The following is a 1,153,433-nucleotide window of genomic DNA, read 5'->3' as shown; positions in this document are numbered from 1 at the left end:
TTGTTTGCGGGAGTTTGTTGTCCACAAATTGCCTGCCAAGTATTCTATATTGAGACAGTGATACCACTTCAAAAGTAATTCATTGTCTGTAAAGCATTCTGAATGTCTAGTCTCCATGGAGTGCAATTGGCCTTTTTTTAAGGTTTTCATAGAATGATAGGCAGAATTTGAAATTTGATTTTGAAAACAATTGAAAAAACTCCAGAATAATATGCAAAGAAATCAGACCATGATAATGCCTGATTTTTCCCTACCTCATCTAGGGAATGCCAATACCAGTAATGCAACTGCCATTTACCTCAAACAATATAAATCAGTTTAAAGCTGGGGCATTTCTAATCCGTGTGGCTCTATTGTTCTTCAGGTGGAATGCTAATTCAGGTAGAATATAGGATGCAGCTTTGATAACATTCAATAGACTATGTTTTGCGGAGGATATAAACTCCTTGTCTAACTTCACTGAAATTCTAAGCCACTTCTGCAAGCAACATATGAAGAGTCCCTATTTCTTACATGCTGATAATAGGGAGGTGGTTCTGTATTCAAAGAGTTAAAACTATTTTTGATTAAATTCCTGAAATATGTTCCTTTTTAAAAAAAATAACAGATATATCAACTCTGATAACCTGTATAAAGATGCATAATGCACTCATATGAAGCTTCCCTTGAGACTTAATTTAATGTAATATATGTTTCCTGGAGGTTTATCAAGGCTAAAGTAGACAAGGAATTGAAAGTTGCTCTAAAATAATGAGGAATTCAACTTTTCTTTTGTTGAATATTAGGATGAAATCCTCTAGTTATGCTTAATTTCTTGTGTGTAGTGAGTAAACCAGTAACTGGTAACATTTATGCAACAAACAGGATCAAGGATTGCTAAGTGATATTATTCAATTCTGCCCAGAAATAAAGGAAGGGCTAATCACAAGATTTTCAGTAGATCATTCAGGATAGTACCTGAGTAACTGAACAACAGTTTAAAGGAGACATACAGCAGCTACTTTCTAAAATTTCAACAGAGGTGAGGAACATAGGAAATTCCATGTGAGAAGTGCTGTTTTTTTTAGCTTCCTGCAGGGAAAGCAACTGAATCACTTGAGTTCTGTGCAGGGGACAGTGAGCTATGCCCTCAGAGCAGCTAAATATTTCTGTGCTGTTAGAACTCAAGCCAGGTTTTAGAAGTTACTAGGAGAAAGTGAGGACTGCAGATGCTGGAGATCAGAGTCAAATGTATGGTGCTGGAAAAACACAGTGGTTAAGCAGCATCCAAGGAGCAGGAGAATTGACGTTTTGGGCATAAGCCCTTCATCAGGAATGAAGCTTGGGGGCTGACGAACTGAGAGATAAATGGGACAGGGATGGGGCTAGGCAGAAGGTAGCTCAGAATGCAAAAAGTAGATGAAGATGGGGGAGAAGGTGATAGGTCAGAGAGGAGGGTGGAACAGAATAATGGGAAAGACGATGGACAGGTCAAGAAGGTGGTGCCAAGTTGAAGATTTGGGACTGGGATAAGGTGGGTGAGGGGAACTTAGGAAACTGGTGAAATCCACATTAATCCCATGTGGTTGCAAGGTTCCAAGGCGGAAGTGAGGTGCTCTTCTTCCAGATGTCAGGTGGTTAGGGTTTGGTGATGGAGGAGGTCCAGGACCTGCTTATCCTTGGTGAAGTGGGAGGAGGAGTTGAAGTGTTCAGCCATGGGGCAGTGGGATTGTTTGGTGCGGGTGTCCCAGAGATGTTCTCTGAAATGATCCGCAAGTTGGCATCCTGTTTCCCCGATGTAGAGGAGACCACATCAGGTGCAATGGATACAGTAGATGACATTTTGGTGGTACAGGTAAATTTCTGTTGGATGTGGAAGGATCCTTAGGGCCTTGGACCAGGCTGAGGGGGGAGGTGTGGGCGCAGGTTTTGCACTTCCTGCGGTGGTGGGGGAATGTGCTGGAAGTGGGGTGTGGGCTGGTGGGGAGGGCGTGGACCTGACAAGGGAGTCATGGAGGGAATAGTCTCTCTGAAATGCTGATGGGGGTGGGAGGGAAGTAAATCCCTAATGGTGAGGTCTGTTTATAGGTGGCGGAAGTGGTGGAGGCTGACGTGATGTATCTGGAGGTTGGTAGGGTGCAAGGTGAGAACAAGGGGCGGTTCTTTCCTTGTTGCGTGAGAGGGGTGGGGGTTCAAGGGCAGAGGTGCAGGAAGTGGAGGAAAGTGGAGGGCATTGTCGACCACTTGAAAGGGGAAATTGTGATCTTTGAAGAAGGAGGCCATCTGGGATTTTCTATGATGGAATTGGTCATCCTGGGAACAGATGCAGTGCAGGAGGAGGAATTGGGAATAAGGGATGGCATTTTTACAGGATGCAGAGTCGGAGGAAGTGTAATCCAGGTAGCATCTGCAGTACCCATTTTCACCTTGTAGTAGATGTCTGTGGTTAGTCGGTTGCCGGAGATGGAGATGGAGCGGTTCAGGAAGGGAATGGACGTGTTTCAGATCATCCTGGTGAATTTGAGATTGGGGTGAAAGGTGTTAGGGAAGTTGAGAAACTGTTCAACCTCCTTGTGGGAGCACAGGGTAGTGCTAATACAGTCACCGATATAGTGGAGGAAAAGATGGGGTATGTTCCCGGTGTAGCTGCGGAAGATGGACTGTTCCACATTCCTGACAATGAAGTCCAAACTGTAGATATCATTTCTGCACCATTTGAAGCTAATTTGGGACGTCCATATTAAGTAAAAATTGTATAATCACATGTGCAAGAAACTTAAATAACTTCAGTTCTGATTTAAACAATGTGTCAAAAGTTAGATTTCTGAGGCATTTTCAATCATGTTGTGGGTGGGGAGGGAGAGAACAAAATCTTGAAAAATATGAAGGCGTCAATAGGTTTGAAAGAATTGTAACAAAGCAAATACAAATGTGTAGATCTATTAACCTAGTTTTAATAATCTGCAAAATACTGTGAAAAGGTTTAGCATAAATTTGAGGATTAGTTAAATGTCATGTATCTTTGTCTTCAGTCCTCACTCTAAATTTCCTTCACTAACTGCTGATGCTATCCTCTCCCTGGTAACAGCCTGAGTCTCAGCCAGGCTCTTTGCATCTTCGGGGAAATGCTTGATTCTGTGATGAGTTTCTGAACGTGTTTCCCTGCCATTACTAAAACAATCCATTTCTACCACTGTAACATCACCTGACTTTGTTCTGCCTGAGTTCATCTGTCATTGCAATCTGCATCCATGCCTTTGTTACCTCTAGTACCAGTGTGTTGCACACCTGGCTGGACCCCACATTCTATCCTCTTAAACTTGTGGTAATCTGAAACTCTGCTGTCTGTGCTTTCCCTCACACTAAATCCTGTTTACCTATCACTCCTATTCTCAGTAATCCATATTGGCTCCTGGTCAAACAAGAACTTGATTTTAAAATTCTCATTTTGATTTCATAGTAGTACCATGGTCTCACATCCTCTCTATCTGTATAATCTCATTCAGCCACAGAACTCACCAAGACTTCCATATTTATTTAATTGTGGCCACATGACATCTCCGATTCAAATAGCATCTTCACTGCTTTGCTGTGGTTTCAACTCCCCAGGACCTAAGCCTGGAATTCCCTTTCTAAACCTCTTTGCCACTCCTTTTTCCACTGAACCCATATGTTTGAATGATATTTTGGTCATCTATTCTGTGGCTCTGTGTCAAACTTTGCTTAAGAAAACCCATGTGAATTATCTTGAGACAAAGGATTCTCATAAATATGCAGCAAATAATTAAGGTGTTGTTGATCAATTGACGATGTCAGGAATTGGTTAAGAAATGGTTAATGACATGGTTAAGAAAGCATTGAGTGTGCTTGCCTTCATTGCTCAGACCTTTCAGTATAGGAGTTGGGACATTATGTTGAGGTTGTACAGGATGTTGGTGGGGCCTCTTCTGAAGTATTGTGTCCAGTTCTGGTTTCCCTGTTATTGGAAGGATAAGCTGGAGAGAGTTTAGAAAAGATTTACCAGGACTGTTGCTGGAATTATAGAGTTTGAGTTAAAAGGAAAGGCTGGATAGGCTAGGACATTTTTCACTGGAGCGTAGGAGATTGAGAGGTGATCTTATAAAATCAAGAGGGGTTTAGATAAGATGAAAGGTGGATGTCTTTTCCCTATGGTGGGCGATTTCAAGACCGGGGGACATATTTTTAAGGTGAGAGGAGAAAAACTTTAAAAAGACATGAGGGACAATTTTTTAACTCAGGGAGTGGTTCATTTGTGGAATGAACTTCGAAAGGAAGTGGTTATAGTTACAACACTTAAAAGGCATTTAGATACGTATATGAATAAGAAATGTTTGGAGGGATAGGTGCCAAGAACAGACAGGTGGGATTAGTTTACTTTGGGATTGGACTGGTTGGACTGAAGGGTCTGTTGCCATGCTGGTGAGACTCAATGACTAATTGCTGAGACTATTTTAGTTAAGAAGTGCTGAGTGGGTTGTTTCAAGGTTTAATATTAGGATCTGACCTTGGGTCATGTGTGTGCATGCTAAAGAAGTCCAATCCTATCTCCCCAGGCCCTATTGCCTTGCTAACAATTCAATCTATTCTCCTGGCTGCTGTCTCAGGCTAGTCCAAACTGGCTGAAACATTATTGCTGTCGTTAAATTCATTTACTCTTCCTGAGACAGCCCACCTGTTTCCATCTCTGTGATAATTTCAACTTCTACTTCTACCTTAGTTCATTTGTTTCTGAAAAATCCTTAATGGTTTTGTTAACTATAGATTCAAATCAATTCAATGTTCTCACAACCTCCCATCATCTACCATTACAAACCCTAGCTCATCAAGCTTTTTGAAATCTACCCTAACCACCAATAAGTGTTAATTCACCCATCATTGCTCATTTTTGTTGACTTACATAGATTCATATTGACCAAAGACCAACAACATCTGCATGGCCTCTTTTCTCATGCTATGATTTTCTCCAATCTTCCCCCTCCATTACCAAATCAAATCTAGTTTCTTGTGCATCCCACTGTTGAACCTTCAGTCACTTTGAACCAACACCAAGCAATTCCCTCCCTCGTCTACTTTGCCTTTTCTCTTGTCCCTCCATTTTTAAAAACATTTCTCCTTCAGCAAGTTTTCAAACACACTTCCTAATTAATTTTTCTTTATGTTGTTGTTCATTTTTGTCTGATCATAGTCTGTTAGGCATCTTATGACATTTTTCTCTAGAAAGATGTCTATTTAAGTGTGAGCTGATATCAAGAAAGAGTAGACTGGATTTAAACACATCAGATTTTCGTAAGATTTCCTCTTCTTGTTGGAGCGATAGGAGTTTGATTGTCTCTTGAATGAGTCCAGAATATGCTGTATAATTGATCAATAACGTTTTAATTACATTCTAATTATTGGTTCATTAATGGACTAACAAAAACACAGAGTGTGTCTTTCATGCAATTTCACTCCAGATGCACTTCTAGTCATGTAGTCTTACATCACCTTTGCATCAAGATCCCTTCAGCTCACATATTGCTCCCAACATAGAGCAATAGAATAAAGGGAATGGCAAACTGGAGGGTGTCATGATGCATTGATCCCATCAAAATATTTCAGTCAGCGTGGGGAAACCAAGTGGTGATTACCAGGTTGCAAAGATTAACCACTCAGGATATTGTTGATATTCCTAATTTTCAGCTAAACTGACACAGATGGACTGTACATGTCATCACAGCCACACTGCCATGAGAAATCTCATCGAACGGTTGGCATCTTGAAGGAATAACTTCACTGTCTATAGCTCTTTGGAGGGTCTTGCTGTACTTGGTTCAACCCCAATTCTTCCTTCCTTACATTTCTTATCTTCCCTCTGATGCTTATGTTTTGCATTTTGGCTTCTTGCATACAATGCAAAAGTAAACCTACTATAAAAAATAAAATCTAATTCCAATTTATTAATACAAAACTAATCTAAACAAGCTTGTGCATCCCCTTAGTGACTGTCTTTGTGGCTGTTTGCCCATCGTAATGATTAGCATAACTGGTGGAAGTGGTCTGACTTGCACTGGGGTTTCTACAGATGACTTGAAGAATGGCCTTGAGCACCTCCTGTCCTGGAATACTCAGCTTTCTACAGCCTGGCTTTGTATGAATGGCAGCTCTTGGGATGACAACAGTGAAGACACTGACAGCATGGCAGAAGTTAGGCAAATGGCATTATCCTGAGAGAAGGCATTGAACCACTGCTACTCCTGGTGTAGCTTCTCAGCAATCCTAACAATCTGATAGAGGATTAACTGCTGGCTCGCTGTGATGCTTTGAAGCATGCAGCTTACTGATTTATCACTCCAATTACTATCTTACAACATTCACTCCCTCTACCACTGAACACCTTGGTAGTAATGACAACTATCTGCAGCAACTCATCCAGGCTTCTGCAAACCCATGAACTTGACTGCTGAAGAGGACAAGGGCAGCAGATGCAGTGCAACACCACCAGCTGCAAGTTCCACTCCAAGTTATACACTAGATACTAATTTGTAAATACATTACAGTTAGTTCATTGTAACTGGATCAACTTTCTGAAACTTCCCAACTAACAGCATTGCAGGAGATTCTACAGTAAATGGATTACATCCGATTAAGTAGTCAGCTTAACACACCTTCTAAAGGGAATTTAGGATGAGCAATTAATGCTGACCACATCCCTCTATAAATATATAAGATCCACGGTCATAATGGCAACAATCTGAGCTTGCATTGCACTAAGTGTTGGTTGGCTGCTGCTTGTCTTGCAATGGAAGCTAAGATGTGCCCAAATTGAACACTGAATCATGGTTGATTCCACAAATATTGATGGAGTTCATCACACGTTCAATACTGGAAAGTTGAGCTCCAAACTCTGCAAAGTACTTTAAAATTGACGTGTCAGACTCTTCCTTGCTCCTTGACAAAGAACTCAGAACTTCTTGCGGACTCTAGTGCCTCTTCTGTATTATTGACCATTAACGTACTCGGCTAAGTTTGCTGCAGCAGAACCTGTAAGCAACCTCATCCTGAAGGAAGCTGGCGTTTGTATAATTCTTGTCCCCTGCTCTATCTACAGCAGAATTTTATCTGATGTTTCACCTTGTGTAGATAAGTTCTAGTTCCCTTCAAATGAACATGGCATCAGTGGCTGGGCTACTAGTTTAGAGTACAAGACTGGGGAATAGAGTTTATCATGGCTGTTTTCCTGTTGTTCCTTCACTATGAGAGCAAGTTGCAGATTTTTGGTATCTGAAATAAAAAGGGATAAGAATTGGTCTGTGGCAAGAGAAAAGAAGAAAGCAAGAAATGCATGCATACACTGTCAGCAATTTATAAATCAGAAGAGGTATACGTTTGAGAAATAGTGGGTTGAGGGCAGGAAGTTTAGGCATGAGGATGCCATCATCTTCAGAGAATTCAACCCTGCCATTTACTATAGCCTCAGCAATAGCCTTTCACACGATTGTCAGCAGGTATTATGTAGGTATGACTCCCCATTTCTGATTAGTTCTTGTTGTCTCTGGTCACATTACCTTCTCCTACAAGTGAGGGGAAAATGTATCAGAGAGAGCTGGGCAATATGTATGTGTGATGACATTATTCTAGTAAAATATTTACCAGTGTATTAAATCTTTGAGCTGTGGGAGGTTTCCGCAGTGCTAAGAATGTGAGGGAGAGGTGTAACATATGAACACTTAATATTAGAGATTGCTTGTAGGTGAGCAATTGTGAATTAAGCAGCGTCCAATGTTGGTAGTACAATTGATGGCATGTGATATTTGAAAATAGTTCACTGACTTAAAGTTGTGTGATATTTAAAATTCTTGGCACTAAATTTTGTGGGTGAAATTTTATGATGAGGGTAAGGGTAAGGGAAAACAATAAAATGTTGTGGGTACCATTCCAACTACCTTCTGCCAATCCTCAAGCAGGCTGTGCTTTAACAGTGGAGACTTTAGCTAGTCTCACCCGATCACTATTTTGCTTAGTAGGAGGAGTTGTCAATGCACGGAGGTACGTCTGCTTTGGTCTTATGAAGGAAAGAATGGATATCCCCTTCATGGTCTCTCTGTTCCATTGAATACCTCCCACTCACAGTCTGCTCCTCTAATGCCTTTGGCCTGAGTGTCACAGCTCACAATCCTCTCAGCACCGTCCTCTTCAAGACTTCCTCTCCTGCCATTGACATGAATCCCCAACTTACTTGTCATTCCTTTCCTGAGTCTTCATCATTAGGATGAGATGAGGTCCCAGCTGGGTCCAATGCTTTTACTGGCACTGCTGGATCTCACTAGGGATTGAGTCTAAAGAGCTGGTGGTAATCAGATTAGTCAGCAGCTAGTGAAGATGGAACCTCCCTCACAGATTTGGCAGGGAACATCTCTCAGAGTCCCCTAATGCTGGTCAGAGTGTGAACAGGCTCTGGGGTAGACTGCCATATTAGAGGTGGACTTCAGATGATGTTTCTGACAGAGGGGCAATAAACATTATACTCATGAAGTCCTGATCCTGGAAGTGACTCCTTCAGTTGTCTGTTCTCACTCTTTCATATTGTGTGTTTTCTTAGTTTCCTACCCAACATTTCAGAATATTTTCCTTTCCCCTTTCTCAATGGAGTCTTCAGTCCTTTCTCCAAAAACCTTGAAGTCTCCTCACTTGCAGTGTCAGTCATTCTTTGTTTTTTTCCCAAGTCAGATTCAGTTGCGGAGCAGTCCCATAGTCTGTTCTAACCAATCCACCTCATCTATAACAGGCACAGGCTTGCTTTATAGAGTGCAATGTGCAAATGATACTGGATTCCCTGCTGATGCATGCAGCCAATGACTAACATCGGTAACCCTGGTTATAAATAAAAATGGTGATGAACAGGTTGCATAAAAATGGTATGACAACCACATTACACTGAACAGAGATGGCTTAATCGAACATTGAAAAGCCTGCACCCATTTTCATATTCTATCCAATTTAACACTCTAATATAATTTAAACACATTTTTAGTACTGTGAATTCTTTACATCTACCACACTTCCTCATTTCAAGATTTTACTTGCTAATCAAAGAATGGTTTGCTCTTTAGCTTATAGACCATCCTCTATATCTCCCGAGCACCACACCACATACTGAAATTCCCCACTGAGCCATTAAGGGATCTCATACAGAAGTTCTTGTGCCAGTAACAGTATGCTACATCTTGTTTACCCCCTATTCATGGGTGTTCAGGTTCAAATTATGACATGAGATGGGAGAACTCCTAATTGGTGCTTGCCAGTTGCCATATTCATGCAGTAATAAGAGTGTGCAGAAAGCAATAAGATAATGCAATCATCACAAAATTGAAGAAAAAAGATCATGAAATGCAATCACTTTGAATGGTCTACTGGGATTGGAATTAAAGTCCCAGGTCAATGTATTTTCATATATTATTGTTGGATATTTCTGTAGGGAATAGTGAGCTTCCAGCTGAGATATCATGAATAATTCCATGCAGAAACCTGTTATTAACTTACAGAATAGCCTTGAATGAACAAAGATTGTTGGCAAGCATGCTTTGTACAAATGAGAATAATGTAACTGATGCAGTAGTACGTTATACAGGTAAAATGAAAACAGTGAGTGCTGGAAAATCTCACCAGGTCTGGCACTATTTGTCAAGACAGAAAAGGAGTTAATGTTTTGAGTGTAGTGATTCTTCTTTGGTTCCAATTAAAAATTGGTGTAATGTACAGAGAAAGCACTAGCAAATTATTATTTGATATTCAATGTTGTCTGCATTACTTGGCAAAACACTATGGAGAAGTAAAGAGTAATTCTGACATCTGGTTGTTGAGGTGAGTGCAAAAATCAACAGACATAATTTCTGCAATAGTTATCAGCTGAATAGAGAAGTCAAGAAATTTGTATTTTATTCCGGGTGATCACTGAAACAATGAACATAATCAAAGTGAAGTCTTTAATTAACAAGGTAACAATCAGAGGAATGAATAGTTCAGAAGAAAAAGCTTGAGGGAGAATCCTCACATCCTCTGAATGATGTGGGTAGTAACAATTCAGTTGGGAGAATGTGGTTAGATGACAAAAATTAAATCATTGACATTGAGAAAACAAATCCAGTTTTGCACCAAGTGTTGAATGGCGAGGAAAGAATCTAAGTAGTGAATCTCAAGAGATCAATTTTCATGTATTAACATCTCATTCTCATCTAATCTCACCTCATTTGTATACAGTTTGCTTTTCTCTCCCTCAGTGAAAACTAGATGGCTCCAAGTCTTGACATGAAAATCAGAATGGGTACCTAACATTTCCAGCTCGCTGCATACTCCTCTGAGTCTCAGACTTGGCTAACAGTCCCCAACCTTTCAGGACATGCTTCACGGGTGGCATCCTGTCAGCAGAAGTTGGCATCAAATACACACCAGCCTGGCCACACCATCATGGCACATCTCCAATTCATTTGGAATGCAATTCAGTGCTGCACTTTGGAGAACACTGGCACTTTTTATTGTCATGCACCTGTCCAGACATTTTGCATTCAGGGTAGGCAGCAGGCCAGGCAGCATCCAAGGAGCAGGAAAATCGACGTTTCGGGCATAAGCCCTTCTTCAGGAATGAGGCTGCTGTGACAAGTGGTATGGTGCTGCGCTTTTCCAGCACCACACTTTTAAATTTTGCATTCAGGGACAGGTACACATCCCATGTATTGGAACAGGTGCATATCAGGGATTAGCACTTCATGCCCATGGCATCTCTGCTTCCCCTTGATTTTTTGTTCTTTGTCACTTACTTCAGTAATTACAGGCGAAAAGGTGTTTCTGTCTTGACTTGCCTTTTACAGCAAGCCAGGCAGGCTTGTCGTAGTTGTCAGCAATGATCAATCAAGGTGGTGGACATGTTAAAGTATGGCACTGTACTCCATCAATGTCGTACCTACAGCATATTTCAGGAGCTTTTGAGGCCAACAGAGAATATGTATCAATTAAATGCTCATGTCTCAAAGTCTCAGGGGAGTAGTCCTCAGTCAAGTCAATGGAGACTGTTGTCAGTCAGGGGTCCATCACAGTCAATCAAGGGCAGCATCTGGTTTCAGTCCTGGGACTTAAACACACTCAGTTGGTGCTTATGGTGGTCAGGGACAAGAGTTTCTTATCACTACATCCTGGAGAGTAGGCCACAATCAGTCCTGTATGTCCAAAACAGTCAGTCTGGAGGTTAGCAGCAGGTCAGTCATGAACTACGCAGAGATCAGTTAGGGATCAGGTCAGCCATCAGTTAGGGCTGTCCTTCTAAGTCAGTCAGGATTGGGTAGGTGATGAACAGACCTAGGAGTAAGTTAAATGAAAGTCAAGGAATGCTATTAGGGGCTCTTGGTGTGGTAGGGAAGTTGGGGAAGTTAGTTGTGTGGAATAGATGTAGCATGCTGAGATACAGAGGGGACAATTGATGTGAGGTTGGCAATTCAGCTTAAATATGTTCAACTAGGGTGGGAGATGACAGAGGATGAAATGGAAAGATTTGATCTAGGAAGTGGGTTCATTGATAGTCACTCTCACTAGGAGAACACTGCACGACAATTGTTGGAATGGTTAAATTGAAGGTCCAGGGCTGATGGGAGTAATATTAGAAGATGAAGACTTAAGTGAAAGAGTTGGGTTGGGAATATGTGAAATGATAGGGTCAGGAGCACAAGTGAAAAGCAAAATGAGAAGGTTTGGGAGGAGGGCCATCGAGAGTAAATGGTTGATTCTGTGCCACATCCTCTGAAGTGTGTGATGTGTTGCTTTCCATCCTTATGCAAATGTGCAATGAAATGAAAAGTGGCAGTCACCACACTCAGAGTGGGCAGAGGAAATGTTTTCCCTGTTTGAAGAGGTGAGTTCCACTGTAAGCAATGTGGGGCTGTACATGGAGCAGTTGTAATAATCAAACACTTTCACGGTACAGCTTAAAGATACCTGTAATCAAAGAATCCTGCATGTGAAGTACCTACAGTGGCCAATTATATGGGATACAAATCCTGGTTCGAAGCAAATAGACTGATCATAGGTCATCTTTGTGAAGCAGAAATAATCACAGCTGACCTTAAAACTGGCACTTATAAGTCACAATTCATAAAAACAGCAAAGTTTCATAGACTGGACAAGGGCAGAGATAATCTTCTCTCACTTTCTACTGTGAGTATTTGCCGTCATGCTCTTATATGCAATGCTATGGCCTGGCTTATGCTTAATAAGGACGACTGCATCAAAGATCTATGTAAAGGTATTACATGGTCTTCCTTGTTGGAATCCTCAATGTCCCACTCTATGGAGGACTATACTAAACTGTTCTTTGTGTGTGTTCCAAATGTTGACTGCTCACATTGCTAAGGATCTATTCAGCTTCTGAAATTCCCCACACAGGTTCACTGGAACTGTGACTAGTGCATCCCATCACATTAGGGGTTATTGTCACTTCAGCCCTAATCATGGAGGTGCAGAGAAATGGAGGAAGCACAAATACGCCAGAAAGTCCAGGACCAGCAGCAATCACCAACGGCTGCTGAGGAGCCTCCATACAAAGAAATTACAACTGAGGGTAAGCTCAGGATTTGGAAGCGGTAGAAGAGGCTCTGAGTCTATGCCTCAATGCCTTTCCTCCAGATGAGTGAGATGTAGTGTTGTCACAGATTGAGGATGTCCTGGGACAGAGTCACAGAACTGCTGGAGCGGGACATGAGCAATTTGTGCCAGATTGCACCCTTTCATCATTTTTTCTCTACGATAAAGTCTGTTCTGCAGCCCAGACATTGCCAACACATTGCCAAAATAACTGGCATCCCCATGCGCATGGTGTTATAAATTGAACATGTATTGAGAGTGCCATATAGTTGTGCAGCTGAATTCATCAACAAAAGTCGGTTCTATTCCATCAATGTAAATGTCATCAGTGATCATTGGTACCGTATCCTAGAGGTCTGTGCTATGTACTGTCAGAACTGCCATGATCTCTGTATCATTGAGAATTCTCATATTCCTGCTTCATTTCAATGGCCAGATGCCTTTGAAGGATGGTTACTTGGATGTAGGTGTTACCATTTGCAACCAAAGCTAATGATTCCCATTGTACAACTTTCTGACTGAAGCCAAGCATAGATACAATGGATCCCATGCCTCCATGGGAGTCATTAAGGAGCATATGATAGGTCTTTTGACGGTATACAAAATATACCACATTATCCTAGCATTTGATTTGATTTGATTGATTATTGACTCGTACACCAATGTACAATGAGAAGTGTTGTCTTACGTGATTTCCAGGCAGATCATACTATATTTGTGCATCAGGGTAACAGAACAGAATGCAGGAGACAATGTTACAGCTGCCGAGAAGGTGCAGAGAGAGATCAACATTAACATTTAAGAGATCCATTCAAAAAGCTGATAATACAAGGAAAAAAGCTGTTCATGAATCTGTTTGTGTATGGATTCAAACTTTTATATCTTTTGCCCAACGGGGGAGAGTGGAATAGAGTATAAATGGTGTAGGAGGAGTCTTTGATGATGTCAGTTGCTTTCTTGAAGCAGCGGGAAGTGTAAATGAAGTCAATGGATGGGAGGCTGGTTTGCTTGATGGACTGTGTTCACAACTGTTTGTAGTTTCTTGCACAACTGGAGCAGGTAAAGGGGAGATGTGATGGACACTAAAATGCTGGAAGAGCAGCAACAGTCTACCAAGGAGGAAGATGGAAACACAGAACAGGAGGAACATCACATTCATCAAGAGTACTGCCGTATGAGGTGCAATAGGCCCGATTAGACTGAATTGACACCCTCTCCCAATTGATCTGAATTGTGTGAAGTGACCATTCATTAACAATAAATGCTCAAAAACATTGATAAAGTATGCTTTGAACCATGTACTACTGATAGAAAGTAGATACCTTAACTTCAGGGAGGAGTACTGAATGAGGTTTGACTGAAGTAAATGAGCTAGCTACATTGCTGAATCCATGGAGATTAAATTATTTGTCATCCTTTTAATAGTCATGAATTAAAATTTTTGTGCTACAAATATCTGTCTTAATACCCACAGATCATTGTTCTGCCATCCTTACTTTGCAGAAATATTCCTTTGCATTTCAAAAAGAAGATCATTAAACTATGTGTAGGAATTAAAATGTGATCAAAGACCTGGTAGGCAAAGAGGCTGATATCACAATCATGTCACTGGATGAATAATCTCGGACTTCAGGATAATTCTTTGAGGACATCAGTTTGAATCCCAACATGGCAGATGGTGAGGTGTGAATTCAATAAAATAACCTGGCCCAACTGTAATGTAACTACTATTGACTGTTGTAAACACACATACAGTTCACTAACATCCTTCAGGCAAAGACATTTACTGTTTACTGTCCTTACATGCTCTGGCCTACATGTAACCCAGACCCACAGTTATGTGATTGACTGTTAACTGTCCTCTAGGCAATTAGGATGGTAATAACACACTTGAGAAAGAACAGTCTAAGAAAAGAAAGTTGATTAATAAAACTTAAAGTACCTCCTCAAACACACACACACTTAAACACAATTAAAACAGATAAAAGCCGAATGGTTTAACCCATATATGCACACCCACATATTAAGTCATATGCTTTCATTAACAGATTGGTCTCAAGATTATCAGGACAGAATATTTGGAACTCATCTGTTTTGGCACTATTGTGATCGCGAATTCCAGCAACTATGACTCAGTTCATTGTCTATCATGAACTTAAACTCTTTTTCAGCAGAGAAAGTGGTTTTAGTTTAAATCTGTAAATGTGCTGTCTTGTAGGTAAAGCATTTCTTGCATTAACATCTTGAACAGCCAAAACCATGTTTCCTGTCCTATTTCCACAAATTGATATGCAATTCTGTAACAACCTTCATAAGTCACCTTTGATGGTTTTCTGGAAGATAAAACATAATGGCGTCTAACATTTTAAGAAAATCCATGTTTATTACCTTGTGAATTTCCAATTCCTGATTCATTCTCCAATTGCTCAGATGTTTCCATCTCATTCGTTATTTCTTTCATTACTCCAAATACATTTTTCTCCTTACTATTCTCCCTGTCATATTTTAACATATCAACATAATATTCTCTCTGATTCTTTCTCCTGTCTGGAGAACTCGCTACATAAATCATAAAATTGAGTTTCTTTATGATTTCATAAGACCCAGTCGACCTTGCTTTTAATGGGACTTCAGAGACAGATGGTAACATTAGCACCTTATCTCCAGCAACAGAATTTTGGCCTTTGATATTTTTACCTGCTTTAGTTTTAATGTTTCTGGTGAGATTTTAAAATTTTTTTCAGTTAGCTCATTGGCTTTGGTTTCTTCCTGAAATTTGAAGCACACATTGGAAGTACAGTTTCTAAGCTTCAGTTCTAATATCATCTCAAAGGGACTAAATCCTGTAGACTCATTAGGAGAATCTTTCATAATAAACAGGAAGAAAGGAGTTCTCTGAATCCAATCATTGGCTGTAGGGTCTAATCAGAGTCCTGCCTCTATTCCTGATGAAGGACTTTTGCCCGGAACGTCGATTTTCCTGCTCCTCAGATGCTGCCTGACCTGCTGTGCTTTTCCAGCACCACTCTAATCTAGATTCTAATCAGAGTCTTCAGAGTTTGATGCCATTTTTACAATGCACCTTCAGATTATAAGCAAATGGTATGAATTGTTTTATTCCAAACTATTCCTTATTCCTTTAAATATTTGAAGCATAAAGTTTGAACCTTGTTCTGATTGTATTTCTTTGGGTAATCTATATCTTACAAAAACAAGTTTTCCACTATCACTTTTGTCATGATATTTCTCAAACACATAGCTTCAGGAAACCTTGTGGAAACATTCATAATCATTAAATAATTCTGGTTCTGAGTTCTGAATTAAGGCATGCATCCTGCACGATCTTGTAGAATCCTGCTAAATTGTTCTTCAAAATGTGGTATTGGAATTAAAGATGAAATTTTAGTTAGGGGTTTCATGTTTCCACACTGCCTGACATGTATGGAATATCTGAAAAAGTATCAATATGTCTTTGTGTAATTCTGGCCAATAAAAGCATTTTATTTTGAGTCTGGATCTGGCCCACTGAACCACACAGAAAGAAAATGAGCCTATGAAACAGGGACCTGACTTGGAAATTCAGTTTTAAGGTACAATTTTCAAAAATTTAACTAAAAAGAATGGAGATAAAGAGAATGAGCCTGACATTTTTATGTTTTATCCTTATTTTTTTCTAATACTTAAGTGATCTGCCATTGGAAATTCATGAGCCACTCATAATGTTTCAATATGATACCGGCGGCACGGTGGCACAGTGGTTAGCACTGCTGCCTCACAGCGCCAGAGACCCGGGTTCAATTCCCACCTCAGGCGACTCTCTGTGTGGAGTTTGCACATTCTCCCCGTGTCTGCGTGGGTTTCCTCCGGGTGCTCCGGTTTCCTCCCACAATCCAAAAATGTGCAGGTTAGGTGAATTGACCATGCTAAATTGTCCGTAGTGTTAGGTGAAGGGGTGAATGTAGGAGTATGAGTCTGGGTGGTATGCGGGTCGGTGTGGACTTGTTATGCCGAAGGGCCTGTTTCCACACTGTAAGTAATCTAATCTAATCCACATAGAACTGCTACCTAATGGAATATTGCCTAATCCTCATTGTCTGGCATTTGATGTAGTCTCCATTTCCTCATTAATATTTTGTTTTTCAAGTAATAACAGTCAGGTATTATTTTTGATTCAGTTTCTGAGTAGGCTATTTGGTATATACTTTTTCAGTTACAAACCCATTCAGTGTATTTCTGTTAAAGAATATGGGGTAAACACATCGGCTCATTCTCTTATAGTCGAATTTCCAAGGTGGACAATCATGCTTGTTAGTGAGTGAATGTGGATGATAACCACAACTCACAGTTGACAACACTATTGCTATGCTTATTTTAAATTAGTATGCAAGATTAATCTTTTTAATGCAAACTCACAAAAACAAAGCATTGGAACTGTTGCTTATAATATTGTTTCATTACTGTTTCTGGACTTGGCTATTTTTGGCTGACAAGCAAATTAGCAGTCAGATTGGGAAAGCAAATCTTAGCAGGACTTGTCCACTTAATGGTAAGGTCTTAGGGAGTGTTGCTGAACAAAGAGACCTTGGTGTGCAGGTTCAGAGCTCCTTGAAAGTGGAGTCGCAGGTAGATAGGAGAGTGAAGAAGGCGTTTGGTATGCTTTCCTTTATTGGTCAGAGTATTGAGTACAGGAGTTGGGAGGTCATGTTGCAGCTGTACAGGACATCGGTTAAGCCACTGTTGGAATATTGCGTGCAATTCTGATCTCCTTCCTATCAAAAAGATGTTGTGAAACTTGAAAAGGTCCAGAAAAGATTTCCAAGGATGTTGCCAGGGTTGGAGGATTTGAGGTATAGGGAGAGGCTGAACAGGCTGGGGCTGTTTTCCCTGGAGCATTGGAGGCTGAGGGGTGACCTTATAGAGTTTTACAAAATTATGAGGGGCATGGAAAGGGTAAATAGGCAAAATCTTTTCCCTGGGGTCGGGGAGTCCAGAACTAGAGGGCATAGGTTTAGGGTGAGAGGGGAAAGATATAAAAGAGACCTAAGGAGCAATGTTTTCACACAGCGGATGGTACTTGTATGGAATGAGCTGCCAGAGGAAGTGGTGGAGGCTGATACAATTGCAACATGGGTATATGAATAGGAAGGGTTTGGAGGGATATGGGCCGGGTGCTGGCAGGTGGGACTAGATTGGGTTGGGATATCTGGTCGGCATGGACAGGTTGGACCGAAGGGTCTGTTTCCATGCTGTATATCGCTATGATCTATGATTCTATGACTACAATTACAAATTTAAGTGATTGCAGTTGAAAAGTTGTTTGGAAAATCTAGAAGTTGTGAAAAATGTTCTACCTATACAATGCAAATTATTTTCCATCTTAAGACACTTAGGTCTCATAACATCATTCGTAACTATTTCAAGATCTCTCTTGAAGCGTATTTATTCTTCAGGCATAACCTCCAAAGTATGTAGTAAGTTGAATAAATTATGAGCCTCATTTGCACATTTATTATATAGGGGATATTTCCTGTGATCTTACTATATTGCGATATTTGCTTCATTAGGACTTGACTTAATATCCCATAATGTTTTCCTCTACATTCACTGCACCATATTTTATCTTCAAGTACTTTGATCTCTTTTGTTGCTGCTAATGAATTATTAAAGATTTCATTTTTTGTTCTGTAAATGTTTAGGTGATAGGAATTAATACATTATTCCACTCCTTGAATTTATCAAAGAAGATTAAATATGTTTAACAAATGATGTTAGCTACTTTTAAACATAGTACGTGACTTCTTATAGACCAAAGTGGTAACTTTAATATGACATACACATACTGAAAGTCCACGAAATGTTGTGAGGGAGAGGTTGAAAAAGTCTGCTCTCATTGGGTTTGTTTGGGGGCCTTTTTAATGTATACATTTTATATCAGATTCCCTGGTTCCTTGAGGCTAATTGTTTTGCAATAAATGTATTGTATTTTTGGTGTCACAGTGGCTGATTTTTAATTTAGAATGTCATTTTGGTAACGCAGAGTGCCTTGTGAAATATCATCGATGCTGGGAGCAGCAGTCAGTGCAAATGTGGTCTCAAGTGGAAAGAGACAGGCCCACAGCATTTATAGTAGATACTTTTAAAATAATTATAAATCAAGTGTGTAATCTCAAAGTTTAGGGTTGCACGTGTTGGGGCTTTAACTGTATAGTTTTAAGAGAATTTGTTTTACACTATGTTTGATATTTCTATGTAAGATTCAGTTTACAAGGATTTAGCTCCCATGGGAATGCAGTCTACTTCTGACTTATCATTAACCAGCATTTAATGCTGTTATTTAGCCTATATTTGAATCCATCAATCAGACTGAATATACAAGATATATGCTAACTAAATTAATACTTTAGAGTACCGTTTGACTACTTTTGATGAATAGAGATCCTGCAGAAATTCACCCTTTTTGGAAGATTAGTTTGAGTTGGTTGCCTCCCTGAAGCGATTAACTGAACTGCATGAAATCCATGATCAAACAAATTGTATCTGATGTTTGGAAGATTTAGGCTTGAGAAGTGAGTGTGTTTCCATGATTTACATTATCGCAATAATGTACTATAATAATTATATTATGTTCCAAATGCATGAAATCTATACATGTGGAAAATAATTGGAAGATTTCAAACTTGTATTCTAATTCATTGGCTCTGTACTCTTTTGAATTTGAATAATGAGACTGGATAAAGATGGGTGAAACCACTTCTTTCATCTCTCTTTCTATGCTGGTGGCTTCAAATATTTTTTAATTGGAGTTTCTTCGACATTGTACTGAATTTACCTGGAATTGGCCAGTAAAAAAAAGATCACACCCTAAGAATGAATTAATCACCATGGCAAATGTCTCCTAATCATACTGGTTAGTTCGCATTTGAGGAGGCTGCTTAAATCAAATGCCTTTTATTTAGCTGCCAGGGCACTAATGGTCTCCTTTTAAAGTATTTAAACATTTTTTAACAAATAGAGTGCATCAGACTACTACTCTTAAGCATTTATCAAGGGATATTTTTCATGCAAGAAAGAAGAAAACCAAATATGATTTAAACTGCTGCCATTTCTGCTTCATTGAAGATCTATGCTTTTGCAAATGAGTCTGATCTGAAACTTCTCCCATGACTTCACTTGTGAAATTGTGAGCAGGGTTTGTGCCAAGACTTGTAATTGCACCCAAAACAGAACTTGTGCTGCACAAGTGTGGAACGTGTTTGGGGGCATTTCAATGTGATTCAGAGAAGGTGCATATTCACGTCACAAGACTACCTATAATTCAACGAGGTAAAAACAATGACTGCAGATGCTGGGAACCAGATTCTGGATTGGCATCCAAGTAGCTTCGAAATCGATGTTTCGGGCAAAAGCCCTCTTATCTCTCCACGCTTCAGGCTCACTGCCTTTATTCCTGATGAAAGGCTTTTGCCCGAAACGTCGATTTCGAAGCTACTTGGATGCTGCCTGAACTGCTGTGCTCTTCCAGCACCACTAATCCAGTACCTATAATTCAATACAAACTTCAATGTTAATCTGAGACCAGAAGCATCAATGATATGGGAAATGGAGAAATCCTATTTGAGGATTCTTCCTTCTGTTACATATTCTTTATTACCCTGGAGCTCATGAAAACATTATACGTCATCATCCCATCTTTAAATTTTACCTCTGATCTATCTCTCCAGTCACTCCACCTCCTCACAACCTTTTCTGTTTTCAATATCTCCCAACTTCCACACTGTAAAGTTATGTAAAATAAAATAACACATCCATTCTAGCTATTAGTCTGGTGAACCTTTGACCTTGCTCAGCTTTGAAAATTGACATGTTCTTTGTTACTTAAATGTCTTTAATTTCTCAGATACTTCCTTTATTGTGTAATAATATGTTACATCACCCACAATCATTGTGCTTGTATTTTCTTTTTCATTCTTTTATCTACTTTACCTCTTATAAACTCTATTACTATGCTTGTTTTTTCTGATCTGAAAAAGGAATGTTGATTTTCTGTTTTTCTACAGATGCCTGATTTGATCATTGTTTTCAGCATTTTCTTTTGATATTTATTAAAGAAAGGTTTTGGCTAACCATGAGGAGAGCTTTACAAGGATGTGAGAATAGGAGAAGGAAATGCATTTTCTTTGTGCCGATTTTGCTGTTTAAATAAGTAATTGCTAATTTTTTTTAACTCCTTCTACCTGTAGAAATGAAAATAATGGAACATTTATATAATGTATTGGTTAGCTCACATTAGAGTGCTGTTGAAGCCTGCTGTCCTGTTGTAGAAAGACCATCAAATCTATATGTAGGAGCATGCCACTCATATACCAAGGATAAGAAAACAAATTATGTGGAAAGTCAATAGAATGTTATCATTTATTGTGGAGGGAATTGAATATGATAGGAGGGACATTGTGTTTTATTTATTCAGAACTAGAGTGAGATCAAATCTGGAGCATTGTGTAGAGTACTGGTCCATTTATTTAAGGCAGGACGTAAATGTGTGTAATCAGTGCAGAAAAGGTTCACCAGACTAATAGCTAGAATGGATGTGTTATTTTATTTTAGACAACTTTACAGTGTGGAAACAGGCCCTTCGGCCCAACAAGTCCACACTGACCCTCCGAAGATGAGCCCACCCAGACCCATTCCCCCCTTCACCTAACACTACAGGCAATTTAGTATGGCCAATTCACCTAACCTGCACGTTTTTGGATTGTGGGAGGAAACCGGAGCACCCGGAGGAAACCCACGCAGACATGAGGAGAATATGCAAACTCCACACAGACAGTTGCCTGAGACGGGAATTGAGCCTGGGTCTCTGGCATTGTGAGACAGCAGTGCTAACCACTGTGCCACTGTGCCACCATGCCGCCCACATGAGGGAAGGTTTTCCAGACGAGACTTGTACCTGCTGGAATTTATGATAATAGGAGATGACTTGATTGATATTGATCCTGAGAAATGTTGATAAAGTAGATGTGGAAATTATGTTTTTTTGGGGGGGAAAGTAGAATGAAGAGTCAACTTTTTAAAATAAAAATATCATCAATTTAAGATAGTGATAGGAACTTTTTTTATCAAAAGAGGGATGTGAGTCTTTGCAACTCTCTTCCTGAAAAGGCAGTAGAAACAGAGTCTTTGAAGATTTTTAAGGCAGAAGTAGATAGATACTTGACAGGCAATTGGTGAGATGTCATTGGAGATGTGGCATACAGATTAATCAGGTCAACCATCACCTTATTGAAAGATTGAGCAGGCTTAATGGGCTGAACAGCCTATTCCTGTTCATAATCATACCTTCATATGTTCTTGTCTATAGTGGAACTTTGTTGTTCAGACTATTTGCATTGGGACCTACAATGCCAACAAATTTATTAATTTAGTTCCGTGAGTAGACAAACACTATTTCCACTGTTTTGGGGAGTTTATGGTAGAAGGCTTACAATTCAAAATTGTCACAAAAAGAGTGATGAGACATAAATGAAGAAATTTAACATTGCCAAGACTAATTGGAGCACAGATAATTTGCCACAGGTATAATTGATTCAAAGATCACTCCATTACTTAAGAAGACAATGGGAGACTGCACATTCTGGAAACAGCCAGAAAGTTATCTTAGACTTGGTATTGTGTAAAATGACAGGATTAATTAATGACCTCAGAGTAAAGGCACTTCCAGATAGCAGCAATTACAATGTGATTGAATTTGAATCCAGTTTTAAAGAGAGGATATTGGGTCTAAGACTAGTATTTTAAACACAAATGCAGGCAATATTGCATGCATAAAAGTTGGGTAAATTGAACTGGAACATTAGGCATGAGTATAGATCAGTTGAGAAACATTGCAGAATACTCAGAGTAAACATATTTCTGCTTTAACAAAATTTTTAAAGTGAGAATTCACCATCTGTGGTTAACTAAAGAAGTTGGGAGAAAACATCACATTAAGGAATAAATACGTAACTGGACAAAGATGAGCATTATGTCAGGTGATTGGTCAAAATGTCAATCAAGCTAGCAAATGACGAGAACATTAATAAAGAGGAAGAAATTAAATTATGAGGAAGCTAGCTTGAAATGTACCAATGAATAACAAAAGTTTCTACAAGAATTTACAAGGGAAAAGTGGAAGTAAAGTGAGAGTTGGTCCTTGAGAGAGTGAGAATGAGGAGATAATAGTAGGTAGAAAGGAAAGGGTGGATGAAATGACAGAATTTTTTGTTTTTGACTCCATTATAGAGGACTTATTAAACTACCAAGTAATAACTGTAAATCAGGAAGTAGAAGAGATAAAGGAACTTCATGAAATTACAATCATAAAACAAACACCAGTAAACAAACTGATGGATCCAAAGGCTGACAAGTCATCCTAGGCTCTTAAAAGAGATGAGTTATATGGTTATAGATATAGATTAGATTACTTACAATGTGGAAACAGGCCCTTCGGCCCAACAAGTCCACACTGACTCTCCGAAGAGCAACCCACTCAGACCCATTCCCCTACATTTACCCCTTCACCTAACACTACGGGCAATTTAGCATGGCCAATTCACCTAACCTACATATCTTTGGACTGTGGGAGGAAATTGGAGCACCTGAAGGAAACCAATGCAGACACAGGGAGAACATGCAAACTCCACACAGACAGTTGCCCAAGGTAGGAATTGAATCCAGTTCTCTAGCATTGTGAGACAATAGTGCTAACCACTGTGCCACCGTGCCACCCACTAATTAATGCATTAATTATCCAAAGTTCCCTTGATTCAGGAAAGTTGCAAATAAACCCTCTATTTAAGAATTGAGGGAAGAAAAAAACAGAAAGTTATAAGCTTGTTAGTTTGGCATCTATCATGATGAAGTTGTTCAAATTGATCATTAAAGATGTTATAATTAGGCTCTTAGAAAAACTTAGAGTAATCAAGAAGAATCTTCATGGTTTTGAAAAAGTGAAATCACCTTTAAATGATTTATTCGCTTTTTTTTGAAGGAGTAAGATGTCTTGTGAATAAAAAGGAGCCTATAGACATGGGTTCTGTGGTACAGTGGTCGTGTCCCTACATATGAGCCAGGAGGCCTGGATTCATGTTCTACCTGCTCCAGAACTGTGTAACAACATCTCTTGAACAGTTTGACTAGAAAATATCTACAGATAATGCATGGGGTTCTGTGGCATAGTGGTAGTGTTCCCTAACTCTAAACTGTGTGGCCTGGGTTCAAGCCCCACCTGCTCCAGAGGTGTGTCAGAATGTCTCTGAACTGGTTGGTGAGGAAAATATCTGGACATATTGGACTGGATTTCTGGAAGGTATTTGATAAGGTGCCACATGAAACATTATTGAAGAAAATAATTAATGGGGATAACATATTAGCTTGAATAAAGTGTTTACTGGCTGGCACAAAACAGAGACCAGGAATAAATGGGTCCTTCACTGATGGGCAGGATCTCTTTTGCTTCATTCAGTTGTTGTGGGCTTCGCTGCCTGAGTCAGAAGTTACTTTCCATCCCTAAATGCCCTTCAGAAGGTACTGGTAGAAAATTGCCTTCTTGGACCACTGAAGTCTATTTGATGTAGTAATATTGAGATTTTAATGCTCTTTCAATTTGGGCTTCTTGATCATTCTAATTTTTGTAAGGGATAGGATTTATGAACATCTGGATAGGAATAATGTGATCAAGGATAGTCAGCATGGTTTTGTGAAGGGCAGGTCATGCCTCACAAACCTTATTGAATTCTTTGAGAAGGTGACCAAGGAAGTGGATGAGGGTAAAGCAGTAGATGTGGTGTATATGGATTTTAGCAAGGCGTTCGATAAGGTACCCCATGGCAGGCTACTGCAAAAACTACGGAGGTATGGCATTGAGGGTGCATTAGAGGTTTGGATTAGGAATTGGCTGGCTGGAAGGAGACAGAGGGTAGTAGTTGATGGTATAGGTTCATCTTGGAGCGCAGTTACTAGCGGTGTTCCACAAGGATCTGTTTTGGGACCATTGCTGTTTGTCATATTTATAAATGACCTGGAGGAGGGGCTTGAAGGCTGGGTGAGCAAGTTTGTGAATGACACGAAAGTCGGTGGAGTTGTGGACAGCGAAGAAGGATGTGGCAGGTTACAGCGGGATATAGATAGGTTGCAGAGCTGGGCAGTAAGGTGGCAAATGGAATTCAATGTAGCTAAGTGTGAAGTCATTCACTTTGGTAGGAGTAAAAAGAAGATGGATTACTGGGCTAATGGTAGACTACTTGGTAGTGTGGATGAGCAGAGGGATCTTGGTGTCCATGTACACAGATCTTTGAAAGTTGCCACCCAGGTAAATAGTGCTGTGAAGAAGGCATATGGGGTACTGGGCTTTATTGGTAGAGGAATTGAGTTCCGGAGTCCTGAGGTCATGTTGCAGTTGTATAAGACTCTAGTGCGGCCTCATCTGGAGTATTGTGTGCAGTTTTGGTTGCCTGGTTTACCAGGATGTTGCCTGGCATGGTAGGAAGATCGTATGAGGAAAGGCTGAGGCACTTGGGGCTTTTCTCATTGGAGAAAAGAAGGTTTAGGGGAGATTTGATAGAGGTGTACAAGATGATTAGGGGTTTAGATAGGGTTGACAGTGAGAACCTTTTTCTGCTAATGAAGTCAGCTGTTACTAGGGGACACAGCTTTAAATTAAGGGGTGGTAGGTATAGGACAGATGTTAGGGGTAGATTTTTTACTCAGCAGGTTTTGAGTTCATGGAATGCCCTGCCAGTAGCAGTGGTGGACTCTCCCTCTTTATGGTCATTTAAGCGGGCATTGGACAAGCATATGGAGGTTATTGGGCTAGTGTAGGTTAGGTAGGCTTCGGTCGGCACAACATTGAGGGCCGAAGGGCCTGTACTGCGCTGTATTTTTCTATGTTCTATGTTCTATGTTTTTACTACCGGTACTCCACTTTTGGTGGCTTTCCTCATCTCAGCTCCTTGTCTCTCGAATTGCTTTCTAATCTTCTCCATCTCTGAAAACACTTCTCTCTGACCAAACTGTTGGTCACCTGTCCTTAATTCTTATTTGCCTGGGTTTTACATTTTGTCTCATCAAGCTCGTGTGAAATGCCTTGGGACATGTGCAAGTTTCTGTTGCTTAGATGTTGAATGTAATGAAGGAAGTGGTCAGTGAATAGTTGCAAGTTCACAGGCAGATTTAAATTTAAATTAATAGTTCAACTCAAATATAAGACACTACTTAAGAAGTAAGCATTAAAATGACAGTTTGCTCCACTGTTAATGGATCAAAACTTTGTTGAGCAGAAGTCTTGTGGTCAGCCAAGTGTTTCGAATAGTGACAGCAGGAAAGTAGCAATAATCCAAATAGAGTCAAAGAGTCATAGAGATGTACAGCATGGAAACAGACCCTTCAGTCCAACCTGTCCACGCCGACCAGATATCCCAACCCAGTCTAGTCCCACCTGCCAGCACCCAGCCCATATCCCTCCAAACCCTTCCTATTTATATACCCATCCAAATGCCTTTTAAATGTTGCAATTTTGCAGTTTTGTCAGCTTCAATAAAGCTTTCAATTTTAAATATTTCAACTATCTCAGGAAATGTGGTGAAATTTACTTTGGCTAGTTAACACAATTAGGTGTTTCTTAATTACATAGCTTGAACAGATTCCATTTCCCTGACCCTAACTATTTCTTTATCATCTTGGAGGTCCTTCACGAGGGAACGTTTCCACCACAACAGCCCATGTGCTCTCCACTCATCCCTTCATCGAAACTGCAAGCAGCTCCCACCCGCCACCACCAGCACCAGACTCCACCTGCCCCCAGCAGACTCCAGATGCCCCACCAGCCTTCGCTCACCACCACCAGACTCCACTTACCCACAGCAGACTCCACCCACCCCAGTTGACTCTACCTGCCCCCACTAGCTTCACCCACCAGCACCAGACTCCACTAACCCCCAGCAGACTCCACTCATCCCCACCAGCTTTCACCCACCAGCACCTGACTCCACCCACCCAGCAGATTCCACCCACACCCACAGACTCCACCCACCCCTACCAGACTCCACCCACCCCCAGCAGATTCCACTCATCCCCAGCAGATTCCACTCACCCCTAGCAGACTCCACCTCTAAGCACCCTTCCCCAGACTCCACACACACCCAGCAGACCCCACGCACCCCTATCAACCTTCACTCACCAGCACCAGACTCCACTCACCCCCAGCAGACTCTATCTGTCTCTACCAGCCTCTACACACCCTCCACCAGATTCCATTCACCTTCCACAGACTCCACCCGCATCCATCAGCCTTCATTCACCAGCACCAGACTCCACTCACCCCCAGCAGACTCCAACGCCCCCACCAGCCTTCGTTTATCAGCACCAGACTCCATTCACCCCCAGCAGACTCCACACACCCCCGCCAGCCTTCACCCCAGCACCAGCCTCCATTCACTCCAGCAGACTCTACCTGTCCCCATCAGCCTCTACGCATGCTCTACCAGACTCCATCCACCCCCACCAGCTCTCACCCATCCCCATGATCCTCTGATGGCCTAAACATGTCCTCATATCAAACACCTTTTCTTTCAATGTCACAAATTTTCCCCAAATAATAGTATCACAATGGCTTTGCATGGATCCTGATGACAGGTTCCAATTGGAAGCGTTGATTCTCCTGCTCCTCTGATGCTGCTTGACCTGCTGTGGTTTTTCCAGCTCCACACTTTATCGACTCTGACTTTCCAGTATCTGCAATCCTCACTATCTCTTAGCTGTGCATGTCCAATCCAATCCTACTCAGGGCCTTTTGTTCCCACCTTTCCTCATTTCTTATTCCAGTACATTGACTGTCAGATACCAATTTTCACTCTCACCTTGAACTGTAAAAATGGTTGGTTTTGCTTGCAATTTCCCCCCTTCTCTCATTTACACATGATCTGTCACTGAATCTTCTCTTTTCTTTCTTTACTTCTCTGTCATCCGTTCTGGAAATAGACTATCAACCAATATTCATTATAAACCCAAAGACTCCCATCGTTACCTCAACCACAGTCCCCCATACCCTGCTCAGGCAAAGACTATATTAAATTCTGCACCATGAATCATTTTGTCCATTAATCCCACCCTCCTTCTATCTGAACACAAACATTCCTTTTTGTTCTTCTTTGCATATTCTCCCCTTGCCATTGCTGAAGATCTATTATATGTCTCACTTAACCCCAGTTTTGATTAGATTAGATTCCCTACAGTGCAGAAACAGGCCCTTCGGCCCAACAAGTCCACACCGACCCTCCGAAGAGTAACCCACCTAGACCCATTCCCCTGCTCCCTACTAATGCACTTATCACTATGGGCAATTTAGCATGGCCAATTCGCCTGAATTGCACATCTTTGGACTGTGTGAGGAAACCGGAGCACCCAGAGGAAACCCACACAGGCACAGGGAGAATGTGCAAACCCCACGCAGACAGTCACTCGTGGCTGGAATTGAACTCGGGTCCCTGGCGCTGCGAGGCAGTAGTGATAACCACTGTGCCACTGTGCCACCCTAAGAGAAAGTAAAATTCCAGTTCTGCAATGTTAACCTTTTTTTGCTCAATCTACAGATGCAGTCAGACCTGCTGACTCCTTCCACCATTTTCCTGTGTTGTTGCACTCCAAATCTGTGTCATGTTCTGCTGGTAAGAGCAATCAACACAGATTGTATTCATCTGTTGTTTTAAATTATTCAGTCTAGGGAAATATAGTGGCAGAGTATCAACCCAATATCCTGAATTCTAAGAGGGCTTGGAAGTGAACTATCAGCATTTGTTGTCACTACTCACTTGATTGTAAGGGCTACATCTTGCCATTTTGAGTTAGTATTGTTTGGAGTGAGATGCATGCCACCCACCTCACTATGGCTCTCAGTGACATTTTCAGGCAATCTTCTGACTTTCATCGAATTAATTACCATTCGGTCTCTACCACATCCTTTGCATGGAATTGCATGGTAGGAGAGGTGGAAGTGGTCAGCAGACTGTGAAGTCCTGGCATCATCCTGCCGGAATACACTGACGCACAAAGTAACACGCTGAAGCTTAGGAGTGAGCTGTTTGCTACTTCCCTTATAGAAAGGTCAAAACAAATAGAGAAAGTACAGCCTTTTATTAGGTCACTTGATTTTGAAATACCGATGCTACCCCTCGAATAATCAAGATACTTTTAGGAATCTTCACAGCCTGTAGAAATTATAAAAAAAAGTGACTACAATAGATTAATTCAAGTGACTTGGACAAATACAGCAACTGTGATGTTTACACCTTGCCACAATTATAATGCCAAAAAAAGAATGGACCAAGTAGGATGGGTGCCAGGATGTGTTCTGGGCAACAAATTAAGACTGTTAACAGCACCTCAAAGACGGAGCAAAACTATACCAAGGTTTGGAAATCCTAATGAAGCATGCCATAGAATGCAAAAATAGCACATTGTCATGATAGATCAGATGAAATGTTGTTGTCTCACCTTGAGGAAGTTCATCTGTACCTGTTGTGTTCTACACAGTTTTGCTATTAATAAAGGAAAGGGCTAAAAACTAAGTTTGCATCTTTACTGGAGGAAAGAGGACTGGTTTAAGCTTATGTGTTCTCAGGTAAAACTGTGCAAAATAGTGTAAAGGGGAGAGCTTTTTCAGTTTGAAATGGACCTGAACTTCTTCATAAATATTACTAAAGTTGTTAAGCTCAGAAGCACGCTACAACACAATCAGTTTGGATACATTTACAAACAATTGGAGTTAATGCTCTTTTTCAATTTGATGAAAGTTTTATTTTTGAAGTTAACATTAAGCTCATAAAGACATGACACCATCTTTGACTTATGGCATTTTTCAATTTCCTTCAATGTGCCACACAACTGTGATTACTTCAAATCTGCTCTCTTCAGAATTAGGTCGGGCTTTTGTACAAAAGAAACAAAATTATGAAGTCAAGAAATATATTTATGATTTTGGTACAGATGATATTAGGAGGAAATTATTTCTCTTCCATCTTCAATATTAATATATGTTCATATTTAATTGTCCAGCTTGCAAGAATTAAAGGTGACAACCTGAAATGCCCTCAGGTGATCAGTCTTTAAAAGTGAGCTGAAGCAAACCAAATAAAACTTACAGCAATCAACTTTATATCAGTTGGAAAAAGAATCATTTTTGTGTGGGTTGCATTTCAGTCTTATATTGCTTTGCTACTAATTAATACGAAAAAGCTTTTGAACATCCTCGCATTCAATCGTATTTCAAACACTTTCCAGTGACATAATTTCATGTTTTCACCACACACACCTACTGGTTTCAATTATTTTTAGCAGCTTCAAATCTGAGTTGCGAATATAGACTACAAAGTGACAAGTGTCTTAAACAAATTAAAAACTAGATCTATTTTTACAAAATATTGGAGACAACTTGTCAGTACAGACAAGAGCTAGAGTGAAGAAAACAAAGGCAGCAACAAAGGCCAAAGTTGACATTGTAGAATAAAACCATTTAAGTATGAAAATTATTTCCTGTAGAATATTTATTTTGGTTGTATGAAAATGATAGCCTCTTCTCATTATGGCATGATTTTGAATAGTGCTTGGTAGAATGAATGTTGTATAAAATATAAAAGTAGCAAAAAATATTCAAAATTGGACCCATGTTTAGAATAGTTTTTATGCAATATTTTCCTGCCAAGACTTCAATTTTGAATAGAATGTAGACTTGACATTCAAAACAAGGCTAAATGGAGATTTACAGGTATTTTATGAGAACATTTTTAGCCTATGGTGTTTTTTAGATTGCTATAAGCAATAAATAGAACCTTGCCTACTTGATGGAAATACAATTGGCCTGTGGCAAAATGACCACCATGTCCTCAGCATGCTACATTTACAGTAGAAATTAAAATAGTGCTCAGATTTTAAGTGTGAATTGGAGTTTTACCATATCTTCCCTAAGCTGTTGAAATATGGGTGTTTTAGATGTAAGTTGCTCCTTGATGTATTGACTTATTACTCCACATTATAAAGACACAATCCAGCTAGTGAACATATGTGCAAAAAAACTGAGATCCAAGTCTTATAGATCATTGTTTAGTTTATCTTCTATGGTGCTATACAAGGGGAAGAGCAATTTTTTGATCAAGTAGGTTTTGTAATGCATTCAACTAACATAGATAACCCAAATGGAAGAAGGAGCACATGGGGGGGATGAGAATACTATGGGAGAGGATAAAGACGTATTGAGGAAAGGGTCAAAGAGAGAATGAGAGGAAGAAGAGGGAAGAGACAAGAGGTGAATGAAGAATTGAAGGGCATAACAGAAAGAAAAGTGTAGACAGGGAAATGGAGGGTGAATTAGAATGGAGAAATAAAGGAAAAAGAGGGAAGGAAAAGACAACGAGAAGATTGAGGAGAAAGAACAGAATGGAAGCCAGAAGTTGGGTGAAGTGGAACAAAAAGGAAAAAGGTAAAGGAGGGAATTGATTTAAGAGTGGAAATTCTTCTGTTACTCACAGAATTGCTGCTTGTATTGGTGTGAAAGTATCTTGTGGACTTAGTCCCTGCCTAAGGAATGGATAATTTTTAGATTATAAAGTTGATTTTTTAATGGACAGGCTTTGCTGATAAGCTTTCCCAGAGCAAACACATCAGTGCTTGGCCTCCACACTCCCAAACAAATACATAAAGAGCAACAAAATGAGTCATCTATTCCATCAAAGCAAGTCTTTCCATTTAAGGGAGCCATAGTATGGGTTATAAAGGCTCACCACACTTACATTTTTGGAATGGGGAGAAGAAAGAAGAAGAGTCTTGGGAAGGCTTCCTTCCCCTGGATCTCTCAACCTGCAGGATCTGACAGAATTCAATAAGATGAGCTTTCTCAAGGTCAGGAGGAAGGAGAAAAGATCTCCAACTAATCAGGTATAGATGGAACAGGCTGAGGAGGTCAGCAGCAGAAGTATGGTTCCTCTATCCTGGAGACTGCGTGCCAAGAACATCCAGGACTTGAGGGTGATGAGAAATGTAAGTGACATGACCTCAAGCCTTAGTGTCAAAACTTAAACTGTGACCTGTCCAGCATTCACGTGCACCATATTCCTCAAAACAATTCACTTGCAGCTTCACTCATTCCACTCTTTCTAGGGCAAGTCATGTCCCCATCTGAGCAGCAAATACTCACATTCACACTCAGTATATTACCTCATCATATCATGCCTCACAGTGACTCTCCACAAATAATGTCTTGCCCTCCTCTCCACACAAGGCAAAATGCGCATGTTGCTCTGCTTAATTTGCTTGTAGAGAAGAGAGCACAAAACTTGACAAGAGGCAGAGATCTAGGGTCTGTATGGCAATGAAAGGCTGCTGGGGTGGGCTGGGTTTCAGTGAAAGGGACATTGTTGGTCATGGACAATACATGAGCATTTCTTACCTTAACCGCTGGAAAGGAAATCTTTTTTCCAGGCCATTATAGATCCACAGTGATAGTCTGAACCTCCTCAGGCACTAGTGTTCAGACCCATTGAGATATTGATCCACTGTCTATAGACCCTATGTTGGGGTACCTCCTTCCAGAAGGATTTAGATGCCCACCTCCTTTGTCCTGTATGGGAGCTCTGGCTGTGTACTGCTGCTGGAACTGTTTAAAGTGATGTGGCTTCCACTTTTGCCCCTCAGTAGAAATGGAAGTTGGAGCTACATTAACTCGTCCCATGTTGTGGTGAAGGTTATAAGCAGGGAAGTGCAACTGAAGATGAGGAGAATGCTAGACATGCAAAAAAAGGTAATTGTGGTTCAAGTGGTGATTATGCTGTCTCAGAGGAAAAGCTCTTTCAGAAACAGACTTCACCCATCCATAGCCGGAGTTCTTCAGTTTCATTGAGCAATGTTTTCACACTTTTTCACATTCACTGAAGGAGCTCTGTGACCTTAGCAATGTGCAGGCATAGCATGAGATCGATGCACTGATTAGAAAGGATTCCAGGATTAAAAAGGGTCTTTATTGCATTTTAATGAGCTAAGTCACTTTCCCACTAAAACCAAGAAGGTACAAGTCAGCCCTAGGGAAAGCTAGATGAAAGCAATTGACTTCAGAATCCTGGTCCAATGTTAATTTAATGGAATTTAACCTCCCACATGCATAGGAATTTCACTTGACTGGAAAAATCTTGTGCAATTTAGATATAGTTCAATTATTATTTACTTTCTGGCTTCTTCAAGTCATGAATTAACTGTTCATCATTTCCAGTTACTGTGATAACTGTTTTATTTGATGGGAATGTTGTGTTCTGATAGAGGAAGTTCTAATTGTTGGTTCATTGGATGTCATTTCCAAATAGAACAGCCTTATAATCCAAAACAAAAACAACTGTATGTAGCATTTATTACCAGCTTTTTAAATGTATACTCCAGCAGACCCACAGTGCTATGAACTTGGTTGTGAGATTCAAGTAAAATTTCCCAGCCTTTACATAATATAATGTGGAGTCTTATGGTGTGGTGGGTAATGCTTATGTCTTTGAGCAAGAAGCTTTGAGTTTGAGTCACATCGCAGAACTAAATGATCAAGGAAGGTGTATTCATAGCATGGCCAATCAAATTGAACTATCAAGTTGCAAATTCTTCAAACATCTGTCAGTGACAGCCAATAAGATCAGAAGTGATTCCTGGGCAGCTATATGATGGAAGTATGTTGGAAAAAAGTTGTAGATTTGACCTGACTATTAAAAAAAGCTTCAGACTGTAACAGGTATGTGAAAGTGCATGCTGCTATAGCAGCTTGGACTTCCTGTGTGACGGATGTGACAAATATTTTTGTTTTTTTTTACCAAAATGGAAAAAAGGTTCTGATTTTTCTTTCTCAACATCTATAATATAAATTTGCAGAAAAGAAAGAGATTCTCTGGTCCATTTATTTCTATGAGAAATTACTATTGCTTTGATAGGATCATGATTATTTGATTAAAATAACTCTTAGGTGAAATATAGATTCATATCAGGAGAGAAAGAGAGACTCAGTAATTTTATTTCTCTGAAATAAAATAGAGTGGTTACCTATAAGTAAAGTGTCAGAGACTCTTAATAGAATTCATGGGGTAATGAGATTTAATTTTATTTTTTACAATGAACAGGCCCTTATTGAAGGCAAAATTGATATACCTTTATAAAACTGTACACTTGTGTAAGTATTACAATTCTATTATATCAAATATTGTATTATTTCAATTTTCATAAAAATTGTTCAGATTATGTTGCTGGACTAGTTATCATAGAATCCCTACAATGTGGAAAGAGGCCAATTTGTCCAAAGAGTATGCACTGACCCTCCAAACCAGACTCAACCCCTCTCCTGTAACCCAACATTTGTCATGGTCAATCCGCCCAACTTGCATACCTTTGGGCTGTTGGACGAAACCAGAGCACCCAGACATGGGAGAACATGCTAACTCCACAAAGATAGGCATACAAGGCTGGAATCAAACCTGGACCCCTAATGCTATGAGGCAACAGTGCTAACCACAAAGCCTCTGTGGCACCCCTAGTTGCCCCTGTAGTCCTTTGGCCTGAATTACTGATCTGGTGATGTGACTTTAAATCCCATTGTGGTAGCTGAGGAATTTAAATTCAGCTAATTAACTGAACTTGGAATGAATGAAGAGCAAATATTAGCAATGCTAACCATGAAACCACTAGATTAAAAAGACTCATTTTGTTTACAATGTACTTAAGGAAAGAAAAGCTGCCATTCCAATCTGGCCTCTATGTGATACCAGAAAAAAAAGCAGAAATTGCTGGAAAAGCTCAGCAGGTCTAGCATTTACGTTTCGGGCCTGGTGTTCCTTCCTCAGAACGTTTCTCACCATACCCGAAATGTTAACTCTAATTTCTAGTTTTATGTATGTGACACCAGGCCCACTGCAATGTGGTTGGCCCCTAACAACCCCCTGATAATTGCCTAGTAAGCTACACAATAGCATATGTAGAAATCATCTATCTAAGATTATGGCCTTTGTTTATTTTGCCACATTTCACGGTGATGCAATTTGCTCTTCAGTTGCAAGTGATTAGCCTTCCATTTTCAATTGCAATAAGCAGTAATGACACTGGACGTAAGGTTTTGAGGTGTTTTTCCATTGCTTTCCTCAGGTGCTTAAAGAAAACAAAAATCATTTTCCTAAAGGATTCTTCAATTGTAGGCAATTGTTGTCCTTTGAAGTTCTAGCTTTCCTGTAATCACCACTGAAAAATTGTCAACGAAGATAATGAAGACAAAAATTGGCCCTATTTGTAACTTGTTTAAATTACAGGATCTTCAAATTAGATATAAAAATAGAAAAATTAGTCTAATAATGAAATCTCCACTGATTCAAAAGAGATAGAGTAAGCAGACTTAGGTTTGACAAGAGACAGTCTTCATCATCACTATAATTTAATTGGACATGGGAGCTTTTGAAACTTCTCCTAACCTGCATTTGCCCTGTGTATAGCATAAAATTAAATAATGTAGGTACAGTAATTAAGTTGTCTCTTAAAAGAAAGTGCATTAATTTAGTATTGTTGTGCATTTGAATAGTTTTGAAGAAATCACTGTTTACCAGACTATGGACACACTGCAAGGAACTGCAGAGGAGTCACACTTGTGTAGAAATGGCTGATGCCTATATATTATATATGGTGTTGACTGCATGATCTTGACAATTATACAAACATTAACAGTGTTTTCTTTTGTGAAATAATGGGAATTAGAATATTGCATATCAATTGAAAGGACAGCTTGCAAATTACTCAAAAAGTACTGAAAAGGATTGGGCGACACTCTATGGCAAAGATGTGTAATGGTGAGATAATGATGATAGACAAGGTAGTTCTGCCATATGGCTGAAAATCATTACCTTTTAATTATGGCAGAATGAATCCCAGCTGGGAAAAGGCCACACAGAAGTCAGAGGCAGTGGGATTGTGTGTGTGTGAAGATCTCAATGGAAGAATGACAATGAGTAAACAGCTGTGGGAATTGACAGAAGGGAGTGCGTGATGAAGCCAATGTGGCCAGGCAGATGATGATTGCTGGCAGCCTGATTGGATTTTAAGGTGAATCAGCTGCTGGTTCAGTGTTTGTGACCACAGTCACTTGTAGGTATTGAGGCTCAGAATGTCATGTGGCTAATCAAGGAACAGAATCTATAATAAGTCTTAGATCTACATTTATATCAGTGTACATAGGAAAGAACATACAACTCGAAGCAAAAGGTCAGTTGCAAATAAATGCAGGGAAATCAACATTAAGTTTGTAATGAAGAAGAATAATCAATGAGATACAGTTATGTTGATGCATAAACTCCATGAATTACACTAAATTTTAGCCAAGTGAAAGAATAAAGTGGAATAATCCAACTCAAATTTATGCGCCTGCAACACAAATCACATCATTCCCAATAGCTAATGGTTTTAAATGTTTTATTTTTGACAGTTTGTTGAGGTACTTTTGATAAATGCTCACTATCAAAGTGCTGCAGAAACACAAAAACTTGGCAACTTGGAAATTCTAGTGAATTGTTCTTTGGAACATATTACTAACTGGAGGAAGAAAATAAACAGGTCTGGGAATTTCTTGGTCCCAGGTTACGCTGATTTTCTCATCTGAAACGTGATAGGACAAAAGAAAAAAGAATTAGTTGCATGGACAGTGTGGTTTCCTATATACTGGGTTCATGTTGAAGATGCTAAAAATGTGTTGCTGGAAAAGCGCAGCAGGTCAGGCAGCATCCAAGGAGCAGGAGAATCAATGTTTTGGGCAAGAGCTCTTCTTCAGGAATTCCACAGATGATCTTCCACAGATGACACTTTTGGAAACTTAGGGAAGGGATGGATTTGATGCAGCTATTTGTGTCAGGAACATACTTGTTGGATCCAATTCCATCATGGGAGAGGCTCCATGCAAAGTCAGTGAAAGAAATCATGGGTTTCTCCTATTGTTAGGCCCATTATCCTCCCTTCTCCTTCTTTGACACATCCTTCCAGTGCCCAGAGTTAGGAACAAGTGCAGTTGAAGTGTCCTACACAGTTTGGCAAAACATCTTGACTTTTGTGCCATGTTGTCTCTACTTATAAAGTCTGTTAAAATTCAGGTTTTAATATAATTTACAACAACTGCTATGTCAGACAATCACACACATCCTGATCATTCTTATAATGCAAGATAATTCCACTTCTTTGAACCTGGCCACATGTAATAACCCAACAGAAGCATCCAAAAAGCTTTGATTCTGTTCACATTAAGATAGTTTTTGTGGTAAGTAGTTTTTTAGTTGAAATTGAAATTAACCCACACTTACACATTCCCGATGTGGTATATATTTAAGGAAAGCAAAGTACAGAGGAACCTCGATAATCCAAAGAACGCAGGTGGTGAGTATTTTGTTCAGTGAATCAAATTCTGGAAAATTGAATGCCGGATAATAGTTAAGCCAAGCATCAGGACCTTGCTATCTTGCCGGATAATCCGATATTCGGATAATCGAATGCAGGATAATTGAGGTTCCTCTGTACTGCAGCTAATAGGAAGCAAAAGGATAAATGTAAAAGAATCAACCCGCAGCATCTAAGTAGAGTGAAACAGAGCCAACTCTTCAAATTCATGATCTGCATTAGTTCGACTAGAATTATTAGTAACATTTTCTCTCTTTGCAAAGGAGTCACCAGACTTGCTGAACATCTCCAACACTTCCTATTTATGTTTGAGCGAAGATAATGCCCATCCTCCAAAAAGCAGTCAGAATTCTTAGGAGCTGAGATCTGGCACAACAAAGAGTCATAGAGCTTTACAAATTAGAAAGAGGCCTCTCAGGCCTTTGTATCAATGCTGGTCATCAAAGACTCATCTACTCTCATCCCATGTTCTAGCCCTTGGCCTATAGCCTTGTATGGAGACAGTGAGGTCTGCAGATGCTGGAGATCAGAGTTGAGGGTGCGTTGCTGGAAAATCACAGCAGGTAAGGCAGCATCCGAGGAGCAGGAAAATCAACGTTTCGGGCTGGAGCCCTTCATCAGGAGTGAGGTCTCATTCCTGATGAAGGGTTATGGGCTGAAACATTGATTTTCCTGCTCCCCGGATGCTGCCTTACCTGCTGTGCTTTTCCAGCAACACACTCTCAACACTGTAGCCTTGTATGTGTGGTTCAAGTGATCTAAATAATTCTTTAATATTGTGATGGTTCCACCTCTATCACCCTTTCAGACACTGAGTTCCAGATACCCACCTCTGAGTGAAAAAAAAACTTCTTTATATCCCATCTAAACTTCCTGACCTCTATCTTAAATCCATAACCTCTGGTGATTGACTCCTCTACGAAGGGGAAGAAGTTTCTTATGATCTACCTAAAGTCTGCCCTCATAATTTCATACACTTCGGTCAAGCCCCTCTCAGCTTTCTGTGTTCTGAGGAAAATAACCCCAGCCTATCTAGCCATTCTTCATAACTGGTATGCTCGAGCCCAGGCAACATCCTCGTGAATCTCCGCTTCTCCTGTAATCACATCCTTTCTATAATGTGGCACGTGAATTGCACATTATACTCCAACTGTGTCCTAACTAATATATTTTACAGCTCCATCATAACTTCCCTTCTCTTGTATCCAATGCCTTGACTAAAAAGCCAAGTATCCTGTATCCCTTATTAACCACCTTATCCAACTGTGCAGTTGCCTTCAAGGATCTGTGACCAAGGTCCCTCTGATCCCCTATACTTCCCAAGGTCCTACAATTCATTATGTGCTCCCTTGATTTGTTAGTCCTCCCAAAAAGCAGCACCTCATTCTTTTCAGGATTGAGTTCTATTTGCCATTGCTCTATCCATCCGACCATCCCATTTATATCATCCAATAGTCGATGACTTTCCTTCTCACTATTTTCCACATCACAGATTTTCATATCATCTGTGAACTTACTGATCACATGTCCTACATTCATGCCTAATCATTAATGTATAATACAAACAACGATGAACCCAACACCAAACCCAACAACTATGCTACTTGACAGAGGCTTGCAGCCGTAAATACAATCTTCAATCATTACCTCTGCTTCCTGTCACTAAGACAATATTGGATCCAATTTGTGAAATTGTCTGGATCCCACAGCCTCTTAATTTCTTAACCAGTCTCCTACATGAGACCTTGTCAAAAGCCACACACAGGGTATATCTACTGTACTACCCTCATCCACACATCTAGTCACCTCTTCAAAAAACTCAATCAAGCCTTTCAGGCGTAAAATCCCTTGACAAAGTCATATTGATTTTCCTCGATTCATCCTAGACCTCCAAAGCTTTAAAAGTATTTCCCTGCCACTAATGTTAGACTTACTGGCCTCTAATTTCCTGGTTTATCCCTTCCATTCTTTGTGAATAACGGGGCAACATTGGCTGTTCTCCAATCGTGTTCTCCTGTGTCCAGAGGGGATTAGAAAATGAATGTCAGAGCCCCTGCAAACTTCTCCGTTGCCTCCAACTAAACTCAGAGTGTCATCCCATCTGGATCTGTGCACATCTCCAATTTTAAACTCGCTAAACCATATCCTCCCTTTCAATTGTAATTTATTCAAATATTGTCAAGGTCTTCCACCCTGATTTCTAATCCTTTATTGTTCTTCTTTATTATGAATACAGATTTAATATCATCACTTACAACCTCACCTGTGTCGTACAGCTCCCTCACAGTTTGCCACTTAGATCCCGAATAGGTCCCATCTTTCCCTACTTATCCCTTTGCCCTTTAAAATAACATGAATTTGTCTTTACCCACCAGTGTTTTTGCATGTCACCCACTTCACTTCCCTACTCTCGTTTTCGCATTATCCCCAGCTCTTTCTATAAAACCTTCAGGTTTTCTGAGCCCTGTATCTATCATAAGTTTGTCTTTCCATTCTTTGATATCCAAGGTTCTCTGCAAACCCTCCGCCTTTGCAGGAATATTTCAGATGTGCACTTTCATTAATTCCCTTTTTGAAAGACTTACACCAATCTGATGCAAATTTTCCAACAAGTAGCTGCTCCCAATTCACTTTGACCATATTCTGTCTTATATTAAAATTCCCCTCCCTCCCCACTCTTCCCTTTTATTTCTAGTCCAGCTTTGTCCTTTCCAAAAGTACGTTTAGCATTACTGAGTTATGATTGCTAGCAGCAAAATGTTCTCTCGCTGACACATCTACCATATGCCTGGCTTCATTCCCGAAAATAAGTTACAGCACTGCATTGTGACTTGTAGGGCCTTTTGTAGGCTGGCTTAAAAAGCTCTCTTGGATTCAGTTTAAGAATGCTGCGCCTTCTAAGCCTTTACACTTGATATATCCCACTTAATATCAATGAACTGGAAATCTACTATTATTGCCCTGTTATTTTTACTTTTTTCCAAAATGTACTTAATATCTGCTGTTGCATTTGTCTCTGAATCTTCATGGACCTAAAGATCAATCATAGCAATGTGATTGTTTTTTTTGTTTAATTTCTATCCATATGGCATCAATTGAAAAGCCTTCCAGGATATCACACCTCCTTACTGCTGTAATTTATTTCTTAAGCAATACCATGACACAATCTCCTGTTCAACACCTCTCCTATCTTATTTGAAATTGTTATACTCTGGGATATTGAGCTAACAGTCCTCAGCCCCTCCCTCCGCCATGTCTCTGTGACAGGAATTATGTTATATCCCCATGTGTTAATCAGCACCCCTCACTCATTTACTCACAAAACTTTCATTGAAATAAATGCCATCCAGTCTCGCTGAGGTCTTGAGTCTTAACTTGACTGTATACACTGTCCATGCCAGACTGACTTGGCTTTTCTTGTACATTAGAATGTGCATCACCCACTTTATACCTTCACTTGGTATTCCATTCCACTGCCAAATTGGTTTGAAGCCCCACCTACTGCATTAGCAAACCATTCTGCAAAGATGTTGGCCCTGTTTCAACTGAGCTGTAACCTGTTAGACTTGTACAGGTCCCATCTTCCCTAGAAATGGACCCAGAGATCTGGGAATCTCAAACCCTCCCTCCTGCACCAACTCATCGCATGCACATTCATCTGCTCTATCACCTATTCCAATATTCATTAGCATATGGCACCAGAAGTAATCCAGAGATTACAATTTTCAAGTTCTGTTTTACAATCTATTGTCTATCTACCTAAATTCTTATTGCAAGACCCCATCCCTCGAGCTATCTTTGTTATTGCTGTGACCCCTGACTGTTCCCACTTCCCTTTCAAAATGCCATCAAAGTGACATCTTTGACACTATCCCAGAGTCACATCTGTAGCTGTAGAAATGCCTGTCAGCAGCCTTCACTACTGGATCTCTTACCATTGTCTCCTTTCTTCTCAGTTGGACTCTGGCTTCAGTCCCCAGAGGAACTGTCGCCCTCAGAGTTTTCCAAAACTGAAAAGCTGGTCTTGAGTGAGATGCACAGTGGGGCTTTCCTGATTACCTGCCTGCCTCCCTTCTTCTGAACTGATTTTCACAACCTTAAATATGAATTTCAAAATAAAGTTATGAGGAGCCATGATCATCTTGACGTGCAAATCAAGAACAACCAAATTAAGAAACTGACCATGTTAAAAGATTAATGATTCATAAAAATGTCATTAATTCTGCCATGCAGCAGAGCAGACTATTGACATCCTCTTCTGTTTCAGGATTCATAGCATGACAGAGGGACAGGCAAGGTTACTCGGGAATGAAGGGGATTGGTGCCAAGTGAAGCTGTTGTATTTAACTTGCTTTTGCCTTTGGTGGCACACATTTTGAGTTTGCCTCTGCTGAATTTTCCTTGTCTCCCAGCCCACTGTGTAAATTCTCTTCACACGCGCACACACACACACACACACACATACGTAAAAACGCATGCACTTACACTTATGCTCTCTTTCACTCTTGCAATCTCTCTCTCTCTCTCAGTTCTTCCCACACTCTCTACCATGCTTGACTCTCTCGCACTCATCTATTCCATACACTCTTTCTCATGCATACTTTCACAAAGACCCTCACACTTTCACACTCACCACACCATTGAAAGGGAGGAGGTCAGGAGGGCATGATAGGTTTGAGTATGGAAAGTGTCATTGTTGAAAGAAATCACCCTCAGCCACCTTGGGATATCATTTTGAGGAGAGGGAGGGGGATGGGATGTTGGAGCAACCCAATCCTAGGCATAGCCACACATGCTATCAAGGAAGGAGGTTGAGAAGGGCTTTCTATAATAGAGGTGAGGCATTACTAGATGCTTCAGTTCACTTCACCTTGTACTCCAGCAGTGCTCCAGGCATATCTGAAAGAAGAATCCATGAGACAGTATGTGAGTTAAGAAAGAAAGGAGGGACAGGAGAATCTTGCGTCACCAACTTTGCCAAAGATTGCTGTCATGGATTAGATTGGTAGGGCTTTTGTGTGCAGTGGTGGTGTCCCTGGACCAGGAAGCCTGGGTTCAAGTCCTACCTGCTCCAGAGACATGTTGTAACGTCTCTGAACAGGTTGATAAGAAAATGCCTACGAGATAGATCGGATGCAATGGACACTGGCCATCTCAATTGATAGGCTGCATTGGTCAATAACACTTAGTCTCTCTTGAGACATGGGTCTCAATGATTAACATCAGCTGCAGCTCCTCTCTTCCGGGTCCTGGTCTCACATTAGATTTCAGAGCAGATTGTGCTAATTGACAATGACCTCAATCAGAATTTTGTAATCCATGTTCGACAATGAGATGGGTCACTAATTTCCTTTCTCTCCCACTTCCACTGGTAGGTGAGAATGATGGTGCTTTTCTTCCTGGATCCAAATATAAGGGCAACCTGAAGAATACTCTTTTATACCTACAACAGGTTCTGGTTGATCAAGTCCCAAAGCGATGAATTGAACCTGGCTAGTAAGCTATTGTTTCCAGAAGATTTACCGTTCTCAAGGGACTGGAAAGACTCATCCAGAGTTAGTGGTTCGTTTGGATTCTCCCGTGTACTGTCAACTAAGGCCTTCTTGGTAAGGAACAAGAACAAATCTGCGAGGCTATGCTGTCCATGATCTTCACACCATACTGTCCGGCCTGCAAGGATTTACTAATCCTCAAAATGTCAGACTGTGACGAACTGACTGAACCATCTTTTTCCTTCAGGATGTTGATCATGGTGCTGGGGTGCACTCACCTATTATAATCTTCCATGTTTTGTGTTCTGGGGAATTCCTCTGTGCATCCCTAGAGTGCTGTCACATTGTTGATAGAATTTTAAATTAGGTTTGAGTATAAATATTTATTGCTCTCCAGAGCCATATTAAGAAACCTAAATGCCAAGCTGCTACAATAATCTCAAACAAAGTACTTTTCCTATTTGTCAGAAAGAGCTATTACATTTTTCATACATGCAGGTAGAAATATTTCTCTGAATATTCATATCTCGGTTTTTAATCTAATTTCTATTTTATCGGAGCCCTAATCAGTAATTTTTCTGTCACTTTTCTCTGGGAATGACAGATGCATATAGTTAACATTGTAATGACCTTCCTTGAGTCTGCAGCGACAAAAAGGGCTTAATAAGGAAATAATCCATCATATGTGACAGGTTTATTTAGATCGGTAGGTTAGCTGGTCTCATCGGCCTACACAGTCACTTCCGCACTTTGTCATTAAGTTTAATGTGCTAGTGGTGTCTGCTTATCTAATGGGAAATTTAGTTAAGATCTGATTCTCAAAACATAATTGTAAAAATGCTCAAAATTGTGCTCAATCCACTTAAACTGTAATTAAAATCTTTTTCAACAATTTGACCATTTTTAGTTTTAAAAAAAAGAATATTGTCTCAAGCAGAATTCCAAATGTCAAGATTTACTGGAAAAATTGTGAGTCTTTCTATGAACACTTGGCTGCTGAGGAGATGATTATTATTATGTCTCTGAACTCTACAAATATGCAGCATACTAGAAGAGGTTGTGCCTGTGATGGGTGATGTTCTCCTCCTAAATCTTTATCTCCACTGGGCTGAATCTTATCAGACAGCTATGTGAGAAATCTGAAAGAATCGTATGTAAAGTTGATTGAAGCTCTTTCTCGATGTTGCAAGCAACACATTGCATTTTTCACCAGAATTTTATAAATTGAGATGAGATTCTTATTGGTGAGTGGAGAAAGGCCTTTTATCGAGGATTATCGTTCATTGTCATCCTTACTATCACCTAACCTCACTTCATTAATATGCAGGCTCCAATTCTACCACCCATTGGATAGACACTAGATACTGAGAATTCCTGATATGTATGTCAGAGCGGATACCTGATAATTCAAGCTCACTGCTTGCTCCTCTGGGTCTCCATTGGCAACGTCTTAGGGGACACTCCATGGCCTGTAGTACACACAGCCCCTCATCCACAAACATTGAATCTAATAGTTATGAGCCTCACTGCACCAACATGGTGCCTCTCTGATCCACTTACAGCAGGTTTCTACACTTTAATGATGTACAATGGAGCACATCAGTACTACCAGCAATTCTGCTGCAACGAAAGTTTATGTGCAGGGACAGACATCATGGCTCATGGATTGTTCCAGGCTGCATCTCAGGGATTGTTGTTTGCTCTCTTCACTCACACATAATGAGCACCTACTTGGATGTCACACCAACCCTGCCCTGCTTTGCCTTTTAGCATTTTGCCTGCTCAACTAGAACCATCAAAAGCACTGTACTTCAGTCTTGAGTTCCTTTTACAAATCAAGGAAACTTCTCAGATGTAATCACTCAAGGTAGTTTACAATTTACTGTATGGCTTAGAACATAAAACATAGAACATAGAAAAATACAGCGCAGTACAGGCCCTTTGGCCCTCGATATTGCGCCGATCCAAGCCCACCTAACCTACACTAGCCCACTATCCTCCATATGCCGATCCAATGCCCGTTTAAATGCCCATAAAGAGGGAGAGTCCACCACTGCTACTGGCAGGGCATTCCATGAACTCACGACTTGCTGAGTAAAGAATCTACCCCTAACATCTGTCCTATACCTACCATCCCTTAATTTAAAGCTATGCCCCCTCATAATAACTGACTCCATACGTGGAAAAAGGTTCTCACGGTCAACCCTATCTAAACCCCTAATCATCTTGTACACCTCTATTAAGTCACCCTTAAACCTTCTTTTCTCCAATGAAAACAGCCCCAAGTGCCTCAGCCTTTCCTCATATAATCTTCCTACCGTACCAGGCAACATCCTGGTAAACCTCTTTTGCACCCGTTCCAGTGCCTCCACATCCTTCCTATAGTATGGCGACCAAAACTGCACACAATACTCCAGATGTGGCCGCACCAGAGTCCTATACAACTGCAACATGACCTCAGGACTCCAGAACTCAATTCCTCTACCAATAAAAGCCAGTATGCCATATGCCTTCTTCACCGCACTATTTACCTGGGTGGCAACTTTCAGAGATCTGTGTACATGGACACCAAGATTCCTCTGCTCATCCACACTACCAAGTATCCGACCATTAGCCCAGTACCCCATCTTTTTGTTACTCATACCAAAGTGAATCACACTTACCCACATTGAACTCCATTTGCCACCTTTCTGTCCAGCTCTGCAGCTTATCTATATCCCGCTGTAACCTGATACACCCTTCCTCATTGTCAACAACTCCACCGACTTTCGTATCATCCGCAAACTTGCTCACCCAGCCTTCTAGCCCCTCCTCCAGGTCATTTATAAAAATGACAAACAGCAATGGTCCCAAAACAGATCCTTGCAGAACACTGCTAGTAACTGCACTCCAAGATGAACCTTTACCATCGACTATTACCCTCTGTCTTCTTATAACATATAATAGGGAGGAAGGAGGACAGTGGGGTAGGGTTTTAGGAAGGGGGGTGTAAAGTGGGCATATGGAGACTTAAATACCTGAGTTGGGTGGGGACTTGGGGAAATATGATGACTAAAGTGTTGATGGACAGAGCCTCCAGAAAAGCATGGTGAGGTGGAGCCTTTAACTCACTGTCAGAGGAGCGGCTGCTGTTGCTTTCCATTATCTCGTAAATCACAAGTAGACAACGGAAATGAAAATGGCTACAATCACACCCAGAGTGGGCCAGGTCAGTGCATTGTTCAGTGAGGGAGGGGACTGCAAGTTCACCTGATGGGAGGCTATTCAAAGGGCATCACCATTAAACACACACTCATGCAATGAAGGTGAAACAAATGCTGCATATCTTGTGATCTTTGGCACTAGCTGCCTGTGTGCAGACAAACTCCTTGCCCAAAGCATCCCTGACCGTTTCATGGAGGATAACCACAGAAACCCTGTGATGTAATGCGACTGTCTGCATGCTTGGGAAAATGGAGCAGAGTTGACAAAGTCAATGTCCCGTAATTTACCCATTGCCTGCACAAGATACAGCAGGTATCCATCTCACATCCTTGTTACATGAAACATTGTGTAGGGATGAGAATGATTGAACACAGCATTAACTTACAGAAGTGCGAACTTATTTACAACAAAGTGTCACTCATGCCCCAGTGCACTCTCAGAATGTCTTCTTCTTTCTTTCTCTGTCATTACATCTCAATGCAGACCCAGATTCTGCAGCTGGGGTCGAGTGAACATGCCCTTTGGTGGAGCCTGTTCACCCTAACACTTTGGTCACCGACTGAAGGGGCATTTTTGTTTTGAGGGCCCAGACATGATGTGTGCAGGCATGATGGAGGTGGAAGGCCCAGTCACCTCTGATTGTCCTAAGAGGGGATTTTGGGGCCTCTGTGTCTTTCCTGTTGCTTCTGGGTAATTACCATTACCATCCTGATTCCTTGTAAGAAAGGAGCACCTGGCATGAGATCAAGGTCTCTCATTTCCCTGTCCCTTTGCAGTCAGTGTTGATGACCAATAGCTAGAGTCATAAAGTGTAGATGTGTTTCTATATCCAACAGAACCTGAGAGTGCTGGACCTATCTGGGAATGACTACTGCTAACCTCTCAATAGATCTACTAACAGCATGTTCATCCAACTACAGCAAATCATAGAGTCATAGAATCCCTAAGGTATGGAAGCAGGCCATTCAACCTTCGGAGAGTCTGCACTGACTCTCCGAAGAGCATCCCACCCAGACCCACCACTTTACCCAATCCCTGTAACCCCACATTTACTGTGGCCAATCCACCTTGACTACACATCCTTGGACACTATAGGCAATATGACTAATCCACCTAAACTGTACATCTTTGCACTGTGGGAGGAAACTAGAGCACCTGGAGGAAAACCCCACACAGGTGGGCGGAGAATGTGCAAACTCCACACAGAAAGTTGTCTGAGGTTGGAATCGAACCCAGGTCCCTGGCACTGTGAAGTAGCAGTGCTAACCACTGAGACGCTGTGCCAACCATAATTGGTAGAATTGGGCGAGTATTGGACAAGAGCGTAGCTACGGTGGTGGTGGGGGGTTGCTGGTGGTTGTGGCTGGTGGTTAAGTGATTTTCCTGTGAAAAATCTCACTGGGCCTCAATAAGAGAAACCCTCCACAAAACCCAACAGAAATGACATTTTCTCAAAATATGGTAAGGTTCAGCCTATTGATTATTGATAGTAATTACATGATTTTCCACACTTCCCTCCCACCAACCCCACCCCTACGTCTCTGTGGTTTACTGGAAGAGTCTGTGGTATGCTTTCACCAAACTATAAGTGTGCAGAGTAGCTTCAGAAGTTTACATTAGATTCCCTACAGTGTGGAAACAGGCCCTTCAGCCCAACAAGTCCACACCAACCCTCCAAAGAGTAACCCAGACCCATTTCCCTCTGACTAATGCACCTAACACTTTGGGCAATTTAGCATGGCCAATTCACCTAATCTGCACATCTTTGGACTATGGGAGGAAACCCACGTAGACACAGGGAGAACATGCAAACTCCACACAGACAATTGCCCGAGGCTGGAATCGAACCTGGGACCCTGGTGCTGTGAGGCAGCAGTGTTAACCACTGAGCCACCGTGCCACACTGGTTGAGGGAATCAATGAACCAGACAGTCCTCAGTATTATCACAGTTTTAAATATTTGTCTTATGATAGTTTACTCTCATAAGGATCAGAGTCAAAATGTGTGGTGCTGAGAAAGCACAGTTGGTCAGGCAGTATCCAAGGAGCAGGAGAATCGATGTTTCGAGCATAAGCTCTTCATCAGCTCTTCATCCTGATGAAGAGCTTATGCCCGAAACGTCGATTCCCCTGCTCCTCAAATGCTGCCTGACTGGCTGTGCTTTTCTAGCACCACACTTTTTGATTTTGATCTCTAATATCTGCAGCCTTCACTTTCTCCCATAAGGGTCAGTCATATTTGTACCCTGTTCTGCACTGTGACACTAAGTGTAACAATGGGAATAGAGGAAAATTGTGTTCTCAGCTGTTGGCGCAGCAAATTTGACATGGGGTGAAATGTTCTCTCGCAGTGTGGAGTTGTAGTTGAGTGAAAATCATCATTCTTTCTCAGGAGTTTCTTTTCCAGTCTGTAGCTCTTGTTTGGAATCATGATTAGCTTGAGGGTACCTTGATTAGTGTTTAATGTGGATAAGTCCATATGGGGCTACAAAGGAATGGAAACATCACCAGAATCTTGTGGTTCCTTGTCAGACACAACAACATCTGTGATTCCATGCATGGAAAATATGGCCTTATTGCAGCCTCGAAGGTGGATTGACCTCCTGGACCTTAATCCATTGGGAATAATAGTCAGAAAAGTTGGGAAACACCACCTTAGAAGCATATAAGTCAATGTCAAAGTGTCCCCTTGGTCGAGCTGGAAACATAGATTACTGAAAAAGCTCCTCCTGCTCCTGTCTCATGTAGCTCAAGTGGCATTATGGGAAGCCATGTACTCAAGGGAACAATTCAGAATTATAATTAGTGAGGACCTTGGATAAAATGAGAATGTGTTTCATTAAGTCAAATTCACACTGTTGATGCTCATTCTAACACCAGGACCGATCTTGTTTCAAAGATTGCCTGAGAGGCTTACTGATTTGAGCGAAGTGTTGTTGGAAATTTTCCACCTGAGGTTACCCTCAGATTTCCCTGAACAGTTGGATTCCATAATGTCCTCGAATTTCCTGATAGCTTCTGTTTTCAGTAGGTTTGCTGTGTTCCTTAATGAATGAACAATGAGGGCCGAAAGTTTATTTTTCGGTGTAGAGCATTCTTATGTCAAGTCAACAAATTTGATACAAATTCTACTTGATCTGTTCAGTTTAAGAACTGGCACCGTATCAGAGCATTGCATAATCAGATGAGTGATTTTTGAAATTATTTCAGTTTGGCTTGAATCTTTTCTTTTACCTTGTTTCTGAGTGGTTGTGAAGATCTACGACCTCTCAAGAAGGGCCTCTTGGTTCGAGATCGGTCAAAAGAATCGACAAATGCAGTCTATTCAAAAAGCAAGGGTCATTGGTTTATTGAATTAAGGTACCTTGACGCAATTCTACCCAGCAATACAGAGATTGAAGCTTCTGTGTTCCGTGGTGAAGTTGCGCAATTTCATTTGAAAATTACACATTATTTATATGTTTTTTAAGAAATAGCACAGCCTTAATTACAAGAAAGACCAATCACGTACATTTAAGGCGATATGATTTACAGTAAGTTAATCCAATGATATTTCCTGGGAAAGGGGTCTTAATTACAAGAAAGATCCAATCAACTGTAATAAGGTGACATGATTGAAGACAGGCTAATCCAATGGTATCCTATGCTAAAAGCTATCTTTTTTATGTAAACTGTCATGCCATGTACTGGTTCAAGGTTAGTTCAATTAAAGTGTCAATAGTCAGCTTTTGAAAACTCTATTGTCCTCTTATCTTTGAATTTCAGCTTAGTTCTGCAAATCAGCAGTACAGGTTCACAGGCCATTTCATAGTATTCTTTTAAATCGAGAAACCATTCTGAGTAAATAAAATTGACATATAATTGTTGCCTAAATTCAAATTTTAGATCCACAGTTGTAGCACACTCCTGTGTGTGAAAAAGCAGATCAGTTTGGAATATGCCTTAAGTGTGATGTGGTACAACATGTTCAGTTCCCTAGGCCTTTGAAGAGTTGCAGGAATTATTCTCTAAACTCTTTTTCTAGTTTTTTGACTGACAGTGCATCAACTTTAATGTGAGCGGCGAGCATGTTGAGTTCTAGACAACACAGAGCATTTCAAAAATTTCTTTATCTTTATCTTATAACATTTCCTGAAACTGGCCTTGGATCTTTGGTTGGTTCTTCTGAACTGTACATTAGAAAGTTAAAAGTTGTAAGTGGACTCTCTCAGCCATTTAAAGCTGTCAGACAGAACCATGACTGCAGCCTGCTTTGACATATGAAGAGAGACTGGATTGATGTTTATATGACTGAGGTTGGACCTCAGAGAAACTTCTAAAATTCTAACAGGAATCTGACAGGATAAACATAGGAAAGATGTTCCTGATGACTGGGGAGTCCACATTCAAGAGTCACAGTCTAAGGATATGGGATAAACCATTTTAGAACTAAGATGAGGAGAAATTTCTTCAACCAGAGAGTGGTGAGACTATGGAATTCTCTGTCACAGAAAGTGGTTCAGGCTTAAACATATTACATAGACCATAGAACAGTACAGCACAGTACAGGCCCTTCAGCCACGATGTTGTGCCAAACATTGATCTGAATCTAAGATCAACCTAACCTATACACCCCTCAATTTACTGCTGTCCATGTGCTTGTCCAGCAGTCGCTCAAATGTCCCTAATGTCTCTGAGGAGAAAGTGAGGACTGCAGATGCTGGAGATCAGAGCTGAAAATGTGTTGCTGGAAAAGCTCAGCAGGTCAGGCAGCATCCAAGGAGCAGGAGAATCGACGTTTCGGGCATGAGCCCTTCTTCAGGAATGAGGAGGATGTGCCAAGCAGGCTAAGATAAAAGGTAGGGAGGAGGGACTTGGGGGAGTGGCATTGGAAATGCGATAGGTGGAAGGAGGTTAAGGTGACGGTGATAAGGTGAGGGTGATAGGCCGGAGTGGGGATGGGGGTGGAGAGGTCAGGAAGCAGATTGCAGGTTAGGAAGGTGGTGCTGAGTTCAAGGGTTGGGACTGAGACAAGGTGGGGGGAGGGGAAATGAGGAAACTGGAGAAATCTGAGTTCATCCCTTGTGGTTGGAAGGTTCCTAGGTGGAAGATGAGGTGCTCTTCGTCCAGCCGTTGTGTTGCTATGGTCTGGCGATGGAGGAGTCCAAGGACCTGCATGTCCTTGATGGAGTGGGAGGGGGAGTTGAAGTGTTGAGCCACAGGGTGGTTGGGTTGGTTGGTCCAGGTGTCCCAGAGGTGTTCTCTGAAATGTTCTGCAATTAGGCGGCCTGTCTCCCCAATATAGAGGAGGCCACATCGGGTGCAGTGGATGCAGTAAATGATGTGTGTGGAGGTGCAGGTGAATTTGTGGCAGATATGGAAGGATCCCTTGGGGCCTTGGAGGGAAGTAAGGGGGGAGGTGTGGGCGCAAGTCTCACCTGCTAATGTCTCTGACTCTACTACCACTGCTGGCAGTGCATTTCACACACCCTCCACTCTCTGGATAAAGAACCGAGCTCTGACATCTCCTCTAAACCTTCCTCCATTGTGAAAAGCCCTAGCTCAGTACATCTCTCTACATAAGACATGCCCTCCAATCCAGGCAACATCCTGGTAAATCTGCACCCTCTCTAAAGCATCCTACATCCTGCCTATAATGTGGTGACCAGAACTGGACACAATATTCCAAATGTGGTGTATTCAGGGTTTTATAGAGATACAGCAACACCTCGCAGCTCTTAAACTTAATCCCCCTGTTAATGAAAGCCAAAATACCATATGCCTTCTTAACATCACTATCAACTTGGGTGGCAACTTTGAGGGATCTATGGACATGGACTCTAAGGTCCCTCTGTTTTTCCATATTGCCAAGAATCCTGCCATTATCCAATAATCTGTATTCAAATTTGAATTTCCAAAATGAATCACTTCACACTTTTCCAGGCTGAACTCCATTTGCCACTTCTCAGCCCAGCTCTGCGTCCTGTCAATGTCTTATTGTAGCCTGCAACAGCCCTTGACACTACCTACAACAGCACCGACCTTTGTGTCATCAGCAAATTTACTAACCCACCCCTCCATTTCTTCATCCAAGTCATTTATAAAAACTACAAGGAGCCGAGGCCCAAGAACAGATCCCTATGGGGCATTAGTGGTCACCACCTCAAGGTGGAATACTTTCCATCCACTACCGTTCACTATCTTCTTTTGGCCAGCCAATTCTGTGTCTGGACAGCCAAATTTCCCTGTATCCCATACCTCCTACATTAAACGTTTTCAAAAAGGATGTAGCTCTTATGGCTAAAGGGATAAAAGGATATGAGAATGAGAACAGGATACAGAACTGAATGGTCAGCTCTGATCGTATTGAATGGAGAAGCAGACTCAAAGGGTCAAATGGTTGACTCTTGCTCTTACTTTCTACGTTCCTGTGTTCAGTCTAACCTGTGTGCTGTAGCTACTGACAACAAGATGTCTGCTCCAGAATTGGCTTTCCTTGTCTGTGGTATTCCAAAACCAGTTTAGGTGGGGTCTTTTTCTACTCTCCCATCCACAATAGATCACAGAAGGTCTATTTCAGGAAGGCCAAAAATTAGCTATTGGCACAATTTTTGCACAATTCCCCTGTTGCTGCTGTGGCATGCTTTTGGTTTCAATACCTTAAGGCAACTTCTCCCTCATTCAGCCTGTCTGGAATCCTGTATCATCCGGAAGAGTCTTGGGTGGATTTGGCTGAATCCGTTATTCACTCAAGTAGAAGTCAATTGCCTGCAGTGTTCTGTGTTGGTTAGCAGACAGGTCCATCATTCAGGTTTACTTTAAAGTGTACTGATGAGGCTGTATACTGCTCTGGTAAGGTCTCATTAGGAATAATAAACATAGAACATAGAACATTACAGCACAGTACAGACCCTTTGGCCGCCAATGTTGCGCTGCCCTGTGAAACCAATCTGAGGCCAACCTAAATGACACTATTCCATTTTCATCCATATGTCTATCCAACGACTATTTAAATGCTGTTAAAGTTGGCGAGTCTACTACTGTTGCAGGACGTGTGTTCAATGTCCCTACTACTCTCTGAGTAAAGAACTTAGCTTTGACGTCTGTCCTTTATCTATCACTCCTCAATTTAAAGCTATGTCCCCTCATGCTGGCCATCACCATCCGAGGAAAAAGGCTCTAACCCTTTGATTATCTTATATGTCTCAATTAAGTCATCTCTTCTCTCTAATGAAAACAGCGTCAAGTCCTTCAGCCTTTCTTCATAAGACCTTCCCTCCATATCAAGCAACATCCTAGTAAATCTCCTCTGAACCCTTTCCAAGGCTTCTACATTCTTTCTATAGTGCGGTGACCAGAACTGTATGCAATTCTCCAAGTGCAGCCACACCAGAGTTTTGTACAGCTGCAGCATGACCTCATGACTCCAAAACTGAATCGCTCTACCAATAAAAATTAACACACGGTATGCCTTCTTAACAACCCTATCAATCTGGATGACAACTTTCAGGGATCTGTGTACATGGACACGAGATCTCTCTGCTCATCTATACGATCAAGAATCTTATCATTAGCTCAGTACTCTTTATTACTGTTGCTCCTTCCAAACTGAATCACCTCACACTTTTCTGCATTAAACTCTATTTGCGAGCTCTCAGCCCAACTCTGCAGCTTATCAAGATCCCTCTGTAACCTGCAACATCTTGCATCACTATCCACAGATCTACCGACTTTAGTGTCATCTGCAAATTTACTAACCCATCCTTTTATGCTCTCATCTAGGTCATTTATAAAAATGACAAACAGCAGTGGCCCCAAAATAGATCCTTGCGGTACCCCATTAGTAACAGAACTCCAGGATGAACATTTTCCATCAACTACCACCCTCTATCCTTTGTCAGCTAGCCAATTTCTGATCCAAACCACGAAATCCCCCTCAATCCCATGTCTCTGTATTTTGTGCAAGAGCCTACTGTAGGGAACCTTGTCAAATGCCTTACGCCACATCAACCGCTTTACCCTCATCCACCTGTTTGGTCACCATCTTAAAGAACCCAATAAGGCTTGTGAGGTATGACCTATCCCTCACAAAACCATGTTGACTCTCCTTAATCCTCTCTGGATGATTATAAATTCTGTCTCTTATAACCTTTTCCAACACTTTACCCACAACTGAAGTAAGGCTCACTGGTCTATAATTACCAGGGTTGTCTCTACTCCCCTTCTTGAACAAGGGAACAACATTTGCTATCCTCCAATCTTCTGGTACTGTTTTTGTAGACAATGACAACATAAAGATCAAAGCTAAAAGCTCTGCAATCTCCTCTGGGGTTCCCTGAGAATCCGAGGATAACTCCCATCTGCCCCAGGGTACTTACCTATTTTCACACTTTCCAGAATCGCTAACACCACCTCATTGTGAACCTCAATCCCGTCTAGTCTAGTAGCCTGTATCTCAGTATTCTCCTCAACAACATTGTCATTTTCCACTGTGAATACCGATGAAAAATATTCATTTAGCACTTCTCCTATCTCTTTGGACTCTGCACACAACTTCCCACTACTGTTCTCAATTGGCCCTAATCTTACTTGATTCGTTCTTTTATTCCTGATGCACCTATAGAAAGATTTAGGGTTTTCCTTGATCTTATCTACCAACGATTTCTCATGTCCCCTCCTGGCTCTTTTTAATACTCTCTTTAGATCTTTCCTGACTAGCTTGTAACTCTCGAGCGCCCTAACTGAGCCTTCAAATCTCATTCTAACATAAGCCTTCTTCTTCCTCTTAACAAGAGATTCAACTTCTTTCATAAACCATGGCTCCTTCACTAGACCACTTCCTCCCTGCTTGACGGGTTCATACTTATCAAGGATACGCAGTAGCTGTTCCTTGAATAAGCTCCACATTTCAATTGTGCCCATCTCTGCAGTTTCCTTCCCCATCCTATGCATCCTAAACCTTGCCTAATTGCTTTTCCCCCAGCAATAACTCTTGCCCTGCATTATATACTTATCCCTTTTCATTGCTAAAGTAAACATAACTGAATTATCACTATCACCAAATTGCTCACCCAACTCCAAATATAACACCTGGCCGAGTTCATTACCCTGTATCAAATCCAATGTGGCCTCACCCCTTGTTGGCTTGTCTACGTACTTTGTCAGGAAACCATCCTGCACACATTGAACAAAAACTGACCCAGCTAAAGTATTCAAACTATAGCATTTCCAGTCAGTATTTGGCAAGTTAAAGTCCCTTATAACAACTATCCTGTTACCCTCACTCCTTTCCAAAATTGGTTTTGATATCCTTTCCTGTACATCTCTGGAATCATTTGGAGAGCTGTAGAGAACTGCCAACAGGGTAACCTCTCTTTTCCTGTTTCTAACCTCAGCCCATACTACCTCAGTAGATGAGTCCTCAAATGTCCTTTCTGCCACCATAATACTTCCTTGACTAACAATGCCACACCTCCCCCTCTTTTACCATCTTCTCTGTTCTTACTGAAACATCGAAATCCCGGAACCAGGAACAACTATTCCTGTCCCTACTATATCCATGTCTCCGAAATGGCCACATCATCGAAGAGCCAGGTAACCAACCCATGCTGCACATTTTCCCACCTAATTCTGGATGCTCCTGGCATTGAAGTAGACACACTTCAAACCACCTTCCTGCTTGCTGGTAAACTCTTGCAACCTTGAAACCTCCTGGACACTGGAGTTACAATTTAGGTTCTTATCTCCCTGCTGAATTAGTTTAAACCCTCCCAAAGACCATTTGCTAAATCTCCCCTCTCCCACCCCAGGGTATTGGTACCCCTCTAGCTCAGATGTAAATCATCTTGTTTGTAGAGGTCCCACCTACCCCAGAATGAGCCCCAATTATCCAGGTATCCGAAACCCTCTCTCCTGTACCATCCCTGTAGTCAAGTGTTCAATTCCTCTCCTGTCTCTCCCTATTCCTTGCTTCTCTAGCACGTGGCATGAGCAGCATAATGGACATAAGAACTCTGCTTGTTTTAGCTCTAAGCTTCCATCCTACCTCATTTAAATTTCTGCCTTAAATCCCCATCTCTCTTCCTACCTATGTCATTAGTACCTATGTGGACCACAACTTGGGGCTGCTCCCTCTCCCCCTCAAGGATCCCAAAAACATAATCTGAGACATCATGAATCCTGGCACCTGGGAGGCAGCGCACCAACAGTGAGTCTCTCTTGTTCCCACAGAACCTCCTATCTGTCCCCCTAACTATGGAGTCCCCAGTGACTATTGCTCTGCTCCTTTACCCCCTTCCCTTCTGAGCAACAGGGACAGACTCTGTGCCAGAGACCTGTGTCCCATGGCGTACGCCTGGTTAGTCATCCCCCCAACAGTATCCAAAACAGTATACTTGTTGTTGAAGGGAACAGCCACAGGAGTTCCCTGCGCTGCCTGCTTGTTCCCTTTATGTCCCCTGACTGTAACCCATTTGCCTTTTTCTTGCACCTGAGGTGTGACTACCTCCCTGTAACTTCTCTTAATGACCCCCTCCACCTCCCGAATGATCCAAAGTTAATCCAGTTCCTTCTCCAGTTCCCTAACCCGGTTTTTGAGGAGCTGGAGCGGATGCACTTCCCACAGATGCAGTCAGCGGGGACACTATTGGTGATCAATACCTCCCACATCCTGCAGGAAGAACATTCAACTGCCCGAACCTCCATTCCCACTAATCTAAATTCCCAAAGGGACTGTAGAAAAATAAAGAATAATAAAAAAAGAGTTACCTTACCAATCTGGCACACAGAACCCTTTTACTTTGGTTCGAGGAGGAGGATGGATGGGAGATACTATCTAAATAGTTTTTTTGGATAATGCAACTGCTCAAATATATTACTTCACTTACTTAGCAGTCCCGTGTCTGCTCCTGCTCAGCGTGGGGTCCTTCTATTCACGAGGTAAGTTTTTAAATCAATGATTCACCTTCCCATCAGCCTCTGGTCGTCGCTCCCACTCTTCCTGCTACTGAAACAAAAATGGAGTGCCCTGATACTCAAGGTAAATATTTAAATCAGTGATTCATCTTCCCGTCAGCCCCTAGTCAATGCTCCTGCTCTTCCTGCTGCTGAAACAAAAACATTGTGAGCAGTTTTGGGCCCCGTATCTAAGGAAGGATGTGCTAGCCTTGAAATGGGTCCAGAAGGGGCCAAAAGTTGTTTCCAAGAAAGGTCCCATGGATGAAGGATTTGTCATATGAGGAATGGTTGAAGTCACTGGGTCTATACTTGATGGAGTTTAGAAAGATGGGGGGAATTGGATTGAAACTTACAGACTGCTGAGAGGCCTGGATAGAATGGATGTAAAGAAGACGTTTCCATGGTAGGAGCAACTAGGACCTGAGAGCACAGCCTCAAAGTAAAGGAACGACCCTTCAGAACTGAGATGAGGAGGAGTTTCTTCTGCCAGAGGGTGGTGAATCTGTGGAACTCATTGCTGCAGAGGGTCGTGGAGGCCAAGTCATTGAGCGTATTTAACACAGAGATGGATAGGTTCTTGACTGGTAAGGGGATCAAGGGTTAGGAAGACAAGACAGGAGAATGGAGTTAAGAATGATATCAGCCATGATCAAATAGCAGAGAAGACTTAATGGGCTGAATGGCCTAATTACACTCCTGTGTCTTATGGTCTTATGGTCTACTATACCATCACAGAACTTAACATTAGTCTCTCCATGCCACTTAGCTCCAGTTCCTTGGGTTTGTCATTGCTGTTAACATGTAGTAGATTCATGTAGTTGAACATAGACAGACTGTGTTAAATATGGTATTTTAAGAAAGGACATCTTCTGGAACTCTGCTAATTCTGGCTTCAGTACCTTGTGTTCTGAAGCCACAGAATGGAAACAGACCCTTCGGTCCAACTCATCCATGCTGGCCAAATATCCTAACCTAATCTTGTCCCATTTGCCAACATTTGGCCCAAATCCTTCTAAACACTTCCTAATCATGTACCCACCCACTTGCCTTTTAAATGTTGCAATTGTACCAGCCTCCACCACTTCCTCTGGCAGCTCATTCCATACATGCACCACCCTCTGCAAGAAAAAGTTGCCCCTTCGGTCCCTTTTATATCTTTCCCCTCACCCTAAACCATTCTGGACTCCCCCACACCAGGGAAAAGTCCTTGTCTATTTGCCCTATACATGCCCCTCACGATTTATAAACCTCTCTAAGGCCACTCCTCAGCCTCCAACGCTGCAGGGAACACAGCCCCAGCCTATTCAGCCTCTCCCTGTAGCTCAAATCCTCCAACCCTGGCAACATCCTTGCAAATCTTTTCTGAACTCTTTAAAGTTACACAATATCTTTCTGATAGGAAGGAGACCAGAATTGCATGCAATATTCCAAAAGTGGCCTAACCAACGTCCTGGACAGCTGCAACATGACCTCCCAACTCCTATACTCAATGCTCTTTCCAGTAAAGGAAAGCATACCAAACGTATTCTTCACTATCCTGTCTACCTGCAACTCCACTTTTAAGGAACTATGAACCTGCACTCCAAGGTCTCTTTGTTCAGCAACACTCCCTAGGACCTTATCATTCAGTGCATAAGTCCTGCTCTGATTTGCCTTTCCAAAATGCAGCCCCTCACACAAACTCCATCTGCCTCTCCTCAGCCCACTGGCCCATTTGATCAAGATCCCATTGTACTCTGAGGTAACCTTCTTTGCTATGCACTACACCTCCAATTTTGTAAACTTACTAATGATACGTCAAATGTTCACATCCAAATCATTCATATAAAAGATGTAAAGCAGTTGACTCAGCACTGATCCTTGTGGCACTCCATTGGTCACAGTTCTTTAGTCTGAAAAGCAAGCCTCCACCACCTTCTGTCTTCTACCTTTGAGCGAGTTCTGTATCCAAATGGCTAGTTATCCCTGTATTCCATGAGATCAAACCTTAGTAACCAGTCTCATGTGGGGAACCTTGCTGAACACCTTACTGAAGTCCATATTGATCACGTCCACTGCTCTGCCCTCATCAATCCTCTTTGTTACTTCTTCAAAAAATTCAATCAAGTTTGTGAGACATGATTTCCCATGCACAAAGCCATGCTGACTATCCCTAATCAGTCATTGCCTTTCCAAATACATGTAAATCCTGTCCCTCAGGATTCCCTCCAATGCCTTGCCCATCACTGACGTCAGGCTCACTGGTCTATAGTTCCCTGGCTTTTCCTTACCACCTTTCTTAAATAGTGGCACCACATTAGACAACCTCCAATCTTTCTGGCACCTCACCTGTGATTATCGATGATACAAATATCTCAGCAATCACTTCCCTAGTTTCCCACAGAGTTCTAGGGTATTCTCTCCCAAGTTACTCTTTTGCCCTTAATGTATATATAAAATCCCTTTGGATTCTCCTTAACCCTATTTGACAAAACAATGTCATGTCCCCTTTTTGCCCTCCTGACCTCCTCTTAAGTATACTCCTCCAGCCTTCATACTCTTCTAAGGATTCACTCAATCTTTCCTGTCTATACCTAATATATGCTTCCTTCTTTTTCTTAACCAAAACCTCAATTTCTCTAGCCATCCACTATTCCCTACACTATTAGCCATTCCTTTCACCCTAACAAGAATATACTGTCTCTCGACTCTTGATATCTCATTTTTGAAAACTTCCCTTTTTCCAGTCATCCTTTACCTGTGAACATCTGCCCGCAATCAACTTGTAAAAGTTCTTGCCTCACCTTCAAAATTGGCCTTCCTCCAATTTAGAGCTTGAACTTACAGATCTGGTCTATCCTTTTCCATCCCTCTTTTAAAACTAATAGAATTATCGTCAGTGGCCCCAAAGCGCTCCCCCACATGTCACCTGCCCTGCCTTATTTCCCAGAGTAGGTCACATTTTTCACCTTCTCTCATACTGAATCAGAAAACTTTCTTGGACACACTAATCAAATGCCTCGCTATCTAAACCCTTAACAATATGGCAGTCCCAGCCTATGTTTGGAAAGTTAAAATCCCCTACCATAACCACGCTATTATTCTGACTGATAACTGAGATACCCTTACAAATTTATTTCTCAATTTTCTGCTCACTATTGGGAGGTCTATAATGCAATCCCAATAAGGTGATCATCCCTTTCCTATTTCTCAGTTCCACCCAAATAACTTCCCTGGATGAATTCCCAGGAATATCCTCCCGAAGTATAGTCATAATCAAAAACGCCACTCCCTCTCCTCTCTTGCCTTCCTTTCTATCCTTCCTGTAGCATTTGTATCCTGGAACATTAAGCCACCAGTCCTGAGCATCCCTGAGCCACATTTCTGTAATTGCTATGATATCCCAGTCCCATGTTCCTAACCATGCCCTGAGTTCATCTGCCTTCCCTATTAGGCCTCTTGCATTAAAATATATTCAGTTTAATTTATCAGTGCTACCTTGCTCTCTGCTTTGTTCCTGCCTGTCCTGACTGTTTGACTCACTCCATTTCTCAACTGTACAGTCTTACATTGATTTCTTTCCTCATTATTTCCCTGGGTTCCATCCCTCTCACCTTACTAGTTTAAATCATCCAGAGCAGCTCTAGCAAATCTCCCTGCCAGTATATTCGTCCCCTGACAATTCAGGTGTAATCTGTCCTTCTTGTACAGGCCACTTCTATGCCAGAAATGATTCTAGGGCAGCATGGTGGCTCAGTGGTTTGCACTGCTGCCTCATAGCGCCAGGGAGTCAGGTTCAATTCCAACCTCGGGCAACTGTCGGTGTGGAGCTTGCTCATTCTCTCCATGTTAGGTGCATTAGTCAGGGGTAAATATTGGTTAGGGGTCTGGGTGGCATACTCTTTGGAGGGTTGGTGTGGGCTTGTTGGGCGGAATAGTGCGGCAAGTAACTCGCCTTCTGACTCCCCAAAGCCTATCCACCATCTACAAGGCACAAGTTAGGAGTGTGATGGAATACTCCTCACTTGCCTGGGTAAGTGCAGCACCAACAACACTCAAGAAGCTGGACACCATCCAGGACAAAGCAGCTCGCTTGATTGGACCGTGTCCACAAGCATCCACTTCCTCCACCACCGAATGGTCAGTAGCAGCAGTGTGTATTATCTACATGACGCACTGCAAAAATTCACTAAAGATCCTCCAGACAGTGCCTTCCAAACCCACGACCACATCCATCTAGAAGGACAAGGGCAGCACATCTCTGGGAACACCATTACCTTCAAGGTTCCCTCCAAGCCACTCACCATCCTGATTTGGAAATATATCGCTGTTCCCTCACTGTCACTGCGTCAAAATCCTGGAATTCCCTCCCTAATGGCAATGTGGGTCAACCCACAGCAGATGGACTGAAGCAGTTCAAGGAAGACAGCTCACTATCACCCTCTCAAAGGTAACTAGGGATAGGCAATAAATGCTGGCCCAGCTAGTGACACTCAAATCCCACAAGTGAATAAATAAAAAGTCGTTTGGGAGGATTAGTTGGGATTGTATTTTTTTCATTTCAAATACAAACTAGCAGCATGTTCCTAGTATCCATCCACCTTTCTTCATAAAATGAGTATGCATCACATGAACTGGCAGACTCAAAGCTTGGATTAGCTCCAAGATGTTAAAGGCCAGCTAGAGACTTTGACATCCCGTCTGTTCAGGGTGCTTTAATCATGAAAGCAATCCATTAGTCACACAAGCTCCTTGCATTGTCACAGTGCACAGATCATAAAGATCATCCATCTTTTGTACATTATATTTATTGATGTCCATCTGTTGTATCTGTTACTTCATACAGACAGCTGCCAGGAAGATACATAGCTGTGAATTCTGAACTTAAAATGGGGCTGATAATAGACATTTGCTATCATATCATATTAGAAATAGATTATTGGACTTATTCACTGACAGACCATGAGCAAATGCACCACAACAGGCTGCATTCTTCGAAAAGCTCAATGGGTACTTTTCAAAGTTAATGTCAAAATCAATATGATAATGGCTGGGATGAATCTATCAGCTCTTCTTATGCTTAAGAAGAGGATCTGAAGTTAGTTAACACACTCAGTGCATTTTAGATTAATCAAATTATTGTACCCATTTCTAATTTGAGAGATGCTGGAAAGCCCACTAGTCGCGAATAGAAATATGTCTTTCTCAAAAGTTTTTTCATAGGTATAGTAAGAAATACAGCCTCTACAGTCTTCCAGAGGACATATGCATTATTAGAGATCCCAGTTTTGTATTTGACCTTCTTGCTGTTCTTGATCCAAGATGGAAAAGCTAATTTCAACACCACCTTGGGTTCTGTCCATCACATTTTAATCTTTTCCATTTGCCTTCTTTTGAATGCCATAGAACTGGTTATATCTCATCTCTGTTCCATAATCTGAGGCTTTTCCTACAAATAATTGAGGCTGGATTTTAGATTTGCAAATTGGGACTGCTACAGTCTGACACATATGTAAAATCTAGCGTCGTGACATTATACTGCAAGCTCAATATCACTGTACTGGTCCAATATTTCAAGGTAATAGGGCAGATGCTGCAATCAGCAGCCTTCTGATAACTTTTAATACCTTATCAGCAAGTATTCAAACCTGTTTATAAACCATTGAACTGGACTAAAACATTTCCTACGGCATAATCCACCTCTGTTTTTTATTCGAGAACTGTTGACAGGGCAGATATAATAAAGGCTACAAGTGATCCTGTGGCCGACTGTAGTGGTAAGGTCTGCTGCTGAAAGTTGGGAGACTGATGGAGTTTATCATTTTTTAAATTCGATTTCAATCTATATTAGAATGTTTCCTCAGGGAAGGGGGGCAAAAAGAAACTGCTTCACATCAGCATTGAGCTCTGCGTCATTTGTGTTATGTACTGCTGTCTCCTAATGGAACTGTCCATTCTGTTGGAGGCAGCCCTTCCAGTGAGGAGAGAGAGGTGGAGAAGAAGGAGGGTAACTGGCCAGGAACAGGGGTACTGTGATGCATCATGAGACGCAGCAATGTATGCAGCCTGCTGTGGACCAAGAAACTGCAGAGGAAAGATAGCAACATCGGCAGACAGATAGATGAAAATACCACCCTACTTTCTGAGTCTACAGAGCTAGGCTATCTTACTGACAGAGGTCAGATTTACAGTGTCTCCAAAGTCTGCATCAATCAAGGGAGACAGTCATGTATGTCTGTAACATGCTTTCTAGGGAAATAGTTCTTGTGGAAGATAATGCTTTTGAAAGGAGAGAGGCTGGTCTAATGGTATCCTTGCTTGACTATTGAGTCAGAGACCTAGGTGCTGTTTTGAGGACCTGAATTTGAATCCCACCATGGCAGAAGGTGGAATTTGATATTAAATAATAAACAAAACAGGAAATAAGAATTTAACCAGGAAACCATTGTTAATTGTCATTAAAACATCTAGGGGAAAGTGAGGACTGCAGATGCTGGAGATCCGAGCTGAAAATGTGTTGCTGGAAAAGCGCAGCAGGTCAGGCAGCATCCAAGGAGCAGGAGAATTGATGTGTCGGGCATCACTTTCCTCATTCCTGAAGAAGGGCTCATGCCCGAAACGTCGATTCTCCTGCTCCTTGGATGCTGCCTGACCTGATGCGCTTTTCCAGCAACACATTTTCACCTGTCATTAAAACATGTCTGGTTCACTAATGCCTTTTAAGGAAGAAAACTGTCATCCTTATCCACTGCTGGCCTACACATGACTCCATATCCACAGTAATGTAGTTGACTCTTAACTGCCCTCCAGCCAATTAAATGACTGCCCAGACAGTAACACACACACATCATTTGAATGAATAAAACAAAAAAGGATCAAATGTTGGAGACTGCATTACATTCCAACCTGAATCTGCCATATCGACTTGGCTGGTTATAGAGCAGGACATTTTCCGACTTCTTTGATTACAAACATTGCCAAAGATTTCTTCATAAAGTCCTAGTGTTCAGCTTACTGATATAAATTATACCTGATTATCAACATACAGTAAACAATATCTTGTTAGGATCTAGCAGTGGTTGTCTTTTACCACTGCAAACTAAACAGGTCCTTTAACCCATTCAAGGAAAGACAAATGTTTTGAGTATTATTCTTCTATGCACAAAAACCATAAGGTGATTGGTGTAGGTCATTATTACTTAATACCACAAGGTATAATGTTGAAAAAAACCCAGTAGAACCAGGAGAAGAAATTTCCAACAAACCAAATGACTTTACATCTTTAAAGACTTCACTACTTTAAGAACTATTCATTCAGACAGTTAGCAGCAACAAACATTTGAACAGGCAAGCAGTCAGCAGGAACCAAAAAGGGAAATAAAAACAGTATTGAGGCATTATTCAGACCTGGTAAGAAAAGCAGAGGAAGCAATGTGGACTAGAAAGAGCTTAAGGACTCAACACACTGAGCAGTCAAAAGTTCCATTGGGAAGCAAGGATCTGTGGGAGCATTCTGAGTTAGAGGTTTGGCTAGGAACCAAAAGTATCCAATTTCTATGGGTAAAGTTGAAAATATCTGTTGGGGAAGGGGAAAACCTTCAAAGTACTAGCAGAAAAATCAGACTGAGAATGGCAGGTGTTAAAAAAAAGAGTACTTACATCTCACAATGAATATTATTACCATAGTGAGCTGACACCAGAAGGCACAGTTGTGGTAGAGAAATCAAGAGCCATAGAGTCATTTTGAGCTGAGGTCGCAGTATTAGGAACATCGCAAAGCAGAATTAAGGGAAAAACGAGACAATTTAAAAGCTAAAGCAGACAGAGTTTTAACACAAGAAGTTAGTTACAAAGCCTTTAAGGCCATGATGAGAGCTGAGGATTTACAATATAAACTATGGTTCTGTGCAGGATGAATTCATTAAGGCTGAAGGCTCAAGTATATAATTGGGGAAGATATGGAAAAGCCATGCATCCTGCATTAGCCATTATACCTCCAGAAGGCAGAAACCTCTACTTTGATTGCAGAAGTCCAGGAAAATCTAGTAAGGAGAAAAAATATATAGCATTAGTATTTAACAGAATTAAAAGCTAAAATAAAGGAAAATAACACAGCAATATTATACTCAATGGTTGATAGACTTTTAGACAATGAAAATAAAGTAGCATTGCTATTTCCAGAAGTAACAGACAATAGAAGCAATGTTTATTGTGCATCTTGAGCACTATCTGATACAGAGATATGATTTGCAATTCTAGAAAAAGAAGCATTCTCTGTTATAAGGGCATGTGTAAAATTCTCAGGCAACATCACTGGTCTGATTTCCACTGGTTTGGTTTGGATGACCACCAAGTCTTAATCTCCTTGCTCAATGAGGAGGATGTAAGAATGTCTCCTTGAATGTCGATGTCGATTGAGAGTGATGAGATTTGCATCTGACACCAGTTATGTACGATATCAATGCGAACAACAACAACCTCTGCTGCAACTATTTATAGTCTTTTTGAAGAAATCAATTCATGAATCTTTGGCACAATGGCCATCATAGGGAAAAAAAATCATCAGCGACAGATTAAGAACCAGAATGATTATAATTCATCAATATTGTACATAGTGGATTAGTGGTGCTGGAAGAGCACAGCAGTTCAGGCAGCATCCAACGAGCAGCGAAATCGACGTTTCGGGCAAAAGCCCTTCATCAGGAATAAAGGCAGTGAGCCTGAAACGTGGAGAGATAAGCTAGAGGAGGGTGGGGGTGGGGAGAAAGTAGCATAGAGTACAATGGGTGAGTGGGGTAGGAGATGAAGGTGATAGGTCAGGGAGGGGAGGGTGGAGTGGATAGGTGGAAAAGAAGATAGGCAGGTCGGACAAGTCCGGACAAGTCAAGGAGACAGTGCTGAACTGGAAGTTTGAAACTAGGATGAGGTGGGGGAAGGGGAAATGAGGAAGCTGTTGAAGTCCACATTGATGCCCTGGGGTTGAAGTGTTCGGAGGCGGAAGATGAGGCGTTCTTCCTCCAGGCGTCTGGTGGTGAGGGAGTGGCGGTGAAGGAGGCCCAGGACCTCCATGTCCTCGGCAGAGTGGGAGGGGGAGTTGAAATGTTGGGCCACGGGGCCCAATGTAGAGGAGACCACATCGAGAGCAACGGATACAATAAATGATATTAGTGGATGTGAGACTGGGCGCCTCCTAGCAGAGCGCTTTAGGGAACATCTCCGAGACACCTGCACCAATCAACCAAACCGCCCCGTGGCCCAACATTTCAACTCCCCCTCCCACTCTGCCAAGGACATGGAGGTCCTGGGTCTCCTTCACCGCCGCTCCCTCACCACCAGACGCCTGGAGGAAGAACGCCTCATCTTCCGCCTCGGAACACTTCAACCCCAGGGCATCAATGTGGACTTTAACAGCTTCCTCATTTCCCCTTCCCCCACCTCATCCTAGTTTCAAACTTCCAGTTCAGCACTGTCCCCATGACTTGTCCGGACTTGTCCGACCTGCCTAGCTCCTTTTCCACCTATCCACTCCACCCTCCCCTCCCTGACCTATCACCTTCATCTCCTCCCCCACTCACCCATTCTACTCTATGCTACTTTCTCCCCACCCCCACCCTCCTCTAGCTTATCTCTCCACGCTTCAGGCTCACTGCCTTTATTCCTGATGAAGGGCTTTTGCCCGAAACGTCGATTTCGCTGCTCGTTGGATGCTGCCTGAACTGCTGTGCTCTTCCAGCACCACTAATCCAGTATTTGGTTTCCAGCATCTGCAGTTATTGTTTTTACCTCCCCAATATTGTACATAGGCTAAGTCAGAATAATGAGCTGCTGATATCATCATGAAAACTTATTTTGGGCGTAGAAAATAATTTAATGCTGTCAAAGAGATATGAGTTTATGATGAGAGATTTATTCATTCCAATTTCACTTAGAAAAAATATGTTAGTGAAAAAGAAGAATGTAAAGGTCACTTTAATATCACCAAATGTTGAGCAAGTGCTCAGTCATCAGTTTGGTGGCCCAGAATTTCAAAGAATGTTGAAGAAATAGTTTCTAATTGTCAAATATGTATCATATACCAACTGGAGCAGAGAGAACCATACATGGTGACTAAATTTGTAACCAAGCCATAAGAAAGGATGGAATGGGTCGAGTTGTCTTCAAAGTGATATTTGCCAGTCATTTGCTACTTTTCAAGAAGGATTGCTGTTAAAAAGTCATATAATGCGACTACAGAAATAATAATTAGACCATTGAAAGGTATTTTTGCACCTTGTGGCAAAAATGTAGTTGTTTCTGATGAAAAACTACAATTTGCAAATTACTAGTTCGTGCCTTACAAAAAGTTGTGGATTGAAAGAAATCATGAGTTCTTTCAGATCTCCTCAGTCTAATGGTGAAGTTGAACATAGTGTCAATACTATCAAATCAATTTCAAAAAGATGAAGGCATTCAAACTGCATGATTGTACTACAGATCCTTTTCATTGCAATATGGACGTTCCAAATTACTGTTGGGAAGAAAACTAAACTTCCTTTTCTATCTAGTTAAAAATCACACAACACCAGGTTATAGTCCAACAGGTTTAATTGGAAGCACTAGCTTTCGGAGCGACACTCCTTCATCAGGTGGTTGTCTATTCTGAAGGTTACAACCATAGGATTACCAGAGATTTCAAACAGAAAGGGGCTTTATAAAAGGAAACAAGCCCAGAATTATAACAAAAAATATCACACTAAGATTTCTCTAAAGCGGTGGGAAGATCAAAAAACACATGGCTGTGTGTTCAAAACAGGGAAGGCATAGTCACCCAGAATCAAAACAAATCAACAAAAATCTGACATAATACATGCAGCAGAAGATACTGAAATGACTTGAAAAGAATATTACTCTAATACATCAGAAACATCTATCTGAAGTATACTGAAATGAACCTGAAATCTGAGAGGAATGTCAGAAACTGAGAAGCTTCACACCTCCAGAAGACTATCCAAGTCAAGAACCAATTTTCTTTTTTAATCATTCATGGGGGTGTGGGCATCACTGGCTGACAAGCATGAATTGCATGCCCCTAGCTGCCCATGAGAAATCTGTGGTGAACTGCCTTTTTAAACCCTTGCAGTCCATGTGCTGTAAGTTGATCTACAATATCCTTAGGGTGGTAATTCTTAGAATTTGATCCAGCAACAGTGAAAGAACAGTGATTTATTTTGAAGTCAAAATGGTGAATGATTTGGAGAGGAACTTGAAGATGACGGTGTTCCTATGTATTTGCTGTCCTTGACCACCTGGATGGAAATGGTCGTGGTTTTGGAAGGTACTACCTAAGGATCTTTGGTGTAATTCTGCAGTAAAACTAGGAGACCATACATATTTCTGCTACTGAATTTTGTGGTGGATGGAATGGATGTGGTGCCAATCAAGCAAGCTACTTTGTCCTTGATGGTGCTGAGCTTCTTGGATGTTGTTGGAGCCGCATCTATGCAGGCAAGTGGGAAGTGTTCTATCACACTCCTGAGTTGTGCTTTGCAAATAGTGGACAGGCTCTGGAGAGTAAAGAGGTGAGTTATAATTAGAATTCCTAGAGTGTGGAAACAGGCCCAAGAAGTCCACACTGACCCTCCAAAGAGTATCACATCCAGACCCATTACCCTACATGTCCCCTGACTAATGCAACTAACCTACTCATCCCTGAACAGTATGGGCAATTTACCTAGGCTAATTCACATAACCTGCACATCTTTGGACTGTGGGAGGAAATTGGAGCACCCGGAGGAATCCCATGCAGAACAAGGGAAGAATGTACAAACTTCACACAGACAGTCACCTGAGGTGGGAACTGGTCCCTGGCTATGAGGCAGCTGTGCTCACCACTGAGCCACTGTGCCACCCTAAAATTACTCACTGCATTCCTGTTCCTACCTTCGCAGCTGCTCTTGCAGCCATTATGTTTATGCGGCATGTGTAGTTGTGTTTCTGGTCAATGGTGACCTCCAAGGAAGTTGATAGTGAGCTGTGATGTTATGGTAAGACCATTGAATACTAACTTGCTTCTTATTCTACAATAGAATGTAAATTGTATTTTTCAAGACAAAAGAAAACACATGCTGGGAGAATCGCAAAATCTTCAAACCACTGATTCTGTCAAGGCAAAGAATTGGGCCAGGTGGGATGGTATGTATATGTGAATATATATTTTTCGTATGTAGGAACAAAAGAAAAATTGGAACAAAGACAGAGGGAGATTTGTTGTATATAGATCTGAGAGGGTTAATATCCAGAAGAATGTGATAAGCATCACCCTCAGTGATGATGTTAGGCAGACAATCATATGAACAGGCTCACAGAGAGACCAAGACAGTCATGGGAGAGATATGACAGTTAAAGGGAAAGAATGGAGGTTCCTGTGTAATCTGCGTGCAGTGTGGTATGCAATAAACATCTGATTGTTAATTATACCTTATTTTTGCAGTCTCTAAAGCTGGACCAAAGAGGCTGATCTTCCCCATCCACCAGAGACTATGATATCAGGCAGTAATAGGAACAATAGAGATACACAGGATAATGTATATGCAAGCAAAGAGGTGTTAGACTAGGAAAATCCAAAGATTGAATTGAAGCAATTGCAAAAGCTCTCTCTTCCTAACTAAGTAGCTAAAAATCACACAACCCCAGGTTATAGTCCAACAGATTTATTTGGAAGCATTAGCTTTTGGTGTGCTGCTTCCTCATCTGGTAGTTCCAAACATTTGTACTTCCAAATAAACCTGCTGGACAATAACCTGGGATTGTGTGACTTTTAACTTTGTCCACCCGAGTCTAACATCTGCACCTCCATATCATAACTAAATAGCCTACATTAAACGCATGATGTATTCCTTTCTCTTTGCGAATTGGATATCTTTAGCACACTTCAAAAATTGTTTACAAAAAAATTACATACTTAAATTCACAAAAGTATAAAAGTATTATCAATGAGTTCATGTTATAATTCCCTTAAATAGTTCTTTTAATGTACTTAACTCATGTGATTTTCATGTATCTTTTTATCTCTTTGACAGATGTTTAATGTTCAATATGTGTATAATTTACATTCTGTTCACAAATGTCAAATTAAATAAACTTTTGCTGCAAAATCCTTAATTAGGTTAAAGCATGTAATAGATTTCAATACTTTATAAATGCAAGAAACCTTTGTTGGCTCTCTGTTAAATAGAAATTTCATCTCTGCAGCACTAGAAACAAGCATTAAAATCTCAGTGGATTAAGCAATTGTCTAAAAAAATCTCATCATTTTATGGCCAGCAGTTACTCCAATTAATTTGCTATTTTTTTTCATTTGAGATGGTTTGGTACGGTCTTTTTGATAAAAATGAATTCAGTAAACAACTGTTAGTCACTTTTCAGGTCAAATGAGAAGTTACACCCACATTCCTTCCACACATTTGTAGTACAGAAGGGTGATGATGGTGAGGAATCTTCAGTTTCTAAAGCTCTCTAGTGTATTCAGAGTAAGCCAAAACACCGCACCAGTATATTCCACTCACAGGGCTGGACAGCAGATATTTATAATGGCTTCAAGAGATTAAATGTAAAATTGAAAAGGCTAGAAATATATTTTTGTAAATTTTGCTTTTACAGAATGGACAACTTGCAGTGTGAGACTTGCAATTGTGTTAACGGGTTGTAGAGTGGCAAATGGAATTTAATTTAGATAAATGTGATAAATTTTGGTAAAACAAACAAGGGCAGGACTTATACAATTAAAAGTGGGGCCTTAGATAGTGTTATAGAAAAGAGAGACCTGATGGATCAGGTACATAATTCCTGAATGTTTACATCACATCTTGAAATGATGGTTAAGAAGGTGTCTAGCACGCTTACCGTCATTACTAGACCTTTGAGTATATGAGTTGAGATGTCATGTTAAAGTTGTACAGGATATTGGTGAGGCATCTTCTGGAGTTCTGGTTGCCCTGTAATAGGAAGCATATTATTAAGCTGGAGAGGTTCAGAAGAAATTTACAAGGAAGTTGCCAGGAAGGAAGGGTTAGATTGGCCAGGACTTTTAACTGGAGTGTAGGAGGTTGAGAGGTGATCTAATTGAGGTTTATAAAATCGTGAGGGGTATAGGTAAGGTGAATGGCAGGTATCTTTTCCCTCGGGGGGGGATTTCAAGACTAGGGTTCATATTTTTAAGGTGAGAGGAGGAAGATTAAAAAAAAATACATGAAAGGCTTTGTTTTACACAGAGAAGTGGTTCATGTGTGGAATGTAAGTTCCAGAGAAAGTGGTGGATGTGGGTATAGGTGTAACCTTTAAAAGATATTGAGATAATTACATGAATAAGAACTACTAGGAGGGATATGGGCCAAGTTTAATTTGGGAACATGGTCAGCATGGACTGGTTGGACCAAAGGGTCTGTTTTCGTGCTGTATGACTCAATGACTCTAATGGAACAACATCCCCACTTCAAACTTATCCCTTCCCAAACCCCCAGAACCCCACCCCTCCACCTTCCAATCCCTTATTTATTCATCAAAATAATATCCAGTTTCTATTTAAGGATTGTAAATGTTTTTGAAATATGTTTAGAAATAACCAAGCCCACTTTTGAGATCTGCTAGTTAAAGCCCAGTTAGCTAATTTACTTAAGGGTGAATATCCTTGACAGTTTTACAGTATTGTGTAATAAGAAGGGGATAATTATAACCCTGTTGGAAATGAACATTGAAGGCAGTATGGCCATAGCATGCTAGGATTTTCCATTAAGTTTGAAAATTCAATCCAAAACAAAGTCTAAGGAATGTTTAAGTAATTAATATTATCCAATTATGTAGATGTGAGGAAGAAGTTGACTGTTCACCATTAAAAGGTTTGCCAGGAGATAGGCAATGGCTAGTCATCAAATAATTAATGCTAGCTTTTCAAAGGCATTCATCCTTTCAGGCAAGTATTCCCAGGAACCTTGGAGAGACAGCTATTGAGAGAAATTAAAGATAGCATTAGCTCAATAATGTAGGCTTCTAAATTTGTTAAAGATTTTGTAAACTCAAAGAGTAAGAAAACTTTACAATTCAACATATGATGATGAAGAAAATAATGAAGAGAAAGAAAATTGAATGTGACCATAAAGTAGCAAGAGACGTAAAAATGGATTTTGAAATCTATAGATTTGTAATAAGTCAAAATTTAGTAAAGATAAATGTGGGTCCATTACAAACAGAGACAGAAGACGTTATGATTAGGAGTCGAGAAATGGCGAAGAATCTAAAAAAGAAATTATTATGTCCATCTTCACAGAGGAAGACGCAAGAAGTTACCCTGAAATAACTAAAATTCAAGGGTCTTTGAGAGTGTGGAACAGAAAGAAATTAACATTAGTGAGAATATAGTATTGGAAAAATTGATGGGACTAAAATTTGACAAGTCTCCAGGATCCAATGGCCTTTGCCATGACATGTTGAAAGAGGTGGTCAAAAAGATCTGCTGATCATCTTAAACATTTTACTAATCCTACAATTGTACCTAGAGATTGGATGAATGCAAATATAATGTCCACAGTATAAGAAAGGAGAGAAGAGAGAATTCAGGAATTTAGATCTTTTAGCTTGATATCAATAATGGAGAAAATATTAAAATCTATTCCAAAGGACATTTAGAAAATAATTGTCTGATTGGAGAGAGTCAGCATGGATTTATGAAGGGAAAATCATTGTTAACAAACCTGATTAAGTTTTTTGAGGATGTTATCAACAGTGTTGATAAGTAGACCCAGTGGATATGTGTATCTGGATTTTCAGAAGGCTTTTGAAGATGCCTCAGAGATGAGGTTAGCAAAAAAAAAATTAAAGCCCATGAGATAGGGGATAATATACTGGCATGGATTGAGGATTAGTCATCAAATGGAAAACAGAGAATACCAAGAAATTGTTCATTTTCAGGCTGGCAGCTTTGACTAGGATCATTTTCTGGCCCTCAGTTGTTCACAACATATATCAGTGGTTTGAATCTGAGAGCCAGTTGTAACATTTCCAGTTTGCAGATGATACAAAACTTGGTGGGAGTATGAATTTTGAGAAGGATGCAAAGAGGCTTCAAGAGGATTTAGACAATCTGAGTGAGTGGACAGGCCACAGCTTTTTGGTAGGTGGAATGAGGGGGAAGACTATTTCTTAAACAGTGTGATATTGAAAAGTGTTGAAAAGCAAATGGATAGCTAGTGTCCTTGTTCATAAGTTTCTGAAAGCTAGCATGCAGATTCAGCATGAAACTTGGAAGGCAAACAGAATGCTATCCTGTTACAAGGGGGATTTGAGTACAGAAGCAAAGAAGTCTTGCTTCAATTCTATAAAACACTAATGGGGCACACCTGTGAGGTGTCTTGAAATGGTTTCCTTTGTTAAAAATACTGAAAATAAAGATTGCTGTTAAAATATCTCCTTAAATTCTGGTAACCAAAGCCAACAATATGGTTCTTGCTCCACAAAAGAAATTGACTGTCTCTGTGGTGATGGTACATTGTAAACCACAAATAATTGAACATCAATTTAAGCATCTTTGCAGTTCTTTTTTGATAACCTAAGGCTTCTGTACACCAAGTTTGAACAAAATCCACAATTAAACAAAACGTTTAATCTAGTCGTTTCTCCCCTGAGCCAATCTGTTTGCTTCGAAAGGTTTGTGTCAGGTAGGTGTAGGGTTGGTGTAGTGGATTGGGAAGATAACTTCTCTCCTCGAACTCAACTATACAGCATTTAGCAGCCACGAAACTTCTATTTTGAATATGAATATTAAGACAACATGAATGTATCTGTGCCCAAACAAGTCCTTCAGCCCAGCATTTTCTATCTGATATAAAGCACTTCATTAGCTTTCCTTTCACTTTACCTCTGTCTTAGCATATTGGGTTGCTTCTTACTTTGAATATCATTGAATCCATGTTTGGATTAAACTAAAACAAAAACTGAAGATACTGGAGAACTCAACATGTCTGGCAGAATCTGCAAAGAGAAAATTGAGTTAATGTTTTGAATCCAGTAATCTTCTTTCAGAACTGAAAACCTGTATTACAGATCTAAGTACAGCATGTTCCTTCCCCACATTGCTTGATTTTCAAGGTAACTGCTTCAGGAAAATGTGGTTGGGAAATCCTTTGTTTTTTTGTTTCCTTACAAACACATCACACAAGAATACAGTTTAGGTCAACTTATTACAAAATCACTTTGATTAATAAATACAGCATGTCTCTTCTGGATTTCTCCCCTCAACCTTAAAGATTTGACAATTCTTTGAATATCAGAATAACTTGGAAAATACTGACAGACACTCATAAAGTAATACTTTACCAATATATATAATATCTTCATACACATACTGAGTATTTCAGCAAGTACAATTTTTACTGGCCAGGTGTTAGATTTGGAGGTAGGTGAGCACTTTGGTGATAGTGACCGCAATTTGGTTACGTTAACTTTAGCGATGGAAAGGGATAGGTATATACTGCAGGGCAAGAGCTATATCTGGGTCAAAGGCAATTATGATGCGATTAGGCAAGATTTAGGATCCATAGGATGGGCGTGGAACAGTAGTAGACTTACTAACTTTAAAGGCATTTAAATGGTCATTGGATAAACATATGGATGAAAAGGGAGTAGTGTAGGAGAGATGAGCTTCAGATTGGTTCCACAGGTTGGCACAACATCGAGGGCTGAAGGGTCTGTACTGATGCTGTAGTGCTCTCTGTTCTATGTATTACTGACAAAACTACAATATGGTGTTTAGCCTCATCATTCGGCATTGTGTCAATGTCAGCTTTTATCCCCTCTCAGTGGAATTATGCTTTCTGACGTGGCCCAACAGTTGGCCAAGCAGCAATCAGATTAATCTGGCACGGATGAATGCCTGCAAACAGTCTCTCCACCACAAAGGCAAGTGTGATGTGCTTTTGCTCCTTTTGGCTATTCCTCAGTCAGCCCATGATTGCCCCTTTACAGGTCTTGATTTTGACCCACTATGATGAGGCAAGCAGACCAGTAAGAAAGAGCTGTTTATCCACATATACTGGGTTTGTTCAAATAATGTTTATGACTGAAATTCAGATAAACTTTTGGCATCCTGACTGGGGCAGTATATTTTAGGGAATTTGGTTTGGTGAGAGCAAAGTTGGATGGGGACATTGGTGGTGAATGGCATTGTTTGTAGTACCCATTTCAAGCCTAAGTAAGCCGACAAGAATTTTTTGCCTCCAATGTGTGTCATCTAAGATGGAATTCTTATAACTGTCAAAGAAGAAATGGGGCGAATCATCCTTTAAATCTTGTTTGGTAAACTCAGTCAAAACATTGTGACACAGTTTGTTTATGTAGGTCCCCCTGGTGCCAACTGGATTTACTTTGATTCCCCAAGAAATGAACATGATCAGGCAGGAATTAGTCAGTGATCCTGCCTGATCCCCATGAATTGATGTCATCTATGCTGCACTATGTGAAAGACTTTCGTTTTCCCTTTGCATCTATGGATAAGGGCAAAGAAATTCACTTTTTCATATTATAAAATAAGTTGTGCTTTAAGTTTTTCACAAGTCTTCAGAGACAGGTTGCATGTTTTGTAGACCTATCCCACACAACAAAATTTTAAAACGCCAATGTTATTTCCGAAACATTCAAGCTTGTGTGGAGCAATAATGCACTGCCTCAACCAATTAACGTTGCAAGTGCTTTCCCTTCCCTTATTCCAAACTGGTGCTGAAAAACTATGTAAGGACGTCATTTTCACATGTCAAAATATAACAATTTGCTCCTCCTTTCCCCTTGGCATTTGTGTAATTTTTAATCGTCTCTAAAGGGGAATTAAAAGGATCCTGTCTATGATCCTCTTTCCGGAAATACTGGCTGCGAGTTTCAATCCTAATGCAGTTTTCTGTCTACTTCATCTACAGACTAATTAATTGGCAGTAGGAAAAAAAATGGGTTTTTAATCTTTTGTGAATTTCAGCTCCTGAAGCGCTGAATCACATCATTTTACCAAATTGAACCACTTAAGCCTTTCTGAAGATACTCAAAGGCACATGGAATGAGCTGGTGCTTTAGAAAGGGTAAACTTCTACTCATCTCATGTGGCTAATTTATTACTACAGTGATAGAGCTCCAGATGGGGTGATGTACTGTTAAATGTAATCATTTGATTAAAGTGCTACATTTGAACTTGTTAGCATACACTGATGAATTTCAATGTTATAAAATTTCTTATTAATGATCCCTTTTTGGCAGAATATAGCTCCCATGTTGCACCAGAGAGTTTTGATATTTTTGTGATTTTATTTACTCTGAATGCGTTTTTAAATAGAAGCAATCACCATGACTTCTTATTATGGAGCAATTACTCTGTTCTTTGTACAATGATAAATATGTATGTCATAATAGTACACTGCCCATTGAAGGGCCATAAGTAGAAAGCTGGAGAGGAGGTCAATGACCTGCTTATTAAGAATCTTTTTCAAATATTGAACCTAGAATTAAGGTTGAAGTCTTCTAGAAATGGCAAACTTAGAGATGGGAAGACACATATTAAGATGGATACACAGGCATGTGTTTCTACCCTAATAACCTCCACCCATCTCCAAGTTTGCTATTTCTAGAAGATTTCAACCAATAATATTAAGTTTAATACATTTATAATTAGTTTGCTTGCCATTAGACATTATATCTGCATATCAAAATTTGTCTTCAGAGTGTGTGTAATCAGGGGAGACAAATTCCTATCGCTGTCTGTTAAATCCCCCCAAAAAATTCCAATTGTGCTCCTTAGCATGTACAGATCCTTGGGCATTCACAGCCTGCTTTGGTCCATTTTAATTGTTTCTGCTGCTAACCCAACTCTTAACTGACCTTTCCCCTGCTTCACATGACCCTCTGTATTACGAGCTGGACAAAACTCCCGTCAACGGCATTCTTTTTTGGTGTTGATTGCATCCTTTTTCTTTCTATTGTCTTGGCAGGCAGACTTTCTGCATAATGTCTTATTTCCCATTGATGTAAATTCTCTATAAACTACAATGGTCTGCCACTCACTGAGCCTGGCTGATTTTCAACTCTTCATATTCTTAGTGATAGAATGTTCCCATGTTAAGACTGTTAGAAATAGGAACAGGAGTAGATCATTCGGTGCCTTCAGCCTGCTCCACCATTCAAGAGGACCACGGTTGATCCAACATTCCTCACATCCACTTTCCTCATAATCCTTGATTCCCCTACTCATCAAGAATCTATCTATCTAAGCCTTAAATATATATGAGGACTCTGCCCCCACTGCTCTCTGAGGCAAGGAATTCCAAAGAATCACAATCTTTTTAGACAAAAAAATTCCTCCTCACCTCAGTCTTAAATTGGTGTCCATTAATTCTGAGACTGTGTGCTCTAGTCCAGGACTCTTTCATGAGGGGAAATGTCCTCTCAGCATTTACCCTGTCTAGCCCTTAAGGATTTTATATGTTTCAATGAGATCACCTCTCATTCTTCTAAATTCCAATGAGTAGAATCTTAACCATTCCTTGTAAGACAAGCCCTTCACGCTGAGGATCATCCAAAAGAACCTTCTCTGAACTGCCTCCAATGAAATAATATCTTTTCTCAAATAACGGGACCAAAACTGCTCACAGCACTTGAGATGTGATCTTACCAGGCACCTTTATTCTTGCAGTAAGACTTCCCTATATTTAGAGTCTAAACCCTTTGAAATAAGGACCAACATTTCATTAGCCTTCCTGATTACCTGCTGCAGCAGTGTGCTAGCTTTCTTCATTCATGCACAAAGACTCTACCTCCCTTTGTATTGCAACTTTGCGCAGTTTTTCTCCATGTTCCATCAGCATTACCTGGGGTTTCTTCCTTTGTAGCCCCACATTGAGTTTGGCCCTCAAGTTGTTCACACACTGCACCATACTGTCAATGGGCTCCTTTTCAGACACTTCTTTGCTACCTGCCATCAGTTCTGTGGGTCTGGTCACCAGTTGCCAACATGTGGAATGATCAACTCTGGGTTGCTTTGAAAACCTAGTCCATACCTTGTCAGTGAATATCAACAACCTTTACTGAGTACAACGACATGCAAAAGATCATAAGAGAGGTCATCTTAAAAACCTACACTCTTGAGTCCCAGTTCTATGAAATCCACCATCACTATGATATCATCCTTATGCACATGGTCAGTAGCCATTATTAGTATAGCATAAATCTCAGTTGGCCATCTTTTTGCAGCCTTTTGTTCTCAATTTGAAAATGTAAAAAGTAGTTTCAAGTTCAATATTTGAATGTGACAGCAGGAAATTTCGATGGCCCTAGCTGGGATAAAATCAATGTAAAGGGCGCAATGGGTACAGAAATCCTTTAATTGTTTCAGCAGATTTTTTTTTGCCAGTACTTAGCAAACTAAGCAAGCGAAGGGACAGTCCTTGATTTTGTTGTGAGAATTGATGCCAGGCAAGTGATATGGGAGAACATTGTGGTATAGTGGTCATTGTTCAGTTCTATTCACCAGATTAGTAGAAAATGATAATGAAAAATCAAGAGAGTGCTACAATAATGGTAAATGTGGGCCATTGCCTTTTGATTTTTATTGTCTGATTTTTAGTATCTGGGACTGCTCATGGACTAAACGACTTTATAAAAAATAAACAAACTGATTTAAGATGACCCAGTTGAGCCAAGCTTCATTACACCATCAATAAACAAGACCCAGTTTGAACTAAAATGAATATGTTATCTAAATGACTGAATCCAGTCACTCAGATCAGTATCTCTTGTTTGACTTATATCTTTTGGGAAGTTTCATATATTGGGATGAAAGTCAATGGCATATTATTCAGCTTGAGTAAAACAATTAAGCCAGAAAAAGGAATAGACAATGGAACTGTGTTTCATACAGCAGAATTTAGGGCACAGAAAGGAAAGTAAAGAAAGGTTTGTAACAACAGAACTGGAAGACTCACTCTCTTGCACTTCCCTCTCAGCCTCTTGAAAAACAGAGCAAATGATAAAGCACTGACTCCTTGTTTGCTGTATGCCTCTTTGCCCCAGATGTTGCTGACCACCTCATTCACACCAGCATTTTGGTTAGAGGGACCAAGGAATGAGTATTGGTCAGTGGAAATGAAGTTAGGTAATATTCTGGCATCTTTATATTTGGGGCTACTCAGAAAGTCAAACAAACAAATGCAGTAAAAGACAGTAAACGTAATACAAAGATGCAATGCCACCTGTGCCATAAAAGAACCATTAATAAGTTTTAATCTTTCTCTCCCTCTCAGCCACTTCAGAATTTGGTTCCTTGTTTCACAGCTGGGATAGAGGAAGTCTGCTTGATAGTGGAGCTGTGGAGTCAAAAAGTATGGAGCTGGAAAAGCACAGCAGGTCAGGCAGCATCCGAGGAACAAGAAAGTCAATGTTTCAGGCATAAGCCCTTCATCAGGAATGTGAGCGGGAGAAGGGGGCTGCGAGATAAATAGGAGGTTGGGAGTGTGGCTGGGGCAGGGAGGTAGCTGGGAAGGTGATACATAGATAAAGGTGGGGTTGTAATGGCGATAGATTGGAGTGGAGGGTGGAGCAGATAGGTGGGAAGGAAGGTGGACAGGTTGGACAGTACAAGACAGTGGTGCTGAGTTGGAGGGTTGGATGTGGGATGAGGTGGAGGGAGGGGAGATGAGGAAACTAGTGAAGTTGATGTTGATGCTGTGTGGTTGAAGGGTCTCAAAGCAGAAGATGAGGCATCCATCTTCCTTCCCACCTATCTGCTCCACCTTCCCCTCCGACCTACCACCATCACCCCCCAGCTGCATCTACATATCGCTTTCCCAGCTACCTCCCCCCGACCCCAACCCCACCCTCCTATTTAGCTCTCAGTTCCTTTCACACCCACCACATTCCTGATGAAGGGCTTATGCCTGTTCTCCTGTTCCTCAGATGCTGCTTGACCAGCTGTGCTTTCCCAGTGCCATACTTTTCAACTCTGACCTCCAGCATCTGCAGTCCTCACTTTCTCTCAGTGGAGCTCCAGAGGCTTGGTAGTGCAACCCAATGGCATTTGTGTCTGGACGTTTCAGACAAACTTGTCAGAGGCAAATGGAGTCATCTGGGCTTCAACTTTTGAGGGTCAGAGAGGAGCCGGCAGGGTAGAGGTGGAGGGCCCAGCAACCTCAGGAGTGTCCTGTGAAGAGACAGCTGAGGGGCCTGAATGTGATTCCACCTTCTCCTGCTTGGTGCCTCCTGGCAACACTGTATCGTCTTGTAAGAAAGGAGCACCAGAAGTACACATTTCCCTATCGCCATACCTTCAGCCGTGAGGATCAATGGCTAGTTCAATAGAGTGAGATGTGTGCACCTCTCTAGCAGATTATGAAATGCTGGTCTTACAGCAGATACCTCGTGAGTGGCGAGTTCTTTCAGGAATGGCAAACAGTAAGATGGGGATGGAATTGGACATGAGGGATGCCATAGGAGCGAGTTTACATCATTCATGAGTAAGTTTAATAAGATATGGCAAGAGATCTCACTGGATTTTGCAGTGAAAAAGAATCTAGAAATCTCAGTGTAAGTTGTACTTAGACAAAAAAACAGCTTCAGTCCAGAATGATATATTGAGCAGGTGAAGAGCGGAGCTTAGTTTCAAACCTCACCCTATCCTAACTGGTTCAAAGAGAGTGCCATACAGCATATAAACCCAGATACCTTACAGAAGGCTGGGCAAGGAAGGGTCTAAATGCAGCTTTGAGAGCAAACCTGGCTGCCATTTCCAAACCACATTTTGAACCTAGGTAAAGATGAAGCGAGTAACTGTGGAACATGTGTGCATTGTCATCTGAATCTTTTAGTTATTATTTTGTAATGACTTTGCAATGGAATTCTGACTGTAAACAAAATGGAGAAACATTGTTCTCTTCCCTTTGCCTTGGTGGAGATGTGTTTTGATAGTGGTAAAAATAGACATTTGATTTGCAATTTCCATCATTTGACTTTTAAACCTGGGAGGGTTTATGGACAAGAATGTTGTTTAATTTTTAAAAAGTACTGACTCAAAACAGTTGCTGTGATCACTTGACCAGGTTGAGCCAGGCTTTATTGAACTATCAGAAAACAAATCCAATCTAAACTGAAATGAACGTGTCATTAAATTGACTGAATCCAGTCATTCAATTCTGCATCAAAAATAGTAATTGTTGGAAAAGCTCAGCAGGTCTGGCAGCATTGGTGGAGAGAAAACAGAGTTAATGTTTCAGGTTATGTGATCCAAAACACAGTTCTGACAGAAGGGTCACCTAACTTGAAATGTTAACACTGCTTTCTCTCCAGATATGCTGCCAGACCCTCTGAGCTCTTCCAGCAATTTCTGTTTTTGTTTCTGAGTAAAAGCATCACAGTTCTTTCAGGTTTTACTCAGTTCTATATCTTATGTTTCAATTTCGCCCTTTGGAAGTGATTAAAGTCATTTTCAGATTATATAGCTTGGGAAAAACAATTAAGCCAGACACAGGAATACACCTTGAAAGTGTATTTCAGTCAACAATTTTTGGGCAGAGCTAGGAGAGAAAAATATCAGAATAAGAACTGGAAGTCTTTCTGTCTCTCCCTGATTCCCTTATGCTCTTAATAAACAAACCCAGTGAAAAAAAACACAAATTGGACAGAAATCCATTCACCAAGATCTTAAGGGTATCTACAAATTTTGCCCCTGCTGATGGTACAGGCATTTATTAAACAACTGTGGTCTTGGCTTAAAACTTAACACCTCAAGGACTCCAAAGAATTTTCAAATAACCTATTCTTAATCTTTGTCTTTGGAACGCACTGTACCCTTTGTAAAATTTATATCTATGTTTGTGTGTGCACTCTATGTCAAATTTTATTACTTTTCTTGGAACTAGGAAGTAATAAAATTCATCTTTTTTCACTCAAGGAGCCTTGTAATTGACACCGTAATTTTGATCAGCACTACATTTTAATTGAAGTAGGAAATAGTTGTGTGCTAAAGAGAATTAAAAATCTCTGTTGTGGCTAAGTGAGTAGGTTAAAAAGAGGATAATTTATTCACTGCTCCGCCTTTGGTCATAACAAGTGAAGGTTTCAAATTGTGAAAAGGCCAATTTTAGTCAGCTATGATGCAATTAATGAGAGTGGAATTAATGAAACAGCTAGTCAGAACAAAGGGAATTACTGCAGGAGCAGAAAGAGAGGACATAGAGCAAATATGTCCCCACAAGGTTAAGGGTAGAATTCAAAAATCAAGGAATCACAGAAGAACTTAGGAAAGCAAAAGTGCCATGAGAACATGTTAGTAAATAATATGATGGAAAACTCAAAGATTAAAAAAAAATTTAAGAGCAGAAAGCTAATAAGGAAGTTGTAGGTTGGTTAGAGATGACAGAGGTAACTTGTCTATAAAGGTAGAAGACATGAACATGGTTCTTAATAATGCTTTATATCTGTCTGAAAATGGGGGTTGATACAGACATTGTGGTCCCAGGTTTTTGTTCCTGGATCAGATGTGCGAAGGTGGCAGAAATCCTATCTCCATGAATCTGACCTTTTACAAATGTGGTATGAATATTCCCAAATGGGGCCCTGATTCATCTGGTCATGAACCAATGATGCACCACTTTTTACATTCTGCCCATATAAATCAGAATCTGCTCTTAAATCAGAAGACTGAACTCTTTCGCAATGGTGATTAGGAATCTCAGTGATTCCCTTGCACAAAGAGCAAACCTTTTACAGCCACCATTAATACTGAAAACATTCCAAGGAACTTAGGTGACACAGAGGTTCGCATTGCTGCTTCATAGTGCTAGGGACCTGGGTTCCATTCCAGCCTTTGGTGACTGTCTGTGTGGGGTTTCTTCCTGTCTGTGTGGGTTTCTGATGGGTGCTCTGTTTTTCTCCCACAATCCAAGGATGTGCACGTTAGGTGGATTGGCCATGCTGAAATTGCATCATAATGTCCAGAGATGTGCAGACTAGGCAGGTTAGCCATGATAAATGTGGGGTTACAGGGGTGGGTCTGGGTGGGATATTCTTTGGATGGTCAGTGCAGACTGAATGGGTTGAATGGCCTCTATCGGCACTGTGGGGATTCTTTGAACTTCACAGAGGTGCAATCAAAACTAAATAAATATTGAGCCAAAGAAGGAACTATTGCCCATACACTTAATGTCAGCTCCACCTAATGGTGGTGTTGGACAGAAACATGCCCTTCCTGGTCACCACCCACACTTCCTATTTATAATCTGGGGTGGGGTTTAGAGGGGTGGGGGTGGGGCGAGGACAATGCTAGAATGGGAGCTGAGCTAGATGACTTTGGAAGAGCTGACAAGGCTGCCAATTTCTGAGACATGCTGGGTGAAAAGTCTACCCTGGGGCTCCAGCACATAGCATAAAATGAAAGAACAAGTTATAAAATGCTCCTTCACCCTTCACCCATCCTTCATTCCTCCTCACCTTTGTACACTTTTCATGCTGCAGACATGCCAAGTCATGGTCATCGAGTCATACAGCACAGAAACAGACCCTTTGGTCCACCCAGTCCATGCCAACCATAATCTCAAATTAAACCAGTCCCACCTGCCTGCACTTGGTCCATATCCCTCCAAACATTTCTTGTTCATGTGCTTATCTAAATATCTTTTTAAATATTGGAACAGTACTGACATTCACCACATTCTCTGGAAGTTTATTCTACACATGAACCATTCTCTGTGTAAAAAAAAATTGCCCCATGTCATTTTTAAATCTTTCTTTTTAAATTGTTAAATCTTTCTCTTCTCACCAGAGGGAAATTGAGGACCAAATATGTAGAGAGGTATCAGATATGTAAGAATAATAAGGGTGTAATAGTTGGTTATTTTATTTTTCCAAACGTTGACTGGGACTACTGTAGTGTTATATGTTGGATGATGAAGAATTTGTTTAGCATGATGTAAATATTTCTACTAGAGAAGGAGCAAACCTTGACCTTCTCTTGGATAATAAGACAGGAAAAGTGACTGAAGTGATAGTTGGGAAACACTTTAGTTCTAGTGATCGTAATTCTTTTTGTTTTCCAGTTATGGAAAAAGAGAAGACTTCCATAAAAGTTAAAGTTGTTAATTGAAGTAATTGCCCCTGAAAATCTCATTTCCTGTCATACACCTGTGCCACCTAGTGCCTTTTGACTCCTCTTTTCTCATGCCAACTTCCACCAATTATCCTTTTCAACCCACCCCCTCAACCATCCTACCAGGCCAACGCACCTGGTAACATATGGGTTCATGCACTCAGAAAACTAATATAGCTCTGTTACTGAAAGGCCATTATTGTTGACCATGCCATAGTAAGAAAAACACTCTTATTCCTAAAGAAACGTTTTGACAGGTATTGACAAGTTTTGACACTTGCTGACAAGTCAACACTTCTTGATACTACCTGACCTGTTTTGAAACTTCTAAATAATTAAAATGGTTCCATGACATTTATGTATCTTTTCTTCTGTCGTTAACAATCTGAAAAAACACTTGACACCCTCCCAAACAATCCTTGATTGCTACTCCTAAAGAATACCTGTCACCACCATTACTTCCAAGATGTCCTGGGTCAATATTCACAATGATTATTCATCTTTCTAAAGGAGAGACCTGGATATCTAAAGAAATGCACTGAAAACATACATGCTGTTACCTGTTCTTATCCCCACACTCCAGATTCTAGACACCAGGGCTTCCAAAGTCAGATTTGACTTGAGGCAGTTGGTCATGTAAATGTTAAACTGTCTTGTGAAATTCTCACGTACAGTCTATGGACCACCACAAATCCGGATTCTGCGAAAAGGTTAGAGGGGCTACCTTTCTGATGAGGGGACCATTTGTCTTCTCAGACGTCTCCAAGATATCCCATGGCTTTAGCTTGCAGAAGAGTTGGGAGTTATTACTGATGTCCTGGCTAATATTGTTCCCTCAATAAATGCCACACCAGATAATTTATCTGATAACTATCATAAGGCCTTTTTTGTGTAAACTGCTGTGCACAATTGGCTACAATGTTTTCAGTCACAATGGTAACACCAGTTCAAAAAGAATTCAATAGCAATTAACTGCTGGAGGATGTGGAAGTTGCAAATCTTCCTATTTTTGCACTTTGGTTACCTTGACGAAATTGATCAGATCTGTCTGATAGCTCAGACATAACAGAGCCAAACACAGACAGCAGTATACCACTGTCCCTGGCAGGCAGCCAGCTTGAAGATGGAGGGGCTTGCCTGTCCGAATCTGACATATCTCCCATTTTATGCAGAAGTCAGAAGTCTGTGTGTCCTTGGGGTTCTTGAGACACTGAAGTGGCCAACTATTGGCTTCTTATGAGTGTCATCCCACTCTGCCACTATTTTGTCACCCACAAGGGAAGGCTTGGCAGTTTTAGCTGTTTGTGCTAGTGTTGGACAAGGGCTGGGTACTGCACAGGGGACTCTTTTGGGAGTTTCCCTTGCCTTTCAAATTTGCCACTATCGGGATCCTGTCCCTTTTAATCCTCTCCACCATCTTCTGAAAACATAGCCCCAGCAACCCTCATTCGCTTCACTGAAGCTTGTTTGCCAGAGCCTGCTGATACCTTACACTTACCTTTAGTCCAGCTTCCAATAGCTTAGCAAGGTTTGAGAAGATTTGTAGCTCAGGTTGAGATTCTGGATGTAGGTTTGCTCGCTGAGCTGGGAGATTCATTTCCAGACATTTCGCAATCCTACTAGGTAACATCTTCAGTGGGCCTCAGGCGAAGCAGTGTATATGATTCCTGCTTTCTATTTATATGTTTGGGTTCCTTTGGGTTGGTGATGTCATTTCCTGTGGTGATGTCATTTCCTGTTCTTTTTCGCAGGGGGTGGTAGATAGGGTCTTCTATTAGCTTCTAATCTTCAGCAGTGGCTGCTGTGCAAAATGGATTCTTCGGGGTCAGAGCTACTAGCTATCTGGTTGGTTGCCAACTCTTTAAAGTGAGACTGAGAATGGAAATTTGCTGTCATCCACTTGATGCCAGACCCATTATTAACTCACCTGTGGTATAGGTTGGTATTGTTCATGAGGTGAGGAGGACATGCTGTCATCTAAAAAGGCTCTATTTTCTGAGTGACGGAGTTTAGGAAAGGGAAATGTGAGACCATGACTGTGAGAACGTTAGGAAGAGAAATGCACTAGAAGCTAAAAATAGACAGAGAAAATCTGTGTCTAATCAACTGATTAGAATGTTATAATTACAATTACAATGAGAACTTTTGGAATAAGATTAAATTTTAATTTACAAACCAAAATCAAGAATCTAGGAGTTTATTTGTAATTCAAACACACAGTAATGCAGTACCTATCATTGTGGGTGAAGTTGCTGAGGCAGAATTGGATGCCTCTGTGATGAGTTCAGACATGGAGGGATGGTGCGGGGTTAAATGTCCCGCTGATTTCCAGTCTCCATCTAAGCAGGTCTGGGGTGGGAGGGTTTGCATGTTCCCACCCAGAAGCTTTTAAGGACACATGGCCTCACCCTGCCACTGAGGAGAGAACTCAGTATCCAGAGATAGCATCCCGCAAGCCCTGCTGGATTCTCCACTGGCCTACCAGGTGGAATCTCTCATTCACCACTTGCTCTCTGTACTGGATGGAAGCTTTGGGGAAGGAGCCCTGTAGAAAGTCAGCTCCCGTCCTTCCTTCCAACCTACTTCTCCCACCCCCATTTAGTTCTTCCATGTGAGCCCTTCCAGGTCACACGCAGCTCTATCTGGGGGTCTATTTGTGAGCCTTTAGGCTTCTAGTGCATGCTACCAGCCTATGATTGTTTAATAGCTCTTGGAAGAATGATATCCACCCCATTTGAGAATTAATAAGAGGGGAGGCCTGATATTGCTCAGGTAAGTGTCAAAATGGAATTGACTAGCTTTGGGCCTCCTGGAGTATTCTGGTGTGGGACTTCCACTGTTTCTATACTCAATGGTCACGCCTATCACCCACTTCAAGTCCTGCGTTATTTCTAAACATCTGAGGATTACCAGATTAGTCCTGATCTCATCTAATGGCAGAGTGGACTGGATGAGTCAAATGGCCCACATCTGCTCCTCCACCTCATGTTCTTAGAGTTCAATCAATTGCATAAATTTTCAAGATTACTTTCAATCAGCTTCTGGTTAGAATGAAAAAGATATGGTGCGAATATTGGTAGGAACTGTGCCAGGATGATGGTGAGACCAAATATAAAGGGCAAGTTGAATGTGAGTCACTTCCATTTTGTGGGAAAGTGAGCTATTCAACTGATGGCCAATGGCTGGAAGGCCATTGACTCAGGGAATAAAGCAGCAGAATCACTTTAAAGTGGGAGGAGAATTGGCAGTTGAAAGTATGTATTGAAAGTGTGTATCCGTGTGGGAGATTGGCTGAAACAGTGCACAAATTACAAATGAAAATCTTGTTCAGAAGAAAGTAGACAGTGAAATTGCTGCAATTGTTATGCAAAAGTCCATGAACATCAGCAACCAATGGAGCTAAGCTTCATTGATTTTGGGAAGGCATTGAATTCAATGTTAAACATCACACAACACCAGGTTATAGTCCAACAGGTTTATTTGAAGCACTAGCTTTCTGAGTAATGCTCCTTCATCAGGTGGCTGTACAGCGCTCCTTAGCTAGTGCTTCCAAATAAACCTGTTGGACTATAACCTGGTGTTGTGTGATTTTTAATTTACCCCAGTTCAACACTGGTTCCTCCACATTATTGAATTCAATGTGACACAAAATGTCTGGTTGGCGATGTTAGACATGGTAAACCCAAAATGTTCAATCAATGGATTAGCAAAAAAATTTGGGATGCGTTTAACAGGAGTCAAAATATATTGTGAACTTACTTAAAAAGGTATGGATTAATCACAGTATCTTGCTTGCATTAAAAATTTGTTCTTCTTCTGTGCTTAATGACAATGTATGGCTGTGAAAGCTTGACCATCAAATATAGTGATGAGGTTCAAATAAGGCATTTGAAATGAAAGTTCTTCAATATATGTTAGATGCATTACGGACAGAAAATGAGTTTCATTGATAAACGAAACTTGCAGTTTTGCAAATTTCACTTTACCCATGCTCAGTAATGTCATGGAGGAGGCAGTTCCACAGTGAATGCCCTGTAGCTAGTCGAAAGGCACAAAGTTTTAGCAGAGTAAGTGGAATTTTAGCCTTCATTTGACCGTGCTTTCAGAGCAGGGAGGAACACACACTGACTAGTTGAAATAATGTAGAAAGTTGTTCCTGCATTGTCAGTCTTCATTTTGAGCACAATTTGATTACATTTTGTTATTTTCCCTGTGAGGAGTAATGGGAGACAGTCGGCACAGGCTAGGAACTGGGAAGCCAGGTGCTGCAAATATGTTATGATCAGGTGGAGTTGAAGAGCTCTCTTCACACCTTTCTTTGGTGAAGGCAGGGTTTCTGTTAGGATTATCAATGCAATAGAATCGTGGTTAGTTTGCCCAAACCCACAGAGGGCTGCTGTAGACCATTATACTGTACTTGACTACTTCCAAATATAAACAGCAGGAAATATGACTTCATTGAAGCCTCGTGCTTCTGGATTTCAATGAAAAGCATTGTTTCATGATAGACAACTAAATTAACTTAAGAACTTTCATTCCAACAGCAAAGACTGAAGAGTAAAACATTGATTTGAACTGGCAGGGCCTTCAATAAATGTGTTAGGTTCCCAGAAATTTCTCTCAGCAGTGGGTCCTCCCACTGATTTACAAAGAATACAGAACTGTCAATCTGATTTCCTACTGCAAGCATTAACTGGTAATTTAATGTCACTCTGAGATGTGAGATAACAGAACAAAGACAATAACAAATAATGACAGAATGGGCAACTACTATAATGTTCTTTGCATACAGCAAACAATGCTGGAAAGAACACCCTATTTCTTCTTAAGGAAATAGACTTGATTTTATCACAATTAATTTATAGCAAGATTATCAAAAATATACAACACAACTGATTTATTAATTTTTTTAATGAAAAATCTATTGAATGTGAAAATCTGATATAACTATGAAGGGATGTGTCTTGTAATCAGTCATTAGTTGTGACTTGTGTATTTATCTGAAACCTACCTGGATTTATAAATAGCATGATAGCATGGCCAGAAAATGGTGCACTTTGCAATGAAGCAAGTTTTAGTTTGTGAATTATGCAATCAGGAATTAATAAAAATTAATCTGATCAAATTCATTTTTTTGGCCTTTCATGAGAATGATGATGACTTTCATTAACACTTTGTCTTGTCTGTAAGAGCTCAAGTTTTAGAGAGAACAGTTATAGGGAAAAGGCTCATTTGAATTATATAAATAAATGTTAGATTGGTTTACATAGAAACATAGAAAAATGGAAGTTAAGGGCAGGAGAAGGCTATTCAATCCCTTGAGCCTGATCTGCAATTCAATATGATCATGGTTGATCATCAAGCTCAATACCCTAATTCTGCCCTCTCCCATATCCCTTGATCTCTTCAACCACAAGAGCAATAGAACATAGAACAATACGGCGCAGAATAGGCCCTTCGGCCCTCGATGTTGAGCCGACCTGTGAGCTAATCTAAGCCCATCACCCTGGACTATCCCATCACCATCCATATGCTTATCCGAGGACTATTTAAATGCCCCTAATGTGTCTGAGTTAACTACATTGGCAGGCAGGGCATTTCATGCCCTTACCACTCTCTGAGTGAAGAACCTGCCTCCAGCATCTGTCTTAAATCTATCACCCCTCAATTTGCAGCTACGCCCCCGAGTACAAGCAGATGTCATCATCCTAGGAAAAAGACTCTCACTGTTCACCCTATCTAATCCTCTGAACATTTTGTATATCTCTATTAAATTGCCTCTTAGCCTTCTTCTCTCCAATGAGAACAGGCCCAACTTCCTCAACCTTTGCTCATAAGACCTTCCCTCCAGACCAAGCAACATCCTGGTAAATCCCTTCTGCACCTTTTCCAATGCTTCCACATCCTTCCTGTAATGGGGCGTCCAGAACTGTACACAATATTTCAAGCAAGGCCACACTAATGTTTTATACAGTTGTGACATGAAATCACGGCTTTAGAACTCAATCCCTCTACAGAACAAAACCTAACACACTGTATGCCTTCTTAACAGCACTATCAACCTGGGTGGCAACTTTCAGGGATCTATGTACATGGACACCAAGATCGCTCTGCACATCCATACTACCAAGAATCGTTCCATTGACCCAATAGAGTCATAGAGTCATAGAGATGTACAGCACAGAAACAGACCTTTCGGTCCAACCCTTCCATGCTGACCAGATATCCCAAACCAATCTAGTCCCACCTGCCAGCACCCGGCCCATATCCCTCCAAACCCTTCCTATTCATATACCCACCCAAATACCTCTTAAATGTTGCAATTGTACCAGCCTCCACCACTTCCACTGACAGTTCATTCCATACACGTACAACCCTCTGTGTGAAATAATTTCCCCTTAGATCTCTTTTATATCTTTCCCCTCTCACCCTAAACCTATGCCCTCTAGTTCTGGACTCCCCGACCCCAGGGAAAAGATTTTGTCTATTTTCCCTATCCATGCCCCTCATAATTTTATAAACCTCTATAAGTTCACCCCTTAGCCTCCAACGCTCCAGGGAAAACAGCCTCTCCCTATAGCTCAAATCCTCCAACTCTGGCAACATCCTTGTAAATCTTTTCTGAACTCTTTAAAGTTTCACAATATCTTTCTGATAGGAAGGAGACCAGAATTGCATGCAATATTCCAACAGTGGCCTAATCAATGTCCTGTACAGCCGCAACATGACCTCCCAACTCCTGTACTCAATACTCCGACCAATATATGTCATTTATGTAAGTGACAAAAAGTAGAGGACCCAGCACCGATCCTTTTGGCACTCCACTGGTCACAGGCCTCCAGTCTGAAAAACAACCCTCCACCACCACCCTCTGTCTTCTACCTTTGAGCCAGTTCTGTATCCAAATGGCTAGTTCTCCCTGTATTTCATGAGGTGTAATCTTGCTAACCAGTGTCCTATGGGGAACCTTGTCAAATGCTTTACTGAAGTCCACATAGATCACATCTACCGCTCTGCCCTCATCAATCCTCTTTGTTACTTCTTCAAAAAACTCAATCAAGTTTGTGAGACATGATTTCCCACACACAAAGCCATGTTGACTATCCCTAATCAGTCCTTGCCTTTCCAAATACATGTACACCCTGTCCTTCAGGATTCCCTCCAACAACTTGCCCACCACCAAGGTCAGGCTCACTGGTCTATAGTTCTGCCTTCCTGTTATTCTTCCCAAAGTGAATCACCTCACATTTATCTGCATTGAACTCCATTTGCCACATCTCAGCCCAGTTCTGCAGTTTATCCAAGAGTCCCCACAAACTGCAACACTCTTCCACACTGTCCCCTACTCCATCGACTTTATAATCATCTGCAAACTTACAAATCCATCGACTTATGCCTGCATCCAAGTTGTTTATAAAAATAACCAACAGCAATGGTTAAAAACAGATCCTTGTGGCAACCACTAGTAACCGGACTCCATGCTGATATTTTCCATCAACCATCACTTGTTGCCTTCTTACAGAAAGCCTGTTTCTAATCCAAACTGCTAAATCACTGTCAATCCCATGCCTCCGCATTTTTTCCAGTAGCCTATCATGTAGAACCTTATCAAAGGCTTTGCTGAGGTCCATGTACACCACATCAACTGCCCTACCCTCATCCACATACTTGGTCACCTTCTCAAAAAACTCAATGAGGTTGATGAGACCCGACCTGCCCTTGACAAATCCATGTTGACTATTTTCAATCAAATTGTTGCTTGCCAGATGATTGTAAATCCTATTTCTTATAATCCTTTCCAAAACCTTTCCTACAACAGACATAAGGCTCACTGGTCTATAATTACCTGAGTTATCTCTACTGCCCTTCCTGAACAAGGGCACATCGTTTGCAATCCTCCAGCCCTCTAGTACTAAACCTATAGACAATGATGACTGAAAGATCAAGGCCAAAGGCTCCTCCACATTCTCCCTAGCTTCCCAGAGAATTCTTGGAAAAGTCCCATCCAGCCCAGGGAACTTGTCTACTTTCACTCCTTCTAGAATTGATAACCCCTCCTCCTTACTAACTTCAATCCTTTCAAATCTAATAACCCTTATCTCAGTCTTCTCATCTACAATAGTCTCCTTTTCCTGAGTCAAACAGATGAGAAATATTTGTTTAGCACCTCTCCAATCTCCACACAAATTCCCACTTCTGTCTTTGACAGGCTCTATTCCTGCCCTAGTCATCCTTTTATTCCTCACATACCCATAGAAAGCTTTAGGGTTCTCCTTCATTCTTCCTGATAAAGACTGCTCATGTCCCCTCCTTGCTCTTCTTAGCTTTCTTTTAAATCCTTCCTAGCTATTCTGTAACTCTCCATCACCTCATCTGAACCATCTCACCTCAATGTCACATAAGCCTCCCTCTTTCACTTAACAAGAGATACAATTTCTTTAGTAAACCACAGTTCCCTTCCCTTATCACTTCCTCCTTGCCTGACAGGGACATACCTATCAAGGACAGGAAATATCTGTTCCTTAAACCAGCTCCACATTTCGATTGTCCCCATTCCCTGCATTTTGCTGCCCCATTCTATGCCTCCTAAGTCTTGCCTAATCACATTATAATTGCCCTTCAGCCACCTATAACTCTTGCCCTGTGGCAGGTACCTATCTCTTTCTATTGCTAAACTAAACATAACTGAATTATGGTCATTGTCTTCAAACTGTTCACCTATCACTAAATTAAACACCTGGCCTGGTTCATTACCAAGTACCAGATCCAGTGTGGCCTCCTCTCTTGTTGGCCCTTTGACATTGTGTCAGGAAACCCTCCTGCCCACATTGGACAAGAACTGATCCATCCAACGTACTAGGGTTATAGCATTTTCAGTCAATGTTGGGGAAGTTGAAGTCTTTCAAACGGGACCTTTTCTGACTTATAAAAAAACATCCACAAGGTTCAGACTTGCTCCTTCCAGATCTAATTTGTTTGTGTTTCAAACAGCCAGGTCACCAAAATCACAGCGGAGTAAAGGCAGCTTTCTATGGGCTGCTTCCTCTGGGAAATGAACATGCATAAAATGTGACCAAGCCTGATGCCCACCTCACTAAAGTGGTAGCTGCAGTGTTTGCCTTCAAGACAGCAGTTGTGTAAGAACTGCATGAAGAAGAGGCAGTAAAACCAAGGTAGGTTTAAACTATGGCTATCATGTATATGACCTACAGGAGTTACTGCATCAACAGCACACCCTTCAGCTTGTGATCTCAATTACTGAGAAGGACAAGGATGGCAATGCAATTAGCGTACCTTTAGTTGCAAGTGCAATCTATGTTACTCAACTGGACATATTTCAATAACTAAAATTACTGGAGAATCTTGGCAGGTCTGGCAGCATATGTGGAGAGAAAGCAAAGTTAATGTTTCAAGTCCAGTGACCCTTCAGAATTGAAAGCAGCTAGGACTTATATCACCATTCCTTCATTGTCCCTGTGTGAACATTTTGGAATCTTCTACCTAACGACATTTGTTATGGCTTAGGGACTGTAGTGTTTGCAGGAAGCAGTCTGTTGCAGCTTCTCAGGTTGGCTAAGTATTAATAAGAAACTGTGCCATGCTTGTGTCATCCATAAACCAAGAACAAATATATTAAACATATTGAGATGGCTAACCAGAAATTCTGCATCATTTTTAATGTAGCTCCATGTATAAATTTACTCTGGAAATTTATTGAAATGTGCTGACATTGGCAAATTGTAGGTGGTCAACAACTGCTGCAGATAGGAGTTGGCCTTGCTTTGGCAAAGCCTTTGATGAAGTTAATAAATTAAGCAGATTCAAGTCAGACTCAACAAACTCTGTGCAAACATATTTTTATGAAAACTTGCTTGTGCATTTTTGATGCATCTTACAAGAGTGCTTTTCCTTCTTTGAAGAAGGCAATCATTGTTATCATTCTGAGTTTCTCCTACGCTTCTGGGATTGTTATGGTTATACAATAAAACTCATTTGTTAGTATTGTCACCAAGCTAGTCCTTTTTTTTTCTAAAAGCTGTTCTCTAGCTCAAGTAGACTCTGTCCTTGATTTTTTTCAGAGGGGTAATAAACCAGGCTGGGCTCTAATCAGTCTGGTTTGGTACAGAGCTGAAAAGGATTTGGAGAGGCCTTTTGTTTATATGTAAACAGATGAGACATCAGGTCAAAGTGGTTATGTTTTAGAAGTGACCTGTATAATGATAGGAGAGTGGTCAGCTCTCAAGCCGAGCAGTTTAGTTCAGTCTTCAACTGGTGAGGAGTTCAACAGGGAGCTGTGTGGAATCTATCTCGCTCTCTTTTAGTTTGCCCTTTAACTTCAACCTGTAAGCATGTGTTCCATTTATACTGGGTTTTGAAGGGAATTTGCTTATTGGGACTGTTGTGCATATTTAGAGCAGCATAATTAAGTCTAGTTTGGATAGACTGAGTTCTGTAGGGTTTTTTTATTCTGTTCTTTATGTTTCATTGTGTAATTTTGTGAATTTTTTTTGTCTCTTTTAAAACCTAGTAGTCAGCCTAGCTAACTTAATCTGGGTAATTTTCACTGTATACTTACAGAAACAAATTGCAAAGTTATGGTCTGAGCCGCCTGCTTAAGAATGTTTTGAGTGGTTTAGTTTAGTCCATAACAGCATGAAACTTAATATGGTGTGAGATATGTATGTGTGTCAGGCAACATGTTTCAAAAGGAAGGTTTTCATTGGAGGGGGATAGCTTTTCATGTAAAGTCAATGAAAGAGCACTTTCAAGCGAAGACTAAAGGAGTAAGAGCACTCCTGGTGCTACCCAACACTGACCCTGGAAATTCAAGGACTTTAACAAAGTCACTGTGAGATGTAGTAGTAAAGCCCTGAAAGCTAAGGTTATCTGTTTTGACTTTGGTTATCTTATGGGCCATTAATGTTCTGCTGAACAGTCATGAATGAAGTGATGACATTAACACTATTGCTCTGACTGCACCTTCCTACTGTTTCATCATCATTCTTGTTAGGGTTCTTTACCAAACAGGATCACTTGTTTTGCTTGACTGCCTTAAACAACAGTTCCATTAGAGGATTCTGCTGTTTGCTGTTCTCCTGCATTTGCTTTCCATCACAGCTTCGTTCTGCAATAAGAATTTGTACTCACACGTCTTATTCCTGAAGTCCTTAAATTCAATGTCAGCATATTAAGCTTTGCCTCCAATTGTAATGTGAATTTAATAAACTAACCACTGAAACAAGAATGGGCTCTGTTTACTTCATATTAGGGTGTGTATTAATTGCACTTTCTTCCCATTCAAAATTTTAAAATTTAAATTCAAATTTGTAACCTGCTTTGTGTGTGCATGTGTGCGTGTGAGAGAAAGTGTTAGAGAGAGTAGGGGATAAAACTTATTCTCTGGATTATTATTCATAGCTTCTGATTTATTATGTCAGAACACCTTACATTATTGCATTCCTTGAATAAATTCCCTGCCCGGGAATAGGAGCAAGGAACTATAGCATATCACACAACAAAACAATAATCCTCAACAGCATTCAGGATCTGTTTCAAACTGGGAGTCACTGAAGTAGTTAGATTCCTGAAGATGATAGCCAGAAATTGAACTCAAGTTAACAGCTTGGAAGCCAGCTATGTTCATTACTGTACAACCATCATTTAGAGATTTGGAAATAAAATATTGGTGCCAGTAGAGCTGCCTTATGATTGTCATAAAAATCCAATTGACTCACTAATGTCATTTGGGAAAACAAGCTGCATTCCTTACTGTTTATATGCTTTGTCAAGTCCTAAACTAATGCAATTGTTTCTTAACTGTCCTCCTGCAGCATTGTCAGGGAAGGAGGGTGGTGGGGAGAACAAAGTTTTCGGTATCCTTAAAACATGTTCTACTTCTAACCAAGGTTTTAACTGAAGATAAGTCTTTAAATGTCTGAGAAAATGGTTCTGTCTCAGACACTGTGGTTTGCTGGAAGTTCAGCGCTAACTTTGCAGTGTCAGTTCAACAGATTAAAGGTTTTAAAGGTTTGTGCAGAATGGGAAATGTCCCTGTGTAGAAGGGGTACCTTCCTGATCAAACTGGTTTGCAGTACAAAAACCCTGATCCATTTCATTACATTTGTTTCACTTTTCATGACTCTACTGTGTGTTTCTCAGTCTTGCCTTCTCTGTAATAGAGATAATGCAATAAATTTGAATTTGGCTTCGGATTTCATTTTAATAGCCTTTAATAATGCTTTTCTCTTGAAATATTGTCTAGCAGGGAGTTTGCAGTGAGATAATCTCCAAAGTCATTTTAAATCTGATTGATCAGCAATGAAACACATTTTTATCTATTGCAAATGATAGGCTCCAGAGCACGGTTCTTGTGTTCGGGAAATACAGATAACCAGTTTCCGTAGTAACAGCCTGCAGCAGCTCAAGGTACTGACAATATATGTTGGAATGTTATTAAATGAATCTGAGTAATTCTTCTTATGCCTAATGTTTTCAGTTCTTAAAGGTGTCGGTACATAGCCTAGATGATCCTCTATGTGTGACCACCAATTTGTGACAATACAGCAGGAGACAGAATAATGATCCGTAGGATCTCTGCCCACTTCAGTGCATTTCCAATTTCCATTCCTATTGCCTGCAGATGTCCCTGAATGTTTTTGCTTGGGCATAAGGTGATCATGAAGCTATATTATACTTCTCACTTTTACCATTTCTCCTCATTTCTTTTATTTTCATGCCAGTATAATACAGGCGTCCAGGATTATGAGGTGTTGCTGAGGAGATGTTTGAGAATTGAAAAGGTCTACATTCAAGATTAACTCATAAAACTGCTCCTTTTTTTAACAATTGTTACATCATCAACCTTAGAGAGCTCCAGGTAAACTTGCCTCTGGAAGTTCATGCAAATAACAGCCAAGGACGTGTCCATGCTCATTACTTTAGTTACTTCTTCAAAAACTTCATTCTGATTCAGTAACAAGTATCTATCCTTCACAAATCTCTGCTAGCTCTCTCCTTGACAATTTTCATGGTGTTCTGTCCTTGATTCAATTTAATTTGATTTATTTTTTGTCACATGTAGGAGATATAGTGAAAAGTATTATATTGCATGCTAACCAGACAAATCATAACTTACATAAATACATCGCAGTAATAGAACAGAATGCATAATATAGTGTTACAGTTACAGAGAAGGTGCAGAGAAAGATCAACTCTAATATATGAGAAGTCCATTCATAAGTCTGACAACAGCGGAGAAGAAACTGCTCTGAAAACTGTTGGTACGTGTTTTCAAACTTTCATTTCTTCTCCTGATGGGAAAGGGTGGAAGAGAGTATAACTGGGGTGGGAGGGGTCTTTGATTATGTTGGCTGCTTTCCCGTGGCAGTGGGAAGTGTAGACAGAGTCAATGGATGGCAGGCTGGATTTTGTGATGGACTGGAATACATTAACAATACATTTCTGTAATTTCTTGCAGTCTTGAGCACAACAGTTGCTATCCCAAGCTGTGATGTATCCAGATAGATGTTTTCTATGGTGCATCTATAAAAATTGATAAGAGGCATGTTGGATTTACATTGTGGACTTTATCCTTATATGTAGACTTCAGTAATTTCCTGACAATAGATTCGAGGCAAACTTGCATATAATGTATTGCTCTTAGTCTCACAATTTTCTTACATAGTAAAGTGCTACATGCAATTTTCCAATCTCAAGGAATGGTTGCCAAATAAGGAAAGATTTGCAGGTCACCTAAATCCAGCCTTCAGATGTTTTTACGTATTTTCCTTTAAAACTCAATTTGCAGATAGTTTTGGTAAGAATTGAGAGGCTGAGAAGTTGTGATCATTAGAACCTATTTCCTGCCTTCTTGAACTTCTGCAGTCCACTTGTAGGTGAACCCAGATTGCTGTCAGGGAGGGAGTTCCAGGATTTTGACCCAGCAATACTGAAGGAACAGTGATATTTTTCCAAGTCAGGATGGTGAGTGGCTTGAACTGGAACTGCAGGTGATGGTGTTCCCATACTTCTACTGTCCGTATCCACTTAGATGGTAGTGGTGTTGGATTTGGGAGATGCTGTCTAAGGGATTTTGGTGAATTTCTGCAGTGCATCTTGTAGTTGGTCCACATTGCTGCTAATGAGAGTCAGTGGTTGAGGAGACAAATGTCTGAGAATGTGATGTTACTCCAGTGAGCTACTTTATCCTGGATGGTGTAAGCAGCATAGTTGGAGCTGCACTCATTCAAGCAAGCTGGCTGCATGCCATCACACTCCTGACTAGTAGATAGGCAGGCTTTGGGGACTCAGGTAAACATGCTGCAGGATTCCTAGCTTCTGACCTGCTCTTGTGGCCAGTATTTATGTGGTTCGTCCAGTTCAGTTGCTGGTCAATGATAACCCACAGGATCCTGATGGTGGGTTATTCAGCAATGATAATTCCATTTAATGTCAGAGTAGGTGATTCCATTCTCTCTTATTGCAAGTGGTAATTGTCTGGCACTTCTGTAGCACAAATGTTACATGTTACTTATCATCCCAAGCCTGGATGTTTTCCCTTAAAAATGTTTTAGCTGACCTTTCTTAGTTTATCCAGATTATCCACCTGACTATTAGTTTTGTCCCACATTTTTGTTTTTAGAAGTTTCTCCATTAAACTGACTGGGCTTATCTTGCACCTTTTTTTTGAACAAGTGTGTAATGTCTGCAATTCTCCAGTACCTTGGCATCACTCCTGAGTCCAGGGAAGACTGAATAATTATGGTCAGTGCCACGGCAATTTACCACCTCAGTTCCTTCAACAGCCTTTGATCTATCTCATCCAACCCCAGCCCTTTCCTTAAGTAAACACAACCCCCCGCCTTTTCAGTGCTTCGGGTATGAAAATTAACTCTGCTTTTAAAATCTTCTTCAATAAAGATAAATGCAAATTATTCCCTTATCACCTTAGTTATGCTCCCTGTCCCCACATGTAAATCCTCTGTTTGATTTATCATCAGCACCACTTGTCCAATGTTTATTCATTTAAATGTCTTAATAATATTACAATTCAATTTCACGTTAGCTGTCAGTCTTTTTGATTTCTCTCTATTTTCTTTCTTATTTCCTTTTTCACCATCCCTCTGAAAATTCTAAATTCAACTTGATTCTCAATTGTATTTTCTGACTGACATGTGTCAAAAGCATACGTTTCCTTTTTTATTGCTACCTTTTTGTCAACCAGGGGATTTGGCAATGTTTGTCCTACAGTTCAAGGGAATATCCATTGTCTGTGACTGAACCACCTCTTCACTGAAGCTAGTCCATTGTTCAACTATTGTTTTTCCTGCCAACCTTTCTCTTCACTTTATTCAGTGCAGAGCTGACTTTACCTCATCAAAGTTGATTTTCCCTGCATTAATTTTTTTTTCTGGATTGTTCTTTGTCCTTTTCTAAATTCAGCCTAAGCCTCATGGTACGGTGATCACTGTCCTCATAATGTTCTTGTGTAACACTTGATATGCTGGGCCCACCTTAATCCAAATAATCTTCAGTCCAGCAATGCTTCTTTTATTCATTGAACTGAAAATCCAATTCTGTAGGCATCTTGCTGAAAACAATATTGGAGCACTTGCTTTCCCTGCCCTTTACTATACTACTATCCCAGTCATTATTTGGATAATTAAAATCCTGTACTATAATTACCATTCCCTTAATTTCCTTCCTCTATATTTCGTCACTTGCCTATGGTGTACACCAGAGTAGACAGGCAGGAGGCTGGAAGAACACAGCAAACCAGGCAGCATCAAGAGGTGGAGAAGTTAACATTTCAGGTGTAACTCTTCTTCAGGACTAGGGGTGGGTGTAAGCAGAGCTGCAGATAAAAGGGGTGGTAGGAGCAGAGTGGTAAAGTGAGGATAGGTGAAGACAGGTAGAGGGTACGACCTGGTTGGTAAATGGGAGGAACAAATCCGGTTGGTGGCTGGGAGGAGTGGAAGGAAGGGGGAGGGGCTGGAAGGGAGTCGGGGAATGGGAAGGGAGGTTATTGAAATTGGAGAACTCAATGTTGAGTCCTCCGGGCTATAGGCTGCGCAGGCGGAAGATGAGGTGTTGTTCCTCCAATTTATGGTTTGGTTTGTTGTGGCAATGGAGGAGGCCAAGGGCCGCCATGTCGGAAAGGGAATGGGAAGGCCAATTAAAATGGGTGGTGACTGGGAGGTCCAGTTGGCCCCTGTGGGCCCAGCTGTGATGCTCAGTGAACTGTTCCCTAAGCAATGTAATTGCATCATTTTGCTTCTTAGCTCTAGCCAAAGTGATTCTGTGCTACTAAGGAGAGGAGGTTGCTTCTGACACAACTCTAACCTGAGGCCTAGCATCATAGCTGGATCCTAGACCACAGAAAAGTGACAGCAATAGAAGGGTCATGGTGGGTAGGGGTGTGTGGTGAGGGGATGCACAGAAGCAAGAGCAGATGGTGGCTGTCAGTGGGCCCTTTCTGATCCAGATGTTGAGTTCTCAAATAGACAGAGAACGCTTTTGAACAAGGAAAAAACCACCCTTTCCATCCCCTAGGAACTTGCAAGCATCCTCACAGAGCTTTGCTTGTTGTGCTCCGAGCACGGTGAATTCCTCTGCTCATTCCTGGGGTGATTGCATTTGCAATGGAGTGAGGCCTTTAAGTGGACACTGATTGCCTACTGTAAGACCTCAATTGGCTGCAAGGAGGGAAGCCTTTCACTGTTCTTTCTGATAGGAACCTAATCAGGGTAGAGGTGGGAGGCTGACAGAGTATTCCAATGGACACCTTCAGTTATTTAAATTTTTATCCACACCTAAACTCGTAAACAGGGAATAGCATTGAATTCCACCCTGAGAATTATTTACATTCAGCAATTTGTTTGATAACTGAAGGACAATAAAAGCATCACAAGCTGAAAGCTACTGGCAAAGAAATTGCAGGACACAGATACAGAAGAACCTCGATTACCCAGCATTCAGATATCTGAATATCGGATTATCTAGCAAGATCGCAATGTCCCAATGCTCGGCTAAGCTATATTATCTTACATTCGATTACTCGGAATTCGATTAACCGAAAGAAATGCTCCTCGCTTGTGTCCTTCGGATAATTGAGGCTCCTCTGTATAGTTAAAATGGGGATTGAAAACCCACGATTGGCTCATGAAATTTGTCGTTTTGGAAGAAGTGGAGAACATAGTGCCCCAAGCGTGAGCATGCAGTCAAATACTTTAATTACAATGTGCATTAGTGTAGGTCAGATGCACTCTTGTCAAATGACTATTAATGTACCTTGTCTAATTAATTTCACATGGACTTTTGACTAAACTAACATGTTGAACTGACAGCTTGTGAAAAATTATAATCTAACACCAATATTAATGAAAGTCAGAAATTCAACAAGTACTCTATTGATCAGACACAGTTTGATTTCGAAACCTTGCAATTTATTTTTGCCAGACACAATTTGAAATTTGCTTGTTTCCCTCATTTACTTTACTGCATCTTTATCCACAAATCTTGTTGTGCTCCTGTATCAGACTGGAGTGACAATAGTGTCCAATACAGACATCATCAGTCCTGCTTTGAAGGCAGATAGTAAGAGAATAGTGAACATGATTTGCAGGATGTGGAACAGGAGGACTTATTTGTGAGTGTCAAAAATAATGTTGAAGAATGAGGAGCAGGATTTATCAATAAGCTAGATGGTCAGGAGTGGGACTAGAGTAGAAGCATTCCTCCTCTGGGATACAGAAGTACTTGCATTGTCTGGAAAGTGGCCTAAGTGAATCAGTTTAGCATTTAACATGGGAACTTCTGATTCTTTTCACTTGTTTCTGAATAAACTGCATTGCAAAAGATGATGGGGTGATACAGACTTGAACATGGCGTTCAACACTAAGTAGGAAAAATGCGGATAGTATTCTGCAATAAATCTTGACGTAGGAGAAGAGTATTGTTTATCTTAAAGTCAAGAACAATGAAATATTTTTACATTTAGCTGCATGGTTGACATCTAAACTGCAATTAAGGAAGCAATAGCACAGGATTTCTAGAGAAGCAGCTTTACACATTATGCGATTAACAGTGAACTTCAATGGTAAAACACTTCGGCATTTTATTTGTTTTATTTGTACTTCAGCATGCCCTATTATTATGATCCCAGCCAATGTTATTATCATATGAGTCTGATTCTGGCAGGAACCTGGATGATGGATAATATCTTAATTTGATTGATTTTAACAAAGTGGTCTCTCATTAAAACATAAGGACGCAAATTTATAGATTCTGCTTTAATAGTGGAGTCACAGGTAGACAAGATGGTATGCTTTTCTTCATTGGTCAGTGCATTTAGTCTAGGAGTTGGGATATCATTTTGTGGCTATACTGGACACTGGTTAGGCCACTTTTAGAATATTGTGTAAAATTCTCATCTCCCTCCCTATAGGAAGGATGTTGTTAAACTTGAAAGGGTTCAAAAAAGATTTACAAGGATGTTGCCAGGTTTAGAAGGTTTCAGCTATAGGTAGAGACTGAATAGGCCAGGGCATTTTCTCCTGGAGTGTTGGAGGCCGGGGGTGACCTTATAGAGATTTATAAAATCATGAGGGGCATGGATAGGGTAAATAGTCAATGTGTTTTTTTCCCCAGGGCAGGACAGTCCAAAACTAGAGGGATATTTTAAGGGAGCCTGAGGGGCAACTTTTTCATACAGAGGGTGGTGCGTGTATGGAACTAACTGTCAGAGGAAGTGGTAGAAGTGGGTGCATCCATAACATTTAAAACGCATTTGGACGGGGACATGAATAGGAAGAATTTATGGACCAGCTGGGACTAGATCAGTTTAGGATATCTGGTCGGCCTGGATGAATTGGACTGCAAGCCAGGAAATTATATATGAAAGAGTTTTACTGGCTGTATATCTGTATGACTATGACTTTCTACAAGAAAACTGAAGGTTTTTATTAAAATATAGGAAGATAAAACAGAATTACCCATCTACTTGTTAGAAAAGATTTCTAAGCACATAGTAAACGTAAAACACTACTGCATAAATTGAAATGAAATGAAACAGCTTTGCTATAGTCCCAAATACATCCCTTCACAGCACCAAAGATACCACTCAGAATCTTTATACTGGAGCCACTATTTTTAACATCTTGGAAGGTTTAGGTCAGTTGTAACTACAACTTTCATACCACAATTGTGGATAGTTTCTTCCTGAAGATATTATACACCTGAATAATAATGTAGGTAGCTTTAAGTAACTTCTTCACAGTTTTATCCCAATACTTCTGTCCAGAGACTAGCACTAACTCTTCGCTCTCAGATAATTTAGTTCACTGTACATCCTTCCCTTTCTCAGGAGGACTGATCTACACAGCCATGCTATTCCAAGCATTTCATTAGACAGTCAAAAACTCAAAGTAAAACTGAAACCCAAAGCCTCCTTCTCTAGGCTATGGGTCTTTCTGTTTGGCTTTAAAAGAGTTATAGATGTTTCTACAAATTTTGATGCCCAATTAGTTACCTTACTGCATCACAAAACAATCTAAGATAAACAAAATAAAAATCCATTAGTGGTGCACAAAAACCCATTTATTTTAAATCCAGATCTTAATAAAGCTTTTGAAGAAGATCAACATAATTACAGAAGTACTCACAAGTTGATTATTAACTTCAGACACACAGAGTACTCACAGGTTACTAACTCAAAAGCTGGAAACCCAAACTTAGAATAAATGATATTAAGTACATATGAGATATGTTCCCACTGTTGACATCACACTGTTCAGGGACAGTGAGGTATTGACATTTGAAAAGTTAAAGAGGTTGGCTGAATGCAGAGATTCTCAAGAATAAAGTACAAGAGAAAAGCTAGCACCCATTCATCCTCTCTATTATAGTGATATTTTGAGGATTTTTAGCAGGAGAACAAAGTAATTTTGTGAACAACGTTTTAATTGTGTACTTGAGGAGGCATAATACAAGGTTAATTTGAGCAGCAAAGTTTACTGTGAACAATCGTGTTAGGATATCAGTGGGAAAGACATTTACCATAGCATAATACTTTTCCTGATAACTCTAATGCCAGAAGTAATGGCTTACTTTCTACTTGAATTTCCAAAAACTAGGAAAAGTTCTCAGTAATGAATAAAATTATATGTGAAGTTCAACTGGCAGGAGAAATGGTGCATGAAGTTCCACTCGTGGTAGTTGTGCAGACATAACTTATTAAAACGTGACTAGCATTAGAGGTGACTGTTGAAATTTCAAGGATATAACACTTGGTGAACTACAGTCAACAAGCTACAGTGATTAGTGATGCAGAAGGCAGCTAACAAAGACCTTCTGTCCCACAATATACTGTATAGTGGGAGGGGCCAGATGAACCATTTGTAGAATTGTGGTTCACACTGCTCCAGCTTACTGACCTTTTAGTTAGAATGGGAGGAAGCCTTGCCAAAACATGAAAGCTTCCATGTTCACTTGACAGGCAGCTGAGTTCGCGATCTAACATTGCAATCTTGTGCAGTGACATGCCTGTAATACACCAACTCCAGTCAACCAAGAACAGCATGTTATTACTCAATTTCAAATAGTTATGAGAATTTGTATTCTGCATTTGCCCATATCTTATGATTTCTCTGAAATGAGTGCAAAAGCAAATATTTTGTTTCCAATCACCATAACTCCAGTAAGTCAGACATAAAGCTGAGCCCATGTTGTAGTTGATCAGTCTTTATTGCTAATGAAGAGCAATATTGTAGAGCTATTTTGCAGCAACGCTTTACTTATCCAAGAGTCGTCAATCTCGTAAACTAGATTACAATCTACATCAATGACATGGATGAGGACACCAAACGTAATATATCCAAATCTGCTGACACTACAGAACTAGAACTAGATGAGAAAATGATCTGCGAGGTGGATGCAAAAACACTGTAAAGATGCACAGGCAAATTCATTGAGTGGGAAAGTAGGTGTCAGATGGATTATTATGGATGAAAATGTGATACTATTCTCTTTGATAGGAATAATGAAAACGTATTTATTTTGAAAGGTCAGAGGCTAGGAAGTGTCGATATTCAAAGGCATTTGTTGTCCTTGTATACAAATTACAGAAAGTGAGGACTGCAGATGCTGGAGATCAGAGCTGAAAAATGTGTTGCTGGAAAAGCGCAGCAGGTCAGGCAGCATCAAAGGAGCAGGAGAATCGACGTTTTGGGCATAAGCCCTTCTTCGGTCTTTATTGCTAATGAAGAGCAATATTGTAGAGCTATTTTGCAGCAACGCTTTACTTATCACTTTACAATTTAAACTGAACTTCAATTTACTCTTGCATAACATTCTTCTATCTTCAGTATTCATGAAAACTGTGCAACATGTCCTTGGATGGAGCCATGATGAAGATTGATGATGAGTGCAGTATGTTTCATGCCCGAATTAATGTTTCTGGCATAAGCCCTTCTTCCTCCTGAAGAAGGGTTTATGCCCAAAACGTCGATTCTCCTGCTCCTTTGATGCTGCCTGACCTGCTGCGCTTTTCCAGCAACACATTTTTCAGCTACAAATCACAGAAAGTCAACATACGGGTACATCAAGCAATTAACAAGCCACAGTGTATACTATCTATCATTAGAAAGGAATTGAATTATAAGAAGTTGGAAGCTTGGTTATGTTTATATAGGCTGCTTATTGAGGAGCTGTCAATCTGAAGTATCAGGAAGAAATTTATATGTCGGAAATGACAGTTGATAGCCAGCCGACAGTTTGAATGAAAACTCCCCGCAAACCATAACGTTATGCATTTTGGCAAAGTTGTTCTGCATGGGACTTCCATTTCTCAATGGAGCTGACAGCCAGTCTGATTGACTCATCGATCCAGCAGTCCAAGCCGTACCAAAATCTTGGTAGTGTGCTGCCGGAACTGCAACCAATCCATAGAAGAATGCGCAGAGTAAGGCATATCTGAAGTATTGATCAAAGAGTACTTGACCAGTTTAGGGAAGGGGCAAGAAAATTGGTGAATGAGTTTTGGAAATCAGGCAGTAAAAGGCAGAGGATGTACTTTCTTTAGAAAGTTGCCCCCAGTACATTAAGAGGACCCATCCCTCCTCAGAGAAGATACTTCCCATGCCTCTCTCTTCCTAGCCCACAGAGTGCCCACTTCCATTCAATTCTCATGCCAACCATTTTATGGAGCAAATAAGTCAATTGGCTTACTAACAAAATAAATTGACACCAAACCATTTCTAAAAATGTATTCATGGGGTAGGCGTATCACTGGATCAGACAGCATTTATTGCACATCCTTAATTGCCCTCAAAAAGGTGGTGGTGAACTGCCTCTTGAAAACCTACATTCCATTTGCTGTAATTATACCCATAATGGTTTCAGGGAGTGAATTCCTGGATCTTGACCCAGCAACACTGAAGGAATAACAATATATTTCCAAAGTTAGAAATTACACAACACCAGGTTATAGTCCAACAGTTTTAATTGGAAGCACTAGCTTTCGGAGCGCCACTCCAAAAGCTAGTGTTTCCAATTAAACTTGTTGGACTATAATCTGGTGTTGTGTGATTTTTAACTTTATACACCCCAGTCCGACACCAGGATCTCCAAATCATGATATATTTCCAAGTCAGGATGGTGAGTGCCTTGGAAGACAATTTGATGTTGTTCCCATGTACCTACTGGCCTTATCCTTCTAGGTAGTGGTGATCCTGGGTTTTTCATGTGTTCTGGAGTAGAGTGGTGCTGGAAAAGCACAGCAGTTCAGGCAGCCTCCGAGGAGCAGGAAAATTGACATTTCGGGCAAAAACCTTTCATCAGGAATCCTGTATTCTTGATGAAGGGCTTTTGCCTGAAACGTTGATGCTGCCTGAATTGCTGTGCTTTTCCAGCACCACTCTAATCTAGAATCTGGTTTCCAGCATCTGCAGTCATTGTTTTTACCATAATAAATGTGTTACAGATACCCTGGTGAATTTCAGCTACGCATGTTGCTGATGATGCATACTACTACTCTGAGCATCTATAGTGGAGGGAATAGATGTTTGTAGGTATGGTCTCAATCAAGTAAGCTGCTTTGTCCCGGATAGTGATAAGCTTCTTGGGTGTTCTTGAAGGTGCACTCATCCAGGCATGTGGGAAGTATTCTATCATACTCCTTACTTGTGCCTTGTAAATGATGGACAGGACCTGGGGTCAAGAAGTGAATTACTGTCTTCAGAACTCCTAGCTTCTGACCTGCCTTTGTTGCTAGGATATTTATTTGTTTCATCCAATTCAGTTTCTGTTCTGTGGCAATGTCCAGGATGTTAATGGCGAGGTATTCAATGTTAATGCCATTGAATGTCAAGGGGTGATGGTTAGATAACCTCTTCTTGGATAGTCGTTGCCTCGTACATGTGTAGCACAAATAATACTTGTCACTTAACAAGCCAAATCTGGTTTTATCCAGGTTTTACTGCTTTTAGACACAGACTGCTTTAGTATCTGAGGAATTGCAAATGGTGCTGGGCATTGTGCAGTAATTAGCAAACATCTCGATTTCTGACTATATGATGAAGAGAAGGTCATTGATGAGGGAGCTGAAGATAGTTGGGCATATGCCTCTACTGTGAAGAACTCCTGTGGAGATGTCCTGGAGCTGAGAGAACTAACTTCGAACAACCACAGCCATATTCCTTTGTGTCAGATTTGACTCTAACTCCAGTTTAGCTGGGGCTCCTTGGTCAAATGTTTCTGTAATGTGGTCAGGAACTGAGATAAAAACAAAAGCAGAAGTTGCTGGAAAAGCTCACCAGGCCTGATGGTAGCAGAAGATAGGGTGGGGGGGGGGGGGGAAGTGGAGGTCAGGAGTAAACATTAGTTAGGGATAGAACCCAAAGAGAGAGAAAAACTGTTGGATAGACAAAGGAACTGATAATAATCTGAGGATGAAAAGAACATAGAATAGTACAGCACAATACAGGTCCTTCGACCCTCAATCTTGTGCTGACCTTTTATCCTGCTTTAAGATCAGACTAACCTAATACCCTACATTTTACTATCATCCATGTGCCTATCCAAGAGTCGCTTAAATGTCCCTAATGTATCTGACTCTACTACCACTGGTGGCAGTACCTTTCACACACTCACCACTCTCTGTAAAGAACCTACCTCTGACATCTCCCCTAAACCTTCCTCCAATCACCTTAAAATTATGCCCCCTAATGATAGACATTTCTATCCTGGGAAAAAGTCTCTGGCTATCCACTCTATCTATGCGTCTCATCATCTTGTACACCTCTATCAGGTCAACCTCTTATCTTTCTTCACTCCAATGAGAAAAGCCTTAGTTCCTTCAATGTCTCTTCATAAAATATATCCTCCAGTCCAGGCAACATCCTGGTAAATCTCCTCTACACCCTCTTTAAAGCTTCCACATCCTTCATATAATGAGGTGACCAGGATAGCTGTTAATGGAGACTGCTAGTGACTAACAATACATAGTGTGTAATGGCTGACTATGTGATACCAAGGCCTGGTGTATGAGAAAGAGGGCTGGGACATGGGGGAGTTCATCCCTAATATTATTGAGCTTGATATTAAGTCCAGAGGGCTGTAGGGTCCCCAAGTAGAAAGTGAGGTGCTGTTCTTCCAGTCTGCGCTGAGCTTCGTTGGGGCACTGCAGCAAGCCTGAGACAGAGGTGTTGGCCAGGGAACACAGTGGTGTGTTGGAGTTGCAGGCAATGGGAATGGCAGGGTCTTTTTTGCTGGCAGAATGTAAATGTGAGCAGCGAATGGAGTAGACTAGATTGTGAGAAGTGCAGGTAAAACACAGCTTCACCAAGAAGGTATGTTTGGACTCTTGGATACTGAGGAGGAAGGAGGAAAATGGGCAGGTGTTACACCTTCGGCGGTTGCAAGGGAAGGTGCCATGGAGGGATGGTGGTGGGGGGTGGTGGGGGGTGGTGTTGGGAGTGAAGGAAGAGTGGACTAGTATATCCCAGAGGGAACGGTTATTGCGGAAGACGGACAAGGGAGGGAAGGGGAATATGTGTCTGGTGGTGGTATCTCACTGGAGGTGGTGAAAATGGCAGCTGATATCTTATGGATGTGGTTGCTGGTGGGATGGTAGGTAAGGAAAAGGGGAGCGCTATCGCTGTTGCAGGAGGGAAGAGACGGGGGTGAGGGCGGAAGTGCAGGAGATGGGTTGGAGCCAGTTGAGGGCCCTGTCAAATTTCCAGTATCATTATTGACAGAGCACTCAACCAGATCTGACACACCTCCCACACTTCCACCCTTACCCCCTCGTCCCTCCAAAAACAGTGATCAGGTTCCTCTTGTCCTTGTACAGCTGTCAACTAAATATAATTCCACTAGTGTATATCCCAGAATGCCATGGCTGTGGTAGCTACATCCATCAATGGTGAATGCAAGCCATTGTGACAGCTGCGTTATCAAGGCATGGTGTGTACAGTATGATGTGAGCAACATAGATTTGCTTGTGTTAACTCATTGGAACCCATAGAAAAAAACCCTGCATTAAACTAAACAAAATTGAAATGAAGGGCTTATACCTGAAATGTCGATTCTCCTGCTCCTCGGATGATGCCTAACCTGCTGTGCTTTTCCAGTACCACACTCTTGCCTGTAGAAAAGATTAGTCAAGTTTTGGTAAACTTCAGCCCTTTAACTCTGTTTCTGCTGGACTGACTAAATTTTTTGAGGACCTGTATTTTTTCCCATTTTACAGGATTGTCGGAGAGAAGTTATTTCAACAGAGTTGCTGAAGGAAATGCAGTTAGAGAATTCAGGCTGGTATGTCGGAGCACAACATGCACGTCCTTCAAATAAGACTCAAAGCACAGGGTCACTGAAGTTCGCCTTAAATTAATCAAAATAAAACAATTTGTAGTGTTGAGGATACATTGGAACATATGACAAGGTTGCATGACTAATTGTATTATTGAGACTAATCTCTCCATGTTTTGCAAACTACTTTATAATAACAATATTACATCTCTATAATGGAGGCTATGAGAGACACAATTACGTTAAAATTAGTCTTCTCATTAGAAAGAAACCATCTTAACAGAATGTAGCTTGTCAAAAACAATTTACAGGGACGAATTTTTTTTGTTGTTCCTTTGATGCATTGATGTAAAACACTTCAGTTTTCAATAAAAGTTGATCATTATTCTTAATCGTGTATCATAGGTTGTACAGTTCAGTCCTGGCAATTCAGAATTACTTAAATTGATTTAACTGATAATTTGTGGTTGTTGATGTCCCATTTTAACTAATTAATAACTGAATAATTCACTTTTACATCTAAAACAACACTGAATACAAAGTACTTATCGACCTATTGATTATACTTCAAAATACAACTTCTTCTCCACAAACAAACATGACTAATATTACAGTTTACTCTCTCAATTTCTTGTGAGTTTTCTACATTTCTGTGCGTACATGTAAATATATGTGTACATTCACAGTATAGATGATTGGCGATATGCATAAAGAATAAGCTTAAGTCAAGCTAAAATGTTATGGTCAGTGGCTGTAGGTAATATTCTGTCACAGAGCTGCACGCGTAGGATTGAATTGTTTTCAATTATAAATAATTCTGACTTGATTATGCAAGTGAAGAATTCAAGTATATCCCATCCAGTTCTGGTTAGTTGTACAACAGCTCCTAAAGGGAGGAATTCATATGGCTCAGTCAAAAATAAGGTTTATGGTTTTATTCATGTTTTATGGCTTAAAACAATGAAACCTTAGGCTGACTTTGATACAGACGTTTACTCAAAGTCACAGCTATGTTTTAAAATAGTAACCTATAGTAGACAATAGCCTAAATTTGTTCAGTTATTTTCAGCTTTAAATTGTTTTAGGTACTAACAGTTATTGTGGAGTCAGACATGGTCCCTGTATTTAAAGGATAATGATACTTTTCCAAAATTCATAGATGTACCATATCGGGTAATAATTAATTACTAGGAGGCAAAACAATGTACTCTAGTGAAATGAATTAATTGTTCACTGGTGACGTTTTATCTTGATAAGATTTGTGGCATTGAAAGCTGAGGGGCAAGCTGTTATAATGGTGATGATTCCATAAAATGATTGGCTTGTGAAAGAATGAACAAGGAGATGTTGGTAAATGATTTTGGGACAGTGACCATGACTTTGAAAGAAATCAATCAGGATTTAGGAATCAACTATCTACCCAATCCAATCTTGACCATGAATTGGGTATGCACTGTTCTGGCATTACTGAATCAGTTAGAATTGGGGAAATGTCTGATCAGGGACTAGAAAATTTTTTTTCATAGAAACATTGAAAAAAGAAGCAGGATTAGCCATTCAGGCCTCCAAGCCTGCTCTACCATTTAATATGATGTTGGCTGATCATCCAAATCAGTACTCTGGTCCCACTTTTCGCTCATCCCCTTTGGAGATACCAAAGACCAAAACTGCACAAAATCAAGCTACTATTATAACTGACTTGTGTCTTACAACTGAAGTTAAAGTGCACTCCCAAGGGCAACTTGAGTCATCAGGGGAAATAAATGCTGACTAGCCAGTGACGCCCATGTACCACAAATGATTACAATTCTTCAAAGTATCATACATAACTGTTGACTCCCTCCTGTGCCTTTCAGAAACATCTAACAATATGGCAATCAGTCAGTTAATGCCAACTGGACAGGTTGCTGGTCAACAGTATTAGTGTAAGGTGGGCTGCTTGCTTAACGGTTCATTTGGAGCAAGATGTTGGGCTCTGAACTGGAAGGCCATGACCATGAAGGAGGTCATGGCCACTCATTTTAAGGATCTCTGGGGCTGCATCAGGTGCAGCAGAGATCTTTTTTTCCTGAAGTTAGAAGATTTTGTTGCTGAATATAATTATTTGGAAGTATTGAAAGAATGAGTGACATTTCTTTATTTATTTTTGAGAGGTTGTCAAATTTTAGTTTCCATTATCAGAAGACTGATGTTCTGACTATGAAGGGAGTGCAGCAAAGATGTACCAGATGGCAGGACTGACATATGAACTGGATCTTTGATTGGGAAGCCAATTCCTTGGAATTGTTTTGAAGCATACCCATAATGAATACAGAGAAATAAGGAGCAACAGGTATGAATTTGCTGCCTCTCCGTAGATGGTTGAGTGAAGAAAGCCAAATAATTGGGAGGTCTAAAGTTCAAGAGAAGCCCTGGGGTTTTTTCTTTATTCACAGAATGTGAGCAAGCTGCAGAGGCTAACATTGTTTGCTCATCTCTAATTGTTCAGAATGCAGTTAAGTGTGAACAATGTTGTGGGTCTAGGGTCACATGTAGGCCAACAAGGTAAGAATGGTGATTTCCTTCCCGAAGGATATTAGTGAACCAAATTTTTTTTTCAGTGAAAATTGACATTTTTGCAATTAGATAAGCTTTTAATGCCAGCTTTCTAATTTACCTATTTAGTAACATTACCACACTACCACTACCTCCACCTGAAGGTTCAAACTCTCTGTATGCTATAGGTAACAGGCAAAAGATTCTCCTGCCCACTGACAGAAAGAGACTTCCCAGCCTGACCAAAGTAGCCTGAGTCAACATTGCAACAAAGATAATCAACTTCAGAGTCATGCAATAGAGTTGGTGTCAATGCCAAAATGCCTCAATGACCTTTTAAGGCCTTTCATGCTGAGTGTTGCTCCATTGTGGAGACAGACATACATGGATGGTTTGGAAGGGCTATATTAGAGTTTTGGCTCTTGCATTACCTTAACGTGTGAGGGAGCATGATGCACAGATGCCCACTCCAGGGAATATCTGGGTAGGAATTTTTAAAAATCCAATGTAGCCACACGCCAGTGCACTTGGGTGCAATCAGAATTTGGATTGTTTGCAAACGTTACTGAGGTTCTGTGTACATAACTGATGCCTAGTCTGAACATTCTCAAGGTGATCACTGGCTTATTCACGGTGTGTGAGAATAAATGCTGATAGATTCCCTTTCACACCATGCTGGGTTGTGGACTAAACAAGTGCCCACTGTAAAGTACACTCTCAAAGCTGTGTACCAGAAAGAGTCTCCAGATCAATCAAGGCATCTAAGTCTCAGTTTGAATAGATCAAACAGTCTGTAAAATAATTGACCTGGTTATGCCATGGATCTCATTGTATCAGTGCTCAGGTAGAGTCCTGGGACATGAGCCACTTATTCAAAGGTTGCTTTACATCGACCAGCAGTAATCCTTGTGATGCATCAGATCCATAAAAAAAACCTGTCACCTTGGTAAGGTAAATGGCTGCTCCCCAGGTACCTTTCACACAACAGGATGATTTGCTGTTTGCAATCACAGATGATCTGGGCACTCAGGATGTGCTACCCCTTTCTGTTTACAAAGATCCCTGGCTCCCCTGCTGGTGTCTTGGTGGTGATATTGGTACAATGAAAGATCAACCTGCCATGTTTGCAAAGCCATAGGCTCTTTCCATCTGACAATTGCGATCAGTAGCAAAGCTGGTGAATTGGTCAGCGTAGTGAAACATGGCATCTGTAAAAACCTTGATGCGGTGCTGTGCTGCAGGATGGATTATACCATTTGGGTCTCTGCAAGACAGTTTGCTCAAGCAAAAAGGTTTAAAGCCACCAAGACTTAAAATGACATTGGCATCAGATGGTTCCCCCACATAGCTGCAGGCAATCTCTGTGCCTAGCAAGTCAAACAGAGGTGCTACCGTGGATATGGAAAGGCGACCTCTCCACAGGTATTATCGCTTGGCTAGCTTCATCAATCATGCACACCCTGTGCTTCCCATTCAAAGTGCAGAACAGAAATGGGTAACGGTGTTCTAGGTGGGTCAGCAGTGTGTTGTGATTTTTATGCTAACCTCCACAGATGAAGGATGCAGGCGATCACCGAACGTGGAACATGCTCAGAGATGTTGGTGACTACTGTCAAAGATGGAGGGTCGGAAAAGTAAGCAGCGAGCTGTCATTGCTCAAAACTCCTTGGTTATTCATGTCTACTCTTCATGTGGTGGTGGTGTCCATTTCTATCTGTCCATTGGGAGAATAGTAAACTGCATGTCAAAGAGGTGAGATTAGGTAATAATGTCATACAAATCAATACAAATATATGCAAACAGGCCTCTTACCATTCACCAGAGAGATACTTGTCTCAATGTTCAATGCTGATAGATAGATCTTGCTGTTGATTTCACCCTATTTGCCCAACTTCCTCACCAGTGGCAGTATCGTTCATGAACCGGCAAGAGTCACCCGCAATTTTAATGACTTGAATTTTGACAATTAGACCTACTATATTTCTTTTTTTCATTTTTTGCATTTAGAGTTATTTGAAGAATCAGCAATTTTTCGTATCATTTCTGACTGAGGAGTGTAACAGCACAGCTTGAAGAAATGGAGACCTGGAAGAGGAGGTTTTGAGTTCTTGACATTTTCTAATTGGCATGCAAAACAATCTATTCAGCAAGATGAATGCATGACTAAAGGAATAGTATGGGAAAGAGATGTTTCAACACATGGGACACTGATAACAACAGTGAAACAAGATGGAGGTGTACCAATGGAATCAGTTAATTCAATGCTGGTGTGTGTTCAAGGTCCCATCACAAATTATAGGGAGGCAACTTAGAAAAAAACTTTGAACCCAATCAATGTAAGGAAGATTCAATAGGAACCATAGTAAAATGTTACATAAATCATAAGATGAATTGTAAAAGAGCAGAATCCAAATCATAAACAATGATCGGGTTCTACTCCAGGTGAATGGAACATGAAAATAATTGAAGTAACTACTGTCTGAGTGACATGTAAGAAGCTTGCTTTGTTAAACTGTGTTCAAAAGACAACATTAGGGAAGAAGGACAGGTTAGGACCTTTTATGAAATAAGAGGTAAGTGCTTAGCATCCAGAATATAAGAAACAAACTGAGTGAATTATAGCCTTACATGGTTTAACGTGGAGCCTATTACTGAAACATAGCTGTGACTGAATGATGTTTGCAAGTTACAAGGTTATAGGAGCTTGTAGGAAGGTAGAAAGTGGAGGGAGGGGGGAAGGGTTAGTTTTATTGATTAGAGATACCATTACAGCTGCAGAAAATTCAGATACTGCTAAGGGAAAGCAAACATCAGAGATTTAGTGGTTAGAATTCAGCAAAAGCTGAGGAGTTAAAACTATAATGGCAACCATCTACAGGCCTCCTGATAGCAAAAATGAAGTGACAGAATTAATTAATTCAAATATTATAGTGGTTTGTGGCAAGAGCAGTGCTGTTTTAATGTGAAGCTTTACTTTTCATCTCACTTGGGAAGAGCAGAGTAGCTTCAGATAGGAAGGTAATGACTTTCTTGATTGCATTCAAAATAGATTTCTGGATCTTTTTTTTTACAACCAGCAAGAGGACAGACCATACCCAAGATAGTAAATACTGAATAATGAGTCAGCCTGAGATGGCAATGTAACAATAAGGCAACAGTTGTCATACAGTGATCACAATTGTGTAAGATTAAGTGTAAAGTTTAAAAGAAATACCTGGACTATTGTGTTCAAACAGTTCAAGTATTGGGCAAATTCTTATGGAGTTGGCACTCTTTACCTCCTTTGGGGAAGGTCTGGAGTAGCATCTACGCAAAGTGAACACACCAACAACAGATACTGTGCGGGCAGAGCTACCAAGCAAAAGCACATCATGCTAACAGCAATGGTCACGTAATCCCCCCATACCCAGAGAGATGACAAGCAGTCCATGCGGCTTTGTCATAATGCAGACCAACCCATTGCAGTAGTAGTGAGAAAATGACCTGAAGTGGTCATTAATTGTCCAGTAAGAGCCTTAATTGACAGGTCAACCATCGGCCTCTGTCCTGGACCTCATCCAGATGAAAGGGGGAAGGTGGCAGTGTGTTCACCTGATGCTGTCCCATCTCCAAGTCCACCCCTAAAGAGGTATACACCTCCTAGGTCAGATCTTCTAACTGGTGTCAAATCTACTGTCTGTGTATCTTTCTGCTCCCCGAGAGAACTTCTTATCACAATTCCAGTTTACCAATTGGACCAGGGTTTCTAAACCAAATGAATAGGTAAACAGAGCCTGATCTGCAGCTCTGGCAGTCATTTTAATCTCTTGGAAACAATCCTTTCAGTTGCAACTGTCCTTTGAATGACAAAGTAAGGTATCAATTTCTGTTGCCACTTCCTCCCTAGCTGAAAATACCAGTCAACTTGGAAATGAATGCATTGGCCATACTAGAACTGCATTTTCAAGTACACAAGATATGTCAGACCAGTATGTGTAACTTGCACATTTCATTGGTTTTTCTTTCTGCTTCACAAGTGGATACACAGCCAATATGAAGTGTAGGCACTACCAATTGTGTTTGTTGCTTTCCTCTTCATCAGGAGTCTGCAACAAAAAATTCATACCTGTCCATAGAAACAGGTGGATGAATCTCAAATCTTGTATACTCATTTTTAAGCATAAGCAAATAGCAAGACTTAAAACAACTGCTTCTGGATATATTCTGGATAAAGGTCTTCTGTGGATCCTGAAACTGACATACATCTTACATTATCTTATCGTATATCCTGAGCAATTCCACATTCCCATATTCTCGTTCACAGGGATTGCTTTGTGGTAATTGGGAACTTTACCCAAACTTCTTGCTCATAAAGATTTTGGAAGAAAGATTCTAAGCCATACACCTCACACAGTCCAAGGAAACTCCTCTCCCAGCTCTCAGTGGGGTAACCTGGAATTGACCTGTGATGTAAAAAACTTAAGCCTACTTTTTCAATCTTATTTGTAATCTGTTTAACACTAAATTGAATTAGATAATAAAGGTTTAAGTCCCATTCTTTACATCAGATGATTAATTTTTGTTCCCTTCATATTCCATATTGAAATGCTCATGACCCAATGTCAACTTTTAGTTCAGCCACTTACTATATAGGTCATTTGTAATTTACAGCTACCACTTCACCTCTCTACAATTAGCCTTAAATCAAACTCAGAATAGCTCTCTGCTATTGCATATGTGTGACGTAATTCATTATCTATTCTAGTCAGCCAAACAGTGCTTGAGTTGAGTTGCTCAATCAGTTACACTCTAGTTACGAGGCTAGTTTCATACTATGTCTGCATCTACTTGCTGAATTGAACCTGCTTAAACAAATCTTATTTAAGATCTTTAACAGACATTGGAGGGAGGGGAGAATACCAACAAGGAAAATTCCAGGTGATCAATTCAGACTCACTATGATTTCAGACACAAGGGTAACATTTTCAGACACAACTTCTACTGGTCTGCATTTCCTTGAATAACTTTCCCTTTTCAATTAAAGTCCCATATTTAGACTCGTTGCCCCACCATATCAATTGTTTTGCAGGGTGATACCAATTATAATGTGTAACTGCTGCTCATAGAGAACTGTTCCTTCTGATATACACATTGATAATATCATAGACATAACTGTGCTAACTTCTTTAATAAAAGCAAAATACTGTGGTTTCTGGAAACCTGAAATAAGAACAGAAAGTGCTGGAGATACTCAGCAAGTCTTGCAGTACCAGTGGAGAGAGAAGCAGAGTTAACATTTTCAGTCTGTTCTTCCTCAAAACTAGATATCTGCATCCCATGCTCCTTAGATGTGTATACAGAACAAATTTTGCTCTCGGCTATGAGATCTTCAATCTCTTTGAGAACTCACCACCATACTAATGACAGTGCCCTGGCTTTCCACTTCTGATCTCCGAGTGCCCCTGTTTAGGGCTATCTTTCCACAGTGAAGCTGTACTGACTAGTTTCTCATCATACACCAGCAAGTCATCTATAATCATGTCGTGCCGTTGGTGCACTAAATTGGTTGACACAGTGAACTCGCTGGGCCTTTGGTCTGGCCCAGCCTTTGACATGATGCCTGTTGTATTTGTTTGATCCTATTTTAACTTGTTGGCCATTGCACCACACAGCCTGAGTACATGATTCAACTTCATAAATCAACTTCCTATCACGATTGCTAAGGATGTCAATCGTTCCTCTGAAAAGTGCATCCATCATTGCTTGTAGTTTTCTCTGCACAGACAACCCTCATAAAGTATAGTCAGAATTTTTATATCTCTGGAGGCATTCTTGCTAATTCTTTCTGATCATATTTGGAGATCAGTGGCTTGGTCTTTGTCTCTATGAGTAAATTCACATCAAGGATATGATCTGAAAATTTCTCGCAAGAATATATAACCAAGAAAAACTCCATTATGACTGCATACTGTGTCACTGCCTGACAATGTAAGTGGCGCACAGGACATCAGACATTCCCGTTGAAGGGCTTATGCCTGAAATGTCAACTCTGCTGCTCCTCAGATGCATCCTGACCTGCTGTGTTTTTCCAGCACCACATTTTTCGACTCTGCCTCTCCAACATTCGCAGCCCTCACTTTCTACCAGTTTCTGACATCCATATATAGATTCTCTCCTAAGCTTATAATTATGTTGTTTAGAAAGGATGGATTGTCAGGTTTAAGACATCCATTGGATGTCAGATTGTCCTTGACCATTTGGAAAACATCTTCCTGATGTGGATTCCAAAGCCATTTTTTTATTTTAGAAATATAAACAGAGAAGTGGGCCAATCAGCCCAAGGAGCCTGCTCCACCATTCAGTACACTCATGGTTGACCATCCACACAAATGCCTTTTTTTCCACACTATCCTTATATTACTTTGTGTTATTGGCATTTAGAAGTCTATCAATTTCTACTTTAAATATATTCAATGACTGGGGCACCTGGATGGGTATATGAATAGGCAGGTTTGGAGGGATATGAGTTGAGTGCTGGCAGATACGACTCGATTGGGTTGAGATATCTGGTTGGCATGGACAAGTTGGACTGAAGGATCTGTTTCTGGGCTGTGCATCTCTATGACTCTATGACTCTATGACTGAGCTTTCAGGAGTCTCGTCTTACTTCTAAATGCCCCAGGGTTATACACTCTGCAATGAACGAAAAACATCTTGCTTGATTCTACATTGTCTATTCATTGAAGTATTTTGTAGATGTCATCTCTATTTCTTTGAAAGTTTAAAGGAATATAGGTCTAGTTTTACCAATCTCTCTTCATTGTCACCCCAAGAACATGGCTGGTGGACCCCTCGTGGTACTCCCTCTATAGCAATAGCATTCTTCCTAAAATAGGAGGTCTAAAGCTGCACACAGTATTTCAGGTTTTACTCAAGATTTAATACAATTGAGACAAAAAGATGGGGTTCACTACTTCTGTCTCAAACCCTCTTGCAATAAAGGCTAACATACCATTCATCTTCCTTATTGCCTGCTCTACCTGCCTATTGGCCTTTTTCTGATGATGACACCCAGGTCCCTTTGGTTATCTACACATTCCAATGTCTTACCATTAAAGTATTTCTCTGAACATCTGTTCCTCCTACCAATGTAGAGAACCTCACATTTTTCCACATTATATTCCATCTGCCATGTTCTTGCCTACTCACCCAGTCTGTCCAAATTATCTTTTAGTCACTTTGCACCTTTATCACAAATGCGTTCCCACCTCATTTTATGCCATCCATAAGCTTGGAAATGTTACATTTTGAATTGTATATTCAAATCATTGACATATATTATGATAATCTGGGGTCTAAATACCGATCCTTGTGGCACCCAATTAGTCACATCTTGCCAACTTGAGAATGACTAATTTATTCTTACTCTGTTTTCTGCCAAGTAGCTGATCCTTAATCCATGTCAGTAGATTATCTCCTATTCCATGTACTGTTGCAATTTGGTTTGCATTCAATTGTCTTCCAGACCTTCAAGGAGTTCGAATTGCTCCCAGTCTCTGTTTTTGGGCATGTAATGAAAAGACAGTAAACAGCTGTTTAAGGGCAAATGAATCTCTGTTTATTTATGTCAAAAAAGGTCACAGTAATACAAGAAATAGGTAATTTACTAATTCAAGGAAGTTAACACAAATAATATACAGGAAAGCAGTAATACTTTAAAATAGACTATTAATTAGATTATCACTATTAGAGTCACAGTTATTTACTAATATACAGAAAGGGCACCAATATTTAAATGCACTATTAATCAAACTTTCTACCAGTAGAGTCCCAATGCACTGAAACCACCTGTCTCCCACTGCTAATTATGTTGGAACATGAGAGTCTCAGGGTTTATGCTCATGACTCAGAATGTAGTTTTGAAGTTCACCTGACTGTTCTGGCTTGCCATACCTGGAACATGGTTGAGAACTTCAAGCTGCGTCACCCTTTTCAGTTTGGGTTGGGTCCACTGATACGGTTAGGTGCAGATCGGATATATGGAGTAAGTACCTGGTTTTCTTGACTGTTTGCTGATTTGGCAAGACTGGTTTTCATCTCAGCTTGCATCTGAGGACTTGTGGTAGTGATCGAGTTGGTTCTGGCTCTGAGTTGTCAGTCTTTGGTTCTGATGGTCATTATCAATTGATGAGGTTCTTGCCATTGGTATTCTCAGTTTGAAAAAGGCCAATGTTCAGAAGCACTTTGTTTCCACAAGGTGGAAATGGTCTTTACGTGACATTGGACACTGAGATCTGTCACATTACCATCTAGGCTCCATACTGACTGAGCTTTATAGCCAGAGGTGTAAAAGCTGTCTCCGGCCGAGATTCCAATGGTTTCAGGTCTACTATTTCAGAGAGGAGGTGTAAATTTGAAATACAAGCTGAACAATGTTCCCCATTAGGAATCTGTCCTGCCAAGCCTGGCTTCCCAGGTCTGCTGGTGGTTTTGTTTTTTCCTTGCAGTCTCAGCACAATTTGGTAAAGGTGTGGCAATGCTGGTGTTGGATTGGGGTGTACAAAGTTAAAAACCACACAACACCAGGTTATAGTCCAACAGGTTTAATTGGAAGCACTAGCTTTCAGAGTGCTGTTCCTTCATCAGGTCATTGTGGAGTACACAATTGTAAGACACAGAATTTATAGCAAAAGTTTACAGTGTGATGTAACTGAAATTATACCTTTAAAAATTCCTTGATTGCTTGTTAAGTCTCTCATCTGTTAGAATGACCATATTATTTTCACTTCTTTCATGTTTTTAAAAGTGACATTCTCAGGTGAACTTTAACAATTGGTGTCGGCCCAGATAATGTGTTGAAGGTGTTAGCCCCCTGTGTACTGCTGTCTGTGCCATAATGTTTAGACTGATTCTAATCTAAAAAAATGAATTAATAGAATCTTTCACAGATTCATGAAGTTTTTGAGCAAAGTACAATGTAATTCTGCAAGTAAAGATTCACCCCGCACACATATATGTGTGTGTGTAAACTTTTGCTATAAATTCTGTGTTTTACAATTGTGTACTCCACAACCAGCTGATGAAGGAACAGTGCTCTGAAAGCTAGTGCTTCCAATTAAACCTGTTGGACTATAACCTGGTGTTGTGTGATTTTTAACTCAGTTTTGTAGAAGTTTTTGTTTAATGTCCAAGGCTCTGTCCAAAGTCCAGAGTTCCACCTGTATGTTTGAATACTGAGGATCTTTGCACAATATCTTTGTACTTCAATTTGTCATGTGGACAAGTGTATCAAAAGCTTTCTGAGAATCAAAGTGGACCAATTCTACTAACTTCCCTTCATCAATTTTGTTGGTAATATCCTCAAAAAACCTCTAAATGGCTCATTAAACATAATTTTGAATTCACAAACCCATGCTGATTATGCCCAATCAGATCATTACTATCTAAGTATCTATTTATTACATCTTTCATGAAAGATACTAACATGTTTCCTCCTGCTGATGTAAGGTTCACAGGTCTGTGCTTTTCTATTTTCTCATTCCCTAACTTTTCAAGTAGCAGACAATGTATGCTGCCTTCTAATCTGCAGAGATCAGTCTCGAATCTATAAAATTTTAGAAGATAATCACAAATTCATCTATTATCACCACCTCTTTCAACATTGTGGAATGTAAAATATGAGATTCTTGGGATTTATCAATATTTAGTGCCTTTTGTTGCTCCTATCCAACATTTTTACTAATAATACTTTCCTTCAATTCTTCATTCTCCCTAATAATATGGATGTCTAATTCTGGGTTTTTTTTTCTAAAATCTTCCTCAGTAAATGCAGACAAAGTAATCCATTTTTACCATTTTCCTATTCCTCATTATAAATTCCCCTGACTCTACGTGAAATGAACCCACATTTCTCTTATGCTTGAGTCAAAAAGTGTGGTGCTGGAAAAGCACAGCAGGTCAGGCAGCATCTGAGGAGCTTTTGGGCATAAGTTCTTCATCAGGAGTGTGGAGGAGGAAGGGGGCTGAGAGATAAATCAGAGGGTAGAGGTGGGGCTGGGGAGAAGATAGCTGGGAAGGCGATAGATGGATGCAGGTGGGGGGGTAATTGTGATAGGTTGTTGGGGACGGTGGAGCGGATAGGTGGGAAGGAAGATAGACAGGTAAGACAGGTCAAGAGGGCAATGTGAGTTGGAGGCTTGGGATTGGGATGAGGTGGAAGGAGGGAAGGTTTGGAATCTAGTGAAGTCAATGTTCATGCTGTGGGTTGAAGATGAGATGTTTTTACTCCATGCATTGGGTGACTTTGATTTGGTGGTGGAGGAGGCCCAGGACTTGCATGTTCTTGAGGGAGTGGGAGAGGGAATTAAGTGTAAATGTTTCCATTTCTTTTTTCATACCTATAGAAGCTTTTACAGTCCATTTTAAATCTATTTTCTGATTGTTTATATTCATATTCTATAGTCCCTTATCAGCTTCTGGTCCTCTTTTGCTGTATTCTAAAATCCTTTACATTGTTAGCCTATTATAATTGCTTGCAATGCTATTGGCTTTTAAGAAAATCTTGTACAATTCTTAACTTCAGCTTGGCCATGGTTGACTGCCAGATTTTGGGGTTTTGTGTCTTGAAGGAATGTATAGTTGCTACAAACTATGCCATAATGCTTTCAAGGCCTTTACACTAAAAATCTTTGATGTATTGTCCCAATTCTCCTCAGCCAATATATCCCTTAAGCCTTCATAATTTCCTTTTTTCAAGTGTAACATCCTGGCATCAGATTGAAGTACTGGCTTTAAAGCATAATGTACATTTTATCATTCTATCCATCTTTTTGTGGGATTGCCTTAAGGATTGTATTTTAGTTGCCAAATGAGGCAAAGGTTTTGCCAGAATAGACAAACAGGAGGCTGGAAGAACATAGTAAGCCGGGCAGCATCAGGAGGTGGAGAAGTCAACATTTTGGCTGTTTCCCTTCTTTAGAACTAGATGTCAGGGTGGGAGAGCTGCAATTAAAGGGGTAAGTTTGGGTGAGGAGAGTTGCAGAAAATGTGAGGTAGTGGTAGGTCGACACATGTATTGGGTATAACCTGATTGGTTGATGGGAGGGATGAATCCAGTTGGTGGCTGGAAGGAAGGTGGAATGGAAGGGAGGCAAGGCTGGAAAGGGAGCCAGGGGGTGGGTGGGAAGGTTATTTGAAATTAGAGATCTCAATGTTAAATTGGTTTACCTTCCTAAAATTGTACTGATTTTGAAGTGGGAAACTCTTTAAAAGGCTTTGTTTTATATGGCTTTGCCATTATTCTATCACTGCTGACAACATGTCCCAAAAGGTCAAAAGATTTCCTTCAGGATTCACACTTGTCATTCAGCATGAGAACTTTAACAGGCAAGCATTTTAAAACTGCATACACCTTCTGACCACGCTCCTTACTTCTTTGCATCAATATGCCACTCAAGTTGCATATGAGGCCCTGTAGATATTGTAGAATGTGGACATATTCCAATAAAAAGATTCTGGGGCTGAGATGACCCCAAATGGTTGACTATTGAAGCAAAATCTTCCAAATGGAGATTGAAACATAATAAGAAACCTTGATTGCTCATCCCGTGCCACTTACCAGAATCCATTGTTTGTCTGCGGTTTAGTGAAAACTTTGGACAACTTGGGTAAATTGTTATCAACTATAGACATAGGATGTATTTGTGTCCCCACTACCTTGTTGAGCTACATAAGGGCAACACACATTAGGTTTGGATACAGTAACCATTCTGAAACACCACTTGGTTGGTTTATTCACCAGAGAAATGATGCCAACTCTGGTCATCTCCTCAAGTTGTTTTTCAACTTCTTTTACTGAAGGATAAGGAATATTTCTGGATATGTAGAGATGTAATGCCCTAGCATGTTCCTTTCGTCTGAAATTATATTGAGTTTCGCCAATCCCCTAACAATTTCTTGTACTGTTTTCCAAAGACCTTTAATCTTCTTCTGTTTAATCTCATTGATCTTTAGAAGAAAGTTGAGGGCAAGACATGTATTTTCACTCAACAGTGAGAATTCTTGTCTGTGAAGTACCTGCACTTTGTCTACCACTTGTGAGGCAGAATTGTTTGTAGAATAGATTCAATCTTCAGTGTTATACCTCTGGACCATAAAGATTTAGTTTATTTGTTCATGGCATGTATGCATTGTTGGCTTATTTCCTGTCCTAATTGCCCTCAAGAAGATAATGATGAACGGTCTGCTCGAATGTCTGTGATCCTTGAGCTGTAAGGACACAAACAGTGCTGATAGGAGGGCAATCCAGGATTTAGACCAAGTGACACTGAAGGGAAGGTGATATAGTTCTAAGTCAGGATAGCATGTGGTCATGCCCTTGGATGTTGAATACACCCTTCTGCATATGAACAGGAACTGCTTCAAACTAAAGAGGTTTTGGTGCTGAATATTATGCAATTAGCAGTGAATAACTCCACTTCTGATTTCACAATGGAGGGACGGTCATCGATGAAGCAGCTGAAGATGGTTGGCCTAGGACACTACCCTGAGGAACTCTTCCCATAATATCCTGGGACTGAGATAATTGACATCCAACTTCTTCAATTTGAAGCAGTTCCTGTTCATATGCAGAAAGATGTATTCTTTGCATTAGATATGACTCCAGTCAACAGAGCTTTCCCTCTGATTCCTATTAAGTTCAGTTTCTTCAGGACTCCTTTATGCCATATTCGGAGGTCTCACCTTAGCTCTGGAGTTCAGCTCCTTTCTCCACCTTTCGTCCACAGTTGTAATGAATTCAAAAGCTGAGACACACTTGTGGAACTCAAGTTCTTGAAATGGGATCAAATTTATTCCTTTGCAAGCATTGATTGATTGTGGTGTGAATGACTCATTCCATCATTCTGATGATCAAAAGCTGATTGATAAGGCAATGGTTAGCTGCTGCCTCAGAGTGGCTATAGGCTGTAAAACAATGTTTCTTTAATTATGGTACACCATCTGACATTACAGTGACACTCACATCGCTAAGTATCAAGCTTAAAGTTATTGAGATGTCCATTGACATAAATATCTTCTTGTCAAAAACATTTGGTGTGGATCACCTATTTTAATGTGTTTTACCTCATTAGCTTTTGTGTGAAAGCTATTTGACTTAATGTTTATGTAATTTTCTGGAAGTGATATACTGTAATGTAAATAAAGGGTTTTCTTTTCAGTAAATAGGCGCTGCTAATGCCCATGAGATGACCTTGCTTATCAAAATTGTCGATGACTTTTAGTATCTTGTGTCTGGCCTACTGTCTGAATTGACCTCTTAAGTTTATCTTCATGGGTTTTGTACCTTATGAACAGAATTAATTCTGCTGATTTCCTGTGATGCGTTTGATCCTCTCCTCTTAGGAATGATCTGTGTTGCTTCTGGATTTCTACTTCGTCAATCAACTGAATCAATATCTCAAGAGTCAAATTTCTTTTTACAGTAATAGATCATATGAATTGATTCATCATCAATTCAAACAACCATTCAGTCTCTTATGCATTCTGACTTTAATAATCAACAGTCCCATTTTGCACTAATCTGTAGACACCATTAATGAAGTTATTAATGGGATTCCTCTCAATGCTAACCTTTTAATTCTTACTCTTTCAAAAATTATATTTGTTCATAAGGTAATTATCAAAAGCTTTCAAAACTTCATCTATAGTCTCTTTTGCTACTTTTATGCCTTAGCAAGCAATTACATTATCATCTCCAGCCACAATTTAATACAGAAATGTTTAATTTATTCAGCTTCTGATTTGATAACTGTTTTAAAATGTAATTCTGTCTGCTGAGGACGTTGTTCTCTAGGATGCTCAATTTTACATCATATTTGTCCGAACTCTTAAATTAAATAAACCTGGCAGTATTAGTTATGTTGCCATGTGACTATTTAATCTATTTTCTTTAAAGGCTTTAATTCTACAGTTTAGCAACACTGGTGCTATACACTGCTGTTTTGAAAACTTTACCCATGCTTTTGCAATCAAAGTGGAGGGCTACTACTTAGGTGTGACCAGTGTTTGAAACCCATGGATTTTCTTGACACTCACTGTTGCGCATCTCTCGCCTGATCTGAAATACCTGTAACTTTTCATTTATTTTATATTTCTGTCTCATATAATCTTGGTACAAGGTTCTCTTGGATAAGGTTCTTGACCCAGCTCAACTCAGCTTTTTGATCTGCTGACTGTACTTGAGCAATATCTGTAGAATCCCCATATCTCCACAGATGTTACATTTTAGCTGCTGCAGGTACATGACTCCTCAGCACTTTGTTTGCCAACCTTTTGTAAGATGTTAATGCTAATATCAGTTCTTCATTCTTCAGTCTCTATTGGACAGGTAAAGTTCTCAAAATCTTGCTAAATTTTAATATTCTCAAGCTTCATTTAATGTTCAGCTTTTCAAAAGTCCACCTCAGCTCCAGAATGTTGGACACCTTTGTCCTTACTGAAAAATAAAGTAAACCCAAGTTGAATTCTCCCAAGGCATACAGATGGAATTCAATTGCAGACTTCCACTTTTACATTCATAGACCATACCCTCAGAATCTTCAATACTGACTTGATCCAGTTCAAACTTAAGGGTGGTGCTTGGATAATTTCTTACTGGCTGCTTGCAGGTTGTTGAAGCAATGTTTGGTGGGCTTTTTATAAGATTTGATTGCATTAGTAAAACGAGATTCAGGATATCCTCCTCCAATAGATGTCAATATCAGTGGCATTATCCTTGTCTTTTATCCTTCCCTGAAAGAGTTTGTCATCTTGCAACTTATCACTTTCATCCTTGGTGCAACTTTCTTTCACTGCATCTGGCCTCACAGCAAAAAAAAATGCAACATTTGCAGTAATTGGAAAGGAGTTGCTTCAATGAACACTGATTCGGAGTATAATGATTCAACTTCAATTTATTTGGCAACTGGTGAATGAAGAACACAAAACGACTTCAGTGTCTGTGTTTAATGAAGAATAATGCTGATTAGAAATGACATACGGACAATCAGTGATCTCACTCCAATTACAACAAAGTTTAGCATGTATGAGCACTCCCACTCTTACTAGAATGCCTTGTGAATCTGAGTGTGAGGTGGCTGAGAAAACTGAGGATTTAGCCATATAGATTTCTGGAAGGTTGAGTCCTCCCTCATGGTCTACGGCTTTGACATTGAATAAGGGCTTCTCAATCTCTTTGTGCATCTGTAATCAACAGCTGTAAGAGTCTTTAACAATTCATTGGGTGTTTCCTCAGTCTTTCAAATCTGGCTGATTTTTTCTTGACTTCTCAAATTTCATACCCTTTCAGTAGCCGTCCGTTTGCTTGTCTGTTTGACAATAGGTGCTGTTTCCCAAATATTTTTCATTTGGCTGATTGGTTCTTTGGTTTTCTGCTTTTAACAGCATGCATTGAGAGCCTTACAATTTGCAAACTACTGCCATGTGTTTGAAGACATGAAAGTCCACTCTAACAGGAGGAATGGTGAAGCACAATGAGAGCTGAAAGTCAAATTATAACTTCATGAATCGTTTATATCATTGCTTTAATTATTAGTTTGTCTCCACTGTTAAATAAGAAAATATTCAAAATCTGTGGTGTCTTTGATAAAACTTTATGAAAAACAATCTACCACTTTTAAAATTTATTTATAATCAAAGTTTGTCATGGGATGAGGGCTTTGCTGGCAAGAACAGCATTGATTGGCCATCCATTATTGTCCTTATCAAAGTGGTGATGAGCTGCCGTTTTGAACCGCTGCAGTCCATCAGAGTGCAGCCACACTCAAAGTGGTCTTTGGGGCAGGTTCCAGTTTTTTTGATTCAACAACACTGAAAGAACAGCAATATTAAGTTAACATTAAGAACAACAATGTTAAGGGCGACAAACATGTGAAAGACTTAGATACTTGCAAGTTCTCCTTAAAGCCAACACCATACAAACATGGCATTATATTGCTGCTCTTTCACTATCAATGCATCAAAAAACTGGAATCAGTCCCAAAACTAATAATTAAAGCAATGGTATGTACAATTCATAAAGTTATAATTTAACTTTCAACTCTTGTTGTGCTTCACCATTCCTCCTGTTATAGTGGATTTGCATGCCTTTAAAAAAAATCTTTAAATTATGCATGAATGATCACTCAGCAGTTCATAGAGTCATAGAATCCCTACAGTGCAGGAGGCAGGCCAATTGGCCGAATGGGTCCACACTGACTCTGGGTCTGGATCTTGGGTGATGTGAAGAAACTGGGAGAGATTGCCAATAAATGAAACATCTATGTGTGTGAGTCTGAGTGATTGCTTGGAGCTTTCATGACTTCTGTGCAAGTATCCAAGAATGGGGAACTGATTTAGGAAGTGCAAAAATGACATTAGGACTGTGCATGTGCGCATGAAGCACATCCCACCCAGACTCACCCTCCTAATCCCATTGTTAATCCATCTAGCCTGCGTACAACGGGCAATTTAGCATGACCAATCCACCTAATCTGTATATCTTTGGACTGTGGGAGGAAACCAATGTATACAGGGGGAGAATGTGCAAACTCCACATAAACAATTGCCTGAGGCTGGAATTGAACCTAGATTCCTGAAGAAGGGCTCATGCCCAAAACGTCGATTCTCCTGCTCCTTGGATGCTGCCTGACCTGCTGCGCTTTTCCAGCAACACATTTTCAGCGTTGAACCTAGGCCCCTGGCACTATTAGGTAGTAGTGCTAATCACTGAGCCACCATGCCACCCAACAGGTTGTCACTATCGAGCCCAGCATGCCAAGTATTGAGTATTAATATCCGATGAGCAATCCTTACTTTTGTAAGGTTTTACATGAAGTAACTAATATGTTATAGATTCAGACTCTATAGTGTCTGAAAGTTTAATGACACTGTCACCAGGATTAATGGGTAATAATGATTTTTAAATAAGAATAACAAAGAAAATGTCCTGTGGTTTGAGTGTAACAAACTAACAATGTCTGTGCAAATTAAACTTACTTGTTTTCTCTAAAATCTGTATCACAGAGCAGTGATTTGTGATAAGTGACATAATTTAATGAGTACATGGATCTCTAAGTATGTAATAAATATTTCTATTGTGACATTTGTTTATATTGCAAAATAATGTGAATTTACACATGACTGAAATGCTTGAGTACTTTAAATAAATAAGGTACTCAGATCGAGAGCAGGATAGATTTTTCATTAACAAAAACCATGAACTGACATACTTTTGATTCACATATGAATGTGTGATAAAATTAGTTTTAACATGTTAGCCTTCTGAATAAATAATGTACCTCTCAATGTGGTAATCAGAATGTTTCTGTTTAACATTATATGGTAGGTGACTCACTTCGAGGCTTTGTAATACCTAGTGACATTTCAGATTATTCAAGTGTATCCTCGGATCCAGTCAGGATCAGAATGACATATTACACTACTCATGTAGAAAACGATTCTGAGAATCATATATATGGCAATCTAAGGAAATAAAATATGTGGCTTCTGCAAGAATATTTTGCTACCATGACTTAGATTGTCAGCAATTCTGGAACAGCTGAATATTTTCCAGGCTATAATGCAAACAAGGTATGAGTTAAATTGCACTGTGATCCCAGATGACCTATGGGCATATTGAACTTTTGATTACAATGTCTTTTTCTTAAGAGATAATAGTACAGCCAAAAGAAAAATACTAATTTAAATTCAGTAGCTATACAGAGAGGAACCCTGAACTATCACACTTGGAAATGTTAAGAAAGCTCAAAACATGAAATGTATTCCAATTTGACCTGTAATCTCCTGAGAATATCTCAGTCTGAGGAAAGGACAGTCCTGAACAAAGAAAACTGAGGAAAGATAGGAGAGAAATTAGAGTAAATGTGGTGAGCATGGAAAAGTGACCAAATGAACTAGTGAGATGGAGTAACACAGCAGAGACAACTGATTATATTTTCCCATGGACAAAACATTCATTATAATAGGAAATGGAAAAGAAGAATTGCAATTATCCAATGGTGTCTGGATCTTGGGTGTTGGTATGAAACTGGCAGAGATTTAATGCCACTAAACTAATCCATCGATGTGTGAGTCTGAGTGATTGCTTGGAGCTTTCATGCCCATTGTGCAAGTATCCAAGTACGGGGGAACTGATTTAGGCAGTGCAAAAATGATTTTAGGGCAATACCTGTGCACATAATGTCTCTGCTGAAAACTGTGTGCACTTTGGTGTCCTTATCTGAGGAAATACATTGTTGTCATGGAGGAAATGCAAAGAAGGTTCCAGATTTGTTCCAGTGATGATGGGACTATCCTACAAGGAGAGATTGGGGAAACTAGCCCTGTATTCTCTGGACTATTGAAGAAAGAGAGATGATCTCATTTAAGGATTCTTAAGGAGCTTCACAGGGTAAATGCAAGAGGATGTTTCCCCTTAAGTGAGAGTTGAGGGCATAGTCTCAGAATTAAGAGGTACCAATTTAAGCCTAAGATAAGGAGGAATTTCTTCTCCCAGAAGATTGAGAGTCTTTGGAAATCCTTGTTACAGAGAGTTGTGGGAGCAGAGTACTTGTGTATATTTAAGGCTGAGATAGATTCTTGGATCAGTAGGCGAATCAAGGGTTACAGGGAAACACAGGAAAATGGATGTGAGGAAGGTTGGATCAGCTATGATCCTATTTCATGGTGGAGCAGGCTCAAGGTGCAGAAGGGCTGACTGTTCCTATTTCTTATGTTCTTATGATCTTATGATAAACCTACAAAATACTTAAAAGAGTAGATAATGTTGATGCAGGCAGAATGTTTCTGGATTGGGGACTCTACAACTGGAGTATGCAATTTAAAAATAACAAGTATGCTGCTTAAGAAGGAGATAAGTTTTGTTTTATTCAGAGGATGGTGAATCTTTGAAATTCTCCATCACAGAGGCTGTGTAAGTGTGGTCTTTGCATATATTTAAAGCAGATAATGATAATGTTTTGATTATCAATGATGCTATGGGTTATAGGAATAGTGCCAAAAAAAGCCATGATCATGATAAATGGCAGAGTAGGCTTGATAGACTGAATGGCCTACTCCTGTTCCTATGTCCAGGTCTGCACCTACAATCTGGAGAGTTAGCTGCAAAGGTTAACAAAGGTGGAACCTACTGAAGAAAGTTAAAAATCACACAACACCAGGTTATAGTCCAACAGGTTTAATTGGAAGCACACTAGCTTTCGGAGCGTCGCTCCTTCATCAGGTGGTAGTGGGGGGCTCAATCCTAACACAGAATTTATAGCAAAAATTTACAGCGTGATGTAACTGAAATCATACATTGAAAAATTGATTGTTTGTTAAGCCTTTCATCTGTTAGAATACCTTGATAGTTTCACTTCTTTCATGTGTAAATCACAAAACCTTTTTTTAAAAAGTTGCATTCTCAGGTTAGCTGTTAACAATGGTGATAGCTAGACAATATGTTGAAGGTGTTAACCCCCTGTGTTCTCTGTCTATGCCATGATGTTTAGATTGATTCTAATCTAAAAAGTGAGAGAACGGAGTTTTACATGAATTCATGCAGTTTTTGAGCTCAGAGTTCCACATGAATGCATGCAGTTTTTGAGTAAAGTACAATGTAACCCTGCAAGTACAAATTCAACCCACAAAATATATGTGTGCATGTGGGTCTTTGTCTGTCTATGTGTGTGTCTGTCTGTCTGGGCTGGGGGTTGAGAGTGTGAGAAAGTGTGTGTGTGTGTGTGTGTGGGTGTGTAGTGAGTGCAAAGTGTCTTAAGTCTGTGAGGGGGTGCATGTGGGAGTGAGTGTGTCTGTAAGGGTGTGTGTGGGTGTCTGTGTGCGCGTCTGTGTATATGTGTGTCCGTGTGTATAGGAGTGCCTGTGTGTGTGTAAGTTGTAGCATGGTGTGTGTATATTGCAATGGTGGTCACTTGTAATGTGATATGAACCCAAGGTCCCAGTTGAGGCCCTCCCTATGGGTACCGAACGTAGCTATCAGCCTCAGCTCAGCCATGTTTTGCTGCTGCCTGTCCCGAATTCCGCCTTGGAGGATGGTCACCCGAAGGTCCGAGGTCGAATATCCTGGACCACTGAAGTGTGCCCCAACTGGGAGGGAACATTCCTGTCTGTTGATTGTTGTGCGGTGCCCATTCATCCGTTGTCGTAGCCTTCCAGTCCAACACCGGCATCTCCAAATCATGACTACTATCGACACCACTAACCGCCGGCTTAAAGTGGAGAGGATCTCCAAGAAGATCGCACATATTGACACAGACATCAAGTTTCTACAGGAATGCAGGCAAGCAGGAAAGATCCCAAAAGGATTATGGATCACGAACCCAGTTAAGTCGACCTACAACACAGACTACGCAGAGAGACTTTGCCACCGCACCTCTCGTAAACTCCTCAATCATCTCATGCACCAACTCTACAGCAGGCGTCATAACCTTGAAATTCAGATGGAAAGGTTTTGTGATTTACACATGCAAAAAGTGAAACTATCATGATATTCCAACAGATGAAAGGCTTAACAGACAATCAATTTTTCAATGTATGATTTCAGTTACATCACACTGTAAATTTTTGTGTGTTAGGATTGAGCCCTCCACTACCACTTGATGAAGGAGCGACACTCCGAAAGCTAGTGTACTTCCAATTAAACGCGTTGGACTATAGCCTGGTGTTGTGTGAGTTTTAACTTTGCCCACCCCAGTCCAACACCGGCATCTCTAAATCATGCCGACTGAAGAATGCTGCCTTGTTGAGCTGGGTGTCTGAAACTGTCTTATCGTTTGCCTAGTTAGCCCTGGAGCCTGAAGCTGCTTGACTACTTACCCTGCCTTGACTGCAGCTGGAAGCTTTATGGAAGCTGTCGCTGTTTGCTGCCTGTCTTCTCCCAACCAAGTGCCTTGAGCCTAAAACTGCTTCTTGCCTGAGGCTTGTGGAACCTGGGGTCTGAAGTTACAGCTGCAGCCGGTCTCTGAAATTACTCGCTGTTTGGATCTTGATAATATTGTCTCCCTTGTGCTTTGTAATTAACCTCTATGGAAATTAATAGTGTTAGAATGCTGCTTTAATTAACCTTAATTGTAATTTGTGGCAGTAATACTAGAAATCAGTCTTTGTGCTTAAATCAATTTCTGTGTTAACAACTGTAGGGCAGCAAGAAAACCATGGCTCAGTAGCACGATTAAACATGGAGCTGTTAAACATGCTGCTTTCATTGTTCATTATGAATTGCTAGTATGGTGGAAGAGAAACTTGGAGAAGGCTTACACATCACAGCAGCTCAGTGGTGGGCCCAGGACACTGTTAAAGAGGGATCCTAGCTACCCACCACCAGCCTATGCAGGAAATCTGCTGGACTAAATGCTGCACCTACTCAGTCACCAGCAGCCCATAAATATGCCCTAATTACTCCATTCAGGGCATCATCTGGCTCACTGCTGGATGGTTCAACTGACTCATTCTATAAATGGAGGTTGGCAGGTATGCCATCTACTTGATTTGACAATCCCCTGTCTTCTCATTAATGGAATAATACAAAATCGGCCCCATTATAGGAAGGTTAAACCGATTCTGGAGAGGAAGTAGCGAAGCTTTTACAAAGAAAAGATCTGTGACCTTCTGGAATAAAAAGGAGTCATGTTTTACATTTGGGAGAGTGACCCAAGACACTGGTCAAAAAAGTAACTTTTCAACAGCTCTGGTTAACACCAAATAGAAAATCATAACATTAAAAGATGTAACTAAGAATACGAACTCCTAGAACACCAAAAGAAATTTGATTGTCGTAACATGTAACACTCTTTAAGCTGCCAGGGCCATCCACAGAGCAAGGTCAAATGGACAAAATTGCCTTTTCTCACAAGGTTGTAGTTTTTCTTCTTGAGGATGACAAGGCCATTCATCAGTGCTGGAAAGGACATTTCCAACAAAGCTTGGAATAGAAAAGAATTCGACATGTGCAGCGACCTTCAAGAAGGGTGATAAATCCTGCCGTGAAAACCATTTTAGCTACTTCCATGTTGTCCATTGCAGGGAAAATCCTGACCAATCTCCTGTATCGATGACTTTCAGCTGAGAAAATTCTTCCAGGGACACAGGGTGGCTGCCAGTTGAACCTCTAACTTGGTCTTTGTTGCCAGGTGAATCCAAGATAAATGTTGAGGGCAACACAGAAATTCTTCATGACATTCATCAATCTGACCAAAGTATTGAATTCAATAAATCACAGGATCCTGTGGATAGTTAAGCAGAGATTTGGATGTCCAAGAAACTTCACTACAGTTGCAAAACTATTTAATAATGATGTGGCTGCAACTGTTTTGAGTGGGAGATCTGAAATTGACACTTTCAAAATCCAGACCAATGAAAAGCAGGGCAGTGTGATTGGCCCTGTATAATCCACACGACAACGGTTATTCACCTCAATCATTGCCATCTGGTGGAGTATTAAATCTCATTGAGATGGTAACCTCGGTCACATCCATTCCAAAGGCAGAACTGATCACCAAAGACATACCTGACCCACAGTCTGTGGATATTTGTGGTGTCATTTCCCATCCTTCCCCAGGCTTGTAACCAACTCTTGTTCTCTTTAATTCTCTGTATGACAGACACATTGAACATGGTCAAAATAAAATTCATATCAACCCAGTTAAACATTCCAGCTCCTATACTGTACATGATGAAGGAGATTTTCTGGAATATATTGTGTATTCCCCATATATTGGCAGCCATCTCTTTCAAAGGTCATCATTGTTGTGGGAGCCAACACTGAATCAGCCAGCTCAACATTCTACAAATTGTTTGACAACAATGATCTCTGCAAGTCAAAGAAAACTCTTAGACAACAGACCAGTTGTCAACATCACACTCATATACTCCAATGAGATGTGGTCTATGCACCAATGACACGTAACATCACCAGAGAAATGCCACGAGAATTACCTTTGCCTCATCCTTCAGATTCGATGGGAGGATTGTTGAACAAATGCTGACATTCTTCTTGAAAATAATTCTGCAAACATTCTCAAAAATCTTCTGCGAAGCCATTCATGATGGACTGAACACTGTGTGCGTATGGCCGAAAAGTTCTGAAATAGCCAGTGTTCGGCGGGTGTGGAGGAGGGAGATGCACAGAAAACACTACAAAAACACACTGAACCTTTCCATACAATGTGGCAGCATTAACATTAACTGGGAGGAGCTTGCTACCAGTTGTTCAAAATGATTTTGAACAATTTGTGAGGAAGGTCAAAACAATTTGACCTTCAATCTGTGCCTTGCTTTGAATCCAAATATGGTAAAGATGAGGCAGAGCAATGGCAAAGAAGGAGAGAAAGGAAGGAAATCCTGATGCTACTAGTTCTTGGGACATTCTGCCTATGTGTCCAAAAATCTGCGGGTCAAGAACCAACCTCTTCAGTAACATAAAGACCTACTACTGAACTTTATGATTCTGAGTAAACTCTCAAATAACAGCCTGGCCACTGGCAACCACCAGAAATGCACGGATATTCAGAAAAGAAAGAATTGACAATGTGGACGTCTCTTCTTTTGGGAAACAAAGAGAACTAAGGGCCGACCTCACAGGAATATCATAAAATTTTGAAAGATTTTTATAGCGTGGATACAGAAAATGTTTCAGTGGGGAAGCAGAAGCCATAAATATAAATTAGTCAGTAAGAAATCCAATAGGAGTTTCGGAACAAACTTAGTAAGAAGAATAGTAAGAATGTTGAAGCCTCTTTCAGGAGGAGTTGCTGAAGTAACAAGTATCAGTGCGTTTAAGAGGAAGCTAGATTAGCATTTCAAGGAAAAGAGCATAGCTATAATAATATGTTCAGATGCAGAAAAATAGTCTGACATTTGAGTGAAGCATAACCAGCTGCATTATCTGGTTGGACTCAGACCCTGTTTCTGTTCCGTAAATACTATGTAAACTTAAAAAGTTTTATTTTCTTCCCAAAACAATTTTAGGCCTACTGCATTTGAAAAATTTGGTGATGCTTTCTCCACATTATCCACATTACGCTGTGAAGGCAGCGTAAATCTAAATCATACAGTCCTAATCATTCCTAAGATAAAAATGAACGACAACATTTTTAGATTGGAACTCGGCATCTGGCAGTTCTTTTTGAGGAAGCTGGTATGAAACAAAAAGCAACTATTCAATGCAAGAGAGTTAGTTCTGGGAAATTCCTGGTTAACATATTCACATGAAGTATTTTGTGTGTTATTCTGATGCAGTTACTAACTTGCTCAAAGCAAACAGCAACAGTAAAATTGGACGTAAATGAATTACATGCAAATATGTTAAATATTGCATTGCTAGAGGAAATTAAAGCCCTTTGAAAGTAATTTTGACTTTAACAAATAGTGTCAACCTGGCAATATTAATGTAATTGTGTGTTATACATCTCCTTTTCATTTCTGAATATTAATATTAAGAGAAAGGTCTAAAAGGCACCTCAATTAATATCACCCAAAGTCAAAATTATCATCCTGTGCCAAGACTGTCAATATGATAATGCCCAAAGGTTTCACCCTTTCTATTGTGTGTTTTGCAAAACATTTTCATTTGTTTCAAAACATGAAATCTTTAGACCACTTAGAAATCTTTTTTGAGATGATTATTCTTTTTGCATTGCCAACTTGAAAGATGTTTGGGGAAAATAAAGCCTTTTAAATACCAGTACATATTTTAATTCTCTTGCTCACTGGCAAAAGCTTAACAGACATTAATCACACGAATTATATTAAAATCAATCACTTTGCAATTTATCAACTTGGTTTGAATATTTCGAAATTTACTAAATTCCTCCCAGCACAGAATCTATTCATTTTCAGCAGCATTAATTAACAAAGGTTAATTCGATACGTGAATCATACTTACACCACCCAATAGTGATTACTACAATTGTACACTCTAAAAAATATATCTGTTACTTTATTTAGCAAAATATTTCCTCCATTGGTTTATTGCATTGGCTGTGTTTGTAGTGTAGCTGATGTTGAATCTCCCTGGTGATCCCGGCAGCTGTAGGCTTTAATAAGTACTGGAAAGGTTATACTCAATAGTTTACGAGAAAATAAAAATGTATTATTTATGAAACCTTTAATGGGTTGTGTCTAGATGTTGCCGTTACAATGCCGATTTTAGAGGTTGCTTTTCAACCTTGCAGCCTGTTGCAACTTGTCAGTATTTATGCTAAGATCCCTTGAGGATATTTGCAATTGCTTTACAGATCATATTTTTATTTTCCAGTTTGATCTCCACATCTCATTATGAAGGTGGTTGTATGAAACCATGTGAACTATATTTAAAAGCTGTATTTCTAAAAACTTGAGCTTTCAGAAGTAGTTGTCTCTGTCAACGATGAATAATTCATGAATAATCACTATGTAATTTATCAGTAAGCTTATTTTACATTATTTAAAGAAAGGTACAAGGGACTAAAAATGTTAGCAAATATGATGAACTATGTTAGGATGGGACTAAAATAGTTATTAATTGATGCCTATAGATTGTAGAAATTGGATTGTGAGACAATAAATATTGCATTTTAGTCTGCACTTGCCAGTTTATCCATTCTGACTGAAGAAATCAGTTTGAAGAAAATTGCACGTTGGTCTTCTTTGATAAACTTGAACTAGACATTAGCATAAAATTTGGGGTAATAACAATATAAATGCATTCTAGGCTCATTCTAGGTTATAATGTTTACTTTTTGCAGACTTGAGGAATCATTACTAGTTTCAATATTGCACTTGTGTTACTAAGAAATACCTTCAGTTTTTAGAATGTCCCCTTTTTCACCTCTTCTCTATGGAAGCTAATGATTTTTCTTTGTCCTTGGGTAAGGTTGTCCAAAATACTATTCATTCCAAGTGTTTTGAAACACAAAGTCCTCAAAGTCTTCAGGACTGGACTGGGCTACTTTCTCATAGTCAAGCAACATGAGAGAGTAGAATGAGTGGTGCCTGGAAGAGCTGAGGTTCGTGCTTTTAGGTCTGTCAAAAATTGTAACATTTTAGGGCAAGCTCATAAATGGCATAAGCGAAGAAAATGTGTGGCACGGTGAAATTCCCAGTTATCCATCGCAAAGTTGAGTGCTCAAAAATATTTAAGTCCCATTTAATTTGAGTTTCTCATGGTGTGTGCCCAGGCAATAAAGGAGGGAAAAGAGGACTTCAAAGGCTGATTTCAAAGAGTAGTCATTTGCATTGCTGAAACTTGCACATAAGCTACCATTTGATAGTCTTTTCTATCTGTTCAAAATCAGTCCTGTTGTAATTGCTTTACCAGCTCTAATGGTGTCAGTTACTCCTGCATATATTTAGGTCTTTTTTAATGCCGTTGACTCAGGGTGCCTTATCATAAACTTGCAAAATTACAATCCAGTTGCATAACAACAAAACCCTCTTTTGATCTGACCTGAAAATGTGTAGCTTTTGCACAAATATTTCTTCAATCTTCCTAAAGGCTAAAATAAATTAACAACATGTAAGATTGTTTGTTTTGAATCATAATCTGTTTTATTTCACACAATGGTGAGTATAGCTATCAGTTGTTTGGTTCAATTTTTGTACAGAACTCAAATTGATGCAATGCCACAAAATAAAGAGAATGAGTTGCTGCATTCACTTTCGCTCACTGATGCACTCAGTGTAAAAGGATAATCCCACTTCATCCTGTCACAACCAAAGCCAAAATGTGCTCTCAGCAGTGTACTGTCTTTCATTGTTTGTTATTACCTGCTTGTTTTGTGTAATGTTCTGCCTCCAAAATCCCTACTCGGTATCAGAGTCCTGTTTTTAAAAGCCTTGTTTTTTCTGTCAGAAACAATACTTCTTCCAGGAGCCAACAGAGATCAAAGGGTTTGCCAGGGACTTGAATCAATATCAAAAATCTAAAGCAAATCATTCAGAGTGTCCCTCCAGCACTTTCTTTGACTGCCATAATAGCACCCAATCTCAAGCTCTTAAATCGGTAAACAAATATCAGGCAGTATCGTACTTGCCTCAGTGTAGAATAGATGTTGGGCATTGCCACCTAAAGGAGAAACTTGACCATTTCTGAAACCACCCTGAATCCATGCCAGTAGATCTTCTTTGAGATGTTGTCCAATGTGTTTCAGAAGGATCTGGCAATGATTTTGCCACCATACAGAGGGGTGAGATGCCTCTATGATTGTTGGGTTTTTGATGAATTTCTTTCTGCTTTTACTGGGAGAGAAATGAAGACATGTTCACATTCTTGCTGGATGTGATTCCTTGCTTCACAGAGAATTCAGTGAGCTTTTTCCCAGGCATCGATCTCCTGTGTTAACTAGGTAAAGATGAGCGACTGAAACTTTGTTGTTGACAGGAGTTTGATTGCTTTTGCTGTTTTGAACAGCATTGGAAGATCATCAGAAGAATAGTTGATGGCAATGTTAGCAACCTGTTGATTGTTCTTTCATTGATGGCTGTCTGATTGAGCCTTAAGAGACTGAGATGCATTTGGACTTTCAAGTTCTGAGCCATCTCAAGGAAAAGACCTTAATACTTAACATTGAAATAATAGAGTGTTGGTCAATGCAGCACTCACTGCCACATGACTTTCATTACATGCACATCTTCCCTGTCCTTCTTCCCAGTGATTATATAGTTGATTAAATGCCAATGCAGGAGTGCATCAAATATATCTTGAGATAAATAAGGAAATAAATTGTCTGTAATTTGTGCTCATCTTCAGCAATAAGAAACCAATGCTGTTACCACGGTAGGAATGATTTTCGTATAGGAGCAAAAAAGAATGGAGCTCATCATAAGGTTCATCCCTTGATTTCATCACGGTTGATCATAGATAGAGAGGTCTAGAAGAGGTGTCTACAGTGATATGCACATCATTATCAACATCTGCTATCCCAAAAGTGAGAGCAGTAGTTGTCATTTGAAGATGTTGAACTCAATGGTGAAGCCACAAAGCTTTACAGAATCTTATTGAAAGATAACCAAATTTCCTTGAAGATTCAAAAGAATACTTTAGGAGGTTGAAACCAGAGAGATACAAACCCAGCGAATTAAATGGCAAAGGGCCAGAAGCTCAGGGTTAGGAATTTAGTCAGAAGTGTTCCTTTTCAGAACCAAAAGCCCTATGAACTCTGTCCCTATTATGGATCATGACTGATCATCCAATTCAATACCACATTTCTGCTTTCCCTCCATACGTTTTGATCCGTTTAGTCCTATCAACTATAGGTAAATCCTTCTTGGAAATTATATTTCATATAAAAATGGCCAAAAGACTTCTTAGAACCCTGTAGCCTAGTGACACTGAGAGAATCTTCTTCCCCTCACCCTACACCACCCACACTACCCACCCTAATTAGATAAATCATTCTGAAATAATCAATCCAAATTCTTTAAATTAGCCTTGAAAGTAAATTGAGCTTAAAAAAAACGCTGATGAATTAGCAGGCATGAAGTAGCCGCGCTATTAAATGTGACACAACATTTCAAGGTAGTTGGTAATATCAGTTTTGTCAAAGTTATGGGCAAATACAGTGTGGAATGATATTACTGAACATGTTAAGCAGCTTTGTGCCTGTCTTTCCTTGTAAGGACATCCCAAAATATAGCAGAAATTAGTGACAAGCAGAAGGATTAATACTGAACACATATGGATCGTCAATGTGAAATCCAAAGCAGACAAATGCAAGGCTGGTTTGGATAATGATGTAGCTTGAATTCAGGCAAGATGGTGGCAGAATAGAACACTCCAACCGGAGCTCCTCTGCTCCACCTGTTCTTTTTGTGCCCTTTCTATTTTTTCTCTCTTCCAGCAGTCCGAGAAACCCGAGTACCGAAGCGGGGTGAGGGGCGAAACCCGAGTCTGGGTGCAGTGCGAAGTGAAGTGAAGCCTGGTACAGTGTGACTTACCTTGTTGCTGCTGAGTGCTGGAGAGAAGTGAGACAGTTGTTAAACTCGTGCCTGGTACTGGTGGTCAGAGCACTTGCAAAGTTATTGCTGTTTGAAACTCTTTACTGTAATGTAAATCCTTTAACTCTGTTGCAACTACATTATCTTTAACTTAGTTTTTACACATTGGAAGTAATGCTACTACTTTTCCTTTTAATCCTCTTTTATATCCAAGATTTGTACCTCGATACTTGTCTAAGATGGTGCTATTAAAGGCAGCCATTCAAAAACTTATCACTGAACTCCTGAATTTCTGTACTGGACTACACATGACATTAAAGGATAATCTAATATTCTAAAAGAATCAGCTGTAAGCAAAATGACTATCTGCCAAAAGTGTTGAAAGCATCAAGTTGCCTTTCAAGCCATAGTCATGGATGATTTGAGGAGTTTGTGTGGAACTCAAAATAGGGCAGAGTCATGTGTTTGCATGTGTGTGCGCGTGTGTGTGTGTGTGTACATGTGTGTGTGTGTGCGCGTTTTACCCAGGTTTGTTGAGGTTGAAAAAAGCTAATCAAACCTTCTGGCATTTAAAAAAAATATTTTCTTGCAAAAGTAAAATCCAGTTCCCCCACTTGCAGTTAAATCAACAGGAGAAGTCAAATGACTTTTGGGAGCCATGCTTGAAAGTTCTTTTCTGCTTGCTTTTAAAAAGATATTACAGTTTGGTACATGATCTGTAATATTATAACTGTATGTTCAGGACACAATTAACAGTGCGTTGTTGCTTTTCGTGGTTTGCCTGAGGACAAATGCCCCATAAATTTGTTTTGATTTATTCCAAAATGTCAGGAAGCAAAACAATGGGTTGAATCTTTACTATTAAACAACAAATGTTGGAGATCATAGCAGGTCAGACAGCATTCGTGGAGAGAGAGCAAGCTAACGTTTTGAGTCTAGATGACTCTTCGATCTTACTATGTTTTGGAAAAATGAAGTTTTTGTTGATTTCATGGAGGATTACATGAGGCCAAGTGATTTTTCTCACACAGTCATCCCGAACTTGCTCCATTAGCTAGCTACCATGCCTCTATGGCATCCCTCTTATCCATTGTTAGCCCGATTCTCTCAGTCTCTGTTGTCAGAGGTGCTCACCACTGTCATGATATGCAAGGATCTCATTCTGACCCCATTTTTAAAAGGCCATTGTGCACCCAATCAAATACTATCAGTTTGGAGCTGCTTTGGTTCATGACATTTGTCCCAGATGAGATAGGTAAGGGTAAATTGGCACCTTATGGACATGGACCTGAATGTCATAGTGGAGGGTGTGGTACAGAGGAGGGTTGTCCTATTCCCACAGGACTGGAATAAGAGACCAGAATACCAAACCCTGCCAGCATAGTTCCAGTTTGCCACCTAGGTTAGTGAAGTGTCCAGGTGCTGACAAAACACCCAGCAGTTTAGGTTGAATGTCAAAGACTTTCTCCACTCTTTCAGAATAAGTGTTACTATCTTTTCACTCTTACCTTGAACTCACGATAACTCTACTCGTAGCTCCCAGCAAGGCTCATGATCCATCATTCACCCTGTCACATGCAACATTTTCTATCATTTACTGTCACCATATCCCAGCTCTCCCAACCTACTAACCCTTGACAGTTTCCGTGCTGCCTACTTTGAAAACCCCACTACCTTTCCCCACCTGCACTAGAACTAAGAGCTGTGCCAGCCGCTTTCATCTCACTCAATCCCTTGCTTTCTCTCATTCCAGGCAGTTGGTTGGGTATCTGACATTTAACTCCTCATCCACTACAAAGAAAGGATCCTTACCTGGCCACCCTGAGCGGCCAACTAATCAAGCTTAAACCCATGGACTGATATTTGATCTGCCAGGAGCCCCTGACTGAAAGACATCTCCCTTGACTTCACTCCTTAGACTTTGAGACACGGCCATGTGTCTGAAGCACATACAATATGTTTGCTGCTGGCGCATAATGTAAATGTGAAATTCACAAACAATGGGGCCACCAAAATAACATGTCAATCCTCTTGACTAATAACTGCTGACAATCATAATAAGCTGCTTGACTTTGTTTTTGCATTAAAAGGCAAGTCAGGGCAGAAGTGCTCTGGATATATTTGCTGTAGTTGAGGGAGTAAAGCACTTAAAAGCACAAAGGCGAGGCAGGGATGCTGTGAGCACCCATGTAGTTGCTTAGTGAATGCTAAGAAAACAAATCAGTGACCACTAATGCAAACTAGTTTAACCCATGAGCTGGGTGCCTCTCCTAGTTTGCAAAATGATTTTTCAACAGCATTTCAATAAAAGCTGCTGGTGTACTTCAAAGTGCTGTTACAGTGCAAAGCAGTGCATTGGTGTCATATCATGATGGTGCAGAGAGTTTGGCATGTGTGAGATGCCAGTGCCTCTGAATAGGAGGTGCTTGTATCTGCTGCCCATGGAGCATTCCCTGAGACATTGGTATCAGATATCCAAGATGGAGGTCTGAAAGAGCAGGCAACAAGTTAGAGTCACGAGGTACTTACGCTTGCTTCCATTCAAGAATTCTCTACATTTAATCTCTATCTCTGGGTGGTTAAAAAAGGAAACTGCATATTAATCTGCCCAGTGCTAACTTTCTGAGCACAACACTCTATCTTACAGACTATGTTGGCTAGTTGCTCCAGGTCTGATTTGTCTGGTCATGTGACCCCAACCGGAAGAGGACTTCCATTCTCTTTATTATGGCCTTGAATAGGACATCCAGGTCAACATATACAAATTGAAGGGCTGCCCTATCCTAAATTCTAAGCTCACACCTCTCCAGAGGGCCATTGTCCTTCAGGTGGCAATAGAATGAAATGGCAAACTTTGCAGAAGTTGGCTATAGTTATATTCCCACCTCAGCTTTGGCCATTAATATACTGTCAACCATCTCCAAACCAGCAAAGCGGGTTCTCCCAGTGACTTTTTCCATGCACTCTTGAGGGTTTCCAAACCCAGAAACAATCCTCAGTAACACACTAACATTATCTTATTGACAAATGGAGATATTTAGAAATGGAAGAGTAATTATATTGACTGCTGTTAGCAGAATCATACATCAAACACAGCTATATTTCAGAATTTTTCAATAGATCTTTATCTTTGGCAAGAATATGTTAGTTCTAAATAATCATTCCTTTTCGAAGTATATCTGTTCTTTTTTATCTTTAGTTTAGTGAGTCTACTATTGCTGGGATTAGGAAGCTTGTGATTGCTTATGCAACAATATTATAAATTCTGTATGCTAATGTATTTAATGTGATCGTTGGCAGTCCTTTTGTGATGATGTTTAATTGCTGAAAGGTTAAGTAATCCTGTAGACAAGAACAAATGGTTTGTTTTCTCCATGGTTTAGATTTGAATCAGTCCACAAGGAGATATGAAATCTTGTGAATCTATTTAACAAAGCTTTCGACAGGATACATGTTTTCCTGGCAAACATTCAACTCCTGGCCTGATCTTTTGATGTGATTTTTAAATCTGATCACTTATCTCCAATGTTTATGCGACCACATTTTGGACAATATTGCTGCTATTTTTGCCTACCTAACAATAGTGACTGCACTTCAAAAGCAATGTATGGCACTTTGGGATAGCCCAAAGATGTGAAATGGGCTATATAAATGGAAATTCCTCTTTCTTATCAGCAAAGTTCTTTGTAATTTTAGAAATTCCGAAGTCTCTTCCTGGGATTCTCTGCTCTAATTCATATTTCTAATTTATGTTTCTAGAATTTCTTGATGTCCAATGCACTATGATGAAGCATGAAGAACTATCTTTCCATTCTTGCTCATCCATTTTGAGAACACTCCGCCCTAAATTGTCCAGTGTGATGCATTTTGCACTCTTGCTTCTTCCATGACTTCTACCAAACTGAAAATTTCAAAATAGTTCATTTGCAAAATAACCACTGGAGTAATAAGCTAAAGCCTCAAAATAACAGCTAACAAGAGCAATTGTCACAGAGGCCATTGAAGATTAAATCCCCGGCCAAAGTTAGATATTTATTCATTACATGTTGCTGCCTTCAGGAAAGAAACTGCTTTAATAAGAGTGAGGAATCACACCAAGTTACTTAATCATCAGAATCTTCTAATATTTACCTCTCTAAGTGAGCTGCAACTGACATTTGTAATTACTGATGTCATTGTCAGGAGTCTTGCCCAGGAGAATCCATTGGCAGTCATAATACAAAGGAATTGGATTACCTTCAGTACAGATATATCATGACAGATGCAATCATTTACCCATGGTGCTTGCTGTGAGAATTTATTGAGCCCAACAGCATGATGGATCTCGATTAACATCAGTAGAGATAATAATCATTAGCATAAAGAATGATTCATGATGAATGTTTTGACATGCTGAGCACAGTGTCTCCTCCAAGCCATTTCTTTGTTCAGCGATCATTAATTGTGTGATGTTAAGAATGGCAATACTATTACAAAAAAAAGTTAACAATAATTCTCTGTAACTTAAAAGGATTGAGAGTGAGACATTGAGAGTAGATTGGGAAGTGGGAGGGGCTGACAAATTGGGAAGGGTTTCAAGCGATGGGTCCATCAGCTCGACAACATATGGCATCCTATCTATAATACAGCATATCCGCCATACGGCATCCTATCCGCGATATGGTTAAAAATCACACAACACCAGGTTATAGTCCAACAGGTTTAATTGGAAGCACACGAGCTTCCAATTAAACCTGTTGGACTGGTGTTGTGTGATTTTTAACTTTGTACACCCCAGTCCAACACCAGCATCTCCAAATCATATCTGCGATATGGCATCCTATCCGTGATATGGAAAGTGCAGGATGCCTTTCCTCCCATGCACTTTTCTGTGCAGATGTTTTGGAGGAGATAGAATCAATTTGAGGAAGCTGCTTTGAAGCTTCTGGTCAGATTCCATTAATACCTTGTCTTACCCAACTAGGTATTAATTAAAATATTCACAAGTAAAGACAATACCCAACTATTTGTTCTCTAGCTGAGCATTGTGATGATACTATGACTTTTGGAGATATACTTTGTCCTTTTTTTAATGGAGAAAAGTTGAGTCAGAGGTGTACAGTGGTCAACAAAGCCAAACAAAGTAAACAGCTTGTGAGGCCTTGGATTCTTTCAAAGGTTAGAACAATAGAAGCAGCCTGAATTGGTAGGGTTAAGCTCCCACAGAATCAGAACTCTTAGTTTGAGTTTTCTGCAGTGTGCTGGGGTGTTGAAGCTAGATATGGAAGCTCCTACCCCTCTCCCTGTTACAGCTAAAAGCTGGGACTATCCTCCTGCTGCTAGAATTGCATCTGAGACAATCTATTTTAATGAATTTGCCTTTGCCAAAGCAAATCCATTGTTTTTATTTTGTTTGCATTTTAACCACACAGCTTTGTAGTTGTTCAGTTTTGTCTTTATCTGGCCACCTCATTCTGATTGTTACATTAGATTCTGATTGTAGTGTGTGATGGCTTCCTCAATTGATTCTCCAACCCTATGGACTACCAATAACAAAAACAGAAATCGCTGGAAATGCTCAGCAGGTCTAGCAGTATCTGTGAAGAGAAATCAGAGTTAATGTTTCATATCCGGTGATCCTTCCTCAGAACTGGGGTTCTTTTGGTTTTTGTTTGGGACTTTAACTCACTTCCACTTCTCTTCTCGGCATACCCACCTTGAAGAAGTTCTGCTCCTCTTTTGCTGTTCTTTCATTTTTTTTAAATATAGACTATCAGAATAACTTCCACTCCAGGATGATCACTGATTATCTTGTGCTGACTCTATTCATACTTTTCTAGAGCAGTGGAAATGGCATACAGCATCTGCTATATCTGCAATGTCATCCAAAATATAGTTAGTTGTTTTCGCTTTCATTCAGCTTCAGTTGCCAGAAACCATGCTTCACACTGAATGCAGTAAAGACTTTTACATTACCAACTTATAACAAAATTTTTTTAATGGTTGGCATAGAGTAATAATAGCTCACAAAAGTTTTGTTGAGTTCCTTTTGGACCTATGCATACTCTCAGTTTTCCCGTTTGTTTTTACATTGGTACCATGTTACTAATCCAGTCTGTAAGAGTTGTCACTTTATTGATTACTTTGTTTCCCAAAGTCCTTCTGATATGTCTTTCAGAGTAGACTTGAGGGCAGCTGCAGCTCCACTCAGCAGATGCTCAGTTGGTCTCTGCCAGCCACTCAAAAGAGGAAAAATGCTCAGTGATGGAGCTGATTAAAAATTAACATCAGAACATCAAAAACTCAAAAGACAACTAAAATATTTCCTACTGCTCAGGACGCAAGATATCATTTCCACAACTGTGCTGTCAGGTTAATTCTTGCATCTCAACGGACACCTTAAGAATGCTAAATTGTATATTAATACACTCCCTTTTTGTACAGAACTTGCTGAAAAATACACATTTTATCAAATCATTTCATATTGCAATCATCAGAACCATTCCCACGGATACCAATTTAAGGGAAATCCAACATTGATCTTATATGAGAGAAAAGTGCTGAATGGTTGATGTGTGGACTTTGACTGGTTGAGGAATTACCATGGAGAATGCACCAGTCAGTGATGATTGACAGTTAACTGACAGTTTTTGTTTAAATTTTAAACTAGCCAATTGATCTGATTGGCCCGAATATTGTCATAAGCAATGAAATAGTGAATGTTGTCATTGATTTTTGTTGAGCAGATGTATGTGCAGTACATGTTCATCTGCTTTCTGACTATAGAGAAAATGGGTCTGTGTATTATATATAACGTTCAGCAGATATATGAGTGCTGTGCTGTGAGCATAATTAACAATCCTAAAATAGTGGCAGTGTAATTCTCATATACACAGGATTATTCAGAAGATGTTCCCCAACTGCAGAATCACATCTGATGTTGGCCACTGTTGAAAGTTTTGTAAATGGGGTCAGGTTGGATACAGTTACTACTTTGTCTTTTGTGACTAGTCAAAGGAATACGCTGTTTGATATACTCTTTGGAAATTATGGCTAATTTAGGATCTTGCCACAATGACAATGAGGAACGAAGGCGCAATTCTAAATCAGGATAGTCGTGTGTGACTTGGAGGAAAACCTACAGGTGATGGTGGTGTTCTCACACCTCTGCTGCCCTTGTCCCTCAGGTGATGGGGTAGCAAGTTTGGAAGGTGCCATCAAAGGAACCATTGTGGATTGTAGGCATGGCTGCCATTGTACACTGATGATGGAGCAAATGTATGTTTGAATTGATGGATGAAGTGCCAATCAAATGGGCTACTTTGTCAGGGATGATATGTATTGTCTGAGTTTCATTAATTCAGGCATCTTGAGGTTATTCGCAAGACTCATCCAGCAAGGTGGGCAGATTTTGAGCAGCTAGAAGATGAGAACTCATTGCAAAATTCCCTTGAAATTGGACCTCCTCTTGTAGCCTCATTATTTATAAGGCTGCTCCACTTAAGTTTCTGATCAATGACAAAGCATGTTGATGGGAGGTAATGATAGTAATGCTTTTGAAGATGATATGGAAATGGGTAGATTGTCTCTTGTTCAAGATAGTCATTGCTGGGTGCAAGTAAACCATGAATGTTGTTGCAATTTATCCATTCGAGCATGAAAGTTGTGCAAGTCTTGCTGAATTATAACTGTAAAAGTAATGTTCAAAAATATGGAGGCAAATAAGCTTTAGCATGAGGAAAGTTGTCCACTCTGAACAGGTGGAGAAATGCCAAATCAAAATGAGACAATTTGTACAGTTTGGATGTCAGCCTATTGATTTTGCTGACAATTAATTGCTTGGCAAGGTATTGAAACAGCTTGTAGTTTTCAACAGCAAAGGGATTTGCAAAGGACCAAAAATATTTGCAAAGAACTTAGGAAGCAATTCATTGGAAGGAGATTTTCGATTTCTGTTCTGATTAGCAACATAATTGTATTATATAAACTTTAAATGGTGGGGAAGTATATTCAATTTAATTACCACATGATTCTAAATGTCATAACATGCTTTATTTGAACATTTGAGCCATGCTTTCCAATTTTTGCTAATTCCAACAAAAGCATAAATATGAATAACAAATGCCGCCAGAAATACTGTGTTTACATCATTAAGGTAAGGATTCTTTCTCCAGCAGTGTATTAATAAACATTAATGACAAGTGAGTAAATTGTGCATGTTTTCCCCTTGTAAAAATTGGCTGAGTTTGTTAATGAGGAACTCATGGAGTGTTACATAGTTATGTAATCAAATGGGAAAAATATATATTTTACCCCAGAGATCTTGAGTTTAATGAGATAGAAGGATAATTTTCTTTGTCATGTTTGCCATTGAGGTGGCAGAAAGAATCGTTATTTTATAACCAATATTTGCAACAGAGTAAATACTCACTCGAGAGTGATAAACAGAAAAATACCTGAATCTTCTTCAGGAATAAATTAGGTGTAAACACAAAGTTTAGTAAGGAATAATCTGGCACCCAAAACAAACAGTCTTTTTTAATTATTTCAAAATATGAGCTATCAAACATTTTATATTTATCATAAATCACTATGCTATGTTGCTTTACATTAAGATTTTTGCAATATTATTGATTTTGAAACCAGCCAAAAGAAACTGAATGGCAGCTATGGAGGAAACATGTCTGAAATGAAACTCTGCCATGGAACCCAACAGAACCCCACATGTGTCAAAAAGCCTTTTACAGCCAGTAATAAGGAAAAGGAGCCTTTAAGAAAAGACATCGAGAGCAATAAAAGCCCTCCATGTAGCTAAGGGGACAAATGCAAATTGAGTACCACACAAAACAAAACTCAGAGCAGATTTGATGTCCTAATGGATAGGACATGTTCTATGTTCTAAAATAAAACTCGACTGATGAGCACAATTAATATTTTGAGCAGAGAGTAATAAATTTCTGAACTTGTTGACAAAGTAAATAACAGCAAGTTAAGGTAATTCTTCAGGTGCAGGCTGAATGAAGATTGATTGCAAAAGAAATTAGAAATAGAAATAGTTATTTAAATTTAAAATGTCACAGCCTGAACAATGAAGTTAGTGAAATCTTAAGTAATTCAGTGTTTTGATTGGTAATTTAAAGCTTTTTTTGGCAAAGGCAGGGTGACAGTGGTAATGTTACCCATAACCTAGAACCCCAGGCAAATGTTCTAGAACCATGTGTATCAATCTGAACGATGCCAGATGGTGACATTTGAATTCATTGAGCATAGAACATAGTACAGCACAGGAACAAGCTCTTTGGCCCACCATGTGCTGACAATGATGCCATTATAAAATAATACCTCCTGCCCGATCATGGTCTGTATCCTTCAATTAATGTGTCTGCCTAAATGCCTCTTAAACTTTGCCAACGTATCTGCTTCTCCCACCTTCCCTGGCAGCATGTTCCAGGATCTTACTGCCCTCTGTGTGAAAAGAATTGCCTCGCACATCTCCTCTACACTTTCCTCCTCTCACCTTAAACTCACACTCCCTCGTATTTGACATCTCTACCCTGGTAAAAGGATTCTCACTATCTTCCGTATCCTTGTCCCTCATAATTTTATATATTCATATCAGGTTGGCCTTCAGCCTCAGACGCTCTAGTGAAAACAATCCAAGCTTGTCCAATCTCTCCTTATAGCTAATACACTTCAACCCAGGTAAACATCTTTTGCACCCTCTCCAAAGCCTTCACATCCTTTATGTAGTGTGGCAACCAATATTGCATATAGTTTTCCAAATGTGCCTTAACTAAGTTTCACCCAGCTGCAACATAACATGTCAACTTTTATACTCAATGCCCATTCATTGAAAGTAAGCATGCCAGAGTCTTCTTTACGACCTTATCCATTCGTGTCTCCTCTGAGTACTTTCCTTTTGCATTTAACCTCCTAAAATTCATCACCTCATGCTTGCATGGGATTAACTTCCATCTGCTAGTTCTCCCTCCAACTTTGTAACTGATCTATATTCTGCTGTAATTGTTGACAAAGTTTCTAACTTTCCAGAACTTCACCAACTTTCATGTTGTCTGTAAACTGACAAACCAGACCACCTGCACTTTCAGCCAATTCATTTGCAAATAGAGGTTCCAGCACTGACCCTTGTGGAATACCACTGGTCACAAACCTCCAGTTAGAAAAACACCCTTCTAGAGAGTAGAGAGAGCAGCTTTTGTTTATTATTTCTACCATATGCAACTGATACAGTAAAAACTAGGCAGCGTTCCCCCAGAACTGAGGGTGCTGCATGGACAGCACAAACTAAACAATCATACACAGAGTGGCATAAAGTGCATAAGAAGTACAAAACATGCAAGTTACAGTGTAATAAAAGAATGATAAATAATAGACATTTTTCTAGCCACAACTACTCTCTGTCTTATATGACCCAGTCAGTTTTATATCCAACTTACCATGGATCCCATGTGATCGAATCTTCTAGACCAGACTACCATGAAAGACCTTGTCAAATGCTTTAGTAAAGTTCATGCAGACAACAGCCACTGCCCTACCCTCATCAATCATTTTTGTTTGAGTAGTAAAAACCTGCAGCTTTCTGCTGTGTAGAGGGACCTAGGTGTCCTTGTGCATGGATCTCAGATGGTTGGTCTGCAGATGCAACAGGAATTCAGAATGCAAATGGAATTTTGTCCTTCATTGCTAAAGGGATTGAGGTTAAAAGCAGGGAAGTCTTGTTGCAGCTGTATAGGGTGCTGGTGAGGCCACAGATAGAGTTGCATGCAGTTTTGGTCTCCTTGCTTGAGAAAGGATGTACTGGCACTAGAGGGGGTGCAGAGGAGGTTCACTAGGTTAATTCTGGAGTTGAGGGGGTTGGTTTATGAGAGACTGAGTAGACTGGGATTATATTCTGGATTAGTGGTCCTATAAATTCAGAAATAGGAAGATAGTAGGGTTAAATACGTTGCTAATGAGCTGGTGTAGTAGGGAGGGCTTCGGATATCTGGATTATTGGGATTTCTTCCAGGTTAGCTGGGACCTGAACAGGAAGGACAGGTTGCATCTAAACTGGAGGGGCATCAGTATCCTTGTGGGGAAGTGTGCTAGTGCCACTGAGGAGGGTTTAAATTAATGTGGCAAGGAGGTGGGAATCAAAAGTCAAAATAGTTCACTAATTCCATTCAGGGAATGAAAACCTGCCATCGTTGGCAACACTGGCCTATATTGTAGACCAGATCTACAACAATGATGTTGTGTCTTAACTGCCCTCTTGTGAGATTCTGGATAGGAAAGAAATGCTATCCTAACCAGCAACACATCCTTTGAATCAATGAATCAGAGTAAGAGGTTTCTTCAATTATACCAATAAAAATAGCATAAAGAAGATTGGAATGCTGGTGTCAAGATTGGTATGTGAGTATCAAAAACACAGAAGCATTCAACACCAACAATGTCACAGCAGACACCTTTGTTACAAACAAGACAAATAATTGAATCTTGTTAAGTGACACCAAGTGGAGAAAGTTTCTACTCTCAGATATTTGCGAAATCTATCATCTACCTTGGAAAAAGAATATCTTCACTCACCTCTATGCAGTCACCATGTGGGTAAAACAAACCCAAACTTTGAATTGAAAATATCATTTAGAACAGCAGAAACTACAACAGCTTTCAGTTTTAGTTAATACAATAACAGAGATTTAATAACAACTTAATCAAATAAGAATACCAAGGACAGCAAAATAAGTGTATTATGAGAACAAATCTTAACAATATTCTTGCAAATAATTGAAGTTATCAAAAACCTCAAGTACTTATCAGCAATCAAACAGTGCAGCAAAACTCACTAATGCAAAATAAACTAAGCATTTAAATCACTTTCTTAGATCAGCAAATTAGCAAAAATGGAAAATACATTTGGAATATTTTAAACAGCTTCAGGTTTGGACACTAAATCAATTGTAAAACATGCTAACACACTTCTCTGCTAGTTGGGAACAAATCAGATCAAGAGATTATGTGTTGTATCAGCAACAAATTAATTGGAAACAAATTATATTTGATATCTTTATAACAGTTTTTGATCAATATTTCACTTCAATAACAAAAAAGACACGAGTGAGGTCATACTTAAATAGCAGATTATTGAGTTCTAGGAAAGTCTCTACGTGGTTTCATTAAAGACCTGTGTGTGCCACATAAACCATATAGCAGCAAGACCTCATTTACAAAGATTTACCATTGACCTCTTAGGTAAATCAATCACTGAACTTTATCCAATCAAAAGAAGGTCTAACATTAGAATTAGTAGTCTAAAAAGTAGTGGGCACAGAGTCAAGAAATCTGTTCAAGAAGAATTATATGGCAAAAGTTCCATTTCATAAAGAACATTCCACAGAGCACCTTGATTACTTAAAACACAATAAGCCATCTGAGCAGTGGAGACAGACCTCTTAATTGAACATATACTGCATGTGACAACATCAATATGAAATCCTAAGCAATCTAATACCACAGTATCTTGTCAGAGGTATAATTCCAATACCCCACATCAACAAATAAAAAAAAGCTGCCCAGCTTTATACCAGCAATATATTCACCAGAAAAGGTCACTTTCTCAAAAATGTGCGATAGACAAAAGAACACATGAAGCAACAAAAGAACTCGTCCCTACCTAACATGCACATTCATGCCTTGGAATGGAACCATGAAGAATAGATCACTACTTCAATGGAACCATGAAGAACAATAGCACAAAGATGGACTTTCTTCCTAGAACAACAAACAATGGTATCCAATGTTCGTAATACAGCAGAAGGAATACAACCATCTTGAATCCTCATGCATGGTGAGGCAATGGCATAGTGGTATTATTGCTGAACTGTTAATCCAGAGTCCTGGGTAATGTTCTGGGGACCTGTGTTCAAATTCTGCTATGGCAGATGGTAGAATCTTAATTCAATAAAAATCTGGATTTATGAGTCTAATGCTAACCATGATTCCATTGTAGATTGTTGGCAAAAGCCATCTGGTTCACTAATGGGCTTTAGGAAAGGAAATTGCCATCCTTACTTTGTCTGGCATGTATGTGACCCTCGACCCACAGCAATGCTGCATAATGGTCAATTAGGACGGGCAATAACTGCTGTCCTAGCCAATAATGTCAACATTCAATGATTGGATTGAAATAAACACTGAGTTTCTTCAGATAGAATGATTGAATCCCTCATTGAGCAGCAGCCAACAGAGAAAATCAGAAGATTGGCAATTTGACCGCAAGTGGTCCTGGACTTCATCACAGACTTTCCTTACTCAACTGTCTACATAAATAATAGGGAAAACATGTATAATAAATATTGTAAAATGAAGTGATCTAGAAAAGTTACTTGCATATTTATAAAAATGTTAATCAAAGTAATGCTTTTGTGATGCTGGAGTTGTGTCCTTACCTCTGAACCAGAAGATCCAGGTTCAAGTTTCAATTACACTGGAGGTGTGTCATATCATGTCCAAACAGATTCATTTAAAATAATTATAAATGTCAAACAATATTCATGACAGTGGAGAAGAATGCTTCCTGAGTGGTATTCTTTAAGGCTTCAAGACTCTGGAGCAACCTTGTGATGATGTCATTGGACACCACATCACTGCGTATAAATACCACAGTGTGGGCAGAGTTAGAACACACTAGAAGAGATGACACCAGGTTACAAAATCAGAAATGCTGCCAAGGCCATAGTGATAAAGGAGGAAACTCTGTCACTTGAAGAGTTCAATTGATACGGAAGAAATGTTGCATCGGCTGCTGGTATATAGAATTGACAAGACACTGGGACCAGATGAGATGCATTCAAAGGTTTTGAATGAAGTGTGAGTAGTGACCATAATTTTCTGTCTTCATTAAACTTGTTGCAAGGTACCAGAAAACTGGAAAAACTATAAACATTACAACCTTGCTCAAGAAAGTTTGTAAGAATAAACAGATAACCAGGTTATGTTCAGTGGTGGAAAGTTACTAGAAACAATCATTTTAGATAGAACTAATAGTCATATGGAAAAGGTTGAGTTGATTAGAATCAGAATGAATTTCTAAAAGAGAACCCATGTTTAATTAATTTGCTGAGTTTTCTTTTAAGAGATAATGGAAATGTTTAATCAGGGTAACACTGTTGTGGTGTGCGTGGAAGACCAGAGGGTGGTTGATAAAGGGCCACAAAACAGATGTGTGAAAAATGTCATATGCCATGGAATAAAAAGGATAGTAGAAGCATGGATGAATAAAATTGGCTGATGACTTAATCTGCACTATCAGCAACCTGTTTCCCCCTACACTCCACCCCCTCCACCATTGTATAAATGCTGCCCCCTCCACGCTTTACATCAGCTCTGATAAAGAGTCATCTAGACTCAAAATTTTAGCTTGCTTTCTATCCATGGATGATGCCCGCCCACTGTGACATTTCCAGCATTTCTTGTTTTCAGTACAGATTCCAGCATCTGTGGCAATTTGCTCCAGGATCAGAGGGATCTGGGTTTATGTATGGATAGATCAGTGGAGATTGCATGACATTTTGAGAGATGAATTAATAAAGCATGCAGTGCCCTTGACTTTATTGTAGGGCACAGAGCAAAAGTGCAAGGAGGTGATGTTAAACTTGTATAATTCACTTGTTAGGTCTCTGTTAGAGAATTGAGTGCATTTCTGGGTGCTACATGATAAGAAGGATGTTAACATGTTAGAGACAGTGCAAAAGTGATTGACAAAAGTTGTTCCAGGATGAGATATTTTAGTTATGAGGATCGATTGAACAAGTTGAGACCATTCTCTTTTGGAGAAAAGAGGACATCCGATAGTGGTTTTCAAAATCATGAGTAAATTTGATAGAGTACACTGTTCCCACTTGTAAAAGCATCAAAAATTAGAAGGCACAAATTTAATGTGGTTTGTAAAAGGAGCAATTGTGATGTGATGTTGTTCACACTGTGAGTTGTTAAGAAATGGAAGGCACTGCCTGGAAGTATGGTGAAGGTAGGTTTAATTCAGGCATTCAAAAGGGCATTGGATAATTATTTGGATGGAAATACTGTGGAAAGGTAATGGGGGAAATCAGGAAATTAGCGGTTGTTAATGATGCTCAGTTGAAGAGCTGGTACAGACACAATGGGTGGAATGGCCTCCTTCTGTGCTGTAATGATGCGTGTGTATACACTATTTTAGACTGTCCAACACACATGAGCACATGAACATGAACACACAAAGTTAAATCAGTCCTTATCCAAAGTCAGCATAAGTTTGGAGTCTGGACTATCTCTGATTACCATGTGAAGCAATACATGGGTTTAACATAATATAAAAAGTCTAAAACTGCAGACAGTTCCTAACTTTATATTCTCCTTGGTCAGTCTGTAAGGAACATAAACTCACAAACAGTATAGGGTTTTTTTAGATTAGATTAGATTACTTAGTGTGGAAACAGGCCCTTAGGCCCAACAAGTCCGTACTGACCCCCGGAAGCGCAACCCACCCAGACCCATTCCCCTACACTTACCCCTTCACCTAATACTATGGGCAATTTAGCATGGCCAATTCACCCAAACCATAATTTAAAATAATTATCTACTTGAGTAGTAGAAAGTGCCTTTGTGTAAGTGTATGTACATATGTGCATGTGTGTGTACAAGTGCATGTTTTCTTCTTCTTGTGAAACCATATTTCTTGGAAGAATATATATTTCAAACCTGTCTACTTTGGAGGAAATTTCCAATGTTGGAAGAGGCCAGTTCTAAATATGGACATTCCCAGGGTATCTCTGGTTGACAGTTTGAAGCCTTTAAACACGGTGACAAAAGAGAACTAATCGTGTGCCAGGAGGTACTTATAACTTTTAATTGCTTTCATGCAGTTTAAATTGCCTTGGTTTGGTTAAAGATTTGGTTAAGCCCTCAGCTTTTGAATAGTTTTAATCCGAGGAAACAGACTGATAAACTATAGAGACAGCTACAATAAATCTTTTTAACATAAGATTACATTGATTACATGGCACAGAAACGGATCATTTGAGCACCAGTTCATGCCAATGTTTAAGCTCTACTTGACCCTCCTCCCAACTTTACTCATCTAAATCCTTCCTTAAATGCTTATTCAGCATTTTTAAAAATGCATTCATGATCTCAGTTCAACTACTCCCTGTTGAAGCATTCGTGCCATTTTTATCAACTTTCTTCTGTATTACTGTACTTCTTGGATTTCTTGGTGATTAGTAGCTTCTAATTATGCAACTGCCTACAAGGGGAAACAATCTCTCCATATTCAGTCTATTAAGGTTGTTCATGATGGTAAAGATTTCTATAAGGTCTTTCAAGAGAAAAGATATTCAGCATGTCAATCCTTTATAATATATCTACTCAAGTATCTCTGATATCATCCTTGTGAATCACCTCTACAATCCATCCAGTGCCACTATATATCATATTTTACCACACGGGAACCAGAACTCCATTCTCTAAATGTGCTCTAATCAAGATTTTGTATAGGTTGAATATAACTTCCCTTCTCCTAAATTCCATGAAATTTTATGTGTCACAGGTCTCTAGAGATGCCAAACACTAGGAAGTTAAATGGAGTTTTCTTGAGTGCTTTTTAACTGGCTGTTTTCACATGCTTAATGTTTGCTTTCAATTTCTCCAAACATATCTAGGGCTTGTCCAACAGTGTACAGTACAGTGATCAGCCAAAGCAAATTTATAGACATCAAACAATTGAACAATCAAACATAATTTTTCTTTGTGAAACTAAAAGATCTTATTTTAAATCAAACCATCTTAAGCAAGAAACAGATGTAACATTGAGATTTCTCTTAAATTCAGAGTGTATCATAAATAGTTTTGTGCTATGAAGTTCACTGGTGACAGTGCTGACGTCAACATTGTGATTGGTCAGAGGAAAAAGAAACATAGCCTTAAAATTGCTGTCTTGAAAATCTCCCAATTTGCTTACTATCAAGTAACTCATGTTCCATGAAGCTCGAAAACAGGTTGAGGTGTTTTGCCTTTAGGTAAAGTAATGTTTTTGCAACAATTTAGAATTGTGAAAATTCCCAAAACCAGGATAATCACAAGGAACTTGAACTTGTGGGAAAAGACCATGACCACTTATGTTGCCTTGGCAATAAAACTGTTTCCCCATTTACCACCAGTGTAAGCATATTCTTGACATGCTCAGGCTTGTAACCATTTGACTCAACTCATTCTCTCTTTTGTCTTTTCCAGAGCAACAGCAACATCCACACAACAACTACCTTTAAGAGGCCAGTCACTTCAGCTGCCAGCGCCTCCTCCACCTCTGAGAAAGAAGCTAGACATCCTTCAGAAAAGGCACTGGCAAGGCTGCTTCCTGTACCCTGCACTGTATCCTGATGAAGGGTTCATGCCCAAAATGTCATTCTCCTGCTCCTTGGATGCTGCCTGACTGGCTGTGCTTTTCCTGCACCACAGTCTCGACTTTAATCTCCAGCATCTGCAGTCCTTACTTTCTCTAAGTGTTTTATTTAGATTAGACTCAGGAGTAGATTGTGGTGATAAGCACTGCCTCATGCCAACAGCTGGCTGAGGAACAAATAACTCAGATTATCAGTACTCAGAGAATGACTGAAGACAAGGCACCAGGCAGGAATGGACTCTATTGTGTTGACCATTAATACCATTGTAAAGACTATGGAAAGAGACACAGGAGCAGCAGATTAGTTTGTAGAGTCATTCAAGAAACTAGGTTGAAGTTTGGAGGAGTCGAATAGTGCTAACTGTACTGTGCTATCTCTGTCATGCACGGTATCTGTATCAATGGCTGTCATTGAGATCCAGGTTCAACAGATGCTCATTGGCCACCAGAGGTGCACACAGACATATACTCCATCACTATAAGCCATTGATGGTCAGTGGGACAAGTGTTCTTGATATCTGTCTGGGTGCCTCTTTTTCATAAGGAGTTAGAGATGTTCCTGCAGGCACCTGGTTGGAAATGGAACCAGATTCAGGTTTCCTCAGAAGTCTCTTCTGAGAACACTCCAGAGATGCCTGATCCCTTTAGATCCAGCCTGTTTTTGTAAAGACTGACAGAATCAGGTTGAAATGATTTCTAGTAAATGTGGACTAGTATAGCAGACAATCATGAACTGTAAGAGAATCATCAATCATCAAACCAGTATTTTGTTTGCATTGGGGAGACAAACTGCAGCCTCTATTTGTTTTGATTATGTTTGCTTTAGTAACTGAAAATAAAAGCTGATGTTTCCTACTGGACAATGGCAAGATGTGGGTGACCCCTAGACATTGGGACAGAGTAGCTGAGACTTCAAGGGGCTGATTAGAGCAGTGTAGGTAAGGACAGGTAAACTGTTAGACAGCGATCAGCATAATAAGATGGGTTTGTATATATGAGGGAATGCCACCTTGTGTTGTGGGTAGTGAGTCTTTCTGGCTGTTTAGGCACTACATTAATTTATGAAAGACTACAGTGGTTTTTCAATGTATGTCCAGGTGCCTTTTAATGACACCACAGGGGCCCGGGAGGATGGTCTTTTAGTAGATATCTCGTGAGTTGTGAGTTGATCCAAGAAAAGCACGTGGTAGTATGGGGCTAGATTCAGGCAAAAAGGGTGCAGCATGAGGGTACATTGTTAATGAGATGGGTTTGGTTAGATATGACAAGAGATCTTACTTGGCCTCACAGAGAGAAACCCTCTTCGTCAAGGAAATATAAGATTTAAACCATTAGCTTGTATGGGTAAAATTCAATTTGATCTTCAAGTTGCCAAAAAAAATCTTCTGGCACTTTTAGCCATATGGCAGTGTCCAGTTACCATTTTCCAGTTTATAATCTGAATTGGAATAATTTATTTTTGTCCCTTAATTCTTGGACATTAATCAAATGGAAGCCTTTCCTATTAATGATGTTAATTGTGCAATGACAAAGAGTTCACAATGCTGCAAGTGTACAGTCTGTATTGTTCTATAGCTAGAGTGCTCTAATACTGTTCTGTCCCAGTGTCTCAGGGCATCTTTGTTCAGCAGCAACACAGCACCTTGTTTATCTGGAGGGCATGAAATCAATGACATAAAATTGTGTGTCTCCTGTACTTCCTCTGCATCCTGGGGGGAACCTTATGCTGAAAATTCTTCATTTGGAGGCTATTCAGCAGTTCTAGGATTTTGCTACTAGGCCTGGGCTTACAGACACACATATTTATTATCAATTTCTCAGCCTGTTTATTGTGTTGTGGCCAGAGAGATTAAAATTAAAACTGTCACTGCATCAGAGGCCGGATCAGTTTTCCTTCATGTGAATCTAAGGAAAATGATGGGACCAGATGGAGTACTAGGCCGTGCACTCAGAATATGCGCAAATCAACTGGCAGAGATCTTCTTGAACATCTTCAATCTCTCCCTGCAGCAGGCCACTGTCCCTGCCTATTTCAAGAGGGCCAACATCATCCCTATGCCTAAGAAGGCTCATGATGCATGTCTCAATGACTACCATCCAGTGGCCCTAACTTCGGTGGTCATGAAGTGCTTTGAAAGGCTAGTTATGACATTAATCAACTCCAGCCTCCCCATTACTCTTGGCCCACTCCAATTTGCCTATCGGACCAACAGATCCATGTCAGATACCATACCACTTGCCCTTCACTCCTCCCTTGAACATCTTGACACCAAAAACAGCTGTGTAAGAATCCTACTCATTGACTACAGTTCAGCCTTCAACACTATTGTCCCCTCGGGACTGATTACTAAACTTAGTGATCTCAGACTAAGTCCAACTCTCTGCAACTAGATCCTCAGTTTCCTAATCCCCAGGCCACAATCAATGAAGATTGGGGGCAATACTTCATCCTCACTAACACTCAACACTGGAGCCCCCCCAGGGGTGGGTCGGGTACATTTTGGCACCGCCCTTTTTGCGCCGATCATTTGGCCCCACCATTTTGGCTCTAAACTGTTTTGGCGCTCACTACTTTGGCGCTGAGCTGTTTTGGTGCCAATTCAGAATTTTTAAAAATGTCTTGTTTGGTTAAAGAAGAGAGGATGACTAACGACCTGATGTAATTTTCTCAACTAGCAAGAGTTGATAGTCAAAGTTGTAATGACCCGCTGTAGATTCAAATCTCGTTTTGTAATCATTTTCCCATTTAATAATTTCTAATGGTCATCTACTGCCTTGATGATACTTAAGCCCTTCTGACTTCACATTGGAAACCTATAATACAATTTACTTTCTATTTTTTTGTGGAGCCCATACCAGAAATGGCTGAAAACATTCTAAGCAAGAGAGACAAAGCAAAATTTTCACACGATGGTTATCTATATGTGTTTGATAAATGTAGCAAAATGTAGAAATTGTTTTTATAATGAATAGGTTAAAAATAATGAATAAAAAAGAATTAGATTTATTTCTTACAATACAATAAAAACTAACTTCTTACGGGTTCTACAAGACTTGTTTTTATTCTGATTGGAGCCAAAACAGCTCAGCGCCAAAGTAATGAGTGCCAAAACACTTTAGAGCCAAAACGGCCGGGCCAAATGATCGGTGCCAAATAGTCCCATTCTGCCCAGGGATGTGTACTCAGCCCTTTACTGTACTCACTGTATATCCATGACTGCGTCGCCAAATACCAGACTAATGCCTTTTACAAGTTCGCTGATGACACTACCATAATCGGTTGAATCTCAGATGGCGATGAAACAGACTACAGACGGAAGGTGGAAGACCTGGGAAAATGGTGCACTGAGAACAACCTAGCTCTCAATGCCGGCAAAACCAAGGAACTCATTATTGACTTTCGGCAGGATGTTACTCATGCTCCGCTACACATTGAGAGCACAGAGATGGAATGAGTGGAGAGTGTCAAGCTCCTGGGAGTGGTCATCCACAACAAGTGTTCTTGAACTCTTCATGTGGATGCATTGGTTACAAAGGCCCAGCAACGTCTATTCTTCCTCAGGCAGGTGAGGAAATTTGGCATGATGGTGAATAACCTTGCCAACTTTTATAGGTACGCCATCGAGAGCATCCTGTCTGGATGTATCATTACCTGGTATGGCTACTGTACCATTCAAGATCGGAGACGGTTACAGAGAGTGGTGAACTTGGCCCAGACAATCACAAAGGCCAACCTCCCATCTATAGAATCCAGCTACCAGGCTAGCTATTGAGGAAAGGCTGCCAGCATTCTCAAAGATCCATCCCACCCTGGCAATGATTTTCTACAACCTCTACCGTTGGGGAGAAGGTACAGAAGCCTGAACACATGCACCAGCTGGTTTTGAAACAGTTTCTATCCTACTGTTGTTAGAATACTGTTGGAGAAGTTAGCCCAATAAAGCAGAGACTACACAAACCAGATTGGGTGAAGTTGACAAGCTGTTAATTACAAGTGATATCGCTGGGAGAGAAATTGTCTAGGCTGACACAGAACTGACAGTCTGCACAGGTAGATAAAGGAGTCTCTCTCTCGACCTGAGGATGAAGCCAGGTTTTATAGGAATCTTTTATAATAAGGTTAATTAAAATGGGGAAAGATACAATGTATTTGGAAATTAAGTAATCCAGTTACAATGATGTTAATTGAAAAACAGTTATCGGAAGAATGACCTGATTGTTGAGACAATGTAACATCCTGACAGTATCAATAAGTTCTTGATGGGATCAGGAGATTCCAGCTCTCTTTGCAGGTAGGTGAGAATGGCTCTTTTGAAACAATGAGGTGCTTACATTGTTCCTGTCCTGGCTGCGAGGTCCTTTGGTGCCTTTCCATCTGACTGTCCTTTGTGTGGCTTTGGTATTGCTGTGTAATCAGACTGTCCTCAGGGCTTTGGGACAGCTGTGTTGACCGGGTCCAGGAAGCGTTTTGTTAGTGTGTTTGGGAAGTGTATTCCCTTGTCTGTGTGTGACTATGGTTCTGTCTGGTTTCACTTGTCAGCCTGTTTGGTCAATGCGGAGGCATTCTGGGTGTTTCTGGTAAAGTTTGGCCAAGTTTGATTTCTTATGTTCTGTGTGGGCATACTGTGGGTAGGCAGGGTGGCAGATCTTTTTCCACAAATACTGAATGGACTCACAAACTCTTAAGATTTGCTGTGTCTGTGTTTTTGTTTTTGCCACTGTTTACCTATTATTTACTTATCTGTGCTACTTAACTCTGTGATCTGCCTGTATTGCTCGCAAAACAAAGCTTTTCACTGTGCCTCGGTACATGTGACAATAAATTCAATTCAACTCAATTTAATTCAATTTCTGAGCATTGATCCATTGGTGATGGTTCCAATGACTTAATGTGGAGAATCTGGGTCTTCTAACTTTGTCACTTATATAAGTGATTTGGATGCGAGCATAAGAGGTACAGTTAGTAAGTTGCAGATGACACCAAAATTGGAGGTGTAGTGGACAGCGAAAAAGGTTACCTCAGATTACAACAGGATCTTGATCAGATAGCCAATGGGCTGAGAAGTGGCAGATGGACTTTAATTCAGATAAATGCGAGATGCTGCATTTTGGGAAAGCAAATCTTAGCAGGACTTATACACTTAATGGTAAGGTCCTAGGTTGCTGAACAAAGAGATCTTGGAATGCAGGTTCATAGCTCCTTGAAAGTGGAGTCGCAGGTAGATAGGATAGTGAAAAAGGCGTTTGGTATGCTTTCCTTTATTGGTCAGAGTATTGAGTACAGGAGTTGGGAGGTCATGTTGTGGCTGTACAGGTCATTGGTTAGGCCACTGTTGGAGTATTGCGTGCAATTCTGGTTTCCTTTCTATCAGAAAAATGTTGTGAAACTTGAAAGGGTTCAGAAAAGATTTACAAGAATGTTTCTCGGGTTGGAGGATTTGAGCTATAGGAAGTGGTTGAACAGGCTGGGGCTGTTTTCCCTGGAGCGTCGGAGGCTGAGGGGTGACCTTATACAGGTTTACAAAATTATGAGGGGCATGGATAGGATAAATAGACAAAGTATTTTCCCTGGGGTGGGAGAGTCCAGAACTAGAGGGCATAGGTTTAGGGTGAGATGGGAAAGATATAAAAGAGACCTAAGGGGCAACTTTTTCACACAGAGGGTGTTGCATGTATGGAATGAGCTTCCAGAGGAAGTGGTGGAGGCTGGTACAATTGCAACATTTAAGAGGCATTTGGATGGGTATATGAATAGGAAGGGTTTGGAGCGATATGGGCCGGGTGCTGGCAGGTGGGACTAGATTGGGTTGGGATATCTGGTCAGTGTGGATGGGTTGGACTGAAGGGTCTGTTTCCATGCTGTACATCTCTATGACTCTATAATATCAGAAGCAAATCTGCTCCTTTGTACTGTGGTCAGTCAGCAATCAGAATGCACACAATTTGCAGTTTATGCTAGCCCATGATACATTGAGAACTGGAGACCTTCAATAAGGACAACCATAACTATGCACTGCCCCTCATTGAATGCAGTGATGACTGTCGATGATATCCCTCCCACAGTACAGATGCTGTCCCTACTCTATCATCTCTCACTCTTAGATATTGATTTGCCTTCCCTTCACAGAAATTATCCCTCTGAAGCCCAGCATGTTGCATCTAATCTCCATATTTGACTTCCCTAAAATCCTCCCCGTGAAAGCAGTAGCCCTTTTCAGTGCACAGGCCTGCAGGACTAGCTGTGGCTGAATTGAAAACTGAGCTCCAGGCAATAAGAGACCAGACCTCTGACTGACTATCCAGTAACTCTCAGACTAGTTCAACGTAACTGGCAGGACTGACTGTGGCTCATCTCTTGGACTGCAAAGAGATGGATCCTTGGCTCCTGATCATACTGGGTAGGAAGCGGACCATGTTCAAGACCCTGGACCGAGATTGGATAGTGTCCCTGACTGAATGCGACAGGACCCCCTGACTGACTATCATCCTTTTAACTGGAATAAAGACTACTTCCTGTAGATTTTCACACATGACTATGTACGTTCAGTATATTTGTTGTGAAAGCTGTTGCTGCAGGTATGATTGATGTTGCACAATGCCACGTAGTGCTATGTCTGCCAACTTGCTAGCAAGCACAACAAACTGACTGGTTGTTGTTTGTGCGAAAAAATATGAAAGAGTGAAGTACTATGGGCCTGTACATTCTGCATAGGCAACAAAACTACAAAAAACAGGCAAAGCAAGGCAAAAAAGCTGTGAAGATCCAAATTGGTACAAACTGAGTAAGTGCTAAAATCACAAATTAAGAGCCCTGAGATGCACCCTGTTCAGATCATTAGATAAGTGTCTGTTCACCTACTCAAAACAGCCTGGCAGCAACAATGTAATGACCATGTACATGGTCATGTGTGAAATCTACAGGAATTAGTCATTATTCTAGTTAAAAAGATGATAGTCAGGGCACTGTCCGATCTCAGTCCAGAGTCTTGAACATGGTCAGCCTGTATTTGATAAATCCAAACAGCAGTATTGAAGTATTGAAGTATTAAAAATAAGTTCAATATGAGCCAAGCTGATGGGGTTCTTTGCTGATGCCAATCTCTGTGGGCAGAGGGTGCAGGCAATCACTGACCATGAAGCATGCTGTGAGATGTTGGGGATTCAGGTCAAGGTAGATGACTGGAGAAGAATAGGCATTCGTTAACTGCACTGTCTTCCATACTGGAAAATGGCACTATCTAGTTTCTCTCTAGTGCTTGGGAAAGTAGGGACCTGCAGATAAATGAGACGAGATGAGGTAATAATGAGTTAACAATGTATTGAAATAAACCTCACTGCTCAGCAATGAGATTCTCAACTAGTTGATAAAGCCTTATGTGAAAAATTGGATTTCTTTTTCTTGAGATCAAGGCTCTAATTTTTCCATTTTCACTGCGTTTTCCCAACTTTGCCGTCATTGTCCACACCATTCACAGGCCGGGAAAATTCCACCCTGATCTCTCTGATTTAACTGTTTATCAACATGATTGATGAAAAAACTTTTTACATCATACAGCTACAGGAGTAATTTTTTAATTTTGCCTCCTTATCAAAAGAAAAATTGCTTCGTCATGACTAGAGAAAATTGATGCTTTTGATTTAAGACACCATTGAAGTAATGCATTTAGAACTAAACCTAAAATTTAATGCTGAAAACTAACTCAGGCTTTGTTTTGGTTCCTTAAGCTTTGTTGGTGAGTGAGTACTTCTGCCTGGGAATCAGAGCAAGCATCACTTCGCTGAGCACACTGATTCCTCTGTTATTGTTATTCATTGTAAACAGGTTTGACTCTTGAGTGAGCAGCCTTTGAAAATTCAGAAGTTATTTAAATGCTATCTGTTTGCAGAGGACAGCTCCTGAAAAGTGATAACAGCCCAAAATGACTGACAACATTTTCTATTAGATTGCATCATCAACTGGCTCTTTCTACAGAAGTTTCAAATCATATAGCTATTATCAAGGAGTGACAAACAATTCCAAGCAATTTTGGAGGGTTATGAATACCACATTTCATGAGTATAGAATTGAAGAAAGATTCTTACTTATCTGGCTGTATAACGTTTTCTCTTTAAATATACTTACCACCTTGCAAGTGTGACCGAATTCTGTGATCTCTCGATAGGTTACAATGCCTGTCGTCAACCTTCATAACAATTTTATTCCAGAGACCATTTCTTGCTTAATGTGAGTTAAGAATGAAGACCAATCCTACTGATACAAAAACAAAATACCACATTTCCACTGGATACAGGTTTTGGTCTCTTCATACTCCCTTCAATCATGCAGTAGAAAACCTTTCGTCGTTTAATCCCTCCTGCCATCCACCCTGTCGCAGACCTTCCCTTTTTGTTCTTTCCCCATTTCCTACTTTCACTTGCTCACAACCTACCAAATTTCAAATTGTCCCCAGTTCCGATAAAAGGTCACAGACCTGAAAAGATAATGTTCCCCTCTGCTCAGATGCTGCTTAACATGCTGAGCATTTCCACAATTTTATGGCTGTTTTTATTTCATCTTAAGTGAATTTCATTTATAGGTTAATTAAACTTACTATGTTTTTAAAGAATGTTCTGTGTTGACAAATGGGATCGCCTGCATACTAAGCCTCCTGGAGACGGTCTGAATGGTTGGTATCTAGGGCAAAGATTTTGAGATGAATGTCCCTGCTGTTTTCAACATGTAATGATGTATGAATTGGGCAGGCAATTTTATTAACCTGGAGATTGAGGTGTATGCTTTATCGAGGCAATATGAACCATCAATATTCAACTTTCATTTGATTTTAGTACTTCACATTTTATCAGACCGAAATGGTTTCGAAAGGAAAGATACTGAAACTGAGCACAGTGAGCACCTGACCACAAATTGAGTCATGCTCCTAGAAACCAATATGGAATAAATGAAATTGACAGATCTGAGGTTAGCCTTTTGATGAAAAGAGACTTCAATCAGTTGTGAAGATTTATGAATCTCCTGCTTATAATCTTCATGTCAACTTTTACATAATGGAAATGAACATCTCATCTGCAATTATCGAGCTTGGAAAGAATGACTCCATTCATAGGAACACATAATTGAGCTGTATTTCAGGCAACTGTCTTGGCAGAGAATTGGAGACAGCAGAAATGGAAAATGCTTTCCCTTTGCCCTTGGTCAGGAAGGACAAAGCAACCACTGACAACACCAATTTGCGAAACACTGAGAATTCAAGTTTATCTGCATCTTTCATAGCTCCTACTGATCCAGGATAGCAATGACCAACTGTGAACCCATGTTAAAAGATCCTGCCTCAAGGCTATCCTACAGACATTAAACTGCTTCATATTTCATCTTTCTTTTCGTACTTGAAACTACTTCCTTTTTAACTGTGTGCTTAAGTTTTTAGTGTTCTTTGGTGTTGCGGCTATTATTTTTATGACAATAAGTAAGAAATAAAATTCCTTACCTTTCACTCAAAAACACATTGTCATTCACTTCTTAATGTTTCTGGTGAATTAGTTAACCATACATTAACTGGAGTAAGGTATAGTTGTGTGCTAAATACATCATTTGCACATTGTTGTAGTGAACCAAGAAGCTTGAACAGAAGAGATCCAGTTCACATGGTTGTAACAATCAGTTAAACATTACCCATATGTTTACATATCACTTGTGAACCATGATTCATCCACTCAGCCTTCACTGGCCTTAGCTGCATGTGTTGCTGGAAGTAATAGTTGTCTCGCAGTTGACTGATTCTCCAGCATACTGATGAGAGAAATTGCTGAGTCTGCACCCTCGCCTGCTCCCTCCAGGATGTGCCTAAGGACAGCTGCTAGTAATGTACCAGCCTGAAATCTAACTTTCAATTCATTGAATCATAGACTTATTACAGCACAGGAGGCTATTTGACCAAACACATGGGGTCAGGGAAAATAGCAATTCACCTAGTGCCTCTTCTCTCGTTTCACCCCATGGCCTTGCACATTCTTCTCCTTTTGGGTGCCTTAATTGAATCTGCCTCCATCACTCTCTCAGGCAGTGCATTCCAGACCTAACCACTTGTTGTGCAGAAAAAGTGTTTTCACATGTTGGCATAGCATCTTTTTCAATTACCTTAAATCTGTACCCTCTGATTCTTGATTCTTCCACCAATGGGAAGAGTTTCTCCCTACCTACTCTGTCAAGACCTGTCATGATTTTACATACCGCTTTCAAAAATAGGGCTCCACAGAGGCCAGTGGTTAGCACTGTTGCCTCACATCACCAGGGATCCACGTTTGGTTCCAGCCTTGGGTGACTGTCTGTGTAGATTTTGCACATTCTCCCCGTGTTTACATGGTTTCCTCCCACGGTCCAAAGATGTGCAGGTCAGGTGGATTGGCCACAATAAAATAAAGTTGCCCCATGGTGTCCAGCGACATGTAGATTAGGTGAATTAACCATGGTAAAAGCTCCTTATGGGGGTTTGGGGGTGGTTGGGGTGCATGGGTCTCGATGGGATGCTCTTCAGAGAGTCAGTGCAGACTCGATGGGCTGAACAGCCTCTTTCTGCACTGAAGTAATTCTATGATTCTATCGCATCTCTTTTTTACCTGCTCTTCCCAAAGAAAACATTCTTATCTTCTCCAATCTACCTGCGAAAATAAAGTTGCTCATTCCTAGAGCCTTTCTTGTGAATCCTTTCTGCAATGTCTTCACATCCTTCGTAAAGTATTGTGCCCAGAACTGCACACAGTCAAATCAGTATTTATGTAAGTTTAGCACAACCTTTTTGTACTCTATTCTCCTAATGATTAGGCTGAGCACACTGTACGCTTTATTGACCACTCTTTCAATTTGTGCTTCTACATTCAATGATTTATTACATATGCATCCAGGCCCCTCTGCTCTGGCACACTCTTAGAATTATATTCTTTATTTTGTATTATCTCTCCATGTTCTTTTGACTAAAATGAATCTCTTTCCACTTCTTTGCATTAAATTTAATTTGCTTCTTGTCTGCCTATTCCATCAACTTTTCTGTGGCCCTTTTGAAGTTCTACATAATCGTCTTCATAGTTTATAGTACTGTACTTTCAATTTTCAATTTATTGGCAAATGTTGAAATTTTCTATTGAATACCAAACTCAATGCCGTTACTATACATCAAAAAGAGAAAGTGTCCTAATGCTGACCCGTGGAAAACTCAACTGAAGTAAACTTTACTTCAGTCTAAAAACAACCAACCTTTCACTATTTCATTCTATTTCTGATTATTCAGTTCATTTTATATCCATGTTGCGAATGTTTCTTTTGTTCTTTGAATTTGAATGATGTTCACAAGTCTTTATTCAATGTTTTTCAGAAGACAACGTTGTATCACATCGAAAAGGTGACACTTATCAAATCTCTGTGCTACTTCAACAACATTTTCAAGTAAGTTCATTAAACATGACTTGCCCTGAACAAATCAATTCTGGCTTTCTTTAATTATTCTACATTTTCCAAAGTGACTATTAATTTTGTCCTGAATTACTATTTCTGACAAGTTGACGGGGGATGATCAACAGATACCGCGGGAGACTGTGAGGTCTGCAGATGCTGGGGATCAGAGTTGAGAGTGTGTTGCTGGAAAATCAACTTCTCAGGCCGGAGGCCTTCTCATTGGTCTCGACTAGGTGAGGCTCAAGGTCTCATTTCAGGCATAACATGGATTGTCTGTCCTGGTGCAGGAATCTCTTATGCCATGTTCACACTGGCAATTGAGCTCAAAGGACTTAGACTTCTATCCTTTCTCTTTTTGATGTATATTAACGGCATTGGGTTTGGTATTCAATAGAAAATTTCAACATTTGCCAATAAATTGAAAATTGAAAGTACAGTACTATAAACTATGAAGAGGATTGTGTAGAACTTCAAAAGGGCCACAGAAAAGTTGATGGAATAGGCAGACAAGAAGCAAATTAAATTTAATGCAAAGAAGTGGAAAGAAATTCATTTTAGCCACTGGGGAGACTGGACGCCTCCTAGCAGAGCACTTTAGGGAACATCTCCGGGACACCCACACCAATCAACCACACCGCCCTGTGGCCCAACAGTTCAACTCCCCCTCCCACTCTGCCGAGGACATGGAGGCCCTGGGCCTCCTTCACTGCCGCTCCCTCACCACCAGAGGGAGGAAGAACGCCTCATCTTCTGCCTTGGAACACTTCAAACCCAGGGCATCAATGTGGACTTCAACAGTTTCCTCATTTCCCCTTCCCCCCACCTCACCCCAGTTCCAAACTTCCATCTCAGCACTGTCCCCATGACTTGTCCTACCTACCTATCTTCTTTTCCACCTATCCACTCCACCCTCCCCCCACCGACCTATCATCTTCATCCCTTCCCCCACTCACCTATTGTGCTCTATGCTACTTTCTCCCCAACCCCACCCCCACCCTCCTCCCACTTATCTCTCCACCCTTCAGGCTCTCTGCCTGTATTCCTGATGAAAGGCTTTTGCCCAAAACATCGATTTTACTGGCCCTCAGCTGCTGCCTGAACTGCTGTGCTTTTCCAAAACCTCTCTAATCTAGACTCTGGTTTCCAGCATCTGCAGTCATTGTTTTTACCTTCTATCCTACAAAGTCAGATAATCATCAAATTTCTAGTCCATTGCTCCTCCATCCATTATTTACAGTTGTAGGTTGTCGGGAGCGTGAAGTGTATATGTATTTCCCATTAGAGTGGTGGTGTACAATAAGATGGAGCAAAAATGGTACATGAAACAACTTCTGCTCTGGATATTACAATAAATGTCATCAACAACTTCTTCTTGTCTGTGAAACAAAGCCTACTTTATACACCATAACTTTACCTCCCAATCTCTCACTTTCAAATAAAAGATGTGTCATTTCACCAATTTTGAGACTAACACTGTTTAGGATAGCCTTTTTTTGATTAGTACTTGGACTAATGACAATGTACATTCTATTTATCACATTGATTTCCAAGGTATGCAGTTAACCTATTCTTTCTTAACAATGTATTCCCATGGGTCCTTGGACATGTCTTTTTAGATTAACTATTCTTGTTCTGCTTCTACACACAGTCTGAGGGTCAGCATGAATGGAAGTGGTGAACTCCTCTTAACTTACAAGAGGCTCAGGGGACTGAGATGATTCTGGTGTGATACTTATTAATTCCTGAGATATATGCTGCAATTGATAATAAAAAGATAGAAAATGCCCAAGCACTTAGTTGTGAATGGCCTACAATTCTGCCATTTCCATTGCTGCTCCTCTCCTTTCTGCTAATGATATTAAAAGAGCTGCCCCACTTTCTAAAATTGTAGTAGTCTCTCCTGGTTGTGAGATCTCCATGTGATCATTTGCCACATTTTCCTCTGAGAAGATTTGATTTGATTATTGTCACATGTACAGAGATACAGTGAAGATTATTATTTTGTGTGTTATCCAAGCAAAACATAGCATACATAAGTAATTCAGAGTAATAGAACAGAATGCAGAATATAGTTTATAGCTGCAGAGAAGGTGCAGTGAGAGATCAACTTTAGTATATGAGAGGTCCATTCAAAGATCTACTGACAGTGTGGGAGAAGCTGCTCTTGAATCTGTTGGTATGTGTTTTCAAACTATTATATCATCTGCATGATAGAAGAGGATGGAAGAGAGTATAACTGGGGTGGGACAGGTCTTTAATTGTGTTGGCTGCTTTCCCAAGGCAACGGATGTATAGTCAATGGAAGGAAGGCTGGTTGTTGTGATGGACAGGGCTGTGTTCACAACTCTCTGTAATTTCTTGCAGTCTTGGGAAGAGCAGTTACCATCTCAAGCTGTGATGTATCCAGATAGGATCATTTCTATGGCATATCTTTAAAAATTGGTAAGAGTCATTGTGGACATGCTGAATCTCCTTAACCTTCTGAGGAAGTAAAGGCATTAGTGTGCTTTCTTAACCATAGCATCAATGTGGATGGACCAGGACAGATTGTTAGTGATGTTTACTCTTAGGAACTTGATGCTCTGAACCATCTCCACATCAGTGCCATTGGTACAGACAGGGGCATGGTCACCACTCCGCTTCCTGAAGTCAGTTACCAGCACCCTCATTTTGCCGTCATTGATTGTTTTCCTTACACCATGCTACGAAGCTCTCTATGCATTTCCTGTACACTGATTTGATTTGGTTTGATTTATTGTCACGTGTATTATTTGACCAACATTATTTGAAGTTAGAGAGTCCATTAATCAGTCCAATAATGGCAGGGAAGAAGCTGTCCTTGAACCTGTTGGTGCATGTGTTCAAGCTGCTGTATCTTCTCTTTGACAGAAGAGGTTATAGGAGAGCAATCGTGGGGTTGGAGGGGTCTTTGATGATGTTAGGAGCCTTTCGTTGCACCAAGAGGTGTAAATGCAGTCCATGGATGGAAGGTTAGCTTTTGTGATAGTCTGGGCTGTGCACACAACCTTCTGTAGTTTCTTATGGTCCTGGGCAGAGCAGTTGCCGTTCCAGGCCATTATGCACTCAGACAGTAGGCTTTCTATAGTGCATCTGTAAATGTTGGTGAGGGTCCATATGGGCATGCCAAGTTTCCTAAGCCGCCTGAGGAAGAAAAGGCATTGTTGTGCTTTCTTGATGGCAGGATGGGTTTTCGGTTATCGTCACTCCTAGGAATTTGATGCTTTTCACCTTTCAACCTCATTACAGTTGATGCAGATGGGAGCACGTTCATCTCCTTTCTTTCTGAAGTTAATGATCAGTTCTTTTGTTTTACCAATGTTGAGAGAGAGGTTGTTCTCATTGCACCATAAACACCAGGGAACCCTAATTTGCCAATATGCCCATGGACCATGGACATATCATGGAAGAACAATATGTATGAAAGCACTCCTTATCTTGTCTGACACCATTGTCAAACTTCTATCTATTGACTATAGCTCTGCCTTCAACACTCTCGTTCCAATCAAACTCATTAGTTGTCATTATTTAAGATCCTATCGACTATAGTGGTGTCATTACAAAATTGTAAATGGAGTTGCAGCAGAATTTGGTCACACAGTGTATAAGGAAGATCATAAGTACCTAGCCTTACAGGGCATTGGCGTTGAGGGTTATTGGGGAAGACATGCCGTCGCCTATTCTTCCTGATTGTGGTTTGTGAGTCAGGAAGCCAAGAAGCCAATTGCAAGGGGGGAAGCAGCAGTGTCCGAGGTCTTGGAGTTTGGAGATGAGTTTGGTTGGAGCTATGGTGTTGAAGGCAGAGCTATAATCAATAAGTCGGAGTCTGACATTGGTGTCCGACAAGACAAGGAGTGCTTGCATGTATGCTGTTCTTCCATGACAATGCCAATGGGCATATTGGCAAATTAAGATAGCCTGGTGTTTATGGTGCTCCTGTAATCACTTTTTAAAAAGTGCACATCATCAACAAGAGTTGCAGGATTTCCTTCCAGTGGCAACAAACTGACATGATTTTCTATTTTCTCAAAGGGCTAGGCTATAAGTTGTGCAATTAGTCCTGACAACTTCCCTTTTTAGTTGTATGAAGTCCAACATCTAAGATATAGTGTTAATACCATCAAAGTGCTGGAGCAGATGTCCTATCCATGGTTAACCCTGTCTACATTCCATGGATTGTTAAATATTTCAGTCTTACAAGGACCTTCTATTTACAAGTGCTATCCTCATCTAGACACTGTCTTCAACAGTTCCACAACCACAATGACCGTACACATATAGACATTGCACAAGATCTTGGTCAGTCTGGAATTCAAGGCAATGGTATACTGAACAGAAAATCTGTATGAATGCTTTACTTTAAGGGAATACATTTTGGGACAAAAGTGCCATTTAACAGATTTGGAATTAATGTTTGCTTCTGGCACTAAGTTAAACTTCAATATTTATTGGCCTGGAATGATGCCTCCTTCAGTGAAATGCCAGAAGATTTTGAATAATGTTTAGAAGCAACAACAATCAGAGCTAAATCATAACAGATGGTATAGGAATGGTTTTATTTGGTGATAATATATAAAAAAAATTAGCAGGCATTGTTATACCTCAATGGGATATCAGGCACCACTATTTCTGCAGTTGTCACAAAAATTGAAGATAGCTTTAAAATGCTGAATTGCCTCATTTGTCTGACTTTCAGACCCAGGTTGATAGAATGCATGGACCAGGTTTCTATACTTTACAAGAATTACTATTTATTGCATGTAACTTGTCTGTCACTACAGCTTGGGTGTTTGGACTGTGAGAAAACTAGGAAAGCAGTTCAGAGGTCTCTGTTTGCAGATCTGCTGAGATAGTTCTTTTGCTGATCAGGACACTGCCTTTTAGATGTCTTTCTCCAAATGCTTTCACTGATTTTCAGGAGGCATGAGTTGGTTGGTTCACAGTTATAAATAATATCTGCCTTCTTAATTAAAAATCACAGCTTACAGCTACTGCACAAGGCAATATCAATTTGTTTTCTTCAGGCTTAAAGAGGTTTTTACTGCAGTGAACAGAGAGAGCTGGCTCCTGAACTGAAGGAGATCTAAAGGTTTCTTACTATCTTATTCATAGCCCTGAGCTGTACATCTACCTGGGAACCAACCACATAAATGTTGGCAGGCAGATGGCTTTCATCAGCAATAACATGTCACCAGTATCGTCCATAGATACGTGTTGCCACATGAAATTGCGTCTTTGTGCAACCTTCAGGTACAGCTTATCTCCAAGTAGGCACAGAGTGACTGAGTGCTATGACAGCAAAAGAAGAGCTTTGAGAAGCAACCTGGTCTGGTCCATGAGCTGGGTGTGCATCCCTGAACAGACAGTGCCCTTGCTGCAACCTTACAGTAATGGTTACCAGCCAAAGATGCATTGCTAAAGTGCAGAGCACCTGCAAGTTTATTGGAGATGTGCCATGAGGGGTCTTAAAGGATGGCACATAGTCCAATGCCAACCTCTGTGGATATGAGATGCCTATGGCTGGTGCTCATAGATCATGCCCAAGATGTTGGTGCTGGTGTCCCAATAATAAATTCACCAGGAATCCTCTCTGGTTTCCATGCTGAGTTTTCCCAATAGCTAGTTTGTATGGTGAGTTTTGGTAAAATTGCAAATGATAGCAAGTTGGATTGTTAACAAGGAGTTCAATCAGCTACAATGATCATCACGTGCTGCTGGCTCAGTGAGAATCTCACACTGCCACTGAGAAAATGACATAAGATACAATGACATGATCTTGATGTTGAGATGGGCTTCACCAAAGACCCGAATAAAAGCAAACCACAGCAGATACTGAAAATCTGGAACAAACAGAGAATTCTGGAGAAACTCAGTGGGTCTGAAAGCATCTGTAGAGAGAAAACAAAGTTAATGCTTTGTGTTTGGCATGACATTTTCAATTCAGTTATGAGAAAGAATTATACTGGACTCGAAATCGTAATTCTGTTTCTCACTCCTGAAATGCTGCCAAACCAACTGAATTTCTCCAAAATTCTCTGTTTCTGTCCCACCAAAATCTTTCTTGAAGAAGGGCTCATGCCCAAAACGTCGATTCTCCTGCTCCTTGGATGCTACCTGACCTGCTGCGCTTTTTCAGCAACACATTTTCACCGCCAAAATCTTTGCCTGATTCTATCACTCACCTCATTGCAGCCTATGTCACTCAGAGATTGGTCAGATTCTATGCATCATGCTTACCCACCCATCTTGCCATTGCTCATGCCACACCAGTGAAGAGAAAATTCAAGCTCATGCCATTTCAACAAAAGGCTGTATCGTTTAAGTCAAACAGTGTTTGCTTTCTTTTCTTCTCACATTATAAGAGTGTTTCTTTTTTCGTTACTTTCTACAATTCTCCTGAAAGTAGGTGATCACAGAGGTCAAATTATCTGTTATTGTATCCAAGTAGTCATTCGTTTTGAAGCTTGGAAATCAACATTGACAGACTCTTCAACATTAAGCTTATCAAAGCTGAGGTCTGATTCTGTCATTAGCCTGTCCCCTTCCATCAGTCATTTTCAGCAGAAATCACTGGTTTATGATCAGGAGCTGTAACCTTGTGTGCCTATATTTTTCCACCTCCCTAACTTGGAACTCTTTAGGTCAATCACTGTATCATCAAAAGAAGACAAATCAATAGTAATATTTCATTGTCATAGTTCATTGAGAAACAGTGGCATTCAGCATGAAATTAGATGTAAACTTCGCTAGTTTTCAAAGTGTGAGCTCATTGATGACTGTTGAAAGGCAGGTCAAATGTGTAAGGCACCACTGCCAGTATCTATGCCTACAGTTACCGACATGAATTGCACCAATTAAGAATGGAAACTGGATCTAGCTTTCCTTCTCACTAAAATACAAGCACTCAGACCAATTGTAGAATTGCTGACTGCTACCCCGCTGAGATCAGCTAATTCAGCTCAGGAGTCAAACCTGTGACCTTGCCTTGTGTACAGAATAAATTCCTTTTACAGCCACGAGAAACATTGCTTATCAAGGGGAGCACAGGCACGACACTTCATTGCTAATAAGCTAGTTTGATACTCAAATAAAATAAATATTTTACTTCAGTGCTGATAATGGTAAGCTCTGTAAGGTTATTTTTTAATTAATGGTAACATCCAGTTTACAGGATGATAAAACCTTGTTGTAGAGTCAATGCTGTGGTACAACCTGTGATCACTTCCATTACTGTTATTAAGTCACAGGCAGGGTAGTCTGCTAATGATCCCACTGAGTTCTAATCCTCCCTGTTTGGGGACAAAAGTATGTTTTTGATGGTTCTTCAATATCAGGAACATATTAGAGTTGGAATTTACAATTCAAATCTGTAGCTCATCACTCTGCAATGTTGTGCATTGATGTTCCTGTGGGGACTGGGAAACCCAGCTAACATTTCCATTTCCTGGATTTCAAGCCAGTTGCATTGTTCCTGAATGTTTCACAGCTGAAGTCAGCACTAGAACTAGAACCTGCACTCTCAAGAATTAGGAAGCTGTCTTCATCAGATTAATGGTTGATTGAACATTATGGAAATTGAGGTGGGCAATTCAAGCTCTGAAATTACATTATTGCATTTATATATACTTTACCTTGAATTCCATTAAATATTTATCACTTATATCACAGTATTGATTTCTTAATGGTCTAAGAATTGAATGTGGGATTGTCAAGGTCATCAGCACTTAAAAGATTTTGCTAATTATTTTTGTATGTTATCTCTTACACTATTAACCCTTCCATCAGCACTCTATTTGAATTTAATTTGCAATTGTTTCTGCTGCCTTACATTTGTACAAATAATGTTTTATGAATGAAATGGAGGTAGTTCAGGTGCCTTAACTCATTGATTGAAGAGGCATCCATTCCTAGTCTCTAACACTTTCTGCCTGTCTGTTGGATTTTTTGGATGAATTCCAACTAATTTAGCAGGTCTCCAGGTGACTGGTTTCAACTGATATTGCCAGAAGTTGCTTTTAGGCTGAAAAGTATGTGAGAGGAGTGAAAAGGTGAGGGACAGAAAGAAAAAATCCAGTAAAATTCTTTTAAAAACTGAAAAATTAAGAATTTTCAGTAAAAGGTATGATTTGGAGATGCTGGTGTTGGACTGGGATGTACAAAGTTAAAAAATCACACAACACCAGATTATAGTCCAACAAGTTTATTTGGAAGCACCAGCTTTCAGAGTGCCACTCCTTCATCAGGTGATTGTGGAGAATAAGATCATAAGACATTGAATTTATAGCAAGTGCTTACAGTGTGATGTAACTGAAATTATATATTGAAAAAGACCTGAATTGTTTGAACATATTGGTTTCAGTTCTTTCATATGTAAATTGCAGAACATTTAAATGTTCCATTCTCAAGTGAACTTTAACAATTGGTGTCCTGTTGGCCCAGATAATATATTGAAGGTGTTAGCTCCTTGTGTGAGGCTGTCTGTGCCACAATGGTCAGACTGATTCTAATCTAAAAAAAATGGATTTACAGAATCTTACATGGATTCATGCAGTTTTTGAACAATTTTGCAAGTACAAATTCACCCCGCAAACTTCAATGTGTGCATATGGGTGTGGGGGAGGGGGGGGGGGGGGTGAGAGTGGGGTTATGAGTATCTGTGAGAGTGTGTATGTATGTGTGTGAGTGTGAGTGTAAAGGGGTATAAGTCTGTGAGAGGGTGTGGGGGTGTATGTGTGAGCATATGAGAGAGGGTCTGTATGAGTATATAGGTCTGTAGAAGTGCATGTGTGTCTGTATGTGTGTATGTGTGTGTGTGTTTGTGTATGGTGCAATGGGGTCACCTGTAGTGTGACATGAACCCAAGGTCCTGGTTGAGGCCATCCCCATTGCTATCAGCCTCTGCCCGGCCACTTTTCACTGTAGTCTGTCCAGAAGTCCACCTTAGAGGATGGTCACCCGAAGGTTCAAAATTGAATGTTTTGGACCGCTGAAGTGTTCTCCAACTGGGAGGGACACTGTCTGTTGATTGTTGTGCTTTATCCATTCATCCATTGCCGTAGCCTCTACTTGGTCTTGCCAATGTTCCATGCCTCAGGGCATCCTTGCTCGCAGGGTATGAGACAACGCTGGCTGTGTTGCATGCGTACCTGCTATGTACATGAATGAGGCATCGTAACCTGTTCTTATGAGGACATCCTTGAGTACTTCCAGGTGCCCGTTGCGTTCCTCCTCATTTGAACAGATTCTGTGTATGCATAGGGCTTGTCCATAGGGAATGGCTGTTTTCATAAGTTTTGGGTCTAAGCTGGAGAAGTGAAGGTTATCTGTGGGTTTGCAGTAGAGTGAGGTGCTGAGGTGCCCGTCCTTGATGGAGATGCATGTGTCCAAGAATGATACAGAATAAGAGTAGTCCATGTTGAGATTGATGGTGGGATGAAACTTGTTGATATCACTGTGTAGTGGTTTCAGTGACTCCTCACCATGGGTCCAGAGGAAGAAAATGTCATCAATGTACCTGGTTTATAATGTTGGTTGGAGGTCCTGTGTAGAGAAGTCTTGTTCAAACCTGTGCATGAAAATGTTGGCATATTGTTGTGCAAATTTGGTCTCCATGTCTGTTCCATGTGTCTGGATGAAGAACGAGTTGTTAAAGGTGAAAATGTTATGGTCGACGATAAAGCAGATGAGTTGTCGGACAGTGTTTGGAGAATGGCAGTTGTTGGTGTTGAGTACTGAGGCTGTTACCGCAATGCTGTCATTGTGGGGGATGCTGGTGTAGGGTGCTGAAACATCCATTGTGACAAGGAATGCTCTTGGTTTGACTGGTCTGTTGGTGCTGAGTTTCTGTAAGAAATCTGTAGTGTCATGACAGAAGCTGGGGAGTCCCCTGTACATTGGGTTTCAAAATATAGCCAGAGAGGTTTTCACACAGGATCCCATTGCCTGACACACCATTGCCTATACTATCTGTCTCATTCTTGGACACATGCATCTCCATCAAGGATGGGCAACTCAGCACCTCACACTACTGCTAACCCACAGATCACCTAATGAAGCTCCATCTCCAGATTCCACCCGAAGCATATTAAAACAGACAATCCCAATGAACAAGCCTTATGCATACACAGAATCTGTTCAGATGAGGAAGAACGTGACGGGCATGCCCTCATAAGAACGGGGTATTATGATCAACCCATCGACTACCCGTTCTGACGTGCCACAACAAGAAACCGTATTTACCTCCTCAGGAGACAGACACGAGCTGCAACTGACAGGGTACCCTTCGTTGTCCAGTACTTCCAAAGAGCTGAGAAACTATGCCATGTTCTTCACAGTCTGCAACACATCAATAAGGATGAGCACCTCGCCAAGACCTTCCCCACACCTCCTCTGCTCGCCTTTAAATAGCCACCAAACCTCAAACAGATCATTGCTCATAGCAAACTGCCTGACTTTCAAGATAATACCGTACAACCTTGTAACGGTATACGCTGCAAGACATGTTAGAGTGTTGACACGGATACCACCATTACACGTGGGGACACCTCCCACCATGTACGTGGCAGATACTCATGCGACTCAGCCAACGTTGTCTATCTCATACTCTGCAGGCAGTGATACCCTGAGGCATGATACATTGGCAAGATCAAGCAATGGCTATGGCAACGGATGAATTGACATCGTACAACAAACAGACAAGAGTGCTTCCCCCCAGTCGGAGAACACTTTAGTCCAGAACATTCGACCTTGGACTTTTGGATGACCATCCTCCAAGGCAGACTTCGGGACAGGCAACGACGATAAAGTGGCCGAGCAGAGGCTGATAGCCAAGTTTGGTACCCGTGGGGATGGCCTCAACCAGGACTTTGGGTTCATGTCACACCAAGGTGACCCCCCTTGCAGTATACACAGATACACACAACACGTGGACACAGATACAGGCACACACACGCACTCCTACACACTGCAACAGACACACACACCCCATGTACTCACACAGACCCTGTTTCATATGCTTACAAATACACTCACACACCCACCTTCTCACAGACTTATACCCCTTTATACTCACACACATACACTCTCACAGACACTCATAAGCCTCCCACCCCTCACACATCCACATGCACTCATACACAAGTTTGTGGGGCAAATTTGTACTTGTAGAATTACATTTTATTTTGCTCAAAAACTGCATGAATCCAGGTAAGATTCTGTAGATCCATTTTTTAAAGATTAGAATCAAACTGACCATTGTGGCACAGATAGCCTCACACAGGGTAACTCACCTTAAAGTATCTGGGCCAACATGACACCAATTGTTAAAAGTTAAAAATCACATAACACCAGGTTATAGTCCAACAGGTTTAATTGGAAGCACTAGCTTTTGGAGCGCTGCTCCTTCATCAGGTGATTGAAGGACGCAACCTGTTGGACGATAACCTGGTCTTGTGTGATTTTTAACTCAGTAAAAAGGTACTTTTACACTAACTAGAACTTAACATTCAAATACTCTGGTATTATTGCAGCCTGAGGATAAAAAGATATCAATTTGTACAAGATTTAAGATCAGCTTTGTCTCTTGCTCTCTCTCTTTGCTCTTCCTTTTAAAGTAGAAAAGGAAGATTGTATGTAAACTAAAAATAAATAGAAATCTTCAACCACTTGAGAATGTAACTTTTAAAAAGTTCTGCAATTTACATATGAAAGAACTGAAAGCAACATGTTTACTTGAAAAAAAATGAGACTTAACAAACAATCCAGGTTTTTTCAATTTATAATTTCAGTTACACCACACTGTAAACATTTGCTATAAATTCAGTGTCTTACGATCTTTTACTCCACAAAAACCTGATAAAGGAGCAGCGCTCCAAAAGCTAGTGCTTCCAAATAAACCTGTTGGACTATAACCTGGTATTGTGATTTTTAACTCAGTAAAAGGGACTTTTACACTAACTAGAACTTAACATTCAAACACTCTGGTATTATTGTAGCCGGAGGGTAAAAAGATATCAATTTGTAAAAGATTGAAGATCAGCTTTGCCTCTTGCTCTCTTTGCTCTTCCTTTTAAAATAGAAAAGGAAGATGGTATGTAAACCAATACAAATAAATAGAAATCTGAAAAGAGACAAACAAAAATCTGCTGGTCTTGAAAACTACCATCATCCAGGTACTCTGGTTTGAAATTTCCTTGTGTTGCTATTCATCAGATTTGGCTGATGTGCAGCAATGTTGACTTCTGTCAGTCCTGAGCTTGGAGTATTTGGTCACAACCCAAAAGAATAGGTTTTATATATTTACATTTGTGGTGCAGGTCTTTGTGCTGCGAGTATTTATTGGGAATTGAAGAATGGAAAAGCTTTAAAATGTGCCAACAATAAATCCTTTGAGGCTTGCTAATCACTGCACTCACATTTTCTAATATAGTTGAATAGAACATGAAGCTCCACATCAGGGTTCCAAGTTTCTTAAATCCATTCCTGTGAGAACCACAAAGTGGCAAAATACATAATGCCCCCAAAAAAGGCATGTTTATTAAAACAAAAGACAGAGGTAATATTTGAAAAATCTAAATGTTGAAACTAGGCTAGTATTATATGGAAGAATGAGGAACAGAGGTCAGCAACTATGCTTGACATTTTGAATTTTGCTAGTTAGCTGCTAAAGGCTAACATAGCACTTTGAATACTTGAAGGCATTTTAACAAAGTTAAAAATCTAATTAAATCACAATCCTTATATTTATTCTGTTTCATTTCTAATGGATAGAGTTTGGAAAATATCGTATGAGCCAACAAAACAAATCAAAGCTCAGGCTGATTAGAATGTTTGATTCTTTTAGCCATGAAATGATATCGTTCCTGTACTTTCTGCATGGGACCATTGCTCCTTTCCCCAGCCTATTATTTTCCGATATGAATTTCAGTGAATTAGGTGGCTGGTCTGCTGGTAATTGATGTTTGCTCTAGATTTTCTAATAGTGACATGAAGCTAAGCTGCACCCAAAATCTGTACTGTAACGCAATTATTAATTAGATTAGATTACTTACAGTGTGGAAACAGGCCCTTTGGCCCAACAAGTCCACACCGACCCCCCGAAGCGCACCCACCCATACTCATTCCCCTACATCTAACACTACGGGCAATTTAGTATGGCCAATTCACCTAACCTGCACACTTTTGGACTGTGGGAGGAAACCTGAGCACCCGGAGGAAACCCACATAGACACGGGGAGAATGTGCAAACTCCACACAGTCAGTCGCCTGAGGCGGGAATTGAACCCGGGTCTCTGGCACTGTGAGGCATCAGTGCTGACCACTGTGCCACCGTGCTGCCCATTACCTCATCTGATTAACCAAACTGCTGTCCTCATTTTGAGTGGGACTCTAGGCATCTTAGACGAAGGCATCAGTGGATGGCACGTGACATTGTTTTGGCCAAACATGAATTAAAACCTACCCAAAGAACATAGAACATTATAGCACAGTACAGGCCCTTTAGCCCTCGATGTTGCGCCACCCTGTGAAACCAATATGAAGCCTAATCTAACCTAAACTACTCCATTCTCATCCACATGCCTATCCAATGACCATTTAAATGCCTGTAAATTTGGAGAGTCTACAACCTTTGCAGGCAATGTGTTCCACACCCTACTACTCTGAGTAAAGAAACTATCTCAGACATCTGTCCTATATCTATCACCCCTCAATTTGAAGCTATGTCCCCTTGTGCTATCCATCACCATCCACTGTGCGCGCTATCTAACCCTCTGATTATCTTATATGTCTCAACTAGGTCACCTCTCAACCTTCTTCTCTCTAATGAGAAGAATCTCACGTACCTCAACCTTTCCTCATAAGACCAACATCCTGGTAAATCTCCTCTGAACCTTTTCCAATGCTTCCACATCCGTCCTATAATGAGGTGACCAGAACTGCGCACAATACTCCAAGTGCGGCCATACCAGAGTTTTGTACAGCTGCAGAATGACCCCATGATTCAGAAACTTGATTCCTCTAATAAAAGCTAACACACTGTATGCCTTCTTAACAACCCTATCAACTTGGTGGGCAACTTTGAGGGATCTATGCACATGGACATCAAGATCTCTGTACTTATCTACACTACCAAGAATCTTACCATTAGCCCAGTACGCTGCATTCCTGTTACTCCTTCCAAAGTGAGTCATCTCACACTTTTCTGCATTAAACTCCATTTCCCATCTCTCAGCCCAGCTCTGCAGCTTATCTAAGTTCCTCTGTAACCTCCAACATCCTTCAACACTATCCACAACCATACCAATCTTAGTGTTGTCCGCAAATTTACCAACCCATCCTTCTAGGCCCTCATCCAGGTCGTTAATAAAAAAGACAAATAGCAGTGGACCCAAAACAGATCCTTGCAGTATACTACTAGTAACTGAACTCCAGGATGAACATAGCCCATCAATCACCACCCTCTGTCTTCTTTCAGCTCACCAATGTCTGATGAAAACTGCTAAATTGCCCTCAAGCCCCCATATTTTGTGCACTAGCTTACAATGGGAAACCTTAATAAAAGCCTTACTGAAATCCATATACACCACGTCAATGACTTTACCTTCATCCACCTGTTTGGTCACCTTCTTAAAGAGCTCAATAAGGTTTGTGAGGCATGACCTACCCTTCACAAAACTGTGTTGACTATCCCTAATCAACTTATTCCTTTCTAGATTATTATAAATCCTATTATAACCTTTTCCAACACTTTACCTACAACTAAAGTAAGGCTCACTGGTCTATAATTACCAGGGTTGTCTCTACTCCCCTTTTTGAACAAGAGAACAGCAGCATTCGCTATCCTCCAGTCTTCTGGAACTATTCCTGTAGACAATGACAACAGAAAGATCAAAGCCAAAGGCTCAGTAATATCCTCCCTGGTTTCCCAGATTATCCTAGGATAAATCTGGCCCTGGGGATTTATTTATTTTCACACTTTCCAGAACATTTAACAGGTTCATTCTTGTGAACTTCAATCCCATCTCATTTAGTACCTGTTTCTCAGTATTCTCTTTGACAACATTGCCTTTTTCCAGTATGAATACTGATGAAAAATATTTAGTTAGCACTTCCCCTATGTCCTTTGACTCCATGCACAACTTCCCACCACTGTCCTTGATTGGCCCGAATCTTACTATATTCATTCTTTTATCCCTTATATACCCAAATAACACTCGAGGGTTTTCCCTGATCCTATCCACCAACAACTTCTCATATCCCCTCCTCACTTGTCTTAGCTCTCTCTTTAGGTCTTTCCTGACTACTTTGTAACTCTCAATCATCCTAACTGAGCCTTCACATCTCATCCCAACATAAACCTTCTTCTTCCTCTTCACAAGAGATTCAACTTCCTTAGTAAACCACAGCTCCTGTGGTCAACAACCTCCTCCCTGCCTGACAGGTACACAAGACTAGAATCGAACTTGGGATCCTGGTGCTGTGAGGCAGCAGTGCTAACCACTGAACCACCGTGCCACTCTAGATAGGGCACACAGTAGCTGTTTCTTGAATAAACTCCAAATTTCTATTGTGCCCATGCCCTGCAGTTTCCTTCCCAATCCTATGTTTTCGCAATCTTATCTAATCGCATCATAATTGCCTTTCCCCCAGCTGTGGCTCTTTCTTCTGGTGTACACTGATCCCTTTCCATTGCTAAAGTAAACATAACTGAATTGTGGTCACTATCACCTAAGTGCTCACCTACCTCCAAATCTAAAACCTGGCCAGGTTCATTACCCAGTACCAAATCTAATGTGGCCTCGCCCCCTTATTGGCCTGTCTACATACTGAGTATGAAAATCCCCCTGCGCGCAATGGACAAAATCTGACCTATCCAAAGTACTTGAATTATAGTATTCCCAGTCAATATTTGGAAAGTTGAAGTCCCCCATAACAACTACCTTGCTACTCTTGCTCCTATCGAGAATCATCTTTGCTATCCTTTCCTCTAAATCTCTGGAACTATTTGGAGGCCTATAGAAAACCCACAACAGGGCGACCTCTCCTTTCCTGTTTCTAATCTCAGCCTATACTACCTCAGTTGATGAGTCCTCAAATGTCCTTTCTGCAGCCGTAATACCGTCCCTGACTAATAATGCCACACCCCCACCTCTTTCATCATCCTCTCTGTTCTTATTGAAACATCTAAATCTGAAACCTGCAACCACCATTTCTGTTCCTGTTCTACCCATGTCTCTGAAATGGCCATAACATTGAAATGGGAGGAGAAAGTGAGGACTGCAGATGCTGGAGATCAGAGCTGAAAATGTGTTGCTGGAAAAGCGCAGCAGGTCAGGCAGCATCCAAGGAGCAGGAGAATCGATGTTTTGGGCATGAGCCCTTCTTCCTGCTCCTTGGATGCTGCCTGACCTGCTGCTCTTTTCTAGCAACACATTTTCAGCCCATAACATTGAAATCCCAGGTACCAATCTATGCTGCAAGTTCACCTACCTTATTCTGGATGCTCCTGGCATTGAAATGGATGCACATTAAACCAACCTCTTGCTTGCCAGTGCAATCTTGCGATCATGAAATCTTATTTTGTACCTCCCTACCCTCAACCTCCTCTATACTTAAACTACAATTTAGGTTCCCATCCCCCTGCTTAATTAGTTTAAACCCACATGAAGAGCATTCACAAATTTCTTTGCTTTGGCAAAGATTAAGAACTAAAAAGATGCTGTGAGCATTCAAAAATGAATTGATAACAACAATGATAGACTGATCCAGAAAACTGAACAGTCACGAGTAAGATAGCTATGATTGAACCAGGGCAGAAGAATAGGAACAGCAACAGACATTTGATTGCTTTAAATCAATTAATCACATTAAACCCATAAAGAGCAATGCGACCATATTAGTACAAAGTATCCATGAACATCTATTTTCCACAGTGTTATGTGCTCCATAGAGATCGATAACTTTTAAAAAGATGTGAATTCTCTAAATGTCTGATGGAAATAACCAGAGGACAATGCTGCATTAAACTTCTGCTGTAACAAACAAAATAAAATCAACATGGGTCAAACATTAGTTAATGGGCAACTATTATGCCAAACTAAAGAAAGGGCATTTTTGCACTAATTAAATAATGCATCGACTTAGGTCACAAGTGCTTTCACATATCTGGCAGGTTTGTAAAATTACAAGAAAAAGTTCAAAGTTGATCCACAAAAGCCAGCAGGCTCATTTGCCTGTGCATCTGAGTCAAAACTCCCAGCGACCTTTAAAAGTAGTTTGAGGACTGCTGACATCTATGACAAGTTTCCTAGCATTTTGGCTATGCTAAACGCCAAGGCAGTAGAGAAGTTCTGTGAAGTTGGCAGTTTCAGCTGAGAAGACTCACTATGTGTCACAGAGGGAAAAATGCCATAAAACTTGATGAAATTGACATTTTGCCAAAATATGACAAGTTTCACTCCAATGTGGATTAGATATATTGAACTTTTCCATTTTTACACATCATGGTAGGAATGTTTTTCACATTTCCATTTTAACCACTTTCATCCCACACGTAATCTGAAAACTTTGAAAATTCACTTGATATTCCTTTATCCCCAGAGAATTAATTGCTTCTTTACATTTATAGAGAAAGAAAAGCCCAGCCCAATGTTAATTCAGTGAGTGAAATGATTCACATAATGAGGCCTGTTACATTGTTGAAGGACATTTGTGATCATCTCTATTGGAACTACCGAATAGAACAAAGAGGTATAAGTGAGATTGAAAGTTCTAAGAACATGCTGCATGAGTCTGCATCAAACAGTATTGAAAATATAAAAACTGCAAGAAGTGTGGATGCTATAAATCAGAAACATAAACAGAAATTGCTGGAAAGGCTCAACAGGTCTGGCAGCATCTGTGGAGAGAAATCAGAGTTTACATTTCAGGTTGAGTGACTCTTCCTCACAACTGCTATTGAAGGTTTCAATTGATATCACAGCATTGCAAATATAACAGCTCACATCAGTGATCAAAGACTTGAAATTGGAATCACTATAGCAGAGGAGGGAGAAAAATAGACTGACCGTGCTTGACATGGAATAGACTGGTTAGAATTGATCGAAACAAATGGGAGACAGTCAGGTCTGCAGATGCTGGAAGATCAGAGTTGAGTGTATGTTGCTGGAAAAGCACAGCAGGTCAGGCAGAATCCGAAGAGCAGGAAAATTGACGTTGCGGGCTGGGCTCTGGCTCGAAACGTCAATTTTCCTGCTCCTCGGATGCTGCCTGACCTGCTGTGCTTGACTGAAACAAACAGCTGGTGTCTCCCCAATGATGATAAAATGAATGGGGACCCAGTCATCCAAAGGACAAAGACCATTTGTTTTCAAAATTGTGTATTAGCAATGTTTCTTCCCAAAGCCCATCCCACAAAGGAACAAATTGCCAAAGGAAATATGCTTAGAACAGTCATTTGAAACCTTCAAGATCCACCTTTAGATCATTTTCAATTATAGGTTTTCATGATCAACTCCCCCATTTCAGCAGTTTAACTAATGCTATTAGTTTGTGATACTGACATAACTAAAACAGAAGCTGAAGGGTCTCTCAACATAATAGATTTCACAACATAAATTCTGAACATTTCCTGTTTTCTAAAGTTACTTGCATCTCCTTTAAAATGCAACCTGAAAATTATTGATAGATATTTAAAAAAAACAAAAATAATCCATACCATAGAATCTTAAATATTTTAAAGACACGACTTATTGATTTCTATTCCACTATGAAAAAAATCAGAAGCATATAAATATAAACAAGAGCTCTGGAAGATATTTAATTGATAGCAAAGCCTACATTAAAGAAATTAATTCACACTTGGCTGAGGTCGCATCATCCACAGGCTGCTTGTCCCAGCTGTTAGAATTGTTTCACAAAAGCAAAATATTATAAGGTGATAATCAGATCAAGTAAATAATTGGTCTGCATCCTTAGAGAACAACAAAATCAGGTATACACTTTGTTTAGGGTTTTCTCATGACTTCAAGGAAATGCTCAAGTCTGAACTTGAAAAGCGTAGAGCGTTTAGTGGGGTGAAGGGAGAAGCCAGTCAGTCAGGGATGTTGCTATAGTCATAGAATCCCAACAGAATGGAAAATGCCATTTAATTTATTGAGACTGCACTGAACTTCGGAAGAGCATCTCTCCGAGACCTAGCCCTCCACCCTATCTCCACAACCCTGCATTTATTACTATGCAGGGCACTATAGGATAAATTAACATGGCCAATTCACCTAGCCTGGACATCTTTAGACAGTGGGAAGAAACCAGAGCGCATAGCAGAAACCCACAGGGAGAATGTGCAAACTCCACAGACAGTTGCACAAGACTGGAATTTAACCCATGAGGAGAAAGTGAGGACTGCAGATGCTGGAGATCAGAGCTGAAAAAAGTGTGTTGCTGGAAAAGTGCAGCAGGTCAGGCAGCATCCAAGGAACAGGAGAATCGACGTTTCGGGCATAAGCCCTTCAGAAATGAGGCTCATGCTTATGCCCGAAATGTCGATTCTCCTGTTCCTTGGATGCTGCCTGACCTGCTGCGCTTTTCCAGCAACACATTTTCAGCTGGAATTAAACCCAGGTCCCTGGTGCTGTGAGGCAGCAGTGCTAACCACTGAGCCACTGTACCAGTGGTCAGTCAATGGGCTTGTTTGATTATACTACAGAGTGTTGGCCACATCCAATCAAGTGCTTGACCCCATTAGAATCTGGGGATCTATGCCCTTGCAATCCAGGGATTAGACCAGATTACTTCCTGCAGATCAAATACAGCCAGCTCAGTGATTTCAGGTTGCTCAGTGGAGGTTATACGGATATAGCAGCCCTGGCACTTGGCTATGATTAGTCAGGGTTGTCCTGCCAAGTCAGTCCAGATGGGCCAGAGGGTTTGGTCAGTAATGGTCAGAGGAATTATCCACAGGCAGTCAATGGAAACATGGGGAAAGTGGGCTATGTAAGTTTGGAAAAGAGGTTCACTGCACTGGGTCACTAACAGAAGAATTTCACAGAAAAGGGACAATTCTGAATAGAAGGGTGGAATATTATCAACCATAGGAGGGATTTGGGTTCTCCAAGAGAAGCATTTCTTCGAGGCCATTGTATTCCTTCCCTCTACATGGAGATGCTGTCAAGCCATCAAGGCTATGGTGTGGTCAAGCGATCACAGCCCCAAAATTGGTCATTCTAAGTTGACCAACGGCTGGGGAAACTAGGCCTGACTGAAAATTGGCCAAAAAGTAGCCAGCAGCTAGTGGCAACAGAGGACAGGGGAAACCAAGGACAAACAGCTTACAAAGTTTTGAGGGAATTGGTTACAAACAGTCCAAGGGTTGGGTATTGGAGGAAGTTCATTCAGGTTTCAAGGCACATTGACTTCCAGCCAGTGCCTGAGGATGTACACTTTACACATCCCTGGCAAAGCAACAGGGAAGGTGTTGGCATGAACTCATTGTATGCTTTGAACCCAGCTCATAACCCCATTGGCCAAAGGACACACAACATTCAGGAAGGTCCAGGATAAGGAGAGGTAAGAACACACGTGGATGCCATCCCTTCAGTAAAGACTCGACTTGGCCCAACAGTGAAGGTCTGAGCACCTGAAGAGACAGAGAAGATCCACTCTGACCTGTGAGACCCTCCGTTATAAGCTCTACATCGGAAAGGAAGGAGATTCCAATGAACCAACTCAAACATGTGGATCACTTCATGTAATACGCTTACTCAGACAGATTGAACTCGATAAAGGGTAAATATTGTTGGAATTTGAAAATGCTCACATGGTATTTTTAATAAAGAATATTTTATGAGTAAAATCAAGCTGAACTGCAAACTGAATTCTGTGTCCCTTTGTCCATTTTACTGGCCCAAGTGCTTGGGTAAAGTGTTTTCAATGCATAAGCTGACCAAAGGGTCCAAAACATAGACAATAAAAGCAGTTGGTAAAGCCATTGGCTCTGGGGGTAAAGTTGGATATTCATTATGTAAAGAAGCCCAACAGAAACGGGAGGATGCCAAATGGTCATGGGTCTTCAGGGACTGCAAAACAGAAGAGATTAGTGAGGAGGGAGGGAGGGAGGATCATATTGTCACGCCGGTAGAATCTGAAACACTTACAAAAACACACTTTGGAACCTTCTCATCTCATATTGAAAGGTAACTGCAGAAGAGCTACACAAAATAGCTGGCACCCTGTACAAAGCTGAGGGAGTAAGTCTTATTTTTTAGAGGTAGAGAAAAACATTTGGAACTTGAGTCTCTGCTGGGTCAATTTGCAACAATCATGACTGTCGTGATTTAGTAATGCTACTCTTCTGGCTTTGATTTTCACTTCACCAGCATGTTATTCATTGCACAAGAGTGCACATTTTGAACTATGGACTCAAGCAATCATGCCCATTACATTGTGCACACTAATTGTTTCTGTCATGTTAGCTAAGTAAATATAATCAGACAAATGCACTTAAAGTGTATCTAAATTTAGTACTGTTACATTCACACACTGCACTATAAGTTTGTAAAGACATGGTCTGTTATGTGGAAAGAAGTAGTTTCTTAGTGGAGGGGGCAGGTGAGAGAGATGTGCTATCATGCTGGTTTCTTAATAGAATTCAACTCCCAATGTGAGCATGAAAATTTTGTTTGAGCAAAGATACACTTAAGTAAGTAAGTTAGCTCGCTGAGCTTGAGGGTTGTTTTCAGACATTTCGTCACCATACTAGGTAACATTATCAGGGCGACTGTCTGGTGAAATGCTGGTAGGATGCCCTGTCTCTCTATTCATAGGTCTTGGTTTTTTAAGATTGGTGATGTCGCCCCCAGTTCCTCCTTTCAAAGGAAGGTAGATAGGGTCCAAATCAACGCGTTCATTGATGGAGTTCAGCAACTTTATTTGAACTCACACAAACCTTTGGAGCACAGCCCCTTGTCAGAGGCCCAGACCAATCCCAACACATCCACAACATATCTCAAAACCAGCAGATTAAGGGAGTCTGAGAACATCTACACTGAACTGTGTCATCTGCTGGAGGAAGACTTGCATTTAGAGGATGGCAATCCCAATAAACGCTGGCATATCTAGCAACATTAATGTCTTGTGGATGAATTGCAACCAATCCATCCCAGTAACCATCAAGATCATAGTTGCCCTAAATGTTTATGCCAGTGACTCATTTCGATGAGAATCTGAAGACCAGTATGTCATCTTCCAAACCTCAAACCATAAATACTTCTGGGATTTCACAGATGCCATTTTCTCCAAATCACAATCCTTCTGTCATACTATCCTGCTACAAGGTTAGTATAATGGCCTGGGCAATAGAATGGTTTACCATTACTATCTTTGTCAATGCAAGGCATGATCAACTGCATCCAAGTTGCATTGACAGCACAGAATTTATCAACAAAATTTCATTATTTTTCAAATTGTGTATGTCAAAACTTGGAGGCTGATGTCAGATATCCTCTGAGCTGCCATGATCTTTACATATTAGAAAACTCAGATTTCTACATAATTCCAAGATCCTCAGTATATACAGTGATGGCTTTTGGGAGACAACCCCTCCAACCACAGCTTATGACAACGCTATGAAACCTTCAGAGTGGCACAGAATATAGATACAATGCTGCTCACTCTTCCACCAAGGCCATTGTTGTATAGACCACATTCCAATTAAGACATTGTTTTGATAGCTAAAGTACTCCTGCTGAGTCTTGCAGTAGAGTCCAGGAAGGGTATATCATATCATTGTGGCATGCTCTGCCTTTTACAGTTAAAAAAACAAAGGGAGTATATCCTGCGGAATAAATGGGAATTGGCAGTAATGTTCTGAAATTGAAAATGGGAAGGATGATCAAGAGATTGATGATGACAACCATCCAATCTGTCATGAAAGAGGAATGCAACACTGAGCATGAGAAGACAATGGCATAATTGAGCCTCTCCTGGGATGAATGAGCTGGATTTGGACATTAATTGTTCAATTGCTAAATGCAAAGGATGTGTGTTGTGTTATCATTGCAGTCCTTCAATTGTCTTATGCAAAATCAATGCCTTGTTATTATCTGATTGTATGCGTGATATCTTTGGATGGTCCCACTTTCAAGTATCTGAACCTGCTATGTCCAACTGACTGTTAGGGAAAAAACTGCATTCAGTGAGACAATGTTGCTGTTGCATTGTACAAGGGTTGGGTAACTCATAATGAAGGCCTCAGTGAGCAGATTATACTTGAATGTTGTTTGGTGAAGGCTGTCAAGATATGCAGCAGGGAGAGATGAATCCTGAAAACTCTCCTTTTGACCCTTTCATCATCAGCAACTCTCCAATGTTTCAGAATGCATGCAATTTTCTAAGTTGCTGACTTCTGCAGCTGGAGTGACCTGACTTTTCAATAATGAGACAAAATTATACTAACTTGTCAGGTAGTCAGAATATACATTAAAGAGCACTTTAAGCAAGAAATATTTATATACATTATCATATTCACCCATGGAAAATTTGAAAGATTTGATATAATCTGTGCTTGTATTAATATAGCCCATGCTAAATGAACTTTGAAAGTAAATATTCTTCGCAAATCTTTGCTCTGTGAATTTCTCTCCAATTCAAAATATTTGTCCTGTACATCAAACATGGGAAGATTTTTTAACTCTGGTTATTCACATTCCATGAGTGACATTTTTGTGGTTTAAACATGACAAGTACTTTCCTGAAGGTGGTTCCTGCAGGAAGTCAATATTAGAGAATTCTTGCTTTGTCCTATTTTCTTTTGGTAGGTAAGAACAGGCTAAACTGCTTCTTGATACTTTAATTCTACCCAAGGAAGTCACGCAATATGTTAATCTATCCTCCATCTTTCAGAATCTGACTGACGTCTACATTATTCCATATTTGTTTCAACTTTTCTGCATTGCAGTTTACTTTAGTTTTTACTTCAGTTATTGTAATCCCTCTTTTCATTAGGAGTTCGGCAGGTTATTTGCTCTTCACAGCCAAAATGGTGAGCAGCAGATCTTCACCCAAGTTCTCACAATTTCACATCAAATGCATGTCACAGGAACTATGCAAAATTAAGCCAAAGTTGTTTTTTCCTTATGTTCCTTCTTCTGTGAGATGCACCTGATTTAATTCTTCACCCTTTCAGACAGCAATTTGTGATTCCTTTCAATCGTAAACTTGAATCTTTGAAAGTTGCCACCCAGGTAAATAGTGCTGTGAAGAAGGCATATGGCGTACTGGCTTTTATTGGTAGAGGAATTGAGTTCTGGAGTCCTGAGGTCATGCTGCAGTTGTATAAGACTCTGGTGCGGCCGCATCTGGAATATTGTGTGCAGTTTTGGTCGCCATACTATAGGAAGGATGTGGAGGCACTGGAACGGGTGCAGAGGAAGTTTACCAGGATGTTGCCTGGTATGGTAGGAAGATCCTATGAGGAAAGGCTGAGGCACTTGGGGTTGTTTTCATTGGAGAAAAGAAGGTTTAGGGGTGACTTGATAGAGGTGTACAAGATGATTAGGGGGTTAGATAGGGTTGACAGTGAGAACCTTTTTCCACGTATGGAGTCAGCTATTATGAGGGGGCATAGCTTTAAATTAAGGGGTGGTAGATATAGGACTGATGTTAGGGGTAGGTTCTTCACTCAGCGAGTCGTAAGTTCATGGAATGCCCTGCCAGTAGCAGTAGTGGACTCTCCCTCTTTATGGGTATTTAAGCGGGCATTGGATAGGTATATGGAGGATAGTGGGTTAGTGTAGGTTAGGTGGGCTTTGATCGGCGCAACATCGAGGGCCGAAGGGCCTGTACTGCGCTGTATTCTTCTATGTTCTATGTTCTATGTTCTATGAATATGTTTTCTGCTGGAGTACATTTGTGGTTCAGTTTGTTGTAATGTTGTGCTACCTCCTCCTAAAACTCTGAAAAGCCTGAAACTCTGAAAGTTTGGTGAGCTAATATTGTGAACCGACACAACATATTGCTATATATTAAGCAATTTCTTATACAGCTCACTAATATTGTTTACTCCATACAAAGCATAATTACGAAGTTGGATGCTGCCATTTTTGAGCATCATGTAAATATTTGTATTTGATTCCTTTACAAATGGAAAAATTATAATCTTAAATATTTGAAAGACATTAAAGCCACTGTTGTGAAGATATGAATCATTGAAGGTCTTTTATTTCAACATTTCTTGAGAATAAAAATTTTATATTGCTAAACACGCCTATTAGAAATCTCCAACTGTGCTTTTACAAAATTAAGTAAACTTATTATGTATCTTGGGACTGAAAAGAATGCCAAAGGCAAAGTTTAAATGTCTATAATCATGAGAAAGGGTTGGCAGCTTGAGTACACTGCATTCTTAATATTCTCACTGGATTGTGCAATTGAATTCCCTCAACTGGAACAGACTGCCGAAGAACTGATAATAGTTGCTTATAAAGTTTAGCGTTTGTCTCCTACCTGTCTTAACCCATTGGCCTTTGTGACTGAGGTAATTAATTATCCCATTAATTTCATGGTGAATGAGGAAATGCCAACATTTTTATGGCTACTAAGAGTTCAAATAGTCTTTAATTTTCCAATATGAAAATCATTATGATCTTGTAATCTGGCTAAATATACAAAAACATACATTATGGAATTCAAAATTTATCAAACTTGCTCCCTTTAAATGACATTTAAATTTTATTCAATCATGGAATTGTTCTAATTTCCTTATTTTAAGGGACAATTGTAGAGAAAACCTTTGGAAAGAGGAACGTTTTGTTGAACTTCAACATCAAAGGTTCTCAAAAGAAATTTGAAATATGCAACCAGGCAATCCATTTTGGTCAACTAGGACCAATTCTTTTTTTGATAGACTATTCGTGAACATTAGCAAACCATTCTTTTGAGTATTTTCTTATCCTGCTTTCCATTTATACTTGTTAGATTCTTGTTATAATTGTTAGATTCTCTTAGTTAGCACTATGTTCTCAGTTTTATGTACATGTCAAATCATGCAGAGATATATTGAATGGCTTGGCCAAAGTTCTTTATGTTTAGTTTACAACATTGAAGCATCATGTTTCACCCGTGGCTCAGATAGTAGGGCTCTCACCTCTGAGTAGCAGCATTCCGGGTTCAAGTGTTAAATGCCGACTGGTTTTTTTCTGTGAAATCCTGCACTATTGATAGCACTGCATTTTGAGTCAGACAGTAAAACCAAGGCATTGACAGCCTTTTCAGGTGAATATAAAAGCAACCCTTGACACTATTTTGAAGAGGAAGGTGGGAGTGAATCCTGGTACCCTGACTGATCTTTAATTGTCATCATCAAGTGTTATTGCCTTTGCAGTTTGAGTTCATGTATCGCTGGACATTGGAGTGTGATTAGCAAAAATTAACAAACAGCAAGATTCACAGCTGACCTCGGGGAATCTGCATGGGAGAGCTCACAGCACAGGAACAGAGAAGTGCATAGTTTTTATTGTGTAATCTTACTGTAAGTCTACAGTAGTGAGTAGAGTGGGTTCTTTCTTGATTGTATGTATTATTGAGAAATGTCTCTTGGTTAAATTTTAAAAATATAAACCATAAGTACTAAGTTAGCCTGGAGCACTGTCTTTTAGAGCAACAAGATGGTGCTATTTTCTGGGCTGCAGATTGTGAAGGAGCAAAGATACCCTTTAGTAGAGTGATATGCTCTTCCTATTGGATGTGGAAGTTCAGGTAGAGTTTCCATGTCATTGATGATTATGTTTGTAAGTAGTGTGTTTGGTTGTGAATCCTAATGTATCACATAGATCATTTGGAGCGGTAGTTAGAGACAATAAGGACCTTACAAGAACTAGGGGGTGTGATGGGTGGCAGTTATAGGAAGGGAGAAAAGTTGCAGATAGAGTCAGGTAGATGAGTTAACTTCAGGAAAGGTAGGAGGGATAGGCAGGTACTGTAGGGAGTCTTCAGTGGATATTTTCGTTTCAAATTAGTATGATGTTTCAGAAAATGTAGAGGGTGATGGACTCAGAGGAATGAATCACGAACAGCCAAGTTTCTGGAATCAAGACTGGCTCTACTGTAATGAGGGGAACTTTGGGTACCAAGTGATTGATTGTGATAGAGGACTCTCTAGCCAGAGGCACAGAAAGACATTTCTGTGGTCAGCAGTGAAAAATCAGAATAGTGTGTTGTCAGAGAGGGTGCTGAATGTTCTCAAAGGGGAGAGGGACCAGCAGGACGTCATTGTACACATTGAAACAAATGACATAGGAAGGGAAAAGAATGAGATTCTGAAGTGAGAGTGCAGAAAGTTAGGCAGGAATATAAAAAAAGAGATCCCTGAAGATAATAATATCTGGATTACTCTCGGTGCTACGAGCTAGTGAGGGTACGAATAAGAGGATAGAACAGATGAATGCGTGGCTGAGGAGCTGGTGCAGGGGAGAAGGGTTTACATTTTTCAATCATTGGAATCATTGTGTTAAGGATTTATATGAAGAGGAATTTGATAAGTGTTTACAAGAACATTTACTGATTCAGTATGTGAATGTACCGACTAGAGAAGGTGAAAATCTTGATCTACTCTTGGGAAATAAAGCAGGACAGGTGACTGACGTGTCAGTGCAGAGCACTTTGGGGCGAGTGATCATAATTCTATTAAACTTGAATATGTTTTCTGCTGTAGTACATTTGTGGTTCAGTTTGTTGTAATGTTGTTCTACCTCCTCCTAAAACTCTGAAAAGCCTGAAACTCTGAAAGTTTGGTGAGCTAATATTGTGAACCGACACGACATACTAATTATATATTGCTATATATTAAGCAATTTCTTATACAGCTCACTAATATGGTTTACTCCATACAAAGCATAATTACTAAGTTGGATGGAAAAGGATAGACCAGAACTAGAAGTATAAGCTCTAAATTGGAGGAAGGCTAATTTTGACGGTATTAGGCAAGAACTTTCAAAAGTTGATTGGGGGCAGATGTTCGTAGATAAAGGGACGGCTGGAATCTGGGCAGCCTTCAAAATGAGATAACAAGAGTGTTCCTGTTGGGTGAAAGGAATGGCTTGTAGATGATCTGAATGGACTTCAATAAGGCATTTGACAAGGTTCCTCATCGGAGACTGGTAAGCAAGGTTAGATCTCAAGGAATACAGGGACAACTAGCAATTTGGATACAGAACTAGCTCGAATTGGAAGACAGAGAGTGGTGGTGGAAGCTTGTTTTTAGATTGGAGGCCTATGACCAGTGGTGTGCCACAAGAATCGTTGCTGGGTCCACTGCTTTTCATCATTTTTAAAAATGATTTGGATGTGAAAATAGGAGGTATACTTACTAAGTTTGCAGATGACACCAAAATTGGATGTGTAGTGGACAGTGAAGAAGGTTACCTTAGAGGTCAATGGGATCTTGATCAGATGGGCCAATAGGCTGAGGAGTGGCAGATGGAGTTTAATTTAGATAAATGCGAGGTGTTGCATTTTGGAAAAGCAAATCAGGGCAGGACATATACATTTGATGATAAGGTTGTGGGGAGTGTTGCTGAACAAAGATGTTGGAGTGCAGGTTCATAGTTCCTTGAAAGTAGAGACACAGGTCAATAGGATAGTGAAGAAGGCGTTTGGTGTATTTTCCCTTATTGGTCAGAGTATTGAGTACAGGAGTTGGGAGGTCATGTTGTGGCTGTACAGGACATTGGTTAGGCCACTTTTGGAATATTGCGTGCAATTCCAGTCTCCTTCCTATCGGAAGGATGTTGTGAAACTTGAAAGGGTTCAGAAATGACTTACAAGGATGTTGCCAGGGTTGAAGGATTTTAGCTATTGGGAGAGGCTGAATAGGCTGGGGATGTTTTCCCAGGAGTGTCAGAGGTTTAGAGGTTTTTATATATATGAAGTTATGGAGGTTTATAAAATCATGAGGGGCATGGATAGGTTGGATAGACAAGGACTTTTCCCTGAGATGGGAGAGTTCAGAACTAGAGGACATAGGTTTAGGGTGAGAGGGGAAAGATAAATTTGGGACCTAAGTGGCAACCTTTCACACAGAAGGTGGTGTGTGTATGAAATGAGCTGCCAGAGGAAGTGGTGGAGGCTGGTACAATTGCAGTATTTAAAAGGCATATGGGTGGGGCTATGAGTAGAAAGGATTTAGAGTGATATGGGCCAAGCGCTGGCAAATGGGACTAGATTAGATGAGTTGGACCGAAGGTTCTATTTCCATGCTGTACATCTATATGACTCTAAAAATACCCGGCCATTTTCATGGCTGTTTGGAGGGACATGTGTGTGCACACATTGGGTGCTGAATTTATTACATTACACTTCATTGGTTTGAAAACACTTTGTGATATATTGTCATGGAATGCATGATATAAATTAATTTCTTTATTTCTGTGGCCCCGTGAAGAAATGAGATAAATGCTTTGATTTGCTGACCTGAATTCCTCTCCAAGTCACAATTTTCGACAAGGAACTATATTGTCATTCATTCATTGAATCTGGATCAAAGTTGGGCCTGATTTCCTAACAGCACTGTTCGACTGTTCCTAGCTCACATGGACGGCAAAGGTTTGAGGCGAAATTTCACTGCCAACTTCTCAAGGACAAATAGCCACTGGTAATAAATACTGGCATAGCCAGCAGGGCCCCATGTCCTGCACGTTAATAAAACTGGTCCTGATTGACTGGTGACTGTCTACTAGAGCTCTGCTAATGAGTATTTTACGTTGGATGGTACAGGGTTGTGAGCACTAAGAATATGTCGATGGGGCAGGATCAACAATATCTCCTGTCAGCTGAGCCATTCATAATCCACCCACATTGTAGCTCATCCTTAATACTATTAATTACCTAATTACTGAAATTTTAGTTCTTGCCATTTTTGCAGAGACTATTATACAATTATCTTTGACATAAATAAGAAAAAAACTACTTTTTATGCTATTCCCAATCTCCTGCATTATGTTTTACTTAATTGTAATGTAGGTGATGCTGTATCAGATGTTGTTGAATATTTAGGCCATAGATGGAGAGGACATGACAGTGTAGTGGGCGAACACTGATGTCACCAGTTGTACAGCTGTCTTGTACTTTAAGAAATACACTAACCTACTTATATTGTTCATTTACATATCCCACTTTAATACTTGGTTGGAAATTAAACATTTTTGATTCAGAGCTTCAATCAAATATAGTAACAATGTATTTTGCATACAGCAAAGAGCCAATATGTCTTACCATTATTACCATAGTGACAAATAGGGTACTTGCATACACTAAGACAATGTTTGGAATGCCTGATAAATTTCATTGAGCTCTGGTATCTATGCAACAGAAAGCACTGAAATTGTGATTGGCAAAGGTTGCCATGGTTACAGCAAAGTAGCTAAATAGGATGCGTGAATTTTGTTCCAATTATTGGTGATTTGTGGGGGATTGTTTTCTGCTTGCATTATATGGGATAAAGATCATGTGACATATACCTAGCAATTATTCATTGCAGCTTTTTTGGCCTTGGAGATTGTAAAAATCCAATACAAGTTGCAACAATAGAGTCAGATTACATAAATAAGCTTCTATTAAGGAACATAATGAAAAGACCTACAAAGATTTTTGACTCCTCTGTGATTCTGTAGACATGTAAAAATGATTAAAGAATGCAGATTAATAATGCATTGATAATGTGGTTTTAAAAGTGCAATCTTAAAATACTCATTCACTATTTAATAATACTAATGAATTAGCTAGAACTGAACATTGAGTTGACAATTCAATCCATTTGTTTATATCTAAAACAATTTGAACAGAGAGTGATTTGAAAAAGTCAGATTCTTAGGCCTCTTACCTCCTCCAGAAATTCATGGATGCTGGTCACAGCAATTTACTATTGAAATGGTTCCACCATCAAGTCACCCTTTTGTCAGACGTGGACTGCTTTCAACACAGATCCAGCTGTGAGAGCCAGCACTCAGAGTGAGCAGAACCTCCTATTTATATCTGTCAGCCAGGGGTCCCCAATTAGACCAGATTAACAGCCCTAATCAGGGAACTCATATTCTATGAGGTCCACCTGGCTGACCTTGTAACAATCACTAGGACCATGAGTATCCGAATAAGTAAATCTTGAGGACTTGACTAAAATTAGTCATTGGGCGTCATCATCATGAAGCTAGTTAGCTGTTAGTAATAAATGGACACATCATTAAGGTGATTGGAAGGGATTTTGTAGTGCAGTGGTATGTCCCTACTTCTGAGCCAGGTGGCCTGGGTTCGAGTCCCATTATATGCCACAGGTGTGTAATAATATCTCTGATTAGAAAATGTCCATTAACTTAAAAGATGAAGCAAATGATGGACAAGTTGTCACCATTCTGAATGACTGATAGCAAACTCTCCCAGTTATTAATGTTAATGTTGCTGCACTTCAGAGGTTGTTTGAAATTTTCTTTGTTGTCTGCAGAAATGTTGACCATTTGAGAGTTGAACAAAACAGGATGTGATGGGAGAATTGTTTCTCAGCCACCCAAATGCAATATCCAGTCCATAAAGTTTGATTTTACAGGAATTTTGCCTGAATACTTTGGAGCTGACTTCAAGAAGGACACAAGTGATTGGTCCACAGTTGTCCAGCTGAATCTTTTGGCAAAGGCATCATGGATGGAATTTCTCTCATATTTTGTTTGTCTTCTGTGACACTCTGTTGCTGTTACCCATTTCAGGTATTACTGCTTTGCTGGTTTGTGGCAACTTGATTTGTACACTGGACCTTTTGTTGATTAGTGGATGTTTTCCTTATCATACCCTTACTTTAGTAGCTTATGGAAGGCTGATGTGGCACAGCTAATCCAGTGTTGGCCCCCTCAACAAGAGTTGTATTTTGAGAGAGGTGGCTGCCGAGGGATGTAAATGCTCAATGTATTCCAAAGTCTTTCCTTCTATGCAGATATGAGGTAGAATTATCATTCTATTCTATTCAAATGATTTCAATATATCACTGACCTGGTCTGGATTAGTATGAGTTTTGTTTTGGAAGCAGTGAAGTAAAGACCAAGTCTCTTACAGGTAGAATTGAACAGACTATGGGTGACTTTCAAAACTGGTAAAGAGTGGACAACAGCACTGCAGTTCCCCATACTATATCTGTCTTGGACAGCCAGTTTAGTTTTGGCATGTAGATGGCTAAGAATAAAGAATTTTCTGTCTAGGTTGTATTTAAGGCACAGATTAGACTGCAGTTGATCTTTGATGGGATGAATAGCCACTATCAAGTAGATTGTAAATAGTATGCAGGCAATACATCGCCTTACTTGATGCGAATTTGGATTTTGAAGACATCTGTTTCAGATCTCCCATTTACAATAGTTGCACTCATATCATCATGAAGTCATTGCAGGATTGTCATGAATTTTCTTGGACAACCCTAATCTTTGGAGAACAATCCACAGAGCCTTCTCGTGTAATAGATCCAATGATTTGTTCAGGTTGATGAAAGCAATGGAGAATCCTTGGTGCTGCTTGGATTTGCCTGTCAATAAAGACTATGTCAGATGTTCCCCTAGAATGTCTAAAGCCTTGCAGTGTCTCTGGGAGAATTCAGCCACAGAAACCACACTATTCAGGACAATGCCTGCCAGGACTGTCCCTGTTATAGGCAACAGGAAGATGCTAGATTGCTTCCACAGCATGATTTTTCTCCCTTTCTGAAGACAGCTACAATTGTGAATTGATCAAAAGCCCACCAGGTTCTGAAAACCTTAGTTGGGATACCTCCAGTGCTTGGTTACATTGTAACACTCCCATAAAAGGTGATTCGTTAATGGACTACCACAGGGTATTGAGGGATAGCCTGTGGAGTTTCAGCTGCATCGGTGGATTCATGATTATGGAGTTGGTGGAAACATTCCTTCCAGTGTTGACAGATGACATTGTTATCCTTAAGAAGATCGAAATCAACCTTGCAAGTGAAGTGGATTTTGTCAGTTTGACCTGGGTCTAAAGATGACCCTGGCAGCTTCAAGAAGGGTTTGCATGTTATGATGGTATGATGTTTCAGGATTTTACTTCTTTCCCTGTCATTATATCTTCTGAATTTGTCTTTGGATGTCAGCTGCCTTAAGAAATACAATCATTTGTTCAGATCTGGTCAAAAACAAGCAATGGACTAATTTTAAGTCAACAAATGCTTTGATATTCTCAAGCCATTCCTTAACACTTCAATTTAAACAACAGCAAATAGAATGACTGCAGATGTATTATAGATTTGTTCTTATTGTACATTATAATTTCTAAGCTAAAAGTGTTTCAAATTTCATTTAGATTTGCTATCAATGAACAATAGCTTGATGAAATATTTGCATCAGAAAACAGTTGGTTACTTACAAGGTCCCTTTGTTTATTCCTTGAGTGTGAAATTGTGATTGCACAACAGCGGAGGTTCTCTAGTGCAATACTACTGTGATGAAGTCATTGGTTTTCATTGTCTTTTCTTGGCTACACTTTTCATTCAAGTTATTCAACATTTTCACAGCTAAGTGCCCCATATGGTGCCTTTTTATAGTGTACTGTATGCTACTGAATGCGACATGACACTCTGCCAAAGGTAATAAAGAAAGAAATTGGATTTATATGTATTTTCCATGACTTCCAAATGACTCCAAGCTCTTTACTGTATAGCCTACAAACTATTGTTGAAGTATGATGACTTATTATCATGTAGGAGAAATCAGTAGCTAAAGTGCACACAAACAGCAATGAAATAAATTACCGGATCATCTGTTTTAAATGTTGGGTTGAAGTTGAACATACATACAAACAAGTACGCAGTTGCTCTTCGGTCCTTCAAGCCGCCTCCATCATTTGATAAGATCATGGCAGACCTGAGTATCACCTCTATTTCTTGTCTAGCCTCTTTACTCCTTGACTCCTATGTCAATCAAGAATCTATCTAACAGACCATTAAAAATATACCATGGTCTGCTGAAAGAAAGATGTTCTCCATATTTGGGTCTTAAACGGGAGATTTCTTATTTTAAAATGTGTTCTCCTAGTTCTTGCCTCTCACCCAAGGGGAAACATCCTTTCAGCCACCATCCTATCAAGTTCCCTCAGGAGGATCTTATATATTTCAATAAGACAACTCTTGTTTTTTATAATCTCCAATAGATACAGGCCTAACCTGTCCAATCTTTCCAATAGATAACTTCCCTACTTCCCTTCACCCAATTCACACTGCATTCCAGGAATTAACCAAGTAAACAAAAATCAAAAGAGCTGCGGTTGCTGTAAATCAGAAACAAAAACAGAAAATGTTGGAAAAGCTCAGCAGGTCTGGCAGCATTTTTGAAGTGAAATTAGAGTTAATGTTTTGGGTCTGGTGATCCCTCCTCAGAACTTGATTTCTCTGATTTTTCTGCACAGATGCTGCCAGACCTGCTCAGCTTTTCCAGTAACTGCTGTTTTTGTATCAATCAAGCAAAGATTCCCTGCACTGCTTTGAATGCAATTATGTTCTCTCTTTAAAAAGGAGACCAAAATCTACACAGTAAATTGTACAGATCTCACCAATGTTCTGTATGCCTCTGGCAAAAGGTCACTTTTTAATATTCCATTCTCTTTGTAATAAACAACAACAATCCATTTGCCTTGATAATTGTTTGCTACATCTAAACACATTTTGTGATTCATGTGGTGATAAACATGCTGAATATATTAGTTGTAGTTTTAGAATTAAATTGGATTTAATTTGGATTTAAACAGAGGAAGAGAGATTTTGATTAATGGTGTGAAGGTGTTTGTGTTCGAAAAATGGACAAAAGTTCACTTGGATAGTGCCCTAAATATATGATTTCTAAGGACGGATATGGCTACCCCATTGTAAAATTTGATAAAATGTTCAAACAAAACCAACTCATTAAGGCAATTGCTTTAATTTTGACTTCAGAACAGTATTTTCAAGGTCTGAGATCAGAAAAGCCTGGAGTTCATTTCAGCAGAGATCATGTTTTTCTTCAAGCAGAAGAAACAAACTATTTCAGTTCAGTTCACTTCAGGACAACTGGTTACCTCAGCAGAAGTGATTTTTAGTCCTACGCAAGTCTTCAAGTTGCTCAAACTAAATTAAGTGTTTATGACATCAGAATTGTGAGAGGTTCATGCCTGCAGACTCAGAAATAAATCATCAAAAAAACTCAAAATTCAAGGCAAAGAAATTGGCAAGTGTCAAAATGATATTTCTCTAGAACTGAGATTCTGTAACAGATAGTTTTGAAACTTTGCTTTGATCTTTGTGCTAACATCTTTGTTTCCTATATCTAGCATTGTTTTTATATCTTTTGTGTAATCAATCTCTGTTTTCTTGTTAAACAACATCTGTAGCCTGAAGTGAATATTTTCCAGAAGCTATCCACAACATTAACTGATTGAAAACAAAAACAAATTATTGGTCAATGAAAGCAAAGAATTGTGGATGCTGGAAATCTGAATCAAAAACAAAGTTTTTCTGGAGAAACTCAGCAGTCTGGCAGTACCAGTCAAGAGAAAAATGAAGTTATCGTTTTAAGTTCAGTGACACTTCATCAGAGCTGAAAATAGCTGGGGAAGGATGAAATATAGGTGGTGATGGGGTGGAGGGAGTGGACAGAGTACATGGAGATCTGGCCCAGAGAAAGAGAGAGAGGGAGAGAGAGAAACAAAAAAGGGATCTAACAACCCAAGTTTCACTCTGGGATTTGACCTGTTCTGTTATACCACTAACTATGAAAATAACAATGTACCAGGACACCTAGACACATCTGAACCTCAGAGTTCTACAATCTCTCTTGTTTTAAATACTGCTTTTCTATTATTTCTGTTTGTGTACAAGATCACTATTTCTCACATTATACTCTATCTACCACATTTTGCCCACTCACTTAACCAATCTATATCACTTTGTAGATGCTAAATCTACATGTTCAAGTAGACTTCAAGGCATGTACAGCAATTCACCATCATTGTGAAATTGGGGAGCAGACCTGTGTGGGACTCAGGACATAAAAATGGATAAGAGTTTTGTAAACTATAGCCTACTTTAACTCAAAGTTGAGCCAGTTAGGGTAGCAAAGGATCAGAACAAAACTGGGAATGAATGGCTTCAGCAGACCTTCGTGATCAGATGGGGAGCAGATTGAGCTCAGTTGAAGCACCACCTAAACCCCAATAGGAACCCTGCCAGACCTCAAGAAGACTAAAAGTGACATCAGTTCAAAGCTGTGAAGTAATTGGACGGTGATGCATAAATGGACTTTGCCCACCTTAAAGCTGCATATAAGAAAAGTAAGAGTTCTAACTTGCTTGCTCTAATAGAGAACTTAATTAATTTTTTATTTGGCTTAAATTTAGGATAAGAGTTTTTGAGCTAAAGTTATACTTGAGCTAAAGTTATGCATTGGAAAGCCTGCAGTATGTGGGAAGTCTAAGGTTCTCCTGACAGGCTGGATAATCACATCTCGAGGAAATGCCACCAATTTGATCAAGTTGAGCGCCAGGTGATAGGGCTTGAGCATTGACTGCAGATAATGCTGAGCATCCGTGAGGTTTAGAGTTCTGTGGGTAAATATTGTCATCCTGCAGCATAAGGAAATGCAGTCAGGGAAGGAATGGTGACCATCACTCAGAAGAAGGGGGACAAGAAGGCAATCAGGAAAGCTCCAGAGTGTATCTCACTTAAGGACAGTTCTGTGTGTTGTGAAATAATGCAGGTGATGGTTCCTTCCCAGTGTACAGTCAGGGCCGAGCTACACAAAATAGCAGACAGAGAAGAAGAGCTATAGTAGTCGGAGACTCAACAGTGTGGCATACAGACAAGCATTTCCACAGCTGCAGAAATGACCCTAGGGTGGTGTGTTGCCTCCCTGGAGCTACAGTGCACGATGTCACTGAACAACTGCAGGACATTCTGAAGAAGGAGGGCGAACAGTCAGAGGTCGTAGTTCACATGGCATAAAAAGGGAGAGGATGAGGTCCTGCAACAAGAATTTAGGGAGCAAGGTAACCTGTTGAAGAGCAGGACCTCAAAGGTTGTAATCTCTGGATTATGCCCAGTTCCACATACGAGTGAGTATGGGAATAGATGGCTGGAACAGATGAATGTGTTACTGATGAGTTCATGCAGGTAGGAGGACTTTAGATTCCTGGATCACTGGAACTGTTTCTGAGGAAAGTGGGACCTAATAATTCCAATAGGTTGCACTTGAATCGCAATCAGATCAAAATCCTTGCAGGACAATTTGCTGGTGTTGTTGGTGGAGTTTAAACTAATTTGGCAGGGAAATAGGAATATAAACTACAGTAGTGGGTGATACATATAGGCAAATATATAAAGTTAAGAAAAGTTAAGTCAGTTTGGCACGAAAAAATAAATATAGTGCAGTTAAGGCACAAGTGACCTTGACAAGGTTATATAGCATTTCTTTGAGTGCAAAGAGTTTTGTGAATAAGGGAGATGTGTTGAGGGAGCTTTATTAGTGCTGGGAATATAAGATAGTTGTTAGCATAGAGACATGACAGAGAGAGAGAGACAGGACTGGAAGCTCAATATTTCAGGGTACTGAATCTGCAGATGATGCAGGAAGAGATGTGAATGAAGAAGAAGTAGTGTCGCAATATTGATCAAGGACTCAATTACAGCAATAAGGAGGGATGATAACTTAGAAGGCTCTTCATGTGAGGCAGTAAGGTGTAATATAAAAATAAAATAAGGACATTCACATTGTTGTGAGTGTACTCTCGATCTTGAAATAATAAGGGAAGAGGTAAAAGGATAGATAGATTTAAGGTGAATTTCAGTGAAATGTAAAATAACAGGGTAATAATGTTAGAGAATTTCAACTTCCCTTTATTATTTGGGATAGACAATGTACGAAAACATTCGAGAAAACATTCTTAAGCTGTATCATGGAAAGCTTTGTAAACCAATATGTCAGTGGGGGAGCACTTTGGGGCCAGCGATCATAATTCTATTAGCTTCAAAATAGTGATGGAAAAGGATAGACCAGATCTAACAGTTGAAGCTCTAATTTGGAGGAAGGCCAATTTTGACAGTATTAGGCAAAAACTTTCAAAAGCTGGCAAATAGGGTTAAGGAGAATCCAAAGGGCTTTTTGGTGAGCAAGCTTTGGAGGGAATCTTGAGGGACGGGATTTACACATATTTGGAAAGACAAGTACTGATTAGGGATAGCCAACATGGCTTTGTGCATGGGAAATCATGTCTCATGAACTTGATTGAGCTTTTTGAAAGTGTAACAAAGGATTGATGAGGGCAGAATGATGGATGTGATCTATATGGACTTCACTAAGGCATTTGACAAGGTTCCCCTGGGGGACTGGTTAGCAAGGTGAGATCTCATGGAATACAGGGAGAACTAGCCATTTAGATACAGAACTGGCTCAAAGGTAGAAGACAGAGGATGGTGGTGGAGGGTCCTTTTTCAGACTGGAGGCCTGTGACCAGTACAGTGCCACAAGGATCGGTGCTGGGTCCACTATTTTTCATCATTTATACAAATGATTTGGATGTGAACATAGTTAGTAAGTTTGCAGATGACACCAAAATTGGAAGTGTAGTGGACAGTAAAGAAGGTTACCTAAGATTACAACAGGATCTTGATCAGATGGGCCAATTGTTTGAGGAGTGGCAGATAGAGTTTAATTTAGATAAATGCGAGGTGCTGCATTTCAGGAAAGCAAATCTTAGCAGGTCTTATACACGTAATGGTAAGGTCCTAGGGATTGTTGCTTAACAAAGAGACCTTGGAGTACAGATTCATAGTTCCTTGAAAGTAGAGTCACAGGTCGATAGGATAGTGAAGAAGGCATTTGTTATGCTTTCATTTATTGGACAGAGTATAAGAATTGGGAGGTCATGTTGCGGCTGCACAGGATGTTGGTTAGGCCACTTTTGGAATATTGTGTGTAATTCTGGTCTCCTTCTTATCCAAAGAATATTGTGAAACTTGAAAGGGTTCAGAGAAGATTTCCAAGGATGTTGCCAGGGTTGGAGGATTTGAGCTATAGGGAGAGGCTGAATGGCTGGGGCTGTTTTCCCTGGAGCATTGAAGGCTGAGGGGTGACCTTATAGAGGTTTATAAAATCATGAGGGGCACAGATAGGATAAATAGACAATGTATTTTCCCTGGAGTGGGCGAGTCCAGAACCAGAGGGCATAGATTTCAAGTGAGAGGGGAAAGATACACAAGGGACCTAAAATGCAACTTTTTCATGAAGAGGTTGGTGCGTGTATGGAATGAGCTGCCAGAGGAAGTGGTGGAGGCTGGTGTAATTATAATATTTAAAAGATACCTGGATGGGCATGTGAATAGGAAGGGTTTGAAGGAATATGGGCCATGTGCTTGCAAATGGGACTAGATTAGGTTGGGATATCTGGTCGGCATGGATGAATTGGACTGAAGAGTCTGTTTCTGTGTTGTACATCTCTATGACTATATGACACTATTTACAAAGTCCTACAAGAGATAGGGCAGTGCTGGATCTAATTTTAGGGAATAAAGACAGGAAAGCAGTAGAGATTTCATGGGGAGAGCATTTTATGACACTGGCCAAGTTTCAGTAGGATTTAATTCCACTCCTCCTCCATTCCCTACATCCCCTTGGCACTTGCCCATGCAATCATAGAAGGTGCAATACTGGCCCATTTACCTCCTCCCTCCTCAATGTCTAAAACCCCAGACTCACCTTCCAGGTGACACAGCGATTTGCCTGTAATTGACTCAATCTCATCTACTGTATTTGTTACTCATAATGTGAGACAAAACACAGGCTTGGTGACTAATTTGCAGAATATCTATTTCGCTCCATTAATATGACCCTGAACTTCCAGAGGTCTGCCACTTCAACACACTACCAAGTTGCCATGCCAGCACTTCTGTCTCAGGCTTGCTGTAGTGTTCCCACTAGCATCAGCACAAGCCCGTAGCCAAACTTCTCATTTTCTGAAGATCTAGGAGGATGGGAACTGACAAAGCCCTTGAAATATATAAGGAAAGTAGGATAGAACTTTAACAAGGAATTAGAAAGGCTAAAAGGGGTCATGAAAAGTTGTTAACAAACAGGAGAAATTATAGGCCTATGAGCCTCACATTGGTGGTATGGAAATTATTGGAAAAAAATCTCAGGGTTAAGGTCTAAACACGTTTAGAAGCAAATGGGCTTATTAGTGATAGGAAGCATGGTTTTGTGTGGGGAATGTCATGCCTCACTAATTTGGTCGAGTTTTTTGAGAAGGTGATGAAGATAATTGATGAGGGATAAATGGTTGATGTCATCTACATGGACTTCAATAAAGCCTTTGGCAAGATCCCTCATGGTAGACTGGTACAAAAGGTAAGGTCACATGCTATTGGGGTGAGTTGGCAAGATGGATACAGAACTGGCTTAGTCATAGGAGACAGAGGGTAGCAGTGGAAGGTTGCTTTTCAGAATGGAGGACTGTGACTTGTGGTATTCCATAGGGATCTGTGCTGGGATCTTTGCTGTTCGTGGTCTACATGAATGATTTGGCGGAAAACATAGTCCGTCTATTTAGTAAATTTCCAGAAAATTTGGTGAAGTTAAATTTTTGAAGGTGGATTGTCAGAGTATACAGCATAATATTCCTTGTTATGGACCGGGTCAGACTCCGTCAAAGCATTTCAAGACCCTAACTTTGCTAGCTGTTTTAAGCAGGTGTAACACAGATATTCCAGGAGAGATGCCGCTGGTCAAGCTACTTAGTGTTAAACAAAAGAAAATTTATTTACAAGATTGCTGAAGGAAACACAAACAACAGAAAACAGAATACCGAATAACCTAACCTCTCTGAAAACCCAACAGATCATCCCAACTTACTGATGCTGTTCCAAATACTTGCAACAATCCCCATAGACACCCCTTGGCACAAAAGGTAAAATCAAACATAGGGTCTTACAGGAGTGATGCCAGAGGGAGGGAAGGTCAGCATAGACCTGCTTCTCTTGGGTCCAACAGCTTCACAACAACTGCCTGACTGCTCTCAATGACTATCCAGACTGCCCAAAAACCAAACCAAACCAAAGAAAAGCTGAGCTGGAAGAACTGGCCACTCCCCTTTAATTGGACAAGTTTTTTTTAAAACTTAAAAGCCTTTTGCCTGAGGCAGTATCTGTTCGTTATAATCAAACTGGCCCTAAAATCCATCGAAACTTAGATTTTTCAGAACCTGTATGTTTTAAGCCTTCTCTGAAAAAAAAAGCCAAGGACAAAATAACCTTGTTAAAGGAGCATCATCATCACAAGATCAGTTGGAGGCATGGGCAAAAAAAAATGGAGTTTAATCTGGATAGATTTGCAGTGATGCATTTTGGAAGGTCAAGTACAGGTGAAAATGTAGAGGAATCTGGGTGTGTAGGTCCATAGATCACAGAAGGCGACAGCACAGGTAGATAAGTACTAAAAAAAGGCCTATGGCATGCTTGCCTTCATAGGAAGCAGCACCAAGTATAAGGGTAGACAACTATTCTGCAGCTTTATAGAACTTTAATTAGACCATACTTGGAATATTTCTGGTACAGTTCTGATCATTACACTACCAGAAAGATGTTGACACTTTGGAGAGGGTACAGAAAAGGTTTATCAGGATGTTGCCTGGTATGGGGGAGTTTGGCTATGAAGAAAGGTTGAATTGACTGGGTTTCTTTTCACTGGAATGCAGAATGATGAGGGGAGACCTGATAGAAGTTTATAGGATTGTGAATTGCATAGATAGAATAGAAAGTATGATGTGTTTTCCCAGGGCAGAGGGAGTCAATATTTAGGGACACAGGTGTGAGGGGGCAGGTTTAAAAGAGATGCGTGAGGCAGTAGTGAGTGCCTGGAACGTGCTGCCAGAGGAGGTGGTGGAAGCAGACACAATAGCTGCATCCAAGACACACATGCAAGAATTTGTGAATAGAAAGGGAGTGGAGGGATACGGATCCTGTAAGTGAAGACAGCTTAGTACAGAAGGGCAAAATGTGTCAGTGCAGGCTTGGAGGGCCAAAGGCCCTGTTTGTGCTGTATTCTTCTTTGTTCTTTGTTTTGTTCTGCTTGGGGACCCTGCAGCTCTTGAACTCAAAATCAAGGTTAAATAATTCTAGAGCCTGATTCCATCCTTCCATGATTTGTTATCTGCGCCCACCCTCTCATCCTGCTGTGACAATGGTTGCTTTAGTCAGAAGTCACACAACACCAGGTTATAGTCCAACAGGTTGCCTTTAGCATAGTTCACCCATTCACACTCACTCATAGACCTACTATCACATTACATGGGTTGCTTAGCCTACTCATAGTCTCCTACCATCAGCTCTCATTATCACTTATTCAGCTTCTTTTCAGTCCTGATCCACTATCAATAATCCCCTCCTCTGCCTTCCCCTTTCTTTACACTGGGCTCTGCCTTGAACTATTCATTCAACAAGCCCAGGACAGATTATTAGCATGAGACCAAAGTGATTTATTGAAATGGCAAGCAACGGGGAGGTTCAGGGTTATTCATGCAGATGGAAAGGGGGTGTGTTTCACGAAGCAGTCACCCAGTCTGTGTTTGGTTTTGCCAATATAAATGAGACTAGTGGATTGGAAGGACAACACTATCATTGTTCTGGGAAGGAGGGAAAAGTCTGAGGACAGAAGTGCGGAAACAGGTTGGAAACAGTTCATTGTTTTACTAAAGTCCTTTAGCATTTGCTATTCTAACCTTATCTGGCCGGCATGTGACTCTGAAACCACAGTCATGTGGTTGACTCTTAATTGTCCTCGGGGCAATACAGGATGGGAGATGATTGTTTGGACCATCCAGAGACACCCACATTCCATACACAATTTTTTCAAAAACTCCTGTAATGTTTTTCTTCATTTCTTTCTAATTTGTTTTACGGGATATGGGTATCTACTGCCAATTACTAATTACCCAGAGGGCAGTTAAGAGCCCGCCACATTCCTGGAATCACACATCGGCCAGACCAGGTAAGGATGGTAGTTGCCCTTCCTAAAGGACATTAGCAAACCAGGTGGTCTTCTCCTTGACAATCATGTCATAGAGTCATTGATTCACACAGCACACAGAAACAGATCCTTCAGTCCATAACAAACGAAATCCCAAACCAAACCAATCCCACCTGCCTGCTTCTGGCCTATATCCTTCCAAACCTTATCCAAATGTCTTTTAAACGCTGTAGGGTTTCTGGTTTGCTATTAGTAATTTGCTGACTTTTAGGTGGTTTGAATCACCCCCAGATCGCTGGTTCTGACACTGGACTTACTTAGAGAATGTGAAATGAAGAAGGCAGGAAAAAGGTGTTTCAGAGCAAAAGACTTTCTGTGTTTATTAAGTACAAAAAGGTAAAATTGCAAGTTGTAAAGGCAAATAAAATAAACAGTGAAATTAACACAATTAACTATACAGAGGGCAATAACTTGATGCAATATTAAATTGAACACAAGTTCAAGATGTGTGGAGTTTGCACATTCTCCCTGTGTCTGCATGGGTTTCCTCCGGGTGCTCTGGTTTCCTCCCACAGTCCAAAGATGTGCAGGTTAGGTGAATTGGCCATGCTAAATTGCCTGTAGTGTTCGGTGAAAGGGTAAATGTAGGGGAATGGGTCTGGGTGGGTTGCGCTTCGGCGGGTCGGTGTGGACTTGTTGGGCCGAAGGGCCTGTTTCCACACTGTAAGTAATCTAAGTCTAATCTAGTCTAAGTTAAACATTATTATAAACTAAGTAACAGTTTCAATCACAGACGCTTCCTTCAGGCTTCCTGCCGTTGCAGTCACTACACTGTAACCAAATCCCCTCTCCTTCCTGCTAGCTAGTTTGGAAACTTTGGGGTCTCAGGAATTAAGCTCATCACTGGGGAGAACTTGTACAGATGTCTGTTCCCGCTTGCTGGATCAGGTACCTCAATGAAGTCTCTGGACAGTGTAGGCCTTCAGTCTGGGTTGAGTCCACCGATGCAGTAAGTCAAGTATTGGATTTATCAGGTGAGTTCTTGGTTTTTCTTTCTTTGTGGTGTTTTTTGCGAGCTGGGTTTCACCTCAAGATGTGTCGATCGGGTCAGTAGTTTTCAGAGATTGTTGGTCTGCAGGTTGTGATTGCTCACTGTTGGTTCTCCTGGTAAGGAACAGGCTCGTGTCGGTGAGTTTTGAGATTGCTGTTGGGATCCCTCTTCTGGGATAGCTGTGCACATAATTCTCAGGCAGAATCACACATTCGAATCCCTCTTCTGGAGATAGCCTTGGGAAATAGTTCTCAGGACGGTTGCTCTCTGGGATCCTTCTCCTGGCAGCAGCTGCACGGATAACTTTAGGACCTGTAACTTTCTGAGATCTCTCTCCTGGTGGTAGCTGTGCGGATAGCTCTTTCAGGTGAGTTCAGGACCTGCAATTATACTAATTGTGAACCTCTTATCTTTGTGCCAAATCTTCACTTGCCATTGAGTTACTGGTGTTCCCTTTCAGGTGAGTTGGCTTCCTGACAGTTAAGAGTATGTGTAAATATACTTTGTTTGAGGTTGAATGTCTGATATCTCTCTGAATGAATACTGTACTGATTGAAGTTGAATGTCTTGATAGGTTCCGTAGCATCTGGTCTGGAGAAGCCCGAAAGGTAAAAGGTAGTTTCAGTCTGGAGTGTTAGGTCTGGATGATTGTCTTTTAGAACCAAAGTGTGAATTGGATTTTTGGGCTGAACAATGACTCTAGGCAGCTATCTCAGTGTCTGTGTATTTTACCTTGAGCATCGCCCAGCTGCCTTTTTACTTTTAAATGTTTTGAAAAGTCTAAGATTTTGAGCAAGTATTTTCAATGATAGGGATGTTTGCTCAATCCTACAATGTTGTCATTGTACCCAAATCCACGACTTCCCCAGAAAGTTCACACCACAAACAAACTACCCTCTGTGTAAAAAAAAAGCATGCCCCTTTTGTATTTAAATCTCTCTCCAAACACGTGTCCCCTAGTCTTGAATGCTAGACTCTTAGTTACCTATTTTTATTGAATTCAAGACACCAAATAGGATTTGAACCCTGACCCCCAGAATACTACCTGGGTCCTTAGGTTAGTAGCCTAGAGCTAACACCACTCAGCCATCATCTTATCCGAGCATAGGCCTACTTCAGTTGTTGATCCCAGTGATGGAGCCAGCAAGGACAAAAGTGCTGCATGAAGGAATACATTCTGGGGAAAAGCAGCTTAGTTTAACTGACTAGAATTGAATGTTGAAGGTTACAAGGTCAATTGTCCATGTAAACATGTCAGTTAAAGTAAGCCTCTTATCATATGAACCATGATGATTCTTTCATTGATTTGAAATTCTGCAGGGCTCTTGACAGTGCTTTATGTTAGAATAAAGGGATGACAAGAAAAGATTGTTACTCAGAATTAGAATGAATAGAGCTATACATTTCACACACCATGAATTGAAAGCACAAAGTATATTACTAGAATGAAACAAAGGAAAATGAGTTGTTAGTTTGATATTCTGGAGATCCATTCAATTATTTTTGAAGTTGGGCAAAGTTTCAGAGCTTGTTACTTGTTAAGTTTTACCTGTTAAAAATTCACCCTAAAGCAGCATAGGCCTATCCTGATATCAACTATTCATACCTTCTTCATACATATATCCACCATAATGGAAATTGAGAATGGAACCAGCTGCAGTTTAACAATGCAAAGTGTTTTTTAAAAATCTTTAAAATTTACATGAGGTATTTGTTTCCCATTACAGTGTTATAAGTATTGTTACAACCAGATCTTGGGTGAGGTTTCCAGATTCATTATGGTTCCACACAGGAGACTCCATGCTATTAAGCTCTGAAGTAAGGAAAGATGAACTGGTTCCCTTACCTTACCCATCAATCTCATGGTGTGGTTGCAACAAGATTAATTTTAAAATAATTCTATCCATCATGGATACCTTTTTCTCTGATCCAAATGAATTATATTTTAAAAGAATCCAATTTAATCAGTCTTTTTTTGAATTGGCAAAGAATGCGTTTATTAGTTACAAAACTCAAGAAGGAATAGTAAAGCAACACAAACTGCGAATAAGAAGTGAATCCAAAAGGATAAAAGTTAAAAGAAGCAAAAATACATGGATTTGGTGATGTGTGATGCTGATTTAATAACTTAAGTTAGAGTGAAAACAAAACCCATGGAAACAGTGACACTAGCTTGATAGAATTTAGAATTGAGTTTGAACTAAGAATCATAGAATCCTTACAGTGTGAACACAGGCCCTTTGGTCCAACAAGTCCACACCGACCCTCCAAAGAATAACCCATCCCCCCTTACCCTATATTTACCTCTAACTAATGCACCTAATTTACACATCCCTGAACACTATGGGCAGTTTAGCACAGCCATTTCACCTAACATGCATGTCTTTGGACTGTGGGAGGAAACCTACGTAGACATGGGGAGAATGTGCAAACTCCACACAGACAGTCGCCCAAGGCAGGAATGAAACCCAGGTGAGGCACCTGGCTCTGTGAGGCAGCAGTGCTAACCACTGAGCCACCATGCTGCCCATACAGCAACAATTAATGGTAAGCTAGACGGTTGGTTGAACAAGTGGACAAAAACTTGTTAGATGCAATATAATTTGGAAAAATGTGAGATTGAGCTTCAGTAAGAGCAATTCTAAAGGAATGAGGACAAGGTAGCTGCAATGGTCTGGGAAAGGGACTTAGCAGCAAAGATGCTTGAGGAATGATGGCAGATGTTTAAGGAAATAGCTCATAGCTTACTGCAAATATATATGTGAGGAAGAAGGATTCTAGGGAGAGATTAAGCCAACCATGGTTAACCAGAGACGTTAAGGATAGCACTAAATTGAAAGAGAAAAAAACTATGCAAATTTGTCAAAGAGTAGTGGTAAGCCAGAGGGTCGGTTGAATAGTGGACAAAAACTTGTCAGATGGAATATAATGTGGGAAAAGATGAAGTTAAGCACTATAGGAGGAAATTTGGAAGAGCAGAATGTTATATAAATGGAGAAAGACTGCTGAAAGCTACAGAACAGAGGGATTTGGGAGTCTTCATCCATGAATCATAAAAAAGAAAGCATTCATAATCACTGGGTAAGAGAGAAGGCACAGAGAGTGTTGGAATTTGGTTTGCAGAACTCAGAATGAGTGAGGGTCTTCCTTTTCTGCAATAGAGGCATAGCTATGTTAAGCATGTTAAAACTCAGACCCAGAATGTACACAAGTCCCACTAGTCCAAACCATTAGAGTAAAAACTGCTTTTTAACCTCTACCTTTGTGTATTACAGAGAACATAGATCTTCAAAACATATTTGCAGTTTGGGACATAATCCATATAGCAGGGACTTGCTGCTGTGCAAGGGATCATCAGCCCCTCTTTATATTTGTAGTCAAAAGAAATCACAGGCCAGCCTGTCTGATGTTTCTTTGCCACTTTCAGGTGTTAGATTCTATCACTCACACCTAAAGGTTTTTTTTATACATGCAGTTATTGTCTCTGTAGCATTCCTCTTCTTTAAGAAAAGTATTAGAATTAAAGCTAAAAATGAGTCTATAGTAATTCATGTTTCTGACCCATGGCCATGACAAGATCAGGACTGTAACATTTACCAGTGATCAAGGATTGTATTACTACCAGTGTTTGTTTTTTGTAACTGTATTCACCTGTAATGTTACTGCCAATGGTTTGTGTACATTTATCATTGACCACCCTTATTCTTCCCACCAAAATGTATGACTTCATACTTACCTATAACTAATGTGTCAATTACATGGCCATTCTGCAGTTTTTATACCTTCTTATATTTTATTGCAGTCATGTCTGCTTTAATCATAAGGGTCCTGTACATTTGAAATTGTACTTCTTATCCAAAGCATTTCTGTAAGTAGTGAAAACTTACTGAAACTTTAATGGGCTTTGGTAAGACCTGAAGTATTGTGTGAAGGTTTGGTCACCTTATCTGAGGAAGGATGATCTGGCCATGGAGGAAGGGTGACAAAAATTTACCAGCTGATACGTGGGATGGCAGGAATGATGAATGAAAAAAGCTTGGATTGACTAGGACTATCTTTATGGAATTTCGAAGAAAGCGGTGGGTGGGGTGGGGGTGGGGGGGAGGGGGGTGGTGAGGGGGTGGGAATCTCATAGAAGTCTTTACAATTCTAACTGAACTAGACAGAGTAAACACATGAGGGATGTTCTTGATGACCAGGGAGTCCAGTACCAGGGAGTCCAACCTCCATTTCAGCAGCGGAAGTCATGACAGTGTGAGCTGAGGGCAGCTGTGGAGTTAAGTTTGAATATAAAATACTTAACTTGTGAACCAGTGGAGAGAAGGCTGGATAGAGGGGAAGTGGACATAGGGACTGTTGGGTAATTGAACTTATATATTCGGATAGCGGCTAAAGCTGAAACACTAAACATGTAGTGTCTCTCATCCATCCTCCTCCTCCAAACAAAAAAGACTGAGTGCAGGGCTGTTAAGGTAAGATTTTTTAAAATCACTTTTGGCAATTTAGAGATGAGGGGATGGAAGATAAGGCAGTTGTATATTCTGATTGCAGGATGTTGGAGGTAAGGGTCACCACTTGTGCCCCTGCTGACTTCACCTGTGAGAAGTGCACCCAACTCCAGCTCCTCACAGACCATGTTAGGGAACTGGAACTGGATGAACTTCAGATCATTTTGGAGGCTGAGGGATTGATAGAGAGGAGTTATAGGGAGGTAGCAGACATGGGGACAATGTTACCTAAGTTATAGGATAAAGGTAGCTGGGTGACTATTAGGAAAGGGAAAGGGAATAGGCAGACAGTACAGGTATCCCCTGTGGGTGTTCCCCTCAATAATAAGTACACCGCTTTGGATACTGTTGGTGGGCATGACCTACTGGGGGAAAGCCATAGTGGCCAGGTCTCTGGCCCTAAGCCTGACTTTCGGGTTCAGAAGGGAAGGAGGGAGAAAAAGAGGTTCAATGGTTAAAGCAACAGATAGGAGATTCTGTGGTTGCGAACAAGACTTCCAGATGGTACATTGCATTCCAGGTGCCAGGGTCAGGGATGTCTCAGATCAAGTCTACAGGATTGTTAAGAGGGCGGGAGAGCAGCCAGAAGTCCTAGTACATGTCAGTACCAATGACATAGTTAGGAAAGGGGATGAGGACCTGAAAAGTGAATATAGGGAGTTGGTTTGGATGCTAAAAGGCAGGACAAGCAGAATAGTAATCCCAGGATTGCTAACGGTGCTATGGTCTAGAGAGCCTAGGAACAGACAGTAAGTCCGACTGAACATGTGGCTGCAGAGCTGGTGTAGGAGGGAGGGCTTCAGATATGCAGATCACTGGGGAAAGTGGAACTATACAAGGAGAATGGGTTGCACCTGAATTGGAGGGGTATCAATATCCTGGGCAGGAGCTTGTGAGAGCTCTTCGGGAGGGTTTAAACTAGTTTGGCAGGGGGATGGGAACCAGAGCTATGGATCAGATGATGGGATAGCTGGTGAACAGGCAGACACAGCGTGTAGGGAGTCTGAGGAAGGATAGGGCAACATTTCAGTCAGTGTGAAGGGTCAAAGTGTGTCTATTTTAATGCAAGAAGTATCAAGACGAAGGGTGATGAACTTAGATCATGGATCTATACTTGGAGCTATGATGTTGTGGTCATTACGGAGACTTGGATATCACAGGGACAGGAAATGTTGTTGAATGTTCCAGGGTTTAGAGGTTTCAAAAGGAATAGTGAGGGGGGGAGTGACATTGCTAATCAGGGATAATCAGGAAGATGCCAAGGAAGGATTGTCGACTGAGTCAGTATTGATAGAAGTCAGAAACACGAAAGGAGCAGTCACTTTATTAGAAGTTTTCTATAGACTCCCCACCAATAGCAACAGAAGCATGGAGGAGCAGGTTGGGAGGCAGATTTTGGAAAGGTGTAAAAGTAACAGGTTGTTGTCATGGGTGAATTCAACTTCCCTAATATTGATTGGAAACTCCTCAGTGCAAATAATTTGAATGGAGCAGATTTTGTCAGCTGTCTCCAGGAAGGATTAAGGAAAACCCCAAGACATTCTACACGTAAATGAGGAACAAGAGCATGGCCAGGGTAAGGATAGGGCCAATCAGGGATAGCGGAGGGAACTTGTGCCTGGAATATGTAGACAAATCGACTAGAGGGGAGGCTATATTGGATTTAGACCTTGACAATGGACCAGGATAGATGTCAAATCTCTCGGTAGGAGAGCATTTTGGTGACAGTGACCACAACTCCCTGACCATTACTATAGTCATGGAGAGGGATAGGAGCAGACAGTATGGGAAAGTATTTAATTGGGGGAGGGGAATTACAATGCTATTAGGCAGGAACTGCGGAACATATATTGGGAACAGTTATTCTCAGGGAAATGCACGACAGAAATGTGGAGGTTGTTTAGGGAGCACTTGCTGCATTGCTGGATAGGCTTGTCCCACTGAGGCAAGGAAAGGATAGTAGAGTGAAGGAACCTTGGATGACAAGAAATGTGGAACATTTAGTCAAGAGGAAGAAGAAAGCTTAATTAAGGTTGAGGAAGAAAGGATCAGTCAGGACTCTAGAGGGTTACGAGGTAACCAGGAAGGAATTGAAGAATGGACTAAGGTGAGTGAGAAGGGGTATGAAAAATTCTTGGTGGGTAGGATTAAGGAAAACCCCAAGGCATTCTACACTTATATCAGGAACAAGAGAATGGCCAGAGTGAGGGTAGGGCCAATCAGGGATAGTGGAGGGAACTTGTGCCTGGAATCAGAGGAGGTTGGGGAGGTCCTTAATGAATACTTTGCTTCATTATTCACTCGTGAGAGGGACCTTGTCGTTTGTGAGGACAGAGTGAAACAGGCTGATATGCTCGAACAGGTTGATGTTAAGCAGGAGGATGAGCTGGAAATTTTGAAAAACATGAGGATAGGTAAGTCCTCTGGGCCAGACGGGATATATCCAAGGTTACTACAGGAAGGGAGGGAAGAGATTGTTGCGCCTTTGTGTGACAATCTGTGCATTGTCACTGTCCACTGGAGTAGTACAAGATGATTGGAGGGTAGCAAATGTTATTCCCTTGTTCAAGAAGGGGAATAAGAATAACCCTGGGAATTACAGACCAGACAGTCTTGTCAGTGGGGGGCAAGTTAGTGGAGAGCATTCTAAGAGACAGATTTATGATTATTTGGAAAAGCATATTTTGATTAGAGATAGTCAGCATGCCTTTGTGAGGGAAAAGTCATGCCTAACAAGCCTTATTGAATTCATTGAGGATGTCACAAAACACGTTGATGAAGGTAGAGTGGTGGATGTGTGTAAATGAATTTTAGCAAGATGTTTGACAAGGTTCCCTATGGTAGGGTCATTCAGAAATTAAGGAAATATGAAATACTAGGAAATTTGGCTATCTGGATTTAGAATTAGTTGGTCCATAGAAGACAGAGGGTGGTAGTAGATGGCAAGTATTCAACCTGGAGCTGGGTGTTGTGATTTTGATAAATGACTTGGATGAGGAAGTGGAAGGGTGGGTTGGTAGGTTCACCAATGACACAAAGGTTGGTGGAGTTATGCATAGTGTGGAGGGCTGTTGTAGGTTGCAACGGGACATTGACAGGATGCAGAGCTGGGGGTGCACAGCAGGTCAGGCAGCATCTGAGGAGCAGGAAAATTGATGTTTCGGGCAGGAGCCCTTCATCAGATATGACTCCTGATGAAAGGCTCCTGCCCAAAACGTTGATATTTCTGCTCCTCGGACGCTGCCTGACCTGCTATGCATTTCCAGCATCACTCTTATCTTGACTCTAATCCCCAGCATCTGCAGTCCTCACTTTTACCAGGATGCAGAGCTGGGCTGAGAAATGTCAGATGGAGTTCAAACTGGAAAAGTGTGAAGTAATCTATTTTGGATTTGAATACAGATTACAGGGTTAAAGGCAGGATTCTTCAAAGTTACCACCCAAATTGATAGGGTTGTTAAGAAGGTGTATGGTGTGTTGGCTTTCATAAACAGGGGGATTGAGTTTAAGAGCTGGGAGATTATGCTGTAGCTCAATTAAAGCCCTGGTTAGACCACACTTGGAATATTGTGTTCAGTTCTGGTCATCTCATTACAGGAAGGAGGTGGAAGCTTTACAGAGGGTGTAGAGGAGATTGACCTGGATGCTGCCTGAACTTAAGGCTGAAGGAGCTTTGTCCATTGGAGTGAAGAAGGATGAGAGGTGACTTGATACAGGTGTACAAGATGATGAGAGGCATAGATAGCATGGATAGCCAGAGACTTTTTCCCAGGGCAGAAATGGCTATCACCAGGAGGCATAACTTTAAGGTGATTGGAGGAAGATTTGGGGAAATGTCAGAAGTAGGTTCTTTACACAGAGAGTGGTGGGTGTGTGGAATGCATGAGTGGTAGTAGAGTCAGATACATTAGTGACATTTAAGCAACTCTTGGATAGGTACATGGATGACAGTAAAATGCAGAGTTTGTAGGTTAGTTTGATGTTAGAATTGGGTGAAAGGTCGGCACAACATTGAGGGCTGAAGGGCCAGCTGGATTGTTTGACGTTCTAACCAGGAGTTGCAGTTCAAGTATTCAGAGTAGCCCCTTTTGGACTGAAATGAGGAGAATCTTGTTCACACAAATATTGGTGAGCCTGTGGAGTTCTCTGTCTCAGAAAGTGGTTGAAACCAAGATAGTGAATGTTTTCAAGAAGAAGTTAGATAAACCACAACCACCTGATGAAGGAGCAGCGCTCCGAAAGCTGGTGCTTCCAATTAAACCTGTTGGACTATAACCTGGTGTTGTGTGATTTTTAAGTTAGATAAAGTTCATAGGGAAAGCAGAAGCAGGGTATTGAATTGAATAATCAACTACGATCACATCAAGTGATAAAGCAGCATGAAGTGCCAAATGGTCTATTCCTGTGTAGGAATCTTTTGATGATCCTTGTGAATCACAATTTCTCAACTTTTCCCAGTCTAAGTAACTAATCACTCATTTCTGTTTCTAAACTGCTCTTTTAATTCATTAAATGACCGGTGGCCATTTTCTTTCCTAAAGGACATTAGTGAATCAGATGGATAACCCCCCAAAAACCCGTTAGGCTCCTAATTCCAGATTTTTATTGAATTTAAACTCGATCACCGTACTTAGCAGAATTTGAACCTGGATCCCAGAACATTACCTGGGTCTTTAAGAGTACTCACCCAGCAATAATATCACGAGTCCACTGCCTCCCCTTGCGTATCAACTAATTTGCTTGGGGGTTGATTTTAGAAAACCAGTGATGTTAGTTAGCTCCACAGCTTTGTGTGTTAGTTAGTTCTCTTATTTTAGAATTATACTTTGGGTTGCATCCCAGAATCTAACATAAACAATGTGACAGTTTGTAACGATCACTTAAAATAAACACCAAAGTCTATCTTTACAGGGTTTGCAATGTTTCTAATATTGTTTCGATTGTTGCACAGCTGTCAAGATATCAGCTAGCATTTAGACTTGTTTAAAATAAAACTTCTGCATTTGAAACCATGAAACAATATTTATTTCTTCAAGACACCATTTCACTTTGAGTTTTCTACAGGGAGTAAAACTGCAAAAATAAAACAAAAATCACAGAAAGGACATTTGAGTTGCCACAGCATTTACAGAAGTTGAATCATAGATTAATGCCATATTGCGTTCTAAAATTCAGACATGTTAATAACATTTTGCTTAAGTTATGTTGACAGGTTTCATAGCATGAAATGAACTTAAGGATTAGCTATGCTATAACTTAAGCATGATAGTCAAATCTATTATTCAAACTAATATAATGACTGGGATAATTTGCAAACATAATCATTAATGCTCAAAACATTGCATGGAATATTTGGCTGTTGTGCAATGTTGGATTTATGAGAGAAAATGCTTTGAGTGTCAGAACAAACTCCCAATTTTTGCTACCGTTCCTAAAATGGATGAAATTTGAAACCCCAGAGACTTTACCAAGAGAATAAAGGCACAAGATTCTATTGTTGTAGAACAGGAGACATTTCAATGCATACTCATTAACAAGGCAAACATCCAATAAGGCAAACATTAATTAACAAACAAATTGGTTCAATACATTACAAAATGCACATTAAATGCCAGACACATCTATAACATTTCCCTGGAACCTTTGCAGCAATGAATCCAGACATCTGTGAGTCACCAAAATTATTTCAAATTCCACCTGAGGAATCACAGCTTCTTTCGATTGAAGATTTAGCCTCTAATTGGGTTCAAAAATCACAATAACTTGAAAATGTTTTTAAGGGACATGGACATCACTGGCGAGGCCAACATCTATTACAAGTCTATAACTGCACTTGAGAAGGTGGTGGTGAGCTGTCTTCATGAACTGCTGATGTCTGTTTCTTCTGTTTCTGCTTCTGCATTTGTTGCATTGACTCTATTGGAAGCAAATGCTGTTGAGAAGGGACCCTGTGACATGGAAGGAATAATGATATAGTATTTTCCCAGTTCAGGTTGGTGCATGGCTTTAATGAGCACATGCAGGTGGTAGTGCTTAAGCATGGGCTCTAGTCAATGGTAATTTTAAGAATATTGATGCTCAGACTGATCCAATGATTACTGACTTCCCAGTTGCGCAATCTCTTCTCCCAAGGCTCTGTCCCACTAGATTCCCAAGACTATGTGCAGACAAAACTGCATGCCTATAGTTCTCATGCTAACAGTTCTCAGCAGAACTGACGTCGGTGGTGGACATGTTGTTGGAGGGAATCCTAAGGGACAGGATTTATATATATTGGAATCGCAAGGACTGATTATGGACAATCAGCATGGCCTTATGCGTGAGAAATCATGTCTCACAAACTTGATTGAATTTTCTGAAGAAGTAACAAAGAAGATTGATGAGGGCAGAGTGGTGGACATGATTTGTATGGATTTGAGTAGGCCATTCAACAGGTTCCCCATGTGAGGCTGATTAGCAAGGTTAGGTCTCATGGAATATAAGGAGAACTAGCCATTTGAATACAGAACTGGCTCATAGGTAGAAGGTGGTGGTGGAGGGTTGTTTTTCAGGCTGGACGCCTGTGACCAGTGGAGTGCCACAAGTATCGACGCTGGATTCACTACTTTTTGTCATTTATATAAATGATTTGGATGTGAACAGAGGAGGTATAGTTAGTAAGTTTGCAGATGACACCAAAATTGGAGGCGTGGTGGACAGTGAAGAAGGTACCTCAGAGTATAATGAGATCTTGATCCGATGGGCCAATGGGGTGAGGAGTGGCAGATGGAGTTTAATTTAAATTAATATGAGGCGCTGCATTTTGGAAAGGCAAATCAGAGCAGGACTTCTTATATACTTTAATAGTAAGGTCCTAGGGCATGTTGCTGAACAAAGACAACTTGGAGTATACATTCATAGTTTCTTGAAAGTAGAGCCACAGGTAGATAGGAGAGTGAAGAAAGTGTTTGGTATATTTTCCTTTATTGGTCAGAGTATAAAATATAGGACTTGGGAGATCATGTTGCGGCTGTACAGGACATTGGTTAGGCCACTTTTGGAATATTGCGTGCAATTCTGGTTTCCTTTCTATTGGAAGGATGTTAAGAAACCTGAAAAGGTTCAGAAAAGATTTACAAGGATGTTACCAGGGTTGGAGGATTTGAGCGAAAGGGAGAGGTTGAATAGGCTGGGGCTGTTTTCCCTGGAGCGTTGGAAGCTGAGGGGTGACCTCATATGGGTTTATTAAATCATGAGAGGCATGGATCGGGTAAATAGACAAAGTATTTTCCCTGGGGTAGGGGGAGTCTAGAACTAGACGGCACAGGTTTAGAGTGAGAGGGGAGAGATATAAAAGGAACCTAAGGGGCAGTGTTTTCACACAGAGGGTGATGTGTATATGGAATGAGGTGCCTGGGGCGACACGGTTGCTCAGTGGTTAGCACTGCTGCCTCACAACGCCAGGGTCCCAGGTTTGATTCCAGCCTTGGGCGACTGTCTGTGTGAAGTTTGCACATTCTCCCTGTGTCTGCGTGTGTTTCCTCCACGTGCCCTGGTTTCCTTCCCCAGTCCAAAGATGTGCAAGTCAGGTGAATTGGCCATGTTAAATTGCCCATAGTGTTAGGCACATCATTCAGAGGGAAATGGATTTGGGTGGGTTACTCTTCAGAGGGTCGGTATGGACTTGTTGGGCTAAAAGGCCTGTTTCCACACTGTAGGGAATCTAATCTAATCTAATCAGGAAGTGATGGAGGCTGGGACAATTGCAACATTTAGAACGCATCTGGATGGGTTTATGAATAGGAAGGGGTTAGAGGGATATGGGCCAAGTTCTGGCAAATGAGACTATATTAAATTAGGATATCTGGTCAGCATAGATGAGTTGGACCAAAGAATCTGTTTCTGTGCTGTACATCGCTGTGAATCTATGACTATAACTCCACTGTTCATAGGACTTCCCATCTGCCAGCTTCACTAAGTGGACTGTCTCTGTGTCTCTCAGAGTCCTAATCTCCTCAGGAGCATGAAGCTAAAGGTAACACTCCAGTACTAGTGATGCAAGGTCCCTTTTCATCTATTCCAGACCCATGGTTCACTAGCTGCTGCTGTTCACTAACCCGTGAAAACTGACGTGTGTGACCTATTGATATCTCCCAACAATCTTCAGCTGCTTCATCAATGATCTTCCCTCCATAATAAGGAGAGAAGAGGGGGATGTTTGCTGATGATTACACAATGTTCAGTAGCATGAGGGTGGCACGGTGGTTCATTGGTTAGCACTGCTGCCTCGCATTACCAGGGACCTGCATTCAATTCCCACTTTGGGAGACTGTCTGTGTAGAGTTTGCACATTCTCCTCGTGTCTGTGTGGGTTTCCTCCCACAGTCCAAAGATGTGCAGGCCAGGTGAATTGGCCATGCTATATTGCCCATAGTGTTAGGACAATATCCAGGCTTTGACTGACGAGTAGCAAATAATTTTCACACCACACAAATGCCAGGCAATGACCATTTCTAATAAGTGACAATCTAATCACTTCCCCTTGACATTCAATGGTGTTACCATCGCTGAATCCCCCACTACTAACATCCTGGGAGTTACTATTGACCAAAAACTCATAAACGCAATGGCTACAAGAGCAGATCAGAGACTTGGAATACTGTGGTAAGTAACTCACCTCCTTATCCCTGAAATCTGTCCACCATTTACAAAGCACAAATCAAGAAAATTGACTTTGTTGAATGGGTGTAGCACCAACAATACTCAAGAAGTTTGACACCATCCATCACGCCCACTTCATTGGCTCCATATCCACAAACAATCATGCTCTCTACCACCAATGCTCAGTAGCAGCAATGTGGACTACCTACAAGGTGCATTTCAGATAATCACCAAAGATTCTTTATACAGCATCTTCCAAACCCATGACCTCTTCCATCTAGAAGAACAAGGGTAGCAGATACTTGGGAACACCACCACCTTTAAGTTCCCCTCCAAGCCACTCATCATCCTGACTTGGAGATATATTCACTGTTGCTGGGTCAAAATCCTGGAATTCCCTCCCTAAGGACATTGTGTGTCGAGCTAAAGCATATGGACTGCAGTGGTTCTAGAAGGTAGTTCACTACCACCTTGTCAAGGGCAATCAGGGATTGGCAATAAATGCTGGCCAGCCAACAACACCCATATCCCACAAGTGAATTAAAAAAAAGGAGTCTGCCCCTGTTCCTCCGCTGAATCAAATGCACAATAGTTGGCTGACAAGTGCCTCTGACTAGCACCAATTATTTCTTCATGCTACATTTTCCAATAACTTAGTTACTTCAAGGAATGAAATAAGACAGATAGTTCTCTAGTATTGGTGAGAATTAGATGGAATAAGAAGAGTTGCAAGTGGGAAGGATTAAGCCTATTTGCATTGTGTTATACAAGAAAGCAAAATAGTTGGCCATGGGTCTATAGCTCATTGTACTTCTCTCTCATTTTTCAATTCTCTTGACTTCACAACCTCAAAGAGTGTTTATCCTCCTTAATTCATTTGATGCTGGCATCACTGGCAAGATCAGTTTTTGTTGCCCTTGACAGGGCAATAACGAGTTGTCTTCTTCAACCAGAGCAGTCTGTGCAGTGTAAGTACAGGCACAGTGATGTTGGGAAAGGTGCTCGAGGACTTTTACTCAATGATGCAGAAGTAGCAAAATATTTCCAGGATCGTGCCTGACTAGGATTGGAATGCGCATCTGGTAGAGCTGCCTTTTTCTTTTTTGCCTGGAACAATTGCCGGTTTGGAAAGTGCAGTTTTAGAAGCCATGTGGCTGCAGTACATCTAGTAGATGATTCATGTTGTAGTCATGTTGCAGTCATCGTACAGTAGTATTTTGTGAAGTATTATTGCCGTTATAATGTAGGCAAATGCAGCAGACAGCTTGGACACAGCATGGTTCCACAATCAGCAATAGGAATAACAATTAAATAATGGCTCGAGACATTGAATGAACACTCCTGCTGTACTTTTCTTTGAAAAGTGCCAAGTGATCTTTTATGTCCACCTTTTGGAAAAGAGGAGTCTCAGTTTTATGTCTCATCTGAAAGATGTTGAGGTCATCAGTCTCGATTGTGACAGATTTTCTTTACTAGTTAGCTATACCACTATGGCCTGATTTTATAACATCTGAAAAGTAATACTTATTTTTAATGCAAAATTTCTCAAGGATCACGAAGCATAAAACAAAGCATAGTCTGTGCCTTGTTCTCAGTCTTTGCTGACTTACCCCCCTCCCAGTAGAGTAGTTTCTCACTTAAAATCCTGTTGTGTTGCTTCTTTCCCTCCTGAGTATTTTCCCACTCAAAAATCAAATATCTATTATGTAAATTCTGAAAACAGCAATAGATGCAATTAAACAACTATTACCAGGCATTCTGATGAAAGAGCATATTTGTGTTTTGAATTGCAATACTACAGAATACAAGAACAGAAGGAACATGAGCAACAGTACTTTATGGCCAATCAAGCCTCCTCTGTCATTCCATACATGAAACCTTCCCAGGTATTGAATGACTTTGGCATTGGTGAAAAAGTTGGGAAGATTATGTGAGATGGTCAGGAAGGAGCTTCTTGATGTCATCAGCAATAAGTCCAATTTTCTCACTCAGAAAGGCAAGGTGCGATTCTCACTGGTGAGCGACAAGAGGCCTAATTGCATGTATTAGCATTTCATTGTTACGTCATCTCACTTCATTGATGTGCAGTTTCCCGTTCTCTCACTCAGCATATCGAGACTAAATAGCAACAATTCCTGAAATGAAACTTAGAGTGTTCCCCTGGTGAGTCCAGCTCACTGCTTGCTTGTCCAGACCTGCATGTTGGACACAAATCACCAACTCAGGGCATGTGCACACCCCACCCAAGTACTTTGGCATTGGACACTTACCAGTCTTATCCCATGCCCAAACATGTGTTTCAACCAATTACTATATCTTAAAGTCTAGAGGGAGCCGTCTGTAGTCACATCAAGGGAGATAACTTTCAGTCAGCGTGTCCTGCATACTAAGTTAAGGGCAGCTTCACAAATTGTTCAGGGGCTTGGAATGATCAGTCAGTCATTCAAATTGGTTAGGGTCAGGAAGTTCATGCCTTTGATGCCCAGAGAATGGGATATGATCAACTTTCCCGGTCCAGTACAATCTGTCCTAGGAGTGGTGGTAAGTCAATTGGGGAGCTGCACAGAGATCAATCAGGGTCCAAGTTGATCAAGGTGATGGGCCAAAGTCCATCCTGAGGGTTGATCTATTGGAGGTCAAGGGGCCACTGCTGTGGCATGAATATTGGGGAACTCAATTGCGAGGATTGGACATAATATAGTGGAGTGCAGAGGGAACAATAATTGTGAAAGAAGGCAACTCAACATATGGGGGGAATGAAAGAACATGGAATAAAATGGGATAATGCTGGTGGAAGAGCAAAGTGCACTGCTATATAATGGCTGGTTTCCTCAATATGCTTGGAACTGAAGTGGTAAAGTGAGCAGATGAAAAAGGGGTTGAGTGAAAGTGTGAGTTTCAAAACCAGTAGGGTTCACAACAAGGGCTACAAAGAAGGGAAATGGTACATTTGTGAATTCACCAAGGAGAAAAGACAGAGCCTGAGACTCACTGAGTGAAACACAATTTGTTGCCTTCCATTGTGATGTAAATAATGGAGCTAAGAAGAGCTAGAATCATACCCAGACTGGTGATGGGGGGTGGGGGGGGCGGGCTTCACTTTTGAGCAATGTGAGGGCCTTCAAAAAGCAATAACATTGCATAGAGAAACAGTTCAGGTGAAAGACATCTACAAGCATTACAACCTGTGTGTGTGCACCTTAGGCATTAAACTATCGTGTGGACTACAAATCCTGGCCCCAAGCTCTTGTCCACATTGTGCAGCATCAGGAATTAATGTAAATATTGGCCTTGATGCCTGGAAAGAGTCACCCCATTTGCCTAAGTTGAAAGTGCCTTCCACGATCCCCGAACTTTTACATACTGCAGGTGCTGCTCACTCATCTTGGACCATTAAATCCAGTGTTGCACTAAGTATGGCTTTGCTCTGTCCCTTCAATCTAATAGTTGCAGCCAGCCAGACATTCACACTCACAGCGGATGCTGAAAAGTGAACAGCTATGTTAAAATATATAGGCAAAAGTGGGGACTTAGATGCTGGAGATCAGAGTCAAGATTAGGGTGGTGCTGCAAAAGCACAGCAGGTCAGGCAGCACCCAAGGAGCAGGTAAATCGACGTTTCGGGGAAAAGCCCTTCATCAGGAATAAGGAATGTTAAAATATATTTCTAATTTAAGTGTCACCCATGCCACCATGTGTCCACATTAAGTCACCTTCTCCCTTTCCGAACCCATACTGTCTAGTATAGTCCCAGGGTTCACATCTGTGCTGGCACTCTGCAAGGATAATTCATATGAGACCACTCCTCTACATTTTTCTCGGAGTCCTGCAAGTTATTTTCTTTTTAGCTAATGATGCAATTCTCATTTGAGTCTGCTTCAACCAAAGTTTCAGGAGAAGCATTCCAGATCCTACTCACTCACTGTATAAAATATCTTCTCTTGTGGTGTATTACTTCTTTCCTCAATCCAGGCTCCTGACAGGCCTTCTTGCACTCTTCATTGAAGAGTGACAGAGGCCCAATCAGTTTCAGCTGTTTCATCAATGGCCTTGCCTCCATCATCAGGTCACAAATGGAATTGCACAATGTTCACTGTCACCTATGACTCCTCAGACACTGAAGCAGCCTGTCTCCAGGGCCAGGTCTGTATCCAGGCTTGGGCTGAAAAGTAGCAAGTAACATAGTTGCCACACAAATGACAGCCTATGATGTCTCAAACATAGAGAGAGTCTAACCATCTGCCCTTAAAATCAATGATGGTACCAACACTGGGTTCACCATTGAACAGAAACTGAACCGGATGAGCCATATACATACAGTGGCTACCAAAGCAGGTCAGAAGCTTAGAATCCTACAGCAGGTAACTCACCTCCTGACTCTCCAAAGCCTGTCCAACATGTACAAGGCACAAGTCAGGAATATGGTAGAACACTCCTAATTTTCCTAATGATTTCCTCTCCAACAATACCCAAGAAGCTTGACATTACCCAGGACAAAGATGTTTACTTGATTAGCACCATGTCTGCAAATATTCACTCCCTCGACTCAATGTCAGCAGTGTATACGATATATAAGATGCACCGTAAAAATTCATTAAGGCTCCTTAGGCAGCAACTTCTAAGCCCATAGCCACTACCCTCTTGATGGGAGCAGATACATAGAAATACCGCCCTTCCACGTTCCCTTCCAAGCCACTTATCATCCTGACTTGGAAATATATTACTGTTCCTTTACTCACACTGGATCAAAATCCTGGAACTCCTTCAATAAGAGCATTGTAAGTGTTTCTACATTGAAAGGACGGCAGTGTTCAATAAGGTAGTCCACCGCCACTTTCTCAAGGGCAATTAGGGATAGGCATAAGTGTTGGCTGAGCCAGTGAAACCTATATCCCACAACTGATTAAAAGAAAATCAATTTAATTTGGTGACATCTGGCTCTTAACGTTTCTGCCAATGAGAACTCTCAGATGTACTGTCTTGGACAAGCACCATGCGGATATATTTTTCTCAATGAAAGGCATGTGCAAAAGTCACCTCTACCCCATAGAATGTAAGAATATTCCATTTCCTTTCCCTTTGATTTATGCTAATATCTAGAGCTAACAAAATAAAGATTTGACTAGGATGTTTTTGATCTAGTAACACAGCTGTTACGGTGTTTCTTCAGGGATGAAGATTTTAGGAAGGTCAGATTCATCAGTTCCAAGATCATTTGTGGCTAGCCAATCATTTTTGTGACTGCCAGATTCTCCCACAGTTGGTGCAAGCAAAGGTCTCCTCCTTTTCGCTTTCATGCTCCCTCTTTGCTCAGCCTCAAAAGTGCCTGCAGCACTCCAACTGTATCATGATCTAAAGGCTACACTTCCTGCTGGTGAATCTCAAAGTCCATGCAGAAAGGGACCTCTTCAGGGAGCACTTGAAGATTTGTGTGGGACCCCTCTATTCCATCTACCATCGGAAAACCAAAATTGATGGTCTAGCGGACAGTGAAGAAAATCATTTCAGAGTATGATGGGACCTTGATCAGATGGGCCAATGGGCTGAAAAGTGGCAAATAGTGTTTAATTTAGATAAATATGAGATTTGGCATATTGATAAGGTAAGGCAAACCAGGGTAGGACATATAATGGTAGGGCCCTGGGAAGTCACAGAGTCATAGATTCCCACAGCATGGCGGCAGGCCCTTTAGCCCAAACTGGTTTATGCCGACCAAAATGTCCATCAATGCTAACCCCCTTTCCTAGCACTTGGCCCATCCTCTTCGAAATCCTTCCTATCCACATATTCATCCAAATGCTGTTTAAATGTTGTTAATGTACCTGCCTCAACCACTTCCAGTGGCAACTCATTTTCATTCCATATGAGTATCACCCACTGTGTAAAGAATTTGCCCCTCAGGTTCCCTTTTATTCTTTCCTGTCTAATTTTAAATGGATGCCCTTCAGTCCTCGATTCCCCAACCCTGAGAAAAAGACTGAGTGCATTCAACCTATCCATCCCTCTCATGATCTTATACACTTCTATAAGATCCTCCCTGAGTTTCCTACGCTCTAAACAAAAAAGTCCTAGTTTGTCCAAAATCACCCCATAACTCAGACCATTGAATCCTGCTAATATTCTTGTAAATTTCTTCTGCACTCTTTCCAGTTTAATAATATCCTTCATTTAGCAGGGTGACCAAGACTGAACCCAATTCTCCAAGTGTGGACTCACCAATGTCCTGTACAACTGCAACATTGCTTCCCAACTTCTATACTCAATGCCCTGACTGATGAAGGCTAGTGTGCCAAAAGATCTATTCACTGCCCTGTCTACCTGTGACTCCACTTTCAAAGAACTGTGCACCTGGACTCTAAGGTCTCCCTATTCCATTACACTCCTTAAGGTCCTATTATTCACCATGAAACCTCGACCCTGATTTGACTTTCCAAAATGCAAGACCTCACATTTATCTATATTAAAATCCATTTGCCATTTCTCGGACCACTTCCCCAGCTGCTTGAGGTCCGACTGCAATTTCTGATAACCTTCCTCACTGTCCACAATACCTCCTATTTTAATGTCATCTGCAAACTTATTAATCAATGCCTTGTAAATTCTCATCCAAATCATTGATATAAATAACAAACAGCAATAGGTCCAGAACCAACACCTGAGGCACTCCTCTTGTCACAGGCCTCCAGTCTGACAAGCATCCTTCCACTATTACCCTCTGCTTCCTCCCATCAAGCCAATTGTGTATCTAAATTGCCAAATTCATTACTGAAGAAGGGCTTATGCCAGAAACGTCAATTCTCCTGCTCCTCGGACGCTGCCTGGCCTGCTGTGTTTTTCCAGCACCACATTTTTCAACTCTGGTACTCCAGCATCTGCAGTCCTCACTTTCTCCTATCCAAATTGCCAGCAGTCTTTGGATTCCAAGCCATCTAACCTTCAGAGCAGCCAACCATATGGAACCTTATCAAAGGCCTTACTGAAATCTACACAAACTATGTCTACTGCCCTGCCCTCATCAATCTTCCTGATTGCTTCATCAAAGAACTCTAACAAATTTGGGAGGCATGATCTCTCAGACACACTGGATTAGTGGTGCTGGAAGAGCACAGCAGTTCAGACAGCATCCAACGAGCAGCGAAATCGATGTTTTTATTCCTGATGAAGGGCTTTTGCCCGAAACGTCGATTTCGCTGCTCGTTGGATGCTGCCTGAACTGCTGTGCTCTTCCAGCACCACTAATCCAGTATTTGGTTTTCAGCATCTGCAGTCATTGTTTTTACCTCTAAGACACACTGTCATGCTGACTATTCCTCATCAAATCCTGTCTTTCCAAATACATGTATGTCTTATCTCTCAGAATCTTCTCAAGTAACTTACCCACCACAGATGTTAGGCTTACTGGTCTATAGTTTCCGGGTTTTTCTTTGCAGCCCTTCTTGAATCAGACACGCCATTCGTTACCCTCCAGTCTTCTGGGACCTCACCCGTGGCTAGTGATGATGCAAAAATATCAGCCAGGGAGCCCGCAGTTTCTTTTCTGGCATCTTTCAATGTTCTTTATCAATCTAGTCAGGACCAGGAGGTTTATCCACCTTCATACATTCTAAAATATCGAACAACTCCTCTACTGTGATATGGTCTGTCCCCAAGATATCATTATTAATTTCCCCAAGTTGTCAAGTTTCATGTCTTTCTCCATGGTAAACACAGAGGAGAAATATGCATTGAGGACCTCGTCCATCTCCAATAGTTCTACACATACATGTCCACTTTGGACCTTGAGGTGTCCTATTCTCTGTCTAGTTATTATTTTTCTTTTAATACACTTAAATAATCTCTTTGGATTCACCCTAATCTTCTCAGCCAAAACTATCTAGTGCCCCTTTTTCACCCTCCTGATTTCCTCTTTCAGTAAACTCCTGTATTCCCTGTACACCGTGAGGGATTCCCTTGATCCCAGCTGCCTGTACCTGAACCATGCCTCCTTCTTTTTTCTGTTTAAAGCCTCAATATCTCTTGTCATCCAGGTTTCCCTATTCCTGTCAACCAAGTCCTTCACTCTCACAGGGACATATGGATCTTGAACTCCAGCTATCTCACTTTTAAAGGCCTCCCACTTGCCAGAGGTCCCTTTCCCTGAAGGAAACTACTCCAATCAGCCCCAGCAAGCTCCTGTTTAATTCCATCAATATTTGCCTTGCCCGGATTCAGGACTTGAACCTGTGGACCAGTTTTGTCCCTCTCGATAAATATTTTAAAATTAACAGAACTATGGTCACTGCTCCCAAAGTGCTCCCTCACTGTCACCTCCGTCACCTGTGGGCGGCACGGTGGCTCAGTGGTTAGCACTGCTGCCTCACAGCTCCAGAGACCTGGGTTCAATTCTTGCATCAGGCGACTATCTGTGTGGCGTTTGCACATTCTCCCAGTGTCTGCGTGGGTTTCCTCTGGGTGCTCTGGTTTCCTCCCACAGTCCAAAAATGTGCAGATTAGGTGAATTGGCCATGCTAAATTGCCTGTAGCATTAGGTGTAGGGGAATGGGTTTGGGTGGGTTGCGCTTCAGTGGGTCAGTGTGGACTTGTTGGGCCGAAGGGCCTGTTTCCACACTGTAAGTAATCTAAACCTGTCCTGTGCTATTTCCAAGAGTAGAGTAGGTTGAGTTTTATCCCTTCTCGAGTAGGACCCTCTATATACTGCTTGAGGAAACTTTTCTGAATGAGCTTAACAAATTCCGCACCATCTAAGCCCTTAATGCTCTAGCAGTCCCAATCTATATTAGGAAAATTAAAATCCCCTACTATGACAACCCTATTGCTCCTGACAGTCTCCCTAATCTCCTTGCATGTTTGTTCCTCTAACTCCTGTTGACTATTTGTGGGCCAATAATACAACCCCAACAACGTCACTGTCCCCTTCTTAATTCTTAGCACCACCCACAAAGCCTCACTGGATGATTCTTCCATTATTTTATCTCTGATTACTGCTGTGATATTCACCTTAATCAAAGAGACCTCGAGGTGCAGGTGCATTGTTCCTTGAAAGTGAAGTCAGAGGTAGACAGGGTGGTGAAGAAGGTGATGGCTTGCCATCATGGGACAGAACATCGAGAATAGGAGTTGGGATGTCATGTTGTGGCTGTAGAGAACATTAGTGAGCCCACTTTTAGAATACCGCATATAATTCTGGTTGCCTTTCTATAGGAAAGACGTTGTTAAATTTGAGAGGACGCAGAAAAGATTTACAAAGCTGTTGCTGGAACGAGAGGGTTTCAGTTCCAGCTAGAGATCGAATAGGCTGGGGGCTATTTTCCCTGGACTGTCAGAGGCTGAGAGGTGACCTTATAGATGTTTATAAAATCATGAGGGGTATGGACAAGGTGAATAGCTAAGGTAGTTTTCCTAGTGTCGGGGAATCTAAAACTAGAAGGCTTAGGTTTAAAGTGAAAGAGGAAAGCTTTAAAAAGGACCTGAGGAGTATCTTTTCATGCAGAGGGGAAAAGTATTTGGAATGAGGTGCCAGAAGAAGTGATGGATGCTGGTAAAATTACATTTAAAAGGCATCTAGATGGGTATTTGAATAGGAAGGATTTAGAGGGGTATGGGCCAAATGCTGGCAAATGGGATTATGTCAGATTGGGAGATCTGGATGGTGTGGGCAAGTTGGACTGAAAAGTCTGTTTCCGTGCTGTACGGCTCTATGACTCTACCTTGAATAATTGACTATTGTCCATCTGGGAAATGTGATCAGCCAACACAGTTGGCTTTCTGAAAACATAGCCTTGATGATGGTGCTGTTAGCTAGTTTCAATGCTTGTAATGTGGTCCTCCAGAAGATCTTGAAGGTACTGCAAAGGCAACAATACTGGATGCATTCTAAATGGCATACTTGGCAGCAGTACAATATCCATGCATTGGCACCAAATGGAAAGGTGGTAAGGGCTATGACTTTGTATACTGTATATGGTTTGTGCTCTAAGGCTGTGGTTTTTCCACACTTGTTTGTGGAGTCTGTGACTGCACTGTTTCTTTTTGATAGCTTTCTTCTTTATGGTATCTCTTTTTTTGTGTTTCATTCGGTAATCGTGTAAATAAATTCTGTTTTGTTGAAAACTAAGTGGTTTGACCAACTGCATCTCTCCTGGAATATCCACTTTACACCTGCTTAAAACAACTTCCTTCTCGATGATGGTATCAAATAAGATGATTCTCTCTGGTTTCCAGTCCAATTCCCTCAATGACAATATTTGGTGAGATCTATATTCTTGTGGTGTAGACTGACACTTGACTTCTGCTTTCTTTAAACTAACATTTTGCCTCAGGAATACCTCGATGATTTAGGGTTGGGGACCAAATATAGTGTCTTGGAGAAAGTGAAGACTGCAGATGCTGGAGATCAGAGTCAAAAAAGTGTGGCATTGGAAAAGCACAGCAGATCAGGCAGCATCTGAGGAGCAGGACAGTGGAGGTTTCGGGCGTAAGCCCTTCATCAGGAATGGCAGGGAGGTATGAGAAGGGGACTGAGAGACAAATAGGAGGCGGGGGGGATTGGGAGAAGGTAGCTTGGAAGACGATAGGTAGATGCAGGTGGTGGGGGGGGTGGAGGTGGTGATGGTGCCAGGCTCCATTGGGGAGACAGGATGCCAACTCACGGCATGTTTCAGGGAAAATCTCTGGGACACACACACCAAACAACCCCACTGCCCTATGGCTGACCACTTCAACTCTCTCTCCCACTCCGCCAAGGACATGCAAGTCCTAGTCCTCCTCTATTGCCAAATCCTAGCCACCCGACGCCTAGAGGGAGAATGCCTCATCTTCTGCCTTGAGACCTCCAACCACATGGCATCAATGTTGATTTCACCAGTTTCCTCATCTCCTCTCCCCCACCTCAGGCCAGATCCAACCCTCCAACTCGGTACCCCCCTCTTGAACTGTCCCATATGTCCATCTTCCTTCCCAACCTATCCGCTCTATCCTCTGCTCCGACCTATCACTATTACTCCCCACCTATATCTACCTATCATCATCCCAGCAATCTTCCCCCAGTCTCACACCCTCCTATTTATCTCTCAGCCACTTTCCCCACCCCAACATTGCTGATGAAGAGCTTATGCCAGAAACATCTATTCTCCTGCTCCTCGGATGTTGCCTGACCTGCCGTGCTTTTACAGTGCCACACTTTTCAACCATGTATAGTGTGCCAAAGTTCACAGATGACAATAAGATGAGTGGTAGAGCAAAGTATGCAGAGGACACTGAAAGTCTGCAGAGAGATATAGATAGGTTAATTGAGTGGGCAAGGGTCTGGCAGATGGAGTACAATGTTGGTAAATGTGAGGTCGTCCATGTAAGGAACAACAGAAAAATGGACTATCACTTAAGTCATGAAAAATATAAACATGCTGCTGTGAAGAGGGATCTGGATGTCCTTATGCATGTGTAATGGACCAGGCCAGACCCCCTCAAAATATTTCAAGAAATTAGCCCAGACGCTAATGTTGCTAGCTGTTTTAAGTAGGTGTTAGGTGGATATTCCAGGAGAAATATAGTTGGTCAAACCACTTAGTTTTAAACAAAACAGAATATATTTACAAGATTACCAAATGAAACACAAGCAAAAGAGAACAGCATACTAGATAACTTCACCTATCTGAAAACCCACAAGATTATCCCAACTTAATCATGCTGTCCCCAATACTTGCAACAACCTCCAGAAACACCCCTTGGCACAAAGGGTAAAATCAAACCCAGGGTCTTACAGGAGAGAAGCCAGAGAGAGAGAGGAGGGTCAGCTTGGACATGCTTCTTTAGGGTCTAACAGCTTTTTTCAACTCTACTGTGGTAAAACTAAAGCGGACTGGAGAAAAGCTGAGCTGGAGGAACTGGCCACTCCCCTTTCTTTGAGCAAGTTTTTTTTGTAAAACAAATCTTGCAAGCCTTCTGTCTGAGGCAATATCTGTTAGCTATTATCAAATTGGCCTTAAAACCCTTCAATATAGACCTTTTGGAGTCTGTGTCGTTTACAACGTCTGAAAAAAAAAACAAGGACAACATAATCTTATTAAAAGGAGCAGTTTCATCACACATGAATCACAAAACATTGGTTTGCAGCTACACCAGGTAATTAGAAAGGTGAGGAATGGAGTTTAAGAGCAGGGAGGTTATGCTGCAGCTATGTAGGGTGCCGGTAAGACTACACCTGTAGTACTGTGTACAGTTTTGGTCTCCTTTCTTGAGAAAGGATGTACTGGCTCTGGAGATAATGCAGAGGAGGTTCACTGGTTGATTCCAGAATTAAGAGAGATTGAGTAGATTGGGAGTACACTCATTGCAATTTAGAAGAATGAGGGGACGTCTTATAGAAACATAAAGAGTAATGAAGAGAATAGATAAGATAGAAGCAGGGAGGTTGTTTCCACTGGCGAGTGAAACTAGAACAAGGGGGCATATCCCCGAAATAAAGGGGAGCAGATTTAGGATTGAGTTGAGGAGGAAATTTTTCATCCAAAGGGTTGTGAATCTGCGCAATTCCTTGCTCAGTGAAGCAGTTGTAGCTACATCATTGAATTTTTGTAAGGCAAAGATAGATCAGTTTTTGAACAGTAAAAAATTAAGGGTTATGGTGAACGGGCAGGTAATTGGAGCTGAGTCCATGAAAAGATCAGTCATGACCTTATTGAATGGCAGAGCAGGCTCAACTGGCCAGATGGCCTACTCCTGCTCCTATTTCTTATGTTCCTATGTTCTTATGAATTATGCCCTCAGAAAAATGTGGTGTTGACCTTACAGGCCTGAATGACTGTGGACTCAGTGAGTGCAGTCATTAGGGAAAGAAGTTAATGGATGAGTTTTTTTACATATCTTTGTCTGAGCTTGAAGATACCTGCAATTGAATAGACCTGCAGCACCTGGAAACAGTCTTGAGAAGGTTATTCCCTTGCTTACTGCATCATTAGGCTGATCAAGGTGGTAAATAAAGACAAGGCCAGAACACATCCCTTCATTGTACCATTGGAGATTCAGAAAGCACTTGAGATGTCACTATTGGGCTTGACTTGTCTGTACTTTTTTTCCTGTAACTGCTTCAAAATAGCCAGCAATCTGAATGTTCAGGTTTTTCAAAGTACAACTCTGCTCATAATGTCGAATGCCTTGGTGAGTTCTACAAGGGTAATGTTTTGCTCAGGAGACATTTCTTGCATTGATTTCTGCACAAATATCATAGAACATAGAATAATGAAAAGTGCAGCACAGTACAGGTCCTTTGGCCCACGATGTTGTTCCGAGGATATTCCTAATCTAAAACAAAATAACCTAACTTACGCACCCCTCAATTCACTGCTGTCCATGTTTATGTCCAGCAGTCACTTAAATGTCCCTGATGACTCTGCTTCCACCACCACTACTGGCAACGCATTCCATGCATTCACAACTCTCTGCATAAAGAACCTACCTCTGATGTCTCCTCTATACCTTCCTCCTAATATGTTAAAACTATGACCTCTCATGCCAATCAATCCTGCCCTGGGGAAAAGTCTCTAGCTATTGACTCTATCCATGCCTCTCATTATCTTGCATACCTCGATCAGATCACTTCTCTTCCTCCTCTCCAGTGAGAAAAGTCCGAGCTTAGTCAACCTCTCTTCATAAGACAAGCCCTCCAGTCCAGGCAGCATCCTGGTAAACCTTCTTTACACCCTCTGCAAAGCCTCCGTATCTTTCTTACAATAGGGCGAGCAGAACTGGACACAATATTCCAAGTGTGGTCTCACCAGGTTCTTGTAGAGCTGTAGCAAAACCTCACGGCTCTTAAACTCAATCCCCCTGTTAATGAAAGCCAAAACACCATATGCTTTCTTAACAACTTTATCAACTTGGGTGGTAACTTTGAGGGATCTATTCACTTGAATAATAAGATCTCTATGTTCCTCCACACTGCCAGGATTCCTGTCTTTAATCCGATATTCAGCATCAAGTTCAACTTACCAAATGCATCACTTTGCATCTATCCAGATTGATCTCCATCTGCCATTTCTCAGCTCTGCTCTGCATCCTGTCTGAGTTGCGCTGCAGCTTGCAAAAGCCCTCGATACTATCACTGGCACCTCCAACCTTTGTGTCATTGGCAAATTTACTAACCCACCCCTCAACCTTCTCATCCAAAGCATTTATAAAAACTACAAAGAGCAGAGGCCCAAGAACAGAGCCTTGTGGAACACCACTCACTACTGACTTCCAGGCAGAATACTTTCCATCTACAACCACTCTCTGTCTTCTGTCAGCCAACCAACTCTGAATCCAGATAGCCAAATCTCCCTGTAACTCATACTTCCTGACTCTATAATGAGCCTATGATGGAGAACCTTATCAAATGCTTTGCTTCATCAACCTGTCTCAACACCTCCTCAAAGAACTCAATAAGATTTGTGAGGCATGACCTGCCCCTCACAAAGCCATGCTGACTGCCTTTAATCACACTATGCTTTTCCAAATAGTCATAAATGCTATTCGGCTGAATTCTTTCCAAAACCTTGCTGACCAGAGACGTAAGACTGACTGGTCTGTAATTGCCAGGAATTTCCCTTTTCCCCTTCTTGAAAAGAGGAACAACATTCGCCTCCTTCCAATCCTCCGGTACGATTACGGCAGAGAGTGAGGAAGCAAAGATTTTCGCCAGTGGCTTAGCAATCTCCTTTCTCACTTCTCAGAGCGACCTCGGATAAATCTGGTCTGGCCCTGGGGACTTATCAATCTTAATGTTTGCCAAATTTCCAGCACATCAACTTCCTCAAATTTGATCTGTTCAAGCCTGTATCCCAGGTCCTCAAAGGTCTCATTCACAACAAGGTCCCTTTTCTTAGTAAAAACCAAAGCAAAAAACTCATTTAGGGCTTCCCCTATTTACTCAGACTCCACGCACAAGTTCCCTACGCTATCCCTGACCAGCCCTACCTTCTCCCTGATCATTCTCTTATTCCTTACGTATGAGTAAAATGCCTTTGGGTTCTCCCTAATCCTTCCTGCCAAGCCTATTTCAATCCCCCCTCCTGGCTGTCCTCAGTCTATTTCTGAGCTCCTTTCTAGTAAGACTATTATCCTCTACAGCTGAGCTAGATCCTTGCTTCCTCCACCTTACGTAAGCTGCCTTCTTCCTTTTAATGAGAAGCTCTTCTGTTCTCATCATCCAAGGCTCCTTAACCTTAGCCCTTCTCCTCTGAGGAACGAATTTGTGCATCACTCAAAACAACCGCTCCTTAAATAGTCTCCGTATATCTGTTGTGCCCTTTCGATGGAGCAATTGCTCAAAATCTGTACTTCTCAACTCCTGTCTGATAGTGTCATAATTTTCTTTTCCCCATTTAAATACCTTCCTTTGGTAACTGCTCCTTTCTCTCTCCAAGGGTAAGGTAAATGTGAGGCAGTTGTGGTCACTGTCACCAAAGTGTTCTCCCACCACGAGATCTGACACCTGTACTGGCTCATTGCCGAGCACCAAATCCAAAATGGCCTCTCCCCTCATCAGCCTGTCTACATACTAAGTAAAGAAACCCTCCTGAATACACCTGACAAAAATGGCTCCATCCAAACCATCTGCACTAGGGAGGTTCCAGTCCATATTGGGAAAGTTGAAGTCACCCATAACAACAACCCTCCTACATCTGCATGTTTCCAACGTCTGCTGGCCTGTGAGTTCTTCAATCTTCTTACTGCTATTAGGAAAAGCCCCAGTGAGGTAGATCTCACCCACTTAAAAACTTCCTGGCGGCCCTCTTTTCCCTCAGCCCTCTCTCCTCGCTGCTCTGTTCAAAATGGAGGCCCAAGTTTCAAGCTAAGTCCCTTATTCAGTGGGAAAAACTGACTTTCCCAGCAGCCCTCATTTCTCTCCACCCTCTTTCCTCGCTGCTCTGTTCAAAAGCAGTCTAAGGTGCTGCTGGTTGCTCTGAAACAAGACTGGCTCTTTGGAGAATCTTCTTCTCCAAAAATCATCACAAGCCTATTGAGAAATATTCTAGCCAGGATAGTCTCAGCAATAGAAGGGAGAGTGATCCCATGGTGGTTGGAATAGTGTGACTTTTCTCCTTTGTTTTCATACAAGCTGATAACAACACCATGAGAGCCTGTGCAATCCTGTAGTCTTCTCTGTAGGCTTTGAATGACTCATGGAACTTGGTATGTCAGGATAGGACTTTCAGGCTTCAAGGACTCAGGTGGTATTCTATCTACCCCTGCAGCTTACTTGTTCTTCATTTGGTTAATGGTGGTCACAGTTTCCTCCAGAGTTGGAGTCTCATTCAGATTTTTTTGGGAAGGCAGTTGTTTGATGTAGTTGATGACAGTATCATGTCACTTGATTCTGAAGAATATTCTGAAATGCATCAATTAATGATCTACGACTGACTGTAGCTCTGGGAGGTTTGATTTGATCTACTGGTTGGATATATATGTAATACTGCAGCCTTGATGTGTCCCTAGAGTTCTTCTTGAGTGGAATCCACAGTGTGACCAGAATGTTCCAGTCTGCTGTTTAACATCATCTCTGTAAGTTTCACTTGAAATGTCTTTGATGTGGTCATATCAGGCTCTAGGATCTGCTGCTGCTAACGGTTTGGGGAAGGGGTCAGTATGGGAAATGAGGTGGTGAGTTGGGAGTTCAGTTTAATAGTTACTGAGGGGTAGGACCACATTTTAATTCCCTAACCTTTTCTGGGATCACTCTGAGGCTGTACCCTTGTGTCCTAGTCTCTCCAACTCATGGAAACATCTTTTCTACACCTACACTATCCAGGCCTCTCAGTTTCTGTAGGTTTCAATGAGATCCCACCCCCATCTTTCTAAATTCCAATAAGTACACACTAGGAATTCTCAACTGCTGCTCATTTGTCAAACCCTTAATTCCCTGGATCATTCCTGTGAACCTCCTCTGGACCCCCTCCAGGGCAAGAACATCCTTCCTTAGATACAGGGCCCAAAACTGCTCACAATATTCCAAATGTAATCTGACCAGAGCCTTCTGAAGAAGTTCTCCTCTTCCCTCCACAAGGATCTCAGTGAGTCTCTCTCTCTCTCACTGCCCCCCTCAGGTCATCGCCTCTGCCCTAAAGCTCTTCAGCCACGTCTTGAAACAGACCCGCTATTACAGCCATGTCTCCTTCCTCAGCACCTGCCTACCCAACCAATTTATGCCACATGGACTCTGGACTACATTCAGACCATCATAATTTGGACCTGACCAGGACAACGACTACCTACAGTAAATCCAAAGCCTCCAGAAATGGTTTTCCCTCCGAATCCTCCGCTCCATGCTCGTAGTTGTGTGCACTGCCACCTACTCTCCCTGCAGTCAGCCCTGCTCCAGCTCAGGGCCACACTCCCCCAGACCTGCAAAGGACCTCTGCTGTTCTTCATCCAGAGAAGAATCCACACACTCAACAAATGCTTGCTCTCTAGCTTATTGACCAGCAAGTACTTACATCCAAACTCGGGATTCCTCTTTCATTCCAGAATCTTCTCCTGGCCTCCAGAACCACTCAGATGCCATTAGCCCTAAGGTCATTACCACCACTGTGGCAAATGCTGATGGCTCTTCCAATCCCACCGCCCTAAAGACCGCAGCAACCATGGACTATGTGCCTCCACAATCCTCACCAGAAACACCGCCGCTGAAACCACCGCGAAGACTACCCATCACTCTGCCCCCCCCCCCCCCCCCAACACTTTGTTGTCGTTGCCTTAGCCACTTCCACCCCCACTGACATCACTCACTGGAACACCACCGACGAACATTCAACCGCCACCGAAGACATTGTGAACATCACACCGAACGTCACGTCCACCTCCGTGGATGCGACTTAATGCACCGCTTCCACTCCTCTGACCCCCACAGTGTGTGTCACTTCCTTTCGTGACGTCACCCACGATAGCATGACCACATGCATTTCCAGAGACAGTCTCCGCCCCCACTCCCAACTCCAGCTCTACATCAGATCCTCGGCCCCAGCCTTGCCGATTTTTTACGAGCCCCTCAGATCTCTGTCTTACTGTGGATGAATGATCAGTCCTCAGTAAAGGTCCTACATTCATCCCACTACACTCTCGGATCAATGAATTCCACACACGTCGCAACATTGAATTTTTCTAACAGCACCTCCGCCTCTGTGTTTATGTTTTCCATCAGGACCCCCACCCACCCTCCGAGAACCCTTTCACCCACCTCCAACCTACTCGCTCCATTCGACACCCCATCTTGGTCTGTTACTTGCCCTCGATCTCTTCATCTCCAACTGCCACCATAACATTGACTGTGTCAACCTGTCCACTCCTCTCACCCACTCTAACCTCTCACCATGAAAACATGAAGCCCTCTATTCCCTCCACTCCAAACCCAATTTCACCATCAAACCAGCAGACAAGGGGTATGCTGTGGTAGTATGATGCACCAACCTGTACACAGCTGAAGCTAGGCACCAACTCATGGACACCTCCTCCTACCGCCCCCTCGATCACAACCTCACCTCCCATCACCAAGCCATCATGTCCCAGATCATCCACAATCTCATCACCTCAGGGGAACTCCCAGCCACAGCCTCCAACCTCATAGTCTGAGAACCCAGCCCCAACTGGTTTTACTTCTTCTCCAAAATTCACAAACCTCCTGCCCCACCAAACCTATCTCCTCAGACCTTGACACTATCCTGTCCCCCTTGGTTCAGGAACTCCCCACGTAATTTCAGGGCATCACCCATGCCCTACGTTTGCTCCGTGACTTTTGATTCCTCGGCCCGCAAAGCCTCATCTTCACCGTGGACATCCAGTCCCTCTGCACATCTATCCACCATGACAAAGGCCTCCAAGCCCTTTGTTTCTTCCTTTCCAGCTGACCCAACCAGTACCCCTCCACCGACACACTCATTGGATTGGCAGAACTGGTCCTCACCCTCATCAACTTCTCCTTCGAATCCTCCCACTTCCTTCATGGCAAAGAGGTAGCCATGGGCACCTGCATGAGCCCAGCAATGCCTGGCTCTTTGTTGCATACGTGGAACAGTCCATCTTCTGCAGCTAGACTGGCACCATTCCCCACCTTTTCCTCCGCTACATTGATGACTGTATCAGCACCACCTTATGCTCCCACAAAGAGGTTGAACAGTTCATCAACTTCAATAACAACCTTCCACCCTGACCTCAGGTTCACCTGGACCATCTCAGCCACCTCCCTCCCCTTCCTAGATCTCTCTGTCTCCACTTCCGGCGACCAACTCAACACGACATCTACTACAAACCTACTGACTCCCGTAGCTACCTGGATAACACCTCATCCCACCCCCTTGTAAAAATGCTATCCCTTACTGTTAATTCCTCTGCCTCCATCATACCTGCTCCTAAGAATGGCAATTCCACTCCAGAACATCCCAGATGACATCCAACTTCAAGGACCACAATTTCCCCTCCCACATTGTTGATGTCCAACTTCAAGGACCGCAATTTCCCCTCCCACATTGTCAACAGTACCCTCCAGTGCATCTCCTCCAATTCCCATACCTCCAGCCTTGAACCCCACCACTCCAACCACAACAAGGATAGAACCACCCGTTTATAGAGTCATAGATGTACAGCATGGAAACAGACTCTTCGGTCCAACACGTCCATGCAAACCAGATATCCTAATGTAACCTCAGCCCATTTGCCAGCACTTGGCCCATATCCCTCTAAACTCTTCCTATTCATATACCCTGCTGAAAATGTGTTGCTGGAAAAGCTCAGCAGGTCAGGCAGCATCCAAGGAGCAGGAGAATCGACATTTCAGGCATGAGCCCTTCTTCAGGAATGAGGAAAGTATGCCAAGGAGGCTAAGATAAAAGGTAGGGAGGAGGGACTTGGGGGAGGGGCGTTGGAAATGCGATAGGTGGAAGGAGATTAAGGTGAGGTTGATAAGATGAGGGTGATAGGCCAGAGTGGGGGTGGGGGCAGAGAGGTCAGGAAGAAGATTGCAGGTTAGGAAGGTGGTGCTGAGTTCGAGGGTTGGGACTGAGACAAGGCGGGAGGAGGGGTAATGAGGAAACTGGAAAAGTCTGAGTTCATCCCTTGTGGTTGGAGGGTTTCTAGGTGGAAGATAAGGTGCTCTTCGTCCAGCCATCATGTTGCTACAGTCTGGCGATGGAGGAGTCCAAGGACCTGCATGTCCTTGGTGGAGTGGGAGGGGGAGTTGAAGTGTTGAGCCATAGGGTGGTTGGGTTGGTTGGTCCGGGTGTCCAGAGGTGGTCTCTGAAATGTTCCGCAAGTAGGCGGCCTGTCTCCCCAATATAGAGGAGGCCCCATCGGGTGCAGCGGATGCAGTAAATGATGTGGGTGGAGGTGCAGGCGAATTTGTGACAAGAGGTGTAAAACCTGCACCCACACCTCCCATCTCATCTCCATCCAAGGCCCCAAATGATCCTTCCTCCTCCAGCAGAGATTTTCCTGCTCATCCAAACACCTCATCTATTATGTCCATTGGTCTTGATGTGATCTCCTCTAGATTGGGGAGACAGGATGCCAACTCGTGGTACATTTCAGAGAAAATCTTTGGGACACATGCACCAAACACCATACCGCCCTGTTACCGACCACTTCAACTCCCTCTCCCACTCTGCCAAGGACATGCCAAATCCTAGCCACCTGACACCTGGAAGATGAACACCTCATCCTCTTCCTTGGGGCCCTTCCATCACACAGCATCAACATCAATTTCATCTCCCGTCCCCCACCTCATGCCAGATCCAACCCTTCAACTCGGTACCACCCTCTTAAACAGACCCACCTATCCATCTTCCTTCCCACCGCCAATCCGGTCCACCCTCTGCTCCAACCTATCATCATCATCCCCTACTTGCATCTACCTATCACCTTCCAAGCTACCTTTACCCCAGCCCCACACGCCCCTCTTCTCTATCTCTCAACTCCCTCCCCCTACTCCCCACATTCCTGATAAAGGACTTATGCCCAAAAAGTCAACTCTCCTGCTTCTTGGATGCTTCCTGACCTGCTGTGCTTTTCTAGCGCCACACTTTGTGAATCTGATCTCCAGCATCTGCAGTCCTCACTTTCTCTTTTTAAGCCTCAGCAGCACATCCCTCCCATTGTATTCTAGCCCACTGAACATGCATGTTAACATGACATTCGCCCTCCTAACTGCTATCCGAACCTGCATGTTAACTTTAAAAAAACGTGAACTCGGACTCCCAAGTCCCTTTATGTTTCAGATTTCTGAAACCTTTTCCCATTTGGGATTGTCCAATGGTGTAAAATCTGAGCACAACTGTAATTCATGATTGTCAGCAGGAAGTACTTCAAAACACAGCTTTGTCTGGTCACCGAGACAGTAGGAATTGGAAGTTCCATAGCTGCAATCTTGAATGACAACAGCAATTACATTGGCAAAGTTGACATAATATAGGTCAAATCAAAGCTACATAACAATATTCAAGGCAGTCAGATTAAATGTAACACATTTTTCAAACAAGGGGATGGATTTTTAATTACTGTTATATTGTTTTGATAAAGCTTCAGTTGCAAAGAGAAGGAATATTTTAATGAATATTTTATTTTAAGCCATCTAAATAATTACACATTAAGGCTCCGAGATGAGTTAATAAGGCAGTACAAAGTGAAGCAAGAAATATTAAGTATACAAAGTACCTTGAATGGGATTTCGTGGTGTCCATTCCTCTGGGGCAGAAGGTTCTGCTTTCAAATCCCATCTGATTCAGAGGAGTATCATACCATGTTTGAACTGTTTGATTAAAAATAATTACAGTGCTGCTGGCTGCACAAAACATGATAACCTGGTGTTGACAGTGCATGACTGAAACAATACAGAAACCATAAAAGGGGAACAAGTGAAGGCAACTACTCAGAAAAATACATTAGACTTCAAAAGGCCAAAGAGAAAAACAGAAATGATTACTGCTGAAGGTACATATACAACTTTGCAAAATTATTCCATGTTAGATCAAAAATACTGTGCAATTGAATTGTAGCCTTTACAGATACGAATTGAGTGGAGGCCAAGCGCATGATTCAAAGAAAAGCTAACAGCAACTCACCATGATAGCACCTTCCAAACCTATGAACTCTTCTTTCTAGAAAGATAAAAATAGCTGATGCATGGAAATACGACAAACTGCAATTTCTCCTCCCAGCCACTTGCCACATTAACCTGGAAATGCATCACCATTCCTCCAGTGTTGCTTCATCAAAATCCTGGAACTCTGCACTTAATATTGCGTGTATGTGTATCTACAACAAATAGACTGCAGCAATTCACAAAGGCAGCTCACCACCACCTTCTCAAAGGCAAATAGGAATAGACAATACATGCTGGTTGCGTCAATGATACTCATATTCTATAGACAAATTAAAAAAGCTGAAGTTATAGAAAACCATAAATAATGTTGTATACTAAAGATTAATTTGAAGATTAAACTGCAGTTCTCCTAGATAAAGTTCAGAGGTAAACAGTTTACTGAAAGAGCAAAAGATGATATCAAGCTGAGCAGCAGCCCTTTTGCTTTCTGATCCACATTTAGAAATGCAAAGTAAGTTGGCAGATTCACAGCTTATACAAAATTGTAGCTTAGAGTCCAATGGTATATAAAGGAATTGTAAAAGGACACAAATATTGACCTGATCTTCTTTGCAGTGGGTCATTATGCTAGTGTAAATGACAGATGGTCACTTTGGCTCATCCTGATGCTGTGTACAAATTGACTGGTTCTCTTGTTCTGTGTTAATTACCTGGCAAGCTCCCTGGCTTTTCCTGACGCGTCACACCACTCTGGTAGCAGAGCTTGTTTTGTGAAGAAATTTATGGAGAATCTTCCTTTTACCAGATGGGAGCTCTGCAGGACGGTGTTGTCAGAGTGTCTGTATAGGTCCCACATATAGTTCAGTCCCTTGTGCCCCTCTTCTTATTCCTCAATATTGGACATAAAGGAATAATAGCTGGTTGTGTTCTGTAGGAGTATGTGGTGTGAAACGTTGTAGATGCTATGTTTTCCTCATTTCCATTTTGTTACCATACATCTATCCACATATGAAATGCTGGAGCTTGAGGCAAATTGTTTGAAGCCAATACGAGCAAGTACTCAGAACACAGACAAAATTCAATACAGATAAGTAGAAGACAAATTAAATGTCATAAGTGTATTATGAAAGATGTAGAAATAGCTCAGTATGAACTCGATAGAGATCAGTTGTGATGGTATCAGCACTTAAGCTACTGCAAAGTAGCAACATAAACAGAATGCTAAATGATTTCACTACTTCTGTTGAATACAAGTCAGAAGATTTCAATATTGAAATCTGTAATATATCATGCATTGAAAGCAAAACAAGTAATACAGATACTTGATGAATAGCATTGTATTAGCTGGGGTTTAATTGAAAGGGATCTGGGAATGACATTAAATTTTAAACCAAACATATCAGTTATTTTAGAGCATTGCTTAACGGATCAAAGAGAATGTTTCTAATTTGATAGATCTTGTACACCCACTGTTTATTCATGAAGAAAACATGAGGGAAAAATTTATAGGCAACAAACCCAGACGTATGGATAATCTAGATGCCCTGGTGAAAATAACAGCCAAGTGACTTTCAATTTTTCTTTTTCTGCAGAGTGTTGAAACTGAAGTAAAACTAATGGGTTGCTTGGTACCTATGCTTTCAAGACCAGAGTCTTAGGAATCAAAATGCACCAAAACTTAATTACACAGAAGTTATATATAGTTCTGTGATGCTAGAGGTTAAATATTGCATTCCACATGAAACCTGGAAGAATGGCTATAATTGATCAGCTCAAAAACTGAAATTGCTGGAAATGCTCAGCAGGTCTGGCAACATCAGTGGCGGGAAATCAGAGTTAATGTTTTGGGTCAAGTGACTCTTCCTCAAAACTGATGGTAGCTAGAAAGAGGTTGGTCTTTATGCAGAAGATAGGGTGGGAGTAAGGAGTAAACAGTTGGTAGAAATAAAGCCCAAACAGAAAGAAGAACAATTGAACACAGGAATGGATAACGATCAGTCAAGGAGAATGAATAACTACTAATGGGCACTGTTAGTGGCTAATAATGAGTGAATGTAATAGCAGACCATGTGATAACAAGGCCTGATGTGTGGGATTTGAGGTAAGGATATGGGAGAATGTGCTTCAAGCCCTGAAAATTGTTGAACGCGATATTGAGTCCAGCACCTCATTTTCCACTTGGGATTTCCCTAGTCCTCTGGAACAGCGCCTCATTTTCCCCTTGGGAACTCTGCAGCCTTCTGGACTTTATATTGAGTTCAAAAGTTTTAAGGTTTGAGGCGCCTTCTCCTGTATGCCTTCTCACCATCTCATGGACACCACCTTGGACACCAGGTTTAGTATTATGTCATGCTGCCACAAATGAGCTAAGGTGGTGTCTGGTTTGGCAAGGGTCACCGTGCATGTTGAAGATGACTACATAATCCAGGTACATCAGGATGGACTGGAAATTAAGGTTGCAAAATGCATGAAGGAGGCAAAGGCATTACAAATCTTATCTATTAATAAAGTCCCCCCAATGCCTGTTTGGAATACTGTCTTTACAATTTCATGTTCAGTGATAGTTAATTGGTAAGAACCATGAAGATTACGGAAATTCTCTATACCTTTGTAGCACTTTGTCAATCACAGGGACAGGCCAAGTATCCTTATGAAACTTTACAATGAGTGCTTGGTAATCAACACAGATCCTCAGTTTTCTTTTTTTAAATCTCTTGAGGACGATGGGCGAAGTGTACAAACTTGATGACACCTTGCTCCAAAGACTTCTTCCTCTCAATCATGGGGTGGAATCCCATGGTAAGGATTCTTTACTGGATAGTCCTCAAAAGTCACAATCCTGTCGCCTACCAGGTCACAAGATCTGCTGTCACCATCTTGACAGAAAGTCGTCTTCTATCGGGGGAGACTAGAGTCAAAAGGTGTGGCACTGGAAAAGCACAGCAGGTCAGGCAACATCCAAGGAGCAAAAGAATTGACGTTTTGGGCATAAGCCCTTCATCAACAGGCTGCTGCATTTTGGGTTCCTCCAATTCATTGATGTCCATCTTTGAAATGAGGTAGTGATGTTTTCTCCAGTTAGACCACTGTCCATGGCAGTAGTAGATTTAAGGATACCTATGGGTGTTCTTGGTGGGAGGTCAACATCTTTGTCACTGAATTTAGCAATCTGCATTCAATACCTACCCTTTTCTTCAACAGTGATGACAATGGCTCTCAGATTTACACTAGTTGGGACCTCTGCTACAAGTCACACCTGACGTTCCAGCAAGGCCTGATGTTAACCAATTGGTGATGACTGGCATGAGTCTTCAAGAACAGTGATGGTGCAGCCAAATAAAAGCAGATAGGCACATCATGCCTGATGGGCACAGAAGCAAAGGTGTCAACCATTACTCATCAAATTTTCCTTGAGCATCTGACTGAAGAGCTAACTGATGTTTTGTCCCTCATTCAAGTTTGGGCTTTGCAGACATGGAATATCCTTTATTATGGGTACATCGAGTGCTCTTTACCTCTACTCAATGACACCTTGCATAGCCTTGGTTTCTGCTAGTTTTTGATCCAGTCAATACTCTAGTGGAAGAATGAAAGGATGTTGAGTTTGAGTGCTTTAAGAGATATCTGAGTATCTTTGGAAAGTATGTATGGTGACAGCTATAAGCAGCACATTATGAGGTCAGTAGACAGGATGCAGAAGTCAGCCCAATTTCCTTCTACTCAAACAGTCCTCGGTTCCTATACAGATTGATACACCTTGAGTGAACATAGTAAGTTGAAAGATTGCTGCAGCTTGGCACGCTGCTTCAAACTTGCCAAATTTCCCAGGGGTCTCCCTTGTCCATTTTTGACCTTATGAGGCCCTGTAAGGTTTGCACAAGTCCAATATTTGGAGAGGTATTTCACAGACTAACCCTCCACAAGGAAGGTTGACAGGACGGCGTGTGTTGTTGTCATTTCCAGTGCCCTGGTCAGTTCAAAGGGTACTCAGTCTGTTTCATTTCTTTTATGAGAATTTATCACAGTTGGATACCTGATGTGGTTTGCACATTGTCACTTATAAGCCACTCCAGGAGGGCATGGCAGATTTTCCTTCTTTAAAGAGTGTTAGTGAACCAGATGAGACTTTATAAAAATTATCTATGGTTTTGTGATCACCATTAGACCAGCTTTTTCAGATTTATTTCCCATCTGTCATGATAACACTCAGATCCATTTCCCCAAGGCACAAGCCTAGGTGTCTGGATAGTTTGTTCAGTGACAATTGCCCTACACCTCCACCTCGCTACGTGACACTACCTTCTCACCAATGTGACATATGGAAATGAGAAGTCATTGGGGTTCTGATTGAAAGGTAGCATAGTGTTGTTAAAGAGCTGGAGTTGATATAAATAGATAAAGCATGATGTGATATCTGTGCCTGAAATACCTGTGAGGTGTTCATCTTAAAATCATATTTTGTCGCGATGTCCTTGCCCTGAGCAGAATTTGGAGAGACGCTATCAGATGTACATGCTCCCCTAACTCTGATGCAATGATCTGTAGTAGTTGAAAAAGGCAGCTCATCAGCACCTCCTTGAGGATGGGCAATAAATACTGGTCCAGCCAATGAATCCCATAAGCCATGGATAAAAGAAAATGTCAGTGAGCTGTCAGTGTGTGAATTGCTAAGTGTTGCAGCTCCTTTTACATTTGAAGTGTGAGCCTTGTCAGATACGTTAAGGACAGTGCCACTATGGCGCCAAAAGTGCTACACTCATAGCTGAACTGAAGTGACAAACATGGATTACACATGAGGCATCTGCTGGAGATGTCTGGTAGCCAACACTCTGTGTATCAGTTCTCTGCAGTGGCAACCTTCCAGTGCTAACTCACATTCATAAGGTTGAGAACCATTGAGTAGATAGTGGAACATATACTGAAGGAGAACAATAGCTCATTTATCTTTAAGCGGCACTGGATTCAAGCTCTCTTGAGTTATCCACAGTGGCTCCTGCAGCCATTTCAGTCCAAGTTGCTTTTATCAACTGGATGACCTCTTGCTGTCAGCTGTAGAGAAAATAACTTGCCAATCTCTCCTGGACTGACTTCAGGAGAGCTTTGATGGTTGTGTCACTGAACTATGGCACTGCTTTCTGACTGGTCTCAGCCATCTCCAGGGTGATTGGGGCTGTACAGCTGATATTCAGTGATGCTGCTGAGTTGCAGAACATGAATCAGAATGACTTTTAAAAATGGTGTCTGGAAGTTGAAACTAGGAATGTCCAAGCATAGGATGAAAATTTCTGCCTTTAAAATTTATATGAAAATACAATGAGCTGAGAAGAATAAAACTATGTGAGAAAATCCGACTTATCACCAATGCAAAATACCTCCTGCTTTTAATATGTCTCCGTACTTATCCTCAAAACATAATATTCTGCCTATTTCTTTTCTTTTAGATGCACATTCAAATTCTCCATTCTATTTCTCCTTAGCCCTCCTTTCACAGTTACACATCTTGAAACTAGAATTTCCCTAACCCTTATTCCAGTTTCCTCTAAATGTCCCAATCCTGCCTTCACATCTGCTTCCTCAAAGATACATTAGTTACTTGATTCCCTCTTTTAAAAACATTGTACAAGTGCAGAAACTGGCTTCCTTTCTCTCGATTACATTTTTATCTGCCTTTCTCACAATCCTCAATCTCTTTCATCCTTAATATTCCTTCGCTGAACTCAGTGGGGAAGTATTTCATTCATGTTGTGCTTCTATCTAGATGATGTCAATTTCTTGTGGCCCTTAAGCACTTTAGACCCCTATTTGCCTGGCACTTCTTAACTTATTAATGAATAATGCTGCACAGGCTACCAATAGCACCAGGCAACTCATTACCACCTTCTCGACGACAATTCGTGTTGGACAATAAGTACAGTACTGGTATAGACTGCAAGACCCACATCCTGTGACTGGAGTTAAAAAATCAATCGCCATCAAAAGATCTCAATCTTTTTATCTCAAAGCTCATTTACAACACCTTTAAATGTGGTGTCCCCCTATCGACTTAGAATTATTATTTATTTGTCACATTCTGCACAAATTCATAAATATTTATGCTAGCTTTAAGCAAGTAAAAGTCATGGCAGCACAACTTCTGTTCAATTTTGTGCAGAGCAAGAAAATACTTGGTTTTTTGCAACTTCTAACGTTATCAAGGAACAAATTCTCTGTTTGTCGATGTCTACCTTTCCCAGCTAGTGAGGTGATTAGGCACAATTTAGCATCTAGTCCAGAATTTTCAGTTTTGTGTATTTACCTACAGAATTATATTTTTAGAAAATTTAAATACTGTTGTTCTAATCAAATTTCAGTGCCTTCTCTCAAGAGCATTTGTGTAGTGAAAGACAATACCTGCTGTGCACTATTAGACATTCATTCATACTCATCAAAAACCATCTGCCAAAACACTTTAATGAGTCAAATCCAAGTGCGAATTGATAAACCTCTGTTTTTCTTTACAGATAGAAATTGAACAAATAATGAATTATTACTATTCATGCTATAGACCGACTTATTTACTTTGAAAATTATTTTTCTTGTTAGGTAATAATTTCTAAATGGACCTTGTCTATGGCTCAGACCAGGACCCCAGAATGTTTTTTACATTGTGTTGATTAAGGTAATAAAAGGGCTTAATAGCTATGTGCTAACAGCTTGACTGAATCATCTGTAACCTTTTTCAAATTTTGCTCTTGGTACATGGGACAGGCGACATGTGTGTCACTGGTTGGGCCAGTATTTATTGCCCAGTCCTAGTTGCCCTTGGGAAGTTGGTGGTAATCTGCCTTCTTGAACCACATTAAAAATCACACAATTCCAAGTTATAGTCCAATAGGTTTATTTGAAAGCCTAGCTTTTGGAGCGCGCTCCTTCGTCAGGTAGCTGTCTTGAACCACTGCAGTCCATATGCTGTAGGTTGACCCGCAAACCCATTAGGGAAGGAAGTCTAGGATTTTGATCTAATGATGGTGTAAGAATATATTTTCAATACAGGATGGGGTGTGGCTTGGAGGGGAACTTGCATATGCATGTTCCCACCTATCTGCTGCCTTTGTCCTTCCAGATTGTGGCGATTATGGGTTTGGAAGCTGCTGTTCTAAGGACCTTCAGTGAATTTCTGCAGTGAATGCTTAGATGATACATACTGCTGCTACTGAACATCAGTGATGGAGGGATGAAAGTTTGTGGATCTGGTGCCAATCAAGTAGGCTGCATTGTCCTGGATAATGTCAAATGATTTAAATAATGGTGAATCATTAAGAGTTCTGGAGTGGGCAGAGTGGGTTGTCTTTTTTTTTCTATTTGAGCAGGTGGACTCCAGTTGTGAGCAATGTGAGGGGCAATTGCATTCATCAGGCATGACACAATACAGGTTAAAACCATGACGTGGAGGTGCCACTGGGGTGGACAAATTTAAAAATCACACAACACCAGATTGTCGTCCAGTAGGTTTACTTGAAAGCTTGTATTTTCAAATAAACCTGTTGGACTATAACCGGGTGTTGTGTGATTTTTAAATAAGTTAAAACCATCTGTGATCATTGAATCTGAACCTGAAGACATGCAGCATTCACTTGGATGGGATAAAAATCCCAGCCACAAGTAATCTTCAGCATGTCATTGGTCATGACAGATTGATCATAGTCAACATTGTGAAGCAGAAACAATCACAGACGACCTTAAAAGTGGCACTTGCGGACCACAATTCATAAAGACAAGGTCTCCTAGGCTGCACAAGGGCACAAGGATGATATCCTCTGATCCTCAACTGTAAGTATTTGCCAGATGCTGTTATATGCATTGCTACCTTTCTTGGGTAATGTCAGATGGGGAAGTTTTCAATAATCCTACTATATTTACAATGCCCAATTGTATTTATGTGATATGACTTGTTCATCAGAATAAAGTCCCAAATGTCAACGTTCTATGTACAGCATTCCGTACCTTCCATGGCAGAGTCTTCTATGCCCCACTGTGAGGTCTCACTGTACAGGAGAAAGTGAGGACTGCAGATGCTGGAGTCAGAGTCAAAAGGCATAATCTTGAAACATCGACTCTCCTGCTTCTCGGATGCTGCCTGACCTGCTGTGCTTTTCCAGCGCCATACCTTTTGACTCAGGTCCCACACTGTATGTCATTTGTATTTGGAATGTTCCTGCTGACAGCTCACATTATGAAGGACCTGCTCTGTTTTGATAAATTCACTGGAATTGTGACCAAAGGATCCAAGAGTTATCGCTGCTGTGACTGCAGTGCAGCTAAGGATGAGAAAGTGAGGACAAACCAATACATCAGGAAGCTTGGGAGCAGCATTAAACTCCAACAAACCACTGAACAGTTTCCATATGAAGTCACAGCTGAAGCTAGGCTCAGGATATGAAAGAGATACAAAAGACCCAGAGTCTATTGTCCTCAATGCCATTTTTTACAGCTAAGCGAGGTGCACTGCCACTAAATGGTGAGATTGTCACACTGTATCATGCACTGGAATGGTAAATATGACCTGAAGGGCCATCCTAATAAGATGGCCACAGCAGGATAGGTAAGAAGCCCATCTGTTTCTGATCACCAGGCCTACTGCATCCTTCTTTTTTTCTCTTCATTTAAAAATGTCCAACATCAAAATTAATCTTACCTTCTTTTAACGGCTTTGAAAGAGGAACGATGTTTCAGGAGGCTGCTGCAGCAGCAAAGACGGTGTGGTCAGTATCTCCTGGCCATTGCGGCTGTGTCCTGGTGGGTCCTGTGGAATGGTGCTCTGCTTCGGTGGTGTCAGCATTTTCCGTAGCATGGTGGATCCGGCCCGGGGTTCCATGGCCTGGCCTAGTGGCCTGCTTCAGCAGGACATCCTTGAGGTGGCTCCCTGCAATGTCTTTGGCAGCATGGTGTCTGACCCGGGATTCCAACAGCCAGCAGTTTGGCAGCTTCAATGTTAGCTTTCTGAGAATGTGATTTTTTGTCTTTCCCTCAGCATCGGGAAACCGTGAGCCATGAATTGAACAAAACTTTGTCTTAACTTTGTTATATATGTGATTTCTGCTATTAACATAGGTGTCAGAGTATGGTGACTTGAACATTTTTCACTGTATTTCTTGTAACAGTACGAGTGACAATAAATTACTATATTTATTTAATAAATTACAATATCCCAGTGACTGTCAAAGTGACAGCTGCATTAAATGTTCATGCAACTGGCTACTTCCAAGGAAATCCTGGAGACCTGTGTGGGATCTCAAACCTTGATCCACAGTGTTACTCATGTAGTTTGTTTCAGATCACACTGCTTAATCACCTTTCCCCAGGATGAGGACCAAGCTGCAGAACGGACAATAGGTTTTATGAATGTAGTTGGCATCCCCAGGTGCAGGGTGCTAAGGACTATAGAAGTGTCATGTTGTAAGTGCTGTATCATAAAGCAGCTGTCTTCTAAACAAAAAAAACTGGTTCAATTCAACTGATGTACCACATCTGTGATCATTACTAATACATCCGAGGCACTTGGTATGCTTTCCTTTATTGATCAACTATTGAGTACACAGTTAGGAGTTCATGTTGTGGCTGTACAGGATATCGGTACGGCCACTTTTGGAATATTGTGTACAATTCTAGTCTCCTTCCTATTGGAATGATGTTGTGAAACGTGAAAGGGTTCAGAAAAGATTTACAAGGATATTGCCAGGTTTGTAGGATTTCAGCTATAGAGAGAGGTTGAACAGGCTGGGGCTGTTTTCCTGGAAGGTTGGAGGCTGAGGGGTGACCTTATAGAGGTTTCTAAAATCATGAGGGACATGGATTGGGTAAATAAACAAGGTCTTTTCCCTGGGGTGGGGCAGACCAGAACTAGTGGGCATAGCTTTCGGGTGAGAGGGGAAAGATATAAAAGAGACCTAAGGGGCAACTTGTTCACACAGAGGGTGGTGCATGTGTAGAATGAGCTGCCAGAGGAAGAGATGGAGGCTGGTACAATTGCAACATTTACAAGGCATTTGGATGGGTGTATGAATAGAAAGGTTTTGGAGGGATATTGACCGGGTGCTGGCAGGTGGGACTAGATTGGGTTGGGGATATCAGGTCAGCATCGACGAGTTGAACCAAAGGGTCTGTTTCCGTGCTGTACATCTCTATGACTCAATTTGTGTCAGTTACCCCAGAAGCTACTGTGATGCCTATATGTGTTAAAACTCTCATGTTTCCCCTTCATGTCCAGGGTCAGATTCTTCCAGGAAATGAGGCTATCTTCTGCAACTATGCCCGATGACTTAATTATGCAACTTCTAATTGAAGTCAAGTGTAAACTCAATGAAGTCCAACCTTGAATCAGGGTCCTAGTGAAACGAATGCTTCTGCTTCCTGAAGTGGAGCGTCCAGTGCTTGAATTGTTCTGGGAGAGGATTGCAATACAATCTAGACTGAATGTGTCTTGGCATGTTTGCATGCTGTGCCCTACATAACTGAAGCTGGCTAAGAGGGGATGTGATGGACACTGACGAGCTAGAAGACAAGCAGTAGTCTTCGGAGGACAAAGCTGAGGACATTGAGCAGCAGGAACATCACTGTCAGCATGATTGAATGGTACAACAATGGGTGCAAGAAGCCAGACAGGACTGCAAATGATGTTTGTTTCCAGTAGATGTGAATTGGGTGGAGTGATCATTTATTGTCTGTAAATCTTATTGTTGCTGAAAAGGCTGCTGTCCCCAGAAGCACATACAGCCCTTTTCTGTTTTTCTTTTCTTTGCCTTTGCAGTTATTTAATAAAACATTAACGCTTTTAACTAATGAAGGCTTTCAAGCATCTGATGCTTCCACATTGAACAACGACAAGAAATTCTGTATTTGGGAAAGAATAGTATTCCCTTAGACAGGGTTCAAACATGGAATAATGTTATAAGACAGGCAACCTGTGCAGCTTAGTTCCTGTAGCTGCAGTTACATTGACTGTTGTGATGTAGATTAACAATGTATTTATGAATGTGATCTTCTATTTCCAATGAAGTATCACTGTGCCAAGTATGTGCCCTTAGAAGCTGTTCTTTATCATTTTCCATCCAGCACGTTTTTGATGAGAGGTTATTCGTGGCTGGCAACAATTGAACTGTTAAACAGTTAAACAGCTGGGCTTTATCACCAATGGTGGAAATCCTGAAAGATTCTCGTCCTGGCAAGTACCTCTGTCTTTGGTGAGTACACAATATCATAAGCATGTAGCCATAGTGAGCGCAATATATAAATAATCATCCAAACAGTGGAGAATTGTCAAATGCATCTATAACCTGGTTAAGAGATTTCGACAATTAATTATCCAATACTTGTACTCATATGCTTCACAAAGTCAAGATCTATTTGGAGAGATAACTCACTAAGGTTCACAGAGACAAATCCTCCATGAAACTCTCCAAATTAAATGCTCAGGCTGAATTTAACAGGATGAGAATTGAAAGTATGTGTAAAGATAAGGAATTATTCAGCTCTTCTTCAAATTTAGACAATGAGAACCTATTGGCCATTTTAGATTAATTAAACCACAATGGTCCCTATTCAATCTGAGCATTGAAGAAGATAGTTCTCAGGCCTCCTACATCAAGATGTGATAGACGGTTTTTTGAGTGGTGAATCACTGAAAGACGCACAGCTTACTGAAAATGGAAATCATGATTCCCAGCCTCTCCTGTATTTCTTTTTGTGATGACCATTGACTTTAAGAGAGATTGGAGAATATCGGTGTAAGGTAGAGTACTGATTTACCACCTCCCCCATTTTCACACTTCACAAAGTAAAATTCACACCAGTGTACACAAGCATTACATCATTAATTGCAGAAATCTCTTAACCAGGTTATGTAGAAAAATAGAAAATAGGTGCAGGTGTAGGCTATTCGGCCCTTTAAGCCTGCACCACCATTCAGTAAGATCGCGCAATCTCAGTCTCTCATTCCCACTTTCTCTACATATGCCTTGATCCTGTTACAATGCTTTTGGCAGACAAGAACCAGACATCATACTAAAGCAAACTGATGAATATCTACAAACGATATTGGTCAAAGAGTGTGAGGGAGCTGCATCTGTAACCTTCCACTTATCTGAAGGAGTCAGACTGTTGTGCAAAACTATGAACTGGTAACTAAGCAAAGTCAGGTTTATATTATCACCTTTCTTCAAGAGGATCTTGACAGTCCATACCCTGCCACCCCATTCATTCAGCCTTGCCATTGGCCTGTGTGTGCTGAGGTAAATTAATAACGTGTACAGAACTGTACAATTCAGTGAGGCATTTGAAGAAGTCACGAATGATCTGTGGGATGTTATCTGAATACCATGTGTGACAAAATTCTCTGAGCACAATGAGAACTGACATCAGGGTGGGGCCATATAGCTACTTGACCTCCAGCTATCAGAATAAAAGAAAATGATGATGAGTCACATTTTACTCTGAAGACAAACTGATCTATATTGAGACGTTCCCATTGACAAGAGAGGAAAATGAGGTCATTAAGGATTCTTTTCCTCCTTGCTGATAGATAGGATGTATGTAAAGTTAGAGACCATGTTTTCAATTGCCTTTGATATACCAGGTCAGCAGACAAAGTTTTGGGCCTGTGTCTGGCACTTGGTAATGTGCAGGTGACTGTGCTGTTGGCTTTGGAGAATGCTCAGTCTGATGAGCTTGTGAATAATAATATGGTTGTTATTGGAATAGGAGGTAACGGTGCTGTGTTTTTCAAATTATTGTTATAGAATGCAATTAATACATCCATAATCAGGCCAACCAGTACTGTGAAATTATTAGTTATAGCAAAAGCTTTACAATAGGCCACTTTGACTAAATTGGCAGGTCAAGGGATTGGGAATTCTGCAGTGAGAGTAAGCTCATGTCCAGATTCTCCAAGAGCTACCTAACAACGAGAAGGCACAAGTCAGGGGTATGGAGAATACTATTCACTTGACTGGATGAATGCAGCTCATTGGTAGAAGACTCTAGAAGCTCAACACCATCCAGAACAATGCAGCTTCCTTCTTGGCACCCTATCCATTACCTCAAACATTCACTCCATCACTGATGCATAATGACAGTGGTATGTATCATATATAAAAAGCACTGGAGCAATTCACCAACCTCTCTCAACATTATCTTCCAAATTCCTAACGTCTATCACTTAGGGCAGCAATTGCGTGGGCATACCATAATTGTCAAGTACCTTTCCAAGCCACATAGTATCTGGAATTAATTAATTATTGTTACCATCCCCTAACTGTTGCTAAGTCAAGATCCTGGAACTCCCTTCTTAGCAGCACTATAGTTGTGCCTACACCAGGTGAGCTGCAGTGGTCAAAAGGATATGATTTGGAGATGCCGGTGTTGGACTGGGGTGTACAAAGTTAAAAAATCACACAACACCAGGCTATAGTCCAACAGGTTTAATTGGAACCACTAGCTTTCAGAGCTTTCAGAGTTGTGACAACCACCTGATGAAGGAGCGGCGCTCCGAAAGCTAGTGCTTCCAATTAAACCTGTTGGACTATAACCTGACGTTGTGTGATTTTTAACGCCAAAAGGATAGTTTATGCCCACCTTCTCAAGAACAACTTGGGATGAACAACAAATGCCAGTGGTGATTGTATTCCAAAATAAAGAACAAAAGGATCTTACTGCCCGGATACAGTTTTTTCCAAGTATGAGGAAAACCACTCTACCTTGCAAAAATAATCATTCTTCATCTTCACAGGTCTTGTGAACCTTCAAGGTTACTCACCTCACCATTGGCAAGCATGCTTTCAACTCCCTTAGCTCTATTTTAATGTGGGTCTGAAATATTGAAAAATGGTTAATACAGAGGAGTGTCAAAAAGTAGGATTCAGCATAGTGATGTCACATGGACTTGTCAGCAGAACAGCTGATCATGAAGGAGTGAAACCTAGCACTCGGTCCACCTCAAAGTCTCTGTAACAATGTCAATCACATCAATGTAATCTGTAACTAATTGCAAATGTACAATCAACTATATATAGTTAACAGCAAGAGACTCTTCTAGTTAGACTAGAAGCATACTCATAACTACTCTAGACCGAACAGGCCATGTATTTCCTACATTTAAAAAGGATAGTGGCAGCAGCTTATACAGTATTATAAGGTGACACGCACATATAAGATACCCTAAGCTCTGGAATTCCTTGCCTAACTTCCTTACCTGCTTTAATTCCTTCGAGGCGCTCTTATAACCTACTGCTTTGATCTGTCCTAATACCTCCTTATGTGACAATGTGCCACATTTTGTTTGATAATATTCCTGTTAGCTGCCTAGGGACATTTTACAGTTCTTAGGGCACTATATAAATGCAAATTGCTGTTGTGTGAGCCAGTTCAATGACTACAGGCAAACTGATAACTGTTGATGATTTTTCTGACTGATCTTGCTATCATCCAACATTCAAACATCTGCACTTCCAGCAGGGAATTAGAAGCCCTGCACAATTTTCTGATTCTTAACCCAGAGATGCTGAAGACTAAGTGGAACTTTTACAGATGAGATTAGCTAATTGTCCACGGATAGAGCTTACATCCTACTTGGTCTCTGTTGCATAGCTATTCATCATCATAACTAGCTCAGGCATCGATGCAGCTATAATATTTTTAATCCTTTATAAATTAGCTCTTCTCTACAGTTAAGCACTTGGTAATAATTCTGCTTTTTCCTGATGAGAAGGAATTTTATAGTCATGGATTTTCAGTATCTTGCTTCTAGAAAGAACTGTATGTATTTTCAGTAATGCATACGTGCAATTTCAATGTTCTGAGGTACTATAATTTTTTAAAAACTACTACTCAAATTTTCGGAGGAAGGAAGCTAATTTTTAGATATTTTGGGATCACTATGCTGCTAATATTAATTATCTTTTCATTTACAGTTCTTTACGCCGTATCTGATAGAATATCTACATATTGGAATTAGAAAATGCTGGGAGAATTTTATCAGTTGCATTACTGCCACAGTAGTGGCAATTGATTGTGGTGCTGCTTGAAATTGTAATTATGTGATGTGAGTAGAATTTCAGCTCAACAATGTGCCAGTTAATCATGTCGCATTAAAGGAGTATAGTTTTGGGGAAATAAGGATATGTCAATCCTGGTTCATTATTGTATGTGGTTTTATGTTGAGAAATAGAATTCATCAATATAAGTGCTAATTTATAGACTCTAACCTTTTCAACATAATCCGAGCAGCTGTGTTAACCGAACTTCCAATAGCACTTATTTCATGAACTGTTATTGTTAAAGGGACTGACAACACCACACACTACTAATTTGTCACTCAAGCTTAAGAGCAGATGTTTCCAGAATTATTGAATGAAAATCTTGAGTTTATTGGCTCTAACTGATCAGTATTGAATGTGTGTGTTAATTTCAACAACTCCAACATGGGAAACGGATGCACAGAACAAAGCTGCAATTAATGAGATCCTAGTCAGCAATCTAATAGATTGTTAAGCGCAAAGAATTATTTAGAAAACTAAACTTCCATAAACTCTAACCCTAAATAGCTCTTAAATAATACAAGCTTTCATAGGAGCTCAGGGAGTGCTCAGGCGTCTAAGAAAAATGCCCCCATTCCCCAGTTTAAAAGCGACATTCATTGTGGCTTCTTTTCAAGCACCTTTACTGCAGTATTTCTTGAGATGGGAAAAGGTAAATGCATTTCTATGTAACACTTTTCTGATCAAGATGAACTGACACATCCGGCCAAGGAAGTTCTGACCAATCTGTCCAACTACCAGTGACAGTCAAGATCTCCGTGTTTGGGTCTCCGTCCCTGTGGCCATACTGCATTACTGTTCTTTGAGAGGGCTGTTCTTGGGCAGTGAACAAGCCAATCCTACTCACATTAATTTCATGCAGCACCACTTCACATTTAATAGCCATTTGATAGAAGGTTTGAATGCTATGTCATTTTCCAAAAGGGTCAGTTGACAGCTCCCACATTAATTTCACCAGCTTCGAGGTTTTGCTAGTCAATCTTTTTGCTTAACCAGCATTTAGAAAGGTTGTACGATGCATTTGAAATACTTATAGATCTTGTAAAGGTTAACATATTCTCTTGACTCCATAGTCAGCTTCTTATCTTTCCCAGAAGATGAACCTGCTTGTTACTTGTAAGTGTTAAACTTGTTGTTTGATTATATTACACTTTTTTAATCACTGGAAATCTGGAAAGATGGAGACATAGTAGGGACGTCACAGAACTCATTATCCAGAGATCAAGGCTAAAGCTCTAGGGACAAAGGTCGCCATTGCAACTGGTGGGACTTGAATTCAGTCAAAACATCTTCAATCTAAAGCTGGTACTGGTGACCATGACAACACTTTTTGTAATTAAAAAACACATTTTGTTCTTTAAAGTCATTTACAAACAAAGGAGTGGGTGAAATTTTGCCTGCTCTACCATTCAGCTTGCTCATAACTTATTTTCCACCTTAATGTTATTTTCTTGCACTATTCCCATATGAATACTTGAAATATCTCTGTGATAGTTAATCAATGACTAAGCCTGCACAGATCCTCTGGAGTAGAGGACATAAAAAGATTTATTATCCTTTGGGTGAAAAGATTTCACCTCATCCACATTCTAATTGGCTTGCCTATTCTTCTAAGATGTTGGTTGCTGGTTCTTGACCACCCAAGCCTGGGTAACATCCTTTCTGTAGCTGTTGAGCCCTGTAAGAATTTTGAATACTTCAAAAAGATCACCTCTTCTCAGCACAAAAGTACACAAGTCCAGCCTCATCGATCTCTTCTCATTGGACAATCCTGCCATTCCAGGAATCAGTCTAGTGAATCTTTGTTGCACTCCATTTGTACTGTGAAATCTATCCTTCCTTGGGCAAAACCGAAACTATACACCGTACTCCAACAGCTGTCTCACCAAGGCATGTCATTTTTGGCAGCAAGGTATTTCATTCCTGTGCTCAAATCCTCTTGCTATAAAAGCCAACACACGTTTTAATTATTGTTACACCTGCATGACAACCTCCAGTGATTTATGAACCAGGGCACGCAGGTTCTTTTGCATATCAACACTTCCCAATTTCTCACTATTTAAAAAATACCTTGGATTTTTATTCTTCATACTAAAGTGGATAAATTTGCATTCTTCCGCATTATGTACCATCTGTCATCTCCTTGCCCATTCAGTTAGCTTATCTTAAATCCCCTTGAAGCTTCTTTGCATCCTGTTCACAACTTACATTCCTACTTGGCTTTGCATCAGTAGCAAAGTGGAAACACTTGCTAACATTAGGGAAGGAAATCCTTACCAAATCTTTCCTACATATCACTCTCGACCCATGGCAATATGGTTGACTCTTAACAGCCCTCAGAAATTGTCCAGGAAGCCATTCAATTCAAGGGCAATTAAAGTGAGACAACAAATGCTGGCAGTGATCCTTCCATGCCATGAAAGAATAAAGGAAAAATAATCTGCTGTATTTTTGTGAGAACATGATTCTTTGAGATTATTGAGGAGCATAAATGTATAATTTTTTAAACAAAGTTTCTTTGAAATTTGCAGTATTTAAGAAATTATGCATTTCTTTATTTCATAAAGAAACTATATGTCTGGCTAATTATTTTTTGCAAAGTAAGCTTTGGCACTTACTTAAGTTACTTAGCTGTCCTAGAACGCTTTACATGTTCATTGGTCTCAGAGGCAGAAAGTCTGCTTCTGCCTGATAGCAGATAAGCTAGGAAGTGGATGAATGGAAGGCATTTGTGTTATTAAAACAAAATAACTGCTACTTACTCCATATGTCAGCACTGAATTTTAAACAATACCTCACAAAATGGTATCATATAAATTCAGATATCATCTTACTCTATTCCTTTTCACATTTCGGTTTGAAAGGTCACAACCAAGTTTCATTTGTACACATCTTTCAGCAGTTAGACATGGACAGCTTCAGCATTTCAGGAGTCGTACTATCATTGGTGAACGTCACCACTTCTGACCTTATGAAGGGAAGGTCATTGATGAAGCAGCTAAAGTTGGTTGGGCGAAGGGCACTACCATGAGCTAGATATGACTCCAACCAGTAAAGAGCTTTGTCCCGATTCCTATTGATTCCAGTTTTGCGAGGATTTCTTGATACCACACTTGGTCAAATGCAGTCTTCATGTCAATGTTAGTTATTTTAGTTTATGCCTCGATGCTACAGCCCAATGGCCCTAACGTCAGTGGTCATGAAATGCTTTGAAAGGCTGGTCATGGCATTAATCAACTCCAGCCTCCTCACTACTCTTGACCCACTCTAATTTGCCTATCAGCCCAACAGATCCACGTCAAATGCCATATCACTTGCCCTTCACTCCTCCCTAGAACATCATGACACCAAGAACAGCTATGTAAGAATCCTACTCATTGACTACAGTTCAGCCTTCAACACTATCATCCCCTCAAGACTGATTACTAAACTTAGTGATGTCAGACTAAGCCCCACTCTCTGCAACTGGATCCTCAGTTTCCTGACCCACAGGCCACAATCAGTGAAGACTGGGGACAATATTTCATCCTCACTAACACTCAACACTGGAGCCCCCCAGGTGTGCGTACTCAGGCCCCTACTGTACTCACTGTATACCCATGACTTCGTCGTCAAATACCAGACTAATGCCATTTGCAAGTTCGCTGATGACACCACCATAGTCGTTTGAATCTCAGATAGCGATGAAACAGACTACAGATGGCAGGTGGAAGACCTGGAAAAATGGTGCACTGAGAACAACCTCGCTCTCAATGCCGGCAAAACCAAGGAACTCATTATTGACTTTTGGCAGGATGTTACTCATGCCCCCTACACATTAACAGCACAGAGGTGGAGCGAGTGGAGAGTGTCAAGCTCCTGGGAGTGGTCATCTGCAACAAGCTTCCTTGGACTCTTCATGTGGACGCACTGGTTAGAAAGGCCCAACAACACATTTTTTCCTCAGGCAGCTGAGGAAATTTGGTATGATTTCAAATACCCTTGCCAACTTTTATAGGTGCGCCATCGAGAGAATTCTGTCTGGATGTACCACTACCTGGTATGGCGACTGTACCATTCAAGATTGGAGACAGTTACAGAGAGTGGTGAACTTGGCCCGGAAAAGCACGAAGGCAAACTTCCCATCTATAAAATCCATCTACCAGGTTCGTTCTCAAAGATCCATCCCACCCTGGCAATGTTTTCCTATAACCTTTACCATCGGGGTGAAGATACAGAAGCCTGAACACACACACCAGCTGGTTTCGTAACAGTTTCTACCCCACTGTTATTAGAATACTGAATGGACTCACAAATGTCACCCCTGTACCTGTGTTTTTGTTTTTGCCGCTGTTCACCTAATATTTACTTATCTATGCTAGTTAACCTTGTGACCTGCCTGTATTGCTCGCAAGACAAAGCTTTTCACTGTGCTTCAGTACACATGACAATAAATCCAATTCAATTGAATTCAATTCAACACAATTCAATTCAATTCAATTCAATACAATTCAATTCAATATTTTCACCTCATCTCTGAAGTTCAGCTGCTTTGGTCAGTTGTCCAAATCTGCAATAATATCTGGAGCTGAGTGGCCCCGGTGGAACTCAAACTGAGCATCAGTGAACAGAGGTTATTACTGAGCAAGGATGCTTTTCAGCACTGTTAATGACATCTTCCATCACTTTATTGGTAATTGAGAAGAGACAGATAGGGCAGTAATTGATTCTTCATGAATAGGAAATTACTGGGCAATTTCTATATTTTCTGTGTTGTAGCTGTACAGGACCAGTTTGGCCAGTATGACACGTTCTGGAGTACAAGTCTTCAGTGCTATTGCTGGAATATTGTCAGGGCCTTAGCCCAGTGCATCCAACGTTTCTTCAATCAAATGGAGTGAATCAAATTGCTATAGACTGGCACCTGTGATGAAGGATGCCTTTAATCCAAGATAGATCATCTACTCCTGGTTGCAGATTGTTGTGAATGCTGAAGCCTTATCATTTCCATTGATGTGCTGAGCTCCCCCATTCATAGAGATGGGACCATTTATTCAGCTTCCTCCTCCAGTGAGTTGTTTAATTGTGCACCAGCATTGTGGCAGGACTGCAGAGCATAGATCTTATCTGTTGGTTGTAGGATTGCTTACCTCTACCTATCATTTGCTGCTTAAGCTTTTTGGCATGCCATTGGTCCTGTTTTATTGCTTCACAGGTTGAGACATCATTTTAAGCTATGCAGGGTGCTCCTGTACATCAAACTAGGGTTGATGCCCTGGTTTGATGGCACTGATAGAATGGGGGATATTCTTGGATAAGGATAGTTTGTATGTTGGTGTACAAATCTGCTGCTACTGATGGCCCATAGCGCCTAAAGATGCCCAGTGATGATTTTCTAGGTCTGTTCAAAGTCTATCTGATTTACTGCATTGAAACTGCCGCACAACATATGCTTCAATTTCAAGCTTTTCAAAAATTTTAAACATTTGCAATTGAGTTTTACAGCCAAATTAGAGGATAATTCTGAAATGTTTAGAATGCTTTAACATTAGTTAACAGAAATTAAAAAACATTTCTGAAGGAGTAAACAAAATAATAAAACTTAAAAAGCTTCATTAATATAATCAAGTTCTTAAGGATAAAACTTGATCATCAATTCAACTTCATTAACCTGTATTTGAAGAAGTATTAACAATCATTAGAAAATATGCAGAAAAAATTCAACACATGATGTAATTGAAAGTGATTGAATAATTTAAACACTGACCAGTAAAATCAGTTATATCTTAAAACAAAATACTTGTATCAATTTTGAAGTAAATCACGTAGTCAAGAGAAACAACAGCAGACAAATATAGTGACAATGGAGGAAGATACTACTCCTCCAAGCTGATTTAAAATCACAAACCATTGAGGCAGGGTATTAAACAGGATTGTCTGGAAAATCAATTCATGTGATACAGAATTGCTTCAGGATTACACAAGAAACCCAGAGAAGAATGAGTCAATATATTTCTCAACTCTGTTGGTTCATTTGCACATTACATTTTGAAATGACAAAATGTAAGAGACAGATGCCTTTGGTACGACAGTACTACTATGATACTACACTTGACAATTACTTTTTATCAAGTACTAATCTTATACTGGGGACAGCAAAATTTAACAGAATAATTCAGCTTCCTCGAGGACCTATAGACAACTTTCCTAATAATCTTCACATCTCATTAGAATTTGGTGATTATCAAGATTTATAATCAAAACTGATTCAAGACTGAATTACAGTCAAAAATTCTGATTAATCCCTTTCAGAATTATTGCAATCAAAAGCCAATCTAACATTGGTAAGATCTATTCAATTAGTGGTAGAAGCTGAAATTCTAAAGCAGCATGAGTAAATAATGGGAACAGAAAGCCATCCTTGCTCAAGAAGCTGATCAGGCTTTCTCAACTTTCTACAGTACAAAATTACTAAAGCATCACATGACAGACCAACAAAACATGCCTTAACTACTTTGATGCTGCAAGTTACTATTGTAAATGTGGATTTAAAAAACAACACATACAAAACAGAAGTGATGTTCAGCTTTATTCCACCAGTGCAACTTTTGTATAAAAATGGGATACTTTCAATGAATATGCAGGAGCTAACAATCATTCAACTACAGAATAGGTAATGTTAATCTGTTGAAAAGGTTAACTCCTTTCCGCAACATCTTTGGAACAAAACCCAGAATGCCGTGACGTACCTTCATAAGATCATATTGATTTATATGATGATATGTCAACTTTGGAAAATCAACCTCTCTTAAATGATGTTATTTAGTTGGGAAGAGTGCACTGAAGTTCATGCCCCACTGCTCCTCTAGCCATCACAAAAAGGTTCTATGGTTCTACCTCTCATCTGATGTGAGCTCAATACATAGCTGTTATAGCTGGAGGAACTCAACACTCATCGGAGCTCCCAGAAAAGGCTAACATCCCTGGCATCCACAATGTCTTTCAAACACCTTGTCAAGCAGTGGCAGACCAAAGTTGCCCTGCACAGTTCGTGGCTTCTCAGCATACGTGCAAGGAAAGGGAAAATTGATGCCCTGCTTTGCAAACAAGGACCTAGATGTCCTACTAGATGGAATGGTACAAAGAAGGCACATCATCTGCTCCAGGACTGACAGATGAGGCAATGATATCCAACCCCGCAAACCTGGCCTGAGGCCAGATGTTGATTTGTTGTCTATATGGAGTCGGTGTAAGTTGCCATGAATAATGTCTGGAGATGAATGGAAGATTAGCATGACCTTACCTAAAAGGGCTTCAGGCTTGCATTAGTGTTAGAAGAATAGGAGGATAAGAATATTTATAAACTGATATTGAGATTATGATTTCAATGTGCTAGTCATTGGAAGAATAACTCTTTGGGAAGGGCTTAAGTTACACCAAGAGAACAGGATATTAATATATTGGACTTTGGTCTTCAATTGTAGTCAATTGCTCATATGATTGGACATTAGGAGAATTCAGGTAACAGAGTCATGATAGTGTTTAGAATGATAGGCTCATGTCTTAAACAGGGGGTCCTGCCCTTAACTCCAGATACCATGCATTAATTGGACAGATCAAAAAATTGTTCAGCTTGGTATATTCTGTATTGTAAACTCCTCAATTCAAATTACAAAATCTAATAACCAACTGTCAGACCACAGATGAAAAGTTGCATTGGATCAGCAACCTTGTCAACTGTAAATCTCTCAATAAGGCTCAGGAGCCCAACCAAAGTTGTTATTTTTGTATTAGTGAGGAAAGGCACTGATCTCCTGTCTACCTAATTCCTTGATGGTTCTAATTGAGAAATGCATCATTCTCTGATCTGTGCTTACCCCCTCCGAGTGAATAATGGGTAAAGGTACCTATCCCTGTGTTGTCCCGGATCCTTTGGGATTCAAGCCTGAAACAGTCCTTATAACTGATGGGGCTATCTTCATACCCAGAATAGTTCAATATTTTCAAGCCTTGCCTTCCATACACTAGAAGCATTTACGCGTAAATACTTCAGCCCCACTTACCTGGGGCTTTTATGACACACTGTTCTTTAATCTCAGTTTAATTCCTTTCATACCGTAGTTCAATTATGTTTATTATTTTTAAGTGGAAGCAAAGATTTTCATGGTGTTGGATATACCTGATCAACAATTTAAAAAATATTTTGATGCTGCTTTTTCCCACAGTTCTTCAGTGCCTTGATCCTTGTGAGGTTCATTAGTATATTCTTAATGTGTCACTGGGGGTCAAACAAACAAACAATTTTTAAAAGAACTTATTTTTGTGCATACTGCATAGTTCCTCTTTCTGTTGGCTTTATTTCTGTAATAATTCATTAAAGTATCATTAACTTGGGACAGATTCTTTCATTTTTGAAATGATACTGTTAAACTAATGAGCTCTTTGATGTCAATTGATTTCAGCATTAGATTCCAATAAAGGGTTTATAATGTCGCTCTCATGTGCTGCTTAGTACAGATTTCAGCCCCAGGTCAAGCAAATCACTGTTGTGCAGGATATAGACTCTGAGTGAAGACCTAAAATTCAGTTAATTCACTGCTGGAAGTCTGCTGCTACTGCCTTTACATTGGATTTGAAGGTCAAAATCAGAAAATTTCATATAAAAATACAAATATCATTCACCTTATTTATTTAATTCAGGAATTCTTGTGTGCAACCGAAGTTATAGATGTTAGAATTTTGTTGACTTTTATTCCAAGGCCATTAAACATCTAATGAATGGACCACCATAATGTATCTGTGCTTAGACATCAGAGGATTTCAGCTTTTATGCTTTCTCACATCAGATTCGTCATTGAATTAACTCACTCAAGCACAGCAGCATCAAAGGCATTTCTCTTGCCTTCAAAATCACTGAATGTGAGAGAAAGAGAACTGTTGGTTCCCATGTAATGTTATTGAAGATGACCCTGTGGATAATTTTCCTCCCCACACCAAAAAGAATTGCCTTCCATCAACATATGTATTGAGAGACACTTTTCAATTTGACTAATGCACCCATCTTCTTCCTATTTGGAAACTACAACACTTCAAAATTGCTTCACTAGCTATGAATCATTTTGGCATGTGTTGAGGTTACGAAAGGAGCTGTATTAACACAAATCTTCCTTCTTGCCTCCCTCTCTCCTTCCTTCCTCTCTTCCTTCTTTAGTTTCATATAATTACAACTTGATTTGTAGTGAAATATTGAAATATCCAAAGTAATTTTATGGCCCATATCATCTACAAAGCAACAATTAGCAATGGATTGCAGCTCTGTGCAAACTGTCCCCTATCCAGACACTGCTCTACATCTCATGCCAGATCTTTTGAGCCTAGATTTACCAATAAAACTCAATTTTCTTTTAGAAGAGTGGATAAAGGCACATTTTTCATAACACTAGCTGCTGTTTGGCAAGTTTAAATGTCAAGAGTAAATGTTAGTGAATAGTTGAGAGTAGAGTGATTTGTGGGGAAACGAAGTGGGTAAATGGGTAGGGTGGGTGAAGTAATTAGGTAAGTGGGAAGGGTGGCAGATTGAATGGCTGGTTGGTGGATGAAGTGGTGAGTGGTTAGGGTGGTCAGGGTGAGTGGTCAACATGCCAGCAGGAGGTTTTGGGGTGCTGATCGGATCATTAAGAATTAGAGAAAGTAGCTAGGTGTGGTCAGGTCAGCGGATAATAAAGAGGAATGACCTGGAAAATTAGAGCCAGTTGGAGAGATCATGGAGTTAGATAGGTGTCCTTTTGAAGTTTTGGAGGTTCAGAGTTGGAGTTACCCAAGTGTTAAGCCAGGAGTTTTCTGTCTAATATTTCCTGGTTAACTGTTCAGTTAAATCCCATGGAAATGTCTGAAGCCACCGATTGAAGTGTTAGAAGCCATTGCAGAAGACCTCAGGGAGCAGTGGAATTTGCCTTTGGATGTTGAAACTTTGCAGGCAATTCCATAGACATTAGTGTGTCAGGGCTATAGAATAATGGGATCAATATCAGAAGAATGTGAAACAATATGTAAAAGGAAAGTGCTGTAGATATTAGAAATCCAAAAAAAACCCAAAGTAATAGAGAAACTTTGCATGTTTGGCATTATCTGAAGAGACAGAAGCACAGTTAATTAATGCTTCATATCAGATAATCTTCAGAATGTGGAATGATGTAATAACCAATGTCTCAGTCACCTGATTAAGTGAAAAGAACTAGAAGGGAGCAGGAGCTCTAACCTGTAGCTTATTGAGTTTGGTCACTGATTGAGTTGTAACTATAGAGTTCTTCCTGCAAGTTCCATGGAGTCTAACGCCATTTCTTTGGGAGACTAGAATTAGACCCAAGCACACAACACAGGGTTCAGCACACATCTAAGCTTATACATCCAGTATCTAACAATCCAGAGCGAGTTAGACTTGATAATATGGAGTCTCCTCATTCATTTAGTAGCACATAGAGAAAATTCAAATTCATATTGTCAATGACTTTCTAACCACAAAGCTGAATTGGTGGAAAATCATAGGCATAATGATGGTCATCGGTCATAATGATCAACTCATGTTTTAATATCCACTGCTAAGTTGAAAAAAACTTGGTCAGCATGAAAAAACTGTGCTGTTAGTAACATTTCTTAAGCAGCCTTAATCACATTTATATTTGCTTTTCTCATATTGAGTGTGTCTTCTTCAAGTATGAAATAATGGACAATAAAGCTTCGACACCGACTCTGAAGGACACGGAGCACAAAGAGAGATACACACTTCTCCACTTAAGCTTTTGTAATTGAAGTCAAAGAACAAGAAATAACACGTCCTTAATGAAAAGCAGAAGTGAATAGATTTTTTTAAAATTGTAAATTCTAGACTTTCAAGTGGAAAACAATATCTTTGGATGTGAAGCATCAAAGGAATCCCAAAGGAACAATAAGAAGTTTGAGTTATCAGAATGACATAATTTATTCATTTTTAAAATTCATTGGTAGGATGTGGGTGTTGCTTTCTGCACCAACATTGATTTTGCATCCCTAATTGCGCTTGAAAATGTGGAGATGCGCTGCCTTTTTCAACCACTGCCATTCATTTGGTGTAAATAAACTTACAATGCTGTTAGAGAGGTAGTTCCAGAATTTTGATCCAACAACACTGAAGGGACAATAGTATATTTCCAAGTCAGGATGGTGAATGACCCAGAAGAGAACTTGCAGGTGGTGGTGTTCCCATGTCTTGCTGTACTTGCCCTTGTAGACAGTGCTGATCGTGTATTTGAAAATGCTGTTTAAGGAACCGTAGTCAATTTCTGCAGTGCTTCTTGTAGATGGTACACATAACTGCTACTGAGAGTCAGTGGCAGAGGGAGTGAATGTTTGTGGATGTGGTGCCAATCAAGAGGGCTGCTTTGTCCTGGATAGTGTCAAACATCTCGATTGTAATTGGAGAGCCATTCATCCAGGCAAGTAACGAGTTTTCCATTATGTTCTGACTTGTGTCTTGGAGATGATTAATGGCTTTGGAAAGACAGAAGATTAGTTACTCACTGCAGTATTTCTAGCCTCTGAACTGCTTTTATATGGCTAATCCAGTTCAGCTTTTGATCAATGAATAACCTCAGGATGTTGATAGTGAGAGATTTGGTGATGGCAATTTTATTGAATTCTAAAGGGTGATGGTTAGATTGTATTTTGTTGGGCATGGCTTTTTCTTTGTATTTGTGCATTGGAAGTGTGTGAATGCTCTCTAAAACCACTCAGCCCAACTTGGATATCATCTACTCTTGTGCATTTGGACATGGATTGCTTCATTATCTGAGAAGTTGTGATCTATACTGAACATTGTGCAATCGTCAATGAAGCCCCTCACTGCTGATGGAGCAAAGGTGCTTGATGAAGCAGCTGAAGATAGTTGTGCTAGACACTATCCTGAGGGACTCCTGCATAGATGTTCTGGAGCTGAGATGACAGATTTTCAACAGTCACAACCAACTCCCTTTGTGATAGGTATGATTTCAGTAAGTGGAGATTTTTTGCCTTGTTTTCATTGTTATTGCATTCCATTTCCTATCCAGTTTTGCTCAGGTTTCATGATGCCACACTCAGTCATTGATGTCAAGGGCAGTCACTCTCATCTCACCCCTGAATTTGCTCATGCTTGAACCAAGGCTGTAATGTGATAACAAGATGAATGGCAATGGGATGAACCCAAATTGAGTGTCAGTGAGCAGGTTATTTTAAGCAAGTGCTGCTTGATAGCATTGTTGCTGATATTTTTCATCACTTTACTGATAATTGTGAGTTGAATAATGGGAAAATAAGTGGCTGGTTTGGATTTGTCTTGGTTTTTTGTGTACAGGGCAGAGTTGGGTAATTTTCTACATTGTCAAGTAAATGCCAGTTTTGTAGATGTACTGGAACATCTACAATGATATGGCAAGTTCTGGAGCATGTTTTCAGTACTATAGTCTTTGCAGTATCTAGTCCCACCAATTGACATCATGTGGAGTGTATCAAACTGACTGAAGACGAGCAGCTATGATCCTGGAGAACTCTGGATGAGGCAAAGATGGATAATCCAATTGGCACTTCCAGCTGAAAATTCTTGCAAATGCTTCAGCCGTATCTTTTGCACTGATGTGCCGAGCTCCCCCATTTTTCTCAAAGTGGTTAGCTTTCTTCTCCATTGAGGTGTTTAATTGCCCACCACTATTCACAACTGGTTGCTGCAGAACTGCAGAACTTAAACAATAGTTATCAACAGTTGGTTGTGGAATTACTTAGCTCTCTCAAACACTTGCTGCTTGGCACACAAGTAGTTCTGTATTTTTCAACTTTACCGGGTTGACACTTCATTTTTAGATGTGCCTGGTGCTATTCCTGGAATGGTCTTTTGTACTCTCCATTGACTCAGGATTGATCCCCTGGTTTAATGGTAATGATAGGATGGGGAATATGTCAGGCCACGAGGTTGTAGATTGTGCTGGAGTGCAATGTGGTTGCCTTTGATGGTCCACAGCACCTCATGAATGCCTGTTGAGTTGCGAGATCCATTTGTAGTCTGTCCCATTTAACACATTGATAGTGTCACACAATCCAACAAAAGATGTGAAGTTCTCAATGTGACTTTGACTCTATAAGGACTGTGCAGTGGTCTCTCTTAACAGTACTGTCTTGGATAGATTTATTTGTGCTGGGCAGATTAGTAATGATGAAGTCATGTATGTAATTGCGTCTCATTGTTTCCCTCACCATATGCCATAAACCTAGTCTAGCAGCTATGTCCTTTAGAATTAAACCAACTCAGTCAGCAGTACTGCTGCTGAGTCACCCTTGGTGGTGGACATTGAAGTCCTCCACCCACAGTACATTCTGTGCCCTTTCCACCTTCAGTGTTTCCTCCACTTGTCATTCTAGATGGAGGAGTACTTATTCATCAGATAGGGTAGCATGTGGTAATCAGCAGGAGGATTCTTCGCCCATGATCGATCTGATGCTGTGAAACATCATGGAGTCCAGTATCAATGTCAAAGATTCACAGGGAAGCACCCTCCTAACTCTATACTACTATGTCACCACCTCTGTTGGATCTTTCCTGCTGGTGGGATGGTGATAGACCATAGAAGAATCATAGAGCCTCTGCAGTGTGGAGCATGCCATTTGGCCTATCTAGTCCACATCCACCCTACAAACAGCATCCTACCCAGACCCATCTCCCATCTTATCCCTGTATTTTGCATAATCCAACTAGCCTGCACATCCTTGACACTATGGAGAATTTGGCATGGCCAATTCACCGAGCCTGCTCATCTTTGGACTGTTGGCCAAAACTGGAGGACCCAGAGGAAATCCACGCAGACATGGGAAGAATGTGCAAACTCCAAACAGACTCCCAAGGATGGAATCAAACCCGGGTCTCTGTCCTGTGATGCATCAGTGCTAGCCACTATATGTAGGACAGTTCAAATTTGCCTCTAGATGTTAGTAAGGAAGAGTTTGCATGGTTGACAGAGCTGAGTTTTGCATTGTTGTTTCTGGGGCCTAGGTCGATGTCAGGTCTGGTTTCATTTCTTTCTTAAGGCTTTCTAGCATTCAATGCAACCGAATGGCTTGCTAGGCCATTGCAGAGGACAGTTAAGAGACAACTACATTGCTGCAGATCTGGAGTCACATGGAGCACAGATCAGGTAAGAACATTCCCAAAGGGCATTTATAAATCAGATGTGTTTTTACAGCAATTGACAATGGCTTTATGGTCATCATTGAATTTTCAATTCCATTTCTTTTGTTAATATCAAAGCATAAGGACGTACATGGAATAGTGCAGATTAGATGGGCTTCAGATTGGTATGACAGGTCAGCGCAACATCGAGGAATGAAGGGCCTGTACTGCGCTGTTATGTTCTATGTTCCATCCATCATTCCTGGTGGGATTTGAAAGCCGATACACAGAACATCACTTAGAGCTCTGGATCATTAGTCCAGTAACAGTATCATTATGTCACCACCTCTCCATTTCAATAATAGAAAATATATTAGTAAATTAAGTAATGATATAAATGTGGCAATATGTGTATGTACAGTATCACAGATAATTGTTTAGAAATGATGGTATTGCCCTCAACTTAGGGCGAGTTAAAAGATTTCCAAGCAGAAGTCAAAATGCATTACACTATCAGACTTACATATTAGTTATGATTTGGTGACAGTTCAGTTCCTAATTATCTGTTGTGGGAAGTTATTAACTGAACAGTATGCTCCTCAGAGCCATTTTGAAGAACTGACAACCAGAATCTTCTCAATTTTAACAGAGTAAAAAAACTGACTTTTAATATGGGAAATAATTTTAATAAACTTTCATTTGTCTCTTACTTCTGTCTATTTGAGCTTAGTGAAGCTAGATTATGTGAGAAATCAAGCATGATAGCTTGAGTTTGTGATATGTTATCAGATTTACTGTCTTCTAAAGAAGATTGCGATCAGAATTTAAAATTGGCGTGACTGAATGAATTTGACAAAGAGTTCATCCAACTGCTTGTTAGAATCTTAGTAACATGCTTATTACATTGCAAGAAGATTTTTAAAAATTCTGAACTGGTTCTATTCTTTATTTGCTGTCATTCTCACAGCCTGACCATATTATCTGAGGATGTGATTAATTCTATTGATCTCCAACAGCCACCAATCCATTGCCTTGTCCACTTGCGATACACTTTTCATCCAGTTTGCTTTTAAACAATTTGAAGATTAGTGAGGTATGAGTTCACCATTACCTCCTTATTTTTGACTCCTAATGGTCTAATCTACCAGTTCAACCAGAACTTGTTTTAAAACCAGAACATGCTTTAGTTTCTTTCCTTGAAGATGTAAAACTCAGTTTTTCATAGAATTTCAATCCTTTCTTATTCAGCATGGTGCTCGAGATTCATATCTAACACAATAGAACTATTTCCCATAGTCTTAGTAACAAGAACTAGAATACATTGCACAAGATTTGTTGTTCATGCAGGGTTTTGTCTGGTTTCAGCAAAACAATCTTCTGATACACTCCACTGATCAACTCTATATGTATGTGGATATATACGTAATTGTATCAATGTGTATATTATATATAGGCTGAATTTTACACTGAGTTGGATCTTCTCTTTCAGTGTAAAAGTCAGTGGTAAACCCACCTATGCTTAGCTACCTCATTCTGCAGCTATTTAAGAACTATTGGACCTTTAGTTGAGTTTGGTCTTCGGCCCTCAGTGGGGAGGAAGTCAACTTTGCTCACTGCTTAATACACCACACCTCCCCACTAATCTATCAGCAATGTGTAACAATTGAAAATCAGACCTAATGTTCACATGGTCTATGTCAACCTCATGTATTTGCCAATACTGCCAGTTCTATACTGACCTCGCAGCTTGCAAATACATGTTTTCAACTGTTTAATCAGGAAAGGCACATCAATCAACCTCACTGATGCTCTCTCCTTTCTCTTATTTGATAATTGGAGGGAACAGTAGAGAACCAGCAGGAGACAGGCACACTTGCATTGCCTCAGCCCTATGGAGGAGGTACTGTGAACTATTTACTGGATTAGTGGTGCTGGAAGAGCACAGCAGTTCAGGCAGCATCCAACGAGCAGCGAAATCAACATTTCGGGCAAAAGCCCTTCATCTTTATTCCTGATGAAGGGCTTTTGCCCGAAACGTTGATTTCGCTGCTCATTGGATGCTGCCTGAACTGCTGTGCTCTTCCAGCACCACTAATCCAGTATTTGATTTTCAGCATCTGCAGTCATTGTTTTTACCACTGTGAACTATTTGCCTGGCAGTAACTGACACCATTGAAATCAGTGTCATGGAGAACACCCAGGCTGATGGCATGTTTCCGCCTTATGTACTTCGTAAAAGGCTGAAAGAGGTTCCTGAAATAAGGAAGGACTAGGTCACAAGGAGAAATTTGAAAATGTGGGTGAGATGTTCAAATTGAAGCATTATAGGATCACAAGCCAATGTTGGAATGCCATTAAAGGAGTAATACATGATTTGTTTTTTGCTTCATGTTGCCACCTGAACATTCTGGCTTTAGTATGGTATTACAATATGGTTCGACGTTAACTTTTAACTTGGATACACACAGCAAAGCTAGCTATCAGCGTCATAATATTTAGTACATGTTTTGCATGATCGTAAATCAAAATTTTTAGACCAGATAAGTTATGCTCTTAAAAGTTCAGTTCCGATTGAGATATTTGAACAACTCTCTGGACTCATAAATGAAAAGGAAAGGGGATTAGTCTCTTCTGTGAACTGTGTAAATGTATGCTGACAGTAAATCCCCTTCCTAACTTCTGTTCTGTCTGTTTTGCTTAGAGGCTGTAAAGCAATTTATTATTGAACACTAATCTGATTCATATTCAGCACTTTTTAAGGCAAAGTCGACAGCTTTTTGACACCGTACAACTGTATGTTGGATTCAAGAATCCTTGTCTTTCCAACTTACCCCAATGGTTGTTTTTTTTAAAAATAATGTTATTTGTGGATTCTTGCAGAATGAGTATTATTCTGTTAAGTAAAGAGAGATCACTATGTGTCATCTCATTATCATTTCTGAGTGCTATGAAACTGTGACTAGAAGTCATGGTCTAGAACGATAAATTTCTATTGAATTAAAAGCAAAGATAGTTGTGCAATAAATTAAAGCTTTCCTTTTTGTCTCTTGAACTCTATCAGCTATGGCTCAATGAATAGAAGTTTCAGTCAGAAAGGTTCTGGGTTCAAGACTGACTTCAGAGACACAAGCACAAACATTCAGGCTGACATTCCAAAATGGAAGTGAGAGAGAACTGCTCTGTTCTTTTTGATGGGAGGTTTAATAAAACTCCTGCCTGAGTTCTCAGTGGACAAAGAGAGCCCCAGGTTGGTATTTTGAAACACCTGGCGTGTTCCCTATTGTACTGTCCAAAGTAACTCACACAGGAACTGCAATCAGATCCTGAATGAGGTCTCATGAGTTATTTTCATTCCAGATGTGATATCCCAAATTGTCAAATTCCTGACTCTCTTTCTTTCTGTCAAACCCCTTGGACGTTTAGAACAAGGTTAATTTGCAAAGGATCTCTTCCCAGTTGAAAACCATTCTCTCAGACGGTGTGAAGTTTTCTTTTAAAATTAGCTAATTTAACCAGGCTTTTTTGAGTTAACAAAAGTTTTTTAGTTCCTAAGTACAGGAAGAAATAATGACATATGATGCAGATGAATAGTTCATAAATGAGAAAGGAGTCCAAAAATAGTTTAAAATATGTCAGTTTTCCATGCGTCATTCATGAAGATAACTTGAGAGTTGAACAGTCAATTTTTGAAATTGAATCGAAAGTCAATTGAAATCCTATTGTCTTGTGTGTTTTTGACAGTGGTTGGTGGCAGCACTAATATGGAAGTGTTTTTCAGTTGTTCTTTATCATTTTGGCTTGAATACTGGCTAACTGGTTTGTAACACACAGAATGAGAGAGTAATTTGCCTGTAATTCAGTGATGGGTAATGGTTAGCTCTTTGACTGTGACCTTCAGGGCATGTTCGTGCTTGAATCCATGTTAGTATACATATGTATATCAGCACAGAAGCACACCTTCTTCCATTAATATACACAGAGCAGGATTGAACTGGCTTTTATCCTCTCTTCTTGTGTATCCTCAAAAGGGGAAGATACAAACATGCTTATCACCCACACTGCTGTTTTACTCGCATTGTATTAATAGCCTGAGATAAGTCCCAGAAGATGAAACTTCAGTTTATAATTTATTTTTCCCTTACAACGCCATCCCTTTGAAGCCTCCTTAACACCCCAGCAGGTGTGACATTCTGGGGTTTCTTATCAGACATCCACTGAACTTACATGTACAGTCATTTGTTTGGCTGTAGCAGTCCTTTTGTTGAGAAATAAAATACGTTGGAATTAAAAGATTTTTGTGTCATAAGTCGCTCAGATTTTGATCTGTGATCATAATACTTCTCCAGCGGCATCATCGTAGCTCAGTGGTTAGCACTGCTGTCTCATAGTGCCAGGTTTGATCCCACTCTCGGGGATTATCTGTGTAGAGTTTGCACATTCTCCCTGTGTCTGTGTGGGTTTCCTCACCAAGTTCAAAGACATGCAGGTTAAGTGAATTGGCTATGCTGAATTGCCCATAGAGTCCAGGGATGTAGGCTAGTTGAATTAGTCATGGGAAATGCAGGATAACAGGGATATATTGCATCTGGATGGGATGGTCTATGGATGCTCGGTGTTTGCCGAATATTCTGCTTCCACACTGTAGGGATGACGTGATTCTGCATGATGAGTTAAGTGATATAGCAATAAAATGGTCTGATTGACAATTTAATAGGGTTGTTGTGCAGCGTTTAAAAAGTATGTTCAGAATGACTTTCCTTTAAGAATTTTCATAAATGTCTTGTTACTCTAGGATTCATTGGTTCTGTACAGAGTGCAACCTTGGTGACTGGGTATGGAATTGCTAAAAGTCAGCATGGAGGGTATGAGGGTCCATGGAGGTGTGTCAGGAAATGAGTTACCATTGATGAAAGGAAACACAGTTGTGGCTGGGTAGTTGCAAGGTTCTGTATGAGTTGTCATGGATGGGATAAGCCCAGAAATAACCAGTGGTCATGTGGAAAACATATTCACCTGGAATGAATCAGGAATTCACTGGCCATGAAGTGGATTTATTGAACAGGAACCTGAATAAGCATTTGAACCACTGCGATCAGCAAAACTATGGAGTTGATGTTGGAAAATGGAATTGGTATGAGGTAATTAGTTCATTAAACTGATGCAGATGTGAGGGGCTGAATGCCTCTTTCTGTGCTGTAATATTTCAAAGGTGGCAATTAGGGTTAGTAGGCTTACTATTTACCATAACAATCAGAACAAATCCCAGAGAATGAAGGTGGGATTTAAACAAGTTAACATTCGGCAGCCTCTGTGGCAATTTCCAATCTGCACCACGGGATGGTGGATCTTTCTTTATCCTATGCCCCCAACTAAAATCATGCCATTCACTGCCCTTTTTCTAGAGAAGGGAGGAAGGCCTGGACATTTTCAGACTTCAACCACCTGTCTCAAGGTGAAAGTCTGTTTCATGTCCTCCAGAGTTTAGAAAATAAGTAGTGATCTTATTGAAAGATGCAACGTTCTTAAGTGGCTTGACAATGATTCTACGGAATTAAGAACGAGAGGGAACAGTTTCAGAGTAAGAGGTTTGCCATTTAGGACTGAGTTGACAGATATTTCTTCACTCTAAGGGTTGTGAATCTTTGCTATTCTCTACTTCAGAGAACTGTGGTTGCTCAGTCTTTGGGTATATCAAACATAAAGGCAGATTTTTGGATACTGAAGAAATCAAAGAATGTTTGGATAGGACAGGAAGATGGAGTTGGGCACAAAAGAAATCATCAGTTATTGTACGGCAGAGTCAGCTCAAAGGGTTGAGCGGGTTGCTCCTGTTCTATTTCTCACGTTCTTAACTTACAAAGTATTGAGTTGGCTGAAATGTGCTCTACAATGTTTCAAGATCATAAAAACCTTTTGTAAATTCAAGTCTTTAGTTTAATTGCACTCTGCACATAAGTGATTGTGACAGTGGAATATTTTACATTTCCTTCTTCTTGCAACTGTTTAAACAATATTTTGTGATTTTAAACATGATGCATTTTATAAATGGCATAACATGCATATCACTGTTTAAGTGTAATGACAGTGAACAATCTCTATACTGCACTATTCATTCGTTATATAGAAAAATTAATTCATAAATAATCACATGCATGTTAATTTAATCATGGATATCAATGACTTTGAGGTTAAATAATATTAATGGAAGTGAATTGATAGAAGTGAAAGATACCATCAGTCTGTTTCAAAGAGTGATTCCCCTGGCATTGAAGGTCAAGGACACCGCTCGGCAATATAAACTACAAACTCAAAAGAAAAACATATTGAAAGTGAAGTTTAGGAAAGAGCATTCTGTTATATAAACAAAGTTAAATAAGCTGTCTTGTCACATTAAGTTCTTTACATAGACTAATTCCCTCATTCATTTAGCACTGTTCTAATGTATATATCAAAATGAATAATAATTGGACAAGGGAGATCTTTCAAGAATGAACACTCTCCCTAGTGAAGCTATTAATTGGAATGCAGAAAATGCAGCAGATTGAAGTATATCCCAGAGTCATCGTTTAATTTAAGACTAAGTAATAAGTTTTATAGAGCCTTTGTTTATGAATAATGAACAGAATGCATTTAAGATTTTGTCTAAAGATAGTGCTTTTTCGAGCTGAAGAATGAATAAAATATTTTTGAATTACAAATTACAATAATGTCAAAGGGTATACAAGAATCTTATGGCAAAATAAGGAAAGAATCCTTCCAACTTAGAATCTTTATGCTGACTTTCTCTTTCTTCAAAGGAATTCAAGTATGCTGTTTTTCATTCTGTTCATTTTTATCCACCGAAGACCTTTACGCTGCCAAGGAAATAATGTGATAGCTAAACTCTTTTCCTTGACACATATTTACCATGGCTGTGCCTTTCTCTTTGATGAAGGTAAACCATGTCAATCATCAGGCAAGTTCAAAATCTGGTTTTGCAGAAGGTATAAACTAATTAAACCAAGCTTTTCAAAGTTGCTCCCACCAGCAAAATGAACACTAAAAGCAAGGAAATGATGTTTAATTTTTTAAAAAAATTAGATTAGGTTAACATAGAAAAAGTTATACTAGCTAGAGAAAAATTATGAATAAAATAAAAATATAATGTAAGAATATTAAAACTTCACAAAAGCTAACTGCAACTACAATGTTAAGTTTTTTGAATTAATGCTGTATGTTTAAAACTGTCATTACAGAACTATTCTTGATTTTTGAAAACCTGATTTCAATAAGTTTTGTGTTAATCATAGCTTGATGGTGTACGGGCTGTAAACATACAAATATATCTACCCAGAATGAAAGGATTTTCTTCTTGATCAAGTGTCAATCTTAAGTGTTAAGCTTCACCTTGCTTTAGAAATATTACTTTTGCTTGGATATTGTTTAATATTAAAGTTATAATATATGGCTTGATGTCAGAATAAATAAATAATTTTGCACTTTTGGAGATTCCATCCTCCACATTGAAGCTAAGGTCACATCTGTCCTCTCAAAAGATCAGTGGCACTATTTGAGGAAAGCAAAGCATTTTTCTGGTTCATACAAAACTAAAGTCTGCAGAAACCAGAAGTCTGAAATAAAAATGTAGGAAATGTTCAACAGGCCAAGCAGCATTTCTGGTTGATGAAATAAAGAGATTATTTTTTATTCACTTGTGGGACTTGGATGTCACTGGCTGGCCAGCATTTATTGCCCAACCCAGGTTCCCCTTGAGAAGGTGGCTGAAGACTGGTATTTTGTAAAGTTGGGGATCACTGGAAGAGGCCAGCATGGATTAATGGGAAGGTGATAGCATAATGGTGTTATTACTGGACGAGTAATCCAGAGACCCTGGATATGTTCTGGGGACCTGGGTTTGAATTCTTCCATGGCAGATGGTGGCATTTGAACTCAGTAAAAGAAATTTGGAACTAAGAGTCGAATGATGATCATGAAACTATTGTCAATGGTTGGAAAAACCTACCTAGTTCACTAATGTTCTTTAGGGAAAGAAACTGCCAACCTTACCTGGTCTGGCCTACATGTGACTCCAGACCCACAGCAATGTGGTTGACTCTTAATTGCCCCCTATAATTAGAGGTGGGTAATAAATTCTGGCCTAGAGTGAAAAGAACTCACTTGGCACTTCTGGCTGAAGATTGCTGCAAATGTTTCAGTTTTATCTTTTACATGGATGTGGTGGGCTCTTCCGTCATCAAGGATGGGGAAAATTGTGGAGCCTTCACCTCCAATGAGTTGTTTAATTGTCCAACACAATTCATGGCTGGATATGGCAGGACAGCAGAACTTAGATATGATCTACTGGCTGTGGGATTGCGTAGCTCTGTCTATCACTTACTGCTTATGTTGCTTGCATGCAAGTAATCCTGGTTAATGGCTTCACCAGGTTGAGACTTCATCTTTAGGACTGCCCCGTGCTGCCTTTGGCATGCCCTCCTGCACTCTCCGTTGATTCCTCGGATTGATAGTAATGGTTGAGTAAGGGATATGCTGGTCCATGAGGTTGGAGAATGTGCTGGAGTACAATTCTGCTGCTGTTGATAGCCCACAGTATCTCATGGATGCCCAGCCTTGAATTGCTAGATCTGATTGAAGTCTGTTTCATTTAGCATGGTGATAATGTCACGTGACATGAGGAGGGGAGGTATTCTCAGTGTGAAAGCAGGAGTTTGTCTCCACAAGGACTGTGCCATAGTCACGTTTATTGATACTGTCATGGAAAGACAAATCATCAGCCAGCAAATTGGTGAGGATGAGGTCAAGTATGTTTTTCCCTCTTGTTGCTTTCCTCACCACCTCCTGAGGACCCGATCAGCTCATTGAGTAGTGCTATTGCTGAGCAATTCTTGGTGGTGGATTTTAAAATCCTCCACCCAGAGTACATTTTGTACCTTTACTATCCTCAATGCTTCTGCCAAGAGTTGTTCAACATGGAGGAGTAATGTTTGATCAGCTGAGGGAGGATGGTACATGCTGATAAGCAGGCAGTTTCCTTGGCCATGTTTAAACTGAAGCCATGAGACTTCATGGGGTCCGGAATTAATATTGCAGACTCCCAAGCCAACTCCCTCCTCACTGTATACCACTGTGCCGCAATCTATGCTGGGGTCTGCCCTGCAGTGGGATGGTGATGTGGTGCCTGGAACATTGTCAGGTTTGATTCCGTGTATAGAAAATGTCAGACAATTGCTCTCCCAATTTTGGCACTAGCCCCAGATGTTAGTGAGGAGCACATTGCCGTGTCGCTAGGGCTGTTCTTGCTGCTGTCATTTCTGACATCAGTCAATTTCATTTCTTTGAGACTTTATACCGATTGATACAATTAAGTGGTTGCTCGGCCATTTCAGAGGGTAGTTGATAGTCGACCACATTGCTACGGCTCTGAAGTCACATGTAGGTCAGACCAGGTGAGGTTGGCAGTTTCACATTAGTGAACCAAATGAGCTTTACCAACAATTGTTTCATAGTCATCAGAAGCTTCTTAATTCCAGATTTTTAAAATTAAATTCAAATTCCACCTTCTACCATAGCGGAAGTGTAGACTTGAGTCTCCACAACATCAGCTGAGTTTCTGGATTAGCCTAGTGACAATACCACTGAGAAATTGCCTTCCCTAATATAAGGTGATCCATATTGAAACAATAAGATCATAGACATTGACGCAGAAGTAGGCCAATGCCTACTGAGTCCGCTCCTCCAATTCAATTAGATCGTGGCTGATCTGATAATCCTCAATTCCACTTCCCTCCCTTATCCCCATAAACCTTGATTCACTTACTGATTAAAAATAGTCTTTCTCAGACTTGAATGTACTTGATAGCCCAGCATCAACAGTCTTTTGTCATAAAGAATTCCCAGTTTCAGTATCTCCAAGAGAAGTAAATCCTCCTCAGCCTTGTCTTAACTGTGCAACCACTTATTCTGACATTATGCCTTCTGAAACTCAATCTCCCATTAAGGACAAACAACCTTTCTGCATCTTCTCTGTCAAGTATTCCAAGACCCTTATGTATTTCAATAAGCTTGCCTCTCATATTTCAATGAGTACAGGCTCAGTCTACTCAATCTGTGCTCAACAGAGAGCCCCTTAACACCTGGTATCAGTGCAATGAACCTTCACTGAACATGCATCCAGTGCTCATTTACCTTTCCTTTGATAAGTTGCCCAAATTGTTCATAGTATTGCAGCTGTGGTCTGACTAATGCCTTGTGTAGTTTTAACAGACCTTTCATTCCCTTTGAAATAAAGATCAATATTCTATTTGCCTTCTCTGTTATTCACTGAACTTGGAATGCTAATTGTTTTGTGATTCATGGCTGAGGAATCCAAAATCCTTCTGTTCCATAATTTCCTGCACCTCTTTACCATTTAAATAATGTTCAGCTCCTCTGTGCTTCCTACTAAACTGCATAACCTCTCATTTCCTCACATTATATTTTACCCACCAAATTTCTACCTTTAAGTTGCTACCTGACTACTGAATAATTCCACATTTTCTGATTTTATCATCGTTGTTAATGATTATTTCCTAACCAATATCACAAACCATATCACATTGGACAATATGCTATGGGTGGGGTCTCCGCATGTAAATGTCTGGGTGAGCCTGTTTCCAGCTGGCCAACTCACCCTGCTTTATTCTTTTCAGGCAATGGAGCTTTCATTATTAAGCAGTGAGATTTCCATCCATCCCCAGGAGCAAGTACTGCCTCATGGTCAACCAGAGGCCAACAACTCTACAATACTGGCAGCACCATAGAGATGGAGTCCAATGCTAGCACTGCAGCTAGGTAAAAGATGAAACATTCAATACTGGAACCTGTCCTCCAGAGAAGTGCTGCCTCTAGCAAGGACCAGACTGGGCAGGTGCTGGTAAGTGGGATGAAGGTATGTAGGGCTGGCGAAAATTTTGGACAAGACAAGAACACGTTGGATACTGGAAGAGAAAACTGTATGGGAGGATGGGTGGAACACTTCAATCCTTTCTGGGATCCAGTATGGAGGCACCTCCCAATTTTTCTGACCAACAGCCAATAGAGACAAACCTTTAAGGTTCAGTATTGGATCCAGGCATCTCCTGCTCCCTGTTAAACCAGATGGTGACATGATGCCCTTAGTAAACATTAATTGCCCACTTAACGGCTTCAGTTGGGCCATGGATGGGCAATCCATCAGATTCACAATGGGTGGAAAAGCAGAATCACAGGGAACATAAGACAACTGGCACAGTATGCTACTGAACTTACCACCGAGCTGCTTCCCCATCCATGGATGGTCTATAAAACCCATTACTTGATAAATCATGCCAATAATATTTGAAGTACTTTGATGAGTTCAAAATTGTCTCTCTGTTTGTCTAAGAAGTTCTCATACTGCTAAAAATGCTTAATTACCTATGAAAGAGTTTGAGATATACTGAGTAAGTGGAAAGGTTTTCACTCCTAATATTAAATAATTTCCAAAGGTTGTGACTATACACTCATTATCATCAACATTTCCCCCCTTTCCGTATCTATGTTGATGATTCCCCAGCACCTTTCACGTGTGCTTCAGCTAATTCTGTACCATCCTTTAACCCTCCCCTGTTCATCATTGTGTGTACCTTCCAATGGGAACTACTTCTTGGTTACGACAGCTGAAGTACTAAATATCTTGTTTACAAAGTGGCTTTTCATCGACACATAACATTTTAAGGATCCTTAATTATTTTGCTGCTTCAGAGAACATGAGCCTTAATTGCAGTTTAAATTTTGATTATGAAATGTAGCCATTAAAACCTCACAAAATTTGTACAATTGTCAACTATCATCCAAAATTACAATGAACTCAAGCAAAAACAGATAAATTTGTTTGTGAATGTTAGATTCATAGCTATGCATTTTTCATAATTAATTGCTTTATTACATCATTTTGACGGAATACTGTATGCCTTTAATTTGTTTATGACTGTCAAAAAAAGCTTTGGTTTCTACAGTTCCTTCATGGAAGGAGGGTTTGTCAAGCATTTGGATAGGACACGTACAGCTAGAAATATAATCAAGTAGCTATTAAACTGTTGTTCATCTATCTATTCTGCAATACCATATTTCATATTTCTTTTTTAATTTCTTCCCCTTTCCATTAATCTCAGAATTTATAGCTGACCACGATCTAGTCCCAAACAGAATTACCTGCTTTTTCACCAACATGGAACTTTTATTAATGCTATACTGATAAAAATTGCTGTTGTTCACCAATGGTCTTTGACTTTCTTCAGGAGTATTGAGCAGGTTGGCATGGTGCCTTAGTGGTTAGCATGGCTGCCTCACAGCATAGGGCCCCAGGTTAAATTCCATCGACTGTGTGGAGTTTGCACATTCTCCCTGTGTCTGTTTCCTCTGGGTGCTCTGGTTTCCTCCCACAGTCCAAAGGTGTGCAGATCAGAAGAAGTGGCCATGGTAAATTGCTCATAGTGTTAGGTGCATTAGTCAGAGTGGGTTACTCTTCAGAGAGTAGGTGTGGATTTGTTGGGCTGAAGGGCCTGTTTCCACACTGCAGGACGTTTAATCTAATATTGCTTAAATTGAAGATATATCTCACTAACTCTTGAGGAGATCATAGGGAGAGGAATCTTGTTTGAGTCATGCTGATCTCACATATAAGGGGCACAATTTGGTGAACACAATTTACTGCATTGTGAAAAAGCAAAAGTGAAAAACATTTGCCCATTAATTATCATTTGTATGGTACTTTTATGCACTCTCAGGAATACTATTGTTTAATCCTCTTTTAATCCTACTTTTCACTTTTAGATTTTTAAAATTTTCTTTCTATAATGTGCTCTTTTCCCCTTGTTATGGGTCAGGCCAGATGCCCTCAAAACATTTTAAGAAGATAGCACGGACCCTATCTTTGCTCGTTGGTTTAAGCAGGTATTGAGTGGATATTCCAGGAGTGATGCCGTTGGCGCTATCACTTAATTTTAAACAGAATAGAATATATTTCAAGATTATAGAATGAAGCACAAACAAAAGACAACAGAATCTAGAATAACTTAACTTATCCGAAAACCCAACAGATTGTCCCAACCCAATGATGCTGTTCCAAATACTTGCAACAATCCCCATAAACACCCTTTGCAATAAAAGGAAAAATCCAGCCCAGGTTCTCACAGGAGAGATGTCAGAGAGAGGGAGGATCAGCATGGATCTGCTTCATTGGGTCCAGCAGCTTCACAACTGGCTGCTTGCTAAAACCAAACCAAACCCAAACTAGAGCAGGCTGAGCCATTCCCCTTTCAATGTACAAGTGTTTTTTCAAAGCATAAAAGCTTGTTCAAGTAGATCAACCCCAAGCATTTCGGAACCTGTGTCTTTATAACCGCTCTGAAGAAACAAACAAGGACAGACTGGAGGCTTGTGACCAGTGCAATGGCACAAAGATCGATACGAGGTCCACTACTTTCTGTCATTATATAAACAATTTGGATGTAAACATAGGAGGTAGAATTAGTAAGTTTGCAGATGACACCAAAATTGGAAGTGTAGTGGACAGCGAAGAAGGTTACCTTGGAGTACAATGGGATCTTGATCAGATGGGCCAATGGGCTGAGGAGTGGCAAATGGAGTTTAATCTAGATACATGCGAGATGCTGCATTTTGGAAAAGCAAATCAGGGCAGGACTTATACACTTAATGCTAAGGTCCTGGGGAGTGTTGCTGAACAAGGAGACCTCAGAGTGCAGGTTCACAGCTCCTTGAAAGTGGAGTGACAGGTAGATAGGATAGTGAAGAATGCATTTAGTACACTTTCTTTATTAGTCAGAGTATTGGGCTGGGCATGTCCAGAACTGGAGGGCATAGGTTTAACGTGAGAGAAAAAAGATATAAAAGGGACCTCAGGGGCAATTTTTTCACACAGAGGGTGTTACATGCATGGAATGAGCTGCCAGAGGGAGTGGTGGAGGCTGGTACAATTACAGTATTTAAAAGACATCTGGATGGGTATATCAAGAGGAAGGGTTTAGGGCGATATGGGCCAAATACTGGCAAATGGGGTTAGGTTAAGTTAGGATATCTGATTGGCATGGACGAGTTAGACTGAAGGGTCTGTTTCCATCCCGTACATCTCTATGACTCTGATAATATAAACTTATTAAAGGAGCAGCATCATTGTACCCTTTTCATTATTCTTATCGCAGATACTTTAATTTTAGTGTTTTCACACTTCACTTCAGTTTCCTGATCATGATTAAGTTCAAAGCATTGGGGCTTGTCTTTCAGCAGTAATTAGAAGGGTGGATTTTTCTGTCTAACCTTGAAAGAAAAGAATTTAGGAACCAGATCCAGCAGATATCAATGATTCCCTTTATCTTAAGAGAAAAGAAGAGATCTAAGAAAGTGAGGCTCCATAAAGAGACTTGTAGCCATTTGGGTAAAGCTGAAGGATCCATGTGGAGATAACAGAGACGATTATTGATTTAGATTTGGCTGTGCGGTAACAGATTAAAAATAGAATAACCCACAAATCTGTCAATAGTCACATAAAAGGCACTTAGAGAGTGAATCAATGGAAGATGTCAGTTGTAGAATTATTTAGAAATGTGAATAAAATTCAGATGAAAATTCAGTCTGCCACAGAATAACAAACTTTATTTACTTCTACAGTTGGATGCTAACAGTTATGAGCAAAATAATGTGAAACAAGCTACAAATTCTTGTAAACATATTTTGTATTGAAACTTTGCAAAAATAATTATGGCCCAAACTGTAGAATAAATCATGTCAGGTCATCCAAGGATTAGCAATGTATTTTAGCTCTAACCAGCCAGAACTAAACAATTAAAGGTGTTCTTTACCAAGGGTCTCTTCAATTTGGAATTTGTAACTTAGTAAATCGGCTCTTGGTGCGTTCAACAAAAATACCTGCCATTGTTCACATTTACGACTACTGAATAGAAATTTGGATTCTTACTATTCTTTAATGTATGAGGAAAAATTTAGAGAAGGATAGACTCAGGTTATAAAACAATACCAATTTTAAGTGGCAAACTTCATGAGGAATAGATAGAACATAAAAACACAAATATAAGCCACCATCAAACAGAGGGTACAAACAAATCAAATATTTGATCACCAGCTTGCTGCACTTAACTTCATAATAACTCAGAATTTTACCATTGCTGTGTGAGTTTAATTAAGTATGTGTGTGAAGTGTGATGAGATTTATTGAACTACAAATGCTTGGAATTCGAAAATTGGGGTTGGCCTGCAACATTCAATTTTGGTATTCATTTGCGAGGTATTGGCTGTCTATTAGCTAATATTAGCTCGGTAAAAAGTCAGGTGAAACAGCTAAAAGTTAATTATCAGCTATTGTAAATAGTTTAGCAGCAGTACTTGAGCTGTGGGAATATTTTCAGGACCCATATCTGCAGTATGCACGAGAAAGCATAATCTTCTCTGAACTTACCTTACAAGTGACCATTTCCAAATCTATTTAAGATAGGGTTCCTTGAGAGTGCTGTGGTGCACGGCTAGTGTTCCCTACCTCTAGACCAGCAAACCAAGGTTCAAGTCCCACCTTCCCCAAAAATGTGTATATATCGATATGTCTGTAACACAATCTATTAGCAACTCTTGTTTTACGCTGTTGTGATACAGTGCTACTGGCCCTATCTCACCTACACCTAATGTACAATACATAGCACATCTGACCTGGTTGATGAAAGATATCTACAAAACTAGTGCAGCAATGTTACACTTGAAGCATGCAATAGGCTGCAGCCAATGAAGTCTAAATTGCCATTAGGAGTTGGAGAAAGGCTTCCTTAGTCTCCAGACCCAGGCAAAGGTCTGGTAGCTGTGGACAGGATGCTGCTCAGACAGAGCCTCTGGTTCTGACGTCCATGTTCCTTTGATGGGATTGTGTCTCCACACAGTTGCTGATTGTGCTACATATTTTGGAGAGAGGGGAGTGCATTGCAATAGAAAAATCAGGTTAAATCCCTTTCATCACCCCAACACTATTGACGAACCATCACCACTATGTAAAATCATTGTCAATGTTAAAAGTTATCTACTGGGTATGGAAAGATGTCAGGGCACAGACAGTCTTTAACTTATATTTTGTTCTTAATGCCACCATCAAGCCTGTCTCTGCGCGATAAACAAAGTTTCCACTTGAAACCGTGGGCAAATTTTCTGGATCTCATGCTTGTGCTTCACAATGAAATTGGGGTTGTTGTAGAAACTAACCACGGTGTGTGGTAGAATCATATAGTTCAAGATTTTGTGAATGCATTTCTAGGATTGTGATATAGAATGGAATTGTAATAGAATTAAACTAAAGCATTGCTTCAGTCGTCATGATCTCAGCCAAGACCACCACATTTATGCTATAGTCCAGTTAGAAAACAGCTCTTGAGAGTATACAAAAATCTATGTATTTTGATGGCCAGATAGTTGTTGTAACAACAAACATCGATTGGAAAAACCTGATGCAGCAGACTCCCAGAGAATTGCTTTAATAAACTGAAAACTCCAGATGGACAATTCCTCTGCATCTGGAACACTCTGGGAGAAAAATCCCTTAATGTCAGAGAATTTGAAGGAATCTGACTCACTTAAACTTAATAGTTAGTTAGAAGCAAAACAGGATTGTAAGCCTGCTTTAACTCTGTAATTCCTGAATAAATATTAAATGGAACCTGCATATTCACCACTGACAACCCCAACTACACCATGCCAGAACCCGACATCATCTCCGCTAATCTGAAATCTTCCTAACCCAACCCTGTTTGGCCTGGCACCACTAGCCTCAGCCAACACCTTCTCCTCACCCTCATCCACTCCCAATCTGGCCTGACAAATCTTAACCTAAACTGACACCTTTCAACCCACCCCTGGCCCAACCCCATTCCACTTGACAAAGACCTATTCCTACTTTGGACCCAACAGCTCCCCTAATGACCCTTCCTCTATTCAGTACCACCTAGGCATGACCTTAAACCCCCAATCAGCATCCCTCCCAACTGACCCATACTGAAATGCCCCCATGTTCCAAACCTGACATTCCCAACACAAAATCACAGCTCCCTACCAGCTTACCAGACCACCCCAACCTAATACTCTTCCAACAATCCCTGACCCTACCTGACAATCCCTTAACTGGGCCCAAAACCAACCCTTGCCCAAATTAACTCCATGCCTGTGCATTCATCTAACTACCTAATACTGTACCTACATGTCCCCTTATCACCTGTCACCCTACTCCCTCTATATCTTCCAAATCTACTCCCCTCACTTACCTTGCATTCTCATACTTTCACAGTAGCTTTCAAAGTATTTGCTGAATATTTAAACTGCAGTATATGGCTGTAAACATCTTTACAACAATCCTCACTGGTGATGGATTTTTAAGAATCCTGGACAACTTCATAACAGATGGTCCGTGTTTAGGAATTTCCAGCACAGATATTATCTACAGGTAAATGCATAGTTTTTATTCTGAACAGAATCAAAAATAGGGTTTCCAACCTGATTGGAATTTCTGGACCAAGTCAGAGTCCCCAGGTACTTACCAAGATTCCACAGTATTGAACAAACAATTAGAGTTTAGATGAGCAAAGCAATCTATATATACCTTATATTGTCACACTCAATTAAAATGGGCAACAGACAGTAAATAAAGTTTCCTCTTCACTGTCCTCTCGACAATTATTGATTGTCAATAAATGTTGGCCTAAACAGCAACATCCACACACTGTGAACAAAATAAAGCACTCCTTGGGGTGATCAATGCATATTCCATGAATTTCTCAACAAACTCCTTCTAAATGATACGAAATCTCAGACAAACATTTGAAAGGATCCCACTTCCTCACTTCTGAAGCTCTAGCTTGGAAATTCCTTCAAATCCATTCTGTTGTGGACTCTTCATGTCTGCTCATATCCTTGTAGTTCACCCTCCAGGGACTTCACTGTCCTACATTCTTGAGACTGTCCTCCAGCACCTACCCATGGACACAATTCCAGTTTTTTTCAAAGATAGCTACATTCCCTAAGCAACCATTGACTCTTGGGTTTTCCAAACGTTAGTCTTTCTCAGTGGAATCAAACAAATGCCATTTGTGGAATCAAACAAATGCCATTTGTGGAATTTCTTTAAACTCACTTTGAATGTATTGAGTCATTATAGGTGCACAGGTTTCTTCCAAGACCCCATCACTTGCAGAAATTTTCTTGAGTTCCAGCCTCAACACTTCATTACATCTAAAGACTCATACAACTTCTCTGACTGTAGACCCAGCTAAGAGAAGTATCCTTTTTCAGGACTGAGCCTCTTCTTTCTAAAGCTGACCATCTCACTGATGAGCAGACAGAAAGTTGTAAACTCCCCTGTTCTGATCAACAGATTGAAACTGACTTTAACCCTTGGACTGCTGTTTGGTGACCCTTCATCTGCGACCTATTGATGATAGATGATGGGCCATTGAATGGGTCACAATAGATGACCTATTGAAAACCTGACAAAAAAAAAAATCCAATCCTGTTCAAGGCAGGATTCAATACAACAGCTATTGAATGTGTTGTCTGAAGGTTATAAATCTCCAGTTAGTTTCCTGTCCTCAGCTGCCAGGTCAGAACACATAGCCAAAATGAATTGTGTCACACAATAAAGAAAGAACCTCAAAGATGTAACAGCATAGGAGGCCATTCAGCCCATCCTGCCTGCATTCCTTCTATTCCTCATGCCAATCTCCTGCCTTTTTCCCATATCTCTGCATGCCAGAGAAAGGGAGCACTTTGATTCTTCTCTATTGGGAGCTGCTTGTGCATTTGATGGTAACAATAATGATTCAAAATGGCAACATAGCAAAAAATACATACTTAGCTGTCTTCTCATTTATTCTCAAATGATGCACAATGACAAGTGCAACATGGCCAATACTTTTAACAAGTTGGGATGACTTAGCAGACCTAAAAATATGAGGCAGGGCCTGGACACTGAATACATGCTTTGGTGTCTGGCAAATCATGTTTTTCTTCCCCCAACAAAGTGGTGTGAGGACTACACTGGTGCAGAGGATGATTAATCTGGACTATTTCAAATTAGTGTTGAGCTCAAACAGGCTCCATTTTCTCAGTTCCAGGTCCTTTAACTTACAGAATGGGAAATGTTATTTTTATAGTGGAACCACAATCTCTTGTGAACGGGTTGGTTATGGTCTGTTTAAGTGTTTTAAGGCCTCAGCCATTTAAAATTTTATTTTACATATCCCTTGTTGAAGAGTTCTTGTTGTTGCGATGATATCGTGAGCAGCAAGTGAGCCCAGCATGGACTCGACTAGTCCCAGTAGCGTGGACTCAAAAATGCCCAGCAGCATGGACTCGACTAGGCCCAGCAGCGTGGACTCGACTAGGCCCAGCAGCGTGGACTCAAATAGGCCCAGCAGCGTGGACTCGACTAGGCCCAGCAGCATGGACTCGACTAGGCCCAGCAGCATGGACTCAAAAAGGCCCAGCAGCATGGACTCGACTAGGCCCAGCAGCATGGACTCAAATAGGCCCAGCAGCATGGAGTCGACTAGGCTCAGCAGCGTGGACACATGTACGCCCAGCAGCATGGACACTTGTATGCCCAGCGGCATGGACCCAAATAGGTCCAACAACATGGACATGTGTAGGACCAGTAGCACAGACTCAAGTAGGCCCAGCAGAGTGGACTCGAGTATTTCAAGTGTGGAATGGAGTAAGCCCAGCAGTGTGGACTTGAGTATGCCTAGCAGCATGGACCCAAGTAGGCCCAGCAGTGTGGAACTGTGGCATTGAAGGTGAGCTTGGGTTTCTGCCAGCTTCTGCATTGATGAGGTGGACTTAGCATTGACTCATGGCTGCTGCTTCAGAGGCGAGATTGGATTCCAGGCAGCATCCAATTCAAGCGCAAGTTCATGGATGTGGAGACAGGTTTGGGCCCAAAATGAGACCCGGCAGCATCAGCAGTGACTGCATCAGTGAGGTGGGTCCGAAGCAGACTCATGGCGGCCGTGTCAAGTTTCTGCATTGGTGAGATCTAGCGAGGACTCAGAGACGAGGGCATTGGTGGAGGTGAAATGGTGCCAAAGAGTGAGAAATTTCATTCTAGCGGTGGCAGTGTGGTGAAGGGGACACGGGCCTTGCCACCAGGCCCATGGCCCATGATAGAGCATATAATAAGAAGGACTGTAAAGTTTAACACTTTTTCTTCATTTTATCATTTTTCTGCCTTTTGTATTTTGTGTTTTGGTATATTTTTCTATATTTTAATATGGCGCTGGAGAGTAGGAAAACTACTCATCACTTTCACTGTATTTTGTGGGAAATGTGATGAAGCTGCTCCTTTAACAAGGTTATGCTATCCTTGACTTTGTTTTTCAGAGAGTTCGTAAACGACACAGACTCCAAAAAATCTTGCATTGTGGGTTTTAGGGCCAATTTGATAATAGCTAACATATCCTGCCACAGGCAGAAGGCTTTCAAGTTTAAAAAAAACTCTTGTACAATGAAAGGGGAGCAGCCAGTTCCCCCAGCTCAGCTTTTCCCTGGTTTGGTTTGGATTTTAGCAGTAGTGTGAAAAAAAACTGCTGGACCCAAAGAAGTAGGTCCAGGCTGGTCCTCTCTCTCTCTGACTTCTGTCCGAAAGAACCAGTGTTTGATTTTACCTTTTGTGCAAAGGGATGTTTATGGGGATTGTTGCAAGCATTGGGAACAGCATCATTAATTCCAGATAATCTGTTGGGTTTTCAGATAAGTTAAGTAATTCAGCATTTTGTTCTCTTTTGGTTTGTGTTTCATCTAGTAATCTTGTATATAAATTCTATTTTGGTTAAAACTAAGAGGCTTGACTAGCTACATCTCTCCTGGAACATCCACTTTACAACTTCTTAAAACAATTGGCAAAGTTAGGGTCTGGGCAACTTTCTTGAAGCATTTTGAGGGGGTCTGGCCCATAACAGACTGGAAGCTCTTTGTGGGATTTGTTCTGTTGCAGATTTGGGATTCAGGTTGTTGGACTGGAAGGCAGCAAGTGGTAGGTGTTAGTATCTTTTGTTCTGGGTGTTGCATACACAGTCCTTTGAATAGCAATGGCTCTTTCAGTCACCAGAAGTTTTCTGAGCTTGGAAGAAGTGACCTTGGGAGTTTTGCAAAAGGTATTTAAGGCCAAGCTGCTGGAATTAGCAGACAAGCTGGGATTGGAGTTGCCTCCTTCCATGAGGAAAGGAGAGATAATTACAGCAATAGCTCATTATTTAATTTGTTGGAAATGCCATCATTGAAAGTGAAGCAGCTTGAGTTAGAGGCAAAAGACAAGGAATTATAATTAAAAGAGGCAAGAGAAAAAGAGAGAGAGAGAAGAGAGAAAGAGAGAGAGAGAAGAGAGAGAAAAGGAAAGACAGGAAAGGAAGAAAGAGAGGGAGTTTGAACTTCAGAAATTGGCACATAAACAAGAGTTCAAAAATTCGCTTTCTGAAATAGTGAGAAACTGTGTGGAAGAACAGTGAGTTTAAACAGCAACATTAGCAGCTGACTTGGCTGACAATTATAAGTTGGTCCAAAAATCAAAGTTTGGCTTCCAGAATTAATTTTATTCCATGAGGAATAGAAACTGTGGAAAAGAGAAATCCTCACGTGGAAAGGGAAAGGTAGATCTTGGTGAAGATCATAAGGAAAACTTACCACAGAGTAAAAAGAAAACCCTTGAAGAGAAGTTAAAAAACGCTGGTGTTTTCACTGCAATAAAATTTACCATATGAAGTCACAGTGTTAGTGGGTTAGGAAATGCATTGGGAAGCCAGATGTAGGAAAACAGGATAAGCCAGTGAATAAGCCAGTGGAATGGTAACGGAAAGCACAGTGCTAGAAAGCCGCACCAAAATTTACAAGCTGGTCGGAGGTTAGTTAAGGAGGAAATGGTTATTTATGGACTATCACAAAGTCAATGTCATTACAAAGACATGATGCAAATCTGATTCCATGTTTGGACCACTGTGTTGAGAAGGTGGGACAAGCAACTTATATTTCTAAGTTGGACTTGCTCAGATGATACTGGCAGGTACCTTTGTCAGAAAAAAGCAATTTTGGCTTTTGTAACATCAAATGGACTATACCAGCCACCATTTCAGAGACTACCCAACTGTATCATATATATCAATGACCTGGTGATTTTTAGCCACAGGAACATTTTTAACATTTAATAGACTTGTTCTATCAACTTCAGAAGGTAGGCTTGGTGATACACCTGGCTAAAAGGAATTTGCCAAAACCCAAGTCCCCTTACTGGGCCATGTTATTGGACATGGACAAATGGCCCCATGGGATGTAAAAACAAAGACAACTAGGGAGTTTCCCATGCCATCGACAAAAGGTGCAGTACTATGGTTCCTGAGATTGAGTGGATTTTATCAAAAACTTGTACCAAATTTTAGCATTGTGGCTGCTCCACTCACTGATTAGCTAAAGAAAGGCAAGAAGTTTCATTGAACAATGGACTGTCAGAAGGCATTTGACAGCCTGAAAGCTGCGTTAATCACTGCCCCGGTATTAGTCACACCTAATTATGCAAAGCCATTCAAGGTAGGTAGCGATGCAGGTGATGTGAGTGTTGGTGCTGTGCTCTTGCAAGAAAACAATGAGAAGTTTGAAATATCTATCGGGTATTTCTCAGGAAGATGAACGTTCATCAGCAGAAATATTCAATGAGAAGGAGACTTTGAGCTTGGCATTGGCACTATAACATTTCAATGTTTATGTTACCAGTAACATATCTGAGGCAATCATATACATTGATCATAACCATTTGAAGTTTTTGGAGAAATTTAAGGACAAAAGTGCCAGCCTTTTTAGATGGAGCTTGTTGTTACAGCAATTCAATTTGAAAATTGTGCATGTGGCAGGATGAGAAAATGTGACTGCCGATGGATTGTCAAGACTCGAATGAGAAACGGAAGCACTCGGTGGCAGGAGTACAATAGACTGACACGGAATGTAGTTGTGCATGTTTATACATTTATAGTCCATGTAATGTATATGTGTGCTTTAGAATACTAACAATTTAGGTTTAAGGGGTTTTAAAATGAAGCCATCATTAGATGTTGTTGGTTTTCTTTTTTTAAGGTGGGAGATGTAATAAAGCTGCTCCTTTAACAAGTTTATGCTGTCCTTGGTTTTTTTTCAGAGAGTTTGGAAACAGCACAGACTCTGAAAAGTCTGGGGTGTAGGGTTTTAGGGCCAATTTGATGATAGCTAACAGATACTGCCTCAGGCAGAAGGCTTTCAAGTTTAAAAAAAACACACTTTTACAATGAAATGGGAGTGGCCAGTTCTCCCAGCTCAGCTTTACTCTGGTTTAGTTTGGTGTTTAGCAGAGTGGAAAAAAGCTGCTGGACCCAAAGAAGCAGGTCCAGACTGGTCTTCTCTCTCTGACTTCTCTCCTGTAAGGCCCTATGCTTGTTGTTACCTTTTGTGCCAAGGGGTGTTTATGGGGATTGTTGCAGGTGTTTGGAACAGTATCGTTAAGTTGGGATAATCTGTTGGGTTTTCGGATAGGGTACGATTTTGTATTCTGTTCTCTTTTGTTTGTGTTTCATTCATTAATCTTATAAATAAATTCTGTTTTGTTTAAAACGAAGTGGTTTGACCAGTGGCATCTTTCCGGGAATATCCGCGTTACACTTGCTTAATACAGTAAGCAAAGTTAGCATCTGGGCTACCTTCTTGAAATGTTTTGAAGGGTCTGTCCATAACACAAAACATACTTTAAAAAAAATCAAATTAAATCAAACCTCTTTGGACAATTTCAGTCAACTCTATTGTTGACATTTCCCTAAGTTTGTTCTTGTAGCTTAGGTTACTAAGAATACTTTGCTGACATTCAAAAGGTCTAGAATCATTCATCTCAGCAGGATTCTGTGGAGAGATTTTAAGAGCTTCTTCTGGTGTAGCCTCCTCAGGGACTGACTGTACCTCATGCCACTTCGGCTGCTCAGGTAATGGCGCCTCTGGTGCATGGGTCCAGCCCACTAGCTACTGCCCTGTGATGCAGTGCCCAGCTCATGTCTCTCAGAGTTTCCCTCTTCTTTACAAGCTTGCTGGCCTCCTCTTGCCTTTAACGTATGCCAATGGAATGTCAGAGTCACGGATCACTCCTGGAAATGACTACCTTTGGGCTAAGATGCCATGGTCCCTGATCCCTGTTTGCCCATCACTCACTGAATTTGACTTAAGCATTTAACTGCAATCAGGTGTATTCACGAAACAGTGACCTTTCTAACGATCTCAATTAGCCACTTCCTGCCATTCGTTTGCAACGTTGCCTCCCTGCTGCCTGTGACATCTACTCAGCCCAGAATTTTCAACACCAAGTCTCCAATATATGGCATCTCTTGAAATTCTACAGACCTTGTATCCAGGGTTCCAGTTCCAATGGCCTACATTCAATTTCACCCAGTATTTAATTAGAGTTAAAATTGCATTGTCCATTACAATTGTGTTCAGGTTAAAAGCTTGCACAATGGTTACTGGGCTTTGATGATACATTCGAAGAGTGCCAATTCCCTGGTCATTCTCTCTCAGTACTTGAGATGTCTCAGTTGGTTTGCTTCCAACATGCAACATATAAGATCTGACTTCAGGCACAGTACTAGGCTGGTTACTACTCCACCTAGTGGGTTAAATGTTTCACAGATGTACACCTTCAATTTACCCAAAGACAACTTCAGACACGACATCCTCTGGCTGATGAGATTTTTGTTTCTTTCTTCTGTTCTAATGTACTCAGAGTAATGTGCTTTCTTATGCAATCTTAGATAGCAGTGATACCGATTTAAGTTACAACTGTCTATTTACGATCTTTATTCTAATGTAACTTGCTAGTTAGATTATTTTTACATGAGCACCTGATCTATTATTCTATTATATGAACCCCATTCAGTTCATTTACACAAAAAAACCTTCTTTTCAGGTTTTGCTGCATCAGTTTTTCATGAATTCACGTTCTGTCAGCTTTTAAAAGAATTCTCTAGCTCTATGAAGTTAACACTGACAGCTTCAATTTGATTTCACGAATGTTCAGTCTTCAAACTATTTTAAATTTTAGTTCTGATACTAGATGAGCTCACACTTGATTGTAGAAAGTAAATTCTTTGCTATTTTGAAGTGAGATTACCAACTTTCCTCAATCTTCCAAGCAGCTTTACACTTCAAAAAGAATTTCCAGCACCTCCGGGAAAAATTGGAGTGGGTATGGCTAATGGTATTTTAAGTACATCTGGAAAGATATGGAGAGAATTTTGTCCTTTAATTATAATCTTATAAGCCAGTTCCCGTGATGATCTGTTTTCACTTTAAAGCTTTAATAGCAACCTGAACATCAAAACTGACTTTCCTGAGCAATGCCTGTGTATATATTGAAGAATAGAACTTAATATCTTTAAACAACCTGCACCACAGCTAATTTCAAGCTCATATTCAATTTTTTTTTGTTTCCAACTACACTGTTAATCATAACTTGCATTCAATTTCTTCTAGATTTCAAGCATCAAATCTTGAGCCAGCATCTTAGCAACATATTACCCAACATTGTTTTCTCATTATTATAGACCCTTTTTGTTGAAATTAAAACATTCATAGAGTTCACGGGCTTCCCAACAAAGGTTTACAATCTGGTATGAACAATAGGTTTTCTTTACTTCATCTGCCTGAAAATGAAGATTTTGTTTTCGCTGTTCTGTGATGCTCTTGTTGCAACTATTGGTAATTAGTGTTGTCATTTTGTCTTTGTGGAGCTGCATAATTAATGCCCTTTGTTGGCCCATATACCTGCATTCCTGATGAAGGGCTTTTGCCCAAAACATCGATTTTACTGCTCCACGGATGCTGCCTGAACTGCTGTGCTTTTCCAGCACCACTAATCCAGAATCTGGTTTCCAGCATCTGCAGTCATTGTTTTTACCATACAAATGTTTCCATTTTTTGTGTACCATGAGTGAGAAGGAAGCTTCAATTTTTGTTTCAAAATATTGTTTTATTTTTAATCTGGATTGCTTTATTTGGAATATTCTGGTAGAATGATTACATCATTTCGACATCTGAAATTATGGGTTGGAGTTTTGCTCATGATGTAGGAAGACTGAGTGGAGAATCTCCCAAATCAGTCAATCACATAAATGGCCCCTGCATGGACCATCCTTGCTTCAGGGAGGCAAGGGTTGGGATGGAGGCTGAACCACTAGCCCAATAAAAAGTTCAGAGGTGGTCTTGGAGTTGTGCAAGTGCCAAGGCAGCTGTTTAGAAAATTCACCTCGATTCCTCGAGACTTTAATTGAGTTATATTAAGGATTGTTAAAATTCTAGATCTCACCTCTCAAGCTATCTTATCTACTCCCACCTCACCTCCCATGCTCCCTCTGTGCCATTTCTATCTCTTCATATTCCCAATATTCCCTTCAGGCCCATCATATTATCCATTCCATTCAAATTTTCCTTTACCTGCTCCATGTTCCCCATGTGGAAACATGTGGAGATGAAAATTGATTAAAATTCGGACAATCCATTAGAGGTCTCACTCAAACACGCTTGTTGTCAAAAACAAACTCTCATTCATGAAACAAAATTTAAAGATGTAAATCATCTGAGAAGTATTCAGTGTTATAAAAACAAATATCTATTTCATGAATCACATTGGGAATGCCATTAACAGAAGAGCTAAAAACAGCTCAGTCCAGAAACCTGAGTCTTCAGGAGTCACGCGAATTACCTGAAGATATTGAAATGCAAATGCCAGATAGGACTGTAGCTCTCAAGGGAGTCCATAGCAACTTCTGCATGATGCTGTAGGATGACCTGTGACCAATGGGACTACATGGTCATCCAATGTCAATGGTGTTGAAAATCATTGCAGCGCTGCATTTCTAAACATCTGGATCTTTCCAAGGATGCTTTGGGATCGTGTGTGGGATATTCCAGGGAGCCACTTTCCACAACATCAGGGAAGTAACCAACATACTGTTTAGATTAGATTCCCTACAGTGTGGAAACAGGCCCTTCAGCCCAATCAGTCCACACCGACCCTCCGAAGAGTAACCCACCCAGACCCATTGCCCTCTGACTAATGCACCTAACATCATGGGCAATTTAGCATGGCCAATTCACCTGATCTGCACATATTTGGATTGTGGGAGTAAATTGGAGCACCCGAAGGAAACCCATGCAGACACGGGGAGAATGTACAAACTCCACACAAACAATCGCTTGAGGCTGGAATCGAACCTGGGACCCTGGTGCTGTGAGGCAGCAGTGCTAACCACTGAGCCATCGTGCCGCACGTTTAAAAGGGCTGCAGAGTTTGCCTGATTCCCCACTGAGTCTGCTGGCAGACTGAGAGGTAGTATGCTGTTCTCAGGATAATTACAGGTTTCCCATTTATCTAGGTATAATAGATTATGTACATGAGGCCATCAAAACTGGACTGGACTGGCCTGCAGCTTTCATCATCAGGAAATGATTCTGCTTTGTAAACATTCAGTTGGTCTGCAACTGCCATCTTGTAGGTGTCTATCTGTTTGCCAAGGAGTACTCATTATACATTTTTGCTCTAGCATCCCAGACATAATTGTTTCAAACCCTTGCACACCTCCATGGATGGTCCTTGGTGACAGGGGTACGGTCTCAAGAAATTTATGCAGATGAGGAACGCTTGAAATACAATGTCTGCACAGGGCATGTTGACCAATGATCAAACAAACAATAGACCTGTCCAAGATGAGATTTAATTGCCTGGGTTACTTTGGAAAAGATGAAACATGGAAACTAGGAGTTGGAGTTGGCATCCAACCTTTGAACTTACTCTGCCATTCAGTATGATTATGGCTGATCCTCTATCTCAATGTCATATTCTAACTTTCTCCCCACTAACCTTGATGCCTTTAATATACAAACATATATCTATCTCCTCCTAGAAATATTCAATGACTTAGCCTCCACCGCCTTCAGTGGTTGCAAATGCCACACGTTCAGCACTCTCTGAGTGAAGAAATGTTTCTCCATCCCTGTCTGAAATGTTCTACCCCATGTTTCCCAGTTTTAGATCTGCAAGCATGGAAACTACCTTTCTTGCATCTAGTCTATCCAGGCCTAATAGAATTTTATATGTTTCACTCAGATCTCCTCTCATCCTTCTAAACTTGAGTGAATACAGGCCCAGTAGGGACAGTCCTGTCAATTTTAGTGAACCTCCATTGCACTCTCTCTGTGGCAAGTGTATCCTTTCCTAGCTAGTGAGACCAAAATTACACAAAACACTCCAAGTATGGTGCCACCAAGACCTTGTAAATTGCAGTAAGGAATCTTTACTTCTAAACTCAAATTTTCTTGCAATGAAGGCCTTTCTAATTGCTTGCTGCACCTACTTTCATTGACTGGTGTACAAAGATACCCAGTTCTATTTAAACATCCACACTTCCCAATATATATCACCATTTGAATGATACTCTTCCTTTCTATTTTTTCATACTGGCGTAAAACCTCACATGTAGCCTCGTTATACTACATCTGTTGTATGATTGCCAACTCACTCAACTTGTCTAAGTTACCTCAAAGCCTGCTTGCTTCCTCCTCATAACTCATAACCCTGTCCAGTTTTGGGTCATCAGCAAACTTGGAAATGTCAGTTTTGCCTCCCTTATCTAGGTCACTTATACCGGTACATACTGTGAATAGCTTGGGCCAAATCACTGAACTTTGCAACAGCCCTTAGTACCTACCACTCTGTCTGTTGACAAATTAGGTTTGGAGCAGTTGGTGAATGGATAGTGGTGGGGAATATGTGTGATGAGATGTGGAGGAGATGTGACTTGTTAGAACATAGAACATACAACACAGGCCTGTCAGCCCTCAATGTTCCACCGACCTGTGGAACCAATCTAAAGTCCATCTACACTATTCCATTCTCGTACATATGCCTATACAATGACAATTTAAATGGCCTTAAAATTGGTGAGTCTACTACTGTGGCAGGCAGTGCGTTCCACGCCCCTACTACTGTCTGAGTAAAGAAACTACCTCTGACATCTGACCTATACCTATCAACCCTCAATTTAAAGTTATGTACCCTCATGCTAGTTATCGTCATCCAAGTAAAAAGGCTCTCACTGTCCAACCTATGTAACCCTCTGATTATCTTATATGTCTCAATTAAGTTGCCTCTCAACCTTCTTCTCTTAACGAAAGGGCATTCCACACCCTTACTACTCTGAGTAAAGAACCGACCTCTGACATCTGTCCTACATCTGCCCCTCAATTTAAAGCCATGTCCCCTCGTGCTAGCCATCACCATCTGAGGAAAAAGACTCTCACTGTCTACCCTATCTAATCCTCTGATTATCTTGTTTGCCTCAATTAAGTCACCTCTTAACCTTCTCTGTCATGAAAACAGCCTCAAGTCCCTCAACCTTTTCTCACAAGACCTTCCCTCCATACCAGACAACATCCTAATAAATCTCCTCTGAAAGCTTTTCAAAGCTTACACATCTTTCCTATAAAGCGGTGACCAGAATTGTATGCAATATTCCAATTGTGGCTGCATCAGAGTCCTGTACAGCTGCAGCATGATCTCATGGTTCCGAAACTAAATCCCTCTACCAATAAAAGATAACACACCATATGCCTTCTTAACAACCCTATCAACCTGGGAGGCAACTTTCAAGGATCTATGTACCTGGACACTGAGATCTCTCTGTTCATCCACACTACCAAGAATCCTACCATTGGTGCGGTACTCTGCATCTTGTTACTCGTTCCAAAATGAATCACCTCACACTTTTCTGCATTAAACTCTATTTGCCACTTATCTATATCTCTCTGTATTCTACAACATCCTTCGTCACTATCCACAACGCTACTGACCTTAGTGCCATCTGCAAATTTACTAACCCATTCCTCTATGCTCTCATCCAGGTCATTTATATAAATGACAAACAACAGTGGACCCAAAACAGATCCTAGCAGTAACCCACTAGTAACTGACCTCCAAGATGAATATTTCCCATCAGCCAGCACCCTCTGTCTGCTTTCAGCTAGCCAATTTCTGATCCAAACTGAAAAATCATCCTCAACCCCATGCCTCTGTATTTTGTGCAATAGCCTACCGTGGGGAATCTTATCAAATGCCCACTGAAATCCATATACATCACATTAACCGCTTTACACTCATCCACCTGTTTGGTCACCTTCTCAAAGAACTCAATAAGGTTTGTGAGGCATAGCTTACCCTTCACAAAACCATGTTGACTATCCCTAATCAGATTATTTCTTTCTAGATGGATATAAATGCTATTGCTTATAACCCTTTCCAACACTTTACCCACAACCAAAGTAAGGCTCACAGGTCTATAATTTCTAGGGTTGTCTCTACTCCCCTTCTTGAACAAGCGAACAACATTTGCTATCCTCCAGGATTCTGGCACTAATCCTGTAGACAATGATGACAGAAAGATCAAAGCCAAAGGCTTGGCAATCTCCTCCCTGCCTTCCAGAGAATCCTAGGATAAATCGGCACAGAGGTCTTATCTACTTTTACACTTTCCAGAAATGCTGATACCTCCTCCTTTTGCACCTCAATCCCATCTAGTCCTGTAGCCTGTATCTCAGTATTCTCCTCGGCCACATTGTCTTTTTCTCATGTGAATACTACAAAAAAGTATTCATTTAGTGCTTCCCCTATCTCCTCTGACTCCATGCACAACTTCCCACTACTATGATCCTAACTACTCCTAACCTTACTCTAGTCATTCTTTTATTCCTGATATAGCTATAGAAAGCCTTAGGATTTTTGTTGATCCTATCTGCCAATGATTTCTTATGTCCCCTCCTGGCTCTTCTTAGCTCACTCTTAAGGTCTTTCCTGGCTAACTTGTAACTCTCAAGCACGCTAACTGAGCCATCGCATCTCATCCTAAGACGGGGCTGCTCCCCCTCCCCCTCAAGGATCCCAAAAAAACCATCAGAGGCATCATAAACCCTGGCACTCGGGAGGCAACATGCCAATAGAACTTCCTACCTGTCCCCCTAACTATGGAGTCCCCAGTGACTAATGCTCTGCTCCTCTTGCCCCCTCTCTTTTGAGCAACAGGGACAGACTCTGTCCCGGACACCTGTGCCCCATTGCTTACCCCCAGTAAGTTCCCCCACCTCCACACCTCCCCACAACAGTATCCAAAATGGTATACTTGTTGTTGAGGGGAATGGCCACAGGCACTGCCTGCCAGTTCCCTTTCCATCCCCTGACAGTAACCCATCTACCTTCTTCTTGTACCTGAGGTGTGACTACCTCCCTATGACTCCTCTCAATAACCCTCTCTGCCTCCCTAATGATCTGAAGTTTGTCCAGCTCCAGCTCCAGTTCCCTAAGGAGCTGGAGTTGGGTGCACTTGCCACAGATGCAGTCAGCAGGGATGCTACTGGTGATCCTTACCTCCCACATTCTGCAGAAGGAACATTCAACTGCCCTAACCTGCATTCCCACTATTCTAAACTCCCGACAAGACTACTGAAAAACTAAAAACAAAAAGAAACCCATCAGCTTAGCAATTGGTGCAGATAACCTTTTTTTTGGTTAGAAGAAGAGGACAGTTGGGAGACACTAGCTGAGTAGTGTTTTGGGTAAAGCTACCACCCAGGTATAAAACCTCACTTACCCAGTGGTCCCATGTCTGCTCCTGATCAGCATGCTCAGTTCTTGGGTTATTTGAGGCAATTGAGGGATCACATTTCTCTTGAATGTAGCTGTGGATATGTTTGTGACAGGCCTCCAAAGGCTCTGATTTCTAGTGCAGCTGACAGCTGCTAGTGTCTTCCCTTCTCATCTTTCTCCTCCTCACCTGAAGAAAGTTGAGTCTACTCCAGCTGTCTGGAGATCTGCAATTTGACTGCACACTTCTGTAATATGTTCCTGTGAATGTTCTAGAATCTTACTGTCTGCTGAACTCACATGCAAGCTCCCCCTTCAGTCACACACCATTCTGATTGGAAATAATATTGCCTTTCCTTCATTGTTGCTAAGTAAATATTAGACTGTTTATGCAACAGCACCATAGACATACCTATAGACTATAAACTGCAGTTGTTGTAAAGGCAGCTCCTCACTACCTTTTCCAGGGCAATTATTGATGACAAAACTGTTTACCTAGCCAGTGATACCCACATCCCTTAATCAAAAATGAAATCACAAAATCAGTTTGATATCTGTACAATAGGTTGAAGTATCATACCAGTGTTAGTTGAAATGGTAAATAATCTGTACAATCTGTTTTAATGTGTTCCTGCAAGGCCTAGTGTTGGAACTTGCACTCTTCAATATTTACACAATTGACCTGGAAGAGGGTATGTGCAACTTCCTCTCAAAGGATGCAAGTTAAACCACTGTAATAGTTAACGAACATCGTGGATGATTAGGCCAGCTACAGGTGGGCGCAACAAATCAGGCGGTGAGAAGGGATTGTTAAATGTAGATAAGTGTAGTTAATCATAAGGAAATATAAAACCATACATTTAGAATGTGAGTCAAGCTGGGGAATTATTAGATTAATGGGAAGTTCTTACAAAAATGAATTAGAAAAAGGATTTGGGAATCATCACTGATAATACTTTCAAGACATGAAGTCAAAGTCTCATACTTCAGAATAATAACTAAAATGCATGGTTTGTCACTTAGAGCTAAGATTTACAGGTCACACTATCAGAAAGACTCTTCTTGCATACAGAGACTTTTAACTGGCATAATCCTTAAAAATGTGTGCAATAATTAGTTTCTCTGTAGAGGTGTTTTATAAATCTGTATTGTTTTGCATTGCAGGAAGTGAGACTGTACAATGAAGTGACAATATCTGGGGGACTAAACTGATTGGTTTGCAGTGTAGGTGTCAGCAGCCATTTGGGAAGTCACTGTACTGAACTTTACTGAGTCTCTTTGATTCAGCCACGGCATTAGTTTCCTATTTTCATGCTTCCTGATCAGAAAAGGAAGCCATAAAACACACGAAATATGTCAAAAAAATCTTTTCAGCATTCAGAATAATTGATTTATACATTGCTTCTTGTTGCTTCGGAAACTATAAAAATGAAGCATTAAATTGGGAAGGGTGCCCCACAATCTCAGAAAGGTAGATAAGGTGAGTGCCCACATTCTTTCAGGGGTCAATTCCACACTCTGATTTGTCCATCTATTCTCCTGTGCATTGCTTTACAGACTAACACAGTTCGAGACCAAAAAACTGCAGATGCTGGAATCCAAGGTAGACAAGCAGGACACTGGAAGAACACAGCAGGCCAGGCAGCATCAGGAGGTGGAGAAGTCAATGTTTTGGGTGTAACCCTTCCTCAGGACTGTGGGTGGGGTCAACCAAAATGTTGCCTTCTCCACCTCCTGACGCTGACTGGCTTGCTGTATTCTTCCAGACTAACACACCTTGCAAGTTCACACAATCCCCTCTCCCTAAGGCATTGCATAATCTCCCATCTGTAAGGGCTGCCCACATTTGAAATAGCCGACAAGGGGATAAGCAGAATTTAAAAGCCTGCTCCAGCATTTCGTCTCAAAATGGCTGACAAATAATAAACAAGATCAGAAGCCTGTTCCAGTACTTAAGTTAAACACAATAGTACTTTTGAACAGGAGTTACTCTAAGGTGAAAGGGGACACTGCACAAACAATAACCAGAGACAGTTTGATAAGAAAATGTCCAAGGACAGACAGTTTGAAGATTAGTAACAAACATTGAAGAAGGAGGTAAAAATCTGCAATAACAAACATAAATGAACTAATTGGATTGTGTCTCGTAGAAATTTGAAAAGTCAATCAAATTCATTGAACAACGACAAGTGATTGATTCCAGTCTCGTTAATGAAATGATATTGCCCATTGGGTGAATGGCATTAGTTAGGACAAGGGATATAAATCTCATTCTAGGACCCAGCCAAATGGTACAGCCTAACTCATCATGCAGCTGTGAAAACAGCAGCTACAGTTATCTTGCAGTAATTAGCTGTTTCTTTGAAAGTATTTACAGTATTAAGAAATAGATTCTGGTTAAAGCTTCTTTAGATAATCACAAAGATAGATTTCAATGTAATTATAGATACACATATATAACAAGATACATGGATTAGCATTAGGGGAAAGATTCAAACACAGATGTAAAGGTCAATTAATGTTGGGAAACATTTTCCTTTATCACTAAAATAATGTCTGGTACATCCAGTAAGAAACAAATTGCTTGCAACCCATTCGCTAAAGAGTGCTAACAGTAGAAGTAGCTATAAAACTTTATATATAATTAACTTTATAATAGAAATTATTATTATGAATCTTGGAGCAGTTAGTTAGAGCCAACTGTCTTTTGTATCTTTATATATATAATTATGGCAGTAAGAAAATATAAAGGGAATAACGGAATTTGATAGAGATAGCACAGGAATATAAGGAACAGCAGGATTCAAGTAGGTCTTAGTGATAAGCAGGTCTGGGACATGTCCAAAGGAATACAGCCAGTAACTTTGGAATGCAAATTAGTAGGATGCAAGGAAAGATCCCAAGGCCTAGTGATTACAATGTCTGTTAAACATCATGAGATCTTGGGAGCCTCAGGCTATCCATAGGAGTGTCCACCATTGATTAGGTGTTTCACAGGTTTGGATGTATGGAATAAGGGGAAGGCCACAGTGACCATGTTGTATGTGATTATTGTAACATAAAATATATAAAGATGCTGTATTTCACTGTAAAAACCAAAGCTTCATTGATCGTTCTTCGGATCTGAACTAAAGATTGAGGAAACAGTTGAGTTTTCATATTGATGCTGGAATTGGGGGAATCAGGTCATAGAGTCATAGAGTCATAGAGATGTACAGCATGGAAACAGACCCTTCGGTCCAACCTGTCCATACGATCAGATATCCCAACCCAATCTAGTCCCACCTGCTAGCACCCGGCCCATTTCCCTCCAAACCCTTCCTATTCATATACCCATCCAAATGCCTCTTAAATGTTGCAATTGTACTAGCCTCCATCCCATCCTCTGGCAGCTCATTCCATACATGTACCACCCTCTGTGTGAAAACGTTGCCCCTTAGTTCTCTTTTGTATCTTTCCCCTCTCACCCTAAACCTATGCCCTCTAGTTCTGGACTCCCCGATCCCAGGGAAAAGACCTTGTCTATTTATTCTATCCATGCCCCTCATAATTTTGTAAACCTCTATAAGGTCACCCCTTAGCCTCCGGTGCTCCAGGGAAAACAGCCCCAGCCTGTTCAGACTCTCCTTATAGCTCAAATCCTCCAATCCTGGCAACATTCTTGTAAATCTTTTCTGAACCCTTTCATGTTTCACAACATCTTTCCGATAGGAAGGAGACCAGAATTGCACACAATATTCCAACAGTAGCCCAACCAATGTCCTGTACAGCCGCAACATGACCTCCCAACTCCTGTACTCAATACTCTGACCAATAAAGGAAAGCATACCAAGTGCCTTCTTCACTATCCTATCTACCTGTGACTCCACTTTCAAGGAACTATGAACCTGCACTTCAAGGTCTCTTTGTTCAACAACACACCCCAGGACCTTACCATTAACTGTATAAGTCCTGCTAAGATTTGCTTTCCCAAAATGCAGCAACTCGCATTTATCTAAATTAAACTCCATCTGCTACTTCTCAGCCCATTGGCCCATCTGGTCAAGATCCTGTTGTAATCTGAGGCAACCCTGTCCACTACACCTCCAATTTTGGTGTCATCTGCAAACTTACTAACTGTGCCCCTTATGCTCACATCCAAATCATTTATGTAAATGAAAAAAAGTAGAGGACCCAGCACCGATCTTTGTGGCACTCCACAGGTCACAGGTCTCCAGTCTGAAAAACAACCCTCCACCACCACCCTCTGTCTTCTACCTTTGAGCCAGTTCTGTATCCTAATGGCTAGTTCTCCCTTTATTCCATGAAGTCTAACCTTGCTAATCAGTCTCCCAGAGGGAACCTTGTCGAACACCTTACTGAAGTCCATATAGATCACATCTACTGCTCTGCCCTCATTAATCTTCTTTGTTACATCTTCAAAATACTCAATCAAGTTTGTGAGACATGATTTCCCACGCACAGAGCCATCCTGACTATCCTGAATCAGTCCTTGCCTTTCCAAATACATGTACATCCTGTCGCTCAGGATTCCCTCCAACAACTTGCCCACCACCAAGGTCAGGCTCACTGGTCTTTAGTTCCCTGGCTTGTTCTTACTATCCTTCTTAAAAAGTGGCACCACGTTTGCCAACCTCCAGTCTTCTGGCACCTCACCTGTCACTATCGATGATACAAATATCTCAGCAAGAGGCCCAGCAATCACTTCTCTAGCTTCCCACAGAGTTCTTGGTACACCTGATCTGGTCCTGGGGATGTATCCACTTTTAACCGTTTTAAGACATCCAGCACTCCCTGCTCTGTGCTCTGGACATTTTGCAAGATGTCACCATCTCTTTCCCTACAGTCTTTCTTCCAAATCCTTTTCCACAGTAAATACTGATGCAAAATATTCGTTTAGTATCTCCCCCATTTTCTGTGGCTCCACACAAAGGCTGCCTTGCTGATCTTTGAGGGGCCCTATTCTCTCCCTAGTTACCAAAAAACCCATCGGATTCTCCTTAATTCTATTTGCTAATGCTAGGTCCTCTCACTGCATGAACCAGTGATTGCTTGGATAAGAATAATGCCTGCCACATGCCTGGATTATGCCTGTATTCTGAGTCTTTCTCCTTTGTTGGGGGTTTCACTTCTACACCACCTCAGCATCCAACACTCATACTCATCATCATCGTTGTGCCATCTCACACTTATATGAGGGAAAGGGGCTGCTCCAGGGAGAGTCATTTTCCAGTCAGAGGCAACATATGTACATCAGGTCCACCTGGAAATGGATCATGGTGTACAAGGCTTTAGATATCAGTAAAGCTATGTATGAGGCCTGATATCAGGGTCATAGAGTCATAGAAATGTACAACATGGAAACAGACCCTTCGGTCCAACTCGCCCATGCTGACCAGATATCCTAACTTCATCTAGTCCCATTTGCCAGCACTTTGGCCCATAACCCTCTAATCCCTTCCTGTTTGTGTCCCCATCCAGAAGCCTTTTAAGTGTTGCAATTGCACCAGCCTCCACTACTTCCTTAGTGTGTAAAAGTTTCAGCTTAGGTTCCTTTTAAATCTTTCCCCTCTCACCATAAATCTCTGCCCTCTAATTCTGGACTCTCCCAACCCCAGGGAAAAGACCTTGTCTATTTTACTCTGGTCATCAGACATGTTGAAGGACTTGATCTTCTGTCTTTTCCACCTTGAGAGGGGTTTTCACCTTCACCTAGGTGAATCCCTGTATTCGTTACATCTGTCCTTTAAAGTGGGATCTGACTGAGGAGAAGGAGTTGCTGCTGCTCCTGCTGTTGGTGTTGGTGTTGGTGTCACCATGGTGTCCCCCTTGATCCTCATCAGAGCTGCATACAATACTATCATGCCATGGTCAAGGCTGAAAGCTGACAATAATCTCTAGCTAAGTATTATCATTGGAAAACTGATAACCAATAATAATATTTTATTTATTCAACTTTGGTTTCAAGCAGTGAAGGATACATTGAAATAAATTAAATATGTATCTTGGGGGTTTATGTTAGTGTGTTGGTGGCACTATTTTACATAATTTAGCTGTTATAATGTGTATAACCACCTCTTGTTTACTAGCAACCCATTATTTAAAACATTCTTCAAGCTGCCCACATTTATATACGTGTTAATTCTGGTTGAAGATCTCATTAGTTTTAAGTGGAATTATTAGCTTCAGTTATAGATTACAACATTTCAGGGAAGAATGTGATTACATTGCAAAGAGTGCAGAGGAGATTCATCAGGATATTGCCTAGGATGGAGGAATTTAGCTATGAAGTGAGGCTGGTTAGGCTCAGGTTATTTTTAGAGCAGACAGTAGACCTAATTGAGTATATACAATCATGAGGGACATGGACAGGGTGGATAGAAATCAACTGTTCCCCTTAGTTGAAGGGTTAATAACAAGGATTCAAAATTTTAAAGTGAAAGGCAAGAGATTTAGAGGGGGATTTGAGGAACTTTTGTTTTCAATCAGATGTTCTAGAATGTATTGCCTGGGAGGATAGCAGAGGTAGGAAAATTCAAAAACTTTTTAAAAGTATGAAAACTTGATGTATGCTTGAAATGTTATAACATTCAAGGCTATCACCCAAGTGCTGGTAAGGGGGATATATGTAGGTATATGTAGATAAGGGGGATATATAGTAGTTTTTGTCAGTGCTGACTTGAAGTGCCAAAGTGCCTTTATTGTATGATTCTACAATTGATGTTCCCCTCAACAATACACAAAATGATACATCAGATCATATTTACTGAGCATTATTGGTACACAAGGCATACAATTCCAACAAACAAATGAGATACCAAGTCCATGTTTTTGCTCTCAGTTTGTATTCTGTTTTAAGTATTTTTAACCCATTAAGTAATTTGAATGCTCTTGTCCTGAATCAAGTTGGTGTCAACCTTAATTTCCCATTATGTTTCAGGTGTAAGAACTACTTTTCAGGGTAGTTTTAGATTTCTGATCTACTGTAATCTTGTTCATTTTGCTCTGGGTCTGCAGCACAAATTTTGTGGCTGTCCAGGACACTGCTTAGGCCACTTTTGGAATATTGCGTGCAAATCTGGTTTCCCTCCTATAGGAAGGATGTTGTGAAACTTGAAAGGGTTCAGAAAAAGTTTACAAGGATGCTGCCAGGGTTGGAGGGTCTGAGCTATACAGAGAGGCTGAATAAGCTGGAGCAGTTTTCACTGGAGCATCAGAGGCTGAGGGGTGAGCTTATAGAAGTTTATAAAAATAATGAGGGGCATGGATAAGGTATATAGACAAGGTCTTTTCCCTGGGGGTGGGGTGGAACTAGAGGACGTAAGTTTTACGTGAGATGCGAAAGATTTACAAGGGACCTAAAGGGCGATTTTTTCATGCAAATGGTTGTGGTTGCATGGAGTGAACTGCCAGAGGAAGTGGTGGAGGCTGGTACAATTACAACACTTAAAAGGCATCTGGATGGGTACCTGAATAAAACGGGTTTAGAGGTATATGGACCAAATGCTGGCAAATGGGACTAGATTAATTTAGGATATCTGGTTGGCATGGGCGAGTTCAAATGAAGGATCTGTTTCTGTGCTGTATGTCTCTATGACTCTAAATCCACCCAGAGCGTGGCACAAATTGACTCTAAGTCTATAAAATCTGATTCAGAGAACACAGTGAAGAATGTCTTGTGAAACAGAAGTATTGCATTATGTGACTCTAAACACTCTTGAAACTCAAGCTTAAAATTCCATCTTGGATCAGTACACATGATGTTTCATTCTGTATCTAGTCACATTTAATGTGTTTCAAGTGTACTTGATGTTCCAATGAGATGCCACAAATGATGATCAGAATTAGAATTCAGTAAATTGAGTGAGGGACTTGACCTCCAAGCTTCTTTTCTCGTTAAGTGATATATCCACAATGTGAACCTCCAGTTCATTGCTCAAAATTGAAAGCTTGAATTGCCATCTTCCAAGGTCAGAATTTTAAAACATGATTAGTGATAAGTTGAAAATAGCTCAATATTTGCAGTGAACTAATAAAACTTAGCTGATTGAATCACTGAATCCAGTTTGTATGCAATTATGAAACATTTGTGATTTGTATTTAACCTGTAACTGTTTTTTTAATTACCTGCACCATCTTAAGCGATGCATGCTATATCTCCATGTTAGGTTGAAATATGGAAAATCTTATTATACACACCCCCCAATGCCCCAAACCCTTCACCCAGTCAATATACAGGCAACCTAGTACCTCTCTATTTTAGTGAGAATAGCACTGTTTTATGGCTGTCAGAAAAGAACAAGACAGTAACTTTTGATTTTATAGCAGTATAAGAACATGGGGATGGATTGAATAATTTTCAGTGGGGTAATGAAGGCAAAATTTAAAGTGAATTTGTTTTTTCTTGCCCCTATTATCTCAGCACAACAAATCGAGTAGAGTGTTGCCAATTAGTGGCCATTTGATGGGAAAGCTGTCAATTGAATGGGGATTTGCACTCAGCAGGGATGTCATGTGAAAGAGGGCTTATACTATGAATAAGATGGTGGTCACAGTCACAAATTTAATGGTTCTTATGGCATACAGCAAATAAATGAAGTCAACATTACACCTGATGTGGACTTCACCATTACATGCAGTCATGGTCCCATTAGATTAGATTCCCTACAGTGTGGAAACAGGCCCTTTGGCCCAACAAATCCATACCAACCTTCCGAAGAGTAACCCACCCAGACCCATTTCCCTCTGACTAATGCATCTGACACTATGGGCAATTTAGCATGGCCAATTCACCTGACCTGGACATCTTTGGACTGTGGGAGGAAACCACACAGACACTGGGAAAATGTGCAAACTCCACACAGACAGTCGCCCAAGGCTTGAATCAAACCTGGGTCCTTGGTGCTGTGAGACAGCAGTGCTAACCACTGAGCTACCGTGCCACCTCAAGCAGGCCTTTCTTTTGTCTTTGTGTTACCGCCTTGGACCTGGCCTTTCCCTGATTCTCATCTGAAAAATACATCAGCTTTTGACAAGCTCAATAGCAACAGGATTGTAATTTCCACAGCTGCTTGCCCTCTATCATGTTTATATCCAATTGCAACCTTACCTCATCACACCATACTTTTACATATGCGCAGGGAGTTTGCCTTCCCAATTAATAGCCATAAAATACAGTGTATCCTTTTATGGTGGTAAAATTTCCAGTTCTATGGTTCATGAAAGATGTGTTTGTCAATTTCTGAATGAAAAATCATTTGCTAATAGTAATGTTCAGTTGTTTTATTTAACTATGTTGGTCTATTCCCTGATTTATGTATCTGTACTCGATTGTTTAAACTTGTGAATACAGCTAGAGGACTAAGTCAAAAACATAAGACCTCAAAGTAATCTGGGCTGAAATTTGGAAACCCTGTAAGCCTTCATATATTTTAATGTACTGTAAATGAAACTGTTGGTGATTTAGAACTGGAGAAATCTTTAAATGATTCCAAGGTAAAATTGACATCTAACTTGTCAAGCAAACCATTGAATATGTGATGCCAAGTTTATGTTTGAAAAATGCCTGAAGGTGAAGAACATCATTGATGCATTTCCTTCTTTCACACTTCTTTAAGATTCTGGTCAAGCAATAATGGGCCTCCTGAAACACTGCATCAATATGTTCTTTGTTGAGAATTCCTCTCTATCCTCCCTCAGTCAGAACAACCTCATGAATCTGCCAATGAATATACTTTGCTTTAGTTCCCTTGAATACTTAACTCCTTGTCACCTCAGCCATAACCTCTGCTTTAACTTTCCCACTCACATTGCTTGGCCTCAGGTATTTATGAAAACTGCAGCCTCTTCACCATCAAATCTCAGCCAGATTCTATTCACATTCATACTTCCCCTCTATGGCTCTTAAATATTTTACATGACTTTCCACTCTCAAAGTAAAGGTATTCTTAAATTTCTCAGCAGCCTTGCCAACTCCCATCCTGAAGCATACAAACATTGTCATCTATCATATCTGCTTAATAGCTGCTTTGCTTTCCCTTTCAATGTTCTGTCCCATAATTGCTGCTGGAAAGAAAACTGTTCTATGTCTTAATCCCTTAGCCCATAGGATAGGTTGGTGTACTGTTCAGGAAGGTTTGGCTTCTTGCCATCAGATTGAATTTGGTTATCCAGTAACATGAAGTTTTGTCTGAACTATTAATGTCTTGGGAACAAATTTTGAAAATCATTTCTCTTGCTACAAGCTCAGCCTGAGCCCAGTGGTACACAATTACAGACATCTGCTGACTCTAAGATGAGCTTTCTACCCCAAACTGGATTTGCTCAGACTGTCCAGAATATTACTGGATTTTGCTTTTTCCCTTGGTGCTAGCATTTCCTTCTATTCCATCATTATTTTGAAAATAGATGTTTCGATTGTTTTCTTCATCATTCTCCTGGCATCTACTCTCCCCAAACATCAAATAACAAGAAGTCCATGGCCAGAATTCTCTCATCCAAATCCGATATGTTTATTATTCTACTTTCATCTGATTTTCTGTATCATGTCAACTTAAAAATGTCCTTTTTTTGTTTTACAATCCCCTATTTGGCTCATTACAAGTTTAGTCCCCATCTTTTGCTCTACTGAATCTACCTTGATTGCTCCTGCTGACATTTTGCAAGGACTTGTCAATCATTGAAACTCAGAACTTTGCTTCATTACCTTTGTCTGCTTTTCAAGGCTTCATAAAAGTGTATCCTTTTGACTATGCTCTTTAGATTGCCAGTCCACTGGTTATGTTTTGGAAGGTAGGAGACATTTGAATGAGGCATCAATAAGTGTTAACTTCACATCAGGACTCGCTAGAAGAACTCATGCTGAAATGCTGTAAAGTAAACTTGTTAACCCTGTACTCTTACTAGGGATTTTGAATTTTGTAAAGTCTTCATGAGAGAAATAAGGTTTCATAAGCTCACGATGTATAAAGAGGGAGTGGTTTGGTGTTGAGGTCAGTGATGACTCAAGATGCAGACAATGTGAACATGAGCATGACTTGAAAGGGAGGATGGGACAATATGGCAGCAGCCAAATTGCCAGAACAGTAGGGACATATCTCAGAAGGGGCAACTGTGTTAATGAAGCAGGGTAGTGAAGGGTGTCTTGCTTAGTTAATCATACCTTCAGTCTCATCCGCATAGACTTCAAGATGTCCTGCAAAAAGAGACATCAGCGAGGGGGAAGCGCTGCAGGCAGGTGCATTGGGTCACCAGTAACATGAGGCTGTCAAATAGAATGCAATGGATCAGAGTACAACTCTGTGAGTAAAATGAAGAGAGGAAGGTGCTTGTTTTTTTTTCTTTTTCTACCTTTGCTAGCCTCCAGGCGAATGTGAGTTAAAAAGCTGCACAAGAGGGGACAGAAACCCAGACAGCAATCAGCTCTGGGGAACCCAGATAGAGTTAATGGTAGTTGTCTTTACCCTAGGATGAGGGGTTTCCAGGCAAGGGGGCACATTTTTAAGGAGGGAGGAGAGAGATTTTAAAAAATGCATAAAGGGTAAAGTTTTTGCATTGATGGTGGTTAACGTGTGGAATGAACTTCCTGAGGAAGCGGTTTTTGTAGGTAAAATTATAACACTTACAAAACATTTGGATAAGTGCATGAATTGGAAAGGTTTCGAGGGATATGGGCCAAGAGTAGGCAGGTGCGACTAGTTTAGTTTGGGATTATACTTGGCATAGACAGGCTGGACCGAAGGGTCTGCTTCTGTGCTGTATGACTCTGTGATTTTATGACAATGACCTTTGGAGACAAATGAAAGATGCTATCCTAAGGAAAGGGGCAAGCAATTGCTTAGTGAGTATTTTGTTAACTTATTTTATTTAACAGACACTAGCAGAAGGGAATGATGAAGACATTGGCATAGCAAGTTCAAAAAAAATTCCCCTGACTACTTATGCTTATCATTGTTGAAAATGTGTTGCTGCAAAAGCGCAGCAGGTCAGGCAGCATCCAAGGAACAGGAGAATCAACGTTTCGGGCATCAGCCCTTCTTCAGCAGCTTATCATTGTAAGCCTCAGTATTGTAAAGTTCATTGGCAGTGCAAAAGTTTATTAGAAGGTGTAGTGTTATTAATTATAGATAAATTAATTATACATTTGTGATTAATGAACACATTATTAAATGACAAGTGCTTCAACTTAGGATGAGTGCTTCTGCATATTTGTGTGATCCAGGGGCTGGCAAGTGTTTTCAGGCTGCAAAATCTTCAACTCAGTGTTACTGAAACGGAAACCACGTTGCAAACACTGCATCACATCAAGAAGAGAAAAACGTATCTGAGCACTTTATTTCAGGAGGCAGTCCCACCCCTTAGGATAGAGTCCTCTAGAGTGGTCAGGGACTGGTGGGTGTGACTGCCAATGAGGCTGATAAGGGCTCAGAGGACAGGAGTGTAAGTATCTCGGCCTCTGTAATGAACAATGGATTGGAGCTTGTTTGGATGAGAGTGAGGGCTGAAGGGAGACTTAAGAAACTGACCTGCATTATAGTGAGGAAGTCATTCAAGCTTGGAGAGCAGGAAGGGATCTTGGGGTAAGAATAATGAGGCGGATTAAGAGTGTTCTGAGCATCAGAGAGCATGGATCCAGATGGGTGTGTTAGATGCCTGGTGCCAGGGCCCATTGAAACATCTGCTCTGGGCTGGAGAAGAATCTTGAGGGGAAAAACCTTGTGATTGTGGTCCATGTCAGTACCAACAACATGGTAGAACAAGGAAAGAGGTTCTGCTGAGGGTGTTTGAGAATGTCGGTGCTAAATTAGAAAGCAGAACCTCAAAAATCATAATCTATGGAGTACTGCCTAAAACACATGCAAATGGGATACAGTGATAAGTTTGGAGAAACAAACGCATGGCTCAAGTTATCAAATGGGAGAAATGGATTCTGGTTAATGGCGTACTGACATCAGTACTAGGGAAAATGGCATCTATACCATTATGACATTCTATATGGGAACAGTGCTGGAATTTGTGATCTCGTAATCAGCCTAACTGGGGATGTTTAGTGGGTTTTAAAGGGGTGTGAAGATTCAAGTTTGAGCAGATGTAGTAATCAAGAGGTGGCATCAAGACAGGAGAGGAAAATAATTACATGGGAAATGAAGGTCAGGCAAAGGCAGAAAAGAACAGAGAGGAAATAATATTACAATTGTATCAAACATAAAGATGACACATTAACATAAAGATAAAATCACCATAATCTCAGAGGCCATAGAGCTGTTGTCTCATTAGAGAGATAAGGATTTGCCAGTGTTGGTCTGGGGTGGACAAAGTTAAAAGTCACACAACACCAGGCTATAGTCTAACCATTTTATTTGGAAGTACTAGCTTTCAGAGTGCTGCTCCTTCATTGGGTAACTAGGGTAACTACATAACTACATAACATATCTGATGAAGGACCAGTGCTTTGAAAGCTAGTATTTCCAAATAAACCCATTGGACTATAACCTGGTATTGTGTGACTTTTAACTTCATTAGAGAGAGACAGCTAGTAGTGGTTTAACCTGAAGGTCATCAAATTAACTCTTCAGAGGCTGGCATCCCATCACCAGTCACCCTTTATTTACAAATGCATGGTTTTTGACAATAGCTTTACCTCTCACTGAGTCAGGCATTCAACCAATCAATATCCCTGACATTCATTAATTATGTCAGCTAGGTCTCCCTGATTGGACCAGATTAATAGCCCCAATCAGGGAACCCATATTCTACGAGGTCTGGGTGGCTGACCTCATTACAATCACTTCAGTCACCATGCTTCTGGTGAGGGGAAAGGTTCAGCTGGAGAGGCAGTTGTTTTGTAGTGGATGTTGGTGACCAGCCTGTCCCCAGAAATGAAAGCAGAGGTGTCAAGGAAGGAAAGGGAGGAGTCAGAGATACACCAGGTGAAAGTGAGACCGGGGTGGAAATTGGCAGCAAAATTGATAAACTTTTTCAATTGCAGATGGGAGAGAGAAGCATCACAGCTGAAACCACTGATACACTGGAGGAAGATTGTAGATGGGGGCCTGAGTAGGACTTTAACAAGAAATGTTTCACGTACCCTTCAAAGAGACAGGCATAACTGAGACCATAGTGGGTACCCTTGGCCACATTTTGACAATGAAGAAAATGAGAGGAGTTAAAGGAGAATGTGGCCGAGCTCGGCTAGGCGAAGTAGTTTGGTAGTGGGCGGCGGTGGGCGGGGACGGTTCCATGAAGAAGTGAAGATCCCTGACACCATCCTCAAGGAGGATAGACATGTAAGGAGATTGCATGGCCATGGTAAAGAAGAGATGGCTGGAAATTCGGAAACTGACATAAAGCATCAAAGAAATCTGGGATATAAGTGGAAAGGGACTGGACAGGCATGAAAGAATCGATTGTATAAGGAAGAAAAGAGTTCTGTAGGGCAGGAGCAGGCAAAAACAATGAATCAGCTTGGGAGATTGTGAATTTTGGGAAGGAGGTTGGGAGACCATGAGCTTAGAGGCAATGGGGGAGATGAAATTAGATCAGTTTCTTTTTCTTTTCCTTTCAGACATTAAGGAATGCAAGGCGCAACAACTTAGAGATTCCCACCCCACTCTGGAACCTTCCTCCCTTTCCCTCTGACTCTACCCCCGCTCTCAACCCCACTTCCTGGCAAGTATTTACTATCTCTTCTGACCTCCTCCTCTCTGATGCTGAATGTTCTGTACTCAGCAAAGTTCTTAGTTCTATCCCCTGCACCCACTCCTCAATGAATTTTGAGCACAATATGATGATGAACTCTTAGTTGAATATAGTTAAATTTGCAGATGATACATGGTTAGGTAAAAAAAACCTTGCATTTATCCAAATTAACCTCCATGTGCCATTCCTCAGCCCATTGACCAAATTGATCAAGATTCCTTTGTCATCTTAGTTAACCTTCTCCATTGTCCACCATACCACCAATTTTGTGTCATCCACAAATTTACTAACCATACCATCTATATTCTCATCCAAATTGTTTATATAAATGACATACAAAAGTGGACCTAGTATTGATCCCTGGGGAACACTGCTGGTCACAGGCTTCCAGCCTGAAAACAATCCTGCACCAGAACCCTCTGTCTCCTACCATAAAGCTAATTTTGTATCTAATTGGCAAGCTCACCCTGAATCCCATACGATCTAACTTTACTCGTTTGCCACTAGGCGGAATCTTATCAAAGGCTTTAACTAAAGTCCAAGTAAACAATGTCTACTGCTCTGGAAGATTCATAAAATTGTCAGCCCTTTAAACGTGGCACTAGCATTTCCTGCCTTGATCTCATGCTCCTAAGTGGACATCTTCTCCAACTCCAAGCCTTTATTAATCAATTGCTACTAAATCCCATTCTGTAGAATGGCCTCTACCCAAGGAGCAGCAGCTCCCATTTCCTGTCCGAGGGGAGAAACTATGGGCATTTCCATTATTCAACCTATTATTTATGTTTATTTTACATGATGTACATCATTGCAAATTGTTCTAAGATATATGCATTCCAAGTAGGAATCATATTTATATATATGCAAATACAAATTGTGATAGTGAACACAACATTTTGAAGCTCCCAACAATAACAGAAATTTTATGACAGCTAAATGAACAGAAATTTGAAAAAAAAGGCATCTTGTTGCTCTTTTGTAGGAAATGAGTGTATCATCATAAGGCACACAGCAGTCATTGGTTGTATGAACGTTTTTCAAAACATCCCCAATAATTGCCATTAATGCCTTTAATGAAATCAAAATGGCATAGAAGTGACTACTAAGTATAGAAATCATTATTCTCTCACTGGTCATATATGACACTTGTCAGTCTCTTAAAACAACATTTAGCTTGAAATTAATTTCTCCAAATATTAATATATGAATCATTAGTATGTTTACATAAAATGGATAAATACCTCTGTTATATTTGTGAAGTAATTCGATGTTAGAACATAGAACATTACAGCGCAGTACAGGCCCTTCAGCCCTCAATGTAGAGCTAATCTGTGGAACCAATTTAAATGCTCAAAATGTCTAATTTAAAAACAATAATCTCAATGTATAATGATGCACATCTGTGTCAACTAAGCAGTATCTAAGAGAAACTGAGAGAAATGTCGAACAAGAAGCATGGACGATTATTGATTTCTTTTTAAAGAAATTAACCTTCAAGTGTGAAAATTTAACAATTGCATGCTCATTTCTGTACAGCATCTCAATTCTAATAGTTTTAAAGAAGTGGATTTCCAGCGACACATTGAATCTGATGATCCAGGTTCAGTTCTCAGTAATTTGGCACTAGTAGGTCCACACGCAGGTAGAAGACCCAGCCTACACTGTTAAAAATCAGGGTTGTAATAACAACAATCATGTTACAACAGAGAAAGACACCTACATTTGACAGACACAGTAACCCCACATTTAAACACAAGCCTACACAGGAAATTAATTCTCTTGCAGAAATCATAGGCAAAGGTTTTCTGGGTTTCATCTCCCCAATGTAGAGACCATATTGTGAGCAGCAAGTGCATTAGATTAGATTGAGTGAAGTGCAGGTAAAGTGCTGCTTCACCTGGCAGATGTGTTGGGGCACTTAGAGAGTGAGGATGGAGGATGTAAATAGGCAGGTGCTACACCTTCTGAGGTTGCAAAGAAAGATGCCTTGAGGGTGTGGGAAGATATTGGGAATGGCGCAGGAGTGGGCCAAAGTGTCCAAGTGGAAATGGTCCCTGTGGAACGTTGATAAGGGAGGGAGGGGAATATGTGTCTGGTGGTGGCATCCTGTTGGATGTGGTGGAAATGACAGCGAATGATTCTTTGGATGCAGATACTGGTGGGGTGATAAGTGAGAACTAGGGAGACTGTATTACTGTGGTAGGGAAGAAAGTGGGTGAGGGCTGAAGTGCAAGAGATGGGTTGGATCTGGCTGAAGGCATGGTCAACCAGTGTAATGGGGAATCCTCAACTGAGTAAGAAGGTGAACATTCAGAGGCCCCTTGAGAAGCTGGCATCATCACAACAGATGCAGCAGAGACAGAGAAACTGGGAGAGTGGAATAAGCCTTTTTGGGAAGCAGTGTATGAGGATGTTTAGTCCAGGTAACTTTGGGAGAGGTGGGATTGTAATGGACCTTTGTGGCTAAATTATTCCCAGTATGCAAAGAAATGACTGGGAAGGTAAGAGAGGAGTCAAAGATGGACCAGGTGAAGGTGAGAGCAGGGAGGAAATTAGAAGCAAAATTAATTAACTAAATCACTGCACTGACTTGACAGTGAGTTTTTAGGGACAGTTTTTTTTTGTCCTCGTTGACTATTATTCCTGATGGATAAAAGTCCAGAAGCTCAATTGATCCATTTTGGAAATAAATATAACCTCTTTGAAGTTATTCATGAAGTTCTAGTTGTTGACATCTATGAAAATGAGTTACAATTTCTTATCAGGTGTTTCCAATCCTTTGTGACTGATGTAGATTTGTCTGCATTCCAAGTTCACCAAGTTACCTCCAAACCAATGGAGAAGCAGGGGCTATGTATCTTAAAAAAAAACCTTGAGAAAAAAGTGAAGATTTTCATTTAAATCAAACTAACAAGTTCAGATTCTAGAAATCTTAAAGAAAAACAGAAATTTCTGGGGACATTCAGCAGAACTGGGTTTTTTCCCATTGTGTCTGCGGGAAGAAACAGTTAATGTTTTGAGTCCGCTGACTCCATCAGAACTGATAGCAGCTGGACAAAACCTGATATTTATACTGAAGATGAGACGGGAAGTGATGGAAAGGAAGAGGTGAGCAGATAGGTGATGATGGAGCCCAGAAAGAGAGAGAGGTGTGAAAGGGATTGGTAAATTTTAGGATGATGGATGGCAGGCCAGGAGAGAAGCGAAGCTGAACAGGTAATAATGAGAGTTTAGGGTAGTGAGAAAGGGCAGAGCAAGCCCTCACCTTAAACCAGAGACATGTGGGTCATAGTTCACGACATTGACAAAAGGAGTTCAGGCATGGTTCAGGGAACAACATCACAAAGGCATCATGATTGATTGTCTGTATCAACCAGGATGATACCTTGTCCAAGAACCAAACAGCATCATCCTAAGAAACAGGAATGCCTTGAGGTTAAGTAGAAAGAAGCCAACAGCCTCAGGGGAAATACAGCCACTGATGACAAGAGACAATGGATGAAGGCCTTCAGGGAAGCATTTGGAATACAGACACTCTCCACAAACCAAAAGGAACTCCCCCACATGTTTGGGAAAATTGGTGTAACTGCCCTGCAGACATTTCCCAATAAATGTTTAGCAAGCAGATATTTGTGGGGGTAGTTCATGGAGGAAATTATATAAATAGTCAATTGGGAAAAAGACAAGAAAGGAATCTGTAGCAATGGGTTGACTGTACCTTTACCTCAAGAGTAGCTACTGAACTTGCGTATGAAGGCTACGTCATGATAACATCAGATTACTTGAAACTGGAACTTGTTGGTAAAATTACAATGATGTCCTTTCTTACTCTTCCATATATACAGAATATCAATACTTAATAAAATGATTAATTGTGATGTAGACTGTGTGATATATATATATTTTTAATATTGTTTATGTTAAGTTGGGAATCTTGAATTTTGAATTTGTGACATGTTGGCTTTTCTGTGTGTTTGAAGAGTTGATGATTAACTTGTGGGCATTTCTGTAGCCAGCTTGAGGGAGTAGCTTTCAGAACTAATTTTTTTTTAATTGCCTTAGATAGATTTACAACTGAACAAGGTAAAAAAAATGTACATTAACTTTAATTAGAAAGTTCAGATTTTTTTAAAGGTAAGGGACCATGCATCGTTTTTCTTAGTTTTAAGTTTGAGGTAGTTCTGCAGAAATACATGGATGAATGGATGAAGATGGACATATGAAGCCAATGCTCCTGAGAATGGGAGAAGATATTAAAAATAGATTGGTTTAAAATATGGAGTTTGGTGATAGTCCTAGGTCAGAGTGGATAAAACTCTGAAGAGGTTGTTTGAAGCCAAGGACATGTAAACGCAGATATATGGAAGCTCCAGGAAATGACTGTCAGGTTTTCTAGATTGGAAGCTGAAGTCACAGTTAACGTAAACTTATCAAGGTGTTACAAAAATATTTTTCTATTTGGCGTGAATATGGTGAAGAAGGATTTTTTGAGTGCTGTCAAGGGAATGTTTTTGGGATAATGGCATTATATTTCTACTGTGTGATTCAAATTCTTTAAAGGTATATTATGTATAAAATATTTGGTCTATTCTATTTTATACTCATTGCTTTTACTTAATAAACATTATTGTTAAAGCCACATTTGCAACATTATGTGTTAGACCACCTTGTTAAAAACAAAACAAAACATTTTCTCCCAAGCTTGATCTCAGTCTGGTTCCTGATTCATCGAGTAATCACATCAACTCATTCACCAAAATGGGTGTAAATTAGCTTCTATCAACAACCTTACTAAAAGTTCATCAACATAAAATTTACTCAATTGCATCAGAAATGACTGACATGAAAGTTTCAATATTTTGCTGCCATTTGGGTATTAGCATCATTGGCAGTCTTTAATAGCTAATCAATACTGATTGATTTTGTTGCAAGATGAAATTGAAGGTCTTTTATTCTGCTCATGTTAATCATCAATTGCTTTAAATTCTCATTCCTTGTGGCCTTTTGGTGTTTGAGCAGCTCCAGTATCCTTCTGCCAATTTACGGTTGGTGATCTGGCATATTATTCAGAGCGATGAACATTGGAAATCTTGGAACAGGAAAGGGCAATCTTGCTGCATTTGCTCAGCTGTCTCCAACGTTGTTCAGGAAACAATGGCAATCATTGAGGAATGTTTTTGCTCAAATATAGCATTATGATTGTACTGATTTTACTGACTGCCGCAACTCATGTTTTCTCTTTTGAAGAAGTGTCCACACCGTAAATGTTAATTCATCTGTTCACCCTGCAAATACTGACTATTCAACCCATTTTCTGTTTTTGCTTCGTTTTTCACCTTTTTTTCTGCCATTGCTTATGTTACTGTTTCATTTGATTATAGAAAGAAAATTTTCTTGCTATCCAAAGTTGATTTGATTCCCTCTATGACTAGAGAACTGCCAGCTCTTTTCCTGGTTCTTTCATTTCATCTTCTTTGACTTGGGGAAACTTGCAGAATGAACTGGCAAATCTGTGTGTTGCTTGTAGTGCAGACAGAATGATAGATTGAATTGTTGCAGAGTTAGCAAAATAGAAAGGTACTGGAGCAGCATTATAAAATTGCTGGCGCTTAAAACCAGATCTATGTATTTACACAAGAAATACATAAGTGTCTGCAACAAATCATTGATGCTCTGCATTAAAAATATAGTCCTGGTGATATGTTAGCAAGTACCATTTTGCAGCCCAAACAATGTCAAAGAAATTTGTTCCTATGCACAGAAATTAAAGCTTAGATTTGAATTTCCTCCAGCTATATACCCAACCAGTGTGCTGGTCAAATTGTATGTCGAGGCAGATCAATGAATTTGAGCATGAGTGATATAACTACTAAAAATTTCAAATCATTTCCGTTATTTAGATCACCCAAATACTTAAAAAAGTAATTTTACCCAAAGTACAGGTCCTTCCCCAAGTTATGTGAGAGTTTTCTGCAATTGTCTTTGTTACAGACACTCTTAAAATAGCATAACTGGTACAGCAGGAATTAATGAATTTTTTTTACAATTTCATTACAATTTATGGGACAATTTCTTTGGAGTTTTCACTGAGATCTGTTAATGCATTTTATAAAATAAACACAATTCACAATAAAAGGGGGGGCAAAAATGCATATATGTGCCTAACGTATACGAAGGAGATTGAAAAAAATGTAACTTTAATTGTCTTACTTGAAGGAAAAACATGATGTGAGTTGGATGTTATCCTTGAAACCCTTGTAGCCAACGTTGGGCAATGACAATATATGAGGATATTGGGGTATTACCTTTTGGAAAGGGTTACTATATAAGTTTATAATGTTATTAATTTGCAATTTAGCTTCTTGAGTATTTGGTTTCCAAAGGTCTGATTTTCTTCATAAGAAGGGATCCGAACGTCATTTGCAACTGAGAGGTCGAGACAGCCTTTCTCAGAAAACATAGGACTTAAGTTAAATGATCCAACAAACTACAGATTGTGATAATTAATGCTTGTTGTGTTTCTATGACTCACCAGAAAAAAAATATATTGCTGTAGCCGCAGCAGATTGAGATCAGAAGAGAAGCACCTTACCAATAGAGGGTCAGTTTAGTATTGGGCAAATTCCAAACCAATAGAGCAGGTAAGATGTCTTAAGCTGTTATAGCAGTCTTGAACTAATCAAAGCCAGTGAGTTTGTTATCTGTGCATCTCAGAATAATAGAGAGAAATACATAGAATCTGAAGAGGTCCTTTAGCCCATTGAGTCTACCAAAGATACACATCTGAACATTCTAAATTGGAGTAAAACTAATTTTGACAGGATGCAACAGGAACTTTCATAAGTTGATTTGGGGAGGTTGTTCACATGTAAAGGAACAATTGACAAGTGGGAAGCTTTTAAAGATAAGATAATGAGAGTTCAGAGACAATATGTTCCTGTTAATGTGAAGTGCAAAGCTGGTGTGAGTAGGGAACACTAGATGACTGATATTGAGGCACTGGTCAAGAAAAAGAAGGAGACACATGTCAGGTATAGTCAGCAGGAATCAAGTGAATCTCTTGAGGAGTATAAGAGGAGTAGAAGTATACTTAAGAGGGAATCAGAAGGGCATAACAGGGACACATGATAGCTTTGGCAGATAAGGTTAAGGAGAATCCAAGTACATTAAGTGCAAAGGAGTAGCTAGGGAAAAAATAAGCCTCCTTAAAGATCAACAAGTCCATCCATGTGTGGAAGCATAGGAGATAAATGAGATCCTAAACAAATATTTCATGTTAACATTTACTGTGGAGAAAGGCATGGAAAGTAGGGATCATATGGGTGGCACGGTGGCACAGTGGTTAGCACTGCTGCCTCACAGATCCAGAGACCCGGGTTCAATTCCTGCCTCAGGTGACTGACTGTGTGGAGTTTGCACATTCTTCCCGTGTCTGCGTGGGTTTCCTCCGGGTGCTCCAGTTTCTTCCCACAGTCCAAAAATGTGCAGGTTAGGTGAATTGGCCATGCTAAATTACCTGTAGTGTTAGGTGAAGGGGTAAATGTAGGGGAATACGTCTGGGTGGTTTGCGCTTCGGCGGGTCAGTGTGGACTTGTTGGGCCGAAGGGCCTGTTTCCACGCTGTAACTAATCTAAATAATAATGTCTTGAAAATGCATAATTTATTACAGAATAGGAAGTACTGGAGGTCTTAAAAAGTATAATGATAGATAAATCCTTGACCTGGTTAGGTATGTCCCAGGACATTGTGGGAATCTAAGAAAGAAATTGCAGGACCCAAAGCAGAGATATTTATATCATTGACAGCCAAGGGTGAGGAAGACTGGAGAGTGGCTAATGTTGTGCCATTATTTAAGAAAGGCTGCAAGGAAAGGCCAGGGAATCAGTGAGCCTTCTGTCAGTGGTGGGTAAGTTGTTGGAGGGTATTCTGAGGAATAGGATTTACATGCATTTAGTAAGGCAAGGCTAATTGGGGAAAGTCAGCATAGCTTTGCGTGGAGGAAATCATGTGTCACAAACCTGATTGAGTTTTTTGTAGAGGTGGCAAGAAGATGGATGGAAGTGGTGAGATTGGCATTGTCTATGTTGACTTTAACAAAGCCTTTGGGAAAGGTTATACATGGCAGATTAGTAATTAAGGTTAGATCATATGGGCTAGCAAATCGGAGAGAAAATTGGCTGGATGGTAGGAGACAGTGGATAGTTGTAGAGGGTTGCTATTCGGACAGGAGGTCTGTGACCAGTGGTATGTCACAAAGATTGGTGCTGGGTCCCCTGTTGTTTGTCATTTATATAAATGATTTGGATAAGAATTTAGGAGGCATGGTTAGTAAGTTTTTGGATGACACAAAATTGGTGATGCAATGGACAGTGAAGGTTATCCAAGAGTACAACAGGATCTTGAATAACTGGATGAATGGGCTAAGGAGAGGCAGATGGACTTTTATCTGGATAAATGTGAGGTGATGCATTTTGATAAGACAAATCAGGGCAAGACTTACACAGTTAGTGGTAGCACTCTGGGAATTGTTGTTAAACAGAGACCTAGGAATGCAGGTACATAGTTTCTTGAAAGTGGCATCACCGGTAGATAGGGAGAAAGTGAGAACTGCAGATACTGGAGATCAGAGTCCAGAGTGTGGTGCTGGAAAAGCACGGCATGTCAGACAGCATCCGAGAAGCAGGAGAATTTCAGGCATAAACCATTCATTCCTGATGAAAGGCTCATGCTCAAAATGTCTCTTCTCCTGTTCCTCAGATGCTGCCTGATCTGCTGTGCTTTTCCAGCATCACACTTCATCACTGGTAAACAGGGTGGTGAAGAAGACATTTGACATGCTTGCCTTCGGAACATTGAGTACAGGAGATGGGGCGTCATAATGCAGGTGTACGGGAGATTGGTGAGGCCACTTTAGGAGTTCTGCATACAATTCTGATCACCCTGTTATCGGAAAGATGTTATTAAACTGGAAAGGGCGCATGAAAAATTTACAAACATAACACCACGACTAGAGGTTTCAGTGATAAGGAGAAGCTGAATCGACCATAAGCTTTTCCCTGGAACATTGAAGGCTGAGGGGTCACCTTATGAAGATTTATAAATTCATGAGAGGCATAGATATGGTGAAAACTGAATGAAGTTGCTGGAAAAGATCAGCAGGTCTGGTAGCATTTGAAAAGAGAAATCAGAGTTCGTGTTTCGGGTCCCATGATCCTTCCACAGTTCCAGTAACTCTGATTTCCCTTCACAGTTGCCAAACCTGCTGAGCTTTTCCAGTAATTTCAGTTTCGCACACAGATATGGTGAATAGCCAAGGTCTTTTCTGTGGGTTAGGAGCATCGAAAACTAGAGGGCTCAGGTCGAAAGAGAGAGGAAAGACTTAAAAGGGATGTGAGAGAGAACTTTTTCACACAAAGCATGCTGCATATATGGACTGAGCTGCCAAATGAAGTGGAAAAGGTCAGTGCAATTACAGAATTTAAAAGACATTTGGACAGGTACATGAATAGGAAAGATTTAGAGGGATATGAGCCAAATGCAGGCATTTGGGACTAGTTCAGTTTAAGAAACCTGGTCAGCATGTTGGATAAAAGGATCTGTTTCTGTTTTCTTTGACTCGATGATGAGAATTGCACACAGTACTCCAGCTGTGGCCTACAGAGTTTTGTACAGTTCCAATATAACCTCCCTCCTCTTCTAATATATGCAATGACTTATAAAGGGAAGTGTTTGAATGCCTTCTGATCCACTCTATTAATCTGTCTTGCCAACTTCATCTGTGGACAAGCAATTCAAATCCCTTTGTTCCACTGAGCTTCCTAATGTCTTGCCATTCCTTGAGTACTCCCTTTTCTTGGTCCTCCTTCACCTCACACTTTTCTGGGTTAAATTCCAAGTGCCACTGATCTGCCCACCTGACCAAACCACTGATATCTTCCTTTAATTAAGACCTTCTTCTTGACTGCCAATCATCTGGCCAATCTCTGTGTCATCACCAAATGTGCTTATTACACCCCCCAACATTTCTTCTGTATCATTTAGTATCTTAAACAATAATCAACATAGCCCTGATCCTGTGGTACACCACTGGAGACCAGCCTCCAGAGATGTAAACAGGTTTCTACCACTATTCTGCATCTCCTACCTCTCAGCTAATTTTAGATCCAATTTGCCAAGTTACTCTGAATGCCATATGCTTTTACCTTCTTTATCATAGAGTTATATAGATGTACAGCATGGAAACAGACCCTTCGGTCCAACCCGTCCATGCCGACCAGATATCCCAACCCAATCTAGTCCCACCTGCCAGAACCCAGCCCAAATCCCTCCAAACCCTTCCTATTCATATACCCATCCAAATGCCCCTTAAATGTTGCAAGTGTACCATCCTCCACCATCTCCATACACATACCACCCTCTGCATGTCTTTTATACCTTTCCCCTCTCACCCTAAACCTATGCCCTCTAGATCTGGACACCTCAACCCTAGGGAAAAGACTTTGTCTATTTATTCTATCCATATCCCTCACAATTTTGTAAACCTCTATAAGGTCACCCCTCAGCCTCCGACGCTCCAGGGAAAACAGCCCCAGCCTATTCAGTCTCTCCTCTCCCTATAGCTCAAAACCTCCAACCCTGGCAACATCCTTGTAAATCTTTTCTGAACCCTTTCAAGTTTCACAACAACTTTCCAATAGGAAGGGGACCAGAATCACACACAATATTCCAACAGTGGCCTAACCAATGTCCTGTACAGCCGCAACATGACCTCCCAACTCCTGTACTCAATAGTCTGACCTAGAAAGGAAAGCATACCAAGTGCCTTCTTCACTATCCTATCTACCTGTGACTCCACTTTCAAGGAGCTATGAACCTGCACTCCAAGGTCTCTTTGTTCAGCAACACTCCCTAGGATCTTACCATTAAGTGCATAAGTCCTGCTAAGATTTGCTTTCCCAAAATGCAGCACCTCGCATTTATCTGAATTAAACTCCATCTGTCACTTCTCAGACCATTGGCCCATCTGGTCCTGATCCTGTTGTAATCTGAGGTAACCCTCTTTGCTGTCCACTACAACTCCAACTTTGGTGTCATCTGCAAACTTACGAACTGTACCTCTTATGCTCGCATCCAAATCATTTTTTGTAAATGACAAAATGTAGAGGACCCAGCACCGATCCTTGTGGCACTCCACTGGTCACAGGCCTCCAGTCTGAAAAACAACCCTCCACCACCACCCTCTTTGAGCCAGTTCTGTATCCAAATGACAAGTTCTCCCTGTATTCCATGAGATCTAACCTTGCTAATCAGTCTCCCATGGGGAACCTTGTCGAACGCCTTACTGAAGTCCATATAGATCACATCTACTGTTCTGCCCTCATCAATCTCCTTTGTTACTTCAAAATACTCAATCGATTTTGTGAGACATGACTTCCCACACACAAAACCATGTTGACTATCTCTAATCAGTCCTTGCCTTTCCAAATACATGTACACACTGTCCCTCAGGATTCCCTCCAACAACTTGCCCACCACTGAGGTCAGGCTCACCGATCTATAGTTCCCTGGCTTGTCTTTACTGCCCTTCTTAAAGTGTGGCACCACGTTTGCCAACCTCCAGTCTTCCGGCACCTCACCTGTGACTATCAATGATACAAATATCTCAGCAAGAGGCCCAGCAATCACATCTCTAGCTTCCCACAGAGTTCTCAGGTACACCTGATCTGGTCCTGGGGATTTATCCACTTTTAACCGTTTCAAGACATCCAGCACTTCCTCCTCTGTAATCTGGACATTTTGCAAGATGTCACCATCTATTTCCATCTATATCACAGTCTATATCTTCCATATCCTTTTCCACAGTAAATACTGATGCAAAATATTCATTTAGTATCTCCCCCATTTTCTGTGGCTCCACACAAAGGCCGCCTTGCTGATCTTTGAGGGGCCCTATTCTCTCCCTAGTTACCCTTTTGTCCTTAATATATTTGTAAAAACCCTTTGGATTCTCCTTAATTCTATTTGCCAGAGCTATCTCATGTCCCCATTTTGCCCTCCTGATTTCCCTCTTAAGTATACTCCTACTTCCTTTATACTCTTCTAAGGATTCACTCGATCTATCCTGTCTATACCTGACATATGCCGCCTTCTTTTTCTTAACCAAGCCCTCAATTTCTTTAGTCATCCAGCATTCCCTATACCTACCAGCTTTCCCTTTCACCCTGACAGGGATATACTTTCTCTAGATTCTTGTTATCTCATTTCTGAAGGCTTCTCATTTTCCAGCCGTCCCTTTACCTGTGAACATCTGCCTCCAATCAGTTTTTGAAAGTTCTTGCCTAATACCGTCCAAATTGGCCTTTCTCCAATTTAGAACTTCAACTTTTAGATCTGGTCTATCCTTTTCCATCACTACTTTAAAACAAATAGAATTATGGTCACTGGCCCCCAAAGTGCTCCCCCACTGACACCTCAGTCACCTGCCCTGCCTTATTTCCCAAGAGTAGGTCAAGTTTTGCACCTTCTCTAGTAGGTACATCCACATACTGAATCAGAAAATTGTCTTGTACACACTTAAGAAATTCCTCTCCATCTAAACCTTTAACACTATGGCAGTCCCAGTCGACGTTTGGAAAGTTAAAATCCCCTATCATAACTACCCTATTATTCTTACAGATAGCTGAGATCTCTTTACAAGTTTGTTTCTCAATTTCTCTCTGACTATTAAGGGGTCTATAATCCTAATAAGGTGATCATCCCTTTCTTATTTCTCAGTTCCACCCAAATAACTTCCCTAGATGTATTTCTGGGAATATCCTCCCTCAGCACAGCTGTAATGCTATCCCTTATCAAAAACGTCACTCCCCCTCCTCTCTTGCCTCCCTTTCTGTCCTTCCTTTAGCATTTGTATCCTGGAGCATTAAGCTGCCAGTCCTGCCCATCCCTGAGCCATGTTTCTGTAATTGCTATGATATCCCAGTCCCATGTTCCTAACCATGTCCTGAGTTCATCTGCCTTCCCTGATAGGCCCCTTGCATTGAAATAAATGCAGTTTAATTTATTAGTCCTACCTTGTCCCTGCCTGCCCTGACTGTTTGACTCACTTCTATTCTCAGCTGTACCCGTCTCAGATTGATCTCTTTCTTCACTATCTCCCTGGGTCCCACCCCCCACCCCCCCCCCACCCCCCCCACCCCCCACCTTACTAGTTTAAATCCACCCAAGCAGTTCGAGCAAATTTCCCTGCCAGTATATTAGTCCCCTTCTAATTTAGGTGCAATCCGTCCTTCTTGTACAGGTCTCTTCTACCCCAAAAGAGATTCCAATGATCTAAAAATGTGAATCCTTCTCCCATACACCAGCTCCTTAGCCATGCATTCATCTCCTGTATTCTCCTATTCCTGCCCTCCTAGCTTTTAGCACTGGGAGTAATCCAGATATTGCTACCCTTGAGGACCTCCTTTTTAAATTTCTGCCTAACTCTCTGTAATCTCCCTTCAGAGTCTCAACCTTTTCCCTTCCATTGTCATTGGTTTCAATGTGGACAATGACCTCCTGCTGGCCCCTCTCCCCCGTGAGAACAGTTTTCTATGTGATATCTTGTCAAAGGCTTTGCTGAAAATTTGACAAACTTTATTAACTGCACAACTCTCATTTACAAACTGGTCTCCACATTGAAAAATTCAAATGCGTTAGGCATGCATGTTCTCTGACAAAGCCATGCTGACTGTCCCTGATCAAACCTTGCCTTTCCACATGGAGATTCTCTCCTACAGAATTTTCTCCAATAGTTTCCTTATCACTTATGTAGGACTCACTGGTCTATAACTCCTGGTTCAATATCAGCTGCTCTCCAGTCCTCTGACACCTCCGCTATGGCCAGAGATGAATTAGATGTTTGGGTCAGAGACCCTGTAATCACCTTTCTCATCTCCACAGCAGCCTAGGATTCAACTCATCCAGAACTGGGGAATTATCTACTGTTAAGCCTATTAAAGCTTCCAATGCCTCCTCACTCCATATGTCAAACTGCTCAAGAGCCCAACAGTCACTCTTCACAAATTCTGTACCTGTATTGTCTTTCTCTGAAGCAAAGACAGATGTGAAGTACTTGTTTAATACCCTCCCATTGTTATCCAGCTCCATGTACAGATTGTCCCTTTGGTCACTTATTTGTCTGACTCTTTTCCTATGCTTATAGGATATCTTAGGATTTTCCCTGGTCTTATATACTCATGTTCTTTTCATGCCCTCTCTTTGATCTCATAATTGCTTTCCCAAGCTTCCCACTCTTTCTACACTCCATAAGGGCCTCCATTTATTTGCTCCCTTTGTACCTGCTAAATGCCTCTCTTTTAAAATCTTTATCCAGTCCTGAATACTTCAAGACATCAAGGGATCTCTACACATCTGCAGAAAGAATGTAAAATTAACGAAAGGAAATATTTGCAGTCATCAGCTCAGTAAGAGATTTTCCAGGGGAGATAGGGTAAATATTTGACTCATCAAAGAGTCATAAAGTCATAGAGATGTACAGCACAGAAACAAACCCTTTTGGTCCAACTCGTCCATGCCAGTCAGGTATCCTAACCTAATCTAGTCCCATTTGCCAGCCCTTGGCCCATATCCCTCAAAACCATCCTATTCATATACCCATCCAGATGCTTTTTAAATGCTGTAATTATACCAGTCTCCACCACTTCCTCTGGCAGCTCATTCCATGTACACACCACCCGCTGTGTTAAAAAAATTGCCCCTTAGGTCCCTTTTATATTTTTCCCCTCTCATCCTGAACCTGTACCCACTAGTTCTGGACTCCCCGACCCCAGGGAAAATACCTTGTCTATTTGTCCTATCCATGCCCCTCATAATTTTATAAACCTCTATAAGGTCACCCCTCATCCTCCAATGCTCCAGGGAAAACAGCCCCAGCCTGTTCAGCTTCTCCCTATACCTCAAATCCTCCAACCCTGGTAACATCCTTGTAAATATTTTCTGAACCCTTTCAAGTTTCACAACATTCTTCTGATAGGGACGAGACCAGAATTGCATGCAATATTCCAACAGTGGCCTACCTGTAGAGCCGCAACATGACCTTTCAACTTCAAACTCAATGCTCTGACCAATAAATCCTATTTACCTGCAACTCTACTTCCAAGGAACTATGAACCTGCACTGCAAGGTCTCTTTGTTCAGCAACACTTCCCAGGACCTTACCATTAAGTAAGTAAATCCTGCTAAGATTTGCTTTTCCAAAATGCAGTACCTCACATTTATCTAAATTAAACTCCATCTACCACTCCTCAGCCATTGACCTATCTGATCAAGATCCCATTGTACTCTGAGGTAATCTTCTTCGCTGTCCACTACACCTCTAATTTTGGTGTCATCTGCAAACTTACTAACTATACCTCCTATGTTCACATTCAAATCATTTATTTAAATGGCGAAAAGCAGTGGACCCAGCACTGATCATTATGGCACACCACTAGTCACAGGCCTCCAGTCTGAAGACTAGTGTTGAATGTCTATAAAGGATGTTGCTGGGAAATGAGTTAAATCCTTCCTTTTACTGTTTATCATTGGATCTTTCTGAATTATCATCTTTATATCTAGCCTTTGTTTTTTATTTTGTGAAATAACCTATTTTCCGTTTTTAAAAGTTCTTTGATAGCACTGTGCAAATTTAGAAAGAAAAAAGATAGTACAGTAGCAAAATTATTTGGCCTATTGAGCCTGTTCGACCATTCAATACAATCATGGCTAATTCACTAACTGAGTGCTCCATTTCTGTTTTCTCACAATGCCACTTGATGCCTTCAGTATCTATAAATCTATTGGTTTCTTTCTTGATTATATGCTATTGGAAAAATCCATCAGTTCATCATCATATAAGCGACAAAATTTCTCCTTGCCTTTTTGATTTTGGGAGTTCATGATCACAGTCACATATTATAGGTTGTCAATAATTTGTTGACAAACAGGTTATTGGCTTGGAATTGATTTGTTTAAGGTTGTGGGGACAGTATCCTGCTCTCTAGTCGGGGTAATAAGATGATTGTTAAAAATAGGAACACCACAAGTCATTCAGCCCCTCAAACCTGCTCCACCATTCAATAGGATCACGCATGATCCAACCTTCCTCACAGCCACATTTCTGCCTTTCCTGTGTAATCCTTGGTTCCCCTCCTGATCAAGAATCTATCTCAACATTAAATAGACACAAGGAATCTGCCCCACAGCTTCCTGTGGCCAGGAGTTCCAAAGACTCTCAGCCCTCAGAAGAAATTCCTCCTCAACTCAGTCTTAAGTTAGCTCTCCTTTATTCTGAGACTATGGCCTTCAAATCTCCCATGGGGGAAAACATTCTCTAAACAGTATCCTGTCCAGCCCTTTCAGAATTTTATATGTTTCAATAAGATCATCGCTCATTCTTCTCAACTCCAGTGAGTCGGGCCCCAACATGTTTAGCCCTTCCTCATAAGACAATCCCTCCATAAAAGGCTCATACTCATGAACCTTCTCTGAACTGCCTCGAATGAAATGGTATCCTTCCCCAATAAGGGGATCAAAACTGCTCACAGTATTCCAGATGTCTTACAAGCATCTTGTACAATTGCAGTAAAGTTTCCAAATTCTTACTCCAACTTCCTTGAAATAAAGGCCAACATTCCGTTAGCCTTCCTGATTACCTGTTGCCCCTGGGCACTAGCTTTCTTTGTTTTGTGATAAATGCACCAAATCCCTTTGTGTTATACCTTTCTATGGTTTTTCTCCATTTAAGTAATATTTTGTTCTTTTGTTCTTCCTTCCAAAATGAATAACTTCATATTTTCGGACGTTATATTCTATTTGCTAACATTTTGCTCATTTACTTAATCTATCAATATCTCCCCATAAATTCTTTGTATACCTGTCACAACCTACCTTTCCACCTATTTAGAGGTATTAAATAACTCTTCCTGGGCCTTCCTCCTCTTCTGGTTCATCTTCCATTTGTAGAAGACAGCTCTCTCGGACCGCCTACAAGATCTGCCTAACAAGGACCACCAACGCTCCCTGAGCAGTTGTTAGTCTTTCCTATTTCTAGGGGCAGGTAGCTTACTCCTTGTCAAACAATTGTGTGAATTAATTTGGGCAAATGACCATGGAACAGCTACTCATGGCATTGGATGGCCATTGTCCCCTTGCTCACCTTCATTTGAAGGTTAATTTTTACTTCTGCTACAAACAGTATTTTCCTATTGTCAAGCAATTTCATTCATCATAGGGTAGTGTGGTGCCCAATGATCTTTTAGTTACACTGGTAGAATGTTAGTTATAGCTATAACACAGTTAAATGAGGTCTGATGCTATTCAGGAAATACTGATACGAAACATTATGTGAACAAAAGTTTAAATGGGACTCCAGTTTCCAACAGCTATCCCACGTTGAGAAGGAAATATCGTTATTGACTTCTCACACTAATTATTATCTAACCTATTTATTTCTAAGCTACAGTTTAGTTACCTAGTTTCTTGATAATTATGTTGCAGATAACATAATAAAGCTACTAGAACTGTTAATAAGTTATCAATGGTGTTTCAAGATGGCAGAGGTGGCAGAGTAGGAGATTTTTGGGCTCCCAGCTTGTACATGACTGACAGCATCCTTCTTTTGTTTTTCTGACTTTATTTTTCTTTGTTTAACTTTTGAATCAAATTCATTTTATTGTCTTTCTGCTGCTGCGGTGGTGGAGAGGTTAAGAGGAGCTGTTGAGTTGTGGATCTGGTCCATTCCTCATGGCCATGGTGGTGGTGGCTTAAGCAACTATTCCAGCATTGATGAACTGGGGCCCGGTCTTTTCCTTTGATGTTTTGTGGCATCTGCAACAGCAGCAGAGTGAATGGCCTCTTGGTCCTTGGGAATTAATTTGGGCAGTCAATTGGTCTGGGAAGTTGAGACAGGCCCCGGTCCTGAACAGTTGAGGCAGATTCTTGGCTGCGGAGCAACTTAAGTATTGGCAGCGATGAGGCAGCTTTAGCAGAGGTAATGTTCTGGGCCTGGTCAGCAGGGGCAAGGGCTGCTTCCTCCTTAGTGCTGCAACCTCATGGAATGAATTGACGGCTATTGAGTGTGGCTGCGTCCCATAGCCACTTCAAAAATCAAGAAGCCATGTATGGAACAGAAATTGAAATTTGTCCTAACTTTGTACAATTTATTTCTTTTTGTAATTTATGAAATTTAAATGGCGCTAGCTGATGGGGACTTCTACACATTTTACTGTATTTTAGAAATACATAACAAATTATTATTACTATTAATATCAAGACTCGAGAAGTTTTGGAAACTGTATGACTTGGAAGAAGCTGATGAGTCATTTATAGTTCAGTTGAACTGTTGGCAGGGGTGAAGTAAACCCAGAAACAGTATTTGATTGTTGTAGCTGAGTATTATCAGAGCTCTAAGAAACCTTGGGCAGTACCAGCTTGGTGAGGCTAGCTATAAAGCCACAAGACATAGGAAAAGAAGAAGGCCATCCAGCCTATCAAGTCTGTTCTGTCATTCAGTGAGATTGTGGCTGATCCAATAATCCTCAATTTCACTTTCCATGCTTTTCTGCCACAACGCTAGATTCCTTTACTGAGTAAGAATTTGTCCAACTTAGCGTTAATTATACTCAATGGCCCAGCCATTGTGAGAAAGAGTTCCACAGATTCACTACCCTTTGAGAGAAGAAATTTCTCCTTTTCTGTCTTAACTAAGTGACTCTCTTATTAAGGTTGGTGACAAAACTGGAACTGTGTATATGAGCAGGTGCTGAATTACAGTTTCCAGAATCCAGTAAGGGCATAGTTCAGGAGTGGAGAATGGAGAAAGGCGTGAACAGTTATTGAGTAAGTTATTCAGTCTGTGACTGCTATGGCTTTTGAGTCAGTTCTGAAACCATATCTTTGAAAGTGAAGAATTGTAATCCAATGTAAGGTTGTACCATGATTTGGTGACCCTCAGTGTCACTGACATCTGGGTGTGTTGATAAAAAATCTGTGGCATCAGTGTTACTTGATGTGGTCTATGGATAGATATAATGCAGTTGATTGTTTTACTATTCTAAATTGTAGTTTGCTTGGAACTGTGTTTTTGTTCGTACTCTTTGTACGTACCTGGAATCTGACACATTGTGCATTTTAAACAATAAATTTACTGGTCCCCAGCCAGACTGTGATTGTACATTTAGTACATTGTTCTTGTATCATAACTCAAGTTAAACTTTGATGTATTTTGCCAAGATACTCATAGACATCATTTAAATTGTCTTATGCCCAATGGCCAAGGGAAGAACAGAATTAACCAGGTTTCTCACTAGTAAGACTCAGTATTGAGAACTGAGAGGATAGGTCACATTATACATAGTATTATTGCATCCTGGCTAAGGCACTATAAATTTAAGCTTCCCTCAAAAATTTGTACAAGTGCTATAGGCCAATATCCTAGTTCAACCCAGCAGAATACTGCAATGTTAGAAGCATTCTATATCGGATGAAAGTGGGAATTTTGTGGTCCATTGCTAGTGTCTCTATGTCTGAGCCAGAAGGTCTGGGTTCAAGTTTCACCTGTCCTAGAGATGTATCACTGTATGTCCAAACAAACTGATTTTAAAAACTATTTCAGGTAAAATGATTAATGCTATTTATCTTTTAAATTTTCAATGACATTATTAGCCAAGGAGTTAAGAATTCTCCTTCTTGGACAGAATTTCAGTCAAAACTGGATAAGTTGTGCTAGTAGAATATTTAGCAACACTTCTAAACACTTCTTTGGCTGTGTACCACTTTCAGGCATTTGAGAGCATGTTCATTGTAGAAGCTGCAAAACTGGTAAATGCCAGTTGCTCTGATGGACGATTGGTGAGTAGGAGGAAGTGCAAGAAAATAATTACTGGACTGGTGACATTTTTACTTCAGCTTCTCTTTCACAATTGATGGTGCTGGCTAAAGCTTTCAATGTAATTACTTTATGTGAGCACTCTAAAACCCATTATTTGGATATAGGCAGCAGGGTTGTTTAATGATAAATCTCTCCCAATGCCATGCAGAAGATTAATATTTTAAAGCTATTGTCAGTGCAGACCCCAGCTGAAATGCTTCATTTATTTGATCAGTAACAATATCAATATAGGAGAATTAAGTCTTTAAGATAATTGCCCACAGTATTGGGATATAGCATTTTGTGATCCATTGGGAAATAATATTGCTTTGTATGTTGACATAAATTTTAGTTGATTTGATCGTGTTAATTGTTTCCAAACGGAGCATTTGCTTGTACAATTTAGTTTTTCAGATAGTTCCTGGACACTCAATCAAAAGTATATTAGCATTTGGACCAGCTTATGTTACTCTCTTTGGGGTTCCATTTGTTTGTCTTTGTCCATAAATTCTGGCCAAATAAACTAGTAAATTCAAACAACATGCAATGTTCATGGGGATTTCATGGCTATGTGGATAATTGCACTGTTCTAGATGTAGAATCATTGTACTATCACAATGTTGGTCTTTTTACAAGGTTACTGTGCCCTTGTGTTTTTTTCCAGAGACCGGGTAATTGGCCAGGTTCCAACTAGGCTGGGGCTGAAAGGTTTATTGGGGCCCTTTTTGTTTACGCCAACTGATAATGCCTCCAGCTTAAGGTCTTCATGTCTTAAAAATAATGGTATAATCAAAGGGGAGTGTCAAGCTAGCTGTGTAGCTAGTCTTCGCTTAGATTACTTACAGTGTGGAAACAGGCCCTTCGGCCCAACAAGTCCACACCGCCCCGCCGAAGCGTAACCCACCCATACCCCTACATCTACATTTACCCCTTACCTAACACTATGGGCAATTTAGCATGGCCAATTCACCTGGCCTGCACACATCTTTGTGATGTGGGAGGAAACCGGAGCACCCGGAGGAAACCCACGCAGACACGGGGAGAACGTGCAAACTCCACACAGTCAGTCGCCTGAGGCAGGAATTGAACCCGGGTCTCAGGCGCTGTGAGGCAGCAGTGCTAACCACTGTGCCACCGTGCCACCGTAGAGTTTTTGATTCCATTCAGCAGCAGTATGCGTGAAGAAAGACTGCTAGTTCTCTCCCTCCTTCTGTCCTTCTGACTTCATAACCTGCAAGTTTATTGTCATTTTTACTGTTTGTGCTAAGGGGTCTGTTTATGGGGACTGTTGCAAGTATTTTTGGAATGGTATCATTAAGTTGGGATAGTCTGTCGGGTTTGGAAATGATAAGTTGTTCGGTATTCTATTTTCTGTTGTTTGTGTTTCATTCCATAATTTTGCAAATAAATTCTATATGTTTAAAACTGGTTAGTTGAATCAGCTATTTCACTCCGAGAATATCCACTATACACTTACCTAAACAAATAGCAAAGTTACAGTCTGGGATACCTGCTTAAGAATGTTTTGAGGGATTGGACTTGATCCATAACAGTATTAAGCTTAATTTTGCTTCATATGACCGGATATTTTGATATATTTTCCAAGCAAAATCTTGGATAGATCATAAATCTCAAATCCAACATTGACTTCAGCAACTCAAGCTTCAGATGAAGTACTTTGCATCTTTATAGCCTGAGAAACATTGTCACATTGTATGGACTTGAGCCTTAATAGCCTTGAATTCGAACTAATCAAATTTATTGATCTTTTGAGGAACATTTTAGGATTTCCAAACAGCTGAGTAAATTGCTTCTGTTGCTGATTGAACTCAAAGAATACAAACTTAGTTGCTATTCTCACTACTGGCTGAGTTATCAAGCTAAGTTCCATTCTACAAAATATATTGCGCATTAATTAGTGACAACTGTCTAAGAAATTTAGATGATTAGTGTCAATTGGTTGCTATCTCAAAACCTGACTGTTGTAGATTCAATCTGATTTCTTTTCTTGGCATACTGTAGAGATATGAGGTTGGTTAGCTCAAGTGGCTGGATGGCTGGTTTGTGATGTGGTCAACAGTGTGGGTTCGATATCTGTATTTCTTAAAGTCGCCATGAAGGTCCTGTCTTCTCAATCTCACCCCTCACCTTAAGAATTATGACCCTTTGGTTAAACTCACCACCAATCATCTCTCTCTAATTAGAAAGCAGCCCTCTGGGACTCCAGTGACTTTGCCTTTTATTGTAGAAATGCAGACACTTCAGCTCAGAAAAAAATGATTTGACTGACGCTGCTGTGTTGCTGTTGGTGTTCACTCTACTTCAGTTCAACTTTTCTACTCTTCCCTTGCTCCATTAATATTTTACTTCATGTGCTTATCTAACTGTCTCCTATATATTGTGACAATTAATTTATAGACCTCATGTTCTTTCAGATTATTTATTCTAATTCTGATATCCTCATTTCTGCTATTAATTTTAACTTTTAACTTTCTTGTAATTTATTGGCCTTTGTATAAATCATGCTCTGAGTTATTTTTGAACTTTTTTGAGCAGATTTCATTTTTCTGTTTCCATAAAACCAAATACGTAGGAACAGAAGTAGGCTATTCAGCTCACAAAGTCTGCTCAGCCCCTCAAAGAGATCATGGCTGATCTGATCATTTTCAAATCGACTTTCTTGTCTTTTCCCCCATATCTCTTGATTCCCTTAATGATTAAAAATCTATCTCAGTCTTGAATAGAGCATCAATGCCCCAGTGTAAGCAATCCTTTGCAATCAAGAATTCCAGACTTTCACTATCATCACTGTCTGAAATATGCACGCACTTTCTTATGAGATTCAGTCCACTGTTTCTGTATGCAGAGTGAGTCTCTCTTCCACGATTAGTATTAACTTAGTGCAGAAAAACTGGTCAACGTATTAAGACAAGCGAAATGAATGGCTGGTCAGAGAATCAAAAATGCTATATGATACAGCAACAGCACTTCTCTGAAGTTGAAGCCGAGGTTTAGCATTTGGTTTGTTTTCTGATACATATTAGTCAAAACATAGCTGATTAACAACTCTTTCCTGCTATACTTTGAGTGACTCAATGGCAATGCTCCACCATAGAGATGTACAGCATGGAAACAGACCCTTCTGTCCAACTTGTCCATGTCGATCAGATATCCTAACCTAATCTAGTCCCATTAGCCAGTTCTTGGCCCATAATCCTCTAAACCTGTCCTATTCATATACCCATCCAGATGTTTTTTAAATGCTGTAATTGCGCCAGCCTCCATCACTTCCTCTGGCAACTCATTCCATACACGCACCACCCTCTGCATGAAAACAATGCCTTAAGGTCCCTTTTATATCTTTCCCATCTCACACTAAACCTACGCCCTCTAGTTCTGGACTCCCCCACCCCAGGGAAATAGACCTTGTCTATTTACCCCATCCATGCCCCTGATAGTTTTATAAACCTCGATAAGGTTACCCCTTTTAGCTTTGGAAATAACTTGGATCATGAAGTTGTGTACATTCTTCAGTTAACCACTTTAGTAGCTCTGAGTACAGTCATTTTTCAAGGACAACGCTTGTAGAATTCAATCAAAGAAAATTGTTTGGGAATATTATTAGAGTAGGTTACAGAATGTGAATGAAGAACATGAGATATAGCCTACAACATTTTGTTTGCAGACTGTTATGGTATTAATGGTATTGTGCATCTGTCTGTTTCCAAGGCTTCAGAAATGGCCTTTAGGATCAATTGATGCCCAAGAGCTTCATATACACGTGTAATGACAAACCTGTGATCACTTTGGTACACATCAATATAAAAATCAATAACCTTCACAAAGTAATTGAAATAACTTCACAGGGGCAGGTATCCTGTCACCAAGTCACCCTTTATTTACACGTGCATAGTACTTGACATTGATCTGGCTGCCTCATGGCCAACTAAAGTGAGCAAAGCCTCCAACACCTCTGTTTCTAACGGTCAGCCAGGTCTCCCTGATTAGACCAGGTTAACAGCCCTATTCAGGGAACTCCTGTTCAATAAGGTTCATCTGGCTGACCTCGCAACAGTCACCACAGTAATGTTCCTGCCGAAATGCAAATGTAATAGTAACTTTCTATCTTCCTGGACTATTTTTCAAGTGGAGTGGAGGCAGAAGTCAATTCCAGCAAGTGCCTTGCTATGGCTGAACCTTTTCTGCTGGATTGTGGCATTAAGAATGTTTCATATTAATTGTATTTCTTAGATGTAAAGCCTGCCCTGCAGATCTCTGGTGAAGTTTACATTGCATTACAGTGTGGAAACAGGCCCTTCGGCCCAACAAGTCCACACCGACCCGCCGAAGCGCAACCCACCCATACCCCTATATTTACCCCTTGCCTAACACTACAGGCAATTTAGCATGGCCAATTCACCTTACCTGCACATCTTTGGACTGTGGAAGGAAACCGGAGCACCCGGAGGAAACCCACGCAGACACGGGGAGAACGTGCAAACTCCACACAGTCAGTCACCTGAGGCAGGAACTGAACCCGGGTCTCTGGCGCTGTGAGGCAGCAGTGCTAACCACTGTGCCACCGTGCCACCCACTAAGTTGAGTAATATCGCTGAAACACAATGGGGCAGGATGGGGATACAGGTGAGAAATCAGTTTAGAACATGGAATAACAGTTTGGGATAAATACATTTTATATTGATAAACTGCCAAGGAGAGGTGAAAGGAGAAATGCATGGTGGGGATCTGTTTTGTAAAAACATTGGTAAAGTAGCGAATACAGAAGGAAATTGCTTTAATTTTAGAATAAAATGAGTAAATATAGGGCTAAGTGGTGGAGGTTAATACACAGCATCCACCACCCCCAACAGAATATTTTAACAAAGAATGTCCAACAACATGTTGGCATAGGCTGCACAGTGGCTCAGTTATTAGCACTGCTGCCCCACAGCACCAGGGACCCAGGTTCGATTCCACGCTTGGGCGACTATCTGTGTGGAGTTTGCACATTCTCCCCATGTTGCTCCAGTTTTCTCCCACAGTCCAAAGATGTGCAGGTTAGGTGGATTGCCATGTTAAATGACCCATGCTGTCCAGAAATGTGTAGATTAGGTGAATTAGCCTTAGGAAATGCAGGGTTTCGGGGATGGGTTGGTCTGGGTGGAATGCTCTTCAGAGGAGTTGGTCGGACTCAGTGGGCCTAATAGCCTGCTTCCACAATAGAGATTCTATGATTTATGAACATCTTTCAATGGACGCCCACTCAATGGCAATGCTCCACTAACATGGCCTCACATTGGCCTTTAGAAATTACAGACTCATCTGATTGGCCAGCAGCTTTAGCAACACAGGTAATGCTAGGCAGTACTAATGGGCATTACCAGGTTGCAATAATCTCCATGAAGAGAAGTACAATGTTGACCCAATGAGGTACGTGCTGGGTTTTTAGGATGGGAAGGATTTGGGCACTTATATGGTGAAGGATGGGTGAGAGGGCCTGGGTATAGGGGTCAGTATTTAGAAACCTGGTGGGGAGGAACAGAGGGATCAAAACCTTGGAGTAGGTTGTCAACCCTGAGACATGCAAAATAATATTCTCCCCTTCCTCCTCACTGTTTCTAAAAACAGTTTCAAAAATTACCTGTGCACCTTAGTTTGCTTGCTGCTGTCCAACATTTTACAGCAGCAAAGGCAGATTGAGGCCCTCAATTGGCACAAACTAGAGGATTTAACAATCTCCACTGGCTCTACCCATACTTTGTGATATGAAAAATAGGTTGGTGGCGGGTGGAAAGGAGGTAGGCTGGCAAACCAACATATTTCATGCCAGGTGTTTTCATAATACATATAATCCAACCCATGAACTTTTTAGACCAAATAATATTCAAAGGGACCTATATATTTACAAGAACAGGAATGAGAAAATAAATAATTTAAGATTAAGAGTAGGGCAATGAAACCTAAAACACATTATGAAGAAAAATTCTTCAAAAATATCAAATAGTAAGTATTTAATAAGTATATTCATAAAAATGAAGTTAATGATTTAGGACATCTTTTTAAAAGAAGATTGTTAATTTGTAGGTAACTATCAAAAATGGCAGTGGTATTTTAGTAAGCCTTTTGCATTGATTTTTGTTCTCTCTGTGAAGTGATAGACATTATAAGGTTGGGGAATGCTTAAGTGGTGGCAAGTAATTATGTTGAATGAAAAGAAGAATTTTAGATAATGTAGTCAGGTTCAAAAAAGCAAATCAAGGGATCCCAAAGGAATATATTCTAGGAAGTTTAAAGCACATCTCTTAAATATTTAGTGGTTCTGAACAATATTCATTAAATTACCTTGTTTAAATCTGATACTTCACAGAAAATGTTATTTAAATTTCTGACATAGCTGTGAAAAAAACTAATGATATGAAACAACTAAAACTGTCAATGAGTCATACGGATGTACCCTTTGGCCCAATTGATTCATGCCGACCAGATATCCTAAATTAATCTAGACCTTTTTGCCAGCATTTGGCAAATATCCCTCTAAACCCTTCCTATTCATGTATCCATCCGGATGCCTTTTAAACATTGTAATTGTACTAGCCTCCACCATTTCCTTTGCTAGTTCATTCCATATACACACCATCCATGCATGAAATAGTTGCCCCTTAAGTCTCTTTTAAAATTTTCCCCTCTTACTTTAAACCTATGCTCTCCAGTTTTGGATTCCTCTACCCTGGGGAAAAATGTGTTGCTGGAAAAGCGCAGCAGGTCAGGCAGCATCCAAGGAGCAGGAGAATCGACGTTTCAGGCATAAGCCGTTCTTCAGGAATGAGGAAGGTGTGCCAAGCAGGCGAAGATAAAAGGTAGGGAGGAGGGAATTGGGGGAGGGGCGTTGGGAATGCGATAGGTGGGAGGAGGTTAAGGTGAGGGTGATAGGCCGGAGAGGGGGTGGGGGCGGAGAGGTCAGGAAGAAGATTGCAGGTCAAGAAGGCGGTGCTGAGTCTGAGGGTTGGGACTGAGATAAGGTGGAGGGCAGGGAAATGAGGAAGCTGGAGAAATCTGCATTCATCCCTTTTGGTTGGAGGGCTCCTAGGCGGACGATGAGGCGCTCTTCCTCCAGACGTCATGTTGCCATGGTCTGGGGATGGAGGAGGCCAAGGACCTGCATGTCCTTGGTGGAGTGGGAGGGGGAGTTAAAGTGTTCAGCCACGGGGCGGTTGGGTTGGTTGGTGCGGGTGTCCCAGAGGTGTTCTCTGAAATGTTCCGCAAGTAGGCGGCCTGTCTCCCCAGTATAGAGGAGGCCACATCAGGTGCAGCGGATGCAGTAAATGATGTGTGTGGAGGTGCAGGTGAATTTGTGACGGATATGGAAGGATCTCTTGGGGCCTTGGAGAGAAGCGAGCGGGGAGGTGTGGGCACAAGTTTTGCATTTTTTTCGGTTGCAGGGGAAGGTGCCGGGAGTGGAGATTGGGTTGGTGGGAAGTGTGGACCTGACGAGGGAGTCACGGAGGGAGTGGTTTTTCCGAAATGCTGATAGGGGAGGGGAGGGAAATATATCCTTGGTGGTGGGGTCTGTTTGGAGGTGGCGGAAATGACAAAGGATGATGCGATGTATCTGGAGGTTGGTGGGGTAGTAGGTGAGGACCAGTGGGGTTCTGTCCTGGTGGCGATTGGAGGGGCGGGGTTCAAGGGCGGAGGAGCAGGAAGTGGAGGAGATGCATCCGTCACAAATTCACCTGCACCTCCACACACACCATTTACTGCATCCGCTGCACCTGATGTGACCTCCTCTACATTGTGGAGACTTTCTGCCTACTTGTGGAACGTTTCAGGGAACACCCGCACCAACCAACCCAACCACCCCGTGATGGAACACTTTAACTCCCCCTCCCACTCCACCAAGGACATGCAGGTCCTTGGCCTCCTCCATCGCCAGACCATGGCAACACGACGCCTGGAGGAAGAGCGCCTCATCTTCCGCCTAGGAACCCTCCAACCACAAGGGATGAATGCAGATTTCTCCAGCTTCCTCATTTCCCCTCCCTCCACCTTATCTCAGTCCCAACCCTCAGACTCAGCACCGCCTTCTTGACCTGCAATCTTCTTCCCGACCTCTCCGCCCCCACCCCCTCTCCGGCCTATCACCCTCACCTTAACCTCCTTCCACCTATCTCATTCTCAACACCCCTCCCCCAATTCCCTCCTCCCTACCTTTTATCTTAGCCTGCTGGGCACACCTTCCTCATTCCTGAAGAAGGGCTTATGCCCGAAACGTCGATTCTCCTGTTCCTTGGATGCTGCCTGACCTGCTGCGCTTTTCCAGCAACACATTTTTCAACACACTTTCTCCTTTTTTACCCTGGGGAAAAGACTTGAACTATTCACTCTATCAATGCCCCTCATGGTTTTATAAACTTCTGATGCTCCAGGGAAAATAACACCAGGTAATTCAGTCTCTCCCTATAGCTCAAACCTTCCTACCCTGGCAAAATCCTTGTAAATCTTTTCTACACTCTTTCAAGTTTATCTTTCCTACAGCAGGGAGTCCAGAATTGAATACAATATTCCAAAAGTGGCCCAACCAATGTCCAGTACAGCTGCAACATGATTGCCTAACTCTTATATTCAGTGTACTGACTAGTAAAGGCAAGCGTACAAAATGCCTACTTCACTACCCAGGCTACACTTTCAAGGAACTGTGTAGCGCGCTCCTAGGTCTCTTTGTTGTTATCCATCCATTAAATTTATATCTACATACAATGTAGAAATTGCAGATCAAATGCTTTTAAAAATATTTTCTAAAACCAAATTTGTTTCAGGAAATGTCATCTGTAGGTTATCATGCTAAATATTCCCATTTCCTACATAATGTTAAAAGTGTCCACAGCTGCTATTTGATTCGGACTGGATCTTCTTTGAGTAGTTTACTGTCACCAACCCTTCTTCTAAATCTCATTGACCGAATAAACTAAACATGAGATGGTGAAGAATTAACCACTGAGTTCTCAGAAGAAGAGACATGTAAATTAATTCAATAACAATTACTTTATTACAAATAGTGAGATAACAGGTTACATTAACTTAAGACTGGATAATTACATTGCTTCTTACTTCATGTCATTATATTTCCCAACAGATAAATAAGTCTATGCTTCATGGCCATAGACTGTAAAACTGACTGGCTTAAACTACTACTTAAAACACTTCAACTTCCTCCAGAGATAGCCACTTACGTATCAGCGGATGGAGTTATTTCGATGCTTCAAATGATTCTTTTCAGGTCAGCACTCCTAGTATAATAACCCCCTTCTAACATTTTCTTTTCTGTTGTGTAGCCCATTATATAAATGTTAAAGCATGTGCAGTTAGTTCTTCTATAACGCCATGGTTGTGTCCTTGTGCAACCCTGCATTGTAGAAAAATTGCGCTTTCAAAACAGCATTTAAAATGTTGGTGATATAATTGTGTTACAGCCAACACAGGTTTTAAAAATTTGCACTTTAGAAACAGCGTCCCAAAAATCATCAATCACATTACAGCGAATGCACGTTGACGAAACGCACGTTATAGAAGAATGATCTGTATGTTAAATTTAAATTATCCACCGAAAGCTCACATCAGCTTCTATTTTAAAATTCCAAATACGTAGATTGTAAAAATAGACATGTTTGTCATTATTTTGAGTTAACATTGGGTGGATGGTGATCTGCTTTGGGTAATTTTCTTTATCCTTCTGATTTAATGTGAGTCTGCTTTGCTGGCCACTGCTTGGGTGGCTTGAACATAGAACATAGAACAATACAGCACAGAACAGGCCTTTCGGCCCACGATGTTGGGCCGAATATTTGTCCTATCTTAAGCACCTATCCATGTACCTATCTAATTGCCGCTTAAAGGTCACCAATGATTCTGACTCTGCCACTCCCACAGGCAGCGCATTCCATGCCCCCACCACTCTCTGGGTAAAGAACCTACCCCTGACATCCCCTCTATACCTTCCACCCTTCACCTTAAATTTATGTCCCCTTGTAACACTCTGTTGTACCCAGGGAAAAAGTCTCTGATATCTACTGTATCTATTCCCCTGATCATCTTATAAACCTCTATCAAGTCACCCCTCATCCTTCAGCGTTCCAATGAGAAAAGGCCTAGCACTCCCAGCTATCCTTGTACGACCTATTCTCCATTCCAGACAACATCCTGGTAAATCTCCTCTGCACCCTCTCCAAAGCTTCCACATCTTTCCTAAAATGAGGCGACCAGAGCTGCACACAGTACTCCAAATATGGCCTTACCAAGGTCTTATACAGCTGCAACATCACCTCATGACTCTTGAATTCAATCCCTCTGCTAATGAACACTAATACACCATAGGCCTTCTTACAAGCTCAATCCACCTGAGTGGCAACTTTCAAAGATCTATGAACATAGACCCCAAGATCCCTCTGCTCCTCCACCTTACTAAGAACCCTATCGTTAACCCTGTATTCCGCATTCTTATTTGTCCTTCCAAAATGGACAACCTCACACTTGACAGGGTTGAACTCCATCTGCCACTCCTCAGCCCAACTCTGCATCATATCTAAGTAAGGTAAAAACAATGACTGCAGATGCTGAAAACCAAATACTGGATTAGTGGTGCTGGAAGAGCACAGCAGTTCAGGCAGCATCCAACGAGCAGCGAAATCGACGTTTCCTGATGAAGGGCTTTTGCCCAAAATGTCGATTTCGCTGCTTGTTGGATGCTGCCTGAACTGCTGTGCTCTTCCAGCACCACTAATCCAGTATCATATCTAAGTCCCTTTGCATCCGACAACAGCCCTCCTCACTATCCACAACTCCACCAATCTTCGTATCATCTGTAAATTTACTGACCCACCCTTCGACTCCCTCTTCCAAATCATTAGTAAAAATTACAAACAGCAGAGGACCCAGAAATGATCCCTGCGGAACTCCACTTGTAACTGGGCTCCAGGCTGAATATTTACCATCTACCACCACTCTCTGACTTCGACTCTGACTTGTCTATCCAACTGGCCAAACTTCCCTCTATCCCATGCCTCCTGACTTTCTGCATAAGTCTACCATGGGGAACCTTATCAAAAGCCTTACTAAAATCCATGTACACTATATCCACTGCTCTACCCTCATCCACATGCGTGGTCACCTCCTCAAAGAATTCAATAAGACTTGTAAGGCAAGACCTACCCCTCACAAATCCATGCTGGCTGTCCCTAATCCAGCAGTGTCTTTCCAGATACTCATAAATCCTATCCCTCAGTACCCTTTCCATTACTTTGCCTACCACTGAAGTAAGACTAATTGGCCTGTAATTCCCAGGGTTATCCCTATTCCCTTTTTTCAACAGGGGCACGACATTCACCACTCTCCAGTCCCCTGGCACCACCCCCATTGACAGTGAAGACGAAAAGATCATTGCCAACGGTTCTGCAATTTCCTCTCTTGCTTCCCACATAATCCTAGGATATATCCCATCAGGCCCAGGGGACTTGTCTATCCTCAAATTTTTCAAAATGCCCAACACATCTTCCTTCCTAACAAGTATCTCCTCTAGCTTACCAGTCCATTTCATACTTTCCTCTTCAACAATGTTGTCCCTCTCATTTGTAAATACTGAAGAAAAGTACTCATTCGAGACCTCTCCTATCTCCTCCAGCTCAATACACAGTCTCCCACTACTGTCCTTGATTGGACTTACCCTCGTTCTCGTCATTCTCATGTTTCTCACATACGCATAAAAGGCCTTGGGATTATCCTTGATCCTACCTGCTAAAGATTTTTTATGCCCTCTCTTAGCTCTTCTAATCCATTTCTTCAGCTCCCTCCTGGCTATCCTGTATCTCTCCAATGCTCTGTCTGAACCTTGTTTCCTCAACCTTATGTAAGCCTCCTTCTTCCTCCTTACAAGATATTCAACCTCCCTCATCAGCCAAGGTTCTCTCACACGACCATCTCTTTCCTGCCTGACAGGTACATACATTTCAACGACACGTCGTATCTGTTCCTTGAAAAAGTTCCACATTTCAATGACATCCTTTCCTGACAGCTTATGCTCCCAATTTATGCTCCTCAGATCCTGTCTTGCAGCATTGTATTTACCCTTCCCCCAACTGTAAAACCTGCCCTGTTGCACGCACCTATCTCTCTCCATAACCAAGGTAAAAGTCACAGAATTGGGGTCACTATCACCAAAATGCTCACCCACAAACAAGCCCATCACTTGTCCCGGTTCGTTACCAAGTACCAAATCCAATATGAATTTATTTTTTATTAAGCTTGGTTATATGAATTAAGCTCACCAACAAAGTATTCATCCAGCATTATAAGGTTGCCCACAATTGCTCTGATTTACAGCTTCCCTTGTATGTATTTGGCCTCATAAGCAAACCACATAATTTCCATATCCATGAATACTTCTTCAGCAATTCTTCCACATCTAAGAGGGCTTCCAGTGGTTTATGGTCCATTTCTATGAGAACTTTGAGTATCTCATCTGAAAATCTTTTACATGCACCTGCGGATTTCAGGTGACAGATAATATATTGGTTCCCTGTAGACCTTCTGGTTGTTCTTGAAAGAACACTGAGTCTATAACTGGCTGAAACACTTACTGCAATGAAAGTTGGGAATGATAGATCATATTAGACTTAAAAGTCTGGGGAAATCAGCAAGCCTTTGATTCATTGAAAAATAACTTCTTGAATTGTATTCCAACAACCTTATGAACTTTGTTTTTAATAACTATCTCAAGGATTTAGTCATGGCTCTCAAATAAGCCAAGAATTTCACCGGCTGATTTACACTGCCTAAACATTTTTGTAAATCATACACTGATTTGGAAAAGGAAACTCTTTAAGCAATGTTGCCTTCTGTAAATTTGGCTTTCTGCATCTTTTCAATGAAATAGCTCAGAAAAAGAATTGTATCACTGAAGAATTCCCCTTTCTCATCAAGATTAGCTCCTTCAACCTGGAGATGCTTCAATATTGTGTACACCCTGGTCTTGTATTCTCATCTTCTCATCATGTAGTGATACATTGCCCAGAAGACACATTACCTTATAATATTAGTTATAGCAGAGTGGAAGATTTCTGGGGGAGGACACCATCCCAAAAAGCAATCTCCCAATGCAGTGTCAATGTTTGTTCAATGGAGGCTGCTGGAACCTGCTGTTGGCATCAAGTTTATTTTTGTTTAAAAACATCCAATTTTAATAGTAAATAGACTCTCATTGATGGTGGACTGGGGGTGGATTTCTCCAGCCATGTCTCTACTGAATTGTGTGATTGACAAGTCTGTGTATTTAGGAATTGAGTGCTGATAGTCTTCAGTGGTGAATTTGTCCTTCTGTTCCACAGGTACTTCTGTAGTTATTTCAAATTCCAACTTCGAACACAATTTGGATACCCTTTACTAATGTGACATCTTCCTTCAATTGTAAGAAATCTGAAAGAGATGAATTAGAAATTCTGACATGTTTGTTAATAATTAGTTCTGATTAATAATGCTCTATATTTATAACATGCAGACAATATATCCAACTCATTGAAATTGTCAACAGGTTCCCCTAGATACTGTATTCATTTATTGAATCTTGCTCTTTCAGTAATACAATTGATTCTTAATAGCATTTTACAACTAATTTATTTTAAGACATCGTCAAAGGTATCAGTATCCTCTTTAACCTTTTGTCTGTTAACTTCATGATCTGCTAATAATCCCATAGTGTGATCACTTGTTCTATTTGTGATTTAGTGTGGAGAGCTGAAGCAATTCACATGAACTGTATGTTTCATGTTGGCCAACTTAATTCTCAGTTTAAAGTTTAAATGACCGTGAGTCTGCCTGGAGGTGGAATAATTTTGTCCATGACTTTGTTTGAGCTAAATTGCCTGCTTCAGATTCTGAAAGCTTTATAATTCAAAATTTGCTGCATCTTCAGCCTTTTCCCTTGTAAATTTGAGTTACAGTTTCAATTCAGTTATTATAATCTCAGAATTTCCAGCTTTAAGAATTTTTGGGGGGATTGTGATGACATTTCAATTACTGAGGAATGAAGTTTAGTCTTTTAAAAAGCTGTACATTGTAAAGGAATGGTAATTTAATAAGCATTAAAAGCTCCAGTCTTCAAAACTTTTATTCTTTTTCTAATCTTTTTCTATTTGAATTAATTAATATTTGACTTGTTAAATCAGAAAGATTCTCTCAATATAGTTTGTTACAGATTATTTTCAATATTGTGAACACCATATTAAAACTCTAAATTGTTATTTCTTTTTCAATTTAAGATTTTGATATAAAGAACTAAGATGGAGGGTTTTACCCCTCTTGTTGATATGTTTCTCATCATTTCAAACAATATGGAAATTCCCACTCTTCCTGCTTCTCCTCCAAGTCCTTCAAACCCTTGTCTCAAAAAAGGGTCCAAAATGTTTTTATTTCATTAAATGGTTTTATACAACAAATTTGAATCAACTGCTTGCAATATGATTTTCTTCTGTCCTTGACTTTTATATTGTAATGAAATGAGGTATGCTACTATTTTAAAGAATTTCTTCAAGAACAACCTCATAGAAAAATTTCAGTGACTTTTAACAATTTTTAATGATATGGATGCCCTTTTAATTGATGTCATGATTTTAAGTCCTCCATCAGCTTCCTGGTTGAAAATGTTGATGTAGGAATAAATATTTTCACCCTTCCTCTCAGGGACCGAACATACTTCTGGAGCCCAATACCATGCGCATTTTTTAGATGGATTGCAGTTTCAGTTTATTTCTTTGTAGTTTAAGTGCAACACTTGCTGATTCTCTCTCTTTTTACTATGTTTTCCCTAGCTCTGGCTGATTTTCACTCTAGATAAAAGCTGTTGTGCTGCTAGGGCTTTTCCAAACTGAACTGACTGGTTGATGTCTCTGACTTGCTGTTTCTACATTAAATTAGTTGTATTTTTAACAGTTCTGTGCAACATTTATTTAATTCTCTCTTGTCTTTTTTAAAATTCCTCTGAAGTCTTTGAACTGCTGGCATTTCCTTCACTTTCAAAAGCAGCCTACACTGCTTGAAAGAGAAGCTTACAGCTGATACCTGGTTCTGCTAGGATCTGCTTTGGGTATATTTGCTGCCATGGACAATCTTTCTGGTACTAACCTACAAGGCTTACTATTAGTAAGTAGTGAAAGATTAACCACACAAGCTTTTTCAGAAGAGGCATCCACTTGGGTCGCAAGATGTAACTTATATAATAGGAATCCAAATTGCACTAGCTTAAGACTAGTTAACTACATTAACACAAGGTGGATACATTGGTATCTCTTATGACATAGTAACAGGAGGCTGGACTTTACAAAAAATTAGTTGTCTATTCCATGGCAGTTTTCTTTTTGTGAACACTTGTGAACACTTTCAAGTTTTCTCATGCCATTCTCTACTGCTCATCTAAGTATGCATGTTCTATGCCTCCCTGGCACCACACCCCTCCTATTGTGCACTCAGTAGCAAACATACTCACCACTACTCGGACCTTGTGAGATTTGTGCTACCGGTACCAGGACCGTATCTGCTGGATTAGTTATGATCCACTTACTGGATGGACATGGTTCAGAACTTCTGATCCTGACTGTCCCAACTGGAGGATTAGCTATGTCCCCACCCCTGGACTGAGATCGGGCACTGTCCTTGGCTGACTGCGGTAACACCTTTTGACTGACAGTCTCCTTTGACTTAACTGAGGAATACTCCCCTTAAACTTTGAGACAATGTCATTTAGCTAAAGTGCATGCAGTGTGTTTGGTGAGAACACTGCTGACACATTCTTTAGCTGTGGCATTAATGTAACAATGTGCTGTGCAGCAATTTGTCCATCCCCTTGACTGGTCATTGCAAGCAGTCATGAAAGGCTGCCTAGCTTTGTACCTACTTTAGAAGGCATGGCATAGGTAAAGTGAGCCCACAAGTTCTGAAAGAGGTTGGCAAAGCACAAAAAGGTAAGGCAAAGCAGGGCTGCAGTGAGCAATGAATTGCACACAATGTGATTGAGCATTAAGAAAACAAGTGAAAATCCCAGAAATACACCCTCCTCTGCATGAGATGTGTGACTGTCACTGTGTGTAAAGTAGCCTGACAGTAGCATTACAGTGAGAGGTGTCAGTGTCTAGAGGAGCAAGCAGGTACCCCAGTCTGGCTTTTGTGTCAGTAATTGTCACTCTTTAGTTTCTGTCTGGCACATGGTAGAACAACAAACCGCACATAAACAAGACAAGAACAGGTAGATGTTGATGTTTGCACATGGGCCTCACTGCTCACAAATGAGATTCTTGTCTTGCTGTTCAAACCCTGTATGCAACATCAGACCTTTTTCTCCACTTGAATAGACTTTTTTTTTCTAAACCTGCCACATTTTCCTAATTAATTTGCTATTACTCATGTCATTCAGGGGCTGGGAAAATTCAGCTCCAGGTCTGTGACGTGTAGCCATAGTCTATAGAACTACAACTTCGAACCTTCCTGCTCTTCCTGGAGTCGAGTTATTTATACCAGTGGGCAGAGCTATTCAAAGCTTCCACGCTAACCTTTTCAGGTCAAGTGTCCTTTGCAAAAGTTACTCAGTTATTAATAAAGAAAATAAATACGATTATTTAAAAATTCCCACCCTTTTATCCTGTTGAAGTGTCGAGTATTGCCAGAATAACTATAGAGAGTATCTTGGGCACCAAGCCAAACAGCTGTTGACTGTCTGTGTTTCAGACAATGGTACACCTCAGTGAAAGTAAGTTTGGAAAGCAAACAGCTCTCTTTAACTTAACCAATTCACTCTTATATTCTCAAAAACTGCACCACACCTACCTCACCACCTGGCAAGGGGTTGCTAATGTTCTATTCTTCCCCAGCAGTTATGCTAGATGGCTTAGATAACGCTGGGTTTCATAAAAATCGAAAGAACTGCGGATGCTGTAAATCAGAAGTTAAAACAAATGTTGCTGGAAAAGCTCAGCAAGTCTGGCATTATCTGTGAACAATTTCAATTCTGGTGACCCTTCCTCAGAACAGTTAACTCTGATTTCTCTTCACAGATGCTGCCAGACCTGCTGAGCTTTTCCAGCAACTTCTGTTTTTAACAGCTGATTTTATCCCTGATCTCTTATCGGCTTCTGTCCAATCAAGGACATTGATGTCATGTTTCGAAGCACTGATCCTCCCAATCAGGTACCAGAACTGCTTTCCTATTCTTTGATTGCTCTGAGTAGTTGCTATTGCTAATGTGACTGGAGCATGTCCATTCATTTAGCTTGAGCAACTCTCAGTCTCTCCTTTCGAGCTTTAACCCTTTGCAGCCCTGCTCAGCACCGCTTCCACAATAGTTTTAATAGGTTTCAGAATGATGCCTCCTGCAGTATTAGTCTAATATTTCATTTTGCATTACCATCCCATGGTATCACCTGGTATGTTTACAGTTTAATGCTGAAGTGCAAAAAACTTTGTGCTGAGGCACGGTTGTCATGTAGGAGCTGCTTTGTATCTGACCATGATAATTTTCAATTAATAAACAAATAGGAATAGATTGTCCCTCTTCTAAAATGTCACAATCAGTTCAGCAATGCTAAAGTTGCTAAAGTTTTAACTAGATGTGCATTTTTATGTGAGTGACTTATCAATTATTAAAACTTTATGTCAATATATTGCGTCAATTTATAACAGCCGATATGAACTAATCAAATTTAAGAAACTTTTCTGCCATCTCCACAACTGAACCTAATTACTGGGTCCTAATGACTCTTTGGGCTCAGTGAAATTGAGTATCATGCCTTCCTGTTATAGACAGATGCCCTGTTAAGCTCCTTTTTATTAAGGAAATGAATGGGTCATTAGTTGACACTGAGTAGATGTCCCATTCCTTCCTAGATGCTGGCTCTTTGAAAATTCCAAACTGTTTTGCAGGCATTGGGATCCTAAAATGATCTCTGACACCACAACATTGGAAATTACACCCACAACAAATCACGACAATAATAAATCTCACAATCAGTTTAGTGTGAATGAATATTGTGGGTCTGGAATTTGACCATAAGACCATAAGACATAAAACCATAAGACCATTAGACATAGGAGTGGAAGTAAGGCCATTCGGCCCATCGAGTCCACTCCGCCATTCAATTGACGTTGAAACAATAGGGAAATCATCAGCATTCTCTCACCAGCATGTAAAACTATCAGTAGTTTTCGACATCCATGCATGTGCAGTTGAGTGTGGAAATGCAGATGTTGCTGTTTGTAACGCTGTACTTCTCAAATTTTGTTGGTATTGCAGACACAAATCAACATGGCGTCAGTAATTTGACAAATTTCAACTTCTTATATGCTATATTCTAAGAGTAAAAAGGAAATGGAAATATCAAATCCCAGTTTGTTCGGAGTTTTTAAATTTATAATTATTGCCAAACAATCTCTTTGGCTTTGGGGGAAAGCTTTTTTTGCAATCGTGGAATAACAGTCTCTCTAAATATTTAATAATTGTTCAATTTTAAAAGTCATGCAGATTACAATACCTTGTTTTAAAGGTTTTTACTTATTTCATTTTCTGTACAGTGATTAAAATGTGACTTATAATTTATGTTTTTGTCCCCTGCTTTAATATTCGAAAGTTTTGTAAATTGCCTGACATCTGCATTGTTAATGAGCATGAAAATTCTCTGTAGATGTTGCCAATTTCAAAGTCACATCAATATTGAGGAAATCCATAGTTACTAAATCTTTTTGGGCACATTTTCTTGGTATTAATAGCAAGCTTCATTCTTTCACTGATAATTTTAAAAATGCAGGCTATTGATTCTGACGATATGGTTGATACCTTTTATGGTATTGTTTCTTTTGGATATTTTAACTCCTACTTTTAAGGAAATGACATTGGCATAACACTTTCAACCTTTGCTTTTGTCAGTCACACTTCATCACTGAGCGCCAGGATATATACAGAACAACTCGATTATCCGAACAAGATGGGTGGGAATATTTTGTTTGAATAACTGATTGCTTGGATAACTAATCTGAGTGTAAACAAATGAACCATACAGAATATAATTACTTTAAAAAGCATGTTTACAGAGTTTTTATTTCATTCAATCGCTGGATATTGCTTAAAAATTCACAATATTTTACAAATAAAATCACTTTTTGGCTAGAGTTTGAATGAAGTCTGTGAAATTTTTCACTGACATTTTCCTTGGTTTTAACCCAGCCCTTGACAGCTGGCAGCATCTTCCTGTTTGGTGTTGTCCCACCATCCAGACTAACCAAGTGTTGTTCCTCCCTCCTCAGCGACCACTGAGCCCTTACAGAGAGAGAAAAGCACAAAATACAGAGGAAACACGAGAGAGAGGGAAGATTTCTCACTGCAGAAAAGCAACAGAAGTGAAAAGTGCAAGCACCTTTTTTTGACTTAACTCTCCAGAGAATGAGCTGAGGAAAAAAATTGCTGGGTTTACAAAACGGAATGAGTCAATGTTAAAAAGGAATCTTGCTTGTAGAGTGCACAGCTCAGGCTTACACATATGCTGTTCCTGTGGGTTCACAGTTACAAACCTTTGTCTTCAGGGAGAATAAGCATTGGAGAGCCTTTTTATAAAAAGTGTAAGACTTAACTCTAATGTCACGTCTCGTGAAATATATGAAGTTAATTATTTATTAAAGCATACTTGCATCTACATTCCTGTTCAAATTTACAAAATGATGCATTAAATGGATGGGGAATAGAATTTTCCTACTTCATTTGAAATGCATGCACAGGGATCTTGAGAACTTGTTCAGATAATCCAAAATTCGGATAATTGATGCTTGGATAACCAAGGTTGTTCTGTATAGCTAACCTGCAATCCGGGTTGATAGCAATGTGAACACATGTGTAAGAATGTCTGAAACCAGAATGCCCAGTATCATTTAAATTTGTCCACCTTAGGTTTGGGTTGGATTATAGTTAACCATGGATCTTGTCCACTTTTACTCTGATTCACCTCAAACTGCTATGGATCTACACAAGTCATTTTAAAGTTACACTGTTCATTTTATTTTTAGTGATTCCCTCTAAATGTTTCAATAGCTATTACCATGATGTATTTATCTGCAGCCTTTTGTGCAGCACTTGTTTTATTTAAACTGTTATGCATTTGAAAATTAATTGTTTGGAAGTCCTCCTTTTTGAATGGACATTACAGTCAGTCACAAGTGGGAAGGGATGATAGTCATTGCATAACTCATGACTAATGCAGGGTATGAGCTGATAATCTAGCACAGTATGGATTTTCTAATTATTTGATTATAGCTGCTGTTGATGCTGATAGAATTTGGTAAACTGTTTTACAAGCACCTTCTCTGCACTGTGTGTAAATACGTCTCAGGTCCTGAAGGAAGAGTGCCCAGATTGCTGACTTTTGTTAGTTTGCTGCTGTTGTACTATTGCTTTGTCTTCAGAAGTTAATGGATATATTTCAGAATTTGGGCATGTCATGTAAACACTTCCAGGTTGTACTTGGAGGAAAGGTGCTCCATTGATGAAGCTATTGCTCTACAAATATGAACTGAAGGACAGTTTGCTCATTGCAGGAGCTTCACTCTTTCAATAAACTGAAGATTCTATCTCAGCAGTATTACTTGCTCAACTAGTACCATTACCAATCCAAAGTAATTTGACATGGTTCTTGGCTCTATTAATAGTGTCTGCTAAATTCCATCTGCACATGTACACCTCCAATTTTTAAATATGCATGTGTCACATAAAGTTGACTTTTACAAGTTAAAAATATCTACCTTATTTATTTGTTTCTCTCCACCTTACGTGTTTTTACTTTTTCCATTTTCTTAATGGTTTGTTAGGCTTTCATCATTCTTTACCTGAATTTATTTCTGAGATTTTGCTGCTTCTGTACTTGCTTCTGGATATCAACAAACACAGCCTAACATATAACAGTAAGGAACATTTACTAAATCTGAATAGAACATTGGTTAGCCATCAAGTAAAGTGCTCAGTTCTGGGCACTGTTTTCAGAACATACGCTGTGAACTAAAAATGTATATAGAGGAGAATGGTACTGGAGATGAGGAATTTCCATTAAGTAGAGTTGATGGAAATGCGTTAGTTTCTCCTTGGAGCATAAGAGATTACGATAAAAACTCATAACTTTTGATAAAGTAATTAAATTTAAACTGTTTCCAGTGACAGGACAGTCAATGGTCAAAGAATTAAAAACTATTTGTAAAAAATCTAGTGGCAACATGCTGAAAGGATTTTTACATGGTGAATTCTTATGATCTAGAATTTATTGTTACCTGAAAGGGTGATGGCTTTCAAAGGGAAATTGGGTAAATATTTAAATAGGTAAGTAGGATTAATTGGATTGCTATATATCCAAATGGTTCAAACAGATGGTATCATTTTATGACTTTAGTGTGAAGATTCAGTGTTTGCATAACAAAATCAACCTGCAATTACATAGCACATCAAATGTAGTAGAAAATCTAAAAGCACTTCACAGGACCAAAGCAAAATTGACACTGAGCCAAAGCAAGAGATTTTCGAATTGATGGCTGGAAGCTTGATCAAAGAGGTAGTTTTTAAGGACAGTCCTAAAAGAATCGGGCAGTAAAGAGACAGGGATTTAAGGAATTGCAGAACCTGAGGTTTCGGCAGCAGAATACATGACATCTCAAAGGTGAAGTAATCAAAGTTGAGGACATGCAGGAGGCCAGGATTTGTGGAAAATATCGTTGGACTGTAGATCTGGAGGAGATTAGAGGAAGAATGGAGTGAGATGACTGGATTTGAAAACAAGACAATAAAACAACTTCGGACCAGAATTTACTGAGGCAGGGCATCCAACAGCAGGGTATGCTGTTCAGTCGACTTGCCCCAGTCCTTTAAATCCAAAAGAGTTTGAGTAAAAAGTTGCATTTTTGTTTTGTTATTTGCTGTTTGTCATATAAGCTTAGGCCAAACCTAAAGTATTTTAAAATCACTATTTATTAACCATATATGCATGATGATATATCAGCAGAACTCCTTGTTCTGAACTGCAGTAGTTCCAAACTTTGAGATGTGTCCCTAACACACAATTATGAAGGGCATATTTACATACCTTCTGGCTTATCAGCATATTCATTAAATCTGTCTCTGCATTACTTGTATGATAGCAACAAAATGAACAACATTTAGATAAGTAAGTGGTGGTGTATGTACGGTTTTACGAAGATGATCATTAAGGAAAACCAACTTAAAACCTATGACACTCAGAATTGAGGCTTACAAGTAAGATACACAATCCAATCAAGGTGTAAATTTTTGGGGAGATTTATAACATATTGAATTTTATTATTTTTCTTACATTTCCTCTGTTATTTTCTCTGTTTCAATATTACATTTTACTTATTTCTGTATCTCATTTGACATGTAATTCACATAGTGTAATTTACTTTGCTTCTCAGCCCTCCCTGTTTATTTTCCAATCCTTATATCTCATTATTAAGGGAACATTGCTTTCCCTGTTCTCTCAGCTCCCAGATGCCTTTATACTCACTGCCATTATTGGTCACACTGTCAGCAACCTTATGTGCAGAAGTGTGATGAGATGAGATAGAAAAGGAGTCAAGCCTAGCCATTGTCAGATACCCAGTAAATTCCTTAGTATGGCAGATTCAGGTTCCATGATATTCAATGCATATCCGTGACAAAGGAGACACAGACATGGTGTTTCTGGGAAATTAATAATGGAGTGGCAATCCTGAACAATAGTCTTTGGTCACTCAAATTTAACCACGTTCCTACTGTTGGCATGGAGTTGCAGTGCAGCAGATATTCTTGATCTCCCTTTTATTTGGGCGAATGTTATCCAAATATTTCTGTGACTGATGAGCAACAAGAATCACTGAAACTGCTTACTTCCACTTCTGTTTCAAATCCTGTCCCAGCGAAACTGCTGCTGAACCTCTCATCTATGCTTTCATTATTTTTGTCACTACTGTACTTGTGCTGACCTGACCAGCTTCCCATTTTACACCCTTCATAACTTCAGTTCATCCAAAATGTTGTTGTTTATAATTTAAATTACACCATTCACTCCTAACCTATATTGGAGGCTGGTCTTGCAAGGTCTTGATTTGAAAATTCTCATCCTGGTTTACAAATCACTTCATAGTGTTGTACACCCCACACTTCTAATGATTCTATAAACTCCTCCAGAATTACTACATGTCAAGATCTCTCTAATCTCCAAATCTAGCCTGTTTTCCATTACCAACACTCTTTGACAGACCATTAGGGCACCCTGTTTTCAGATGTTTAGACTCTAAATTCAACAATTCTCTCCCAAAATCTCTCTTCTATCTCTCTGTCTCTCTCCTTTTAAGACACTGATGACTGATGACAATGATGCAGAAATACAACCTTTAGTTTGAGGACTAAATTATTGCCATCTTATATTTCAATCCATATAGGCAGGTAGGTAAACTGACTTAGTGATCATCATTCAATGAATCACACGCTTATTTAATAAATTCAGAGTTAGAGGTCGGAAAATATTGAATAATAGATGGCTCCTTATTGAGTTTCGTCTATAGTTGCCTTCCTCAAGGGTTTAAATTTTTTATATGGTTTTCATGAATGAAAAGAATGGTTGGACATGGGAGATCGAGTGTGAATCTCTGTTTGGAGCATCCCAGGGGTGAATCTGGATGATTAACATTCTACATCTCCTTAAAAAATTGAATCGGAAGATTCAGTGACAATGGTCTATGCCTAGTGATCCACCTACGTGCATCAGATTGAAATCCAAGTGGAACATTTCATATCTTAACCTTTCATTCTCTGAGAATTAACAAATATTTGTCAAGCATTTTATCACCCCAAAGTTAATCTCTACAGAGAAAGTTTCTTTTTTTTCCTTTAAAGTACATATTAGATAATTTAGAAGTGGCCTTATAATTTTATATCAAACAGCGATTCAGTTTTGTATCTTCAAATAAAGCTTAATTGTGTAATAAATAAATTTTATTGACTGAAAAAAACATAGTTGATTCTTTTAGTTCTGATCCTAAGATAGACAGGCTTTGCAATTGCCTATACCAGTAACCAAGCAAAACATTGATGCAAATTGTGTCACAAGCAAAAACAGAATTTGCTGGAAAAGCTCAGCAAATCTGGCAGCATCCATAAAGAGAAATCAGTTAACCTTTTCGATCCAGTGACTCTTCATTTCTGACCTGAAATATTAACTCTGATTTCTCTTCACAGATGCTGCCAGACCTGACTCAGTATGTGGACATTCCTACTAGAGAAGGTGCAAAACTTGGCTAACTCTTGGGAAATAAGGCAGGACAGGTAACTGAAGTGTCAGTGGGGAACACTTTGGGGTCAGCGACCATAATTCTATTTAGTTTTAAAATAGCAATGCAAAAGGATAGACAGGAGCTAAAAATTGAAGTTCTAAATTGGAGGAAGGCTAATTTTCTTGGTATTAGGCAAGAACTTTCAAAAGCTGATTGGAGGCAGATGTTCGCAGGTAAAGGGACAGCTAGAAAATGGGAAGCCTTCACAAATGAGATAATGAGTGTCCAGAGACAGTATATTCCTGGTAAGGTGTAAGGAGAGACTGGTAGATATAGGAAATGCTGGATGACTAAAGAAATTGAGGGTTTGGTTAACAAAAAGAAGGAAGCATATGTCAGGTATAGACATTAGCAATTGAGTGAATCCTTAGAGTATAAAGGCAGTAGGAGTATACTTAAGAGGGAAAATAGGGAGATAGGCAGCTTTGGCAGATAGGGTTAAGTTGAATTCAAAGTGTTTTTATAAATACATTCAGCACAAAAGGATAACTAGGGAGAGAATAGGGCCGCTCAAAGATCAGCAAGGCGGCCTTTGTGTGGAGCTCCAAGAACTGAGGGAGATACTAAACAAGTATTTTACATCAGTATTTACTGTGAAGAAGGACATGGAAGATATAGAATGTAGGGAAATAGATGGTAACGTGTTGAAAAATGTCCGTATTACAGAGGAGGAGGTGCTAGATGTCTTGAAATACACAAAATGGATAAATCCCTAGGACCTGATCAGGTGTAACCTAGAACCCTGTAGAAAGCTCAGGAATTGATTGCTGGGTCTTTTGCTGAGTCATTTGTATCATCAATAGTCACAGCTGAGGTGTTTGAAGATTTGAGGTTGGCTAATGTTTTGCCACTATTTAAGAAAGGTGAGAAAGAAAAGCCAGGGAACTATAAACCAGTGAGCCTGACATTGGTGTTGGGCACATTGTTGGAGGAAATCCTGAGGGACAGGATGTACAAGTATTTGGAAAGGCAAGGACTGATTAGGGATAGTCAGCATAGTTTTGTGCATGGAAATCATGTCTCACGAACTTGATTGAATTTCTTGAAGAAGTAACATAGAGGATTGATGAGGGTAGAGTGGTGGACATGATCTATTTGGACTTCAGTAGGCGCTCGACAAGTTTCCTCATGGGAGACTGGATGACAAGGTCAGATTACATGGTATAAAGGGAGATCTAGCCATTTGGATAAAGAACTGGCTTGAAGGTAGAAGACAGAGTGTGGCGGTGGAGGGTTGCTTTTCAGACTGGAGGCCTGTGATCAGTGATGTGCCACAAGAATCGGTCTGGGTCCACTACTTTTTGTCATGTATATAAATGATTTGGATGTGAATGTAGGAGGTATAGTTACCAAGTTTGCAGATGACACCAAAATTGGAGGCATAGCGGACAGTGAAAAAGGTCACCTTAGAGTACAATGGGATCTTGATCAGATGGGCCAATGGGCTGAGGAGTGGCAGTTGGAGTTTAATTTAGATAAATGCGAGGTGCTGCATTTTTGGAAAAGCAAATCAGAGCAGGACTTATAAACTTAATGGTAAGGTCCTGGGGAATGTTGCTGAACAAAGACCTTGGAGTGCAGGTTCATAGTTCTTGGAAGTAGAGTTAGATAGGATAGTGAAGAAGGTGTTTGGTATGCTTTCCTTTATTGGTCAAAGCATTGAATATTGAATTTGGGAGGTCATGTTGTGGCTGTACAGAATGTTGGTTACATCACTTTTGGAATATTGTGTGCAGTTCTTGTCTCCTTCCTACTGGAAAGATGTGAAATTTGAAAGGGTTCAGAAAAGGTTGACAATAATTTAACCAGTGTTGGAGGATTTGAGCTATAGGGAGAGGCTGAATAGGCTGGGGCTGTTTTCCCTGGAGCATTAGAGGCTGAGGGGTGACATTATAGAGGTTTATAAACCATGAGAGGCATGGATAGGATAAATAGGCAAGATCTTTTCCCTGGGGTGGGGCAGTCCAGAACTAGAGTGCATGAGTTTAGGATAAGAGGGGAAAGATATAAAAGAGATCTAAGGGACAACTTTTTCACGCAGAAGGTGATGCGTGTGTGGAATGAACTGCCAGAGGAAATGGTGGAGGCTGATACAATTGCAGCATTTAAAAGGATGGGTATATGAATCTGAAGAGTTTAGAGAGATATGGGTCAAGTGCTGGCAAATAGATCTAGATAAAGTTAGGATATCTGGTCAGCATGGATGAGTTGGACCAAAGGGCCTGTTTCCGTGCTGTACATCTCTATGACTCTATATAATTACAAACAGTGCTCAACTAATTAATCATTATCCAGGGGAATAACGTTAAAATTAAATAACAAAAGAGAGTAATATTAAGCCTCATTTTTCTGTAAATTAAAATTTAAGGTTCTTCTAGAGAGCATAGCAAAACAAAAAATTTATTTTACTTTCATTTAAGACTCCCATGTTCTGGACAATCATGTGGAGCAAGTGGGATCAGCTGCAACAACCTGAGGTCTGGATTTACAACCTAATGCAGCCCCTAGTCTGCAGCTATGTTCATGCCCAGGTGCCCTTGTAGAGGGACAACACAACGTCTACCAGCTCCCTCAAAACATTGAGAGACATGGGCACTGTGGGAGGCAGAATGTATTATTTCTCCTCTCCCCCAGCCCCCGTTAATCCCAACACTTCCCTTTCTTTGTTGTATTAGTGGGCAGTGCTTGTAAATTGTTCATTGTTTGACTAATAACATGAGTGATTTGGTTGTTAATTATTTTTTTAAAAAAGAGCTTGGGCAGCAAAAGGGCTCTGGTTGCACTGTGGTAGAGTCACTATCAGGAAGCCCATGTTTAAGTCCTGCCTGTTCCAGAGGTGTGTAGTAACATCTCTGCACAGGTTGATTATAAACTATCTTGAAGGGTAAGTTGCTAGTCATGTTGAGGAGTGTTTGAGCAGTAGAGTGGGAATTAGAAAATGGACATTTTTTATTCAGTCGAGACTTGTGGGCATTGTTGACTGGCCAGCATTCGCTACCCATCATGTTTGCTTTTGTTACAATAATGGGAAGCCACCTTCTTAAATTGCTGCAGTCCATGTGCAGTAAGCAGACCCACAATGCCCTTAGAGAGAGATTTCTGGGATTGTGAACAAGCGACAGCGAACAGTCCGTGACATATTTCCAAGTCAGGGCTGTGAGTAGTTTGGCATGGACTGGCAAGTGTTGTTCCCATGTATCTACTTCCATTGTCCTTCTAGATAGAATGGTCAATGGTTTGGAAGGTGCCGTCTAAAGATCTTTTTGCAGTGCATCTTGTAGATAGTGCACTCTGCTGCTACTGAGCATCAGTGGTGGAGGCAGTGGATCCTTGTGGAAGTGGTGCCAATCAAGTGGGCTGCTTTGTCCTGGATGGTATCAAAATAGTGAGGATAAAAAAGTGCATACAAAATTGGGGAAGACAGCTAGCACTAGAGTAAGAAATACCCAACTATGAGGGGATTCATGTAACAGTGAATGAAATAGAGTCGGAATTAACTTCACTGAACATGTATGAGAATTTGCACAGTGCCATAAGTATAGTTGGTGAGGTGCAAAACCATGGAAATGTTGTGGTGACAGTGGAGACCTACCTCAAAAATGGCCTAACAAACTTTCCCTGGATACAAGGTGCACATGTAATAGGAAAGAAAGGAAGTGGGCTGGTCAGCATGGACGAATTGGGCCGAAGGGTCTGTTTCTGTGCTGTACATCTCTATGACTCTATGTCCAGTTTCAGGCACCACAATTCAGGGAAGACATAAAGACATTTTAAAGAATGTAGAAAATTAATTCCAGGCATGAGGCGCTTGAAGTAAATTGGAGAATTCTTTCTCTTTGGAAAAGAGAGGCTTGAGGACTTTTGACAGACATTTCAAAATGAGAGATCTGGATAAAGTTAAAAAGGAGAAACTGTTCCCATTGGCAGTAAGTTCCAACATCAGAGCACATCATTGTAAATTGATTCGTAAAAGAAGCAATGATGATATAAAGAAAAATGATTTTATGCTATCGGTGATTAGAATCAGGAATGCACAGCATGGTGAAGGCAAATTCACCTGACATCTTATAAAGGGAATTGGATAATATCCAATGCAAAATAGTTGCTGGGCTTCATGAAAAATTTGGGAGAGAGGAACTAGGTCAGTTGCTCTTGCTCTTTCGGTGTTATAATTGTTCCAAACATATGTCTGCTTCAAGTAATAGTAAGTGACCAGGTTGTCTACACCTTATCTGAGACCACAGGAGGGCACCCCACAGAATTTGCTGAGGACAGAGACCACCAGACTGGCAGAGCACTGAGTAGGTCACTGAATTTGTTTCACCTGTAGATGTGCGTTAATCTTTCAACACCTAGAAACTATTAACATAAGATGCCAGATATGTGAGGATCAATTATTTTGTGAAGAGACTAAAATTGAGGGACGATGCTTTGAGGGGAAGGAAAGATTCTTTGAAGAGTAACTGTGAAACCTCTGGATAGATTCTCATCATTCAATAGTGGCAAATGTAGATCTATTTCAGACTGTATCGTCAATGGAAGTGTTCCCCAAGGCAAATCAAAATAGGTTCCAGATCATGGCACACTTGTTAGATCAGAAGGGCTCAGCTGAAAAAAATGCCTGAAATGATGGCATCCTGTTCAGATCCTCATGTCTTGTGCAATCCTAGTTATTTCTCTCTACAGCTGGGATACCTCCATATTCTGCACCTGCCTCCTCCTACTTTGAGTTACTTTTCCTCTTCCTCTAAGTTCTGATCTTCCAATGTCTCAAACCCTTCTATAGCCACCTAATCTCTGGAGAGCCATGGTACAAAAATGTAGTCCCAAGTGTGACCTTTGCAGGTGTGCACTGAATGGCTCAGTCCTGGCAGGGGGCCAATGTCTTCAGAATCCTGAAGGCTTGCTCATTGATGGGCCTTGTGAGGAGATGACCAGCTTGAACATCTCTGAGGGTCTGTCTCAGTCATCTAAGGAGATGGATAGTCATTTTTTCAAGGGATAAACCTTGTTCCCTAAAATCCATCCATGAACTGCTAGTGGGTGAAAGCGTTTTAGCTGCCTGGTGTTTTGGGCATACAGTGGCTTTAGACTCAGGCCAGTTTATTATTGAGGGTACAGAAGCCTTACCTGTCGATAAAACACCTTGCCAACAGTGGGTTTCCTCACAGCCACATGGTTCAATAAATTACACTCTGCTTCTCAGGTAGCCCAATGTGGTGAAGCTCAGTGTCCTTTAACTGTGCAAGGACCAATGTTTCTGAATGGTATCCATTGTCTAGTCTTCTTAAATTGTTCATTAGTGACCTATGAAATGCTCAGGCTTTGTCAGGAATCTACTAAGATCTGCAGCTGACCTTTGAGAGGAGTTCTGGATAAAGAAATTCAAGGCATGGTGATTTTGGTACTTACTGGCTGTGAATAGTGACCAGTGCTATAAGATATGAAGTTATCACCATGAGGAAACAAATTTTAGAACATCTGCCTGTGAAGTCATGGTCTCCTCCTGTACTGGCTCTCCAATGTCTCCAAATAGTTATGTTGCACCATCCGAGAGTCATCTTCCCATTTTTGATCACTCATCCATAGTTTGTGTGCATTTGATGGCACTCGAGTCAAGAACTAAATGCCTCTCTGCAGTGATCTCCTTTTGTGTGGCCACCGAATTTCAATCTGCTGTTATGACTGACTGCCCACAGAGTTCCCACATCCATGCACATGGTCTGATCCTGATCCAAGCCTGTTACCCATGTACCCACATTAAAATCTCAACTTGACCCTCTACAATCTCTTAATGAGTGTTTCAACTAACTCAGCTGATTTCATTGTTGGATTTCTGAATTTGGCTTCTGCTGACTTAATGAAACTTGAGGAAGATGGAGATGGCAATGGAAAACTGACATGTTGGCTAGCCATACTCTTTCCTGAATCTACCTCCACTCCTGCCTCTAGCATGACCTAAAACTGTTAATTATGCTACATAAGTGCAAATTGTTGTTAAATGTAATAACCTAATTATGTGAAATTCAATTTTTCTTTTCTGCTAAGTTTTATAGTAAAACCTCATATTTGACTCTTAGGAGAACTACCTGATCTACATAATGATCAGACCTTTGTCAAAATTAATTGAATCGTTGTGCAGATTAAATACAGAGCACTAATTTTAAAAACTTATGTCTGAACATATCAATTTTTATGTCAACATTTCATAAATATAACTTACTGAATTTTGACTGCATATTTTAACTGAGAACTAATTTACAACAGTGCAATGTTCAAAAGTAACCATTTTATATATTGTGGGCCTTGCCCTATGATATGCATGCTGTATTTGTGGATCATAACTTGTACATTATAAAATTGGCTAGTAATAGTCCATAGTCTGCAAATTAATTATAGTCTTGTGAATATTGGTGTAAATTAGTAAACTAATGCAATTTAGTTCACTCATTCACGTGACTTTGTATTTAGAAAAGGGTGCTTTCATTAGTCAATTCCTGTTATCAATGTGAAGGATGTGGCATGAGGCATTGCAATCTCTGATTTTGTTTTGTTACAGTGTTGGTTACAATCCGAGTTTAGTATTGAACAAAGTCTATTTCTACAGCATATTTTAACTCAAAAGACAATATTTCAGAAATACACTAACCTGGACTTTTCCATTGCAATTTCACAGTGATGCTGCCATTTTGTGCCAAATTATGGCAGTTTCATGCTCTGAATTCTTGTGGATTTGTCCAACTTCATTTCAGATGGGACATTCACAGCTGGGTGAAAGTGGAAAATTACATCTCATCTGTCTAGGTTGAATCGAACTAAGGTCCCAGGAGTGATAATGATATCTGCTAAATTACTATGTGAATCTATCCCCTTGATTTAGAGGTATGATATATTCAGACCAACAGTCAGGCTCAATAAATGATCACCACATTTATTCAATTAATATTGGATCTATTTGCCACAATCAGAATAAAGTGTGTAGTTCACCATTTATTTTCACTGCATTGTATAAGAACAATGTGTCAAGTTAATGAAATAGATGTCTTCTCCATTTTAATTCCTTGCTTTTCTAAGAGCAGTGAGTTACACTAGAGCCTTTGTTAAGGCACACTGCTGATGTGTTAGCCACCAAATGATTGGAGAATTAATGCTGAGGTTACTTTCCCTGTTCTTTGGCCATAGGTAGAACTCTCAACTAAATCAGAAGTTAGTTAGTTCAAGTCTTATTCAAAAGGATTGAACACACAATCTAGGTTGATGCATCAAACCAGGCAAACTGAGACTAAGTGGAGAAGAAAGATCCTGTGGCACCATTCAAAAAATGGGGAGTGCTCTCTAGTGTCCTGACCAATAATTGCCTGAGAATATTATCAAGATAGACTAGCTAAATAATGTCATGTTTCTATTGATGGAAGTTTATAAGTGGCTGCTGTATTTCTTATATTACCACAGTATCTGTATTTCAAAAGTAATTCACTGTTTGTTAGGTACTTTGTGTTGGTTGAAGTTGTAAAAGGTTCTATATAACTGTAAGTCATTTTTTCATCCAGTATTTTCACATTTGCATTCTGCCTGAGATCAATGGATAATAATCAGTGCAAAAGCTGCCCAGAGAATGCACCAGGGAGCTGTTGCCATACTTCATATACATATATTCATAGGCAGGGAGTTGTCCTCTATGGGGAAAAGGGACATGCCCTATCAGTGCACTTTTTTGAATGAAACAAAATCATTAGAAACAATCGCTCCCAGGTGCAAGCATGTAGACCAGTGGGGGTGGGGAGAGTTATTTAGGTGACAGTGATCATTATATCATAGTTTTAGGATGACGGTAGAAAAGAATAAAAGACCACCTGGGGTCTAAAGACTTAACCAGGGCAGAACTGACTTCAAAGGTGGAGTTATGCTGGATAGACTGGAAATGAAGTCTAGCAAGAAAAAAATACTTGCTGAACAACAAGCAACCTTCAAAGAAGAAAATTATTTGAGCACAGTTGAGGTATGATCCCTCAAAAGAGACAGTAGGAAAAACAAACCCAGAGCTCAGAGGATATGAAATGGAGATAAAAAAATTCAAATATTGGAGGAAGGGGGATGGTTTGCTTATAACAGGTGTCAGGTACAAAATATAATTCAGAAACAAAACAAGATGGTTTAGAGGGAAGATGAAAATGCAAATAAGAGAAGCAAGCAGGAATTATAGGGTGGGTTGGGGGGGTGGGGGGGGGGGGGGGGGTGGGGGTGGGAGGTGGGAACCAAGCAGTTAGCATAAAAGCTACACCCAAATGCTTCTATTAGTGCACAAACTGTAAAAGAGTGGCCAAAAGGGGAAGTAGAAATGATTTTAGACCAAACATTCTGGGTAATCCAAGATGGAGGATGGGAAAAGATTCTGGTTGTAACAGACTGCTCCTTTTTTGAGGTATTTTAGGTGTTGGAGGTGATTTCCTCCTCCAATTCCAAGAGCAGCAATTACTGTTTTATATGCTGTTGCATTGTTTTGGAACTTTGAAAAAAAAGTCAAAACAACAAGAGTTTTAAAAGGGAGAGGAACAGACAAAGGCAGCACATGATGAGGTCAGTGCAGGAAAGAGAGAGAAAGAGAGAGGGAGGGAGAGGGAAAGAAACCCACACTGCTAATTGACACAGCCGTGAACCTGCACAGTTACTGCCTTTGCTGTTTGAATTCATCTATCGCTGGACAACGGAGTGTGTCTGGGAAAATTAACAAAGAGTGAAATTCATAACTAATTTTGGAGGAACCTGTCTGGGAGAGGTCACAGCTTAGAAACAGATAAGTAAATATTTTAAGTGTAGCCTTACAGTAAGTCTGCAGTAGTGAGTAGAGTGGGTTCTTTCTTCATTATATGTTTTATTGAGATATGTCTCTTGATTAAACTTAAAAATATAAGCCATAAGTATTAATTTAATATGGAGCAGTGTTTTGTAGAGGAATAAGACAGAGCTATTTTCTGGGTCTATAGATTGAAAGAAGCAAAAATGGGCTTTGGTAGAATGATATACTTGTCAGATGTAGGAGTTTAGGGGGAGTTTATGTGTTACTCAGGATTATATCGGCAATAAATGCCATTGGTTGCAAATCCTATCAGATTAAATGGATCAGTTGGAGATACAGTTAGAGGCAATGAGGAATTTACAAGAGCAAGTGGATGTGATGGATGGCAGTTACAGAAGGGAGAAAAGTTGCTGATATAGTCACATGGGTTAACTCTAGGAAAGATAAGAGAGAGGTAGGCAGGTAGTGCAGGAGTCTTCTGTTGCTATCCCATTTCAAACCAGTATGCTGTTTCTGGAAAATGTTGGGAGGGTGGATGGATTCAGGGGAACATAGCACGAACAGCCAAGTTTCTGGTATTGAGACAGGCTCTAATTAATGAGAGGTACATCAAGTTCCAAGAGATTGATTGTGTTAGGGGACTCTCTGGTCCAAGGTACAGACAGATGTTTCTGTGACCAGCAGTGAAAAATTAGAATGGTGTGTTGCTTCCCTGGTGCCAGGATCAAGGATGTCTCAGAGAGTGTGCAAAATGTTCTCAAGGGGCATTTCCAACACCCCTCCCCCAAGTCCCTCCTCCCTATCTTTTATCTTAGCCTGCTGGACACACTTTCCTCATTCCTGAAGAAGGGCTTATGCCCGAAACGTCGATTCTCCTGTTCCTTGGATGCTGCCTGACCTGCTGCGCTTTTCCAGCAACACATTTTCAGCTCTGATCTCCAGCAACTGCAGTCCTCACTTTCTCCTCGAAGATTTACTGGATAGCTGTCAGTTCTTAATGTTGATTGGAAGCTGGGACCAGATGAAATGCAACCAAGGATATTGAAGGAGGTGAAAGTGGAACTTGCAGAGGCTCTGGTGATAATCTTTTAGTCATCATGTAGTTCTGGAGGATTGGTGAATTGCCAGCAATGCAACAGCCTTGCTCAAAAAAAGGTTATAAAAATAAGGTCAGCAATTACAGTGGTGGGATAATGCCTTGAAGCAATTGTTCAGGACAGAACGAATAGCCAAATAATAAAAAAGTGACTTAATTAAGAAGAGTCTGCTGGGGCTTTTCGAAAATGTAAGAGTTGGTGAGGGTAATGCTGTTAAAGTATTGCAAGAGACTTCCAAACGGCGCTGAACACATTGATATGCAACAGCCTTGAGAGAATAGGTGCAGTTCATGGATCAATGGATATCAGTGAAGTGTGACCATGGGGCAACAACTTTTGGCAGCGTTTGTACAATTTTAATTTTGCTCTCTAACCATCCTTCCCCAGCGTGAACCTTGAGAGAAAGAAATCCTTTATTTTAAGATAAAGGACAAATGCACGAGCTTCAATGGCAAATTTGCACAATCAAATGCAACGTTTCAGAAAAAGAAACGAAATTTGGGTTGAGAGCAAATCCTTGAAATTAGTACTTTCAACGTGCCTGTTTTTGGATCAGCATACGTTCTGTGAATTGCTTAGCTGCATGCACGTTGGAAATGAACAGCGGGAGATGGGAATTCACTGGTTCCTCTGCCATGTCCTGAATCGTTCAGTTCCAACCCATCAAGGAGTGAGGCGGGCGCCTGGATCAGGTATTGGTGACGGAGCAGGCTGAGTGTGTGTGTGTGTGTGCTTGGAGAGGGTGAGGCACCGCCGGTATTGGTTCGAGCTGGCCCCATGGGTGGGTCCGAGCGCTGGAGCGTGCTGCCATAAAGATGAGCAGGAGAGGCGGAGCCGCTGCTGCTGGCGATGCAAAGCGTGGTGCTCATGCTGGTGGTCAGAGCGATCCTGAGCCCAAGACAGGTCGTTCGCAGCGCGCAGAGGTGGCTTGATCGCGACAACAAAGGAGCTTTCTGTGATATTGGCTTTCCCTCGGCTGTGAGTGCTGCTCTCGGCTTTCTCCTGTGACTGCAGGCTGTGTGCAGGTAAAACTCAATCAATACTAATTTGTCACCGCTGCGTCTATCCCTTCCCTCTCCCCCCCCCCCCCCCAACCCCACTTTGCATTGAATTTTAAACGTGTTACTGCTACGAAATAGGTACAAACTGTCACAGCAGATTGTTTTAGTCACTAGAGAACCCGATCCGACTTTATCGGACGCGAATCTAACTGGAGCACTTGGAAGGGAATAGAGCCTAACTCTGAACAGTGTTTCATTCTCAACAGTTCAGTGGAAACGCTTATCTGAGCATCCGAACTATCGAGGTCACTTGGTGGATATTGAATGATACAGCAGTAAAGGCCATTCGGCCCACTACGCCTGTGTTGGCTCTTGGATGAGTCCTAATCCCCGGGTTCTCCGAACTGGTTTATTAAACACAGACCTTTTGAACCATAGAGTCCCTACAATGTGGAAACAGGCCATTCAGCCCAACAAGCCCACACCGACCCTCTGATGGATATCCCACCCAGACCCATTCCCCTATTACTCTATCCTTAATCTTGACTAATGCACCTAACCCACACATCCCTGAACACTATGGGTAATTTAGCCTGGTCGATTCACCTGACCTGCACATCTTTGGACTGTGGGAGGAAACCGGAGCGAACCCACGCAGACACGGGGACAATGTGTAAACTCGAGGCTGGAATCGAACCGCACTCCCTGACGCTGTGCTAACCACTGAGCCACTTTTGTCTGAAGCTTTTTTTTTCAGGGACGCTGCGTTAATATAAATGGTTTAAGTTAAAATGACTATTTATTTAGAAATGCCGATTCAGTCGGGCCCTGGTCGTGACGGTGGAGAGACCGCGCTGCGGGAACAGCACTGCAGCTGAGTCCCTGTCGGAACGCGTTTCTCTTCCTCCTCCTCGCCGTGCGCCTGTCTTCCCGTTGTCTAACTTGCGCTCTCGGTTGCAAAAGGCACGCTGTGAGATCACGGCGGCTGTGTAGGTTTGAACGATTTTGACCGTATCTCGGACAGTAAAGCAGAGTGCCCGTCCTGAGTGTTCAGACACACGGTGCAACTTGTAAAACCGAGCAGTAGCCCCGCAATCCGGCTTCAGTGAGATTTAATCCAAGTGTGCACATCCAAAGGTGTTGCAGGCAAAATCATTGACCTAAAAAGTGACCCTTTGAGGAAAATCAGGATAACCCTTGATTCCTAGCGGATCAGATACATGCATCCGTCCCCCAGCAAGTGGAAAATAGCAGACTTCAGCATTCCTGATTCGATTATCAATTGGCCCCAGGAAGTGTGCTAACTTTTCTGACTAGCATGCCTCCGACATTTAAGTGCAATAATCAATGGCATGATGAATACCGTTTCTACATGTTAACTCTTAAGGATCTGAGACTCCGGGGTGGGGGGTGGGGGGAGGGGGGAGGAGGAGGGGAGGGATCTTTCTTTTCGCCTTTACTGAGCAGGAGGTGTGGATTAAAGGGTGGTCTTTGACTACCTTGGCGTTTTTGGCCCCACGTGTCCTGACTGATGATTCGGAGTGAATATTGTTCTTGGGTTTCGGGATCCTGGACTTCAGAAATTTTCCTGATGTGTGCGGTAACTGGCGCAACACCAGTGTTGCCCCTGAATGTTACAGTTCAGAAGCGTAACGGCGGAGCAAGTGAAGGAGCTGACTGTGAAATGAGCAGATCTGAGGAAATCTGGGCTCCAGACCATTTCAATGCCAATAGCAAAGGAGTTTTTTTAAAATAAAAATATCTTTCAAATCAAACTAATTCTGAATTATAGAGAAAAGAGCTTCATGTTTGAATAATTTTCAGTAAGAATTTAAGTGTTTCATGCGTAGGCGGTTTTGAATATGTCATTTCAACCGTTAAATTGGGATTTCTGTGTTAATCCTGAATTCCCTGGTAGAATACATCTATAAACAACACTTGTAGCGTGTTGGACCGACCGCACCGACTATGAGGGAATATCGGTGAACTGCAGATTGCAATTCTATTCAAAACTGAAAAGCTCGAGTTTTTTTTTTAAATTCGAGGGAATACTTTGCTGAATCAAAGTCTTAGTGTTCAAAGAGCTCATTAATTGCAGCAAGGCGCTGAGCTCCAGTTGAGAAAGCGAGCTGTAATGTCGGAATGCAAGTGAGCTGTCCTCTGACACAGTGCTGAAAAATCCCCCGTCCCCTATAGAGCATTAGATTCCCACTGTCCATAGTCCGACTGAGCACTCAAACATAAGGATATGCTACTATTCGTTATTGAAAGGTGACTTTTAACAAATAAATAACAACCGCATGTCAAGACGAACTGCTATAGAGAGTTATGAGCCTATCCGGATATCTGGATGGGGTATGAGCTTAGCAATGATAATGTACATCTGAGGGAAGAATGTGTGGTTGGAAAAAAAACACTTGTGTGGAACAACGCGAGTGGGAACCTGGTCTCAGTGAATAAAAGATCAGACCTGAGCCCACGATTCTGGATTGGATGTAAATCGCCGGTGCCGGTAGATTGGGATTTCGGATCGAGACGTTCACATGATTTCACTCCACTTTGAAAATCATTGCCATTTTTAAACAACGCTCATTCCTCGTAGAAAACTATCTTTCAATTCAAGTGAGGTGTTTGTCCGCCTCGTTTCATGACTATAGGGGGAATAGAATTTCAGGGCTATTTGACATTTTCAAGGAGATGACACTGGATTCCTTCGCCTTCACACATTTCCCTCCTCCCCCCCCCCCAGTAGGGTACAACATGATTTTGACGCACACTTTCCTTTTCATCTTCCGATAGCTCGACCTGCCGTTTGTTAAACCTGGTTCCATGGTAGCTCAGGAACGCAATTGCCGACGTTGTGGTGTTTAGTGGCGCTATTTAGCAGAGACAATCTCGGGAGCTTTCTGGTAACCAGGCAGCGATATTTGCCAATATTTAGTTTTAATTCACTTTTAATAGCCAATATCTATTCCAATAACATTGATTAGTTAAATGCAATAATTAAACTACAAGACCTGTTCGATTTATTTAAATACTAACTACTGTCAGATTACCCGTGTAAAGCCATCTGTTTGTCACAAATCCAAATCATTCCCCTGGAATCTTTGCACTTTGGTACCAGAGTACGGGGGGCTCAGTTGGACGATGCACTGTTTCCTAATCATTTTCAGCATTACTAAACTTTTAATGGGTAATCCGGTAATTACTTTGATGTTCCAACATAAATTTAAGAGGCAGCTAATCTCTGAATTGTCAGAAGTTGAAGCATCGATACCTATGTTTGCAATAAGTTTTCCTGCAGTATGATGCTCTTGTGAGCATTGATCTAAATAAGCAAATAGCCAGGAGCAGGAGTAGACGATTCAACCCCTTGAGCCCGCCCCTCCCCCCTTCATTCTAGATCATGGCTGATCACCTTTCTCAATGCTTCTGCAGCCCTCAGGAGTAGGGAATGCCTAAGATTCACCAACCTCAGAAGAAGTTCTTCTGCATCTCAGTCCTAAATTGTCTCTGCCTTACTTTGTGACAATCTCTTGGATCTAGATACCAACCAGTGATACATCCTTTCTGTATACACCCTGTCTAACATCAATGAGTTTTGTAAATTTATAAGTTGGCCTTTTATTCCTCCAAATTTGAGGGAGTCTGTCTTCAAGGGCTATTAGGAGAAAGATTACTTTCACACTTTGCAGTCCAAAGATGTGAATTGAGAGGCCACTAAATATTAAAAATCTGCCAACTTCATGAAGTATTTGATATTTTGTTCACAGACAGAGATGGTATAATTCCTTTAAAGAATTTTTTTCAAAGGTTGGTAAATCTTAGACATTCCCTACTCTTGAGGGCTGCAGAAGCATTGAGAAAGGTGATCAGCCATGAGCTAGAATGGGAGGGGGCTGGGGCACTCAAGGGGCTGTATAATCTACTCCTGCTCCTGGGTTTCTATTTGCTTATTTAGATCAATGCTCACAAATGTATTCTACTGCAGGATAACTTATTGCAAATGTACATATCGATGCCTGAACTTCTGACAATTCAGAGATTAGCTGCCTCTTAGTTTTACATTGGAACATCAAAATCACTCCCGGATCACCCATTGAAAGCTTAGCAATGCTGAAAATGGTTAGGAAACAGTGCGTACTCTGGTACCATGGTGCAAATATTTCTTGTCATTGTAGCCAAATAACACATGACCTCCTGAGTGTTTCTCCACATGTTCTCCACTCTAACATTTTCTTATTAAGCTCTTTTAACAGCTGTCTCTGTCTTTTGCATGTCAGACATGCATGTCACAGCAGGACACAGTACTAGGAATCTGATATCCACCTGATTTTCTCCTCCTATGCTGAAGCCAATTATTGTAATCCCACTCCTCCACTGAGTGAGCATTGTTGTGAAAAGGGAAACACCAAGTTTAGTTGGTAAAGGTTTATTTTCATATTGTGACCCACATCACAATGTTATTGCTCACCTTTTATTTGCTGCATCATTGTTTAACATCTTGTCAATTGCAATCACATTTGCATTAACAGCTTCCTATGTCAGATGTTTACCAGAAATTAGTTTATATGGTACAACAGACTATGAATTAACTTAATCATATAACTGAATCAATTGTTTTGTATTCCAAAGATGTAACAAGCCGCCTTATTAATTCTGAAAAAAGATGCAACTGCAAGATAGTCATTTAAGTGCACAGTTCTTAATGCAGATTCTTGTGTGCCCATTGTTGCATACTATTTCTAATGCAGAGAACTGTTTGCAGGTGCTTCAGAGAGGAATAAAACAATGGAACTTCAGTGAGAACTTGGAGAGGCTTTGGAAAGCATGACGGGAGTGATGGTTTTTCTTACAAACATGTTACATGTTTATCTAAATCGCCTTTTATGATCTCACTCAGCTCGTCAGTCTGGTCTAAACCTCTTATCATTAAAAATCTTAAGAAAACCTCTTAGTTTAATCCAATCAGCAATTATGTCCCTATGACATTCAATGATCCTCTGGTTCTCAATACTCAATGCTATTGTGTATAGGCAAATTTCTCAATCTCTGATATTCACTTTCCTGTAACTGTTGCTCTTGTCGCTTTGCCTATACTTGTTTGAAGGACTGATTACGCAAAGATTAACAACAAGGCCTAAAGAGTCTAGCTAAATATGATTGTACCATGTTTGGGTAAATGTGAAGCCCACAGTAAAATCTACTTCTGTTTTAGAGGAGTGCATTGGCAGGGGAAATTGTCTCGGAACTCTGAATATTCTTGGTTCTGCGGGCTGACACACGACTGTAACTTTGTCTCAAAACTGTGCTGACACTGTTTGGTGTTAGACTGCTTTATATTTCTCAGGCAATGAGATCCTGTCCCACTTTGCCAGCTGCTCCTGTTTCTATTTCAGACATAGCTTGCTATAATACCCTCCCAGCCACATCCTTTTCCATTCATGTGCCTTTATTTTTGCTAAATCATGCTGCTGTTTCTGTTGTCATCTTGGCAATTTGTCCTTTTTAACCATGTTTTGCTTCACTTTGCAGCATTTCAAAGTTTAATCCATTGCATCTCTACAGTCCTTTTTACTTCTGTTCTGTTCTTTTAAAGGCTGTTTACTCATTTTTCTTCCTAGTTCTGAAAAAGAGTAATCCCCAAACATTAATTTTTCTCACCTTTCCCCTATGTTATCATCCTGTGCATGTTTCCAACTCTTTTGTTTCACATTTCTGAATTTTGCAGCTTTTAGATTTTAAGTAAAATTCAGTTTGTCTGATATGGAATGTACAGTTGGACAGAATTTTACCAGGCCCATAGAACTCTGGGAGAAAATAAGGCCTATCATGACATTGGACACAACCAGCTGCCTTTACCAGCAAAGTGCTGGTTTGGTTTGGAATTGTCCTCTGTAAATCTCACCTCATTTATATGTTACTTCCAATCATACCACATACCGTGAGGAAACTTGACACCAAGAATTTCTGAGATGGAAGTCGGAGAGATTACCTTCGACTCCAGCTCATTACTTGCTCTTCCTGATCACCATCTTGAACACCCCACACATAATGTTTCAGGACCATTTCATGGGCAGTGGCTACACCCCCCATGTCAGAGACACTGCCAGCTGGCATCTGTCAGTCTTTGGCAATCCCATAGCACATCTCCAACCCACTTAAAATACACTTTTTTCCCCTCTTTTTTTTAAAAGTTACACTTCAATTGACAATTTGCTCTGAAATACTGCCACAAGGACGCCTTTCATGTAGATACAGGCACCCAGCTCATGGATCAGTCCAGGGCTGCTGGCTTGGCACCTCTTGCATATTCACAGCATTCCAACTATACCTCTTAGCACACTGGATCCTCAGCCAATGTCAAAAGGTTCACATTACTGATGTTTTGACTTGCTGTTTTAGTGCAGACCCTGACTGTTTGTTCTTGCTATTATTGATCAGTCCAGGGTGTGGACATCTTGCTGTACGTCAATCCAGTGCCAGCTGCCTGCATGTTTATTCAGTCTGTGGGGAGTAGTCTGACATCTAGTTCAGAGGTAAATGCTGCTGATTAGAGACTTCCAGTACAGCCAGTCAGTGGCAGAGTCTGCACATGGTTCAGGAGCTTGGCTATGGGCAGTTATGTCAGGGGCTCTATCTAACTACATTCAGGGAACTGGGCAACAGACCAGTCTTGCAGGGCCTCTGAAAGAAGTCAGGGGAATCAGGGAGCTGCAAGGAGAGTGGTCAAGGGTCTTCTCAATTATGATCTGAGGCTGTCTGTTGAAGTCAGTCAAAAGGTCAGACAGTAGTTAGTCCTGTGGGTTTGCACATCGAGGAGGAGTGTTTTAAAGGGGATTTCTTTCTCAATAGGGGGTGGGATGTTGAATTCTGGGGTGGAGGAGGTTTGGGTTGATATGGGGCATATATGCTGGTGGAAAAGTTCAGTGAAGGGGGAGGCAATAGTGAATGAAGGACATAGAAGTCTGTGGGGAGGAGGGGAAGACCGGAGGTTTGATGCATGATATACTCAGGATATGGTGTGCCTCATCATCCTAATGTGCTGTGTTTTGCACAACTGGAGCAAGCAAGCCGATATTCTGAATTATGAGTAACTAAGAGAATGATATCAGCCTTTCAAAAAGGGCACAAGGTTACTTGAAGAGGAGAAAACCTTCCTTGTGCATTTCAGAGCTCAGCTGGGTCTGGCACTACAAGCCAGACAGGGCTTGCTGGACACCTAATTCCAAAAGATGACAGCTGAGTGCAGCAAGAAATCATCGATTGTAAAATAGTTGTCGGTCAACATGCAAGTGATTCTTTTGTATTCTGGAGCCTCTGTTTATTTTGCTTCTATTATTTGTGAATAAGATGATGTCTGGCATAATTTTGAGTGCTTCCCCTATGATGGACCACCACTGGATGAGAGATGTTGGTCTGCTGTCACCACTGGGGACAGAGTGCACTCTCTAAGTCACCACAACTAAGGGGATGGGATGTGGCTCAGGATCAACAAGCTGTGTGACCTGCTGGCTAAACAGCAACTGGGACAAGAAAGTGGAGTCGTATGTGCAAAGATGTATCGGTCATGCCATTTGTGCCATAACAATTCCTGCCTCAGGCGACTGACTGTTCGCACGTTCTCCCCGTGTCTGCGTGGGTTTCCTCCCATCGCCCAAAAATGTGCAGGTTAGGTGAATTGGCCGTGCTAAATTCCCTGTAGTGTTAGGTGAAGGGGTAAATGTAGGGGAATGGGTTTGGTTGGGTTACACTTCGACGGGGCGGTGTGGACTTGTTGGGTCGAAGGGCCTGTTTCCACACTGTAAGCAATCTAATCTAATCTAACACTTGGATTTGGAGCTACTGTGCCATTACATTGCCTGTGAAGGGCTACTCTGAAGGCTCAGCACAGCATTGGCACTTCACTCAATGCAAGATGACAATGGCACCATAGGTGCTTCTCTGTGCTGGGATATTCAAACTCTGGCAAGTTCATCCAGCCACGGTGACTAGAAGAATCAGGCTAGTGTTGAAGAGCACACCATATGGGCATCTGGAATACTGTGAGCAGTTTTGATCCCCACATTTAAGGAAAGCTATCCCTTCATTGTAAGTCATTCACTAAGATGATCCCAGATCATATGAGCAAGGCTAAAAAGGCTGGGCATCTACTTGCTGGAATTTAGAAGAATGAGAGGTGATCTCATTGAATCATGTAGGATTCTTTAAGAGGCTTGACAGGGTAAACGCTGAGAGAATGTTTCCCCTCATGGAAAAGTCTAAGACAAGAGGGCATAAGTCTTAGAATAAAGGGGCACCAATTTAAGAGATGATGAGGAATTGCCACCAACAGTGTGGTGGTGCGGTCCTTGTGTATATTTTAAAGTTATTCTTGATCAGTAGGGGAATTAAGAATTATGGGGAAAGGTCAGGAAAGTGAATGTGAGGAATGTTGGATCAGCCATGATCTTATTAAACAGCTGAGCAGTCTCGTGGGGCTGAACAGTCTACTCTTGTTCCTATTTTTATGGTAGGTAGTTAAGGGAGTGAGTTTGAGATAATCTCTTGAGAGAAGTTGCCAGATCTCATGGAGAGAAACCCTCCATGAAATTCAATAAAGTTCGCACTTATACTTTAGCTATGATTCACCCCTTTCTCTCTGTAAAGTCACAGATATTTTGTGTGGGTTGCCTAAGCTTAGACTTTAGGTACTGATTGTCTGACAAGGGGAAGGCTTACAAAGCTTGATATACAGCTGCAATGTAACCAGTTGAATCTATGCAGTTTTTACTAGCAACAGCAGCCAGGTGTTTTCACAGACAGGAGCACATTACTGTTATGTCAGCACAAAGCAGTTTGTTGAGTCTGTGGCTTTGTTTTCTCACATACTCAGAAAAGAAAAATGAGGTTCACCTCGCTAGGTCCTCTGATATTAGTCAGTGTTGAGGTATTGCAGATGTGACTCATCCATAGAGTTTTTCTGCAGAAAACTAGGATGCATTGTCGATTCCCTTCAAGACTACTTTAACATGTGTATCGCAGTGTTGTGGCTAAAAGCTGTCAATTCATTTAGTGAGTCTGACGAATGTAATTCCAAACAGGAAAGTTTTTTTAAAAATAGGTATCGATGGTATTTTGCAGAGATTCTTCTGGTCATCTTCTATCTATTTCATAGAATATCAATAGAAACTCAGGAGAAGAATTGCACATAGTGTTCTAAAATCATTTTTCTGGGGTTTTTTAAATCCTCAACCATAATATCAAAATAGTGAGCTATGTAGAAACCTACTTTCTGTGTATTGCTCCTCTCCACTATAACATAACACACACTAAGGTACATAATTTCTTCAGATACTTACACAGATAGTCCACTAATACTGACGTTAACCTCATTTTGGTTGAACAGCACTATGCTCACTATGAGCCAGAAGGTCTTAGGTTCAAGCCACAATATATAAACATGTCATCTTGGCTGAGACTTGTTTTTTCAGTGCAGTACTGGAAGTGATATCTCTTGAAAGAAGTTCATCCTATTTTTGGTGAATGTAAAATAATGTGGCTTTTCAAGCAAAGTCGCAGGAAATTATTCTCTCAGTTCTGCCACCATTCAGCCCTCAGTGAACCATGAGATTCATTCATTGGTCATTGATCATAGGATCATGGTGGTGTTCAGTTCTTAACTTGCATAGATTGTTGTATTTGTTTAAAAGTAATTAACTGTGTGATTTTAAACCTTGGTCTAGAGTATGTAAGAAATATTTTCTTTTATTTGGCAGTGAATTGTGTTTGAGTAATTCTGAAGCCTTTCTCCTATGTGATTTTCAAGACGACTTCACTCTTCACAATCTTGGGATTTTCAAAGCACCTTTTAACAACAGTAACTCAAAGTACTGCATTGCTTTTAAAGTAGGGGATTGTACATACTGGGAGTCGACAGAAAAATTGTGTAGTTTATCTCCGCAATATATTGGCATAGGATACTGGATTTCCTCCTTACACCTGTTAAAGTGACAGGATAAAATATGTGACCAACAGTGGTAAATGTTAACTTTCAACACTGGATAGAACAGTGGCTGTAACAAGGTGCCTGTGTGTCACACACCCCATGGAATGTTTCTTTCCATTAACTGATGGATGGAAATTCAAGCAGAACTTCTTTGATACGATCAGTTTTTTGTTATTTTTTACTAGGTATAGTATATAAAAATTATATAATCTACCACTATCATGCATTTTAGTTTACATTAACTAGATTACAAAATAAGCTGAGATTCTTTATTCCAAATGCTATAGCAAATCTCCACTATTTATGCATTGCTTTAAAGCATTCTTTACCCTGTCCATGTTAATCACTGTACCAAACAATCTGCATTTCCTGTCACAATATTATTATCTGGCTAGCTTTTATGGATATTATGAAACATCTAAAATTTGAGATCTGGATCTATAAAGCTCCCATTAGTACTCATGTGTAGCTAATGATATGCATAATTAACATGAAAACTACATCTACGTGCATAATATTCACAATGATCAGCCATTGCATGGGACTTTGAAATAAAATGATAGGGCAAGCTTTATCAAAACAGAAAATATTTGAGTAGCAATAATTTGACAGTTGTTGTTCTTGTTTCTGACAGAGTTGATCCAATGAAGTCGACTGTGTTGTGGTCATTTCTTTACTTGCTTGGATTATGCTTGTTGATGGCAGAAGGATGGTTACAAAAGAAAATGGCGAGGAAGCTCTATACACGTGGACTCACCCTCCTCCAAAAGGTAACTGTTTTACATGGTGGCCACACTAGACTGACTGCAAAAATCTGGATTTGCCATTAGCTGTCTGAAAATGAGAATTACAACACTGTAAAACTGTTTACAAAAGCCCATTGAAACCATAAAATTGGAACCTACAGTGTTTTTCAGTTTATATGACAATTTTAGATACTCTATTGTCAGTCAATAATGATTTCCTATAAGTCAATGCTTTAAGTGTGGACAGGACAATTTCCTTAACTTTTAATTTTTTTAAATTGCTATTCAAGCCCTGGTAGTGTTACAGAAAAGTTCCATAAGTGTTCTGATTAGGGTTCTCCAACCTTCTTACCTGGGGTGGCCACATCTCAAATGTTCTTTTGCTCATAGAGACTGAAACTTTGCAGAGGAACTTAGATACAATGAGTGAGTGAGCAAAGGTCTGGCAGATGGACTACAATGTTAGTAAATGTGAAGTCATACATTTTGGTAGGAGAACAGCAAAATAGATTATTATTTGAATGCTAAAAACTTACAGCATGCTGATTTGCAGAGGGACTTAGGTGTCCTTCTGTATGAATCACAGAAGGTTGGTCTGCAGGTACAAGTAATTAGGAAGGCAAATGGAATTTTGTCCTTCATTGCTAAAGGGGTTGAGTTTAATAGCCAAGAGGTAGTGTTACAGCTGTACAAGGTGCTGGTGAGGCCACACCTGGAGTACTGTGATCCGTTTTGGTCTCCTTACTTGAGAAAGGATGTACTGGCACTGGAGGGGTGCAGAAGAGGTTCACTAGGTTGTTTCTGGAGTTGAGGGGGTTATGAGGAGTTGGCTCATGAGGAGAGACTGAGTAGACTGGGATTATATTCATTGGAATTTAGAAGAATGAGGGGGGGATCTTATAATATAGCAACAATAACTGTAAGCAAACTACTACTCTACTCCTGAAACAACTTAGGAGAAAAAAAAACTAAGCAAACTTTCGATTTAGGCAATCGAGTGAGAAGAAGCAAACGGTTAGGCCACAAGTCCAGATCACCTTGAGAAGAGAGTGGGAATTGGGAGTCTGGACTGACCTAAGGAGTTGGCTTTAACTAACACTGAGCTCTGTTTTCCTCTGGAGCACACTCCAGAATTCACATGAAAGTTGATGTCAGAAATGGGTTGTCTTTCAGCCTGTGGTTTCCTATTTTCCCAGCTAATGTTATAGCTAGGCTTTTGAGAAAGTTGGATGAGAGTTGCAGAGGATTTTGGGGAAAGGAATGTATCAACTCAATCCCACTCACCACCCAAGTTACTTGACTTACCGATCTCCCAGTCACTGAATCACGTTCTTTCCCCACCCTATCACTCAGTCACCTATCCCAGTCCAGTCATTCACTTACTCATCTGGCCAGCAACATCTAACGTCACTAAATTACCCACCTACAATTGCAACGTTTGGAAGGCATCTGGATGGGTATATGAATTGGAAGGGTTTAGAGTGATATGGGCCAAGTGCTGGCAAATGAGACCAGATTAGGTTAGGATACCTGGTTGGCATGGATGAGTTGGACCGAAGGGTCTGTTTCTGTGCTGTACATCTGACTCTATGACTCTGACACTCATGATTCCCCACCTCCCCACCCAAATTTCTCAGAGGCCCAGGAGGTTTAATGGTTAAAATCACAGGAGCAGGATAGATTGCCCGTGCATACAACAACCTACGTTCCCTTCCACCCTGTTTTGTCTCATCAGTCCTGGGCTATTGCTGTGACTGTTTTCACTCCTACCAATGTCTGTGTGTCTCCCTAACTCCAGATGCTTATGGACCATCCCCAACTTTCATCGATACATACCTCCCCTTCCCAACCATGTTACACCATCTGACTTTCACCACCCCACAACATGGATTTTGATTTCCCAGAATTATTTTTCAAAGCCTCACAATTTGCTATGGTTTCATGCCTCGAGTTCAGTTAAATCGTTCATGTTGTGCTGTTCATTCCTCCAATGACAAACTGTTTCTGTCCTGCAATTGCTATGATCAATTCACTAATGAACCTTTTGGAAGCAAGTTTGGTGGAGCAGTTCCTTCGAAAATCTTAGTCATGCTGATACTGATCTGTATTTTAAAGGCATGGTGGGTCACATAAATCACCTTGGTAGTTGTGGGCTGAGTATTGGCCAAGTCTGGATAATTGAGGTTGAGGGGGTGGTGGCGAGGGGCAGTTGGTGGGAAGGTGATAGGTTTGTTGAGTGGTGGACATGAGACTGTAAGTGGAAAACTGTCCTAAAAAGCGTTGCTTGATATCTTGGCTGATTTTTATCAACTGTCATATTTAAATGTGGGTGGTCCACCTCTTACCAGGACATACAGCTGCTGGTGGCTATGAAGTAATTATTGGATAAGAGATATATGCGCAGCTTTGCACACCTTCTGGTCGTAGAAAGTAATTTTTTTTGTCATTTGGCTGTTTGTCATCTTACCTGCTAACTGCCAAACTGGAATCACCTGGTCTGAAATCAGTGACCACTGCACCACTTGGGTGCATGTTAAAAATGATCATTATCCTATTGATCTTAAAAGTGTTTATCCACTGCAATGCTATTTTTACAAATAGTGAACATTTTTTGACAAAATATGAACACAGAAATTTTAAGCTATTGAAGTCTTCTAGGATGGAGGCATGTTGAAAATAACACACTAAAATTCCAATATGAACACACTTCATACAAGGGTGGGTAATTGATCTCTGGATTAAACACTGCTAGAAGTACAATTTTTGCAAACTCGAGTAACCAAGCAATGTTCAATGATGAATAATCATTTGTCGTTTGAAGTCTTATGAAGTATTTATCAAAAAACATCTGATCCTTTTTAGGCAGAAACAAAACAAAAGCACAATAATTGACTGTTTTGACTCCAATACATTACCATGATCTATATTAAAAATAATTATTTGTTATTTCTTTGTTCATTCTTAATTGATATTTGTATATCAAATCCAGGTTGTGTCGACTTAAAAAGATCATACATTGGCATAACATTTCATTGATATTCTTTGACACTGCATTTGTGTGAGTTCCTCCACCAGAGGTTAAGGGGGAAGGTGGCTCAGAGAATAGGGCAGAGGTCAAAAATCCCAATTTGAAAGCTTGTATCTTTCCATGTACTTATTCCAAAACTTATTATCTGATGTTTCAATTCATGACCCAGTAGGGAGTGGCACAGTGGCTCAGTGGTTAGCCCTACTGCCTCCCAACACCAGGGGCTAGGGTTTGATTCCACCTTCTGGTAACTGTCCATGACCCAGTCAGGTAAGACTTCACTCCAAGAGCTTGATCCCTGCAAATGTATTTTAACCTTTTTTTCAAATTGAGCGAGGGAAAAACACACGGCTAATTTTTATTTCTTTATTCATTTCACCTATTTCAATGGAGAGTTTATGCAGGTTTGAAGCATCCTTTTAGCAAAAACATCCTGGGTGTCAGCTGTCAAATCATCACAAATACCAGTCAAAATAAGATCTGGCTCTGTCTTTTGGCCAGTTGATATTCAAATTAGAAAGCGTACCAATACAATAAAAGTGAAGGCTATTGGAATATTTGCTTGCTTGTTTACAATACAGTTTGGACTTAACATTTCAGGCTTTCCCAATGCACCCCAGTAAGTGATTGTTGATAGGACTCGTGCTACAACCAGATGTGCAATAGTGGTCTATAAGGAATTTTTTTGTAGATCAACTGTTTTAGTCAATCATAGATATGGAATTAACTTGCAGCTTATATATTTTAATGGCCTACCAAATAATTATTTCAAAAGAACACTTGAAAATCACCTTATTTGGAATGGGGCTAAAGCTTTTTCTGATAAGTATGGATTAAGGTGGTAAAGTATTTGAGCACCCCTGAAAATAAACTTATTTTGTCAAAGCTTTTCACCTTGCAGTCATTAGGGGCAATTTTTTAAAAATAAATTTAGGAATATGACTATTTCTGTGCTGTGAACATTGAAATGCCTGGAAGAATATTGTTCAGGCTGGATTAATGAAATTGTGATCAAAATAAAGATTGTGAAGTTTTGATTGTACTCTGAGGATTGCAGAAAAAAATGTGTAATTAATCATGCAGAATTCACGATGGAGAAAATTGCATGTGATCTCTGGAGTATGCCAGCTGTCTGCTCATAGTTGCACGCTTTCTTATATTCTTATGTTGATAAGTTTTAATTATTGTCTGTAATTATATTGATATGATATCATTCAATTATTTTCATTCTGACACCATATACCATTATTATTGTAATGATTTATGGTAAGTGACAACAAATTGCCAGGAAATGTGTTGAGATTTACCTGAATTCTAAAATGCTCGTGTTCAAGGAAAATATTGGGATATGGCAAAGAAGTAGGATGAAAAGAATCGGAATACATTTTACATTCACCAATGTATTTATATTTTGAAAACATGTTACCTATTTGGCTCATGACCATTGCTTTCAAAAGTAGCAACATACCAATAGCACACCAGTATTGGTAACACCTGTCGGTTTTTTTGGCATAAATGTGTATGTTACAGAGTCTGCCCTGTACTTTTTGAATTTCCCTTGAAAGTCTGCTTATGTAAAAGGAAATGTATGAATAATATCATGACATTTTACCTTATTTGCATCACAGGTAGACAGTAATTAAAAAGACATTTAGCACACTTGCCTTCATTGCCCAGACCTTTGAGTATATGAGTTGGGATGTTATGTTGTACAGGATGTTTACTTAGATTTTTACTTAGATTACTTACAGTGTGGAAACAGGCCCTTCAGCCCAACAAGTCCACACCGCCCCGCCGAAGCGCAACCCACCCATACCCCTACATCTACCCCTTACCTAACACTACGGGCAATTTTAGCATGGCCAATTCACCTGACCTGCACATCTTTGGACTGTGGGAGGAAACCGGAGCACCCGGAGGAAACCCACGCAGACACGGGGAGAATGTGCAAACTCCACACAGTTAGTCGCCTGAGGCGGGAATTGAACCCGGGTCTCTGGCGCTGTGAGGCAGCAGTGCTAACTACTGTGCCACCTCTAGAAGAGGTTGATGCAGCCTCTTCTAGAGTACTGGGTGCAGTTCTCATTGCCCTGTAGTAGGAAGGATATGAATTAAGCTAGAGAGTTCAGAAAAGATTTACCAGGTTGTTGCCTGGAATGAAGAGCTTGAGATATAAAGACAGACTGGAACTTTTTTTCACTGAAGCATAGGAGGTTGGGGATGATCTTGAGATTTATAAAATCATGAGGGGCATAGATAAGGGGAATGATAAGGCCCTTTTCCCTAGATAGGGGGGAGTTTAATACCTTGGGGCATATTTTAAGATGAGAGGAGAAAGATTTAAAAGGACATGTGGGGCAACTTTTTACAGTGGTTTGTGTGATGAATAAATTGGGAGAAGATGAGGACTGCAGGTGCCAGAGATCAGAATTGAAAAGTGACACAAGATGAAGGGCTTATGACAAAAATGTCGACTCTACTGCTCCTTGGATGCTGCCTGACCTGTGCCTTTTCAGTGCCACACTTCTCAACTGAGGAATGAACTGCCAGAGTGTAGTGATTGGCGGATCTCGTTAATCAGGGCCGGTCATGGAGCCCTGTCTGACAGATAAACAGGAGATTCAGACGGTCTCTTCAGTCTAGGGACTGGCTTTGAACTGGCTGGTGAGAGCCCATGTGCAGTGCGCATGTAAATATAGGATGACTTTGTGATGGGATATCTATCAGTCTCTGTGCAGTTATTTCACAGACAAAGTGGTGGAAACTGGTACAGTTACAATGTTTAAAAGACATTTTGGATAAATTCATGAATAGGAAAGTTTTGTTCAGATATGAGCTAAGTGCAGGCAGATGGGACTAGTTTAGTTTAGGAACATAGTCAGCATGGACTGGTTGGACTAAAGAGTCAGTGATACAGCATGGAAACAGACCCTATAAATTGAATTGTTATTAATACATAGACAAAGTTTAAAAATCACAACACCAGGTTATAGTCCAACAGGCTTATTTGGGAGCACTGGCTTTTGGATGCTGCTCCTTCATTAGGTGTTTGTGACAGTTTACAAAAATGACACGTTTATTAGCTTGGTTTGGTGACACTTTCTCACTTAACTAAGAGCATAGCATTTATTAGTGTGTTATACTCTTTATGCGCTTATTATCTTTTTAGCCTTGCTTTGTGATTTTGAGACATTTAGGTGATTAATTTGATCTATGTTTGATAATATCTGAGACATTTACTTCTAGATGCGTAATCCGTTGCAATCTAATACATTTGGGACTTTATTACATCCTGTTTTACAGCTTAAAATCTCAACAGGAGTTTTTCATGATTATGTTAGCATAATCCAATGGTCTGCAAATTACAACCACCCACATTTAGATAGCACTTTCAATGAGGCCCAAGGCTCTAAACAAAAGCACAATCAAACGGAATTTCATCTATTAGACATAACCTTTTCAAAATGACAGCTCAAATTGGATAAGCTGTGCAACCTGTGCATATAAAGTGGTAGAACGCCAAGGGTCGCTATGCTCTGGGAAGTTGAAATTTGAAATTACCCTGTACCCTTGAAAATAAGGGGAGGGATTGTTTTTTAATAAAGTTTTGCTGCAAACCATTCCAGATGAAGCCTTATTACAATAAATTACTATAGTTAATGTCAAGAAATTGCATTGATAGGCATGTGATTTTATGAAATAAAGCACATGGGAATAATGAGAGGCAACACATACAACCTGTCTGCTCCTTTAATCTGTGCTGATCACTGCTGCAGTGGAACAAGGTAACAGACTAGGTTATAAGCTTCGGCAGTACAAGATGAGTTGAGGAACATTATTTTATCATGTGCTATACATTGTGATTTACTCTTGTGGCAAATGTTTTGTTTAAAATAAATTGCAGTGTACAGTGGACCTTGTTAAAACCCTGTCAATTATGACGCAGCAAGGGTATAATTGCTTATCCAAGTAGGGAACAAGTTGTATTGCAAATTTAGTGCCAAATTCAACATCATGTCATAACAAAAGATAATTGGATGATGTATTGTCATCCCTATGGTACTGTTGAATAATGTTCATCTAACCATGTCATAGATTCACATTAGGTGAAACTTTAACTCCTTTCCACTGAAAAGCAACAATGCAGGAATGTATTGTTAAAATAGTGCAGAGTTTTACATTTTAAATATACTTTCTTGAGTCCCAAAACCTTAACTGGGTTGAAATCATGGAACAGTATAACTTGTTGCAGAGAAGAGGAGTCCTAATTTATAAGGCAGTTGTGCCAACTTGGTGTAATAATTTGATGGTGGCTATTAATACAAAACTTGTCTTTTACTGTATGATTCATTGTAGACTCCATTATAAAAAAAGATGGTTTATAAGCCAAGGATTGTGGGATGGATTACTGCACTTTTTTTTTAGAAAGCAAGTGACTAAAACTCATCTAAAATAATGTTTACATCACTGCTTTGCTCAGTCAGTAGGGCAGACTGGTTGCTGACTGGCTCGCACCGGGGGGTGTATACAAGGTTGGATTTGACCAACAACAGAGAGCTGATTGGTTTGTGAACACCCATGAATGACAAAGACCGGCTCATAAATGTGGTTGGCTGCTGGGTAGGTTAGCAGCTTGGCCAGAAGCCTTCAGATGTCTGTAAGGGGAGCTGGCATGTCTCTGTGTAGTGGAAAATACTGAAGCCTAAAGAAGGCTAGTTATCTTTTCCCACAAATTGCTGTAAGCTTTTGCTTAGAGCGAAGATAGATCAGTGCAACACAGGAACAGGCCCTTCAGCCCACAATGTTGTGTCAAGCATTACACTCAATCAAACTATTCCCTTCTGCCTGCCATGGTCCCTATCCCTCCATTCCTTGCATATTCATGAGCTTATCTAAAATTCCCTTTCAACACACCTATTGTATTTGCCTGCACTACCACCCCTGGCAATGCATTCCAGAATCTTCTTATTGTGGCTAAGAAAAAATCTTGCCCCTCACATCTCCTTTGAATTCTGGAAATCCTGGAAAAGATGGTGTTGACCGACCTCCTTGAACTGGAGCAATCCTTAGGATGGAGGGACATGTACAGCACTGGTAGGAACAGAGTTCTTGAATTTTGTCTGAGGAGTAGTGAAGGAATGACAATATAGTTCTCTATTCAGGATGGTATGAGTCTCAGTAGAGAACTTTGCAGGTGCTGGTGTCCCCATGCATGTGCTATCCCTATCCTTCCAGGTAGTGGAGGTTTGCATTTAAGGTTCTCCCATGGGAGAGTTGGTGACTTGCTGTAAAGTGTCTTGAAGATGGTACACATTTCTACCACTGAAACCAGTGAATGCTGAAGGTGATTAAAGAGATGTAATGTGGGATACTTTGCATTGGATGGTGTCAGATATCTCGAGCATTGTTGGCAATAATGCAGACAAATGGGGATTACTCAATTGCAATCCTTTCCTGGACTTTGTATATGGTGGGGAGAGAGTGGGGAGATTGGAAGTAAGCTGCTAACCACAATGCCTAGCCTCAGCGCTCTTGTAACTGCAGTATTTATATGAAGGTTTAATTTTTTTTTGCTCAAAAGTAACCCCCAGGATATTGATCATGGGACATTGTGTCAAGGGCAACTGGGGGTAGGCAGTAAATGTTAGCCAGCCAGTGACACCCATGTCCCATCAATAAACTAAAAAAAAAACTTTATTCACTCAGGAATATCCAGCAAATGTTGTCCAATTTCAGAATAACATATAATGTTGGACACTTTTAAGCTACCATATGGTTGGACATGATATATATATCTTTCTCTTTAAAGAATAGTCAAAGTAATATAATGTTTGATATGGTTTGACACTCTTTGGGATTAATGCATTTGGCATCCCATTCACATCATATAACTCAATTGTTTGACAGGCAGAACCTGGTTTTGTTTGTTCAGCAGCACTTGTTAGTGGTGCACATGATGCCTAGTTGCAGCTGCAGAGCAGTACTGTGAAACAACTGGCTTCACCTGTTATTCAAACTTTTGAGATGCATGATCCATAATCAGGAATAGACCGTGCATTCAATGGGCTACAAAATGGCAGATGGAGTTCAGTCTGCATAAATGCGAGATATTGCATTTCAGTACTACAGCCAAGGGTAGGCCTTACAATTAATGTTAGGACCTTGGGTAGTGTTGTAGAACAGAGGGACCTAGAGATGCAGGTACATAATTCTTTGACATTTGCAACACATATAGACAGGATGGTTAAAAAGGCACCTGGCACACTTTCCTTCATTGTTCAGTCCTTTTGAGTATAGGAGTTGTGAAGTCATGTTGAGGTGATATAGAACATTGGTGGAGTTTGTGTGATATACAATAAGAAATAATCTGATCCGGGTAACTAAAATCTCAAGATAGTTTGACAAATCAAGTGACCAAATGGTTTGAGCCATATTGAAAAGATTGTCACTAAGGCCAGCTACAAGATTGAACAAGATGAAGGTTCAGAGTGAAAGAGTCTGGTAACATTCTGGGTAAAATGTCAAAACTGAATAGTGAAATAGTAGATTGCTCAACTAGAACGTCAAGGAAAGGGTGACCACTTGACTGTTCCATTTCAAACACAATAACAATTCTTGACATCAAAGTGAGATAATGACTATCAGAGGAAGTGGTAGATCCAGGTACAGTTACAACATTTAAGAGACATTTGGATACGTACATGAATAGGAAAGGTTTAGAAGGATATGGATCTAGTGTAGGCAAATTGAACTAATTTAATTTGGGGAAACTTGGTCATATGGATGAATTGGATAATAGGATCTGATTCCATGCTGTCTGAGTCTGAATTTGAGCACAGAATGGAGCTCATTAGAAAATAAGGGAATTCTTTGTTGTAGTTGTGGATTGAAATATAGCTGATGTATCCTCAATTTAACAAATATGCAAAGCATAGGAGGTTGTGTGTTTTTCCAACAAGAACGCATTTCTCATGAAATAAAATAAGATTTTCTGCAAAAGCTCAGCCTAGTCGGCTACCTCATGATAACAAAATATATAGGCATACTTAATGTTATCAAAACTAAGGTTAACTGAGGGTTGCTGAATTGATAGGTTCAATGAATATTTATTCTCAGTGTTGGTCGAGATCACCATGATGCAGTACTACAGTACAAATATCTGCAGCTTCCTTGAGTGATACATTGTTATTGTGATGATGCTGTGGCTTTAAGACGTGTGTTTTGAGCCGAATTCTTTTAGAGAGAGTTTGGGAAACGGGTAACAAGCAGTCTATAAAAAGATAAGCAACTGTTGAAGCCTTGGATGTTTTTTAAAGCTGGAAAAATAGAAGCAGCCTGAATGGGTGTGGTCAAGTTCTCACCCACAGATCCAGGGATTTTTAGTTTTCAGCAACAGTTGCTGTTGGAGTCTTGGAATGTAAGCTATTTATCCTTCTCTTGATAACAACAGCCAGAAGCTGGGGTTCTCTTCCTGGGTTGCTGGCTTGTATATGTTTCCTGTATTTGCCCTTTTGCCAATGCTGTGTTTATAGGATGCTACTAGGTTGGCACAGTTAATTAGTAATAGTATACGTATCTATTGTTCTGTTCAGTTTTCCAGCAATTGAGTTATCCCTATTCCTTCCTTGTCTTTTTTGAATTTTTAACTAGGGTTTGAATAAATTGTTTTGCTTAATGTCAAGTAGGTTGACCAATCAAATTGCATTTGGAACACCATATCTAATATTTTACTATAAAATAAAAAAACATAGGTTCTAGGCTGCCGCCTTAGTAAATTTTGAGGGGGTCTGGTCACGTCCATAACGGTATCTACCCTCATCAGTCAGTGTAGATGGTGGAATTCTTGCAGTTCCATTCAATATAAGATTACCCAACTTGGTAACCTTCTGATTTGAAGACTCTTCCACTTATTTACCTTGCAGCCAGCTTTCTGTGTTTGTTTGCATTAATATGTCTCTGGTGCACTTCCTGCTCTCATTGACAATATGCTGTATATTATCTTTTTACACCACATGACTTGTACATGCAGGTTAGGTTTGAGTGAGTGCAACAGGCCACACTTTTTGCAACATTAGTCACTTTCCATGTCTTGGCTACCATGCCAATACAGGTAACTGCAGTTCATGCTTGCATGTCTGCTTGTAGTGGCTTCATATTTTATCCTATTTAGCAGTGTGGCAATGTGATGACCTTTTTTTTTCCTTTTTTTTCCTCCAAGGTCATTTTAGAAAGGGTTGAAGCTATAACGAACATCATTATCCATCAGACAGTTCAGATTATGAGAAATCACTGTTCCTGCCCTTGATGCAGTATTGATGAATTGATCAATTGATTCTTATGGCAGTTGTCTGTAAGACATCAGTTCCACACAGTGAACTCTGACGTTCCCTTTACATGAATCTGATAGTCCAGCAGGTTTCATAGATTAACTGAGACAAGCCCGAATCATTATTTGTTCCATGCCACCCACCTAGTGCCCTGTGTGCTTTTTCTTTGTCTATCTTTACTGTTCTGATTTGGCTGGTGCCCAACTTTATTTCCTATATCTTTTACATATTTTTCCTTTTCTCAGGGATATGGCCTTGAGCACCTATTTTCATGACCTTGCAGCTTTCACAGCCCAATTCAAAACTGGCAGAATGCCTCTATGAATTAGTCCACAAATACTGAACTGAATGTTATGCCAGTGCCATATTTATAGTGGTTTTTTTGTTGCCCCTTGGAGTTTATGTAAATACTGATACTGCACCACTTCAAACCTTGTCCTATGCTTCTGCAGTGGTCTTCAAATTCACCTCACTGCCTTCACATCTTGTAAGCATAACCACTACTGATCACCATCTTTTGTTTAAACAAGTTTACCAATCTTGCGCCAGATCTGGTAAATACATATGTGTTTTGTTTATTTGAAGATATATTTGCAAGATTGCTCAGCAGACAGAATTGTAACAGAACATCAGTTATTATTACAGGGAAACATGGCTACATTGCTTCACACTACATTTTACAAGGTAGACTGAATATTATTTAGTCATGCATACTACCTTCTAGTTACTTGCTAATTAGCATGTTCTTAAAATGAAATCTCAAACATTCTGGTAAAATGGGCAGGAAAGTGGCAGATGAAATTAATTTTTGTAGGAATGTATTTATTTTGTATAAATCAAATGGTACAGTTTTGAAGGAAATACAGGAGCAGAGAGACCTTAAGATAAACATGCATAAGTCACTGAAGGTTGAGTAAGAAACCAGTTAAACATAGAGTATTCTGGATTTTACAAATAAGAGCCTAGAGTACAAAAACAAAAAGTTATAATAAATTTTTTAAAAACCCTAGGGTCAGCCTCAATGAATATTTCCTTATTGTGGGCATCAGACATAGACTGTGAAGACATTAGAAAATGCAGAAAAAGGTTGAATGGTTCCAGGGTTCATGAACTTCAGTTACGTGGGTAAATTTAAGATGTTGAGTTCATTTACTTGGAGAAGAGATGGTTAAGAGGAGACTTGATAAGTGTTCAAACACATGAAGCATCTAGACCAATTAGATAGAAAGGAATTGTTCCTGATGGGGGATGGATGCATAACAGAGGGCACTGATAAAATATAATTTGTCAAAAGAAGCAACGTGTGGGCAAAAACTTTTTATTAAACAGCGAGTGGTTAGGGTTTGAATGCAGTACGTATGATGGAGACAAATTGTCTCGAGACATCAAAAGACAATTGGATGACTATCTGAGAAGAAAATAAATTGCAAATCTATAAAAAAGTAGTGGAGGTGTGGAGCTAGGTCAATTGTTGTTGCACAATGGACTAAGTGGTCCCCTTTTGTGCTGCAGCCATTCAAAGATGTATTGGATGATTTAGACAGAAATAATATACAAAGGCATGGGGAGAAAAACAGGAGATTCGTACTAATTAATGCAGCTCATTTGAAGAGCTGCTGCAAAAATGATGGGCTGAATGGCCTCCTCTACAACCATTCTATGCTTCTATGAAGTCATTCCTCTTTGAGGTGAGTTGATAATGTCCTTATTTCTTCTGAAATTCTTTGAACATTTGCAAAATATTGGTCAGGGACAAATGAGATAACTAGAATCCAGAATTCCTGTTAGGGTGAAAGGAAAGGCTGGTCGATATAGGGAATGTTGAAAGACTAAAGAAATTGAGGGTTTGGTTAAGAAAAAGAAGGAAGCATATGTCAGGTATTGACAGGATAGATCGAGTGAATCCTTAGAGTATAAAGGCAGTAGGAGTATACTTAAGAGGGAAATCAGGAGGGCAAAAAGGGGACATGAAATAGTTTTGGCAAATAGAGTTAAGGAGAATCCAAAGGGTTTTTACAAATACATGAAGTACAAAAGGGTAACAAGGGAGAGAATGGGGCCTCTCAAAGATCAGCAAGGCAGCCTTTGTGTGGAGCCGCTGAAAATGGGGAGGTACTAAATGAGTATTTTGCATAAGTATTTACTGTGGAAAAGGATATGGAAGATATAGGAAGTTGTGAAATAGACGGTGACACCTTGCAAAATGTCTGTATTACAGAGAAGGAAATGCTGGATGTCTTGAAATGCATAAAGGTGAATGAATCCCCAGGACCTGATCAGGTGTGCCCTAGAGCTCTGTGGGAAGCTAGAGAAGTGATTGCTGGGCATCTTGCTGAGATATTTGTATCATAGTCACAGGTGAGGTGCCGAAAAATTGGAGGTTGGCTAACGTGGTGTCACTGTTTAAGAAGGGTAGTAAGGACAAGCCAGGGAATTATAGACCAGTGAGCCTGACATCGGTGGTGGGCAGGTTGTTGGAGGGAATCCTGAGGGACAGGATGTACATGTATTTGGAAAGGCAAGGACTGATTAGGGATAGTTAACATGGCTTTTTGCAACTTGATTGAGTTTTTTGAAGAAGTAACAAAGAATTGATGAAGGCAGAGCAGTAGATGTGATCTATATGGATTTCAGGAAGGTGTTCGAAAGGTTCCCCATGGGACACTGGTGAGCAAGGTTAGATCTCACGGAATAAAGGAAAACTAGCCATTTGGAAAAAGAACTGGCTCAAAGGTAGAAGACAGAGGGTGGTGGTGGACAGTTGGTTTTCAGACTGGACACCTGTGACCAGTGGAGTGCCACAAGGATCGGTGCTGGGTCCTCTACTGTAAGTTTGCAGATGGCACCAAAATTGGAGATGTAGTGGACAGCGAAGGAGGTTACCTCTGATTACAACAGGATCTTGAGCAAATGGGCCAATGGGCTAAGAAGTGACAGATGGAGTTTAATTCAGATAAATGTGAGATGCTGCATTTTGGGAAAGCAAATCTTAGCCGGACTTATACACTAAGTGTTGCTGAACAAAGAGACCTTGGAGTGCAGGTTCATAGCTCCTTGAAAATGTGTTCGCAGGTAGATAGAATAGTGAAGGTGTTTGGTATGCTTTCCTTTATTGGTCAGTGTATTGAGTACAGGAGTTGGGAGATCATGTTGCGGCTGTACAGGACATTGGTTAGGCCACTGTTGGAATATTGCGTGCAGTTCTAGTCTCCTTCCTATCAGAAAGATGTTGTGAAACTTGAAAGGGTTCAGAAAAGATTTCCAAGGATGTTGCCAGGGTTGGAGGATTTGAGCTATGGAGAGAGGCTGAACAGGCTGGGGCAGTTTTTCCCTGGAGTGTCGGAGGCTGAGGGGTGACCTTTTCGAGGTTTATAAAATTGAGGGGCACTGATAGGATAAATAGACAAAGTCTTTTCCCTGGGGTGGGGGAGTCCAGAAATAGAGGGCATAGGTTTAGGGTGAGAGGGGAAAGATATAAAAGAGACCTAAGGGGCAACTTTTTCACACAGAGGGTGGTACGTGTATGGAATGAGCTGCCAGAGGAAGAGGTGGAGGCTGGTACAACTGCAACATTTAAAAGGCATTTGGATGGGTATATGAATAGGAAGGGTTTGGAGGGAAATGGCACGGGTGCTGGCAGGTGGGACTAGATTGGGTTGGGATATCTGGTCGGCATGGACGAGTTGGACCGAAGGGTCTGTTTCCGTGCTGTACATCTCTATGACTCGATGACTTTATATTTCTGCACTTGAAATTGCACTTTAAATCTTGGGAGAAAGCAGGACTTTAGTCTTAGTGCTTTAATAAATCCCCCATGAGCTAATGTTCCTGAGATACCTGTAGCATAACAATGACATAATTTGGCATGCATCTTAATACACTGTAGTATCCTGTAATATATCAAGCCCCCTGATTTACCACCACTCTCTAATTCCATCTCTGCTAGGGAAGCTATATAAAACATGCTTCTGATTTTAATGAACTTATTTTTACCATTGTGAAAGAAGGTAGTTTATATGATTTGTAAGTCGTTTGCCGCATTGCATCAGTATGCTTTATCATCAGCTAAAGGAATTCAGGCAGAATTTCAAGAAATGAATGGCATAATGATTAAATGGGAAAATGAACTGCTTGGCATTTTCCTGATCTTCCAGAGATGCCATCTTTTGGGCAAGAGTGGCATGGTGACTCAGTGGTTAGTACTGCTCCTTCACAGCACCAGGGACCCAGGTTTGATTCCAGCCTTGAGCAACTGTCTGTGTGGAGTTTGCACATGCTCCGTGCGTCTGCGTGGGTTTCCTCCCATAATCCAAAGATGTGCCGGTCAGGTAAATTTGACCTTGCTAAATTGACCACAGTGTTAGGTGCATTAGTCAGGGGTAAATGCAGGAGAATGGGTTTGAGTGGGTTGCTGTTTGAATGCTCAATGTCGACTTGTTGGGCCAACTGGCCTGTTTCCACACTATATTTTCTGCTACTACAATAAATGCCTGTCAGCAGTTAATGGATTAATTCCACTTCACCCGCCAAATCATACACTACTTTTTCGGGTCTCAGTGATATATTTGAGAGTAACCCTTGTGGAACTGCACCTCCAAACCCTGAGGTACTCGTGAGCAAACCGAGGCTTTTCTTAAAATCTTTCTCTATAGCAACAGTCAGCACATAAAGGCAAGAGGGAGTTGGGAGGTTATCTCAAGCTTCCAAGTCATGGAAATTAGTTCCAGGCACGGAATCAATATCCTTTTCTCAGTCATTACTGCAGAACCAAAAGTGTACAATTGTCTTTTAGATTATTTTAGCTGATTGGAAAATGTTTTCAGACACCCAAAGATGTTGCATAAATGCCAGTTTAAGAAAATGTATCCATTGACACCTGATGGTGTGGATGGTTGTTGGTAATATACCAAAAATGACAAGTATTGACTGATATACCAATAATGGCCATTTGCATGAGGTACTATAAGACCTCACCTTATCCCAGATCCAATTCTTCAATTTGGCACCAGCCTCTTGAACTGTCCGAATTGTCCATCGTCCTTCCCATCTATCTGCTCCATCCTCCGTTCTGACCTATCACCATTACCACCTCCCATCTTCATCTACCTATTGCCTTCCAAGCTAGTTTTCCCTAGCTCCACTCCCTCCCATTTATTTCACAGCCCCCTTGCGCTCCACCCTCCTCCCCAAAATTCCTGAAAGAGTTTATGCCTGAAATGTTGACTCTCCTGCTCCTCTGCTGCGCTATTCCAGCACCACACTGTTTCTGACTGATCTCCAACATCTGCAGTCCTCACTTTCTCCTACAGGTATCCATTGATTGAATGATATCCTCACATCAGTTGTGGCATTCATGGAGGAAAAAAGTGTAAGACATGGGAATGAAGGCCTGGTGTTTCTTGATGAATGTAATATTTACTACATTTGATAGACAACAAAAGTTTTATTTCCCAGAATGACATCAGAATCAGTATATAGCATCAAAAAGTTACATTTGAACAATTGCATTAGGTTTTTAAAATGGTCCTTTTTCCTCTTTTACTTAAAAATGCATCTGAAACAGATAAAAATAACGTAGAGCCACAAAATTACATGAATGTCCTCCTTCAAATATGTTGGGGTTTACTAGTTTGTACTGATAGTTAAGTACACTCGAACTGGCTTAGAAACATCTACATAATTGTGACCTTCAGCTGTTCTAAATGATGCAATTAAAACTTAAGCAGTTCTTTAAATAGCTCCAAACCTCTTAAATTAGCCATCTTATGAATTTCTCTTTCCTCTATTTTCATAACTAAGTTACTAGTTTCCTGTCTGAATTATAATAATACTTTACTGATGTATGAGTTTCTGAAATCCCTAGCCAATATTTTTGAGGAAGGTCAATTGAGTGCAAGTTGCATGCACTTGCAATTGAAGCAGGTACAAATTTTATAGGGTGTAGGATTCATTTAGTAGCATTCAAGTAAAATTGAGAATACCTTGTGGGACAAGTATGTGAGAGTCAGAACCACAGCTGGGTCTAAATAAGATTGTGAAGCCAAAAGCAAAATCTTGTCAATGCTTCTTCACAAGGTATTGTCCTTTTAAGCAGTTATTAGATGACTTCCACTTCAACTGCCAAATCATGCACTTCTTTTTTTAAGATTAGATTCACTACAGTATGGAAACAGGCCCAACAAGTCCACAACAATCCTCCAAAGAGTAACCCACCCAGGCCCATTCCCCTATCCTATATTTACCCCTGACTAATACATCTAACACTATCAACAATTTAGCACAGCCAATTCACCTGGCACGTACATCTTTGGATTGTGGGAGGAAACCCACGCTGACACAGGGAGAATATGCAAACCCCACACAGACAGTCACCCGAGGTGGGAATTAAACCTCGGTCCCTGGTGCTGTGAGGCAGCAGTGCTAACCACTGATCCACTATACCACCCATTTGGTCTCAATGATACATTGAGAGTAATCCTCGTGGAACTGCACCTCGCAACCCTGAGGTACTCCTGAGCAAGTTGAGGCTCTTTTAACCTTTCTCTACAGCAACAGTCAGCACAGAAAGGCAAGAGTGAGTTGGGAGTTTAACCCAAGTGACCAAGTAACAGAAATTATTTCCAGACTCTGAATCAATATTATTTTCTTGGTCATTATTCCAGAACCGAGAGTTCTGGATGCCATGCATAGGCTTCTCTTAGCCTCCCATGTTGATTTATTATCATACCAATGCCATGCCAAGTAAGAAGTACAACAGAAGAGAGACAAATGTTAATTTTGACAATTTCTCTTCAATTTAGAAGCAGCTTTCCTGGATACATGAGTGTTGTAAAAAGTAATTTATCCACTTTTTTACTAACTTTTAATTTTTTATTATGTTTGACGTAAGTTAGAATTGATTTGAATGTTTATCAATGAGCATACCTGAACTGTTGCTCAGTCAGGTGGAGACCTGGTTTGTGATGCAGTGTGGGTTAAATTTCTGCTATGGATGCCACTTAACAAGAAGGACTTACCTTCTCAACACCTCCATCACCTACGCCTCCGTCAGGCAGCAGCCTATGGACTGGAAAGACAATGGTGACTTAACCTTTTTATTCTGAATATGGCCATGTTACTCCAGAGACAGTCAGAAGCACATTACCCTCAGTTCAGTTAAGTACAAACTCTCCTTTCCTCTTAACACATCCCTCTGTTCCCCTGCCCAAAATTGGATGTGATAGCTTGTGAATTATTTAAGGTTTGTGACCCTGAGAAAGCTAGAAGAAAATTTATGTTCCAAAGTACAAAGACTTTATAAAGCTACAGTAGATCTTAATAGAGTGAGTCATTGAAATGCCACCAAGCTTTAACACATTTCAAAGTGATCAATCTCAAAGGCGTAACACTTAAGTTGTTTGACCTCACTCTGGGAAACATTTTAACATGTACAATTCCCATTGTGATAGATATAGGTTCGCAGATCTTACAGAACCTTGAATATAGGAACAGAGTAGATCATTCTGCCCATCTTGTGTGCTCCACCAATTTAGATTGTGGCTGAAATTCTCCTCAATGCCATTTTCCTGCATTATTTCCATAACCCTTGAGTTTCTGGTTTAGTTTTTTTTAAAAGATTACTTACAGTGTGGAAACAGGCCCTTCAGCCCAACAAGTCCACACTGACCCACCGAAGTGCAACCCACCCAGACCCATTCCCCTACATTTACCTCTTTAACTAAGGCTACGGGCAATTTAGCAAGGCCAATTCACCTAACCTGCACATTTTTTGGACTGTGGGAGGAAACCCACGCAGACACGGGGAGAATGTGCAAACTCCACACAGTCAGTCACCTGAAGAGGGAATTGAACTGGTGCTGTGAGGCAGCAGTGCTAACCACTGTGCCACCATGTCAATATTATCGATTTCTGTCATGATCATGCTTAGTGATTGAGATTTCATAGCCCGCTAGGATAGAGAATGTTCTCCACCCTGAGTGGAGAAATTTCTTCTCATCTCAGGAGAAGTTAGGCCATTTATGTTCCTTGTTTCTTGAGTCACCAGTCAGGGGAAATGGCATCTCTATATCTATCCCGGCACGGGCTGTGAGAATTAAGTTTCAATGAGAACACTTCTCATTCTTAAATTCTAGAATATACAAACCTAGTTTTCTCAATCTCTCCTCATTTCAACAACCCTGTCATCCCTGGAATAATCTGATGTTGTCATTCATGTTTATCGTTTGTCTAATGAGCTGATTTAATTTTCGTAAACCTAGCATCTGTCATCTTAATCTTACAGGTTCTTTAATGAAGCATAAGCAGATAAACATTTTTCATGTCATCATTGCATACAGATGAAATAAACATTAGAAACATGGGTGTGAAATTGGGGTCTGCAGTGCTGCTGACATAGAAACTCAGAATTCTGAGTTTTTCTGAAAGTGCGTTATGACTGGGTGCTATTCTCCTCCATTTTCCCCATAATCCTGTGTACTGTTTTACCTTTTAAAATAATCATCTAACACCCTCTTGAATGCTTCAGTTGAACCTGACCTACCCTCTGCAATGAACAACTCAGTCTTCCTTTATGGTCACGTAAAAGTTCAAGTAAATTATTAATTGAAGATTTAGATTTCACAGTAGTGGTAAAATGGAGTTGTAGTTTCAGTTCCATGGATACAGCTTTTCTTGAGGTCAGAGGTCATTTGGTATACTGAACTAAATATATTTCCAAAAAGGCATTTCATTTCAGTGCCGAACGTGATACCTGGGAGGTTATTTGATGTAGCAATTATAATGCAGAGTTTTAAAATATGTACAGGAAAAACAAATGATCAAAGACCAATAATATTTGAATTCAGTTCAGACGAGCAGCTTCATCCCAGCAGAAGGGCAGTTATTTTGAAATCTCCAGGTTGTGACACTTCATGTAGAATTTGTCAGAAGGAAAAAGGAATCCAGGCCTACAGAACTACTGTCAGCTAAGTTAGAAATTAAAGGCCAAAATAGCAGTCATACTTACTGAAATTGAGTGACTGTAAAGAATATTGCTTTGGAAAAAGATTGTATCTTTGTTTTGCCCTTATATCAAGCTTTTCTTATGTGTAACAAACTTTTGTTAAAAGATCATTGGCAGCCTTGTGTGAATCTGGTTCATAACTGACTGTCACAGGAACCAAATTGCAACACAACAAAGCATCTTTTTGTATTTGATTTTGAGATCTGACTTGTCCTGTATAACCATCAGCTGTGATGATAACACTGTTTCAATCATGAATCCTGTCTGATTTCTTTTCCATTGGCTATATTTCATTGATCAGTTTGGTTAGACAAATTTTTTGTGTGCGTAAGTGGGAGGATAGGGCGGAGAGTTGATCATGCGGTGAGATGGGATATCCCATACATCTGTGTTCCCAACTCATTAAACTTGCATGAATGGGTAAAATGCCAACTTGTCGTTGGCAGGCAGGATGTTCTGTTCTCCAAGGAGAATGTCAGAACTCCAGCTTGCTTAAACAATTTTGAAAGGCACTCAGACACCATGTCACCTTCTCGAACAAAGGAATGCCATGCTCTTGTGATGGCTAAACTAGAGCCTGTCCAGAGAGCTGTCCATTAGAGGAGGGAACTTCATTTCCATAGATGGCAACTTGATCAGGGGTGATTGCATCAGTCAGCACTCTTGGGCAAGTCAAGTGAACTTGGCTGCAGTGCTGCAAGAAATTAAATGATCTGCTCTGCTCTGTTAGAGTATGGGGTACTGTCTATTCATACTTCCCTCCTGCTGAGTGTAAATGACCATGAGAAAATCATCTCTGCAATGGATTGTCAATCACAGGATTGGGTACCAGGCAGCTCTATTGGATGCCTTGGGTGCAATGAATACGTCATCTTTTATTATAGCTATCAGTGTGGCACGACTTGCACCACAGCAGTGCTGCCCCTCACACATCAACCAGTTTTCACATCCTGAAACAAAGAAGCTTCAACACTCAGCAGCTTACACACTGTCAGATAACTGACCCCTCATCACCACAAGGTTAATCTATACATTGGATATATTCGCACCGAAGGTTTGCATCCAGAAAAGTAGCCTCTTGAGTTGGCCTGTTTTGGATTCAGCCCCACCTGGTAAGGCTTGCTGACATCAGCTAGTGTAGCTGCTGTGCCAAGCCCAGACTGCATATGACAGTGGAAAAGGTTCCCTCTGATTACAAAGAGATCTTCTCAGCTGGGTCAATGGGCTCAAGATTGTTGGATGGAGTTTAATTTAGATAAATGCAAGCTATTGCATTTTGGTAAAACAAACAAAAGAAACACTTAAACAATTAAAAATTGGGCCTTGGGTAGTGCTTTGGAACAGATACCCAGGGGCTCAAGTACACAATTCTTTGAAGTTTGTGTTCTATACAGACAGTGGTAAAGAAGGCATTTGGCATTCTTGCCTTCATTGCTCAGACCTTCTGAGTATAGAAGTTGGGATATTTATGTTGAGGTTGTACAGGATGTTGGTGAAACCTCATCTGGAGTACTGTCCAGCTCCAGTTGCCCTGTTTTAGGAAGGATATTATTAAGCTGGAAAAGATTTAGAAGAGATTTACCAGGATGTTGCAGGAATGGAGGATTTGCGTTGTAAGGAGAAGCTGAGTAGGCTGGGATTTTTTCAGTGGATCATAGGAATTTGGAGGGAGGTGACCTTTTATGAAGGCTGTGGCTAAGGTGAATGGCAGGTGTCTTTTCCCTGGGTGGGGGGTGATATTAAGACTAGGTGGCCTATTTTTAAGGTAGTGGAGAGAGCTTTAAAACAGACACCAGGGGCAATTTTGTTACAGTGGTTCATGTGTGGAATGAATTTCCAGAGCAAGTGGTGGATGCAAGCCCAGTTACAATGTTTAAAAGACATTTAGATAAATACATAACAACTAAGAAATGTTTGGAGGTATATGCCCCAAGACAGGCAGGTGGAACTATTTCAGATTGGGATTGTGGTCGGTGTGGACTGAAGGGTCGGTTTTCCAAAAGGTATGACTCTATGGCTACAACTGAAACTTCTCATGAAGTAATCAACGTGGAGAGGCATCAACCCTAAATATTTTTACCCAGTCTTTCACAAAAATATCTTTATAGTGACTAGCGCACAGAGGAAGATGTTTATTTCATCAGGATTATGATTCTCATACACAGTTGGATTTTAAACAGATTTTCCTGTTTTTGGCTAATATATTTAGTAAGTATTTTTAATATGCTAATAATACAAAACCGATTCTTGTCAATTTTATGGCTAGGGAAGCTTGGCCCACTGGGAACGTAAAAAACATTTAACCCACCCTAATGAAACATTGTTTTTCATCCAATTAAGATACTGCACCCACTCTTCGAAAAGTTCTGAGTAAGGCAGGGAAATTCCACTTGTGCTTGATGTGACTTCAAACTGAGTAACAAACTTTCTGAAACCAATTGTACATATGAATTAATGTAGAATAATGAATGTTAATAAGGATCAGGATTGAGCTTGTAATGGTGGTAGGAAAGTACAATATTAATACACAGTAGCAGTGTCTCCCTGCATATTCATGACATCCTGATTTCCATCTTTGCATGCTGTCAGTACAAGTAAGGGAGGTTAGCCGAGAATGAACCTTCTTTTGAGTGACATCATACTGTTGCATCCATGTGCTTTTGTTAAGAATACAGCAAGATCAATCCGATCCCAAGGATTCACAACTGTTTGCGATTATCTCCTTATATATGTCACTTTTGTAAAGACTATCTTTTTGTGTTCTTGCTTATGGTCTGAAACCAGAAAATAATTATTATGAAAGACAAGGATTGCTGTACTTTATAAAAGCGAGTAACCTGACACACATTGTAAATGCTGTTTACATAGTTTCTCTGTGAAGCTGCAGTGAAAGCCTAATTACAAGGAGCTATGTAGGAATGGAGATTAGGTCAATATCAAGTAGTTGTTTGCTCTGTAGACAAGTGACCTAGTTATCAAAGACAAAGGCCTTCTGCCATCCAACAATTGTGATTGGCTCCTAGGAAGCTGAACAGCCTGCAGTGTGAATATTTGTGCAGAAATAATCGAACCTCTGGACAGGAAGGAGCCGTGTGCCTGCTCTGAAGTTAAAAAATAACCTTGAAGTCTGAAAGCCAAGTTGTTTGTCTCTCAACAGCTGCTGTAAGCTGTGGCTTGTAACCAGTAGGATAGAAACTTTTATAAGAATTAATTACTCTTTTGCAAGCAATTGAAAATGTCTGGGAAGGAGAATCAAGGACAAAGCCAAAAGGACCATCTCAGCAAACGCTATAGGCAGGGCCCATTGAATTGCCTTCCTGGTTTGTTCGGGCTGCCCATGGCTGAAGCAGCTAAATGGCTGAGTGTGGTATTCGGGTTGACAAAAAAATTGCTGGGGAAGATTTTTTAGCTGAAACAGCAACTTGCACAGTATGAATGATTTATTGTTACATGTATTTTAGTGAAATATAATATAATAAAATACAGTGAAAAGTTTTCGTTTGTCACCATAATCCAGTACCATTTTGAGAGTTTAAGAATGAGAGAATGAAAAGATATAACTAAAAGAGAAGTCCATCTATGTACGAATTCTGCGCTCAGAACCACCAACACCTCGCCAGATCCAATAATGTCCAAGTCGCCAATCCACGGGCACCATCTTTTGCTGCTGGACTGATTCACCTCCATCACTGCGACACTTTGGGCACGAATAAAGATTATCGTCGCAGTTGATGGTGCCCTCCCACCACTGCTTCAGCACTCCCAGTGCTGGACCCAGCCGACAACAAAACTGGACCATCTTTCACCACTGTGCCTAACTTGCAGACTTCGCCTCAGGGCTCACTCTCCTCCATGTGACTGTTGTCTGAAGTCAAACTTAAGGCTAGAGCAGTTGTAGCCTTCATAGAAAGAGTATATCCAAGGCAACAAGATTAAGATAACACACAAAGGTCTTGTGAAACGCATGTAATAGAGACCTGTTAAATAGAAAGTGAAATGCAGCTGCTACTTGCACACACAGGTTGATAAGCAACATCCTTGGGAAATGCAAATAGAAGCTTCCATACTGGGGCTGGTCAAAAGTCGAGTATTGATCATGGTTTAGAAGAGAAAGATCTAACCCACATCATTTAAGACCTCCAGACAATCTTAATTATATATCAAAAATGAAGTTCTACGTATCCAGGCATTAAGGTATTTAATTACATTTCCCATGGATATTCAGTCTAAAACAGAGAGGAGAAGCCCTTTGCAATTCACAGGACGATACTAAATAACTGACGCAGGAGCTAAAGCCTGGAATATAGTTGAATAAGATGCATTGTGTGAAGGCTCAAAAGTAAGTGATAAGGGTGTTTGGTAAACATCCTGAAATCATGGGATGACCCAGAGTTGTCCACGGAGTGATCACAGTTACATAACCTGATTGGATGTGTACGCAATCAATTAATGATACAATTGCTTTGTAACGGTCAAAGGCAAACTAAAAGCAAATGGATAAGTGTTTCCCTTTCTTCAGTGAGAAGTCCCTGGATTGTTCCCAGATGCTTTCTCCCCACTGGTGTAAAACAAACTCTTTTGATGCCGGAAGTGGTTCTCTGTGTCAGGTGATTAAAATGTAGTCATTCCACCCCAATACAATTTTTCCCTCTTTGCTTAGCACCAATTTGCTGTGCGGGTGCAGGATTATATGGTGTTAGAGTCTTAACAAGCAGAATGATGTCAAAGATTCATAATTGTTTGTGGCTAGAATCTATTGATCAGTAATACTCATTCTTATCAAGTACAGAAACTTGGTTTGCGCTTTCTTTCAACCTAAATCTATCAGACAGGCAAATTGTGGAATTTCATGTGCTTCTGCAAAACTTTAATTTGTGATGAGTCCAGGAACAGCAGGGTTTGATTTCCAGTGAGACAAACCAATGAGGTGTAATACTTTTGAGAAGTCTGTGGATGCCATCTTGAAGACTAGTTGTGGATTCTGATTGGATGGCAAATATAGAACTGTAATATAGTTAATGCAAAATGTTATCTTTTCTGCATGGCAATGTTTCACTGAGTACCAGGTACCATACATTGCAAAACTTTTCTCCATAATCAAAACATTTGTGACATTTCCACTTATATTCAATTCAATGTCCAATCCGGGTGCTGTCTCTCCTCCACAACGATCCAGTCACTGTTTTCCTCCACCTAATGGAGAGCGTGGCAATATCATGTGGAACAGCATCTATCTTGATCTGAATTTCCCTCCATAAACTGAGTTTATTGGACAATCATTTGTTGATGGAACCTCTCCAGTTTTATTGCACAAATATGACAGCAAAGCAATTACTTGACCCCTTATCAGACTTGCTGGAGGCCTACACATTCTCACAACATCATCCTTATCTTGAAGCCTGGATTGTAAGCAGCTTTTGCTATCACTTCACTCAACCTGTCGTTCTTGATTCTGGAAACTGTTAACTTAGCTATTTCATACCTTTTTTTTTATTTGCAATGCCATGATTCCTATCTAGCTTTTTTAATATGTGCACTTTATGTATAGGATGCCTAACCCTAATATGACTGGATTATCTTTTCAGTTTAAAAATACCTAGTTTATAAAATGCTACAGTTTAAAAATATCAAAGTTCAAGTTTTATATGCAAAACTAATTCTTTATTCATCCTTTTTAAGCAGACAATTTTAATTTCATAATATTTTATAATTAATCATTTGAATCAACATTCTTCCAAATTATTCTAGCCCAGGGCCGTTCAACCTTTTCTGCATGGCGAAACCACATTGTAGTCTGTCTTTCACTTAGTGAGGAGTAACCATTGAGTAAATATCAGAATTAGTAATAGTAAATCTGAATTTCAAAAATCAATTTAAAGAAATAAATTGATCATTTTAAATGGTCAATTAATAAAAATGATCATTAAAAAGGTGCCAAGTAGCAGAGTAAACTAATAAAACCTCTTCCACCTTGAATTAGAAACAAGAATTCAAATCCTGATTACCAAGGAAGGAGATGGACCTGGGACTGGGAGTGGGACTGAGTTTAATTAACGTTGGATCACCACTAACTGAGCACTCCAAACTGCCTTCAGTGGAATTCACATGAAAGTTAGGTTTGGAAATGAGTTGCTGAGATTTTCTTTCTCTTCTAGCCTGCTTTTGTGGAGACTTGTTGGAGTGGAGGTGGTAGAAAGAGAATTTGGGCAAAAGTGGATGAGTGTCTGATCTTGTCTCATCTGCCCAATACCAACCCCAACCCCAACATTCAGCCCCTTCATCATTCACCCGATCCAGTTCCCTTCACCTCACCTCTTCCATTGACAGGAATACAGGAGGGAAGCTGCTGCTGATTTGGAGAAGCAGATGATCTAATATTTTGAACAAAGGCTTAGTGGGCCACATGTTAGCGCACAGGCCCATTTGTTTGACAACCTATTCTAGCCTCTGCTGAACTCAGTTTAAAAACATTTTTTACCATGTATGATTTTTCAAGAATAGAGTTGCAGAACTATTGAGTCCCGAGGAGCTCTATTTAAAAAGCCCACTGCAGTTTTCTGTAATTTCATCCAGTTGCTTCATTGAACATTGAAATGCTTGAACCCTCACCCCTTCCACATTGCACATTCTCCCAAGACCCATACATGTCAACTCATGTCAACCTCTGCTTTCCATGAATCCCCATTGGTCTCCTCCAGCCCCAACCCAAACTTAAAAACAACATGTGACCCTTCACCCACCGCTCTTTGCTCTTTGATGAAAACTGGGTTACTTCACATAGACGAACCTTTGGAGCAATGCTGAGATGAAATAAAATCAAATTCTAAGCCTCTCTTACAAAGTTCACTATATTTAAATAAAATTCCCATTCTTGAAACCCTTTTGAATGCATTGTGCTTTCGGCAAATACTTAATACCATATGAAAATGTTTTTATTCATAATCTCATCCTCCTTTCAATAACCACCTTTGTGGTGACAGTGAATTTACAATTATTGGAACAGTTTTTTAACTTTCTCTTACATGGACAGGCAATTTTTATTGGTCATTTTCAGGCATTGGTCACTTAAGTAACTTGATAATTCCATCGACCTTATCAGCCCTTTAAAGATCATAATCTTTTTCTAAAGGCTTGTACGTTCCATACATTGGAAATAGGACCCTTTGACAGAACATGGGGTGTATCTTAACATAAACTTTTGTTACAACACTGGGTCAACCCTCCTGCTTAATTTAAAACCAGCAACACAAGATTTATCCCGTGCAGTAATCTGTAAAAATTCAAATGGCCAAGAACTATTTAAAGTAAAAATTAAAACTTTATTTCTTAATGTATAACTGAGAATAATTAACTAACAACTATTTACAGTTCCTTCCTCCAACCTATCTTTTACCTTCCCTTCTATAATACGAATCCATTCATGTTTGGTGACTTTGTGGATCACAAGATTGCAATCCACACAGCATACACTCATTTGGTCATAAGTGGGTCAGAATTGGATGGTAATTGAGGAAACTATTTCCTTTTGAAACATGTTTGAACAGGTTGTGATGCACCTCTGTGGTAGGTTGAAATAGGGTCCATGCTTTCTGGCCTATAGGTTGGACATTGCATTGTCCACAAGATCTCTCTGGATAGTGTGAAGAATGATATTTTGCTTGTGTGATCTGAGGCAGTTAAACAGCATTGTGTAGTTACAGGATTTTGAGTGACCCTTTTTAGGCCCTGAACTATTACCCCCTTTTTTCCAAAAGATAAATGTTACATACTTCCCCAACATGAGGTGAATTTTGCCAGTATAGCCATGATAGGACTTGTTTTAAAAAGGTATAATGATTTAAATTGACCATTATTATTCATTGGATAATCCAATCTAATGTATCTGAAGATATTCACAATTTCATAAAGTACTTTTCTACACTACAAAAAGTAGAATTCTAATTTCAGTGAGAGGCCTCCCTTCCATTGACATTTTTGTTTTCAAGTTCAGCTCAGTTATTTCTTTTCCAGGTTTATACTGTTAAAAGATGGCTATTTTTCTGGCTCATATCAAAAAGTTTAACATTGTCAGCTCTGGAGACTTTGTGGACGCAGTTGTTTGTTAGAACCTCATTATGAATGTTTGACTACATTCCAAAAACATTGATTCATCTTTGTGGGGGTGATTATACTATCATTCAATGAAATCTTAAGTACTTGAAAGAGTTCCAGTGCCAATAATGAATTCCATTGAATTGGAATAGCTATCAAAAAGGATATCAGTTTTGTTTGACAGATTTATCAGCTGCCAGAAAGATCGATTGATTGGATTTTAAGTACAAAATTTAACTTCTCTTATCTCTGAGATGATCAAAGACTTCTAAATGTTATGGTTTTAAGTTATGTGAACAACGAAAATTGTGAGTCATAAGTTGGAAGAGTGTGCTACGATTAGATTACTTAGTGTGGAAACAGACCCTTTGGCCCAACAAGTCCACACCGACCCTCCAAAGAGCAACCCACCCAGACCCATGCCCCTACACCTAACACTACGGGCAATTTAGCATGGCCAATTCACCTAACCTGCACATCTTTGGACTGTGGGAGGAAACCAGAGCACGTGGAGAAAACCTATGCAGACACTGGGAGAATGTGCAAACTCCACACAGACAATTGCCTGAGGCAGGAATTGAACCAGGTCTCTGGCACTGTGAGGCAGCAGTGCTAACCACTGTGCCACCATGCCACCCTAAGTCCCTTTAGTTTCACTATTTGAAAAGTCACATCATAAATGCAAACATTTTTGCCAGTTATTGAAATGACCAGCTATGCACTTTATTCATTTTGGTCTTGGAATTAAGGATCCATTAAACAGTGTTAATAAACAACAAAATGTTTTACTGGTTTATTGTAACTAAAACTTATTAAAAGTTGATTAACGCAGTTTAAAATGTACAGGAGATGGTATGAGAAGATCTTCCAGATTTTTGGGGGGAGAAAAACACTTTCATCTTTCAACTTTTACAAGGCACTTGAGGATTTCTTAGAAATGAAGTAAAGAGCTGAGCTGAGGGGCTTATCTCTTCAAAGCCTGACTGCACTCTAACTGTATCAAGATAACCACAGATTCTGATAGCTGTGTTTGTTGCCAATGCAATTGCAGAATTGGTGTTGAATTCCTGTCCCAGTGTAGTTGCAGGAGATTCTGTGATAAATTGCCTCCATCTGTAGATATTTGATAGATTATCTATCCACTAACCTACTAAGTGGAAAATGTAACTCAGTCTTATATTGGGATTCATATATTGAATTTTTTGGGAGATAAGGATCAGTTGTTTAAGGTAAAGGAATGCACAACTAAAGTAAGCAACACTTTGATTAGTTACCAAATGTATGTTTTTAACACATGGAGAAGGTCAAGATATCCGTGAGGAAAAGCAGTTGATCATTCATGAGGCAGAGAGAGGAAAACCCAGAAGACCAGGATAATAAAGTTGGAGTTTTTGTGGATTATGAAAAACCTCAAGACTAATTGTTTGGAAGTTGGGGATGGTAGCTGAAGATTCTTAACTATGTGTACAGTTTAAGGCACACTTGTGCAGATTAATAGTTGTCTGATGTATTTGTTTTGTCCTAGTTAAGGGATTTCATTTTACCTTGTGCCACCACTAAGTAAGTATTTTCTCACTTTGGCTATTAGACAATTCAACTATTGTAGTGGGACTTTCCTACTTCAAGTTGATTGGCTTCATTTATGTGTTAGACAAACCAGAGGCTGGGAGAACATAGCAAACCAGGCAGCATCAGAGGGTGGAGAAGCCGATATTTCAGCTGTAAGGCGGAGCTGCAGATAAAGGGGGTGGTGGGGGCAGGGTGGCGAGGTGGGGTTAGGTAAAGACAGGGAGAGGGTACAACCTGGTTGGTCAATGGGAGGAATGAACTCAGTCGGTGGCTGGGTGGAGTGGAAGGGAGGGGGAGGGGCTGGGAAGGGAATAGGGGGATGGAAAGGGAAGTTATTTGGAATTGGAGAAGTCAATGTTGAGTTCTCCGGGCTGTAGGCTGTCCATGGAGAAGATGAGGTGGTGTTCCTCCAATTTACGGTTTGGTTCATTGTGGTAATGGAGGAGGCAAGGATGGTCATGTCGGAAAGGGAATGGGAAGGGGAATTAAAATGGGCAATGACTGGGAGGTCCAGTCAGTCCCAGCGGGCTTGGCTGAGATGCTCGGTGAACTGTTCTCTAAGTTCATGTTTGATCTCCCCAATATACAGAGGACCACATCGAGTGCACCTGACCTAGTAAATTAGGTTGGAGGAGAGGCAGGTGAACCTCTGTCTCTTCTGGGAGGACTATTTGGGGTGAGTGGGGTGGTGTGCCAGCAGGTTTTGCATCAGTTCCTATTGCAGGGGAAGGTACCTGGGTGTTCCAGGGGATTGGTCAGGAGAGTGGTGCAAACCAATCATTGGTGGAGGGAACAGTCGTTGTGGAAGGCAGGGAGGGGGGAGGAGAAAATGAACTTAATGGTGGGGTCTAGTTGGAGTTGGCGGAAGTGTTTTTAAGGATGATGTGTTGGATGCAGAAACTGGTGGGATGGTGGGTGAGGGCAAGGGGGACCCCTGTCTTTATTGCATTTAGATGGGGGGTGGGTTTAGAGCAGTGGGATGGGGAATGGAGGTGGTCCAGTGGAGGGCTGCCTGAATGGGGGGGGGGGGGGGGGGGTGAGGAGGTGGGGAAGCACCTTGTTTGAAATGGGTGGACATCTGGAATGCTTGGGAGTAGAATGTTTCTTCGTCCGAGCAGATGTGATAAAGACTGAGGAATTGGGTGAATGGGATGGAGTTCTGGCAGGATACTGGGTGGGAGGAGGTGTAGTCCTGGTAGTTGAGAGTCATTGGATTTAAAGTAAATCTCCATCTGGAGACTGTCACCGGAAATGAAAATGAAGAGGTCAAGAAAGTGGAGAAGGTTGTCCGAGATGGACCAAGTGAATGTGAGGGTGGGGTGGAAGGTATGGGTGAAGTTATATAGGTGTGAGGAAATCCATAATTAAGTGTTTATTTTACTGAGCTGTAATAATTGATAATCAATCATAACTGAATAACTGTGTGGTGTAACTGCACAACTCACTGTAAGCCAGTTAGACTTGAAAGTTCCTTTGTTCAATTCTGGCTTGTGCTGGAGATTCACTGAAAATGCATACCCACGAATGTGCTTTCAGTTTGGATTCCCAAATCTCCAACACCAGAAGCTTTGCTTCCTGATTCCCATGATTCGAGTTTTGCGAGGGGTCCTTGATGTCACATGCTAATTAAGTATGTCCTTGATGTTAAAGGCAATCACTCTCCCCTCCCCTTTTGGAATTATACTCTTCTGTCACCATTTGCACCAAGGTTCCAGTGGTGTCAGGAGCTGAGTAGCCTTGGTGAAACTCAAATTGAGTATTAGTGGACATGCTGTTTTTAAGTGCTGCTTGATAAGTGTTCATGATACCTTCCATCCTTTTAATGATTGAGAGTAGACTGATGGGCAGTAACTTATTCTGCTTTTTGTGTGCAGAAATTCAGAGAGATGCCAATATTACAATTGTACTGGAAGACCTTGACTATGGGTGCAGAAAGTTCTGCAGCATATGTCTTTAGCCATTGCTGGAATGTTACGAAGGCCTGTAGCTTTTGCAGAATCCAATGCTTCCAACTGTTTCTTCATATCATATGGAGTGAATATTGGCATCTGTGGTGCAAGGGATGTGATGTCTAGGAAGGCTGAGTACAATCTCACCTGGCAGGTCTGTTGGAGATTTTTGTAAATGACATAGCCTTATTTTTTCCACCGATGTGCTAAATTAAACGCCTCCATTATTGGGGCTGGGGATGTTTGTGGAACCTTCTCTTCCAGTGAGTTTTTATTGTCCACCGCCATTCATGATTAAATGTGGCAGGGCTATAGAACTTAGTTATGGAATAGAACTTCGTTTAGGGAATTGTTGTATTTACAAATACAAGTGTTAAAAATGATCAATTATTCTCTTAAGGCATATGATTTTAATCCATTCTAATTGTGCTTTGGACATAAAGAACAGCATCTCATTAGCTCACTTTGATGTTATGCCCTCACTGATTCATGCATGAGAACACCGAGATTACTCTTAATCTTGGAATTCCACACTTGTTCTCTGTTTAACTTGTTCTCTGCTTTTTTTCGAGATGCGAATAGGAGGTATGGTCAATAAGTTTGCAGAAGACACCAAAATTGGAGATGTAGTGGACAGCAAAGAAGGTTATCTCAGTGTACAGTGAGACCTTGAACAGATGGGCCAATGTACTGAGGCATGGCATATGGAGTTTAATATAGATAAATGTGAGGTGCTGCATTTTGGAAAAGCAAATCAGGGCTGGACTTATACACTTAATGGTAAGGTCTTAGGGAATGTTGCTGAACAAAGAGACCTTGGAGTGCAGGTTCATAATTCCTCAAAAGTGGAGTCAGTGGTAGATAGAATGGTAAAGAAGGTGTTTCTTATGCTTGCCTTTATTGGTCAGTGCATTGTGTATAGGAGCTGGGAAGTCCTGGTGCAGCTATGCAGAACCTCTATTGGTTAGGCCTCTATTGGAATACCCCGTTCTTTTCTAGTCTCTCTCCTATCGGAAAGATTTTGTGAAACTTGAAAGGGTTCAGAAAAGATTTACAAGGATATTGCCAGGGTTGGAGGGTTTGAGGTACAGGGAGAGGCTGAACAGGCTGGGGCTGTTTTCCCTGGAGCATCGGAGGCTGAGGAGTGACCTTAGAGGTTTATAAAATCATGAGGGGCATGGATAGGGTGAACACGGTAGCAGCATGCAAAACCTGAGGGCATAGGTTTAAAATGAGAGGAAAAGATTAAAAACGGGACTTGAGGGACAAAGTGTCTCACAGAGAGTGGTGTGTACATGGAATGAGCTCCCAGAGGGAGTGGTGGGAGCTGGTAAAATTACAACATTTAAAAGGCATCTGGAGAGGTACATGAATAGGAATGGTTGAGAGGGATTTGGGCCAAATGCTGGCAAATGGGACTAGATTCATTTAGGGTATCTGGTTGGCATGGACGAGTTGGACTGAGGGTCTGTTTCCATGCTGTACATCTCTATGACTTTAACTGAAAGTGAACAACTTCATTTTCTCAAATTATAGTCCATTTCTCATCAATCGAACTATCCATATCTATTTGCAATATCCTTACATTTTCTTCACAGCATACTTTCTTACATATCTTTGTGTTGTTTGTGTATTTAGCTACTGAGTCTCTGCTTCTTTGTCTATATCATTGATGTCAGTTGTGAAATGCTGAGTCCCAACACACACCTCTGTGCAACTCTACTTGTTGCATCCAATCAGACAAGGCTCAATAATTCATGCTCTGGCAGGCAGAAAATAACCAATTATCTGTCCTAATATGTTATCTCCTACCCCAAAGCTCTTATTTTCCGCAACAACCTCTTGATATGGCAATGTAAGTGCCTTTTAGAAATCTAATTACAGTATTTCTGCAGGCTCCCTTTTATCCAAAGTACATATTACTCCTTCAAAGAAGTCTTAAAAAATTTGGCTAAATATGGTTTTCTCTTTCATTTAACTAAGCTGTCACTTGTTGATTGTAACCTTGGAAAACTTCTAAGTAAAAGCTTTAATCCCTTATAACAATCAATTCTGATACTTCCCCATGTTAGCTGCCAAGCTTAGAGGTTCCTGTTTTCGGCTTGCCTTCCTTAAATGGAGATGTTTTAATGTTTGTTACTTTCCCATCTGGTAGAATCTTTCTAGAATCTCAGGAATTTTGGAGAATGACCTCCTCCACCCATTATTAAGCCTGTTTTTAAAGACTTGAAGTCCACTAGGAAGCAGGGCGTTAGCTCCTTTAGTTGGTTTTGTAATAATTATAATTTTATAATTTTATAATTGTAATTATAATTTTATTCTGTACCTTTCTCTCCCTTCTTCTAACTTTCAACTATTAAGATTCTTTTTGTATCATCTATTGTGAAGGCAGAAAGTATTTATTCATTTCATGTGCCATTTCATTATTATCAACTCTGTTTCTCATGAGAGTGAGAAACAAACACACTCCACTGACACTTTTCCTTTTTCAGTATTTATAGATTCTCTTGCTAATAGGTTTTATATTTCAGATAGCTTCTTCTCATGTTCTTTCCTCCTGATTAATCTTCTCTGGTTTTTTTCTAACCTGCTACTTGGTGAAATTACATGTTTTTACCTTGATAACGTTTTTGTAGTTGCTTTGGTTAATTATGAATGATGGGCCTTCCCTTTAGAATATTCCTTTTAAAGCAAGGATATACTTGCTGAGTATTCTGAAATATCATCAAAAACATCTGTCACTGTATCACTTTTGATCTATATCATAGTCTAGCATGCCAATTCTCTTCAGCTACCTCAGCTTTCCTGCCCAGAGAATTTCCTCTTCTTTAGGTTTAAAATGCTTTTTTTAGACCCATTTTTTCCCTTTCAAACTAAAAGTAAAATTCAATCATACTATGTTCACTGCAACCTAGGATGCTTCTAAAAGTCATTCATTGGACAAATCCAGTCTAGTATAACCTCCTTTCTTTTGGTTCAAGAAATATGCTGCTCTTATTAACTATTTTAAAGTATTGATTTCTCAGTTTATATGCAGATTAGAGAGATGATTATTAGTATCTCTTTTATCACAAGTGTCCAGTATTGCTGCTTGTATTCTTTGTCTCACATTTTTGTTACTATTACGGGGCCTGCAGACCAATGGCAACTTTTCCCTCCATGCTTCATCACCACCCATTCCAGTGCAACATGCTGATCTGCTGAACCAAGTGTTAGGGACTAGGCCAGACAACTTAAAACATGATTGAATGGCCAACCCAGACCATAATGTTGCAATTTGTTTCAGTAAGTGTACAGTGTGAATTACCTGGAGTAAGCTAGCTAGGTTGATTACTAGGTTTTAAAACAGACAGAAATGTATTCAATGAAATACAAAGAACAGAATACAGAACTCAGTCTATCCAAACTAGACTTAATTATGCTGATCCAAATATATCCCAATAAGCAAACTCCCTTAAAAAAACAGGTTAAAGAAAATGGAACAGATGCTTACAGGTTGAAGTTAAAGGGCAGAAAGAGAGAGGGCTTGTTTCCACACAGCTGAACTCCTAACTAGTTCTGGACTGAACTGCTCAGCTAGAACGCTGACCACTCTCCTTTCATTATACAGGTCACTTCTAAAACATGACCACTTTGGGCTGAAGTCTCATCTGTTTACATGTAAACAAAAAGGCCTGTCAATGCCCTTTAACACGGTACCAAACCAGTCTAATCAAGCTGGGAGAGTTTTATTACCCCTCTGATAAAAGCTAGGGACATAGTATCCTTGTGAAACGGAACAGCTTTTAGAAAAGAGGGACCAGCTTTGTGACACCTCCCTCCATCTTAAATAAAAGAACCATCAATACCAAAAGATGGTTTCATTTTTAAAACCTTTCAAAAACAAACTGGTAGGTAGTCTAAAACACAAATACATTGTACCAACTATACATGCAAACATGCACAGCCACATGTAAATTCAGGCCATGGTACACCCACCACTGTACACCTCCGTATCTCATTCGAGTCTCGGTGCATCGGCAATCATGCCAAACTGAATGGCTGCAACAACAAGCTCCATCGAAATAGTCTGGCATTTTTGTCCTTAGTTTTTCCACAAATGTCAGTGGGTTATGATCAGTATATACCATTGTCTCAGATGCATTGCTGGTAATATAAACACTGAAATGTTGTAATGACAATACCAAGCTCAAAGTCTCTTTCTCCATTGTTGAATATTTCTGTTGATAAACATTCAACTTCCTGGAAAAATACACAATGGGTCTTTCTATTCCCTCGACATCGTCCTACAGGAGTTCCGCACCGACACTCACATCACTGAAAGGATTCTTGTAATCTGGTGTGACTAATACTGGGACAGTGGTTAACAGTTTTTAGGCTTTCAAATGCTTTTTTACAGTCCGCTGTCCACTGAAACTTCTTGCCCTTTCTTAACAATTCGGTGAGTGGAACAGCCACACTGCTAAAGTTTAGCACAAACTTTCAGTAAAATCCACTCACTCTCAGGAACTGTAGTACTGCGCTTTTGTCGACGGTGTGGGAAATTCCCCAATTACTTTTGTTTTCGCATCCAATAGGGTCATTTGTCCATATCCAATAACATGGCCCAGGAAGGTGACTTGGGCTTTGGTAAATTCACTTTTAGCTCGGTTTACCACCAAGCCTGCCTTCCGAAGTCGATCGAATAAGTTTGATAAATACTATAAATTTTCCTTCCATGAGTGACTAAAAATCACCAGGTCATCAATATACACCACACAGTTGGGTAATCTGGCAATGACCTTATTAGTCAGTCTCTGAAATGTAGCTGGAGCTACATTTCCTACCAAATGGCATGTCTTTGAACTGAGATAGTCCATTAGACATTACAAAAGCCAAAATTGCCTTTTCTCTCTCTGACAGAGGTACTTGCCAGTAGCCTCTGAGCGAGTCCAACTTCGAAATGTAAGTTGCTTGTCCCACGTTTTTGACAGTCGTCCAACCATGGAATTGGATATGTATCATTCTTTGTAATGGTGTTGAACTTGCGATAGTCCACGCAACCGTTGGGTACCATCTGGCTTTGGCACCATGACTATGATTGAGCTCCAGTCACTAATTCACTTTGATTATGCCATTTTGGAGCATGCACTCTATCTCCTTCTGAATCTGTGCCAACCTTAGAGGATTATGCCTATAAGGATGATGCTTAATCGGAACAGCATCTCTACATCATGCACAATTAGGTTAGTACTACCCAGTTTATTTCCACATATCTCCCCATGTGGTAATAATAACTCTTTCAGGTCATTTCAATTTTCTTATGAAGGCGACTCAATAATTTATCCCAATTTTTGACAACTTCCTCATTGTCCAATTTGATTTGAGGAATATCCAATTCAGAATCCTCTGAACTTATTTCTTCCTTCTATGCTATGATCATTAATACCTTCTCCTCTTGCTTTGCTTTCCTTTCCTGTCAACATACCTTTTGAGTATATTCACATGACATGATGTGTGATTTCTTCCTGTCTGGAGTCCTTATCAAGTAGTTCATCTCTTTCAATTTCCTCTAGATTTGATAAGGTCCACTAAACCTTGCTTTTAAAGGCTCACCTGTTATTGGAAGTAACACTAGTACCTTATCCCCAGTCACAAAATTGGAATTTATGATTTCTTATCCACTTCCTGTTTCATTGTATGCTCTGATACTTTTAACTGTTGTCTAGCCAAGTCTCCAGCTCTGTTTAATTGTTCTCTAAAGTTTGACACATAGTCCAAATGACTGGTTGCTGAATTCTGACTTTTAATTTCTCCTTAATCAATTTTAACAGTCTCTGACTTCATGCCCAAAAAATAATTCAAATGGACGGAATGTGGTCGATTCATTCGGTGCATCTCTGATTGCAAAATGTACAAACAGAACTCCATTATCCCAATCATCTGAATACTCCTGACCATAAGCCCTCAACATGGTCTTTAGTGTTTAATGCCATCTCTCAAGTGCTCCCTGAGATTGCGGATGGTACACGGTAGATTCTAATTGCTTTATTCCCAAGTTAGCCGTAACCACCTCGAATAGTTTGGATGTGAAGTTTGATCCTTGATCTGACTGGATCTCTACTGGTAGTCCGTATCAAGTAAAAAACTTAAGTAATTCTTCTGCAACCCTTTTAGCTATGTTGCGTAATGGGATTGCCATCGCAATGACATAGCCTCCCTTTTCCCGGTGCAGGTGCAGTGTCCCCAAACCAGAACCCACTTTTCCCACACCAATCTTTGAACTGCATATTCATCTTTTTAATGTTATTTACTTGACGCCAAATTGCACATAGCTTATGTAATAATTCTGAGATGACACCTTTTGGGGTTCTGGTATTAAACTGATTGCCAATTCTTCATGTTCTCAATGCAGAATCCCTTTTCTAGTTCTTCCTCTGATTCCTACAAAAATCACTACAACTGGATCTGCCCCCTTCCACTGCAAATTCCTCTCCAGCCTTGAGATTTAAATTGCTAATGTAACACCCCTGTTTAAGAAGGGAGTAAGACAAAAGATGAGAAATTATCATGAGCTGATTCGCCTGACCTTAGTCGTTGGTAAGAGTTTGGAGTCCATTGTGAAGGAAGAGATTTCTGAAGTGCATGGTAAAATGAGGCAAACTCAGCATGGTTTCATCGAGGGGAGATCATGCTTAATAAATCTGTTCAAGCTCTTTGAGGAGGTAACAAGCAGGTTAGGCCACATTGAGCCAATGAATGTTATCTGCTTGGACTATCAGAAGGCTTTTGAAAAGATGCTGCGCAGGAGATTGCTGAGTAAGATAAGGTAGTGCTTGATGCAAGGTGATAGCATGAACAGAAGCTTGCCTGTCTGGCAGAAAGCCGAGAGCAGGGATAAAAGGGCCCATCTCAGGATGACAGGTGGTGACTACTGGTGTTCCACAAGGGTCAGATTCAAAAAGAATCTGGAAAAGCACAACCGGTCAGGCAGAATCAGAGAAGCAGGAAAGTCAACGTTTTGGGTGTAAGTCCTTCATCAGGAATGTGGAGGGGAAGAGAGATGAGAGATAAATGGGGGGGCGGGAGGAGTGGTTCATGGGGCTGGAGGAAGGTAGCTGAAAAGGTGATAGGTGGATGCAGGTGGGGGATAATTGTGATAGGTCAGTGGGGAGGGTGGAGCGGATATGTAGGAAGGAAGATGGACAGGTCAAAAGGGCAGTGCCGAACTAGAGGGTTGGATCTGGGATAAAGTGGGGAAGGGGAGATTTGGAAACTTGTGAAATCTATGTTGATGCCCTGTGGTTGAAGAATGCCAAGGTGGATGATGTGTTCTTCCTCCAGTTGTTGGGTGACTTGGTTTTGGTGGTGGAGGCGGCCCTGGACTTGCATGTCCTTGGGGAGTGGAGGGGGGAGCTAAAGTGGTCTGCCACAGGGCGGTGGGGTTGCTGGGTGTGTTTGTCCCAGAGTTGTTCCCTGAAACACTCCCCAAATTGGCGTCCTGCCTCCCCTATGTAGAGGAGAACACATCGAGAGCAACAGATGCAGTAGATGAGGTGAGTAGATGTGCAGGAAAATCTCTGCCAGATATAAAAAGATCCTTTTGGGACCTTGGACAGTGGTGAGTGGGGAGGTGTGAACAATGGTTTTATACCTTGTGCAGTGGCAAGGGTCAGTGTTGGGACCACAACTTTTCACTTTATATGTTAATGATCTGGATGAAGGAACTGAAGGCATTCTGGTGAAGTTTGTAGATGATACAAATATAAGTAGAGGGACAGATAACACTGAGGAGATGTGAAGGCTGCAGAAGGATTTGAACAGCTAAGGTGAGTGAGCAAAGAAGTTGCTGATGGAATACAATGTGAGGAAAGTGAGGTCATTCACTTTGATAGGAAGAATAGAGGCCTGGACTACTTTATAAATGGAGAGAAAATTCAGAAATCTGAAGTGCAATGTGACTTGAGAGTCCTAAGCCAGGATTCTTAATGTAAACTTGCAGATTGTGTCGATAGTTAGGGAGGCAAATACAATGTTGATATTTATTTGAGGACTAGAATATAAAAGCAGAGATGTACTTCTGAGGCCTTATAAACCTCTGGTCAGACCATATTTAGAGTATTGTGAACAGTTTTGGGCCCCATATCTCAGGAAGCATGTACTGGCCCTGGAACAGGTCCAGAGGAGGTTCACAAGAATGATCCCAGTAATGAAAGGCTTAACATATGAGGAATGATTGAGGACTCGGGGTCTATACTCACTGATGTTTAGAAGGATGAGGGGGAATCTAATTTAAACTTACAGAATACTGAATGGCCTGGACAGCATGGACGTTGGAAGATATTTCCATTGGTAGGAGAGACTAGGACCCGAGTGCACAGCTTTAGAGTAAACGGAAGACCTTTTTAGAGGGGAGATAAGGAAAAACCTCTTCAGCTAGAGAATGTGGATCTGTGGAATTCATTGCCACAAAAGGCTGCCCATCTAACCTACACAATTCCATTATTATCCATATGTATGTCCAATGCCCATTTAAATGCCCTTAATTTCAGCGAGTCTCCTACTTTGCAGGCAGGCCGTTCCATACCCCTCCTACTCTGAGTAAAGAAACTACCCCTGATATCTGTCCTAAATCTATCACTACTCAATTTAAATCTATGTCCCCTTGTGATAGTCTTCACCATCCGAGGAAAAAGGATCTCACTGTCCACCCGATCTAATCCTCTGATTGATTATCTTATACAAAATCTTTCTTCTCTCCCTTAAACTTCATACTTTCATAACTAGATGGATGTTGCCTCCAGCCAACGTTGTTTTGCGTGTTGCTTCATGAAAGTGGTCCAGACCAACATTTAGTGCTCATCTGTAAATGCCCTGGGGGGGATGATGATAAGGTGTTTTCTTGAATTGCTGCTGTCCATCTGGTGTAATTGCATCCACAGTCCTATTAGGAAGGAATTGCCAGGATGATTCACACAATAGTGGGGGAAGAAAGAACGTTTGTGGATTGGAGTGGAACTTACAGATGTTCCCAAATGCTTTTCTAGATGGAGTTCATAGTGCATATTGCTGCCATTATACACTGGTGGTAGAGTGAGTGAATGTTGGACGCAGTGCCAACCATATGGGCTGTCCCAGATGTTGAGTTTCCTGACCGTTGCGCGCTGCACTCATCCAGGCTACTAAGCATTCCTTCCAATTCCTGACTTGTGCCTTGTGGATAGCAGGCAGGCTTTAGAGAATCAGGAATTTGAACTGCTTGCTTCCAACTGCTCATTTGCTTTTAAAATCATAATGATGTAGGTTGCTGATGCCACCTATCAGCCTAAGGCCAAAGGTAGTCTATGTCTTGCTGTAAACTGCCTTCATTATCTGAGGAATCATTTATGATTCTGAACTCTCTGCAATCATCAGTGATAACTCCTACTTCTGACCTAATGATATTGCTGTATTGTCCTGTGGCTGACAAGATTGACCTCCAGCAGTTTTTCTTTGTGTTAGGTATAACTGCAAACAGTGGTGTTTCCTCTGATTCTAATTGCCTTCAATCTTGCCAAGGATCCTTGATGGCACACTTGATCAAATGCTACCTTTGATGTTAAGAGTAGTCACTCTTTCCTGATGCCTGAAACTCAGCAGTCTTTATCCAGATCTAGACAAACATTGTCGAGAGGTATGGAGGTGAACAGTCTAAGCAGAACCCCCCCACATCAGGTGAAGGGAGAGGTTGAAAAGAGAGACCTTCATGGCAACTTCAGCCAGTGCAAAAATTGAACCCATATTGGTATTACTCTGCATCACAAGCCAGGCATCCAGACAGCTGAACAAACTAGAGTCTAGATTAGAGTGGTGCTGTTTCCTGATGAAGGGCTTTTGCCCGAAACGTCTACTTTCCTGCTCCTTGGATGCTGCCTGACCTGCTGTGCTTTTCCAGCACCACTCTAATCTAGACTCTGACTTCCAGCATCTGCAGTCCTCACTTTTGCCTAACTGAACAAACTGACTACTTGAGGTGGAGTGGTGCCCCTCAAGTGACAGGCTCTGGAAATCTGAGGTGTGTCAGGACAATACACTGAAAGACATAATGATACATAGGTAATGGATAGTCTTTAAAAATTATGAAATAATTTGCAGCAACTGTAATTCTTCAAGGTGCAAAAAGCCAAAATAATTCAGTCAACTGTTACTATGAAGTTTTAGGATTGTATAAGATTAAAAGAAATGGCCTATGAAATTAACAGAGACAGCCACACAAGTTGGTGCTTACAGTCCAAAGGTCTCTTTCACATCTCAGCTCACTGCTCCAACCCAAAAATGGCAAAAAATATACAGAATTTTAAAAATGACAAATTAATGAAGGTTCTAACAGTGGGATTATCCATGAAGAGAGATTAGAAAACTTAGGAGTGTATTTTCTTGGGATTCAAATGATGAACAATGATCTCTATGAAACTAACAAAGTACTTCAAGGGATAAAGATGGAAGATGCAGCTGAGATGTTTCCCCTGGTCCAGGAGTCTAGCATCAGGGAGACACCGTTTCAAAACAAGAAGGATGCCAGTTAAGACCAAAATGAGAAGAAATATGTTTTAGCGAGAATCTTCTGAATCTTTTTGGTAATTCTGTACCTCAGAGGCCTGTAGAAGCTTGGTCATTGAGTATGTTTAAAGTTGAAATTAACTGATTTAGAAATACCAATGATGTAAAGGGAAATGGGGATGAGAAAGAAGTAATAAAGTGGATGAGCAACCGTGGTTATGTTGAAAGGCAGAGTAGGTTTGATAGGTTAGGTAAAAACAATGACTGCAAATGCTGGAAACCAGATTCTGGATTAGAGTAGTGCTGGAAAAGCACAGCAGTTCAGGCAGCATCCGAGGAGCAGGAAAAATCGATGTTTCAGGCAAAAACCCTTTATCAGAAATGTGATGTTAAATGGCCTATACCACCACCTATATTCCTATGTAATATTTCCTCAATTTAATTCTTGGAATCTAAATAGCACTTGGGCAAATGTATGATGCACTCTTTCCGTGGCTGTATGTCCTTCCTATGGTGGTGTGCCCATGATTTCTCACTGTACTCCTGACATTGTCAGCTCTGGGATCTTTTTGACAATATGGCATGGCACCTAAGTAGTATTTTAGGTATTTTAAAATAATAACCAGCTTTCATGTAGTATTTTTGAGAACCATTTTGTACCTGATACATATAATTGCACCCTAAATTCCTTTGAACTACCATTTGGAAAGTACCCTCTTGTGTATATTTGTTGATCAAAGTGGATGGCCTCATGTAAGCCCATACCAAAAGCATTTGCCACAGTTTTGTCCATTTGTTTAATCTAATAATATCGCATTGCAAAGTTATGCTCCCAACCACACTGCTCACAGTGCCACCTATTGCCAACTTTGGATATGTTCCATTTGTCACGAATAAATGCAATGAGAAAGGTCTGAATACTTTCAGACCTCACTGGTTATATCCCGCTAGTCAGAATCCTGACCATTATCTCTGTTCTCTGACGCCTACTATACACCCAATTGCTTCAAGTCAATTAGTCATCAATTCTGAGCTTCAAATTTAGGTAATTGCTTTTCAGAGGAATAAAATACTTTCTGAAATATTAATGTTCAAAAACATGTATTTTTCACCACTTCAGTTACCTCCTCACAAAGGTAAATCAGGTTGTTAGACAAAACCTACCCTTTACAAATCAGTCCTGACTTGCTCTATTGAGCTGAAAATTTTCAAGGTGTTTAGGTATTGTATATGTAATGACATGCTCTAGTAATTGCCCAACAGCAGATGTTGGATTATCTAGTCTATAATTCCCTGGTTTCTCTGTTTCACACAATCTATATATACATGCACAGTTATTTGATCTGAAGGAGTGGTTTCCAAATTCAGAATTTTGGCAGATTTTAGTTTGGCATCTGCAGTGTTCTTTCTTTCCACATTTGCCATTCCTCCAGTGGTATTATTTTCCCCGTAGGTATTGTTTTGTTGATGCTAGTTTTTGCTGAGATTGTGTATGCCTGATCCGATGTTGGTTTCCTTGTGATGTTTAGAATCCTGACCTCTTTTACAGTAAATTCTGATGCAAAGTACTTATACAGCAAGTCTGTCATTTCCTTAATTTTATTGCATGTATCACAATTATCAGGTTGTAACATATTGCTGATTATTTAATTTTTTCTTCAGAAATTGTTTTTTTTTTAAATTGTGCTGATCCTGATTTATTTCTTCCAAGTTCTTTCTTTTCATTATCTCCTTGTAGTTCTTCCTACTTTTTTTTGTCAATTTTTATTTTATTTTCCCATTCATTTACATCTATGCTATTTTATCAATTTTGTTTGCAGTTTTGTTTAGGTTAATGCTGTCTCTTCTGTTTTTATTTGCCTGTGGCTGATCTTTTGGCAAATAGACTATTAATTCCTCAGGAGTGTGACTTATTTCGGTAGCATACTGAATATTTTTTATGCACCTCCCACTCTTTGTCATTTTATCCTTTCACAGATTTCACAAATGGACTGTAGAAGCCACTATCTTAATAGAAGTCAATCTTGTCTAAATCTACAATTGGAGAATCTGTTTTCCATTTCTGTCAACATGGAGCTTGACTTGAACATTTGCCAATTAATGATCATATTAATGTGTTAGATTGTTAACTGACTCTGTCCATTCTTCATTGCGTAATCAAATATAGAACCATAGAGTAAAGGAGTCATACAGCATGGAAACAGAACCTTCAGTCCAACTTGTCTGCACTGACCAAATATCAGAATCTGACCTAGTTTTATTTGCCAACATTTGGTCCATATTCCTCTAAACCCCTCCTATTCATATAACTATCCAGATGCCATTCAAATGTTGTAATTGTATCTGCCTCCATCACTTCCACTGGTAGCTCATTCCATACAGGCACCATGTTCTGCATCAAAAAGTTACCCTTCAGGTCTTTTTTTTTCCAGAAATCTTTCCCCTCTCTCTTTCCTTAAACATATGCACTAGTGTGTTGGACTCCCCCACTTTAGGAAAAAATATCTTGTCTATTCACCCTATCCATGCCTCATGATTTTATAAACCTTTATAATGTCACCCCCTCAGCCTCTGCTCCAGGAGGGGGGGAGCCACCCTCTCCCTATAGCTCCAACCCTCCAATCATGGCAACATCCTTGTAAATGGAGGAGGAGAGGGGGATAAGAGAAAGGGATGAGAAGCAGAAGGTGAGAGACAGAGGTGAAGTGAGGGAGGTAGAAAGAAGGGGGGATGGAAAGACACAGGGAGAAGAGTGAGAAGGAACGAGAGAGGGAGGATAGAGTGAAGGAAGGAAGAGTGAGAAGAGAGCGAAGAGGAGAGTAAACACCAGTCCACCAATCTATCAATAGTTTCAGGAGGGGCCATTAAGAAGACAGACTCACATGTTACCTCCCCATCATGTACTGTAAACTTCAAATTGCCATTCCAATTGCGGGAAGTCTGGGCACATAAATGCCTGTGAGGGCAACAATTGCAAGTGGAGGGAGTGCAAGAAGAGACAGGACATAAATTAATCAATTGTGGAACGCTAATCATTTACTAGTGATGGTAAATAGGTTAAAGTACCACCTGATTTGGTGAATGAGGGGAGAATAAATGTTCAATTGTGTTTAAGAATACTTCTGGATTTAAAAAAAAAGTCAAAGCAAAACAGAAAATAAAGGAAAAAAGAACTTTCAAATTAGAAACTCTCCAGTCAAAAATACCAATATTTAAGCTTTAACCCTCCATCTCTCTGCAATCCTACAAGCGTGGTGGGGGCTGGAGGAGGTCCCAGATATTTGGAGGGGCACAGGGGCTGTAATAGGCTATAAAGATGGAGGATTGTACAGATTGAGATTACAAAGATGATATGGATTATTGGGAATGGAGGTGGTTACAGTGATAATGAGTATAATAAGGATCGGAGGTGGTTACAGAAATAAGGAGAGTTGTAAGAGCTGGAGGAGGCTACAGAGACCGGGAGGGATGAAAGGCTGGAAGAGGCTATCAGGACAATGAGGGCCATAATCACCAGAGGACACCAGGAGTAGGGGAGAGTTGTATATGCTGGAGTAGTCACAAGGAGGTTTTTTGGAACTGGAATTTGAGATGGTCAGTGGGCATGCAGAATGACAAATTGTGGATGAGCTGGCATTTGGGGATTGTTCTGGATGGGATGTTAGCCAGGAGCAAGCAGCTGTCATCAAGTCTGGCCATGACAAGTGTTTCCCTAGCAGATGAACTATAGAAGGGATGAAATTCCAGACAAGTCGACCAGGAACTGACTCCCCTCTCAACTCTCTGCAGGTCCAGAAACAAGCCCTCATCCTGCAGCCAGCAAATTGGCAAAGTCTCAGGAATAAGCACAGAATTCAGCTGAGTTTAGATCAGTGTTCCAGGCCCTATGCCTCAGATTTTCCCAAACTCTGCATTCCTACCTCTGACCAGTTTGGTCTGGCTGTTACCAGCAATTACAGTTCCCAATCATGGAATGACCCTCTGCTGCTCCCCATCATGCAAACCCCAACCACCCACACACTTACTAAACACCCACACCCTCCACCCGTGACTCCAGCCCCTGAGACTGCCAGTCACACCCTAGGCTAGTGCATTCACAGGCACTGCAAAGACCTAAGGAGATAATATGAAAAGAAAGAACTTGGAAGAAATAAATCGGGATCAGCACAATTGAAAAAAGAGAATTTACAGAGGAAAAAAAAAATCAGCAATATGTGGCCAGTTATAGACTGATAATTGTGATACATGCAATGAAATTAAGGAAATGACAGACTTGCTGTACAAGTACTTTGCATCAGAATTTAATGTAAATGAAGAGGTCAGAATTCTGGACATCACAAGGAAATCAACATCGGACAGACCGAATGCACAGGAATCCTATCAATACCCCTGCCAAAGACGACGATGATGAGAGTCAATCCAGAAGCCACAGTGCAGCTTCACCCACATAAACACACACCCAGTCCTAGTTGTGCTTAAACTATTGAATGTAGTATTTTCCAGAAAGGAAGACCAACAGATACACAGTGGCTCCGTTACTGGGACAGCCATCGGAAGCATTGACCTAGCCTTGCAACATTTTGCTCGATTTTTATTCCTGATTTTCAATTTGACAGCTGTTTTCCATGCTTCCCAGATCCCCATTGAAGACAATGGCCTGTTATTTTTATGATAGATCAGTCTCAAAATCTGACCAGCAATTCACTTTAGTCCTGTTGAGTTTAATTTTGTCCAACCATTTTCTTCTCAGTAAAGATGGAAAATGTCTTCAACATGTAATGACACATGTTCTGACTGTATAACTGAACTGAATTTAAAAACCGACTTTAGGGTGTGGCATCTTAATATACAAAGCATTCGGAATAAGGTAGATGAACTAATGGCACAAATCAAGATATATAAACATGATCTTATAGCCATTACAGAAACATAGTTACAAAGAAATCAAAAGTGGGAACTTAACATTAAGGGACATTTGACCGTTCAGAGAGTGAGGAGGATAGAAGGGGTAGGGATAATAAGCGATCAAATGAGGACAGTTGTGAGAGACAATCTAGGCTCCGATGACATGGAGCCAATTTGGGCAGAGTTTTTTTTTAAATATGCAAGAAAAAGAAGAAATTGGTAAGAGTTGTACACCAATCCCCAAATTATAGCAACTCTGTAGGAAAAACTATAAATCAACAAACATTGTTTTTTTTTAACAAAAGCAATAATTATGGGTGACTTTAATCTTCATGTTGATTGGGTTAATCAAATCAGAAAAGGTGGCTATGAGAACAAATACGTACAGTGCATTAGGAATAGTTTCTGAAAGCAATATGTCATGGTGCTAACCAAGGGAGCAGGCGATCTTGAATCTGGTAATAGGTAATGCCCAGGTTTAGCAAATGACCTCAGTAAACATTCATTCCCCAAGGAAGCTGTGATCATAACATAATAGAACTTATTATGCAGTCTGAGATGAGAAACTTGAGTCAGGAAAAACAGTATTTAATTTAAATAAATGAATTACAGTTAAATGGACAGTTACCTAAAGTGAATTAGGCAATCAAATTAGCAGGAATGACAGTGTGCAAGCAGCGGCAGACATTTTAAGAAGGTAATTCGTGACTGTTACAACAATAATTCACATTACACATTAAAAATGTAGACAAAAACTGAGAGTGTTATTGCTACGCTACCAGATGACGCCAAGATAGGTGGAGAGTCAGGTAGTGTTGAGGTGGCAGAGAGGCTGCAGAAGAATTGGACAAGCTAGGAAAGTGATCAAAAGTGGAAGATGGAATACAATGTGGTAAAAGAATGAGGATGTGCACTTTGGTCTGAAGAATAGAGCCATAGACTATTTTCTAAATAGGGAAAGGCTTCAGAAATCTGAAGCAAAAAGGGACTTGGGAGTCCATGTACTGGATTCTCTTAAGGTTAACATGCAGTTTCGGTTAGCAGTGAGGCAGACAAATGCAATATTAGTATTCACTTTGAGGGGGCAAGAATACGATGGCAGGCATGTGTAGTTGAGGCATTGGAATACTGTGAGCAGTTTTGGCCTCTGTCTTGAAGGAAAGATGTGCTGTCCTTGGAGGGGGTCCAGAGGAGGTTTACAAGAATGACGCTGGCAATGAAGAATATGTTATATGAGGAGCAGTTAAGGGCTCTGGGTCTTTATTTGATGGAGTTTAAAAGGCTGAGGTGAGGGGAATTCTCATTGAAGCTTAAGGAATACAGGCCTGGATCGAGTGGATGTGGAGAAGATGTAGTCACGAGTAGGACAGACTAGAATCTAGGGGCACAGTTTTAGAGTGAAAGGACTACTGTTTAGAACTGAGATATGGAGGAATTTCTTCAGTCATGGTGAATCTGTGGAACTCATTGCTGCAGAAGGCTGCCCATAGAACATAAAACACAGAACTTAGAATATTACAGCGCTTTTGCTGTCAATGTTGCACTGACCTGTGAAACCAATCTGAAGCCGATCTATGCTACACTTCCATCATCATCCATATGTTTATCTAATGACCATTTAAATGCCCTTAAAGTTGGCAAGTCTACTACTGTTGCAGGTAGGGCATTCCATGCCCTTACTACTGTGAGTAAAGAAATTATCTCTGAAATCTGTCCTATACCTACCTCACCTCAGTTTAAACCTATCTCCCCTCATGATAGCCATTACCATCTGAGGAAAAAGGCTCTCACTGTCCATCCTATCTAATTCTGATTATCTTGTATGTCTCAATTAAGTCACCTCTCAACCTTCTTCTCTCGAATGAAAACAGCCTCAAGTCCTTCAGCCTTTTCTCGTAAGACCTTCCCTCCACACCAGGCAATATCCTAGTAAATTTCCTCTATGCCCTTGCCAATGCTTCCTATAATGCTACGACCAGAACTGCATGCAATATTCCAAGTGTGGCCACACCAGAGTTTTGTACAGCTGCAGCATGATTTCATGGCTCTGAAACTCAATCCGTCTACCAATAAAAGCTAATATACCGTACACCTTCTTAACAACTCTATCAACTTGGGTGGTAACTTTCGGGGATCTATGTACATGGACACTGAGATCTCTCTGCTCATCCAAATTACCAAGAATCTTACCATTAGCATCATACTCTGCATTCTTCGTACTCCTTCCAAAGTGAATCACCTCACTTTTCCACATTAAATTCCATTTGCCACCTCTCAGCCCATGTCTGCAGCTTACCTATGTCCCCCTGTAACCTACAACATCCTTGGCACTGTCCACAACTCCACTGACCTTAGTATCATCTGCAAATTTACTAACCCATCCTTCTACACTCTCATCCAGGTCATTGTTAAAAATAACAAACAGCAGTGACCCCAAAACAGATCTTTGCAGTACACCACTAGTAACTGAACTCCAGGATGAACATTTCCCATCAACCACCCACCCTCTGTCTTCTTTCAGCTCGCCAATTTCTTATCCAAACCGTTAAATCACCATGCTATTGTATTTTGTGCAATAGCCTACCATGGGGAACCTTATCAAATGCTTTACTGAAATCCATATACACCATATCAACACTTTACCTTCATTCACCTGTTTAGTCACCTTCTCAAGGAACTCAATAAGGTTTGTGAGGCATGACCTACTCTTCAAAAAAATGTTGACTATCCCTAAAGAAATTATTTCTTTCTGGATGATTATAAATCCTATCTCTTATAATTCTTTCCAGAACTTTAGCCACAACCGAAGTAAGGCTCACTGGTCTACAATTACCAGGGTTGTCTCTACTCCCCTTCTTGAACAAGGGGACCACATTTACTATCCTCCAGTCTACTGAAACTCATCCTGTAGACAATGATGACATAAAAATCCAAGCCAAAGGTTCTGCAATCTCTTCCCTAGCTTCCCAGAGAATCTGAGGATAAATCCCATCCGGTTCAGGGAACTTACCTATTTTCACGTTTTCCAAAATAGCTAACACCTCCTCCTTATGAACCTCAATCCTATCTAGTCTAAAAACCTGTATCTCAGTATTCTCCTCAACTACATTGTCTTTTTCCAGTGTGAATACTCACAAAAAATATTCACTTAGCGCCTCTCCTATCTCCTTGGACTCCATGCAAAACTTCCCACTACTGTCTTTGACTGGCCCTAATCTTTCTTTTGTCATTCTTTTATTCCTGACATACCTATAGAAAGCTTTAGGATTTATATTGATCCTACCCACAAAAGACTTCTCACTCCCCCTCCTGGCTCTTACCTCTCTCTCTTTAGGTCCTTCCTGGCTAACTGGTAACTCTCAAGCACCCTAACTGAGCCTTCACTTCTCATCTTTACGTGAGCCGCCTTCTTCCCCTTGACAAGAGATTCAACTTATTTAGTAAACCATGGCTCCCTCGCTCAACCTGCCTGACAGATACAAGCTTATCAAGGACATGCAGTGGCTATTCCTTGAACAAGCTCCATGTTTCAATTGTGCCCATCCCTTGCAGTTTCCTTCCACATCCTATGTGTCCTAAATCTCACCAAATTGCATCATAACGGCCTTTCCCTCAGCTATAACTCTTGCCTATGGTATGGAGCTATTCCTTTCCATCGCTAAAGTAAACGTAACCAAATTATAGTCACCATCGCCAAAGTGCTCACCTACCTCCAAATCTAACACCTGGTTAGGTTCATTACCCAGTACCAAGTCTAATGTGACCTCGCCCCTTGTTGGCCCGTCTACACACTGTCAGGAAACCCTCCTGCACACGTTGGACAAAAACTGACCCATCTAAGCTACTCAAACTGTAGCATTTCCAATCAATATTTGAAAAGTCAAAGTCCAGGTCAAGATTTTTGAGTGGATTTAAGACAGAAACAGGTTCTTGATTAGTAAGGGGATCAAGGCCCATGAAGAGAAGGTGGGAGAATTTGGGCCAAGAATCAACTGGCCATGATCAAATGGTGGAGCAGACCCAATTGGCCAAACCTTTCTCCCATATCCTGTGGCCATATGGCCTTTAAAAAATACATCCCAGTTGGAATGAAAGATTGAGAGAGGGATAAACCAACCATGGCTAACCATGGAAATTAAGGAGACTATTATGTTGAAAGAAAAAGTATGTAAAGATGCGAAGGTTGGTGTGTGTCCCAAAGACTGAGACAAACTCTCAGCAGAAGATTAAAAAGCTGATCATGACAGAGAAAGTAAACTGAGGGAAACCAAATGAGGGATATGGAAACTGACAATAGCTGAGGGGTGACCTTATAGAGGTTTCAAAATTGAGGGGCATGGATAGAATAAATAGACACAGTCTTTTCCCTGGAGTCGGGGAGTCCAGAGCTAGAGGGCATAGGTTTAGGGTGAGAGGGGAAAGATATAAAAGAGACCTATAGGGCAACGTTTTAACGCAGAGGGTGGTATATGTATGGAATGAGCTGCCAGAGGATGTGGTGGAGGCTAGTACAATTGCAACATTTAAGAGGAATTTGGATGGGTATATGAATAGGAAGGGTTTAGAGAGATATGGGCCAGGTGCTGGCAGATGGGGCTAGATTGGGTTGGAATATCTAGTCGGCATGGACAGGTTGGACCGAAGGGTCTGTTTCCATGCTGTACATCTCTGATTCTATGACTCTATGAATGGAGAGTTCAAAGTGAACATAGCCCCTTTAGGAAATTAAAAGGGGGAGATGGCTATTAGGAACAAAGAATTAGAATTTAAAGAGATGTTTTGCAACAGGCTTTAGAGTAGATGATACATCAAACGTCTGATCAATACTAAAGAATAGGAGAGAGGAAATGAAGTTCCTATCACCATCTCTAAAGTAGTATTAGACAAACTATGGGGCTAAAGGCAGATAAGTGCTGGGGTATTGATGGCTTGCATTCTTGGATTCTAAAAGAGGACCCTACAGACCTACTGAATGCATTGGTTGAAAGTTTCCAAAATTTTTAGATCCTGAAGAAGTACCAGAGGATTGAAAACTGACAATGTGACATGACCATTCACAAAGGGAAGGAGGCAAAAATTGATCAGTCTAGGTCAATTCATCTAGCATGTATTGTAAGTAATTGTTAAGGAAGCAATAGCAGACCATTTGGAAAATCATAATCCAAATAAGCTGTCGGTAGGGCTTCGTGAAAAGGAAATCATTTCTGACTAATTTATTAGAGATTTTTGAGGAAGTTTCAACTAGAGTGGATGAAGGGAAACCAGTAGATGTGTTGTATTTAGACTTTCAGAAGGTGTTCAACAAGGTACTTCATAAAAGATTAAGTTATAAAATAAGTCTCCATTGTGTTAGAAGTAATTTGTTGACATGGATAGATAATTGGCTCATGAGCAGGAAACAGTGAGTCTGGACAAGGGGTTCTATCTCAGATTGGTAACCTTAAACACTGGTGTTCCACAGGGATCAGTACACAGAGACCACAACTGTTTATAAAAAATATTAATTACTTAGGCAAAAGAATGCATTGTAGCCAAATTTGCAGACAACACAAAAAATTAATGGAAAGGCAGATTGAATGAGGGTTGCAAAAAAGTTGTTCATTTTGGAAGGAAGAACAAAAATATTTAATATTTAATTGGAGGAAAGCTGAAGAAAGCAGCAATAGAAAAGAACCTGAGGATACTTGTGCATGAAACACAGAATGCAAACACACAATTGCAGCAGGTAATCAAGAAGGCTAATGGATTGTTGTCCCTTATTTAAAAGGGCTTGGAGTATAAGAGAAGTCTTATGAACAGGAAAATGGAGAATGTTGGATTAGCCATGATGCTGCTGAATGGCAGAGGAAGCTAAGAGTCCAAATGGCCTATGCTTGTTCCTATTTCTATTGATCTTATGGACTTCTTTACATCTTCCATTGAATATCTTGGCTATATCATTTGATGCTAAAGAACTACACAAGTCAGCTACAAAACTAAAAACCATAACTGAGATACCAATACCTAAAACCATAAACTAAATGGTACCATATTTGCACTTGCTAATTTACTGTAGCAGATTTGTCCTAAATCTCGCAAGCACTTTCAATTATACAATTTAATACACTGAGACAAGAACTGGAAGTGGGAAAGCTTTCGCACAATTCAAGGAGGCTTTATTATAGACAGAAGTCCTGACCTATTTTGACCTGATGTTACCGTTGGAAGAAACATGCGATGCATCATGTATGGAGTAGGAGTAGTGTGATACATTTTTGGTTCTAGAACATATTGCTCATTTTAAAAATTCATTAACTTTCTGAGACCTTAAACTAAATTCTTGATCTGTATATGATGACCCGAAGCTGCAACCATTTCTGGTTCCTCACCCACTTGCATCAGTGTCAATCATATGATGTGATTTTCAGTGTAAAGCTATAATTGACTTCGTGTTGAGTTCAGCATCCCATTAGGTGCAGCAGGAACTGAGAAGAAGAGGTAAATGAGTGTTAGAATGGGATTTTAAAAGGCACATGACAGTCAACATTGGACTCATTATTGTCTGAATGGAGCAAGCAGAAGAGCAGGGCCCAGCATCATCTTTATCCACACTGATGCTGAAATGCTCACTCAAGAATCTCAACTGTGCTCAAGCAAGAGCAGCTTAATGCACTGGCTAAGTATCTCAGTTTGACTATCCTTTTTTACATGAGACTTTTCACCAGCAACCTTGTTGTTCATAATTTCCTGCTGTGCTGCCAACTGTAGCAGACTAATTGACTGTTCACTCCTGCAACTGTGAGAAATTGTGATTCTGTCCCCTCTATACTCTTCAATGAGCTTGATTGCAAGTTAAATAGAAGCATGCAACTTTGCAATTCACCTCAACTTCCCCTTTTAAAAGAAAGAGTTCCAGCATGTCCTAGGTGCTAGAAGACTTGCCACCTTGGGTGATTGAAAATGCTGCCTGTATGATCTTGCATTCCAATCAAGATGAAATTTAAAATTCCTCATTGAAACAACTCCATCTTCACCCTGTGCTTGTCTGATTTCTGTATTTACTTGTTCTGCCATTTTACAGCTTCCATTAATGGGCCTTTACACCATTTTCATTCCAGTCCTAAGTCCTTTTCTTAATTCAAGACCTAACATTTCCACTGCCTGGTTAATTCTCAATTTAATTGCTTTTCATGACCCTGTTCAAACGTGTGATTGTACATCTCTAAGGCAGATGGACTTAATGGGATACTAGCTCTGTGCCATAGGAGATTTTTCCAGAATGGTTTTGATCCTCAACTTCTGGCTTATGGGTCTGGTGTGCTTACATTGAACCAGTCTGCATCTTACCTCTCAGTATGTGCCCTCTCTTTTTCAAGAAACATTGCTTGTATTGGCCACACATACTTACATGTCCTTCTGATCCAATGTTTTCCTTATGCATTTCTTAATTATTTTAATTGTTTTACATCTTTAAACTTCAATTTAGTTTTCAATCGCACAGTTTATAACTAACTATTGCATTGCTGTCTCCTATCTTAATTGTAAACTATTATTTATTCTACTTCTTTCCAGAGCCCTACTGCCAATTTAGAGTATCAATCAAGTAGCAATTGTGTAAGCTTTATTGACATTCTCAAAATCTGAACTTAATAAACAAATAAAATCAGTATTAGTATGATTAAAAATTAGCTCTTCCAATTCCATCACTGTGGCTTGTCAGATGTGCCAGAAACCCTGGACGGGATACCTACTTTCTCGTAGTGCTATTCTGCAAAGTAATGGTTGAAAAAAAGCTAATATTGGAGATTTCATCACATGTGTCATTGCACTCAATGGTGAACTGAAGGTATCAATTCTGGTTTCTGTGTTAACAATTCTCCGTGTCTAACTTGTTTGACGCATTCAATAAGATAGGAACCAGAATATTCATGAGATGAGCTGGTCCACTTTTTAACAAGCTATAAACCTCTTTCTGAAGAAAGGTCACAGGGTTTGAAATGCTACCTGTGTTTTCTCTCCACAGAAGCTGTCAGACCTGCTAAGTTTCCGTTTGTTTATAATCTTCCTTAATAGGCAACTTACTACTGTCAATAAACTCACTTCATCACTTGGCTGAAGCATAAAAGATAGAGCAAATTTTCTGAACATTGAGATTGGCCTCGTCAGACATCTTGTCCAGTTTTGCCACATAATCCCATCATAACCCAATTTGCTTAATTCTCTGATATTCTGCCCTAAGAATTCAAAACAGGTTAAAAATAATAAAAAATGAGAAATAATGGGTCAACTTTGGCAGGTGTATGGATACCTGATTCTTCTGTGTTTAGTTCAGTGTAAACATCCTTCTGTGAATGACCAACTCAGCCATGGCATTTTTTTTTTAAAGGGCATTCACCGTACTAAAGTTTATTGGTGTTACCCATAACCCGGTTATGATTGAATATAGAAGTCATGGTAGTGACACTGATGCAACACCGTATCAGGACCCAAGGATTATTCTGATGTCATGTTCTCCATCCCAGACAGAGAATCTAACCCCTATTTCCTGTCCCAAACTGCATTATAATTCTGTTTCCATTGAAATCATAGTGCTTGTCTGATTGACTGAGCATGAGCAGCTCTGAGTGATTTCTTGGCTGTTTGGTGCAGTTAGGTTTTCTAGGTCTGTGTATGAGATAAAAATAGTGTTAATCCATTCATGAATTAGTCTATTTGATTTTAAAAAAACTAAAATGGTGACATGTCATTGAAGTATTAACTCTGAACAATGAAATGTCTATCTTATAAAGTTAATAAACTCTTGTTGCCCTGTCAAGGGTGTGTTGGCCTTCTCTCAGGATCTTTTTGGTTTCTGTTTCCAGCCCAATTTGTCCAAAGTTAAATTTTCTTTGGATGATAAGAAGTGTGGCAAAGTATCATCAAGAATTTTAACAACCATTCCATCTCTTATGAACATTTTTGTTAAAGCTGCACACTTTCTGTTTCTCATTAAACAGATCATTCATGATATTGGATTCACGTGGAACCTGAACTCTTCTGTGCAGTCTTACTCAATGGAGAAATTTTATTTCTTTTAAAAGTGAAATCATTATCAAAGCTTGTAGGACAACTTCAGAAATGCTTATACACAGTTGTTTTGTCTTTTAATAACACTATTTACAATTGGACCCATTACATGCAGTATTGACCTGCCCAGCTTCGGTTGTACTGATTAATTTTTAGACAATGCTGCATTTGAGGAACTGTTGTTTTTTTATTTGTTTCTGGGGTCCCTCTCTGGCCATCTGTTAGGAAGTATATATTCTATTTATTTTCAACATGCTGATTAATCTTATTACTACGGAGCCATTTTATATCTATATCATCACAATATTGCTGATAATCTGTTATTACTTGAGTTGATAACCTTGTTTTCATCCATGCTGTTTTAACTTGAATGACCATAGAGTTTGCTTGACTCTGAACCACAACAACATTACAGCTTTTTCTTTATTGGCCAGCCTTTTTTACTTGGTATTATGATGACTTTTGTCTGTCAATTATTATGTATTATTACAATATGCTCTTATCAATTTATTGTTTACAAGCTTTTTAAACTGGTTTATGTATAATATTGTATACTTATTACTGCATTTACTTGTTTTAAAGTAAGTACAAGAAGAGCAATTTCCTACATTTTTCAGAGGCTTTCCTACCTTTTGCAGCCAAGAATTTCTTTACGTCCTTTCATGAAAACTGAATGTTTTCACTCCTTTAACCATCTGAACCACCAAACACTTTCTTCTAATTAACTATTCAAATCTTTTCCAGTTGATAATATAAAGAATATTGTCAGTCTTTTATGACTTTCACCCAATATTGTGGTTTAATTGCTAATTCCCCATTTTTTTTTAAGACTTTATTTTTTCCTGATTGATTCTTCCGCTGGACTCATTAAAGTTCCTCACATGCAGCTTAAACTCTGAGGCCTTTCAAATTCTGCAGCCCCTTCATGATTCCTTATAGCTGTGCCTTTTGGAGCCTATTTTTCATGGTTGCAGTGTTTATTGTGAAAGGAGAAATTTTTTAAAAAAATTCTTTCCCTTCTCTTTTTGTATCATTTACCATAAAGTTATTCCCTTTTCTCCCCTAGGTACTTCTAACTTTATGTCCTGGAGCATTGAGTAGTTCCTGAAAGAGTTCCTTTCATTAAGGCCTTTGTATTTTCTGGGTGGCTGGTATTTCTGTATTTCCTAACCCACACTCTTGCCAAAGAGCTTCTTACCAGTTTCTAAATTAAGTTTTGTCTTTGGAAGGCTCAGCTTACCATTTTGTTTTTTACTTACAGAGCTGCTGTTGGCAGCTGTTGTTTGTTAATCACATTTCAGCTATTTTTCTTATTGCAGTAATGTTCGTTAAAGTGGCAAACTCACTTGGTTGATTTTTATTTCCTTTGGGACTTCCGAACTTCTTTTTCTCTATGAAATGGTTAAATTGAATGTGATAAGAGTGGAATGATTGGAGCTGAAATAATATGAACATTAACACCATCAGAACAATGGCTAAACAATGGTAAAGTGCTTGAGTTCTGATGTGTTTTTTACCACCCCCACCCCATGCATCTGTATCTAGGAACTTCTGGTATATCATCACCTCTTTTTTTCACCCTGCCTTCTGGAATGAAAATTCAAATTACTGGGGCACATTTTTGAGTCAGATTTGAGTCATGTCCCAGTGCTGTAAACTAAATGTGCGAGCTAAGCTTTAGGCTAGTCTCTCAATTTTCTGTGTCATGACCCACAAGTGACCAAGTAAATTTCATTATTTTTTTCTATTATTCATTCATTAGATGGAGGCTTCACTGGTTGAGTTAGCATTTGTTGCTAATTCTAGTTTCCCTTGAAGGTGGTAGTGCATTGCTGCGTTGAACCACTATAGTCCCTTTGGACAAAGTACATCCACAGCAGTGCCTTAAGGAAGTTCCAGGATTTCGACCCAGTGGCAAGGAAGGAACAGTGATATATGTTAAAGCATCAGGATGGTGACTGGCTTGAAAGGAAAATTGCAGGTGGTAGGGTTCTCATGGATCTGTTGCTCTTGTCCCTCTAGATGGTATCAATATAATAAAATAAAGAACTGTGGATGCTGGAGATCTGGAACAAAAACAGAAATTGTTCATGAAACTCAGCAGTATCTGTGGGAAGAAAGCTGGGTTAATGTTTCATGTCTGGTAACTCTCCATTGGAACTGGTAGCAGTGGTGGTAGCTTTGGAAGATACTGTTGAATGGACCTTGGTGAATTTCTGCTGTATATGTTGTAGATGGTAACAATGCTACCATTGAGTCAGTGATCGAGGGAGTGAATGTTTGTGGCCAATTACATGAGCTGTTCTGGAACAAAAAAATAGAAAATGCTTGAGAAAATTAGGTCTGACTGCATCAGAATTGCAAGATGAGTAATACCGGACTCGATGTTAACTCTGTTTCTCCCTCTATAGATGTTGCCAGGCCCATCATTCTCATTGTTTCAGATTTCCAGAATCTATAATATTTTTCTTTCATTCCTGGATGGTATCAAGTTTCTTGAGTTGAAGTTACACTCAACCAGGCAAGTGAGCAGCATTTCAAACACGCCTGACTTGTGATTTGTAGATGGTGGACAGGCTTTGTGGAGTCAGGAGGTGTGTTACCTGCTCTGGAATTCCTCATCTCTGACCTCCTATTGTAGCCACAGTGTATATATAGCCAGTCTAGTTGAGTTTCTGGTCAATGGTGACTCCCAGAACATGGATAATGAGGGGCTCAGTGATGGGAATGCCACTGAATGGCAAGGTGACTGTTAGATTCTGTCTTGTTGGAGATGATCATTTCTTAGCATCTGTGTGGCATGAATGTTACTTGCCACCTGTCAACCCAAGTCTCTTGATATTGACTCCTTAAATACTGAAAGAGTCCTGAATGATGCTAAGTATTGTGCAATCATCAATGGTGTCCTCACTTCTGAACTTAAAGTGGAAGGAAGGTCATTGAAGCAGCTAAAGATGGTTGGACATTGGGCACTATTCTGATGAACTCTTGCAGAGATGTCCTGGAGTTGAAATTGCTACCCTCCAATAACCACAATTTTCTTGATGCTAGCTATGATTTCAACCAGCAGAGTTTTCCTCTGATTCCATTTTTGTTAGGGCTCATTGATACAACATGTAAACGCAGCCTGAACGATAAGGGTGGTCTCTCTCAACTCCCCTCAGGACTTTGCATTTTTGTCCATGGCTTTAATGTTGTCAGGAGCTGAATGGCCCATATGGGATCAATTTGGAGTGTCAATGAGTATCTTTGTTATTGTGGAAAGCGTATATGGCACAGCTAACAATGTCTGGCTAAGTTGCTGATGCATTTCCTTGTATATTTCTCCTCAACAATAGTCCCTGGAGATCCAGAATTCTGTCTTGCTGAGTAAGGCTTGGAAAGGACTGCACCTTGAATGCTGAATCCACACATTGACCATTGGTACCGTGGTGTCTATTCCTGCTCATTTTGTCTTAAGGAATGATGAACTCTGTTTTAACAACATACGCCTTTGAATTTTTTTTAACTTTGTGATTTTTTTTGTCGTGTGACTTTATTCTAATCAGAAATAAACCTTCAATAATTTCACTGGTAACTGCACATGACTCCAAGCCTAGGATTTTACTGTCAATCTGTCCAGGGAAAAGGTACTAAATTAAGTGAATAATGTAGCTGTTGCTCTGTTTTCCTTCTGCTGTGTTATAATGAATCTTTTCTCTCCCAAATTATGGCAGATATTGAGATAATATAAATTTGTTTCAATTTCAAAGGTCAATGAATGCCTTCATTAAAGTGTACAAACACAAAGCCACCTTTGGACACACACAAACTCAATGTTGCTGCTTAATTCTGATGGCAAATGCTTAAATTGCTGTCATCGAGCAGATGTCATACACCTGGTCTCGAGCAGATCTAGGAACACAGATGAACTGAATGTTGCAAGCCAGTGATTTGATGGAGGACTTCTTTCCCTGCCAGCGTATTTGTTGACAGATGTAATGATTATAGTAGCTCTATTTTGTGGTTAATGAGGCTGAAAGAATCACCTACCAATAATATAAATGGTTACAATACTTGCTGTAAAGCATCCATCATCAGTAAAAGACTGAAAATATTTATGGTGTGTGCAAAAAGTAAATACTGGCAGGAATAAAATGAGAAAGTGGATTTTAATTGTTTCCAACATCTAATTGGCAGAGTTTGGTTAGGTAAAAGCTTCTACCTATCATGCATACAGCTCAAAGTGCCCCCTATAATTCATTTAGATAGATGACCAGCCCAGACAAGGTCGAAGTCATAGATCAGAGGAATGCAGCTTCCACACCCTGTAAAGATAGAAAACAATTTGATGGATTCATGAGAAGTGATGTATTTCCACTACTGCACCAGTTTGTTTTGTCCACAAGCTATACTGAAATTAAATGACCATTTAACAATAATCTTCTTTCTTAAATGCCTTATTGTGACAGATGAGTGTGATTATTGCAAGCATTCTACACACATTGTAGACTCCAGAGGCTGGCGTTTAATTGGTCAATAAAGGGATCTAGAGGAGCCAGAGGGAATCATTATCAACCCCCATCCTAAGACAATCTGTAACTCTGTGTTTTATGGAACCAATTTTTCATTGCAACATTATTCTCACCAAATGTCATTTGGGGGTGAAGTGACTACCAAACGCTGCATCACCATGTATTTAGTTGGCTCTTCCTTGGCCATGAACATGGGGAGGCAGTCATTAGTGATAATGTCACTGGACTAGTAGTCTACACTTTGGGTTGATGCTCTGGGGGTGTAGGGCCATAGAGATGTACAGCACGGAAACAGACCCTGCAGTCCTACTCATCTGTGCCGACCAGATATCCTAAACTAATCTAGTCCCAATTACCAGCACTTGGCCCATATCCCTGTAACCCCTTCCAATTCATAAAGTCATCCAGATGCCTTTTAAATATTGTAATTGTTCCAGCCTCCACCACTTCCTCTGGCAGCTCATTCCATACACGCACCACCCTCTGTGTGAAAAAGTTGCCCCTTAGGTCCCTTTTTATATATTTCCTCTCTCACTCTATACCTATTCCCTCTAGTTCTGGACTCCCCCACCCCAGAGAAAAGACCTTGTCTATTTACCCTCTTCATGTTTGAGTTTCACTGTGGCAGATGTGATATCTGAATTTAATTTCAAGTCTGGAATTGAACGCTAGCCTCATGGCAGCTAATAACCATTCTCATTTGTTGTAAGTCCCAGTTGGTTCCTAAATGTCCTTCTCAGGGAATTAAGGTCTGTCATCCTAACCTGGTCTGGCCTGCATGTGTTTGCAGACAGACAGCAAAGTGGTTGACTTATGATCCTAGCAAATCATTCTGATCAAAGGCCAGTTGGGGATAGGCAACAGATGCTGGCTCAACTAATGATGCCCAGCAATGAAGAAAAGGGAAAAGATAAAGACCTAATCTTCATAACTTGTTTCCATAATTTTCCATGTTGATGGGTGCATTGTTGGGCACTTAACTTGTTGATATAAAATGGCTATTAAAAGTAAGCCCCGTTCTGGCATCTCTAGAAATAATTTGCTAAAGGCTGATGAGAAAAGGCTTAAGCAGGAATTTATAACAACATACTTTGCAATGCAGTGAACTTGGGAGGAGCATTCCTATGTCTTCCTGCTCCAAATTTGGTATGTAAGTCCATAAACATTTTGCCTTTTGGTGGTGATTCCAATTATGACATGATGAAGCAGGAGTTAATCTGCCTGATCTCCACATTTTAGTCAATCCAGCTTTCACCATGCCAAACTAATGCTTCACTGGTAAAATAATCTGCTGTTGTTTATATTCAAGTTTGTGTGGTGTGCGAAACCGACAGACTGCTTTAGCCACAGTGCTGTTAGTTTCTTGGAACCCTACTCATCCAGGAAAATGAAGACTGGAAAATATAGGAGCAGAATTAGGCCATTAGCCCATAGAGTCTGCTCTCCCATTCAATCAAGGCTGATATGTTTCTCAAACCCATTCTCCTGCCTTCTTCCCATAGTGCTTGATCCCCTTATTAATGAAGAACTATCTACATTTTAATACCCTCAGTGACTTACCTCCATAGCCTTCTGTGGCAATGAATTTCACGGATTTACCACCCTCTGGCTGGGGAAATTCCTCTACATCTCAGTTCTAAAGGGTCGTCCTTTTAATCTGAGGCTTTGTCTTTTGATGCTGGTCTCTCCTACTATTGAAGACATCTTCTCTACATTCACTCTGTCCAGGTTCTCCAATATTCTGCAAGTTTCAATGAGATTTCCCTCACTGCAACCTTCTAAATCCCATGTACAGACCCAGAGTCCTAAACTGCTGCACATATGACAAATTATTAATCCCTAGGGTCATTCTTGTAATCTTCCTCTGGACTCTCTCCATGCCAGAACATTCTTCCTTAGAAATGGAGCCCAAAAATGCACATGATATTCTAAATGTGGTCTGATCAGAGCTTTATACAGCCTCAGCAGTACGTTCCTGCTCCTTTATTCCAGACCCCTCGACATGAATGTTATCATTCATAAAGGGAGGCAATGGCTTCGTGGTATTATTGCTGGACTGTTAATGCAGAGACCCACCTAGTATTCTGGGGATCCAGGTTTGAATCTCATCACAGCAAATGGTAGATTTTTGAATTCAATAAAAATCTGGAATTGCGCGTCTAATGATAACCATGCATCGATTAAACCTGATGGGTTTTTCCAATAATCAACAATGTCCTTTAGGGAAGGATGCTACCATCCTTACCTGGTCTGACCTACATGTGACTCCAGACCCACAGCAATGTGGTTGACTCCCTCTTCCTCTCTGGGTGTAAATGCTGGCTGAATCAGCTATGCCCTCATCCCATGAATGAGTAAAAACAAAAATATGTTTGCCTTCAAAACTGCCAACTGAACCTGAATGTTACTGCTAAATCCCTTTGTGCTTCGTTTCCGAAGTCTGTCCCTATTTAGAAAATAGTCTAAGCCTCTATTCTTCCTTCTCATTTTCGCACATTGTATTCCATTGGCCACATTTTTACCCACTTTCGTAGCCTGTACAAGTCCTCCTGCAGCCTCCCCATGTCCTCAACACTAACTATTCCTCCATCTGCAAACATAGCAACACTGCCAAGATTGTTAATGTATAACGTGAATAGTTGAGATCTCAACACTGACCCCTGCAAACTCCTCCAATCACCGGCTGCCATCCTGATAAATACCCCTTTATCCCCACTCTGTCTTCTGCCAGTAAGGCAATTCTCTATCCATGCCAGTACTTTGCCCCTAATATCATGGGCTTTTATCTTATTTAGCAGTGTCCTGTGCTGCACCTTGTCAAAAGCCTTCTGGAAATCCAAATAGATCATGTCCCTTAGTTCTCCTTAGTCTAAATTGCTCATCATCTCCAAGAATTCGAACAGATTTATCCAGAATGACCTCCCCTTGATGAGGCTGTTCTGAGTCAGCCCTATTTTACAATGCACTTCCAGATACTCTGCAATCTCATCCTAAATAATGGACTCTTAATTCTTACCTATGATCGAGGTCAGGCTAACCAGCCGAGAGTTTCCTATCTTCCGCCTCCCTACAATCTTAAACCAGAGCATTCCATTTGCCATTTTCCAGCCCTCTGGAATCCTCCCTGACCCCAGTGATTTCTGAAAGATGACCGCCAATGCCTCCACTATTTTCACAGCTGCCTCCTTCTGAAACCTTGGAGCGTGCTCCATCCAGTGTGTGAGTTCTCTATCTTCAAAGCTTTCAGCACCCCCAGCACCTTCCCTTTAGTGATGGCCACTGCTCTTACCTCTGCCCTGACTCTCTTGAAGTTCTGGTATGCTGCTGGTGTCTTCCACCATGAAGACTGATGCAATGTACCTATTCAGTTCTTCCACTATGTCTTTGTTCTCCATTCTTACTTCTCCAGCCTCATTTCCCAATGGTTCAATGTACACTCTTGCTTCTCTCTCTTATCTTTGTATATATCTTAAAAAAAAACTCCTGGAATCCTCTGTTATATAGCTAGCTACTTTACCCTCATTTCAGCTTCTCCCTCCTCCTTGCTTTTGTTGTTGTCCTCTGCAGATTTTTAAAGTCTTTCCAATCCTCTGGCTTCCAACTGATCTTCATCACATAGTATACATTCCATTATAGTCATGGTTTGTGCCTTGTAGATTGTGGGCAGGAGGTGTGCTAGACATTGTAGAATGCTGCCCCACACCCTGACCTACTCCTAATGCCACAGTATTTGCATGCCGGTCCAGGCAAGTTTCCAGTCTAATTAATAGTGGTCTCCAGATGTTTAGCCCCCATTAAAAATGTACAAGTCAAGTTGTCATATCCTTCCAGACCAGAAGGTTGCTCTCTCTCATTATAGAGAGATGACTAGTAGTCATTTAACCTGATAATCTCCCTGCCTCAGGCGACTGGATAGGTTGAGAAGGAGAGTTTCATGATTACCTCAGGCAGTGTAAGAATTGAACTCACATTGCTGGCATTACTATGCATTACAAACCAGTGATCCAACTGAGCAAATGATAACATCACTGAAAGTCAGGGAGAGGTAGTTCAACTCTCTTTTTGGCATTTGTGTGACATTAATATTACTTGTCTCTTAATAATCCAAGTTTGAATGTTGCCCAGATCTTCCTGCATATAGCTATATACTGCCTCTTTTTTGGGGGGGAGGGGGAGGGGGAGGGGGATGTTTTCAATGGCATTGAATGTTCTGTAAACATTACTGAACATGGAAGAAAAGGTCTGTTTTTGACCAGATAACCACAGCACATCAGCATTCTGCTTGGGGTCAACACTACAACAGTCTTCTTTCTCCCCTGTCTTTGCAGCTCTTTCTTTCTCTCTTTCTCTCTCTCTCTCTCTCTCTCTCTCTCTCTCTCCCTTTTTCTCTCCCTCTTTCTCTCCCTCTCTTTCTCTCTCTCTTCTCTGTGATCTCTGTTTCAATCTGACTGAGTCTGAGTCTTTATTCAGCTGCCCTTATTTTGTGTCAAGCTATGAAATCTATCGCTTGAATTTATCATGATTTTTGTCCTGCGCCTCTGTCCCCATGGCTACCAAATCACATGGCATCTGTCTCCTGGGCACAGTACAGTTTGATTCCCCCATTTAGAACATTCTGTTTCACCTTGTATGAAAAGAAACATTTTCAACATGACAGTCTTGAGAAGTTTCACCTTCATAGCAGTCTCCTTCTGAATATTAATTGCTAATGATCTCACTGTCAACCATTTACCCAAAAGAGTCACTGATACTGAAGGATCTATGAGCTGAAAGGTCAATGGAGATGCAATTAATGGCAATAAAGTGCCTCAACATTCTCTCTTTCTTTCTTTTGCAACCTATCTCATCATGTCAAACTTTTGCAACCAGGAACCACATTATAACACCACTCAGTTACTATTCGACACAAACGGCCAATAAATTTTTTAAAAAATCATAATTAATCATGATTCTGTAAACCGTTTAGTAATTTGTTGTTTAGCCTCTAATTGCTCTGTTCCTTACCCTTGGTGTGTGCTTAATGTTCGTGTTCTTGTTTTCTGCTGTAAATAAATTATAGAATTTAAATTAGATTTGAGAAATAAAATGTAGGGTGTGGTTTGTGAACATATTTCTCAACGACACCAGACTGATAATTTTGTCCTAAAAATCTACATTCACTTTGACAATGTTAAGTGAAATGAATATCCTTTCACTTATTACAGTAATGTTTATATATAAATTGCTTTTGTGATTGTAGATTGCACAGCATGCATATCTTGATTTGAAGGTATACTATTAAGCAGGGATAAACACTGTAATTTCCGACTGCAGATTTTTTTTGCCAAATTAGAACTTGGCAGCAAGAGAAAATGAGTCACTTGGAAGTAATGCCTTTAAAGCTGAACTGAATTTGAATTTGAATCTTGGATCCCGAAGAAAGAATATATTCCGAATCATGTATCCTAGGAATAATACCGCTTCCAAAGTGTTTCATAATGCATTAGTGATTTTAGATTACTTTAAACAGCCATTAGAAAAAGAAAATGTATATTTACTGTTTGTTTTGTTGTGCATTAAATGTTATTCTTTGTGCATTAACCAGATGCCCATAATGGAATATTATGTTCTCTTTGTAATATCCCATTGGAATGCCAGATGTTCATTTGATACTTGGATGTTTTAGTAATGATGTAATGCCAGTAAACCCACAATTAATCATTTATGAACCTTTTCTACAATTGTTAGAATTACTGAAAATCAGAAAGCAATTTCTACAATTAAAGATGTTTTTGTTAAATCTTTAAAATCAGGAGTCACTCATAAATGCTGCAGTTTGGATTTTGAATGGTTTAATGCCATGATGTACTGTGGATCAGAACACTTCAGTATAATACAACTCTGGCCATATTAGCTGCTTTCATTGCTGTTGAATGAGTGAAGAAAAATATTTGTGCACAGAATATTGATTCTCTGCCTTATACTGCTGGTAAGATTTTTAACTATTTGAAAAAGTTTAATGGGATAAGTTTTTTTTCCCCCCAAAGATTAGAAATTGAAAAAGTGGCAATTTAAAATGTAATGCCCAAGAACTGGGCTGTACATCAATCATTTTGTGCCTTTTTCACTTGAACATGATAACAACAGCACAATGGCTGAAAATTTAAAAGGAGGTGATGAGTGACAGCACGCAATAGATATTCTAAGCCATGTTGCATGTTATCTGTTATGGAGGCTGCAGTAACTAAATACTGTAGAGTAGCTAACCAGTATTAAGCACAAGGGTTTTCAGAGTTCATAAAGGGTTTCCTTCAATATGACTGAAATAACCTGAAAGCTACACAGCAGCAGTTCAGAACTGGTACTGAATCCAGGGTCTCAAGTTCCTTTGGCTACCCTCCTTCACACCCCCTTGCCCCCTGTGCACTCTGTCCTATGTGGTATCAGGCCTTCTATAAAAAGCTGTTGATGCTTTAAGAAAAGACTATGTAATTGTGCAATCAAGATTAGCCATAGCTTGACTCTAACAAAAACCACTGAGCATGTAAATAAGGAGGTATGTCAAAATGACATCAGATCACAGGGAACCGGGACCTGTGTGTGCAGTCATATCCTTATTAACCATCTCTTGAATACAATTATCATTATTAATTGATATATACAGATATGGGTGACTTTCTGTCAACCAAGACATGACCTTACTACAGTAACTAATCCCTCCAGTGTGGCATATGTAATGTGCTGGGAGTGCTGTCAGCCACCACATCGCTCAATAATAATCTGATAGTACTCTTCAATCTCACAAAATGCCTGTTCAGTATTACCTCAATAGCCCTGTGTAGGAACCTTACTACTACAAGTCCTCTTCCAATTCCTACACCCATCCACAGTGTTGTTTGGATTTTTTTATGATTATAATTCAAAAGATTTATAATGTTTCACAGTCAAAATCAAACCAAGTTTTGACATCACATGTTTCCTCCTCCTTAGCTCCCCTGATTTTCCTTAACTATTGGAAACCAACCAATCTTCTCAAGTCTTCTCAGCTGCTGAATGATGTGCACATTGGGAAAATTAGGGTGCAATCAGCAGAAATCAGATTATCGACATGGAGAAAAAAAAGTCCTGATTTCTCCAACCAAAGTTTGAATCTCATTAGTGAGAGGTGAGGGTCCTATGTTTCTCTCCAAACTACTCGCTGTTCCTTCAGTGTCACTGAATCAAAATCCTGGAACTCCCTCTCTGACAGCATTGTGGATCTATCTACAGCAAATGGACTGCAGCAGTCCATGAAGGTGGCTTACCACCATGTTAACAAGGGCAATTAGGGATGGGCAATAAATGCTGGCCAGCCAGTGATGCCCATGTCTTGTGAATGCATAAAAATGCATGTAATAGTATGTCATTATTACCCAACTTTGTGTCATTGCTGGATAGAAAGTACACAGTGACGATTGCTGACATGGATGTCTGATCTACTTTATGTAACTTCAGCCTACTGCTGGCTCTTCCAGCCACCCATCTTGAATGACCTTTCTAACATGTCTGGGCATGCCCCATGGGCAGTGATTGCCTTTAATCCTCTCCACGGAGGTTCGCTCAGACATATAACAGCCCCAATGCATCCTCATGCCACCTCTCCAATCATTTACAATTTGATTGTCTGCTTCAGTGCTGCATGTTGAAGCATACTGGCACCTTTCATTGCAGTACTGCTGCTGCCAGGACACTTTGTGTGCAGGGACAGGGATCCAGCTCACAGAGTCAACTAGAGTGCATTGCGGGGATCACTGCTTGCCTTCCTAGTGCTCATCCATTTGCATCTACTCAGATGCTCACCGAATCTCTGTCTTGCTTGTCATTAAGCAGTTTAGTCCCCTCGAACAGCTTAAAGGCTCATAGTAGTTTTGTCTTGCCTTACTGTTTCACACAGACACAAAGCCAGGCAAATGTTCTGGTTGTCAGCACTGAACAGTCAAATGTGGTTGTATTCCTCTATTCTATGTGAATCTTACACCTGCACCATTTGTTTCCCAGCCCCTTACATGGAAAACCTATTTCATATACTTCAGCCAAGTGCACAAGTATCAAATTCTAAGAGTCATAGAGATGTACAGCTTGGAAACAGACCCTTCGGTCCAACTTGTCCATGCTAACCAGATATTCCAGTCTAATCTAGTCCCATTTGCCAGCACTTGGCCCAAATCCCTCTTTAACCCTACCCATTCATATACCCATCCAGGTGCCTTTTAAATGATGCAATTGTACCAGCCTCCAGCACTTCCTCTGGCAGCTCATTACATACACTCACCAGCCTCTGTGTAAAAATAGCTGCCCCTTAGGTCCCTCATTTCTTTCCCCTCTCAATGGACCTCATTCAGGCTCCTCATGGAGAGAACCTTCAATCAGGGGGTCCCAGCACAGCAAGTCAAGGGCAGCAGCCAGTATTGGTCCAGGGACTTGAAAACAATCAGTTGAGACTCAGGGTTGTCAGGGTCTGCAAATCTGTATTGCTGCAATCTGGGGAACGAACCACAGTCAGCCTAGGGGTAAACTCAATGAAAGTCAAGGGATATTGAGGTTAGGGAAGTTTCAAGTCAAACCTGAAGATTGGAAGCAGCATGATGGAATGCGGGAGAAAAATAATTATGTAGGAGTGCACAGCTCAACGTATAAAGGGAGATGATGGTGCATTCACAATGGTCAGTGTCACTCAGAAGGCATTCCTAAACAAAGGCAACATCTCCATTGATGTGTGGTACTCACTTGCCCCAGAACGCAACAAGTAGAGAAGTAGAATCAGTGAAGATGCCAACCCAGTATGAGCATCACCAAGTGGAGCATGTGGAGGCTAAGTGCAAACAGCAGGAAGAACGAGGAGAATCCTAACCAGTAACAGGCATTTCTGTCTCTGAAGGGAAGCAACCAGGATGAGCAGGACTCCTTAGAGTCAGAACGCTTTATTCAAAGAGATGAATTTTGGAAAACATTGTGAGAAGTCTCATTAGGGCTCACCCTCTGTGAAACTCCCCAAAATTCACTGATTTCTGGAATTTGTGGCAGGAGGTGCCAGAGCTGCAAGTACTTTCCAATGCTGGGAGCTCCTCAAATTCCTCGTGCCATTTTTAAAGTCCAACCAGGTACGTGGTGAAGTGCTGCAACCAGGGGTTCCACCATGCTCAAAGTGGGAGGTAAAACCAAAAGGAACTGCTTCTCAGGAGGTGGGGATGGTTAGCTGGAGAAGGGAGGCAAGCTAGGATGGCTGCCATTTCATTGCAAACACAAGTGTTCATTCAGGAATTGGCTGTTTTTAATAACCAAGCTAACCAGGTTATCTGTCTTCAGCATGATCCTATTTCAGAACATTGTCTGAGGGAATGTTAGGAGAAACTTTCCTGAACCCTTAGCCTCCAAAGATTGTTTGGATGATAGACACAATAATGTACTTAGAGCGAGTGCCATTTTTGTTTCTGAATATCTTTGACTCTGGCAGGTGCATGGTGAATTTGTGATTGTCAGTCCAGACATTTGCTGTCATGTGACCCCCTGAACAGCGTACAGAAAAATCGTTGTGATATGTTATGAAATAAGCTATGCAAGTGAACATTTGATCTGTAATGATCTTAGTTGTGAAAGGGAATTGGAACATTTAAAGAATGTCGAATGATGTTTGCACTGGGTGATAAAGGACACTGTTAGGTCTAAAGTAAAAGCAAGAAATGACCTCAGATTGGCACATAACAGGACCCAGGTTGCATATTGCTACTGGTGGCCCGTTAAGAGGACATCTCTGGGCTGAATGAAGGCTGAGAGATAAAAAGAGGGGTGGGGGTGGAGCTATGGGATGGTAGCTACTCCTACACCCCTATTTGTCTCTCAGCCTCCTTCCCCCTCCGCATTCTTCTGATGAAGGGCTTATGCCTGACCTGTGCTTTTCTGGAGCCACACTTTTCGACTCTGACTGTCCAGCATGTGCAGTCCTCACATTCTCCAAATCTGGGGCTGATGTCTAATTAAGGATGGCTGTCCACCTTAGTAGCACCAACACTATCAGTGGCCATTTCTGAGATTGCAGATCCAGGGAGAGGATGCCTCCATAGGAGGATACACTTAAAGAGAATAGGGATAGGTTGAGGAAAGCTTGGCTGAGGGTGGTGCTGAGGCTGCATGGTTGGCCATTGCTGACAGGCGGCCGTTCAGTGATCCTTGGTGTGCCCATAAATGGTGGCTGTCCACACCATAGGGACCCATGCAGTGGAGTACTTTTCTGACATGGGCAAAATGCCTGTTCAGATGGGAATTGACCCTTAATTATTCAATCAGAGGCTGTCTGTCACCATTTCTCCTGTAGCTATGGCATACTGCCAAAGGAGCAGTTGTGTTGAGTCTACTTCCAATGACATTTCTTACCATTTGCTACAGCACCCCATTTCCAGTCCATGGACCTTAGAAAATTTATCTTTAAAACCCCTTTAAGGTCAGTTAAGTAAAGTGTTGTTCTGCAGTTATTTTTAATTTATTTCTATTTTAGTACACTAGCACTTTGGTCTGCATTAAATATCTACAGAAGTTCAATAGTTGTAGTTATAAGTAACAATTTTCATTCGGTGCAAGGTAATTTCTTCGAGGGCAAGCCCACACCAATAAATGGACCATTCAGTTGCTTTTAGAAATATATTTTATAGTGCAGATCAAAAATCATGAAAAATTAAACTGCAGTAGTTGTCACCTTCCTTCGACAACAAATACCTTCACAGCAATATTCTGTACGACACAATAAGTCCTGTTCATGGCCTGTTAAATTCACAAGTTATTAAAGCAGAGATCCCACCTTTTCACTTGTTGAAGTTCCCCTGCTGTTCATGCTGTGTATCTGCTTGTGTTTTCTCTCATACACACACTTCATTTTTACAAGAGCTTCTATTACTGCAAACTACTCAAATCTTCTACAAAACAAACAGTAAAGGTAGCATTTCAAGAGCAAATCTTCACTTTCTTAAAGTCAATTTATTGAGTTAGTACAAACAGTAAAAAGTTTCAGTATTTATTCTTCATGCAGTTAAATATCTTGTTTGTTAATTATCTCTGCACTGAAAAGTAATTTAAAAAACAGCAAATTCTCCCTTTGTGCCATATGTAATCTGCCCTTTGCCCTTTGCCTTGAGCTTCTTCCTTATCGTGAAGCTGCAGCAAGTTACCAGAAATTACTCAAATGCCAAATATGGTCTTCAACTGGTGAACTCCTTCAGTTTCTGCATTGCCCTAAAATCAACTCCAAACAGGTGTCTTAATGATTATACATCTGTAAAATCCTGACTTTTCATATTGTAGCAAGTCCAGCTGCTGTCTTCAATGTCAAAGTTTAATTTCTGGTTGTAATATTTTGACTATTTACTTTCTGTCTGCAATACTTATCTACAACATTAAGATGCAAAACTTGTTGAAAACTTTCTGACTACTCCCCTCCTCACCATTTGATAAAATGGTTCATTTGAGCCAATAGAATTCTAAATTAGTCAGTCCTTATACTATCATGGAACCTCAATGTGAATGCATTGAAAGGGTGCACAACAGATCATCTCGTGTGTCAATGAAGGGAGTTAGCATGTTTTTTACGAGTTGGCTTTTCATTTGTGCTTAAACAACAGAGAAGAAGAGCTAAATATGTAGATCATTTCCTGTCAGTGGGCAACTATTCTATCAGCAAGTTCTCAGCTATACCTCCACAGAAATTGAGTCCTGCTAAGCTTAGGCGAAAGTTTCAGGGAAATACTGGAGATTTGACCATTGGCATGTAGCTATGTCCAGCTATGCTGGTGAACCAAACTCTTAGCTCTGGGCAAATACCTTCACCAACTTGTGGATACCCTGGCAGAGTTGAAGGCTGAGGGAGTAATTGCTAACGCTCAATCTGGAGTGGAGTCCAAATGCAGACAGATGTCTAAATGTCTAATCTTTTTGTCAAATCTAAGAATCAAACCAGTGCCGAACAAATTGCTTTTCATTGCTTTAAACCCAACTGGGGAAGTCAAGAGAAAGCAGATGATTTGGCAGCCCAGTATCTCCCTGAATTTCAATTAGGCTTGTGCCCTGCAAAGTATTAACACACAATATCAAAAAGGATGGTTTACTTGAGCTAATATAATTCTAACCTAGTCAATCTTGTACTATAATGGAATCTTAATCTGTACGCACTGAAAGGGGGTTTGACAAATCAATGTGATTCATCTAATGTGTGAGTGAACAGTTAGCATGCAGGGACAGCGGTTATCTCAGATGACCACCTAAGGTGCAAACCATTGTCTCTCAATGTCAGTGACTGTCTGAATTGACACAATAAAACTTAATTTTTTTTTGTGAATGGAAGGGTCTAGAATCTCTGGTTTTCATAGATCTATTCTCTCAATTATTTCCGCTTGCTGCTTTTTCTATCAGAGATAAAATGATATATCATTTTGTTTTATAATTTTTCATTAGTTCTGTACTAAAAGTCTACACAGGTATCATGTTCACATATTGTAGCAACCATCATTCAGAAGCCAAAATCTAACTAAGAATAAAATTCTAATGACTAAAAACATTCTGATGTTTCAATATTGTTAAATATAAATAGTTATAGTTCATTCCTGTTAATTGAATTTATATAGAACCCTTCATCAAAGTATAATATCAGATTTTAGATACTCAGAATAAACTGGTCAACCCTTTTGTAAATCTCACTAAACAGCAGACTTTACATGTAATCAGTAATGTGTTAATTGTTTTCTGCTGGTTTTGTTTAAATCTGTGTGTTACATGCTGTAGATATTGTATGGCAATGTTGATGCAAACAGAATGTAGCTTGGTTTATTTTCAGGATTTCATTTTAGGGTGCCTTTCTGAAGTTCAGCAAAACTAAAAATGGGATAACTGTAGACATTGATTAATAGAACTGCCAATAATTTAAATTTCTATGAAATTTGTACATCATTCCTATGTAAAATGATGTTTTCCTTCCTAATGGCAGTCTGAGAACTAGGTGACACTGCTTTTTACCTCCGGGACAAGGAAGGCAATAGCAACCATCACCTGGTCCACATGCTCATGTGTTTTCCAACCAGAGAACCTGCAAACTAATGCAATTAAAAAGGCAACATAATCCAGTACCAGACCTCTGGTTCAAGCTGTAAAAGTTCACTGAGCAATGCATTTGGCCTGGAACAGAATCAGGACCAGCAACAAGAACATACCAACTCAAAGTTGAAGGCTTATCCTGTGCAAAATGTGAGGCACTAGTAAAAGAACTCTAAGACAGAAATGTAGACAGTCATTCTGCAAGAAATGTACCTCATGGACCACTGCAGAGCCCAGGTTCCCAGATTCAAAACAATTGCAGCAGAAGTGAGGAGTCACCTACATCAAGGAAAGCCTCAACAGCAACGCAAAACAATCATTTGATCTATTTCAATCAAAATAGGTAAATTGACTCGCAAGCATTTATCAGGCACCGAACATCTCAATACAGCCTGCAGCGTACCCAACCTTTAACAGCCAACTTGATGTGGTGGGATAACCCAACAGCAACACTATGGAACAACAAAATGGCAAACTGTTCCTTTTGCAAGACCTAAACTTATGTACAATATAAAGCAGTCTGGAACATTCCATTTCATATTATGGAAGAAAGACTGTTCATCTGATCTTTGCTTCATGAGCCATGACAGCAATGGTTGACCATTGATGTGCCTTCTTGTACTGCCCATTTACCCCAACTCCCAACATCTCCTCATTCTTATATCAGGCTCCAAGTAGTATCCATAAACCCATAACCAAAATCTGCTGAGGATTTGTAGACGGGAACTGGGATGCTTACAGCGGATACTTAGAAACTATTCTGATCTGGATTTCACTCCTCCTTGAAAACTACAACATGCCTTACTTGACGTTTCAACCTGATGGGCACCATTTTATTTTTGACTAGGAGAAAGTGAGATCTGCAGATGCTGGAGATCAGAGTAAAAACGTGTGGCACTGGAAAAGCACAGCAGGTCAGGCAGCATTCGAGGAGCAGGAGAATAACGTTTCAGGCATAAGTCCTTCATCAGGAATGTGATGAAGGGTTATGCCCGAACCACCGAGTCTCCTGCTCCTCAGATGCTGCCTGGCCTGCATCCAGCGCCACATTTTTTGACCATTTTATCTTCCCTGAGTCTTTAGAAACTCTTCTATCCCCAATGGTCAATAGTGAATGGGAAAGTGAATTGGATCTTTCCATGGGCCAGGGAAATGGGTGCCCCCATGTAGCAACAATGATTCTTGAAGATGAGTGCAATTTTTCAACTTGGAGTGAAACTATTCCAAGAGTTTTTATCTCCAAATATGATGCCATCAATTGATTTTTTAACGTTTTTACATGACAAGTGGGTATCATTGTCTTAGCCAGCATTTATTGTACTACATTAATCACTTGGTAGGACATTTCACAGGGTAGTTAGGAGCATTGGAAAGTTTGGATATTTGTCTTTTAATTGTTTGCACCTTTTATCTCCTGCCACTGTTCACTCTTTCGTTCTCTAACCGCCCTCCCTCTTGCACTCTCCCTCTTTCTCTCTAGCACTTACTCTTCCTTTCCCTCTCTCCCACACTCCCTCGCTCTCATGCTCTTGTTCTCTTGTGCTGAGCATTGAAAGGAGAAAAAGAAACCGACAGGGCAATAATAAGTGATGTAATAACATGATGTAAATAATGCCTGTATACTAATCACCCAAAACCTTTCAAGCAAATGGACTAAGTCACTTGGAATTAATTAATAGAATCCACTTGTTTTAAAATCTCTGGAAACTTCTGGGAGATGGGGGTGGGGGATAGTGAATCTAGTCATTTTCTTGGCAGGATTGGCAGCCCTGACTTCCAACCCATAGATTTTCCTAAAGGTTGTAATTGCTTAGAACATGCCCTCACATTGACCTCACATATTGACAGACTTCAAGAAAAGCCTGATTTATGATTTGCCTATGGTCCATTATGGTGCACAGACATGCTGCTGAAGCTCACCAAAATCATAAACCCAGAACTAATTAATTCAGTAATCAACTAATGGTTCCATGTGTATCTTGGAGATCAAATCATCTGCTCATGCACAACCAACAATGAGCTCACAGCAGCTGTCTTCAGCTTAGACACTAGCGCCCTCCTTCTCTCGTAGTTATGGCTCTTCAGATACCCTGATAAGTTTCTCCTGATTTTCCAGGCTCAGGCACTTTGGGATGTTTAGAAACCATCCCCCAGACAACAGAAGATCTCGCAGAATGTTCTGTAGAGACGTATTTCAAAATATGATGACATTGACTCGGCATTGCCAAGTTTGTCATTTCAACTCTAAGGCCAGGGAAGAAATTTATGTTCAGTTCTGTGGTCAGTCATTTGCCCTGCTCTACCCATCAACAGGATACTAGTGCTCAACTGGCTTAGGAGCTGTAACACAAATGTGATCAATAACCATGTCTGGGAAACAATGAGGATTATTTCTGGGACATCGGAACTTCGCTCAAGTGGCTTCTTGTGATAGTGTATATTGAAATTCCTGATTATTTCAGAGAGAACATCCTCCTCAAAAATACCCACTGGTTGAAGCTAACAGAACATTCCCATTGATACAGGACCTGACAAAAACAAATTACACGTTTGACTGAAATGTTAGAGTCCTTGCTGGTACATACTCCACAGCTTGCAACTGACAACAGCCCTGGCATCTCAATGGCACAAGTTTTGTTGACTGCACACATTGTCAATTTCAACCTGGTAACTGACACATGTCGTGAAGTCTTAGGATTCAACCTTCAAAAGAAAATCTGTACAACTCTTGACTACTTGAAGTCAGGCCAGGGACAATGTAGTTTCTTGATCCCCAAAAGTACATGAGCCCAAATTGTGATTGAAGCCATCTTATTCCAGACAATGCTCCACATACTCAACTCCTGCCCTCAGAGGTACATTCCTGATGGAATCCCAAATATTCAGATTATTTATTAAATAACTGTTTCCACAGCTGCCTGATTTTAAAAAAAGACCATCAGGACCTGAATATAACTACAATCCAAACTTGTGAAATGGATTTCCCCTCTATTTATTGAAAGGGAGTTTCAAATGAGCATTAAATAGTTTGTTTGCTCGTTAGGTAGATAACTTCTGAGGGGAATGCGAAATGTGCAAATGATTGATATCATGTGGTTGGGGTTAGAGTATGCAGAGAGAAAAAGGAGAATGAGGCTTTGTGCTTTGCTGTATTGATTCTTAGTCAGCTTAGTTGGCTGGATAGCTGTCTTGTGATGCAGAATGACATCAACAGCATGGGTTCAATTCTTATACTGGCTGAGGTCACCATGAAGGTCCTGCCTTCCCAACCTTGCTCCATGCCTGATATATGGTGATCCTCAGGTTAAGCTCTCCGCCAGTTGGGTCTCTCCAATGAGACAGCAATCTTTGGTGCCATTTTTAAGATAATTAAAATGCTAGGAATAAATGCTCAAACACCTAAATAAGAGGAAACCCAAGTGCATAACCCCTACATAGTTATAAATTACAAGTTATATTGACAGCACCAATTTTAAGTGTTTAAAATGCCAACACTTACATTCTGTGCCAAAGTTTTTTCACCAAAGTGAAATCTTGTGGCATGATTTTGTTACTTACAAACAAGTTGGTCAGGTTTTTTTTGCATGTTTATAGTTCTTATGTACTAGCAGGCTACATTTTAAAACATTCTCTCAGCTTAGAGCCACCATTTTGTTTTTTTACCTTTTAAGTATTGCTGTTGTTCAACTCTATTCTTTCCAACTTCAAACTGAATGGCCAGAAAGAATTGAGAGAGAGAGTTGTTGAGCTATTATTGTGTTTATTCCCTCCTGAGCGCTCTTCAGAAGTGTCTGGATGATTGAGCATTTCATTAAGATGGGTGAGTTTTGACTCACTCGCTGACCTGGAACCATGCAACTGAGAATTGGATTGGAAAATCCCAAAAGTCAGAAATTGCGCTCCCAAAAACATTTTTCAATGATGGTGGTGTGGGATTGCTGATGGCATCAGTTTCGCACGTGCAGTGTGATTGAAGAGAACTAGCTATTTAATCTATTAGCTGTCTCCATTTAAATTTCAGCTTGTGGGGGAAGGGGTATAGGAAGGAATGGGGTTCAGGTATCCTGTGGGATTATGGGAAATAGATAAGAGTGCACCTAAACTGTTCATAAACCCATTGCATCTGTCAAAATTGTCAAATAACTTCTCAAGAAGCTGTCAAAGAAATAAATATAAATGTTTGTTTTCATACGAGATTGTTTAAGAAATTTGTGATGCATTGAAAGCTTTCTTTTATTAATCTTTTATCATCAAAAGATATGCAACTTTAGTTTATGTTAGTGTGTCTCCTGAGGTTTACTTTGCCAATGTACTAGGTGGGTTGGCATTGAGGGAGATGAAGTGTGGTGTATCAGGTTAGAGAATGGCATGAGGTGGCATAGGAGCAGAAAAGGACCATAGAAATGTTTACAGGGCACAGGTTAGCACAGGACGTAGAAAGGGCCACAGCGACACTTACAGGGGCATAGGTTACCAAATAGGGCTGGGTTACTGAATGCATGGTGACCATGGGGGTGACGGTGGCTCAATGGTTAGCACTGCTGCCTCATAGCACCAGGGAGCCAGGTTCGATTCCCACCTCGGGTGACTGCCTGTGTGGAGTTTGCACATTCTCCCTGTGTCTGTGTGGGTTTCTTCCGGGTGCTCTGGTTTCCTCCCACAGTCCAAAAGGTGTGCAGCTGAGGTGAATTGTCCATGCTAAATTGCCCGTAGTGTTAGGTTCATTAGTCAGGGGTAAATATAGGGGAATGGGTCTTCGGAGGGTCAGTGTGGACTGGTTGGGCCAAATGGCCTGTCAGGAATCTAATAAATGCCATAAGGTGATATGGAGATAGAGGTACAATGTGGCATCATGGATATAAGGAGTAATGGAAATGGGTAAAGGGACATAAGGTGGTATAAAGAATGAGGTGTGGAGGGAATGAAGTTTGTAGGGGTATTTTAGTTTTTTATTTTGTTGTTAACCTGCCATCCATTTTATGTTTAAAATGAAGTCATGCATGAATGAACCCACATTCACTCTCATTCCAGGCAAGGTCGTGTTCCTGAGAATCAGGGCAGAGTTATCTGATCCCATTCTGTCAATACTCCCATCATTAGATCTCTCAATCTCAACAGGTTTTTCTGATCACTGTGTCCAACATCAACTTTTGTTATTCCATTGATAGGTTGGAACACAGGGATAGAAAGGGAACAAATGAAACAGTTTATTCAAGTCCTCTGCCTTATTTTCTCCATATAATTGCAACCTAATGTGTTTGTAATGTTGCAATATTACAACGATAGAGTAAAATATCTATAATTTGTTTTAAAGTTTTATAACTTCATTAGGTAACACAATTAACACTTAATCACAAAAGTTTAAGGTCACCAAGTCTACCTGAAGTAGACAATTAATTAATCAACCTCAGTGTACATTACTTAAACTGGTTCAATAAATTGAGTTGTGTCAAAGCATTTTGAAATATTTTGATAAAAGAAAGTATTTTAACCTTGTTTTATTCTTTCAGTAATAAATTTTTAAAAAGGCTTTACTACTAAAAACACTTTTTGAAATGTGAGGTTATGAATTCTGATAATTGAATATCACAGTAACTTGAAAATGTTATGCTTGTTTAAACATTGTGATGAAAGACAACTTTGGAGTGAATATTGGCTCTCGCTGTTCAACAATTTTAACAGTAAAATAGTGCTGGATGAAAAAGCACAATCGTCAGCCTTACATTTTGGTCTCTAATGTCCCAAAAAATATGCTAAAGTAATGGCAAACTGCTCTTTCCACACTGTTGAAATTCTCTGATTCTATATGGACTGATATATTGCTTAAGCAACAGAAGGTTCTTCTAATTCTCTAACTCTCCTCCTGGTTTGTAATCTCTATCAGCACTCGGTCACTACCTTACATAAATAATTCTTGCAAAGGGACCGAAACAGATTAATTTATCCAATTATTAATTTATCATTTTATTTAACTGGCAATCTGCAGCCCCTAATTTCACAATGGAGTTAACAGGCAGGGAACAATCCGCGCAGAGCCACTGAATCAAAGCTAATTCAACTATATGTAATAAATAATGGAGATGCAAGTGCAGAGGTATGGATTTAGATAACTGTTGCCAACACAATGCCCTACAGACCAATTTGCTTCATAACTAAATTTCTTTTCATTACATCTATGCTATGTCCCAATGTCTGAGATCTAAAGTTAATCATGGACAATAAAACATTTTCTCCTCTCTGATACAGTGCTTTGGAACACCATTGTGATTGGGTGCAAGAGTTCTGCTTTCTATTATTCCCCTTACCATTATAGTGTCAAAAAATATTGACACACTTGTTTCCTTACAATGCCAGCTTTCAAGACGAAAGATATAGGACTCTTCTTTTTGTTTCAAGTTGAAAATCCAAATTCGAGGAAAAGTGTAAGAAAAGAGAACTTTCATCGAGAAACCAACCTTCATGGTCCCAGGATGCCCCTTATTGCTTCACAGCCATTGGTATAATTTTGAAGTACAGGGGCAGAATGTTCCCATTAAAAGCAATGATTAAATAATCAAGGGATATCTTTTTTATTGCAAAAGCAACTGTGGCCTTTGACTGAATCCTGGTGACACTTGCACACTTGCAATCAGAATGCATCCTGCAATTTTTGACCAGCATTGTTGTGGTAGAGCTGCAGGTAAATACATGTGAAAACACTTTCTATTACTATATAATATTATCCATTCAACCAGGAATGGACTGGAAATCCAAGAATGGTAGAGGGTAATGGAGAGCCTAAAAAGTGGTTCTTAAAGATATTCTTCTCATGTGATGCCAGTGAGTTACAATAACCCACAGGGAATATCTAAATTAAGAATTTAGGTTTGTACAATATAGAATGCCCGTGAAGGCAAGAAAGTAAGAGAATATCATTTTTAAAACAATAAACAGATCCTTCATTCATCAAAAATTTACAAGAAGCAAAATCAAAAACTTAAAATGAAAAGATCAAATAGGATAATGCTTGTGAAAGCCTTGAAATACAGAGGCTTCTTTTATTTCCATAACTGTATGATTGACAATTGAGGGAATTATCCTGAATATAGTTTACTGAATGGCAGCTTGTTTCCACTATATGAATTCTGGCTGGTAAACTGGATTTGGAGTGGCCTAACAATTAGTTCTTAATGTGATTCTTGGAAACTGTTCAAAAGTAGATTCCATAACTGGCTCCCTAACATAACTGTGGGTCACCAATGCAAATTCTCAAGTAAGGAATTGGTAGATATTGATTTAGATGAGGGTGTCAGGGTTATGCAGCAAAGACAGATGAATGAGCGACAGTTTGCCTTGAAATAAATTAATTCTGGAAGTGGCTTTCAGGGCTTAATGAGCTAGTGCTATTCTTAATTATTTGATGGAAATAAGTGCCCTATCTTGACTCTCTGTGGAATAGCTTCTTTTCAAAAGCTTTACCAATACCATGGGAGATCTGTTAATGATACGTGGACATTAGTATGCTTGACAACACTTCATTGAAATCGATGAAAAATACAGTGCACTATAAGGTCCTGAGTTTTGGCTGGACAGGGAGCATCTTCAAAATTACTGAAAGGGATGTGAAATTGCAATTGCAGTACTGAACTGTGGGTATAATTATCATAGAGCTAAATCTTATTTCACACATGTTTTTGGAGGCTTGTTGCTCAATTAAATGAATGGTTGCGCCAGCTGAAATGGGAATTTGGGGGTCCCTGGAGCATGCAAGCCATGGTATGGGGATTTGCCCCAGTAAAAGTAGGTCTGTTCTCAATGCATTTCTTTTTTGGTTAGCCAGATTACCTCTTTGGAGAGCTGAGGTACTCCTGCTGATATAGTCCCACGGCATCATATAGATGAGGTCAGGAATTGTTTCCGGGAGGCGCGACAGTTAACTGCGGAAAGGACTGTGCTAACATGTTGAATAAACTCAGTGAAGTGTCATCCTGTCAATAATGGTCAAAAACCATGAAATGTCTGGAAGTATTCAAGTCTCTAAGTATACATATGAATAATAGTGCTTTTCTCAATAGAGTGTAGTCTGCAATAAAGAAATGCAAATGATTTTTCTTGCTCCTGTATCCATTGGTCCTTGTGGATTTTGTTTTTGTTCATGGGATTTGGGCGAATTAAGTCAACATTTATCTCTCACCCCTAATTGCTATTGAGAAGGTGGTGGTGATTTGCTTTCTTAAACCATTCAGTCTTTAGGGATATGCAGAACTAGGGAGGGATTTCTAGGATCACAATCTACTGACAGTAAAGGAACAGGGATTTTAAAGTGCCTTGCAAAAGAAGCAAATGCAAGGTCTGGAAAATGTGTTTCGTACAGTTAATTGAATTCAAGTGTTGTTGATTCATCTAGGGTACATAGTTGGCATAGGAGAGACGGGTCATGAGTCAGAGTAGGCATTAGGTTGGCAGAGGTGCATAAGGACAGGGGTAATGTGGATTAGTTTACATGGTTTTGCATTGCTGGTAAATGAGTTTATGAGGGCTGGAGAAGAGTTTAATATATAATATTTTTGTATCTTTTGAATCTGATCCCAGACACCTTTTTGGTGTAGGTAATGTACCCTTTGGGAACATGAAATGGCCTGCTTGTGTTTAAAGAATACATAAACCATTGGAATGTGCAAATTTATCAATAATCTGTCAAAATAAATTGTGGAGATTTTTAAAAGTGCTAGGCATTTCAGAGTGCTTAGTTACATAAAATCACTACAGAATTTGTGATGCATGGCTAACTTTGCAAACTATAATTTCCGCAATGGGGTGCCTATTGATTGACAGCTCCACCTGCCTATTGAATGGAGCTGTTCAATTTAAAGTACTAATTACTTGAAGGTTTGACAGAAGATGTTTATCATTTTAGTGAAATGTTGTTTTTCATAAGGAATTAGTTGAAGCAGTTTCACAGTTTTGGTTGCCTACTTGAGTTTTTTTTTAATAGTGACTGGCAAAATAGACTGGTAACTTTATTCTCTCTCATGATACTTCCTGATTCATACCCATCTGGGGTAATAGGCACATTGACAGAAAGAGAGAATAGAAAATGTGCTAGGTGGGAGGTGAGTGTTGACACTGCGTAGGGACAGGGACTCTGAAGGCCATGGGATGATTTGGGGCGTGTTGGGGCTTATGGGAGCCTTGTAAGATGGGCTTTTGAGGGCCATGGCATAAGTTGACATAGAGGGCACGGAGGCCATAGGGATGGAGGATTAACATAGGACAGCACATGATATGCAGGACAGTGAGAGTGATTGCACAGGCAGATGTTGGAGTTGTTCGGGCAAAGAGTGAGGAAGGTGACAGCAGGATGAATGTTTTGTTTTAATCTTTGTTTTTTCAATTCTTAAAAGTATTGGAGTCTCCATGCAGACTTTCTGTCTAGACCACCTCAGGGACCAGGCAGCCTCTCATGCTCTTCCTAGGTCACCCAGACTGATCTCCAGCATCTGCAGTCCTCACTTTCCCCACCCAGACTGATTCCCAACCCAGCCTGCCTCACCATTCCAAAATGCAGAAGCGCATGCAACGATTTTTAAACTAAACGTCACAGAGTGGAATTTCTTCCAACTCTGCACCGTTGATACAAGAACAAAAACAAAATTATGCTCAAAGTGTTCTGGTAACACTACTCAGTCTGTTGATGATGAAGGACCTGATGGAGCGGTGCTCCGAAAGCTAGTGCTTCCAAATAAATCTGCTGGACTATAACCTGGTGTTGTGTGATTTTTAACCCAGTCTGTTGATGCATGCATTTTTAAACAATCATACATTAATTACAAGGATGATAATTTATTTGTCCCAATTGTCGATTGTTGTAAAAACTTCACTCATGTCCTTTTCAGGGAAGGACAGATCTGGCTTACATGCGAATACAGACCCCCAGAACCTAACTGTGCTCTGGGAAATTATGGATAGGCAATAAATGTTGGCCTAGCAGCATCCACATCCCACAGATGAATAAAAAATTTTAAGAATATTCCAAGTTGCTGACACTGGGACCAATCATGCTGTTTTGTATACACAGTGTTTAGCTGCACCCACTTCAAGCAGCTGTTGAAGAGACTAAAAGGTCTGTGAGACCATGAGACAATTGCACATGGCTGGAAAAGTGACACGGTGATCTCACAGGAGGCTGGAAGAACACAGCAAACCAGGCAGCATCAGGAGGTGGAGAACTTAACATTTCGGGTGTAATCCTTCAGGACTGAAGGAGGGTTCCACCCGAAACGTTGACTTCTCTGCCTCCTGATGCTGCCTGACTTGCTGTGTTCTTCCAGCCTCCTGCCTGTCTACTTTGGATTCCAGCATCTGCAGTGTTTTTGTCTCTAACGTGGTGATCTCAGCAATGTGGGAGACTGAAGTATGCTGAGAAGGAATATAGCAAAACACATTGAACTGAAGATTGGCAAATATTTAACAGAGCTCTTCTGGTGTGAGGGACTACCCACAGTCTTATTGCAGTTACTTTTTGTTATATTCAAGAGCAATTAAAATTAGATTTCCATCAACAAGAAGTATAGTCAGAACCTTTTGAACTATTGATTGCACTAAATGCAAACAATTGGTTTCAATGTCATAATTCTAGTTCTAGGCTAGAGCAGCACAAATACAGCCCCAGCTTTGAATATGTTATGATTTTTTTTTAACATATCAGTCTTTGATAACTTGAATTGCTAACGCTGGGAGGCACAAAAATCTTTTCAGCTGCACAGCCAGATTTTTGTGATTACAGGAAATTAATCTGGTAGGCTGGAGTGATAGATAGATAGAAGCACTTTTTGATACTTTGCTGAGATTATTGATCAACTGCTGTTTCAGGTGTTAACATTGTTGAAGTGGCGGCACGTGGCCTGTGGATTCAAATTCCTTTCCAGAAACTTGAGCAAAAGTTGAGCTGCCATTCCAGTACAGAGCACTGCACAATTTGAGGTGCTATCTTTCAGATGAAACAATAAACTGAGACATCATTTACCTTTTCACATGGAGAGCAACTATTGCTACTGCTTTTGTAATGTCTTAAATACAGTAACATGTGAGCAGTCTAGGTCAGTGACAGACACTGAGGGATAGGAATCAAGCTAGAGAACATAGCTTGCGGTAGGAACCAAAATGATTGGTTTTGATCCTAATAGAACTGTAAAGGAAGATATTTCTGCTTATCCAGCATTGGATGTCAGTCAGGCAGTTTGACAAACCACAGTGGAAGGGATAAAACAAGTGGTGCTAAAGTACAGCAAGATGTTCTCAGCATGCATGTAGATCCTGACGTGTTTGCAGATGATACTGTATAATTATAGCAAAGAGATAAGAAATGCAAATTAGCTGAGGATATTGTTATATTTAGTGCTTAAGCCAATACTGCTGCCTGCACATTGAGACACTAGTCTGGAATATCTCTGGCTGTGGTCTTTGCAGAAATACTATCTCTGAGGGTCCATGCACACCAACTAGCGAGCCGATACTAAGTTCTGAAAGTTGCTGCTGAGTATGGACCTCGGAAGTCTGCGCAGAAAGAAAAGAATTACTGAGAGCGCTACCTCAGGTTGTTTTGCACCTTATGACTAAGCAAGTCTCTTCAACTCCTATTTAATGTAACATACCTTTTATTTACACCAATACACAGTAGGTTCTCAACTACACATCTCTCATGTAATATGGAGACCTCTCTCTTCATGTGCTCTTTCTAGACTTATGACTTCTGTCTTATTGAGCCATGTGATTGATGACGTTGTGATTTACATGACTCTAAGTAGCAGAGATTCCCTTGAGTAATTTTAGAAGTAATACTGCTGGGATGGAAAGAGAAACGTTGCAGGTAATTCTGTACCTACAACTGGTTTAGGGGAATAAAGAAACTGATGGGGACAGTCCATCCCAAAGGAAGGAGAACAGAATGGCATTGGAGAAAGATAATATGCCTAGTTGTCAAACGTTGGAGACAGATTAGGAAAATTGAGGGACTTTAGTTTAGTGAGATCATACTCCCATTGTATGTCTTTTGTGATTTTGATCAGAACCATTTCTATCCTGTAACAGGATATACAATATCCTGAGGCACTACTGAAGTAAGGATCTGGAGTCATTTTAAAGTCCTGGACAATACTTAGTTCTCCACCAGCACTCTGAAAAACAATTTCACTGGTTATTTATGTTATTAGCTTGAGCAATACTCACAGTGGCTATCACATTTCCCTACATATAACAGAAACCACACTTCAAACATACTTCATTAGCTTTGAAGTTGTGAAAGATATTATAGAATGGCAGGTTCCCTCCTCTTGCCTTTATTTCTATTGTGGTAGTCTGACAAATAGCAAAGGACCTTAGAGTGAAAACAGTGCATGCTGGAAACACTCAGCAGGTCAGACAGTGTCTGGTGGGAGAGAAATAGTTAATGTTTCAAGTCAATGATCTTTCATCAGATTGTAACATGGCTGGCTAGTCCATCTACTTCAATTTTTGATTGGATTAATTAATTAATCTTACAAACCTGTAAGAAAGCTGTAAGAAAGCAGGCATTTTTATGCAGATTTCAGTTTTTTAAACAAAATAACAGTTTAAATAGCAAGAACTGATGATATAACCAGCAAGCTGAAGAGTAACAGGCATTATTTGTGCAGATTTCAGTTTTTTTAAACAAAATAATACTTTAAATACCAATAGCTGATGATATAACCAAAGAGCTGAAGCAACTGTTGAAGGAGATTAAAACCACTAAACCCAGTATGGTTTGAACATCTTGATATTTCATATTTATAATGTTAATACAATACTTATTCAATTAGCAAAATTCAGAACCCAATTTATTTAAAACTGACTTGAAAAAACTACTAAGATATTTCTAGAAGTGACTGATATCTTAATTTGGATGATAGAGAAGATGGTCAATGGCATAAAGTCACAGATCAACCTTAAATTCTTATGCTTGTTGCTGCTTGGACCTGCAGAGTTTGACAATAATAAATTGGCATTAATAAGGTTACAGTATACCTAAATAATTGATACATGACAAACTGTTTCTTTTCTTTTGTTTCAGGGGGAAACTTCAGATTTGATGAAGAGAAAAGGTAAGTGACTCTAATTTAAATATGTAGTAGACAACTTTCAGTTAGTATTTTACAAATGCATTTAGGATCTAGATTCATACATGCAAAGTGCAAAACACCTATTTCAGGTGAATGTCAGTAAACTTATTTTTGCCATTTTCCAATTTTAGAACGAGACACACTTCTGGGGAGAATGCAACCCAAAATTAATTTGTCGTCCAAAAATTGGTAAACCAATGCTGAATTTCCTCTTCTGATTGATTCGCTGCTGAGCAAAGGTTAAACACAGACACTAGAGATGTGATTTCAAAACAACAAAGAACTGTGGACGCTGGAAATCACAAATCAAATCAGAAATTGCTGGAAAAACTCAGCAGGTCTGGCAGCATCTTTGGAGAAAAATCAAAGTTAACATTTTGGGTCCCATCATAGAGTCATAAACTTGGACAGCATGGAAACAGATCCTTAAATCCAAATAGTCCACGCCAACCACATTCCCAAGCCAAATTAGTTCCACTTGCCTGCATTCTTCTGACTCATGTACTTATCAAACTGTATTCTAAATGTTATAACTTCCTCTGGGGGACGTTTGTTCCACATACAAAACACATGCTGTGCAAAAATTGCCCCTCGCCCTTTTTAAATCTTTCTCCTCTCATCTTAAAATATGCCCTCTAGTTTTAAATTCCCCTACCCTGGGGAAAAGACCTTTGCTATTCACCTTATCTATGGCCTTTATAAATTTATAAACCTCTATAAAGTCACCCCTCAACCTCGTACACTCCAGTGAAAAATGTCCCAGTCTATCTTTCTAACTCAAACCTCCCATTCCTGGCAACATCTTGCTCAATCTTTTCTGAACCATCTCCAATTTAATAATATCCTTCCTATCGCGGGGTGACCAGAACTGCACACGGTACTCCAGAAGAGGCCTCACCAACATCCTGTACAACCTCAACATGACTTCCTAACTCCTAGGAGAAAGTGAAGACTGCAGATGCTGGAGATCAGAGCTGAAAATGTGTTGCTGGAAAAGCGCAGCAGGTCAGGCAGTATCCAAGGAGTAGGAGAATCGATGTTTTGGACATGAGCCCTTCTTCAGGAATGAGGAAAGTGTGTCCAGCAGGCTAAGATAAAAGATAGGGAGGAAGGACTTGGGGGAGGGGCGTCGGAAATGCGATAGGTGGAAGGAGGTCAAGGTGAGGGTGATAGGCCAGAGTGGGGGTAGGGGCGGAGAGGTCAGGAAGAAGATTGCAGGTTAGGAAGGTGGTGCTGAGTTCGAGGGTTGGGACTGAGACAAGGTGGGGGAGGGGAAATGAGGAAACTGGAGAAATCTGAGTTCATCATTTGTGGTTAGAGGGTTCCTAGGCGGACATCCCTTGTGGTTGGAGGGTTCCTAGGCGGACATCCCTTGTGGTTGGAGGGTTCCTAGGTGCGGTAGTAGTTTGGCGCACCGACTTTTACACCGCTGAAGCTAAACGCCAGCTCGCGGACACCTCCTCCTACTGCCCCCTTGACTATGACCCCACCTCCCACCACCAAACCATCATCTCCCAGACCATCCATAACCTCATCGCCTCAGGGGACCTCCCATCCACTGCCTCCAACCTCATAGTCCCACAACCTCGCACCACCCATTTCTACTTCCTGCCCAAAAATCCACAAACCTGACTGCCCCGGCCGACCCATTGTCTCAGCCTGCTCCTGCCCCACCGAACTCATCTCTGCATACCTCGACACGGTCCTGTCCCCCTTAGTCCAAGAACTCCCCACCTATGTTCGGGACACCACCCACGCCCTCCACCTCCTCCATGATTTTCGCTTCCCAGTCCCCAAAGCCTTATCTTCACCATGGACATCCAATCCCTGTACACCTCCATCCCCCATCACGAAGGACTCAAAGACCTCTGCTTCTTCCTTTCCCGCCGTACCAACCAGTACCCTTCCACTGACACCCTCCTTCGACTGACTGAACTGGTCCTCACCCTGAACAATTTCTCTTTCCAATCCTCCCACTTCCTCCAAACCAAAGGAGTAGCCATGGGCACCCGCATGGGCCCCAGCTATGCCTGCCTCTTCGTAGGATATGTGGAACAGTCCATCTTCCGCTGCTACACTGGCACCACCCCCCACCTTTTCCTCAGCTACATCGATTACTGTATCGGCGCTGCCTCGTGCTCCCACAAGGAAGTTGAACAGTTCATCCACTTTACCAACACCTTCCACCCCGACCTCAAATTTACCTGGACCGTCTCAGACTCCTCCCTCCCCTTCCTAGACCTTTCCATTTCTATCTCAGGCGACCGAATCAACATGGACATTTACTATAAGCCGACTGACTCCCACAGCTACCTAGACTACACCTCCTCCCACCCTGCCCCCTGTAAAAACGCCATCCCATATTCCCAATTCCTTCGTCTCCACTGCATCTGGTCCCAGGAGGACCAGTTCCAATACTGTACAACCCAGATGGCCTCCTTCTTCAAAGACCGCAATTTCCCCCCAGACAAAATCGACGATGCCCTCCACCACATCTCCTACCCTTCCTGCTCCTCCGCCCTTGAGCCCCACCCCTCCAATCGCCACCAGGACAGAACCCCACTGGTCCTCACCTACCACCCCACCAACCTCCATATCCATCGTATCATCCGTCGTCATTTCCACCACCTCCAAACGGACCCCACCACCAGGGATATATTTCCCTCCCCTTCCCTATCAGCATTCTGAAAAGACCACTCCCTCTGTGACTCCCTCTTCAGGTCCCTCGTCCCTATCGCATTTCCAACACCCCTCCCCCAAGTCCCTCCTTCCTACCTTTTATCTTAGCCTGCTGGACACACTTTCCTCATTCCTGAAGAAGGGCTCATGCCCGAAACGTCAATTCTCCTGCTCCTTGGATGCTGCCTGACCTGCTGTGCTTTTCCTAACTCCTATACTCAAAGGTCTGAGCAATGAAGACAAGTGTTTTAAACACCTTAACCACCCTGTATGTATTTGACACAAATTTCATAAAATTATGTACCTGAACCCCTAGGTCTTTCTGTTATTCAGAGCCCTACCATTAACTTTATAAGTCCTGCCTTTGTTTGTTTTACCGAAATGCAATACCTCACATTTATCTGAAATAATTCCATCTGCCATTCCTCAGCCCATTGACCCAATTGACCAAGAACTCTTTCAGAACCAAATTTAAATGAAGATTGCACAAAATAGTACTTGAAATGAATGAATATAGGTTGTCGTCAATTTTTATAGCTACAAAAACAAGTTTTGTGAAGAATATGGCATATTTTGTATTGAGACAGATCTGGTAATTGGCAAAACTGTACTGCTGAATGTGTATGCCTGTATCCTAACAAAGGTCTGCAAGTAAAATTCTTTTTAATTGGCATCTTGTTTGTGAGATGAACCTGAAAGCTTTTTTAAATGTTGATGAATTTTAACTCTTACTGAAATCATTGGGCAGAGAGGATTACATGAAAAATATTCCATATCAAAATAATTTTTGTATCTGCCATTCTGGCCTTTAAGTCAGAATTTCAAGAAAATAATTAAAATCCAGAGTATAGTCATTAAACATTTTGTTGGCCCTGCTGAAGTTTTTAGCAATTTCTGATTTTGTTTGTGATTTCAATCCAGCCTATCTAACTTAGACAAAATCTAAAGTAGGAAACAATATGTCTTACTTTAGATGCCTGCTTTGAGATACCCCATCATTCACATTGAAATTAAACCTGGGAATTAAGAGCATCCTTAACTCATGATGATTTGGGACCTTCCCCCTGCCTGAAACAAACTCTGCAAAACATTTCACACACACAGATTAATGTTGAATTTTCTTTTTTATATTATTTCCTAATCTGCATGTTTCCCTGTGTCTTGGTGATCAGAGCTTAGTGCAGTACTCAAGGGTGTTGAATATTCTATCACTGACACTTACATTCACACCAGTATAATTTCAGGCTTCTTTGGATGAGACAGGAAACTTAACGCCGATTTGTAACAAATGAGAACTAATTTATGCTTAAGAGTTTAGCTGAGAGCAATTTCATTAAAACCATTTGTTTGAAACTTTGAGTATTCAATCCAATTAAGTATAAATCTCAGATGACCAGTCACATCAGCCAGACATTGTTTTTATCTAAATTTTGTTTAGAAATGTTTGATTTTTTAAAATAGCTGCCTTGACAGTTTCCATCCGAAACTGTAACAAATTCAGGGACCCGACTGAGTCTTGTCATAACAAACTGGGGATTCCCTATGATTTATAGATGAAACAAAAGAATCATTTTGAAACACATTTTCTTGAGTTTGCTTGCTTTCTTCGGTTGCTTGCACAGTTATGCATGCTGTTAGGGGTCCACGTCATGTGGAACTAGAGTGACGCAGCCTGCCTTGTCTCTACATATGCCTTTTAAAGGCGACCGAGCAGCCTCATTAAGTTTGTGTGCTGATTTGCATCTAGGTGAATGAATAAAGAGACTAGGTTATTTCACTATTGGTTAATCAGACAGGGAGAGGGTTTAATGTGAGCCTCACCTGTGCCTCCCTTCAATTCATCTCTGCTCCTACGATGACAGACCATTAACTGCCTGTCTCTTTCTTGGCAGTGGTATTGCTTTATTATGTTGTAATAAGCCTTTGCATTTCTACCTTTACATTCTAAAAATCTCTTCATGATTAATGTTGTAGGTGTTATACTTGGTGCCTGTCATTTATTTTACGTCTGTTAAGGCACTTCCTTATGGAAATAGAATTTTTGACCATGCCCTCCATCACTAACTGGTATACACTTAAGGTAGTATTTTCCTATGACCTTGTAATCAGTGGCACTTTTTTCAAGTACGAGGGATTAAACTTTGTGCACATTACCAAAATGCTTACTCTGCAGTAATAAGGACAGTGCTGGACTGGTCACTTTGAAAGTTGAGCCACCCTTTCAAAAGACAATGAAAACTTCTACCTCTGCCTTTTCACTCATTTAATTCTTAAGTTTGAATCAAATTGTCCCTACACCAGTCTGAGCTAATAATGTCTTCAAGGGAATGGGAGTTTCTGCTCCTCAAATGTAGCAGCATTAGTTCAAACTCCTTTACCCAATTTTTTTTTCTGAAACTTTCTTCTCTCTTTTTCCTCTGTCCCTTCTCTCTTCCTCATTCCTCCTTGTTATTTTGATATTGTGTAAATGCTGCTCCTCCTTTATTTCATTGTCCTCAGTTTCAACCTGCAAAACTTGCTTCGTAAAATTTCAGATTTATTTTACTTTTGGACGAAATTCTAAGCCTAAGTGCCTCACAAAATCTTTTAACTGTTGATTGGACAGAGTCTAAATGCTCTAAAGTAACTGTCCCTAATTCTTATAGTAATCCTAATGCTCGCTAATAAGAACATACTAAACTTGCACAGTCATAAACAAATGAAAAATTAACATTGTATCATCCGTCATCATTTCCGCCACCTCCAAACAGACCCCACCACCAGGGATATATTTCCCTCCCCTCCCCTATCAGCATTCCGAAAAGACCACTCCCTCCATGACTCCCTCGTCAGGTCCACACCCCCCACCAACCCAATCTCCACTCCCGGCACCTTCCTCTGCAACCGCAAAAAATGCAAAACTTGCGCCCACACCTCCCCCCTTCCTTCCCTCCAAGGTCCCAAGGGATCCTTCCATATCCACCACAAATTCACCTGCACCTCCACACACATCATTTACTGCATCCACTGCACCCGATGTGGCCTCCTCTATATTGGGGAGACAGGCCGCCTACTTACAGAACATTTCAAAGAACACCTCTGGGACACCCGGACCAACCAACCCAACCACCCCGTGGCTCAACACTTGAACTCCCCCTCCCACTCCACCAAGGACATGCAGGTCCTTGGACTCCTCCATCGCCAGACCATAGCAACATGACGGTTGGAGGAAGAGCGCCTCATCTTCCGCCTAGGAACCCTCCAACACAAGGGATGAACTCAGATTTCTCAAGTTTCCTCATTTCCCCTCCGTCCACCTTGTTTCAGTCCCAACCCTCGATCTCAGCACCACCTTCCTAACCTGCAATCTTCTTCCTGACCTCTCCGCCCCCACCCCCACTCTGCCCTATCACCCTCACCTTATCACCCTCACCTTAACCTCCTTTCATCTATTGCATTTCCAACGCCCTTCCCCAAGTCCCTCTTCCCTACCTTTTATCTTCGCCTGCTTGGCACACTTTCCTCATTCCTGAAGAAGGGCTCATGCCGAAATTTCAATTCTCCTGCTCCTTGGTTGCTGCCTAACCTGCTGCGCTTTTCCAGCAACACCTTTTCAGCTTTTACCACTACTTAGAAGACAACCAACACACTCAGTTACAAAACCACATTTCCCATTAACACCTTAACATGATTAGGACCCCTGTACCACATTTGTACATTGCTTCCACAAACACACAATTCCACTAATGAATTGTAGTCTTGTTATTGAAGTTCCCATGTTTATCTCCACTTGAATGAGACCTCTAGCCACTACCAGACTAGGATGAACTTTTCACTGTCTCCACTCAATTTTCTGAAGTCTAATGAAATTGACTTCCAGCAAAAAGCCAACTCTTCAAATCTTTTAAACTTAAACAACTCTTGTTTCTTCAAATTATGTCATTCCTAGCATTCTGCTTTGGTGGCTTCCAAACACCAGACCTTCTCTTTTGCTGTCATAACACCACCTTAAGTCTGTTTTCTTTCCAAAATGTTTCTGTCTATGAACATTGAGCCTATGGTCTGTATGCAGCCAGCAAGTTGTTACTCCTTGCTAAAGTGTCAAAGTGCTAAAATGTGCACTTCATGTACATCTCAAGTTTGATTTGACTTTGTCTCCACTATGAGTTGGTCACATGAGTCTCTGGGTAGATTTATTTAGGTCATATTCTCCTCTCCAAACTTCTCCATTTTACTATGTAATAACAGGATAATTTAAAACAGTCATCCCATAACATCCCAGCATTCTGTATGTATGTTCCTCTCCTCTGTCTTGCAACTATTTCATGCTGTACTTGAGACATAAAAATTGCACTGTGTCCAAGTACAATTAAAATATTGGCAAGATGTGTAGTGAAGCAGTGTGTGAGGGGCAGAGGCAGGGTGTGGAATAAAGGGGCCCAGCAATGTTTCAGCTTTAACTTGTTCCCTAATGTTCTACTGAATATCACAGATGGAACATTATATTTAGAGAACCTTGTTGAAGTTTCCTGCTGCTTTAGCTGCTTATATAGTTGCCCACCAGTTTCACACCACTGTTTGCAATAATTGCTTTACTAACAAGCATACCTAGGAAACCTTTCTGTATCTCCTTCTGGAGCTCCACAATGAATATAACAATTTTATCTGAAGGTACCAAGGCTGGGTAAAATTGCAGTGAAGACGTTTTAGGCTGTAATGATTTCCTGATGTCTTTCAGTTATCCTTGATGTTTGCCTCCTTAACCAAATTACGCTAGAATCTCTCATCTTCAGTGATGTTTTCTCTGTGTAATTGAATCAGTGTGGTGTCTTTGGTCAGTCAGTGATGCACGTGTGATGTATAGTAACATCAGTAAGTATGTAATAGCGTAACTGTGTCAAAGTTAGTTTGTTAACAAACTTGAAGACATCTGCCTCAATAAAAATCTGACTCTGTGGAATTTTATGTGGGATAACATATAAAAAATAACACAAATCACATCACTTCCCTTTTTTTTGCTGTCATATCATGCATCATTTTTGTAGGAGATTTTCCAATCTCCCAGTGTAACTGCAATGTATAACTGCAACTTTTCAAGTTACACATCAGCAATGTTGAAATCATATGACCACCAAACTGATTCGTGTTAACTGTGAAGACACATCATAAAATAATTCATTTTCACAACTTAAATAACGGCCAACAAATTTTCACATGAGCTTGTCAAAATGAGGTTTTGCTATGCATATTCAGTGAAGCAATAATTAGAAAGGGTGCAGAAATGATTTATCAGGGATTTATTATTATTTACTGGAACTAGAGGGTTTGAATTATAAGGAGAGGCTGGATAGGCTGGGACTTATTACCCTGGAGTGTAGGAGGTTGAGGAGTGACCTTTATAGAGGTTTATAAAATGATGGGTGACATAGACAGGGTGAATGCAAAGGTGTTTTTCCCTAGGGTAGGGGAATTGAAAACTAGAGGGCATAGTTTAAAGGTGAGAGGGGAAAGATTTAACAGAGACCTGAGGAGCAACGTTTTCACACAGAGGGTGGTGTATTTATGGAATGAACTGTCAGAGGAGTTGGCAGATGCAAATACAGTTACAACATTAAAACGACATTGGGACAGGTACATAAATAGAACATGTTTAGAGGGATATGGGCCAAACACCAACAAATGGGACCAGTTTTCTTTGGGAAACCTGTTGGCATGGACTAGTTGGACTGAAGATTCTGTTTCTCTGCTCTATGACTCTGTGACTGTAAGTGGAAATGTTATGACAATAGACAATAGATGCAGGAGTAGGCCATTCTGCCCTTCGAGCCTGCACCGCCATTCAATATGATCAATATGATCAGGAAGTGTCCTAGTCCAGGTTTTCTTTTTCACAGAGCTTGCTTATTGCAATTACTATTAGTGTGAAACAATAAAAGCAGCTTATACATATCAGATTTTATTTTGAGAACAGTACGGTCTCTTAGCAACAGTGATAAATGGCGTTTAACATAGAAAATTAGTAAGGTATTAATTTCAGTCCTAAAATAATTACACAGCCAGCAGTATATCATTAAGCAAAGTTCACTAGGTCAAAAAATTTGACATGTGTCTCCGACGTTCAGCATCACTTCCCTATAAGCTGTCAACTATCAAGATAAATTGAATATTATGTTACAACTCTTTAATAAATGAATTGGTAAGTGTACATTGAGCAGGGTAAGGCACAGTTAGAATCATAGTTCAAATCATGTTCATTCCTGACACCATGATTATAAAAATGACATGCAAAGCATCAAAAATTGTTAGCCTAAGAAAAACATTCCGAGGAATGTATTGATGCTACCGTGCTCATTCTTCCAGAGTTCATGATGAATGAATCCTGTTATTAGCCCTCAATCCATTTAATTTCATGATGACACAGGTTGATTTGATGTCCTGCAAATTTTCGTTCTGATCTCCATCGATGAATTTTGAGAATACCTGGCTAATAGTACCTGTTATTATTCATTTCCAGTTGTTTATTTTCCTGGGTGTAATATGTATGCTGGACCTGTGTAAATATTTTAGGTCAGCACTCGATATGAACAACAAATACAAATTTGTTTAAATGCATCTTGAAAGCAATCTGTTCCTGTGTCCTGTTCAGGTACACTACCTTATAATGAAATTCAAAGTGAAATGTCTCATTCAAAATGAAATCATTACAATGAAATCAATTTACGCCTCTTTCCCCACTCAACAATATTGACAGCTTGACGAAGATTTACCTTACAATAGGCCAGAAATACAGCCTACAGCAAACTAAAGCTTAGTTTTAAATTTGGGATAGATGTTACCCTTTGTGTAACAAATCAATTTTAAATGGTTTAGATAGATTTGCAGTAGGTGTCTGGCAAAGTGTTAGAGTCAGCAAAAACAAAAATGGGAGCAGATGGGTGGAACAAAGAAGTGGTGGGTGTTTTTGTGCAGCAAGGTATTTTACCTGATGAGGGCATCACATTGTTATTTCCCACAATATGAAAAACTAGGTGTGGGGATTATGGTGGCGAAGAGTACGGATATGTCCCACAACTAACTAATATATAAAAGCATCACATTCCTTGTGCACCAAGGTATCTGTGATAACATGAAGTTACAACAGTACAGAATACTTTCAGTAGTTTGTCAGGCTTCAAATCATCTGAAATCATATAGAGTTGAGACATTTTATACACTCAGGTCTCATGCTATGATATACTGATGATATATTCTGCCCATGAGTCACAACACAACAAGGAGTATTGAATGTATATGCAGGTGAGTTGAGCCAATGACCAGAAACAAGCATAGAGTCTAGCACCATTCAAGACCACTGGATGTCTGAAAGGGCTTTATAGCCAATGAAGTACTTTGGAAGTATTGTGACAATGTATAAAATGCAGCAGCCAATTTATGTGCAGCAAGCTCCCACAAGATCTATATAACAGAGACCAGATAATTTATTTCTGTATTGCTGAGGGATAAGTATTGACCAGGGATAACTTCCTTTTTCTAGCAAATATTCACTGTGTGCTGTGTGATTGTCTACATTCATCCCAACAGGCAGATCATGCTTCAATTTAATGTTTCATCTAAAGGATACTCCCTCAATAGAGCTCTGAAGTGTTTGCTTTGATTTTGTGTTCAAGCTGGAAGATGGACTTGAATCTAGAACCTTATAATTTAGAGGCAGAAGTGCCACCAACTGAACTATAGCTGCCAAAGATTGAATTTCATTGCATGTAATAAAAGAAGAGGTAGAGCCATCAAACATAACATAAAGCTAAGATTGAAGCTAGTCTTGACTGATTGTCACTCAGTGTATAATCTTGCTGAAGAATCTTAGAATCATTGGGGAATATGGGTAGAAGTACATTGCAGTACTGTCACATGAGAATATGAAGGAATGAAATTTCTGGTGGTAAAATAGATAGATTTGGCTCTCGTGCTTATCTTGGCACCATAATATTGATTGTGCATGATTGTGTAGACTGCTTCATTGCAGCTGGAAAACCTTCACTCCAACACCAGGCAATATTGTGGTCAAGTTAGAAATGGAATAAATGAATCAGACAGCTATTGACGCATCCAGAAATTCAGCATTGAAATGTATAGTAAGTATAATCAGGACATAAAGTATGTAATTTCTGTTTCCTTTATAAATCAAAACACTATGTTGCAAGGGAAGTAAACTGTGACAGATCACATTTAATATAAGTAATCTGATCATAGACAACTTCTTACTGTCAGGACTCTTATCTTCCTGGTTAATGTGTTTGTGTGCTGTATGTGTAAGATCATGACGTAATAAATGAAAATTGTCACTGTAAAAAAATCTTCTTTAAAATAAATTCCAAGTCTGATCTTCAGTGCTATATCTGTAAGGCAGCAATAGAAACATAACAGTAATCCTCAATTTACTTTGCCCAATTTAACATCATATATTTAATGAGACTGGGTCCATATTTGGTATTTGGAATTTGCATTAATATTCTTTTATGGTGGACACGATGTATGGTCACATAACTTGATCACTATTATTTTGGAGTAGCCTTTCCTGCTTGCCAATCATGCTCCTCTCCATCTCCCTCTTCCCGGTTTTCTACCTCCCTCTTTCTGGCCACCTCTTCAGTTCTTTACAACCCTAAACTCAAAGCTGCTCACACTCTGTCAATTGTTTCTTGCCTCTTGCCACTCATCCCCTGAAAGCTTTCTCACGGTGAAAGGTCAAAAGAGAAGAAGCAAATAGGAGGGTCAAGAGCAGGTGACAGGACATAGAGAGGTATTGGTGCCATGATAATGGTAACTGGGTAGTAATCCAGAATCTGAGGTGAATGTTCTGGAAGCATGGGTTAAAAACCCAGTGAGGCAGGTGGCAAAACTTGATTTTAAAAAATAATCTGAAATTAAAAGTGGTCAGCATGTAATCATTGTCAATTAACCCATCTGGTTCAGTAGAGTCCTTTAGGGAAGGAAATCTACCATCCTTACCTGGTCCGGCCTATGTGTGACTCCAGATCAAAAGCAATGTGGTTGACTCCTAACTGCCCTCTGAGCAATGAGGGATGGGGTTTTAAATGCTGGTCTAGTCAGTCGAGTCCATATCTTAAAACAAAAAGAGTGAAATCAGCATATTTCTCAACTTCACAAATAACTATATTTGTTTATGCTTATGATAATTAAGCAACCTGTATAATGTTTAATGGGAAAGATCTGATAGAACCTAGCTAAAGCTACAACAGGAAAGGATTCTTTTCTTCCAATGCTGTCTGTTAGTCTGTTTTTGACTAGTAGCACTGAATAATGCAATTGAGTGCTAGGTTCACTGGCATCTGTCACGTTTCCTTCGCTTTAAGACAGCCCACCCATCATGCAAGCACTCAGTGAACCAGGGCAGAAAGTTTCAGGTATTAATATTGTAGTATTTCAGGACATAGGCTCTATATTGATGTGAGATGCATCAATTCACCCATGTAATTATTGAAATATTAAAGGAGTACATATATTAAACATATGAAATAATTTGAGGCCATCTACAATATGGTCTAGTTGAATCTCAAACTCAAGGTCTTGTTCAAGAAGGGGAGTAGGGATAATCCTAGTAACTATAGGCCAGTGAGTCTCACTTCTGTTGTGGGCAAAGTCTTAGAGAGAATTGTAAGGGATAGGATTTATGCACATCTGGATAAGAATGATGTGATCAAGGATAGTCAGCATGGTTTTGTGAAGGGCAGGTCGTGCCTCACAAACCTTATTGAATTCTTTGAGAAGGTGACTAAGGAGGTAGATGAGGGGAAAGCGGTAGATGTGGTATATATGGATTTTAGTAAGGCGTTTGATAAGGTCCCCCATGGTAGGCTACTGCAGAAAATACAGAGATATGGCATTGAGGGTGAGTTGGAGGTTTGGATTAGGAATTGGCTCTCTGGAAGAAGACAGAGGGTAGTAGTTGATGGCAAAGGTTCATCTTGGAGTGCCGTCACTAGCGGTGTTCCGCAAGGATCTGTTTTGGGACCATTGCTGTTTGTCATTTTTATAAATGACCTGGAGGAAGGGTTAGAAGGTTGGGTGAGCAAGTTTGCGGATGATACGAAAGTCGGAGGAGTTGTAGACAGTGAGGAAGGATATGGCAGGTTACAGCGGGATATAGAGAAGCTGCAGAGCTGGGCAGAAAGGTGGCAAATGGAGTTCAATGTAGCTAAGTGTGAAGTGATTCACTTTGGTAAGAGTAATAAAAAGATGGATTACTGTGCTAATGGTAGACTACTTGGTAGTGTGGAAGAGCAGAGGGATCTTGGTGTCCATGTACACAGATCTCTGAAAGTTGCCACCCAGGTAAATAGTGCAGTGAAGAAGGCATATGGCGTACTGGCTTTTATTGGTAGAGGAATTGAGTTCCGGAGTCCTGAGGTCATGCTGCAGTTGTATAAGACTCTGGTGCGGCCGCATCTGGAATATTGTGTGCAGTTTTGGTCGCCATACTATAGGAAGGATGTGGAGGCACTGGAACGGGTGCAGAGGAAGTTTACCAGGATGTTGCCTGGTATGGTAGGAAAATCCTATGAGGAAAGGCTGAGGCACTTGGGGTTGTTTTCATTGGAGAAAAGAAGGTTTAGGGGTGATTTGATAGAGGTGTACAAGATGATTAGGGGGTTAGATAGGGTTGACAGTGAGAACCTTTTTCCACGTATGGAGTCAGCTATTACAAGGGGGCATAGCTTTAAATTAAGGGGGGGTAGATATAGGACTGATGTTAGGGGTAGGTTCTTCACTCAGCGAGTCGTAAATTCATGGAATGCCCTGCCAGTAGCAGTAGTGGACTCTCCCTCTTTATGGGTATTTAAGCGGGCATTGGATAGGTATATGGAGGATAGTGGGTTAGTGTAGGTTAGGTGGGCTTTGATCGGCGCAACATCGAGGGCTGAAGGGCCTGTACTGCGCTGTATTCTTCTATGTTCTATGTTCTATGTTCTAAGGTACCATGTTGCATTCAGTCACAACATTTTTGTCATCAGTCAACAATCTTTTCTGATTTTATATTTGAATGCTGCAGTGTGGTTGAGCAGAGACAATGTTTTACACTATGTCTCTGATTATTTTAAAGAATTACTTTAGTTAGAACAAGGTATGTCAGTCCTATATATCTATGGTACAATCACAGTGAACAGCTAAAACATTAGACATCAGGAGTCTCCTTTTCTTTCATCCATTTGACATGCTGGTGCTGCAAATTGGATTGTCTTTCTGACTGAGTGTTGCGAGCATAAGCTTATTCCACATCCTCTTGTATAATTCAAACATTATACATTATGAAACATCATACTTTGTGCAGAGCTATAGTGAATACAATCATGGGGAATGGTGGAATCCATGTTGCTAATTTTGATTAACATATTGAATTACGACAATGGAGATGCTGATTTGCCAAATGGAAACCAGGATGATAATTCTCAGCCTGGCTGCCAGAGGTCTCTGTCTATCATCTCATGCATGGTTGCCCAATGATATTAGGTGAGAAGAATCAGGAGTAAATAAAATTGTTCAGAGCCCCACATTTGGTAGCAAGGGGGTGCAGGGTAAAGTGAGGAAATGAGTACTTAATCTGTCTACATAAATCTTGGAGCTGAACAGTTAGTATATCCTGAATTCCAATATTTCATCACATTTTCCACCTTCAGTCCACACCAATCTTTGGTCCCCTGCTTGACATTGCTCTTTTTAAGTCTTTTGTTTTCTTGTTGAAAAAGACTAACTGTTTAAAATTATGCATAACATAAAGGATGAAGAAACATTAATACCATAAAACATTCCGCTCACTTCATGTAGCATCTGTTTTTGTCTATGTTATATATGGGTCTGAAAGGGTTAACCCTGAAATGCCACAAGAACCACCCACTACAGTGATGTAATATGGACTTGTGGTGGAATAGATCAGGGCCTTAAAGCAATAAGACGTAACATCTGGTTTTCCTCCCATCCTTGATGATGATCGAATATATATCTCATTGCTAACATGCAATAAGCTATTTGTTATTAACTACAAGAGACTATTCTCATGAAAACAGGAAGTATCATTTCTCAACCACACTAGTCCAGGCAGGGCATACTCAGAGGATGAGGGCAGCAACCTTCATCATAGGCAACAGCTTAAACAATGAAGTCAGCTGGAAAATCCGTACAATAGTCTGAGGGTTACAACCTCAATTAATACCATAATAGCACTTGAAAGCAGGGTATCTACGCAGGCCCTACACCTCAGGCTTAAATTTAACAACTGACACAGTATTCATTAAAATAGCATCCACTACAACTAGCTTCAGAGAGTATCTCCTGAGCCTCGAGCTAGAGATATCACATTCATTTACAAACAACTAGTTAGCCTGTTCATCCATTGGAACAAAGTTATATTGATTCTTACATTGAATGCGAGTTATTAGAACCGTTGATCAGGTAGATGCCTGGGATTGCTTAGCAGGATCATCATTTACTGGGATCAGTATCTAGTGAAGTTCCACTGAAAGCTGCTCTCGGGTTGGCCATAATGAAGGACAGGCCATTTGAATAATTGCCAAATAATTCAGATCTGTACAGAAAGGTTTGGTTGTTGTAGCAGCAGTGCTGTATAGTGTCAGGTTGCTATTTCAGATATTCCTCCACCTCCACCAGAGTCCTTCTCTGGGGCCAGCTGGAAGAAGACTTCAAGAACGTTCTGCTTTCTTCAGATGTTGGTTGAGAAAAGCTGTCAACTGGGGGGAGCAAGTGATGCACTTCTCTTCCAGCTTTCTGCACTTCAATACTTTTGAAATTGTTTGTTATTTTGCTCCTAAACCATTCCTGTACTTGGCATTGTTCCAATGGCAGTACTGTAATGACTAAAACAGTGCTAAGAAATTGATGCAAAGAAAATGCTTTTTAAGTGGGGGCCTATTCTAGCTAAATTTCTGTGGCGTAATCACTGTTGGAACTCATTGCGATCAGTTTGGTATATCACCCTCCCATTTGGAAAGCTCTGTGCTGGCTTTTGCTATCCCTTTTGGATGATTATGGTAGCTGAATTTTAATTAGCCTAATCTATTCAGTCGGCCATGGTGATCATTTTGGTGTATCACACTTCACATCTGAAAGCTGCATACTGGTTCCACAAAACCCATACACCTCTCTCTCTCTCTCTATATATATATCTTATGCACATATTTGTCCATTTAGAGTACAATTTTTTCCCTCAGTGTTTTCAAGTTTTCCTATCTCCTAGTTAGCTGAATGCTCCTTTGTTGGAATGCTTGAAACTGTTGGTTTTTTTTTACAGCCTTGCTGTACCTTCCACCTCTCATCCTGCTTGATGTCTCCCTTGAAGCCTTCTTCTCCTTTCCATGCTCACTGGTGCAGTCTCTTTCTTATTTCTTTACTTCCCCTCCCTCCCAGCCCCATATTGTCTCTCTCTTTCTCAGTTCTCATGAAGCCTCTATCTCTCTCACAGCCACCCCACCCTCACTATCTTGTCCTCGCATTCGTTCCATTCCCCGATCGTATGATTATCATCTTCCATCATCATCATCGGCTGTCATATACCCACTCCTCCTCCCTGGTTCTCTTACCCTCTCTCCTTCCCAACTTCCTCCTCCCCAACAGCTCTAACTAGCAGCACTGCTGTCTGGGCTATTTACTGCTCCTCCAATCACAGGTTAAAATCATAGAATTGTACATTACAAAAGAGGCCCTTCGGCCCATCAGGTCTATATCACCAATAATACATGACTACCTACAACAATCCCATTTGCCTGCACCAGGTCCATAGCCTTGAATTTATGATGTTTCATGCGCTCAGCCAAGTACCTTTTATAGGATATGATGTTTCACACCTCAACTGCCCTCCCAGACAATGCATTCCAGACTCCCACGATCCTCCAGGTAGAAATGTATTTTTCCCCTTAAATCCCCTCTAAACCGCTTGTCTTTCATTAACTTTAAACTTGTGGCCCTTGTAATTGAATCTTTGACTAATGGTTTCCATTTACCCTGTCCATGCTTGTTATAATCTTATCAGGTTCCTCGTCAGCATTCTCTGCTCCAAAAATAAAACAATCCAAGCTTATCCAGCCTCTCTTTATAGCTGAAATGCTCCATCCCATCAACATCCCGGTGAATCTCCTTTGCATCTCCTCCAGTGCGATTCCATCCTACCTTTGGTGTGGTGACCAGAAATGCACACAGTACTGCAATACCTATTCAAAGTTCAGTACAGCTCCAACATGACCCCCCTGCTGTTATAAACTAAGCCATGAGAAATAAAAATGTGTCCTGTATACCTTCTTAACTACCCCATTAAACTATCCTGACACCTTCAAAGATCTGCAGACAAACACCCGAAGATCCCTCTGAGGTTCCTAGTGTCGTCTTCGTTCTTCCAAATTGCATCACCTCATATTTATTCGTCTGCCACTGATCTGCCCATCTGACCAATCCATTTCTATCCTTCTGTAATCAAACACCTTCTTCATTGTGAGCAGCTCTGAGTGTCATTTGGAAACTTACTTAGCATTCCACCCACATTCTCATCTATGTTGTTTATATGGACAACAAACAAGAAGGGACCCTAGCACTGGTCCCTGTGGTACACCATAGCACAGCAATCTCCAGTCACAGAAACAGACTTCTACCAACTCCTCCTGTCTGCTTTCAGTAAGCCAATTTTGAATCCAACTTGCCAAGTTACCCTGGATCCCACAAGCTCTTGCCTTCTTTATCAGTCTCCCATGTGGGACCTTACTCAACCATTTAAACTATGTCAACTGCATTACCCTCATCAAACTACCTTTTTTGATGAGATATGTTACACTTAACAGTCCTCTGATGAATTTTCTTTATTAGTATTTTCTACTGGTAGGTCTATTAGTAGATGAGGGAAGCAGCCTGTAGTTTCAGGAGCAACATTTCACATATCTTTGCATCCTATTCATGGAGATGACTTGTCTCCGGTAACCCCATGACTAAATTTTCCAGGGCAATGTCCATTATGAGCATTAATTTCAGTTAGTTGATGCTGTACTGTTTTAACAAAAACAGCAAGTGCTCGACAAAAACAGCAGATCTGGCAGCACCTGAAGTGAGAGAAACAGAGTTAATGTTTTGAGTCCAGTAATTCCAAGGAACATTGCTGAGTTTCTCTAGTACTTTCTTTTTTGTTTCCAATCTTCAGCATCCACAGTTTGTTTTATTTCAGGATTTGTTTCCTCAATTGCACCGTATTGAGATAAATACCCTTATGTCCCACAACATCATGTGTATTTTACAGTGCAAATGTTGCACATAAAAAATATTTCACACATGACCAATAATAAAGCATGTAATATACAGTGTATGAACTGCGTTATACAGGCTGATTGCACACAGCAACTTCTCACACATATCAAAACAGACTTGCTGATCATTCTGTGAAAGTGAGGACTGCAGATGCCTAATATTAGAGTCGAGAGTGTGGTGCTGGAAAATTCCTGATGAAGGGCTTTTGCCCGAAATGTTGATTTTCCTGCTCCTCGGATGTTGCCTGTCTTGCTGATCGTTATTAGATTAGATTAGATTCCCTACAGTGTGGAAACAGGCCCTTCGGCCCAACAAGTCCACACCAACCCTCCAAAGAGCAACCCACCCAGACCCATTCCCCTACATTTACCCCTGACTAATGCACCTAACACTACGGGCAATTTAACATGACCATTTTCCAGAGAGATTTGGGCAGGAGATCCTCCTGCTCTCTGAAAAAGTGCAGAACAGCTTCCTGCAGTAACACAAGATACAGGGATGGTGCTGATTGAATATCACATCTGAAAGATGGCATCTCTGACAGTAACACACTCAGTATTGCATCGAAGAATCAACATCAGATGATAATGAGGCCATGAGCAGAGCTCCAAACTCTGAAGTGGACATTGAGGCAGAGGAAGTGCTCTCTAGTCTGATGATTGTGAAGCAAATAAGGATAAAGAGGTTGCCTAGTCTCTTTGTTGAACAGCTAAGAGGCATATCCAGCCACAACTAGCTGGTAGAATTCAAATTTGGTGAATGGAATCTGAAAATGAAACTAGTGTACAGTAATATCGACCATGAAGCTAACATCGATTATCATAAAAGTGAAGGATATCTGTTTTCTTTGTCTGGCCTACATGTGACCTCAGACCCACAGCAATGTGATTGGTTTTGAACTGGCCGTTGAAGTGTCTCAGAAAGCCGCTCAGTTCAAGACCAATTTGAGAAAGTGTAACAAGTAATGGCCTTGTCAGCAATGCCTACATTACAGGAAGTATAAAAGAAACCTAAAACTTAGCCAGGGTGGACTTTGTATCGAGGGGAATATCGGTAGATCATGGAATCATGGAATCATGGAAGCCGTACAGTGTGGAAATAGACCCCTCGGTTCAACAAGTCCACACCGACCCTCCAAAGGGTAACCCACCCAGGCCCATTGAAACTATTCATTCGTGGTATGTGGATGCTGCAAACAAAAATGAATGAGGAAGATTTTTACAGCAATTGACATATTGCCATTGGGGCAGCTTTTTATTTCAGATTTTTCTTGAATTCAAATTTCAATGTCTACCTTGGTGGAATCCAAAACAGATGTACAAAATAGTTTCTATGAAAGGTTCACAACACCCAGTAGTCAGTCCCTGCAGAGCTATTTCTACCAAAATAGCCTTGTCCTGTAAAACATAATTGCTCAAGGGAATGTCTATTCTTCTGAGGGGAGAGAATCACCACTAATGTGTTTGACTCAGTCACATGCAAATGGATACATCCTTATTATTATAATCAGGGACTCATCACCACAATAAAATAAAGCAAAGAACTGCAGATGCAAAAAATCTGAAGAATAAACACAAATTGCTGGAGAAATTCAACGGGTCAGGCAGCATCAGTGGAGAGAAAGCAGAGTTAATATTTTGATTCAGTTCTGGAGAAGGGTTACAGGACTCAAAATGCTAACTCTGCTTTCTTTCCCCAGATGCTGCCAGACCTATTGAATTTTTTATGCTTCACAGCTGGGTCTCCTCAGGAGCGTAAATGTCTGTATATAAGGTGGCAGACAGACACCATTCAGTCCATAATTAAAGCCACACTGCTGAGACTGACCCAGCATATTACTCTGAATCCTGTACACACTGATGTTATTGTAAGTCAGAGCTCATACTTAAGGGTGACAGATCCAGGCTTTTGACTGAACCTTGCCAATTTCCTGACTGAGACCTTCCTCTTGCATCCACTCTGAGGAGTGCTGAATGCATTTCTCCACAACATTGGCCAACACACAGGGAGAGTTCATGTGGTTCAACCCCTGGGGCAATCTGAGGCTCTGATGAGGTGTACTCTCCATTCAGTTATAGAATTTGCACTGGGTTAGGGATCTCAACCAAATATCCACAAAGCTACTGCTGACTGGACAAATACAGTGCCCCAAAAGTTGACTCCAGTATCTCCCTGTCCCTTCCCACAGAAGCATCATTATCAATTTACTCCCAGATTCAAGGAGTCTGTGCTCTGTTACACATATTTCTGATACCTCCTCCTGCACTGTGGGGCTATGCTGTGCCAACAACTCTACACTGCTGCTATTGGAGTTGGCAGATTGTGAGCTAGTTTGACATAATTCTGCCATCTCCATGTTACCTATTTCTGATAGTCAAACGATGGTCTGGCCCATGGAAAGAGTGAAGCAAAAAGAAGTTATTGCGATATCATCCTTGTGCACATACACACACTCTTACACACTCTCACACGCAAACACAAAGACACTACTACCTTAACTATTACTCATAGTGCACTTATCACACCCTTCTATTCCCTTTCATACCAACTTCCGCCTTTGCCCAGAGAACTGACAGCATGTTTACCACCATGTGTCAATGTGCACTTCCCATGACCTTTATCACTTGTTACTGGCAATTCACCAACACCAACACACAGCTGCTTTGGTACACTGGCAACTTCCATAGCCATTTGTTCGATTGGCAAAGCTGATCCATGCCTGTCGGGTCCTCTTCCTCCTGTTAGGCTGCAAATACAACTGTTGTAAACCTGATATATAGTGTGTGCAGTGACCCATTCTGTCCATGTCTGTGCATGACAGTGCTCTTTTGCATCTCTTCTGTGCACATCCACATGAACTGCTTACAATTGCATACCCGAGGCAGAGGTATGTGACACATCTCACAACTGAACTTGTGTATCTGGATGAATGAGGTTGCTCACTTTGCCAGAACACAGTGTTTCTCTCAAATGTTTCCAGCACTAAATTTTGAAAGCTGGTGATCTCCTACTGTGGTCACTGAAGCTGCAATTTATACCAACTCTTTTGATTGCAATGGTCAGCAGAGTATAGGCCTGATTTCCTCTTCCACTACCACTTGAAAGCTCTGATTTCTTCCTTCTGCTGCAGTTACTCGCTGTGACATTCATACGATAAAATATGGTGAACAATTCAGACTGCATTACACTTGTTCACTTTGATTTTTAGAATACTTTCAGTGTGGAAGCAAGCCATTTAGCCCATGAAGTCCACACCAACCACTGAAGAACATCCCATCCAGACCCCTCCCCTATCCCTGTAACCTTGCATTTCCCATGGCCAATCCACCTAGCCTGCATATCTTTGGACTGTGGGAGCAAACCTGGAGGAAACCCACACAGACATGGGAGACCATGCAATCTCCATATAAACAGTCACCCAAATGGGTCCCGTGCACTGTGAGGCAGCAGTGCTTACTATTGAGCTACCATGCTGTCCCAGTTTTGAATATTAACATGCACTAACTATGTTCTTCATTTCATCAATGAATACACTTAGCAATGTCCTGGAAAGAATAGTTTTGCACATTTATGTTGTGCTGCCATTCCAACGTAGCATGTTGTATTTTAGAAGCACTGACAAATCTACTCTAGATTTACTCCTCCTTAGTCACATGACAGTGTTATACCATGAAAATGCACTGTTGTGAGGGACCTGGACAAAAGCTAATAGTGTGGGCACATCACAGTAAATTGCCCAAGAGGCTAAGTAGAGGGGATAATAAGCTTGGCACTGTTTATTACTATTCCAGCAAGTCTTGGCAATTAGTGACTCCACTGTGCAATATGTGAGCCGGGTGATAGTGGCAATGTATTGCCATCTCCATGGCTATGACTTGAGAATCCACATTCTGCTTTCATTGCTTCAATACAGTACCTTGTACCCCTTGAATCAGCAAAAACAATGAACATTCTCCCATACAAAAGCCCACAATAAGTCATCATTCCAGGGCAGCTAACAGTTGGACAACTTTTCCATAATTCTTAATAAGTCATGGCATGTCCAGCAAAACATTTGCCATGAACATCTAACCTCTCAAATGGGCCTTTCTGAAGCCCTGCATTTTTAAATGTTTTTTTGCCTCTTAACTACCATCCCCATATCCTAACCAACGTTCTGTACACTCTTTTGAAACCCACTAACACAAGTTAATTACTTGACCACCCCCAACAAAAACAAATCTTTAAAGGAAATTAACTCCTATCATTCCCATGGTTGTCAATGCACTCTGGCACTTATGGTGCTTACTAATCACAGAAAGCATCAAGGATATCTGTAGACTCTACGTACTCCTACTCCAGAGACACCTGGCATGGGGGTAAGCAAGGAAGAGAGAGAGGCAATCACGTTTAGTGACCCTATCCACTTTCTACTGCCAGGATCGTTTAATAGCACCTAGGCTAGGCCCAGGAATAGATTCCCTGACTGCGCTGGGTGGCCAAACATCATGAGGTGGAGCTGAAGTACATCCAACAATTGATTATTCTTCAGATTTAAAAAAAAATGGCTATAATCAAGTGTAATCTATGTATACATGGCACTCAGCTTCCTCAAGATGTCAAAGAGTACATGTAAGACCCACTTTTTTCCTATATCCACACTTTATGGCAGCCCGACCTCCACCCCTTCAGTATTTAGGGGTTCACTCACTTCAAACTCTAACCTGCACGCTCCTACCCCAGACTGAAATTCTGACAGGCGATGTTTTTAAAAGTCAGGTCCTCAGAACTGGGGATCCTCCCAGCACTATGATACCCCACTCAGCCTTTGTGATTACATATTGCATTCTAAATCTGTCATTATGTTTCTCATAGTGCTTCTTAGTCTGCTCCTGTCTAACATGGTTCTCTAACACTATCCAACTGCTTTTTTTTTTAAGCTCCTTCCTTCCTTTCTATTTGTGTCTGCTGGTATCCATCTCCCTATTAATTTATCTTAAGTCCTTACTAATCCAGTAATGAACCTTACCATTAAAAAAAAGGTCCTACTCCTACTAAGGTTCAAACCTTCCCTTTTGCTGAGGTGCCTTGTGCTCCAGAATAGTCCCAGTACCCAATGAATCTGCAGCTCTTCTTTCTGCTCCATTTCCGAATCTTGGTGTTGATCTTTCCTATACCCAGTGTCAACTCTTGCTAGCATGTGACCCTGAGAATAATCCAGAGACTATTCAGATTTTAACCTCAGATTTCTGTTATCTAACTTCCTTCCTCGCTCCTGACAATTCTCAACAATGGTGCATAATATTGCCTTCATAACAAAAGAACACTTGATGTTGCCTGTAACAGACGGCTTATTTTGACAGCATATTGACAGTTGTCATCACTTGTCTTCATGGAGTTGCCATCGAGATAGTGAGGCTTAAACAGGAATGTATGTATCACAGAACGTTCTATCCATTAAACCAAACTCTTCCATGTTATGGTACTCACTTTAATTTGGTGCATAAGGTGGTACATAAACTTATGAAACCACTTTCAAGTAGATGTAGTATTTAAAGTGGCTCAGGTAGGTAGGAATGATAGCTTACAGCCGTAAAATAGGTTTGTTCGCTTTTATTATGCATTTATCAGAGTATAAAGGTAAAGAGGTTTTTCTCTAAATATGCAGGGTTTTGGCAAGGCTATATTGGTGACATGGTGGCTCAGTGGTTAGCACTGTTGCCTCACAATACTAGGGACCTGGGTTCAATTCCTGCTTCAGGCAACTGTCTGTGTGGGGTTTGCACATGCTCCATGTGTCTGTGTGGGTTTCCTCCAGGTGCTCTGGTTTTCTCCCACAATCCAAAGATGTGCAAGTCAGGTGAATTGGCCATGCTAAATTGCCCATAGTGTTAGATGCATTAGTCAGGGGTAAATATAGGGTAGAGGCATGGGTCTGGTTAAGTTACTCTTCGGAGGGTCAGTGTAGACTTGTTGGGCTGAAGGGCCTGTTTCCATACTGTGGGGAATCTAATCTAATCAATCCAGAGACCCTGTGTGTAATTTTGGTTTCTTTAAAGTAAACAGATGCAGTGTGTTCCACAACTACTAGTCGTCTCAAAGTATTTTGCAAAAAATGAAGTACTTTTGGAGTGCTGTCCCCATTGCAATGTATGGAAGGACATATTTGCCCTTGATGAAATTAAATAGAGGTTAGCTAGGTAAAGGTAAAGTCCTACCAAACCATAGGGATACTCTCTCATTTAGAGGGAGAGGACTGAATGGTGGCTTAACCTGAGGGTTGCCACACCTCAGACAAGGATGGATGTTGAGAATGAGAATCCTTCATCATCTGCCAGTATGGGAGTTGAATCCACATTGTTGGTCCAGATCTACATTGAAAACCAGCCATCCAACCAACTCACCTCAGAGGTTGTCTAGACTTGTTCTTGGAATGAGGGATTTTTCTGTTGGGATGGGATTAAGTAATTAGACCGATAATCTCTGGAGTTTAGAAGAATAAAGAGGTGATCCAATAGAAGCATGTGAAATCCTTAAGCAACTCAAAAGGGTAGATGGTGAGAAAATGCTCCCCCTAGTCATGAACTTAATATTGTGGGGATCACAATATCAGAAAGAGAGTCAGCTAGTTAGGCCTGAGAAGGTGACATTTCTCATCTTCCGAAGAGTTGTGTATCTTTGAAAATCTCCATATCATACAGTCAAGACAAATCACAGGGTACTGTAGAAATTAAGGGATGTGGAGATAATGTAGAAAGTGGAGTTGAGGTAGAAGGTCAGCTGTGATTTTATTGAATGGTAGGATATGATAGAGGATATAGAGGATATGATGGGCGAGTTCTTAATTTTTATGTTTTGTTTGACCATGTGGGTAGAAAATTTGTCCTGTAAAGAAAATGGGTCCTGAGGAATTAAGTTGTTGTTACTCACTCAACTATTATTGGTGCCATTTTGTTTCATATCTTGATTGCTGGATTTCTGAGTTTCACATAACCCGCCCTCGCTGACATTCTCCTATGTCTATTCCCTATCAAGATTTACATCACATTCTGACAATTTTCTTCTTCATTCATATTGAGCTTATATGTTAGCCATCTAATTGCTAATTCTACTTTAAGAACAATCCAGTTTTCAATTTTTCAGAATTGCTTTCACCTCCTCTTTGGCATATTTGCTGTACCTCTCATGCACCAATTTCTCATTATCCTCATGGCTTTGTCCACTGAGCAAGATAGTACTAAACTCCCCCCAGGATTTCTGGCATCTTTCTGCCACTAGGCAGGTAGAAGCCCCAAATTATTTCATTTCTTGAAGATGCTAAGTCTGAGTTTGCAGCCTTTTCAAGCTTTATTGAACTACAAATGTGACAATGGCTAAAAATTTCTAATATATAAATAATTGTTCGTGATGTTCAATTCTAAGCATCCCTGAAAGATCATGAATCTAACTATACGTTTTAAGGCTCCACAAATCTGTTGCGGATTTGAGCACTACTGGGTGACCATGCTTAACCTCTGACCTCAGTTATCCTTCATCGATATATGATAGGGAAGCTGGGCAGGAAAACATGAATGGCATTGGGTGCTTTTTGGTCCCTGACAAGTTGCTTGATAAGTTCCCATTTACACTAAGCCTGTATAGCATTTCCCTTAAGCGCAGAGACTCCATTGCTAAAGGCAATTTGCAATGATCAAATGGTCGGATGAAATGGTCAGAGTTTGCACCCGCCCGTGACCATACGTATACCTCACAAATGCAACATCAGCACTTTGTTATTGCTGTCAAGCTATTGCTTTGGGAGTATACAAATATCACTTAACAGTTTTGACAGGTATGGGAATTCATACCTCAGACCTTCGTTCAACTAAAACTTCGGTACGGCTGAGTGGAAAAAGAGTTCATTTCTGCCAAATTGAAATTGTAGTGTAAACTAATGCCAGGTTGGATGAGCTAACAATTGCAATGATGAAAGACAGCGACAGAGGTTGGACAATAAAGGAGTTTCTGCTGAAGGATTTTGAACAGTTAGAAGAAAAATTAAAAAGTAGAACCTCCAAGTTAATAATTTCTACATTCCTTCCTGAGTCATAGGCAAAATGGATTTTTTTTCTTTTCCCTTAGAGGGTGATGGGAATATGGAACTCTCTGCCTGTAAAGGGTAAGAGAGATAGCAACCCTTATAACAGTTAAGATGTACTTAGATATGCACTTGCAATGCTAAGACATACAAAGTAATGGGCCAAGAGTTAAAAAAAAATAGGATTAGAATAGTTTAGTGACTGTTTATGACCAGCACAGACTTGATGGACCAAAGGACCTTTTACTGTGCTGGAGACCATTATTAACTGAGGCATACTGACATTGGAGACAAGTTTCACTAAGCTGATACTGTGTAAGGAAGGATTGTCTTATGAGGAGAGGATAAGTAGCTTGGGAACTTGAAAGAGTAGATGCAGAAAGGTGATTCCTCTTGTTGCAGAAGGGCAAAATCTCAAAATAAGAGGTTGCACACTTAATTCTGGATTAGTGGGGCTGGAAGAGCACAGCAGGTCAGGCAGCATCCGAGGAGCAGCAAAATCGACGTTTTGGGCAAAAGCCCTTTTCATCAGGAATAAAGGCAGAGAGCCTGATGCATGGAGAGATAAGCTAGAGGAGGGACTTAAGATAGAGCTGGGAAAGTAATGTTCCAAAACACAGTGTTTTGCAGATTTTGTGGGAGATTGGAAAGTGTTTCAATAATGTAACTGTGTTGGGGAGGAACAGTGAGGCTCTGGAAGGGGTCAGCAAACTCTATATCAATAGCATCAGCTATCCTCATGATCTCTCTCAAAGTGATTGCCAATTTAACACTGAGATAATGTATTAAATGCTACATAACTTTAGTCGAAGCAAAAAAAGGAACAGGCATGTCATTCCCTGTCATTTAAAGCTAAAGCTTGTTCCTTTTTACAAAGATAGATTGTTCTATGATTAAAAGGCAAAAGATAAATGTTCAGATCATTTTGTACTGCTATAATGATAATTGTTCACTTGTCATGATTAATCTTGAAGATAAAAAAAATCGAAAAAGCATTGTTTTCACAATCAATGCTGCCATTCCCCAACACAAAGACCTTTTAGCAGAAACAAGTGATATTTATCTCTAATTTATGCAGTGTCTATCCCAGTTCATTTCAATTAGTTTCTCCACAAAATTTTAACAAAATTCAGGATTTAAGGGATTAAAAAAGTACTTTTGACTTCAAATTGTCTTTGTGTTTAAAAGTTAGTGATAGTTCACATAAAATCTTTGAAATCAGTGTTCAATATAAATTGATAAAAAAACAACACATAGCAGTTTAACCAATTGTAGGTTTCAAATACTAATATTTTGATTAGTATTCAAGGTAGTTGAGGCCATTCTCCCTCTGCTTCAAGTCCATGCCAAAGACTGGAACATAAAATGTAGGCTGACACTTCAGCGCAGTACTCAGAAAGCATTGTACATTTGAAAATGCTGGTCACCAAAGAACCAATGTCACTGTTTTCAAGAAGAACACAGGCATTCTGGCCAATATTTATCTATCAGCGATATCATTAAAACAGATTTGATTTGATTCATGGTGTCACCTATACCCAAGTACAGTGAAAAGCTTTGTTTTGGAAGCAGTACAGTCAGATCATAACAAACAAGGACATACTGATCATTGGGTGATAGAGCGAGAAATACAAGACAATGACTCCACAGGAGGTGCACAAAACCAAAGTCAATGTTAGTTTGAGATTAGAGAGGTTCATTAATAGCAGGGGAGAAGCTGTTCTTGAATCTATTGGTGCATATGTTCAAGTTTCTGTATCCCCTCCCTGGTGGGAAAGGTTGGATGAGTGTATAACTGGGTGGGAGGAGTCTTTGATGATGTTGGCAGCCTTTCCCCGGCAACAGAAAATGTAGATGGAGTCCATGATTAGGAGGTTGCCTTCCATGATGGTCTGGGCTGTGCAAACAATGTTCTGTAATTTCTAATGGTCTTGGGCATAGTAGTTGCTGTACCAAGCCATTATGCGCCCAGATAGAATGCTTTCTATGCATCTGTGAATGTTAGGGTCCTTATGGACATGCTGAATTTCCAATACCTATTGAGGAAGAAGAGGCATTGTTGTGCCTTCTTGACTGTTTCATCTCCGTGGGACGTTCAAGACAGATTAGTGGTTATTGTCAGTCCTAGGAACTTGACACTCTCAACCGTCTCCACCTTAGCTCTGTTGATGTAGATAGAGGCATATCCTCTTCCTTTCTCCCTGAAGTCACTGATCAGTTCTTCTGTTTTGCCAGCATTGAGAGAGAGTGAGATTGCTTTCATTACACCATGACACCAAGTACTCTAGATCTTTCCTGTATTCTGACTCATTGTTGTTTGATATCCGGCCTACAACAGTGGTGTTGTTAGTAAACTTGTAGATGGTGTTCATACAAAATTTGGCCACACAGTCATGGATGTACAGGGAGTACAATAGGGGGCTCAGGACACATTCATGCGGGGCACCAGTGCTGAGGAGTATTGTGGAGAAGAGGCTGTTGTCTACTGTCACTGATTGCAATCTATGGGTCAGAAGACTGAAGCTGAGGATCCAGTTGCAGAGGGCAAAGCCGAGACCTAGGTCTATGAGCTTTGAAATGAGTTTGGAAGCGATTATAGTGTTGAAGGCAGAGCTGTAGTCGATAACTACGAGCCTAATATAGGTATTTTTATTATTCAGGTGTTCAAGGGAAGTGTGTAGGTCTAGGGAAATGGCATCCACTGTGGAGAGTTTTGCCAGTAGGCAAGTTGCAGGGGATTGATGCACACTGGGAAGTTACAGTTGGTATGGACCATGACTAAATTCTCAAAGTGCTTCATGATTATGGAGGTCAGAGCCACTGGGTGGCAGTTGTTAATTATCTGCTCGTATCATGTTGCTTTACGATCTTATTGTGTGAAAATTGATTGTAGTGCTTTCAACATGACAATTGTGACTTCACTTCAAAAGTACTTAACTAGCTATTAAATGTTTTAGAACACCCTGAAGCCATAAAATAATACTTTATTGTCATGACACTCAATCCATTATTTCAAATTTACATTCTCATGAAAAGATTGAGACTAGGAGCAGATGAATGCAAAAATGTGTGTTCATTTGCACAAATCACTGAAAGCCAATGCAAAGCCAATGTAGACAAAAATCGAACAAATTTCAAACACTAGGGGATATAGGTTTAAGGTGAATGGGAAACCTTTAAAGGAGATATCTGAGGCACGATTTTGACTTGCAGAGAGTGGTAGGTGATTGGAATGAGCTGCCAGTGGAGATGGCAGAAACAGATACAATTGCAACATTTCAGAAGCATTTAGACAGACACATGAACCAGCATGGAATTGAGGGAGACTGATCATGGTCAATTAGATGGGATTAGTTTAAAATGACATCATGGTTGGAACAGACATGGTGGGCCAAAGGGCCTACTCTTGTGCTGTACTACTCTATGTTCTAAGATTCCCCGATCTAAAGGGGATTGGAATACAAAAGTAAGGCAGTGAACTTTCAAAGATATTTTTCAGAATACAACTGAAATCTGCATTTCCATTATAATACTGAACATCAGGAGAGGTACATGTCTTAGAAGGGGTATTACAGATTCACCAGAATGTTACCAGGTCTTGAAGGAATAAATTATAAGGACAGGTTGCATAAATTTAGTTTATAGTCCCTTGAGTTTAGGAGAGCCAAGGAGGAATTAAACGAGGTCATTAAAATGATAAAGCGATCTGTAAGAGTAGATAAGTCATTCCCTCTGGAGGAGAATTGAAAATAATGGCGAGCAATATTAAAGATAGAGGTTGGCCATTTAGAAGTAAAATCAAAAGTTACTTTTATTTTTACACAAAAAAAGTTGTGGAAATTTGGATTGTCTCTGCTAAAATGGTGTGGATATTAGGCAACTGAAATCTTTAAGATGGAGCTTGATGAACTTTTGTTAAGTAAAGGTATCAATGAATATGGAGCAAAGAGAATTAAAGTACAGATCAGCCTTCATCTAATTGAAAAGCAGAAAAGACTCTAGGGATTGAATGGCCTACCCCTGTTCTTATGTTTCAGTTTCTCTGATAGTTTTAATTATTAATCTGGAGATTTTAAAAAAGTGGGTCATTATACTTAACGCACTTTATTATAATTACACTTAATGGCTTTAAATGTACATATTTAAACAGACAGTTCACAACTTTTAAATAAATGAAATAATTAAATGTCCTCAATGAGTTTAAGAAGAACATGATGGTGAATAACAACTTGAAAGGATTTTTATCAAATCCAATTCTCACTGGAACACTCAGATCATCAATACATCTAATTGGCATTATTTGAAATAGAAAAACGTGTCAGCTTGTCACCTTTCTTGCTATATTTCCTTAGGCACATGTAACCTTTTAACAGATTTACTTAATTAATTAATTCATAATCCAATTTAATTAGAGTTAACATTTTTAAAATTTGAAATTATAATTTCATTATGACAGAAAAGAACCGTGAGGTCGCAGGCACGATTTTGGAAGGGTGAGAATCCTATCTGTCCTATTATAAATTCTGGGAAGGGATATTTGACTGATTAACTAGGTGCCTTGTGACTGCAAGACCAGTCCAGCAAAGTGGTCAACGTTCGTTCCGTTGGGGATATCCCCAGACACTTCCAGACTGAAGAAAGGAATTGGTTAGACAGTTCTTCAAAATCCACAGAAGAACCATTGTCCTTGTGGAATAAGATTATCAATTCCTTAAACCTGCATTTGAACCTATACTAGGTTTCCTCTGGAAAATGTTTGAAAAAAAGACTGGCTCTGTCCATAAATGTTGGAGCAGCAGTAGGCCATTGAGCTCATTGAGTTTACTTCACCATTCAATGAGATCATAGATTATCTGATAATACTCAAGTCCATTTACTTGCCTTTTCCCTATATACTCCCACCTCCTTGATTCTCTTACTGATTTAAAATCTTTCAGCCTTGAATATACTTAGATCAAGACTTGATAGACAGCTCTCTGCAGTAAAGAACTGTACAGATTTATTATCCTGCATGAAAAGAAATTCCTCCTCATCTCTGTCTTAAGTGTAACACTGCGTTTTGGAACATTACTTTCCCAACTTGAGACAGATTGTCCTAAAAGTTACCTCAGCATCTGTCAAATCTCAGGCAATAATTATCTGATGCTCAGCCTACTTAAGTGTTGGCTGAGACATACTGATCAGAATTGGAAATCACATTATCAATCCTGATTATACATTTTTTTAAAAAGTTCATTCTATGATTGTAATTTTTCTGTTGATCTTCTAGTGGAGCCTTCTTCAGAATGGCTCAGTGCAGGAATCCTTAGAAGAAGCTGCTCAGAAAAACTGTGTAGATGCTAGATGTCCTTGTTATGGGACTGACTGCTTTGTTCCAGCAAGTTAAGCACTTAAATGTCCTTTGTTGAAAAACAACAAAGCATGTATGAGAAGGAAGTAGAGTGGGAAGAGTAAGTGGGTAAGAGTGTACGGTTGGTGAGGTGTGGATAATGAGGTTGAGTGGGTAAGGGAGTAGGGTGGGTTTGAAGGTAGGGTGAAAGAAATAAAGAGTTTGGGTAGCAGGTTGATAAGATAGGGTAGATAGGGTGTCCTTGGAAGGAAAGTCAGCTTAGATCGGGGCCAGTCTCATGGGTTGGATGAGTCAAAGGGTGAGTTGGGAGTAACTGAGTGTTTAGGGATTAGAAGTGTGGTTTCCAATGAATTAGAATGAAATTGTTTCTTTCTACCATTTCATGGATCACTACTAAGGGATAGAAGTCATCACTGTTCAAAATTGCTGACTCAGACTTAGCACTGGGGACATTTTTGGAGGGTTCAAGGAGCCAGGGAATAGCCATTTGTAAGTTCAAACTTTCTCGGTATTTCTCAGTGTCCTGGGACTTCCAAGAGGTCATGTAGCACATCCAAGTGAGATGCCTGGTCTAATCATCCAGAGGCCAGAATATTATCATTAGTTTTGAAAAAGAGCCAGGAGTGTTTCCTAGAGAGAATAATATAACATAGTTTTCAGTAATCTTAAATTTGGTTAATTAGGGTTAATTGCACAACAGAACATTTAATTCAAAGATAACTATAGTTTTTCTGTTACAAATTAAGACATAGAATCACTTCAAGATTCAGCACCTCACCGTTTGACACAGGAGACCCACTCCTCCTCTCTTCTGCTTTTAGGAAATCTGTGCCATTTTTGCTGGCAGTTGGAAGTTGGTCTTCAGTAGTTGCAACGTGTGTAAATTCAGCCTGCTGAAAGTGAACAAATTACAGGTGATTAGTGGAGGCCAACATTGTGGTTCGATATTGGGTCATGAATGAGTTTCATCCTGCAGTTATTCTGTATTATCATCTTATCTGGGAATGCTTGACATGACTTATACTAGGAATGTGCTGTATTCTGCAGTAGTGATGCATGTCACGTTAATGAGCACAAAAATATAGTGCAAGTGTACATTAAGATGGTTACTCTTAAACTTTTGAATTTGACCCTGAGTTTATGGATGGAGAGATGTATAGAATTATTTAGTTGTTTCGCTATTGCATATGTTGTCTCAGTAAGGCATATAAACAGAATATAGGAGCAGAGGTAGCCCATATGAGCCTGACCCATCATTTATTATGATCATGGCTGGTCATCCAACTCACTTCCTTCTTCCTGATTCTTGATTCCTTTAGCCCTAAGAATTATACTTAACTCCTTCTTGAAAACATTTACTGTTTTACCACAACCATTTTCTGTGGCAGAGAATTCCACAGGCTGACGAATCTCTGGGCGATGAAATTCTTCTTCATCTCAATCTTAAATGGCTTACCCCTTATCCTTAAACATGACCTCTGGTTCTGGGTTCCCTGGTCATCAGAAACATCCTTCCTGTATTTACCCTTATGAATAAGCTGGAGTCCAGCTGAGGTCCCTGTGGTAGCTCACTACTTACTGCCTGACACTTGGAAAAAGACCAATTTATTCTGAGCCAGCCAGCCATCCAGAATAAAGGCAAAGACCGTGCATGTGAAATGAGCAAGGATGCTCAGAATAAATGTGTCGGATTCTACAGAATAAACTTCTTCGTTGACAATGTCTTCCAAAGGACATAACAACTGTGTTGAATGCAGCGTGATTGAGCATTCCAAATGGTTGTCTGGCAACAGAAGATTTTGCTTGTTCAAAATAATGATGTTTATCTATCAAACTTCAATATTCTATCTTGAATGTTCTTTGTTTATATCATAAAGCTTAACATCAGAGACAAATGTATTTTTTGTTTGACTATCTCTATTGCCTAGATTGCTTCTGATTGTAACACATTTTTTGTGCGATTACCTATGTCTCATCCGATGTGATCTTCAAGTTAAATCTTGCCTGAAGTTGTTATCTTCTCTACATTCTATGTCAGTGCCTTCCTGCAAGTAGTTTCCTTCTGATCTATATTGTTACATTTCATGTCAGGAATTAAATGCAATAATTTTTTTGCCTATCCCTATTCTCTGTTTCGTTTTAAGTAACTGATAATTTTTCTAAGCTTATATATGATCCCTTTACTTAGTGCCTAACAGGAAAGACAGTAGAGCAACAATGGCAGGTGTTTCTGGGTGTAATTGAGGACACAGTACAGGGGTTCATCCCAAAGAAAAGAAAGTTTATCTGGGGGTGGGGATGGGTGGGATGGAGTGGCGGGGCGGGGGGAGGGGGGTGTGGGGGAACGGGAAGAGTGAGATTACACAGCCATGGCTGACAAAGGAAGTCAGGAAATGTATCAAAGAAAAAGAGAGAGCCTATAAAGTGGCCAAGAGCACTGGGAAATCAGAAAATTAGGAAGGCTACAAAACCAAACAGAGGATAACAATGAGAGAAATAAGGAAGGAGAAGATGAAATACCAAGGTAGGCTAGCCAGTAATATTAGAAATGATAGCAGAAGTTTCTTTCATACATAAGAAATAAGAGGCAAAAGTAGACATTGGGCTGCTCCAAATTGATGCTGGAAGGCTAGCAATGGGTGATAAGAAAATAGCTGAAGAGCTTAATAAGTACTTTACGTCAGTCTTCACAGTAGAACACATGAGTAATATTCCAACAATTAAGGAGAGTCAGGGGCAGAGTTGAATATGATAGCCACTACAAAGGAGAAAGCACTAGAAAAGCTCAAAGGTCTAAAAATTGACAAATCTCCTGGCCCCACTGGGCTACATCCTAGAGTTCTGAGAGAGGTGGCTGAAGGAATAGCGGAGGCGCTGACTGTGATCTGTCAAAAGTCATTGGAGTCAGGGAAAGTCCCAGAAAATCACTGTTGTAACCCCATTGTCCAAGAAAGGATCAAGACAAAAGATGGAAAATTATAGACTGATTAGTCTAACCTCAGTTGTAGGTAAAATTCTAGAATCCACCGTTAAGGATGAGATTTCTAAGTTCTTTGAAGTGCAGGGTCGGATTAGAACAAGTCAACATGAATTTAGTAAGTTTAGAAGTAGTTCTTAATGAAAGATCTAAATCCCAGAATCTGAAACATCCATTCCTGACCCTGCTCTATCCATGCCTCCGAAATGACCACAACGTCGAAGTCCTAGGTACCTATCCATCTGCAAGCTCACCTACCTTATTTCGGATACTTCTTGCATTGAAGTAGACACACTTCAAATCAGCTTGCTGTCTGCCAGCACACTCCTGTGACCATGAAATCCTGTCCATGCCCTCCCTACTCTCATCATCCTGTGCACTGGAACTGCACCTCAGGTTCCCATCCCCCTCTTGAGCTAATTTAATTTGTCCACCCTAGCCCAACATTGGCTCCTCCACATCATATTGCCTCCTTAATAGTTTCTCGCATTTTTCCTGTTACAGATATTAGGCTGACTGGGCTATAGTTTCCTCCTGGCTGGTTCTCTTCTGTCTTGAACAGAGGTGTTACATTAAAGATTTCTAATCCACTAGGACTGTGCCAGAATCCAGGGAAATTTGAAAGATTCCAAACAATGCACTCACTATCACTGCAGCCACTTCTTTTAAGCCACTAGGATGAACTTCTTCAGTTCTCAGGGGTCTTGCCCACCTTTGTTCTAATAATTACCCTGATAGCAGGTAGAAGGAAGAAATACAATTAAATTAATAAGGGAGGCATGGTGGCTCAGTGGTTAGTACTGCTGCCTCATAGCGCCAGGGTCCCTCGTTTGATCCCAGCCTTGGGCGACTCTCTGGAGTTTTGCACATTCTCCCTGTGTCTGCGTGAGTTTCCTCCGGGTGCTCCCATAGTCCAAAGATGTGCAGGTCAGGTGAATTGGCCTCGCTAAATTGCCCATAGTTGTTCATTACATTAGTCAGAGGGGGTGGGTTAGCCTTCGGAGAGTTGGTGTGGACTTGTTGGGCTTAGGGGCCTGTTTCCACACTGTAGGGAGTCTAATCTAAGTATCAACAGGAATACCAAAGGTTTAGTGGGGAAATGAGAAGCAAAGAGGAACTATGAAGAAAAACTCACAGCTCACATAAAGTTGCGTTTGGGATACAAACAGTAACAGAGTGGTTAAAGGAGGAGTAAGGCTAATGAGAGACCAAAAGGGGATTTGCACATGGAGGCAGCGAACATGCTTGAGGCGTTAAACAAATGTCTTCCATCTGTCTTTGCAAAAGCTGAGAGTGCTGCGCAGACCACGGTGACAAAGGAGGAAATTCTATCACTAGAAGACTGTCACCTCAAAATTAATAAGGAAGAAGTATTGGATAGATTGCTCACACTTAAAGTTGACAGGAACCAGAAGAGATGCATGCAAAGATTTTGAAAGAAGTGAGTGTAGAAATTGCGGGGGCACTGGCCATAATCGTGCAATCTTCCCTGTGTAAGGGAGAGGTGCCAGAAAACTGGAGCATTCTGAAGATGACATCAAGAAAGGATAATCCAAGCAACTATACACTAGCACGTATAACTTTGGCAGTGGTGAAACAAGTATTCGGGGTAGAATTAGCAACCACGTGGATAAAGGTGTGTTAACTCAAAAAAGTTGGCACAGAATTCTAAAGAGAAAATCATGTTCAACTAATTTGCTGGAGATATTTTTTCAAGTGGAATAGTGACGCTGCCCCTTTAACAAGATTATTTTGTCTTTGGTTTCTTCAAGCGGAGTTGTCAAGGCAGTTGTGCCAAAATGGCAAACAGAAACTGCCTCAAATACCAATCAGAGGAGGCCTTTAGGATTTTTAAAAATGGTTCTACAGTGAAAGGGGAAGTAGCCAATTCTCCCCATTCAGGTTTTTTTCTAAATTGGCTTAGTTTTAGCAGGTAGACAGAAACTGCTGGTGCTCCAGAGAAGTAGCTACAGTGAAAAGAAGTTCCAGGCTTCAACAGATGCTTCTTGCTTGAACTTTCTCTCTGAAATCTCTCCTGCCTGTAAGAACCTGTGTTTGAATTTACCTTTTGCCAAGGGGTGTGTTCATAGGATGTTTCAGGGATTGGAACAGCTCCTTTGTTAAGTTGCATAAATAAATCGGTTGAGTTTTCAAATAAGTTCTGTTTTCCTTTTTTCATGTTTCAACTATAGTGTTTAAATAAATTCTGTTTTGGATGTAGGTTTGCTTGCTGAGCTGGAAGATTCATTTTCAGATGTTTTGTCTCCATACTATGTAACATCTTCAGTGGGCCTCCAGACGAAGCACTGCTTGTGTTTCCTGCTTTTTATTTATATGTTTGGGTTTCCTTGAGTTGGTGATGTCATTTCCAGCAGTGACGTCATTTCCTTTTCTTTTTCTCAGGGGGTAGTAAATGGGATCCAAGTCAGTGTGGTTGTTAATAGAGTTCTGGTTAGAATGCCATGCTTCTAGGAATGTGTTGGCCCAGTCAAAGTGGTGTCTTTCCTCATCTGTAAGGACAACACATCCATCCTAGAACAAGCCAAACAGAGACACACATGACACATTGACTTGGATCCCATTTACCACCCCCTAAGAAAAAGAACAGGAAATGACTGCACCATAGGAAATGATGTCACCACAGGAAATGACATCGCTAACCCAAGGAAACCCAAACATATAAATAGAAAGCAGGAAACACCAGCAGTGCTTCATTCGGAGGCTCACTGAAGGTGTTACCTAGTATGATGACGAAACGTCTGACAATGAACCTTCCAGCTCAGCGAACAAGCCTATACCCAGAACTCAACCTGAGCTACAAATCATCTGAAAACTTTCTAAAATCTGTTTTGCTTAAAGCCAAAGGATTTGACCAGCTACGTTCCTCCTAGAATACCCACTTTACATCTGCCTCTAAAATAAAAGAAACATAGGGTCTGGGTTACCTTCTTAAAGTGTTTTGAGGGAGTCTGGCCTGGTCCATAATAGCAGTACCACAACGGGTCATTGAGCATAGTGACCCTATAGCATAGAAAAAGGCAGTTCAACTTATTGTGTCCATGCCGGATAAAAACAACCTCCTAACTATTCTCATCCTATTTTACAATATTTGGCATGTAGCCTTGTATGCCTTGGCATCACAAATGTACATCTAAATACTTCTTAAATATTATAAGAGTTTCTGCCTCTACCTCTCTGACAGGCAGAGTTCAGATTCTCACCATCTTCTGGGTGAAATAAATTTTCCTAACACCTCCTCTGATTAAATCTTCTATCCATTACTTTAAATCTATGGCCTCTGGGATTTGATCCCTCTATCATAGGGAGATGTTTCTTCCTGAATATGCCCTTCATAATTTTATACTTTCAATCTTGTACCCTCTCAATCTCCTCTATAATACATACACTGATTATCACTAGGGAAAAAACAGCTCGGGAAACTAATGGGGCTAATGACCAATAGATCGAAGGGGGTAATACTGTTAGTGTGGAAGACATGTTATTACAGAAGATGCTTGATACAGTGCCACACAACAGGCTTGTGAAGAAAGTTATAGGTCATGTTATAAAAATGACAGTAATGATGTGAATACATAATTAGCTGAGTGATCAGAAACAGAGTAATTGTCAATGGATATTTTTCAGGAAGGTTTGTGATGGAGTTTTGCAAGGGTTATTGTTAGGAGCCTTGGTTTTTCTGCGACGTCCTAATGATATTGCGTGTGGAGTGCAGGGGATGCTTTCAAAGTTTGCAGGTGACAGTAAACTTGGAATAATTGTCAACTGTGAGAAAGATAGGGCAGAACTCAAGGACATTGACAAGTTGAAGGAGTGGACAGATAGGCGCCAGATGAGGTTCAATGCAGAGAAATCTGATGTCATAGAGTCTTAAAGTTATTCAGCATGGAAACAGACCCTTTGTTCCAATCCATATTGACCAGGTATCTTAAACTCATCCAGTTCCATTTGCCAGCATTTGGCCGATATTCCTCTGAAACCCCTCCCGTTCATGTACCCATCCAAATGCCTTTTAAATGTTGAAATTGTATCTCCATTACAACCTCCTCAGGCAGCTTGTTCCATTCATGTACCACCCTCTGCATGAAAAAGTTGCCCCTCAGATCCATTTTAAATCTTTACCCTCTCATCTTAAACCTATGCCCTTTAGTGATGGACTCCCCAGCCTGGGCACTTTGGCCGGATAAACATTGAAAGAAAATACAAAATAAAGGGTACAACTCAAGGGGTCAGAAACAGAGAGACCTGAGTGTATTTGTGCACAGATCATTGAAAGTGGCAGGACATGTGGAGAGAGCAGTTTGGGATAAAGGATACAGTGTTATCAGTTTAATGAACAGGGACGTGGAGAACATGAGCAAGGAGATGATGTTAAACTTATCCAAAACACTTATTTGGGAGACTTCAGCAGGAGTATTGTGTATGGCTGTGGATGCTACATTATAAGAAAGAGATTAATACTTTGGAGAAAGTGCAGAAATGATTTACAAGAATGGTGCCAGCAAGGAGAAGCCTCAGTTATGAGGATAAATTGAAGAAGTTGAGACTTTTGTTATTGGAGACAGAAAGGCCGAGGGATGATTTGATAGAAGTTTTCAAAATCATGAGCAGCTAGATTGGGTAGATGGAGAGAAGCTGTTCCCATTCATGAAAAAAAAGTGTGAGATGGCCTTAACTTAATGTTGCAGACAAAGCAAGGGTGATATGAGAAAAGACATATGCACACAGCGAGTAGTTTGGGCATGGAAAGTGCTCCTGAAAATGGAGTGGAGGCAAGTTCAATTAAAGTATTTAAGAGGACAGAGGATGATTATATGGATAGAAATTGTGTTCAGGTTAATGAGGGCAAGGTGGAGATTGGTACTTGACAATAGTTCCAACATAGACATGATGAGCTGAACCCCTTCTTCTGTGCCATAACAATTTTGTGATCCTGAGTTCTGCTATTACCTTTTCTTTTGGTTTCTTCCTGATCATCATTATCATTGAGTCCCCTCTTTAAGGCGGGTCTTAAGCAATTAATTGCTGAACCACAGCTATATATATGCAGTCATTCTTTGTACGGATAGAGTGAGGAGGCAGGCCCTAAGTTTATCTGTTGTATGAATGGGGATAAAGCTTGCACTTTGCATTTCATTGAATCAAATACTAACTGTATGTACATACTAACGAGCCAACACAGCAAACTATTCCTCCTCCTTTCTGCTATCAGTCCACAAATTACCAGATCAGTTGTACTCAGATTCACACTGTGCTATGGACCTGAATTCACAACATATTTCTTCAAGCATTTTATAGGTTTCAATGAGATTGCCTCCCATTTTTCAACACTCAGCACAACATATTTCTTTAAGATTTTGTAGCTCCATTGATAACACCTCTCATTTTTTGAAACTCTAGAGAATAGAGTTTCAATCTGACTCTGATCTTCAGAGTGCTGCTGCTCCTTTATGAACTCTCTTGGCTCTTCAGGCTTGGCAATGGCAGTACCAGGAAGTTGTATTCTCACAGCTGCAGGCTCTCTCTTGTCAGAAGCGATCCTATTCAGAAGTGACTTTGTGTATGAGTTGACTCCTAATTGCAATGGGTTTTGGGCAGTATTAGAGGCACTGCTGCTAGAAGGAGAGCCCCAGGCCATGTCTCTTCTGTGACATGCAAAGAATGAATTGTGGGTAATGCGTGCAATCTAAAGAGCAAAATAGAACTGGCATGACTGTTATTGTTGCGAACAGTACATTGAAAATTCATCAGGGTAAATCTGTCTCTTCACCATCTGTGCTGTAATTGAACTGTATGAGTTGCTCACCTCCTGATTTTCATTTAAGTGAGGTAAATAGCTCATCTGTTCTCGAATGGCCAAGTGTTCCCTCCACAAGATTACTCCAGGCAATGAAGATAATAATCTATTATGTCAGGACATTGTGTTAGTGCTATCCTTTGTGGGAAAAAAGCTGCTCGAGACTCCGATTTAGTGAATTCAACAACAGCTCTTATCATGCTGAGGGCATCAACACTAGTTCTATATGGCTGCTCCCTGAGCTCAAGCACGTCGAAAATATTCACATCCAGTCGTTAACTTGATGGACTTCCAGCAAATTGCCAATAGCTGGAAAAGGTTGAAATTTAGCAACCAGGAATTGTTTTTGATCAACTTTTGTTGCTGAAAGTTACTTAACAGTGAAAATACTTGCTCCTTAGCTTCAGGTGTGGTTTAAGAAACTTGGGGCCGAGAGCATCAAGAATACTTGAGATTTACCTGTAAACCCATACTTTAGACCTCAATTTGGCTAACCAATTATGAATAAGGCAATGTGGCCAGTATTTAGAATCAGTAGTTTCCTGCTTTATGTTATAACCTGCCTCATAATTTATTTTGAATGTGTATGTTCTCAGTTTAATGCCAACCAGCACATTTATACTCATGTGATATATATTAGTGAAGGCACAGATAAATGCATCTTTTTTGACTGATTTGAGTTATTATTGTCATGTGGACCTAGGTATAGTGAAAAGTTTTGTTTTGCATGCAGTACAGACAAATCATAATAAACAAATGCATTAGGGTGTTTGAACAGAGCGAAGAATACAATGTTATGGCTGCACAGAAGGTGCAAAAAGAGTGAGATCAACATTAAATTTAAAAGTTGAGAGGTCTATTCAAAAATCTATTAACAGTGGGGAAGAAGTGTTCTTGAATCTGTTGGTACATGTATTTAAGCTTTTGTATCTTCTGCTGGACAGAAGAGGTTAGAAGAGAGTATAACTGGGGTGAGAGGTGTCTTTGATTATGTTACCTGTCTTCTTAAGGTCGCAAGAAATGTAGATGGATGAAACACCAAGTAAATTATGCCCATTTTTACTTCACAATTGAATTTACTTACCTTCAAAATAATGGGCAATACAGGAGGTCATGGAAGAAATCAATTAAGGTTACTGTCACATTTCTTGAAACTCAGACCAAACCACAAGCATGATGTACAGAGTTTAGTCAGATTTTCTCCAAGAAATTTTCTCTCACGGCAGTGGCTATAAGATCATAGGGCTCCATAGTTGACTGGGGCACCTGGATGCACACCTCTGCAGGTACACATGTTAATCTTCCCTTTCATCTCCAACCATGTGCAAATGTGTGGTTTCTTCATTGGAATAGATACCTATCAATTGCTGTTGATGGTTACTCTTGGTGAGGGTTAATATATAATTTGACGTCCTCTCACTAAACTCATCACCATAATTAAAATGTAAATCTTGTCACCTGTCCATGGTTGCTGGCTTGATAACATTACTTCAGGAAGTCTTGTGGCACAGTTGGTAGGTGTCTCTTCCTCTGAGCCAAATGTCCCAGTTCCAAACACTACAACTTGATGACAAGGGAATGTCCATTCATAATGTGTCAACAGGTTAAGTCTCAACCAACAAAATCTGCCAACATAGGCAATGGATAGCAGGACAGAGTCCTGGTCAGGTCTGTGATGGAAAGGAAGTTGGAACTCTACCATTATCGGTCATGCTACAATATGCATGCAAGAGTGTATGTTGCCACAGCATCTCTGGCACATTTCGAGCTGGGGAAGGGTTGTGTCAGTTAGCAAAATTGGCTCCATTGTTAGTACAGATCAGATTGGAGCCAACAGCGCAGGGTTTGATCCCCATATTAGCTGAGGTGGATTTGGTATCTGCCACCTTGCCTTGCACCGTGGTGCTGTGTGTCAGACCAGTCTCTGAGCAGAAAGCTGAAGAACAGGATGAACATTACTCTCTTGCCTTTTTTAAAAATCTGGGTGTCTATGGAAGACCAACTCATATTAAATATAATGATTTTGTTGTTTGTGCAAAATTGTCAGCCTTTGCCAACATTGCTCCACTGAAACTGACAGCAACCTCGAGCTTGTCCTTATTTGGAATAATGCAGAAGTCTAGTAGTCGCTGACAAATTCTCCTGTAGACATACCATATTGAGCTCACCGCAGAGTGCAATCTCAAGTGATCAGTGAATTGATGAAAACTTCCATTTTTACGCTGCTGGTTTTGTTTTGAAATATTGAATAAGTCACACCCTGCTTCGGGAGATTAGTCTGAAATTTTAATGGTATACTTTATTGCTATTTTGCACTTTCACTGAACTTGGAAAAACAAGTTTTATAATATCATGAATATTTGATTTTAAAAAGCCTTACTTGAAAAGTTTTCTTTAATTTCATTAAGATAGAAGCTAAGTATATTTATCAAAGAACAGGTATTTATTTCTTCTCCCAAGAATTTAAGTTATAAATGAAGGAATTCACCTTCTGTTAACTTCCTAGATTGCATTGCTGGCTGTGAGAATGCTGCGCTATGTTTGACTATTTGCTCTGCTTGCTAACATCCCTGCTGATGGAGATACCCTTGTCTCAGTCAAATTTCTGTCAAGAAAGAGGAAATCCACATGACAGAGATTGCCAGATTTTTGTGGAAGCTTTCTTTTGTGGAGGTCAGCAGGGAGCACCTTTCCTTCCCTGATGACTGAAAAATCCAGCTCTAGGTCTCTTGGCAAATGTAATACAAGGAATGGAATTAATTCATTTGAACATTCTAAGAACATGCTTGTTTTAACCTTCAGTTTATATTGAGTTAGCTGAGCTCAGCTGAAATGTTCGTTGGACACTATAATTAGCTTTCATGCTGCAGGACTCAGAAAGGGGAAAAAATGAGCCAGAATTCGGCTATTTATTGATCTCCCCAACACATTGACCAGAGTGGCTAGGGTTAGATTTTCAGCCCCAAAGGGAGAGGATTCCCTCACAACATGTCATTAACATAGCACTGCAGTATTCTGTACTGCAGGTAGAAAGGACAAATGAAACGACGCAGTAACTTTGTAACACCTTCATAGAATCTGTCAAAACCATGTTGCTTTGATATCTGCCATGCTATAAAGATTGAATAAGAGTCATTTGATCAGAATCATTTTTTAAAAAATTGAAAATTCATATTTAAAAATGGAATCAATCAGTTAACATTTAAAATTCAGGTATATATTATTTTTAAAAATGATATTATTTGAAACATTTAAAATTTCTGAAAAGTCATGTCAAGAAATCATACAAATTGATATGTATTAAAAGTCATATGATTGTTAAATTCACTTGGACATTTAAAAAAAAACTGTTGTTAGTTTCAGTAATCAACTTGTACCTGACAGACCTTTTATAAATTCCCTTCAGATGCCTTCTCCTAAAATATTCATAAAATATGAGTGGGTCTCAGTGTCTCTAAATTCTAGCTCAAAATCTTTTGGTCAGGACTATTCAATGTTAGTGGACAGTCGATGTGATTTCTGACAATTACAATCTCTCGTATTAATCAGTAACTGATGGAGCACAATTGCAAAGATTGGCACAGTGCACCTTTCATACTTATTCATAGAAGTACACAACTCACGCAGTTTCTCAGCTTCTCCATCATGCAGTAACAGTGAACAGTGAATGTTTTGCCTTCATAACCTATGAAGACTTCAATCTACTGCGTGAGGAGAGCAAGTTTTGCTATCACCTTGGAATTATATCCCCTTAAGAGCTAAACATATTCAGTATTGTCACGTGACCACAGTCTCTCATGCATAGTAGTACTCAAAACATATCCTGCCTAGAGATTACTCTATGCTGTATGTATTAGTTTAGCTGCAAATAAATCCACAAGAGGTCTTCAAATAAACGAAATCAACATGCCTCATTTGTGTTTGATTCAGAAAACATAAGAATATTATCACACCTGGGACCTTTTTTAAGAAAATTAGAAACCAGAAATAAGAGCTTGAAGGCCAAGGAGAACAGCTGCAAACAAATATAAGGGCAATCCAGAGATTCCCACAATACAGAACACAGAAGAAAATAAGATTTCTTTGCAAATTGTGCTTATCGCTGAGTTGATTAGGATAGTGCAGGGAACTAATTAAAATCCACCCTTTCTACAGGATATTTTATACTAGAAAATAAGCATCAGAAGTCAGCTGAACTCTGTTATATGACAAAGTATACAATAGTCCCTCCCGTACCCTTGGGGGATACGTTCCAAGATCTACTGCAGATGCCCGTAATCACGGATAGTAAGGAACCCATTCATTTATATGGGAAATATACCTCCGTGGCAGCCCCCTGGTTCCTGGTTCTGGAATGTTTCATGTAATATTTTCGGGCAGTGGCAAACCATGGATAACTGAAACAGTGGGCGCCAATTTCGCAGATACGGCGGTCGCCCCGTACCTAAATTCAAATTCAGGCGGCACAGTAACTCAATGAATAGCACTACTGCCTCACAGTGCCAGGTACCTGAGTTCAATTCCACCCTGAGTAACTGTCTGTGTGAAGGTTGTATATTACCCCCACCACTCCCCCACTCCCCCTCCCCCACACCACCACCACCACCCTCCTCTTCCCACCAACACCCCATGTCTGTTTGGATTTCTTCCACGTGGTTTGGTTTCCTCCCACATTTCAAAAATGTGCAGGTCAAGTGGATTGGCTGTGCTAAATTCCCCACAGTGTCCAAGAACATGTAGTTAAATGGATTAGGCATAGGAAATGGGGGGTTGCAGGGATAGTGCAGTAAGTTCGGTCTGGGTGTGATGGCGTTTAGAGGGTGGTGTGGACGAAATGACTGCTTCCATACTGTGAAGTTTAAACAATGGAAAACCACAATGGGCTGTATTCAGTTAGGATGCAGACAGCCTGCCATCATGTGACAACATCCTGGGACTCTTCTTTAGCATGCTGAACTTCTAAAAGGGACATAACTTCAAGGTGATAAAACAAAATTAGCTGATGTCAGAATTAAGTCAAACTGTGACACTTTCCATAGCCTAGTGCACTTTAACACTTATCAAATCGATACTGGGAACCACCCATGACACCATGCTTCAGCATCTGGAAATGTCGGAGGCAAACTATGGGAAAGAAGTTATTTGTAACAAGGGCAATTCATTCCAGGAACATGGCTAAATGATGTGTAATTGGAATTTTAAATGCCATTAAGTTATTAAAATTGCTGCCAATGGTGAGATTCTGGAAAAAAATGAGTATGAGCAGCAATGGAATAAATCATATTTTAACTAAAGTGACAATTCAAGGAGGAGCCAGAGCAGGTTGGTATTTTAGAATTTTAGAGAGGCATGTACAGAGGAACAAAGATAATGCTGCTCAGATTGTGTTAATACAAATTTTATGATGGAGGAAAGAGAGTGACTGGAGGCTGGGATTGATTTTCAGGCGACAGTATTTCTCTTCGACCCTCAGAGTGTTAAGTGCATTAGAAACTACTTTCTGATTTTAGTGAAGTACTAAAGCTCTGTCAATATTTAAGAATCATGAAATGGAAAAATAACTTTTTGTTTTAAAATGGGGGGATTGATCTTATGGTTGCAGCTTAGGCAAGAGCATAAAATGATTTGTCACTGTTCTATAACTTAATTCCTCTTAATGTGTATGCTTCTGAGCAGAAGATTCAATACTTCACATTAATCCATCTTACCAAATGCATGAATCACTTGACGTGATGTACGTAGTTATTCAGTGAAAGACATTTAGTTTGGATGTGTGCAAAGCAGCCAGGATGATTCCTGTGTAGGTGTGTGCAATACAAAATAAAATAAAAGTATAATCAAATTTTCCTAACACACTTAGCCAAATTTTGCAGACAAGTAACAAATTATATTTAAAAATTATAACTTTAACAACAAATGCTTAAAAGTAATACCCAAGAGAAGAGAAAGTGCCATTAGGAAGGCAATCTGTAGTAAACTGATAATATGAAACTGCGTTCAAAGTTTCAAACTGATAAACAGAGGCACAGGAGGAAGCCATTCAGCTCAAGGTTTGGGAGAAGATTTGTAGCTCGGGTGCTCGTTGTTGTGGTTCTGTTCGCTGAGCTAGGAATTTGTGTTGCAGATGGTTCGTCCCCTGATGATCTGGTGTATGTTCTCTATTTCTGTGTTTTTAATGATTACAAAGGTATCATCTACATATCTGACCCAGAGTTTGGGTTGAATTTGCGGTAAGACTGTTTGTTTTAACCTTTGCATTACCGCTTCTGCTCTGAGTCCAGAGATGGGTGAGCCCATGGGTGTGCCGTTGATTTGTTCATATATTTGGCTGTTGAATGTGAAGTGTGTTGTGAAGCACAGGTCGAGTAGTTTGAGTATGCAGTCTTTGTTGATAGGTTCCCCGTCTTGTTGTCTGTTCTGTATGTCCAGCAGGTTGGCTATTGTTTCTCTGGCTAGGATTTTGTTGATAGAAGTGAACAGTGCCGTTACATCAATTAGACCATAGTTTCTTCCTTGTCTATGTGTATATTTCTGATGATGTCCAAGGATTCCTGTGTTGACTGTATCGAGTGTCTGGATCCGCTGATCAGGTGTTTCAGTTTCTGCTGTAGTTCTTTAGCCAGTTTGTGTGATGGTATCCCTGGTAGTGATACTATGGGTCTGAGTGGGATGTCTGGTTTGTGTACTTTAGGTAGTCCATAGAATCTGGGGGTGGTGTTGCTTTCAGGTTTCATTCTCTGTAGGTCAAACCTGGTTATCTGTCCATTTTTTTTAGGTTCCTTAGTGTGTTGTTTATCCTATTGGTGAGCAGAACAGACAACAAGACGGGGAACCTATCAACAAAGACTGCATACTCAAACTACTGGACACGTGTCTCACAACACACTTCACATTCAACAGCCAAATATATGAACAAATCAACGGCACACCCATGGGCTCACCCATCTCTGGACTCATAGCAGAAGCGGTAATGCAAAGGTTAGAACAAACAGTCTTACCGCAAATTCAACCCAAATTCTGGGTCAGATATGCGGATGACACCTTTGTAATCATTAAAAACACAGAAATAGAGAACACACACTGGATCATCAACACCACCCTCACAGGAATCCGATTCACTAGAGAGGAAGAAAAGGACAACCGACTCCCATTCCTAGACGTGATGGTACAGAGAACACAGAACGGAGAATTCACCACAAAGGTATACAGGAAAGCCACACACACAGACCAAGTCCTAAACTACGAAAGCAACCACCCCAACACACACAAAAGAAGTTACATCAAGACACTGTTCAAAAGGGCCACAACACACTGCAGTACACCAGAACTGCAAAAAGAGGAAGAAGAACACCTATACAATGTATTCGCCAAAAACGGATACCCCTGCAATTTCATCAACAGATGCCTAAGGGAAAGACAACGGAATGAGGACATGCCACAACCCAAAGGACTAGCCACACTACCATACATCAAAAACATTTCTGAACTGACAGCCAGACTACTGCGACCACTAGGACTCATAACAGCACACAAACCAACAGCCACTCTCAGACAACAACTCACCAGGACGAAGGACCCGATACCCAGCATGAGCAAAACCAATGTAGTGTACAAAGTCCCATGCAAGGACTGCACAAATCACTACATAGGACAAACAGGAAGACAGCTAACGATCCGCATCCATGAACACTAACTAGCCACGAAACGACATGACCACCTATCCTTAGTAGCCACACACTCAGATGACAAGCAACATGAGTTCGACTGGGACAACACTACTATTATAGGACAAGCCAAACAAAACAGCCAGGGAATTCCTAGAGGCATGGCACTCATCCACAGATTCAATCAATAAGCACATCGACCTGGACCCAATATACCGGCCACTGCAGCGGACAGCTGGAACTGACAACCGGAAGCAGCAGGTACAAATTACTATAAATGCCGGAGGAAACATCACAGAAGCGCTTCACAGGAGGCTCCCAAGCACTGAGGATGTCACCTAGACAGGGGACGAAACGTCTGCAACACAAATTCCCAGCTCGGCGAACAGAACCACAACAAGAAGCCATTCAGCCTTTGTGTCTTTTCTATTATATAATGATCATCATTGTCCTGACCCCTTTTTAGCTGTGTTGGCTCTGAATTCCTTTATTATCTTAGATGAGTAAAAATCTATCATTCTCAGACTTGAGAATTTTAATTGAACAAGCATCTACCATCTTTTGGGATAAACTTCTACTTCTACATTACTTTTCTGCGAACAGCGTTTCATTCCTAAATAGCCTCACTTTAATATGTTCTCTCGTGCTAGATTAGATTACTTACAGTGTGGAAACAGGCCCTTTGGCCCAACAAGTCCACACCGACCCTCTGAAGAGCAACCCACCCAGACCCTATGGGTAATTTAGCTTGGCCAATTCACCTAACCTTCACATTTTTGGACTGTGGGAGGAAACCGGAGCACCCGGAGGAAACCCATGCAGAGACAGGGAGAATGTGCAAACTTCACGCAGACAGTTGCCTGAGGCGGGAATTGAACGGGGTCTCTGGTGCTGTGAGGCAGCAGTGCTAACCACTGTGCCACCATGCCGCCCACATGCTAGAATGTGTTACCTGTGGAAAATGCATGTCTCCATTTACCTTACTAATTTCTTACAAATATTATAATTACCTGTAGACCTCCTACATTCCAAGGAATATAACCTACTTTATGTAATGTTTATTCATAATCAAACCCTTGGAGACTTGGTACAATCGGGGTGAATTTGTGTTGCATATTATTCAAAATGATAGAAACATCCAATATCTTTTCTAAGGGCCACTGCGCAGAATGGTACACTGTACTCCAGGTTTGATGGAATCAGGACTTTATATGTTTGCTGTAGAATTCATCTCCTCCAATTCTAGTTGAGAATGTGGTGCTGGAAAATCACAGCAGGTCAGGCAGCATCCGAGGAGCAGGAGAATCAATGTTTCGGGCATAAGCCCTTCATCAGGAATGAGGCTTGTGGGCTGGGGTGGGGGGACGGCGGCGGAAGTAGACCCCAAAGTGTCCATTCTCCTGCTTCTTGGATGCTGCCTGACCTGCTGTGCTTTTCCAGCATCCGCACACTCTCGACTCTGATCTCCAGCATCTGCAGTCCTCACTTTCTCTTCCAAATTCTAGCCTTGTAATTATAAAGACCAATTGTCAGCAAGCATTTTTGATTTTTTTTAATGTAACTATATTATTTTAAATGAACAGTGCACATCACAGAACTCCTCTGTCCCCAATTTGTTGGGTCCAAAATGAATAGCACCACATTTGTCTATATTGAAATCTATCTAATATGGTTTAGCTTGTTTACTTCATCTATCAGTGTGTTGCAACGTCATGCCACTTCTATAATATTGACTATATGTCAAATCTTTGTGTCCTCAGCAACCTTGCATATATTTCTGGAAAAACTCAGCAGGTCTGGCAGGATCTTTGGAGACAAAGCGGAGCTAACGCTTTCTTCAGTTTTGAGAAAAGGACCCAAAACATTGACTCCGCTTGGCTCCACAGATGCTGCCAGACCTGAGTTTTTCCAGCAATCTCAGCCTATGTTTCTGATTATTCCAGCATGTGCAGTCCTTTTTTTTATATGGATATATCATTTTCTATTGTGTTTTTTAAATTAGTTATAATCATAAGTGGTAGTGACAAATCAAAATAAAAATGCTAGGGAGTTTGGAATTTAACTCAAGTAAAAGTAAACATTGAGCACGCTTAGAAAACAGAATGGTGGCAAATAGCCAAATTTAAGGGCACTCGCTCAGAATGCATGCAGCATTCAAAACAAGGTAGAAAATCTAAAGGCACAAATAGAGGTATACAGGTTCAGATCACATTGCTACTTTAGAAATTAAACAATTAAACACCAGGACCATGAACAGAATACTCAAGGAGGTTTGTAAAGACAAACAGGAAAGAAAAGGAAGTGAAGTTCTCCTGACAGTAAGACACCAGAAAGTACATTAGTAAAAGAGTATCTCAGATCAGTAGAATAATGTGTGGAATCTGTTTAGATGAAACAAGAAAGAGCAGCAGACTTGGTTGGAGACATTTATCAGCCACCAAATAGCAGTGGGGCACTTTGATTTTCAGAAGGCTTTTACTTAAAGTCCCCTACAAAAGGCTGGATGGAAAAAATAAAGCACATGGAGATAGATGGTAATGTACCAACATTGATTAATGGTTGGCTAATAGACAGAAAACAGTGGGCAAGAATAAATGGATCATTTTTGTTTTGGTAGGCATTGACAGTGGGGTACAGAAACAATCAGTACTTGGGACCAAATTATTCACAATATATATCAATGATTTCATGTGGGGGCTAAATGTAATATTTCCAAATTTGTGGATACAAAACTAAGTTGGAATGTACACAATGAGGAAGATGTAAAGCAGCCTCAGGGGATTTGGGCAGGCTTAATGTATGGGCAAGAAGTAGCAGGTAGAATATAATGAGGAATAATGTGAGGTTATCCACTTTAGTAAGAAGAAATTATGAAATTCCTCTATAATTGAAACAAGAGTTCACTTCTCTAAACACAAATCCTCTTGCAATTATGGCTAACATTCCATTAGCCATCCTAAAGGCCTGCTAGGAACTTGATTAGACTGGTCCTGCAGTTCTGTGTCTCCTTATCTTAGGAAAGATATTATTGCCATAGATTGTGTTGAATAAAGATTCATCAGACTTGTTCCTGGAACATTGGAACTGTTCTATGAAGAGAAATTACCAACCTGGGCCCCTATTCTCCAGGGCTTTGGAGAATGAGAGGTGATCTCATTGAAATTTACGAAATACTTAAAGGGTTAGCCAAGGTAATGTTATGGACGCAGCCACACCACTCAAAACACTCTTAAGCAGGCAACCCAGACCAGAACCTTGAATTTGTTTCAGTAAGTGTACAGTGAAAATTACCCTCAGTAAGTTAGCTAGGTTGACTACTAGGTTTTAAAACAGACAAAAAGAAATTCATAAAATTACACAACAAAACATAAAGAACAGAATAAAGAACCCCTACAGAACTCAGTCTATACAAACCAGACTTAATTATGCTGTTCTCAATATACACAACAGTCCCAATAAGCAAACCCCCTTCAAAAAAAAGAGTAAAATCCACTCAATCCCAGGAACTGTAGTACTGCCTTTTTTGTCGATGGTGCGGGAAATTCCCCAATTACTTTTGTTTTCACATCCCGTGGGGCCATTTGTCCATGTCCAATAACATGGCCCAGCAAGGTGACTTGGGCTTTGGCAAATTCACTTCTAGCTACGTTTACCACCAAGCCTGCCTTCCAAATTCAATCAAATAAGTTTGATAAATGCTGTAAATGTTCCTTCCAAGAATGACGAAAAAATCACCAGGTTATCAATGTAAACAACAGAATTGGGTAACCTGGCAATGATCTTATTGGTTTGTCTCTGAAATGTGGCTGGAGATTTTTTCATACCAAATGGCATGTCTTTGAACAGATATAGTCCATTTGGCGTTACAAAAGTCGAAATTGCTTTTGCTCTCTCTGACAGAAGTACTTGCCAGTAGCGTGTGAGCAAGTCCAACTTCGAAATGTAAGTTGCTTGTCCCAGGAGTTTGCACATTCTCCCCATGTCTGCGTGGATTTCTTCTGGGTGCTCCAGTTTCCTCCCACAGTCCAAAAATGTGCAGGATGGGTGACTTGGCCTGGCTAAATTGCCCGTAGTGTTAGGTGCAGGGGTAAATGTAGAGGAATGGATCTGGGTGGGTTGTTCTTCGAAGGGTCGGTGTGCACTTGCTGGGCCGAAGGGCCTGTTACCACACTGTAGGGAATCTAATCTAATGTATCACTTTTTTGACACAGACTTCCAACGGTGGATTGGATATGCATCCGTCTTTGTAACGGTGTTGGCTTTGCGATAGTCCACACATAACCATTAGGTAGCATCTGGCTTTGGCACCATGATGATGGGTGAGCTCCAATCACTGTAATTCACTTTGATTATGCCATCTTGGAGCATGAGCTCTATCTCCTTCTGAACCTGTGCCAACTTTAGAGGGTTATGCCTATAAGGATGTTGCTTAGTCAGAACAGCATTTCCTATCTCTACATCATACACAATTAGGTTAGTACTTCCCAGTTTATTTCAGCATATCTCCCCACATGATAGTAATAACTCTTTCAGGTCTTTCGATTTTTTTGTGGAAAGTAACTCAATAATTTATCCCAATTTTTGACAACTTCCTCATTGTCCAATTTGATTTGAGGAATGTCCAATTCAGAATCCTCTGAACTTGGTTCTTCCTTCTGTACTGTAATCATTAACACCTTCTCCTCTTGCTTTCCTTCCCTATCAAAATACTTTTTGAGCATATTCACATCACACACTCTGTGAGACTTCTTCCTGTCTGGAGTCCTTATCAAATTGTCCACCTCACTCAATTTCTTCTTGATTTGATAAGGTCCACTAAACCTTGCTTTTAAAGGCTCACCTGTTATTGAAAATAACACCAATACCTTATCCCCAATTGCAAAATTGTGAATTTGTGATTTCTTATCTGCTTCCTGTTTCATTGTACGCTGTGATACTTTTAAATGCTGCCTAGCCAACTCTCCATCTCTATTTAAGCATTCTCTAAAATTTGACACATAGTCAAAATGGGTGGTCTTTGAATTCTGACTTATTAATTTCTTATTAATCAACTTTAACAGTCTCTTACTTCATATCAGAAATTAATTCAAATGGACTGAATTTGTTTGATTCATTCGGTGCATCTTTGATCACAACAAGTACAACAGAACTCCCTTATCCCAGTCATCTGGAAAATCCTGACCATAAGCCCTCAACATGGTCTTTAGTGTTTGATGCCATCTCCCTCATGCTCCCTGTGATTCTGGATGGTACGCAGAAAGTTTGAATTGCATTATTTTGAAGTTATCCATAACCTCTTTGAATAGTTTGGATGTGAAGTTTGATCCTTGATCTGACTGGATCTTTATTGCTAGTCCATATCTAGTAAAAAGTTTAAGTAATTCATCTACAACCCCCTTTTAGCTGTGATGTTGCGTAATGGGATTGCCTCTGGAAATCTAGTCGACACATACATTAATAAATACTAATTCCCACTTATTGTTTAAGGTAGGGGACCTACACAATCAAACAAGACTCTTGTGAAAAGTTCTGCAAATGCTGGAATAGGTATTAAAGGTGCAGGTTTTATTACTGCCTGTAGTTTTCCAATTTTACTATTTGTCATTTACATAAATGATTTGGATGAGAGCATAAGAGGCACAGTTAGTAAGTTTACAGATGACACCAAAATTGGAGGTGTAGTGGACAGCAAAGAGAGTTACCTCAGATTACAACAGGATCTTGACCAAATGGGCCAATGGGCTGAGATGTGGCAGATGGAGTTTAATTCAGATAAATGCGAGGTGCTGCATTTTGGGAAAGCAAATCTTAGCAGGACCTATACACTTAATGGTAAGGTCCTAGGGACAAAGAGACCTTGGAGTGCAGGTTCATAGCTCCTTGAAAGTAGAGTCGCAGGTAGATAGGATAGTGAAGAAGGCATTTGGTACGCTTTCCTTTATTGGTCAGAGTATTGAGTACAGGAGTTGGGAGGTCATGTTGCGGCTGTACAGGATATTGGTTAGGCCACTGTTGGAATACTGCATGCAGTTCTGGTCTCCTTCCTATCAGAAAGATGTTGTGAAACTTGAAAGAGTTCAGAAAAGATTTACAAGGATGTTGCCAGGGTTCGAGGGTCTGAGCTACAGGGAGAGGCTGAAAAGGCTGAGGCTGTTTTCCCTGGAGCATCAGAGGCTGAGGGGTGACCTTATAGAGGTTTACAAAATTATGAGGAGCATGGATAGGATAAATAGACAAAGTCTTTTCCCTGGGGTGGGGGAGTCCAGAAATAGAGGGCAGAGGTTTAGGGTGAGAGGGGAAAGATATAAGAGAGACCAAAGGGGCAACGTTTTCACACAGAGAGTGGTACGTGTATGGAATGAGCTGCCAGGGGCTGGTACAATTGCAACATTTAAGAGGCATTTGGATGGGTATACGGATAGGAAGGGTTTGGAGGGATATGGGCCGGGTGCTGGCAGGTAGGACTAGATTGGGTTGGGATATCTGGTCAGTGTGGACGAGTTGGACTGAAGGGTCTGTTTCCATGCTGTACATCTCTCTGACTCTATGACTCTATGGTTATTGAGTCTAGAACTAAGGGAGTACAAATTAAAGATAAGAGGGAATGTCACTCACTTCTCAGGCGAGGGGATAAATTTGTTTACTTAGAGAATTGTAAACCTTTGGAATTCTGTCCTTCAGACAGATGTGCAGGGTCAGTCTTCAAATAGCTTTAATTAGAGATGGTAGATTTCTGATTACCCATGGTGTACGGAATTATGGGAATGGGGCAGGGAAAAAGGCATTGAAGTTTTCAGTCAGCCATGATCATATTGTGTACAGTTCTGGTCACAGCATTGTAAGAAGAATGTGGAAACTTTGGAAAAGGTTCAGAGAAGATTTACTAGGATGTTGCCTGGTATGGAGGGAAGGTCTTACGAGGAAATACTGAGGGGACTGAGGCTGTTTTCGTTGGAGAGAAGAAGGTAGCAAGGTAACTTAATTGAGACTGAAGATAATCAGAGGGTTAAACAGAGTGGACAGTGAAAGCCTTTTTCCTCGGATGGTGAAGGCTAACACTTCACATCGCAGGAACCTATCTACCATCCAAATGTGGAAGTGGCCAATTAGGAGTCTACCTAACTTCAAGTTGTCTGGCAATGTCTTTATAAGTATAGGCTTGGGACTTAGAACGTTTTGATATCAATTTACAACCCCCTTGGAAAAATTCAACTCATTAAGTTTATCATTTTTGACTCCTTTCTTAATTAGAGCTGAAATGATCCATTGCAATACATTTTCTTCACTGTTCCGTTATGTCTCATATCGGAGCGAATGCCAGAAACTTGCCTCATTTTGCTCCTCAATAAAGTATACATGAACACCAGAAGATTGGGTTAATTAACATGTTGTGGTGGACAAGTTGTTCCTGTTTATTTCAGATTGCTGGGAGTGAAAATTTCCTCTAGCTCTGTCCACACTACAGTTAGATATTGTTTACTACATGATGATAATGGGTGCAATTAACATTAATTAGTTATACATAATCACAAGAGTCGAAGTCAGATAAACCTACCTCAATGAGGACCTTGTGCAATACTCATTACTTCTCCACTCAAAGGCATTGTGTCATCATTAAACTGGGTGGAACTAATGTAACTCTTTCAAAACCATTATCTTAAATAATAGATCTCACCTCTCATATTATGTACCCCTCTTCCTTATTTTCATTTTGTTACTTTTTTCAGACTCCATCCCTCTTTTCAGTTTTACTGTTGAAAGTACAATGTTGCCGAGCTTGGAGTATACTTGTTTCTCTTAATCATTGTTTTTGTGGACTTTACGTTAGATACAGGTCAGATAGGGTTTAATGGATGTTTTCAACATTAAGGTAGGACACCAATTTTGCTCCCTAGTCAGAGAGCTCAAGTAGACACATTGCAACACTTATTCCATACATATTTACTCACAACAGATTGCTGAAGCCCATACATAATGTATTACATATTGGACATGACAACCATTTTAAATTCACTCATTTTCATCTAAAATTCTTGAGTCCTGTAACAGCATTTGAATTGCTTTTATATTGCAATTGATAGGGGATTACAATGCAAAATGCAAACAGTGCATTTTCTGATTGTGCATCTGTGGGAGTGCTTTACACTGACTTTTAAAGATTTCTTGTTGGAGTGCAATGCAGCAGAATCTTCAAGATATCATGGACAGACCCCAAGTCAACTTTCTGTGTCTAGTGTGTTCTCAATGGAAAATCCAAGGCTGGAGTAAAATGGACACACAAAAATTGATTTTTAGCCACCTTATTATTTAGATCTTCAGGAATTACTTCTAAAACAGATCCTTGGCTGACAGGCTCTTCGATTTTTTTGCATTTTGCTCAGTGAATTATTCTCAGAGGGATCATCATCTTTTGCATCATCTTAAATGACTATACTACATGACTGAATGCTGTGGGTCCTAATCCCACTGTGGGGACTTGTTCCTAAAATCTATGCAGACACTCCAGTCTTGAAGTACTTTCTGAGGTGCAGTCTTTCAAATGAGATGTTTAAAAGGAGGTCCAGTGTCCCCTCAGTACCACACAGGGATGTGGGGTGAGGTTTTTTTTTGTGTGCTTAAGCATTGGAGTGGAACTTCAATCCAGAATCTTGGGGTTCAGGGGCAAGACTGCAACCAACAGTTAACATAGAGTGCAATTTTTGGGTCAAATAATTTTTCAGCTTATGTTTCTCCTTAAGTAGAAAATAAAATTTCACAGCTGACCTTGGAGAGATCTCATTATCAGAAGTACTCTCGGCTCGGAGTTTCAGAGCTTGAAGCTGCTAAGTGTTGTGCGGTGTGTGGGCAAAGAGATAGTGAAAAGAGAGAAGTCTAAAGCTGGTACACTTGAGAAGAGGAGTAAGCCAAACAGTCAGAGCAGACATGAGCACAGCAGAGAACTCGGTAAGACTGATAAATTAAACTGCATTTATTTTGAGTACAAAAGGCTTGACAGGTAAGGCAGGTGAATTTAGGGTATGGTTGGGAACATGGGACTGGAATATCACCCCTATTACAGAAATATGACTCAGGGAAGGGCAGGACTGGCAGCTTAATGATGTTAATGACTGGCTTATAGATGTTATAGGAAGGATAGGCTGGGGCTATTTTCCTTGGTGCGTTAGAGGCTGTGGGGTGACCTTAAAAACGTTCATAAAATAATGAGGAGCATGGATAGGGTGAATAGCCAAGATCTTTTTTCCCAGGGTAGGGGAGTCCAAAATGAGAGGGCATATGTTTAAAGTGAAAGGAGAAAGATTTAAAAGGGACCTAAGAGACAATTTTTGCACACAGAGGGTGGTGCATGTATAGAATGAGCTACCAGAGAAATGGTGGAGGCTGGTACAATAACAACATTTAAAAGGCATCTGGATGGGTATGAATAGGCAGAGTCATGAAGGTAATAGGTGTAGATTAATTTAGGATATCTGATCGACGTGGATGTGTTGGACAAAGGGTTTGTTCCCATGACTCTATAAAACAAAGGTAAATTATGATTGAAATAAAACAAATTCATGAATTGTTAAACTCCTGATTGACAATCTAATGCATGTTAAAAAAAACTCCAAATGAAAATTCTAGTTGTTGGGTTTTAAAGAGTTAACTGGAGTCTCACCTGATCTAGAGGAAGATGACTTTATGTATTCCAGTGATTAGACTAAGTCACCATAAATAATGTTTAAACTTGAGCTGGTAGAAATATTGGCATATAAATGCCAGATGATGCTCATCTTGAACAAGAGAAAACCTATGGTATTTCCCCTTGACTGTTGTAGTACAGACACATGTAAACATAAAGAATTATGAGCAGGAGGAGCCTATTTACACATGCTCTGCCATGCAATAAGATCGTGACTGATCTGACTGTAACCTCAGCTCATTCCTGCCTACCCTGATTTCGTCGAGTGAGGAACTGCAGATGCTGGAGATCACAGTCGAGAATGTGTGTACTCTTGACACTGACCTGCAGTCCTCACTTTCTCCTAGTTGATTCTAAACTTACTGTGAAGCCTCTTCCAAGGATGCCTACCTTGACAAAGTTCTCCTCCTCTCTCTCCAAGGATCTCAGTTAGTCTCTCTCTCACTGCACCCCCTAAGTCATCTCCTTTGCCCTGAGGTTCTTCAGCCACGTCGTGAAGCAGACTCGCTACCACAGCCATATCCTCTTCCTCAGTGCCTGCCTATGGAACTAAATGATCCCACATGGACTCCAGACTACATTCGGACCAGCACAATTTGGACCTGAACAGGACAACCATTACCTATTACAAATCTAAAACCCCCAAAAACAGTTTTCCTTCCGGACCCTCGGCTCCACACTCACAGCCATGTGCCACCACCTACTCTGTCTATAGTCAGCCCTGCCCCAGCTCAGGGCCACACTCTCCCAGACCTGCAAAGGACCTTTGCTGTTTTACCCTGATTTCATCCCCTTACTTACAATGGATCTATGCACCTCTGCCTCGTGATATTCACTGCTTCTTGAGAAAGAGAGTTCCAAAGACACTCAAATCTCTGTAAGACAAAAATATTTCCTCACCACTGTCTTAAACAGGTGACCCTGAATTTTAAATGTTTACCACCAATTCTAGATTCTCTGAGATTATAGCACAAGTAAGTCTCCTTTCCACATCTACCCTGTAAAGTTATCTTAGGTTCTTAGATATTCCATTCAAGTTTCTAATCTCCAGCAGAAACAAGACTAGTCTGTTTAAATTTTCCTCATAAGACAATGCACCCATTCCCAGAATTAATCAACTAAACATACCACAAAGTCTCGTACCATTGACAACCTTGAAGTCAACATTGACCACATTGGACCAGCAATATCAATACCACTTTCACCACTTTTGAGTTCCAGAAATCCACCAAACTCTGCATGATGAAAATCTTCCCATATCCCCTCTAATCCTCCTGCTCCTTGTCTTAGATCTATGCCTCATGGTAATTGACTTCTTTTCTAAGGGAAGGCATTTATTCCTGTTGACAGGGGCAGCATGGTGGCATTGTTGTTTAACACTGCTGCCTCATCACCAGGGACCTGGGTTGGATTCCAGCCTCAGGCGATGGTCTTTGTGGAGCTTGCATGTTGTCCACGTGTCTGTGTGAATTTCCATTGGGTGCTGTGGTTTCCTCCCACGGTCCAAAAACATGCAGCTTAAGTGGTTTGAAAATGCTAAATTGTCCTTAATGTTCAGGGTTTTCCAGGCTAGGTTGATCAGTCAAGGGAAATGCAAGGTTACAGGTATAGGGTCTGGATGGAATGCTTTTGGAGGGATGGTAACACTCAATGGGCCAAATGGCCTCTATCTGCATTATAGGGATTCTATGCCCCTCATAATTTTATTGATCCTCAGGTCCCCCTAACCTTCTCTACTCCACGGAAAACAAATAGTCCCTTGTCATAGCTGAAAATCTCCAGCCTGGGCAAAATCAAAACAAATCTCTGCACCCTCTCTCATGCACTCACATCTTTCCTATAGTGTAGTGACTAGAACTACTCTCAGTACCCCAGCGGTAGACTAACCAACATCCTATCCAGCTCCATCATCCCAGCTTTTTGTGGTCCATTCTGAGCCTCTCCATGGAAGGTCAAAATTACAAATGCAGCAGTACCTCCCAAAAGCAAAGCCTCTAGGTAGTTTGGCACTCATCAGGCACAGGTGACTTCACTACTTCAGGCATTTGGCAAAAATGGGTGACTGGCATACTGATTTGCTGCATAGCAAAGCAGCTGGAGACAGAAGACCAGGAAGATTGCTTGTGTTTCAAGAATGGTTTCAAAGACTGGTTCAAATATTGATTCTTGCACTTAGGAGACACTAGTTGATGACATGGGAATTGACAAATCACTTTTAGGCAGGTGTGCATCATCATGACGATCAGTGACTTCAACGGCTTAACAGCAGATGATAGCACTGAAAACAAGAACTTAGAAAGATGTCTGATAATGGATTCAAGAATGGCACTTCCCTCTCACAGGTTGGTCTCTTGAGCCATGAGCAGTTTTACCACAAGATTCTACATTATACCACAGTGGATTTGATTTCTTGCAAGTCAATGATGTGATGTATGGGAAAGAATGCTACTGCAACCAACAAAGCCAAAAAGATCCCCAAGGATTGAGATAATAAATATGAAGGATTGGCCTACCCCAGTCCATGAGAAAGACATTACTTAGATCCTGGTGGTGCAGTGCAGAGTTAATAACTATCCATTATGATAAATCTTCCAGTTCCAACCAAGCATCTTACTGAACAGCTTCAAGGACACTATATCCTAACACTTTTATTTAACTTTTCATCTGTGTTAGGGCTGCAATTTACATTGAAGCAGTTGCAAAACATCATTGATACCATAAATGCAAATTAGCACCATTGCTCTTGAACTCCCAGCTGTAAATGGTGACATTATTTGCTCCATTAGATTACATTAATGGCGGAGCAATTTGTTATGGGGCTGAGCCCCTTACTAGACAGCTCTTTTCTGATTTAGGTTCAAAGGCTTTGCTTGGCAGCTGTTGTTGAATATAAATGAAGACTTATGAATAAAAATTAAAGTACATGTGGCATGTAAATGAAAATACTGTCTGCTGTTAGGTGAAAATGGCTGGAAGTGATTGTAATGTATGGTTAGAATGTTTAAACCAGCTCATTTAGATGTAGAAGCTGCAGTCTGTGTGATTGTGACTTGTAGTAAACAACCAGCAACAACTGAATGAACTCTGTGCTGGCTACCTCATACATGCCAACTTAGAACATGTGAATAAGCTGATAAGTAGCTTAAAGTAGATGAAAGTGACAGGATTACCTGTCCCTTTTACAACACGTTGTGGCTTTCCTTCCATTAATTCCAGTGGTAGAAAACCAGACAGATCCTGTTACCAATTCTCCTCGGCAGAGTTTTCTTTCCCTCTTCAAGCAAGGCAATACTCAACTTTGATGTTAAAATTAAAGCTTAGCCTATAGCCCCATGGGAGGGCTCTTCCCTCAAGGGATAGGACAAAGGCAATAATGATGGTCAAATAAAATGAGAATGAAAAACACTCTGATTCTCAACATTGAGAAAAAAAGTTTCTGATTTATTTCCCCCCAAGCAGTAAATGGCGACTTCAGAATTTCACCATTGAGGGCTGTCATGCTAATTTCATTCCTATAAACCCCCCCCCCCCCCCCCCCCCCCACCCCAGCACCCTATTATTGTGCCACTTCCAATTCTCCTCTCTTTCAGCAAGAAACCAGAGGATGCCAACTCCCCAGGTGTAAATCAGAGTGGGTACCTGGTGGCAGCAGCTCCCTGAATGCTTGTCCTGGAATCCTGCAGTCGCTTTTTCAGAATGATATCTCTGCATGCTCCATGTGCCCCATGATCCTCCTTGACACTTTGTCTTTACAAGTTGGCAACTGCAAAACACCAGGTTCACTACTTCATCATGCTTTGTTTCAGACTGATTCACATAATTTACTGTAGAACTCGGGGGTACCTAGGACCGTTGTGCTTCTGCCATGTCTGATTGTGCATTGGGACAGCCATGCATCCACATAGGATGCATCTGATGGCTCTAAGCTTGCTTTCTTATTGCTTGCTCTCTTCACTTTATGTTGCTTTCTTCACACACATTTATAATGCTCAGTTATATGCTACCAACTTCTGTGGCTGACATTGTTTTTAGTGCAGAGGCAAAAACAAGCAACTTGTGACAATGGAACAGTCATGGTACAGGGGTGAATATGTCACTTGGATGCAGTACTATGCTACCTCAACATCAGTCCTGTAACTTGTGCTAGCAATTTACTTGGCAAGCATGTACTTCAAGCAAGCAGTGTTGTTAAAAGCTCTTCAATTTTGTTATATTTTCTGCTTTTTCCTTTTACAATAAAACCCATGGTGGAGGTTACTCAATTTGTTACGCTTCCTGACTGAATACCTGAAATTATTAAGCTCCTGAGTGCAGAATGATGAATCAGCTCCTCATGGTTATTCACCCACCCCTTGGTTGATCATACGAAATTAATTTAAAATAGAACACCGGAACTTTTCTCCCCGACCCACATGAACTTATACCTTAGAAGGAGCCATTTTAACCAGGCTTTCTTGCATTTGCAAAATGTGTGAGTTTATTAATAACTAAGATGAAATAGTAACACAAAACACATATACACAGAGTAGGAGTAAGGGATAAGTCCAAAGATATAACATTTTTAAAAAAACAATCTATCTTCAAATTATTTGTGAAGAGTAGAGAAGGTGATATTGCTGCCATTATTTGATGCAACACTCTCAGCACTCTAGCCCACACATTAGGATTTCAAGCTCACAATAGTTTCGCCTTTGCCTATCCTGCTTCTTACCTTCTCAAGAGTTTGTATCGAGTTGTCAGGCCTGATCTCCCCTCATAAAGCCATGCTGATGCTGCTTGATGTTATGATGCATTTCCAAATGCACTGCTATTACATCCTTTAGAAACACTGTAAATCTTTCCCAGGAGCAGGCTTTAAGCTAACTGACCTATAGTTAGCTTAAAACCTGACCTTTTGTCTTCCTCACTTTTTTTGAATGAGGGTATTAATTATTACACATATAACAGACTTATTATTTGTTCTGGAAACTTTAATAACCTCTCTTGAGCCCTCCTCCTCTTTAACTTTTTCCATAATTTTCCATGCTCCCTCCTTCACCAGTACCGGTACCAATGTCCCATAAGTTCGAATCCCACCACAGCAGATGATGGAATTTGAATTCATTTTTTAAAAAAATCTGGAACTAAGACTTTACCAATGACCATGAGGCAGTTGTCGATTGTTGCAAAAAACCCATCTGGTTCACTAATGTCCTTTAGGGAAGGGTAATGTGCCATCCAAACCTGGTCTGGCCCACATGTGACTCCAGACCCACAGAAACTTAACTACCCTCTTGGAAATTAGGGATGAGAAATAAATGCTGGCCTAGCTGGTGATACCCTCATCTCATGAATAAGTAAAAATGATGGCAAGAAGGTTTCCAAGGTTTGAAGTCCTAGCAGAGACTCTGTAGCCTAGGGTGGTCTGCAATCTCTCAAGGGGAGATTATGCTGCTGAGTAGAAAAGCGATCATGAGGATGTCTCAGAATAGAGGCATTCTTTCATTGATTTCAGGAAATAGCTCGTAAATAGACACTAAGCTGTAGGATTGTGGGGCTTGATGAAGATTTGTTTGGAAGTGGGTTTAGCCTTTCATTCCGCCGTAGAGCCTCCTGCTCTGATGACACCCCACCCCTCCTGACTTCCACTGAGAATTCTCTTTTTTGTGAGCGGCTGTGCTCTCCACATGGTGCTAGGAGGTTGGGAAAATATTCACACTGTCACAAAATGGTCTTTAAATGGAACCTTATTGGCTGCACGTCTCTGAAGTGAGTAGCAGATGCTAACCTCAGCCGGTGGGAATGTGTTAGAATACTATCCTAATGTGTCCCTTCCCCCACCAATTTTTTACTCCCCTTCCTACCTCTAACCAGTCTATCCTCTGTGTTAAATTGCAGAATCAAGTTATATTGTGTAGCTTGGATTTTGATAGGGTTTAAAACCATAGTTTAATTAATTGCAAGAGCTACATGAATACTGAACTTACACATGCCACAAAAACTGTAGGGTTGATCAAGGGTCTATCAGCAGTAGACTTGCCAACTTTAAGGGCACATAAATGGTCATCAGATAGTCATATGGACAAAAATGGAATAGTGTAGGTTAGATGGGCTTCAGATTGGTTTAAGAGGTCAGCGCAACATCAAGGGCTGAAGAGTCTGTGCTGCGCGTAAATGTTCTATGTTCTATTTTCTAATAATAGCTAATGGCTACAGTGAGGTGTTAGAACTGATTGTCATCCAGAACTAGCAAAATTAACTAAACTTTGTTTCTAAAAGGTGTGAAGGTATAAAGATAAATTTGCCATAGTCTTACCAGACCAGAGGGCTGCTCTCTCATTGGAGAGATAACTGGTAGTGACTTAACCTGAGAATCACCATGGCTTAGGTGAGATAAGAGGTTGAGCAGAGTCCTTTATGATAACGTCATGAAGATGTTGAGTGCACGGGATTTTAGTCAGATCACAGAAGTGCTCATAAATATGTTTATTGTAACCATCTGGGCTCAGACAGTGACCAGTCAAATGAAATATGATAAGGCCAACCACCTCAAGAATGTGCCAAGAGTATGAGACCATCAAAATTTGGAAAAGCAGAATCCTGGCGCAGGCATTGTTGTTTAATTAACCCGTGCTGCTTTGTTTCAATGCACGTAGAGTTAAAACCTTACTGCCACACTCAATGCGCTCGTTACTGCCAGCACAACTGAGTGAAGGTCACAAACTCATGAGCAGTCAGCATGAGCTCAATCTGGATCAGCACCTTTTAAAGCAAAGCACATTTTAGCTGCAGCTGGTACTGGAATTGATTGCACATTTGATTTTGACTTGAGAAAAATATAGAAACATGGCACAGAGTGTTTCCACAGTTCTCCAATGTGGTGCTGGACAGGAGACCAATAAGAGAAGAGAGGACCAAAAGGTCCCATACATATCCAGGTTGGTAGTAACTGCACATTGCCTTGTAAATCAGTGCAACATTCTCGCCCCCAAAGGGTCTGGATGTAGCTTTGAAAGAATTTCAAAAGCCTTACATGAGCGATCAAGGTCAATGAATGTATCTTCAAATGTAATTCCAACCATCTGCTGCACTAACCACAGAGACCCCTTGGTGCAACACACCCTATCTCTCAGCCAGCAACAATCTCCATCAATTAGACCTTAACAGAATATTCATGACTTCAGCTCACCCTCACAAATTTAGTACTGCAACAGGTTTCACAGTTTTCACACACTACCAGCTATATAACTATGATAAACACATCCCTCTCTCATGTAGAACAAGGTGGCACACAACTGAAGGCAACGGTAAAGAATGAGCAGGATACAGACGTGGCTGTGGGTCTTCACCCAGACTGAGGAGACAGTGGAGCTGAAATGACTGAGGCTATGGTGATGCTTGAAAAGCACAATCGGTCAGGCAGCATACGAGCAGCAGGAGAATTGACGTTTCGGGTCTCATACTCTTGGCACATTCTTGAGGTGGTTGGCCTTATCATATTTCATTTGACTGGTCACTGTCTGAGCCCAGATGGTTACAATAAACATATTTATGAGCACTTCTATGATGTTGATTCTCCTGCTCCTTGGATGCTACCTGACTGGCTGTGCTTTTCCAGCAACATGCTCTCGACACTGATCTCCCGCATCTGCAGTACTCATTTTCTCCTGAGGTTCTAGTGATGCTGAAGGAATTGGAGATGGTGATGTATTCATATGAAACCCTTTTACTCACATCTCATACACCCCTCTCTCATTATTTTTCTAATTTCTCAAGTTGCATACTTTCCACAAACCACCTTTTTCTCTCTGAACATGCTAGAGCTGCCTCCTGCTTCAGCCTCGGAGGATCCTGACACTAAGAGGTTTATGGTCACAGTAATGTTTAGAGTCACTGCAGTGCCATCTTCTCCCTCTGTGAGCAGCTTGTCCACTTCTTTGCCTCCATCATGCTGCAGGCCATGAGGGAACATTAACTCTAAAATCCACGAATGGAGTAAGTGATCTGAATAGAACCCTTGAATTGAGAGCCAAGGCCTTCACGATGTGCAGCACCACGCCCTCTAAACTTCATCAACTTTAACTAAAAGTAAAAAGAATCAGCCAGCAGAACTCTATCAGGAGTAAACATGAAAGTAGTTGGTGATCCTATTGAATAGCACTCATGGTGGTGATAGGGTTGGGTGATTGTCCTTTTGAACTGCTGAAATCATGTTCAGCTGTGTGCGGTTGAGAGGTCATTAATTGGAGAAGCTAACCAAGGGTGATTTGGTGATGGAAAATAAAATGTTCAGTTGTGTGTAAGAGCACGTCTGGATTTAAGAAAAGTATAGAATTGCAGAAATGAGGGTTCTTGTGTTGCAGTAGTTGAGTGGGTTCAGATCCCACCTGTTCCTGAGGTATGTAATAACATCTCTGAAAAATTTGATAAGAAAAAATAAGACTGCAGAAATGATGCTCAAAAAGCCACTGGTCCAGTCAAAACAGTATTACTGACCGATTCACTCTCTGATACCCTGTCCACATCCAGGGCATGGTTCGAAAGCTGTCACCAATATTCTCACAAAATGGTATTCAGCTCAGTATGCAACAGGAATTTATATATGGACACAAAATGGAGCCCATAATTTCATGAAAAATAGATAGTAACAGAGCCAAATTTTAAGGCTTCTGTCTTAAGAACAGGGCAAGTGACAAGAATAGAGACCTTGGAAAAAGTGAGGAGAGAGAGCTGCATCCACTTTACATTCAGCAGAAAACAGGCTGAGACTCCAGGATGTTCTATGGCATTCAGGAAATTATGGACCTGATTTGGTATTGCTGCATGGAAATTCTACACACACATGTTTAGCAAGTAAAAAATAAGTGCGGACAAGGAAGCTAAACTTGTGTTTTAGAGAGAGGTACATTAAATCTTTGAATGATTAGCTCACAAAAGGGGATAAATGTGCACTCATGCATAAACACGTACAATCCTTTATTATTTACAAAGCTAAGTCAGCTGTTTGTGAAGTACTTTTGACAGCCTTTCAGCTCACTAGAGCGATTACAAGCCATTTCCTTCTGCATGAATTGGAACCCAGCTGCTGCTGAGCAGTAATGGAGCTAATGGCGCAGCACTCAGTGAATTGCATGTCTGCCTGGTGTTTCTTTACTTTAATTTAAAGTTCATGGTTTCAGATCTGTGCATCGTCTTAATTCCAACCGGAGAATTGAGCATTGTCCGGTCATGCACTCAGTATAACCCCCATCCCGCTGAATTATGAATAAGACAATAGTATTACTGCTCATTGACTGTCACTGTGAGTTTGAAGTACCTGACAACCTGAATTTTATTCACTTTTGTAGTCTAATAATTTAGATTGCATTGTGAGGCAGTGGCATTTTTGAGCTGGCTACCTGTATTTATGCTGTTAACTCTATTTTCCTTGATTTTGTGACAGCATCAAGAGAGCTTTGCTCTTGTGACTTGTGCTGAACCTGATCTGAGTGATGCTGACCTCGTCGTCAGCAACAGAATCTGTTCCATACTGAAAAAATAAGAACTGTAATTTTAACGGTGGCAAAAGAAATGCTCTTTACATTTAACTTTTATTAATATACTTTCTAATTTTTAAAAATTCATTCATGGGATGTGGGTGTTGCTGGCTCGACTGTTATTGCCTATTCCTAATGGCCCCAGAGGGCAGTAGAAAGTCAATCACATTGTTATGGATCTGGAGTCACATGTAAACCAGACCAGGTAGGGACAGCAGTTTCCTTCCCTAAAGGACATGAGTCAACCAGATGGGATTTTCCGACACCAGTCAATGGATGCATGGTGCTCATTGAATCTTAATTCCTGGTTTTTATTGAATATAAATTCCACCATCTTCCATGATGAGATTTAAATCATGGTTCCCAGAACAATACCAGGGTCTCTAGATTAATAGTTTAGTGATGATCCCATTAGGCCATCATCCCCTCCTATGGGAGGATGGATCATGAGAAGCAATGTTCGACATTCAAAAAAAGATCTGTCCCTGGCTTGGAGAGGATATATTAACCTTTAAGGATTAATGATGGATAGGAATGCAGATTGGGTAGACAATAGGCAACCAATGCAGTAGTTATGTAATATTTATAGCAGTTTAAAGTGCCTGTTGCCACATGGGAAAGCTGCCAGTTTAAAGGAGCTGGATTCCCTGCTACAAGCGAGGTATCATCAGGGTCAGAGGCTCTTTCCCTAGAGAAGCTGCATTGACATCAAAGGCCAATGGCCCCAGTAAATGGATGACCCTCCAGTCATAGAGTCACAGAGACGTACAGCACAGAAATGGACCCTTTCGTCTAACTCGTCCATGCTGACCAGATATCCCAAACTAATCTAGTTCCATTTGCCAGCACTTGGCCCATATTCCTTCCTATGCATATACCCATCCAGATGCCTTTCAAATGTTGTGATTGTACCAGCCTCCACCACTTCATCTGGTAGCTCATTCCATACACGCACCACCCTCTGCATGAAAAAGTTGCCCCTTAGGTCCTTTCTAAATTTTTTCCCTGTCACCCTAAACCCTAAACCTGTGCCCTTTAGTGCTGAGCTCCCCCATCCCAGGGAAAGACCTTGTCTATTTATCCTATCCATGCTCCTCATGATTTTATAAACCTCAATAAGGTCACCCCTCAGCCTCCGATACTGTAGGGAAAACAGCTCCAGCCTATTCAGCTTCTCCCTGTTGCTCAAATCCTCCAACCCTGGCAACATCCTTGTAAATCTTTTCTAAACCCTTTCAAGCTTCACAACATCCTTCCTATAGGAGGGAGACCAGAATTGCACGCAATATTCGCTGAGGGCCTGACCATTTACCTTCTCTTCAAACCATTATGCCTTTTGTCTGCAGCGTATTTACGTTTTTAAGTTTTTCCTGCAGCAGTGCCCACCATTGTCAGTGAGGAAACTCCAACTGAAGGCCCTGTAATTGGCCTAAAAACATTGCAAACTCATCCTGCATTCAAAATGGAACTGTGAGGATGGAGGCAGCCAAATTGAAGATCGTCTCTGGAAAATATTTCCCTCAGTTTTGCTCCTGGAAAGTGAAGGCTTTGCACCGTCATTTTATCCTGTCATTAGGCCTTGAAGCCTGCAGCAAAATTCTGTTTTCTGTCTCTCTCTACTTAAAATCAAATTGAAAGCTCAGGCTGTAGGTAGATGATTGATGATTAGATGGAGTTTTCTAAATGTACAATGCAATGTTAACAAGTTAATTTATACTTGAAAAGAAATGTAAATCAGCTGCACACTTATAAAATTTTAATAGGTATTTTAACAGTAATTAGAAATACTTTATTGCTGCACATGCACTTCTTAATTACAACTGGACTCCCATTGTTCATCAGTTGAAAAACTTAGACTGTGAAGGAGTGAGTCTCTTGATGATTGCTGCTTTGCCTGTTCCCCTGCAGTAGTGATAACATAGAGTTTGATTCTTTGAACACTGAATATCTCTTCAGTTGAAGGTCCAAAAGGTTTCACAACTATATGGAATTTATTCTTCAGTTCTGTATCTGAGTTGCTCATTAGTGGCATATGAGTACATTGTATTAGTAACAGCGATCTTTTTTGCCTTTATTTTCTCTGTTAGGAATGAATGAATGAATAAAATAAAATTTGAAATATAATTCTTCATTTTTGGAGTTTTCAGCATGGTGAATCAAGGGGTAGTCAAAATGCAGGCTTCATATGATGCCTTAGGAATTTTTGTTTTAATTTGCTTAGAGTCATATAGCTGTACAGCATGGAAGAAGATCCTTTGGTCCAACTTGTCCATGCCGACCAGTGATCCTAAATAAATCTAGTCCCATCTTCCAACACTTGGCCCATATCCCTCTAAACCCTTCCTATTCACATGTCCATTCAGAAACCTTTTAAATGTTGTAATTGTACCAGCTTCCACCACTACCTCTGGCAGTTCATTCCCAACACACCACACCCTGCGTGAAAAAGTTTCCCCTTAGGTACCTTTTAAATCTTTCCCCTCTTCACTTTAAACCTATGCTCTCTAGTTTTGAACTACACCCGCCTCCCCCCCCATCCTGGGGAAAAGACCTTGTCTATTCACCTTATCCATGACCCTCATGATTTTATAAACTTCTATAAGGTCACTCCTCAGCTTCCAATGCTCCAGGGAAATCAACCCCAGCCTATTCAGCCTCTCCCTATAGCTCAAACCCTCCAAACCTGACAACATCCTTGTAAATCTTTTCTGAACCCTTTCAAGTTTCACAACATGCTTCCTACTGCAGGCAGACCAGAATTGCACACAGTATTCCAAAAGTGGCCTCACCAATGTCCTGTGCAGCCACAACATAGCCTCCAAACTCTTATACTGAGTTCACTTATGGGGATATGAGCATCACTGGTTTGGCAGGCATTTGTTATTCATCTGTAATTTTATTTGAAATGATGGTGGTGAGCTTCCCTCCTGATCTGCTGCAGTCCATGAGGTGCAGGTGCATCCACACTGCTCCATGGACTCTATGGGTCTCTCCACAAATGTGGCCAGAACCTTGTGAACTTCTCCAGTGTTCTCTGTGTTTGTTTCAGCTCTCCACAGTATTTTGCTTTTACAGCTCAGATATTTACTTGCTGACTAACTTGGGATTACGGGGCTTCCTGCTAACAGCCCATCCCTTCACAATTCCTCATCCTTCCATTTTTTCTTTAGCACCTGATTTGCCTGCATGATCTCTGTTCATTCTCCAAACCAGGCTATACTTCATGGAGGAAGGCCTATTCATGTCAGGGGGCAGCGGGCTATGGAAATGCCTTGAAGTCAGCAAAAATCCCTGCCACACCTGAATTATCCACTCCTTGTGGACTTCTTTCACTTCAAATAGCTCTGGTTAACAACAAGCACTTAGAAAATCATACCAATAGATATAAGAATCAATTGGCAACTAATGTTGGTGGTTGATTTTCCCTTTAAGTAACACATGCAAAAGATCGGGGCTTTCATAACTGTAAATGTGTTTTTCAGCAGAGTTAAGGTGAAGAGAGGGCATTAGCTGAAGAAAACCAGCACATTGCAGGCATCAAGTTAGTTAATTAGCATTGCACAACAATTGACATCATGATTTGCCATTTCTGTATATTTTTGGCAGACGTTACTGGGTACGCAGTAATTCTGTCACCAATATGCCATCTGGCATGATAGGCACCACAACTGTGCACACATCTGCAGCACCATTTTGGACCCCTCAAGTGTATTTGTAGCTTTGTAGAAAGAAATGCAAGCAATTCAATTCCCCGTCTCGTGATGTTAGTAGTGGGCAGACAAATCAATGGCCATGATTTCAAAAGCAAACAAGACAAGTTGAATTCAATAAATCTGGTGGGCTAGCAGCAGAAAGCTGCTGAATATTTTATAACAATCCAGCTGGTTCATAAATGTCTTTCAGAAAAGGAGAGATGTATGGTCTACTTTACATGTGACTATAGCCTCAATTAGTCCAATTGCCACTTCATGAGAAAGCATACCAATCTATCTGATTGCCTGGCAACAGATAATAATGTCTTTGTCAGAGCTGACCACATCTTAAGAACAAATTAAAAACTAATAAAAGAGTACTGTGCTCACTGATTATGTTTATGTTTTTTACATTTTGGGAAGGCATTTTGTAACCACATATCAGGATGAACTTAGCAGAGTTTCAATATATTTCCTACTGTGTTTAGGTGCATAGGTCAAAACATTTCCTAATTCAGTGCTAATTGGAAATCTCTCTCACAATTGCCATAGCTGGAAACAAATCAAATGACAGATGAATACATTTGAAGGACTCCTTTGAGATTAATGTGATGTGTGTTGCAGAGGTTGTATTGAAAGATGTTTGTTTGCTGATGGCTAAACTGTATGTGATTTAAGGAAACTTGAAGGAAAGACTGCTTCAAAAGAGTGGGAGTATGTTCCATTCTCAACCATCATGTTAGAGTCATAGAGATAGAAACAGACCTTTTGGTCCAACACATCCATGCCGACCAGGTAACCTAAATTAGTCTAGTCCCATTTGCCAGCATTTGGCCCATATCCCTCTAAACTCTTCCTATTCATTTACCCATCCAGATGCCTTTTAAATGTTGCAATTGTACCAGCCTCCACCACTTCCTTTGACAATTCATCCAACACATGCACCATCCTCTATGTGAAAATGTTGCCCCTTAGGTCCCTTTTAAATCTTTCTCCTCTCACCTTAAACCTATGCTGTCTGGTTTTTGACTCCCCTACCCTGGCGAAAAGGCCTTGACTATTCACTGTAATCATGCCACTCATGATTTTGTAAACTTCTAGCTGGACAATCATAAACAATTCCAAAAAAGAGAGAAAAAGATGGGTTAAGCAATACCTGAATGTTGGTTGGTAAGGATTCAAGTCACATTCCCATAATTCATCACTGTTGCAGCTCATTGTTGACATCAAGTTCTCTTGAATGGCCTTTACTTCGCGATTTGGGGTAAAATATCATTTCGATACCATCATTTCACTCACATGCAACATGACATGAAAATTAAGGCTATGATTTTGAGAGGTTTTGAGCACTGTAAAATTGAAGCTTCAAGTTATGCATTAGAGTTGTGCTTAAAAATATTACTGACTGACAGAAAGTTGCTGTACTATTTACAGCCAATAGTTCTGGCTCCAATGATTTTTTAACTTTCTAAATAATTTCTCTAACAATGTTAACCCTTGCTTAAATCATTGAAATCAAAGCAAAATACCAGCCAGAGTACTTTGTTAAATTGACAAATGTATGTTAGTAATACTTTAGTGATACGTTTGTCAATCTGGCAACCTGATTATGTATTATTTACAGCTCAAAAAATAGGCCATTCCACCACTTTCATCTCATCCTATTGGAATATCTTTATATTCCTTTCTTCCTCATGTACTTAACTTTCCTCATGTACTTATCGAACTGCTCTATAAATTGATGTGTTTTCATTATCTTGACCAGAGGAAATAGTCTAAACATATTCTACATTCCTGATAAGTTCAACCACCCAGTTTGGATCTCATCCTTGAAAACTAATATTGTACTTTTGTCTCTATTCCTTATGGAATGCTGTGTCTTGGAAGTGCCCTGTCTTTGAAGCAGTAGCCCTAAGTTCAAGCCACACTCCTAGGACTTCTTGATACTAAAAGAAGCATTGATGATGTGGTTCAATAGCTTGATAATAATCCTGCTAATCCTACTAACATTTCCTCTCTATTCCCAAAATGAAAAATGTGTGTGTGTGGTTACAAATCAAACAGAACCTTCTATGTTCGTTTTGTAACACAGACATCAGAATTGAATACAAGATTCCAAGTGTGAACCAACCAAGGTGCTATGAACAATTAATATAATTCTCTTTTTCACTTATGTTCCTGTAGAATTGAACACGAATACTTTGTTCGCATTAGTTATTTGCATTGCTACTTTTAATGATTTGTGAATGTACCTACAGATCCATTTTCTCTCTACTCTATTGAGTCTTATTTTTGAGGATAGATAGTTTCCTCATTTATCCTATCAAAACGCATTATCTCACGTAAAAATCAAAAGAACTGTGGATGTTGTAAATCAGAAACAAAAACAGAAGTTGCTGGAAAAGCTGAGCAGGTCTTGCAGCATCTGTGAAGAGAAATCAAAGTTAATGTTTCAGATCCCGTGTTCTGAGGAACGTTACCAAACCCGAAATATTAACTTTGATTGCTCTTCACAGATGTTACCAGACCTACTGAGCTTTTCCAACAATTTCTATTCTTGTACATTATCTCACACTTGCCCTTATTGAAAAATATGAAATTTTGTAAAAATCTCTTTCTGTTTTATTACAATGTTGCTCAGTATTAACCATATCCTCTAATTTATTGTCATCCACAAATTTTAATGTATATTTGAAAATGCCACTTCACCATGAGTGGAAGTAAGTGTCACAAGACATGATTTTATGAAATAAGAAAAGCTGTGGAAACTATATTCATTCCAAGAAGATGATGCTTTTTTGTGCAAAAAGATTAACAAACATTTATCATTAGACAAATGATCAAATATTTCTCAAATTACTTTTCATGCAGCCAGTACCCTATAACCACATAATATCTATGGAGCACTTAGTACAGAGGTATGGGAAATATTCAATTCCCATCATCCAAAAAGAGAACTATCCAACTAATGAGCTTACTGTTTAACTGTTTCTACCTGTTCTACTAACATGAAAATGGAAGGAGGAGAAATGGTAAAATCGAGTCCAAGTTTAACAACCTGAATTACTGAACAATTAAGATCAACAGTGATGCTGCAAGCAACACAATGGGAAGAGTCTGTAACAGAAAATTTAATTGAAACTCTGCAGCTATAAGAATTAATGAAAATTTTTATGTGGCGATGGAAATACGCTGTTATAGTACTGATGGTGATGAAAAACGTCACCCTGAAGAGGCCTACAGTCAACATAAAATTGTACATGAAGAAGTAGATATAAGATGGATTTCTGTTGAATTCATACTAGCTAAGTGATCTAAAATCATCCCACTCATCATGGCTCTAAATGTAGACATTTAAACATATTACATATAAATGTTCTTGCAAATGGTAACTGTCTCTTTGATCATTGTTCATTTCACTTTTGTTAATACTCTTTTGAGAATTGGACAGATCATCATGTTAGCTACAGGCAGTACAGACGCTGAGGGAATAAAAAAAAACAAAGGATGGTAATTGATTTATTTTCCAACAAATACTTGAGAATAAAATGAAAGGCTTTATCCTGCACTGTGTCGTAATGAATATTAGAAAATTAATTAGATCATCTTTACTCAGAGCTCATAATGATAGTGAAGATGGAAAAATGAGTGGTGTAGAGATCACATTTAGCATCTGCCAAATTATGGAGTTGGGTGACAACAAAAGAACAATGTAATCCATCCGCTCCAACTCACTCTTTTAAATATTTGCTACACCCTGCAATGCCGCTAAATGGGAGTGTTATTCCTCCCCATATACAAGATACATTTCTGGAACTATTCGATGATTAAATCACATGATTGTAGCAATCTGATTTTGACGTGAGTGAAATGTCTGATATATTTTTTCAAATGAACGGACTAATTTCCACAATCTGTCATGGTGTAACTGGACAAATGCTCAATTTAGTCCAGTAAAACCCAGTGACATGACTTAAGGGCAGTGCAACCGAGGTTCTGGCCTACAGTCAACATAAAAAGATAATATTTGAATGAGGGGCCAATTTTCCTTCTGGGTTTGGGAAAACCAGACCATCTCAGTTCCACAGCTCACCAAGTGTGTACACTTTTAGGAGAATTCTTTTGTGCATTTTGTGAGCCACTATGGAGTGCATGTGGAGTATGGATGTGGAGGTGGGCTGGTTAGGAGGCCAGTTTTGAAAATTGCAGCCCAGCTCCAACATAATTGGAAATCGCCTCCAGCTCGTTTTCACCTCCATATATTTTCCATCACACTGTGCCGTCTCCGATTTCCCCATAGCTCCTCTCATTTCCATTTCCAAGCAGAGCTCCTATCAATCAATCCCATTTCTCTCGCTTCAGAAGCAGGTTACATTTTTGAAACAATCCGATCTGTAAATACAATTAAATCAAAGTACACAAATTATTAAAATGGTAAACTGTATTATAAGTTAGGTAAAAAGAATGACTGCAGATGCTGGAAACCAGGGTCGAGATTCAGCACCGCCTTCTTGACCTGCAATCTTCTTCCTGACCTCTTTGCTCCACCCCCTCTCCGGCCTATCACCCTCACCTTAACCTCCTTCCACCTATCGCATTCCCTACATCCCTCCCCCAAGTCCCTCCTCCCTATCTTTTATCTTAGCCTGCTTGGCACACCTTCCTCATTCCTGAAGAAGGGCTTATGCCCGAAACGTTGATTCTCCTGCTCCTTGGATGCTGCCTGACCTGCTGCGCTTTTCCAGCAACACATTTTTCAGCTCTGATCTCCAGCATCTGCAGTCCTCACTTTCTTCTAGATTAGAGTGGTGCTGGAAAAGCACAGCAGTTCAGGCAGCATCCGAGGAGCAGTAAAATTGACATTTCAGGCAAAAGCCCTTCATCAGGAATACAGTATTATAAGTTAGTCTGAGCTGAGCCCGGATGATGTAGTGAGGATGGTGCTTAGCCAATGCCATCTTGCATGATAAAAGCAAATTACTGCGGATGCTAGCATCTGAAACCAAAACAGAAAATGCTGGAAAATCTCAGCAGGTCTGGCAGCATCTGTAAGGAGAGAAAAGAGCTGATGTTTCGAGTCTAATTGACCCTTTGTCAAAGTAGTCAGCTTTGACAAAGGGTCAGTTAGACTCAAAACGGCAGCTTCTTTCTCTCCTTACAGATGCTGCCAGACCTGCTGAGATTTTCCAGCATTTTCTGTTTTGGTGCCATCTTGCATGAACAGAGCATACCGACAGTTGTTCTCATTGTGCCTCCCAACTATCTTGTCAATGCTACCATCCCTTGTGTGCTTTTAATGCTCTGCATCACCAGACAAAAATGATATGTGGAAAATAATCCAATTTGAAATGCAGATCCTGACTGTACTGAGAATGTTAGAGTGTTGGAGTGCATGGGGCTGGTGCAGGTATGTTGTTGACAGCAATGTATTCCTGAACCGCAAACAAACTGGAGAAAAATAGTGCAAGGATAGAAGTGCAATAGACAGTTGGATTTCCTCCAAAGCAAAACTAAAGATGTAGTTATTTCCACAATGAAATGTCCCTCGAGTTCAGACAAGCTCAAACCTCAGGATTACATTGTTGTCAACAGCATACCTGCACCAACCCCATGCACTCCAACACTCTAACACTCTCACCACTTCAATACTGCACTATGGTGCTCATCAACACCGGATATTGCAATATTGCTGACAAACTGCTTTAAGCATAGGGTCAGGTCACATCTCAGGGCTCTTAGATGCTTTCTTAGCAGTCCAGAATTCAATGCAAGCTGACTGAAATTATTTTGATTAAGAGCAAACAAAATAATGTTTTTAGCCATGTCAGAAAAGGAGGCTCATTCATTTACAAATGCAAATAGGAGGTGTGATGTTTATTGCTCCCTCTTGTATCTTTAGCTTGTGGTTGAGGCAGACAAAACTAGCAGTTATTGCCTCTGGGAAAGCTGACACTAAGCAGCATGATATGAAAAAGAGATTATTACTAACCTAAATCACCACCCATCCTATTCTCGAATCACTGACCTTTCCAACTCTGACCTCCAGGAAGTCCCACAAACTCCCTCTTTCTCAGCTACAGGCCTAACCTCCTAAGCCACATTTCAACTTCCAATCATACTCCAAAGCGCACTCCAATGATACTTTTTTCCAAACTCTTAACTGAAACTGTTGAGTTTGACTTTGTAGACTTTAAAATCTGGTTGAGGCTGTAGAATTTTAAATTTTAATTACTGTAACTAAGATAACAATATTTTGTCTGCAAAATGAAACCAAATCCTTTTTACAAGGTGCTTTTGAAACTCATAAATAACAATTCATTCAGTTTTAATCATATGAAGGAAAATGTTGATGCTGGGCTTGTTTAATTAGTCAGTTACATCTGAATTCATGTTCATTACAGAGAATGCACTGAGACCTAATGATCCTGTACTCGGGTCTGTGTTCTGCCAGTGAGGTCTTTTTACCCAGGGGATTTCTGTCCGCTTTCAGACCAGCTCTGGCTGCCAGTTCTGGCTGAAGATTTGGCAGATGCACATATTGTTAATAGCCTTGAGAATGAGAATGCAAGGAAAAAAAAAACTCTGGGAATATAAATATCTTGATTCAGACACAAATATCAATTATTAAAGGGAGTGAAATTTTACCATTATTCCTCCCAGGACTTGTACCCCTTATAGTCCCTGCTTCTACACTGACCTTGAAGTTCATTGTTGATGGACTAAAATTTGTGGGTCAATTTTAATCTTACACATTCAAAGGAAAATGTATTTGGGACTCTCTGGTTTTAAGACAGGATTTCCCTGTTCATGGATTTTTTTTGCCTTCGGATTATTCTATAAATATTTACATGTGTGCTGATTTTTGCTAAACGTAATGGCTGGTAGCTGAGTGCCTGCAAAAACTGAGACAGTCAGTATTGCTCGGTTGTTAACTCATGTGAACCATCATCACTGTCTCAACATTCACTCGGGATGACAAGATTGCAATCAGAGTTGGAACCTTTCGTTTAGTTTTCTGCTTCCTAACCTGAAACACTGGGGCCAATTGTATGAACACTTCATGTCATGCTGGCTGAGATCAGTGAACTCAGATCAAACCATGGATCATTTGTTCTGTTCTGTGTGCCTCTGCTACACTCTGCCTTGACCAACAGAGATACCAGATAAATATAAGAACTAATTCATGCTGGTTCCACTGGTGACAATAATGTTCTAACAATGCCAAATATTAATGTTACATGCAGTGTGTCAGGTTACCATTCAGGCACACTGGAAATACTTGGACCCAGATCTCACATTTTCTGTGAAGTAACAATCACCATTGATTGCCGTTCCATCGTGCTCCAACATTTTGGCCCGCAACATTTCTCCACATGTCCGCCCAGGTCTTCCACTCTCACCTTCTTCAGAAACACACAGGGTAGTCCATGAAGTCCTCTATAATTTTGAAGTAGCAACAGGGGCAAGAGAGGCCATACTTTTGTTTTATGGCACTGTCTGCTATATGGTAAGTTTAAATGCCCACTGCAAATGCTCATGGATGAATGGATGAATGAATGAGTGGGTTGGTAGTGTAGAAGGATCGATAAGTGGCTAAATACTTAGTGACGTTGAGATATGTGAAAACTTTATTTGGCTGATAGTGGCTGATGTGGCAGGTGCGAATGGGGCGAAGTGGGTCAGTTTGTTATGTGGCATGTGGCTGGTGGGTAGGGAAACATTTGGTTTAGGTAGTAGGTGGTGGGCTGGTAAGTGGGTTGGAATCAGGTATTTGTAGACAACTGGGAAGGTAGCAGATGGATGAGGTGGGTTCTAGCAAACACAGAAAATGCTACAGAAACTCAGCAGGTCTGGGACTATCAATGGAGAGAAAATCAGAGCTCATGTTTCGAATAGACTAGGTCTCTTCATCAGAAATAGCAAGGTGGGTTGTGGGTGAGTGGGTAGATGAATCAGGGTAGTTTGTTCAGATTAGAAGGAGTTGTCAGGTCAAATATGAGTCAAGTTGGTTTAGGGGGACAGTCAAGTAATGTTAGATAGTCAAGAATGGAGTTGGGTCAGAATAGGATAGGCCATCAGGTTGGGTTGGGAGTCGTTGGGAATCAGGTGGATAATGAGGGGGCTCAAAGGGAATTTGAGGGCATCACAGTGACTGATCAATTGAAGAGTTACCCAGGTTAGACACTTTTTTTGTCTAACATTCCTGGATAACTATCCAGGTATGCAAATCAGAATGTCCCAGTCTCCAACTCTAACTCAGGTGGGGAAATTTTTTGAAAAGTTCTGGAAACAATGTAATTGGCTATTGGAAGTTTAGACTTTCCAGGCAATTCCTATAGAGGTCAGTCCATAAGGATTTTGCAGAGTTCTGACTTGAATCTTGGGTCATGATTCCAAGCTCTGATACTGAAGAGACTAGGAAATCTGGGTGTAAGCCTGACTAAATGAGACAAAGGCTGTCAACAAAACTGCAAAACTGGTGAGGTCCATCAATGTTAGTGCTTCAGTTCTGAATCTTCTCAATGGACAAAGGGGGTTTGGGCTTGTTGAACTGGGATTTGTTTTCTTGTTTACTTTTTGTTTTTATTGCTCGTGTTGTACAAGAGTCTGAAAGGGTTAATATAGAGAAGTGCCTCAAATACCACATCAATGAAAATGTCATATGGACTTACGGGCAAAACAGCTTAGGATCCTAAGGAAGTTAGAGCTAACTTCCAGATCCTCCTCATAGTCTCTGTAACAGAGTCTATTGTATCAATGGAACCTGCAACTAGTTGCTACAATACAATATCTACTTCGTGTTCCAAGAGCTTCTTCTGGTTAGACCAGTTTCCTTTACCACAGTCAACCAACCAGTCTCTTAAACACGTACAAATACAGGATGGTTGCAGGGAGGTGAGTCAGGAAATTGCATGGGCTCTGACACAAATTCTCTCTCGCTATGAGGGTAGTGCCTGAGGACTAGAGGACGTCGAGTGTGGTTCCACTTCTCAAGAAGGGTGCTAGAGATGAATCAGGAAATTACAGATGGTGAGTCTCACACCAGTGGTAGGGAAACTATTGGAGAAAATTCTGAAGGAGAGAATGAATATCCACTTGGAATGGCATGGGTTCATTAGGGATCATCAGCATGGCTTTGTCAGAGGGAAGTCATGCCTAATTTTGTTAGAAATTTTCAAAAATATGATCATGTGCATGGATGAGGGAAATTCAGTTGATGTTGTTTCCATGCAGTTTCACAAAGCTTTTGACAAAGTCCCAAATGGGATACTGATTGAGAAGGTTAAAACACGATACAATTCGGGGAAACTTGGTAAGGTGGATCAGAAATTGGCTTAGAAATAAGACACCAAAAGACGTGGTAGAGCAGGGAAGCTTGAAGGGGACATGATTGAGGTATGTAAGAGCTTTTTCATCTCTACCATGCCCCCTCAGCCTTGTCTGTTCTAAAGAAAAATCCAAGTCTATCTAGTCTCCCTTACAGCTCAATTTCTCCATAAGGTGTACAGAGAGGATGAATAGAAAGCAGCAGTTCCCCTTGGTAGAAGGGTCAATCATGAGGGGGCATAGTTTTAGGGTAAGGGGCAGGAGATTCAGAGAGGATTTGAGAAAAAACATTTTCACTCAGAAGGTGGTTGAATCTGGAATGCACTGCCTGGGAAGGTAGCGGAGGCCATAATCCTTATAATCATTAAAAAATATTTGGATGACTACTTGAAATATAACAACATTCAAGGATATGGGACGTGTGCAGGATGTTGGGATTAGCGTGCCTTTAGTGGTGATTACGTCAGCGCAGACTTGATAGACCAAAGGGCCTTTTCTTCATTGTATGGCTCAATAACTGTAAAACCCGATGAATTTCTTCAGCCAGTGCTGTGGAGACCTAGTCATCAAGTTAAGGCAGAGATCAATAAGTTCTTGATTAGTAAGAGGACGAAGGATTATTGGAAGAAGGCAGGAGGATGGGGTTGAGAAACATATTAGCTGTGATCAAATGGTGAAGTAGACTCTGGGCCAGATGGCCTAATTCTTCTCCTACATCTTATGCTCTTATAACTGGATTGATGTTGCCTAAGGCAATTTTACTTAGGATCCTTAAAACTAGTAGGGAGGAAAATGTTGCTTCCACCATTTACTAAGTCAATTGTCTTAACATTATTGAAATTGTTCCTTTACAATGGATTGTAATATTTCTGTGAGTACAGATCCCAAGCTAACAGATCTAGAATTTTTCTGTTCCCAGATCTTAATATGTGAGAAATAGAAAAGAATGTATTTTCTACTCAACTTCTGTCTTTTCTCAATAATAAGACATTAAAAACAATCACCTTTGTTTCCTGAAGCACTGTTCCTTAGGATCCTTTCAATATTGTCTTGGTTTCTTATGAATATTCTTGCATTTTCAGATATAATGACCATCTTATTCTCGGATTTCCACTCTATTTCTAATTACCAAATACCTTTATTTTCTAAAATACAAAATTACTGTAAAAAGTAATTGGACCCTGCTTTAAGTTTCCTTCGTTCATCAGTCATATATTTTCTCGAAGTTGTCATGTCCTGTAAGGTGCCCTAAAATTATTTTAATTGTCGCACTAATTCACATTGTGTTTTTGTTAGAAGTTCTCGCCTTTTCAAATATCTCAGCTTCCTTGCTATGCATCTTTTACAGCATTCATACAGTTTATAATATTTGAATTCCATTTTCTTTCAGCAGGGTTTTGATCATTGACCATCTATTCCTACTTGGTAAAGTTATTTTCGCCAACACATGCATAAAATATTCAGTTTTATTTGGCATTTCTTCTTGATATGGTTACCAAACTGATTGTTTCTCTTCAACTCTCATGGCTTTAAAACTCAGTGATCCAATCATTTACTTGAACTGTTTGATATATAGGTTGTTCTGGTATAATAAACATTTTGTCGATGTGAATTGGCTACAATACAATTGACAAATTGTGGATAACACATTCTTTCTATTGAATGGTTATAGTGATTTTCTATTAGCAATCTTCTACAGCGCCATTTTCTATATCAGTTTTCCATAGCTCAATTTTCTATAACACAAGGTTGCAGATGAATGCAACTGTTGCGTTGTACCAGAATGCCGTGTAAACAGAAAACTGTTCTTGAATTCCTTTTGGACACAAAAAGGCAAGTGAATGAAACATCAGTGTAACATTTTTAAAAACTCTGCTCAATCCCCCACCTTGCTAGAGACTTCTAATAGATAACCTTGCAATCCTCTCATCAAAGACTTTTGAGGAATTTTTGGTCATCCTGTTATTTTTAAAAGAATGTAATCCTTTATTGAACTATCTTGGACAGGTCAGTGATAATAAACATTAGTTCAAGAAACTGTCTTTCAGCCAAAGGCTATGACATGTTTTCCATTTTATAAATTATATCCTACTTATTTAACCTCTCACAGTGTAATTCAGAATCGGCACTCAATATTCTCCAAAGATAGCCAAACAATTTTCTAAAATATGTATTATCTCTCAAAGGACAATCTATAATTATGGGTGACTTTAATCTACGTACATGTTGGAAAAATTAAATTAGTAACAATGAATAAAGGAAGAATTGCTGGAGTGGAAAAAAATGTTTTCTATACCATTGAGGAACCAACTAGTGAATGTCCTAGTCTGTGCATTGTGCAATGAGAAATGAATCATTGAATGGAAGGATTGAATTCTTCATCAAGTTGGAGAGTGACATAGTTAATTCTGAGATTAGGATCCTGATTCTAAATTGAGGAAATGCTGATGGTATGAACCGTGAGTTGGTTAACTAGATTATGGAACGTTACTGAGAGGATGACAGTGGAAAGGCAGTGGAAAACATTCAAAGAGCACATGTGTGAACTGCAAGAATTGCTCATTCCTGTCCGGTGCAAAACTAAATTGGAAAAGGTGGCCAAGCCATGACTTAGAAAGGAAATTAGAGATTATATTAGATTCAAGGAAGAGGCACACCAATTGAGCAAAAAATTAACAGAATTGAGAAGAGGGAGCAATTTACAATTTAGTGACAGAGTACAAAGGAAATGCTAGAAAAGGGAAAATAGAGTACAGAACTAAAAGTGTGGGTAGCATACAAACTGACTATAAACTTTCTATAGTCATGTGAAGAGACAAAGAATGGTGAAGAGAAATCTAAGTCCTTACAGTCAGAAACAGGAAAATTTATAATAGAGAAGCAAAAAAATGGCTGACCAACTATATACCTACATTGGTCCTGTGTTCACAAAGTAGAACACAAATAACATGCCAGAGCTGTTGAGGAACACAGGGCTTAATGAGATGAAGGCACTCATGGAAATCATGCTATTAAGGAAATAGTGTTGGGAAAATGATGTGTTTAAAGGCTAATAAATCCCCTGGACCTGATAATCTATATCCTAGAGTACTTAAAGAAATGTCCCTCAAAAAAAAAGATCCATTGGTGGTTATCTTCCAAGATTCTATAGACACTGCAAAAATTCCTAGAGATTGGAGGGTAGCTAATGCAGCCCTCTACTTAAAAAGGGATGTAGAGAGAAAACCAGAAATTGTTGACCTATCAGCCTAATGTTGATTATGGAGAACTTACTGGAGTCCATTATTAAAGATTTAATAGCAAACTGCTTAGAAAACAGTTGCAGGATCAGAGAGTATCAGCATGGATTTATGAAAAGGTAATCATGCTTGACAAATGTATTGCAATTCTTCGAGAAAGTAACAAATAGAATTGATGAGGGAGAGCCAGTGGATGTGAGTTATTTAGGTTTTCAGAAAGCTTTTGATGTATTCTCACATACAAGATAAGCAGCTAAGACTGAAACGTATTGAGGAGGTTTGAAAATTGGCTGGTGGACAAATGTGCCCTTTTCTGAATGGCAGATGGTGAGTAGTGGGATGCCACAGGAATCAGTACTTGGGTCCCAGCTGTTTGCAATGTATATTAGTGATTTAGATGACAGAACTAAATGTAATCTCTCCAAATTTGCAATGACACAAAATTGGGTGGGAGGCTGAGCTGTGAGGAGGATACAGAGATGCTCCAGTGCAATTTGGACAGTTACGCTAGTGGGCAAATGCAAGGCAGATGCAGTATAATGTGGATGAATGCAAGGTTATCCACATTCATAGCAAAAACAGAAAAGCAGATTATTATCTAAATGGCCATAAATTGAGAGTGGCAGATATGCAACAAGACCTGGGTGTCCTCATATATCCGTTTTTGAAGCTAGGCATGCAGGTGCAGCAAGCAGTAAAGAAGGCAAAAAAGATGTTGGCATTCAGAGAGGGAGGACTCGAATATGGGATACCTTACTGCAATTATATAGAGCTTCGGTGAGATCACACTTGGAATGTTGTGTGCAGATTTGGCCTCCTTTTTCTGAGGAAGCATGCCTTTGCAATGGAGAGAGTGCAGTGAAAGTTTGCCAGATTGATTCCTGGATGGCCGATGCTGACATATGAGGAGAGGTTGAATCAATTAGGAATAAAGTCATTGGACTTCAAAGAATAAGGGGGATGTATCACAGAAATCAAAAACATTCTAAGAGGACTAGACAGGGGAGATATAGGAAGATGTTCTTAGTGGCAGGGGAGTCCAGAACCAGGGTCGCAGTCTCACGAAACAGGGTAAACTATTTAGGACTAAGATGAAGAGAAATTTCTTCACCAAGTGAACGATGAGCCACAGAAGTCAGTTGAGGCCAAAACATTGTATGATTTCAAAAAAGAGTTGGTTTTAGCACTCAAAGGATCGAAGGATAAGGGGCGAAAGGAGGGAACAGGCCATGACTTGGATGATCAGCCACGATCACAATAAATGGCCTACTCCTTCTCCTGTTTTCTATGTTTCTCATCTCATTATTTGGCCATTCCCTGCTGCCCTGCACATTAAAAAAAATTCTAGTTAATTCCCCAGTCTCACTCATGGGCCATTATGTTTCATTGACTGTTTGATCATAGTCAATAGTGATTTCAAAAATCTGTAAGCCCATTCTCAACCAGATATTAGTTTAGTTCATTTTAGGAGGTATGCATCATTAACTGCATTTGATGGGAGGCTCTCCTACTTATTCAGCACTCTGTGGAGTGGAAATTCTTCTAATTAACCTAATTTCAGACTTGTTAATTTTAAGCTTATATTTTCTTGTTACATGTTCAAATCCGTGTTTATATTTACATCATCTGTACCTCAGCATTTTAAACGTGTGTATCATGACCCATGCATTCCCCTATCTCTTCCAGTTGATATTCTGTAATGAAAACAAATTCAGTTTTGTAAATCTGCCCTTGACATTTGAAGACTAGACCTGGTGTCATCCTCGTCCTTTATCTTTTAACACATTTCCAATACATCAGTGTTCCTCTGAAGATAGCGTACACAATTAATATTGCAAATAGAGTTGCGCCAATGAATAACAACATGTCTTGTTATCGAATGCCTCAAGACACATCCTAATGCTTGATTACCTTTGTTGATTATAGCTTTCAGTTCTATTCATAGACTTCCTTTTGTGACCTAGTAAGAAAAGCATCAATTGCCTGGATAGCAGATCATATAATTGTATCACTATCAGGTTATAATTGTCTCACTAACTTTTACTAGTTGTCATGAACAATCATTGATGTGAGGCATTAACTTTGGGTGGAATGTAATGCCCTCTCCCCTGGTAAGTTTGGTGCTGCGTGGGGGCACTTAGTCAAGTTGAAGGGCTGCAGTTGACCACCGCACCATTTCCCATCTCAGCTCTGGTTTGGTCCATGGAGCAAAAGCCCTTGGATGGCATTCCTTTCTTGCCAGCAATTTAGCATTTTATATCAGTAAGGAAAAGCAGCAGTCAAATTGATTTTATTTTATTTATTGTAGTCACATATACCTAAACACAGTGAAAAGCTTTGTTTTGTGAGCAGTACAGGCAGCACATAGCAACCAAGGACATATAGATCATTGGATGTTTAGTGCAATTCATACAAGGTTACAACTGCACCAAAGGTGTGTAAAGTAAGATTGACATTAACAAGATCAGCATTATTTGAAGTTAGAAAGGCCCATTCAGCAATCTAGTAACAGCAAGGAAGAACCTATTCTCGAACCGGTTCATGCGTGTGTTCAAGCATCTGTATTTTCTGCCTGATGCAGGAGGTTGGAAGAGAGTATTACCGGGGCAGGAGGGGTTTTTGATTATGTAGACAGCCTTTCCACAGCAATGAGAAGTGTAGATGGAGTCCATGGTTGGGAGGTTGGCTTCTGTGATGGTCAGGGCTGTACCCACAACTTTCTGTAGCTTCTTACAGTTCTGAGCAGAGCAGTTGGTTTACCAGGCTATTATGCACCTGGATAGAATGCCTTCTATGGTGCATCTGTAAAAGTTGGTAAGGGTCCTTATGGACACACTGAATTGCCTGAGGAATAAGTGGTGTTGTGCCTTCTTGACTGTCACATCTACTTGGGAGGTCTGGGATGGATTGTTGGTAATCATCACTCTGAGGAACTTGATGTTCTTGACAGTCTCCACCTCAGCTTCGCTGATGTAGACCGGGGCCTGAAGTCAATGATCAGTTCTTTTGTCTCATAACAATAAGGCAATGACCAGATAATCTGTTTTTGAGGATTAAGTATTAGGATGTGGGGAGGACTGTCAAGGTTGTGCCACCTGAGAGGGCAGAATCTGGCCTCAACATAGGGCTTAAGCCAAAAGCAAATACAACATTCTGGTGAAAGTCTGAATTGTGTCTCTCAAGTGTCTAGAATGGGACCTGAACACACAAACTTCTAATTCGGGTAAGATTGTTCTCATTGAACTACATTTGACAGTACTACTTAATCTGTGCGATGTTTAATCCAGAAGAGAACTTATGTCTGTTGAAGTTTCATTCCTCAGTATTATACCCCAACATTTTTCAGCGACCAAAGTTACTTGTATACATATAGTTTACAATGAAACGTACCAGTTTCCATCAGACACTGGACATTTTGGAAGTTGTGTGAAAGTTTTCAAAGCTTTCCACATGAAGGTTTAACTTCATAATGTCTTTTTTTTTCTATAGTGTACTATGGCCAAGATGGTCTGCACGGAGCTTGTGAAAAGAACTATTGTGGCCGTGGGCAACAGTGTATCATCAGTAAAGAGACTGAGCTGCCAGAATGTGTGTGTATACATCAGTGCAAGCCCAATTACATACCTGTTTGTGGCTCTGATGGGAAGTTTTATGAAAATCACTGTGAACTGCACCGTGCTGCCTGCCAACAGAGGAAGAGAATCCACATTGTAGACAACAAAGAGTGTTTCTTCCATGGTAAGTCACTGTGTACCAAAATCATGAAGTTGAATGGTAGATTGTCACTGTTCAATGTTTCCTTTTATTCATTCTGAAAAACAGATGTAACTTCCCCTTGGAACCTGATTAAAAACTACTAAACTGAGTAGTCCAGCAGAATTTGTGCAGTGATATTTTCTCAAATTGTATAATTGCTATGAAGCAACATTCGATGGCTATGCCAACAGCCTTATGGAAATGAAAACAATGCTTGAAGTAGATAATTATCTTGAGTTTATAACAACATTGGTTGATAATGCAAGAGTTCATCATATTTTTATGAAGTAGGACACATCAGTGGCAAAATCAGAATCATTTTTGACTAAAAGCCATAGAATCACATTTGTTTGATGGTACCTTCATGACATTGCTTCCCATAATGTGGTATGGTAACTTTGATCAATTTTGCTTATTCTTAAATTTTGTTCCACGGGCCTGTTCCCATCAGCAGCTGGGATTAAATAATTCCGAAAATCTTTTTGAACAGAGCTTTTATTGTTCAGAGAAGGGTAAACTTTCACTTAGTGGCCATGCCTTAAAACAATATGTGAAGGGGCTGTGCTCAATCCATTAAGGGCTTATTTTTGAAATTTAGGACAACTGAAATTTAACAAAAAGCAAAACACATTGTCTGCTGGAAATGCATTAACACAATTTTAATCTCTCACCCAGCAATTTTTGAAAGCTGTAAAGGATCAGAAAAGCACAGTTATGGGTTAAATGGAAGTAGAAACAACTATTAAATGGCACTGTACCTAAAATATGCAAATCTGAGCACTTTTCAGATGAAGTCAATCTTCTCTGTCAAGCAGTCCAAACTCAGTGAAAAGCACATCAAAGATGTTGGAAATGTGAAAGTAAAACAGAAATTGCTGTAAACATGCAGCAATTCAATCAGCAGAAGTGACAACAGGTGGCACATCTTACTGCCATTGAGCATGTTGTTGTCTCACTTATCTCAACCAACTGAAAAGCACAGTTGTGAGTGTGTCACGATGTTGAGTCTGCTAGATGGATAAATCCAGTGTTGACCATGGTCCAACATCCTTCCTATCTGTCTGTGCTAGAATGCACTACTGGCAGTTGTGCAATTCAATTTGGAAGATTTCACTAAGTTCAGTTAACTATTAATCTTAAATTACACTGCTGTTATCATGCTGAATTGTAGGTACTGTTGCACGTGTTGGTAGAGTTTTATTTTCAGTTTTGATGCTAACGTAACAGGAGCGAACTTCTCTCTGAAACCAAATCCCAGAAATTTTCTTAGATGAAGCACAATGAATCATTCATGTAAAATACTTGACACCACAGGGAACACATCAGCAAAGGAGGGGGCCATTAAAAGCATGTAGCCGCTTAAAGCTAAATGGATGCAAGTGGTGGTAAAAGTTATTGCAATCTTTTCTAAGGCTGTCAATGTGTTGAAAATATTGATGCAGCTGGTTTGAAACCTCAGCAGCTGTGGACATGAATCAAAAATTCAAAACTATTGAACATTTAATCCACTGTCTTGTCTACACAAAATCTGCCCTGGTAATAAAAGGTTTGTAAAATAACATCTTATTTTGCAGGCTTTCCAAAGTCTGTACGGCACAAGTGATTCTGATAAAACATATTGAAGCAGGAAAGAGAATTTGTGTGCAAGTAATGGAGCAGCGCAGTTTGGCAGCTGCCAGAGTATATGTGCTGTAGTAAGTGTTGGTTGTGAGAAAGATCCCTTGTGTGGCACTCCAGTATGACCTTCTCAGTCAGTAGCAGTGCACTGCATATTCAACATTGTGTATCTTAAGTGTTGTACCTAGAAATAAAAAAAAACAAAGTAAGTAACTATATGTATTTTAAAAAACTGCCGAAGGCAAATCCAAACGGTAATTTGCAATATATATATGACCCATAAAATGTTGTGCCTAAACTAGTTCTATGTTTAATGTTGGCCCATATAGCATTTAGTAAGACTAGAATGAACCCACATTTGATTCCCGACAACAACTTGACACTTTACGGAAGCACTATGGAAACGGATGCTGTCAGGCCACTTAAAGAAATATTAGGTCAGATGGTCAAAACCGTTTTCTAATTAGTAAGTTTGGAAGGTGATGGCCTAGTCATTCTGATCGCTGGACTGTTAATCCAGAGACCCAGGTCATGTCCTGGGGACCCAGGTTCAAATCCTGCCACAGGTGGTAGAATTTGAATTCAGTAAAGATCTGGAATTAAGGGTCTAATGATAACCAGGAATCCATTGTCAATTGTTGCAAAAATCCATCTGTTCACATTAGTTTAAAGGACTAATGTCCTTTAGGGAGGGAAACTTCCTTCCTTACCTCATCCGGCCTATGTCTGACTCCAAACCCACAGCAATGTTAACTCTAAACTGACCTCTGGGCAATTAGGGATGGGCAATAAATGCTGGTCCAGCCAGGGATGCCCACATCTCATGAATGAATAAAGTAGTGTCCTAGAGGAGGAATGGGAGGCACAAAGGTGGAGAGTGTTAGGTAAGAATTCTCATGCTTGTGGGTTAGGTATGGTATGTCATAGCCACGAATGATAGAATGGTTTTGACAGGAAGTGAATAAGAATCAGAATTAGAGCAACATGGATGTTCTGGAGAAATGTGGAGTGGAAAGACATTACAAAAGAATTGTCGAAACTGCGGAGGAATTTGAAAACGGGGATGAGAATTTTTAAATCAAAACATTGTTTGACAGCACTGTCCTAATGTAGGACAGTGAGCAAAGGACTGATAGGGCATGAGATTTGCATAGAATTAAGGATGTTTTGGAGTTTGGATGACCTCATGTTTACACATGATAGAATATGAGAAGCCATTGTGCTGGAAAAGTGATATATAGAGTTAGTGAAAGCCTGGATTAGGGCTTCAGCAGCATAAGAGCTGGAGAGAGGTAAAATTGAATGATATCAGGAGATGGAACTAGACTGCCTTATTTGTGGCATGCATATTAAATCAGATCCTCACCTCAGAATTTCATGTCACATAAAGGTTGCGAACAAACTGGTTTGATCTCATAATGTTGCCAGGGAGACCATTTGAGGCTAACCTAATAGGTACGTCATTGGTTTGTCCATGGTATTAATATGCAGCACAGAAGCTCAGCCACAGTTTCTGATCGTCTGATGTGTTGGAATATTCCCAGCCCCTGGATGATGCTGTGAATGTGAGAAAGCTGGCAAAATCACATCAAATGGCTAGCAATGGGTTTCTTGAAATTGAGAATGGAAATTCCCAATTTCTAAGCAAGTATTGAACAGGAAACCAAAATTCTCATCAGTAAGTGGTGAGAGGTCTATTTTCATGCATTTGCATGAAAAACATTCTTATTATTTCTCTCATCGACCGGATAGAAACTGGATGACAATTCCAAACTTGAAAGTCAGAGTGATAAACTGGTAACTTCAGCTAGCTCCTTGGTTCTCTAGCCGTCCATCTTGGACACAAGTCAACAACATCTCTGGGCATGCTTCATGGACAGTGGCTCTACATGACCTATCCATTGGGACCTCCAGGCAAAGCAGAGTGTGGGACATTTGACAGGCACTGTGAAGGACATCTACAGACTGCCAGCACTGAACTAGATGCATAGTTAGGCTTTAGGGCTGGCCCTGTCACTAGGACTCCTGGAGATCTGGCACTGACCAGTACTTCCACCTGTGACACATGAGAGAATACGATGAGCCGAGCCCCATGGGGGAAGAGGCATAGCCAATGAGGTGAGTTTGGTAAAATGGCATGATTAAACTGGCTAGACCTGGTGGAAAGAATCCCTCCAGGAAATTCACCAAAACTTAAACCTTGTCAAGTTCTAGTAAAACAAATCCATCCCCTAGTATTTGTTATGGTTCTGTGCCACAAACATTAATCAATGGAAAATATATCGCACAATCTCAATTTTAGTTAACACTTCCATACTCAAGACACAGACTTCTATATGAAGCTGTAACAGGCTATTGGTCAGATGTTCAAACTTCAAAATAAGAACTGGCTCTTGATTTGTATTTGTTTTGAGTTAAGTCTTTCTCTTCCTCGAGACTAAAGTGGCATATGTTGCAATATTGTGCTTACATAGTCAATTATTGTCTTCATATCACATACATATTTTATAAGATACTGAATTAAACAAGAAAACGATCTTCGAAGTTCTGCAGGCATTCTAGTTTTTGTGCATGCCAAATTAGGAAAATAAAGATAACAAACATCCATTTGATTTCTTTTGCATCAGAAAGAGTTGAAATGTGTCTAATGTAACATTCTTAGAACAAACATTCTGTCAAATCTGTTAAATAAATCTTTGAGATCAACTTCCCCCCTACATTTTATTCTGTGCTGCGTTTACCTCCAAGGTCTGTGCTTGGCAGTGACCTTTACAGTGTTGAAAAATGTGATGCTGGAAAAACACAGCAGACCAGGCAGCATCTGAGGAGCAGGAGAATCGACGTTTTGGGCATAAGCCCTTCTGCAGGAATTCAGGCTTATGCCTGAAACATCGATTATCCTGCTCCTCGGATGCTGCCTGGCCTGCTGTGTTTTTCCAGCATCACATTTTTCAACTCTGGTCTCCAGTATCTGCAGTCCTCACTTTCTCCTAGGTGACCTTTTCAATGTCAGCAAAAGCAAGGCCTGAGGGTATTATCATTGGATTGTTAATCTAGAGACCCAGCTAATATTCTGGAAACTGGTTTTGAATGGCACCATGCCAGGTGGTAGAATTTGAATTCAATAAATATCTGGAATGAAGAGTCTAATGATGACTATGAATCCATCTGGCTCACTCATGTCCTTTAGGGAAGGAAACTGCCATCCTTAAATGGTCTGACCTGCATATGACTCCAGTCTAACAGTAATGTGGTTGGCTCGTAACTGCTTTCTAAGCAATTAGGGATGTGTAATAAATGCTGGCCTAGCCAGAGGTACCCTTATCATGTGAATGAATAAAAAGAGCATGCCAAGCCTCCATAGATTACATAATCCCTACAGTGCAGAAAGAGGCCATCTAGTCTGCATCAACCCTTCAAAGAGCATCTCTCCCAGTCCCACCAGTTCACCAGGTAATCCAGGACTGGAGATTTAGGGAAAGTTTGGTATACTGAGCACACAATGCTTCATGGATGGCCCAGCTGTTGAAATGATCGATCCGTACTTAAGTCGCTGCTGCACCCTTCAAACCAACACCCTGCTGTTGTCTCACTGAAGCCTGACTGACTGGACTGGTAAGTCTGCCCCACTCCTCTGTGTTCCAGTGCCTCTGATGTTGCTGCTGCTGTGGGCCTTCATGTGTACTAGTGGTGGCTACCACTCTGGATTGCAGGGCTGGGATTAAAGAGCTGTTGACCCTCTGTTTAGCTAGCAAGCCTTGGAGTTTTCAAAAGCATAGCAACTTTGATGTCAGGCATTTAATGTGTAAACCCATTGGCTCTGCTAGAAGTGGCTGTGGTAGCATTGCCACCAGCTTTCTGGCTAATGGATGGGGCTAGCGACAAGGCCCTGAAATTCAGCCCAAAATATCACAGCTCACTTCATGCACCTGCTAAGTTGATGAAACCATACAATTCTGTCGGACACGCGAAATATTGAAGGAATATCTAGGCTAAAGCATGTTTCCAACTTGTTTCAAAACATGAGTGTGAGATTACAAAAATGCCTTTTCTTATCAGCTTGTAAATGCCTTGAATGTCATTAATATCAAATGTAGCATATGTTATATATTTGTTGAGATGATATTGAAATATTAAAGTAAACATTTGAAGTGGGGCACGATCATATGTTTGTACTCTTGGGAAGGCTGTGGTGGGTTTGAGAGTAAAATATCTCTAAGAAGGAATGAAAATCGTTTGTAGTAAAAAGGAGCAGGGTCTGTATTAATTACTGATTTTCTGCCACCTATTGTCATAGCAAATGGCATTTAACCATTATAATCATCCTGTAACCAGGACCAAGTTATATCACATTAAGAATATTCACACCGCTTTTCAGAAATCTGCAGAACATTGGAGTTATTAGTGACTCAGAGGGAGGGAAGCAATTTCTCTTAAGGACTTATCATTTACCTTGACCATGAAATGTAAATTACACTCCAAGGCTTAGATCACACTGAGAAAACTGACCTCACAAATTACATGTAATCTAGTTGCTTTGGACTCACACATGGCTCCATGTGGTAATTACAAGACAATTTGTTGAAGACAAATGCATATTGTAACATTAACATGTTTTATACTAATGTTGCAGGTTCACGGTGATTTCTTTCCAAACCGATCTAATTAATTAATTCTCCATTAATCAGTTGAATCTCCATTAATTTCGAGTAATAAATACTGCAGCTGGCCATCAGAAGGGATTATTTATGAAAGGTAAATGCTTTGTGAGATCTTCACTTGTATTTTTCTCAGTAAGTTTATCATCTATACGGCTTAACATCAGTAAAAGCAGATGGCTTTAACCCAGGCTTCCATGATTAAATGGTGTTTAATTAAAGTAGCTTAATGGAACCAACTACTTCCTCACCTTCAGCCTCAATCAGAACTAAGACTAAGAAAATCGTGTTGTAGAGGCCAGGGAGGCGTTGCTGAAAAATCAAGAAAGTAACATGAGAATCGGCCATTCCAACGAACCAACTATTCTGAAAAAGGGCCATTGGACCCAAAACTTTTAACTCTGCTTTCTCTCTTCAGATGCTGCCAGACCTGCTGAGTTTCTCCAGCAATTTTTGTCTCAGATTTCCAGCATCTGCAGTTATTTGGCTTTTTAAAAACAATTTCCCATATTCTGCACATGCTAGGACATCCTGATCACTTGTTCTTACATATGTCTTCCTTCACCCACCCGTCTAATCTTCTCTTGAATGTTAATATTGTAGCTTCCCTAATAATTAACTAGGAGAAAGAGTTCTACAATATGACAACTCTCCGTGTAAAGACGTTTCTCTTGTTCTCAGATTTAAATAAGACATTGGCCTGTAATCTGCACAGGTGAAGGCCATAGTTTATGGATTTTGTTTAAAATTGCAGATGTATCAGAGACTGATCTGCTATATCTTGTGCTCTCTTTTTTTCCAATTGAGTACAGGAAACTAAAAAGACATTTCCAGGAAAACAATGACTTTATCTACAGAAGTCCTTCAAATACCTGTAATGAAGCAGAACATAGATTGATCGTTAAAAGAGTGAGGTCTCACAGACTGTTGAGTGGGTGTGCATAGGCCCGACATTATGAACCAAACAGGAAACTCAACTGCACACTGAAACTATGTCAGAAGGCTGTGCTTTGACTGTTACGAAATGGTGCCAATTGCCAGCTGACGACTTGTAGTTCACAATTTTGAGAAACCCGTCAGTTTCTCACAATCCAGAATCTTTATGGCATCAGATTCCTCCAGGTGATGTTATTCACATCAATGTTGTCACTGGATTAAGAAGAAGGGAGCATCTTAAATAATCTCACTCTCAGTAGACTCCATAAATTAACAGGGTAAGTAATCAACTTTTTATCAACAGAACAGATTTTCCCTGTTACAGGGTCCTCTTGTTTATAATTGTGCAAGGTAAGGTGTTGGATGTAAATCCCTTCAATAATGTAAACTTGAAGTGTTTCCATTCAATCAATGTGCAAATAATGTGTACAGTCATTAAATTTGCACACAATGAAGCTGTCCTGACTTATTTATATTTTGTCGATTGATTATGCCTTCAATAAGGGGCTGAAGCATTATGCTAGGTTGTTTGAATGCAGTTCACACTCAGAGGGTGGGGGGATACAGATATAAATTGATAGTTTGTAATTTGAGTTGTTATTCAATTGAGAAAATGAAAGCCTCACTTAAGATGCTTTGACAGATCTAACAGGGATGCATAGTACACCTTCTAAAAGATATCAACAAGAATTGTGACCTGCTACATGTTGTTCCACTGTACAATTCACAAAAGGTATAATACTTCTCAGAGCAGCATGAAGGAGGCTGCAAAGGCAATATATTTAGTCAGCTCCAATTTCACATGTGATGGAATGTAAGGAGATCTGATAATAAAAGATTGTAATAGCTTCTTACAATGTCATCAGTCCCTGCTATTATCAACTTATTCCTGTCAGTTTGCCCCTTTTAAATCTCTCACAGCTTCATCTGTGTTTGTCTTGGAGAGCTGAAGTGCTTTCTCTTCATCTACATTTGGAGCTCTGATTGTTGCCATTTTGACCTTTAAAATTGCTGTGGATTATCAGAAAACCTTTTCTTTGCAAGGAGACAGAAAAAAGTCACTCAGTTGGCATAACACTTAAGATCACAGTGAGAATGATTTCAGTTTCAGGCTAGCAGCAATTACTTCTTTTTGGAGTATAGCATGTCCACAGTTTGTTCGAGATATTTGAATGCTGAGCAAGAACATGATGGCGGGGTGGGGGGGGGGGGGGGATGCGGAGGAGGGTGGCAGGTTGTGATGTATGAAGTTTCCTGAGAATATTAACTGTCATGTTTATTTTTGTCACTTGCACTGCAGAGGTGTCAGATTTTGAGTGTTCTTGCAGACTGCGCGTTTGTACTGTGGCTCCATTTACCATGGCCAGCCATATGAGATCATTAAATAGTTTATAGCACTGCATGGTCACGCATGGGGTGATAGAGATGATACCGACTGGTTAAGCTACCTGCATACTCATCTGCACATATTAAAAGATTAGAGCAAAGCCCACTTTTTAAAAAGATGAATGACTGCAGATGTATGAACCTGACATCACTAATAACACTGCAGCTTGTAACTGAGAGGAGGAGGAATTTCTTCAGCTAGAAGATAGCTAATCTGTGGAACTCATTGCTACAAAAGGCTGTGGAGGCCAAGTTATTGCGTGTATTTAAGACAGAGATAAATAGCTTCTTGATCAGTAAGGGGTTCAAGGGTTATGGGGAGAAGACAGAAATATGGAGTTGAGAAACATATCCATGATCGAATGGTGGAGCAGACTCAATTAGCCAAATGGCCTAATTCTGATCCTTGTATCATGTGTTCTGAGATTTTCAAACAAAGGTTTCTCTGTTTCATTCAGATTTCCAGATTTTTGGGAAATTCAAACAAAGTTAGAGTGAAGAACCAACTTTGAAATGATCAGCCTGATATGCGACAATACTATGACTTTAAGAGACATATATTGACCTATTTTTTAATGAAGAAAGTTTGAGATAGAGAGATTGTGCAGTCTGGTCAAGGCCAATAAAGTAAAAAGCTTGTGAAAATATTTTTTTTAAAGTTTGAACAATGGAAGCAGCCTGAATGGGTGGGGTCAAACTCCCACAGAACAAAAATGTTTAGTTTTAGCTTTCCACAGTTGCTGGGGTCTTGAAGCTGGATGTGGAAACTCTTATTCCTTTTTCTATTGTGGCTAAAAGCTGGTGTTCTGTTCCTGCTGCTAGAATTGTATTTGAGACCATCAATTTTACTGAATTTGCCTTTGCCAAGAATGTGTTTATGGGATGTTACTGAATTTGAAGTTAATTAGTAGTTAACATATATATATAGTTAAACATTTTGATAGAGGTACAGTTAAACAAATTCTTTTATTTTTGTTTTGTTTGTATTTTAACTAGAGTGTGAAAATAAAGTGTGTTTTGCTTAAAGTAGAGTAATTTGACCAGTTGAATTGCATCTGGAATGCCATGACTTATATTTACCATTAGAATAAGAAAAAGTTTGGGTCTTGGCTATCATCTTAATATACTTTGAAGGGATTTGGTATGGTCTACCACAATATCACATCTTCAGTTTTGTTTTGAGAATAAACTACAGCAATTCTTTTCGGAATCAATTATCGTCAGGGAACATTATCGTCGAGCTGTGATTACATGGTGCTGCACTATGGCATTTTTAAAATAACTTACTTCACAGGGATATGGATGTCATTGTTTAGGCAACATTTATTACCACACCTAATTACCTGAGGGAAGGCAGTGGTGATCACTTTTTTGAATTGCGGCAGTCCGTGTGGTGGAGGTGTGCCAACAATACTGCTGGAAAGAGAGCTCCAGGATTTTGAACAACAACATTGAAAGAATGATGACATAATTTCAAATGTGGAGGGTATGTCATTTGGAGGGAAACTTGCAGGTTGTTGTATTCCTATGTCTCTGCTGCCCTTGTCCTCCTATTTGATAGAGACCATGGATTTAGAAGATACATTTGAAGGAACTTTTTGAGTTGCTACACTTCATCTTATAGATGGTGCATACCACTGGCAGAATCCATTGGTGATGGAGGGATTGGTTGAGATGCCATTGAAGCAGGCTGCTTTGTCCTGGATAATGTCAGACTTCTTCAGTGATGTTGAACTTAATACTTGTCCAGGCAGATGGAGAGTGTTCCTGACTTGTAGATAGTGGAGATACTCAAAAAAGAAACAAAGTTGATAACTGAAATAGTTACTGCATGAGTCCTTGAAATCAGCTTTCTGAAATGAATACTTAGAATATTTTTTGGATTGTGTGGTTTTCAGGAGAAAATGCAATATTTAGTTTTTTTTAACTTGCATTTATCTATCACTTGACTGAAGGTAAGATGAAATATGATCGGTATAAAAAAGTTAATAAGAAAACGTAATAAGAAATGAATGCCTTTTTCTGTTGTTCTAGTGTGAAGTGATTGTTTACCTCATTTCCCATAAACCTAAGATAAAATCGGATCGATTTCTGACTGTTACAACCTTGTAACAAAATGACTCAAACTATTGAAATCATCAAAATGTTGAGGCATTTGTTGGACATTCTTTGTGTCTTTTATAATCAACTTTGATATCTTTGGGGCAGTATCGCCGCTTAGCGGATGGGACTGCTGCCTCACAGCTCCAGGGAGCAGGGTTCAAATCCAGCCTCGGTTGACTGTGTGGAGTTTGCACGTTCTCTTGTGTCTGGGTGGGTTTCCTCCCACAATCTAAAGATGTGCAGATCGGGTGAATTGGCCGTGATAAGTTGCCCTTAATGTTCAGGGATATGTAGGTTAAGTGCATTAGTCTGGGGTAAATATAGGATAGGGAAATGGGTCTGGGTGGGTTACGCTTCGGAGGGTCGGTGTGGACTTGTTGGGCTGAAGGGCCTGGTTCTATACTATAGGGATTCTGTGATCTTTCACTCCATTAATAATGTTTGCAATGTAGTAATGTCCTGTGATATACCTTTATCTGAACATCACATCAACACATTACATAAACAGAATATTGTATGACTGAGTGAATCTGGACAGAAGAGAAGAAAATTTGTGATTAGGAACTGTCGCCACTTGGAACATTTTCCTAAAATGTGAAAACACAATAAAAGATAAAATATAGGCATGCCTGCCTAGTAGTAACCAGAGACTACTTATGACATGTTGATTGTGATAATCAATTTTGCTTATCAAAATGAGCATTCCCACAACATTGTCTGAGAAAAGAAATTCAATTGGTAGCAGTGTGAACAGTAATGAAACAGAACAAAATATACCTAAAATGACACTTATTGAAAAAATTTTCCCTTTGGAGCATCACACATAATGATAACCACTGCAAGTTTTAACCAGATTACACTGAAGTCACAAAACTGATCAAAAAGTGGTGGTTTTGTTATATTTAGAAAAAAGATAAAGAGTCAGAGAGAAATAGAAAGGATAAAAAGAGAAATGAATGAGATATGCAGAAAGATTGAACCAAAGATAAGCAGAAAAATAAAATGCCACAGCCAGAAACATGTAAGTGTGTGAGATGTACAGAAAATATTAGCAAAGTGAAACTTTTTAAACGCTACTATTTCATGAGAAGTACCACATGTGTATTCTCAAAGGGAAAAGAGACCAGTGGAGAGAACAATATGGCAAAATGTATATTTTATTTTCATGTTGAGTATTTTCTTGCCACTGTCAGTATTAGGCTCTCCTAGGTAAGGTTAGATACCAGAAAAACGCAAGCTGTACTGGTCTTTGTGAATAAGAAGTCCAATTTAGGGACATTCTGAGCAGTGAGGGCTCTGTCACTATTCTCATCAGGAGCTAGATTGAAAGCTGTCAAATGCATTCCAAAAAGCATTTGTTCAGCTGCAGTGAAAAAATAACTTTTATTTCAGAGTGTGGGGCAATTTTGAGCAAAGGCTGTGGTGTGAAAAGACATACTGTGAACATGACACGACCTAGGCTTTTGTATTCACATTTTTGATGCATTACAGGAGGAAGAACATTGCTTGTTAAATGTATAATTCTGGATGCTTTCTTCACAGAAGTGCTGAATGCTTTGGGGAAGGAAAGATGGGAGAAACACCAATATCTTAATAACAAAAACAATGCAGCTTCTACATGGTTATTACATAATCCTCTTTAAAGCTACAGGATATATAATGCTAAGTTATTATTTGTTTGTCCAAATATAATTTGGACCAGTTTTTCTGAAATTTTTCACTGATTAAAATCAGATAGTTAACAAATGAACTGTTAAATTGACCCTTCACTATAAAAATTTGTAACAATCGTCATAATGGGTCATATCAAAATATTCTTGGATGGGAGGAGACATACAAGGGCACAGTTCCCCTGTTTATTCTAAGACTACTTGTCACACTTCAATGATGAATAAAATGAACAAATAACCACACCAGTAGTAGACAACGTGCTCACAGGCTTCTGCCAATATTGTTAAAAATCTGTAAAGTGGAAGTTATCTATCATGTTTATCGGCTTCACACTTATTCATTAACCTGATCAAGCAACAGTGTGAAGGAGGCATGGGAACCTCTTCAAAGTAAGTAATCATTACTGTCTATATATAAGCAAGTTAGTGTTGGTGGTTTTAATTAGATTTATCATCCACACTAAATAATGATAAGTAAAATAGATGCACAATATAGTATCATTTCAAAAAAATAATAAAAGTTATGTTATGTTACAAGGTTCTGAGGAAATTGAGAAGTCTCTGGTATTATTTGCAAGTAGATACTTTCTCTTGGATGGAAGTGCTATTTGTATCTTACTTCATGCTTAGAAATTCTAAACTCTGCCACAAAATTAAATTTAATGCAAGTCGGAAGGTAAACTAGCAGTATGTTATAAATGGAGTGGCTCAGACTATCATTAATAAATATTTTCAATTTCATGTATAATTTCACGCTGCAGTATATTGTATGGCAAAGTTGACCATAAGGTTTTCAATAACCTTTCCTTATTGTTGAGTTCCTTGCACATGTAAGAGTAAGACTGAAGATGATCATATTTTGCACGCAGTTAATTTTTCTTGAATTCCTGTTGAAATAAATTCAAGATATGATAATTCTGCCATCCAAAACCTGTTTCATTCCATTTCATTGCTGCTTAAATATGTTACAGAATTGTACAATAGAGTTATTCCCTTCTTGACAGCTATGTGCAATTTTATTCCAGTATCTTGTTTACAATTCCCCCCAGCAGCCAAGTGTTCAATGTTGGGCAATGGTGGCAGGACACCAGCACTTTTTTTCTTTACCTGAAAAAGAATTATACTGGACTTGAAGTATTAACTCTATTTTTGTCTACATTTACTGCCAGATCAGCTCAGTTTCTTCAAAATTCACTGTATTTGTTTAAAACTTCTCATGAAGCAACTTCACAGAGGCCAGTGTCCTGAAACCAAGTCACCCTTTATCTACATCTGGAGAGTCCTAGATACTGATACAACTCCCTCAGAGGTAGCTCTCAGAGTGAACAGAACCTCTGACCCTCCGGGTTATATCTGTCAGCCAGGGCTCCCAAATTGAACCAGATTAACAGCCCCAATCAGGGAACCCATGTTCTATGAGGTCCATCTGGCTGACCTAATTACATTTGGCATCTCCAATAATTAGCTTTCACACATTTACTCTTTTATTTGATTTTAACTTTAACTTCATGAACATTAAACTTTGAGAGATAGTGGTCAAAATTGTTGCTTCAGTTTTATGGTTGATTTATTTTGCGATCAGCCCTCTGCACCACACAAATTCTTGTTCAAAGTCAAACTGAGCCATTTATCAAGCATCCTTATGTAGTGCTTGGAATAGCAATTAGACCCCTTGTGTCTTTTGACCATTTTATGACCACTTGCCTTCGTTTCACTTGTTCAGCGTTGGAAGTGCCCTCCAACACACACAGGCTTGATTTGAGGCAGCTCCAATTGGTTTTAATTAACATTCCTGTTGGTTGTCATCAGCTCCTCCTCTGCTATGCTCCCAAAAATATACTCATCTCCCTCACCCCCTCAAACTGTCCTGATCAGCACTGTTGTGAGCATGGTTCCATAAAGTTTATTCCTGCAAAAGGGTTAATTGTCAATGGAAGGGTTCCAGGCCAGCAACCTGCCTAGGTTAATCTGATGAGTCATAAGCCACTGGCCTTCTAGTTTGAGTCAAATTTGTGACCTCATCACCCTTAGCAAAATAGGAATACAGATGCTAGCTAAAGATTCTTGATGACATTCTGTTTCTTTTTCTGCACAAACTACCATACCCTATTTAATGTCAGCAATCTCTGCAGTGAAGTGCTCCAATCAATAGTCAACTTTGCTGCTTAGCAACCATACTAATGATGGACCTGAAGAAGAAAAACACATGCCCTGGGACATCAGATTTGGCAGCACTTCATCACATGTGCCATTACTCACTCATCCACTTGCATGCATCAGGCCACAGACACTTGCAACAGGGGAAATAGTAAATAAACTCTAGAAATGTGCTGATAACCAGGAACAGCTGTCGTGTTTCCAGTGCCTTGCATCCCTTAGGAAAAGAGATTACATTATCATATCTAGATAACCAGGTGGCAACTATTGTATGCTTTACAGCATGTTTGGCCATTACTCCAGATGTCCTTATGGAAGTTTGGAATGATCCTGCAATAATGAACTTAAGGGTAATGGTAATCTTATTAACCATCACAGAGCAGTGATGTAGGTGGGCTGTATGTTTGGTTGTAGCATGTGACATACCTCTCTAATGGCTTCTCTTTGGAAGTCTCTCAACAGGCCCTACAGCTCGATTAAGAGCACGTAACACAATATCTCCCTGCATGGTCAACTGAGGGGGTATATTGCAAGCAGCACTATCGTCCTCCACTGCTACCTTGTCAACCTGAGGCTGGTGTGCTGTTTCCTTGTAGGAAGAATATGGTGTAATGGGAACATCACTGGACTAGTAATCCAGAGACTCAGAATAGAGCTCCAGGGACATGTGTTTAACTCACACTGTGGAATTTAAATTCAGCTAGTAAAACTTGGAATTGAAAGATTGCCTTAACCATGACAACCATCATTAATTGTTGAAAAGACCTGTCCGTTACACTAACATCTTTAGTGAAGGAAATCTGCCATTCTTCCCTAGTCTGGTCTACACGTGAAGCCAAATGCACAGTTATGTGGTTGAGTCTGACTGTCCTCCAAAATATTGCAGCAAACCTTTGTCCAAGAGCAAATAGGGATATGTAACAAATGCTGGCCTTGCCAGGGATGGCCACACAACATAAGAGATTTGATTTTACAAAAAAACAAAGATAGAAGTGAATTTCCAATTGAAGGATCATTGCATCTGATTTAAAGGGGAGTTGGTTGAACAAGAGCAATGTTTGCTCTTTAGCATATGGCATAAAAGCAAATGGGAAAACACCCAGCACCAGGAACACCAAAAATGATTGTGAAATTAGCTTTTAATTACAACTGCAAATGTTCACTGTTAGCTCTGTTACTTGTCTTCTGTCATTTCATTGGTGCCCAGAAACATTTGTAATTATTTAACCTCTACTTTGTTTAATTGTCCTGTACAATACCTGCTCAGCTTCCTCTTCTGTTAAACTCTCACTCAAAATTTGCACAATTCCTACCACTATTACTTTCTTATCAACTTCTTATTCCCACAACCAATGTTGCACATTGTCACTTCCCTTGACTTAGTAATTTAATTGTACAAAAGGAACTTTATGATTTGCATACTATTACAACACAGGGTAAACCCGTCTGCTAATTTAAATCTGACACACAGAGAAGCTCACCTTACACCAAAATCTGTTAAATTTCGAGAGGCAAAGAACTATTCCAGAGGTTACTATTTAAAGTAAAAATTAACAACTTTATTCTTTAATTCCAACAGAGAATATTAAAACTAATAACTATTTACACCTCCTTTCTCTTAAACCTATCTTTTACCTCCCCAGTCTACAATACTGATAAAAACGCCAATTAAGATTTACAAAAAGAATTCAAATTTCAATACCAGGCAGCTGTCGAATCTTCTCTTTGTATCTTCCTCTGTAGATTTACCTCTGTCATCTTTTCTTCAGTATTTTACTTCACAGCTCTTTCATGTGAGCTGGTACCTTTTAGAGAGCTATTTGGCTAGCAGACTATGCTTGTTGGTTTTCTTGGCAGTTCTCCCCCAACTGTTCAAATTATCTGATTTTATACCCCAAAACATCGGATCATTTCATTGGTTTGATGTGCTCCTAAACAGTACAAATTTGATTGGATTTTGGTATCTGGGACATAATTTAAACTGATGGTCTGAATTTGAATTTGTGTTTTGTTCCATGGCAACACAGTACCAGCTATTTGTCTCAACCAGATGTTACATTTTTACCTTTTTCAGGACACTCTGTGCTTTCAGTCAGTCCTTGCTGGCTTCCTCTCTCTCCAAAAGGAACAGTACATCTCTATACCTTCATCACAATACGATGGCGCAAGATTTTAGCATGCAGGCAGCAAAGAATTAAGAAGTCAAGTGAAATGTTAGCTTTATTGTAATGGAGCTAGATTTATAAAAGTAAGACCTCTCATTACAATAACACAGGGTGGTGTTGCAGCTTAGAATATTACATACTGTTTGGTTTCCTGGCAGTTCAGCAAAGGTTCAATAGATTAATTCCAGAGCTGAAAAGGTTTTCTTATGAGCAAATTTTCAGCAAGTTGGGCCTATGCTCATTGGAATTCAGAAGAATGGAAAGTGATTTTGTTGAAGCAGATAGCATTCTGACGGATTTGATTGAGCAGATGTGAATAAATGTTTCAGTTCTGGATAAGGTTTCTTCCATTTCAAACTAAGATCAAAAGAAATATTTTCTCTCAGAGGGTTGTTATTATTTGAAATTTTCTACTTGAAAGAGCACAGGTGTCTCATCATTAAGTTGAGCATTATGTGGGACATGCAGGGACGTAGGCTTTAGGCCGTAGCCATATCATCCATGATCTTACTGAAAGAGAGGAGCATGTCCATGTGCTAAATAGTTAATCCTTCTACTTTTTTTTAATGTTATTACATTCTTCCACAGAGCTCAATTTATGCTCTCTGCAATGACATCAGTTCCAAATCCTGTTAAGTGAAGCTCAGTATTGTCATATTCCATTCTGGTATGATCACGAAATGAAACAATGAGTTACTCGTATTGCATCCATCGGTTACTGAAGTAGAACATCACAAAAACATTTTAGGAAAGACTCTTTACAACATCAATTTGAAAGAGGAGCTTAACACAACATTTCAAGGATTATAATGTCTACTGTGATCATAAATCAATTCAGTAGCATATAAGTATATTAACTGTGGCTTGTATATAACTTCAAAGGTTTTCATGCAGCATGTTTTATGTTTGTATGTATTGTTTGACATGTTGTGCTTTAAGCATGCTAGGATTTGGAACAGGTTTTAACTTGATCCTTAGCAAATAATACTCAAACTTTTATACAGCTCATTCTGAAATGCTGCAGCATGTTTACAGGATTGTGTTTTATTTGTAATTATTGTTGTTTATATATATAAACTGGCACCACAACATTTTGACAGGGATGTGGAGGTCATTCAGAATTCTATAGCCCACTTTCTAAGCACTCCTTATGGAAGAAATTGCACATTCTCTCTGACTGTACTTCATGTGAGGTGGAGGTCAATAACTTGGCTGCACTGGAGGGAATTAATTTGCGTTCATCTGCAAAATGGCCAGAGGAATATTAAAATGCAGAAGTGGCTAATTTTGATTGCAATCAAATATAGATGCCGATCTTCAGTTAGCAGTTCAAAGTTCACATCCACTAACTCCGACTGGCTGACTTCCTTTATTCCACTTGTGTTCAAAATACCTTCTAGTTTTAAGGATTGAGGTGTTTTGGTTAATAAACACTGGAAACTGTAAAACATGATTTTCTAGTTTGTCTAACAAATCACATTTCATTCTCAAATGCTTAGACCTGTTTAGTTGCAATAATTCTGAGACTTAATTGATGAGTAGGTTAGATGATGAGGTATAAAATCACAGGACCAAGATCTGAGTTTTGACCCCCAGTTTAACTGGCTGTAATCTTTATCAGATTAACAGTTAATAGTAGTTTTAATATCTTATCTCCATGTGGGAGACATGATTTTTGTTAAGGTTTGTAGTATTTGTTTCTGTAAATCTTGCTTATGTTACTGCATTACCTCAGTGAAATATTTTCTTTGTTGGTACTCGCAAAGGAAAATTTCAAGTCATCTCAAGGGTATCATTGACTGATTTTAGAATTTCGGTGAAATGTTGCATACTCTGCATAATGCATGACTAATGCTCATAGTCTTTGATAAGCCAGTGCACCTGATTTGTAGGATGTTTAACTGTCTGAATTCAATACCTTCACATTCAAAAATCACTAGACTGCATATATGTGTTCTAATACAAATAGCAAAACCTTTGTAGACCATAAGCCTGTGAGGAACATCTTATGCATATTTGTAGATTTTTTTAAAAACTATGGTAATTGAAAATATGAGCATAGTAAAAGTCTGTTTAAATGCAAGGCTAGGAATTAGTGTAAACATGCATATCAAATTCTTCTGTACTTTAATGAATATATAAGCACATTTAAAATGTGCACATCAACATTTGGAATTCAAATAACAAGCTCGCTCACAGTAATTTTGGGCCCCTATTTTTGCACTTCATTGTGCTTCACAGATTGTTTCATTGAAGAGCTTTTGGGAAACTATTCGAGGTGAATCTAAATTAGATTACAAGAATAAGAGAAATAAGGAATAGTTAGATGAGATTAGTTGCTTTCTAATGGGCTCTGTGAAGATCCTGACCCTTGGCGTTAATTTGATGGGCCCCGGGAACAAATGAGCAGACTAGTGAATGCTGTAAAATTGGGCAGCATGTCTTGGCAATTTTACCAGCAATGCGGTGATGTCAAGAGTCTCATCTACCTATTTGTTAATGGACTTTTATTATTGGCAATAGGAGGCTAGTACTAAATATCCAACAAGGCCCTCCCTCAAGATCTTTCCTCTCCCGGCTACCGGACCATATATTGTGCCTCAGCCACACCCAAACCCCTTCTACTTCCTGTCAGAGCCTGCCAGCCAGGTCTGTATGAGGGACTGGACATAGCTGAACACCTCATCTCCATTACAAATTGCTTTCCTTTGGAAGTGATGCAGTCCTAGCAATGGACACGGTTATCAGTGTCACTGCTGTGCCCAGAATTCTGTTGGGCATTTGATTGGTCAATAACTCTTGAAGCAGGATGGTTGAGACAGAGGGCCAATTCATGCCAATTCAGGGCCCGTGGGTGTTGGTATACCCCTGCCATTCCCCAACCTTTTGTAAAGTGCAGCCTTCAGCATGGATACATGGATGCTGATCAGTCAGGATATATACAGCAGTGGAAGGGTTGTAGATTTTAAACTAAAATGTATGCTGTTGCCTTCTGTAAGTGAGGAAAGCCAATTATTTATCCCTTTCAAGTTATTATTACCTTTAAAAGAAAAGAAAGCTTACCATTCTATAACAAATTTTATGACCTTGGGAGAGCGCAAACCACTTTGTAGCAAAACATTTTTTAAAAAGTATACTTTCTATTCTAATCTAGGATCAATGGCTGCCAATTTGTATAGGACAAGATCCCACAGAGAGCAGTGTAACAATAAACAGATAATCTGGTTTTTGTGATGTTTGTTGTTAGATAAATGTTATCTAGAACACTGGGCAGAGGTTTATTGCTCTTTTAAGTAATGTCATTTGATCTTTTATACTTACTCCAAGTGCAAGTGGGTCTTTGCTTATCTTATCTGAAGGAATTTTATTGAGGCTCATTAATATTAACATCTCAATAACTCCGGTGGCTACATCCTTGTAAGAGTTCAAAGTCAGATGAATCAGCAAATGCTAAAAAAAATGATTTTGTGTGATACACAGGATAGAATATCTTTATTCTATTCACCGGGAAATGTTCAGTTGATCGAGGTGGAATCTGTATTTGGGCATTAGTGAGACAATATTTTGACCACAATGTATGACTACCAGTAGGCTTGGCTTTTATCAGGATCTTGGGTAAAGTCCAGGTCTTTGTTGAGCATGAAATTGGCAACTCATTCTGAGAACATGCTGGAAGTCGTGGAGATGGGTAGGTAGGTGGATTTATCAACATGAGAGGATTCCACCAATTTTCAAAGTTGTATGATTTGTATCATACCATGATTTATGCCATCATCAAACAAAGCCAACACAATGTATTCTAGGAGACCCTTTGGGCCTCAGAATTATGTGCAAACACAATTATGTTAATTTATTTATTGAGTGTTAAATGAAATACCCTATTGACAACATTATGATTGTCTTGGCAGGCCATGCATGTTGTCTAGTCTGACCAAAGCCCCTGGCTTGACTTATTCTGTTTCCTATATTCAGTAGCAAAAGCAAACAAAGTTTGGCAAAGAAGCAATGAAAACAAGCAGGAGAGATCTGATCCTTCTAATGCATGAGTTCGTAAATACTCATCGGATGAAATCTTCTCATGGGTTTATCTGTTGAAATTATCATGTATAATTTCTAGCTCAGGCTTGTCCAGCAGGCAGCCCACAGGCCACATTATACCCTGCAAAGGGGTCCTCTTTGGCCCACAAATGTTTTTCAAATTACGAGGCAAGTTTTAAAAGCATCTGCTTCTCCAATAAGAGATAGCTTCTCTCCTGCACTGATCACCAAATGTACTGTAGAAATAATCTGTTATTGGAGGAGCAGTGCAATACAAACAGTTGTTAAAATTCATTCTGAGGATGTGGACATCACTGGCCAGACCAGCATTTGATGTACACCTCTTAAGTACCCTTGAGATTGGTTGAGGTGATCTGCCTTCTTGAACCATAGCAGTCTTTGGTATGCAAGGACACATACTACTGTTCAGGGGGGAGTTCCAGGATTTTGACCCATTGACAGTGAAGACATGGTGATAAAGTTGCAAGTCAGGATGGTGTATGGCTTGGAGCGGAACTTACAGGTGGAATACCTGCTGTCCTTGTCCTTCGAAATGACAAAGAGACCACTGGTTTGGAAGGTATTGTAAAAGGAGAAAACAAAAACCCATAAAACTGTGAATGCTGAAAATCAGAAACAATAACAGAAATTGCTAGAAACACTCAGCAAATTTGGCTGCATCTGTCCAGAGAAAGCAGCATTAATGTTTTGGGTCCAAAACTGATGATAGCAGGGAAAATGTGCTATGTATGCTAAAGAAAGGGTGGAAGGAGGGTTGAGGAATAAATGATAGGTGGAGATGGAGCACAGAGACAGAACAGACGATGGAGCAGGTAAACCTCAGCTTGGGAGAATGAATGGCTGCTTATGGGGATCATTAATGGCTATCAATGGGTTGTTTGTGTGGGGATTGGGATAAGAACATGGGAGAAGATGTTCAGGTCCTAAAATTATTGATCTCAGTATTGAATTCTGAAGACTACAGGGTTTCCAAGTGGAAAATGGGCTTTGTTCTTCCAGCTTGTGCTGAGCTTCATTGGAGTACTGCAGCAAGGCAGAGTCAGATGTTGGCCAGAGACCATGGTGCAAGCAACTGGAAGCTGGGGATCATTTTTGTGGACCCAGTGTAAGTATTCAGTAAGCAGTTATTAAGCTTGTGCTTCATCTTCCCATTGTAGAGGAGACCACATTGTGAGCCGTAGAATGCAGTAGGTCAGATTGAGTGAAGTGCATGTAACTTGCTGCTTCACCTGGATGATGTGTTTGGGGCCTCAGATAGTGAGGAGGGAGGAAGTAAATGGGCAGCTGTTACTCTGTCTGTGGTTGCAGGGGAAGGTACCATGGAGTTGTGGGGATGTGTTGGGAGTGAAGGAGGAGTGGACCAGGATGGAACAGTCTCTGAGGAAAGCTGACAAGGAAGGGCAAAGGAATATGTGTCTGGTGATGGCTTCTTGTAGGGGAGGTGGTAGAAACAATGACTAAAGATCATTTGGATGTGGATGCTGGTAGTCGATGATAATGCTGTATTGTGAAAGGAGCCTTGCTGAGTTGGGGCAGTGCATCTTAACGATTGCATCCTGCTGCCACTGAGTGTCGGTGGTGGATGAAGTGAATGTTGAAGGAACCAGATCCCAATAATTCAGATTGCGTTGTCCTGGATAGTATCAAGCTTCTTGAGAGTATTCCATCACACTCCTGACATATGACTTGTAGACAGTGGAAAGGCTTTGAGGAGTCAGGAGATGATTTAATTGCCTCAAGTCTCTGACTTGTTCTTGTAGCCACAACAATCATATGGATGCTTCAGTTCAGTTTGTGGTGAGTGGGAACATCCAGGATGTTGATAGAGAGGATTAAGTAATGGCGATACCAATGAATATCGAAGAGAGATGAAAATAGATTTTCTATTCCTGAAGATTATCATTTCCTGCCACTTGTGTGGTGCCAAAGTTACTTTCTATTTAACTGATCAATCCTAAATGGAGACCAGCAATTACTGCATATGGACATGAACTGCTTCAGTCTGAGCAGTGGCAGTCTGATGGGGAAGGAGATAAGAGTTGGATGTGCTGATGATAGGGTGGTCTGGGAATGCTGTCTGAGGAGATCAGTGAGTGACTCACTGACTTGCATACTGACCCAGCACCGCACGCCCCCCACGCGCCCCCCTGCCCCACCCCAAGTCCTGCACTCACTCATTCAACACACCCAGTTACTCATTGGTTGACTGCTGAAACAGCTGGGCAGGTGGATGGTGGTTGACTGTTCAGGACTTTGTGAGTCAGATGGGTAACTGTCTGGGGGCTTGCAATGTGAGTGGGGGTCCAGATGTGATGGCATTAGTGAGTGTAACTGAGCTGGATAGAAACACTGCTTTCTCCCCTCCTCCTCCCTTTTTCCCAGTCCTCCTCCATTAGACCATTAGAAATAGGAACAAGTGTAGGCCATTTGGTCCCCTTGACCCTGCTCTGCCATTCAATAGGATCATGGCTGATCCCACATTCATCATGTTCACTTATCTGTATTCTCTCTATAACCCTTGATTCCCCCATTGATTAAAAATGTATCCATCTCAGCCTTAAGTATATATTAGAACATAGCCCCCACAGCTGTCTGCGGCAAAAAGTTCCAAAGTCTCTCAACACTGAGAGAAGAAATTCCTCTCATCTGTCTTTATTCTGAGACTATGCCCTCTGATCTGAGACTCTCCCATGAAGAAACATGTCCTTTCAGCATTTACCCTGTCAAGCCTCTTAAAAGTCCTCTATGATTTAATGAGATCACCTCTCATCCTTCTAAACTCTAGTGAATAAAGTCCCAACCAGTTTAGTTGATAAGTTAATTCCTCCATATCAGGGGATCATCCTTGTGAACCTTGTCTGAACTGCCACCAATTTCTTGAAATAAGGTGGCCAAAACTACTCTCAGTACTCACCAGCACTTTGTACAGCCACAGCAAAAGTTCCTTACTCTTATGCTCCAATATCCTTAAACAAGGGCCAATATCCCATTAACCTTCTTGATTATCAATTGCGCCTGTGTGCTAGCTTCGTGTTTCATGTACAAATACCCTCAAGTCCCTTTGTGTTGCAGTTTTCTACATTTATACTTCATTTAAATAATGTTCTGTTCTTTGGTTTCCTCCTTCCAAAAAGAACAGCTTCACATTTTTTCACATAACACTGTATTTGGAAATATTTTGCCCTCTGACTTAGCCTTACATTCTCTCTCTCTCTCTGTAAACTGTTTGTATTGCTCTTGTAATGTGCCTTTCCACCTATTTTTGTGCTGCCTGCAATTTTGGCTACAGTACTTCCTTTCTGCAGGGTACTAATATACATTGTAAACGGTTGTGGTCCCAACACTGATCCCTGCGGAACCGCACTGGTCACAAGGTGCCAACCTGAAAAATAACCTCTTATCCCTACTGTTTGTTTCCTGCCCATTTGCCAATTCTCTATCCGTGCCAATATACTACCTCCAATACCATGGGCTCTTATGTTATGACAATCTTTTGTGAGGTACCTTGTCAAACACTTTCTGGTGCAAATACAACACATCTACTGGTTATTCTCAATTCAGTCTGGTTGAGATTTCCTCAAAAATCTCAATAAATTAACTAGATGCAAATTTCCTTTCATGAAGCTGTGTGACTCTACTTGATCATATTATGATTTTCCCAATGTTCTGCTATTACTGTACTTCCCTTCCACCCACCCATCACCATGATCAAACTCTGTGCACAAGGTAGATTAGTGGAGAAAGCTGAAAAGCAACTCACGTCCAACCCATACCTACAGTTCAGAGTTGCCTACCTAAAGGAAAGCAGAGTCAATGGTAATTAAACCCATCCCCTTACCTCCTCACCAGTCTCCATCCCCTTCCCTAATAATCAGGACTTAGGGTCTAATCTTTTTCCCTCTCTCTCCATAGCTCTGTTCCTGAATGAAAAGGCAAAAGAAAATTGGGTACTCTGCTGCTTTGTGCTTCTTGATTTTTTGTTTTTAAAGTAATTATTTTTTTAACCCAAAAGGCAGGAGCAGTAAAACTGGCAAATTTCACCTTCTGGTCTAACTCATCTTGTATATTTGAAAATGAGAACCAGTATGAATAGTTTGTTCATTCAAGTATGTTCTTTTATTGCTTAGGAATTGTTTTTGTCTGAAATGCATATTTACTGTAGTGGAGAACATTCCTGTCTGAAATTTGCCCACTAACACCAGGCCTCACCTCCCCACTGTCTCAGTGAGGGAGTATTTGAAATGCTGTTCCCTATTTGAAAAGGCTGGGCCATCCTCATTTAGCTCTTTCTGAACAACTGTAATGGAGCACATTTTAAAATACAATTTTGGTTAATTGTAAACACAGAATAGAAAATCCTCTTATCTGCTGCCCATTATAATTTTTTGGGGTGATTCATGCTTAGATTAATGCCAAAAGAAGAAAAATGTTTCATTGTCAAACAGTGAAACGCCTCAACTTGATTAACAAACAATTCATCAAGAAAGCAGGAAATTTATTACAGTCTGATGGCTCCAGTAATGGTACATTTGATCTCTGGTTAGAATACCCAGCTCTAAATCCCAGCCTCTCTGTGCATGTTTCATCATTAATTAGCTGTGATCCTGGAGATTAACGGTAATGCAATACCTCCCTATGAGCAATGATGGAAGCAGCCTCCATGAACTTGTGCCAACTATTTGGATGGCTGCGTCAATCACAAAATATGGGATTTGTCTAACTGCACTAAACAGCATCAGAATGAAAATTGAACAAACCAAATTTCACATTCTTTTCTTAATGTGTTCCTTTCCTGTCTCTTTGCCATTGTGTTGACTTCTCAATAAGATTAGTTTCCACAGACACGGGCAAACAGATATTTGATTTGATTTATTTATTGTCATGTGTATCTTGTTACAAAATACATAGAAAACTGTTGAGTAGTGTTACCACTCTTTGGCTCCATCTTAAAACACAGAAAACTAAACCAAAACATAGAATATAAAGGCAGAAAAATGAAGAAATAAGTAGTGTCCAACCTTACAGTTCTTCTTTGTTAAGTGCTCCGCCATGGGCCATGAGGTTGGAGGCCAGACATGACCCCCCTCCGCCACATGCTGCCACTGGATTGAAAGTTGCCATCTCGCCTCCACCTACACCCTTGCCACTATGGTGAGTTCTCGCTGGACCTCACCAATGCAGATGCTGCCAATGCAGTAGTGTACTGTGCCGGTCCAAACATGCCTCTACCACCACCTCCATGAATCTACGCTGGACGCAGACACCACCAGGAACCCATACTCACCTCTGCAGCAGCAGCTTTGAGTAGGTGCTAGGACCACCTCATTGATGCAGAAATTGTCAAGACCCAAATTCACCCAATATCACCATCACGGGTCTGCACTGCTGAGCCCATATTTCACTTGTGGGTACGGATGGGTCGTCGAACCATTCGATGATGAGGCATTGCTGGCAAACCCAATGTTGTTCTCACCTGACCTCCTTTTGCAGCAAAAGACAGCTAGACAGCAGTCCAGATTATCAGACGCTCTTTGTTTATCTTTTCTTACTCAAGCCTACTGAAGTCAAATGTAACGTCCAGCTCTTAGAGCAAGGTGAGATTTGATCAATTGTTACAGTATTGAGAGCATATTTGAAATCGTCCTAATCTACATGGCTCAGCTATTTCCTTTTTCAAATCAACTATCTTAATGGAAATGTTCTCAGATGTTCAGTTGTGTGACCTTTCTGATGCATTATCAGATATGTCAGGTTTAAAAAATGGTCACATCAGTTACTGAAATATCAGATTAAAGTTTGGTTTCAGTAACCTTAACTGAATTAAATGGGGATATTCTCCAGTGCATTCCAGAGAATTTCTTATAAATCCTTAAAAATAAGGATGTACTAACCTGTGTTGAGGCTCAAAAGTATAATTATAACAGAAAAGTATATTGTTTCCCAAGAGTGAACTTTTGATTAGATTCCAGTAATTAATTTATATTCAATAGGAAAAAATTCTTTTTGCCTTGTAACATAAATAAAAGGAAGTAAGTGAGAGGTCAACTATGTTTACCAACTTTGGCCAACATTAATTCCATTTATATATACACTATTGAACTGTCCACCCTTGTGCTTTTTCTCATTGCTTGTCTTTGTGTCCCTTTGCTTGTCTTGGTATTTTTCATACTGCTTTCTCTGTACAGGTCACTCTGCTATAATGCAACAGTTGCATTCCTCTGCAACCTCATGCTATAGAACATTGCGCTATGGAAAACTGCGATAGAAACGTGTGCCATAGAAGATTGCTATCAGAAATTGCTATATCTGATCAGTAGAAAGGTCGTGTTACCAAACAGCGTCCCCAATTTGTCAATTACATTATTGCCGATTTGTATTAACGAAATGCACATTATACCAGAATGACCTGTATAGCTGATAGAATGTTGCTGTCTTTCAATGGGAAAGACTGCAAATGACTTCCAGGATGCCTCCAACCAACTCCAAGCCTTGAATGCTAGCTTTGGGCTGCACCACATTAGCACGTGCAACAGCAGTCTGGGCTGACAGGCTGACTGAGAGGCAACAGCAAGTGTGCCATTGTAGTGAGAGTAGTGAGAACAGGAATGCTAGTGCATAGGAGGCTTACGTACCATAGAGCCATTGTCTTGGCATACTGCCTCAGCATTCCTAATCATCTGCTGGAGGACAGATTTCTAGGCTTCTATAAAAGCCTGTAAACCTCTTTGAGCACCAGTATGCTCAGCATCCGTGAGTTTGTCACAATATACTGGAATGATGCGGCTTCATTTCTGGAAGTTTGTGAGCCAGCCTGGTAACAAGCAGGGCTTGCAAGGCAACAAACAGAGAACTCATGTTTCCATTCTGAGTTCACAATGCGATGCAGGCACTGTTTGGCTTCTGCTTGTGCTGTCATGGAAATCGAGATACCAGCTATCAGAAAGAGCACCCCAGCTGGTTCAGCAAGTGTTAGCATGGAGATGACCATCACTTTCAAGCTGGAAAGACTAGCAATACTGACATCCCATGATTGAATAGAAAAAAAAGAGGGGTGTGTACACATACTATTTGCAGCTTGTTCTTCACACCAAGATGTCAGATTGCAAGATGAGTTTTAAGTGTAGTTTGAGGAAAGGTGCAATGCAGATAAATATCATCATCCCAAATGGTTTCAAGATGCTGCTTCCAAGGCCTCAGTGATTGTCGGTCTAATAATTTGGAGCACTCACTGCACCAAGGGGCTGAGGACACACATCAATGCCCTTTAATAGCCTGTCATTTCATTGCATTCCATTATACACCATCTTTATTGGCACAGTAGCTCAGTGGTTAGTACTACTGCCTCACAATGCCATGGACCCAAGTTCGCTTCCAGCCTCAGGTGACTGTCTGTGTGGAGTTTGCTCATTTTCCCCTTATCTGCATGAGTTTCCTCCATGTGCTTCAGGTTCCTCCCGCAATCCAAAGATGTGCAGGTCAGATGAATTGGCCATGCTAAATTGCCAATAGCGTTCAGGGATATGTAGGTTAGGTGCATTATTCAGGAGTAAATGTAGGGTAATAGGGGAGGGGAATGGATCTGGGTGGGTTACTCTTCGGAGGGTCAGTGTGGCCTTATTGGGCCAAATGGCCTGTTTCCACACTGTAGGGATCTATGGTCTAAGTGATAGGAAATAGCATCAGTGAGTATGTCACAATATACTGGAATGATGCGGCTTCATTTCTGGAAGTTTGTATTAATTAAATGATATGGATGTAAGATATGTTGCAGAACAGGATTTGTTTGGGCAAAATACAGCACGCAAAATATAGCATAAGTCATGACTTCTGTAGGTTATTAATGAGGTACAATTGCAACATTTGAGAGGCATTTGGATGGGTATATGAATAGGAAGGGTTTAGAGGGATATGGGCCAGGTGCTGGCAGGTGGGACTAGATTGGGTTGGAATATCTGGTCGGCATGGATGATTTGGACCGAAGGGTCTGTTTTCGTGCTGTACATCTCTATGACTCTATGACTCTATTGCTAATCTTCTTAAATCTGTGTTTACTGAATTACTGGCTGTCCTGTCAAGAGAAATGCTTTATCCTTACTTATTCTTCCCGCTCAAAGTGGACCTACCTGAAGCACTGGCTGTAAATCAATGAAGAAGAAACAGCATTTGTGGAAGAGGCCGTAAGTACTAGCACATTGTTCACAGTAATAAGAAGTCTTGGAGAAGACTTGCCTACATTGCTTCTGGGGCCTTATGTTTCAAGACTGTAGTCCCTTCTGATGCAATTAAATTGAAGAGATATACTTGGCAAGGTGCTTTGAATTTCAATATCCCCTGTTGAATTTTTGCATTATTCTCGAAACTTTGTGTTTTAAACTCGAGCTATCTTGGCCACTTGAGAGTTTCTTGACTTGTCAACACCTTTATAAAACAGCAATCTTACAGATGGTCTGAACAAGCTGCTGTGTACACAGCAGAGAATAAAGGATGGTAAAGTGTGTTACTAGGCTGCAACATAGTGGAAGGTTCAAACTGAATTATAAATTAAAGAGCAAAACTCAGGCAGTTTACACAGGTATTATCCAAATACGTGACAGTCTGGTGACACATTCTTTTGATAGTTTTCTGTTAAAATAGCTACAACTGATTTTTTTTGCAATTTTATAGTAATCACCAATAATGATTAGAAAGCTTGTCTTGTGATATGATTTCCATCTATACGCAGGAAAAGAGAGTGTCTAAAACATGATAATGGTAGAGCATTGGTATAGCAGGTTGAACACTTATGCATATTGTTTAATTTACATGCATGGAAATGAAGCTAATTGAGGGAAATCTATTTCCACATAGAAAGAAAGTACCAGTTACCAAGTAACACCTGCCTCAAAATGAGTCAATTACCATTTCTAGAATTGACAAATTGCCACAAATACACACAACCTACACTCTTAATGAGGTGGTCAAGAGCTTAAGATAATGGATCACTAATCCATTGTACTTCTTCAGAAATGAGTTTGAATCTAAAGTTGTCCAAAAACTTAATTCAACTCATTTTTGGCCCAAAGGAAGATTCAGCTCTCTGATTCCCTTTGCACAGATGCTGCCAGACCTGCTAACAGGTTCTGATTTTAAACAAACATAAGCACTTCTCTTGCAAATGTACAATTTACATTCTAGAAAAAAAAACCCTGTCAGTGATTCACCTCCAGCAGGACTTGATGAGGTGTGGGTGTGTTTGCTTACAGTTCAACATGCAGTATGTTTTTGATCTTCGTTAAATTTCGAAATGAGGCTGTTTGAGCTCCTCAGCAAAGGGAGAGAGTGAAATTTGAAGAGGGAACTGCTCATTTAGCACAGCAAGATTGGCAAAAAGCCTAACAAAATGCCATGTGCCTTTCTTATTAAAATAATTCCAACAGGAGTTCGCTATAGCACGAGTCATAATTAGCAACATTTGTCATGAAGGTAAAATAAAAGTTACTCCTTTAAAATACACCTAAATGCAATTAAATTTGAGCACAATTCAATTTCAATTTACCTTTCCCATTCATCAGTTATAAATTAAATATAATAGTCTTGAGGCTTACCTCCTACTATCTAAATTGTTAATGAAAGGATATTCTGGAGTGATTAAGACAAAATGTATGCCTGTTTCAAAATAGATTGCTTGTTATTGTTACCTAAGGATGCAGGTGAAATTAAATTTATTAGGATGAAAAATTGATTCATGTCCGTATTCTAACTGTGATTATAATTTCTGTGTAGGCTTTGTTCATATATGAGAGGTGATTTTTAATCTTTAATTATTTGGTGAGAAATGAGTAAGAGCAAAGTAGTCTCCAATTTACACCATGCCTCAGTTTCTTTTTTATCGACTTTAATGAAATAAAGTTCAGGAGATAGAGTCATACAGCACAGAAACAGACCCTTCAGCTCACCTTGTCCATATCAGCCAAGTTTTCTAAACTGATCTAGTCCTATTTGCCTGTGTTTAGCCCATATCCCTCTAAATCTTTCCCTATCGATGTACCTGTCCAAATGTCTTTTAAATGTTGTAATTGGACCCACCTCTACTACTTCCTCTGGCGGTTCGTTCCATACACGCCCCACTGTCTGTGTGAAAAAGAGCCCCTCATGTCCCTTTTAAACCTTTTTCCTCTCACCTTAAACCTATGCCCTCTCGTTTTGGACTCCCCCATCCAAAGGAAAAGACCTTGACTCTTCACCTTATCTATGCCCCTCATGATTTTAGAATCCTGAGCTCACTCCTCAGCCTCCTATGCTGCATGGAAAGAAACCCCAGCCCATCCAGCCTCTACTTTTAATTCAAACCTTCCAGTCTCGGTAACCTCCTTTTAAATCTTTGTTTTGCGTCCTTTCCAGTTTAATAACATCCTTCCTACAGCAGGACAACCAGAATTGTACGCAGCAAAATAGATAGCATATTCACTGTCACCATTATTTTCCCCATTACTGAAATTAAAGTAACCTGTTCTTTCACATTAAGCCTTGACTGATTTTATTGATGTGTTCCTAGACTTTTAGATTTTTCCTTCTCAGCTCTTGTTCCACGTAGGCAGATATATCTGACTTCCCAGAATGCATGAAGTGGATTAGCATTGACGTTCTGGGCAGGAGTGTTGAGCGCTGATTCCCAACAGAAAGACAATTGCCCCGAATCTTACTCAGGGCTAAGTAGGACTCAACTTAAACCATCGTCTCTGAGCCCACTGAGATCTAATAGCAGCCCAGGGATTTAATGGAATCTGCATGAGTCTCCCTGTCCCCTAAAGACAGTCCAGCAATCCAACTCAGGTTTCTCATTGGTCTATCAGGGCTTCTTCATTCTTCTTCATCGCCTGATTGCGAGACCCAGTGGTGGGAAGGGGGCAGGTCCTTGGTGATGGTAGTCGGAGTTGGGGGTAAATGATGAAACTAGGAGAAAGTGAGGACTGCAGATGCTGGAGTACCAGATTTGAAAAATGTGGTGCTGGAAAAACACAACAGGCCAGGCAGCATCCGAGGAGCAGGAGAATCGACGTTTCAGGCCTAAGCCCTTCTTCAGGAATCCTGGGTCATAGGATTAAGGTAAAATAGGGAAAGCATGTAGGAGGTGTGAGAGGTATTTTGTTTTACACAGAGTGTGGTAAATGCCGACAATGTGCTCTCAGAGGAGATGGTAGAAGCAGATACAATAGCAATGTTTAAGAGGATACTTGAACAGACAGAAAATAAAGGGATGTGGCTTGCATGGAGGCAAAAGATATTTAGTTTAAGAAAGGCAACATGTGTCAGCACAGACTTGGTGGGCCTGTTTCTGTGCTGTACCCATTCTTTATTCTTTGTAACACCACAACCTCACTCGTTGCAACTGTTATTTTGCCCGCTCCCCTGTCTCTGGCATTCCAAATGAAACACAGATTCTTACAGGCAGGAGGGAACAATATCCAAAGAGATTTCAGAGAGAAAGTCAATCAGGAATCATTTACTGAAGCTTGCAACTTTTTTGGACTCCAGCATCTTGTTTCTGCCGCAGCTAAACCAAACTAGAAAAAACCTAAACCAGGAGAACTGGCACTCCCCTGCCACTGTTAAACTAAGCTCTTCCGAGACCCCTCGGCACCTCTGCCTTTATGACCTGTTTTTAACAAAGTCATCTTGTTAAAGTGACAACATTGTTCCAAAACATAGTGCTCAAGATATCCTGGGTTTGTAGCCATATGTCTGTGGTTCAGCAATCTTGTTATGGAGTATCAGACACTTCACAAAAAAGGAAATTGTGCTACCCTTGCTATTTTTAAATAACAGTTAAAGATTGAAGGTACTTAAAGTCATGTCACCAGAGAAAGGAATTCAACTATCCTAAAACATTAGCCTTTATCTGTCAATTAAGATGTATGACATATAATGATCCTAAATTTCTGTTTACAATACAGTTACTTTGGAAATAGTCTTCAGCATTCTGTAACAATAGAGATATTAACAAACAGCAGTTTAAAAAGTTAATCAAAAACTCTTACCAGATAGTTTTGGGATTCTGACTGTATTGTTAATTGCATATTCATTGTGTTGAGTTGGTGGGTATTGTCTGAAGTTTTGAAAGCACATATAAATAGGCACTTACCAGATCTCTGGTGGGTTTGGGTTAAAGGGTGTAAGTTGCACAGTAGAAGTTAAATGCTTTTGGTCAGAGTCAGGGCAAACACTTTCTAGTCAAGTGTTTTATTTTGACCAACCACATACCATTAAATTCTCCAACATTCTGTCTGACTCTTCTCTATTTTAGCATTTGTTTTTAGTCAGGCACATCTGAAGCAGATAGGTACTGGACTGGAATCTTCTGGCTTAGAGGCAGGGATAGCTTGACTGTGCCATACAACCCTCCGAATATTAGATTAGATTACTTACAGTGTGGAAACAGTCCACACCAACCCGCCGAAGCGCAACCCACCCAGACCCATTCCCCTACATTTACCCCTTCATCTAACACTATGGGCAATTTAGCATGGCCAATCCACCTAACCTGCACATTTTTGGATTGTGGGAGGAAACCGGAATGCCTGGAGGAAACCCACACAGTCACAGAGAGAATGTGCAAACTCCACACAGACAGTCTCTTGAGGTGGGAATTGAACCCGGGTCTCTGGCGCTGTGAGGCAGCAGTACTAACCACTGTGCCACCGAGCCGCCATTACTATACTTTTTAATACAATTTAGTAATTTGTTAACACCACCTGTTTGCATTATTGACTTTAAATCTGAGATGTTTAGTGCCCTATTAAGCGATTTAGATATTAACAGTGTATGCAGCATGTTTGCTCAGTGATTAGCACCGCTGCCTCACATTTCCATGGACCTGGTTCAATTCCAGCCTCGAGCAACTGTCTGTGTGGAGTTTGTACATTCTCCCCGTGTCTGCATGGATTTCCTCTGGGTGCTTCAGTTTCCTCTCACAGTCCAAAAATGTGCAGGTCAGGTGAATTGGCCATGCTAAATTTCCCATGGTGTTCAGGGATGTGTAGGTTACGTGCATTCGGGATAAATGTAGAGTAATGGGAATGATTGGGTGGGGTACTCTTTGGTGGGCTAGTGTGGGCTTGTTGGGCCAAAGGGCCTGTTTCCACACTGTAGGGAATCTATGCTTGTAATGTTTAACTTCACAAAGAAACATAAGATTGGATATAGATTAGCACCAATTTGAGCTTTCTCTGGCTGACTAATATGGAAGCAGAGAATAATGTGTCAAAGTTATGGCTATAATGGATTACATCTGAAAATGCCTTCTAAGCTTTGGTAGCCCTTCAACACTAGAAGATACCACAAACAGTCCAGGATTCTTATGTACATTTGAATTTAGTTCTTCAGATATGGTGTATTATAAAAGATACGATTCTAGAGAATGAAAAAGCCCTGCACAATAATTGGTCATGATGATGACAACACAATGGGAACTTCAGTTTAACATTTCATCCAAAGGATAGCACATGCACCAATGTAATATTCCATCAGAACTTAGACATTGACGATATCAAGTGGGGCTTGAGTCTGTAACTCACTGACTTATGCCAGAGCAGTACCACGGAATCTGAAATGCATTGCTCAACTCAGTCTTTTCATTTTCTTAAGTATTGGTAAATCTTAACAAAAGGGAAAGTATTCTATTGAACCATACTTATTTTGATGGACTGTAAAAAGACATTTAGAAGTGGCTGCTATTTCTCCAATGTTCCAGTATTTTTTACTTTTAAAATGCTCACAAAAAAACACAGGTATCTGCCTGTGTTAAAGTTTGAATGGATCTCCTGCACAGCAGTTAGATGAGGCTGTGGAGAAATAAAACAAAGGGGCCAAAAGCAAGATACTGAAAAAGAAGAAAATACAGCCAGCAATAAAGTTGCACTGCTGGTCGCAGCCGAGGAACCTGCAAGAAAAGGTCTAATCATTCCTAATTATGTTGGACTTGACGTATAATCATGATTGCTTGAGAGCTGCTGTGGCTTAATATTTTATTTTCAGTAACAGTTTTATTGACCCATATCTCCTATAATATATTATGTTGCAATATTGATGAGCGGTGCATCTCTGAAGAATATCATCAAGTATCCCATATTGAAAAATGATACACAGTTTTCTATAATGGTAGCCAGAGGCACACCCCGAATCTCACTCATATTTCCCTACAGACTGACAGGCTATTTCAAAGTGAATAGAAAATATTCTGGGTGGGGGTGATGCAATTTGGGACTGGGAGTGGAATAGATGCTGCATGTACATCGATTGCAACAAAGAGACTACAAGATATTTATGTAAGAAGGACCAAATCGTGAAAGGTTCTTTCATAGTTGAGTGCCTAAAGGCCAAATATTCTGAAGTACGCTATAAATAACATACTTTATTGTATTGGATAGTGATGGTGATGCTGCATAAATTTCAAAAGCAATTTGGCTTTTAGAAGCATGTAGAGATAAGGAGTATATCAGAGCAATTTTCAGTTATTTTTAAAGGGGTATCACATTTTTTTTTAAATTTGGTGCATTTATTTTATAGAAATGTTACCACAACAAAACCAACACCCAAATCTCCACTCAAAAAATAAGTGGTATGTTCAGAAAAATGCTCTCCTTCTAATCCTGTAATGACTAATAAGATGTTTTGTTTGATTTATTAATACTGGTGTTCGCAACATGCTATTTTGAAATCTATAGAAATATATTTGCTCTCAGGACACTCATCTCAAAGATTCTTATTGACTGGGAATGTTCACCAAGTCAACAGACTTACACCTTTTCACTGCAGTGGAGAACAACTGAGTAACATGTACACCGCTTCCCTGTAGGTGGTCTTGTAGAGGGCACTGTCAATAAAATGTGATCGACAGCATTCCTGACACCTATCTATGGTTGTATAAAGTAATGGTTCTGAAAGTGTTGATGTTTGAGATTGGGTGAAGCTTAAGGCAATCTGATGATAGCATATGAACTTGGGTGGGAAAAAGACAGAACATTGTCAGAATGTGAAGGTTGAAGACCCATGTTCATAGATCTTTTCGTAGTGTTGGAAGCAATGGTTAACTTTGTAATGTAACTTGTACTTGATTGCTGTCATGCAGCAAGCATCCTGTTTCAGACAAGTGCCTCTCCTCAGTATTGGCTTTCCTGTACCACTGTAAACTAAGTAAGTCCTTAGACCCAGCCAATGAAAGATGACCATGATAGCAGTGTTGGGGATTGTTGCTTCATACTGTAAAGTAATAAGGATAAAAATTACAGTGAATCCATGAGCTGAGAATCCTATTGGATCCAGGAGCTGTGATGGACATTTACAGCTTTAAAAGTTTTGTAGGATGGCAGGACTGATGTACAAAGGGAGACTGGATTGGTTACAGCTATATTCACTAGAGTTTAGAAAAACGGGAGAAATCTATAAAATTCCAACAGGATAAATGCAGGAAGGATCCTCCCAATGATTAGGGAGTTTCGATTCAGGGGTCAGAGCCAAAGATAAATTGCATAAAGGAGGCCATTTAGGACTGAGATGTTGCAGCTGTTTTGAACTTTAATTAGGCCACATTTGAAATTTTGTGTACAATTCTGTTTGCTCCACTAACAGAAGGATGTGCAAGGTTTGGACAGGTTACAGAAAAGATTTACCAGGCTGTTGCCTGGATTGGAGATTATTAGCTATGAGAAGATAGAGGTAGCAGCAGATTCAATATCAACATTTAAAAGCCATCTTCACTGATACGTGAATAAGCAGGGAGTAGAGAGATACAGACTGTGAGTAAGCAAAAGCTTTTTAGTTTAAAAAGGCATCATGTGTCAGTGCAGTGGACTGAAGGGCCTGTTCCTGTGCTGCTGCACTGTTCTTTGTTCATTGTTCTTTGTTTTTTATAAGTAGGGTGTCAGCAGAGCAAGGATTAGGGTGTCAAGTGAGTAGGGGTAGGAAGCCAGACATGTAAGGGGCAAGCAGGGGATGAAGTAGGTTGCTAGGATAGAATGTCAGATGAGTGGAGAGTGCCATCTGGGTAGAGTGTAGGGCACTGGGTGGGTTAGAAGCCAAGTGGGAAGGAGATTGCATGCTAGGTGAATAGGATGCCAGGGTCCAAGATAAAAAAGTGATACAGTGCTTAGTATAGGTTGTGAATGGGAGAGTTGGGATCTGGCTGGGCTGAGTGGGGGTGATGGATTTGAGGGGTTCAGGTAATATCCAGCAGCGGGGGCTGGGGATGTCCTGTCAGGTCTGGCTGGAGAGGAGATGTCAGTTGAGAGTGTGATGCTGGAAAAGCACAGTAGGTCAGGCAGCGTCATGAGGGATGGAGTGTGGGAGGGTATCAGGTAAAGGCCAGATCCTGGGGTGTCGAGATAGTTCTGCTCTCTCAGCAGTAGGTTTTCAGTTTGGAGGAGGGAGTTCTAAAGGGGTCTCAGGCCATGGTCTGGAAGTATGTATATGGCATGGGAGAAGTGTGGTAGGATGTGTGTGAGGTAAGTAAGACTAGTGTGATTGTTACTCAAGAGCTGGACTATATATTTAACAATCTTAATTTTTCTGAAACTATTTTGTATAGTTTCGTTGCAACCCTTGGGAGTCTTTGATTTAAGTGGAGGTTTTTGGAGGGTTCCAGGTGTAGAGGAATTGTTTAGTGGAAAATTCAGTTTCTCAGGCAATTTTTTTCGAGTATGTTATGACTGGGTTCTGGAGGATAAACTTTAGCAATTTCTCTCTACGTTTGAATAACGACTGGCCATTGGAAAATCTGGGCCAATATTTAACTGAAATTATTCTGGCACCAACACAGGCCGGTGGACAAAGTATTAAAGCATATTTAAATTTGATGTCGAGAGGAATAATGCAATTCCTTGACTTCTAAAGAAGAACTAATCAACAGCAATGCTTAAGTAGCAAGACTGAGGATGTGAATGTCAAACCAAAATGGCAAACACATAAATGAAAACCTTCAATATAATCTACAAGCTGAAGTAAAGAATTTATATACTTCAAGGACAACGTTCCAACAGATTGAGAATAATTATTGTCTTATACAGTAAGTGGTTACCAATTGTTATTTGGGATAACCAAAGCTCTCAGATTCAAGAAATCCAGGGTAGTGCAAAAAGAAGATACTAATTTAAAAAGAGCAGCCATCCTCCATTGAGAAGATTTGTGGAATTAAAAATCCCTCAGAGGATGTTATCAGGTAACTGCTTCATGCAGCAGGAATGAGTTCTGCTTTTAAAAAAAATTGAGGCAATTAAGGGTCCTCCCGATAGGGTAATGGGCCATCTACCTAATTTAGAAGGAACAATGACCCCAGCACAGGACTATCAAAAGACAAAACTTCCTTTGGGGCTAAGTTCTCCTCTTTTTTTCCATTATGCAGACTTCCGACGTCTACATTAGGCAGTGGTTTTCGGATCCATAGGCAACATCTCTTCTTCACCATGTTGACCCTCACCTTCCTTCCAGGCTCCATTATTCAGTTTCCACTACTTCATTACCTTCTCCACCCTGGGCCCAAAGATTTAATCACTGCTGAGCCATTGGACTCTGCAGGAGCCTGCTTTGGCATCTGTCCCATATCCACTCCCATACATTAAAATGCAATCTCATACGTGGATGTTATTGCATGTGATCACCAGTTCATCTCTGTCACCCAGGCAGTTGGGTACCATGTAACCCATGAGCTATGTTTTCAGTTGTGGGCTGGTGCTGGAATTGGCAACGAATCCACCATGTATAAGTAAGTCACTTAAGGGTGAGTGGAGGTAGTAACATGCTTAGTTAAACCTGAAAATAAAGTGTCCATGGCTGCATGAACAAAAGCAGGAAGGAAGGGAGGCACATCATTTAGGAGATTAAATTGGTTCAAGGCCCCCCCACTCAAAATGCCACCCCACTCTGTCCTCCTCAGCACCTGACAACTGAACCTCGGAACCTACCTCTCCTTCTACATCTCTCTGTCTCCTTCTCTCTTTCTTTCTTTCTTTCTTTCTCTGTCTCTGTCTCTGTCTCTCTCTCTCTCTCTCTTCCTGCCTTCCACCCAACTTTCTGGGCTGTATAACCTCTCGTCATCATGAAATCCCAGGACCTATCTTGTCAGATAAGTCCTGCCTTCCTGCCTTATCCACTACTGCCAGGCTGTAAGCAACCAATAGACAGGACTTCCTCTTGAGAGAGATGGGGAAGCTCCGCTGTTAACCAATTTAACCAATCCACAGCACGGTATGCCTGCAGGACAAGCTTACAAAGAACAAGGCTGCAGTCCAGCCAACTTCCCTTCTGATTCCTGCCCAGTATATTGCTTTCCAAATAGCATCTGGATAATGCAGCACTGTCATGGATTCATTTCCTTCTCCTCTCTTTACTATCAATCAAGTTATCTGACATTGTTGTAAATACAAACTAATATTTCTTCTGCTGAAAATGCCAATGTATTTTTGATTTATACTGTAATTCTGTGTCTATGGGTCAATCATTCACCAACAGGCCTACAGACTTCAATAGTTCTACCATATATCCTTCTGGTACTCAGGTATGTAATTCAAGATGAGTGAAATGTTTGCAAGATATACACAATGTTAATAACTCTTTAAATGATCATGGAGAACATCAGCTTTTAGTTTCAGCCAAACAAAACATTTCACATCCTTTGACAGTTTGTTTTTTTATCCAGTTTCGGATCCTTTCTGTGTAAAATGGGCACAACATTGTTTTTTATTCTTATTATTTTCATGAGGTAAATAGATTATACAGAGCTGAAAATGTGTTGCTGGAAAAGCGCAGCAGGTCAGGCAGCATCCAAGGAACAGGAATGGCTGAAGAAGGGCTTATGCCCGAAACGTCGATTCTCCTGTTCCTTGGATGCTGCCTGACCTGCTGCGCTTTTCCAGCAACACATTTTCAGCTCTGATCTCCAGCATCTGCAGTCCTCACTTTCTCCTCCAAATAGATTATACAGTATGTATCAGAGCTTAGAGAAAATGTAAAATTATCTATTTGTTTTGTCAAGACTTAAAATGTGCGAACAGCAAAAAAGAGAACTTGAATTCTTGTGACAACATTTACAATCTCAGGATGATTCCTCACACAACTTCCAGAGGTCATTCAGCCCCTCCAGCCTTTCCATCATTCCATGAGATCATGACTGATTTGTAGCCTAACTCCACACATGTGCCTTTGGCCTATATTCCTTAATGCCTTTGCTTAACAAAAAATTACATATCTCAGATTTAAAATTAACATCTGATCCTGCACCAATTGTCATTTTGGGAAAAGAGCTCTTAAACCTGTACTACCATTTGTAGATAGAAGTGTTCCAAACATCTCTCCTGAATGGTCTAGCCCTAAGTTTTAGACTATGTTCCCTAGTTCGATTATCTCCAACCAGTGAAAATTATTTATCTATATCTATCCAGTCTTTTTATGGTTATTATCTTAAAGATTTAGATCAGATCACCCTTTAACCTTCTAAATGCTGGAGGAAACTGGCCTAAGTTGAAAACTTTCTCCTAATGCCTTTACCCCTGAAGTGAAGGTGTCATTTTTCTAAACCTATGTTGTTCTCCCTTCAAGGCCAATATATCTTTCCTATGAGATTTTATTTCATGCATCGGATGTGGGTGTTACTAACGAGGCCAGCATTTATGGCTATCCCTAACTCCCCTTGAGAATGTGTTGTTGAGCTGACTTTTAGAAGTGCTGCAGTCCGTTGGGAGTGGATAGATTCATAGTTTTGTAATAGCAGTGAAAGACAGCAATATTGCTCCAAGTCAGATGGTCTGTGACTTAGAAGGAAACCTACAGGTGGTAGTGTCTCCATTATTTGCCACACTTGTCCTTCTAGGCAGAGGTCAGATATTTAGAAGATATTTTTGAATCTTGTAGAGGGTACACACTGCTGCTACTGTACATTGGTGGGTGAAGAGAGTGAATGTTGAAGGTGATAAATGGGATGCTAATCAAGTGGACTGCTTGTTCTGGATGGCTTTGAACTTCTTGAGTGTTGTTGGAGCTGCACTCGTCTTAGCAAATGGAAAGTATTCTGTAACATTCCTGACTTGTCCCCTGTACAATGTGGACATTCTTCAAGAAGTCAGTAAGTAAGCTAATCGCTGCTATGAGTAGTATCATTGTGATGGTCACCAAACTGTTACTTTTATTGACTGGAAATCCCAAATTGTCATGCTTCTCAGTGAGGAAGGATGGACTGGCTGCTTTCCTTTATTTATCCCTTTTATGGTCACAACAACTTAAAAAATAAAGATTTCTTCCCTTGGAGATGTGTTTCCCTGAGACCAAATAAATGCATGATTAAAAAGGAACCAACTCAGCCATATCTTCTTGAGTTAACAAAAGAATGAGTTAATGAATTGTGTAGTACAAGAGGAAATGATAATGTAATATGTATCCATGAAGATTAGAAACGAAAGTTGAGTCCAAAAAAGATGATAATTTAAAAAAAAACTGAACAACTCTGAGTTCCATGAAGCATAAAGTTTAGGATGTTTTAGCCATTACCTTGAGTGATATGATTAGCAGGGATGTTTTTAGGCAAGAGTTGATTTTGAGATGCTTGTCTTTGCAGGTCAGCTGAAATTATTTTGCCCTCTTTCCTTTCAATGGAGACTGCCCTGAAGCACTCAGAATGAGAGAATCTTTTTATTTTTACCTGTACTGCAAGGGTATTTAATCTCCTCAAGCTGTGACTTACACACATGAACCAGAGGTTGCATTTGGTTGTTTAGCCTTTCATTTGTATTTCCTTGAAAACCACATCATCTGCAATTTATTACATGATCCACAGGAAATTTCTTTCTTCTAGGAGGATTTGCAGATGCCCCCCTCATTATCTCTGTAACCACAGGAGATCACAGACAAGATTATTTTGACTCACCTCTTGCCCTTGAAATATTTTCTCTTAAAGTTCTCTTGATACCTTCACGTGTGACAGTTTAGGGTTCCTCTCCAGATATTTGCTATCATCTTTTGCCTGTGTGACCGCTTATTGAAAAACTCATGTTGTCATTAAAAGTTCAGTATGTAAGTATTCTAGAGTCCTGCTCTCTTGTTATGATACACCAGAATTTCCAGCCTCTGATCTGTCCTTGTGATAAATTACCATATAGACAGATTTTCAGTAACATGACTTGCATCATGTGGGTGGCACGGTGGCACAGTGGTTAGCACTGTTGCCTCACAGCGCCAGAGATCCGGGTTCAATTCCCGCCTCAGGCGACTAACTGTGTGGAGTTTGCACGTTCTCCCCGTGTCTGCGTGGGTTTCCTCCGGGTGCTCCGGTTTCCTCCCACAGTCCAAAAATGTGCAGGTCAGGTGAATTGGCCAGGCTAAATTGCCCATAGTGTTAGGTAGGGGGTAAATATATGGGTATGGGTGGGTTGCGCTTCGGCGGGGCGGTGTGGACTTGTTGGGCCGAAGGGCCTGTTTCCACACTGTAAGTAATCTAATCTAATCTAATCATGCTGTATATTGGCCAAAAGCCTTGCTCTTCTTCAAATAGTGCAATAAGATCTTTTATGTCCACTTCAAAGGGCAAACTTGGGCTTGCTTAATATGTCCTTGGAAAGGCAGCATCTTTGATAGTGTTAAAAATCACACAACACCAGGTTATAGTTTATTTGGAAGTACTAGCGTTTGGAGCACTTCTCCTTCATTATGTAGCTGTGAAGCAGGATCATAACACTGGCACCTCCACATCTTTGATAGTGTAACCTTCCCTCAGTTTTACAAGAGGGTGTCAGTCTTGATTAAGTGCTGAGATAGGGCTCGAACCCTTGTGACTGCGAGAAAATTGTATTGCCATTGCATCGAGAATGACACCCTGGTATACTTAGAAGTTAATATTTTTCTTTGTTGGTGAATAACATCAAACTAGTTAGTTCACATGGAAGGTAACTTGTTTCATAATGTTTGCAGTTAAAAAGAGGAACTATTCATCATGATTTAAAAAGGAGAAAGTGAATGGAATATAAATCATATATCACCTGATCTGTTTATGCCATGTGATAGTTAAGTCATTATGTTAGTAAATGTCCAAATGTGTACTCACTCTGTGTAAAGTACGGGCTTGAATCTTTGTGAGTTTTGTGCACAGAATCAGAATTTCTGGCAAGTGAGACTTTTTAAAATGGCTATCTGGACCTCAGGTTTTCATTGGAGAATAGAGCAGCGGGTGCTATAGTCAGGGCTGGACGCCCCAAAATTAGTGAGGATGATATCAGTTGCTGAGGTCGACTAGACAGATGGTCTGTTTTGGGACTTTGTCACTCCATTCAAAATCTAAAAAAGAAGAATGAAACATAAGGAGTGTCTCCAACCTTCAGTTTTCACCATCCCTTCACCCCTTTGCACAAACTTCACATAAACTATGGCCTTTAACCCCCTCGATGGCCTGCCATGTCAACCCAAGATGCATTTACTAACCATCATGGCCCTTTATTATTCCAATGCCAATATAAGGTAATGCATGCAAGTGTAGAATAACTAAAGGTGACTAAACAAAACTGAATTAAATATTCCAAAAAATTGACAAAGTGTCAATTTTAAGAAGTTTCATGGAGGTTTTCCCTCAGTGAGCCCTAGAGCATTTCTCAAGCACATTTACTCTGCTTATGCTGCTTACCTCATTAAGGATGCACCATGCCACAATGCCATTACTCTTATCATGCAATCAGCTGCAATGAAATGTTCACTAATTCCACAAGCTTCTGGCATTCACACCACACGCACCATTTTTAGGATCTTCCTGTGCACCATGTCAAATACTATCAACTTGGTCTGAACTGATCACCCGGGTTGGAGCAGTGTCCATTGGTCTGGAGCAATATGCAGCATGCCTGGAAGAATATTAATTGCCTTTTGCACTCTGCAAGGATAAATGCCACCTTTTTCTCTCTGCTTTTTCACATCACTCTAATCCTGCCTTTACATGCAACTCGCACCAAGATTCATGGTCTGCCAATCACCGTATTGCATGCAACAGTCTTCCTCAATGATTCTCACCCAACCATCTCCTCAAACAACTAACCCTTCCTGCCCTCCGCACTTCCTACTCAGGACACCTCATTATCTTTCCTGACTGAAGATGGGCCAACCCCTGAATGGTCATAGTCCCCCTTCCTTGTTTGTTATTATCAAATATGACAAGATGTCTGGTTATCTGTATGGACTAACAAGCAAGTCAGAGATGCTGTGAATCTTCAAAAAATGAATGCGCACAAAGGAAGTAAGATAAAAGCCTTCAGCTGCACCAGGTTCTGATGTTTGAAATGGGTGCTTGCCCCTACATACCGGACAAACTGGCAGCATCAGCGCAATAAAAGATGGCAATGAACTCTGACGTGCAGCCTTGAAGTACTGGATTGTGTTATAAATGAATCCCAAATGTGCCTTGATCTGGTGAAGCTTCGCTGATGCCAGTCTCTGTGGACAGATGGTGCAGGTGGTCACTGTCCTGAAATGTTCAGGAATGCTGGTTGAGGTGCTGGTCTGGAGAAGTTGCCAGTGAGCTACAGTCACCAGGTACTCATTCAGACTTTCATGTCGGGAATGATCACCGTTTAGTTTCTGTCCATTGCCTTGGAAAGTAGCAAATAGCATTTAAATGAGGTGAAATTAAGTAGTAATGAGATGTTAATGATGCAAATTGGCCCCTTGTCACTCAATAGTGAGATTCTCATCTCGCTTTTAAAGCCTTGGGTGGAAAATCAGATTTTCTTTTCTTGATGTCTAGCATTTCACTTTTCTTGCGGCTTGAACCAATATGAAATACAAAGTTCAAGTTTTTATCCTAACCCACATTTAAAATGTCCCGATGCTTTGTTTTATTTCTATCATTTCCATCTGGATTGCATTAATATACCTAAAGCAGAAACTCTACCCCCATTGTAATGTGTCAGGATTTAAAGTCATTCCCAATGATGTTCCATAAATAAGCTGAACCACACACAATGAGACCACATTGTGGTTTAAGAATTACAGTGCATCCATGTCTGCTACTTTCAGTGCAAAGATCCTCTCATTTCATAACATTTTAAACATTATATTAAAGTTTCCAAGGACGGATTGCAGTTAAGAAAGTTGCTGTAGCCTGTCGCAGAATGTTGTTGATAGAGAGCATGGTCTGGGAATATCAGATGCAGAGTTCTTAAGTTAACATTCCTGTTTCAAGAAACAGAATATCAGGCACTGCATTCCTGTTTAACATTGACAATACCTAATCTGGCAATCATCCCTTTTGACCTGACAAGAGATATTGGCTGGAATTTTGAGTACCATGGTCCCTGTTCTCCTTGTTAAAAAGTTGCAGGTTGGAGGAAGGACCCACTCATAATGCCACTTGATGCCTTGCAGTAACTTAATCCTGGGAACAATATTAACAGCTTTAAGCCAAGATGCTGACCCCTTGCCCATGAGAAAAATGTACCTTAAGAGAGTTGCCAACTACTTGGGTTGACCAGCATCTCTATCGTTCCAGCCAGCAGTCCCTGGAATCATAGGCAGCTTAAGTTCTGAGAAGCTTTGGTAAGTGTAAGGTTGATGATCTAGATGAAATGATGGGGAGTGGAGACTAGTTCAAGAGGTCAAGAAGTAGGGTTGAAGATACAATGACTTTCTCTCTGCCACAAACTATCTACTTTAGAGGCATTTTCTTAAGTATCCTCCCAAGCTACACAGATATCCTGATGGTACAGGATAAGCATACGAGAGGTTGTGTGATAAAAAAGCCTGATACTAACCACCAGTACTGTTTGGTACAATGGAAAAACAATGGTTTGGGAAAAATTATCGCAAACTGCATGTGCAGCAGTAATACCTTGGCTGATTCTCTCAAAGAGTGATCAGGTGCTAGTTTCTATGCATTTTATAACAGAAATGTTCCTGAAATCTATGTCTTCAGAACAGATCAATGAAAACGAGACATCTTAAGTGGGACAAAACTACATTGATAAAAAGTGAAAAAAAGCAACAGATCAAAGGAAATCTTTTGTACAGGATCTTTTTCATCACCTAATCTCCTTTGGTGTGCTCATTTAATGAAATAAAGCTAGAAGCTAAATGGATTCCAGATATATATCACTTAAATATTGACAACCATTAATTGGGAACAGAGTTAGACATTTATAGAGTAAAAAAAATCATGAGGTATCCAATGAGCATTCTTTAGTGTAATCTGTTTTACTGGAATCAGACATTCTACAATAGATTTTACTTATATTGCAAGACAAATGCTATGAATTTTCGAATCAGTAATCTATTGCTTTTTCTGACCAGCCCATTTTTTTCCCATTCTTGTCAAGATTCAACTGTTGTGTTTTGTAGGTAGTGAATTTTCAGCTCTGATCTCCAGCATCTGCAGTCCTCACTTTCTCCTCGTGAATCATATAAATGAAAGAAAAATGAGGGGAATGTAAAATGAATGATCCCTTGCCTTTTTTCCAAAGATAAAGACTTTTTAAATAGCTATAAACTTATTTTGTGGAGAGTGCATTTAGTTTATTTCAGTCTACTTTAGGTGCAGTTCTTCATTTCAGTGAACTGTCACTGGTATATTTTCATGAACAAAAAGATGAAAAAGTGGGAATTTAATTTTTTAGTGTATTCATCATTCCAGAAATGTTAACAGAGAATTATTTCTCTGAGCTTAAATGATTTTTTCCTTTGTCCCAGAAAACCTCAGTCAATCCTCATGCTTGCTTTTAAATCTCTGCCTCTCCTCTCCCTATCTCTGTAATCTCATTCAGTCCACAGTTCTTTGTGATCTTTAAGTTCCTCCATTGGCAATGAATGCTGTCAGAGCTCCCTCTCTGATCCTCTCCACCTCTCTTTTAAGAAGTTGCCTAAAACCTCCATTTTCACCAAACTTTTGGTCTTTGTCCTAGTCTCCTAAGTTGCTTGTTATCAAATTCTGTTTGATAACACACCTTCTGAAACATGTTGGTTTGTGTATCATGTTAAAGCCCAATATAAATGTGAGGTTTTTTTTTGTCATGTTGATGATTTGACAATAACGCTTAAATTTTCAAGTGTTCGTTTTCTCCTTTCTTCTTTAAAATCCTTATAATTAAGTTCATTACAGTGTCATCAAAATTGACAGATTGCATTTAAACTTTTGTTTTATTGTATAAAAGTTGGTTTAAACCAAATAAATAACTCACAACATGGCCATCATATTTATTGCATGATTTTATGTAAATTCCCAAGCTGTCTTTTTTATTGGTAGATCACCCTATCTGTGTCTCAGCCATCTCTTTCTGCCATATCCCTGCAACTCCTTTGAATCTATACCATGCTGTTTCCTTCTCTTGAACTGTGTACGACACTAAGAAAAAAATTACATAAATTATTTCATGATATCACCTATACTATCTCTATCATTAATGATTATATTACCCATTGCTAACTTAATTATCACAGAGATCCTGCCATTATAAAGATGTCAGAATTGCAAGAAGATTCAGGAAATGAAGCAACTATTAAAATGTTCACAACTAAGATAATGTGTGATTACTATTCAAGACTGTAATTTATGCTTGGCAACTTTTTCAAATGAGTTACATTTCCGGTCATGAGAATTAAGGTGCTGTGAATTTGCATAATACTGTCACAAATAACATACATCTACAGGGACAAGATAAAGTAGGGTGCAAAAACACCAGGTTAATTTAAGTAAGGTAATCAACAGAGCACATTTGCAAGTGAACATCACTTGTCAGTTTGATACCAAGTTTTCCCTGTACATCCAATTAAAAATAATGTCATCATTTATCTTAGTATTCAGGGTGTTCCTCTTGTCTTGTTGTTACAAAGTGTATTCTTCTTGGCTCTTCCAATTCATTTTGCTTGGATTTTCAGCTGACAAAGAGAAATAGAAAGGATGCCACTTACTAGATTAGCATGCAAGTTCTGTATTAGGCCTAGGCAATTTATCTTGCTGAAGGATTGGTCTTGCTTCACAAACTAATATCCAAGTGCATCCCTCTCTCAAAATATAAACATACCAGAGCACTTTGTTGCCTTTTAACATGCTACAGAAAGAGAACAGATTTAATTAATTTCTTGTAAATTGAAAGTCAGAAGGATAAATTGTTCTGTGATATGAATAGAATTTTAAAGTTATGATCTTTAGTTGAGCTTCCAGCTGTGAAGGAGAAGGAATTTCACCTATGCTCAGTAGTAATCCTGTCTTGACCTAGATTTAAACAGCAACCAAAATGTAACTGACCTTGAAGTAGTTCAATCTAACCTTTTGGATGATGTCCATACTGCACTTCATTTTGATTCTGCTGTGTTGTAATGTATGAAAAAATATCTTGAACATTCTTTCTCTGAAAATAATTTTCACCCTAATATTTTTTAAAGAATTGCATCATAACTATTATAGGACTGAATCAAAGTTCAAACTGAAAATAAGGGTGAGAATTTCAACTTATACTAATTCCTAGCAAGAAATAGGTGACACACACCAATTGTACTAACAAAGATGTACAAGATAGATGCATACGAAACTGGACCTCAGGCCCCACTTTCATTGAATTAATAAGCTACAAAGGTCAATGAGTTACCCAGAAGGAACCTGCTAGTTGGAGCCTGACCAATTCTGGTTGCCTCTGTTACCAAGCTGAAAACACTTTCTCCTCATTCCTTCTCAGCAGTGAAATCACGAGTGACCTTCAGTGTCTGTTAGACAGGTGATAGGTATTGTACCATTAAATATAACTAACATTTAGCCCAGTCAATCCTGATACAACAGTGCATGTAGATTACAAAAGAAATTTAATTTTAATTTACAGTAGAGCTCAAATATCAACAAAATATGGGCATGGCAACAATAATACTTACAATACATTATTTCTGAACATTCCTCATTATTTATTCACTGCTCCATCTGACAATTTTTCTTTCTGATTTAACAATGAGCGTGCTTGCAGAAAATGGTGATGATTGTTCTGAAGTTTTATATTCACATTCTATTATAATCAAACAAGTTATAATTACACTTAACGCTCTTCTGTCTACATAATGAATTTATTGCATATAATGTTTCTCAGCTTGCTACTTCAAACGAATACTATATCACAGGGTTTACTCTGTGCACAGTATGCAAATATAGTACAGCTTTAACTTCCCCCAAGTCATGACAATCCATATATTTTCCTTAGACAGCAAAATATTGGACAAATTAATACTCTACATAATAACATAATTGTGTATGGTGGTGTTTGAATTCAAACTTTGCTGAATATTTTTGATTAAATGACACCTTATGCAATCTGGGCATATGGTGATAAAGATTGAGCTTTAATTGTGTATCAGGCAAAGCATCCCTTTCTTTTTATTAACTAATGGTTCCTGCTTGTAGCCAGTCTGCTGTCTGGTAAAAAGATGAGGATTGTCTAAGTTGACCTCGAGAGTGAAATAGTCTGTCAAAGTAAAGAATGGTCAAGCACTCACCCTCAATGAGGAGAGGCAACTCAAAAAGCCACCCCACCCCACCATAAGCCAGTACCAAGAATCTTTTTACCAGACAATTCAAAGGCGCCAAGCCCCTTTCTCCTCTCCTATAGCAATTCAAAGAGCAATGAGCCTGCATCTGGGCGGGAGACAATTCGCAACCTTTGGCTTACAGTCACCAGAGGACCACCACCCAGTTTTCCAATACAATAGGATCAATAGCATCCACGCTGTAGGAAGAATGGAAAGGTATAAAAATAATTACAAGGATGTTACAGAGACTTGAAGGTTTGCATTGCAATAAGCGGCTGGATAGTCAGGGACTTTTTGCAAGTAGTAGTCACTGTCTGCATCTAAGTTGCCTTTGTAGTTGCACCAAAGACTCTAGCATCAGTAATCTCCATGTGAGATCTGTCAGCATATCACTCCTAGAGAATATCAGAAGATAATTCAATGTTATTCCAGGAATTCCTGAGCCCTCACATCCATCACAGTGAAGCTAGATGTCATGCCCTCACATCGTGTGGCATGGAGTCTTTCTAAGGTGGGCACTGTTAAGGGCTATAAGGTCCATGTAAGGGGCATGGTTACTTGAGACACAACTTTTAAAGGTCATTCTTAAACAATAAATGACTGCCTGATGTGTAAATTAATAGATGCGTTATTTCTGAGCTCAAGTTCCTAAAAATATATTCAGCTGCCGAAGGGAAAAGCAGTATTTTACTCTGCACATAGTGTCAGCCATTTTGTGTAGTTATTCTACAGTTGGCTGTCAGTCCAATATGACAAAACTTCAATATTGTTCCTGTTTGAGTTTCAGGCTCTATATTTGATGCACTACTTTTCTTCCACATTTCATACTCCCATTTACGGTGTTGTCCCTATGGCACAATAATCTTTAATCTTCTATGCAGCCCCACCCCTTCCTGCCATTTCCTTTTAACTTCTTTATGTAATTAGTACTGTGCTTTCTTTATCCCCGATGCCAATGAGTCCCATGCGCTTGTTGGTTCTACACATTTCCCAAGTCTTGGGTAAAATTAGCATGGCTTTTTGAATCCCAAACCTCCAGAGCTCCCAGTCCCCTCCTGTTCACTAAGGTCCCAATCCCCCCTTTCATAGGAACATAGGAGTAGGAGTAGGCCATTATGCACCTTTAACCTCCTTTCCCTTTCTAAATAATGGAGAAAGTGAGGACTGCAGATGCTGGAGGGTCAGAGTCGAGAGTGTGGCACTGGTAAAGCACAGCAGGTAAGGCAGCATCCGAGGATCAGGAGAGTCGACACACCCTCACACCCCCTTCTTCCAACCAATTCAAATCTCTTCAATTGGCTTAAAAAAATAATATTCTCTGCTTCTCTTAATTGACCTGCCATCTTAATTCTGTTTCTCTCCAGAGATGCTACCGACCTACTAAGTTATTTCAACTAAAATAAAAGCACTTGTTGGAAGTGCTGGGGAAATTCAGCAGGTCTGACAGCATCCACAAAGGGAGAAACAGAGTTAAACATCAGGTCTAGTATGACTTCTTCAGAACTGAAAGGAGTTGGAAAATTATGGCTTTTCTGAGGTAGACAGAAGGATTGCTCCTCCTCCCCCTCTATCACAAGAATAAAACCCATTACTTGCTAGCTCCTTTAAGTTGTGAAGAAAAGTCACGCAGGGCTCGAAACATTGACTCTTGTTCATCTCTTCACAGATGCTGCCAGATTTTCTGAGTTTCTCCAGTATTTTCAGTTTTTCTTCAAGTTCTTCCAGCATTTTTTTAAAAAAGTCTTTATTTTAAACTGTGTACTTTTCCTGGAAAAGATTTGATAATCAAACTAAAAAATGGTTGGTAGAGAATATGCAGGAACAGGATAGGCTTTTTTTTAACAGCCAATATCCAACAACGTCTTTGGGTCCATAGCACTGTCCAACCAGTGAGAGTCCAGAACCTCTGCTCAGATGTCCCCACTACCTGCATTCTTCATGTTTAAAGGCAGCTTACCTTGCATGAATCAGTTGGAATTTTGCTTTGGCTTGCAGTCAATGTGTTGGTTGGTCACTGTTTCAACTGAATCTTTTTTCTTAAAAAAGCATTAAATATACTGCCAGCTTTAAATTTTAAGTTTGGCAGTTTTGAAACAGCAATTAAAGGCTGCACAGATTGTAATCATTAAATAATTTAAATCCTCACCTGAGATAAATGTTAATACAGGTCATCAGGAATCCTGTCATGTCCCTTGTGTCTGCAGTGCTTGGGTATAAATGCCAAGCATTATTTGTTATTTGGATAACATCTCAATATGTGAATAAGCATAATGTGTGGCTCCTTCCATTTCAATCATAAATTTTAATGAATGGAGAAAAGGATAATGATCTCATTTAGCTGTGTCCTACTTTTCCACACAAAAGCACTGTTATAACCTGAGGGAAAATACAGTCACTAATATCTATTCTGATTTGGTTTTGAAATACAGTAGCACATTGATAAATCTATAAAATATTCTCTAAATGTAAATAGGATCAAGTATCATTTTTTTTGTTGGCAGTATTTCATCCAGCTAGCCATTTTTTGCAGGAAGTAGAATTTTTGTTGCATGTAACTAAATCACAATTTTTTTTTATCTCCCAGTTTGATTATGAACAGATATGAATGTATACTTTAGGAAATTGTCCAAAGCATGCTTATGTAACACCATCTCTACAAGCCTGGTGAGCAGGTTGAATGTATAGAGGTTATAAAATTGCTCACAGGTTAACTAAGTGACAGAATTCAAGAATGTGGTGCATATTTTGGTTGCATTAACACCTGTTCTTATTTTGGAGACTTATTGTCCTGCTGAATCTAATCATAATTGCAGAGCAGAATCTTATAGCACCATAAGAAATCGGATGAGAACTTTCTTGATGATGGGAGCAACAAATCCCATTTTCCAACAGAGTTCCAGATATTGAGATGCCATCTTAACTTGGGAGTGGCAAGATGCTTGATTGGGATTATCACTCATTATCCCCTCATTAACACTAAATACCATCTCATTAATGTGCAGCATCCTATTCTACCAAATACAAGATATTGAGAATTCCCAACATGAAAGTTAGAGCAGGTACCTGGTGACTCGAGCTCACCATCTGCTCCATCTTGGACGCCCAGTACCAACATCTCAGGACACATTCCTGACTAACAGTTGCATGGTGACCTTTCCCCACAAGTCTGCATATTGCATCTATTTAAATAATGCTCTCTTAAATACCCGAATTGAAACTGTGTCCACCACTCTGCCAGACAGTGCATTCCTCCAACCCCAGACAATTCATGTTGTGATGCTAGTCCTATGGTATTACATCTAATGAACATTTATGTATATATAGTATTGCTTCTGCTATCACAGAACTTCTGGATTCAGCACACACTACATGTAGGCAAACATCCTGAAGTTATGGTCTGTCATTCACGTTTCCACCTCAGGCCGTGCTGAGGGCAACTCCTCCCCAGAGGCAACTGGTCATAAACTCTCTAGCTCCTGATGACAAGCTAGAAGTTGGACAGAGTAGCAAAATGGTGCAGGGAATTGTCGGAAACATATTTGATATCTTCCTATTGCCAAGCTGCAGAGCCAGCAATGGGAATGCTGGCAAACGTGCTACATGTTGGGAGCACTGATGAGCCAATTAAAGACCCCCTCCTGCCGTATGATCATTTTACCATTGGTAGGGGCACCTGTCATCACATGGGAAAGCAATCTCATGAAACCTGGCAACCTGTTAATGATCCCTGGGTAGGGGCCATCCTCTTTGAGCATTCCATCACCCATTTAGGGACCCTCACCGTCCAGTGGCAGTATTCGCTTCTGTAGTGACAGTGTTGGCTTCCCTCAGCAACACCAACCCCAAATAAACACTGGGGTCTGCTTGCCTCACTGTAGCCCCATCCTGATCCCATTTGTCAGTTTTCAAGGGTGCCTGGTTATCTATACACTCTCAGTCTACACCTGCAACATCAGCACTGACCACAGATAGTGGTGGCAATGTTGAGGTCGTTAAGATGCCACACCAGTGATAAGCAGCACCATTTGGTTGGGCTGCTGAGCTCAATAGGAATACCATCCATGATGGTAGCCGCTAAATTAGCCATCACCAAGAGTCTGCCTCTCCTAGTCCCATGGCTGGTTAAAGAGTGGTAGTCTCCAACTCTGAGCCCTCCTGGTCAGACTTCATGTAAATTTCAACCGCCTCATCAGAGGTCAAGCTTGTTCAGTGAAAGTGTAACTGGGTTTTTAATTGCAATCTAAGTAACATCTAATGCTGAACAATTAACTTTAAAAAATGGACACAAATATTTGTTGTTAAATGTCTCCATTAAGATTAATTCGTTTTTTTTTAATTCCTCGTGGGATATTGCTGGTAAGGCTGGAACTTGGTGCCTGTCCATAATAACCCTTGATCCGATTGGCTTGCTCAATATTTTCAGAGGGTAATTAAGAGACAATCACATTGCTATGGGTCTGAAGTCATAAGCAGGCTAGACTAGGTAAGACTGGCAGATTTCCTTCCCTAACAGGCATTAGTGAAACAGATAGGTATTTATGACAATCGACAGTAGTTACCTAGTTGCCATTAGACTATTTTCTTTTAAAGCTTGGATTCAACTGAGGAATTTGAAATCATATCTCCAGAATACCTGAGCCTCTGGATGATGCGTACACTGACATTACCACCACATTATTGCTTTTCACTTGACTTTGAAAGGAAAAGTTTTTTTCAATTACTTTTTAAAAGTTATCATGATATAAATTCACCCATTTGAATGTCCCAACCTTTATTATGATCTGTGTAAACATTTTCAAAAGTGATTTGGTTATTGATGCTTTTCCTGGTTAACTATCTCCAAAAATTCCTTAATGTGATTGCCTATTTGGTCAGTTTTATAGCCTCACTGCAACTCAATGCTAGAAATCCTCTTTAAAGAAAAAACATGATGAAAAAGTTACAAGTCTCACCATGTGGATCATCAGATCTCTCAGTGAGGCTTCAAGGTCAACAAGTGCCCTGCCAACTGCAAAATCCAGGTCAGTATGTCGCAGACCCAAAACACCTTAACATGATGTATTGTGCATCCTGGACCATTTGGAATGTGCCACATACTTTGCTGTCCACTGTGAAACACAGAATCGAAAAGTGTGGAAAAGCACAGCAGGACAGGCAATATCCAAGGAGGAGGAGAATCGACATTTCGGGCATGAGCCCTTCATAAGGAATGGGGGAAGGGTTGCAAAGCGTGCTGAGAGGTAAATAGGAGAGTGGGTGTGTGGGTGAGGTAGCTGGGAAGGTTATAGATTAGATTACATTACAGTGTGGAAACAGGCCCTTCGGCCCAACGAGTCCACACCGACCCGCCGAAGCGCAACCCACCCATACCCCAACATTTACCCCCTACCTAACACTACAGGCAATTTAGCATGGCCAATTCACCTGACCCTGCACATCTTTGGACTGTGGGAGGAAACCCATGCAGACACGGGGAGAAAGTGCAAACTCCACACAGTCAGTTGCCTGAGGGGGGAATTGAACTTGGGTCTCTGGCGCTGTGAGGCAGCAGTGCTAACCACTGTGCCACCGTGCCGCCCATAGATCGTTGCAAGTGAGGGGTGATGGTGATAGGTCAGTGGGGAGCGTGTAGCGGACAGGTGGGATGGAAAATGGACAGGTAGAACACCATCTGCAGTCCTCACGCTCTCTTAGTCACTATGAAATATAGCACAATCAAATCTTTATTTGGGCTAAAATGAAGTAGAATTTATTTGCATGTCAGAAAATGCACAGCAGCAGTTAGATGCAATATGATATTATTGATACAGAAGTTAGAAATCAATAAAAGTAGAATCAATTCACAAAGAGTTTAAGCTCTATTATTTATAAACATCCAATGAGATTCTTAGAGGAATCATTCAAGATTTGCACAATTCAATGGTTTTGTAATGGGCAAAAGCTTTGCCTCCTGCACAAAGTTTGACTGTCAATTAGGCTGACCTAGAGATTCTGAAGTATTTAACCAGTGTAGATATCACTAAATAAAAAGCTGTCAAAATAAAGACCCTTCAAACAGGCAAATTGAATGATTGAATGGCATATCACTCTTAATAACTCTAAGACAGGTTTTATCAATACGTTTGTCTCATTGCCAATCCCTCATCACTGGGACTACACAGCATTGCCAATAAAAGGTTTTACACTGCCAATGGAACAAGCTTGCCAACATTTTACACATCTCACTCCTCTTTGATAACCACTTTGCAATCTGTATCCTCTTATAAAATTTCCATAACTAATTATTTTGTTTTCTGTTAGAGGGCTGCTTCAGTTCAACCCTGATTCTCAGCCCTCAAACAACTACTTAAATGTATAACACTAAATACCTTTCTTTAACTTGTGATTCCACATCTCTATATAATTTATGCTATCTTAATTAGTATGTTTTTCTAATCTTCCTTTTATTTACTCTATTGACTTACAAATCAAATCAGTATGTAATGATTTCCAAAGGCAAGCAAGCAAATGTATGCCCCTAAGCTTCACCCAATTTGAGGACAAGATGATGGAAGCTTGTCAAGAGAAACTCTGCTTTAGTTCTGGAAAATATCCAAGCCAACTCCTACATCAGAAATACATTTAATAAAAGTTTTGTAATCAGAGAAATTTCTTACACTAATCCATTGCACTGGAAACTGTAAGAAATTTCATTTTCAAGGATTCCTGCGATTTTTCAATTTCCCTTGTCTCCAAGGAGCCTGGAATTTGATTGCCTGAACAACAAACCAATCACCTGCTGTGACTGTCACAAAGCAAGCTTTCACAAAGATAATAGATGAGGGAGGTGATTTAAGCCAGCTGGAATATCCTTCCATGGAAACCAACATTCATCATAAGTCACAAAGATTTTCTGATTCTTTCTTTCTTCACGTAGAAGAAAGCGGTTCATTTTTTTTCACTGTTGCAAATTTGATTTGTAAATTCAGCACTTTTGAGAGCATGGTGTGTGGATTTTCTTCTTTAATGTAAAACTCATGCTGATCTACCTCAATAGGTGATTTGAATGAGCTGAAGAGACATAAGTAATTAGTTAAAGTCTGCTGTCAGGCACTGAGAGATATCAAGCAAAGACTTCACATCACATATATGAGGGTTAGTCATTACTTTCTATAATGTGTAATTTATCTGATGCCTGAAGTTACATGAAATATCTTCAAGATTAAATAGTACAGCAATCATTGATCAAATATAATTGAATATAGAGTAACAAATGAATAAAATGCAAGGTTACATCAAATGTATCACCAGAGTTATGTCTTCCTCCACTTTCTATGCTTTTCTATTTCCTGGCACATTCTATCATTTGGGCAAGTTAAGACTCAAACATGAAAAAGAGTGTTTGAATGAGTTTTTGGAATCCTACTGCTGCTTATGAAAACATTTCCCAGTATGAGCCTTTGGGAAAAGAAAGGTAAGAAATACAACAGAGCAAACTGAAGAGAACGAAAGTATGCATTTTACATCATGAATTTATGACTGAAAGCCTTTCAGAGTAGCTGTACTCTATGGTCAAACTTTCTTCTGCACAGGAACAATTTTTTTAGAAAAATGTTCATTAAACAGTGTTCTATTTAAAGGCACATTTTAATGTCTCAACTTTTCATTGGATTATTATCTATGTAATTCTGCCAATTGTGAATAGATTCAACTTTTTTACAGTCTAATGGTTATCGTAATCAAATTAAAGCAGTGCTTTTTTCAAACCATACCTAGCAGACATTTTTAATTTGTATGCAAAAATGTTGGTGTGAATCACATTGGAGTCTGTCATTGCATCTTGGGAATAGCATTAAAACAGAAATGTCAAACAGTTTTTATTTTCTCCAAACAAAACAGAACACCAAGCATCTATTTTGATGTGACACATTAATAATACGGAAATATCAACTTAACAGTCAGTTTAAATTTCAAAAGAACCATTCATCTCTGGTCCATGAAATGTGCTGAAAACTACTGATACTCCATAAATGAGATTTGAAACAATTGTAGCATGGCCTTTTTTTTAAATTACTGCTGGCTAGATATGGAGCATTGCATTGACAGTCATCCACCATTTACAGTATGAGATGAGGCAATACTGTAATTCCCAAACACATGCATGTACTCTGCTTGGGCAGTAAAGATGTACATCAAAGGTTCAACACTGATGCTGCATTTACACGCTTAAAATAATTCAAAATTAATACCTGCATTCATTAAGTATTTATGGACATAATGAATATTTGAATTCTTTTGTATCTTACTATTCATTCTAATAGTGCATCTTAATGTTCAGCCTTTTTTAACAGTCAGAGATACACCATTCTAAGTAGGATATTAAATAATTTTCAGTTATACATTCCTTTCAGGTGAAAGAACACAACAGGAAAAGTGGTCCAAATATGGTTAACAAAATAAGTTATTATATCCAAAGAGGAGTCCTATAAAGTTGTTAGTAAAAATTTAGAAAACCCAGGAACAAGTAGCAATTTATAATTCAGCAAAGGAGAGCCAAAGGATTGATTAAGCAGGGAAAATAGTGAATAAGAGAGAATTTACAAGAATATTAAAGCAAACTGTAGGAGCTTCTATAAGTATCTAAAATGCAAAAGATTAGTAAAGATAAATATAGGCCGTTCACAGTCTGAAATGGAGGAAGTATTCATGGAGAACAGGAAAATGGAAGAACAACTCATCAACTATTTCAGTGCTGTCTTCACAGAAGAAGACACAAAAATAACTTGCCATTAGAGCTGCAAAGGAAAAATTGAAGGAGCCTAAGAAAAAGTGGCAGAGAAATTAATGTGACTGAAAGCTAATAAATTTCCAGCGCTTGATAATCTACATCCCAATGTAGCAAAGGAGGTGCCCATGGAAATAGTGAATGCATGGATTTACATCTTCTAAACTTCTGTAGATTCTGAAACATTCTTGGCAGATTGGAGGGTGGCAAAGCTAACGCCATTATTTACAAAAGGGAAAGGAGGAGAAAGCTATGAATTAACTACCAGTTAGTCTGACAACAGACAAAATGCTGGAGTCTATTCGAAAGTATGCGATACGTTAGCAAGACATTTAGAAGAAATCAATGGGATTACATAAAGTCAACATGGATTTATGAAAGGAAAATTGTTTGACAACTTATTGAAGTTTTTGAGGAAATAACTGATAGAATAGATGAGGGATAATTAATGGAGGTGCTGTATTTATATTTTGAAAGATCCTCTCACATAATAGGTTAGTATGCAAACTGAAAGCACATGGGATTGGGGTAATCTGGCACAGATTTAGAATTGATTAGATAATAAGAAACAGAGTAAGAATAAATAGTTTTTTTCATAGTGGAAGGTGGTGATAAGTCAGCTACTGCAGACACCTGAGTTTGGAGCCCAGCTATTCACAAAATATATCAATGATTTCGATGAGGGAGTCAAACATAAAATTTCCAAGTTTGCTGGTGATCCCAAATTAAGTGGATAATAAACTGTGAGGACATAAGGAACCTTCAAGGTGATTTGGAGAAGTTAAGTAGTGAGTGAGTGAAGACATGGCAGATGCAGGACAAAATGGATAAATGGCGAGTTTTTCACTTCAATAGGAAAATCAATATAGCAGAATTTTATTTAAATGGTGACAGTTTGAGAAATGTACAGGATGACCTTGTGCACCAGTTACTTAAAGCAAGCATGCAGATGCAACAAGCTGTTAGTAAGGCAAATGGCATATTAGCCTTCATACTAAGAGTTTGAGTACAGCAGCAAGGAAGTCTTACTGCAGCTGTATAGAATTAGTAAGACCACACTTGGAGTATTGTGTACAGTTTTGATCATCTTAACTAAGAGAAAATATACTTGCAATAGAGGGAGTGCAGTGAAGGTTCACCAGACTGATTCCTGTGATGGCAAGTTTTCTGTACAAGGAGAGATTGAGTTCCCTGGGCCTGTATTCAATGGAGTTCAGAGGAATGAGAGGGGATCTCATTAAAATGAATAAAATTCTCACAGGGCTGCACACAGCAGATGCTTTGATGATGTTTCACAAGTCCAAAATATCCAGAATAAAAGGCCTGAGATGAGGAGACATTTATTCACTCAGAGGGTGGTGAGCCTATGGACCTCTCTATCACAGAAACTGTGGAGATCAAGTCATTGGTTATGTTTAAGAAATAAATTGTTAGATTTCCAGCAGTTAAAAATGTTGAGAGGTATGGGGAGAGTGTTAGAGTGTTGGTAGTAAGACATTGAGATGCAGGATCAGTGATGATCATGTTGAATGGTGGTGTGGACTAATTGGGCCAATTGACCTACTCATACTCCAATGTACTGTGTTTCAACATCTTCTATGCTCTAATGGCTTTGGAGAAAAGATTTGAATTGTCATGTTTCAAAGTTATTATGATTACATATAAAAAAAAGAAAAAGGTTTCAGCGGGTCACAGAGCCTCCATTAAAAGCAGATGTCAAGGGTGAAATACAATTGTACGTGTGTGACCTAGCAGATATTGGCTTTTGACATGCTTTGACAGAAGTTCAAACTCATTTCCGAATTTACCAGAAAATCTATTAAATGGGTGACAAAATGTATTCTGAAAGCGACCATTAATTGCAAGCCTAACCTTTTAATTTCATTCGGTAGCATTTCTAATAGATTTCACAACTGTTAAAATCTGGCTTGCTAACAATTTGTGGATATAAAGGGCATGATTTTAACCCGATGTAACTGAATAGGTTTTGGGGAAGATAACATCTCACCAATGCTTCTACATGCATAATTAGACACAAACAAGTCTGTGTATGTCGTCTGCCGAGTCTGATGTATGTGCCAAAATTTCATTTTGAAACGATATGAGATTTTGGACCCCATAAATAGAGGCATTAAGTACAATAGCCGGGAAATTATCATGGGCTGTATAAAGTTCTGGTTGGGCCCTGAGAGTATTGCATTTAGTTCCCAATATCACACTTTAGGAGCAATGCAAACGTCTTTGAGACAGTGCAGAGAGGATTTACCAGAATAGTTCCATGGGCGGGGGTGTTTAGTTAGAACCTGAGATTGGAAAGGCAGGGTGTTGTTCACTTTGAAGCAAAGAAAATTGAGGAGATATTGGTGGACAAGATTATGTCAAGCTTAGTCCAGGTACACAAGTAAAATACTATTTCCATTAACTTATTAGAAGAACTAAGAGGATTCAGATTTATGATTTTGGGCAAGAGATGAAAAGAAAGTGTGACGAAGAATGTCCTTCCACAGTAAGTATCATATAGGTTGTCGAAGTGAAAACAATTAATGATTTCAAAAAGGAATTGGATACACACATGGGAAATGAATATTTATGATACTGGGAAATGAGTCTGACTGGATTGTTCTGAGGGAGCCAGTATGGATTCAGTGGGCCAAATGGCATCCTTCAGTGCTGTCATTGACTGAGTAGAATTTAGTTGAATGCCAGGGTGTACTGCTGAAAATCCTGTTTTTAAGGGAAATACTGAAGCATATTGTATCCCTTAGGAACTCAACAGAACATTATTGCTTGTTAAATGCCTTTTTGACAGTCCAACTTGCCTCATTGGTATTCAGTTTGTATCTCAACAAACTCAAACAAGCTAGATATTGAGAAAACTAAACATAGAAGCCAGAGTCAATACTTGGTCAATTCAGGTAGGTAAAAACAATGACCACAGATGCTGGAAACCAGAGTCTAGATTAGAGTGGTGCTGGAAAAGCACAGCAGTTCAGGCAGCATCCAAGGAGCAATAAAATCGGTGTTTCGGGCAAAAGCCCTTCATCAGGAATACAGGCAGAGAGCCTGAAGGGTGGAGAGGTAAGTGAGAGGAGGGTGGGGGTGGGGAGAAAGTAGCATAGAGTACAATAGGTGAGTGGGGGAGGGGATGAAGGTGATCGGTGGAAAAGAAGATAGGCAGGTCGGACGAGTCATGGGGACAGTGCTGAGCTGGATGTTTGGAACTAGGGTGAGGTGAGGGAAGGGGAAATGAGGGAACTGTTGAAGTCCACATTGATGCCCTGGGGCTGAAGTGTTCTGAGGCGGAAGATGAGGCATTCTTCCTCCAGGCATCTGGTGGTGAGGGAATGGCGGTGAAGGAGGCCCAGGACCTCCATGTCCTCAGCAGAGTGGGAGGGGGAGTTGAAATGTTGGGCCACAGGGCGGTGTGGTCAATTGGTGCAGGTGTCCCAGAGATGTTCCCTAAAGCACTCTGCTAGGAGGTGTCCAGTCTCCCCAATGTAGAGGAGACCGCATCGGGAGCAACGAATACAATAAATGATATTGGTGGATGAGCAGGTAAAACTTTGATGGATGTGGAAGGCTCCTTTAGGGCCTTGGATGGAGATGAGGGAGGAAGTGTGGGCGCAGGTTTTGCAATTCCTGAGGTGGCAGGGGAAGGTGCGAGGATGGGAGGGTGGGTTGTAGGGGGGCGTGGAACTGACCAGGTAGTCACGGAGGGAACGGTCTTTGTGGAAGGCGGAAAGGGGTGGAGAGGGAAATATATCCCTGGTGGTGGGGTCCGTTTGGAGGTGGCGGAAATGTCGGTTGATGATTTGGTTTATGCGAAGGTTGGTAGGGTGGAAGGTGAGCACCAGGGGCGTTCTGACCTTGTTACGGTTGGAGGGGTGGGGTCTGAGGGCGGAGGTGCGGGATGTGGACGAGATGCGTTGGAGGGCATGTTTAACCACGTGGGAAGGGAAATTGCGGTCTTGAAAGAAGGAGGCCATCTGGTGTGTTCTGTGGTGGAACTGGTCCTCCTGGGAGCAGATACAGCGGAGGCGGAGGAATTGGGAATACGGGATGGCATTTTTGCAGGAGGTAGGGTGGGAAGAGGTGTAATCCAGGTAGCTGTGGGAGTCTATGAGGTTTGTAAAAAATGTTGGTGTCAAGTCGATCATCATTAACGGAGATGGAGAGGTCCAAGAAGGGGAGGGAGGTATCAGAGATGGTCCAGGTAAATTTAAGGTCAGGGTGGAATTTGTTGGTGAAGTTGATGAATTGCTCAACCTCCTCACAGGAGCACGAGGTGGCCCCAGTGCAGTCATCAGTCTAGCGGAGGAAGAGGTGGGGAGTGGTGCCGGTGTAATTACAGAAGATGGACTGCTCTACATAGCCAACAAAGAGACAGACATAGCTGGGGCCCATACAGGTGCCCATGGCTACCCCTTTGGTCTGGAGGAAGTGGGAGGATTTGAAGGATAAATTGATAAGGGTGAGGACCAGTTCGGCCAGACGAATGAGAGTGTCGATGGAAAGGTACTGTTGGGGACATCGGGAGAGGAAGAAATGGAGGGCTAGGAGGCCCTGGTCATGGCGGATGGAGGTGTAGAGGGATTGGATATCCATGGTGAAGATAAGGCTTGGGGGCCAAGGAAACAGAAGTCTTGGAGGAGGTGGAAGGCATGGGTGGTGTCTCGAATGTATGTGGGGAGTTCCTGGACTAGGGGGGATAGGACAGTGTTGAGATGGGCAGAAATGAGTTCAGTGGGGAGGCAACATGCTGAGACAATGGGTCGGCCAGGTGGTCAGGCTTGTGCATCTTGGGAATGAGGTAGAACTGGGCAGTGCGGGGTAGCCAGACTATGAGGTTAGAAGCTGTAGGTGGGAGATCTCCTGAGGTGATGAGGTTCTGTATGGTCTGGGAGATGATGGTTTGGTGAAGGGGAGTAGGGTCATGGTCGAGAGGGCGGTAAGAAGAGGTGTCCTTGAGTTGGCATTTAGCCTCAGCGGTATAGAGGTCAGTGCACCAGACTACCACTGCGCCCCCTTTACCTGCTGGCTTGATGGTGAGGTCGGGATTGGAGCAGAGGGATTGGAGGGCTGCGCGTTGTGAGGGTGAGTGGTTGGAGTGGGGGAGGGGGGGTAGACAGGTTGAGGCGGTTAATGTCCCGACGGCAGTTGGAAATGAAGAGATTGAGGGCCGGTAATAGGTCAGCACGGGATGTCCAGGTGGATGGAGTGTGTTGGAGGCAGGCGAAGGGGTCCTCGGAAGGTGGGCAGGAGTCCTGATTGTGAAAGTAAGCTCGGAGGCGGAGGCGACGGAAGAAGTGTTCGATGTCACGGCGTGTATTAAATTCATTGATGCGTGGGCAGAGGGGGATGAAGGTGAGTCCTTTGCTGAGGACTGATCGTTCGCCCTCAGTGAGGGGGAGGTCAGGGGGAATGGTGAAAACTCGGTAGGGCTGGGAGCTGGGATCTGGTATGAGTGTGGAGCTGGGAGTGAGGGCGGAGCCAGTAACTGGAGTGGGCATGGTGGTGGGGGGAATGGGGGTAGAGTCATGAGCAGGGGTGGTGTTCCCCTCAGGGTTCTGGGGGGTGGGAATTATGATCTGTGGGGAGCGTGTCAGCAGAATGCAGGTGAGTGGCCTCAGTGGGGGTGGAAGTGGTAGCCAACATGACAGTGGGGGGGTGGGGTGGGGGAGCGGAAGTCACTGAGCGTGTGACATCAGCGATGATGTGAGGGGTGGAAGTGATGTCACGTGTGGTGCATGAGGAATTGTGAGGAGCGGAAGTGGCTGTGGAAGCGGCCATGATTGTGTGTGTGTGGGGGGGGGGGGGGGGGGGGTAGGGGGAGTGACATCCCACCTGGTCAATTCAGTTTATTGCCTGCTCCAAAGGACTTCCATGTTAGGCACTGGCACCACCTTCCCAGGGAACGTGGCATGGACACACCATGTTCATAGATACTGGCATCTTTCATGTGCCAGTCTCTGAGAATCTCAGATCCACTCATTGCACACTTCTGCACTTCGATGTGTCGCCTTGGTAACTATCATGATAATGCAGCAGTGAGGGTACTGTATGCTCAGGGAGATACATCCAGCTGATGGACTGGACCAGGCTACATCTCAGAGCTTACTGACCTTACTGAACTTACTCAGAACTCACTGTCAAAATTCTCACTCTGCACTATCTGGACACTCATAGCATCCGTGACTTGCATTGCCTTTCTGCACATTGCCCCTCCAGTCGGACACACAAGGTTCATTTTTTCTGTCTTGCTTTGTGGTTTAGCATAGTCACAAATGCAGTCCTCAGTCAAGTCGAGGGAGATTGCCTTCACTCAGGACGTCCTGACACAGTATATCAAGGACCACCTCCAATACTAATCCAGGGGTTTGAACACAGTCTGTCACTCGGGGTGGTTAGAGTCAGTATGTTCTCTCAGTACTGCTTTATATTTCTTGTTGTGAAAAAAATGGAAGAGGAAACAAAGGCTTTGGGATTTTTACTCAAAACTTTTCTTAGACTCAATATCTCAGCTCACTGTCACAGGTAAATCTCACTCTCTCCCTCCATTCACTGCCCAACCTCCAGGTAAATCATAAGATGTGGGAGCTGAAGTGGGCCGTTCAGCCCATTGCGTCTCCCCTGCCATTCAATGAAATCATGGCTGAACTGACAATCCTCAACTCTAACATTCCGGTTTTTGTCCTATAACCCTTGATTTCCTGATTAAAAATCTGTCTGGCACAGACTTGCATGCACTTAATGACACATCCACAACAGCGGTGCTAAAGAATTCTACAGATTCACTAACCTCTAAGAGAAGAAATTCCTCTTACTGAGCAGAAAAATCTAATTGGTAATTGTAATAGTATATTTTCTCTTCCTGATTATATATCACACGCCCTTGCGTGATTAACCTACATTATAGAAAGTGGTGAAAGAGGTTATTAACTGTCACTGTTCATTCAACAGGAAATGAATAAGTGAACTGAAGCACTGGTGAGTTAGCTGTATGTTTACACAATGCTTAACCTTTGTAAGGTGCTTTTGGTTGGTCATTCTAATCAGTCAAGTATTGCAGGTTACATGCCACCTTATGTAAGCAAGCAGAAAGGGACTATATGTCACACATTGAGAAAGCAAATTAATCACCCAGGAGCAGCAGTAGCTTCAAGTGGATAGTAGTATGCTTGGTGTCTGCTCTAGATGCTTTAAATCGACAAATTCCATTTATTTTATTCAGTAATGGGATGTGAGTATCACTACCAGCCCAGTATTTATTGACCATCCTAATTGTCCTTGTGAAGCTGGGTGGGAGATATACCCATGATGTTAGGATGTGAGTTCCAGATTTTGACCCAGTGACAGAGAAGGAACAGTGAAATATTTCCAAGTCAGAATAGTGTATGGACTTGGTTGGGACCTTTCATGTGGTGGTGTTCCAATGAGTCTGCTGTTCTTTTCCTTCTACATGGGAGAGTTTATGGGTTAGAAGATACTGATGGCAAAGACTTGATGAGTTTCTACAGTGTATATTTCGTAGATGGTACAGATTGATGCTACCCTGTGTCGATGAAGGTGTAGGTAGAGGTGGAAATAAACTGGGCTGCTTTGTCTTGGATAGTGTTGAGCTTTCTGAGTGTAGTTGGGGCCTCAATCATTTGGGGAAATATAGAATGTCATGTGGATGATGAACATGCATTGGAAAAGCAGGAAGCTACTTGCTACAGAATTAGGGGTAACGGTGGTATAGTGGTAGTGTCACTGGACTAGTAATCCAGAACTTTAAGTTAATATTCTGGGGATTTGAATCCTACCACCCCAGATATCAAAATTTTAATTCAGTAAAATAGTCTGGAAATAAAAACCAATTTACTGGTGATCATATAATCACTGTAAGTTGTTGTAAAAACTCAACTAGTTCAAAGTTTGTGAGAAGATTTGTAGCTCGGGTGCTCGTTATTGTGGTTCTGTTTGCCGAGCTGGGAATTTGTGTTGCAGACGATTCGTCCCCTGTCTAGGTGACATCCTCAGTGCTTGGGAGCCTCCTGTGAAGCGCTTCTGTGATCTTTCCTCCAGCATTTGTAGTGGTTTGAATCTGCCGCTTCCGGTTGTCAGTTCCAGCTGTCCGCTGCAGTGGCCGGTATATTGGGTCCAGGTCGATGTGTTTGTTGATTGAATCTGTGGATGAGTGCCATGCCTCTAGGGATTCCCTGGCTGTTCTCTGTTTGGCTTGTCCTATAATAGTAGTGTTGTCCCAGTCAAATTCATGTTGCTTGTCATCTGCGTGTGTAGCTACTAAGGATAGCTGGTTGTGTTGTTTCTTGGCTAGTTGGTGTTCATGGATACAAATCGTTAGCTGTCTTCCTGTTTGTCCTGCATGAGCAAAGCCACTGTAGTGTACAAAATCCCATGCATGGACTGCACAAAACACTACATAGGACAAACAGGAAGACAACAGAAAGAAAAAGAAAAAGAACTCCTAATCTCCAACTACCTCATAAAGCATCAGTATTTGTATGGCTGGCCAGTTTCTGGTCAACACTACTCCCCAGGGTTGAGAGTTGGGGGTTTAGTGATGGTGATACCATTAAATGTCAAGGGAACAGATATGCACATATATATTCAGTATCTGTACAATTGATCAGTATTTGAACAGTTGGCAGGTTATAGAACATTTTCCTTTTGTAACACTGCAACAATCGTATAATGAAATGCTAATAAAGTATTACCTCATGCCTTATACAATGTAAAATGAAGTACAATGTAAACAATATTGAGCTTGGCAACCACCTCGAGCCCAATAAGATTATGCTTCATCAACTTGTATTTCTGGGCTTGGTTCAAAGGTGAAACAACATTCACCATTTGGACCATGTTTTACTCAGTATTTCCACATTCCAAAGAGGTCCATTGCTTTCTATAAAATCCCTGTAGTAGTATCTCCACCTGTGTCTTTGTTCTGCTTTTACAGCTTACCTCTCACATTTGGTGGTATCTCCTGTTTCAGAAAAGCTGGGATTGTAAATGATATTCCTTTAGTCTAGAATGTATCCAGTGATTTAATAACAAGGAGTTGGTCTCATGTTATAGGACAAAGCCTGCTTCCTGCTTCCCAGTCACTCAAAAACCTCAAAGAGAATCATTCCCAGTGCACCTGTGTTAAAATCTGACCATCAGAGCGGTTATTTTCTGACTAATTGCAGATTGAATTTTCTCCTCAGGTTTTTTTTTCCCCAGCACCACATCACTGAGGTTTCCATATATTATGATCCATTGTTGTCCATTTGAGTATCTTGAGCACAAGAAGGCAAGAAACTTTCCTCCTCTCCTCTATAAGCTGGCCTTGGCAGTATCATTTTTATCTGCTGGGGTAACAAGAAATCATGGAAAGTGAACCCTTTACTGCCATGGTAGCCTGATTTGATTCTTTAATATATTGCATCTAACAATGCAAGTGAAAATGCTCCAATCTTACCTGTCTGAAATAATAAACATTTTCCACACACTACTTCAAGTTAGTTTAATTTATCTTGAATAAAGAACATTCAAAATGTAGGTTTGTAACCACAGCTTAATCATATTTAGATTATCTAATGCTTCTAGTCTGAATTTGCACTCTTTTTTTTCTTACTGTGAGGATTTGGACAAAACATGGCAAACATTTTCTGTGAAACATAATCGCAGTATTGATTGATTTTGTGAGTGAAAGACTGACTTGTTAATACTGTCACTTGTTTTTCTGTTACCAGTTTGAACTCTTACCACTCATTTTGTTTCTTTCAGTGTTAAGGTATTGTATGCTTTGGCATGGAAAATAGTTGTGCAAGGTGGCTGGGTGACTAATCGATGCTCCACTAAATCTAATATACCAGATTCCATTATTCTTCAAATGCAATTCATAAGTGCATTCTCTGAACTTCATCTCAGGAAAGTTTAGAGTATAAAGGATGAGAAAAAAATGTCTGCACCTTAAGAATGTGGAACAACATGCTGAATTTGTTACTGTTTCATTTTATTGCACATACTTGTGAAATCTTGTTTGTTGTCCAGGAATTACCAGTACGTCACTGACATTTAATTATCTAACAAGCCTTGAAATAAATTATTTTCTGGTAGAATCTTATAGAATAGTTAATTAAGTAATCTATCAAAAGAGACAATTCCACCAGAAGGATTCTTGAACTATACAATGCTCAGATGTTGAAGAATGTGATCAAGCATTTCACAGCATACATCATGTTTTCTAAACATGTTCTTTAAGCTGACCAATCAAGAGAATTACAGCAACTCAACACCTTAGCAATATCTGACTTCCTTATTTGCCATCACTCCAAAATGAAGACATTTACTAACCATTTCATTATTTACTGGAGTCTGAGTGACATAGAGTATGGAAAATATCTGGCAGAATTGGATGAGGCTGATCTCAACTTCCGGAGCAACTCACACCATATTTCATGTTTTTGACTAGTGCTGTGGCAAGATTCCCACTTGGTATTCAGGTTAACAGAAAAGCTTGTCTCATTAATATTCAGCTTCTCATTTTATGAAATAAGAAAGATGTAAGGAAAACTAGAAATTCAAAGAAACCAGAGCGAGCAACTAGCAGATTCAGCTTGTCACTTGCTCCAAACAGCTTCCAGTTTGGAAACTGGGCACCAAGATTCCAGGCCTCTGTCCACTGGCATGACCCACATGCACCTCACCTCAATGGGAATAGGCATTCAACATGTACCAGCCTCTAAGCTCCCTCTTCACATTTCTCTGATCTATTTACAGGATGTTTCCACACTTCAGTACTCATGCAACACTGGCAATTATTTATTAAAATGCTATTTCAATGACATTTTGCACTCAGAAACATGTACACAGCTCATGGACTGGGCCAAGCTGCATATCTGGGATCTTCACTCACTGTCGTGGTGCTCATTTACTCTGATTTTGCTAAGATGCTAACAGCATCCCTGCATTGAGTATTGCCTTTTTGTATGTTGCTCCCACAACTAGAGGTACCAGTCACATATTACTTCTGTCTTGCCATGCCATTTAGTGCAGATACAAAGCCAGGAACCTTGTCATACTTACCAGTATGAGTGGTAGAGCATATCCCTTGATGGGAGATGGGTCTGGTAGAAAAGATAGAGTCTGAGGTATCAGAGAGAAGATGGTGACACTTATGCTTGTAGACTGAAGGTCATTAACCTTTTTCCTCCATTCCTGTTTAAAACTGCTTCAATCTGGATGGCAAGCTCAGACCAGGCTGGTATGGACTGGTATCATCACTTTCACTGCTAGTCCTGTGTCCTTGGCCTCCTCCTTCGCCAGACCCTGGCCACACGATGCCTGGAGGAAAAGCACCTCATCTTCCGCCTAGGAACCCTCCAACCACAGGGGATGAATGTAGATTTCTCCAGCTTCCTCATTTCCCCTTCCCCCACTTTAGTCCCAACCCTCGGATTCAGCACCACCCTCTTGACCTGCAATCTTCTTCCCGACCTCTCCCCCCCCCTCACCCCCTCTCCGCCTCACCCTCACCTCCTCCACCTATTGTATTTCCATCGCCCCTCCCCCAAATTCCCTCCCCCCTAATATTTATCTCAGCCCTCTTGGCACACCAGCCTCATTCCTGAAGAAGGGCTTATGCCCGAAATGTCGATTCTCCTGCTCCTCGGATGCTGCCTGGCCTGCTGTGTTTTTTCAACACCACATTTTTCAACTCTGGTACTCCAGCATCTGCAGTCCTCACTTCCTCCTTGTGTCAGCACCACCCTGTTGAGCAGGGCCTCTAAAATGCTGCCTGATTGGCACCAAATTTCCCAATCTTCCATGTTCAAGGCAAATGTCAGGAACTATACAGGGCAGCTCCAAGCTGGCAGTGCTTATCTGGGTGCATAATGTGCTTTTAGAGATGGCACTGTCAAGGTGCCAGTGAACTCCTGGATATCTACTGAGTGGCGAGTTGTTGTGGATATGGTGCGTGATAAGATGGGATGAAATTTGGAGATGAGAGATGCCATTGGAGAATAGGAAGTAATTAATAAAGCAAGTTTGGTAAAACCCATGGCAAGAATTTTCCAAAAACTTCAACTTAGACTTTACTGGAAAGACAGAAGATTTAGCCTACTTGGTTTTAATACTGGATTTTCGCTCGTTTGCAGTTTTCTTTTTATTCATCCACTCTCCACTTCCCTATCTCCCACTTTCATTGTACCTTTCTAAAAGCTGTTTTAAATATTCCTTGCCTGAGTGTCCCTTTCTTGAATTTCACAAATTGATTGATTTCCATTACTAGCATTTATTTGTTATCTGATACCCATTTAAGATTTATAATTGCTTGCCTAGCTCAATGAAACAAATACTCTTTGTGATCCCTGTATCTACATATCATTCAAAGAACTTTCTCACTTATAGATGTTCCTGTTCTGGTAATGCTGCGCAGATTTCCTGCTGTTATTGATAGTTCATGTTCGACACCATTTTCTGGTTTTCAGCGATCTTTGGAATATGCCTACTGGGTCAAATGGGTGCCATTAGATTTGTTTCATAGCTGCAAAAGTCCATCTGAGAAACACATGGTTGGTCAATTGATTGCTGCACTGTTCATGCTTCCAGATTCTGTCTTTGTGTCCCAGGCTCAGACTTCACTACTTTCAGGCATAAAGACAGATATAATAATAAGGGTAGTCCTTGAGAGTCATAGAGCTAGGGAAAGAAAGAGTGGGACACAAGCACAAAATGGAGACACAGATTGTGTAAGACACTGCAAGAGAAGCAAAAAGATGAGCAATGTCATGAGAATCTTAATTATGTAATAGTATTGTGTTACTTGCTATAATGCTTCAATATATATTATATTTCAGTGGATTGCTTTGTATGGTATACTATCTATGAGAAAATATAATTTATTCAACTCACAGGTGATATCAGAAGAGCACAAGAAAATACCTTTAAAGAAATTTTTTACTAGTTTGCAGGAATATTTCCTCTAAATTTCTATGGAAATTACTCTGACAGTTAAAAATAAACTTGAAACATTTGAGCAAGTTAGGCATTTGTTACACAATATAATTTTTTGATGGGGCCTTCAAATATATTCTATCTAGGCCAATAAAGGGATACTTGAACTTTTAAAATTAGAATAGCCTCAGGAACACTTTTAGAGTAAGAAATTGTATTTCCCAAATGACTATGATGTTGAAAATAACACTCCTTATTTTTCTTTTGTTAAATGGGCTGATCTTGGTCTTGTTAAAGTGACATGCTTCTCATTTTCCACTTTCACTCCTCAGAGGTTATAAATCAGTCAATCGAAAAGGCAGTTACTCTGGAACATTCTTTTCATTTCGTTTTCAAAATAAAATGAGTGTGATTTATGATTAACCCACATTCCTCATAAATTGAAGGTCAGGAGCCTCAATGGAATTAGTAGGAACATCATCATAGACACTTTACCCAGAGCCTTTGAATTTTACAGATTTCACTGATGGTAAAAGTTTGCAAAGTGTGGAAAAACAGACCAGTTTACTAACTCAGGACAATGTACAACAACATATAAATTAGATACAGATGTAGGCCATTCGACCATCAGGCCTGCTATACTTCTTGATATAATCATGGATGACTTAACTGTGGCCTCATCTTACCTTCCTGTCTGCAAACACTGTCACCATAATATCTGGCTCCCTTGTCAATCGAGAATGAGCAATCCAAAGACTAATGACTCTCAAAAGAAAAAAATCTCCTCATCTCTGTCTCAAATGGGAGACCTCCTAATTTTTAAACTGTGCCCTGATTCAAAAAAGGATGCATCCTCTGAGCATCTACCAGTCAAGCCCCCTCAAGATCGTATATGTTTCAAAAATAATACTTCTTATTTTTGGATAATAACATATGGGAATAGAAAGCCATTTTGCACACTTATCTGATATTCATCAAATCAACTTGCTTGCCTTTTCCTTATATCCCTTGATATCCTTACTGCTTAAAAATATCTATCTCAGCCTTAAGTAGTCTTAATGACTCAATTTCAACCATTCTCTGCCCTCTGAGATACAAAATTCCTCCTCATTTCTGTCTTAAATGGGTGACCCCTCACTCTGAGATTATGCCATCTGGTCTGAGATTCTCCCACAGTGGAACATAACCTCTTGGCAACTACCCTTTCAAGCCCTCAAAGAATACTGTATGTTGAAAAAGGCCACCTATTATTTGTGTAAACCTCAATAAATACAGGTCCAACTTTCTCAACCCCTCCTTTTCAGACTGTCTTTCCCTGTCTAAATCAATTTAGTGAACCTGTGTGCACTGCTTCCCATGCCTATTTATTCCCATGCCTACACACCTGGTGACTATGGCAAGAACTGAATGACATCACAGGTTCTGCAAAGAGACAGTACAAGATAGCAGACGATGACACATCCCTCCCAGATTGTCTCAACACCTTCTGTACTCATTTTGAGAAGAATTTTGGTGGAGAGGTAACACCTATTCTGACAAGTCCTGGCCATCCTATTCCCAACAGTCACTGCATCAGAGGTCAGATCAGTTTTCCTTTGTGTGAATCCAAGGAAAGCAATGGAACCAGACGGAATACCATATCACTTCAGAGGTCTTCCCTGACATTTCCAACCCCTCCTTACAGCAGACCACTGTCCCTGACTGTTTCAAGAGGGCTAACAGCATTCCTGTGCCTAAGAAGGCTCGTACAGCATATCTCAATGACTACTGCTCAGTGGACCTAACATGGGTGGTCATGAAGTGTTTTGAAAGGCTAGTCCTAGCATTAACCAACTCCAGCCTCCCCACTACTCTTGACCCACTCCAATTTGTTTATCAGATGAACAGATCCATGTCAGATACCATATCACTTGCCCTTCACTCCTCCCTAGAACATCTTGACACCAAGAACAGTTACATAAGAATCCTACTCATTGACTACAGTTCAGTCTTCAACACTATTGTCCCCTCGAGACTGATTACTAAATTTAATGGTCTTGGACTAAGCCCCACTTTCTCAACTGGATCCTAAGTTTCCTGATCCCCAGGCCACAATCAACGAAGATTGGGGACAATATTGGGGACAACAACAGAGTTGTTGTCTCTGGTTTGTTACCCGTGCCACGTGATAGAGAGTCGAGGAATAGGGAGAGAGAAGAGTTAAATGCGTGGCTACAGGGATGGTGCAGGAGGGAGGGATTTCGGTACTTGGATAACTGGGGTTCTTTCTGGGGAAGGTGGGACCTCTATAAACAGGATGGTCTGCACCTGAACCTGAGGGGCACCAGTATCCTTGGGGGGAGGTTTGCTAGTGCTCTTGGGGGGGGTTTAAACTAACTCTGCAGGGGCATGGGAACCCAGACTGTAGCTGTAGGGTGCAGGACCTGGAGTGTAGGGAGGTTAGGAATATGGCATCAATCTTAAAGGAGGGTGCCTGTAAACAGAAGAGTGGCTTGAAGTGTGTATACTTTAATGCCAGAAGTATACGAAATAAGGTAGGTGAACTCGCAGCGTGGGTTGGTACCTGGGACTTCGATGTTGTGGCTATTACGGAGACGTGGCTAGATCAGGGACAGGATTGGCTGTTGCAGGTTCCAGGGTTTAAATGTTTTAGTAGGGTCAGAGGTGGGGGCAAAAGAGGGGGGGGTGTGGCTTTGCTTGTCAAAGATAGTATTACAGCGGTGGAAAGGAAGATGGACGAAGATTTGCCATCTGAGGTAGTTTGGGTTGAGGTTAGGAATAGGAGAGGTGAGGTCACCCAGTTAGGAGTCTTTTACAGGCCTCCTAATAGTCCTAGAATCGTTGAAGAAAGGATTGCGAAGATGATTCAGGAGAAGAGTGACAGTAATAGGGTGATTGTTATGGGAGACTTTAACTTTCCTGATATTGATTGGGAAAGCTATAGCTCAAGTTCGTTAGATGGGTCAGTGTTTGTGCAATGTGTGCAGGAGAGTTTCCTGACACAATATGTAGATAAGCCAACAAGAGGTGAGGCCATACTGGATTTGGTTCTGGGTAACGAACCAGGCCAGGTATTAGAACTAGGGGTAGGTGAGCACTTTGGGGACAGTGACCACAATTCGGTGATTTTTACTCTAGTGATGGAGAGGGATAAGTGTGTACTACAGGGCAAGAGTTATAGCTGGGGGCAGGGAAATTATGATGCGTTGAGGCATGACTTAGGATGTGTGGATTGGAAAAGTAGATTCCAAGGCAAGAGCGTAATTGATATGTGGAACTTGTTCAAGGAGCAACTATTGAGTGTCGTTGATAAGTACGTACCTATCAGGCAGGGAGGAAAGGGTCGTGTGAGGGAGCCGTGGTTTAATAAGGAGTTGGAATCCCTTGTTAAATGGAAGAGGGCGGCCTTTGTAAAGATGAGGCGTGAAGGTTCAATAGGGGCAATTGAGAGTTATAAGGTAGCCCGGAAGGACCTGAAGAGAGAGCTAAGAGCAGCAAGGAGGGGACATGAAAGGTGCTTAGTTGGTAGGATTAGGGAAAACCCTAAGGCTTTCTATAGGTATGTTAGGAATAAAAGAATGACTAGGAAAGGAATAGGTCCAATCAAGGATAGTAATGGGAAGTTGCGTGTGGAGGCTGAAGAGATTGGGGAGGCGCTGAATGAATACTTTTCGTCAGTATTCACTCAGGAACAGGACATTGTTGTCGATATGAATACTGAGGCACGAATAAGTAGAATGGATGGCTTTGAGATATGTAGAGAAGAGGTGTTGGAAATTCTGGCAAGGGTGAAAATAGATAAGTCCCCTGGGCCTGATGGCATTTATCCCAGGATTCTCTGGGAAGCAAGGGAGGAGATTGCAGAGCCATTGGCCTTGATTTTTGTGTCCTCTTTGTTGACAGGAGTAGTGCCAGAGGACTGGAGGCTAGCAAACGTGGTTCCCTTGTTCAAGAAGGGGAGTAGGGATAATCCTAGTAACTATAGGCCAGTGAGTCTCACTTCTGTTGTGGGCAAAGTCTTAGAGAGAATTGTAAGGGATAGGATTTATGCACATCTGGATAAGAATGATGTGATCAAGGATAGTCAGCATGGTTTTGTGAAGGGCAGGTCGTGCCTCACAAACCTTATTGAATTCTTTGAGAAGGTGACTAAGGAGGTAGATGAGGGGAAAGCGGTAGATGTGGTATATATGGATTTTAGTAAGGCGTTTGATAAGGTCCCCCATGGTAGGCTACTGCAGAAAATACAGAGATATGGCATTGAGGGTGAGTTGGAGGTTTGGATTAGGAATTGGCTCTCTGGAAGAAGACAGAGGGTAGTAGTTGATGGCAAAGGTTCATCTTGGAGTGCAGTCACTAGCGGTGTTCCGCAAGGATCTGTTTTGGGACCATTGCTGTTTGTCATTTTTATAAATGACCTGGAGGAAGGGTTAGAAGGTTGGGTGAGCAAGTTTGCGGATGATACGAAAGTCGGAGGAGTTGTAGACAGTGAGGAAGGATATGGCAGGTTACAGCGGGATATAGAGAAGCTGCAGAGCTGGGCAGAAAGGTGGCAAATGGAGTTCAATGTAGCTAAGTGTGAAGTGATTCACTTTGGTAAGAGTAATAAAAAGATGGATTACTGTGCTAATGGTAGACTACTTGGTAGTGTGGAAGAGCAGAGGGATCTTGGTGTCCATGTACACAGATCTCTGAAAGTTGCCACCCAGGTAAATAGTGCAGTGAAGAAGGCATATGGCGTACTGGCTTTTATTGGTAGAGGAATTGAGTTCCGGAGTCCTGAGGTCATGCTGCAGTTGTATAAGACTCTGGTGCGGCCGCATCTGGAATATTGTGTGCAGTTTTGGTCGCCATACTATAGGAAGGATGTGGAGGCACTGGAACGGGTGCAGAGGAAGTTTACCAGGATGTTGCCTGGTATGGTAGGAAAATCCTATGAGGAAAGGCTGAGGCACTTGGGGTTGTTTTCATTGGAGAAAAGAAGGTTTAGGGGTGATTTGATAGAGGTGTACAAGATGATTAGGGGGTTAGATAGGGTTGACAGTGAGAACCTTTTTCCACGTATGGAGTCAGCTATTACAAGGGGGCATAGCTTTAAATTAAGGGGGGGTAGATATAGGACTGATGTTAGGGGTAGGTTCTTCACTCAGCGAGTCGTAAGTTCATGGAATGCCCTGCCAGTAGCAGTAGTGGACTCTCCCTCTTTATGGGTATTTAAGCGGGCATTGGATAGGTATATGGAGGATAGTGGGTTAGTGTAGGTTAGGTGGGCTTTGATCGGCGCAACATCGAGGGCTGAAGGGCCTGTACTGCGCTGTATTCTTCTATGTTCTATGTTCTATGTTCTATAATATTTCATCCTCACTAACACTCAACACTGGAGCTCCCCAGGGGTGCGTACTCAACCCCCTACTGTACTCATTGTATACCCACTACTGCGTCACCAAATACCAGACTAATGCCATTTACAAGTTTGCTGATGACACCACCATAGTCGATCAAATCTCAGATGGTAACAAAACAGACTACAGACAGGAGGTGGAAGATTTGGAGAAATAGTACACTGAGAACAAGCTGGCTCTCAATGCCAGCAAAATCAAGGTACTCATTACTGAAGTTTGGCAGAATGTTACTCCTGCCCCCCTACACATTGACAGCACAGAGGTGGAACGAGTGGAGAGTGTCAAGCTCCTGGGAGTGGTCATCAACAACAAGCCTTCTTGGACTCTTCATGTGGATGCATTGGTTACAAAGGCTCAATCATGTCTTCTTCCTCAGGCAGCTGAGCAACTTTGACACGATGGCAAATACCTTTGCCAACTTTTATAGGTGTGCCATCGAAAGCATTCTGTCTGGATGTATCACTACCTGGAATGGCCACTGTACCATTCGAGATCGGAGACGGTTACAGAGAGTGGTGACCTCGGCCCGGACAATCACAAAGGCCAAACTCCCATCTATAGAACCCATCTCCCAGGCCCGCTGTCAAGGAAAGGCCACCAGCATTCTCAAAGATCCATCCCACCCTGGCAATGTTTTTCTACAACCTCTACCATCAGGGAGAAGGTACAGAAGCCTGAACACAGACACCAGCCGGTTTCATAACAGTTTCTACCCTACTGTTGTTAGAATACTGACTAAAAACTGATGGCGTGTTGAAGACAAGTGGAGCTCTGCGGTTCCCTATTGTCAGCAGCAATTCCAAGAACTGACTACACCCCCTGCTCCATCACTGCTTCCACCCTAACGAGAGAGTCGACAGAAGTCTGCCTGCTCATGTTTCAACATGATTATCTTTCTGTGGGAGTGAGAAGAGGTGATGGGTTAGAGATTGGGAAATCAAGAAACTTATCTTTCCCAAAGTAGTGGGGATGATTTGATCTTTCATTTCAAAATATTAAGCATGTTTGGATTCACCTCCTTCCAGTGAAAACCAGAATTGATCACCTGCCATATAGGTTACTCGACTAAGCAAGGACAGAAACACTCTTCCACCATCAACTATTTCGACCAAAAGCAATCATAGCAAGCCTGACTTTGACAACCAACAAAAGTTTGATTCATTTTAATTATAACAATGATATTTAGTGCTTCTACAATGGTTCCTTCCATAGACAACCGACTAACGTTCGCAATATTCTTGACTTGCCTTAATTAGAAAGGGGCATCTGTTTCATGGCCTAAATCAGTTTCTCATAATTTATTTGTGGCCTACTTAATTTAAATCCAAACTCTACAAAGAATATTTATTCTTTCTAATAAAGTACTAATAAAGTGTTTTACTGTTCATTTAGTCAAATCCAGACAAGCAAATGAAAACCAAATTAATAAAATTGATTAACCATGTCATCTTTCCAAATAGAATGGATATGATATCTAAGTTTGGTAATTTTGAAAGACATGATTTTTGATGATAAATGAGATACCAGATATATTTACGGCAATTGTGTTCCTCTCATCTCACATTTCTTTTGTGAAATTCTTTGCCTGGTGTTTCATCTCTCATCAAGGTTCTCTGGTAAAGCAAGTTGTGTGTCAAAGCAATCCACCTAGTCTAGTTGCCAAAATGCTGTTTATATTTTTAAAAAACTGATGCGGACTAATTTTCCCTCAAAATGTTTTATGGGTGTGGGAGAAGTATCTGGTAATCCAGTTCAACACAATTGTACCTAAGTCATCTTAAAACTGACTTCATGGGCTAGTTTTTCATGAGAGACTCAGAAATCAAAACCACAAGTCAGCTATTCTCCTGTACTGTGTTCCTGAGCTCTGAATGAATCTGCCTACATTTGTTATTTTGTCCTCAGGGCCATGAGATCTGCTTGAAGTTGGGACCATAAGAGAGAGTTATACTCAGAGAGTCAAAGGGGCATGGAACGCCCTGTCTGCAACAGTAGTAAACTTACCAATTTTAAGGGCATTTAAATGGTCATTGGATAAACATATGGATGAAAATGGAATAGTGTGGGATAGATGGGCTTCAGATTGTTTCCATAGGTCGGTGCAACACCAAGGGCTGAAGGGTCTGTACTGCACTGTAATGTTCCATGTTCTATAATCTCCCGGAATGGGTCTGAAATGGGAACAGTGTTAAATTGATACTGAAGCCAGTAGGTTAGAAGGACCACCTATGTTCATTGGACGTTGGCCCAGTTCTGTGTTTGACTATTAGGCTTCCTGCCACTATTCTCTCATCCGTCACCATGCCCCTCATGTACACCCCATATTTCCATGCATTCTCCATACCAAGGTACAACCTCCATTACCGCTAGGCCTCCTCCCTTCTCCATAACCTGATATACTCCGTGCTTTCTCCATCTAACCTGTATACTTACTCAATTTGCATTATAGACAGAACTCTTAGGCCCTCCAATAACACCAGGAAGGTTTTGAAATTTCATAAAACAAATAAACAATCACCTATTCAAGTCTATTTGAAAAATGTTCTGTTAGAAGTTCATTATAACTATCAACACACAATCATTCAAACTCCACTTAAAAAAACTAATTGCTTTGAAGTGTGCATGGTTCTATCTAAATAAACAAAACTATTTTAAAACAACTTTTAGAATGCTTTAATTCTATTAACTGACCTTAAAAGTGTCAATCAAACAAAGTAGTTCATTTTACTTATGGAAATCACCCTGCTAAGTTAAATCCAATTGTAATGTTTGGCATTCAGTCAAACATTCATGATAAGTTTCAGTTGCACAACTGCACAAACACATATTCCAGGTATACAATATAATAGTGCTTTTGAAGTTGCTTGAATAAATAGTCATTGGTTTATTTTTTCCAAAGGTCAAAAAGTTAGATTTTATATGGAATAAATCAAACATCTTGAGCTATTTCAAAAGCTAGCACATCCTTAGATTTGTACAATGCAAGTCTGATTCACTGTACTTACTGTGCTGATCAGAAGGACAGCAAAGTGTTGAAAATCAGTTGGGACATGTACATTTCTGCTCTCCCATTGCCATCTCTCCAGTGTTCATCGTATTGACACCAAGCTTTGAGAATCATTAACCCCAGCAGCAAGTCATCATCAGTTTCCTTAAAAAAAACTAGGTTGTCAATAAATTGCGGAAAGAAGGGAATAACTTTAAAAGAAATACAGAGACATAAATCTCCATTTTCATGGTAAAGAGTACTGAGAGAAGAAACTGAAGTCAGCAAACTCCGTAAAGTTGAGGACACAGTGGTCCTTATGAACTTCACAATGCAGCTTCTTGAAATTAAATTCTGCAAATTTTCATTTAATGTCTAGCTATAGTGGGAAGGAAGTAGACATTGAGTGGGAAGTCTTGAGGAATAGAGTCTATAGAAAGATTGAGTGGGTGAGGTAGACCATTGGCAAGAATCAGAAAGGCCAAAAGATTGGCCATTGTAATACGAGGAGATTGCAGCATGTGACATTCAGAGGAGCATTCCTCATACTTATGATCCACAAGGAGAGCTAAAACAAAAGTTGGCTTTGAAAACTTGTGTTGCCCAATGTTAGGCTGCAGATAATTTGACTTGACAAGAGAGCAAAACTGGCCCCTGGCTCAGATCTCAGATTGATATTACAGATTAGGCTCATGGACATTATCAGACCTGATCAACCCATTTAATGTTAAAGTTTCCTTGCTTTTCCACACATGATTCACATTTCAAAGTTCACTCACCAAGACAACACACAATCCAAAAAACCTCTGACAATTTTAAGGTGCTACCTGGCTTTTAGCACTCAGTTGGAGCTCCACGGCAACCATTGCCAGCTCAGAGTTTGTCACCCCAAAGTTTGACTCAGTGCCTCACAGGTTTGAAGGTCTGCATTAAATAGAGATGATTTTCAACAGTGAATGAATCAGATGGGGATCTAGAGCTGGTATATGCTAGCACAGTAGTTTATAGGCCTTTATTCAGATTGTCAGTATAACCACTCACCTCCGCTAAGAATTTACAACACAGCTAATGGCTTAGTCATTAATAATATTTTGGTTTTGATCTTGGAGTACAGGAAGATTTGGTGCTGCTCTATGATGAACTACCAAATCTCAATGAAGGCAGAGGAAAGGTTATTCAAATGATCTATCAGTGTCATTTTAGGAAGGAGAAATTCAGATATCAGTTCTAATTTTATATTTACATTTTTGAAAGTGTGGTTTTTGAATTTCACTTTGGCCTCATTGATATTTACAAATATGACCCCTTTCTCCTCTTCCCCCTTTTAATGAGATAAAGTAACAAACTCCAAAATGCAGGTTTGTAGCTGAAGAGTAACATCTTCCATGATGCTGTTGCTACCTGTAAAAAAGCACGCAACACTAAAAAATGAGGAGGGAACAGGATTTTAGAAATTCTTGTTGGGGTAAGTGGAATTTAGACATTGATACATTTGTTGTAACTCTGTTAAGTGGAGGCAAGAATTTCTAATTTCTGGAAAGAACACCTTTAATGCCCTGTCAGGTGGTGATAATCCTCCAAGCTACTGAGATCAGCCGTCTGGTTCAGGTGTCTGGAGTAGGCAACTGAAACATTCGGAGTCTGACAGGTTTGTTTTAAAGTCCTCTGAGAAATTGACTTCGCTGAGTTCTGCTTTTCAAAATATCAATGTGACTGCCACATGTTGAAAAGGTAAAAAAAATAACTTTAGGTAGAATAATAAGAAATGAGGGGGAGCAGGCCTTTTCCAACATTCTTTAGCACTCCAACCTACCCATCACTCCCCAAAGCACTTATATGAGTGTTGGATTGGTAATGTATTGTTTAAAGGGGAACGGAACAAATCTTTGCAGAGGAGGAATGTAAAAATCTTGGGGAATGGGATGTTGCAGAAAAGAACACAGCATCAGGGGCCAAATAGCTTTCTGTTGCTACTCCTTCCAGCATGAAACTCGTCCTGTCCTGAGTGCAAGCTGAGGGTGTTGTAGCTGAGCTGAGGAAGTGCGATCCTATGGATAAGCCCTGAACTCCAAGCCCATTGTTCCTATGATCAACTGTTCAGGAATGCACCCAAATTGAAACAGTCAGATGTCCAAAGAGGAATATTTTGTGATTCACCTTTAGGATTGTTAACTGTGCCAATTTGGTGTGGAAAAGTGGCCTAAACAAATTTAGAACATAGAACATAGAACAGTACATTACAGAACAGGCCCTTCAGCCCACGATGTTGTGCTGACCATTGATCCTCATGTAAGGTAAACCTAATGTATGAACTCTCAAATTTCTGTGACCATATGCATGTCCAGCAGTCTCTTACATATCCCCAGTGACCTCGCTTCCACGACTGCTGCTGGCAACGCATTCCATGCTTCACAACTCTCTGCATATGTCCGCCTCTGACATCCCCTCTATACTTTCCGCCAAAAAGCTTAAAACTATGACCCCTCGTGTTAACAATTTCTGCCCTGGGAAAAAGTTTCTGGCTATCAACTCTATCTATGCCTCTCATTATCTTGTATACCTCAATTAGGTCCCTCTCTTCCTTCATTTTTCCAATGAAAAAAGTCAGAGTTCAGCGTCAACCTCTCTTCGTAAGATAAGCCCTCCATTCCAGGCAGCATCCTGGTAAACCTCCTCTGAACCCTCTCCAAAGCATCCACATCTTTCCTATAATAGGGCGACCAGAACTGGACACAGTATTCCAAGTGCAGTCTAACCAAAGTTTTATAGAGCTGCAACAAGATCTCACGGCTCTTAAACTCAATCCCCCTGTTAATGAAAGCCAAAACACCATAAGCTTTCTTAACAACCCTGTTCACCTGGGTGGCAATTTTAAGGGATCTATGTACCTGCACACCAAGATCCGCCATTCCTCCACACTGCCAAGAATCCTGTCTTTAATCCTGTACTCAACTTTCAAGTTTGACCTTCCAAAATGCATCACTTCGCATTTATTCAGGTTGAACTCCATCTGCCACCTCTCAGCCCATCTCTGCATCCTGTCAATGTCACGCTGCAGCCTACAACAGTCCTTTATTCTGTCAATGACACCTCCAACCTTTGTGTCATTTGCAAACTTGCTAATCCATCCTTCAATCTCCTCATCCAAGTCATTAATAAAAATTACATAGACTAGAGGGCCCAAGAACAGAGCCCTGTGAAACACCACTCACCACTGACTTCCAGGCAGAATATTTTCCTTCCACTACCACTTGCTGTCTTCTGTCAACCAGCCAATTCTGTATCCAGACAGCTAGATTTCCCTGTATCCATTCCTCCTGACCTTCTGAATGAGCCTACCATGGGGAACCATATCAAATGCCTTACTGAAGTCCATATACACAACATCCACCGTTCGGCCCTCATCAACTTGTCTAGTAACATCCTCAAAGAACTCAATAAGATTTGTGAGGCATATTCTGCCCCTTACAAAGTCATGCTGACTGCCTTTAATCGAGCTATGCTCTTCCATATGGTCATAAATCCTATCCCTCAGAATCCTTTCTAACACCTTGCAGACAACAGACGTGAGACTGACTGGTCTGTAATTGCCAGGGATTTCCCTATTTCCTTTCTTGAAGAGAGGAATTACATTTGCCTCCCTCCAATCCTCAGGTATGACTCCGGTGGAGAGCGAGGATGCAAAGATCTTCGCAAGCGGTGAAGCAATCACATTTCTCGCTTCCCAAAGCAGCCGAGGACAAATCTGGTCTGGCCCTGGCAACTTGTCAATCTTAATGTTTGTCAAAATTTTCAACACATCAGCTTCCTCAATCTCTATCTGTTCCTGCATGCTTACCTGCTCCTCAATGGTTTCATTCACTACAAGGTCCTTTTCTTTAGTAAAGAGAAGCAAAAAACTCATTTAGGTCTTCCTCTACCTCCTCAGACCCTATACACAAGTTCCCTATGCTATCCCTGATCAGCCCTACTCTTTCTTTGATCAATCTCTTATTCCTCACATATGTGTAAAATGCCTTTGGATTCTCCATAATCCTTCCTGCCAAGCCTTTTTCATGCCCCCTCCTGGCTCTCCTCAGACCATTTTTGAGCTCCTTCCTCGCCTGCCTGTAATTTTCTAGAGCTGAGCAAGACCCTTGCTTCCTCTACCTTACGTAAGCTGCCTTCTTTCTTTTGACAAGAAGCTCCTCCGCTCCAGTCATACAAGGTTCCTTTACCTTATCCCTTCTTGCCTGTCTCAGCGGAACACATTTGTGCATCACTCGCAACAACTGTTCCTTAAACAGTCTCCACATGTCTATAGTGCCCTTTCCATGGAACAATTACTCCCAGTCCATGCTTCCCAACGCACTTCTGATAGTATCATAGTTTCCTTTTCCTCACGGTGGCACAGTGGTTAGCACTGCTGCCTCACAGCGCCAGAGACCCGGGTTCAATTCCCGCCTCAGATGACTCTCTGTGTGGAGTTTGCACATTCTCCCCGTGTCTGCGTGGGTTTCCTCCGGGTGCTCCGGTTTCCTCCCACAGTCCAAAGATGTGCAGGTCAGGTGAATTGGCCATGCTAAATTGCCTGTAGTGTTAGGTAAGGGGTAGATGTAGATGTAGATGTAGATGTAGGGGTATGGGTGGGTTGCGCTTCGGGGGGTCGGTGTGGACTTGTTGGGCTGAAGGGCCTGTTTCCACACTGTAAGTAATCTAATCTAAATCTAATCTAATCTAATCTAATCTTAAATATCCTCCCATTGTGCCTGCTTCTCTCCTTCTCCATAGCTACGAAGAATGTGAGGCAGTTGTGGTCACTGTCACCAAAATGCTCTCCCACCGCAAGATCTGACACCTGTCCCGGCTCAGTGCCGAGCACCAAATCCAAATGGCCTCTTCCCTCATTGGCCTGTCAACGTACTGAGTTAGGAAACCCTCCTGAACACACCTTACCAAAACAGCCCCTTCCAAATCATCTGCTCGAAGGAGGTTCCAATCAATATTGGGAAAGTTAAAGTCACCCATTACAACAACCCTACTACATTCACACTTTTCCAAAATCTGCCGACCTATGCTTTCTTCAATCTCCCTGCTGCTATTGGGTGGCCTGTAGTAAACCCCTAATGAGGTGACTGCTCCCTTACTGTTCCTAATTTCCACCTATACTGACTCAGTAGGCAGACCCTCCTCGACAATGGTAACTTCAGTAGCTGTGATACCCTCTCTGATTAGCAGTGCTACATCCCCCTCCTCTTTTTCCCCCCATTTCTAGCCATTGCTTTCCGTTCATGAATCCATTCCGTTCATGAATTTGAATTGAGTGGGTATATTGCTTTGATTTAATAGGCAGTTGCTAAGATGTTGATCTTTGATCCATGTCTTTAACTCCCTTGGTAATTCCTTCTTACTGAATTGTTTAGTTTTCCCTTCATTAGGCACTTACCCATGAGACACCTCTCGTAAATGGCAATCTTGGCCACATTAATAGTTGTCACTCCATGACTCCATTGCGCAAATGAAATGCTTGCACTTGTCAAAATAGCAACCTAGTAGCTTATTATAGTTATTGAGTAAATAATTTAATACAAGGCCTGTCTATGTTCATTGAATTTATTAACTAATAAGATATTCCATGAAAACAGATCTTGATCTTTTAGTTGCTATAACATTCCGAATTATTTTGTATTTGAAGTGTAGCCTCAGAGATCTATAAGATTATTTTACTCAGAACTGTCAGTTTAAATTGATTTTGTTTTCAATCTACCCTCCTATATTGGCACATTATTTTCTCTCCTCTGGTAAGCAATATACCACCCATAGCCAAAACTCAGAAGCCAATTGTTTCTTTAATTTTTGCCTTTATTTTCTCTATAACTTGGGACAAGAAGTCACTTGGGAGGAATTAAAAGGTATTTAGTGTTTTTTTTCCATGTTTTCCTCCAGCTGTCTGGATAATATTGGTAATAGAATAGCATTGGCCTGCTCAAACATCACCTCGGTGTCAGCTCCAGCAACATTTCACTTTTAAAATTCTCAATTGCTTGTTTAAATCCCTCCATTACCTTGCCTTCCCTATTTCTGTAATCTCTCCAGTCTTAAAACTTCCTGAGCTATCCATGCTTCTCCAATTTTGACTTCTTGAGCAACTCTGGTTTTAATTACTCCACCATTGCTAGCCATGCTTTCAACTGCTAAGTCTCTCCAAAATCTCTCTAATAATTTCCGTTTCTATCTTCGTTCCTTAAAGCCTCCCTCTTTGATTGAGCGCTCTGGGTATGACCGATTAACTATGTGGCTTGATATCAAATTTTGCTTCAATGTTTCTGTGAAGTACATGGGATGTTTTATGACAATAAAGACAAGTGATTAAAGCACACTGTTGTGTGTCTGATGCTATGCAACACAAAATAATGCTAGTTCAACATCATACACAATAGCTAGTTCATTGACAGTCAAATATTTTGAGCATATTGATTTTAACATACTGAAAGTGGTGTCATCAGAGGGTAAGTGGTAAACGCCTTGAAAGTTGGGGCTGTTGCTTTCTACTCTGCTAATGCTGGTGATTAGCCTACTACCAATTTTATAATAGGCTGGCTACTGCATGGATATTGGAAGTGTTACAGGTGGTACATCCTTATCTTTGCCAAAATGCAGTTCTAGGAAATAGATGGGACTCTTGATTGTCACTTTGATCAAAATTGGTTTGAGTTTATGTCTTGGTGCACCAACCAACCAGTTTCTGCAGCAATGAAACTGAAAAGGAAGAGATTTCAGATATTTTTGAGGAGACACGAGGAATAAGATTTTTTAAATTCTTCTAAAAAAATTAATTTTGACACAGTTTAGATTAGATTCCCCTACAGTGTGGGAACAGGTCTTTTGACCCAACAAGTCCACACTAACCCTCTGGAGAGTAACCCACCCAGACTTATTTCTCTCTGACTAATGCACCTAACACTATGGCAATTTAGCACATCCAATTCACCTCACCTACACATCTTTGGACTGTGGGAGGAAACTGGGGCATCCAGATGAAACCCACACAGGCACAGGGAGAATGTGCAAACTCCACACAGACAGTCACCCAAGGCTGAAATCGAACCTGGGTCCTGAGTGCTATGAGGCAGCAGTGCTAATCACTGAGCCTCTTTGCTGCTGTGGTTTTAACTTGTTGCTGGCGGGAAACCACCATTTCTAGATCTAGTATAATTATTTCTAATATATTTATTATGTTGTGCAAAATTTGAACATTTAGGATTAAGGCATGCTAACTGTGATTAAACTTTTTTTAAATTCATTCATGGAGTGTGGACATTGTTTATTGCCCATCTCTAATGAATTGCCAATCGCTAAGAGTCACATGTAGGCCAAACCAGGTAAAGATGGCAGTTTCCTTCCCTAAAAGATATTAGTGGACCAGATCTTTCCAATAATGAATAGTGGATTTGTGGTCATCATTAGACTCTTATTTCCAGATTTTTATTAAATTCAAATTCCACCATCTGACATGGCAGAATTTGAACCAAAGTCCTAGATCATGACTTGGGTCTCTGGATTATTAGTCCAGCAATATTACTACTAGGCCAGCACCTCTGCTATCCCCTCACCTTATTTTCTCGATAGAATAGAAAAGAATGGGAAATAGTTAATCTATTGGAACTGTATACAATGGGAATGAATGGGATGAGGTTTGGCCCATGTTAAACTTTTATGCTATTTAAAGTGGAAAAGAAGAAAGAATAGGCCAATAACAGCCTGATCCTTTGGCAAACCTGGTTCCATTTGTCCTTTTTGGAATCTCTATTTTATGGCATAGGAAGTAAATCAAGTAACAATTGAATTAATGCCATCCACTACATGTACTTAACCTCAATTGATAATGTTGTATAAGACAGTTGGTACTGAAAGGATACTACCATCACAAAGAAAGCTCCAACTTGCAGAATATGAAAGACTGGTCCTGAGAAGAGTTGTTCTGTGTATCCTACTGCTGCTTCAATATTTATTTTCATGTTAATAGCATGTAACTAAAGTACTCAGTTGTATCACTCTGAAGTTGATCCTGATATCTCACAAGAGAACATCATCTATCTCTAATTTTAGGAACTGGATTTTTCTAGAAGTGGCAGATTCATGCACATTTCCACTTCACACTTGCTTTCTTACAAAAGGAAAAAGCTTATATTTCTGAGAGGAAATTCCACTCAGGGTTCCTTCAGAAATGCAAAGACAAACTTCCGATCTGACACTTCTTCCACTGCGTAGACTTGTCAGGGAAAGGCAAATCATACAGCCATTTCACAGCAGTCAGTTGCCATAATCTAAAATTTAAAGGTGTTGACCACCTCTTTGACAGCTGCTTTATAGAAGTAGGTATCGTAAGTAGGTATAGTTAAGTACAGAAGCCAAGTATGCTGCCAGGGTTTTGGGAGGATAGTGTACTAGACTGGGTCAAGGTCTGAGGTTGTAATAGTCTGGGAGGATGTTGTTGGGTGTTTGAGGTCAGCTTGAGTTAAATCATTTGTAAGGAATTATTAATACTCTAATAATTATTGCATAACATTTTACTTAAGTTTGACCGAACTTTACACAATTTCTTCACAATTCACAATTCATATGGAATCATAGAATCCCCGCAGTGTAGAAGGAAGCCATTCAGCCTATCAAGTCCATACCTCTGAAGAGCACCTCACATCCCCCCCATAAACTATAACTCTGCATTTTATATGGCTAGCCCACCTAGCCTGCACATCCCTGGAAACTATGGGCAATTTAGCATGGCCAATCCAACTAACTTGCATGCTTTGGACAGTGGGAGGAAACTTGAGCACCTGAAGGAAACCCACGCAGACAGGGAGAGAATGTGCAAACTCCATACAGATGGTCACAGACAGAGTGTGGAATCATATCCATGTCCCTGGTGTTGTGAGGCAGCTGAGCTAACCACTGAGCTACCATGCCAACCCTCTTATATGGAGATTTTCAGAGAGTTCCAGGTGTAGAGGAATTGTCCAGCAAAAAATTCAATTTTGCAGGCAAATCCATCAGACTGAGCTGCGATGGGGATTCTGCAGGGTCTACATGCATACTTCTCATCTGCACTGAAATAACAAACTGTCCAGCCAGCGGAAAATCTGGGTGAGTGTAACTATTCGTTATGTAACATGTAAAAAACTTATTTACTGTTCATTGAGACTGAGCCTACCTTCTGCCTGAGATAGTCTATGAACCTCCTTCCCCGTATGGTATCAGTAGCCTAGGCTAATATCAGTAAGAAGGATTGATGGTGGAAAATAGTAGTTGTACTTTATTATAAGAGATACGATTAATGTAAATGGTTGTTCTATACCTTACTAACTGTAGCAATCGTCAGTTTTATAAGTTGCCTTCATGACCATAATCAGTGGATTTGTCAATTTGTTAATTGTTCGCATCACATATAATTTGTAGTACTGTTGTTAATTTTAAAAGATTATTATCTAAGAGATGTGTGTGATATGTGAAGTTCAGTCTTTTATCTTGTTTTTAGGCTTGGTGAGAAGTCTTTCAGAGTAGTACCCAGCATATTGAGATATAGTCATCATGGATATAAACACAAGTTTTTTAATGTTGGAACAAAGTAGTTGGGGTACATGTGCCCCATTAGTAGTATTCAGGTACCTTGAGCTAAAGCAAAAGAGATCCTGGGACATGCCATTGATTCTGCAATTATTGTGTGGACCAGCAATAGATAAACTTACAATGAATCATAGCATCAAATAAATTAGTGCAATGTAAAAGTTATCATTATAAAACTGAATGGTCCTATAGCATGGATAACACCAAAGGAACAAGATGAGTACAAAGTGGTCAAAAAGGGCTTTAGAGCTAATGCTGTTTTTCACACAATTACTGGGAATGCTACTGGAGGAAAATATTTTGGAGTCATTTAAGAAAGACCTGAATATTTTGATAAGTGATTAATATATTTCTGGATGGACGGTCAGTACAGTCATTCACTGAGCTGTGACAGAGAGTGCTGAATCCATAAACCAGAGAATACCTTTGTATAATCTGCCAATGAGATTCATTTTGGGTTAGTATAGTTAGCTTATATTTGTGGGCCTGGTTTAATATTGTAGCTGAGAAAAGTTACTATTCTTGAATACTCATGATAGCAATAAACAGCGGCAGCCCTTGACAGTTAGTGAAATTGATTTCTTCTAACAAGGGAGTCTAATTTAAACTATGAGAATCATCAAATGATATCCTAGGTGTTGCATTTTGACAACTTGTCAGTTCTGTTTTGGTAAACTATTCATTTAGTATATCCCTTGATACAGAAACAAGGGAAATGATGAGATATGTTTTATTCTTTGCAAGTAAAGTCACCCAGAAGCATTTAAATCTGATGATAAGCTCTATTTATTTACATTGCATTGCATTACATGCTTACTGTTCCATACATGTTATATTGACTTAAGTCTCAGTTCTACAAACCTGTGGGAATGAATTGAAGAATCAGTGAGTTAATCTCATTGCGCTTTTGAGACAATTGTGGAAATTTACCTTATCTTGAGTAACCAGAATGTAGTTTGGTCAAGCTGTAGAACATAGAACATAGAACATAGAACAATACAGCACAGAACAGGCCCTTCGGCCTGTGCTGTGGAATGAATTCCTTCTGTTCATTAAGGGCATCAAAACTTTGAGCATTTTGGATTGAATAGCCTTTTGCTATGTCCATAGCCAGTTCAATAAATATCCATTCAGGCGTGTATTAAGTTCATCCCTAATTTTTGAAATGAGTTTTATTCTATAGATGAGGTCAAATAATAAGCAACCACATTCTTTTAACATTGCTCATCATTAGGAAATTTATAAATCTTAGTTGATACTTAACCTTCACCCAAAGCCATTAAAATGATTATCAGTACATTTATCTCTTTGCTATTTCTAAAACCTTAATTTGTGCAATTTGGAGCAATTGCAAAAGTGATTATGCTATAACTAAACAAAGCACACAGTAACTGACTTACGTAGAACTCTTTACAATGCTTTTGTACCCTTCTGTCTCCAGATGCATTACTTCACTTTCCCCACATTACTTGACACACGTTGCTCAGCCTTAATTTATTTTTTGCAACAATTATTGTTGCACAATGCCCACCGTGGCTAACTACTGGATAAGATACATATCGTTCAGCCCAACTGCTCATTCTTAATTCGAATGCATATTTTACAGGCAAGGCCATGTACCTGATAGGCATTCGTTCGACTATAGCTGATTGTGACAGCAAAGTTGACAGCATCTTACCAGCATTGTGATTGTAACAGAACTTTTACATTGTTCCTATCGTCTGCATGAAACTACAACCTGCCAGCCATTTTCTCTGTCTTTTTAATATTGTGGGAATAACGGTCACCCATTTTTACTTCCTGCTATTGTTTTCCTGTAGATCCACCAATAATTGGGGCTACAGCTGGGTTACAGATAATAATGAAGAAAATCAACAAGAAGAGCTGGGGAGATCTTTCACAAACTGGGTTTTGTTTTGCCTTTGTCTTGTGCAGTGAGGAGGAGGAGCTTGAGGATCAGCTTACTCATCACTTAAAGCTGCTTCATCCTGTCAATCATCACTACCACCTTTCCCTTACTACGTCTGGCAACTCTTCTCACTCTCTCATGCACCAGTTAAGAATCCTGCCCAGGAGGAATAAGATAGTTTGCTTTACAAATGCCACCAGGCCATTCAGTAAACACTACAGATTCAGAAGAATGCGAGGTGATGGAGTATGGTGTGCACTTTATATTTGCGGTGGAAGACAAAACTCAGTATGGCTTCAGAGTTGTTGGACCCAAAACTGGTGTGTACTCAACTGAAAAGGATAATGATAACTGTACAACCTTTGGCCTATCTTTTCTGTGCTCACTCATTGCAAGGGCACCTTAGTTATTCCCATTTCCTTGCTTTTTCTCTGATTTTTGATTTTTCTTCAGGTGCTTATCCGATTTCCTTTTGAAGGCCAAAGTTGAAACTTACTCCCCCACACTCTCAGGTAGTGTATTCCAGATTGTAGCCACACCCTACATGAAAAAAACTGGGGTTTTTTTCATGTCATCTTTGGTTCTTTTAACATTCACCTGAAAGCAGACACCTCCATTTGTCAACTGTTCTACCAATGGAGTTTCTCTTTATTCATTCAGTCTAGACCCCTCATGATTTTGGACTTTCTATCAAATCTCTTCTCAACTCTATTTGTTCCTAAGGAGAACAACCCCAGCATCTCCAAACTATCCACATAACTGAAGTCTCTCATTCCTAGAACCATTTTCATGAATCTGTTCTAGATATTCTCTGAAGTTCACAACCTTCCCAAACTATGGTTCCCAGATTTGTACATACCCCTCTAACTGAGGTCAAACTGCTTTTTAAGAAGATTAACTTGATTCATCATACCTTTCTCCATTTGTTCTCGAGTAGTCTATTTATAAAACCGAAGGCTCTACATAGCTTAATTACCACGTTCGCAAACTGTTGTGCCACCTTCAATGATTTGTGCATTAAATTATCCACCACGTATCTGTCTATGTCCTCTTGAAAGTGATCATAATCATTCTCACAGTTCACAATATCTCCAAGTTTTGTGTTAACTACAAATTTTGAAATTGTGCCCTATAAGCCAAGCTTTTAGATAAAGCAAATCCAAGGTCCTAGTACCAACTCTTGGTTGTGTAGTAATTGCAAGCTGTCTTTATTAAGTCTACAGAACACCTTCGTGGTCTGATATGTTTTGTTGTCCTTACAGATTGGAGTGCAAAAACCCACAGTTGCAATGTATCCATAACAAATGTCCAGCTAGGGCATTCTACTTTATGAAAAATGTGTTTAGAGGGGAAGTAAAGTGAAACTAAAAAAATGCACAATTTAATATAAAGATGGGGTAAGCAGGGGAACAGTTTTCAGTTGTTGAAGTTAAACTGAGTTGTCTTTGCTATCCTGGAGCAGTGAACAGTTTTGGCAGAGGAACGTGAGGCTCAACAAGTCCTTGATATAGTCCAGCCAAATCTGGTGCTCAGCTAGATATTAGGTACTTGACCAGTACTGGATATACTCTGTATCACTTAGAAAGCAAGGATGTGATTCATGGCAGTAGATTTGACGACATGGACGAGAGTAAACACTTTCAGTGAGAAAAGCACCATCAAATGTGAGTAGATGGTTTTGCAGATTGATAACTGGTTAAATATTGTGGCAAATTGAATACACAGCGATTCAGTTGAAACTTAGGAAGAACAATTGACAATGATTAAGAGAAGTTTTATTTCCCTGGTGATAGGCAAAGAGTTTGAGGCATGGCTGGTTAAGGGAAATGGTTAGAGATGGTGGCGTCTCTGATGGCAGTATGGAAGACCTGAACTAGAACGAAGTCAAAAGGGCTGTCATAAATGTTAAAGGTAGGCTGTCAATGAATTCAGAAAAGCAAAATTAAGGGAGAAACTATAAAGGAGATTGAAATCCAAAAGGCAAGAAGTCATTCGATGCAGAGGCTAAAGAAAGGGAGGTGATACCTAGAAATGAAAACCTATTTATGATCAGGAATTATGACTATTGGAATGTGAAAATTGATGTAAAGCAGCTGTGATAGTTATTAAGTTTCAGCTTTAAAAACTTTGCAAAGTGAATGACATAGCTGTGAACAGTCAAATGAAAGATCCGCACATCTCATCATGGTGTAAAATTCATCTGGTACATTTACTGACACCATCTTCTTCCTGACAGGAAGCTACTCTGTCTGACTGGTCTCATGTAGTAGAAGAAAACATGCACTATTCCACAACATAATAAATAAACAAATGTTAATCAGCATTCTAGCCAAATAACTAATAAGGACATCATAGGAGCATAATTTTTGTCTTTAATAGTGTATGAAATAAAGCCTTCTCAAAGTGGGGCTGTATATTTTCCATTTTGTATTAAGGTCATTCTGGCCTTTTCTTATCCTGTTATTTTGTACAATTCATGTTAAGTCATAAGTGACAATTTCAAATTTTGTTACATCTCTAGGATGAGGTAGTGGTTAAGCATTTTCTGTGTTTCTTGGTAGTAGCTTCAATCTAATAATAAACATGACAAAATTACATTTATTTCACAGTTATTATTTGGTTAATTTTGTTTTTAAATTGCAAAAAGCATGAATATTTTATTTGTAAATATGACACACATGACAATATTCAGAAACAAATTATCTTAGAGGTTGGTCTCAGCATGCATTGTATTAATCATCCTTATCTCAGAAAATGCTTCAAAAGCAGATGGGTCTTCAAGTTCAAGTGCACAAGTCAGCTGATATTGTCAGTTTACTGGAGAGGAGTATTTCTGATGTTAACTCAATGTACCTGTTAGGGTTGACACTGATTTTGCTGATAAGCTTTTGATAACAGGTCTGCAGCATTATGAAGTGTAAGCCGGCGCCAGGTTGTCAATGGAATAGCACGATGCTGTTTAGCAAACACTGTAGCCATTTTTCTGTCAAGGCATTTTATCTGGCATTAACAGCCTTTGGATATTCAAGTTTGGAGTTGTTAAATTCTAAAAACCGATAATGATCAATTATGAAAAAGAGTACAAATTTGGCCTGGCTCAATTTTGGTCCCGGACTCAATACTTTGTGAGCAGAGGCCCAAAGACAAGGCAAAGTTGGCTTGCAAATCTTATCCAAAAATTCTAAGATGGTTGTCAGCATTACCTCACCTTCACAAGCATCATTTTCCTTGCTAGCACCTGACTTATTTACGTTCCAGCTTAAGATTATACGTGAGGGAGGACAGAAAGACAGCAGAGGGAGGTCAACTTTATCTTGGTGCAGAGCTTATGAGTGCCTGGGAGCTGGCAGTAAGTTGCAGAATTGAAGAGTGTTTTGACTGGGGAAACTGCTCCAAGGGACAGGCAGCCATGCTCAGTTGGACAGCTGCCATTCATATCACACTGTGGTCTCACCATCTGCCTATGTGGGACTGAGACCTGCTTTCACACTTGGTGACAAGATGTCTTTATACTGTGATATCAGAGTAAAGTTCATTTTGATACCAGCTTGCACACTCACTACAATATGTGACACAATAGTGACCAGGAACCAGAACCTGGGATGTTTTTTCTATCCTCTGTAGTCAACACACAAGGAGGTCAATTAATGCCACTATTTCTCTCCTCCTTGGATTGCTCAGTAGAAGCCAGGAACTGAATTTGAGATTTTTTCTCATGTGTATGCACCAGTGTCAAAGAGCAATCCATAACCATTGAGGGAAGTCCTAAAACAAAGTTTTCTGAATTAACAATTTCACAAGGATAATCCAGTAAACAAATCAAAAATGCATTCTAAAATCAGTGTGATACCATTTGCATACATATTGCTTAGTCCATGGAGCACAAACATTAATTAATTCTCAATGAATATTAGATTTACTGACTGGGATTGGATTATGCAGCAGTTGTTAATTGTCCATGAAAATGTAAGTATCAGTTGCCCTCTTAGGAGTTTGAGCAGTTTGATTCCAGTAATTGGTGCGAGTTATTGCTTTGTAAATGTCAAATACTAGCTTGAATATGGAAGACAACTGATGCATTCAGAGAAAGAAATTAGATAAGAAGTCAGCAAAAGTATGGTTTATTTATTTCTCTTATGGAATGCAAAAATCGTGATTATTTCTATGGAGTTTTTCTGAGATTATTTTCACTCAGTGGGATATGTAAAAAAAATTCTAATTATAAAAGATATAAGCACTGAGAATTTACAGGTTCACTAAGACTAAACCATGAATTACTGAATCACAGACATGTTACTGCCTTGACTTGCCATTTAGTGCAGATGCAAAAACAGGAAACATGTCATGGTTATGAGGCATCCTTATTCAAGCCAAAGGACATAGGCTTTGGTTCTGGGCTTTCACCAGAGTAAGTCAAGGACAGCCTCTGGTACCAGTACAGGGACTTGGGTGTAGTTAGTCAGCCATCCAGGACAGTCACAGTCAGAATACTGTCCACATGGGGAGTGAAAGCTGAATCTCAGGCTCCAACTAACCATATTGAGTGTTTTCACCCTATCAAGGGCCATTTTCCTTCTGGAATGAGAGAGGCCACTAACAAAGATGTAAATGGCTGTCACAGTTGTTACTTTTGGTGCAGGTGGGAACATGCCCCAAGTGGGCGAGTAGGTAATACAGAGGGCATGCAGAGTTAGTGCCAGGGCTGGACTGGGTAGAGGTGAGTGATAGAAGATGGTACAAGCAACAGTGAGAATCGATAGAATATTAGGCTTGGTGGGAGGTGGGTACAGTAGCACAGATAGAGTAAATGTGAGGCATCAGAAACTAGGTGCTGGCTCTTACGCTGATGGAGTGGAGAATGTTATTGACCTTACCTATATTGCTGCACGATCCTCTGGATGGCTGTGACTGCACATAATCTGGAGGACAACCTTGGGCCAGGCTGGTTCTGTGGGAAGATTATATTCTGTGTATATAGCACTCTGCCACTCCAGGTCCTGCCCATAAAGATGGGGATAATTTTCCTTTCCCCACCATGTTCATGGCAATTGCCAGGAATTAGGCAGGGCATCACTGGACTAATAGCACTCGTCCAGTTGCACAATGGATTTTTAAAGATGGCACCAGTACTAGAGGTGACAGTCAATACTGGATATCCTGGCAGTGACAAATTCTTCTAAGAATGTGATGTGGTAACAAGTGGCTAGAATTGGGCAAGATGGGTGCAATGACAGTGGATAGGTCGCTGATGAGGTGAGTTTGGTATGAAACTTCGAGAGATCTAGCTAGGCCTCATAGCATGAAATCATACAAGAAACTCAACAGAACCAATGCTTCTGCAAACAAAGCAAGATCCAACACCAATATCAGATAAGAGCAGGAGAAGGCTGTACGGCCCATTGAGTCCACTCTGCCATTCTACATAAAATCATAAAGCCACATTGTCCAACAGCACGGAAGAGGCCCTTCAGCCAAGGAAGTCTGTGCTGATCTATCTACACTGATTCTACTTTTCAGCACTCGGCACATGGACTAGAATCTATGACATTTCAAGTGCTCATCCAAATACTTCTTAAAAGTTGTGAGGTTTCCTGCCTCTTCCTCCAGGGAGTGCATTCCAGATTCCCACCACACTCTGGGTGGAAAAGGTTTTTCTCAGATTCCCTCTAAACCTCCTGCACTTCACCTTAATATTATGCCCCCTTGTTATTGGCCTTTCAACTAAAAGAAACAGTTAGATCTGATGAAATACAGGGAGTACTAGCCATTTGGATACAGAACTGGCTCAAAGATAGAAGACAGAGGGTGGTGGTGGAGAGTTGTTTTTCAAACTGGAGGCCTATGACCAGTGGAGTGCCACAAGGATCAGTGCTGGGCCCTCTACTTTTTGTCATTTACATAAATGATTTGGATGTGAGCATAAGAGTTACAGTTACTAAGTTTGCAGATGACACCAAAATTGGACAGTGAAGAGGGCTACTTCAGATTACAACAGGATCTGGACCAGATGGGCCAATGGGCTAAGAAGTGACAGATGGAATTTAATTTAGATAAATGCGAGGTGCTGCATTTTGGGAAAGCAAATCTTAGCAGGACTTACACACTTAATGGTATGGTCCTAGGGAGCGTTGCTGAACAAAGAGACCTTGGAGTACAGGTTCATACCTCCTTGAAAGTGGAGTCGCAGGTAGATAGAATAGTGAAGAAGGCGTTTGGTATGCTTTCGTTTATTGGTCAGAGTATTGAGTACAGGAGCTGGGAGGTCATGTTGTGGCTGTACAGGACATTGGTTAGGCCACTGTTGGAATATTGCGTGCAGTTCTGGTCTCCTTCCTATCCGAAAGATGTTGTGAAACTTGAAAAGGTTCAGAAAAGATTTACAAGGATGTTGCCAGGGTTGGAGGATCTGAGCTACAGGGAAAGGCTGAACAGGCTGTGGCTGATTTCCCTGGAGCGTCGGAGGCTGAGGGGTGACCTTGTAGAGGTTTACAAAATTATGAGGGGCATGGTAGGATAAATAGACAAAGTCTTTTCCCTGGGGTTGGGGAGTCCAGAACGAGAGGGCATAGGTTTAGGGTGAGAGGGGAAAGATATAAAAGAGACCTAAGGGGCAACTTTTTCACACAGAGGGTGGTACGTGTATGGAATGAGCTGCCAGAGGATGTGGTGGAGGCTGGTACAATTGCAACATTTAAGAGGCATTTGCGTGGGTATATGAATAGGAAGGGTTTGGAGGGATATGGGCCGGGTGCTGGCAGGTGGGACTAGATGGGATTGGGATATCTGGTCAGCGTGGATGGGTTGGACCGAAGGGTCTGTTTCCATGCTGTACATCTCTATGACTCTATGACTCTAAGATGCTTCCAATATATCCTGTCTATGCCCCCTCATAATCTTAGGATACCTCAGTCAGGTCCCCTCTCAGCCTTCTCTGCTCCAAAGGAAACAACACAAGCCTATCCAGCCTCTCTGCATAGTTAAACTGCTCCAATCCAGGCAATATCCTGGTAAATCGGCTTTGTACCTCTCTCCAGAGCAATCACATCCTTCCCAGAGTGAAATGACCTGAATTGCACACAGTACACCAGCTGTGGCCTGACTAACATTTTGTACAGCTCCAACATAACCTCCCTTGCTCTTATAATCTATGCCAAGACTGATAAAGGCAAATGTACCAAAAGCCTTCTTATATCCTATAACCTGCTCTGCCTCCTTCAGGGATCTGTGGACAAGCATTCCAAGATTTCTCTGTTCCTCTGAGCTTCCAAGTTTCTTGACATTCACTGAGCTTTCCTTTGTCTTGTTCCTTCTTCAGGGGTAAATTCCAGCTTCCACTGATCTTCCCATTTAATGTTATTTTAATGTCTGTCTGCATTCTTCGTACCAAAGTGCATTAACCCACATTTCTCTGCATTAAGGTTCATCTACCCACTCTACCAAAATGTCTATGTCCTTTTGAAGTTCCACACTGTCTCCTCACAGATTGCAATGCTTCCAAGTTTTGTACCTTTCAGAATCTTGGAAGATTTGTCTGAACACCTAAATATACATCATTTTTATTCCATATATATTATTTGGAAAAAGATGTGCGACTGAACGAATATGGCTAGTGCCCGTAATTTCCACTCTGACTCCTTTCAACATTCTTAAACATATTCTTATTGGTACTAGAGTTTTGTCAATGTTAAATGCCAACAGTCTATCCACTTCTTCCTTATTAATTTTGAACAGTTTCTTCTTCTTCTTTGTTCTTATTAAAGACAGAAGAGAATTAAAGAAACACTGGAGGAGGGTGCAGTCCCTATAATGACTACTGTCACAAAATATTAGATCAGGAAGTTCAAAACATTAACCCATTAATTGTGAAGGAAATTGAATCTACCATTGACTGTGCACCCAACCTCAAAAGTCATGTTTTAAAGTGGAGTTGAAGTTCATTAGATCTTATCGATTGGTGAAACAGGCTCAATAAGCTCCTCTGTCTTACAGTAATTAAAAGCAGATGACCAGATTGTTCAGAGAGTATAAAAAGACCTCAATGCCAAAATTACCAACTTCCTGCAATTTCTCATCAGAAAGTGACCGCACATTAAGCCTCATTGACAGCATGGATGAAATTCCCATTAGATTTCAGATAGCCCAGCAACCAAACTAGAAAGGTTTGAAAAGATGTTTAATGACAACCACAAGATGTGAAATTTACAGCCTGCATGGCCAGTGGAACAAAATTAAATCCTGAGCTAATTTTCAAGTGTAAAATCCCCTACCAAACATCACATCTCCTGGAGGATCTTCTGTGTATGTCCATAATAGCAGTTACATGAATGAAGGTGGAGTGAAGTATTATTGACAGGGTGTGGAGTAGGCATCCTGATGACCTATCTAAAGAATGTAGCTTACCAGTGTCAGATATGTTCCAACAATATACAACCAATGAGATCAAGAAGCTCCATGAAGAATAACATCCAATGCCCAGTCATACTGGGGGCTGTAACATGAATTCAACCTTTGGATGTGTGCTTCAAAAAGCCATTCAAGGACCATGTTTCTGCTAACTGGAATAGTTGAATGATTATCAGGGAAAAAAAAACACCTTCACAATGAATGGAAATATGTACACTGCCAATTTCATGTTGTAGAGTCATATAGCATGGAAACACACCCTTCAGTCCAACTAGTCCATACTGACCATGTTCCAAACTAAACTAGTCCCACCTTTAATCTACAAGAAAAGCCTGCAGCTCAGGAGTAGCTGCAAGATTCATGCTACTCTTGTTCCACCATTATTCTTTGTGTGTGGTTTCACTCAAATGGTGACATGCTATGAGTGTATAAACTGTCATCTGATCATTCAGAAAATGTTGACTAATTGGATGAAGAGCATGATTACCTGTTGTGCAGGGATGAAACCAGAAGTACAACATCTCATCCAATTCTTTGCATTCAATGCTAAATGAATTTTTAATAGTTCAAAACATTTTTGTTGCAGTTAAAAGTGTCTTTGTGCAATTATTATATACAATTAACCGTATTATATTAATTTGATATAAATTACTGGTGCTTTTATTCGCATTTCAAAACCACTTCCATCAATCCCCTTTCTGGTGGTTTATGTTCTAGCATTTGTGTATCTGTCAATCACCATTTTGGAGTGATTTGTAGAGGCTTCAGTGGTTGAGTTAAACATTGACATCTTTGGTATGTCCAAATTACGATGATATATGATTTATGGGAGAACAATGAGAGGACTTTTGATATTGAGAGGTAGTTTCTGCATGCTGAGGTATATAAAACATTGAGGCACAGTCTCAAATAGAGGGACATTAATTTAGTAAAGACAACCATGAGGCTTTTCTGTTCCAGTGTTATCAATACTCCTTTGTGGACTACATTGAATGCTGGCAGCAATAGATGATTAGTCTTTCAGGGAATTCAAAGGGACATGGCAAGAGGATAGGTAACTGGCATTGAAACCCAGGATTAGCCTTGGTCATATTGAATGGTGGAGCAGGTTTAATGAGCCATATGGTCTACTCTTGTTTTCATCTTTTGTGATTTTGTGTTCTAAGATTTTGAGCCAGTACTTAGGTGAGTTATAGGAGGAAACAAGTACAGAAAAATTTGAAATTTCCAGTGTAAGCAACAATTGATGTTGGATCACTGTTCATTACAAATCTGAGATTGATAGGTTTTTATTAAGCAAATCTGTTAAGGGATCTTGATCAAAGGCAGGATTATGGAGTTAGATGACTAGTTAGCTATGATTTCATTGAATCAGAGCAGGCTGCAGGACGAAATAGCTGGTTTGATCCTGTGTTTCCATTGATGAGAAACATTCTGCATTGAGCCTAGCTGTTGGATGTTGCCTCATATTTGTTCATATCTGTTTGCATCGACAGTGTCAGATTCTACTTTTGGCTCAAGGGTCAAAAAGCAGTCTAATGCCAACAAAAGAGAGCCTTAATGATGATACATTCTGTAACCACATTGCCCTTTCAAAAAGATCAACACGCAGAGGGTCAGGATAATTGGTGTCTTCCACCTATTATTATATTTCAGTTACTGACATTCTTCAGCTCTGGCTGAGTAAACACCAGCTTTCCATGTATATTGCTGATCCACAATCTGAATCAACAGCAGCTGGCTGGATGAATCAAAATGTGATTTGACAGATCAAGAAAGAAACAGAACATCATGTGCTAAAATACAACATTTGATGTATTTAAATTATTGTTCTGTTAGTTATTTGAAAGTATTGAGCGTTTTGCATCTGGCACTTCGAATTACAGTGTGGAATCTCTCAATGTGTCATTATTGTATTTACTTATCTTAAAAAAGTGGTAATCACCTACTAAGAACTGAATATTGAATTTAAATCAATAACATTGAAATAAAATACCACTTATGCAAACTTTCATAGCATTGAAAATACATGAACTGGATGCTTTTCTCTTGTCTGTTTAATTCACTTTTCTTTTCCCTTGACTTTCATCTAAGGACGGGATTGCTTAAGTGCTTAACTTGATATGTTTGAGGCAGCAGGGAAGGTACTGCAGAAGCCAGAAGCAATCATAAATTGCATAGAGGCTGGTGATGTAGAAGTGCCGCTGAGCACAGGAATCTGATAGGAATCCTACCAGCAGCAGGCACCAATCAGACTCACTTAGAGACCAACTCTGACAATTGGTGGCACCAGGGAAAGCCAGCAATTAGGTTCTGGAGATTGGATGTGAAGAGAGCCTTCTGTGGGAGGTGAAAAGGTCAAAGATATAGCGGCTTGGCCCATTTACTAATTTGAAGATTGTGGCTTGGTGGCAATGGGGAGAGCTTTTCATATAATGGGGAAGTTCAAAGATCATGGGCCTGGTTTGGGGTAGAGTAGCAGATTGAGCATAGAACATAGAGCTGTATGGCTCAGAAACAGGCCCTTCGGCCCACGATGTTGTGCTGAACATAACACCAAATTAAACTAATTCCTTCTGTCTGCCCTTGGTCCATATCCCTCCTTTCCTTGCATATTCATGGGCTTATCTAAAAGTCCCTTAAATACCTTTATAGTATCTGTCTCCACCACCACCCATGGCAGTGCATTCCAGACTCCTACCACTCTCCTTTGAAATGTACCCCACTTATCTTAAATGCATGTCCCCTAGTATTAGACATTTCAGATCTGGGAAAAAGATTCTGACCATCAGCCTTACTTAGGCATCTCATAATTTCAGAGACTTCTATCAAATCTCTCCTTAGCCTCCGCCACTCAGAGAAAGCAACCTGAATTTTTCTAGCCTCTCCTTATAGCTCATCTCCTGTAATCCAGGCAGCAGCCTGGTAAACCTCTTCTGCACCCTCTCCAAAGCCTCCATACCTTTCCTGTGATATGGTGACCATAACTGAATGTAATACTGTTAGTGTGGCCTAACCAAAGTCTTACAAAGCTGCAATATCACTTCCTGACTCTTGTATTCAATGCTGTGCAAACTCCTTATAGACAGATATCTTTCAGAGAGCTCTTCAGCTAGCAGTCTACATTTGCTGGCTTTGGTCGTTCTCCCACTAACTGTTCAAAATGTCCAGTTTTATACACCAAAACATCAGATCTTTTATTGGTTTTAATATTATTAAAATACTAAATTCAAATTTGATTCGACTTTGGTATCTTGGGGTATCATTTAAACTGATTGGCTAAATTTGAATTTGTTGTTGTTTCATGGCAATCCATCTGCTGCTATTTGTTTTGACTAAGTGTTACATTGTTGCCTTGTTCAAGACACCTTGCACATTCAGTCCTTGCTAGCTTTTCAACTCTTTCAAAGGAATAGTACACCTCCACACCTTCATAATACCAGTCCTCAGGGATGCCTCCTGACGTTAATGAGGATACAAAAATCTTAGTCAAGTCCTGGCAAACTCCTCTCTTGCCTCTTTCAATAACCTGAGGTATTTACCATTGGGCCCTGGGACTTAGCCACCTTAATATTCTTCAGGAGACCCAACACCACTTCTTTCTTGATCTCAAAATGCTCAAGTCAATTAGCATCCTCCACACGAGTCTCACTATCCTCCAGAAACTTCTCCTGGGTGAATATTGAAGAATACAGACTGCGATCAGGCATCGAAGGAAATGAAAGTCCACTATCAGGCAGGGAGTTAAGTGATGCCTTGAGGGGATGAAATAAGTGTTTCTCCTCTTCCTAATTTAAAATTAGTTGCTAAGTTTAATATCAACTAGTAACCAGAGAAGACACGTCCTTTCATACTGGAATTGATTGTAATGAATGATGCATGGTGAAAGCAGGGATTGGGCTCAGCTCGTAACCCACAATGGTACATAGCTAAGGAATTCTTTAAGCTCACAAAAAGAATGGTGTCTCAGTTAAGGTTGTCTGAAAGCTGGCTGAACCATTTTACTATATCGTAACATAAGTCAGCAGTGCGGAGAGGAGCATTCGGGAAAAGGAGGAGAAAACAGCCGAACAACATATTATTAAACTAAACGTATTTCAGGACACATAAACTGGGAAGTATATATTTCTCTAGACTCATGCATGGGATGCAGGTGTCACTGGTTAGACCAGCATTTATTAACCATGCCTAATTTCCCTTGTGAAGGTGATCATGAGCTGTCTCTTGAATCACCGAAGTCTAAGTGTTTTTTTTTAGTTTTTTTTTAGATTACTTACAGTGTGGAAAGAGGCCCTTTGGCCCAACAAGTCCACACCGACCCGCCAAAGCGCAACTCACCCAGACCCATTCCCCTACATTTACCCCTTCACCTAACACTAGGGCAATTTAGCTTGGCAAATTCACCTAACCTGCACATTTTTGTGATTGTGGGAGGAAACCAGAGCACCCGGAGGAAACCCACGCAGAGATGGGGAGAATGTGCAAGCTCCACACAGAGAGTCGCCTGTGGCGGGAATTGAACCAAGGTCTCTGGCGCTGTGAGGCAGCAGTGCTAACCACTGTGCCACCGTGCCGCCCACCACAATGCCACAAGGGGACAATTCCAGGATTTTGATCCAATGATATTGAAGGAATAACAACGTATTTCCAAATCAGGGTGGTGAGTAATTTGGTGAGAAACTTGCAAGTGGGAGTATATTAATTTGTGTGCTGTCCTTGACCTTCTACTTGGTGGAGGTCACAGGCTTGAAAGGTGCTGTATAAGGAGCAAGATTGAGTACGACAGTGTATTTTGTAGATGGTACATGTTGCTGCCACTGTGCCTCAGGGGTAGAGAAAATAAATTTTGAAATTGTTACATGTGGTGCCACTTAAGTGGGTTGCTTTGACCAGGATGTTTTAGAGTTATGGAGATATACAGCATGGAAACAGACCCTTCAGTCCAACTCATCCGCACTGATCAGATATCCTAAATTAATGTAGTCCCATTTGCCAGTATTCCCTGTCCCTCTAAACCCTTCCTATTCACATACCATTCCAGATGTCTTTTAAATGTTGTAATTGTGCTAACCTAAACAACTTCCTCTGATAGCTCATTCCATTCATGCACCACTCTCTGTGTGAAAACCATTGCCCCTTAGATCACTTTTAAACCTTGCCTTAAACCTATATTCTCCAGTTTTGCTCCTCCTGAGGAAAAGATCTTGTCTATTTACTCTAACCACGTCCCTCATGATTTTATAAACCTCTATAAAGTCACCCCTTAGCCTCCGATGCTCCAGGGAAAATAACCCCAGACTATTCAGCCTCTCCTTATAGCTCAAACTGTCCCACCCTGGCAACATTCTTGTAAACCTTTTCAAACTCTTTCAAGTTTCAAGACATACTCCCTACAGAAGAGTGAGATGAGAATTGAATGCAATATTCCAAAAGTGACCTTACCAATGTCCTGCACAGCCGCAACATGACTTCCCAACTCCTACATTCAATGCACTGACTGATAAAGGCAAGCATGCCAAACACTATCTTCACATCTTTTTATTGATGATCGAGCGTGGACTCATGGAACTCCATTTGCTGGATTGGATTTGTCCTATCTTTTGTAGAAAAGGCATAGCTGGCAATTTTCCACATTATTGTCATTTTTTAGTTTTCTTCATTATTAATGGGATGTGGCTGTTTCAGGCAAGGCCAGCTTTCCTTGCCCATTATTAATTATCCTTGAAAGGACTGGCTTGCTAATAGTTTAGAGGTCAACCATATTGCTATGGATTTGGAATCACATTTTGGCCAGGTAAGGATTACATGTTCCCTTCCCCAAAGAAACTAAGTGAACCAGATGTGGTTTTATGACCATTGATAATAGTTGGCATGATCACCATTACTGATGTTAGCTTTATACTACAGATTTTGTAATTATTGAATTTTACATCTGCCAATGCTCAAAATAGGATTTGAACTGTACCCCCCAGAGCAGTTGCCTGTGCCGCTGAATTACTCGTCCTATAACAATATCACTGTTCCATACTCCCCCTCCCTGACAAGATGATTTTTGAGGCTGAGGCCAAATATGTTTTTCCCTCTTGTTGGTATCCGCGCCATCTGATGCAGGCCCAGTCCAGAGCTATGTTTTGTAGCCCTCAGCCTGCTCGATCAGTTATGGTGTCAACATAGCCACACTATGTGGTAGATATTGAAGTCCCCATCCAGAGTACATGCGATGAATCTAGGAAGCACATTCAAATCTTCAACCAATTGCCCCTTGACTGGTTTCACAACATCAGTTTGTTCATGGACCTGTTCCTCTCTAACTTGTGTCACTTTGAATAGACTTGGAATAACTTGGTATGTCTTGACCTGTTGAGACTCCCTTTGAACAAAATGAACATCTACTACGTCAAGGACGTTGAGGTCAAGGCCACATGTGTGTTGATTTTAACTCATATATATTCACAACTCTCATACAATGTTTACATTGTTTGTAATATGCCAATAGTCTTAAGAGTTATGGCACCTGGACCATATATTTTCATCTCTGACAGCTGTAAGTTCTGTTTCCACAGCCATGGTTTATGACCTGATAAGACAGTAACAATCACCGTGTATCAAGCTTAAAATGAATGAAACATCCATTGAAAAAAATGGCTCTGCTAAACTCTAATTGGTGGTTCATCGATTTCAATTTGGAATCCGTTGGGTATATTTTCTAATGCTGGCAGTTCTATCATATTGCCAACTTTGTATGAGTTTTTGAATTTTTGCCATTCTGAAACTGTGTTCATTTTCTGCACATCCATTGGAAACATCCTATAGCTTTGTAGATGTTATATTCTTTGGTCATAGCTGGACAATGCTTGTGCTCATTCAACATCTTTTGTTCCATAGCACAGACACTGAAGCTTAGCATCTGCAGCTGGCAAACTCTTTGTGTTGGCTCGTCATTTCTGCCTTCAGAGTGTTTATGCCTAATAAAGTAGTTCAGTTATGTTGCTTTCCTTTGATAAGATTGTCCTTCTTTCTGGATTTATCTATAATTCTTCCTCCTTTCAGCTGAAGCACTATTTAATTAGCTTTCCCCAAAGTTAGATGTTTCCTGGGTTGCAATAAATCTTTTAAAGATGCATGTAAACTCACAGCAACATTCTGATTTCAGAGTTCCATGGTCACAGTTTTTCATTAATCTACAGAAGATATGAATGGAGAATTTATTTGCAGATTCTCCTGGATGCTAAACTGTTAAATCCTGCTCTGTAAAGAATGTTAGTTGTTGTCAAATTAAAGCAATTATCAAAGGGTTACGTTTCTCTTTATGGTTTGGTAATTTACAATATCATCAACTTTAGGTCCTCTTGAAAATAAAATTTTCCTTGTTCTGCTTGAGGTTTAGTATTGAGATTTGAAGCAATTTTGTATCTTAAGAAGAGTTTTCTCCAAGATGTTCAATCCTGTGGTTAATTTGGCCCATCTCTAGTTTTAAATCTTACAGGTAGCATTGCTTTCTCACAATGTCTTCCTGTTGCGATTTACTTTGAAGCTGTTAAATTTGGCAGTATCAAAATGCAGCTGTGATCTTGAAGATATTTATATCTGTAACATGCAATGTTTGTTTTTATTTTCCTTGCATTAATGCTTTTAAACTGTGCAATATAATAATGCTCTGTTTTTGTCCTTGTTTAAAAGCTCATAGGCTGTTAAGTATTAATGTTGTATAACTGTACTGCATTTTGGGAGTTTTCCCATATTTTTGCAGTCAAAGTGGAGATTCCTCACCTTCTGCAAACAAAATACTTTTTCCACATTTTTTTGGATGAAAAGCTCTTGACTTTCACAAACATATAAATAATTGTGATTCTTTTCAAAATTTTCTAAATAGAGTTTTGGCCTGTAGCCATGAATTGTTTCACTTGGATCCATGGTTTAAATTATGGATCTCACATTTTGTTTTATTACAGCCTCAAATATCTTTTGACTATTTTCTTCTGGTACATCCTCTCTTCTTTAGCTTTTAAAATTGTCACGTTCATTGCCTTAGTTCTGCTTCATGTTCTTTTCAGTTCTGTGGCATACATTATTTCAGTTGTCCTTGACTTCCCTATCATAGTTGTGCCTCCTGGTGTCCACCAGCTCTGGCAGCCACACTCATTATCAGCTGTACTGCTGTTTTTTTCACTTGTAGACTTTTCAGCTTTTTTTTTGTTGTGCTGTTAATTTAAAGTTTCTCCCCTCGCCCAAGAGGGATTTTTAACTGTGACTACGGAGCTCCAACGTGTTCACTTCTTAGCTAAACCTTGAATCAGGGAGTGCTCCAAAGAACATTGCTTCCTGACAGAACCTGTAATGATCAAGTGGTACTAGTCTTTAAGTTATAGCCTGGGGCACTGTAACTGTCTGTGCAAGTAATTGTTAAAATGATAAAGTCTTTAAGGCTGTAAATTCATTTGACCTTCTGGAAATTTCTTCTCCTGGCTCCAGTGATTTCCCAATATTGCACCTTGTAATATTAAGCAATGATACCCACTGTTGATCACCATGTGGCATTTGCTGATAGAATGTTGGCCCAATTCCTCTTACTCTTACTGGATCTAAGAGCCTATTACTTTACAGAGGTAAATGTTAAAAATCACACACTAGCTTACAGTCCAACAGGAAGTGTACTTCCAAATAAACCTGTTGAACTACAACCTGGTGTTGTGTGATTTTTAAGTTCGGTCCATCCCAGGCCAACACTGGCACCTCCTCCACATCATGTTTACAGTGGTAGAGGCACAATCATTACTGAGCCTTAATAAGGGGACCCACTTGGCTTAAACCCAATTTAGGTCTGTGAGGCAGTTTCTGTTTCTTCATTGGCACTTCATGTTTAAAGTAGCCACAATCAAGGAATGCTTCTGCCTCAGCTTCAGTGTGTCAGTTTATTGGATTATGACCAAGGAAGTTTTGTTCATCATTGCAGTTGGCTAGACTCCCAAAGAATGTTTCAGACGCCAGATTGGAGAATCTTCTGTTTGCAGTGCCACGTCAGCTTCCACTTGCCGTGGTCAATGTTCCTGACACCAGTTCACACTCCAGTAGCCCCTGGCAAAAGGGAATGCCCATGTACCTTCCTTCATCCTTCAATTCCTTTTGCCAACATCTTAACACTTGCTGCACTCTCTGGTGAGATGGTCAAACTTTTTCCCAGAAGTAGAGTTTGGATGTAGGATTCCTGCAATTGTCGTAGTCCAAATTCCCTCACCTGCCATTGTTCACGCAGTTTGATATGTCCACTGGTGACCAAGGGTTATGATCTGTTGTGAGGGTAATACACTGGAGTTTATGGAACATATGCTGAACAGAAACAAGCACTGGAATAATCTGAAGATACTGGAAGGATGAATGGAAGTTTTGTTTTAGTGGAACAGATGTAAGAGGGTGAGGAATTAAAATCATAAGACCATGATACAGGAGCAGAATTAAACCATTTAGACTACTAAGTATGCTCCAATGTTTAATCAAGGCTGATATGTTTCCCAACCCCATTCTCCTGCCTGCTCCCAATAACTCTTGATTCCCTTACCAGTCAAGAACATATCTACATAAAAGCCAAAAGAACTTTAGATGCTATAAATAAGAAACAAAAACAGAAGTTGTTGGAGAAACTCACCAGGTCTGGGGTATCTGTGAAGAGAAGTCAAAGTTAACGTTTCGGGTCCAATGACCCTTCCTCAGAACCATCTATCTCTGTCTTAAATATATTCAATGACCTGGCTTTCACAGTCCTCTGCAGCAATGAGTTCCACAGATTACCATCCCCTGTTAGAAGAAATCCCTCCTCATCTCAGTTCTAAGGGTTGTGCTTGGTCTCTACTATTAGTGGAAACATTTTCTCCACATCCACTCTATGTAGACCTTCAAGTGTTCTCGAAGTTTCAGTGAAATCCCACCTCATCCTTCTAAACTCCATTGAATACAGTCCCCCAAGCCCTCAAACACTTCTCATAACAAATCCCTCATTGCTGGGATCATTCTTGTTGGCGTCCTCTGGACCCCCAACAAGGCTAGAACATCCTTCCTTAGATACAGGGCTCAAAACTGCTCACAACATTTCAAATGTCATCTGACCACAGCCTTACACAACTTCAGCAGGACATTTCTGCTATTGTGTTCTCGTCCTGTCAAAATGAAAGCGAATTTTGCATTTGCCTTCCTAATGACCAACTGAACCTGTGTGTTAACCATAAGACAATCCTGAACTAGGACTCATAGATCTCTCTGTGCTTCAGATTTCTGAAGCCTTCCTATATATAGAAAATTTTCCAAGCCTCTACTTTTCCTATGAAAGTGCAAAGCATTCCACTTTCCCACATTGTATTCCATCTGCCACTTCTTTGCCTATTCTTCTAGCATGCCAAAGTTTTTCAGCAGCCTCCCTGCTTCCTCAACACAACCTATCCCTCCACCTCATCAACAAACTTAACAACAATACCCTCAGTTCCTTTGTCCATATAATGATACTCTGTCTTTAAGAGAGATTTGTTTTGTGCTTTTTCTCTTGGAAAGAGGTGATGCCACAGTGACAGTGGTGTTGGAATGACTGCTTCAGAACAGTAGGTAAACAGCTTTGAGCTCCTTCGGCACCTTCTCAGATTAGACAAAAACCTTATCTATCTTCATTCCAGGCTGCAGTGATGTTCCTGTAGCATATGTTCCTGCAGTATTGATGGTGCTATGGATCCCAGTGGTGCTGCAGTACAGAAGAGCTGCCATCCTCAGAAAGACTGGCAACTCGGAGAGATAGGATATCTCTGATGATGCCGCCGACTCTGATTCTGTTAAGCTAAGCACCTGATTGACCCGGAAATTGAGCCGGGGGCACAGAATGGCATGACAGTATTGCCACTGGCTTTTCAGCCAGTGAACAGGCCCACTGCCATGAGATTTAAATTACACGTGTTTGCTCTGTTTCTCTCTTCACAGATTCTGTGGAACTTCTGAATATTTCAAACATATTTTGTTTCTATTTCATACTTCCAATAGCTGCATTCTTTTGTTTTAGTGTGAAAATGTTCTTGCTGTTGAACACGTTCACCTTGATAAGAAAAACAAAATTCTGTGAAAGTCATTCAAAATTTTATGCAAAGGAAGACAATAGTATTTTAATTTCCAATTATTGATACTGTCTATTGTATGTCAGTTAATAAGCAGCAGCCCGCCCCAAGAAATCTCCTGCTATCATGACACTGACATACCATTCAGTTGATAAACTTATCTAACCCACACAGATCAGCAAAATGAGAGAGCAAAATAAATGAAAAAAACAACTTGAGATCTCACTGAACATTAAATGGATTTTCCTCTAATTAATTTACACACAAGAAAGGAAGAAATGTAATTGCACCTTTGGGATATCATTCATTATAAGATGTAAACCTGGTACTCGGTGGGATTTTTTGTTTACACTTACTTCCATGCAGTACCTTTAAATAACAATGCATCAGGCAGAATTAATTGTTTTCATCACTGCACTTTAATGTTGAAGAAGAGGATGCAGACTGATGACATGAACATCAGAACAATGTTTGACTTCATATTCCCTATACTTGATAGAAATTATTTCGCCTTTTGCAATTAACATTTATATTTGAAAAGTAAGTAGAAAAAAAGCTTTAATTGTGTTTTGAAACACAGTGTCACACGATAAAGTGTTTGTAAAATGCTAGGATTGCACCCAAAATGTTGACTTCTCCACCTCCTGGTGCTGCCTGTGTTCTTTCACCACCTTGCTTGTCTGGCTGTAAAAAGCTAGAGCAGGTTTGTATTTAGGGATTGTTGGAATGTTGAGGTCAATTATCTTGATGCCATGTTGCCCATCATTAAATCTATGCAGCCTTAAGACAGTGTTGCAGAGAATTCTCACCATTGTTCAGAGGGATATGCTGCTGCATATAATTATTGCAACAGCATTTCTGGGTTGTATTAGAATTTTTTACTACAGATCATAAAATTGTGCTTCAAAACAAACAAAAACCTCTGTCTACAACTTTTCTGAGTCAAAATTAAACAGAAAATTATGCAACAGGAGAACTGGTTATGGTGCAGTTTCAAACCAATGCAGATAGAACATTCTCCCACAACTTGAATTGCGGGGCTATGGCATGGAACTTAGTTGACCTCTGCTTCCAAAAAATGTTCTCAACAATAGTGTTTCTTTTTATCAGTCATTACTTCTGTAATCTTTTAATTGAAGGTTGATTTTAGAGGTCATCTATAATCAATTTTTGTTGTGAAATAAATGCAAAGCTTTACATCAAACTCCAGAGACAGAGCAAATTGCTCCTTCAATGTTAATAGTGGCTTTACAATGAGAGGGCATTTAATGGACGAGATGCTGGCATAGCGTAGTTGCTATTTCTCATTTTGATGTTGACAGTTTCTATTATGTAGCAGAACAGTGTAAAGCTTTAATTTCAGTTCCGTCCAAAATCATGAGAAGCAACAGCTTACCAACCCCAGCTTGCAAACTTTCGTAAATAGCATTTACTTTAATCAGTCCCCTGAGCAAAGTTACTTCATAAAATAGAAAAAGGAAGACTTATCTTCATATATTGTGGTGAATGCTGAGAGCAGATTTATGAGTACATAAAGAGTCACCACATAGTTTTTGCTAAATAGGCACTCTCCTCATGCACAGTTGCAACACATTCTACTCACAGTCAATCTTGTTTAAAATAGTTTGCATTTCAGCAGTATCAAACCAAAGACTAGTTTGAAAAGCTATAGCTGCACTGAAGTTTTTATTTATTTTTCAGCTGTAAAGCATTTTTGGACCATTAGGATCTCTTCAGGGATAGAAATGACCTGTATAAGAGGGTTCCATCTGAATTGGAAGGGGACAAATATCTTTGCAGGGAGATTCATTAGTGCTGTTTGGCTTTAAACTGGTAGGGATGGTGGTGGAGGGGTGGGGTGGAGGTGGGGGGGTATTTATAGCAGTTGAGAGAAAAGAGAAGAGGCTGAGGCCGGCAGAGTAGATAAGGGGAGCAAGTCAAATAGTCAAGGCAGACAAGAGCTTGGTAGAGAGCAAAGTAAGACTGATAAATTAAACTACATTTACTTCAATGTAAGAGGCCTAACAGGTAAGGCAGATGGGCTAAGGGCATGGTTGGGAACATAGGGCTAGGATGTCATAGCTATTACAGAAATGTGGCTCAGGAAAGGTCAGGACTGGCAACTTAATGTTCTGGGGTATAAATGCTATAAGAAGGATAGAAAGGAAGGCAAGAAAGGAGGGGCTGTGGAATATTTAGTTGGGGCTAACATGACAGCTGTACTTAGGGAGGATATTCCTGGGAGATTGTCCAGTAAATTTATAAGGGTAGAACTGAGAAATAAGAAAGGGATGATCAACCTTGTTGGGGTAGTATTATAGGCCCCCAATAGTCATCAGGAAATTGAGAAGCAAACATGGAAGGACATCCCAGATCTGGAAGTAAAATAGGCTTACAGTGGTCGAGGATTCTAACTTTCCAAACAAAGAATGGAACTTCTGTAGTATTAAGGACTTGGGTGGAGAGAAATTTGTAAAGTGTGTACAAGAAAACTTTATTATTCAATATGTGGATGTACCTACTAGAGAAGGAGCAATACTTGACCTTCTCTGGGGTAATAAGGCAGAGCAAGTGGCTGTAGTGTCAGTGGGAGAGCACTTTGGGGCAAGTGATCATAATTCTATTAGTTTTTACATAGTTATGGAAAAGAGTAGAACTGATCAAAAAGCTAATGTTCTAAATTGGAAGAAGGCCAATTTCAATGGTATTCAGAAGAATTTTTAAAAGTGGATTGGGGGAGGCCATTCATAGTTAGAGGGATGGTTGGAAAGCAGGAGGCCTTTAAAAATAAGATAAGAATTCAGAGATGGTAAGTTCCCCGTTAGTGTAAAAGGCAAGTCTGGTAGGTGTAAGGAATGCTGGATGTTGAAAGAAATTGAGGCTCCAGTCAAGAAAAAGAAGGAGGCTAATATCAGGGATGGATAACTCGAATTGAGTGAATTCCTTGAGGAGTATAAGGGCAGTAGGAGTGTACATAAGAGGGAAATTAGAAGGGCAAAAAAATGGATGTGAAATAGCTTTGGCAAATAGGGTTAAGGAGAATCCAAAGAGATTCGATAAGTACATTAAGGGCAAAAGAGTAACTGGGGAAAGAATAGGGCTCCTTAAAGATCCGCAAGGCCATCTATGCATGGAACCACAGGAGATGGATGAGATACTAAATGAATATTCATCAACAGCCACGGGTAAGGTGCCAGACGACTGGAGATTGATTAATATGATGCCATTATTTAAGGAAAAGCCAGGGAACTATAGACTGGTCAGCCTTATGTCAGTGGTAGATAAATTGTTCTAGGGGATTCTGAGGGACAGTACTTATTTGCATTTGAAAAGGCAAGGTCTGTTTAGGGATAGTCAGCATGGCTTTGTGCATGGGAAATCCTGTCTCACGAACTTGATTGAGCATTTTGAAGAGGTAACAAAGAAGATTGATGAAGGCAGAGCAGTAGACATTGTCCATATGGACTTCAGCAAAGTGTTTGACAGGTTCTGCATGGTAGACTGATTAGTAAAGTTAGATTACTTGGGATACGGGGGAGCTAACTAATTAGATACAAAATTGGTTTGAAGGTAGGAGGCGGTACAGGATTGCTTTTCAGACTGGAGGTCTGTGACTAGCAGTGTGCCACAAGGATCCATGCAGTGTTCACTGCTTTTCATCACTACTATAAATGATTTAGATATGAATATAGAAAGAATGGTTAGTAAGTTTACTGTCAATACCAAAGTAGGTGTAGTAGACAGTGAAGATGATTATCCTCAGAGTGCAACGGGACCTTGATCAGATGGGCCAATAGGCTGAGGACTGGCAGATTGAGTTTAATTTAGATAACCGTGATGTGTTGCAATTTGGGAAGGCACACTGGGCAGGATTTACGCAGTTAATGGTAGGAACTTGAGTGTTGCTAAACAGAAAGACCAAGTGGTGTAGGTACATAGTTCCTTGAAAGTAGATTTTCAGGTGGATATGGCAGTGAGGAAGGCATTTGGCGTGGTTGCCTTCATTGGTCAGAACATTGACTATAGGAATTCAGATGTCATGTCGTGTGCATACTGGTCATCGGTAAGGCTATGTTTAGAATACTGTGTACAATTCTTTTTATAGGAAGAATGGTGTTAAACTTGAAAGGATGCAGAAAAGATTTACTTGGATGCTGTTGGGACACAAGAGTTTCAGTTAGAGGGAGAGACTGAATAGGTTGGGGCTTTTACCCTGGATGTGAACCTTGTAGAGGTTTGTAAAATTGTGAGGGGCATGGATAGGGTGAATCACCAAGGTCTTTTCCCTGGGGTGGGGAAGTCCAAACTAGAGGGCTTAGGTTTAAGGTGAGAGGGGCAAGATTTAAAAAGTACCTGAGGGGTATCTTTTTCATGCTGAGGGTGGTGCGTGTATGGAATGAGCTGCCAGGGGAAGTGGTGGAGACTGGTACAATTGCAACATTTAAAAGGCATCTGGATGGATACATGAATAGGAAGGGTTTAGAGAGATCTGAGCCAAATACTGGCAAATGGAACTCAGTCAGGTTGGGATTTCTGCTTGTGCGGATGTGTTGGACCGAAGGGTTTGTTTCCATGCTGTATGACTCTATCAATCTAAAACAAAAAAAGCAACATACAAACAAGAAACGAGAGTTAGAGTTTTACTAATCATGCGTCTTCTTAATGGAAATGCAGACTTTGGAATCATGGGACACTTTGTTGCCACAGAGTTTAACTTAAACCAAGGTATTTTCTGTGTTTCAGCAATTGCATCATAGTTTAGATAGGGCATACATCTTTATTGGAAATGTTGTCAAATAAATTACTAAGTTAAAAGGCAATAGTCTTATTTAAAAGGGAGAGTGATGGATGGAGCACAGAACACTGGGAATAGTCAGAGAAGTGGTATTGGCCTTCCAGCCATCTCCACACTGAAAGCTGCAGTACAAGTGGGGAGCTGATGCACCCAAATGGAACTGGAAACATGGACAGACCCCTCTGCATTTTCAACTCAGGACTCTGCAGACATGGCTAGGCCCTCTAACTCCACCCAACTGCCCCCCTCCAACCCTTGGAAGTTAAACTGAGGACAATCAACCTAACTCTGACAAGAAAACTGTTGGCATGGTCCATCTAGCATAAGGTCCACAGGGTTTCCCCACCAAACATGGGCCAATAGGCTCTAGTACTGAGTACATCCCTCTACTCCAACTGTGAAACCAGGGAGAGCAATTAGACTAATGAGGGGGAGAGAAAGAAGAGCAACTATTAAGGGCATTATGGATATAAATGAGTGAAAATGGCATGCATGCCACTCTCAGTTTATACATAAATGTCGCTGATATGAACTTGTTCTTGATTGCTAGTCTCTCTGTGTAGGCACTGAATACATTTTTAATTCATCCAGCAGCACTGTGTGGCTGCAGATGACGCTCCGTGGATGGAGGTCTGCACTAAAATCCTCCTGGAAGTGGGAGAACAATGCAAATACATGTCATTAGGTCATGCTGACACCTTTGTCCCTCCTCATTCAACATCCTGAATGTCTGGCTCCTTTAGTACACAGGGTTTAACTTTCAATGAGTTGTCCAGTAGTGCTATGCAGGGAGGTGCAACATACAGAGTAGGTTAATACTATGGCCAATGTTGTTTGCCTTAAAAAGCCCTATGATCAGTGATTGCTGCAATCACCTCCCTCACAGTTTGACTCACTTCCTGCGCCCATTTTGAGTATGCTCATTGCCATATTCTTGCCAATGCGCACTTTCAAGTTCCAGCAGAATGGAAGGTGACAGTGAGTGTTCATCTTCCAGTGACTCTAGCCTCAGCTTGAATGTGCCACTGGGCCCTGAACACCCAGATCCTTCTAGTTTCCCATGCCCCCTACAGTTTCACAGTTACCCATGTCCTCACCCAGTTCCTGCCATTATCAGGTGACCATGGTTGGTGTGCTCATACACTGCCTCCCACCTTGAAGCCAGGGTGTTCCTTACCAACTACCTCCTCCTGCACTACGCCCTAGCCAGCCATGCTTTACTGTATCCCTTCACCTTGCAAATCCAGTTGCTCCCCTTCACAATTATACTGAACTCTTCCTCAGACAACAAAGCCCCCAGTACCGGAGAGTAACCTGCTGAGAGTCAATCCCATGGCAATAGCAGCACTTATAGAGTCATAGTCATAGAGACATAGTACAGCATAGAAACAGCCCCTTTGGTCCAACTCATTCATGCAGACCAGAGACTTCCCATTTTCCAGCCGTCCCTGTCTATCCACTCCCAATCAACTTTTGAAAGTTCTTAATACCTCTTAATACCATCAAAATTCACCTTCCTCCAATTTTTAACTTTAACTTTTAGATCCGGTCTATCCAAAAGTAGGCCAGATCTTGTACCTTCGTAGGTACATCGGCAAACTGACTCAGAAAATTTTCTTGTATGCACTTAATAAATTCCTTCCAATCAAGCCATTAACACAATGGCAATCTATGTTTGGAAAGTTAAAACCTCCTCCATAACCACCCTATTATTCTTACAGATAACTGAGATCTCCACACAAATTTATTTCTCAATTTCCTGCTGACTATTGGGGGGGGCGGGGGATCAATTGTACGATCCCAGAAGGTGATCATCCCTTTCTTATTGCTCAGCTCCATCCAAATAACCTCCCTGGATGTATTCCCATGAATATCGTCCCTAAGTATAGCCATAATATTATCCATAATCAAAAAAGCCATTCCCTTCCTCTCTTGTCCCCCTTTCTATCCTTCCTATAGTATCTATACCCTGAAACATTAAACTGCCAATCCTGTCTATCCCTGAGCCAGATCTCTGTAATTGCTATGATATCCCAGTCCCATGTTCCCAACAATATCCTGATTTCATCTGCCTTACCTGTTAGGTCTCTTACATTGAAATAAATGCAGTTTAATTTATCAGTCTCTTGCCTAACCTGACTGTTTCACATACTCCTTCTCCCAACTGTATCCATCTCAGAACTGATCGCTTTACTCGCTATCTTCCTGTACTACCTTCCCTATTCTCAAGTTTAAATCCTCTGCAGCAGCCCAACCAAATCTCCCTGCCTCTATATTAGTCCCCTTCCAATTCAGGTACAATCCATCCTTCCTATACAAGTCACTTCTACCCCAGAAGTGACTTCAATGACACTGGGAATAATCCAGCTAATACTAGCCTTGAGGACCTCCTTTTTAAATTCCTGTCTAACTTCCAGTATTCTCTCCTCAGAATCTCATCCTTTTCTCTTCCTATGTTATTAGTTCCAATGTGTACAACAGCCTCCTGCTGGTCCTTCTCCCCTTAGAGAATATTCTGTACTCTCTCTGAGATATCATTGATGCTGACACAAGGGTGGTAACACATTATTCTGATGTCTAGCTGTCGGCAGCACAAACATCTGTCTGTGCCTCTGACTAAAGATTACTCTATCACAATCAATTGCTTGGAACCTGATGTACCCCTTGTTACATCAGAGCCAGTCTCAGTACCAGAAAAATGGCTGTCAGTGCTACATTCCCCCTGACAATTCATCATTGCCTACATTTTCCAAAACAGTATACTTATTTCAGGTGGGGATAGCCACAGGAGACCCCTGCACTACCTGCCTCACTCTTATACCTTTCCTGGCGGTAACCCATCTACCTGACTGTATCTGCAATTTATCTCTCTTTCTGCAACAGCCATCCATCACACCTGCTAGCTCATGTCAATTCCTCATTGCCTCTAACTGCAGCTCCAACAGATCCATGCGATACGATAGGATTCGCAATCAAAGACACTGCCTCTAGACATAATCATCAGTAACATGGAAACTCTCCCTAAACTCCCACGTCCAAAAGGAAAAGCACTTCACTCTACTAAAGGCCATCTTTGTGCCTTAACAATCTACAGACCCGGAAAACATCACAGCCTTACTGCTCTAAAAAACACTGCTCCAGGATAACTTAGTACCTATGTTTTATATTTTTAAAGTTTTGTCAAGATACAGATCTCAATAAAACAGACAATCAAAACAGAACCCACTCGATTTACTATTGTAGTTTAACAAAACAATGTAAGGCTTCACTTGAAAAAGACACTTATCTGCCCCCCTGCTGTGAGCTCTCCCACACGGATTTCTCCAAGGTCAGCTGTGAATTTCTCTGTTTGTATATTTTTCTTAGACAAACTCCGATGTCCAGAGATACTTGAAATCCAACAGCAGAACAGTCAGCTGTGCAGACTTACTGCTCAGCCAGACAGCCATGCAGGTTTATTTCTCCACTTCATTTACTTCCCACATGGTTGCTACCATTTTCTGTCTTCCTCTTTTTAATATGCTGTTGTTTTGATCTTTTTTTGTCAGAGTTCCAAAACAATGCAACAGCTTATAAAGTAGTAGTTAATACTCTTAGAATTTGAGGAAATCAGCTCCAACACTGAAAATACCTCAAAAAAGGAGCAGCTCTTACAGCCACAATTTTTTGTCCTGTCCTTCATCTTGGTTTACCCAGAATCCTTTGTGCTCCCACATTCCCTCCAATGCCCCTTAGTTTCTGGTGGACAGACTTGATGGACTGTCCGGACCACTTCCTTGATCAATATTACCGATAGTCATGAGCAATACAAACCCAAACATCTGACTGGTGTCTAAATGACTCCGCAAACGTGTTAGCATAGGTCCCCAGACTGATCGCCATGGATAGTGACTGTTCCTGGACAGCAGAGTTACAGACCCCCTGATAGGCGGTCTGACAATAGCCATTTAGGCCCCCATGAACTTCATTGAGAATTACTCTAACAGTTGTATACATGGCTGCTCATTAACCGCGCATTCTGTATAGGCTACTGGCACAGGGAGCCAGCGTGACCAATGCAGAACTGCTTTCCTATGAGATAAAGGTTGCCTTGGCAGCAAAGCAAGCTCCTGTTCTTAATGACTGCATTAACTGGCTTGACAAGGCAAGGCAAGACAGGGATACTGTGAGCATACAGGTAGACACTTGTTGAATGACACTTGTCAAATTACAAGCAAGCAACCCTGAGGTTCAGCTTAGACCAGTCTGGGAGTGGGTGCTGCCACAAAATGTCCTCTCTGCAACCTTTCAATGCTAGTTGCCAGTGGGCCTTGTAAGACAACTCTATTCTGCCAGAGGGTATTCAGGTGTATGGAGAACTGCCAGGATAGTCACGAAGAGTTGACAGATGCCAGCTCTGTGGATGATGGCAGTGTGCAACTGATGCCCTTGGATCATCTCTGTGGCTGTGGTTGAGTCATGAACAGTTTGGAAGCTGTACAGAGTAAGCTGAACATAACAGAAACCCAGCCTGGTTTCCTTGTTGTACTCTTCCAATGTCCATGCTTGTCTGGTGAGTTTGGTAAAATGGGAGGCTGAATATTAATATGGCAAGTTGTGCCCTTAAGATATTTAACAATCAATAATCACCGTCAATTGGCATCTTGTCATTCTCTGGTGAGAATCACTACATTGCTTGTCAAAAATACAAAAGATACCACGAGCAGACTTTGATGTGATGAACATTTTTGCACTTGTTTTCCATGTTCCTATTAAGTTTCCTAACCACACAGTTGCTCTGAGCTTTGCTTATGTTGATTGGTGTGCCAACACATTCACGTCCAGTTTCCTCAGCTGCTGCTGCACACAGACATCAGAGGTCCATGCAGTGCCTGCAGAATTTAGAGGGAGCATAGTTTGTTGTCTAATTCTTCCACATATTTTGCCATCACCTATATCACTCAAGATCTTATAAGATTCTATCAATAGTCAATAATGCTGTGGATCTGAATCCCTTCTTATTTTGTCCACTGCCATCACAGAAACAGTATCCATGGCTGCTGACCTTGACAAACAAGTAATCAGACTCTTCTATAACAAATCTATCTCAAGTAAACATTGCCCGGATACTTCCTTCACCAACTAGCTCTAAGAAGATGTTCATGTTCTAACATGTTGAAAAAGTTGTTCCCCTACTGCTAGATGCTATATGCTGGTATGGTCTCCTGTATCATTCCCTCACTCCTGTAGTCCTGCAGGCTGGTTGCTATTTCTTCTTTCGCAATTGCTGTTCATCTTAGTCTCACCTGAGTCCAAGGTAACATAAGTGACACCCTTGCCAGTCAGATAGATCAGAGCACTGAAATACAATTTAGATGTATGCAATCCTCCAAAGTGTAGTGTGCCACTCAAAGTTGTAAATGTGACATCTCCACACAAGTACTATGATTCAATCCTTTTAAAAAAGGAGTTCAGGAAGGAGCTGTTAGGGGTGAGTGCTCTATGTCTTCAGCTTCTTCAATTGCCATCGTGTTCTTGCCTTGCTTTTGCTGATGAGGCCCAGAAAGGCCTTAGACCAACAATTAACAAAAGTCATGCTAATGTTATTGTGATTGAGTGATTAACATATTAAAATAGGCAAATCACCTTTACCAAAGAGTTTGCCCTGACTGAGCTGGGTTGGTTGCAGTCAACAGCCTAACACTCTCAGATGTTTGCAGGAATCAACCCCCACATGTACTGACACATTTTAAAATAGCTTGCCTGCTCACCCCCTTATAATTGTTGCAACTGTTTTGTGAAAAGTGAATGGATAGTTGTGCCCTCAAGCCTCAACTTTAGGTATTTTATTTACTTTTTAGCTTCCTCTAATTGAGGGGTAATAGTTTGTTCCTCTAGCCTTTAGATTAGAATCATTATTTCAAGACACAATGGTTGGCACTGCTGCCTCAAAGTGCTAAGAACCCAGGTTCGATTCTAACCTTGGTGACTGTCTGTGTGGAGTTTACACACTCTACCTGTTTCTGTGGGCTTCCGCCAAGTGCTCCCACCCATCCAAAGATGTGTAAGTTAGATGGATTGGCCATGGCAAATTGCCCCTTCGTGTGCAGGTTAAGTGGATTAACTATGGTAAATGCATGGTTACAGAGATGGGATGGGAATGTAGGTGTGGTTGGGATGCTCTTTGGAGAGTCACCACAGACTCAATGGGCTGAATGACCTCTATCTGCACAGTAGAGATTCTATTCTCAGATTCAGTGCATCTTGTTAAATTGAAGTAAAATCACCAAAGATTTCAGTTTAATTTCAAAGATGTATCAGATTAGAATCTGTTCTTTCACCCTGAAATGTAGATTTTATTCAGCCCAGATGGATGAAACAGAAAACACTCTCTCTGATGGCTGTGAAGATCCAACATTGGATGTCTTTCAGCTACTCAAACACAGTTCCCATTGGGCATGGCTTCACAGCAGAATAATTTCAGATGTTGGCAAGACTGTGTAAGGAGCTGATTTGAACTTCTGCACACTTCTTTCAAATAATATTTGCTGTCTCCCACACCTGGGTATATCTCTCAAAGTGTTGAAAAATGTTGAACCTCCAAATAAAAAAGACTGCATTTGAAATTATTTTACACATTTTATATTGCGAAGAATATATCTTTCCTCTGCCATGAGAACTCTCCAAAAAGAGAATGATGCAGTAAGAAGGAATATTGAGGAGTGATCCTCTAACATCCTGAACAACAATTCTGAACTGCTCAGACAGTGCTCTTCAATGCTTACAAAATTGTGTGTTAAACTGTAATTTTGCTATCATGAAGGTACAGCCCTTGCCACCAGGAATCCAGAGACTGTATAAGGAGAAGGAAGAGGATTCAGGAAGAAGGCACCAGGGATATTTGTGCTACAGCTGGGCCATCTGAGCCAATCCCCTAAATCTCCTTCTCATTCCTAACAATGTCATCCCAACCAACATCACAATTGCTCATCACTATTGAGGGGGCACAAGTGAGAAGCCAGCAAGGAGGATTCTGGGAGATGTTTGTGCAATCACCATGACTGAGAAGGGGTTCACAGAGGACGTGGTGCTCAACAGGAGTAAGTGCATCCAGGAGGAAGTGCTGGTAAGAAGTGACTGAGGAGGATTCTGGGAGAAGTTGGTATAGTCACTATGACAGCCACTGTTGAGTCGCAGCGTTACCTTGATCAGCAGCCAGGAAGGGGAAGTAGACACGCAGTGAGTGGAGTAGGTAAACACTCAAACATGGGGCATTGTCCTTGATCTGACACAGAGAGCTATACTTGATCACATCACAATGTTACAAGTAATGCTTTAGACAGAAGAGCTTGTGATTTGTAAGCAGTTATCAAGTGATTTTTTTTCTCACCTTTCCCCAGTCTTCACTATCTTTTTTGATTATTAGGTTTTAGGATAGTAAGCTTTAGGCTGGTGCTGGAGTAGTACAGCACTGAGATTTAGAATAATACTTGGACTATTGCTTACAAAATAGTGTATTTAGTATCATCTAGGGACTGTAACAGTAGGGACCATTTAGTTAGCTGTAAATTAATTTAATAGAAATTAATTTTTAATCAAATAGGTGCTAAAGGGTAAAAATGGCAGTCAGTAGGATAGAATGTGGGAAATTGGAGACAGTTCAAATATCCCTGAAAGCTACATCTGCAGGAAGTGTGTCCTGCAGCTCCTGTCAGACTGCCCGGAGTGACAATTGGTCACTCTTAGGAGCATATAGTAGGTGGAAAGTAAGAGATATCGGAGTTTTTGAGACATGCTCGCAAACAAGGTTCAGGTAGATAGACCATGAGAAGGGACAGGTAGTCAGTTCAGCTCAGATAGCCCTGTGACCATCCCCCTCTCCAACAAGTATACTGTTTGAATACTGTTGGGGGATGAGGGGTGGAATAATCTACCAAGGAATGGCAAACAGCAGCAGCCAGAGCAATAGCACCACAGCTGGCATTGTTGAACAGCATGGAGGGTCAGAGTTGCAATAGAGCAGTAATAATAGGGGAGTCTATAGTCAAGGACACAATTATGCTTTTCTGTGGCCACAAAAGACACTCCAGGGTGGTATTTGTCTCCCTGGTGCCAGGGTCGAGGATGTCTCTGGGCACGGAATATTCTCAAAGAGTAGTCCTTGGGTGAAAGTTCTAAATTTGGGGAGGGCCAACTACAACAAAATAAGGCAGAAACTGGGGAATGTAGATTGGGGTTGCCTTTTGACGGTGAATCCACATCTGTCATGTCGGGATCTTTTGAAGGCTAGTGGATTAGAATTCATGACCAGCATGTTCCTGTAAAAATGAAGGATAAGGATGACAAGATTTGGGAACCTTGCACTAAGAGAAATTGTGAGGTTACTCAAAAAGAAAAAGGAGTCATATGTAAAGTTTTGGAAAATGAAAACACTCAGAGCCTTCAAAGAAAATAAAGAAAGCAGGAAAGCACTCAAATAAGGAATTAGGAGGGCTAAAAAGGACCATGAAATGCTTTTAGTGAACAGGATTAAGGAAACTCCCAAGATGTTTTATCCATTTATACGGAACAAAGGGCTAGTGAGACAAATGGTTGGTTCAGTCAAGGATAAAGGAGGGAATGCATGCATGGAGCTAGAGAGAGTTGGTGAGGACTTTAACAAATGCTTTGCATTGGAATTTACAAAGGAGAAGGACATGGTGGATGGTGAGTTGCAAAAGGGAATGTTTATATTCTAGAGCATGTTGTCATAAAAAAGGAGAAAGTCTTGGGTTTTTTTTGAAAAGTATTAAGACACACAAGTTCCCAGGACCTGATCAAAGCTACCCCAGAATATTGAGGAAAGCGAGGGAGAAAATTGCTGGGGCCTTGTATGAAATCCTTCTATCCTCTTTAGTCACATTCAAGGTCTCAGAGGGCAGAGTGTAGCCAATTATGTTCATTTGTTTAAGAAAGGCAACAAGGACAATCGAGGAAATTACAGGCTGCTGAACTTACATTAATCGTAGGGAAATTTTTGGAGAAGATTATTAGGAACAGGATTTACTCACATTTGGGAAAATATGGCCTTATTAGATATAGGTAGCATAGCTTGTGATTTTGAGAAAGTAACAGATAATTGATGAGGGCAGGACAGTGGATATTGTTTTCATAGACTTCAGCAAGGCCTTCAACGTAGTCCCTCATGGCAGACTAATACAGAAGTTGAAATCACATGGGATCAGCATTGTACTATTAAGATAGATGCAGAACTGGTTTGGCCAGAGAAGACAGAGTAACTGTGGAAAGGTGTTTTTCTCATAGTTGATCAGTGCCCAGTGGTGTTTCACATGGATCAGTGCTAGAACTCCTGTTGTTTGTAATATATAAATGATTTGGAAAAGACTATAAGTGATGTGATTAGTAAGTTTATGGGCAACACAATGATTGGGGGAGCTGCAAATAGTGAAGAGGATTGCCAGAGGATACAGTAGGATATAGTTAGGCTAGAGGCTTGGGCAGAGAAATGGCAGATGGAATTTAATCCAGACATATGCAAGGTGATACATTTTGGTTGGTCTAATACAGCAGGGAGATATACTAAATGGCAGAATGCTTAGAAGCACTAATATAGAGGGATCTAGGTGTACAGAAACACAGTTTACTGAAATTGGAAACACAGGTGGATTAGGTGGTCAAGAGGGTGTATGGAATGCTTGCTTTCAATGGTCAGGGCATAGAGTACAAAAAAGTAAGGTTGAAGCTATGTAGAATTTTAGTTATCTATTCTATTCTACCAATCATGTCCGCCATTCCTAAATGAAAAAAACACCAACAAAAAAGATCATTTTATCCATCAACAGTTCCAAAAACAGAATGGTTATGCACACTGAGATGCTCAGCGCATTGATAGACCTGCTTGTGAGGCTATTTTCAATGTAAAAGACCATGTAGGTTTGGGGCGCCAACTTGGTGCAGGAACTCATCCAAAGTCTGGAGCCCATTCTCTCCAATGTGGGAATGGTGGCCAACCCCATGATAACATGTAGACCTGGCCATAATATCACAGCTGCTGGTTCCTATCGCAGTTTATACTGTAGTGCTAACAGAAGCCATGCAACATCTCAGTGCTATCATGGAAACTCAGTGTGAGAGCAAACGATCACTGCTTGTTGTCTTACAAGGTCAGCAGATTCAAACTGTCAACAATAAGGCAGTGTTCAGAGCAACTTAAACTCTCTCAGCAGTATAGTAATCATTTCCCCCAACAGATACTAAGATTCCTAAGCTGTCTTTACCACTGCTGGGTTATGCATGTATCTGGTATCCCCAATCAGATTATGACATATTTTGAGCTTTTCTCATTTGATGAGCTGACACCCAAACTAGGACAGAAATTTTCAGGCATTGCAAGATACAATAAAACCACCTTGCTCCGTTTCCCTAACCCTATTGCTGTCGAGTTAAAGGAACATCCTTTGAGTTTACATCTCTGCCAAATATCATCTATTATCAAATTCAACAGATGACCAGGTTCTTCTTCCTGACTATATCCTGCACTATGGATACTGGTGTTTTATATGTTCTTTATGCCTCTAATTTCACATTATGTTGAAACGGGATCAATGTCGAGTTGATTGAGTTGGCAGTTAGACAGCATAGTGATTGGGTAATTGCCGTTGAAGACCCTCATATAAATGTTTGTTGATACATTGCCTGATAAACTGTCACAACCTTTGTTGTAATGATATAACACCATCTTAACTTTGACTTTTTAAAGCCAGTAGCATCAGGAATTGAACTCTTAATTTCAAATGCCCACGTAAGCAAAATGCACTTTGAAGTCAGGTTTAATGTGGTGATAGGCTGCATTCCTCCATGCCACCTTCAGAAATATTTTCATTTGCTGCATTTGTCAAATCTATGGCTCAGAGATAGTGTTAGTTGTGTGAGAATCTCTATCCTTTACGTGTTGAATAAAAGAAAAGCTTAAATTGTGTGGGATGCTAACAGTCAAAGGAGACTTTCATTGCATCAGCTTGAGTTGGATGTGAATGTCTAACCGATCATGCCACCCAGTCATTCAGTGAGACAGGCTTTCATGTCATATCGTGTTCATTTTTCTCTATTTACCAAATGTGCAGCATATTATACAAACAGAAAGAGTAATTCTTAATCATAGAATCACTACATCATACAAAGAGGCCATTCAGCTCATTGAGTCAGCACTGACCCTCCAAAGTGCATCCCACCCACACACACAGCCCCCACCCCTATCCCTGTTAACCCACATTTGCCCTGGCTATTCCACCTAGCCTGCACATCCCTGGACACTGTGGGCAATTTAGCATGGCCGGTTCACCCAACCTACATGTCTTTGGACTGTGGGAGGAGACCGGATCACCCAGCAGAAACTCTCGCAGACACAGGGAGAGCATACAAACTCCATATAGACAGACAGTCTTTCAAAGTGGTAAAAACAATGACTGCAGATGGTGGAAACCCAGATTCTGGATTAGTGGTGCTGGAAAAGCACAGCAGTTCCGACAGCATCCAAGGAGCAGTGAAATCGATGTTTCGGGTAAAAGCCCTTCACCAGGTATTCCTGATGAAGGGATTTTGCCCGAAACGTTGATTTTATTGCTCCTCAGATGCTGCCTGAACTGCTGTGCTTTTCTAGCACCACTAATCCAGAATCCATAATCCAGACAGTCTTTCAAGTCTGGAATCGAACCTGAGACTTTGATGCTGTGAGGCAGCAATGCTAAACACTGAGACATCGTGCTGCCCCAAAGTTACGTTTGCAATGACTTTCAAATTTTCTTTTTATTTCATTTTACCACTGATCATTAAAGGCAACTTTTCAGATGGAGTCCCATTGCTTTTACCAGCCCTTCTAACCAGTTGCAAAGGTCACTGCTTGTACTTGCTGTATGAATAGTTAGAAAGGACAGTCTTTGCAGTAATTGTCAACGACAATTTATAGAAGAAACTGGATTTTTTCACTTGAGTTTGAGACCTCTCAGTGAAAAAGATAATTGAAGAGTTCAGATTAATGACCTGTCATAACAACTTAGTTTAAATCATTACTGACCTTTATGGCAGTATGCACGTTTGATAAATGTGGTTCATTATAGAGTTTTGACTTGAAAATAACAACGTCTTGCATACTATGTCAAAAGAGACAATCACACTTTGTTTCTTTAAAATTGTCAATAAATCATCTGCCTAAGGGTACTGAAATACTGAGTAGAATTTATTATAATGATATTGCTGACCAAAATAACCATCTACAATGACCCTCAAAATGAGTGAAATCCTTTCAAGTGCAATTATGCTTTTTCTAATAGAAACTCATTGTCCTGACATAATTAATTGCTATGTTTCTGTCAATTCTCATTTTCGTACAATATGGTAAATTGGAGGAGGTAAACTCGCAATATCAAATATTGCATCAAAATGCTTGATGGAAATTGAGAAAAGAGAACTGGTGTCATTTCGATTTAATTTTGTGTGAATGCCTACAAAACAACAGTACAGGATGATTTCTTACTTTCAAAATTATCGAATTAAATCAAACTACAGGAACTATGATCCTGTCTGGCTATTAAATTACAAATCCAATATATTGCTAATTCTATTTTGTCTGCTAAACTTAGAAAGGTGACTGAGATTGGCAAGTTTCATTACTTGTTTGTATAATTGCAAAATGAGGATTGATACATTTAGAAATAATTATGACATATTTTGAGCCTCCGACAATAAAAAAACATACCATTTCAAAATACAGTTTTATAAAGCTTTAAGAAAACTTTTAATGATACATGTGTTTATTTTCTATCAATATTTTTCATAATTCAGAAAAATATTAACATATAAACCATTATAGAATTCTATGCTCACACATAAAACTGAGGTCAAACAGTTTACTTATACTTTGGATAATTTGCTAGGAAAGTCCTGAGCACCTTCAGTTTTAATCTTGATTCTGTCTAATATGTTGGATGTTAAAAGCTTAGTCTTCTTCCGTGGCAGGTTGACTATTGCAATTCGGTCCACAAGGATGACCCAGCCCTTTGCAGCGGCTGAACTTTCATGAGATCCATCATTAAATATTTAGGATTGTTTTGCAGCCTCATCTGAACCTTTGAGCCCACTGTGAGGAAGGGGAAGGGAAAGGTGCAGAAAATCTAGGTTTAAAGCTGTAGGTTGGAAATTATTTGCCATAATTATTTCTGTCATTGAAGTGTCTTGAGCTCAATGTTCCTCAATTCACCAACCCCACCAAATGAATACCAGTGATTACAATTATTGTGTTTTTGTCAGAAAACTGGTAAAGCAGTGCCAAGTACATAAGAATGAGGTAATATTAATTCAGAAGAGAAGAGCCCATGATGTTAGTTCATTTGCATGGATAGAGAATTGACTCATGGGCAGGAAGCAGCAAAAGGGTTCATTTTAGGTTGGCAGCCAATGACCAATGGGATTCCACAAGGGTCAGTCCTGGGATCACATCAGTTTACAACATATACTAATGACTTGGAGGAAGGAAGTGAATGGACTGTAGCCAGTACAAAAACTTGTTAATAAAAAAAATTAAGTTGCAAGAGAAACAGCTTACATAATGATATTGATAGTTTAAGTAAGCGGACCAAAGGTTGGCGAACAGAGTATAATGTGGGAAAATGTGAAGTTGTTTATTTTTGGAAGAGAAAACAAAAGAACAGAGCATTATTTAAATGGAAAACAAACCTACAGAATGCTGCAACTTGGAGGTACATGTGCATGAAACATAGAATGCAAGCATACAGGTGCAGAAGGTAATCAGGAAGACTAATGGAATGTTGGTGGTGGGAGTATAACAGTATGGAAGTCTTACTTCAACTGTACAAGGTACTGCAGAGATCACATCTGAAGTACAGTGAGCAGTTTTTATTCCCTTCTTTAATTTCCTTGGAGGCAGTTCAGAGAAGCTTCATTAGATGATCTCCAATATGAAGGGATTGTCTTTTGAACAAAGGTTACACAGATTGGGACTCTACTCATTGGAGTTTAGTAGAATGAAAGGTGATTACATTGAAATGTAAAGGTTTCTTAAGGGGCTTTGTGTGCTAAATGGTGAGAGAATGTTTCCCTTCATGGGTGAGTCGAGGACCAGAGGTCATATTCTCAGAATAAATTGAAGACTGAGATGAGGAGGAATTTCTTCTGAGGGTTATGAGTCTTTGGTTTTGTCTCAGAGAATTGTGGGGGCAGAGTCCTTGTGTGTACTTAAGGCTGAGATAGATAGGTTCTTGGTACGTAGGGGATTCAAGGGTTATGGGCAAAGGATAGAAAAGTGGCCAGGAGGAATGTCAGATCAACCATGATTCTATTGAATAATAACACAGGTTCGATGGGCCAAATAGCTTATTCATGCCCTGGTTTCTATGGTTTATTTTCTTATGAGTGTTATAGTCTTCGGAGAAGATCCATCAAGTACACAGTGCAGACCCAAAAGAAGGAGGTCAGCTTGGCAGAAAGTGCTGCTGACTTTACAGTCATAGTCATAGAGATGTACAGCATGGAAACAGACCCTTCGGTCCAACCTGTCCATGTAGACCTGATATCCAAATCTAATCTAGTCCCATTTGCTAGCACTTGACCCATACCTCTCTAAACCCTTCTTATTCATATACCCATCCAGATGCCTTTCAAATGTTGTAATTGTGCCAGCTTCCACCACTTCCTCTGGCAGCTCATTCCGTACACCACCACTCTCTGTGTGAAAAGGTTGCCCCTAGGTCCCTTGTAAATTTTTCCCCTCTCACCCTAAACCTATGCCCTCTAGTTCTGGACTCTCCCACCTCTGGGAAATGATCTCGTCTATTTATCCTATCCATGTCTCTCATGATTGTGTAAACCTCTATATATTCACCCCTCAGCCTCTGACAGTCCAGATAAAACAGCCCCAGCCTATTCAGCCTCATTCTATAGCTCAAATCCTCCAACCCCAGTGACATCCTTGTAAATCTTTAGCAAATGTTCAAAGGTTCATCTGCCTTCTTTTCCATGTTTGAATGCTATGTTCCATATCATGGAATTATTCACAATTGGACAAAGTACTCCATACCTTCTTTTTTAAGTAATTCAGTAGATTGAGTAATTCAAATTGAGTAAGTGTTCAGGGACAACAGGATGTGACTGTAGGTAAGGCAGGGATAGGGATTCTGAGTTCAGGAGTAAAGGAGCCTCAACCTTTGACCTTGTACAACAGATATGAGATCCTTGCTCCATGTATGGATGAGGGACAGGGCTGTGGTCAGGATCACCACAACACGATGGTGCAGAAGGCCATTCAAGAGGGGGGACCAAATAGAGAAGTAGTTGTTATGGGGGATTCTATAATTAGGGGGGCACATAGTATCTTATGCAAGCTGGATCGGGTGTCCCGCATGGTGTGTTGCCTGCCTGGTGCCAGGATACAGGACATCTCTTGATGGCTTGAAAGAATATTGGAGTAGGAGGGGGAAGATCCAGTTGTTGTGGTCCACATTTGGACTAACAACATAGACAAGGCTGGGAAAGAGACCTGTTTGGGGATTATCAAGCACTAGGAAGGAAATTGAAGAACAGGTCCTCAAGGGTCATAATCTCCAGATTACTGCCCAAGCCACGTGCCAGCTGACATAGAGATAAGAAAATTAGGGAAAAAAACATGTGGCTAAGAGATTCATATGGGAAAGAGGGATTCCATTTCAAGGGACATTGGCATCAGTTTTGGAACTGGAGAGATCTGTACCAGTGGTACAGTCTCCACCTGAACCGATCTGGAACCAGTGATCTAGCAAAAAAGATAAATAGGGCGGTCAGTAGGACTTTAAACTTCTGAGTCAGGGGGAAGAGAAAGCGAAAGCGACAGGGCGTATGGAGTTAAATGGAAGGATCAGCAGCCGAGAGCATATGCTGGATTAGTGGTGCTGGAAGAGCACAGCAGTTCAGGCAGCATCCAACGAGCAGCGAAATCGACGTTTCGGGCAAAAGCCCTTCATCAGGATGAAGTGAGAAACTTAATAAAGCCAAAGCACAAAGGGATCTGGGAGTGCTAGTCGAGGATTCTCTAAAGGTAAACATGCAGGTTGAGTCTGTGATTAAGAAAGCGAATGCAATGTTGTCTCTTATCTCAAGAGGGTTGGAATATAAAAGCAGAGATGTACTACTAAGACTTTATAAAGCTCTGGTTAGGCCCCATTTGGAGTACTGTGTCCAGTTTTGGTCCCCACACCTCAGGAAGGACATACTGGCACTGGAACGTGTCCAGCGGAGATTCACACGGATGATCCCTGGAATGACAGGTCTAGCATATGAGGAACGGCTGAGGATACTGGGATTGTATTCGTTGGAGTTTAGAAGATTAAGGGGAGATCTAATAGAGACGTACAAAATAATACATGGCTTTGAAAAGGTGGATGCTAGAAAATTGTTTCTGTTAGGCGAGGAGACTAGGACCCGTGGACACAGCCTTAGAATTAGAGGGGGTCATTTCAGAACGGAAATGCGGAGACATTTCTTCAGCCAGAGAGTGGTGGGCCTGTGGAATTCATTGCCACGGAGTGCAGTGGAAGCCGGGACGCTAAATGTCTTCAAGGCCGAGACTGATAGGTTCTTGTTGTCTAGAGGAATTAAGGGCTACGGGGAGAACGCTGGAAAGTGGAGCTGAAATGCGCATCAGCCATGATTGAATGGCGGAGTGGACTCGATGGGCCGAATGGCCTTACTTCCACTCCTATGTCTTATGGTCTTATGGTCTTATGATGATGTTGTAGGCATCACAGAGACGTGGTTGCAGGGGGTTCAGGACTGGCAGTTAAACATCCAAGGATTTACAACTTATCGAAAAAGAAGGGAGGTGGGCAGAGGGGGCAGTGTTGACTTGTTAGTTAAGAATAAATTAAATTTATGGCACTGAATGACATAGGGTCAGATGATGTGGAGTCTGTGTGGGTGGAGTTGAGGAACCAAAGGCAAAAATACCATCTTGGGAGTTATGTACAGACCTCCCAACAGTGGTCAGGACCAGGGGTGCAAGGTGTACCAGGAAATAGGTAGAACATAACAGAAAGACAAGGTCACTGTGATCATGGGAGACTTCAATATGTAGGTGGACTAGGTGAATAACATTGCTGGTGAATCCAAAGAAAGGGAAATTATGAAATGCTTACAGGATGGCTTTTTGGAACAGCTTGTGTTGGAGCCCACAAGGGAGTAGGCTGTTCTAGACTTAGTTCTGTGTAGTGAGTCAGACTTTATAAAAGATCTTAAAGTAAGGGAACATTTAGGAAGCAGCAATCATAATATGGTAGAGTTCATTCTACAGCTTGAAGTAGAGAAGGCAAAATTGGATTTAATGGTGGTACAGTTAAATAAAGGTAATTACAGGGGCATGGGAGAGGAACTGATGAAAATCGATTGGATGGAGAGCAGTAGACCAACAATGGCAGGAGTTTCTGGGTGTAATTGAGGACTGTACAGAGGTTCAATCCAAAGAAAAGAAAGATTATCTGGGGGGAAATTAGACAACCATGGCTGACAAAGGAAGTTAGGAAATGTACCAAAGAAAAAGACCCTCTAACGTGGCCAAGACCACTGGGAAGTCAGAAGATTGGTAAGGCTACAAAAATGAACAGAGGATAACAAAGACGGAAATAAGGAAGGAGAGAATCAAATATGAAGGTAGGCTAGTCATTAATATTAGAAATTATAGTAAAAGTTTCTTTCAATACGTAAGAAAGAAATGAGAGGCAGAAGTAGACATTGGGCCGCTCCAAATTGATGCTGGAAGGCTAGCGATGGGAGATAAGGAAACAGCTGAAGAACTTAAGTACTTTGCGTCAGTCTTCACAGTGGAAGACATGAGTAACATCCCAACAATTAAGGAGAGTCAGGGGCAAAGTTGAGTATGGTAGCCATTACAAAAGAGAAAGTGCTAGAAAAGCTAAAAGGTCTAAAATTGGTAAATCTCCTGGCCCCGATGGGCTACGTCCTAGAGTTCTGAGAGAAGTGGCTGAGGAAATGGCAGAGGCGCTGGTTGTGATCTTTCAAAAGTCACTGGAGTCAGGGAAAGTCCCAGATGATTGGAAACTTGATGTTGTAACCCCCTTGTTCAAGAAAGGATCAAGAAAAAAGATGAAAAATTATTGGCCGATTAGCCTAACTTCGGTTGTTGGTAAAATTCTAGAATCCATCATTAAGGATGAGGTTTCTAAATTCCTGGGAGGTGCAGGGTCAGATTAGAACAAGTCAGCATGGATTTAGTAAGGGGAGGTTATTCCTGACAAACCTGTTAGAAATCTTTGATGGAGTAACAAGTTGGTTAGACCAGGGAAACTCAGTGGATATTATCTATCTAAACTTCCAAAAGGCCTATGATAAGGTGCCTCATAGGAGGCTGCTGAAAAGCTGAGGGCCCATGATGTTCGAGGTGAGCTATTGGCATGGATTGGGGATTGGCTGTCTGACAGAAGGGAGAGAGTTGGGATAAAAGGTTCTTTTTCGGAATGGCACCACAAGTGGTGTCCTTCAGGGTTTAGTGTTGGGACCGCAGCTGTTCACTTTATATATTAATGATCTGGATGAAGGGACTGGGGGCATTCTGGCGAAGTTTGCCAATGATACGAAGTCAGGTGGACAGGCTGCAGAAAGGTTTCAACAGTTTAGGAGAGTGGTCCAGGAAATAGCTGATGAAATTCAATGTGAGCAAATGTGAGGTCCTGCACTTTGGAAAAAAGAATACAGGCATGGACTATTTTCTAAACAGTGAGAAAATTCATATAGCCGAAGTACAAAGGGATTTAAGAGTGCTAGTCTAGGATTCTCTAATGGTTAACTTGCAGGTTGACTAAGAAAGCAAATGCAATGTTATCATTTATCTCAAGAGGGTTTGAATGTAAAAGCAGCAATGCACTTCTAAGACTTTATAAAGCTCTAGTTCAGCCCCACTTAGAATACTTTGTCCAATTTTGGGCCCCAAACCTCAGGAATGACATACTGGCACTGGAGTGTGTCCAGCGGAGATTCACATGAATGATCCCTGGAATGTTAGGCCTAATGTATGATGAATGGCTGAAGATCCTGTGATTATATTCATTAGAGTTTAGAAGGTTGAAGGGAGATCTAATAGAAACTTCCAAGATAAGGCATGGCTTAGAAAGGGTGGACACTGGAACGTTGTTTCCATTAGTTGGGGAGACTACGACCCACGGGCACAGCCTTAGAATTAGAGGGGGGGTCATTTTAGAATGAAAATAAGGAGACATTTCTTCAGCCAGAGAATGGTGGGCCTGTGGAATTCATTGCCACATAGTGCAGTGGAGGCCAGGATGTTGGGTGTCTTCAAGGCAGGGATTGATAACTTCTTGATCTTGCAAGTAATTGAGGGCTACAGAGTGCAGGTAAGTGGAGTTGAAATGCCCATCAGCCATGATTAAATGGTAGAGTGGACTCAATGAACTAAATGGCCTTACTCCCACTCCTATGTTTTATGGTCTTATGGTTTTTCTCAGACAAATATGGAGATAAAATTAAAAGATTTTATTGAGGTAAATGCACTCCTTTACTGCATGTATTCTTTCCCTGAGAAGGAAGGCTTGCTCGCATTTTCACACATTCAATTTCCTTTCAAGAGAAAACAGTCAAAAACAGCAACATCCTCAGTTTGTATCTGCAGCTGGAATGCAGCAACCTGGCATGACAAATGATCCTATATTTAATGCAGCAATGGTAAGAAATAGGAGTTTTGCTGAAAGGGGGGAAATTGTCTGCACAAAGTCCTAAAGAGCATTACAAAGGCACCGAAATTTGTTTTCAATCAAGGATTTTTGTTTTTCATCACCAAAATGACAATAATATTTAGAGCAAGTTAGCTGGATTCTGACAAGAAGGGATAACAGAATTATTGTACCAATGGGAACCTTGGTAGTTTCTGGAGACCTAACTGCCTGTAAACAATTTGCAGATGGCACCATTATAGATAGGAAAGTGTGTTACGAAGAGGACGTAAAGCTTTCTGATCACTATTGATAGGCCAATTGAGTGAGCAGGAATCTGGCAGATGGAGTGTATCATGGGAAAATATGAAATTGTTGTCTTTAGAAGGAAGAATAGCAAAGCAGAGTATTATCAAATGGAAAATGACTGTAAAATTCTGAGGTAGAATTGGATTTAGTTGTTCTAGTGTATGAGTCACAAAACAGTAGTGTGCAGATTTAGCAGGTAATTAAGAAGGTTAGTGGAATGCTATTCTTTATTACAAAAGGAATGGAACATAAAAATAAGGATGTTATACTTCAGAATGTTTGGTGAAATGGTGAGGTCACATCTCAAATCCTGAAGGCAGTTTTGGTCAGGAAGGATGTCCTGAGCTGTATTGTTCTTTGTTCTTTGAGTTGGATATAGTTCAAAGAAGGTTCACCATGTTGATACTTGGAGTGGGTGGTACATGTTATGAGGAAAGGTTGGACAGCTAGGCTTGTTTTGATTGAAGTTTCTTTCACTGGGTGGTTTGATTAAAGTATATTAGATCTGTGGTAACTTTGATGTGAAAATGATGTTAATTTTTTTAGGTGGGTCCAAAACTAGAGGACATGTTCTTAAAATTAGGAGTTGTCCTGTTAAGACAGAGATAAAGGGATTTTTTTTTCCTCTGAAGATTGAACCTCTATGCCGCACAAGTCGGTGGAGAGAGAGTCATTGAATACTTCTAAGGCAGAGGTTGATATATTTTTGTTAGGCAAGGAAGTCATAGGTAATGGGGAATAATTGGAATACAAATCACAACCAGGCCAGCCATAATCTTATTGAATGGTGGCCTAGTTGTCTAATTTGGATCATGGTACTGATTTTCAATAGTATCTGTTTTATTTAAATAAGGATGCCTCTTATGAAATTGTCTTCAGAATTCCTACGGTGTTCTTAGTGATTATACAGCTAATTATAGGATCTATTGTGTCAGTGCTGAACAATTTTATATGAAAGCAAACTGGAGTCATGAGCTATGGATGCAGAGAGTATTTCAGATGCTGAATAGTCATTCAGCCTCCTTTCACCAGGAAGTAATGTGAATTATTTTAAATTGGGAATCATAGAATATTTACAGCAAAGAGAAGGTCATTCTACTGGCCTTCTGAAGGAGCAATTCATCTTGTTGCTCCCTATAGACCTGCAAGGATTTCATTTTTAAACAATGATCCAACTTAATTTTGCAAGATTCAGTCGAAGCTGCCTCTACTACAGTCTCAGCCAATGCATTCCAGATCCTAACCACTTGCTGCATTAAAATGTTGTAGCTCCTGTTGCCATTGCTTTTAAAGTCAATTACTTTAAATCAGTGCCCCTGGTTCTTGTACCTTCCACCAATGGGGAAAATTGGTTGAAGATTGTTTGATTGGTAGGTTGCTGATATAATTTAAAACAAATGATTCATGGAAACTGTCTGGATAGAGCCCATTGATGTGTGATTAGATGATTGGCTCTACACATCAGTTGGACGCTGAATGAATCATTTTTCACAAATGTAATGATCTTTTTGAGTAGAACAGGAATGGTAAAGGCGAAATCAAAACTCTGTAACATGTCAAGTATCGCTGTGGTTTTCAGCAAGGTGGAAAGAGAAAAAGACAAAGTATTAAGCAAAGGCAAACCAAAATGCTGGAGTTTTCAGAATTTTGCAATAAAAATGGAAAATACTGAGATTACATGGTAGCTCAATCATTAGTTGCGGAAAGAGAAGCATAATTAACATGAAAGTTTATTGAACTGAAACGTTAGGCTGTATTTTATGAAGTGCCAAATATCCTGCAAACCACACACTACCCCCACCCACATAAACCTAATTCCACAACTAATTGACTTTTAATACCCTATATGTGTGATTTATGCCTGTCAGAAATAGGAAACCCCATCTCAGGTGCTAGTCAACCAGAGACCTACAGTTCTCCAATGCTGGCAGCATCAATGGAAATGGTGCAAGTGAGGATGAAGGGCTTTTGCCCGAAACATCGATTTTCCTGCTCCTCAGATGCTGCCTGACCTGCTGTGCTTTTCCAGCACCACTATGATCTAGACTCAATGGAAATGGTGGTCACTGCCAGTCCTATACCCAGACAATAAGAAAGCAAGTTACACTGGATCACAAAACATGGTGTCTGGGTATTATGAATAGAAGATTAGCTGACTAACAGGAAGCAAAGAGTCGAAATAAATGGGTAATTTTCTGGTTTGCAAGGTTTCAAGGAGTGGAATGCTAAAGGGACCAGTGTCAGGATCTCAATTTTTAAATTCTTATAAATGACTTCGATGAAGAGGCGGAGGTAGGTATGGAAGATTTGCAGATGACACAAGAGTAGGTAGAAAATTAAGTTGTGATGACGCCATAGAAAGGTTACAAAATGATAAAGTTAGGTTAAGTGATTGGGGAAAAATCTGGTAAATGGAATATAATGAAGCATATTGTAGGAAAGTGTCCATTTTGTCAGGAAGAGTAAAAAATGGGGGGAGATTGCAGAACTCAGAGATGCAGAGTGACCTGGGTGTCCTACGACATGAATCACACAAGGCTACAGTAAATAATCAGGAGAAAGTATGGACTGCAGATGCTCGAGACCAGAGTTGAAAAATGAGGTGCTGGAAAAACACAGCAGGCCAGGCAGCATCCGAGGAGCAGGAGAATCGACATTTTGGGCATAAGCCCTTCTTCAGGAATGAGCAGTAAATAATCAGCAAAGCTAATAGAATGTCATCATTTTGTGCAAAAGGGATTGAATTCTAAAGCAGAGATGCTATGCTTCATTTATACAAGCCATTGGTAAAACCACATGTGGAATACTGTGTATTGTATTAGTCTCCTTATTTAAGGAAGAATGTAAGAGAAGTTTACCCAACTAATATTTGCAATGAACAGGTTGTCTTATGAGAAATGAATGGCCAGGTTGAGCTTGTGTCCACTGGAGTTTAGAAAAATAAAAGGCGACTTGAGTGAAACCTGTAAGACCCTGAGTGATCTTGACAGTATGGATGTGAAAGAGAATGTTTCCTTTAATTGGAGAACTTAGAACTAGGGATCACTATATAAAAATAAGTCAACATCTGGGTGAGGCTTTTTTTTTCTCTCTCAGGTGGGCATTAGCCTTTGGAGTTCTTCCTGAAAAGCTGAATATTTTAATATTTTTAAGACAGATGTGGTTATATTCTCAGTAAACAAGAGATGAAAAAGTTATTGGGGTGGGAAGGAATATGGATTTGAAGTTGCAATCATGTTAGCCCTGATTTTATTAAATAGTGCATGGACTCAAGGGGCTAAGTGGCCCATCTTTTGTTCATATGATCAGACACTGGATGTTTAGTTGGGTGCTGAACTGACAGGGATCAGAGTTTGAGAGTCTGTGCAGGAAAAGGGATATGGCAGTGGTAATACTTTAGCTAATCCTTATAATGGAGCCAATTAAGACTGCTTGCTACCAGTCAATAGAAGGAAATTAGATCTGTGGAGTGGCATTCTGCTTAGATCCTGGGAGCATTGCAATTAGATCCTTATAGGCATCAATCACAAAACTAACAGCTGGAATGCCATATGTGCCAATAAAATTAAGGTGAAGTTGTGGTCCATGTTAAGGGTGGTGTTTCAATGGTGGACAGATCATTTGTTGGATTGACTGTGATCCCCCGAACCCTCCTTTCAAACCTGCCTGTTGGAGAATATAAATACAGCCCAGTAACCCTGTTTCCCTATCCATAGATGGTGCCTGACACACTGAGCATCTGTAATAATTCCGTTCTTTTAATAAACCGAGCTTACTATTCGGCAAAATACTATTAAGCTCACAAAGTTAGGAAATTACATTTAATAGTTCTTTCCTGGATTACACCAACTCAGGTTTAGTAAGGGCTTTTTTCATGCAAGTGCTGTTACTTTTAAGGGAGGTTGCCATAACAGAAGGAGCTCCATTTGGGCTTTGCACCATTTTATTTTAACATGAATAAATATCTGATACATGGGAAATTTACAGATGCTATCATTTTTAGGCAGGAATTCAGCCCCCAGAATGCCCTAGCAGCTATGGCTGTAGGCTTTGTTGAAGTGGAACAGTCCTTCATGTTCTGACACCCTGTATCCAAAGTTGGTTCCTACCCCTCATCTCTACGGTGATCATGACCCCTTCGTGTTCCCTACCTTGCAATCACAATCCTCACATCACCTCCTTCACTGGGAACCACCTCACTGTCCCCAGCCAAGCCTCAACTCTAAATCCAGTGCCTATGCTGCTCTTCAATTTGGACTGGCTGCAGTACTTAAGTGGCCATCACTCCCAGTGGCACTGTTGGGACTGGAGAGCTGCCAGCTAGCTCTTTGATTAGCAACTCTCAGATGCGGATTAGGGCAGAAACCTTGATTCAATAGCTTGATAGTCTGTAAAAACAAGCTGCAGCAACCCAGTTTGGCTCACCCTCAACTTTCAGTCAGGGAGCGGCTACTGCCTTTGAAACATTCCTGCTAAGGTTGATATTTCACGCTAGTGATCTTTCAACAGAATGAACAAGTTTTTTCTAAGTTACTGCAGAGGCAGGGAGGAAAGAAAGGAGGAAAGCTCACAAAAGCAAGTATATAACAGGACAATGGGACAAGGCAAAGAAGATGGCCATGTGAAAAGTCAGTAAACAAGAAGTGAATCTACAAAAGTGTATGTGTAAGCAGCAAGATCATATGACAAGGAAGAATCATTTATTTTGTTAAGTAATCTCTCCTGGATTCCATCTATCATAGACTTTTATTCTTGGTTTTGTCATCCAATCCACTCCCTTCATTCTTCCTGTCTGTGTACATGCTTAAATCCTGTTACATCTCTCCTTTCTCCCTCTGGTGAAGGATCACCAAATGAAACATCAAGCAGAAGTTTCCTGGCTCTGTAGAGACAGACTCAAACTCAGAGGCAGAGCTAAGAAAAAAGAAAAAAGATGAAGAACCACATCAGGTCGGTTCCAAGATGCATTTTGGCCTCTAGTGGAGTTTCCCAGAACCAAGCTGACTCCACAGAGTTGGCCCTAATAGGTATAGAGAGAGGTCTTGAGTTTATGCCAATAATCAGCACAGCAATCCCCAATTCAATCAACCCGATTCCTTTGTTCATTCTCTATGACCCTGCAACGTTCTGTGTGCTCAACCAATTATTTTTCAAAATCATTGGTTGTTTCCGCTTCCATTACCTGGTTGGGCAATGGATTCCAACTCATTATTACTCACTGCAGTTTTCTGTAATACTTGTACCATCAACTAATAAGAGGAGATTTTCCTTCTCTACCTCATTTCTAATCTGCTGTAATTTTGTTCACAGCTATCTATCTCCTCCTTCATTTCAAGGGGAACAATCACACCTTTTCAAACCTAATGTTGTCAATAAAATCCCTGCGACCCTGGAACATTACTGCACCACCTCAAAGACCTTCACATACCTCTAATGGTGTCATGACCAGAACATTCTCATTGAGATTGAACCAGAACTTTATAAATATTGAACAACCATGTCGTATCCACTGTCTGTGTTCACCTATCACTACCTCACCATTCCACCCCTCTCTCCACCCCCACTCTTTATCTACAGCATCCCCGACTCTAACTCCATTCCTGAAGAAGGGTTATATCCAAAATGTTGACTTCTCCACCTCCTGATGTTGCCTGGCTTATTGTGTTTTTCCAGCCTCCTGCTTGATACGTGGGATTGCAGCATCTGCAGGTTTTTTTTTTTGTTTCCTTAGTAATACTCAGCATACTTAGTGGCCATTTTGCAACAGCATTGGTATTTTATTGGCATTGTATTAGCCTAAATGACTCAGTAGAGGACTACTGGCTCATTTCGCCCAGTGACATGACCTAGAAGATCAAAGACTGCAACATACTGTCAATGTGCATGTGATAGGATTTCCTTCAGCATCTTTACCCAGCTGATGGTAATATTGGTCAATTCAGATCTCAGGATGAAATTTAGCTTGATACATCATAGGTTTTATTATGTTTAATTCGATTACCCTGGCGGTCAGTGTTATGGACAAGGCCCCCTCAAAATATTTCAAGGAAGTAGCCCAGGCCCTAGCTATGCTAGTATTTTAAGCAGGCATAGAGCAGATATTCCATGAGTCAAACCACATAGTTTTATTTAAAATAGAATTTATTCCCAAGATTACCGAATGAAACATAAAGAAAAGAGAACAGAATACTGAAAAACTCAACCAACATATTATCTCAAAATTAATGATGCTGTTCCAAATACTTGCAACAATCCCCTTAAACACCCCTTGGCACAAAAGGTAAAATCAATCACAGGGTCTTACAGGAGAGAAGGCAGAGAGAGAGAGAGGAGGATCAGCCTGGACTTGCTTCTTTGGGTCCAGTAGCTTTTATAAGTACCTGACTGCTTTCATTGAAAAGCCAGACCAAACATACCAGAGAAAGGCTAAGCTGGGAGAACTAGTCACTTGCCTTTCATTGTATATGAGTTTTTTTTTAACTTGAAAGCCTTTTTCCTGAGGCAGTATCTGTTAGCTATAATCAAATTGGTCCAAGAAAACATCCAAATCCAGACCTTTCAGAGTTGTGAGTGTGGTGCTGGAAAAGTACAATAGTTCAGGCAGCATCTGAGGAGCAGGAGAATCAACATTTTGTGCATAAGCCCTTCATCAGGAATGAGGGCATTTGCCTGAAACGTCGATCTCCTGCTCCTTGGATGCTGCCTGAACTGTTGTATTTTTCCAGCACCATACTCCCGACCCAGACTTTTCAGAACCTGTGTTTTTATGACCTCCTGAAAAATAAATCAAGGATAACATAACCTTGTTAAAGGAGCAGCATCGTCACAATTTCCCCTTTTAAAAAAAAGAACCATCAATATCCAAAGATGGCTTCATTTTAAAATCCTTTAGTCCTAAACTGTTCATACTCTATAATACACGCGCACATACATTGCGTTGAGTATAAACATGCAAACATGCACTATTACATTGTTTCATCTGTTTTACTCCTGCCACCGAACACCTCACGTTTCCTTTTCAAGTCTTGACAATGTGTCAGCAATTATGTGGGTGGCACGGTGGCACAGTGGTGAGCACTGCTGCCTCACAGTGCCAGAGACCTGGGTTCAATTCCCGCCTCAGGTGACTGACTGTGTGGAGTTTGCACATTCTCCCCATGTCTGCGTGGGTTTCCTCCGGGTGCTCCGGTTTCCTCCCACAGTCCAAAGATGTGCAGGTCAGGTGAATTGGCCATGCTAAATTGCCCGTAATGTTAGGTAAGGGGTAAAATGTAGGGGTATAGGTGGGTTGCGCTTTGGCGGGTCAGTGTGGACTTGTTGGGCCAACGGGCCTGTTTCCACAATGTAATGTAATGTTTTCCCATCCTGCCACACGCACAATTTTCAAATTGGCAATTTTTTCTTAAGTTTCTCCACAAACTTCAATGGGTTATGATCAGTGGAGATGATTGTCTCAGATACATTACTGGTAATATAAACATTGAAATGTTGTAATGCCAAAACAAAGCTCAATGTCTCCTTCTCAACTGTTGAATATTTCCACTGATGAATGTTCAATTTGCTGGACAAATACCCAACAGGGCTTTCTTTCTTCTCGTCGCCTTCCTGCAAGAGCACAGCCCTGACACCCACATCACTTGCATCGATAACCACCTTGAAAGACTTTGCGTAATTAGATGTGGCCAATACTGGCACCGTTGTTATCACAGCTTTCAGGTTGCCAAGTACCTTCTGACAGTCTGCTCTCCACTGAAGCATCTTGCTTTGTTTTAGCAATTCAGTGAGTGGAGCAGCTAGACTGCTAAAATTTGGGACAAATTTTCAATAAAATCCTCTCAATCCCAGAACCGTAGCACTGCTCTTTTTGTCGATGGTATGGGAAACTCTCCAAATACCTTTTAGTTTTTGCATCCCGTGGGGCTATTTGTCCGTGTCCAACTACATGGCCCAGGAAGGTGACTTGGGCTTTATCAAACTCACTTTTAGCCAGCTTTATCACTAAGCCTGCCTTCTGAAGTCATTCGAACAAGTCTGATCAATGTTGCAAATGTTCCTTCCATGTATGACTAAAAGCCACCAGATCATCTATATACAGAGGAATCTTGATTATCCAAAGGACACGGGAGGGGAATATTTTGTTCAGTTAATCGAATGCCAGATAATCGTTGCTGGACAATATAGTTAGTCATGCATCGGGACCTTGCGATCTTGTTCAGACTATCCGAAATTTGATTAATCAAGTGACAGATAATCGAGGTTTCTCTGTCTACCATCCAGTTGGGTAATCCAGCGATGACCTTATTGGTTAGTCTCTGAAATGTGGCTAGTGCAATTTTCATACCAAACAACATGACTTTAAACTGATATAGTTCATTTGGCATTACGAAAGCCAAAATTGCCTTTGCTCTTTTTCACAAAGCTGCCTGCCGAATTCAACCCCAGCAACAAAAGACACCTACCATTCATTGCCTTTGACTCCAACGACCCTCATCCCAATTTGGAAATATAAAACAAACCCCACAAAGAACCCCCAATCTGTTATGGACCGGGCCAGATTCCCCTCAAACTTTTTCAAGAAAGTAGCCCAGACCCTAACTTTGCTAGCTGTTTTAAGGAGGTATAGATGAGGATATTGAAGGAGGGATGCAGTTGTTAAAACTACTTCATTTTATTACAAACTGCATTTATTTACAAGATTACTGAATGAAATACAACCAAAAGAGAACAGAATACTGAATAACTTAATCTATCTGAAAACCCAACAGATCATCACAACTTAATGATGCTGTTCCAAATACTTGCAACAATCCCCTTAAACACGCTTTACACAAAAGGCAAAATCAAACACAGGTTCTTACAGGAGAGAGAGAGTAGGGTCAGCATTGACCTGTTTCTTTGGGTTCAGCAGCTTTTACAATTGCCTCACTGCTTTCAGTGAATAGCTAGATCAAACCAAACCAGAGAAAAGCTGAGCTGGGAGAACTGGCCACTCCCCTTTCATTGCACAGGTTTTGTTTTGAAACTTGAAAGCCTTGCACCTGAGGCAGTATCTGTTAGTTATAATCAAACTGGCTCTAAAATCCATCCAAGCCCAGACTTTTCAAAACCTGTGTTTTTATGACCTCCTGAAAGAAAACACCAAGGGCAACATAACCTTTTTAAAGGAGCAGCAGCATCACAGTCAGTCACTGAACATATTTACACAATGCTGCTGGTGTACTTTCAGCAAAAGAACAATAATTTTATTATATAAAATAAAATGAAAATAAACAACAAAGCTAAATAAGACAATTCTGAAAGAGCTGATCAAAAATAGTCAATCCTTTTTTCACAGCAATATCATTTACAGACACTCAGACCTAGTGAGGTATCACTCCTACATTGACTTTTTAATTTCTTACTAAATTGATGAATTTATTTCATTTCTGCACATTGACCAGATCTAATTCTCTCTATTACATTCTCTCCCCGAAACACACAATCTAATTCACTGTCATTTTGGAACAGCTCCTGAGGTAAAATCAATTTACTTTGACTAGATTGAGGCTGTTAATCAGCAAGTCTGGTAATGGCTAACACGGATTTCTTTTTCCTTCTGAACTGAAACTGCTTCTGGTCTTCTGTATCTCTCACGGTTGTAAAATGCTAACTTAGTAAACACTCCAACCATTATCTCACCAGGTAGTTTGCCTAGTCATTTAGCTAAATCACATGATTTCGTGGAACTGCAGTTCTGACTCAGTGCTAAAACTATATGTCTGATCCTTAAAAAATAGTTAACCTTCACAGAGCTGACAAGTAAAAAGCCATTATCTCCACTTTAGAAATCAGATCCTCAACTTCACCACAATGTGCAGATTACTCTGGAGACAGCGAAGGTTGTTTTCAGTTCAGACGCCTGCCTACAGATTTCTTTTCCCCATTCCACCATTCCTTTAAGTTTCTCAGTATTTGTCCCAATGTTGAAATATATTTTTAGGTATTCTTCAGAGTTATTTGTAATTGATCCAATGCCCATCAGACAACTGTTATAATGTTGTCACAAAATTACACCTTAAACCTTTCTTGGAAAAGAAAATTAATGATGAATAATCAATTTGTAAAATTTCATTTTCCTTTCACTGAAACTTTGTTAGGTACAGTGTACACTGGAGTAATTCTAGAGATACATGCTAGTTAGAAGAATGATTCACTCAAAAAAACAGAAGTGGTTTCATTTCTCCAGGTACACATCTTAAAGACTTTTAAAGATTCTGAAATGAAGTCTGGTATTGCTGTTGCAATGATAGCAAGTTGGATTTTCTTTTTATACAAAGGAGACTTCTCTTCAATGAATATGATTCTCCTTGATCAGGAGACCATTGCAATAAAGATGCTTTAATGGCAGAGTAACATTTAAAACTTGAATGTATGTAGCTTCAATAAATGCCAGTGTTCAGAGTCGGGAAAATTCAAAGCAAACATGACTGTTACAGACCATTATCCTTTTGACCACGAAGGTGTGAAAACTATTAACATTTTCATCACTATTCCAATTCGCGCTAATGGTGTTTAGCTCTGATTCAATCACTCAATGGGTGAAAACTGCTCAGGTCTTTCAAGAAGCTGGCAGTCTGCTATATCAGTTTACTGCTCAGGTGACAAAGTTGAGGAATGTCTCCAGATTAGATTCTCCATTGAAATTGAATTCATGTAAGAAATGTTGATTATTTTTCTGCAAACAGTCCACAGTTGTTTCACTTGCTTCTTACCCATTTAGTTCACCTTGAGAAAATGTGAGTATCATGATTACTTACAGCAGCCAGAGAGAGGAGAGACGGCAGAGATACGTGCGCTGGTTCTCTTCTCATTCTCTTCCTTTACAAATAACAAAATAGTTGGATTTTGAAAGCTGTAATTTCCAACTATATTTTTTTTTCTGGAGTATTTACACTGTTTCAGAGCTCAGAAAAATCTGAAACGTGTAATATTTATACTGAATTCTGCACTTGGTGTCTGTCATTAGTGAGAGGTTGGCTTGAGGAGAATGTGGTACCTCATAAAACTGATTTGAAATTTGTTTAGGGATCCCAAGTTACATTGAATTTGATATTTTGTACCCTGTAAATCTTTCTGGGGCAGGAATGTGGCAATAATCCATCCCTCTCCAATTTTGCCCTTTCTTCTCATTCTATCTGATCTGATTTTTTGTGGAGATGGTGGAGGGAAATCCCCTCCTTTCTGAATTTGCATTGTTAGCATTACTCTGCTTTGTGAACCGTCAAAACAGCGAATTGAATTATCCTGCTTTAGGAATGTCATTCCCATGGCTAATCCACCCAGCTGCACATCCCTAGACACCATGGGCAATTTAACATGGCCAATCCACCAAACCTGCACATCTTTGGACTGCAAGAGGAAACCAAACCGAAGCACCCAGAGGAAACCAGTGCAAATATGGGGAGAATGTGCAAACTCCGCACAATTGCCTGAGGGTGAAATGGAACCTGGGTCGTCAGTGCTGTGAGGCAGCAGTGCTAACCACTGAACCACTGTGCTGTCTTCTTTTACAGTTTCCTCTCTCCTCCTCCTTCTTCAAAATTTCAATGAAATATGGCCTTTGCAGGCTGGCCATCACCGGGAAAGAAGTTAGGGGTAAGGAGTCCTTCTCTTGATTGATGCCGCTACACCAATGCAGGCAGGTAGGGGGCTTAGCCTGCTGACCCCAAGGTGTGTAGCTGATAAACTATCTCTGTGAAGCTAAACTCTTCCTTGCCACCTCTGGGAATCTGCAAACTGTCTGAACAATCCCAGTCAACCTTCTTCAATTGGCCTTCTGTGGTCAGCAAAAGAACTGAATTGAAAATGTGTTGCTGGAAAAGTGCAGCAGGTCAGGCAGCATCCAAGGAACAGGAGAATCAACGTTTCGGGCATCAGCCCTTCTTCAGGAATGAGGAAAGTGTGTCCAGCAGGCTAAGATAAAAGGTAGGGAGGAGGGACTTGGGGGAGGGGTGTTGGGAATGCGATAGGTGGAGGGTGGTCAAGGTGAGGGTGATAGGCCGGAGTGGGAGGGGACGGAGAGGTCAGGAAGAAGATTGCAGGCTAGGAAGGCAGTGCTGAGTTCGAGGGATTTGACTGAGACAAGGTGGGGGGAGGGGAAATGAGGAAACTGGAGAAATCTGAGTTCATCCCTTGTGGTTGGAGAGTTCCCAGGCGGAAGAAGAGGCGCTCTTACTCCAACCGTCGTGTTGCCATGGTCTGGCAATGGAGGAGTCCAGGGACCTGCATGTTCTTGGTGGAGTGGGAGGGGGAGTTGAAGTGTTGAGCCACGGGGTGGTTGGGTTGGTTGGTCCGGGTGTCCCAGAGGTGTTCTCTGAAACGTTCTGCAAGTAGGCGGCCTGTCTCCCCAATATAGAGGAGGCCACATTGGGTGCAGCGGATGCAATAGATGATGTGTGTGGAGGTGCAGGTGAATTTGTGGCGGATATGGAAGTGTCCCTTGGGGCCTTGGAAGGAGGTAAGGGGGGAGGTGTGGGTGCAGGTTTTGCATTTCTTGCGGTTGCAGGGGAAGGTGCTGGGAGTGGAGGTTGGGTTGGTGGGGGGTGTGGACCTGACGAGGGAGTCATGGAGGGAGTGGTCTTTTCGGAACGCTGATAGGGGAGGGAAGGGAAATATATCCCTGGTGGTGGGGTCCGTTTGGAGGTGGCGGAAATGACGGCAGATGATAAGCTGGACATGGAGGTTGGTGGGGTGGTAGGTGAGGACCAGTGGGGTTCTGTCCTGGTGGCGGTTGGAGGGGCGGGGCTCAAGGGCAGAGGAGCAGGAAGTGGAAGAGATGCGGTGGAGGGCATCGTCGACTACGTCTGGGGGGAAATTGCGGTCCTTGAAGAAGGAGGCCATCTGGGTGGTACAGTTTTGGAACTGGTCCTCCTGAGAGCAGATACAGCGGAAACGAAGGAATTGGGAATATGGGATGGCATTTTTACAGGGGGCAGGGTGGGAGGAGGTGTAGTCTAGGTAGCTGTGGGAGTCGGTCGGTTTATAGTAAATGTCCGTGTCGATTCGGTCACCCAAGATGGAAATGGAAAGGTCTAGGAAGGAGAGGGAGGAGTCTGAGACGGTCCAGGTGAATTTGAGTGGAAAGTGTTGGTAAAGTGGATGAACTGTTCAACCTCCTCGTGGGAGCACGAGGCAGCGCTGATACAGTCATCGATGTAGCGGAGGAAAAATTGGGGGGTGGGGCCAGTGTAACTGCGGAAGATGGACTGTTCCACATATCCTATGAAGAGGCAGGCATAGCTGGGGCCCATGTGGGTGCCCATGGCTACTCCTTTGGTTTGGAGGAAGTGGGAGGATTGGAAAGAGAAATTGTTCAGGGTGAGGACCAGTTCAGTCAGTCAAAGGAGGGTGTCGGTGGAAGGGTACTGGTTGGTACGGTGGGAAAGGAAGAAGCGGAGGGCTTTAAGTCCTTCGTGATGGGGGATGGAGGTGTATAGGGACTGGATGTCCATGGTGAAGATAAGGCATTGGAGACCGGGGAAGCGAAAATCATGGAGGAGGTGGAGGGCGTGGGTGGTGTCCCGATCGTAGGTGGGGAGTTCTTGGACTAAGGGGGACAGGACCGTGTCGAGGTATGCATAGATGAGTTCGGTGGGGCAGGAGCAGTCTGAGACAATGGGTCGGCCGGGGCAGTCAGGTTTGTGGATTTTGGGCAGGTGGTAGAAATGGGCAGTGTGGGTTTGTGGGACTATCCGCAGCTATCGAAAAGAACTGAATTGGTTACCTGCCAGCCTCACCATCCTGTCTTCAGAAAGATCACCTGGGGGTGGGATAGAAACAGAAGATTGGAACACCAGTCAATAGTGCTACATTTTCGCACCTACCCACCCCTGGTCTCCGCTCCAATTCACTCAAGAAGTCCAATCCTTGTCCATCAATCTATGAGCCGAGTGTTTGTCAAAGCTCAGGTTTTGTCCAATCTCACATTTGGTTTCACCAATGTGACAAAACTGTAGGTTTTGAAAAAGAGTTAGAAAATTTTCTCAGATTGACAGGCTAAGCAACTGACTGCAGTAATGTGGAATTCCAGAATCTAAAGGACTGACTGCAATCGCAATTTGTAGATTAAAGGGTTAACTACATCTCTTTTTCTCAGACTTGCTACTGAGCATGTGCGAATGGAACTATGTCATAGTGATGTTAGATAATGTGGATCTGGTTGCCTGAGTTTGTTACTTCACAGCAGAATGCCTTGTAAAGTGTTATGTCTAAGAAAGGTCTGTTAATGTTCACTCATAAGAGTGTAGTCTTTGTAACAGTGATCAGACCCATGGAACCAGAGACAAGTGGCAATAAGTGCCAACAACATTTCGGTATTATGGATAAACCATAAGACCAGCCAGTAATCCCTCCTTGAAGCATGGAAATACCTGAGGAGCATTTCAGTGGTGACAGGAAGCATTGTGTGACTGTCCTTAACTCCCACCTAAGCAGTGAAGCACACAGAGGGAAAGTTTGAAGTGTTAACCATTCATGGTTAAAGAGTTATGATTAAATGGGGTACCATAAAATAATTTGAGGATCGTATAGCATAGGCATAGCTCCTGAGCATGTGCGAAAGGAACTACCTCATAACCATGTCAGATCATTTGGAATGGGAGCCTCAGTATAAGGTTCTGTCTGATGTATTCTTTTATAATGCCATGTAAATGATTATGTATAATGCAGTCTGTTTGTGTTCACTCATTAAAGTGCAAAGTCACCATTGTCTTGTCAGGCCATGGGGCTGCTCTCTCATTAGAGAAATGACTGGTGGTGGTTTAACCTAAGGGTTATCATGCCTCAGTCAAGGGGAGAGATTAAGTTGGAAAATCCTTCATGATAACCTCAGGTGGTGTAGGAATTAAACCCATTCTGTTGGCATTGCTTAGCATTGCAAATCAGCTATTCAGTCAACTGAAATGATAGACCCTAGATTAATGTACAGTTAAATCACGCCTAACATTGCTAATTGAAAATATCTACTTCCAACCATCTTGCGTTATATTCACAGATTTTTAAATGGCAAGAGCTTACAAATTCAATTTTTATGTAGGAGCACATATAATAATCACTTGTGGAAGACACTGTTTGTAGCCCAATATTTTTAGCCTGTGTTCCAACATGAGAAACTAGAAGAGATCAGATGAAGGTGTGGCTCAATGTGCAGGAGGGAGGGCTTTTGATTCTTGGATCACTGGGAATGTTTCTGGGAAAGATGAGACCAGTTATAGACATGATAGTCTGAACCAGAACCAGAATGGGACCGTTATCCTAGTGAGTCGGTTTTGCTATGGCTGCTGGGAGGGATTTAAGCTAGTTCAGCAAGGGAAGGGGACCCAGTACGAGTACAATAAAGACACAGCACACTTTAGTAAAGAAACCAAAGTAGAGGAAGTTGAGCTATGTTACATTTCAAGGAGATTAAGGTGAGGCTGGATAGCCTCTACTTTACTGCTAAGAATATAGTAGGTAAGATTTGAATGAAGGGTATGGATTGATACATGGAATTAGAATGTTGTAGCCATCACAGGGATGGGGTCGAGAGAACAGTTGCTTCTGGGCAACTTCTCAGAAGACAGATTTTATTGAAATAAGGCAAGATCTGGTCAAAACAGAGTGGGAACAGCTACTTGTGGGAAAATCTACAGCAGAACAGTGAGGGGCATTTGAAAAGGAAATAGAGAAAGTAAAATGTTTCATTTCAGAATGAAATTCAGAGCAACAAGACCAGAAAACCCTGGATGTCCAGGAATATTGAGAACTTGAAGAGAAGGAAAAGAAAGGTATAAATGGAGCAAATTAATAGAAACCCTAGTGGAGTATGAAGAATATGAGGGAAGCAACTAGGAGAGCAAAGAGGGGGCATAAGAAAATACTGACAGGTAAAAATTAGTGAGAATCCCAAGATAATCTAAGTATTTTAAGGTGAAGAGGACAACCAGAAAGAGGCCCATTAGGAATCAAGAGGGTAATCTATGCATCAAGTCACAGGATATGGGTAGGGTGTGAAACAAATTCTTTGAATCTGTTCTCACATTGGAGAAGGACGGTGTAGGTACAGATTTGAGAAGAATATTGTGATGTTTTTGAGCAGATGGATATAGTGAGTGAGCAGTTATTGGAGGCTTTGGCTGGTTTAAAAGTGGACAAATCAACAAAGCCGGATGAGTTCTACCCCAGACTGTTGTGTGAGGCAAGGGAGGAAATTACGGGGGGTGTGACCTCAAACTTTAATTTCTCTATGAGTACAGGGCAAGTGCCAAAGGGCTGGGGGACAGCTAAAGTGGTACCACTTTTCAAGAAGGGTGGTAGAGATATACCAGGGCAGTGCAGACCAGTGAGTATCACATCAATGATCAGTAAACCACTGGAGAAAATGAATCTCCACTTGGAGATGCAAGATTTGATAGTTATCATGGTTTTGTCAGAAATTGTTAGAATTTTTCAGGGAGGTGACCAGGTGTCTCGATGAGAATAATGCAGTTGACGTGGTTTCTCTGGATTTCAGCAAAGTCTTTGACAAGTTCCCACATAGGAGACTGATTAAGAAGACAAAAAGCGCATGAGATCCAGGGAACTTTGGCAAATTGGATCCAAAGTTAGCTTCCTGATAGGGGACACTGGATGGTGGTAGAAGGCTGTTTATGTGACTGGAGGCCAGTGTCCAGTGACCGTCTTTGGGGATCAGTGCTGGATCTTTTATTGTTCTTGATACTTATAAATGATATTGAAGAAATTGTGGGGCTGATGAGAAGCAAGTTTGCAGATGAAATGATTGGCCAAGCGGTTAACAGTGAGGGAGAAGGTCTTAGGGTACAGGAGGATCAGACGAGTTGGGCAGATCAGTGGAAGATTGTGAAGTGATGCACATTGGATAAAGTTCCAGGACAAGGGAGTACTTGATGAATGGCAGGACACTTAGAAGCTCAGAGGAACAGAAGGAATTTGGGATGCTTGTACACAGATCCCTGACGATGACAAGACAAGTTAATAGGGTAATTAAGAAGGCAAATTGTACACTTGTCTTTATCGGTCATAGTTGAAAATCATGCAACACCAGGTCATGGTCCAACAGGTTTATTTGGAAGCACCAATTTTCGGAGACCATAAGACAGAATTTATAGCAAAATGTTACAGTGTCATGCAACTGAAATGATATATTGAACAAACCTGGATTGTTGTTAAGTCTTTCATCTTTTAGAATAGGTTGCAGGTTTTGATTCATTAATATGTAAATCCCAGAATTACTTTTAAGTCACCTTTTCTCGATAACTTAAGGTTTTATAATAGGTGACATCTCAGCTCAGACAATGCATTAAAGGTGTGAGGTTAGAGTCTCTATCTCCCAATCTTGAATCAGACTGGTCCTATTTCCAAAGTGGAATTTACAAAATATTGCATGTATTGACTGCCTGCAGATTGTGTGCATTTTCTGAGCAAAACAGAATGTATCTGAAAATATAATTCTGCACATTCACCCCATAGACTCATGTGTGTGCGCATGCATGAGAGAGAGTGAGCGAAAAAGAGTGTGCACATGTGAGTGCACATGAGAGACTGTGTGTTTGCGTGTGTGAAAGCTTGGTAAAGTGTGTGTATGCGTGTGTAAAGTCTATGAGAGGGTGTGTGTGTGTGTGTGTGTGTGTGTGTGTGTGTGTGTGTGTGTGTGTGTGTGTGTGTGTGTGTTGCAATGGGGTCACCTGTAGTGTAACCTGAATGCAAGGTCCCAGTTGAGGCCACCCCCAAACTTGGCTATCAGCCTCTACTCAGCCAGTTTGTGTTTTTGCTTATCCCAAAATCCGCCTTGGAGGATGGTCACCTGAAGATCTGAGACCAAATGTCCTGGACCACTAAAGTGTTCCCCCACTGGGCGGAACACCCTGTCATGTGATTGTTGAGCGGTGTCCACCCCAGTTAAACACACACTCCTCCACAAAATGGCTTTATTAGTCATGACATTGACTATAAGAGCAGGATGGTTATTTTAGAGCTGAACAGAACTCTAGTTAGGTCACAGCTGGAATACTGTGTGCAGTCTGGTCACTGCGTTAAAGGAAGGATGTGATTACACTCGAGAGGGTGCAGACGAGATTCACTGGAATGTTGCCTGGGACAGAGCAGTTCGGTTATGGAGAGAGACTGGAACATCTTGGGTTGTTTTCTTAAGAGCAGGAAAGGTTAAGAGAGGTGCTGGTTAAGGTGGATAAGATTATGAGGGGCATGGACAGAGTGGATAGAAAGCTGCAGTTCCCCTTAGCTTACAGGTCAATTATAAGGGGGTTTCATTTCAATGTGAAAGGCAGGATATTTAAATGGGATTTGAGGAAAACAGTTTTCGCCCAGATGATGGTTGAAATCTGGAATGCAGTGCCTGGGAGGGTAGTGGAGGTGGGAAACCTCACAACCTTTAATAAGTAATTGGATGAGCAGTCAGTGTCATAGCATTCAAGGCTATGGGCCATGTGCTAGAAAGTGAGACCAGTGTAGATTTAAAATAATTTTTGTTGTTGTAGTCTCAACAGGTTGAAGGGTCTCTTTTGTAATTAGAGTCATGGAGATGTACAGTACAGAAACCGACCATTCGGCCCAACTCGTTCATGCTGACCAGGTGTCCAAACCCAATCTAGTCCCACCTGTCAGCACCCAGCCATATCCCTCCAAACCTTTCCTATTCATACACCTATCCAGATGCCTTTTAAATGTTGCAATTGTACTAACGTCAATCACTTTCTCTGGCAGCTCATTCCATACATGTACCACCCTCTGCATGAAAAGGTTGCCCCTTAAGTCTCTTTTATATCTTTCCCCTCGGGCCCTAACCTATGCCCTCTAGTTCTAGACTTCCCCATCCCTGGGAAAAGACTTTGTCTATTTATCCTATCTGTGAATCTCATGATTTTATGAACCTCTATAAAGTCACCCCTTAGCCTCCGATGCTTCATTGAAAACAGCCCCAACCTATTCAACCTCTCCCTCTCACTCAAATCCTCCAACCCTGGCAACATCCTTGTAAATCTTTTCTGAACCCTTTCAAGTTTCACAACATCCTTCAAATAGGAAGGAGGCTAGAATTGCATGCAGTATTCCAAAAGTGGCCTGACCAATGTCCTGTACAGCCGCAACATGACCTCCCAACTCCTGTACTCAATACTCTGACCAATAAAGGAAAGCATACCAAATGCCTTCTTTCACTATCCTATTTACCTGCGACTCTACTTTCAAGGAGCTATGAACCTGCACTCCAAGGTCTCTTTGTTCAGCAACTTGATGAGTCAAAAGCCCCAGAAGAGGAATGGAGAAAGGAAAGTAGTTGTATATGGAATTTTCAAGATGAGGAATAATTGATCTTTTGCCAATGAAAGCTTCTGAATATTAATGATATTGCATGATAATATCGGATTGTACTTGGTCTTCCACACATGGTCTCAAAAGTTATTGAGGATTATAGAACCATGACAAATAGATGGAGTTAAATATAGACCAACCATGATTTAATTGGAAGTCAAATAATGTCAAGGGCTAAATAGCCTCATGTACTGAGAATAAAAGCTTATTTTTTTTTGTGATGACAAGGTATTTCAATAAAGGATTTCATCAGCATTTTTTGTAAACAGAGGAAGAACCACACATTATTCTAATCTCTGCAAATAATGAAGGTTATGTCATTGTAATATAAATTGTACTCTCTCAAACACACTTTAAAAAGTCACATTGTTGGTTTCCTATAGCAACAGTGCATTTAAGATTATGCCACTTCTCATGCCAACAGTGATGATTAAAAAAATATTTTTTTTCAAAACATACTCAACAGAACAGCAACACACTGTTGTGATAAGAAAGGGGCAATAAATCATTTTAGAGAACCTGTGACTTGCACTGCGGATAATCTAATACCCTCCACTAACTGGAAGATTAAATAAATAAATTGAAGATCTATTTTTAAAAAATGTGTTACTTACATAGAACATAGAACATAGAAAAATACAGTGCAGTACAGGCCCTTTGGCCCTCGATGTTGCGCCGATCCAAGCCCACCTAACCTACACGAGCCCACTATCCTCCATATGCCTATCCAATGCCCGTTTAAATGCCCATAAAGAGGGAGACTCCACCTCTGTTACTGACAGGGCATTCCATGAACTCACAACTCGCTGAGTAACGAATCTACCCCTAACATCGTCCTATACTACCACCCCTTAGTTTAAAGCTATGCCCCCTCGTAATAGCTGACTCCATACGTGGAAAAAGGTTCTCATGGTCAACCCTATCAAAACCCCTAATCATCTTGTACACCTCTATCAAGTCACCTCTGCACCTTCTTTTCTCCAATGAAAACAGCCCCAAGTGCCTCAGCCTTTCCTTATACGATCTTCCTACCATACCAGGCAACATCCTGGTAAACCTCCTCTGCACCCGTTCCAGTGCCTCCACATCCTTCCTATAGTATGGTGACCAAAACTGCACACAATACTCCAGATGAGGCCGCACCAGAGTCTTATACAACTGCAACATGATCTCAGGACTCCGGAACTCAATTCCTCTACCAATAAAAACCAGTACGCCATATGCCTTCTTCACAGCACTATTTACCTGGGTGGCAACTTTCAGAGATCTGTGTACATGGACACCAAGATCCCTCTGCTCATTCACACTACGAAGTATCCGACCATTAGCCCAGTACCCCATCTTGTTACTCTTACCAAAGTGAATCACTTCACACTTACCTACATTGAACTCCATTTGCCACCTTTCTGCCCAGCTGTGCAGCTTAGCTATATTCCACGGTAATGTGCCACATCCTTCCTCACTGTCAACAACTCCATTGACTTTCGTATTATCTGCAAACTTGCTCACCCAACCTTCTAGCCCCTCCTCCAGGTCATTTATAAAAATGGCAAACAGCAATGGTCCCAAAACAGATCCTTGCGGAACACCGCTAGTAACTGCACTCCAAGATGAACCTTTACCATCAACTACTACCCTCTGTCTTCTTCCAGCCAGCCAATTCCTAATCCAAACCTCCAACTCACCCTCAATGCCATACCTCCGTACTTTTTGCAGTAGCCTACCATGGGGAACCTTATCAAACGCCTTGCTAAAATCTATATACACCACATCTACCGCTTTACCCTCGTCCATCTCCTTAGTTACCTTCTCAAAGAATTCAATAAGGTTTGTGAGGCACCTGCCCTTCACAAAACCATGCTGATTATCCTTGGTCACATTATTCCTATCCAGATGTTCATAAATCCTATCCCTTACAATTCTCTCTAAGACTTTGCCCACAACAGAAGTGAGACTCACCGGCCTATAATTACTAGGGTTATCCCTACTCCCCTTCTTGAACAAGGGAACCACATTTGCTATCCTCTAGTCTTCTGGCACTATTCCTGAAGACAACGAGGACATAAAAATCAAGGCCAATGGCTCTGCAATCTCCTCCCTTGTTCAAAACCACACCAATAACCAAATAGTAATCATAGACATAGTGCTGTAATTTATGTATGGTTTATATTATGTTAATTTATGTAGATTAGTGCTTCATATTGGTCTTCAGGCTGTTGTGTTTTCTTAATTCATCATTTCAAAACCAAAGCCACCCTCTTTGGGTTTGATTTTGTCTGAATTTCCAAGAAGTTTCCTCATTTTCTTAATTCTAGATGGGATTAAATCTAAAAGGGGGTAACTTTTTTATTTAAATTGAAAGGTTGTTTCAGTGATTTTAATATGCTTTGAATCATTTAGATGTGAAAGATATAATTGCCATTTTAAGAACTTTTCAAAAATTCAAACATGGACATGGGTATTTCTGGCTGACTGGCATTTATTGTCTGTCCCAAAGTTGCCCTTAAGAAGGTGGTTACTATACATTGACTCACAATGCCCTTATAATTTTGACCCAGCAACAGGGACAGTGAGTGCAAGTCAGGACGGTGAGTGATTTGGAGGGGTATGTGCAGGTAGTGGTGTTCCCATCTATCTGCTGCCCTTCTGGATAGAAATGATCCAGGTTTGGAAGATGCTGCCTAAGGGCCTATTTTGAATTTCTGCAATGCATCTTGTAGATAGTCCATTCTGCTGCTCTTAAGTGTTGGTGGTGGAGGGAGTGGATGCTTATGGATGTGGTGTCAGTTAAGCAGGCTGCTTTGTGCTGGAGTGTCCAAGCTTCTTGAGTGTTGTTGGGCTGTATCCATCAGGCATTTGGGTAGTATTCCATCACATTTCTAAATTTCGGCTTCTCGATGATGGACAGATTTTAGGGAGTCAAGAGATGAGTTATTCACCACTTCTTACCTGCTGTTACAGCTATTGTGTTTATATGGCGAGTTCAGTAGAGTGGCTGGTCAATGGTAACCCCCAGGATGTTGATTTTTGGAGCTTCAATGGTAATAGCATTGAATGTCAAGCAGCAGTGATTAGATTGTCTTATTGGAAATGGTCATTGACTCACATTTGTTTGGCAGGAATGTATTTGCCATTGTCAGCCCAAGCCTGAATATTGTCTAAATCTTGTTGCAATCTAAACATGGAGAAAGTGAGGACTGCAGATGCTGGAGATCAGAGCTTAAAAATGTGTTGCTGGAAAAGTGCAACAGGTCAGGCAGTATCAAAGGAACAGGAGAATCAATGTTTCTGGCATAAGCCCTTCTTCAGGGCTTCTTCAGGGCAATCTAAACTTGGACTAGTTCAATATATGATGAGTCGTGAATGATGCTGAACTTTGCATAATCATTGGCAAACTTCCCCACTTCTGCGATTCTGATAGAGAGAAGGTCATTGATAAAGCAATTGAAGATGGTTGGGGCTAGAACACTACCCTGAGGAACTCCAGCAGAGATGTCCTGGAATGAGATGACTGACCTCCACCAATCACAACCATCTTCCAATGCGCCAGTTATGACTCCAAGTCATAGAGAGTTGATCCCCAATACACATCAATTCCAGTTTTAATAGGGCTCCTTTATGCCACACTTGGTTGAATGCAGCTTTTATGTCAAGGGCTGTCACTGTCATTTCACCTCCGGAATACAGCTCTTTGTCCATGTTCGAAGCAAGGCTGTAGTGAGCTGAGTGACCCTGACTGGACCCAAGATGGGCATCAATGAGCAGGTTAATGCTGAGCAGATCCTGCTTCACAGCACTGTTGATGATACCTTCCATCACTCTACTAATTATCGAGAGTAGACTGATGGGGCAGTAATTGTCTGGATTGGATTGTCCTGCTTTTTATGTACAGGACATACCTGAACAATTTTCCACAATGTCAGGTAGATTCTAGTTTTGTAACTATACTAGAAGAGCTTCGACAGGGGAGCAGCAAGTTCTGGACCACAAGTCTTCAGTACTATTGCCGGAATGTTGTAGTGCCCATAGCCTTTAAGTATCCACTGCCTCCTTAATATCACATGGAATGAATCAAATTGACTGAAGATTGGTATTTATGGAGGATCATCAACTCCCTCATTTAGTGGTGATGGTTGTGTCGGGGATATGCTGGGCAGATTGGGTTAATGTATAATTCTGCTGCAATTGATGGCCCGCAGCACCGCAAGGATGCCAAAATCTTGAGTTGCTAGATCTGTTTGAGGTCTGCCCCATTTGGCATGGTGACAGTGCTACACATAGCGCTGGAGGGTATTTTCAAAATTAAGGCAGGGGCTTTTCCCCTCAGGACTGTGTACAGCAAGTCACACTTACCAATACGGTCATGGACAGATGCATCTGTAGCCAGCAGATTAGTGAGGATGAGCTCGAGTATGTTTTTCCCTCTTCTTGCTTCCTTCACCACCAGCTGCGGACCCAGTCTAGCAGTTTTGTGCTTCCAAACCCGACCAGCTCAATCAGTAGTAGTGCTGCTGAAACATTTTTGGTAGTGGGCATTGAAGCTTCTCAATCAGAGTACATTTTGTACCTTTGCCACCCTCAGTGCTCCTTTTAAGTGTTGTTCAACATGGAGGGATACTGATTCATCAGTGGATGGAGAGCAGTGTGTGGTAAGCAACAGGAGGTTTCTGTACGTTTCTTTAGCCTGAAACCAGGAGACTTCATGGGGTGCAGAGTCAATGCTGGACTCCCAAGGCAATTTCCCATCCTTCCCTTCCCCTGCTTCCCCTGACCTGTATCGCACTGTGTCACCACCTCTCCTGGGTCTGTTCTGACTGTAGGACAGGATATATCTAGGGGTGGTGATGGTTGTGACTGGAACACTGCCTGTCAGGTATGATTCTGTGAGTATGACTGTGTAAGGCTGTTGCTTGACTACTCTGATACAGCTCTCTCAATTTTGGCACTAGTCCCCAGATGTTAACAAGGAGGACGTTGCAGGATCAGCAGGGCTGTTTCTGCTGTTGTCTTTTCCAATGTCTGGATTGATTCCCAGGTGGTCCATTTGGTTTCACATCTTTGCTGAGATTTTGTAGCAATTGATGGAATTGAGTGGCTCAATTTCAGAGGGCAGTTTAGAGTCAAGAACTTTATTGTGGCTCTCGAGTGACTTGTAGACCAGACCAGGTGAAGATGGCAGATTTCCTTCCTTTAAAACCCTTAATGGGTCAGATGTGTTTTTCCAACATTTGACATTCAAGTAGCAGGATTTGAAACAGGGTCCCGAGAACATTAGCTGAGTTTCTGGGTTAACAGTCTAATAGTCTAACGATAATATCACAAGCCTTTCAATAGGAAAGAATTTATTTACCATAAATTCATCCAAAAGTAACATGGAAAATTAGATTGATCCATTAGTTTATTTTGAATCGAACTATTTAATCTGGTGCTATTGCTGAAATGTTCCAGTGGCCAAGAAGTTGCATTAGTGACAATGCCACCACCAGAAAGTGTTTGCGAATGACTTCATGCTTTTTTTTATATTCACCACGACAGCCACGATCAGTAAATAAAACTATCATTTGCATAGACCTGCAATAGTCATTACTGCACAAAGCATTTTACACCAAACCCAATATTCAGTAGCACCCAAACTTAGATGCTCTTCCTGAATGATATAGAAAGTGGAAGGAGAATATTTTCAATCTATTAAAGCAAATCTGACCTTTGACCTAATCTAAAAGTGAGAAGTTCCTAATCTGTGTCTTCACCTAATCTGCAACAAAATACACTGATTTGGAATATTTTGCCGTTTCTATAGGTGGGCAGTGTAAATTGGCAGACTACAGTAGACTGAAAAGCATGTTGCTGGACCTACAGAGTCGAAGGTATTTCCAAGAAGAAAATATTACGATGGAGACAACAACACTGAAGAGAGTTTTGGTGGAGAATATGTTCAAGTACTTTGACACCAGTGGGGACGGCCTAATAGACAACAGTGAACTGGCACAGGTGGGTGTTGTGTTCTGTGAAATTCAATGTAAAATTTTGGTGAGTTATTTATTTAACTTTAGTTCCTTGTTAAATCCTCTTTGGAGTGTTCACATAATTGATAGCACTCCAATACCTGAGATCCATGTTCAAGTTTAATTTCAGAGCTTGAATAGTCTTCAGGACTGCCATTCCAGTGCAGTACTGAGGGAGCACAGCGCTGTTCAGATGAAATGTAAACCTAAGATCCCCTTGGCATGTTCAGTTGGTTTTAAAATATCCCATGGCACTACTTCAAAAATCAACAGGGAGTTGGCCCCAGTGTGTTTGCTAATATCTATCCCTCAATTATGATGTGGAGGTGCTGGTGATGGGGTGGGGTGGACAATGTCAGAAGTCCCACTACACCGGGTAATAATTCAACAGGTTTATTTGAAATCACAAGCTTTCAGAGTGCTGGTCCTTCATCAGAAAGCTCATGATTTCAAATAAATCTATTGAACTATAACCTGGTGTTGTGTGACTTCTGACCTTATCCCTCAACCAACATCTCACAAAAAAATGTTGGTCATTATCACATTGTCATTTGTGGGAGATTACTGTGCACATACTGGCTGTCATAGTTCACACTATACCGTATGACTACATTTCAAATAGTTCTTAATTGGCCGTGACACATTTGATCAATTGTCACGAAAGATGTTGTATAAATACAAATATTTATTTCTCTCTCCCTCTTTCAGTCTCACTGTCTGTGTTGAGTTTGAAAGACTGTAATTTGGAATGCATTTTTGTCAACTTTTTGAGGATTTGATACAAAACAGAAAATTTGGCACTGGCTATTTGTGTTGGTTACTATTGAGATATAAATGACACTGCTGTTCCTTATTCATCCCTGGTTATACTAGTTATCTGAGAGCATTCAACATATAGTGTAGAGTTGGGGTTGTATTTTGTTTGAACCATAATGGCTGCCAGGCCTTCTTCCCTGAAGGATATTATTGAACCATTTGAGCTTTTACAATAATCCAGATAGTTCGCAAATGACCAAATTTATTAGGTTGAGTCCAAATTGTGGGATTTGAACTCCAATTACTCCAACTCTGTGGGTCGTAGAGTCATAGATGTACAGCACGGAAACCGACTCTTTGGTCCAACACATCCATGCCAACCAGATATCCTAACCTAACCTAGTCCCATTTGTCAGCACTTGACCCATATCCCTCCAAACCTTTCCTATTCATATACCCATCCAGATGCCTTTTAAATGTTGTAATTGTACCAGCCTCCACCACTTCCTCTGGCAGCCCATTCCACACACGTACCACCCTCTGTGTGAAAGAGTTGCCCCTTAGGTCCCTTTTATATCTTTCCCCTCTCACCCTAAACCTATCAGTCATGAGTCTAATACTGTACCTTCATCAAGGAACTGTATTTTTTTTAAATTCTGTTTACTAATGCTAACAAAAAATTAAATATGAATTTAAAATGGGAAACATCTCAGACCAGTGGAGACAAAATTTGAGGTGACAGGAAAAGCAAGAAGTAGAAAAATATGGGTAGCCACATTGGAATGGCTTCAAGTATGTTCGTGCCACTGAAAAGTTTCCAAAATTTCTCAGAGGTTGGTAGCCAAATAGATTGGCTGCAGCGCCAATTCAGTGTTCCTGTCAGGACTCCAGGCCCGCTGTACCCATCATTGGGACTGTAGTATTATAGGCAGGCTTGAAGGGTGAACACCATAGGCTATCAGTGAGAAAGTTGTCTCCAGGAAGAATGTGCCACAGGTCTTATTGTCTCCAAGCTCCAGTTTGCAATTCATATTTGTTCCTGACATTGACATCCTGAAATCTAGATGAGAAAACCCAAACTATTACAGTCCCATTTACTTCCTGACAAAAATTAGCAGAGGAAAATATACCTTTAACTTTTTAATTTTGGTGTTTCTGAACTATTCCTCTATCATCTATTTAATGTTCATCATAATTGAATCTCCGGACTCATTCTGAAGCTCTGTCATGCAGTTATGGCTGTAGATTTGCTTTTTTTATTATTATGCAGTGAAATTTAGGTGAACTTAATCACAGCAAAGCAATATAATTCACCGAAATGGCTTAAGCAGTGAAGATCAAATTTTATCCCGCTTCCTTTACTGTTAACCTCTTTGCTGACGGAAGCCCTCACATTTCCATCAGGGAGATTGCCAGGGCTCCCCTCCATGCATTTCCATGTCTATGTACTCATAGCTTTCCTGATGTAACTTATGGAAGATGTTTGGGACCTGGAATTCTATGTAATCTTTTCCCTCCACTCTTCTGCAGCTTAACTCCTTGAGACCAGTTGTAACATCTTATTGTCACCATGGAAAGAACTATCAGTTTATGACAAACTTGACAACAAATTTTGGACTTTTCTCAAAGGCACAAATTCTGCACAATGATAGCTGCATTATTATTTAATACTGTCCTTGTGCTTTATTATAGAAATACATCATTCTAAAATAAAAGCTTCTTCTAATTCCAGTTTTCCCTTGACTTTTCTGTGGTTGGAGCAGTGTGAATAATCACATCCTCCTTAGAGGAAATTTTATGGGGGTGTAAATTGCATGGTAATGAATTGGCAACTCACTTTACTTTTCTGCCAAGTTTTATTTCCATTGAATCTGGAAAGATTTAAAATCGGCTAGCTGTTTGCTGTCATCCTTTTATTTACTGTTCATTTTACCATCGGGTTATTTTTCAGTCTTGAACTCCATCGATTTCTGCAGGTCTGGGAGATCATCTGCAACAATAATAGTTGCTGGATTGAAGAATTTCTGTCCACCCATCCATGTCAAAGGGTCTCCAACAGAAAGGGCTCTTCAACTTTTATAAAGTTGACACAGCTTGTTTGAGTTCCTAGTTCCTAGAGCAGGAGATGATCGCATAAAGGCTAATAACCAGTATTGCTAGAAATTCTCAATCAGTGCAAAGCTGGTGATTCAATAGATGAATGAACTCAGCAGCTCCAGTAAGCACCTGTAACATCCTTCTCAGAGCGACCTAATGCTTGTATCTGCTTCTAATGCAAAAATCCTACCCTCTTTTGGTAGCTTTTAATTAGATAACACCTTAATATAGAAAAATGTCAAGATGTAAATATATATGTAGTTCTTCAATGGGACTCACATTGTTTGCATCTCACTCATTCAGTAATCATCCATAACATTTATCTAATTTCTGCCATTTGATCAACCTCTTCTCTGTGTTGCCATGGATTATCAACAACTATTGTATGTTGCACCTTATCAAATGTCTTTCAAAATTCCAACGGGACCCGCAACATTATTTATTTCAAAGGATACTATTAAGTAAGCCAAAAGTGATAGATTTTTAGATATCCATTCTTAGTTAATCCAATCAATAAGGATCAATATGTGTCAAATTGAGTTATTGAATGGCACAGACTATTTTTGGCTCCTATTTATTGTGATTCATTCATTCATGCTGCTGTCTACCTTTCAATTTTGTCCTTGTTCCAACTAGCTTTCCGTGTGAATTCCATCAAGAGTTGTTATGATCTTCAGTGTTTTGTCTGAAAGGGTGATGGAATGTGATTCAATAGTGACTTACAAAGTTAGAGCTGAATATATGCTCATAAAAAAAGAAAATGGTGGGCCTGTGGGGAGGTAGCAGGTGAATGAAACTAATTAGTTAGCTGCTTCAAAGATCCAGCACAGGTACAGTAGGTCAATTGACCTCCTGTGCTGCGATTTTTCTGGATTCCTTTTGGCATCCCTGCATTAGGCAAGGAAATATTTGCCAGGGTTCCTATTCATAGATTAAAATATGGGAATATGGATGAAAGATAGAAGAGACATATGGCTCCATGTGTGGAGAATAAAATTAGTTTGAGCTGAGCTGAGCTGGAACTCTGCACCATTTCTTTAATATGCATATATATGTAAGGGTGGGAATGTGAGAAAGAGGGTGTGAAAAATAGACAGAATGTGCATTTGTGTTGATAATAAAAATAGGCTGTGGGAGCTGGGAAAGATTATTATGGTATTATAATATAATATTGCAGTCTGGAAGAATTATTGTTAAATCTTTGAAAAAAAGTTACTTTTGCTGTGAAAAGGTCAGTGAATTTAAAGTTGTTGAAGCCTACATTAAGTTGAACACCGTCAAAAGTATCATCCTCTGAACCTTTGGAATCTATCTGAAACAAAAAGTGTACAGGGCTATCAAGTGGTGCTATGTACTGATTAAATTATTCTCAATGTAGCTTTCTAATTGCAATGTGATTCATTGTAAAATGAATTCCCAGTCTTATCCAAGAAAGAGACCAAAAACCTGCTGCTCAGAAACCAGAAGAGATGCACGATGTCAGACAATTTTAATGAACCTCCTAACAGATAGATACAGAAGGCTAAGAATGATATGTTATTTTTTGGTCAGAAGAGCTGCACAGCACAGTTCTTAGTCCAGATTCTGATGATGTTTCAGTATCAAATATTCATACTTGTCTAAATTGATTATAAAATCTAAATATTTTGTTGTTTTAATTTCACTCAAGACATGTTTCATTTTGACAGGCAATGACACAAGATCTGCTTGATAACGATCCATTTGACTGCAATCTATTTGATCTTCTTCAATATGATGATTACAATAATGACAGGGTGTTGACATTAGAGGAACTCTACACAGCATTCCGTAAGTCTAGTCGAAGGAGGATATATTCATAGTCCTGTGTAAAATGCACTTAAAACAATTAATTTATCACAATCCTGTTATGGCATAAGATTAATATTTTTTATTTACTCACTGATATGTCGAGAGTTCAAATTATCAACCAGTCATGCTGGGTAGTACTACTTTCATTACTTAAGTTTGAATTCAGAAAATTTACATAGACTGGCCTCTGGCAATTTTTTATGCTGTGGTCTTATTTCCAGACATTAATGTTTTCATTTTTAATGCATTGCAGTATTGCAGTGGTGGGACATGAATTTGACTGCTTCCCTCATAATGTTAAATCTTTGAGAATTGTATCAGTGTGGACCATGAGGATTGTAGAAAAATCCTCATCACTAACATTCTTATATGTGTCTTCTGTCAGCCACTTTCAGAAAGAGATCACAAAGGGTGATACATGGCTTAGGGCAAAAATGGGGGAAACTTAGATGATAGTCAGTTAATTTTATGTTTCAAAACCATGACAGAAGGCATCAGTTGAAAATTTGTCAAAAGACTATTCCATATAAACCTTATTCTCTGTAATTTTGGATTTAATATAAATGGTCCTAGTTGGCATCCCAGCCATGTGTGTATGCTGATCTGCATGATTTCCTGTGGAACTACATCATGGTGTTCTATATTGCTGGCAACAATGGGATGTTTTTCTGATCGACTGGGAGTCTTAAAAGTTAAGTCTCCAAAGGAGCTGCAATCAGCTGTAAAATCAGGACTGCTGGCAGTGGAGCTGGGTTGGGATTGTGGGGAGGATGGTTGGGATTGAAGGTTGGCAGTGATTTTATGATGATAATATCTCTATCCTAGCAAGTTGCTGCTTTATTGCCTCTTTGTCACAGTTTTTGCCCTCGAGAATAGATGCTGGAGTCATCTTACGTTTCTGAAATGAGCAGTATTTGATTTTTTTTTAAACTCTGCCCTGTGAGAAAATATGTCACATTCTCCTGATTGCCATGGGAGTTCAGAAACAGTATTCTTTTGGGAAATCCTCTGTGTGTTCAGATTCCTAGATCTCCATCGCATATTCCCAATCACCCAATGAAATTAAAGGAAAACAGTTACATTCCTTGTCACATACTAAACTTTTTTGGGTGGTCCCACTAAACAGGAACAGTCTCAATTTTTGTGTCTTTCTACCCCTGCTGTGCTTGAAAGGCTGTAATATCTTTTATAGGCCAGACAATAGAGGGCAAACAATAAACAGTAAGGTTATTTATGGCCAGAATCCAGAGCATAGAACAAAAAACAAATACATCAGAATTCTGTTGGCCAGCCATCTTCGAAATTGCACTTAATTTCCAGCATATAAATCTATATTCATTGTGAAGTTTTCTGCTTTAATAGTAAAGTCAATGTATGATGAAGATACCAATCTAAATATCAGTAGTAAAATAGAAGGAGCACCCTCCAGTGTTATAGGCAAGAATTGACAGGAACAAATTATATTAATTTATGGGTTGATAAATTCTGTTTCTGTGTTATTTTAATGAATTATTATCTTATTTATTTTAAATAGGTTGATAGCCTATAAATACAACTTTTTTTTAGTATTGTTCAGCTTGATTTCAATCCATGTACCAATTTTCCTGAACAGTGAGAAATAATAAAGTGGAATTTTCTGTTTTGGGTAATGGTATTGGCATATTATCCATCATATTGGAATATATCATCCATCAAATTGGTATATTATCCATCATATTCTAGTATTCTGTTTGTGAAGGCCATTTCAGCATTTTATCTCTGTTATGTGGCTGGTTTTTACTTCATTAGTAGACAATGGTCAGTTTACCTGCACCACCATTTTGCGAACATTAAACACACTCAAGCATATGTGTCTAATGCCAGTTAAGTCTTTCTCGCCAGTGGCAATATTCCAGATATGATGCCAAATGAAACCTGTTTGTGGATTTCCATATCATGGGTACAGCTACCTTTTATCAATACTTTTCATCCTGACATTCAAAAGAGGTTTTAGAGTTGGCATGTTTTGAACCTGATATCCTTTAAAACTTGCCAGTGGGTATTCAACTTCGGTCAGTGCCCCTTGTGTCATGAAGTTTTATTGCTGATTCTCTTTCTCTTATCCTGTTTTTCCGTTTGTCTCCTTGAACGCATAACCAATTATGTTACAGGTTTATTCCCATTTTCTAGCATTATGCGTAAGGGTTCTTCATGGTAGTTCTGCATAAATGCAACAATGATAGGAAATTAAAAAGATAAATCAAAAACATTTGACTTCCAATAATCTGGTTGGTTGATTATAGTAGCTGTGTAACCAACCACATAAAGTAATATAATCTGAAACATTCTCTATAATGTTTGACTTCTTGTTACCTATATATATCACATTTCTTTATACATCTATTTTCCACATTATTTCTTTCCCTGCTACTCCCTCTACTACCACCGCCTCTAGATTTTATTTTCCCCATGTGTGCTGTTGAGGCGCTGTAATAACTTGATCAAGTTGCTGTAAAATGTTGAAAAGCTGGTATTCAATGACAAGCAAGAGCCTACTGGTAGTTCTAAGTAATTTAGCAAATTATAAATGTATAGTTTCAAGTATTTTATGATGTGGAGGAGCCAGTGTTGGACTGGGGTGTACAAAGTCAAACATCACACAACACCAGGTTATAATCCTGGTTTATTTGGAAGCACTAGCTTTCGGAGACAACCATCTGATGAAGGAGCAGTGCTCTGAAAGCTAATGCTTCCAAATAAACCCGATGGACTATAACCTGGTCTTGTGCGATTTTGTAACCAAGTATTTTATGCCCATCTAAACTTTAAGTTTTCTTGGCCTCCTTCAGTTCATCAAGAGGTACACATTGTGATTTAGATTTGAGAGAAAGGCTGTATAACAGGACATACAAATATGTGGGTGGCACCGTGGCACAGTGGTTAGCACTGGTGCTTCACAACGCCAGAGACCCGGGTTCGATTCCCACCTCAGGTGACTGACTGTGTGGAGCTTGCACATTCTCCCCGTGTCTGCGTGGGTTTCCTCCTGGTGCTCTGGTTTCCCCCCACAGTCCAAAAATGTGCAGGTTAGGTGAATTGGCCATGCTAAATTGCCCATAGTGTTAGGTGAAGGGGTAAATGTAGGGGAATGGGTCTGGGTGGGTTGCGCTTCGGCGGGTTGGTGTGGACTTGTTGGGCCGAAGGGCCTGTTTCGACACTGTAATAATATGAAAGTTGAAATATGTATGAGATAATGCAGCTGTGATCTAAGGTAACAGTAATTTATCTCTATATTCGCTCAGATATGGTTCTAGATTCTGATACTAAACATGGATTATGTATAAGTTTGGTGTGACGTAGCATATTTCAGGAACACTGCCTTAGAATGGTAGATGTGGGCTTTACTTAATGATCCCTTTTCATGTGGAAGTCTTAACTTTACTCATAGTGCAGCAAATAGAAATATAGATTTATAAAGGGGAAGGCTGAATGGATGTCTGCTGTACCTATACCATAGCAGTCAATTAAGGGAGCCAATGATGGTAGTCTGGAAACAGATCCTTTATCAGAACTCTTGGTTCCAGATGATGAGAGGAGATCAAGAAAGAAAACGAAAGGGAAGCCCGTTAAGCATTACCTCTGGTAGACATATTTAACATTTCCAAACATTTGATTTGTTTTTTTCAGTATTTTGTTCGTTTAGTTCATCAATTCAACCGTAAAATTAAAATGTCAACTGTGAAGAATGTGCAAATGAAAACTGAAATGTAAACATATGTTCCAAATCCCAAATTGTCTTACAAATAACACACCCTAACAGGGACTGTATAAAGTTTTCACACAGCATAGTTCTTGCTAGAATGCGTTATGATGGAATGAGTTGTCCTTCTCATTGCTTGTTATGATGATTTTTCATGTCGCAAAATCATATGCTTTATACAATCCATTAAACTGCAGCAGAACATAGCCAAATATTTGAAATGTGACAGATATTTAACAATGAACCCTTCCTTCCATCTCTCCTGTGCTTTATGGTACATGAGGCAGACAAAAATGATCTTTCATTTGTTTCCATCACTTGTTTTTCCTAGAACAGGTTGCCAGCACATTGCTGGAGGCAATGTTGGTAGGCTTTTCTCTACATCAAGCTTGATTTGATCAAGAGACCCTCCGATTCTTACCATCTGCCAAGGGCAGATTAGCAGGATTTGCAGGTTGGCAATCAACTTGTCTGATCACTTTATGAATTCATCTTCTGCGACTGTCAAATCCTTAATTACGACTGAAACCCAAAGCATTCTGCCTCATACAATTAAGGAGCAGATCTAGATCAGTCACTCCTATCAAGTCTGGCCCACCATTTAGTAAGATCTAGTGATAACCTCATATCCACAATCCTGCCTATTCCTGATATCCTTTCATGTCCTTGTTTATCAATAATCCATTCATGTCTATCTTAAAATAATTAAAGACTCTGCTTCCAGTGTATTTTTCAAGAAGAGAGATCCAAGACTTACAACCCTCCCTTCGGAAAAAAAATGCACCTCATCTCTGTTTTAAATGGCAGGCGCCTTATTTTTAAACTATGAACCTGAGTTGTAGATTCTCTCAGAAGAGGAAACAGCTTCTCTATATAAACGTGTCAAGCCACCTCAGTATCTTATATATTTCAATCAAGTCTTTCAAATTCCAGTAGATACAAGCCTTCCCTGTAAAGACATCCTACCCATTCCAGGTATTAGTCGAGTAAGCTTTCTTTATATCCTTCCTTAAATAAGCAGAGTGAAACTGTGCACAGTATTCCAGACATGGTCTCACCAATGCCCTGTATTACTGAAATATAAAATTTTTACTTTTATATTCAATTCCTTTCACAGGTAACTGATGACATTCTATTGGCTTGTTCCAATTATTTGCTGTACCTGCATGTCAACCTTTTGGAATTCATGCACCAGGACAACAAGATCCTTCTGAATCTTAGACCTGTTCAATATCTCACCATTTTAATAATGTACTTCCTTTTTATGTAGGAGAAAGTGAGGACCGCAGATGCTGGAGATCAGAGTCAAGAGGGTAGTGCTGGAAAAGCACAGCAGGTCAGGAAGCATCCGAGGAGCAGGAGAATCGACGTTTTGGGCATAATGAATCGTTCCTGATGAAGGGCTTATGACCGAAATGTCAATTTTGCTGCTCCTCAGATGCTGCCTGACCTGCTGTGCTTTTCCAGCACTACACTTTTATGCAGCATGCCAAAATGAACAATTTATATTTTCCCACAGTTTACTCTATTTACCAAATCTTTATCCACTCACTTAACTGAGCAATTTCTTTTCTAACCTCCTGATATGCTCTTCACATCTTACTTTCCTGCCTATACTTTTGTGTCATCAGCAAATTTAGCATCTGTATTTTTGGTCCTTACATTGATATCTTTTATGTTATTTGCAAACAGGTGAGATTCTAGCATTGATCCCTGTGGCATGCCATTCATTACATTTTGCCAACATGAAATAATCTTAATAATACCTACTCTCTATTCCCTATTAGTCAGCCAATTTTCTATTTATGCTGATATGCTATCCTCTATGACATGAGCTTTTACAATAACCTTTCTTGTGGTGTTGTATCAAATGCCTTTGGAAATCTAAGTGCAATACATCCACTTTATCAATTCACCTGTTACTTCGCAAACTCAAGCAGTTTTATTAAACACAATTGCCCTTTCACAGAGTCATGTTAACTCTGCCTGATTGTCTTGAACTTAGCTAAGTGTCCTGCTACAATGCCCACCCACTGCACCACAAGATTTCTTGTCAGCAATGTCTAACTAAGACAAAAGCAATGAGTTTTAATGGACTATATACAAAAATTCTGAGTCAAACAGTGTGGTGCTGGAAAAGCACAGCCAGTTAGGCAGCATCTGAGGAGCAGGAGAGTTGATGTTTTGAGCAAAAGCTCTCAGGATTCATCATCATCCTAATGAAGGGCTTATGCTCGAAACTTTGACTCTTCTGGTCGTTGGATGCTGCATTGAAGCACCACACTTTTTGACTTTGATCTCCAGCATCTGCAGTCCTCCCATTCTCTTATACACACATACTGTTCTTTGTATCTTTGTAGCATGAGTTTGGATCCAGACCAGGTTGATTGAGATTAAAACTCCCCCTCCCCAATTGCTGTGGGCTCTGTTTTTCAACTCACTTGCTAATGGGTGTTGGTCGCCAGTAATAGAAATACCAACAATTCAGCAGAAATTAATGCCGAGTGCATTTTTCATCCAGAGGCCGAGGGCAGCATGGGACCTTCATAATGATCAACAGAAGGTCATGCAGTATGATTTGACTTACCCCCTCCAAGGTATGAATGAGAAAGATAGGGTATCTGTAGCCAGTATTTTCTATTCTCGATTCTCTTTCCAAAGCCTCTGTCAAAAGATTTACTTAAATATGTTTTAAAAGCAAGAAAGACATTTGTGCACAATGTGTGTATGTATGCATGCACTCAGACTTTATTGTCATTCAAGATATAATTACCATTCTGAATCATTCCACAACTATTTACACAGTGGGAACAGATACATCACATTTTTCCAGTGTTTCCATTTCTCTTCCTGAAAACCGTAACATGCTACAGTATGATTCCATGCCCATTTGTATTAGTTTTGCCTAAATTGCCATCCTTTATTCATGATCCTGAAGATGAAATGCCAGCTGCCAGCTAATGTATCATTGTTGCATGCAGTCCTATTCTCACTAATTACCTGTATACACTCACCTTTCAGGAAGGCAGCAGCTCAATAAAATCCCAGTTGTGAACTTGTCCTGTATTCCCCTTCCTTCAACATTCAAAGTGATAAGACCGTAAGAACATAAGAAATAGGAGCAGCAGTAGATACTTACTATTATTCTTTACTGCTAAATATTCTTATGGTGTGGTGGTAGTGTCAATACCTCTGGGCCAGGAGGACTAGGTTCAAGTCCCAACTGCTCCAGAGCTGTGTAATTGCATCTCTCAACAGGTTGCTAAGGGACTATTCACTATGACTGAAATTAATTAACTCAGGACAGATCAGGGGTTGCATGAGATCTTCCTGCTCTGCGAGACTCAATAGGAAACTGGGCAGAAGACTGGATTGGCAAAAGTGAGGACTGGAGATCAGAGTCAAGATTAGAGTGGTGCTGGAAAAGCACAGCAGGTCAGGCAGCATCCGAGGAGCAGGAAAATCGATGTTTTGGGCAAAAACCCATCATCAGGAATAATTTCTGATGAAGGACTTTTGCCTGAAACTTTCCTGCTCTAAAAGAAGACTTTGTTGCAACTATGGCAGAAAGATGCACTGATAATTAAACCCTACTACTATACCAGTTGCAGCATTAGTGCAAGTATGTAGGATCAATCATCAAAAACAAATATTTTTACTATCTAAACTTAAATCAAGTGGCAAACATTGTTAACATCTAAGCAATGATCTAAAATTAAAGCTGTATGCCGTCAAACCCCAAAACAGACATTGTCACTGAACACAAAAAGACTGCAGTCTTTGCAGAGATGATGTTTTTAACTAAAACGGCAAAATGGCCTTATGGTCAAGAGTCTGGAAACAAAGGATAGAATGTGATGACTCTTTTTCATGCAGTGACAATTTCCTATCGATGAAATTATACTACTGATAGCTCTACACCGATGGAAGATGTTTTGTTCTTTTTGTAGTCATCCTGAATCTGAGTCTTTGCAAATAGGTCATCATCCAGTTTTCAAAATTTTATGAGGTGGTCAGCAATACTGGTTCATCAGATGCTGAAGAACCTTGACTGAAATACAATTTCAGGAGAGCTTCTGAAGTGTCATCATTATTGACCCTGAGGTCTTTAAAACAAAGTCTAAGAGTTGCTAGGTAACTATGAGCCCCCAAGTCTTTTTCAAAATAAGTTATCTGATATTTAAGGACTATAAATGTGGCTCTTCTCTCCTTTTTAAAGCTTTGTTTGCCTTTTCTAGCACAGCTTGATTTTTCTAAAGACAGTCGGTGATTTTCAGTACAGATTAAGCCATTAACTTCATTTCTTGATTACTATTCAATCCAGAAAATGTCCAAACTATTCTGTACCTTCCAATTTTTGAAATTGTCCTTAAAATATAAATTTGTATTTCCAACAAGTCAATTGTAATTGAATTATTGAGTAATTTATAAATAATACGTACTGTGTAGTTTGCTTTATTGTGGAGCTTGCCCCCAATAAAGACAAAGAACAAAGAAAATTTACAGGCCAGAAACAGGCCCTTCAGCCCTCTACACCTGAGCCAATCCAAAAGTACTGTCTAAACCTGTCGGTCAATTCCTAAGCATCTGTATCCCTCTGTTCCCCACCTGTTCATGTATTTATCCAGATGCATCTTCAATTAATCTACCGTGCCTGTACTCCCAGATCACTCTGCCCATCAACTTTTCCCAAGGTTCTTCCGTTCATTGTGTAATTCGCTCTAGAATTAGAATTGCCTAAATGCATCACCTCACATTTGTCTGGATTGAAATCCATCTTCCACTTTTCCACCAAACCCTCCAGTCTATCTATATCCTCCTGTATTCTCTGACAGTCCCTTATGCTTTCTGCTACTCCACCAATCTTCGTGTCATCTGCAAACTTGCTGATCATACCAACAGTGGATATTGAAATAAAATATTGAAAGAAAGGCATGTAGAAAAATTGCTGTAAATTTAGGCTCTAGAGTGATCTGAATAAAATGTAATGCTTAAATTTAACAGTTCAGTATCATTCAGGTCAAATCAAGTTTTAAAGTATTCCATGACATGTCATAAATCAAAACAAATGCTATCATGTCAAATAAAACATTAAATACAACTGGATGCTGAACCTCCACATTAAATGCTTTTGAATGCTGCATCTCTTTGCTGTAACATCGGATGTAAAATGATTTGGGGCACTCTGAAATCAATCCTTAGTGAGCTTCAGTCAAAACTTCAAGATTAACTAATTATCCACAAAATTATGAATCTCATTTGGAGCAGTCATATGCTAATGTATTAAGGGGTGTTTTTTTAATGACGAGGCACTTACAGAGTCATTGAATCACTGCAGTGTAGAAGAAACAAACTGTGCTATAGAATGTTTGACTCTGCTTTTGACTGTGCACTCCCTGACCTGGCAATAATTGGTGGTCTCATTGATTATTGACATTCAATATCCTACATTCACCAGCTGTTTCATTTTTCACTTTAAGCACAAAATTAATCCAAAGCTGCTTTTAAAATTTTGTGAGTGCAGACACACTGACTGTTTTAACATTTCCATTGTTGTCAACTGATAATCACCTTCCAAATCTTCCTTGGGATATATTAGTTGACCTTAGAATGTAAGACACACCATATTTTTAGTATGGTTAACCTCCGTCCACACCCATTTTATGCTAAGAGATGGTTTATTCACATTTGTTGGTCTCAATTTGACACCTCAGAAATGCATTTATTACTCAAAGTTTAAATCAGTTCAAGGTATCAACTAGGACTGTGGTGTCAAGACGTTGCCTTGGAGGTGAAAACATGTGCCGACAGAGTAGACTATGTGGTGAACAAGCTACAGAAATTTGGCAGAAAGAATGAAGCACCATGCTGGTTTCAAGCTGAAAGTTGTACCATTTGCTTACACATCAAATAAATATCCAGCTGCGAGGAAATCTGCTTCAGTCAAAAACTGGAGTGAGAATTGAAGAAGAAGTAAGCTGTCCTGAAGAAGACACCTGAGGGCAATTTTTTTCATAAGAATGGAGATGAGGTCTGGGCCTGATCTTGAGAATAATGCATCAGAAAAGTGCTTTGAAGTTATCTGAATTGATATATCATCGCCAGCAATGCATTGAGTACGTATGCAGTATGCATGCCAAATCAAACTCAAAATCCAGCAAGGGCTTCAGAGCAACAACTAGTTGGTATAGCCACAGTATGGAATGAATATCTCGCACGTTGCGCCAGAAGACCAATATTACTGAGAGACTGCTAGAAGCCTTTGATGTGAAAATTACAAGTTTCCAAAGATTCAGTATCACATTGCAACAAAACACAAATACACATCAAGCCACTTTAGCAGCATGGATAAGACACCCATTAATTCCAATGTGAACTGTGGAGTGGAAAGATTTGAAAGCCATTCTAATGAAAATTACAGGATATGAGAACACAAGAGTTGAGGTAGTAGTAGCCTGCAAGGAACAAAATGAAAGCCTAGGATAATGTTTATACCTAAAACCATGCTGAAAATTAAGTTCCTTGTAGAGGTTTTGTATTTATCTGTAGGACTGTTGTCCCAATGGCCTACCCAATGAACAGAACTTATTAGTCTGTTTAAATTCCATAACACTAGAAGATCAAGAGGCACCCATGAATAAATAACACCCAAAAGAAATAACGCCTAAAAAAATTGCAGTGATATCATGAGATCTGAGGACCACAATTCAACCTTTGGCTGTGTGCCTCAAAAGGTCATTTATGCATTCTGTTCATATCAAATGGGTGCATAATTGATGGAGAGAAATCATACAAAAATAATGGGTATTTGTGTGCTGTTTTCTTTAATATTTTGTCATTAATGTCTTCAAATTACTGGGTGTTATTAATGCACAAACTGTCCAATCATTGAAAACATGGTATATCCAATTCAGTGGATGGAAAGGAAGATGCTTTGTTAAGGAGGGACTGTTCTGAAACCCACACACATAATTTGATCCAGAGTGGGGTTGTATGATTATGCCGCTGACAATGGAATGGAATTTGATTAACTCTTGCATCGGACATCAAATGCAATGAATTTAATAATATAAAGACATTTTGATTGTGGTTTAAGATATCCTTGTAAAATAAATGAATTAATGACTGATTAAGATTAGCTTACTTACAGTGTGGAAACAGGCCCTTCGGCCCAACAAGTCCACACCGCCCCGCCGAAGCGCAACCCACCCATACCCCTACATCTACCCCTTACCTAACACTACGGGCAATTTAGCATGGCCAATTCACCTGACCTGCACATCTTTGGACTGTGGGAGGAAACCGGAGCACCCGGAGGAAACCCACGCAGACACGGGGAGAATGTGCAAACTCCACACAGTCAGTCGCCTGAGGCAGGAATTGAACCCGGGTCTCTGGCCCTGTGAGGCAGCAGTGCTAACCACTGTGCCACCGTGCCGCCCACAAAGTTTGAATTACTACCATTTTACTTATAATTTCAAAATGGCAACCACCTGCATCATCATTAACAGGGTTCAGCGTACATCCTGATGCCCATTTTTGGAAGATTTTTGAGTCTTCAAAAGTCGACTTATAAAGCAATGATCTACACGAATTGTTTAATGCCACTTCAGATGGTGTTGAGAAAGACTTTGCAAAAACAAGATGATCACCATAGCAGCACTGATAGTTGTAACTGAATTTGATAGAACAGATTAATTAATCAGTGCAATGAAATCAGCATTCTAAGAGTCTCACAGAATGTCCTGGTGAGCATGAAAGAAAGATTAGAATAGTGTTTGCAGAAACCTGTTACCATGGAGAGATTACTATCTTCCTGCTGGGCAAATAACAAGTTTGGCAATGATGGTCAATTAAAGCTGAGAAAATAAGCAATTGTTTTTATTACAAGCAGCCCTCAACGTACTCTCCAATCACTCCCTGACAGTAACCTTTCGACACTGCAGTTAACTTATATACCTTTCTCGTTTTTGCCTGTTTGAAATTCTGTCACTGTTGTCTATAATAATAGAAGGTATAACAAGCTTCAGCACTTTACAAGGGTAATGTTTGAATGCAAAAAAATCTTATGCATGGCAAACTCATCAAAAGCAGCATTCTGACTCAGTATAACTCTTCAACATTTATGTGTAATGTCCATCAATATTCAGGTATTTCAATTACATGTAAATCGAGATTTTCCTGGTCAGAACACTGGGCCAAACAACACATAATCAGATGAGCCTGAATACAAACCTATGAAGCACCTCATCTGGCTTTCCTTTCATTTATCCATGAGGAAGGAAAACCAGCAGCTTCTTAAAGGACAACACTATAATTTACGTGATTTTGCCATTTTTGCTGTGCTGGAACAGTTAGTTTAAGTATAGTCCTAGAAAAGTGTCCTGGTAATTATTTTGGATAGTCTATTTGGAACATACTTTACTGTAACTTTGTGGCAATAACTGACCTGGTGAGTGTATAATGGAAATTATAGCTAGGTACTGATACAGACTTCTGTTGCCAAAATAATTTAGCAACATATCCATCATTTTAGAAAGGTAAAGAGCTGGGTAAGAAACTGTATCATATTTTGTTAATTTTTGTAATTTTCAAATCATGAAATGGTGTTCTTTAACTAAGCTTAATTGATTGTGTTAGATTTGTAAACAAGGAAAAACTATTTGGAATATAATTTTTGTCAGAGAGTGCCATTTTAAATTTGTTTGCTATGCTTGTATTTTGTTTTGTTTGTAGACAACATGTTGATAATTTCTTTCAGCAATTACATATCCTGTTGAGTATTCACTGTGTAAATGTAATACTTAAGGTGTATTTCTGTGCAGTTAAAATGTCTCAGTTGAGCTAATGAGATGTTTTAATTAAACCAGACACCTGTGGTTTAAGATAAGTCTTGTGCCTCCATTTTTCAGTGTACACTATATCATCCTCTATCTGCAGCAATGCATTGCATTAGTCTTTGAGTTAATCTTAATTTTTGGATTGCACTTTTCTTTAGATGCAAATGTAATTACTTTTAGACCTTTGACTTGGCCAATTTACTGCACAATTGTAACACAGAACTTAAAATCAGGAAATAGGATCTGGATTTTGTGGTGGAGACCGGAAGCGCAATCAGCGTTTGATATATTTCTGTTCGTATTCTGCATAGGTTTTCATGATGAATTTCTAAATCCACTGCTTGGATTAGGATTTCAAATGAATTATAAACACATGTTCAAGAGACTACAACAGATTAGAACTTAACCATTTAGAAAATCTGTCATTGTCAGTACTGGTGAATAATTTTATTGTCAATATTTTTGTTCATTCCATTACCTCAGAACTCTCTTGCCTGGAGCCTTTCCTTTTGAGCATTTTTTATTTTTATTTCACAGAAATATAGCAAGAAAAATAGTATTTGTTGAATTAAGTTGATTAATTAGTTAATTACATTATTACTTTATTAGAAATTACTTTATTGGAAATCGAAAGCTGGAATTTGTGGAGTGTTTTTTATAAATGTCTATTTGGTTAAAACTTATCTAGTAAAAATTAATAAAGCCTTGCAATTGATTATTTGTTATTCCATTTCTAAAAGAAATAACTTGCAAAATCAATAACAAAAACAGAATTATGGAAATACCCAGTAGGTCAGGCAGCATCTGTGGTGAGAGAAACAGAGTTAACATTTCAGATTGATAACATTTCATAAAATGCTGCCTGGCCTTCTGAGTATTTTCTTCACCATCTGTTTTTATTTAAAAATCACACAACACCAGGTTATAGTCCAACAGGTTTAATTGGAAGCACACTAGCTTTAAGAGTGACGCTTCTTCATCAGGCGATTGTCCCTCCGAAAGCTAGTGTGCTTCCAATTAAACCTGTTGGATTATAACCTGGTGTTGTGTGATTTTTAACTTTGTACGCCCCAGTCCAACACCGGCATCTCCAAATCATGTTTTTATTTAAGACATCCAGTTATCCAAAAAGTAATGGTTTTCTAATAAATTTTGCTATATATTGTTCATATGCCTGACATCAGATTCCTTTTACTCAAAACTCGGTCATGACCAAATGACTGACTAAATTGAAGAAGGCGTATTCAGGAGGGTAGCAAAGACATTGAGATACTTGGTCAGGAGTGTGGAGACATAGTGTTGAGACATGGGAGAGAGCACATAAATCTCTAAATACCTCATCTGCTCAACTCTCCAAATATCACCTGCCCCTCTCATGGAAGAGTCAGCTGATCACATACTGGACTTAACAACCACTTCACAACCCATAAAACCAGTGAGAGCAAGTTTTCTTAGATCCTGCAGGAGTGCCTAAGGGGAATAAGTCATGCAAATTTACAAAGCTTCAAACAGCAGCTTCTTTCATATTAACCTAACTATTTCCCTTGTAGAATTAAAAATAAACTTCCCTGTACATCCTGCCTTCACATTTTAGCTTCCTATTGTTTTTTGGTTCTTTTCATCCTTTCTTTTCTTGCTTCCTTTTCCCTTCTTGACAGTTTCATTCTAGTAAGCTTATTTTGCTGGCACTGTTAATCCTGCCTTCCATATGAAGAGGAAATTAGATGCTGCTTGCTCTCTCACTGGTGGCAGGATCCCAACTATTTAGTGTTTGGTTTCATTAAGTTAATAACAACAAATTGTGCATGTCATTCACTCCCCCGTGCAGCTTCTGGACTGTGAGAGACTGCAGTTTGATCAATTCACGTATTCACTCAGGGTCTTAAGAACAGAGTTTAAAAGCCACCAGTGGCACCTGGGATCAGTAGGCGCCTCCTGGTTCCACAATAAAGCAAGTATAAATATTTTTTTACCTATCTTTCAGGTGCTACATTGTTCATTGAGACCCTGAATAAACTCACTGCAGCATGCACAAGACATAATGTGGTCATTCAAAGTCCAATGACATTAGTTCCCCTTTCGCTTCCCTCTCACCCCAATGTACAAATGCACTAAGCTAAAGTCAGTTTCAAGCATGTGCGTTGAACACCTATTGAGCAGACCTGGCTAACATGGTCAAAAATGAGGAGAGGACAAGGGGAGGGTGGATAGAAGTTATTAACAGGATAGAAGGATTAACAGGTCAGTTTAACTTGGATGGTTTGCAAAGATGCAAAGATTCAAAGATCAGCTTTAAAGGCGGCATCTTTATTGTGTTGAGGGGGAGGGCTTAGAATAGGAAGAACAATAACTTGTGAACAAATGCACTACAATTTTTCTAACTGAACCATGTCATTGTCATATTGTTTGATGAGAGGACAATGAATTTCAACAGAAATGAAAGCTTTCATAATAAACTATTAATGGGAGAAAATCTTTAATGTTTGTAATAATGTTCAAGTTGTTATAAGATTCTAAAGTTGCAATAATTTGCAATTGATAAAGATTTTGGCAGAATAACCTGCCTTTGATTGGATTAATTTTCAAGAGTCTGTAGAGAAAGAATTACAGTTGAGCTGGAAACGAAAGGAATACGTGGGCTAGATGTATTGAAATACTAAATGGATAGAATTGATGAGTACTCTTGAAACCAGATTAGTTGGGTAAAAAGAGCATGAAAATGGAATTGTTAATATCAACATTCTGTAGATAGATTTAATTTACAATGACAAGATTTAATAAATGTCTATTGTTAAAAATCTAAAACTAATTTACATGTGTATAATAGTCTGGAAAACTGATTGAAAGGCAAATTTAAAGAAAACAAGATATATGTTTGTAAATTATTTTCTATTTTCACTGTCATTCTGATGAATGAGAAAGATCTGTTGTAGAAACAGAATTTGAGAAGCTTGTAAAGAATGGGAGAATTAAAAAAAAGAAAAAAAAATTCAGTGAACACTTGGAAGTATTGAAGAACATAACATATGGAGGGTCAGCAAAGTCAGTATTGATCTTGTGAGAACAGGAGGTAAAAAGTAAAATAAATCTAAAATTGATTAGGGGTTTACTGTTAGTTGGTTCGTAAGACCATAGAGAAGTACTGGAAATTATTTGACTGATAAATTTGTATGAATTAATAAAGTAAGTAGACATAGCTGGACAGGTGATGTGCTATAGCTGTGTGATATGAGAGCTGGCTGATCCCATTGTGAATGGCACTGACCACATCTGCAACATCTGTTGGTTGCTTGAAGAACTCTGGATCAGAATTGATGATCTGGAATCTGAGCTTTAAACACTGCAACACATCTGTGAGGGGGAGAGTTACCAGGACACTTTGTTTCAGGGGACAGTCACTCCCGGTAGATTAAGTAATTCAAATTCAGTCAGTGATCAGGGACAACAAGGTGTGACTGAAAGTGAGGCAGGTCAGGGGATTCTGGGTTCAGGAGTGGAGGAGCCTCAGCCCTTGACCTTGTCCAACTGGTATGAGATTTTTGCTCCCTGTATGGATGAGGGAAAGGGCTGTGGACAGATGAGCTGACCACATGGTGCAGAAAGCCATTCAAGATGGGGGAGCAAAAAGACAAATAGTTGTTATAGGAGATTCTATAATTAGGGGGACAGATAGTATCCTTTGCAAGCCAGATCAGGAGTCCTGCATGGTGTGTTGCCTGCCCAGTGCAAGGTGCAGGACATCTCTGACCAGCTTGAAAGGATATTGGAGTGGGAGGGGGAGGATCCAATTGTTGTGGTCCAGGTTGGGACCAACAACATAGGCAAGGCGAGGAAGGAGACCTGCTTGGGGATTATCAAGCACTAGGAAGGAAATTGAAGAACAGTTCCTCAAGGGTCATATTCTCTGGATTACTGCCCAAGCCACATGCTAATTGGCATAGGGTTAAGAAAATTAGGGAAGTAAACACCTGGCTAAGAGATTGGTGTGGGAAAGAGGAATTCAATTTCATGGGACATTGGCATCAGTTTTGAAACCGGAGGATCTGTACCGTTGGGACAGTCTCCACCTCAACTAATCTGGAACCAGGGTTCTGGCGAAAAGGGTAAATAGGGTGGTCAGTAGGACTTTAAACTTCTGAGTCAGGGGAAGGGCAAGGGAAAGCGACAGGGAGTATGGAGTCAGGTAGAAAGATAAGCGGCAGGATAGCATGTGGGTTTAAGTTCAAGGCAGACTAGGAATGAAGCAAAAAGGAAGGATAACTTAGGACATCTTACAAGAGATATTGGAAATCGTGAGGATAAGAAAATTAGCATTTAGGCACTTTACTTGAATGCTCGTAGTATCGTAACAAAGTAGATGAATTAACAGCATAAATCATTGTGAATGATTATGATGTGATAGGCATCATAGAGTTGTGGTTGCAAGGGGTTCATGACTGGCAGTTAAACATCCAAGGAACAACAACTTATCAAAAAGAAGGAAGGTGGGCAGAGGGAGTGGAGTTGACTTGTTAGTTCAGAATAAATTAAATATATGGCAAAAATACTATAATGGGAGTTCTGTATAGACCTCCTAACAGTGTTCAGGACCAGGGGTGCAAGATGTAGTGGGAAATAGATTGGGCATGTCAGAAAGGCAAGGTCATGGTGATCATGGGGGATTTCAATACGCAGGTGGACTGGGTGAATAATGTTGCTGGTGGATCCAAAGAAAGTGAATTCATGGAATGCTTACAGGATGGCTTTTTGGAACAGCCTGTGATGGTGCCCACAGGGGAGCAGGCTATTCTGGACTTAGGGCTATGTAATGAGCCAGACTTTATTAAAGATCTTAAAGTCAGGGAGCAGTTAGGAGGCAGCGATCATAATATGGTAGAGATCAGTCTGTAGATTGAAAGAGAGACAGCAAAATCAGATGTAATGGTGTTACAGTTAAATAAAGGTATTTACAGGGGCATGAGAGAGGAACTGACAAAAATCGTTTGGATGGAGAACCTAGTGGGGAAGACAGCAGAGCAACAATGACAGGAGTTTCTGGGTGTAATTGAGGACACAGTACAGAGGTTCATGCCAAAGAAAAGAAAGATTATCCTTGTGGGGGGAGGGGGCGTGGGGACTGGACAGCCATGGCTGCAGGAGAATAAATTATCTCTTGGGCACTTTACAAATAAGTGCCGCTGGCTTCTCAATGCTTCATGTCCACATAAGTGTGAGCTGTATCAGTCTTTACTGTGGAAAAGGATATGAAAGATATAGACTGTAGGGAAATAGATGGTGACATCTTGCAAAATGCCCATATTACAGAGGAGGAAGTGCTGGATGTCTTGAAATGCATAAAGGTGGATAAATCCCCAGGACCTGATCAGGTGTACCCTAGAATTCTGTGGGAATCTAGAGAAGTGATTGCTGGGCCTTTTGCTGAGATATTTGTATCACAGGTGAGGTGCCGGAAGATTGGAGGTTGGCAAACGTGGTGCCACTGTTTAAGAAGGGTGGTAAGGAACAAGCCAATGAATTATAGACCAGTGAGTCTGATGTCGTAGTAGGCAAGTTGTTGGAGGAATCCTGAGGGACAGGATGTATATGTATTTGTAATAGCAAGGACTGATTAGTGATAGTCAACTTGGCTTTGTGCGTGGGAAATCATTTCTCACAAACTTGATTGGGTTTTTTGAAGAAGTAACAAAGAGGATTGATGAGGGCAGAGCAGTAGATGTGATCTATATGGACTTCAGTAAGGCGTTTGACAAGGTTCCCCATGGGAGACTGGTTCGCAAGGTTGGATCTCACAGAATACAGGGAGAACTAGCAATTTGGATACAGAACTGGCTCAAAGGTAGAAGGCAGAGGGTGATGGTGGAGGGTTGTTTTTCAGACTGGAGGCCTGTGACCAGTGGAGTGCCATAAGGATTGGTGCTGGGTCCACTACCTTTCATCATTTATATAAATGATTTAGATGTGAGCATAAGAGGTATGAGTTTGCAGATGACACCAAAATTGGAGGTGTAGTGGACATTGAAGAAGGTTACCTCAGATTACAACAGGATCTTGATCAGATGGGCCAATAGGCAGAGAATTGGTCAATGGAGTTTAATTCAGATAACTGCGAGGTCCTGCAATTTGGGAAAGCAAATCTTAGCAGGACTTATACACTTAACAGTAAGGTTCTAGGGAGTGTTGCTGAAGTGCAGGTTCATAGCTCCTTGAAAGTGGAGTCACAGGTAGATAGGATAACGAAGAAGGCATTTGGTTTGCTTTCCTTTATTGGTCAGAGTATTGAGTACAGGAGTTGGGAGGTCATGTTGCGGCTGTACAGGACATTGGATAGGCCATAGGCCACTGTTGGAATATTGCGTGCAGTTCTGGTCTCCTTCCTATCGGAAAGATGTTGTGAAACTTGAAAGGGTTCAGAAAAGATTTGCAACGATGTTGCCAGGGTTGGAGGATTTGAGCTACAGGAAGAGGCTGAACAGGCTGGGGCTGTTTTCCCTGCAGCATTGGAGGCTGAGGGATGACCTTATAGAGGGGGCACAGATAGGATAAATCGACAAAGTATTTTCCCTGAGGTCACGGAGTCCAGAACTGGAGGGCATAGGTTTAGGGTGAGAGGCGAAAGATATAAAAGAGACCTAAGGGGAAACTTTTTCACACAGAGGGTGGTACGAGTACGGAATGAGCTGCCGGAAGAAGTGATGGAGGCTAGTACAATTGCAACATTTAAAAGGCATTTGGATGGGAACATGAATAGGGAGGGTTTGGAAGGATATGGGCCGGGTGCTGGCAGGTGGGACGAGATTGAGTTGGGATACCTGGACGGCATGGACGGGTTGGACCAAAGGGTCTGTTTCCATGCTGTACATCTCTCTGACTCTAGATAGGCTTGGGTTGCCTTCCTTAGAACAGAGAAGGCTGAGAGATGACCTAATTGAGATGTGTAAGATTATGAAGAGCATGAAGCAATTGTTCTCTTCAGTTGAGGGGTCAATAACAAGGCAGCTTAATTTTAAGGTGAAGGGTGGGATGTTTAGAGGGATTTATGGAAGTTCTTTTACAGCCAGAGGGTGGTGGAAATCTGGAATGAAAAGTCCAGGAGGACAGTTGAAGTGGGAAACCCCACCAATGTTTACAAAGTATTTGGATAAGTGTTTGAAATGTCATAACATTCAAAGCAAGGGCAAAATACAAGACAGACGACCTAGTGTGGATTCGCAGTAGGTTTTTATTGGTGCTGAGTGCCTTTTCTAACTGATTCTATGAGTCTGTGTCTGTTGCTTCATTGCACCTCTCCATGTTGTACCATTTGCATCTTAATGCTCCTGCCTTTCTGCCATTTGCCAGGGCTGATGCTTAAAATGGAAATAGAGCTACAGCACTTAACAGTTCATGGACCATGAGTTCACTGACCTTTCATCACAACTCAGAGAACCTACAGTTGAAATAGCTTCTCAGGAAAGGCTTCCTGGGGACTATGACAGCACCACAAAAGCTCACTTTTGAGAAGCACCTAAATCAGTCGCATATATTATAAAATCATTAATTGATTTTCATCATCTCCAGCTATTTGACCACATTCAGAACTCTCCCACCTATAATTTCCCCTAATTCGCGTATTTCTTGCAAGTGATGCACTGGGACAATTGTCGTTCTGAGGATTCATATCTCTACCTGTTTCTTCCAATGCAGGCAAATTGCTCATGAACGCATACAAAAGTCTGTTCATGGAGTGGTCGACCACACTGAAGTTCCTGGTTCGTCCATTCATGCACTGCTTGCTCATCCATTGCCTCAGCTCCCTGTTCCTCATGTCTCTGATTCTGCTAGCATTGTTCTTCCTTGCTTCTTCACTTCTTTACCTTTTCAATTTTATCATTGTTAACACTGCTGCTGAGTTCAGTGCTTGCAACATCTGGCATGGAAGTTCTTAGCTGTGAGGAGGATCCTCAGATGGGATGGACGCTTTCCATTTGTATTTTTTAATATATACAGACATTTTATCCTTTGGGTTTTTATCAGCCTGCTCCTGCCATGGCTGAAAGCTGCCCTTCCATCACCAGCACAGGGAGAGGCGCAGCCTCCATAACCAAAAGCTAATTTTCCTCTTTCCTAATGCTGGAAAGGACCATATATTTGTGCACTTTCTGTTAACAGTCACTTCCATACATGCTGTAAATGCTGTGACTACTGTTGCCACTCATTAACCCCTGCAAAGCAGCCATTAAGAATTGGAAGGTTCAGACTGCATAACAGTTTCATCTCCATATTGTTAACGTTCAGACGCAGTGGTGTGTAAATGATCTCATACAGCTGGCTGCACGTTACTCCCCTCAGCCCCCAGCCCCACTTCTTCCCCTGAAATGGCTTTGGTACCCTAGCTGCCTTTCTTATGAAAGGCTACTGAATGACAGGATGTGCCTGGTAGGTAGCCAGTTTTTGCTTTTATATTATAATAAAATCTGAAAGAAATGCAGATGCTGTAAATCAGAAGCAAAGACAGAAGTTGCTGGAAAAGCTCAGCAGGTCTCTGGAGAGAAATAAGGTTTCAGTTCGTGACCCCTCCTCAATTCTGAAGTGCTAAGTTTTTTCTGTTCCTATTTTAGCTTTTACACGTCAGTGGCCTTCAATTTTCAACGCAAATGCCGATTTCAGTCAAAGCAAAGGTCTTTTCCTTGTTTCGATACCAATTTTTTCTTTTGGGTGGGTTTCTGCCCTGCCTAGGCACATGAAAACATATCTGAGACTCCTCTGTTTTATACATTCACTGATACTGAAGCAAAATAGTTACGCTTTGTTTTGACTCTTTACTCTTATACTCACCCCTTTTGAGTACACTGACCCCACCCTCACCTAAATACTTGTAATTGCCTTCCCATTTCCTCTGCCCTCCCTGTTATTATTAATATTAATATCAGGCCACTTACAGAAACCCCTGGAAATTTCTTCCCATCCCTTAATTTAACTCCCATTGACATCATGATGCACAATGTAACTCTTACAGCATCCTATTCAGTTCCACCAGTATTTCTCCCTCCCACCTCACCAAGTCAGCTCTTGAAATCCAGCTCCCAACCATGTTGTACAGGTTACCCCATAGCTATGACTCTCCCCTCTTCATCTCTGCTTTCACCTTCCATTCCCTTGACCATTTAAATTGAATTATCTTGTTTTCCTTTGCAGCAATCCAACCTTAGTGTCAACCTTTTCTGGTGATCTCCTGATTTAAGTTGCACCTCCAATTAACTTATTACTCCTTTTGAGTTCAGGCACACTTGGTCTCAGTCACTTTTGCTTGATTGAACCACTGTTGTTGCCTTGATTGGGCAGATTAGTGGGAACAGCCAGCCTTCAACCATAACCCTGCAATCTATTAAATCATGGAAGCTTGAGCTTCTCTGACTTTAAGCTTTGATGAACTGTTTAATATGTGCAGCCACGACTCAAGACACTGCAGTATTTGCAGGGGAAAAAAACTGCTTGTTTCTGAAAGAGCATGTACTTTGCATGTTGGAGCTCAGAGGAAGCAGTCTACCCTGGCAGCTGTATTTCCAGTGTAAAGTGTTGGATTTATGACCACACCTGTTTCCCATTTTTGGCAATTCTAAATTTAATTCCAGTGGATTAGGTTTGAATGATTATGTATGGCATATTGATAATTGTATGACAGGCTTAACTGAAAGTTTCTCAGAACTGAATACCAAATATTTAACCCATTGTCAGGAGACTGACATTGTGCCTCTCAACTACTTATGTTTCCAAGACCTTACTTCGAAAAAGCCCAGCAGGCCTGGGAAATTCTGACCTTTTGTCACAACTTTCTTGATCCTAGGCACTTGAAAGTACCTGGGTCATTAGGCCCAAAATAAAAACCATTTTGTTGTCTGGATCACCATTTCAGACTTATTCTCTTCATATAAGTCTTGAGTATTTCATTGTTTGGTTCATCATTGACTGTAATAGAGAAAAAGCTATTCTGACATTTGGCTCCAGTGTCTTACCTCACATATTGACCCAATGATTTATCATGCTTTGGATAAAATATTTGCCAGTTATTTTAATTTTCTGCCCTACACTCAGTCAACCAGTTCTTTCTTCAGTCTCCTGCACTGCTTCAATGAAACTCAATTTCTGTTTAAAGAATGGTTCCTTGTCTTTTACTAAGGCACATTGTGACTTGGAAGTACAGAAGTTAAGAATTGCTGAGAAAGATATATGTTTTCAAAGCTTTACATCTTGCACTCATCAAGACAGAATACCAAATCTCAAAGGAAACAATTTATAGTACACCATGAAGAGGCTGCAGATTCGTGAGCAAGTTGACTGAGTGGTAGAGGCATTGCCAGAGAACAGTTAACTATTAAGCTTTAGTTTAAAGTCTAACCATGCAAGTCAATTTTGATTAGACAAGACATTGCAATGGGAATTGCACAAGGATATGTCCGTTTAAGCATTTGTTCAATTGAAAAATTAAAACGTATGGACATTTTGCAAGGAACACAGCTCTGCATGTGAACACATGTAGCTTCCTTCATGCAAAAGTGAGCCACATTGCAAGCCCAACCAATAGTCTTAAACTGATGATTTGCATAATTCATAGGAAAATTGGGATTGTTTGCAAGTGAAATTGTCCTATTGCAGAATCACCTCAAATGTTTATGTTATGGCACTTACAAGCATGAATTGATCGGGTGTGCAGTACTCTGGCTGTTGCAAACAGCCAAAGTGCTGAGCTGTTTGATACAATCCCTCAGTCATTGCCACATATAACCTATATGCCCGGCACTGAAATTCATATACCATAGTAAGCATTCATGTGGAAGGCAGAACAACATTTGGTTTATCTTTCATTTTGTTACTGCATTGTAACAGCATTTGACACCAATTTACAGAATTCTGGATTATGTTTTGTCCTTTCCCAGTTTCTGGATCTGCATAAACTTCTTATTCTTCTAACTTTAACAAATGCTAATGACTGTTTGGTCTTTGAACTGAATCATTGGGCTAAATGTCTTCACTAAGAAAGACATCTCACTGTGGGGATTGAAAGCAAAGGGAAAGTGGTTAGGACACTGGGCTAGCATTTAACTGGCAGTGGCTAATTAAGCAGATGACTACCCACCTTGAACAGCTTCTGGCCCAAACAAGTGATGGCAGCTTGGCAAATTCAGGGCAATGTCCACCTTCTGAAGCTGCAGAACTACATCAGAGTGCTCCCATGGCTCTCAAAGACAATGGAGGTCTTTTTAGTGAGTAGTGGCTCGAGCCTAAAGCACCTGAGATCAGTGCGGGGTGAGGGAGGGGAAATGAATATGGGGAACAACCTCCAATGCAGTAATACCATAGTCACGGAAACAGGCTTTGCTGCCAGGGGTCATTCAAGGCCACAGATAGACTATGAAACAGGAATACACTTTGAAGCCAAATGGATTTAACCTGGCTGTCTCCCTGGGTGGCAATGACCCTCCCAACATTGGCAAAATGCCAGCAAAGGGCAGGAAGTGCCCCTTAATTGGGCATTTAACTCTATGTTCCAGCAACTAGTAATATGTCTAAGGAATATGAGACTTGAGAAAAATAGAAACTGAAATAGATCTTTGAAGTTTGAGGTGGGACAGGTGAAGGGCTGTGGAATCAATAGTTGAGTCAAAGAGAAGAGCTTTAAGGAATCTTAAATGTAAGTAAAAAGGATGATGACAGAGAAAATGTGAGCGAATTGAACAAAATGTGACACAAGTGACTGAGACAAATGGTAAAGTATAAGGAGAAGGGATGCACAATGTAATACTATTTAATGCTTTAGTTGGGTGAATTCTCTCATTCACCTCTTGTTTATATAAAAAATGTTCAATTATGCTTTGACTATGGATGGTCACCTATCTGAATGGGAATGCAACTGTTGTGAAAATGTGCGTCAGTGATGAAAGGTTGCAGCACAGGACATATCCAAATTTTAGCATTTTGGATATGTGGGGGTACTATCTGGGGTGTGCTGCACTATTTAAGGAGGAAGATGCGACAGGACTTGGTTTATAATTACCAATATATCTTTGAAATTGTTATTAAACTGCTGATTTTTTGACATTTTGCTTATTTTAGTTTTTATTAAAGGTACTGTGAGGTTAGTGAAGACTTACCAGTTTAATGTATAACACTCAATGTTTTGTGAGTAGATGTCATAGAGTCATAGAAGTGTTAATCTAAAATGACATGTCAGAAGTATTTCTACCATATGATCAGTCAATTTTCTGGGATTTCATTTCTTGAAGAGACAAAGGTGTGTTTCTGCTTTCTGATGCTTATGGTTAATTATTCACAGTAATATTTGTAACTATACATTCATAGACACTACACTTTCAATATAAATCAGCCAAACTAATAGATCTTCTAGGATCAACCCACAGATTGATTGAACTAATAAGCTGTTGTCAGAAAGCATGTGTGATTAAATCATTGTCTTGCTTCTACTCTTGCCTCATTGGTTATGCTATCTGGTGTTATAATTGTATGCATCCATTTTGCATCTTATGATAAATCCACTCTTTCTTTATAGTAAGCCAAGTGTAACAGAAAGTGCTCAGATTGAGGGACTGTAAGGAAGGATCAAAAAACAGAGCAAGGTTACATATGTACCATGTAAATCTGCATTTGAGTTTGAACAGAATAATTTTATTGTGTCCCTTATCCACTGCTCTAAATGAACCATGACCTTAAGGAACTTTCATGAATAAAGCAAATTAGAGGACAATTATACATACACATTATGAAATCAAAATGTGATTATTTTATGTTTGTCAGCTGAATTCCAGGATGGAGTGAGTACTTAAACCTTCACACCAGTTTCTCTTTTAATTTTTAAAATGAAATAATGAATGGATTTTCATTGCAAAATAATTTTTCTTACTGTAATAATGATCCATTTCTTTATGATACTTGAAGAGTTAGGCAACACCGTATGTCACAAGAAAAATAAAAGTACTGGTTTTAAAGCATGTAACAGCATTTCAAGTCAACAATTACATTGAGAATTTCTTATCTACCACTGTTAATGATGGACTGTTACAATTCAGCCCTCCATCCAAATTTGGAATCTTTGCTGGGATGGCTGGTGGAAGCCAATTCAATGGTAACTTACAAAGGGATGTTGCATATATGCTTCGAAAGAAATGAATCTGCATGTCTGTAGGGAAAAGGAATGCAACTATTGGAAATTTCATCCAAAGTGCCACTTCAGACACAGTGAGCTGAATGGCCTTCAGTGACATATGATTCTATGATAGAAATGTCGTGAATAGCAGATTTTCTGCTTTCTACCAAACTTGTGTTTATGTACTGATGTGTGTAAATTTCCTCTCTCCTACTAAGGCTCTGGTTTATCCTTAATTTTTAGAACTACTTTTCATATATTTGTGATTGCTTTTTAATTTCATATTTGTTTCAACATTTATTTAGATCTTGTGATTGTCATCCCATCCAAAATAATGACAACTGAAGAGTAAAACAAAAGGCATACAGTTAGAATTGTACAGTACTTTTCTGGCAGTAAAGCAGATGCAGCTCTGAGAAAGGACAGAAATGGCAAAAACTGTAGTGCCCCATTAGTGCTACAACACCAATAAATATATGTACAAACCTGCTGACTGATATGTTGGTCAGAATAGCTATATCTCATTTCCTACTAAATTACCTGAACTGCTGTCCAATGTCACTGCACTGCCACTATTTCCAAAGTATGTTACGAGGTGACATGCCCAACTTGAAGCTCAGCTGAAATGTCAGTTTAACCATGCTTTCGTTCCAATAGTTTTATATCTGAAGCCTTTTGAAATGGTGAGTTGTGATAATATTTTCAACTGTCAATCTTGGCACATCTGTATGTCTTTGGCTTGAAGACTATTGACCTTGATTCTTTTATCTATTTGTACTTCATGGGGGATGCTATTCCTGCAGAACTATTAGTTGATGTATTACCTTATCTGGGAGGCCCTTACTCTCCTGAATTCTCTTCACAGAGGAACATTTCCCTACTTACCCGCCCATTGTGGATATCTTCCTGGTAAACTAGTCACTTTCACATTCTCAGTCATGTTAGAGTCATAGAGTCATAGAGATGTACAGCATGGAAACAGTCCCGCCAGTCCAACCTGTCCACGCCGACCAGATATCCCAACCCAATCTAGTCCCACCTGCCAGCACCCGGCCCATATCCCTCCAAACCCTTCCTATTCATATACCCATCCAAATGCCTTTTAAACGTTGCAATTGTACCAGCCTCCACCACATCCTCTGGCAGCTTGCTAGGAGATTGCACATTACTGAGAATTATCTCTGTCACTGGTGCTTATCGTTCTTCTTTCAAAGATAAAAGATTGAAATGTTGCCATTGAACTTGGGTTGCATCATCTAACAATAAAGTCAAATCTACTACATCAGCACATTCACTGTACTGTTCCTACTAACCAAGCAACTTCAGTCAAATTTCCTCAATGTGCTCGAGTTAGTTCAACTAGTCATTCTTGTTCTTAGTGTTTGCTTCTTTGGGCAAACTTTGCGAAATTTTCTTCAGTGATATTAAGAATGCAAAATATTTCTACCAGTTCAGTGAAAAACTTTGACTTTCTTCTTATAACTGAGTGAAACAATGCTCTTCTGCCAATGTAAGTAATCACAACTGATGTTTTCTTTTTGGTACAATCATGAGTCTGATAAACCCAATGAAATATTTTACTAATTGTTCCTTTAAGCATAGCAACATAGAAAACAGATGAAGGAGGAGGCCATTCAGCTCTGAGATTGCTAAGCCATTCAATATGATCAGTATCCTACTTTCTCCCTTTGATCCCTTTAGCCCTAAGAAGTATATCTAACTCCTTCTTGAAAACATTAAAAGTTTTGGCCTCATCTTTGGATTGTGGGAGGAAACCGGAGCACCCAGAGGAAACCCACGCAGACATGGGCAGAATGTGCAAACTCCACAGACAGTCCCCCTAGGCTGGAATCGAACCTGGGTTCTTGGCTCTGTGAGGCAGCAGTGCCAACCACAGATATATTATTCTTTTGTCATTGCTGTACAGTGCTTGTTCTTCTGAGGCTTTGTTTTGTTGCATAGCACTAACGCTACCTCTTAGTCCCTGCTGTCTAGCCTACTCTTTCTGTTGGCATGTCATATGTGTTTATAGAGTATTTATATCTAATAAAGTGGGGTGGGGGGGGGGGGGGTCCTGTTTTTATTTAGTAAGCTTGTCCACCTCCTCTCAAGACATGTCTATGAGCCTTTCTTTTTGCTTCCGGCACAATTTGAATAGGTCTTCTTTATTCCCCATACTCAAATCTTTCTTGGACTGTAATAAATCTGAAAACAATTCATCAATAATTCCAAAAACAATTGTCTCTTATGAATACTGATTTTAATGCTCAATAATGATCATCTTCAATGAGTCTATAGACTCTCTGGTTGATGAACACTTCTGTCAAATCTTGCTTTTTCAAAAATTTTGTATCTCCTGAAGATTAAATTATATATCATAAGCTTAAATAACTTCTTCAAAAGTATCTGTGCCTTCTGTTTTTTTTTATGCTTTATAATGCCATCAGCTATAAGTCCTATGGAATGGAATAGTGTATTTAATTGTTCAGCTCCTGAACTAGTATTCAATTTTAAAACATTTCTGTATCTTGAGAGGTTTTTTTCCTCCAAAATATTCAATCGTGTTCAATTTAATCCATCACTGATATTAAATCTTTCCATTGTATTATTTTTCCAGCCAAGCTTAATGTGGTTATTTTTGTTCCTTCTAAGGTATTTTAAAATCTGCATAATCTAAATACTGTTGTATTTCTGGCTTTAGAGCTTTAAATCCTGCAGAAAGTCAATGCTAATGTCGTATCTTTTTTGGAAAGACTTTTATAAATAGCAATGTTTTTTGTTTCTCTTCTCTGTTTTACAGGCTTTGAAGGTTTTGGTATTATGATTGCTCCAGATTGTGTATTGTGGCACATTTAATACTTCCCTTCTAAAGTTTTAAACTTTGTTCAATATCAATACTGTATCTCTCTGTCGACCCTACCTCTGCAGTCTATATGAAGATTTCTTGCTTTATCGCAGGCAAAATGGATGCTTTTCCACCTTTCAAACCCAAAATGAAATGCCTATACCTTTCGCAAACTTTATAAATAAATATATATATGTGGCTGCGACTTTAATAAATCTTCCCACTACATCCTCAATTTAAATTGTACATCACCCAATCTTAACCCAGTCTGTAAAGTTCATCCATCTTCCTCTGTCAGACACTGTCTCTAAATGACTTAAATCTGATCCACTATGTTCTTGGTGCTGTGCCTCACATTCATCTAATTACCCTTGACTTTGCAACTGCAGCCGTGCTGTTGTGGTGCCCTATGATGGCAGCATCCCTCATTGTGAATAGTCAGTCCTCCCTTTTCCTTCTATTCTTCCCAGTCTACTCCTTTGTGCAATTCATTTAAAGCTTTTCCCTTTGCCTGGAAGGATTTTTAACTTCAGTCATGAAGCTCTTAAAGAATCACATTTTGGCAGAGTCTCAAATTTGGAGTGCCCCGACAGAACCTTCTTCTATAACTGTCAATTGTGACTAATTTTTCCTAGTTTTTCTACTCTCTTGAGTAGATTTATTTTATGATAAAACTTGTTAGGTTACTTCAGAGGGCAGTCTGAAAGAGTCAAATGTTTTGGTGTGGAACTAGAGTCATATATCAGACATACTGTACAGCTTTTAGAATGGTTTTTGAAATAATATTTCTGAAATATTATTAGCCTTTCTAAAGGATCAAAAAATATCACTCTCTATCCACCCTATACAGCCACTTACTTTTACAATGTCCTTTAAGAATCCTTGAGTAACTCTGTGCAGTCAATTAATGCACTCTCTAAACTAAGTTCATGTGCACAGAGAGTGCATTCCAACTATTTTAATTGCCCATTCACAAAGTCACCAAATAATTGTAAGATAGAGGAAAATTTAAATGTGAGAAACAATAGTCATGGGGCTATTGTGGTGCCCCACATAATCAAATCCATGTGTTTAGATTAGTACACACTTAAGTTCACTGCATCCTATCCAAACAAGTATTTTTTTGTTTGGAATGTACTGGGTTTGATTGGAATAATGCTCATTTGTGTCTGAGCCTGATCACTTGGAGATTGCTTTATCTCTTTGACCAGCTTAATACTCTCAACTGCAGGTTTATAAATTCTTTGTTTTACATAGGCCTTTAAAAACAACTGAGCCCTGATGTGTTTAACAAGAATACTAAATGTAATGCCACACTGTCACTTGATGTGAATAAAACTGAATCTCTCAATATTTATACATTGACGCTGTAATTTCACTGTCATATTATCAAGGTAATTCTAGCAGACTCTGGGGGCTCATGCTGATGGAATGTATTCGGTTGATGGTGAATCAGCAGTCCATTTTACACGTCAAATTGTGTTTTCCGTCAATTGTAATGTAATATTAGGACCTGACTATGCCCCTCTTATCCATCTGAATTGATAATTCAGTGCTCTCAGATCATCCCTGACTTTGCCATTAAGCGTACAAACAAGGTTGGTACTGTTGTTGTCTGGCAGGATGACCTCTACGTAATGGAGGCTGAGCGCCAACTCTCAGATACCTCCTCCAGTCTATCCCTGGACCATGATCCTACCATTGAATAGCAGGTTACTGTGTCTAGACTAATTTCATTTAATCTAGTGATCTTCCTGCCTTCACCCCCAGCCCAGCCACCACCATTGCCTTCAAACTCAATGGTCTCCCAACCCCACTCAGCTCACCTCTACTCCTTCCTAAAATCCACAAACAGGACTGCACAATTAGACTTATTGTTTCTGCCAGGCAGAAGTGGGTACTGCAAATGCTGGAGATTAGAGTCAAGATTAGAGTGGTGCTGGAAAAGCACAGCAGGTCAGGCAGCATTGGAGGAGCAGGAAAATCGACATTTAAGGGCTTTTGCCTGAAACATCGATTTTCCTGCTCCTCGGATGCTGTCTGACCTGCTGTACTTTTCCAGCACCACTCTAATCTTATTGTTTCTGCCTCCTACTGCTCCACAGAACTCATCTCTTCCTACGTCAACTCAATTTTTCCTCCCTTTGTCCAGCCACTTCCCACTTATATCCGCAATTCCTCTGACTCTTTACACCACTTCCAGAATTTTCAATTCAGGGACTCCATCTTCACCATGGATGTGCAATCTCTTTACATACCCACTGCGCATCAGGAATGTCTGAGGGCTGTTCCTGGAAAAAAAGGCCTGAACTGTCTCCAACCACTACCACCCTCCTCCACCTGGCCAGGCTTGTCCTCACCCTGAACAACTTCTATTTATCTCCTCTTACTTTCTTCAGGTTAAAGGGGTGGCCATGGGTATCCACGTGGGCCCCAATTATACCTGTCTATTTGTGGGGTACATGGTAAATTCCTTGTTCCTGTCATACCAGGGCCCGCACCAACAATTCTTTCTCCCGTACTTTAATGACGTCATTGGTGCTGCTTCTGTCTCTTGCCCAATTTCCACCGTGCATACACCTTCACCCGGTCCATCTCTGACTCCTGCCTTCCCTTCCTCAACATCTCTGTTTCTATTTCTGGAGATAGGCGAGCCACTGATATCCACTAGAAAGTCAATGACTCCTACAGTTAACTGGACATTACATCCTCACACCATGCTTCCTGTAATGATTCTATTTCATTTTAGGGCCCTCAGTTATGTCCAACCTATCTCCCATACTTCGGCCCTCAGCCCCCTCTTCCCTCCTAAACTGTGATACGGTCACCCTTCTCTTCACACACCAACCCACCAGCTTCCACATCCATAGGATCATTAGCTGCCATTTCTGCCACCTCCAGCAGGATACCACCAGCAGATACATTTTCCCCTCTGCTCCCCTCCCGATCAGCTGTGATCCCCTGTGAGACACCTTGGTCCACTCCTCCTCCACTCCCAACATGTCTCCACACTCCCCTGCACCTTCCCCTGCAATCGCGGAAGGTATTACACCTAGCCATTTACACACCATCCAAGGCCCGAGGCACATCTTCCAGTTGAAACAGTTGTTTATCTGTATTTTACTCAATCTTATCTTCTGTGTTTGCTGCTCACAATATGGTCTGCTCTACATTGAGAAGACAAAACACAGATGGATGACCACTTTGCAGAACACTTATATTCTGAGTGCAAAAGTGACCTTGAGCTTCATGTTGTCTACCACTTCACTACACTGCAATGTTCCCTTGCTAAAATCTCTATCACAGGCTTGATGCAGTGCTCTGGAAAAGCTCAGTGCAAGCTGAAAGAACAGAATTTCATTTTCAGCTTTCGCTGCAACCTTCTGGACACAATATCCAGTTCGACAATTTTAGGGCCTGAGCACCTTCCCCGAATACCCACACACTGGACCCAAGGCATTAACTCTGCTTTCTTTCCACAGATGCTGCCCGATCAGCTGAGTTTTTCCAGCAATCACTGCTTTGTTTCTGATTTCTAGCATTCGCAGTTCTTTTGATTTGAACACTGACTCATTGTACTCAATTACTCATGGAACTTTACATTCACAGGACTGTTGGAATCTTCAGAGGAGTTTCCACTTTCACTATATAATGAATGTAAATTGACTGTTCTATGATGGCAAACTCACAAACTTGAAACAAATGGATCATATATTTCATTCCAAAGAGAAAAGGCCAGAATTACTTTCCCCTGGCAAAAGGACATATAAAAGTACTGCCCACATTCCTGATGAAGGGCTTATGCCTGAAACATTGACTCGCTTGCTCAATGGACAATAGACAATAGGTGCAGGAGTAGGCCATTCTGCCCTTCGAGCCTGCACCACCATTCAATATGATCATGGCTGATCATCCTTAATCAGTATCCTGTTCCAGCCTTATCTCCATAACCCTTGATTCCACTATCCTTGAGAGCTTTATACAACTCTTTCTTAAATGAATCCAGAGACTGGGCCTCCACTGCCCTCTGGGGCAGAGCATTCCACACAGCCACCACTCTCTGGGTGAAGAGGTTTCTCCTCATCGCTGTCCTAAATGGTCTACCCCGTACTTTTAAGCTGTGTCCTCTGGTTCGGCACTCACCCATCAGCGGAAACATGTTTTCTGCCGCCAGAGTGTCCAAACCTTTAATAATCTTCTATGTCTCAATCAGATCCCCTCTCCGTCTTCTAAACTCAAGGGTATACAAGCCCAGTCGCTCCAGTCTTTCAGTGTAAGGTAATCCCGCCATTTCAGGAATTGACCTCGTGAACCTACGCTGCACTCCCTCAATAGCCAGAATGTCTTTCCTCAAATGTGGAGACCAGAACTGCATACAATACTCCAGGTGTGGTCTCACCAGGGGCCTGCAGCTGCAGAAGAACCTCTTTGCTTCTATACTCAATCCCTCTTGTTATGAAGGCCAGCATGCTATTAGCCTTCTTCACTACCTGCTGTACCTGCATGCTTACCTTCATTGGTGTACAAGAACACCCAGATCTCTCTGTACTGCTCCTTTACCTAAACTGATTCCATTTAGGTAGTAATCTGCCTTCCTGTTCTTGCCACCAAAGTGGATAACCATACATTTATCCACATTAAACTGCATCTGCCATACATCTGACCACTCACCTATCTTGTCCAGGTCACCCTGTAATCTCCTAACATCCTCATCACATTTCACCCTGCCACCCAGCTTAGTATCATCAGCAAATTTGCTAAAGTTATTGCTAATACCATCTTCTATATCATTAACATATATTGTAAAAAGCTGCGGTCCTAGTACTGATCCCTGTGGTATCCCATTGATCACTGCCTGCCATTCTGAAATGGAGCCATTTATCACTACTCTTTGTTTCCTATCAGCCAACCAACTTTCAATCCAAGTTAGTACTTTGCCCCCAATATTATGCACCTTAATTTTGCTCACTAACCTCCTATGTGGGACTTTATCAAAAGCTTTCACAAAGTCCAGGTATACCACATCTACTGGATCTCCCTCGTCCATCTTCAGAGTTACATCCTCAAAAAATTCCAGAAGATTAGTCAAGCATCATTTCCCCTTCATAAATCCATGCTGACTCTGACCTATCCTGTTACTACTATCCAGATGTGTCACAATTTCATCCTTTATAATAGACTCCAGCATCTTTCCCACCACTGAGGTCAGACTAACTGGTCTATAATTTTCTGCTTTCTCTCTCCCACCTTTCTTAAAAAGTGGTATAACATTAGCCACCCTCCAATCCGCAGGAACTAATCCCAAATCTATCGAACTCTGGAAAATAATCATCAACGCATCCACGATTTCTCAAGCCACCTCAGGCCCCAGGGACTTATCAACCTTCAGACCTAACAGTCTCTCCAATACCAATTCCTAGCAAATATAAATTCCCTTAAGTTCAGGTCCTTCAGCCACTGTTACCTCAGGGAGATTGCTTGTGTCTTCCCCAGTGAACACAGATCTGAAGTACCAATTCAATTCTTCTGCCATTTCTTTGTTCCCCATAATATATTCCCTTGTTTCTGTCTTCAAGGGCCCAATTTTAGTCTTCACCATTTTTTTGCTTTTCACATACCTAAAAAAGCTTTTACTATCCTCCTTTATATTTTTGGCCAGATTACCTTCGTACCTCATTTTTTCACTGCGTATTTCCTTCTTAGTAATCCTCTGTTGTTCTTTAAAAGCTTCCCAGTCCTCCGTTTTCCCACTTATCTTTGCTATGTTGTACTTTTTTCTCTTTTAACTTTATATGTTTCCTAACTTCCCACGTCAGCCACGGCCACCCATGCCTCTTCCTAGGATCTTTCTTCCTTTTTGGAATGAACTGATCCTGCAACTTCTGCATTATACACAGAAATATCCGCCATTGTTCCTCCACTGTCATCCCTGCTAAGGTATTGCACCATTGAACTTTGGCCAGCTCCTCTCTCATAGCTCCATAGTTCCCTTTATTCAACAGAAATGTTGTCACTTCCGATTGTACCCTCTCCCTCTCAAATTGCAGATTGAAGCTTATTGTATTATGGTCAATACTTCCCAATGGCTCCTTCACTTCGAGGTCCCTGACCAATTCTGGTTCATTGCACAATACCAGATCCTAAATTGCCTTCTCCCTGGTCGGCTCCAGCACCAGCTGTTCTAAGAATCCATCTCTGAGGCATTCCACAAAGTCTCTTTCTTGAGGTCCAATACCATCCTGATTCTCCCAGTCTACCTGCATGTTGAAATCTCCCATAACAACTGTAGTAACATCATTGCGACAGGCCAATTTCAGCTCTTGATTTAACTTACATCCGACATCCAGACTACTGTTTGGGGGCCTTTAGATGACTCCCAAGAAGGTCTTTTTACCCTTAGTATTTTTCAGCTCTACCAACACTGACTCTACATCCCCTGATTCTAGGTCCCCCCGTGCAAGGGACTGAATATCATCCCTTACCAACATAGCCACCCTACCCCCTCTGCCCGTCAGTCTGTCCTTACGGTAGCACGTGTAGCCTTGAATATTCATTTCCCAGGCCCTGTCCACTTGAAGCCGTGTCTCAGTTATCCCCACAATATTGTATCTGCCAATTTCCAAAAGAGCCTCAAGCTCATCCATCTTATTTCTAATGCTTCGTGCATTCATGTGTAGTATTTTAATTTGTTACTGCCCTCACCCTTCCCATCAACTCCTATTTCACTCAACCTTACAGCATGATCCCTTTCTAAGTTTTCTGCTTCATTGATACAGTTGTCTTTCTTGACTTCTCTTGTTCTAACTTTCCCTTCAATTTCCTTCATAAACATTCAGTTTGTCCCCCCCCCCCCGCCCCCGCTACTTAGTTTAAATGTAGCTGTGTTGCTGTAGCAAACCTGCCTGCCAGAATGCTGGTCCCTAACCTATTAAGGTGCAAACCGTCTCTCTTGAAGAATTTACGCTTACCACAAAACATACGTGCTCCTCGGATGCTGCCTGACCTGCTGTGCTTTTCTGGCTCCGTACTTTTCAAGTCTGCATCCTATAAATACATACTAATTATTCTGATGTTATTCTATGCCAGATATATATCTTTGTAATGTCGTTTATGTAAGAAAACAAGCAAAATAGTATTTCTAACATTGAAGTGTATTTCTGAAATTAGCTCCTCTTTAAGTTGATTGCAATTTAAAATCTGTGCTATGTCTCACCTGTGGATGATGCAAAAGCATTGGGTAAAATATTACATCTTATATATCAGAAAGAAATTGCTTCCTACAGTTGTATTCTTTTAAATATTTACTCTATAGTCAACAACCTTAATTGTTGCAAAATTTCAGTTGGTCGAGGGAGTCATAGCATGTTTGTATGACCGCTCATTGTCTGTAATTTTATGTGATGGAAGCCATGTAAACATTTTGGGTAATGGGATAATAGCAAGAACAGTCAAAAAATGCTTGAGAAACTGAACAGGTCTGGCAGCGTCTGCAGATAGAGAGATTGGGTTAATGCTTTAGGTCCTATAATCCTTTAGCAGAGCTGGATCTGGAAAAGGGTGGTAGTTATACTGACGACAGGGTTAGAGAAAAATTCTAGTAAAATCTGGAATTAACAGTCCAATGATGACTGTGAATCCATTATCGATTGTTGGAAAAATCTATCTGGTTCATTAATGTCCTTTAGGGAAGGAAACTGCCATCCTTACCCGGTCTGGCCAACATGTGACTCCAGACTCACAACAATGTAGTTGATTGATAACTGCCCTCTGGGCAATTAGGGATGGGCAATAAATGCTGGCCCGGCTAGCACTGCCCTCACCCCATGAATGAATAAAAAAAACTTGGAACAGGCCCTCAAAATGTTTGCTAGATACAGGGTTGTGAAAATGATAGCTTGAAAGATCAGTCAAGCAGGGCAAATCCTACAGGTGGTTCTGCTATAATGCGTGTTTCATCAGCGCGAATTGGCTAACATGCATTTGGTAAATTGTGAATGTTGTTTGGACAATGCAAACTTTCTACTGAACAGGTATAGTTTTATTTTTATTTGCTACCTTCTAGAGTTTAATTTTCTATAGTGGATTTACATTGCCCAATATTTTAAAGCATGAGGTAGCAGAGGAACACAGCTGTCACGTTACAACGGAGCGTGCCAACAATCTGAAATATTAAGCAGCCTTTTTTTAGCTTTACGCATTGTGCTAGACAGTTCATTGGCAGTCCTAATCAAGCAACACTTGCCGAACAATATCCATGTAACTGATGCTAGAAGGACAATCATTCCTGACCTGAGTACAGCCTTCATCTAAGTATGCACCAGCAAAGTGAATTTCAAAAGTGAAGTAAGAGTGACTGCCTTGACACCAAGGTAGTATTTGACCAAGTGTGGTGTCAAGTGGCTATACCAAAACTGTAATCAGTGGGAAAAACTTCCTACCTGTTGGAGGCATACCTATTACAAAGGAAGGCAGTTATGATTGTGAGATGTAAATCATCTTGACCCCATTAGATTTTCAAAGGAGTTCCTCAGGGTAGTGTCCTAGGCCTAACCACCTTAAGTTGCTTCCTTCCTTCCATCATAATGTTGGATTGGGGCATGTTTATTGATGATTGCACTATAGTCAAATGCTGAAAAAAACGTCCAAATGTGGCATCACCTCAACAACATTCAGGCTTGGGCTGATAAGTGTCATATAGCACTTGTAACCAGGTATTGAGCATCTTCAACAAGAGAATATCTAACCAATTGCCCTTAACAGTCAATCATCACTGAATTCTTGATTTTCAACATCCTGTGAGTTACCATTGACCAGACACTAAAACGAACAAGCCATATAATTACTGTGCTTACACGAGTAGGCCAGAAGCAAGGAATCCTGCAGCAAGTAACTCATGTCCTGTCTCTCCAGAGTCTGACCACTTTCTAAAAGGAACAAATCAGGCTGTGACTTCATTTATCTGGATGAGTACAGCTTCTAATTGCCCAGGATGCAGTGTGAGTCTGGAGTCACATGTAGGCTAGACCAAGTGATAGGTCAAATGTAGATTTACTACTCTAAAGAACATTAGCAAACCAGATAGGCATTTACTACAATTGACAGTGGTTACATCATCACAGTGATCTAGCTTTTTAGTCCAGATTTTTATTGAATTCACATTTCACCATCTGCAATGGTGGCATCCAAAGCAAGCTACCCAAAATATTAACCTGGGGCTCTGGGTTACAAGGCAATTTCCCTTCCCACGTGGTTAAAGATGCCCTCCAACGCATCTCGTCCACATCCCGCACCTCCGCCCTCAGACCCCACCCCTCCAACCTTAACAAGGACAGAACGCCCCTGGTGCTCACCTTCCACCCTCCAAACCTTCGTATAAACCAAATCATCCACCGACATTTCCGCCACCTCCAAAAAGACCCCACCACCAGGGATATATTTCCCTCCGCACCCCTTTCCGCCTTCCGCAAAGACCGTTCCCTCCGTGACTACCTGGTCAGGTCCACACCCCCAGACGACCCACCCTCCCATTCTGGCACTTTCCCCTGCCACCGCAGGAACTGTAAAACCTGTGCCCACACCTCCTCTCTCACCTCTATCCAAGGCCCTAAAGGAGCCTTCCACATCCATCAAAGTTTTACCTGCTCATCCACTAATATCATTTATTGTATCCGTTGCTCCCGATGTGGTCTCCTCTACATTGGGGAGACTGGGCACCTCCTAGCAGAGCGCTTTAGGGAACATCTCCGGGACACCCGCACCAATCAACCAAACCGCCCCATGGCCCAACATTTCAACTCCCCCTCCCACTCTGCCGAGGACATGGAGGTCCTGGGCCTCCTTCACCGCCGCTCCCTCACCACCAGACGCCTGGAGGAAGAACGCCTCATCTTCCACCTCGGAACACTTCAACCCCAGGGCATCAATGTGGACTTCAACAGCTTCCTCATTTCCCCTTCCCCCACCTCATCCTAGTTTCAAACTTCCAGCTCAGTAACTGTCTCCTTGACTTGTCCGGACTTGTCCGACCTGCCTATCTTCTTTTCCACCTATCCACTCCACCCTCTCCTCCTTGACCTATCACCTTCATCTCCTCCCCCACTCACCCATTGTACTCTATGCTACTCTCTCCCCATCCCCACCCTCCTCTAACTTATCTCTCCATGCTTCAGGCTCACTGCCTTTATTCCTGATGAAGGGCTTTTGCCCGAAACATCGATTTCGCTGCTCGTTGGATGCTGCCTGAACTGCTGTGCTCTTCCAGCACCACTAATCCAGCTCTGGGTTACAAGTCTATTGAGATTGCCACTACACCCATTACCTCCCCGTCAAGATATTTTAGGAAAACCTGTAACCTAAAATGACCATTGCTTCTTACATACTCTTCCCATACTCTGTGGTGAAGTGAATGATAAGAACATTTTATCCATGTACAGATGCTGACTGCCGATTCTTGAGAGTCTCAACATCAAACCAGCGGACAGGGTGGGTGCCGATGTAGTTTGGCGCACTGACCTCTACACCACTGAAGCCAGGCGCCAACTCAAAGACACCTCCTCTTACTGCCTCCTCAACAATGAAGTCGCCTCCTATTACCAAACCATCATCTCCCAGACTGTACACAACCTCATCACCTCCGGGGATCACGCACCCACAGCACCCAACCTCATAGTTCAGGAACCCCACACCACCCGGTTCTACCTCCTACCCAAGATCTACAAGCCTGACTACCCCGGCAAACCTATCATCTCAGCCTGCTCCTGCCCCACCACACTCGTCTCCACATACTTTGATACTGTCCTATGCCCCCGGTCCAGGAACTCTCACATACCTTCGGGACACCACGCACGCCCTCCACCTCCTCTAAGACTCGCACTTCCCTGGCCCCCAATGCCTCATCTTCACCATGGACATCTAGTCCCTATTCACCTCCATCTGCCATGACCAGGGTCTCCAAGCCCTCCGTTTCTGCCTCGCCAGATGTCCCCACCAGTACCCTTCCACTGACACTCTCATTTGCTTGGCTGAACTGGTCCTTACCCTCAACAATTTCTCCTTCGAATACTCCCATTTCCTCCAGACCAAAGGGGTAGCCATAGGCACCCACATGGACCCCAGCTATGTCTGTCTCTTTGTTGGTTATGTGGAACAGTCCATCTTCCGCAGTTACACCGGCACCACTCCCCATCTCTTCCTCCGTTACATTGAAGACTGCATCGGCGCCACTTCGTGCTCCCATGAGGAGGTTGAACAGTTCATCAACTTCATTAACACATTCCACCCTGACCTTAAATTCACCTCGACCATCTCTGACACGTCTCTTCCCTTCCTGGACCTCTCCATCTCCATCAACGGTGACTGACTCAACACTGACATTTTCGACAAACCCACAGACTCCCACAGCTACCTGGATTACACATCCTCCCACCCTGTGTCCTACAAAAATACTATCCCTTATTCCTAATTCCTCCACCTCCAGTGCACCTGCTCCCAGGAGGGCCAGTTCCACCACAGAACACACCAGATGGCCTCCTTCTTTAAAGACTGCAATTTCCCCTCCCACGTGGTTGATGATGCCCTCCAGTGCATCTCATCCATATCCCACCCCTCCGCCCTCAAACCCCACCAGTCCAACCGCAATAAGGACAGATCCCCTGGTCTTCACCTTCCACCCCACCGACTTCCGGATACATCGCATCATCCTCCGCCATTTCCGCCACCTACAAACGGACTCCACCACCAGAGATATATTTCCCTCCCCACCCCTATCCACTTTCCATAAAGACCATTCCCTCCGTGAGTACCTCGTCAGGTCCATGCCCGCCACCGCAGGAATTGCAAAACGTGCGCGCACACCTCTCCCCTCACCTCCATCCAAGGTCCCAAAGGTGCCTTCCACATCCATCAAAGTTTCACCTGCACTTCCATACATGTCATTTACTGTATCCATTGCTCCCGATGCGGTCTCCTCTCCATTGGGGAGACAGGACGCCTTCTCGCAGAGCACTTCAGAGAACATCTCTTAGGCATACGCACCAACCAACCCCACCACCTCGTGGCCGAATACTTCAACTCCCCCTCCTACTCTGCCAAGGACATGCAGGTCCTGGGCCTCCTCCATTTCCACTCCCTTATCACACGATGCCTGGAGGAACAACGCCTCATCTTCCACCTCGGGATCCTCCAACCCCATGGCATCAATGTGGATTTTGCCAGTTTTGTCATTTCCCCTCACCACACCTTATCCCAGTTCCAACCTTCCAGCCCAGCACCGCACTCATGACCTGCCCCATCTGTCCATCTTCCTTCCCACCTACCTGGACCACCCTCCTCTTTGACCTATCACCTTTACTCCCACATCCATTCACGTATTGCATTCTCAGCTACTATCCCCTCCAGCTCCACACCCCTCCCATTTATCTCTCCATCCCCTGAGGCTCCTTCTGATGAAGTGCTTTTGCCCAAAATATCGATTCTCCTGCTCGTCGGATGCTGCCTGACCTGCTGTGCTTTTCCAGCACCACACACATTTGACTCCAATCTCCAGCATCGACAGTCCTCACTTGTGCCGATCCTTGAGAGCCTGACTGTCTTTCTTCTTGGAACTAAGCAACATACTTGTCTACTACCTAACATTCTGAACATTTTTTCTGGGACCTTGGAGACTATCTATCCACATTAGCATGGTGCCTTTAAGCATTTTCTTCCCAGTAAACAATTTGCATCTCCTTCAATCTTAAAAAAAATCCAGACTTGCTGTTGGCAAATGTCAGAGCTAGTCTCACAACTCCTTTGATTTTACCCTTAAGTTTAAAAGACAGTCCCAAGCATAACAGTTTTATAAACTTTGTAATTGTAATGCATTGTGTTTTGACAATGCTGATACTTGCTAAACAATGTCATCAGCCACTGGTGAGGCCCATGATCCCTCGAATAATTACAACCTGCCAAGTCAATTAAAACTGCTGTAATATTTCCCATGAAGCAATTAAACACATGATCATTAGAAGCATCCTGAACAACAAAGGAGAGCTGTTGAGAACTCTGCAATTTCCTCCTTGACTCAATAAAATGAATCAGATCCCTCCAGTAAAGAATAACTTAGCCCATTAAACTGTGGCACTTTAGATCAAACAAGTCAGAGGCTGGATGGATCACAGTGAATGATGTTTCTAGATATATTCAAAACAGATGCTCCACTTTACAAGAAAAGAAAGCTTATTTTACAGAATGTGCTGGAGCAAATTAGCAGGTCTCACAGTACCTGTGGAGAGACAAACAGAGTTAATGTTTCAGGTCCAGTATGACTCTTCTTCAGAACTTGGTACATCTGCTCCCTCCAAAACTAGCAACGCCTACAAATCCGTGTGAATCTCTGAAGTCTCAGGATTTTTCACAGGTTTCTGTATCCTCAGGCAACACATTGAACCTGTTACCAGTTGTTGAATTCTCGATCCATTCAGCTGGTTCCAGCACAATCTGTTTAACCTGCACTTGAATTGGAATGAATGAAAAAGTTACTGCTGGTCCACATTTTCCAACGCCTTCCATTAAATTGCTGCTTGGGAAACCAGGTCAGAAATGGATTGTTGGCTCTGTGCCTGCTGATCCATGACTAGGAAGCACAAAGAGGCTTTGTAATGTCCCGAAGCTGTTGCTGACTGTTTTTACTTTGTGCTAAGTCCCGAACCACTTTCTACAGAAGAGCAGTCATTGCTTCCAAAAGGGTAAGTATATTTTCAACATTAAATACACAGCACATATTGAAGGTATAGACAATTACAGCATTGCATTTACTGAATGGTTTACAAATATTATTACATCAACATCAAATATGCATAATTTGATACAATATTACATTTACATGAAATTAAAGCATATACAATAAAATAGAAATTAAGCTAGAAATCATTTTAGGATTTTATTATGATGATTTAATTTGACAGTTGATTAAATGTTGAGTTGTGGTCATATCAATGATTTCTTTTGTTTGCTCATATGCCTATCTGTCACTATTTACGGTATTTTCACGTAAGTGACTCATAATCTGGAAACCCAGTTGCATTAGAGGTATAGTTTGTCCTGATTTGTTGTCAGCAGGTCTCCATTTGATCGAAGCAAGACGGGCGGAGTTTTCTCTTCCTTGCTGTGACATGAGCAATGATGAGAAAGTTGAGAAAACATGGCGATAATATGAAAACATGTGTTTTGTGATGTTGGGGAAACTTTTCTCAATTTTGCCTCGAATCAGTAAATTTCTTCAGCCAGACTGTAGTGAATCTGTGGAACTCATTGCCACAGAAGGCTACGGAGGCCAAGTCATTGAGTACATTTAAGATAAAGCCAGGTTCTTGATTGGTAAGGAAATCAAAGGTTACTTGTAAAAGAGGATTAAGACACATACCAGCAATGATCAAATGGCAAAGCAGATTCAATGGGCTGAATGGCCTAATTCTGCTCCTAACGCTAATGGTTTTACAGTCTTATCATCATCATCATCATTTCCTACTGCAGGAAATCTGTTTCTCATGCCTGTTCTGCACCACAATATAATAACTAAATTGTGCATTTATTCTTCAATGTAAGAACTGAGTCCAGAAACATAAGTTGTTCATTTCAACTTAGAAACTAAAATTGAATGTATGATTTCTACCTTTTCTCCATATCACTGGAAAATAAACCTATCACATTATAAATGTCAAATCAAATTTGGTTTATTTCAGGAGTATGTAGAAAGTGCCTGAAAACCAGGGGCAACCTGCTACCCAGAAATATGATTCATGCCTGCTCTATAAGCAACAGAAACGAGGGAACCCATTTACCACATACATCAGCCTATAGCTTGAGAAGAGCTATAGATAAATGTAACATTTCTAAAAAAAAAACAAGCTGAATACAAAGCATCACTGAAAATGATAGCTCTTAGCTCTCTGACAGCACTAAAAAAGCCTAGAATAAGTGTAATGGCCTGGAAATTGCTTTCTAAATTTAATATTGTAGAAATGTGAAGATCTCTATAGTTGGAGGCATTAGGTGAAGACTGGGTATCAATTGCTCCAATTTACTTTAAAGGCCTGTATTATTACTGAGAAACAGGAGCAAAACCATTCAGGGGTTTGAGTCTGCTGGACCATTTTGTTATCCATGACAACACTTCAGAACTACAGTTACAAAGAACTCCCAGTCACTGATTAAGATTACAATCTACAAATTTGATGTGCAAGATTCCTTAAAGCTTCAGAACCTTTACAAATCAGGCCCTAAAGTACATCCCTACTTTCTTCACTAGCTGCCATTTGAAATGGAAACTGCATGACCTGGAGTCTTAAAAGTAAATCAGCTTCTTATACAGATAATCATTGCTTCTTAACCTTTGATTAGCTTATCGGATTTTGACAATTTTCATAATGGTTCTCCTCTTCCATTTCTGGCAAGATTTGGAGAAATTGAGTTATGTTTCAAAAACACATCCCAAAAGAGCTCCAGCTAATTGATTGATGGAGATTTTCTGGAACATTAGAAATATATTCTGTTTTCTAATAAATTAAAGACAGAGCTTTGTTTGACATCTTCATTGCATTAAATATGAGCCTAAATGGGTGGAGAATGTCTTCTGTAACTCAACCGACTTTGATCATTAAAAAACTTACATTTCCGCACTCATTACCTCTTTTCAAAGTGTCAAAACGACTCAGAACCTGAATTGAGAATCAAAAGCCATTCTGCTCCAGTAATTTTAAATGGAAATCTTATTCAGTCACCTTTTCAAATTGAAACTGACACACTGTAAAGTTGAGCTCATGGCTATAATATCAGCAGAGACAGCTGCACCAAATGAAGTAGAAGTGAATGAGAACAAAGACGTTAGTTGAAACAGCCATTCAAAGGCAAGCCAGCAAATCAGAAAAAACTATGAATGATGTACAAGCATTTAATAATGTCAGGCATGACAGGATTAACTGGTCTATCAAGCCTGTCTCCTATCATCATGGTGGAACTGGCAGTCAAAGCACCTACACACCATCCAACATGAGATTGATAAAAAAAGGTAAGAGGAAAGTTGTGAACCAATTCAGAGATAAAAACATCCTGGAAGTATGAAATATATTATCCAGTACCCCACTTACTTTTCATATAGTATGACATATCAGTAGCACCAAGAGCTTCAACAGGTTCCTTTTGAAAGTTTTAATGGAACTTCTGTGTAAAGCTCAATAACATTTTACATGAGCAAGTTTCCCAATGGCCAAAGGACAATGTTTCACATTTTAAGACTTTATACTGATAAATAAATTAAAATCAACATCAGCTGAATATGGTTAATAGACAATTAATTGAACAAACTAATAGTTCTTTTGATTAGACATATCTCGATTGTGTTAGTTAAAGTCAATCTTCATTGTAGTCTGCACACCCTACATTAATCCAAAGGTTGTTGACCATCTGTAATATGAGAACAATCTTCACACTTAATCTCATTCCATGCAATCATCAATATTTTGACATCCACCTAAAGGTTGAAGCTTGTGAGATTGAGAAAGAGCTGGGGAAAGCACAATGCACAACTAGAAAGGAGAAACTAGTGGTGATAGAGGAGGCAAAAGAACCTCTTGGCTAGAGTAGAGTAGCCATTATGATTTTATTTAGGGATATGCTTGGAGTTTAGTTGGCTTGACAAGGTGACATTATGTATCATCTACAACAGCAATGTAGTTTCACTGCTTACTGTACGCACGAGCACAGGCTCGAAGTGATAGCTCACTGAACTCTTTAGATGTAATGTTGGGTCATTTGATGCTGATGCTTGTTGTCAGATCTTGTTTCATGTGTTTATTGCATTCTGCATCAGTGAAAACTCACAAGCATGAACAATCACCAAGCTGAGTCCATGACCTTTGCGAACAGCAATGAGAGCAGTTTCATGGATGATACGAAAAGCACAGTAAAACTGACTGCCTCTGTCATTGTTTCAGATGTTGCTTTCAGCTCAAGGTCAGCAACTAATAGTCATAAATTGATTTTTGCCAAGAAGTTCTCTGGTAATTTTCTTTTTGTTTTTGCTTGTCACTTAATAGCCTCCAAATATTTGATGATTTGTTTTGTGAAATCAACTACACAATGAGATTTTTTTTCTGTATCTCTCATTGTATTGATTACTAAGGTATTTGAAAAAATATTTCAGGGGAGTTATACTTCAGTCAGAGTAAACTAATTCTGAAATAAGAAACAGCATTTGAATCAGAATTAGAAAAGCTTTTGACCACTCCAGCAATGTAAGATCCTTGACTAGAAACTTTGGCTTTTTGAGTCCCCATGATGTAGTTGGATCAAACTTGAAATACAGATGTATGAATTAGAGGAATGAGTAGTCTACTCAATCCCTTGGGCCTGCTCCACCATTCAACAGCATTATACCCCAGTCTGATTACTGGACAATCTTACCTACTGATCATCTTCTTGTTCATTAGGAATCTATCTCCTGCTGCCTTAAAAATATCCAAAGACTCTGTTTCCATCTCTTTTGAAGAAGAGTTCCAAAGTTGTATGATCCTCTGTGAGAAAACGAACCATTCTCCTCAACTCAGTCTTAAACGAGTGACCCTTTACTTTTAAACAATGACCCCATACTTTATTCTGTTCCACAACAGTAAACAATGTTTCCATATCTACCCTGTCAAGGCCCCCAAGGATTTTATCACCTCTTAATTCTCTACACAGCTGCCTGGCCAATATTTCCTCAAAGAACAACCACCTGTATTCCACTTCCTTTACAACCAACACTCATCCTCCTCAGTTAACTTTTCTTTTAAAATATCTATAGAAGCTCTTGGTATCTGTTTTGATATTCCTACAGTAGTTTTGTCTCAACTTCTGTTTTACCCTCTTTATTAATCTTTTTTTTCTTTGCCATTCTTCATATTTTTATATGCTCAAAGACAGGTATTTCCATATAGAGCCACAACATGTTTCACTTGTGAAATGGATGACTAACAGATAAAAATCCAGAAATTCTTGGCATATCTCGGCAGGAGGTGGTTTAACGGGACGAATTAAATCCTGAAATATTGTAAAACCCCAAATGCTACTTGAAGCACAAAGAAGCAAAGGGTGTGCCACACTTGCCACACCCTATTGAAATCAGATGAATAGCAGTTTAACTTTAAAAGTAACTGCTGGTGTCAACATCACAAGGTGGCTGGAAATCTTTACCTCTTAAAATTCTCTGGACTAAGAGAAGCAGACATAACCCTCATAAGCATTAAAAATACTGGTTCCCTTTGCCAACCTCTGTCCTGCCTCCTCCCTAACCATATCTGCTCTCAGCTTCCCTCAACCCAGTCTAAACTCGGGTTCACCATAGGAGTAGGCCAATTTCCTGCATTTTCACAGCCAGCTGAGTCCCCATCTAATATCTCAAAACTATTTGAATACAGTCAAAGGAGGAAATGGTAAGGTTCTAGGGAGTGTTGCTGAACAAAGAGACCTTAGAGTGCAGGTGCATAGCTCCTTGAAAGTAGAGTCGCAGGTAAATAGCTTAGTGAAGAAGGCGTTTGGTATGCATTCTTTTATTAGTCAGAGCATTGAGTATAGAAATTGGGAGGGCTGGACAGGATGTTGGTTAGACTGCTTTTGGAATATTGTATGCAATTCTGGTCTCCATCCTATCAGAAGGATGTTGTGAAATTTGTAAGGGTTCAGAAAAGATTTACAAGGATCTTGCCAGGGTTAGAGGATTTGAGCTTGAGGGAGACGTTGAGTAGTCTGGGGCTGTTTTCCCTGGAGCGTCAAAGGCTGAGGGGTGACCTCATAGAGGTTTATAAATCATGAGGGAAATAGATAGGATAAATAGACAATGACATTTCCCTGGGGTGGGGGAGTCCAAAACTAGAGGGCAACGGTTTAGGTGAGAGGGGAAATATGTAAAAGGGACCTAAGGGGCAACCTTTTCACACAGAGGGTGGTACGTGTATGGAATAGGCTGCCAGAGAAAGTGGTGGAGGCTCATACAATTGCAACATTTAAAAGGCATCTGGATGGGTATATGAATAGGAAGGGTTTGGAAGGATATGGGCCAAGTGCTGGCAAATGGGACTAGATTAGGATTGGGATATCTCGTCAGCATGGATGAGTTGGACCATAGGATCTGTTTCCTTGGTGTACATCTCTATGATTCTAAAAGTTAAACCAGATTCAAAACATTAATTCTGATTGTTTCTACAGAGATGCTTCTAGACCTGTTTAGTTTCTCCAGCATTCTTTGTGTTTGTTTTGAATTTCCAGCATCTGCAGCATTTTGTTTTACAATATTCCATTGCTTTTTGAATGCCTTCATGCAGTTTTTAGGAGCCATTATGTGGTTAGTGTGTGGTGCATTCTGAGTTCTCAGCAGGTTTTATTACAATAGGCCTGAAGCAAGTTGGCAGCAACTACAGAATGAAAAATGTATTCTGATGTGAGGAAATAAACCCATTATCTATCATTGTTTGGAGAAACATGTGAAATTTAACTCAAAATGGTAAGGTTCTAAATGTCTCATTCAGTTTCTCGAATGGATAATAATGATTCTCTTTCAGTCTCTAGAAACTTCTATTTGTCTAATTAACAAACTTATTTTGACAAAATTTAATTGTTTTTATGATTTCCAATCAGGAATAGCATTTAATGTGAACTTATTCGCAATTTAAGCATTTGCCATCTGATAACTTCTATCGGTGTCTCAGCTTTTAGCTGTTTATTATCACAAATATTTCTTCTTTGCCCTGTGTTGTCCAGGTATCTGTTTACAGATTGATCTATCTCACCCTACCACTCTCTGTCTTTGCACACTGAGCAACACCAGCTTACACATTCCTGATGAAGGGCTTTTACCCAAAACATCGATTTTCCTGCTCCTCAGATGCTGCCTGACCTGCTATGCTTTTCCAGCACCACTCTGATCTAAACTCTGGTTTCCAGCATCTGCAGTCCTCACTTTTGCCTACCAGCTCACAGATGTCCATTTACAGCATTGTTGTAACATCTTTTCATTTTTACAATTTCATTCTTTTGAAGTTTTACTTTGGCTCACATCACGCGGCAGGAGAGCAATAGAATGCATTTATCATTTAATACCACACTTCTGTCAGTGAACTGCACTACTTTTGTTGTCACTGGATTTGTGAATATTTTTTGTAAAACATGGGAATAAACTTACTAATTTTCTCTCTTGCAAAGTGTTAGTACAGATGGCTCACTCAACTATCTCTTTTGCCTGTTTTCTTCCTACCTCATGTTATGCCATTGATTCTTCCAAAAGTGCTGTTAAATCATTCACGCTGACTCAATTTGTGCTAAATTGTTCAAACCTGCCAATATAGTGTGAAGTAATAGATAAGATTACCATTCATTTGTCACATTTGTTGCAGCTGATGTCTTCAGTACCAAACAAATAATGATCAATTCAGATGAGTACTCCTATATCATAATTTAACTCCTGTCACCAAAGATGGAAACATTATTATATTATCTCCAGTAGAATGCACCACAGAAGAATTAGACAATATCATTTTCTGACAGATTGGTAAGTAACTGCACCCTATGCTGTGGAAGCCAGAAAGGTCCAAGATTTATGCATGATCCAAGGAGTGCAAAGTTGACCTGACACAGTGACGTAATTGGTTTAGCTATACATCATCAGATCTACTAGGCCTCTGTCAAAGCTCTTTGCTTTGGTACAAAAACAGAAAATGCTGGAAAAGCTGAACAGATCTGTGGAGAGAAATCAGATTAATGTTTCGGGTCTAGTGACCCTTCCTCAGAACTCTTCCTCCTTGCTTTGGTATCTCCTACCAACATGTTTCATTGTTTATGCTCAGGAGTAAATTAAACCCCAGCTTCTTTGTTCTACTAACAACCATTTCCTTAAACCCCAATGCCAACAAGTACAGTCTAAGATGCATCATTCTGCTGCTTCCTTTTGCATACCAACCCTAGGTACAAAGAGCTCATTTCCTCTGTAATAATTTCCAAAGGTTCTCCCTCAACTCTCTTCCACCCTCTTCAATTTCATTGTGTTGATGGAGTTGATCTTTTCTCCCTTGATTCCATTCTTACTAAACTTATGATAGCTAACTGTATCCTGACCCTCATTCCAGCTGACAAATTAGCTCCTGTCCTTTGGCTAAATGCCATTGTTATTATGCACAATTCAGGAAGTCTTGCTTTCATTTTTATAGAGCTTTGGTGAAACCACATCTTGAGTATTGTGCACAGTTTTGCTCTTCTTGCCTAAGGAAGAATATACTTGCCTCAATGTGTAAGCAAGTAGCGAAGCAACAGTGGAAACCTGTGGTTGTACTGCACCTTTAACATCTGAACTGTTTCATGGCATCCATTTTGTTTTATATCAGGCCCCATAAGGTGATACAAGGCCAGATAGATTTTAAGGAGACGTTTAGATGATGAAAGACAGACAGAAAAGGTTAGGGAAGGAATTCCAGCACATAGAGTTAATATGGCTGGAAAAAAGGGGTCACAATTCTAGTGCAATTAAAATCAGTGATGCTCATGAGACTAGAATTGCACTTTAACAAAACTATCCAGGAGCAAGGTTTGAAGCAAATTAGAGATAGTGGGAAGCAAGGCTCCAGAGGGACTTGCAATAAAGGATGGTAATTTAAAAATAAAGTTGTTACTTAACCGGGAGTCAACGTAGGTCAACAAGAATAAATGTGATTGGTGAACAGAGAACAGAGTTTTGATGACCTCAAGCTGATGAGTTTTGGACCTGCTCAGCATAGATGACACTTAGTGGTCATTGCGGTTATTGTTTGAATAAGCTGTGTCTGGCTTACATCAGTATCTCTAAGATTCCTATGAATATGAGCACTTAATATTTTTTACATCAGTTAATTATCATCTTGAGCTAGCTACAAACAAATGCAGAGTGAAGACATCCAGCATTAAGTTTGAAGCTCATGTAGTTCAAGCAATAATAATTATTACTATGGATGGGGTATGTACTTCATTTCTGAGATGCTAATCTTTGGTTTGAAAGAAATGTGCAAAATCTCCTTAGACAGGGTTTTTCCTATTTCACCCCTCCATGATCACCAAAACTGCTGTTACTTACAATTCCTTTAACAAGTCATTTTTACAGTTTCCAGCTATAAAAGCTATATGTGGTTCTTTTTAAATAGTTTAGTCTGCAATACATGACCAATGTGAAATGTCTTCTGATGTGTCAGGAGTATCAAGAAGTAATAAATAGAGTTCAGCCAGGATATTGTTTTGTGAAGAAGACCTTGCTTCGTTTCAAAAGGAAATGAAAGCTTACTTACAGGAGCTGTCTTTTTTTTTGTAATGGGCGCAATAAAAAAAGTATTCAGAGAATTGCAAATTCAATTACACATTTCATTATTCGCCAAGTTTTAAAAATTTGTTGAAGTAATCTGCTCTCCACCTGATGTGCAGAAATACATTTGCAAGACAAACATAGTCTGATTAAAATGGAGAGAAATAAAATACAAATAAGGTTCACCCCACAGTCTTGATAGTCAGTAAATCCACTGCATGATGATGCAGTTAGCAATAGGAAATGCTGATAAATGTTGCATCACTGATGAGAAGAAAAATCCAGGAATATGGTGCTTTAGTTGCTGTCAGCTCATAATTGTCAGATTGGCAATCAGTGTTAATGAATGTGAAGGGAGAAAATCATCCAGGCCATTACTTCAATGTTGCTGGGTCAAAATGCTAGAATTCCCTCCACAATGGCATTGTGGGTCTACCTACAGCACATGAACTGCAGTGGTTCAAGACGACAAATCATCCACACTTCCACTTTCTCAAGGGCAACAAAGACTGGGCAATAAATGCTGGAAGAGCCAGTGATGCCCACCTCCTCAAATAGTACCCAAAGGCTGCTGCCAGAGAAGAACAGAGAAGAGATTGAAAAAGGACATGATTGGAATTAACTAGAATGTCACTCCATAATCAATGACATGGTGAGGGATTGTTGAGTACTTTACTTAACAGTATTATTTTTAATTTAAGATGTACTATGTTCCTGATATTTAGTCAAATATAGAATTTTTGAGGCTAATTCTAAAAAAAGTTTGACAACTTTCTGTCTCTTGATTGAGAAAGGCAGTTTCGACCAACCAGACAAAGAGAATTGGTGTGATAATTAGCTCGCCAAGGAGTTAATGATCCAGCAATTGAAACTATTATCCATAATGATCTGGAACAATAGGCAATTTATCAACTTGTTTCATACACCTTCAGTAGAAATTTGTATGAGGTATTGGAAGCCACTGTATTCCATGATGTAGAGGATAGGATTCCCTAATAGGAATTCACTCTTTGTGAGGCCGTAACTTATCTACCTGGCACCTCCATTGCCAATCCCCTTGGCTGAGGAGAAACCAGATGTCAAATGCACAGCCTCCATGCCAGAGAGACTTCAAAAAATCATATATATGCACATTTGAGGTTAATTGGCAAGGTTTGCTGCACGATAAATAAATTACCTGAAGACAAGAGTAGAGTTGATTCAAAGTAAGCTTTGGCCTGGTTCAGTGACAGTGCTAACCAAAAGAAGTTGTGATTTCGACCCCGAAGACAGGGGACATATTTTCACTTTGTTCTTTACTGCAAGGAAGGACTATAGCTAAACTGAGTTCAAATGAAAATTTTCTGTTACCCTGTATTTTCACTTACTAACTGACTGATTGATTGTAAAATTAATGATTTGTATCTGATTTCATCTCATTCAAGTGCAAATTAGTCGGCCTCTTAGAAATCTGAAAACTGCTGAGGGCATATACAAGCATCATATATCATTGTATCTAACAAGGGAGGCATTTAATTATTAACCTCACTTTCCCTGAGTTATGCTGTCATTTGTCTAGGTATTAGATCATAAATTAGCTTATGAAGGTTTGCAGGTCTATTTATGAAATAAATCAGAGATACTATTCTATAAGAATAAGTAGGATAGGTTCAATGTTTATCATTAACCCATGATCACCCAGTACTTGTGATTTAAATGTATAAAACAGAGTTGATCCATATAAAAGCACAAATAGACTTCTTTAAGAGAAGATCACTGAAGGAAAAAAAGCAAAAATAAATAACTTGGCACCTATTATTCACGTTCATCTGTGCACCAGTGAAGGTGATTATTTAATGAATATTTTGGTAACGAAATATCATGCAAAGAAAAACTTGAATTTATATTTCAGCATATTGTGTCTCAAGAACATCTCAAAATGCTTCACAAAATGAATTGTTTTGACAGTTGTTATGAAAACTGGATGGACTACTTAACCCTTCATAATTTTGCAATACTCTGTAATATTCTTTTGATACAGCTGAATGCATCTATTACACCTCCATAAGTAATTCATTGTATATTTATGAACTGCAGTTCCAACCAATAAAGATGCAGATCAGTAGAAGACCTATACTTTCCAATGACTCATTTTTCCTTCAGGTTTCTTACACTAATGGAAACCATTAGGAATCAAACCTTGGACCACCCACAAGTGGCTCCAATATCCAAAATTTGCAATCCTAGGAATATAAAAATGAATGTTTATATGCAGTGAGGTATATATTTAAATGAATGCATCCACAATGATTTTAGTGTCAGCAATTTTTGCAAAAACTGACAGTTTGCTGTATTGAGCTTGGACTATGTTCAGCACCTAACCTCTGTATTTGCAGATCTGATTTTGCTCAGCTGCAATAGGCTTGGGACAAGTCTATAGTAGCTTACACTTCCTTCGCATTTTTCAAAACATTTCACATCCAATGAGTTACTTTTGCTATGTAGTTTCTGTAATGACATGTAGGAAATACAATAAGCAATCTAAACATAATGAACTTCCACAAGCATAATGCAATAATAAACAGGTGATTTTTATTTTATATTTAATACATACTAATGAATGAATAACGGCCATTCCTTCATACCAGTCTTTTGCATCTGACTGAGAGGGTAGCTTAATATCCAAGAAGGAATAAAAACAGTAAAACTTGCAAACACATGTACTGGTCCAACTTGTCTCACATATCTCAATGTAGCTTTATTGTGACCATTTCCAATTATTACCGTTTTTTTCCCTCTCTGATATCATCAGCACTTTCAGTATTTCATGGGAGTGTTAGTGCAGAATGTTGTCCTAGAATGTCCTTGAACTTAAAACTTTCTGAATGAGGCAAGATTGCTATCAATTGAACCATAGCTGACAACTAAAGTCTTACTGTCATTGTATAGGACCTAGGTGAGACCACATCCTGTGCACAGTTTTGCTGTTATTGAAACACATACCATTATTTTACTGTTTAATAGTTGATGCTGAGCCCATTTTCCCCCAAGCTGCAGCATCGAGAAACAGAATTGGAAGGATAAGGGATAAGCCAGTTAAGGCTCAGATGAGGAAACATTTGTTCAGTCAAAGGTTGTACATATTTAGAACTCTTCACCCCAGAGAGTTATAGTTGCTCATCTATTAAATATGTTTGAGATTGATTGAGTTTTGGATATGAAGAGAAAAAAAAGGGTTATGAGAATTATGTGATAAAGTGGAGTTCAGGTAGAAGCTCAGCTGTAATTGTATTTAATGATGCAGCTGGCTCTAAGGGCCATAATATTTTCTCTAGCTCCTGTCTCATTTTCTTCAATTGTCCTGTTCTCACATACATAACATCTGGCCTTTACGCCCTGAAACAATAATCAGATACAGAGATGAAGGTCAAGGTTGAGATGATTGAGTAACTATGCAAAAGAAAATAAAAATCAATGACTAAGATTGAAAGCCAGGAAGGTGGAATATGAAGGACAAAGCAGCTGAATGCTGTACCCAATGTTGCAGTTCCCAGGATAATCTGAAGTCTACAGTCAAGAAAGCAGCCTCTCAAAGGAAAGAAATTATCACCTCGAGTCTGCAGGAAGCTGGTAGTATTACTTGTTTGGCATTTACTTGCATGTCTTTTAAAGCGATCTGAAGACAGTTGTGTTATAATGTACATTAATACCATTACTGAGTTTGCATGACTTCAACAGAAGAGAACTGGAAACCGTATAGTTACTGGCAAACATTTATTGGGTATTTACAAAGAAGACTGATGCAGGATTTTATCAAAATGTTTCTTTCAGGTCCCAGCTACATGTGTTCTGACATCATAGATTACTTACAGTGTGGAAACAGGCCCTTCGGCCCAAAAAGACAACACCGACCCGCCGAAGCGTAACCCATCCATTCCCCTACATTTAGCCCTTCACCTAACACCATGGGCAATTTAGCATGGCCAATTCACCTAACCTGCACATCTTTGGACTGTGGGAGGAAACCAGAGCATCCGGAGGAAACCCACGCAGACACGGGGAGAATGTGCAAACTCCACACAGATAGTCGCCTGAGTCAGGAATTGAACCCAGGTCTCTGGCGCTGTGAGGCAGCAGTGCTAACCACTGTGCCACCTCATTGTTAATATATTCTAATAATTAGCATAATAGCTATAAACCCCTTACACTATGTAGTACTATTGTGAACCTGTTTAAAAACACTGTTTATTTCTGAAAGGCAAGTGACCTTAAGTTGGGACAGTAACTAAATGGAAGAAATCTGATGACATTGGTGTCTTTGGGTGGACTCAAGTTAAAGGTTGAAATTAACAACTGTTAAGACAATTGACTAATTACCACCCAAAAGAGAGGAGAGTACAGAGGAATCTCGATTATCCAAATATCAATTATCCGAAATGCAGATTATCTGAAGAAGATCTCAAGGTCTTGATAGAAGCATTACATCAAAGAGGTGTTATCAACATCAAAGAGGTATTTGACTAAAACTTATACGGACTTACTGAAATGCTGCCGAGAACAGTCCTGGACATCGATGGGAACACAGGCGCTGTCTCCAAATGATTGACCTCCCGTCCTCTCTCTCCCCACATTTCCCTGGAGTTTTACACAGGGGTATACCCTAAGCCCCCTTCTCCAGATAATCTCTCCAATATTGTCCTGTACAGAGCATAGTGGGAACTTGTCAAAACGTTGTGTGTGTGTGCTATTTTGAGACTCCCCCCTCCCCCTAAAGGCAGCCACAGACTTGCTGTTGGTGTCCAGTCTGTCTGCCGTCTCCATTGAGGGGGCAGGAGCGAGGCAGGGAGAGTATTGCAAAGTGTGCTGCTGCCTAGTCTCCTGCACGGGGAGCGGACATAGCAAGTGTTCACTCTGTAGATCCCATTGAAGTGAAGCAGCGGCAGGGAGAGGCTTTCAGCAATGGTGCAGGTCCCTCATGCGTGGGTCTGCTCAGAAATAAACCCTGAGACAGAGAGAGGTAGCAAAGCAGGTAGAGCAAGGAAAAAGGAAACTTCAGAAAACTCCGAGCCCCAGAGGAGAGGCATTGAATTAATTAACTGAATACTCAATTATCAGAACGAAATACTGCCCACCCATCTCGTTCATGTAATCAAGGTTCCTCTTGTAAAGTAAACTGTGGAAAGGAAGCCAAGCAGACCCTCAAGTTTAAGATCATAAACATAGCAGGTACAATGGATAGACTATGTGGTATAATTCAAGAATGTATTGAAAACATTGTCATCATGGATACATCTCACAGGACCAGCAGGAAACCTTAGTGATTTATGTGAAAGTGTTTGTTTTTGGCTAAAATTTATTGATGCACCTTCAGAAACACCAGTTTGTTCTGTAAAGTAAAAGTGTTGAAAAATTGCAAACTACCCAAATGGGTGCAAAATGGATGTTTGCCGATAATTCAATTTGAACTTCTTCAGAGATGTGGTTTACAGTAAATCAGTGTTGTTTTTGCAATTTAAATTAACAAGGTGTAGCCTTGTTTTAAATCATTTTTTAACAATTAAAATGAACAATCCTCTTATTTTGTTTGCTATGATTCTGATACCACCTATTATGAATGAGTTCTTACCCCAACAGCAAAAATATTTTGACAAGTAAGAAGTAATCTGGAATAAAGGTTGAAGGCCTGAGCAGGGCTGATCGAGCTGATTCTGACAGGAGCTCAGCAGAGACAGCGTCCCATTCTAAAATTGTCACCTAGGCCAATGAGACGTTGAATCAGTTATTCAAGAAATTTGAGATTACTTTCAGTGTGTTAACCACTTCTAGCCTCACATAGCTGGCTAACTAAAGTCCAACATGGAAGGCACACTTCAGGTATTGCTGAAGTGTGGCGTAATGATGAGATATTTTCTAATCAACCTTTTCAGAAAACACTCGTATTAAATCCATTCAAATGGCCATCAAAGGCAAGGTCTCAAGATCCAAAGACGCTTTTGTAGTTATTTGATCAGGGCAAATGAATAACCTTTCAGTCATTTAGAAGCGAGATTGTGCCACACCAAGTGACACCAGAAAGGTGACAACCCAGTCCAAAGTTTAATGAAGCTCATTTGGTGGACTTGTATTGATCAGTCTGAGAATACCATTATTAACATGATCATGGGATCAGAATTAAATAAACTATATCCTAGCATTTCTCATTGAAAAATTTGCAAATTGGATACATTGATCTCTTGCAAAAGATTCAGAAGGGTGACATCAGAAGCACTTTAGGCCTTTGACCATTAAATCATCTGCTTGGCTAAAATCCAAAGTAAAAATAACAAAATAAACATTCCAAGCATTTTCTTAAATTAACTCATAGTGGTGCTGGAAAAGCACAGCAGGCAGTATCTAAGGAGCAGAAAAATCGATGTTTCAGGCAAAAGCCCTTCATCAGGAATAGAGGTAGGAAGCCTGCAGGGTGGAGAGATATCTCCAGCACTACTCTGATCTAAACTCTGATTTCCAGCCTCTGCAGTCCTCACTTTTTTGCCTATTTTCTTAAATTAGCCTTGTCATATTCTCTGCACATCAACTACATATCTTTGGAGAACAACTTGTTCTTGGCCTAAATGGTCCAAGGGCAGCCTGCATTATTTCACCATCCATGATTGTAGTCACAGAATCATAGAGATCTGGAGCACAGAAAAGGTCCCTTCAGGCATCCATTCCATGCTAGTCAGAAGGAACATCCAACTGTTCCAATCCCATTTTCTAGCACTTGACCCGTAGTCTAGGCTGGTTGATAGGCAATGGAAAGAGCACACACTGCAGTGAGAGGACAAATGCTGTTTCCCTAAGAGAGGCCAATGCATTCATGTTTAATGCTGGCTTTTACAATCTCCAGGACAATTCCTTCATAATACTTCCAGTTTTTTTTGGAGAATGGAATGCTGGACTGCAGTGATAGGCTTTTACCACATTAATGCAAAACCAAGATGAAAGTAGTCTGAGCTTCCAATACAATATTCTGATATTGTGTGGACTCTGCTTGTATTGTACTGAAAGCAAAGACACCAGCTACCTGGCACTGCCTCATAGCTGATCCACTTCTAAACCAATGGAGACTCCAAGCCCTGTGTAAATCCTTGTACCAAGTTGATGGTGGACATATCCATCAGGTGTAGTGGAAGTGGGTTTAATTGAGGTATTCAATAAGGCATTCAATGATTATTGTTTATAGTTCAATCTGCAAGGCTGTGGGGAGAAAGCAGGGGTACAATGGGTCAAATGGCCTCATTCTATGACATAACACTCTATGACAGATGTACTTAAGGGCATGGCATGAGCTTCTGCCTGATTCCCATTAACCTGTACTATCATTTTGGAGGATTTAATTATTATACTACTATTTAACATGGTTCCTGGGTCATTTGAATCTAATTCAAGACCAAGTAGAAAATACATGTATTGTTCGGATTGTCTCTTTCAGTACCCTTGGTAACTGCTACTGTAAACAGAATTTGGCAAATGGTTTGAATGAATTGCAAATATAAAAATCATTTTCAGCTCACTTGTTTTCCATTAAAAGTTCCCTTAAGTTACAAATGTTACTAAAAAAAAATACAGGAATGTGAATTACGATGTCCACCCTCTTTTGGCCTTTAAATTCAGCACAATAAATTGCACTACACTTGTGTAAGTACATCTGTATTCATGTCTGCAGTTGCTTCAGAAATTTCAATCTTCAGGAATATTGCAGTTAGCTCATTGCATGATCCCATAAAGTCATTTAATAAATGAAAATGTATGACTTTTTAAAAGTAAGTGGCAAAGATCCTATAAAGGACCACGAGGTAGGTCACCCTATGCCTGAAGCACTCTTCATTCGTTTGTCCCTGAAAATAGCATTATGCTGTTATGTCTTAACTGACTTAATAAGTGACTAAATTCCAACTCTAGACAAATGCTTTCCCTTGTTGTAATGTCAGCCATGCTTAAGACATTTCATTGATTTTGTCACTTTAGTAACAAACTATGTGGACACTTTCAAGCAGCATTTGTTAACTGAAAACTGGGTTGTAAAAAGTTGCACAAAATCATTTCATGCTTGTTAAATGAGTAGAATTTATTTCCATAAATTTAAGATCCATAATTTCAAAATGTTAGAATTGAACTTAGAGTTACAGACCAGCCAGTTTTATTGATATATTGTCTAAATTTGATGTATAATTGATGTTATTTGCAACATAGCTGTCTTTTGAGTTATGTTATTGGCAGAAACTACCATCATTTTGACATTCAGTAAAAATTAACCAGTATTACCTAATTCTGAAATCTCATTTTCCAATTAGAGTAGAATGGATGATAGCCAATTTCATTTATAATGATGATTTTTTATGGTTCTGTTGAGATTAATTCTAAAATCTTATTTGTTTATGAACATTCAACTTCAGGTCAGTCAGGTATAATCACATTATTACGTCATATGTGTATTATGTCATTGTTAGAAGAATAGGGAGTTGGAGATGTAGTGCTATTGTCACTGGGCTAGTAATCCAGAATCCCAGGCTAATGTAATGGAGAGATGGGTTCAAATCCAAAATGGCAGATAGTGAAATTTAAAATCGAGTCATTGATCTGGAATTGAAAACTAGCTTCAGTAATGTTGACCATGAATTGACAATTATTCGTTGTATAACCGTATCTGGTTCACTAAAGTTCTTTAGGGTGAGAAATCTGCAGTCCTTATCTAGCATGGTCCATACATGATTCCAGATTCACAGGAATATGGTTGACTCTCAACTGTCTTTGGAAATGGTCAGCAAGCTTATCAGTTCAAGGACAGTTAGGGATGGACAGCAAATGATGGCCTTACCAGAGACATCCACATCACATGAAGCAAATAAAAAAAAATAAAAGGCTTGCTCAACAAGGCCACAAAATAATTAAAAATGCAGATCTTTCAGGCTATATTGAGTCATCAAGAGATAAACTAATGTCTTCCTGTTCTTGTATTTATCTGCTACTGAGATGATTACGAGATCCCAGTCAAATTGTTACACAGATTGTAAAAAAAATCAAATCACAATGAAAGCAGTGGCTGTTTGGGAACTACATTGATCATAACTAGAAGAATTATACCACCCTTACTTGATCGACAATGCATTTAAAATTTCAAATTTTAAACTTAATAATAGCATCTGATTTTATGTGACATCAATGAAATTTCATAGATAGCCATCTACCTGTCATAACATTTTTATAATTATAGAGTTGTAGAAGATGACGTGAGATGTAGTTGTTCGTGTTTTGTGAAAAAAGGGCATGGATGACTTGCAGTAAATTCAGTAATATTTCTGAGCTGTTTTGAATCTGTGTAACACATCAAACACAGGATATTTCACAGCATGGTTTTGTAGCCCTTCCTCCTGCTGTTTCTCATGCTAGTTTTTGAACATGCATACAATATTCCTTCACTTAAGCGCCCAAGCAATCTTTACCCACTTCAGTGTAATCCTATATTAAGACAAGTGAGTGAATTGGTTAAGATGAAACACCACCTGTTTTTTATAAACTTCTGCTTCAATAGGAAAGGACTTTGATTTTACTCATCATGTCTACCTGGACCTACTGTAAACTCATATCCTATCACTTCATAAAGTTCACACACTGCTGCACTGTATCACCCAGTTAATCAAAATATATTAAGCTGAGATCAAGCACTCACTTCAGAACAGCATTTTTCTTTGGCTCCATGCTATGTGAAATTCTGGCCCTATTAACCTGGAGCAATCTCATAAGATGTGGTATTCCGTGATAAAATTATTGAGAATGAACTTCCTTAGTTTTGTAAAAATCAGAAAATGTATTTACATCTCAGTTCAGTTATCAGGTAAACTACCGTTTAAAGCTTTGTAGACATGTTGAGAATGGAGAATGAGCAGAGAATAAGCAAAATCAGAACTTATGACAAGCAGTAAAAATTTATATCCCATGAAGGTCTTCTAACAGATTTAGAAGAGAGATTTGGCACTAAAATCCTAATTAATTCATGTTCTGTCTGCTTAGAATGAATGGCCTACTTGTATAATGGTCAAAAGAATGACCTTTAGCTAATTGCTAAATCCTCCAACTACAGTCACTATAGGGAATTGTTAATAATTCATATCACCGAAACAGAATGGTTGGAATGTATGGGAAATACTGCAGAATGAATTGAATGTATGCAGTTTTGTGCAGCTCTTCACTGTTCACAACTGAGAAGTAGATTTATTTCTTCTTTTTCTTTTTTGCATTAGAGCTTTGAATGTTAGCATTTTTTTTCTGTTTCCTCACTTTTTCACTCCTTTGGCATCAAGAAGGTGGTTTAGACAACAGACTCCGAGGTGAATTATGTTGAACTGAAACCAATTGTTAAGTGATACACAAGACCTCACGAAGGACATTGATCAACATGATTTTTCTTACCCTGAAAGAAGGACAAAAAATATCTATTCCCTGATTGGGCTTTTCCCCTGTCAACATGGTTAAGTTCAGCAATTTAGTAGCAACTATGAAGGGTTTTTTTTTTGAGTTAGCCAATATGCTCTTCCATTCCCATTGAATGGATTTGTGAGCAAATCAGAAGCACTAGAGCAGAGGAGAAGCTGTTTTGTCCCTCTTCAGGTCTATTGAAATATTTCCTCTTTTCAACATTTTTGAAGTCTTTGCATTTACCAATTCTATTGGGACCATCACACAGCATGATAACTATGCTGTTACTTGCAGTGATGTCTGTCAGTTGTGAGTGGAGCTGAATGTTGCAGAAAAGATCATTCAACTGAAGATGAAAAGCACAATGTTTTGACTCCTGCTCTACCACTACTATCACAAGATAGGACCTCCACTTGCTCACTGTTACAGATGCTGATACCTAAATTCATAAATTCTGCGGTACCTGAGTATTGAAACAGGATTATTAAAATGATCAGATCTCAAAGCTAATTTATTGCTACTGTCTTTGATTTTCTCTGTGGACAAAAATGTGCCAAAAGATGCAATGGTTTCCATTGGACTAAACAGAGCCATGATGGATGGAATTCTAAGAGTGGTTTAGAAATGTACCATGGACAGGATGAGGGGCATGTAAAAGTCATATGTACGCACTCCTTCTAATTGGAGTTTGATTTGTGTATAAATAAGGTATTTTCCACCCTGCCAAAATTTCACCATCTCCCTCGCTGGGAACTTTATTGCTGATGATTATCCCTCACATGAAACAGCACATATTAAAAGTCAAAGCATGGGGGGAAAATAAGTTTTCATTAAAAATACCACTTTGATATAATTTGATTTAAAAATAATTTGGGATCATGCCATACAGCAGACAATTGTCTGGGAGGTTGACAGTGAGTACTGCAGATGCTGGAGGTCAGAGTCAAGATTTGAGTGGTGCTGGAAAAGCACAGCAGATCAGGCAGCATCCGAGGAGGTGGAAAATTGATGTTTCAGGCAAAAGCCTTTCATCAGGAATGAGGCTGGGAGCTTCGGGGTTGGAGAGATAAATGGGAGGGGGTGGGGCTGGGGGAAGGTAGCTAAGAGTGCAATAGGTGGATGGAGGTGGGGGTGAAGGTGATAGGCCGGAGAGGAGGGTGGAGCGGATAGGTGGGAAGGAAGATTGACAAGTGGGACAGGTCATGCGGACGATAGGGGTAAGGTGAGGGGAGGAGAAATAAGCAAATTGGTGAAGTCCACATTGATGTCATGGTGTTGAAGGGTGCCGAGGCGGAAAATGAGGTGACCAGGAATCGAGTGTCAAGGGAGTAGAGATGGAGGAGGCCCAGGACTTGCATGTCCTTGGCAGAGTGGGAGGGGGAGTTCAAGTGTTCGGCCATGGGGCTTGTGGGGTTGATTGGTGTGGATGTCCTGGAGATGTTCTCTGAAGCGGTCTACGCGTAGGCATCCTGTTTCCCCAATGTAGAGGAGACTGCATCGAGTGCAACGGATTCAGTAAATGACATGTGTGGAAGTGCAGGTGAAACTTTGATGGATGTGGAAGGCTCCTTTGAGGCCTTGGACGGAAGTGATAGGGGACGTGTGGGCGCAGGTTTTGCAATTCCTGCAGTGGCAGGGGTACGTGCCAGGTTGGGAGGGTTGGGTGTTGGGGAGTGTGGACCTGACCAGGTAGTTATGGAGGGAATGGTCTTTGCGGAAAGTGGATAGGGGTGGGGAGGGAAATATATCTCTGGTGGTGGGGTCTGTTTATAGGTGGCAGAAATGGCGGAGGATGATGCGATGTGTGTGGAAGTTGGTGGAGTAGAAGGTGAGGACTGGGGGTGTCTGGCCTTGTTGCAGTTGGAGGAGTGGGGTTCAAGGGCAGAGGTGCGGGATGTGGATGAGATGCGCTGGAGGGCATCTTTAACCACGTGGGAGGGGAAATTGCAGTCTTCAAAGAAGGAGACCATCTGTTGTGTTCTGTGGTGGAACTGGTCCTACAATTGTCTAAGTGTACTCCTTTAGTATTATTATCCAGCAGAATTGTGAACCTATGGAATTCACTATCCTACAGAGTCGTGAATGCTGGGACACTGAATAAATATAAGGAGGCGATAAATTTTTAAGGGTTAAGGGGTTATATGGAGCAAACAGAAATGTCGAATTGTGGCTGAGATGAGATCAGCCATGATCATGTTAAATGACAAAATATACTGAAGAAAACTGAATTTCCTTCTCCTGCTCTTAGTTTTTATGTGCCTGTTCCCATGTTTATTATGTAAGATGTTTCATTTTGATACAGTTTGTCACTTTGGTCTTAGAGTCTTAGCTTTGGGGTCTCCAAACTTCAGCCTTGAAACCAAAGCAACCCAATCTGAAACTCAAAGCAAATTAGTCTGTTCATGTTGATGTTTCTTACTCAATACCATCACCTTGAAATTCTGACCATGGGTACATTGAAATTGCTGCTCTTAGCACTCTTGCTTCATTGCCACACAAATTCTAAATTAGTACACCATGATCTGTTGTTGCCAAAAACGAGAAATACATAGACAGTCATGTTGTTGTCAATACTAAATGTTCCCCCACTCCCTGGGGCCACATAGAAGCATATTATGTGGCTCATGACTTAACTCGCATATCTTCTCATCACTGCAATTTGGATCTCAGCCAGCCTTAGGCTGATGTATGAGATGTTCCTCCTCTCCCTCTCTTTCCTGTAAGGTACTCCATGAAGTAAATTTTAGAAAACCTCCATCATAAATTCAATGATATTGATGTTTTACACAGATTCCAAACAGCAAAGAAATATCATTGAGGACATAAAATCACTGCACAAACTGCCTAAATACTGAAGGAACTGAACAGGCAGTGAAATCCAAGGATAAATCAGCAGCCATTCCATGTAAAGTAGATTTTCAATGAAATTCAAGGTTGTCCAATACTTGTCTCTACAAAGCCTCTCAAAAAAGCTAAAGCATTCACCACCTACTGTGTACTGCATGTCTTGAATTAAATCATCAGTGTGATAAATATTTTACCAGCAACTTGGAATAAGTGAACATGGAATATGATCATCAAAATGTGCAAGTCATTATCGTACTACAGCACTGATTATTTTTTATTGTGATAAAAACAGTAAAATATATTTATGGCATGCTTTTTATTATCATTTTAGTGATCTGCTTTGCGTAAGCCTACACAAGTGGTAACCGTGTGTGAAATTAATAACTTTCATATAATTGGCAAAGGCATTATCATTAAGGTTTTATATTGACTATTAAGCCTTGGTTGAGATTTATGGTGCTTATGAAGTATGAATGCTTGCTAAATGGATACAGGAATGAAACTGCACAATTTAGAAATTGAAGTTAACAGGAATAAAGGTCACTGAGTCCAGGAGAACATTGATTCAATTCAATCTTCCTCTGAGCATTTTTGATATAGGAAAAAAAGATGTGTTGGGTATTTGTCCTAGGATTGTGACCCCAACGTCAGGTACATTTCCAACTCCCATTTTGATGCCTGATGTGCGACTTTCAGACAACTTAGGCCAAATAGGGTCCAGGGTGCTATCTCATCGTCCAAATGAAGATGGTGGGTGTGCTGCTGAGGCTGGATGCCCAGCAGAAATGGGAGCTGCCTCTGTAAGAAGGTGAGAAAGAAGGTCCCTCAACCTAAAGGCACCCACTGAAGACTTTTTGAAAATGCTAAAGAAGAAATCCAGCAGCCAGACTGTCATCCTGCAAAGTGAATCTCTTCACAGAAGCACCTCTAGCCATATGCTAGATATAAGGCATTTTAAAACTAATAAATGGACACAATTGCACCCGGAGGCCAACTCAATTCATTGGTGAGAAATCAGCCTTTGTGGGAGCCACAGCTGCTAACCTGGAAATCATAGATGATGTTGGCAGATTTGACTTCATGGTACTTAATGGGCCAGTCTGCACTTACAATTCCGTCCCCCCATCCAGCTTTTTAAAATTGTCTTCATGGCAGCAGCAAACTGGCATGTGGGACAGTGGGAAAAGTTGTAGGAAGAATTGGACCCAGGCTCTTTATTCATATTTTAACTTGCGATCTCGTTCTGAATTAATAACTCACTCTAAACTGGACAAAAGGAAGGATTTGTATTTGTATAATTTTTAATGGAGGGTTCATCTGATACAGCTACGATATCCCTTTCTTTCTGCCTTAAGACCCACCTGCTTCTGAGGCGTGTAAATACATAGAGCCTTACAGCATGGAAACAGATCCTTCAGGCATCACCAACCAGACATCCCAATGTGAAGTAGTCCCATTTGTTAGCATTTAGACCATGAGACCATTTTCTGGTTGAAAAATGTTGAAGCAATCAAGGTGAATCTTTTCAACCAATTTCATCCCATCAGGTTTGGGCCCAAGCCTTTTACTATGAACAGTGATAGCCAGCTGCATCTCATACGACACCAGAACTGAAGTTGTACCCTTAACCTGTAAAGGTTGCCCTTAACTGGTATAGGTTCTCAGTCTAACCAAGGTCTCACACGAACTTAAGGGTTGGAGTCCAGAGTGAACTTCGTTAAAGACTGGTTCTGCAGTCACTAAAACAACCTCCATTAGTACGGGGTAACCATTTAATTAGATGTTAATTTTGATTTGGATATTGCAAACCAATTTAACTGTTCCAAGCCAGGATACGCACTTTACTAGATACTGGCCTATGCAGTATCTTACGCAGTCCAGGCCAAGTGGGACTCTTCTGCTGTCTCTGCAGTGGCTTGCCGGCCTGGATGCTGCTTTGGCTGAGGCTTGACTTTGCTTTGGGGTTTCGATGTGGACTGACTTAGAGTCCCTCTGTTCAGGATATGTCCTGAATAAGGCCATGCAATTCCCTGCATTCAAGTAATGTCCCCCAAGCTCAGTCAGCCTGGCAAGGCTGTCCATATCCATCAGCACACCCTGTAACTCTTATAGTCTACTTGCTGCATTTTCTCATGACAAAGCCAGTTAAAGTGCCTGTTTGAAGTCCAGTTGGGCTTCAGCTAGTAGAAACTTTTGTATAGTTGTGTCATTAATCGCACATACCAAATGGTTTCTCAGCATTTCATTACAGGTTAAAATAAAGTCTCATGCTTTTGCCAGTCTCTTAACCTTAGCAAAAATCCCGACATGGATTCTTCAGTTCTCAAACTGCTGAGTAAAACGAGTAGTGTCTCAGAATTTGGGGAGGCTTGGGTTGTAATATTTTTGGAACTAAATCCATCAACTCTTAAAAGGTTTTAGTATCTGGTGCCTCTGGGAAAGTTGCCCTCCTAACAACCAAAAAAGCTACGGGTCCAGAAGCTGTCAGGGGAATTACTCATTGCTTCTCATCTGCCCAATGTCATTTGCCTGGACAAAAAACACTTTATTTCCACATGTTGGGCCAAATCTTTGACAGCAGGATCAAACAAGTCAAGCTTCCTAAATGATGGCATGTTGCCAGAGATGTTTATTCCAATTCAAAGTCAACTGTTACAACTTCAAGAGCATTTTTTTTCTATCATCACCGCTGAAATAACTCCACAGAAAGCCAATATCCTGTCACCAAATCACTCTCTTTTTTTTACATGTGCATAGCACTTGACAATGGTCCGGCTTCCTCAGAGTGAACAGGATGTCTGACACTCTTGTTCTTTTTTTACCAGCCTGAGTTCCCTGATTGGACCAGATTAACAGCCCCTCAATTCAGTGAGGTCCACCGAGCTGATGTTGTTCCAATCATTATTGAACCATTGAGAGGATCATAGGCAGTGTCACATCTATTTAGCAGCCATTTATAAGGTGGAGGAGTTATATTTCCCTCTTGGATTAGCAGCTCCCACCTCAGAACAGTGGCCACTGCGGTGAACATCAAGAAGACATTCCATCACAAAGCAGGGCCTCCAGCTAAGTACAGGATCTCTCTCTGGTCAGGCTGACAGATACTGGAAGGGGGAGTGGGGAGGGAAGCGGGGTGGGGGGGGAGTGGGGAAGGAGGTGTGGGTGGTGATCATATTGGATAGAATGTGTGGGAAGGTAGTTCTGAGAAGGGAGAATTATTTGGGGAAGACTTCTAATGAGTGCCAGGGTCCTAGAAAGGAAGATGCCTTACACATTTGACGATCAGCAGTCCACAGGGTCAGCCCTACGGGACTAAACGTTAAATACAGGTCCCTCCCAACCTCCATTAAATCAGGCGGCATTCGAAGCTGGCACTTACCTAGACATTGCCTGCTCAGGGTCTCAATTGGACCCTGGGCAGATGGTCATCCTGATATCCACCTGCCTCATATAAACTCATGGAGATGGGGCTAGGGAACAGGCAGTAGGCATGCCACCATTGGAAAATGCTGTATTTAATGGTTCCACCAGCTTGCTTTCTTGAATTCTTGATCTTCAGCATTGCTAGTGGAAGTACTGTCACTGAGCCAAACTAAGGCTAAATGTTTGGATTTTCACAAAGTTGTGGAGGTTGCATGGACCTCTGAAAATGGCAAGCAAGATTCACCACATTTCCTACAGATTCCATGTTTGCAGATAGGGATAAGAGGTTTGACTGTTACTCTCAACTGAACACAGCAGCGCTATTTGAATTCAGTGCTAAGTTCACACATGCTCCATTTTTTACTGCACCAAGTGCCTTAACCTGATTGTATGTGTCACAAAGTTTTAGAATAAATGGATTTGAATGGTGGATAAGTTGTCTTAAGCTGTCATATTGTGAAGCTAATTTACCTCTGAACCTATAAAGATTTTACATATGCGTATATCAGTGAGAGTTGAAGAAAATTCTGTCCTAACTATTATAAAAGCAGATGATTGAGATTTCCCCAAAGGCTATAATCATGCCATTATGAAAGTTTGACTGCTTTACACAAGTTATAATTATCTCAGCAAGGATGTCCTAAGTTCACATTTTGATTGACAGATCAAAAAGTGCATTAAAGCATTCACTGTCTTTGAGGTGTGGCTATGATTAAAAGTATATTTGTTTTGATAAAGAATTTTCTAGTTGAAGACACTTAAAAGTGGTTAAAAAGGATTTCATGATCAGGAGCACCTTTTTTCTAATGTAGTGAAGGCTGTAATAGATATGTAATTCTTTATTTTATCTCATTGTGAAGCCTCTTGAGGGCTGATAGATACAGGGTATGTTAGCATGGATGGTGAGAGAGTCAAGGGAGTGTATCAGTTGACATGAGAAAATATGGGTTGGTGTTAAGTATGGATGACAGTATGGTACATGGGGTATTAAGTTGGTATGGCTGTATGACATGTGGGTGCAGGCTGGTGGGTTGTGACAGGTAAATGCCGGAGGGTCTAATATTCAACAGCCCAACCTAACATTCACAGTCCCTGTGGCCACCTCAGATATATTCCTGGGCTGGCAGGTTTGACCTTTGCCTGCTCCTTCACTTCCTGGAAGAAAGATTATGGCTTTTAGAGGAGTTTCCCTGGAGGTGGAGGCAGCAAGATGGGGAATTTCCTAAGCCGCCATTTCCCAAAGCCTTAGTACTGGTGCAGTTGACAATGTTTCCTCTAAGCCACTCTGACGATCAGCACATGGTATTCGGCATGCCAGTGCATTGCCTTCCAGTTTTGAAAGCAGGAAAAGAGGATTCAAATTTGAATGTAGGCTGTTAGTCTTGTTTTTAAACCAATTGTCCATTCATAACCTATAAAGGTATATTGAGTAGATATCGCACTAGCTGAAGTATCACAGATAAGCCCCGAGATATCCTCATTTAGCATTTACAGCAGTGACAATGATTTTAGGAGCTAGCGGGTGTAAGAATGCAAATTTAACCTTAGCACATGGTTTACTGCTCTTTCAATTTATCCTACCATCTTCAGTGACTTTAAAGCATGTACATCCAGTTCTCTTCACTCCTCACCCCCTTTGAATTCTATTCTATTTTTTCTATTGTCTCCCCATGTTTTTCCAACCAAAATGAGTCATTTCACATTTCTCCATGTTGAAATTCATCTGCCATGCTCACCATTCCGCTCTGCCCTTTTAAAGTTCTGCATTGTCCTCCTTACAGTTTACCATATTACTAGGTTTCGTGCCATTCAAAAATATTGCAAGTGTGCCCGCTTTACCAAGGTCTAGGTCATTAATATATCTCAGGAAGGGCAACGATCCCTTCACTGACTCCGAGAGAACTCCCTTCACACATACCTCTACCTGAAAGGCATCCATTAACCACTAATCTTTGTTTGTTGTTTCTTAGCCCATCTGATAACCATGTTGTTTTGGGGGGCCTGTTACTCCACAAGCTATAACTTTGCTCAGAAACCTGTTGTGTAGCACTATATCAAAAAATTGTAGAATTTTATGTAAGTTAAATGAATCGTATTATGCTGATCAACACTCTTTGCTCCCACTACAAAAATACTCCATCAATGAAACATGGTTTTCTCTTAAGAAATCTTTGCGAACTTTCCTTGTTTAATTGGCATTTGTCCATGTACCTACATTTTTCCCAACTGTTTCTTGAACTTGTAGACCTCCCAACAAAATTGAACTGATTGGTATTTATTTGCTATCCTTTTTATTTACAGAAGTTTCACATTTGCAATTGTCCAGCCCTCTGGCACATCATTGAGTTTAAGGAAAATTGAAAAGCTATGGCCAATTTCCAGTCAATTGCTTAAGTACAGCTGATGCATCTCATCCAGTCCTGGGATTTTACTAAGTGTGGCTTACTGCTTGCAATAATTGAAGGTGGAATCAATGGCACAAACATGACAACCTAGAAAATGTGTTGGAGCTACTCAATATTCTATTTGGCATAGTCTCAGAAAAACTGACAACCTAAAAGATAAATAACTGTTTGCAAACAACATTTAATATAGGCTTCTGACTAAAGCCACTCTTTTCTGGTTGAGTGAAACAAGTTTAAAATCAATTTTCATTCAGTTATAAATTTTTACTTAGTATTTTGTGATCATATTCTGCTTTTTGTTCTGATATTCGTGATAGCTGAAGCCAAAAGGCCTTGCCTATGGTGTAACAGTGATTGGTTACATTGAGAATGCAATGGAGCTCATCATTGTAGTTGGGCTGAATAGATCCTTCACTTGTAACACAGGGAAAACTAAAAGGCAAAGAAGTGTGGGTTTTCTTTATTTAGAAGTTGCTGAAAGGAGACACTGATCTCTGAAGGCTTGAGATTTATTTCCAAATCAGTGTTGAGATAAATTGCCATGGAAAGTTTGCACTTTCTTTTGAAATGATTGGTGCATTTGTAAATAATAATAATTCTGCCTTAAGAATTTATTCTAGAAACATCACATATGCATTAAACATTAATATGAAGTGTCTGTTACAAGTTATAATTGACTTTTGTACAATCAAAACAAACAGTGAGTATACTGGATTATGATTAATAGACTGTGTAACATGGTCATTTATTAAATTGTCCATTTACTTTAACAGAATGCTCTAGAATGTAAGATGGAACAAAGTTGTATTGAAATCTGCCCAGAGACAGGTCCATGCAACCTGGTTGTCCTGAGGAGAATGGCCCAGGTCAAAATCTATTGAAATTCAAATGCAAGTTTTAATATATCAAAGGAAAAGAGGAGGCAGCTGTCTTCTCTGCTGCAGAGTCAAAGTATGAATCCAAGAATTTTGTAGAGTGATGGAGATTTTCCCACTCTGCAGATTGCACATTACACAAAGTTTCAAACATCTTAACTATATAAATCTGATAAAAAGTGTCACAAACAGCATGACAATAGGATCAAACCAATACTGTGGGATAAGATAATCCCATAAGAAGCAATTTTGTTGTTTGGCTCTGTAAAGCTTTGATTATCTTTCACAGACAGATTCAACACTCATTACTTTTTTTTATGAGATAAAGTCCCACTGATAGAACTGAAGGTGATGTTTGTAAGTCACTTGCAAATAATGAATTTAAGAAATTACTTATGATAGAGTTCACCATTTTATTTTTGTTTCAAACAGTGCAACTGATTAAAAGACCACTTCAATTCCATGGGGATTGTATGAAACGCTGTATAAGCTATGGTTGGATTATGGTGCCACCATGATACTGGAGGACGAGAGTTCAAAGGCAGCAGCAGAATCGCTTTCATTATAAAAATATCACCACGGTACCATAATCCCACATGGAGCTTCCTTCACAATGAGACAGGCTGCTTAGTGAGTAGATTGTCATGGTTGTGAGCTTGTATTCAACCTGTTAATGCCATCTCCCACCACTCCAATAAAGGATGATCCATTAGGAAATGACAGGATTAACTGTCAGCATGCTGTATGGGTTGTCTGGGTAGGGTATGGGAACTAATGGGAAAACTATTCTTCGCACGGAAAACTGGTGAGTGTGCAGAACAAATAGAAAATCCCATGCCACCGGTTTCTCATTTCACTCACATTGAACGTGGTCCTCATTATCTTCAAAGGAAAGGAGGATTACATTAGATGCAATGATCCTACTAAATTTCTTTCTTATGTGTGGCCTGTTTATTTAAATGAATAGCATCTCTATGTTTCTGAAGTCGGCACACATACAAATTATCTTCATGTTCACTGCAATAACCTTGGCTGAATTTACAACAGGTGGCTACTTTGAAACCATCAGTTCCATAATGGAAATTACCGCTGCATGTTTAATGTTACTCCAGAGTACAAAGCCATCTCTTTGTTGCTACATATATATGGAAGCATTGTTAAAATCACATTAAGATAGAAGCAATATTCTTGTAGTACGAAACTGGATTGCGAAGTAGAATGATGATTTTTTTTCCAATATACAGAATATAACTGTTTTAAGATCATCAAAGATGCATTTTAAGAAATATTTAATGCTTACTTGTATATTAACACTGAATATCAACTACAACTGTTTGAATCTTCTGCGTTCTGTTTGAGCAGAGGCTAAGGATTTTATCCTTTCCTGCCTTTCAGGCTACATCTTTCACAAACTCAGTTCTTAAAATCTTTGTTGCTTGTATCTAATATATGATTTGCTTCCAATGGGGTATTTATACCTGATGCAGTAGAGCTTATGTAATGCCTGGTAATATAAAAACTGGATGTGGCTAATGTGGCCCTGCAAGATCTACGAGATGCTTATTACAGCTCACAATTATAAACGAATGTTACACTCACAGGCACAACCACGTCAATGCTATAAAGGTCGGTTCAGTTCCACAGAGCAGACTGTTCCCATCAGATGGTTATGCTACAATTTAAAATGAAGTGTGAGACTTTTGTATGCGCAGAGCACATGTTATGATTCGTTGATGATGTCAGGAGTATGTATTTTAAAGGTACACTGTGTCTCTAAAAGATGTTCTAACTGTTGCTGTGTTGCCATAGTCTTACCAGACCACAGGACGTCTCTCCCATTAGAAAGAGATGATTGGTGTTGATTTAATCTGAGGGTCCCCGTACCTCAGGCAAGGGGAAAGGTTGAAAGGAAGAGTCCTTCATGGTAAACTCTGCCGGTGATGGGAAATAAACCTATGCTGTTGGCATCACACTGGTTCACAAGCCAACTGTCCAACCGACTGAGCTGAACCAACTCTCGGTATTCTAACTATTTGGCATAACACAAACAGTCTCCTGCTCCACACCTCACATTCATCAGTTCCATAAAAGCACTGAGTCCTAGCTTCAGTGTTTGAAATTTAAAATCTGGAATCTTTTAAATTCTTGTATGGTTTCACCTCTGCCTACTCACTCTTCCAGATGTACAGCCTGAGCTGAGCCCTTTGTTCATCTGACTCAGTCATTTAAGTATACACCATTCTTTGTCTGATCATTGGCACCTTCAGCCACCTTGGTCCCATTCTCCAGAACTCCTCTACCTGTATACCTTTATAGAAGCATAGAATACCTACCTTGTGGAAATAGGCCATTTAGCCCAACAAGTCCACACCGAACCTGTCCCTGTAATCTTGCTTCTCCCATGGCTAATGGCACCCAACCTATACATCCATTGCAATTTAGCATGGTCAATCCACTTAACCTGCACATCTTTGGACTGTAGGTGGAAAGCAGAGCACCCAGAGGAAATCCAAACAGATGCAGGGAGAATGTACAAACTCCACACTGGCAGTCACCCGTGGGTGGAATCAAAAGCTGGTTTCTGGCACTATAAAGCAGCAGTGCTAACCATTGAGCCACTATGCTGCCTACTTATCCTTTAAGAGCTTTTGAAAAAACATGTATCTGATTTATTTCTTGGTCACTTATTTGGTCTTTTATTACAGCTCATCACTTTGCTTTCTCCATTACACTCCAAAGGATTGTGGGAAGTATGTTTCTTTGGTGAAAGTACTACATAAGTTTTTTTTGTACAGTTATATTCAGTACATACTACACAACCACTGATTTGTGCAATTTAGAGAGAATTTGATTGGGCTTATGAGATGACCAATTTGAAGTCCTCAGTTTCATATTGAAAATTTATAACATTGCTTCAGAACCGTTTCGTTTTTGATATTCATATGGAAACATTGCTAAAATCGTATTTAGGTACAAGCAATATTCTTAGAGTATGAAACTGGGTACAGTTGTCAAAGGAAATTCAGCTTGCTCAGAAATGCGTACTCATATCATAAATTATTCTCATACAGAATTCCCTCATTAATGTTTGCAATTTTTACAAACCTGGATTATGGGGATAACATGCTTTTAATTAGGAATTAAAGAGTAAGGGGAATGTAGGAATGTGGACTTGTGGAATGTTGGATCAATTGTGATCCTATTGAATGGCATTGCAGGCTCATGGGGCCCAAATGGCCTATGCCTGGTCCTATTTCTTATGGTGTTATGTGAAAAAAGGCTTATAACACCCAATACAGTAACTGTCTGAAGGTAGTCATTTTTCTGAGACTGAGATAGCAGTGAGGCTGTTTTGCAAATGATATGTTAAGCCTAACCCCATCTCAGATACACATAACAATCCCATGGCAGGAGAAAGAACAGATATTATGATTATAACAAGGTCAGCCAGGTTTACCTCGTAGAATATGAGTTCCCTGATTGAGGCTGTTAATCTGGTCCAATCAGGGAGCCCTGGCTGACAGGTATAACCAGGAATGTCAGAGATTCTGTTCACTGTGGGATCTGGCCGTGAGGGAGCTGGATCAGTGTCAAGGACCCAGGTTCAAGTCCCACCTGACTCAGAGGTGTTATAACAGGCTGATTGGAAAATTAAAAAAAACCTGAGGAACTCCTGCAGAGATGTCCCAAAGCTGAGATGATACACTTCCAACAACCACAATCATCTTCTTTTGTGCCAGAACTGAAGAAGCGATCCTCCAAAAAAAAAGGTCATGTTGGACTCAAAACATTAATGTTGTTTCTTTTTCAACAAATGCTTCCAGACCTGCTGAGTTTCTCCAGCACGTTTTGCTTTTATTTCGGATAGCCAGTATCTCCACAGGACTACTGAGAAAAGTTGGGGGTGTGCCATGCGGTGAACTGCTGCTGGATAGAATCATGACTGGCTGAATGGTCATTTTCAATGGCTTTATGAAAATTGAGCAACACGGTTTTGGTAGTGTGCACAAAATTGATGAGTTCAACCGAGGTGAGATTGAGTGCTAATTCATTTGGGTACTTAAACTTGTTGGCCCAGATATTCTGATGGTAAGGGTGTTGTTGGAGCCGTGGAGGAATCATTGTAAGTCAATGTGGAATTGCTGACACACCTCACTCCATGGGAAATGGCTGAGGAAATTGAAGATTCCAATGGGCATTTCCATGAGTCTGGAACTCTCTAAAGCAGTGTATGAAATGTTGAAAGGTTAGAGGGTTCTGATTGTCTTAGGTCTGATACTTATCTGGGATGAGTTAGAGGTTTAAAAACCTACTCTAAGTCCCTGGTAGTTATTAAACTATACCCTGACTCACCCTCTCAACAATCGTGTATCAGCTAAATAAAACCTCACTTAGTGCAGCTGCTGTTTCAGTTCCTTCTGGGAAATGCCTGGCATAAAGTATTGTGTGGGCACTGCATTGCTTAACTTCAGATAATTTCAATTAACATGATCAGGATGGACTTTGTGCTTGATACCCTATCAAAAAGGATGACCATCACCACATAGGCCAGAAAACAGAACAGTGACAAGTTGCAGTTGGAGGAGGACAAAAGAGTTAATCCCACCACTCAGCTTTGGCTGAGGAAAGCATAACAGCAGGAAGAGCAGGGGTGCCCATTTGTACACTACTTACAAGCACTGTGAAACATAACAAATGATATCCACTATTTTCTCCCAACACCAATCCCAACCTTCACATAAAAGCATCCTTCTACTACTTATCCACCAATAGTGCATTTACCTAATGGTTCTCAGTATGTGCTGGCATTCATCACGAATATGTGAAAGGGCAAGTTAATCCTCAGGATGCAATAATGGACAAAATGTGAAAGTGTTGCAAGTCATTATGTTTTGTGGCATTATAAAACAAGATGAAAATTAACAACGTATTTCATTCAACACCTATGTGCATAGCCTTGATAAATTACAAAATTTCTTCCACTGAAAATTCCTAAGACTTCTAGGGGTCGATTTCCCTCTCCCAGACTAGCAAAGTCTGAATTTGACGGTCTCACTAAATTCAGAGTAGGTGGCCTGCCTACCAGATATATCCCCACATTTCCCTGTGCTGTAATTATACCAGTGATGGGGCTTGTGTTGGGTAGTACACCCACTGTTAGGCCATTATCCCCTATCCCAGCTGCTGCCTGGATTTAACTAGTGACAGAAAATGGTCATGACAGACAGACAGCCCCCAGCAAGTTTTGTTTCATGAGCTGGTGGCAGGCGGTTTGCAAGGTCTAACCTTAACAGGCCCTCTGTGCCATTGGAGGGCTCTCCCTTTCCAAGGTATTAATCTCTCTGCATTTACTTTTCTCCCATAAGGCCTCTCAAACTGCAGCTCCAGATCCCCCATGGCCACCTCACACTTAGTCTGAGAGCTTGGTATTCTACAAGACTCCAAACACCTATTGAAATCCTTGACCAACACTGCACAACTCTATCCCAAATAGCCGAGAGCTGTTCACCTCTAATTGACCAGCAGACCCCAGAGAGAAGAAACAGGAAGATATCCACTAATGTCTGAAAATGAATGGAATGGTCAACTGGACCTCCATTTTGCTACTCTTTGCTATCTTCTCCCCAGCTTCCCCCTCCCCCTCCCAATTTATCTCTCCACCCTGGAGGCTTCTTGCCTGTATTCCTGATAAAGGGGTTTTGCCTGAAACATCGATTTTCCTGCTCCTCGGATGCTGCCTGACCTGCTGTGCTTTTCCAGCACCACTCTGATCTAAACTCTATTTTGAAGATGATGGTTTCGATTCTCCAGTTTTACTGGTTTTGCCTCTGGGTTGCTGAGGCAGAAACTCCTGCTCTTGGGAGGTGTAAATCCTGCCTCCAGGCTATCAGCAAGTTGGCCATTAAATGCCTGTGTAGCAGTCTGTATTTCCTTAATGGTGTCTCCCACTGTAACGTTTTAATCATGAAATAGGAAATCCAGTGCCTGATATCATTCAGCTCCTACATGCTACATTTCTTGTGCTTTGGCAAAGGTAGAGAAAGGTTTCTCAGATCCCTGCACTGATTGTTGAGTTGCTTTAAACTATGACTCTGAGTTTTGGAACACCCAAGGGCCCCATCATAAATTACTGCACCTGAACCTGGGAGATAAACCTGGGGTCTGGCAAAAGCAGAGGCAGTGATAACAAGTGAGAAATGGAAACTCTTTGAGTATTGTTCTCACTTTCACAATGCTTTCCACCCTTACCTCTAACTTATGCAAGCCCCTTATCATCAAGTCATTGAACATTACAGCATGGATGGAAATCATTCAGCAATTAATACCTATACTACCCAGCAAGTGGTCATCCAGTCTACTCCAGCTTTCCAGCACTCAGTCCTTGTAGATTATGGCACTTAAGTGAATGCTCAAGTGTTAGGGATTCTCACATCTACCATTCTTTCAGGCAGAGCTCCAAATCTCATTTGGATCCTCAAATCTCCTCTAAACCTCAAACACCTATGCTAAATTTATGGGCCCTGGTGTGATTGACTGCTCCCACTTTGCTGTAGACTGATTAGCAGGGACACGTGATTTTGAAAGCCATGCACATGAAAAATCATTCTGTTTAAGGCAGCAGACAAATTGGCATCTAAGGTCTGCATAACAGTTGTCATGGCTTGTGGGAAGTCCACTTGAGATATTTGTTTGAAGATCAACAAACGCAGACACATTATCAATAATAGATACTGTCACAGTTCACTATACCATCAATCCTCCAGTTCACTATGCCTCCAATCTTTCATCCTCTGTACTATTGAGAGTGTAGCATGCCTTTCTCGAAGACAACGTCTGAGATTCAGCAACCATTTCCAGCTAAGGAAAATGAGAAGAGTGCTGAGCCTTTTTCCCTCTTGAACATACTTAACTTCTGTTTCTGCTACTATTCACTGTTTATACACAGCTGGAATGACCATATTCCAGATGAAAACCCACCCAACTCTCAAAATGAAACTACAAAACCGATAATGTCGTCTTGGGTGCATGGTTGGCAGTTCTGTGGTGGTGCATTCTCGAAAATAACAAGGACATCTGAGAATTCATCTTTGTGTCAGTCCTGTCACCTCAGAAGTTAAAAGAATACAAAATGATTTAGCTCTAACGAAACCACAATATTGACAGTCATCACACCCGATCTTCCCATATTTCACCCATTGATGATATTAAGTTTGGGTATATGCATCAGAAATGTTTTTTGTTCTGTCACCAGATTGTAAATCTTTCCCATCTCTTCATCTCCAACCGAAAAGAGATTGGGCTCTGCCAATTGTCTTCAGGATTCCTGTTCTTCAGGTCAACAGTTATGATGGCACAACATCTGCTCTGGCCCGCTCCTTTGTAGTCACCTGCATTCTCATCATCTACAAATATTTGTAAATGCCTGACTGTGGCTAACTCTTAAATGGCTTCTGAAATGGCCTAGTGAGTCATTCAGTTCATGGGCAATTCGGGTTAGACAACAAATAGTGGTCTTGCCACAGACACCTACATTTCATTTTTTTTAAAAAACGAGGTGTATATGTACTGGAATGAACCAAGACAATACATGTGTGAGGTGATTTTTTTTAACAATCACTATATTGCCTACTAGTTTAATGCATTAAAACTGAACTACAAGTGTATAACATGGCTACTTACTCACAACCTCCTCTTTGTTTAATCCTCTGCCTTTAGAGCAACAGTTTAAGGGTTTTCTTATTAAAATCCAAAGCAGCTGAAATGAAGCATTTTATGAATTTAACAAGCACATGTAAATCAAGGGTATAAAATACTGATTAAACATTCATTGTAGCTCATTATCCAGTTGCTTAGTGTATGGCATAGCAAGCACTTAGTATTAAACTGCATTAGCAACAAAGGTTTGTTCAACCTGTGCAGGAAAGTCTGACTTCAGAGTGATTATTCCCTGTTTTCTGTTGAAACCTCATAGTCCTAGATCAGGAATTAAGCCAATTGCCTTTACAGCTCTCCAAGTAAGCTAATATTACTGCATTAGAAAGCAATTCATTTTAAGTGGATATTTCTAAGGGCAGAATCTTAATGAGAATCAATTGAATGCAACTTTTGGCATATTTTATGGAGGCTTTCCCCAAACTCACCTCATTAACTATGCTCAATGCCCATGTGGTCCCACACCCCCCACCAACTAATGCTCCCCCCATTCCCCAACTTACTCTAGATGGAAGTAATCACCATTGTTGGAATATTTCAGAAGCCCTGGCACCATCTTTCAATCCCAGCCATGCACCCAGTCAAGGGTTGGTAATCTGAAGTTGCACTTCACGATGCAGGTACTGGGATAGTATTCAATCTAATGCTTAGCACAGCACATAGGTGGAACAGCTGACATTTTTTAGCAGACACAAGTGCACATTCCAACACCAATCACACAGTTTTCCCATCCTTATCCACCATGTTAGATCCTTCTCTAAGTCACTCCAACTCTTTCTTCAGCATCCATTGTAGCCAAGCATTTTATAATTCTTCAATGTGGGACCTTCACATACAAGAAAGCCTTCAAATGCTTCAAAACAGTGCTATTTATCTGGCTTGTAAGGCCCGATATGATTTGTGCTATCATGCAGAAGACGATATTTCTTCTCCTGCTCAATGGTCTCATCTTCCTGCTTGGAAGACTGCTGTCACTCTCCAGCTCTTCAGGGTTCACCACATCCCCTCATTGCTTGCTCCAGTGGTGCAGACCACGGCGTGCCCCTGCCTAAGACAGCTCTAAGTAGAACGTCCTTAACTTCAGGAGGCCTTTTGACTGTTCCACCATGGCCATAGTTGAAGCTCCACCCCACCAAAACTCTCAGCCTCAATATCAATTCCTACTTGGCATTCACTGGATAGACCATCACTACTGATCCCCTACTATGTTCTCACGAACGACCTGTAGATACACCTGTAATACTTATTCCTACCTCCTGAACGCTTCACGACCATTTATTCCCACCTACCTCCTGTTGAGGCCACAGAGGTGGGGACTGCCAATATCCTCCCCACTCCCACAATATCTCATGTCCTCCTAAGTACTTTGTCTCCCCTCTTTTAATGTCAGATCTTCCCCCTTCATTGCCCTAATCCCTCTGCATCCCAGGTTGTTGCCTCCAGTCCTGAGCATTCAGTTCTCATACTTTCCTATCTCAAAGGTGTCCCTTTGCATCAACTCCACCCCCCTCCCAACTTTCATTCCAATCACCACCAGGACTGAATGAGATCCACCCTCAACCAATATGGATATAACCCTGGCTGATGACTGACCATATCTCTGAGTGTCTCTGTGCAGCTCCCCATCAAGGAGCCAGAAATCCCCTGACAGCTTGCAATAGACATGCTGGACTGACTGCGGCTCAATCCTTGGAGTGTAGAGAGACAGACACTTGACCCTGCTCACTCCAAATTAATATCTGACTGTGTCTAGGCCCCTAGACTGATCACAGACAAAGCCATGGATTGTCTTGCCTGGATTCCCTAACTGACAGTAGGCACTCTTGGCTTGACCAGAGAACTACTCCCTTTTGAATTTAAGATGTAGCCATTTTATTGAAGCACATGCAGTGTGTTAGCTGCACAGACTCCTTGTACGTGAGGCAGGTATCAGAGTGATTAGCACAGTGCTGTACAGCAACATGTCCACCTATTTGACTGAGGGTTATTGACAAGATTGGCATGCTGCTGTGGGTATCAAAGCAGGCACAAAGTGAGTGAGCACTAAGTGGATAAATGTACGGCCCTGTGGTGCACTGTGGTCAAATCCATGAGCAGGAATTTCATCTCTGAGGGGAGTGAATCCATGGAATGCTTTACTGCAGAAGGCTACAGAAGCTAGGTCATTAAGTATATTCAGGACTGAGATAAACAGTTTGTTAAACTATTAGGGAATCAAGGGTAATGGGGTAAAACATGGGGTGGCACAGTGGCTCTTTAGTTAACACTGCTGCCTCACAGCGCCAGGGACTCGGTTTCGATTCCTGCCTCGGGTAACTGTCAGTGTGGAGTTAGCACATTCTCCCTGTGTCTACATGGGTTTCCTCCAGGTGCTCTGGTTTCCTTCCACAATCCAAAAGATGTGTTGCTTAGGTGAATTGGCCAAGTTAAATTGTCCATAGTGTGAGGTGCAGTGGTCAGGGATAAATGTAAGGAAAATGAGTCTGGGTGGGTTACTCTTCAGAGGGTCGGTGTGGACTTGTTGGGCCAAAGGGCTTGTTTCCACACTGTAGGAAATCTAATCTAATCTTAAAAATAAAGACAGTGAAGTGGTGTAGAGGATGATCAGATCGGTCAGGATTTCACTGAATAGCAGAGGAGACACAATGGACCAAATGGCCTACTTCTACTTCTTATGGTCTTATCGTCTTACAAAAGTTTGTTACACCTCACTGGGGTTGTGTGCTGAAAATCAGGACTGGAGTGGTGCTGGAAAAGCACAGCAGGTCAGGCCACATCCGAGGAACAGGAAAATTGACGTTTCAGGCAAAAGCCCTTCATCAGGGCATTCCTGCTGAAGGACTTTTGCCCGAAACATCAATTTTTCTGCTCCTCGGATGCTGCCTGACCTGCTGTGCTTTTCCAGCACCACTCTAATCTTGACTCTAATCTCCAGCATCTGCAGTACCCACTTCCACCATGCTGAAAGTCAAGTCCCATTATTCCTGGATTTGTCATAAATGTTAAAAAAAAATTAAAATAGAAGTGTGCAAAATTCTAAAATTTGTTTGTTTTTCAATGCCAGGTTGACAGAAAACTTGGGCCACATTTCAGTGTTTGACAAGAATAATTATTTATCACAAGTAAATAGACTGTGGCTACTTATAAACAAGTATGAATCATCTGCTATGAACTCTGCTAATTAAAACTCTAAATCTTTGTAATCTCCACTTCTCTCTCTTTCACTATCTCTCGCTCTCTCTCTCTCTCTTACACACACTCTCACAATCTCTGACACACACGTTATAGCAGAGGGAAGATCTTGGAAGGCAGTTCAGAGGTCCCCAGACACAGGGCTGTTGAGATGATTCTAATGTTGATCGGAACACTGCTTCTTGGTTTTCCATGTTTGGTGCTTCCACTACTTTGTAAGAGGCACAGAATGACCTATAAAAGGTCAGGTAGGTTTATAAAAGGTCTTTGACTTGTTAATTAAAAGCTACAACTTACAGTTAATGAAGGAAAAATAAATTGGGTTTCTTCAGGCTTAAGGTAGCTTTAACTGTGGAGACTTGAGAGAGATCCTGAGCTAGTAGAGATCTGATGGCTTATTCCTATCTTTTTCACAACTGAAGCTTTTCAGCTGCCTGGGAACCAATCACATAGCTGTGGGAAGGCAGAAGGCCTTTGTCATCAATAACTGGCCACTAGTCCATAGACCAGTCAGCTACTTATTGTTGTCTGAATCTCCATTTGTACATAACCTTGGCTCCAGCTTATCTGCACATTCTCCAATGTACCTTTACAAGGAGTGCCAGGTTACTTGCTTTTAAAACTATCCTAATCCTTCAACAATCCTTGCCTTTAAAACAATTATTTTTCCATTTTAGTCTACGTCAAAAATGCAAAAAATTAATCATGGTCTTTGTGAAGTTTAAGGAAAAGTATAAAAGCGTAAATACTTAGAAAGTCATTTTGGGGACATTGTACTCCTACTATGCTTCCAAATAGGCAATAATACTGCTAAAACTGAATACGGACCCCTCATCTGTCTTACAATACACTGCATAACATTTGCATCAAGGAGTACCTGATGCTGTCATTGCAACCAAAACACAGGTGACAAGTTAATGCCAGCAGACAGATAGACAGATAATATCTGACAGATCCAGCCTGTTGCTGTCACTGATTATAACAAAGATGTAAGGCCATGAAAAAATTGTAACCATGTGACACTATCATATCAGTGAGCAACTGTATATTATGCAGAAAAACTTCAACCCTCACAAGTTATGAGGCTGAACATGGAGTAAGAAGGTTATGTTTTCACATATCTACTTTCTTTGGACAGAATCAAATTATGGTAACAGGACAACTGTAACAGTGTTGCTGTAACTGAACCTACCTGATGTTTTTAAATCTGACAGGTAAATGCTACCCAACCATTACTGTCATAGAATCTGCATTCCTACCAATAAAGGGAGGCTTTATTACAAGTGTAGTAGTTCAGTTCCTAAGTGGGTATGAATCTTTTCACTAATTTAGATGTTGCAAGATGAATTAGATTTAGATTCAAGTAAAAGATTCAGAATTGAAAGATCTGAACCTATACTTTATTTAGAATAACCATTATTTGGAACAAAATCACCACAAATTGAGGCCATACAAGCACATACAACACCACGGAAAATTACCAACATGCTCTCTTTACACACGGCAAACTGTCAGCAGACAGATACTGGAAAGTAGACTTATATATATTGCATTCATTCATACATGGCTGTGCCTCAGTACATGGTGCTGATCAGAGTGTCAGGAAAATGGAATGTACAGGTTAGAACGACCCAGCACTAGTGAGCGGTTCCACTGTATGTATTTACTTACGCAGGAACAATATGACAATGCATTTTTAAAAATAAAGACTTGCATTTATATTGTATCTTTCTTGATCTCAGGAAATCAAAAGGTGTTTTGCAACCAGTTAAGTCCTTCTCAAGTGAAGTCTCTGTTGTAATGTAGAAGATGTGTAGTAGGCTTGCAAAAGTAAGCTTTCACAAATAAGTGTTCTTATGAAAAATAAGCTGCTTTATATAGGTATAAATCAAGCGGAAAACATTCACAAGTGAAATAACCCCACAGAAGCTGGTATCCTGTTACCAAGTCACCCTCTATTTATGCATGGAAAGTCATTGACGCTAATCCAGCTCCCTCACAGCCAGCTGCCAGAATGAACAGAAACATCTGATGTTCCTGTTTATATGTCAGCCAGAGCTCCCCGATTGGACCAGATTAACAGCCCCAATTAGGGAACTCATATTCCACAAGAGGCCCACCTGGCTGAACTTGTCCACTCTGAGTCTGAGGACATAGGCCTTTTTTTTGTAATTCCTCCTGGAATTTAGCCCTGGGTCAGGTTCCTTCGACTCTGCCTTTGATTTGGGTGGTGGCAAGCAGCTCACCGCTTGTGCCTGGAATGTCTCGGAAGAAATTTACTCTCTTCTTCAAGTAGCAAAGGTATTGAGGAAACGACATTTGCTGTGCCCATTCAGATTCTGAGGTAACTCCAACACTTGATGGAGAAGGAGAAACACTGGCTCCGGAACAGTTGGAAAGGCTGTCGAGGAGCTGGGCATGTTTTGCTCCCGCACCATTTGAGAGTTTACAGCTTTTGTATAGTCCATGTACGTGTTCAGGACTTTCACACCTACCTGAACTTTATATATCATTGAATCTGACCTCACATTGACCATGCAGGGCCATTCCCATGGTCCCTACACCAAGCTTCATCCCCTGAAGAAAATTGTCTTTCTTGTTTAGCAGAGTCTTGTGTGTAGCATTTGCGTTCCTGATGCCATTTCACTCTCCCTTCCAGGTCTGGGAAGATCAGATTTAACCCAGTATGGAGCATTATGGATCAGGCCAGACCCCTCAAAACATTTCAAGAAATTAGCCCAGACACTAACTTTGCTAGTTGTTTTAAGCAGGTATAAAGTGGATACCCCAGGAGAGAATCAGCTGGTCAAACCACTTAGTGTTAAACAAAACAGAATTTATTTACAAGGTTACCGCATGAAACACAAACAACAGAAAACAGAATACCGAACAACTCAAACTCTCCGAAAACCCAACAGATCATCCCAATTTAATGGCGCTGTTCCAAATACTTGCAACAATCCCCATAAAAACCCTTGGCACAAAAGATAAAATGAAACACAGAATTCTTACAGGAGAGATGTCAGAGAGAGAGAGAGAGAGAGAGAGAGAGAGGACCAGCCTGGACCTGCTTCTTTGGGTCCAGCAGCATTTTTTCATCCTACTGCTAAAAACCAAACCTGACCAGAGAAACCCTGAGCTGGATGAACTGACCACTCCTATTTCATTGTACAAGTGTTTTAGGTTTAACTTGAAAGCTTTTTGCCTGAGACAGTATCTGTTAGCTATTATCAAATTGGCCTTAAAACATTAATATCCCAGACTTTTCAGAGTCTGTGTTGTTTATGACCTCTCTGGGGAAAATTAAGCCAAGCATAACCTTGTTAAAGGAGCAGCTTTGTTGCATGGAGTCATCTCCCCATCAGCAACTTTGCTGGAGCTATTCCTGTGGTTGAATGACGGGTGGATCTATAATCAATTAGGGACTAGGGCAGTTTGGTATTTAGTGAAGCTGTAGGCTGTTTCTTTAAGCCTGCCTTCAAAGTTTGGATGGCTGTTTCTGCCAGAATATTGAATGATGGATGGTGTGGAGCTGTCCTTATATGTCGAATACCATTCAACTTTAGGAAATACTCAAATTCCTTGTTGGTAAATGATTGACCATTATCTGTGGTATGGAGTCCCTCTGTTCAGGATATGTCCTGAGTGAGGCAATGCAATTGCCTTGACTCAAGTGGTGTTCAGTAAGTTCAGCCAGACTGGCGAGGGTGTCCACTTCCATTGCAATACCCTACAACTCATTTGCTCCACTTGCTAGATTCTCCAGTGACAAATCCAGTTGTCATGCCTGTTCAAAGTCCAGTTGGACTTCAGCTAGTAGGTGTTTTTACATTGTTTATCATTAATGCCACATATCAAACATCTCATTGAGGGTTAAACCAAAGTCACATGCCTCTGCCAGTTGTCTTAACTTAGTCAAAAATCCTGATATGGATTCCCCTATTTCTCAAATTGTCAAAGAAAACTGATATCGTCTCAGAATTAGGGGATGCTTGGGGGTCATAATATTCCTGAACTAAATCTGTCAACTCTTGAAAGGTTTCAGTATCTGGTGCCTCAGGGAAAGTTAGGCTCCAATAACCAAAAAAGTTGCAAGTCCACAAGCTGTCAGGAGAATTACTCATTGCATTTCATCTGCCCCAATGTAATTTGCGCAGGAAAAATAATATAGTCTTTCCACTTATTGGATCTAGTCTTGAATGGCAGGATCAAACGCATCAAATTTCCCAGATAATGGCAGATGCTTGAAATGCTTAACCCAACTCAAAGACAACTGTTGTGAGCAAACATTTTCTCTTGCCACTGAAATAACTCCACAGAAGCCGTTATCCTATCCTCTGAATCTGGGTTTCTTGGTCCAGAGGTAGGGACACTACCACTATGCCATAAGAAATCTCAAGGTAGTGTCATTGCCCTTGTCATCTTCAGCTACATAATCAATACCCTCCCCCATTATAAGCGCAGCAGGTCAGGCAGCATCCGAGGAGCAGGAAAGTCGATGTTTTGGGCAAAAGCCCTTCATCAGGAATGGAGGCAGGGAGCCTTCAGGGTCGAGAGATGGCCAAGGGAGTGCTGGGGAGAAGGTAGCAAAGAGTACAATAGGTGAATGGGGGTAGGGATGGAGGTGTTAGGTCAGAGAGAAGGGTGGAGTGTCTAGGTGGGAAGGGAGATTGGCAGGTAGGACAGGTCATGAGGATGGTGCTGAGCTGGAAGGTTGGAACTGGGGTGAGGTGGAGGGAGGGGAAATGAGGAAACTGGTCAAGTCCACATTGATGCCCTGGGGTTGAAGTGTTCCGAGGCGGAAGATGAGGCATTCTTCCTCCAGGCATCGGGTGGTGAGGGAGCGGCGGTGGAGGAGGCCCAGGACCTGCATGTCTTCAGCAGAATGGGAGGGGGAGTTGAAATGTTGGGCCACGGGGCGGTGGGGTTGTTTGGTGTGGGTATCCCGGAGATGTTCCCTAAAACACTCTGTGAAGAGGTGTCCAGACTCCCCAATGTAGACGAGACCGCATCGGGAGCAACGGATACAACAAATTACATTGGCGGATATGCAGGTGAAACTTTGGATGTGGAAGTCTTCTTTGGGACCTTGGATGGAGGTGAGGGAGGAAGTGTGGGCACAGGTTTTGCAATTCCTGCAGTGGCAGGGGAGGGTGCCAGAACAGGAGGGTGGATTGTTGGGGGGGTCGTGGACCTGTCCTACCTGCCAATCTACCTTCCCACCTATCTGCTCCACCCTCGCCTCTGACCTATCACCTCCATCCCCACCCCCATTCATCTATTGTAATCTTTGCTACCTTCTCCCCAGACCGCTCCCCCCCCCCCCCCCCCCCCAACCCCGACCCCCTCCCCTTATCTCTCCATCCTGGAGGCTCCCTGCCTCCATTCCTGATGAAGGGCTTTTGCCCAAAACGTCGATTTTCCTGCTCCTTGGATGCTGCCTGACCTGCTGTGCTTTTCCAGCACCACTCTAATCTAAATTCTGGTTTCCAGCATCTGCAGTCCTTACTTTTGCCAAATAAATACTGTAGCCATACAGCAGGTTAAATAACTCAGCTCCTGACTTCCGAAACCACCATTGACAAGGCACAACTCAGGATAGTGATGGAACACTCTCCATTTTTCTGGATTAGTGCAGCTCCCAAAACACTCAAGAGGTTTGGTACAATCCCGGTCAAAGCACCCCATTTTATATGGCATCACATCCAAAAACATTCAACCCCCTCCACCACAAATACTCCATAGCAGCAGCAATGTGTACAAACTACAAGATTCATAGTAGAAATTCACCAAACAGCACATTCCAAACCTACAACTAATGCCATTTCAATGAACAAGGGCAGCAGATACATGGGATCATCACCACCTACAAGTTCCCATCCAAGCCACTCACCGTCCTGACTTGGAAATATATTGTTGCTCCTTCAGTGTTGCTGAGTCAAAATACTGGAACCATCTCCCTAATGGCATTGTGGGTTTACGTACTGCAGGTGGATAACTGCAAGTAGTTTAAGAAGGCAGCTGACCACCACCTTTTCATTGGGAAGTCAATATAGTAGCAATAAATGCTGCCTAGCCAATGGAATGCCCACATTCCATGAATGAATTTCAAACATGTTTTTCTCCAGCCCTTTCTTTGTTTATTGTTGACTTTGTTTGATTAATATCTTTCACAGGCCATAACACATTATTTTTCTCTATGGCTTCTTTTGGCATTGATTCAATGTTTGTTTGCACAAGATGAACAAGTTAAAGCTTCTTGTATTGATGCTTCAATGATCTATTAAATTAACACTTTTTCAGCATTTCAGGAACACCAGCTCCCCCCCCTCCCCCCGACCCCAAGATATACAATTCAGTACTTTTGCCTTTCTGAGCAATTTTTACTGTTACTATAAGCTTCATTCATTCTGTACAGATTGTGTGGTAAATGGGTCATGAGTTAGCATGAAGCATATGAAGACCAATTGGAGGTGGATGAGAGGCTGAGTTGACATGGGGCTATGAGGGGTCATGGGGATGGGCATGTGTGGTGAGTCAGAGGTGATGAGGGGTACAGGCTTGTGGCCTAAAATGGGCCAGGAAATTTTCTAATTCAGCCAACCTGCCTTGGTGGTGAAAATCCAGGCTCTAATAAAAGGTAATTGATTCACTTAGATTTTCCCTCCCAACAAATGCTACCAGACGTGTTGAATATTTCCAGCACTTTTTTTTGTTTTTATCTTAGCTTAGGAGATGCTAAAAAATACAATTTTGGATTCACTGCTGATACTTAGAGCTAATGAGCAGCATATTAGCACAAAGTTGATTTGCAGCTTATGTTACACATGGCAAATGTACACATTTACCTTTTAACTCTCATTAGTGATCCCACTTGAACTTATATGATCCTCTCTCAAGTGCCTTCTTTACCAGCTGAAACTTTCCATATATTGTTCACCTGTGATTCTAAGGGTTAAACATTGTGGCTTTAATCTCTACCCTCGTTCCACAGCTTCATTGTATCCCACTTAACCCGGTACCCAGAACATAACTTTAAAAAATGGTACATTCCAAGTTTGGAAAATGGTGAAGTATGTTTGATGTGTACTCACTGTTGTAAACAGGAGGAAACAAAGTTTAAACAGTCCAGAATCAGTCTCAGAATGCTGAGATTATTTCCCTGGCTGGCCTGTCATTCTTCATTATCCTTAACCTTGTGAGTATATAAATGTTGACTGTCCATCTTCCGTGGCATACCCTGTGCCACTTGTTCACTTGTGTCCCGATATCCACTATCTCTAATTTAACATTCTCATTATGGCACTTAATTCTTGCCATGGCCTCCTCCTTCTTAACTCTGTGATGTCCTCTATATCTGCAACCATCATATCTCCGCTCTGTCTTCCTCACTATTTGGTTTATTGTGCATCCTGAACTTTACTGCATTTTGGTGGCCATCCCTTCAGTTATCAATAGTGCTTTGAAGCTTGACAGCAAAACTCTCTGCCTCATCACCTTCCTTTTCTTCTTTAAAATTTTGTACCCACTCATTTTCTTTGATTTTGGATTTGGTTTCTCTGATTCTATTACTGTAACATGCTTTGAACATTTTCTATGTCAACAGTATGACATAAATGAAAATTGTTCTCATTGTTTTTGTCACTGGTTTGTGTTTTGGTTTTTAGTTTTGTACCATCCTTGCGTACACGTCTTCAGGTAACCTGTCAGCAGCAGCATACCACTTGATTCTCTGGGCCTTTATCACAATCTCCCTATGTGCTCCACAGACATTTTGTCTTCGGCTGCTCTTGAACCAACTGGCACACAATTTCAACCCTTCATAATTTTACTTTGAAGCTCAGGGACATCTATAACTTGCAAGCTTCTGCAAAGTTGCCTTACATACAGGAATACATTCATATATCAAGAATATACAAAGGATCCATTTAATAGCTTTAAGCTAAATTTCTTTGTACTGCCTCACTTTCTGCTCACGTGGAACTGCCAGCCTCTGTGGCTTGAATTTGCTTCAGTGCAAAGGGCTTGTCATGGCTTGGAATATTGAACAGTCGAGAAGGTGGGCATGTGGCTGTATGCCACCATGCTATGTCAATGTCACGCCTGCACAAGGTACCAGCAACTTATGCGACAAATTGGCATGTGTGGTAGTCAAACAGGACCGAGTCTTAGTGGGGTTGAAGGGTTCTTCCATCAACCGGGGTTGCTACCATAGTCGGTGAAGGGGCTCATCCGATTTCAGTGCAGTGGCTTGGCTATGGTCAGTTCTGCAAGTCAAGTACAACCAGTCCAGGAATAACACATAACATCGGTTAGAGTGCAATGGAAGCATCAGTTCAGGAAGTGGGCTGAAGTTTCCTCCAATAAATCAGCAGTTAAGACTGAGTATAATGGGAGTAGTTGGATGAGCTGTTAGCAGGAGAGGTGACAAGGCGTCCCCACAGAATGAGGAGGAAGCACAGAGGATGGAAAAGACTTGTAGCTGGGGAGAAGATGGGTTTGAGCCATTGATGGGATGTGATGCATGTAGTAATGAGTTGCACCTCATGTACCTTGGTGAAATGAGTGTGCAGTGGCAGAGTTAGAGTGAGTGGTGTCCATCAGTGAACCCTGTCAGTGAACCAGAGAGTTATTCTGCCATTTTTGGGCTATTTCCTTTCAGATAATTGTGCAGGAATACAGTGTGAAGGACAGTTCCTTGCTCGCAGCATCCAAAGTATTTTGCAGCTGGGCTTTAAATATGGTGACAGTGGCGTGAACATCGCAAAGATCCAGCAGCAATGAACACTTCAGCCTCTCCTTCCACTGATGCCATGAGAGCACGAGGCCAGGTGCATTATTAATGGGATGAAGAGTGGAGGAAAATTCAGTGAGTCACGGCAGATCTAGTGCCATGAATCTCGCACAAGAAAATACCAAAATAATTATAAAATGCAGCTTGCTGTGTCTGCTAACTCTCAGCTAAAATGATCAAACAGCTTAAGACCACTGCCATGCTGCCTATATATTCAGAGAAATGTTAACATTAATAACAATTAATTCCTCGATTATCAGTGATCTGTTTGTCCTTCATTTTATTATAATTCTGTGCACATCATAGAGTGTTGCCGAGCCACCATTTTATTTTTATATTGCTATTTTTATGTGTCATTTAATATCTTTTTTCTCTCATAGATAATTGTTGTGTTAAAAAAAATCCTCTTACATTTCCTGCCTTTGAGCAACTGCAGAAAAGATTATAAACAATGATGGATTGTTGTTGAAGCCAATGAGTTATATATGAGTTTACTTTATAACAAAGCCAAATTGACTCTCTGAATTTAAATCAGGCTTCTGAAAACCACCATGAATTTAAAATGCAGTGTTTTGTTCTTATATTTTCTTCCCCTTTACTTTGAAATATTTTCCATCATTACCCCAACTATTGCCAGTGGCATGGTGAAAGCAGGTATTTGAGATACAATGCAGTCCAGACCTGATTGCCTGCTGATCTTATTTCTCTTGCCAGAGCATTCCTTTAAAATTATGGCCATTTGCTGGCTTCATTTCCGCTTTATTCCAACCTTTTAGTCAGGATGTGAGGAATCTTAGAAAACAAACATTCTGAGCTGCTGTATCATCTAGTAATGCCCGTTAAAAAAATACAGGAGTTCATAACCACTACAAAATTATATTCTCCAACAGCGCACACAGACCTGGGTAGTTTGAGTGCTGTAATGAGTTTTAATCTGAGGGTCTTCAGTTCAGGTTCAGTATGAAAATTATGAATTATGCAATGATCGCCACAGCATGATCAGTGCATTAAGTGTTAGCTAAAAGGGTTTGAGTCCAAGCTCACCCAGTAACCTGCTGATGCATTAACTGCATTAGGCTGTTTTGTGAGTGAATCTTCTGCAATTACTAATGGCAACCAAAGCGGGTAAATGGGGTAATGGAGTTGGTTCAAATCCATAATCCATCTGATGGCCTGAATAATGCTGTGCTCGTAAGATTAAGTAACTGAGTCAGTAGGCAGAAAGCAGCACCATTGATTTTAATGAGACTGAAATTTGTTTCTGCAGTGAAAATCGATTTCAGACTTGCACAGTTGGATTGCTTGCACGTTTGAGCTGCACTGCAAGTGGTAAAATAAAATAAATTATGTGACCACAGTACTGCTCGGTGGTTTGCGTACCACTGTAAAATCGTGGGCTGAATCTTTTCGAATAACACTCAAATCCTGCTCCCAGGACTAAAAACAGGTGCCAACCCTGTATTAGTGGGCAGCAAAACACTGAGGGGAATTTTACCAATGGTAGCCAGGCTGCCAAAAGGACCACTGCCCAGTTCAAGTCAGCAGTTCATCAGTGCTACTGCTAACATGCCCAAAACAGATAATATAAGAGCAAGACATTGGAGGGATGTGGGGTAATGGTATAACAAGAATGTACCTGTATTTGGCATCCAAAGCCCCCGCAATTGCTATGACAACGTGAGTTTGAATCCTACCATGGCAGTTGGTGAAATTTGAATCAAATAAAATCTAGAATTAAATAAAAAAAAGCCAGTCTAATGGCAACAACCAAATGATTGTTATCTGATTCATTAATATTCTTTAAAGAAGGACATTTGCTGTCCTTAAATTAGTTTTTATGACGTGTGACTCTATATCCACAGATATAATTAACTTTCTCAGATTTAGTTAACTCTTTAAGCTAGCCAAGAAAGCCATTCAGATCAAAGTTAAAAAGTAATAGATAACAAATGCTGGCCTTGACATTAATACCCACATCCCACGTGACAATGAGAAAAGGAGAGGACAGCTCAATATTGAGTTGCTCAACACAACTATGTTTTTGGAGGGAAGCATTCCCATGTAGCCATAAGTGAAGCCATTATCGCTGTGGTCAGCTGTAAGGCTTTTCTGAATGCTAACTTGTCTTAATGCTGTACTAATGTTTTTTTTTGAAGAAAGCAGTTCTTTGAGTTCTTCCCCAAATTATTTCAGGTCTGTTTTTTGATCTTCACTTCTTCATCTTCACTTCTGCTGTGGTTTTCTAGACAGGGATCTCATCAGTACATTTGTAATGATGCTTTATGCCAATATCCTTGAGTTTGGGTTCAAGGCAGACTGGTCAAGGAGAAAATGAAGATCATGGTATTCTCGATAACAGGCCATTTATTACATATAAAGACTAAATACAATAATGCACAGCATTCAGACAGATACCAGGTTCGAAATGTATTGTTGTAAGACTATTCCATAAACTGCTAGAAAACGCACGTGTCGAGTTTTCAGGTTTGCCTGAGCCTTCCTCGCCTTTGATTCTACCCGTATTGTGTTATTTATATCCAGTGAGAAGCAGCTCTGTGCTATCATTGCAAAGTGGCTCCAAGGACCTAAAGACCCTTATATAACAGTCACCATGCTTTAAATAGATACTTTAAGAAATATTGTAATAAAGTGAATGGAGAGACAGCTAGAAATAAAGAGGCTGCTTTTAGTGGCCCTTGCAACCAGGAGCTGAATGATATTTCTGTGCTATGTTCAAGAAAAATAAACAAATTAATTAGGTTTGTACTTCTTCAATACAGATCTGCCATTACAGGGCTTTCTAGTAGGAAATAAGTCACATTAATGACAAAGGACTGGGTATTTAGAACTTTCTGCCTCTATTTCCAAAGCTGCACTTACTTCACTACTCTGTCCTCCAGTAAATTTACTCTTCATGAGACTTCCATTAACAGCCAGAATATAGTTATCCCTGAGCTCAGGGAGAGTCTGCATGGCTCCTAATTTCCTTAGGTCTAACTCCAGCGTTTGGTTTTACCAGGTCATTTAAATGGGCCAGGATAGGACATATAATTGCTTCTGATATTGGACTGGTATAGTAGGTTTGGTTTCCAATATTCCAGGTTAGTGCTTAGGCAGAGAAGACCTAAGATATTATGTGTCTGTGTTCCAAATAATTCAGATTGTTTTAATTCTTCATTCAAATTGAATTATTAATGATGCATCGTAACTGTAATATACTGAAGACACAACGCTGACAAGTGAAAGCTTGAAGGGTATTATTACCTTAACTTGATATGCCTCATAAACAATAGTTACAGGGAACTGGCAAAAGAAAAAAATGCAACTAAATTTTGACTGACAGCAATAAAGCTGTCATCCTTTTATCTTTTATACTAAAGTTCAAAGATGATTATTAACCTCCTTTTACCACATCATTTAGAAATGCTTTGAATTTTCTGCTTTGCTTCTCTACTAGAATAATGATGTGTGAATGTATTAAATTGCAGTCTTCAAATAGTCTGTCTTTCATATATTTTGAGATTATTTAGCATGTGCAGTAATAGCTCAGCCTAGCCAATGAAAGCAGCCAAAGCTTTGGTTTTGAAAAATATATTTATTTTCCCAACAATTACATTTTTATTTCAGAAGAATTGTACTTGATCTGAATGGTAGCATATTTATATACAGTAAACTTTACTAAATCATATGCATTTCCACAGACACAAAACTAGATAATTTCTAACCACTCTGAATAACCAAAGAGAAGGTGAAGTCAACCAAATGGTTGATATGATCTTCAAAGTATACCACAGAATGAAACAAAAATTAACTTGCAAGAACTGCTCACTATGCTAAGATCATTGTACAATGTTAATATAACAGCTAGTTTGTTAACTGTATAAAAAAAAGTGTTATTTAATGTTCCTCCCCATATCCTCTGTTCTCAGCTACAAATGTAAATGCAATGGTCTCATAGTTCACTTGTCAGTATGATTGAGATCATCCAAGTAGATATCTCTGTAATCTCCCTATCTTCCTCCAGCCTATTGGATTAAATTTGCACTAAAATTTCTTCCTACCCTGGTCCTGAATTTGCATGTTTCCATAATTCCTCTCCTATTGTTGACTGCATAGAAACATACAAGACAATCAGAGGATTAGATAGGGTGAACAGTGAGAGCCTTTTTCCTTGGATGGTGATGGCTAACACGAGGGGACATAGCTTAAAATTGAGACGTGATAGGCATAGGATGGATGTCAGAGGTAGGTTTCTTTACTCAGTAAGCAGTAAGGGCATGGAACAGCCTGCCTGCAACAGTAGTAGACTCGCCAACTTTAAGGGTAGTTAAATGGACATTGGATAAACATATGGATGATAATGGAATAATATAGGTTAGCTGGGCTTCAGATTGGTTCCACAAGTTGGTGCAATATCAAGGACCAAAGGGTTTGTACTGCGCTGTAATGTTCTATGTTCTATTCCCTAGATATTCTTGCCTATTCCAGTTAAACCAATAATCATCCAACATTCCACCCTAGTTTCTAATTAGCTGCTGTTGTTTCTCATTCTTTCCATGAATTTAATAAGCCTAACTCTTTGATCAAGCTTTAGATCACATGCTCGTAAGCCTGTAAATGAATGACAATATAAATTGTAAGTTTGAAGAGTGTGCTTTCTCAGCAAAATCTGAAGATGCAGCTACACCAGTTTAGAAAATGGTCAAAAATTAAAGGTGGTGTAAAGTTAGAAAACACAGAAGTTGTGCTAAACCTTTATAAAACACTATTTCAGCTAGGCACCATAGTTTAGGAAGGATGTCAACATGTTTAAATTGGCAGCACACAGGTCTGAAAGAGTAGTCAAAGCAAATACAATACACATTTCAAAGACAATTCATTAAGTACTTGAATGGAAAAGAATCATACAGGTCTATGGAGAAACAGCGAGGGACTTGGATACATTGGACAACTTTTTAAAAGAAGTAACTGGTACAGGCACAGTAGACTGAATGGCCACCTTCTGGTTTGTATCTGAATGTGATTCTATTAAACAAATTTAAAGGTCTGAGCATCACCATGGGTTAGCACACGGGCATCTTTCATTGATGTAAGGGTTTGAATCCCAAACATACTGGTAGAACAGTGACCCCTTTGTTAGTGGAAGGTTTCAATGCAAAAATTAATATCACAAATATCACATTAGTTTGTGATGGGTATGAGCTTGCAGAATTGAATTGTAAATGATCTGATATTAGATCGGCCACAATGATAAAAGTGAGTTAATAAAAGCTAGATATGATGCTATTGACATTTTTCTCTAAAGGGTGTGCCTCCCATATAGAGAGGATCAGATAATTGAAAAATATGGAACAAGACATAATCATTTAAGAAATACTATATCCATGGAAGGACACATATACAATTTTGCCAATATTATTAGGACAGCAAAAAGTACTTATCATAAACCAAACTTGCATAGAGGTGGCTTGTGAATATCTTCAATTTTTATTAATTTGGAAGAGCAGGGAGGACGTATGCAACTTTTACTTTCGGAGCGAAATTAGTCAGTCAAGTCCACAATGATAAATCTTGCACAAAGTCTGTGAAAATCACAAACTCAATGTGTTAGGCGAGTTGCCACTTTTAATTCCATGCTTTCATTTGAGCTACAAAAATCTGTTTCCACATGTTCCTGTTGGATTTTTATCATAATTATGCCTCAAATGAGTGTCTTCAAAAATGGATAATTAGAAAAAGAATTTGCATATATATAGCACCTACCTTGACATTAGGGAGAATACAGGTTCTGTCCAGCTAATAAATCCCTTATTATTGTAATGTAAGGAAACATGGCTGGGTGTGAGTGGAACTATAAATGCTCCTATTTATTACCTATTTTATAAGTACCGTTGAGAGGATGGTGGTGATTTGTCTTCTTGACTGCTGCAGACCAAGTGGTGGAGGTACATCCACAATGTCGGTAGGGAGGGAGTTTCAGGTTGTTGACCAAGCAACAACGAAGGAATGGTGATATATTTCCAAGTCAGTGTCTGCATTTACTTGGAGGTTGTGTTGTTCTCCTATTCCTATCATATTTCTCCTTCTATGTGATGAGGTCACTATTCACAAGCCACCTTTATGCAACTTTGGTTCATGATAAATATTCTTTGCACATCACGATGCCATAAACACTATAAGAAAAAATAACTGCTATTTTATCAATCAATTTCAGTGTGAGGTATAAATTGGCCAGTGACATCGGGAACCCTTCCTGCTTTTCTTTGAGAAATGCCAAGAACCTTGTTACATCCACCTGAGAGAGCAGATTTGCTTCAATATCTCACGATAATGGTGGAAAACTCCAAAAAGGCAGCAGTCCACTAAAGTGTCAGTCTAAAGAATGTGCTCTTAGCAGCACTCTCAATGATAGGTGACCAAACATCTGGAGTTCTTACAGTATCCCAAACCTAGATTTTCATGGACTTTGCAAACTATCATCTGTGTAAGCATCATCTACACTAATCTATTGAATGAGCAAAATGGCAGTTGAGTCTTCAAACTTGCACCATTTGGCCCCTCTGGCCTACTCTGACATCATTAAGCTTAAAGGTAGAATCTAATGATATTTTGGCAAAGTGATATGTTTGTCAAGCTCTATGGAAGGGCTCTTTGTCTAGATATTCTTATGCTATCATCCTAAACTTGCCTCATTAACTATCAGCCAGACCCCTGTGGCACTCCCTCAGCCAATGCTAACCCAATATTCCCATTTGTTGTAGCCAGAAGTACTCACCATATCTGGGATATCTCAGGATCCGTGGCACTGGCCACACCTTTACAAGGCCATTGTGCATCTGGTCAAATACTGTCAGTGTGGAGCTGCCCTCTGCATTTTGAGACATTTGCCCCAACAAGGCAGATAAGGGGAAAAATAGTTACTTCCTTTGCAGAGAGACCCTTAGAGGTCCTAGTGGATGAAGTGGTTCAGGGAAAAGTGTTCTCTTACAGCAGGACAGGCAGATGAGGCAATAGTGCCATACCCTGCCTACCTACTCTAAGGCTGCCAGTTCAGTGAAGTATCAGCCATAGGGAAAGTCCAGATGAGTAGCAAGAAGATCAATAAGCTTCTCTGCTTTGCCAGAGGAAATGCCACCATCTTCTGTCTGCTACCTTGCTCTCATTCTATCTCTTCTACTGCACAAGCCCCCAACCAAAGCTCATGTTTTACTGCCCAGTGTTGCATGCAACATTTTCCCTCACTTGTTCCTACTCACTCAATTCATTCAGGTCTCTAACCCTGCATGGCCTGTAGGCTGCCTACTGACTCATCTTGGGACACTTTGCCACCTACACCCCACATACACCAGCTGTGCCACCCAGTGTTATTTCACTCAAACCCTCCCCTTCTGTCATTGCAGGAGAAAATAGCCCAAAGGAGACAGAAAGAGCCAAGAGGAGTGTTGGGTTGAGGGAGTGATATCAGAGCTGCCCTTGACTTGCTGTGCTGAAGTGCTCTGACTGAAAGGTGGTTCCCTTGACATGACTGAATACTACTCTCCTTAGATTTTGAGACATGGCCACTTGGTTGAAACACACACTTCATGTTTGGTGTATAGGCTGCCGACATCTGGTGTAGGTGTGTCATTGACATAACATCATGTCTACCCCTTAACTGATGACTGCTGACAGCATGACAATCTCCCTGGCTTTGTGTCTGCTGCAAGTGAAGACATAAATACTGTGTGATTGTTAGCTCTGGCTGTGGCAGCAATATACAAGAAGACAAGGCATGGTATGGATTTGGGGATAGGTACTAAGTGAGTATGCATAAAGAAAGTAAGCAAGCAGCCCTGATATTCAACCTGGGATCAGTGTTGAGCCATCAATTAGTTATACTATAAATGACTTGAATGAGAAAGAAGTGACTTGGCTGGTGAAAGTTAGTGTACTGTAGACCCCTTAGTGAATGAAACAAAAATAGTTGGGATGGCAGGTGGCAAGACCAACACAAAGAGTCTCCAGAGGGATACAGATATTTTGAGTGAGTGGGCAAAATAATTGGCAGATGGAATACAATATGGGGAAATGTGACGTTAAGGATTTTGGCAGAAAGTTTAGAGGAGGTGAGTGTTGTTTAAATGGAGAAAGACCACAGAATACTATAGAACAGATCAAAGCTCTGCAGTCCAACCACATCCAATCATGAAAGATGGTGGACAGTTAACAGTTCACTGGAGGAGGATGCTCCACAAATATCCCCATCCTTAATGATGGAAGAACCCAACACATCAGTGCAAAAGCTAAGGCTAAAGTATTCGCAACGATCTTCACTCAGAAGTGCCAAATGGATGATCCATCTTGGTCTCCTCCAGTGATCCCCAGTACCAGAATACAGTCTCCAGTCAATTTGATTCACTCTATGATATCAAGGTACAGTTGGAGCACTGGATAGTGCAAAGGCCATGGGCCCTGACAACATTCTGGCAATAATATTGAAGACTTGTGCTCCAGAGTTTGCCACTCCACGACTCGAGCTCTTCTAGTACAGTTACAACACAGTCATCTACCCGAAATTGTGGAACATTGCCCAGGTATGTTCTGTACATAGAAAAAGAAGGATAAATCCAACCCAAAGCCAATGGTTGCCCCATCAGTCAATTCTCAATCATCAGTAAAATGATGCAAGTGTCATCAACAGTGTTATCAAGCAGTACCTCCTCAATGATGCTCAATTTGGGTTGCACCAGGGCAACTCAGCTCCTGACTTCATTACAGCCTTGGACGAAATTCGATGAAAAAGCTGAATTCCAGAGGTGAGATGAGAGTGACAGCAAGTATCTCATCTTGTGACTCCCTAAAGCCTGTCCACCATCTACAAGGTACAAGTTCAGAGTTTGATGGAATACTCCTTATTTGCCTGGATGGCTGCATCTCCAACACACTCAAGAAGCATGGCATCATCCAGGTCAAAATAGCCTGCTTGCTTGGCACTCCATCCATAAACATTCACTCCTTCCACTACCAAAGCTCAGTAGCAGCAGTGTACTGTAAATTGTACTGCAGAATTCCACCAAAAAGTCCTCGACAGCACCTTAAAAGCACATGACCTCTTACAACTAGAAGGTCAAGGGCAGCAGATACATGGGAAAACTGTTGCCTGAAAGTTCCTGTCCAAGCTACTGACTGTTCTGACTTAGAAATATATTACTACTCCTTTTACTGCAGTTCGGTCAAAAACCTGGTATTCTACTCCTAACAGCATTATAGATCAACCTACAACATATGGACAGCAGCAGTTCAAGAAGCAGTTTACCACACCTTTTCAAGGGCACCTAGGGACAGGCCATAAATATTAGCCAGCCAGAGATGCCCATTTCATGAATAAACTTTCTAAAAACCCTGAATCACAAATAAAAGCAACCGAGTTCAGTGGTCAATAGAGAAGGCAAATTGAATGTTGGCCGTTATTTCATAGGGCATGGAGTACAAAAGTCAGGAGGTTTGGCTAAAACTATACAAGATACCAGTCCGCCCACAGCTGGAATGCTGAACAGGTTGGACACTTTATCCAAGGAAAGGTATACTGGCATTGGAGCATCAGAAGAAGGTTCACTAGGCTGATACCAGGTATGGAGAAAGTGAGGACTACAGATTCTGGAGGTTGAGAGTGTGGCGCTGGAAAAGCACAGCAGGTCAGGATAAGATGAAGGGCTTATGTCCGAAACATCGAATCTCCCACTCCTTGGATGCTACTGACCTGCTGTGCTTTTCCAGCATCACACTCATGACTCTGATGCCAGGTATGATGGGACTATCTTCTGAGGAGAGGTTGAGTAGACTGCACATGTACTCATTCGAAGAATGGGAGGCAGTCTTATTGAGACATTTAAGATTCTTAGGGGACTGACAGGTCGATGCAGAAAGGTTGTTTCCCCCATGTAAGAAAGCTTAGGACCAGCGGACAGAGTCTCAAAATAAGAGTTTTTTAAATTATTATTATTCACAGGGTGTGGATATCATTGACAAGGACAGCATTCTTTGCCCATTCCCAATTGCCCAGAGGGTAATAAAGAGTCAACCACATTGCCGTGGGTCTGGAGTCACATTTAGGCCAAGGTAAGGATGGCAGTTTCCTTCTGTAAAGGGCATTGAAGAGGAATTTTTTTCTTTGGGGGAGTGAATCCGTGAAATGCTTCACCAGCTGTTGAGGCTTGGTCATTAGTATATTCAAGGATAAGGTACATTCATTTTTAATTGGGAAGGCAATCAAAGCATATGGTGGAAAAGGCAGGAAAGTGGAAAAGGCAGGGGGTAAGTATTATCACTCCAGCCATTACTTCATTGAATGGACGACCAGACTCCGATGAGCCAGCAACCTGTCCCCGCACATAATGTTTCTTTGCAGCAGTATTTCAATGATAGTTGTTAGTGCAGTCCAAAGTGCAACGTTAAAGTGCAGAAATATATTGTAAGTGGATTGAAGATGAGGCATGACTCTGTCACGTTTTAGATTCCAGGCTCAATGGGCATGGACTACATGCAGCCATTGACCATAGAGTGTGCACTGAGATGTTAGTAGTGGATATTCAAGATGGAGGAGCAGCTGGGGATTTAGAGTCATTAAGTGCACACTCAGACTTTCACATTGGGAATTCTCAATGTCTTGTTTCTAACTAGCATGTGGTAAAATGGAGAGTGCATATTAATAAAGCAAGATTAAGTAAAAATGAAGGTGAAAATGTGTGATATCCCTATTAATAAGCCTCTTGATTTTCACTAGCAAAAATATCTTGTTGGCATCCAGATTTTAGTTGGAAAGTGGGACTTATTGCTCCCAATATCGACAGCCACTACTGACTTGCACATGATTCTGTCAAATACCTTGCTATAATCTACATCGTTCCGGACCTGGGAAGATTCTGCCTTATGACTCCACATACTCATGTACTATGAACAAAGCTTTATGGAGGGATATTTAGCATGTCTACTTGCCTCAAGTTTCATCACAAACAAATCCATAAAGAAAAATCTCTTCATAGCAGCCAAATCACCATTCCTCATCATTGATCTTCCATCTATCTCTGGATGCAATATATATGGGGTCTTCACAGGGTAGATGTGGAAAGGATATTGTTGCTAGGGAGCCACTTTTTTAAAAAAAAATTGCCCATTTGAAACAGAAATGAGATCTTTTTTCTCACAGAAGTTCATGAATCCTTGCAACTCTTTTACTGAAAGGGCACTGGAAGTAGAGTTTTTCAATACGTTTATGGCAGATGGAATTAGTTCTTGTTAGGCAAAGCAGTAAAAAGCTTTTGAAGGAACATGGATTCGTGTTTACAATATGGACTTATTAAATGACGATAGTTAATGAGTTTTGAGAAGATTTGTAGCTCAGGTTGAGATTCTGGATGTAAGTTTGCTTGCTGAGCTGGAAGGTACATTTTCAGATGTTTCGTCACCATACTAGGTAACATCATCGGTGAGCCTCCGGTGAAGCACTTGTGTTAGTGACCTACTTTCTATTTATGTATTTGGTTTCCTTGGGTAGGTGATGTTATTTCCTGTGGTGATACCAGTTCCTGTAGTGAAGTCATTTCCTGTTCTTTTTCTCAGATGGTGATAAATAGGGTCCAAGTTGATATATTTATCGATAGAGTTCCAGTTGGAATGCCATTCTTCTAGGAATTCTCGAGCGTGTCTCTGTTTGGCTTGTTCTAGGACGATGTGTTGTCCCACTTGAGTGGTGTCCTTCTTCATCTGTATGTAAAGATACTAGTGAGAGTAGGTCATGTCTTTTTGTGGCCAATTGACGTTTATGTATCCTGGTAGCTAGTTTTCTGCCTGTTTGTCCAATGTAGTGCTTGTTCCAGCTCTTGCAAAGTACTTTGTAAATTACTTTTAGTTTTGCTTGTTATCTGTATGGGGTCTTTCAAGTTCATTAGGTGCTGTTTTAGTGTGTTAGTGGGCTACCATGATAGTACAAGCTCAGAGGGCTAAATGGCTTAGTCCTCCTATTTGCTTATACAATCATACCAGAAAAACTTAGGGGATTGAAGGACATTGCAGTCAAGTTAAGCAAACTGTAATCCATATTTCATTTCACTTTTTACAACAAATGGATTCCATCAAGATGTCCAAAAATGACTCTCTGACAAGAAAAGTGGTGTAATGTTTATCGTGCACATTTCCAAACTGTTATCAACTGAATGGTTTTGTATCCTTTATTTTACCTTTTCCAAAGAGCATTGTAGGGCTGAGTCTTGTACTTTTTTGGCTGACTGTCAGTTTCATCAAGTTTTGTAGAGGGTTTCTCTCCATGGGGCCTTGCAAAATCTCTCACCATATCATACCAAACTACCCTCATTACCCAACCAATCTCTGTTGCATTCCTCTCATCTGATTCCAGCCTAATTGTATCACGTGTTTTACCTTGAACAACACATCACTGCCAGGGACATCCAAGAATGCTCTGGCATCTCTGGCACTGGTGCCAACTTTAAAATGCTGTTCTGTACCAAGGCAAGCCCTGTTAGTCTCACAGTTACTCCTGTTAGTCCTGCACAGTTCTTTAACTCCATCAGGGCAGAGAAGGGAAACTGTTATCCCACTCTGCAGATAGAAACCCAAGGTCCTGTTGGATGGAATGTCACAGAGGCAGGACATCAGTTTCCCTCTGAAATAGCAGTGGAGGCCATGACACCAGACCATGCCAGCCTGGGCTGAGGTTGCTACCTGGTCAGTGCAGTCTCAGCCATCTGGTGAAATGCACAGCAGTGCAGGGCGAAGGTAAATGACATGTTCCAGTTCACCAGTGTAGCCACCATCTTGTGCCTGATACTTCACACTCACTCTGTCTCCATACTGTATCCAGCTCCCATCAAGGGTCAGCCACCACCACTCTCACTATTGCCCACCATATCTTTCCTTTCTCACTGTCACCAATCCCAGCCCCCGAAACAACTAACCCTGCACTGCCTAATCACCTGTGGGGGACACCTCCTCACCTACATCAAAAAAATAGCTGTGATATACAAGTACACAGAATCATAGAATCCCTACAGTGTGGAAGTAGGCCATTTGGCCCATTGAATCCAAACCATTCGTCTGAAGACCATCCCACCCCATAGTCCTGCATTTTCCATGGCTAATCCACCTAGCCTGCAGTACCCTGGGTAATGTAGCATGGCCTATCCAATGAACATGCACATTTTTGGACCGTGGGAAGAAACCAGAGCATCCTGTGGAAATCCAAGCAGACACAGAGAGGAAACCGGAGCAGCCAGAGGAAACCCACACAGACACAAGGAGAATGGGCCTTCTCCACACAGACAGCCACCCGAGGGTAGGATCAACCCAGATCCCTGGCGCTGTGTGACAGCAGTGCTAACCGCTGAGCCACCATGCCACCTTACATCTCCCGCAATAGAACAGAAGGAGTCAGGGTGGGTGATGGGCTATCCAACATTCAGCTCCTCATTCCTTATGAGAAAAGGATTCACACTCTGACGACTCCAAATCACTGACCATGTCCAAGCCTCTGGAGTGATATCAGAGGCTGCCCTCTACATACTGTGCCAAAGCCATCCACCAAAAGCTATCTCCCTTGACTTGACTGAGGTCCACTGACAACCATGACAAGTTTTCTGACTTTGTTTTCCGCACTAAATAGCGAGGCAAGACAACAGTACTGTGAGTATCTCTGGCTCAGGAGCAAGGCATGAAAAGACAAAACAAGCTAGGGATTCTGTGAGCATTCTGGTAGGTCAAAGGGAGTGAGCTGGACCAGTCTATGAGCTGGGTGGCATGTCCCTTATCATGATATTGTCCTGGCTGCAGCATTACAATAATAACTGCCATTGTACAGCAAAGTGCAGCTTTGAAGTAAGGAGGCATCCTGTAAATAGATCAGAAATGTGAGGGTTCTTAGAGGCTGATACATGTTGGATGCCAATGTCATGAATTTTGGGTACATTTGGCCTGTGCACGAGAAGCATGCCCTGAGATGTTGGTGCCTGTATCCAACATGGATGACCTTTGGAGTGAGCAGCGAACTGAAGTTACCAGGTGTCCGCAGTGACTTTCAAGCTGAGAATTATCGCCATCTAGTCTGCTATGACAGGAAACTGCAAATTAATGAGGCAAGATGTGCTGTTACTAAGCTTCTTAACAACTAAGAATCCCCCTTAATTAGCAACTTGCTGCTACCAAGCAAGAGTCTCACCTCAAATTCTGGAGCTTAGTTTAAAGATGCAGTAGGTTGTTCCTAATGTCAAAAGAGGCCCTAATGGATTTCTCACTAGATTTTGATGCAGTCCATGTCATTCAAGCTCCTGTAAGAATCTACCCATAATCTTTAGTTACAAAGTATAGCATTTTTTATTTGGCGTTTAACTGTGCTAAACTGAGTTCCTGTTCAAATGAAATATCGCAAACAAATTATTTAGAAATGCAATTATCCTCTTGAACTCCTCTGGAAATTCTGTAGAAATGCATCAACAAGTAGACTAACAATCTAGTTGATGATCTATTGTTATATAAGCACTCTGCAGCACTTCTCCCCAGAGTTGAAATCATATTTGAATAAAAAGGATAAGTAGAGATTATCAATTTAAATAAAATAAATGAAATCCAGATTATCCTTGTTTGCCACACTTTTTTTTTATTTGAAAGTATTTTATTTCAGAATACGACTGTCAATTTGGCCGAGTTGTAGGTCTTCGGTTGGGATTGGGACATTGGATTAGTATCTATATATATTACAGTTATTAATGTAACAATTATTGTCTATGATTTTCTTTATCATGCCAAACCAAAATTAGCAATCCTTTTCAGCAATGTTTTCAACTGTGTTACAAGGTCACTTTTTAAAAATAGTAGAGCAAAAGCATTTAAAAGTGTGACTTTGCTTTAAAAAGTATGCTTTTAATCCAAATGATTTTAATGAAAGTACCGGTCTCCCAGCATTGCTACCATCTGGGATCTTGACATTGGCTCAGAAGTTTTAACCATCCAGCAAAAGTATGTTGATAAGGTAGGCTCAGTTTCAAGTCCCACCTTCTCCAGAGGCGTGTACAAATATCTCTCAACAAATTAAAATACCTATCAAAGATGGACTCTTGTGCATTGATAGTTTCCCTCCACTGGGTCAAGGTTCGCATCCTACCCTCCTTGTTAGGTGTGACCTAACATGCCCAAATAGGTTATTTAAAAAACTTGCAACCTACAAAGGTCACTAACATTGATAGTCCATGATAATGCTGTATAGATTTATTCTAAGCATTTGGGAATGTCATTGGGTTGTTGATAACCTGACCAAGAGTTAAGTTAACAATGAAGAATCGTGGGTACCTACAATCCCTCATGGGTTTTTATCTGGTCTTCATGCTAGGATTACATGCAATCATCTAACCAATTAAAAGTGGAGACCCTCTGGAAGCCATCCAGATGGATCATTCATTCAGCACTTCTGGCTGAATGTGAATGCAAATCAAGGCTTCTATTTTGCAAATATATCTTGGATTCTAGCATTATTGAGGATGAGGTTATGCATAGAGCTGTCTCCTCCCATCAGCCACTCAATTGTCCATTGATATTCATGATTGGATGTGAAAGAACTACAGAGCTTTCTTCTGTAACATTGATCATGCTATGATGTGTGGTATGCTGTTTTCACTCTTTAGCACTTGTAGCCCTGTGTTGGTACTTCAGCAGATTGGCAACTTATTTTTAGTTACACCTAATATGCTCTGCTAAGTAAAACAGGCCTCATCCGATGATAGTGAGGGATAAGCCAGGGCATAAGTTTACAGTTTGTGATTGTGTATAATTCTGCTGCTGTTCATGAGCCACAGCGTGTTATGAAGGCCTAGTCATGAGCTACTAGAACTATTCTGAATCAATCCCATTTAGTCACAAAATGCAATGAAGATTCCACTGAGTAAAGATAGGAGTTTGTCCTTGCAGGAGTATGTGGTGTTAAATCCTACCAGTATTGCCATGAATAGGTATTGTCAAGAGACTTGAGTCAGTGAGACAGAGGTCAAGTAGGTGTTGGGTCTCTCGCCATTTGCTCAAGGCCCAGCTAAGGACCATGTCCTTCAGGACTCAAACAGCTCAGTCAATCAGTGCTAACCCAGACACTCTTTTATAGGTATGGAAGTCTCACATCTAAAGGATATTCTGTGCCCTTGCCAACATCAATGCTCATTCCAAGTGCTGTTCAATATGAAGAAGCAATGACTCAACCTCTGAGAAAGAATTGTATGTAGTAGTCAGCAAGCGGTTTCCTTGCCCGACCAGCCTGCAATCAGGTTTCATGGGGTAGAGAGTCAATGTTGAACACTCCAAAGGCCGCTCCATTCTGACTATATGAAATTGTGCTGTTAACTCTGAGCATAATGGTGGAGGAACCTGAGATGTTGGCTCTAAGTTGACATTCTGTGAGTGTGACTATATCAGGCTGCTGCTTAACGAGACTGAAAACCAGCTCTCCCAATTTTGACACTTGCCTCCAGATGTTGGTAAGCAGGACTTTACAGTGTCACTGGCATGGATGTGACTTTGTTTTGTCTGGTATATTGCCAGGTGGTCTATCTGGTTTTATTCTTATTAGAATTTGATAGTTTGATATAATGGTTTGCTAGGGTAATTCAAAGATCAATTAAGAGTCATGTGCATTCCCATGTGTCTGCAAACACAGGGAAACGATCATGGGTTTACATGCCTAAACAGCAATTATGAAGAAATTGGCTTTGTGTCAGTCAGTAATTTCATTCTTACCAATATTGATATTAGTTTTGCATTCCAGATGTATTCAATTACTGAGATATAAATTACCATCTACAATGATCGGATTTGAACTTAAATTACTTGAACATTAGTCCTCTGGTTTAACTAATGTAGTAACATAACCACTATGCTACTGCACCCTTAGTTTCAGAAACTGAAGTAGTCTTAAGAGGGTAGTAGGATGGGCTGGTAAAGTGTTCCATTGGACATTTATATCAGACAGACCAAAGGCTGTCCCAAGGTCTGTGTTTCTGACGACCAGAGATTATTTGCAGGTGCCCAATTTATGCAGAAAACATGATGAGGAAAGATAACTAATTGACATGCACATTAAAGTAACATTTCCTTTGCTGAAATTCATGATTAAGCTGCCTTGTTGCCATAGATTTAGGAGCAACAATTCACAAATTTAAGTTATTTGAGGATGGATACCAGGCAACCATTATATTAAATCAAGATTTATTTGTGAAACTTTTCTAGATGGGTAAGGTTTATGAATTTATGATGATTTGTTCAGTTTAACAGAACTGACTCATTAATAGGAAGCAGAAGAAGACTATAAATGGAAATGACTTGGTAACTAATAGAGTTTTTCAGGAGTCAATTCTACATTTCCTTCTATGCTAGTCATAAACTATATGGAAGAGAACGCTTGCAATATTTTAAAGTTTATTGATAATAGCAAGCATTGGGACCTGTTGACAAATAAAAGGATAATGTGAAAAAAAGCTGAAGACTTCCAACTGAAATTTATATTCAAAAAGGAAACATAAAATACATACGCAATACACAGCTGTTTTTCTTTAATGAACAAGTAGATAATTTGAATATAATGTTTAGTTAATTGAAAAAATCCAGTCAATGTGAGGATTATGTTTGTCAAATTGTAGTGTTCTTGAAAACATTTGACATTGATAACACAATGAGAGTGCATTCATTTCACTGAAGTGTGTTGGGTTCTGTTTGCTTGCATTAGATATGGACACAATCAGGTAGTTGTTGTCGCTGAAGTCATAATCCAAAGCCCAAGCCTTAATGCTGTGAATATGTAAGTTCAAATCTCACCAAACTTTAAGGGAATTTCAGTTCAACTCATAAAATATGTGGAACAAAATGTTAGTTTCACTTGTCATGAACCACTAGGTTTCTGTACACAACCCTTCTGTTTCACTAATGTTATCAGAAATGGAAACTGCTCTCTTTATCTCACCGAGGCCTTGAGTAACTACAGGTCTGCAATGTGACAAAGTCTCAAGTACATTGTAGGAAAATTGTATGTCACCTGGGTCTCAGACATCCAGATGCCATTATTTAAGCAGCTGGAAACTGCCTGGAGTGGCAGCAGGGGCAAGGTCAAGCCTGGAGCAAGGTATGTTGAGCTCTTGTGAGGAGTGTGAGCCCAGCATGGCTAAGCACCTATGGACTTATGGCACTTATATAACAGTGTTTCTTTGTTTTTATACTTTTTTACTTTTGTTTTCTTTATTTTACATTTAGAGATTATTATTGGAGATGACACATGAGACTATGGTAGATTTGGTTGATTCATGATGTTTTTAACTGACCATCCTGTCCAACTTCATTGGAGCCTGTGGTTGGACAGTTGGGTAGAGTAAACTGACCATTTGATCTAAACTCACACTGACAGGGTTGAGTAGGTCAGTCGTTGAATTAACATTGTGGTTATTATATGCCATTTCAGAGTCTGACCTTCAAAAGAGCAATGATGTCTTGGAGAATAGTAAAATTTTCAGGATTATTTAAAGGTCTGCATTTTGGCTTCACAGTAACATAGCAGAGCCAAACATTGTTGGATTTCCTCATTTTCAAACAGCAATTCTGCACAGCAACTGGATAATTTTAGGAATAGCACAGAGCGATAACAGTGATATTACAAAGACGTAAAATGATAATGTGACAAGTTGACTCAGTGGCCACACCCTTGTTTCAGAAATGTAGAGGTCCAACTACTGTTGGATAATTCAGTTCATTGTCGAGGCTAACATCTGAAGGAGTATGGCAATGTCAGAACTTAATCTTTCAGTGAATGCAGTGTAGATTTACCTGAATGATACCTCCTTGCCAAGGTTTAAATTATGAGGGGAGAAAGTGAGGACTGCAGATGCTGGAGATCAGAGCTGAAAATGTGTTGCTGGAAAAGCGCAGCAGGTCAGGCAGCATCCAAGGAACAGGAAAATCAACATTTCGGGCATAAGCCCTTCTTCAGGAATGAGGAAAGTGTGTCCAGCAGGCTAAGATAAAAGGTAGGGAGGAGGGACTTGGGGGAGGGGCATTGGAAATGCGATAGGTGGAAGGAGGTCAAGGTGAGGGTGATAGGCCGGAGTGGGGTGGGGGCGGAGAGGTCAGGAAGAAGATTGCAGGTTAGGAAGGTGGTGCTGAGTTCGAGGGATTTGACTGAGACCATAGCAACACGACGGTTGTAGGAAGAGCACCTCATCTTCCGCCTAGGAACCCTCTAACCACAAGGGATGAACTCCGATTTCTGTAGTTTCCTCATTTCCCCTCCCCCCACCTTGTCTCAGTCAAATCCCTCGAACTCAGCAACGCCTTCCTAACCTGCAATCTTCTTCCTGACCTCTCCGCCCCCACCCCACTCCGGCCTATCATACCTCACCTTGATCTCCTTCCACCTATCACATTTCCAATGCCCCTCCCCCAAGTCCCTCCTCCCTACCTTTTATCTTAGCCTGCTGGACACACTTTCCTCATTCCTGAAGAAGGGCTTATGCCCGAAACGTCGATTCTCCTGTTCCTTGGATGCTGCCTGACCTGCTGCGCTTTTCCAGCAACACATTTTCAGCTTTAAATTATGAGGAGAAATTACACAAACTATAGTTATATTTCTCAGAATTTAGTGAGTTAAGGGGTGATTTGAACAAAAGAATTCAAGATAGTATGAAGAACAAATAGGGTAAATACAGCAAAACTATTTCCACTAGTTTAGCCATCAAACTGGAGGTGTGTTCTAAATGTTAGGCCCAAAATTTCCAGGAGTGAACTGTGAGAACAGAAAAGCTGGTAGAAGTTTTCTCAAGGCTGACAACAGCCCCACTTTGATTGGGGACTACCACCAACCCACTTTCTGACATAGCATTTTGTTGAATAAAACATGCAGTATGTTTGCCATCCAGACAGCTGCCGTGCATTGTTAGTGCTAGGTTGACATCTTGGTGTGCTGTACAGCCAGTTCCTCTGGGACTGATCCGTCCTAACAAGCGAGACGAGTAGACTGCCTGTGCAATAGAGTACCTCACTATTGCCAGTACTGATCACCTTTGGGACTTAACTGAAGCATCAATGTGCTAACAGTTAAAGTGCAGCATAACGAGGCAAAACGTTGATGATGCATCATGCAAGTAGGCACTCAGTGATTCAGTACTAAAAGAACAATTGACCAGCATTGAGATTTAGCTGGTCTAATCTGTGAGCTGGGTGTCTGTTTGTGTGCGCAAAATGTCCTTGCAGCAGTCTTTCAATGGTAATTACTGGAGAACCCTGCAAAAGAGTTCTGTGCTTCCATAATGTCCAACAGTGGATCACAGAGGGGTCATGAGGATCATGAGGAGTTGGCAGTTCTCAGATGCCAATATCTGTAGATGAGGGGCATGTGAGGCTGCTGCACATGGATGGTACCCTGAGGTTCTATTGCGAGTTGACCAACTGTGGCAAGCTGAAAACATCAGGTCCACACTCTTACTGGCATCTTGAGAATTCTTGGCATCCTAATATGCATTAGTAAGATATTTAACAAGTGATAATCTACCTTAATAGGCTGTTTAATAGGAAACTCAAATTGATGCCTAGCAGAGGCATACAGGTTCAGCGAACATTGAGATTGGCCTCACAGAGTTCTCATGCTTTTCTGCCCATTACCTCCTGCAACAACATTTTGAACTTGGGCATTTTTATCCATTCCAGTTTTCATTGCTTCTTGTGTCCTTTAGAAATGTTTTTTGGCCAGATCACTCATTTTGCTTAGTTTATCTATGAAAATTAAAACATAGACTGTAAGTATAGTTCCTCATCCTTGATTTATAAATTTCTATCAGAAATGTGAGTAATCCTTACACTACATGTCCACTCAAGAGGGTTGAATCCTGTGGACTCATTGGCAGCATCCCTAAAGGAATACAGTGTTAAGGAAGTTCCTGACAATAAGCTCTAATCATGGTCTTTAAAGTTTAATTCCATGTTTCAAATACACCTTTTGGTGGTGATCATCAGAAGTTTGGAGTTGCTTTATTCTGAAGCTATTCATCACTTCTTTCAATATTGCAACATAAAATTTGAACCTTAGTCTGAAGCCATTTCTATAGGGAACCCATATCTTGTAGAACAATAAACTAACTTCTCCTACAACCTTTTTGTAATTTTTCCCAAAGGCACTGCTTCAGGAAATCTTGTTAGAACAAACACAATTGTCAAAAGATGCTGATTTCCATTCTTGGTTTAAGATAAGGTGTTCTTCAATCTATTAAGACTGAGGTAAATAGTTCTTTGAAAGCTGGTTCTTTATTAAACATTTAATTAATGGTTGGGGTTTCCTTCTTACTGACATGTATGTCATGCCTAGAAAACATTGACCACATTTTTGTGGAATATTAGCTAATAAAAATGTTTTCTTTTTTTTAGCCTGTGTTATCTGTGTGAGCTGCTATTGGAATTTCATGAGATATTCATAAAATATCATAATGTCACCTAATGGACTGCTAGCAATTCAACTCTGTACAATGGAATTCATTTTTAACATTCATGTATAGTTCCAATTAATGTTTTCTCTTTACACTTCTGGAAGACAAATTGTATCATCAGTCAGCATCGGCAATGGACTTGCTCCAGTGTCTTTCAATATTTTTATTGGTTTACCTCCTGAACTAAAGAATAAGGAAATTCCTCTCCTTATAAAGAAAATATTCAGAACATCAGCAGTCCGATTCACTTTATCAACAGTTGAGGTAGAATTTTTTGACTGTCCTGATACATCATTCTCTTTTGAGATGTTCCTAAGGAAATATATTCTCTTTATACTACAGCCACACTTTGGTATCCACATCCTTTCCTTTCGTACCCTTTTTGTGAGGATTCCTTAGACCCTACTGCTGCAGTTTATCTCATATCTAACTTCCTGTATTTTGACTTCAATACGACTTATTAGAATGGATACATGTTAGTTTCTTTATATTGCTTTTTGCTTCCAGCTCTTTTTATTTATTCATTTGTCATCCAACTGTTTGTTCCTTATAATTAATTTCTCTTCCATCAGTAGATTTTCTATTCCTCCAACTTCCTTGTGGATTCCCATGTAACCCTCTCCCTACATGTAATTTATGTGTGATATATCGCACCTATCTGCCAGAACTGCTGCTTCTCGGGTCTTTGAAACTTGATGTACACCTACATTTATTTTGGTTTATTGGAATGCTGTTTTAAATTATTCTGTAATCATGATTTCATCTTAAAATATTTTGCTAACTTCAGTTATCAAAACCTCTGCATTTCATTTCTGTACAAATACTACAAATTTCAATTGAATTAATTTATTGTAGTTCTAAATATTAATTGTAAGCTTCAGGAACAGTTTCATAAGTATTTTTAACTGAACATTATTCTTCTAATAAATATGTACACAGGGTTATAGTTGTACATGTCAAAACATTGAATATCATGATGGCCAAAAAATCCTTTGGCCACTTTGTCTGACCAGCAACATTTTCAAATGAGTGAAATATGTTTTGAATCCATCCTCAGTAAACTTACACACGAGGCATCAATTTTTAGTTAAAGCAAGTCCCTCATTGGAACCAGTTTCATCCTCTAGGCTTCTACCTCTTTCCATTTTTTTCTTAATATTTTCTCCAGCTATGTCATGTTGCCTATTTCCATATATCTTTGCATTTCAAGTATTTTTTAAATTCTATCTGCCTTTCTAATATCCTCTGTTTCCTCTCTCCTTTCTTTCTAATTCATGCTTTTTCTTGTTTGCAAATCTCTTTTCTTTCTCTTCCCTTTCCATTTCTCTCTTCTCTTATCATCCATTTTTCCCCTAAGGTCTTCCAGTTTAAATTTTCTAATATAGAACATAGAACATTACAGCGCAGTACAGGCCCTTCAGCCTTCAATGTTGCATCAACCTGTGAAACCATTCTGAAGCCTATCTAACCTATACTATTCCATTCTCATCCATCTGTCTATGCAATGACTATTTAAATGCCCGTAAAGTTGACAAGTCTACAACTGTTGCATGCAGTGCGTGCCACGTCCCTACTACTCTCTGAGTAAAGAAACTATCTCTGACATCTGTCCTATATCTATCACCCCTCAATGTGAAGCTATGCCCCCTCATACTAGCCATCACCATCCTAGGAAAAAGGCTTTCACTGTCCACCCTATCTCACCCTCTGATTATCTAATATGTATCAATTAAGTCAACTTTCAACCTTCTTCTCTCTAATAAAAACAGCCTCAAGTCCCTCAACCTTTCCTCATCAGACCTTCCCCCCAATACCAGGCAGCATCCTAGTAAATCTCCTCTAAACCCTTTCCAAAACTTCTATGTCCTTCCTATAAAAGGACCAGAACTGCACACAATACTCCATGTGTGGCCGCGCCAGAGTTTTGTACAGCTGCAGCATGAGCTCATGGTCCTGAAACTCAATCCCACTACTAATAAAAGCTAACACATCATATGCCTTCTTAACAGCCCTATCAACCTGCGTGGCAACTTTGAGGGACCTATGTACAAGGACACAGAGATCTCTCTGCTTATCTACACTACCAGGAAACTCACCTTCTCCCCTTATTACTCTTCATTCCTGTAACTCCTTTCAAAGTGAATCACCTCACACTTTTCTGCATTAAGCTCCATTTGCCACCTCTCAGCCCAGCCCTGCAACTTATCTATGTCCCTCTGTAACCTGCAACATCCTTCAGCACTATCCTCAACTCCACCAACCTTAGTGTCATCCGCAAATTTATTAACCCATCCTTTTATGCTCTCATCCAGGTCATTTATAACAATGACAAACAGCAGTGGACCCAAAACAGATCCTTGCAGTACACCACTAGTAACTGAACTCCAGGATGAACATTTCCCATCAACCACCACCCTCTGACTTCTTTCAGCTAGCCAATTCTGACACAAGCTGCTGAATCACCTTCAATCCCATACCTCCGTATTTTGCGCAATAGCCTACCAGGGGGAACCTTATCAAATGACTTACTGAACTCCATACACACTGCATCAACTGCTTTAGCCTCATCCACCTGTTTGGTCACCTTCTCAAACAGCCCAATAAGGTTTGTGAGGCATGACCTATCCTTCACAAAACCATGTGAATTATCCCTAATCAGCTTATTCCTATTGAGATAATTATAAATCCTATCTCTTATAACCTTTTCCAACACTTTACCCTCAATCGATATAAGGCTCACTGGTCTATAATTACCAAGGTTATCTCTACTCCCTTCTTGAACAAGGGAACAACATTTGCTATCCTGCAGTCCTGTAGACAATGATGACATAAAGTCCAAGGCCAAAGGCTCAGCAATCTCCTCCCTGGCTTCCCAGAGAATCATAGGATAAATACCATCCAGTCCAGGAGATTTATCTATTTTCACACTTTCCAGAATTTCTGACACCTCTTATGAACCTCGATCTCATCCCATCTAGTAGCCTGTTTCTCAATATTCTCCTTGACAACATTGTCTTTTTCCAGTGTGAATACTGATGAAAAACATTCATTTAGCGTTTCCCTATCTCCTCTGACTCCACACAAAACTTTCCACTTCTGTCTTTGATTGGCCTTAATCTTTCTCTAGTCATTCTTTTCTCCTTTATATACCTATAGAAAGCTTTAGGGTTTTCCCTGATCCTATCCACCAACAACATCTCACGTCCCCTCCTGGCTTTTCTTAGCTCTCTCTTTAGGGCTTTCTTGGCTACCTTCTAACTCTCAATCGCCCTAACTGACCCTTCACATCTCAACCTAACATAAATCTTCTTCTTCTCTTGACAAGAGATTCAACTTCCTTAGTAAACCATGGTTCCTGCACTCGACAACTTCCTTCCTGTCTGACAGGTACATACTTATCAAGGACACACAGTAGCTGTTCTTTGAATAAGCTGCACATTTCAACTGTGCCCATCCCCTACAGTTTCTTTCCCCCTAAAATGCATCCTAAATCTTGTCTAATCGCATCGTAATTGCCTTTCCCCCAGCTGTAACTCTTGCCCTCCGGTGTATACTTATCCCTTTGCATCGCTAAAGTGCTCAAATACCTCCAAATCTAACACCTGGCTGGGTTCATTACCCAGTACCAAATCTAATGTGGCGACGCCCCTTGTTGGCCTGTCTACATACTGTGTCAGAAAATCCTCCTGCACACAATGGACAAAAACTAACCCATCTAAAGTACTTCAACTGTAGTATTCCCAGTCAATATTTAGGAAGTTGAAGTCCCTCATAACAACCACCATGTCATTCTCTTTCTTATCGAGAATCATCTTTGCTATCCTTTCCTTGGAGGCCTATAGAAAACTCCCAACAGAGTGACCTCTCCTTTCCTGTTTCTAATATCAGCCGTTACTACCTCAGCAGACGAGTCCTCAAGTGTCCTGTCTGCTGCCATAATACTGTCCTTGACTAATAGTGCCACACCCCCATCTCTTTTACCATTTTCTATGTTCTTACGGAAACATCTAAATCCCACAACCTGCAGCAAGCATTCCTGTCCCTGCTCGACCCATGTCTCTTAAATGGCCACAACATTGAAATCCCGGGTACCGACCCATGCTGCAAGTTCTCCCACCTTATTCCGGATTCTCCTGGTGTTAAAATAAACACAGTTAAAACCAACTTCTTGCTTGCCGGTGCCCTCTTGCAACCCTGAAACCTTATTTTGGACCTCACTACTCTCAACCTCCTCTATAATCGAACTATAATTTAGGTTCCCATTCCCCTGCTGAATTAGTTTAAAACCTCCAAAAGAGTATTAGGAAAACTCCCACCCCACCTCCCCCCCCTTCCCCCCCCACCAGGATATTGGTACCCCTCTGGTTCAGGTGAAGACCATCCTGTTTGTAAAGGCCCCACCTACTCCAGAAAGAGACCCAATTATCCAGGAATTCAAAACCCTCCCTCCTGCACCATCCCTGAAGCCATGTGTTCAACTCCTCTCTCTCTCTCTCTCTCTCTATCTCCCTGTTCCTCACCTCGCTAGCACATGGCATGGGCAGTAAACCAGAGATAACAACTCTGTTTGTCCTAGCTCTAAGCTTACACCCTAACTCCCTGAATTTCTACCTGAAATCCCCCTTTCTTCCTACCTATGTTGTTGGTGCTTATGTGGGCCACGACTTGGGGCTGGTCACCCTCCCCCTCAAGGATTCCAAAAACACAATCAGAGACATCATAAACCCTGGCACCAGGGAGGCAACACACCAACCATGAGTCTCTCTTGTTCCCACAGAACCTTCTATCTGTCCCCCTAACTATGGAATCCCCAATGACTATTGCTCTGCTCCTTTACCCCCTTCCCTACTGAGCAATAGGGACAGACTCTGTACCAGTGACCTGTGCCCCTTTACTTACCACTGATAAGTAACCCCTCCATACAGTATCCAAAAAGGTATACTTGTTGTTGAGGGGGATGACCACATGGATCCCTGCACTGCCTGCCACCCTTGACGGTAACCCATCTGCCTTCTCCTTGTACCTGAGGTCTGACTACCTCCTTGTAACTACTCTCAATCACCCCTCCACCTCCCAAATGATCCGAAGTTCATCCAGCTCCAGTTCCCTAACACAATTTTCGAGGAGCTGGAGTTGGGTACACTTCCTGCAGGTGCAGTCAGCAGGGATACTAACGTGGACCCTAACCTCCCACATTCTGCAGGAGTAACATTCAGCTGCCCTAACCTCCATTCCCACTATTCTAAATTCCCAACAAGACTACTGAAAAACTGAAAGAGAAAAAAAAAGAGACTAGTCACCTTATCAATCTGGCACATAGAACGTTTCTTTTTTGGTTTGAGAAGGAGGATGGGCAGGAGACACTACCCGAGTAGTGTTTTGGGTAAAGCAACCATCGAAATATAAAGCCTCACTTACCCAGCAGTCCTGTCTCTGCTCCTGCTCAGAGAGCACTCTGCCTACACACGAGGTAAGCTTTTGAACTTTACTCCTACCTTCCCATCAGCCTCTGGTCCTCGCTGTCACTCCTCCCACTGCAACTGCCACCGAGAAAATATCATTTCTTTCTTGTAATTTAAGTTTTCTTTTCATTTTCAGCTGAATCTGAGTTAATTCTATGTATGATATTTCAATTGCAGGCACCCTTCTAATTCTAACTGTTGGATAATCACATTAAACACCACTGCCTAATGAGATCCTGCTTTTATTTCCAGTTTCAATTTACCTGCTAACCCTCTCAGTTTAGCTTTAGGCAAAGATTTTAAATAATTAACTCTTATATCTTTTTCCAGAAACGTCTTAGTAACATTTAAAATCAATTTAAATTCAACCTCGGCAATAGACTTCACCACAATACTTCTGTTCTATGTCCAGAACCTCCACATATACGATTCTTTAAGGACGAGACAGACCCTCTTACATTCAGTACATTAAAATCCCTACTCTTTGTGTGACCTTATCTAATAGTCCTGGGCAAATCGGATCCAAGAATTACAACGGAGTTGATAGATTGTTTTTTGTTTAGTCAGTGAACATGGGGATTAGTCAATGAGATATATTCACTCAAGGGTCCAGATTTTCTTTAACAATACACATGTATTAGACAGAAAAAGATGCATTTAAAGAAGGTACCTAAATGTAGAATATAATTAGAATGGTCTCACAAAACGTAGTAAAGCAAAGTCTCAATGTCCTTCCCAACACTATCCATTACAGAAACAAATCCAGAGAAATTACAGCCTCATTCTCAACTCTTTAGCATTCATCTTCATTCCGGGGTGTTTTTTTTTTCTCCCTTGTGGACTGGAGAAACAGTTTGATGAATCCATTCCAAATGTGTTGATATTAACATTTTACAAATCTGAAAGCCCAAATTTTCTCAGAATTAAGAACCTGCAGATTTATAATCACACCCTCCTATCTTAATAAAAATCACCATTAAAACCCATCTGCTGAGGTAGTTTGTTCCCTGAACTGTCTTAAATCTTTCTTTGGAGAAAAGCTATACTCTGACCTGATTTATTTTAAAATGTTGCTAGTTCTAGATTATTTGGAACCATAAACAAAGCTAATACTTTTATTCGAGCTGTCATAAATCTAACAATATAAGCATTTTTCCATTAACATCACAAGGGTATGCCATCATCTACTTTCTGACAAAAATGGATTTAGTCATTGATATGGAAGGACTCTCTGATTTTTTTTTCAGAATACTCCTCACATAAATAACAAACACTCATTTTTATTTACTATTTTAACATGTAAAATCCAAAAAAATGTTAATATATATAAATTATACACTTTCAATCATGCAATTTACATTTTAATGACTTAGGTAAGGTAAATAATTCAGTTGACACATAGGTAGGAAATTATGTCATGAAGAAGTCATAAAGAGTGACTTGGAAAGATATAAAGAATCTGATGAAGGATATAGATGGACTGAGTGTGGGACAATGTTTTACACATGAAGCATAATGTGGGAAAATAGGAAATTGTCCATTTTGGCAACATGAATGAAAAGAAAATTATTACTTAAATATAAAATATCAGTGGAATCTAGGCGCCAAGAGATTTAGGTGTACTGGTGTATGAATCACAAAATGTTATCTTGTAGAGACAATACATAATCAAAAAGGTTCATGGGTTTTATTATTGAGCGTAATTGATGTAAATATAAGGAGGGTGTGCTTCCTTTATACAGGGCATTGCTGAGATGCCATTTTGAAAACTATGTACAGTTTTGGTCTCCTTTTTTAAGGAAGGATGTAAATGCATTGGACGTGGTTCAGCGGAGGTTTATTAGATTTATAGCTGGAATGAGTTGGTTGTCTAATGAGGTTGGTTGGCCAGGCTAGGCTACTTTCCACTGGATATTCGAAGAAGGTATTTAATAGGAGTATAGAGGATCTTAATAATTTGGACATGGAAAGGATGTATCCTGTTGTGGGTGAGCGCGAAATGATGAGACACTGTTCTCTAAATTAGGGATTACTGTTTTAACGCAGGGATAAAGAGATTTTATTTCTCTCAAAGGGTGGTTCAACTTTGGAACTCTACTTCAGAAGATGAATCAATTAATATTGTTAAGACAAGAGTAAATTATTGTCAGGCAATAACATTAAGTATTATTGGCGGGGAGATCGGAATGTGGATTTGGAAACAATCAGATCAGCCATGATTTTATTGAATGCCAGAACAAGTTGAGGGTCCAAATGGCCTAGTTCTGTTCATGTGTTTGGGTATGGAATACTGTGCATACCAGGTTTGGTCTCCATATTTTGTACTTGCATTGGAGGTGGAGCAGCTAAAGTTCATTAGATTGGTCCCTGAGAGGTGGGTTGCCATTTTCAGAACTTGAACAAATTGCATCTTTTTCCAAGGAGTTTAGGAGAATGAGAGATGATCTCATTAAAGTATAAAAGATAAACTGACAGGTGTAAAAATTGTATCATTTTATTTTTCTGTAATTCTGATTATGGGAAAAGGTCTGTTTCAAAAACCAAGGAATGTGGAAAGGATTATGGTACTTTTTAAAAACTGGTTACTGACTCTCATTGTATGTGCTGTTCATTCAAGCAGTACAAAAGATTTAGTTGAAGACAAACTGGAACCAGGGGAATTTATATGAGATTTGGCTGGCATCAAGTAGCTGTTTGGTCTGTGGAATGGTGACCAGTTATCGATAACTATGACTTTGTGCCTGCCAACAATTGTGTGATTGGCACCCAGGTAGCTAAACAGTTTATGGATATGAATGTTTGGTCAGAAGTCAATGGACCTCTGCAAAGGGAGGAACAGATCCTTTCTCTGCAGCAAAGACTCCACAAGCCTGAAGAAAACTAACTTATTTCCTCTCACCAGTTGCAATAATCTGTGGTTCTTTTAACCCCCCCCCCCCCCCCCCCACCCCCCCAGTAGTCAGAGGGAAATTGAGAAACAAATTTGTAAGGAGATCTCAGTTATCTGTAAGAATGATTGCATAGTTATGGTAGGGGATTTTTTTAACTTTCCAAACATAGAGTGGGACTGCCATAGTGTTAAGGGTTTAGAGGGAGAGAAATTTGTTAAGTGTGTACAAGAAAATTTTCTGATTCAATATGTGATTGTACCTATTAGAGAAGGTGCAAAGCTTGACCTACTCTTGGGAAATAAGGCAGGGCAGGTGACTGAGGTGTCAGTGGGGGAGCACTTTGGGGCCAGTGACCATAATTCTATTAGTTTTAAAATAGTGATGGAAAACGGTAGACCAGATCTAAAAGTTGAAGTTCTAAATTGGAGGAAGATTAATTTTAATGATATTAGGAAAAAATTTTCAAAAGCTGATTGGGGGCAGATGCTCACAGGTAAAGGGACGGCTGGAAAATGGGAAGCCTTCAGAAATGAGATAATGAGAGTCCAGAGACAATTTATTCGTGTTAGGGTGAAAGGAAAGGCTGGTAGGTGTAGGGAATGCTGGATGACTAAAGAAATTGAGGATTTGGTTAAGAAAAAAAGGAAGCATATGTCAGGTACAGACAAGATAGATTGAATGAATCCTTAAAAGAGTATAAAGGCAGTAGGAGTATACTTAAGAGGGAAATCAGGAGGACAAAAGGGGATATGGGATAACTTTGGCAAATAGAATTAAGGAGAATCCAAAGGGTTTTTACAAGACAGTAAGGACAAAAGGGTAACTAGGGAGAGAACAGGACACCTCAAAGATCAGCAAGGTAGCCTTTGTATGGAGCCGCAGGAGCTGGGTGAGATACTAAATGAGTATTTTGCATCTGTGTTTACTGTGGAAAAGGACATGGAAGATAGAGAATGTAGGGAAATAGATGGTGACATCTTGAAAAATATCTATAATACAGAGGAGGAAGTGCTGGATTGTCTTGAAACACATAAAAGTGTACCCTAGAACTCTGTGGGAAGCTAGGAAAGTGATTGCTGGGCCCTTTGCTTAGATATTTGCATCATCAATAGTCACAGGTGAGGTGCCAGAGGACTGGAGGTTGGCTAACATGGTGGCACTGTTTAAGAACAGTGATAAGGACAAGCCAGGGAACAATAAACTAGTGAGCCTGATGTCGGTGGTGGGCAAGTTGTTGGAGAGAATCCTGAGGGACTGGATGTACATGTGTTTGGAAAGGCAAGGACTGATTAGGGATAGTCAACATGGCTTTGTGTGTGTTGGAAATCATGTCACACAAACTTGACTTTTTTGAAGAAGTAACAAAGAGGATTGATGAGGGCAGAGCAGTGGACTTAATCTGTATGGACTTCAGTAAGGTGTTCGACAAGGTTCCCCATGGGAAACTGATTAGCAAGGTTAGATCTCATGGAATACAAGGAGAACTAGCCATTTGGATACACAACTAGGTCAGAGGTGGTGGTGGAGAGTTGTTTTGCAGACTTGGGGCCTGTGACCAGTGAAGTGCCATAAAGATCGGTGCTGAGTCCTCTACTTTTCATCATTTATATAAATGATTTGGATGTGAGCATAAGAGGTATAGTTAGTAAGTTTGCAGATGACACCCAAATTGGAGGTGCAGTGGACAGTGAAGAAGGTTACCTCAGATTACAACGGGGTCTTGATCAGATGGGCCAATGGGCTGAGGAGTGGCAGATGGAGTTTAATTCAGATAAATGCGAGGTTCTGCATTTTGGGAAAGCAAATCTTAGCAGGATTTATACACTTAATGGTAAGGTCTTAGAGAATGTTGCTGAACAAAGAAACCTTGGAGTACAGGTTCATTGGTCCTTGAAAGTGGAGTCGCAGGTAGATAGGATAATGAAGAAGGCATTTGGTATGCTTTCCTTCATTGGTCAGAGTATTGAGTACAGGAGTTGGGAGGTCATGTTGCGGCGGTACAGGACATTGGTTAGGCCACTGTTGGAATATTGTGTGCAATTCTGGTCTCCATCCTATCAGAAGAATGTTGTGAAACTTTAAAGCATTCAGAAAAGATTTACAAGGATGTTGCCAGAGTTGGAGGATTTGAGCTTTAAAAAGAAGTTGAATTGGCTGGGGCTGTTTTCCCTGGAATGTCGGAGGCTGAGGGGTGACTTTGTAGAGGTTTATAAAATCATGAGGGGCATGGATAGGATAAATAGACAAGTGCCTCTTTCCTGGGGTGGGGGAGTCCAGATATAGAGGGCATAGGTTTAGGGTGAGAGGGGAAAGATATAAAAGGGACCTAAGGGGCAATATTTTCGCTCAGAGGGTGGTACGTGTATGGAATGTGCTGCCAGAGGAAGTGGGGGAGGCTGGCACAACTGCAACATTTAAAAGGCATCTGGATGGGTATATGAATAGCAAGGATTTGGAGGGATATGGGGCGGTTGCTGGTAGCTGGGACTAGATTGAGCGGGGGTATCTGGTCGGCATGGACCGAAGGGTCTGGTTCCGTGCTGTATATCTCTGTGATTCTATGACTAAATGAAAAATGTTATCTCAGTGAACCCTGTGGATAGGGACTGTTGAACTCTGTTCACAGTCTTTCCCTCTGTGCTAGTACCCTTTGTTTGTGTCTTATGTGTGTATAGTGGGAGGTTTATAAGGAGGTCAGAGTTTTAACTAATATGTTTATGTTGACAGTTTATAATTGTTTGTCTGTAGCCAGAATATATTAATTTATAATAAATAGTCATTTTGTTAAGTACAGAAACCTGGTCCATGCTTTCTGTCAACCTGCATCCAGACAACAGATAAATTGCAAAATTTTGGCTACTTTTATCTTTAACATTTGTGATGGCTTTGGGAATAATTGATTTCCAGTATAGCATCCCAGTCAGCCATATCAGAGGATTATTAAGTGAGTGCTAGCCACTGTGCTATCAACTTCCTCCTCAGTGGCACAATGGCTAGCATAGCTGTCTCATAATGCCAGGGACCTGGGTTTGAATCTTGCCTTGGGTGACTCTATGTGGATCTTTCCATGGCTGCCTTTGTCTGTGTGGGTTTCCTCCCACAGTCCAAAGATGTGTGGGCTAGGTGAATTAGAGATGGTTAATGGAGATGGGATGGGATGCTCTTCAGAGAGCTGGTGCAGACTTGATGGACTGAATGGCCTCTATGGTTCTCAGTGAGGTTATTTGTTCTAGAAAGAGTTTGTGGACATCCACAACCTGTGAATTCAATCACCCTCTAGTTTGGCACTGATTTCAGGTAACTGGTGCGTTCCATTGGTTACTCATTCCATGCTATTGCATATGTTGCAAATTTGATTACATTCTCTCTTACCCTTTTCTTCAGACTTTAGAATGCATGCCATTTTATTATTTCTTCTGGGCATATCTCCTTTTTATCTGAGATAATTCATGGTACAGTCCAAGTGAAGACCTGTTAATAGAGTCACAGGATAACTATTTAAGCAGACATTATTCCAAATTTCCGTTTGCTTCTTTTATTGCTTTTTTACATAACCTTGGCATGTGCTGAACTCACTGTTTATGTGGATGGATTGGGGAATTATTTAGAATCTGCCTTCGGGACATAACTAGAAGGACAGTGTCTCTGTATGTTGGCTTAGGCATGGTCCAAAGTGGAAAAAGTAGGCTTCATGGGACACATGACTTTTCTTCATTCCCACATTCAGGTTTCTTAAATCTGGGGTAATTTGAGAAGCCCTTTAAATACATATTATTTGGAGTCACAAATATGCACATTGTGTGCAAAATGTATTGCAAGATTTATCTTGGAAACCAAATAGTTAAGAATTATTTTGACAAGAATATTGTACTCAGTGTGTGTCAAAATGGTATACACTGTCTTTCATTACACTCACTTTATGACTCTTATTCCTGAGCAGGGTAAATTAATATGCTTTTCTCCACCATCAACCTGTTTCTGGATGATCCAAGCACTGACCTTAATTAAATAAAATCCTCATTCCAAAATTAAACATTGCCTGTAGCAGGATGGAGATCACAGCAACCAAATGATTTCCATGTTAAACAGCATGAAAAGCAATACCTGCTCAGATTCGTGTTGAATTCAGATGTCGTTGCTATGTAGAATGTAGAAAAATAAATATCCTATAATCCTTGGAAAATAGAAATTGGTGTGTGAATTTATGTGGGAGCATAAAGAAAGTCTGCAATCAGTTTGAATTCTTTTCCAAGCCCTTCTATTTGATCAGTGCCTCTTTAAGTAAAGCATTCACGACTTTGATACCTTATTTCAAATTCAAATACAGCAAGAAGCATTTTTCACCATAGTCTACAGCAGTATTTCCCCCCTCCTGCCACCTTCCCCCTTCCCCCCCACCTGAGGAATAGTAGAATATTTTGTTAGTAGAATAGATTATTACTAACATAATCTATAACTCCAGAAAAATAACAATAAGGAATACCTCACATAACATCTTGGAACCTGAAAGCGAGAGATAGAGATGGAAAACACCAAAACAGTATATTAAACACTGGCTGGATTTCAATGACTGGGAAGGCATTTGCCAAATTTGTCCACACCACTAAGCATGATTAATTCACACTTTTAGTTAACTTCTCAAGAATTATAGATGTGCATCATATCTACAGGGGGTTCAGCTAACAAATTCAACTTTTCCTTTTCTGTTCTGAATCACCATCCTCAAATGCCCACAGGATGATATTGCAGTTGCGAGCCTAATCAAAGTGGGAAGTTGACAATTTGGTGAGAGTGGAATTTCAATGCAGAGGGAAAAAGAGGTGATCCTTTCAATTAAATCAAGCTTTTTAAAAACACAAAGTGAATTGATTACATAAGAGTTCAAATAAATGTATACAGCAATGTTAGTTAGAGATAGTGGTGCAGGAAATATGCCACACCGGCAGCATGAGGATGTTTAAGGGAACATCATGAGCCCAGGAAACTACAGTAAGTGTCAAGGAGGCCTGCTCCAATGCTGAGTGGGGCCCAGATCTTTCGATGGCCAGATAAGGCGTTGATGGGATTTACACATGGAACTCTGCAGAATGTCCATTTAAGCAGACTTTGGAGGAATCACCCTGGAATTTAAAGATTCCATTGGATAATTTCCCTACCCCACCTGAAACCCACAATAAGTATCAATTTGTATTAGAGAGTTCAGAAGGTTCTGCTGAAGTGAATTAGCCACATGGGAAATTTAGACATTTAAATGCTTAATCTAACTCCTGATTAAATATGAAAACCCAAATCCAACTTAACTCTCACACCCAACTATACCTTCTGACCCGTACACCATCTAAATGCTAAACCCCCACCCACCCACCCCCAAATCCCATGCATCACAGAGCCAACATCTGCCTGGACTCTGGACTGGACTCTGGCACCAGACCCTCCTGGTGCCATTAGGGGCCCCAGCCCCAGCTCCTGCACTGACCCATCATCACCCTCACAGAACCTGGCTCCCCTCCTTTGCTACCACAATCCAATACCACACCATTCCCCACACCCCTCTCTTCTCCATCCCCTGCCAGACCCGATATCTCCAGCTACATTGACCTACCCTAAATTCTCCATTACATACCTGGTCCACATGTCAACTTGAACCCTGGCACCCTCCTTGAGTGGAGGGTTTAAAGTACAAAAGGGGACAAATGGATCTGTCCTATGACTGGAAAGTAATCACAGAATGATCATTGTTGCAAAATATATATTACATGGCATTTGCCATTTGGAAAACATAGGTGACGTAAAAAAGGGCTAACCACTCTTGACTTGTGATATTTTCCATGCCTACCATATCATAATATTTAATAATGGTTGTTTGATGTAGTTCGCTATTGCTAATTCTCCTATGTTTTTGATTTGTGTTGGGCCTTAGCAGTGATTAGTGGAAGAGGATACACCAGAGTAGAATATAGCGAATTTTGAGAAGATTTGCAGCTCAGGTTGAGGTTCTGAATGTAGGTTTGCTCGCTGAGCTGGAAGGTTCATTTTCAGAGGTTTCGTCACCGTACTAGGTAACATCGTCAGTGAGCCTCCGGAAAAAGCACTGCTGATGATTCCTGCTTTCTATTTATATGTTTGGGTTTCTTTGGGTTGGTGATGTCATTTCCTGTGGTGATGTCATTTCCTATGGTGATGCTACTTGCAGATACCAACACTTACTAACAAATGACAATGAACCCGACCCCCACAACTAGAGAACTGAATCACAGCCCTACTCAAGAAACTTCAGAAATCTGGAGAAATAAATAAGGCTGACTTCCAAAAAATCAAACCAGGTGGATGAGCTGCCAGAGGAAGTGGTGGAAGATGGTACAATTGCAACATTTAAGAGGCATTTGGATGAGTATATGAATAGGAAGGGTTTGGAGGGATATGGGCCGGGTGCTGGCAGGTGGGACTAGATTGGGTTGGGAAATCTGGTCGACATGGACGGGTTGGACAGAAGGGTCTGTTTCCATGCTATACATCTATATGACTCTATGACTTTAAATGTAACCCCATATTAAAAAAAAGCAAAAGAGAAAACATGACATTATTCATTCTTCAATTCATCTGACATTTATAATAGAGAAAATGCTAGAAAGCAATTGTAAGGGAATGGTAATAGAATATTTTCCAGTGAAATTCCACAAGGTTTAATGCTTGGGGATGGGCACATTAGAAATGTGGAGCTTATTCAAGGAAAAGCTCCTGTGTGGCCTAGATAAGTATGTACCTTTCAGGCAGGGAGGGAGCTGTAGAGTGCAGGAGCCGTGGTTTACAAAGGAAGTGGAATCTCTGGTCAAGAGGAAGAAGAAGGCTTATGTTAGGATGAGATGTGAAGGCTCAGTTAGGGTACTTGAGGGTTACAAGGTAGCCAGGAAAGACCTAAAGAGAGAGCTCAGAAGAGCCAGGAGGAGACATAAGAAGTTGTTGGTGGATAGGATCAGGGTAAAGCCTAAGGCTTTCTACAGGTATTTAAGGAATAAAAGAATGATGAGAGTAAGATTAGAATCAAGGATAGTAGTGGGAAGTTGTGTGTGGAGTCAGAGGAGATAGGGGAAGTACTTAATGAATATTTTTCGACAGTATTCACTCTTGAAAACGACAATGTTGTCGAGGAGAATACTGAGATACAGGCTACTAGACTAGGTGTAATTGAGGTTCACAAGGAGGAGGTATTAGAAATCCTGCAGAATTTGAAAATAGATAAGTCCCCTAGGCCGGATGGGATTTATCCTAGGATCCTCTGGGAAGCCAGGGAGGAGATTGCCAAGCCTTTGGCATTGATCTTTAAATCATCATTGTCTACAGGAGTAGTGCCAGAAGACTGGAGGATAGCAAATGTAGTTCCCCTGTTCAAGAAGGGGAGTAGAGACAACCCAAGTAATTATAGACCAGTGAGCTTTACTTCAGTTGTTGGTAAAGTGTTGGAAAAGGTTATAAGAGATAGGATTTATAATCATCTAGAAAATAATAATTTGATTAGGGATCGTCAACACAGTTTTGTGAAGGGTAAGTCGTGCCTCACAATCCTTATTGAGTTCTTTGAGAAGGTGACTATTCAGGTAGATGAGAGTAAACCAGTTGATGTGGTGTATATGGATTTCAGCAAGGCAGTCGATAAGGTTCCCCACAATAGGCTATTGTACAAAATGCGGAAGAATAGGATTGTGGGAGATATAGCAGTTTGGGTCAGTAATTGGCTTGCTGAAAGAAGACAGATGGTGGTGGTTGATGGGAAATGTTTATCCTGTAGTCCAGTTACCAGTGGTGTACTGCAAGGGTCGGTGTTGGGTCCACTGCTGTTCGTCATTTTTATAAACGACCTAGATGAGGGCGTAGAAGGGTGGGTTAGTAAATTTGCAGATGACACTAAGGTTGGTGGAGTTGTGGATAGTGACAAAGGATGTTGTAGGATACAGAGAGACATAGATAAGCTGCAGAGCTGGGCCGAGAGGTGGCAAATGGAGTTTAATGCGGACAAGTGTGAGGTGATTCACTTTGGCCGGAGTAACCGGAATGCAAAGTACTGGGCTAATGGTAAGATTCTCGGTAGTGTAGATGAGCAGAGAGATCTCGGTGTCCAGGTACACAGATCCTTGAAAGTTGCCACCCAAGTTGACAGGGTTCTTAAGAAGGCATACAGTATTTTAGCTTTTATTAATAGAGGGATCAAGTTCCGGAACAATGACGTTATGCTACAGCTGTACAAAACACTGGTGCGGCCGCACTTGGAGTATTGTGTACAGTTCTGGTCACCGCATTATAAGAAGGATGTAGAAGCTTCGGAAAGGGTGCAGAGGAGATTTACTAGGATGTTGCCTGGTATGGAGGGAAGGTCTTACAAGGAAAGGCTGAGGGAGTTGAGGCTATTTTCATTAGAGAGAAGAAGGTTGAGAGGTGACTTAATAGAGACATATAAGATAATCAGAGGATTAGATAGGGTGGACAGGGAGAGCCTTTTTCCAAGTATGGTATCGGCGAGCACGAGGGGGCATAGCTTTAAATTGAAGGGTGATAGATAGAGACAGATGTCAGAAGTAGTTTCTTTACTCAGAGAGTAGTAAGAGTATGGAATGCGTTGCCTGCAGTGGTAGTAGATTCGCCAACTTTAAGTACATTTAAGTTGTCATTGGACAAGCATATGGACATACGTGGAATAGTGTAGGTTAGATGGGCTTCAGATTGGTATGACAGGTCGGCACAACATCGAGGGCTGAAGGACCTGTACTGCGCTGTAATGTTCTATGTTCTATGCTTGTGCTCATCTATTTACAATCTATTGTCAATTCCTCAGATGAGAGGACTGAGTGCAATATATTCAAACTGATGGAATACAAAGCTAAGTAAGGAAGCATGCTATGAAGGGGATGCAAAGTGGCTGTTAGGAACATTGATGACAATAGGAATTCTGCCAGTCAACTCCTCACCTAGAATGGGCACAAAGTAACAGCAGACTAGAGGGTGAAGGAGGAAGTTCACACAGTTAGAGTTTGCCAGACAGTACTAATGGAAGGTTCATCAGAAATCAGGTAATTTGCAGTAAGCACTGACCCAGCATGACTACGATCCCAATTAATGACTTAGATGAGAGGACTGAGTGCAATATATTAAAAACTGCTGGGTTACAAAGATAAGTAGGAAAGTATGAAATGAAGAGGATGCAAAGTGGCTGTTGTTCTGATGAAGGGTCACTTGAGCCAAAATGTTGTCCCTGATTTCTCTCCACAGTTGCTGCCAGACTTGCTGAGCTTTTCCAGCAATGTCTGTTTTTGTTTCTGATTTACAGCATCCATAGTTCTTTCATTTTTGTTGAGCACTACGACAAGTTTGTTTGAGGTTTAATTTGGTCCCAGGTGCCTGACAGGAAAACTGGGGCAGCAATTGTAATCAGGCACCAGTTAAATTCACCAGGTTGGGTGGCTTCATGCTTTCACTTGGCAAGTTCCTCATCAATCTGCAGAATCCTAGTTAAAATCAAGCCTCTCCCCTTGTGTCTACAGAATATCTAGGGGGCAGCAGCAAAGGGTTCTGCAATTTGTCTAGGTGTTCTTAAGGGGAAAAATTTAAAATGGGGGACTGTTTAAAGGGAAACTGGATTCAGACTTAGAGTGGGATAACTTTTGAGTTAATGGAGAAGAAAAATAGGGAAGGTAGCCAACACATCTCACTGTTCATCTTGATGATGAAACAATCCCTGAACTCATCATGGTCATTGTTGGAGACAAGTCAAAGAATCATGCTCTCATAAGCTAGGAAGTTCAGAGCATTTCCAAAGTGGCAGGATTTTGAAAGATCTAAGGAGTTGTAGTCACATGAACATGAGGACCCACTGATCAACATTGAAATGTTCATTCGAAAAGGGTGCCATTTTCACAATCTACAGCTCATTTATAACCATTTATTAGCATACACGTAGCTTTCACAGTTTCAGGATGTCTGAAAGGTCTCTCAACCAATTAAAAACTTTGAATTGCAGAGATTTTTATAATATGGTGAACTGTGCACGAACATACATTCTGTGCTTGATAAACATTCCTCTTTTAAAATGAGCTCCAGGTTGTCAGTCTATACAGGTAAGAAACAGCTTCATCTTTGGTAAGGTCTCCTATTAGAACCTGTGCTTTTCCTTTCAAAGCGAATAGAAGGTACAAATTACATTTTGTCACCATGACATACACGGAGACATAGACATCAATATGCAGCTCAGTATTCATGAGATGGGACTGACAGCTACATGCACCAAATTCACAGTAAGCAGTTTTAGGAACCAATTCTTTCAGTTGACATTACAGATTAAACAGCCCTTTGTAAAATGTTCTTACCAGAATGGATATTAGGGATTAATTTCTGACTCCCCACTGTATGCCTGTCAGACATTTTGATTCACTCACTGCACATAATTCTCTGACCATTAATTTAACAGAACAAAAAGTCAAGCTCAGCAGTCATTTAACTCTATATTATGAATCCTAATCTCCAGTATATGCGACTATGAATGATGCTTCCTACCTCGAGTATAAAGTCAAAATAAATCCCTATCGGGACTAAAGGGCACATGTTTGCATTTTAATGTGATGGTGTATGATTACATTCACTTATACCTCAGTATTCTTATGCACTTAAGCTATCTCCATTGAAAAGTAACCATTCAAATTGTAGCTATATGTATTGATAGACTAGCTAACTATGTTTAGTCTGGATTCACGTTCTTCCTGTGGACTTCTATGTGATGAGTTCTAATTTCAAATGGATCATCTGTGGGTCATACAGACCTTAAAACAAGTTTTCTCTCCACCTTTGTGATCATGAAACCTGTGTTCATGAGAAAGGCCAAAACTCGAGAACTTAGCAAGACCATTATTTAACTTTTTAAGTTTCCAGTTATAAGCAAACTCTCAATGATTCAGTTACTGGATTCTCAGGAAAGTTCATAATGCATCACTTTTCTCTTCTCCATCAGATTTGTCTGTTTCTTTGAAATCTTCACTGGCAATCAAAACATATTGTCCCACAAGCAGTTATCATTTTCACAATTTGAATTAGAATGTTCTATAATTTAGCTTCATTAAATATTCCTAATTTAAACATCTTTGTCATACCATTAGAAATTAGTCTCTGGTGAGTATCAATGTTTTTTCTAATATATGCTTTTTTTCTCCTTTTTGCCAATAAACATTTCTTATTAGCCTCCTGTAAGATAAAGGGTCTCTGGATAAACCTAGCTAGGTTGATCCAAACTGAGCCGTGAGCTGATTGCAGGCATTTTCTGCAAAATGCTACATGTTCACTTCAGTGAAGAATATGTAATCTTGATCTAACTGATGGTGGGCTATAGATCTAAGAAAGTACTGCAGCCTTTGAGCAATTAAATCATATTAAGACAATTCATCATTTTAATCAGTTCCAACATTTATCTCTGATATTCTTATGATTTCTGAGTTCATTGACAGCATACAGAAAAGGTTTTTAAGGAAAACCTTTTTTTTCAGGTTCAACATCAATTCAACAAATGAAATACTCCAGGGGAATAGATGATTTAATGAGCTACTAAATTGTTACTTTATTTCTGAAGCCTAAATTTGCACTCACCACACATTAATGGGATGCAAATCTCTGCTTTCTGATAGAGCTACATGAATTGAGTTCAGACAGCTTCAATTTATGTGTGGGTCCACAGAACAAAATTGCCCTGCATTTAATATTAAGATGCAATATTAAGTTGGTTAATTTCAATTATAAAGATCATAAGGCTAAGAATATACTCGTCAAGCACTGTTTCGAAGCAGCAGATTTCAGAGGGAAATTCTATCTACAGCAATTATATTTCACCAGGTTTACCATATCCAGCACATACTTCGCTTTAATGCTAAGCACAAAAAAAATCACAGAAAGATGTGTTTAACAGCATCTTTCTACAGCTTGTCCTTTGAAACCTTTAGTATTTACCACAAACTCAATTTATACAAAACAAAAGCGTATTTCCAATACAGTTGGTCGTACATTTTTACAGAATATAAACATAAGAGGCAAATAACTTATACACTATGAAGGTGTGAGTATTCATGGAAAACAGTTACAACAAAATTCAATAGTTTTCAAGGTTAACTCTGAAGTGAATTTTGATTTATGGCTGATTTTGTTCTTGAATGAAAAGATTTTGGAAGGGGAATTCTGCAGAATCTATAAAATCCAAATGGTCAAAGACAAGGATCATAACAATAAGATGATTTATTATCTACCATTTGGTGCTAATTTATCAGACAAACAAAGAACAAAGAAAACTACAGCACAGGAACAGGCCCTTCGGCCCTCCAAGCCTGCGCCGATCCAAATCTTCTATCTAAACCTGTCCCCATTTTCCAAGAATCTGTATCTCGCTGCTCCCTACCCATTCATTTATCGGTCTGAATATCTCTTAAATGATGCTATTATGCCTGCCTCTACTAGGCAACACATTCCAGGTACCCACCACCTTGTATGCAAAGAACTTTCAAAGCATATCTACCTTAAATTTCTCCCCTCTCATCCTGAACTTGTGACCGCTCGTAATTGAGTCCCCCACTCTAGGAAAAAGCTTCTTGCCATCCATTCTGTCTATACCTCTCATGATCAATCAAGCCCACCTTCAACCTCCATCTTTCCAACGAAAATAATTATAATCTACTCAACCTCTCGTCATTACTAGTGCCTTCCATATCAGGCAAGATCCTGGTGAACCTCCTCAATATCCTCTCCAAAGTATTCATATCCTTCTGGTAATGTGGCAACCACAACTGTACCAAATGTGGCCGAAACAAAGCCCTATGCAAACTGTAACATAACCTGCCAATTCTTGTACTCAATATCCCGTCTGATGAAGGAAAACATGCCGTATGACTTCTTGACTGCTCTATCGACCTGCGTTGCCACATTTAGGGTACAATGGATCTGAACACCCAGACCTCTCTGCACATCAATTTTCCCCAAGGCTTTTCCATTTACCATATAGTTCACTCTAGAATTGATTCTTCCTCACATTTCCTCAGATTGAACTCCATCCGCAGTTTCTCTGCTCAACTCTCCAATCTATATTCTGCTGCATTCTCTAACAGGCCCCTTCACTATCTACTACACCAATCTTAGTGTCATCTGTAAACATGCTAATCAGACCAACTATACCTTTCTCCAGATCATTTATGTATATCATAAACAACAGTGGTCCTAGCACGGATCCCTGGGAACACCACTGGTCTCAGTTCTCCATCTTGTGCAACTCCTTTCCACTACTACTGTCTGTCTCCCGTTGCCCAACCAATTCTCAATCAATCTAGTTTGTTCACTGTGGACCCCATGCGACTTCACTTTTTCCATCAATCTACCAGAGGGAACCTTACCAAATGCCTTACTGAAGTCCATTAATATGACATCTACAGGTCTTACCTCATGAATCAACTTCATCATTTCCTCAAAGAATTCTATTAAGTTGGTAAGACATGACCGTGCCTGCACAAAACCATGCTGCCTATCACTGATAAGCCCATTTCCTTCCAAATGTAAATAGATCCTATCCCTCAGTATCCTCTCCAACAGCTTCCCTACCACTGATGTCAGGCTCACCTGTCCATGATTACCTGGATTATCCCTGCTACCCTTCTTAAAGGTGGGGACAACATTAGCAACTCTCCAGTCCTCTGGGCTCACCCGTGTTCAAGGCTGCTGCAAAGATATCTGTTAAGGCCCCAGCTATTCCCCCTCTTGCTTCTTGGGATAGATCCCACCTGGACTTGTTCACTTAATGTCTTTTAGAATACTCAACATTTCCTCCCTCTTTATGCTGCTTTGACCTAGAGTAATCAAACATCTATCCCTAACCTCAACATCTATCATGTCTCTCTCTCCTCAGTGAATACCGATGCAAAGTATCATTATGAATTTCACCTATTTTCTCCAACTCCATGCATAACTTTCCTCCTTTGTCTTTGAGTGGGCCAACCCTTTCTCTAGTTACCCTCTTGCTCCTTATACATAAATAAAAGGCTTTGGGATTTTCCTTAACCCTGTTTGCTAAAGATATTTCAGCCCTCTTTTAGCCCTCTTAATTCCTTGTTTCAGATTGGTCCTACTTTCCTGATATTCTTCCAAAGTTTCATCTGTTTTCAGTCGCCTAGACCTTATGTATGCTTCCATTGTCCTCTTCGCTAGTCTCACAATTTCACTTGTCATCCATGATTGCCTAATCTTGCCATTTCTATCCCTCATTTTCACATGGACATGTCTGTGCTGCACTCAATCAACCTGTTTTTAAAAGCCTCCCACATATGAAATGTAGATTTACCTTCCAACAGCTGGTCCCAATCTAAAATTCCGCAGCTCCTGCCAAATTTTGCAATAGTTGACCTTCCCCAATTTAGCACGCTTCCTTTAGGACAACTCTTATCTTTATCCATAAGTATTCTAAAAGTTATGAAATTGCAATAACTATTCCTAAAATAAACTCCTACAGAAATTTCAACCATCTGACCGGGCTCATTCCCCAACACAAAGTCTAGTATGGCCCTTCCAGAGTTGGACTATTTACATACTGCTCTATAAAGCCTTCCTGGATGCTCCTTACAAATTCTGCTCCGTCTAAACCTCTAACCTTAAGTGAATCCCAATCAATGTTGGGAAAATTAAAATCGCCCATCACCACCACCACACCATTGCTCAGGCATCTTTCCATAATCTGTCTACATATTTGTACCTCTATCTCACGTTTGCTATTGGGAGGCCTGTATTACAGCCCCAACCTTGTTACTGCATCCTTCCTATTTCTGAGTTCTGTCCATTTTGCCTCACTGCTCGGGTCCTCCATGGTGCCTTCCTTCAGCAAAGCTGTGATTCCCTCTCTTACCAGTAATGCAACTCCTCCATTCCTTTTACCTCCCTCTCTATCCGTCTATATCCTGGGATATTTAGTTGCCAATCTAGCCCTTCCCTCAACCAAGTTTCCCAGGCACTAATCCAAGCCCTAAGTTCATCTGCCTTACCTATTACACTTCTCGTATTAAAACAAATGCATCTCAAACTACCTGTCCCTTTGTGTTCATCATCTGCTCCCTGCCTACTCTTCCCCTTAGTTACGCTAACTTCATTATCTAGTTCCTTACAGGCTCTAGTTACTACCTCCTTACTGTTCACTAACCTCCTCATTTGGTTCCCATCCCCCTGCCACATTAGTTTAAATCCTCCCTAACAGCGTTAGCAAAAGCACCCCCAAGGACATGGTTCCAGTCCGACCCAGATGTCGACCATCCAATTTGTAATAGTCCCATTTTCCTGGAACCATTCCTAATGTCCCAAAAATCCCCTCCCTCCTGCACCATAACTCAAAGCCATTCAATCATCCTGCCTATTCTTCATTTCTACTCTGACCAGCATGTGGCACTGGTAGCAGACCTAAGATTGCTACCTCTTATGTCCTACTTTTTGACTTGGTTCCTAACTCCCTAAATTCTGTTGTAGGTCCTCATCCCATTTATTTCCTATATTATTGGTGTCTATATGCACCAGGACAGTTGGCTATTCACCCTCCCCCTTGAGAATGTTCTGCAGCCGATCTGAGACATCCCTGACCTGTGCACCTGGGAGGCAACATACCATTCGGGAGTCTCATTTACAACCACAGAACCACATACCTACTCCCCTTATGATTGAATCTCTTATGACTATAGCCCTTCTGCTTTTTTTCCCACCCTTCTCTACAGCAGAGCCATGAACATGGCTACTGCTGCCTTCCCCTGGTGAGCCAACTTCCCCAACTGTATCCAAAATAGTATTCCTGTTTTGGAGGGAGATGACGGCAGGGGACACCTGCACTGTCTCCTGGCTCTTTCTCTTTCTTTTCGTCACCCAGTGACATATGCAAGAGATTGTGGAGACAAGACAAGTCTGTACTATTGTGAGATGTATCCAGAGAGAACAAAATTACAAATAATAGTGTTTATGAAAGAGTTACACCTATAGTACTCTGAATACAATCACTCATGTATAAAGGGAAAGCCATGAGAGATCACAAACTACTGGAAGACAAAGATAGCTATCTCTCTAATGTACAGAGTAAAGCTCGAGTCTCAAACCAAGGGTCAGCACAAACCAGCACAAATAATAACCTTTGCTTATTATTCCATGTCTTGCAATCTTGAGTGTTTTTCTTCTGTTGCTTGTGAGTGCCTCCCTTTCTCTACTTTGATTACCAATCAGTGATACAATCAACAAAAAGAATATAAACTCCTGCTGCATAACTTTGCATGAATCAGAATGGGAAATATGCTAATATAACATCCTTCATTAAGGATCTCAAATGGGAATTGACACATTGGGCTCTGAATACTAAGCTCTGGTTGTTTGTGGTTACAAAGTTCACTGTCGCTCATCTTCCTTTCTATGCTGAACCTATCTAACTATCTGGGGGAAGAGGATAAACTACAAGACAGTCATAACAAGAGGAAGCACTTGTCTTAGATAACAAGGTGTGATTTATTGCAGAAATAAAAGCAAGATCATACAGATGCTGGAAATCTGAAAGACAGACAATGCTGGAGAAACCCAGCAGATCTAGGCAGCATCGGGGACTAATGAGACAGAATTAATATTTTGAGTTTGTGTGACTCTTTGAAAAAGGGTCACATCAGACTTGAAGCGTTAACTCTTATTTCTCTCCTCACATTTGCTGCCAGACCTGCTGTAGTTTATATGTGGTAGCAATAGATACAATTAACATTTGTTAATTAGTCACAAGCACACCTATCAGGAACCAGAGATGCCTCATCAGTCCCTGTTGGGACCTCATACCAGACTGCCTCTTTTCTGTTCAGACTATAATGTATTATCAGATTGGGTGGAGCTAATGCAACTTCAACACTAAGACTTCTCAAACCACTTGATTATAGAACAGGAATGACCACTTCAAAGAGGGATGAAAGATTGACTGACCATATCACATTAAAACTGAGAATTGACAGAAATAAGTATGCAACAATGACAAAGCATAAAGAAGCCCTCCACGCAAACTACAAATACCATTTGTTTCCAATACCACATCTCAACAAACTTTCTTCCCAAGGATTATATGGTCTTGTAAAGAAAATAGTGACAGTCCTACCACATATATATATTTTTAAGATTCATCTTAAACCATGGTCATTTAGAAAATTTTATTATCAGGTCTACCACCTCAGTCAACGATACCTGGTTTACTTAGTGCTACCCATATAATTGGGGGTGAATATAAATCTGTGATGCTAGCACCACTCAAGCAGAGGCTGAGATATGAGGTTGTTTCCTAATGCCATCTTTCTGAGTGCTTCATGGAAATGTAAGTCATCTTCCTGAAGGATTCTACATCCTGTAAGTAACCTTTGGCCTTCAAGGTTCTAGCTTTCCTGCCTCTACCACTGGAAAGTTAATAGTTTCATTCTGTTTGCTCCAACCCGAAGCATGGGACCTTTTTCTGGACCTAGGACAACTTGGCCAAGTGTTATTACCACTAGACAAATAATCCAGAGACCAACGTAATGTTCTGTGTACTTGGGTTTAAATCCCACCATGGCAGATGGGGATTTTTTGCATTCAAGGTTAAAAAAACTTGTATGGTCTCCTTCCTATCGGAAAGATGTTATGAAACATGAAAGGGTTCAGAAAAGATTTACAAGGATGTTGCCAGGTATGGAGGGTTTGAGCTATAGAGACAGGCTGAACAGGCTGGGGATGTTTTCCTTGGAGCATCGGAGTTTGAGGGGTTACCTTTATAGAGGTTTATAAAATCATGAGGGGCATGGATAGGATAAATAGACAAAGTCTTTTCTCTGGGGCCGGGGAATCCAGAACTAGAGGGCATAAGTTTAGGGTGAGAGGGGAAAGATATAAAAGAGACTTAAGGTGCAACTATTTCACACAGAGGATGGTGCGTGTGTGGAATGAGTGGTGGAGGCTGGTACAATTTCAACATTTAAAAGGCATTTGGATGGGTATATGAATAGGAAGGGTTTGGAGGGATATGGGCCGGGTGCTGGCAGGTGGAACTAGATTGGGTTGGGATATCTGGTCGGCATGAACGGGTTGGACTGAAGGGTCTGTTTCCATGCTGTACATCTCTATGACTCTAATGATGACCATGAAACAATTATCAATTATCAAGAAAAGCCCGCCTGTTTCATTAATATCTTGCCATCCTTAACTGGTCTAAACAGGCAGGAGGCTGGAAGAACACAGCAAGCCAGGCAGCATCAGGAGGTGGAGAAATTGATGTTTCAGGCGCAACCCTTCTTCAGGACTTGTGTCCAGAAGAAGGGTTGTTCACAAAACGTCAACTTCTCCACCTCTTGATGCTGCCTGGCTTGCTGTGTTCTTCCAGCCTCCTGCCTGTCTAGATGGATTCCAGCATCTGCAGTTTTGTTTTGTCTCTAACCATCCTTAGATGGCCTGGCCTACATGCGGCACCAGACCACAGCAACATGGTTGACTTTTAACTGCCCACTGGCTATTAGGGATGGCCTGGCCAGCAGTGCCCACATCCCATGAACAAACAAAACAAAATGCTCGGGGACAACCACACCATCAGGTCTCAAGTGATCCTGCTACCCAACAAACCACTGTGTCACTACTATTTCAGTTGTGGGGAATATAAATGCAATTCCGCCTAAATACACTACAAGTCAATTAAAACCATCTCTATGGGAAAAACAGCTTGTATTGCTATCGTTTTTTTGTGCCATCACTGATGTTAATTGAAAATAAATAGTGATTTTCAAATGTAAAATCATGCCAAAAGAGTTTATGCAAATAAACGTTGACAGATATGTGTTGATTGCTGTGGCCTGTTTTACTTTTTAAAATAAATACCTTTTTGCTCAGTGACTTTATCTCAATAAAAAGCATATCTGAAATTCTAACAACAGATGTGATTATTGTTGTCACTGCTCTCAGTAACATGTTGTAGTGCTCGGATAATTTAGTTAACTGCTCCTTCAAAAGCATTCCAAGGCAGAACTGAAAGCTGACATATTCATTTACTTGCCCAAGCTGTACAAGAAAGGTAACCTGCAAGACAGGGTGCTCGTGCACCATAAATGCATGAATGCAGTTGAGTTGTAAGCTGCTGAAAATGTAATTCAGCAGGCAGGGCTCCTATCAACACCAAATTAAAAGCAAGGGTGAAAATGATGACCATGCAGAGAAAAGGAGTTTGGTAATTTTTTGTATTAAAAGTAATAATTTCACCATGTTGAATAAACATTCCATTGAATAAAATGCACTTGATCAATTTCTACTGATTTGCTTTTTTTTGGCTATTGCCACACTCCAATTTGCAAATAGTTGTTTCGGAGGAAAGAGTTGCATGCATGCAAACATCACGGATATTAGCAGCAGAAGATGCACTGAAGTACAAATGTCAGGTATAATTTGAAGCTTGCAGTTACAAAAATATTTAGTTGTAAATTGTTTATTCTTACTGACACAAAGTAATTTAGTGTTTTTTTTACTATATGTCCTGATTTGTTTTCTGGCAGAAAATGGTTAGTTTGCTCATCTATTGATCAATTTTTCAAAGTAAATTAAGTTAGGATTAATCAATGAAAAGTGTGTAACTCCGTGTATTTAGCATTCCTGTAGCATTGCAATGCTCTCCAATATTGGATCCCACCCAGAAAGACAGCTCTACTTTAAAATTCTCAAGCTTCTGTTCATTGCCTGTCCCAGATTATGACTGTGTTTACAACTGTCTATGCCTTCAGCTCTGGAAGTGGCTCCCTGAATCTCTCAGTCTTGATACCTCTCTGCTTTTAGTTGTTCCTTAAAGTATAGCTCTTCTCCCTTGCTTTTGGACAACTGCCCCAGTATCACTTTATCATTACCTGATAAGTCTTCTCCTGTGTATCTTGGGATGAACTGAAAGGTGTAAGATAAATGTAAGCTGTTGTACAAGACCAAGAAAGATGTAGATTCTCAGTAAATTCAGTCACATCATACTGATCTTTTCCAGCTAGAACATCTGACATGGCACATTCATTCAAGTCCCCCATATTTTGAAAGACAAAATATCATGTGATATGACAGAGAGGACATTAAGAGTAAGCATCACCATCTGGATGGTGGCCTGGCAGAGCAAGCCACTTGTATTGTTCATTTCAATGCACATAAATTTAGTGAGTTCCACAGCAGTTTGCTCCTCCAGGCTGCTCGGTAAGGGGTCAAGTTGAAAATACTTACCACATTATTTGGGGAGGAACATCATTTATGACTTATCACCTTATTTAAGGCAGAGCACATTAAATTACGAGGCCAGTGACATACACCTATGCTTTGAGAAAAGTATGTCATTTGTAGACAGCCCGCAGCTCATGATCCTGCCCCTCTGACCATAAATGGATGGTTGATATGTGCCTGTGGTTTCTTGCAATGTGCTTGTAAGTACTGGCTGGGATTACAGAAGTTAAAAATTGGCCCTTAACAGTGTTGCAAAGGGCGTAAGATTTTAAAAGTGTTGATAATGAGGTGTACCTTAAACACTACCCACAATTGTACAAATTCGATAGAAAAACATTTCAAAATCTCAAATGAGTAAACTCTCCCATCCGATTCTCTTCATAGAATCAAAAAAGTAAAAAAGTATCAAATCAATTGTTCTGATCTCACCCAATGATAATACTGGACAAGGCAGATCCCAAATTTAAATCTAGCATCATAGATCATAAGTTTTATTTGTGCAGATGAAGTTATAATGGGAAATAGACTAAATATCTTCATACAAGGCTGCCATTTATGTACAAACAAAAGAGCATAAGTTTATTACACAAATGAAAAAGGAAAAAAAGCTATATATTTAAAACAACTTAGAAATATCTTAGCATAAACAGCTAAGAATAAAAATTCAACCCCCTTCCCAGCAATATATTTTATAGTCCCAATGAAATATTATGCCTAACTTATTCAATTGACTCTTTATAGCCATTCTCCTTAGATTGCTGAAATAACTTTTTTTTTCAAGTTCTGATGGCCGAGAAGCTTCTTTCTAACTCTGATGACTCTTGCTTTCTCTTTAGCTCTGATAACCTCAAGATTTCCACCAATTCCCATCGCCTGAGTACTTCTACAAACTAAACTCTCAAAGCCAGGAATCTTTGACAAACTAAAACTTCCCTTTTGATGAGGTGATTTAATTTATTCTTCTGAATGCAGCCAAACAATGGTTCTGACCAGTTGTTCCCCTAACTAACTCCCCAGTCAGCTAATTGAGTCATTTAACTTAATTCATGTGCTTTCTTGGAAAAACTATCTTTAATTCACTGCCCATTTTCTAATCTTGGTTAAAAATAAAAGCAAACATGCAAGGAAATGGGACTTCCAAAGGGAATGAAGGTGTGAATGAAGAGAGGACAGGGAAGAGAGCATTGCCAGTTCAATCTGTGATCAATATGATGCACATTGAGAAGCCAGGTGAGATGGCAAGGTCAAAATGGTAACTATTTAAAAAGGTTGGGACATTGCCTACTTCAATTACAAAGCTCTGGAGAGGATCATGAGACCTCTTATGAGGTTTGTCCATGCATCTTGGTTGATAAGGGGGCAGAAGCCCATGTTAAATCTGATGAAAGTAAGCTGCAAATTTTCACAGCTGAACACAAAGAAAAAGATAGCTAACCTCACTATTGTCAGTCTCACAGACTCAGATTGAAAATTTTGGAGCAGAAAACCCACAAAATGTGCTGCTGTGCAAGATGGAGAAATCATGTTATCTTGCCTATAGAACTTACGTTGAATCTATGCTCTGCCTTCACTTCCACTATTACCATTTCCTTTCGCTTTTATCCAATGATTGTTTAGACATCAACTCTCTCATAGCCTTTCACTGACCTTCCCTTCTGTTCCACTTACTAACCCCCCCACCCACCCCCCCACTTTACAACAGCAAAAAACCCTCTCTTCAGTTGTGGAGAACAGTCATTGGACTCAAAATGGACTGTGTCTTTCTCTCTTAGAGATACTACCAGAGTTTTCCAACAGTTTCTAATTTTATTGGTTTGGACATTGGTGCATTTAAGACAGCAGGAATTTTAAAGGAGTAACATGGCAGCAAGCTCCACATTGTGTTTTTCTGTATCCTACCATGACTGTTTCTAGACATAGGCGGCACGGTGGCACAGTGGTTAGCACTGCTGCCTCACAGCGTCAGAGACCCGGGTTCAATTCCCGACTCAGGCGACTGACTGTGTGGAGTTTCCTCCGGGTGCTCCGGTTTCCTCCCACAGTCCAAAGATGTGCAGGTCAGGTGAATTGGCCATGCTAAATTGCCCGTAGTGTTAGGTAAAGGGGTAAATGTAGGGGAATGGGTGGGTTGCGCGTCTGTGGGTTGGTGTGGACTTGTTGGGCCGAAGGGCCTGTTTCCACATTGTAAGTAATCTAATCAAATCTAAAGCCCAGAATGTTCTCATGGCTACTTTGAGGCTTACTCACTCTCAGGTGCTCTCTGGAATGATTGCTTCCATGATGAACTTCTCTTGGGCTTTTTTTCTATCTTTTGTCATCATTTAGCACCTTCAGCTTGTCTATCTTCTTCAGATTACTTCAACAAATCTATGTCCAGATATTCCTGTGCCCAAGTCTTCCTGGCTGTTTCCTTATGCCTTATCTCTTCATTCTTACTGTTATCAAATTGCCTTGCTAGCTGTATAAATTTTAGTTGTTTTCCTTCCCCTCTCCAAGTTTTATTTGCTGTACCTCCTCACAATAAATTGAAGTTGTGTTGCCCTGCTAGCATTAGTTTCATCACTGGAAAATCAGTTAAGTGAATCTTAAACATTTGATTTAGACGGTTAATTTCTCAGGACTTGAATGTTCTCAAAAATTGATGGTATTGGGAAATAGGTTCAAAAACTTTTTTGCTGTGTGTTTTAAGATTTTTCAAAACTGTCTAGATAGCTCTTGTTTCATTTTCATCTTCTGTGTATGAAACTTATGTTCCATTATTAAAGAAATTATGCAGCCTCATTTGACTATGTTTCAGTGAGTGACCACTGTATTAAGTAAAAATTTTTAAATCCATCAAGCCAGGTTTAATGCAGAGTCCTGGCTCCAGTAGTACCATCAGCTGGGATCATAACAACAACAACCCCTAAATCTTCCCATGCTTTTCTTTTTCTTCAGCAACCCATACAATGGCATCATCCTATGTTTTGCTGGGTTTCATGAGACTCTTTCCACAATCCTCAGATACACATTGATTGACTCCTTCCCAGCTGAGCTGTCTGTTTTTGAAATCCACAGTAAATGAACTACAGTATCTTCTCAACGTACTTCACTATGGTCCTGCTGGTTCTACTTTATATGAGCTTTTACCCTCTAATACTATTATCAGAAAATACCTCAAACTCCTGGTGACTAAGGAGAAAGGTCTGAGTATGATGGTATGATGGCATTCTGGTGTTATCGAAAGGTATTAGGGTGTGATGTTATCTAAGGGCATTAGAGTATGATGGCACCGTAGTATTCTTTGAGCATATTATGATGCAATGCATCTCACTAAGATTAAACCCTTGCCCAATAATCTTACTGAAAATAATTTTGCAAGTTGACCAGTCAGAGTGTTGTCCTCTTGCCAACTTTATTATGTTTTCTACACAGAATTGTCCTGTCAATATAGAAATCCATTCGATGTGTTATGTTAGACATACTGCATGTGTTGTGCCAGAGTATTTTTATTGATCGACACAACATGCATTTGGATTAAACTGAGAAAAGTGACTGAGGGAGACTGTGCAAACAACATCATAGACAGTATTTTATAATTTGTTCACTCTTTCAGAGAGTACTATCTCACTTATAGTGCTACTATTGATCAAAATGACTATTGATGTAACCATTGCTGACATCTTCAATCATTTCATTTAGTTAATATAATTATATAAGAAGAAAGTCCTACTGGTGATTAAAGGAAAACAGGGATGCATTTTACAAATGTAATCACAGTAGTAATCAAGAAAATGCAAAAGCACCAGTAACAGAACAAAAATGTTCCATCTGCAGAAATTCTTATAAAAGAGGCTAAGGGTACATGTGTTGAAAAAAAATGTTGGCCTAAAGCTAAAAAACAATTTTTAAAAACTAAATTAGTAAAAGCCATTTGAGTCTTCAGATCAACCAATTCCATGAACATATGCAAGGCTGTAGTTCAGCTAATTAAATTCATTGGGTAAAGTTTCATATACTCATATAATCCTATGGCTAATTAAGCTTAAATACAGAAAATTTGGGCATCTTACTTTTCAAAACTGACCCACAAGTGGTGATTCACATTATCAACAGCCCCAGTCATTACTTGAGACACACATAATCTTCTCAGGTTACACACATCTCTATAAGCTTCAGTTCTATTCATCATTACTAATTCTTCCGAAGGAATTAATCACAGCATGGATTGCTTCTATGAGAGCAGCACTATCTTGTGAATGAACCAAGCTGTTTCCTGGTAATGCTTTCCAGTGAAGAAGTAAGTACACTGATACTCACTGAGTTTCTACCATCCATTAGTTTTTCAAGAAGTGCAATAAGGACCAAGCAGAAGTCTTTCCTTAATATTTATTTGTCTGTTTAAGCAGGTGCTTCTCAAAATAATATTTCTCAACTCCTGGAAAATTAATTTTGGCCTGGTTTATCAAATGCTTAAGAAGTTCCTATGTGCCAATATTTTACACTCTTAGTCCAGAAGCAGGGCAGTTTCCAGGAGACAAACGCCTAACAAGGTGTGAATGTCTACTAGATCTTCTGGCAACCTGGTGGCTGATTGGCTGTCACAGGCTTTCTGCCAGAATTAGGCTTATCTGCCATGAGCTGCTGATCAATCAGAGTCTGGTAGCTCCAGAACTCAGCACAACCATGAAGGCTGCAGCTGCTGTCGAGACAACACCACCTGACTCCTTAGGGTGAAGTGTTGTCCACAGAAACGTTTAGTGTTGCCTGGAGCTGCATCATGGGGAGATAGAGGAGGGCCCTCAGTAGCAAGGGCAGGTCGGTAGTTTTCAGTGGTCAGTCCTCTGCCCCACGTCCAGCCCCTTGATCATTCACAAATTAGGGCAGATCGAAACACACTCTTTCCTAAATTTACAGCCTGCCTACACACTGGTAAACCAGTTGGGTAGGCCAATTCTTTCTCAACCCAACCAGTGCTGACATAATTGCAATCCTGGCAGAACAAAGGCCTTAAGTCGTGATTAAATGACCTCAATTGGCAACAAGACAGAAAGGTTGGGTTCTCCCACCCAGAACTAAATTCAGAAGAAGGCAAGAAGGTGGTAGAGGTCTGGTCTGCTGCCAACCTGTAAATTAAATTCGCTTTCTGCATCCAGGCTGGAAGTTTCTACCATATAAGTTTGTTTTAAATGTAGATCTTTTGATGGCTGTTCAAAGAAAGATCATTTGAGGTCATTAAAAATGTTTGATTTATTGAGCTTTCAATGTTATTTATTTCCAGAGGTTATTCAGCTGACTCTCCCTGAAGATAAGAAGATCAGTGTAACCACAGTAACAGTGGGACTGAGTGCTGTATTATCATGTGCTATTCAGGGCATCTTAAGACCACCAATCATCTGGAAACACAATGGAATCATTTTAAATTTCTTGGATCTAGAAGATATCAATGTACGTGGTCTGTTGAACTAACATGTGGTATAATTCTTCTGCCATTTTTGCCTAATATGTTCATTTAAGCTTTGGTGATAATGTAAAACAGATAGTATAAAGTTAGCCATCTTTTACATACCTCTCCACAGTTTAACTTCCAATAGACTTAATTCAAGAGTGATATATAATGGCCGAGTGACATAACATTATCTGTTTCATGGTATCCACAAAAGATAAGATGCTCAAGTGAACTGTAAATCTGATGGCCAAATTCTCTACTACCTGTATACATCCCTGACAAAGTTGCATTTTTTGTCTATTATTCCATTCTCTAGAGCAATCATTCTTCTCTTAATTGGCACAATGTTTTCTTTAATATGTTCTCTTCTGTCACTGTGCATCAAAGCAAGCAATTATTTTAAAATAACCACAGGACTTTGAAGAATATTAAGTTATTTGCCCTGTAGCTATGCAAGGAATTTAGGATTTTATCTCATTTATTTTATGTTCCTACATGTTCAGTAGTATGATCAGAGGCATGTAATTAAGTGCCAGTTGTTCTATGCTCATTTCCGTAAGCAGGTACTGTGGCACAGTGCTTGACTACTATTTTTGAAACAGTTCTAAACTCCTTGGTTTGCATAGTGGATTACCATCAAGAATGGTAGAATTATTCCTTCCAAACTACCCTAGTATTTAAAATGATCATGAAACCATGCAATTTAAATTGCCTCAACCTGAATACCCAGTAAAAACAGGGAAAGCTGTAATGCATTGGGTTTTAAGCCAGGCATCATCTACAAATGAGTAATTGTCCATTTTCATTCAGAGCTATGATTTGTGGTGACAGATTGTACACATTTTGCACTGTATTGCTTGAATAAGCTTCAAATTGCAAGAGTATTTGGCTCCTGAACCTCAGATCGGCCAAATTGTATTCTTCCCTCTTCTGCATACGTTATTCTCTCTTTTTCTCCAAGTCCCTTTCTTGCTTTACTTTTTTAAAAAGAACAATCTGGCCAAGATATTTGTAAGAGTCTTCTTATTCTCTTAATCAACTATATTTCCTTTATATTAATGCAACCAGAGAAACAATTCTTAAAGTTTCAAGACTTTATGGAATTTTATTTCTATTGATCAGCAATGATCTATCTTTCTGAACAGCAAATTTGTCACAAAAACAGAAGTTACTGGAAAAGTCCAGAAGGTCTGGCAGCATCCTCAGAACTGCTGAGCTTTTCCAGCAACTTCTGTTTTTGCCTCAATTTACAGAATCCACAGTTCTTTTGGTTTTTGTTGCATTTTTGTGCTTACTTCTCACTTGGACTGTCTGCTCTTCATTATAATACTACATATTTTTCTGTTGCTTTTGCAGGATTTTGGGGATGATGGCTCTCTTTACATTACTAAAGTTACAACAATCCACATGGGGAATTATACCTGTCATGCGTTTGGCTATGATGCGCTTCTCCAGACCCACATCCTGCAGGTGAATGGTTAGTAAATGTCATACCTGACAGTTATAGAGAGTCTTCAAATGCCACATAATATGTCATCTGATTGTTTTTCAATCACAAATTAAACTTTATAAATGCTGGATTAGCTGCTATAGCAACTTGACACTTCGGGTATTTATGCTTCCCATTGCCTTGCCTTGAACAAATGTGTTGTTATTAGCAAGAGAATTGATTAGATATATCTAGATATTGCTGAAAGAAAACATGTTAATAATGCACAACATTATTAATGTGAACATTGGTTTGCTAATTCAGAGGATTAAGAGATAGACCATGATTTGGAGAATGCTAGAGCTTACAGCTTGATATACCACTCCTTTGCTTTGCAAAACAAACATTGTATTTCTTTTACCCATTATTTTAATTATTTTCCACTAACTTGCCGCAGTAATTAAGCTCACCATAGATTGATAACTGTTTTAACAACGTGTGAACTGTTAATTCAGTGGCAATCAAGCTCTCTGACAAAATATTTAATCAAACAAAACTGGATGCCTCATTATGTGGTGATAAGTTGTTGTTTGATATCTTAAAAATGTCAAATTGTATTTTTTTTTAACTTTCTTTCTCACTAGTGGCGTTGTATCTTTTCAAGCTATCTGTAAACAATTATTCTTTCCATTTCTTTATTTTTCTTTCTGTACCTGATTTGATTAATGCACCTTCCTCTGAGATCCCTTTATTGCACCTTTTTTACTGTTTTATTGACTTACACTTTCAGCATAAACATGTTTTCAGTTGAAGTTTCAGAAAATAAAAAAACCTAACAGGGCACAGTGCAAGGTGGCCAGCTCCAGCAAAATCCATCCCATTTATTCATTTCGAGTTAACAGGCATGAATGACCTGAGATAAGTAATGAAGCCAACACCCTTCTTATCTTTCAGATTTAAGCCAGCAATACTTGACAATGATAACTAAAGATTTCACATTTGTTTCACCATCAAAATCACAACAGAATACTGTCAGTTTGTGGCTTAAATCTGTACACAATAACTTTGCATAGGAGTGTCAGAAGAATGCCTGATGACTTTAATGGTACAGCATTGGACTTTTCTCAAAACCCAATCTCAATTAAACTGGCACCAGTTTTCTTTTGAGAGATCTGTTCCCGGGCATTCTTCTTATATTGCTACATAAGATATTATAACATGAAAATTACCACTATGGTCTAATATAAAAGCAAAATACTGCAGATGTATGAAATTTGAAATAAAAGCAGATATGCTGGAAACATTCAGCAAGTCAGAAAGTCAAGCAGCATCTGTGGGGAGAGAGACAGAATTTTAAATCTGTGACTTTGCATCAAGACCTGTCACATGTTTTCTTTAATCTAAGGACTCCAAACCATTTGTGGTTGAGCCTTTAGGTCCCTAGGCCACAGTGACTGGAAAATCTCCCTACACCCTTCTGTTACAACTTCCTCCTTTAAGACATTCCACAAAACTGTCAGAACTAATATTGTCTTTCGTGGCTTGGTGATATATTTCGGGCTAGATGCTGTTCTTTTCTGAAAGCAGGTTTGAAGTTGGAGAGGGCATGTGAAACCCAGCAGGGGACTTTTATGCTGCCTCCTTTGAGCTTATTGTTCAGCAATTTAATAACCAGCGAAGGGCCTCCTTCCATGTCCACTGGCATTTTAGTGAATTTCAGGGCAGCACATGCTGCGTGGGAAGCCCAGAAGTTTTCATTGTGATAGCTGATGTCCTTTTATTTCCAGGCCACCTGATCCCATTGTGATCATCCTCCTGAAGGTCATGATTGATTGATCTTATTATCTAAAATATGATATTGTTTAAGGCATTTAATTGGTCACCTTGGTAACTGGGAAAAATATATTTATTTTATGTTGTGCCTCATGGAGTATTGGGACTAGAGTGACAGGGCACTGCTCCAGCTTTGGTCATAACATTCTTTATGCTTTATTGACTGTTACAGAAATATGGAAACCAAGTGAATAAACTTTGTTTATTCAAACCTTATCAAAGGCCCTACCCTCATCTACGTGCTTGGTCACCTTCTCAAAAAACTCAATGAGGTTTGTGAGACATGACCTGCCCTTGACGAAACCATATTGACTGTCTAAAATCAAATTGTTGCTTGTCAGATGATTATAAATCTTGTCTCTTATATTCCTTTCCAAAACCTTTCCTACAACAGAAGTAAGGCTCACTGGTCTATAATTACCTGGGTCATCTCTGCTGCCCTTCTTGAACAAGGGCACACCATTTGCAATCCTCCAGTCCTCAGATACTAAACCTGAGACAATGACGACTCAAATATCAAAGCCAAAGGCTGTGCTATCTCCTCCCTAGCTTCCCAGAGAATCCTTGGATAAATCCCATCCGGCCCAGGGGACTTGTCTACTTTCACTCCTTCTAGAATTGATAACACCTGTGCGTAACTAACCTCGATCCTTTCTAGTCTAATATCTCGTACCTCATTCTTCTCCTCTGCAATATTCTCCTTTTCCTGAGAACTGTTCATTTAGCACCTCTCTGATCTCTACAGGGTCCACACTCAACTTCCCACTTCTGTCTTTGACTGGGCCTATTCCTACCTTAATCATCCTTTTATTCCTCACATACCTATAGAAAGCTTTAGGGTTCTCCTTTGTTCAATTTCCTAAAGACTGCTCGTGTCCACTCTTTGCTCTTCTTAACTCTCTCTTTAAATCCTTCCGAGCTGATCTGTATCTCTCCATCACCTCATCTGAACCATCTTGCCTCATTAACACATAAGCCTCCTTCTTCTTCTTAACAAGAGATGTAATTTCTGTAGTAAACCACGGTTCCCTTACCTTATCACTTCCTCCCTGTCTGACAGGGACATACCTATCAAGGACACACAATATCTGTTCCTTAAACCAGCTCCACATTTCGATTGTCTATATCCCCTGCATTTTGCCACCCCATTCTATGCATCCTAATTCTTGCCTAATTGCATTATAATTGCCCTTGCCCCATCGATAACTCTTGACCTGTGGCATGTACCTATCCCTTCCCATCGCTAAACTAAATGTAACTGAATTATGGTCACTGTCTCCAAAGTGCTCACTTACAACTAAATCAAACACCTGGCCTGGTTCATTACCAAGCACCAGATCCAGTGTGGCCTCCCCTCTTGTCGGCCCTTCGACATACTGTGTCAGGAAACCCTCCTGTACACATTGGATAAAAACTGATCCATCTGACGTACTAGAGCTATTACATTTCCAGTCAATGTTGGGGAAGTTAAAGTCCCCCATAATGACCACCTTGTTCCTTTCACTCCTACTCAGAATAACTTTGCTAATCTATTCTTCCACCTCCCTGGAACTCTGCGGAGGCCTATAAAAAACTCCAAGCAGTGTGACCTCTCCTCTCCTGTTTCTAACCTCAGCCCACACTACGTCAGTAGACGAGTTCTCATCAAAAATTCTCTCAGCCGCCGTTATACCATCTTTGATTAACAACGCCATGCCTCCATCTCTTTTACCGCCTTGCCTGCTTTTAATGAAAGATCTAAACCCTGGAACCTGCAACATCTATTCCTCACCCTGCTCTATCCATCTTTCCGAAATGGCCACAACATCGAAGTCCCAGGTACCTATCCATGCTGCAAGCTCACCTACCTTATTTCGGATACTTCTGGCATTGAAGTAGACACACTTCAAACCAGTTTGCTGTCTGCCAGCACTTTCCTGTGATCCTGAAAACCTGTCCCCGTCCTTCCCACTCTTATCCTCCTGTGCACTGCAACTACACCTCTGGTTCCCATCCCCTTGCTGAGCTGGTTTAAGAACTTGACATTTCGGGCAAAAGCCCTTCATCAGGAATAAAGCTTCATCAGGAAAGCCCTTCATCAGGAATAAAGGAATAACCTTTATTCCTGATGAAGGGCTTTTGCCCAAAACGTCGATCTCGAAGCTACTTGGATGCTGCCTGAACTGCTGTGCTCTTCCAGCACCACTAATCCAGAATCTGGTTTCCAGCATCTGCAGTCATTGTTTTTACCTCTGAGCTAGTTTAAACCCACCTAAATAGCACCAGCAAATTTCCCACCCAGGATATTAGTGTCCCTCTGGTTCAAGTGAAGACCGTCCTGTTTGTACAAGTCCCACCTTCCCCAGAGTGAGCCCCAATTATCCAAAAACCTGAAACCCTTCCTCCTGCACCATCCTTGCAGCCACGTGTTCAGCTGATATCTCTCCCTATTCCTTGCCTCGCTTTCACGTGGCATGGGTAACAAACCAGAGATAACAACTCTGTTTGTTCTAGCTCTCAGCTTCCACCCTAGCTCCCTGAAATCCTGCCTTACATCCCTATCCCCCTCTTTCTATCTATGTTGTTGGTAGCTACATGGACAACAACTTGAGGCTGGTCACCGTCTCCCTTCAGGACCCCAAAGATACAATCCGAGACATCACGGACCCTGGCACCTGGGAGGCAACACACCAACCGCGAGTCTCGTTCGTTCCCAACAAACCTTCTATCTGAGCCTCTATCGAGTCCCCAATGACTTACGCTCTCCTCCTTTCCCTCCTTCCCTTCTGTGCAACAGGGACAGGCTCTGCACCAGAGACCTGGGCCCCACTGCTTGTCCCTGGTAAGTCATCCCCCTCAATGGTATCCAAAGCGATATACATGTTTTTCAGGGGAACGACCACAGGGGATGCCTCCACTGACTGACTGTTTTTCCCCTTTCGAACAGTCACCCCCCAGGTTTTTTCTTGCCTAGGAGTAACTACTTTCCTGTAACTCCTATCTATCACAGCCTCTGCCTCCCAAATGATCCGAAGTTCATCCAGATCCCGCTCCAGTTCCCTAACACGGTCTTGGAGGAGCGAGAGTTGGGTGCATTTCCTGCAGATGTACTTGGATGGGACACTAATGGCGTCCCTGACCTCAAACATCATGCAGGTGGAACATTGCTCTCCCTGCACTGCCATCCCTGCTAGTCCCCTAGTCACAAGGTAAAAAAGAGACGCTTACCTGATATGACCCTGGTCTTTAAGGTCAATAAAGCCTTTGATAAGATTTCACATGGTAGGCCGATGGAGAAAATGCAGAGGCATGGAATTGAGGATGATTTAGCTGTTTGGATTAGAAACTGGCTTTCTGAAAGAAGGCAGCGAGTGGTGGTTGATGGAAAATATTCAGTCTGGAGTCCAGTTACTAGTAGTGTGCCACAAGGATCTGTTTTGGGACCACTGCTGTTTGCCATTTTTATAAATGACTTAGACATAGGCATAGATGGATGGATTAGTAAATTTGCAGACAACACTAAAGTCGGCGGAGTAGTGGACAGTTTGGAAGAATGTTACTGGTTGCAGGGGGACTTGGGTAAACTGCAGAATTGAGCTGAGATGTGGCAAATTGAGTTCAATGCAGCTAAATGTGAGGTGATGCACTTTGGGAAGAATAACAGGAAGGCAGAGTACTGGGTCAATGGATAGATTCTTGGTAGTGTGGATGTGCAGAGGGATCTTGGAGTCCATGTGCATAGATCCCTGAAAGTTCCCACCCAGGTGGATAGTGCTGTTAAGAAGTCATATGGTGTGTTAGGTTTCATTGGTAGAGGGATTGAGTTCTGGAGTCGCAATATCATGCTGCAACTATACAAAACGCTGGTGCAGCCACACTTGGAATATTGTGTACAGTTCTGGCCGCCCCATTACAGGAAGGATGTGGAAGCATTGGAAAAGGTGCAGAGGAGATTTACCAGGATGTTGCCTGGTCTGGAGGGAAGGTCTTATGAGGAAAGGCTGAGACACTTGGGTCTGTTCTCATTGGAAAGAAGAAGGCTAAGGGGGGATTTGATAGAGACATACAAGATGATTGGAGGATAAGATAGGGTAGACAGTGAAAGACTTTTTCCTAGGATGATGATGTCAGTGTGTACGAGAGGGCATAACTATAAATTGAGGGGTGATAGATTTAAGACCGATGTCAGAGGCAGGTTCTTTACGCAGAGAGTGATAAGGGCATGGAATGCCCTACCTGCTAATGTAGTCAACTCAGCCACATTAGGGAGATTTAAACAATCCTTAGATAAGCACACGGATGATTTGGGGATGTTGTTGGGGAAGAGCGGAGAATAGTTCACAGGTCAGCGCAACATCGAGGGCCAAAAGACCTGTTCTTCACTGTATTGTTCTATGTTCTAAAACTTGCAGCATAGATAAGGAAGAGTTGAGTTTAGATTCCTTTGAATAGTTATCCCCAACTTCTTATTCTGTGAAACTCCCTGTATCGTATGTCAAGCAAGAGCAAGAAGTATTAGAAATGCTCAGAAAATCAGATGACATTTGTGGAAAGTAATTAAGAGTTTTGATCCACTTTCTACATGCCCTTGCAGGTGTCTAAATACTGAGATAAACCCATAAATTAACATAACGTGTCATTTGCCCCTGCCATGATTTTACAAGTGTCATGGGAGGTATTGCGTAGGCATCCTGCATGTGCCCCACTTGAGGCCTTTAGCTTGGCAATAAATACCTAAGGAGGACCTCAACTCATGTCATCTGATTTAATCATCATGGAAGAGGCCTGAACCCAAAACCAAGCCTGATGTGTGGGCCTTAAGCTGCTGCTGAGTGAAATATGAAGAGGGGGGCTAAGAAAAAAACCCTGATATAACTCCATAGATGCCGATAGCCCATCTCCAAGTCACCCTTTATTTACATGTGGAGACCCCTGCCTCTGATCCAGCTCCTTCAGAGCCAACTCTGAGTGTTAGGATGTCTGACACTATTGTTTTTATTCAGCAGCCAGGGATCCCTGACTGGACCAGATTAACAGCCCCAATCAAGGAACTCATGTTCTATGAGACCCACCTGGCCGACCATGTTACAATCCCTACACTCCACACCAAATGGAGGTACCAGTCTCATAGTCCACTGCTTCGTATTGACAGAACTGACAGAGAGTCATTAAACACAAAACATAAGGCCATGGGATAAATTATAAGCGGAAAGTAAGCTTCCCACACCCGAGAACAAAATTCAGGGATGAGCTCACATCCAGTTGTCCCACTTTAATTTTTCAGCTGATGACTCTTTAATTAATAAGAAGCAGGTGTTCCCTTTGCCTCCAGCCAATCTGAGACCAGCAGCCCTGTCTCACACATACCCTAGTGGACATTGCTGGTATTTCAAGAGGCTGAGGTGACTCATCCAAACCCAGGAAAGTTCAACAACTCGTCAATGGCAGGCCCCAGCAAAGAAGGATGGATTTAGGGAAGGCAAAACAGTGGAGACTGCAAACTGGCATGGAGTTGGTGGGGGAGCAAAATGGGGGCAGGGAGTGATAGAGAGGAGGACCCCTTGGCCTCTCATTGCACTGACCAGATGTCTGTGGTTTAGACTTGTTGTGATACACATTGAGTGCACCCTCTATTGCCACTCATTACATTGCAGTGACAGAGGGATGAGTTACTTAATTAGGCATTAGTTAGCCAATTAAATATCTGAACTGGACCACAGGGTGGGCACTCATCCATATTGTGGGTGGGTAGTCCAGTGCAGGTACATTTTCTAATTCATATGTCCACCCATCTATTCTACAGCCTATAGGTACAATACAGTACTATTCAGCTGTATTCCACCTCGGAACTCCCTGAATTGAGTAATTTAAAAATTTGCGTTTCCTATTTTAAATTTCTATCACCTGCAATAATTTGCTTTGTGACCATGTGAAACAAAGTGAAAGTTTCCAAATTGCTTCTAATTTAAATGATGTTGTAGTCACTACCTATAATGTCTCTCACACACGTTCTTCTGTGAGAAATGTTGGACAGGTATTATCGTTATAGGATGAGGAGAATTATTGTTATTGCTATTCTTATCTCTGATATTCAATGAAAAATTTTCTTTTTTTTTGTATTTGTAGTTCCTCCAGTTATCAGAGTATATCCTGAAAGCCAGGCACAAGAACCTGGTGTGACTACCAGTTTAAAATGTCATGCTGATGGAATTCCATTTCCCAAAATTACCTGGCTGAAGAATGGTCTAGATATTACTTCAACATTACCTAACCAACTGCTGCTATTAGGTAGTATCTAATCTCATTAGCATCCTTTGTTTTCAAGTATAGTAATAATATTTCTTTTTAAACTGCACTATGTCACATTAGAATGACATATGGCCATATGACAAACCTATAGTAATGTTCAGAGACTGCTCAACAGGGCACATGCAACTTCTTTTCTACATTTCTGGGCTTGTAATAGGCTACAGTACGCCTTTAGCTTCTTCAGTGGACTAAGAGTTGTTCAGTACTAGTTTTATTCAAGTCTTTAAATTACCCATGATTGTTTCTGATTTCCTCTGCAGCATCACAGGAGCTATGGAAATAAAATGTAAAACCTAGGGCCAAGATCAGAGGGAAACCTTGGAGGGAAGATCACAGGGACCAAGGGTGCTATTTTCTCTGGCTAAGATTCTCTTATTTGTTCCACTAAATCATTCTTCAAGACTGCAGTCATGAGACATTTGGCTGGTGGCTTCCCCAAATAGCAGGGAGTCACCATTATTGGCAAAATGCTTCTAACACTGCAATTACGTGAACTGGCTTCCTGCATCCACCAAGCGGGCAACCTCTCCATGTCTGCTCCTGCCAAACAGACTCCCTGTGATTTCACCAGACCTCCACACCACCATCCCTACTTCTGAAGGCCTGGTAAAGTCCTTGCAACTTTGTAGCAAGCTGTCACATAGACATCAAAATGGGTTGTTCAATGTCTAGGTGCATCAGCAGATATAAGTTGAATCTGCCTTGTACATTTGTGTGCAACAGATGAGTTTTTTGCTCTAATAGTGAGACTTTGCACAAAAAAGTCAACCAGAACATCTGAATTGTGACTGGTAAGGTAAGACAGTTTGTTTCAAAATTACTTACCTGTAGCGGGCAGCGGAAGTGAGGTTGGAGCGCATAGCTGGGCGGGAAGGCAAGTGATTAGTATTTGAGTGGGTGTGTTCTAGACCCCAGGTCCTACTTTCGTAGGGCCTCCCTCCCACCCTCCTCCTATAACCTAACTTTAAAGTCCACAGGTTATTGACTCAGTGTTCTTGTTTTTGGAGACAGTGTACAGTCATGGCAGCGCAGGCGGTGGAATGTTCCTCCTGCAGGATGTTTGAGGTAGGGGTGACCACCGATACTCCTGCCGACTTCGTGTGCAGGAAATGCAGTCAGATCCTGATCCTCACTGAACGAGTTAGGGAACTGGAACTGGAGCTGGATGAGCTGAGGATTATTCGAGAGGCTGAGAGGGTGATCGATAGAAGCTACAGGGACATAGTTACGCCGGAGAACAGAGGTAGCTGGGTAACAGTTAGCGGTGGGAAGGGGAAGAAACAGGCAGTGCAGGGTTCCCCTGTGGTCGTTCCCCTAAAAAATAAGTATACAGCTTTGGAAACTGTTGGGGGGGACAGCCTTGCAGGTGTAAGCTGCAGTGAAGGGGTCTGTGGCTCTGAGATTCAGAAGGGAAAGGGGGAGAAGAGGAGAGCGCTAGTTATAGGGGACTCTCTAGTTAGAGGGACGGACAGGCGGTTCTGTGGACATGGGCGAGACTCTCGGATGGTTTGTTGCCTCCCGGGTGCTAGGGTCCGAGACATCTCGGACCGTGTCTTCAGAATCCTTAAGGGGGAGGGTGTGCAGCCAGAAGTCGTGGTACACATTGGCACCAACGACATAGGTAGGAAGAGGGGTGGGGAGGTCATTCAAGAGCTCAAGGAGTTAGGCTGGAAGCTAAAAGCTAGGACAGACAGAGTCGTCATCTCTGGGTTGTTGCCGGTGCCACGTGACAGAGAGGCAAAGAATAGGGAGAGAGTGCAGTTGAACACGTGGCTGCAAGGATGGTGTAGGAGGGAGGGCTTCAGATATTTGGACAATTGGACTGCATTCTGGGGAAGGTGGGACCTGTACAAACAGGACGGGTTGCACCTGAACCAGAAGGGCACCAATATCCTGGGGGGTAGGTTTGCTAGCACTCTTCGGGGGGGTTTAAACTAATTTGGCAGGGGGATGGGATCCGGACTTGTAGTCCAGCAAGTAAGCTAGCTGTGTGTCAGGATGTCCAAGACTGTAGGGAGGCTGTGGAGAAGGTAGCACTGACAGGGAATACTTGCGGACACAGAGATGGGCTCAAGTGCGTATACTTCAATGCAAGGAATATCAGAAATAAGGTGGGTGAACTTAAGGCGTGGATCGGTACCTGGGACTACGATGTTGTGGCCATCACGGAAACATGGATAGATGAGGGACAGGAATGGCTGTTGGAGGTTCCTGGTTACAGATGTTTCAGTAAGATTAGGGAGGGTGGTAAAAAAGGAGGGGGGGTGGCATTGCTAATTAGAAATGGTATAACGGCTGCAGAAAGGAAGTTTGAGGGGGATCTGCCTCTGGAGGTAGTATGGGCTGAAGTCAGAAATAGGAAAGGTGCAGTCACCTTGTTGGGTGTTTATTATAGGCCCCCCAATAGCAGCAGAGATGTGGAGAAACAGATTGGGAAACAGATTTTGGAAAGGTGCAGAAGCCACAGGGTCGTAGTCATGGGCAACTTCAACTTCCCAAATATTGATTGGAAGCTCTTTAGATCAAGTAGATTGGATGGGGCGGTGTTTGTGCAGTGTGTCCAGGAAGCTTTTCTAACGCAGTATGTAGATTGTCCAACCAGAGGCGAGGCCATATTGGATTTGGTACTCGGTAATGAACCGGGACAAGTGATGGGCTTGTTAGTGGGTGAACATTTTGGTGATGGTGACCACAATTCTGTGACTTTCACCTTGGTTATGGAGAGAGATAGGTGCGCACAACAAGGAAGTTTTTACAATTGGGGGAAGGGAAATTACGATGCTGTAAGACAGGATTTGAGGAGCATACATTGGGAGCATAGGCTGTCAGGGAAGGATGTGGTGGAAATGTGGAACTTTTTCAAGGAGCAGATACGACGTGTCCTTGATATGTATGTACCGATCAGGCAGGAAAGAAATGGTCGTGTGAGGGAGCCTTGGTTGACGAGGGAGGTTGAATGTCTAGTAAAGAGGAAGAAGGAGGCTTACATAAGGTTGAGGAAACAGGGTTCAGACAGAGCAGTGGAGGGATACAGGATAGCCAGAAGGGACCTGAAGAAAGGGATTAGGAGAGCTAAGAGAGGGCATGAAAAATCCTTGGCGGATAGGATCAAGGATAACCCCAAGGCATTCTATGCGTATGTGAGAAACCTGAGAATGACGAGAACGAGGGTAGGTCCGATCAAGGACAGTGGTGGGAGACTGTGTATTGAGTCGGAAGAGATAGGAGAGGTCTTGAACAAGTACTTCTCTTCAGTATTTACGAACGAGAGGGACCGTATTGTTGAAGAGGAGAGTGTGAAACGGACTGATAAGCTAGAAGAGATACCTGTTAGGAAGGAAGATGTGTTGGACATTTTGAACAACTTGAGGATAGACAAGTCCCCCGGGCCTGACGGGATATATCCTAGGATTATGTGGGAAGCAAGAGAGGAAATTGCAGTACCGTTGGCAATGATCTTCTCGTCTTCACTGGCAACGGGGGTGGTACCAGGGGACTGGAGAGTAGCGAATGTTGTGCCCTTGTTCAAAAAAGGGAATAGGGATAACCCCGGGAATTACAGGCCAGTTAGTCTTACTTCTGTGGTAGGCAAAGGAATGGAAAGGGTACTGAGGGATAGGATTTACGAGTATCTGGAAAGACACTGCTTGATTAGGGACAGCCAGCACGGATTTGTGAAGGGTAGGTCTTGCCTTACAAGTCTTATTGAATTCTTCGAGGAGGTGACCAAGCATGTGGATGAGGGTAGAGCAGTGGATGTAGTGTACATGGATTTTAGTAAGGCATTTGATAAGGTTCCCCATGGTAGGCTTATGCGGAAAGTCAGGAGGCATGGGATAGAGGGAAATTTGGCCAATTGGATAGAAAATTGGCTAACTGGTCGAAGTCAGAGAGTGGTGGTAGATGGTAAATATTCAGCATGGAGTCCAGTTACAAGTGGAGTTCCGCAGGGATCAGTTCTGGGTCCTCTGCTGTTTGTAATTTTTATTAATGACTTAGATGAGGGAGTCGAAGGGTGGGTCAGTAAATTTGCAGATGATACAAAGATAGGTGGAGTTGTAGACAGTGAGGAGGGCTGTTGTTGGCTGCGGAGGGACTTAGATATGATGCAGAGCTGGGCTGAGGAGTGGCAGATGGAGTTCAACCCTGCCAAGTGTGAGGTTGTCCATTTTGGAAGAACAAATAAGAATGCGGAATACAGGGTTAATGGTAGGGTTCTTGGTCAGGTGGAGGAACAAAGGGATCTTGGGGTCTATGTACATAGATCTTTGAAGGTTGCCACTCAGGTGGATAGAGTTTGTAAGAAGGCCTATGGAGTATTATCGTTCATTAGCAGAGGGATTGAATTCAAGAGTCGTGAAGTGATGTTGCAGCTGTACAGGACTTTGGTTAGGCCACATTTGGAGTACTGTGTGCAGTTCTGGTCGCCTCACTTTAGGAAAGATGTGGAAGCTTTGGAGAGGGTGCAGAGAAGATTTACCAGGATGTTGCCTGGAATGGAGAGTAGGTCATACGAGGATAGGTTGAGAGTTCTCGGCCTTTTCTCGTTGGAACGGCGAAGGATGAGGGGTGACTTGATAGAGGTTTATAAGATGATCAGAGGAATAGATAGAGTAGACAGTCAGAAACTTTTTCCCCGGGTACAACAGAGTGTTACAAGGGGACATAAATTTAAGGTGAAGGGTGGAAGGTATAGGGGAGATGTCAGGGGTGGGTTCTTTACCCAGAGAGTGGTGGGGGCATGGAATGCGCTGCCCGTGGGAGTGGTAGAGTCAGATTCATTGGCGACCTTTAAGCGGCATTTGGATAGGTACATGGATGGGTGCTTAATCTAGGATAGAAGTTCGGCACAACATCGTGGGCCGAAGGGCCTGTTCTGTGCTGTATTGTTCTATGTTCTATTATGTTCTATGTTCTATTTGGTCTATGTTAGGGGAAATTCTTTGTTCCTCTGATTCACCTCTCTCTTTTGTATTATATTTCTTGGAAACAGTTTTTGAAACATAGGAGCATTAAAAATGCAGGCACTAGATTAAGACAACTTTGTTGTAATTATGATTTGGAGATGCCGGTGTTGGAGTGGGGTGTACAAAGTTAAAAAAATCACAAAGTTAATTGGAAGCTAGTGTGCTTCCAATTAAACCTGTTGGACTATAACCTGGTGTTGTGTGATTTTTAACTTTGTTGTAATTAATTATGATAACAGAATAAAGTTCTGTGATGCAACAGCTTTAAAGGTTTGTTTGGGAAACTCATCTGAAAGGCAGTTGTGTTATCCAGGGTATGATAAACTATATTCTGGAGAAAAGCATTGCATTGCAGTGTGTTTAATGGTACAATGCAGCTGTATTTTATCATTCAATGCATAAACAGCTTGGTCATAGAAGTTCCCCAAGGTCAATAATTGGATTCCATGTTCTTGTGAGAAGAGGAAATAGGAAGAAGACAGTTCAAATTTCAGATAGTGTACCTCCCAGTGGCTAGTTTAATAGCAAACTATAACCAAGGCACCCACCCATTCTTCACATTGTAGAAAATATTGTCGTGAGAATCGGACCAGCAAAATGAAAGCAAAAATGTCTCTCTAAAGTAGCAGTAGTTACGAATGAATAATGGGTAATAATAATTGACTGAACTGTTTTAATGGATTACTGACTTCTGACAATGTAAGGAGCTGAATTAATATTGATTGACATGATCATTAACCCAGCGTGTTTCAGTTTCGGCTATGTATTGCAGTCAGCTTGTAACACTGGCATCAGCAACTCCCCTAGGCCTAGCATTCAATAAAGGCAGCACACCAAACAAAGGATGGAGGTGAGAAAAGATAGAATGTCTAAAATAATTCCAATTTTTTTTTTGACATTTAAATTGTGATCTCAATGTGAGACTGCCACTTTTAAAGACAATTTAAAATTCTAATTCCTCAACTACTGTCAGACCCTCATCCCTCCCGATCTGTGGAATTTTCTCCAAACCTATAAACTTCCAAAGGCAGAGAGCTGGGATAAAAGGTTCTAAGGCAGAAAGTTGGGATAAAAGGTTATTTTTCGGAATGGCAGCCCTGCAGTGTCCCGCAGGGTTCAGTGTTGGGGCCACAGCTGTTGGCATTATATATTAATGATCTGGATGAAGGGACTGGGGGCATTCTAGCAAAGTTTGCAGATGATATGAAGTTAGGTGGACAGGCAGGTAGTACTGAGGAAGTGGGGAGGCTACAGAAGGATCTAGACAGTTTGGGAGAGTGGTCCAGGAAATGGCTGATGGAATTCAACGTGAACAAATGCGACGTCTTGCACTTTGGCAAAAAGAATATAAGCACAGACTACTTTCTAAACGGTGAGAAAATTCGTAAAGCCAAAGTACAAAGGGATCTGGGAGTGCTAGTTGAGGATTCTCTAAAGGTCAACATGCAGGTTGAGTCCGTGATTAAGAAAGCGAATGCAATGTTGTCACTTATCTCAAGAGGGTTGGAATATAAAAGCACCGTTGTGCTACTGAGACATGATAAAGCTCTGGTTAGGCCCCATTTGGAGTACTGTGTCCAGTTTTGGTCCCCACACCTCAGGAAGGACATATTGGCACTGGAACGTGTGCAGTGGAGATTCACACGGATGATCCCTGGAATGGTAGGTCTAACATATGAGGAACGGCTGAGGATCCTGGGATTGTATTCATTAGAGTTTAGAAGATTAAGGGGAGACTTAATAGAGACGTACAAGATAATACATGGCTCGGAAAGGATGGACGCTAGGAAATTGTTTCCGTTAGGTGAGGAGACTAGGACCCGTGGACACAGCCTTAAAATTAGAGGGGGTCAATTCAGAACAGAAATGCGGAGACATTTCTTCAGCCAGAGAGTGGTGGGCCTGTGGAATTCATTGCTGCAGAGTGCAGTGGAGGCCAGGACGCTAAATGTCTTCAAGGCAGAGATTGATAGATTCTTGTTGTCTCGAGGAATTAAGGGCTACGGGGAGAATGCAGGTAAGTGGAGTTGAAATGCCCATCAGCCATGATTGAATGGCGGAGTGGACTCGATGGGCCGAATGGCCTTACTTCCACTCCTATGTCTTATGGTCTTATGGTCTTTGCATTAATCCAGTTCGAATGTTTTGCATCCCCAGCTTTCATCGCTTCACCACTCAGGATGATGGCATCAGCAACATTTTTTTATATGAATGCTAAATTCTGGTATTTTCTACCTAAGCCTCTCCAACATTCTACTTCTCTCCTCTTTTTAAGACATAGTTTAAAATCTACTTATTTGATTGAGCTTTTCATCCCCCGTCTTAGTATTTTAATATTTCCTTATGTGACTCGGTATGAAATTTTGTTTGATCATTGCTTCTGTGCGATACCTTAACAATATTAAATGGAAGTTGTCATTATGTCTAAGTCTCTGATCAATGACTATCAATTAATAATTACTTTGTTTTGTGCATTATTGTTTGTGTTCCGTGTTTCTATAGCAAATGGAGGTGAAATTCACATTAACAGTGTGCGTTACGAAGATACAGGGGCATACACTTGCATTGCAAAGAATGATGCAGGAGTTGATGAAGATATCTCATCGCTTTTTGTCGAAGATTCAGCTCGAAAGACTCGTATGTCCAAAATGCATTAAACCACTTTTTATTGAATTCTGAGCTAATTCTCTGCACAAACAAAGGTGGAAATACTGAATCTTGATCATATTGATTGTTACCATGAGAGACCTGAGTATCATAGTGAGTTAGAACACAGCTCTATTCTTTCCAGTAGGCTGGTTGAAAGCCTTCTGTCTCTGTTTGAAATGAATTTAGAAATGTTTCTCTGATCATGAGTCCACAGGATCAATTGATATAAAATTAGAGTTGTCAGTCCCAACTAGAGATAATTTAAAAGAGCTGATAGAGGCATAGCACAGCGGCATGTAGCACAGTGGGATATGTAGAATTTCAAAGCTGATGGTGTATGAGCTTAACAACCAAAACAACTCGACATCAAAGTATTTTTTTACAAATTTGAATTTAACAGGTTCAGAGGAATATAATCACTACCACTAACACAATAAATTAAGGAAAAGAAAGTCTTGGCAAACTAAAAGTCAGAGTCACAGAGTCTAAACTTCTGACTCCATGGGCACTCCTAATAGAGACTTGCATGATGTGGGCAATGCCGAGATTTGTGGCATCATCTGGCAAGGACCAACCTGACGTCAGGAGCAACTGGCTCCATCTTTCATGTATCTGCAGAGAGGCATGACGATTTTCTCACTCGGCAGTAATGAGTTGCCAATTAAGTGGATTATTGTTTGTTAAACAGCTTATTAATGCCTCAGCTTGCCTCAGTTATATTCATTTTACTAAGTGCACTGAACAAACTAGACATCAAGAATTCTCGACATGGAAATCAGAGTGGGTAGCTAGTAATGTCAGCTCACTGCTGTTTAGAAAACACAGATCTGCATTGCAGGGCGCACTGGCAACTAGCACTGAAGGCTGCTGCAAAGAGATGTTGCAAACAAAGATTGGATTGGATCAGGCTACATCTTCGAGCTGCTTGCTTGCTCTCATAGCTTTTGCTCGCTTACAACCTACCCACATGCTAATCAGCTTTCCAGTTGCCTTGCCATGCTGTGCCAATTAGCACAGTCACGTAACCAGGTACCCTGTCTTGCTGGCCAATAGTGTTTGGTTATGAAGGACAGATATCTTTTTGTATGCTAGGTCAATCTCACATCTTGCGCCAGCTGCTGACACAGTAAATACACTGCATGTGCAGCAAGCAAGCAAGCCATCTCTCAAAGTCTCAGGGGAGTAGACCTTACTGATGTGCATGGAGGCACATGTCAGTCAGGACGTTCTGGTATCGTAGGTCAATGGCAGTCTCCTTTACAAGTCCAAGGGATTGGCGACAGTCAGGTAACCAGTTGGGGTGTTTTAGGGTCAGGGGTCCATGCTCTGTAGTCTGGGCAGTGGTTCATGGTAAGTCCTGTGATTTCACAGAGGCCAGTCTGGGGAGAGTAAGACTACAGCACTGGGGAGATGCACAGACATCAGTCAGTGGTCTGGGCGCTTCTCACCCAGGGATGTCTGGTTAGGTCACTCAAGGAGTTCGGCCACTGTTAGTCTGTCAGGTCAATGCAGATAAACTAATGAGAAAGAGTGTTTGGGTCAGACCTGGGGTCATGGCGATGCTTCAGAGCCTGTTCATTGGGATTAGGAGCTGCAGGCTGAGAGTAAAGGTAGATAACAGTTGTGAAGTGGAAGCTGCATTTGTAAGGGGAGGAATATTGGGAAGCAGAATTGGGATCAGTATTCCAGGAACTGCGTTTGGTAAGGTAGCAATAGTACTGGATGAATGGGATGCCGTAGAAGTATGGCAGGGTGTTTGGTAAGATGTGGCAAGAAACCTCATTAGATCTTGTAGCAAAAAGCCCTCCAAAGGCCAATGCATCAGGGACTGAGCCATGCAAACATAAGATGTAGCCCATTATCTCGAAACAGAGACTGTGCTAAATGACAAAGCAAATCAAAAGTAAAACAAACCTTGAATTTCCAGCTGTGGAAACAAAGCACAAATGCAAGGGAGAGATGCTGTGAACATCCAGGTAGGGGCAAAGCGAGTGAGTGATATTATTGTGAGCAAACAGTCCAGAAGTGCATTCTGGTCTAATCCCTGAGCTGGGTTTATGTCCCTGTGTGCACAGTGTCCTTGCTGCAACATTGTAGTGATCATCGCCACTTTGGTGCAGCATTGAAGTGCACAAGCATCCTGTAAGTGGATTAGAGGTGTACGACGATTGGGTTCTTAGAGGTTGGCATGTGGCCAGTGCCGAAGGAGTACGCCCTGAAAGGTTAGTGCTTGGTGTCCAACATGGTGGTCATTCAGAGCAGGTGGTGAGCTGAATCTGTCAGGTGATCACTCTGGACTCCATGTCAAGTTTTCTTGATGTCTAATATGTTCACTGAGATTGTTAAGATGGATATGATTAGTCAGGTTGTCAATGACAAGCAATGATGCTCTGTAACTGCGAATACCTGCCAAGTGAGGAACTCACCAGACAGCTTCTGAAAAGCATTAAAGAATGGAGCAAAATGCTCCTAACATTAAGGTGGGCCTCAGCAACCACTGATTCTGGCACAAGTTCATAGAAAGGCTTAGAAACATTGAAGAAAGAAGCTAGAATAGGCCATTTGGCTCTTCAAACATATTCTGCTATCCAATATGATCATGGCTAATCATCCAACTCAGAATCCTATTCCTGCTTTCTCCCTATACCCCTTGATCCCTTTAGCTCGAAGAACTATATCTAACTCCTTCTTGAAAAATTCTGTTTTGGCCTTAATTGCTTTCTGTGGCAGAGAACTCCATAGGGTCATCATTGTCTCAGTGAAAAAGGTTCTCCTCATCTCAGTCCTAATTGCCTACCCTTTATCTTAAATTGTGACCCTTGGTTCTAGACTCTTGATCATTGGGAACATTCATCCTGCATTTAAACTGTCCTTCCTTCTTCATGAAGGGCTTATGCCCGAAACATCAACTTTCCTGTTCCTCAGATGCTGCCTGACCGGCTGTGCTTTTCCATCACCACACTCTTCGACTTTGATCTCCAGCATCTGCTGTCCTCACTTTCTCCTGTCTTCATAAGTCAGTACTACCATCCCAGGAATTCATCTGGTAAACATTTGGCTCTGCTCAGAGAAGGAGACCGAAACTGCACACAGTACTCCAAGTGTACTCTCAGAGGCCTAATGCAACTACAGCAAAACATCCCGGCTCCTGACTTAAATCCTGTCACTATGAAGGCTACATACCATTTATCTTCTCCACCACTAAATGCTTACTTTCAGTAACTGATGTACAAGCCAGCTACCACATTTCACTCCCTAATAGGGTAAATAGGAGGATTAGTGGCAGAAGAGCCATTTGGCTTTAAAAGAAAACTCCCTACCAAATTCAAAATTGAGGTTTGATATGAAGCTGACAATGAGCATTGTGCCTATCCCACGTGGCATGAGAAAAAGTTAGTTGTCTCAACAAACTCCCAAACTTTATGTTATATTTTAAATAGGTTGACTTTAAGGGTCAGAGACAAAATTATACTATTTGACCAAAGAAATCACATCGTGATGATAAAAAGTGGCATTAAAAGCTAAGGCTGTGACAGCTGGTTAGTGTCTATTAGACGACACTGAAATCAGGCAGTCATGAAAAGAATTTCTCCTCATGGTAAATCCTCCTCATCTACCTGAGTTCAGTGATGCAGCTAGAACTACAATCAAGATTAGTGCTATGACCCATATTGAAGCATAAAAACCTCAAAAGAGACACAACATTTCAGGAGTACTCTCTCTCTCTCTCTTTAAAAAAGAGCCACAACTGGGCTAACTTAAAATAAAGGAAGTTTACAAGTATAAAGGGCAGATCCCATTTAATAAAGTACAGAAAGAAAATACCAAAAATTCTGCTTTCTATAAAAGCCTTAGCTATGTCCTGTCATCAGATTTCACCATCTTGCCTTCTAAAATAGTGCATAAACAAACAAAAAAAGTATACATGAAGTCATCACCTCTTTTTTGGTGAGAATTCCACCTAGAGATTCAAGTTACTATTTTTAAAATGATGCACAAACCAACAAAAAAACGCCACACCAATTTGTTTGAAAAAATAAACAGAAAACATTACATTACTCTGCAGATTTTTATTCTGGCATTTTAAAGTGTGTGAAAACGTGTGGCATTGGCAAAGCACAGCCAGTCAGGCAGCATCCAAGGAGCAGGAGAATCAATGTTTTGGGCATAAGCCCCTCTCCAGGGATGGATGAGTGTGGCAGAGATAGAAAACAAATATCTCGCATGGATTGGCAAGCCATTGACGTTCTGTCAAAGCTTCCATTATTTAGGATTAAGCTTCAGTTCCTGGGTCAACACACAACTGTTGAAGAAGACAGGCAATCAAACTCCTTAATTAGAAACAGAAAGAGCTGGAGAAACTTAACAGACCTGGCAGCATCTGTGAAGAGGGAAGCAAAGTTCATGTTTCAAGTCCAATTTAATATTTCATTGGACCTTCAGGATTTATTCAATGCTTTCTGTTTTTATTTCAGATCTTGCATTTCAGTCAAATTTCATATACCTTTGGGAAAAGAAGAATTTAAAAGAGTTAAATCCTTTGTTATTTCTAATGATGACATTAAAGATCCTGACAAAACTTTACTGATTTTTGTAGACCAGCTTACGTTTCAGTCAACAGCCAAGTAAAATATTTGATTAATTTGTTAGCAAGTGTTGTTGCAAAAGCGTACAATGTAATTTAATCAACTCAAATTTAGCTGAAAGGCTCATGGAAATGGTCATTTTCTTTCCACCTATTAATTCCTTCAGAAAAGTACTTCTATATAAACTTGAAGATTATACTAATAAAGTATTGCTTGAAGAACAGGACTCAGTTGAAGCAAATGTGGCTAGCTAGCAACACCTTCAAGTGCTTTACTTGACAAAAACTATTGTGCCAATCAACAGCTTCAACAGACCATCCAAATCTTATATGTCATGTGGCTTGTCTCATACCACCAATTCAGTGCCTAGCATTTCATGACATATGCAAGCTATATTCGAAAAGAAGTCATTGAACTAAAACATGCAAGGAATCTAATTACCTTAGGAAACCCAAAGTCCAACACAATTCTCTATTTCAGCATGTGAAAAAGAGTCAGCCAACCATGGTACGTTAGAAGCAATGTCTTGACAATGGAAAGATAGAGAAGGTTCAAAGTGGAATTGATACATACAAACCAAAAAAGCAAACAGAGTTTGAGAAGAGCCCAGCACAATTTTCACAATTCTATCCATCATATTAACGCAATCGAAGAAGTAACTGCAACATCACAGACCGAGGCAGACAATTTGATACATAGACACCATGAGAAAAACGTTTATCCCTATCCAAAGGATATATGCCTAAAGGAACGGCCAACTTTCAGTAAATGCTAATATTGACACTGGTGCAACTACAAACACCTAGGACAGAAATGACCTAGGACACTCAAGGAATTTAATCTTCAAAGACAAATAGCAAATCTATCAGCATTAAATCAAGAGATGCTAAAGCATATTCATATGGATCACAAGGTGCAGAAAACAAGTGATTATAATGACAATTAATTGCAGCACACCTACGGACATTGATCAACTAATCTAGTTATGTGAAACCTCAACTCCATCAATTTCAACAATCAAGAGATTCTCTCCCTCTGCATGATACACCTTCCAAGTCATGGTGCACAATTGCCACTGATATTTTTCATGTCCATGGATTTGATTACATTCTGATGACTGACTACACTAAATCTCCTTTTGTGCGACAAATCAAAGATCCCATGAGCTCATCAGTTCTGGATACATTGACAGTCGCCATCAGTATGCTTGTTATTGCACAAGAATTTTATCTGACAATGCTTTGTAGTGCATTGTTCCAAGATACAACACTTCCTCACTACTCACAGTCGAAGGTTTCACAGAAGGCACTGCCCATACTGTAAAATGCATGATAATTAAATGTAAATTGACTTGCCGAAATCTTCACAGAGCAAAGTTAGATCCATGTGTGTTCTTGGAAGCATCTCTTCTGTTCCTGGTGGAGAATCAATGTTAAGTACAGTGACCTAACTGATATCTCTTTATCAAATTACACTCGTCAATTCTCTCAACTACTCTTTTCACCAAGATTTTTCTCCTTTGTGAAGGTGCAAATTGAATACACCAGCCCTGCATACACCTTCCACTTCCATAAATATATCCCCTCCTTAGGTTCATAATAATTTCCAATCTTTATTTTCTGAACTTTTCACAATTTATACATCGAAAAATACTTTTCAAATTCCATTTATTTTTGCTGCTGGGCTCTTCTCAAACTCTCTATTTGCTTCTCTGGTTTGTATTTTTCAATTCCACTCTGAACCTTCCCTACCTTTCCATTGTCAAGAAATTGCATCAGACGTACAATGTCCCAGATATCACTACAACAATTCATGGATGTGTCCTGAACCACCAGAAGGATAGACAAACAGAAATGGTGGCATATGGGTGCACAGTCTGGCAGAAGCGGAACATGGAGTCTTCCACATTGACTCCACACCCCATATAGTCTCATTGCGTGACATCAAGAGTGGACAGGTAGTCTACTACTGTTTACCACCTACTGCTCTCCTTCAGCTAATGAATCAATATCACTGCACATTGAATGTCATTTATAAGAAGCAAGAGTGGCAGAGCACGGAGTGTACTCTGGTTGTGGAATTTCAATGTCCATCACTTAGAGTGGCTTAGCAGCTGGCTGAGTCCAACAGGACAGAGTGACTAGACTGGGTCAATGGCAGGTGATGAGGGAAACAAGAGGGGAAATCCTACCTAAAGGGTTCTTACCAATCTACGTAACACATATGCATCATTCCATGATAGGATTGGTAGGAATGACCACTGCAAAGCCCTTGTGTAGACAAGGTCTCCTCTTCACAAACAGGATATTGTCCATTGCTCTGTGTGGCACCACTGCCATACTAGATAGGACAGACTTTGGAATAGATCTAGCAACACAAAAACTGGGCATTCATGCAGTGCTTTGGACCATCAGCAACTGCAGAATGTATTCAACCACAATCTGTAACTTCATGACCTTGCAAATCCCACCAAAGAGTGTAGAAGGGAATGTCAGAAACCACATCAGGCATACATAAAAATGGTGAAATTACAACACAAGATTTTTTTTGTGTGTGTAAAAGCAGCATGGAATTGGGTGGTGGAGAAGATAAACATTTACGCATCCAACAGACTGGATGTCACATCCAGTCATCAATGGTGTTGGACATTAAACAACTCACTGGAGGTAGAGGGTCCACAAATATCTCCATCCTCAGTGATGGTGGAGTCCAGTGCATCAGTGCACAAGACAAGGTGTTTGCATCTAACTTCAGCCAGAAGCATCAAATGGATTATCCAGCCCACCCTCCTCCTGCTACCTCCAACATCACAGATGTCAATATTTAACCAATTTATTTCTCGATGCAAGATATACAGTCATTGAATCATACAGCACAGAAACAGACCCTTTGGTCCAACCAGTCCATGCCAAATATATTCCCAAACCAAACTAGTCCTACCTGGCCCATATCCCTCCAAACCTTTCCTTTTCATGTATCGACCCAAATGTCTTTTAAATATTATAATTGTACCTGCATCCACCACTTTCTCAGGAAGATCATTCCACACACGAACCACCCTCTATGTAAAAAAAAATTGCCTCTTAGGTCTTTTTAAAATCTCTCTCCTCTCACCTTAAAAATGTGCTCCTGGTTTTGAAATCCCCCATTCTAGGGAAAAGACAACTACCAGTAACTCCATTGATACCTCTCATTATTTTATAAACTTCTGTGAGATCATTTCCCAATCTCCAGTTTAAAAAATCCCAGACTATCCAGACTTTCTTTATAACTCAGACTTTGCATACCCAGCAACATTCTGAGAAATCTCATCTGAAACCTCTCCATCTTGATCATATCCTTCCTATAACTGGATGACCAGAACTGGACACAGTATTCCAGAAGAGGCTTCATCTGAACATGTCTTCCCAACTCCTATACAGGTCGTTCTGCTGTAATGCATGTTTTGTTAATGTGAATTCAAAATAACCTGTTTGATGAACTATTGACATTGCCTCTAAAGTGCAAACTTTTAAACTTACATTGCCAACACTTTGGGTGCTGCTTCTAAAGGCTGATTTTTCTATAATGCAGGGTTGCACATAGAAGAACTGTCTATACTCAAAGGACTGAGCAATAAAGGCAAATGTGCCAAACACGTTTTTAACTACCTATCCATACGTGATGCAAACTTCAAAGAATTATGTATCTGCATAGGTATCCCTGTTCTACAACACTACAAGGCCGTACCATTAATTATATAAGCCCTATCTTTATTTGTTGTACCAAAATCAAGGGCAATTTGGAATGGACAATAAGTGCTAACCTAGCCAGCAGGGACAAATCCCATCAATGATTTTTAAAAAATGTTTCCCTCTTTGACCAACCTTTGGTCACATTTCCTAATGCTTGTTCCTTTGGTTCAGAATTCTTTTTTTCTCCAATTACATCTCTTTGATGTGCTTTAGGACATCTTTGCACATTTACAGTGTTACATAACTTCATGTTGTTGTTAATGTTAAATTGAGTAACTCAGTGGAGTTAACACTAATCCAGTTGGTCAGGTGCTATATTCACAAGTTACCAGGTCTGCAGAAAATTCCAATAAATAGAGCGAACGTTTTTCTACAAATGTGAGAAAATCTAGAAAAATGAAATTTTAAGCTCATAATTAAAACAAAGTGCCAGTTATGTTTTTATATATTATGTTACAGCTCTGTATATTGCTTTTGTGTCCTTGCTGTGTGTTATGCCTCTAGGCTTTTCATTTAACTTTGGCTGCAGTAGAATTTAATTAAAGAGTGTTTTATGAGATAAATTATTATATGACTTATAGCTTTCTCATGGTAAATTGCAATTGCTTTTTTTTGACACCCTTAATTTTATCTCAATCAAAAATTTCCTTTGAATTATTTTTAAGCAGTTGCTAGGACAATGCTATTAAAAGACAGGAAAGTGTGAAAGGAAGGCCATCTACAACTTTTAATTTCTTAAATACCTGAGATGTAGAGATTAAATTGAAACAAAATAGGATCAATATGAGTCTTATAATGTAGAACATAAGCAAGCTGATTACAGAAACTATAAAAAAGAACTACAAATGGGTGGGTGGCAATAAAAATGCCAATAGATTAGTGGATGACTTCAAAAGGATCACAGAAATACTTAATGTACATAAATCATAAAATATACAGTCAGAGAAAAGCTGGATCAATTCCGCACCAAGCAGGATTCTTTTCTAGTGGAGGCAGAAGGCATGGCCGAGGTATTAAATAAGTAATGCATCAATAAAGGAGCATTGTGGGTCTACCTGCTACACGTAGATTCCAACTACTTAAGAATGCAGCTCACCATGTCCTTCTCATAGGCAAAAAAAGGACTGGCAATAAATGCTGGCCCAGACCGCAATGCTCACTTCCCATGAGTGAATAATAAACAAAGTAGAGGGTACTACTAAAGTCACGGTAAAAGACAAAGTACTTAAAGGTTTGCAGAGCTCAAAGTAGAAAAGTCAGCTGAACTGAATAAGCAATATCCTAGATTGCTAAAAGAAGAGAACGCAGGGGAAGTGACAAAAGTTGTCTAAGCAAGAGAAAGTAAATTCGTGAATGCTTTTTTAGAGCATAATAGATATGTAATGATATAACCCAGGTGTTAGTATTTAGATTAGATTAGACTCCCTACAGTGTGGAAACAGTCCTTCAGCCCAACTAACCTTCCGAAGAGTAACCCACCCAGACCCATTTCCATCTGACTAATGTACCTAACACTCTGGGCAACTTACCATGGTCAATTTTCATGGTCCACATCTTTGGACTGTGGGAGGAAACCCACACAGACACAGGTAGTATGTGTAAACACCACACAGACAGTCACCTGAGGCTGGAATCGAACCTGGGATCCTGGTGCTATGAGGCAGCAGTGCTATGAGGCAGCAGTGCTAGCCACTGAGCCACTGTGCCGTAGTATTAGAATGGCTGTTATATTTTGTGTATAATGATGTGGATGTGGATATAGAGTCAAAATTTCAAAGTTTACAGTAGTCACAAAAGTCAGAAATGTAGTGTGATTGTGATAGTCATCAGAAGAACATAAGCAACTTAATGGCAGTGTGGACATTTAGGAGTTTAATGTGCAGAAATGTGAAATCATGCACTGATAAAAAAAGCAGCAATATGACGAAATGGTACACTATGAACAGAAGTATAAGATCAGAGAAAGCAGGGTGTGTTATGAACACAAATGTTTGAAGAATGTAGGAAAAGAAGGCTATTAATAAATTTATGGTTTTATACTGCTAAAGCCCCAACTATAGTGTTTTGCCAAATTCTGCATTATTTAGAAAGGATGTTAATGCCTCAGATAGAATGTAGAGGAGATTTACAGGAGAGATGCCTGAACTGTGTGTGTAGAATTTAAGATTCTTGGAGAAATTAGAAAAGCTGGAGTTCTTCCCAGATGAAAATAGATTAAGGAGAAAGATTCAAAATTAGAATAATGTTTCCCATGACAAAGATGCAGTAACCAGAGAATAGAGATTTAAGGTAGTTGACTCTCTTAAAGAGCCAACATGGGACATTGGGTTGAATGACCCTCTTTTGTGCTGCATCATTCTATAATATTGAGAATGGTAGAATTAATTTGATACATTTTCATTGCAAGTGGGAACATTTAGGCTCATTTGACATTTTCAAAAAAGCAGTGAAAGGAGACTTTCGTTCCATTGGTCTGGGCTGAGTTTTAATTGAGTTTCCAGAGTGTTGGGGTAATTTGCATTACCCAGGTCCCACTTCTTTCTAATTTTCATGAGTATTTCATTATTTGCTTCACATGGTTAAAACTGTTCCATCTTCATGAAAATGCATTTCACAAATTTTAGAAAGGGCCAAAGAAAACTGTGCATCATTTTTATAATCGTATCATCACACATAGTGTCACAAGTTGTATCAATGTGATTCATGTCATCATGGCTTTTAGACTGAAATAAGACAAGATTTTTCATGAAGATGTTATCTCTTTTTGTAAAATAATTAATATTTCTGTTTCTTCACATCTTGTAAATTATCTTTTTTGTCGTGTTTCCTCACAGTCTGATAATCTGGCTTTTATAACACTCTTTGAAGATTGACAATGGCTCCAACAGTCTGACTCTAGACTTCAAACTCCAAGGCAGTCTATTTATTATCCTCTGGCTGAACATTTCATTTCCAATAAAATCAAAAGAATTTGACCAACAAAAGTCAATTACCTGAAGCTTTTTGGCAATTTTATATTAATACTGTGAACATTTGAGAATGATTTATAAGGCTTTAATTTCACTGAAGTTGTGAATAATTCAGTAGCATGTCTTAGAGTCACAGAGTCTCTTATGTACAGCATGGAAACAGACCCTTAAGTCCAATTTGTTCATGCTGACCAGCTATCATAAACTAATCTAGTTCCATTTGCCAGCACATGGCTCATATCCTTCTAAACCTTTCCCATTCATATGCCCATCCAGATGCTTTTTAAATGCTGTAATTGTACCAGCCTCCACCACTTCCTCTGGCAGCTACCCTCTTGAAACACTGAAATGAATTATAACCTTTAAATCACCTTTGTGTCTCTCTGTTTTAAAATACCATACAATAAAAACATTGCAGGTAGTTCTTCCATAGGTAGAAACTTCATGTATGGGTAGTTTTCTGTCCCTTTTGTTCACTCAGCAATGACAAACTTGCAATTCAGAAATAAAGTAAGACTACATTTATATAGTCTTGTAGAACCACCAGGCTCCTCTAAGTGCTTTACAGTCAATAAAGTATTTTTGAATAAAGTCTCTGTAGTAATGTAGGATTTCAGTTTTGTAATTATCAGCAGATATGGATAGAAAGAAAGTATAGCAATAATAGTTGCTAAAAAAGAAGCTGATGAATAGATATGTTGCGATTTATTGCAATGAGTATATAAATAGACTTGTTGCCGATAGACATCTATCATTTGGGACCTGATTTTCTTAGTTACTATATGACACATTTTTCAAATCAGACCCTTGCATCAAAGACCAACTCAACTTACACTTCAAACTCTATCCACGCTATTGTGAACTGAGAGTTTATCGGAAGCCATGTGACCCCAAGAACTCGAACAATACCTAACACCTAACTGGCGACATGCAGCACCTTCTTTCACAATGCTTATAATTAAAGTATGATTTAACATGCACACCTACATTTCAGATACATTTGATAAAAGGTTGCAGTAATAACGTTGGTTCAGATAAAATGGACTTAAGCCACATCACTATAGTGAGCAATGCTGTTGAAAACAACTTCCAAGATAAGCAGTTTTGGAGGAAGAATTGCCACCACTGTGATCATTATTGATATCTCGATCTAGCTGAAAAGAATTTTAGTATACAATAATGAACCCACTTCCATTTTCCACTTCTCCCCTCCAGTGAATGGAAGATAAGAGGAGAATTAAACAATTGGAGAAAGGGGTTGCAAACAAAATTAAATGTATTTATGGTTAAAATTAGTCTTTTTACTGAATATATATATATATGAATATGAGCAGTTTTGCATGTGTGAATTAAATAAAATTTTTGACATGTTTTTCCCTTTTTTTTAAAATCAATTTCTGGCTTACTCCAATCTCTGATGCTGCAGTTGCAAACATACTGTGGCGAGAGGAAGGTACTGCAGTGCATTGTTGTGTTGTAGTGATCATGTGCTTGTCCATTGTTTGTAACACAATTTATTACTTATAATAACAGGTCCTTCTCCGTACTGTGCCTCTAAGTCTAATATTCCCACTACCTCTGAGACAGGCTGTATTTTTTGAGAGCATCATCACAATATTACTTACTCTTTTCAAAGTACAAACCAAGAAACTCCAGATTATCTTGAGTCTGCTAACAATGGAACACCTTCCAATAGAATTTTATGATCCCCAGATAATAAATAAAATCATCAAAACATTCTCTGTTTGTCTCTCAATTGATTCTGACATGATAATTGGATACTGTTTACAGTATAATTAAGTTTTCGCAGCTTTTTTGAAGGAAAAGCCACACATGTTTTTAACATAGTATGATGGAAGAGGTCTTGTGATTGATTAGGTGGTATCTGTGCTTCTGAGCCAGTTCATGTTCAAATCTCCACCAGTTGGTGGCTGCAGAACTATTCTCAACAGCCTAATGATGTAGCTCCACAGCCTAATAATCTTCCCAATTACTGCCCCACAATTCCCTAAAACGGAAAACATCTGTACTAAAGAAACATCATTATGTGCAATTGACACAGTAATCATCCTTATAATATCATTGTATGCTTGCAGATAACCAAAGGTTTGCCAAATTCTTCGGAAACTATTTCCATTTAATCCAAAGTCTTTGGAGCTTAGAATGTCCATACCATGTGCGCAGTCTGATTGGTGTTGTAGGCATCGCCATTTGTGTCCTAGTACAACAAGTCTAGAGAAAATAAAAAGAAAAGTTTAGCTTTCAAGTGTGGTCCCTGACCTTTTACTGTTAACTGATGTCACCCGGGGCTGGGACAGGGCTTGTACAATGTTTCAATGGCCCAAAAAACTGAAGAAAATAAAATCAATCAGGGTTTCTGATCCATCTCCCCAAATGGTGTTGTTCTTGGACAAGTAAATGCAAGTGTGGGACAAGTTAGCTGTAATATCATTCTCATAGAAACAGTGTGCCTTCTTATCATACCCAGAAAATCATTACTAATGTTAATAACTATGGATTTTTTTTTCTTGCCATACATCTAAAGACAAAAACAACCACTTGTCAGACCTTGACTGCCATGGATGAGATCAGTTAACTATGTGCCTAGTGAATCAGGGGACATAGATGTTTTGTAGTTAATTATTTGTGTCCTATTGTATCTTAAGCTCTTCAAGGAGTTTCATTGGATTTACATTTTTCCTGTTACTGTGACAGTCACTTAATGATTTTGTATTAATTATAAAATGCAGGAGAAATTGTCTGAAGGATTTTTTTGCCAAATTCAAAGAATCAAGAATGAATTCTGATTAAAACTTTTTTGATTTAAAAATACACATCTGTCACTTACATTTTAGTAAGTCATTGTAGAAAGCAAGTTTTAAAAATAAATTTATTTCATAGAAAATATTAATTTTTTGGTTCCCATACTTCATGGGCATTGAAGGTATGGTAAATTTCCAGGATTATTGAAAGTGAAAGATATATTTTAAGGAAATGCTGATAAAACTTTTTCTAATAAAAATGCAAGACATGAGTTTTTATAATTAACAATAAGCAACAGAAAAATACTATAATTCTGTAGAGAATGGATATATGAGTATATTATGCAATATTACAGCTTAGTTATATTGTGTGACAGTAAATATGTATTACACAATACATATATTACATAAGATCAGTTTGTATTAACAGTAATCATTCCATAAATATATATAAAACAATAAATTAGAGTTCTGAATTCCAAAATCTAGTCACATATGTTTGTTATAAGAAAAATATATTATGTGGACAATACAAGTTATATGCAGAATTTAATATTAATCTACTCATAATGCCTTTTTCTTCATATAGTATGGTTAATAGATAAGCCCTAAAATTATTTTGGATTGCAACTAACTAACCTTGATAAGTAAACCTTTTCCTTCCCCACCCCTAATGAAAGATAAATTGCAAAATTAAGGTTAAACTGTTGAAGATTGAAAAAGTTAATGTCAGAATAATGCATTCTGGCTGCAAAGCATGCAGCCATTTGTTGTGTCTAATAAAAGGAGGACTCCAAACTAAAGGTCAGTATTTAGTCAGCTGTGTTGTATATAGTCAACTGTGTTATATAAGCAGGAACAGCCAACACTTCAGTTGCTAACTCTTATCATTTCTTCACTGAAAGTGTCTAATTGACCATTATTTCACAGGTTATTCATATATTTCCTTGCATCTGATTATATCCATTTCCCCAAGTTTCAGGAAAAAAATCTTCAAATTTAAAAAGTTTACTTTTACACTAAACAGTCCTCATAGAACAATCTTATACAATTTAAGTCTGCCAGTGCAGAGCTGTATGTGATAGAAGAACAAAGCAGAAACTTCAATTTGGAGGTCAGAAAGTTTGTACTACAGTGTGGAGAGCTTTCTATCCACCACATCATGTGGTTAATGAGCCAGATATGCTGAACTCTGTACCTCAATGACCAGTATCTATCCCCTTTTCATGAAACACTACATCATAAGGTAAATGCCCCAAAATACGTTGTACAGAACTAGGATATAGTATGTCCAATATATGGATTGTGGAATATAAAGTCAATGTAAAAATACTTAATGCATTTGTTTTAATGCTGTAAAAAAGGGTTAAACTATCAGATGCTCAATATGACAAATCAAACGTTCCTAAAGCCTGTCGTTGAGGTATAATGGGTCTGTTAAAGTTATGCTTTGAGAATGCACTGATGGAAAATGACCCAATTGTATTTTCTCATAAATTCACTGTATGCAGTTTTTTTAATGCCTTTCTGATGCCAAGTGAGACTTGTCATAGAAAGTTGTTAAAGTGACAAAAACATCTCTGCGATTTCCTTTTTCTTTGGAGGCTGCATTTCTCATGCCTTCAACATTGCTTTTCCTTTTTCTTTGCACTGATTTCAAAAGTGTTTCAGAATTCAACCAATAATATTTCTAAAACATCTATATATTTCATTTTACAGAATGTGCAAATGAAACATTTTGTGTTTTGTCTTCAAGGACTTAGTGTTGGAAATATGTTCTATGTATTCTCTGACGATGGAATCACAATAATTCAGCCCACAGGATGTGAGATTCAAAGACAAATCAAAGCCAATGATAGGATCCTTGCAAGCTTTGTAAGTTTCAAATATTTTGACATTGTTTTTTCCTTTTAACAGCTTGCTCTTGAGTGTGCTCTTAGTACACTCCATGTCATGAAATGTTCAGCTTTACTGACTAATCTTTTCAAAGTGCTGCTGCAAGCTTGCATCAGTCTGTGCACCATTTGATTTCCTGATCACCTAAACAAACTGTAAATAGTGGATTAGCTCTGACAGTGTGCCTGTTCCACTTAAATCACACCTAACCATAAAGGTTGATCAGGCCTCCCCCCAGCATTAGTCTTTTCTCATTTGTGTCATATTTGACTTGTATTTGATCAGCTATCAGTTTTTCTGCAATGCAGATTGGCATTGTAATGTTCAAAACCAATGGTGTTGTATATTACTCAGGCTTCTGTCTCATCTATTGCTGCTACCCTTTGCAAGGGTCTTAAGGTAAGGGAGATGAACTCAGGACATGTATGGGAACATGAGACTGGGACACCATAGCTGTTGACCAGGTGTCCTAAATTAATCAACTCCCCTTTGTCAGCATTTGGCCCATATCTCTTTAAGCCCTTTCTATTCATTGACACATCCAGCTGCCTTTTAAATGTTGTGATTGTGCCAGTCTCCTCTACTTCCCCTGACAGTTCGTTCCATACATGATCGCTACCAGATGAAGGAGCAGCACTCCAAAAGCTCATACTTTGAAATAAATCTGTTGGACTATAACCTGGTATTGTGTGATTTTTAACTTTGTCCACCCAAGTCCACACCTCCACATCTTGAAGACTTTCAGAGGTGTAGGGGAATTCTTAAGAACAAAGTCAGGACAGCAAAAAGGGCATTTGAGATAGCCTTGATAGATAAGGTTAAGGATAATCCAAAGAAATTCTAGAAGTACGTTAAGAGCAAAAGAGCAACTAGGGAGAGAATAAGGCCCCTTAAAGGTCAACAAGGTCATCTATGTGTGGAAACGCAGAAGATGGGAGAGATACTAAATGAATATTTCATTTAAGATTTTATTGTGGAGAAAGAAACGAAGGCTGGAGAACATGGAAATATTGATGTCTTAAAAATAGTCCACATTACAGAAGAGGAAGTGGTAGAGGTCTTAAAAAATATAAAGATGGATAAATTTCTGACACCTGATCAAATATATCCTAGGACGCTATGGGATGTCAGGGAAGAAATTGCAAGATCCTGAGCAGAGATATTTGTATATTTCTACAGCCACGAGTGAGGTGCCGGAGGACTGGAGAGTGGCCAATATCTTGCCTTTATTTAAGAAAGGCTTTAAGGAGAAGCCTGTGAGTCTGACATCAGTGCTGGGCAACTTGTTGAAGGGGACTCTGAGAGATTGCATTTACATGCATTTGGAGGGGCATGGACTGATTAGGTATAGTCAGCAAGACTTTGTGCATGGGAAAATGTGCCTCACAAACTTGATTAAGTTTTTAGAGGAAGTAATCAAAAAGATAGAGGGCAGAATGGTAGACTTTGTTTACTTGTACTTCAGTAAAGCCTTTAACAAGGTTTCACATGGTAGATCAGTTAGTAAAGTTAGATCACATGGGATTCAGTGAGATCGTGCCAATTGGATACAAAATTGGCTTGAAGGTAGGAGACAGAAGATAATGGTGGAGGTTGTTTTTCACGCTGGATGCCTGTGACCAGCCATGTTCCATGGGGATCCATGTTGGGTCTATTTTTGTTTGTCATTTATATAAATGATTTGGATAAGAATTTAGGAAACATAGTAAATTTAGAGATGACACCAAAAATGGTGGTACAGTCAACAATGAAGAAGTTTATCTAAGATTTCAAAGGGATATTAATTAATTGGGCCAATGGGCTAAGGAGTGGCAGATGAAGTTTAATTTGGATAAATGCAAAGTATTGCATTTTGATAAAACAAGCAAGGGTAGGATTTGTACATTTAATGGTAGCACTCTGGATAGTGTTATTGAACAAAGAGACCTAAGGGTTCAGGTACTTAGCTCACTGAAAGTTGCAACACTTGTGGACAAGTGGTCGGAATGTCATGTTGTGGTTGTATAAGACATTGGTGAGGCCTCTTCTGGAGTACTGTGTACAATTCTGGTCGCCCTCCTATAGAAGGATTCAGAGAGGCTTCTGAAAAATTTTACCAGGATATTGCTGGGATGGGGGAATTTTGAGTTTTCAGGAGAGACCGAATAGCTGGGACTTCTTTCATTGCAGCGTAAAAGGGTGAGGGGTGACATTTACCAAGGTTTATAAAGTCATGAGGGTCATAGATAGGGTGAATAGCAAAGGTCTTTTTCCTCGGGTGGGTGAGTTCAAAACTAGAGGGCGTATTTTTAAGATGAGAGGAGAGAGATTTAAAAGGGACCTGAGGAGCAATGTTTTCACATACAGAGTGATTCATATGCAGAATGAATTACCAGATGATGTGGTAGATAGGTACAGTTACAACATTTAAGAGACATTGGGACAGGGTACAGGATTAGGTTGGTTTAGAGGGATGTGAGCCAAATGCAACACGTGGGAAAAGGTACATTTGGGAACCTTGGTCAGCATGGATGAGTTAGACCAAAGGGTCCATTTCTGTACTGTATGACTCAATTACTCCATGATTTTATAAAACCCTAATCTTAAATTGCCTCCAACCTGTCATAATTTAGCACTTATCTTACACTAAGGCAAGAGTATAATGGTGAGATGTCAGTAATTCTTAACCTTATTGAGCAACAGAAGGATGGGTTTCCCAAGATGTGGATAGGAACATCACTCATAGACCTATCCATGCAGCTCATAATAGCTGATTTTCCAAAAACTGGGAACAATCTAATTTGACTTTCTGTGAGAACAGAAAGAAAGGTAGTTTCAACAAAATATGATTACTATATTTTGTTGTTAGCAAAATTCTATTTTAGATGAGAAAGCTTCATTTTTCTAATTTACTGACCTCTCCGACACTATTGTTGAATATAATTGAATGGGTGGACGTAACTTTCCAGTAGAGTCATAGAGTCATAGAGGTGTACAGCATGGAAACAGACCCTTCGGTCCAACTTGTCCATGCCGACCAGAGATCCTCACCCAATCTAGTCCCACCTGCCAGCACCCGGCTCATATCCCTCCAAACCCTTCCTATTCATATACCCATCCAAATGCCCCTTAAATGTTGTAATTGTATCAGCCTCCACCACATTCTCTGGCAGCTCATTCCATAAATGTACCACCCTCTGAGTGAAAAAATTGCCCCTTAGGTCTCTTTTATATATTGCCCCTCTCACCCTAAGCCTATGCCCTATAGTTCTGGACTCCCCGACCCAGGGAAAAGACTTTGTCTATCCATGCCCCTCATAATTTTGTAAACTTCTATAAGGTCACCCCTCAGCCTCCGATGCTCCAGGGAAAACAACCGCAGCCTGTTCAGCCTCTCCCTGTAGCTCAAATCCTCCAACCCTGGCAACATCCTTGTAAATCTTTTCTGAACCCTTTCAAGTTTCACAACATCTTTCCGATAGGAAGGAGACCAGACCTTGGTCAAATGGTCATTCTACATGTGTGAACCTGCATAGTCACAGTAAAATATGTTACCATGGCAAGTTTTACAGCAAGATGTTAATATTCCCTGAGATGACATCCACACTCACCAATTTCCAACAGGATTCATAACACTCGAATACAAAATTTTCACTTGTGAGATTCCGACTGTTGTCATCGATGAGATCAGTTAACTATCGGCCTCCTAAATCAGGGAATAGTTGTACTCATAAATATTTTGCACTTAATTATTTGTTTCCTGTTGCATCTTAAACTCTTCAAGGAGTTTCATTTAATTCCAAATTTTCTGCTCATTGTGAAAACCAATTAATTATTTTGTTTTAATGTTAAAGTGCAGTAGCAATTGGCTGATGGTTTATTTGCCAAAATCAGGTAATTGACAATCAATTCTAGATTAATCTATTGACTTGAAAATACACACCTGACCCTCACATCTTAATAACTTATTGTAGAAAAACAAGCCTCCGAAATAAATTACTTCACAGAAAATATTAATTTGCTTTATAGACATGAAAGATGTTGTAAATTTACATGATTATTGGGAGTGCAAGACTTATTTTTAAGGAAATATTGATTAAACTTTTTATAATGAAAAGAGTTACAAGGAGTTTTATAATTATCAATAAGCAGCAGAAAAAATATGCAGTTAATATATGCATATATGCATCTATAATTATCACACTATGTTATGCAATACTACAGTTTGAGTATATTGTGTAACAGTAATATATGGTACACAATCTACTTATAGGTTATATTAATAGTAATAATTCAAAACATATATATATAAATTGATAAATTAGAGTTCTAACTTCCAACATCTAGTCCATATACTTAGAGACATAGAGATGTATAGCACAGAAACATATCCTCCAGTCTAACTCATCCATGCCGACCAGTGATCCCACCCCAATCTAGTTTCAGTTGCCAGCACCAGGCCCACATCACTCCAAACCCTTCCTATTCATATACCCATCCAGATGCCTTTTAAAGGTTGCAATTATTCCAGCCTCCATCTCTTCCTCTGGCAGCTCATTCCATACACACACCACACTCTGTGTGAAAAAGTTGCCCCTTAGGTCTCTTTTACATCTTGCCCTCTCATCCTAAACCTATGCTCTCTAGTTCTGGACTCCCCCACACCAGGGAAAAGACATTGTCTATTTATCCTATACATGCCCTTCATGCTTTTATCAACCTCTATGAGGTCACCCCTCAGCCTCCGAGGCTCCAGGGAAAACAGCCCCAGCCTATTCAACCTCTCCCTAGAGCTAAAATCCTCCAACCCTGGCAACATCCTTGTAAATCTTGTCTGAACCCTTTCAAGTTTCACAAAATCCTTCCCATAGGAAGGAGACCAGAATTGTATGCAATATTCCAAAAGTGGCCTAACCAATGTCCTGTATAGCCACAACATGACCTCCCAACTCCTGTACTCAATACTCTGACCAATAAAGGAAAGCATAGCAAACACCTTCTTCGCTATCCTATCTACCTGAGACTCTACTTTCAAGGAGTGTGAACCTGCACTCCAAGGTGTCTTTGTTCAGCAACACTCCCTAGGAACTTACCATTAAGTGTATAAGTCCTGCTAAGATTTGCTTTCCCAAAATGCAATACCTCACATTTATCTAAATTAAACTCTATCTGCCACTCCTCAGCCCATTGACCCATCTGATCAAGATCCCATTGTAACCTCAGGTAACCTTCTTCGCTGTCCACGACACCTCTAATTTTGGTGTCATCTGCAAAGCTACTAATTAAACCTCTTATGGTCACATCCAAATCATTTATATAAATGAATGAAAAGTAATGGACCTAGCACCAATTCTTGTCGCACTCCACTGGTCACAGGCCTCCAGTCTGAAAAGCAACCCTCCACCACCACCTTCTGTCTTTTACCTTCGAGCCAGTTCTGTATCCAAATGGCTGGTGCTCTCTCTGATCCATGTGATCTAACCTTGCTAATCAGTCTCCCATGGGGAACCTTGTCGAACGCCTTACTGAAGTCTATATAGATCACATCCACTGCTCTGCACTCATCAATTTTCTTTGTTCCTTCTTCAAAAAGCTCAATCAAGTTTGTGAGATATAATTTCCCACGCACAAGGCCATGTTGACTATCCCTAAGTAGCCCTTGCCTTTCCAAATGTGTGTAAATCCTGTCCCTTAGGATTCCCTCTAACAACTTGCCCACCACTGATATCAGACTCACTGGTCTATAGTTCCCTGGTTTTTCCTTACCCCCTTTCTTAAATAGTGGTACCACTTTCGCCAACCTCCAGATTCTGGCACCTAACCTGTGACTATCGATGATACAAGTATCTCAGCAAACAGCCCAGCAATCACATCCCAGCTTCCCACAGAGTTTTAGGGTACACCTGATCAGGTCCTGGGGATTTATCCACCTTTATGCATTTCAAGACATCCAGCAATTCCTCGTCTGTGATACAAACATTTCTCAAGATGTCACCATATTTCCCTAAATTCTATATCTTCCAAGTCCTTTTCCGCAATAAACACTGATGCAAAATATATGTTTAGTATCTCCCCCATCTCCTGCGGCTCCACACAAAGGTTGCCTTGCTGATCTTTGAGGGGTCCTATTCTCTCCCTCATTAGCCTTTGTCCTTAATGTATTTGTAAAAAACCTTTGGGTTCTATTTATGTACTTATTGCATATAAATGAATATTTTAATTAATAAAGATACAGTATTAGTTATACATATTGTTTAATATTAATCTACTCATGCTGTCCAAAGATTCTTACTTTTTCATATAGGATGCTTAATATATAAACCATATAATTTCTTGTATTGCAACAAATTAAACTTGATTGTAACATTTTTTCTTCCCTTTCTCTAATGAAAGAAAAATTCCAAAATTGAGGTTAAGTAAGTAACCAGAAGATTTATTTTGTTCAAGTGATAATGCAAACACCAAGTTCAAAACCTTTTAATTTTTCACAGGAAGAGATTTGTCCAAGCAATGAACAGGAAGCCACTCAACAATGTGTCTGGGCCTCTGCTGTCAACATAAGAGATAAGTACATCTATGTCTCCCAACCCACACAGAGTCGGCTTCTTATCATCGACATTCCATCCCAGAAAGTGTTACAGGTAATTTGAACTGATGAATCGGCAATGTTTGAACGGTTATAAGGTTAAATATGCCTTCGATCTCAGCAGAATGAATTTGTCTTTAATTTTGTTTGTCAGCATGAAAATCTAGTCTCTGATAGTTTTATTAATCCAGTACCAAATTGATTTAGGTAGTTTTTCCCCTGTTTATCAAAGTTGATGCACACCATATCATTGCTCTTTAACTGGCAGTCGGACTCAAGACTGAGCAGAAGCAAAGCTGTCGTACGAAGTGAAAGTGCCATATCAGTGTGGGAGGAAAGATACTCTTTTGAGGTGGCAACTGTATAGAGGGATTGTGTAATCTTTGTGTAATACTGTAGGGAAGTGTTTGGTAGTAAACCTGTTCTTTTTAAATTATAGTTTCAAGTCTATTAGCACCCCACCTCCATTGGGATTGAATACAACCCCAAACTCATTGGGTGAAACATCTTATACAAACATTACCCTAAATATTGGAAGTTGTACAGAATGCCATGTCGGAACAAAGGATTTCATTTGTTCTCCACCTTGTGGCATGAAGTTAGGACAATTTGATTTTGTACACTATTACATTACTTCATCAGATTTGAACAATAACAAAATATCACTTAAACTTAAAAAAAAATTACTTCATGAAGAGAGAGTTTGGTACAAACCATGATCTAATGTAAAACTTTGCTTGCCTTTGTTTTAGCTGTTAGGTTGTGGTGTAAGAGCTCTTGTGGTGCAGTGGTAGTATTCCCTACCTCTGAGCCAGAAAGCTGGATTCAAATCCCACTTGCTCCTGAGGTGCATATTGATATTTCTGAATATGTTGACTAAAAAACCTACATAACTGAAATGCAGTTGCTCACTGCCTCAAAATGGATGTCAGTCTCTCCAAATATTTACTTAAGAAAAATTTCATGCCAAATGTAACTGCTTGTCATTTATTCTTTTTTAGGCTGTATCAACTGACCCTGTCCCAGTGAAACTGCAATATGACAAGTCACATGACCAAGTTTGGGTCCTTAGCTGGGGAGATGTAAGGAAAAGGAATCCTACTTTGCAGGTATGGGAGAGTTAGTATGTCCTCCTTTACTAGAGTAGAAAAAGGTAAGATCACTGACTTGAAATGAATGATTATCAAACTTTGCAAGTAATATTCCTGTACAGATTTTTATTGTTCAGGGAGACATGGTGCATGTGGGACAACCTGGAAAGTGGAGTAAAGATCACATTCAGACAAGTTATGAACTTACTAAGTGGAGGAGCAGGTGGCATGGAAAGTAGGATATCAAAAGACATTCGTTCATTGAGAACAGCAAGACTGTAAAGAACGGTCTTTCAGAAGGGAGAGTGTGGCCGAAAGAATGAGACATCAGCAAGGAGAGGGAAGCTGTGAAAAGTGAAACTTTAGGGAGAAGAGTGAATATGACGAGCAAGACATCTCAACAAGGAGCAATGGGGGCATACAGAACAGGGTATCTAGGAGAGAGGGGAAAAGAAAGAGAGGTGTACAAGGGTACACAGGAGTACAATAGGGTGTACAAGAGGGATGGATGCACAAAAGAGGAGGGTGTAGTAGAGAAGACAGGCATTTACAGGAGAATGGGGTGTACAGGAGGAGAGTATGGTGTCCAAGGGGAGAATAGGATGTATAGGAGAGGGGGGTATACAGGAAGAGTACAGTAACAGTGCAGTATATGGGGGTGGGGGGCAGGGGAAGTAGGTTATATAGGAGAACAGGATGGACAGGAGAGAATGTATGTATGGAGAAGGGTGTATATAGGAAGAGAATGGGGTATACAGGATCATAATGGGTTGACAGGAAGAAAGCAGAACCCAAATTACATAATCTCTGGATTATAACAGAATCATGAGCAAATTGGCATAGGAAAAATAAGATCAGAAGATGAAATGCAGCACTCAAAGACTGGTTTGGAAGAATAGATTTCTATTCAGAAGCACTGCCATTAATATTTCGAAAAATGTGAGCTGTACCATTGGAGTAAGTTTCACTGGAATCATGCTGATAAAGTGTTCTGGAGAATTATTTAACTAGGGTAATACAGAGGTATTAACTGAATAATGGAAGTAAGGGATCATATGAGCAAAGTTAGGATAAATTAAACAGAAACGACAAAGCAAAGAAGCAGTAAGGATAATGATACATCACACTTACCTCCTGCACACTTGCTCCTGTCCAACCTACTCTTCTCCTGTACTGCTGTTCTTCCATTTTGTTATGAATGCTGAGCACATTCATATACAAAGCCTTTAGTTCCATCATTTTATTCTGATTACAACCTTTGTCTTATAGACTGACACAAGTTTATACACTGTGCCCTTTCCTGATTACTACTTCGCTATCTTTATCAAATTCTCTGTGTTTGTTTTAAGTTTTCCAACATCCACAATATTTTGCTTTTGTTTGAATATTCGGTTGCCTTATTTAAGTAGGGATACAATTTCATTGTAAGAAGTGCAGAACAGGTTCACATGATTGATACCTGAGATAAAGTAATTGTGTTATGAGCAACAGCTGAGCACTTTGGTCTTTATGTATTGGAGTTTAGAAGCATGATATGATCATATTGAAAAGCATAAGGTTTTCAACAGATGTGACAAGGGTGGATGCTGGAAGGATGTTTGTCCTTTTTGTAGACACTAGAACTACAGGACACAGTTTCAAATTAGGCGTCTTCAAATTAAGATGGAGATGAGGATTTTTTTTCTCTCTTTGGGGATCATGAATCTATGGCATTCCCTTACCCAGAAAGCAATGCTGGTAGGTTCATTGAATGTGGTTAAGGCCGAGTCAAATGGATTGCTGATTGACAAGGCAGCTGAAGTATATAGGGAGCAGACAGGGAAATGGAGTTGAGGCCAAAATCAGATCAACCATGGTCCTATCAAAATGGCAGAGCAAGGTTGAGAAGTTAAATGACCTACCCGGACTCCTACTTATGAATTCATATTGTTCCTAATTAATTTGGACAAAGTTATTCCAGACTCTTTCTTTCATTCATTCATGAAATCGGTGGCTGTCATAAGGCTGGCACTTGTTGTCCATCCCTTAGAAAGGTAATGGAGAGCCAGCTTCTTGATTGCTGCTGTCCATGTAATGTAGAAACACTAATAGTGCTCTTATGGATGGAATTTCCAAGATACTTATCCAGTGACAAAGAAGAACAGCAATATATTTCCAAATCAGGATGGTGTGAGAGATGAGGTGAGGAACTTGCAGATGGTGATGATTCCATTACCTGCTAACCTTGTTCTTCTCAGTGGTAAAAGTGATTGGTTTTGAGACTTTTACCCAGAAGGTGGTGGGAATCTGTAACTCGCTGTCTGTAAGGGTGGTGCAGGCAGGGTAGTATTAGTTCTTAGGTGGCTCAATGGAGGGGAATGCCTAGTAGTGTATGTATCCAGAACTTTGACTAATGCAAAGCACAAATATGCCTAGATAGAGAAGGAGGGTTTGGCAGTCATACTTGGAGTCAGGAAATTCCACCAATGCCTTTACAGGCATACATTTGTAATAATAACCGACCACAAACCTCTGCTAAGTCTACTCAAAGAAGACCAGGCAGTGCAGCCCATACCTTCAGGTGGAATTAGGCAATGGGCTCTTACATTAAGTGCATATGATTACAAGTTGGAACACCATCCAGAGGCAAAGTAGCAAATGTGGATACATTGAGCTGCCTTCCGCTGGCAGATGCATCACTGGTGGTACCATCACAGGAAGAGTCTACAGTGGTGTTAAATATTTTGGATGTGCTTCCGGTCAGAGCTGACAGTATCAGAGATTGGATGCAGAAAGATCCAGGCTTGGCAAAATGGAAACAGCAGTTGGTGATGGTGAAAACCAAAGGGCCGTCACATCCAGAATTGAATCCTTTTCGGAGAAACCAGAGCACAGAGGTTGACATATTATTATGGGGAGGAAGTGTGTTGGCAAAAGTCACCACCAGATACTGGCTGAACTCCACCAGGATTATCCAGGAGTTTCCAAAATGAAGATGTAGGCAAGAGGTCATGTCTACTGACCAGGATTGGTGGGGCACTGCCCAGAATGCCATCAAGGACAGAAATCATCGCCAGCAGCTCCCCTGCATTGGGGGGAATGGCTGAGTAAACCTGGATTCGGTTACACGTGGACTATGCAGGTCTTTTCATGGGCTCAATGTTTTTAGTCATTCTGGATGCCCACTCAGAGTTGCTGGATATACATAGAGTTCATTCATCAAACACAAGGACAACAAGAAATACTGCATACATCTTTTACAATACAGGGACTCCTGGAACTGTGGTCACAGATATTATGCCATCTTTTACTAGCAGGGAATTCCAGAGCTTCCTAAAGTCGATTCGTACTTGACATATTAGGACAGCTCCATATCATCCATCATCCAATGTTCTGGAAGAAAAAGCTGTCCAAACTTTGAAGGTGGACTTAGAAAAACAGCATACAGCTTCATTAGATACCAAACTTTCTTAGTTCCTGTTTGATTATAGGACCATCCCTCATGCAACTACAGGATAGCTCCAGCAGAGTTGGTAATGGGGAGAAGGTACTGCACCAGGTTAAATCCGATCTTCCCAGGCCTGATTGGATGGGTGAAATGGTGTCAGAAATGCTATTGATGGACACAAGACTCCGTTAAGCAAGAGAGACAGTTTATTTCAGAAGATGAAGTTTGATGCAGGAATCAAGGGGATGGCCTTGCATGCGTAAGAGGCAAGGTCAGGTACAGGTTGAGGTATAACGTTCAGGTAGGTGCAATGGACCTGAATAAGCATGTGGACCATATGAAAACTGCAAACATGCTAACAGTGCAGGAGCAAAATGTGCCCAGCTCCTCAAAAGCCTTTCCAACTGTTCTGGAATACATGGGTTCTCTCTTTCCATTGAGCATTGAATATACCTTGGAATCTGAGATGAAAACGGCAGACATCACCACCTCAATGAAGGTGCCTAACGAAGAGAATGAATTTCTTCCGAGACACTCCACACACAAGAGACGAGCTACTGTGCATTACACGCCACTCGTATCAGTGGCAAACCCAGAGGATCGTGACCCAGTGCTGAAACACCCTAAGAGGAGATACGAAAGAAAGAACTGGCCTATGCCCTCAAACTCAGTGGGCGAGAGACCTTGGACAAAGTCAATCAGGTGGACCTCCTAGGATATGTGTTCCCTGATTGGAACTGTTAATCTTATCCAATCATGCACCCCTGGCTGACAGATAAGAGTGTCAAACAAAGGGCAGGGCTTGTCACTGGCCACTCTGGTGTTTTCCTTTCTTCCTGGTGGTGGAAATTGAATAAAGATTCATACACCTTGTGTCTCTCACTGTGTCTCACACCTGCACACACACAACATGGGTGCTGGGGAAAAAATAAGCACTACCGCAGTTAGGCGGTAGTGTGGGGAAAAAAAAAGTGTCAAACATCCTGTTCACTCTCAGAGCTGGCTCTGAGGAAAATGGATCAGTGTCAAGGACTCACTGAAGGGTGACTAGGTGATAATAAACCGGCCTCTGTGGAGTTATTTCAACCTGTTACTTTAGTTGTGAATTAATAATTAATTGATTAATTGAATCAGTTAGATTCGACAGAATATAACAGTGATGGTAGTGTACTCTGACTGCAACATGTAGTAATCTGTGGAATGCTTTACAGTCCCAGATAACCATATCTGAGGTAAATTTCTGCAGCTTGAGTGGTATCACCTCACAGTTACTGAACTGGAGACTGAATTGCAGACATTGTGAATAATAGGGAGGAGTAGAATTACACATTTACTTTTTCTAAGAAGCAGTCACATCCCTTAAACTTGGTAGAACTTCAGGGACAGAAGTTTCTGACTTTCCGTCAGGCAAGTCATGATGGAGGAACCTCAATCATTGACTTTGACAAACAGGTATGAGATACTTGCGACCAGTGTGTATGAGGAGAAGGCATGGCACAGGCTGAATAGACAATCTGACATGGCAGCATGCTGCAGGATGCCATTCAAGTGGCAATACTAAAAAGAAATAATGTTGCAATAACAAGCAATGTATTAATGATTAAGAAGGTACAGTTAGTGGGATAGATAATGTTGTCTAAATCACGATCAGGATTACCGAGGGTTATGTTGCCTGTCGGGTACCACGTTTGAGGACATGTTCTTGAATGTGGAGGTGAACTTGGCTTGGGACTTGTGATGCCCCACAAAGAAACCAACAATCTAAATAGAACTTGGAATGATTTTCTCTGAGAGAGGTTGAGGCACATGAGAAGTAATCTTGACTGACTAGAAACCCCTCCTACGCTTACTCTCTGTCATTGTTCTCTTTTGGAAGGAATTACAGATGGATACATAATCTATTTGGCCACATTATGCCTTGACCATCAAGTCCAGAAGTAGGACATGAAACTAGAGATTTTCACTCAGAGGCAGGGGTGCTACTTACTGCAACAGATGACTTAAACATGTGGAAACATATTTGAGAACAATTATGTCAAGAAAAAAAAACAGCCTGAAGAAACCAAAGTCACAAGCTAGAGTTTAGAGATAAGAACATTGAAAGTCCAAGTCTTAGCTTGCAGAAATATAGCTATGTGGATCTACTGATTATTCTGCCTCTTATTTTTGCAGGTCATCACTCAGGCAAGTGGAACTGGAGACCATCACACAATCCATACACAACCAGTTGGCAAACAGTTTGATCGGGTGGATGATTTTTTCATTCCTCCAACTAACCTCATCATCAATCACATCAGGTAGAAATCTACAGATTTGTTTTACAGAGCGATGCATATGTCATTGCAACAGCATTGTATATTTCTCATGTAGAGTGACTTGTATGAGCAACAAAATCTGCTTTTAGACCACACTATAGCGTAGTTTCATCCAAGTACTTAGAAGAGAATGGGGAATTTTCTGTCAAACTAAACATCATTTGTAGTAGTTTAAACAAGCAGAACACTTTAGACATAATACTAATTCAAAATATTAATGAAAAATTTATGCATGATATTTGAGGCATGAAAAATTACTCCAAGACGTGTACAATTATTCATTAACACCTGTACAATATATAAGCTTCACTCCACCGTAAGTCCCAATCAGTGATAGATCCATTGTCATCTTTCTTTTACATCGGTGTCCATTTTTGACAGTTCTACTAAGGTCTTGTGGTTAACTCACATACTTACACTTAACATGTAAAAATGATTGCACAAAAGCGTTTGGAGCAATAAATGGGCAAAATCATTTCAGCATACTATTACAGATTTTGATATCACCGATATTACAAAAAAGACATTGATGGTTTCCCAAACTGAAGAGAGCAATCAAAAGGTATACTTGACAGTGTGTAACATGTAATGCAGGCTAAAATAAAGTTAACTTCATTATTAATTTCACTCCCAAGCAAATGCCAGAAGCCATCATATTTGATTGGGATGAACAACAGAAGAAATCAATTGTAGATTCATGTTGTGTACACACACATTGACAACACGCAAAATGTTATGATATGAATGCACCTAGTAAAATTCAAAATTAATTTATGGAAGGTATTTGTTTAACTTTGGTCCCAAATAAAGAATGAATATTACGTTAGTTTTTAGAGTTAGCGAGAACAATTGATCAAAGCAAATGTCAAAGACCAGATGGAGAAACCAAGCAACAATTTCAGATTAACATCAATTCAAACTATATCAGACTAAGGTGCAACATTACTCTGGTATACTCCAATTGTTTGTTATTACTAGGATTGAAACTATCTATGCACTGGTTATTACCTAGCAAAAACCAAAGTCCGTCCTGCACAATGACATGACCTTTGTGCAGTTTGGTTTGTGGACTCAGAGTTATAGGGAGGGGCTGAATAGGCTGGGGCTATTTTTCTGCAATATCGGAGGCGGAGGGTGACCTTATAGAGGTTGATAAAATCATGAGGGGCATGGATAAGGTGAATAGCTAAGGCCTTTTTCCCAAAGTAGGGGAGTCCAAAAGTAGGGGGCATAGGTTTAAGGTGAGAGGGGAAAGATTTAAAAGGGATCTAAGAGGCAACATTTTCACACAGAGGGTGGTGCAAAGCATTACATGTTACACACTGTCAAATATACCTTTTGATTGCTCTCTTCAGTTTGGGAAACCATCAGTGTCTTTTTTGTAATATCGGTGATATCAAAATCTGTAATAGTATGCTCAAATGATTTTGCCCATTTCTTGCTCCAAACGCTTTTGTGCAATCATTTTTACATGTTAAGTGTAAGTATGTGAGTATGAAATAAGCTGCCAGAGGAAGTGGGGGAGACAGGCACAATAATGGCATTTGAAAGGCATTTAGGAAGGGTTTAGAATGATGAGAGCTGAACACTGGCAAATGGGACTAGATTAATTTAGGATATCTGATCGGCATGGACAAGCTGGACTGAAGGGTCTATTTCTGTGCTCTACATCACTATGATTTCTTTATTTTTTGAGTTACTTATATGAAATATTTACAAAATCTAGTGGTAAATCTGTACATCAGCAATCATTAAAAGAAACATGTTTGCAATTGATAATGCAAGACTAGTTCATCAGTGATTAGTATTAAATAGGTGTCCTCTCGCTGGATCTACTCAATGCTTCTGACAAGCTTAGGACTCCATCCAGTTGCATGAATGGGATTCCTGTTGCGTGCACAATCCAAGTATCATCCATGATTATGGGAAATTATGTCTCTTCCCCTATTGCTCTCCTTAGCTCTCAGCAAAAACAATTTGTTGTTAAAGCCACGTATCCACAGAAACATAATCATTCCATGTAGAATAACCTGCAGCTGATTACTGTATTCAAACAGAATTTCATATAGAGATGATGCATATTTTATTTATGTTATCAAAGCAGCAGAGAAGTGAGTTAATAAACTGTAGTCACATAATAATGTACTTTTAAGGTTATCAATCAACTTATCATTAATTCTGGATGTCCACAGAGTATTAATGTTGAAGCTAATCACCATTTTATTCTTGCTGATTCTGAAGTTCAAGTGAACTCCATCATATGTTGTTCCTATTACTTCCATTTGATGCAAAACACTTCTTCTACTGCACAGTAAACTTTCTATTCACAGCTAGGCAACAAACAAGCAACCTTAGCTGATGTGTTTATCATGAGTGGAAAACCTGGCTGTTTACTTGACCTACATACAAATCAAACACTGCACCTCATTAGTCTACTCTGAATACTTCTTTATACCAACATTGGAGGATGCTATTTTTGTTGCATTTTCTCAAGTAACTGATGGTGAAGTCAATGTGAAGGGCATGCAGGTCAATCTGTTTATTGGTAAATCTGTCAGTTCTGTTGCTGAGCAGCATAGGATGGTATATTCGTGATGTAAGAAATTTGAGTCAAAACTAGTATAACATTGGAAGGTGGTGATATAATTGAAAATGGAATTGGTTTTGAATCTCACCTCTAGTATTTATCCCTAACCCTTTGTTGTACAAATGTGTCCACATGCAAATAGTGAAAAATGCAATTTGGTGTGAGCAACCTGATACCTCGATCCTGGATGACACTATCACTGAGGTAAAAATCATAGAATCCCCAGAGTGTGGAAGCAGGTCACATAGCCCATTGAGTGCACACCAACCCTCTGAAGAGCATTCCACCCAAAGCCATCCCCTCTATGTAACTCTACATACCCATGGTTCATCCACCTAACCTACACATCCCTGGATGCTATGGCCAATCCACCTAACCTGCACTTCTATAGAATGTGTGAAGAAACCCACGCAGATGGGTGGCACGGTGGCACAGTGGTTAGCACTGCTGCCTCACAGCGCCAGAGATCCGGGTTCAATTCCCGCCTCAGGTGACTGACTGTGTGGAGTTTGCACGTTCTCCCCGTGCCTGCGTGGGTTTCCTCCGGGTGCTCCGGTTTCCTCCCACAGTCCAAAGATGTGCAAGTCAGGTGAATTGGCCATGCTAAATTGTCCGTAGTGTTAGGTAAGGGGCAGATGTAGATGTAGGGGTAGGGGTATGGGTGGGTTACGCTTCGGCGGGGCGGTGTGGACTTGTTGGGCCGAAGGGCCTGTTTCCACACTGTAAGTAATCTAATCTAATCTAATCTAGATATGTGGAGAACGTGCAAACTCCTCACAGTCACTCAAGAGTGGAATCAAATACAGGTCCCTGGCACTGTGAGACAGCAGTGCTAACCTCTGAGCCACCATCCCGTCTTATATCATCATATATTTTCTCCAAGCAGAACCTGAATTCTGGGAATGATAGATAAAGGGCTGGAAAATCCCAATGGAATTAGGATCAGACATTGGTACTGATTCTGGGTCCTGAACTCAGCACAGAGGGAAACAGCCATTCATGAGGAGTTTCTTAGAGGAACTTCTTTAATTGACATGGAGATAGATTCTTCACTCAGCTAAGTGCAGTAGTAGGGGTCTTGAGGGTGGAGGGATAATTACAGGACTCCAGTTTGATGTGATGGCAGATAGGTAAAAGAGAGGCTACTTCAATAGAGAGGTTACATCAACATTGAGCTGCCCTCTCATCAACTATTTCAACCCTTTTAATGAAAAATGGTTCTTGCAGCAAGACCACATTGTTGGGGTCATGAAAGTGAGTTAAAATGGGATGATGTGCTCCTGTAGGATGGCCTATGGCCGTTATTTCCAAGGTGTCCATCTCGAAGCATCTAAAAGGGCCCTGGCTGGAGCAGGAACTTGGAGGTTAACTGGAAAATCCCAGTGCATCACTTTTTATTGGACTTATTTAGGCTCTTGAGCCATGCTGGGGATTGGCTTTTGTACTTTGGTAACCTGAAATCCTGCCAGGTCACAAGAACGGACAGATCTAGGAGTGGCATGGGTGGCATGATGGCCCAGTGGTTAGTACTGCTGTCTCACAGTGCCAGGGACCCAGGTTCAATTCCCCCCTCAGGCGACTGTCTGTGTGGAGTTTGTATATTCTTCCTGTGTCTGTGTGGGTTTCTTCCAGATGCTCCGGTTTCCTTCCACAGTCCAAAGATATTTAGGTTGGGTGAATTGGTCATATTAAATTGCCCATAGTGTTCACAGACGTGTAGGTTAGGTTCATTAGGTAGGGGAAATGTAGAGTAATAGGGTAGGGCAATGGGTCTGGATGGGATACTCTTTGGAAGGTTGGTGTGGACTTGTTGGGCTGAAGGACCTGTTTCCAAACTGTAGGGGTTCTATGATACTGACCCAATGACCAGTATTTTTAAACCTTGCCTGCCTCTGCTCCCACCGAATACCAGGGCTAAACTGCAGAAGTCAGAAAATTCCTGCTTTAAAATGTACTCCATCAGTACTGACCAAAGTAACACTGAAGGATAACTTTTATGCAGCGTGACATTTCCTTTCTCAATAGTGATGAATGTTGAAAAGTTTACTGCTGTTGAAGAATGCAGCAAAACCATTACTTGCTGTGACCTGACATGCTGTAATCCAAAAAGTTGCAAAGTGTCATTGTTGACGCAGTTTAATTCTTGCTGATAGTTTTGTGTCGTGATTCTTAAAGTGACAGGGAATGTGAATTTGAGAACTTTGCCTATTTGACCATTTACATAGATTTGCATCAACAAAAGATCCAGGATTAACAAAGGTAATGAACATTAAAATCATCAGACAGCTGCAAATGCAGATGTTTGACTCAAAATCTTAGGCTGCTTGCCTGAAGATTAAAGGGTGGATAAATCTTTTGTTGCTCTAAACTGGTATAACTGGTTATAGAAATGTTTTCTATGATTTCTCTGATACTTCTTCATTGCTCCACAAGCATTCTTACTTGCCTGTCATTTTTCCTTTCTGCTTCCTCTCTTCCTGCTCATTATTCTTGCTAATCAGCAGCATTGAGGAACCAGGGAAGCAGGCAGTGGGTAGGAGGAGAGGAACCAAAGGAACAAAGGAGGAAGCAAAAGAGAAAATGCTGGAAAATCTCAGCAGGTCTGGCAACATCTGTAAACTTTGACAAAGGGTCAGTTAGACTCTAAACGTCAGCTTTTTTCTCTCCTTACAGATGCTGCCAGACCTGCTGAGATTTTCCAGCATTTTCTCTTTTGGTTTCAGATTCCAGCATCCGCAGTAATTTGCTTTTATTTGAACAAAGGAGGAAAGCTGGGGATGGAGGGTTGAGAATGGTTCAGGTGAAATATTTTTTAAAAGTCACATAACAATTCCAAAATATGTTAAATTACTTTTTTTTTTAAATCTGAAATGTCAATGAGCAGAACTCTGAGCTGAAAATGTGAGACGTTAATCGTGGATATATCTTTAATGGCAAGGAGCAGGTTACAAACTTTGTCCTGTTCATTTCCCTTGTACAACTCTCATCTTTACTCGCTTGAATACAGTGATAGAGACTTGAACAAAGAAGACAGGCAATTGGTTAATCCAGGTCTGACTGGACCACATTAAGTGCTTTTAGATCCTGATTGCATCTGCTAAAAAGAAGTTCATCCTGCATTGCTAAGGTAACCCCCAGCTTCCTTACTGCTAGCCATCTTCTTAAAGTCCCTCTTCCCGTCCCCTCACCAGTCACCTCTACAAGTGGAAGGGGCCCATGGAATACTTTGTTGCTGAGAGTGGAATCATACAGTCAGCTGTCTGTGTCATTTCCCAACTTCTAGGTCTTCAGACAAAATGTTCCCTAAGAGCACCATTCCAGCATTTCTCTTATTATTCTCCCATGCTTTGTCTACATTCCTCTTATGCTTGAAAACTCATTCTGTGGGATTGAGACAATACCCACTACAATAGATCAACTAGCATTGCTTCCTGGCTCTGACATTAGCTATCTTTTTTTAAAAAAATCCTCTGTTCTCAGTTACTGTCCCGGCCTTCATACCAACTTTCTTCTCAAACAACCAATACTTAACATCTTTCCATGTCATCTCCAAAGTCTTTAAACACATTGTCTCTCTCAAATTTGTGTTAATCTTTCCCTTCAATCCCATTCCATCCCTCCCACTCTGTTAACAGACCTCTTAACAATGTCAGAAATGACATGCAATATAGCTGTGACCTTTCTGCTGCCTTTAATACAGTTGAGGTAAAAACAATGACTGCAGATGCTGGAAACCAGATTCTGGATTAGTGGTGCTGGAAGAGCACAGCAGTTCAGGCAGCATCTAAGGAGCTTCGAAATCAACGTTTCGGGCAAAAGCCCTTCATCAGGAATAAAAGCATCTGCAGTCATTATTTTTACCTCGTTGATTTCAACCCTACTGCGAATCCTCTTGCAAGGATGCCTGCCTTGAAGAAGTTTTCCTCCTCTCTCGACAAGAATCTCAGTGAGTCCCTCTCCCACTGCAACTCCCAGGTCATTTCCTCTGCCCTGAAGCTCTTCAACCATGTTGTGAAACAAACTCGCTACCACAGCCACATTTGCTTCCTCAGTGCCTGCCTCCGTAACCAACTCATCCCACACGGACTCCGGACCACCTTTAAACCAGCAGAGTTCGGACCCAAACAGGACAACCAGTACAGACTACAGATTCAAAAACACCAGAAACAGTTCTCCTTCAAGATCCTTCGCTCCACGCTTGCAGCAATGCACTGGCACCTAACCTCTCTCCAGTCAGCCCTGCCTCAGCTGAGGGCCACACTCTCTCAGAATTGCAAAGGACCCACTCTGTACTACATCCTCAGGAGAATTCATATTCCCAACAAACAGTATTTCAATTCCATCTCAAACATAAAAATCTGTAAGTACAACAACTTTTATCTACCCACCTCCACCAGCGCTCCTCAAACATTCCAGAAGATTCCCCTGGCCTCGGAATCTATTCCGCCATTAGCCATGCAGCTGCCACCCCCACGCTGATTGATGATGTCACTTCCGCGCCCATCATGGCCACTCCCATAACCACTTCCACCCCTCACAATTCCTCATGCATCACACGTGACATCACTTCCGCCCCTCACATCATCGCTGATGCCACATGCTCAGTGACTTCCGCCACCCCTACTGCCGTGGTCACCACCACTTCTGCCCCCACCAGCGCCACTCACCTGCATTCTACTGACACCTTTTATTCCTGATGAAGGGCTTTTGCCCGAAACGTCGATTTCGAAGCTCCTTGCATGTTGCCTGAACTGCTGTGCTCTTCCAGCACCACTAATCCAGAATTTAATACAGTTGATCCCACCATCCTGTTCTACCATTTACCCCATATCATCTCCCCCAGTGCACTAGCAAGTTCCATTATTATCTATCTAATCACAGCCAGAGAACCACAATGAAACCTGATGTCCTCCTTAGGTAGTGGCTCTTACCCATCCTCCTCTTCAAACCAAAAAACAGAGTTCTGTGTGCCAGATTGGTATGGAAACGAGCTTTTGTTTTTATTTTTCAATAGTCTGTTTGGCAATTTAGAATAGTGAGATGGAGGTTAGGGCAGTTGATTGTTCCTCCTGTAGAATGTGGGAGGTAAGGGTCATCATTAGTGTCCCTGCTGACTTTGTCTGCAGGAAGTGTATCCAACTCCAGCTCCTCGAAAAACTGAAGCCGGACCTGGATGAAGTTTGGATCATTTGGGAGGTGGAGGGGTTATTCAGAGGAGTTACAGAGAGATAATCACACCTCAGGTACAAGAAAAAGGCAGATGGGTTACCGTCTGGGGACAGAATGGGAACCAGCAGGCAGTGCAGGGATCCCCTGTGGCCATTCCCCTCAACAACAAGTATATCGTTTCAGATACTGTCGGGGGGTTGGGGACTTACCAGGAGTAAGCAATGGGGCGCAGGTCTCTGGCACAGAATCTGTCTCTGTTGCTCAGAAGGGAAGGGGGAGAGGAGAAGAGCATTAGTCTTTGGGGATTCCATAGTTAGAGGGACCACTAGGAGGTTCTGTGGGAACAAGAGAGACTCATGGTTGGTGTGTTGCCTCCCAGGCGCCAGGGTTCGTGATGTCTCTGTGTTTTCAGAATCCTTGAGAGGGACAGGGAGCAGCCCCAAGTCATGGTCCACATAGGCACCAATGAGATGGGTAGGAAGAGGGATGGGGATTTAAGCCAGAAATTCAGTGAGGTAGGAAGGAAGCTTAGAGCTAGACCGCACAGAGTTTTATCTCTTGTTTGTTACCCATGCAACATGCTAGCAAAGCAAGGAATAGGGAGAGAAAGGAGTTGAACACATGGCTAAAGGGATGGTCCAGGAAGGAGGGTTTCAGATACCTGGATAATTGGGGCGCATTCTAGGGCAGGTGGGACCTCTACAAACGGGATGGTCGACACCTGAACCAGAGGGGTACCAATATCCTGGGGGGAACATTGGCTAATGCTCTTTGGGAGGGTTTACTAATTCAATTGTAGTTCCAGTGTCCAGGAGGTGGAGAGTAGTGAGGTCAGAAATAAGCTTTCAAGGTCGCAAGAGTGCACCAGCAAGCAGGGAGGTGGTTTGAATGCCAGGAGCATCCAGAATAAGGTCGGTGAACTTGCAGCATGGGTTGGTACCTGAGACTTCGTTGTTGTGGCCATTTTTGAGATTTGGTTAGAGCAGGGACCGGAATGGTTGTTACAGCTTCCAAGATTTAGATGTTTCAGTAAGAACAGAGAAGTTGGTAAATGAGGGGAGGTATGGCATTGTTATTCAGGAAACTTTTACGGTGGCAAAAAAGGACGTTTGAGACTCATCTACTGAGGGAGTATGGGCTGAGGTTAGAAACACAAAAGGAGAGGTCACCGTGTTGGGAGTTTTCTATAAGCCTCCAAATAGTCCCAGAGATGTAGAGGAAAGGATAGCAAAGATGATTCTGGATAGGGGTGAGAGAAAGTGGAAATACTATAGTTCGAGTACTTTAGATGGGTCACAGTTTTTGTCTAATGTGTGCAAGATTTCCTGACAGAGTATGTAGACAGGCCAACAAGGGGCGAGGCCACATTGGATTTGGTACTGGGTAATGAACCTGGTGAGGTGTTAGGTTTGAAGGTAGGTGAGCACTTTTGTGATAGTGACCACAATTTGGTTAAATTTACTTTAGCCATGGAAAAGGATAGGTATATACCACAGGGCAAGAGCTATTGCTGGGGGAAAGGCAATTATGATGCGATGAGGCAAGATTTAGAATGGTAAGGACAGGGAAGGAAGCTACAGGGAATGGGCACAATTGAAATATAGAGCCTATTCAAGGAATAGCTACTGCGAGTCCTTGATAAAAATGTACCTGTCAGGCAGGGAGGAAATGGTTGAGCGCAGGAGCTGTGGTTTACTAAAGAAGTTGAATTTCTTGTCAAAAGAAAGAAGAGGGCTTATGTTAGGATGAGACGTGAAGGCTCAGTTAGGGCGCTTGAGAATTACAAATTAGCCAGGAAAGACCTAAAGACAGAGCAAAGAAGAGCCAGGAGGAGACATGAGAAGTCATTGACAGATAGGATCAAGGAAAACCCTAAAGCTTTCTATAAGAATATCAAGAATAAATGAATGACTAAAATAAGATTAGGGCCAATCAAGGATAGTCGTGGGAAGCTAAGGGTGGAGTCCGAGGAGATAGGAGAAGAACTAAATGAATATTTTTCTTCAGTATTCACACTGGAAAAAGACGATGTTGTTGAGAAGAATACTGAGATACAGATTACTAGACTAGATGAGATTGAGGTTCACGAGCAGGAAGGGTTAGCAATTCTAGAAAGTGTGAAAATAGATAAGTCTGCTGGGCCAGTTGGGATTTATATGAGGATTCTCTGTGAAGCCAGGGAGAAGATTGCAGAGCCTTTGGCTTTGATCTTTGTGTCGCCATTGTCTGCAGAAATAGTGCCAGTAGATTGGAGGATAGCAAATGTTATTGTTCCCTTGTTCAAGAAGAGGAGGAGAGACAACCCAGGAAATTATAAACCTGAGAGCCTTACTTTGGTTGTGGGTTTAGTGTTGGAGAGGGTTATAAGAGAAAGGATATATTATCATCTAGAGAGGAATAAGTTGATTAGGGATAGTCAACATGGTTTTGTGAAGGGTAGATCATACCTCACAAACCTTGAGTTATTTGAGAAGGTGACCAAACAGGTGGATGAGTGTAAAGTGATTGATGTGGTGTATATGGATTTCAGTAAGGCATTTGATAAGGTTCCTCACTGTAGACTATTGCATAAAATACAGAGGCATGGGATTGAGGATGATTTAGAGGTTTGGATAAGAAATTGGCTAGCTGAAAGAAGACAGAGGATGGTGGTTGATGGGAAATGCTCATCCTGGAGTTCAGTTAACAGTGGTGTACTGCAATGATTTGTTTTGGGGGCCACTGCTGTTTGTCATTGTTATAAGTAACCTGGATGAGGGTGTAGAAGGATGAGTTAGTAAATTTGCGGATGACATTAAGTTTGGTTGTGGATAATGCTGAAGGACATTCCAGGTTATAGAGGAACATAGATAAGCTGCAGAGCTGAGTTGAGAGGTGGCAAATGGAGTTTAATGTGGAAAAGTGTGAGATGATTCACTTTGGAAGGAGCAACAGGAATGCAGTGTACTGGGTTAATGGTGAGATTCTTGGCAGTTTGGATAGGCAGAGAGATCTCAGTGTCCGTGTTCATAGATCCCTGAATATTGCCACCCAGATTGATAGGGTTGTTAAGAAGGCATTTGGTGTGTTAGCTTTTATTGGTAGAGGGATTGAGTTACGGAACCATGAGGTCATGTTGTAGCTGTGCAAAACTCTGATGTGGCCGCACTTGGAGTATTGTATACAGTTGTGGTTGCCAAATTTTAGGAAGGAAGTAGAAGTTTTGGAAAGTGTTCAGAGGAGATTTACTTGGATGTTGCCTGGTATGAAGGGAAGATCTTATGAGGAAAGGTGGAGGGACTTGAGGCTGTTATCGTTAGAGAGAAGAAGGTTGAGAGGTGACTTAATTGAGTCATATAGATAGGGTGGACTGCAAGAGCTTTTTTCCTCGGATGGTGATGGTTAGCATGAGGGAACATAGTTTTAAATTGAGGGGTAATAGATATAGGACAGATGTCAGAGGTAGTTTCTTTACTCAGCGAATAGTAAGAGCGTGGAACACCCTGTCTGCAACAGTAGTAGACTCGCCAACCTTAAGGGCATTTAAATGGTCATTGGATAAACAAATGGATGAAAATGGAATAGTGTAGGATAAACGGGCTTCAGATTGGTTCCACAGGTCGACGCAACATTGAGGACTGAAGGCCCTGTACTGCCCTGTTATGTTCTATGTCCTCGACGACCTATCCATCCCATCCTATTATTCATCTATACAATGCTCCTTAGTGGCATCATCCACAAGTACAATATCAATTTCCAAGGACATATGGTGGCACCCAGCACCACCACACCACACTTCTCTCAACCCCTCCAATGTCTCTGCATTTTCATAAGGCTTGTCAAACAGTCAGAACTAGATCAACAGGAGTTTCGTCTGGTTAAGTATTGGGTACACTGAAGCAACAGTCTAGTTCCTGTTGAAACCTCTGCTCTCTGAGCACCATCACTCTCCCTGACAACTAAAGGACATCTATTTTATCTCTAGAATTTCACTCAAAAATGCTCCATTGCGGACTTTCTATTGCTGCTAATTTTATTCATGCCTTTAATAATTCTAGGCTTGGTATTATAACATGCTCCTGGTATGTGAAATTATTGAAATCTTTCCTGCTCTTTCCCTAACCGGGGGCAGTGACAGTGATTGCCCTTGTTAACAAGATAGTATTTGACCAACTATGACATAAAGGAGCTCCAGCCAAAGTGGAATCATTGGGAATCAGGGAGAAAACTCTCCACTAGCTGCTGTCATACCTGGCACAAAGGAAGGTAGTTATGATTTCTGGAGGTAAAGTCACCTCAATCCCAGGACAGTTGCAGGAGTTCCTCATCCAAGGTCAAATTATCTTCAGCTGCTTCATCAACGATCATTGTTGCATCTTACAATTCAAATTGGGATGTTTGCTGATAATTTAACGATGTTCAGCACCATTCATGACTCCTCAGATACTGAAGCAATCTGCCAATATGCAGCAAGATGTAGAGAACATTGAGACCTCAGCTGATTAATGGCAAGTAACATTCACACTGGGGAATGACCATTTCCAACAAGAAGGAACTACTCATTTCTTCTTGACATTCAATGGCATCTCTGGCTGAAACTTCACTATCAATATTCCTTGGCTTACCTTTGACCAGAAACTGAACTGGATCAGCCACATGTAGCCATGATGCATCCTGGAGATTCTACAGTAACTTTGATTGGGAATGCCATGGAATACCTTGATGAGTATAACTCCAGTAACACTCAAGAAGCTTGACACCATCCATGATAAAGCAGCTTGCATGATTGACACCTCATCCACCACCTTTAATGTTCACTCCCTCCACCAATGATCTACAGTGACAGCAGTGTGTACCATCTACAAGATAACTGCAGTGAATCATCAGTACCTTCCAAACCTGCAACCTGTGCCACTGAGAGGGATAACGGCAGCATGGGAGTACTGCCACCTACCATTTCCCTCTTAGCAAAACACAGTGACCTGCATCAAAGCTCAGACAGCACCTTTGAAACCTACAACCACTTAATCTAGAAGGACAAGGGCAGCAGATACATAAGAACACCTCACCTGCAAGATCCCCCTCCAACCCACTCGCCATTCTGACTTGGAAATGTATTGTTATTTCTTTGCTGTAGCTGGTTCAAAATCCTGAAATTCTCTCCCTACCACCATGGTGTATCAATCATGGACTCAAGATTCAAGAAGGCAGCTCACGACCACCTTCAAGGGCAAATAGGAATGGGCAATAAATGCTGGCCAGCTAGCGATGCCAACTTCCCATTAAGTGAATGAGTAATCCCACATTTCAAGCACTACACTATTAATGGTTTCAGTTGCCTAGGTTCCAATACTTGGAATTCCATCTCTACACTTCTCTCCCTTGTTTTCCTCCTTTGACAGTTCTTAAAACCTACCTCTTTGACAAAGCTTTTGGTCAGCAACCCTAATATTTCTTTAAGTGCTTCAGTGTCACTTACTGTTTCATATTGTCCCTGGGAAGCACTTTAGAATGTCTTTACTACATAAAAGGAACTGTTTTGATACAAATTGTTGCTATTCTTGAGGAGAAATTTCTCCACCCAGAGAATGGTGAGCCTGTGGAATTCTCTGCCACAGGAAACTGTTGATGCCAAGACATTGATAAGAGATAGATATAGATCCCAGAACTAAAGTGATGAAAGACTATGTGGAGAAAGAGGAACAGGATACTAAATTGAATGATCGGCCGTAACCATATTGAATGGCAAAGCTGTTTGAAGGACTGAATGGCCTATTCCTGTTCTTGAATATTTCTTATATGAGAAGTTGGTAAAAGCAGATTCGATAAATAGTTTCTTAACTGAGCATGAAAAACCGACTGGGTTATGGATAAAAGTAGAGATATTGACTAAGCATGACTTAGCTTTCAAAGAGCAAGTTGAAATAAGATGAGACTCATGGTTTCCTTTTATGTTTTATGTTTTAATTATTCTGTCATTCTATGATTTCAATGTTTAAAAATCTCTCAGTTAAGCCTACTATCAGAGAGAAGTTATTTTAGAGAGCAAGGAAGAACCTGTAAGATAATCAATTACAGAGAATTTTATCAAAGAAGTAACGTTTTGTCCACTCTATCACTTCATGTTTAGATCCTTGATTTTTAATTGATGAGTCTCCTTTCCAACTGCAGCATAACTGAACAGAAATAAATGTAAACCCTAATGATAATTCTTATCCATATTAGTTTGCAATTTCAAGCTATAATTTTTGTTAATATTAGGGATGATAGCGCACAAGCATGGAGTGTGGGGGCAGCAGAAACGGCTTCTGTTGCCCAGAGAACCTTAGCAGTGGTGAAGAGCCATGGAGACCACAAAGAATCATGTTTTTACAGGATTTCCCATGGCTTTGTTACCATAGTGACAGCTAATTAACATAAACAAAGAAATTCAGCTCTCCGTATGCTTACATTCTCACTGTTATTTTACTTAAATTATTAATTCGTGAATCAATTTGTGTTTTGATTTTCTATTTTAGATTTGGATTTATTCTTCACAAATCAGAAGCTGTACTTCACAAAATCGATCTCGAGACTATGGCCTACATTAAAACAATCAGCTTGAAAAACTACAGCTGCTTTCCACAGGCAATGGCCTATACTCACCTGGGTGGCTATTATTTTATTAATTGTTTGGCAAATGATTCAATTTCACAGCCACAGATCATCTTAGACAGTGTCACTGATTCTCTAATCGGATACAATGATGAAGTGTCAGGTACTCCATACATCTCCCCTGATGGGCACTACCTTGTCAGCACAGATGATTACAAGGGGTTAATTAGAGTCCAGTCTATTAGCTATCGGGGTGAGATCAAGTCTACTTTTGATATTACTACCAATCTGCACATTGTTGATGTGATCTTTCAGCCATCCTTTACGGAAGCCAACCAATACTACATCTATGCTAGTTCTCGCCTTCAAACAGACCTGCTATTTCTGGAGCTCTCCACGGGCACTGTTAACATCATTAGGGGTGTAAAGGATCCCATTGAACAGAATGACTGGCTGTGGAATAGCATCAACAGGGTAGTAGTAGGCAGTGGCCTATTTGGACAGCACCTTGTTACCCCATCTAAGGATTCCCTGTTCATCATAGGTGCAAGACAAAACAAATTGAACTGTGAGATATCCAACATTATACGAGGCAACACAATTGTGTGGGTTGGGGAAGCATGAGAGGCTACAGAGTGGAGCTTATATCCATCCAATGACCTTTTACACTGCTTTTAAGACAACTGTACAGTTAACATCTGCATTTTTTTACACTGAAAAGCAATCTTAATGTACACAACTATGTTGCTGAACTTAACAGTGTTTTGAACATTATTAACGTGAGTGTTAGGATGCAACTCTTAGTTGAATGATAACTTAACCCTTTAAGTGTGAACCTTTTTCGTTTTGTAAATCACCTGATGTCTACCCCATATCTGCAAAAAAAGATGTATATTTTCTATAACTTTTCACTGTGGACTATGGACTATCATAAATGTGGACTAAAAGACAAGATGAGCAACAAGGTATTTCTTTTCACAGTCCTTTTTCAGTCTAGAAACAAAATTGTGGTTATTACAATCTTACTTTGAAATCAATCTCATTGTTCCACTCCTTTTATTTCAAGTGAAATGATCATACTACAGCCCTCAAAGGGTCACAAAGCAAAAAACAATAAAATGTTCATGTTGATTGGAATTATTCACTTAATTGTTATTGAAATAGTTGCCTCTACCCCATTAATCTTGTGACTCCTTTAATATGTTTTATCAATGTGGACAGCATGATCTTCTACATTTCGCAACTTTGCATCTATAATTTTATGCCATATGGGGAGCTTATTGTTGTGATATAAAGTCCTAAAATGACAGAGCTAGACACTAGTGTGGTGATACATTCACACTGTTAATGTATTGGTGTATGAGCATTGCTCAGTGCTGGATGAATGGACTTACATAAAATTTCCAGTTTCTTTAAACACAGATGTAATGATGATGGTGGTATCTGAAAGTACAGCTCTAATTAGCCAGAAAGTTGAAACTACACTGAATTGAATTTAACATCCAGCTCACCTTTACACGTTGATCAATCATCATTATGCATGTGTTCTCCAATGGTTTTGAAATGTCCCCTTGCAACTGATCAGGCAAGTTTTTCCTGATTAAGAAGTATTGAATATCTTTATCATATCTAAAAAAAGCCATTCAGTTTTCCCTTGCCCACCTTGCATCCAAGAAAAAGCAGCTTGAAAACTTATCTTTTAACCAAGGTCTAATAAACAACTACCTATGGGAAACAAAAGTGAACATTTCAGCTAAACGACAATGGAATTCTGCAGGGTTCCTTAAACCTTAAGTGCATTCTTTGTTTTCTGGAAATACGATTCATTTAATGATGTACATGACACTCTTTCATGGAATTCTGAGTCTCCCTATTTCATTTGTTAAAACGCTCTCAGAATGAATGGTTGGAATGCACCTGATTTTAAAAAACATACAACTGAAAGGTAAAATTTATACAGAAACTGACTGGGAGTGAGTTTTTCAGATTTACTAGCATATTATGATAAAGGTTAAACCTATAATTGAAAATACTGTGTAGTATAACCTAATAATTTATGACTTTTTTGGATAAATTTAGGACCTTTTCTCGGCTTTGTTCTCATAGATAAGCTTGTCAAAGTTTTTTAGAAAGCAAACACAAAACCTTGACAATTATGGTATATGGCTTTATGATATTGTTATGAATAACATTAACATTTTCTGTTTACATAACCAAAAATAACATCATACAAGATAGACCTAAGGTTATAATGATTCGCTACTAAAATATTTGTTCCCACACCTTTACCATTATGAGTCATCACCACAGTCCAGTATTGAACAATTTTAGCTTTTTAACACAGTACAGAGGATTAAATTGTATGCTGAAGCTCATTATTTGAGAAGTACACAAAAGATGGTTAAGAGCTTCCCAGAGTTGACCATTGCAAATATTGATTGAGAATGTGCAGTGAACAAATATAATGATCCAAACATCCACAAACAGTTTGGGAACCATTAGTGTAAGCAAATATCACATGTGAGAAGCAACAGTATAAACCACATTGTCAGTTTAGTTGTAGGGGTGGGATTTGGGATTTTAGTTGCACAAAGTGAAGAGCAAACACCAACAAGCACATGGTGATCTTTTGATGACCAATAGAAATCACAAGAAGATAAATTGAACTTTCATCCTTTCTCTTTGTCTAATTCTCTATTCTGTGAATTGTGTTTCTTTCCTCCTCTTCCTGCATCAAAGTCTTGCTGCCAAAGAGACAAGGCAGAAAAGCTCACAGTGAGAGCTCTCTTTATTCCTCTTGCGAATTGACCAGCATCAGCTCAGTGTTTTGTACAAGCTAAAAAATTTGTTATACGGACAAATTGTAGATTCAAGCTGGAATAAAATGATCGATAAACAGGTAAAGTGTCTCCATAGCTGTGTGGGAACAGAATACATTCAGCATGTTCCACTTATAACTTATAAAGTTAATTCAATTAAAGTTTTTGTGAAAAATATGAATCCTCAGCATGGAAACAAACATTTCAACACCATTTTCAAGGGCAGATTTAAGATGTGATAAACTCATATACAATACAGAAGAAGAAATTTGACCCATCATGCCTACAGCCATTAGCAAAGATCTGACTATGCTAATCCCATTTTCCAGTTTTGGTCCATAGCCTTGAAGATCATGTCAGTGCAAGCAAATATCTAAGTACTGCTTAAATGTTTCAAGACTTCCTGAATAACCATCCCTTCAGGCAGTGAGTTCCGAACACCCAACATTCTCCATGTGAAAACATTCTCCTCAACTATCCTCTTAGCTTTCTACCTCTTACCTGAAGTCTATGCCCCCTGGTCATTGAGTGAAAAAGTGCCTTCTTAATTATCTTATCAATAGCTCTCAGACACCTTTATTTGGTCCCCTCTTGACCTTTGCAACTTCAAGGAAAACAACCACAGCTTATTCAATCTTTCCTTTGAGCTCAGACCGTTGAGTACAGGCAGCGTCCTGCTAAATCTTCTCCCCACCCTTTTGGGTGCATTCTGGCTATACTGTGGTGACCAGAACTGCACATTGTACTCCAGTTGTGCCCAAACTTGTGTTTTATGCAATTCCAGAATAACTTCACTTCCCTATGCCTCAACTGCCTCCTTAACCACCTTATCCACCTGTTCTGCTTTCAGGGATCTGTGAATATTCATGCCAAAGTCCCTCTGATTTTCAGTATTTTCCAGGATCCGACCATTTATGTAATCCCTTGCCCATGTTATCCCATCAAAAGAATATTACTTCACACTTTTCTCGTGAGTTGCCACAGCTCTGCAGTTTACAAAGATCCTGCTCAGTGCTTACCACTATACTGATGAACATGTGCTGCGAGAACACCCTGCATTTAAGTCCTAATTATTAATATACACTACAACCAGCAAAGGCCCCAACACTTTGCTTATATATTTTCAAAAAAACTTTGCATTTTCCTTTATTCAACTTGCACTCTTTCAGTTTTTGTAATTTTCTTTATTCGATCCTCTCCTGCCCTTTTTAAGCAAAGGCCCCTGCTGAACCTCAACAAAAGTCAAAATAAAATAATACCATCCCCCCTGTGTTGTGTCTCAGCCAATTTTAGATCCAATGTGTATCTTTTCCTTGGATCCCATGGGCTGTTATTTTGTTGACTAGTCTGCCAAGAGGAGCTTATCAAAAGCCTTGCTAAAGTCATGTAGACCATACCAAATGTATTGTTTTCAACAGCAGTCCTAGTTTCCCCCTCAAAACATTTGAGCAAATTTGTCTAATGCAACCTTCTCGTAATAAATCCTTGCTGACTATCCCTAATTAATCCCTGTCTGTCCAAATGCAGATATATTCAATCCCTCGTAATTCTTTCTAGTAACTTCCCACCATTGAGATTGAACTGACTAGCTTGTAATTTCCTAGTCTATCACTTTCCTTTTGTTAATAATGGAACAATGTTAGTTATCCTCCAGTCCTCTGACACCTGACATGTGACCAAAGAAGATCTGAAAGTTAGACCCAAGATCTTTGCTATCACCTTGTTGCTGACATGAGTCTGGGATACATCTCCTCCAAGCCTGAAGAATTATCCGTTGTTGAAGCTGCTAAACCTGCTAGTACCTCCTCTCTCTTTATGTTTATCTCTTCTAATATTTCACAATCATCCACCTGATATCTATACCCACAGCAAACTTTTCCATTATAACACTAATGCAAACTATTCATTCAGGACTCTGTGCACATTTTCAGGTCCACTCACAAATTAACTCCATTGGCCATAATGGATCCTAGTTATTGTCTAAAAATTCACTTGCTCTTTATATATTTTCAAAAAAACTTTGCATTTTCCTTTATTCAACTTGCACTGTTTCAGCTTTCATACTTTTCTTTATTCAATCCTCTTCTGCCCTTTTTAAGGCTCTTATTGGGCCTCTGCCAAAATGAACTCTTAATATCTGACATAAGTTTCTATTCTGCTTTTACTGCCACCTTTATGTCCCTTGGTATCTGAGGTTCTCTGGTCTTGATGTCACCCATTTTAGAGGAGTATATTTGCCCTGGTCTATTTCCACCTTAAATATCTGTGACATTTTATCATCAAATAACTACTCCAAGGCAACTTGGGCCACAAATATCTTATCCTAATAAATTAGGTTAGAACTTTTATTCCTGTCCTATCCTTATCCCTTTCCACAACTATCCTACATTTAACTGAGTTATGGTCACTATCTCCAAAATGTCCACCTACTAATATGCTAGCCCAGCCTCATTTCTGAATATGAGGTCCAAAACTGCTCTGTTTCTTAGTTGGGCTTTCTCTGTACTGGCTAAAAAAGATTTCTTGGATATGATTTAAGAATTTTGCTGCCTCCCTACTGTGATGTAAGGTGTGTGATTTATTTATGTATATATATATATTAATATCATTTATTTTTGTGTGTGGATTTAATATAATGGCATGTGGGTTTTTGGTCTGTATGTCTGAAGGGAGCCTAATGATTAACTTGTAAGTATTTCTAGATCCATGGTGATTTTTTTAAAGTCAGTCTGAGAGAGAGAGTTTTTGAAGGCTAACAGGAATTTGTTTACATTGGGAGTATGGCATGGAAAGAAAGATTTTGGGTTTCAGTTTGGCAGTTTTGCAGAAGTTTTGGCTAAAGTTGGACATGTAAAACAGTTGTTTATCATCAAAGGAAATTGATTAAATTTTTTAGAAATAGCTTACGTTCAATGTATACAATTTAATTTGACAGTTACAGATTGAAAATATATGGTTTCAATTCTAAAAGAGTTATTTGAAGCTGAGAAAGTTTAAACTTAATTGTTTGAAGGCTCCAGGAAGACCCTATCAGATTTTCAAAATAGGGAGTTGAAACCATTTTATTTAATCCTTATAGATGTGAAAGAGAAGTGAATTCTCTCAGTGTGAGTCCTGTATAGAGGTGGTTTGGGGATTAATGAGATTGTATTTTACCATGTGTTTCTACGTCTTTAAACTGTGTTAAATGTGAATAGTTTTTTTTTTAATATTTTATCTTACTTTCTTTCATGGAATAAACTTGTTTTATTGTTAAAACCAAATCTGCAGCATTGTGTGTTTGTGTTTCTGTGAAAGACCACCTCATTAAAACCAAAACAAAATGAAATATGATTTATCATGCCAGATGTCAGTCTGGGATCAGACTTATCCAATGATACTGTCAGCTGGGATCCTAATCTACCTTCCACATCAATAAATATATGGATAGTTAAAATCCCCTACTGTTACTGCTTTACTATTACTTTACTTGATTACAAATTTGATGCATTATCTCTCCCTGACTGGTTGAGGATCTATCCTGTTTGCCCCTTTTGTGTTTCTTTCAATCTAACTTAAATGACTACGTTTGATGATGTGACCAATTTTCACTGGTCCCACCTCCCCAGAAATGGTCCCAATGCCATAGAAATTTAAAGCTCTCTCTTCTGCATTACCACTCTCCAGCCACACATTTACCTGCTCTATCTTTCTTCTCCTATACTCATTATTGTGTTGCTCTAGAAGTAATCCAAATATTATATTCTTTGAAGTCCTGTTGTTTAATGTCCTACCTAACTCCCTAAAGTCTGTCTGCTGGACCTCATTTCTCCTTCTTCCTATGTTATTGCTCCCAGCATGAACAATGATCTTTGGCTGTTCACCTACCACTTCAGAATGTCCTGATGTCATTCTATGATATCCTTGATCCTGGAACCTAGGAGGCAACGTACCATTCTGGAGTCACATCTATGGCTGCAGAAGCCTCACTAAAGAAATCTCTTCCATTTTACTTCTACCCCTCCTCCAAAGCAGTGGACCACCAACAATGTTACAGCCTTGACGCCGTCTGACCTCCAAAGCGGAATTATCACTCTCACCATGATCCAAAAAACAAAAAATGGATTGCAAACAAGACACACATGGGCAATTCCCTCACCACCCTCCTGTTCCCTCCTTCTGTCAGGTAGTCTGCCATTCCCTCTCATCTTAAAGTTCTTTGAGCTGAAGGATGACCACGTAATAGTACGTACTATCCACAAACCTCTCAGCCTCGTGAATGAACCATAGTGCCCTCAGCTACTGCTCCCCCTCCAGAACCCAGAGCTAGAATAGCACCAGCCAGAGGTATCTCCTGCACACATGGTCATCATGACACCAAGAAAGTCTAAGATTTTCCACATAGTGCAAGACATGCCAATCATTTGCCTGAACCCCCTCCTTGCCTTCCTCCGGACATAATTTAACAGAATAAAAAATGGACAGTTGCGTTTATTTTACTTTTATCCTACTTAACTATATTGTAGAAAAATCTTGTTTGTGTTAGACAAAGAACCAGAACCTATTAACCGTTTAAACAAAGAAACATACTTTTGAAGTTATTGAAGTTTAAATCAATATCCAGTCACAGAAGACAAGAGAGAAATACCCACCAAATATGTGCTTGATTCCCGTGATCTCACACTTTAGTTTTGTTGAACCAGCTGACCCATTCATCTGTCTGTTTCTAGGAGCTCTCTGCATTCACTACTTCTTTTAACATCACTGTTTCCACTCCCAGGTGCCATACTGGTCTCCTGCTGATCTGTCAGCTTTTGGGACTCTTCACTCTCGCTGTGCCCTTTAACCTCACTTTCATCACTCCCACTTCCTACTTTCTCCCCCACTGCTTCCAACGTGGGCTCCACTCTCGATGCTCCTTTTAACCTCACGACCAGCCCTCCTAAATCCCACATAGGTCCAACACCAGTCAGTCTTCTTCTATCCCATTATTACCATCCATGTTTCAGTGTGAACCTTTTGAGCAAATTCATTCAAAAGTATAAGATATTTGCAGCATATTGGCCCAACTTCTGGTAGGCAAGCAGTTCTCTTTCTCTCTACCCCATCCTAATTTTTCAATCAGCAAAAAACTTAATAAAAATTACCAGTAGGTCATCCATATGGCCTCAATATTGAATTCACCAGTTTCTAAATCTCCCATTCCATCCCAGATCCAACCCTCTGACTCAACTCTGCCCTCTTGACCTGACCTAGCCTTCCATCTAGCTTCCTACTTATCCGTTCCACACTTCCCACCAAACCTATCACAATCACCTCCTACCTTTACCCATCTATCGCCATCCCAGCTACCTTTACCCAGCCACACACCCCTCCCCCAATTTATTTCTCAGTCCCCTTCTCCCTCCCCAGTACTGATGGGGGTTAAGCCCGAAACATCAACTCTCTTGCTGCTCAGATGCTGCCTGACCTACTGTGCTTTTTCCAGTGCCATAATTTATTAACTCTGACTTCTCCAGCAGCTGCAGTCCTCATTATCTTCTAGTTATATTGTCATGATCAATGCTAATTCACTAATTCAGAACAGGACAAAGGTCAAACCTGAAAAATTCTATGCTGTTTGGCTTTAGCACAAAGATGATGTATTTATCCATAGGCTAATATAGGAGGAAAGGACTACTGTAATCATTAGGAATTCCAGGACATAAGTTGCTATTTCCAACAAATTTATTGAAATTTTCTTACCACTTCTTTAAATTAAACTTACTCTGCCTAATAAAAGCTTTGACTGCAATTCATTCTACTTGTATTTGTGCTAGTATCTGTATTTTATTTTCTGTTTTGTTGTTGCTCTGAATTTGTCATATACAGACGTTGAGGTAGAATTGCAAGGTGGTACCTACTGCATCACTTCCACCATTGAGATAACTCACCTGAGCTAACAAGGGAATGAGATATTCTATCCTATTACAAGCCTCGAAATTGACAACCCAAGTTACCTCAAGCTGCTAGCTAATCAGAAGCCTGGTCCTTGCAGAATCCAGTGGTGAGAAAATAAGTCATTCTTATCTCATTGTGGGGTGGGGCTGCATGACGAGGAGAGTCAGGCCGCCACAGGCAAGGGCAGAAGGGTGACTTTGAGATTCCACCTCATTTCCCAACTCCCCCACTTCTCAATTTGTGCTTCTGATTGTTTCCAAATTATAGCAGGTTGCAATGCTTTCACAATTGGGAAACTAGCCACCTTTCCTGCCCAACTGGCTCACTGCAGGTGATCAGGATGGTGATCAGTTAAGGCCCTTGAGTAGTCCTTTATTGAATATTAATTAATTGTTTGCATATCCAAATTCCCAAGAATAATAACAAAGAACTGAGGATGCTGGAAATCTGAAGTGAAAACAGAAAGTGCTGGAGAAACTTAGCAGAATTGGCAGCATCTGTAGAGAGAATGAGTAAACATTTCAAGTACAAGGTTACTCCCTGGTAAAGTTTTCAGGTATGATTATCCATCCCTGATTTCTGAAATGATCCTTATGACTAATGGAAGAATTAAGTTTCAATCCGACCTGCGTTATTTCATTACAAAAAATAATTATTTACCAAAACTAAAACAAAGTGCCATCGCACTTTTGTTACGATACAAGAAAAGAATCATTTTTTTCTTCTCTGATTTAAGGCTTGATTATTTGAACCTGGATTAAAGATTGTATAGCTTGTTAACTTGCAAAACCAAAACTTATTAAAAAGAAAGTTTATTGGCTGCTTATGGGGCATGATCAGATTTTGACAAATTTAGAAAGACTGAGGATAATACCATAGAAGAATACATAATGGAATTCAGAAGACTGTACAAGTCTGCATTTAAGTTATTGGACTGTGTCAAAGTTGCAGGCTTTTTTATCAGAGTTAAATTTGTGGATAAGCACATACTGCTAAAACCAATGTCAGTGAAACTAAAAGCATCCCCAGGAAAAAGTTGTGTCCAGCAGCATTCACAGAACAAAAAGGGTAATCACAACAATATAACAGAAAATGGGGGAAACATTGATAAATTATTGAGACTATCCAGATGCAGATCACAAGTGATCAGATGAAGGAAGAATTGTAATTTGCTGAAATCAGGATAGAAATGCTGTTCATAATTTTGAGAAAGAAATCAAATTTGAGATTTACCATAAAGTAATGAATTCACAAAATGCTCAGTGTAGTCAATCAATATTTGAATTGAAATTCAAAATATCATCATGCTATGAATTATCCCAACCAGTATAATAGAATATTAATTACAATGAAACATGAAGCATAAGGTTTGAATGAAGAAGGTGAAGATACCAGTCAAGGAGAGGGCATTGTATTGTATCAGGTGTGCAGTATTGTACAATGGCTGCATGCCTACAGTGTCAAATAGACTGACTAAAGTGATACCTCGACACTCTGAGTGATAAAAGATCAGGAGAAAGTTAAGGAATTCAACAGTTCCAGTTTCAGACTTGCAGATGATAACACAATAAAATATTTGGAAAAAGTGGTCAATCCTTTATAAAATGTCAAGAATCAATCATTTTACCAGAAAAGGTATAGTGCATTGTGAAATGCCATTGTTATGAAGTAGGTCTTTGATGAAAAAATGCAGAAATTACACTGGATATGGAAAATGACAAAGATTTGGAAAATCTGTATATCTGCACTTTACGCAATCAAGATACTTTGTATTCCATTAATGGAACATAACTTCTGCTCAAGAAATTAAGAAGTATTATTGGCATCAGGGTGTAGAAATTTAGAGGATAAAAAGTCAGTTGTATTCCAAGTTTTAGGTATTTTGCCCATCTGTCCTCTCAAAGGTTAAACGTTTTCTGTACAGGTGAAAGAAAAATGTTATACAAGGAAGAAGTTTGAAAATTTGTAAGAAATATAGAAGAACATCATCACAGCCAATGATATGTCTGTCCCTAGCAAAACCTTTCAATAAGATATGGCTATGGAATTGAAGGTATAAGATTAAGATAAAAAAATTGTTGTTTTACATTTAGATTTAGCAGCAGGTTTTGTTAGCGAGCAATAATATGTATTAAAGATCAGAAAGTAATTGTGAATAAACAAATGGAAGAGTGGATAAGGATCATACTTGGACACAAACAAAGTTCTCAATGATAATATGGAGGTGGTAAGTTTACTAAGGATGAATATCGAGAAATATATAATGCTTATGAATATAGCAGAAAAAAGCTCTTTTAACAATGGGGTATGTGAATGGAACCATGCAGCAATAGACAAAACAGTTCATAAACGTTTGGCAGATCAACTAAGTCTTAAAATATCATCTGCACAAATGTTGGTTGTACATGCAGATAGTGGGAGGATATGGTCCACATTACTTTGTTATGTTCGTTTGTTATTTGGTTAATTTAGAACCTTGAAGTTCTATCAGTCCTAAGCTATACGCTCCCAGCTTGGGAAAGGGCTACAACTAGTTCTGCATTTTTATGCATTTGAATGCACTGCATGCAAGCAGAAATGTTTTAATTAAAATCAAGTCGAATATAGTTTTAAAGTATGAGAGTTGAGTACAGCTATGAAAACTCCCAAGGTGGGAGAGAATACTTCCCAAGACGATGCTGCAAAATTTAAAATGGAGCATTATTAGATTAGATTCCCTACAGTGTGGAAACAGGCCCTTTGGCCCAACAAGTCCACACCTCTGAAGAGCAACCCACCCAGACCCATTCCCCTACACCTAACACTATGGGCAATTTAGAATGGCCAATTCACCTGACCTGCACATCTTTGGACTGTGGGAGGAAACCCGCGCAGACACAGGGAGAATGTGCAAACTCCACACAAACAGTTGTCCAAGGCAGGAATTGAACCCGGGTCTCTGGTACTGTGAGGCAACAGTGCTAACCACTGTGCCACCATGCTACCCAATTTTTTTTATATAGAAAAGGGCAACCCTCATCGTACTGTATCACCCATGCACTGTTTTGGGGTTGATGAAGTTGCATAACTGGGAAATGTCAGGAACATGAAATTTCTTGCTTTATAGCCAGGGTTCTATTACAAATTCCTGTGATGGATTCTCAGGTTTAGGAGGAATTATGCATTTTTTCTGCAAAGTGAAGGTAAATGTTGCCTTTTAGATTGGGAAACTAAAACAAAAGTAGAAGAGTAACATGCACCATAAAGGCAGAAGCTCTCACTCTATAAGAGGTAGCTGATATGATACTTTTTGTTGTGAAACTATTGGAAAAACTTTTTAATAAGAGACTCAGTAGCAAGAAGCATTGAGTTATAAATCAGTAACAAGACACTATGGGATAAAGTACACAATGAATTGTATGAATGAAAGTAATCCGAGAATCGATATTGTTGTTTTAAAACAGGTTCTGAGGAATGTCCAAATTTGTCTGAAGATGTTCAGCGTCACAATACAGTGATGGACAAGCTATCCTTAACCCATTAAGCCATTTGTTAACTATATACCTCAGTATCAGAGAACTCCTATGAAACATTCATATATTGAGTATCAGACATTTCAAAGCCACTAAGCCTGGGCACACTGAAGCATATCATAAGAAGAATTGACATTCTAAAACTCTTAAAGGGAACAGTTACCTGAAATTTAAATGGATTCTGGAAAATAATAAATGTATACACACAATCTCAGTGATTTTTATGTATGGACAGAAAACTGTTAGAGTCTTTTGAAAGAGTAAATGAAATATGAAATCTGGACAACTTTACACATATATAAAATACCTAGTGTGAGTTATTAAATAATGTTTATAAAAAATGGTAATCTAAGAGAAAGAATGAAGAAGATTTTTGTTGCTTGGAATAAAACAGAAATGTTCGGTTTTTATTTTAAGGATATTATGAGGATATATTTGATTTGATTTATTTTTTTTGTTGTCAAAGTTCAGTGAAACGGTTTTTTTGCATGAGAACTTCCTGCCTGACAGGTACATACTTATGGTCCTTGAATAAGCTCCACAGTCCAATTGAGCCCATCCCCTGCAGTTTCTTTCCCCATCCTATGCATCCTAAATCTTGCCTAATCACATCATAATTGCCTTTCCCTAGCTATAATTCTTGCCCTGAAGTATGTACCTATCCCTTTCCATCACTAAATTAAACATAACCGAATTGTTCAAAGTTTGGGAGAAGATTTGTAGCTCGGGTGCTCATTGTTGTGGTTCTGTTCGCCGAGCTGAGAATTTGTCTTGCAAACGTTTTGTCCCCTGTCTAGGTGACATCCTCAGTGCTTGGGAGCCTTCTGTGAAGCGCTTCTGTGCTGTTTCCTCCGGCATTTATAGTGGCCTGTCTCTGCTGCAACCGGAAGCGGCAGAGACAGGCCTCTATAAATGCCAGAGGAAACAGCACAGAAGCGCTTCACAGGAGGCTCCCAAGCACTGAGGATGTCACCTAGTCAGGGGACGAAACGTTTGCAAGACAAATTCCCAGCTCGGTGAACAGAACCACAATAACCGAATTGTGGTCACTATCACCAAAGTGCTCACCTACCTCCAAATCTAGCACCTAGCCAGGTTCATTACCAAGTACCCAATCCAATGTGGCCTTGCCCTTGTTGGCCTTTCTATATACTAAGTCAGGAAACCTTCCTGCACACATCAGACAAAAACTGAGCCATCTAAAGTACTTGAACTATAGTATTCCCAGTAAATATTTGGAAAGTTAAAGCCCCCATAACAACTACTCTGTCACTCTCACTCCTATCGGAGATCATCTTTACTATCCTTTCCTCTACATCTCTGGAACTGGTTGGAGGCCTATAGAAAACTCTTAACAAGGTAACCTCTCATTTTCAGTTTCTAATCTCACCCCATAATACCTCAGTAGACGAGTCCTCAAACATCCTTCCTGCAACCATAATACTGTCCTTGACTAACAGTGCCACACCACCCCCTCTTTTACAATATTCTCTGTTCTTACTGAAACTTGCAATAACCATTCCTCTCCATGTTCTACCCATGTCTCTGAAATGGCTACAACATCAAAATTCCAGGTACCAACCCATGCTGCAAGTTCACCCACCTTATTCCGGATGCTCCTGGTGTTGAAGTAGACACACTTCAAACCAACTTCTTGCTTGCCGGTGCCTTCTTGCGATCTTGAAATCTTAATTCTGACCTCACTACTCTCGACCTCCCGTATACTTGAACTACAATTCAGTTCCCATCCCCCTGCTGAATTAGTTTAAACCCACCTGAAGAGCATTTGCAAATATTGCCCCCCCCCCCCCTCCCCAGACTTTGGCACCCCTCTGGTTCAGGTTAAAGTCATCCTGTTTGTAGAGGTCTCACCCATCCCAGAAAACGAAAAAGCCTCAATTGCTCAATTGTCCAGGAATCCAAAAGCTCCTTCCTGCACCATCCTGATAGCCATGTGTTCAACTCCTCTCCTCTCTCTCCCTATTCCTTGCCTCGCTAGCAGGTGGCATGGAAACAAACCAGAGATAACAACTCTGTTTGTTCTTGCTCTAAACTTCCAGCCTAGCTCACAGAATTTCTGCCTTAGATCTCCTTTTCTCTTCCTACCTATGTCATTGGTGCCTATGTGGACCACAACTTGGGGCTGCTCCCCATCCCCCTGGGAAGCAACACACCAACTGTGAGTCTCCCTCGTTCCCACAGAACCTCCTATCTGTCCCCCTATCTATGGAGTCTCAAATGACTAATGCTCTCCTCCTCTTCCCTTTTCCCTTCTGAGTAACAGGGACAGATTCTGTGCGAGAGACCTATGCCCCATTGCTAAACTCCTGAGGTAAGCTTTTATATCTTTTAAAATTTACCTTCCCATCAGGTGTCTAGGCCTTGCTGTCACTCCTCCCACTCTAACTCAATGCGGAATCCATGGTTTACAAGAGAAGTTGAATCTCTTGTCAAGAGGAAAAAGAAGAAGGCTTATGTTAGGATGAGATATGATGGCACTTGAGAGTTACAAGTTAGCCAGGAAAGACCTAAAGAGAGAGCAGAGAAAAGCCAGGAGTGGACATGAGAAGTTGTTGGCAGATAGGATCAAGGAAAACCCTAAAGCTTTCTATAGGTATTTCAGGAATAAAAGAATGATGAGTAAGATTCGGGCAAATCAAGTTGTGCATTGTGCGTGGAGTCAGAGGAGATGGGGAAGTGCTAAATGAATACTTTTCGTCAGTATTCACACTAGAAAACGACAATGTTGTCAAGGAGAATATTGAGTTACAGGCTACTAGACTAGATGGGATTGAGGTACATAAGGAGTAGGTGTTAGCAATTCTGGAAAGTATAAAAATAGATAAGTCCCATTCGCCAGATGGAATTTATCCCAGGATTCTCTGGGAAGCCAGGGAGGAGATTGCAGAGCCTTTGGCTTTGATCTTTATGTCACCATTGTCTACAGGAATAGTGCCAGAAGATTAGAGGATAGCAAATGTTGTTGTTCCCTTGTTCAAGACGGGAGGAGCGATCACCCTGGAAATTATTGACCTGTGAGCCTTACTTTGGTCATGGGTATAGCGTTGGAGAGGGTTACAAGAGATAGGATTTATAATCATCTAGAAAGAAATAGGTTGATTAGGTATAGTCAACACCGTTTTGTGAAGGGTAGATCGTGCCTCACAAACCTTATTGAGTTCTTTGAGAGGGTGACCAAACAGGTGGATGAGGGTAAAGTGGTTGATGTGGTGTATGTGGATTTCAGTAAGGTGTTTGATAAGGTTCCCCACAGAAGGCTATTGCACAAAATACAAAGGCATAGGATTGAGGGGGATTTCGCGGTTTGGATCAGAAATTAGCTAGCTGAAAGAAGACAGAGGGTGCTGAGTTTCAGTTACTAGTGGTATACCGCAAGAATCTTTTTGGATCCATTGTTGATTGTCATTTTTATAAATGACCTGGATGAGAGCATAGAAGGATGGATTAGTAAATTTGCAGATATCACTAAGGTCGGTAGAGTTGTGGATAATGACGAAGGATGTTGCAGGGTACAGAGGGGCATAGATAAGCTGCAGATCTGGGCTGAGAGGTGGCAAATGGAGTTTAATGCAGAAAAGTGTGAGGTGATTCACTTTGGAAGAAGTAACAGGAATGCAGAGTACTGGGCTAATGGTAAGATTCTTGGTAGTATTGATGAGAGAGCTCTCGGTGTCCAGGTACATACATCCTTGCAAGTTGCCACCCAAGTTGATAGGATTGTTAAGTAGGCATACAGTGTGTTAGCCTTTATTGGTAGGGGGATTGAATTTTGGAGCCATGAGATCATGCTGCAGCTGTACAAAACTCTTGTGTGGCCACACTTGGAGTACAGCTCTGGTTACCGCATTATAGGAAGGATGTGGAAGCTTTTGAAAGAGTTCAGAGGAGATTTACTAGGATGTTACCTGGTATGGAGGGTCTTACAAGGAAAAGCTGCAATACTTGAGGCTGTTTTCATTAGAAAGAAGGTTGAGAGGTGACTTAATTAAGACATATAAGATAATCAGAGGGTAAGATATCTTGGACAGTGAGAGCCTTTTTCCTTGAAAGGCGATGGATAGCACAAGGGGACATAGCTTTAATTTGTGGGGTGATAGATATATGACAGATATCAGAGGTGGTTTCTTTACTCAGAGATTAGTAGAGGCATGGAATGCACTGCCTGCAACAGTAGTAGACCCGCCAACTTTGAGGGCATTTAAAAGGTCATTGGATAAGCCTATGGATGAGACTGGAATAGCGTTGGTTAAATGGGCTTCAGATTGGTTCCATGGGTTGACACAACATCAAGGGCCAAAGGGCCTGTATTGTGCTGTAATGTTCTGTGTTCAGTACAAGCAGATCATAACATACAAAGACATACAAATCATCGGATGTTTTGACAGAGTGAGGCATACTAGGTTGTAGCTGCACAGAAGGTGCACAAAAGCAAGATCAATATTAGATTGGTATTAGAGAGGTCCATTCAGCAGTCTAATAACAACAGGGAAGAAGCTGTTCTTGAACCTATAGGATTTAGCTTCTGTATCTCTGTCTGATGGAAGAGGTTGGAAGAGAGTATAACTGGGGTGGGAGGAATCTTTGATGTTATTGGCTGCCTTTCCAAAGCAATGAGAAGTGCAGTGGGAGTCCAGGATGGGAGGTTGGCTCGCATAATTGGGCTGTGCGTACAACTTTATGTAATTTCTTGCGATCCTGGGGAGAGCAGTTGCCATACCAATCCCTGATGCACCCTGATAGTGTGCTTTCTATGGTAAACTGTAAAAGTTGGTGTGGGTCCTTAAGGACATGCTGAATTTCCAAAGGCCCCTGAGGAAGAAGAGAAGCTGTTGTGCCTTCCTAACTGTCGCAATACCTGAGAGATCTAGGACAGATTGTTGGTTATCATCACTCCTGGGAACTTAACCATCTTTGTTAATGTAAATAGGGGTGTGTCCTCTTCCTTTCTTCCTGAAGTCAATGATCAGTACTTTAGTTTTGCTGACACTGGAGGAGAGATTGTTATCTACATACCACGACACCAAGCATTCTATCTCCTTCCTGTATTCTGACTTGTCTTTGTTTGATATCTGATCTACAACAGTGGTATCATCAGCAAACTTGTAAATGTCGTTCAGACGAAATTTGGTCACACAGTTGTGGGTGTATAGGGAGGACAAAAAGGGGCTGAGTACACATCCTTGTGACACACCAGTATTGAGGATTATCATGGAGGAGGTGCTGTTGTCTTCCTTCATTTGTTGTGGTCTATGAATCAGGAAGCTGAGGATCCAGTTGCAGAGGGCAGGAGCTGAGACCAAGGTCTCAGAGTTTCAAAAATTGTTCTGGTCAGAAGCCTGCCACCAGTATTTTTTATTATCCAGATGTTCCAGGGATGAGTGTAGGGCCAAGGAAATGGTGCCGAAGAGTGTGGTGCTGGAAAAGCACATCCAGTCAGGCAGCATTAGAGGAGCAGGAGAGTCGATATTTCAGGCAGAAGCCCTTCATCAGGAATGAGGTGAAGCTGTGGATTTGTTGCACCTGGTAGGCAAATTGCAGGAGATCAAAGCAGGGTGGGAGGCTAGAGGTGATATATTTCATTGGACTAAAGGTCTCTCCAGGGCTCAGGAATGATGGATGAATGGAAGTGATTAAGGGCGGAGAATGTGGGAGAAAAAGCTTGACAGCAAACAAAATTAGAATAACGGGTTCTGATGGCAATTGAGGTGAAGATGAATTCTAGTGAAAGGGAAGTTTAAATGAAAGCACTAAACTGATAGCTTTCTCTAAATGATATTTGTGTCCTTGACTTTCCTTTAAGAGAGCTGATTTTGAGCCACCACCCGCAGCATTGGGACCATATGTGGAAAGATAAGTAAAACTTCACAGATCTTTTGATAAGATCATATGAGAGTCAAGAATATGTGGCATGGTGTTGGGATACTGTATTAATGTGCAAGGGTGATCTAAATAAACTGGTACAAGTCTAAATAAACTGGTACAAAGGATAGGAAATATTGCACTGAAAAACTGGTTTCAATAATGTGCACCTACTTAACAAATAGCATGGCATGAAATGTTGATGTGGCCAGGAAAGTGTGAAAACATCTTAATTTACACGATGATGACATGTACTCTCGAGAGAAACTGATTTTAAAACAACTGGGATCCTGCAATTTTAGCAAAATTGCAAAAAAGGAACAAGGAGAATGTAGATTTGAATAATCAAGCACTTTGAGATTGGAACACTTAGAAAGAAGTATCTTCAAATGGATAAAGATGAAAGAAACCTGGAGAATGGTAAGACATTTTATGTTGTTAATTTACTGTTATTGAATGAGGTGACCTGCAGATCAGAACTGGAGAATAAAAACTAAATTAAGGTTTAGGATGGATAGCAACAGGACCACAACTAAATAGGATGGTGATGAAAGCACATGCTAAAACAATCAATCATTTGATTGGCAGAGAGCAAGAGAATACTGAGAAGGTTCAAGAAGGACAATTACAGGCTATGAGTGGTAGGCCAATTAAGACACAACCTTGACCAGCAGGGAAGGGGAAAAGGATAGTACAGTATATTAACTATAGAAGCATCAAAAAAAAGGAAGCTTACACAGCCACATCACACTCCCCAGTTTCTGCTTCACCCCTTACCTGCCAGGCATATCCGACAACAAAAACTGGAAATGCTCAAGTTATTCAATGTGATACACAACCACCTGATGGACTATGAGGAAGGAGAAACAGACCCCATCCCACACCTAAGTGAGCAATTGGGGAAAATTAGATAAAAAAAATAGGTCAGACAGGTTCAACCACTAGTTGCAAAAGAAAGTAGACATTCTTGAAGAGGATATGAAACAGGAATTTCAGAAACAGAAATGGTAATACAAAAAGATTGATGTTCAAATGTGCCCTTAGATCATAATAATACTACATGTGGTAGTAGGAGTACAACTAGTCTTGGTTCTGACATGGGGAATAATGGCCAATAAGTTGGTAGGAAAGGACAATAAACTGACCTTACCAAGAGCACATAGACAGGAGGCTGGAAGAATACAACAAGCCAGGCAACATCAGGAAGTGGAGAAGTCGATGTTTCAGGTGTAACCCTTCTTCAGGTCGTGAAGAAGGGTTACATCCGAAATGTTGACTTCTCCACTGCCTGATGATGTCTAGATTACTGTGTTCTTCCAGACTCCTGCCTGTCTACTTTGGATTCCAGCATCTGCAGTTTTTTTGTCTCCGACTAAGAGTACAGCAGAGTGTTGATAGTAGGAGCAGTCGGTTTGGTTAAAGGACCTGTCCTTGTCAGTTCTTATCAAAAGAGGGCAAAACACAAAATTCGCCTGTGAAGAATGCATTTAAATAAGGAGATTACTGTCATTCTAAAAGTTTATAACAACCATTTTACATGCATCCCCAGACATAAACATTTCCTTCATTATTAACATATTTATTCTTCCCCTCCCTTTATCAATGTTAGGGCTGCTCATGGTTCTTAGATAACACAAAATGGCTGCCCATGGATTTTAAGTTGGCATAAAAATAACCAAAGAAGATTGTTAGCTGAAGCAGTAATTTACAGTCAGAATCATGGCCTTCATACTCAAGCGACCAGATGTGGTGAGTCCAGTCCAGTTTGGGTCAATGGCAACCCCAAGCATGTTGATAGTGGGAGATTCAGTGTGGAGTGTGCGAGATAATCTAACCACCAAATCTTGTTGCATTAAACATGGACTGCTTCAGTGTCTGAGGAGTCCTGAGTGGTGCTGAACATTGTGCAATCATCAGTGAACATCTCCCTTTTGACGTTATGTTGGAGGGAAGGTCATTGATGAAGCAGCTGAAGATGGCTGGGCCTAGGACTATCCTGAGGAACATCTGCAGAGATGTCCTAGAGGTAAGATGACTGACCTCCAGCAATCATAACCATCTTTGAATGTGTTAGGTATGATTCCAAACAGCAGACAATTTGCCCCTGTTACCCGTTGATTCCAGTTTTGCTAGGGCTCCTCAATGCCATATTTGGTCAAATACAGATTTGATGTTAAGGGATATCACTCTCACTTCATGTCTGGAATTCAGCTCACTTTTCCGTGTTGAAACTAATACTGTAATGAGGTCAGGAGCTGAGTGGCTCAGGCAGAACACAAACTGGGCATCAGTGAACAGGTTATTGCTGAGCAGGTGCTGCTTGATAGCATTGTTGGCAATATCGTTCATCACTTTGCTGATGAATGCGGAAAGATTGTTGGGGCAGTAATTAGATATACCTGGGCAATTTTTTACATTAGCAGAGCAAATTACTGCAGATGCTGGAAACTGAATTGAAAACTAAAAATGTTGAAGATCCCAATAAGTCAGGCAGCATCCATCAAGAGAAAACAACCCTACATTCTGAGTCTACATGACTCTTCATCAGAGTTAAAGTGAAGCATGGAGAGAGCAACATTTATGCAAAGTGTGTGTGGGGGGGTGGGGGGGGGGGGGGTAGAGTGGTGGGGGAGAAAGGATGTTGACCGTTCAGATTAAATAATTGGAATGTGAGAAAGGCAGAACAATGGTGTGTCAAACTGCCAGACTGTAAAGAGCAGACAGTCCCACTGGAGTGAGTGAGGAAGAAAACACGACAGCAAATGTAACAAATGAAGCGAAAACATTCCCACTTGTTTGTCCTCAGCATGCTGCCATACTCCAGTGGATCACAGCACAAACTGGAGGATCAACATCTCATCATTAAACTAGACAATGTTCAAACTTGTGGACTCAGTATTGAGTTCAACACCTTTAAATTGTGAACTCATTCCTTCTCTTTCTTTTAGCTTTGCATTTTCGGTCACCCTCTGCCAGACTGGAAAAAACAGTCAGTCCTCTCCGAGTGGGACTGTCTGGTCTTTCCAGTCTGGCAGTTAGACACAACATTGTTCTGCCATTCTCACAGTCCAAACACTTAATCTGAACTACCAACACCCTTTCTCCCCACCACTCCAACACTTCTCTTCCAACTATTGCATAAATACTGCCCTCTCCACACTTCACTTCAGCTCATGAAGAGTCATATAAACTTGAAATGTTAGCTTGCATGTCTACGGATGTTGCCTGACAATTGTGAACTCCAGCACTTTTTGTTTTCAATGTTTTACATTGTTGGGTAGATGTCAGTGTTCTAACTGTCCTGGAAGATCTTGGCTAGGGGGAGTGACAGTTTCTGGAGCTCAAGTCTTTGGTACTATCACTAAATGGTTGTCAGAACCCATAGCCTTTGATTATCCAGTACCTTCAACTGTTTCTTGATAACACATGGAGTGAATCAAATTGGCTGTAGACTGAGATCTGTGATGCTGGAGATTTCTGGAGGAGGCCAGGATGGATTATCATCTTGGCACTTCTGGTTGAAATTTCCTATGAATGCTTGAACCTTAGCTTTTGCCCTGATGTGTTAGATTCTTCCATCATTGAGGATGGGGATATTTGTGGAGACTCCTCCTCCAGTGAGTTTTTTAATTGTCCACCACTATTCATGACTGGATGTAACAGGACTGTAGAGCTTATATCTGATCCATTGGTTGAGGAATTGCTTAGCTCTATCAACACTTGCTGTTTATGCTGTTTGGCATTGAAGTAGCCCTGATTAGAGTGGTGCTGGAAAAGCACAGCAGGTCAGGCAGCATCTGAGGACCAGGAAAATTGACATTTCAGACAAAAGCCCTTCATACTCCTCAGATGTTGCCTGACCTGCTGTGCTTTTCCAGCGCCACTCTAATCTTAACTCTAATCTCCAGCATCTGCAGTACCCACTTCTGCCTATGCAAGTAGTCCTGTTTGGTAGCTTCATCAGCTTGACACCTCATTTGTAGAAGTAAAGAAGTCTCCCTGCATTTATATACTGCACTGGTCAGTCCACACTTGGAAAATTGTGTGTAGTTTCAAACTCTTTGCCCAAGGTAGGACATATTAGTCCTACAGTTTACAAGAAATGTTCACTGATCTATTCTCTGGGCTGAAGGGATTGTCCACTGGGATGGATTGTGGACTACGCCAATATTCCCTGGACTTTAAAAAAATAAATTCCTTTTACCCTTTAATTCAACTTGGTGAAGACTCACTGTATCAAATTTCTGCAACCTGCTTTGTTTTAAAGTGTTTCATTATAAATAGCATTTAACAAATAAGCATTGCTTTTTATTGCTGTTGCTAGGCAACTCTAATAATAATAATGATGAAACAACTGAGACAAATGGGGCCTTTTTTTTAATAGAACTGTTCTCACTTGTTCACTGAAATAACTGCCAGAAACTGGTATCCCATCAATAAATCACCCTTTACTTACACATGGATCCAGCTCCCTCAGAGCCAGTTCCCAGAATCAACAGAGCTTCTGATGGTCCTGTTTATTTTTTTTTAATGGTCCTGTTTATATCTGTCAGCCAGGACTCCCTGATTGGACCAGATTAACGCCCTATTAAGGGATCTCATATTCTTTGAGGTCCACTTCGCTGAGCTCATTAAAATCACTACATTAACTGTTTTCTTTGGCAGATGAGTCACAACAAAGCAAGGAAATTGTATGAATGCAGATTAAGGTATTTTCAGGAATCTCCATCACTGTTCAGCTGAAGTTATGATGGAAAAATAGAAAAAGCTTTGTCAGAAATTTTCCTTTTAAATTCCAGCTAGATCAACCTTTGTTGGATGTTTGTCAATAGTGTGTTAATTGCTGACAATGGTTAATTTTTCTCTCTTGCTTTTGCTAAGATTTACAGAATGCAGACAGCCCAGTTAAAAAAAAACATGCTGCTTCTGTGTATTTATATACAATATGTTGTAAAGACTCTACAAAGAAAAAAAACATTGGTCATGCCAAATCTGTACTGCCCTGATGTTTGTTATTCGCTCACAGGATGTAGGCTTCTCTGGCTTGGCCAACATTTATTGCCCGCTCCTAGTTGCTCTTGAGAAGGTAGTGGTAAGCTGCCTTCTTGAGCTGCCCAAGTCCATTTGGTGTAGGTATACTCACAATTTTTTTATGGAGCAAGCTCCAGAATTTTGACCCAGTGCCATGAAGGAATGATGACATATTTCCAAAATAGAATGATAAGTGCCTTGAAGGGAAACTTGCAAGTGATGGTGTTTCCATGCATCTACTTTGTCCTTCTAGATGTTAGGAGTTCTGGATTTCCTCCATATTTCTATGAACCATGGTGAATTTCTGTATGTATCTTATAGATAGTGCGCACTTCTGCAGCAGGAAATCGATGATGGAGGGACTGAATGTTTGTCAATGTGGTGTGTATCAATTATGCTGTTTAGTCCTCGATGGTGTCAAGTTTCTTGTGTGTTGTTGGAGCTGCACTCATCCACACAAGTGGGGAGTATTCCATCACATTCCTGACTCGTGCCTTGTAGACAGCGGACAACCTTTGGGAGTCAGGAAGTAAATTATGTGCAGCAAGAGTCTCAACTCTGACCTTCTCTAGTAGCCACACTACTTACAAGGCTAATCCAGATCAGTTTCTGGTCATTGGTAACCCCCAAAGATGCTGATACTGGGGGACTCAGTGATGGTGATGCCATTAAATACCAAGCGATGATGGTTAGATTGTGTCTTATTGGAGATGGTCATTGCCTGGCAGTTGTGTGGTGTAAATGTTACTTGCCACTTGTCAACCCAAGCCTGGATATTGTCCAGATCTGGGCGGCACGGTGGCACAGTGGTTAGCGCTGCTGCCTCACAGCGCCAGAGACCCCGGATTCAATTCCCGCCTCAGGTGACTGTCTGTGTGGAGTTTGCACCTTCTCGCCGTGTCTGCGTGGGTTTCCTCCGGGTGCTCCGGTTTCCTCCCACAGTCTAAAGATGTGCTTGTGAGGTAAATTGGCCATGCTAAATTGCCCATAGTGTTAGGTAAAGGGTAAACGTAGGGGTATGGTTAGGTTGCGCTTCGGTGGGTCGGTGTGGACTTGTTGGGCCGAAGGGCCTGTTTTCACACTGTAAGTCATCTAATCTAATCTTACTGCATTTGGGCATTGATGACTTCAATATCTGAGGAGTTGCAAATGATCATTGTGCAGTTCTCAGCGAGCATCCCCAGTTCTGAACCTATGATGGAGGGAAAGTAATTGATGAAGCAACTAAAGATAGTTGGGCCTGGGACACTCCTCTGAGAAACTTCAGTTGGGATGTTCCAGGGCTGAGATGTCTGACCTCCAACCACTGCAATAATCTTCCTTTCTTATCTGGAACTGATAGGGCAAGATAAAGACAAAAAGAAACTTTATGCCAGATACAAAATTTCTAATACTGTAGAAAGCCAAAGGAGGTATAGGAAGTATAAAGGTGAAGTAAAATGGAAATTAGGAAAGCTAAAAAGGTATCAAAAAGTATTAATGTATAAAGAATAAAATCTGAAAAATGCTTGAAGAGCATTAAGAGCATAAGGATAACTAAGGACCTGGTACATCTTATCAGAAAATGACAAGGCAACATGTGTGAATGCAGAAGGTGCGGGCTGGGTTCTGAATGGGTACATTTTCTCTGTCTTTGCAAAGATGTCGGATGATGTACACATTGATAGAAGGATTAGAGGGATCATGAATGGAGGAAAACCCTTCTCCAATCAGAGATTGACCCGTTCTGGAATTCACTGTTCAGATTGATGGTAGAAGCAGAACGCACAACTTGTCTAAAATGTACCTTTAATTACTCCCGAAATAACCTGGACAGCCACAGGTCAGGTACAGGAAACTGGGATCAAATAGGTGGCTTGTTTTCTCTCAGCTGGCACAGACACATGGGCTAATTGGCCCCTTTCTTTGCTGTAACTTTTCTTTGGTTCTATGGTTCTATATTTGGTGAGAATTAGTGATGATAATAGTCTAACGTATAAGTTAGAAATTGGGACCAGCACTAGGCCATTCAGGCCCTCAACACTGTTCTGCCTTTCAATAGGATCATGGCTCATAAGGTTGTGATGTCAGCTCCATATTCCAAGCAACCCCCAATAACCTTTCACTCCTTTGTTAATCCAAAACCTGTCCTAAAAATGTTTAATGTCCCTGCCTCCACTGAAGAGAGTTTCAAGACACACAACTTTCTGAGAGAAAGTATTTGTCCTTATCTCCTTCTTAAATCAAAGACTCCTTATTTTTAACTTGTGGCATCAAATTCCAAACTGTCCTTTAAGGAAAGTTATCTTTTGTATGTTTATCCTGTCAATTCAGGATCTTACATGTCTTAATGAGGTCACCTCTTATCCTTTTAAACCCCTCTGAATACAAGCTCAGCCTGTCCAACCTTTCTGCATTAAATAGACACCCATCTGAGGTATCAGTTGAGCTTTACTGGACTGTTTCTAACACATCTATATTGTTTCTTAAATAAGGAGGCCAAAACTATATACAATACTCCAGATGTGATCCCACCAATGACCAATACAACGAAAGCAAAATATCTCTAACTTTATCTTCAATATCCCTTGCAACAAATAACAATATTCTAATTGTTTTGATTAAGATTGAGATGGGGATAGTATTTTTCTTTAATTGTGCCACAACTTAAATGTAATTGTTTTACCTAGCTCTTAATTACAATTGTACACTTTCTCTATATTTGAGTTAAAATTAAAATTTCCACCAAATAGGTTTCAATGCTGAAAGTTAAAATGTGATTCATTGTGCACTGTCAAATACAGTTTGGAAATCCAAGTGCACCACATCTATCTGTTCCCATTTATTTACATTGCTTGTTACTTTCTCAAACATGAGAAATCATGTTAAATCTGCATGATTGCACTGTGATTTTCTGAGTCCTTCACTATGAACTGCATAATAAAAGATTTCAGCATTGTTCCTATGACAGGTTTTAAGCTAAGTGGAACAAATACAGAGAGTGTTGGAGGAACTCAGCAGGTCTGGCAGCATTTGTGACAAGACAAAGAGGATTAACATTTCAAGTCCAGCATGAATTCTTCAGAACACTCCTTCAGGTAACTGGCCTGTAGTTTCTTGGTGTCTGTTTCATCTGTTACTTGAACAGTGGAGTGATGTTTCCTCTTTTCTAATCTGCTTGTATCTTCCTAAAATCTAGGGAGTTTTGAAAAATGCATCTATTATTTCAGCACTCACCTTATTTTAAGATCCTATGATAATGTCCTTCAGATGTTGGACTTGCCAGCTTTAAATGTTAATAATTCTCAACATACTCTTTTCTTTGTGAATGTCATTGTTTTAAATTTCTGCTTCCCTTTCACCTTCTGATTTACAATTATTTATAGGAATTTATTAGTATCGTCTGCATGGAGACGAACTCAAAATATCTGTTCAATTCACCTACCTTTTTTTACTTTCCACTATTAATTCCTAAAACTCACTTTCTAGAGAACCAACTTTCACATTATTTACTCTTTTTATTTTTATTTTTTAAATGCCAGTAGAATCTCTTACTATCTATTTTTATATTTTTAGCCAGCTTTCTCTTGTCCTCACAGCACCAGCGACCTGGGTTCGCTTCCAGCCTCGGGCGACTGTCTGTATGGAGTTTGCACATTCTCGTCATGTCTATGTAGGCTTCCTCCGGGTGCTCCGGTTTCCTCACACAGTCCAAAGATGTGCAGGTTAGGTGAATTGGCCATGCTAAATTGCCCATAGTGCTCAGGGATGTGTAGGTTAGGCACATAGCCAAAGGTAAATATAGAGTAATAGGGTAGGGAAATGAGTCTGGGTGGGTTGCTCTTTGGAGGATTGGTGTGGACTTGTTAGACCTAATGGCCTGTTTCCACACTGTAAGGATTCTATCATTCCTATTAACCTTTTCATAATTTTTTCTATTCTGTCTAATCTTCTGAATGACCATTCATCTTTACAGAACGGTGCACTTTTTCTTTCAACTTGGTAATATGTTTAACTTCCTTCATTAGCCACAGATGTTGTATTCTTCCTTTAGAGTTTGTTTCCCTTTTCTTAGAGTATTCTGAACATTGTGTTAAATATTTGCAATTGCATCTCTATTGATCTATCCTGAAATTAGATGTCCAAATTTATTTCAGCTAGTGTTTTTATGTCCTTAGACTTGCCTTTACTTAAAACTCTGTTGTTTGATTAATTTTTCTTTACCTCAAACTGAATGTGAGCATAGAGGCTTACAGTACAGAAGAGGCCCTTCAGCCTTTTGAGTCTGTACCAACAAAAGACTACTCTAAATCTGCACTAATCCCACTTTCCAGCACTTGGTCTTAAATGCTATGACAATTCAAGTGCTCATCCACCCAACTACCCTCCGAGGCAGTGCATTTCAGAGTCCCACCACACTCTGGGTGAAAAAAAGTATTCTCAAATCCCCACTAAACCTTCTGTGTTTCACCTTTAAATTGTGCCCACTTGTTATTGACCCTATAACTAAGGGGAATGGCTGATTTATATCCGCCCTTTCCATGCCCCTCATAATCTTACACATCTTATCAGGTCCCTTCAGATTTCTCTGCTCCAGAGAAAATTAACCTGAGTTACCCAGCCTTTCTTCATAGCTAAATTGTTTCATCCCAGGCAATAACATGGTGAACATCCTCTGCAGCCTCTGCAATGCAATCACATCCTTCTTATAGTGCAGTGACCAGAACTGTACCCAATACTCGAGCTGTGGCCTAACCAAAATTTTGTACAGCTCCAACATGACCTGCCTACTCTTATGTATGATTTGCTCAATTGTGTGTGAGAGTCAGAACATCTTGCAACATGCTGTGGAGGATAATTATGTGCATCACCACTGTACAGTAATAACAGAGCTACAACTTTTTTTTTCCCGAATTGTCCTGTTTAGAGATGTCATTATGCACCTCAGAAACTTGAATCCAGGCCTCCAGGCTCAGTGACATTACCACTGCACCCCTGACGTAAAGCCACTATATCCCAAAGGACCATGCGCTGCTCTTTCATTGGGTAGAGTTAATTGGTAGTGAGTTTAACCTGAGGGTCACCAAACCTCAGTGAGGGGCAAGATCAAGAAGGTGAAACCTTCATGGCAACCTCAGCTGATGCAGGAATTGAACCCATATTGTTGGCATTCATTCTGTATTGCAGACCAGCAATCCAACTAAGTAAGCTAACTGACCTCCCTGTCCTTAGAATCTGTCCTATAACTGATAAAAGCAGGCGTTCATATACCATATTAACTACCCTCTCAACTTAACCTGCAGTTTTCAGGGATGTTTGGACAAGCATCCCAAGATCACTCTGTTCCTCTGAGCTTCTTAGTGTCTGGCCATTCATTGGGTACTCCTTTGCTTTGTTACAAATTGCAACTCAGCAGTTTATCAAAATACATCAAGCTTATAATGTCTTTTAAATATAAGAATGTTCATTTATCCTTGTTAGCAATGCAAAAAATCATTGTTTTCTAATCTTTTCTAACTCAGTGATCCAAACCAAATCATCAAAAGATGAGTCAGGCTTGAGCATTGATTTGATTCAGTCTGTCACAAAGTGGGAGAGTTAAAAAAGCTTTACTGAACAAGACATAGTGTAGCTTTGTGAAACCTTGTTTTTGGGATCTGTCAAAGATGCAGCTATGGTGTGGAGGTGACAGTGGTGGGCTGGGGTGGACAAAGTTAAACATCACACAACATCAGGTTATTTGGAAGTCCTGGCTTTTGGAGCGCTGCTCCTTCATCAGGTGGTTGTGGGGCAGGATCATAAGACACAGAATTTATCTGTGTCTTATTTTGTCTTACGATCCAACCCCACTAATTACCTGATGAAGGAGCAGCATTCCAAAAGCTAAGACTTCCAAATAAACCCAGTGAACTATAACCTGGTGTTGTGTGATTTTTAAAGATGCAGTTATAAAGGGGTGTGAGTTGCTAAACTGATAGGAAAAGCTCAGAGAGTTGAAGCAGGAGATATCATTCATAACAACAGAGGCAAGGGAGCAATATCCAGTAAAGCAGACAAATAATTTTTATTTGTCTGCTGAAGTGGTTATTTAACACAATGGCAATGCACAGCTTCTTCTTGCTGCCTCTTTGTCACTGGAGACATTGGACTAAATTCTCCTGTTCTCATTTGAAGTGTTTTTTCAAGTGAGATTCATGGCACTCAATCTGCTATGACTTAGAATGACTTCATTCACACAAACCTTCAGCTCTTCATCTCTTTACTTATGCAGCCATGCTCTTAGACACCTTTTTTATGGAATTGCATGGCAGGAAATACTGAAGGGCTCGCCATTACTGGAATCTTCCATTGTTTAGGCAGTTGGGGTTTTATTTAAAACCCTGACGGACACCACTTCAGATGTTGCAGGTCATGAACTGACCGTTATGCTGTGGTCCCAACCAGTTATCTCCAAGGAGATGGCCAAGAAAGGCAATTTAGCTTCCTGCTTTGTGGACAGGGACTGGAGGTGCTGGTGGATCGGGTTATGGAGAAGACAGCTGTGCTTTATCCTGCTGATAATCACAGGAGACCATGCCATCAGACCAAGACAGCTGGTCTCCTGTGGCTATCAGCAGGATAAAGGACCCAAAATGCAATCTGTGTGTATCCTAGGTCCTGTGGAAATATTGAGCCCAGCAAAGCAGGCTCATTCTGCACTGCCTGAGGCTAAGTGCCATCATCTACTCACTTGATAGTGCACCCTCATAAGACCACTACTTACTCTAACTCTGTCACTGCACTCATCTGTCACCATGGGACACCATCTACAATCCTCACTATTGTATTTATATTATCCACTCAATGGCTCTCATCCACCTCATCCTTCAAAACTAATAACCCTTCCAGCCCTCTAAGCTTTCTATTCGGGACACCTTAACACTTCACCTCTTCCTACATCACCACTCAGTGCTCTACCATTCACTTCAATCATACACAATCCCTCATTTGTCTTATTGCAGAAATAATCAGCTCACAACTGAACCAAGAGTTCCAAGATGAATGTGTGGGTGGCTGACATGAGCCTCCTCACTCCTTTCATCTGCTAGATTGACTGGAGAAGAGAAAGATGGCACATATGGAGATGGAGAGACATCCAACCATATAGTAAACTCACTTGTGCTATCCTACACTGTACTGTCATTACCTTCTGTGCAAATCCACCTGAGCATTTGTCCTTCTCTATTAACTATTTCACTGTCTTCTCATGCAGCCAACAGCAGATCCCAGTGAACATCTGCACAGAAACCAGAGCTAGAGACCTTCAGCTCATCCTCACCTCAGAAAGGGAAGCCATTGAATCCATAGAGAATACAACAGCAGGGCTTTCACCTGCACCCTCCGCCAGCACCAAGACTTACTTGTCAGTGGGTTCTCCATACAATCAGACTCAAGAGCACAATCTATTGAACACATCACTGAAAGGTCTGTGCTGCTGGTCAAGGGTGAAATGTCCCAGGTCTCTGGCACTCAGTCTCTAAATGTTGGTAAATAGTCCCCCAAGATATGTGGTTGGCTGTCTCCATGGGCACCATGACCACCAGTGTCCAGTTTCTGCTGGATGTGCACATTGACCTGCACTCCTACACTGTAACAATTCGTGCTCAGCATCAATGGGAAGGCGAGAGGAGACCTTCCTCTTAGGGCTACACAATAGTCCACTCAGTAGGCACCAATAAGGGGAAAGAGTGACACACAGGATTCCCAGAAGCTTCTTCATCTAGAGCTGCCCTGCCCCTTCACCTCTCCCCTTGCCTGTCATGCCAAACCTGCAGAAGTCCAACCCAAGAGGAGGGTGAGCCTGCATTTGGTCAGGACATTCGCTGCAGTTGAGGACTAATTACAAAGCAAGTTGCCTTTCCTCCAGCTGTGGGAGAAGAAGAATAAAGAAAACACTGAAGATACATTAGTGGCATGGGTGAAGCCTTGTGTTAGAATTGTAAATAATGTTCATAAACATATCTTCACTACCACTCTCAAAATGTTTGCTCTGGAGGTGGCATGTTTGCTCAGTGGTTAGCATTACTCCCTCACAGTGCAGGACCTGGGTTTGATTCGAGCCTCGGGCAACTGTCTGTATGGGCACATTCTCCCCATGACTGCGTGGGTTTCCCCTCGGTGCTCAGTTTCCTCCCACAGTCCAAAAATGTGCAGGTCAGGTGGACTGGCCGTGCTAAATTGTCCATGGTGTCCAGGGGTGTGCAGGCTAGATGGATTAACCATGGGAAATGCCGGGTAAGTGGGATAGGGTGGGTTTGGGTGGGATGCTCTTTGGAGGGTCAAGTGTGGACTCGATGGGCCAAATGGCCCGTTTTCACATTGAAGTGATTCCATGATTCTTGAGCCATGTTTGCTCTCAGACCTGGTTATATAGCAATCTTGTGAGAGATAAGCAGCCTTGTCAGACATTCCAGGCATAAAAGATGTAGCCATTCTCATCGCAGCTGACTCCTTGACGGCAGATAACCTCGCAGTTCCTTGAACCATGGCATTCAACAATGTTTAAGTGTTGGACTTTGATGTGTACAACAATGAGGCTAAACATACTGTGCAAGGATTATACTTGAACCTGGCCTGCACCCATCATTCCACACTTACACCCATCTTGTAAGTGCAAGTTAATCTCCCTCATTGCACAGTGGTCTGCTATAAGCATCTGCACAAAGTGCTGCCTCTCACAGGGTCAGCACTGTCCTCGAAGATGTTCAATCAGTTCAAAGCAATTTTTCAACCTTGAAACATTTAGCAGCTACTGATGATGAAAATATTAAAAGGAGTTCTTAAGATTTCTTCTCAACACACTGGCTGTCATGAGAGACTTCTCTGTACAATGCTAGGAGATGATGTCTTGATGACAGCCTTAAGAGCTTCCTAATCTTAAAACCATGTGACGTTAGTTCACCCATTCATTGCCTGATATTTTTTTCCCTAATAATGAGTGGGATATGTAATCAGTGGATACTTCTAACTATGATCATGTGAAGGTATCAACATATGATTAGATAGATAACTAGACTTTTATTCAGCAGCAGTAAACTTCAAGTCAAAAGTAACAAGATCTCAGTGGCCATTGCAGTTAGTGGGAGCTACTTTCCAGATTACCAACAGAATCTTAAACAATGAAAACAAAGTCCAAAGCTAGTTCATTCATTCCGGAAGAAGGTTCCAATGAGGTTCTCTATGGCTTTTCATGCTCAATGATACATTGCATTGTCATGGTGTCATGGTTGGACCTCCTCATAAATGCCCTGGTCTTCATCCTAATCTTTATTCTCAGAAGATTTTTTCTAATTCTCTATTTCTTGTGCATCCAGAACAGCCACGTTTTGTTGCCTCCTGTTACAAAGAGCATGAGATACAAATAAAGCCCCCAGCTGCTCCTAGAAAAGAGCCACTGTCATAAATGTTCAGGGGCAGCAGTGAACTTGATGACAGCAGGGATATAATTGTCACTCAGTTCTTCGGAGCATGAGTACTTCATTGACAAGTCATTCATTGTCCAAGAATGCAAGTCATCGTTTATGAGGTACAAGGGTGCCTTTGCCTTGTGGTGGGTGACAGCAGCTTCTCCCTCTAGAGGCTGTGTGGCAGTCGCTGGAGGCTGCCGAACCTGCTAATAATCCTTTAATTGCTGTCTCCTAGCTTGTTTTTGAATTTTAAGGATGGCCGCAAGGATTGTGGCAATGGTAGTGATAATATCAGATTTCTGAGTTATTAATCTGTGAGGAAGGTTCAAGAGATAACACAATTTTATTGCAGGAACTCCAAAGCCCTCTCTCACTCATGTTATTACCTCACCAGTATGCCATGGAGATTTCCCAAGGAGGTCATTATCATATCAGCATGAAGAACACTGAGGTAGGGCACCATCACTGTACATTCAAAGTTTCATATTGCATTGGCAGTATAACTTTATCTGGAAGCCAACATGAATCCTGTTCTCCCCATCCCCCCCCACAAAGAAAAGGCACCCTTGTACCTCATAAATGATGTCCTTGCAGGCTTATATTTCTGCATGGAAATATGACAAAACATTGTCATCTAATCCTAGCCGTGTTTCTGGTGCAAGTTCAGGTGATGCTTTTAAGGACAATTGTCCAATTACATTTGTTTAGCTGATGTGACAAGGATGCAATTATTATGCACGGTGTAATGGCCATGATTGTTTGAGGCTATAATTCAAAATATGCATTGTTGGACAATGAATGACATGCCAAAGAAGTACAACTTGAAGCTAGAGAGTGGTATTACTGGATCACTGTATAATTAATATTCCAATTGCCCCAGCAGGTCTCTCAGGTTCCAGATAATTATTTCTCAGCAAATGCAGTAAACTATTCCATCCACTTTGCATGCAGTGTCAGGCATTTTGTGTAACTTTTCGTGCTGTTAACTTTCAGCTAATAATGGTACATTTCTAACTTAATGTTCGAGTGAGGAGTCCTTGGCACACATGAGATGGAAAATGAACACTTCCATCTTCACGTTCCTTTCTGTGTTGCTGTCCTTTAGCCCGATGACCTTTTTGATTCCCCTTTCCATTTCTGCTTCATTTGTACACTGTTTATGCAACTCCCACTTTACCTTATGACTCATGGCTGTACAAATTACTATATCCTTGTCAGCCATGTGGTTTCCTTTTGTAAAGGAGAAAGTGATCATGACTATTCACCGCTCCAAGGGTTCCCAGTGGCCTTCTTCAATCCAAAAGATCTCACCTTTTTAGCTTGAAATATTCCTTTTCACTGTAATTATTCCCTTAATAATCCAGCCTAATGAATCCCATCTACATATTTGAGTTTCCCACTTTCATTAGGCCTCCATAGACTGCCCACTGGTAAGTTCCATCACCATTTTTGCTTAAACTCCGGAGATGTACCATGGCCTAATTCCCTGACTGACTGAGGCGGGCAGCCCTGACTGAGCTAGACCAAGCACCCCTGGCTGAATTCTCAACAACACCTTCACTGTCTGACCTGCATTCCCTGAACACTTTACCTGCAGGACTGACCATAGCCCAATTCTCTGCAGACTATACTGATGTGGATCCTTGGAATATGATAGGATCCCTTCAACCAAACAGCATCAACATCGACTTCACTAGTTTCCAAATCTCCCCTCCTCCCACCTCATCCCAGATCCAACCCTCCAACTCAACACCGCCCTCTTGACATGTCCTACCTGTCCATCTTCCTTCCCACTTATCCACCCTCCCCACCAAAATATCACAATCACCCCCCCCCCCACCTGCATCCACCTATCACTTGCCCAGCTACCTTCACCCCAGCCCCATCCCCACCACCCATTCATCTCTCATTCCCCTTCCTCCTCCATGTTCCTGATGAAGGACCTATGCCCAAAATGTCGACTCTCCTGCAACTCGGATGCTGCCTGACCTGCTGTGCTTTTCCAGTGCCACACCTTTCGACTTTAGCTCTCCAGCGTCAGCAGTCCTCACTTTCTCCTTTACGGGTTTGTATCCAGGTACAGGTTTACTTTGTGAAAAATGTTTGATTAGTCCTCATTGAACAAGCAATTATGTGTGCACCCAGCGTAGTAATAACTTCTTGACTAAGCCCCAGGCTGATCTCTGCGCAGTTCTCTGACTAACTTGCTGTAGATCTCTGCACTGGTTGCACTGAACCTGCACGATTGTCAGTGGCCCACTCACCAGTCTACAGTGATACAATTCCCCGTGACCCTGGCCCTTTGGAGTCCTGAAGGGAGAGGGTGACCAGCCCCAAGTCGTGGTCCACATAGGTACTAACGACATAGGTAGAGAGAGGCATAGGGATGTAAGGCAGGATTTCAGGGAGCTAGGGTGGAAGCTGAGAGCTAGAACAAACAGAGTTATTACCTCTTGTTTGCTACCCATGGCACGTGATAGCAAGGTGAAGAACAGGGAGAGATATCAGATGAACACGTGACTGCAGGGAAGGTGCAGGAGGGAGGGTTTCAGGTTTTTGGATAATTTGGGCTCATTCTGGGGAAGATGGGACAATGATTCTTGGCAAAATGATTCTGGGCAGGAGTGAAAGGAACAAGGTGGTCATTATGGGGGGGCTTTAACTTCCCCAACATTGACTGGAAATGCTATAACATCGGATGGATCAGTCTTTGTCCAATGTGTGCAGGAGGGTTTCCTGACACAGTATGTCAAAGGGCCAACAAGAGGGGGTGCAAACTGGATCTGGTACTTGGTAATAAACCAGGTCAGGTGTTTGATTTAGTTGTAGGTGAGCACATTGGAGAAAGTGACCATAATTCAGTTACGTTTAGTTTAGTTGTTGTGGTTCTGTTTGCCGAGCTGAGAATTTGTGTTGCAGACGTTTCATCCCCTGTCTAGGTGACATCCTCAGTGCTTGGGAGCCTCCTGTAAAGCGCTTCTGTGATGTTTCCTCCGGCATTTATAGTGATTTGTACCTGCCGCTCGGTACAGCTCGGGCGAACAGAAGCACAACAACGAGCACCCGAGCTATAAATCTTCTTCCAAACTTTGAACATTTAGTTTAGCGATGGAAAGGGAGAGGTACGTGGCACAGGGCAAGAGTTATAGATGGGGGAAGGGCAATTAGGCAAGATTTAGGAGACATAGAATGGGGTAGCAAAATTCAGGGGATGGGGCCAATTGAAATGTGGAGCTGGTTTAAAGAACCTGTCCTTGATTGGTATGTCCCTGTCAGGTAGAGAGGAAGTGATAAGGTAAGGGAACCGTGGTTTACTAAAAATATTGTATCTCTTGTTAAGCAGAAGAGGGAGGCTGACGTGACGTTGAGATGAAATTGTTCAGATGAGGCAATGGAGAGTTACAGATTAACTAGGAAGGATTTAAAGAGAGAGTTAAGAAGAGCAAGGAGGGGACATAAGCAGTCTTTAGCAGGAAGAATAAAGAAGAACCCTAAAGCTTTCTATCGGTATGTGAGGAATAAAAGGATGACTAGGGTAGGAATAGGGCCAGTCAAAGAAAAACGTGGGAAGTTGTGTGTGGACCCTGTGGAGATCGGAGAGGTGCTAAACGAGTATTTCTCATCTGCTTTCAGGCAAGAAAAGGAGAATATTATTGATGAGAAGACTGAGATACAGGCTATTAGACTTAAAAAGATTGAAGTTAGTAAGGAGGAGGTTTATCAATTCTGGAATGTGTGAAAGTAGATAAGTCCCCTAGGCCAGATGGGATATATCCGAGGATTCTCTGGGAGGCTAGGAAGGAGATGGCGGAGCCTTTGGCCTTGATCTGTGAGTCGTCATCATCTACAGTTTTAGTACCAAAGAACTGGAGGATTGCAAATGTTGTGCCCTTGCTCAAGTAAAAATGACCCAGATAATTATAGACCAGTGAACCCTACATCAGTTGTAGGAAAAGTTTTGGAAAGAGTTGTAAGAGATAGGATTTATAATCATCTAGGAAGCAACAATTTGATTGGAGCTAGTCAACATGGTTTTGTCAAGGGCAGGTCATGTCTCATAAACCTCATTGAGTTTTTTGAGAAGGTGACCAAGCATGTGGATGAGAGTAGGGCAGTTGATGTGGTGTACATGGACTTCAGTAAAGCCTTTAATAAGGTTCCACATGATAAGCTATTGGAGAAAATGCAGAGGCATGGGATTGATGATGATTTAGCAGTTTAGATTAAAACTGGCTTTCTGTAAGAAGGCAGTGAGTGGTGGTTGATGGAAAATATTCAGCCTGGAGTTCGGTTACTAGTGGGGTGCCACAAGGATCTGTATTGGGAGCATTATTGTTTGTCATTTTTTATAAATGACTTGGGCGCGAGCATAGGTGGATGGATTAGTAAGTTTACAGATGACGCTAAATTGGTGGAGTGGGGGACAGTGTGGAAGAATGTTGCAGGTTGCAGGGGGACTTGGATAAACTGCAGAATTGGGCTAAGAGGTGGCAAATGGAATTCAATGCAGATAAATGTGAGGTGATTCACTTGGGAAGAATAACAGGAAAGCAGAATACTGGGTCAATGAAAAGACTCTTGGTAGTGTGGTTGTGCAGAGGGATCTTGGTGTCCATGTAAATAGATCCCTGAAAGTTGCCACTCAGGTTGATAGTGCTGTTAAGAAGGCATACGGTGTGCTAGGTTTCATTGATAGAGGGATTGAGGTCTGGAGCCATGATGTCATGCTGCAACTATACAAATGCTAATGCAGCCACGCTTGGGACATTGTGTACAGTTCTGGTCGCCCCATTACAGGAAGAATGTGGAAGCATTGGAAAAGGTGCAGACGAGATTTACCAGGATGTTGCCTGGTCTGGAGTGAAAGTTTCATGAGGAAAGGCTGAGGGTTTGGGGACTATTCTCATTGGAGAGAAGAAAGCTAAGAGGGGATTTAATAGAGACATACAAGATGATCAGAGGATTAGATCGGGTGGACAGTGAGAGTCTTTTTCCAAAAATGATAATGTCAGCTTGTACAAGGAGGCATAGCTGCAAATTGAGGGCTGATAGATTTAAGACAGATGTCAGAGGCAGGTTCTTTAGTCAGAGAGTGGTAAGGATGTGGAATGCCGTACCTGCCAATGTAGTTAACTCTACTACATTAGGGACATTTAAACAGTCCTTGGATAAACATATGGATGAGGATGGGATAGTGTAGGGGGATGGGCTCAGATTAGTTCACAGGTCAGTGCAACATCAAGGGCCGAAGGGCCTGTTTTGCACTGTATTGTTCTATGTTCTATGGTCTATATCAAGCAGCTGACTGATCATGTCCAACCCCATGGACAGATATCAGACACTGCCCTTGACTTATTGTGATAGTACCTCCTGATTTAAATTTGTAACCCTCTGCTTAGATTTTGAAAGTGGTGATTTGATAGAAGCACATGCAGTTTGTTTATGGTGTAAGCTGTTGGTACATGGTGCAGGTGTAACATTAACACAGCAGAAGTGTCAGAAAACAACATGACAAACCCTTTAATGGATTACTATTGACAACCAGAACAAGCCACCTGGCTATGTCTCTGTACTAAATGGTAAAGCAAGAAAGAAGCAATGTGAACCTTAAGCAGATAAACAGAAGGCTAGAAGAACACCGCAAGATAGGCAGCACCAAGAGGTAGAGAAGTCAATGTTTCAGGTCTTAACCCTTTTTCCGGACTAGATGTGGGGCTGGGGGAGTGACAGATAAAGAGTGAGGTAGGGAGAGTAGCAGAATGGTGAGGTAATGATAGGTGGACACAGGTAGTGAATGTGACCTGATTGGTCGATGGGAGAGATGAATCCTGTTGCTAGCTGGAAGGAAGGGTTGGTAGGTGGAATGGAAGGTAGGAGGTGGGGCTGGAAAGTGAGCTCGGAGAGCGGGGGAGGGAACGTTTTTGAAATTAGAATCTCAATGTTAAGTCCTCCAGGCTGTAGGTTGCCCAGGTGGAAGATAAGGTGTTGTTCCTCCAATTTGCGGTCTGATTCAGTTTCGGGTTAATGCCTGAAATATTGACTTGTCCACCTTCTGATGCTGCCTGGACTCCTGTGCTCTTCCAGTTTCCTGTTTGTCTACTTTGGATACCAGCATCTGCAGGGTTTTTTTTGTCTTTAACCACTGTGAGCTTTAAGTTCTGAATGAAGTTTACAAAGTGTTAAAAAGGCAAAGCAGATGTGCTATGAACATCCATTTAAGTGCAGAGAGTACCACAAAGAGGGCAAGGCAGAAGCCCTAATATGCACCCAGGCCGAATTCATAAGATGGACACTTGTGCGTATGCACTAAGTATCTTGGTAGCAGCAGCATTACAGTGAAATATGCAAGTGCACTCCCAAATGAGCATTAAAGTGCAGAACTGTATTGTAAATGGTCAGAGTAGTATAATGTGATGAAGCTGGTACATGTCTAATGCCAACCTCTGAGGATAGGGGTGTGGGTGGTCACTGTCCATGGAACATGACCTGAGATGTTGGACTGCTGTCCAAGTCAGTGACTCAAAGGGAGAAGTGGTGAAATTGAATCATCACGTAATGGCTGTGAAGTTCATGTCGAGAATTGTCAGCGTTACTTACTCTTCAGTGCATGAGAGAATAAAATAAAGCATAACAATAAGGTGAGATTTCATACTAATACAACACAAATTCATGCAAAGAGATCTCTCACTGCAGATTCTCACCTCACCATTCCAAACTTTGACGGAAAATCTGACATTGAGAATCTCATTTCTGGTGATCTTGCCATTTTTTGCCAGTTAGTTTGCCATTGCCAAATTATTCAGGGGCTGGGAAATTCTACACTATTCATTCAAAAGATAATGCTATGAGCTAATTCTACCAGATTGGTATTGCCAGTTTTTAAATTTGTTTTTATTAATCATCTTCATTATTCACTGCTAAACATAAGAGTAGAGCAAAGAGAGTAGCTTTATCACCTCTTTTCCCAATGCTAACACATTTAAATATTGCAGCAGAGTCATTATACAGTGATTAAGACTTGGGATCCTGAATAATTTCTTTCACACTACAATGAGTAGTAGTGAGCCAAATTGTAGCACTGCTATCATAGATGAGGCCACTTAATTCATTACCAGGGGCCTTCCCACCCTGCACAGCTAAATGTTAGATCACACTGCATTTGACCATCACGAAACCATATGTTCAACAGCTTGCAAAACATTTACATTATCATTTTATATTTTAGCTACATCTTCAATAGAAGCCAATTGTATTAACTATTAAAAAAAGGAATTTATTTTTTCTGTCTTGCAATGAGATTAAAAATTTACAATTTGTGTCCTAACAGTTTTATGTAGTTTGCATACAATGGATTGTGATTCTGTCTCCTGTATTCCAAAGAAAAAGTGCATATAGACTGCAAAATAGACATGCTTCAGGGGGATCAATGAACTGTACCACTAGGAATTAATTGATGCTTCTAAAGGAAACATCACAGTACACTAACAAATTTCTGGCATCATGCTGGGAATTAGAAACTATTCGAAGGTATAGTTCATGAGTTGGTTTCAAGAAGCAATCTTGGTGTGCAAAATGCACAGATCCTTAAATGTAGCAGCACAGATAGATAAGGTTGTAATGAAGGTATGTGAAATATTCTCCTTCATTGGAAAAGGTATAGAATACAAAAATAGAGATATAATGATGATACTGTATAAGACACTGGGGAGACCACAAGTGGAGTATTGTGAGCAGTTCTGGTCACCACATCATAGAAAGGGTATAATTGCTCTGGAGAGAATGTCGAGAAGATTTATTAGAATGTTGTTAAGGGCTGGAGAATTGTGGCTATAAGAAGAGGTTGGAGAGGTTGGAGTTGCTTTCCTTGAAACAGAGAAGGGAGAGATTGAGGTATACAAAATTGTGAGGGATAGAGGTAGGGTAGACAGGAGGAACTTGTTTCCTTTGGCAGAGAGTTTAAAACCAGGACTCGTAGATTCAAGCTCAGTGGCAGAATTCGAAGGGATGTAAGGGAAAATATTTTTAAGCAAAGGGTGGTGAGTGTCTGGAATTCGCTGCCTGAGTTTGTGCTGGAGGCAGAGACCTAAAACTCTTTTTAAAAGTACATGAATCCTGTCCTTAAGTGGTGTAAGCTGCAGGACTGTGGACTGTGTGCAGTTCGATGGAATTAGCAAGGGTAAATGTATGTCTTCATATTGGCACGGACAAGGTGGGCTGAATAGCCCCTTTTTGGATCATTTCTCTATGGTTCTATACTGGCCTAATTTTTCTGCACTAGGTCCAGAGCCTTGAATGTTGCAACACATAAATGTTCAGAAGGCTGAAGTTTGAATAGCTTCACCAAACAAGTTGATTTGGAGCATACCCATGGAAGCTGCCTCCTCTGTCCCCCTTCTGTTCTGCTTTCTGTGCCTTCCTTCCACTTTCCAGTCTCTAACTCCATCTTGCTGTCAAGTTGCAGAGCCACAGGCAATGCAGATGGCAACTACAGTATCCAGACATGCTAGAGCCTATGTATAATTAGGAACTCACAATATGCTAAAACATCTTACACATCATCAGTGATGCCTGCTGATGTTGGAACACCCTTGGAGCTTAGACTGAGGTTGCATGGTCCTAACAATTCTCCCTTCTAATGACTTGTGTATATAACGCAAATAGTTAATAAAAGCAAAACAACAGCTTCTTCTTTGTCTACATTCTCAGTATGATCTCACAACATAGCCTTTGTTTCAGAAGATCACCAAATTCTCCATCCATCCTGTAAAAATGCAGTAACATTTTCTACCAAATCCAGGATCCCATCAAAACATGTCCAAAATCACTTCACTGTCCTTCCATAGATTTCACAATAGCAAAACTGAATCAAAATCTGATTAGACTGATAGCTGGATGGCTGGCTTACAATATAGAGTGACTCTCCTTCCCAACCTCTTCCCTCGACTGAGGTATGATGACCCTCAGATTAAACCACCACTAGTTATCACTGTCTAATAAGAGAATAAGACTATGGTGATTTTGCCTTTTACTTCGGTAGAAGTGGAAGACAGGCACCTTAAACTGTTGGATCCTGCTTGCAGCTGAACACTGCATTTTGAATGAGAACTTTTGTTAAATGTTTTCATGTTGTTTTGTCACTGGATAGTGCAATCATTCAATTGACTTATAGCCATAGAGATGTACAGCACAGAAACAGACCCTTCGGTCCAACTCATCCATGCCGACCGGATATCCCAACCTAATCTAGTCCCATTTGCCAGCACTTCACCCCTATCCCCCTAAACCCTTCCTATTCATATACCATCCAGATGCCTTTTCAATGCTGTAATTGTGCCAGCCTCCACCATGTCGTCTGGCAGCTTATTCCAGACACGCACCACCTTCTGAGTGAAAAGGCTGCCCCTTAGGTCTGTTTTATATCTGTCCCATCTCACCTTGAACCTATTACCTCTAGTTCTGGACTCCCCAACCCCCAGGAAAATACCTTGTCTATTTATCCTATCCATGCTACTCATGATTTTATAAACCTCTATGAGGTCACCCCTCAGCCTCCGATGCAGCAGAGAAAACAGCCACAGCCTATTCAGCCTCTCGTGATAACTCAAATCCTGCAACCCTGCCAACATCCTTGTAAATCTTTTCTAAATCCATTCAATTTTCACATCATCCTTGCACTTGGAAGGAAACCAGAATTGCATGCAATATTTGAAAAGTGGTCAAACCAATATCATGTACAGCCACAACATGACCTCCCAATCCTTTACTCTGACAAATAAAGGAAAACATACCAAATGCCTTCTTCACTAGGAGAAAGTGAGAACTGCAGATCAGAGTCGATGAGTGTTGTGCTGCAAAAGGTTTTTCATTATCCCAAACACCTGTGACTCTACTTTCAAGGAGCTATGAACATGGTCTCTTCATTCAGCAACACCCCGCAGGACCTTACCATTAAGTGTATAACTCCTGTTCTGATTTGCTTTTGCAAAATGCATCACCTCGCATTTATCTAAATTAAATTCTATCCACCACTCCTCAGCCCATAGGCCTATCTGATCAAGATCCCATTGTCCTCTGAGGTAACCTTCTTCACTGTCCACTACACCTCCAATCTTGGTGTCATCTGCAAAATTACTAACTATACCTCTTATGCTCTCTTGCAAATCATTTATATAAATGATGAAAGTGGACCCAGCACCGATCCATGTGCCACTTCACCAGTCACCTGTCTGAAAAGCAACCCTCCACCACCATCCTCTGTCTTCTTCCTTTGAGCCAATTCTATATCCAACTGGCTAGTTCTCCCTGTATTCCATGGGATCTAACCTTGCTAACCAGTCTCCCATGGGGAACCTTGGCAAACGCCCTACTGAAGTCCATATAGATCACATCCACCGCTCTGCCCTCATCAATCCTCTTTGTTACTTCTTCAAAAAACTCAATCAAGTTTGTGAAACATGATTTCCCATGCACAAAGCCATGCTGACTATCTCTAGTCAGTCCTTGCCTTTCCAAATACATGTAAATCCTGTCCCTCAGATTCCCTCCATGGCCAATGTCAGGCTCACCAGTTTATTGTTCTATGGCTTTTCCTTACCCCCTTTCTTAAATAGTGGGACCACGTTAGCAAACCTCCAGTCTTCTGGCACCTTATCTGTGATTATCAATAATACAAATATCTCAGCAAGAGGCACAGCAATTACTCCCCTAGATTCCCTCATTGTTTGAGGATGTACCTGATGAGGTTATTTATCAACTTTTATGCATTCCAAGACATCCAGCACTTCCTCCTCTGTAATATGGACATTTTTCAAGATGTCACACTCTATTTCCCCACATTCTATATCTTCCACATCCTTCTCCACAGTAAACACTGATGCAAAATACTCATTTAGTGTCTCCTGCAGCTGCACACATAGGCTGCCTCGCTGATCTTTGTGGGACCCTACTCTCTCCCTAGTTACCCTTTCATCATTAATGTATTCATAAAAAATCTTTGGATTCTCCTTAACCCTGTTTGCCAAACGTCCACATTTTTGCCCTCCTGTTTTCCCTCTTTATTCTCTTTATTCTCTTCAAAGGATTCACTCAATCTCTCCTGTCTATACCTGATATTTGCTTCCTTCTTTTACTGAACCAAAACCTCAATTTCTTTAGTCATCCAGCATTCCCTATACCTACCAGCCTTGCCTATTACCCTAACAGGAATATACTGTCTTTGCACTCTCATTACCTTATTTCTGAAGGTTTCCCATTTTCCAGCCATCCATTTACCTGCCTCCAATCAGCTTTTGAAAGTTCTTGCCGAAAACCACACCATTAGTCTTTCTCCAAATTAGAATTTCAACTTTTAGATCCAGTCTATCCTTTTCCATCACTACTTTAAAACTTTTAGAATTATGGTCGCTGGTCCCAAAGTGCTCCCCCACTGACACCTCAGTCACCTGCCCTGCCTTATTTCCCAAGTGTAGTTCACGTTTTGCACCTTCTCTAGCAGGAACATCCACATACTGAATCAGAAACTTTTCTTGTACACACTTAACAAATTTCTCTCCATCTGAACCCTTAACACAATGGCAGACCCAGTCTATGTTTGGAAAGTTAAAATCTCTTCCCATTATTCTTACAGATAACTGAGATCTCCTTACAGATTTGTTTCTGAATTTCCCACTGGCTATTAAAGGGTCTATAATACAACCCCAATAAAGTGATCATCCCATTCCTATTTCTCAGTTCCACCCAAATAACTTCCATGGATGTATTCCCAGGAATATCCTCCCTAAGTACAGCTGTAATGTTATCCCTTATCAAAAACGCCACTCCCCTTCCTCTCTTGCCCCTCTTTCTGTCCTTCCTGGAGCATTTGTATCCTGGAACATTAAGCTGTCAGTCCTGTCCATCCCTGAGCCATGTTTCTGTAATTGCTATGGTATCCCAATCCCACACTCCTAACCATGCCCTGAGTTCATCTGCCTTCCCTGTTAGGCCTCTTGCATTGAAATAAATGCAGTTTAATTTATCAGTCCTACCTTAATCTCTGCTTTGTTCCTGCCTGGCCTGACTGTTTGACTCGCTCCCTTTCCCAACTGGACCAGTCTTAGATTGATTGATCTCTTTCTTTATATTTCCCTGGGCCCTCTCCCTTCCCCCACCTTACTAGTTTAAATTCTCCCGAGCAGCTCTAGCAAATGTCCCTGCCAGTATATTAGTCCCTTTCCAATTCAGGTGCAAACCATCCTTCTTGTACAGGACACCTCTACCCCAGAAGAGATTCTAATAGTCTAATTCTTCTCCCCTGCACCAGCTCCTCAGCCACATATTCATCTGCTCTATCCTCCTATTCCTCACTAGTTCACAGCACTGGGAGCAATCCAGATATTACTACTCTCGAGGACCTCCTTTTTAAATTCCTGCCCACATTCTATATTCTCCCTTCAGAATCTCATCCTTTTCCCTTCCTATGTTGTTAGTTCCAATGTGTACAATCACCCCCTGCTGGTCCCTCTCCCCTTTGAGAACATTCTGCACCCTCTCTGAGATATCCTTGATCCTGGCACCAGGGAGGTAACACAGCATTCTGATTTTTTGCTGTCAGCTGCAGAAACATTGGCTCTGCCTAAAAAGTCCCCTATCACAATCAATCACTTCGAGACTGACATACACTTCACTACAGTACCAGAAACTTGGCTGTATTTCCCTGAGAATCCATCATCCCCTACATTTTCCAAAACACCAAACCTATTTGAAATTGTGATAGCCACAGAAGGCTCCTGCACTACCTGCCTACCCCTCCTACCTTTCCTGGAGTTAACCCAGCTACCTGACTGTATCTATGGCTTTTCTCCCTTCCTATAACTCCCATCCATCATACCCCCTAGCTCTTGTAAATTCTTCATTGCCTCTCACTGCTGCTCCAACCAATCTGTGCAATCTCATAGAATTCACAATGAAAGACACTTCCTGCAGACATAACCATCAGTAACATGGAAACTCTCCCTAAACTCTCACATCTAACATGAGGAGCACATCACTCTACTAAAGGCCATCTTTGTTCCTTCACAATCTACAGACCCAGAAAATAGCACCATCATTTTGCTCTAAACAAAACAGTGTTCCAGGCTAACTTAGTACTTAGGTTTATATTTTTAAAATTTAATCAAGGGACAGTTTTCAATAAAACACAATCAAGAACAAGCCCACTCTACTCACTACTGTAGACTTACAGCAAGGTTTCACATTAAAAACTATGCACTTATCTGTTCCTGTGCTGTGAGCTCTCTCACACAGGTTCCTCCGAGGTCAGCTGTGAATTTTGCTGTTTGTTAATTTTTCTCAGATGCACTTTGATGTCCAGAGATACACAAACTCAAACAGCAAAGACAGTAACTGTGCAGACTCACTGCTGTGTCAGTTAGCAGTGTAGGTTTCTTTCTCTCTCTACCTCCTGACCACTGCCTTTTATTCGTCTTTCTCCCTTTTAAAAGTGCCGTTGGTTTGATTTTTTTTTCTCCAAAGTTCCAAAACAGTGCAACAGCAGATAAAACAGTAATTGCTGCTCCTGGAATTTGAGGCAATCACCTCCAACACCTAAAATACCTCAAAAAGAGCAGCTCTTACAGACACAATCTTTTTTTCCCATCCTCCATCTTGGATTTGTGTGGTCCAACTTTGACATTTGGCATCCATGCTATGGGCCATTGGATTGCTACTGGTGTATACTTGACACACCTCCAGTCATGTTGCTCCAAGATTTGGGCTTTCACGCTAGAAACAGCTGGAAGCACTGTGCTACCACTCTGAGAGTCTGGCTTTATGCAGCGTACAGTGACACTACAGACTCAACTATCAAGCCTGTACTGCTCTAAAGTTTTTACAGTATAGTTTTCATATCTAAATACTGTGGTCAAGATTGAAGATGATTTTATTTGCCTGAGAAATTGAATCAATAAAAACTATGTGAGACTTTGCAAGATGACTGGGAATTGCGAAACAAGATGTGTGAATTTGATTTTGAGAATCTATCTAAACCTGAAGCGACTCTGGTCTACCAGAAATACACTGCAATCTCAACAGTATAAATAACCATCAAGATATTTAACAGGTGAAATATAAAGCTCGGTTCCTGATATTGCAAGACTATATTCGCAAATAAGTGTGAGGACAACAGAATGGAAAAGTAATGTCTGTTATTTATGTCAACTAGCAAAGCTGAAAAATAGGTTAGAATGCCTGGGCAAGATTGGTATTGATAAGCTGATTTCAAAAATAAATCTTGCTGAAGTTTTCCTTTTCAAAAAAAACAGTGTAATTCTGAAAAAGAATTAATCCAAAACAAAACAGTGGGTTGTTTGCTTTGGTTTTTATTACCTGTCTAAGGGGTCTGATCATCTTCCACAGCAATGCCCTTGCTTGCCTTTGTGCATGTCTCTAAATGAGTTTTTAGATGAGACTGTGCTCGTGAAAAACAGTTTCTCCAACTTTTTATATTTGTCGAGGAAGATACAAAAACCCCAGGAGAGCCACATGTTACTTCCATTATAATGTCGACATGAACCCAGTGCACATGGATGAATTTCAACACAATCTATATCTCTTGTTTTGAAACAAATGGAAGGTTTTGTTAAATATTTTCAGGAAGACAATACAAATGAGTTAAATTTAATCCATCCAATAGAAAGTAAAATTTTGCTACGACTTAATTCTTACATGCTACGCTCTTTTACCATGTTTTTCTCTTCAATGGAGAATATAATCAGGCAGGTTTAACATGGAAATCTGATCTAAATCTGTTGGCTTGTTGATGTGTAATAGGTTAAAAGTCCTGTCAGTGCCTGTGAATAAATTACCTGTATAATGACAGGTAATAGTGTAGGTACAAGGATAGGATAGGAAATTCCCTCTCCATTGATAGTAAAAGCTTAGACTTTTATGTTAACTGTTTGGCATTATATTTGAACATAAATATTCTGAGGAAACATTTTGCGGACTTGCTGAGCAAAATGAAACTGTTGATTATCCTGACAACAGGATACAGTTTTGTATCCATTCACTACACAACAATATCACTAAACTGTGTTTTTTGCCCTCCTCTTTATAGCAAATATTTAGACATTGAAACTTACATTTATGGTGTGGGTGGTTGTCAGAAGTTAAATGAAATGGAGCCACCTTGATTAAGGTGCCATTTATTACAGGTCATTTATTAGGAAGGTGGAGTTTAACTGCCTTCTTGTAGGTACATGCACAGTGGTGTTCGGAAAAGAGTTCTAGGTTTCTGATCCAGTAACAGTGAAGCAACAGAGATATGGTTCCTAGTCAGGATGGAGAGTGGATCAAAGAGGAACATGCAGGAGTAGTATTTACATGCATCTGCTTGTCCTTCTAGAAATATAGGCTATGGTGCTCAAAGGTGCTTTCAAAGGAGCCTTAGTGAGCTATTGCAATGCATCATGCTTCTGTAGAACATAAATTTCAATCTCTGGGTTATGAATCCTGTGAGATTACAACTGTCTCACTATCTTTACAGTCATCAGTATCCTCAGCAATTTCTTGTTGTTCTATCGCAAGGCAGATGCACTTTTTTGTTTCTAGACCTAATGAGCTTTTCTTATATCTGTGTTTTGCTCTCTCACCTGGTCTAGTTCTCTGCAATTTCGAACTCTCCAACTAGACAGCCTGCAATGATTCCCAATTATCTGTAGCTTTGGTACACAAAATAGTGAGGTAATTAACTAGGTCAGTGAAGTCAGCAGAGATCTTGCCAAACATTTGTAGAGTCTGCAGGATAAGCAAATAGACATCTGCACAAGGCAGGCTTTCAGAGCATAACATTGCCTTCAAGAATATTTATGAGAAGTAGCAAAGCCAAAGAGAATTTCGAATTGACTGAAAGTTCTGATCATAATTTTAGATATTCATAGAATGAATAGCATAAGAGTTGAGAGTGTGTTGCTGGAAAAGCACAGCAGTCAGGCAGCATCCGAGGAGCAGGAAAATCAATGTTTCGGGCCAGGAATTCCAGATGAAGGGCTCCAGCCTGAAATGTCAATTTTCCTGCTCCTCGGATGCTGCCTGACCTGCCGTGCTTTTCCAACAACACACTCTGAACTCTGATCTCCAACATCTGCAGACCTCACTGTCTCCTGAAAAGCATATGAATCTAGTTTGCAAAAATAAGAACTGAACATTTGTAATACTATCAACCTCATCACACATAAATTGAATAATTTAGGTTTATATCTAATTACTACCAGACTGATTGATTGACTTAAAATGGTGGAATCTAGAATCAGATTAGCAATAGATTTAAAGAGTGTGTCCTTGTTTACAACCATAGCGGATGTCTATAAGGATAGAGAGAATTGCCTTGAGGTAAGAATGTACTTTTTCACTTCCTATATCCTACTGACAGTATTGGAGACAAGTAAGCCACCACTACAAGGTGTATATGATGGGTTTGCTTTCATTCAAGCAATTATGATTGTGTTCTTTTTCTTGCGGAAGCTGGTTGTTCTGCAATCCAGTTTTGATTGCTCTGATGACATTGAGAACTCACCATAATTGTTGATCATGGATCCAAAGCTTATGTGAGCACATCTTGACCTATTGTTATGAACACCGGACTTTTCAAGACAGTTATGTTTTTAAATGTCTCCTTTAATGTGATCTTTTCTGAGTCCCAGTCTCAGCTGTTTAAGAGTCCCCTCTTGTATGATCGTACCAGAGACGGACAATTAACAGCTCGCTTCCAGGAACCCTGTCTAATTGAGGACAATGAAGTTGGGGAGAGTTGAAGGCTTAGAGAGGGGGACTTGTGAATGCAGCTGTGGAGTTCTGGCACATAAAGTTCCAGGGTGGGAGTAAAATAAAGAAAATCTTGCTTATCACCTGTCCTAATCAAGGATCTCCAGACACATGCTAGGCTTGGCCCTTGGGAGTGGACCATCCACCATCAGGGAGTCCAACAGCATTACCAAGTTAGCTGGACAGGCAGCTGAATCATTAATCACTTGGCCTCATGAGAGATTGCTTCAAGATAGGAATACCTCAGTTAGAAGACCTGAGGTGCACATTTCAACATTTCCTGTCCTCAAAGCTGCTTTCATGTGGCTTATAAGATTCGGCCCAATGTCTCTTTTCTGAATTCAGCATCCACTACTGTCTGATTCTTATCCTGTAAAGGTTTTTAGAATATTTCCCTGGACATTAATTTGCCCCATACAAATGCAAGTTGTAATGGCTGAATTAAAAAGACTTCTGGGCTGATGGACAATAAGAAACCCATACTTCATTGAGTTAAAAAAGTCTGTCACAGAATAAGTAACCTTACCCTACTGAATAGCCAAGGCATCTGTACAGATACAATAATGAAAATTCCTAAAGCTGTTGGACAAAATGGTTACACAGCAGTAACATAACTAATAATTTAATTTTTAGTGTGCTGGATGTGCATTATAAAGAATGCTGCAACATCCCTTTGAATGGTATACAGGCACTTTATAGTGTTGCTTGGTAAGAAATGTGAATACAATTGAGGTCAGAGAATAATCAGATTTTGTGTCTCACTACCAAAGGTTTAACATGTTGTCGGGAGAACTTCACAGCATCATGACTACTTAACAATTATTTTCATTGAAATGTGCTTTGATGGAACAATTAAAAACTGTTATAAAATAAAAGAAAAAAAATTGTGATGCAGTGGTAACATGATTTAAAACAGTGGAATCCTGTGACCTTCCACTCATCTTTAAACTCTTAACTGTATTTTCAAGGAGTGACTGATTTAAAAGGAATTTTATAACCAATTAATAATGACATTCATTGTGCATGAATGAACTCTGCTGGCCCTGAGAGTATTAAGTGGTGCTTACATTTCAATAGAAGAGGTTGTTCCTCAGTACATTCAATAGTAATAGTGACAGGCATTGCAGTTCCATGCTATGGTGCTGAAATAGTCTCCTTCTGTGCTGTAATCATTCTGATACTTTAACAGCTGCTCTTTGGATGCTCTATTGCTTGTTCCTGCTAACCATTTATCTAATTTTTATTGAGGCATTTAGATTCAATTGACAAACTGTGTGGTGAACATAACTCATTTCTATCACGCAAATACAGCAACCTCATGCAATTCATTTTTGATTTTCAAACAAAATTGTATTGTGATTGTGGGACAGACAGATACAGGCTTTGCTAGGTTAGTGATAAAGAAGTGCATTTAGACTGCAACTTTTGGATTTCTACACTAAATTTTCACTTGACTTCAGTTCTTGTAGGACATATGTATACTAACCTGAGTTACTTTGACAGAAGATTATCGTCCATTATATTTGTAATTTTATATGCATCTAATTAAGGGATTGCTTTAGTCTGTGTTGGCTATGTCTGCTAAAATGTCATTGTCTTGTTTTTAAGAACTTAAGTTAGTATAAGAACAAAAATACATCATTTTGGTGACAATATTCATGTATTATCAACTAATTGAGCTTTCACCCTGACTAATGTCATCATATTACAGTATAAGTTAATAAACAATGTATAGAGACATCTTTCATGTAGTGTACATTCTTTTAATATATTACAACTGATCAGCAAGAATCAATTTTCTTTTAAATTAAATGCCGGCCTCTGGATATTTTGAGCAGTTATAGTCTTAGTTTAGTAATCCAATTATGTTGTACTGTAAACAGCCAGACAAATTGAAATCAATTCAAATAACTCATGCTGGGCATTTTCAGGAAGCTTTCAAACAGCTTTTAAACATTCTGCATCAGAAAACATAGTATTAACCTTTCTTAATTGATTTGTGGTTAAATTAGCAGGAAGACCTTTCCTATGGGGTCCTCAAAAATACTTGTAAATTAGGGTTCAAACAAAAACTGAAAATTGCAATTCCATTTGCAAATAAACTTGCTGATGTCCCAGCCAATTCCCAATTTTATGCAACAGTGCAAAATATCACTGCTGAGTGATTGCTCGAAACTTCTATCTACTAATTCCAGCAAAACCTCAAAAGCCTCTCAAAGGCTGGACACATGTTTGAACTTAAAGTCTGCATTCTAGAGGTTGGAATTTCCATTAATGTCAGTTAGGATAGGGACACTGACTCCTCTTGTGAGGGTCTGTATGTAGAATGGCAGTCTACAGTCTTGAGGATACGATTTGGAATGCTGACTTTATACTGATCCACTTAAATCTACTTTTAGCGCAAGCATAATTCTAACATTTATGCTGGTGTTTTGAGTGCGAAGGAAAAAATGACGGGTTTGTCATAAATAGGGCGTTCTTAATGATTTTTGCTGCTAAGAAAGATATTGTGTAAACAAACAAAGGGACAAAAATTAGAATGATGCTCCTAACTGATCTTGCTCCTCTTTATGACACAATGGCCTAGCTTGTCCTCCTAGAAGAGTCAGTGCGGTTAAGTGTGTGGCTGTTGAAATGTTAAGTGACGGTGCAGAGGGATTTGCACGTGGTTGAGGGGTTGAGAATGAGCGAGATAGAGTAAGAATATTGAGAGGAATGTAATGGCAAATGTGTGCAAAATGAAGTGAGAATAGAATGCTGCGTTGAGTTGGTGGCTGTGCACATATTAAGGTGTGCTAAGAAATTGTTGCTATTATATAAGGTGAAGAGCACAAAGAAGTGATGAGTGCATATAGACGAAACTTAGCACACGGTTGTGGTTGTATAGTTTAAGGGTAAGAGGGAGGTTGAGAATTATTGAGTGGGGTAAAGGAGTGCTAACAGGTGCAGCTGGGAAAGATGGAATAATCATAAGGCTCACTCATTCTTGTTTCCTTGTTGTCGTCATTGACCATCTTCCTATACTGAAGCAAGGTCTCAGAGGTGATGCTGCTGGTACTGACTATCACAATCAAATCAAAATCTACTAATACGCCTCTGAATTCTGGGAAACAAACCTTTCTTTTCGAATTGTCTTCCTCCATAAGGGTCTCAAGGGAAATGTCAAACAATCCAAGAGTAGTCCAGCAGCTCATTTTAGAGAATTTCCTCCTTACAGGGGGAAAATTTCAAAGTAGGAAATGTAAATTGGCTTTAAGAACTATAGTTTCACTTAAAACATACCGTGGGCGGCCTTTCAGAAAGTGTGTGCTGAAAAATTCATGATGCAATCAATAAGAAGGACAGTTTATTTAATTCACCATGATACAAAGTTCACCATACGCTTGTTTTATTTATGGCTTTGTCTTGAATATTAATATTTGATGATTGCAATGGTTGTAACATCAATTAATGTTGAACTAAAAAAATGTGTAAAATAGATGAATAGTAAGATGAAATTTGATATATTAGCCCAGAGGAAAAAATATAGGGTAATTTGTCAGTAAATTCTCCCAAAACCAATGAGGGAGATTTTTTATGCTTCATTACTTGAATGCATATAACTATGTCAGAACTATTTGGTAGGATTGCCTAATAATTTTGAAGTTCCTTCTTTCTGGTTTTAAAATTATTTTATCAATTTTAGTATGTTTGTATCTTATATAATACACAGCCTAACTGACAGAACAGGTCAATAACCTAACGTCAAGCCTTCAGAAACGACAGTTTGAAGCTGAACAATTCAAAAGCTACTTGTTCTATTGTTTTGCCCCTTCTTTCTCTGTGGAAACGTACGTGGCTGCCATTTTATTCCTGCCCCATCTTGGAAATTTCAGCTTAAACTTGACAAAGTCTGACAAGTTTTACTTTCAACTGAATTTGATTCCCAAGCAGAGTTTGGAAAATGTAACCCTGCAATTCTAACACTTTATCAGTTTATAGTTAGAGCAGTCACAGAAGGGTTGTGGTAGTGCAGTATCATAGAACAGAAAAGGCAGCTTTGGATACAATCTTATTTCCAACAAGAGGAATTTCTCCTCCCTTGTCTGGTGTTGGCAACTGTGCAAAAGTTGGGAAAGTAAGGTGAGAATGAAATAAATCAGAATCTCGATTTGTGACGTTTTATGATTTCAAGCTTCAGTTGGCAACTTTCAAATCTTGCTATTGAGCAGCAAGTATCTTGTTTCCATGTATTTGCTTCTCATTATTAGCCAAGCTTGCCTTATTTCTACATTGCTTGCAATTTTCAACTTCTTCCTGTATAAAGCAGATGGTGCAAATTCTTAAGATGAACATCGGAATAGATACAGCTTACTGACTACATGCACCAGCCTTCATCTGATTCTAATATCCCTGCATGTTCCATTGAGACCATCCTCCTCAAACTTTGGTCCACAAGTTAGTGACAACAAACCAATGAACTCACCTCATCATTTTTGCTGCGTTGGATCAACTTTCTCACCAGTTCAGCACTTGACTTTATATTAGGTTCCCTACAGTGTGGAAACAGGCCCTTCGGCCCAACAAGTCCACACCGACACTCCAAAGAGCAACCCACTCAGACCCACTCCCCTACACCCAACACTATGGGCAATTTAGCATGACCAATTCACCTAACCTGCACATCTTTGGACTGTGGGAGGAAACTGGAGCACCCTGAGAAAACCCAAACTGACACGGGGAGAATGTGCAAACTCCATACAGACAGTTGCCTGAGGCAGGAATTGGACCCGGGTCCCTGGTGCTGTGAGGCAGCAGTGCTAACCACTGAGCCACTGTGCCACCCGACTTTGGAGCTGAGGGACACTTATGCTTTGCATTCTTCTGCCAGGTCACTTTGCTAACAGAGACACACTAACATTTCATTTATTGGCTTTATTTCTTAGCATTGACTCACTTTGCCCATGATTTGTGGCTGCCAGCCTCTGCTTCTTGCGTTGCTTTTTAGTAGAATGCAAGAAGCAGGCAGTTTTTCACAGTGAGGAACATGGAACAATCAGGTGATTCGGACATGTAGTTGTACTGCAGTGAGCTAAGTAAACATCACACATAGGAAGTGTGATAAACACATGGCATATGCTTCAAACAAATCGTTGCCTTGTTTGAAAATCAAAAATGAGCCAACGTTAGTGGGGCCAGAGAGAACATAGTCAGTCGGGATACTTTCACATTCCATCAAGGGTTTATTGAATTCAATCCAGGGGCTGACCTTCGTCAGTCAGTCAGGTTTTGAGTTGAAAGGGCTGGAGCTGGAAAAGCTCATAAGGTTAGGCAGCATCCAAGGAGCAGGAAAGTTGAAGGGCATAAGCCCTTCATCAGGAATGTGGAGGGAGAAGGGGAGGGTGAGAGATAAATAGGAGGGTTGGGATGGGGCTTGAGGGAAGGTAGTTGGTAAGGTGATAAGTGGATGCAGGTAGGAGGTAATTGTAATAGTTTGTTGGGGAGGGTGGAGTGGAAAGTTGAAGGGTCCAAAGCAGAAAATGAAGCTGAGATGCCTAGCATCCACCCCTGCTTCTTGAATAAGATCACCTTGAATAATATCAGACAATGAGTTCTGGTAACATTTCTTTGAACTATAACATATTCTTCTGCAGTCTCTTGGATTACAGCAGTACTTGCATGCATTTTCAAGTCCTTAGTGTTACAGCATGGGAATAGCTGAATTAAATCATCCTTTCCACCTCTGTAATACAGTAAACAATAAACAGCCAATACCCTCAGTAGTTACTCCAACAGTACCTGACCAGACTTGTGATTAAACAAACCAAGACTTTTTGAATAATTAAGGACTTCACTATTTATTAAAAATACAATAACTTTAGCAGGGGAAAATTTTATCAATGAGGTAAACTGATTATTGTCTATGCTTTCAACCCTAAACATTTTGTTTCAGGCCTCATTCATGCAAAATTGAGACAGACAATCAAATACAGATTAACTAAAATAACTAAAACTGTCCAGATTTGTTTCTGTCCAGATGATTTTCACAATGTGTTATTTCACAGTCAAAGATTCCTTGGTTGCCTTTCTGGAACCTCCAATTCAGGTCACCTTCTCAGTTCACAGGTCATAATACGTCTAACTCAGCTTTTTATTCTCTTGGCTTCAAAAAGCTGGTTTGGGAGATGAGGCAGGGAGATTCCAAATTGTTATGTTGTGTTGCCAGCAGCCAAACTCCCAGAAAACACAGTTTAAAAAAAAGCAACTTCAACTCTGGTTCCACCCTGATAGACAGAACATCTCTCCCTGCTTCCTCCTCCCACTCCCAGAGGCCTCAATTACCATTCAAGATCTGCCATTGGCTTGAACATTGGGTGTCTTTGAGACTTGCTGGGACCAATTTCCAGGCACTGCCCTTGTTAATAGTTAACTTTTGCTATCTGTTTAAAAACAGTACTCTTGCTATGTTCCTATGATCAAGAGGCAACCTGCAGTTAGCCTCAGGCCGGACCTCACAAACAAACAAAAGCTTGTTTTTTTTCTATTTTTTTTCCTCCTACCACAAGCTGTTTCACAAAGTCCTTAAGTCATCTTCAGCTCCAAGATAAAATTAATAAAAGAATAAAACTAAAAATCATGAAAAATCAGCGAGGGTTCGAAAATAGTGCAACAAATTAAAAGTGATCCTTTACAGTAGCACTCCCTTCAGCAGCATTCTACGATGAGGTGATTCTAAGGTGGGTAACTAGTGACACTTGGTTTTTATAGTTGCATTTACTAAGACTGTTGATCAGATAGTGATGAATGTAAAATAAAAACGCATTTACAAATGTGAATCATGGAATTCCTACAGTACAGAATAGGCCATTCAACCCATTGATTCTGCACTGAATTCTCACAAAGAATTCTTACTAATGCTCACAAACAAGATCTCCATGAAGCTCACCATAATTGATATGTAATAATCAATGTCTGGTAAAATTCAGTTCGTTGCCAAATAATCAACTTAAAAACTGCATAGGCAAAAGTTCAAATTTTACCAATAATATTAACAGTTACGAGCCAAATAGAGACATGACAGGGAACATCAATGCTTTTGGATTTGTGAAAGGTGTTTTTTCTAGAAGCCATTTTGGAATCTAAGGGCAGAGTCTTCCTAGCATTTGAACAACATAGGCGTTAGTAGGTCCATTGAGAAAACATGACACGATTAGAAAAATTAGATTCCCGACCCTGAAACAAAATGTTTGTCTCTTACAACTAAGTTTTGATTGGTGAGTTGAGAATCTCACTGGTGGATGGCAAGAAGCCCATTTGCACACATTTGCATTCAGTCATACATAATCTTGTCTCATTCATGTGCTGTTTGCTATTTTACCAAGCAGTGGGAAAAATGACACAGTAATAATTCTGGAGCAGGTATTACGGTGCTCCAGTTTGCCTCTTGCTCCTTTGAACCGCCATCTTGACTCACAATCTCCAATATCTTAGAGCACACTCTCAATGGACAGTGTACATCTACATCTTTAGTCTGCAGGCATGCACCAATCTCACTACATTGTCATGGTACATCTCCCACTGACTTAAACTGTAGTTCAGCACTTCAATACTGCACTTTAGAGCTCACTACGACCAGAACATGTTGTGCGTAGAGACAGACATCCATCTCTTGTATTAGGACAGGATACAATATTAAGGCTCTTAAGTTGCTCTCTTAACACTCACAAATTCTGCACTTGCTTGGGTGCTCAAAACATCTCCAGGTTGCCTTTTTTTGAATTAAGGCCTCATTTAGAATACAAAGGCTCATAATATTTTGATCTTGTCTTGTCTTTTGGTGCAGATCTAAAGCCAGGCGGCCTGTCATGGCTGCCAACAATGATCAGTCAAGGGATTGACATATTGCTGTGCGATACCATGCTATGTCAATGTCACATCTACATCAGTCCCAGCAACTTACTCAGCAAAAGCACTAAATGTACTTTAGACAGATGGCAATGTCTCATAGTCTAAGCAGACCAGACTGTAGTCAGGTCAAGGGACTTGTTATCAAGTCAGGCAGTCTCTCTACGGTTGGTCTGTGGCAGACAAAATTAGAAATTGCTGGAAAAGTTCAGCAGGCAGCATCAGAATTAACATTTCAGATCGAGTGACCCTTCCTGTATTTTTGTCTGTGATTTACAGCATCTGCAGTTCTTTCATTTTTTATTGAGTCTGATTTATGTCAAAACACTTGCACATGATCAATAAGCCCCTTATGTCACCCAAGGTCAGGGATTATGTATCCCTACAGTCCAGGAATTGGACCACAGTCAGTCCCACGGGTCCAGTGCAGCCAGTCCAGAGATTAGTGGCAAGTCAGTCAGAGTGCTACATAGAGATCCGACATTCCTAATCAGTCAGGGCTGTCATTCTGTGTCAGTTAGGCCAGAGTCAGTCCTGAGGTTCTAATCACTGGAAGGTAAGGGAGATGATCAGGAGGCACAGCTCTGCTGGAAGTCAGTTCATGGGATTAAAGGCAGCATGCTGGGATTCCGAGCAGACAATAATTGTGACAGGTGCCAACTCCATGTATAAGTGTTGGAGACAATAATGCATTGGAGAACATGGGTTACTGCGGGAGGGCAGGCTGTCAAAGGTCACAGCAACCCAGGCTTTGCTGGTGGTCAATACATCATGACGGTTTGCAGGCTGTAAACCTGGATTTCAAGCTGCCACATTGAGCTACTGGGAATGAAATGGATGAGTTGAGTGGGAACATGTGGAATCTCAAAACTGAAGGGGTCTGGTAGAAGTGTAAGGAAAGAAGGAACATGGAGGTTTATATGATCATCGAGATTAAGAGGCTGACCCTGTGACACATTCTGTAAATGCAATTTATGCTGCCTTGATCTTCATCTGAATTGCAAATGGACAATGGAACTGGAAAACGTTAGAAATGTATCAAAGGATATAGGCTCAACTTGTAAGAATTGTAAGACCCTTTGGGGGCATTAATCAGGCACTTATGCAGTACATGTCTGAGAGAAGTAGCAGTGTAGAATTCTGCAGATGAAACACTTGCACTGAGTTAAATGTAAATCCTAGCCACAAGCAATCCTGACTATGTCATTGGTCATTGCAGATGGATCATTGTCATCTCTGTGAAGCACAAGGTATCAGAGGAGACCTTAAACATGTTACCTGAGGGTCACAATTCACAAAGACAAACCACCATCTCATTGGCTGCACAAGATCACAGACATTTCCTCTTACCTTGAACTGTATTTGACAAGATGCAATGCTGCCTGTTTGAGCATCAGTGGTAGAGGGAGTGGATGTTTGTGAATGTAGTGCCATCATGTCTTGTGTTGGATTAATACTTGAAGAGCTGTACTGTTTAAGAGCTTAATATATTAATAAACTAGAGGTCCAAGTATTGCCTAGTACCATACAAGTCTGAAAATAACTGATATCATAACCTAAGCAGACTCTGGCCTCGTTCATACTTCGTTGGGAGATTGGCAGGAGATACAAGGCACAGATGGGTTTTGGTGGCTCTTGTGGTGCAGTGGTAGTATTCCTACTTCTGAGCCAGGAGACACGGACTCACATCCCACCTGCTCCAGAGATGTGTCCCTGAACAAGTTGATTAGAAAATATCCAACTATAAACTGCAAAGTCCAGCAAAAAGCACTGCTTAGAGGAGGTTGCATGCATAGTTATCTGTAACTGCAAGTTGTGGTCTAAGATGTTAATTAGCATCATTTAGCTTTTCAAGTAATCTGAACCCACGCTACTCAATCTGTGTTACTTACCAATAACTGATGAAAACACATCACCTTTTATCTTTAGTTTGCCCACAGGCAAAGTAAAAAAAATTGACTGACTCAAAACTCATTTCTTGAAGTTACCTCTCATTCTCCAGGGTCGAATACATTTGTGGTTATTTTTGTTCTGTCTTTCCGTTGAGTATGTCTTGAAGCTGAGTCTTAACACAAAGTGTTTATGTTACTTGTTAAATGGGATTTAGAGATTTGGTGGCTGAGTAGATTGTACCTTAACCTATAAGGGCCAAAATTTGTCACACTCAGGACAGACATATGAAAAATTCTCTCTTTCTGATGGCTGTAAGAAATGGACGTGAAATTAATCCAGAGCATGCTGAGCCTAGTTCAATAGGTCAGCAGCAGAACTTTGTCTAACTCTGGTGAACTCATAATTCTACACATTTTGGTGTGACCATGTCAATTTTCCAAGTCAACTATTCTTTGAAGCCAGTTTTCAAACAACTAAGTCAGAGTTTCCAAACATTTTACTTCTTTCAAACAGAAGGCAAAGGCCAAACAAAAGCATAGAAACTAAGTAGACAGAATATTTAGAACATAATTTAATGCAGAAAATTATTCAAATGAAAACAATATTTCACAATTAATAGAAACAATTAAAATTAAGGTTAAGGAGGTAGAATTGGTCTTGAGCATTGATACAGAACAGATCATAGCAAACATGTTTAACACCTATTAAGGAAAAGATGATTATATGGGTATAAAACAGGTTAATGATCTGTTGTCACCCTTCATTCACTGCCACCAACATCAAATTTTAAATGTAACATGTTTTTTTTTTAGGTTTTATATTGCGTTTTCTATCTTTAGGCAAAAATTATAGGTTGATGTGTACCAGAAATCAGCTATGTGTCAATTTTGAGGAGTTTTAGGGAAGGTTTCTCTTTGTGAGCCCTTTGCGAATGAGTGTTCCCATGCTATTCTCCACAGCGTGTGTGATTGGAGGAGCTGACATTGGACTGGGGTGGACAAAGTTGAAAATCACACAATACCAGGTTATAGTCTAACAGGTTTATTTGGAAGCACCAGCTTTTGGAGCACTGGTCCTTCAACAGGTAGTTGTGAAGCTGCTTTTTAACATTCTCCACAGTGATTGACCAAGTATGACATCAGGGAGCTCCAGCAAAAACTGGTATTAATGGGGATCAAGAAAAAAGCTATCCACTGGTTAGAGTCATACCTGACAAAAAGGAAGTTGGTTGTGGTTGTTGAAGACCAGTCATCTCAAGTGCAGGTCATCTTTCAGGAGTTCCTCAGGTTAGTGTCCAAGGTCTACTATCTTCAGCTGCTTCATCAATGACCTTCCCTCCATCATAAGGTCAGAAGTGGGGATGTTTGCTGATAGCTGCACATTGTTCAGCGCCATTTACAACTCCTCAGGTACTGAAGCAGTCCATACTCAAATGCAGCAAGATCTAGATAATATTCAGGTTTGAACCAATAAGTAACACATATCATAAATGCCACAGAAATGCCAAGCAATGACCATCTCCATCAAGAGAGAATCTAACCACCACCACTTGTTATTCAATGGTATTACCATCACTGAATCCCCACTATCAACCTGCTGGGAGTCACTGTTGACCAGAAACTGAGCTGGATTAGCCATATATGTACTGTGGCTACAAGAGCAGGTCAGAAGAAGGAAATCTTGCAGTGATTAACACCTGACTCCCTAAATTTTATCCATCATCCGCAACACACAATCAAGAGTACAATTTGACTGGATGAACGCAGTTCCAACAACACTCAAGAGGCTTGAGACAACCCAGCACAAAGAAACCCAGTTGATTGGCATCACATTCACAAACGTTTAATCCTTTCACCCCCAAAGGTCAGTAGCAGCAGTGTGTGATATCTACAAGATGCACTACAGAAATTCACCAAAGCTCCTTGGACAGAACCTTCCAAAACCATAACTACTACAATCTAAAGGACAAGGTTATGGGAACACCACCACCTGTAAATCCACGGACCATCCAGACTTCAGATGGAATTGAATTTAGATAAATGTGAGCTGTTGCATTTTAGTGAGGTCAACCAGGGCAGGACTAATATAGTTAATGGTAGGCCCAGAGGACTGTTGCTGACAAAAGAGACCTAGGGATACAGATGCATTGTTCTTTGAAATTGGAGTCACAGGTAGACAGGGTGGTGAAGAAGGTGATGGCAGGCTTGCCTCCATTGTTCAGAACATTGAGTATAGGAGTCAGGACATCATGTTGTGGCTGTACAGGTCATTGGGAGGCCACTTCTAGATTATTGCGAACAATTCAGGTTGCCCTTATGTAGGAAGGATATTGTTAAATATAAGACAGTGAAGAAAAAATTTACAAGGATGTTGCCGGTAATGGGGTTTGAGTTAAAGGGAGATGCTGAATAGATTGAGATTTCTTTTTCCCTGAAGCAACTGAGGCTAATGGGTGATTTTACAGGAGTTTATAAAATGATGAGTGGCACCCTTTTTAAAGGGTGAATAGCCAAGGTCTTTTCCAAGGATAGGGGAGTCCAGAACTTGAGAGCATAGGTTTAGGGTGAAAGGGGAAAGATTTTCAAAGGACCTTAGGGGTAACGTTTTCATGCAGAGAATTGTTCGTGTATTGAACGACTGCCAGAGGAAGTGGTCGAGGTGGGTACAAGTACAACATTTAAGACATTTAGAGGGGGATGGGCCAAATGCTGGCAAATGGAACTAGGCCAGATTGGGATATCTGCTCAGTGGGGACCAGGTGGATCAAAGGGTCTGTTTCCGTGCTGAATGACTCTGTGACTCTATATCACCATTTTTTTCAGAATAACTGGTTCAAAATCATAGAATTCCCTCCCTAAGATCACTATGGGTATATCTGCAACCAATGACAGCAATGGTTTCAGTAAGTGCACTGCCACCACTTTCTTAAGGGCAACAAGGACCACTAAATAATGGCCAGACACTGATGCCCATGAATGAATACATAAATAAAAATGTTCACCACATAGTTGCCCACCATGCCTCTTATGTGGTTGTTGAAGACCAGTCATCTCAAGTGCAGGTTATCTTTCAGGAGTTCCTCAGGTTAGTGTCCAAGGTCCTGTTGATGCTCTTCTCCCTCCAGCAATGTCATCAGGATGTTTCATTGTTGGAACCTTCCAGGACACGTGGTGCTGACCACCATCTTTAAAACCTAGCTATACACCAGGTCAGGCATTGCCAATCGGCAGCTTGCACAGTGCACGTAGTGAGAAGGGAACAAAAAATAAATACGTCTGATGTACATTGGTACCATGTTTGATACTTCATTATGAATACAAGTACACATTCATAAATGCAATGCTATTTTACATCATCACCTGTCTGTTCGACAGTTATTGTAACTGAAGCTGTAAGAAACAAGCCACAGGCTAGCTGTTCTTAGCATTACCCCTTCTTAGAACCCTGTCTAAGGCTGAACACTCTTTCCCTAACATCCAGCATAGCTAAATATCTTCTCATTATGATGCTCCTACTCCTTTAGCAAAGTCCTGTTGTCCATGAATTATTTTCCGACGGTGTTGTAGGAGGCAAAGTTGCCAAGGCGGCTGGCTTGGATGGGTTTTAGGGCCAATTTGATTATAGCTAACAGATACTGACACACAGGGTAAAGGCTTTCAAGTTTAAAAACAAGTACTTGTACAATGAAAAGGGAGAAGCCAGTTCTCCCAGCTCCGCTTTTCTCTAGTTTGGTTTGGATTTTACCAGTCTGGCTGTTCAGAGAAAACAATCAGTAAGTTTTGAGGCTACTGGTCAAAAAAAAGTTACGTGGAAGAAGGTGTTCCATACTGAATCTCTCTGCCATATCTCTCTCTCTCTCTCTTTGATATCTCACCTGTAAGAACTTATGTTTGATGTTTTTTTCTTTTATGCCAAGGGGTGTTTATGGGATTGTTGCAAGTAATTGGAACAGCATCTTTAAGTTGGGATAATCTGTTGGGTTTTCGGATAAGTTAAGATATTCTATATTCTGTTCTCCTTTGCTTGTGTTTCATTCAATAACCTTGCAAATAAATTTTGTTTTGTTAAAAACTAAGTAGTTGGGCCAACTGCATCACTTATGGAATATCCACTGTATACCTGCATCAAACAACTAGAAAAGTTGTTGAAATGTTTTGAGGGGCTTTGACCTAGTCCATAATACATTGCTCAATATTGGAACATCACAGGTGGCATGGTGGCTCAGTGGTTAGCACTGCTGCCTCACATTGCCATGACCTGGGTTTGATTCCAGCCTCAGGCGACTGTCTGTGTGGAGTTTGCATATTCTCCCGGTGCCTGCGTGGGTTTCCTCCGGGTGGTCCGGTTTCTTCCCACAGTCCAGAGATGTGCAGGTCAGGTGGATTGACCATACTAAGTTGTCCATAGTGTTAGGTGCATTAGTCAGAGGGAAAAGTGTCTGGATGGATTACTCTTTGGAGGGTCGGTGTGGACTGGTTACACCGGAGGGCCTGTTTCCATGCTGTAGAGAATCTAATCTAATCACACACTGGAAAACCTTCAAACGGCTAAAAATGAGCACTTTCATTCAGCAACAACAAAAGTGAACAAAAAGTAAAGAAAAGCTGTATTTGCTTCTGGGACTTCTTGTCTGTTGATCAACAACATATTTACAATCAATGAATGATTCCTGCACCCTGCTCATATCCAATGGAACTCAGTTCAGTACATTCTTGCTCTTTGAGCCTGACATTACATTGCTCTATCAGGATGAAGGAGACATTCGTAAGCACCATCCTCACACTGCTGACTCTCTCCCAGCTCTTCATGGTCCCTCACATGCCCTCGTTGCCTGCATCAGTTATGCAGAGCACATGATGTTAAGATTGGTTGCACACACTGCCTGAGATGCACTGCAAGGACAAACCAAACATTTGAACCTTATCTTCTAAAGGCCTATTGTCTGTTCAATAACGTACCTGTCTTAGAATGAGCAGCATTGCATCTACTTTTGGCCTCAGTCAGGGGATTTCTTAATGTTTTAACAATGATTTCTTCATGGAATCAACAACCACGGTTGCAAAGTTAGTCCTCATCTTCCAGTAATCACCCTTGTAAGGCATATGGATCCTTGAAATGAAGTTGGAACATCGGAGTTCTCAGCGATAGAGCATGGCACTGCCAGGTACCTAGCAAAGACGTCTACAGTGTGGTGGTACTGATGATCATAGATGACTGGTATATTGATGAAATGGAACTGTTTTCTGTTAATAAAGTCTGCTGCATTATGTATGGCACTCTTAATGTAATGAGTATACAGACTTATATAGCTCTGCACTTGTAGAATGCCACTGTATTCGTAAAGCTACTAACTTGGCTGTGGCACTGACTTCGTCATGGAGAAAAGAGATGAAGCAGCATGACCTGGCACAAACTGCATCAATAACAGCCCTGATACATTTGTGGTTGAAGGTTGTGTGCTCCCCTGGTGGATCCTTGGAAGCATCCATTTGCATAAAAGTTTAGCACAGCTGTCAACTTGGCAGGCACTGAGTTAAGATAGCCACCCACCCCTTGAGATTGCAGGTCCTGCTCCAGCCACTACATTGCTCTGTAACTATATTCCAGATCATCTACAGTCAGTTGTGAGTCCTGGGAGTAGACCACTTGGACTGAAATGAGGAGAAATTTCTTCACCCAGGGAGTGATCATCCTGTGGAATTCTCAGCCACGGAAAGCAAGTGAGGATTCAAAACATTGAATGTTTTCAAGAAAGTGTTAAATATAGTTATTAGTGTTAAAGGGATCAAAGGGTATGTGGAGAAAGTAGGAAAAGGGGACAATGTTGAATGGTCAGCTAAAATCACATTGAATGGCACAGTATGCTCTAAGGTCCAAATGGCTTACTCAAACTCCAATTATTTATGTTTCTAGGTTTCTATCTGGAGGAAATGGCATCCATGATAGTAGATGCTGGACCTCCTGCAGCTCCTCTGCATCCTGTGGGGTCCTTCTGCTGCTTGCTAACCCCTGGATGTTACTGCTGGTCATGGACTGGATGGCACATCCTCCTCAATTTTTCTGCACCTTTATTATAACGCAGCCACAGTGATGCTGACGCCATCTGTCAGAGCGATCCATTGGCCACAGTTCCAATGGACCTGTGTGGGAAATATCAGAAACCGAACAGAATTCATAGTAATGTGAGCAGTTAAGCATTCACATTACAGACAAATAATGGTTTAACATAGTTCTCACTGCAGTGGGACATAGAGGACTCTGTCAAGGAGGGCCATGGAATGCCTCTGTCTGAATCTTTGATGTTGAGGAATACAGAGCAAGTCAGGCAATGCAACTAATTATAGGAAGTTAGTGCAGTATAATTACTAATAATTTGTGGAGAAAGTGAGGACTGCAGATGCTGGAGATCAGAGCTGAAAATGTGTTACTGGAAAAGCACAGCAGGTCAAGCAGCATCCAAGGAACAGGAGAATCGATGTTTCGGGCATGAGCCCTTTAAAATCTTCGAGGAGAAAGTGAGGACTGCAGATGCTGGAGATCAGAGCTGAAAATGTGTTACTGGAAAAGCACAGCAGGTCAGGCAGCATCCAAGGAACAGGAGAATCGACGTTTCGAGCATGAGCCCTTCTTAAAATCTTTGAGGAGAAAGTGAGGACTGCAGATGCTGGAGATTAGAGCTGAAAATGTGTTTCTGGAAAAGCACAGCAGGTCAGGCAGCATCCAAGGAACAGGAGAATCGACGTTTCGGGCATGAGCCCTTTTTAAAATCTTCGAGGAGAAAGTGAGGACTGCAGATGCTGGAGATTTTTTAAAATCTTCGAGGAGAAAGTGAGGATTGCAGATGCTGGAGATTTTTAAAATCTACGAATAATTTGTCCCAAATACCCACTCCTACATCTCCTTTAAGTAAAGTATCATTGTATATAATAATAAGTTGACAAATACTCACAGTTCAAAGTGAGACAAAATCAATCCACTACACACCCGAGTGTAGCTGTGATACCTTTGATTATCTTGTGAATTATACTGAACTTTTTAAGGTCTTGTGTGATTACTTCTGCTTCACAGAGATGACTATAATCAGTTTGTTATGACCAATGACGTGGGTCAAGATTGTTTGGGACCAGGATATGTATGCCTGGAATGATCACTGCTGACAACTAAGACAAACTGCCTGGCTTTTTATCTGTGCTAAATGACCAGAAAAGACACTGTCGGACATGGCACATGTTAAACATGTAGGCTGTTATGATTGCAGATATCTTCAACCTGTACTGTGTGAGTGCAATGTATTATTATTATATTGCCTCTTAAGGGACTAACCTCACTCCCAAATGGAGCCCATATACTCAGACAAAAAAAAGTAATCCGTCCACTGCAGGAATAGTTTCAGCTATTTTGCACGTCCATTGTGCATTTATGATTCTTATGAGTATGGAAAGCAATGTAGGTCACTCTTAGCACAGTGAGCACAGGTTCAGTCTGTTAATCAATGCACCCCTCTTCGTATTGACCCATCTTACAGAATTTAAAAGCTTCTGTCTTTTCTGGTCATTTAGCACAGATAAAAAGCCAGGCAGTTTGTCTTAGTTGTCAGCAGTGATCATTCCAGGCATACATCAAAGTTTCATTTTGTGTGCATGACGTATGTTTCAACAAATGGCCACGTCTCAAAGTCTAAAGGGAGTAGTTTTTGGTCAAGTCAGGGGAAACATCTTTATTCATTGGGTCCTGGCACAGTAAGCAAAAGGTAGTGTCTGATATCAGTCTGAGGGCTAGGATGCGAATAGTCAATTGCTTGGTATAAATGAAGCTGTCCATATCACTGAGGTCCAGGGAATGGGCCACAATTGGTCCTGCAGGTCTAGTGCAACAAATCCAAGGACTTGCAGGAGGTCAGTTGGAGAGCTGCACAGAGATCAGTGAGGGGCCCAATCACCCATCTGTTGGGGTTGTCCATCAAATTCAGGCTTAGGGCTTGGTACAATAAAAGTCAAGGGGGGCTATCGGGGCCAATGCTATGTTAGGGAAGTGAGAAAAGTCAATTCTAGAGATTGGAAGCAGAAGGATGGGATGTTGGGACAATATTTTCCCCCAGTTATTATCTGCAGATAATGATTGTAAATGTAGGACACTCAACATATCAATATGGCATTGGAGGTGAGTTTTGTTTTCTTCCAGTTGACCATTCACTTTCCATTCCCTATGGTCTGTGCAGGGGCATGCAGCTGAGGACAGGACAACTGGTGCTGATAATGTTTCCTTTGGGGTTGATGGTTTTGGTGTTGCTTCTACTCTTTACCCTCAACAGAGGGAATGGGAATTTAATGGGAACCCACCCCATTGCAGGACTCTGTTTCATGCCAAGTTGTACAACGAGACAGAGAGCAAAGGGTATTAAAATAGACATGGATTATGTGGAATGGAGGTAGGACACCAGTTGTGGAGGCAGACTGAAAGATATGGGTTTGAGAGGACAATCAGGTGGGGAATGAGTTGCCTGCAGAAAGTTGAATGAGCAAGCTATAAGCTGAGTTGATTTGAGGAAAACTGTATAAGAAACTTTAAGGCTTGGCATTTCAAAGCATTATACCATGTACCTACCCTGCTGTGCTGTGCTGAAGTCCTGGATCCTCTTGGTGCAACGTCCTAGGTCTGAAGTACCTACATTCTGCTGCAGACTCCCTTGGTCACTTCCATCTGTGCTGACTTAATTAGAGAGGTCATAGAGTCTCAGATCCTACAGCTCAACATCCAGGCAAAAGTGAGAGGTGACTCAGTAGCCTTTTCAGGTCTCCTCTTCATTTCTGTGGTTGCTGCTGCTTCAAAACTTCCGGTTCTAGTGATCTTGCTATCCGAGCCAGTGCTATTTTAATTAGAAATCGAAGCAGTAATCCACAGTATTATACTTTTATTTCCCTTGGACAGAAAGGGCACATCATCCCACCTGCCCTCCCTCACTGCCAAGAAGCAGGATTTCCCTGGGAACGAAACACTAGAAGCAAATCAGTGTTTTTCATGCTTCACTGATTTGAATGAATTGTTTCGGGAAGTGCCTAGAATGGTGAGTAAATTTAAAATGTTGTTTCTCTTCAATCCCGAACAGTGTTCTATTGAGTTGTTCATTGTTAGCTGCAGTTACAGTGTCTCCCCTCACTGGGCGAAGCTGATTGAAATCTCATATTGCTTGGTTACAAATGCAGCTTCTCAGCAGCCATCACTGTGCATCAACTGTAACAATAATTTGGAGCCAATTCTGACGGTAAAATATTGCACAAGAGTTTGTTATGGATAATTGATAGGCTGTGGACTAATTTGGAAAGTAATGGCTCAGGACAAACATAGGATGGATATATGGCCAAGTGACCTTTCTTGGGGCTATAAAAGTCTTGGCACATCTATATTAAGCAAAAGGTGTTCACTAAATTGAAAAGAGATCAAGAAAAAACTTGGGAATATAAACTGATGGGGAGGCAGTCGGAGATAGGTTCCAGGCATAACTCATGAGCTTTTAGATTATATTGCTAAAATGATTAGACATAAAATAAAAGGTGCCAACTTGGGCTAGGCAATAAATTGGTGCATCTGCATTTGAAGCTGTACCATGAGTCTTCCTGTAGAATCTCACTTAGTCTGGAACTTTGAGGAGAGGAATAAATGACGATACTCAACGATATGTCAAAACAGTAATCTTATTGACCATAATTATAATAATGTAATGTTTATAAACAATTACAACTCATAATATTAGTGACTGTATAATATATAGAAAGAAGAAAGGATAAAAACTGCTCAGAAAGAAAGAAATGCAATTTTATTATAGCACAAATATTAGTCCCAAATTGGTGTGCCCACAATCCAAAATGCTAAATAGTGTGTATGGGTCTGGGCTTTAGTAAAGAATATTAACAATATAAAGAAAAGCAAGCATGATAACAAATCTTTCATAAATTTTTTTTAAAATGCCAGAAATTAGAACCAAAAACATAAAATTATGGAAATTTTCATCAAGGCTGATCACTCTGTTTTCTTTCCACAGATGCTAACAAGAGGTTTGCATTCTGCAGAAGCAGACCCTGCAGCTAGATCAGCAGCAACTTTTTTTAAAAATGCCACAGCAGGGCAGCTCCTTGCCACACTGCCAGCTTTGACTGGTCTGGGCAGTGGTCAGGTAGGCAAGTAGCAGGTAGCCACTTAACAATTAAATGCCAACTTGGGAGAACATTGGTGACGCCACCTGGATCTTTGTGATAACAGACAGGCTCCTGGCTGAGGCCAAATGTTAGCTAGTGCCTGGAGGCAACCTTCTAGAGCTAAGCCAGGGGATTGGCAATTTGGCACTCATTGAGACTTCCTCGGAACTCCTGCCACATTCATGCCCTTTCAACTATGGCCAAACTTAACGTTTAAATTATAAAAGCATTCAGAGGCCACTTCCACTTTTGAGGCACCAGCTTGCACTCTCCTATCTAGAACACCAGTACTCAATCCTCAAAGTGGAGCTGTGAGTCATATATAGCCTCAAGGGCTGCAACTGATCATCTTGCCTGCACAGTCCATCCACTGTACAGAACTGAATGGTGAACAAAGATTTAGTCTCTTAATTTTGTGACTCCGGGAGGATGACGCAGAGTTATCAAACTGCTTCATAATTTGAATCTGCTCAGATACCTATATTTCAGGTCAATGAAACAATGGGTCAATGGAACAATATCTTACTACTTAATTATTATAATAGGGTCCAAGAATTACTTTTTTTTGTACTTTGAAAACCTAACTCTATGGAGCAATATTATTGATTCTTAAAATGCAGACAAAATTGGATGCATCCCAGTTAAAGGGCTACTTGAAATAAATAGAAATGGCAGGACCAAAGGTTGCGTTACCTTCCAGGAAGTACATATTTTCACAATAAGTCATTACCCTTTGCAAACAGTCATCTGAAATGTGCAGTGAATTTGGAGTCAGTGCAACCTTTTAAACTGAAACTTGGTAATTGAGAAGACAACATTGTTAGCTATAAAGTTGAGTGGTTAGTAGGTCTACATTGTAGTGAAAGATGTAACAATATGATTCCCAGACCAAGACATCAGAGGCAAATGCCCTAGCACTTTTCCTAAATTTCCTGTTTTGTTTCTTCAGGAGACAATAATGAAGTTGATAGGATGTGAATAGGTTTAACATTGCGTGAACATTTGTTTCTTGGATCTGTTTATAAATGTAAAGGATGGTATCAGAACAAGTTTTGATGTATTGTTCATACAACTCCTGCAAGATGATAAGAAAAGCACAAAGCCTTGCGACGCAATGATAGCATCTCTGCCTCTGATCCTGAGCTTCAGCTTTAAGTCCCACTCTAAGACTTGATGGAAAGAAGGTGCAATGAAAATGCATTCAAATCAATTTGTAAATCCTTACTATATGTGCATGTGTGTATATATTTAAAGCAAGCAGTGGGAAAGGTTCCTGACCAGAAATGGGGACGAATGTAGATGGGAAGAATGTAGAAGCCTCTACCATCTCCAATCATAGTTCCAGGCTACAACATGCATGTACAATTGTTTGGAGATACAGAAACCCAGTCTGCTCAGAGGGCATGTGGCTGTATGATCACAGAGGAAGATGTTGGCACCAACAGACCAGGGATCAATTCCCATTTTGGCTGGAGTGGATGCTGAAACTGCCACCTTGCCCTTCCTGGAGATGCTGTGGTTGGATCTGTCTTTTTGGAAAAAACTGAACAAGGAAAAGAATATATTTACAATGAAAAATTTCCAATTTTCATTCTTGTAAGTGCTCATCTACTAATTAGTCATCCACCTACTGGGGAATATTCATCATAAATAGCATGCTGTAAGCGCTTTAGGCAATTTTAAAGTGGACAATTTATTACCTCCTGATGCATAACAAAATGCAATTTGGTACATATCCAAATGACAGAAAATGGTATTGAAAAGAAGGAGTGCTTTGTTGTTGGGAAATGTTGTAATTTTAAAAAATTTTTAATAGACATAAGAGCATATTCTCTATTTAAGGGGAGTTCAAAATATTAGCACTCATTTCTCATAAGGAGTTGAAGATTTTAGAACACTTTCATACTCACTGTCAACGAGTAACTGTACGAGTGCACTTGTTGAGGTGAAATAGGACTCAAACGGTTGAATCCAACACAGTTGGAATCCAGCACAATAGGGCAAATTTCCATCAACATTTGGTGGGAGATATTGGAAGATACTGCAATATGGTCAAAATCGAGTAAACTACAGACATTGGGATGAAGAATTAATTATAGAAATGTGACGCAGTTCAAAATAAATTCACTTTGGCAATGATTAATTGAGTTAAACCTTGTTTGTCAGTATGGAAATTAAAACCTACTTAAACATGCAATTCATGAGGTTTCCATGTATGATCCAAGCTTTGTATGTGATCTCCTATACTGGTTGCTAACCTGTTCTCAAATCTTAAAAATAACTACTTTTTTTTTACTCAAACCATATTTGAAACACTATCCAAATTTGGTAAGACAAGATAAGTTAACCTTTAAATAAATTGAACCATTGAACCCTAACTTTACTAATTATGATGGAGATAAATCAAATGTTTTCAATGCTGTTCAAGAGATAATTATTTTAGATGGCATCCATTCTCGAAGGGAACAATGAAGACCTCTTGTTCGTCAAGGTAAATGGCCAACGTTATAGCCAGCCTATCAATTTGGCCCCTATCTGTTGGGAAACCAGTTTTAGGAAGCCAGAAGTGAAAGAACTAAGCTTGGTGTTGGTGGTCATCAATCTCACAGGAGGGAGTTGGAGTTAGACATCGATGCTAAGCAAAGCAGCCCGCTTCATTGGTGCCACATTCAAAAACATCCATTCCCTCTATGACCTTGCTCAGTACACACTGCTGTTACTATCTACAAGATGCACCGCAGAAATTCACCAAGACTCCTTAGACTTCAGCTTCCAACTACATGACCACTTCCATCTAGAAGGACAAAGGCAGCAAATACATAATAATCACCACGTCCAAGTTGGCTTTGGAAGTAGTATGAGAAAGGCACTGACTGCCAGAGGGAAGAGAGTTAGTGGTGAAACGTGTCTCAGAGGTGCTGTCATGAGGGGTTAATGTTAAATCTTGGTATGAAGAACAATATTTTGACATAATACTTCTGCTTTAGCATTTGTTATAGATTTAAAGGGGTTATAGACCATTGCAATATTTTAGCCAGTTGTGGGCGAAGTACAAGAAATAGCATAATAGCTGCTACAACAAAATGATAAAAAAAAACAGTTTGTACAATGGCTCTTTTTTTACATGATTACCTTTCTAAATACTTCGTCTATTGTAGTTCATAGATAACCATTTTCCACCACATTAACTTTAAAAATGGCATAATAGCTCAGATAATGTAAAGAGGAAAAACACTTTCAAAGCTTGCATTTCTCTGGGTTTGGAAGAGAAAATGCAATTATTTCACTGCTAACATCTTTTTTGATGCTCAACCCAGAGGCCTCTGTTGCTAGAACTGATACTGGGAAATAGATAAGGGGAAGAGCTGCAATTTTCTATAAAAAGGGCTAGGAGACAAATTTTTAAAAGTATTGTCCAGCAAAGCAAAGGAATACTTTTTGATTCATTTCTGAAAAATATAGAGCAATTCTATACTCAGACAGATAAATAAATAGTTTCATAAATCATTTTTATATAATACACGGAAGCGGCTCTTCGCAATTGTTTTCATAATGAAAATTTACAACCAAACAACATCAAAAAAAATTGTTTCATAAATATTACTGAAACAGTAATATTCCTTAAATGTTAGGGTCCATGTAGTATTTTGAGTATTGAGGCACAGGGCATTCCTTTAGAAGGTCCATTGAAGTTGGATGCAGGTGCATTCCTATTATATGAACATACCCTGAAATATAAAACTGCACTCGCAGATGAGTCACTCTCCCTTGGCATGACACAAAGTAAATTAAGATGAAGTGTACTGTGATCCTCTGGTAAAGCAGAGTTAGAAGTCAAGGGATAATTGGACCAAGTGCACAGAAGAACACTACACATTAAGTCATACACACTTTCCTTATTTTCATTTGGTATGCAGTCATAATTATTGGCTAATTATGGAACCTCTGATGTCCTGAAGAACAAGAAAACTAAAGCCAGTTTGAACGTTAGAGATATACTGCAATGTATGGCAGTTGGTAAGCACAAAGAAGTTGGTCTGTAGCACTCCACAGGTCTGAAACTGTCACTGCAGCACGGCAATTTAATGTATCTTAACCAGCTAGATATAAAATCAGATGTAGCAATTTATAACAAGAACAAATGGCCTACATGTAGACGTACAGGTTTGAAGTTTGGTCCCAAGGTGGGAAATTGCCTGACTTGCAAGATTTGTGCCCCTCCACCCAATCCAGGAAAAATTATACCCTAAAAAGGAGAATTCAAAGGGATCTTATAAATACTTTAAGGACAAAAGTGTAACTAGGGATAGAATAGGGCCCCTCAGCAAGGCAGCTTATGTGTGGAGCTGCAGGAGATAGGGGACATACTAAAGGAATACTTTACATCAGTGTTTACTGTGGGGAAGAACATGGCAGATATAGAATGTGGGGAAGTAGATGGTGACATCTTGAAAAATGGCCATATTACAGAGGAGGTGGTGCTGGAATTCTTCAAAGGCATAAAAGTGGATAAATCCCAGGATCTGGTCAGGTGTACCCTAGAATTATGTGGGAAGCTAGGGAAGTGATTGCTGGGCCCCGTGCTGAGATACTTGCATCATCAGTAATCACAGGTGAGGTGCCGGAAGACTAGAAGTTGGCTAATGTGTTGCCACAATTTAAGAAAAGTGGTAAGGAAAAGCCAGGGAACTACAGACCAGTGAGCCTGACATCAGTGGTGGGAAAGTTGTTAGAGGGATCCCTAAGGGACAAGATTTACATGTATTTAAAAAGGCAAGGACTGGTTAGGGATAGTCAGCATGGCTTTGTGAGTGGGAAATCATAAATCACAAACTTGATTGAATTTTTTGAAGAGGTAAGGAAAAGGATTGATGAGCGCAGAGAGGTGGACATGATCGAAATGGTCTTCAGTAAGGTGTTCGACAAGGTTCCCCATGGGAGACTGGCTAGCAAGGTTAGATCTCATGGAATACGTGGAGAACTAGCCATTTGGATACAGAACTGGCTCGAAGGTATAACACAGGTGGTGGTGGTGGAAGGTTGCTTTTTAGACTGGAGGCCAGTAGCATACCGCAAGGATCAGCACTGGTCCACTGCTTTTCAGCACTCATATAAATAATCTGGATGTGAGCATAAGAGGTATAGTTAGTAAGTTTGCAGATGACACCAAAATTGGAGCTGTAGTTGACAGCGAACAAGGTTACCTCAGAGTGCAATAAGATCTTGATCAGATGGGCCAATGGGCTGAGGAGTGGCAGATAGAGTTTAATTTAGATAAATGCAAGGTGCTGCATTTTGGGAAATCAAATCTTAGCAGGACTTATACACTTAATGGTAAGGTCGTAGGGAGTGTTGCTGAACAAAGAAACCTTGGAGTGCAGGTTCATAGCTCCTTGAAAGTGGAGTCACTGGTAGATAGCATAGTGAAGAAAGTATTTGGTATGCTTTCCTTTATTGGTCAGAGCATTGAGTATAGGAGTTGGAGGTCATGTTGCAGTTGTACAGGACATAGTTTAGGTCAGTTTTGTAATATTGTGTGTAATTCTGGTCTCTTTCCTATCGAAGGATGGTGTGAAATTTGAAAGGGTTCAGAAAAGATTTACAGGCATTTTGCCAGGGTTGGAGAATTTGACCTATAGGGAGAGGTTGAATAGGCTTGGGCTGTTTTCCCTGGAGAATTGGAGGCTGAGGGGTGACCTTATAGAGGTTTATAAAATCATGAGGGACATGGATAGGATAAATAGACAAAGTCTTTTCCCTGGAGGCTCCAGAACTAGAGGGAATATGTTTAGGGTGAGAGGGGAAAGACTTAAAAGGGACCTAAGGGGCAATGTTTTCACACAGAGGGTGATGCGTGTATGGAATGAGCTGCCAGGAGAAATAGAGGAGGCTGGTACAATCACAACATTTAAAAGGCATCTGGATGAGTATATGAATATGAATATGAATATATATATATATGTTTCTACACTGTAAGTAATCTAATCTAAAAAAAAATGAATAGGAAGGGTTTGGAGGGATATGGGCCAGGTGCTAGCAAGTGGAACTAGTTTAGGTTGGGATATCTGGTTGGCACGGACAAGTTGGACTGAAGGGTCTGTTTCCATGCTGTACATCTCTGACACTATGACTCGATAATGGGATCTTTGTTCAGTGGTATTGCAGTCAGGACTTCCACCCTCGAAAATGGTTCTGAGGGCAACCAGAAGTGCCTCCTAGTATCAAGGCAGAATGGGTAAAAGGCCAACCTATTGCTCCAGAAGCTAAGACGCAGTTGTTTTACTCATTATTCAGCCCTCTAGTCCAAGCACCTTACCTAGCCTTATTGCCTCATTTATTCTCCATGCCAACACATTTGGTAGTATCCACCACGATCAAATCTCAGAAGCCATGCTGATGTGAGATAAAATAAAGCTCTAAGAAGCTATTATAAGCATCACTATATAAGGCTACAAGAGACCGTGAGATCTTTGCACATAGATGCAGAAGTAGTCCATTCAGCCTATCAATTCATGTCTGCCATTCAATGAGATCATGGCCGATTGGAATATCCCCAACTCCATTTTCCATCCTTATCCCCAAACCATTTGACTCCCTTACACATTATAAATCTGTCAATCTCAGCCTCAAATATACTTAACAATCCAGCCTTGACAGACCTCGAAATAAAGAATTCTACAGTTAACCCTCCTCAGAGAGAAAATTTCCCCTCATCTTGGTCTTAAGTGGGTGATCCTTTACTCTGAGATTGTGCCCACAGTACCTGGACTCTCCCACAAGGGGAATTCAACCTCTTGATGCTGACCTTATCGAGCCACCTAAAAATCATGGATGTTTCAATAAGGCCTCCACTCATTCTTTTAAATTCCAAAGAGTATATGTCCAAAGTACTCAACCTCTTATAAAACATCCCTCTCAGATCAGGATCCAGGATCAATCCAGTGAACATTCTCTGGACTGCCTTGAATTCTGCTATATCTTTCCTTCGATAAGGGGACCAGAACTGTCCACAGTAGTCCAGGTGTGGTCTAACTGATGCCTTCTATAGTTTTAGCAAGACAAAGAACAGTGCAGCACAGGAACAGAAAAGCATGATGCCTTTCTAAACTAAAAACCTTTTGCCTCTTCACAATCTATATTCATCTATTATCTGCCTAATCATATATGTCATGATCCTCTTAAACATTGCTGTTGTATCTGCTTCTACTACCTCTGGCAGTACATTTTGGTACTTAACACACTGTGGCCAAAAAGACGTACCTCTCACATGTCCTTTAAACTTTCCCCCTTTTAATGTAAAATTATGTCCCCTAGGAATCGACATTTCTATCCTTGGAGAAAGACTCTGATATCAATTCTCTCCATGCCTCTCATAATGCTGGAAACATCAATGGGGTCGTCCCTCAGCTTCTAACGTTCAAGTGAAAACAAACCAAATTTGTCCAATCTCTCCTCATAGCTAATATCAGGTAAAATCCTGGTAAGCCTTTTCTGTGTCCTCTCCAAAGCCTCCACATCCTTCTCATAGTGTGGTGACCAGAACAGTAAGCAATATCAAAGATGTGGCCTAACTAAAGTTCTATACAGCTGCAAAATGACTTGCCAATTATTATACTCTGTGCCTCAGCCGATTAAGGCAAGCATGCCATTTGCCTTCTTGACCACCTTACCCAAATTGAGTTGCTACTTTTAGGGAACTGTAGACCTGTACATCTAGATCCCTCTGTATATTAATGCTTCTAAGGGTTCTGTGATTTACTGTGTACTTCTCTCCTACATTAGATTTCCCAAAATCTGTCATCTTGCATTTGTCCAGATTAAATTCCATCTGCCATTTTTCTGCCCAAGTCTCCAGCCTCTCTACAGCTGTTGTATTGTCTGGCAATCCTCTTCACTATCCACAGCTCCCCAATCTCTGTATCATCTGCAAACGTACAATTAGACCACCTAGATTATTGTCCAAGTCATTTATATATAATACAAACAAACAGAATCCCAGCACTGAATTCTGTGGGTCACCATAGTCACCAATCTCCAGTCTGAAAAACACCTTTCTACTGCTGCTGTCGCTCTCCTATGACCAAGCCAGTTCTGTATCCATCCTACCAGCTCACTGTAGATCCCATGTAGCTTCACCTTTCTGTATCAGCCTGCCATGAGGGACCTTATCAAAGTTCTTGTTGAAGACCATGAAGGGCAGCAGAGTTGCTCAGTGGTTAGCACTGCTGCCTCACAGTGCCAGGGACCTGCGTTTAATTCCAGCCTTGCGTGACTCTCGGTGTGGAGTTTGCACATTTTCCCTGTGTCTGCATGGGTGCTCTGGTTTCCTTCCACAATCCAAATATGTGTATTGGCCATGCCAAATTGCCCATAGTGCTCAGAGATGTGTAGGTTATGTTGCAGTAGTCAGGGGAAATGTAAAGTAATAGGGTAGGGGAATGTGGTAAAAACAATGACTGCAGATGCTGGAAACCAGATTCTGGATTAGTGGTGCTGGAAGAGCACAGCAGTTCAGGCAAAATCCAAGTAGCTTCGAAATCGACGTTTTGGGCAAAAGCCCTTCTTCAGGAATAAAGGCAGTGAGCCTGAAGCGTGGAGAGATAAGCTAGAGGAGGGTGGGGGTAGGGAGAAAGTAGCATAGAGTACAATGGGTGAGTAAGGGAGGGGATGAAGGTGAGAGGTCAAGGAGGAGAGGGTGGAGTGGATAGGTGGAAAAGGAGATAGGCAGGTAGGACAAGTCCGGACAAGTCATGGGGACAGTTACTGAGCTGGAAGTTTAGAACTAGGGTGAGGTGGGGGAAGGGAAATGAGGAAACTGTTGAAGTCCACTTGACATTGACATTTTTTGCAAACCCACTGACTCCCACAGCTACCTGAATTACCTCTTCCCACCCTACCTCTTGCAAAAATGCCATCCCGTATTCCCAATTCCTCCGCCGGATCTGCTCCCAGGAGGACCAGTTCCACCACAGAACACACCAGATGGCCTTCTTCTTTAGAGACCGCAATTTCCCTTCCCACGTGGTTAAAGATGCCATCCAACGCATCTCGTCCACATCCCGCACCTCCGCCCTCAGACCCCACCCCTCCAACCGTAACAAGGACAGAAGGCCCCTGGTGCTCACCTTCCACCCTACCAACCTTCGCATAAATCAAATCATCCGCCGACATTTCCGCCACCTTCAAACAGACCCCACTACCAGGGATATATTTCCCTCCCCACCCCTTTCCGCCTTCTGCAAAGACCGTTCCCTCCGCGACTACCTGGTCAGGTCCACGACCCCAGACAACCCACCCTCCAATCCTGGCACTTTCCCCTGCCACCGCAGGAACTGTAAAACCTGCGCCCATACCTCCTCCCTCACCTCTATCCAAGGCCCTAAAGGAGCCTTCCACATCCATCAAAGTTTTACTTGCACATCCACCAATATCATTTATTGTATCCGTTGCTCCCGATGCGGTCTCCTCTACATTGGGGAGACTGGGCGCCTCCTAGCAGAGCGCTTTAGGGAACATCTCCGGGACACCCGCACCAATCAACCACACCACCTCGTGGCCCAACATTTTAACTCCCCCTCCCACTCTGCCGAGGACATGGAGGTCCTGGGCCTCCTTCACCGCCGCTCCCTCACCACCAGACGCCTGGAGGAAGAACGCCTCATCTTCTGCCTCGGAACACTTCAACCCCAGGGCATCAATGTGGACTTCAACAGTTTCCTCATTTCCCCTTCCCCCACCTCACCCTAGTTCTAAACTTCCAGCTCAGTAACTGTCCCCATGACTTGTCCGGACTTGTCCAACCTGCCTATCTCCTTTTCCACCTATCTACTCCACCCTCTCCTCCTTGACCTATCACCTTCATCCCCTCCCCCACTCACCCATTGTACTCTATGCTACTTTCTCCCCACCCCCACCCTCCTCTAGCTTATCTCTCCACGCTTCAGGCTCACTGCCTTTATTCCTGATGAAGGGCTTTTGCCTGAAATGTCGATTTTGAAGCTACTTGGATGCTGCCTGAACTGCAGGGTAGGGGAATGTGTCTCGGTGGGATACTTTTCATAGGATTGGTGTGGACTTGTTGGGCCAAATGGCCTGTTTCCATACTGTATGGATTCTATGAAGATAACAACTACTGCTCTGCCCTCTTCAGTCATCTTTGTCACTTACTCAAAAAGTCCATATTTATCCAATGTGAGTAAATCCTGACCCTAAAAAATTATTTCCAATATTTTTTGCTACTGGATTTTCGCTGTTTCCCTACCTTAACAAATGAACAGCATTGGCTAATCTCCTTGGACCTCTCCTTTGACTAAAGAGGGTACAAAGATTTCATACAAGGCCCCAGCAATTTCCTCCCTTGCCTCCCTCCATATTCTGGGATAGATCCTGACAGGGAGAAAGTGAGGACTGCAGATGCTGGAGATCAGAGCTGAAAATGTGTTGCTGGAAAAACGCAGTAGGTCAGGCAGCATCCAAGGAACAGGAGAATCGATGTTTCGGGCATCAGCCCTTCTTCAGGAATGACTGATGCCCATTCCTGAAGAAGGGCTGATGCCCGAAACGTCGATTCTCCGGTTCCTTGAATGCTGCCTGACCTGCTGCGCTTCCCTAGATCCCGACAGCTCCTGGGAACTTGCCTACTGTAATGCTTTTCAAAACAACCAACAACTGCTCCTTTTTTATATCAACATGCCCAGTAATATGAATGTACTCCCCTCTAGATTCACCATCTACCACGTCCATCTCATTTGTGAGTACTAATGAAATGTATTCATGAAGGACCTTACCCACTTCATCCAGCTCCACACATACATTCCCTTCCTTTGTCCTTGAGTGGACCTACCCTTTCCCTAGCTACCCTCTTGCTCCATATATATAAAAATACCTTGGGATTTTTAAAAAATTCTATTTGTCAAAGAAATTTCATGGAATGGCCCCTTTTAACCCTCCTGTTTTCTTATTTGAGTTCTTTCTTTTTCTGTATTCTTCAAGGGCTGTCTTCAGTTTCCTAATCCTTCATATGCCTCTTTTTTCTTTTTGACTAAACTCACAATTTCTTTTGTCAGCCAAGATTCCCAAATCTTGCCATCATTATCCTTCATTTTCACAGGAACATGCTGGTCGTGAAGTCTAATCCACTGGCCTTTCGAAGATTCCTACACGACAGATATGGATTTACCTTCATACACCCAAATTACACCCCCCATTTTCTACCTGATATTGTTGTAGTTAGCCTTCCACCAGTTTTGTACTTGCACCCAAGGACTAGTCTTATCCTAATCCATAAGAACTTAAAATGTACCAAATTATGTTCATTATTCCCAAAGTGCACCCCAATGAAACTTTTGATCACCTACCTGGGCTCATTCCCCAATACCAGATCTAGCATGGCCCATTCCCTACTTGAACTATTTACATATTGTTTCAGAAAATGCTCCTGAACACAACGAACAAATTGCATGCTTCCACCGTGCCCCACCCCCCTCCACACTGCCCCTGGTAGTAAGGAAGCCCCAATCAATATTAGGGAAATTAAAATCACCCACCACAACAATACTTTGTTTTTACATTTTTCCACAGCTTGTCCACATATCTGTTCCTCTATCCCCCACTGGCTATTGAGAGGTCTGTAGTAGAATTCCATCACAGTGATTGCATCCTTCCTACTCCTGAGTTTAAGAAAAGCGAGATAGGCTGGGACAATTTTCACTGGAGCATAGGAGGTTGAGAGGTGACCTGATAGAAGTTTAAAAAATAATGAGAGGTATAGATAGAGTTAATAATTGTTGCCTTTTCCCTTGGATGAGAGATTTCAGGATGAGGGCACACATTTTTAAGGTGAGAGGAGAGAGATTTAAAAAAGACATGAGGCAAATGTTTTACACAGAGGGTAGTTCACATGTGGAATGAACTTCCTGAGGAAGTGCTGGATGCAGGTTTAATTACAACGGTTAAAAGGCATTTGAGTGATACTTCTCTACTGTGAGTCTGACCCTCCCAGACAGAGGTTTGGTAGTATCCCCCAGAAGGGTTTAAATTAGTGTGGAAATGGGCAAGAAATTAAGGTCAGCAAGTGAAATGATCGAGGAGGAATTTGAGCCTAAGACCAGTAAGGTTAGGATGATGAACAGAAAGGAAGAGGTTACTGAAAATGGTGGGACTAGCAGTCTGCAATGTATTGTTTTTTAATGTGAGGTATATGACAGCTGAGGCAGACCAATTTAGAACTTGGATTAGTGTATATAACGATGACGTGACTCATATAACTATTACAGTGACTCGTACATCAGTGCTGGCTGTGGTGCCAATAGTCTGGATGCTGCTGTTGCCACTCCTTGATAGGTCATTTCCACCCCTAAACAGTATTAAAACTAGTTTACTTGTTAGAGGAGGAGAACCAAAAGGGGCTCCCGCACTGACTGCCTGCCTTTCTGCCCGAACCTTGGGTGTGACCACATCTCTAAAACTTCTGTCAATAATGCTTTCCACCTCCTAGGTGTTCCTAGGTGTGACTAACTGCCACTCCAGGCAGTCTGATGGGAGCTACAATAGGACACACGTCCTGCAGATGTAGTCATCGGGGACATTTGAACTGTACGCATATTACCCTGCTGACTGCCATTTTTACCCTCTAGCAACTATTTAATTAAAAATAAATTTCTATTAGATTAATTTACAGCTAACTAAATAGTCCCTAGTGATAGATTCTCACTAAAAAGAACTAAATACAGTATTCTGTCGGCAATAGTCTCAGTACTATTCTAAATCTCAGTACTGTCTACTCTACCACAAGCCGAAATCCCAATACTCCAAATCCTTATTGATGTGAAAATTAATGGAAATTGAAGGTAAGAGAAAAAAGAAGCCCCTCTGTTCAAAACATCTCTTTTTAACTTGAGATGTGATGAAGTGCAGCTTCCAAGGTACACCCTGTGCAGGGGATCAAAGTCAATGTCCCATGCTTGAATTTGTACCTACTATGATCGCTGTCTCCTCCCTCCAGCCTCTCTGGTGCTGCTTCCCAGCTGCTGCCAAAGATAAGGCTGTTACTTCAAAGTAGCAGTTCTGGTGACTGCACTGAATTGCCCCAGAATCCTCCTCAGACACTTCTCACTGGCACCATCCAGCATGGAAACAGACTCTTCAGTTGAACTCATCCCCTTTCCCTTTGAACTGAAAGCCAAGATAAAAATGAAGTCTCATTCATGAAAGGCCATTTAATGCATTTAAATCTCCTCAAATATTCATTCCTTACCAAAGCAGACATTTGTATTCATAACCCCACATCAGAGTCAAATTATCCCTTAATAATCTATTGCAGCTGTCAGTCAAACTGCAAATTTCTAACTTCCAAATCAGATAAATTTTGGAAACAGTCAAGCAGTAATAATACTAAAATGAACACTTTTAGGATTCAGTCTACAAGCAACTTTTCAAACTCAAAGGCACTGTTTTTTTTTCCCTACTTGGATATAAAGCAGGCTGCATTTATCAATAGTTAAAGGAAAGGGAACTGAAATAACTTCACAGTTCCACAGACCTTCACCTTTTGCAAGAATTCACATCTGTTTCTAAGAATGCTATGTTGCAAAATGGATTTGTGCCAGTGAAAATGGGATCTGTTTGAATTCTACAGTAGTCTAGATTTTTTTTACCAAATTGGAGAAGTTGGAAAACTTTGGCACTGATGTCAAGAATCCCTAAAAGCGAGAAGTTTCCCTCCCAAAGGCATCAATTCTAAGTTTCATGGGGGTGAGTTTTGGGATGGTCTGTGCACACAGCTGACTAGGTCAGAGTGGGTCTGAGTGTATCTGTTTTGGATAGCAAGGGTAATCATTTGGAAAGCTGTGATATCACTGTTGTTATGGCCCTAACACATCTAGATGGGACAGAGGTGTTATAAGATTCAGGGAATCAGATGCTCTAAAGATGGGTTTCCGGTATTCATTGATCTATCAGGTATTCTTTTGGTATTGTCAAAAATAGATCAGAAAGTGCTAAAACCTACAGAATTCCATTGATTTTGAACTGTCAAATAACTTTCAACTGTGAAAGAATCATCAAACTTCCAAAGAACTCTCAAAGCTGTCAAAGAACATGTAATACAAATGTAATAATACAAAACAAAAAACAGCAGTTTTTGGAGATTTGAAATAAAAACAAAAATTCTAATGAAGAGTCACTGGATTTGAAATGTTTATACTATTTCCTTCGCCAAGATGCTGCCAAAACTTTTGAGTTTCTTCGGCAATTTTGTTATAGACCAGGACAAACTCATTCAAAACATTTCAAGAAGGTAGTCAGGACGCTAACTTTGTTAGTTGTTTTAAGCAGGTGCAAGTACATATTCCAGAAGTGATACAGCTGGCCTAGCCACTTCCTTTTAAACAAAATAGAATTTAGTTGCAAGATTACTGAATGAAACACAAACAAAGAGAACAGAATACAGAATAACTTAAGAATCAGAGAGATTCAGCATGGAACACCTTCTTCCATGTCGTTGTTTCTTTGACCAGCACACTCAAAACTGACTGACTGCTTGCTCTGAACAGCCAGACTGTTGAAACCAAAGCAATTTATTAGCTATGCTACTTAACTCTGTTATCTGCCTGTATTGCTTGCAAGACAAAGCTTTTTACTGTGCCTCGGTACTTGTGACAATAAATTCAATTCAATTCAATTCAAACCAGAGAAAAGCTCAGCTGGGAGAAATGTCCACTCCCCTTTCATTGTACAAGTGTTTCTTTAAACTTGAAAGCTGTTTTCCTGAGGCAGTATCTGTTAGTTATAATAAAATCGGCCTTAAAACGCATTAAAACCAGAACTCCCAGAGCCTCTGTGGTTATGACCCGTCTGAAAGAAAAAAAATCCAAGGACAACATAACCTTGTTAAAGGAGCACTATCATTATTCCTCCACCCTTAAAAAAAAACACTTTAATCTTAAATTGTTAGTACACTACAACACCAATATACATTATATTGACAATAATGATGCAAGCATGCACTACTACATTCTGTTTCAGTCTGTTTTACTACTGCCACCAAACTGAAAATGTGTTGCTGGAAAAGTGCAGCAGGTCAGGCAGCATCCAAGAAGCAGGAGAATCGATGTTTCGGGCATGAGCCCTTCTTCTTACTGCCATCAAACGCCTCTGTTTCTCATTCAAATCTCGACAATGCATCAGTAATCACATTTTCTCATACTGCCACATGCTCAATTTTTAACTTGAATGACTATAACATCAAGCTCCATCTTAACAGTCTAGAATTTTTGTCCTTAAATTTCTCCGCAAACTTCAATGCGTTATGATCAGTATATATGATTGTCTCAGATACATGACTGGTAACATAAATATCAAAATGTTGTAACACCAACACCAAGCTCAAAGTCTCCTTCTCAACTGATGAATATTTCTGCTGATGAATGTTCAGTTTCCTGGAGAAATACTTGATAGGTCTTTTTATCTTCTCATTGTCTTCCTATAAGAGCACAGCATTGACACCCACATCACTCGCATTGATAGCCACCTTGAATGGCTTCGCATAATTAGGTGTAGCTAATACTGGGCCAGTGGTTAACACAGCTTTCAGACTGTCAAATGCCTTCTGACTGTCCGCTGTACACTGAAACTTCTTGTCTTTTTTAGCAACTCAGTGAGTGGAGCCACTCACACTGCTAAAATTTGGTATGAATTTTCATTGTAATCCACTCAATCCCAGAAATTGTAGCACTGCTGTTTTGTTGATGGTATGAGAAACTCCCCAACTACTTTTGTTTTTGCATCCCATGAGGCCATTTGTCCATATCCAATAACATGGCCCAGGAAGGTGACTTGGGCTTTGACAAATTCACTTTTAGCCAAGTTTATCACCAAACCTGCCTCCTGAAGTCAATTGAACAATTCTGATAAATGTTGCAAATGTTCCTTTCATATGTGGCTAAAATCTCCACGTCATCAATATAAATTACACAACTGGACAATCTGGAAATGACTTTATTGGTTAGTCTCTGAAATGTCGCTGGTGCATTTCTGATACCAAATGGCACGGTTTTAAACTGATACTGTCCAGTCAGTACTACGAAAGCCGAAATTGCCTTCGCTGTTTCTGACAAAGGTAATCCAGTATCCTCTGAGTAAGTCCAACTTAGAAATATAAGTTGTTTGTCCCATCTTTTCAACACAGTCTTCCAAAGACAGAATCGGATATGCATCACTCTTTGTTCCTGCATTGACATTGCAATAGTCCACACATAACCATTGGATATCATCTGGTTTTGGCACCACTACTGTGGATGAGCTCCACTGTAACTCACTTTGATTATGTCGTCGTGGAGCATGCATTCAATCTCCTTTCAACCTGTGACAACCGTAGAGCATTATGCCTCTAAGGATGTTGCTTAATCCTTATCCCCGAGATCTACATTGTGCACAATTAAGTTAGTACTTCCCAGCTCATTTCCACATACCTCCCCATGTGATAGTAATAACTCTTTCAGGTCATTTTGATTTTCCTCTGGAAGGTAACTCAATCATTTATCCCAATTTTTGACAACTTCCTCATTCTCCAATTTAATTTGAAGAATTTCTGATTCAGAATCCTTTTAACTTGGTTCTTCACTCTGTGTTATAAACAATAACACCTCTCCTTTGGCTTTCCTTTCCTGTCAAAATACTTTTGGAGCATATTCACATGGCACACTCTGAGATTTCTTTCTGTCTCAAGTCCTTCTCAAATATTTCACCTCACTCAATCTCCTTTCGACTTGATAAGGTTCACTAAACCTGCCTTTTAATAGTTCACTTATCATTGGAAGTATACCGACACATTATTCCCAATAGCAAAATTGCAAATTTTTGATTCCTTGTCTGCTTCCTGTTCCATTGTATGCCATGATACTTTTAAATGCTGACTAGCCAAATCGCCCGCTCTATTTCGTCATTCCCAAAAATTTGACACACAGTCCTAATATGTGGTTTCTAAATTCTGACTTACCAATTTCTCTTTAATCGATTCTAGCCGTCCTCATTCTTCATGCCCAACAACTGGTTCGAATGGATCGAATTTGGTTGAGTCATTTGGTGCATCTCTGATCACAAGAAATGCAAACAGATTACCCTTCTCCCAATCATCTAAATAGCCTTGACAATAAGCCCTCAATATGGTCTTTAATGTCTCGTGCCACCATTCCAGCGCTTCCGGAAACTCTGGATGGTATGCAATAGATTTAGATTGTTTTATTCCTAAGCTGTCCATAACTCCCTTGAATAATCTTGATTGAAATTTAACAAATCAATTTGACCAGATTGAAACTTGATTGTATCTCTGTGGGTAGTCTGTATCTCATGAAACATTTGAGTAACTTCTCGACATTCTTTTTAGTTGTGATATTGTGTAAAGGAACGGCCTCTGGAAATCTAATGGAGGTATCCATTGTTAATAACAAATACTGATTCCCACTTTTTGTTTTAAGTAGCATCCTAAGCAATCAATTAAGACGCATGTGAAAGGTTCCTCAAATGCAGGAATAGGTATTAAATGTACGGGTTATATCATTGCCGGTGGTTTCCCATGTATGATACGTCCGGCAAAATTCAATTGCAACTTTGGACATCCAGGGCAGTAAAAATGTTTTTGTATTTTAGCTTGCATTTTCCTCACCCTTAAGTGACCACCTGCTAGTAATTCATGTGCCACTCACAACACCTCTGTTCTATATCCTACTGGCAATATGATTTGATGAACTTTTGCCCATTTCTCATCTGCCTGAATACTTGGTGGTCTCCATTTCAGCACTAAGATATCATTTTTAAGATAGTTGCATTCAGGGATACATTCAGATTCTTTTCCATGTATGCTTTTTGAGACAGTCACTTTAAATTTTCATCTTTCTGCTATAATTCAGTTAATTTATCTGAGCTAAAGATGTCTGCTTTGTCATCCATCTGCTCCTGATTTGTCTCGACCATTTGATCAAACGGGGCCTCTGCTAACTCTATTCCAACTTTTTTATCTGTACTCTTTGATCTCTCCTGTTTCAACTGGTAACTTTGTGACCTCATTGCCACACAGTAAAAGAACAAAGAAAATTACAGCACAGGAACAGGCCCTTCAGCCCTCCAAGCCTGGGCTGATCCAGAACCTCTATCTAAACCTGTCACCTATTTTCTAAGGATCTGTATCCCTCTACTCCCTGCCCATTCATGCATCTATCTAGATGTATCTTAAATGATGCTATCATGCCTGCCTCTACCACCTCCACTGGTAACGCGTTCCAGGCACCCACCACTCTCTGCGTAAAGAGCTTTAAATGCATATCTCTCTTAAACATTTCCCTTGTCACTTTGAACTCATGACCCCCACTCTGGGAAAAAGCTTCTTGCTATCCACCCTGTCGATACCTCTCATGATTTTGTAGACCTCAATTAGATCCTCCCTCAACCTCCATCTTTCTAATGAAAATAATCCTAATCTTCTCAACCTCTCTTCATAGTTAGCACCCTCTGTACCAGGCAACATCCGGGTGAACCTCGTCTGCACCTTATCCAAAGCATCCACATCCTTTTGGTAATATGGCAACCAGAAATGTATGCAGTATTAATGTGGCCGAACCAAAGTCCTATACAACTGTAACATGACCAGCCAACTCTTGTACTCAATATCTTGTCCAAAGAATGAAAGCATGCCAAATGTCTTCTTGACCACTCTATTGGCTTCAGTGTACAATGGATCTGAACACTCAGATCTCTCTGTACATCAATTTTCCATTTACTGTATAGTTTGTTCTTGAATTAGATCTTCCAAAATGCATCTCCTTGCATTTTTTTGGATTTAAGTCCATCTGCCATTTCTGCACCCAACTCTCCAATCTACCTATATTCTCCTGTATTGTTTGAGAGTTCCCTTCACTATCTGCTACTTCACAATCTTAGTATCATCTGCAAATTTGCTAATTAGACCACCTATAACTTCCTCCAGATCATTTATGTAAATTACAAACAACAGTGGTCTCAGCATGGATCCCTGTGCAACACCACAGGTCACAGTTCTCCATTTTGAGAAACTCCCTTCCATTACTACTCTCTGTCTCATGTTGCCCAGCCAGGTCTCTATCTATCTAGCTAGTACACCCTGGACCCCATGTCACTTCACTTTCTCCACCAGCCAACCATGGGGAACCTTATCAAACACCTGACTGAAGTCCATTTTTATGACATCTCCAGCCCTTCCCGCATCAGTCAGGAAAATTCCCAGGATACGTGTCCTGCAATTGTTCAGTTGCCTGAGTTTCCATTGGCTTTTCAACCACAGTAAGCAGCACTCTTACCTGTGAACCAGCTATATCGTTAGCAAAGACAAATTGTGTTCCTGGAGCTGAGAGTTTGTCTAATATTCCTACCATGACTTCTCCACTCTTCTATGGGCACTCTGGACACTCTCACCTCACATAATTTACATAATTGAGTGCTTTTTGTCTCACTGTTAATTCCCATTACTAGTACCTTTTCTGGCAATAGTCCTTCAGAGGTATATACCTCCTCAACTTTCAACATCAAAGATTGAGAGGATTCTGTATCTCTAAATATTGTAACCTCTTTACCTGCTGCTCCTGGCAGGTAACCCTTACCTTCACAGGTATATGGTTTCAGAAGATATTCCTTAACCATCCACCTACCAGGTTGTACATTTTGGTGCAGCTTTCTAGCCTCCATTGTGCTTTCTGTTACTACGCCAACAAAATTCACTGGCTTATCCTGTTTTCCCAGTGCATTTCCTAACCCACCAACACAGAGATCTCATGTGCCCTACTTTATTGCAGTGGAAACACTGGGGTGTTTTAACTTCGTTTTCCCCTTCAAGGGTTTCCTTTCTGCCCAGCAGTGGGTTATCCTTCTGATCTTCACCGAGATCTACCTTTCCCTTATCACATGCGGATTTAACTTTTCCTCAGTTTTCATCCCTGACAGATTGAAATTGATTTTTGAAGCCAAACTTTGCTTTATGGACCAACTCATGATCATCAGCCATTTCAGCTGCTAATCTAGCCATTTTAACTCTCCACTCGTCCACAAGTTTTCACTACTTCAAAAGTGAATTTTTGAATTCCTCCAAAATAATAGTCTCTCTAAGAACGTCATAGCGTTGCTCTATTTTTAAAGCTCTTATCCACCTCTCAAAATTGCTTTATTTGACTCTTTCAAACTCAATGCAGTTTTGACCAGGGTCCCTTCTTAGATTCCTGAAACATTCTCTGTAGGCTTCTGGTCCAAGCTCATATGCACTTAAGAAGGCTTTCTTCACCTCCTCATATACCCCAGATACCTCCTCTGATAGTGGTGCAACTACCTCACTAGCTCTACCTACACATTTTGTTTGGATCAACAAAACCCACATGGTACCTGGCACTGCATTTATTTAGCCACCTTTTCAAATGAGATGAAAAAGGCTTTCACATCCTTCTCATCAAATTTAGGCAATGCTTGAATATCGTTAAACTGATCTTCACCAGGCCTTTGGTTACCATGAGTTTGCTCTTCCTCCCTCTCTTCATACTAAGACTGCCTTCAGCCTTCATCTCCATCCTTTTCAGCTGACATTCCTGTCTAAATGCAAATTTTTGAAGTTCAAACTCCCTCTCTTTCTTTGTTTCCTCTGTCTGCTTTCCCCTTCTTCTCTCTCTTTCTTCTGCTTTTAATTGTAATTCAAACCATTTCACTTCTGTTGTCCTTTCCTTGCCTTTTGCCTCCAACTCAAAACTGCTTCATTTTCAACTGAATTTTAGTCATCTCCAAAGATTCTGATGACTTTTCCAGCAAATGTAAATGCTGAGCTATTACTGCAATTATCTCTCCTTTTCTCACTGAAGGAGGGAGCTCCAACTCCAGACTGTTGGTTAAGTCCAGCAGCTTGGCCTTATTCACCTTTTCCAAGGCCCCCAAAGTCACTTCTTCCACGTCCAGAAAACCTTTGGTGACTGAAAGAGCCATTGCTATCCCGAGCACTGTTTAAACCAACAAAATTCAACACCTGGAAAAAAAGACACTAACACTTACCACTCACTGCCTTCGAGTCCGACAACCCGATTCCCAGTTTGGAACTATAGAACAAATCCCTCAAAGAGCCTCCAGTCTGTTATGGACCAGGCCCAACTCCCTCAAAACATTTCAAGTAAGTGGCCTGGACCCCAACTTCGCCAGATGTTTTAAGCAGGTAATACATCCTGGAGATTACAGGACTGATGCAGCTGACTCAACCATTTAGTTTTAAACAAAACAGAACTTATTTGCAAGATTACCAGATGAAATATAAATAGAAGCAAACAGAATATAGAATAATTGAACCAATCTGAAAAGCCAACAGATTATCCCAACTTAATGATGCTGTTCCAAATACTTGCAACAATCCCCATAAAGACCCCTTGGCAAAAAAAGAGAAACCTTACAGGAGAGCTATCAGAGAGATTCAGCATGGAACACCATCTTCCATGTAGCTGTTTCTTTGACCAGCAGCCTCAAAACTGACTGCCTGCTTGCTCTGAACAGCCAGATTGCTAAAACCAAACCAAACCAGAGCAAAGCTGAGCTGGGAGAATTGACCGGTCTCCTTTCACTGCACAAGTGTTTTTTTTTCAACTTGAAAGCCATTTTCCTGAGGCAGTTTCTGTTAGCTATAATCAAATTGGCCCTAAATCCCATTAAAACCAGACCTCCCAGAGCATCTGCATTTACAGCCCCTCTAAAAGAAAAAACCAAGGACAACATAACCTTGCTAAAGGAGCAGCATTTTCACAATTTCTGTTTCTGTCAGGCTTCTCTTCCAATTATCTCTGGTCAGCTCCTCTCTCATGTCTTTGTAGTTACCTTTACTCAATTGTAATACTGTTACATCTGATTCCATCCTCTCCCTCTCAAACTGTAGGAACCAAGCAGGGAACACACCATGCAGGATTCTCGATGCTGCTCACAAAGGATGATCATTGTCCCTTTAATTATACAGTTCCATCCCCCATTGTCACTTTTCCTTGTGCTCACCCTGCCTGACTGACCTCTTGTATCACGGTGCAGTGGTCAGTTTACCCATTCTCCCGACAGTTCTTTGCCACATTTCTGAAAGGGAGAAAGTACCTAATTCTTGTTGAACAAAGTCAAGACCAGAGGCATTTCCATTGCTAAATTCAAGATCCTTCTACATGCCTCAGTTGTAGTCACGCCCTCCTACCCCTGACTCATTTGCCAAATTTAAAGTACTTACCCTACTGGGTGTGACTGCCTTCTGAAACACAAGGTCTGGGTAACTCTCCCCCTCCCTGATGTGTCACAGTGTTCAAAGGCCACACTTCAGTATATCAACTCGGAGCCAAAGTTCCAGTGGAAGTCAGGAGAAAGTGAGGACTGCAGATGTTGGAGGTCAGAGGCGAAAAGTGTGTTTCTGGAAAAGCACACAGCCAGTCAGGCAGCAATCGAGGAGCAGGAGAATTGACATTTCAGGCATAAACCCTTCATCAGGAATGAGGCTTGTGGGCCAAGGCAGCTGAGAGATAAATGGGAGGGGCTGAGGCTGGGGACAAGGTAGCTGGGAATGCAATAGGTAGATGAAGGTGGGATGTGAAAGTAATAGGTCTGAGAGGAGGGTGAAGCAGATAGGTGGGATGGAAAATGGGCATTAGAACAATCTAAGAGGGCGGTGCCAATTTGGGAGGTTAGGACTTGGATAGGGTGGGGGGACGGGAAATGAGGAAACTATCGAAATCCATATTGACCCAGTGTGATTGAAGTGTCCCAAGATGGAAGATGAAGCATTCTTCCCCCAGGCATCGGGTGGTTAGGGTTCAGCAATGGAGGAGGCCCAGGACCTGCATGTCCTTGGTGAGTGGGAGTAAGTTTCAGTGGAAGTTACTTTAAATAGTAATTTCATCAATGGGCACATGATTCTGTCTTATGTCAACATGTAAATGTTTTCTATGTTGGATACGAAGTGAGTTGGTTTGGTTTGGGTAGAGGGAAAATGGAGGTAAATTGCAGATTTGGGTTATGTAGATATTAAGCTGCAAAGGGATTATTAAAGAACGTGTGAATGACAAGAAGTATAGATTTCTAAAGTGATAGGGGAACATTGGGGGTTTTGTCCAGTAGCATACACTAACATAAAGGGATATGGAGAATGTGAGGGGTTTAGGAGGATGGATACAGTGTGTTAGGTGGCATGAGTTAGCACTTATGAGTATGGGAAATGTACATGGAAGAGAGTGACTGAGAGGTATGGGCTAAGGGATTGTTTGAGTTTCCTTAGTTTTTAATTCATCGCTCACACATTGTTGGTGCACTGCAGCCCTCAGCATCTGCTTTCCTTCCACGTTCACCCTGCTCACTTCCCAAGGAAATCCACCAAGCCTAAAGAGAAACAGACTTCCTGAGCCAATTTTCCCAGATCAGGTTTGCAGAGTCGAGTTCCATCTCTGCACCTGGAAACAAAACTCTGAATAAAATCGACCATCCCAGGAGGAGTTCTTCCCCATGCTTGAATCACATCCTGGTCCCTTTTCCCTCCTGGTGAAAATAAGGTCTCTCTGAAATAGTGCAGAATTTCCACCCCAGGGTTTCATTGGCATTTTAGATAAGGCATTGAATCCCTATGACACTATAAAAATACAACATGATATCAGTTGTATTAATTTTGATAATACACTATTTAGCACAAAAGATGTAATAACACTTGTAAAATGCAGTGCATTATATTACGGTAAAAAATAGAGTATCTTTTGATCTACAACTCTAGTCCCTGAATTATTCTTCAGTGAGCAGATCTTCACATCAATCAAACTTGAATTAATGTCTGTGTAGGAGTAATGCAAATTAAAAATGGAAAGCTTTTTGGCTACTGGTCAGCAACACCCACCATTAATTGCTGGTTTTTCTTCATTCTATTGTAACATTGATTCCACCTGTAAAAAAAAGTAAAAATATTTAGATGAGCACTTCAAGCATCATAACATTTAAGAATATGGGACAAGTGCAGGAAATTGCGATTAGCACACCTTTAGTGGTAGTTATGTCAATGAAGACTCGATGGGCCAAATGACCATTTCTGGAATGTATCGATCTATGAATTGACACACCTCCAATTCCATAATAATTGATTCTATGCACACCCATGGCATAAGTGCCTTGATGCATACCATATGAAGAGTGGAGCTGGCTGACTTTTGCAATCAATCACACACCCCTCGATTGTCTTGACTCTTTGCGCATGGGAAGCACAACAAAGTAGTCAGGTCTGTAAGCTGGCTAGCTGCCATTTGGCCATTTGACAGGAACTAATGGAAGTTTGCTCACCCTTAAAGGGGAGGCATTCTTCTTCTCTATCAGAAGCACTAATAGCTGTCAGAATATCTGAAGGCAGCCATGGGCGACGTTTTTGGAGGCAGTAGTTATCCTGATACAAATGTAGAATGCCAAGCTGCATGGAACAAGGTGACAGAACAGATCAGTAACATTTCCCTGGTTCCTCAGACCTGAGAGTAATTGTGAAAGAAGCTTCAGTCAACCATACCTACCAACTGTCTTAGGCAAGCTGATATTTCTCCACATGCTCCACATTTTAGATTAGATTAGATGCCCTACAGTGTAGAAACAGGCCCTTTGGCCCAACAAGCCCACACCGCTCCTCTGAAGAGTAACTCACCCAGTCCCATTTCCCTCTGACTAATGCACCTACCATGGCCAATTCACCTGACCTGCACATCTTTGGACTGTGGGAGGAAGCCGGAGTACCCAGAAACCCACGCAGACATGGAGAGAATGTACAAAATCCAAACAGAGAGTCACCCAAGGCTGGAATCAAACCTGTGACCCTGGTGTTTTGAGGCAGCAGTGCTAGCCACTGAGCCACTGTGCCACCCTATGAAAACTATGCATTCAAAATTTAACTTCCTCTTGCCTTCTCTGAAACAGAAGGTGGTACTTTTTTTTAAAATATCTCTTACATGTTTTGAAAATGGGAGCATTTTTGCAGTAGAACACCCAACAACCTTTTTATGGGAAATTTTAAATCCATGCCACCTTGGAGTTATGTGCAGTGTTTTGCTCTCTATGTTTTTGAAAGGGTATGGAGGCATTGCTTAAAGTGCAAGAAAAAGGTTATAATGATCAGGAAAACCTGAGCAAGTTAAGGCCTTTTCACTAGAATGGAGATCTTAGAGATGTCTTTAAAATGATATGGTTAGATAGGGTAGACTGAAAGATTTTGCCATTTGTATTGGAATGAGGAGCTAACCGCCATAAGTAGAATCCAATCACTAATGAATCCAACAGACAATTGAGGAGAAACCTCTTTTAATAAAACATCTTTAGACTGAACTCATGAACAAAGAATAGATGTATAATTATTATTAAAATATTCAAGGGAAGTTTGATAAGCACTTGAGGGAGAGAAGAGTGGAAGTGTATCCAAATAAGGACAGGTGAAGAGCAGTAAGAGAGTACTTAAATGGAGCATTCTCACCAGCAAATCAATTGGACTAAATGGCCGATTTCTGTGCTGTAAACTCAGTGTGACTCAATGCAGGATGCAGCTTCATGCTGGTTTGGAAACATCAGATCCTCTGTCTCAAAGAAGTTCTCTTTGCCAGGATATTGATCGTGGAAAACTTGATGATAGTAGTTCCATTGAATAGCAAAGACAGGTGATTAGGCGTTAGGTTGTTGCCTCTTGTGTGGTGTAAATTGTTACTTATGACTGATCAGCTCAAGCTTGAATTTGATCCAGTTCAAAATACATATAAAATTGGAATATTTCATTATTTGAGTTACTTCATATTGCCAAGTTGGGAGATTATATGAAACTACTTGAATATCAGCATTAAACGATTCAGCAGGTCTTGTAGTGCTCTGTCAATGCATGCTGCAAATGGTCTACACTGGAAGGGCATGCACTTCGCAAAATCTACTTATCACATTTTGTATTGTCAGCAGCCTCCCAAACTGGTTTGAATAGTGATTAGAAGCTCACAAGGGGTAAGGTTGGAGTGCCTAATAAATCAGCAGTTCGTAAGAAGTTTCAATTTACAGTTACAAAAGAGTACATGCATGTGTACCTGGATAATGTTCAGTTGCCTATTGAAAAAACTCAATCATTGTTTAAGTACATACATGCAAGGAGTAAAACAAAATGTATGGCAAAAACCATTAAATGGCGAAACAAATGTAAGCACACGATAGAGTTCATGGTCAAGTGATGGATTAGTACTGTACTCAACTCCATTTAGATTGATGTCTGCTATTAACATTACAAATCATTGGCAAACAAAGTTACGTAAGGTCCTCACACTGAAAACCATTATGACACAGTTTAGTTCCATGTGATGCATGGTCAACTAACTAATTGGCGTACATTGTGAATATCAATATGAAGCATCACTTCTCAGCTTGCTCAAAGTAGCACCTAATATGCTAATGTAGACTGAATTGAAAGACTATCTAGAAGTTACGAGTGCTTAACCCTTTTTGTGGAGTCTCTGCGAATTCCTTATTCTGTAAAAGCATCAAGAGAATAAGGAACCCTGAACTCAATAGTTGTTAGTAATATGTGGGTTTGTAATATAAAGCTAGTGTTATGGGTTTTTTCCTACTTATTCTTGGATATAAAGATAACCAGAAAAATATTATATTGAATGAAATCAATTTTAACTTAAGTTCAAAAAGGCAGAAATCCATATTTCTTGACATTACTAAAATAAATTCTCTGCTCATTAACTTTAGTACTTTTGTAGGACTTGCTGCTCAAATTGACTGCTGTTTCCTTTCTTCCAACAAGGATTCCATTCCAAAACTCACAAAGATTCAATTTGCTCACAACAAGCTCTTACGAACAACATTTTGATACTAACTAAATAATCTGTTTTAGTGAGATATTTGAGGGACAAATACCGGCTGGGAGATCTGGGATAATTCCCTTTATATAATTCCCTTTACTCAACTGAGTTTGTGGAATCTTTTTACATCCACCTGAGTGACAGGGCCTTAGTTGAGCATCATCTAAAAGGCAATGCCTCCAATAATGTAGCACTTATTCAGTACTGCACAGGAACATCATCCTTTATTTCTTGGTGTTCATGTATCTGGAGTGGATCGGAGCCCACAAAACTCCAATTCAGAAACAAGAGATTGATGCACAGCTAATGCTCTCATGTTATTTTAAACTCTACATCATATCACTTCACTAGAATTAAGTACTAATGGCAATGACATTTTAAAGAGCATTGAACAAATGTGTTTCTCTCCAAATAATGTCCTGACAATTCTCCATTTAAAACATTCCCATCCCATAGGGAGCAAACCGCTTGACATAAAATAGTAGTGGCATTGTCTTTCAAATCTTTGCTAGTCAGTTCTTATTTAAATATGTCATCTCACACATGAGGAATTTGCTACCTCTCCACTTAAATTTTTTCACAGTAGCTTCTCATAATAAATGATGCAATTTTCTCAACCCACAATAGGTAGTGTTTCAGTGGCTCATGAGAAGACTGTCCTTGATGTGCCCACAGAAAGACACATTCTGTGGATCCGGTTCTGCAAGAGAAAAAGTGCAAGGATGAATTACATCTGATGCAAATCAGCATTTTGATTCTTTTTGGCAATAAGTATTGCAAAGAGACTAAAAGCTTCAAGTAAACACAGTAAATTTCTTTCAGAATAAATCGAAGCTAAACGAGTTGGACTGAAGGGTCTGTTTCTGTGCTGTATAACTCTATGACTAAACTTTTTTTTGATATATATGTGTGTAAGTAAAGCTGTAAAACTAAACTATACTCAATCAACCATAATGTGCAGTGTGTTATTCTTCACAACACTTACAGGGTCTTTTTTTTCCTTTTTTTTCTGATCCGATTGGTTTTGTCTCTGAAACAGTAAATATTCCTACGGCCCCAATAGAGACAAAACATCCAGTGTAATGATGTATTAAAAATGATTACAGATTACTTTACAGTGTGGAAACAGGCCCTTCGGCCCAACAAGTCCACACCGACCCGCCGAAGCGCAACCCACCCATACCCCTACATTTACCCCTTACCTAACACTACGGGAAATTTAGCATGGCCAATTCACCTGACCTGCACATCTTTGGAGTGTGGGAGGAAACCGGAGCACCCGGAGGAAACCCACGCAGACACGGGGAGAATGTGCAAATTCCACACAGTCAGTCGCCTGAGGCGGGAATTGAACCCGAGTCTCCGGCGCTGTGAGGCAGCAGTGCTAACCACTGTGCCACCGTGCCGCCCACATCTGACTTGTTATCTCAAAACCAACTCCAAAGACAAATATTAATACATTAGCTCTAGTTGCTCATGCTCTGATAGCCAGAAAATGTGCTACATAAAAGCAAAGTTACTTTTTTTCTTTTTGAGGGGGTGTACAGTGGCTCAGTGGCTGGCACTGCTGCCTCACAGCATCAGGGATCTGGGTTCAATTCCAGCCTTAGGCGGCTGTCTATGTGGAGTTTGCACACTGTCTTTGTATGTGTGTGGGTTTCCTCCGGGTGCTCTTGTTTCTTCCCACCACCCAAATGTGTGCAGGTTAGGTGAATCGACCATGCTAAATTGTCCTATAGTATGCAGAGTAAGTGAATTAGCTATGGGAAATGCAGGGTTACAAGGGTTAGGGTAGTGAAGTGGGATGCTGTTCGGAAGGTTGGTATGGACTTGATGGGCCAATGGCCTGTTTCCACACTGTAAAGATTCTGTGATCAGCTAAGCCAGAAGAGACTGAGATCAAACCAAAGTCTTCCTTGATCATAACCAGCAACTTGGTACAGGATTTGTGGCTGAAATTTCTCAAATGTCACACTGACATCCCTAAAAGAAGTACCTAAGAAAACGTATCTACATGGGAGCTAGGGTTCGAAGACAAATCTGGAATGTTGTCCTGCAGTCTTATAATTCCTAAGACTGTTTTATCATAGCATCAACATGGGCTTATGATTTCTGATAAAGGGCTCCTGCCCAAAATGTCGATTTTCCTGCTTCTCGGATGCTGCCTGACCTGCTGTGCTTTTCTAGCACCACTCTAATCTTTACTCTGATCTCCAGCATCTGCAGTCCTCACTTTCACCTTATGAGAAGGCCTGGCCATTTGATTAGGACATTATTGTATGGCAAATAAAGTTTAGGACATTCCACAGAAGCTAGATTAAAAGTAATGAATTACACAAAATATGGAGATTACCAATTATTGAATTTATGCCAAGTTATTTCAATGTGCTTTTTCACTGAGAAGATAAGCCATTGTAGTCAAAGATATATTTGATTTTGATTTGAAGTTTTATTATGTTTTAGGTTTGATCTCCATCTTAACTGGGTTAGCTAATGTTAGCATAATGAATGCTGAGCAACTGTCTTGACGCAGAATATCCCAGAAGATTTCAATATTATTGTATTACTATTGTAAGGTCACCATCATTATAATAATGTGACTATTCAATTAATAACATCAATTATTGCACACAAGAGCCTTTTAAACATCAGTAAGATAAATGATAAACTAATGCTAACAAAAACAGAAATCGCTGACAAAGGTCAGCAGATCTGGCAGCATCTGTGAAGAGAAATCAGAGTTAATGTTTTGGGTCCGGTGACCCTTCCTCAGAACTAATGCAGATGCAAAACATTGGCTGAGTGCTTAACAAAGGTCAGAATATAAAAACTCAGCATCACATTTTCAAGCCATTCCTTAGGATCTTTCACTTCCATCCACAACAGATATCTCAAACCCAAAAGGAACAGCCCAAGTGCTGCAAGGATGGCAGATTTTGTTCCGTAAAGTACATTTGTGGACCAGATGGATTTTTGCAAAAATCTGAGTTTCACCATTAATTAATACTAGATATTTATTTCAGATATATTTAATAAATTAAATTACCTACTGCTGTCATAGGATTCAACTTATGAATGTGGATCACTATGTGGTTAGCACTGCTGCCACACAGCGCCAGAGACCCGGGTTCAATTCCCGCCTCAGGCGACTGACTGTGTGGAGTTTGTACATTCCCGCCGTGTCTGCATGTGTTTTCTCCGGGTGCTCCAGTTTCCTCCCACAGTCCAAAAATGTGCAGGTTAGGTAAATTGGCTATGCTAAATTGTTCGTAGTGTTAGGTGAAGGGGTAAATGTAGGGGAATGGGTCTGGATGGGTTGTGCTTCGGCGGGTCGATGTGGATTTGTTGGGCCGAAGGGCCTGTTTCCACACTGTAAGTAATCAAATCTAATCTAATCTAATTTGGGGTGTCTCCGGATTTATTTATTATTCCTATATATAATGTGGGCATTGTTAACTAAGCATCTAATTGTACTTGAGACATGGTGGTGAGCTTCCTTCTGTATTATTATGCAAAACTCCCTAGTATTAAAACAAATGGGCAGGCCCCTGGACTTTGGCCAGAGCCCTGGACCTTGAAAAAAAATGTTGACAAAACAGTGCTGAACCTGCAAGGAATAAACAAAACCACCAGCAGACCTGGGAACATCAGAAATACAAGCTTAACAATTCACATATTCTCTCTGAAACAATCGATCCAAAACCAATGGAATCTAGCCTAGAGACAGTTTTCACATCTCTGCCACATAGCTCAGACAGTGTGGAGCCTAGAGAGGGGATGTGAAAGACCTCAGCATCCAACATCCATTGAAGACTATTTACACCTCATCTAACAATCGGAAAGCCAATTAACTTCAAAGAGAATATCAACTGAACAATGAGATTATACACTTGACACAGAGATTACAGGGCCCACATTTTATATAACTGTCAACCCTAATCTCACCAAACTAACCGACATACTCTACAATTTATGATCATATGTGTGCCTATCTAAGAGTTACTGAAATGTCCCTAATGTATCTGACTCTACTACCATCACTGGAAGTGCATTCCACGCACCCACCACTCTCTGTTTAAAGAGTCAACCTCTGACAGCTCCCCTAAACCTTCCTTTAAACACTTTAAAATCATGCCACCTTGTGATAGCCATTTCCACCCTGGTTATCCACTCTATCTATGCCTCTCATCATCTTGTACAACTGTATCAAGTCACCTCTCTTCCTTCTTTGGTTCAATAGAAAAGCCCTAACTCCCTCAACCTTCCTTCATAAGACATGCCCTCCAGTCCAGGCAGCATCCTGGTAAATCTCCTCGGCATCCTCACTAAAGCTTCTACATCCTTCCTATAATGAGGTGACCAGAACCAAACTCAATATTCCAAATGTGGTCTAACCAGGGCTCTAAAGAGCTGCAGCATTACCTCATGGCTCTTAAACTCAATCTCCTTGCTAATGAAAGCTAACGCACCGTGCACCTTCTTAATAACCCGATCAACTTATATGGCAAATTTGAGGGTCCAGTGGATGAGGACCCCAAAATCCTCTGTTCTTCACATTGCCAAGAATCTTGTCTTTAACCCTGTAATCTGCATTCAAATTGGACCTTCCAAAATGAATCACTTCACACTTTTCCAGTTTAAACTCCATTTGCCTCTTCTCAGCCCAGCTCTGCATCCTGTCTCATTGCAACCTACGACATTGCAACCTACCCACAACTCCACCAACCTTTGGGTCATCAGCAAAGGTACAAATCCACCCTTCTACTTCCTCATCCAAGTCATTTATAAATATCATAAAGAGCAGAAGTCCCAGAACAGATCCCTGTGGAACACCACTGGTCACTAAGCTCCAGGCTCAATCCTTTCCATCTACTACAACCTTCTGTCTTCTATGGACCAGCCAATTCTGTATCCAGGCAACCAAATTTCCCTGTGCCTCATGCCTCTTTACTTTCTGAATAAGCCTACCATGGGGAACCTTATCAAATGCCTTTCTAAACTCCACATACACCACATCTACTGCACTACCTTCACCAATGTGTTTTGTCATACCCTCAAAAGAATTCAATAAGACTTGTGAGGCATGTCCTTCCCCTCACAAAGCCATGCTATCTCTAATCAAACTGTGGTTTTGAAAGTAATTATAAATTCTGTCTCTCAGAATCCTCTCCAATAATTTTCCCACCACTGACATAAGATTGACTGACCTGCAATTTCCAGGGTTATCCCTATTCCCTTTCTTGAACAAGGGAATAACATTTGCCTTCAATCATCTGGTACAGTGGCCAGTGAGGACTCAAACATCATCACCAAAGGTGCAGCAATCTCTTCCCTTGCTTCCCGTAGTAACTCAGGGTATATCCCCTCTAGCCCAGGGGACTTAGCTAACCTCATGTTTTTCAAAATTTCCAGTCCATCTTCCTTCTTAACATCAACCTGTTCGAGCATATCAACCTGTTTCACACTGTCCTCACAAATGACAAGGTCCCCTTCACTAGTGAATACTGAAGCAAATATTTATTCAGGACCTCCCCTACCTTTTCTGATTCCAGGCACAAGTTCCTTACACTAACCCAGATTGGCCCTCCTCTCACTCTGGCCATCCTTTTATTCCTCGCATTAGTGTAGAACGCCTTAGGGTTTTCCTAACTGTCAAGGCTTTTTCATGCCCCCTTCTAGCTCTCCTAGGTCTATTTTTCCATTCCTTCCTGGCTATCTTATAACTTTCTGGAGCCCTGTTTGATCCTTGCTCCTCAACCTTAAGTAAGCTTCCTTCTTCCTCTTGCCTGGATGTTCCACATCTCTTACTTAAACAATAGATCCATCCGCAACTAACTGCATCAATGAACACAACCCAAACAGAAAAGGGTTACACACCTCAAAGTCCTCAGCCGTGCTCTAAGTATAGCAAGCCAGAACAGTCAGGCGAACTTCAAAACTGCATTCTGAGTAGTGAGCAGAACTCCCCAACTCCAGGTTAAACATAGGTAGCAGTGGGAAGCAGGTGGTATCAGTGCTTTGGGACTCGACTGTTGGGATTCTGATTAATAGTGCATTTAAATACTGGTGCCTTCTCTGTGTCATAATAACTAGATGTGACTCAGATGGTCGCAATCTAATTAACAGTGTATTTTAAAGTACTACTGTATCCTGTATATTAATTGTGTTAATTTGCTTGAATTACTTAGTTCTTGTATTGTTGTTACCCTTTTGCACACAAATAAATTCAGAGATTCTTTTGCCCTTAAACACCGGTCCACTGTCCCTTCATTACATCCTAAGTAATAAATCCAGTGTCCAGAACCAGAGGCTGGGAGTAATTCAAATGGCTTAAAGGTCAGAAAGATAGCTGACTGAAAACCAAACCCCTTTTCTTGAACTGCTGTAGTCTATGAAAGATCTGTACACTACAGTGATTTTGGGAAGGGAATTCGGACAAGTGATTAAAAAAGGTTTAATGATATAGTTCCAAGTCAGAAAGGCATGAGGCTTGGAGAGGACTTTGATGGTGGTGTTCCCATTCACCTGCTACCCTTGTCCTTCTAAAGTGGTTGGGCTCACAGTTTTGAAATTTTGGAATGGAATATAGTGGGATTCAAACCAATAAACCTTCAGTTCTGTATTATTGCTTCTCTGAAGTTACCACTTCACCAGTGCCTCCCCAAACATGTATCATCTCAATGCATCTGTTCCACTTAGACAAGTGGAAATGTAATGCATCACACTCCCGATTTGTGCCTTGATGATGTTGGGCAGGCTTTGGAGAGTGAGATTTGTTACATATCTCAGAAATCCTACCTTCCAACATGCTCCTTTAGCAACTGTATTCATATGATCTGTCCAGTTAAGCCAATGGTCAATGTGTTGCATGTAGAAGAATAGAGAGTCAGATGGCCAGGAGAGGCAGTAATTCTCACTAACAATTATACTTAACACACAGACCCATAGATCCAGCTAGGGAAAACTGGGGTCTGAAAGCTGTCACAGTCCAGCGAGGGATAAGGCTGAAGTAACTATCCCTGATACTAACTGGAAAAAGAAGGGGAGACAAGCAGAGAAAATGGAAATATTCTCAAGCATGAAAAGAGGAGATCTTTAAAGGAGACAAGTGAGGAATTGCTCCAGTAGCTACCATTATTTTAAATCAGGACAAGTATTTGGGATAATTACTTAAGACTATCAGAAGGCACTTTGGACCACATAGGGATTTTATGCAAGACTTCCGGATTTTCCATCTAAAGACTGTGCGACATCAGATTGAGTAGAACTTCAATATAACTCTTTCAGAGGTGCTACCTTATATATTGCCTGATGGACTCTCTTCAAACTATATCTTTATTTTCCTTATTCTTAAATTATTCAAAATGGCGCTGTTTCATGACAATAAATGAAAGCTGTTTACTGTATTTTACAGTATTCTTTCTGTAAAATACATGTGACAACAAAATCAAATCAACTTAGATAATATCACCACAAAATATTTTCCCACATCATTAACATTTATGCATTCACATATATAAGCTACATTTATATTTACCACGATGTCATCTCCTCCAAGTCTTTGACTTCACAATTCAGGTGGTCCAGAGGCTTCACAATTCTTGCAAAATGCTTTCGCTTTGGTTATAGAACATTGGTAGATTTAAGACTGGAGGACTGTTGACCTTGATTGGTCTGTGAATCATTTCTCTGCTGAGAAACACTTACCTCTTGGATGTATGTCATTGACGATGCTAATCTGATAAACCTGATCTTTAATCCATTCATTACCTTACCAGGGGAGCAGTTATTTCCTGAATTTCCTTCCTGGAAGGACTTTTCCAGACCGACTCTGGGTAGTTGTCCCACACCCTAATTTGTGTGACTTCTAATCTTGCGGTTGTCCATCATAGGTTATGGCTGTGCTGTTAAAAGAAATGCTTTCTTCCTTACAGTATTCTGTATTCCTGAACCTGAAATGGCTTTCCGATTTGAGTATGTAATCTCTTATGTGCTATCCTGGATATTCAGACCATCAATTTCCACTTTTCAATTTCTCCTGAATTTGTGGACATGGAATGCAGATCAGCTGTGTTGTTATACACAACTCATTTCTTATTTTTTAATTTTTTACAAACCCACCGACTCCCACAGCTACCTGGATTACACCTCTTCCCACCCAACCTCTTGCAAAAATGCCATCCCGTATTCCCAATTCCTCCGCCTCCGCCAGATCTGCTCCCAGGAGGACCAGTTCCACCATAGAACACACCAGATGGCCTCCTTCTTTAGAGACCACAATTTCCCTTCCCACGTGGTTAAAGATACCATCCAACGCATCTCATCCACATCCCGCACCTCCGCCCTCAGACCCCACCCCTCCAACCGTAACAAGGACAGAAGGCCCCTGGTGCTCACCTTCCACCCTACAAACCTTCTCATAAACCAAATCATCCGCCGACATTTCCGCCACCTCCAAACAGACCCCACCACCAGGGATATATTTCCCTCCCCACCCCTTTCCAACTTCCGCAAAGACCATTCTCTCCGTGACTACCTGGTCAGGTCCACGCCCCCCCTACAACCCACCCTCCAACCCTGGCACTTTCCCCTGCCACCGCAGGAACTGTAAAACCTGCACCCACACCTCCTCACTCACCTCTATCCAAGGCCCTAAAGGAGCCTTCCACGTCCATCAAAGTTTTAATTGCACATCCACTAATATCATTTATTGTATCCGTTGCTCCCGATGCGGTCTCCTCTACATTGGGGAAACTGGGCGCCTCCTAGCAGAGCGCTTTAGGGAACATCTCTGGGACATCCGCACCAATCAACCACACCGCCCCGTGGCCCAACATTTCAACTCCCCCTCCCACTCTGCCGAGGACATGGAGGTCCTGGGCCTCCTTCACCGCCGCTCCCTCACCACCAGACACCTGGAGGAAGAACGCTTCATCTTCCGCCTCGGAACACTTCAACCCCAGGGCATCAATGTGAACTTCAACAGTTTCCTCATTTCCCCTTTCCCCACCTCACCCTAGTTCTAAACTTTCAGCTCAGCACTGTCCCCATGATTTGACCGGACTTGTCCTACCTGCCTATCTCATTTTCCACCTATCCACTCCACCCTCTCCTCCTTGACCAATCACCTTCATCCCCTCCCCCACTCACCCATCGTACTCTATGCTACTTTCTCCCCACCCCCACCCTCCTCTAGCTTATCTCTCCACGCTTCAGGCTCACTGCCTCTATTCCTGATAAAGGGCTTTTGCCCGAAACGTCGATTTCGAAGCTACTTGGATGCTGCCTGAACTGCTGTGCTCCTCCAGCACCATTAATCCATAACTCATTTCTATTCTGTTGAAGCAAACCTTTATGCTATTCCACTGATACGTGTGAGTTAAAGTGATTAAACACTTTACTTCAGCATATAGATAATCTGACATAATGGTATTCAAATCTATATCCCCAAACATTGGCCTTGGATTCTGGATTACTGATCCTCTGGCATTAGCACTACACCAGTTCTCTCCAAATATGTAGTCTCTTGATTCATCTGTAATCAGTTATCTCCAAGCTAGTATTCTTGTACTAAATCGAAACTGTTTAAATTTCTTTGTCTTAAAGTTTGAATGCTTCTTTAATATAACAACACTGTGGTATTCCTTTTGTCTGCAAGCTTTTAGGTTTTGTAAAATCTTCCAATCAAGCATTAATGCTAACTTAGAAACATAGAAGATGTTAGCTATTTGACCCCTTGAGCCTATTCTGCCATTCATTACAACTACAGCTGATCATTGAGCTCAATATATTAATCCCACCCTCACCCGTGTCCTTTGATCTCTCTAAGCCATAAGAGTGATATCTGTCTCCTTCTTGAAAACACAATGTTTAGGTTTCAACCACTTTGTGGTAGTGAATTCCACAGGATCACCACTCCTGGGTGAAGAAATTTTTCCTAACCTCAGCCCTAAAAGATATACCTCTCATGTTTAAGCTATGACACCAGTTCTTGACTCCATCACCATTGGGGACAACATTCCAGCACCTAACCTGTCCAGTCCTGTTAGCATTTCATAGGTTTTGAGATCCATCTCGTTTATCTAAAACTCCAGTGAATGCAATCTAAGCTGACTCAATCTCTCCTCAAACATCAAGCCTGCCATCACAAGAGTCAATTTGGCAAACCTTCATTGCACTTTCTCTATGGTAAGGATCCTTTCCCAGATAAGGAGTCCAAAACTGTACACAATATTCGAGATGTGACCATATAGTTTACCTTCTTTACTGCCTGCTGCACCTGCCAACCTTCAGTGACTGGTGCACATGGATACCCAGGTCTGGTTGAACATTCACCGCTCTCAACTTACAACAATTTGTTATGACCATACCTGATTGATTCAAATACTAATCTGCCTTCTTCGTTTTGTTACCAAAGAAGATAATGTCACATTTATTCATGTTATACTGTATCTGCTATGCATTGTCCCATTCCCTCAGCCTGGAACACACTGCAGCATCTCTGCATCTTCTTCAGAGAATACCTTTCCACCCAGCTTTATTTATCTCCAAATTTTGAGATATTACACTTAGTTCCCTCTTCTTAATTATTGACATATATTATGAATAGCTAGGGTCCAAGTACCAATCCCTGAGGTACCCCATTCATCACTGTCTGCTATTTAGAAAGAGCCAATTATTCGTACTCTTTATCTACTGCCTGCTAACCAGTTTTCTATCAATCTTTATACACTTGCCCAAAGCCATGAGCTTTAACTTTGCATATCCACCTCTTATATGGGACTTTGTCGAAAGTCTTCTGAAAGGCAAATAAATTACATCCATTGGCTCCGCTTGATCAACTTTTCCAGTTACAGTTGATTTATCAGGTAAAATTTCTCTTTGGAAATCCATGCTGACTGTGGCTAATTCTACTGCTGTTTTCTAAGTGCTCTGCTATGAAATGCTTTAATAAGCTACTCTGGCATCTTCCCACAGCTGATGTAAAACCCAAAGGTTGAAGAGAACTTTAAGTCACCCTTCTATTATGTCCAAAGATAAAGTAAATTGCCTTCCAATTCACTTCATTTATATTTTACTGCCAAGAATAAAGCCTAGCAAGCAGCAATAATGTACTAATTCTTTGAGCAACTAGGGATTGAGCCATCCCTGTATAAAATTAAAGTGTATAAAATCCTAACTTGTATAAAATCCATGTTGCATATTTTCAATTAAAACTTGAGATTGTGCCTAAAAGGTAAAAGGATACAGATTTACTATATTTAGCTGAAGCACCAATGCATAACATTTGTGCCCAAAGTGTACAGCTTGTAGAAATATTTGTGAATTTTCTTATTGTCAGCATGGTAATGCCACAGCAAACACTAATAGGAATGACAGGCAATGTTAATCCTCCAATGGAATCCTTTTTACCCCACTGACTTTCTAAAGATGGGACATGTGAACATTTGTGTCCTTGATAAATCTGGTAACCAGAATTCCATTTCTGAGGTGCTGATGCATTATAGTGTAGGTGTCCCTAAAGGCACCTCAAGATTGAAAACCTTGACCTTTGTTCCACTCTAGCGGATCTAGTCACAGTACATTGACTTGATATATGACTACCAGAGAATGAAAGAATGAGAAATGGGAAGATTTTAGGAGAGATAAATATTTGTTCAATACTTTATACTAAAATCTACTGTGTTGTTCCAATGAATTTAAAAATCAATAAAATAATATCCACAATGATAATGATAAGGGTGTGAGGAAGGCTTTTATTTCATGATTAAAAACATTAAAAGGAAGAGATTTATTGAGGGATGATTACAAATGCCAGCCATCTAGTTTATACCTCAGTTACAATTGTAAACACTCAAAACATGTCTGGTGCAATTTTCAGGCAGGTCTGTCCCAGTTGCTAGCTAAATATGTAAATCAGAATCCCACATTGATTATTGTTGTAATGCAATTTAAGTTAAATACACTGCCTATTCAAGTCATTAGAGAAAGTGAATCAATCCTTAAGGGATCCAGAGATCAGTAACAAATGCAGAAAACATATATAATAATCTTCCTCTGAGCATTAATGGCACAGTGATAGTGACAGTGAACCTGAGCCAGAAGATCAGGTTCAAATCCCATTTGCTCCAGAGGTTTGTCATAACACATCTGAACAGGTTGATTAACAATAACTAAAACATGCTTCCTGGGAACTTCGGAATCTCAGACCTTCAGGCCATTTCAAGGTTCCCTCTAGGATCATTTATGTGCATGTTGCAGATCAGGTAGCTTGACTTCAAATTCCATTAATATTTTCAAACTGCAACATCTAACTGTAACTATGGCAAAAGAACTTTTCATTCTCAAGCAAGTGCCCGTGATCATATTTGTGCTGTCAGTGAAGAAATAAGAGCGAGGCCAATGAAGTAATAAACAACAATAATTCACAGCTTCACATATAGAATGAACTTCCCGAGGAAGTGGTGCGTGTAGGCACAATTACAACATTTAAAAGATCATTGGATAAGCACATGTATAGGAGTGATATGGGCCTGGAGCAAGCAGGTGGGACTAGTTTAGTTTGGGAAAGTTTTCAGTATGCACTGGTTGAATCCAAGGGTCTGTTGCAATGCTGTAAGACTCTATAACAAGCTGTAAGGTGAAGTCAATTAAACACCTTGCATGCTAAGCCTGACAAATCTTCCACCAACTTTCTTTCCATTTCTGGATAAAAGTATGCTTGCTATTTCAATCAAATATCCATCACCAAAACAATTCAACTTCTGCATATAGGGGAACCCAAATCTACCTGGAAGATGCCAGACCAGAACCCTGTAGAAATGCTAAGCAAAGCCTGATGAGGTCTGAGGATAGGCTGTCCACCAATATCCATTAGAAACCTATCACCTCTGACAGTCACCTTAATTCTCCATCTCAGTCAGACTTGTTCCGTTGATTCCCACTTCCTGTTGGGCTCCAGCAAACATCAGTGCAATCTGGAAGACTATTATTTCATTTTCTACTTAAGACCCTGCAGCCATCAGGACTCAATATAGAGTTCAATAATTCTAGGACCCGAACACCTTATTTCATGTCCTCCTACATCATTCCTAACACTTGCTCACTTTCCCATGCAATAACAGATGGTATAACACTTGCCCATTCATGTTGTCCTTCCTCACTGTTCAAGGCTGTAAACACACTTTCCAGATGAAACAGCGTTTCAAAAACAAAATTGCTGAAAAATTTCAGCATGTCTGCCAGCATATGTGGAGAGAAATCCATTGTTAATGTTCTGAAAAAGGGGCGCTGGACCTGAAACATTAACTCTGCTTTCTCTCCACCATCTGCCCCCTTGCTCCACTTCTGCCTCTGTCTAAAGTATAGAAAAGCTCTAATGTCTTCAGTTCTAAAGTCAGAACTGAAGTCAGAAACAAATTAAATCCATTTCTCTCTACACAGGTACTGCTAGACCTGTTGAATTTCTCCAGCATTTTCTGTGTTTCTTTCCATCTGTTAGATTATGGCATATCTCTCAGTTTTCTCTTTCTGGGAAGAAAATCATGTCTTGGAATACTTAGCCAATAGGTGCTGAACAAATCACTTGCACTTAGCTTATCAGCATAACTGTACTTAGAAGATAATCCTTCCTCTTGGTGTTGCACAAAAATGCAGCAAGGCAATGTGAAAACCTTGTTTTGTAACTCACAACTAATGGTCATTGATTCAACAGCATGTAGCGAACATTCTGCTAGATCATTTGAACATGGATAAGGAGTGATGATGGGAAGTGGGTCATCACTTTGGTACACATCCTAAAACAGTTTACCAGTATACAGTGGTCCATTGTGAAATATTATCTGATCATTGCATACCTGAAAATTATACTCATCATGTCCACGATGGTTGGGCTCATTGTGCTTGCAACGTTGCCAAGCAATGGAAATATAGAGAAGCAAATCATCACAGAAGTGAAATATTCCCGGTTCACTTTGAATAGGACTGTTGCGACTTTTGTCCAATAAAGAAGAACCATTCAGAAAATGAACAGGCTCTTCAGCCCATCAAGGCAATCAACTTCCTGATGCTTTTTGCCTTTACGTGATCTATATCGCTCTATTTCCTGTTTATTCATTTATCCGGCGTGATGCCTTTTGAATAGTGCTATTGTATCTGCCTTCACCACTTCCTCTTGCACTGCAAAAAACCTGCTGCTGTAAAAAAAAACCTGTTTTGCACACCTTTAAAAATTTCCCCTTTTATCTTAAGCCTACGCCTCCTATTAATGGACATTTCTAACCTGGAAAAAAGACCCTGTCTATCCATTCTATCCATGCCTCTCAATTTTGTAAAATTCTATTAGGCCACTCCATGTCCTTCAATGTTCAAGTGAAAACAAAACAAATTTGTCCAGTCTGTCCACATAGCTAATACCCTCCAAATCAGGCAAAGTCTTAATAAGTCTTTTCTGTATCCAATCCAAAGACTCTACATGCTTCTGGTAGTGTGGTGACTAGAACTGTACATAATATTCTAAATGTGGCCTAACCAAAGTTCTATATAGCTGCAACATGACTTGTCAATTTTTATACTCTATGCCCTAAATGATGAAGGCAGACATATCATATGCCTTCTCGACCACTTTATCCATTTGTGATCCCACTTTCAGGAAACTGTTAATGTGTACAACTAGACCCCTCTGTGTTTTAATGCTTCTAAAGATTCTGCAATTTACTGTATACTTCCATCCTGCACTAATCTCCCAAAATGCATCACCATGCATTTGCCTCAATTAAACTCTATTTGCCATTTCTCCACCCAAGTCTCCAGCCTAACTATATCCTCCAGCAATTGTATTCTTTGGCAATCCTGCTCATTATCTGCAACTCACCAACCCAATCTTTGTGTCAACTGCAAACTAACTAATCAGGTCACCTATCTTCTCCTCCACATCATTTATATAAATGACAAACAACAGGAGTCACAGCACTGATCCCTGTGGAACATCACTGGTCACTGATCTCCAGTCAAAAAAAATCCTTCCACTACCACTCTGTCTTCTATGACTTAGCCAGTTCTGCATTCATCTTACCAGCTCATTGCAGAAGCCATGCAAATTTACCTTTTGTATCAGCCAGCCATGAGGCTCCTTGTCAAAGTCTTTGCTAAAATCCCAAGTGTAGAGCTCACCAGCCTATAATTTCCCAATTTATTTTTATCACCTTTCTTAAATAAAGGAACAATGTTAGCTATTGTCCAGTTCCCTGGAACCTCTCCAATGACTAAAATGGATACAGAAATTTCATACAAGGCTCCAGAAACTGCCTCACCTGCCTCCCTCAGCATTCTGGGATAGATCCCATCAGGTCCTGGGGACTTGTCTATCTTCATGCATTTCTAAGCACTCAACATCCTGTCCTTTTTTCTATTGACATGCTCTAGGCTATCAATATTACCCCTCCTGTGCCATCCACCACATCCTTCTCCTTTGTGAATACCAATGCAAAGTATTTGTAAAGTACCTCATCCACTTCCTCCTCCTCCACACAAATTCTCTCCTTTTTACCTAAAAGTGCTTCTCCTTTTCCTTTTGTTCCTTGTTTAAGATACCATGGGCTTTTCCTTAATCCTGTTGACCAAAGATATTCCATAGCCCCTTTTAGCCATCAGAATTCCTTGTTTGAGTCCTTTCCTACTACCTTTGCATTCTTCAAGTGCCATGCCTCTATCCATGCCTCTCAATTTTGTAAAATTCTATCAGTGACACTCCATACCCTTCAACATTCAAGAGAAAAAAAACAAATTTGTCCAATCTCTCCTCATAGCTAATATCCTCCAAATCTGTCTGTCTTCAGTTTTCTAATCCTTACATTGCCTCCCTTTTCTTTTTGACTAAACTTTTAACTTCTTTTGTCATTCAAGATTCCCACAATATGCTACCTATGGAAAGGACAGAACATTATGTGAATTGTTATGGACTAGGCTAGACCACTCAAAATATTCTTAAACAGGCGGCTCAAACCATAACTTTGCAATTTGTTTTGGTAAGTGTGCAGTGAAAATTACCCAGATTAAGGTAGCTAGGTTGACTATTAAATTTTAAAACAGACAAAATTTTATTCACAAAATTGCACAATGAAACACAAAGAACAGAATAAAGAACCCCTAAGAACTTTGCCTTTCCAACTAAATTAATTATGATGTTCCAAATATATAGAACAATCCCAATAAGCAAACTCCCTTTAAAACCCAGTATAAATGGAAAACATGCCTACAGGTTGAAGTTGAAAAGCAGAAAAGAGAAAGAGAGTTTCCACACAGCTCCCTGTTAAACTTCCAATCTGTTCAAGACTGAATTAAAACTGCTCAGCTGGAGAGCTGACCACTCGCCTTTCATTATACAGGTCACTTCTCAAACATGACCACTTTTGCCTGTAGTCTCATCTGTTTACATATAAACAAAAAGCACCTCAAAATCCTTTTCATCTCTGCACCAAACCAGACTGATCGGAGTCCAGCCTGGTTTATTTCCCCTCTGAAAAAAATCAAGGACAGAGTCTCCTTGGGCCAAGGAGCAGCTTTTAGGATAAAAAGGGATTAGCTTTATGACACCTCCCCCCCCTTAAAAAAAACATCAATACCAAAAGATGGCTTCATTTTTAAGTCTTCAAAACCCGGTTAGTAGTCTAAACATACATATACCCTATATTAACTATAAACATGCAAACATGCATAATCATATGCAAATTCAGGCCACGGTAAACCCACCACCATACACCTCCATATCTCATTTGAGTCTCAATAATGCATCGGAAATCACGTTTTCACGACCTGCCACATGCACAATTATCAAATTGAAAGGCTGCAACAGCAAGCTCCTTCTAAACAGTCTGGCATTTTTGTCCTTTAATTTTTCCACAAATGTCAATGGGTTATGATCAGTCTGTATGAATGTCTCAGATGTATTGCTGGTCATATAAACATTGAAATGTAATGCCAACACCAAACTTAAAGTCACCTTCTCCACCCTTGAATATTTCTGTTGATGAACATTTAACTTTCTGGAAAAATACCTGATGGGTCTTTCTATCCCTTTGTCATCCTCCTGCAGGAGCACCGCACCAACACCCACATCACTGGCATCGATAGCCACCTCGAAAGGCTTTGTGTAATCCAGTGTGGCTAATACTACTGCAGTGGTTAACACTGTCAAATGCCTTTTGACAGTCCGCTGTCCATTGAAACTTCTTGTCTTTTTAACAATTCGGTGAATGGAGCAGCCATACTGCTAAACAAACTTTTGGTAAAATCCACTCAACCCCAGGAACCGTAATACTGCTTTTATTCCCCAGTGACTTTCATTTTTGCATCTCTTAGGGCCATTTGTCCATGTCCAATAACATGGTCCACGAAGATGACTTGGGCTTTGGCAACTTCACCTTTAGCTCAGTTTACCACCAAGCCTGCCTTCCAAAGTCAATCAAACAAGTCCAATAAATGCTGTAAATGTTCCTTCCATGAGTGACTAAAAGTCACCAGGTCACCAATAGACATCACACAGTTGGATAACCCAGCAATGATCTTATTAGTCAGTCTCTGAAATGTGGCTGGAGCATTTTTCATACCAAATGGCATGACTTTGAACTGATATAGACCATCTGGCATTATGAAAGTGGAAATTGCCTTTGCTTTCTCTGTCAGAGGTACTTGCCAGTAGCCTCTGAGCAAGTCCATCTTAGAAATGTAAGCTGCTTGACCCACCTTGGAATGGATATGCGTCAGTCTTTGTAACAGAGTTTACTTTGCGATAGTCCACACATAACCATTGGGTACCATCTGGCTTTGGCACCATGACTATGGGTGAGCTCCAGTCACTGTAACTCACTTCGATTAAACCATCTTGGGAGCATGAGCTCTATCTCCTTCTGAACCTGTGCCAACTTTAGAGGGTTATGCCTTTAAGGATGTTGCTTAATCAGAGCAGCATTTCCTATCTGTACATCATGCACAATTAGGTGAGTGCTTCCCATTTTATTTCAGCATATCTCCCCATGCGATAATAATAACTCTTTCAGGTCATTTCAATTTTCTTGTAGAAGGTAATTCAATAATTTATCCCAATTTTTGACAACTTCCTCATTGTCCAATTTGATTCGAGGAATGTCCAATTCAGAATCCTCTGCAGTGGGTTCTTTCCTCTGTGCTGTAATCAGTAACACCTTCTCCTCTAGCTTTCCTCCCCTATCAAAATACCTTTTGAGCATATTCATAGAACACACTCTGTGAGATTTCTTCCTGCCTGAAGTCCTTACCAAATTGTTCACCTCACACAATTTCTTCTCGATTTGATAAAGTCCACTAAACCTTGCTTTTAAAGGCTCACCTGTTATTGAAAATAACACCAATAACTTATCCCCAATTGCAAAATTGTGAATTTGTGATTTCTTATCGGCTTCATATTTCATTGTATGCTGTGATACTTTTAAATGTTGTCTCGCCAACTCTCTAGCTCTGCTTAATCTCTCACTAAAATTTGACACATAGTCCAAATGGGTGGTCTCTGAATTCTGACTTATTAATTTCTCCTTAATCAATTTTAATGGTCCTCTTACTTCATGCCCAAAACTTTATTCAAATAGACTGAATGTGGTTGATTCATTCAGTGCATCTCTGATCGCAAAAAGTACAAACAGAACTCGTTATTCCAGTCATCTGAATAATCCTGACCATAAGCCCTCAACATGGTCTTTAGTATTTGATGCCATCTCTCTAGCACTCCCTGCAATTCCAGATGATACACAGTAGATTTGATTTGCTTTATTTCCAAGTTATCCATAACCTCCTTGAATAGTTTGTAAATTAAGTTTGATCCTTAATCTGACTGGATCTCTATTGGTAGTCCTTATCAAGTAAAAAAATTAAGCAATTCTTCTACAATCGCCTTTTAGCTGTGATGTTGCATAACGGGATTGCCTCTGGATAAATGTTAATAAATGCTTATTCCCACTTTTTGTTTGAGTTAGGGGACCAATGCAATCAATCAAGAGTCTTGTGAAAAGATCCTCAAATGCTGGAATAGGTACTAAAAGGTGTAAGTTTCATTACTGCCTGTGGTTTTCCAATGAGCTGACATGTATGACACGTCTAACAAAATTCAACTACATCTTTGTGTAGTCCAGGCCAATAAAAACATCTTTGAATTTTAGTCTGTGTTTTCCTCACCCCTAAATGACCTCCAAGTGGTAGCTCATGTGCCACTCGCAGCACTTCCATTCTATACCCTATTTACAAAACAATTTGATGAATGTCTGCCCATTTCTCAACTGCTTGACTGTGTGATGGTCTCCATTTCCTCATTAAGACATCATTTGTTAAGTAATAACACACAGGAATGCATTTAATTTCTTTCTTTGTAAATGCCTTTTGATATAACTGTTTTAACTCCTCATCTTTCTGCTGTAATTCAATCAGCTTAGCAGAGCTAAAGATACTGGCATGATTACCTATTTGCTCCTTCTCTGTTCCATTTATCTGATCATTTCAGATAACACTACGTCAACCTCGTTATCTGCGCCTTTTGATCTCTCCTGCTTCAGATTGTGCCTCTGTGATCTTATGATTACACAATCAGAGAAAATTCCTGGATAAACATTCTCCATGTTTTCAGTTGCCTGCACCTCCACTGGCTTTTCAATTAGGGAAGGTAGCACGCACACCAGTGAATCAGCTATATCATTTTCAAGGACAAATTGTATTCCTGGTGCTGTGAGTTTGTCCAGTACTCCTACCACAAATTCTCCACTCTTCTCTGGACTCTCTAGCCTTACTTTACATAATTAAGCACTTTTTGTCTCACCATGAATTCCTGTTACCTTTTCTGGCAATAGTCCCACAGGAGTACATATGTCCTCATCCTTCAGCATTACAGACTGAGAGGATCCTGTGTCCCTTAATATTGCAACCTCCTTACCTACTACTCCTGGCCTTTGTGAATAAACTTTACCCTTGCATGTATATTTTTTAAAGCAGATCTGGCACTTCCTCCTTAATCAACCTCTGATCATCTTGTACACTCTGAGGTAGTTGTCTAACTTCCCTTGTGCGTTTTGTTACTAGTCCAACAAAACTTTCAGGCTTGTCTGGTTTTCCTACATCTGGCTTTCTCCTAACCCACCAACACTGTGATTTTGTGTAGCCCACTTTATTACAATGAAAAAAACCGGAGCTTTTTTAACTTCTTTGACTCCTTCAAGGGTTTCTTTTTTTACCCTGTGTAAGCTATCCTCAGCCACTTCAGCTGCTAACCTTGCTGTTTTAAGTCTCTGCTCTTCCACGTGAGTTCTCACGACTTCAGGCAGTGAATTTTTGAATTCCTCCAAAATAATTCCCTCTCTAAGGGATTCATTTTTAAAGCTCTTCTCCATCTATTGAAATAACTCTGATCCTTTCAAACTGAAGAAAGGTTTGACCACGGTTCCTCCTTAGATTCCTGAAACATTCTCTGTAGGCTTCTGGTACAAGCTCAGATGCATTTAAAATGGCTTTTTTCACCTCCTCATACTCCCTAGATACCTCTTTTAATAATGATGCAAATACCTCACTAGCCCTACCTCCAAGTTTCGTTTGGATCCACAAAACCCACATTGCCATTGGCCACTGCATTTGTTTAGCCACCTTTTCAAATGAGATGAAAAAGGCTTCCACATCCTTCTCATCAAATTTAGGCAATGCTTGAATATACTTGAACAGTTTCTCATGAGGCCTCTGACTATCAGGGGCTTGCTCATCCTCACTAAGCCTACACTCAGCCTTTATATCCAGCCTTTTAAGCTGACTTTCCTTTTTAAATGTCAGTTTTTGAAGTTCAAAAGCTCTTTCTTTTTCTTTCTCTGCTCTCTCTCTTTTTCCCTGTCTCTGCTTTAATCGTAACTCCATCTGTTTCACTTCTGCTGCCCTTTCCTTATCTCTCACCTCAGACTCAAGCTGCTTCATTTGCAATTGAATTCTTGCCATCTCTACAGATTCTGATAGTTTCTCCAGCAAGTTTAAGTGCTGAGCTACTGCTGTAATTATACCCCCTTTTCTCACAGAAGCATGCAGATCCAATTCCAGCTTCTCTGCTAATTCTTGCAACTTGGTCTTATTCAATTTTTGCAAAACTTCCAAAGTCACCACATCCACATCCGAAAATCTTTTGGCAGCTGAAAAAACCATTACGATCCCAAGTTTTGTCTACCCAACCAAACCAACACCTGAAATAAAGACACTAGCACCTACCACTCATTGTTTGAAATCCCACAAAGAGCACCCAGTCTGTTATGGACTAGGCCAGACCACTCAAGCCAATCTTAAGCAGGCAGCTCAGATCATAACTTTGCAATTTGTTTCGGTAAGTGTACAGTGAAAATTACGCGGAGTGAGGTAGCTAGGTTGACCATTAGATTTTAAAAAAGACCAAAATTTATTCACAAAGCTGTGCAATGAAACACAAAGAACAGAATAAAGAAGCCCTATATATAGAATGCAGCCTTTCCAACTAAACTTAATTATACTGTTCTGAATATACACAACAATCCCAATAAGCAAACTCCTTTCAAAACCCGGTAAAAATGGGACACATGCTTACGGGTTGAAGCTGAAGGGCAGAAAAGAGAAAGAAAATTTCTACACAGCTCCTTGTTGAACTTCCAACCAGTTCAAGACTGAACTAAAACTGCTCAGTTGGAGAGCTGACCACTCCCCTTTCATTATACAGGTCACGTCTAAAACATGACAACTTTGGCTTGAAGTCTCCTCTGTTTACATATAAACAAAAGGCACCTCAAAATCCTTTTCATCTCTGCACCAAACCAGACTGATCGGAGTCCAGCCTGGTTTATTACCCCTCTGAAAAAAAATCAAGGACAGAGTCTCCTTGAGCCAAGGAACAGCTTTTAGCTTTGTGACAGAACGTAGAGAGTCCCTCTGCTGCTGGAGTTGGTGTATTTGGGAGTGCCTTACGTGCATTCACAAATCATTGAATATATGGTTTCATCCTCTGTGAGTGCACAAATTTTATGTGTTAGCATGTATCTTATGCTTTCAGTATCCTGGAGAAACATGGATGTGATATCTTGGCACAATGTTTTCATTATTAGGACTTTACCTTGAAAATGCTTGTGTTATGAAAAACAAAGTCTGTCTCTGTTTGACCAAAAAGGAGAAAGTCTTCTGAGGTACTTCTTTAAATCTGTCAGGCCAGTACTACATAACAATCCTTTGCAACTTTTGTAGTTGCTTATATTCAGTTGTTGCTGGTCACCACTGTCCACACTTGCACTGGCAAAAGTGTAATAGATGCATCCTGAGAATGTTCTCAACTTCTTTATGAAGAGTATCAGTGTAGATCAAGGAAAATATATTGGCCTTTGTGTGGGTTGAGTAATCTGTTTAACATGTCAGTTATAATCTCCTTGGTATCTGGATTATATCTCATTCAGAATCATATTCTTGCAGGTGGTAGAACTGATTCAATTACGTCATATATAGTATACTCTGCTATGGTAGCTGTGGTTTGAATCTCATGAATTGTGATCATACAGAGAACTTTGCTTACTGGTAGAATGGCCACTATTGGATTGTTGTGATCTATCAGGCAGAAGATTTCAGGAAGCCCGGTTGAGCTGCCATCATGGAAATAGAGCAGGATTCTACCAATGCATGAAATTGGTGATTTGTTATATACTGCATGATAGTATCTTGTCAGTTGCACCATGAAGTATCCCTTTCAGCATGTACAATGGTGGTATGTTGACATTAGCCCTTTTAATTTTAGCTTTAGGTTTGCATTGTCTTGCCTTTTCAGGATATATGTAAAGAATGATTGTAAAAGCTTTTGCTTACTTTATGATGGCCTCTTTTTGCAATATTAGAATGCTCAATCATCTTCCGAAATGTCCCTTTCATTTGGTTAATTCGGCATCTCATTAACTTGTTACATTTGTGCACCTTAACACTTTCCTCGCTGCCAGTGTTATGGAGTTGTACTGTCTTGTTAGTTCTTTGCATTTTGTACTGTGGTGTAGCTTGACCTTTGGAACCAAATTTCCTTCACATATGCCTAATGTCCATTGATGTCATGTGTTTATGGACATCAAGAAATAATGTTCCATTTTGACAAAGCACATTTTGTTACAGATTTTGATATACTTTGCTAGCTATAGCAATAATGTCAGCTACACATAAAGCATGTAATTTTTTGTTAACCCACCACTAAGTCTTCATTCTTGACTTCTTCCTTAAGTAGTACATTAATTGTATGGGGTAAAAACAATGACTGCAGATGCTGGAAACGAGATTCTGGATTAGTGGTGCTGGAAGAGCACAGCAGTTCAGGCAGCATCCAAGTAGCTTCAGAATCGACGTTTCGGGCAAAAGTCCTTCATCAGGAATAAAGGCAGTGAGCCTGAAGCGTGGAGAGATAAGCTAGAGGAGGGTGGGGGTGGGAAGAAAGTAGCATAGAGTACAATGGGTGAGTGGGGGAGGGGATGAAGGTGATAGGTCAAGGAGGAGAGGGTGGAGTGGATAGGTGAAAAAGAAGATAGGCAGGTAGGACAAGTCCGGACAAGTCATGGGGACAGTTACTGAGCTGGAAGTTTAGAACTAGGGTGAGGTGGGGGAAGGGGAAATGAGGAAACTGTTTCCTTCAACAGCTTTCTCATTTCCCCTTCCCCCACCTCACCCTAGTTCTAAACTTCCAGCTCAGTAACTGTCCCTATGACTTGTCCGGACTTGTCCAACCTGCCTATCTTCTTTTCCACCTATCCACTCCACCCTCTCCTCCTTGAGCTATCACCTTCATTCCCTCCCCACTCACCCATTGTACTCTATGCTACTTTCTCCCCACCCCCACCCTCTTCTAGTTTATCTCTCCACGCTTCAGGCTCACTGCCTTTATTCCTGATGAAGGGCTTTTGCCCGAAACATCGATTTCGAAGCTACTTGGATGCTGCCTGAACTGCTGTGCTCTTCCAGCACCACTAATCCATTAATTGTATGGCTCTTTTTCTTGCTAAAAGGTATTTTTTAAAGACTTTGATTGGAATAAAAGGAATTACTGAGTCAACGAGTCTGACTGACTTGTTCTTCGAAGAATCACACATATGTCTTTTCTTGTGACATCTTCTGGAAAAAAAAAAGAAAAAATGGTTGATGGAACCTGGGATTGTTGTCTCTTGAGGTCTATTAATCCTGAAGTTTACTTTGACTTTAAGCTGTTCCTTGAGCTTCAAGTACCTTCCAGAACTTTTCTGTATCTTTCTGGTTATCCCTGGAAAGACCAAATGTGTTAATTCTGCCAAGCCTCTACTCATTAATGGCAAGCAACATTTTAAGAGCTCTTCGTCAGGATCGTCTATCAATTGGTTGATAAAAATAGAACTACATATGCTGTTTGAGCAATTGTAAATCAGTAATTGTATTACTGGATGCATAATCTATAAAGAGGTTTTGCTATCCATGATTCCACCTTAGAATCAATGGACATGAAGCTGTGTCTCTGATTTGTGTGAGTATAAATTAAGGCTGCTCTTTCTTCAAAACAAAGACCTTGCAGCTATTATGCGAGGTTGATACTTACTGATCAATGGCCAGGAGAAGAGAATTGTGGTCTTTTAGATACCTGTACTACATTAGCCTTGTATCCTAGCTCAAAGGTGCACTTCAGCCTTTTATTTTATTCTTAATTAAGGCAATTTTAGATTGGTTCAAATGTAAGATCTTTCAAGACAAAGAAAAGTTTTGTTTTCTTAGTGGTAATGCACATACCAAGTCCTGTAGCAAAGTATCCTCACAGGAATGAATGACATTAAGTTTAAGAAGCTCTCCCCTTTGTTCAACTTTTCTGTTTTCCAGAGCTGTTGTCCAATTGATCTTCAATTAGTTTTCCCAAGCATTGACCTTTTAGGCAAGGCCATGGCTTCTACAATGATGTGGGTTTGCCTCTAATGCGCTATGATACTTGATGCAGCAATGCTAATGTTGTCTCGAATACCATAAAGAATGTGAACATGGATATCCAATAGATGTTTATTGCAAATATAATGTACAAACATTACAGCCTCAGGCACATAATTGCTTGAGCTAGTAATAAGCTGTTAGGTTACAATACAGCAGTTTGCTTTGAGTAGAGTATCACATCTTAAATGATCTGAGGTAAGATGGCACATGAGACCTTTATCCTCAGGTAACATGCTTTAATGCAGTGATGATAACATCAGCATATCTTGAGGGCATTCTGACATATTGACGATGAGACATAATGTAACAAAAAATATTGTTCAAGAAATTTTAGCAAATTTTCGAGTTGTTACTTTTTGTACTTCATTATATACGTATCAATTTAATTCTGCTACAATTTGATTTCTCCCAATTTCCCACATGAGCATCATTACTTGTTGTCTGCCTCCCTACTCATCTGACAGAACAGCCCTTGCTTATTCCCCCGAGTTTGTCACCCTGGTAGAATTGACACACTGGGACACTGGAGAAGGAAAGAATGCCATCTAAAATTGTAGGACTTTCTTGGGAAAGTTGTTGAATATTTGTTTATATTTTTTCTAAGATAGCTGTTAGAGAGTTGCATTTTCTATGGTCTGTTTCCATACTTTAACAAGTTATAAATACTTCTGAAAACTAACGATTACTTCCACAAATTTAGCAAACTATGATCACAGTCAAATGCTATCATAATGCTCATTGAGTGCTGAGTCTGTGATCAAGACTCATTCTAAGTTAGACCTTTGTTTTCAAATGATGCAAGCATATTTCAAGAGCACCATAGAACACTGAATTGATGCAAATATTTTCTGGTGGAGAAAACAACCAAAAGTTAACAATTCAATAAAAGGAACACTCTCAAGTACAGATCTGGTCATAGGGACTCATCTCAAAGGAACATTTCACAAAGAAACAAATACAAAGAAACTGCAAAAGTAAGAAATTCTGTTTTGCCTAACATCATAGTGTTTGCCTAGTCAACTAAAGCTGTGCTTTGATCATCACAAGGAGTATGAATGCAACTCAGATATAGCTGAGGATATTGAAAGCCACCAGGTCTCATGATAGATGTTAATAGAATCCTGTGGGTCAATTCTCCAAACATTTTCATTGAGATGAAACAACATCAGAACTCTGTTGCCCCACTTTATCTGAATGTATTGATTGCTGTTGCTACTTGAGCACAGTAATTGTGGCTTTCAGAAGAAATCAAAAATAAAAAAGTGAGCAACCTGAAGTGTTTCAAGCTTTCTCAAAATACTGTCCAGCTCAAGCATTTCTGAATAAAATTTAGATAAAGCTATGTGTGAACATATAGAAAACTGGTGCATTTTTAAAAACTGTAGAAATCAATTTGTGTTGATGAAATGCATGAAATCATTGTTTTTGAAAATCGTCACCAATCTAAAAATAGCAAATGTCCAGTTATTTTGGATTCCAAATCTATGTAATATAACTTTGTCTGTTTATTGTATCAATGCATCTATCCAACTTGTTATTCATCCAGTGGAACACTTATTTAATAAGGTGTCTTGTGGTAATAGAAGTGGATAAGAACTTAATGGTAGTGTTATGAAGTTGAAGGCATGTACTGTACCTTTAAGAGAAAGTGAATGCTAATTTGCACTGAGAGTTTAGTACCTGTCATATGACTAACTAGCAGTTTCAAAGTGTACTAGAAAATTGAAAATATGTAACATTTAGCTGTGAAATAGATACCTGAGTTGGTTGCAGTTTTGACAACAATTCAAATTTCACCAATCAGTTTAAATTATGCCCCAGGATTCTAAAACCCAATCAAGTTTGAATTTATTGTTTTTGCCAACATCAACCAATGAGATGATCCGATGTTGGGGGTGTAACAAAACAGGCATTTGAAAGTCAGACAGAGTAACTGCCATTGAGGGAGACTGCTGTTCAAAAACACTCTATCAAAGGTACCTTTCTCAGGAAAAAATATTTACAATAAAAGAAAGATGACAACCCAGTTCTTCAGTTAGAAGAAGACAGCCACCAATGATGACATCCTCTGTATGGTTTTGAAGTTAAGATGATGTAATTTTAATAAGTTTTTTTATATAGGAACAGTATATTGTTATAGAGTTGGAGGCAGATAATAAGCAGTTAAGAGAAAGGGGGGGCTTAGAGTTTTGAATAGTTGTTGTTTAATATTCACTTTTAGAGTTAAGGAATAAATTGATATTAATTTCTTTAAAGAGTGGAATTTGGGAGTTCCTGTCACTCATATTTTAATGAGGTGCGGTGAGTTTTTTTGGGTGTTTGGTTTAATTAACAGAAGGGTTCACCACTGTGTCGTACCAGTAGAAATAAAACAAATTGCAGCATAATGAAATAGACATGAATAAACACGTTGACAATGTTTTGTGATGTTGTGGATATTGCTCTGCCTAATACAGACCTCTGTGTACATTCCCACCCTAGGACTTGGTCAAGAAGGATGCATTCATAACAGTCAAACAGGAACAGAAAATAGGAGGAGGGGTAGGCTGTTTCCATCAAATAAATGGACAAAAACTTTAAAATTCAGTTCAATAATCATGAACAAAATGATGATTGATAATCAATTTTCCAATTCAATCTACAACAGCTATCCAAGTTGCAAAGTTAAATCATTCAATCAAGTGAAACGTGGCTGGTGAAAATATGGAGTCAGTCATCCAACCCTTTGAGCCTAGTCAACCATTCAATATGATCATGGTTAGCCATATTAAGTCCCCTGTTTCAGGTTTCCCTCCAGTCCTTTTGATCCCTTTAGCAATAAGAACTCCTTTTTGAAATTATACAATAATTTTGACCTCAACTTCTTTCTACCGTTGCGAATTCCATGCTCTCTGGGTGAAGATATTTTTCCTCACTCAGCTCTAAATGGCCTACTTAAACTGTGACACCTTGTTCTGGACTCCTCAGCCTTCAGGAACATCCTTTCTACCTTTTTCCTGTCAAGTCTGTTAGAATTTTTCAGGTTTCTATGAAAATTTCTCCCTTACCCCCAACCTAAACTCCAGTGAATATAGCCCTAAAAAAGCTAGTCTCTCTTCATACATCTATCCTGCCATCCCAGGAATCCATTTGATAAACTTTTTTTATACTCCCTCCATAGCTAAAACACCCGCCCTCAGGTAAGGCAGCCAAAACTGGACCCGCCCTCAGGTAAGGCAGCCAAAACTGGACCCGCCCTCAGGTAAGGCAGCCAAAACCAGGTGTGGTCTCACCAAGGCCCTGTGCAAAAGCAGTGCGTCATAGTCATAGCGATGTACAGCATGGAAACAGACCCTTCAGTCCAACTCATGCCAACCAGATATCCTAAATTACACAAGTCCGATTTGTAAGCACTTGGCCCATATCCCTCTGAATTCTTCCCATTCATTTACCCATTCAGATGCCTTTTAAACATTGTAAGTGTCTCAGGCTCAACCACTTCCTCTGGCAGCTCATTCCACACACAACCCTTTGTGTGAAGAAATTGCCCCTTAGGTCCCTTTTAAATCTTTCCCCTCTCACCCTAAACCTAGTTCTGGAGCCCCCCACCCAAGGGAAAAGACCTTGTCTATTTACCCTGTCTATGCCCCTCATGACTTTATAAGTCATCCCTGCTTCTTCACTCAAATCTTCTTACTACAAAAGCCATCATACCATTTGTCTTCTTCAATGGGGCACAAGGACAACTATGTCTCTTGCCACATACTCCTTTCCCAGTCTATGACCATTCAGATAATAATCTGCCTTCTGGTTTTTGCTACCAAAGTGGATAACCTCACGTTATAATATCAGCATTATACTTCATCTGCTATTCATTTGCTCCCTTCACTCAATGTGTTCAATCACACTGAAGCATCTCTGCATCCTCCTCACAGTTCAATGTCATCTGCAAACTTAGAGATATTGAATTTAATTCCCTCATCTAAAATATTAATGCATATTGTGACCAGCTGGGAGTCAAGCACTGATCCCTGAAGAACTCCTCTGGTTGCTGATTGACACTCAAAGGTATACATGCAGGTGCAGCAAGCAGTGAAAAAGACAATTGTATGTTGGCCTTCAGCGTGAGACAATTTAAATACTGAAGCAGGGATATCTTACTGTAATTGTATAGGGTCTTGGTAAGACCACAGTTGAGGTATTGTGTACAGTTTTGGCCTTCTTTTCTGAGAAAGGATATTCTGGAGGGAGTATGATGAAGGTTTGCCAGACTATTCCTGGGATGCCAGGACTGATGGCGAGGTTAGGGCTAAATTCAGAACAATTCTTAAGAAAGGTCCCTGGAGCTGAAACGTTCGCTCTTCCTTCTCTCTACAATGCTGCCAAAACTGCAGAGATTTTCCAACAATCTTTCTTTTGTTTTGACTTCCAACATCTCAAATTCTTCAGTTCTTTTTTTGTTTAGTCACTAGTGGGAGTGATCTACAGATTCCCCTGACAGTAACCACAATAGAGGACAAAGTATGCAAGAAGAAACATCGAGTACTTGTGATAAACGGATAGCAGTAATCATGGCGAACCTTAATCTACATATAAATTGGAAAAATCGGATTGGCAGTGGTAACGTGGATGAGGAATTCATTGAATGCTTAGAGCAGCATGTTCTGTCACAAATCACTGGGGTAATGTGCTGGAAATCAAGCTCTAATATTCCTGGAGTCATGACAAATATGAAAAGATTTAATTAAGCTATCCAAAGTCTCCACTTTACCTAACTGATCAAACCAGGTTACAAGAAAACACTCACCAGCTTTCTGCATTTAACAAAAGCAAAAAGCCATTTCTTGAAACAAATTAAAAAAAAACAAATAGCAGAAAAGAAGCCTACATTATGAACTTACAGCACAATAACCTACTCTAACCTTGTATTGAAAAGAAAAACCATGTATGTATAGACAGACACGCAGATGCAATGCAATTATTATGGGTGAGGGAGTAACAAAAACAAATCAAATCAAAGTCATCAAGTCATACAGCATGGAAGCAGACCCTTCAGTCCAACTAGTCCAATTTTACCATAATCCCAAACTAGTCCCACCTGCCTGCACTTGGCCTGTATCCCTCCAAACATTTCCTATGCATGTACTTATCTAAATGTCGTGAAATCTTGTAACTATAGCCTCTTCCACCACTTCCTCTGGATGTTCATTTCACATATGAACCACTCTATGTAAAAGAAATTGCCACTCATGAGCTTTTTAAATCTTTCTCCTCTCACCTTAAAAATATACCCCTCAGACTCAAAATCCCCCACCATAGGGGAAAGATACCTGCCATTCACCTTATCTATACCCCTCATGACTTGAAAAACCTCAATAAGGTTACCCTCAGTTTCCTTTGCTCTAATGAGAAAGGTCCCAGCCTAACCAGCCTCTCCTTATAACTCAAACCGTCCATTTTCAGCAACATCCCGATTAAACTGAGAGTCATAGAGATGTAGAGCACGGAAACAGACCCTTCCATCCAACTCATTCATGCCGACCATATATCTCAAACTAATCTAGTCTCATTTGCCAGCTCCTTGCCAATATCCCTTCAAACCCTTCCTATTCATACACCCATCTAGATGTCTTTTAAATGTTGCAATTGTACCGCGTTCCACCATTTCGTCTTGATAGCTCATTTCATAAATGCACTATCCTCTGTGAGAAAATGTTGCCCCTTTTATATCTTACCCCTCTAGTTCTGGACTCCCCACCCCTGGGAAAAGACCTTATCTATTTATCCTATCCATATCCCTCATGATTTCATAAATCTCGATAAGGTCAACCCTCAGTCTTCGACGCTTCAGTGAAAACAGCCCCAGCTTCTCCCTATAGCTCCACTCCTCCAACTCTGGCAAAAACCTTGTAAGTCTTTTCTGAACCCTTTCAACTTTCACAACATCTTTTCGATAGGAAGGAGACCAGAATAGCATGCAATATTCCAAAAGTGGCCTAACCAATGTTCTGTACAGCTGCAACATTACTTCACAATGCCTACACTCAATGCTCTGACCCATAAAGGAAAGCATACCAAATGCCTTCTTCACTATCCTATCTATCCATGACTCTACTTTCAAGGTACTATGAACCTGCACTCCAAGGTCTCTTTGCTCAGCAACACTCCCTAGGACCTTACCATTAAGTGTATAAGTCCTGCTAAGATTTGCTTTCCCAAAATGCAGCACCTCACATTTATCTAAATCTCCATCTGCCACTCCTCAGCCCATTGGCCCATCTGATCAAGATCCCGTTGTAATCTGAGTTAACCTTCTTTGCTGTTCACTACACTCCAATTTTGGTGTCATCTGCAAACGTACTAACTGTACCTCCTACTCCTTTTCTGAACCCTCTCCAGCTGAATAATATCATTCCTATAACAGGGCAGTCAGAATTGGACGCAGTAGCCCAGAAGTCCACAGTACTCCTCACCAACATTCTATACAACATCAACAAGACATCTCAACTCTTATACTCAAACGTCTGAGCAATGAAGGCAAACACTGTGCTAAACACTTCTTAACCACCCTGTCTATTTGTGAAGCAAACTTCAAAGAATTATGTTCCTGAACCTCTAGTTCACTTTGTTCTACAAAATTACCCAAGGCCCAACTTTCAATTGTTCTCGTCCTGCCCTCATTTGTTTTACCAATTTACACAGTTCTACATTAGCCGAGATTATGCCATCAATGAGATTTTTTTCCCTTTAGTTTCCTTTCAGCTCTTTGAAGAGGACCAGAGACATTTTGATTCTCAAACTTTCATTCACTGGTTGAGGATTTACCATTTCAGTATCTCTGAATCCAACGTCTTCTTTTCAACAAGGGAATTTGCACAGTTAGAGGGAAAGAGACAGACAGACAGACAGAGTGACAGAGAGACAGAACATGCACAAGAAAGAGAGAAAGAGAAGAGTAGCTAGCTACTTGGAATGTTGTTTTACTTTTCCATTGACAGCAGGGACAGAGGGGAGGAGACATTTCTTCTTCATAACTGGATATTTATTGGTATTGTCCAAACACAAAGCTGTAGTCATCCACCTAGGAACAAATCAAGAAGCTGTTAGTGTTCTGAGTACTCCTGAACACACACAACTGTTCCTGGTTAGGGAAAAAAAAACCAAAAGTCTGTCACCAGACGAAACTATCCCTGGTCACACATCCTCATTGTGCCCTACTGCTTAACTAAACCTGTCATGAAGATACAAAATACAATGAATTCCAGTCATTTATTTCCTTTTAAAACTACATTTTATTCCACAGTCCCTTGCTTTAAAGCAGCATATTTTCCCATTTTTAGGTCCACCATCCAGGAAAATAAATGTGGTTTATACAGTTCAGCATCTGACCAGAGAGCTATTTATATTCGATTGGCATTGTGTAATGTGACAGGCTTATTTAATGTCCACTGAGTAAAGGCACCCTGAGGCAGCAGCAACTATATTATGATTGAATCCAGTTTGAAAAGGAAAAGACGGGGTTTAACACGAGTATTAGGCAACCATGTGAGCATGAAAGCTGAGCTAACAGAATCGAACTGCCATATTAAGCTCCAGGATAGATCAATAGAGACAGTTTAAGGGGCTAATTCAGAATACGTAGAATAGTTTCTTCCTACTACAAATAAAAATTCTAAAGGGAGGATCCACCATTCATGATTAAAGAAAAAGCACATCATCGATAGTCACAGGTGAGGTGCCGGAAGACTGGAGGTTGGCTAACATGGTGCCACTGTTTTAAAAAAGTGGTAAGGACACGCCAGGGAAATAGAGACCAGTGAGCATGATGTTGGTGGTGGGCAGGTTGTTGGAGGGAATCCTGAGGGACAGGATGTACATGTATATGGAAAGGCAAGGACTGATTAGGGGCAGTCAAAATAGCTGTGTGCTTGGGAAATCATGTCTCACAAATTTGATTGAGTTTTTTGAAGAAGTAACAAATAGGATTGATGAGGGCAAATTAGTAGATGTGATCTATATAAACTTCAGTAAGGTGTTCGACAAGGTTCCCCATGGGAGACTGGTTAGCAATGTTAGATCTCATGAAATACTGGGAGAACTAGCCATTTGGATACAGAACTGGCTCAAAGGTAGAAAACAGAGGGTGGTGGTGGAGGGTTGTTTTTCAGACTGGAGGCCTGTGACCAGTGGAGTGCCACAAGGATAGGTGCTGGGCCCACTACTTGTTGTCATTTACATAAATGATTTGGAAGCGAGCATAAGATGTACAGTAAGTTTGCAGATGACACCAAAATTGGAGGTGTAGTGGACAGCAAGAAGGTTACCTCAGATTATAACAGGATCTTGATCAGATGGGTCACTGGGCTGAGAAGTGACAGATGGAGTTTAATTCAGATTAATGCGAGGTGCTGCATTTTGGGAAAGCAAATCTTAGCAGGACTTTTACACTTCATTGTAAGGTCCTAGGGAGTGTTGCTGAACAAAGAAACCTTGGAATGCAGGTTCATAGCTCCTTGAAAGTAGAGTAGCAGGTGGATAGGATAGCGAAGAAGGCAGTTGGTATGCTTTCCTTTATTGGTCAGAGTATTGAGTACAGGAGTTGGGAGATCATGTTGCGGCTGTACAGGACATTGGTTAGACCACTGTTGGAATATTGCATGCAATTCTGGTCTCCTTCCTATTAGAAGGATGTTGTGAAACTTGAAAGAGTTCAGAAAAGATTTACAAGGACGTTGCCAAGATTGGAGGTTTTGAGCTATAGGGAAAGACTGAATAGGCTGGGGCTGTTTTCCCTGGAGCCTCGGAGGCTGAGGGCTGACCTTATAGAAATTTACAAAATCATGAGGGGCATGGATAGGATAAATAGACAAAGTCTTTTCCCTGGGGTGGGGGAGTCCAGAACAAGAGAGCATAGGTTTAAGATGAGAGGGGAAAGATATAAAAGAGGCCTAAGAGGCAACCATTTCACATAGAGAGTGGTACCTGTATGCAATGAGCTGCCAGAGGAAGTGGTGGAGGCTGGTACAATTGTAACAGTTAAAAGGCATCTGGATGCCTTTGTGAATAGGAAGGGTTTGGAGGGTTATGGGCCGGGTGCTGGAGGTGGGACTAGATTAGGTTGGGATATTTGGTCGGCATGGACAGGTTGGACCGCAGGGTCTGTTTCCGTGCTGTATATCTCTATGATTCTATGACTCTAAGTCAGATGATTAGTCAGAATATAAAGGATGGCAGGGAAAGTTGAAAAGGTTAATCAGCAGAAACAAATTGTAGTACAAAAGGAAGCCATCAAGAAATGCAAAGATGTATCGCAAGAGTTTCTATAAGTATTAAAGGGAGAAAGAGAAGGTAAAGTGAGTATTGGTCCTCCAGAGAATGAGGAGTTATTAAGGAAATGGCAAATGAATCAATACTTCTGGCTGATTTCACTACAGAGAGAAAAACATGTAATAGCTTTAAATCAACAAGTAGAAAGGACGGGAACATAATTAAATTGAAATCATGAGTAAATAAATTGAGCTATTGGTTGACAGGCCTCTGGGCTCTCATACACTTCATTCTAGGGTCTTAAAATAGATGCTTAATGAGATGATAGATGGGTTGGTGTTAATGTTCCAGAATTCCCTTAATTCAGGAAAGATTCCAACAAAATGCAAAGTTACAAGTTTAACCTGTCAAGTCAAGAAGGGAAGGATGCAGAAAATAATGAACTGTCAACCAATTAGCTTGACATCTACTGTGAGAATGTATTAGAATTTTTTATTAAAGAGGTTATTGTTGGGCACTTGATAAAACTCAAGGTCAGAAGAGTCAGCATGATTTTGTGAACATGTTTAACTAAGTTATTAAAGGATTAACATGAGCTCTGGATAAAAATGAGCCTGTAGATGTACTGTATTTGGATTTCCAGATGGCATTTGATAAGGTGCTACACCAATGGTTATGGAAGAAAATAAAATACTGATGGTGTAGGGGTAACATATTTGCATGGATAGAAGATTGTTGGCTGGCAGAAAACAGAGCATGCATAAAGTGGCCTGTGTCTGGTTTGGCAGGATGTAACATCAAGAGTCTTCTGGGGTTCAGCTTTTTACAATTTACACAATGACTTCGGTGATGTTAGTGAAAGCATGGTAACCTATTTAATTGGTGCAGCAAAGTTAGGGAGAAAAACATGTGTTGATGATGGTAAGAGGAGTCTTAGGACGGAGCATTTTAGATTAGCTATTCACACGTATTGGGAAAGGCAAGGACTGATTGGGGTAGTCAGCATGGCTTTATGTGTGCGACATCATGTCTCACAAACTTGATTGAGTTTTTTGAAGAGTTAGAAAGCGGATTGATGAGAGCAGAGCAGTAGATGTGATCTATATGGACTTCAGTAAGGCGTTCGACAAGGTTGCCCATGGGAGACTGGTTCGCAAGATTTGATCTCATGGAATACTAGTAGAACTCGCCATTTGGATACAGAACTGGCTCAAAGGTAGAAGACAGAGGGTGGTGCTGGAGGGTTGTTTTTCAAACTGGAGGCCTGTGACCAGTGGAGTGCCACAAAGATCAGTGCTGGGTCCACTATTTTTCATCATTTGTATAAATGATATGGATGTGAGCATAAGAGGCACAGTTAGTAAGTTTGCAGGTAACACCAAAATTGGAGGTGTAGTGGGCAGCAAAGAGGGTTACCTCAGATTATAATGGGATCTTGATCAGATGGGCCAATGGGCTGAGGAGTGGCAGATGGAGATTAATTTAGATAAATGTGAGGTGCTGCATTTTGGGAAAGCAAATCTTAGCAGGACTTATACACTTAATTGTAAGGTCCGAGGGAGTGCTGCTGAACAAAGAGACCTTGGAATGCAGGTTCATAATTCCTTGAAAGCAGTGTTGTAGGTAGATAGGTTAGTTAAAAAATACACTTGGTATGTTTTCCTTTATTGGTCAAGAGTATTGAGTACAGAAGCTGGGAGATCATGTTGCGGCTGTACAGGACATTGGTTAGACCACTGTTGAAATATTGCGTGCAATTCTGATCTCCTTCCTATCAGAAGGATGTTGTGAAACTTGAAAGGGTTCAGAAAAGATTTTCAAGGTCGTTGCCAAGATTAGAGAATTTGAGCTATAGGGAAAGACTGAATAGGCTGGGGCTGTTTTCCCTGGAGCCTCGGAGGCTGAGGGCTGACCTTATAGAAATGTACAAAGTCATGAGGGGCATGGATAGGGTAAAAAGACAGAGTATTTTCCCTGGAGTGGGGGAGTCCAGAACTAGAGGGACTAGGTTTAGGGTGAGAGGAGAAAGATATAAAAAAGACCTAAGGGGCAACTTTTTCACATTGAGGGTGATACATGTATGCAATGAGCTGCCAGAGGAAGTGGTGGAGGCTGGTACAATTGTAACATTTAAAAGGCATCTGGATGCCTTTGTGAATAGGAAGGGTTTGGAGGGTTATGGGCTGGGTGCGGGCAGGTGGGACAGATTGGTTGGGATATCTGTTCGGCATGGACAAGTTGAACCAAAGGATCTGTTTCCATGCTGTACATCTCTATGACTCTATAACCTTGGCTGGAAGAACAAGAAATAAGATTATTACTTAAACAGAAAATGACTGCAGAGTTCTATGGGTGCAGAGGGATTTAGGCGTTCTTGCACATGAGTCATCAAAAGCTAGTATGTAAATATAACAGATAACCAAGAAGGCTATTAGAATCATAGAAACCCTACAGTATGGGTTAGGCCATCTGATCCATCAAGTCCACACTGACCCTCCGAACAGCGTTCCACCCAGATCCTATAATCAGGATACCATCTTTATGAGAGAAATTGAACATAAAATTAAGGATGTAATGCTTCAGTTGTACAAGGCCATATCTTGAATACTATGTAAAGCTTATGTCGCCTTATTTAAAGGGGAAGGTGAATGAACTGGAAGGGTTTCAAAAGCAGATTATTAGATAGAAAACTGGAATGTATGGGCTGTTTTGTGAGGAGGATAAGTTGGACAGGCTGGTATTATTTCTATAAGAGTGAAGAGAGATTGATGATTTGATTGAATTGTATAAGATCCTGAATGGACTTGATAATGTTGATGTAGAAAGAATGTTTCCTTTTATGGGTGAACGGAGGGTGGAGGGATACAGTTTTAAAATTAGGGGTCATTGTTTTGGATGAAGATGAGGAGAATACTTTTCTCATAGAAAAGACTGACTTTGGAAACCTGTCTCAGAAGATAGCGGAAGTGCGGTCATTGAATTTGTTTTTATGGCCGAACTGTACAGATTCTCATCTCGGAAATGACTGTCCAACTATTCAGACCCTTTGGCATCATGGTAGCGCACAAACCCAGCAAAACACTAAAACAGCAGCAAATGAACTTGAAAGAACCTATACAGACAACAAGCAAAACTAATGTCATTTACAAAAAACCTTGCAAGAACTGTAATAAGCACTACATTGGACAAACAGACAGAAACTAGCCACCTGGATACATGAACATCAACTAGCCACAAAACGACATGACCCTCTCTCACTAGTATTCTTACATACAGATAAGGAAGGACACCACTTTGACTGGGACAACACAGCCACCCTAGGACAAGCCAAACAAAGACATGCACAAGAATTCCTCGAAGCATGGCATTCCAACCAGAACTCTATCAACAAACACATTGACGAAACCCATTTACCACCCTCTGAGAAAAAGAACAGAAAATGACATCACCATAGGAAATGACATCACCACAGGAAATGACATCACCAACCCAAAGAAACCCAAGCATATAAATAGAAAGCAGGAATCATCAGCAGTGATTCATCTGGAGGCTCACTGATGATGTTACCTAGTATGGTGACGAAATGTCTGAAAATGAACCTCAGCAAGCAAACCCATATCCAGATCCTCAACCTAAGCTACAAATCTTAAAATTATCATTCGGTAAAGGAACCAAAAGGTTATTAGAAGTTCGATTAACACTGAAACTCCAATAGAGCAACCATGATCTTAATGAATTATGAAGCTGCCTCAAAGAACCGAATGATCAATTTCTGCTGCTTTTCCATATGTTTGTAAACTCCAATATAATTGAGTGGAGAGGATGCATTACATGCAGTTCTCTCAGTCACCGCTGCAGATATCAGTTTGGCCTTTTTGAGAGTGATTCCACGAAAAGCAGCTAACCCAGATGGAGTCCCCAGTTGTGCACTCAGGTAAAGAGCGATGCAAAATATTCACTTAACATCTCAGCCTCTTGCCTCTAAGTGCAATTCTTGTTTTTGATGGATAATCAGTCCTAATTACTCTTCCAGCCCCCATCCTTTTAAAAAGTTGTGCATTTACAAAGACCTTTGGATATGCTTTTATGTCAGCTCCCAGTCTTAATTAATAATTCCTCTTTGCTTTCTCACCCCTGAACTTTTTGAATACTGTTTGGTTCTCAAATCTATTTACTATTTGACACTGATTACAATCACATTTTCTTCTTTAATTGCTACTCTGATAACATGAATCGATACTGTCATCCTAAATCTATGGTACAATAATCACTGTCCGATGAATGCTTCCTCACTGTCATTTGATCTACTCAGCCCACGTCATTCCCAACAATCAGATCGAGCAGAGCCTCTTTTCTTGTTGGATGAGACACACAGCTGTAGGAAATTTTCCTGGACACAATCTGGGACGGTGTGTCTCTTGCTGCCTCCCTACCACTATTGCAGTCTATAAACTACCATTGTTACATTGCACAATGAGGTAATTCAGCCCATCATGCTTATACTGGCTGTCCGAGTCCCCCATTATTACATCACTATGATGCTTACATTTCTCTAATTTCCTTGATCCTCCAAACCCTTCTGACTATATAACAGAAAGCAATCTAATTGGAAATTTTCCATTTCTTAGCTATATTGATTTGTCTTTTGACCTTCAGAAATATTCTGTTACTCTCCAGAACTGCAATACTCTCCCTAAGCAAAAACATCACAGTAGTGATTGGATCTTGGTGACTATGAAATCTTTGATTGGGGTTGTTAACCTGGGCCAATCAGAAAACCCTGTCTGACCAATGTTCTGTAAACAGAGGATGCTAAGGGCTCTTGTGGTCCATACCTTTGAACCCCTAAAGGCTTGACTTCAAGACCCATCTGCTATGGAGGTGTGTCATACCATATCAGGACAAGTCAAATTTTAAAAAAAACTATAAACAGGGGATTTGGAATATCCTTAGTTCAGGCCACTGACTCTAAGCTGGCTGGCCATTGCCAGTATACAGTGCATAAGTAAATAAAGGGTGACTTGGTGATGGGATACTGGCCTCTGCAGTTATTTCAATCACCCACACCCTTTTTCCCTTTTCCTATCAGTTATGAACAAGTTGTAACCAGAAACAATTAACATCAAGATCAGTGTTACCACAACATTATAATCCCACAAGGCAATCTGTGCCTGCAATTTCCAATGTTGTTAACTGTACTCTGACAACATGTAGGGAACAGTGAAGCATCAATGTGAAAGGGGGGTAACATGTGGCTAAAGGGCACAGGGCTGCCTCAATATCTGAAATGACGCATATTGCTTGTAGCATCATACATGCAGTGTAACCCTGATTTAAGTTTTACTACTTTATTCTCACTCCAACTCCATCTATTAACTTAATATTCTCTATTTTAGTGCTATCTGCCTGTCCAATTACTTGGTGCACTTTCTAATGTTCTTTCTTGCTTCCCCTGCTGCGTTAGTTTAAACCTGCCTGCCTATACAGCGCTAGCAAACATCCTGCAAAAAAAAACTCAATCCTAGCTCTACTCAGATGCAACCCATCAGGGTTGTACACATGCCTTCTCACCCACCGCAGAAATTTAAAACCCTCCCTCCTGAACCTTCTTTCTAGTTAGGCATTCTATTTCTGCATTATTTTGTATTTGGCATGGGGTGCAATCCAAATATTAACTTCAAAGATCGTAGTTGTTAATTTTCTACCCAGCTCCTTAAATCCTGTTTGCAGCTCCAAATCCTCCTTTGTACATTTGTCATAATGCTTACCACAGCCTTTGTCTATTCATCCTCCTCCTAAAGAATGTTCTACAGGAGTTCCTGACCCCAGCAACAATGAGTCAACAATCCATCATGGAATCACACTAATGGTTACAGGAATTCTTGTCCATTCCCTGAGTGAAAGAATCTCTACCCTGTGCTCTTATTCCTCCTGTGCAGTTGGACCTGAGCTTGGCACATGTAGCACTCTGTTAAGGAATTGCTCATAAACCATTAGTGAACGGGATACTTTGGGGTTCCTGCACTACCTCAGTGACTGTAGCCTCTGAAGTCTGGAGTTGAGGCTGGTGCAGCGAGTAGTATGTCTGCAGATAATGAGCAGTGTCCACAACTTTCCCACATGCCACAGGATAGCCATTTGGCTTGACTGAGTTGTACTACAATTCCTTAATTTATATTTTAAGTTAGGTACTCCAACTTACTCTTGAATTTAACCTTAAAACTAGAAATTTGTACGAAGTCAAAATTCTTTGCCTTTACTCATAATAAATACACCCTCCTGTGTATATAGGTCATGACTTTCCCTGTGTCAGTTTAGAAATTTGGATATTTCAAAATTACAAGGGTTGAAATACAGTCCTAACAGCAGCTCCTCAGCAGCCAACCAAATTCATAACTTTCCTGGAATGTCACTGTTAGACATTTTCCATCTTCTTCTCAACTTGATTTAGTCAGCGTCCTCTCTCTCACTCACATTGGTGTTGAAGACTGCCTCCAGGTCTTTCCCCTGCCCGCTCTTGCACAGATGTTGTTGACTATCTCTGTTTCAATGGATGGTGTAAGATAGTATGATATATAATGACATGCTCCGTGGAACATGGAATTGAAAGAAAAATGGTTAGTATTGATTAATCATTAGACATGTAATTACTCAGTTAGCCCTTCAGATGGCCTCACATTTCAGCATAAGTCCAGCCTGTTTCCAATAAAAAGCCGTTGCTTACTCCTCTCTCTGTGGGTGCTGCTTTGTCAATATTGAAAGCTTATTATGTAGTTGATTTTTAAATCAATACAGTGAGCTTTAGAATTTGTATTTGTTATAATTTTGCAGAAGCCAGTTTGACCCATGATGTAACCCCATTTTTCTCTTCCCCAATTGTAATACAATTGCAGTTTCCTTGATGACTCTTCACTCTTCCCACATTTTGATACAAACAACCAATCTCACTATTATAACCTAGGAGCCCATAACTATTGATGTTCTGATACTTGCCAGACCTGCACTCTTGCCATATCAAGACCTCTGCTCTTTAAGGCCTTTCAGTCCCCCTGCTCTATCCAATCAGTTCCTTATCCTACTATAGTTTATTGCCACCTATGACTGAGACCATTCCATCAGCTAGCACATATATTCAGGCTGTTCACCTAACATTAGCTTCCCACAGCCATAACAAACCATGGAAAAATCCAAAAAGCTCCAAGGATCATGTTGGATGTACTTGAGTGACTATAGCTCATTCCCCAGACTGATGCAGTATGATGTTCCTCAGTAAAGAAATAGCAATGCCACGACTGACTTTGCTTCACTTCCAAGAGTGGGCATGACTCTATCCCCAGACTTGATTTGGATCAAGTGCCTGAGTGACCATAGTCAACAACACCAACTATAAAATGGCCGCAGTCTTTGACTGATTGTGGCAGTCTAATCTAAATGACTAGAGTCCATCTCTGTCTCTGTGACCATGCTTCTCCTTATCCATTCACACAAAGCTATGCTTTTCAAGCACATTGCTATACATGCTACGGCAATATGCATCATTTCGGACATTGAGGCAGCCCTGTGCCCTTCAGCCACATGTAACCCCCTTTCACATTGATGCTTCACTTCGTGGGCAAGGGTCTCACGGGCACATCCATTGCTATGGTGAAGACTACAGTAAATGTGAAAACAATAAACATTAAGAAGGTGTTGATTGAGGCAAAAAAATAAACATAATACCTACACACCAAGATTGAGACAGAAAACCAAAGTCAAATAGTTAAACACTTGATTTATGAAGTCGAGTGTCTGATGCATTCACTATCTCAATTGGGCAGAAGTTAATTGGAAAGGGGAAGCTAAATTCTATTGAGTTATGCAATTAATTGGATACAAGTATATGCAGGTAGCCTAACAGAATATTTTGACAGATTTGCAAACTCAACAGTGTTTGTTGGCATTTATTTGCTGTGAACTGCAGTGCTCATTCAGTCATCACATGACATCTAATAGTGATCTAGAAAACTAAGTGACCCTGAAATGGAATCACACAGCATATGAACCACATCAATTGCAAACATTTACTTGACTTTAATGCGGTCAGCAGCTAACTAACAAGGAATGAAGCTCAAACAAAAGCACGAAAGCAATTTCCCAGCCTCTAAGTGATCAAGGAAGAAATGCTTTAAGCTGGAGATACAAGTCTCACATATTTTTCTAAGTTGTAAATACAATGGCATGAAGTGTATGGTTGTTGAACACAGACAAATCATTACAGTGATTATTGCAGTGCTATCCAGTATTAGTTATTTCAATTATAATTACTACCTTTATTATATTGTCATATTATTATTGTCCGTTCCCCTCCCTCTCTCACACCATCATTCTTCCACAGTCCCTATTTACCTTCCCCACTCCCCATACCTTATCCCTTTCCATTATTCTACTATTCATCTTCATTCTAAGCTCTCCTGCACTCCTCCCTCTTTTCTACCCTCTCCTCTTCCTATTTTTCACTACTCCGTCCCCTCTCTCCCCCTTCCTAATCACTTTTTCTGCACTCGTTCTCCTGACCTCAAGATGGGTTGCACTGTTCTTGTTCCCAGCATTTGTTTCTTCTGGCAAACTTTGTTATTTTTTAGCATATGAAGTTTCTATTTTTGTTGGAAAATATTTCCACCACTACAGTATGTTGCATACTTCATTCCTTGCCAGTATGAAATAATTTGTTGATGCCAAGATAGAATCTATTAAGGTTACCTTTCTAACCACAGCGAAAACCAGTGTACCAAAGTAATACTTGGAAATGAACATGCTAGATTTCCATTTTGAAACAGACAAGGTAAGTCTGGCCAGTATGTCATTCACAATTTTTAGGTTTTTTTCCCCCTTTTTCCGGGTTCTTTTTGGACTCCATCATATTTTTGGAAATGCAATAAAGCCTGCTATCAGCTGGTTAACAATAGCTTCTTGCTATCTCAGCTGTTCTCTGGGAACTAGTTAAACTATTTCAGCTAGTCCTTCAGACATGAAGATTAATATGTGTACAAGCTCAAAAGCATGAGGATGATTGCGGACATTGTATTGTTATACATTTTCAAATCATTTATATCCTTGTATTGCAGTGATACTCATACCATATCTTTACTCGAGAGTTATTCCACCCAGAACATAGTCTCATCTCTATAGACTGTAACTACTGTTTTTTCTTGCAGCCACGGTATTTGATTTATAAAAATAAAAGCAAAATACTGCAGATGCTGGTTATCTGAAACACAGAGGATGCTGAGGAAATTCAGAGGCCGAGCAGAATCTGTAAGAGGGAAACAATGTGAAAATCGAATGCAGTGCGACACTTCCACAGAGGTGTCATACCAGACTTGAAATGTTCACACTGTTTCTCACTGCACAAATGACCTGATGATGTTTGACCTGATAGGATAATGATAGGTATCCTTGTATCAAGCATAAAATCAATGAGTTTCCATTGATATAAACAATTTTTGTCAAACTCATGATTGAATACCAATTTCCCCAAATAATGTCTTGGGTATTTTCTCTCATGGTATTTGTGCTACTATTATTGATCTGTGTGTGTGTGTGTGAGTGCACGTGCAACAATCACCATTTTGCTGCTGTGCAGCTGTGTCCTACTCTTATACATGTTCTGGAAAGTTGCAAATGCAGCATTATTTTCTTATAGCAAGGCAGTGCTTGGGCCTGCGAGTCTTCTTTGTTCCATAATGCTAACTCTCTTAGTGTCAATTGTTTCATCCATTATTTGTGTTAGCTTGTCACCTATGTCTGCACCTTAAAAAGGTGATAGGCTCAGTTGCTCTCCTATGGTAATGCGTTTCTTCTCTCAGGATTTGTGTGAGTGTGTTCCTGGATTCTGCTTCAGACTGTGCAATATCATCAGATTGGGTGGAGCTGAATGTATTCTCCATCATTAACTCTTTTGGAACAGTATGCATCTCCAAAATGTTTGGAGGATTGAGGAGACTAACCTAGATCTATTGTTTCACAATCAATAATTTAAAGATAATTATTTACAAAATGGATATCTTAAGCATAATGCACGAATAAATTATGAGAACATAAAAGGTCTTTTGTTATTAAATCAAAGCAGAAAACTAGGCTATTCAAGGTTATCTATTCATTCCACATAAATTACAGTGAGGAAAAGTTCACCATGCAATTTTCTATAAGCAGCTTCCTGCTGCATATTAATATTCCCACTGAGCTTGCTCAAACTAAAAGGTATTTTCCCTGCCTCAAAATAGTTAACACAACCATCCTGTTAAACAGTGACTTTTTTCTTATTTCTTTTTTCTGCAATTATTTTGAACAGACCACTTCAAGTGAAGATGTTCAGTTAGTCATTCAGTGGCAGTCAGTCAGTCAAGGTAGATAAATGAATTTGCCTTTCAAAATCAGTGCAATCACAAACCTCAAAGGCATTAAGTTATGTTATGTCTGCTGGTGATTATCATAAAACACTGCCAAAAGGAATACTGAGCCAATGGTATCCAAGTTTTATATCCTATTTGTATTGTAGAATAAGAATTAGTAGTAGAAACAAAAACAAATTGTGCAAAAATGCTGACAACGTCTTTTGACTGCATTGAGTTTGAGAATTTTCATTGTTAAAACAGTATAAAACAAACATCTGTTGGCTGCACTCAGGGGATTTTATATATAAACAGAATTTTAAACCTTCATTTTACCAAGATTTTGACCTTCATATGTAATGAGATATGCTTATCATCCAGAACTATTTACCTCAGAGCACCGACTAATCCAAATTCCGAGTGTACCCAGCAGTCATCTACAAAATGACAACTTTTCATTAGATTTTCTAATTCCACAGTAAGACCAACATGGACAGGAGATATTGATGTGTGACTGCATTGCCTTACTTTAAAACGTAGTGAATAATAGTTAACCCCTAAGAATTACTTTGTTTAAAAAAATGAATGCTATTCATTAATTTCTACAATTAATGCATTAACCTTTTCAGCAGTTAATGTTTTCAACACATTAATTATACAGGTTATGGAGATAACAATGTGGCTCAAAAATATTCAAAATTTTAATTCCTTTAACCTTCCTTCATATTTTCAAATTCAAATTGCAAAAGTATTTCCATTTGCCTTAGAATGAATCCTGTAATGCCAGCCATTGACACGACTGCTTCCCAATCATCTGATTCATTGATGGGAAGTGTCTGAGCAAGTGACAATCAAGGAGGCTGTCAGCCAGCAAGTAATAGGGCTTACCACTTGATGGTGGCTAGCTGGAATGTGTCACTCCAGGTCAGGAAGTCAAATAGAAACTGAAAGGGTTGGCTGAGGCAGAGCAGGAAAATGTGTCATCCTTAAAAAGGAGGTAAAAGTAAAAGATTTGGCTGTTGGCAAATAAAGTTTGTCTGATCAAAACACCTTCCTGACACATACAGAAATGTCATGAATCAATTCAAGCAAACGCCTCTTTCACTCCCAATGCCATTTTAACTGCTGACAGAGAGAAGTGGGGCAAGGTGTGAGGCCTTAGCAACAGCATCCCCACCTCTGGGTCAGATGAGCCAGAGTGTACAATAACATCTCTGAATAGATTTGAAAATACTTTTTGACATCTCTTGTGGCATAGTGGTAGTGTTCCAACTTCTGTGCCAGGAGGCCTGGGTTCAAATCCCACCTGCTCCAGAGGTGTGTGACAGCATCTCTGAATCGGGAGAAAGTGAGCACTGCAGATGCTGGAGATCAGTGTCGAAGAGTGTAGTACTGGATAAGCACAGCAGGTCAGGCAGCATCTGAGGAGCAGGAGAATCAACGTTTCAAGCATAAGCTCTTCATTAGGAATGAGGGGGTGGCCCAAGAGGGCTGAGAGATAAATGGGAAGGGGGTGGGGCTGAGGGGAAGGTAGCTGGGAATGTGAGAGGTAGATGAAGTCGGGGATGAAGGTGATCGGTCGGAGAGGAGAGTGGAGTGGATGGGTGGGAAGGAAGATGGGCAGGTCGGACAGGTCATGAGGGCAGTGCCATGTTGGAAGATTGGATCTGTGATAAAGTGGAAGAAGGGAAATGAAGAAACTGGTGAAATCAAAATTGATCCCGTGTGGTTGGAGGGTCCCAAGGTGGAAGATGAGGCGTTCTTCCACCAGGTATCGGGAGTTTCCTCATTTCATTTCCTCACACCTTATCTCAGATCCAACCTTCCAATTTGGCACCACCCTCTTGACCTGTCTAACCTGTCCATCTTCCTTCCCCATCCTCCTCTCCGACCTATCACCTTCACCCCCAATTTCATCGAACTATCACATTTTCAGCTACCTTCCTCCAAACTCCACCCCCCCCCACTTCTGTTTCAGCCCCCTTGGGCCACCCCCGATGAAGAGCTCATGCTCAAAACATTGATTCTCCTGCTCCTCGGATGCTGCCTGACCGGCTGTGCTTATCCAGCACCACACTCCTCGACCCAGCGTCTCTGAATAGGCTGATCAGAAAATATCTGTATTCTGACAGACACACAGCCAGCTTTGTAGAACAGAAACAGTTCCTTGGAAAAGCTAGGAAAAACAGCAATGTTCCTCAGCACACAACAAAAATTTCTATCATTGCTGCTCTGAACACACCCTATCCTTTCCTATGAAATACTCCTGAACTTACCTTAAATCTCAGTATTGTTAGCCTGGCAGCCTACAAGTCGCCTAATGTTTTCAAATTCCAGGCAACCTCAGGGTGCCATCTGGGCTGTTGAATAAGGCCCGGTCAATCAAATGGGACAGACATCATGATTCATCTCCAGGGTCGGCAATATCTGTGGCTTTTCAATAAGAAATTAAAATTTCCCTGTAAATTTTGTTTTGATATCTTATTATCTTCTAATTTGTCACTTTATCTGGTCACAGACACATACATTCACGACATTTGTCTTAACATATCAAAGGTTGGTACGAAATATCTCTAGATATCATTACAGCCCAAAGCAATACACAACGCTGCAGCTGAATTATTGCACAGGACATTGGATTGATCGGCAATTTAGTGGGGATAGAAAGATTTGTGACTGCTATTGACCGAGTCACTTTATACACATTTATAACTTCATTCACTTTGAAAGTTCTTCAAAAGAAAGCTAATTTACAGCTCAACCTCAACTCAAAAAGCTTTTTTTTCTCTGGGAAATGCCCAGTTAAAACCAATTTTAAGAAGTTAGTTAAACTGATTACCTCAAGAGGTCACTAGTAAAACAATTCATTCCTTATGATTAACACATTTAGAAGAACTTGCCAATTGTATTTTCTAATCGCAAGTTTTGTTTACCAGCTGTTTCTTAACGCTTATAGCCAACACATTCCTACCCCATAAAGAAGTCAGCACATATCAAGCTTTAACATTACGTCAGCCTCAAATACTACAGCTGACCTTTGCTAAATTCATATCAATTTTCATCATCCCAAAATAAATGCAGTCAACTCTCTGATTCGTCTCACAACTCTCAAACTTTTATGGGTTGCCATAAATATAATTGACTGTGTTAAGTTAAACTGCTGGATAATTGCTGCTGCCCGAGGCGAGTGGAGGGAGCATCTCAGGAGTATGAAGACAAGTAACAATCGACTCCTATTTCAGTTCATCCAACAATGATTTTAATTCTTTTGTCCGCACTCAGCAGTGATCTTTGTGACCCTCATCAAATGACAAAGCAAGCTCATGTGCTGCCTGACTACCTCGCTTGAATTGAATGTTGCATTGTCATTACTAAACTATCTCCCTTTCTTTTCAATAGGTTTCCACCTACATCTTCCTTGTCACATTAAGTCTTTCTCTATGAAAGCTCCTGTCTTTTTGTATTAAAGCTTGCTTCTTCCATCTGTTAGATGCATTGTACTATGCACGTTTTCTGATTTCAATTCATCGTTTACTGTCATATCCTCAAGAATGTGATGATGGAAAAGCACAGCAGGTCAGGCAGCATCCGAGGAGCAGGAAAATCGATGTTTCGGGCAAAAGCCCTTCATCAGGAATGAGGCTGGGAGCATCAGGCTGGGTGGAAAGATAAATGGGAGAGGATGAAGGACTTGTGCCCAAAACTTCGATTTTCCTGGTCCTCGGATGCTGCCTGACCTGCTGTGCTTTTCCAACACCACACCCTCCACTCTAATCTCCAGCATCTGCAGTCCTCACTTTCGCCCTGTCATGATTATCCTGTGAGCACTTTTTTTTTCATTTTTCCACCTTTTCTTCTTTGAGGATTGTATGTAGTAATGTGAGAGGATAAGCTTGTTGCCTCAGGAGTAACTATAAACTCCATAGCAAGAGGGTGACTTGGCATTCTATTTTGCCTGAAGCAGAGATACCTTTCATTGTGAGGCACTTGACTGACTTTGTGAATCACACAAAAGGTCCATTGAGAGGTTGTATGAAAGTAATACTGGGGTCTCACCAATGTAGGTACTGTGCTTGTCTCCATAATAACAGTCTTCTTTGGATAGAAGTAACAATAATGATTCAAGTTGATAACCTCATTAGAACCCATGGCCAGAGCTCAGTTGGCTGATCTGCTGAGTATTTTCAATGTTTTCTGCCTTGATTTCCAGCATCTGATGGCACAGAACACTGAAGAAGGAGGCCAAAACCTTGAAGATGCTGTGCCTCACATCCTTGCTCCCACAGAGTCTGCAGGACACAATCCTGAGCCAAAAGGATGAGTTGATGAGTAATGGTCTACAAAAGCTAGCAACCAAAAGGCACAGTGCGCATGTAAGCAACACCGGATATATGAAGTTTGCACCAGGCATAGTTGGGATGAGGAATGAGCAACCCTTAATCCTTACATGTTTATGTTCTCTCCTGCAGATTGGGGTCAAGTTGAAACAAGAAGGGGTCAAAATGCCCCAGACCAGACATCCATTTCTGTGGGGGAGGAGCAACTATCAGAGGGAGAAGCTGTTCTTTTTTGATCAGGGAAATGTGGACATTGCTGGCTCTGACAGCATATTTTGCTCTTTCCAAATTGCTGCTGAGATGTTGGTGAGTTGCCTTCTTGACTCACTGCAATCGTTGGGGTCTAGTTACACATTCAGCACTGATAGGAAGAAAGTTTCAGGTCTTTGAGTCAGTGGCAGTGAAGGAATACTGATATAATTCTAAGTCAGGATGGTGTGTGAGTTGGAAGGGGTGTTGCTGGTGGTGGTGTTCTCATGCATTTGCTGCCCACATTCTTCTGGGTGATGGAGATTGTGGGTTTGGAAGATGCTGTTGAAGGAACCTGAGTGAGTTGTAGTAATGCATTTTGTAGATGATATGCATTGCTGTGACGGTGGTAAAGGAAATGAATGTGAAGATGGTCCTGGATTAAAGATGGTTGGGCCCAGGACACTATGCTGAGGACTTCCTGCAGTGATGTCCTGAAGCTGAGTTAATTGACCTCCAATAACCACAACCATAACTATATGCCAGGCATCATTCCAACCTATGATTCCCAGTCACTGCAGTTTTGCTAGAGCTCTTTAATGCCAGACTCAGTTGAATGCTGCTTTAATGTGAAGAATAATCACTCTCACTTCACTTCTGGAATTCAACTCTTTTCACCAGTTTGGATCAAGACTGAAGCCTAATGGCCATGGCAGAACCCAAGCTAAGTATCAGTGAGCAGGTTATTCCTTTGCAATGCTGCTTGATAGCATGAGGAGAGAGTGAGGATTGCAGATGCTGGAGATCAAAGTCAAAAAGTGTGGTGCTGGAAAAGCACAGCAGGTCAGACAAAATCCAAGGAGCAGAAGAGTTGACATTTTGGGCATAAGTCCTTCATTAGCACTGTCAACAACTCATTTCTTCACTTTGCTGATGATTGAGCATAGATTGACCAGGCAATAATTGGCCGATTGGATATGTCCTGCTCTTTGTGTAGGGGACCTCAGCAAAATGTCAGTGTACTCAAAAAGCTTGACTAGGGGCGCAAATATTTTGGAACACGAATTTTCAGTATTATTGCTGGGATGTTGTAAGAGCTAATAGCCTTTTCAGTGTCCAATGCCTTCAACCATTTCTTGATGCCACATGAAGTGAATGGAATTGGTTGAATGTTGGCATTTGTGATGCTTGGGACCTCAGGAGGAGGCCAAGATAGATCATCCATTCAGCACTTCTGGTTGCAGGTGGAAGCAAATGCTCCTTCTAATTTGCACTTATGTTCTATGTGACCCCATCATTGAAGATGAGGATATTTTTAGAGTCTCATATCTTTGTTAATTGTTTAAATGTCTACCACAATTGATGTGAAAGAGCTTAAATCTGATCTCTTGGTTGTGGGATTGCTTAACCATGTCTATTGGCTGACACGTCATTTTTAGGCATGCCTAGTGCTGCTCCTGGCATGACCACCTGAACTTTTCATTAAGCAAGGGCTGACCTCATGGCTAATGGTAATGGTAGATTGTAGGATATGTGGGGGATGAGCTCAAAAACAGGATAAACATGACATTGGAATTTAACTGTGAATGCAAAAATCTGCCAGGCTTCCTAACACATCAGTGAAATTAAGGTAGGAACACCAACAATTGAAGAGGCTGAAGACAAGAGGAAAAACAAATCTGTGAGTACTGAAACCTCACTGATACTATCCCAATAGATGTCGAAGTCCCCATCCTCCTCAACCTCTTTGCCTCTGTCACCTTTCAGAGCCCTACTGGAGAAAGTTGTAGTATTTCCCAGTTCATCGCAAGCAAATGCATCAGACAGGTTACTAACCTTACTTAGGCAGAGGTGAATACTGCAGATGCTGGAGCTTAGAGTCAAGATTAGGGTGGTGCTGGAAAAGCACAGCAGATCAGGCAGCTTCCAAGGAGCAGGAAAGCTGAGGTTTCAGGCAAAAGCCCTTCATCAGGAATGAAGCTGGAAGACTCAGGGTGGAGAGATAAATGGAAGGGGGTGGGGCTGGGCAGAAGGTAGCTGAGCATGCAATAGGTGAATGGAGGTGGGGGTAATGGTGATAGGTCTGAGAGGAAGGAGGAGTGGTTAGTGGGAAGGGAGTTTGACAGGTGGGACAGGTCATGAGGATGGTGCTGAGCTGGAAGGTTGGAACTGGGGTAAGATGGGAGGATGGAAATGAGGAAACTGGTGAAGTTCACGTTGAAGCCATGGGGTTGAAGGGTTCTCCGGCGGAAGATGAGGCGTTCTTCCTCCAGGCGCCTGGTGGTGAGGGAATGGAGATGGAGGAGGCCCAGGACCTGCATGTCCTCGGCAGAGTGGGAGGGGGGGTTCAAATGTTTGGCCACAGGGTGGTGGGGTTGATTGGTGCGGGTGTCCTGGAGATGTTCTCTGAAGCACTCTGCGAGGAAGCATCCGGTCTCCCTAGTGTAGAGGAGACTGCATTGAGTGCAACGGATACAATAAATGACATGTGAGGAAGTCTGACCCCACTCTGCCCCACCCCTGCACCCCCCCTCCCGTCTGCCCCCACACCACTTGTACCCCACCCCCAGCCCCACCTTCACTCCCCCGTCCGCCCCCACCCACACCGATCCTGCCCCCAGACCATTCCCAGCCTCACTCCACTGACCACTCCCACCCTGCCACCAAGACCTGATCAAGTGTATCTTAAAACATTGTGGGAAGCTAGGGAAGAGATTGCGGGGCCCTTTGCTGAGATGTTTGTTTCATCTGTGGCCATGGGTGAGGTGCCAGAGACTGTAGGGTGGCTACCGTGGTGTCTTTGTTGAAGAAAGGCTGCAAAGAGAAAACTGAGAATTTTAGACCACTGGGTCTAACTTCACTGGTTGGTAAGTTGTTGAAGGGGATTCTGAGATACAGGATCTACATGAATTTGAAGGGGCAGAGACTGATTAGACATAGTCAGCTTGGCCTTGTTCGTGGGAAATCGAGTCTCACAAATTTGATCGAGTTTTTGAGGATATGGCCACAAAAATAGATGGGGCAGAGCGACAGACTCCATGTAGATGGTGTTTCTTTTCAGCAATACCCATATCTAAAATTAATGAAAAAAGGGCAGGCACGGTGGCACAGTGGTTAGCACTGCTGCCTCACAGCGCCAGAGACCTGGGTTCAATTCCTGCCTCAGGCGACTGACTGTGTGGAGTTTGCACATTCTCCCCGTGTCTGCGTGGGTTTCCTCCGGGTGCTCCGGTTTCCTCCCACAGTCCAAAGATGTGCAGGTTAGGTGAATTGGCCATGCTAAATTGCCCGTAGTGTTAGGTAAGGGGTAGATGTAGGGGTATGGGTGGGTTGCGCTTCGGCGGGGCGGTGTGGACTTGTTGGGCCGAAGGGCCTGTTTCCACACTGTAAGTAATCTAATCTAATCTAAAACTGTCAACTAAATTAATAATATTGAAATGAACATTCTTCCAGTTAGACCAACTCTTCTGTTTGGTGTGCATCTATATATGCATGTGTGTGTATGTGTGTGTGTGTGAGAGAGAGAGAGAGACAGAACAGAGACAGCACATGCTGGGAATTCTTTTCACTCTACACTGGAATGTCCAAAGTACATGAGGAAAATGAAAAATTCACTAAAACTTGATAGAAATGGATCAAGCTCTAGCTACTGTGATGGAACTCTAGATGTGAAAGACAGATACAACATGGGCACTATAGTTTAAGTTCAGCTATTGTGACCCATAATATCCAAAATGTGTCAAATCAGAATAAAATATCAGCAATAGCAGTTTAACAGAAGTGATGTGAATGGTATTGGATTGAAAGTCAGAGTTAACAATGTTATGGACAGCACGGTGGCACAGTGGTTAGTACTGCTGTCTCACAACGCCAGAGACCCGCATTCAATTCCTGCCTTGGGCAACTCTCTGTGTGGAGTTTGCACATTTTCCCTGTGTCTGCGTGGGTTTCCTCCAGGTGCTCCAGTTTCCTCTCACAGTCCAAAGATGTACAGGTTAGGTGAATTGGCTATGCTAAATTGCCTGTAGTGTCAGGTGAAGGAGTAAATGTAAGGGAATGGGTCTGGTTGGGTTGCTCTTTGGAGGGTCGGTGTGGACTTGTTGGGCCAAAGGGCCTGTTTCCATACTGTAAGTAATCTAGTTTAATGTTTATTTTTAGATTTGTTTTCTTAAGAATTTTGGCGGTTGCATTGAATTGAAAATGGCATATTTCTGTAATCGTTAACACTGTAGCCAGAGTCAGTCAACCAGAACTATATGATGGCAATGGTTAATGGTTTTTGCTCTAAGCAAAACTACTTGGTCAGTGCAACAGCAGAAACAACTTTACCCCAAATGCTGTTATGTTCTTGGGAGAAAACCGTCAGGATGTATTTCCATGAATATTCTCCTGATTACTGAACCTATCTTTGATGGATCTGTAGAAATTCCAGAGAAACAGAACGAATGAAGGAGTCAGTAGGTTTTCCAGCAAAATTATGGCAATTCAATTCCAATACTTTGTTATGATTATATAAATAACTGAGAAAAAGACATATTTTGAGGAAAGCAGCGAAAGAGTGTAAGTAAAGTACTTGCAGCTTAAGTAAATGCTACAAATCCATTAAACAATAATTAAATATTTTACAATGTAAATAATTGAGGAGCAATAATAAAAATGATTCACATCTTAAACATGATTTCTAAATTGGTACATAAATATTATCACAACCACCATGACCGCGAGAACGATATCCTTCAGTTTCATTAAGTATGTAATATGTGAAACACTGCTTCGTAAATGTGTTTTATTACAATAATGGGCAAGCCAACATGGCTTTTAACCAATAAAGGTACAGCATTAAACAGTGAAAATTGCACTCCACATCCTAGACTATCCATAACATATAACAAAACAATCACTTCAAGGTTAATTAATCAATGAACACTATGACTATGAGAAATCCTTCAAGAATCCTTCCTGTGAATGTTTCATTTCCTTGTTGAAAAAAAGCAGTTTATGATCAAGACAAGGCAGTAAGGCAGTAGGGTAATTTTAATTGGTAAACACTTGGTTTTCATCAGATGGAGGGAGCTTAAATCAGTGTCGATACCTCATGCAAAAGTTGAGGCTTATCCTTTACATTAAGAAATAGTATAACAAATGAAATGTGGGAGTATAGCTAATGTTGAGACTCAACAAAGCATTGATGAAAAAGCAATGGCTGGCAGAACATAGCAAGCCAAAATCTAATGGCAATAATAAATAGTGAAATTATATGGGTGTTATTACATTAGGAACTATTTAGGGTTTAAGCTTTGCCTCATGAAACAAACTCTAGCATATCAAGTACTTGCGATAAAAGAATGTCTTACTACTGCCCAATAACTACATGAAATATACAAGGGAGTTCGGGCTATACAAATTGCTACAAAGAACAATTTGTCAATCAAGCTGCCATCATTAATTTCTTCGTGTGTTGTAATTTTAAACTCAACAATCAACATTTCTCCAAAGTGAAGCAGTCACTCAAGGGATATATTTTTGCTCTGCTCTGTGTGCAAATTAAATATAATTTACTTACTTAAATGGGGAGGTTTGCAATGTCAGTTTAACACAGCATATCTTCCTTAATGGATTATTGTTTCTTTTTGTATTATGAAATGGAACTTTCAGTGAAGAGGAACCTTCCTTCTCCTGCTCCTCATTTGTATGTTTGACAAAGTCCATACAAGGGACAGACTGACTTCATGCAATGGTCGGTTTCTGTGCTGGAAGATTAAATGTAATCAGAAGTAACAGTGTTTAAATTGTGCCATGATCAAAGAAAAATGTTCTATACTGACATCCAACCTTATGGACAATAGTCCCACCTCAGAAACCTACCTGTCAATGGGAGGCTGGCAGCTCTCCGGCACTTTGAGCATGTGGAATTGGATCATTTGAGCACATCTCACTGGGTGCCCAGACCAGGAAATGGGGCCAGGCTGTGAGAGGCAATGGGGTGCAGCAAGTTGACAGCGTGATACCTCGGGTGCCTCCTGTGGGCTCAGAGACCTACTATGCTGGACTACTCCTGCCATCTGTAACTAGCCTGCACGGTGAAATCTGCTGGGATGGCTGCTTCTGCAATTACAGAATAATGGAATGCTGAATAGAAGGAGGCTATTTGACCCATCATGCTTATACCAACCCTGCATCAGTTATTTTGCACCTAAGGTCCATTTTAATGGGTCAGGTTAAGAGAAGATTATGCAAGTAGTGGAGAAAAACAACCAGGGCCACACACAGTTCCTTGTGGTATATTGCTATTATGTTTTAAATGTCTGTGTAAAATATACCAGGAAGCTCTTTAGCAGGAACTGGAAAAAAAAGTGTGTAGCATTTCTAATTCAGAAAGAATGTGCTCCCTTCAAAAAACTGCTAAAAAATGTGGGAAATTGTATCAAATTATTCAGTAGGAAACTAATTGCTTCTGGAGGTCAAGGAATGCTTTAAATCTTTGGTTTCAACATTCTAGTAAATAAATATTCAAAATCACCACATCACACATAGAGACTGGCATTAATGTGAATTAATTTCTATCGCACAATTCACACCAACTTTCCCATTTTTGGTCAAGCACATGGCGAGATAACTACTGCAAAGAGCCTTGGGATGTTGAGTTAAAGGGGCTATATAAATATATGCTATTGAAATTCAGAATGCTGATTGAGATTATCTGCTTTCCAACTGGGAACGGAAAGGAACTCCAAGGGTGAGGGATTTTAGAGATAACAGAGAAAGGTCAAATTTAATAACTTTTAAAAGGTTCCGGGAAAATGCTAGAATTAAGAAGTAGGACGCTGTGCAACCAAAAACCACAAAATCCCAGCTTTATCACAAATGGGATTACATGATCAGTAAAGGGAATTATGTCTCTGCAAGTTCCAACTTTCTCAGCGAGCTTCAGTTGATAAGCAATGCTGTTTCTACTGTGTAAATCACAGAGAAGGTTTCCCTCCATGAATGACTCAGCTTCATGGCGGTGCGCTCATTACAGAGACTCGATTTCCTGACTTCAGGGAAATCTGGACCTTTGTTAAAGAGTGCACCAGTCTTATCTTGACAACTTGCCTTACTCCTGTGTATGTTCCATGCTGGGTTTGAATGACAGGCAACAGCTGCCCTGGGACTTAAACCTACAGCCATCTGGTATTGAAGCTGGTATCATTTTTGTACAGAAGCTTGTTTATCTTTTAAAAGAAAGGGGAGATATTTTCCATTGTACTTTTAAACTAGATGCACCCATTTTAGTCATCAGGTAGAATTTCTTTAGCCAAAGTTAAAAATCACACAATACCAAGTTATAGTCCAACAGGTTATATATAATCTTGTATTGTGTGATTTTTAAATTTGTCCACCCCAGTCCACCACTGGCACAACTACATCACTTCTCCAGCCTGGTGGAAGGACAAACCAATGTATTGTGAATATTATTGACATTAGGTTAGAATTCCAAAGTTAACCTTGGCTTGCTAATTTCTTTCCAAGTACAGAACCTGAGTCCATGGGAAAATCATAATTGTTCTGGCAGGAAAGCAATTGACCCTATTAAAATACATTTAAACCTTTTACCCATGAATTCTTTCTTCCCCAGTAGTACACAGGTTCCATTCTGTGTTTGTATCTTGCTCAGCCTACCAAATAAATGCATGGAAGCACCACCAGCTGCAAGTCCCCCTCCAAATCACGCACTACTCTGACTTACAACCATATCACCATTCCTTCATTGTTGCTGGATCAAAATCCAAGAACTCCCTCCATAATGGCACTGTGGTTGCACCTACACTCAAAGCACTGCAGCAGTTTAAGAACATGGCTCACCACCAGCTTCTCCAGGGGTACAATGGGTGGGAAAATAAATGCTGGCCTCATCAGCAAATCCAGTAACAAACTAACAAAAAAAACCAGGAAAAGCACTGATCAGTCACATTGAGAAACTCAAGATAAAGTTTTTGAGAGACTGCTCAATAGAGTATATTCTGTCACTGTTTGCCAGGTGACTGCCAATGTTTCAAAATACCTTTCACCAGTCTATCACTGCACTCATTTCAGTTGAATTTCCCTGCTGTCGATATTCAGCATGATGTGGTGCAACTTATGTAGCTCCACTATACCACTTTGATGAAGGGCAAAAGCAGAAGCCCCACAACTGTCATGAGTAACTAAGACCACCAGCTGCACTCTCCTCAGTCACTTTCATCCATGGAGCAGAGTAGATAGCCATCAAGATCCAGCTAAACAGAAATGAGACCCCAAATACAGGGTCTTGTGGTAGAGATTCTCCTGTTATGGCAGCTAACATCATGAATTTCTTATTTAAGGACACTAGAGCACATTGCCAAGGATTGACAAGATCCTATCACTGGATCTGCACTGGTATCTGCATCAAACATGATGTCTGCTCGATCCTCTAGCACTGAGCAAGAGCAGAGTGGAATGCATGTTGATAAAGGTTTATGAGGACGAGAGAAGGATGCCACTTATGGTTAGAGCATGAGATGGGAACTACACCAAGGGATGAGTGTAGAGGACAACAGGCTAAAGATGAATGTAAGGTTGACTGTCCAGTTGATGTAAGGTGTCAACAGAAAAAATGATGAGTGGAGATTCAAGGTGCATTAACCTGAATAAAACTGTAGAGGAGATTGCTGAGCTTTTGGATTTGGCACCTGAACTTGTTATATATTTTGGCTCATTTTCTCCATTGTAATGAGATTGCATTCCTGCTGCATACTTCCTTGGCTACTCCATCCACAATTACGTTGTTGGAAAGCTTGTTCTCTTCTTTGTATTCTTAAAAGTTCCTCAGGCCTCATAGCAGAATCTCCAGAGGTGTAAGGTTACAACCTTACAAGGAGAAAATGTCTTTGGTCCTCACATCATTTCTACTGTTGCTGCAGTCTCAAAAATCCAAATATTAATTTATCTTTATAACTTAACTGAGTTTTGTTTGATTAGAAATCCTTCCCTTGACAGAATAAATGAGTCATCCACGCACCGTCCCTAATTGGGTGGGAGCCCAAAGGTGGAATGCTAATGGTGTTGCTTAGGGAAAGAGCCTCAGTAAAACTCATCCATTCATCATTCATAGAGTCATAGAGATGTACAGCACAGAAACAGGGCCTTCGGTCCTAACTCATCCATGCCAACCAGGTATCCTACCCTAATCTAGTCCCATTTGCTAGCACTTGGCCCATATCCCAATAAACTCATTCTATTCATGTGCCCATCCAGATGTCTTTTAAATGTTGCAATTGTACTAGCCTCCATCACTTCATCTGGCAGCTCATTCCATACATGCACCACCCTCTGCATGAAAAAGTTGCCCCATAGGTCCTTTCCTCTCTCACCCTAAACCTGTGCCCTCTAGTTCTGGACTCTCTCACCCCAGGGAGAAGAGTTTGTTTATTTATCCTATACATGTCCCACCATTCGAGAGGCTAAGAGCAGACAATTCTGTCTACTAGATCTAGTAGACAGATTTGCTGACGACATGCCCCCCCGCAGATCCTGCAGTCACCACCTCTGCTCCCCACTCACACCCCCGATGCCCCAGGGGAGCGTCACTTCCATAAATGACATCACCCCCCAGTCTCTCTACTACCACTCCCCCTCCAGTTACAGTCTCCACCCCCCACTCCCAGCTCCACACCTTCACCAGGTCCTAGTTCCCTGCCCTGCCATGTTTTCACCATCCCCTCACACCTCCCCCTCACTGAGGGTGAACAAACAGTCCTCAGCAAAGTCCTTGCCTTCATCCCCCTCTGCTACCAGATCAATGAATTCAACGCGCATTGTGACATTGAACCCTTCTTGTGCTGCCTCTGCCTCCGGGCTTACTTTTTCCACCAAGACTCCCACCTTCCAAGGACCCCTTTTCCTTCCTCCAACACACCCCATCCACCTGGACATACTGTGCTGGCCTATTATCCGCCCTTGATCTCTTTATTTCCAACTGCTGCTGGGACATTGACCGCCTCAACATGTCCACTCCAATCCCTCACCCACTCCAATCTCTTACCCTTGCAACATGCAACCCTCCACACTCTCTGCTCCAACCTCACCATCAAACTAGCAGACAAGGTGGGGGCACAGTGGTAGTTTGGTGCACTGACCTCTACACCACTGAAGCCATGCGCCAACTCGAAGACACCTCCTCCTACCACCCCCTTGACCATGACCTCATACCCCCATCAGCAAACCATCATCTCCCAGACTGTACACATCCTCATCACCTCAGGGGATCTCCCACCCACAGCTTCCAACCTCATACTTTGGGAACCCTGCACCGCCTGGTTCTACCTCCTACCCAAGATCCACAAACCTGGCTACCCCAGCCGACCCATCATTTCAGCCTGCTCCTGCCCTGCTGAATTCATCTCCACATACCTTGATGCTGTGCAAACCCCCCAGTCCAGGAACTCTCCACATATATTCAGGACACCACCCACGCTGTCCACTTCCTCCAAGACTTTTGTTTCTCAGGCCCACAATGCCTTATCTTCACCATGGACATCCAGTCCCTATACACCTCCATTCACCATGACAAGGGCCTCCAATCTCTCTGTTTCTTCGTCTTCCAATGTCCCCACCAGTACCCTTCCATTGACACTCTCATTCGTTTGGCTGAACTGGTGCACACCTTCAATAATTTCTCTTTTAATTCCTTCCACTTCCTCCAGACGAAAGGGGTAGCCATGGGTACCTGCATGGGTCCCAGTTATGCCTGCCTCTCTGTCAGTTATGTGGAACAGTCCAACTTCTGTGTAGTTACACCAGCACTATTCCCCACCTTTTCCTCCACTACATTGATGACTATATCGGCGCCACCTTGTGCTCCCGTGAGGAGGTTGAACAGTTCATCAACTTCACTAACACATTCCATCCTGACCTTAACATCACCTGGCCCATCTTAGACATCTCTCTCCCTTTCCTGGACCTCTCCATCTCCATCAGTGGTGACCCACTCAACACTGACATCTTCTACAAACCCACCGATTCCCACAGCTACATGTACGACACCTTCTCCCACCCTACCTTCTGTAAAAATGGTGTTTCTTATTCCTAATTCCTCCACCTCCACTCCATCTGCTCCCAGGAGGACCAGTTCCACCACAAAGCACACCAGATGGCCTCCTTCTTTAAAGACTGCAATTTCCCCTCCAATGTGGTTAATGATGACCTCTATCACATTTTATCCACTTCTTGCAACAAGGACGGAACCTCCCCCGGTCCTCACCTTCCACCCCACCAACGTCCATATACATCACATCATCCTCTGCCATTTCCACCACCTTCAAACAGATCCCACCACCAGAATATATTTCCCTCTCCACACGTATCCGCTTTCTGTAAAGATCATTCCCTCTACGACTCCCTTGTCAGGTCCATGCCCCCCACCAACCCACCCTCCCCCTCCCAGCACCTGTCAATGGGAGGCTGGCAGTTCTCCTGCACTGTGGGTGGCATGAAACCTGGATCCCTGGCACTATGAGGTAGCAGTGTTAATCACTGAGCCACAGTGCCACCCCGATTAATGTAATAGGCTACAAAAATTCTTTTGAACATGTATGCTGAAAGAGCAAAGTCTCGTATTGAAGATCACTGCTCCCATAAGTCACTAACTAAATTTAAAAAGATACGTATGTTGTAGTTTTATATTCCATTTATTTCTTACTGTCTCCCTTTTATGGTAAAACTCCAACTCATTGATAATGTTTAATCTTTTCAAATAGCGAGATGTTCCTTCGTTATTATACAGCAGATGTAAACAAATTACCCAACATAATTATAGTTTTCCAATTTGAAGTTAAATTGCACCCTGGGTTGGCTTGAGATCAATACTCTCAGTCTGCTTGAAGTCCACTCACTGGATCTACTCTCACCAATGCCGTCCAAGCTCAGGACAAGGTAAGTAAATGTTTTAAAAAGTTGAAGGAAAATAAAAAGAAAAGCAATCAGAGTGGATGAGCTCTGGCACAGGAGTCCTACTCTGCTACTATCTAGGATCACCATGCACCATCTTGGACCATCACACACGAGAATCCCAGTGCCACTCAACGACAGCTTTCTGCAATCTCCCTCCATTTAAATAACATGTAGCTCTTCTGTTCTGCCTGCCAAATTACACCTCATGGGAGCAATGATGGAATCTGTCATTTATTACAAGTACCTGGAGGGTTTCTCCTCGGCCCTGAAGAAGGGTTGCACCTGAAACATTGACTTCTCCACCTCCTGATGCTGCCTGGTTTGCTGTGTTCTTCCAACCTCCTATTTGTCTACTTGGGAGGAAGTCAGGCTACAATATTGAAGTATTTGAGGTGAGAAAAAGCCAAATCACATGTCAGTTTACTATCACATGGAACAGAATGGAGGAAACGGACCAATATAGTAGCCCATAGTGGCTTAAGTATTGTCAGTAAAAATGCACAGGCGTTGCAGGGTTACAATGAAGATTCATCACATTCAGCAGCCCTGCAGCGACAGTGAGGTTGTAATGTATATAAGGAGCAGTCTTAGGATGTGACACAACTTAGACATTTTTATCAAGGAGAGAAATCCTTGATGTGACTCATATTATTTTTGCACAAAGACCATTTTCGCACTAATGTCTAGGATTATGAGATAATGGAAGTGTTGTTAACACTGTTTATTGCTTTAGGATAAGGTTTACATACACACTTTTGCTTTCACAGAGGTGAGGAAGATTAGAACCACATTTGGAATAAAACGTCAGCGTTTATTACATCAATGAATCAGTTAGAAAAATTGCTCAATCCTTAAGGAGTGTGGAATGCAGTAGAGAGCTGGAAGTCAACTGTGGAAATGAAATATCACCAAGAGCACAATAAATCTCAAGCTAGTTCAATCACCTTGAATGTGGTTTGCTATGGGATCTATCCAGCCTCTGAATCAGCAGACCAATGTATCCAACTCTTCAATGACTGTCATCACACATCTCAGAACCCTCACCATTAGATTTCATCTCATTCCTGCATTTCCTCCTCAGCCCACATATATTCCCCTTTGATGACTGATATTGTGGATGTTGTAGCACACCACTATGATGCACCACATTCTCTCAGGTGTACACCTGAGTATCTGAACTCCATCTTTAGTGGCTTCATGGTCTGTCCTAAGGTGTCACTGGCCAATGCTCCATCTCTCAAAGCCTGTGTGAAAGGTTATTATTTGTCATTCAGAAGGCCTCTTTATTTGAGCTGAGAGCTTTTGAAAGAGCCAGCTTCTATAAGTAGTCCAGGAGACATGAATCATAGCAGCTTCTTGGATACATGTCTGTGGACACTGTCTGTGTGGAGTTTGCATATCCTCCTCGTGTGTGTAGGTTTCCCCCAGGTGTTGTGGCTTCCTCCCAAAGTCCAGAGATGTACAGATTAGGTGGATGAGTCATGCTAAATTGTACCCCCCCACAGGGTCCAGGGATGTTCAGGCTTGGGGGATTAATCATGGGAAATGCAGGATTACATGGATAGGGTAAAGGGGTGGGTCTGGGTGAGATGCTCTTCAGACGGTCGGTGTAAATTTGATGGGCTGAAGGGCCTGTTTCCACACTGTAGGGATTCTATTCTATTCTGGATATGCAGCACAGAGCTGCATTATCTGGTGTTGTGGTCACCAGTGACTGACAAATAGAAATTGGCACAAATTTCTGACTGTGAAGACTGCAGGTTTGTTGATACAGAATTCTGACAGCTATGTGGTTGCAATCTAATGAACCTGTGGGAAAGCAGTGATGTTGGAGAATTCTAATGCCCTCTGACTCCCTGTATCAAAGAGAAAGAGATTACTTGGTGAGCTCTCATTAAAAGAGCATCAGTGGCACCCCCTGGTGTAGTTCCATCATGAAGACTGTGCAATGTCACAGATGTCCCCATTAGCTCCCTGAAGCAATCCACTAGCAAAGAAATTGGGCAGTTATTATCTTTAGGACTACCAGATTGGGATTAATCCCAGTACATGTGGCATAAGTGTGACACAATGGCTCAGAAAATTCTGATGGACCTTCTATCCTGTTTCTCAAAAGGCTGCACCTAAGTCTATCAACCTCTTTCATGCAAAAGCCCTCCCGTGGAGATGCTGCTTCTCCCTTTACTGGCTGTGCAGCAGCTCCTCGTGGTTAGAGCTACTGCTCCTTCTACTGCTACAACATCTCTGCAGCCCTCTGTGGCAAATCGTTCCTTCACAGTAATACACTTATTATCAAAGCTGCTGCATTGTTATCTGACATGCTTCATTCAGTTTCAGGAGAAAGAGATGCTGGAGATCAGAGTCAAAAAGTGTGGCACTGAAAAAGCACAGCATGTCAGGCAGCATCTAAGGAGCAGGAGAATCGACACATTCTTGATGAAAGGCTTATGCACGAAACATCGATTCTCCTGCTCCTCAGATGCTGCCTGACATACTGTGCTTTTCCAGCACCACACTTTTCAACTTCATTCAGTTTCAGCAGATTTTTCAGGGTGGCACAATGGCACTGTGGTTAGCACCGCTGCCTTCACAGCACCAGGGACATGGGTTTAATTCCAGCCTTGAATAACTGTCTAAGTGGACTTTGTACATTTTCCCTATGTCTTTGTGAGTTTCCGACAGGGGCTCTGGTTTCCTCTGACTGTCTAAGTTGTATGGCTAGGTGTACTGCCCATAGTAAATTGTCTGTAGTGTCCAGGGATGCTATGTGGGTTAGGCATAGTAAATGCAGGGTTATGGGAATAGGGTGGGTCTGGCTATGTCCAGGTGGGATGGTGAAGACTCACTGGGCAGAATGGCCTCTTTCTGTATGGTAGGAATTCTACGATCCTTGAGAACAGCAAGTGGAAGTACACAGTCTTAGTAAAGGGACATGTTAGCTCTGACATCTTTCCATATGAAGCCCCATGAAGGTTAAGCCTTCACTGAGGTTAGTTTTGTACCTAGCCAAGACCCCAAGCAGTAAGCTGCATAGCTTCACAGGTCCTTGTCACCAGGAGCTTGGAGGCATCTGCTGCTTTCAAATAACCTTGCAGCCTTAAGAAACTCCACCACATGCATATTGGTTACCCCAACTTCATTTAACATGGCCCAAACAATTGTCAGTGTGGCCTTCGTATGAAACAGATTCCAGGCTGGTTTGTACTATAGTCCCCTCAAACCTCCTGAGGTGCTGTCTCCTAGAATTCCTCGTCCTCAGTGTAACAGTATGCAGTGACAATGTTAATGCTTGTAGTCCTCAAGCAAGCCTCTGGAGTGTAACACTGTGACTCCTTCAAACCGTGACTTAAGTCAGGGCAGATTGAATTATTATACATTTGTCATTATTCCCTATATTCCCAATGTGAAGTTTTCTATTTTCTACAATGGCCTTCTCTATGATTGCCAATGTAAAACAAAGAGAAACGTTCATTTTTGCAGAATTAAATCACATTTCCACAAAATTGTTCTGCAATACAGTGTTGATTGCTGTTGTATAACCAAATGTAACAGCTACTCATCATAACATTTTTGTTACTGTGGGTGGGGGAGGGGGGAGCAGTTAAAGGAAAACTGTTGATTAGAATATCAAGAAAATTGCATTGGTAAAGATAAACTCAGTGAAGCCTAAGTTCCTCTCCTTTCTTGCCATTGTTACCCAAGTCTTGTTATAGCTGCTGTTAAAATTGATTCTGTAGCTACATGCTCTGAACAGAAATTCTCATAAGATTAGCAATCTCTGCACAATGGTGTTTTGTGACTAAAGGGAGATATATCAGTGGAACCAGTGCTTCAAAGCAATACTGAGAAGGAGGAGGAAGAAACTAGCAGTACTTGAAAGGGAAAAGTTGGAAGTGGCATTTTGGGGTAGGATAGGACAAAGCTCCAGCCTTTGACTGACATCTAGAACAATTTTTTTTGTGGCTTGGAGAAGCCAGGAACTGAGGTTTAGAGAATTTAAAGATGAGTGATACACTGAACTGAGAAATTGGTGGTAGAATAGGGAACCTGTTGAAACTCGAGGAAGGTAGAGAGAGGAAGGTAAGAATTGTCCAAGTTGCGAGGTGGTGAAAGGGAGTAACAACATTAGCTGGTGAGGGGAAATGTGCCTGTTTTCCTGGGTGGGGAGTGCAAGAGGAAATGGGCAGATGAAGAGTGAAGTGGAGCTTTCAAATTTGAATTGGAGCCAGCTTGAACTAAAGGGAGAGGAAGGAAAATGTTAACTTGAATGAAACAAAAAGGCAGTATAACGTCATTGAGGATTACGGGGGGGGTCATAGGAAGGATGAGGGCTGACTGGACTAGAAAATTGCTAAATTGTGATAGGGTGATCCTGAAGAGTTGAATGATGACAAAATGAACCCAATAATCTATGAAGGTTTCTTAGTCTCCTGCATCATCCCAACAGAGGGCCAATGGAACTCCCAGTAAAGGCAAAGGAGATCTGGATTATCCTTGTTAAAGCAGGTTGTTCTTTGTGTTTGATGGTTCCTATTTTATATGGGCTCATTAGATGGGCCATAATTATGGTGATTTATGCAAAATCCCATGCAACGTAAGTCGAGTGCCTGTGAAGCTGTCCAATGTGAACTCTGTCCAGAAGCAGAAACATGTTTCTATGAAATTGGCTGACGAATATTGTCAATGGTGAAATGTGGAAACTATTAAAATTAACTGTTGAAATGGAGAACAGTTAATGGACAGGTCAGCTATCAGTTAGAAGGTATGTGAAATTTCACATTTTACAATTGCTTCCACTTTCCTGATTGCAATGCTGAATAAGATTGGGTTTAAGTCCTCTATTTATTATTGAACATTTTATTTTTTAGAAAGGGACTTTTCTCTGATGAATATAAAGAAAAATTATTAATTTAAAATAGCCAATAGATTTGTACACAAATAAGCACGTACTAGATAATGCAGACAGTTAGATATGAGCCATTAACCCCTGGTATTGGATTCTAATTAGTTCAAATGATAATTGTAAATATTTTATGTGAAGTGAATTTGGATGTTCTTCCCAGTGGCATAAAGGGAAGTAGGTAAGACACGAAAGGGGAAAGTGGAGAGAGATACGACAAAACTGGGAAAACAGGAAGCCATTAGGTAAAAAGGGTTTTCAGGAGGGAAGAGGAGATATCTACAGCTGTAGCGTAAGTGCAAGAAAGAAATCCATGCTGAAGTTCTTGGGTGGACCCATTAGATGTAAGAAAAAAGCAATGAGGTAAAACACTGACATGGAGAGGGACACAGTCAAAATAAATGAAGCAAGTCAAATTAGTCTATTAAATATTCTTTATTTAATCACTGACTTTAATTACTGTTTATCAGATTTTAAGGTTGTCAGTTCTTATTCTTTCATGGTGGGTGCAGGTGATAATCTCAAATATCTGAGGGCAACATATGAGGGAAAAGGAAATCCATTCAGAGATGCCCTCAAGGGCAATTAGGAATGGCCCAGTGCTGGCCACGTCCCATGAATGAATAAAACAGTTAATGTTTCAGCTAGCCTGCTGAGAGAAGGCATCAAAAATGTGGTTAAAAGCAGGCAGGGATTCAATAAATGCTTCCTAAAAATCAGAGCATTATCAGCATGAAAGCCAGTTTGTCCTGGAGCCTAAGATAATGTTACAAGCAAACTAAATATCCCTTCAGCTACACTCAAATAGCTTCACAAGAAGTTTGAATATTTACTTTGATTTCTTGACCTTGAGAGGTGTTCTGATGATGTGCCATGGGTGGTGTCCACTGAACGCTTAATATGATAAAATTACCCTATAAGCTCAAACAAAGTACGACTCACTGAAAGAAAGATAACAAAACAAAATTTATGGGCAAAGATTATATTTTCCAGAAATATATTGTATATACTCATGTAAATGTTGACTTTTGGAGCTGAAACTGTAAGGCAAAATATAAGATTCTGTATTATGTACAACTAATGGTTTTGAGCTGTTGGAAACCATACATGTTGTTAGATATAATGATATATCTTATGATTAACCTTTGTTTCATGCCTGGACAGACAAAGGTTGAATGAATTCATCAGTGCCCATTTAGCAGCAGCCTGTTCTATTCCCTGAGACCCTCTCCTGCTTGCAGCTTCCCTCTCACAATCCTCATACTCACCACTCTATACCAACTCTCCCACTTACAGTTCATTTCACTTGTTGTCTTGCTCTCATCAGCTCTGTTCTGAGCCCTTGCACAAAGCAAGGTTTGGGGAGAGAAAGCAGCAAGCAGGAGGACATTCCAAATTGGCACCTGAGATTGAACTTCAGAAACTTCTTTGGCATTGTTTCTTGGTTGGTTCTTCTTCAGCTGTTGTGGAGCACTTTGGGTTTCATTGGACATTTGAATTGCTAACACATTTTAGCTCCATGTTCTCTTACAGAACATAGCTTATGTATGTCATTAAATTCTAGACATAATCTTGGTGGATGAGACATACCATTTCTCATACACTCACAGAATCATAAAAATCTACAGCACAGAAAAAGGCCCTTTAGCCCATTGAGTCTGCACCAGTCAAAAACCACCTAACTATATCAAACTAATTTTCCACCCTCTCACCTTGTATTTGGATTCACAGAATCTGCTGATGGCTTATGACAGTCGTTCCTGAATCAAGCTCTTGATGAAGCTGCCAAACATTACAAATATTGGTGTCCTTCTCGTAGAATGTCAATGGTATGTTCTTTGGGTTTAGTTAGAAATGCTTTTCTGAATAACTTCTTGGGTACAGAGGCAAGGATCAGTTCTGTAAGCCTTGCAGTTAAATTAGCCTTATTGAAATCATATCCCATACCTTTGTGTCAACAACTGCCTATGAATAGTCCAAGCTTTTCACCTGACTATTGACAGTATGATGTGAACTCAAACCTGTTATCCTAAAGTTTGACTCAAACTTTAAGTTGATCTTCTAAAATCTCAAAGATGTTGACAGGGTCACTGCAGTCATTGTCTGAATTACTGGAGGATATTATTCTTCTTCACCCTTCAGTGCCAAAATGAGAGGACGTTAGACTGCCTGCCATTCATTGTCAGTTATCTGCTGATTCATAAAGTTGATCTTTTCGTTGGAAACTGGAGCTCTGACAGAATTTTAAAATATTGTTGATCCAAGATGAAATGTTTTGCTTTCCATCTTTACTTTATTTACCCATATACTTTCTAAAGTGCCAGTTTAAAAATCTGCATTGCAGTGATCTTCATGTTTTATTTGGCTTCTTTTTTTGTTATTATCTGTTGTTGCTTTAAAAGTTACTGCTACAGCTATGCCTGCTTGTGGCATTGACACCTCAAATAATAGGCGATAATGTTAGGGCAAAATATTTCTCTTTGGCTTTGCACATTTTCCAAGGGGCAAGATGGTGGAACCAGCCAAAGACTATCAGTGCATTTTATTGTGTATTTTTTCGAAGGAGTTATCTGTTCATTGTTTTGTAAACTGTCTTTTTTTCCAAGAAACAGAAAATGAAGGGAAATACTCGCTGTACTTTAGTATAGATTTTTAGCTTTTAGTTCTGTTTATAGAAACTCAACCTTGCAGTTATATCCTCAGCTCTGAACTCAGGCAGATTGACAAATGACTTATAGGAAAAAGACTTTTCATGACTGCGATTTGGCTGTCACCTTTTCAGCCTTTAGCCTCTATTATCAATAACTAGCAGTCACAACTAACTTTCAGTGCCCATATATTACCACCATGATGCAGTTTGTGCTTGTATATATATCAGCCTGTACAACATACACTACAAAGTCTGTGTTTGTTGAGTCAGATTTCTTGAAGTTTATTTACAACTTTGACAGTTTACGAGACTACAAATCACAGACTTCACACACAGTATCAGTTCTGTGCTTATTACACATTACAAATATGTAAATGATTGAAATAACAAATTATTCTAATGCTATTACACACAGAGCGTGACTGAAAGCAAAGCAGGTCCCTTGAAACCAGAATGTCAAATGGCATGCTTTATGTGGACAGGAAATACCTGGTCAATTTTCTGCATTGCGAAATAGATGCCAGTATTGTGTCTGTCCTTAAAAGCTTCGCTAAGGACACAACTAGTTTTGGAACATGTCTTTAGTACTAACATCTGAATGTTATTAGATAACCAGTGCCTTTAGCCATTTTGTGATAGTACATGAAGTGAATCGAATTGGCTGAGGACCAGCATCCATAGTTCTGGTGACCTCTGGAGGTGACTGAGATAGCTAGTCCAATGGTTCAAGATGAATGTAAATACTTCAGCCATATCTTTTAATTGATATACCATTATACCCTATCTTTGAGGATGAAGGTATTTTTGGGGCTTCCAACTCTTCGTGGTTGTTTAATTGTCTGCCACCATTTGTGACTGAATGTGACAGGACTGCAGATTTTAGATTTGATCTGTTGGTTGTCATATTACGAGGTCCTGTCTACTGTTTCCACTGTTTGACATGCAAGTAGCCCTGTGTTGTAAAGTCACTAAGTTGATATCTCATTTTTAGGTATTTCCGGTGCTGTTTCTGACACACCCTTTTGTACTCTTCATTGAACCACAGCTGATCTCCTATCTTGACAATAATTGTATAATAGTGGATGTAACAGGCTATGAGGTTAGAGATTGTGTTGCATATGAATCAGAAATAATGACTCAGAAATAATGTATGCCTAGTTTTGAGTAACTGGTTCCATTGAGAGACTCTACCATACAGCATGGTGGTTATACCACACAACATGATTGAGGAATGCTCAATGTGATGATGGGGATTTGCCACTTTTACAGTGGTCACTGCTACAGTAACACTGTCATGGTCACCTGTATATATGGGAGGCATAATGATGAGAATGAGGTCAAGTAGGTTTTCCCTTCGGTTGAGTCCCTTTCCACCTTCTTTAAGCACACCTATGTCGTTTAGGACTGAGCAAGTTCAGTCAGTAAGGGTACTAACAAGCTACCCTTAGTGATTGGTATTGAAATCGCCCATCCAGTGTTCATCTGTGACCTTGCCACACTCAGTGCTTCTTCCAAGTGATGTTCAACATGGAGGAGAACATTGGGGGGAGTGGATGGGGGGTGGGGGGGTTAGGTGGCCATCAGCATGAGGTTTCCTTTCCTAAGTTTGACCTGATGCCAAGCGACTTCATAGGGTCCATAGTGTCAATGTTGAGCACTCCTAAGGCTATTCTCTCTGTACTATACAACCACTGTACAGCCACCTTAGGAAGAATGATGGTGGTGTCTGGGACATTATCTGTAAGGTATGATTTTGTGATTATGACTCCATCAGACTCTTGCTTGATTCATCTGTGGAACAGCTCTTTCAATTTTGGCACACGTCCCCAGATGGTAGTGATGAGGAATTTGCAGTGTCCATTCAGCTGTGTTCACCACTGCAATTTCTGGTGTCTAAGTCTGTCCAATTACACTTCCTTTTTTATAATTTGTAGCATTTGTAACGTACAAAGAGAGTGCTGGTTTAGCCATTTTCAGAGGTTGGTTAAGTTGCAACCACATTGTTGTGGATCTTGAACTATTTGTAGGCCAGACCAGATAAGGTTGGCAAATTTCCTTCTCTATAGTGTATCAGTGAACCAGATGGGTTTTTAAGGCAAGTTGCAATGGTTACACAGTTACACTAAAGTAACTTTCAGAATTTTTATTGAATTCAAATTTCACCATCAGCCATTGTGGCATTTAAATGCATGTCCCTAGATTATTAACCTGGGGCTTTGGATTCCACATTCAATGACTTAATTTGCATCAGCAGCTGGAGCAGTGAGAGCGAGGACCAGGGTGGAAATGAGGGATCGAAATGGCAAGATTAGGGAACCATGGATGATAGGTGCAATTGTGAGACTAGCTAAGAGGAAAAAGAAAGCATACATAAGATCTAGGCAACTGAAGAAAGTCAATGCTTTGGAAGAATTTCAGGAATGTAGGACCAATCTGAAATGAGAAATTAAGAGGGCTAAAAGGGGTCATGAAATATCTTTAGCAAACAGGATGAAAGAAAATCCCAAAGCCTTTTATTCATGTAAAAAGAGCAAGAGGGTAACTAGAGAAAAGGTTGACCCACTCAAGGACAAAGGAGGCAATTTATGCATGAAGTCAGAGAAAATAGTTGAGAATCTTAACGAGTACTTTGCATCAGTATTCATCGAGGAGAGGGACATGATGGATGCTGAGGTTAGGGATAGATGTTTGATTACTCTCGGTCAAGTCGGCATAAAGAGGGAGGAAGTGTTGGGTATTCTAAAAGATGTTAAGGTGGACAAGACCCCAGGTCCGGTTGAGATCTATCCCAGGTTAGTGAGGGAAGTGAGAGGAAATAGCCGGGGCCTTAACAGATATATTTGCAGCATCCTTTAACATGAGTGAGATCCTGGAGGACTGGAGAATTGGTAATGTTGTTCCCTTCTTTAAGCAGGGTAACAGGATAATCCAAATAATTATAGACCAGTGAGCCTGACATCAGTGGTAGGAAAGCTGCTGGAGAAGAATATGGGCTTATCAGTGATAGGTAACATGGTTTTGTGCAAGGAAGACCATGTCTTACAAACTTAACAGAATTCTTTGAGGAAATGACAAAGTTGAGAGAAATCCACGTCATATATATGGACTTCAGTAAGGTGTTTGATAAGGTTCCCCATGGTAGGCTGATGGAGAAAGTGAAGTCATATGGGGTCCAGGGTGTACTAGCTGGATGGATAGAGAACTGGCTAGGCAACAGGAAACAGAAAGTAGTAGTGATGGAGTTTCTCAAAATGGAGAACTGAGACCAGTGGTGTTCCACAGGGATCCATGCTGGGACCATTGTCATTTGTGATATACAGAAATGATCTGGAGAAATGTGTAGGTGGTCAGATTAGCAAGTTTGTAGATGACACTAAAATTGGTGGAGTAGCAGAGAGTGAAGGGGACTGTCAGAGAATACAGCAGAATATAAGTAGATTGGAGACTTGGGCAGAGAAATGGCAGATGGAGTTCAATTCGGGAAAATGCATTTTGGAAGATCCAATTCAAGAACAAACTATATAGTAAATGGAAAAGTTCTGGGGAAATTTGATTTACAGAGAGATCTGGATGTTCAGGTCCCATTGTACCCTGAGGTGGCAACGCAGGTCGTAGACTGGTCAAGAAAGCATACGCCATGCTCTCCTTCATCAGATGGGGTATTGAGAACAAGAGTTGGCAGGTCGTGTTACAGTTGGATAAGACTTTGGTTCAGCCACATTTGGAATACTACACACAGTTCGGGTCACCATATTATCAAAAGGATGTTGATGCTTTGGAGAGGGGGCAGAGGAGGGTCACCAGGATATTGTCTGGTATGGAGAGTGCTAGTTATGAAGAGAGATTGTGTAAATTAGGATTATTTTCATTAGAATTTCAGAGATTGAAGGAGGATCTGATTGAGATCTACAAAATCATGAGAATGATCGACAGGGTGGATAGCAAGAAGCTTTTTTCCCCACAGTGGGGGATTCAATTACTCGGGATCATGAGTTCAAAGTGAGAGGGGAAATGTTTAGGGGAGATATACGTGGAAAGTTCTTCATACAGTCGATGGTGGGTGCTTGGAATGCGTTGCCAGCAGAGGTGGTACAGGCAGGCATGATAGCATCATTTAAGATGTATCTAGACAGATAGAGAATGGGCAGGGAGCAGACGGATATAGATTCTTAGAAAATAGGCGACAGGTTTAGATAGAGGATTTGGATTAGCGCAGGCTTGCAGGGCTGAAGGGCCTGTTCCTGTGCTGTAATTTTCTTTGTTCTTTGTTCTTTGTATTATCACTATACCACTGTTTCCCCTTCTGGACAGAACTGCTCTAGACCTGAAGGGAAAAAAACTTAACATCTAAGTTGTGCTCACAGTCTCTCTAACAATGTCTGTCATATAAGCGTAAACTGTAACTGATTGGTGAGATGCAATAAAGTATTGCTTGTTCAATACAGATCCTATTCTTGTTCTACTAGTAATGGTTTAGGGTGGAAGAGTTCAAAACAAGGGGGCATATTTTTAAGATGAGAGGAGAAAGATTTAAAAAGCATACGCAGGGCAACGTTTTTACACAGACAGTGGTTTGTGTGGAATGAACTGCCAGAGAAAGTAGTGGATGCAAGTACAGTTATAACATTTAAAAAACATTTGGGTTCATTTAGTTTGGAAAAATAGTTGACATGGACTGGTTGGACTGAAGGGTCTGTATCCATGATGGATGGTTCTGTGACTGTGACTCTACCACACTAGACTGAAGCAGACTATTTATATCTATATTCTTAAAAAGGATCGTGGCAGAAGACTTAGCATATAGTGCAGAATAGAGCTGGTTTGACTGTTCATTAACGATTCTTTAGCTGATGTAAGTCAGAGCACACAGTTTATTGAATGAATACTAATGATAGATTCACAGCTGATTTTCAATGCCAAGTTGATAAATAAGAGACAATATCAAAGAGATAACTTCATTTCCTCATCTTCTCAGGAAGAATACTTTATAACAATAACAGGGAACATGCAGCTATGGTTTCACCAATTGTGGAATCTCTAGGGCAAATGTGAGCATCCAAGCCAACAAACAAGCTGAAATAAAACATTCAAATACTTCTGTTTAGATTTACTGGCTGACTGAGAGTAAAACTCCACTGATACAGATGGAAGATGAGGTGGACACAACACCATGGAAGCCGTGACTGAGAACGAAAATCTCGTCCGAACATTCAGAGCATGTAAGAAGAAATTGCCCGCTTCAGAGATCCAGCATACTGCAAAGAAGAAATTGCTGGTGTAAACAAAGTGACCATAATCCATGATTGATATCCAGGCGATTAAAAGCTGTCCTGATATTACAAAGGAGCATTTACCTTTTTAGCAGGTCCTCCACAATGAACATCCAAGAGATGAAATCACCTCCAGTTTAAAGAGTTCTAGACCTCACATTTTCAGAGGAATCAAAGTCAACAGCTTTCAATTGGTTTTCCAAGTGAAACCTCCAGACTCCTTGAATTTCCAATTTTGGGAGGGCGCACAGAATAGGGTAGTGGTAAATGTAATGAGAGACAAAAACAAGTCATAATAATAGGAAGAAAAAAAAGAAAGCCAGTAAATGGGAGAGATGGGCTTTCAGGAGAGCAGAACTGGGAGAGTCAGTGAAAAGAAGATGTGGAAAATGGGTGGTAAGTAAAAAGTATTAGGACATTTTCGCCAAAAGTCAGTTGTTGATCTATACACAAGACATATGGAAAATTAAAGGATTTTTGCAAAGATCAGAGTCAAATTTAACATAAGATGGACTATTACTCTTGTATACAATGAGTTTGTTGATTACATGTATTTTTCAAGTGGAAAAATTATTTTCTAGGTTTTGAAGTCACCCAAAGTGAAAGAACATGTGAAATCGAGGAAAGTATGAATTACTCCCAGTTTGTGCAGTCACTTGATTCCAGCTTGGAATGGAGCAGATTGAGGCAGTCAAACCAACTTCAGCCCAATGGAAAAAACAAAATTCATCCAGGGCTGCTGTTGATGATCACTTTAAGAGGAGTCACCTGGAAAATGTCAGTTTGTGAAAATATCAGATGAAAATACATGTGGTTTGACAGTGATGCCCAGTAGGGTTGAATAGCCTGCCCCTTGGCTATGATAGCCAGAAAGCTTATAGTGACTGTGAAATGACTCCAAACTTCCAACATGATATTTAATGTAAGCTTTGACTGAATCAATTTACTTTAATTAATATAAGAACATTCTCCAATCATCAAGATACAGAGACATTGAAGACACAATCAATAAAGCATTAGTTTTAAATAGGCCAGTGATCATTATCGTGAATATTGCTGCTCTGAAGAAAAATTGCACCTCAAGGTTGACTGAAAAAATGATAAAGCTGTGTAGTTAGGAGCACTGAATATTTTTATGCATATTAAAGTTCAATATCATCAATACTCTGCTGTTCCATTATGCAGTTAATACATTTATATTACATTAACATACAAAAGCAAAATATCACATTTCTGTTTCTTGCCTTTACTGACTTGCCTTTCTTGCCTTTCTTGCCTTCTGAGGTATGCATAGCTAATGAATTCTTTAAAACACTTTGTTGTTGCATAGATGCCCCTTTTAAACACGTTATTTTAAAAATAGGAATGCCTGAATCAAGAAGACATTAGGATTTCAATAAACTGTAGGAAATAGTTCTCATATGGAAATAGCCATGATAAACTTTCAACCTCAGAAGAGTTGTAAGTTTTTTGGGGGTGCAGAATGGTACAGCTTTTATCAGTGGCTTATTGCTGTCTCTGGCTTTGAATTACATTGTGCTAGCAGATTGATTTTTACTCAAGGCGAGAACAGAAGGTCAAAGTAGATAATGATTCAGCTCACCCTCTGGACCTTGAAATTTTAACTCTTGGACCGCATGAGCATCTCACAATGCTGTGTCTCACCCAAAGCAGGCTGGAAATATGTGGAAGTCAGCAGGTAGATGTGTCAAAATTGCAGGTGGGTGAAGGGATTTGGAGCTTGAATCAGCACAGCAAAACAACAGGTGGCTCATGTATCACATGGGCTTTACACAGACCACATGGCTGATAACTCTGGCAAGCAATCTATGTGCAGATGCAAATAATGGAAGCCAAGTAATGCTGCCACACACAATGTGATAGGGCAGGCTGCTGCTTTCTGAGATAACGTTTCTGCTGCCTGGACAACCCTGATGGAGTCCTGAAGAACTCAGTAAAACATGAGAAATTTTGTAACAGTTGTACAACCTTAAAAAGGTCAGTCCTATTCTGTCTATTCTTTCATAGGACATGAACATTATTGGGAGCATCATGGAAATGAGAGTGTAGTGGTAATCTCACTGGACTTGTAGTCCAGCAGTCAAGGCTAATACTTTCGGGAGATGTGTTCAAAACACACCATGACAGCTGGTTCAATGAATAAGCCTGCAATATATAACTAGTCACAGTGATAAGGACCAGGATATTGTAAAATGTCACCTGATTCACAAGTACATTTGGGGCTTTTGTGGCACGGTGGTAGTGTCCCTCTCCTGTTTCAGGATGTCTAGGTGCAAGTTCCACCTGCACCTGAGGTGTGAAATAACATCTCTGAGCAAGTTCCTTTGAAAATACTAATTTATATATGAATTCAAACAAACAACTAAGAACAAAGTGCCAAGCCTGTTCTGAAGTGCAGCAGCCACGGCAGAGAAATAATAGTTGTGAATGCTCTCAATTCAAAAAAATGGGAAGCCATAGTTTGTTCAATTTTTAAAAAGAGTAGCAAAGCTCATGTCATGCACCAACTGTGTAGCAAGTGGCTGAGGAGAGAGATGAAAAGTAAAGAGGCAATCCAGATAGTTTCCTTTCTGTAAGGACTGCTTGTGAAGAATTAAATCAATCATGATACCAATAACCCTAACCGAATTCTTCATTCACCAATAGTCCTATATTCCTCAATTCCCTTCTGTCATTGAACATGACTGGCCACAATGCAGAAACAAAAGCCAATAGTGTACAACTCAAATCAGATTTATAAACTGAATTGTGCTGTCTTTCACACAAAAGTCAACTAATCATTTTCAAAAATTCACTGATGTGACTGACTTCTGTGTGCCATTGTCTGTCCAAGTGCTTCTCTGAAGTGCTACCCAGTAGCTGCAGTATAGCTGGTAGAGGCTACTGCCTTTTAGAGGTGGAGACTATGGATAGACTCAGTGAATAACCATGGATGCACAAGATTAGCATGAATGACAGTCATTGGGTTTGCCAACTGACAAACAAGGGCATCGAATGTACATTATGTGAGGGTCTTCAAATGTTCTGACCAATCTGTCTTCAAAGCACTACTTCTGGATAATAAATTAACATAGTCCTGATGACACAGAAGTCCAAATGAGCCTTTAGCAGAGGATGAGATAACGTTCACAACAGGAAAATACTTACTGACCTTGTCCTCCCCAATCTGTCAGTCATTGGTGTGTTTGCCAATAATGGTATTGATGATCATCACCTCTGCACAATGGTTGTGAAATTCAAGTACCATCTTCATACTGAGGACATTCTCCCTCATATTGTGTGGTTCTACTGACAGTACCAGGTGAAAACACCTCAGAAGAGTTAAAGCAACTCAAAACTGGGCATCCATGAAACACAATGAACCATCAACAGATTCAAAACTTTCACTGTAATCTGTGATTACATAGCCCAGCATATCCCACCCTCTACCTGCATTACTCAGTCAGAAAACTGTAGTGCAGGAGAGCTTGCAAGGAACTACACTGGGCAAAGTTCAAATTGAGGGGCCAACCTGGTGAAGCAACTACATGAATGATAGTCTGTGTTACCTTCAAGGTGTGACTCAATTATTCCACAAGCAACAAATCACATCAAAGCTCGATAGTCTTGTCACATCCAGCTAGGGATGATGGTAGAAAATTTATTCAGGGAAGGAGGAAGCCCTATTTACATCGCTATCCTCCCAGGTAACAGAGACAAATACCTATGGGTCACAGGAAGATAAACCAGTAAAACTTGGAAATGGTGCAAACTGATCAGGCTCAAATAGCTGATAAAAGACCTACAGCATGGCCAGTACTGCTTTTCCCAGTTTTACTGTTTTACTCTTATTTTCTATCTATGGCTAAAGTATTTGCACCCACTTTGAGTCCGATGATCCATCTCAGCCAATGTAATGCACACTTTATGATATCACAAACTGACTGAGTGCACGAGATATATGACAATTGATACTGGCAATACTCGTCTGTATTGTTGAAGTCTCATGCTCCAGTTCTAACTATGTTCCAAAAAAAGCTACATAATTATGACATTGATATTTTGTTTGGAAGAGTGGAAAAATTGCTCAGGTATGTCACATCCACAAAACGTAGAAAAAATCCAATCTAATCAATTACCACCCCATCAGCCTACTCTTAATTATTAACAAAATAATGAAGGTGATGTTGTCACTGCTAACAAGCAACGCTCACAAGGTAATAACTAACTCACCGATAGTGAGTTTGTGTTCTGCTGGGGCTATTTAACTCTACACCTCATTACAACCACTGTTTGAATAAAGAAACTGAACTCAGAACTAAGGTCAGTAGAACTGCCTTTGAAATCGAGGGAGCATTTGAAAAAAATGTGGCATCAGGGAGCCCAATTAATATTGTAGTCAATGGGAATCAGAGGAAAAATGTGCATTTTTTAGAGTTATAACTAACTCTGAGGAAAATGGCTGTGTTTGTTGGAGTCTCAGTTCCAGTATATCACTAAACTACAGGGGCAGCAGAGTACACCACTTAGAAGGTGCACTGAAGCTACCTGACAAACGTCTTTACCAGCCCCTGTGAAATCACTGACTTCTACCATCCAAAAGGACACGGTGCTTAGAACATCACCACCTGTAAGTTATATTCCAAGGCACACCAACCTAGCTTTGAAATATATCATAGTTCCTTCATTGTCATTGGTTGAAAATCCTTAAACTTTCTCCCTAACACAACAGTGGGCTTACTTTCACAACATAAACCACAACAGTTCACCACTATCACTTCACGATGAATTAGAGATAAGCAGCAAATGCTGGCCTTGCTGGTGAAAACCACATTTAAAGAATAGATTAATAAAAAGAAAACTGCTGAATTGAAACAGTGGAAGGACAAATGCTATCGTTCCAGAAGGTGGTCACAAGCTTATGCTCCATGCTCTGCCTTTCCCAGGCTAACACCTCAGCAATGCTATTTATTATTGGAGGACTAATTGCTGGACTGGTGTGACAGCCTATAACCTCATTTACACAATATATTTCATATGCAAGCACTGATAAGTTGCTGCCAATGTTGTGATATTTGTCATCAGTCATTGCATTATTGTTGGGTCCATAACTGTATGAAACATGTCAGCCACCACTTCCATGCTACAATGGGTGGAATCAAAGCTTTCGTTAAAGCCTTGTGCCATTTGTGCTAAACTTAATGATTCTCCTTGATTTTGATGGCAGTCATTCTGTAGACATCCCAATGCACCACATGAAGAAAATATTCCTCTAAATTTACAATGGCTACTATCAAATTCATGTTCAACGATTCCCTAGTGTTGATCTCATTCACTTCGGTCATGACCAAGCAGAGCAGATTGAGCTCATTCAGATGATGTCCAGGCGCAACAGCTGAAAAGATCTAAAAACTAAGCCTTATTTTCTCACTGCTTTCATGAGCTAAAGGCTTATATCATGCTCAGATTTAGTTTTCCCAAGAATTGCAATGTCATCTGCAATACAAAGACAGCCTGATAGATTCTCTACAATACGCATAATAGGAAATCAGAATATATCCAGGCTGACGGATAATACAAGTATTAACCTGAGAGAACAGTATCTATTCAGAGATGTTCTCAAAGTTATCTTCTGATTCTAGGGAAATATGTATCTACCAATATTCATTCCTGTCATCAAGCTCAGAAAAATTCTTGGTACTTAAAACTTGGAGGTTAGCTCTTCCAAGGCAGGGATCTTATGGGATATTTTTAGCGCATGTTCAGTTATCTTGGATCTAAACATATAAATAGAGTGCCATCTTTTTTCAAAGCACAAGTAAAGGAGTTACACCAATCAGTGTGATGCTCAATTAGGTGGATCATGTTGTTTTATACCATGAAATCCAATTCCAGATTGAGCTTTCCTAAATGTGAATGTTGCACGTATGAGGAGGGTCAACACTGGATTGACCATCAACATTCAGATGCAATAAATGTTTCAGACTGCATCAGCTTTAAAATGCCTAATAGAATCAATTAGTCTTGGTAGAGGTAATTCAGCTCAGAGATAGACTTGATGATGTGGTCTAAAATCTTTGGGATTAGAATCAATATATTCATTACCTCATGGATCATGATGATACATAGATCTGTCGATGCTGGTAGACCAATAGCAGAAAGCTCCACTGCATAAATGATGCAAACAGTATCCGGTGTCTAACCTAAGGAGCTGTTTTGACATATATAATGGATCATGTTGTTGTTTGAGATGTCAGACCAGTAGTAAGCAGTTGGTTTATTATGTGTAGACTGTACCACATTGTGTTAGTTTTACTGAGTATATCTCACGCAGATTTCATGAAGGAATGATATTTGCACAGGCACCAGTGCCAATCTTGGATATAGTGTGTGCTGTTTGTCACTTGGATGTCGATAAAGGCTTCAAATTTTCTGACAGCACCCATGTGGTGTGTCATGTCCTGTCTGACTGGAGTCTGTAAGCTGTTACAGTTACAATTTGGCCTTGGCTGACATGCCTGCATCTATAGATGTAAGCTTGGAAGCATCTTCAACATTACTCCTTGGTTGACTTTTCTTCTCAAGCTGCTGAAGCAGATTGTGTTTCATGTTGGGTTACCTCGGACTCTTAAGATTTTTTGAATATTTTATTCAAAAGTCCTCTTGTAGACCATAGTTTGCATGCATGCGCCATGAAATACTGGACACTTTTTGGTCTATGATGTAATCCACAACACATACTAGATATTGACATTTATCATCCTTGATACTGCTGTAATAGCACCTGCAGAATGAACTACATGTAGATACTGTTGGCATACTGCAATTGCTTCAAACCTGCATCTTTCTTCTAGCTCTGTACAAATAATGTAGTTCTGAGGTTTGCTCAGAAAGATTTGATAAGTGTCAAAGCAATGACCAATTCCAACAATCTTTCAGTTAAATTAGTTTCATTGAAATCATTTTCTGTAACTTTTCATCAACATCTGCCTAAACATGGTCAATATTTTCACTTGGCTGTTGGTAGTATGACATTATCTGAAGAATGTGCATCCTAAAGTTGATAAAAACCTTCAGTTGATTGTTTAGGACTTGAAAAACCTTGTCTGGATCTTAACAGTCATAACATAAAATTCTTTGGGCATGTAATTCTTCTCAAACCTTCATTCCCCAAAACAATAAGAAGCCTGTCTCTTTGCTCATGATGTGTTGGTCCAAGAATTAAACGTTGATTCTTTCTTTAAATATCTGGAGATTGGTCAGAAGGTTGCTGGAATGCAGACCATGTATGGATGTTTCTTTCCATCTTGTTGTGCTCGATATATTTTTAAAATTGCTAAAGTAACAAGTATCTGTGTAGCTCTGTAGTTTTTCTCTTGACTTTATTTCTGTTGGCTTTGATTAGATTAGATTACTTACAGTGTGGAAACAGGCCCTTCGGCCCAACAAGTCCACACCGCCCCGCCGAAGCGCAACCCACCCATACCCCTACATCTGCCCCTTTACCTAACACTATGGGCAATTTAGCATGGCCAATTCACCTGACCTGCACATCTTTGGAGTGTGGGAGGAAACCGGAGCACCCGGAGGAAACCCACGCAGACACGGGGAGAATGTGCAAACTCCACACAGAGAGCCGCCTGAGGCGGGAATTGAACCCGGGTCTCTGGCGCTGTGATTTTCCTTGCTGTTGGGTTTGTAGCTTTAAACCATGCAGGCTTGTGTCTCTAATTGATAAATGCACCCAAAAAAAGTGAAAGATGTGATATCACATGTGACTTCTTTAAATTTTTGCACCATTTCTGAAAACAAGACGGCACAAGCAACTGATGCTTGGACACAGATGTGGCAATTTTAACATTAGCAGTTTTTTAATGATGTATTTTTCCTGTATTTTGCCGTACTTCGTTTATGAACATTTCCTTAGGTTGGAGGATCTTGTCAGCACTCTTTAAATGTCTTGTGTTTATTTTTAAATCAAATCAGCAATTGTCTCCATTTTTTTGAAGCGAGTATAATCAAAATGTTTCTTAATTTCAATACAGCACTTGCTTCCAGCTGTAAAATGTAGCTTCAACTTTGAATTCATCACAGGTAATAGGTGACTGTTATAACTGTTTAGAACTTTTGACAACTGCCACTTCAGTATCAATTTGCTGTGTCCAGCTCCTACTGCCTGTCAGCATCATCTAGTACTCATGTTCTGCTATTACCATCAGCCAGATTTAGCTTCTTTATGTCAGCCCATGAAATACATATCACAAAGAGCTGGGTTCATATTGAGTCAGATATCTGGAAGTTTATTAACATCCAACTATGGTACTAAAACAACATCTGAGACTGTTACATACATCTAAGTGTTATAGTTATTTAAGTTAGTTATATTATGTACATAACTGACTGACTAGCTAGTGGACTGGTTGCATGCCTGCTTAACTGCCCACTGACTGAATAATTGAATGAATAGATCATAGAGTGGAGATTTTTTAAACTGCATCATTACATGTCTTGATGCCATCTAGCTGTCATAATGAAATAATGCCACTCTGAGGTCTGTACAATGATATAACACCATTACTTCTTGAAATAATTCTCCAAACATGTTAAAGTAATAGCAGTTTACCTGTGACATCAGCTTCCTAACAAAGAAAAAGTCTGGCCCAAGTCATTATTGGCCCTGATGAAGGGCTTATACCCGAAACGTCGATTCTCCTGCTCCTCAGATGTTGCCTGACCTGCTATGCTTTTCCAGCACCACACTCTCAACCCAAGTCATTATTGTTATCTTTTTCAGTACTACTGGAGGGGATGGCCAGCTAATGTCTTGTGAACTATATTCTCCTTCAGAGTATTTCAATTTAGTAGGCTTTTGGTTCCTATGGCATAATTCAGGTACTTCATACAAAGCTGTCAGTTGGCATGGCAAATGCCCTGAAAACAAAATATCAGAGAACTGAGGTCAAAAATAATTTTCATTCAGGCAGTGATTTTCTCCAAATATGAATTTGTTCCTCTATAGAAGCATCTTCATAGTGTAGCGTATTTTCAAATGATGTTTGGGCAGCTTTGCCCCAAGTGTTCACTTGTAAGAAATGTCATGATGAGAGCCCAATCTTCTGCTTTACAGGCTTACCAAGCAAAGGAGTTTTATATCACTGCCTTTCACTTCGAGTCTTTCAGAATGATGTCATAAACAGTTAACCAAATCCTACTTTTAAAAAATGGGATTGTTTCAAGGTATTGAATAAACCTCAATGTTACCAAATATTTAATAATGCAAAGACGTCAATTTGCGATACACAGGCAGTAAAGACTTTTTTCTACACTGAAGGGCAAAATCATCCTAGAGCTACCTTCGGTGTGTCAAGCAGCTAAAATCCACTTTATTTTGTAGCTTCCTGAAATTTAGTGCATCACACAGCACAAACAAATAAGTACAAAGAAAGGGCAGGTTTGCAGTCAGTGGCAAATAAACACCATGGGTGAATTATACTTGCATGCAGACTTTCCAAGGGATTTTGTTTTGATGTGTACTGTAAATTAGAAAACCATTTGGGCACAGAATTCTTTACAGAGGATTCACATGAGAAACTTCTCTATCTCCTGAATCAATTGAAGAATCATTAATAAGTAATACAAAGTCAGAACCAAGAAGTGTCAGAATGGTTCACTCAATGTTCAAAACTGGATGATAAAGCACAAAAAGCAGAGGAAAAGAATAATTGAATTAAGGGAAAGTGAGATAAAGTATACAAAGTAATCTCTAATTTGTGAAATATCCATGTGTTAAAATCTGAAGCAAAGAGATTCTACACTTGTAAAAGATCATGTGTCAGGGATTTTGCTTAAAAATAATTACGATCTCTTATACAATTAAGTGCCACAAGGATCGGTGCTGGGTTCTCTACTTTCTGTCATTTACATAAATTATTTGGATACGAGCATAAGAGGTACAATTAGTTAGTTTGCAGATGACACCAAAATTGGAGGTGTAATGGACAACGAAGAAGGTTACCTCAGATTACAAATGGATCTTGATCAGATGGGCCAATGGGCTAAGAAATGACAGATGGAGTTTAATTCAGATAAATACGAGATGCTGCATTTTGGGAAAGCAAATCTTAGCAGGATTTATACTCTTAACGGTAAGGTCCTAGGGAGTGCTGCTGAACAAAGAGACCTTGAAATGCAGGTTCACAGCTCCTTGAAAGTGGAGTTGCAGGTAGATAGGATAGTGAGGAAGGTGTTTGGTATGCTTTCCTTTACTAGTCAGAGTATTGAGTACAGGAGTTGGGAGGTCATGTTGTGACTGTACGGGACATTGGTTAGGCCACTGTTGGGATATTGTGTGCAATTCTGGTCTCTTTCCTATCAGAAAGATGGTGTGAAACTTGAAAGAGTTCAGAAAAGATTTACAAGGATGTTGCCAGGGTTGGAGGACTTGAGCTACAGGGAGAGGCTGAACAGGCTGGGATTGTTTAACTTGGAGAATCGGAGGCTGAGGGGTGACCTTATAGAGTTTTACAAAATTATGAGGGGCATGGATAGGGTAAATAGGCAAAGTCTTTTCCCTGGGGTCGGGGAGTCCAGAACTAGAGGGCATAGGTTTAGGGTGAGAGGGGAAAGATATAAAATAGACTTAAGGGGCAACTTTTTCACGCAGAAGGTGGTATGTGTATGGAATGAGCAGCCAGAGGAAATGGTGGAGGCTGGTACAATTGCAACATTTAAGAGGAATTTAGATGGGTATATGAATAGGAAGGGTTTGGAGGGGTATGGGCCGGGTGCTGGCAGTTGGGACTAAATTGGGTTGGGATATCTAGTCGGCAAGGACGGGTTGGACTGAAGGGTCTGTTTCCATGCTGTAAATCTCTATGACTCTATGACTTTCAAAAGAATGAAAGGGCATTTAGTGGAAGTACACCTTCTACATATAACAACTTCACCTTATTCCATGGGACACAATTTTAACTCTGTACAAGTGGGTGCTTTTGAATGAGTTAAAATTTAACACTGTATTGCAAAACCAAGACTGAAGTTGTTTTAAAGCACAGTTTCGGAGGAAGATGCCAACTTGCACAGCAACTGTCCACACTTACTTGCATATGTCTGGATGTTAGAACTTGGTGTTTAATTTACGCATTAACAACAAATACTGTTATCCTCATCATTTTTTTCTATAATTAAATCCAATATGCAATCAAATGCAGTATATGTGCATTTTTTGTCTGCTTATGGAATGGTGCTCCAAGATTGAGACAAAACCAGAACAGCAATAGGTAAAGGCAGGTGAGTCATGTTGGTGTGATGTACTCCACATGCGCCAGAGCACATCAATACACCAAGTGCAATTGACAGTTACAGTTGCTGACTCTACATTCAATTAAAGCTATATCTGTACTGGGAATATTTAACACTAATGCATTGGCTAATAAAAATGTTGAAAATATTCAATTTCACAGAAGTTACCTCCTCTATGTTGGCAAGCACAATATTTTGCTGAAAGAAAAACAATGCAAACAATTTTGTAAAGATTACATTTAAATAGCTGCAAATACATACTTACTTACACATCCCACTGTCCTAATTAATGGGTGAGATGTTGAATAAAAATGAGTGAAGTAAAAGGTCACATCAATTTCACATGAAAGACAAGAAGTGTGAGTGTTTTCACAAGTCATGAATACAGTGTTTTATATGTCTGCTTTTTTCTTGCTTTTGGTAATGATTTCCTTTTGGATGTTTGAGTTGACAGGAGCCTTTATGCCTGTGATTGCCTGTGAATAAAAATGGAGTCAGCAGATGGTGCCCCACATTACTGTTCCTTTCTGTGCAAGTATTGAATATATTCATGTGGGGACGAATCGTGTTAACCTTGTTCTTATCTAGTTTTGCCAGGACTGCGAAATGAAACCTTAAATTATCAGAGACAGGTCTCGGAGGCTGCTCTAACATATCGACATCGCAGCCTGTGAGAAAATGAAAGGGTATATTCAAATTTCTTTGTTATCTCATTTTCTGTATCGATTGTTGTTCATTAGAGTCTATCTTTAACCTGATCTAATGGCACAGAAAGTGTAAATGCAAAGCATTTCGATTTTAGACTGTTTCCATCGTTAAACTCTTATTTTGCTCAGTGTTTTGCAGACCAATTTATACCTCATGGTGACCTTGTCACACTAAGCTGTTCATTATAAAAGCATTGCAACTATGTTATAGCTAATGGAATTAAACAGTGGTAAAAATAAAAATAAAGAAAATATATCCCAGCCATTTAATTAGTCTCTAGGTAGTATTTTACAATAAGCTTTTACTGGTAAATTACTCTTAAGCATGTAGACATTATAAAAATATATGATGAAAAAGGAAAATAATAATTAAAGTATATTGGTCTTGTATATTCATACACTAAATTACTGGCTCTCTACGCAAATACCTCAGCTACACAACTAAAATTGCAATAGTTCTTTACAAAGGCATTTTTTTGTTAGCTGCCTAATGTAACATCACTGCTCTCCAAGTTTCATTCCCTACACAATTCTAACAGTATAATCCAAAGGCATCTGTTGTCTCACAGTACCTAAAAAAGATATTTTTCACATGTGCATCTAAGTGTTAAGTGCAGTAGATTAATAAATGTTTGGGGCTTCACAACTGAACTTGATTTTTCATTCACATTCAACCTCCAGAAAGATAAACTTTTCAGCAGGGGTACTGGACACTGATCAGAAACAACAATGATTTTATCTTGTGATAGCTCAGCAAAGATCAGAGGTCAAACTTGACTTATGTCTCAATATTGTAGCACAGTGCATCTAACTACTGATCCATAGCAGAGGATCCCTAGACTTTTAGTTCTGGAGAAGCAGAACAAAGAAACAGTTTTTTTAAAAATGCGTATAAAAGCATACAGGGCAGGCTCATCCAGTCCTGGAGGAGGCATGAAGAACAAAGGCTCAAAAATTCGGATTCTCACCAGTGGGATAAACTTCTACAAGTAGGTTCTCTGACCTTAAAAGGTGGTGAACCTTCCCAACAGCAATTGTTATTAAGCTTATCTGCATGCATTTAGAGTCATAGTGCCATAGAGATATGCAGCATGGAAACAAACCTTTCAGTCCAACACATCCATGCTGACCAGATATCTTAAATAAATCTAGTTCCACTTGCCAGCATTTGGGTCATATCCCTCTAAATCTTTCCTATTCATTTACCCACCCAGATGCCTTTTAAATGTAGTAATTGTACCAGCCTCCATTTCCTCCAGCAGCTCATTCCATACACGTACCACCCTCTGCATGAAAATGTTGCCCCTTTGGTCCCTTTTATATATTTCTCTTCTCACCTAAACTTACGCCCCCTAGTTTTGGATTCCCCAACTGAGGGAAAAGACCTTGCATTTTCATCTGATTAACAACAAAACTCATCAAAATTATGTGGTCCGTCTCTCTCAATTAATTTTGACCCAATTGAAGTATTGGTCCCTTTCAGATACCCAACTATGTATACCAGGAATGCATCTGGCAAACTCCACTATTTCTTGAATATCAGAGCAAGTGCGTCCTGCTTGTCCTGTTTGTGATAGTGTTTTAAATGGCATTTACATTAAGTTGCAGTGTAGGGTGTCCAGGACAGTCCAAGCCGCTCAGAGGAGGGCGAGTTCCTTTCTGTGCAGTGGGAACAAAAACAGCTAAAGAAAAGGTGGCTCAGTGGGGCAAGGGTGGGGCACTGTCCGTCCAAGAGTGAGGACACTGCCTGTCCAGGGCTGTAATGATGGATCCTGCAGTTTCTTTGCTGTTGTGGTGTGTTTGGGACAGAAGCTGGCAAGGAAGTGTCACAGAGGGCTGGATAACCAGGATATGGTCTTTGCTGCAGGAAGTTTATTTCTGGTTAGGGTGGCTGGTATCAATGGGCAGCAGAGGGCACATTAACAGTTATAGGGGGCATTGGATGTGGTAGAGTGGAAGATGATGAGTCATGGTCAGACAGTCTGTGATGGGTGGGGTGGTCTTGGAAGGTGATGTGCAGATGGCCTCAAAGATGGAAGGGCTGACTGTCAAGAAAGACTTTGGGATCTGGATGGTAGGAGCTCAGGGGTCAAAGTTGGGAAGTTAACAGAAACATAGCTGGGGTCAGCAAAAACAGGGGCTGTTCAAATGTGACAGGCAATGGGACTGACATGCTCAGCTAGTTTCCGTTCCTATTTAAGTGGAACATCTTCAGTACTCATTGTATTACATTCCAATGAGATGCCATGAGATGGTTGTGGATGGTTTGCCATACTGTGATGTCTGACATATGATCTTGCTTATTATTAAATAATCATCTAATAATACCGTCTTAAGGCTTCAATTGAATTTGCCTCCAATTCACTTCATGGGCGGCACGGTGGCACAGTGGTTAGCACTGCTGCCTCACAGCGCCAGAGACCCAGGTTCAATTCCCGCCTCTCTGTGTGGAGTTTGCACATTCTCCCCGTGTCTGCGTGGGTTTCCTCCAGGTGCTCCGGTTTCCTCCCACAATCCAAAAATGTGCAGGTCAGGTGAATTGGCCATGCTAAATTGCCCGTAGTGTTAGGTGAAGGGGTAAATGTAGGGGAATGGGTGTGGGTGGGTACACTACAGCGGGGCGGTGTGGACTTGTTGGGCCGAAGGGCCTGTTTCCACACTGTAAGTAATCTAATCTAATCACTTCCAGGCAGTGCATTTCAAACCTAGACCACTCACTATTTAAGAAAGTTTTATGTCACTTTGCATTTACATTTTTTGCAAAACACTTTTAAAAAATGCCCTCTGCTTCCCAATCCTTTTACAAATGTGAACAGTTTCTTCCTATCTACTCAGTCCAGTCCCTCATGGTTTTGAAAGCTTCTATTAAGTCTCTGATCAGCCTTCTCCTCTCGAAGGAAAACAGTCCCTACTTCCGCAAACTGTCTTCATAACTGAAGTGTCTCATCCCAGGAACCTCTTCGACACCTTCTCCAGTGCATTCACAGACCTCCTAAAATATGGCTCCAGAATTGTAAAGAATACTCCAGCTGAGATGTAACCAGTGTCCTCCACAGGTTCAGAACAATCTCTCCGGCCTTGTTCCATTAATGACACCTAGAATAATGTCAGTTTGTTTGTTCAAACAGCTCCCTCTACCTGAGGGCATGACACTTTAATGACTTATACACACATACGGCAAGGTCTTTCTGTTTCTGCACAACCTTTAAAATAGTGCTCTTTGTTTTATACTGTCCTTCCATTTTTTTTTGCAACAAAGCACATCACCTCACACTTCTGCATTGAACCTCATCTGCTACCTAGCAGCACACTCCACCAACTTGTTGTGGCCTTTTCTAAGTTCTATACTGTTCTCTCGCAGTTTACAATTCTTCCAAATTTTGTGCTGTCCATGCATTTTGAAGTTGTCCCCTGTGCACCGAGATCATCAGGAAAAGCAAGCATCCCATTATTGATCCCTGGGAACCCCTTCTCATCTTGGTGTTTCATATTTGGAAGGAGTTTGGCCTGACTATGGAGATGCAAGTCCAGGGAAAAAGTTTTTCCATCCTACACCCTGAGAACTCAACCACATTTCTCTGTTACTTACATAAAGTGCGCAGTGTCTGTAATGTCAGAATTCCAGGCCTAGCAACATCACTCTGACTGTATCAGACAAGACAGTTGTTCCTGAAATAAGTCTCTTGAGTCTTGACTACAATTCCCAAATTCTTTCTTGGATCATAGGAACAAATTTAGGCAGATGAATTGTATTGATTTGGGATAACCAAAGTTGTCTCAATGGGAGACCAACATCTCTTTTAGCCAGAGTCAGGGGGTGTGTGAGATTAGGGTGGCACGGTGCCTCAGTGGTTAGCACTGCTGTCTCACAGTGCCAGGGACCTGGGTTCAATTCCAGCCTCGGGTGACTGTCTGTGCGGAGTTTGCACATTCTCCCTATGTCTGCGTGGGTTTCCTTCGGGTGCTCCGGTTTCCTCCCACAGTCCAAAGATGTGTAGGTCAGGTGAATTGGCCATGCTAAATTGCCCATAGTGTTACGTGCATAATCAGAGGGAAATAGGTCTGGGTAGGTTACTCTTCAGAGGATCGGTGTGGACTGGTTGGGCTAAAGGACCTGTTTCCACACTGTAGGGAATCTAATCTGATTATTTCAGCTCAGACAAACCTGGTCAGCAACTATAGGTGTACCGAAACTACAGGAAATGTTACACCTGTGCAAATGAATAAAGCATTAATAATGCGCAGACTAGATATATTGAAAGAATACCTGGGCCACCCATATATCCTCAAAATATTGTGTTCTTTCTTTGCCTACCACTATTTATAGATGTTATCCTGATATGTCCAGCTGAGTTTAAGGTAGCCTGCTTCATGTTATGTCCTTGTGGCTGTGATCACTTTGGTGCCAGACTGTAGGGACCTGGCCTACTGAGGATGACCTACACAGAGGCAGGTACAATCTCCTCAACCTGACCAGCTGCAGGCAATGGGGTGACTGGCTGTAAGGAAGTTGAGGGGCAGGGGATCTCTGATGTATCCTGAGATGAAGCTCCTGTGGTGCTTCCTTGGCACTCGTCCTTCTACTAGATGCTGCTGGTACTGCCCTGTCACCTTGGGACATTTGGAATGAGGTTGAAGTATTTCATCCCTTTCTTATCTTGCAATTGATGCTGTTCACCTATGAGAAAGTGAGGACTCCAGATACTGGAGATCAGAGTCAAGGGTGCAATGCTGGGAAAGCACAGCAGGTCAGGCAACATCTGAGGAGCCAGAAAATTAATGTTTCAGGCAATAACCCTGATGAAGGGCTTATGCCCGAAACATCGATTCTCCAGCTCCTCAGATGCTGTCTGACCTGCTGTGCTTTTCCAGCACCACACTCTCGACGCTGTTCACCTATGGCTACAGGGTTGAATTGCAGTTTCAAATGTATATCCGATAGGCATTGAGTGTTCTGGATCCTTGACTCAAAGACAGCCAACACCCTTTCCATGGCAACAGGAAGTACACATGTGGCAGAAGCATGACAGTAGATAGAATCTGGGGATCCCCTTCATCTTTCACTCCTGCTTCCTCCACCGGTTGTGGACCAGACAGTGACCCGACACCCACTCTTGATAGTTGTTCACTGGGGAGAATAGCTCCGAGATGGTGAAGGATGCAGGAGAATGCTTTTATGATGCCTCGTCTCTATCTCCTCAGAGTTGGTGGTGTTTTAAATAGGAGGAAGTTAAGGCAACTTTCATTTTGTTCTCTCTGCTGACTGCTAGTACCTGGAGTGGGGAAAGGAAAGAATTAGTTGCTGAATATGTTCTGTCCTTACTGAAGCAACTGCCTGAGACTGTCTACACATCTAAGAACAGAGAAATGGAAGCTTCCTCATTGTCTTCCGATCATTGCCTCATCATCAGTACAGGAACAGTTACAGTACTCCTCTGACAACTCGTGCTTGATCGCTCAAAGGAGAGAGGATCCGAACAGTTGACCCCACCCCCGCCACTTCCCCCCCTCAACCAGTCTGTGAGAACTCTATCCTATTTTGGGCAATTTTGGCCTGAAGTTAGAGAAAGGCAAAGAGTGAATGTGACAGCAATAGATTCACGAGCTCCATCTGAATATGCATTGCCATACCAAGTACTGAGCCCTCACCACTCAGTGAGTAGGAAGTGCACTGTCCAGGAACTGGTTAACCATATGAGGAGGTTGTCAGACCCTCAGTGCATGTCAACCATGTGCTGCTGAGGTTTGCTGGCAATTCTCCAAAATGACATGCCTTAGAAGTGGCACAACTAAACTAAGCAGCACTGCATGAATGTCAGTTTGCAAAAGATTGTGCCACTTATCCATGAAGAGGGCAGGAAATTGTTCATTCATTCCCTGCACTAGATCCAAGTTAGTTTGTGTGGCCCATGGGTGCTGACCTGTGCTGTGACCTCGCTCTAGATCTAATGGGAGGGCTTACTGGTGCCATCTCTGGACTTCACTTTTTTCCTGGCTTTGACCAGAGCTACCACTAAGGCATCACAGAAACAGGGGACCAGGTCCTGCTTGTAAGATACTGCTCCAGGGTGGGGGGGGGGGGGGGGGGGGGGGGGGGGAGAGAGGTTGAGGATGACCAGCACTGGCCAGGGATGCTGCAGGCTTGCAGTGAAGGTTGCCTGGGAGGCCATTAAATTTGGCACCAGGACCTTAGACCCCAGACGGTTATTTGTGAGAAAGAATTCCATTCTTGTCTTCCCCAGAAAGTTTGGCAATCAACTAGCAACACAAATGATAAGCAATAGTAATAAGCTGAAAAATACATGATTATATGAAAAAATTCATCTAGCACTGGGTGGAAGTGATGACTTTGATCATATCTAACACCATATTCAGAGTCTATAATTGAAGGTTCTGCTAATAGTTTTAACTCTCAATTTTTTTTTTTAAAATTACATCATAGATTTCACATTTACTCTGTGAACAACTTAAAATTATGAAAATTAATGTATAAGATTCAAAATATTAGAAATAATCAGTCAACATAATAGAATTAATTTCCCAATCTATCCACCCTGTGTGCAATAGCCAGAAAAAGAAAACATGGGTTCTTAATGCTGAATGTGTCAATACTTCCTCAGAATTTCCAAGCTAATGGGTACAGGAGAATTTACCACAAGTAATGCATTAATGTCCTTATCCAACAGTCAATCAACATCCAAACATCATTAGCTTTTATCAGGATCGTTTAGATTGGAGAATCTTATTTAGACCTGGCAGCAAGGCATAGAGAACATCTAAATGTAAATCAAAAGGTCTGAGTTTACAGGAAAGTCATCACTTCCACCCAGTGCCAGATGAATTTTTTCATGTAATCATGTGTTTTTCAGCTTATTACTATTGCTTATCATTTGTGTTGCTAGATGCTTTCTGGTTATAATATGGGGAGGATGTCCTAATGGTGTTATCACTAAATTACTATTCTAGAGACCTAGTTCATCTTCTGAAGACCTGAGCTCAAATCTTGCCATGGCAGATGATGGAATTTGAATTCAATAAAAAATCTGGAATTAAGAGTCTAATGATGATTGTTTGTTATCTCAGTGTGACTAGGCAAATAGTGATGAGAACAATTATATAAAATAGAGTTACAGATATAGAATCTCAAAACACAGTGCTAAAAATAATTCGAAAACACTTACTTTGGGGAAGGATTACGCTTGATTGGCAATCTAATAAAAAACACAGTTTGTTCAATCAGTGTGCTGTAGAAACAGTAAAAGACAGGAATAGAACAAGTATAAGAGCCTTTCAAATGTTTCATGTAGTTCCATACAACATTATGTTGCCAATGCAGCACCTTTCCTAATTCATCTGTCAGTTGATTGTATAGAGAATAAAAGTGTTGAAATACCTAGTGGAGGGTTTTTCCTCAAAACTGGATTAAACATCTGTTCCCTGGATAATAATGCAATACCAAGCTCAGTACTGACCTCCATCATGACCTGTGCAAAAGCAGTTAAGATTAAGACTGGAAGGGATATTGAATTTTCTCAAACTGTATCAACACTCACTTTTTGAAAACAGAGAACTATCAAGGCAATCCTTATTCTTTTCACTTAATATTTATTCTGTTATTCAATGCATTTATTTTTCTGGAAAATCAATTTTTTCATTTTTCCCAACAGATGTTAGTGACTACCACATAGCTACAGTAGTAATTCCTACTGTGTGATCCAAGATCAAATACATCTGTGAGTTTTTAAGGTTATTGAATCCCTTTTGGGATTTCTTGTAAACAGATGGGAATTTACTCTCTGTTTTGTTGTCACTGGGTAGATGTTAGTCTGTAAAACACTCACTTGACTTCACCAGGCCTACTCATTCCTTTTATCTACAGTCAGTATGATTCCACTGAAATTTCCTCCATAATTTCAAATTAAGGAAGCAACAACAAGATGTCAAAAAATAAATTCCAGCCACACAAACCTCTTGGTGTTCTGTACCAAAAGTGCTCTTACTAGCCCCGAAAGAATGGCATGGTTGCACACAAGTTAGTGCTGCTGTCTCACAGCCCCAGGTTACCTGGGTTCATTTCCACCTTGGGTGACTGACTGTCTGTGTGGAGATTATAAGTTCTCCCCATGTTTGTATGGGTTACCTCCAGGTGTTCTGGATTCTTCCAACAGTCAGAAAGATGTGCAAGTTAGGTAGACTGACCAAGGGAAATTGCCTTGTAGTGTGAATGTAGGTTTGCTAGTTCAGCTGGAAGGTGGAACCTTCAGGAGCAAACTTGCATCCAGAACCTCAACCTGAGCTACAAACCTTCTCAAAACTCATTGCTTTGTAGTGTGCAGGTCAGGTGGGTTAACCAGGATAAAATAAATCACATAGTCATACAGTCATAGAGATGTACAGCACGGAAACAGACCCTTTGGTTCAACTCATCCATGCCGATCAGCTATCCTAACCTAATCTAGTCCCATTTGCCAGCATTTGGCCCACATACCTCTAAACCCTTTCTATTCATATACCGATCCAGATGCCTTTTGTTTTGTAGAAAATAGCCCCAGCCTATTCGGCCTTTTCCTATAGATCAAATCCTCCAACACTGGCAACATCCTTGTAAATCTTTTCTGAACCCTTTCAAGTCTAACTACATCCTTCTGATAGGAAGGAGACCAGAATTGCACACAGTATTCGAAAAGTGGCCTAACCAATGTTGTGTATAGCTGCAACATGACCTCCCAACTCCTATACTCAATGCTCTGACCAATAAAGGAAAACATACCAAATGCCTTCTTCACTATCCTATCTACCTGTAACTCTACTTTCAAGGAGCTATGAACCTGCACTCCAAGGTCTCTTTGTTCAGCAACACTCCCCATGACCTTACTATTAAGTGTATAAGTCCTGCTAAGATTTGCTTTCCCAAAATGCAGCACCTCACATTTATCTAAATTAAACTCCATCTGCCACTCCTTAGCCCATAGGCTCATCTGATCAAGATCTCATTGCACTCCAAGGTAACTTTCTTCGGTGTCCACTACACCTCCAATTTTGCTGTCATCTGCAAACTTACTAACTATACCTCGTATGCTCACATCCAAATCATTTATATAAATGATGAAATGTAGTGGCCCCAGCACCGATCCTTGTGGCACTCCACTGGTCACAGGCCTCCAGTCTGAAAAACAACCCTCCACCATCACCCTCTGTCTTCTACCTTCGAGCCAGTTCTGTATCCAAATGGCTAGTTCTCCCTGCATTCCATGAGATCAAATCTTGCTAACCAGTCTCCCATGGGAAACCTTGTCAAACGCCTTACTGAAGTCCATGTAGATCATGTCCACCACTCTGCCCTCATCAATCCTCTTTGCTACTTCTTCAAAAAACTCAGTTAAGTTTGTGAGACATGATTTTGCACACATAAAGCCATGCTGACTATCACTAATCAGTCCTTGCCTTTCCAAGTACATGTAAATCCTGTCCCTCAGGATTCCCTCCAACAACTTGCCCACCACTGACATCAGGCTCATTGATCTATAGTGCCCTGGCTTTTTCTTACCACCTTTCTAAAATGCAGGGTACTGGGGTGGGGAGTTGAATGCCCTTCATAGGGTCAGAGAAGACTCAATGGGCTGAATTGGCTCTTTCTGTATTGTAGGGATTCTATGCTATTAATAGCATCGGTAATCTAATTTTAACTATTCTCCCACATCAAAAGGACAGGATGATCATTATAACACGAGAGTTCAAGTAAGGGAAGTGTAATTAAGTTTAGAAGAGCAACAGTGATAGGTGATTTGGTAATTCAGCGAACAAATAAATGTTTCTGAGTCCCATATGTGAATCCAGGGTGAAATATTGCTTTTGCAGAACATCCTGAGGTGGGGATGGTGAAGAGCCAGCAGTCTATGGTTTATACCAATACCAACAAAATAGGTAGAAAGAAGGATATGGTCATGCAGACTGAATTTAAGGAGCTAAGAAAATTAGTAAATAGATGTATAAAGCAATAATCACAGTGCCAAGCAAAAGTGAGTGCAGAAATGGAGGAGAAGATAAATACCATGTGCATGCAAAGAGACTGTAGGGGGACAGTTTTAGATCCTTGGAACATTGAGAGCAGCTGGAGGAGAGGTGGGACCTGGACAAATATGTGGCTTACACATGAACTAAGCCAGGACTGAGTTCTTCAGGGGCGTTTTGCTATTCATGGTGGGACAGTGTGTTTAAACTAAATCATCAGGTAATCAGTAGAAAATATCATTGCAAAGTACCCATGTGCTAGCCTTAGTAAGTTAATAGATGGAGTTAGAATCAAGGGAAAATTAATAGCATCAAAATTAGGCTTATGCATGTGAACAGATGGAGTATGGTAAGTAGGTTTGGTGAGTTACAGGCACAGACTGTCATGTGGGATCATGACATTGTGGCTATTTCAATGACATAGATTTAAGAAAGGCAGAAGTTATTTCTGGATTACAAGGTGTTCAGAAAAGGGAGAAAAGGAGGAAGAGAAGTCATGTTGATTATGAAAAATATTGTAGTGCTAGAGAAAAAGGATGTTCAGAGCGGTCAAGGAAATAATCTAGTTGTCTAGAGCTGAGGAACAGAAAAATGTGCAATTACATTGCTTGATGGAGACCATTGGTCATGAATGAGTGAAAAAGATGCAGAAAACAAGGAAATTACGTGCTAATTCAAAAATATAGAGTACTAATGGTGGAGTCTTTACCTATCCATTTATTGAGTGGAATAACTTACTAGATGACAAAGAAACCAGAAATTAAGATAAAGATGAAAAATTGCGCGTTTCACAGATGTCAGGTAGGAAATTGAATGAAGAACTATGTTTAACATAAAATGCTCAGAGTGGAGCTAAAGAAGCAAGTAAGAGAAGCAAAGAGGGTGTATGGAAAGAGACTGACAGCCAAGAGAAAAGAAAAATCACAAAGTCTTCAATCAACATAGAGAGTAAAAGTATGGTAAAAGGAGAAGAGCCAATGATAAGGGAGGAAGTTTTCACATGGAGGCCAAGGGCACAGCTGAGATATTAAATGATTACTTTGCAACTGTCTTTAATAAGGAAGAATACTTCCCACGCCATGGTGATAAAGGAGGTAATTCAGACACAAGAAGAGTTTAAAATTGAAAAAGAGGAAGTATTAGATACGTTATCCAGATATAAAGTTATGACCTGGAGGTGCTGGTGTTGGACTGAAGTGGACAAAGTTAAAAAATCACACAACACCAGGTTATTAGATTACTTACAGTGTGGAAACAGGCCCTTCGGCCCAACAAATCCACACTGACCCACAACCCGCCCAGACCCAGACCCATTCCCCTACATTTACCCCTTCACCTAACACTCCAGGCAATTTAGCATGGCCAATTCACCTAACTTGCACATTTTTGGATTGTGGGAAGAAACCCACACAGACACGGTGAGAAGGTGCAAACTCCACACAGAGAGTCACCTGAGGAGGGAATTGAACGCAGGTCTCTGGCGCTGTGAGGCAGTAGTGCTAACCACTGTGCCACCGTGCCGCCCTGTTATGGTCCAACAGGTTTATTTGAAAGTACAAGTGCTGCTCCTTCGTCAGGTAACTAGTGGGGTAAGATCATAGGACACAGAATTTATAGTAAAAGACCAAAATGCCATACAACTGATGTGATGTATTGAACAAACCTAGATTGCTGTTTAGTCTTTAATCAATTAGAATGGGGATGCAGGTTTCGATTGATTAATATGTAAATCCCAGAATTTCTTTCAAGTTACAGTCCCAAGGTAACTTAAGGTTTTATCAGTATTAAAAAAAAGATGACATCTCAGGTCAGATAATACATTAAAGTTGTTAAGGTACCATTTTGACTTGTCTGTTATATTTCCTGAGTCCTTCTGCTGAATGGCCTCTGCTTAGCAAATCTTAACTCTTGCTGCATTCTTCACCATAGGACATGATGGATCTATCTGCTGGTGGGTCTTTGCAGCTCCATAAGTAATGTTGTGGCATTGTCACAGTACAATACTCCATCTTACCATTGTTTCCAGTGAGTTTACTGTTCTTCAGGAATATGACCATCAGTCACTAGTAATGAAATCAACTACTTACTGTGCATCACACCAGAACTAGATAATATGCACTCAAGGAAATGGAGGCAAAGACAGTGGGAAATACAGAGGCACTGTCAGAACTTTTCAGTCATCCTTAAAGTCGGGTAGTGCAAGAGGACTGAAGAATTACAAATGTTACATCCTTTCCAAAAAAAAGAGTGTAAAGGTAAGTCCAGCAATTACAGACCAGTTAGTTTAACCTCAGTGGTTGGGAAATATCTGGAAATAATAATTAGGGACAAGAATAATGGTCACATGAACAAATCTTGGTTAATTAAGAAGAGCTAGCATAGATGCTGTTGATATGATGCATATGAACTTTCAAAATGAACGTGATGTGGTGCCATACAACAAAATTATGAATGAAGTTATAGTTCAAGTAATAAATGATTGTAGCAATGTGGATATGGAATTGACTGAGAGAAGGAAACAATTTCAGACTGTTGGGAGGTATGTTGTGAAGTTCTCCAAGGGTCAGGGTGAGACCCCTGTTTTCACCAATATATATTAATTCAAGGCTTGCAGATGATCTAAAATTTCAAAGCAATGTGAACCGTGATGCCAATGGTGTGGAATTTCAACAAACTTATGGACAATTAGTGGAATAGATGGGAGATGTATTTCTATGCACAGAAGTGTGAACTGATTAATTTTGGTAGGAGGAGCTTAGAGAGATGATACAAAAGAAAGGGCTCAACTATAAAGAGATTTTAACAAAAGGGTTCTAGGTGTAGTTGCATGCAATATTGAAGGTGGCAGGACAGGTTGAAAAAGTGGTTAATATAGCATCAAGTATCTTAGGCTTTGCTCATTAAGGCATGGAGTACAATAGCCTTAGAGAAAAGTAATCTCAGATGAGTTTTGACAAAAATATTCAAAATAATGAAGGGTTAGAGTCTTCATAGGGATAAATCGTTCCCAATTACAAAAGTATTGAGAATGAGAGAATACAGTATTAGAGTACTTAGTGAAAAGAAGCAAAATCAATTTGAAGAAAAACATTTTTATGTAGGGAGTGGTTGGGATCTGGAAAAACCTGACTGTGTGAATGTAGTGGAGGCAAATTCAATTAAGGCTTTTAAAAGGGAGTTAGACAGTTACCTGAAATGGAAGGATGTGCAGGGTTATTGGAAAAATGCAAGGGAACGTCACTAATTTAGTTGCCCTTTCAAAGAACCAATGCAAACCATATGGCCTCCTTTTGTTGTGTAAAAATTGTGATTCTGAGCAGGGGAGAGAACTAATCATAAAAAATGTAAAATCTTGAATTACATGTTACAAAATGTCATTAATATTTCAAAAATAGGTGTCCATTCCATGAAGGTAAAAACAATGACTGCAGATGCTGAAAACCAAATACTGGATTAGTGGTGCTGGAAGAGCACAGCAGTTCAGGCAGCATCCAATGAGCAGCGAAATCAACGTTTCGGGCAAAATCCGTTCATCAGGAATAAAGGCAGTGAGCCTGAAGCGTGGAGAGATAAACTAGAGGAGGGTGGGGGTGGGGAGAGAGTAGCACAGAGTACAATGGGTGAGTGGGGGAGGGGATGAAGGTGATAGGTCAAGGAGGAGAGGGTAGAGTGGATAGGTGGAAAAGGAGATAGGCAGGTCGGACAAGTCCGGACAAGTCAAGGAGACAGTGCTGAGCTGGAAGTTTGAAACTAGGATGAGGTGGGGGAAGGGGAAATGAGGAAGCTGTTGAAGTCCACATTGATGCCCTGGGGTTGAAGTGTTCCGAGGCGGAAGATGAGGCGTTCTTCCTCCAGGCGTCTGGTGGTGAGGGAGCGGCGGTGAAGGAGGCCCAGGACCTCCATGTCCTCGGCAGAGTGGGAGGGGGAGTTAAAATGTTGGGCCGCGGGGCGGTTTGGTTGATTTGTGTGGTTGTCTCAGAGATGTTCCCTAAAGCGCTCTGCTAGGAGGCGCCCAGTCTCCCCAATGTAGAGGAGACCACATCGGGAGCAACGGATACAATAAATGATATTAGCGGATGTGCAGGTAAAACTTTGATGGATGTGGAAGGCTCCTTTAGGGCCTTGGATAGAGGTGAGGGAGGAGGTGTGGGCACAGGTTTTGCAGTTCCTGCGGTGGCAGGGGAAAGTGCCAGAATGGGAGGGTGGGTCGTAGGGGGGTGTGGACCTGACCAGGTAGTCACGGAGGGAACGGTCTTTGCGGAAGGCAGAAAGGGGCGGGGAGGGAAATGGAAGGAAATATATCCCTGGTGGTGGGGTCTTTTTGGAGGTGGCGGAAATGTCGGCGGATGATTTGGTTTATGCGAAGGTTTGTAGGGTGGAAGGTGAGCACCAGGGGTGTTCTGTCCTTGTTACGGTTGGAGGGGTGGGGTCTGAGGGCGGAGGTGCGCGATGTGGACGAGATGCGTTGGAAGGCATCTTTAACCACGTGGGAAGGGAAATTGTGGTCTCTAAAGAAGGAGGACATCTGGTGTGTTCTATGGTGGAACTAGTCCTCCTAGGAGCAGATACGGTGGAGGCGGAGAAATTGGGAATACGGGATGGCATTTTTGCAAGAGATAGGGTGGGAAGAGGTGTAATCAAGGTAGCTATGGGAGTCGGTGGGTTTGTAAAAAATGTCAGTGTCAAGTCGGGCGTCACTAATGGAGATGGAGAGGTCCAGGAAGGGGAGCAAGGTGTCAGAGATGGTCCAGGTAAATATAAGGTCAGGGTGGAATGTGTTGGTGAAGTTGATGAATTGCTCAACCTCCTCGCGGGAGCACGAGGTGGCGCCAATGCAGTCATCAATGTAGCGGACCCACCCTCCCATTCTGGCACTTTCCCCTGCCACCGCAGGAACTGTAAAACCTGTGCCCACACCTCCTCCCTCACCTCTATCCAAGGCCCTAAAGGAGCCTTCCACATCCATCAAAGTTTTACCTGCACATCCACTAATATCATTTATTGTATCCGTTGCTCCTGATGTGGTCTCCTCTACATTGGGGAGACTGGGCGCCTCCTAGCAGAGCGCTTTAGGGAACATCTCCGAGACACCCGCACCAATCAACCAAACCGCCCCGTGGCCCAACATTTCAACTACCCCTCCCACTCTGCCGAGGACATGGAGGTCCTGGGCCTCCTTCACCGCCGCTCCCTCACCACCAGACGCCTGGAGGAAGAACGCCTCATCTTCCACCTCGGAACACTTCAACCCCAGGGCATCAATGTGGACTTCAACAGCTTCCTCATTTCCCCTTCCCCACCTCATCCTAGTTTCAAACTTCCAGCTCAGCACTGTCTCCTTGACTTGTCCGACCTGCTATCTCCTTTTCCACCTATCCACTCCACCCTCTCCTCCTTGACCTATCACCTTCATCCCCTCCCCCACTCACCCATTGTACTCTGTACTACTCTCTCCCCACCCCCACCCTCCTCTAGTTTATCTCTCCACGCTTCAGGCTCACTGCCCTTATTCCTGATGAAGGGCTTTTGCCCGAAACGTCGATTCCGCTGCTCGTTGGATGCTGCCTGAACTGCTGTGCTCTTCCAGCACCACTAATCCATTCCATGAAGTCAACTTCAACAAATATCTACAGTAAAACAGCTAAAAATGATGTACTTCCTCTTCATCTGTTTTGCAGCTCATTTTATTTCAGCAATTTAACAGAAGATATTAATATCAGCTACTGAGCTAAAGCAACCAATTAAAAGGAGAAAAATGTGCATGTTCATGTTGTAGAAGGCCAAGCCATAACAAAGCAGTTTCATGATACTACTCAAGCATTATTAGAGGATGGCAAGAGAATACTGACTTCTAATAAAGTGGGCTTAATAATAGATCTACCAAATCACAGACTATACTTAAAAGGTGCAAATATAACATGATCTCCCACATCATGGAGGATTGTTATTTCTTTTGTTGAGATGGGAGGGTGTTCTTTACCAGCCTGGCCCTTTTTAAACTAGAAATCAGCAAATGTTCTTTATAAATTCAGGAGATACTATACAGAATTTGACTCCAGAATGAATGAGAACATAATGCAAAGTCTACACCACAAACTCACACATTAGTGAGAAATTAATTTAAGCAGGAACAGACTTTGAGCATTGAATTCCAGTTAAAGTAACCCATCCAATTATATTAACCACTTTTGTTTTTATTCCGCTTTAATTTCATTTGACCTTCATCTTTCAATGAATGAAAAGCATTGATCAGTAATAATTGTTCCCAAGCTTCCCACTTATTTTGATCAGATATTATAGTGCACAAGTATTCAGGCTATATGTTATAGACACTTATTATCAATTGCATTATCAAGGCTAATAGGTACATAGGATCCTTCAGAAATAAATGGAACTATTGTAAATGTTGAACAGCATCTAATACCTTGTTGACATGTGCTTCCAATTGGAATATTCTAACAGCAAGTTATAGAGTCTTATTACCTGACTGTCACATATATAATAATTTATCATGCATAACTTGACCTTTAAATAGCCTTTGTGCTTTGTGGTCCATGAACATGTATATATTGAATCATAAAACACGATGTGGCAAAAAGAATATTGAAAATTAGAATTATAATGCACGGATTTGACAAGGAGAAAGAACATTAAGGAAGAATTTAAATTTCATAATCCTCCAAAAATAATATAAATATATTTTTTATCATAATAAGAAGTATTTTTAAAGCTTTTCTCTGAAATATTGTGAAGGAAAGATTGACCCAGAATGCATTTAGTACTTGATGTGACAGGCTCCAATTTGGTTTTATTGCAATAATGTTGTCATACTCATGAATATATTGATGAATGTTTATTTTCCATTATACACTTCCATTTTTTCATGTTTTGTCACCTAATTGAACAGATGGATGAGTTAAAGCCACGCCTCACTATGCCTCCTTTCCAATTTTAAGGCATAGTGGATAGGAGAGATAGGGAACTAATGTCACAGTTAAAATATATTGCCTGTCACCTAACAACATTCGATATCCAGCAATCTGACCTTTTAGCTTCCAGAGACATTTCCTTCCAGCTATGAATGACAATTCACCATTTGGGAACTGAGATAGTATGTTTTCTCAGGTGATAAAATATTTAGGGCAAAGTTGGCAATGCATATTTTGTATATGGCAATATGTAAATTCAGTACCATTTAAAAATCCACTGTGGTGGTCTTCAGACACACTCTTCTTGTCTGCTAGGGGTGGTAAAGGCAGAAAAAGATCTGCACAAGGCTTATACTTGAAAGAGGCACCAGCAGCTTTGCATTTGTAAATAGGGGATTAATTCCTGTTGTAAAACTGGATTACCTTGAAAGAATTCCTTTCAAGAAAATACGATTTTATATGCAACCTCACCAGAGGTCCTAAAATGCATCTTTCTCTCTCTCTCACTCTTTCGCAATGTGCAATAGGATCATGTAGAACTTACAGTTTAGTTGGTGGTTTGTCCTTTAAACTGCTGACTAAAGTGGTTCTCTATTTACCTGCAAGTTACCCTGCAAGCCACTCACCTCCCCACCTTGGAAATATACTGCCGTCCCTTCACAGTCATTGAGTCAAAATCCTGGAATTCCCTCCTTCCCGGCATTGTGGGTCAACCCGTAGCAAGGAACTGCAGCAAATCAAGAAGGCAGCTTACCACCACTTTCTCAAGGGCAAATAGGGATGGGTGATCAATGCTGGCTAACCAGCGATGCCCAAATTGCACAAATGAATTTTTAAAAATTGTTGCCAATGAAGCTGCCAGAGATGTTACCAGTGTTTGCATCATGTTAGGTGCCACTATCATCTTTGTGGCCGCTCAGTCATTGTTGGATCATATCACCTTTAGTATCTGTTTAAAGTCTTAACCCGAGCTGGAGCTGCACTCCTCTGTGCTCTGAGCCATTGTGCATCAGTTCACTGGCCATTTGCTTTGCCACAGAGCAATTCCTGGTGCATACCTGTTAGCCTACTTGGTAACTTAGGCTGTTGAAATCAGTATCCGAGTCCTCTGAAGCAGATTTAAATGTAATCTTGCCCTCCAGCCAGCTATCACATGTGACATCCTATCCTTTACATATTTATGGCTAGTGATTCACCACACCTCAAAACTATCTCTAGCCTAGTCTGCTTAAGTACATATGGTGACAGCACCTGAGCAGAAGTGGGGGTATTCGCCAATGATTGCACAATATTCAGCACCATTTGCAACTCCTCTAAAGCAGTCCATGTTCAAATATAACAAGATCTGGACAATATCCAGGCTTGGGCTGACAAGTGGCAAGTAGCAATTGCACCCACACAAATACCAGGCTATGACTATCTCCAATAAGAGACAAGTTAATTAACATTCCTTGACATTCAACAGTCTTACCATCATTGAATCCCTCATTATCAACAGCCTTAGGATTAACATTGACTAGAACATTAACACTTGATTGGACTTGTCACATAAACACAGTGGCTTCAAGTGCAGGTCAGAGGCTAGGAATACTGTGACAAGTAACTCACCTCCTGTCTTCCCAAAGCTTGTCTGCCATCTACAAGGCACAAATCAGGAGTATGATGGAATATTCCACACTTGTTTGGATGGGAGCAGCTTCAACAACACTCGAGACGCTTGGCACCATCCAGGACAAAAACAGCCTGCTTGACTAGCACTACATCCACAAGCATCCACTCCCTCTACCACCAATGCTCAGTAGCAGGAGTGTGTACTATCTACAAGATGCAATGCAGAAATTCACCAGAGTTCCTTCCAAATCTATGACAACTTCTATCTAGAAGGACAAGGGTGTAAATGCATGGGAACACCACCATCTGCAAGTTCCCCTTCAAGCCATTCATCATTCTGATATGGAAATACATCATTATTCCTTTACTGTTGCTTGGTCAAATCCTGGAATACCCTCCCTAAGGGCATTGTAGGTCACCATACTACACATAGAATTTTAGAATTAGATTCCCTGCATTGTGGAAACAGGCCCTTCAGTCCAACAAGTCCACACTGACCCTGCAAAAAGTATCCTTCCTAAACCCATTCCCCATTACTCTACATTAACCCCTGAATAATTCACCTGACCTACACATCCCTGAACACTATGGGCAATTTAGTACGGCTGATTCAGCTAACCGGCATATCTTTGGATTGTGGGAGGAAACCAGAGCACCAATAGGAAACCCGCAGAGACACAGGAGAATGTGCAAACTCCTCACAGAGGGTCGCCTGAGGCTGGAACCGAACCTGGGTCCCTTGCACGATGAGGTAGCAAGTGCTAACCACTAAGCCACCCTGCTGCCCCTGGATTGCAGCAGTTCAGAAAGACAGCTCCACCTCCTCAAGGGCAACTAGGACGGGCAATAAATGCTGGCCTCTCAGTGGTGCCAATGTTCCATGAGTGAATATTAAAAAAGCAAAAATAGCCATTCCTGAGACTACATCCAGGTTACAATGAAGATTATTACTGGAGCTGGGCTCTAAGCTAATTGGGGTAGTCGTACTGGGACCAGACAGACTTGAGATATTGACATGGCACTGGCAGGGGTGGATAGATTAGGTATAAAGAGGAAAAATGGGGAGTGTGAAACATTGGGGTTTTCTCCTAGGTCCAGTGAGCTTATAAAGGAATTAATTCTTGCCTGCCTCCAGCCAGCACAGTAAAAACTATCGGACATCACATTTGGTGCTGACCTCCACTAACCTTCGTGAAAATTGCACTGGGAGCTGGTAAAAAGACTGTTAAGTGGACAGTTAGTAGCTGATTTGGCCATAAGCAGGATTGGTATGACCAGGTACATAAACCTTATATCCCAGTAATTGGTTTGGTTAAACAAAATGTCATATTCCTTTGGTTGTACATAATAGGCAGAGCAAAGACAGCACACAACTTGCCCATGTCTACAAAACCCAAACAACATAGAGGGTGGTGGTGGAGGATTGTCTTTCAGACTGGAAGCCTTTGACCAGAAGTATGACACAAGGATTGGTGCTGGGTGCACTGCTTTTCATCATTTATACAAATGATGTGCATGGGAACATAAGAGATATAGTTAATTAGTTTGCAGATGACACCAAAATTGGAGGTATAGTGGACAGTGAAGAAAGTTACCTCAGAGTACAATGGGATCTTGATCAGATGGGCCAAGGAGCCGAGGAATGACAGATGGCGTTTAATTTAGATAAATGTAAGATGCTACATTTTGGAATGGCAAATCAAGGCAGGACTTATACACTTAATGGTCAGGTCCTGGGGAATGTTGCTGAACAAAGAGACCTTGAAGTGCAGATTCACAGTTTCTTGAAAGTGGAATCACAGGTAGATAGGATAGTGAAGAAGGTACTTGGTATGGTTGCTTTTATTGGTCAATGCATTTAGAATAGGAATTAGGAGTTACATTACAGCTACAGAGGACATTGGTAAGGTCACTTTTGGTCTTGTGTAATTTTGGTCTCCTTCCCATGGAAAGGACGTTGTGAAACTTGAAAGGATTCAGAAAATATTCACAAGGATGTTGTCAGGGTTGGAGGGTTTGGAAAGTGAGGACTGCAGATGCTGGAGATCAGAGTCAAGTATGTGGTGTTGGAAAAGCACAGCAGGTCAGGCAGCATCCAAGCAGCAGGAGAATCAATATTTCCGGCATGAGCCCTTTATCGGGAATGATGTTGGAATTGGCTGTTGATTGCACTTTTTTTTGATTCAGCCCCATCCTCACAACGGTGAATTCAAAATCAGCTTTACAATACATTCTAACAGCAATTCACCTCTGGTGGAATGCTGCATTAAAAGTCTCACTAAAATCCATAAAAGTTCCTAGCTTTTATTTTTACACAACAAGCTGTTTTTAATTTTTTTTTAATTACAAAGGAGAAAGAATATGAGGAGCACCAGTGGAGTAGTTGCCTTTGCAAGGAAACTGGATTAACCACAAAAGTTGGACCTGAAAAATTAGGTTGAATAGACTGGGGTTATATTCCCTGGAGTGTTGGACGCTGATGGATTACTATAGAGGATTATAAAATCGTGAGGGACATGGATAGGATAAATCGACAAGGTCTTTCCCCTGGGGTGAAGCAATCCAGATTTAGAGGGTATAGGTTCAAGGTGACAGGGGAAAGATTTAAAAGGGACCTATGGTGCAACTCTTTCATGTAGAAAGTGGTGCCAGAGGTGAATTGCTGCTAGAACGTATTGTAAAGCTAATTTTGAATTCACCATTATGAGGATGGGGCTGAATCAAAAACAAGTGCAGTCAACAGCCAATTCCAACATCATCAATTTCGATCTCAACATTTGACATCCCTGGTCACCTTACTTAACAGTGTATCTGTAACTGACAACAAAACAAACATTAATCAACCAAATTTGCCATCACATTCCTTTGAATATCGGTGCTACCATTGAAAGTAAATTCCATCCATTGTAACAAGGTTTCAGTAAAGCCAATAGCCCACAACATTATAGTGTGGCAGCGTTAGTAGCATATTTCGCTTAAGCCATAATTTCTTCCAATATAGGCACCAGATTTAGGATGTCTGCTGTAAATGCAATGTTACTATAGTACAAGTTGTCAAGAATATTTGGACTGATATTAACTCCTTGTCCAAATTTTGATTGATTGGTGAGTTTCCTTCTTTAAAATAAAGTAAGTCCAAACAAGCTAATGGATATTAGATCATATATCTCAGTTGACAGCAGCACTTGTAGACTTATTATTAAACTTGCCCATTTTATTTTGAATTATTCATTGTCTTGAGGGCTATGCTGAGTGTTTTGTTCTTCATGGGCTATATTTAACTCAAATGTTGAATCTAACACAAGAGGAAAGTCATTTTTGAAATCAAAAATTGTGTAAAGCACTCTTAGTTTTTATACTTACTGGCCTTCCTCAGGGAAATTTAATCGATATATGAAATATACTTGTCAAATATGAAGGAAAGTAACTCCAAGTTCTCAGCTACTCCATTTAACAGTTAACAGGGTCTCAATTCATTACTGTGCATTCCCAGGGCTCAGCAACTTTGAAATGATTCATGTTTGATACTGCCCTGTTTCTCTTTTTTATCCTTCCTATCTCATGCCTCTGACAGTGCTACTTTGCAACCAACTGTTTGAAGATTGAACATTGACTCACCCGAGCTTTTACTCAGTTTGGAAAGTATGCTATCTTTCTCACAAAAGAATTCACAGTATCAATAGGTGATATACCAGAATATAAGAAATTGTATTAGGCGCATGGACCATTGATTCTGCTTCACCATTCAATAAGGTTATGATTCATCATCTGCATAAATTTGACTTTACTTTCCTAGCTTTAAATCACTGAGTCACTAAGGGTCCAAACATGTATCAATCTCAGTCTTGAATATGATCACCAATTAAGCACCCACAGTCCTTTGGGTAGAGATTTCCAAAGTATCAAAAATCTCGAAGTGAAGAAAGTTCTCCTCAGTCCAAACTGTCTGATCCCTATGAAATTATGATCCCCTCTCCAGGGAAACAACCAATCAGCTTCCATACTATTGAACTTGTCTAAGAATTTTAAGTATTTCAATGAGATCATCATTTATCTTTCTAAACTTCAAGTCTATTCTACTCAGCATTTGCTCATAAGGCAACTCTTTTGGGCTCTGAATCAATCCAGTGAACCTACATTGCACCCACTCTGAGGCAAATGTTACAAAGATGCTTTACATTTAACAATACCTGGAGCACCTAAGCCTTGAAAAATTGTGGAAAAATTGATTTATGTCAAGTTTTATGGAAATGCCTGAAATAATTTCTTTAAAGGCATTATTGAAAGGTCACTGTAGACATTGGAAGCTTTCTAGAAATATTGGACTGGTATGACTGCTTGCATTGCTGTGGACACCTCCTGTGGATTCTTCTTTGAACCGTGACTTGATGGAACATTTCTTAGGAAAAAGAAGCCTGCGAGGAAGGGCTCTCCAACTAATCTTTCATATTTTTGAAAATAAGTCACTTGTTGAGTTCAGGCATGGATAGGGTAAGCCTTTTGTTCATCTGCAACTGTGAATGAAGGAACACAACAAGATTGTGTTTCCTGAGCAGACTGTGTCTGCAAGGAGCAGAGCCAGCCAAGGGTGGTTATTGACTTGACCGCACCAGCCGAAATACCACAGCAAAAACTACTGAACCTCCGACACTTCATCCTTTTGCCTTTAGGAATTGCCCATTGGCCCAAATTTTATTTCAGAAAGCCAGTCTCTTCAGATAAATATTTAATTTCTCTTTTCTTGGTGTGTGTATGTTTGTGCTTGTGAGTTTTGGGAATATTTAGAGGGATAAACAGTTTTACTTCAATATTATCAACCATGTATGTTATTTCTTATATTTTAATTGAATAAGTTTTGTTTTGACAATAAACCAATAATTGATTTTATTAAGAAACCTGTTTAATATATCTTTTTTATTTAAAACTTGAAACAGATCTGGTATTTAATTTATCATCTCTGCAACTGTAAAAGATTAGTTTTATTTTATTCTATGACCCCAATAGAACAGTGGAACTGGAGTAAAGATACACTCCTCTATTCTCAATCATAACACAAATGTGTCCTTGCTTAAGTATAAGATGACAAACTGTACATAAATAATGCTCAAACAATTGCAGCAAGACTCCTTTACTCCTTTGATCTAACTATTTGAAGTAAAAACAAATACAAAATTTGCATGCTATGCCACAATAATAACTTTATGATTCATAAACAAAAACACCAAAATCCCTCTGAATATCAACATTTATTATTCTTTCATCATCAAATAAATTCAGTTCTATTTTTCTACCTTTTCCCATAAAATACTCATTTGTATTATTTCCTCAAATCATCCTTATTGTTCAAATAGGAGGGGAATGTAAGAACAAATAAATAGTTCCTTATTATGTTCACTATATATAGAAACTTGAAAATTTATGGACAGAGAAGTCCATTTGATGCATCACAGAATTTTTATGCTGCAGAAGATTGTCATTCAGCCTATCATGTTGGCACCAACTTTCCGAACATTTTAATTTAGATTACTTACAGTGTGGAAAACAAGCCCTTCGGCCCAACAAGTCCACACCAACCCGCAACCCACCCAGACCCATTCCCCCACACCTAACACTATGGGCAATTTAGCATGGCCAATTCACCTGACCTGCACATCTTTTTTGGGATTGTGGGAGGAAACCAAAGCACCCGGAGGAAACCCACGCAGACACAGGGAGAATGTGTAAACTCCACACAGTCAATCGCTTGAGGCGGGAATTGAACCCAGGCCTCTGGTGCTGTGAGGCAGCAGTGCTAACCACTGTGGCACCCACAATTTAGTTCCAATTTCCTACCCTTTCCCTGTAACCATACACATTGTTTCTATTTAAGGAATCATACCCTCTTGAATTCCTCAAGTGGACCTGCCTGAACCACACTCCATTCTAACTCAAGTGGACCTGCCTGAACCACACTCCATTCCAGGCAGTGCATGCCATATCCTAAGTATGCACCGTGTGAAAAAATATTTCCTCACCTTCCATTTTCCTTCTTTTGCAAAACACTTTAAAACTGTATCCTCTGGTTCTTGATTATGTTATGAGCAGGAACAGTTTCTTCCTATCAGTTTGCCCAGAACTTTCATGATTTTGAAACCTTCCATTAAATCTCGTCTTAGCATTCCCTCCTTCATTGAAAATAATCTCAATTTTTCTAATCTTTCCTCATAACAAGTTGTTTGTGCCTTCAATTTGTTTTTGTGAATTTTTTCTGCACTGTCTCTAATGCATTCACTTCAATCCTACACTCTAGAGCTCAGAACTGTACACAATATTCCAACTCGTTCTACTCAGCATCCTGTATAAGTTCAGCAGAACTTCCATACTTTTGTTTTCAATGCCCTTAATAATGAAACCTAGAATGTTGTGTATTTTATTGAAAGCTGTCTCTACCTGTCCTGGAGAAAGTCAGAACTGCAGATGCTAGAGAGCCAGTGTTGACAATCGTGGCACTGGAGAAAGCACAGCAAGTCCGGCAGCATCTGAGAAGCAGGAGATGTGACATTTCAGGCATAAACCCTTCATCAGGAATGTGGAGTGGAAGAGGGCTGAGAGATAATTAGAGGGGTCGGGGTGGGGCTGGGGTGAAGGTAGGTGGGATGGCGATATGGTAACTGGTGAAGTTAATGTTGACACCTCAGGACCCTACAACCACATGACATCAGCATTGACTTCACCAGCTTCCATTTCTCCCCACCCCCAACCTCATTCCAGATCCAACCCTCCAACTCAGTACTGCCCTATTGACTTGTCCTCCCTGTCAATCTTCCTTCCCACATATCCGCTCCACTCTCCCGACTCGACCTATCTCAATCATCTCCCATCTGTATCTACCTATCATCATCCCACCCAACTTACCCCCAACCTGATCCCCACCACCACCCCCATTTATCTGTCAGCCCCTTTCTCCCTCCACATTCCTGATGAATGGCTTATGCCTGAAACATTGACTCTCCTGCTCATCAGATGCTGCCTAACCTGCTGTGCTTTTCCAGCACCACACCTTTTGACTACCTGTCCTGCAACCTTTATTGACTCATGCACATCTACATCCAGATCCTGTTGCTCTTTCCACACCCTTTAGAATTGTAGCCTTTCTAATATGCTAACCAAATCTCCTTCCCATGAGTTCAAGCAAGAGAACATGCTGAACGCTTGTTTCTAATGAGAGTCTAGCTCACATTGCAGGCCTGCTATGCCAACAGATCAAGGTTCCTGACAAGAGTAATGAGCCATGAACAATGGAAATTTACCCAACATACAGAAGTTTACTAGCATTTTAAAATAACAAACTACTAACTAAACTGTATGTTTAGATGGGCCTTTTACATAGCATTTGGAAGGGTGAGTCCTATTTGCCCAATTTTGGGAAGTGTCCAATGGCATCAGTAAGACCTGCATGTTTACAGAAGAGCCTCAAACCAAGGTGATCCCTATAAAAAAAATGTACTTTCATTGTAATGGTACATACCAATGATGTCCTTTCATTGTTCACACTGCTACAACACTCACTTGGCCGTTTGATAAACAATAGCTCATTTGTTCTTCTGTTTGAAATTAAGTCCCACCATCAAAAGAGCATTGTGTTTGTCCATCTGATTGCCTTGGAATGTAATAGTTTTTATCAAATAAATAAGAGGAGATTCATTTCAGAAAGGACAATGAATTCATAAACCATTCTTTCATCTGCACCCACCCACGAATCTTCTGGAAACTTCCTCTGCCCAATTAAAAAAGAAGTGTGATCAGGCAGACTCTGCATAATTCATTGTTTACCTAACTGATGGCAGATGTTCAGCTAGGCAGAAGTGCCAATTTGAAACTGATAGAATATATTTAGAATAACTTGGATTATTTAACTTGCAGTAGAAATGTTATATTGAACAACAAATTCATTATTTTAATGAATGTCTTCTGATAGCTCCATCTGGTGTCAATTAAACCGTACATAATACAACTTAATTGAAACTGAATTTGGTATTAAAATGACAGATCTTCCAACTACCTGATTTAGGAAAATGATTTATTAGTCATGTTTAAAATAGCTTCCAAGTTATGAGTAAAACAATAAAAGCAAAATATGAATTTGCTAAAGTTGAACTAAAATTTAAAATCAGGTTCTCTCTTTAACCTATCTGGCCCCAGTTATTGCAGTTATCATATCAGGTCACACACAATCCTAACTAATAAAGCAAACTGTCCATCAATTGTAAACCAAATCACATAATTACACACAGGACAATGAACTATCTCCGGCTTCAGTAACAGAAACATGTATAATGTATGTAAAAAATTGGGAGAAACCATTGGAAACATCTGCCTAAAAAAAATCCGTGTTTGGATGAGGAATAGGAAATATAGGACTACTCTACCTTCTGTGCAATATATCAGTAAATGACTCGAAAGGCGAAGATAGCACACCCAGTATTGATAACCATTGATCTCAAATGCATCCCAGTGCATAGGGCCAGAATGGGGCATTGCATAATCCATGTTTCAAGCTTGACATGGATGAGAAGTTACCAATATTGGATTCTGGCCAATTGCATACAGGAAATACAGCTCTGTTCAATTTTGGGCATCGCTTAGTCATCCTGCGTGCCTGCTAATATTTGAGCAGTGAACTAATAGTTTCTTCAATTGGTTTAGGACACTTGTAAAATTAGTTTGCCAGAGCTGACTGACTGTGATCTCCAGCATTTTTTATTTTCAGTAAAGATTCCAGCATCTGCAGTAATTTGCTCTCTCATTTCTGGGTGGTGCTTTTACCTGGCACTTTCTCTTCTCCTGGTCTCTCATGGACTCTGCAAGGCCTATTGTCACCCCTGCACTGAAATTCTGCTCTGGTTAATCTTCTTTCCTCTGAAAGGCCACTAGGTTGACCTTTTTCCTCAGCACAGCAATTTCCTAAATAACACCATTAAGTTTCTGTTCCTATTGTTCCCTAACTTAGAGCTGCTGGCTTTTACTCATTTTATCAACAGCTTACTTCAAAAGAGCAATATACATCTTTCTACTGCATTTAACAACTTCAACCTCTAATTCATTGGTGATCTTGTTTCTGTGATATATTATCAAGTCAGTAATGCTCATTGGTCTACACAGTAATTCATAAATTCATTGGTGGCTGTTCAGCTGTGCTTTAATGCTCATCAGTGACCTTTTGTTGATGTGAATTAGTGAATGGTTGTACATGAGAGCTGTGCTGATATCTAGGCGTTCAGTTCCCCTGTTTATGTTGTCAGATAATAAATAATACTTGTTATAACGTAAATTCTTCACTTTATACTGTGGAATTTTAACCTCTGCTGTTTTAGTAACAGCTTCAGTTGTGTACTCTTTAAGGGTTTCTCACACTTACATGCTTTAGGAGTTCTGAGATAAAAATTGGCCAATATTGTAGAAGTCTTGGCTCCTTGTGTGCAATACTATGGGAGATTTTATACATACTTTTCAAATCGCAGTACTTTAAACATTTTGGTCTAAAGCTTTTAGTGCAATTAGTGTCTTTGGAGCAAGTATAGTAAGTATTCAATTCTGAGTTAATCACATGATAAGTTCTTTGAAGAACTGAGGGTATATTATGTTCTGACATTCCAGACAGAAGGAATTGTATTTTTAAATATGAAAAGTGTCTGAAACGATATATTGAATTGTTCATGGCTTCGTTCACACAATGTCTGTCTAAGCGTTAAGAAAATGTTTATTACCATATATTGTCTGATCATTGAGAAGGAATCATTTGCATCAAAAAGAAATTATGCTTGATATTCCATCAAATTTCTCAGTATCTCCAGTTTCTCTTTGGATTGTTGCTTGTACATACCAGTAGGATGTACATATCAAATCTTTGTTTGGAAATTACTGAAGACTGTAGAGAATAAAGACTTTCTTTCCTGCTCTTTGAAACATTTGTCATCTTAGTTACTGTGTGCTTTCAATATCTCATATCATAGAATTGCAGAATGGTTACAGAAGGCCATTCAGCCTATTATGTCTGTGCTGACAAGTTGCAACAGCAACTCAGTTAGTTCCATGCCCTTCCCATGCTTGTCCTGATAACATTGCAATTGTTTTCCCATTTAGATAAACATCCAATTCCCATTTGTAGGTCCAACTGATTTTGTCACCATCACACCCTCAGGCAGTGCATATGGCTATCTCTTTTTTTAATATTTCTACTCCAAATCAGATCTGAGTTTTAGTTTTGCAGTGCTACTATTGTTTCATTTTGGTACCTGGCACGATTTTAATATTGTGCTAATCTGCCCAGCGACTCTGATAAAGTTGGATCAGATTGATTTAACGCAAAGTAAAGGACAACTGAGTGTAAATTGTGTGTTTCCTTCTATTTAGGTTACTCCATTGAAGAGCTACAGGAAGCAGGGAGAACCTCAGAGAAAGGGTGGTTCTCTAACTCCACAAAATAAGTTTCAAAAGTGTACCTTTCTGAGACCTTTCCCTCTGCATCCTGTAGCTCTTTAATAGAATAACCTAAATAGAAGGAACTATGGGGTGGCATGGTGGCTCAGTGGTTAGCACTGCTGCCTCACGGCCCCAGGTTCGATTCCAGCCTTGGGTGACTGTCTGTGTGGAGTTTGCACATTCTCCCTGGGATTGTTCTGGTTTCCTCCTACAGATGTGCTGATCAGGTGAATTGGCCATGCTAAATTGCCCGTAATGTTAGGTACATTAGTCAGAGGGAAATGGGTCTCGGTGGACTGAATAGGCTGAAGGGCCTGTTTTCACATTGTAGGGAATCTAACCTACTCAGTTGTCTTTTACTTTTCATTAAATTAATCAGATCCAACTTTATCAGTGTCGCTGGGCAGCCGAAGCTTCTACACATAGTACGTTTGGTCTGCAAGAGTAAGCTACCACTGCCCCACTGCTTGGACTTCAGTTTAAAATAGTAGCTCAGACCCAAGTGGTAGTGTGGTACCCAACTGCATTCTTAAAGAGTACCCCACCAGATTGGGCATGTGTTGTTGTCATCTGTAATTTAAAATTACAGTCATCCAACTTTTGGGATATGGAAAGGTGTGGGATAGCTCCATTTAAATTATCCCTTCTGCCTGGTTTCTGCCAGATAAAATCGATGATTACACAGAATGACACTTGTAATATTCACTAAAGGTTTTAAGTTTCCATCAGAGAACATTTTGCATCATCCACACTCAGTAACTTGAATTTACTTCTGTTGTATTACAACAAATTTGTGCTGAATCCCAGTCATTATGAATCAGGGTGAGACAGGCCCAATTTCCATTGAGCCCTACAGCTAGTGAATATATTGTTAAGTTGGACCGCCCTGAAGATCATTCAACATCTGCTTCTTTTCTCATAGCACTATGGAGAATTTAATCCTGCTGGCTGGGGGAGAAAGAGTATTAGAGTGGATAGCCGTACGGGGAGGAGAGCACAAATAATGCCAGGAGTTGGAATATAAATACATTTTTGAATTACTATAAGATTGATAATGACAAGCTACAGACAGTATTTAATGGCAAAACTAATAATACCTGGCAGCAGAAACTGAACTTAAAATACAGAACATCAATCTCAAGATGAAAAAAATAACACAGCCACAAACGAGTAAAGTAGGAATTGTGATTTTTTTTTGTTACATGCTGCAATCTGAACAAATTGCCTGTCATTTTCAATTTATACTTCAGAACAGATTGTGATCACTGGTGTAACTGGTCACATATAAAGAAAGTAGCCATAGCACCAGGGGCAGCCAGTTACTCCAAGATGAAGCCATTGGGTATCACTTACCACAGTCTCAGCTATATATCCATAATGATAGTCCCATACCTCTTGCACCCCCTTTTTAATGACATAATAACTTTAAAGTACAGTCATCATGAGATTGAATAGAGAAACCTAGGGGCTCAGGTATAAAATGCTTTGAAATTTGTGTGAGAGATAGATACGGTGGTTAAGAAGGCATTTAGCACACTTGCCTTCATTGCTTAGACCTTTGAGTATAGTATTTGGGACATCATGTTGAAGTTGTACAGGACATTGGTGAGGAAGAGTAGTGCATGCAGGTACAGTTACAACATTTAAGACATTTAGATAAGTACGTGAATAGGAAAGGTATGAAGGAGTATGGGCCAAATGCAGGCAAGTAGGACTAGCATAGTTTGGGAACATGGTCGGCACGGACTTTTTGGACTGAAAGGTCTGTTTCCATGCTGTTTACCCTATAAATTACCAAGAGAAGAAGGTTCTGCCATTAGTGTGGTGCTGCAGATGCTTTTGGAATGCAGATGCAAGAAATCATCGCAGTTCTCTACAGGCATTACACTGGACTTGAAATATTAACTTTTTTTCTTTCGCCACAGATGCGGACAGATTTGCTGAGTTTCTCCAGTATATTTTGTACTTGTTTCACCACAACACATCCCAATTATCTTTCTAGCTTTTAACTAGGCCTTAAAACTCTCTGGAACAATGTAGAAGGCCAAAAGTAATTGCATAATTTTTGACACTTTTAAGTTAATATGGAAATGATTTTGTTCATCTTTATTTAAATAACAGAGTAGATAACTATTTATGAGAGCATGTTCTAGCAATCTGGGGAGAATCAGGGCCAAGGAACAAACACAACTATAATTTACTCAATCAAATGAAATCAAAGCAAAAGTTGCAGCAGATCAATTTTATTTCAATTCAAATTGATGTTCTTTTCTAGGAAACAAAAATTTGTAAATGTATTTGCCTTGCATTGTTTTTGAAGCTTTAGCTTTTTGAGTATATCTAGTATATTTTTTGAATATATTCCACATTTGCTGATGTTAGTGTTAAATTGTGTTTCTCTGCTTTGATTTTCTACTTTCACCTCCCACCATATACACGGCAAGCACTCATTTGACTTGGCCAATGTTGTCTATCTCATATACTGCAGGCAAAAATGCCCTGAGGCACGATACATTGGCGAGACCAAGCAGTCACTATGACAACAGATGAATGGACACTGTGCAACAATCACTAGGCAGGAATATTCCCTCCCACTCGGGCAACACTTCAAGGGTCCAGGCCATTCCACCTCAGACCTTCAGGTGACCACCCTCCAAGGTAGACTTCAGGACAGGCAACAACACAGAGTGGCTAAGCAGAAGCTAATAGCCAAGTACAGTATTCATGGGGATGGCCTCGAACTGGGACCTTGGGTTCATGTCACACTACAGGTGACCCCGCTGCACCATACACTCTCACTCTCTGACACACACACACATATACACACAATCCTACATACTCACATACCCACGCAGACCCTCTCTCAATACACAAGCTCTCTCTCTACGCAGACACAAACACATCCCTCACACTCACACCTACACATGCAGCCTCTCTCAGACGTATACCCCATAACACACACACACACTTAACCAAGCTACACACACACATATACACACATTATCACATGCACTCACACCCTCACGCACATACTCACATGCACACACACTCATTCTATCTCCTACACACACACACATACATATAAGTTTATGGAATAAATTTGTTTTTGTAGAATTATATTTTATTTTGCTCAAAAACTGCATGAATCCATGTAAAACTCTGTAAATCCCACTTTAGAAATAGCACCAGTTTAACTCAACATTGGGACACAGACAGACCTCAAACCTTAATGTATTGTCTGAGCTGAAATGGTACCTATTGTTAGAAAAGGTAGATCTTTTTTGAGAATGGAATTCAAAATAAATTCTGGGATTTACATATCAAAGAACAGAAAACAACACATCCCATTCTAAAAGATGAAAGACTTGATCTAAAATAGTTAAATGTATCCGCACATCTCCATGACACTATACTCATTTGGCTATAAATTCTGTGTCTTATTATCTTATTCTCCACAACCACCTGATGAAGAAGCAGCACGTCAAAAGCTAGTGTTTCCAAATAAACCTTTTGGACTATAACCTGGTGTTGTATGATTTTTAACTTCGTCCATTCCAGCCCAACACCAGCTCCTCCAATTTATTTTCCTTTTTATAAAACAGACAAAATCTTTTCAAAAAATACATTTTTTGGTCTTTCCTTGATTAGATCATGTTACCTGCTGTCAAGAGCACAAATCAATGGATTAACCCCCAGATACCACCAATCTGAATTTGATACAGGTGTCAAGGTATACTGCAGTAGTTCTGAACTGACTCAAATGTTAGTTTCTTTTGGAGAAGTTCTCAATACCTCCCTTACAGAGTGGAGATACACCATAGGCGTTATATTTCATAGAGTTTCTGGTGTGTGGTGTTCTAGAGCCTCAATCGTCTTCACCATCACATGTCCCTTCTCATGCTTTGTCCCCTCCTTTCCTGAATGTGGAATATCAATTGACCAATTGAATATTATTTTTATTTGAGCTTTCACATTGAGTTTTGTTGTTATTCAGGTGAAGAGTGAGGTCGGGGAATCATGGTCAAATCTGACTCTGGTTTCATCACCTGTTTACATATGCACCAGCTTTCTACAGAGATCAGTGGATAACAATTAGGATGAAAAACTGAGTTGATGAGCCAATTTGCAACATTTCTGCATCACATTAAGGACCACATCCCAAAAGTAATACATTGTGAATGGTGTTATATAAATGCACTTCTTTATCCCAAGTATTCATTCAATTTTATTTATTTGGAAAGTATGCCACTAATTGCGTGCAATAGATGTCCTGAAGAGGAGGATTTTGCCAATAAATTTAAAATGGTACTTGACTTGGGAAGAAATTGAATCATATAAAAATTATAATGGAATGTGAAATTTACTAAATTTTCAAAATGACCTGAGGACCAGTGGAGGTTTTATCAGTGCTTCACACTTCTATATTACAATATTCCAGATCAACTTTAAAAAGAGTTAATCTACTCATCTTGACACTTGAAGCTTTCAGCCTGCGGGGGGGGGGCGGTTGGGGGGGTTTGCATGCTTCCTTTAAAAATTATCTAAGCCCCTCGCTTATAAAATCTAACAGGGTGGCCTTAAAGTAGGAACACTCACAAAAATTAAAATGGCTGGACCGAAAATCTGAGCTCAGACCTGTTCAGTCATCCCTGAAGAGAACTGCAGAAGACTTATTATTCTAGCAGGAAAAACAGTGTATATATCCCCAGAGACTTGTAAGCTATCAGCACAAGACATCTGTCAGATTTGTATCGACTGTCCAGCCAGGCACTAAAAATTACTGTAAACTTGCACAATGTTTTAGGTTGAAAATAGCAAAGAACTTTAAAGGGTTAAATATCATTCTGAATGGTGGATAAGTGCAATGCAGTATGCATCCAGAAAATATAAAAGAACTAGGGGTGATGATTCAGCTTATCAAGCAATAAACCAGTAAGTAACAAATGCTTGACAGGCTTAAGGTAATTTCTGCTTTTGTTTATCTGAAAGGTAATTATTTGTCAATTTAGATGGGAGTTTTGACATGAAATACAGTAACACACCAAAGAGGCAGCATAATGACACGAATATGCAGCCTTAATTGTGTG

General features: G+C 40.5%; 1 protein-coding gene across 2 annotated transcripts; it reads left to right on the top strand.

The window, feature by feature from the left end:
• The first annotated feature begins 379,807 nt into the window (after positions 1-379,807).
• Positions 379,808-943,290, top strand: LOC140492012 (follistatin-related protein 5-like). Of its 2 annotated transcripts, XM_072590617.1 has the most exons (16): positions 379,808-380,142; positions 390,741-390,876; positions 477,961-477,991; positions 564,789-565,037; positions 725,378-725,568; positions 730,124-730,244; positions 876,201-876,367; positions 877,725-877,845; positions 885,736-885,897; positions 893,388-893,522; positions 906,250-906,276; positions 909,342-909,460; positions 915,952-916,101; positions 917,048-917,155; positions 922,737-922,861; positions 937,133-943,290. In XM_072590617.1, the coding sequence occupies exons 2-16, from the start codon at positions 390,751-390,753 to the stop codon at positions 937,830-937,832; spliced, it is 2,532 nt and encodes an 843-aa protein (XP_072446718.1). In that variant the 5' UTR covers positions 379,808-380,142; positions 390,741-390,750; the 3' UTR covers positions 937,833-943,290. The 2 variants fall into 2 exon arrangements, with proteins under 2 accessions (XP_072446718.1, XP_072446719.1); XM_072590618.1 differs by lacking the exon at positions 906,250-906,276.
• The last annotated feature ends 210,143 nt before the right edge of the window (positions 943,291-1,153,433 follow it).

The sequence above is a fragment of the Chiloscyllium punctatum genome, chromosome 20, assembly GCF_047496795.1.
Source record: "Chiloscyllium punctatum isolate Juve2018m chromosome 20, sChiPun1.3, whole genome shotgun sequence".
Lineage (NCBI taxonomy): Eukaryota > Metazoa > Chordata > Chondrichthyes > Orectolobiformes > Hemiscylliidae > Chiloscyllium > Chiloscyllium punctatum.
The sequence above is the reverse complement of the archived record's forward strand: the minus strand, read 5'-3'. Positions and strand labels throughout refer to the sequence as shown.

What these genes read in the sequence shown, in the direction of transcription:
- LOC140492012 (XM_072590617.1), top strand. Translation starts at nt 390,751, where the DNA reads ATGAAGTCGACTGTGTTGTGGTCATTTCTTTACTTGCTTGGATTATGC. An exon ending in AGATTCAGCTCGAAAGACTC is followed by an intron (nt 893,523 to 906,249) that starts GTATGTCCAAAA and finishes CTGATGCTGCAG; the next exon opens with TTGCAAACATACTGTGGCGA. An exon ending in ATAGGATCCTTGCAAGCTTT is followed by an intron (nt 909,461 to 915,951) that starts GTAAGTTTCAAA and finishes AATTTTTCACAG; the next exon opens with GAAGAGATTTGTCCAAGCAA.